General features: G+C 39.4%; 1 protein-coding gene across 4 annotated transcripts; it reads left to right on the top strand.

The window, feature by feature from the left end:
* Positions 1 to 24,170: 24,170 nt before the first annotated feature.
* LOC149250946 (uncharacterized) lies at positions 24,171 to 552,713 on the top strand. 4 transcript variants are annotated; one of them, XM_089459289.1, is made up of 22 exons: positions 24,183 to 24,551; positions 50,563 to 51,007; positions 62,438 to 62,605; positions 108,046 to 108,108; positions 141,430 to 141,672; positions 215,515 to 215,598; positions 245,110 to 245,274; positions 254,452 to 254,508; positions 254,602 to 254,663; positions 254,767 to 254,821; positions 270,717 to 270,853; positions 301,660 to 301,725; positions 334,237 to 334,354; positions 334,490 to 334,594; positions 351,302 to 352,036; positions 388,821 to 388,919; positions 389,062 to 389,133; positions 462,253 to 462,418; positions 497,614 to 497,700; positions 551,464 to 551,612; positions 551,742 to 551,833; positions 552,101 to 552,713. In XM_089459289.1, the coding sequence occupies exons 1-22, from the start codon at positions 24,412 to 24,414 to the stop codon at positions 552,309 to 552,311; spliced, it is 3,519 nt and encodes a 1,172-aa protein (XP_089315415.1). In that variant the 5' UTR covers positions 24,183 to 24,411; the 3' UTR covers positions 552,312 to 552,713. The 4 variants fall into 4 exon arrangements, 3 of the variants coding, with proteins under 3 accessions (XP_089315416.1, XP_089315415.1, XP_089315417.1); XM_089459291.1 differs by having other exon boundaries at positions 24,415 to 24,627; XR_016266851.1 differs by lacking the exons at positions 551,742 to 551,833; positions 552,101 to 552,713 and adding an exon at positions 512,672 to 513,293 and having other exon boundaries at positions 24,171 to 24,551; positions 551,464 to 551,590.
* The last annotated feature ends 600,720 nt before the right edge of the window (positions 552,714 to 1,153,433 follow it).

Here is a 1,153,433-nt window from a genome sequence, read left to right on the forward strand (position 1 = left end):
GCAGCAGAGGTTTCTGGAGCCGAGGCTGTATGAGAAGTCGCCGATGTAGGGGAAGCCCTAGAATCCACTGCGGTCGTCAACGATATGGAGGCGAATATCCCCAGGATAGGTCCAATCCCAGTAAAATTTCCCAGTGGGGGAGCTGCGGAGGACAGGGGAGCAAATGAGACAGGCCCTAGAGCAGCTGAGGCCAAGAGACGGTCCGTTGAGGGTATGATAAAAGCAGACGAAGGAGGGTTTGGAGCTATATCCTCGACAAGGGTTTTGCTGCAAGGGTTTGACAGAGGGTCAACAAATGCTAGCAAGTGCGGCGAGAGTGGCTATCTAATGAATTCAGGGGGTGAAGGAGCGTCTTTAGGGAGGGATACAGATGTAATGTAGGAGTGAGAGATGGGCGAGAGAGCATCGACCTCCTCGGATAGCGCACTGTCGAAGGGAAAATAACCGACCCCAGTGGTCTTGGGGGGTGTCCATATGGGCACATCCTCCGAAGGATCCACGGAGTAATCGACCAGCTCATCCATAACCGTCAAGCCTGCCCATTGACAGTTGCCTGCAGAATTGATGCTAATAGGGAAAGGTGAAGGTCGGTAAAAATGGAGGGTAAGTAGTAAAAACAAAAACAACCGTCTGTAGTATGAAGCACCGGTGAAAGCCCGTTCCAAGAGATGGGTGGGTGAAACGGGGGGAGAAACACTAGCTGAGAAGTTACAGGGGCAAGCGCTATCGTACCACGGATTCAGAGAACTGCAGGCAGTCTCTGTAGAGAAACCCTAACCCCGTCGCCATCCGACCGAATTATTGTGTTGCAGGGGCCAAGTTTCTCCTTTTCGTTGGGGGTTGAATTAATACCCTCGAGGTCCAAAATAGTATTCTTTGAAGAGGGTGAAATTTCCTTGCTATATGAGGCTTGAGTTGCATTCCTCCTTGGGTTTAAAAGAGCCAAAATCGATTTAGCCAGTGGGCTGAAAATCACTTCCAGATAGAGGGTAAATTGTATTGCTCATGAGGGTTAAATTGCTAGGGCTCTAGCTGGCTTATTGTATCCTTCGGGAGGGCTGAATCCATAATTTGTTATGGAGAATGAGTTGTGGATCTTAGGGAGTCGGGTGAAGTTTTTTGGAAAAATCTTCCATCAGGTTTCCTTCCATATTAATTGATGTAATTTCCTTCCAATTTATAAATAAAATAGTTGGAGCTTGTTGTGTTCTCTCTACAATTTCTCGAATAATGTTTGTAATTTAATGTTGAATATTCTAGCAAAAAATTATAGTGAATTTTTTGAATTTAAATATATGGAAATTAAGTCAAATTATGTACGAGGGATATTACATTATATATTTGATGATCATTCCTTTATATTTAAGGTAGACATTTCGCAAGGACTCTAATGATTATTTTGAGTTGTTCACTCTTGAACATCTCTTGAAATTGGCAATGAACCTTAGGACCTCTTAGTTTTAGGTTTTTAAGGACTAGGGATGATTATAAACTACACGAAGGGAAACTATGAGCTTATAATTTTGCAACTATATCCTATACTGTAAAGTCTTAATGGAATGGCATCTCAGTTTCCTCGCATAGATTTTCATCATATATTTCATTTTTTTTGAGATAAATTCTTAGGTATATGACCTTTCAAAGGGAGGCTTGTTGATTGTTATGACTACAATAGAAATCATAGAGTTCCAAGCATGTGTACATACTACAACTTGATAAATTATAGATGTTTAAATCTTCTCTTCAATAAATTATTTAGGAAGCATGGTTGCAGGATTTATATTGTATTTTACAATCATAATTCAAAACGCTTTTAATTGATGATTGTTCTCTATATATCCATAGTTGACAATGAGAAGATGTGAACCCTTTTTAAAAGTAAGTTGAGAATTAGTAGGCGCTTTTCTTGATTTGTGAGTGATCTTTACTTAATACCATGTCACTGTTGATGGAGAACAAACATAGCCTTGAAGATGATTGAGTTGAAGTTGGTGATAAGATCATGTAAATTATGTGGAGACTCTCTTGTATGTATTGTTACAGTTATGAAGATTGTTGACATTGGGATCCTCCCTAGGGGTGTAATGGGGGTTTTAAAGGCCCATTAGAGTAATGATAGTAGAGGCCATGTAATATAAAGTGAACTAGGTCCACACCATTTCTTATTATTTAATAATGATCACTATGGTAATTAGTGTTAAATTATGTAATGTACCATCGTTAAAGAATATTCACTAAGCAGTAGGAGGTTGTGATGACTAGGTTTATCTCGTTACATATAACTGAGGGCGAAGTCCTATTTACAAGAGGTGTGGAAGAATATTACATTTGGAGATTGACTCATTGGGAAGTCATTCAACCTTAAAAAACAAGTGAACACAAGTGGATTCTTTCCGTAAAAGAACCATTGTAACGTGTTTCCCTACCTTAAGGGATTTTCATAATAATAAATCATGGATAATTTTTTATATCTCTTTTGCAATTCAAGTTTAATTGGTGATGATCATAACAAACAATTTGTAATTTTTTTGCCTTTATCATAAGTATGTTGATAATTAGCAAGGGTTTTGCTTGATTTGTGAGTTGACCCTTATATAATGACTTGTACTTATTGATGAGAACATCTAGAATCTTGTAAATGTTATCATAATTATAATTATTAGACACCTAATAAGTTAGGGTTATTGTAAAGAATATGAATCATAATTAGGATTCCAAGAGACCTCTTGGAAGATGAACCCAAGGGTCAAGAACATTACACTAATATGTGTATCTTATTAACGAAGCATTATTCACATGTATCTTTAGTTGTAGTGTGGTTAGTGGTATCAGAGTAGGTCTCCCTTAGAAACAACTTTGCCATTCTAAGCCTGTCAGATCTACCATTATGAACTTCGAAGTAGCCTTGAGTGTTTCTCTTGCCATTTATTTGTATTCTGAAACCCTCCCACCCATTTCTAGACTTCAAAAACCCTCATGCCCGTCTTCATGCATGTCTACCTCCCTCTCTTGTTTTTCATTGCCAAAACCCTACTTTCTCATTTTGTAGGCTCTTAGATTTGGAATTCATCATTGGATTCATGGCTTTAGTTAAAACCCCATTCATGTTATAGACCATTCCCACATTCAATTCGACTGGAAAGAAACCATAACTTTGCCTCATGTATGCTGACTGTTGTAGCAAGGAACATTTCTTTGAAGTTTTTTTAATTAAAGGTTTTAAAAATTTGGGGTTTACCCCTTATTCGTTATTAAATCTATTCTTTTTTAAAGTATGGCAATTGGGTTTAAATAAAGTACGTTTAAACAACGCACAAATCTCTCGATGGGTGCGCTCGATTTGTAGCCTATATTGAGTTCTCCCCTCCTAATTTTGCACACTCCATAACAAAGGGCGAGGGGTACAAATTGAATATGGGGAAATAAACCTTTATACATGTGGATGGCACACAATGAGTCCTACACCCCCCACCCTACTTTTTGAAAACCACTAGGGGTTCCCATGCCAAAAATTGTAAATGTTTGGATGACATCATGATGCATTACCGTTGGAAGAAAATACAATTGAGATGATAGATGACACAATTGCTGACAAAAAAATTGACATCCTTGTAGGATGAGTTGGTAGCTAAGATGGAAGCCAACTAGATGGAGGAAATGACAAGGTGATGTTAACATGACCATCCAAAGGTTAATAATTTATTTTTCCACTCATTCTTTGACAAATGGGATATGAAACAAGGTTTAGAGGGAAAAAATTAAGTAATACCCTTATTATTACTATTTTCAAAGAGAAGAGGATGCCCGAGAAGGACAAGAGTTGTTGAATTCAACTCATTTTAGCCTCCAGGTCAGCTTTACTAGTACAAGTGTACATTGTTTTACTATGAGTAACTATTTTATTTGTCTCATTTCACTTTTCATATGGAAAAACGAAGAAGACAAGATCTGCAACTTCTATAACCTCATACACACCTACCCTTGAAGAAATGTGTCTCACAGACAAAGAGAGTGATGTATCTTACGCTCTCATTTTTTAATTTGACTTATATGATCTCAACAAGTAAGCCTTCCATTGTTTCAACAATCTTCACAACTTCCAACATTATTGGGAATCCTCTCTAGCTAAATTCATTATACCTCAAAACTTTCCTTTACTTGAATTTGTTTCCCTGTGTTCTCAAAACTATGTAACCAACAAGCATGTCATTATCTCCTGAAACTGTTTTATTCTCTTTTGAATAGATTCGAATTTAATTGTCCAAATGCTTAGATTAATTAATTTCTTCATACATGGAATTATCCATGAAGGAAAGGGTCATTCTTATCAATTATTTTCTTGCCCCTGGTGTTTATGCCCTTTAAAACCTACCTCCATATAACACTACCATTTTCCTTGATATTTAGAGACAAATCATTACAATGATTTATTCTTTGTTAGTATATGACAATGATAAAGTAGTCGATGAATCAATTTTAGGTTTTACATCAACACTTTGCCCCAACAATACTCCTCCGATAAAGTTTGACTATAGCTAGTATTTACAGTCGATATATCTTTAGCTACCCCACTTTACTACTACTAGATGTTTTAGCTTCCACACTTGTTTTTTGGTTGGCTTGACCCACAAGGGGATTTCAACCTTGAATCTCATAGTTTACATAATATTTTATAACATGACAATTTCAATTAAGTTGGTTCCTATGGGTTGTTTTAGATTCCAGTCTTATTTAGTTTACTTGTTTCTCTTTTTCCAAGATGATAAATTTATTGGACTTAATTTGAGTTTCCAAGATGAGGTAGGAAATCCTCTTTTGTTATCCAATGGACATCTCTTGTTAGAAGACAACCACAAAATGTAGGTTTCACTGAATTTTCCAATAATTTCATGTCTATTGTTTATTCTATCATCCATGAATAATCACCCCTTGATATGTTTCTAGAAATGAAGAAGCAATTGCAATTGAGTATGGATTCTAGAGTTGGTGATTGGTTTTAATTTCAAGATTATGCAAATTTTTGAATCTATGGATGTGAATCTCCTCCTTATTAGCAAACTTTGTTTCTCACTATCACAGTCCTTGCCTTAGAATACATAAGGCAAAGAAATTTGATTAGTTGCATTTTGTTTCTAAGAAGCAACATGCCACTTTCAAATTGTTAAATGAGGTTAGGCCTTTCATTGTGAATTCAAGGAAAACTCTACAAGAAGTGATTAAAATGTTCAAGGATTTATGTTTGGCACAAGGTGAATCTTGGGTTCATGACCCCCATCAAATTATTTCAAATAAAAGAGTAAGTCAAGGATCAATACCCTATGTACATATTACCAAACCTGTAGTTGAAAAATTGGTTAACAAGGATGCATGGGAATCAATATGTTTATTTCTTCATAAAAACTATCAAAAAATTAGTTCTCTTAGCCTCTTTCTCAAAGACTCCCCAACAAGAGGAAAAAACCCTTAAAAGGATAAAATAACAGACTTCCTTCCAAAGTATCTGAAATGGAGGAGGATGATCAATAATCATACAAAAAGGTAGAAAATAGAAGAAGAAGGCAAAGACAAATAACTCTCAATTCATTACATTGAAGAAACTGCATCAAGCGAGCCTGTGTTCACCTTGGTATACATGCCATTTGCACATATTCCAAGATTTGCATGTTTAGATATTCAAGTTGTTACACCATCATCTTCAAAGCCACCTAAATAGGAAAATCTTTTTTCTCAATATTTGGAAATAAAAAATAAAGCGAGATTCATATTCTCAACTTTGGAAGTAGGTTTCCTCTCAAAAAAGACTATTGTTTGCTTTGTATTATGAAAAAGGCAACTTAACATGGATATTTTAGAGCCCAAGTCCCAAACTGTAACAACAACCAGTCACTACAAAACCATGAAGCTATTTATGAATTTAGACAAAATTCATTTAATTGAGAAAATGGAGTTACATAGACAAACAAGGGGCATGGTCTTTGGAGACCTAATTTGTTAGGGTCCAACCCTATCCCCTTTATTTATGTAATAATTCCAATTTGCTGAGTCATAGTCATAGTTAGTTAAAGAGTCAATAAAGCCCGTATTAATAATTGTAAGTGATTGACCCGCATTTAAGAAAGGGACCACTGTTAGTTGCAAATGAGCCATAGTTAATAAATAAAGTGGTTAACCCATGTTATGCAAAGGACCACTAGACGTTAGGTTGTTGGTAGTCATTTAGCTATAAATAGTCATAGTTAGTAAGGGAAATATCATCGAGTCTTATTTGTAATCAAGCTCTGATCTGTTGGAGGCTGCCCCCTCGAAGAGGCAAGTGAACATTGCATCTATTTCTGAATAATGAAATACTTGTTGTTTTTCTCATTTTATTCTGCGTTCTGGGTTATATTTCTTCGCATTTCTGGTATTCTGGAATTTCTCGTAGGTCAAGAGCATAACAAGTGGTATTAGAGCACTTTCCAGGGCCGGTTATACCTCCAATTTTCACATAATTTTTTAAAGGCTAGAGATGTGTTCTGGTGTCTTTAAACCACAGGATTTGTCATTGAGCACATAAACCTGTAGATTTGGGGAGGCATGCATGCAGGAACTACAAGAGATGGTCATGCTTATTGGACTCCCTCGTAACCCATGTGGGTACTCCTTTGAGTAGTAGCACAATAGAAAAAACTGCACACGAGCTGCACTTCCACGTACCCTTGGGTATATCGGAAGCCCCCTAGGCTCACTTAAAACCTAGCCTTAGATAAGCCATCAACCATCTTGCTGCTATAGTACACTGAGAACAACACTCGGGGAGATTACTCGCGTGTACTATAGGGTAGTTGAGTAATACGGCTAAGGGTACGATCGATCCTCCTTAGTTAGCGCCCTAAAAGATTGGGTCGAGTACTATTGTTTGACCCCTATGTATATTGTGATCTGTAGCACTTGACACTCCTTTGTGACCATAGTTCCCTCTTCTCTTAGTTGGGGTTCTACCGCCACAGTGCAAATCATATCTAGTAGTTGGGGTTCTACCGCCGAAGTGCAAATCATATATAGAAGTTGGGGTTCTACCTTTGCCGCACAAATCAGACCCAACAGTTGGGGTTATGCTGCCTCCGTGCAACTCACATTCAACAGTTGGGGTTTCATAGTGTCGATCCAATACTCTGTGAAATGAGGCTTGCTGTTGCTATAGTCCAGGCCCTATTTTCGCAGGACATTATGCAGGATCAAGTTTTATGGAATTCGGCCACTGCAGTATTGATCAGCGGGGAGTAAAACTCCTTTTGGAGTAACAAAATAATAATAATAATCGACACGAACCATCAAAGCCTAAAATATTTTTTGGAGCAACATCTATTATCACCATAACAAAATAAATGGATGGCGAAAATGTCGGGATATGATTATGAGATAATTTAAAAGAAAGGCCATTACAATGTAGTAGTTGATGCTTTATCGCACCAATTTGAGAATGAAAGCACCCTCATACAAATCTCTCTTCCCATTCCAAATTGGATTGAAGAAGCCCACAAGGAATGGTTCTCACACCCCTCTCTCTCCCAACTTATTAATAACTTGAGAGCAAATTCTAATTCCGCAGCCGACTACTCTTGGAAGGATGATATTCTTTATTATAAAGATCGAGTAGTTATATCATTGGCATCCACCCTCAAAACCCGCATTGTTGAAGAGTTGCAGTCATCTCCAACTGCAGGGAATTCAGGCTTTCAAAAGACTTATTCTCGCACTCGTCATTCTTTCTTTTGGACTGGCATGAAAAATGACATTCTTACTTTTGTAGTTAAATGTGATTTGTGTCAACGCAACAAAGGAGAAACATTCAAGTTACCAGGAACCTTACAACCATTGCCACTCCCTGCCTCTCTCTGGACGAATGTTTCCATGCATTTCATTACTGGTCTCCCAAATTCGGGCAACAAATCTGTCATCATGGTGGTTATGGACAAGCTTTCTAAATATTCTCATTTTTGCGCTCTACCCCACCCATTTACCCCCACTTTGGTGGCTCAAGCTTTCATGGATGAGATATTCAAACTACATGGCATGCCAATTTCCATTGTGTCTGATCACGACCCAGCAAATTTTGGCAAGAAATTTTCGAGCTATAAGGCACACAACTCCAACTAAGTACTGCCTATCATCCCCAAATTGATGGTCAAACATAAGCAGTCAACAAATGTTTGGAGACATATCTAAGGTGATTCACTTCAGAAAAGCAACATCAATGGGTATAGTGGCTACCTTTAGTTGAATGGTTGTATAATACTAACTATCATGAAGCCACCAAGATGACTCCATATGAGGCAGTGTATGGCCAACTCCCACCTTTACCTATTTCTTATATCCTTGGATGTTCTAAGGTGCAAGCAGTTGATCAACTCCTACAGAACCATGCCACCATGATAGCTCATCTCAAAGATAATCTACATCAAGCTCAGAATCGAATGAAGCAACAGGAAGACCAACATCATTCCAAGTGCACATTTCAAGAAGGGGATCAGGTATTCCTGCGACTACAACCATATAAGCAAACATCTCTCAAAGAAAAGGGCTACCAGAAACTAGCACCAAAATTCTATGGACCTTATCAGATACTTTAGTGCATTGGAGTAGTAAACTACAAACTGGCCTTGCCACCAACTTCAAAAATCCATCTGGTCTTCCATGTATCATGCCTCAAGAAAGTGGTGGGGAACAATTGCAGAATTCAAACCAGTCTACCTAAATTGGATGAGGAAGGCTCACTCTGGCTCCAACCAGAACAGGTCCTCGATACCCATGAAAGACATCTTCGTGGCTGCACGATAAAGGAAGTCCTCATCAAGTGAAAAGACACCTCTCCAAAAGTTGCAACCTGGGAACCAACCACTATTATTCAGTAGTTTTCACAGCTTCAGCCTTGAGGACAAGGCTGCTTTTGATGGGGGAGGGTATGTTAGGGTCCAACCCTAACCCCTTTATTTGTGTAATAAGCCTAATGGGTCGAGTCATAGTCATAGTTAGTTAAAGAGTCAATAAAGCTCATATTAATAATTGTAAGTGGTTGACCCGCATTTAAGAAAGGGACCACGGTTAGTTGCAAACGGGCCATAGTTAATAAATAAAGTGGTTAATCCATGTTATGCAAAGGGCCACTAGTCGTTAGGCTGTTGGAGGTCATTTAGCTATAAATAGTCGTAGTTAGTAAGGGAAAGATCATCGAGTTTTATTTGTAATCGAGCTCTGCTCTGCTGGAGGTTCCCACTCGAAGAGGCAAGTGAACATTGCATCTATTTCTGAATAATGAAATACTTGTTGTTTTTCTCATTTTATTCTGTGTTCTGGGTTATATTTCTTCGCATTTCTGGTATTCTGGAATTTCTCGCAAGTCAAGAGCATAACATAATTAAATAAATACTAAGCACTTCTATAGTACAAAATATGCTTACAAAGATGGACTCTTGGTTGAGGAAAGAAAGGCGAAAAAACAAAGCTAGATAAATGAGGATTAAAGAACTAGAACAACGAGTAATAATATTGGGAGAAAACTCAAATGATTCAAAGTTCGTTGAATCCCTAGTAAAATTGAAGGATATTGATATCCTTGATTTAAATAAAAGAATTAAAGTGCCTAATCTAGAACATATGCAAAATCCATAATTATTGGTCATTCAAAAAGAAAAAGATGAGCTGTTGACCCAAATGATTAATTTAAATATACAATTGGAAAATTGTGAGAAGGAAATTGAAGTATTGAATGAAGAAAGGGTAAAACATGCATGTCAAGCCATTATATCAACCGCAACCAATCCATCAACTCTAGTAGTACAACAATATTGGGATCTCTAATAGATCCATTTGAAGAGTTATCTAAAACTATATCAGATTTTTGAGTTTGACAGAAGTACAAGTGGGGAGTCTAAAAATAATTATTACTATAAAGGATGATGAAATCCATATTTTTAAAGAGGAAATTTTAGAAAAAATTGGCACAATCAAAGCCTACCGGGATCATAAAGCAAAATTACAACAAGAAGTAGATTATCCATAAAACAAATTGGGGTGGGTAAGACTTATTTCATAGGAGAAAGACATATTTATGGGATCAAATTATGTTCGAAATTACAAAATTATGAAATTAGTTTTCATTAATTGGAGATGAATATACATTATCCTATTAGACAAAGCAAGCCATTCAACAAGTTTGAAATGAATTGGGTGATAAGCCTCAAATGGCCAACAAAGTTATAAGGTTTCTCAATTCTAAAACTTGGCATGAGTTGAATGAACTAGGAGTAACATATAGGACATCATTGATTATGGATACAAATAAGGTCTTGACTAAGAAAAATCTGGAAAAAAAGGTGGAACATTTTTTGAACAAGTTCAACAATTTACTCAAGATGGGGGTTACCCACATGCTGGAGTAAAAAGGGCACTTTGATTTTGCAGGAAGCATATAGAGAGTTGCTTTTGAGAGGAAATGAAAATGATTTTTTTTAGATATGTCAGGTAAATTAAAGGGAGAGACTGTCATGGAAACGTTATCGATGATTTCAACCTCTTATGGTAGCTCAAACATTCATTTATTATATTGCCTACATGTGATAAATATACAAAATTGGATATTGCCTATAAAAAATGGTTGCCTTCAATTATCCTACAAGTTCAGAATGGGAATATCTTGCTTGACTTGTGTGATAATGGATGTATCACAATACCTAAAAGATGAGGACGCAATATATGTGTTAACCTTGTAGTCTTATTCTTCAACAAACGCTTAAATTTGTAATTTTGGTCCTATAAATCTATAAATCTAATTAATAGTTGGTTATGTCTATTTTGTATTAAAGGAGTGGAAAGGTTAATACCAAGGGATCAAGATTTTTCTATCTTTTGAGAAATTTTTAATAGGTACAATACTTTTCTTATCAGTTTGGTCAAATTCAATCTTTTTATAGTGATAGTCTATATGTGACTCTGTAAAGTCTCCCACTGTTAATGAAAAAACATCTTTCTTCTATCATCTCATTTTATCTTATGAACATATTTGAAAAGTGAATATTGGGTACTGCTTCCCCATTCACATGTGTCCACATTCCACATTATTGAAAGGGATTTTATGAAAGATTCAATTTATTTCCAACATAGTTCACTTTTAATTAAGTCTTTGCAGCTAAATCCATATGATGAATATGAGCTCGTCATGGGACTACTAAATTATATTGCTTAGTATATCATCCAACACATAAGATTTTGAGCATTAGTGAATATTCTCAATAATGCGCATATATTTTCATCTATTCTTCTATCTAACATTTTAAAAGGTCTTTGTCTATCCTAATTGATTAACCGCCTAAAACTAGTAATTTAGAATATTGTTGTGAATTATTGAGAGAGATATACATCTAGATTAATCAACTATTTGAATGGATTGATGCCTTTACATAGTTCTATAGCCATGAACATCTCAAGGAACAACATTGACATTCTTGGTTTATCGAAAGAAAACATTAAAATTAAAGTGGACTAAGAAGGATCAATGAGTATTAGAGATAAGTATTGCCTTATGGAAAAATAACACAATAATTTCATGCATCATTTTTATAGTGCACAAGAGAAACCAATAAACAAAGGAACAACTAAGTTATAGCTCTTTATCGAGGAGAGGGCATCATTGTAGAAGAAGCCCTATTCTTGTTCTACATTGTGAGGTGGGACAACCAACAACTGAGTCTACTGGGTTTTCCTTTGTGGGTTAATTCAAATCATCATAATGGGATTATTCTCCAACAAGGTGGACATGCAAGAGCTTCGTGTAAGAGACCATGTTTACTCATGGTAGAGAGGTTACACATATAGCCAATATAGGTTTATGTTGAGGCTAACAAAGTGGTACATTCTACAAGAGGGCCATGCTAAGAACTTGGAAGTCACAACATTCTTGATATGTTTATCTCTAGTTCAATACCAACATGATCTCTCATATGTCTTGGTTGTTGCTTTGAATGAGAAAATAGAAAGCAACCCTTTCTTTTTTGGATTGCTTTCTTGCTAGTGCATGAAATAAATATGAAGTCCCCAAATATGTATTTAAAGGAGCCTTATTATATGGTTTTACTTTATTTAGATAAATCGTTGGTTCTATTGTGAGTATATTGGGCATCATTGCCATTGAAGTTTTTTTAACCCTTGGAGTGATTTATGTCTTTTGGGCTTCGAGTGCCCTTCCTTTAGTTTTAGAAGCATTGTATTTTTTGGTCATTCAACTCTAGAATTAAAAATAACGATAACTTGCATATATATATATATATATATATAAGTTTAGTAGTTGGATTTCATTGTAAATGGGTGCATTTTTAGTAGAACCCGACACCCTCATCAAGTTGGCCACATGGAAGATTATATTTTTTGATATTCATCCCTGTGAGCAATATGGAAATATTTTTGCTTTTTTAGCTTGTATCTAACAAGGGAAATAATATAAGTGGTTTACAATGAGACTTATAGTTTTGAAGGCCCATCAATCAATCACGTGAAAGTGAGCCTTAGCTATAGCCAAAACCAAAGCCTCAAGCCCGATTCAGAGTCAAATTTGTAGGCACAACCATATGCCATGGGTGTGATTCAATTCGTGGTCTTCTTCAAACCATGATTTAGTGGAAGACTTATAATTTTCGCTAGACATCAATTTGTAGTAATCTTAAAATCACAATTTGCGAGCAATTCCAATCAACATAATACATCAACTTCTAGTCAAATTTGAAATGTTTTGGGAATTTTTTAGCCCTAGAGCCAAGTTCCAATAGTTTGTTGTCATCTTCAAACCATCACCAATTTGCATTCATCTTCAATTCATAATTTGTGAGCATTTCCAATTAGCATAAGACATCAACTTCTAGAAAAAAATGGAGACGTTCTAGGAACTGTTTGGCTTTAAAGTCTAGTTCTAGAGTTGGTAGTACACCTTAAACCACCATTTAGCAGATGACTTCAATTTATACTAACCATTTGGTTTGTGGTCATCCCAAAACCTCCAAATTCAAAGTGCACATTCAACCACTGGTAGTTGTTCTCATCTCTCTGCTTAGATTCACAAGGACCGCTTTGGAAAATGGGGAGAGTGTTAGACACCTAATCTATTAGAGTTATGGTAAGGAATATAAATCGTTATTGGGAGTCTAAGAGACCTCTTGGAAGATGAATTCAAGGGTTAAGGAAATTGTATTTACATGTCTATCTAATTAACAAAATGCAATTCACACTTATATATAATTATGGTGCAATCCAATAGTAATAACAATTAGTAAGAGTTGATATTTGTTTATAGTTTTCTTGAATATAACTCTTCTATCATTGTATATATTGATTTAATCAAAATGTTATACAAGAATATACATAATGTACTTGTTTTTATCATAATCATAAAACATTACAACTTTTATCCTAAGATAAAAATGGTAAATGGTATTCCAAGGAGAAAGTTTAGATTTGTTTCTTCATCTCCCTCAAAACTAAAAATCTTGGAGACCAAAAGCCTCTCAAAATATGGAGGGATAATCCAAAAGCCTCTCAAAATAGGGAGGGATAATCCAAAATGGACCTTCACAAGTACCATCTGAATTTACTGATTCTTTAGATAAGGATATACCAATTTGGGAAATCCCAAAGATGGTATTATTTTTATTAAATATGGGTCAACAACTTCTAACACATTTTTGGGGTCCTAAGCAATATTTTTTGGGTGTAGTGCTAGATGATATTTAGTATAATTTTTCCTCAACCAAAGAAAAAATATCCAAGGTAGTTTATAGATAATTAATAATTGGAATCTGTTGTAGCGGTTACAACCACCCTCCAAAATTTTGCCTTAGCTTCGTTTTGGAGCCTCCCTACCAACCTTTCATAGCAGCATGTCTTGCTTCATCAAGTACACAAGCTTCAACGTTTTTCTTGCAGAATGACAACCTGTCCATCAAAGCTTATTGCATTCCCCTCACAGGCTGTTCTTTCGGACTTGGTCCAGCTGCAGGTTGAGCAACTCCCTCAAGAAATTGTTCAATTCTGGAGGGCAACCAACCTTCCCTCCAGAAATTGTACAATTCTGTCTAGCAGTTTGCTCAGCCAAGAAATTGCGCAATTCTGGGCAACAGTCAGCTTCTTTGCCCATAAATTACTCAATCCCTCTAGGTAGCCAGCCCAACTCCCTCCCAAAAATGCGCATTTTTTCCTCCCAGCTAAGCAGATTGTTTCATGTGCAGTTGAGTTGACTGGTTCCCTCCGGGATTGAGCAAAATTGATTTGCATGCATGGCCTGCTCCTCCCAAGGCAGTATGCAAAGGCATCCCTTGTTTCAGGGATTTAATTTTAGCAGTTGGAGGTTGCATGCAAAGATCATTTCGGAAACCTCCCACCAAGTTTCGCTCTTCATAGATTTGTGGAATGCGTCACATCTTCGATTTTATCAAAACTCATGAACGGACACTTCAAAGCTCAATCCTCACATCAACCTTGCAGCTCTGATGTCCCACATCGCATTTAGGAGTCGTCAACACATTCAGCTCAGTTGTTTTGGGATAAGCCCACCTTCCATGTCTTATGTTGCATTTCTGGTGCTTTTTGTGTTTCGCTTCGTATAAATGTTGTTTGCTTGATTTCAGTGAGCGCTTGCTGTTGTTTTGATACATACGAGCTTGTACCAGCACCGTTTCAGTTAATGTCAACATCTCATTACTATCGCATGCATGGAACTATTTTTCACGAACGGTCTCTGATTCGACGACTCGCCTCATCCACATGCATGTTGTTCTATTTTCTGAATCTGTCATTCACCGTTTGCATACACAATCATTCACTTATGCTTACACTCAGTGTCACCATGCATTCATATTCACATTCACTTACAGTTGCCCATCGATGGGTCTGGGTAGTCTTGGCCCGGACTCTGCCTCACCAAGACAACATTACGCAATCCTGAAAGGGAAGGCTTTGTCTTCCTCTCAAGAAATGCACATTTCTGCCCAGTGACTATCCTCCAGTCTTACATTGCGCAATTCTAAGGGACAGTGACTACTGGCCCAGAAAATTGCGCAATGCAATCACTAAGCCTGTAACCATTGCTAGCTGATATTGCGCATTGCACAATTCCAGCATTCAGTAGCCGGGCTAGACTGTGCATTGCGCAGTTCCAGCAGCCAATCAGCCTCCTGACAACCTGGACTATGCCTTGTGCAGTCTTGGCAGTCAATCTCCCGACCTCCCAACGGAAATTGTGCAACCTTCATGATCAGGCACACAAGTATGTTACAAGTTAGTTCTCAAGTTCATTTTGGTTTTCAATTGACAAATTTCTTGCCATGAGTGTTTCCATGTCTCTAGGTATCATAGGTGTTCATCTGCCTCTCAATAGCACAGGTACAATGGTTTCTAGGAGAGCAGAGTCAAAGACACCGTTCATAGCACACTTGGAGATGCAATCGATTAAAGTGTCTATGAACTTGCCTACCCCTGAATACATCAAGTCATTCGTAGACAAGGACATCAAGATATGACGACAACAACATCACAACAAGAAGCACCATGAATAATAGCTGAAGGCAGCGTACCAGATGCAATGAACGCAAGAGGAAGGTTGTTGGCAACACAGAGGCATAACAAAGTTGCAAGCTCAAGCAAATCTACTTGTGGTGAAATCAACTTTGGAGACTTAGGCTATGAGGTGATGGCGCGACATGAAGATCGCGCGAAGGCAGAGAACGAAACAGAGAAGGAGTTGTATTTGCTCAAGCAGCAACTCAAGGAAGCATAGGAGCTGCACACACGAGAGAATGAGCTGCAATAGGAAAAAGTACAGTAGGGGGAGCAACATGCACAGACAGATGAAACTTCACCTGTACAAGTTATAGATTCATCCCAGCAGCTGGCATAGAGCAGACATGGTGAGTGGTGTTGTTGATTGCATGCAAGGGAATTCAACAACATGCATGTCATTGTGCACACACATGCGATCTAACCCATTTGGCACACTCACCGAGGCAAAGACAAGAAGCAAGTCCAACTGGAGCTAAACATGTAGTTGACAGTTGATGCGCATGACCACTAGCACACACTGGAAGATCAACACGGACACTATGCATCAGTGTGTTGCCAGTTTGGCCACACCCAAGAAGACCATGCGCATGCTAGCAGATGAGTTGGATGGAGGAGCCACACCAATGCACCCGGATGCAATGGAGGCAAGAGTTCGCTTCAGTAAGATGTCACCATGGAGCGCATGCACACCATCATGGACGACCAAGCTTGGCATTAGCTCACCACCTTCACCATCACAAGCATGTCAAAGAGTTGGTCTCACCACAATGGTTCGAGTGTCAATGATGTCTTGCATGGCTTTCTCAAGCCATTTTGTCTCACATGGGCACATGTGCATTGTGATATAACGTCTTGTCAAGTGTAAGTCAATTGTCGATAGTTGGATGTAACAATCATAGAGTAGATGAGGAGTCACGAGGGTAGATGAACTGTCACAAAGGAAAATGTCAAGGGTCACCCCACCCTTTGCTATAAATAGTCCCTCATAACTCATTGTAAAGGCTTTTGGTCAGCCAAGCTTCTGATAAGACTATCTTGGAGAGAGCTTGGACAGTATTGTAACGAGCCTTGGCTTCTCCACTGCGCAGAGCTAGTATATCTCTTTGGAGGAGCAGGCAGTTGTGGCTGTAACGTTCCGCTGTCGGAACTAGTGGTTGGACATGGATGTATTGTATGACTGGAACTTATGCTTCTCAATATAACAAGAGCCAACACGTTTCATGCATATGTTGTATTGTATTCTATGCTATCTGGTTTACTATAACTGATATTTGTATTTGTTTACTTACGCATGCATGTATAGCTATGTATGTATGTATGAATCTTTCTTAAATGTGTTGTTGGTTTAACCATCATTTTGGATTGCTAGCTAACTTGCCTTCCATGTTGTGATGCATCTTTTCTTGTGTGTTCCCTTCTTAACTGCGTGGTATCACAGGTTTCCAAGGGGCGCACTCATCTCAACCCCTGTGTGTTAGAACCTCTCATGCACCTTCCTTGGTTCATTGTAGTCGTCACACCCTTGCTACCAACAAAGTTATCTTACTTGCCTATGTGAAAAATCGCGGTCAAGGCATTACCGTACGACACACTGTTGGGACTCCTACATCAAACGGTCTAAGGTCTAATTGGGACTTCTTATTGGGGAGATCCCCTTACATGTTGGTGGGTCTAGCACCGTCAACATTTTGGTGCTAGAAGGAGGGCTAGATGAGAAGCTGAGCCCTCATCATCTATTTTGAATCTTCACAAATCTATCATGGAGTTTGTTATAGTTCGCCCTCTGAAATGTCTGTCCAACAGACATATATTCCACATCGAGAGGGAATTTTGGAATCACTTGTCACAACTCACATATGATGGTGAAGGCGAAGTGGCCTGGCCTAAGCACTTAGATGAATTCCATGCGCTCATGCAAGGCATGGAAGATTTTAATGAAATACAGGTCTGTTCGCTACTCGCACACACACTTCGTGACCACCCATCACAATGGTGTGGCACACTACCTCATAACTCCGTGCACTCATTGAAGCAGTTCAATGATCTAATCAAATATGTCTTCCACCATTTTGATCCTGAAGTGTTTGATAAAAAATTGTTAAAACAACGGAAGGACCCACACAAATCACCTATGGAGTTTTCAAAGAGCTTCTGTCTATTCATGTTTGAAGCCCCGGAAAGTCAGATGAAATTTTAGTATCTCATGGACAGATTCAAATATTGCTTTATCCAATCTGTTAATCCCAAGAAGAAGTTCAAGCTCAAACCCTACTCAACATACTTTGGTGATGGAGTTGCGCAATCACAGATGGACACGGTCATTGTCACAAGCGACTGTCCGTCATTCCCTCATCAAACAGCTCCACCATCGCAGAGTGACGTGGGAGAGCATGTACACACATTTGTTCAACCATCACATCCTCCCGACATCGCTCTTTCCGATTTTTGTGCAGACTTGGTTGTGAGTCCCATACCTCGTCACATGTATTTTGTACCTCAACCTCCGTCTTCGAACTGGGATAATCCTCCGGATGACACTATCTTGTGTTCGTCTGTTCCAGACTCTGCATCTGTTTTGAATGAGGATCGATCTATCGACGGAGTTGGTGTTGCACAACCAACATGTGCTGACATTCATGAAGAGCATGACTGGGAGCTTGAACATCCACTGACAATAGAGGACCATCCCTGTCAGTCCGTACCTCCTTCGTTTTTTCCTGACCTCCTTGGTGATCATGCCATCCCTAGTTTTCATGTGTATCTCCGTCCACAAAAGCACCCATTGTTGATCATTCGCAAGACACACCGGATGTCATCCCATCATCCAACAACGGAGAGGACCAATCATTCATTGAAAATCCACTTAATCTTTCATTTGCTCTTTCTGGAAATGCAGAGGGTGAACATCCTTCCTTCTCATCTACCCCTCTGTGTGATTCATTGAACCATGAGGATGTCGACCCACATCCTAAGTTTTCTGATCTTGGTTGTCGTGATCTCTTCACCTCATCATCCGATCACGATGTTGATTCACTCGTTGTTAATCTGTCTAAGCCACTGGTCTACGAAGATCCATCTGTCAACGAAGTCGAAACCCCACTAACTGTCGAGGCACTTCAGCCCGAGATGATGGTTATGTCAGGCTCTCACTGTCCTGAGGTTGGTTTCACTTCTGATCAGGAAATTGTTCAAACACTAAATTCTCCTCATCACTTATCTGTATGCATTGAATATCAATCTAACGCTCATATTTCACTTCCTCCACTCGAACTACACGATCCCATTGCTCATGCATTGGAGGAATCTTACTCAACAAGCACACTTGCGCAATGTAAGTGGTCTACCTTCCTCACGTATGCTTGCATATCACAGTCAAGAGTGTGCATATGCTTAACATCTGCACGTAGTGTCACACAACATCATGGTATGTCCACAGACTGCATGTCATGCACTTTCGCTCATTTTTGTTCTGTGGACGCTTGTAAGCTCGGAGTGTGTCTGTCTTCATTGTTGTATTTTCACCACTGCTGGTCCACACAGCCATGTTTCTCGCGGACCATGCCTTCACCAACATGGGTAAACCAATGCGCCGGTGGCTGCATTGGAAGTATCACTTCACGTGATCAGGCCCATGCACCGTTAGCTTAAGATTAGGAGTAACATTTGCTTTCAGTTTGCTTACTTGCATGCTTGTTTGCTTTCTTGCTTTGCATGTTTGTTTGTCTACTTGCTTGTTTTCTTAATCACTTCTCTTTTGATTTTTGCTTCTGCTTCTGCTTTGCTTTGTTGTTTGTTTGTTTGTTTCTTTTCGTTCATAAGTTAGTTTCACATGAAACCATGCATGACTCTTGAAACAAATTGGGTAAAGTACAAGAGGCCTTGTGCAGCTATCACTACTTGGTTATCTGCCATCCTACCTCTATATGAAGAACTTGTTACTTTTAGTCCATGATATGTCGATGGAAAATACATACTGTTCGAATTGAACCTTGGTGAAAACACAACGCTTGTGTGCTAACTAGTGTCACCTACTCTAGTCAGTTGTTTTTGTGTTAACCCTTGTCAGCTCAGTCAAGTAGAGTAAGGTGTGGGGGAAAACCTTAACAAGCACGTCAGAGGTATATAATAAACTACTTCTCTAAAGGAACAACCTTTCTGCTCTCAATAATTCGGGATCCCTCTTCTGACTCTGAAATAAATAAGTGCTATGCACAGTTATGAAAAAATGAAAAAATGAAAAATGAATAAGGTGAAAGAAGAGAAAGGCTTCCCCTGCAGAGAGGTGATGCAAGTAACTCTGTCGGGGTACTGACGAGGCTCGTTGGCAGTGAAGCCATGCTTGTGTTCCTATGTGACTCCGTCGGGGTACTATCTAGGCCTGCTAGCAGCGGAGCAACACCAGAGATGAAACTAAGACTCTGACGAATATACTGCTTGTGCATCAATATACCCTTCTACCCCAATCGAAACAACTGTGTTGCCTTGGCTTGGAATGTGTGTCAATCGACCAAGAGCTTGGAAGATGCTACATCTTACAATCAAGTTAGTGTGGAAACCTAGACGAACTGAGAACTAAACAATACTTTTGGAGGTGTTAGACTTACTTTTCATGAACAAGGTTCATTCAAAGAGCTGGAGTTCTACCAGTGTGTCGCCAAGTGTTGTAGCGGCTATAACCACCCTCCAAAATTTTGCCTTGGATTCGTTTTGGAGCCTCCCTACCAACCTTTCACAGCAGCATGTCTTGCTTCGTCAAGTACACAAGATTTAGTGTTTTTCTTGCAGAATGACAGCCTGTCCATCAGAGCTTGTTGCATTCCCCTCACAGGTTGTTCTTCCGGACTTGGTCTAGTTGCAAGCTGAGCAGCTCCCTCAAGAAATTGCGCAATTCTGGAGGGAAACTAGCCTTCCTTCCAGCAATTGCGCAATTCTAGAGGGAAACTAGCCTTCCCGTCTCGCAGCCTGCTGGGCTCCAGAATTGTGCAAATCTACCAGCCAAGCTTCACCCATAAAATTGCACAATTCCTCTCAGCAGGGTTGCTCAGCCCAGAAATTGCACAATTCTGGGAAGCAGTCAGCTACTTTGCCCAGAAATTGCGCAATCCCTCTAGGCAGCTAGCCCAACTCCCTCCCAGAAATGCACATTTTTTCCTCCCAGCTGAGGAGACTATTGCATGTGCAGTTAAGTTGACTAGTTCCCTCTTGGACCGAGCAAAATTGATTTGCATGCATGGCCTGCTCCTCCCAAGGCAGCATGCAAAGGCATCCCTTGTTTCAGGGATCTACTTTTAGCAGCTGGAGGTTGCATGCAAAGATCATTTCAGGAACCTCCCACCAAGTGTCTCTCTTCCTAGATTTGTGGCATGCACATCACGTCTTCGATTTTATCAAAACTCATGAACCGGATGTTGCAGAGCTCATTCCTCACATCAACCTTGCAGCTCTGACATCCCACATCGCATCTAGGAGTCGTCAACACATTCAAATCAACTGTTTTGGTGTAAGCCCACCTTCCATGTCTTATGTTGCATTTTTGGCGCTTTTTGTGTTTTGCTTCGTATGAATACTGTCTGCTTGATTTCAGTGAGTGCTTGCTATCGTTTTGATACATACTAGCTTGTACTAGCATCGTTTTAGTTTTCGTCAACACTCACTGCTATCACATGCATGAAACTGTTTTTCACGAATGGCCGTCGATTCGGCGATTCGCCTCACCCACATGCACGTTGTTCCGTTTTCTGAATTTGTCATTCACCGCTTGCATGCACGATCATTCACTTATGCTTACACTCAGTATCGCCATGCATTCACATTCACATTCACTTTCAGTTGCCCGTCGGCGGGTCTAGGCAGCCTTGGCGAGGACTTTGCCTCACCAAGACAACATTGAGTAATCTTGAAAGGGAAGGCTATGCCTTCCTCTTAGAAAAGTCGCATTTCTGCCAAATGACTGTCCTCCAGTCTTGCATTGTGCAATTTTGAGGGACAATGACTAATGGCCCAGAAAATTGCACAATGCAATCACTGAGCCTGCAACCATTGCTAATCGAGATTGCGCATTGCACAATTCCAACAGAGAGTAGCGGGACTAGACTGTGCATTGTACAGTTCTAGTAGCCAGTCAGCCTCTTGACAAGCCTGACCGTGCCTTGTGCAATCTTGGCAGTCAGTCTCCCGACCTCATAGAGGAAATTACGCAACCTTCATGATCAATCACACAGGTTCTCAAGTTCATTTTGGTTTTCGATTGACAGATTGCTTGCCATGAGTGTTGCCATGTCTCTAGGTATCACAAGTGTTCATCTGCCTCTCAACAACACAGGTATAATGGTTTCCAGGAGAGAAGAGTCGAAGACATCGTTCCGAGCACACTTGGGGATGTAGTCGATCAAAGTGTTTATGAACTTGCCTACCCACGAAGACATCAAGTCTTTTGTAGACAAGGACATCAAGATATGATGACAACATCATCACAACAAGCAACACCATGAATAAGATCTGAAGGCAGCATACCGTATGCAACGAATGCAAGAGGAAGGTCGTTGACAACACAGAGGTGGAACAATGTTGCACGCTCAAGCAAATCTACTTGTGGTGAAAGAAACTTTGGAGACTCAGTCTACGAGGTGACGATGCGACATGAAGATCACGCGAAGGCAGAGAATGGAACATAGAAGGAGTTGCATGTGCTCAAGCAGCAACTCAAGGAAGAACAGGAGCTGCATAGACGAGAGAATAAGTTGCAACAGGAACAGGTACAATAGGGGGCGCAACATGCACAGACGGATGAAACTGCGCCCGTACAAGTTATAGATTCATCCCAACAGCTGGCACAGAGCAGACATGGTGAGTGGTGTTGTTGATCACATGCAAGGGAATTCAGCAGCATGCATGTCATTGTGCACACGCATGCGATCTAACCCATTTGGCACACTCATCGAGGCAAAGACAAGAAGCAAGTCCAACTGGAGTTGAACATGTAGTTGACAGTTGATGCGCATGATCACTAGCACACACTAGAAGATCAACACAGACACTATGCATCAATGTGTTTCCGGTTCGCCCGCACCCAAGAAGACCATGCACATGTTAGTAGACGAATTGGATGGAGGAGCCACACCAATGCACCCAGATGCAACGAAGGCAACGGTTCACTTCAACAAGATGTCACGATGGAGCGCATGCACACCATCATGGACGATCAAGCTTGGCATCAGCTCACCACCTTCACCATCAAAAGCATGTCAAAGAGTTGGTCTCACCACAACGGTTCGAGTGTCGGTGATGTCTTGCATGGCTTGCTAAAGCCATTTTGTCTCACATGGGCACATGTCCATTGTGATGTAACGTCTTGTCAAGTGTAAGTCAAGTGTCGATAGTTGGATGTAACAGTCATAGAGTAGATGGAGAGTCATGAGGGTAGATGAACTGTCACAAAGGGGAATTTCAAGGGTCACCCCACCCTTTGCTATAAATAGTCCCTCATAAATCATTGTAAAGGCTTTTGGTCAACCAAGCTTCTGATAAGACTATCTTGGAGAGAGCTTGGACAACATTGTAACGAGCCTTGGCTTCTCCACTGTGCAGAGCTAGTATATCTCTTTGGAGGCGCAGGCGGTTGTGGCTATAACGTTCCGCTGTCGGAACTAGTGGTTGGACATGGATGTATTGTATGCCTGGAACTTACACTTCTCAATATAACAAGAGCCAACACGTTTCATGCATATGTTGTATTGTATTCTATGCTATCTTGTTTACTCTAAATGATATAATGTATAACTATCTATGTATGTATGTATAAATCTTTCTGAAATGTGTTGTTGGTTTAACCATCATTTTGGATTGCTAGCTAACTTGCCTTCCATGTTGTGATGCATCTTTTCTTGTGTGTTCCCTTCTTAACTGTGTGGTATCACAGGTTTCCAAGGGGCGCACTCTTCTCAACCCCCGTGTGTTAGAACCTCTCATGCACCTTCCTTGGCTCACTGCAGCCGTCACACCCTTGCTACCAACATAGTTATCTTACTTGCCTCTGTGCGAAATCGCGGTTAAGGCATTACCGTACGACCCACTACTGTGGCTCCTACACCAAATAGTCTGAGGTCTAATTGTGACATCTTACCAGAAAGATCCCCTTACATTGGTGGATCGAACACCATCAACAACATCATAATAAACTAATAAAAAAATCAACATCAAACCCCTTACACTCAAAATCCAATCACCAAAATAAAATCAACAACACAAACATGAGAATTACTCTATTCTCAAACAACTTCAAAATGTAAATCTCTAATAATTCCATTTTCTTTTACAAATTTCATATCAACGAGAGAAAAAAAGGAGGAAAGTTTAAAAGTTAGGAATCATATTTAGTTTATTAATTTATCTCAATTTCACATAAAATATCCTTCACAAAATAAGCTACTTCTCATAAAATATCCTTCGCCATTTGATTTGTTCTGCATTCACGCTTTCCCTATTCTACTCTGAGTGTATATGTGTACATTCCTTCAAAAATTTATTTATTAACGTAGATGTGTCCAACCTTTCACAACTTTCTCTTCCCAAATATCTCAAAAGCTTTATAAAAATTTGAAAAGATCCTCGGAACTTGAAATCCCCGGTTTGAATGTTAGTAAGTTAGTACCATATGACTCGTAAAGTTAAACCTGTGTTGATTTTGTGCCTTTATGCAGTCGAAAGTGTCCGTATGGAAGTCAAGAGCACAATGCCGCATGTACCCACCGGCAGCCTAATGTGACCACCGGCTGGCTAAACGGACTCACTCTGGAAAGAAGTGCTTTATCCAAGTCCGATGAAAGTTGAATGGCGAGTAAAATAAGCAATTGCCACCTATTGAGGGGTACGCAACTATGCTATATACATACACACACGCCAAGATACAGGCAGAGCCCAAATTATCGGAAGAAACAGATTGGAACTCGGCTGTTTTCGGGATTCATAAGGTCGGATACCTATTCTGATGCATTTGAACTACAGGGAGTCCGTCTAATTTCAGATTATCATTTCTGCCTTTTACTGGTAAAACATCCTTCGTTTTTTAATGCTTTTACGATCTTCATGATGCATGGCAAATGTACCCTGAATTTCATTGAAGCACTTTTCCGGTCACAATTACGGGTGAATTTTGACAGTGAGTTGGCCTTGCCTGTAAAAATGTCACTCTGTATGCCATACATTTTGGAGAAAAATTGCCCTTAATTATATCATAATTCGGTGAATATTTATATTTGACATCCTTTTATTTGCAGCTCGTATTCATATATTAAAGTCCATGAAATTGGTTCACCCGTATTCATATATTAAGGTCCATGATATCGGTTCACCCGTATTCATATATTAAGGTCCATGATATTGGTTCACATTTTAAGATTGACGTTGTTCGGATATATGTATTTTTTCTTAGTTGGTATCCCTTCAATCTGTCCCTCCCGACAATGTGTTTGTGCTAAATTTCCGATTTCTGCTCATCTTTTCAATCTGTGGTTTAAATCTATTGGATACAGGGACCCTGAACTTATAGATTTTGGGATATTTAAGATTTGAATTGCTTGGTGGATTTTGTCAGGGTATTAGGGTAGTAGGTGAGGTGTATGTAGTGGCATTGTGGGGTATTGATCACTGGAGGTCAATGCTCAACTGTTTATGTGGCGGTTGGATTTCATTTTGTTTTCGAGCTGGCAAATGCTGAGGGCTCAAATGTAACTCTGTGCTTACTATGTACACACATTCTCACTGTGGGGCAGGGAGTCAGAACTGGAGTATCTGTGTTGCAGCATTCCTTTTTACTGTCGCAAGTAGTAGCTTGAGATAGTTTCACACAAATTTCGATATGGATACATTTACATGTACCTTGTTGAAGACCAGACTTATTGTTTTTATATTAATGGATTTTATTTTCTGCTAAATTATTTTTTGGATGACAATGCTACAAACAATACAATTTCTTCTGAAATAGTTAGATGAAATGATTAATTCAGCCAATCAAGTTTAAATTATTACCCACGTATTAATGTTCTGCAAATACGATTTTAAGTGCAAACTTGATAAGAAGTAACTAGAACTGCCTTACGAGTAGAAGAATGCTCATCATATTTGCTTGCTAGAAGCTGACATGGTAGACATTTAAAGCCTTTGGATGAGTGTGAAGGGTGTGAAGGATAAACAATTTATCCAGAAAATGTCTAGAGCAAAAAACAATGAGAAATATTCACGTGTTGATTTGTGTAGCTTGGGAGGTACTCCCACACCCTAGGGTACAGGGTTTGGGAGAAGTTGACCCACATGGCCTTTGTGAGCGAGTGTACCCAAGCTAGGGGTTTTGCACCCAAAGTTGTGGCGCGAAACCAAGTGGAGTTTTGGATGGTTTGACCATTGAGAGCATGTGGGGCACCCTTAAGGAGCAAAGGGGCATCAAAGGCATCAATGTGATCGTGTTGGATGAAGAAAAATAATTTTTTGTCTTATGTTTTATGGAGGTTAAAAGAATTGTTTAGGTTGGCTTGGAGTTAAGTGATGACCCTTGGAGGCCAAAGGAAACCCACCAAGACTTCTATAAATAGAAGGCAAGTGAACTCATTCAACACACACATCCAAGTGCATCTCATCAAAGGAGAAAGACTTCTGATCTGGCCGCAGTCCTATAGGAGCAAATCCAAGTGAAGGAAGGACGAGTTTTTGGGCATCTTTTCTTGTGTTTGGATTGGGCCGAGTTAGGGCAGTACTGGCCAAGCTTGAGAGGCAGATTCTGTGCATGTTTTGTGGTGTGAATTCTCTGTGACAGGCTGAGTTATATCCCTGTGTATTGAGGAAGGGTCGTGCTTCTGTAACCAGTGTTAGGGCAGTAAAGTGAGGCTGCATTGCTTCAAGGTTCAGCATAGGATGTTAGCATCCCAAAGGGAGGATTTGCATTGGTATTCGAGGTTTGATCTGGCTGCATTAGGAGAGTCTTGTAGTTGTTACAGGAAGCCCTAACAAAGGGCTGAAACCTCAAATTTCTGTGCACAAGATAATGGAGTATACGGCAGAAGAAGATGTCCTAAGAAGAGCTATGTTGGTTGTCTTTCCAATTTGATGATTTGCCAGGTGATGAGGTCTGTGTTGAGCAGTCTATGTACAATTTGTTGGAGGGCTGTTAGTGGCTGCTTGGAGTGCCCTAGTACAGTGAACAAGGGCAAGCTTGTCACTGTTAAGTGGGCAGGTTGTTTGGGCTCTAGTTCATTGACTTCAAGGGTGGAGGATTGATGATAAGAGGGTTGGTCATTGTGCCCTAGTTCAGTGAGTTGCATTAGGTAAACTTCAGTGATAAGAGGGCAGCCTCCAAGCCATAAGTCTGGTCATTTTGGAGCACCAGAGAAATTAGAAGTGGGCAGTGGTGAAGTTCCTATGTGCTGGTGTCCTTGAGAAGCAAAGGTGCAGTTAGTGGGTAGATTTGTGTTGGGGAAAGTTCAGTCACTCTTGGAGTAGCAGGAGGGTTGATAGTAGCAGATTATTGAGCTGGAGAAGCACACTTTCTTAGGGAGCAGAAGTTTTGTGATCAGCAGAAGTGAAGGCGAAGTACCCGCCAGATGTGTTCAAGGTACATTGACTAAAAGGGCTGTGGAAGCACAACAAGTAGGTCAAGTGTACTTTGTTCAGGGTAGATTGGTCATCATAGTTGTTGATAGCAAGCCCTAGTTGTTGTCTTGTATTAGGGCTGATTGTAAGGGCAGAAGAAGATGTCCTAAGAAGAGGTATGTTGGTTGTCTTTCCAATTTGATGATTTGCTAGGTGATGAGCAGCCTATGTACAATTTGTTGGAGGGCTGTTAGTGGCTGCTTGGAGTGCCCTGGTACAGTGAACAAGGGCAAGCTTGTCACTGTTAAGTGGGCAGGTTGTTTGGGCTCTAGTTCATTGACTTCAAGCATGGAGGATTGATGATAAGAGGGTTGGTCATTATGCCCTAGTTCAGTGAGTTGCATTAGGTAAACTTCAGTGATAAGAGGGCAGCCTCCAAGCCATAAGTCTGGTCATTTTGGAGCACCAGAGAAATTAGAAGTGGGCAGTGGTGAAGTTCCTATGTGCTGGTGTCCTTGAGAAGCAAAGGTGCAGTTAGTGGGTAGATTTGTGTTGGGGAAAGTTCAGTCACTCTTGGAGTAGCAGGAGGGTTGATAGTAGCAGATTATTGAGCTGGAGAAGCACACTTTCTTAGGGAGCAGAAGTTTTGTGATCAGCGGAAGTGAAGGCGAAGTACCCGTCAGATGTGTTCAAGGTACATTGACTAAAAGGGCTGTGGAAGCACTACAACAAGTAGGTCAAGTGTACTTTGTTCAGGGTAGATTGGTCATCATAGTTGTTGATACCAAGCCCTAGTTATTGTCTTGTATTAGGGCTGATTGTAAGGGCAAGGATCCCTAGTACGGGATCCCTAAGATTGTTGTATTAAAGATTTGTAATATAACAAGTGTTGGGTTAAAATTTGTTTGGTGTACTAGTTGATTTACTGCTGTATATTTTCCGTTGTGCAAAGTAGAAGTGTTGTGGCATTTGAGTGTGTTTGTGATCGTGATATTAGACTCAAACCTGATTCTTGAGTGTTGTGGAAAACTCAACACAATGATGTGCTCACACATGTTTTATATTTGCATTATACACTTTTGCACTATATATTTTGTACTTCACCTACTTCATTTTAAATAATTCATAGATGACTTGGTCATAGATGATCACTCACCTATCCTTGTATACTTCATTGTACTGAAAACTTTCTTACCCTGGTCTTCGTCTGATTCACTCTAGGGATTATTTGTTGGGGTACTTGGCAATCGCTTCCAAGTTTTGACAACTCTATGTCACTCGTACTTGAGTTTCTCCAAAAAGAAGATCTTGTCTCCCTGTTAGAGGCCCTCCAACTCTATCTAGTTTGTTGAATTCCTCAGCCATTGTTTGGTGCATGGATTTTGCAACATATTAGTACTAAATGGCTAGAAGTGCCACACCACTTAGTTCGAGTGGATGTCCTCTTTTGGTTCTTACTCCTAGCTTTGCACAACTTGGCGTCTACCTGTTAGATGCCCTCCAACTTGGTTCACTGTGTTGGATTCCTTCCTGCCATTGTTCGGTGCCTTTATTTCTTAGTTGATCAACGTCCAATGGCTGGAGGTGCCATGCTACCTAATTCAAGTGGACCTCCTGCTTTTGGTCTTATACCCAGCCTCTCACACGGTATCTGACCTTTATAGTAAAGCAGGTTGTCGTTCTCTATGGAGACTATTGTCTCCATCTGACCCCAATTGTCCTCAGGCACTTGTGGATTCGAGAAAACACCGGAAAGGAGCATATTTGTCCCACTCACCTTTGATTTCCCTTGTCTTCTTGTCCTTGGATTGACTGGTGTCCTCTATTCAGTTTATCTAATCATTGTCCACTTTACACTCGAGAACAAAATTTGTCTTCCTAGCATCCAATCTTTTTGGGTCATTTTAAAACAATAGGTTTGTCTACCTCATCCTATTGTCCATAGGCATGCCCCCCAAGGGTTCATTTTTGATGAGTCTAAGATGTTGTACATGTCACAAAAACACAAAATAACGTACATCAACATAGTTCGAAACATAAAAGAACTAGTCTAGCAATTTTCCATGAGTCTGCCAGAATGGTCCACATAATGTTGAGCACAAAATGTTAGACACAAATCTCTCTCTCTCTCTCTCTCTCTCTCTCTCTCTCCCTCTCTCCTCTCTGTGCGCACCCAATTGCATATAGAAGTAATTGATGTTATCGTCACTGACAGGGATAAACGATTAGCATTAAAGGAATGTCCCGTAGCAATGGAGTTCTCCATTGTTAAAATTCCCCAGCATACGGTATTAGTCCTAATCTGATTTCTAACCTACCTACTTAGGAAAACTGAAAATTGAAATCTCCAGCAGAACTGCAATGTAGAAACTAATCTGATTTCCAACCCACCTAATTAGGAAAACTGAAAACTGAAATCTCTAGCAAAACTGCAATCTAGAAACTAATCTGATTTCTAACCTGCCTAATTAGGAAAACTGAAAACCTGAAATCTCCAGCAAAACTGCAATCTAGAAACTATTAGATGCTGAAACCCATCTCACTGAGGAAAGTAAAAACATGTGGAAATTTCTCGTAATTCAAAATTTAATGCAAAACAGAAATTTCACCTTCGACCTAGAAGGTTTCTCAGATCTTAGCTCTGTGAATTTTCAGCTTTAGAGCTGCTGTAAAACAAGGTACAAAACAGCAGCAGAAAGAGCACAATTTTTCACTTCAGAACTATCCAATCTTCCCAACAATTCAAGGAAAATGATACCAAAACAAAAGGATAAGTTTCAGTCCTTCTAGGGCAGTTTATCAGTAAATAAGCAGATCTGAAAATACTCTTTTGCAGTGGTAATAACAGCAGTAAAATCAGTCCCTTATATTATTCACTTAGATGTCAAATCACATGTCTTTCTTTTTCAAATCAGCAAGACATATATGGCTGTAAATAACAATGCATAGGTAACATATATAGATGAAAATCAAATCTGAAATTGCACAAGTTTTGGACGGCTGGATTACTTAATTAATATGCTCAAGTTGAAGTACATTTACATACCCTACCCTTATCCTCAAAGCTAGTACAAATCCTCATATCACTCCAAACCCTAGCTAGGGCAAATCATTGAAAGTCTAGCAACCAACAAGATTGAATATGTACGAATCACTCTGACACATCCTCCAAGGCAAGATGTTCTCTCCTTCCTCACAACTCCACCCTGGGGTTTTATCACAAAACCCTCATCTCCAATCTTCAAGGGATAAACCCTAACACTAGACCCCCCAGGATGTTCCAATATACTTCAAGAAGACCAAGAAACTCTAGTGACTTGAGACAGTGAGAAAGATCAAGCACATGTCAATACTCTAGAGAACGGGAGGCTAGTGCACTGTTGAGAAAAGGTACCAAGGAGGTGTTTCCTAGTGCTTTAGCCTTTTTGCCTAGGAAAACACATTAAAACACATGTCAACCTCATTTATCCTTCATGTCCTCTTCATTGATCAAAATCTTGTCATGCTATATCATGCATCATTGGGGACTTCCGACAATAATCAACTCATCTGATTTCTAACCTACCTAATCAGGAAACTGTAAACTGAAATCTCCTGCAAAACTGCAATCTAGAAACTAATCTGATTTCTAACCTGCCTAATTAGGAAAACTGAAAACTGAAATCTCCAGCAAAACTGCAATCTAGAAACTATTAGATGCTGAAACCCATCCCACTGAGGAAAGTAAAAACATGTGGAAATTTCTTGTAATTCAAAATTTAATGCAAAACAGAAATTTCACCTTCAACCTAGAAGATTTCTCAGACCTTAGTCCTGTGAATTTTCAGCTTTAGAACTGCTGTAAAACAAGGTACAAAACAGCAGCAGAAAGAGCACAATATTTCACTCTGAACTGTCCTATCTTCCCAACAATTCAAGGAAAAATGATACCAAAACAAACGGATAAGTTTCAGTCATTCTAGGGCAGTTTGTTGGTTAATAACCAGATCTAAAAATACTCTTTTATAGTGGTAATAACAGCAGTAAAATCAGCCCCTTATATTATTCATGTAGATGTCAAATCAAATGTCCTTTTACTTTTAGTCTTTTTCAAATCAGCAAGACATATATGGCTGTAAATAACAATGGATAGGTAACATATATAGCTGGAAATCAAATCTGAAATTGCACAAGTTTTGGACAGCTTGATTACTTCATTAATATGCTCAAGTTGAAGTACATTCACATGCCCTACCCTTATCCTCAAAGCTAGTACAAATCCTCATATTGCTGCAAACCCATACAACCTGTTTCAATTGGTCTATGGTGCTGAAGCTAAGTTGCCTATCCAACTCCAGTTGCCTGCCCTTGAGTGCTTAAAGGCCTTTCCTGATCAACAAGATGCCATACAGGCCCTAATTGACCAACTCATTGAGGCTAATGAAGTTAGAAAGAGAGCCCTCGACCAGCTTGGCCACAGCCATGAAAAGATGAAGACTGCTTTTGATAAACATGTCAAGGATAAGGCCTTTGAGACCGGAAGCCTAGTTCTCTTATGGGATAAAAAGAGAGAAAAACTCGGTATGCATAAGAATCTGGACAATCTATGGGTAGGTCCCTATAGGATATATTATATAGCTGGTATACATTCCTATCACTTAGAGGCCCTTAGTGGAGAGTCCATTCCCCTTCATGTAAATGGGCAACTCCTCAAGGAATACTTCCTTGAGGGCACTTGACATTGTATCATATGCATGCTAGAGTAGGATGCATTGCATTGATTATTTTGCATTATAATTTGACATCATATTATGCTATCATGCTAGATTAGATACATTTAGATTAGATTTGCATTTTAGAGTAGATTCCTATTGATTTTATGCACCGACAAAAGCATGGGCGACCATTGGACACCATCAAAACATGCTGCCCCGTTTGCTTTGTTTGCGATGTGCAGGTAGCAAGTCTACAGTCCCAAGGGATTGCTAGTGTTCTCTTGACCTCCCCGTTTGAGTACATGGTTCATGCACTCTACTGGGAGCTCATGTCCCAGTTGGAGCCAAATGTTACCATCCACTAGTGGGTGACCCCTATAGGAGAAAATTCTCCTAGATTTGTCTTCAACCGACAACCAACAACCCCTTGCAGCCACCTGATAGCTCGATGTGCTACTATTCTCTGCCACTTGAGCCAGCCATTGTGTGCCCTCATTCATCTGTTATAATTGTATGTTTGAAGGTGGGCCATCCGACCTCGAAGGTATGATTTTTCATTATGTAATTGGGTGTTTATGCTTGCTTTTCTTGGGCACATTTGCGCAGGGATTAGTGGGGGGATTCGGTGGAAAGAAAGGGCTTTGAATGTACTCTTGTTCCCTTACCTCAACTGGGAGGTTAATCCTGTATCCTAGTCCCGTGGGATTCCCTTTATTGGCTACTAGCTTTAGGAGTGGCACTGAATGAGAAACCTTGATTTTGGTTGCGCGGTCCCACTTCCTGATACCATATATCTCACTCCCCTCCACTCATTACAAGCCCTTTTCACATTTTCCCCATCCGGGTGCACATTTGTCCATTTTGTCCACAAGGTGTTCACCCCCCCTTCCGCTTGTCCACACCTTGGGTGGGGCCTGGAATGATGCCCGGAGGTTGATGCAATTGAAAAGAAAGATAAAAGGATAATATGGCCACAACAATAGGAAGTGTACCACAAAATGCAAAAGATGACCGGGACAATAAAATTTAGCGCGTGGGCAAAATCCAAACATGAGCTCTACCCTTTATCATTATGGCCATCACCCTAGTTCCTAGGGCCCCTATGAGTGCCCCTTGCATCATTAAGGAACCCATGATTGTCCCAACCCCTGGTGGGCGATGAACTGCCCCACCTTAAAGAGGTAACCACTGCTATATCTTACACATCATGCTCTTATTCCCTTGAGCCCCAAGTAGTAAAAATGAAAAAAAATTCATAAAAGGCAAAAGGCAAATGAAGAAGGGTGGAAAAAAAAGGTTGGGGTAACTCATGTACCACAATTTCTCCTTCCTACATTCATACACCCAAGGTGTGGCCTCCTTCATTATAGCTACCCTTGTACAATGGCATGTGGCTTGGAGCCTCCCCTCTTGCCCCCACTCCATTCCATCACTATTTCACATGACACTTGCCATTTGATGGATGTACCATGGGCCTGTCACTCCCTCAGAGGTTGAAACCACCTAATAGGGTCCCTCATTAACCTCTCTTGTCGAGCAAGGTAACACCAACACATGTTCAAAGCTCATTTGGAAGGCAAAGCCACTATGAAGTGTCCACTTTTGCCCTTGATTAGCAAGCTTACTTACTCAATTGCACTAATGGATTATTCTACTGAAAGGTGAGGAGACACATTGGATCTTATACAAGATTGTTGATGGGTTTTCATCTTGGACTTGGCCTCCCTATACGGGATCCAAGCCCTCTAGAGGGTCGTAATGGCACTTGTATGTTGAGCGTTGAGAGCCATGGGCCTCCAGCCATACAAAGCATTAATTGCCACACCATGGGCTTCTTCAGCACCACCACATTGCTTGTTCGTGCCCCAGTTATACAAAGATGATGATGCACTTGGACCATGTTGGCCAACCGACTACACATTGCACCCGACACTTGGCAGCTGATCCAGGACTCAAAGGAGGTTTTGTCTTTCCTAGGGAGACATGGGAGGACATGTGTCATTTCTAGCCCTCATTGATGGAGCATCGACTTGGTCTTGAGCCATTTGTATACCCATGAGACCCATTTGAAGCCCACAAAGCCCAAATTGTGGTTTGGAGATGTTTTGCAACATTTGGAGGGCATCTCACTCTTATTCATTATTTTTGAGGCCCTCACTCTCATCCTTAGCACATGAGGCCTCAACGCTTCCCTTCTAGGCCTCCACGTCAACCTAGTGTGGCCCTAAGAAGGTTTATTCGATTTATTTTACGAACTATCATGGCTAGCTTGTAACCATGGGTGGGTTACTAGACATTTTAGGCATTGGAGGGGCTTCTTCTTTTCATTTTTGAACTCTTAGATCATGTATAAATAGATGAGGCTTAGCGACATTCTATCATCACACTTAGGATTTTCGATCGCTCATTAGAGAGTTTCAGACCTGCAATTAGAGGATGAATATGGATGAATTTGATGCATTTTGATGTTTGGAAATTTTCACCATCTCTCTTGGAGCTTCTCTTTGGCATTCTTGTGGATGGATATATTCTTCATTGTCTTGTAAGTGCTACTTAATGCTATATTTTTGATTTAATGAATGTCTAATGCATAGAATATTGTCTTATGGTCTTTAATGTGCTCGAATTAATGAAATTTTGTTAGAATGTTGAAGCTATAGGAAATTTTATGTGTTATTGATAATGAATGAATGAATGTTCCTAGAGGTTATGTTGCATTTTGCATCCTTGAAACTCCACTAATAATTGCCATCGAAGTATAAAAATCTAGAAGTGTTGTGTAGTTGCTTCACTAGGGCTAGCAGAGCTGCTTCTAGGTCTCCTTGAAGAGCTAGTTGCCAAATCAAGGTCATCTTTGACTCCAGTTCTCCCAATTGCTAGGCACTAGTCTTAAATCCTTGGTGATCAATCTTTTAACTCAACGAATCATCTTTCTTTTCACCTCTTTCTTCCCTCTTTTCCTCACCCCTTTAAGGATAAGGAGGTCTCTCTAGGGCTTGGTGTGAAATCCAATAAAGGAGTGTGTTTTGAATTCCGTCTAGACAAGACTCTTCCTTGGTGTCTCGTCTAGGCATCCACATGTTTTGAAAGAATTTTGACGGTGGAATCTCCATAAAATTGACGCCCTAGCTATCACACCAAGTGGGAACCCTAGAAGCTAATCCTTCAACTTGGGAATTCCTTGAAGGCTTGTGCTTTAGTACTTGTTGAAGTATATCATTCATAGCCTTTTCTCTTGTCTACCTTGACCTTGGATGAACCCTTATATCATCAAATATCTCAACCCTAGGTCTCGTGTAGTCTTTCAAGGGGGTTTTTTCTTGGAAAGTCTCCCTAGCTTTTCCCAAAGCTCGCACTTTCATTGAACCTTCCCATTGAATGAGCCTCCTTGCCTCACTTCAAGTCTATCCTAGACACATCTATCACAAGTGAGGAATACTGGGATTCCTCCTGTTTGTGAAAATCCGAGAAGAGAAGGGGACATAGGCTGTGGTGACAATGGGCCACTGTCCCACGGTGTTGTTGTGCCCTCTAGCTCTTGCCTCTTTACAAGGCTTGCTAGTTTGTGCAGTAACATGCCATAAAGCCCTCTGGTTGTTCTATATACACCTCCTGCTCCAATTCACCATTAAGGAACACCGTCTTGACATCCATTTGATGGATATGCCATTCCATTTGTGTTGCTAATGAGATCATGACTCGTATAGAAGTGTACTTGGCCGCCGGAGCAAATGTCTCCTTGTAATCTATTCCCTCCTTCTGAGAGAACCCCTTGGCCACAAAACTAGCTTTGTATTTTTCGATGTTGTCATTTGCACTGTGCTTGATGTTATAGATTTAGCGTGATCCAACCACTACCCTGTTTGTTAGACTGCGTACAATCTCCCACACATCGTTTTGCATTATCGAGGAGTACTCCTCAATCATCGCATCCCGCCACACCTACTACTGTGCGACCTCCTAATCGCTGGAAGGCTCGCTATCCACCAACTGATTGACTAATGGCATGTAGCAAGTGTACCGCTTTGGTTGTCTCCGCTCTCTCCTGCTCATCCTAGGAGTCCCCACAGACTCCTGAGCATCCCTGAGTGTAGCTTGAACCTCACGGTTGCTTCTGCCAACAGTACAGTTAGGAATGTCCACCTCCATATCCTGCTGATGCATCTTCAGGAGTTGTTGCATATGTTGCTCCAGGCTCAGTGAAGCCTCAGGAGCACTCACATTTGAACTCGTGTTCATACTGGTCATAGTACTTGTGCTCTGTTGCTGCCCTTGATTTTGCTGCTCTACTCTAGGAGCTTCCACTGGCTGCTCACTCTGATCTTCAATTGCAGTAAACTCTCTAGACCTTCTGTATGCCTTGTCCTCCATGAACTTGACATCCTGGACCCTGGGATGAAGATCTTGTATGCCTTCGAGGTTTCGCTGTACCCAACGAAGTAACCTTGCTTTGCAGTTCGATCCAACTTTGAATGCGTTTTGCCTGGAATGTGACAATATGCTAGGCAACCAAATATCATGAAGTGACTGGCATCTGGCCGTGAAAATTCCTAATCCTCAAGGAACCCCTACTGCAGCAAATCTGAATCTACTTCACCTATTTGATTTTAATATACATTATCAAGTTATTCTTTGAATACTGAAGCAAATTACTTCTGCAGCCTACACTTCTTTAATATTTGAATACATGAAACAAAACACTGAGCAAAGAACAAGATACATAGGACAATTATTTTTGGAAAAAATAGTCCCCAGAAAAACCCAATACGGGAAAACTGGTGCAACAACTCTGAGGGTTTATTATTATGCAAGAGAAAATTCTAAATACAAATCTAGGATGCTTAACTAGTAATCATTTACAGAGAAAATGCTGGACAAAAGACTGGTGAAATGATCTCACCCTGTCACTGGAGAATCAATGATTGATCCTTCAGCTTTGGAGGCTCTGCGTCACCTTCTGATGGCCTTTGCGTCAAACTGCGTCACCTTGGGCAGCTTTTGCGTAACCCCTCCTGTGTATTACGTTGCCTCTCTGCTTTGGATCTTCTACTGGTTGGGAAATCGACTTTCTTGCCTCCAGTCTCACACCCTGGCTTCCGGCAACTGAACTTCGAATTCGCTCAGTAGAAACTCAACTTCCCCTCACTGACTACGTTGCCTCTGCGTAGGCCAGCGTCAACCTTCCTCTGGACATCTTTTTGTCCTTTCTCTGCCTTGTATTCTCCGAAAATTCCTTCTCTCGGATTCTCACTGCCCCTCTGCTGCAAGATCTTCCCAATCGATTTTCCTCCTGAGAACTTCTCACCTCATAAAATCAATTTCCTCAATCTCTTTGTGTGTTTCTAACTGAACCCCAAGCCTCCTTCTTATACTTTTCTCGTTGAGACTTCAACGACCGAGATTAAGTCTCTAATCAACGGTTAAGATTAAAACTTGACTTGATCCGCCTTCTAGATCATTCTCACCCATATTTTGATTAATACCCATTAATATTTTAATTTTCCTAAGTTTAGACTTAGGAACCCCATTAAAAATATTAATTATTTTAATAAAATACAATCTGGGTGGAATTTCACCAAACAATTTCCGGGTTATTTAGAACTCATGTGCCTTAGCCTCTCCACCAATTTTCAAGGCTAGAGCACTTCCGATGCTATAAAAAAACTAACACTCCCTCTTAGCGAGGAAAGTGCTCTAGCAACAATATCCAACTGCATGCTGCTCTGTCTTTCAAGCACCTCCTTTCCGCACTGTTGCTGCCACAAACACTATGCTGCTGCTGCAATTGTACTGCTACGATTGACACTGCCACTGCCACTGCTGCATCTATACTACAACGCCCTCTCAAATGTTGCATTTGCTATGCTGCTAGCATTGCCATTGCTAACACTGCATTCGTACTGCAACTCAGTTGTTGAGAGAAGCAACTAAAAACCATCCAAAATTAACTAAACTTAACTGTGTTCAACATAATACCATGAATGTTGGAATCTGATTGCTCTAGTCTCTGACGCTCTGAATCTTCTACGCTGCTGCTGACTTCTGCACTGCTGCCAACCTTGCTCTACGCTGATCAATCTTTGGTCTCAGGCTACTGTATCCGTCTCTCCAAACAATCCACTGCATCATCTGGCACTAAGTCCATCTTGCTACTGCTGAATCTTGGGCTCCTGTAGCAAGAAATTGATCCAAGAAGTGGACTCCTCAAGGATCTTGCCCACATGTAGTCCTCCCGACTACAACTCAATATTGCCCCATCTCCCTCCTGGAGATGTGTGGGCTCTCATGGCATACTCTCTTTGTCAATCTTTGCTGAAGCAGCCTTAGGATAATGTTTCTCATCCCTATCCTTTTGCTTCAAGGGACACTGGGATGCAAAGTGGCCCATCTCGCCACAACTGAAACATTTCACCTTCGAAATGTCCTTATTTTGCTTCTGCTGCTCCTTTAATGCTAGAGCTGTGTTGTCCTCCTCCTCCTTGGTCTTCATGCCACTCCCACTGCTGCCATTGAGGTTGACCTTTACCAGGTCCCTCTGTAGTTCCTCCTATTGAAGGGCTGCCCACATCTCCTCCCATGAAGGTAGTGTTGGAAATAATACTGAGAGGGGGGGGGGGTGAATCAGTATTATTAAATCAATATGGAGCTACAACCCCCTTTGCTCTTGTACTAGCTGATGTACTAGTACGTAGGTGCAGACCTACAGAAGGCTACAACCTTCTCTTTCTTCCTCCAAGTACCACGTTTCATAAATTTTTAGACTGGATACTCATGGAACACAACATCATAATCTGAGGGCCACGTTTCATCCAATTTTCATACTGGACCCATCAATATCATTGAAGCACAAAAACAATCAATACTAGCATCATCAATCTCTGAATCACTGAAACACTGAAACCTTGTCAACAACACAGTCACCAGAACACAGAGCAGACAACAAAACTCTGCAATAACAATCAGACCCAACTGCGACTTCAAATATTATACTTCATAATGTATATGCTACTACGATGAACCAAACCCGCGTACATACGCGCTTTCACCAAAGCCAACCCGCGTACAGATCTACAAATATTCTCTCATAACTAGCAGCTGTACCAGACATCAGTCATACCCATAACATTTACAGAACATTACATGCGCCAGTATACAGATCTAAAGTAAACAAAATCAAACTGCATAGAGATGATTCATTCCAAGCCATTAGATCCCGATCTATCCTTAGATCTTGTTCTCCATCAACTGCCGAGATTCTTCCTTAGCAAAACATCATGAACCCATAATCAACATACTAGATCTTATACTTCATCAGACATTCAAGACTTTCTCAATTGCATTTTCCTAATGATCTTCTTCTCCTTTTATAGTCTTAGGCCTTACTCAATACCATGGTCCAAAACCATAACAAATCAATACCATGGACCCAATACTTGGGATCAACACTTCTGACGAGATACCATGGTCCAAAACCATAGGTTCAAGTACCAAGGACTAAATACCACGGACCAAAAATAAGTTCTCCCACATGTACGCGCCTTTCCGTGCATGAATGTGCATGCATACGCATACGCGACTTTTGGTTAGCAATATCGCGTGTATACGCGCCTTTGTATTAGTGAACCTGCGTATATAATTTTCTCTTCATTCTTGTAGTCTGATCATCAATTCCTTGCTACTGACCTGCTGCACTATGATCTGTCATCTGTGTGATTTGCCATCAAGGACAATACTTGTCTCATAATGCCAACAGGTAGTCTTTCCCTGTCTAATATGCTTTGGACGAAGATGTGCCATTCATCCGAGACTCCATTTAGGGCTATCCTTACCATCGCGGTAGACTGAGGAGTGGACCCCACTGCAGCAAGTTGGTCTCTGGTGTCCTAAAGACATTGAAGATAGGAGTTAACTCCTTCTCCCTTTTGCGTCAATGCCTGCTACAACTTCTTTTCTAGGTACATCTTCTATTGTTCGGAAGAGCCTTCATAGAGTGAAGACAAGGCTTCCCACATCTCTTGGGCTGTATCCTTGCCCTGCAAGTGTGAGACCAAATGATCTCGAATTCCATCGAGAATTAGCCTCTTTGCCTTCCCCTGCTCGACCTTATACTTCTTCGTTTGATCATTGTCAGCAGGAACAACTGCAACACTTTTGACGTAGGCTTCGAGATCGTATTCTTCCAGAACAACTAATATTCTGGTCTTCCATATGACACAGTAAGAAGCTCCTTCCAACTTGTTTTGATCTCTGAGCCCATGTGATGCCATCTCACCCAACCGTTGAACCGACTCCTCTAGTCACTGCTCAGCTGCCCAGCAAGTGAGAAATTCAAGCTTTTTGGCAAAAGGTTCTCTGAGGAGAAAATTTCCCTTCTATGTGTTTTCGCTATTTTCCGATGGATTTCTGCCCCAGCAGAAACTGCGCCCTTCAAGCACTGTGCTGAGGCTCTGCGTCACTCCCTCTGCCTCTGCAAACTCACGATTTGGAAATCGTACCTCTCTGTCGACTCTCTCAGAGAGAGATTTCCTCGGAATCTCTGCTTCCCGACAAGGACTGCGCAATCCCTTCAAGGGGATTCGAATTGCTGCCAAATGCAGCTATTGGCCTCTCTGCTCAGCGCTGGATTTGCTCTTCTTGTTTCAAAATCAATGCTCTGATACCATGTGAAAATTCCTAATCCTCAAGGAACCCCTACTGCAACAAATCTGAATCTACTTCACCTACTTGATTTTAATATACATTATCAAGTTATTCTCTGAATACTGAAGCAAATTACTTCTGCAGCCTACACTTCTTTAATATTTGAATACATGAAACAAAAAACTGATCAAAAAACAATATATATAGGACAGTTATTTTTGGACAAAATAGTCCCCGGAAAAACTAATACGGGAAAATCGGTGCAGTAGCCCTGAGGGTTTATTATTATGCAGGAGAAAATTCTGAATACAAATCTAGGATGCTCAACTGTTGAAATTTCTAAGTCTAACCCGTTAGGAATTCTTTCTGCACTATTTGGTTTATTTCACCTACTTGTTTAATTACTTAACAAGTTATTTAACCATATAAATACTGAAAATAAACACAAGTACAGTCTCAACCATCTACAGATCATCAATCAATGTTGCATTAATCGTTATCGGGATTAAATCGGCGCGGGGAACAAATCGGATTTATCGGGAAAAAATAAGAAAAAATCGGGAAAAAATCGTTTGGCACAAAAATATTCATTTTTTTTCAATTTTTTTAATATCTATACCATCTACAACATAAATAAATACATTGACACATAAATATGATAAAAAAACTAATATATAAGATGTTTAATATCATTTCTAGCGCTAAAATCACACATAACATTGAATCATGTCCTGAATAGTAAGTCCTGACTCCCGAGTCCCAACTCAGCCTCAAAATATCAACAAAAAATATGATAATGTATCTCATCATGTCATAATGTCATATACAATAAAATGAAAGTCTAATCCTATTGATTTCCTCTGCCCCTCTTGCGAGAAAATGCCACAGCTTTCCCTTTCCCTCTAGATGTGGATGCTGGTCCCCGTGCTGGTGGAGCTGGCAGTGGAGTCTGATGTGCTCTAGAAGCTGAAGAACTAGAAGTAGGAGCTATAGGAGGTAGACCATGTCCTCTACTGGTGGCATTGGTAGCCCGGGCAGGCGGTGTCACCTCCTCCTCCTGTTCCTCCTCCTCCTCCTCCTCTTCCTCCACCTGCTCCTCCTTCTGCTCCTGCTCCTCCTCCCCCTCCTCTACATCCTGCACTAACCAATTATTAGCAGAATCCATGAGAGGCCTCTCGGCCTCAACCCCCCATGCAACATTGGTGTCAATCCCATCCAATGAGATGGCATCCACATCAGGTGTCCTCTCAAGTTGCCTCATCCACAATCGAAGATTGTAGTAGATGTAGACTATGTCATTAAGTCGCAGGGACTCCAACTTGTACAAAGATCATGAAATAATAATTAATAATTATAAAAAAAATATTGTTTAATGAATTCAAAAATTTATTTGGAAATTTGCAATATTTTAAATGTTTAAGTGTTAACCTGTTGCGCTTCTTGTTGTGTAATTTTTCAAATACACTCCAGTTGCGCTCACATCCTGAGGAGCTGCATGTTTGGCTGATGATGCGAATGGCAAGCTTTTGCAGAAGGGGTACCCTGCCACCATACATTTTCCACCATGCATCTACAACAAAATTACAAATAAAATTTTAAATAAACATAAGAAAAAAATGGAATTTGAAGAGACAATGAAATTTGAAACAAAGTTACAAACTAAAAAATACCTGGCATTTTAATCGTCCTATCAGTGATAGCCATCTCAAAGCCAAATGTGCCACCTGCCATCCTATATGTCTCAATTTGTTTAGAGATCTCTATACGTTGTTCTGGAGATCGCACCATCTTCTGGACACAGGATAAGAATCCATCCATGATCTCAACATCAAAATCAAACCCACATGCATAGGAAAATGCAGGGTTTAGGAAAAGCCCAGCAGCATGAATGGGACGATGGAGTGTGTTGTTCTATCGCTCATCAATCGCTCCCCATTCTGAAACCCATCATCTCCCTTATCATCATAGTAGGCCCGAATGGCTTCTTTGGCCCTGCCCATGGCTTCATACAAATAGCCCATTGCGGGTTTCTCACCATCAACCAACCGAAGAACCTTTACCAAAGGTTCAATAATGGCGCACACCTCCTGCACTCCTGCCCAGAAGTCTTCCTGGTATGAAACTAGTCTGCATACGGCCTCTCCTTCTGGTTTGCGGCTCATTGGTAAGGCATGCCACTCCTCTGAAAGAAACATTCTCTTCACATCCTACATAGAAATCAAGAGGGATTGAAGAGATATGAAACTGGTGGCAAACCGTGTAATGGCGGGGCGCACCAACTCTTTGTTGTTGGTGAATCTTCTCATCAAGTTAAGCACAGATGTATGATTATATATAAATTTTGTAATGCTTTTTGATGAATCAACAATATCTTTGACAAAGGGAATTTTCCCTATGTCCTCTAACATCAAATCAATACAATGGGCAGCACAAGGTGTCCAAAATAAAGTAGGATGCTTGTCCATAAGCATCCTACTAGCAGCAACATAATTTGCAGCATTGTCTGTTATGACTTGGACAACATGTTGTTCACCCACCTCCAAAATAAACACATCTAGCAAATCACATAAAGTTCTTGCATCTTTGATTTGTGCAGATGCATCAACAGATTTGATAAACATAGTCCCCTTGGGACAACTAACCAAGAAGTTTATAAGGGTTCTCCCCTTTTGGTCAGTCCAACCATCTGACATAACAATGCATCCTGTTTGTGCCCATGATGCTCTAAAATCCTCCAATCTTTGGGTGTAGTCACGCTTTTCATTTTGAAGAATCCGACCTCTGAAATCATGATAAGAAGGGATTTTGTACCCCGGGCCAACACTGGCAATAGCATCAACAGTAGGTTGGAAAAATGGATTATTCCTTACAATGCTGAAAGGAATATCACTCCAGAGGAGAAATTTTGCCAGCAACTTGTCAGCTTGTTCTTTCTCAGTTCTTTTTAGCATTGAACCGATAGATGGCTGTGAACTAGGTGTGGTTCGGGGAACAAAAAATGATGATGCAGCTATCGGATTGGTTGATGCTGCAGTAGAACCAGTGCCACTTGGCCCACTTCCTTCAGTTGACCTTTTTAGTTGCCTTTTGAGTTCTTATTTGGCCTCTCTATTTTGCTCTAAAGTTTCCAATGCTCTCATGGCTCTTTGGATAAGTTCAGAAGTTGTATTTGTACAAGGCTCCACATCATGTCCAGGGATTTTTGCAAGGTGAAACTTCAACTTGTACACCCCCCCGTACATCCCCTTTCCACACAACTTGCAACTCAAGTTTACTCTATCATTCGGAGCATCAGGTACAACCTAAGTTGCAGGAAACGTGGGCAGGGGGGGTCCGTTTCCCCAGGGGAAACGAAACGAAACTCGTTTCCCCGTACCGTACGGCCTGGAAACGCGTTTCTGGTCGTACGGCCACGTTTCCCGAAACGGAAACTTGGCCGTACGGCCGGAAACGCGTTTCCAGGCCGTACGTGCCACGTTTCCCCAAAAAAAACACTTGTTTTTTAATTTTTTAAATTTTTTTTTTAATTTTTTTTTAGGGTTTCCAGGTAGTAAATGTGATGTAAATTTAATCTTAATGTTTAAATGTTTATGTAAGTAAATGTATCATTCATGCTTTATGATTGCACATATATATAATAATAATTTTTAAATATTTTTAATATATATATATATATATATATATATATATTCGCGTTTCCCCGTTTCCAAAATTTGGGGAGGTCGCGTTTCGTTTCGCTTCCCCGTTTCGTTTCGCTTTCGCGTTTCCCCGTTTCGTGCAACTTAGGGTACAACATATTCTCAGAAAGGATCCAATTTCCTTGGCATGTTTGTTTTTGAACTTTGAAGTTGCAAACTTGAAGTCTTGAATGGTGTTTTGGTGCAGTTGTGAACCTATGGGAAAATAAGGATTAGGATTACAATTTAGCATTTACAAAATTACAAGTTACAAATTTACAAATTACAATTTAGTATTTTAATTTTTAATTTTTACATTGATGATTGTACAATGAAAATCCAAGTTACCCGTAACCCAACCTAAAACAACCATTCCAAAGTTCAAAGTTTCAAACACAAATTACCCAACCATTCCAAACCCAAGTTACCCAACCAAATGGCAAAAACAATGAAAAAAACATAAACAATGTTTAAAAAAAAATGAAAACAAAAAAAAATTGGTTCCCATAGTCATACCAAGTTACCCAACCCAACCAATGAAGAAATACAAAAAAATCTTTAAAAACAATGAAAACAAAAGAAAAATGGTGCCCATACCAAGTTTCCCAACCAAAAACAATGAAAAACATACAAAAACAATGTTTTTAAACAATGAAAACAAAAAAAATTAATCCTCATACTGTTTCTATGGAGAAATCGGTGGTCTCCTCTTGATTTTCTCCTCTAAGCACTTAGATTTGGCTAAAAACCCTCTTCAGCTTGGTCTCCAAGAGCTCCTCCTCCCTCCGCGTGCGACTGACTAAATGAGCGCATGAAAAACCCAAAAAAACGTTATAAAACCACGCTGTCGCGACCCCCAGCGATTTTTTCTTAAAAAATCGCAATTTTTTTCGTTTTTATCGCGATATTTTCATAAAATAACGATTTTTTCAATAAAAATCGGCAAAAAAAAAATACCGGCGATTTTTTCGTTTATTTATCGCGATTTGATCGGCAGAAGGACAAAATCTCGATTTTTTCATTTTATCTCGATTTTCACAACACTGTCATCAATTGAAAGAATAGACAAACACACAAGGGACACCATTATTTTTGGACAGTTGTCCCCGGAAAAACCCAACATGGGAAAACCCGTGCTGCAGTTCTGAGGGTTTTATTATTAAGCATCTTTCTTGAGTACAACTAGGTGCCAAACTGGCTCACCCAACAGAGAAATCAATCTGGCAGTAATGCCTCTCTTCGGAAGCAGATATTCAGCAAGTCTGCTCCATGAAAGTCTCTCCAACGCATCCCTGAGGCTTTGCGTCAGCCCTCCTGGCCTCTACGTCAGCTTAGAACCCTTTGCGTCAGCCTACTGATGCTCTGCGCTGGCTCTCTGGCCCTCTGCGTCACCCACGCAGGCCCTGCTAGCCTCTGCGCAGTCACTCTGGTCCTTTGCATGGCTCCTGCTAGCTCTGCGTAGCCTACATTGCCTTTGCGCTGATTCTTCGACACTATCTCTGCCTCTCTGCTATGCACTCACTGCTCCTTGTTGCAACTCTGATCACTGGTTCGATTTCTCTCAGCAAACCCTGCTCCAAAAAATTGAATTGACTGAGCAACTTGGTGTGTCTCCAACTGACCCTCAAGCCTCCTCTTATACTTTTCCTGTTGAGTCTTCAATGACCGAGTTTAAATCTCTAATCAATGACTGAGATTAGATTTGGCTTGATCCATGTCATTTAGAACCTTCTGACCCAATTTTATATTAATACCCATTAATATTTTTATTTTCCTAAGTTTAGACTTAGGAACCCATTAAAAATATTAATTATTTTAACATCTCTCTAACCGGGTGGAATTTCCCCAAACTATTTCTGTGTCTTGGAGATGTTATGTGCTTTAGCCTCTCCACCAATTTTCATGGATAGAGCACATCCGATGCTACCCCAAATCAACATCAACTAGCAATCCTTTACGAAGAAAATACTGGACAAAATATTGTTGAAATGATCTCACTCTGTCGCTGGAGAATCAGTGACTGATCCTTCAGCTTTGGAGGCTCTGCGTCACCTTCTAATGGCTTCTGTGTCAAACTGCGTCACCCCGGTTAGCTTCTGCGTCACCCTTCCTGGGTATTACGCTGCCTCTTTGCTCTGGATTCTCTATTGGCTGAGAAATCGACTTTCTTGCCTCCAGTCTCACACCCTGGCTTCCGGCAACTGAACTTCGAATTCCCTTAGCAGAAACTCGACTTCCCCTCACTGACTACGCTGCCTCTGCGTCAGCACTGCGTAGGCCAGCGTCAACCCTCCTTTGGATGTCTTTCTGTCCTTTCTCTACCTTGTATTCTCTAGAAATTCCTTCTCCCGGATTCTCATTGCCCCTTTGCTGCAAGATCTCCCCAATCGATTTTCCTCCTGAGAACTTCTCACCTCAGAAAATCGATTTTCTCAATCTCTCTGTGTGTTTCTAAATGAACCCCAAGCCTCCTTATACTTTTCTCGTTGAGACTTCAACGACCGAGATTAAGTCTCTAATCAATGACTAAGATTAAAACTTGACTTGATCTGCCTTCTAGATCATTCTCACCCATATTTTGATAAATACCCATTAATATTTTAATTTTCCTAAGTTTAGACTTAGGAACCCCGTTAAAAATATTAATTGTTTTAATAAAATACAATCCGGGTGGAATTTCACCAAACGGTTTCTGGGTTCTTTAACACTCATGTGCCTTAGCCTCTCTACCATTTTCATTTTTCAAGGCTAGAGCACTTCCAATGCGATAAAAAAACTAACAATGGCCTCTTCCGAGTGAAGGCCTTCTTGGGAATCATCTCGCCAAGCGCTCTATGTGGGACCCTGTTCTGAATATAAACTACTGTACTGCATGCCTCTGCCCATAAATATTGTAGGAGATCTTGGTCATACAACATTGCTCTCGCTGCCTCTAAAATAGACCGATTCTTCCTCTCAGCAACCCCATTTTGCTACGGGTTGTAAGGAATTGTCCACTCTCTTCTGATTCCTACCCTGCTACAAAACTCCTGGAATTCTTTACTGGTGTATTCACCTCCGTTTTTGACTAAAGAGTTTGGATCTTTCTGTCTATCGCGTTCTCCACTAGAGCCTTAAACTCCTAAAAGAGACTGAAGACCTCATCCTTGGTCCTCAAGAAATAGATCCTAGTCTCCCTGGAGAAATTGTTGATAAAGGTACAAAAGTACTCATACCCTTTGAGAGACTTCGTAGACATTGACCCACATATGTCTGAATGCACAAGGTCTAGAATCCCTTGCAATCTACTATCACTCCTTGGAAAATATGCTTTCGCAAACTTCCCCAACACACATCCTCTTCATATATCATTATGCTCTGTGCTCACCTCCAGAACACCTATCTCTGTCTCATGAAGCAATCTTAGTACTCCATGATGAATATGGCCCATCCTCCTATGCCATAACTCCCCCTGGTCTCTCGGATTGCTACTGCTAACTAGTGCCTTGTGTGTGTCCATCTGCAACCTGTATAACCAACTGTTCCTCACCCCAACTGCAATAGGTGACCTGTAATCCTTATGCTGTAATAACACTCTAGCCCCTCTAAAGATGACATCGTAACCTTTGTCCTGAAGGATTGATACAAAGATCAAATTCATCCCCGTTCCTGGCACATGAAACACATCATGGATAGGTATCTGTTTGTCATTCTCTCTCTAAAATAGAACAATCCCTCGTGCTATAGGATTGCAGTTGGACTTGTTCCCCATATGATTCTTGAACATGATATCCTCCTCCTTGTAACTGGAGAAGTACTCTCCAACTCTTTTCATATGAAATGATGCTCCATTGTTTATGTACTAGACACCCTGTGAAGTTGAGCTAGTTAGGCAAGCGATCAATGCGAACTCTTGATCCATCGTGCTAGAGAGCTCATCTGCATCTGTTGAAGCTGCAACTTGCTTCTTGCCCTTCTTCTCCCATGGTGGGTAATCACTGACATAATGGCCAAACTCGTGATAACCATAGCACTTGACCTTTGATAGGTCCTTCTTCTTCTTGTCCCCTTTTGAGCTTGGTCCCTTACTGGAACCCTTCTTCGCTTTCCCTTTTCCTGCTCCCTCTCAACCTTTGGTGTCTTGCCACCGCTGCTACTCCCACTAACCAAGCTGAGCCTAAGCTCTTCCTGAGTGAAGTCGCTCCAAAGGCGTTCCCAATCTAGAAGTTTGTCTCGCCCATTGATTACTTGGATGAAAACACTCCACTCCTTGGAAAATCCATTGAGTGCTATTCGCACCACCTCCTCATTATTGGGTTTATCACCCACTGCAAGTAGCTCATCTCTGGTAAGTCGAACTCTGGTGAGGTAGGAAGTCACGTCTTCTCCCTTATTCTGCTTGATGGTCCTCAACCTCTCTCTGAGAATCAACTTCCTATTTTATGTAGGATCCTGGTACAATTTTATGATGGAATCCCACATTTCCTTAGCTGTCCCTTTCTTTGCGATATGTGGAACAATATGATCCTTAACTTTATCAAGAATCATTTGCTTCGCCTTGGCATTCTCCTTTTTGTAGGTAGCCAATTGTTGTGGATCCATGGGTACGACAATTACATTCTCCGCAAACTCCTTTAGACCAAACTCGTCCAATAAGAACAGCATCGTGGACCAAACTTGGAGGTTCTATCCAACCTGTCATGATCTCTCAATCCTGCTGTGGCCGTCTCTAGAAAATCTGAAAATTCAGCGAATTCAAATAAATTCAGCGAATTCAAATAGGTCTTGTTGAGGTTGGCCGAAATGTTTACTATAGGGAAACTTATGTTGAATTTAACGAGTGCTTGAACATTGTGAACTGTTGTAGGTGGGCACACATCACACTTGTATAGTTATGGTAGCCCATTTTTTCTCTTCAAAATTCTCTTATTTTCTGTCAATTTAGGCTATCATTTACTACTTTGGATGCAAAATACTAATTATATATTTACAAGAATTATTTTATTTAGGATTGTAACATTTTTCACTACAAATTGTCCACATGGGAAAAACACTAGAACACTAAAACATACCAAAGAAGAGATTCAAATAGGTAATACTTTTAATCTTAGAATATTCACAATTCTAGTGATGTTCCCTTCAATTATGTGAATGCATCATGCTATATTGTAAAATCTATGTTTGTTATAGAATTACCTGTACATTGCTGAAAATCTTATTGATGAGAACATATGGCTGTGGCTTCCTACATTAATTAGTTTATGCCCGGGTATTCACATTCCTTCCTTGTTGGAATATACTGTGGAACCAAACAATCAGAAGATTCGAACACAATCTTATTTGGATAAGGACATTTGAGGAAAAAAAGATGATGCTATATAAAGTAATTAATCTCAGTACTCTATCATAGCCACGTTAATGTTGCGTGGGAGATACCTTGGTATCAACAACCTATGAAACCTATAATTGTGATCCTAATTACCATTATGAATCTTTAATTGTACAATATAAGAAAATGGGACATTCCATGGCTTCTAAAAACCATCTGTCGTAAATGGCACCTTCCATGGCTTCTAAAAACAATCTGTCGTCCTTCAGAAGACAACATCTATGATATTCTGTTATTAGCAAGAAAACACACATGTTCATATAAATAAGGAAAGACAACAACTTATGACAACCGCACTGCTGGAAGATTCCTGATCACTAGAATTTTTATCTTCAATGTGATGTCAAGATCTATCTATTTGATATTACATCACGCTCCTAGCTAGAGAAATTAGCAACATCAGCTGTGCTCCAAAAGCATTTTGAGAATGGGATGTTTGTAAATTATGTAATAAGGGGTTAAAAGGACTTATAGAGATATCATAATGTACAACAATGGATAATATTACGGGTCATAACCTATAGGGAAATGTACAAGGGACGTAAAGGTTCCTATTCTGACTATAGTAATAATCATCAAGTTGGTGTTATTTTTTATTTTTCCTATGTTGGAATAAGTAGCTATAATACAGCCGTTACTATCCCTCAGAGCTCCTTCACCATCTGCCTTTGTGGGGTTGCTTGCTGCCCCATTGAAGGTTAGCTTAACTCTTTCTTTCCTAGGTGGTTGCAATTGCTCCTCTTATTTATTGGTAATATTACATTCCAGTTTTTCAATCTATGTTGTCTGCACTACTAATTATTGATGGGGGTCATTAGGTGACTGTACCTTTCCTTTATTTATTTTCTAATGGATTTTTATGCAGAAGTTTTCATTAGGATACATATGTTTAATTACTTTGAGTTGACATATAGGTTCTAGTGTCAGCTTTTTTTGTTGATGGTAATTAAGTAGTAATTCCCTAAAAATTTATCATGTTAACAACAGCCAGTCTGACTTTCTCCTATTATTACATGTGCAGTTGGGAAGTCATGTTTCCAAAGTCATGTAAACGGTTTTCATACCTCTTGTTGGATGAAGGGGAGTTCTATATCCAAGACTGGATAGCAACCTGCAGGCAGGGTTCATTGGATGGTTTGCAGAAAATTCAACCGCTATCTTGGCAGCTACACCAAATGAAGGGACGCTTGCGTTTGTGTTCTAAATCAATATTCTTTGAGCCTGATAATTTTTCAGTGCCAATCATCAGGTTCCCTATGAACAAAGTTAAAAGGGTTGAGGCCTTAACAGAAACACCCAGCTCATCTAACTTTGTGAATGGGAAATGGTTGGGGACACAAGAAGGTTTTGTTTTAGAGGCAGCTCTACATGTGACAATGAAGGAGAATGGAATTGATGCCCCATATGTTTTTGAGAAGCAAGATAGTATATGGTGGTTTGCCTTAGAATTTTCACCTGTAGAACAGGTTGGCTAACCTTCTTTCCTACTCTTAACATATTCTTTTTCATGGATATTTGCTTGCAGATGTTATAGACAGTTTTAATTGATTTCACAAATCTTAAAATCTCACATATGCCAGTTTCCAAAAAAGTACCGAAACTTCCAACATGTGACTGCTTCTTTGTCACACTAAGAATTATCAGTATTCAATCCTGGAATAAATTTTATACTAGCATACCGCCGAAGTAGGGGAATGGAACATTAAAGGGGAAGAGGTTAAATTTTGGTTATGGTTACTTTTTTGATTATATGTAAATGTATTGAATGCAAAATTAACAATTCATTTAAAACAAGTGTTGCAGGGCAGCTTAGTACCTGCCACTCAAGTTACAAATTATGCTCTAGAAAAAATTGCATAAAACATTATAACTTACATTGGTCAATACTAAATTAATAGTGGTTAGTAGGCAAATTGAATCATATAGTCTTGATTTTGTAGGAACTAATAAATTGAGATGTCTACACATTTACAATTTTACTCCTACATAAATAATGGTGGAAAGTAACTCCTGATAAGTATATTTATTTAGATCTTATTCCTATCCTTCTTTACTTGCTTAAATTATGGTGGGAAGTAACTGATGGGTTAAGTTATGTTTCCACAAAATACCAAGGAATCACCGATCTACCAATCTACCTATTGTAACAAAAAATTGCAGGGGCAAATTTTTTGTCAAGAAATGGAATTTGTTGTAGGTCAGCTGAACACTGAGGGATACAACACTATCCAAGTACGTTTTCTACTGCACTATAAATTTTGGGGCAGGCCTTGCCATAGAAGTTCAATGCAAGCCCGCCTCCTTTTGCAAATACACAGACAAATACCCAGAAACTCGCAACTGCAGTAAACAAATTTCTAAAAGATTTGCTTGTCGCCTTCCTTAACGCGGACAAGAAGGCTTTATGGGAGTTATTACAATTGCAGTCAGTAGGTAAGACATACTACCATAGCCGGTATTTGTTGAAAATTGATAGTTGAGGGAGCAATTCCCCCATTTGGGAAGCCTAACAAACCCTAAGGAGACCCCACTTGCCCTTGGAAAAATTAAATTTGCTCATGGGGAAATATTATTTTTAATGTGGATCCAAGTCACCTCAAAAAGTGCAAGTCGGCCTAAAGAAGAAATTCATCCACCTAGACCACATAGAAATAGACCATGCTTGGCATCATTTGGAGGCATCTTCACACATTCATCCTTCTTCATTTGATTCGATCTAGTCTAAAATTGCAGGGTCCGAGTTCGCACGTGCAAAGGAGAGAGAGGACATGTTGAAATTTGATGACAAAAAAGTTTCGTGCAATCCCAACCTAGTTTTAATTTCACCTTATCAATCCCATTCAGTTAAATGCCCTTTCCCATAAACATACATTCAACATATAGAATTCTGGAAATGAAATTTTAAGATTAAAACACATGGGACTGTCAACACATGCTGAAAATAAATATGGACATAAACAAACCAGCAACACGCATAAAAGTACACACAGATTTTTGGTCAACTAAGACCCATGCAAAACCCCATCAATCTTCTCCGGGGAAAACCTGTTAGAGAGCTCTTCAAATTTATTTATCTTTCAAATTGAGGAAAAATACATTTGTAGACAAAACAAAACAACAAAATACAATTTATCTCTTCAGCCCAAAACTCTTTGAAAACCGTGCCCACTTTGCCTCGATTTCTGTGCCCACTTGAAGTTGAAAATATGTACTATACGGATTCCGTACAGACTGTACGAATTTTTTTTTTTTTCAACAACTCCTCTCTAACGGCGTGCAGCTCACAACATTAGATGCTATTTGTACTGTACCTTTTGCTATCTTCTATGCCTTGATTTCCGTGCCCAACTTTGCCCAGAAATCACTCCTTCAGCATGTTGTAACAAATTTCTCCTTCAGAACTTTTCTCCAGCTCTCAACCTCCTTTCTCCAATCTGCTCATGAAGAATGAATGCAGTCTCTCTTTTCTTTTCCCCTTTTTGTTTCCCTAAATGTCTTTTGGGCAACCCTAAGGTCTAATGGTTCAAATTCATTTAGATCAAGGGATGAAAATAAATGTGCATTTAATTTTCACTTTCTATTTTTTAACTCACCCATTAAATAAAGTACCCACATTGTACTTTATGTCTAAAGTCACTTTTCACTTTATAATTTAACATTGACTTTACCACTTATAAAGTCACTTTCACTTTATAAAATCACACTTAGGAAAAAAGTTATTTTGGACACTTTTCCTTAGGTAGAGACTAACCCATGGGAAACCACTTGTCCAAGGTACATTAAAAATCAACACTCCCTCTTACCGAGGAAATTGTTTCTCACCACACCCATCTTGTCCATGAAATGGACATGCTTGCCTCTTGGCAAGGACTTCGTGAGAACATTGGCCACTTGCCCATTTGTTGATGTTAAAATTGGCAACTAGGGCCAAACTCCATGTGGGTCATCTTATTTATGGCAACTGATATTTTTCTTGGATCCCTCTCATCGAGAGGTGTAGGATTGATCTAAAGATCATTTGATTTCGATAAGTGTTCATGGAGTTATGAATTTATTTGTGTTAATAGACAATTCGTCAAAGTCGGTTAACAACCAAATAAACCCCACATGTGCTCAACGTTTTAGTATAAAAGGAGATGACTCGAGAGTCATTTCACACACACTTCACTCTTGATTTCTCTCCGCTTGTTCTAGGTTTTAGTGGAAGAGAAATCTAAGAGAGGAAGCCCTAAAACGCAGAAGGTAAAGGAGCCCTAGTATGAAGCCCTAAACGCAGTCCCTACAAGCCCTAGACGCAGTCCTAATGAGGATGCCTTAATGCAGCCCTAAGAAGGAGGATCTACGCAGCTATGGAGGAGGTCCTAGCAGCCCTAGCCGCAATCCTAGCAAGCCCTAACCTATGACAGCTATACACATCCATGTGTGGATATATATCTCTAAGTATAGCTCTGAAATCTGCATGGAGAAGGAGGCTTGGAACCATGGTTAGGAGGCTGCCCTAGACAACGTGGAAGTGCTGTATGGACAACGTATTTCTGAGGTAAGTTTAAGGGTTAGACAAATCTGTTTTGGGTTGTTTCAAGTGCAGATTTAGAGTAGGGATTGTAGGAGTCTTAGCCGTAGTTTGAAGGTCCAAAGGGATAGCGTGGGGGAGCTTAAAGAGCAGCGTGATATTTCTGTGGAGAGGCCGAGTTGCTGTAGGTTACAGCGGGTTGCTTGAGGCTTGTTTGAGAGCCGTCTTGGATGGAGATTGCTAGGCAAGGAAGGCCGCAAATCTAGAGGAGAAAACAATGTTGTCTAAGGGCTGTTTGGGTGGTGTATAAGGGAGCCGCAACTATAACTAGCTGGTGGGCTAAAGTCCGTAGAGTGCTCGCCTCAATCGGCATACATGGGTCTCTCGCACAAGTACCTCAAAGCCTTGTGGCTGCTCAACATACACCTCCTCCTCTATAACTTTGTTAAGAAATGCGGTCTTCAGATCCATCTGATGGATCTGCCAACCAATTTCTGTAGCAATAGAAATAAGGGACTGGATAGAAGTGTACCGAGCTACAAGAGTGAAGGTCTCATCATAGTCAACTCCCTCTATCTGTGAGAACCCTCTAGCCACAAACCTCGCCTTGAACTTCTCAACGCTGCCATCCGCAACATGCTTGATCTTGTAGAGCCACCTGGAAGTCACAATTGACTTGCCCTCAGGCACCACTTCCCAGACATTGTTCATAATGATAGAGGCATACTCCTCCACCATAACCTCTCTCCATACCTCCTGGCTGACAGCCTCCTCATAGCTAGTAGGCTCAGAGTCAACAATGTTGGTAGCCTTGGCTACATAATTGCAAAACCGCTCAGGGGGCACACTCTCCCTGTTCATCCTCCTCAGAGGACCAATGGACTTCGCTTCCTTCAACGTGTCTTGAAGCCACTTGGGCCTCCTATTCCTTGAAGAAGCTTCCCCATAGGTAACCTCATCCTTTGCCCCCCAGTGTGGTGAACGTGAAGGTCTGCTAAATGACCTTGGTGTGCTTGTACCAACACTTGTCTTCGAAGAACCTGTACCGGCACCTATGTTGGTGTCAGCTAAAGTGCCATGTGAACTCTGTACTAGTGGACTCCCTAAAGAAGTGCTCGGTGAACTCGCCACTGGTGCCCCAGATGTCACTGACACTAAAGTACCTCCTGTACCAGTCGATCCAGAACCTTGAGGTCCTGCTCCCTGTACCTGACCTCCCTACTGAGGAGAAGTCTGTGACTCTCTCTCATCATACTCCCGTGATCTCCGATAGGCCCTCTCCTCCTCGAACTTCACATCCCTCCTAATCACCACTCTTCGTTTAGAAGGAATGAAGATCCGATAGGCCTTTGAAGTCTCGCTGTAACCCATAAAGATACCCTTCTTTGCCATGGGTTCCAGCTTCGTCCTCTGCTCCTTGGGGATATAAGAATATGTGAGACATCCAAAGATATGAAGATGTCCCACATGAGGCTTCTCTCCAGTGAAAGCCTCCTTCGAAGTCATATTCCCCAATACTTTGTGAAGACTCATGTTCTGAAGATAAACAACAGTATTGCAAGCCTCAACCCACAAAAACAAAGGCAACCCTTGATCATGAATCATTGCTCTAGCAGCCCCAACAATAGCTCTGTTCTTCCTTTCAGACACCCCATTCTGCTGGGGGTTGTAAGGAACCATGAACTCTCTCCTAATGCCCTCTTGTGGACATAAGTCAGAAAACCCACCATCGGTGTACTCACCACCATTTTCTGACCTCAAGACCCGAATCTTCCTACCTGTCTGCTTTTCCACAAGAGCTTTGAACTCTTTAAAGCGATTGAAGACCTCACCCTTGGTCTTCAGGAAATATATCCAAATCCTCCTAGAGTAGTCATCAATGAATATAACATAATACTCATAACCACCAAGAGACACATGAGACATACGACCACTAACATCAGTATGAATCAAGTCTAGCATACCTGTAGATCTGTTGTCGCTCGCTGGGAATGGTAACTTGGTGTACTGGCCCAAAGCACACCCTTTGCAGACCTCATAATGCTCGACACTGAAATCAAGAACTCCAGTAGTGATCTCGCTCAGTACTCTCAAAGCTCCATGATGCATATGCGCCATCCTCCGGTGCCATAACTCACACAAGTCTCTACTGCTGGCGGTACTAGTGTGAGTGCTACCAGATGTGCTACTCACCAATGCTTCGGACGACTGAAAACTGAACTTGTATAGTTTCCCAGAGCAAACTCCAATCACTTTGGCTGAAGTGATGGAAGCTCCCCTAGGATGCATCAATACCTGCCCTTCTGAGAAAGTGACGTCAAACCCTTTCTCCTCCATAGCAGACACTGAAATCAAGTTCTTCTTCATCCCCAGAACATACAAACATCCATGACCTTCAAAGGAGGCAACGACTCCCTCTCAAAGGTCACAGTCCCCACACCAACAACTCTCACAGTGCGGTCATCTCCTAGTACAATCTCAATATCAAGTGCCCTCTCTGCAAGCTCTAAAAAGAATTCCCGTGCATCTGTCATATGGCGGGAAGCCCCGCTGTCTATGTACCACACATCGGATGATGTTCTCCTACTAGATGTAGAAGTAATAAATGCAAAGTCCTTGTCAAACTGTGAAGCAAACTGCTCCACCTCCGTTGAAGCTGCAGTACCCTTCTTCCCCTTGTTCTTCCTCTCAGAACACGTAGCAGCATAGTGTCCCATCTTCTGACATGCCCAACATTGGACTTTGTACATATCCGTATCTTTCTTCTTCTTCTTCTCTTTTCCCTTAGCCCCATCTGATGAGGCCCCTTTCTTGGCCTTCCCTTTGTTCTTCCCCCTGGCTGTCAAGGCTACATCCTCCTCATCTGCTATCTTCACCCCACCACTACCAGTCTTCCGTATCTCATGCTGCACACAATCATCCCAGAATCTGTCCTAATTGGGAACATTCTCCCTGGAGGTAACAACATCTTCAAAGACCTCCCAAGACTTAGGAAGTCCCGCTACAACTATCCTGACTAACTCTCTGGCTGCAACTGCCTCACCAATAGCAGTCAAATCATCATGTACCCGTTTGACCCTGCCAAGATAATGAACTACACTTTCAGCGTTTGTCATCCTGATGTTCTTCAATTGTTCTTTGAGTACCATCTTCTTGCTCTCATTGGTACTTTGATAGAGAGTGGTTAGAGCTGTCCACATCTGATATGCATATGTGTTTCCTCTCACCTGAGGAACCACATGGTCCTTCAGATTGTCCATCAAATCCTTTTTGCCTTTGCATGATTTTTTGTGAATTCAACAAGTTCATCTGCAACAGTAGGAGGTACAACCACTTGCCGCACTATGTCCTAAACTGCTGCCTCCTCAAACACTGTCTGAATTTTGTCCTTCCAAACAACATAGTTGAATATCCCATCCAGTCTGTCCAATATCCTTAAGAACATGGCCATGACAGCGGTCCAAAATTTACAAAACCAAGAAAATGCATAAATGAAGTTTCCAACACACCTTGCTGTCCCAAACTACTGTATGCTGTTCAAACTGCAATTTTCAGCCTGTAGCTTTGATACCATGTTGAAATTTGATGAGAAAAAAGTTTCCTGCAATCCCAACCTGGTTTTAATTTCACCTTATCACTCCCATTCGCTAAATGCCCTTTCCCATAAACATACATTCAACATATAGAATTCTGGAAATGAAATTTTCAGATTAAAACACATGGGACTGTCAACACATGCTGAAAATAAATATGGACATAAACAGACCAGCAACACACATAAAAATACATAGATTTTTGGTCAATTTAGACCCAGGCAAAACCCCTTCAATCTTCTCCGGGGAAAACCTGTTAGCGAGCTCTTCAAATTTATTTATCTTTCAGGTTCAAGAAAAATACATTTGCAGACAAAACAAAACAGCAATATACAACTTATCTCTTTAGCCCAAAACTCCTTGAAAATGTGCCCACTTTGCCTCGATTCCGTGCCCACTTGAAGCTGAAAATATGTACTGTATGGATACTGACTGTACGAAATGCACTGTACGGATTCCGTACGGATTTCCGTATAGTGATACAGACTGTACGAATTTTTTATTTCAAAAACTTATCTTGAACGACGTGCAACTCACAACATTAGATGTTGTTCGTACTATACTTTATGCTAGCTTCTATGTCTTGATTTTCGTGCCCATCTTTGCCCAGAAATCACTCCTTCAACTTGCTGCAACAAATTTCTCCTTTAGAACTTTTCTTTAACTTTCAACCTCCTTTCTCCAATCTGCTCGTGAAGAATGAATGCAGTGTCTCTTTTCTTTTCCCCCTTTTGTTTCCCTAAATGATTTCGGGCAACTTTAAGATCTACTGGCTCAGATTCATTTAGATCAAGGGATGAGAATAAATGTGCATTTAATTCTCACTTTCTATTTTTTAACTCACTTATTAAATAAAGTACGCACATTGTACTTTATGTCTAAAGTCACTTTTCACTTTATAATTTAACATTGACTTTACCACTTATAAAGTCACTTCACTTTATAAAGTCACACTTAGGAAAAGAATTATTTTGGACACTTTTCTCTAGGTAGAGACTAACCCTTGGGAAACCACTTGTCCAAGGTACATTAAAAATCAACAAGACGTTTCTGGTGACTGTGTTGACTTTTGGTTTTGGCATTTTTGACCAACATTGACTTTGGGTGAGTTGACTTGGTTTGACTTGGATTTTGGATCTGTTTTGGAAGGTCAAATTTAGGAAGAGGAAGACCAAACTTTTCTAGACACTTTGACCAACATTGATTGCAGATTTGAAGCTAGGGTTTCTGGTGTCCGCAAGCTGCCTTTGACTTCAACTAGAATTTGTGGGCAGTTTTCTTGGACTGTTTTGACTAGGTTTGACCAAGCAAGGAAGGTCAAATTCTTTGCAAAGAAGGGGGAGGGGCCCCCGCCATCAACTTGAAGAACACAAAGCCGGTGCTTTGACTGAACTGTTTGGAGCTGATTTGACCATTGACTTTAGACTGGTGTTTAGGGATGTGTTGATTGCTGTTGACTTTGACTTTGAATAGGGCCAAAAATTGCAGACTGTTGCTTTGACCATATTTGACTTTCTTCTCATATTTGATTGGATATTGGATTGGTTGACTTGAAAGTCAAGGCTTTGACCTTTGACTAGTTGTTGGATGTACTTGGACTATGTATCTTTGCTGAACATTTGATGAACATTTAATAGAAGAAGAATCTGGTTGGGGTTTCCCCCTTGTGGGGTTTTTCTCTGGTCTTTAACCTAAATCTCTATGTCTTATCTGATTTTGGTTGTCTTCTATTGTGCATATTATTTACTGTTCTATCTGCAGTTGCTTGCTGTTATTGGACGATTAAAATAAATTGGAAAAAGTGATTGCTATTGAAAGAATAATTTGTTAAAGTTATTGTTACAACATAAAACTTTGAAAAATTAACAATATTCTCGACAATCATTTTGCATGCTATACTGTAAAATAATTGTTTATATAAAATAGTAACATGTTCTGAAGCCCAGCTATATTTAAATGATGTTTTATCTCCATACATTATCTGGATCGTGGAGGTATCCTTGCCATTTCCAATTTTCATTTGCTGGCACTTCGACACCCAATGTCTCAAGTTTCAATGACTCTTCCATGTTTTTATATAAGATATACTACATTAAACTAAGATGTATGCACATGGTCGGAGCATATTCTTTCAACATCTTTGTCTCTTCTACCATCATTGTCATTTATATTATTATGATAATCAGAGCATATATCTTACGTGCCATCCATGGACTTTCATAAAGAGTAGCGTATCCTTGAACATTTTGGATGGCCGACTATGGTTGTAAATTACAGGTTTCGTTAACGCTGTAGGTGTTGAAATTTGAGAGATGAAGCTGTCATCATAGGTCTTTTGCCGATCAAACATCCAAATAGCTAAAGCAGTCCGTTAAAAAAAGAAATAAGAAGACTGTCCAACCATATGCTTACATTTTTTAACCTGTCAATTTTTTATGAAATGTTTTTAAAATTTTGAGGATTGGTGTCTTGTCCTCTGCAACCAAATATACCAGATGAAGATGTTGAGCCTCCACCAATATCCAGGAACCATCAAAAGAAAAGGAAATTTGTGACCACTTAGGGATACGATTTAGTTACACAGGAAGACTCTAATGCTCATATTAAGGTAGGGTATTTAATAGAGTTCTCAGAATTGTAGTTGTGGTTGAAGAGTGGGGTGAAGTCAAATGAAAAACCACTATTCTAGTGTATAGGCAAGGACACTGTTCCTCCAAATCGTATTCAGTTTTAGACAATTAGTGTGATTGGTTTCTTGCCACTTGATGATTATTCTGTTGTGATGTATTTTCTCACTTTGTTTGCATCTCAAACATACTAGGCCCTTGAGAGCTTACAAATAGGTCAGATGGAATTATCAGTTTAGCAGTAAACAGTGGGCAGTGAAATCAAGCAGAGTTGTGGTCTTATTGAGAAATATCGAATAAAGAAGTTGTCTTAAAACTTGTGCAAACCAAGGGCCGAAATTAAGAGAAAGAGAGCGAAATTCAAGTTTATGGATAAAATGAGGTTTGATCACAAAATTGACAAGGTCAATGCCTAGTCCTTGGGTTGATGGAGTCTATGGGTGTAATAGATTAGCCAAATATTACAAAAGAGCAAGGATATTTTGATGCCCTAGATCGAAACCCTAACTATTATCATTGTGAGGGATCAAAATCTCTTGGAAGAGCTATTACAAAAGTTCACGAAAGGGATTATCATTCACATTTCATACATGAGTAAATCACAAAATGTTGATATCTAGATTCTATACAATTGATCTTCAATAATAAATAGTGCAATAGAAAAACCCTAGATAATAATGCATTCCATACATTAGACATAAGATCAAAAATTTATCAAGAGAAGGTTCACTTACAAGATTAAATGCATGTATAATCCACCGTTGATCCAAGATAACTTCTCCAATGCCAAGAAAATAGCTGCAAGAAATATATTCATTCAAACCAACAACAAAACTAGCAAATTCTTTCTTCACCCCTCCGTATGTAGCTGAGCTGTAAATATTCCCATAAGGGCTCTTTTCACTCCATTTGCCGTCTTCCTATCTTTATGTGGTGTCTACCTCTTTGCATTGTTTTCATCAAACTCTAGATCTATCTTCGATCTTGCTTGGATGATCTAGATTTCCCTTGCTTCCCTTTGCACCTTCCTTGAACCATGCATGCTTGAATGGAAGTCCTCCTCGACACAATCACTGAGATCTCAGTCTCACCATGTCTTGTGCTCAAGATGTGTTGTGTCTTCTCCCTTGGCCCAATCTTTCTTTAGTAAGCTTGAGTTATGACCAAATCCGTAACGCTAATTTCCAAAGTGATTAACGGTTGAAATTAGAGCTCACCTCACTCGAAATCGATGGTTGAGATTCATCTAATTCACTAATGCAAAAACCTTTGAATTATATTATATTAACTCACTTTTGTTTTATAAAAAAATTACTTTAATTACTAAAGTAATTGCTAAGGTCCAAAGGTATATTAGGTGACTTCTGCATGCTTAGACACTTAGGCTTGTGCAGAAGCACCTGACCAAGCTACAAAAATCAACAAGACGTGGAGTCACCAAACAGAACTGCATGTCAGCGTATCTTCCCTGGAGAGGAGCTGAATGCTGTCTCTGCACATGATCCCAATAGCTCCCGGCAAACTGGCAAACCCGAGCTGTTACCAATGAGTGCAGAATTTGGGTTTCAAAGATAATTGGAGCAAGCATTAAATTTCTTTGTCATTTGTGTTATTCTCATCTGATATGCATGCACTTAATGTTTATTTTGTATTAAGAATGAAAGTGGAAGGATTTATCTTTTACTGAAAGCATTTTTATTTTCTTCACTCTGTCATGCATATGCATTTGGGGTGGAGAGCTCAAGATTAGAGTTTGCTAGTTTATACTCAGTTGCTGTTGTAAATCCCATTGCATTTCCTCGTGTACAGAGGTTAGCTAGGTAGTTTTTCCCAGATAGGCTTGAAACATTCTAGGATGTGATTTTTCTACCCCAGAACACCCTGCCCTCGAAAGTTTACTTCCTTATTTAGGTTAAAGTCATTCTTTTATCCTTTGGACTAACATCTTAACTGGGTTGTGGAGGATTTTGCCCCTCCAACAAAATTCAACCATAGTGGCTGTATTTATGCATACTCTTTTTATTGAGGTAGTTCCCTAGTGGGCAACGAAATAGTTTTATGTTTATAATGCGTAATGATTACTGGTCTAGACTGACATCTCTTATTTTCATTGCGGCTGAGATTGTGGATGATTTTGAAATTTGCTTGTTTTATGGATGGCAGTTTCTCAAACAGGCTAAATCCTTCATTTCAATAAATCTTCTTCCAAGCATAGAAAGAGACATGGTATTGTACAATACAAGAGCTCAAAAAGAAGCTCAAGCTCATTTTGATACTACCAGCTTAGTGGATTTAAATGAGAAGATTTCCCTTGATCTTCCTGCAGCACAGGTAGTTATTTTTCTTCTTTGCTTTAATTTCTTCTAGTTACTTGATGCTCGTTCTTGTCATGCTTGTACTATGTAGGATAGTTTGAATTCTTTAAATCTTTTTCCAGAGATCCTCATCATCGTCAAGAAATGAATCGAGGTGTACTTATATTCCCATTATGTTGATGTGTAATGGATAGTTTTTCACCATAGGATGACATTATATGCTTTTATAACTTTGTGGCATTTCCACTAGAGCAACCACACCCATGTTAGAGGAAAGTCAATGACACATTTCTGTAGAAAAAATTGACATAGTCAACTCTCTCTTTTAGTGTTGCTTGAAGCTTTTGGCGGTTTATATTAGTGATAGAAAAAAAGGATATAAGAAAAACCTTTCAAAAGGGAGAAAGAAACAAATAATTATTGACAATTGAATACTTACACAAGATAAACATCATGCCAACTCAGCGGAATCATGTTGGAAGAGTTGCAAATAAGAGAGCAATGTGTTTCTAAATTAGAATTTTTTTTTAGGATTCTGTAAAGTTAATGTTACAGTTAGTTATTACCAGTGAATCCCAGAAACTGTTTCCTGCAGGTTAGAAACCCTTTTTGGGTTTCTGAAACCTTTCCAATTGCCAAAAATTGTTCCAGAAACTATTGAGCTGCAAACAGTACCCGGAAACTACTGAGCTGTTTGTATGGATTCCAAAAGCATTTGGACAATTTGTCAGGTGTTTCTGAAACTACCAACAGTTTCTAGCTATTTCCACCTATTTTGAAGAACACAAATGGAAAAAAAGACCATATACTAAATCTAGAAGGACCCACTAACCCTAACATGTAATAGAGAAGCCATATGAATTGAGAAAACAACGGTAATCTGATTTTTCAAAAGGAGTGTTGATTTGGGGCAGCATCGGATGTGCTCTAAGCTTCAAATTTTGCAGGGAGGCTTGGGCACATGCATTCCAAAGAACCCAGAAACCGTTTTGGGAAATTCCACCCAGAGACGATTTTATTAAAATAATTAATATTTTTAATGGGGTTTCTAAGTCTAAACTTAGGAAAATTAAAATACTAATGGGTATTAATCTAATTGTGGGTGAATCTTCTAGAAAAAGACGGAGATCAAGTCAAAACAATCTGAGCCTTTGATTAAGAGTTAATCTAGGCCGTTGGTTTTCCAACAGAAAGATATAAGAAGAGGCTTGAGGGTCATTTAGAAAACACACCAAGAGAGATGAAGAAATCGATTTTCTGAAGTGAGAAGTTCTTAGGAGGAAAATTCAATTGAGGAGATTTTTTGCAGCAGAGGGGTAGGGATAGCTTCCGGAGAGAGTGATTTTCTCAGCCGGAGAATCATCAGTAGAGAGTGTTGACCACTACGTGTCAACTTCCCATAGCAGTACACCCCCTTTTTTTGCAAAAGGGATAGCGCTTAATCGACATGTCCGTGCCATTTGACAGTCATCGTCGACTTGATCAATTTATGTTGTAAAACCCAGTTGCATGTGTGAATTGTAAATAATCTTAGCAGAGTTGAGTCATGTATGTAAATTGCCTAGGTGTGCCTAATTTCCTAGTGATAATCTACGTTCCGGAAGGTTTTTTGTCTCACCGATCTATGATCGGCAGAGTTTTCCTTCAGCCTAACCCCAAAGCCGGAATGGATTTTGTCATTAGAATCTTAGGAGAATCCTAGTGTGTTAATCTGCTAGATTATAGTTGTGTCGCAGAACTGGGTGGTTTATGAGGGTCTATGTCAAATGGGTTCTCCCCCTAGAGATGTAAAGTTGTAAAAGTCATGGTGTAAAGTGTCTTGAGGGTTAGAAAATGTTTTAATCCCCTCATAAGTCCTAAGTCCTAGGTCCTAGGTGATTTTTCCAAAGGCTAAGTTCGAGGATCCATTTAAAAATAAATTAAAAATTAAAAAAAAAAAAAAAAAACTGAAAAAAAAAAATAAAAAAAAAATAAAAAATAATAAAATTTATAAAATAAATTAAAAAAATAAATAAAAATTTAGATAAAAATAATAAAATAATAAAATAAAGTAAAAACCTAAAAATAATAAAATAATAATATTTTTGAGTAAATAAATGCAGAATTTCAATTTTTAATGCATTAAAAAATTCGACGGATGAGATTAAGAGATGTCTTGATCCTCATCGACGGTTGAGATCATTTTGACATGGATCACTCGAACTAGCTGTTGGGAATTTTTCCTTTAAATAGGGTGTTAGGGGTCATTTGAGATCAGATTTGATCTGAGAGTCTGGTGCTAAAGAAAGCTTTCTTGTAGTCATTTTTTTTGTGCAATAAAGAAGACTTTGGGGTTAAAAATCTTGCTGGTGTTACTCTTCTGAAAATGCTGTAAGATTGCTTTAGTTTTTCTGCATAATTTTATTTTCAGCCATTGATGATAGCTTAAAGAAGATTGATCTAGGCACAAGTATCTTGTCTGATCTTTGGGGTTTGAATGATAGTTTAGATTCTGAAATATAGTGGCAGGTATCTCCATTTGATCGGGGTTTCACTATTGTTTTCTTCCCCTATGTTAATGGTTGATTTTAAGCTGTGCAGGAAATCCTTTTTTTTAGATTACCGGGCATTAGGGGAAGTTCTCGGCTGAACTAACCAACTCCTGGATTGTGTTTTCTGAAAGAGCCCAGCTAGTTCTTGATCCCAGGCTAATCATTCGAATTTTTTTTTATGAATGCATGCAGGGTTTTCTGAAGCGTCTTACATTAAACTTATACTCTGAAAATATTATTGTGGATTATTGACAAATTTGGCTGATAAAGAGTCGAAAATCTGTAAACACTGTAAATTTTTTTTTAGCTGGGTTTTAGGGTTTTAGGTTTTTATCCTTGCACATATTATTTTTGGGTGTTTTTTTTTACAGGTTGCAGGGTTTTCTGGAGATTTCCGAGGGTTTATCCAAATTGTTTTGCAATTCAGGGTTTCAGATCTTGTCCAAATCTGGAGAATTTTTTTTGGGTTTATTAATAAATCTTGAAGCAGAATATAACATCTTAATCTTGAAATTTCAGGGTTTTATTTGGCAGCGATTTTCCATTTTTGTTTACTGCCTGGGGTTTGTCCGGCAGAATTATTTTCGAAATTTATTAAGAGTTTTGCCGCTGTGTGTTTCATTTCTCACCTCAGCTGCCTCATTCTTCTATCTCTCCTGCGTGCTGCCTCTTCTGGGTTCTCCAAACGCTGCCCAAAACTGCGTCTTTTCCTCTGTCATTTTCACGTTGTCCATTGCTGCAAATTTGCTCCATTTTCATCCATCAATTCGCGTCTTTTCCTCACCCTCATGTAGCAAGCTCGTTTTTGCTCTTCGCTCCAACCTGCAGATATCTCCCTCAGCTATCCACCCGTCCATCTGCGCAGTTTTCTCTAGCATCTGCATAAATCCCAACCCTTTCTTCATCTACGTGAATTTCCATCCTTCCCACATCCTCGATTTCCTGTGTCCTCTGCATTTTGTCCGCTCTTCATATGCTACCTACGTTTTCTATTTGCAGCCAGCTCCAATCTCCACGCTTGCCATTCACCCTTCAACGCTCCTTAGTGAATCCACGTTGCCATCAAGCTTTCTCGCCCCTGCAAACAACAAGCAAAACAAAAGTGGGTTCCTATTTTGTGTATGCGTGAGTTTGTTTAAGGTTGGCATAGCGTTTTTTTACTTTTTTTTTTTTTAATTTTGATATCATTTAAATTCAGCTTAGGTTAGAAATAAATTTCGTTTTTTTTTTTAATGAATGGCTGAAGCTTAGCGTTAGCATAGTTAGATTAATCCTATTTTCTTTTTCCTTTTTATGAAATGTGTGTTAATCCAAAAAAAAAAAAGGAACTATAAAATAAAAAATTTCGATTTAGGATTGTTTATTCTTTTACTCTTTTCTGATTTTAATTTGATTTTAAAAATAAAAAAGGAGGCATAAAATTTTAGTTAATCTTAGAGTTAGCATAAATTATTTTTATTTTTTCTTTTTATAATATGTGCGTTGTTTTAGTTAGGATGTATATATTTATTTATTTCATCAGATTCCAACTTTACTTTTGATTTCATTTTTAGTTTATGTATTTAAGTTTTAATTTAGAGCTTTATTGTGTTTATGTTCCCTAGATAGGATTTATTTATTTTCTTTTTGTTTGAATTTTATTTTAAATCTTAAAAAAAAAAATTAGGTTTTAGATTTGAGCTTGTTTTTTTAGAATTTAGATTTCCCCTTTTATGTATATATGATAAAGTTCTAGTTTTAGATTCATTAAATTTTTGTTTTAGTTTTAGACTTAGATTTCTTTAAAATATTAGATTTAATTTTTTAAAGTGTGATTTTTAAAATAATATTAAAAATAAAAATAAAAAATCATAAAATTTAAAAATAAAAAAAAGGGCATTGAGAATTTGTTTTGTTTTAGTTTTCTTTTACTTAGTTTTAAAATTAAATTTTGGATTTTAAATTAGACTTTAGTTTAGATTAGATTTTATTTTTCAGTTTTATTTTAAATTTAAAGTTTTAAAAATCATAAAAAATATAAAAATTAAAAATCATAAAAAATTATAAAATTATAAAAAACATAAAAATATTTTGGAAATATTTTGCCAGATTCAGCCTTGGCTCAGGGATTTATTACGTTTTATCTTTTCTGCTGAGGCTAATTTTTTTTTTAATGTGGGAATTAATGTTTATCATTTTTTAACATGCTTAAATGTTCATTCGAAGATTAACTACATGAATGTGATCTTTGGTTAGCATTTTACGTGGTTGTGTAATCGAACTTTATCTTTCGAAATTTTAATTGCTGGAGTATCATTAAGTCATTATCTCGCATTTGGTAAAAGTTAATCTTTGTTTGAATTGTTTGATGGTAAATGATTGTTGATGAGTTCATATTTCTACAACGTTTGATAAATAATCGTTTAATCATTTCTTTCATCAGGCACTGGTCTATTAACTTAATACAATCAATTAAGTGATTGTTCCCCCTCGTGTCTCCTAGGCCAACTGTTTCACAGTTGGTCATTCATTTTTCCTATAGGGTCTACCCCCCTTAGGCACGGGAGACAGGCTTAAATGGAGAGATCGGGGATCAGAGTGACAGCCCCCGGTCTGAGCGTTGTCGTGACAATCTGTGCGACAACAGAGAGTAATCAAGCAGTGGCAACGCTGAGCCAGAGGGGCTAACCCAGAGCCACACAGAAGCCAGTGAGGGGTCCTAAATTTGCAGAGGGAATTTGAGTTTCAGAAGCCGGGAGCCGGGGTGTGAGATCGGGAGGCAGAAATCGAATCTCTTGGGCAACAAATCGACCAGTCAGAGGAGTGACGCAGTCCCCAGAGAGCTTGACGTTGGGCTGACGTAGACACTGCGCAGAGGTAGCGCAGACGCAGGCAGAAAAGTCGGGGGGCAATTAGTCTGGGACTGGATCAGCCAGGATTTCCAGTGATAGTGTGAGGTAACCTCACAATTCTTTCTGCCAGTATTTCTCTCTGTAACTGAATAACCCTATGAGGTATTCAAAGATGTATTCAGAATTTTCTATTGCTTAATAATAATAAACTCTCAGATCTACTGCACCGGTTTTCCCGCATTGGGTTTTTCCGGGGACATTTGTTCAAAAATAACAGTGTCCTATGTGTTTTTATTTCCTTGCTTAGTTTCTATGTTTCAGAATCATATTTAATTTGGTGTAGGCTGCTTCAGTAATTTACTTCAATATTTCAAGAAGAAATCTGAAATAAGTTTGTAATGTAATTTACGATCTAGGTGAAGTAAATTCAGCGGGTTGTAGTAGGATTCCTGAGATTGTTAGAGTTAGGAATTTTCACAAGGACAATGCAACACCTGGGGGGGGAGGACCACCACCACCACCAACAGCAGCAGTAGGGGGAGTTTCCTTTGCATCTACTAAAGGGGTCCTTGGATCACTGCGTGGGGTACCCAAATCTTTGACTATGAGGATTAGAGGCACTATTCAGGGGCAGCGTGTATCAGTGTTGGTGGACAGTGGGGCTACCCATAATTTCATTGACGCTCAGTTGGTTCAGAGGAGGGACATCACAATTGAGGAGTTTGAGTGATTCTAAGTTCTTGTGCCCAGGGATAGAACCATGCAGTGCACCCATTATGTGCCAGCCTTGACAGTGACTATGGGGAACTACTCCATCATAGATCATTTCTTTGTGGTGGATGTACCGGACACCAACGCGGTGTTGGGAGTCGAGTGGCTCTATACGGCTTGGCAAAGTCACAATGGACTGGAGGAAGTTGGAGATGGAGTTTGTAGGGCTAGATGGCAAGACTGTGTTGCTTCAGGGAATGCACTCATACCCACCACAGACTGTTTTGGCCCACAGGATGGAGGCTGACTTGAGACATGGAGACATTGAGTGGGCTATGGAGTTGAGGATCTCAGAGGCTGGGGGAAAGCCCAAGCCACCCCATCCGGAGATACAGGCTATTCTTGATAGGTATCCAGTGGTATTTGGGGACATACCACCGGGTCAACCACCTGACCGGGGGTTTGAGCACACTATCGAGTTGGAGCCAGGGGTGCAGGCCGTCATCACCACCCCTTATCGACATCCCAAGGCTTATCGGGATGAGATCGAGAGGGCCATCCATGAGCTATTGGCACTTGGGCACATCAGGCCCAACTCTAGCCCTTTTGCCTCATTAGTTTTGCTGGTGAAAAAGCAGGAGGGGTCCTTACGGATGTGCATCGATTACAGGGTCCTCAGCAAGAAGACACTGAAGAACCACTACCCCATTCCCCGTATAGATGAGTTGATGGATAAGTTGAGGGGAGCTAAGTTCTTCTTGAAGATTGATTTGCGATTGGGGTACCATTAGATCCAGGTGAGGGACCAAGATGTCCCAAAGACAACATTTCAGTGCCATTATGGGCACTTTGAGTTCCTGGTTATGCCCTTCGGGCTAACCAATGCACCTGCGACATTCCAGTCATGCATGAACCACGTGTTTTGTGGGCAGTTGAGGAAGTTTGTGCTGGTGTTCTTTGATGACATACTGATTTACAACCGGACGTGGGAAGAGCATTTGCAACACCTTGAGGCAGTACTGCGCATTCTGGAGGAGCAACAGTTCTATGCCAAACTGTCCAAGTGCGAGTTTGGGCTGACTGAGATGCTCTACCTAGGGCACATCATTGGGGAGGATGGTGTCAGAGTACATGAGGAGAAGATCAGGGCTATTCGAGATTGGCCAGAGCCCCAGAATGTGACCAAGCTGAGGGGTTTCGTGGGCATTTGCACTTATTACAGGAAGTTCGTGAAGGGCTTCTCCCAGTTAGCCGCACCCCTCATAGACTTGACGGAGAAGGGGAAAGGATACCTACCTACAAGTCAGTGAGAAAAGCCTTCAACCCCACAAGGTGTGGCTGGTGGTAGGGCACTAAGAGAAGGCACTGTCACACTAATCCCGACTCTCTCCGTTTAAGCTATCTCATAGGTTAGCTAAGGGGGGTGGTCCCTAAAGAAAAATTAAGTTAAAAATGTGAGTTTCTAGGAGAGTGTTATAGTGTTATGGATTACCAGTAGAAATTTATAAGCAAATTTGACATAAAATAATTATGACAGCCATCAATACATGAACATTCAACCAATGCCTTTAAATAAATTGCTCTAAAATGAAATTATATTTGTTGAAATGAGGTGAAATGCTTTCAAATGGAAAGCAAAAGTAATCCTGAAAAGTGAAACAATAAACTGTTAGCACAAGATATTATAAATGCTGGTAAGATGAACAAGTTTATAAATCAAAGCATGTGAAACTATCTTGCTCAAAATTATATAATTAAAAATCTACTTATGATAATGAGATGACAAAAAAAACTCAAATGTTAGACCAAGATGATAACATGCAATTAAGTTTGCAACAAAATAAGAGTACTTGAAAGTGAGATCAATGACCATCAAAATGGCAATATGTAATTAAGCTTCAAGGGTAAACCAATTTCCAAGCACAAGAAAGTTAAACTAAACTTGTTGCAAAATTAAGAGATTACAATGCTTGCATCCAAAATGCTTCTTGACATAAGATTTGCATGTGAGACTTTTAACCATCAAGATAGCAAGAAATTTAAGAACTTTGCAAGTAAAACAATTGTGATGAAATAATGTTCTTCGTTTATTATATTAACTAGTGCTAAAAAAAAGTTACAATTGAATTTGTAATATCCCTAACCCAGAATATTCCTCAAACCCCAGCCAAAATCCCAACCAAATATGTGCAAATGATATAATAACCTAGAAGTGATAAAATAACAGTGAAACAACATATAATAATGTAAATCGAAAATATAAATAGATACAAAAGAAATGCAGCGAGAAAATGCTAAGCCATTTTATTATTCTGAGCAATAAATTGAGTACAAGAGGTGGACAGACAGATGGCACCTCGACTTGCTCAAGGCAAGTGAAGAAATACTCTCAGAATGACAAGAATGGCCTCTCTGCGTGGATGCTACTGCTGTGCTGCTGTTGCTACTAGGAAACAAGTGGTGGTTTAGGGCTGCTCCCCTTCTCGGAAAAAGCTGAAACTCTGGATTCGGGCTCTACTCAAGAAACCCAAAAAAACCCAGGAAGCTTTCCTGGAATGGCCAACCCCCGAAAAACACCCCCTTGGGGTTCTACGCAGTTCCACAATGCCCTGCGCTGCCACTGAAGAAAGCCCCTCTAAACTCTGCCTGAAACACTGCCAAAATCCTCCAATGAGACAAGAGCTGGACCCCTGCTCAATCTCCCAGTAAAAACCCACCTGCAAGACCCCAATCCAGCACAACAACCAAATAGAACTACGTCCCTCTCCCAGTGCTGCGTAATCCTCCAAAACGCTGCTAAAACTGCTGCTGGAATGCTGATGAGATTACTGCTGAAACACCAATCGAAATACCTTGCCCGAGCAGGCACTCGAAGTCCCCCGGGGCTAAGGGTGAGATCTCCGAACGGAGACACTCAATGCACTAAATAGTGTTGCAGACTAGCTAAACAGCCAACGTGCTCAGAAGTGGAAACGCACATAACTGAATGATCCAAAATGAGGGGGCTCCTCTCTATTTTATAGCCTCTGCCTCTCATAATCCCTAGGCTCACCTCCTCCTGCGTGATTCCCCTCTTGCCATGTGTTCTTCCCTCCTGCGCAGTCCCTCCATGTGTTTGCGTGGGCTCCATTTCTGCGTCCCCCCTTTGGCCCCCTTGGCTCCCCTTTTAAGTCACAACGTTGTGCTACCTAGGAAGTGACTTTTTATTCTAAAGTGAGTTATGTCCCTCTTCCTCACTTTTTATTCACAAATAACTATAGAAGGCAAAAATTGAACAAAATCGAATATTCCAATTAGCCATAGCTAATTAGGAATATTACAGTCTCCCCCGGCAAAATGTTGCTTGTCCTCAAGCAACTGAAGTGATGGATGCTATAAGATCTTCTCACTCTCCCAAGTGGCATCCTCATTCGACAAATTCTTCCACCTCACCAAGAATTCCTGGACAGTCCTGCTCCGCCGCTGCCTCTCCCTGGTATCAATGATAGCCTTCGGCTGCAATACCAAATGCCCCTCATCATCCATGGGTGGTAGCTCATCTGTCACTATCACTTGCTGCCCCAATGCCTTTTTTAGGCATGATACATGGAAAACGTTATGAATCCTGTTGCCTTGGGGCAGCTCCAACTCATATGCAACCTGTCCAACCCTGCGTATAACCCTGTACGGCCCATAAAAGCGGGGCTTAAGCTTCTCAGCCCCGTTCTGTTTTAGTGACGACTGTCGGTATGGCTGTAACCGTAGGTAGACCATGTCCCCTACCTCGAACTGTCTCCACCCGACCCCTGTCGGCATACAGCTTCTGCTGGTTCTGTGCTGTAGCCATGTTATCCTTGAGAGCTCGGAGAATACCCTGACTCTCTTGGATCCATATCTTGGCTCTGGGAGCCTTGCTATCACCAAACATCACGTCAGCAAAAGATAAAGGATGATACCCATATAAAGCATAGAATGGTGACATACCAATGGACATGTGATGTGAAGTATTGTAGCAGTACTCCCCTAGATGCAACCACCTCAACCATGCTCGCTGCTGGCTGCTGACATAGTTATGCAAGTATCCCTCTAGCCACTTGTTAACTATCTCTATCTGCCTATCCGTCTGCAGGTGATAACTGGTACTCGGTGTCAACTCCCTCCCCACCAACCGGAAAAGCTCCTGCCAAAACCCGCCCATGAAACGGCTGTCCCTATCACTGATGTTGGTCTTAGGAAGACCATGTAGCCTGAAGATCTCCCTGAAGAACAGTTCGGCCACCTGTGCTGCTGTATAATGTGTGGATATGGCAAAGAAATGTGCGTACTTCATCAGCCGATCAATGACGACAAAGATACAATCCTTGCCCTGTACCATGGGCAACCCTGTGATGAAGTCCATCGAAATACTCTCCCATTTCCCCTCCGGAATGGGAAGAGGTTGCAATAGTCCGGCGGGATGGCTCATCTCCCCCTTGTTCATGTTGGACACAGATTGTCATTGATGTCAATATGGCAATATTCAAGAGGAGCCATCGAAGGAGCAAATGCAACAAACAGAGCCATATATGCCTATCGGGAGCCTATTGGAAGCATACACAGCTATCGGGAGCCTATCGGGAGCATACACAGCATATCGGGAGCCATCGGTAGCAGAACTCACATAGATATATCCAGTTATGTTATCGGGCCTGTAAAACCCATGTATGCATGCTTTATAATTATCGGCGGTTAAAAACCATATATATATATATGGATTCACAACTATCGGAGGAGAAAACCCATATATATATGCCTTAACACTATCGGCGGGCACATATTACAAACACACTATCGACGCAACAATGCCAAAGGAAGAACTATCGGGAGTACTGAGGAGTATATATATATATAGAGAGAGAGGCGATATAATAACACGGACCCGCGACTCCATTATAAACTGGCTAAATGTAATATCGCATCTGCTATGTCGCTGGTCTCTAAGGGCTGTCACTCCCGAAACCCCCGATTGCGATATACGGTTGTGGACCTGACGGAGGAATTAAAACTAGTTTATAATATATCGCATCCGGCATTTCGGAGCGGGTATATGTCGTTGGTCTCAAAGGGCTGTCACTCCCGAAACCCCCGATTGCGATATACGGTTGTGGACCCGACGGAGGAATTAAAACCAGTCTATAATATATCGCATCTGACATTTCAGAGCGGGTATCGGGAGTGGTAAAGGCCCTGCCTCCGATTGCGACAATATATGCGGACCCGACGGGCATATAAATTATGGTTTAATACCATATCGCATCCGGTCCATCGCATCGGCCATCGGCCATTGGTGACTGCAGTTATGTTGCGATCGCCGATAGCGATAGGAGCAGTGGACCCGACAGGCATATACAATATGATTCAATGGAATATCGCGTCCATAGGAGGATTGGCCCATCGGCATCGGCCCTTTGCGATCGCCGATTGCGATGAATGCTGCGGACCCGATACATTATAGTTGCGGGTGAACTAAATTTGAAGTCCGCCTTTAGTGTTTTTCGCCTGTTTTTTCATATATTTCCTGAGTAATAGAATTTTGGCTTGCGCGGGGTGTTTTAAGCCGAAAGGCTTACGATCGCTGTTTCCGATGAATTAGAAGGCTGAGCGTCAGTAACATGGGGAGAATCATGCCTGCTATCATTGTCGAAAGGATGTGGCTGTCCGTTAAATAAATAATGCCATCCTCGTATATGCTTGCTATCATGAGAAAAACAAGGGGCTGTTACAGTTTTATAAATATGGGTCCTCTGCGTTTACTCATTCCTTTGCCATTGATTCAATGCGTCCTGCGAGTATTGGAACACTCGAATAGTCAGAGGGAGCCATGTACTGGGAAGCCGAAGCGCCAAGCGAGCATTGAGGAAGCGGTAGAGCCTGCGGGAGAGGAAGCCAAAGAGCCAACGAGAAAGAGGAAATGAATGGACAAAGGCGCAAGAATGTATAAAAACTGCAAAAACAAAGGATTGGTTGTTGTTGTTGTTGTGGTGAAAAAACCAGAGAAGAGGCAATAGAACTAGCAGAGGGTGCAGAGGCAACAGAAGCGGCAGAGACTGTAGTGGCAGCAGAAGCAGTAGAGGCAGAAACAGCAGAACCAGTTTATATCAAGGTTGGGTTGGAGCCTCAGAACTGAACAGGATTGAAGTCCTTGGGAGTTGGTGCTCCTAAAGTCTAAGATTGGTGTCTTGGCAAAACAGAGTTGGAGCTCTGGGAGGTTGGAGCCTCACTGAAGTCCAAGTTGGAGCTTGGCAACTATTCACAGTCAGATATACTTATATTGTATTTATTTCATTGCACTATCTTGAGTCTTAATAAAAGCATTTATTCCAGCTGTCGATTTCTGTGTTCTGTGTATACATATACATATCTATACATGCTTTTGACAATCACTAGAACAAAAATTAATAAATACTGATTCACCCCCCCCCCTCAGTGTTTCCAACAATTGGTATCAGAGCAAACTTCTTCATACTAGCCTAACAGCTTGAAGAAGGTTTCGCAGCCATGATGAGAAATCACGAAGCATCAGGAAGACCTCCTTTGTTTGATGGCACTAACTTTGGTTTCTGGAAGAAAAGGATGACTTACTACTTAATGTCCCTTGGACCTGAAGTCTGGCATTTTTGTCAAACTGAATACCAAGCGACTTCCACTCTTCCAACAGACCAAGACGAGAGGAAAGCCTACATTGCAAATGCAAAGGCCATGAACTCTATCACTAGTGGAATCACTGATTCTGAGTTTACAAAAATCATGCACTGTACCTCTGCCAAAGAAATGTGGGAGAAGCTAGTTGGTTTGTACGATGGAGACTCAAAAGTAAAAAAGGCAAAGCTTCAAACTCACAAAAGACAATTTGAAAGTTTGAAGATGGAAGATGAAGAAGATATTGCAGCATACCTCCTTTGAGTAGCTGAAGTAGTAAATTCCCTGAAAGGATTGGACGAAAAGGTGGAAGAAAGTACCATTGTTCAAAAGGTATTAAGGTCTCTTCCAGACAGATTTGACTCCAAAATAAGTGCTATAGAAGAAGCAAAGGATCTAGATACCCTCAAAATGGATGAACTCCATGGAATTCTCACTGCCTATGAAATGAGGAAAGGTGGCCCTAGCTCCAAAGATGTAGCATTCAAGGCCTCAAAGTCAAAGGAAGTGAAAGAAAGGAATGACTGTAGTGATGAGTCAGATGTGGAATCCGAATTGGCTCAATATGTACGAAAGCTGAAGAGAGGATCTAAGCTTAAAGGCAAGTATCCTCTTATCTGTTTTAAATGTGGTAAAATAGGTCATTATGCAGCAAAATGTCCTCATAAACATGACAATGATGATGAAGGAAATTCTAAAAGAATGGGCACATAAAAAGAAAGGGTTCCATAAGAAAAAATTCTTCTCCAAGCAAGATGAGTCTGATGAGGATGAGGTTATGGTCATCAAAAAGAAATCAGATGAGGAAAGTGATCATGATGAAAGCCAAGAAGCATTATTCATGGCACTCACAGATGATGATGACTCAAGATTGGAAGGAAATGTAGATGAACTGTTAATAAGCGCCATTGAAGAAAATGAGAAACTACGGAACAAAATCATTTCTATCAAAGTGGAAAACGAGGAAATAAGAAGGAGAGAAGATCTCTTGGTAGCAAAGCTTAAAGAAAAAGAAGAGACTTGTGAGGAACGCGAGGCCGAAATAGTGTCTCTAAGAAAGGAGTTGGAGCAAATTAAAAAGGGTTGTAAAAGCTCTCAAATACTTGAGACTATTCTGAAAAATCAAAAACCTCAACATGACAAGTCTGGAATAGGTTTCAAAGGAGAATCCTCAAGCACTAAGAATAGTGCGAAAAGCTATGTCGATGCACTTTCCTGCAATCCAAAAGATGAAAAAGTATGTTATCAAAAGAGCATCCCAGATTCCAAGAATGAAGAAAGAATTACTCCAAAGAAGAATGTGGAGTCGAATCATGGACACTATAGCAAATACAAACCTGTACTCCACCAAGGGCCCATCGAAAATCCAAACAATGAGGGAGGAGTAATTCCCAGGAAGGAAATCGACTCAAACCGTGGTTGCTTCAAAACCATATTTCTTGGACACTGATTTCACTGTAAAAACTTCGGTCACCAAGCTAGACACTGTATGGCTCGCAGAAGTGAAAAGACAACGCAAAAGGACCGAGTAGTCAACTCATATGCCCCCAAAAGACAGGGACAAATCAAAACCTTCAATTCGTTTGATCCCTTGACCAAATTTGATCTGATTTGCTCTTTTTGCTACAATAATGGACACTATGAACAACACTGCCCACTCAAATGAAGAAAGACAAGTAGCAAGAACTCCAACATGGACAAATGCGGCCTGGCTCTATGTGCTCAAAATAATGGAAACCAGTGGTTTGTAGACAGTGGGTGCTCCAGACACATGACAGGGGACAGAGGGAAGTTTGTCTCACTGAGAAAAAAGGAAGGGAATGTGTCTTTTGGAAGCGGATCTGGCAGAATTGCAGGAAAAGGAATAGTTACTCTGATAAATGGAAAAGGAAAAGCTCAGGATGCTCTGCTGGTTGACAGACTCAAACACAACCTTCTGAGTGTTAGCCAAATCTGTGATCAAGGACATAAGGTTGTTTTCAGCACCAAAGACTGTGAAATAAGGAACTCTGCCTCAGGGAAACTTGTGGCAAAAGGGGTGAGAACACCAGACAATATTTACATTCTGAACAAGATTCAGGAAAATAAATGCTACTTGAGTAAGACAGATGAGAGTTGGCTGTGGCACAAGCGACTTGGACATACAAGCTTCGAAAATCTGATCAATATCAGCAAGACCAAAGCTGTACAAGACATCCCAAGGCTGTTCAAACCAAATCAGGCAGTGTGTGGTCCATGTCAACATGGAAAGCAGACCAGAACCAGCCACAAGACAAAGGAACACTATACATCGAAGCCCTTGGAGATCATCCATGCTGATGTATGTGGGCCAACTAGAAATCAAGCACTCCAAGGAGAAAGGTACTTTGTGTTATTTGTTGATGATTATACTAGAATGATGTGGATATATTTCATAAAGTATAAATCTGAAACTTTTGAGTGTTTTAAGAATTTCAAAGCCCTTGTAGAAAATGAAAAAGATTCAAAAATTAAGTGCCTCAGGAGTCAGAACAGACAGAGGAGGAGAATTCACATCAAACGAGTTCAGTAAGTTCTGTAATATTCATGGAATTAAAAGGGAATTCTCCGCTGCCAGAACACCTCAGCAAAATGGGGTAGTTAAAAGACGAAACCGAACAGTCCAAGAGATGGCAAGACTTACAGCCTAGATTCTGGAGAGAAGTAGTAGGGACAACTGTCTATACACTGAATCGGACTCATTTGAGACCAAATTGTGATAAAACTCCTTATGAGCTATGGAAAGGAAGACCTGCTTCGGTGAAGTACTTCAAGATCTTTGGAAGCAAGTGCTTCATAAAAATAAATGATGGCTCACCCGGAAAGTTTGATTCTCGGGTTGATGAAAGGATATTTCTTGGATACTCTACACGGAGCAAGGCTTACAAGTGCTACAATTATCGACTGAAGAAAATAGTGGAAAGCATTGATGTAAAGGTTGATGAAGATCTTCCAGAAAAGGAAATTGAAGAACATGAAGATGACTTTCTCATTGAAGAAGAAGAACCTACAAAAGAAGAAATAGATGAGAAAGAAGAAGAAGAAGAAGAAGAGGAAAGAGAACCACCTAATACCCCTTCAAAGTTGAAATATGTCCAAAAACATCATCCATAAGAGCAGATCATTGGCGATAAAGATGAAGGTGTGCAGACCCGAAGAAGGATATCAATCACACCCAAGAGAAAAGTCATTGCCCTCCTATCTATGATAGAACCAGAAACATTTGCAGAAGCAAGTAAGGATCCTCATTGGGTAAAAGCAATGGAAGAAGAAATGTCCCAAATTGAGAAGAACAAGACATGGGAGCTGGTACCTCGTCCAAAGGACAAAAACATAATAGGAACCAAATGGGTGTTCAAAAATAAAATGAATGAGGAAGGACAGGTTATCAGAAACAAGGCAAGACTTGTCTGCAAAGGCTATTCACAAATTGAAGGAGTTGACTTTGAAGAGACATTTGCACCAGTGGCCCGTATGGAAGCTATCAGGATGTTCTTAGCATTTGCTTGCTCAAAAGGATTCAAAATCTATCAAATGGACGTGAAATCAGCATTTCTAAACGGGGAACTCAAGGAGGAAGTCTACATGGAGCAGCCAGAGGGTTTTGATCTAACAGCAGGAAAGGACTTAGTCTGTAAATTGAAAAGGCTTTATATGGGTTGAAACAAGCTCCTAGAGTTTGGTATGCAAGACTGGATAACTATCTCCAACAACAAGGCTTCAAAAAGGGAGTGGCTGGAAGCAATCTATACATAAAGACAGATCAAGGTAAGTTACTAGTTGCTCTTGTTTATGTCAATGATCTGATTTTTGCTAGTAATAATGATGAAATGAGCCATGACTTTTCTCAAAGCATGGCAAAAGAGTTTGAGATGTCAATGATACGAGAGCTGTCCCACTTCCTTGGACTTCAAGTATCTCAAACCAGAACAGGATTGTGTATATCTCAAACCAAATATCTAAAAGACATGCTAAAAAAATATGGAATGGAGGACTGTGCACCTGTGAGTACACCTATGACCACAAACTGTAAACTGAGCAAAGATGATGACTCCCCTCTAGTAGATGCAACTCATTACAGGTCAATGATTGGAGCCCTTCTATACTTAACAGCTACACGACCAGACATAATGCAAGCAGTAGGAATGGTGGGAAGATTTCAATCTGCTCCCAAACAATCTCATTTATTAGCTGTAAAAAGAATTCTCAGATATTTGAAGGGAACTTCTGATTTTGGTCTTTGGTACCCAAAGGACTCAACACTGACGGTAACTGCATACACCGATGCTGATTGGGCTGGAAGCATAGATGATCGGAAAAGTACTAGTGGAAATGCATTCTTCCTAGGAGATTTTAGTATCCTGGCTCAGCAAAAAACAATCATCCATATCATTATCCACAGCCGAAGCCGAGTATATTGCTGCAGCAGACTGTTGCTCTTAGATACTATGGATGAAGGAAGCTCTAAAAGATCTCGACATATGTACATATCAACCGATTATCGTCTATTGTGACAACACCAACACTATCAGTCTCAGCAAAAATCTAGTGATGCACTCGAGAACCAAACACATACCAATCAAGTATCATTTCCTCTGTGAGCAAGTAGCTGAACAAAACATCGCTCTGGAATATATCAGTACTAAGGAGAAGATAGCTGATATTTTCACAAAACCTCTTCCTCGGGAAGCATTCGAACATCTGCGTCAAAAGATGGGGGTTATTTCGTTATCATCACTCAAGTTCATTCATAAAGACGCAGCAGGACAGGGGGAGCAGTTTGACAGGGGGAGTTCGTATGCATACCTTTGCCATTGATGTCAAAGGGGGAGAGAGCAGAACAATATTGCCATCAATAACAAAGGGGGAGATTGTTGGACACAGATTGTCATTGATGTCAATATGGCAATATTCAAGAGGAGCCATCGGAGGAGCAAATGCAGCAAACAGAGCCATATATGCCTATCGGGAGCCTATCGGAAGCATACACAGCTATCGGGAGCATACACAGCATATCGGGAGCCATCGGGAGCATATCGGGAGCCATCGGGAGCAGAACTCACATAGATATATCCAGTGATGTTATCGGGCCTGTAAAACCCATGTATGCATGCTTTATAATTATCGGCGGTTAAAAACCATATATATATGCATTCACAACTATCGGAGGAGAAAACCCATATATATATGCCTTAACACTATCGGCGGGCACATATTACAAACACACTATCGACGCAACAATGCCAAAGGAAGAACTATCGGGAGTACTGAGGAGTATATATATATATATATATATATATATATAGAGGCGATATAATAACACGGACCTGCGGCTCCATTATAAACTGGCTAAATGTAATATTGCATCCGCTATGTCGCTGGTCTCAAAGGGCTGTCACTCCCGAAACCCCCGATTGCGATATACGGTTGTGGACCCGACGGAGGAATTAAAACCAGACTATAATATATCGCATCCGGCATTTCGGAGCGGGTATATGTCGCTGGTCTCAAAGGGCTGTCACTCCCGATCCCCCGATTGCGATATACGGTTGTGGACCCGACGGAGGAATTAAAACCAGTCTATAATATATCGCATCCGACATTTCGGAGCGGGTATCGGGAGTGGTAAAGGCCCTGCCTCCGATTGCGACAATATATGCGGACCCGACAGGCATATAAATTATGGTTTAATACCATATCGCATCCGGTCCATCGCATCGGCCATCAGCCATTGGTGACTGTAGTTATGTTGCGATCGCCGATAGCGATAGGAGCAGTGGACCCGACAAGCATATACAATATGATTCAATGGAATATCACGTCCATAGGAGGATTGGCCCATCGGCCATCGGCCCTTTGCGATCGCCGATTGCGATGAATACTGCGGACCCGATAGATTATAGTTGCGGGTGAACTAAATTTGAAGTCCGCCTTTAGTGTTTTTCGCCTGTTTTTTCATATATTTCCTGAGTAATAGAATTTTGGCTTGCGCGGGGTGTTTTAAGCCGAAAGGCTTACGATTGCTGTTTCCGATAAATTAGAAGGTTGAGCGTCAGTAACATGGGGAGAATCATGCCTGCTATCATTGTCGAAAGGATGTGGCTGTCCGTTAAATAAATAATGCCATCCCCGTATATGCCTGCTATCATGAGAAAAACAAGGGGTTGTTACAGTTTTATGAATATGGGTCCTCTGCGTTTACTCATTCCTTTGCCATTGATTCAACGCGTCCTGCGAGTATTGGAACACTCGAATAGTCAGAGGGAGCCATGGACTGGGAAGCCGAAGCGCCAAGCGAGCATTGAGGAAGCGGTAGAGCCTGCGGGGAGAGGAAGCCAAAGAGCCAGTGAGAAAGAGGAAATGAATGGACAGAGGCGCAGGAATGTATAAAAACTGCAAAAACAGAGGATTGGTTGTTGTGGTGAAAAAACCAGAGAAGAGGCAACAGAACCAGCAAAGGGTGCAGAGGCAACAGAAGCAGCAGAGACTATAGAGGCAGCAGAAGCAGCAGAGGCAGAAGCAGCAGAACCAGTTTATATCAAGGTTGGGTTGGAGCCCAAGAGGTTGGAGCCTCAAAACTGAACATGATTGAAGTCCTTGGGAGTTGGTGCTCCTAAAGTCCAAGATTGGTGTCTTGGCAAAATAGAGTTGGTGCTCTGGGAGGTTGGAGCCTCACTAAAGTCCAAGTTGGAGCTTGGCAACTATTCACAGTCAGATATACTTATATTGTATTTATTTCATTGCACTGTCTTGAGTCTTAATAAAAGCATTTATTCCAGCTGTCAATTTCTATGTTCTGTGTATACATATACATATCTATACATGTTTTTGACAATCACTAGAACAAAAATTAGTAAATACTGATTCAACCCCCCCTAGTATTTCCAACAGTTCATCTGGCAAACATCGCACTCCTTGACATGCTGGAGTACGTCCTCCTTGAGGCCCTTCCATGAGAACCTCTCCATAATGGCCCTGTAGGTTTTGGTAAACCCCTGATGGCCTGCCAATGGTGAGTCATGTGATGCCTGGAGTATCTTCTTCTTGAGCTGAGACCCCTCAGTCAAGAAGATCCGATCCCTGTAATAGATGAACCCATCGATCACCCTGTACCTGTCATCTGCCACCCGCCTGTCTAGAATCTGACATGCAAACCTGTCCTTGGAGTACTCTACTAAGAGTCGAGCCCTCCAGTCTGTATCCAAGCTCATAAGAGACAATGTGGCTGGTCTACGTGAAAGGGCATCTGCTACCACGTTGTTCTTACCCTTGACATACTCAATGTCAAAGTCATATGCTTGGATCTTGCTGATCCACTTCTGCTGCCTCTCCTGTAGCTGCTTCTGCTCCAAAAAGAACTTGAGGTTTTTGTGATCAGTCCTCATCCTGAACCTGTTACCCACCAGATACTGCCGATACTTAGCCAATGCATGCATGATGGCCAACATCTCCTTGTCGTATATAGAATACAACCTCTCGTGCGGAAGGAGCTTCCGACTCTCAAAGGCTATAGGGTGACCTCCTTGCACTAATACTGCGCCGATCCCCTCTCCTGACGCATCACACTCCAAAACAAATGGCTGCGTAAAATCTGGCAATGCAAGCACTGGGTAGCTGCTCATAACCTCCTTGAGCCTGTTAAAGGCTCGCTGCGCTGTATCCGACCAACTGAATGCCCCCTTCCTCGTCAAGTTTGTCAGGGGTGTAGCAAGCTGTGAGAAACCTTTGACGAACTTCCGGTAGTACGTACAAATACCAATGAATCCTCGAAGTTCCGTCACGTTTCTCAGCGCTGGCCATTCTCTGATGGCCCTGATCTTCTCCTCGTGGACTCTCACTTCGTCCACCCCTATGATGTGACCTAGATATAACATCTCCGTCAACCCAAACTCACACTTGGAGAGTTTGGCCTAGAACTGCTGCTCCTATAAGATACGCAATACTATCTCAATGTGTTGAAGATGCTCCCCCCAAGTCCTGCTGTAAATGAGGATATCATCGAAGAATACCAACACAAACTTCCTCAAGTGACTACGGAAGATGTGATTCATGCAGGATTGAAGTGTAGCTGGGGCGTTGGTTAGCCCAAAAGGCATAACCAAGAACTCAAAGTGCCCATAGTGACACCTGAAGGTAGTCTTGGGAATGTCTTGCTCCCTCATGCGAATCTGATGATACCCCAATCTCAAATCAATCTTTGAGAAGAAGCGTGCCCCTCTCAACTCGTCCATCAACTCATCGATCCTGGGTCTGGGGTACCTATTCTTCAGGGTCTTCTTGTTTAGGGCCCTATAGTCAATGCACATCCTTAGCATACCGTCCTTCTTCTTCACCAACACCACAGAAGAAGCAAAAGGACTCGTGCTCGATCGAATGTGCCCGAGAGCCAGCAACTCCTGGATAGCCCGCTCAATCTCATCCCGATAGGCCTTGGGGTGCCTATAGGGGGTGTTGATCACGACCTGTATGCCCCGCTCATGCTCAATGGTGTGCTCAAACCCCTGATTCGGCGGCTGTCCTGGTGGAATCTCCCCAAACACTGGCATATCGATCAAGGATAGACTGTATCTCTGGATGTAACGTCTGCCCTGAAGTCCCTGCCTCTGATGCACGCAACTCTACTGCCCACTCTATGTCCCCCTTTCGGAAGACTGTCTCCATCTGATGAGCCGAAACAGTTTGAGGCGGATATGTGTGCTGTCCCCGTATCTTCTCATGCCTCCCTGTTTTCTCATCATCCCACTCCATCTCTAGGGTCTTCCAATCTGTCGTGACCTTCCCTAGAGTGATAAGCCACTGAACACCCAGTATCATGTTGGTGTCCGGAATATTGACCACGAAAAAGTGGTCAGTCAACGTGTAGGTGCCCATCATCACTGAAAGCTCGAGAACATATCGAGCACACGTCGTGGTCTGATCTCCTGGGACCAAGACTGAAAACCCATCGAAGCTCTCTGTGTGTATACCTCTCCGCTCAACCATCTGGGCATCGATGAAGTTGTGGGTCGCCCCACTGTCCACCAAAACTGATACTCGTTGGCCACGTACTGTCCCCCGTACGCGTAGCATCAGATATTTGGGTACTCCTCGCAATGCTGCAAGGGCCCCTCCGGTAGGTGCAAATGATGCACCTCCTGCTGCTGGTGGTCGAGGTGGTAAAGGTCCCTGTATGGCATGGCTATCTCTTGCCTCCCCATCATCCTCGTCATCCTCTTCTCCACTGCTCTCAGAGAAGACCTCAATAAAATGTGCTTTACCAGCAGCACATCTATGTCTCGTGCCCACGGCTCTTGACATGTGAAGCACAACCGCTTCTTCTTCAGCGCCCTCCTGACATCATCATCAAGCTGTACTCGTCCTGGATTCCCCTTTGGAGGTGGAATCCTCATGTCCTTCCCCTTAGACTGGAAATTCTGTCTTTGGCGATAAGGTGTCCGGGCCCTGGTAAGACATCCTATAAGTCCCGGGTCCAGTTGATAGCGTCCTGGAGCGTGGCTGGTCTATTGGATTGGACTAGACCCCGAAGTGGCTTTGCTAACCCCTCAACATACATATAGACCCTCCATGCCTTGGATAGGTCTGGCACCATCACGGAGACCCTCAAGAAATCTGCAATGTAGGTCTCTGGGCTCCCTGTCTGTTTGAGCCTCGTCAGCTCAACAAAATGCTGCTTTGGATCCCTCCGATCAAATCGCTCCATCAGTCTCCTGGTAAACTCGGCATATGTCGTCACTGTGGAGTGCCCCAGTGTAACCATCCCATGAAACCACCAATCCTGGGCCTCGCCATCCAAATGCAATGTTGCCACCTTGATGGCTTTTGCCTCCGACATCTGGTTAAGCTGGAAATAAATGTCCAGCTTCTCCACCCAAGACTTTTCCGAACTGTTTGATGAGCCATCAAACATAGGCAAGTGGAATCTACTCGCTGCACGGTGGGTGTCGCCATCATGGTAATGCGGTACCCTCTGTGATGGTCGCGGGGTCTGCTATCCTGCTGGAGCTGAACAAAATCTCTGAATGAGAGGGCTTCCCTGAACTCCTGCCCATAGGCCTGGTACTCTGCAAAATAATCGCCCATATGTCTAGGCTCTGCCTCCTGCTGGGCTACGGCCCCCGTGTCTGCTCCTAAGAAAGTGGGCATGGTAGAGCGTGTAGGGGCATGTGATGGGATGCACCTGATCCCTCACCAATCTGAAAAACATGTGGGTTCTCACGCTATCTGGCCTCAACTGCCGTGAATCTCTACCCGATCACCTCAATCTGCCTCGACAGATCCTGCACTGATTTGAGAAGCATATCCGCAAATCTCTTCCCGTCCTCGTCGGCCATCTGTTCTGTGTCCACTACTGGCTCTCTCTGTTCTGCGTCTATCACAGGCTCCACCTGTTCTACGTCCACCACAGGAACACAGTCTCCCTCCCCGTAGGTATTCTCCAACCTACGTCCTGTGTCTGTGTACCTCCTACCTCTGTAACAAATGTAGGGTTTTTCCCCTGGTGTCATAGATTGCTAGCTCCACAGGTTGAGCCAGATCTATGCTCTGATACCACTGTAATATCCCTAATCCGGAATATTCCTCAAACCCCAACAAAAATCCCAACCAAATATGTGCAAATGATATAATAACCTAGAAGTGATAAAATAACAGTGAAACAGTATATAATAATGTAAACCGGAAATATAAGCAGATACACAAGAAATGCAGCGAGAAAATGCTATGCCATTTTATTATACTGAGCAATAAATTGAGTACAAGAGGTAAACAGACAGATGGCACCTCGACTTGCTCAAGGCAAGTGAAGAAATACTCTCAGAATGACAAGAATGGCCTCTCTGCGTGGATGCTGCTACTGCTAGGAAACAAGTGGTGGTTTAGGGCTGCTCCCCTTCTCGGAAAATGCTAAAACTCTGGATTCGGGCTCTACTCAAGAAACCCAGAAAAACCCAGGAAGGTTTCCTGGAATGGCTGACCTCCGAAAAACACCCCCTTGGGGTTCTGCGTCGTTCCACAATGCCTTGCGCTGCCACTGAAGAAAGCCCCTCTAAACTCTGCCTGAAACACTGCCAAAATCCTCCATTGAGACAAGAGCTGGACCCCTGCTCAATCTCCCAGTAAAAACCCACCTGCAAGACCCCAATCTAGCACAACAACCAAACAGAATTGCGTCCCTCTCCCAGTGCTGCGCAGTCCTCCAAAACGCTGCTAAAACTACTGCTGGAATGCTGATGAGACTACTGCTGAAACACCAACGGAAATACCTTGCCCGAGTAGGCACTTGAAGTCCCCCGGGGCTAAGGGTGAGATCTCCGAATGGAGACACTCAATGCACTAAACAGTGCTGCAGACTAACTAAACAGCCAACGTGCTCAGAAGTCGAAACAACTAGCTCAAAATGCACATAACTGAATGATCCAAAATGAGGGGGCTCCTCTCTATTTTATAGCCTTTGTCTCTCACAATCCCTAGTGTCACCTCCTCCTGCCTGATTCCCCTCTTGCCATGTGTTCTTCCTTCCTGCGCAGTCCTTCCGTGTGTCTGCGTGGGCTCCATTTCTGCGTCCCCACTCTGGCCCCCTTGGCTCCCCCTTTAAGTCACAACGTTGTCCTACCTAGGAAGTGACTTTTTATTCTAAAGTGAGTTATGTCCCTCTTCCTCACTTTTTATTCACAAATAATTATAGAAGGCAAAAATTGAACAAAATCGAATATTCCAATTAGCCATAGCTAATTAGGAATATTATAGAATTCTAGTCCTCAGACCTCATCCTCGCTGAAATATTTGGATCTCACAATGAGGATTTAATACAGGTAGAGGGTTCCTAAAAGTCTATTCAACCAATTTAAATTGGAGGTAAGTTTTAGTGATACTTGGGGCATGTAAGTAAATTAACCAAACACATAAAAATTAAGATCAACTTGAAATGTACTCGCTTGACATGAAATACAATGTTACTTTATGGAAAAAATTTGTCCAAATACCAATGGGTAAAACCCACGGTCCCAAAATCAAAATTTTTATTAGTTGTTACAAGAAGAAAAAGACAATGAACTCCTCTCTAAAATCCAAGGTAAGTCTTAACAAATTGGCATCAAACCATAAATCTTTCGTTGCTGAAAATTTCTGCAATCTAAGGCCCACAAAGGCTCAACAAAATGTAGATTTTTGAAGAAGGAGAAGAGAAGATAAGACTTCTCTATGGCCACGACCAAGAGAAAGAAAAAGATTGCCAAAATGAACTCGGCCTTCCTCAAGAAGAACATGACCTTGTCCGAGATGAATTTTGCCTAAAGGTGGAAGTAATCAGTAACTCTGAGCCCCAAGGTCCTGCATGCAAACTTGTAAGTAGTTTTCTAATGATGAATCCCGTAAGTAGCTGCAAGAGAACATGTTAGAACCAATCTATAACAACAAATGTTAGCTCAAGAAACTACAAAGTATGTTACAAAAAATAATCTACAAGAGGCTAGGCCAAAGAGTATGAGCAAGCTCTTCTCTTTGACTAGCCATGACTTAGCTCTTTGAAATAGCCAGATATTGATAAATGAAGTGCAATACGTGAGAAATAAAATTATTTTAAGTTTGATATTTTGATGCAAGAAATAAAATCTTTAAGAAACTTGAAAGAATCCTTGCAAGACACAAATAAGATATAGATGAGACTTTGGAGTTCAACACATGCGGGTTCTCCTTGAATATTTTTCAAGAATGGGTTGATTCCTTCAAGAATTTCCCCTTGCGCTTGAAAAACTTGACCAAATAATGATTCCTCTACAAAACTTCACCGCAAATCATTAAATCGACATGAAATTAAATAAGTGTAGTGGAAAGAATTCCTAGAGATTGTTATGAACATAAATGATGTAAAAATAGATAATAAATAATAGTCGTAATAATATAAATATACTAATAAATAATAAATAAATTAACTAATGGTTAGTTAATAATGAAAAGACATGTCTTAGAGACATGCCTGTTTGTGAAAGGGTACTTATCTGGCTATATATACAAGACCTTCATTCTCAATTGTACTCATCCTACATTCATTCTTTTATACAATATACAATTTACAATTACTGTCCTACAATGGATGTCTTTGTCTACGAAGTATTTTAAATATTTCCACTGCATATACGACTTTTGGTCGTTACATTGGTATCAGAGTTGTTCGATCCTGTGGACGCTCAACCGCTGAAGAGAACCAGTTTGATCCGGCCTTTGGCCATTAATCCTTCGTCAACCTTGTTGTCGTCACAATTGAAGCGTTTCGCTACACAAAGTTGGAGTTTCTCTGTTTCGCCAGTTTCGTCATTCAGGGCTTTGGCCATTAAACAAAAAAAGAAGGAAGAAAAAAATAAGATAGTCAAAGAAAAAAAGAAAAAAGAAAATAAAAGAAGTACATATAAAGATTAAAAAAAAGGATTTAAAAAAAATATAGTCTGATGTAAATTTTGAAGGAGAAAATTCATATATATAAAAAGGTTCGACATTATTGATAAAAAATGTATGATAAAGTTAAGAGGGAATCTTTCCAAATATATTTAAAACTATACGTAAGAGAAGGAAGAGTAGAATACTATCTTGATTCTTCATTAAGTGGTTTATAAGCCCGTGGTTTTAACAACCCATAGTAATTGCCCATGGTATTTTCAAGGTAAAAGAAAAACAAAAGGAATACAAAAACTCTTTATGTGAATGATAAGTTTTACTTTTTACGTAGAGAAACTAACCGAGTCAAAAGAACATAAGTGGACATATATTTTATATTATACCCCAAGGAGGTGAATAGCCACGTTTCACTAGGGCTGAGAAAGATTATAAATAAAAGATATGTAAAGATATTTTATATTATAAAGGGGTATTTTAAAGAAAATTTCAAGCCATAAAATTATTGAAAATATATATAAGTACAAAATGTGTATTATTATAGAAGGTTACTTAAAAGATCTATATATTAAAGTATATAAAGGGTTAAATCTAGAACTATAAAGAGACATAAGGATAACAAGTTATAACAAAGAAAGAGTACTTTTTAAAACATTATAATAAATATAAGGTGTAGTTTATTTAAATAGTAGAGCTATATTAACTTATTTTAAAGTGGGAAAAAAAAATAATTGAGGAAAATAAAAAAAGAATTTATAAAGGTGTTCAAGTTTATAAAAAAAAGGGGACTTATTTTAAAGAAGTCGATTTTTTGAAGAAAAAAGCGAATGGAGCCTAATTCTAAAATGATGAAGGACAAACGACTTTCCTGTAAAGGTGTTTCAATCACACATCACAAGTTAATTACATTAAGAGGGACTATCTAAGGGAAAAAAAATAATGTCGCTATTAGTACAAGCAACGACGAAAATTACATAAATATTAAGTTGGCGAATCGGTTGTTAATTTCAGATGCCAATATAGGAGAACAACAAATCTTTATGGAAAAAAATATGAAATTAATGATTTACAAATAACAGTAGATCATTATGAGTGCATATCCCAATTTTGTGTTGTAAAAATGTATGACATGGAGGTTGACATAATTCTTGGTCAACCTTGGTTTAGAGAATTGGGTGTGTTCATGTTAAACATAGAGAAAAAAATGTTGATGTTTTCTTATAAGGGAAGGATGATCACATTTCGAGACATGACAATGAAGTCAAAATCGATAATGTCCTCGTTAGAAGACTTTAAAGATGTTACGAAATTAATACCTCAAAGGAATCAAAACTCAATATCGGAGAAGCAAAAAGAGCTTGAGGAGGCCATATCCAATAAAAATGACAAAAATTCTCGTTTAAAAGATCATATCTAGAAACTACTTGCACAAGTCAAAAAGTGTAAAAATAAGAAGCAAAAGTTAGAACAAGAAAAAAAATGTTTTAATGAAAAGCTCAACGAAAGTTTATCAGAGAAGGAAGAGGAAATTTGCACTTAAAGAACCTTAATAAAAAATTATTTGAACAAATTAAAAAATTAAAAGATCAAGAGAAGGATAATAGCGACAAGATCAACAATTTAGAATTTTTACGCCTAAAAAAACATAACCAAAATCTTCATAACCAGATTAAAAAACTAAAGACTGATAAGAAATCATTGAAGAATAGATACGAAGAACTTATCGTAAAGGAAGCATCAAAATCTCAAGATGTAGCAGCCCAAGCTGAAGAAACAAACATCGATCACACTAATCTCATAGTTCGAGCAAATCCAAATCCTATTAAAGTAAAAACGTACTTAGAGGTTGCAGTTCAAACGACGGACACCCCAAATGAGGATTCAGTAATCAAATCAACAACAACGATTCCTGAAGGAAATCAGGAAATTGCCAGAAAAATGTTTAAGGAAGTTCAAACAAGAAAAATTCCTTATCTACATTTGAATCACAAGAGTAGACACCTTAATCAATCTACAAATCTATATCACGCAGAACAGTCAAACTTATGTTCCGAAGAATGTTGAAGTGAGCTCAATCCGGTCATACGATAACTATTCACCACACATCTCCAAGGATCAGAAGTTTCACCAGAATGTTAATCTAGGATGGTCCGATCCGTTTTCAGTACGACAATTCTGTCTATCGTTCAGAATATCATATCGTCTTGTATCAACAAAGATAAAATCTCAGAAACAAGAAAATATTTCGAACGACAGAAGAGATCTGATCCTTCATCAATAAGCTTTGAGGACAAAGCTTTTTGAAGGAGAAGGCAATGTTATGAACATAAATTATGTAAAAATAGATAAAGTAGATAATAAATAATAATCATAATAATATAAATATAATAATAAATAATAAGTAAATTAACTACTGGTTAGTTAGTTAATAATGAAAAGGCATGTCTTTATGGTTCGTGAAAAGGTACTTACCTGGCTATATATACAAGACCCTCATTCTCAATTGTACTCATCCTACATTCATTCTTTTATACAATATACAATTACTGTCCTGCAATGGATGTCTTTGTCTACGAAGTATTTTAAATATTTCCGCTGCATATACAACTTTTGGTCGTTACAAAGATACATCTATTATCCACTAGAAGATTTCTTTTCCTAAAACAAATAAGTAATTTTTATGCTAATATGAATAGCTGCATACTAACATAGTTTGAAACAATCATGAAAGAAACAATGACATGAGGAAATAAATAGAAGCATAACAAGAAGTCAAGAATTTACCACATATGCAAGGAGAAGAACACCGTCATGCTTTACCCCAAAGACTATTGTATTATATTGCAAGTAGTAAATACATCCCGCAAAGTCTCCTCAAACACAATAGCTCGTATTGCATCATTTCAATATTAGAGCACATAGTCTCATTATATAGAGAGTTGGGAGCAACTCCCAAGGCAGAATGCATGTGAGAACTGAACTTGGAGCAAATCCCAAGAAAGAGCAAGTTGAGTTCCAAGTGGAGATGATAGAGACACCAAGGCAAATCAAATTCCTCATGTGGCACCCAAGAAAAATTGAATTCTCCATATGGCATAGTAAACATATCCATGAGTGAACCAAAGCAATGAGATGACTCCAGTGAAACCAAATCAAACTCGAACCAAGTGCTGTCACTTCAGGTGATGATCCCAAAGATGCTCTGCGCAGATCCCTAGGAACTGCTTGATTTCCTCTAAGTGAAACTCGTAATCCTCCATGTGAAGTGCTAAGTGTAGAAGCAACTCGAGCTAACAATGAGAGAAGGCCCCACGAAATCCTCAGTCTAAATATTCTGTAGAATATTCCTTTAGTACATGAGTTCCTCTAATAAATTCGATTTTCCACATGTGCAACTGTTGCTTTATCTCTTGGAAATTCGATTTTGCCAAATAATGGTGTATTTATGATGCAGTGTGCTCAGTCATCTTCCATACATAGTATTCAAAACCGGCCCAGCGAACCGGATACCGGTCTAACTGGCCGGTTAGCAAGCCCACCGGTTGGAACCGGTCAAAAAACCGGGTTAGACACCCTCTGTGGCAAAAAAAAAGACCTAACCGGTCCTAACTGGCCGGTTTAAGACGGAACGATGTTTTTGGAGGGAAAGGACCCTTACTTTCCCTCCAAAACCCCTAAAAGACATTGAAAAAAGCGCTGACTAGGCTCACGGTGGGCTTGACCGGTAACCGGCCGGTTCCGTCCTAAACTGGCCGGTTACCGGTCAAGCCCACCGTGAGCCCAGTCAGCGCTTTTTTCAATGTCTTTTAGGGGTTTTGGAGGGAAAGTAAGGGTCCTTTCCCTCCAAAAACACCCTCTCCAAGCCTTTAAGAGGCCCTTCTCCCTCTCATTTGTCTCACACATCTCATTTGGAGTGTTTGTGAATTTGCTTGGGAGCTTGGAGAGTGTTGAGTTTTTGTTGGAGTAGTCGAACAACAGAGTTTAAGCTAAGTAGTAGTCATCATGCCTCCAAAAGCCAGAGATACTGCATGGGCTCATTGTGATGTGATTGATGGCAAAATGATCTGTAAATATTGCCAAAAATCCATTGAAGGAGGGGGTATTAACAGGTTCAAGCAACACTTGGCTGGGATAGGAGGCCATGTAAAACCATGTGGAGCACCAAATGAAATAATAGGGCATATTAGGGTAGAATACCTTTAGAAGTTTGAGACTCAAGTCACTGAACCAATAGAAAAGTTTGTGACTGCAAGTTTGGGAGTCGAGACTCAACCAATTGAGTTTGATCATGATGACTCATGAGAAGTTTCAAGTGATATTGTTGATCACTATTATCATATATGTAAACTTGAGTCTTGTAGTAGGCCACTGGCCCCATAGTTTGTAGGCTTTGTTTTTGCACTCTAGAGGCCATTTAGAGCCTCATTGCTTATGTATTTTGTCGATGATATGTATTCCACTCGGTGCCATTTTGATATATTCACCTTTACATGTTATATAAATGAACAATCTTTGCATATTTTGTCTCTATTGGCTTGGAATCGTGGTTTTAAATCTTAAAAATAGTTTTTTCATTAAAAATTAATTATTTAATGTATTTTTCTAAAACCGGCTCGTTTAGACCAAACCAGTGCCAGTTAGACCAGTTCCGGTCGGTAAACCGGTTCATTAGGTGGACCGATCCGATCACCGGTTTCGGTTTTAAAAACACTGCTTCCACATGTGCGTTGACTCAACTCTGACTTAGGATAATTTCCAAGTCATTCTGTCACATGGAATAATTTATTTCTCTCTATTTTATTTAATTCTAACCTAATTAAATGCTACAGTTTCCACTAAACTTAGGAAATGTGGGTTTTGACGGTCCTAAACACATTATTAACCCCTCAAAGTGTGTCATAGTAGAAAGTTGAGGGTGAAAAGTGTAATTTTTATTATTCATACCCCATATAACTTCTCTAGACTACTCTTATTACAATTTAAATACAATTTTATTTGTAATTTTTTGATTTGTGGGAAATCTAAAAAATAAAAAAATGACTACCTAGACCTAACCAAATTCCACAAAATATTTTGTGTGATCTAGTATGGTAATATACATCGACTCTAGACACTAAGATGTGTTAGGGGCTCAACATTCAATCCGTCACGCTGACTTTGGGGTAAAAAGTGAGTGAAAAAACCCAGAAAATTGTTCGCCTCTGAAAAAGAAGGGATAATTAACCAGATAAATAAAACACTCCAAGGTGCACTCATTTGTTGATCGAGTCCCAACATCCTAGGCCTGTTACAGACTCAAAACTCATCATTACTAGTATCAATTATTACAATTCCTCGCAGGGTGTGGAATCTAGGTACAAAAAAGATGATGAGAAAATAGAAATAGAATTAAAAAACTCTGTTGACTGATGATATATGATGGTACAAGTGTCCTATGGATCATCCTTGGGCATGGAGTCTTTCATATAATCATCAGGTGCCACTCCCGTGGTCAACATGACCACACAACCAAAATTGGAGTTTCCCAAGTAGTGCCCTTCTTGAAACCATAGGTCAATAGCGGAGTTCCCATGGGACTAAGATTGAGGATTAACCCCCCATTTAAAGTGAGGGAACAAAACTACAGTCATGGCCCTTCCTTCTTCCAAGTCACCCAATAATCCATGCCAAAGATGCCCAAGGAAAAACAAGCATAAGCACCTAATTGCACAATGAAAAACATACCTTTTGGGTTTGATTGCCCACCTTCAAACATATGCTCTCGATAGATGCGTGAGGGGAATATGACCAATGCAAGTAGCAGAGATCAAATGGCATAATACATTGACTACATTGGTTGTTTTCAAGGACTGTTGACTCTTGACTGAAGAGAGATCTAGAAGAAAAAAATATCCTATGGGGTCACCCAATTCTAGTGGGCAATAAGCAATATAGCATCAATATTCCTCATAATGTGTAGCTCCTTTGGTCCATGGGTAGGTCAATTTGTCCACAAAAGAGATTGCGATTTGACTAAGTGAAGTTGACTTGGTCTGTTGGGGAGAGATTGGTTGCAATGGCTAGTAGAGAGTTCCATGGATAAATATTCTCTCGATAGATGGGCGAGGGGAATATGACCAATGCAGGTAGTAGAGATCAAATGGCACAATACATTGACTAAATTGGTGGTTGTCAAGGACTTTTGGCTCTTGAATGGAGAGAGATCTAGGAGAAAAAAATATCCTATGGGTTCACCCGCTTCTGGTGGGCAATAAGCAATATGGCATCAATATTCCTCATAATGTGTAGCTCCTTTGGTCCATGGTATGTTGGGGAGAGATTGGTTGCAATGGCTAGTAAAGAGTTCCATCTTCTAACTTCTCGGTCTAAGGCAAGTATAACAACTAGTTGAATTCCTTTACAACAACTACTTTTGACGCCAATGGTTAATTCAACCTTGACTTGGCTTTATTTATCTCTTTAATAGTTCAATGTGAGCCCACTAGGGTAGATCTCCAACGTCCTTGCCCTTGTGGCAAATCTAAGAACTGGGTTTTGTTGCTTTGGTCTTGATCTATAATGGGTCTGTCTCTATTTTTTATCAGCCCCTAGGGTACCACTACATCATCACTAGAATGCCACATCATCCCGCCCTCGTGATTGATCTCCAACATCTTGCATGATTTCAAAATTATGACACCTGGGTTTTCTCCGTCTTGTCGTTTTGATCAGTTTTGACGTAATGCATGCAAGAAATTGGCCAATGCTCTACCTGAAAATCCACTTGGAATAATCTATATTGTTGACCAAGTTTGACTAAGCCATAACTTTTCATAATGTGCCCTAATTGGAAAATTGTCATGTGACATGGCATAATCTACTTTTGCTCCACTCTGAGCTTGGGTTGACTCTTTGACCATTGGACCTTTTTACATCGGGAAACATGAACTACCTTAGGAAGCATGAATGTTGTCACAAGAGACTGCTATGCTGTGAGTGTTATGAATAAAATATAAATATATAAATAATAATAAGGAATAGTTAATTAAATAGTAATTAGTTAATCAAGAGGCATGTCCCTAAGGACATGACCATTCATGAAAGGGTACCTGCTTAGGTATATAAGAAGGCCCTCACCTTCATTTGTAATCATCTCACTTGTATTCAAACATTCTTATATAATATATTATCTGTCCTATCATGGATATTTATATATTTCAGATCTTCTGAAGTAGTTTGTTGTGTATACGAACTTTGTTTGTTACATTAGTATCAAAGCTATTTGATCCTCTGGCCGCTCAACTGCTGCACAAAGCTAGTCTAATCTAGCCTTTGGCCATCAACCTTGTGTCAAATTTGTTGTCGAGAAAAAGAAAGCGTTTTGCTATAGAATTTTTTGGAGTTTCTCCATTGCTGATTTTGTCAGACGTTCTTGGCCATTTTTAAGGAATAAAAAAAAATAATAATAAAAAAGTTCAAAAAAAAGGAAAGAAAAAATCCTTCAACCATTATTTAAAAAAAATAAAAAAAAAGTCAGAAAAAATATATATATTATTAAAAAAAGAAAAAAAAAAGAAAAAAAGAAAAAAAGAAAATCAAGTTAAAAAGATAAAGGAAAAACAAAATATATATTTAAATATGTTATAAATTTATTTATTTAAAAAAAAAAACAAAAACAAAAAAATAAAGAGAAAACCCCGCCTTCCGTCGTTGGGCCATTGTCAACGACCGCCGCATGCCACCCTCACTGGGCCACCGCATCGGCGCATTACAATGCCATTCTGTCAACCTCCGACAAACCCTTGTCTTAGCTGTCGCATATCCTCCACCACCACGACGCAACCGACTTGTCTGCCACTCGACAAACCCTTGCTGTTGTTTTCTGCCCTCTAAAAAGCCGTCGCATCCTCCACCAGTCACTGCTGCCTTTAAAAATGCATTCACTGTTCCAGTTAGCACACTCCACCTTGATCAACTATCCCATAATGGACATTCTTATATACCAGATATTCTGAGTATCTTGCCGAGTATATGATCTTTGTTCGTTACAGGGAGTTTTCATGTGTAATACTTCATGAAGGCCAAAGTCACCTAAAGACTCTATAAACTCCAACCATGTGGAATGACATAGGTGCACCTTAACGTGGTTTGGACTGGACCATACATTGGTGATCACTCTTACAAAAGCAAAGCTCCCATAAACCATGAGTCCTCATGATAAGCCTCCCAAGGTCCAACCAATCATAATGAATACATACTCAAATTGCCATGACAGGTCTAGGAGACCTAATACAGAGCCTCACATGGTTTTTACAAGGCTTTGAGTTGTGACCTTGGACATACAATTGCAATGAATGATACACTAAAAGTTCTATGTACCCCCACTAATAGAGGGGTAGCACATTGGAGAAGGATCACTAGGCTTTTTCATCCTTATGCCAAGAAAATTTCCTTCAAGTTACCCGAGAGTATAATTACCACTTATGTGTATATGAGAAGCAACAATAAGCATAGGCATTAGTGCAGGCAACATCCACAAGTGGACATCATTTAGGGCATAAAACCATGAAACCTCCTCCAAGGTGAGACATCCGATCAATAAGCAAGAAAAGGTGGATCTATGAAACAAGGCACCAATTCCATGAAGTAGAGATGTGAAATGTCATCAATGCTCAACTTACTCCATCAAGAAAGGGGTTGGCCTTTTATCAACTAATAAAGTGAGACCATCCCTCAACATGTGTGCAAGTGCTACATTTAGTGAAGAATGAGTCAAATAGGCCATGCATCACAAATGTTAAATCATCCCACCATGGTAGGGCGCTCCATGGTAGGCTTCTCCACCAAGTTATAGTTCATAAAAATATGTATAAGAGGGAAGTGCTCCACATGAGGGTGTAGTCTATACCATAACACATCATAATATCCTTATAGAGCTTGAATATTAATATGGGTGTTCACTTCATGAATGTGCCAGACCATATTAAATTACTCCAAGGAGAACATCCAATCAAATGATAGCAAGTGGAGAATGCCAAGCACTATATACCATCACAAAGCCAATCAAATGAAGATGCCAATACAATGTCAACTTAGCCGAAAAGTGCTAGGATGTTCCCTTGAAGGAGTCATACATCAACATGTATCATCAACCAACCACAAGATCATAGGGGTTCCACAACCATGATTATGAGCAATAAAGGAATGCCATCATCATGACAACCAAAGCATCAACGTCATCAAGCTATCCATGACCACATCACAAATAATCCCATTAAGTGAAAGCACAACCCCTAGGACATCAACCTATAAACCTCCCTTTGTGATAAAGTTCACAAATGTAGTGAAAAAAATCACTAGTGTAGGCCTCATGCAAAATGAGGGCTAACGTGGAGTTGAATAGAATAAAAACAAATTAAATTTTGCAGTATGGCATCCACAAGTGCAATATAGAGAGAGAACGCTTGTGCACTAGAGAGAGAGAGAAATGTGCCCAAGTACAAGTGCGCTACACAGGAAATGCACAAGTACACAAATGCCAAACAAAAGATAATGGCAAGGATGTAGGTGCTGTTAGGTGTAAGACACTTTATAAGAGAGATCAAAATCACAAGATGAGATGATACAAATGAGAGCTTGAGTTGTGTATTTTCATAAAACTCAAGTGCGCTGTCCCTTCAAGAAGGGGTTGTGGGGCTGTTACCCACCACCTTGTGGGTGATATCCCTAGGAGAATTTTTTCTCCATAATGAGCCTCAACCAGCAGCTGACAACCCCTTGATGCCTCCTACTAGCTCGTTGTGCCATTTCTCTGCCATCTGAGCCATCCACGTGGTCCCTCACCCACCTGTATTGATCGTATGTTTGAAGGTGGGCCTCCCGAATCTAAAGGTATGTCTTGTCATTTGGTAATTGAGTATTGGGTTTACTTATCATGGATACTTCTAGGTATGGATTGATGGGGGGATTTGGGGGAAGGAGTGGGCTTAGTTTGTGCGCCTGTCCCCTTGATCTCTTTTGGTTGTTACCCTTGGATCTTAGTCCGGTGGGATCTCCTTTATTAACCATTTGGTTCTAGGGTGGTACTACTTGGGAAACCCCGATTTTGGGTGCGTTGTCTGCTTCTTTATCCGCACATATCACTCCCTTTCCACTCACTATACCCCCATTCATCTTTTCTCCCACTTGCGTCCACATTCCCATTCTGGGTCCACATAGGACTAGCCTCCCTATCCCTTTGCCTCCACCTTGGGTCAGCCTAGAATGATGCCTTGGAGGTTGAAGCAATTAAAAGAAAAATTGAAAAGCATAAATGGCCACATTTAACAGGAAATTGTACCACAAAATGCAAAAGATGGTCAGGACAAAAATAATTAGAACGTGGGCGAAAGCCGACACATGAGCTCTCCCCCATCCATGGCCATCACCCTGGTTCCATAGGGCCTAGATGGGCCTCCTCTATCATACATGAATTCATGATTTGTTGACTTTTGGGTAGCATCAGATGTGCTCTAGTTCCGAAATTTTGTGGAGGGGCTAGAACACTTGAGATATCCAAGACCCAGAATTCGTTTGGAGAAATTCCACCCGGATTGTGAGTTATTAAAATAATTAATATTTTTAATGGGGTTCTTAAGTCTAAACGTAGGAAAATAAAAATATTAATGGGTATTAATAAAAATATGGGTGAGAAGCTTCTAAGAGACGTGGATCAAGCCTATTTTAATCTTAGTCATTGATTAAGGACTTAATTTCGACCGTTGATTCATCAACAGGAAAAGTATAAGAGGAGGCTTGAGGGGCAGTTGGAGATACACCATATTGATCAGGCAGTTCGATTTTTTTGGGGTGAGGTTTGCTGAGAAAGTCGAACAGGTGATCTGAGTTGCAGCAGAGGGGCAGGGATAGTTGGGGTTGGAGGATCTTCTTTGAGGCCCCGAATAATCAACAGAGAGAGGCAAAGATACACCAGAGGGGGCAGCGCAAACCAAGGGAGGTTGACGCTGGTCCAGGAGGGTCCACACATTGCTTGACGTAGTGCCAACATAGGGGAAGAGCTGTCCTCCTGTAGAAGTCCGAATTCAGCTGGGGAGCAGTAGGATCAGTCGAGAAGGCTGACGTCAGAGCTCCAGGAGGCAGTGAGACCGGCAGCACAGTTGTAGCTAGGGATAGTCAGTTTAGTTGCCGGATTAGAGGGATTTTGCCAGGTGAATTGAGGTAATCTCACTTAGGTTTTTACCATTGTATTTTATCTCTGTAACCGGATTGCCGAGAGGGAATCTAGAGTTGTATTTAGAACTACTACTTGATAATAGAAAACCCTTAGAGCTGCTGCGCTGGTTTTCCCGCATTGGGTTTTTTCGGGGACGTATTGTCCAAAAATAACGGTGTCCCTTGTGTGTTTGTATCATATTTGTTTCATTTTATGATCTTTATGTCAGTGTAGTCTGTAGTAGTGTTTTTGATCATTGTTTATAATTAAATAACTTGTTGAATGAAATAACAAGTAGGAGATGATAAACTAGTGACTGTAGTAGGATTTCTGTTTGTAAAGATTTAGAAATTTTCACATGGTATCGGCATTGTAGATCATAGGATACTGAAGCCATCAGCCGGGAGATCCAACAAGTCTACTGCAAAGAGGCAACTATCTTGAGTGACAACACTATTCCAGAGCCAGAAACGCAGAGGGAGAGTGACGCAGTACAAAAGAAGTGACGTAGCGTCTCACGTAGTGCCTGTGTCAGCATTATGAGCCAGCAGAGGGTGACGCAGTAGCTGGGAGGAGCCCACGCAGTGATTGTGTCAGCTTTCTGGGCCATCGCAGAAGCAGAGAGGGGCAGATCAGGCTCACGTAGAGCCACGTCATCTTTTTGAGCCAGGAAGGAGTGACGTAGTGGCCAGGACGAGCTGATCTTGCTCACACAATGATTGCGTAGAGTCGGAGGAGCTCAGATTCTTCAGTTGCCGGGGCTAGAGGAGCAGTGGAGGTTCAATCTGAGGAGCTGGTGGGATGCTATTGCTGTTGGTACAGAACAATGTGTGTGGAGATAAAGCCGAGGTAGAGGGAGTCACTGCCTTGATAGATTTCTAGCCAAAGAAATCTAGATCTGGGTTGCTGAGCAGTAGCAAAGGAGGATTGGAGAGGAGTGATTCGACATTTGGCGGGAGGATTTCCGTGAAGGAAATCATAACTCTGAGGGAGTCTGGAAAGAACTTGTTCCTCAGAGGATTTCTAGTGCCAAAGGAATCTAGATCCGAGTCTTACTGGGGCAACAGTGAGAGAGGGAGAAGAGAACCTGTTCTACACTTGTTTGAGCAAAGATGGCAGTCAATGGATTGAGGGATCAGGACAGATTGGATGGAGCATCCAACTTTGTCATCTGGAAGGCCAGGATCCTGGCAGTCTTGGACAAGAATCGCATCAAGGATTATGCCTTGAAAGTGGTGGTTGTACCGGTCGATGCTGATCCTCTCAAGAAATACGAGGAGGCTCAAGCAAAGGCGAAGTGCATGATCTTGGACGGGGTCAAGGATCATGTGATCCCACATATTGCTGAAAAGGAAACAACAAGGGAAATGTGGGAGGCCTTGACCACCTTGTATGAGGGAACTTCCGTTCAACAAAAGATGTTGCTTGAGAACCAGTTGAGATAGTATCAAATGCAGAAGGGTGAAGAAATCGATACGTTCCTTCTTAGATTGCAAGCAATTTGAGACTAACTGACTTTCGTGGGTTCTACACCAGAACCGGAGTTCATTGTCAGGACTGCCCTAAATGCAGTCACTGAAGGCTGGGAGACCTTTGTCCAGAGCATCTTGGGCAGGGCTTCTCTCCCCAATTGGGAGGAGATGTGGGCAACTCTTCGACAAGAAGAGATCAGGCGGTTAACTAAGGCAAGAAGTAGCGGCAAAGGAGTCAGAGTCAAGGAGGAAGAGGAGGATGTAGCTCTTGCATAAGCGAGACATCGAGGGCAGCAAAAGAGGAAAAAGAAAGACATAACCAAAGTCAGATGCTTCATGTGTGGGGAACTGGGACATTTTGCCACTCAGTGCCCTCGGAAGAAGGGCAAGGAAGAGAAGTCTGACTCGAAGGCTGCTCCAACGAAAGCTGACAAGGAGGATGATGATGAGGATTGTGCCATGAGTGCTCATGCACCTCTGGAGAAGAGGTGGGGCGACATTGAGCTGTAGTCGGGAAGACTACACAGGGGCAGGATCCTTGAGGTGCCCAAACTCTCAGATCACATACGGCTACGGGAGCCCTTAACGACAGTAGCAGAATGACCGGAGTCAGTTGGCGCGAGGGATGATGGATTAGCAGTGGCAAAGCTAGAGTGCCAAAGTCTGAAGTAGCGCAGTGGAGGGTTCAACAGTGTGGGAGGCACAGAGCAGATTGCAACAACGCAGTAGCAATATAGGGTCAACACAGATTAGCAGCAGAGGTAGCTTCAGTGTCACGAGGTATCCAGACTGACCAGTATGTTAGCTTTTGGGTGGCTTGTCAGTTCCTTACTTCTCAGCAACTGAGTTGTAGTGCAGTGGCAATGCTATGGGCAACATTATGCAACATTTTGAGAGGGAGCTGTAGCACAGATGCAGCAGTGGCAGTGGCAGTGTCATGAATAGCTGTACAGGGTGCAATAGTGCAGTGGATGAAGGGCAGCAGGCCAAGCATCAGCAGCACAGAGGACCGACGCCGTGGATTAGTGTGTGCTTCTATTGGAAGTATTGCTAGAGCACATTCCTTGCTAAGAGGGAGTGTTGATTTTGGGGTAGCATCGAATGTGCTCTAGCTTCGATATTTTGTGGAGGGGCTAGAACACATGAGATATCCAATACCCAGAAATCGTTTGGAAAAATTCCACCCGAATTGTGAGTTAAAAAAATAATTAATATTTTTAATGGGGTTCCTAAGTCTGAACTTAGGAAAATAAAAATATTAATGGGTGCTAATAAAAATATGGGTGAGAAGCTTCTAAGAGACGAGGATCAAGTCTGTTTTAATCTTAGTCGTTGATTAGGGACTTAATCTCGGTCGTTGATTCATCAACAGGAAAAGTATAAGAGGAGGCTTGAGGGTCAGTTGGAGATACACCATATTGATCAGTCAGTTCGATTTTTCTAGGGTGAGGTTTGCTAAGAAAGTCGAACAGGTGATCTGAGTTGCAGCAGAGGGGCAGGGATAGTTGGGGTTGGAGGATCTTCTCCGAGACCCCGAATACTCAACAGAGAGAGGCTGAGATACACTAGAGGAGGCAGCGCAGGCCAAGGGAGGCAGACATTGGGCCAGGAGGGCCCACGCATTGCTTGACGCAGTGTCAGCACAGGGGAAGAGTTGTCCTCTTGCAGAAGTCCGAATTTAGTCGGGGAGCAGTAGGATCAGTCGAGAAGGCTGACGTCAGAGTTCCAGGAGGTAGTGAGACCAACGCAGAGTTGATGCAGAGCCTCAGAGAGCTCCACGCAGGCCCACGCAGCTACTACGAAGGGGCAACACAGTTGTAGCCGGGGATCGTTAGTTTAGTTGCTGGATCAGAGGGATTTTGTTGGGTGAAGTGAGGTAATCTCACTTAGGTTTCTGCTAGTGTATTTGATCTTTGTAACTAGATAGCCGAGAGAGCATCCAGAATTGTATTCAGAACTATTGCTTAATAATAGAAAACCCTCAGAGCTGCTGCACCAATTTCCCGCATTGGGTTTTTCCGGGGACGTATTGTCCAAAAATAATGGCGTCCCTTGTGTGTTTGTCTCATATTTGTTTCAGTTTATGATCTGTATGTCAGTGTAGTTTGCAGTATTGTTTTTGATCATTGTTTATAATTAGATAACTTGTTGAATGAAATAACAAGTAGGAGATGATAAACCAGTGACTGCAATAGGATTTCTATTTGTAAAGATTCAAAAATATTCACATGATTGTACCAACCCCTGGAGGGCAATGAACTGCCCTACCTCAAAAGGGGTAATCACTGCTATATTATACACATCATGCCCTTGTACTTTGAGCCTCGAGAAGTTAATTAAAGAAAATTCATAAAAGGAAAAAGGCATATAAAGAAGGGTGGAAAAATCAAGGTCGGGGCACCTCATGCACCACAACTGCTCCCTCCTATACATTATATATCAGGTGTGGGCTTCCCCTTATCTAGCTACCCCTATGCCCCATTATGTGGCCCAGGGCTGCCCCCCTCATTCCCTATTCCATCTCACCTATTTGTCATTTGCTACTCCCATTAGAAGGGTGTACCTTGGACATACTATCCCCTCTAAGGGCTGATACCACCTAATGAGGTACTTGGCTAACCCCCTTTGAAGTTTGGAGACACAAGCACATGCCAAAGCCCACTATGGAAGGGAATGCCATTATGAAGTGTCCACTTTGTTATCCATGATTTGTAAGCTCTTTTACCCGATTATTTTAATGACTGGTTGTATTGGAAGAGTAGGGGACGCATTGGATCTTATGCAGGATTGCAGGTGGTTTCCATTTGGGTTTGGTTTCCCTATATGGGATCCTAACCCTAGAGGTCTATATTGGCACATGTAGGGTGTGCATAGAGAGCTATTGGCTTCCACAACAACAAGCAACACTCCTCAGATCTTCATGGTTGCTCAAATATTACTAGCGATGATGATGACATGCTTGGTACATTATGCCCAACAGGCCCCATAGGAGCCCCACACTCTTGACAGGTGTCCCAAGACTTGTACAATGTCATGGCAACATTCATTCCACCACTTGGAACTTTGCAAAGGATCTCCGATTCATATGGAGACCCATGGGGTCATCTATGTGCCCTCATACCCACTGGGAGCACTACATGTGTACTACTTCGAGAACAAGGGGCCATCCCCTTGTCCATCATATTCCGAGGAATTTATTCCTCAATATGGCACTTCAAGATGTTATTGAGCCTTTGGAGGGACCTACGACATGCATACATCATTATTTGGCCTCTTGTGAGGCTTGTTTTTACATTATGAGCTAGTATGGTGGGCTTGTCAACATTAGGACTTATTATTTTCACATTATTTTATCTTTAGGGGCCCATAGGGTAATGCGAACTCATTAGGAGGCTATATATTGATGTTAGAGACATTCATTTGTATGATCACTTGACTTGGGATCTCTCTAATCATAGAGAATTTTCACACTTTTTCCTTGGTGGATATCTTTTGGAGATGGATGAATTTTGATGTATGCATTTGGGCTATTTCTCTTGTCTTGGAGCTTTTTTGAGCAAACTAAATGCTGGTTGGATATACTCTATAATGTTGTATGTAAATTTTGATGCTGTTATTCTTGTTGCTGCATAGCTGCTAAAATTAGGGCTAGTTGCTGCATTATTGAAATGTGGAATTGAGCATGTTTTAGCTAATTTAATGTATGGGCCAATATTATATGAATGAAATGTCCTAGATATTTATTTATCTCGAGAAGCTTGCATCATTTGCTTTGAAGTATAAATGCTTGAAAGTCACTTTTCTTTTCTTTTTCTCAACATTGGACGAAGTTGATTTTCTGGGCCTCCTTGATCAAGAAACCAAGTTATTACTCATCATTATCCTTGACTCCATATCCCCAAGTGAACTAGGCACTGATCCCACAAAAAGAGTGATCATTTCAACCCCCCTTTTAACCATTTTCCCCTTCTTCCCCAAGTCTAGCCGCATTAGATCACCTAGAGCATCAATTTCCTGGGAATTGACCCAAGGAAAAATTTCGATCTCCTATAGGCAATTGCGCTAGTGGGTCCCCTCCCTCTCCTCCAAATTTGAAGCAATTCTAACAATGGAATCTCCGGGAATCCCAAGCCCTAGCTTTAGGATCGAATTGTGCCTAGGCATCCCCAAGGCTAGATCTCAATAGGATCAATTCAACCTTTTGAAGAAAGTATTCTTGTTTGGTCCTTTCCCCCCTCACCTTGTACATGATAGGAACATCATTGGTTGTTATTCCATCCCCGAGCCTGGGCTGGGTCCACTTGGCCCATATGGTCCCATTTCTCAATAAAGATTATCTGTCAAGGACCATTTGGGAATCCAAGTTTCCCAAGGATTATAGGGATTGAGAACCTTGTTTATAAGCCTATCCTTTCTCTCTCAACCCTTCAATCCTCACCCCTTACCCCTGGTGGACCAAGGTCCTTGCTTAAAGAGCAAGCAAGTTCCATTCTTCACTCCATCCTTGGGAAAGGGTTTTCAGGGTCACTTATTACCTATCCATTGACATATATACTTTACAAGTCATTCCTACACTATCGAGACTCCTCCCATCGGTGAAAGTCCGTAAAGAGCAGGGAGAGTTAGTTGTGGTGACCTATGTCACAGGGTTCGCCTAATTTGAACCTTGAGGTTCGAAATTCGGCGAACCCAAAAGAAAATTCAAATTCTTGAACCTGATAGTCGAACCTCGAATTCGAACCTGAAGGCGAACCTAAAGATGAACCTGAAGCCGAACTTTTTTTTTTTTTAATTTTTTGTTGTTGTTCGAGGTTGAGTTCGAGTTGTTTTTGTCAGTTGTTTTAAGGTTTATGAGAAAAACCATGGGCAACACATGGTTTTCTCTTGTTTCACTTACCACCACTTAGTTTCCCGTGGTGGCCACTGGTTTGGCTTTATTTACCATGGTTGTCGATAGATTTTCACAAGCCAACTTCAGTTTGAGTGTACTCGCTCTATTGTGCTCAGTGTTGCCGTTGTGTGTTGTATTGTCTGCAATTTCCTGAATTCAATTTCTAGATGCTGCTTGTCCCCGTCGCCCGTAGTGTGAAGTGAATAGTGGTTGTGATTTGTGGCTCGTGGGTGCTCACTGCTACTCATATAGCTTTATTGATTGATTTTTATTTTTATTATTTTACGTCACACACACACATATATATATATATATATATATATATATATATATATATATGTTGAAAAATATGTATAGTTGAACCTCATAACAACCTCATCGGAAAATTCAAATTCGAATTGAACTTAATTGTTGTCGAACTTGAATTCGAACCCGAACCGTGTGACATAGGTGGTGATAGTGGGCTAAGCCTCCACTGTTTCCCTTAACCTAGCAGTTGCCCTCTTAGGAACCCCTTTAGGTCCCCTGCTGGTTTGAGTGGTAACAAGGTCCACAATCAAGTTTGACTAGGTTTTCTTTAACAATACCTAATACGATAAAGAATAAAGAATATGGCCTTATCCATAATTACAAGTACATAATGATACATATGAATGTATCACGGCCACATGTTTTTATTACACCAACAATTCCAGTGCATCTGTTTTTAGGTAGCACACCCTTGGTGCCTGCTTCAAACTGTAAAATGCTTTTATCAAATTGCAGACCAAATGCTGCTTACCTTTCTCACAACCTCTCCCTTGAGTTGTCCCTTCCTCAAGGTCCCCATTGCTCTGATTATTTTTTTGGTAAAAAGAAATTGTGTCTTCAAAATCCACTCCTTCCTATTGTTCATACACCTTCACTACCAGGCTTACCTTGTACTTATCAAGGGAGGCATCTGCCTTATACTTCATTTGGAAGAGCCTTTTGTGGCAAATGAGCATCTTCCTTTTAGGAAAATTCAGCCAACCTCCAGGTCATATTTTTGCAGTGATTCATATAACAATAAACAGTAATGAAGAGAGAAGGATGAGGTGCAAGATGATGTTTCATTATATAGTAAAGTAATTTATACACCTTTTGGACATAGGGAACATAACTGGCACAACTTATGGGAGCATGTCTTATTACCCTAATAACATAATGAACTTTCAACTTCATTAATTTAACTTAGCGTAGGTTACTTCAACTTTTACATTTACCTAGGCCTACAGCTTAACTTTATTTATTTGTAATGTTAACAATGGTCTTTATATTCTAACAAAATAAAAATTTAATAATGCATATCTATCCATAAGAAAGGAAAGCAACAATAATACCCTCCACCATTTTCTATATGATTATTTATTTAGGACAAACAACACAGAATATGGTGTTTTTGTTGGTGGGGATGATCCTAATTTATTACAATCATACTCAGAATCCTCAATACTTGTTGGGTTAATTAATCTTAATTGTTTTCTAGGCTAATGGTAAATGCTTCTTGAGGAAAATACGTGTTGGTGGGGATGACCCTAAGTTATTACAATCATACTCAGAATGCTCAATACTTGTTGGGTTAATTAATCTTAATTGTTTTCTAGGCTAATGGTAAATGCTTCTTGAGGAAAAATACAGGATTCAAATCCGAGTCTATATTTGGATGTCATGTACAAAGTTTATCTTAAAACATTGCAGCTATCAAGCTAACTGCATTTGTCTTATTAAATGTTGCTAATTTGTGTAGGTGACGCCTCTGGTACGAGAGCCTGGACGACTTGTAATTACCCAGGCACATTTATATTTTCAGGTATTCTAGCAGCTTGGATTCTTCAGAGATCACAATTTTCATGGAGTTTCAGAAAGACCAAGATCAGTTTCATGAATTCTTTGTAGAATAACCTTGTTTTTATTATTACATGAATACACGTTTCATAGAAAGTTTCAACTTGAATGCTGTTTTTCCATGTAGTATAGTTTGCATGGTATGTGAAATGCCAAAGTTTTACATCAAAATCTTTGATAGAAACATGTTTTGCAAAATTTTGAAAATGCACTTTAATGTTCGTTGGCACAAGAGAGAGTACGAGAGAAAAGATGATTTATATTGAATCAACTTGGTGTACATCTCATTTTACTGTGGACTTGGATTACAAGTCCTTTTGGTAGTTGTACACCTAACCTACTAATCCCAGCTCTATGGCTTTTCTATGCCGTTTTGTCTCCTTGTCAGTAATATCCCCAAGTGAATATTGCTTGTTTGATGTCTTTACCTCTCTTCTCTCACCTGTAAATTTTTCTCCCATCTCAATGTATTACACATCCACATTGAAACTCTTCTTTCCAACAAACAATAAATTTTACCTAATGCTAAGGTTTCTGTGCTCATGTTGATTTCAGGTGTATTAGTTCATGTGCATGCTGGGCACATTACTTATACTGCCTAGCGTTGTTCTTTAGATTGTATCAGTTCATTTACCAGCGTCTCTCAGATATGATCTGGTGACTATAAATCTGCTTTTCCAGAACTTCTTCCATCCCATGTGCTTGCATGTTTGCAGCTCGACAGTTACCAAAAATGAAATATTACTGACCAATGCTGCCTTCGAATTCTTCTGTGGAAAGACCTCTTCTTGCTACTAAAGCTGCATTGATAAATTTGTGCATAGATTCTCCATCAACGAAAACTGTGATTTGTTGTCTCTTGATGACTCCCATGATCCTGAGTGTAATACCTCGGGGTTTCTGAAAGAGAAGCAATAGTACCAGCCTTAACCTTTGGTCAGGGCTTCTCTTCACGGGGCTTTTCTCCCTCTTTAGCCTCCTCATGTGGCTGGTCTTCTTCGAGGCTGGTAGGCTCATTGTTTGGTGTTGGATCTTCTTTATCCTCGCTGTCAGAGACTACTTCAATATAGTGGATTTTTCCTTTGCCTAGGCATCGGTGTCTTGGCTCCCATGGTTCCTTGCAAGTGAAGCAAAGCTTCTTTCACCTTAGCTTGCTTCGGGTTTCATCCAACTTGCCCTTCCTGGTCCAATCATGTTGAAAGGGATTCTTATCCTTGTCTTTCTGAGGGATGAATGGCTTGGAAGGAGCTTTAGCTTTGGGTGCGATATTCCCCATATCTTGTGTCCTGGTGATGGCATCTTGTAGGGTAGTGGGCCTGAATGCTTTGACCCAACCATGTAGGGTTCTGCTAGCTGTTTTATAAAGAGCATGATTAATCATTTTTCAGATATGTCTGTCGTTTTTCAGATATGTTAGTTCGAATTCTGTGATGCACTCTTATGGTGTCCCTGTCTGTTTTTGTGCAAACTCTCTAAAATGCAAATCAGGATCCTTCTGATCAAAACGTTCTATCAACCTTTGGGTGAAGTCCACATAAGAGGTTATGCTGGAGTGCCCCAAGGTAATCAGCCCATGGTACCACCATTCATGTGCCTCCCCTTCGAAATTTAATGTGGAAAATTGGATAGTGTCTCTGCCTCTAGCATAGGATTAAGATGGAAATATGTGTCCAATGTTTGCACCCAAGCCCTTGCTGAGCATTTGGTTGATCCATCAAAGGAGAGAATGGATCACTTCCCCATTTTGCACATTAGAGCTTGATTCCGCTGTGCCTTAGGCTTGTTCCTATAGTTAATATTGTTAAAATTGGCAACTAGGGCCAAACTCGATGTGGGTCATCTTATTTATGGCAGCTGATATTTTTTTTGGATTCATCTCTCCATCCGAGAGGTGTAGGATTGATCTAAATATCATCCGATTCTGACATGTATTTATTGAGATATGAATTTATTTATATAATTTGACTATTTGTCAAGGTCGGCCAACAACCAAATGACCCCCAGCTCAACCTCAACGTTGCATTATAAATAGAGGAGACCTCAAGTCATTTGTTACACACATCTCTCATGATCTCTCTCCACTCGTTTGGGTTTAGTGGAAAGAGAGGTCAAGAGGGAGACCTTGGATCTAGCCGCAGTCCTTGAGTGAAGCCCTAGCCGCTGTCATAATGAAGACTAGCTGCAGTTGAAGGAGAGCCCTAGCAGCAGTCTTGTGAGGAGGTCTGGCCGCAGTTAAAAGGAGACCTATTAGCTGTCAAGAGGAGCTCCAATACGCAGTCCAAAGAAGCCCTAATCTACTGTGTAAAGGAGGCCCTAATCTGCTGACTAAAGGAGGCCCTAACTGCAGTTAAGAGAGGCCTAATCCACAGCAAGGAGGACAGCTAATACGCAGTCAAGGGAGACATCAATACGCTATCAAGAGGAGCTCTAACCCGCAGTTAAGGGAGGCCCTAATTCCGCAGCAAGGAGACCCTAATAGGCAGCAAAAAGGAAGGCCTAATCCGCAGCAAAGGAAGGCTCCTAACTGCAGCAATAGTATGCCCTAGCTGCAGCAAGAAGGAACATTCAGCGTGGCTGTTCTAAGGCCATTTCAGGAAGACCGTGAGGCTGTTTAGGAGGGCCGAGTTAGAGGAGATAAGGATCAGATCTGTTGGGGTATCGTTGGAGGGAAAAGGATAAGGTTTATGCTGCCTGGAAGCTATAGGAAGACTGTGTTAGGCCGCAGGCCATAACACCACAGTCAAGTATTGCGTTGGGATGTTTGAGGGCTTATATATGCCCAGATCAACAACATAACCAAGGAGCTGTCCTATGAGGCAATACCGTGGAGATCCAAGGCTGTTTTGATGACTATTGAAGGACCGTTACAATAGTGCTTGGTGCCCTAACCAGTCATCATGATGACAGTAGCAAAACTATTATTGACTGTGTCCCATTTCATGAAGCAGTGACAACTAGTGCAGCAAGAAGACATCAGAGTTTTGGGAGATGTTTTCGGTCAAGGTTTGACCATGATTGCCTCAGTTTTCTGGACACCCTGTTGGTGCCATATGAATGATCTTCAGAGGAAAATTCTGTCCTGTTTGACCAGCATTGACTTTTCTGGTCAAGACTTTCCTACTGCTGTCATAAAATCTCAGATTTGTATATTTGTACTATCTCTCTCTCTGCTGAACTATTGAAGAATATAAGAAGAATTGATCATGGGTTTCCCCACATTGGGGTTTGTCCCTGGCTGGTGCCACATCTTGTGTCCTTTTGTCTTGGCTTGTCTTCCACTGTTTATGTTTATGTTCTATCTGCATTTTACTTTCATGCTAATTTGATTGCTAATCTGGACATTGATATTGGGCTAACAAGAAAAATGAAGTAAATTGCTCTTAAGCATAGAACATACCAAAAATTAACATGGTATCAGAGCTGAGGTGAAGACAAAGCCCAAGCAAGAGTGAAAGAGCAATCACCGAAGACAGTTGAACCAGGTCAAGGGCTCAATGGGTTCCTCATCCCACTTCCCGGCTGAAGACAAGCTCCGTGAAAAGTTTGACTATCACGGATGGAAGATGTCTCTTGATCTGATATTGGAAGAACAAGAAGCGTTGGATTATGTGAAGGGTAAAATCACCGAGCCTCCATCAAGTGCACCGGCTGCTACAAAGTGCAAGTACAACAAGGCTGAAGTCAAAGTGAAGAAGATTATCAGAGATTATATTGACAAGCGTCTGGTGGCCTACATCTTTGATTTGATCACCTCCAAGGAGATATACAACAGAGTGCTAAGCATGTTCAATGTTAGTGATGCGAATCAAGTTTTGTTCCTAAAAAATAAGCTAAAGGATATTAAGAAGGGCAAAGACGAGGATATTCAATCCTACTTCTTAAGGATCACTGAGATCGAGAATGATCTTCTATCGATTGGAGAAGTCATTTCTGAGAGGGAACTTACTATCACTACCCTTGGAGGGCTCCCACCCGAGTGGTATATATTTAGAACCACTATTCTCAATAATGATTGAATTCCAGGGTTTGAAGAATTGCTGTCGAGATGCATTCAAGAAGAAACCAGGATGGTGGAGCAAGAGATGCCCTCTAACAGAAGTAACCCTACTGCTTTCTCCGCTCTTGCCAAAAGGAGAAACAATGTAGTCATTTCCATGGAAAGCCTGGATCTAAGAGAGGAAGGAAAGGCATATGCTTTGCTTGCAATAAGTTTGGCCACTATGCAGGGGAGTGTCCAAATAGAAGGGACACATCACATGATGATGATCACAATCATTCCAGGGGCAACTTCAACAACAATGATCGAACGAATGACAGGGACAATGGCAAAGGAAAAAGGAATGCAGGACATCAAGGAAATGGTCGACCCTCTAAGAAAGCAAGGAACTCTAGGTATGAAGAATCAAATGTTGTTTCTGATAAGCAAAAGGAGTATTATCTTATATCGACCCTCTCCACTACCTCTCCTTCAGACACTTTGGGGAATTGGCTTATTGATAGTGGTGCTTCAAGGCACTTCACCGGATACAAGGAAACTCTCTCTAATCTGATAGAGAAGGAAATAAACTTGGAGATTATTCTTGGAGATGTTGCCACCTATCCCGTAAAGGGTGTAGGGAATGTTACCCTTCAATTGAATTAGGGTAACATGATTAATTTACAATAAGTTCTATATGTACCTGATCTCAAGAAGAACTTGGTGTCCATTTCGGCAATGGAAGGCAAAGGTTACAAGGTGGCATTCATCAATGGAAAGGTACGTGTTTGGAAAAGGAATTTTAAAGATGCTTTTACTCTTGGGTTCAGGGTTGGCACTTTGTACTAAGTTGCAGGAAGTCCATTGGGGGCCATGTCTTGCGACTCATCTCCACAATCTGAACTATGGCACCAAAGGTTTGCCCATCTTCATTACAAGGCTCTTCCCGATGTGAGACAAATGGTGACAGGGATGCTTGAATTCAAAGAAGAGCATGAAGGTATGTGTCCAGGATGTACCAAGGGAAAACTTACAAAGGGACCTTTCCCCTCAAGTAATAGCAAGACCACAGATGTGGAACAACCCAATGGGTTTGAGGTTCATGATCGGGAACCTCATGTATGTAGGTTGAAGAAAGCTCTCTATGGTTTGAAGCAAGCAACGCAGGCTTGGTTTGAGAGGATTGACAACTATCTGATGAAGCTAAGATTCACTAGGAGTGAAGCCAATCCAAACCTTTGCTTTAAGGTTGTGGATGATAGACCTCTCATACTGATACCTTATGAGGACGACCTCTTTTTGATAGGTGCAGAAAAGTAAGAGGGAGTTGGATTTGGAATTTGGAATGGTGAGCTGCAAGCCTGTGACTACCCCGATGGAGCTTAACTTTAAGAAGTTATGCGATAGTGCTGATGGACCTGAATTGGGAAATGCCTCTGAGTTTCGTAAACTCATAGTAGCATTGATGTTCTTGGTGAACTCCCATCTCGATATATGTTTTACAGTTAGCATGTTGAGCCAATATATGGTTGAGTCTCATCACTCACATTGGATGGGTGCCAAGAATCTTCTGAGATATCCTCGGGGCACAATCACTCATGGATTGAGATACACTGCCGGAAATGTGAGCCTGCATGGTTATTCTGATGCTGATTGGGTAGGCAATGTTGTGGATCACAAGAGCACTTCTAGGTGCTGTTTCTCTTTGGGTTTTGCTTCGATATCCTGGATGAGCAGGGAGTAGAAGTAGGTTGCTTTGAGCACCGCTGAGGCCGAATACATAGCTGCGATTTTGGCCTCTTGTGAAGCTATCTAGTTGAGGAAACTCTTCAGTGAGCTGTTTGGACATGTGCTCGATACCACCATGATCCTCAGCGACAAGCAGAGTGGGATCCGATTATCAGAGAATCCCGTGTTTATGATCGCTCCAAGCATATAGACTGATTCAACTTTGCTTAGCAACCCCGCTCTAGCAAAATGAATAACTGATCACTCTGGTGTGTTCTCCAACTGACCCTCAAGCCTCTTCTTATACTTTTCTCGTTGGTCCTTCAACGATTGAGATTAAATCTCTAATCAACGGCTAAGATTAGATTTGGCTTGATCCATGACTTTTGAACCTTCTAACCCAATTTTATATTAATACTCATTAATATTTTATTTTTCCTAAGTTTAGACTAGGAACTTTATTAAAGATATTAATTATTTTAATATCTCCCAAACCGGGTACAATATGTCCAAACCATTTATGGGTCTTGGAGATCTCATCTACTTTAGCCTCTCCACCAATTTTCATGGCTAGAGCACATCTGATGCTACCCCAAATCAACATGGTTCAGCCTTCTCCTAGTGGTTTGTTATGTAGGCAGGATAAGTGGTTCATCCTTCTCCTGCGGAGACACAATCGTAGGGTGAGTGGTCTAGCCTTCCCCTTGTGATTTTTTGTGTACATGGTGAGTGGTTCAGCCTTCCCCTAGGATACCCCATGGTGACATGTAGGCAGGATGAGTGGTTCATCCTTCTCATGCTGAGACATGCTACCCATGCAGTCTGAGACTCATGGGAATTACCTCTCATCTGGCCAATGAGTAGGGAAATGAGGATAGGGACCTTAGGACTACCGATGGACGCATCGTGTACTACCGTACTCCCTATGCTAGGATGATATTGATCTTAGATCAATTGGAACTGATTTCGGGTCAGTAAGAGTGGTATGAGACACTCTCTCTATTTGGAACTGATTTCGGATCAGTAAGTGGTATGAAACACTCTCTTTCATCTAGGACTGACTTCGGGTCAGTAGAGAATGGTATGATACATTCTCGATCACTTTTTCTTCTTCATAGTTCCGCAGAGCAGAGCAATGCATTGATGGCAGAGATAGTACAAACTGGTAGATGGATTAACAGATGGAGTTCTCCTTAGTTGAGAGGGAGTGTTAAAATTGGCAACTAGGGCCAAACTCCATGTGGGTCATCTTATTTATGGCAGCTGATATTTTTCTTGGATTCCTCTCTTCGTGAGGTGTAGGAGTGATCTAAAGATCATCCGATTTCAACATGTATTTATGGAGATATGAATTTATTTATATTATTTGACAATTTGTCAAGGTCGGCCAACAACCAAATAACCCCCCGCTCAACCTCAACATTGCATTATAAATAGAGGAGACCTCAAGTCATTTGTTACACACATCTCTCATGATCTCTCTCCACTCGTTTGGGTTTAGTGGAAAGAGAGGTCAAGAGGGAGACCTTGTATCTAGTCGCAGTCCTTGAGTGAAGCCCTAGTTGCTGTCATAATGAAGCCTAGCTGCAGTTGAAGGAGAGCCCTAGCAGCAGTCTTGTGAGGAGGTCTGGCCGCAGTTAAAAGGAGACCTGTTAGCTGTCAAGAGTAGCTCCAATACGCAGTCTAAAGGAGGCCCTAATCTGCTGTCTAAAGGAGGCCCTAATCTGCTGACTAAAGGAGGCCCTAACTGCAGTTAAGGGAGGCCTAATCCACAGCAAGGAGGCCTAATACGCAGTCAAGGGAGACATAATACGCTATCAAGTGGAGCTCTAACCTGCAGTTAAGGGAGGCTCTAATTCCGCAGCAAGGATACCCTAATATGCAGCAAAAAGGAAGGCCTAATCCGCAGCAAAGGAAGGCTCCTAACCGCAGCAAGAGTATGCCCTAGCCGCAACAAGAAGGAACATTCAGTGTGGCTGTTCTGAAGCCATTTCAGGAAGACTGTGAGGCTGTTTAGGAGGGCTGAGTTAGAGGAGGTAAGGTTCAGATTTGTTGGGGTATCATTGGAGGGACAAGGATAAGGTTTATGCTGCCTGGAAGCTACAGGAAGACCGTGTGTTAGGCCGCAGGCCATAACACCACAGTCAAGTATTGCGTTGGGATGTTTGAGGGCTTATATAAGCCCAGATCAACAACATAACCAACGAGCTGTCCTATGAGGCAATACTGCAGGGATTGAGGGCTGTTTTGATGACTGTTACAATAGTGCTTGGTGCCCCAACCAGTCATCATGATGACAACAATAAAACTATTATTGACTGTGTCCTATTTCATGAAGCAGTGACAGCTAGTGCAACAAGAAGACATCAGAGTTCTGGGAGATGTTTTGGGTCAAGGTTTGACCATGATTGCCTCAGTTTTCTGGACATCCTGTTGGTGCCATATGAATGATCTTCAGAGGAAGATTCTGTCTATGATTACTTAAATTGGTTGCCCTGGCGTTATACTAAGCAGAAGTATTAAAAGAGCCAGGATTATGGCTGCTGCTTCCTTCAGCACCAGTCCTATTACCAACATTCAAACCATTAGTAATATTGTTACCTAGATTGTTTATGGCCTAGACAATGAGCTGTGTCATCTGCTGCTGCCCTTGAGATATCTGCTACTGCCCTTACATTAGCATATTGGTCATTTGCTGTTGTTTATGCATTAGCACATTAAATAGGGCACCAAGATCTTGTTCTCCTTGTTCTCTCCTTTCCTCAGCTGTATTGTGAGTAACCCTTTTCTTTCTGGTTGTAATGTTACTTGTATCTTCTGGAAGCATACAAGGTTCAGGGACTCACAAGCTGGTAGGATGCACAACTCTGATGCCACTGTAATTGATACCACTGTAATAACCTAAGGAATTTTTTTGCCCTTAGGGTTTCTATTTCCGCTAGGGTTTCACTCAATAAATCATGAACAATAGCCTTCATAAATAGTGGGATCCATTTTTGTATACAAGTATAAAGGTTCAACAACAATATAATTATCTAATAAAATCACATTGACCTAGGGCTAACTTCCCAATGTAACAAAGATTGTATTGAACTAATAATTTCACCAATATTGTTTGCAATGACCCAATATAGTAAACAATATGTAACTATAAATAAACTATGTCAATACAAAGATTTCTATACTGATTTATTGTCTACTGATCAGAGTCTGATCTTACTACCTCAGGGGCTGAGTTCCCTTCCTGTGGGTAGCTGCAGAGAGAGTCGTTTAGCTGCAAGATCATTTTTGCCTCGGGGACCAAACCTCCTTTCTGTGTGTAGCCGCAGAGACAGTCTTTTATTTAGCCGCAGGATCACTTGCCTCAGGGACCGAACCTCCTTTTTGTTGGTAGATGCAGAGATAGTCTTTTATTTAGCTGCCTCCCTCCTGTGGGTAGTCATAGAGACAGTCTTTTATTCAACCGTAGGATCACTTTGCCCCAGGGACTGAGCCTCAAATAACACCCTTATTGCCCCAACGGAACTCAGACTTCCTACAACAGGCCACAGACTGAATTTAGCTTGACCAGAAATTAGGGCCTCATCAATATTCCTTAGAATGTTCTTAATAAGCCACAAACCGCACCCTTCAGCTGACCAAAATTGGTATCAAATCAATGAATGATAGCAGATAAATGGATAAAAAGAGATGACTGACTGTTGAAATTCTACAAGATATGCAGTAGATACAATTTTCTGACAGATAACTATTTCCTAATGATTTATGCCACTATTATCATTGAATAATTACACTCATAAAATTCCAACGATAAATGCAGCGGAAACAGTAAATGTCATAGAAAGATAGTGATGTACAATAGAGACAATAATTTTACGCTAGGAAACACAACCATGAGAGAAAATGCAACAACTTCTCTTTAGGAGAAATTATTCTTCAGCAAGGTTACAAATCAACAATTTGTCTAGAAATCTATGCCAATATCCAAGTCAAATTACCAATCGAACCTAGCCAACCTACTGTCCTTTGAGGTTAGCCCCTTTAGCCCTTCTTAAACCGTGTTTCACTTTTTCCATTGGGAAATCCACAAAAATAACATTCGAACACACAAACACATTGGTATCATCTATCTCATGACACATATTTTTGTCCAAATGGGATTCTAAGGGGCAAGCTTCTTTTCCACAGGGAATCATGCCTGCACTTTCCAAGAGTTCATAGACATCTTCATGCTTGTAAAATTGACCGGAACGTTCACTGGCACCCACTGAATAGTTCCATAAAAATTCAAAATTGCCACTAATGCCTATAGAAGGAAGTCGACCCCACGAACATGAAGCTAGTGTACCAAAGAGTCTTTCTTCTTCACATCTTTCAGCTGCCCTTTTGAAGCATTTCAGAGGCATCTCCAATGTACCTTGTGTGAATGGGGCAGATATCCCGACAGTATGAAGTAACTCCCAATAGCCAGCAACATTGAACCGCGTAATCTTGAGTGCAGGGTTTTGCCATTCTTTTTGCCTGTAATATCCTTCAAGAAGTAAAGTCTCTTCATTCTCGTGCAGTCCAGTAAGACATTCCCAGAATTGTGTTCCTTGACCACTGTTTACTACCAATATTATATACGCATGCTGAAATGCCCAAGTTAGCTAATGTAACTTGCCACTAAAAATCATCTCCTAAAGAACAACTATTCGAAGAGGGTGGACCCTGTGAAAAATCCATGATTGCAATAAATTGGAAACTATTCTTCTAACTGATGCAATTTATTTGTCTTCTGTTATTTAATTAATGACAAATAACTAATAGCTCACTACTGCAATCTTCACAAATAAAAATAAATGATGCGGAAAATAAATCAGGATCTGAGAAATCATGCACACGTAAAATGACACCAATGTTTGGGGCTAACGTCCCTGGAAGAACCTCGAAAGGAAAACCAGTGCAGTAGATGAGGGTTTATATTTTATTATCTTCAACAAATTAGAGAGTACATAGATTTGCTTGCCAAAACACTGGCAAAGCTTTGGAAAATTTACTCCACCACTCCAACAGGAAGATTTAGAAACACTCTGTTTCCCTTGCAAAATCAAACTCAGCCTCCTCCAGTAAATGCGACGTTGTTGTGAGAAATACGCACTTGCTAGAAATTGAGAACCGCTGATCCTACACTCCTTCTGGTAATCCTGCACTCGCACTGGGCAACTCGCTCTATCCTCTTGATCTGATCCTAGCAAGTGGAAAAATGATCTGCTGGTAAAGTCGACCTCTGTGAATTTCTATGGAAATCTCCCCTGGAAACCCTCTCTCCAATTTTTGTTGATCTTCTCACTAATGCTCTGCTGGCTCGAACGCTTCCCTCGCTGAATGTTGCGTACTGGGAAATTCACACTAGCCAACTCTCTTGCTCCTTCGACGTGTTTTCTTCAAGCCCTATCAATTTGCTCTTATAATTCTCTCGCTGGAGCACCAACAACCAAGATCTAATCGCGATCAATGGTTCAAATCATCTTTAGACTTCGTCAAATTACTTTTGAGAAGTCTCTAGGGCAAAAGTCGATTTCTTTAATTAATAAACTTTAATTAACCAATTTTTGTAAGTTAGACTTAGGAAATTTTAATTATCCGGTCAATAAATTTAATTAAGTTGTTTTGGAGTCATATCTCACGAAACCATTTCTGGGTATTGGAGATCTCATGTTCCTTAGCCTCTTTGACACCTTAGAGACTAGAACACCTGTTTGATGTTACTATAATAATAAAAAAATAACACTCCTTCTTAGCGAGGAAGGTGGTCTCTCCTCAACATCCTTCTCCTCTACAACCTATAGCTGGACAATCCATGCTGCTGATGTTTGACATCTGTTACACCTCTGTTGTAGCGGCTACAACACCCTCCAAAATTTTGGCCTGCATTCAATTTCAGAGCCTGCCTTGGGTTTTTCCTTGATGTTTGCAAGCACTTGGGGTCATCCCGTGAGCTCGTGTTGAGTCTTTGTCCCCTCCTCGCTTGACCATTCAACAAACGTCTTTTAGCATTTTGGTCACAATGCCATGCTTGCAGCAATATTCTGGCCATGCACAAGGTCCCGCTTCGTGTGTACAAGTTGTATCTGCTATGTAAACATCCGTCGCACTCACACACAAACTTGTATGCACTGTCACACAAGCGTCGTCGCGGTTGTTCGATGATCTATCACAAATGTCGCTCTTGTCGCTCACACCGTTGGTTAGTCACACTGAGTGTATGTTGTCTTGATGGTTTGGGACGTGTTGTCATCGAGTCATGTTGAGTGTGTGTTCGCAAGGTCGTGTATGTACGAAGTCACTCGTTCACACACTTGGCCATTTTGTTGAAGCTCTGTCGACTGTACCATCCTCCAATAGTCAGATAGCCGCTTGTGAGCACAACTTGAAGTAAATTAGAATCTAGCCACACACATGATAAGGGAAACCAAAAGAACTATTTATCTACGTCTGAATCACAAGAACAAAAATCTTAATCAATCTATGAATCCGTATCACTCAGAACATAAACAACAAACTTATGTTTCGAAGAATACTGAAGTGCGCACAACGCAGTCCAGTGATACCAATTCATCACAAGTTTCCAGTAATCAAAAGATTTCACAAAAGATTAATTTAGGATGGTTAGATCCTTTCTCCGTGCAACAATTTTATATATCACTCCAAGGATCATATCAACTTGTATCGACAAAGATAACTGTCTCGAGACGAGAAGACATTCGTAGCAGAAAAAGAGATCAAGCCCTTTCATCAACAAGCTTTGAGGACAAAGCTTTTTGAAGAGGAAGGCAATGTTATGAATATAATTATGTAAAAGTAATAAATATAGATAATAAATAATAAACATAATAATATGTAAATAAGTAATAATTAGTTAAACAAAGAGGCATGTCTAAGGAGACATGACCGTTCATAAAGGGACACCTGCTTGGTATATAAGCAAGACCCTCACTCTCAATTGTAACATCATCATTCTTACTCATACATTTTAATATATATTCTTGTATCTCAATGGAGATTTTTATATTCCAAGTCTTCTGGAGTATTTAATGTGAAGGTCAAACTTTGTTCGTTCTAGTAACTTCCCTTCAGTTACCTCCAAATACAGATTTAGCAGGATTCAAGGAGATTCCAAACTCTCCACATTTGTCAAAAGCTTGCCTAAGATGACCTATATGACTGATACCATCCTTAGAAAAGACCATAAGATCATCTTGATATATTTCAATGATTTTACCGATTAAACCCTTAAAAGCATAATCCATGGCCCTTTGAAAGGTAGCTCTAGCGTTAGTTAATCCAAAAGGCATTCTAATGTATTCAAATGTACCCCATGGTGTGATGAAAGTAGTCTTGTGCTGGTCTTCTTTCTTAACCCATACTTGATTATATCCAGAAAAACCATCTATCTTAACCCATACTTGATTATATCCAGAAAAAACATCTAGCACTGACATCATTCCTGAACTCGTTACTCTTTGCAACATAGCCTCCATGTTTGGCAAAGGGTAATTATCCTTTTTACATGCTAGATTAAGGTTTCTAAAATCGACACAAAGTCTGATTGTCCCATTCTTTTTCCTAACAATGACCAAGTTAGAACATCATGTCAAATGCCTAGTCTGAGCAATAATACCCGCGGCAGGCATCTTTGAAAGCTCTTTTTGAAATAAAGGGGCCAACTTAGGATTTATCTGCCTAAGATTTTTGATGAAAGGGTTTAGCATTTTCATCTTTTAAAAGGATAGTGTGTTCCATGACATCTTCCCTATAACCTTTTAATTCATCATAAGAAAATGCTAAAACATGTCTATATTCATGAAGTAAATTAATCAATTTCTTTCTTTATTCATCACTAGTACCTTTACCAATTTGCACAATTTTAGGGTCACTTTACTTCACTGAACTCCCCTGGATCCATCTTTATTCATCCATTTTCTTTGTAGCATCATGACGACCAAAATGCTGCTCCCAAGCTACATTGTTCCTGGGAGTAGGATTAGTTATATCTTCATGGTTATCAGATCCATCCTCTTTATAACTAACATCAAAATTTTGAAATTCATCAAACTTATTAAGAAAGTGAATCACTTGCCTTTCATCATCAAAAAATTTCCATTGCTCCACATTGTCAGGGATAGAAGTTCTAAAAATAATTTCCATTTTAACTTTATCCTTCAACAATTCATCAAATAACTACAAAGTAGATGCTGCTACAACAAGTTCATCTGCCAATTTATTCTTTTCTCTAGGCATAGCTTCTAGATCTAGAGCATCAAAACATTCCATAGTATCCCATACATCATTTCGATAGTTTCTTAATCTTTGATTCTTACAAGTAAATTTGTTCTTAATCTGCATGATAATCAAATCAGAGTCTCCCTTGATACTAAGCAACTTAACCCTAAAATCTTTTGCCAATTCAAGACCCAATAATAAGGCTTCATACTCGGCAACATTGTTGGTCGCTTTAAATTCCAATCCATAGGCAAATTTGAAAATATGACCAAGGGGAGATTAATACAATTCCAACACCTCTACCAGGCCTAGAAGATGCATCATCAAAATACATATACGATATGTTATTTTTTAAATTACCCACCTTCTCATCAACCTTGACCTCTGGGTGAATTATAGAGCTAGACAAAATATCATAACTCCCAAGGCTAGGTTGTTCCTTTATTATTTCATTTTGTGGACTCTTAGGATCTTCAACATGGAATCTCCTTTCAGGCTCTCTGTTAAGTCTAACAAATCCATCACCTCTAGGAGAAAGAACCATAGCATATGACCAATTCATTTGAATACTTCCTCCTAGATTCGAGGCCCATTTCCTAGACAATAACATTCCCCATGCATCTGGCACATCAACTACAACTATGTCCATTACAATCATTATGTCAAGGTAAACTGATAAATGAACTTGTAAATCCTTGATTAACCCATGAACTTCAATCTTCTTAGAATCCATGGCACATATGTTGTAGTAAGGCCTAGAAATTCTCAAATTGAGTTGCTTCGTGGCTCTCTTGGTCATAACACAAGCCGAGGCACCAAAATCCAACTTGTAGTTATACAATCTATAACCATTAACTAGCAAAGTAATAAAAAATGGCTGATGGTCTTTATTATCTAAATCCATACTTTGCAAATATATGGGGGCATCTTGATAGACAGTCTCAGGAGCCTTCTCTTGAGAAACATTAACACGAGGAGCTTCAATGGCATTTAATAACTTAGCCTTTTGGGAAGGAATCTTCAATATCTCAGTGATAGGAACCCATATTTTTGCATTATTAAACCAACTTCCCAAATCAACATCCAATCCAGAACTTGAACCAGGGTTAAAACATCGTGAGGTAATTTGATTATCATTTTGACCCTTATTCCTTCCTTGATAAGCTAACCCTTTATCTTTTGCAATGTCCAAGACTTGCTCTGGAGAAGGCTTTTCACCAAATAATTCAACCATCAAATACTTTTCGTGATCAAAGTTATTCATACTAAAAGAAGATGTAGAAGGCCTGACCTCATGACTATTTTCCTAAACTTCCATCCAATCTCCCATAGATAATGAATATTCCTTGCCAACCACATTTATTTGATTATTTGTGCCAAACATCCCACTATCCATGATTCTCTTAATAGTGGGGCAAGTAGCCTCTTCATGAAGAGCATCACAGGCCCTACAATAAGGAGCAGTTTCATCCACAAGATTGGCAGATTCAAGAGGATTTGGCAGTCTATGCTCATTAGATGGGCCTTTCTTCTGCCAAACATTATTATTCTGATTATTATTATTATTTCTAGTTGGAAGTTCTATGCTTAAGACCTTTCCATTTGGATCAACGTAGTTTGCAAGGCACTTATTTCCTTAGCATCGTTAGATATTAACTTAGCTTGATTTAGCTCCATGCTTTCAAGTTTTTGCATCAACTTTTGCATAGGATTATCATCAGATCCTTTAATCTCCTTTCCTTTAGGCTTTTTTATTTTAGTTGAAGCCCTATCAAAACGTGGGATTTCAGACTTCCCAGATGCTTTCTTATCCATTTCAAGCTCTTCAGCTAAACACTGGGCAACTTTATAGTCATGATTTTTAGCACGTCTCAATCAATGTTGCACAAAGCGGGGACGTTTTTTGGAAGCGGGAATGCGGAAGTGTCATTTCCCAAAAATCTAGGAAGTGAAGCTTCTTGGAAGTGTCTACTATATATATATATATTTATTTATTTACATTTTTTTGCATTATATTAAAAAACATCCAAAATACCAAACTAGTTGTAGAAGATATGGAAGTATGCATATTTGTACATAAATCAAGATAGATATGGCATCCATGGTACATTAATGATTAATTATTCGAGCATCAACCATTTAGATGCATCAACCATCTAGAATCTAGAACCTAGATTCTTCTCCTCTTGTATAGCCTTTGCCTCTACCTCAATTGTCTAGGGATATTAGTCAACATTGCCCAATTTTGATCAAACTACCTAATCCAAGCCTTTTAAAATATGGTAGAAAAGCTTAACATGCTTGATTGATGATTTTGACTTGATTAAAAGGTAATTTTTTGCTAAGGGCATGACAAAGGAGTTCAACAATTAACACCACCAACAGTAGGGTACATATGGGGCTTGCTTCTCTTGATTAAATGCTAATCACATACCCTCATACATGATATAATATAATGAAAAGCCACAATCCCATTGATCTTGAATTCCTGAAAACTGTTAAGTTTGCAGAATTTTGAATAGGATATGAAATTTTATTTTCTCCATATGAAGTCTGATGAGGCTGGAACCACTCTCAAACATCTTGAGTCATTTCATTGTAATGTTAAAATTTTAAGTAAAAGGATGAAAATGAAAAATAAAGGAGAATGTCACTTTTATTTTAACAATTTAACATTACCATGAGGGAGCATCTAGGAAGCATCAAGGGAGCACCTTGGGAGTGTCCGAGAAGCCCCAACGTAACTTAAGTCAAAGAAAAAATAAAAAAATATTTAGAACCCTATGAAACCACCTATCTCCCTTCAGATCCCCTTGGAATCCGTACAAACCCGTGCTCGATCTGTCACGGATCCGGGGAGGATCCGTTGTCGGATTCACAGTTCAGAAATTCGGAACTGTGGATCGGGCCGACATGGTTCCGAATTTCCCGGAACCGTCTTCGCTGACCCAATCCGCGGTTCCAAAATTCCGAACTGCGGATCCGTACGGGACACGATTCCTGGTTTGGATCCTTGGGGGGGGGGTTCGTGCAACATTGGTCTTAATTCATAAGAACTATAAGCATTAAAAGCATCAATGTAAAAATCCAAAAGAGATTTATCAAGAGGCTTATAATCTTGAGGTAATTTTTTAACAATACCATTAAATCTCCTATTAAACTCTTCTACCGTTTCATTTTCCTTCTTCTTTATGACACTGATAGCCTTAACTAGATGCCTTTCTTCTCTCTTATCTCCATACTTGTCTTTAAAGGCACTAACAATCAATTGCAATGAGTCAAATGAATTATCCGGCTTTTCCATAAACCAATCCAAAGCATCTTCTTCCAAGGTAAGAACAAAGAGGCTAATCTTTACATTTTCGTGATTATAATCAGCAGCTCTAGCATATTTACCCAAGCAAGAACCAAAAGCTTTTAGATGAGCATGAACACTAATTACATTATTGCCCTGAAAAGAGGGCAATTTGTTAATCCCATTTTCCAGAAGATCATTGGAATAACCTTAAATGTTAGCAAAGTTACAAGGGGCGAACACGTCCATGATGTCGTGCTCAGCTGGGTCAGGAAAAAGCAAATGGATATCAGAGAGATCTTCCTGTCCGAGATTAACAAGAAGTGTACGAGAAGAGAGCTTGTGTAGTCATACTCTGAGAGCCTTTTCAGGATCCGGAGCATGATTAACCAAGTTACTTGGATGTCTTCTAGTACACACTCCTGTAGAAGATAAAAGAAATGGAGTCGCCACCCGAACATAAATCTAACTTTGATAAACCCATGTTGGTAGGAATGAAATTAGTAAAATAAACCAAGGACAAGAAGCTTATCCTGGTGAGAGATGAAAGGATGAGAAATGAGGAGATGAAAATGATTAAGATGAATGTCGCAAAGCCAAGGTCCAATAAATGGGTCCTCGACAATGGTGCCAAAAAATGTTGTCGCTCAAAATGTATGTATAGGCACTGGGACAACGACTCAGGTCGGGGGTTGTCACCCTGATCCCCAACCTCTCCGTTTAAGCTGTCTTCCAACTATAGGCTATGGGGGGTAGAACCTACGGAAATGAGATGAAGAAAGACTAGTTGGGAACCAACTAGTCAGGGAGACACAGTTGAGAGGCCAAGTACTTGTTTAGATCTACCAAGATTTTAAGAATTCTATTAGATTTATAAGATTTGAAACCAGTGCCTTATGGAGTCAATACTTTTGCTTTACAAATTGAAGAGCAAGTACCGGATAGACAACCGCTGCTTTGATGAACAACTATCCTGTATGCAATGCAATTCTTAGGACTAAATTTTGACTCAAATTAATTAAATTTCTGACTTAGGATTTTTGATTTATTTTTGCCAAAAATTTAATTAATTGACACATGAGGGGATTAATAATTTTTTCCAACCCCTCTAATATTCTAGCACCATGGCTAAAATCTTATTTACATAAGATAATTAAATTTCAACCCTCAAAGGGGGAAAACCCATTCGTTATAGACCCTCAATTATTTTACCCAATTCTGTGACTCAATATGATCTAGTAGACCAAATGATTTGTAATAAAATAATTTAGCCAATTTGCTAAAATTATTCCCAAATCACTTTTACAAAGACTCGATTAAAAACACTAGGACTCACTTAAGATCTTGATGAAAAATCCACCCTAGCTTTGGGGTGTGTCTGGAGAGAAAAACTCTGCCGATCATCTGTGTTTAGAAACACAGATGAATCAATGAGACGAAAAACCGCCTAAGACGAAAATTGTCATCAAAATAATAGGCTTACCTAGGTTGCTACATACATTATGGTCTTATTAAGATCATTTACATTGTAAACTTGCAGAATGGGTTTACAACTTTGACAAACTATTGACTGATGGCTGATGAATCCAAGATGATCTGAGTGCTCGAACATGGTGGGATCTCCTTGCGAAAAGGTGTACTGCTATAGGGTAGTTGACACAGAGTGGTCAACTGTTCCCTACAACCTCGAGTATAATGGAGTTGTAGAAAAGAAAAATAGAACAATTGAAGAATGCGTACGAACTATGATATTTGATCTAAATCTACCAAAGTTTTTATGGGGAGAAGCAACAATGACAACAATATATATGCAAAATAGAAGTCCTCATAGAATCCTTGATAATATGACACCAAAAGAAGCATTCACAGGGAAGAAGCCATGTGTAGACCATCTTCGAATCTATGGCTGTCCCGCATACATCCATGTTCCAAAAGACAAAAAAAAAGAGAAATTGGATTTTACAAGCATAAAAGGGATCTTCGTTGGGTACAATATTTCTTCAAAGGCTTATAGAATCTACATCAAGAAAAGGAGACAAATTGAAGTTAGTAGGGATGTTATATTTGATGAAGATCATGTCTACAAAAGATCCAAGGATATACCAATTTAATCCAATGATGAAGATGTACCACTATTTGAAGAAGAAGAGCATCATGACAAGACAACTACAAACCAAGAAGAAGAGGAATAAGGACCGAGTGATCCTATTCAACTTGTAATCATTCTCGAAACAAAGAAGAGGCCAAATTGGTTAAAAGCTACACTTGAAGATGCTGGAGGACATTGAGCGACTAAAGGAACTTTTAGAGAAAGCAAAAGACCAAAGAGATATTCAGGATATGCAACATAAATGAAAAATTGGTAGAAGCTGAACCAACTACATTTGAATAAGCTACTTGTTGTCGCTTAGATTGTACATGCACCACGACAATTGCTCAGGGCGGAGGCTGTCACTTTGATCCCCTCCTACTTTGTTCTAGCTGTTTCCCAACAATAGGCTATGGGGGGTAGTCCCTATGGAAGTGAGATGATGGAAAGCAAGTGGGGAACCAACTTGCCCGGGAGACACAATTGAGTGGCCTAGCTACTTGGTGAAAATTTAGCAAGGCTTAAGGATCTAATTAGATTTGGAATTGAGACCAGTGCCTTATGGAGTCAATTTCATTCTTATTATAAATTATGACCAAATAACCAGATGGGCAACTGCTGCTTAGATGAATAACTAACCTATATGAAGTGCAAGTCCTAAAATCTAAGTGTGATGCAAGGATTTTGGTTAGTTTTAGATTATATGCCTAGTCTAAATGGAACCTTTCCTTTCACTGTTTTGAGAACAGTCTTCAGAGTAGGTTGTGGGATGGAAGCCAATAGGAAGCAAGCAAATGCTTGGTTAACGATACCTCCCCATGTGTTCCAACTACCCAGTGCCTCCGGCACTGCAGAGACGGTGGCTCTGACGACTGCAAGGTCACTGTGTTAACCACTAAGAACAGCTGAATTCCTCAAGCTAGATGAGAAAGGGTTGTCCTAGGAGTCTATCAACGAAGCTTATGCACGGAGGTAAGTTTTTTAATGCAAGCTAAGCCTAGAATGCTTATGCAATGATAATGAGTGGAATTCTTAGTTTTGAGATTAGCTAAATGTTTTAAGTATTTTAAGTTATGATGAATCCTTAACGACAAGAGTACTTATCATGAGTTATGTGCAATCTCACAACCAAGAAAGTGCCAATTTGCTTTGTGCCAACAATAGATCAATCCACAAGATATTTAACCAATGAAGAAAATGAAAGGAACTTAGAACACTTATTCACTTATCAATTAGCCAATGGTTATCAACACAAGATGCCAATCACAATTACTCAAGATATTCCAATGATGATTCTATAACAAGATTACCAATGATCTTATGCCCAATTAGATTTCAGATGCCCAAAGTAACTCAAACCATTAACAAGATTATAACTTAGATATGTGAGTGATTTTAGTGCCAAGTTAACAAATTCTCAAAATCAATCATAAGACAAGCAATTGTTAGAGCCTAACACATAAACCACTATAAACCAAGTAAATGATGAAGAGCTACTTATGATGCAATATGGGACAACAGTAAATATCTTATTTCAAAACAAGGAAATTGCCAAACATATGAATCATAAGATGACCAATGAGTAATCTAATGACTTGTCAATGTAAATTAGTGAATTTTAGCCCACTTATGATGAGTTACTAACTATTATATCAGATCTGAAACACTTATTACAGCAGTAAGTAAATGTGTAAACAGTGAGTTATTAGTGCTTTAAAAAGTGCCAAAAAATGCCCAAAACTTAGAGTAAGCTTGCCAAACTAAAAAAATAAATTGATTTTTAGCTTTTTAAGATGCAATGTTTCGAAAATATCAGATGTGATTATTTAGTTATGCAGAGATATTCCAGCAAGCTAAAAACTAAATGTAGGTTAGATACTCAATGCCCAATTTGCCAAGAATTTACGAAAATTTTACTATGCAATTTTTGAACTATTTTGGCCAATTAGATGTACTTTTAGGGTTTTTAATTCACTGTTATGAAGAATATATTACAACTGTAACAAAACAGTGAGTAGAAGAGGGTTTAGAGAGAAAACCCTAGGCCCAATGTACTTGGCACCTGAAAACACCCATTTTGAGCAACTTTCTCCTGCAAAACCCACCAAGTATTTAGTCCAAAAATTTCAAAAATGGAAAAAGGTCAAATTATGGGCAAAAGAGGTCAACACTAGGACCAGTGGGGCTAGCGTTGAGGGGAGGAAGGCTAAGAAAGAATAGCGGCTAGGGTTAGAGGCTAAGGAAGAGGCAATGGAGGCGGAAGAAAGCCAAGAAGGCTTGACGCTGGAGGGAGAAAGCCGTCTAAGAGCTAGCGGCTAGGGTTTAGGGCTGAATGAGGGCCAAAAAGGCTCAAAAGGAAGCCGAGAAGGGAGAGTGAAGGCTGGAGAGGAGGACAAAGGAGGAAGAGGGTAGGAAAGGGCTTGAAAAGGCCACGACTATCGCGAAGGGTAGCCGTCCAAGGTCAAGGAGGGAGGCCAAGGCCTCCTAAGGCCATGACTAGGCCAAAAGTGACTTGAAACCCTCAACGCAGGACCAAGGAGGGAGGGACGAAAGGCCTAAGGGTTGACATAGGCCTTCAGGAGGACAAAGAAGGTGACACACAGGATTTTAGGGTTGACACAGGGCCTTAAGAGGCTGGATCTGGGCCCGGGAGGGCTGAAAAATAAAACGCTCGCTTCATAAATTTTTTAATTTGCTTCAAATTTGAAATTTATTACAAATCCTTCAATGGCGGGTGCTGAAAAAAATTTGGAGATTAGATCTTACCCTCGAGGGCTTAGATCTACCTCTATTTCAGCTCTTTAACTTGATTACACTTGCAAAAAATGGAGATAAAAAATACCCAAAACACCAATATATATAAAAATCTTAAATCCCCAAAATCCCAATATATTAAAAAATCTTAAACCCCAAAACCCCAATTAGAAATAATTTACAAAATATATTTTACAAATTTATTTACAAAATTTACAAATATACAAGGGTTTTGATTTTTTTTTTGAGAAATACATTTTTATAAAATTTTCTTTGATAAATGTTGACACCTAATCTTTGGGATTAGGTAAATTCATGTAAATAGGAAAATAAAGATAATTGGAAGACGAAAAGACATTGGGAGATGAAACCCAATAGTCTCCCTCTCCATGTATAAATCCATGTTCCATTTTAATGCAAAACACAATTCAATTTGTGGAGTTACCTCCTGGCCTGAAATGGTATCGAGCCAACCCTTATTTTTAGTTTTCTGCTCCTTGTAACTCCTCTCTCCCTTGACAGTAAATCTGTCTTTGATTTCCTTCGCTGTGCACTGATTGCTTTGTCGATTCTTTGTTTCAAACCTTCACATTTGATTTCTTCGAATTTCCTTGTTCGCTCTCCATCTTTGGATTTACCTGTCGTTTTTTTCATACATGAACTATTCTTGGGATATCATTCTGTTCACGAATATTTCGTCCTCGTTGTTATCTTGGCAAGTAATTTGTGAAGTTCTCTTTGCTGCCTTGTGCTTGGCCGCAATATCCCTCTGCTACACCCTCTCCCTGTGACAAATTTCATGCTTAGACTAGATTAGAAATTTGATGTTGCACCGTTTGGTACGTTGATGGCATACTGGGAATGTTGTTGAGTTGTGGTTTGAAGACTACACCGAGGAGAGGAGAATGACAGGGCGCTGTTGTCGGGGAAGACATGCATAACTGTGGTGCCTCCATGCAGCGTAACCGTAGTGCTTCAGCTATTGGGAAGCCAAGCGAAGCAAAGGGAGCATTGTAGGTCTTGGTGTTGTAGTATATAATATCATGCTGCCAGAGCCCGTGCGTTGATATATCTCCCGGTGCGTGCTGTGTTGGTTATTGAAGCTACGTTGGCCACACTATTGTATTATCATACAAGGTGGAAATACATAGGAATTATACAAAGCCTTAGCTCTCACAGCTAGCCAACTCTCAGTACAATCCTCACAGATGCTCATAGGCAATCTTGGCTGCTCTCCAGCCTTCCTCTTTGCCCTCCAAGCTCCTATTTCCTTGCGCTGTTCCTCTGGGATGAATATTGATGGACTCTTAACCATGGTACATTTTCCTTTGTGCATATATAATATAATATTTTCCTTTGTTGCAGTATATAATATCGTGCTGCCTAGAGCCCGTGCGTTGATATATCTCCTGGTGTGTGGTGTGCTGGTTATTGAAGGTATGCTGGTGTTTGAAGTGTTGAATGTTGCATAAAAAAGGTGGTTGCATTGTAAAAGTCGATTGGTGATAGCCTAGATGAATATTGATGGACCCTTAACCATGCTACATTTTCCTTTGTGCGTTAAAGCTTTTTGAGGGCCATAAGTTATGATTTGGTATGGTGCAAATTGTTTTTTTTTGATGCTCATGAAAGATGTATGTGACATGGTGTTTCATGATATGTATGTGTGGATATTAGTGCATATATGATCATTGAAAATGATGCACAATCTCATATTGGCTCTATTTGCACTGATAATGGAAAAAAATACACTTCAAATGAATTTGAAAACTATCTTCGCCAACCTGGGATCAAACATCAAACAGCAGTGCCTTATAATCCTCATCCGAACGAAGTAGATGAAAGAATGAACAAGACAATCGTAAATGTGGTACATTCTATGATGTTTTTCAAGATTTTTAAATTGATGTTTTGGGTTGGTGCAGTTCTATGTGCTGTTTATATAAAGAATAAGTGTCCATCTAATGCTATAGAAAACAAGATTCCCCATGAAAAGTGATATGGCCACATTCCTTCAGTGAGGCATCTCAGGTTTTTGGTTCCACCTGTTATGCTTTGATACCTAAGGAATAGAGAAACAAACTTGGTGCAAGGAGTCACAAGTGTATCTTCTTGGGGTACTCAAATACCTCCATAGCATACCGTTTCTATGATGAAGTGAACAAAAAATTTATAATATCTAGAGATGTGATCTTTCTTGAATCTTCCAAGAATGACAATGTTGTTGAGCGACAACTTGATCGCTTGGATAGATTCAAACATGCAAAGTCTTTTCAAGAATTTGATAATGAGATTCCACATCTTGAAGGGGGGATTCCTATACTGGATCAATTTGTGGAATCTTTTTCTGAAGCACTCTCTCCCCCACATGAAGTTCCAACCATTGATGACACTTTGAGTGATGTGATTGACAGAATTAGGAGACTAAATCTTGATTCATCCGCAATTCAGTCAACTGAGCAACTTGGGCCATCTCAGAAAGGTTCTCCAAAATGGCTGACAAAGGCACTGGAAAGTGTACGTCCTGATGAAGTTGGAAAGACAGGAACAAGAAGCTCAACCAGACAAAATGGAGGTGATGTAGAAGATTCTGATTCACCTGTTGATATGGATGTTTCTTATGATTGTGAACTGAATTTGTCTACAGATTTCAAACCAACTTCCTTCAAAGAAGCCACTTCCCATGATGAATGGAAAGAAGCGATGCAGAAAGAATATGATGCCTTGGTAAAGAATGACACTTGGAAGATGGTTGATCTTCCATTGGGAACCAAACCAATTCGCTGCAACGCAGTGTTGTGAACATCTCAATAACATCTCAATTTTATCTCGAAATCACGATTTTTTGGCCTAGCCAATGTTTGTTGATTTTAAAGATCTTTATATGGTACCTTAATTTCGCTGATGTTTGCCAATTTTTACCTATATTTTCCCGATTTTCTCGATTTTTTGGTTTTCTGGACCCTTGCCGATTTTATCCCGATGCCGATGTTCGCAACATTGGCTGCAAGTGGTTCTTCAAAAACAAGTATAAAGGAGATGGCTCACTTGACAAGCATAAAGCCAAGCTTGTGGCAAAACGTTTTGCACAGAAGGAAGAGGCTGACTATGAGGAGACTTTTGCACCCACTACAAAATGGGCTATCATTTAGACACTCTTTGCCTTGGCAACACAGAACGGTTGGAAAGTCTATCAAATGGATGTAAAAACTGCTTTCCTGAATGTAGATCTGAAAGAGAATGTTTTTATGTCCCAACCAGAAGGATTTGTTGTGAAGGGTCAGGAACACAAAGTATGCAAGCTTGTAAAATCCTTGTATGGCCTTAAGCAAGCACCGCGAGCTTGGTACAAGAAATTAACTGAGCATCTTTTGAAACTCAACTTAAAACATTATGATCTTGATGATGCAACTTTGTTGGTCAAGATAGTTGGCAAAACAGTTGTATTCCTTGTGGTGTATGTAGACGATCTTCTGATGACAGGGAACAATGAGAGCTACATTGCATCCATAAAGAAGGAATTGAGGAAAGGTTTTGAAATGATAGATTTGGGCTATGTTCACTACTATCTTGGTATTGAAGTAACTCAACATCCAAAGTTTATATTCCTTTTTCAAAAGAAGTACATCGGAGATTTGTTGAACATGTTTGGCATGGCTGAGTGCAATTCTTTGGCTACTCCAATGGAACAAAACCTAACACTCACATCCATTGAAGGAAAATAATTTGAGGATGCAACGAAGTATAGACAACTCGTAGGAAGTTTCAACTACCTGACTACTACCAGACTAGACATTTAATTCGCCGTTGGAATCCTCTCCAGGTTTATGCAAAAGCCTTGTATGGGTCATTGGTTTGCTGCAAAAAGTGTTCTAAAGTACTTAAAGGGGACTCAAAACTTTGGACTTAAGTATACATAGGTGGGGGACTTCAGCTTAATTGGATACTTTGATTCAAACTTCGATGGAGATAAAGAAACCGGGGTATCTACTTCAGGTTATGTTATGAGTTTTGGTTCAGGAGCAGTCTCTTGGAGATCACGAAAACAATCAGTTCCAACAGATTCCACAACTGAGGCAGAATATGTGGCAGTAGCTAAAGCAACAAAGCAAATTATGTGGCTCAGGAAAATTCTAGAAGATTTGCAGGAAAAACAAGTGCATTCAACTCCTCTTTTGATTACAACGCTTCTGCAATAAAGTTGGCCAAGAACCCAAAGTTCCATGATCGAACGACACACATCAATACAAAATACCATTTGATCCGACATCATGTTGAGGCCAAGGCAATCCACCTACGCCATTGTTCCACAAATGAGCAGATTGCAGGCATCTTCACCAAAGCGCTTGGAAGAGAAAAATTTGAAAGATTCAGAATGATGCTTGGACTCACCAACATCCCTTCAGATTAAGGGGGGGGCATGTTGACACCTAATCTTTGGGATTAGGTAAATATTGTAAATAGGAAAATAAAGAGAATTGAAAGACGAAGAGACATTGGGAGATGAAACCCAATAGTTTTCCTCTCCATGTATATATCCATGTTCCATCTTAATGCAAAACACAATTCAATTCGTGAAGTTACGTCCTGGCCTAACAATAAATAACTAATAATACTTTGGAATATTAATGCAACCTACAGCGTCAGCGAAGTTAGATCAACCATAAAAATATTTGAAGTCCAAACAAGGTCGGTTCATGCCCACAGTTTGTGAACTTGGAGCCCAAGGACTGGGGAACTTGTAAACACTATATTTTCTCAAGAAAAGCTTGTTAGACTTATGGCGAATTAGATCACCTAATATAAACCGACAATCTACCAATAGAATGATTTTATCCCTATCTAATGAAAAACAATTTTTTTAAAAAATATTCAGCACAATATAGGAAAGCCCGTACCCAGCACATACCACAAATCAATGAACAATGAACATGAACTGCACCCCAAAGTCTTTATTATGATTCATAAAACATTCCCAGCGGGACATTAGCATTACAATAGTTTTTTTCTGCAGAATTTTTTTGGCCAAAAATCAGACGGTTTGAGACTCAAATGACTCTTTAATTTATAGGTAAATCCTCCAAGTGGAGAAATAATGGCTAGTTGGCTTGATCCTCGTCAAAATAATCTCGGTCGTCGAAAAATATTTGATCATCTTTTAATCTCCACTGTTGAAATAATTATTTTTGAGGAATTTTTGAATTTGTCGTTTAATCCATTTTTATTAGCTCAAAATTAATTATTTTGAGCTAATTTTCTAAAAAAATTGACTTTGACTTAACCACCAAGGTCCAAGGGTCCAATATATCTTGAATTTCCAATATTCCCTTGGTGGGGGACTTCCAAAAAATAATTCCTTTGAGACCCACAAATTTTTCCACTTGGAGAATTTAATTTTTCTAGACATTTAATTTTGACTCTAATTAATTAAATTTCCGGCTTAGGATTTTAATTTATTTTTGCTAGAAAATTTAATTAATTGACACTTGAAGGGATTAATAATTTTTTCCATCCTCTATTATTTTAGCCATGGTGTCTAAGTATGAGGGACCATGCACTAAAATATTTTTTACATAAGATTTTTACAAATTCAACCCTCAAAGTGGGAACACCCGTTAAGTATAGACCCTCAAATTACATACCAATTTTGCGACACAATATGATCTAGTAGACCAAGTGATTTGTAATAAAATAATTTAGCTGATTAGCTTAAATTATTCCCAAATCATTTTTACATAAGTCTCGACTAGAACACTAAGACTCACCTAAGACTTTGACGAAGAATTCCACCTTAGCTTTGGGGTGAGGTTGGAGGGAAAAACTCTGCCGACCATCTGTTTTTAGAAACACAAATGAATTAGTGAGACGAAAAGCCTCGTAGGATGAAACTCTTGCCAAAATAATAGGCTTACCTAGGTTGTTACACACACACACGGTCTTACTAGCATCATTTACATTATAAACTTGCAGAATGTGTTTACAATGACTCAATAAATTGCTGAAAAATGATCCGATCATTGAAAAATCTTTGGCATATCTGCTTCCTTGGAACTTTGACAAAAAGTGTGCAACACTGCTCATCAAAAAGAATGGAAGAAGGCAATGCAAGAAGAATATCAATCCATCATGAAGAATGGGGTCTAGGAAATCGTTCCTAGACCAAGTGACAAATCGATTGTCACCTCAAAATGGATTTACAAAATCAAACATGTTGTTGATGGAAGCATAGACAAATACAAAGCTAGATTCGTTGCAAGGGGTTTCTCACAAAGGAAGGTATAGACTATGAAGAAACCTTTGCTCCTACTGCTAGGTATACTACTATAAGATCTTTGGTTTTGCTAGCTGCTACTATGGGATGGAATATCCATCAAATGGATGTCAAAACAACATTTCTAAATGGAACCATTGATGAAGAAGTATACATTGAACAACCGGAAGGCTTCAAAATAAATAACAAAGATACACATGTTTGCAGACTCAAGAAAGCCCTATATGGCTTGAAGCAAGCTCCTAGGGCATGGTATGCAAGGATGGATGCATATCTCTTAAGAATTGGATTTGTCATAGTTCTGCCGATGCAAACCTCTACATTAAGGTGGTGAAGAATGAACCAGTCATTATACTACTATATGTGGATGATTTGTTTATTGCAGGTGTGGAGCGCAGAATACTAGAATGCAAGAAAATGTCGACAACTGAATTTCAGATGAAAGATCTGGGACTCATGCACTATTAATTGGGCTTGGAAGTTTGGTAGAAACTCGATGAGATATATTTGGGTCAAGGTAAATACATAATCAAGATGTTACAAAAATTTGGTATGATGGATTCCAAGCCTATGACTACTCCCATGATCACTAATCTGAAGAAGTTGAGAAGCTTCGACTCTAGTCTCGTCGACCCTTCTAGCTATCGTAAGTTGGTGGGTTCTCTGGTGTACTTGGTAAAAACGATACCTGATATATGTTTCGCTGTAAATGTTCTTAGTCAATTTCAATTGGATCCTTGTCATGACCATTGGACAACTGCCAAGCATATTTTGAGATACCTACATGGAACAATACATCACTGTCTAAAGCATGATGGAAATGAAGTCAAGTTAACAAGTTTTAGCAATTTCGATTGGGGTGGCAGTGAGATTGATGGAAGATGCACTACTGATGGATGTTTCAGTTTGGGATTTGCAATAATTTCATGGATGAGTAGAAAACAAGATTCTGTTGCATTAAGTAGTGTTGAAGTAGAATATGTTGCTACTTGCTGCATGTGAAGTAGGAAAGGATGCTGTTTGGTTAAGAAAACTCTTGTCAGATTTGTTTGGAAACCCTTTGAATCCTACAGTGATAAATTATGATAATCCAAGCAACATCAAGATGTCTGAAGACCCCGCATTCCATGCAAGGACAAAGCTTATAAAACAACAAGTACCACTACATTAGGAGTTTGGTACAAGATGGGTTCGTGAAGCTACAATATATTTCGACAGATGGACAGGTAGCTGATGTGTCGATGAAATCCTTCCGAATAAGAAGTTTGAATATTTTAAAAGCATGATTGGGTTGGTTGATGTTGCAGATTTAGTTGATAAGGAGAGATGAAGCATCTTATGGCAAGATGCTTGGGAGGACATCTCGCAGGCCTATGTGTTGATGTTTAGATCCCGAAGTAGGGAAAATGGCGTTGGTCATGGAGCTCCTCCCTTGGATACACGCCTAGATCCCTAGGTTGATGGTAAAGATTAAACGCCTGATGGTATCTAGAGTGGGTAAAGCTTGAGTCCATCTTAGTCCCACCCAATTAGAGTACCCTGGTCAGGCATCTAATCTGTAGCACTGATTGTGCTAGAACTCTTCATAGTTCTTTTCATTTTGAGATCTTCCATGTACTCTTATATGTATGTAATTATGAATACCTCCCTAGTTAAGAGGGAGTGTTGAAGAATGTAAATAGTGTCGGTATTCGTCTATTCATAATTTTACTTGTCAAAAGAAAAGTAATTATTAAAGAAAATTACTTATTAAAGCATGGGTTTCATGCTTGGGCCAATGTTTTCTAGGTCAAAGCCTCCATTGAAGGCTTCTAGGTTTTGTCTTAAGTCATTGTCATTTTTATTAGACCCTTCTTGGGCTTTTGTATCATGTAAAAATAATTATTTTTGAGTCAAAAAGGTTATTTGTCACCTCCACACCAAGTTGGCCTTGTCCCCATGAAGTCGGCCTACATTAGGGCAATTCGACCCAACAGAAAGGCTATATATAGAGAGGTAGTTCGACCTATTTGGAGCATTCACTCAACAAGTTCGATCTTCAAGGAAGAGAGGCAGAAAAGAGAGTGAAGTAGCTAGAGAAGGACAAAATTTGTTGGGAAGACCTAATTCGAGTTTCTGGGCTATCTATCTCTCACACATGCGAAGTTTCTGGGTAGTTGTTGGGGCCAAAATTTTGTGTCTACTGCAGGTCTGAAATTTTGAAACTGGGGGCTGAAATTCTGGACTGAAGCTGCTGCTGGGGAGCTGTTACTTGGAGACTTTGACAGGGATCATCTATTGAAGGGAAGGGCTGACTTGGTGGTTGGAGGAGGTCTTTGTCTAGGTCTAAGAGGTCTTGGAGAGTCTCATCTTGATTTGAATCTACTAGTGGAAGAGTTGGACTAGGTTTTCCCCTTGAAGGGGTTTTGCCTTGGCTGAGCGCCTACATCTTGTGTCTCTTGTTCTTGTGGTCTTCATATACATATAATTTGGTAATTGCTTGATGAAATATAAACTAATAATGAAGTAAAATAAGCCAACATTATTCACAAGTAATTATCAAGAAAAAAGAATCAAACCCTAATTCCTATAAGCACTGATTTCTCAACAAAAAGATAGTGTGAAATCCTCCTCTGCTCCCTTAAGTATTCCAACCCCGTAGCCTCCCTTGGTGGCCCCCACAATCCACTAATTCGACCTCTTCCCTTGGTGGTTCGAATGGTCTTCTTGGTGGCCCCCACATTCCACTAAAACTTCGATTTCCTGTCTCTCCTAATGCACATGGCCTCCTTTGACCTCCAAAATTAAAGTGGGGCCTACTCCACCCACTTTTCCTAAGTCATCCAAGGTACCAAAATTCATCTCTAATGCCAAAAGTGCAAAATTGGATTATACTTTGCAAAATTTATTTAGTTGGGGATATCACAGAAAGTGAAATGATGTAAATGAAGCTTTGTTGACCAACTCTCAAGAGAACTCTGCCAAACAATGGCCATTCAACATCACTTTATAGAACTCTCCTCCTAAAGGAGATGTCAACCTCATGCAATATGCCTTTGTTAACTCATGATGAGGTGAGGTGATGTGAAGGAGATCTTATGCATCTAACCCCTGCGCCTTATTAGAAGGGAGTGGAGTGAACTCAAACAAGTCCAATTGAACTCTCCCATGTGCCTTGTTAGAAGTGGAGTTAAGAGTCTTGATCTAGAGCTAAACTCATGCACTCTTTGAGTCCTTCATGCATCCTTTCTAGTGGAGTAGATTGAAGAGAGAGAGAGAGAAGGCCATGCACTCTAGATTAACTCTCTCATGCACTTTGAGTGAGGTGGAGTGAAGTAGACAAGGGCCATGCGCTTTCTCCACATTACTAAGGATCAATCACTGAAGTTCAATAAGGCAGCCTCATGCGAGCTCATTTGCACTAAATTGGATTGAACTGAAGATGACTCAACATGAGTAAGGTCAAGTGAAGCAGTCCAACAAAGTGCCCTGAGATGAGATGGCTGATTTGCCACATCACTGCCATGTCAGTACTATGCAGCGCATCCACCTGCTTCCACTTCTCATCTTGCATGGAGAGCACCTGCTATGAATAGACACGCTACAAATAGTCACGATGAAAATAGCAGTCTTCCCTAAAAAAAGGAAAAGGTGAAAAGTTTCGAATCCTGGTAAATATGGTATGCCTATAGGCACTGCTAAAAATAGCGGTATCTCACATGTTGCCCAGAAAAAGCCCATTGGAATCATCATCTCACAAGGATCTCAAATATGCAATCACCTCTGACATGCAAACTTCTGAATTCCAACTGCTAAAAATAATAGTGTCCTCCAAAACTGATGAAAGTGGTTGTTAAAACTTAAATGTCTCTGACTCTGAATTAGGCTCATATCACTGAAAAATCCTGCATCTGACCTCTATGACAATTGTCTATGACCTGTGTGAAGCTGACTCTGATAGTAAACTCTGAAAGTTAACTTTGAACACCAGCCTGATAAAAATTGGGTGGCTCTTAACCCTCCAGTTTTCAAGGGGCTAATATTGGGGTTGATAAACCCCTAACAAGATTTCTCTCTTTTACAATAAATACACTGGTTATGACAAATTTGTAACAGTAGCAAAAATTCCTTGCTCTATTTGTGGCATTTGGATTATGCTTATGCTAATAAGGATCTAGTAGATAAGATCCACAGGACAAGATTCGATACAAGGTTTTGTAGAAAATATGGACTATAATTTCCCAAATCATATCTATGTACATATAAATTTATAGAGTGAGAGAGAGAGAGAGAGAGAGAGAGAGAGAGAGGTCTACTGATATTCAACATCCTAATTATCAGACTTCAAAACTTTTGTAGAAAGGTTGAACACTTTTGAGAAATAGGAAGTTAAGATTGTGTTTTGAGCTTATCTCTGAGATATTTAAAATTAACGCATACCTGAAATGCAGCAGTCTGACCAGACTTGAATGCTAGTTAAATAAAATAGCACAGACAAAATGATTCCATAGATTTTGAATTTATGCCTCACATGGGATGTGCAAAGTTGAAGCTTAAGTTTTGCAAGAAAACAAAATTATTTCTAACCTTTTAAGGAATTAACAAGTTGACCATTTTCCCAGTGCTTGTGGAGTGTGATTTTACCTATGTGGATATTACTGAAAAATGATCCTAATTGGCAAGGAGACATGTTTAGATCTTCTCATCAAAGGATATCTTGTACAAGTATTCAGTCTCACTTTCTTTTTAATTTGATATGCAACTCGCATGGAGACATTTTCTCTACTAATGCTTTGGTACTGAGTTTTTATCCATGGCTTGCAGTCCAGGTCAGACAAAGTTGCAAAAGTAGCAATGATTATGACTTATCTTGCTTCTCTATGAAAGATGGCTTGCTGTACGTATTGATGTGCTGTCTTGTTTTTGCAGCCATTGTTCAATCTTAATGATGACAGTCCAGTGCGCTTACAGCCTCTAAGTTCAATCATTTCAGTGGCAACGAGGCGGCATGCATTAAGACAGATTGGATTGGAAATATTTTTCAAGGAAGAGGATAATAATTTTAGAAATGCAACTGGATTTGGGCCTGCCTATGGAGCAAGTGCCTTCTTTACTTTCCAAAATGTACAAGAACGTGATACTACAGCTACTGAGTTGCTTAAGAAACTTAAAGTAAGGACACTGCTTTTTCTGAATCTGGTTGAATTTCCTGAAGTTATCAACTAGTTTATCTATAATGCTCAAAGAAACTTTTGATCATGAATCATGCAGACTAGATGGACACTCTGATGTGTAGGCAGTGTCAATTTAGTGTCAGCTACATATAAAGGCATTTTCCTCAGCAGAAAAGAGATTTGAATGAAACAGACACTAGGAGATACATAGATACACATCCACACATAGCTAGCTCGTCGCTATGTCTCTATGTCAATCTATTATTCTATGTGTTTCACGGTCCCCGGAGATCAGTGACTGCTACATCCACGAAATAATTGTACCAGGCAGATCTACCTGAAAGGAGCAGTTTCTGTTGGCTCAACCATGGAGCTTGACCCTAAGAGTGTCGAGAGAATTTAACCCGTGACCTCTCACTAGCATAGGTGCTTTAACGACAGGGACTTGACCAACTAAACTAACCCTTGGGGCCATGAAAAAATTATGTCAGTCTATTCATTTTATAATACTGAGCAATTTTGGTACTTATACAATAGCTTTGACTTTTATATAGCATTTAAAAAAATAAAAATTGTTAGTGATATATTTTTTTAAAAATATCAAGTAGTATGTTAAGCTAATATTCATATTATCTGGTTAATATTTTATTTTTTAATTGAAGATAATTCAAAGGGGACAATGGACATGGATAGCGGTATAAACTGCATTTTCAAAATTTGATGAGATAAGGAATGATCCGAGTGAATGTGCACGCATTTACATACACTCTTTTATGAACACAGTACTTTCCATGATAATTTGACATCAATAGTCACATTTTATTTTTAAAGAAAAAAAATGTCAACATGTAAGCTTAATACATTTGATTTCCATTTTTGGCTTACCAAATGTTTCCTTTCTTAAGTATAAGAATCTGATACCTAAAATTATATTTTTCTTGAAGTTCTCTATGCAAGAGGTGTTTCACATGTGTGAATTCTTGTCCCTATGCCAATAGACTATTGAGATTGGAATAAGCTATTGCTCATAGGAGAAACAAGCTTTCAAGGATTGGGGGTGGATGATTGTGTGGAGTAGTAGAGACAAGAGCCAACAAGTTAGACAACAACATAGCTGCAACCAATGGGATTGGAAGATCCTTTTGATCTTGCAAAGAAAACATGTGTTTGGGATATTGAACATTGACTTTGTGGTTTTGAGATATACATAAGCAAGGAGACGAAGATTATGATGTGGATCAATTGGGATAAGGGCATTATAAGGCCGACAAAAATGCACTCTCTACTTGAAATGAAAATAGGTCCCTAAAAGAATTCTCACACTCAAAGACCATTGTTTAACCATAAAGCTTGCTTTCCAACCCTATCTTGCTAATGGTATGGTTCCTTGGCCTTGCTAGACTGCCAATGTTTTCATTTTCATTTGCAGGACATCCGTATGAAAATTTACCTCTTTGACATCATCATCAAACCCACAGTTCTTTATGTGGTTGAGGTTTGGGGTCCATATCAATCCTCCATGAATTGTGTCATGTCAAGACGGTGCAAAGTATCATGCTCTAGAGTATGATCTATTGGAAATAGATGGTCCCACATGCCATCGTCGAGGGTGAGTTTGGGGTTTATCCTTACTCATGGAGAGCATTCTCATACTTATTTTCTTCTTCTCTAAGATTTGCACTTTAGGGAACTATGGCTTTTGTTGGGATGGATATCCCTATCTTGCTGTCTGCTCTTTTGAGGAGATTGCCCATTTTGGGCATAAACCAAGCTAGTTCTCAAAGGTCACTTCATTTTTTGAGCCCATTGGAATTTTTATAGTGTGTTTATTTTAGATAGCCTTTGAATGTCGCCAGTCTTCTCCTCCCCATTGGAGCGCTCAACCTAGCTATTAGGGATGGCATCTATCAAGTGTACATTTAGAGCACTTGGGTCCCCCCTTAGAATTTTATCCCTTGGATGGTATTTTATTATGAGCATTTCATGCAGGTGTAGGATGGTCTTGTTTTTGTGCTTGAATTCAATCGATGGCATTAGGTGCACAGTGTTAGGATCCCCCTTGGTCAGTTGCAACTTGCAAGTATGGTTCAACCATTTATGGGTTGAGACAAGTCACCAGATCACATGGTCTGCAAGGAGTTGTCAGTTGTGCCATCTTCAGGATATCAAGTTCAAGAATCACTTTGCTTTCAAATATCCCCTATATTACGAGGTTAGGGGGAGGTTCAATTGCTTATTCTTGAAATTGGGGTGTTAATTTGCAACTTTACAAGAAAGGGTCAAGTGTTTTTGGTGCAAAATATTAAGATTTCCATTGATAATGGGTGGTCCCATTGCAGCAGGTCTGCCCCAGGAGAAAAGCTCCCCACATGATTGACGTAGGTCCAGTCCTTGGTGGCTTGTGCAGGTGTGTGTTTGCCACACACAGCACATTCTGTCAAAATGGCTGAATGTATAATAAGTCATTACATCAACATAAAAAAAAATCCACCTGCTCTGTCTATCTGATCTGTCATAATAATTACAAAATAAAAAGTTAAAACCTAACAATTTTTTGGCTGCCAAAGGGGCTTTACAGTAATGTAATTTGGAATGCATTGTTAACATGGATGGTTGTACTGGCTCATGCTAGTCACGTGAACCAACCTAGTTAATAGATATTGGTAGCTAGAGCTTGTATGTTAGCACTATGACATGAATTAGATATTTGTCTGAGATATATGACTAAAGGCATCTTGAACACACAGATAACTCTCCTTGGCAGCACAACGAGAAATAAAAATCCAACGAGGTATGTTATAAGGGAACCAACCATAACTGTTTACTTGTGTAGGAAGAGCGAAGGGTTCAAAGGAGAGGTCTTGTACTGGGAGTCACATGGATAAGATGGAGTGGTGCTTAGCCAATCCTTGTGTTGGGAGGGGAAAATGTACATGGTGTGTGATCGGTTTGATATTTATAGTACCTTGGAGAGGTCTAGGAGCCGGCCATATAACTTTCAAAAAATGCACAGAATTTGCCCTCCATACAGACATGCATGCCTGAGTAATTATATACATATAATACTCTAGTAGGATTACATGGCATGCTCAAACATGTATATTATTGTGCAATTTTGGATGGCTGTCCATGTGTTGGTGTAAGGAAGACCAATCCTCTAACGGTGGTATCCAAGCTGGTTGTTGGCTCTCGCCTGCTCAAAAATAGATATGGAAGTGCTGCAATTACAGGAAACTGCTGCAAAGCTCCAGCAAGACATGCAGGCTTTGCTTACAGAAAAAAATTGCTGAACTCCACAATATTAGGTCATTGTTGGAGAGAGGGGATAGCCCTAAAAGAGAGGACGCAGGTAAAAAGTAAGACATCTAAAAAATGTAAACCTTGCCAAGCTTTATGGTATAAGTATACACTCTTCCTTTTTTCAAGGGATTGAACAAGTTGATCAATGTCTTAATACAATGGAACGTGATGAGATGAAAATGTTGTTGCACAAAAATATCATAGGCAGGTTCACAGAAACGAGGGCATAAACCCTCATTCTGAATGAACGAGTTATTTTTCCTGTTTTAGCCTTGAGGGGCTTAGCTAGAGATTGGTGAAAATATTTATGACTAGTTGGAATTTGGTATGCATCTAATGATGATTTGCCTAACAATTATGCCATATGGAGAATGGAAAACTAAATATATATGGATGACATAAGATTTTCCATTGTATATTTAATATATTTTCTTTTACCCTATGTTATATTTACCTGTTTCACTTTAAACTGTCTATGTGACAATTTGTAACAACCCATCAGGTCTGTTACAGCTTCTGGTGCAAATAATCACACAGAATTTTCATACAGGAACAGATAGAATATCATACATGAACACAAAAGAACAGAAAATCTTGCAGTCTCTTATGCTCTGCTCAGGATTAATTTCTTGCTCAAGTGGGGATACTTGTTACCACAAAATCTAGCGAGCCTAGTGCAAATCCTCACCAGGCAACCTAGGTTTCATGGCAACAATGAGATGAGCCAACACTGTCACCTTAGTGGCCTTTGTACTGCTATTTAGTGGTGGATATTATCCCCACAAAGGAGGCTTCCCGGGCAAGAATTAGAGGTCAGATGACTAGATTTCCAAGCCAAATGGCTCTTTAAGGGACTTAGAGATCAATCACCTAAACAGATCTTCAACAAAGGAGCGTTCAGAGATGATAAGAGTCCAATGGTTATGGGGGAAGTACTGGCCAAGCCTTGAAGGCTAAGATAAGAGTTACAAGTATTCAAGCACACTTTCCACCAATCCCGATTCCCAACGGAAAAGAAAGCTGTTATAAACTAGGGATTTTATTTTATGCAGATTTACAGCATGCAATAGCATATAATAGCTAGGAAATAGCCTTCCAAAGATAGATTATGTTGTGGAAAAATCTTGCAAAATCAAGATGTCAAAGACTTTCTCCAAGCCAACCCCAGCAAGGGACCAAAAGTAAAAGCCCGCCAAAGCTTTTGCTGTAAAGGGGAAATTTGTCCTTCTGATCACTTGTGCAAAGCTTGCAAATTGCTGTGTTACATCAGAGGGTTTGGATTTTTGCACGTGATTTTGTATGAAAGAGGTCATCCTGCTCTCAATGGTTGAGCTAGACATACTGTCACATTATAACAGCATCTTTCGGAAAAAATCACATAAGATATATTCTTATCGACGCGTTCCGAACCAGCTAGTGTGGTTCATCTTCAGGATAAGATGAGGAACCAGATCCGGGCAATGAAATAAATAGATGTAGAGAGCTGTTTACTAGCCGTTAGCGAGTAACAGCTAGTTTGACTAAGGGCAGAGAAAAGATTTGACAAAAGGTTGAGGTAAATAGATAATTTAAAATTTTTATTATTTTTATGAAAATATTAAAAGCAGTTATAATAATTAATTTATTAAACCCTATATAACCCTAATAAATCTTAATTTATATAATGTTAAATTTTTTATTTCAATCCTCAAATATTAACTAATAAAATTAAATAGAGACAATCAATAAAAATAATAGAAGGAAGATTTAAAAAAAATAATAAAAAAAATAAAATAAAATTCCTCATCTTGAGGAATTATAATAAGAAAATAAAAGCGTTTACGGACATAAATCATTTTTTTTTTTGAAAAAAGGAGTTGTAATAATTGATTTAATTTAACTCTTTTTTATCCTAAAAAATCTTAATTTAAAAAATATAACAAAAAAATATCTATCTTAATTAATAAAATGAAATAAAGAGAATCAATTAAAAATAAAAGAGGGAGGATCAATAATATTATAAAATTAAAAATCATTTTAATTTTTAATTTTTAAAGGAGTTTTAAATTTAACTCTTTTTAATCCTAATAAATCTTAATTTAAATAATATAAAAAAATCTATCTTAACTAATAAAATTAAAAAATAGAACCAATTAAGAATAAAAGAGAGAGGATCAATAATAATATAAAAATAAAAAGAAATATTAATAATGTCTAATGGAATATCTAGAAAATATATATATATATATATATATATATATATATATATATATATATACAATTTAGGAAGAAAGTGCAGGAATCCAGCATTTGCTGATGCTCCAACCATCGTCCCTATTTAGATTAATAGGACACTGTTCAATCTCTAGGGCCTCCCTAAATTTACGATGATGAAAATGGTCGATCCTCGCAATGACCCTAGCCTCTTCGATGCAGATGTGATGATTGGTTTTTTCTGCATGTTCGGCCAAAGCAGAGGAGCGAGACCTCCCATGCTTGATGTCTGCAGCGTGTTCACAAATCCTTTGGCTAATAGATCGACTAGTCTCCCCTATATAAGGAGTTCCACAGGAACAGGGAATGATGTAAACACCCTTCCCATCCTTAGGGTTAACTGGGTCTTTAACTGAACGAAGAGAACTCTGAATAGTGTTAAGGGGTCTAAAGGAGGAATGAATCTTATGTTTTTTCAAGACCCTAGCACTTCTATCCGTAGTTCCTTGAATAAAAGGAAGATGAACCCTAGAAGACCAATCCTTGGGTTCAATCTTATTCTTAGGAACTTTTTCAGCATTTAGAAAAGCCCTAAGACCTTGTGACCTGCTATAACCATTTTGTTTGTTTGTTTAAATCTTCCTTCTATTATTTTTATTGATTCTCTCTATTTAATTTTATTAGTTAATATTTGAGGATTGAAATAAATTTTTTAATATGATATAAATTAAGATTTATTAGGGTTATATAGGGTTTAATAAATTAATTATTATAACTGCTTTTAATGTTTTCATAAAAATAATAAAAATTTTAAATTATTTATTTACCTTAACTTTTTGTCAAATCTTTTCTCTGCCCTTAGTCAAACTAGCTGTTACTCGCTAACGGCTAGTAAACAGCTCTCTACATCCTATTTATTTCATTGCCCGGATCTGGTTCCTCATCTTATCCTGAAGATGAACCACACTGACTGGATTGAAACGCATCGATAAGAATATATCTTATGTGATTTTTTCCGAAAGATGCTGTTATAATATTATGGATCACAGAAGTCTTAGCTCAAAAATACAGTCACCTTCATAATCATCGGGTGAGATCAATGGAGGAAAATCCAGAAGTTGCAGAAAGTACTGGAGCTGCCAACAATGCTATCTGGTACAGGAGCTCTGGTCTTGGTAGCACTTCTTTTTAGATCACTACCTTTCTGCAGGCCATAGTAGTAGCTCAGGTGTCTCTGTTCAGATTTTGGTTGTGGCAATGTTATGACAAATGGCAGACACTGTATTGACAAACAAAAGTTCTCACCTGAAACAAAAGCTTTTGGATCACGCTCCATCAATGGCTTAGCTGCAAAACTGTGAGAATTTTCAAAGATCTATAGATGATGAAAGAGCTTCTGTTTTGAAGTCGTCCAGGAGAATTAGCTCTCCAGAGTTGCAGTCAAAATCAGTATCTCGCTATTCTTCTGATATTGCCTTGTTTCCAGGAAAGCCTCCATCAAGTGCTCATAAAGAGTTGCTTTGAAGGGATCATGGTCTACAAGTGCAAGAGAATAATAATTTAAGGCAATCAGGTCGTGAATATGATTGATTGAGTCCGGAGAAGCAATTTCATAGAATTGGATTGAAGCATGAAATTTTTTCTCGATTTAAAGTTCACTTTGAAGTCAGCGGTCAAGATGTCAAATTACATTCTTTCAGAAACAAATGGGGGGACTCTTTCGATAAAAGGCCAGGTAATTTTGGAAGTTCTCCCGTAAGGTTTGAATCATCCTTACACTTGGCTATGAATTGGTCGCTTGAACCAAATGGAAACGATATTAATGGGTCTCAAGCTGGAGAAGGGATCTATGAGACCTTTCACACCCAAACTCACGTCCTTCCCTCTCTCATATCAAGTGAATTGATCATTGCAGGAGAAGGGATCTATGAGACCTTTCACACCCAAACTCACGTCCTTCCCTCTCTCATATCAAGTGAATTGATCATTGCAGGGTATGGCGCTGCTTCAAGAAAGATATTGTGATGCACGAATGACAATAGTTTAAGCAGAAACTCTCTGATCTTCGTATGAAAATGCACCCTGTTTCAAGGGTCCTCCCCAATGGCATTGGTGTGGCTTGGTTGGGCTTCTGAGCTTGGCACTGGCTGGTTGAACATCATGTTTAAGCAGAAACTCTCTGGTCTTCGTATGAAAATGCACCCTGTTTCAAGGGTCCTCCCCAATGGCATTGGTGTGGCTTGGTTGGGCTTCTGAGCTTGGCACTGGCTGGTTGAACATCATTGTGCTGCGTGGAATTTGTATTCAGGGGTTTTCAGTTGCCTTGGTAGACTGCAAATTAGGAACACATATGTAGCTCCAGGTAGCAGTGTAGCTGCACTGACCATTGTCAGAAGCATATTGGGGGTCTGGCTCCATTCCTTGTTGGCTATCCCTTCGTGTTCATGTGTTGCTGGTTTGAATTTATTCATCAATGGTAGCACTAACAACATCTAAACAAAATTTAAAAGTCAACAAATAATCGATCATTTATTTCCGTCAGTGCCTTCTATAACATTGTCTGATGCATAAAAAATTTCAGATGAGAAATTTGCTGTTGGAGTTTGTCAGGTGCCCACTGAAACATTGGTTGTAGACTTGTCAGTTATATCTCCAACTAAGAAGTGCTGCATATGGACACAACATGGGACTCTGAAGTTGATTGAAGTGCATGGGAATATGGAAAATCGGTTTTAAAGCAGAGAAGGAAAAGGTAATCTGGGAACAGATTTCAGCATCTTTGTTGGAGCATGGAATTGATCGTGATCCAGACCAGTGTAAATCTCTGGGCATCACTAGTTACTAAGTATGAGAGCCTTCTCCAAGCAGAGAAAAGTAAAAAGTCATGGCCAATTTTGGCCGAGATGCATAAAATATTATTGGGTTACTCAAGAAGAGTATGAAAGTATCAGTTGCCTTTAAATGGGAGGATACACAGGAGATATGCAAATCATTATTTAATTGGAAGGAGAAAATGCATTATATCTCGTGTGAAGAATTGAGGTGTAAAGTGAAGTGCTCGGTTCTTGTTGAAATTTCTAAGTCTGGCATGTTAGAAACCCCTACTGCATTATCTGGTTTATTTCACTTGTTTATTCCATTAACAAGTTATTTATAAATATAAATACTGAAATAAACACAAATTCAGCCTTAACTCATATACAGATCATCAACTGAAATACTAAAACAAACACACAACGGACACCGTTATTTTTGGACAATCGTCCCCGGAAAAACCCAATGCGGGCAAACCAGTGCAACATTTCTGAGGGTTTTATTATTATGCAGATTTCATAAGTACAACTAGGGCGCTGAAATGGCTCACCCAACCAAGATTGTTACACGACATTAATACCTCTTCTCGGAGACAGATATTCAGCTTCTCAGCTCTAGTCTGCCCCATAAAAATCCTTCGGACGCTTCCTCTTGACTCTGCATCAGCCCTGCTAGCTTCAGATCAGGCCCTTGAAGCCTTTGCGTCAGTCCTTTGGCCCTATGCGTCAGCACTCTGGCCCTCTGCGTCAGCTTTCTGGCCTTCTGCGTCACCCACGCAGGCCCCTCAGCCTCTGCGCAGTCTCTAGTTGCCTCTGCATAGCTTCTGCTGCCTTTGCATAGATCTAGCTGTCTCTGCTTCAGCCTCTTCAGTCACTACATTGACCCTAAGGCACTATCCCTGCCTCTCTGCTATGTACTCACTGCCCCTCGATGCAACATATCACTTGTTCGAATTTTCTCAGCAAGCCCCGCTCCAGAAAATCGAATTGACTGAGCAATCTTGGTGTGTCTCCAACTGACCCTCAAGCCTCCTCTTATGCTTTTCCTGTTGAGTCTTCAACGACCGAGATTAAGTCTCTAATCAACGAATAAGATTAGATTTGGCTTGATCCATGTCATCTAAAACATTCTCACCCAATTTTATATTAATACCCATTAATATTTTAATTTTCTTAAGTTTAGACTTAGGAACCCCATTAAAAATATTAATTATTTTGATATCTCTCTAATGTGGTGGAATTTCTCCAAACCATTTCTGGGTCTTGGAGATCTCATGTGCTTTAGCCTCTCCACCAATTTTCATGGCTAGAGCACATTTGATGCTACCACAAATCAACACTCCCTCTTAGCGAGGAATGTGCTCTAGTAATGCTCCACCACTAAACATCACACTGATCCTTCCACACCTGTAACTTTGCTGATGCTTGGCCTGTTGCCCAACATCCACTGCACCACTGCTTCTTGTACTGCTGCCCATGACCCTGCCACTGCCACTGCTACATATGCACTGCAACTCCCTCTCAACATGATGCCCGTATCACTTCCACTGCTAATTGCTGCACTGCAACTCAGTTACCGAGAAGTAAGTAACTGTGTAAAGTTTTGTAGATGTTCTATGCTAAGAGCAATTTCACTTTTCTCACAGCAATCATACAAGTAGATAAGCAAAATGCAGATAGAACATATAAGCAGATCTTACAGAAGACAAATCAGAAACAAGAAAAATGTATGTGTTTGTTTCGGCGGTCAACAGGATGCTTCAACCAGCAAAGTCTCCTTTGGTCAGCCAGCCCAGCATGTGTCACAACAACCCTCCAACCAGTAGATGAGTCAACCCAAGTCAGTTCTACAAAAGTCAACGCTGTCCTGAAAAGTCAACGCAGGGGCAGCAAGCTAAAAGTCAACGCAGCAGCAAAACGGTCAACCCTTTGACCTCGATTTTTGTGCCAGGTAGTATGGCCTTCAAAAATCGAACCTCCCACAAGTTTTCAGCTTGTTTGGACCAAGCGTTGACCAAAGTCAACGCTGGTCAAACTTATGCGAAACCCTAGCAGCAGAAAAATCCTCTTCGTCCTTCCCACGTGTGGCTGAAATTCGTCCTCCAGGTAGCTCGTACTTTTTAGGATGAGAGAGGAAGATGTGAGTTGTGTTATGATCAAATTCTCTCCAACTTTTCCTGTATATATATATCCATCAATGAGGGTGTGTGACACATCTGTTGGGCATGTGAGCCTACATTACAAAACTGGCTGACCTTTGCACATATAATTTATTAAGAATAATAAATTCAAAATATAAGTTCTGCTCATCGGATTAAGACTATTTTTATATGGATTTTACACCTCTCAGAAAGAGGAATCCAACAAAAATATTAGCCACTTAATCTGAGCATCAGAACATGGAGTTTGGACCTAGTTGTCCAAATTTAACACTCCCTCTCAACTAGGGAGAACTCCATCTATTAGTGCAATTAACATCGTGAGTCATCCCGCCGAAACTTGCTTTGCTGGCTTCTTTATTTCAGAACAGAAGTGGGTCAGTCACAAAGACATCATTCCCCGACTGACATAATCAGTCCAGAGGTCCCAGACCTCACAAATCTTGATCCCAGATCAAGTGGTTGGACCATGCCATCCTAGATAGAGAGTACGGCAATCTCTGATGCGTCCATCAGTCTTTGCTAATAGTCTCTAGCTTTTCCACACCTCATTGGCCAAATGAGAGGTACTTCCCATGAGCCCTGAACTCAATGGGTAGGATGCATACGGGGCACAGATTAAATGAGTGGCGAACCAGCTCAATAATCACAAGGGTGGGGCAGAAGCATTATGAGTGCTTATAGCTCCGAGAAGCTATCCCCAAAGCCCCCCAGAGCTCCCAGAGCTCATCGTCCAACAGGACCCACATCATAGGGTCTTTCCACGACACCAAGACTCTCACGGAAGGTTAGGAACTTGACCTTCCCCAGGGGCTTAGTGAGAATATCCGCGACCTGCTCATCAGTTCCTATATGATCGAGCCTTACGGCGCCTCGCTGTACCATATCCCGGATAAAGTGGTACCTGATATCAATATGCTTGGATCGGTCGTGGAACACAGGATTCTAAGTCATACGAATCCCACTCTGATTATCACAGAGTATTACAGTGGTATCTAGCACATGTTGGAACAGCTCACTAAAGAGCTTCCTCAACCAAACTGCTTCACAACAGGCCATACTAGCAGCAATGTATTCGGCCTCCGCGGTGCTCAAAGCCACCGACTTCTGCTTCCTGCTCATCCATGAGATCGAAGCAGAACCAAGATTGAAACAGCATCCAGATGTGCTCTTACGATCCACCACACTGCCAGCCCAATCGGCATCAGTATATCCCCGGAGTATCACACTCCCGGCAGTGTATCTCAGCCCATGGTTTATCGTGCCCCGAAGATATCTCAAAAGATTCTTGGCACCAACCCAGTGAAAATGATGAGGCTCAACCATCTGTTGACTCAAAGTATTCACTGCAAAACATATGTCCGGACGGGTGTTCACTAAGAACATCAAAGCTCCTATGAGTTGACGATACTCAGTAGGATTGGCCAAGATAGGCCCTGCAGCGCTGCCACTCAACTTCTTAAAGTTGAGTTCCATTGGTGTCGACACGGACTTACAGTCCACCATCCCAAATCTTTCCAGAAGCTTCACAATATACTTTCCTTGAGAAAGGAAAATCTCTCCAAGTCTCTGCCAGACCTCCAGGCCTAGGAAATAGTGCATCAGTCCTAGGTCTTTCATCTCGAACTCAGCAGCAAGCTCCCTCTTACATTGATGAATGAGAGGGTCATCACCTGTCAGGAAGAGGTCGTCCACATACAGCACTAGAATGAGAGGCTTTCCTTCCTCAACCTTAAAGTAAAGGTTAGGATCAGCATTGCTTCGAGTGAAGCCCAGCTTCATCAAGTAACTATCCATCCTCTCATACCAAGCTCTGGGTGCTTGCTTTAACCCATAGAGGGCTTTCTTCAACCTGCAGACATAAGTGTCTCGATCTTGAACTTCAAATCCCAGAGGTTGTTCTACATACACCTCTTCCTTTATTGCACCATGCAGAAAAGCGGTCTTGACATCCATCTGATGAAGACTCCATCCTTGCGTAGCAGCAAGGGCTATGATGGATCGGATGGTGGTATATCGAGCCACAGGTGCAAATATATCGTCATAGTCAATTCCTTCCTTTTGAGAGAAGCCACTGGCAACAAATCTTGCCTTAAACTTTTCAGCACTCCCATCAGATCCATGTTTAATCTTGTAGAGCCATTTAGCGGTGACAACAGATTTGTCCTTCGGTCTCGGGACCACATCCCAGACATCATTCTTCATAATAGCCTCATATTCTTCATGCATAGCATCCTTCCAGACTTGATGCTTGATGGCTTCTTCAAAAGATCCAGGTTCAGATTGTATAATAGTACTCATGGCAGCTAGATACCCTTGGTATCTACACGTCTTCTTGCTTTCTCGGAATGTTCCCCTTGGGGCAGCATGACCCTCAGCATCTTCGAGGGTGTCCCTGAGCCATGATGGCCTCTTTCCTAGAGAAGGGGAAGGATCAATAGGGTCCATTGGCCCTTCAACATCAGGCATAGTCTCATCCTGGGGTTCTTCTAGATTTCCAGGTCTTTCTTCATGGTTTTCTTCAGATCTAGGAAGATCTACTACTTTCTTCAGGGAAGCATCTTCGTCAAAAGTGACATCATGGCTTATCTCTACTTCCCTTTGACCAGGTACATAGACTCTATATGCCTTAGAAGTCTCACTGTAGCCCACAAACATTCCTTTCTTCCCAGTAGCATCCAGCTTACTTCTCTTTTCTTTCGGCACATGAAAATAGACAGGACATCCAAAAATTCTAAAATGTGAGACATCAGGTTTCTTACCAGAGAAAACCTCTTCGGGAGTTTTGGAGTCCAAAGCGGAATGAGGGCATCGGTTTTGAATGTACACAGCAGTATTTGCAGCTTCTCCCCACAGAAACTTTGGAAGACCCTGGTCACATAGCATGGCACGGGCAGCTTCCACAATAGTCCTATTCTTGCGTTCAGCAACACCATTCTGCTCAGGAGTATATCAGTGCTAGTCTCCCTCTTAATGCCAGCTTCTCTGCAAAAGTCTTTGAACTCATTTGACTCATATTCAGTGCCATTGTCAGTCCTCAAAATCTTGATCTTCTTTCCGGTCATATTTTCCACCAAGGCTTTGAAGGTACGGAACCACATGAAAGCCTCATCCTTCTTCTTCAAGAAGTATATCCAGGTTTTGCGAGAGAAGTCATCAGTAAATGTCATATAGTAAGAACATCCCCCCAGGGATGTTACAGGCAACATACCGGAAAGATCAGAATGGACCAGTTGCAATATCTCAGATGTCTTTGTGACACTTGAGGGGAAAGGTCCCCTAGTATGTTTTCCTTCAGCACAGCCCTTACATACACCTTTATGATTATTTCCAAAATCAGGCATCCCTGTCACCACCTTCCTTGCTTCGAGAAGAGCCTTGTAATGAAGGTGTCCAAATCTTCGGTGCCATAGTTCGGTTTGACGGATAGTATCACAAGTCATAGCTCCCAACGGACTCCCTCCAACCTGGTAGAGTGTACCAACTCTAAAACCAATTGAGATAGCTTCCTTGAAGCTCTTCTTCCACATGAGTACCTTTCCATCAGAGAAAGTTACATTGAATCCTTTGTCTTCCATGGCAGATACAGACACAAGGTTCTTCTTCAATTTGGGTACATAGAGTACATCTTGTAGATGGAGGACTTGTCCTTGAGACAAGTGGAGGGTCACAGTCCCGGTCCCTTTCACAGGATAAATGGCATTATCCCCAAGGATAATTTCTAGATTAGTATCCCTTTCAACCATGTCAGAAAGTGCTTCCTTGAATCCGGTGATGTGTCTTGAGGCACCACTATCGATTAGCCAGACATCCATAGTGTCGGGCGGAGATGCAGCTGAGAGAGCAGATATTAGAATATACTCATTTCTTTTATCAACAACATTAGACTCCTCATACCTGGTATTTCTGGTCCTTTTAGAAGGTGGATGGTTTCCTTCAAAGTGAGCCTTCCTCTTTCCTTTGGATTTGTCATTTCTTTGATTCCCATTCCTTCGGTTGTTGTTGTTGTCGTCACTATCGGGAGAATTCTTCTGGAAGGGGCATTCTCTAGCATAGTGTCCAGTCCTATGGCAGGTGAAACATTTACCCTTCTTCTTTTGAGTCTTAGTCCTTCCTTTGTCCTTGGAACCACCAGAGTTCTTCTTTCGGGAATGAGCAACATAGGCAACATTTCTTTCATTATCAAATTCCTTCATCCTTGTTTCTTCTTGCATACATCTAGACAGAAGCTCATCAAAGTTAGGGATGGTATTATTGTTGAGAATGGTAGTTGTGAATACTTGCCATTCATATGGAAGTCCTCCAAGTGCGGTGAGAACCATCTCACGATCAGCTATTGTCTCCCCAATAGCTAGCAGATTGTTCCTGGTTTCGGTCAACTTCATAAAGAAAGTTTGAATAGACTCGTCTCGGCCCTTCTTCATATTCTTCAACTTGTTCTTGAGGAATAGCACTTGGTTCACATTGTTTACTCGGAACATAAGTATCAGTTTGTCATACATCTCCTTGGATGTGCCTAGTTCAGATATGTAGGCAACCAGACTCTTATTTATGGATTCCCTGATCAGCAGTTTTGCTCTGATTTCTCCCTTCTTATACTTGTGTTTAACAGCAGTAGAGGCATTTGATGGAGGTTCTTGAATCTTCCCTGTCACATGATCTAGGAGATCATGATCTTCTAATTTGAGATCTAATAACATCTTCCAGGCATGGAAGTCATCACTTCCAGTCAGCTTGTCATTCTCCCTGAATTCAAGCTTAGAGGAATCCATTTCCTTCGATGATGATTGCTATAGATAGAGTTTGTCTTCACCTCAGCTCTGATACCATGTAAAGTTTTGTAGATGTTCTATGCTAAGAGCAATTTCACTTTTCTCACAGCAATCATACAAGTAGATAAGCAAAATGCAGATAGAACATATAAGCAGATCTTACAGAAGACAAATCAGAAACAAGAAAAATGTATGTGTTTGTTTCGGCGGTCAACAGGATGCTTCAACCAGCAAAGTCTCCTTTGGTCAGCCAGCCCAGCATGTGTCACAACAACCCTCCAACCAGTAGATGAGTCAACCCAAGTCAGTTCTACAAAAGTCAACGCTGTCCTGAAAAGTCAACGCAGGGGCAGCAAGCTAAAAGTCAACGCAGCAGCAAAACGGTCAACCCTTTGACCTCGATTTTTGTGCCAGGTAGTATGGCCTTCAAAAATCGAATCTCCCACAAGTTTTCAGCTTGTTTGGACCAAGCGTTGACCAAAGTCAACGCTGGTCAAACTTCTGCGAAACCCTAGCAGCAGAAAAATCCTCTTCGTCCTTCCCACGTGTGGCTGAAATTCGTCCTCCAGGTAGCTCGTACTTTTTAGGATGAGAGAGGAAGATGTGAGTTGTGTTATGATCAAGTTCTCTCCAACTTTTCCTGTATATATATATATCCATCAATGAGGGTGTGTGACACATCTGTTGGGCATGTGAGCCTACATTACAAAACTGGCTGACCTTTGCACATATAATTTATTAAGAATAATAAATTCAAAATATAAGTTCTGCTCATCGGATTAAGTCTATTTTTATATGGATTTTACACCTCTCAGAAAGAGGAATCCAACAAAAATATTAGCCACTTAATCTGAGCATCAGAACATGGAGTTTGGACCTAGTTGTCCAAATTTAACAAACTGATCTACCCAAATTCTGACATCCTTGTCAGTTCGGCAGCCTCCTGATGCTGAAGCTACCTTTGCTGCTATCCTGTGCTCCCTCTGCTGCCTCTGCGTTGCTGCAACCACCTCTGTGCATTTCACACTGTTGCAACCACCTCTGTGCCTCTCGCACTACTGCAACTCCCACTGCGCTGCTACAGACCTCTACACTCTAGCACTACCTTGTTGCTCCATCACATCTTGCTTCTACTCAACATTCGTCTTCTCGCTACTGTCGTTAAGGGCTCCCGTAGACGGATATGATCCAAGAGTTTGGGTACCTCAAGGATCCTTCCCTCCTTCTGTAGTCCTCTTGATTACAACTCTATGTCTCCCCACCTCTTCTCTAGAGGTGCATGAGCACTCATGGCACAGTTGTCATCAGTCTCGACTTGTTTCTCCGCCTTAGCCGGAGCTTCCTTGGAGTTAGAAGCCTCTCCCTTGTTCTTCTTCCTGGGACACTGGGATGCATAAAGACCTAGCTCCCCACAATGGAAGAACTTCACCTTGGAGATATCCGTCTTCTCCCTCTTCCCTTGCTGTTCCGCAGATGTTAGAGCCGCATCCTCCTCCTCTTTCTTGATTCGACCTCCTTTGCCACTACTCCCCGCCTTGGTCAACTGTCTGATCTCTTCTTGGCGAAGAGCTGCCCACATCTCTTCCCATCCTGGAAGATTAGGTCTGCCCAAAATGCTTTGGACAAATGTCTCCCACTCCTCGGAGACTGCATTCAGGGCGATCCTCACCATGAACTCCTAATCCGGCGTGGCCCCTATGGAAGTAAGTTGGTCATGAATCTCCTGCAATCTGAGTAGGTATAGATCTATCTGCTCCCCCTTCTAAATCTGATACGACTGCAACTAATTCTCCAGTAGCATCTTCCGTAGCACGAAAGTGCCTTGATACAATGTCGTCAAAGTATCCCACATCTCCTTTGTTTTGTTCTTTTCAACAATATGTGGTACGACATGATCCTTGACCCCATCAAGGATTATGCACTTTTTCCTCGCCATCGCATCCTCATACTTTTCATTATCAGCTGGGTCGACTGGGATAGCTAGGTTCTCAAGGCAAAGCCCTTGTGCGATGTCTATCTAGGACTGCCAGGATCTTGGCCTTCCAGATGACAAAGTTGGAAGCCCCGTCCAACTTGTCTTGATCCCTTAGTCCATTCCTGAGTTTCGGCTTCCCTCCTGGAAATCTCCCTCTAAGTCTTGATTTCCCTGCTGGAAATCTTCCCGCCAACTGTCGAACCGCTCCTCTCCAATCCTCTTTGCAACTGCAACTCGGATCTGGATTTCTTGGCTAGAAATCCGTTAAGGTAGCTACTCCCTCTACCTTGGTTTTGTCCCATTAGGTAATGTTCTGCTTCGACAGAAAGAACACCCCACCGGCTTCCCAATCCACAATCTGCCCACAGCTCCCTAGGCCCCAACAATTGAAGAAACTGAGCCTTCCAGCTCTGCGCAATCCTGTCAACGGCTGAATCACTCCTCTGGCCAATTGTGTCAAGCCTACCTGGCTGAGTAGGATGACGTGGCTCTTCGTGAGCCTCTTCTGCCCTTCTCTGCCTTTGTGCTGACCCTCTCTCTGGCTCGAAATGATGACCAGGTCCTCTGCGTCACTCCTTCTCTACTGCCTTATGCTTAGGGGCAGCTCTGTCTCTCAAGACAACTGCTACTGCTGCAAATTTCTGATATCGCTGATGTCTTCAGTCCTCCTGTGATCTGCAACCCTCTGATACCATGTTGAAATTTCTAAGTCTGACACGTTAGAAACCCCTACTGCATTATCTGGTTTATTTCACCTACTTGTTTATTCCATTAACAATTTATTTATAAATATAAATACTGAAATAAACACAAATGCAGCCTTAACTCATATACCAGATCATCAACTGAAATACTGAAACAAACACACAAGGGACACCGTTATTTTTGGACAACCATCCCCGGAAAAACCCAATGCGGGAAAATCGGTGCAGTAATTCTGAGGGTTTTATTATTATGTAGATTTCTTGAGTACAACTAGGGTGCCGTAATGGCTCCCCCGACAGAGGTTGTTACACGACAGTAATACCTCTTCTCAGAGACAGATATTCAACCTCTTAGCTCTAGTCTGCCCTATGAAAATCCTTCCAACGCTTCCTCTTGACTTTGCGTCAACGCTGCTAGCTTCAGATCAGCCCTTGAAGCCTCTGCGTCAGCACTCTGGCCCTCCGCGTCAACTTTCTGTCCTTCTTTGTCACCCACGCAGGCCCCTCAACCTCTACGCAGTCTCTAGCTGCCTCTGTGGAGCTTTTGCTGCCTCTGCGTCAGCCTCTTCAGTCACTGCGCTAACCCTCAGGCACTATCCCTGCCTCTCTGCTATGTACTCACTGCCCCTCGCTGCAACATATCACTTGTTCGGATTTTTTCAGCAAGGCCCGCTCCAGAAAATCGAATTGACTGATCAATCTTGGTGTGTCTCCAATTGACCCTCAAGCCTCCTCTTATACTTTTCCTTTTGAGTCTTCAACAACCGAGATTAAGTCTCTAATTAACTATGTTATCAGGATTCGGATACGGATACGGATCCGGATCCGGATCCGCTAGTTTTTTGAAAATGCAAGATCCGGATACGGCAAGGATACGTCACGTACAAAAAAATAAAATATAATAATATTTTTAAAATTTTAAAAAACACTTTAGAGTTCAAAAATCAATTACTCCATTGAACCATCAAACACTTTTAGAACCGAAACCATTAGATATATTATGAATAGGAAGACTGAAACACTGAAATGATGCGTCATCCGTCATACAAAGTAACAAAAAAGATCATAATATCATAAATGTTAACAGTAAATACATTTACATATCTTCAAATGGATCTCTATCTTCTGCATATTGCAACTCTACATCATGAATAGATGATGGGGGTCCTGGAATGTAGGAAGTTGCATCAGTAGGCTGGACTGGTGGTGGAACAATGTCCTCAAGTGGGTTGAGGTGAGTCATGGCATTTAGTGTCAGGTTCAAGTCAGAGATCTCAGGCTCCACATCCCACATCCTATTTGGACCTTTTTTATACTCTGGTTCAACATGTGATAGAAGACGGAGGTTGGAATGAACATAAACAAGATCCTCAGCCTTTGCCGCTCCCAACCTGTTTCGCTTCACTGAATGGATGAAGCCATATGTACTCCAATTCCTCTCAGCTGATGAGGAACTAGCAACCTGTGATAATAACTTGGTGGCTAAAGTAGAGAGATGAATGCTATCCCCACCATGGAAGCCCCACCAAGTAATAGGATCAAGATGTCCTCGATCGTCCATAGCTACTGGATCTGAAAAGCTACCTGTAGACTGTACAAACCCTCCAAATTCTTGGCGGACTTCCATTGCAACTCCCATATCTCTATAAATTTTCCTCAAAGCTGTTTTGTATCCTTGTACCACTTCAGAATCCTTGTTTGGTGCTGTTCTACCTGGTAAAGACAAAACTTTGGAATGATAGTATTTAGGGTGCAATGCATATGCCAGAAGGTGTAATGGTGTGGTCATTTTGTTCCACCTTTCTGTAACTATGTCTTTCACTAAATAATAGAATGTTTCATCAGGGTCATTTTCACTTGCCCTGATAATTTCCCTTATCCTCTCTAACATACTATCAATGTTTTCATAAACTTCCCCCAAGCAAGGTGTATCTGTATCAAATGCCCTGATCAAGGTCAAGATTGGTTCAGTGAACCGTAGAAGATATTGGACCTTGTCCCACCATGCATCATCAAGAATGATGGACTTGATTTTTTGCCCTCTATCAGAAGTGGAAGTCCTCCATGATTCCCAAAGAGGGTCAATGACCATTGCTTGTAATGCTTGTCTCACCTCCACAAGCCTCTTTATGACAAGAGTGTGGGAGGCAAAACAAGTTTCAGCAACCTACAAGTTTCAAAAAGTACAAAAGTCAAATCTCAAATTGAAATGAGAAATCATATATAAATTTGCAATTAAAAGAATTTCCAATACAAATAATATTGATTAAAAGAGAATACCTTTAGTAGCTCCAACTTTGCAAAACCTCTATAAATGGCCTGGGACATTGAATGATTGGTTATGAACATTTGGATTTCCTTTGCTGCTACATATATTTCATTAATCCATTCAATCTCACCAATCTTGGCAAGCATAAGGTTCAGTGAATGTACTGCACATGGAGTCCAAAAGATGTGATCATATTGACTCTCCACAATCAAACCTGCAGCTTTACAAACTTGTGCATTGTCCGTAATGACTTGGACAACATTATGTGGCCCCACACTTTCTATTGCCTCAATAAGAATTGTGGATATGAAAGATGCATCTTTCTCTATTCCACTGCAATCAATAGCCTTCAAAAACATTGCCCCTTGGGGGCATACTGCAACAACGTTAATTAATGGACGGTTTCTTTGATCTCTCCATCCATCAGAAATGATGGACACCCCTGTTTCTGCCCATGTATCCCGGATTGCCTGTAGTTGTCTATCCACAGATTGTCTTTCTGATGCCAACAAAGTAGTGCGGACCTTTTCATATCCAGGGCTTTTGTACCCTTTCGGCGCTTCATTCACTGCTTTAATCATTTGTTGCCAATAAGGGGAACGCACCAAATTGAATGCTAGCCCATTTGCATAGATGCAACGCGCTACATGTTCATCAGCTGTCTCTCTACCTTGATTATTGAATGATGCTTCAAGAGGGCCTAGAGTGGGCCTTTTATTAGTTGTGGCAATAGGCCTAGATGGCAATGGAGGCCTAGTTGTAGAGCTTTGCACAGGGTACTTTCCCTTAGCATGCTTCCTATCAGCAATGTCTTGCAAAGATGCATAGAATTGCATTTTTCCAGGACTCAAACCTTTGCCAAGTTTGCCATTTGCATCTTTTGGTCCGGTGCATACTTGCACCCCTGTGTTAGTTTGACCAGTGAGATGGGCCTTCACTCTAGTATATGAGCCATTTTTTATATCTTGGCATTCATTGCACTTCCATTTAAATGAACCACCTCCGGGATTTTTTCCAATAATCTCCACATACTGCCATAGAGGAGATTTTGGGTCTGTCTTGATGATTTCTCTTTCACTCTGCTCGCACTGTGATGGCTCCATAATGATATATAAATTACGTTACTGATACTCACAACTGCATATAAAATTCAAAATATAATGTATTAAAATTTAATATTAATTATCCACACACAATTTGAATTAAATAACTAATATATTTATATATTGACAAACGCCAAGATTTAACAGGTATCAGATTTAACGCTGATAATTTATATTTATAAACTCTGATAATTTATATTTATAAACCCTGATACCTTAACGCTGATAATTTATATTTATAAACTCTGATAATTTAACAGGTATCAGATAAACTCTGATAATTTAACAGGTATCTGATAAACTCTGATAATTTATATTTATAAACCCTGATATTCCTTAACGCTGATCTCAGATTTAGAATATCGTTTTGAGAACGTGATTTGGTTGTCTTTAAATAATATAATATTAGTTAGAATATTTGTTTTGTTGTTTCGTAGATGTATTAGAGTTATAATAATGTATAGTCTTTTCATAATTTTAACATTATGAGATGTGTAATTCATTAAAGAATTTTTATTGAACAAATTTTATGAGTCGACCGTAGGTGAGGTGAAAGTATTTTCATTAAAATCTCAGTCTTTTCAAAATAATAATACATTAGGATATCCGATAAACGGTGGCCGATGTTTTCAACTATTAATATATATTTATATTTATATATTTAAATTTTTACAGTTATGATTTATGATTTTATCACACCCCTATAGACTATAGTCTCTACGCTAATCCGATGGAAGGGCAGCGCCGCAGCTATTAAATGTCCGAACCAATAAAGTTATAAACGCTCCCGTGGCTTGATTCCAGAGCTCGTATTTCTAATTTGTAAACGCTGACGGCTGTGGTAAACCCAGAACCGTGGACCCGTAACAATGGTTATAAACTTATAATATATAAAGGTTATAATATATATGAATATCGACTGAACGCTGATAAACCCAGAACCGTGGACGGGTCTAAACCCAGAACCGTGGACGGTGGACCCGTAAGTTGTAACAATGGTTATAAATTATAATATATAATGGTTATAATATAAAACAATGCGGCTGTAATCATAAATACCTTGCCCGGTTTCTGGTCCAGCCGACACAACTGGAACGCTGGGCCCCCTGAAGCTAAACGCCAAGAAACTCAGAGGTAAACGCCAAACGCTTCTGTTCCACTGTTTTTTTCTGTTCCGCCTGACTGCCGACCAATGGGGGACCACCTCACTTTAACGCAAACATCAAAGCAAAAACCCTAAACTAAACTGCCACGCATACAACGCTTTTACTTTTTCGGTTTTAAGGTATGCAGGTTCCGGCATTCGACTAACCATACGTTTCCAGGAAAGACGAGCCGTTTCCAAAAACTGATATTCGCCACGTGCCGTTTTTCCCACGTATTTTTCCGTATCCGGATCCGGATCCGTATCAGATCCGTGGATACGGAGATCTCGGACCCTCAGCTGCCGGATCCGGTAACGTAGCTAATTAATGGCTAAGATTAGATTTGGCTTGATCCATGTCATTTAGAACATTCTCACCCAATTTTCTATTAATACCCATTAATATTTTAATTTTCCTCAGTTTAGACTTAGGAATCCCAGTGAAATTATTAATTATTTTAATATCTCCCTAACGGGGTGGAATTTCCCCAAACCATTTCTGGGTCTTGGAGATCTCAGGTGCGTTAGCCTCCCCACCAATTTTCATGGCTAGAGCACATCTGATGCTACCACAAATCAACAGTTCTTTCCTCACCAGTTTGGTAGACATCTTGTATATAATTTCATCACAACAGGTTTTATCTGATTTTTGCATTGTAATTTATTTTTGGATACCTTTCCCAGAATATGGGTTAGCAAGAAATAAATGAAATCGTTTGATTCCTCCACCTCAAACACCTTCACCTGCAATTCATAAAACTGAGAACCGATATGAAGTGGGAAAAGTTTCTGATGAGGAACAGTCAAAACAAAGAAAGATAAAATCAATACTTAACAAACTAACACCTCAAAATTTTGATAGGCTTTTGTACAGGTCAAAGAAGTAAACATTGACTCTGCACTTTGTCTTACTGGAGTGATATCTCAAATTTTTGACAAAGCCTTGACGGAGCCAACATTTTGTGAGATGTATGCAAAATTTTGTGTTCAATTAGCTGCTGAATTGCCTGAATTCTATAAAGACAATGAAAAGGTTGTATTCAAGACAGAACTCCTGAACAAATGTCAGGAAGAATTTGAAAGGGATGCAACTGATCGAGTAGAAGATGATAGGAGTGAAGGGAATAGTGATTTAAACATTTCAGGAGAGGAAATATAGGAGAAAAAGGCTGCAATGCACAGGAGAATGCTAAGAAACATATGGTTTATATGTGAGCTATACAAAGAAAGCATGTTGACTGAAAAGATAATGCATGAATGCATCAAGAAATTGCTTGCAAAGTATCAAAATTCAGATAGTGAGCATGTGGAAGCTCTGTGTAAACTAATGAGCACTATTGGTTAGTGTTGTTCTGCGTGGCAATTTAATCGGCCAATGTTTTAGGTGATTTTTCCAAAATGAAAAAATCACGATAAAATCGTAAAATTCATGATAAAATTGTAAATGTCGCCAAAAGATCATGAAAAAATCGTAAAAATCGCCCAAAAATCGTCAAAAAATAATGGATGCTTTAGATAATAATAAATTGAAAAAATGTTTTTTTTTTTGTATTTTTTGTATTTTGTCGTTGTTTTGCCCATTTTTACAGATTTTTTCCCGATTTTTACAATTTATTTTCCCTTTTTCAGACCCTTGCTGACTTTATCACGATCGCGATTTTCACAACATTGCTATTGGTCACATGATTGACCATCCAAAGTGCCAAGATGCACATTGATGCGTACTTTGAAAGGATGACACAAATGTTAAATAACCCAGAGTTGCCTTCTCGACTAAAATTTATTTTGAGGGATATAATTTATCTCAGGAAGAATCGACACAAACATTCCAAGGAGAGTTGAGGACATGTAAACATATAAAATAAATTGCGAAGCATGTTGCTACACAAATAGTTATTGAGCGGGACATTCTAAAAATATTGTATATGGTGGTTCGCTTGCATCACTTGCCAATTTTTGAGTTGTTTCATTTACAACAGTTGGAAATAGAACCAGGATTATGCCTCACTCAAGTAATGGAGCAATTGACGGTTGATATTGGTTAACGCTTAGAAGTTAGCCTCGATCGATGGAATGTGGGGCCTCTACCCCTGTCAGAGTTTAAAGGGGGAGGGGTTCCACATTCGGATGTATTTCGAAAAACACCAACAAGAGAGATGAAGGACCAAGATCAAATGTGGACCCTCCCTACCTATTTTGAAACCACTAGGAGGGGTCTGCATTGGGTTGTATTCCGAAAACCACCAGTGCAAGAGATGAAGGACCAAGATCAAATGCAAAACCCCCTACCTAATTTGAAGCCACTAGGGAGGTTTACAAAACCAATAGTGGTTTTCTAGCCAGGGCGCACATATGACCCTCCAGGTCATTTTTAAACATGGTTTTATATATGTTTTCGTTTGTAGGGCCAAAAAGCCCGAAGTGCATCTTGTAAAGTTTTGTAAAAGGGAGGGACAATTTAATATTACATATAGTATTAAATTTATTTAATTGTTTTATTAATAATAAATTGTATAAACCCTTTAGAAAAATTAAACAATTTTATAACTGTAATAACAAATTAGTTACATAATTGATGTAAACATTTAGCTTTAGGGAGGCAAATAAAAAGGAGAAAGCATATCTGAAAAGGGGTTTAGAGTTCTGGAAGTCTGTGAAAATTCCTTGATTGCAATTACTGGATATTATTCTCCTAACTGTTAGTAGTTTAATTGTTTATGACAATTAACGAATAATTCACAATTGCAATCTTCACCATAAAAATACTTTGCAAAAGATAAAATCTGGAACTGAGAAATAGATGCACACACAATAAAAATGAACACCAATATTTTTGAACTAAAATGTCCCCAAAAAACCCCAAAGGGAAAATTGGTTCAGCAGATGAGGTTTTTTTAATTATTATATAGCAAATTCCGTGTTAGAAAATGTAACTAGGTTCTGTCTTCATAATTGCTATTGTACTTATGTTATTGTATGTTACATGTAAAGATCAAAAGAAGAAAAAGAAATATTTTTTATAAGCATGGGTTTCTTGCTCAATTTGATTTGTCATCTAGGTCAAGCATGTTTTTCATGCTTCTAGGTTTTATTGACTCAAAACAATATTTGTCACAAGTCAAAATATTGTATTGAAGTCAAGTCCCATTTGGACTTTGAAAAGTAAGTGGAAAAAGAAAATTATTTTAGTCAAAAATGTAATTTTTGAACCCACAAGACCAAGTCGGTCCTAGAAAACCTCCTGGATGTGTATAAATAAAGACAGTTCGACCTCATTTGAAGCACCACAAGCAAGTTCGAGTTATGAGACAAGAAGAGCGAAATTCAAGAGGAGCAAGAAATCAAGAGAGAGAAATTGAATTTTAAGGAGGAAGAAGATTGAAGTTTCTGCCCTATTTCTCTCACATGTGCAAAGTTTCTGAAGCTACTGCAGGGGTCGAAGTTGCAGATTCACTGGAAGCCCAAAAGTCTGAAGCTAGCTTTGAAATGGAAGGTTTTGACTTGAGTTGACTTTGACTTGTTGGAAGAGCTTGGAAGGAGGGTTGACTTGGGTCTTGTTGGAGGTCTTGGTCTTGTTGTTTGGGTCTTGGATTTCTCATTTGATCTGATTCTATAAGAAGAGAAGAATTTTCTGGGTTTTCCCCTTAGAGGGGTTTTGCCCTGGCTTGGAGCCTACATCTTGTGTTCATTGTCTATTTGTGATCTTCATAGTTTATGGTTTTGGTAATTGTTTGATGAACAAAACATAATAAAGTAATAAGAAGCCAACATAACTTCACAAGCAATTATCAAGTAAAGAGAAATCACCCTAACTGCTGCCCCTATCAATTTCTCAACATTCTGGGAGTACAATAATCTGGATGCCTAATTGGCAATCCTTCGGCAAATACACTAGCAAAATAATTGGGAGATAATTTTCTCCTTGTGCAAACCAACTCGGCCTCCACTGGCATGCTCACACTTCTCACTGGCAACTTGGCCTTTGCCAGAAATGTGCACTACTGGCACGTGCCGTCCTGCCTCCCTATGCCTCTGGAAAAAATTTCTCAGCCTCTCGGATGATCTTTCTGGACTTTGGCAATTGAAATAACCTCTCTCTCGGCACTCACATTGGGGTTTCTGGCTGCACAACCTCTTTGTAGAATAATTTCGACCTCCCTTTTCCTACCTCTCCGGCACTTGAAAACCACTGGGAAATTCTCTGGAATCCTCCTGAATGATCTGCTGCTACCTCTCTCTGATGCTCTCTCTCTAGCTCGAACTTTCTCCCTTGCTGAATCACTGCAACTGGGTAGCTCGATTTGTCTAGGTAACTCGCTCTCCCTCTTGTGTCATTCACCATCCCATCGACTTACTCTTATAATCTCTCGTTGGAGCTTCAACGATCACGATTAAATTCTCATCACTGGCTAGGATCATCTCAAACTTGATCCAAGTCATTTTCTGGAAGTCTCTAGAGCATAAGTCAATCTCTTTAATTAATTCACTTTAATTAACCACTTTTCCTAAGTTGGACTTAGGAAGTATTTAAATGATGGATAATTAATTTAATTAAGGCTTTTCATAAGCTTATCTCGTGAAAACTTTTCTTGGTTTTGGAGATCTCGTGTTTCTTAGCCTCTTAGACACAAATCGAGACTAGAATATTTATCCAATGCTACCAAGTCAATAAAAAACTAACACTCCCTCTTAGCGAGGAAGGTATTCTCTTGACTCCAACATCTTTCCTCTGTAGCCGAACCATGCTGTTGGTGTCTGACATTTGCAACATATTGTCACTATCCACCAAGCTTTTGTGCAAACTCAGATCCACTCTAACTCTATGGCTGAATCTTTCTTTGATCTCACACTGTTGTTGCCTCTGTGCTGCTGCAACTACTACTACTGTGTGTACTGATCTCTCCTGATCTCCCTCTTAATAAGAACTGGGAATCTCACTTCCTTCCATCCAAGCCTCTCTTCTACAACTCGCACTTTTGTCTGCATGCCGAACCGGACTGTGTAGTTCCATTGCAGGGAAATCAATCTTGTCTCCGGAAAGCCTTTGTCGCTCTTCGTTTGGATCACCTCTCGGCACCGGTACATAATCTATAGCCTCGACAACATAGATTGACTGACTCTCTCTCGTTGGAACTGTGCCTTGCTCTCTGCAACTAACTAGTTCGTATTGCCTCCCTTGGCTTCAACTGTTGGAAATACCTCGGCCTCCTTTTCTCTTCCGGAAAACTGGAAACCTCTTTGGCTGGAACTATGCCTTGCTTACTGCAACCGGCCAATTCCCTTTACCTGTGCCACTGCAACTATTTCTGCAACTGTTTCTCGAGTACTGGTTGCAACTAGCTTTGGTGCTGTCTATCTGAGTGCATTCTGTTGACACTGATCTCCTGCTACTTAAATAATGTGGGATCTCGTAGCATAGGCACTAATCCATGTGAAGTCTATACAACTACTAGATCTGGTCTACACATCTATCTTGCCATCGCTAGAACTAGGTTTCCCGCTGCTCCTCCACGCTGGAGTCTCATACTCCTCCTCCTGGATCTGGGGCTGCTCTATCTCCTTTTGAGTCCTTTCCTTGGCTAGGATCCTTCTCTTTGCAACTCGCACTTCCTCTAGTACCTGTCTCTAGTAATTGGAATTGGATTTGCTGCCCATATCTACTTTCTGACTAATTCGCACGGTCTCTTCTGGTAATCTCGTGGGACCATCTCTGGAAAGCTACAAAAATCTGCGATACTCAAATAATCTGGAGAGATTTATCTTACTCCTACTGACGAATCGATCTGGAAACCTGGAAACCTTAGGTTTCCTCTGTAGAAACAAACTCGACTCCCTTTGCAAAACTCACGCCCCTATGCCTGCAGCTCGCATTGGATCCTGCAACTTGCACTAGATCCTGCAATGCTCACTGCTCATTGAGAAATGCTCCCAGAAAATAGATCAAGCGAATATGGTACCACCCTCTGTCTCTAAAGCTTGTGCAGTTCCTCTGACAAATATATTCGGCTACTAGAAATGAAATTACTGCTTTAGGTCTATGAAGTGGGAAATATCGCTATTCGATCTGTTTGCTTTAGCCGTGTTGTCGCCTGGATTGTACAGGCACTGCGACAATCTCTCAGGGTGGGGGTTCACTCTAATCCCTGCCCACTCTATTCTAGCTGTCTCCCAACAACGGGCTATGGGGGGTATTCCCTATGGAAATGAGGTGAATGAAAACAAGTTGGGAACCAACTTGTTTGGGAGACACGGATGAGTGGCCTAGCTACTTGGTAGAATTTTAGCAAGATTAATGATTAGATTAGATTTCAAGTATGAGACTAGTGCCTTATGGAGTCACAATTCTTGCTTAATGTAAATTAATGCCAAGTAACTGGATGGACACCTGCTGCTTGAATGATCGACTAACCTATATGATGTGCAAGTCCTAGAATCTATGTCTGATGCAAGAATGTTGGTAAATTTTAGATTAAATGCCTAATCTAGATATAACCTCTCCCTTAACTGTTTTGAGAAACAATCTTCAGAGTAGGTTGTGAAATGGTAGCCAATAGGAGGTAGGTAGTGCCCTGATTAACGATACCTCCCCTTGTGTTCCACCCACCTAGTGCATAGATTGTGGCTCTGACGACTGCAAGGTCACTGTTTTAACCACTAAGAAGAGTTGAATCCCTCAAGCTAATTGGAAAGTACTTCCCTAAGAGTCTATCAACCTAGCTTATGCTAGGAGGTAAGTTCTTAATGTAGGCTAGATCCTAGAATGCTTATGCAAGATAGATTGAGTGAACTTATCTTGAGTTAAGATTGGTTTATGTTATTTAAGTACTTAATGTGAATTTTCTTATAGCAAGAGTACTTAACAATGATGAGATAACAATCTTAAACAAGACAAATACTTAAAGATACAAGTACCAATATTCAACAATATTCCACAAGATGCTTAGAAAATGCCAAATAATCAATGAAACTTAAGATGCTAAGTGCTTAAGATGAACAACCAAGATATTAAAGCCTATTAAGATTATGACAATTATTTAATGATCCTTAACAATGCCAAAATGTCAAAGACAATATTGCCGATTAGATTCCAAGTGTTAAAGCAACTTATACCAATTACAAGATCAGAGATTTTGAGCCTAAGTGTAGGAGTGCTTTTAGTGTAAAATTCAGATTTTTTTGTAAAACTTAGAATGAGACAAGCAAGTGTTAGATCTCAATAATCAAATCAGCAGTAAGTTTAGAAAATTTCAGCACTTTATTAGTGTTATGACTGCAGCAAGAAAGTCACTTTAGATCATAGATTTTACCCAACATATAAAGCATAAAATTTTCTAATGACCAGCAAAGGTAAATTTATGTGTTTAGCCCACTTTATGATGATGTATTCAGTGATATATCAGATCTGAGAGAAGTTATTACAAAAGTAAAGAAACTAACAGATCAGCAAGCTATCGATGCCACAACCTATGCCCAAAAATAGTAAGAACTCACCAAACTTGAAAAATTCAATTTTTGAGCCTTTTTTATGTGTGATTCAGAAAATTGCAGATTTGACTTAGTGAATTATGCAAGGAATTATAGCAAACAAAAAATCAGATCTATGCTAGATCTAAGATGCCCAAGTGGCCAAAATTCATGAAAAGTTAGATTTTGTGATTTTAAGTGATTTTGACCAAGTTATATGTGATTTTAGGGCCTAATTATCACTGCTATCACTGCTGTAATAAAACAAAGACAAAATGAAGTTTTAGAGATCAAACTCTAGGCTCAAGGCCTTGAAGATCAACTTGCCCAAGTAGCCCAAAATTTCTCCAATGGTCTTGCACCTGAAAACACAAGTTTTTGAGCGAATTTCTCTTGCAAAACCACCAAGGAATCATTCTTGAAAATTTCAGATTTGGAACTAGGGTAAGCCAGGGCAAAATAGGCCAAGGAAAGCCAATGCTAGGCCTACCAAGGCTAGTGTTAAGGGCTAAGGAGGCTAGGATGATAGATCACGGGCCAAAGGGGAAGGAAAAGGCCAAAAAGAGGCAACTCTGGATGATTAGAGGCACCAAAGGTTGGACGCTGGGGTTTCTGGGGAAAAAAGACTAGGGTTAAGAGGCTTGAAAGCCCACGACAAGCCCTCAAGGGTAATGTTAGGGTCAAGGGAAGGCAGCCGTGTGGCCTAGGGCCCACTGCTAGGCCTTTAAGGCTTAAAGGCCCCAACGCTGGGCCTTGAAGGGGAGACTCTGGCCTCAAGAGGGCTAGATCTGGGCCCGAGAGGCCTAATAAGTGAAATCCTTGTGTCAATTTTTTTTTTTTTCCGTTAAATTTGAATTTTGCTGCAAAATCTTCAATGGATAGCCCTGCAAAATTTTTTAGAGACTAGATCTTACCTTCAAGGGCCTAGATCTAGCTTCACTTCAACCTGATTTCTTGATTCAAGCTGCAAAAATGAAAACCCAAACCACAAATATATACAAAAATTCTTAAAACCCCAAAACCCAAGTTAGCAAAAATAATTTACAAATTGCATTACAAAATTTACAAGATTTACAAATATACAAGGGTTTTGAAAATTTAAATTTTTGAGAAAAATATTTTTGTGACTTTTTTCTTTGTTTGATAAATGGCAAAAAATGCTTCACAAATCCCATGCACACTATAGCCTTAGCGAATATTTAATCCACCATTTAAATATTTAGGATCCAAGGAAAATGATCCTTGCCCACAGTTTGTGGACTTGGAGACCAAACACTGAAGTGCCTGCAAATACTACGAATTTATCTAAAAAATAATCATATATTAGCACAACATAGGAAGCCTGTAGTTAGTACATACCACAAATCAACAAACAAGTACACCTCGAGTTGCACCCCAAAGTCTTTATTATAGTAGAAAAAATAGTTTCTAGCAAGACAATTGTTTACACAAATGCTTCAACAACAATTTCTTAACCAGAAATTAGATGTGGCTAGAGATTCAAATAACTATCTAATTTATACATAAATCCTCCAAGTGAAAAATAATAGCTAGTTTCCTTGATTCTTGTCAAAATAATCTTGGCTATCGAAAAAATACTTGATCATCTTTTAATCTTAGCCATTGAATTTTTTTTGAATTTATCATTTAATTCCATTTTAATTAGCTCAAATTTAATTATTTTGAGCTAATTTCCTAAAAAATTTGACTTTGACTTAACCACCAAGGCCCAAGGGTCCAATTTTTCTTGAAATATCCAATATTCCCTTGGTGGAGGACCTTCAAAATTTAATTTTTTTAAGACCCACAATTATTTCACTTGGAGAATTTAATTTTCCTAAGACATTTAATTTAACTCTAATTAATTAATTTTTTGGCTTAGGATTTTAATTTAATTTTGCCAGAAAATTTAATTAATTGACACATGAGAAGATTAATTATTTTTTCCACCCTCTAATATTTTAAACATGGTGTCTAAGTATGAGGGACCATGCATTAAAATATTTTTTATATAAGATTTACAATTTCAATCCTCAAAGGGGGAACACTCGTTTGGCTTAGACCTTCAAAAACATACTCAATTTGCAACATAATATGAGCTAGTAGACCAAGTGATATGGTACCTGTTACCCACCATTTTGTGGGTGGTATCCCTAGGACAATTTTTTTTTGAAGATGGTCCTCAATCAGTAGCCAACAGCCCCTTGCGACCACTGGCTAGCTCATTGTGCCATTTCTCCGCCACTTGAGTTAGCCATGTGGTCCTTCGCCCACCATCTACCATGATTGCATGTTTGAAGGTGGGCCTCTCGAACCTAAAGGTATGCCTTGTCATTTGGTAATTGAGTATTGTAGTTTGGTTATCATAGACACTTCTAGGCATGGATTAATGGGGGGATTCAACGAAAAGAATGGGCTAGGTCTGTGCTCTTGTCCCCTAGACCCCTTTTGGATATTAACCTTGGATTCTAGTCCTCTTTCACTGAGGAGGTGAGGGGTCCTTTTCCTTTCGGGAATATGTGACCCCTTTAAATCTTCCTTGGCTGTCGAAATTAGAATGGATTCTTCCTTTTCTTCCTTAAGATTGACCTCACTAATGGGAGGATGTGTGTATGATCCTTTTGGAAAAATGTTAAACATGTCAAATTCTACAAGATTGCCTTGCTCATCAGTTTGTTCATCCTCACTCTCATCCCCGTCACTTCCCTGATCCTTAGATGAAGAATCAGGCTCAACAATGTTAGTTGGAGCCAATGTGTTTGGGATTTGAGAAGAGCTCGACCTATCTTCTTCACTTTGCTTTTTGGGAAAAGGCCTTCCTTTAGGCATGTAACTTGAGTTTTGGGCCTTTTCTAAGGCGGTGATTTTGTTCATGATAACACTGTTACGTGCATTGGCTTCTTCGGTAAACCTTTCCATGTTTTTGAGAATGACGAGGAGAGTTTCTTCATGTTTATCTTTGGACTTCTCCTTCTTGGTTTCAAATTTGGCTCTAGGGTGATCATTGATATCAACCTTTGAAATTCACAAATTTTCTTCAACTTCCATTGCCATTTCTTTAGCCCCAGCCAAAGTGGATGGTTTCTTTTCCCTCAACACATAGGTGAGGTGGCCACCCACGACTTTTCTGAATTTGTCAAGGATGTTGGCTTCAGGCAACTTCAAATGATTAGGGATATCTTTGACTACCCTATCAAAATTTTGAATGAACTCCCGCACATCTTCCCTTCCCTTGGTTATTTGGTAGAACATTTCAATGTTGAAGGTCCCTTGGGCATTGCACGACCACCTTTTCATGAATAGTTCCTCGAATTCATCAGAGTCCTTTATGCATCTAGGGGGAAGGCTAAGATACCAACCTCTTGCTTGTCCCTCAAGTGATAAGGCAAAAAACATCCTGATCCTATCTTCATCAAATATCATTCTCGGGGACATTTGCTAATAGAATTCTTCAATAAAACCATGGCAGTCCAAGTAGCATCCCCTTTGAATTTGAGCAACCATCTGTTAAAATTTTCGGGTAATGGTTTAGGATCATTACTCAATTTCAAAGGGGCAAAGACACTCTTGGTCATCTTGGGTTGATCCCTTTTGGAGTCAGTGCTTGAATTAGATGCCATCCTTGGAGATGTATCACTGACCATCTCGAATTCAGGGAAAAAGGAGGTTCCAACAGGTGATGGAGTTCGCTTTCTCCTTTTTCCAGCAGCCCTAGTTAAAGTAGGAATGTTGTTGCCTTCAAGTAAACTAGGGGATTGGATAATGAGTGGAGTCGCTAGAGGAATATTTATAAGTGTTGTCAATGAATCAATTCCTCAATGATTCACTAGAGAGGTAGACTTGCTTCCTCCCCAACAACGGTGCCAAAATGTTACCACTCAAACTAGCCGGGGACCCAAGGGGGATCCTTAGAGGGCAAGTGCTCGGCTAAGGGCAACAAATGGAGACTTAGCCCACTGTCACTTCAGCTAAGGCTCCCTTCTATTTACGGACTTTCACTGATGGTAGGAGACCCAATATGGATGGAGTCACTAATGATGATAAGTCAATTGATATGAGTGACCCAAACCCTTTCCCATAAAAGTTTGAAAGGTGGAGCTTGCTAGCTCACTAACCAAGGTATTATGTATTCTAGGGAAACGAAGAGAGGATTTTGAGGATTTAGGTTTATGGGAATAGGTTTATGAAAGATTTCCCCAATCCCTAAAATCCTTGTTAGATTTGGTATCCTGGATGGTTCTTGAAGAATGATCTTTTAAAGGAGTGGGACCACACAGGGCCAAGTGGACTCAATCTATGGTATGAGGAAAGTATGAAACAACCAATGATATTTTACCTTAAACAAGGTGGGGGAAAGGATCAAGGAAATAATTTCATTTGTAGATGGTGTCTTGACCCTTTATGGATCCCCTTTAGGATCCCTGCTAGTTTGAGCGATAACATTTTGGCACCGTTGTCGGGGACACGAAACATGTGTTTTTTCCCCATACGACATATTGACTGTTGGAAATACTGAGAGGGGGGTGAATCAGTGTTTCTTTTCAATTGTTACTTTTACCAGTTAGATCACTTATATTTAGAACACAAAATGAACAATGATAAGAATAAATGCTTTTATTAATTGAATCAAGTACAAATGAATGAGTACAATAATTGTTGCCAAGCTCCAACTTGGACTTTAGTGAGGCTCCGACCTCTAGGGCTTTGACCCTATCTTATCAAAGGCACCAACCTTGAGTTTAGGAGCACCGACTCCAAGTATACCAATCCTATATCTGCTTCAGGCACCGACCTGGTTTCTTGAGGACTTCGATCCTCTAGGGCTCCAACCCTATCCTTCAAGGCACCAACCCTGTCAGTTTTGGAGCACCGACCTCAAGGACTCGAATCCTTTATCTTCTTCAGGCACCAACCTAGAATCTTGAGGACTTCGATCCTCTAGGGCTCCAACCCTATTCTCCAAGGCACCGACCTTGTTCGAGGTTCCAACCTCCGGGCATCAACCCTCTGGGCTCCAACCATAGTTTTAAAAACCGCTCAGAAAAACCGGTAACCGGTCAAACCGGCTGGTTAGCTAGCTGGCCGGTCCGAACCGGCCTAAAAACCCGGTCAGACCCTTCATTTGCCCGATTTTTGGCCCTAACCGGTGAAAACCGGCCGGTTTAGGACAAAACCAGCCGGTTTGTTACAAACCGGCCGGTTTTGTCCTAAACCGGCCGGTTTTAGGCACAACCACCATAAAGTTAAAAAAACATGTTTTTGACTGTGTTTGAGGGGTTTTGGGGGGGACTAAGGGTGTTTCAACCCTAACAATGTTGGCAATTAATGGTAATGTGAAATTCTTAAAGTAAAAGTGACATTTCCTTTAATTTTCATTTTCATCCTTTTACTTAAATTTTTAACATTACCATGAAATGACTCAGGATGTTTGAGAGTGGTTTCGACCTCATTGGATTTCATATGGAGAAACTAGAATTTTAGATTTCACTCAAAATTCAGCAGACTTAATGGTTTTCAGGATTTCATGGTTTGGGGGTAAACAATAAATGCAAGTAGAGCTCCAAATGATAAGAAAAACTCCTGATCTAGATCCCATTGTGTTGGACGATATTGATCCAACATCAGAATGGGTGGAGGAGACTAAAGAACCTGTGTTTGAGGCTGATTTTGATATCGACATGGCTTTGGCGGGGGATGAAGCAGATTATGTGGTGGCATCAGAACCAGGATCAATAGCGGCATCAAGGAAAGGCAAGGAACCAATGGAAGGCACTAGTCATGCAGGTCGACAAACTCGTGCTTCCATTAGGTCCACTTCTATTGTCATTGGTGGCATTGATACTGAGGTTGCAGATCAGGCTGAGGCATCCTCAGACTCTGAACCAGATGATGTCTATGTAGCTCTTGATGATGATCTTGTGTCTACTACTAGTAGTGGTAATGAACTTGATGATTGATCATGTGTATACTGTAGACTTGTAGTAGGCCAATGGCCTCATAGCTTGCAGCAATGTTTTTGGACTTTATAGGCCATTTAAAGCCTCATTTGTTATGTATTTTGCTATTTTGTTGATGATATGTATTGCACTCGGTGCCATTTTGATGTATTCACCTTTACATGGTATATAAATGAGCAAACTTTGCATATTTTGTCTCTATTGGCTTGGAATCATGGTTTTACATCTTAAAAATAGTTTTGTTTCATTAAAAATTAATTATTTAATGTATTTTTTTAAAATCGGTTCGTTTAGACCAAACCAGTGCCGGTTAGACCGGTTCCGGTCGGTAAACCGGTTCATTAGGTGGACCGGTCCGGTCACCGGTTCCGGTTTTAAAAACACTGGCTCCATCCCACTCTTGTAATTTGTCTAGATGTGTTTGATAGTATTTCACTACTCCCAATATCTTCTTCAACCAACCATGTCAATCTCCAGCTTCACTATAGTCTTCCACACTACAACATCAATGAAAACCTTGATCTCTTAGAAGGTGACACCACTGCTCTTCATCATACCCAAGCAAAATCTTCAAGTCACATCATGATGACTAACACATCATGGTCTTCAATAGTCTCTTCACGACTTAAATGTACCTTCAATGAATTATACTAAGTTCTGCACACACTAACCTTCTGTTTCAATCCTCTGTCACGGTAACTGTTTCAGGAGTACGCTTCAGGAGTAACTGCTTCAGAAGAATGACTGTCGCGGCTTTAGGTTGTGCGCATAATTATAAAACAACCCTGTTGATACTCAGATAATCTTCTTAGATCCGCAGAGCGTCCTTTTGAACTGTTATCTGAATCACTGTCAAACACAGGTCCGAGCTTTTCAATAAATAACCCAGTCAATAGAGTGTTCGACCTTCGGCTTCCTTCTTCTTCCGCTAGACCTTCGGCTTCCTTCTTCGCTCGCTAGACCTTCGGCTTCCTTCTTCGCTCGCTCGACCTTCGGTTTCCACTTTCGTTTGCTCGACCTTTGGATTCCTTTTTCGCTTGCTTGACCTTCGGCTTCCACTTTCGTTCGCTCGACCTTTGGCTTCCTTTCTTATGCTAATTCATGTTCACGAGTTGTGAACTGTCCTTCTTCTCTGTGATAGATGCCCGAGATCAATACTTGAGGTGAAGATTTTAACTTGTATATATACGAGTCTGATCAATACCCAAAAGACACGTTTATTGGAGGAGAGGCCGACTTATGATTTCGCATATTAAAATTATATCAGAGAGGCCCTTTTTTTTTAATGTTCATCCAATAGACTTATTATTTACGGAAATCACATCATAAGAGAGGTTATACCCATATAGAGGTCCCACATGCCACATCATTCCTTTAATCCCGCAATCACAACTTTCATGAAAATCGGAGGTTTTACAAGTGTGCACATGCTCTGTCCTCCGATATCAACATCATTGATATTCACATATCAACATAGTTAAAACCATATAATGGGTGGTCCCACCTGCCACATCATCACCTTAATCGCAATCGCAACTTCCGGAGGTCTTCTCATAACATAGTCGATCCCCTACGGCCGACGAAGTGGATGTGGTATACAATAAACTGCTTTTGATAAGCTTGTTGGGTACACAACTCTATTGCAATCGGCGGTTTGTTGTGTCCACACCCTTATCGCAATCGACGATTTGACATTTCTTTGAAACGTGCGATTCAATGGACGCGATATCATATTGAGTCATATTATAGTGGTGCAGTCAGGTCCGCAATAATATCGCAATCGGTGTTTTTTAACGTGACATCCTTTAAGACTTGCGGTACATAACTTCCAATGCGGCGGACGTGATATAACATAACGGTGTATTCTAATAGAGCGGTCGGGTCCGCATATATATCGCAATCGGCGATTTGAACAAAACATCCCTTTATGGCTTGCGATTATGCAACGAATGCGATATTGTATGGGGTTGTTACCATAACCTGTTTCGGGTCCGTAGTACATATCGCATCGGGGGTTTTGGGTAGTGGCACATAATAGACCGCTGGTAAAGTCGCCGATATAAAGCCGCCGATGTGTTTTATTACATGTGTTGAGGATTTTAATGGGTTTCCATGGTTTAATACTCCCTCCGCTTATTTCTTCGATATTACTGTTAACTCCTCTGTTAACACTGTTTATGCTCCTCCGCTGCGTGTTCCTCTTTGTTTCTTAGTTCTTTCCTTTTCCGCTGTGTGTTCCTTTTTGCTCCTTCCGATGAACTTCTTCCACTTACTCTTCCTTCCGATGAATTTCTTCCTCTTACTCTTTGGCTTTCTCTTTTGATGACTTCTAATATCTTTCCTCCTCGACTTTCCTTCTTGGGTCTACTGCTCCTGTTGCTTCGCGGATCTGCTCTGCTTGGCTTCACATCATTATTTAGTATCCAGAATATTGCCATATTGACATCAATGACAATTTAGATCAACAATCTCCCCCTTTGTCATTGATGGCAATATTCTTTCCCTTTCAACATTCTCTCCCCCTTTGACATCAATGGCAAAGGAGTGCCCAAGTACTCCCCCTGTCAAGTTGCTTCTCTTCTTCATGAATAGTAGATCTTCATGGGTATGTTACTCCCCCTGTCATGGTGCTCTTCTTTTTGCTCAAGATAGAAGGATTGTTGCTTGTATTCTGTTGTCTCCATAGTCAGATTTAAGAGGTCTTCATAGTCCGAAACAAGAGAAAATGCCACTGAAATTGTCTTTCTCGCTATCTTTTTTCAAATCCGAGTTCCTCTGTATTTTTGTGCTTCTCCTTAAGTCACTGCCATCCAATATTTTAACATCATTGCATTCAGATGAAATGGTGAGAGGTTGTGCCTCACTGTTGCTATTTTCCAAAGTGACCAACATCAAACTGAGCTTATATTCGACTGTGCAACATTCTTCTTTCTATAGTCCTTTTGATGAGCCATTTTTCCTTGTGTTCTAGTAAAGGTTTTTGCAAGTTATCTCCACTAGCAAATTTTGATATCCAATCTGTGACTATCTTTTAAATTCTTTTTACTGATTGGCAGCTTTTTGCAATGCTTCAGTTTTGTTGGATGCTGCCAACTATTCTTGCTTCAAGCTCCATTCCCAGATGTATCTGTTTGTTTGAAGGTTTCCTCTATTTGTGTCCATAATTTACCTGTTCTCACATCAAATCCTTTAGTCGAGACATTTATCTTTTGTAACAACATAGTTATTTGCCTTATTAGGATTAGATGGCCTTCTCTGCTGCTTCAATTTCTGCTTAGTGATCAAGTGGAAAGCATCTTCAACAACAGTCCATTATATAGTTAGGAGATCATGTTTTTCAATGGAGTGCTCCTGAGAAATGATCTTATCAAAGAATGATTATCAAGATAGCTCATCAAGGATTTCACAAGGACCCTTTCACGGATAGCTTCTACTATAATGATCAGGAATCACAAGCTCCCCTTAACTGTATTCATGATCTCTTTTTGGCATAATCCCATCATCAAACACTTGGAATATCAAGGATATCTTTCATCAAGTCAACAACATGTGTTGTTGGCTGGAGAGTTCAGGAGATTTTCAGATTATATTTGCTTTCTTCTCCATACTTGTGTAACTTTCTTTTCTGGCATGGTTCTAGCCTTTGTAGGAACCCAAGTTAAGTTACAATCACATGCCATATGACCAATGTTATGACACTTGAAGCATTCTATGTTGTTCATGAATAAGAATTCATGATTTCTTCCTGCAGAATTGCTTCTCGGAGATTGTCGGGGACCACAGTGTCTATCTTTGTTGTATGCCCTACAATCTTTTGCCATGTGTCCAAAGTTTGTACAAGAATAACAATAACCAAGAAATATACTTTGGTACCTGGGAGAAGAAGGTTTCCTTGATGTACTTCTGAAGTCTTTCTGCCTTGAGATCCTTTGATTATAACCATTGCTTCTTGCATCCTTGACATCATCTGCATTTCTTCTTGGAATAGGATTTCCTTCGTTGTTGCCTTGACTCTTATCCTTGCCTTTGCTAGAACTGGGAGCATCAACATTTCTTTTTGGCTTCCTCACATCCTTTTTGTTTGAAGCATTATCATTCTTGCTTGAGGATTCTCCTTCATAGCCAAGACCTGATTTATCAAATGGGGATCTTTGATGGCTGAGCATGTCATCCAAGGCTTGAGAGCTTTTCAAGAATTTGTCCATCCCTTCAACATTTTTTTTGAGGGAGACAATCTCTTCTTCCAATCTTTCACAATCATTATTCTTCTTAGCAAGTTGTTTCTCAAACTCTTCCTTGATACGTATTTCTTCATTTGATTCTATTTTAAGGGAGATGATTTCTGATTTCATTATGAAGATTTCTTCATTTTCCTTAGCTAGATTGCTCTCCATTTCTTCCATGATCCTTGTAGCTTTACATGCTTCGACCTTGAGAAGGTTGAGGTCGGATTTTAGTTTGAATATTTATTCATCCTTTGCTTTTAGTTGGCATATCATGGTGTTTTTCTCATTTTTTGCTTCATCAACCTGTCCTTCTATGATTACCAATGCTTCCATTGTCTTCTCAGTTCCTTGTGCTTTTTTCCTTGCTTCTTCTAGTTGTGATCTAAGGGAGGAGACCTCTTCCTTGTATTGACCAATCTCTACTTCAAGTTTGTTCAAGCTCTGGTGCCTTTGTTCAATGTGGCTTGACAAGTTATCTTCCCGTTTCTTTGCTTTATCCATTTGATTTGTCATGGATATGATTTCTTCATGATGCTTTCTTTTGTTTTGATGAAATTCCTTCTTAAGCTTGGCAAGCTCTTCATCCCTTTCTTGTACTTGAAGCTTGACAAGGTCAAATTTCTTCCTTGTTTGGTCTTGGTCACCAACTAGTGCTTTCTTATTAAGTTCCTCATTTTCCTTTTTCAAATTGATAATCTCTTCCATGGCAGCCATAAGTTTAGTGAGGAGATCTTCAAAATCCTTTTCATTCTCTTCATCTTCTAGGTCTTCTTTAGCCTTGATGTCATCATTTTCATTTTCAACTTCTATGATGGGTTCTGGATTTCCTTCTTTGTTTCCATCATTTTCTTGACTAGTGGTCATGGTCAATGCTCCTTTTGAGTGAAGGTCATGAAGTTTGCCCCACATACCCTTCGCTAACGAACATTTTCCTAAATTGTTCTTTATAGAATCTGGTAGCCCATTCAAGATTGCCTTCATTGCTTTTACATTGAACTCCTTGGATTCTCCATCCATCATGCTATCAACAATCACTGATTTCCAGATTTCAATGCCTCGAGTCTTTAAGAAATTCCTCATTCTTGCTTCCCATATATCAAAGTTTCCATTGAACCATGGAGCCTTTACAAATTGATTGAATTCAATTTCGGTGGTTGAGGGAGACACATATTTAGGAGGATTGGAGACTTTCTTCCTTAGCTTTGCCATTTGTGTTCTAATGATCAACCTTCAAGCTGTTAGGCTTTGAGTGAGGGTATTGGCTCTGATACCAATTGTTGGAAATACTGAGAGGGGGGTGAATCAATGTTTCTTTTCAATTGTTACTTTTACCAGTTAGATCATTTATATTTAGAACACAAAATGAACAATGATAAGAATAAATGTTTTTATTAATTGAATCAAATACAAATAAATGAGTACAATAATTGTTGCCAAGCTCCAACTTGGACTTTAGTGAGGCTTCAACCTCTAGGGCTTTGACCCTATCTTATCCAAGGCACCAACCTTGAGTTTAGGAGCACCGAATCCAAGGACACCAATCCTTTATCTGCTTTAGGCACTGACTTGGTTTCTCTAGGACTCCGATCCTTTAGGGCTCCAACCCTATCCTTTAAGGCACTGACCTTGTCAGTTTTGGGGCACCGACCCCAAGGACTCGAATCCTTTATCTTCTTCAGGCACCAACCTGGAATCTTGAGGACTTCGATCCTCTAGGGCTCCAACCCTATTCTCCAAGGCACCGGCCTTGTTGTTCGAGGCTCGAACCTCTGGGCACCAACCCTTTGAGCTCCAACCCACTCTCGTACTTTGTCTAGATGTGTTTGATAGTATTTCATTGCTCCCAATATCTTCTTCAACCAACCATGTCAATCTCCAGCTTCACTGTAGTCTTCCACACTACAACATCAATGACAACCTTGATCTCTTAGAAGGTGTCACCATTGCTCTTCATCTTACCCAAGCAAAATCTTCAAGTCACATCATGATGACTAACACATGGTCTTCAATAGTCTCTTCACGACTTAAATGTACCTTCAATGAATTATACTAAGTTTTGCACACACTAACCTTCTGTTTCAATCCTCTGTCACGGTAACTGTTTCAGGAGTATGCTTCAGGAGTAACTGCTTCAGAAGAATGACTGTCGCGGCTTCAGGTTGTGCGCAGAATTATAAAACAACCCTGTTGATACTCAGATAATCTTCTTAGATTCGCAGAGCATTCCTTTGAACTGTTATCTAAATCACTGTCAAACACAGGTCCGAGCTTTTCAATAAATAACACAGTCAACAGAATGTTCGACCTTCGGCTTCCTTCTTCTTCCATTGGACCTTCGGCTTCCTTCTTCGCTCGCTCGACCTTTGGCTTCCACTTTCGTTTGCTCGACCTTTGGATTCCTTTTTCGCTTGCTCGACCTTCGGCTTCCACTTTCGTTCGCTCGACCTTTGGCTTCCTTTCTTGTGCTAAGTCACGTTCACGAGTTGTGAACTGTCTTTCTTCTCTGTGATAGATGCCCGAGATCAATACTTGAGGTGAAGTTTTTAACTTGTATATATACGAGTCTCATCAATACCCAAAAGACACGGTTATTGGAGGAGAGGCCGACTTATGATTTCGCATATTAAAATTATATCAGAGAGGCCCTTTTCTTTTAATATTCATCCAATAGGCTTATTATTTATGGAAATCACATCATAAGAGAGGTTATACCCATATTGGAGGTCCCACGTGCCATGTCATTCCTTTAATCCTGCAATCGCAACTTTCGTGGAAATCGAAGGTTTTACAAGTGTGCACATGCTCTGTCCTCCGATATCAACATCATCGATATTCACATATCAACATAGTTAAAACCATATAATGGGTGGTCCCACCTGCCACATCATCACCTTAATCGCAATCGCAACTTCCGGAGGTCTTCTCATAACATAGTCGATCCCCTACGGCCGACGGAGTGGATGCGGTATACAATAAACTGTTTTTGATAAGCTCGTTGGGTACACAACTCTATCGCAATCGACGGTCCGTTGTGTCCACACCCTTATCGCAATCGGTGTTTTGACATTTCTTTGAAACGTGCGATTCAATGGACGCGATATCATATTGAGTCATATTATAGTGGTGCAGTCAGGTCCGCAATAATATCGCAATCGGTGTTTTTTAACATGACATCCTTTAAGACTTGCGGTACATAACTTCCAATTCGGCAGACACGATATAACATAACGATGTATTCTAATAGAGCAGTGGGGTCCGCATATATATCTCAATCGACAATTTGAATAGAATATCCCTTTATGGATTGCAATTATGCGACGAATGCGATATTGTATGGGGCTATTACCATAACCTGTTTCGGGTCTGTGGTACATATTGCATCGGGGGTTTTGGGTAGTGGCACATAATAGACTGATATAAAGCCGCCGATATAGAGCCGCTGATGTGTTTTATTACATGCGTTGAGGATTTTAATGGGTTTCCATGGTTTAATAATCCCTCCGCTTATTTCTTCGATATTACTGTTAACTCCTTCGTTAACACTGTTTATGATCATCCGCTGCGTGTTCCTCTTTGTTTCTTAGTTCTTTCCTTTTCCGCTGTGTGTTCCTCTTTGCTCCTTCCGATGAACTTCTTCCTCTTACTCTTTGGCTTTCTCTTTGGTGACTTCTAATATCTTTCCTCCTCGACTTTCCTTCTTGGGTTTACTGCTCCTATTGTTTCACGGATCTGCTCTGCTTAGCTTCACATCATTATTTAGTATCCAGAATATTGCCATATTGACATCAATGACAATCTAGATCAACATTGACATACTATTATTGGTTACTCCATTGGAAGAACGTCTCCCTAGTTCTTCATTGAATTTTAAGGTTGATACTTGTAGGGTGAAGCAATCGTTTTCTTGGCATCTTTAATTTCACCTTGGCGACTCTGACATATTTTTCATGTATACCTCAAATAGGTTGTCTTTCTTTGATAAATTCCCCGCTTTGGACATTGCTAGCATCCATGGGCATGCTAATTGTGTCGCGGGAAGGATGGTACATGGGGTGCTCGTGTTTGATGGTGATCCACTCTCTGCAATTGACCACATAAAAATATTTAATGCACATGCTTCAAGAGAGAAGGTTGTTCACCAAGATGTCCTTATGTTATTGTTCATGGGATCTCTCTATGTTCATAACTCATGGCTGCATGATCTCATCTATTGAAGTGTTCATTGATGGCTTTCTTAGACATTTTCAAGTGCACCTTGACATTAAGCATCCAAGAGGAAGCCTTCATAGATCATCATCAAGACATTAAGAATCTAGGTAATGAGCAGGAAGACGAGTCCTCCTTGGGTCAACATGATGAAAATGATGATTTTGAGGACACTTGTTGGGAAGGATGAGTTTATGGAAAGTGAAATTCAGACCAACCTTAAGGATATTATTCCCGATGAACCCTCTTTTGAAAACCTTCAGAAATATGATCCCATTACCCCCTTGGAAGATGATATTGGAGATTATTTCCACATTCAAAAGGAGAAGTGGGAAATCATTGGTCCTCAATTTGACTGTGCCCCCATTTATGACACCGACAAGGAGGATGAGGGTGAGAGTGGCCCTCCCTTTCTCCGAGGCATTATTTATGAGGACACATCCATCGATACCCTTAGGAAGGAGAATTATCTGTTGGACACAAATTGTCATTGATGTCAATATGGCAATATTCGAGGAGCAAATGGAGCCAAGAGGAGCCAAGAGGAGCAGACGGAGCCAAAAGGAGCAGAACTCATATATATATATATATATATATATCTCTCTCTCTCTCTCTCTCTCTCTCTCTCTCTTTATCTATCTATATATATGCATGCATTTAAGCAACATTCGGGGACCATATATGCCAAAATAGAGCTATCGGAGCTACAGAGGAGCCATATATATATACCATACATATATGTCAAAGTACAGGAGCAAACAGAGCTAACAGAGGACGCAAACAGCCATCAGAGCAACAGAGGAACAAGCAGAGCTATAAGGAAGCAGATAGAGCCATCAAAGCAATGGGTGCATTTATATTATCGTGATCTATCGGGCCACAAAAGAATTATATGCATGCGGAGGAGCATATATATTACAGGCGGAGGAGCATATATCATACATATGTGTTTTTACACTATTGGAGGCGCAGAACCATATATATATATATGTATATATGTATATATATATATATATATATATACATTTATGCTATCGGGCTCGTAAAACCCATGTATGCATGCTTTAACACTATTGGCGGACAAAAAGCCCATATACATAGGCAAATACACTATCGGAGGCGGAAAGCGGACCTGAAATTTTATGAACGAGAGCGTTGAGTTGCATCGGATCCGGTACCATCAGCATATCGGAGCGAGAGTGAATTAAGTGTTAAGCGCCATTGTAAATTGCCGATAGCGATCAGCGATATCACGTCGAACCAAAGGAATAGCGCCGATAGTGCAGTCCATTGGGGCCTTCGATCGCCGATAAGGCGATTTGATCTGGACCGTCAAATCTCATCGCTTCAGATCAACGGTCACAAATGCTTGGCACGTTGACTTCGGCGTACGGTAAGCGCGCCGATAGGAAAAGGAAAACAAGCGGATATATGGATCATGTGGAAAAGGTTTTGGGGCGATTGCGATGAAACTGTGGAGGATCTGCCGTCGGCCATTGGCAATGCCATGGTCTCGACATATGAAGGACCTCCGGGAGTCACGAATCACCTATTGCGATTTAAGCACGGTCCCGATACAGAAATAGATGCGGGTGTAATATACCCTGAAGTCCGCCCTTTAGCCCTTTAGACTGTTTTGCCCATATTTCCTATGTAATTGAGTTTTTTGGCTTGCGCGGGGTTTTTAGGCCGAAAGGCCTATGATAACTGTTCCGATGAATCAGGAGGCTGAGCGTCAGTTAAATGGGGTGTTTCAGGGCGATGGAGATTGCGATTGGGGCATAACACAGTGGTTAAACTGGAAAACTCTATGTATGCCTGCAATCATTGACAAAAGGAGCGTTCTTACAGTTAACCAGGAAGATGTGTTCTCCGTGGATTATTTGGATCTCTCTAATGAATCTACGTGTCCCCAGAAGAGTCGGTGAACTTGCACAACGCAGAGGAAGCCATAGCGACCGAGGAGGAAGCCAAAGAGGCGGTGTAAATGGAAACGAATGGACAAAGGCATGGGGAATGAATAAAAACCAAAAAACAGAGAACAACGGTCGTTGTTGTTGTGAATAACCAGAGTGAGAGGCAGTAGAAGCAGCAGAGGCAAAAGAGGCAGGATAATAGGAGTGAAGGAGAACCTCAGCAGAACAGAGATCAATAGCATAACAGTGTATACCAAGGTTGGGTTGGAGCCCAAGAGGTTGGAGCCTCAGAACTGAACAGGATTGATGTCCTCAGGGGTTGGTGCTCCTAAGTGCAAAACCATTGCAAAACAGAGTTGGTGCTCTGGAGGTTGGAGTCTCACTGAAGTCCAAGTTGGAGCTTGGAAACTAATCACAATCAGATATATACTTATATTGTATTTATTTCATTGCACTGTGTTGTATTTAATAAAAGCATTTATTCTAGCTGTTGATTTCTGTGTTCTATATATACATATACATATACATATTCATATACATATACATATATGCTTTTGGTAATAACTAGAACAATTAAAAAAAGAAATACTAATTCACCCCCCCTCTTAATATTTCCAACAATTGGTATCAGAGCGAGCTTCTTCATACTAGCCTAATAGCTTGAAGAAGGATCCGCAGCCATGATGAGAAATCAAGAAGCATCAGGAAGACCTCTGTTCGATGCGGCCAACTTTGGTTTCTGGAAAAAGAGAATGACCTACTACTTAATGTCCCTTGGACTTGAAGTCTGGCATTTTGTTCAAAATGAATACCAAATGACTACCACTCTTCCAACAGATCCAGACGAGAGGAAAGCCTACATCACAAATGCAAAGGCCTTGAACTCCATCACTAGTGGAATCACTGATTCCGAGTTTACAAAAGTCATGCACTGTACCTCTGCCAAAGAAATGTGGGAGAAGCTAGTTGGCTTATACGATGGAGACTCAAAAGTCAAGAAGGCAAAGCTTCAAACTCACAGAAGACAATTTGAAAGTCTGAGGATGGAAGATGAAGAAGATATTGCAGCATACCTCCTCCGAGTAGCTGAAGTGGTCAACTCCCTGAAAGGATTGGACGAAAAAATTGTAGAAAGTACCATTGTTCAAAAAGTATTAAGATCTCTTCCAGACAGGTTTGACTCCAAAATAAGCGCTATAGAAGAAGCAAAGGATCTAGATACCCTCAAAATGGATGAACTCCATGGAATCCTCACTGCTTATGAGATGAGGAAAGGTAGCCCAAGCTCCAAGGATGCAGTATTCAAGGCCTCAAAGTCAAAGAAGGGGAAAGAAAGGAATCACTGTAGTGATGAGTCAGATATGGAATTTGAATTGGCTCAATTTGTACGAAAGCTGAAGAAAGGATCTAAGCTTAAAGGCAAGTACCCTCTTATCTGTTTTAAATGTGGAAAAATAGGTCATTATGCAGCAAAATGTCTTCATAAACATGATAGTGATGATGAAGGAAATTCTAAAAGAATGGCACACAAAAAGAAAGGGTTCAACAAGAAGAACTTCTTCTCTAAGCAAGATGAGTCTGATGAGGATGAGTTTATGGTCATCAAAAAGAAATCAGATGAGGAAAGTGACCATGATGAAAGCCAAGAAACATTATTCATGGCATTCGCAGATGATGATGACTCAGGACTGGAAGGAAATGTAGATGAACTGTTAATAAGCGCCATTGAAGAAAATGAGAAACTACGGAGTAAAATCATTTCTCTCAAAGTGGAAAACGATGAAACAAGAAGGAGAGAAGATCTCTTGGAAGCAAAGCTAAAGGAAAAAGAAGAGACTTGTGAAGAATGTGAGGTTGAAATAGTGTCTCTGAGAAAGGAGTTGGAGCAAATTAAAAAGGGTTGTAAAAGCTCTCAAATACTTGAGACTATTCTAAAAAATCAAAAACCTCAACATGACAAGTCTGGAATAGGTTTCAAAGGAGAATCCTCAAGCACTAAGAATAGTGCGAAAAGCTATGCCAATGCACTTTCCCGCAATCCAAAAGAAGAAAAATTGTGCTATCAAAAGCGCATCCCAGAGCCAAAGAATGAAGAGAGAATTATTCCAAAGAAGAATGTGGAGTCGAATCATGGACACTATAACAAATACAAACCTGTACTCCATCAAGGGCCCATCTCAAATCCAAAGAATGAGGGAGGAGTAATTCCCAGGAAGGAAATCAACTCAAACCGTGGCTGCTTCAACAGGTACAAAACCATCTTTCTTGGACACGGTTTTCACTGTAAAAACTTCGATCATCAAGCCAGACATTGCATGGCCTGCAGAAGTGAAACGCCAAAGCTAAAGGACTGAATAATCAATTCATATGCCCCCAAAAGGCAGGGACAGATCAAAACCTTCAATTCATTTGATCCCTTGATCAAATTTGATCTGATTTGCTTATTTTGCTACAATAATGGACACTATGAACAACACTGCCTACTCAAAGGAAGAAAGACAAGTAGTAAGAATTCCAGCATGGATAAATGCGGCCTGGCTCTATATGCTCAAAATAATGGAAATCATTGGTTTGTGGATAGTGGGTGCTCCAGACACATGATAGGAGACAAAAGGAAGTTTGTCTCACTGAGCAAAAAGGAAGGGAATGTGTCCTTTGGAAGTGGATCTGGCTGAATTGCAGAAAAAGGAACTGTTACTCTGATCAATGGAAAAGGAAAAGCTCAAGATGCTCTGCTAGTAGACGGACTCAAACACAACCTCCTAAGTGTCAGCCAAACCTGTGATCAAGGACATAAGGTTGTCTTCAGCACCAAAGACTGTGAAATAAGGAATTCTGGCTCAGGGGAACTTGTGGCAAAAGGGGTGAGAACACCAGACAACATTTACATTCTGAACAAGATTCAAGAAAATAATAATCAATGAATGAATTGAATTGATTTACAATGAGCAATGAAGCTCAATAAATAATACAGATGTATTTACAGAAATAGAAACAGCAAGTTTCTACTAAGAAATAGAAACAACAAGTTTCTTCTAAGAAACTGCTAATAAGATCACAGACGATCTTATCTGAATGAGCATTAAACACTAAAATAGCATTATTCTAATACCCTCCCTTAATGCTCAATCTATTTACAACACCTATAGACCCTTTGAATTTTACAAACTTATCAGGACCAAGGGGCTTGGTGAAGATGTCTGCTGGCTGCTCCGTTGTGGGAACATACAACAACTGAACGGATCCGTCTTCAACAAGCTGTCGAATGTAGTGACAATGGGTTTCCACATGCTTTGTTCGTTCATGGAAGATTGGATTCTTGGCAAGTTTGAGCACTCCCTGATTATCATAGAACAAGGGAGTAGGACCTGCCTGGGAAACATGCATATCCGCAAGCATACGTCGAAGCCAAACTACCTCACAAGATGCCTTAATTGCTCCCCGATACTCTTCTTCTGTCGAGGAGAGAGCCACTACCTGCTGCTTCTTACTAGTCCAGGTGACAGCACCGGATCCCAGACTAAACACATACCCAGCTGTAGATTTACGGTCATCTACCGAACTGGCCCAATCAGAATCTGTGTAACCACTGAGAGTAGGATCGGAACTCCGAGTGTACAGAAGTCCATAATCAGGAGTGCCATGCACATAACGCAGCACACGCTTCGCTGCTATCCAATGATCAGCCTTAGGAGCTGACACGATGTGTGACATGTAGCTCACTGCAAAACTGATGTTAGGTCTAGTGGCATTAAGATAGATGAGGCTGCCCACTAATTGCCTGAATAAAGTTTCATCCACAAGTGGTGAGGATGACTGAGTTGAAAGTTTGAGCCCTGGTTCCATAGGAGTCGTGGCAGGTTAGCAATCCTGCATTCTGAACCTGTCCACAAGATTTCTGGCATACTTGGATTGAGAGAGAAAGATGTTGTTCTCAGTTTGCCAGACTTCAACCCCCAAACAGTAATGAAGAAGTCCCAAATCTGTCATATGAAAAGTACTGCACAAATCCTGTTTGATCCCATGTATCAAATGCGATGAGCTGCCAGTAATGATAAGGTCATCCACATAGACAACCACAAACATGATATCATCACCAGTATGCTTGATATATAGGTTTGCATCAGATGGACTTCGCTGAAAGCCATGGTCTGTTAGGTACTGATCAATTTTCATGTACCAAGCCCGAGGAGCTTGTTTCAGACCATAGAGTGCTTTGACTAATCTACAGACTTTCTGTTCTTGGCGGGCAACCTTGAATCCTGGAGGCTGCGTCATGTAGACTTCTTCCTGTAAGTCACCATTCAAAAAAGCACTCTTTACATCCATTTGATGGAATTTCCAATTGAACTGAGCTGCTAAGGCAAGGACAAGCCATATGGTACTCATCTTGGCTGTAGGAGCAAAGGTCTCCTCATAGTCGATGCCTTCCTTCTGTGAGAACCCTCAAGCATCAAGGCGAGCTTTATACTTGTCTAGGGTTCCGACAGCTTTGTATTTCACTTTATACACCCATTTGCAGCTAATGGGCTTTTTCCCTACTAGAAGATCAGAAAGGGTCCAAGTGTGATTCTTCTGAAGACTCTGGAATTCAACTTCCATAGCCTGTTCCCACTCAAGTGTACCCTTAGCCTCTGAATAGGTTTGAGGCTCAAAAATACTGTGTAGGTTAGCCATAAGGGCAAAATTTACTGTAAACTGTTGTTTGATCTTATTTCTGGAAGTTGTACCTTCAAGGAGCTCATTTTCCCGGAGATCACCAATAGTTTTAGCCCACCATTTAGGCCGGAGAGTAGAGGAACCAATATCAGGAGGAGGTGGAGGAAGCTCAAGAACAATAGGAGCAGCAAGAGGAGGGTTATTTTCCAGAGGAAGCTCAGGTAGTGCATCATCAAATATTGATGCTGCATCATCCCTCCCATCAGGTGGACCTAACGGAAGAAGAACATTGTGAGGCTGATCCTCAGAACATTGCTCAGAAGGAGGAGACTGAAAGAATCCTCTGTCTTCATCAAATACTACGTTTCGACTGAAGCTAAGACAACCAGTGGCTATATCTATCAGCCTATAGGCCTTGTGGTGATCACTGTACCCTGTCATCATGAGTTTCTGGCTTTTAAAATCCAACTTAGAGCGCTTAGCAGCTGGAATCCAAACATATGCATCCGAGCCAAATACTTTGAGGTGACTGATCTTAGGCTTACGACCAAACCAAACCTCTTCAGGAGTCTTACCCTTAACAACCTGAGTAGGTGATCGGTTAAGAAGATAGATAGCAGTAAACATTGCTTCAGCCCAGAATTTGTTCGAAATACTCCTGTGTTGTAACATGGAACGAGCCATTTCAACAATCGTACGGTTGCGACGTTCGACAACACTGTTTTGCTGAGGAGTGTAGGTCGTAGTTCACTGGGGTTTGATACCATGAGTATCACAGAAGTTGGAGAAAGCAGAAGAACAAAATTCCCCCCTGTTATCTGTCCTAAGAGTTATGATATTACAACCAGACTCTTTTTCAACTAAGGACTTAAACTTTTGAAAGATACTAAATACATCAGATTTATGTTTTAGAAAATACACCCACATCTTTCTACTGAAATCATCTACAATAAGCAAAAAATATTTGCAACCAGTAATAGAAGATGTATTCATAGGACCACAAATATCAACATGAATTAACTGGAGTACCTTAGATGCGTGCTAAGATTCTCCATCCTTGAATGAAGACCGATGTTGCTTGCCAGCTTGACAGGCGCTACACACTCCCAATTGCTGAGTCTGAATATCAGGTAACCCTGACACAAGTCCTTCCCGAGATAGTTGAGAGAGATACTGAATGTTTAGATGCCCATAGATGCCACAGAGTGCTGATGGGAGAAACACGAGCTGCTGTAGCAACTTCTGGAGAATCACCAGTGTCAAGAAGTCTGTATAGGCCATGATCTTCTAGGCCAACAGCAACCATAAGACGAGTTTCCATATCAATAATGGAGAACTTGTGTGCATTGAACACCACATCGAGCTAAGGAGAGTTCCTCATAATCTGGCTGACAGACAGCAGATTAATTTCCATACCAGGAACATAGTACATATTCAGGAAGATGAGTGTGCGCCCACCAGACTGGATCTAAACTGTACCTCTGCCAACCACTGTGTACTCCTCACCTCCACCGAATACCACGAAATCACTGAAAGATGAGAAGTCAATAAACCAATCACGCATGTGAGAGAAATGACGTGATGCACCAGAGTCAATGTACCAGGCAGAAGACGGGGCATGATCTGAGGACCTCATAGCCATAAAGGCATAAAAAGCAGATTCCGTCTACTCGGAATGTTCTGCAACATTCGCTGTCTGATGAGACCCTCCCTGTTTCTTTTGTTCATAAGCAATCCTCTGTCGACAATCCTTCTTCATGTGGCCGAACTTGTGACAATAATCACACTGCACATTTTTCTTTTTAGCAGGATCAAAACGCTGAGAAGAATCTTTCTGCTGAAAGGACTGAGAGGACTGATATTTGGCAGCAAAACCATTTTCTGAGGAGGTGGATGAAGCACCACTACCAAACTGCTGTTTCCAATAATCCTGCTGCATGAGTTTGGTGCATAACTCCGGAAACTTCAGATCAACATTAGTAGAGGTAATGTTGAGTGTTTCTATGAAGTGCTCATAAGATTTTGGTAGACTTTTCAGAGTGATGACTACCAGATCTTCTTCCTCCATGGTTCGACCAATGGCTTCGAGTTGATCTCGAATGTCTTTAATCCTGTTAAGATGTTCCTGTAAAGAATACGTTCGTCCATCATGATGGAGAACAACTGATTCTTTAGAAAGAAAGCTCTGCTCTTGTCGGATGTCTCATGCAGTTCCTTCAAATGTTGCCAGATTTCGGCCGCTGTCTTGCTGGAAGGAATCTATGGTAACTGATCATCAGTCAGAGAGAGTTTGAGAAGCATAACAGCTTCCCGATTTCGATCATCAAACTTATCTTGAGCGGCACCAGCTGTACCAAGATTGAGCTCTTTGCCCAAAACAAGCTGGTCAAGACGCCTATATTCAAAGATGGTCAACATTCTCTGTTTCCAGATGTTATAATTGGTGCCATTAAATCGCTGATTGCCTTCCAACATTAGATTGGTTAGCGAGGCCATCTGCATGTTTCCCAAGACACGATAAAATAACAAAGGAGTCTGGCACAGATTTCAAATGCAGATGCTGGCTAATCCAGACAAAATCTGATAGGTGCTGGAAACAAAATTCAAATCTACTGAATTGAAAATCGAGGCACGGAAAATGATGCACCCAGAAAATTCTGACGACTACCTAGTTGAGATATCACAAAACCCACATCAAATCTGTAATCGAATTTTTTTTTCGACAAATGAAAAAGGTGAAATGCCTTGGTTGATAAAAAACCGAGCCACGGAAAAAAAATTACTGCAATTATTGACGAATTCTCGAGCTGGAGCCATCGGAATTTAGAATTTCGGTTTTGTTTGACTTGAATAAGCAACGTCGGTCTTGAAGAATTGATGTGCGGAAAGAGAAGATCCATGTGGAGCCCACTGCGTGAAGCGTCAACGTGCCTACGTTGATTGGTTAGCGTCGGATGTGCCTGCGTTCACTGGTTAGCGTCGGACGTGCAGGGTGTGGGTATTAGCACAGAGCACCTTCACTTTTCTTCTGATTTTCAGGCAATGTCTGGCTTTGGTTCATAACAAACACCAGCGTAGAACCACTTGGAAGAATGCAAACAACTTCTAGTGGTTCGTATGTCGTTTTTGTTGCCCGACAATGATAATCACGCAGGTCCCATACATTTACGACCTTATTCCAATCATTTTCAAAGACTTCCAGATGGATCGAGAAGCTCCTACTAACTAATCTCGTCCTTCCCTCTACGATTTGCTTGATCACAGGTGTGTGCTTCTTCCTTGAGTTTCAAATATGTCTGGTCGTGGCAAGCAAGGGTTTGGGCAAAGGTGGTGCCAAACGCGACAGGAAAGTTCTTCGTGATAATATCCAGGGTATTACGAAGCCTACAATCAGGCGTCTGTAGAGACGTGGTGGTGTGAAGCGTATCAGCGGACTGATTTATGAAGAGACCAGGGGTGTCCTGAAGATCTTTTTAGAAAAATGTTTTTCCAGCACAGAAATGCACTTCTTAGCTACTAGATCCCATACTCAAGTGTTGCATCATCACTTCCAGAAAACAGCAAAAGACAATGGGGATCTAGATGGAGAGAACGCCTTGCAGCTTCCTTGCCGTCGTATACAGAAATCCCCTTCAAATGTCGTCATCGGTTTCCTTGCATTGAGCAAATGATGAAACTTGGTGCCGACAAAAATGATGAACTCGGCCCTTGCGAATACCATAAACCGATGAGATATTTTCTGGCTTGACGCTGAGCACGGTGCCGTTGAGACGTTTGATGGCGTCGTAAAAATAAATAAATTCAGACTCCTAGAGAGAGCTATTTCGAAATGAAGCAAAATTTTTCAAACAATGAAAAATTATTTCGAAAAAATACCCGACCTCTGATACCATAATGAATGAATGAATTGAATTGATTTACAATGAGAAATGAAGCTCAATAAATAATATAGATGTATTTACAGAAATAGAAACAAGAAGTTTCTACTAAGAAATAGAAACAAGTTTCTTCTAAGAAACTGCTAATAAGATCACAAACGATCTTATCCGAATGAGCATTAAACACTAAAATAGCATTATTCTAATAAATAAATGCTACCTGAGTCACAAAGATGAAAGTTGGTTGTGGCACAAGCGACTTGGACATACAAGCTTCGAAAATCTGATCAATATCAGCATGATCAAAGCTGTACGAGACATCCCAAAGCTGTTCAAACCAAATCAAGGATTATGTGGTCCATGTCAACATGGAAAACAAACCAGAACCAGCCACAAGACAAAGGAGCTCTCTACATCAAAGCCCTTGGAGATCATTCATTCTGATGTGTGTGGGCCAACTAGAAATCAGACACTGCAAGGAGAAAGGTACTTTGTGTTATTTGTTGATGACTATACTAGAATGATGTGGATATATTTTATAAAGTATAAATCTAAAACTTTTGAGTGTTTTAAGAATCTAAAAGCCCTTGTAGAAAATGAAAAAGATTCAAAAATTAAGTGCCTCAGAACAGACAGAGGGGGAGAATTCACATCAAACGAGTTTAGTGAGTTCTGTAATATTCATGAAATTAAAAGGGAATTCTCTGCTGCGAGAACACATCAAAATGGGGTAGTTGAAAGAAGAAACCGAACAATCCAAGAAATGGCAAGAACAATGTTATTAGCAGCAGACTTGCAACCTGAATTCTTGAGAGAAGCTGTAGGGACAACTGTCTATACATTGAATCGAACTCAATTAAGACCAAATTGTGAAAAAACTCCTTATGAGTTATGGAAAGGAAGACCTGCTTCAGTGAAGTACTTCAAGATCTTTGGAAGCAAGTGCTTCATAAAAATCAATGATGGCTTACCAGGAAAGTTTGATTCTCGTGTTGATGAAGGGATATTTCTTGGATACTCTACACGGAGCAAGGCTTACAAGTGCTACAATTATCGACTGAAGAAGATAGTGGAAAGCATTGATGTAAAGGTTGATGAAGATTTTCCAAAAAAGGAAATTGAAGAACATGAAGATGATTTCCTCATTGAAGAAGAAGAACCTAAAGAAGAAGAAATAGATGAGGAAGAAGAAGAAGAGGAAAGAGAACCACCTCATACCCCTTCAAAGATGAAGTATATCCAAAGATATCATCTATAAGAGCAGATTATTGGCGATAGAGATGAAGGTGTGCAGACCCGAAGAAGGATGACAATTACACCAAAGAGAAAAGTCATTGCCCTTCTATCTATGATAGAGCCAGAAACATTTGCAGAAGCAAGGATCCCCATTGGGTAAAAGCCATGGAAGAAGAAATGTCCCAAATTGAGAAGAACAAGACATGGGAGCTGGTACTTCGTCCAAAGGACAAAAACATAATAGAAACCAAATGGGTGTTCAAAAACAAAATGAATGAGGAAGGACAGGTTATCAGAAACAAGGCAAGGCTTGTCTGCAAAGGCTATTCACAAATTGAAGGAATTGACTTTGAAGAGACATTTGTATGGAAGCTATCGAGATGTTCTTGGCATGTGCTTCCTCAAAAGGATTCAAAATCTATCAAATGGACGTGAAATCAGCATTTCTAAATGGGGAACTCAGGGAGGAAGTCTACATGGAGCAGCCATAAGGGTTTGATCTAACAACAGGATAGGACATAGTCTGTAAGTTGAAAAAGGCTTTATATGGGTTGAAACAAGCTCCTAGAGCTTGGTATGCAAGATTGGATCACTATCTACAACAACAAGGCTTCAAAAAGGGAGTGGCTGGAAGTAATCTATACATAAAGATAGATGAAGGAGAGCTGTCTCACTTCCTTAGACTTCAAGTATCTCAAACCAAATATCTAAAAGACATGCTCAAAAAATATGGAATGGAGGACTGTGCACCCATGAGCACACCTATGACCACAAATTGCAAATTGAGCAAAGATGATGACTCCCCTCTAGTAGAGGCAACTCATTACAGGTCAATGATTGGAGCCCTTCTATACTTAATAGCTACAAGACCAGACATAATGCAGGCAGTAGGAATGGTGGGACGATTTCAATCTGCTCCCAAACAATCCCATTTATTAGCTATAAAAAGAATCCTCAGATATCTAAAAGGAACTTCTGTTTATGATCTTTGGTACCCAAAGAGCTCAACACTGACTGTAACTACATACACTGATGCTGATTGCGCTGAAAGTATAGATGATCAGAAAAGTAGTAGTGGAAATGCGTTCTTCCTAGGAGACTGTTTAGTATCTTGGCTCAGCAAAAAACAGTCATCCATATCATTATCCACAGTCGAAGTCGAGTATATTGCTGCAGCAGACTGTTGTACTTAGACACTATGGATGAAGGAAGCTCTAAAAGATGTCGACATATGTACAGATCAACCGATTACCGTCTATTGTGACAACACACGTGCCATCAGTCTCAGCAAAAATCCAGTGATGCACTCAAGAACCAAACACATACCAATCAAGTATCATTTCTTGTGTGAGCAAGTAGCTGAACAAAACATCATCCTGGAATATATCAGTACTAAGGAGCAGATTGCTGATATTTTCACAAAACCTCTTCCTTGAGAAGCATTCGAACATCTGTGTTAAAAGATGGGGGTTATCTCTTTATCATCACTTAAGCTCATTCATAAAGATGTAGCAGGACAGGGGGAGCAGTTTGACAGGTAGAGTCCGTATGCATTCCCGTGCCATTGATGTCAAAGGGGGAGAGCAGAAGAATATTGCCATCGATAAAAAAGGGGGAGATTGTTGGACACAGATTGTCATTGATGTCAATATGGCAATATTTGAGGAACAAATGGAGCCAAGAAGAGAAGACGGAGCCAAGAGGAGCAGAATTTAGATATATATATATATATATATATATATATATATGCATGCATTTCAACAACGTTCGGGGACCATATATGCCAAAATAGAGCTATCGGAGCACAGAGGAGCCATATATATATATATATATATATATATATACCATGCATATATGTCAAAGTACAGGAGCAAACAGAGCTAACAGAGGACGCAGATAGCCATCGGAGCAACAAAGGAACAAGCAGAGCTACATGGAAGCAGACAGAGCCATTAGAGGAGCAATGGGTGCATTTATATTATCGGGAGCTATCGGGCCACAAAATAATTATATGCATGCGGAGGAGCATATATCATACATATGTGTTTTTACACTATCGGAGGCGCAGAACCATATATATATACATTTATGCTATCGGGCCCATAAAACCCATGTATGCATGCTTTAACACTATCGGCGAACAGAAAGCCCATATACATAGGCAAATACACTATCGGAGGCGGAATGCGGACCTGAAATTTTATGAACGGGAGTGTTGAGTTGCATCGGGTCCAGTACCATCGGCATTTCGGAGCGGGAGTGAATTAAGTGTTAAGCGCCATTGTAAATTGCCGATAGCGATCAACGATATCGCATCGGACCAAAGGAATAACGCTGATAGTGCAGTCCATTGGGACCTCCAATTGCCGATAAGGTGATTTGATCTGGACCGTCAAATCTCATCGCTTCAGATCAACGGTTACAAATGCTTGGCGCGTTGACTTCGGTGTACGGTAAGCGCACCGATAGGAAAAGGAAAACAAGCAGATATATGGATCATGTGGAAATGGTGTTGGGGCCGATTGCAATGAAATTGTGGAGGATCGGCCGTCGGCCATCGACGATGCCATGGTCTCAACATATAAAGGACCTCCGGGAGTCACGAATCGCCGATTGCGATTTAAGCGCGGATCCGATACAGAAATAGATGCGGGTGTAATATACCTTGAAGTCTGCCCTTCAACCCTTCAGATCGTTTTGCCCATATTTCCTATGTAATCATGTTTTTTGGCTTGCGCGGGGTTTTTACGCCGAAAGGCCTGTGATAACTGTTCCGATGAATCAAGAGGCTGAGCGTCAGTTAAATGGGGTGTATCAGGGCGATGGAGATTGCGATTGGGGCATAACATAGCCGTTAAACTGAAAAACTCTATGTATGCCTGCAATCATTGACAAAAGGAGCATTGTTACAATTAACCAGGAAGATGTGTTCTCCGTGGATTATTTGGATCTCTCTAATGAATCTACGTGTCCCCAGAAGAGTCGGTGAACTTGCACAGCACAGAGGAAGCCACAACGACCGAGGAGGAAGCCAAAGAGGCGGTGTAAGCGGAAACGAATGGACAGAGGCATGGGGAATGAATAAAAACATAAAAACAGAGAAGAACGGTCATTGTTGTTGTGAATAACCAGAGTGAGAGGCAGCAGAGGCAGTAGAAGTAGCAGAGGAAGAAGAGGCAGGAGAAGTAGGAGAATAGGAGTGAAGGAGAACCTCAACAGAAGAGAGATCAGTAGCATACCAGTTTATACCAAGGTTGGGTTGGAGCCTCAGAACTGAACAGCACTGAAGTCCTTAGGGGTTGGTGCTCCTAAGTGCAGAACCATTGCAAAACATAGTTGGTGCTCTGGAGGTTGGAGCCTCACTGAAGTCCAAGTTGGAGCTTGGCAACTAATCACAATCAGATATATACTTATATTGTATTTATTTCATTGCACTGTGTTGTGTTTAATAAAAGCATTTATTCCAGTTGTTGATTTCTGTGTTCTATATATATATATATGCTTTTGGTAATAACTAGAACAATTAAAAAAAGAAACACTGATTCACTCCCCCTCTCAGTATTTCCAACAATATCATTTTTCCTTGCGTGAAAAAGAATAGTTGAAGATGACTAACTCTCCTTTTTGGGAAGGGCCTATCTTTGGCAACAACAATGATAGGATTGATAAGGCCTTTGCTTATGCCTACCTTCCTTATGATTCCAGGAGTATATTTGAGCCTCTAAAGTTGAATTTTTCAGGAAAAGGATCTAGTTCATCATCTTGAATCTTCATCAAATGATTCCCTCACCCCTTGTCATACTATCTCAAGTGACCATGAGCCCTTTCCCCCTTCTGAGTATAGTGTTAAGGAAGAGCCCCTCATTGATTATACTTTACCTCCTTGGACGCGCCAGGGTTTCGATCGCCCCATGACCTCCCCTCTCCAATGTAGCCATCACCTTGAGCAACCTATATGTTGTACCCCTTCTTTCCCTCACTCTTTGTTCCCCTCTCATCACAACCTTGTGGCATCTACAAAGCATAATATTATAAACAATGATTGTGATAAGGAGTTCTTAAGAGTGATCATTCATTCCACCATTGTGTTCATAGAAGGGAAGCTCGGGACTTCTAGATTGACCTATTTGCATTCTCCTAGGACTTCCCTTTACCTCTAATGGAGATCATGTTTTCCCGCCTCCCACCCGCTTCATCCGCCATGTGCCTATGTCCACATTCGATTTGGGAGTTGCTACATGAGTAATCATGCTGGCAGGCACAATGTCCATTGATGTGATGATATGTTGGTTGCACTGGCTTTATGATTACACTTAGTATTAGCATTACTATATGTATGTTAGGATAGGATGCATTGCATGCTCATTTTCTCATTATAACTAACATCATATGATATTTCTCATGGTAGACTAGATGCGTTTAGATTAAATTGTATTTACTTTCTTGTTGATTTTATGGCCTAACATTAAGCATGTGCGATCATGAGACACTGCGAAATCATGCTCCTGCTGTGGTTTCATATATTATATGTGCAGGGGACGTGTCTACGATAAGCAAGAGACTGTTGTAGTTCTCTTGACCTCCCGCTCGAGTATCTTCGTCCGCTTCTTCGAGAGATCATGTCCTAGTTGGAGCAAGATGTTACCCTCCTTTTTGTGGGTGATATCCCTAGGAGATTTTTTTTTTTTTTTGTGCTTATTGTGCCATTTCTCCGCCACCTGAGCCAGCCATGTGTTCCCTCGCCCATTTGCCATGATCGTATGTTTGAAGGTGGGCCTCCCGAACCTGAAGATATGCCTTGTCTTTTGGTAATTGAGTATTGTAGTTTTCTTATCATAGACACTTTTGGGCATGGATTAATGGGGGGATTCGACGGAAAGAATGGGCTAGGTCTGTGCTTTTGTCCTTTAGACCCCTTTTGGATATTAACCTTGGATTCTAGTCTCGTGGGATCTCTTTTACTGACCATTTTGCTTTAGGGATGATATTTCACGGGAAACTCTGATTCTGGTTGCGTGATCCCGCTCCCTTATCTCCATATATTACTCCCTTTCCACTCATTATTACCCCATTCATCATTTCTCCCACTTGGGTCCACATTCCTCCACTGGGTCCACATATGGTTAGCTCACTCCTTCCCTTTGCCCACACCTTGGGTCAGACCTGTAATGATGCCCCAGAGGTTGACGCAGCTAAAAAAAAAGAAGATAAAAGCATATTTGGTCACATTCAACAGGAAAATGTACCACAAAATGCAAAAGATGGTCGGGACAAACACATTTAGCACGTGGGCAAAATCGAATACATGAGCTCTACCCCCATTATCATGGCCATCACCTTAGGTTCTATGAGCCTCCTTCATCATATAGGAACCCATGATTGTCCAAACCCCTGGTGGGCAATGAACCACCCTAACTTAAAAGGGGGTATTCACTGCTATATCTTAGGCATCATGCTCTTACCCCTTAAGCCTCAAGTAGTTAATCAAAGAAAATCAGAAAATGGCAAAAGACATATAAAGAAGGGTGGAAAAATCAAGGCTGGGGCACCTCATGTACCACGATTGCTCCCTCCTATACATTATAAACCCAAGTGCGAGCTTCCCTTGTACCCCAACTTGTGGTCTAGGGCTTCCCATTCTCATCCCCTACTTCATTCACCTAGCTATCACATGCCAACACCTTTTGAAGGATGTACCTTGAACATATTATCCCCTTTAGAAGTAGAAACTATCTAATAGGATATTATCAATAAATGAACATATTATCAATTATTTTGTACCTATCATCCTAGATGATCTCGTCGATTAGTGCGTAGGCAAACTGGTCCTTGGCATATTCCGCTGCAAGGTGTGCCTTCCAATCTTTTGTGAGTTCTATGAAGGCAATGTTGTTGGTTTTCTAGAAAGTGAATTGGCCAAAACATTCTTATTTCCCTTCACATACTCGATATCAAAGTCATAAGCTTGGATCTTGCTTACCCATTTCTGTTGCCGCTCGTTAAGGTCCTTTTGCCCCAGGAAATGATGCATGTTGTTGTGGTCTGTCCTAACTATGAACTTGTTTCCAACCAAATATTGTCTAAACTTTACCAAAACATGCATGATACTATGATAGCCAACATCTCCTTGTCATGTATGGAGTAAAGCTTCTCTGTGTCTTGAAGCTTCTGACTTTCGAATGCGATAGGGTGACCTTTTTGCATTAAGACAACCCCTATAGACTCGGGAAAAAGGGGAAAAATGGTGAAAAGAAGGTTGATATGACCACCCTTTTTATGGAACCAGTGCCTAATTCACTTGGGGATATGGAGTCAAGGATGGTAATGAGTAAGAACTTGGATTCTTGATCAAGGAGGCCCGAAAAGTCAATTTCATCCAATGTAGATAGTAAGAAAAGAAAAGCAACTTTCAAGCATTTATACTTTAAAGCAAATGACGCAAGCTTCTCAAGATAAGTAATCTCTAGGACATTTCGTTCATATAACATTGGCCCATACATTTAACAACTAAAACATTGCTCAATTCCACATTATAATAATGCAGTAACTGGCCCTAATTTTAGCAGTATGCTGCAACAAGAATAATAGCATCAAAATTTACTTACAATGTTATTGAGTATATCCAACCAACATTTCGTTTGCTCAATAAAGCTCCAAGACAAGAGAAATAGCCCAAATCCATACATCAAAATTCATCCATCTCCAAAAATATCCACCAAGGAAAAAGTGCAAAAATTCTCTATGATTAGGGAGATCCCTAATCAAGTGATGATACAAATGAATGTATCTAACATCAATATATAGCCTCCTAATGAGTTCAAATTAGCCTATGGGCCCCTAAAGATAAAATAATGTGCAAATAATAACTCCTAATGGTGACAAGCGCTCCATACTAGCTCATAATGTAAAAGGAAGCCTCACAAAGGGCCAAATAATGATGTATGCATGTCGTAGGGTCTTCTAAAGGCTCAATAACATCCTAAAGTGGCATATTGAGGAATAAATTCCTTTGAATATGGTGGACAAGTGGGTGGCCCCTTGTTCTCCAAGTAGTAGACCTGTGGTTCTCAATGGGTCTGAGGGCACATCAATGACCCCATGGGTCTCCATATGGATCAGAGATGCTTGTAGATCCTTTGCAATGGTCCAAGTGGTGGAATGAATGCTGCCATGACATCGTACAAGTGTTGGGGCATCTGCCAGGAGTGTGGGGCTCCTGTGGGGGCCTGCTGGGCATAGTGTACCAATTATGTTACCATCGTCCCAAAAGTGGATCACTAGTAGTCTCTGAACATCCATGGAGTGCTGTCTGCTGCTGTGGAGGCCCATGGCTCTCTATGCACACCCTACATGTGCCAATGTGGACCTCTGGGGGAAGGATCCCATATATGGAAGGCAAACCCAAATGGAAACCACCTACAATCCTGCATAAGATCCAATGTGTCCCCTAGGCTTCTAGTACAATCAGTCATTAAAATAATCGGGTAAAGGAGCTTACAAACCATGGATAACAAAGTGGGCACTTTGTAATGCCATGCCCTTCCGTAGTGGGCTTTGGCATGTGCTAATGCTTCCAAACTCCAAAGGGGGTTAGCCAAGTACCTTTAGGTGGTTTCATCCCTTAGAGGGCATAGTATGTCCAAGGTACACCCTTCTAATGGGGGTGGAAAGTGACAAATAGGTGAGATGGAATAGGGAATGAGAGGGGCAACCCTGGGCCACATAATGGGGCATAGGGGTAGCTAGATAAGGGGAATCCCACACCTGGGTAAATAATGTATAGGAGGGAGCAATCGTCATACATGAGGTGCCCCGGCCTTGATTTTTCCACCCTTCTTTACATGCCTTTCGCCTTTTATGAATTTCCTTTAATTAACTGCTTGGGGCTCAAAGGATAAGAACATGATGTGTATAATATAGCAGTGATTACCCCTTTTGAGGTAGTGTGGTTCATTGCTCTCCAGGGGTTGGGATAATCATGGGTTTTTGAATGATAGAGGAGGCTCATCTAGGGCCTATGGAGCCAGGGTCATGGCCATGGATGGGGTAGAGCTCATGTGTCGGCTTTTGCCCACGTGCTAATTTTGTCCCGACCATCTTTTGCATTTTGTGGTAAATTTCCTGTTAAATGTGGCCAATTATGCTTTTTCTTCTTTTTTTAGTTGTTTCAACCTCTGGGGCATCATTCTAGGCCTGACGCAAGGTCAGAGCAAAGGGGGGAGGCTAGCCCTATGTGGACCCAGGTGGGAGAAATGATGAATGGGGGTATAGTGAGTGGAAAGGGAGTAGTATGTGCGGGTAAAGGAGCAGGACTATGCACCCAAAGTCGAGGCTTCCCAAGTAGTACCACCCTCGAACGAAATGGCCAATAAAGGAGATCCCATGAGACTAAGATCCAAGGGTAACAATCAAAACGGGTCAAGGGGACAGGAACACAAACTAAGCCCACTCTTTTAGCCAAATCCCCCCATCAATCCATACCCATAAGTATCCATGATAAGTAAACCCAATACTCAATTACCAATGACAAGACATACCTTTAGATTCAGGAGGTCCACCTTCAAACATACGATCGGTACATGTGGGTGAGGGACCACATGGCTGGCTCAAGTGGCAGAGAAATGATACAAGGAGCTAGTAGGAGGCATCAAGGGGTTGCTGGTTGCCGGCTGAGACTCATTATGGAGAAAAAATTTCTCCTGGGGATATCACCCACAAAGTGGTGGGTAACAGGGCCCACAACAAATAACCATAGATATTATCTAATTCAACGAAAGTATTCAGCCAATGTTATCTCAACCAAACATTAATTCATATCAAATTCCATAAAATTTGCGGACCCACAGTGGTCGTAAACATCAATGGATAAGTAAGGTGTTACCTAGGTCCCAAATTAGCGGTTACACAAGTCGCAATCATCCACAGATCAACGATGTCCTCTAATTAGGCGATTGACCATAATCTAACTAATCTAACTAGACGATTGGCAAAAGTCAGGACTTCCTCAACAATATTTAATCTCGCCAGAATGGGTAGTCTGTCAGAATCTCCTTGTGGTAAGATTTCAAAATTCAAGGGGTGGTTCGCACCACAAGAAACCCTTCTGCCAATGCTTCTGACTTACACAACAACAATTCCGTCATACGTTCTTCTATTTTGCAGGATGTTCGGCGTCCCAATTTGAGATGACACTGTATCCTCCTCTCTTCCTACGCTAGACCAGACACGGGTCCCACAATTAAATCTTTCAACACTATACTTGATTCTTGCGTAGGCTATCCCTCCCGCACTCTTAATCCAATGCCAAGATGACCGAGCCGGTATTTTATTCAGACAGAAATTCTTGTGACATTAAGACAGAGCCAAGAATTCCGCAATCTTTCCAGAAGGTGTTCCAAATACTAGATGATGATTTCCCAAAACTGTCCAAGAGATTTGCTGCCGTCTCAAGATTTCCCTGTGCCAGAACAAATTGGAAATAGATTGGTGCCAATTAGGGAGGAATCTTTCACCATCGAAATTGATGATAGAAATGGGTCTCAATACCTCAAAGCTAATGCTCAAAAAAACATATAAGATGATCCATGGTGATGAACAAAATGAATCTAATCCTCCTTTATTTAGCCTTTATTTGAGGGACTTCAACTTCATAAATGGTTGAGTAAATTTTACTCAAAACTCCCATTCTGGTTTTTTCTCCCCATCTGCCCCTAAACTTGCCCAACAATTGGTATTTTTGGGCTTTAACCCTTTTTTAGGTGGACTATAGCCTACGGGGATGGATAGGCTAATGAGTCCTATTTGTCCTCAATTCGTTGAGGACTTTACATTTTTGAACCTCCTTATGTTATGCTCAACCAAGCTTTTTGAGAATTGATGAGTAGTAGGTGAAACAACTTCTTCCTTCCTCAAAATAGCCAACATCCTTGATCACAACCACTTGCAATTGGAATCATCTTCATGTAAAATTAAAGACAAAATATTTTGCATGCTGGTCTCAGCATTGCCAAGATGATATTCTCTGATGTTGGTGAAGAAACATTGGAATATTTGAAAAATCAAGCCACTGTATTCTAGATCAAGCATAATGGCGCACAATCTAGTTCTTGCCATAATACTAAGACCTTGAGCTTCTTACGGGAGGTAGGGTCTTCAATATCATGCAACCCCTGTAAGATTTCCACCATCAGTTGTAGAACCCTTCTTAAAATGTCATCATTGTAGGGGTGACAGGAGGAGTTATCCTTATGATCTAATTGAGGCAAGAAGCAACTGCAAGTCTTACTTTCTTACAAGGGTGTTCTATAAACTTGTGCTGGACCAAGGCAAGCATTGATGACTTCAAGGCCCAACATAATATCCTCCAATTGGTTTCGGATATCTGGGACAATCTTCATAAACTTCATATTTGACCCAACTACGAACAACCAATTTCCCACTTCTTTTTCTTTTTGTAGATCCCTTGGTTGCTGGTGCTGAAGAGTAGCATGGACTGCGTTTGAGAAATGTTAGCTGATATGCTTTTTTCTTTTCTCCATGAAAACATTATTCTCATTGACCTAACCTGCATATTGCTGTACCGATCTAGGAGTGCTGAATGCTTGATAAAACTCCATTGTTCACTATTAATCTCATTAGGCTAATAGTATGAGTGAGTTGATGGACTGGGATCCCATTCCAAACTGGAAACGCTAACTCTGGCAGGACGCAGAAATATGATACCACTGTAATAACCCCTTTTTACTTAATTGGTTAAATTTTCCATAATTTTTTCCCAAAGAAATAAACCATGAAAATACAAAATTTGTCTGATAAAAATTGCCAACATTTAAATAAATCCTGCAATTGTAGCCCAGAAAATTGGAGGGAAAGTAATGTAAAACCCAAACTCATTTATTAGCAAGCATTCTGGAGGAAATTTACATGACTATTGGTTGGAAACCTGATGCAGTGACTTCTGGAACCTTGTTTATAATTCAACCCTCTGAATATAGTTAGCCCCAGAACTCCAGGTTGAAGTAATTAGGCCCTCAATTTGGCACCCCTGAAATTGGCAATTCTGAACGTCCAAAAATTAGTGGCTTCAAACTCTTCAATAGTGTGCAACTCATCCTCCAATAATTTGGCAGTCTGCTCCCTGAAGCATAGGGAAATCGACCCCTCTATTATTGCCAATTCGGCCTTTCTAAAAGTGGAACAATTCTGCCTCAGTTATAGCAAGTTTACCCCTTATAATTTATTTAGGGTTACCCAAATCAGCCTTCCGAATTGTTGATTTTGACCTCGCAATAATTTTGCAGCTCGTCCCCCGATGAAGAATTGGCCTCTTTATAATTGATAAATCAACCCCTATGGAATAGAACACTTTGACCCATAAAATAACAACTCGACTTCCTTCAATGGTGATTCGCGTCAAGTGACAACTCTTGCATTACACCAATTAATCCAACCATAGACGAAGATGAGATTTGGCCCTAGAAGATAGCCAATTCAGCCACACTAGAAAAATATCCATCTCGTCGTCAATTATCGACGAACTTGGCTTCAACTCGATATGCAACTTGGCCCCTGCAACATAATACATTTGGTCGCTGAAGGAAGATAAATTCGTCCACTGCAACAACGAATTTGACCCACTGGAAATATGAAATTCGGCCTTCCTTCAAGACTGGAATTCGGCCTCCCCAATGCACAACTCGGCACTCTCGTCAACACAATAGTTTTGGCCTGTTTGGAGAGTATAATTTTGGGACTTGCAAAACAAACAATTCAGCCACAACAATATATGTAATTAGGCCCTCTCTAGGGGTAGAAATTCGGTTTCTCTGGGATGCAATAATTCAGCCCTTCCGACACTAGGCTTAAAACCCCAAATTCTAGCAAACCAATCTTGCCAATCAATATGCTCCAATGAGAAATCCATAGTGATTCCTCCTTCGATCAGATGAAGTGTTAATGAGAGATTTGAGATGATCTCTCCTTCACCAGCGAGGGTGTATTATCGCAACACTGAAACCAAACTTGATTTCCCGAAGTAGATCCAAGCTCAGGTTTACAAACCCTTATGCAAAGCTCTAAGAGTGACAAGGAAACAATTTACAAAATATCTAGACATACCCTCAAATGAGCTCCTCCTTTCTTTTTATTGAGATGGCTATTGGAATACCATGGATCAATACCATGGGTTGTCCGAATACCATGGGTCAATTTTTCGTATTTTAATAAATGACCTTATGGTCATCCTTTTTCCTTAGCCTCTTTTTAATTAATTACTCCCTCATATTTGGTTGCCAATTACAAATTGTAGCCTAGGGAATTCGCTAGGCTACTGAGATGGTTTTGATCCCAATGCTCGGAAAAAGGGACATTACAATGACTATGCAATTAAGTTATTAACACTATTAGGTGCTTCTTGGCCCCAAGGGAAAAGACATTTCATAGGTAGACCCATCAATCCATAGATGCATGTGATAAAGGCAGTGTTGCGGGGGAGCGCCCCCCCCCCCCCCCTCGCTCCCGCTCCCGATCCGTGCTCCGGGCGGGAGCGACTCGGGAGTGGGTCGGGAGCGCGCTCCCTAAAAAAAATTTCGCTCCCTGTCTTTTCGGGAGCGTTTTGCCTTTTTTGCATTTTTTTTTTGTAGTAATGTTCGAAACACAATTTTTTTTGAAAGAAACAAATAGTTTTTGAGTGGGGCAACTTAATGATCAAGTCTAGGCCCTAGTATTGATATGCTATTCATGGTAATGTTAAATTCTTAAAGTAAAAGTGACATTTTCTTTAATTTTCATTTTCATCCTTTTACTTAAATTTTTAACATTACCATGAAATGACTCAGGATGTTTGAGAGTGGTTTCGTCCTCATTGGATTTCATATGGAGAAAGTAGAATTTTAGATTTCATTCAAAATCCAGCAGACTTATCAGTTTTTCAGGATTTCAGGATTGGGGGATTGCAATGTTTCCATTGAATTTTGTCATGTATTAGGGTATGGAACTCATATTTAATCAAGAGTACCAATCCCTCTATGTACCTTGATGTTAGTGACATTGGTTGTCGAACTCCTCTATCATGACCCTTCTAAAAATGTACGCATCACTCAAACAAAATCTTGACTTGACATGCTATGCTTTTTCTATCTTATGTTAATGCTTAGAGGGTGACATTAATGACAAAGATCCCTATACAAATACAAAGGTAATGACAACGATACCTCTGGATATTAATGCTTGGAGGGTGATATTAATGACAAAGATCCTGATTTTGCAACAAGACTAAAAAATTAGACATTTCTCGTGGTGGCAAGAGGCCCAAGCATAAGAAATAGATAATAGATTTACTTCTCTTTTCTAGTTTCTAGTAGCTTTTATAACTATTGACTCTTTCATATTTATTATGATATTTTTTTAAACAATATATGACAATTTAAGTTTGAAGTTGGCAATTATAACTCATTAGTAATGAATTATGAATATGATGCTTCATGAAAGTTGAAAGTTGTTTCATTTCATTTCATTTTATAACATTTCATTTCATGTTAGATATTATTTGTTGTAATGGTTACACTTAGCTTACAAGTACAACTTTGGTGATCAATGATGATAAATGTTATATATTGAATTTTGAAAGCTTGAAACTTTCAGATTGATGAATCATGAGACTCAATATGTTGTATGTTACTATGTTACTAACTTGCGGACGTGGTTGATGAAGATTATAACTTCTAGATGATTGTTGTTATATGGTTCAATCTATGCTTTTTTATGTTTTTTATATCTAATTCATCATTCTACATGTTTTTGTTGACATATATGTATCAAAAATTAAAAAATATAAAAAATATATATATTTTTAAAAAATCGCTCCGGGATTCGCTCCTAAACCGGGAGCTTCTGAAAATGGTCGCTCCCGCTCCCGCTTCCGCTCCCGCTCCCCGCTTCCGCTCCCGCTCCCAAGTAACATTGGATAAAGGTGATCATGGAATGAGCAAGACTTCAAGGAATATTTCCATAGCCATGATACCAACTGAAGGAGTCCCAACATCCCTACGTGCTATATTGAGAAGACGAAGCAATCATGGAGGCATGAGTTATCACTTTCCTCGACTGGCTTACCCCTTTCTTCATGTAATATTCCTAATTAGCCATGGCTAATTGGAATATTTGATTTTGCTCAATTTTGCCTTCTATAGTTATTTATAAATAAAAAGGTGAGGAAAGGGGGACATAACTCACTTTATGAATAAAGTCACTCCCTAGTAGCACAACGTTGTAACTTAAAAGGGGAGCCAAGGGGGCCCAAGGACCATGTAGAGAAGGGGCCCACGTAGACACTTGGAGGGATTGCGCAGATGGAGAAGGAACACGTGGCAAGAGAAAGGCTATGTTGGAGGAGGTGGGCCTTAGGGTTTGAGAGAGGCCAATGCTATAAAGGAGAGAGGAGCCTCCTCATTTTGATCATTCGATTATGTTGCATTTGAGCTAGTCACTTCGACTTAGAGCACGCTGGCTATTTAACCTGTCTGCAGCACTGTTTAGTGCATTGAGTGTCTCCGTTCGGAGATCTCACCCTTAGCCCCGGGGGACTTCGAGTGCCTGCTCGGGCAAGGTAGTTTCAACAGTATTTTGCAGGAGGAGCGATTTCTGGAGTTGAGGAGGAACTGAGCATTTTGATGACTGCGCAGTCTTGAGAGGGGAGGACGCAGTCTCTTTTGGTAGGAGCTCCGGACTGGGTTTGTGTGGAGGATTTGAGCTTGGAGATTGAGCAAGGGATCAACCCTTGCATATTGGAGGATTTTGGCAGAGTTTCGGGTGGAGTTTTGGAGGATTCTCTTCAAGGGCAGCCCAAAGCCTTGAGGGATTGCTTAGATCCCCAAGGGGGTGATTTTCGGGGGTCAGCTATTTTAGAAAAGCTTTCTGGGCTTTTCTGGGTTTATTGAGCAAAGGCTGATTCCAGAGTTTCAGCGTTTTCTGAGGAGGGTAACAGCCCCAAATCCCCATTTGATTCCAGCAATAGCAGCAACACAACAGTTCTCCGACAGTTTGGACGCAGTTCAGAGAGAGGCCATTTCCTTACCATTCCAAGTGTATTTCTTCATTTGCCTTGTGCAAGTCGAGGTGCCATCTTTCTAATCACCTCTTGTACTCTTTCCATTACTCAGTATAATAAAATGGCTTAGCATTTCTCTCTGCCTCTGCATTTCTCGAGTATCTGCTTATATTCCATGTATATATTATTGCATGTTGAACTACTGTTATTTCTCTGGTTGGAGTTTGCTTGTGTTTGAGGGATATCTCTGATAAGGGATATTACATTTCACCTTGCTTTCTCCATCCCTTTGGTTTTCCTTTTACTTTAATGATTTATCTTTCTTTCTTGCATTGCTTAGGAGACCTAGGTTGCTTTATTTTTTTTCAATACCCCTTAAAGATGTTGCAGTTTATCGCTTAGCGAGGTTGGGACATTAATAAGTTCATTTTTTAGATAGACCATGAAATGCTTAGGAACTTGGTTATGGTTAATGAGGGGGTAGAGTTCATGCTAGGATTTTGCCCAAGTGCTTATCATGTTCCAACCATCTTTTGCATTTTTCATTTTCTTTATTTGTGGCTTCATATGTTTTTTGTTTTTTTTGTTTTTTGTTTCAGTTGTATCAACCTCTTAGAGCAAATTTCTTGGTCTTAACTCAAAGATGAGAATATAAGGTGCCTATCCTAATGACCAATGAAAATCAACTGAAAGAAGGGAGGTGGATAATAAGGGAAACATGGAAGGTGGCAAGTATGGATTACTGTGTATACACTATATCAATCAGTGCCTCCTATTAGTACCCTTCCTAAAGGAAGGACCTGAGGGGAGGTCACACTGGGCTAGGGACAAAGGATAATCTCCCAGGTGAAGTATGGGAACAAGGGTACAATCAAGAACAGTCAATCATCCATGTTGGGTAGCAATTGATATTAGTATGCCCCAATCCTATATCATAGGGTTTGCTGAACCCGAACCTTGAGGTTCCGAATCTGACGAACCTCAAAAAATTTCACAAGGTCCGTTCAAATTCGTATAGGTTCGACTGATTTTTCATGCAGGTTCATGGTTTGGTTGTGTAAGTTTGACTTAGTTTTTGGTTTAAATTCATGTAAGCTTTGGATTAGCCACAACATGTTGCATAAGACTTCTTGGGACATGTCGTGCGAGTTCGCTTTGAAATACATTGGTTTTTAAAGTCGCGACATGGTTTAGTTGTGCAGGTTCGGATTACCCATGGGCCAACATGCTGCATACAGAGGTCTTCAACTCACGAGTGGGTGGATTGCCAAACCCACCCTCCTTCAGCTAAATGGATTAGTTCCACGCGGATATACTTGCTTAATAAACAGATTCTTTCATTCCTTCAGTTGACCGATGTTATCCCTTTGTCGAAACTAGAGGTAGCGATGTAAGGATGGCGGCTCTGAAACCAATTCAAAGGCCTATCCATTGAAGGACCTATTCTAATTAAATTTCCCACCTAGTAATTACCTGGACCCCATCCCTTTCCTAAATCTTTATCAACATGAAGCCAAACGAAAGGTTTAAAATTCAAATCACACATTACCCGTCTAAAATCATAGATAGCTTATGGGTTGCCAAGAGAATGGGTAAATTATCATATATACATAATAAATTAATATATTTTAAATTATACATAATTAGAAGAATTAAAGTTATTATTATTATTTATTAATCTTACATATAAATTATAATATAAATTAAGAAATCTTATATATTATAAATTAATATAACTTATAAAATATTATAAATATATATATACACTAATGGCGAACCTTATCTGAACCTCGTCGCTAAATTCGAATTCGAATCGAACTTTGTCATTTTCGAACTCGAATTCGAACCTGAACCATGTGACATAGCCCCAAACATTATATGAAAGCACATGGCTACAGAAATGGTTAGTATACCTTCCGAAATATGACCCACCTCCCTTCAAGAAGCATCCCATATGGGAGAGAGCACAGACCAGAGCAGAGTTAGAGAGCTCTGAAGTAAAGTTATCTGTGGATCATCATAGGGTGGTTGGTTGGCTGGTTGATCAATGGGGAGGAAAATTTCTCCTAGTGGTTACTCACTTTTGGTGGGTAACAATCCCCAACCACAAATCTAATTGCTATATGTACCAAGTGCCAGATTATTGGGCATGACTAAATAATTGTATGATATATCGACTAACCTATTGAATTATTACTTTCTCATGGTCATAACACATTACAAGAACTTGGAGCATATTCACTTGTGGTCATATTTGATAATCAATACAGGAATTGTTCAGTGTACTGTGTCAATGGAGAAATGTCAATCGTCCATCCAACAGTAGTAAGATTCCATGAAAAGCTTGCACCCCAAAATTCGTAGTAATATAGGGTGTAGCCTCAGATTGATTCTCGTCAGTGGCATATGAAGATATTTGGATTCTAGCTTATAGAGTGAACTTTGGTTATTTTAAATTTGTTTTGATCCCTAATATATTTGAAGTATGCAAATGGAGAAACAACATCAATTGTTAAATTTTGCATATGGTCTGTGGATACAGAACTACAAAATACATATATTTGTAGTTAGTATGGAACAAATTTTTCATAAATATTTATCTGGTCATCTACTAATGAGAAGTGACATATTTTTTATTGGTACTGAAGGTCACAATTTAGACATTGATATTTAATATATTGGAGCTAGAATTAGATTTAATTATTTTAGAGGGACTTTGCCATTCTGTGCACAATGATTGATTGTTTCTAATTTCTCTAATTAATAAATGCTATCATCATACCTTTGTAGTTTAATGGACTTCAATTGCAATGTGATCAGGGGCATGCTGATTTACCATTCTTCGTGGGTTCTTTACTCAATGCAGAAACCTCTGTATTGCGATCCATATGTAAAGCATGGCAGGTTTGGAATCAGCTGTCTATGGTAACTGGTTTTGGTAAATATTTGGGAAAATAAAATTCGAATTAGTATAGAGAAGTTATATTTTAAAGCATCTCATGGATTTCTTTTTATCTCTGGTTCATGCATTGTTTTTCATGACATTTATTTGGATCCATGCAATATCCTGCATCACTATTTCACATCATCATAGCGTCTAGCTCAGTTTACATCAATTAAATCCAATCTGCAACCTGTTTGGAGGAGATGCCTATTTCGACTACTGCTATGTTATCTTAGTAATCAGGACCATGATATAGGTTCTTTTGACCTCCTTGTTTATCTGTTGCAATTCCTAATCCTAACTTGTTGAATTATATAACCTGTGGTGAGATAGGTGATTTGCTTTGATTCCGTAAAACACAGAGAACTGAGAACCACACCTTACACATCTAGCCTGTTAAAAGTTAGTTTAGTTCAGTTACTGACAATTAACTTTATGGTATGAGACATGTCCTATTCCATGAAACCATTTAGCCATATGTATCTTTGACAAACCAGGAGGACACTTTCATGTTATTAGTTGAAATACTGTTTATTCTGATCAAAGCTAACACAAATGTGGGATGCTGTATATTATAAAGATTTCCAATGGCTTGCTTCTACTAATCTTGATGATGTCAAGGAATTACAATTCATGAATGGCAACAAGGGAACTGCTACCCCTTAATCTGCCATGGGGATTACTCCGGATAAATTTCTTCACTACTCCCTGTATTTTATTGAGCTTTGGATAGTGGGGTACTTGGTTGGTTTCATATAAGACTTCCTGAAGCTGATCTGAGTATCTCCATAGTTCACTAGACAGAAGGTTATTATTGCTGGCTGCAGTATGGTTATCATATTTTGATGAGTTGGAGCAGACCCAAGGATGAGCAATTAAGAGTATGGATGGTCCAGATTTACATCTGATTGTCCCCAGATTGATCCTTATACCTCTTATGCTACCCTTTTGCATTGCTTCTGTTGATGTCTTAAAATATGAAGAATTGATGAGCTTCCTGAGACTGTCAAAAGAATATTGGAACCTTCTTGAAGTTTGCTTGGCAGAATTTGTGGTCAAATGTGCAAATATAGAATGCCCAATTGTGAAAAAGTGTAGTATTGCTGTTTGGGATCGTTGTTTAATCTTGACTGTGAAAATCTGTGTGAGACAAAGAATCTGAATAATGAAGAAGGCATGCACTGATTGGCTGACTGCTGGAGATTGGTCAGCTGGAAGGAACACAGTTTCAACAGAGTTAGTTTATCTTCATGATAAATTGTCAGTTTACAGCCTGTCCATTATCAGGCAGCAGCTAGAAGTATGTGTATCCTTGATCCAAGGCTCAGCAATAAGACTTTTTCAACATGCATCAGCCAGGTCCAAATCTACTCTTTGTTCATTTTCCAGTAGGCATTAGAGGCACATTTAACGCCAGATTTATAAAATGAGAATGCAAGGGATATAGCAAACCATAAGGCTTAGTTAAAAAGTTCTTGCTGGGAGTAACACTTTTTCATTCTTTTGGCTGTTTCTGTTCATATATTCAAAGTATATATTCACCAAGAAAAAAGGTACTCTATTAATTGAGGCATCTAATACACACTAAAGGTTAACAGAGATGTTGTTAAAAGTGAAGCGTCTCACTTCAATTGACCTTGTTTTTATTCTGAAAATGAATTTGTAAGCTCCTTTTTGAGAGAATAATACGGCTACTATTTGGGCTAAAAAACCCCGAAATGAAAATGAAATTGAAATAAATAACTTGTCTTCTTGGGCTGACATGGTGCCCCAAAAATAATTTTTTATTTTAATTTTCTTAGGCTGACATAGGAGGCCCTTTAGCAATGCAGGATTACCTCCCGATGCTATAACAAATCAACAGAATACTGGATAAAGAGCTATAATGTAATATCCCAAAAACATAAATTTCTAATGATTTCCGGATATTATAAAATATTCCGTTTATTTTTAATTTTTTTGATTTTGAAAATTTACAACAACAGCAATTTTCACAAATTGCAGAAATAATCGGAATAAGAAACATTGCAAATTTAGAAAAAAATGGAACAAATTCTGGAAACTCAACTTTATTTATATGATATATGCTATTACAATAGAAATAGTTGAGATGGAATAAGAAGAAATGAAGCACCATTTGAGGATCTGAATGACCTCATTGCAATATTGCTGAAGCTCCATGTACCTTTTGGATGAAGTCTCCTCAAAGAGTGCTGGGGTTTTGTCCAACACACAAAGGAAACCCAAGGGTTTTTGTCCTGGGGCTTGCTGAAGCTGGGAACTCCGTTCTCCAAACCTCACTATAACAAATAAACTATGTTGCACTAAACCTCTGGGAACCCGACGTTTCCGGCCATACCTGTACCTGAAAGTCCGAAACTTGGCCGAAACTTGAGTATCATGTAATAATCTATGAGAGTTAATATAGACTTGGTTTTCCTTCCAAACTGTCATCTATGGGTCTTATTCCCTTTTTTACTTGCAAGATAATGTGTTATTCACTTATTTATAATTTTTTTTATACATATACATATATGACATTTTAGTCAGCGTTTCGGCTGACTTTTCCATTTTTGGGAGGTGTCATTTCTAAACGTACCCATTTCGGAAACTCCGAAACGTTTCGGCGATTCGTGCAACTTAGCAAATAAACAACAAACCAAGATGTCCCAAATGATCTCATGCTCCTCCCTTTAAAGGCTCGATAGAAATTCTTCAATATTCTAGAAGTATTTTATTTTGATTATTTTTTTATTATTCTAGAAGCTCCGCCTTGTTGAAAATTGATCTTCTATGCTGAAACAATTACTTAAAATGAAACTTCTTCTAGCGGCAATACCAGTTAAGCAATTGTATATAGAACATACACCATATAAACCATATGCAAAATAGAAAACAACCAAGAACACAATGAGACATAGAAATTTAGGTCCAGTGGCTAGGGAAAAACCCAAAAGGGGAAAACCCTACTAGGTCCTTCTTCTATTAGAAGTCAATTGTTCAGCAAACAAACATAATGCACTGAGATATCAAGAGAATGAAGAAGTTCACCCAAATCTGAACTAGTTGTAGCAAGAAGATCTCTGATAGCAACAACTAATGCAAACACTAAATCAGTTTGGCTCACCAAGTTCTGCTCTTACCATCCAAGTCTCTCTCTCTCTCCAGCTGTCTCTTTCACAAGTTCGAATTCTCCTTTTACAATGCACAAGTGAGTAAGGAGTGAAGATATGAGGCACATATATATAGGAGGAGCAAGGAGTTCATGTCATAAAGGAGGAGTAAATCGCATGCCTTGAGGGAGAATAACATATGCCAATTTAGGGAGTGAGGTACAGATGCCTTGTAACTCATGCCATAAAGAGAGAGGCACACATGCCTTGTAACTCATGCTGAAAAGATAGAGGGGTATGCATGCCTTGAAGGAGAGAGTGTAACATATGCATTGAAGAGTGTGCAAGAGGAATCTTTTATGACGAGTCTTCAATGCGTGTAAGAGATTGTAAGAGGAGTGCAACAAATCCATTAATAGAGAGAGAGAGAGAGTAACACATCATTAAGTGAGAGAGAGGGTATGAGTGTCATGATGTGAGTGCATGATTGAGTGCCAAGTAGGAAGGATGACATTTATTTCCATTTTGATAATAATATTATAGTATCATAAGGATAATAACAATAATATTAATATTAATGATAATATTGATGATTAAGTAAAAATTGAACAATTAAGATTGATTAAGGATAAGTTAAGTGATTTTCCATCATCTATACTTGATTACCAATTGAAGCAAGGTGATTTACTATTTTTGAAAAGTCATGCTTGAAATGATAGACATGACTTTCTAGTTTTAGAAAGTCACTCTAGAATAGTTAGAAATGAGATTTTATTCAAGGAAATTCATCCCTTAGTTGCCAATTTTCAACACTCCCTCTCAACTAGGGAGGAATTTCTTTCTGAAACAAGGATCTGCGCATTGGAACAATGATGTTACAATCTAATGAAGAAGAATCATCTTAGGGGAGATTCATCTATCACCTTATATTCACTTGGGGGGATTACCACTTGCCAACACACGACAAGGATCTCGCACAACCAAGTCCGATCTCTGCTTAGGGATTACCACTTGACAACGATCACACACAACCAAGTCTCATCTATGCTTGGGGGCATTTCCACTTGTCAAGGATCATGCACAACCAAGTCTGTGCTTGGGGGATTACCACTTGACAAGGATCACACACAACCAAGTCTCGACTCTCATCTCTGCTATCCATGACTGCCCCCTCTAGGAAGTGTCACATCCGTCAATCCAAGTTGCTCTATGTAAACCAAGAACTTCCCTTTCGACAAAGGCTTGGTAAGTATGTCAACTATTTGATCATCAGTAGTAATATGATGTGTTGAGAAATCTAGGGGCAACTAAATTAGGTGATTTCTCTTACTTTGATAACTGCTTGTAATGCCCTTTCGCTTAACTTGATTAACTTCTTCTTCAATTTGATTATTATTGTGTTTTCTATCATCAAAGAACTATCAAACAATGAAGAACAATAGCACAAGAGGACAGAAGAGTAGGCTATAAGCCAGGGCTAAAACCTCTCCCCTTGAGAGGAAAACCCGCAAGAAATCTTCTCTTCTTATAGAACTTCAAATGACGAATTCCAAGACCTAATACCCTTGTCAAAGACCCCTCCAAGACCAAGTCAACCTTTCATCTTGATGAGCTTTCTTTCCAACAACTCCGACCCAACAACTTCTCCAGCAACTTCGACCCCAACAACTTTGACATCAACTTCGACCCCAACAGTTTCTTCCACAACTTAGAGTACTGCAGAAACCCTAGCTCTTACACGTGTGTGATTTCTTCCTTCCTTCTCCTTCGCTTGACTTGGTTCTTTCTTCTATAGAATTCGGCTTGCAAAGTATACCTATTGATGCCCTAACTTGACTTCCCTTAGAAAGTCTGCAATTTGGTCTAGCTGTTGCAATAGGTGCCCTAATTTTCTCGCATGTGTGAAGGATAATAGCCCAAAGACAATCCAAAAACTTCGCTTTCTCTCTTCTTCTCTTTGTTAGGTGATGAGGCTTCTTTCTTGTCTTCTTATCTTCCTTGATCGAACTTGTTGTTGCTTGATTGGATGCCTTTTCAAATGAAGTCGAGCTCTCTTATATATAGTCTCTCTAGCAGGTCGAATAGCCCTTTCATGAGGCCGACTTGTCACCTTGTAAGCCGACTTGTTCTTTCTTGAAGGCTGACTTGATGCTGCTCGTTTGACAAGGTCTTGGAGGGTCTTTGACACATTTTATGACTTACAATAATTTTCTTGACATGATACAATATGCCCAAAAGGGTCTTCCATACATGACAATGACTCAATTGACTTGTTGACTCAATGACAAGCCCTAGAAGCACTCAATGGGTGCTTGAACTATAAATAAATTTACCTTGAGCATGAAACCCATGCTTCAAGAATGACAATAATAAATTTCTTTTTTTCTTTACATCAAATACATAAAATCATGATTACATATGTCATTATGAAGACATATTTCAACATGATGGAGTCTCACTACTTCTCTATGCACCATATGCTGGATATAATGATATTTGATCTCAATGTGCTTGGACTTGTCATGGAACACGAGATTTTCAGCAAGTCGGATCCCATTCTTATTTTCACAGTAAATTATTGTCGTATCCAATACATTCTCAAACTACTCTCCAAAGAACTTCCTTAGCCATATTGCCTCATAGCTAGCCATACTAGCAGCAATGTACTCGGCTTTAGCCGTGCTAAGGGCTACAAACTTTTGTTTTCTTCTCATCCAAGATATCATGGAAGATTCCAGGTTGAAGCAACACCCAGATGTGCTCTTTCTATTAGTATAGTTACTATACTAGCCCAATCCACATCAGAGTACCCATGTAGTCTTATATCTCCGAAAGTATATCTCAATCCAAGATTGTGTTAGTTTTTGTAGCATCGGATGGTGTTCTGGTCCCGCAACTTTGTGGAGAGGCTAAAACACAGGAGTTCTCCAAAACCCATAAATCGTTTATGAAAATTCCACCTAGAGATGACTCAATTAAATTAATTAACCATAATTAAAATTTCCTAAGTCTAATTTAGGAAAAGTCATTAATTAATAGGAATTAATTGAGAAAGGTGTGAATTATCTAGAAACTCACACGAATCAACTTATAGATAATCTCAACCATTGATTAAGATTTAATATTAGCTGTTGGAGTCCCAACTGGAGATTATAAGAAGAGGTTGATGGGTAGATAGAGAATATACATTGCGGATACTCAGTGATTTATACAGTTCGATACTTTAGTGCAAGTGATTAGCAGGGGAGACTGAGTGAAAGATCGAGTAGCAAGTATCAGAGGGGCAGAGACAATGATCCAGAGGAATATTTCCAGTTCCGGACTAGCAGCAACAGGTGATAGAAATATTCCATGATGAAGCTAGCCTAGAACAATCGTAAAGGTCGCGCAAATTTTTCTGACGGGCCGTAGTTAGGTTTGCGCGGGTTTTCCCAGTACAGCCGCGAGGATTGCACGAGCTTTCATAGCATAGCTGCGCGTATTGCTAGAAGCAAAAATGACTTGCGCGGGGTTGGACGACCAATTTTCAGAGGGAGACAAGGGTTGGGGTTTGTTTGTGGCGGGAGAGAATTTTCTCTCCAAATAATTTTGTCAGATTCTTGCTGATTGGATAGCTAGTTGGGCTTCCAAAGATTGTACTCATAATTCATTGCTGCATAATAAAACAAACCCTTAGCTACTGCATCGATTTTCCCACATTAGGCTTTTCTGGGGACATTTGTCTAAAAATAATGGTGTTAATATTTTTGTGTGTGTTCTATCATTTCTCAGTTCCCATTTTTGCTTCCACAGTTAATTTTTATGTTGAAGAAATTGCAGTGTGAATATTTTGTTATTTTGTTGTAAACAAAATAAACCGTATAATCAATTTATCAATTAGAAGAAATATTTCCAGTTGCTGCATTTCAAAGAATTTTCATAGATTGACGGTCCCATGTAGGTATCTCGATTCTCAATACATGCTTTGCAACAATCCAGTGTGCATGTGATGGCTTAGTCAGATATTGGCTTAGAGTATTGACTACAAAATTCCCTAATAACATCGTGCCCCAATCAGTTGTCAATACTCAAAAGGACTAGCCAAATCAAGTCCTACAGCTTCACCACATAACTTCATGAAATTCATCTCCATTGGACTATTCATGGACTTATATTTTGTCATGCAAAATCTTTCAAGTAGCTGGACAACATATTTTCCTTGAGAAAGGAAAATTTCACTAGTTTTCCGCCATACTTCTAGGCCCAGAAAGTAGTGCATGAAATGAAGATCTTTCATTTCAAATTTAGAAGCTAACGCCCTCTTACACTGGAGGATGAGAGGTTCACCACTTGTCAAAAATAAATCATCAGCATATAATACCAAAATCAAAGACATATCTTGGATTGTTTTGAAGTAAATATTTGACTGAACATTGCTTCTAGTAAAACCAAGCTTCATCAAGAAGCTATCAATGCGAGCATACGAAGCTCTTAGAGCTTGCTTCAAACCATAGAGGACTTTTTTTAGTCTACACACATGAGTTTTCCAGTCATGTACTTCAAAGCCTTGTGGTTGTTCCACAAATACTTCTTCCTTGAGGAAGCTATGTAAAAAAGCGGTCTTCACATCCATTTGGTGAAGAGTCTATCCCTAGCTAGTAGCTAGAGCCACAATAGATTTGGATGGTGGTTTATCGGGCAACAAGTGCTATCATAGTGTATTCCCTCTTTTTTGAGAGAAACTTCTGGCCACTAATCTAGCTTTGTATTTTTCAATACTGCCATCAACATCATGCTTAATTTTATATAGCCATTTAGAAGACACGACATACTTATCTTGGGGTCTTGGAATTACTTCCCATACATCATTATGAATGATTGATTCATATTCTTTAACCATTACATCTTTCCACACTTGATCTTTCACAACTTCAAAAGTGCATGGTTCAACTTGAATAATGTTGCTAATGGCTACAACATATTCTTAGAAGTTAGAACCTGTTATCGCTCAAACTAGCAGGGGTCCTAGGAGGGGATCCTAAAAGGGCAACTACTAGGTCAAGGGCAACAATGGAACGATAGCTCACTATCACCTCAGCGAAAGCTCCCTGCTTTTTACGGACTTTCACCAATGGGAGTAGACCTTGTATAAAGGGAATGATTAGATGAATGAGTCAATAAAAGGATAAGTAGTGATTCCTAAGGCCTATTCACAAGAGAGACTCAATTGTATGGTTTGTTTGCTTGAGAAGCAAGGTGTAAGGTTTGTTAGGAAGGGCCAAGGGGATTTCAAGGGCTAGGGTTTTTGGTTAAGACTTGTAAAGGAAATACCTAGGCCTAGAAATCTTTGTGAAAACTTGGTTTCTAAGTAGTCCTTATGAAATTAGCTTCAATAAGTTGTGGGACCACACAGGACCAAGTGGACCCAATATTAGGTCAAGGGGGTGGAGTTGATCAATCAGGGGTGTGCTTGACCTAATTGAGCTGATCAAAGGGGAAATTTTCAGTAATTTTGATGCAGTGATCCCAATGAGGTCACTAGCCAAGGGAAACGAAGGGCAAGAATCGATCTCAGAGCTAGGGCTTGAAATATCTCAAGATCCCATCGTCGGAATTGCTTCAAATTTGGAGGGCCTCTAGAAGACACAATAATGCAGTAGAGGGTAGAGATCGAACTTTTTGGATGGGTGAATTGTGAGAAAATTGTTGCCCTAGGTCACCTATGGAGGCTAGCCCTAGAAAGAGAGGGGAAGGTGAGAGGAATTCTCTTTGAAAATGATCACCTTATGGAAGGATCAGTGCCTAATCCTTTGGGGAATATGGAGTCAAGATGAAATTTGTGTTTTAGAAGAACTTCACCCAATCAAGGAGCCTCCTAGACAACTTCGCATGGCAATAAGGGCATGAGAGCAACTGCTAGAAGATTTTATACTTCAATGTGCAATAATCAATGACTTATCAAGATATGCTCAATATAAACAATCTCTAGGAACATTCACCCCTTTACACATGATACATAAGATGATGCAATGTTATAAAGACCATTGTTTTACAACCAGGCTGAGTCAACTCGGAAACGACCGGGTCAAACCGAGCCATTAAAAAAATTTGCGACCAGGCCAGCAAACCGGCTCGGTTGACCGAGTCAACTATGACTCGGCCTAGTCATCCAATGACCAGGCCGAGTCATAGTTGACTCGGTCAACCAGGCCGAGTCTGTATTGACCAGGCCGAGTCAATGAAAACCGGCTGGGCAGCGTAAATCATGATTTTTTTTCCTTTTTTTTTGGATTTGTGGTAAAGTTAAAATCAGTTTATGGATTCCAAAGGGTTTAGGTAAATTGTTAAGTTCTTTTGGGGTCCATTTCCCCCTCCCAAACCCTATTTAAGACAGCCAAATGCTCTCATTCACTCACAGCAGTCTTATGCATTTGAGTGAGAGTCTTCTTTGAGAATTAGTGAGCAGTTCTTAAGCTTGTTTTGGAGCAGCAGTGAGGAGTCTTGGAGGAGCATTGTAGCTGGAGTGAGGAGCTTCTTGGGCAGCCATTTGGAGCAGCATTGAGGAGCTGATTTTTGGAGCAAGCTTGAGGAGGCAGTTTGTGCCTGGAGGTATTTTTTCCCACCCTTACAAATCTGTTTTTGCTTAGTAAATTTTAGGTGCATATCAAGAAAGCTTAGAGAGTGTTTTTTGTCAAATAAATGAACATTGAATCAATTTTTTTTTTTTTTTTTCATTTTCAGATTGTTTTCCTAGTCAAAAAATGGCACCTAGAGCAAAAGATCCTGCTTGGGCATATGTTGAAATGGTTGATAGTCAGATGTGTTGCAAGTTTTGCCATAAGAAAATTAAGGCAGGTCCTGGGGGGATTAATAGGCTGAAACAACACTTGGCAGGGATTAAAGGCCAAATTACTGCATGTCCCTCTGATGAAATTGGGGAGATTAGAAAGAATTTGGTGGAAAGCTTTGAAAAATTTAAAGAAGATAAGGCTAGGCAAAAAGAGATACAGGATGAAATTGGGAGGAAGAGGGAGATACAAAGAATGATGGCTACCAACCCCCACTATGATTTTGAGGGTTCTTCCTCTATCCCTCAAACTGAGGCATCCAACCCTTTCCGTTATGTTCCTCCCTCTTTTGGTTCTGTTCAAGATAAGGGAAAGGGTAGAATGAAGGGTGATGTGACTATCAAAAGTTATTTCACTACCTCCTCTCCATCAGATGCACATGGTCCTGAAGTTAGTAAAGGTCATATTCAGCCCACTTTAGATGACCATTGGAAGAAAGAATTGAGGGAGACTGCTTGTGACTACATAGCTAGATGGTGGTATGATGCTGATATCCCCTTTAATGCTGCTCGTTCACCATATTATGAGCCTATGTTTGATGCCATACATGCTGCTGGAAAAGGCTTCAAAGGCCCTAGTATGCAAGAGCTAAGGGGGTTTCGTTTGCAGAAAGAAATTCAATCCATTAATGAGTATTTGCAAGAGTTCAGGGACTCATGGGCAAGAACAGGGTGTACCATCATGTCAGATGGATGGACTGATCAAAGAAACCGTACCATCATAAACTTTCTTGTCTTCTGCCCACAGGGAACCATGTTTTTAAAATCAGTTGATGCATCTGATAAGGTAAAAGATGGCCACTTGTTGTTTCAGCTATTGGATGAGGTTATTGAGGATGTGGGGGTGGCTAATGTTGTTCAAATCATCACAGACAATGCCTCTAACTATGTTCTTGCTGGTAAACTGTTAGAGGAAAAACACAAGACCATCTTTTGGACCCCATGCGCTGCACATTGCATAGATCTCATGCTTGAGGATATTGGAAAATTAGATTGGGTCAGAAACACTGTAGATAATGCCAAAAGCATAACAAAATTTATCTACAATCATACACTGGTTTTGAGTCTCATGAGGAAACACACTAGAGGCAAGGATATTATTAGGCCTGCCATCACTAGATTTGCTACACATTTTTTGACATTGCAATCTATGCTTTCCCAACATAGAAACTTGCAAAAGATGTTTTCCAGTGATGAATGGAATCAAACCAATTGGTCTAACAAACCAGAAGGCAGAGAATTGAAAAGGAAAGTCCATGATGAAACTTTTTGGAGAAAGGCAGCAGAGATTGTGAAGCTTGCTGAGCCACTGGTTAAGGTGTTGCGGTTGGTGGATGGGGAAAGGTTGGCTATGGGCTTCATTTATGAGGCTATGGATCAAGCAAAGGAGCAAATAAAGACAACATACAAGGATAGAGTGGCAAAGTATGGGCCCATTTGGGCAATCATTGATGAAAGATGGAACAATCAACTCCATCGCCCTATACATGCAGCTGGGTATTTTTTGAACCCACGGTATCATTATAGAGCTAAGGGGTCAGGAGCTTTGAGGGGGGAGGTCAGAGATGGACTGGTTGATTGCATTGAACGCATGATCCCATCGGAGTCTGATCAACTGCAGATACATCAACAGGTCACATCCTTCAGCAATGCAACAGGTACCTTTGGGAAGAACCTAGCAAAGATTGCAAGAGAAGCAGATGAGCCAGGTAAACAAAAATTTCAATTTTCAATTTCTTAATGGTTTTACAGTTTTACTTTTTTTATTAAAGACTAAAGTTTGTTAAATCATTTATAATTTGAAAGTTAGATATAATTTGTAATTTTGTTGAGCTTCAGCCTTCATCTAACTCATAATTCATTACACTCCTATGTTTTTTGCAGCACAATGGTGGGAGGCCTTTGGTGGCCAGTGCCCTCAATTGCAAAAGTTTGCAATTCGTATTTTGAGTCAAACTTGCAGTGCATCTGGGTGTGAGCGCAATTGGTCTGTCTTTGAGAGGATTCACACAAAGAAGAGAAACCGTTTGGAGCAAAAACGGTTGAATGATCTAGTTTTTGTCCAATACAACCTTCGGCTCAGACGGAACTAATTGCTGAACAAAAGACCTGATTCAGATCCAATTGTGTTGGAAGACATTGATCCAACATCAGATTGGGTAGTGGAGAGTCGTGCACCAGAGTTGATCCTGATGAGGATCTTGAAGACTTGATGAACTTGAACTGGAACATCCACTTCAGCCTGTTCAGTTGAATGCAGATCCCGATCCACCAGCCTCAGTCTCACAGCCAGCAAGGACTCCGAGGAGTAGGACTCCAGTTGTAGGTGCTTCCTCTGCTCAGCCACGACAGAAGCGCAGCCGCATATCTACTCTATCTCAGCTTGCATCTGCTAGTGGTACTGGCACCACTTCTACAGTTGCAGTTGGAGACGATGATGATGAGGAGGAGGCATGGGGCCCCTTGTCTGACTCTGATGATGATGATGAGTCTGATCCAGAGATTGGTCGAGATGATCTTGGCTCCTCTGGCAGTAGCCAGTAGTACTAGTATTGGAGTCTGGTCAGCATCACAGTTTACTTTTGTTGTAGAGGCCATTTCTAGCCTCCTTGTTTGTTTTGAGTCTTTCACTTTGATCATGTATGACAGTTGACTATGTAGCCATTGGGTACCATTTTGATATAATGGATTGGTTCATGAGCCTACTTTGATCATATGTTGTCTTCCATCTATATTATAATGCTATGTGTTTGGAAACATGAATGAAAATCTTTAAAATTATGTTTAAAATATTTAAAATTATGTTTTTTTATAAAAAAAATAAATATTTAATGTATTTTTTACAACGACCGAGTCATTACCGAGTCGGAGTCGGAGTCGGAGTCGATCCTCGGCCGAGTCGGAGTCGAGTCGGAGTCGTAAAACACTGATAAAGACTAAATTTCCACAATTTCGCATAAGAAAAGCAGTAAATTTCAGATCTAGTATAGCGAAAATCCCAACAACATCAATGTCATAAAGTAAATAACAAGAATAAGCATGAAAAAAGTACTTGCATGTGCAAAAGAGTATATCCAATCATCATATTATGCCAATAATGAAGCTCCAAGACAAGAGAGAGATATCCAAACATCAAAATTCATCCATTACATCCAAATTCGTCCTCCAAGAAGGATAGCAAAAATCTCACAAGAGAGAGAGACCCAATCCAAGTGATGATGATCCAAATGATTCATCTCACTTCTATTTATACACTCTCTAATGAATTTGATTTAGTTAAATTGGCCTAATTTAGCCCCAAAAATAAAATAATGTGCATAATAACAATACTTTCTGTGACAAGCACACCAAATAGCTTAATAATACATGAATAAGCCTCTCAAGAGGGCCAAATGATCAATAAAGTGAGTCATTGGGTCTTTGAGAAGGCCTAATGAAGTCTAAGGGGTGCCACGATGTAGAAATGGACTCTCAACATAGTGGACAAGGGGTTGGCCCCTTGTTTTCCAAGCAAGAACATGTGGTGCTCCCAAGTGGGCATGGGGGCACAAGAACATCCTAATGGGTCTCCAAGTGGATCGAAAATGCCTATAGACCATCTGTAATGGCTAGGATGGGGATGTAAGCCCTCCCTCTGCAGCAGGAGACATTCTCTAGGCCCTAAAACATCTGTCAAGTTTATGGTGCAAGTGCGGAGTCGGTTGGGCATGGTGAACCAGGTGTATCATCCTCATTTAAAAAGGTGGAACACGAGCAATCAATGATCGGTGCTGGGGATCCATGAAGTAATATATGCTATGGTGGAGGCCCATGGCTCTCAATGCTTTCACCTTACAAGTGCCAATGCAGCCCTCTGGGGGGCTAGGACCCCATATAGGGAGACCAAGCCCCAAATGAAGACCGAACTGCAATCTTGCTTAAGATCAAATGTGTCCCCTTGCCCTCCAATACAACAAGTCATTAGAATACTCAAGTAATAAAGCTTACAAGTCATGGGATCAATGTGACACTTAATGGTGGCATGCCCTTCCATAGTGGGCTTTGGCATGTACAAGTATCTCCAAGCTCAATAGGGGGGTTAACCAAGGACCCTATTATGTGATTTCAACCTCTAAAGGGGGTGACATGTCCATGGTACATCCTTTAAGTGGTAGGTGGAAAATGATATAATAATGGAATGGAGTGGGGATCAGGGGAATCATCCGGACCACATGTCAAGGTTCATGGTAGCTATAATAAGGGAAGCCCACACCTGGGTATGTGAGTGTAGGAGGGAGCAAATCATGGTACATGAGTTACCCCGACCTTTATTTTGCCACCCTTCTTCATATGCCTTTTTCCTTTTTGATTTTTCTCCATAACTGCTCGGGGCTCCAGGGGATGAGAGCATGATGTGTAATATGTAGCAGTGGACACTGGATACCCCCTTAAGGTGGGGCGGTTCATCGCCTACTAGGGTTGGGAAAATCATGGGTTCCTTAATGATAGAGGGGGCTCATCTAGGGCCCATAGGAACTAGGGTGATGGCCATGGGTAAGGGGTAGAGCTCATGTTTGCCTTTTTGCCCACACACTAAATTTGTATGTCTTGACCATCTTTTGCATCTTGTGGTACATTTCATGTTGAGAGTGGGGAAGTTATGCTTTTTATTTGCTTTTTAGCTGCATCAACCTCTGGGGCATTGTTCCAGTGCCCACCCAAGGTGTGGACAAGGGGAGGGGGAGGCTAACCCTATGTGGACCCGGATGGGAAAATAGATGAATGGGGCTAAAATGAGTGGAATGGGAGTGACGTAGTATGGGGAAGCGGGACCATACCCAAAATCGAGATATCCCATGTTGTGCCAACCCAAAAGCCAAATGATCAGTAAAAGAGATCCCACGGGACTAGGATACAAGGGTAACCATGAAATTGGGCAGTGGAGACAATAATACAAACCTAACCCACTCTTTTCACCGAATTCCCCCACCAATTCATGCCCAAAAGTGCCCATGACAAGTAAGAAAAATTACTCAACTACACCAATGAAAAGCCATACCTTTGGGGTCAGGAGGCCCACCTTCAAACATACATTCATAACATATGGGCAAGGGACCACATGGCTAGCTCAGGTGGCAGAGAAAGTGGCACATTGAGCTATCTGGGGGCTGCAAAGGGCTGTTGGCTGCTCGCTGAGGACCATCTAGGAGAAAAATTTTCTCCTATGCATACTACCCACAGGTGGTGGGTAACACAACCGACTGTGAAAATTCCTGAATCTAACACATCAGAAATCCCTACTGCAATTACTGGTTTACAATCTCCTAGTTGTTCTTTACATTAACAAGTTATTTAATTGCATAAACATCGAAGTAAACACTATTGCAGCCTTCACAGATATACAAATCATGCACTGAAGTAACTAGAAACAATAACACGAGGGACACTGTTATTTTTGGACAATCGTCCTCGGAAAAATCCAATTTGGGAAAACTCGTGCAACATATAGAGGGTTTGTATTATTAAGCAGTTTCGTGAATACAACTAGGGTGCTAGAAATTGTTGGGTGTGGAGCCTGATTATCTTCTTTATACATAGGTATCACCGCATTGGACCCCAGTTCAATGCTGCTCGTAATATTTGTGCTACAAGAGGGGTCCAGGGGGGGGCAACAACGATCTTTAGGAGCCCCCCCCTAGCGGGGGATCGTAGGTAGCGCCCTTGAAGCTAAAAATAGATGTAAAATTGCCTTGTAAAATGTTGTAATTTCGCAGTCAATCTGGGCTGTTCATTAGGCATTGATATGACGGTAGAAGTTATGTTTAATTTAGGGTTTTTTGCCCTAGAAGGCAACCCCTCGCTATATATGAGGGAATTGTATTGTGTCTATGTAGATCTATATTCTGAGTGAGAAAGAGAGAGGAGATTGTGTGAGAGTGAGGAGGGAATTACAACGGATTTGCTGTAGATTGTATCTCTTCAATTTGTTGGATAATATAAAATGAAGGACTGGATGTTTCTCTGTGGACATAGCCCAAATTGGGTGAACGACGTATATTTGTGTCTCTCTTGTTTTGTGTTTATATTTCTGCAATATATTTTATGTGTTCCATTGCTCTGTAATATATAATTTTCTAACAACTGGTATTAGAGCTAAAGGTCTATTTGGCTGATAAACTCGCAGGAGAGAAGGGTTCCTGGTTCGAGTGGGAGCAATGGCAAATGATGGTAGGTTTAGGGCCGAAAAATTTAACGGACAAAACTACCAACTATGGAAGATGTAGATGGAAGATTATCTGTATCAGAAAGATCTATACCTACCATTGAGCGGAAAGACAAAGATGCCGACGAGTATGACAGACACAGAATGGGATTTTCTCAACAGAAAGGCACTTGGAATACTACAGCTGTGCCTAGCGATGTCGGTAGCATTTAATTTTTCAAAGGAAACGACAATAGAGGGTTTAATGAAGGCATTGGCCAAACTATATGAAAACCCTCAGCCTCAAATAAGGTATTTCTTATGAAGCGTTTATTTAATATGAAGATGTCAGAAGGTGGATCTGTTGCTGATCATTTAAATGAATTTAATACAGTTATTAGTCAGTTAAGTTCTGTAGGGATAACTTTTGATGATGAAGTTATGGCTCTGTTATTTCTATGCTCATTGCGAGAAAGTTGGAATGGTTTAGTTATGGCCATTAGTAACTCTGTCTCTGGATCTAGTACTTTAAAGTTTGATGATGTTGTCGGTGCAATCCTTAGCGAGGAAATGCGACGGAAAAGCTCCGGTGAGACATCAGGTAATGCTTTGATTGCAGAGACTAGGGGAAGAAAAATGGAAAGAGGAAAGGGCCCAAGATATCGCAGTAAATCAAGGAAAGGTAGATCCAAGTCCAGATTGGGGATAGTGTGCTGGAAATGCGGGAAGAAAGGACACCTGAAGAAAGACTGCAAGTCTCGGAAGGGAAAAAGAGATGCGCAGCAAGAAAACAATCATGAAGCGAATGTGACAGGTGATGTGTTACAAAATACTTTGATTCTTTCATTAAAAAATATTATTGATGTCTGGGTGGTAGATTCAGGGGCCTCATTCCATGCCACACCTGATAGGAAACATTTTCATGATTATGTTCAAGGAGATTTTGGACAGGTTCGATTGGGTGATGATAAATGTTGTAAAATCATTGGAATGGGTACAATTTTCATAAAACAACGGAATGGAAATCAATGACTATTGAAGGAGTTAAGGCATGTCCTAGATCTGTAGAAAAATCTTATTTCAACAGGGAAGTTGGGAGGTGAAGGCTGTGTGACTACTTTTACAGATAAAACCTGGAAGGTCACTAAAGGAGCCCTGGTAATAGAAAAATGAGAAAAGGTTGGTACATTGTATTTATGCGATGATATTTTTAATTATGTTAATGTTTTAACCTTTACAAGAGAAGGTACGACATTGTGGCATCATAGGCTTGGGCACATGAGTGAGAAGGGGATGCAGATTCTTCACTCAAGAAATTTGTTGCCAAGTTTGAAGCATGTTGATTTGAAATTCTGTGAGAATTGTGTTTATGGAAAACATAAGAGAGTCAGATTCCTCAGAGTTGGGAAAGAAAAGAAGAGCAAAAAATTAGAACTTGTGCATACAGATGTATTGGGACTTGCTCAGGTATCATCTCTCGGTGGCTCTCACTATTATGTTACTTTTATTGATGATGCAACCATAAAACCTGGATTTATTGTATTCGAAATAAATCTGATGTATTTGATACTTTCAAGAAATGGAAAGCTTTGGTTGAAAATGAGACAGGAAAAAGGTTGAAGTGTCTCAGATCAGATAGTGGAGGTGAATATTGCAACAAAGAGTTTGATAGGTACTGTTCAGAGAATGGAATTCGCAGAGAGAAGACAGTTTCAGGAACACCACAAGAAAATGGTGTGTCAGAAAGGATGAACAAAACAATCATGGAGCGTGCAAGGTGCATGAGATTGCATGCAGGATTGCCTTTACAATTTTGGACAGATGTTGTAAATACTGCTGTTTATCTAATAAACAGAGGGCCTTCAAGTTCCTTGGATGGTGGTATTCCAGAGGAGGCATGGACAGGTAAAAAGGTAAACTACTCATTTTTAAAGACTTATGGTTGTGAAGCCTTTGTCCACATTAATAAAGAAAATAGAACAAAGCTTGAGGCAAAATCAAAGAAATGTACCTTTATTGGATATGGTGTTAATGATTTTGGTTATCGCTTTTATGATTATGAAAAACACAAAATCATTAGGAGCAAAGATGTCATATTCAATGAAAAGGTTTTGTATACGGATCAGATGCAGGAAAAGAAAAAGGAAAAAGAAGACGGAGAATACACAGTGCTTGATGAGATCACTGAAAATGTAAAGGTGCCTCAAAATCATAATGATCAACAACAAGAACAGATACAGCAACCACAACAACAACAAACACTTCAAACACCTGAAAGTGGTGTTAGAAGATCTACCAGGATAAGTAGACCCCTTGAACGATACTCTCCTTGATTATATTATGTATTGTTGACTGGTTTTGGTGAACTAGAATGTTATGAAGAAGCAGTGTAGGTAGAAACTAGGAAGAAGTGGGAGCAAGCCATGAAAGAAGAGATGGAATCCTTAGCACATAACCAGACTTGGGACTTAGTCAGGTTGCCTGTAGGTAAAACAACATTGCAGAATAAGTGGGTTTACAGGTTGAAAGAAGAAGATGGAGGTAGAAAAAGGTATAAAGCTAGACGTGTGGTGAAGGGGTTTGCACATAAAAAGGGTATAGACTTTGATGAGATATTTTTTCCTGTTGTTAAAATGACTTCAATCAGAACTATTCTAAGTCTAGTAGCAGCTGAAGATTTGCATCTTCAGCAGTTAGATGTAAAGACAACCTTTCTCCATGGGGATTTGGAGGAAGAGATATATATGCAACAACCACAAGGATACGAGGTAAAAGGGAAGGAGAAACTAGTGTGCAGGTTAAAGAAGAGCTTGTGTGGCTTAAAACAGGCTCAAAGGTAGTGGTATCTAAAATTTGACAGGTTTATGTCTGAACAAGGTTATACTAGATGTCACTTTGATCATTGTGTTTATCTCAAAAGACAAAAGGATGGCAGCTATATTATATTGTTAGTGTATGTAGATGACATGCTTGTTGCAAGTTCTAACATGCAGAAAATAAATGTGCTCAAAAGAAAATTGGCAAATTCATTTGCAATGAAGGATTTGGGTGCTGCAAAACAAATCCTTGGTATGAGAATAACTAGAGACAGGAAGAATCGAAAATTAACATCGTCTCAGAGTGAGTACATAGAAAAGGTGTTGAAAAGATTTAATATGCAGAATGCAAAACCAGTTAGTATACCTTTGGCTAGCCATTTCAAACTAAGGAAGGAGGTGTGTCCCAAGGCTCAGGAAGAAATGGCTTATATGTCTAAAGTTCCATATGCATCAACAGTTGGCAGCTTAATGTATGCAATGGTCTGCACAAGGCCTGATATTGCACATGCAGTGGGAGTTGTAAGCGGGTGCATGAACAATCCAGGAAAATAACATTGGACGGCAATGAAGTGGATTCTCAAGTATTTGAGAGGTACCACAAATCAAGTATTATGCTTTGGTGGTTCAAACATTGCTCTACAGGGATATATTGATGTAGATATGGCGGGTGATAGAGATAACAGGAGGAGCACAACAGGGTATGTGTTTACTGTAGGTAGAACAACTGTCAGTTGGGTTTCAAAACTGCAAAGTGTTGTTGGATTCTCAACAACGGAAGCAGAGTATGTTGCTGCTATAGAGGCTAGTAAAGAAATGATTTGGTTACAAAGGTTTCTGGATGAATTGGGTAAGAAGCAGGAGTTGGGCAGGTTATACAGTGACAGCCAGAGTGCCATACATCTTGCAAAGAACTCTACATTTCATTCCAAGACAAAACATATACAACTCAAGTATCATTTCATATGGTCAGTGTTGGAAGATGGACAGTTGAAGCTGGAAAGATACACACTAGCCAGAATCCTGCAGATATGTTAACAAAAGTTGTAACCATGGAGAAAATGAGATTTTTCTCGGTTTCAATTGGACTTCAAGTATGATGATGAAGATGAGAAACAACCAGGTCCAAAGTGGAGTCATTGTCCAACAAATGAAGCAGCGGTAGAGTTGCTATAATCAGTCTCCAAGTGGGAGATTGTTGGGTGTGACGCCTAATTATCTTCTTTATTCAGAGGTATCACCGCGTTGGACCCCAGTTCGTAATCATAATATTTGCACTGCAAGGGGGGTCCAGGGGGGCGACATTGATCTTTAGGAGCCCCCACCCGGCCGGGGATCGGGGGCAGCGCCCCCGAAGCTAAAAATAGATGTAACATTGCCTTGTAAAATGTTGTGATTTTGTAGTCAATCTGGGCTGTTCATTAGGCGGAGATCTGATGGTAGAAGTTATGTTTAATTTAGGGTTTTTTGCCCTAGAAGGCAACCCCTCGCTATATATGAGGGAATTGTATTGCATCTATGTAGATCTATATTCTGAGTGAGAAAGAGAGAGGAGATTGTGCGAGAGCGAAGAGGGAATTACAATGGCTCTGCTGTAGGTTGTATCTCTTCAGTTTGCTAGATAATATAAAAGGAAGACTGACTGTTTCTTTATGGACGTAGCCCAAATTGGGCGAACCACGTATATCTGTGTCTCTCTTGTTTTCTGTGTTTATATTTCTGCAATATATTTTATGTGTTCCATTCCTCTGTCATATATAATTTTCTAACAGAAATGGCTCACCCAACAGAGAATTTCCTCTGCAGTAGTACCTCTATCAGGAGACAGATATTCTGGCAAATCAACAACCAGATAATCAAACCCCATAACAATTCCGGTTGTTCCTTGTGTTGGACAGCGAAAGTTGCTCCAAGCACTGCTCTGGAACTACGTCACTCCTTTAGGATCTGCGTCTTCCTCTCCCGTCTTAGTATCTACTAATCAGCTCTCAGTCTGCCCCACAGAATCTCCTAGCGCTACCTCTGCATCCTCCGCGTCAGCCTCTGCGTCAGCCTCTACGACCCTCTGCATCCTCTGCGTCAGCCTCTACGGCCCTGTGTGTCGTTTATGTCAAGCTGTTGATAGGCTGACTTGATGTCTTTGCTTCAGATAGCTTCTTTGATGATGCCTTTGCTTTGGAGGAGACTTGACTTTTCTTTGAGGGATATTCTTTGGCTCTTATATAAACATAGACATGGTGCAAGATGCCCTTAAGGTCTTCAACATTTTCTTTTGACTATTTGACTCACCTATAACACTTTAACATGTGCTAGACCTATTTCAATGAGCAAGAAACTCATTGGCATATATTATAAAAATAATATTTCTTTTCTTGAATAAATACAAATATCAAAAGTACATTTATGAAGACCGAACCTAGTTACATTTCCTTCAACGTCTGTCACATGCCGCCACCTTTTGAAGGATGTACCTTGACTATATTGTACCTTTAAAAGTAGAAGCCACCTGATAGGATTATTGGTTAACCCCATTTGGAGTTTAGGAGGCATTGACACATCTCGAAGCCCATTATGGAAGGGAAAGCCATTATGAAATCCCCACTTGTGGTCCTTGATTAGGTAAGCTCATCCACTCGATTTCTCTAATGACTTGTTGTACTAGAAGGCTAGGGGACGCATTGGATCTTATGCAGGATTGCAGATGGTTTCCATCTTGGGTTTGGTTTCCCTATATGGGGTTCTAATCCTCTAGAGAGCTACATTGGAACATGTAGGGTGAGCATTGAGAGACATGGCCCTCCATAACAACATATTGCACCCCATGGATGCCAACAACCATTTAGAGATTGCTCGTGGTTCACTTATTGGATGAGGAGGATGCACTTGATCCATCATGCCCTGTTGACCCTAGATCTACACCACACACTTGATAGATGATCTAGGACCTACACGATGATGTGGCATCACCTACACCATCATCCTAGCCCTTGCAAACGATCTGCAACATCTTCTATTTGTTTGGATATCCATGAGGACACTTGTGTGCCCCCACATCTCATTTGTAGCACCACAGGTTATTACAAAGGGTCAATCCCTTGTCCATTGTTTTTGAGGGTCCTATTCTTCATTGTGGCAACCATGGACCTCGTTAGGCCTCTTAGAGGGCCCTACGACATGCATGGATTATTATTTGTCCTCTTGAGAGGCTTACGTTTTCATTTATGAGCTAGTTTGGTGGGCTTGTCACCAAAAGTGATTATTAGAACATTATTTTATTTTTGGGGCTTATGTAGGCCAAGGAGGCTAATTCGAACTCCTAAGTTGTGTATAAATAAAAGTGAGATGAGTTCGTTTCTCATCATCACTTTGGTTTGGATCTTCTATCTCTCTTGAGATTTTTGCTAGAGGATGAATTGGAGATTTATGGATGAGCTTTGATGTATGGTTATTGGTCTATCTTCTCTTGGAGCTTCTCTATTGCCAATTGTGAATGGTTGGATATACTTTATTACATGTAAGTACGTGCCTTTTGATGTTATTCTTGTTTGTTTTTGTCATATATGCTGGATTGGGATTTTCGTTGTTCTAGGGCTAATTGCTGCATGCATTTACTGCTTAATATTGTGGAATTTGTCTCTATTATGGCGTTCTCTCAAGGTATAGGCCATGTAATTTGAGCGAAATATCCTAGGGGTAAAATTTGACCTGCATAAGCCATTCCTCTTGCACATTGAAGTATAAAAGATGCAAGATTGCTTCGTCTTGACCTAGAGGGTGTGTGAAGTAATCTTGAAGCCTCCTTGACTGGGAACCAAGAAATCTTACTTATAATCAACATAGACTCCATTCTCCCAAGGATTAATGCACTAATCTACCAAGGGTGGTGACCAAAACTCTTATTCTTTCACCTCCACCCAGGTCTAGCCACATTGGGGTGCTTAGGTTATCAATTTCCCGACAAGATAGCCATAAAAAAAATTGATCTCCTAGGGTCCCCAGCGTTCGCATTTCCTCTAGATCTCCTCCAATTTTGAAGACATTCCGCCAGTGGACTTGGTAGAAAAGCCAAGCCCTAGCTCCGAAACCAAAACTTGCCCTGCCATCCCCAGGGCTAGTACCTTATAGGGTCAAAGCAACATCTTTGAGTGAAAATACTTTCTTTGATCCTCTCCCCGCCTTGTCTAGGGTATGAATATCATTAATTGCCACATTCCTTCCTCATACCCTTGACTGGGTTCACTTGGCACCATCTGGCGCTGCAAGTCCTGCTTATGTACTGCTGAAGGCCATTGCTTCAAAATTTAAAAGTGGAGTTCTATTGTTGCCTCCTTAGCATTTGAAATTGTCTCTCCACACTGGCAATATTAGTAGTTGTCGTAGCACTCCTAACTTCCAAGGTCATAAGCTCACTATCTTGTTGTAATATTGCGTCCCTTAGTGCCATGATACTGTCCTTTACTGTTGAAAGGTCTTTTTAATCTCTTCCCAAGTATGTTCCTGGTGACTGTTGATTTGGGGTAGCATTGGTTGTGCTCTAGCTATGAAAATTGGTGGAGAGGCTAAAGCGCATGAGATCTCCAAGACTCAAAAATGGTTTGGGCAGATTCTACCCGGTTTAGGAGATATTAAAATAATTAATATTTTTAATGGAGTTCCTAAGTCTAAACTTAGGAAAAATAAAATATAAATGGTTATTAATATAAAACTGGGTTAGAAGGTTCCAAAAGTCATGGATCAAGCCAAATCTAATCTTAGCCGTTGATTAGAGATTTAATCTCGGCTATTGAAGGTCCAACGAGAAAAGTATAAGAACAGGCTTGAGGGTCAGTTGGAGAACACACTAGAGTGATCAATCATTTATTTTGCTAGAGCGGGGTTGTTAAGCAAAAGTGAATCAGTGATCAACAGCGAGGGGTAGTGAGTACTAGACAGAGAGTCAGATACAGTACTGAGAGACCAGCGCGGAAGCAGGGAGAGCGAGAGCAACAGTCAGTTCAGGCCACACAGAGCCCAGCAGAGACAACGCAGAGGCCAGAGGAACTGCGTCATCAACGTAGAGGCTGCTTGAGTGACGCGAGGGTCCGAGAGGCTGCGCAATGCCTTAGAGGGTTGATGCAGAGGGTCCTGGCGTTGATGTAGAGTTTAGAAGGGCCAACGCTGAGCTTCAGTTGTGCCAAAGAGGGTTTCGTGGGACAGGTTTTCTGATACCTGTTTCTGAATATAGAGGTATTGCTACCGTGTATTTTTCTCTATCGGGTGAGCCGGTTAGGTACCTAGTTGTACTCAAGGAAATATTGCATAATAATAAACCCTCATAATAGCTGCAACGGTTTTCCCGCATTGGGTTTTTTCGGGGTCATTTGTCCAACGGTGTCACTTGTGTGCTTGTTTTCTTTCAATTGATGATCTGTAGATGTTGAGATTGTAATTGTGTTTATTTTCAGTATTTATATGGTTAAATAACTTGTTAAGTAATGAAACAAGTAGGTGAAATAAACCAGATAATATAGGAAGAATTTCTAACGGGTTAGAATTAGAAATTCCAACATAGTATCAGAGGGTGGTTGCAGATCACAAGAGAGCTGAAGGCATCAGCTGAGCATAGCATTTGCAGCAGAATCAATTGTCCCGAGTGACAGTCGCTAATCCTTGCAGAAGCAATAGAGGAAGGGTTGACGCAGAGGGACTGCGTCATTAGTCTGGGCCAGAGAGAGGCCAATGCAGAGGTCGAGGAGGGCAGAGAGAGGCTCACGCAGAGGCCAGGAGGGCTGACACAGTTGGCTAAGGGAGTTGTTTTGCCAGTGCCGGGATTGCGCAGAGCCAAGAGGCTCAATCCTTCAGTTGCTGGGGCGAAGGAAGCTGTGGGCAGTTTGCGGGAGCGAAGCTGGTGGGGTACTGTGGTTAGAATAGTACCTAACAGGGCAAGACCAAGGTAGAGGAAGTTGCTGCCAAGGCGGATTTCTAGCCAAGGAATCCAGATCAGTGTTGCAGTTGCATAGATGATTGGAGAGGGGCAACTTGACGGTTGGCAGAAGGATTTCCAAGAGGGAAATCGAGACTCAGAGGGAGTCCAGAAGAGAACTTCCAGACGGGAAGTAGAGAGACTCAGCAGGAGTCGAACCAAGAACTTCCAGGCGGGAAGTAGAGAGACTCAGAGGAGTCGACAGAAGAGCAGCGAGATGGCCGTGAATGGGCTGAGAGATCAGGACAGGCTGGATGGAGCGTGCAACTTTGTGGTCTGGAAGGCCATTATCTTGTCCATTCTAGATAGACATCGTATCAAGGGCTTCACCTTGAGAGTGACAGCTATCCCAGTTGACTGGGTAGCTAATGAAATGTACGAGGAGGCAATGGCTAAGGCAAAGTGTATAATCCTTGATGGGGTCAAGGATCATGTGGTCCCACATATTGCCGAGAAGGAAATGGCAAAGGAGATGTGGGACACTTTGTAGACATTGTACCAGCATACTTCCGTGTAGAGGAAGATGCTCCTAGAGAATCAGCTAAGGTCATACCAGATGCAGAAGGGAGAGTAGATAGATGTCTTCCTCGGTCGTTTGAAGGAGATCCGTGACCAACTGACTTCCATAGGGGCCACGCTGGATCAGGAGTTGATGGTGAGGGCCACACTTACTGCAGTCTTGAGGAGTGGGAGACATTTGTCCAAAGCATATTGGGCAGGGTGAGTCTTCCAGATTGGGAAGAACTCTGGGCGACTCTTCATTAAGAAGAGATCAGACGGTTGACCAAGACGGGAAGTAGCAGCAAAGGGGTCAGGATCAAGAAGGAAGAGGAAGAGGATGTGGCTCTGGCATCTGCGGGAAAGCAGGAGAAGAGGAAGAAGAAGGACCTCTCCAAGGTCAAGTGCCTCCATTGTGGGGAATTGGTTCATTATGTGAACCAGTGTCTGAGGAAGAAGAACAAGGGAGAGGCGTCTGACTCTAAGGCAGCGCAAGCGAAGGCGGAGAAAGAAGTCGAGGAGGATGACAGTTGTGCCATGAGTGCTCATGTGCCGCTTGAGAAGAAGTGGAGACATCGAGCTATATTCAGAAGGACTACATGCAATGAGGGGCAGGATCCTTGAGGTACCCAACCTCTTGGATTATACCTTGCTACGGGAGCCCTGAAGAGGAGTAGCAAGACTGGCGGATGTTGGTAGAGATGGATGAAGCGACAGAGAGTGCTACAATGCAAGAGTCCCCGGGTAGCGCGAGGCTAGTAGGCTGCAACAGTCCGAGAGGCACAGTAGTGTTACAATAATGCAGGATGGCATAGAGAGGTGTGCAGCGGTGCGAGATGCAGGGAGTTTTTGCAGCAGTGCAGAGGTCAAGACTGGCAGATGTCGATAGAGACGGATGAAGCGACAGAGAGTGCTACAGTGCAGGAGTCCCCGGGCAGCGTGAGGCTAGCAGGCTACAACAGTTCGAGAGGCAAGGTAGTGTTGCACTAGTGCAGGATGGCATAGAGAGGTGTGCAGCGGTGCGAAATGTAGGGAGTTTTTGCAGCAGCGCAGAGGTCAGTAGAGGGAGCACTTGTTAGCAGAGTGTTTCTAGCCTGACAAGGATGTCAAAAGTTGGGTGGATCAGTTACTTACTTCTCAGTAACTGAGTTGCAGTGCAGTAGCACGATGTAGCATGATGAGAGGGGATGTAGTGTTGGGAGGATGGACCAGCAGCAACATGAATGTAGAGGGAGTTGCGTACGGATGCAACAGTGGCAGTGGCAGAGCCATGGGCAACAGTATAAGATGCATTTGTGTAGAGGATGTTGGGCGGGGAGGCCTAGCATCAACACAACTACCGGTGCTAGATAATCAGAGTGATGCTCAGTGTGGAGTATTACTAGAGCACAGTCCTCGCTAGGAGGGAGTGTTGATTTGGGGTAGCATCGGATGTGCTCTAGCCATGAAAATTGGTGGAGAGGCTAAAGCACATGAGATCTCCAAGACCCATAAATGGTTTGGGCAAATTCTATGCGGTTTAGGAGATATTAAAATAATTAATATTTTTAATGGAGTTCCTAAGTCTAAACTTAGGAAAAATAAAATATTAATGGGTATTAATCTAAAACTGGGTTAGAAGGTTCCAAAAGTCATGGATCAAGCCAAACCTAATCTTAGCCATTGATTAGAGATTTAATCTTGGTCGTTGAAGGACCAACGAGAAAAGTATAAGAAGAGGCTTGAGGGTCAGTTGGAGAACACACCAGAGTGATTAGTCATTCATTTTGCTAGAGCAGGGTTGCTAAGAAAAAGTGAATCAATGATTAGCAGCGAGGGGCAGTGAGTACTAAACAGAGAGGCAGAGGCAGTATTGAGAGACCAGCGGAGAAGCAGGGAGAGCGAGAGCAACAACCAGTTGAGGCCACGCAGAGCCCTGTAGAGACAATGCAGAGGCCAGAGGGACTGCGTCATCCACGTAGAGGCTGCTGGAGTGATGCAGAGGGTCCCAGAGTCTGCACAATGCCTCAGAGGGCTGATGCAGAGGGTCCTAGGGCTGACGCCGGTCAACAGGAGGATGACGTAGAGGCCAGAAGGGCCAGCGTTGAGCTTCAGTTGTGCCAGAGAGGGTTTCGTGGGACAGGTTTTCTGAATACTTGTTTCTGAATATAGAGGTATTGCTGCCATGTATTTTTCTCTGTAGGGTGAGCTGGTTAGGCACCCAGTTGTACTCAAGGAAACACTGCATAATAATAAACCCTCAGAATAGCTGCATCGATTTTCCCGCATTGGGTTTTTCCGGGGACATTTGTCCAAAAATAACGGTGTCACTTGTGTGCTTATTTTCTTTCAGTTGATGATTTTTAGATGTTGAGACTGTACTTGTGTTTATTTTCAGTATTTATATGGTTAAATAACTTGTTAAGTAATTAAACAAGTAGGTGAAATAAACCAGATAGTACAGGAAGAATTTCTAACGGTTTAGAATTAGAAATTCCAACAGTGACTATTATTTGAAAGCTTTGTAGCCATGATGGATGTCTTCATACCTGCTTGCACTTCATTGATGGTTGGTCCATAATGTGAATGCTCAACCATCTCATCCAATACTATCATTTGAGCCTTTAATGAGTTCTCCATAAGAGGGGTTTCATGATTCTTTTGATGCAAATTATAACTCTCTTCAAGTCCTTGCAAATTAGAAGGTTTTTCGTACCTGGTCATCGCAGGAGGCTCACCTATCAAATCTTGAGTGTCAATTCTATTGTCATCCCCCTGTGTTATGGCACCTGTAAATGATGAGGAATGTGCTTCACCAACCGTTTCGATCCTATTGTCTTCTTGAAGTAAGGCATTGTTTCATGCTCCACAGTCACAATTGCTCCTTTGCCCTCAACACCGTTTGACTGCAATAGATCCTTTCCCTCACTAACTCCACCAAAGTGACCAGCTGTCCATGTTTCCTGCCAATTTTGTTTTGTTATTATTTGGCTCTTATCCCTGTTGGAAGATCTTGTGACTTCAACCCCATTAGTTCTTTTTCAGTCAATTGCTTTTTGAGCCTTTTTATGTTTTGCTCAACCAATCTTTTTGGGAATTCATGAGCAATAGGCAAAACAACCTTTTCTTTCTTCAAAATAGCGAACAACTTTGATTGCAGCTGCTTGGAAATGGCATCATCTCCACCTAAAATTAAAAACGAAATATTTTGCATACTAGTTTTGACAATGTATGGATGATGCTCTTTGATGTTGGTGAAGAAGCATTGGAATAGATTCTAGTGTTTTTTTCACTTGATTAATTATTTTCATTTTTCAATGATAAATAACTAACCGGCATCCAAAGCTGGAGTGTGTCTTAATAGTTGGGCTTTTAGTGGTTTTCCAAGACTAAGGTCAATGTATATTACCATGCTACGCATTTCCTAGAGTCTCATGGAATTGCATTATGTATTTTTAAGATTTTTTAATACTTAAAAAGTTACCGCGAAATGGGAATTTTTAATTAATTTTGTTTGTAATAATTAAAAAGTGGCACTAGGAAATGTTGTATTGCATGTGAGTACTCAAAAAAAGAATACCAACATTATGCTAGTACCCACTTTAGGGTCCAAAAATAAATATTTCCCCATGAAAACACAACCTACCTAATCTAGTCAAAGATTTTTCTTGGTCTCATCTCTTAATACAAATGTGACTATGAGTATGTATACTTTTGACTCCCGACAGTCTCCTCTAGTACTTGATCTCTTATGTTCTCTTGTGTCTAATATCTCTTATGTTCCCTTGTGTCTAATATTTGGATTATTGGTACTGCAACCGTATCTGCTTCATCATGCAAAATGCCATATATTTTTTTTGATTACAAATATGACTGCAGGTATTTATAGTTCCGACAGTCTCCTCTAATACTTGCATACTTGATCTCTTATGCTCCCTTGTGTGTAATATTTGCATTGTTCATACTGCACTCGTATCTGTTTCATCTTTCAAATTGCTATCAATTTTTCTTTTCGTGTAGAGATTGTAATCTTACTTGGTTTATATTTTTCAAAAAACTATCGATGCTTAACATTGCATTTTTTACGTTTTAACAGGAACACCAGATTTCAAACTATGATTACTTGATGTACTTGAATCTCGCAGCAGGGCGCAGCTTTTGTGACTTAACTCAGTGGCCAGTGATGCCTTGGATTTTGAGAGATTACAAAAGCAGGACTCCAGATTTGTCTGATCCTAAATGCTTTCGCGACCTCTCCAAGGTCTTTTTCATTTCTTTATACTCGTACTGCACACACAAAAGTAATATACATGTGAAATCAATTTTGTGGGGTGATTAGTCTAAAAAACATATACATTTTCGCAGTAAATGCTAAACAGGGATAGAACTTCTAGATATTCTAAACAAAACAATGTTATGCATTGAAACAAACAAATTCTTGTCAGACTCACCAGCGCTATTCATATATGTGAGTAATAAGTTCTGTCTTGTCAATGGATATGTCTCTGTGCGGCTAGAGAACTTTGAGAATTTAAAGGTTCTTTCCTGAGGTGATTTGGACTAATTGCTGACTAATGAAAGGGTGAATGTTGTAAAAATTTATCTATACAAGAATCATGTTCCTTCTCCATGTTTTCTATCTGGATGGAAAATGCTTCTTTTCCCTTTGCTTATTTCGTACTCCCTTCAGATGGAATGTTAACTGGTTCTTGCTGGTCGAATAGTGTTATCGAAGTCAAAATCTAGTGGCAGTTGGAAGGAAGTATTGGATGCTTGAGCTCTACATGCAAAAAATTCTGATGTCAGGTCTTACCTTAACACTGGAACCTGGAGAACTTGGGCATAATCCTCATGACAGTTTACAACATCAATTTGTTTCTTCAGTTGAGAAGTTGTTGCATTATCTAATTCTCTCTGTATTAATTTGTAGACTTTCGACAAAAAATATCTCCCAGTCATGAAGGTATTACATGTGTTAAAATTTCTAAAACAAGATAGTAAACATTGTTAAGGAAAAGAAGGAAATAACTTATTGCTATGTCAAAGCAGCTACAAGTTCTAAAATTTCTATTGTTCTATATAAAAGCATAGCCATTTATTTTTTTTCCATTTTGTTTTCTGTTTCTTCTTCTTCTTTTTTGAATTAGTTTTGTACTTGCGGGCAAGTCCCACTCTAATGAGGAAGAAATTTCAAATAATGCATTCTTTTGGGTTTGAAAATGCTCCTTCAATCTTCATGTTTAGTAACTTTTTTGATAACAAAATGATACATAACATCTACTCTCTATAGTATTTGCTTAGTTTTCACTTAATTTGCAATTGCATATTTATATCAATATACACATATCCTATACATATTAGCAAGACAATAGTATTAATGTTTATTGAAGGTCCTAGAAAAACAAAAGTATGGGTACAAATTAGAAGGCACTCATTTCCTAATCTAGACTTTGCTTTCTTAGTTAAAATACAATAGAGGTACAAAAATGAATGAATCCTTGTCTTGGACCTAGTGCCTTTCAGTTAAATCTAGGCACTGAATGGATTTATATAGTTTGTTCTTGGACAATAATGATGGTTATAAAGGCACCTCTTCTTCATCTTGTTGGATGTATTCCTGTTCAAATTAGTTTAGTTCACTTTGTTTGTGATTAGGTGCATCTCATACTTATGTTCTAGTGATTTTGAATTTTTGTTAATAAGTTTCCTTTTCAATCTCATGTCGGTTTGTAATAATTCTCATGGTTTAGAGGTCCTATTGACCCACAACATTATATTGTAGGTCATGGTTATTTTGTAGGAGAGGATTTGTTAATTTTTGTTGTAAACCCAAAAGTGTCTACACCTTGCTTGGGGTGTGTTACTACCCAAATTGTACATGTATGATAAAAGCCTGTTAAATTTGGCAACTAGGGCCAAACTTCACTTTGGACAGCTCTTATGAGGCAGCTGATATTTTTCTTGGATTCCTCCTTCCGAGTCATCCCATTCTGACATGTACAAATGAAGTTATGAATTTATTTTGATTATGGACAAATTGTCAAGGTTTGCCAGCCATCAAATTAGGCTCCTTCAAACTTCAACGTTGCATATAAATACAAGGTGCCTCCTCCTCATTTTGGCATCACTCTCATTCATCTTTCTCTCTCTCTTCTTGATTGGGTACAAATTTCTGGGCTTCTCTCTCTCTTTACACGTGTGAAGGAAGCTCTGATTTTCTAGCTGCTACGTAGACTAGATTTGACCGAAATTTCAGGAGGCCGAAATTTTAGGAGGCTGACTTTGACCAGCACTGACTTAGGTTTTGTGAGGGAGAATTTGTTTGGGCAAGCCGCAGTTCTGGGCACAAAACCGAGGCACTTTGATCCTTGCGTTGACCAATGTTGACTACCCTAGTTCTGGTCGCTGCGTTGACTTTAGTTGACCAAGTTTGACTGGTTAATTTCAGACTGTTTTGGATTGCATTATCTTACTGTTGGAGGCCGAGTTAACCAAGGTTGACCAAGCTATTTTGGAGGTCCATTTCAGCCCTGTTGACCAATGTTGACTTTCTGGTTAGGGCTTTCTATTTTTGCTGTTTTGACTGATCAATTTGGGCAAGTGAATATTGTAAATTGTACTTTTTCTCTCTGTTGAGGAGGCCGGGTTGTTGGTGCCGGGATTGTGTAGAGCCTAGGAGCTTTGACCTTTAGGTTGCTGGGGTTTAGAGGCTGTGGGAATATTGCAGAGTAGAGCTGGTGAGGTACTGTAGTCAGAATAGTACCTGATAGAGCAAGGCCAAGAGGAGGGAGTTGCTACCGAGGGTTTCTAGCCGAGGAACTCGTATCAGTGGTGCGATTGCACAAGACGATCAGAGTAGGGGGCATCTCGACAGCGGCAAAAGGATTTCTAGGAGGGAAATCGAGACTCAGAGGGAGTCTAGAAGAGAACTTCCAGATGGGAAGTAGAGACTCGGAGGAATCGAACGGAGAACTTCCAGGAGGGAAGTAAAAGAGCATCATGGCACTACACGAAGTAAGTGACCAGGATAGACTGGACGGAGCGTCGAACTTCACAGTCTGGAAGCCAAAATCTTGTCTGTACTTGATAGAAATCATGTCAAGAACTTCGCCTTAAAGGTTATAGCTATCGCAGTCGACCCCAATGATAACGACAAGTACAAGGAGGCAATGGCGAGGGCCAAGAGCACATCCTTGATGGGGTCAAGGACCATGTAGTACCACACATTGCCGAGAAGGAAACGACATATGAGATGTCGGAGGCCCTCGAGAAATTGTACCAGCATACTTTTGTGCAGAGAAGAATGTTACTTGAGAATCAGTTGAGGTTGTATCAGATGAAGAAGGGAGAACCGATCGACACCTTCCTCGGAGGACTGAATGAGATTCAAGATCAGTTGACTGCTATAGAAGCCACGCCGGATCAGGAGTTGATGGTGAGGACGACCCTAAATGTAGTCTCAGAAGATTGGGAGGTATTTTTCCAGAGTATACTGGGCAGAGGGACACTTCCACCTTGGGATGAGATGTGGTCAGCTCTTCGCCAGGAAGAGATCAGACGATAGTCGAAGACGGGTAGTAACAACAAGGGGATCAAAGTCAAGCAAGAGGAGGAAGATGTTGCCCTAGCATCTGAGGGAAAGTAGGAAAAGAGGAAGAAGAAGGATCTCTCCAAGATCAAGTGCTCCACTGTGGGGAGCTAGGTCATTATGCGACCCAGTGTCCAAGGAAGAAGAGTAAGGGAGAGTCTTCCGAGACTAAGGCAGCGCCAACACGGGTAGAGAAGGAAGTTTTGACAGATGATGACTGTGCCATGAGTGCACACACACCACTTGAGCGGAAGTGGGGAGACATCGAGTTGTAGTCAGGCGGACTACAAGCGATGAGGGGCAGGATCCTTGAGGTACCCAGCCTCTTGGATTAGACCTTGCTACGGGAGCCCCGAAGTGGAGTAGCAAGACTGGTTGATGAGGGTAGAGACAGATGCAGATGGAGTGGCAAAGAGAGCTATAGTGCAGGAGTCCCGAGACAGCGTGAGGCTAGCAAGTTGCGACAATGCGAGAGGCACATGAGTGTTGCACCAGTGCAGGATGGCATAGAGAGGTGTGCAACAGTGCGAGATGCAGGAAGTTGTTGCAACAGTGCAGAAGTCAGAGAGGGAGCACTTGTCAGCGGCAAAGGGAGCTTCAACATCAGTGGGTGTCTCTAGCCCAACAGTGAGGTCAGATTGGGAGATCAGTTACTTACTTCTCAGTAACTGAGTTGCAGTGCAATAGTGGGCAGCATGATGAGAGGAGGTACAGTGCAGATGCAGTGCTGGGAGAAAGGACGAGCAACAACAAGGATGCAGAGGGAGCTGTCGTACAGAGACAATAGTGGCAGTGGCAGAACCATGGGTAGCAATATAGGATGTAGCATTGCAGAGGATGTTGGGCAGGAAGGCCTAGCATCAACACAAGTACCGATGCTGGATGATTAGAGTAATACTCAGTGAGGAGTATTGCTAGAGCACAATCCTCGCTAAGAGGGAGTGTTGATTTGGGTAGCATTTGATGTGCTCTAGCCACAAAATTTGGTGGAGAGGTTGGGGCACATGAGATCTCCAATATCCAGAAAGGGTTTGGATAGATTCTAAATAGTTCAGGAGATATTAAAATAATTAATATTTTTAATGGAGTCCCTAAGTCTAAACTTAGGAAAATTAAAATATTAATGTGGATTAATATGAAACCGTGTTAGAATGGTCCAAAAGACATGGATCAAGCCAGATCTAATCTTAGTCGTTGATTAGGGACTTAATCTTGGCCGTTGATATGTCAACAGGAAAAGTATAAGAGGAGGCTTGAGGGTCACTTGGAGGACACACCAGAGTGATCAATCATTCTATTCTCTAGAGCGGGGTTTGCTAAGAGAGATAGAATTAGTGATCAGGAGTTACAGCTGAGGGGCATTGAGTACAGAGAGACAGAGAGGCAGAGATAGTGCTGGGAGAGAAACACAGTAGCCAGGGAGAGTGACGCAGAGCTAGCCAGGGCTCACGTAGGGCCACACAAAGACAGCTGGGAGCTGTGCAAAGCCTCAGAGAGGCCAGCGTTGCTGACGCAGAGGGCCAGAGGGTTGACGCAGGGCCTCCTAAGGCTGACAAAAACCCATCTGGGGTGACGCAGGGCCAGCGCTGGGCAAAGAGGGGCTGACGCAGTCTAGAGAGAGGCCGATGCTGGGGTTTCTGGGGCAGATTGGTGCTGAGGAGCTATCGAAAGGATTATCCAGGGTTTCAGCGAGGAAATTTTCTCAAATTGAGAGGTATTACTGCCAACAAAATTCTCTGTTGGGTAGGCCAGTTTCGGCACCCAGATTGTACTTTGATATTGCTTAATAAGAAAACCCTCAGATAGCTATACCGATTTTCCCACATTGGGTTAATTCGGGGACATTGGTTCAAAAATAACGGTGTCATTTGGTGTGATTTTTTCTATTTCCTTCAGTTGTTGATCTGTAATATGTTGAGCATACACTAGTTTTTATTTTCAGTTTGTACATTGTAACTAACTTGTTAAGTAACGAAACAAGTAGGTAGGAATAAATCAGTAAAGTGCATGGAGGGTTTCTAACTGGTAGACTTAGAAACTTCAACATCTAGGGCAATAATTCTGTACACAAAGAATTGTTTCTCTGCAATCTTTTGGAGACCAACGAAGGAGGAACCTCTTGCTTGTTTGGTATAGGACTTCTTAGCCTACCATTTGGAGAAGACCGAGGATTGCATTTAAAATCTCTTCTGGCCTTGTTTTTCTGAGCATCATTTCTTGTGAAGCTCTGTTTGGAAACTATACAAGATTGCGACTGGTGTGATATCATGTTAAATGTAATATGGAATTATACATGATTGTGACTGCTGCGATATTCTGTTGAATATAATATTGAACTATACGAGACTAAGATTCTATGTTGCATGGGTTCCCGAACCCGGGGGTGGGATTCTCGAACCCGTCCCGGGTTCTCGTCCCCAAGTACCGGATTCGGGTTTGGGTGCTTCTGAGAAGAACCCATAAGAATCGGGTTCTTCTATGAAGAACCGGGTTCTTCATTAAAAAATTGGGTTCTTTTGTCTTGACGGGTACGGAGAACCCTAATGATGGGTACTTGGAACCCCAAAATCAGGTTCTTTGGGGTTCATTTTAGTTTTTATATTTTATTTTTTAATTAATTTAATGGGCTTCTCCTAATATTCTAGGTAGCTAGTTCTTCATCTTGTGAGAGGAATTGGAGTACTTATGCCTTTATCCATTTAGTAAAGAGAAATATGTTGGGCTCAAAGAAGGCAGAGAACTTAGTGTACATTCATAGCACACTTCGTCTCATATCTCGAAAAGACCCTGGATACGAGGGTCCTTTCGAGAGATGGGACCAATACACAAACGACGCTATGTGTGTGGATGAGGAGATACAACTAGATGGCCTTATTGAGCTACCTCCAATTGCTATGGATGAGCAAGAGCCTCAAGATGAGAGTGATCCCTACCTAGAGAGCATGCTAACTGAAGATCTGAGTGATGTTGATGACATCACTTGAGGAAGCCATTGTTCACTATTAGATACTTTTATTTTACTATTTTAAAATTTCCCACTTCTTGTTTGGAGATGCCTTAAGACACATTTTGAATGTAGTATGACGATGGACATATATCATGATTCTTATTAATATCTAAACTCCAATTTGCACTTGATATCTAACTAGAAATTTTGAAATTTCATTGTGAATGTTGAATGTTCAATGATGTGCATGTTTCAATATTTAAAGTTTAAATTATAAATATTTTAGTTTTCTTGTTTAAAGTTGAAAAATATACAAATTCATATATTATAATTTATAATATATATATATATATATATATATATATATATATATATATATATATATATATATATATATATATGATAATATACCCCCGACAAACCCACGCACCCTATTTCCAAAAATGACGTACCCGTCCCCGTCCTTGCACCCGTACCCGTCCCCGAACCCACGTTTCCTGGCAACATAGCTAAGATTGGTACAATGTGTTCTAATGTGCATGATCTAATGACTTTAATTTATCTCTTGCAATGGTCGATTGCTATTTGGTGTTGCGACATCTTGAAGGTAAAAAGAATGGGACCTGGTGGGAAGAACTCTTGGCATGGAACAAGATTTGGTCCTCTCTGCTTCATCAACGGATATAATTTATGAGACCAATCTTTAGTTTCGAATGAAAATCTGGGTCTGTTTCCTTTGGCATATCGATGGTTTCATTTTGAACACTCAAATCAATATAGCTTGTTGTCATACATATGACATGAGTAAAGTATTGAGTGTAATATCCTTTGGTGCTTGTCATAAAGTTGATGCAAAGATTGGCGAAAGCCATGCATATCTAGCAAAGGCATAATTTGGCATCACACTATACATGTTACATATGGTTTCAACTTCACTGGCTCATGCATCAAAGCACATGTACACAACTAATGTTAAAATTGAAACAAAGCACCCAAGGTTAAATTGAAAACAAAGAACCTAAGTTTTAAGGTTCGGGCCCCAACAAGTGACAGGTTGGAAAGTTTTAATTTGACATTTATGTTTCAATTTGTCGCACATATAACAAACTTACGACTCAAAGGGTTCAATTTGTATAAAGCACTTGAAAGGCCCATTTGTAGAACATTTAAATTATAAATTTTATTATGCTTCTTATGGGTTTTGAGAGCATCATTAATCCAAATTTAAAACCAGAAGAAGTATTGAAGTCAGTGTTCAGAGATGGACCTTGTTATGCAGATAATCCCTGCTAGTATTGAGAGTGACATTGCAAGGATGATTATGGTTTGGTCATTCACTTGTACATTGATGATCTAAGCAGTGAGGGTTTAAGACAACAATGAGGGTTGCATGATTTTGTTGCAATAGTTTAGAGTCTAGACAGTGTAAAACGGGGCATAAGTCAAATTGGTGGCATCTTGGTTTATGCTTGTGGGCACAAGTCAACAATGTTAACAGTGGCTATATTACAGGATTGTGATGGCAGAGCAAATATGGTGTAGGTCATTGTTTTTTGGTAGTGGATTGGACATAGTTCTACCAAAGTTATTGACAGATGTATCTATACGACGAGCAATGTTGGTTACTTTGTGCAGCTAGTGCACAAGCATGTTAGGGTTTGATGCGCAGATCAAACAGAGGTAGATTTGATTGACATAGATTGATTTGCAGTTTCTTTTGTATTGATATCGAGCACAGGTGGATCCAGTCTGAAAATTGTGAAACATGGTCCACCGACTGATTAGTGTGGCAGGCTGGTGCAAGGCAGGAGAGTGGAGTCTCCTTCAGGTTAGAGCCTTAGAACACTTCATGGTGGCAGGGTGGTGCTAGGGTAGGTTGGAGCCTGCACATCGCGCTGGAGCGTCCTTCCAGTTGCAACTAGTATATAGGGTGTTGGATCATCCTTCAGGCTAGTTCCTGTAAACTAGGGCATTGGAGCGTCCTCACAATTGCAGTTGGTAAATTAAGGCATTGAAGCGTCCTACAGGTTGAAGCTTGTAAATCAGGGGTTTGAAGGCTCCTTTAGTTGGATTCGAAAACATTGATGTACATTTAGTGAAAGAAAAATATTAAGAAATGTTCGGTGGTTTTTGTCCTAGAGGGGTTTCCATCTAAAAATCTCTGTGTCTATTGTCTTTATTACTGTGCATTGTTGAATGGTGTTGATGAATATTTATATTTATCTAATGCTAATAACAATTAATGCTTCGTGAAATTAAATAATCACTAATTGTAAGAAACACCGATTCACCCCCTTCTCAATATTTCCAACAGGAAAAATCTGATTATCTCCAAGTTTGAATCTACAGTAGAGTCATGATCATGAAGCACAAGGCTGGAATTAAACTGGGATTTATGGTTATTTCTGCAGATCTCATTCATCCAAAGGTCAATTAAAATGATATGATCATGACTGGAATGGGTGATTTCACAATTATGGAAAAGAGGTTGAGAAGGCGGCTCCAATTGGGATTTTAATGGGGGTTGTTGATTTTCAGTGCTTTTCTTAGTCAAATGGAAGAAAGAGAAGTAAGTCAAAGACCAGCAATGAACATGAGTACACTCATAGGTCAAGGGTATTCTTGGGAGAACACAGGGCAAATAATGCTGAATATTTAGGACAACCTCTTCACCACTAACTCTTTCCACAAGAGGGGAATAACTTATTTCATGTTCATCAAGGCTGAGACCGTGTATAAATTTGATCATGCAGATGACCAATAACAGTTACATGCATTTAAAATTTAAGTCAATGAATGATTAGCATTATGATTTTCATAGATAACATATTTGAAATTGTAATGAATGCTTTTCCTCATTTTAAATGCCTCTTAGTGTAAATTTGTTTTCTTCATTGTTGCAGCCAATAGGAGCTCTTAATCCTGACCGACTTGCTATATTCAAGGATCGCTACTCGCAGGTAATGTAAATATTCTAGGGCAGAACAGTATATTTTGTTTCTAAGTAGAAAAATGATATAGTTGCTCTTCATTTTATTTTTACTATGTGGCAGATGATTGAAAGTGGTACCTCTGAGCCACCATTTTTATATGGGACACATTATTCGACTCCTGGGTAAGCTTTTCAGGTTATTCTTATTGTTTAATTGCGGTCTTGATTATTTTTCCTGCCTTATATAATGGAATACCAAATGACTTGTATCAATATTTCTTTTCAGCTATGTGCTATATTGGCTTGTCCGTTCTGCCCCTGCTCACATGCTTCGTTTGCAGGTTTTTGTCAAACTCTTCAAATCTAGGAAGTATTTTATGTGTGCTTATAGTGGTAAATGATTGTGCCTTTTTGGAATGCAGTTACTTTATATATCAGGATTCTATAAGATATTTTAGTGTTAAATGTGAGCAGGATTCTATAAGATAATCCACATAATTTGCTTTATTGAATTGGTTGTAGCTTCCCATAAATACAAATTGCTTTAAACATTATCGCCATGGATTTTCACATTTCATTTTTCATTTTGTGACTGAATCTTGCATAACCATATAAAATAAACTTGAAGCATACATTTTTGTATGACTATCTTACAAATTAGTCATAGGTTTCCTTTTATGGGTCATGTTTCCAGCCCAAGGTTACTTGGGAGCAGGAGCGAAAACAGGGAGTGGGAGGGGGAGCGACATTTTCAGAAGCTCCCGGTTTGGGAGCAAATTTTTATACAATATATATATTTTTAAATGTGAGCAGGATTCTATAAGATAATCCACATAATTTGCTTTATTGAATTGGTTGTAGCTTCCCATAAATAAAAATTGCTTCAAACATTATCGCCATGGATTTTCACATTTCATTTTTCATTTTGTGACCGAATCTTGCATAACCATATAAAATAAACTTGAAGCATACATTTTTGTATGACTATCTTACAAATTAGTCATAGGTTTCCTTTTATGGGTCATGTTTCCAGCCCAAGGTTACTTGGGAGCAGGAGCGACATTTTCAGAAGCTCCCGGTTTGGGAGCAAATTTTTATATAATATATATATATTTTTATATTTTGATGCATATATGTCAACAAAAGCATGTAGATTGATGAATTAGATATAAAAAACATAAAAACATAGATTGAACCATATAACATCAATCATCTAGAAGTTATAATCTTCATCAACCACGTCCACAAGTTAGTAACATACAACATATTGAATCTCATGATTCATCAATCTTAAAATTCAAGCTTTCAAAATTCAATATATAACATTTATCATCATTGATCAGCAAAGTTGTACTTGTAAGCTAAGTGTAACCATTACAACAAAGAATATCTAACATGAAATGAAATGAGACAACTTTCAACTTTCATCAAGCATCATATTCATACTTCATTACCAATGAGTTATAATTGCTAACTTCTAACTTCAAACTTAAATTGTCATATATTGTTTACAAAAAATATCATAATAAATATGAAAGAGTCAACAATTATAAAAACTACTAGAAACTAGAAAAGTCAAGTAAATCTATTATCTATTGTTAATACTTGGGCCTCTTGCTGGCACGAGAAATGTCTAATTTTTGAGTGTTTTTGGAAAATCAGGACCTCTGTCATTAATATCACCCTCTAAGCATTAACGTAAGATAGAAAAATCATAGCATGTCAAGTCGATATTTTGTTTGAGTGATGGGTACATTTTTAGTAGGGTCATGATAGAGGAGTTCGACAATCAATGTCACTAACATCAAGGTACATAGAGGGATTGGTGCTCTTCATTAAATACGAGTTCCATACCCTAATACATGACAATATCCAATGAAAACATTGTAATCCCCCCAATCCTGAAAAACTGATAAGTCTGCTGGATTTTGAATGTGATCTAAAATTATACTTTCTCCATATGAAATCCAATGAGGTTGGAACCACTCTCAAACATCCTGAGTCATTTCATGGTAATGTTAAAAATTTAAGTAAAATGATGAAAATGAAGATTAAGGAGAATTCATTTCCATCCTTAATCTTTATTTTCATCCTTTTACTTTAAGAATTTAACATTACCATGAATCACATATCAGTACCATTGAAACATGAACCTCTTCACTCGCGATTAATCGCGAGTCAAACTTGACTCTTTCCTCAAACGATTTGATTCAACTTTGGGGGAGTTAAACTCGCGTTGACCGAGTTTGACTCGTGGCCAACACGAGTTTGTCTTGCGACTCACCGATTAATTGTGATTTAGGCGATTGAGGGGATTTTCAGCCCTCAACTCGGCGAGCACAGGTTTTAACTTTAAAGGTTTCTGCATTTTTCGTCGTGAGTCAAACTCGACTCTTTCCTCAAATGATTTGATTCAACTCTGGGGGAGTTAAACTCGCATTGACCGAGTTTGACTCGTGGCCAACACGAGGTTGTCTTGCGACTCATCGATTAATTGTGATTTAGGCGATTGAGGGGATTTTCAGCGATCAACTCGGCGAGCACAGGTTTTAACTTTAGAGGTTTCTGCATTTTTCGTTGCATGGTTTAGTTAGGTTAAAAATTAAATGTCGGTCCGTAACTCACTTCTCACTAGTCAGGCCCACAACTCATACACTGAGAAGGTACAAAGGCATGATTTCAGTTACAGTTTACTTCACGTAATAGTGTTGTAGTGTAATAGAGGCGCAGTGTGCAGTGTGCTCCAGTGTTAGCTTCAACGTGTGCTCTGTCAAAGATTTCAATACCAAACCATTATCGTATAATTTCAGTAGCAATCAAGAGATTTTAGTTACTGATTTTTTACTGATTAGTATGCAATATTTTATAAACTTTTAGAAGCAGATGCTTTTGGTTCTTTGTAGTCACTGGTTAGGAGTCGGGACTCAATACTTTGGATCATGTTTGGACTCATAATATATATGAGATACTTATTCATTCATGATATTTTGGACATCTATTGATATTATGCATTGTTTGGACATGGCTTTATTGAATATCAATGAAAAATGTTTTTTTTTTTTCAATATATATCTAAGTTGCACGAAACGGGGAAGCGAAACGAAACGCGGAAGCAAAACGAAACGCGACCTCCCCAAATTTTGGAAACGGGGAAACGCGAATATATATAATAATATATATATATATATATATATATATATATATATAAAAAACATTTAAAAATTATTAATATATATATGTGCAATCATAAAGCATTAATGATACATTTACTTAAACATTTTAACATTAAGATTAAATTTACATCACAATGATCACATTTACTCATGAGTCATCACATAATGAAAATAAAAATATAGGAACTGGAAAATCCAAAATCAGCCTTTATTTATATTAGTATATGAGGCTGCAAGTACAATAAAGACTATAAGGCTGCAAGAACTATAGAGACAAGTCACAAAAGACTAATCCTCATCAAAAATAGAAGCAGCAGAATGCTCAACAGTGGATGGTGGTGCTGAAGAAGATGATGCACCAATTCCACTTCCAGAATCCTCCTCAATATTCAGGGCAGCAAGAGAGAGATCCAAATCAGGATTTTCTGCATCCACATCCCATTCTTTAGAAGGACCACTGTTGTATTCTGGACCCCTACGAGATGCAAGGCGAAGGTTGGAGTGCACATAAACAAGATCCTCTGCTTTCTGTGAGCCCAACCTATTGCGCTTCACAGAATGAATAAAACCATAAGTGCTCCAATTCCTTTCTGCTGATGAAGAGCTTGCCACTTGTGAAAGAATATGAATGGCAAGGCTTTGCAAATGTACACCATTTGCTCCATGACAAATCCACCACCTAACTGGATTCATGGTGCTTCTCTCCTCCAAAGCTGATATATCTGCATAATCATCTATTCCTGCAACAAAACTGGCAAATTCCTCCTTTACCTCCCTATGTAGATGAGAAGGAAACATTCTCATTAGTGTTTTTTTCACCCCAGTAGCCACCTCTCTATCCTTATGGGGTGCCTTCCTCTTCCCATTGCTTTTAGCAATAAGCTCCTCATCATAAAATTTGGGGTTCAAAGCATGTGCTAAAGTGTGCAATGGTGTATTGAAATTGTTCCACCTGTCAACAATGATTTTCTTGATCAAACCAGCAAAATGATCATCAACAAACAGAAGTTGTGGAGACTCCTGCGAAATGATTTCCATAGTTTTCTCAACCATGGAATCCATGCCATCATATACCTCTCCCAAGAAAGGTTGGTCAGTGTCAGCACTCCGGAGAAGCTCAAATGCAGGGGTTGTGAACTTTAGCAAGAAATATACCTTGCTCCACCAATCCTCATCAAGGCACAATCTACGCACCATAGATCCCCGCTCTGAATCTGCTTGTCTCCACTCAATCCAAAGTTGACTCACCACCATAGAAACTAATGCATGCTTAACCTCAACAAGGCGGCGCAACATCACGAAGTTTGAGGCATATCTTGTCTCAACAACTTTTAACAACTCCAATTTGGAGTACTCTCGAAATATGGCCTGAGACTGGTGGTGGTTGGTGATGAATTTGATAATCTCCCTTGCTTCCCCTGTGACTTCCTTTATCCAGGAAACTTTGTTGTCGATCTCCTCTAAGATCAGATTCAGATTATGGACAATGCATGGTGTCCAAAAGATGTGGTCATACCTCCCCTCAATAATTAAACCTGCAGCTTTGCAAACTGGTGCATTATCCGTGATAACTTGCACCACCCTGTTAGCCCCTATTTGTTCAATAGCTTTTATAATAACATCAACAATGAACTGTGCATCTTTCACCTCTCCTGAGCAGTCTTCTGCCTTGATAAACATTGCTCCTTTGGGGGAAGTGGCAATGATATTTATCAATGGTCTGCGCCTCATATCTGTCCAACCATCTGAGACTATGGTAACCCCAGAGCTACTCCAGGAAGAACGAATTGGAGCTAAAACGTCCTCCACAAGTTCCTTCTCATTTTTGAGAAGCTGGGTTCTGACTTTCTCATAGTTGGGCCCCTTGTACCCTTGAGGAGCTTTGTTAACTGCCCTTATCATATCTTGCCAGTAAGGAGAGCGAACAACATTGAATGGGATACCACATGCATAAATGCACCTGGCCACTCTGGAATCAGCTTCTTCTCTTGCTTGCACATTCACCAATCTAGCAATTCTGCTATCCTGAACTGATTGGGATGCCCCTGAGCCTCTGGTATGTTTGGGTGCTGCTTGTTCATGTTCTTGAGTGTGACCAGCTCTCCTCTTTCTTGCTTCAACTACAATCCTTGGCTCAATGTTAGATGTAGCCTGAGTATGCTCATCATGCCTTCTCTTAGTACCATCCGCCTCATCTTGCTCTCTTTGATATGCCCTCCTTACCAACGGATCTGATGTTTTTGTGCAACCCAGAATCCCCTGTCCTCCTCCATGCAACAGATGCGCCTTCACTCTTGGGTAGGAGCCCTTGTACGTATTATTGCAAAGAGTGCATCGCCATTCCCATGAGCCACCAGCTCCACATTTTTGAAGCTTCGTCACATGCCTCCAAAGAGGATAATATTCAGCCCTTGGGTTGGCCCTAGGGTTTGAAGTTGCAGCTGCACTTTGGCTGGAAGCCATTGCTGCAAAAATAAATTAAAAAAACAAATCTGTAAATAATAAAAACGTTTTTCATATTTTTGGCTGTATAAACCCTAGAAATATTAAAGAAATAGTAAGAAAAAAACTAAGAAATGAATGTGGCTTACCCAAATTAATTAGCTGTGGCTGAATCTACCCTAAAATGCCAGAAAAGAGGAGAAATATGGCTGTAGCTGAGCCAAATCTGCTGCAAAAATAAATTTAAAAAACAAATCTATAAATAAAAAACGTTTTTCAGCAATTTAGCTGCATAAACCCTAGAAAAATTGAAGAAATAGTAAGAAAAAACTAACAAAATGAATGTGGCTTACCCAAATTAATTTTCTGTGGTTGAAACTACCCGGAAATGCCAGAAAAGAGAAGAGAAATATGACTGTAGCTGAGCCAAATCTGCTGCTACAGAAATCTCCTGCTGAAATCTCCTTCTCTTGCTGCTGAAATCTCTTTCTCCCTCTGCTGAAATCTACTTTGCTCACTGCTCAAAACACCAGCTACTGAAACAACTGCCAATCTCCAAGAGAAACTCCTTGCTGAATAGTGTGATGAGAGAATGAGAGGCACTGCTCTTTTATAACTTTAGAAATGGTTTCTAGAACAGCTTAGAAACCCTAAAAAAATTTAAAAACTAATTAGATTTTTTTTTTTTTAAAAACAAGTCATTTTTTTGGGGAAACGGGGCCCGTACGGCCTGGAAACGCGTTTCTGGCCGTACGGGCACGTTTCCATTTCGGGAAACGTGCCCGTACGGCCGGAAACGCGTTTCCAGGCCGTACGGTACACGGAAACGCGTTTCCGTTTCGTTTCCGTACGGAAACGGACCCTGTACCTGCGTTTCCTGCAACTTAGATATATATGTATATCTTTATTTATTGAATTCACTGATTTTTTTCTCGATTTTTTCCTGATCCGATTAAAACTCTTCACTCTTTTGCCTTGCCGATTTATTGCCGATTCCGAGTCTGGTAACATTGATCAATACTAGGGCCATAGGCTTGATCATTAGGCTGCCCCACTAAAAAATTATTCGTTTCTTTGAAAACAAATTGCATTTGGAATGTTACTGCATTTGTTTTTTGCAAAAAAGGCTAGGGAGCGCGATTTGGGAGTGGGTTCGAGGGGGGCGAAGCCGCTCTCCCACAACCCTGTTCTAGCTGTACCCATTTTAGAAGCTTCTAGACTTATCCGTGTTGTTAATTTTGCAGTGTTCTATGCTTGATACAGTCACTTATAACAATTCTTCTTGAATTAGCAATCAATTTCTAGTATATTTCAATCTTCTAGCAACAATAAACAATTGTAGATAGAATAGTAAACCAAATACACAATAGAAGGCAACCAAGAACAATAGAGACACAACAATTTGGTCAAAGACTAGGGAAAAACCCCACATGGGGGAGAACCCTTTCCAAATTCTTCTTCTATTAGATTGTCATCAAATGTTCAACAAAGAGATACAATGTCCAAGTACATAAATAATGAGTCAAAGGGACCAACCAAGTCAACTATCCAATACCCAAACCAATATGAGAAATATAGTCCAATCTGGTCAAACTTGAATTCTGCAATTTCTGGTCAAAGTCAACAACAGTCAACGCAATGCTGATTAGTCAAATCAGTGGTAAAAAACAACTCCAATAGATTTGGTCATCCTGAAAAAAGATGTTGCGTCCTTTCTTTAGTCAAAATCGGTCAAAACAGTCCCAAAAATTTGCCCATAAGATCTCGTCAAAGTCAAACTTTGACCTGCGATAAACCTAGTGGAATTTCTGCAGTCAACATTGGTCAAACAACCCAGAAAATCTCTGTCAATGTGCCAGTCAACTCGGCCTTCTAAACAGATCCAAAATCCCAAGTCAAACCAAGTCAAACCATGCCCAAAATCCAAAAGTCAACATTGTTCAAAAGCCCAAAACAGAAAGTAAAAGCAGTCAACAGATTCTTTGTCTCTCCTCTTCGCATGACTTAGCTTGGACCTGCAATTTTCAGTAGTTGAACCAAGAGAAGATGAATGGATGAGTGATGAGATGCCTCCAAGTGATGTGACACGCGGTCTATTTATATGTGGTTGAGAAGGTCGAATTTCCTTGCCCTGGCCGAGTTGAACTTTTGTGTAGATGTGGGTTTCACATTAAAAATAATATTTTTCATTGAGCAAATTAAATTCTTCCAAGGGCTAGTAGGGCATGGTTGCCGGGGAGTGACCTCCCCCCCCCTTGAATCCGCTCCTAGAGGGCGCTCCGAGCGGGAGCGAATTGGGAGCGTGCTCCCGCAAAAAAAATTCACTTACTGGTTTTTTCGCAATTTTTTTTTCACAAAGATGTTCCAAAAACAATTTTTTTTCAAAGAAACAAGAATTTTTGAGTAGGGCAACATAATATTCAAGTCTATGGCCTTAGTATTGATATGCAATTCATGGTAATGTTAAATTCTTAGAGTAAAAGTGATTTACTTAAATTTTTAACATTACCATGAAATGACTCAGGATGTTTGAGAGTGATTCCGACCTCATCGGATTTCATATGGAGAAAGTAAAATTTTAGATCTCACTCGAAATCCAACAAAGTTATCAGAATTTCAAGATTTCAAGATTGGGGGGATTGCAATGTTTCCATTGGATTTTGTCATGTAATAGAGTATGTAAATCATATTTAATCAAGAGCACCGAGCCCTTTATGTACCTTGATGTTAGTGACATTGGTTGTCAAACTCCTCCAATTCTTGACTTGACATGCTATGTTTTTTCTATCTTATATTAATTGCTTAAAGAGTGATATCAATGACAAAGATCCCAAGATATACAATGATTTTGATTATGTGTAGGTATTTGTTGTAGCATGATTTTTTTGGATGCTAGAGGCCATTTAGAGCCTATTTGTTGATGTATTTTCGGTTCAAAGATGGATTGCACTTGATGCTATTTTGGTTATGTGCACCCTTACATGCTATATAATTGAGAACTTGTAACTTGTGGACATATGGTTGAGGAAGATTATAACCTCTAGATAATTGATGTTAGATGGTTTAATCCATGCTTTTATGCTTTTTATATCTAATTCATCATTCTACATGCTTTTTATATCTAATTCATCATTCTACATGCTTTTGTCGACATAGCTATATATATATATATATATATATAAATTTCTCTCCTGATTCGTTCCCAACCTGGGAGCTTTTGAAAATGTCTCTCCCCGCTTCCGCTCCCAAGCAACCTTGTAGTAGGGTCTCCAAAGGATGAGGAGGGTTTCCGAAAGGAGGGAATTTCTCTCTGAGTTGCCAAATTTCCACACATGTTTCGTGAAAACTTAGATTGGCGCTAACCTAAGTGAAATGACATGATGACATGGGACATGGAAACTTGAGTGTTCGACATGGGAAATAGTGGTTCTGGAAATAGGTCACAGAGGTCACATTTTATATATATATATATATATATATATATATATATATATATATCACATACATATAAAATTATAACAAATTAGTGAATTATACATACAAAAATGAAATATGGGCAAGAATGAAATTTCTTTAGAATTTACAAAACATTTACAATTTTACTTGACGATGGTACAAATTCAAGGATACAACTAATACTACATCAATAATGATGAAATGACAAACACATCAGAAATGAGAACCATAAACTGTAGTAATATCAAGAATTGTTACATAGATATTGAGTCACTACTACCATTGTTTTAAAAAACAACCGAGCTAACTGAGCCATACCCTTGGCCGGTCCGGCTCCAGAGAAAAACCGGTCTGGCGGCTAGTTTGTTACTGAATTGGCCGAGCCAGTTAAAACACATCAGAAATGAGAACCATAAACTATAGTAATATCAAGATGCGTTACAGAGATATTGAGTCACTATTACCACTGTTTTAAAAAACAGCCGAGCTAACCGAGCCATACCCTTGGCCGGTCTGGCTCCAAAGAAAAACTGGTCTGGTGGCTGGTTTGTTACCGAACTGGCCGAGCCAGTTACCGGCTTGGCTGGTTCGGTAACAAACCGACTGGCTTAGTCGAGTCCGAGTTAAATCGGCTGAACCGGCCAGTGACACCCAAAGACGCCCAACGAAATGTTTTGAAGGGAAAATCGGACCCCAAACATAATTCTAATTTTGTTTTAGGTTTTCTTTAAGGCCATCTACCGCTTCCAAGCCTACAAAAGCTACCCAACCCCCTCACATTTCCTCACAACTATCTCATTGCATTTGTGTGAGAATTTGTGAGGAGTTTGGAAGCGTTGTGGAGTTCGTTTTTGGAGCAGTAGTGAGGAGTCTTGGGCAATCATTGGAGAAGCAATGAGGAGCTTCTTGGGCAGCCATTGGAGCAACATTGAGGAGGCGGGTTGTGCCTAGAGGTATTTTCTTTTCACTTCTAAACTCTGTTTTTGCTTCTTTTTTTTTGTGCAAATTTGGAAATTGAAAAGAGTAAATTTTGTAAAAGAAATGAAAATTGAAGCATTGTTTTTTATTTCATTTTCAGATTTTTTCCTTTCATTTCCAAGTCCAAATATCAGAAAATGGCTCCTACAGTGAAAGATGCTGCTTGGGCATATGCTGAAATGATTGATAATCAAATGCATTGCAAATTTTGTCATAGAAAAATTAAGGGGGGTGGAGGGGGCATTCATAGGTTGAAACAACACTTGGCTGGTGTTAGAGGCCAAATTACTCCATGTGAAGCACCATTAGCACAAATTGGGGGAGATTAGGCAGGAGTTGCCAGATAAATTTGAGAAGTTTGAGGAAAAAAAAGCTTAGGGAAAAAGAAATAGAGGCTGAAATTGGGAGGAAGAGGAGTATAAAACAAATGATGGCTGCCAACCCCAATTTTGATTATGAGGGCTCTTCATCTATCCCTTGCACTGATGCATCCAACCCCTTTCGCTATGTTCCTCCCTCTTTGGAGTCTATTCAAGAAAAGGGTAAGGGTAAAATGAAAAAGAAGGGTGATATCAAAAGTTATTTCACACCCTCCTCTCCCTCTGATAGTGCACATGGTCCTCAAGCTAATAGAGGTCAAATGCAACCCACTTTAGATGACCATTGGAAGAAAGAATTGAGAGAGACTGCCTGTGATTACATAGCTAGATGGTGGTATGATGCTAATATCCCCTTCAATGCTTCTCGTTCACCATATTATGAACCTATGTTTGATGCCATATTTGTTGCTGGAAAGGGCTTCAAAGGCCCTACTATGCATGAGTTAAGGGGATCTCTTTTGCAAAAAGAAGTTTCCTCCATTGATGAATATTTGAAAGATTTCAAAAGTTCATGGGCAAAAACAGGATGTACCATCATGTCAGATGGATGGATTGATCAAAGGAACCATACCATGATAAACTTTCTTATCTTTTGTTTCTGAAATCAGTTGATGCATCTGATAGGGTGAAAGATGCACACTCGTTGTTTTAGCTTTTGGATGAGGTTGCTGAAGAGGTGGGGGTGGATAATGTTGTTCAAATCATCACAAATAATGCCTCTAACTATGTTCTTGCTGGTAAAATGTTAGGGGAAAAACACAAAACCATCTTTTGGACCCCATGTGTTGCACATTGCATAGACCTCATGCTTGAGGATATTGGCAAAATTGATTGGGTCAAGAACACTATAGAGCATGCCAAAAACATAACAAAATATATCTATAATCACTCATGGATTTTGACCTTGATGAGGAAACACACAGGGGGCAGGGATATTATTAGGCCTGCCACCACTAGATTTGCAACTCATTTTTTGACATTGCAATCTATGCTTTCCCAATATAGAAACTTGCAAAGGGTGTTTTCCAGTGATGAATGGAATGAATGTCAATGGTCTCGCAAATAGGATGGCAAAGATGTGAGAAAGAAAGCTAATGAAGAAATATTTTGGAAAAAGGCAACAGAGGTTGAGAAGGTTGCTAAGCCACTAGTTAAGGTGTCGTGGTTGGTGGATGTGAAAATATTGTCTTCGGATTTCATTTATGAAGCTATGGATCAAGCAAAGGAGCAAATAAAGGCATGAGACAAGGATAGAGTGGCTAAGTATGGGCCCATTTGGGAAATCATTGATCAAAGATGGAACAATCAACTCCATCGCCCTATACATGCAGTTGGTGTTTTTTTGAACCCAAGGTATCATTATAAAGCTCTGGAGGCAGAATCTTTGACTGGGGAGGTTAGAGATGGATTGATTGATTGCATTGACCGCATGGTCCCTAAGGAGAGTGATCAACTGGAGATACACCGACAGATCACTTGTTTCAGTAGAGCGACAGGTATCTTTGGCAAGAACCTAGCAAGGATTGCAAGCGAAGCAGATGAGCCAGTTAAACAAAAATTTCAATTTTCAAATTCTTATTTTGTTAAATTGTTTATAATTTTAAAGTTGGATATAATTTGCTGAGCTAATTCATTATACAACTATGTTTTTTGCAGCACAATGGTGGGAGGCTTTTGGTAGCCATTATCCTCAATTGTAGAAGTTTGCAATCCGTATTTTGAGTCAAACTTGCAATGCTACTGGGTGTGAGCGCAATTGGTTTGTCTTTGAGAGGATTCATGAGAAGAAGAGAAACTGTTTGGAATAAAAACGGTTGAATGATCTAGTTTATGTCCAATACAACCTCTGACTAAGACGCAACCAATTGCTGAACAAAAGACCTGATACCGATCCCATTGTGTTGGAAGATATTGATCCAGCGTCAGGTTGGGTAGTGGAGAGTCATCCAACAAAGTTTGATTTTGATGAGGATATTGGTCTTGATTTGGATTTATAGATGGAGGCATTAGTTGAATAGAATGTTCAGTTGAATGTAGATCCACTTGTACCAGACCCAACCCCAAGTCCTCCAGTTACAAGCACTTCCTCTACTCAACCACGACAGAAGCGCATATCTCGTTTGTCTCAGCGTGCAGCTGCTGTGCCTGCTAGTGCTACTACTTCTACAGTTGTAGTTGGAGATGGGGATGAGTAGCCATGGGTTTCCCTGTCTGACTTTCATTCAGAGTTTGAGCCAGATGATGTTGGCTTCTCTAGCAGTAGCCAATAGTACTGGTGACTAGTGATCTTTTACAATTTACTTTTGTTGTAGAGGCCATTTAGAGCTTCCTCGGTTATGTGTTTTTGTTTTGATCTCTGTATCATGCATGTATTGGACAGTGCATTGGGTGCCATTTTGACATAATGGATATATTTATGAGCCTACTTTGATCATATGTTGTCTTCTCTCTATATTCTAATGCTTTGTGTTTGGAAACATGAACGAAAATCTTTAAAATTATGTTTTTTCATAAAAAGAAATAAATATTTAATGTATTTTTTATAACAACCGAGTCCTTGAAATCAAACCGGCTGAGTCGATACCGAGTTAGAGTCGAAGTCAGAGCCAACCCCCGGCCAGTTCCGAACCCGAGTCGGAGTTTTAAAACATTGACTACTACTATAGGTGGGATGGTTCATGGCAATTACAAAATAGGGAAGATACTAGAACCATAGATGGAAGAATCTCATAGCTCTTGACTGTTAGTAGTCTTGACTCCATGCTATCATTATCAAAATCAACATCACTGCCACAACTCTTTCCTCCATCTAGAAATCTAATCTCTGCATTTTATAGTGTGGAGAGAGGATCATTATCATCATCAAAGTGGTTGGGTTTGACGCTGGTACATTAAGATCCAAGTTGGCCAATGCCGAGTCAACATTGCCATCCTAACCCATATTATTAGGAAACACATCTCACATCTTTGTCTTTCCCTTCAACCACTGTTCCCTTTGCTTGCAAATAAGATGGAGCTTCGTGTGCACATACACCATTGTCTCTACCCTAAACTGCTCCATCTTATTCTTCTTTAAATTGTACAAATTCCCACATGTGCTCATATTCCTCTTGCAAAAAGAGAATAAAGTAACATGAGAGAGGAGCTTCATGGCTAATTGCTGTAGAAGAGGGTATGTTGCCTCATGAGTTGCCTATCAACGATAGGGCTTCTTAGCTCCCCTATCTCAAAGCACATCATAGCCTCCAAATCTCCCAATGCTAATGGAAATCTCTACGAAGGCCTCCCCACCTCATTAATGGATGCTCTATCTTTATCCATCTGTCTAAGTGCATCCTTTCACCATTGTGAAATCTCACCATCCATGTGAGGAGGGAATCTACATGAAGGCCCACCATTGAACCTCTAACTGTTTTAGTATTTAGGATACATTGAGTGAGCCAAGAAATGCAAAGGTGTGTAATTATTATCCCACCTAATGACAAGAATATCTTGTATGGTGCTGAAAAGGTCTTTGCTGATTTTCCATACTCAGGGCACTCATTCTGTAAAATGATGATGTTCACTCCCGTCTCAGTATTTCCAACAGGTACTTTTGCACGAGCCTTGAGTCTAGCGTCCAGGAGTTGGCCACATTTCACCTTTTAGAATATTTGTTGATGTAACTTAGCCTAAGTTAAAACTTACGAAAGAGCATATAATTATATGTTGGCTTATTGAGCTAAAATAAAAACTTAGATAAAGTAAAGTATTTACTTTATTGATTAAGTTTTAATCTTATCCGTCAATCTCGAGTGAGGCAAGATTTAATCTCGGCCATCCATCCCTTTGACATTAGGGTTAGGGTTAGGATTAGCTTTTTGGCTCAATGTAAAGTTAGAAAGGGGAGGCTAAGGTTAGGTGAAGACACAATAGCAACAGAAGATTGAGAGAAGGTTCTCAGTGAGCGTGTGTTGGATCCGAGAGAGTGCAGTATGTTGAGAAATCCTTAGGGCAACATAGTTAGGGTTTTATTTAATATGATTTCTCTTTCCTGACACTTCCTTGTGATGTTCCTTATTAATTTTTCTTTGAAATTATTATATTTTTATCATCAAGACAAATGTCAAACAAATGAATATCACAAGTACAACAAAAGAACACAAGATGTAGGCACTCAGCTAGGGAAAAACCCCTCTACTAGGGGAAAGCACACAATTTCTTCTTCTCTTCTTTTAGAAGGAAATCAAATGAGACCACTAGGACTTTTAGACCATCAAAGGGACCTCCTCTACTCCACCAAGTTAGCCTTCAATAGTGAGACCTCCTCCAAGTCAAGTTTTCCAAAAGTCAACCCAAGTCAATTCTTCAAAAACAAGCCAACAAGTGTCTCGACCCTCACTGCAAATTCTGAAACTCGTCCTGCAACACCTTGGACCTACAGTAACCCTAATTTCTTGCGCAAGTGATAGAGATAGCGAAATTTTGATCCTTCTTGCTTGACAAAAGATTATTTGTTCCTTGCTAGGGTTTGTCTCTTCTTTTCCTTAACTTTGCACTTCTTTCTCCTACAAGAATTGCAGATTGAATGTCTTGGATGGATCTCTTCACAATAGCTGGAATGCATGGCTATATATAGTGGTTGAAACTCCTTAATGAGGCCGACATGAAGAGAAGGCAAAGCGACTTGGTGGAGGAGGGTAAACTTTACAATTTTGACTCAATTACAAATTTATTTCTTGATGTACAAAGCCGAAGAAGGGTCTATTACATGATGACAAGGACAATGACACATGACACAAACCCTAGAAGCACTCAATAGGTGCTTTGACCTAGAAACAAAATAAAATGCGCATGAAACCCATGGTTATAAAAATAATTTTGTTTTTACAATATATATATATATATATTTTTGACCAATACATTACATCGTGACTCAAATACAATTATGAAGACTGTTATTTGTTACATTTCTCAACACAGTGAGGCTGGTGATCAGTTTTGTATTTTCTCAGTTGGGCTATTATCCCTGGTATGGGAGCCCAAGTAGTTCTGTGATTATTTTATTAATGAAGAACTGGTGATTGGGCAGAAATCTGTTTATGTGTATGTGATTTAGATCGAGTAATTTTGCTTCTGCTAAATATTTTGGTTAGGATCTTAGCCGTGTATTCATTCAGTTAATAAATGTTGGGAACTGAATACCGGGTGCTGGGTTCAGCTTAATTCTAACACCTACAAAGTGTTCATCTGCTATCTAATTTACCTTCTACATTTGGAGACACCTTGATCCAAACCTTGTCTTACTATCCTTGAAATCTCTGGATTCTGTAGAGTTAATAAATGTTTAAAACCAATTCTATCTTCAATTTTGTTTCTCAATCTACAAGCAAGCATAACAAAATAATCAACTACTAGAGCTTTTGCCTCACAATAGTTTTTCAAAATTAGATCATAGATACAAACAGACAGCAAGGATAATTTTTATCTTCAGCTAGATAATGCAATACGTATCTGCAACGCCACCTAAATACTCTAATGAACAATGTTGGCACTTGCAACATTCCTGTGGTCATTTAACTGTCAGCAACTTACTGATATTGAGTAACAGATACGTGATACAATCATCAACAAGTCACTTCTGTTGATTGAGCTAAATATACTGCAACAATAACATCTGCTTTTATATTTCAAAAGTATTATGGAAATGACTACAACCTTTGAATTAAACTTGATAAGAGTTATGTCTAACTTACGACTACCCCGTTAGACATTGAGGTTGCCTTTTGCATGCAAAATACTAACAACATTTTTTGTTGTTGTTGCAGAATGGACGCTTTGACACACCAGATCGACTTTTTGTTAGCATGGAAGAATCTTGGCAAAATGTCCTAAATAATACTGCTGACCTGAAGGAGCTTATTCCAGAATTTTTCAGTTTACCATCTGATTTTCTTAGAATAAGGTTTGACTGATTACTTAGTCCTTTAGATCCTTCGTTATTTCTGTCTTCTGACAAGGGAAAATAACTGGGCTAGTGAATGAAGGACGCTTTTTTGATGTTAGTGATTACTGAGAAACTTATGGTTGGATCCATTTTCTAATGAAGGTGTAAATCACCTGCTTGTATTCTAAGATTTTAATTTGGGATTCATCTAATTATTGTAGAAGATGGTAAATGGATAAAGAGCATGTATTTCTACAAGATCACTAAAACATCTTCAGGGCCTTACTGGTTTCAAATTATTACAGTTTGACACCCAAAAGATCGTTTTAGAATTATTGTTTTATGTTGTTAACTAAACTCTCTAATAGACAAGACTATCTACAGGGAAAGTCTGAGCTCAGGAAACTTTTAGCAGCGTTATTGCCACACTTGGACAGAATCCTCCTTGCCCAAACATCAATCAAGTTTTATCGACATGGTTAAATCACAACTGAATTCAATTAAATGAAACTTAGATGGAGCACTCATCCTCTATGGCACATATGTTGAAGCTTCTTCACGTTTATTATTATTTAATGTGCTTGAGTGATGGGGCAGACACCTTCCTTCATGGATTTAGTTGGTTTTTTAGATATTGCACATGGATTAATGTTCTTGAGTTAGTGTGTTGACGTCCTCTTCCTTGTTCCTAGGCATTTGCACACATCTTGAAGATTGCTTTATGTTGGAGGACTAGTTGGAGGAGTTTTTGAGGAGGCTGAATTGATCCTGAGCATATGGTTGCACTTTATAGTATTTTATTTATGCACCTTGGATGACAATCCATTATTTTATTTATATGGCACACTTGTGTATGTGTTGGTGGTGATGTTGACTCTATGTTGTAGGAAATGCCTCCCAACCCGGTGTACTTGTACCAGAAAGAGTTGGAAACGTGGAAATGGCGCCAAAATACCACCTCATTTTCAGCACATATGGTCTTATGTATAAAGGCTGATTTTGGATGGACAACCTCATCTATATAGGCTAACTTTCCATTTTGTGTCATGTAATCATCTATGGGAGTTAGCATAGACATTGTTTTCCTTCTAAAATGGGGGGTTATGTTTCCATGCATTCCCATTTTGAAAACTTCCAGGAGTTTCCATATTTTGTGCAACTTAGTGTTGACTTCTTGTAAGCACGAACACCCTAGTCGTTTGCACAATTTTTCATGATTTATGATGGGACATCCACAAGGAGCTACATGTTTCTCTGCAAGGGTCAGGAGGATTTCTTAGTGGGATGATTCCCTTGGAGGAGATTGAGGAGGACATTGGAGCATTTTATATGGTCAACCACCTACTTTGATAAGGTGTCCAACCTCTTGGAGCTCATCTTGTTGGAGATTTGTACATGTGGCATGGGAATTAATATTTTATGTATTGTTTGACTTGTCCACTTTAGGTGGTGGACATTAGTTGTTTATGCATTTGTAAGTTAGATCTAGGGTTTTAGTATGGTTATTATTATTTTATTATTGAGGAGGTTTGAACCTATAACTCTATATAATAAATGCTCCTCCCACTTGTAATGGTTGTTAAAGGTTACCATAACATTGGAGACCGATTGCTAGACTTCTATCGAAGGCTTTTGGAAATATATGGGGGCATTCTTGTTCATGTGAGGTGATTTTCTTAAGAGCTTTACTACTGTTGTTTTGATGCTAATATATACATGTCAAAGCTTGTTTCATGAGGCCACATTGGAGGGTATATCTAACACGATGTGGACCATGTGTGAACATTCTTCTCATTAGTTGCTTTATCATCTTGTTAAGGCTATGTTGCACGAAACTTCTAAGAACTTGATGTTGATTTTGGGTAGCATTGTATGTGCTCTAGCTCCAAAATTTTGTGGAGGGGTTAAAACACATGAGATTTCCAAGACCCAAAAATCGTTTGGTGAAATTCCACCCGGATTGTGTTTTATTAAAATAATTAATATTTTTAATGGGGTTCCTAAGTCTAAATTGGGGAAAATAAAAATATTAATGGGTATTAATGAAAATATGTGTGAGAAGCTTCTAAGTGATGAAGATCAAGTCTAATTTAATCTTAGCTGTTGATTCATCAACAGGAAAAGTATAAGAGGATGCTTGAGGGTCAGTTGGAGATGCACCAAGTTGATCAGTCAGTTCGATTTTTCTGGAGCGTGGTTTGCTAAGAAAATCGAACAAGTGATTTGAGTTGCAGTGAGGGGCATAAATAGAGATTTGGATTGGAGAGGAAGTTCCGAGCCAAAGAGTACGTAGCAGAGAGGTAGCTTGAGCATATAGGAGGCAACGTGGAGGTCTATACAGCCCAGGAGGGGCTCACGCAGAGTTGATGCAGTCCAGAGGGGCTCTTGCAGTGGCAGTGCAAAGTATTCGTTAGTAGTCTGAGATTTTGTTGGAGAAGTGAGGTTCTTAGTCGGGAGGGCTGAATAATAGTCTTCATCCAGCAAATCGATCCTGCAGAAGAGGGGACACAGTTCTCTAGAGGTAAGACACTAGCCCACACAGTGATTTTATAGGGACTTCGCAATGTTTGCCAGGTGGGTGTCAGATCACTCATTGGATCAACTGTGACCTAGGGAGCAAGGTAAACCCTCGAATGTATTTCTTGTTGCCGTGATTTCTCTGTAAGGTTAGCTGATGTGAGAGCCAACTTGTTGTACTCAAATTCTGCTTGCTTAATAATACAAACCCTCTATCTGCTGCACTGGTTTTCCTGCATTGGGTTTTTTCGGGGACGTGTTGTCCAAAAATAATAGTGTCCCTTGTGTGTTTGTCTCATCTATTGTTTCAGTTTATGATCTGTATGCCAGTGTAGTCTGCAGTAGTGTTTTCATCACTATTTATGGAATTAAATAACTTTTTGAATGAAATAACAAGTAGGAGATGCTAAACCAGTGACTGGAGTATGATTTTTGTTTGTAAGATTTAGAAATTTTCACATGGTATCAGAGGGATTGCAGATCATAGGACACTTAAACCACCAGCCGGGAGATCCAACAAATCTACTGCAGAGAGGCAACTATCCCAAGTGATAGTGCTGTTCCAGAGCCTGAAACGCAGAGGAAGCGTGATGCAGTGCAGAAGAAGTGATGTAGAGGCTCACACAGTGCTTGCGTCAACATTCTGAGCCAGGAGAGGGTGACGCAGTAGCCAGGAGGAGCTCACGCAGTGACTGCGTCAGCTTTTTGGGCCAGCGCAAAGGCAGAGGGGCAGATTAGGCTCATGCAAAGCCACATCATATTTTTGAACCAGGAAGGAGTGACACAGTGGCCAGGAGGAGTTGATCTAGCTCACGCAATGACTGCGCAGAGCCTGAGGAGCTCAGATTCTTCAGTTGCTAGGGTAGAGGGAGCAGTGTAGATCAGATCTGAGGTCCTGGTGGGACATTGTTGCTGCTGGTGTAGAACAATGTTTCAGGAGACATAGCCAAAGTAGAGGGAATCACTGCCTTATAAGATTTCTTGCTAAAGAAATCTAGATTCGGGTTGTTGAGCAGTAGCAAAGGAGGATCGGAGAGGGGTGATTCAACATTATTTGGCGGAAGGATTTTCGTGAAGGAAATCATGACTCAGAGGGAGTCTAGAGGGAACTTGTTCCTTAGAGGATTTCTAGCGTTAAAGACCAGATCCGAGTTTTGCTAGGGCAGCAATGAAAGGAGGAGATGAGAACCTGTTCGACAATCATTTGAGCAGAGATGGCAGTAAATGGACTAAGGGATCAGGACAGATTGGATGGAGCATCCAACTTTGTCATCGGGAAGGCCAGGATCCTGGCAGTCTTGGACAAAAATCGCATCAAGGATTATTCCTTGAGGACAGTTGTTGTTCCGGTCGACGCTGATCCTCTTAATAAATACGAGGAGGCTCAAGCAAAAGCGAAGTGCATGATCTTGGACGGGGTCAAAGATCATGTGGTCCCACACATTGCTGAAAAGGACACAACAAGGGCAATGTGGGAGGCCTTGACCACTTTGTATGAGGGAACTTCCGTTCAACGGAAGATGTTGTTTGAGAACCAGCTGAGACAGTATCGGATGTAGAAGGGAGAAGAATCGATCCCTTCCTTCTTATGTTGCAAGGGATCTGAGACCAGCTAACTTTTGTAGGGTCTACACCAGATCTTGAATTCATGGCCAGGACTTCCTTGAATGCAGTCACTAAAGACTGGGAGATCTTTGAACAGAGCATCTTGGGCAGGGTTTCTCTCCCAAGTTGGGAGGAGATGTGGGAAACTCTTCGACAAAAGGAGATTAGACGGTTAACTAAGGCGAGAAGTAGTGACAATGGAGGCAGAGTCAAGGAGGAAGAGGAGGTTGCAACTCTCGCATCAACGAGATAGCAAGGGCAACAAAAGAGGAAAAATAAGTACATATCCAAAGTTAGATGCTTCAGATGTGGGGAATTGGGACGTTTCGCCACTTAGTGCCCTCGGAAGAAGGGGAGGAAGAGAATTTTGACTCAAAGGCTGCTCCAGCGAAAGCTAACAAGGAGGACGATGACGAGGATTGCGCAATGAGTGCTCATGTACCTCTAGAGAAGAGGTGGGGCGATATTGAGCTGTAGTCGGGAGGACAACACCGAGGCAAGATCCTTGAGGTGCCCAAACTCTTGGATCACATACGGCTACGGGACCTTAATGACAGTAGCAGCATGACGGGTGTTAGTTGGTGCGAGAGATGATGGAGCAACAGTGGCAGAGCTAGAGTGCCAAAGTTGGAAGCAACCCAGTGGAATGTTGCAGCAGTGCGGGAGGCACAAAGCAGACACAACAGTAGCGCAGTAACATCAGAGGGTCAGCACAGATTAACAACAGAGGTAGCTTCAACATCCCGGGATATCTAGATTGACCAACTTGTTAGCTTTTGCGTGACTTTTTCAGTTGCTTATTTCTCAGCCACTAAGTTGCAGTGCAACAGTTAGCAGTGCTATGCTATCGGCAACATGATGCAACATATTGAGAGGGAACTGTAGTACAAATGTAGCAAGTGACAGTGGCAGTGTTGTAGGTAGCAATACAGGTTGCAACATTGCAGTGGATGAAGGGCAGCAGGCTGAGCATCAACAATACAGAGTACCGATGCCATGGATCAGTGTGATACTTCTGTTTGGAAGTATTGTTAGAGCACATTCCTCGCTAAGAGGGAGTCTTGATTTTGGGTAGCATCAGATGTGCTCTAGCTCCAAAATTTTGTGAAGGGGCTAGAACACATGAGATCTCCAAGACCCAGAAATTGTTTGGTGAAATTCCACACGGATTGTGTTTTATTAAAATAATTAATATTTTTAATGGGGTTCCTAAGTCTAAACTTAGGAAAATAAAAATATTAGTTGGTATTAATGAAAATATGGGTGAGAAACTTCTAAGTGATGAAGATCAAGTCTAATTTAGTCTTAGCCGTTGATTAGGGACTTAATCTCGATCGTTGATTCATCGACAGGAAAAGTATAAGAGGAGGCTTGAGGGTCAGTTGGAGATACACCAAGTTGGACAAGTCGGCTTGCCCTCTTATGGCACCCTTTCAGACCCTTGAAAAGACTATACATATAAAGTCATTTCAATCTACGAGAAGCATAATTCGATCTGCAATAATATCATCTCGCAATTCTCAATCTGCACAACCTCGCTCTAATTAAAAGTGAAAAGCCAAGTTTAAGAGAGATGCTTTTGTAAGAAGATCAAAGTTTGCTCTAGCCACCTTATCTCTATTGAAAGCAATCCGATTTCTGTCTCTGATTGAAGGTGATCTAAATTATGAACCCTGTCTTTTGTTGGAGAAATCCAAAGTCTGTTGATATACTACTGTTGAAGGCCAAAATCTGTTGAAGCATATCTGAGGAGATTCGAAGATTCTTGCGGAGAATCCAAAGTCACAAACTGAGATCAGAGGTTTGTTCGTTAACCTAAAGTTGAGGTCCAAAGCTTGTAAATAGATCAGAAGTCCAAAGTTCGTGAAGAAAGCAGAAAACGGAACAGAGACCCAAAGTTTGTGAAGTTTGTACAGAGATCCGAAGTTTGTGAAGTAGAGGCTAAAGTCTGGTTCTCAAGTTTGAATTCTTGTTCAAGTTTGTGATTCTATTGAAAAACACTGTGAAGAGTACCCTAACACTTGTGGAGGGCTACATTGACTTTGATTTCTCTTGTTGATTTGAGGATTTCTCTAAGAAGGTTGTTGGGTTTTTCCTGAGAGGGGTTTTCCTAGGATAAATCTTTTGTCTCTTTTCATATGTACTGTGGTTGATCTGATAATTGCTTGATGAAGAAAGATTGAAAATAATTAAAGGAGAACATACTATTCTCAAGTAATTATCAAGTAAAGGAATCTTATCATCTTTCTTGAAATTACAACATGGTATCATAGCTTATGGTTGAAAAGCCTTGGTAAAGGAAGGAACAGTGAGATCAAGATCATTCTTGGAGACTGAATCCTTTGTTAAAGAGAGATTGATATTCTTATCTGACCTATACTAATGGAATTCTCAATGCAGGAAAAGGGCTCTACGAAGGATGGTCAAAGTGGGTGGCCCCTTAATCTCCACGTAAAACATCATGTGGTGCTCCAAAGTGGCTTTGGGGCACGAGTAATGGTCTCATGAGTCTCTTGGTGTAAGATACGCTTGTAGATTGCTCCGAATGACGGCAAGGAAGATGGTGCTTGTTGTTGAAATTTCTAAGTCTATTCCGTTAGAAATTTTCCTGCACTATCTGGTTTATTTAACCTACTTGTTTTATTCTTTAACAAGTTTTTTAACCATATAAATACTGAAAATAAACACAACTGCAGTCTCAACCATCTACAGATCATCAACTAAAAGAAATAGACAAACACACAAGGGACACCGTTATTTTTTGGACAATCGTCCCCGGAAAAACCCAACTTGGGAAAACCGGTGCAACAGTTCTGAGGGTTTTATTATTAAGCAACTTTTTTGAGTACAACTGGCTGCCAAACTGGCTCACCTCATAGAGAAATCAATCTGGCAGTAATACCTCTCTTCGGAAGCAAATATTCGACAAGTCTGCTCCATGAAAATCTCTCCAATGCCTCTCTGAGGTTCTGTGTTAGCCCTCCTAGCCTCTGCGTCAGCCCTTTGATGCTCTGTGCAGGCTCTCTGGCCCTCTGCGTCAGCCCTTTGATGCTCTGCGCAGGCTCTCTGGCCCTCTGCGTCACTCACGCAGGTCTTGGCAGCCTTTGCACAATCCCTCTGTCCCTCTTGCGTTGGTCCTGCTGGCTCTGCGTAGCCTTCTCTACCTCTGCGCTGGTCCTTCGACACTATCTCTGCCTCTCTGCTATGCACTCACTTCCCCTCGCTGGAACTTTGATCACTGATTCGATTTCTCTTAGCAAACCCTGCTCCAAAAAATCGAACTGACTGATCAACTTGGTGTATCTCCAACTGATCCTCAAGCCTCCTCTTATACTTTTTCTGTTGAGTCTTCAACGATTGGGATTAAATCTCTAATCGACGGCTACGATTAGATTTGGCTTGATCCATGTCATTTAGAACCTTCTCACCCAGTTTTATATTAATACCCATTAATATTTTTATTTTTCTAAGTTTAGACTTAGGAACCCATTAAAAATATTAATTATTTTAATATCTCTCTAACCGTGCGAAATTTCCCCAAACCATTTCTGGGTCTTGGAGATCTCATGTGCTTTAGCCTCTCCACCAATTTTCATGGCTAGAGCACATCCGATGCTACCCCAAATCAACACTTGCCCTCCCATGTCGCAAGGGTGAGACAATCCTCCTCTGGGCTTCAGATTAGCTGCCCAACCCTGTATACAATGCTAAGCCAGTTGGAGGCACTACTGGTCCAAGTGCATCATCTCTCATATAATGTAGGAAATGAAGACGCCGCGGAAGGTGTTGAGGCTACCCATGGCATTGTTGAAGAAAAGTGTAACTAGGTTCAGTATTTGTCAATGTAATTTTGATCTTTGTAGTCAAGAAAAATAAATATTATTCTTGTAAATTATATGAATGAGTTTCTTGCTTATTCCAATAGGTCTAGGAAAGTCAAAGAGTCAAAATCATGTTAAAAAGCTCTTCTTGAGCATTTATGTGATGTACATGGGTCAACCTAATGTCAAGTAGCCCTCCAAGACAAGCACCATCCTCCAACGAAGAACACTGCCAACTAAACGATGAGAAAGACAGTCATGTCGGCCTCAACGCATTTATAGATGTCAAGTCGGCTCAAAATTGGTGTCACAACAATCTACTGTAATTTCTGCTTGATATGGAAGACATGATCACGATATATATCTATATCTATATCTATATCTATATATATATATCTATATATATATATATATATATATATATATATATATATATGACTAAAGATCAACGTTGAAAGGCAAGAACTCAAACTCCTCTATAAGTCTCGGTGAGTACAACGAAGTATAGAATCTTAGTATTCGATGTATACTCTATCTCGAAGAAAGGAGGAAACACTGTCTCAGCATTCCTATGATCATAGTCTGAACGGAAAATGCAGTCACTGTAATTGTGGATGACAAACTAAATGCAGTCACTGTAATCTCAATGCAACTTAGATTTCTTTGATATCTTGTGGACATAGAACTTGGATCTTCGGATACATCTCTGAAACTTCGTATGGCATAGTAGGTAGATGTATCTTGCCTGAAGACAAGGTTGCAGGGTTTTGATTGAAGAAGAACTTGATGATATTCGATGGGTATTACGGTAGCATATTCTCTTGACATAAATATAATCTCATCATGATCTCAGTACTCTGTCTCGGCGAAGGAAATACTCTGTCTCGACACCCTTATGCTAATATTGTCTCGGCATTACCGTCTCCATGAGAACACTGTCTCGGCATTCTGTATAACGTAATCACTGTCTTGATCTCTTCATATAGTATTCAACGCAGTCACTGTGAGATATGTTCTTGACATACTCGTGGATGAAAAGATATTGTGAGATATATTCTCGACATACAAAACACAATCATATATTCTTGGCATACAAACACAGTCACACAAACGCAGATATATTCTCGGCATACAAATGCGATCATTGTGAGATATATTCTCAACATACTTACAGATACAGTCAATCATTATCTCTACATAGTGACAATGATGATAATCATGATTCTGAAGAAGATAAGGTGAAGATCTCAGTAATGAAGTAGCAACCATGATCTAGATGAAGATTTCATTAAAGGAACAACATTGTGACAACAACAATGAAGATCTCAGTGACATAGTAAATATAGCTTCAGTATTACAATAATGATGATGAACTCAACAATATCAAAGAAGAGGATTGGTGTCTTGGTCTTGGAGTAGCTGAATAGGTCAAGGGTCATGGTCTTGATGTTCGTCAATAGGAATCTCTAAAAGAAGAATTTTGTGTGGGTTTTCCTCTCCAAGAGGGAGATGTTTTAACCCTAGCAAAATGCCATATCTTGTGCTCTTGTCTCTTTGCTTTGATAGCTATTTGTTGAAGTAAGAAATACACACACTAATGATAATAAGCAAAAGATTGAGCTAATAATCTAAAGAAAAAATGCCTCACAAATAGTTATCATGTAAGGAGAATCTCATTAAGTCATATGCTGTAGATTCTTCAACGAGCATGAGATAATGCTCTGTCACGTGATGGAAACCCATTGCTCTCTATGCTTCCCCTAAAAGTGTTGATATGACCCTTTGGTAGGCTTGTATCCTGTATAGGGAGGCGAAACCCAAAGAAAAACTGCCTACTGTTAGAAATATGAATTTCTAATTTGCTGAATGACTATAACAATACACCAGATTAATTCTGAAATGTAATATATATTATTAATTGATAAAATTTGAATGATGTTTACAAGGCTGATGCGGTGCTCCTTAAATAGGAGTTGACTGGCCATGCCTAATCAGAGAGACATGTCCTTTGGGGACTAATGTCTCTTCATTTAGCTAATTATCTATTAATTAATTGATTATAACTAATAATGTATTTATTTAAATAATATTTTAAAATTTTAATTAATTGTTATGAATTTTAAGTTCATAACAATGCCTTCCCCTTAAGATGCTTCGTCCTCAAAGCATAGGTAAGCCTAGGTGTTGATGCAAGAAACGTTCTGATTCCCAAGATGAATCTTCCTCTAGTAACCTCTTCCATTTGATGAGGTATTCCTTTATTGTCTTGGATCGTAAAACCTTTTCTCGGGTAGCGAGTATACCTTCAGGTTCAATGACTATTCTTCCTTCTTCATCGGTCTCTGGTATTTCTGTTTGTGCTATTTGGTTTTTCCCTAATACTCTTTTGAGACTTGATACGTGAAAGGTATTATGGATTTGGCAGTTGTCCGATAACTTTAACCCACAAGCTACACTAATCTTTTTGATTATCTGATACGATCCATAATATTTAGGTGACAATTTATTCTTCCCTTGCTATTTTAGTGATAGTTGCTTATAAGGTTGGAGTCTAACAAAGACCCATTCTCCCTCCTCGAACTCTCTTTCAGAGCGGTGTTGGTCGGCTTGTTGTTTCATTCTATTACGAGCCATGGTTAGATTTTATTTTAGTAAGTTGATGATCCTTTGATTTTCTCCTAAGTGGTCTTTAATTGCTGGTACCCTAGAATGAAGGAGTGCAAAGTCCTTCCACCTGGGTGGCTCGTAACCATATAAGGCTTGGAAGGGTGTCATCTTGGCTGACGTGTAGTACACGGTATTATACCACCATTTTGCCAGGTGTAGCCACTGTGTCCATCTGTTTTGTTTGTCTGTAACGAAACAACAAAGATATGTTTCCAAGCATTTATTAACAATTTCGGTTTGCCCATCTATTTGGGGGTGATATGCCGAACTCATGTTGAGAGATATTCCTGCTTGATGGTAGAATTCCTTCCAAAATTTCCCTTTAAACCTTATATCTCTATCGCTGACGATGACCTTAGGAAACCCGTGTAGTTTGTAAATATTTTTACAAAACACATCAGCGATTTGTTTAGATGTGTCAGTCTTTTTAATAGCCATAAAGTGATCATATTTAGTGAGCCTGTTGACTACTACAAATATTTTATCCTTTTCGTCAGATGCAGGTAGTCCTGCAATAAAATCCATCAAGATCTTCTCCCACTTCTGATTTGGAATGTGTAGTGGATGTAGCAATCCTGGAGTTGGAACATTTTCACTCTTGTTTCTCTACAAATATCACATTCTACAACATATTTATGAATTTCCTTGCTCATACCCTTCCAATAGAATGACTGTCGGACGCTGTAGTAAGTCTTGTAGAATCTGATATGTCTGGCTGTTGGCGAATTGTGAGACTCCTTTAGTATTTTCACCTTAAATTTGGATGCGGGTGTTAGGTAAATTCTACCCTTGTACCATAAGTTGTCATTTTTCCACTCGAAGTTGGTATACTCACTGATATTGTTAATCATGGAGTCACAATCCTTATCCTTGGCATATTTGGCTCGTATTTCGTCCAACCATTCCAAAACAACTATCATGGCGGCACATGTTGTATGATCGTCATCTTTACGTGAGAGTGCATCAGCTACGACATTCTCCTTTCCCTTCTTGTGTAATATTTCTAAATTGAAGGCTGACAACTTCTCCATCCACTTCTGTTGTTCTGTTGATAATGTCTTTTGTTGAAGTAAGAACTGAAGACTGTTGTGGTCATTCGTATTGAAAATTTACTTCCAAGCAAATATTGGCGCCACTTCGTCAAAGCGTGTATGATGGTGAGCATCTCCTTTTGGCGTGTTGATTTTAAGCCTTCTCATTTATTAAGCTTCCTACTCTCAAATGCTATAGGGTGGTTGTCTTGCATTAATACGACTCCAATTCCGAAACCAGAAGGATCACATTCTACTACAAATGGTTTTGAAAAGTCAGGAGTTGCTAGTACTGGTTTGTTTGACATTACTTCCTTCAATTTCTTAAAACATTTGTCTGCTTGGTCATTCCACTGAAAAGCATTTTTCTTTAACAAATTGGTCAGGGGTGCTGTCAGATGTGCATAGTTTTCTATAAATCTTTAGTAATACCCTGTTAAACCCAAAAATCCCCTCAGCTTAGATATGTTCTTGGGTTTGGGCCATTCTTTGATTGCCTTGATTTTGTTGGGATCCACTTGGACTCCTTCCCTTGATATAATATGTCCTAGGTGTTGAACTTCCTTTTGCCCAAACATACATTTTGATAGCTTGGCGTAAAAATGGTTTTTTTCTAAAACAGACAACACTCATTCTAGATGTTTGAGATGTTCTTTCCACGTCTTACTGTAGACTAGAATATCATCGAAGAAAACTAATACAAACTTCCGTAGATAAGGGTGAAAGAGCTCATTCATGGTTGCTTGGAAGGTGACTGGTGCATTAGTTAATCCAAAAGGCATGACCTTGAACTCGTAATGCCCTTCATGAGTCCTGAATGCTGTCTTTTCGACGTCTTCTAACCTTACTCGTATTTGGTAGTAGCCTGATCTTAGATCTAACTTGGAAAAATATTTTGCACCGTGTAATTCATCTAGCATTTCATCAATGAACGAAATCAGAAACTTATGTTTAATAGTGATTTTGTTTAAGCCTTTGTAATCTATACATAATCGGAAAGATCCGTCCTTCTTTTTGACCAATACTACGGGTGCAACGTATGGACTTCTACTCTTCGTAATGATTCCATGCTTTAGCAGGTCTTGTATTAAGCATTCTATTTCTGTCTTGTGGTGATGGGGATAACGATATGGCTTAACATTAACTGGTGTTGAGTCTGGTTTTACTTCGATAATGTGTTCAATTTGCCTTTCTGGGGGTAACTTCATTGGTAAATCTTGGAAAACCTTCTCGTATATCTGGATCAAGGATGAAATCCTTGATGGCTGATGAGTCCCTTTTGTCAATAATAATTCCAAGTGCTGACATTGTGCAACAAATGCTGGTGCCCCCTTGCGAATAAGCTTCTTCATTTGTTGAGCGGAGATGACTTGCGTTGGTGGTGCCTGAAACCCGAACAACTGATATTTCCTTCCATCCCATTTGAATCTAATGAGCTGTTTTATGTGATTGCTGAATATGTGCCTAGTGTTCTTAACCACTGTACACCCAAAACAACATCTACTCCTCCTAGGGGAACCGTATAAAAACTGGACTCCATTGCATAGTTGCTTAATTACAACTTAACCTTATGGCACTTGCCCACTCCATCTATACGTTTTCCATCTGCTACCATAACTTTTAAGTCTGCTACCGGGTAAGCAAAGATGTTTAGTCTTTTTGCAACATTGACATCTACAAAGTTGTGCGTACTTCCTGAGTCCACTAGAACAATAATGCTTTTCTTCTTGATGTGACCTTTAAGCTTCAATGTCTGTGGTTGAGCTATCCCTGTGATGACCGCTATGGAAATTCATGGCATATCGTCTTCTAATTCTGGACTAGGGTTTGCATTTTCTTCATTGTCCTCTTCGTTAGAGCTGTCTTTTGAAGATTCCTCTTCTTGTTCAGCTTCACAGTTGTACAATTTTTGTGTTGCGCACTTGTGTCCTGCGTAATACTTGTCTCCGCACTTCCAACATTTTCCATCCTTTTTCCTTTCGACATTAGATTGTTGTTTCCCTTCATTTCGCAATGGTGGTGGAACGTACTTGCTAGTATTCTCTGATGAGGGTTTACCTACCTTCCCCTTGGAATAGCTATTAGTCTTGTCGTTACTGACATATGGTGCTTTGTGAAGTTTATATTTTTGCTCGATAATTATGGCGGCGTGTCTGGCCTCAATGGTTTTGGGTTTATGCAATTTTAATTCTTCGCGAATGTAATCTTTAAGGCCACAATGATACATTTTTAGCAGCTCCTCATCTAAAAACCCTCTCTGCCTTACTGCTAATACTTCCCATTCGTGAGTGTATTCACTCACTGATCCTTTTTGCTTCAAGTGAACAAATCTCTCGTAGACATCATCCTCCTCCTTGTCATGAAACCTTTTTAACAGAGCATTTTTAAAGTTTTGCCAATTGAACGAGCAACTCATGCATTTAGACGACCACCACAAAAACCAATCGTATGCTTCTGCTTCTAAGTAGTTGGATGTAGTCATGACTCTTTCTTGTTCGCTGAGCGGAGGGTTTGCTAGAAAAATTGCATGCATCTTATTTACCCATATGATGACGCCTTTAAAGTTCTTACCATCATACTTAGGTAATTCATCTTTGATTTTAAGATGGTTCCTTCCGGAGATTGAGTATAGTATTGGCTTCCTTCGAAGTGAATTTGGGGTATTTGTTGCTTCTCATGCCTTAGGAACTCATGCTCTAAAGAAGTCTCACCTTTCGAAGTCTTGGGACTCTGTGTAGCTGAAGGTGGATCGGTCTCTTTGAAGCGCCAGCTCATCAAGTATTTTGAGTAAGAGATATCGTTGGCCATCTAGTGCTGCTTACTAACTGACTTCTCGACACTATCCAGGCGTTTATTTAGCTTGCTGATGTCCTCTTGAATCTTTTTCATGCCGTCATTGTTGTCACTCGTCATTTTGTTTCGATTTTTTCTTAAAGACCCAATTCTTCTTTTTATTTCTATTTTTTAAATATAATTAATCATATATATATATATATATATATATTTTAAATTTAATTAATTAAAATATATTAATTAATTTAATTAATTAAAATATATTAACTAATTAATTTACAATTATATATATATTTGTTATATAATTATATATTATATATGTATCTATTATATATAACTATAACTATATAGTATATAGTTTGATTAATTTAAATTAACACCACCCTGGCTAAACGATTACATTGACCAGCCTTGGTCACGATGGTTTGACCCTACCCACTACTTCGATATCAGACCACTATTGCAGCACAAACTTGGCCACTGCAATCGATGATGGAAAACAATTGGTCGGAACCTGTGACGACACGGTGGTGTTCGACGCTGTTTGCAGAGGCTGTTTGCGCTGTGTAACGGTTAGAACTCAAGTCACGAGAAACCGTCCCATTATACGTCGACACCTGCCCAGTGACGGCCTCAAAGTGGCAGACGAAAGCAGTGACTAGGTTTTTTTTGGCATGTGTGCTCAATCGACCGCAGTGAAGTTTCTCCCCATGCAGACGTCGATTCCCCACGCTGCTCTTCTTCCACGCTGCAGAGCACAGGGAACTTCGACTATTCCAGTAATTCTTGTAGCAACAATCGCAGAGCAGGCCGAGGACGGGAGGCCGTAGGGCTTGATGGCCAATGGGACGTCTTGGGCGTCACCAGACGGGTTTCGAGCCTCTGATACCACTGTTAGAAATGTGAATTTCTAATTTGCTGAATGACTGTAACAATACACCTGATTAATTATGAAATGTAATATATATTATTAATTGATAAAATTTGAATGATGTTTACAAGGTTGAGGCGATGCTCCTTAAATAGGAGTTGACTGGCCATGCCTAATCAGAGAGACATGTCCTTTGGGAACTAATGTCTCTTCATTTAGCTAATTATCTGTTAATTAATTGGTTATAACTAATAATGTATTTATTTAAATAATATTTTAATTAATTGTTATGAATTTTAAGTTCATAACACCTACCAATCCTATATAAGATCCAATGTGTCTCCTCACCTTTAGATACAATAATCATTAGTGCAATTGAGTGAATAAGCTTGTTAATTGAGCGCATAATTGGGCACTTCATATTGGGTTTCCTTCCCAGATTTGGGGCTTTGAGAATGTCATGGTGTTACCTTCCTTGGTAGGAGTAGTTAATAAACCACTCTATTAGGTGTTCCCAACCCCTAAAGGGAAGGACATGTCTAAGGTACATCCTTCATTTGGTAGGTGTCATGTGAATAATGATGCGGTGGATTGGGACACAGGGGTCTCAAGGCCAAATGACATGGGCTGAAGGGTGTTAATGATGAGGGATGTCCACATATTTGAGTATATGGATGTAGGGGGAGCAATCATGGTACATTAGTTACCTCGATTTTTGTTTTTCCACCTTTCTTCATTTGCCTTTTGACTTTTATTGAGAGCATGATGTGTATGATGTTGCAATGATCATCCTCTTCAGGTGTGGCAGTTCATCGCCCACCAGGGGCTGGAACATACATGGGTTCTTTGATGATGCAAGGGGTACTCATAGGGCCCTAGGAACCAGGGTGATGGCCATAATGATAAGGGGTAGAGCTCATGTTTGGCTTTTGCAAACATGCTAAATTTTATTGTCCCAACCATCTTTTGCATTTTGTGGTACATTACCTGTTGTATGTGGCCATATTATGCTTTATTATTTTTTTTCGCTGCATCAACCTCTGGGGCATCGTTGTAGGCTTGTCCCAGACATGTGGACAAGGGGAGGGGGACACTAAAGCCTTGTGGACCCAGTGGTCATGTGGACCTGGAGAGGGAAGATGATGAAATAGGGCATGTGATATTCGGAGGGGAGTGAAAAACGTGGAATGGGAAAACGGAACACACTTCCAAAATCAGGGTCTCGCAAGTAGTGCTTGTCCTAAAGTCGTAAGCGAGTAGGGGAGATCCCACAAGACTAGGGTTGAGGATTAACGCCCCAATTACGGCAAGGGAAGAAGACTATAGTTGAAGCCCTTCCTCCTTCCAAGTCACCAAATAATCTATACCCAAGTGTGCCCAAGAAAAACTAGCATAAACACCCATTGGATGGCCCACCTTCAAACACATGATCTCAACAGACGAATGAGGGGACATATCACTGGCTCATGGAGCAGAGACATCAGGGACAACATCGACTATACTGGTGGTTGTGAAGGGCTACTGGCTGCCGACTAAAGACAAATGTAGGAGAGAATTCTCCTATGGGGTCACCCATTGGTGGTGGTAACAAGAACATAGGAGGAGAATTATCTCCAACACCTGGGAAAAGTTTCTAAGGAAAATGCCTTAATTAGATTAATTAGCCAATTATTAAATATTTTCCCAAGTCTAACTTAAGAAAATTTGTTAATTAGATTAGGTTAATTGATGTAAATTGATTTTTTTTAGTAACTTCGAGAAAAGTCATAAGAAGGGGGGGTCAAGATGATCTTAGCCATCAATTGGGATTAGATCTTGGTCGCTGGTTGCTCAACAATAGATTTTAAGAGCAAATCAATGGGTCTTTTGGAGTTCAAATTACCTAGTTGCAATGAGAGTAAGGCACAGTTTGAGCAACAAAGACACTAGCAGAAGGGTTTCAACAAAGAAAATTACGAAGAAAAATTTTGAAGGAATTTTCTCAGTTGATTTTCAGTTTCTTGTGAGAGGATGGAGGTCGAATTTATCAACAGAAGAAAGGTCGAATCTGGTAGTGCGAGTTGTTAATTTTCATAGGGCTACATGGTTCTCTACTTTAGATAATTGCATTCTCAAACATTTTAACATTTTTGCATTGCATTCACCCCGTAACATTACATTATATTTAGCAATTATGTAGAGAGAACAATAACATTAGTAGTGTAGTAGAACAATATGGAACAACAAAAGAAAAACATGCACAAAAGAGACACCAAGATTTAGGTTAGAGACCAGGGAAAAACAGGGGGAAATCCCAACCAAATTCTTCTTCTATTAGATATTCATAGAATGTTCCGTTGAGATACAAAGTACATCCATGATGAGGTACATCAATCACATCAGGCCTCCTAGGGCCTATTACTGCTCAAACTAGTAGGGGACCTAAAGGGGATTCCTAAAGGGTCAAATGCTAGACCAAGGGCAACAAATGGAGACTTAGCCCACTGTCACCTCAGCTAAGGCTCCCTACTATTTACAGACTTTCACTGATGGGAGGAGACCCAGTATATATGGAGTCACAAATGAAGGATAAATCAACAAGTGGATATAAAGTGACCCAAACAATCCCTTTCCAGAAGAGGGTCAAGAATGGAGCTTGCTTGCTTTCTAAGCAAGGTACAATGTCTTCTAGGAGAAGGATGTGGGGATTTGAGGGTTAGGTTTAGGGAATATGACTTGTGAAAGAGTTTCCCAATCCCTAAAATCCTTATTGAAATTGGTATCCTAGATGGTTCTTGAAGAATTGTCTTTTCAAAGGAGTGGGACCACATGGGACCAAGTGGACCCAGCCTAGGTTAAGAGGAAAGAATTTAACAACCAATGATGTTCTCATTCACAAAGCCTCAACACCCCTTGATCCAGTAGATCAAGAATAACCAATCATTCCTAGTCAAACTGAATGGTAACCAACATGCTTTTCTTCAAGAGATTCACTTGTATAAACACAACCCCAATCAATAACATACTTTCACAAGTATATAAATATAAACCTCCTGGGTCTTCCAGGCAACAAATGTTGCTTCTCAATTCTCCACAGTAGGACTATGAACCAAATATTTGACAAAATTTTCCTTGATCATATGTTTTCCTTCCTACTTTAGATGCAACAACATATTCTTCAATCAGATTCTGCTTTCCTTCTTTCAGCAGCACTGCAAAATGCATTCTCCAATTTCCTTTTCCTACTCATGGCCTTCACTCAGACTTACGGCTGTTAGTCTTGGTCTAGTGCATGACACATGAAGCAAAGAACCATATCTGTCACTCTCTCTCAACCAGGGAGCACCTCTTTATCCAAACTCCCTCTTAATCTGAGGGAGATCTTCTTCTATTCATGCTTCCTGCAGGTGATCAACTTCGTCTTTTCGACATCAAAGAATCTTTCGTGGCTTCCAACCATTTCATCAGAGTTATCATCATCCTCATATTGCTCATCACATCTTCAACATGTTGAAGATTGTGTACCTGAATAGCTTGCTTGTCACATCGAGCATCTTCACCAAGTTGAAGATTGTGTACATGCATAGCTTGTTTATCACATCGAGCATCTTCACCAAGTTGAAGATTGTGTACCTGCACAACTTGCTTGTCACATCGAGCATCTTCACCAAGTTGAAGATTGTGTACCTGCACAACTTGCTTGTCACATCGAGCATCTTCACCAAGTTGAAGATTGTGTACCTGCATAGCTTGCTTGTCACATCGAGCATCTTCACCAAATTGAAGATTGTGTACTTGCATAGCTTAAATAGCAAGTACAACCTAAACTATAGAAACATGATGTTAGCCATATCAAAAATACAGAAGCATTTAAACTTTATTCATATCAGATACCGAGACTTAATTATAAACAAGAGACATATACTCTTCAACATCTTGCTAGGGACTTTATACACCCTAGACTCCTTCATAAGATCATTCATTCCATCTAGGGTTTCAACTGTGTCTTCCAAAGGTATAACATACCTTACTACAACATATACTAAACCCTAGAAACAATTCAAAACAAATATATATCTTCGAAGCATCTAACAACCTTTCAAAATACTTATATTAGATTTCTCAGTACGGATTCATATAAATCCTATATTTCATACAAACAAATCAATAAATTCAATCACAACTTAGTCATCAACCTGACTAGCTTCCACTAGGGTTAGATTCCAAACCCCTAGATTTTCAATCAACCATCAATCAATCACTATCAACTACCACTAGGGTTAGTTTGCAGACCCTAGATTTCCAAGCAATCATCAAACTCAACCAAAAATTCAAATTTCAACAATCTCTTCACAAATCTCAAATTATCATATAGTTATCAAAGATTTTTACTTTGAATAAGGTTTAAGTCCAAAACACTAGAATTCCTCAATCTCAACAATCATTACATACATAGATCTCAAAGTGTTACATTTCACACTAGACAATGTCACTACTAGGATCTAACTGCAAAAATCCTAGATTTTAAATTTCCCAACAATCATCTAAACAGATTTCAAATTGTTACACATACTAGTCAATATAACTTCATTAGGGTTTAGCTACAACACCCTAGATTTCCAGATACCATCATCCTAGAATCTCAGACAAGGACTTCCATAAAATCCTAAAACTCATAACCGTCAATGGCTAGGTTACCACACATATCTAGGAATTCATAACCATACATAAGCATATCATATGTGCAATAATATTAATACATCTGACCTAGACCAAGCTAGGGATTCAACCAAAAGGACATCTCTATATGCCTAGATTTCATCATCATGAAACATACATTTCATATCATGTGTTAGTCAAACCCAACTTCACAACCATATCAAATAAGAGTTAGATACATAATCATTTTGATTACACTAGGGTTTGATCAGACAACACACACATACCAAATAAATCAATTCTAAGACGATATAAGGGTCTTGCTCACACATTATCCAACCCTAATGAGCTAGGGTTCCAATGTAGAACACACATTCCACCAAATCCTAATGAGCTAGGGTTCCAATGTAGAACACACATTCCACCAAACTCCAATGAGCTAGGGTTTCAATGTGCAAACATAACAAATCATATATTACCAAAACTTCAAAGGTTTTGAGATTTTAGATCTTATCATTCCATCCTAACAAGTTATGATTTCCTGATCATACCAAAATCCCAAACATGAAATCATCAATAAAGACTCCAACTAGCATTTCACAATATCCCTAATTATTTTAGGGTTTCAGACATTCACAACAACAAACCCTTCGGTTAGGGTTTTCCAGAATTTTTCTAGGGTTTTATAAAATCAGATAAATGTGGGGTGGTTAGATTTATCAAGAGATGAATCACTGTAACGACCAAAAGTCGTATACACAGCATAAATATTTAAAATACTTTGTAGACAAAGATATCCATCATACGATTGTAATTGTAAATTGTATATTGTATAAAAGAATTGATATAGGATGAGTACAAATGAGAATGAGGGTCCTGTATATATAGCCAGGTAAGTACCCTTTCACGAACAAGCATTTCTCTAAGACATGCCTTTTCATTATTAACTAACTAACCATTAGTTAATTTACTTATTATTTATTATTATATTTATATTATTATGATTATTATTTGTTATCTATTTTTATTTATTTTTACATAATTTATGTTCATAACATTGCCTTCTCCTTCAAAAAGCTGTCCTCCAAGTTTGTTGATGAAAGGGCTTGATCCTTTTTCTGCTACGAATGTCTTTTGCTTGATATCTTTTTCTGCTACGAATGCCTTCTCGTCTCGGAACAATCATCTTTGTCGATACAAGTAGATATGATCGTTGGAGTGATATATAAAATTGTCTTATTGAGAATGGATTGGACCATCCTAGATTAACCTTTTGTGGAATCTTCTGATTACTGGAATTTTGTAACAAATTGTTATCAGTAGACTGAATTGAGCTCACTAGAATATTCTTTGTAACATAAATTTGTTGTTTATGTTTCGAGTGATACATATTTGTAAATTGATTAAGGTGTCTACTCTTGTGATTTGGATGTAGATAAGGAGTTTTTCTTGTTTGAACTTCCTTTAACGTTTTTATGACAGTTTCCTGATTGCCATCAGGCATTGTTGTTGTTGACTTAACCACTGAATCTTTATTTGGGGTGTCCTCTGTTTGAACGACAACCTCTGAGTACATTTTTACTTCAATAAGATTTGGATTTGCCTGAATTGCGAGATTAGTTGTCTTGATCATTGTTTCTTCAGTTTGGACTGCTACATCTGGAGATTTTGATGCTTCCTTTGCGACAAGTTCTTTGAACCTATTCGTCAATGACTTGTTATCGTCCTCAAGTTTTTTAATCTATTTGAGCAGATTTTGATTATGATTTTTGAGACGTAAGCATTTCTCATTCTCTGAATCAACTTTATTTTGGCTTTCACGCTTCTCGTCTTTTAAACATTTGATTTGTTCTACCAATGTTTGGTTAAGGCTCTTTAAACGTAAATTTTCTTCTTGTTCTAATAAGCGCTCCTTGACTTCCTTCTTTGATGCTTTAGCTTTCTTGACTTGTTCGAGTAGCTTTTCTTGGTGATCTTTGAGGCCTGAAATTTCTGTCTTTGCTGCAGATGACTTCTTCAAGCTCTGTTTGCTTCTTTGATATAGGTTTTTTGTGATCTTGAAACATCAAATCTGAGATATCCTTAAGGTCTTGTAATGAAGATTTTATTGATTTTGATTTACTTGTTATGTCTCGAAACATGACCATCTTCCCTTTATAAGGAAACATCAAAACTTGTTTCTTTATGTTTAACATGAATGTACCCAAATCCTTAAACCAGGGTTGACTGAGTAGGATGTCAGTGTTTTTATCTGTCCTTACAACATGAACTTGAGATATGTAGTCATAATGGCCTATGATCACTAATTTTATACTCGTTTTGGTCAAAAATATGTTTTTGTACACCAATGCTTAGCTCTGGAATTAATAGTTGATTTGCCAAGTTGATGTTGATATAATTTTTATCATTGCTTGGGCTGATGGGGACATTAACTTCTCTTCCTTGGATATTTCCTTTTAATGTAATTACTCCGTGATCTGTAACTGAAAGACCATTATAGGAAAACCTTTGTTCCTTCCTCATTTTAGAATTGAGCTCCATCATTTTTTTTCAATGATTGATCCCATTTGTTTTGTCGAGATGACTTAAGGTAGTATATTTAAAGTTTGTTTGGACTTTGTACTTCAAGCCTCCTTCAAGCAATGATATAATTTTTATCATTGCTTGGGTTGATGGGGACATTAACTTCTCTTCCTTGGATATTTCCTTTTAAACTTAAGGTATTATATTTAAAGTTCGTTTGGACTTTGTACTTCAAGCCTCCTTCAAGCAATGATATAATTTTTTATCATTGCTTGGGCTGATGGGGACATTAACTCCTCTTTCTTGGATATTTCCTTTTAATGTAATTACTCCGTGATCTGTAATTGAAAGACCATTATAGGAAAACCTTTGTTCCTTCCTCATTTTAGAATTGAGCCCCATCACTTTTTTTCAATGATTGATCCCATTTGTTTTGTCGAGATGACTTAAGGTATTATATTTAAAGTTTGTTTGGACTTTGTACTTCAAGCCTCCTTTAAAAGTGTCTTTTTAATATATATATATATATATATATATATATATATATATATATTTTTTTTTTTTTAAATTCTTCAAAACTCTTTTAATCCAATTTTCTATTATCCTTAATATTTCAAAACTCCTTTGTATTCTTTTTATATAATTCTATTGACACTTTTTTTTCCTTTTTGTACTTTAAAAAGAATATTTAAATATTGTTTCAATTGGCTTCTTTTAAATATCTTATTGTCCTTTGTATTTATTTTGTAAAATTTCATATAACTCTTTAAACTTTAATTCAATTTCACTTTAACATAAACTTTTAACTGATATTTTCTCCTTATGTAACCTTTTATAATAATCTCGACTTTGTACTTATATATATTTTCAATAATTTTATGACGCGAACTTTTATTTAATATCCCTTATAATATAATACTTCTCTTTTCTTTTTCTTTTTGAAAAGTTACAACCCTAGTGAAACGTGGCTATGTACTTTTGACTCCGTTAATGTTCTCCACGTAAAAAGTAAAACTTACCATTCACATAAAGAGATTTTGTATTTCTTTTGTTTATTTTTTACTTTTAAAATACCATGGGCAATTACCATGGGTTTCTAAAACCGCCATTAATGTTTTCCACGTAAAAAGTAAAACTTACCATTTACATAAAGAGATTTTGTTTTTCTTTTAGTTTTAAAATACCATGGGCAATTACCATGGGCTTCTAAAACCTCCGTTCATGTTTTCCATGTAAAAGGTAAAACATGCCATTCACATAAAGAGATTTTGTTTTTGTTTTACTTTTAAAATACCATGGGCAATTACCATGGGTTTCTAAAACCACGGGCTTGTAAACCACTTAATGAAGAATCAAGATAATATTATTCCTTCTCTTATGTATAGTTTTAAATATATTTGGAAAGATTTCCTCTCAACTTTATCATGCACTTTTTATCAATAATGTATAACCTTTTTTATTTATTCATTTTTAAATCTTTTTGTTTTAATCTTTATATGTTCTCTTTTTTTATTTAATTTGATTTTTTTTTTTTTTTTTTTTAATCTTTGTTTTTTGACTTTTTATTTTCTCTCCATATATATATATTAATTTATTATTATTATTATTATTGAATGGCCAAATGCTTGATAATGAAATGGAGAAACTCCAAATTCTTGTAGCGAAATGCTTCAACGACAACAATGTTGATGAATTTGACAGTCAAAGACCTGGATCGGAGAACATGACTCTGTGCAGCGGTTGAGCGACTAGAGGATCGAATAGCTCTGATACCAATGTAACGACCAAAAGTCGTATACGTAGCGGAAATATTTAAAATACTTTGTAGACAAAGACATCCATCGTAGGATTGTAATTGTAAATTGTATATTGTATAAAAGAATTGATATAGGATGAGTACAAATGAGAATGAGGGTCCTGTATATATAGCCAGGTAAGTACCCTTTCATGAACATGCATGTCTCTAAGACATGCCTTTTCATTATTAACTAATTAACCATTAGTTAATTTACTTATTATTTATTATTATGTTTATATTATTATGATTATTATTTATTATCTATTTTTATTTATTTTTACATAATTGATGTTCATAAGAATCACCCAAACAAGAATCACTAAGATAACAAATGTTAGTAATAGATCATCAAATGTATAATCCTTTCAATCAATGTATTCAAAGCATACCTTTGTTTCTTTGACTAACCTTGTCTTGATAGATCCTCCTCCTTGCAAATGTTTCCCTAACCAAGACAACAAAGGGAGAAAGGTGATTAGTATTTCATATAATCAAAGCTAAGTGATTACATGAACCCAAAATTGAAAAGACATGAGATACTTATCTTTTTCTTGAACAATCTCGTAAATGGCCAAGAGATCATCCTTGAGTCTAGCTATCTTCACAAAAAAGGTTTCCACATTATCTTCTTTTGTCATCTTTGTATTCCTCAGCTCATTCTTCAAACTTGCTACTTGACCAATGTCCTTAATAGTGAACAACTTCGACAAGGCTTCATACATCTCCTGAGCATGATTGATGTTAACTATGAAAGGGACAAGATGGTCTTTTATCCCTTCTACCATCAAATTCATAGCCACCAATTCTAGATCCCTGAATTTCACTTTGTCGGCATCACTGGCTTCTTTACATTTCCTTTAACCAAATCTAATACCTTGTTCTTCTCGAGGATTAGGTCAATCCTCTTCTTCTAGGATCTGAAGTTAGATGCTCCTTCAAACTTGTTCTCACCCTTGATAGAGTTAGACATCTTCCTTGAATATAATAGATTCCTTCCCTGAGATAGTGCCTCTGAATGGATCTGCCTTTTTCTTCTTTCTTCACCAAAGCTCTGATACCATGTTGGAAAATCAGAAAGGCAGTAAAGATTTTCTCGATCTTGATAATTACTTGTGATGTTACTTGTTATTATGATTCTTTATATCTTCTTTCTTTAGTTCATCAAGCAATTACACAAAGCAGCAACACATAAAACAATGAACACAAGATGTAGGCACATGCCAGGGAAAAATCCCCCTCGAGGGGAAAACCCAGTCAAAGTAATTCTTCCTTTCAATAGTATTCTTTGAGACTCTTCACCCTAGACCTTGACCAGACCTTCCCTCCACACCAAGTTAGCCTCCAGAAGATTGATCTCTTTCTAGCAACTTCGACTATGCAGCAACTTGCGGTAGCTCACGACTTTTGGCAGCAATCCAACTTGGGAGACTTCGTTCTCCTAATTCAGAGCACCAAAGAGAGAGAGACCACTACCAAAAGTTTGATTTTCCTTGAATCCTTAGACTCCCCCAAACTCGCATTCACTTCAGCTTCCCGACAATAGACTTTCCCAGCTTCCTACTTCGCACTTCTGCCTAGGAAACAGATTTTCGCACTTCTGCCGAGAAGAGAGAGAATGAGAAGTGATGCACCAATTGAATTCGTTGTCCTTCCTTTTCTAGGCTTCTTGTGGGGTCAAATGGGTCCTTAGGTCGACTTGATCTTTTCTTAGGCCGACATGGTTTGGAGGTTACATAATTCATATTTGACTCAATACTTAATTGATTTACATGGTTCAAAAGCCCAAAAGGGGTCTCTTCAAATGTACAATAATTCTATAGACTCAGAATAAATCCTAGAAGTCCTCAATGGGGACTTTGACCTAAAACATAGTGACCCAAGCATGAAGCCCATGCTTTAATAAGTCACAATAATAATAATAAAAATTATTTTCTTTATTCTTTTGAGAAGTACATTACATAATGAATCAAGTATATTTTTGAAGACCGAACATAGTTGCTTTTTCCAACAGCTGGAAGGGTCGAAACTGTAGTCCTAAAGCTGGGGGTCGAAGTTCCAAAGCTAGGGGTCAAAATTCTGGGTTGAAGTTGCATTTGAGAAGTTGACACTTGGTGACTTTGGGAGAGATCATCTATTGGAAGGAAGGGATGACTTGGTGGAGGAGGAAGATCTTTTGGTCTAGGGTCTTGGTCTATCTCAACTTGATTTTTCTAGTGGAAGAGTTTGACTGGATTTTCCCCTATAAAGGGGTTTTAGCCCTGGCTGAGTGCCTACCTCTGGTGTCACTGATCTTCGTGTTTTGTTTTGATGATTGCTTGATGAAACAAAGATAAAAGAAGAACTTGAGAAAGTTAATAAGAACACAAAGATATCACAAGTAATTATCAACATAAGAAAATCTTTTTGCCTTTTCGATTTTCTAACAGAGAGATGGGTACTTGCCCACTCTCACTGAATCACTCAAGGGTTTCCGTCCTCAGGATACTATTGAAGCTGTGAACTCCCAGTTCTCCAAACCTCTCCACAAGAAAATACTCAACTCCAAGATGTCCCAAAATGATCTCCTACTCCTTTTAAAGATTCCATAGATAGATCTCCAACTTCTAAAAGTATTTTACTTTATTATTTTATTATTATTCTAGAAGCTCCTCCTTGAGTTTGTCTTAAGTAACTTCTTAATTTATTCAAGTCACTTTTGGCCCTTTCCCCTTAATTAATATATTCCCTTTTTAATTAAATGACTATTAAAGTCATTTTTAAGTTGGGAAAATAGTAAATTGCCTAGCAGGCTCTCTTTGACCATTGGAAATCACTTGTCAACATCCCATCCTATATATCTTCTCGTTCTGGTTCCAACAAGCTATTACACTAAGGTGTTATGTCAAATATTCCTCTCGGAATGCCACCTTGAGTGTATTTAATTAAGGTATGCCCAATAATAGTTTATTTAATAGGAATTATCAGAAAGCCACTAAACCAGAAACAAGATGTGCGGAATTTGTCATGATGATGAATATGACAAGTGAACGCTGTCAGATCCTATAAAATATCCTCAAAATTCCCCTGGGATCGCTGATGACATAATCCTGCTCCTGTGACCTGGTCATCATGTGCCTTGGAAATCCATGCTAGCTGTACTATAGAGGAAAATAAAAATGGGGACAATACAAATCCTCCAGCTCCAAGATTGTTGTCCCTCAAGCAATCTGTATCTGTCCACTGTAGAGGCATCTGCAAACTGATACCAGGATGCCATATGAACCATTGTGCTACGCCATGCTTCCACGCTAACCTAACATGAATGGGTCCCTCAATACCTGGATCCCAAACAAGTCGCTGATTCAATCCGCCATCAATGGAACCACGTGGATCCCAAAGCCACCATAGCCAATCATCCTCGTCCATACCCCATGGCTCTGGCTGTGCTTTGTCTCTAGTCATAGACGATGCTCCATCAATAGAATACCAACTCATCACCTCTCTCCAATCCCACCTCTGGCATAGGCCAAGGTTAACCCCACTCTTCCGATGCTGAGCTAGTGCTACTGGAATGCTGATGAACTGACGGTCCACATACCATTGCCAATTGAAACATGCAGTATCCCTCACACCTAAGGGCCCCTGCTGTACTAATCCCCTAACTAAGAATGATGCCCCATCATTAGGATACCAACTCATGATCTCTCGTCAATCCATCCTGTGGGAAGGATTAGATGCATGGATACCTGTATATGGAACAAGTTCACTATGTTGCCCCATGCCCAATTCATGCATTTTTGCCTAGTCAATCAAAAAGACCAATTTACAAAACCTCGCCTCTCTCCCTATAATGGACACAAGTGGGCAAACAATGCTGCAAGCCCTGCCCATGTACTCTTAGAGAGGGCTGCTGCCTGAAAATGTTGCAGCTTTGCTGGCTGCCCCTGCATTTGTTTGCACCTTATCAATGGGTAGACCCACTGATGGATGCACCACCATCTCCCTCATCTGACAGGGAACTCCACGCTCCTCTTTTCTACCAACCTCCTGCAAAACTATCATGTCAGACTCCAACACCTTTTGATGACAAGTGTCTAAATGTACTACAACCCTGCTAGCTGTATGTGCATCTGTCTGCTCATCATTAATGTCTGGCCCCAAGGGTGGCTGCTTATCCTCCTCATCATGGGCTCATGTTGAGCCACTAGTTGACTCTCCAAAAATGGTCCATCACACACACTGTGCTCCATTATGTGATGCTCATGATGAATCATCACTAGTAGCTCACCTCCTTGGTCTCCTCCTTAGACTCCTTCCCACATGGGAACAATTTGTTGCTCATCAGATCCTCTACTAAACATGGTTGCATCTTTGAGCTGCTGTCGACAAATCCCCATGACTGCTGATGCTCCTTAGAGGTATCCTCGTAAGAACCCATGGCCTCAACTTTAAAAGAAGAATCCTCATCCCAAAAGTCAGAAGGAACCTCCTCTTGATCTACCTCTGCCATCTCCTCCATGTCACTCATGCATGAGTGGTCAGGTCCCCAAGGTTCCTTGCAGATGAAGCAAAGATCCTTCCCCCTTAACTCATTCTTGCTGCATGGTCTATCGAACCTAAGTGGCTACTTTGTGGTCAACTGTCTTTTGAACAACCCAATGTTTTTCTCCACCAACCTTTCGACTAGTTCATAAGAAACAGGTGAGACTATCCGTTCCTTCCTCCAAATGACCAATAACTTGGATTGCAACTCTCTGCAAATGGCCTCACGGTCTCCCATAGATGAAGATAAAATGGACTGCATATGCGTTTTGGCCGTGTCAGGATGATGTTTCCTAATGTTGAAGAAACATTGGAACATTTGGAGAATCAAGTCATCACACTCTAAGTCAAACATGATGTCATATGTTCTAACCATGGCCATGACTTCTAAAATATGGAGTTATCCATGTCCTGAAAGGTCTCCACTATGAATTTGAAAACTCCCCTCAGAATATCATTGTTTTAAAGGGGTATAGGTGCATTCAGCCTCATAATGTTATTGAGATAGGATGCAACTGGAAGTTTGACCCCTTCACAAGGGTACTCCAAGAACTTGTGTTGTATTAGGGCAAGCATGGCTGGTTTTAGAGTCCAACTTATCTTCTTCCCCTCTGACTGGCTCACCTTGGAAAGGAGCGAGTCTAGTTCTTCCAATTTGAGAAGGCCTTTCACTGTAACTCTCATGTTTTTCAGATCTGTCCCAAGTGCAAATATTTTGTGTCTAATCTCTGGCCCCTTCTGTAAATCCTTTGGCTGCTCTCATTGAAGGATAGCATGGATCCCTCTTGAGAAAGTTCTGCTGTTCTACTTGGTTTTCTGGTGTATATCATAGTCCATTGAGGTGTTGTTGTGTTGGTTTATGAGGCGTTTCAAATACTCCATCGTTCAACAATGAAGATATCAAACAATTCTCAGCCTCTCAATTAGTGATACCCTAATAGGACTATTACAGGGCACACTCATCAACCTTTCCCTCAAATCTGCCTAGCATATATGATAATATCTTTTATGACAGAAATGGGTATTCATTGACTATTACAATAGGCAGTATCCGACTCAGTAGAAAATTCAGCAGGACATAAGGTTCAGCTACAGACAGCAGACATAATAAAATATAAACATCTCAAATAATCTTAGCTTACAAAAATAACACTGGCTACTATTTTCATCCTTACATGACTAGACACAATTTCTCTGACCAACATCACAACAGGGCAGAGTGCCTAAACAAGTTCAGAATCTCTAGGAAAATGTCCCACAATGACTGCTGATATATGACAATAGCACCAACATAAACAGTCTTTTCTCGCCAGAAATACAAATATCAATGAGCAGATAAGAGTCTGACATATTAAGATAAGATAAGATAATTAGCACTAAATAAGATAAGGAAGCATCATGTTAGAGAATTTGAAAATAGTGATAGAGGGAAGAATGCTCCATCTTTATTAGGTATTACTTAAAACTTAAAAGTAATGAATTAGTTATGCTTGTAACAAACAAACGACATGACAAATCCTAAGCATTTATATACGGTAATTCACGAGTCATGGAGTGCATTGGATATTAAATTATGTTGCAGTTCAGTACCTCCATTGCAAAACATTATCTCAATGCATAGAATTTAGAAAATGCTATTTTATGTCAAATTGAGTGTCTGTATATTTATGAGTCGATGCAATCAATTATTCTACAGATAATTACCGAGATCATGTTTCGTAGTGCCTAATTCCTTCAAGAATAATGAAAGTAGTGTGTGCTTTAGAGGTCATTCTGGAAAATTTACGGCTGTTCAGATTTATACTCTTAGATTATAGATATTTATGAAATTATTGAATTCATGGATCTGAAATTACAAGTTTACTTTTGCTCTAAAGATATATGTAGTTATGCCATGTTTTTTTTATTTGTCTAGGGACTGAAAGTTATAGGTAATCTATTGTCTGCTATTCTCTCTCTCTCTCTCTCTCTATATATATATATATATGAGAGAGAGAGATGGCTGGTTTGGAGAATTTGTTAATACTTCATTTGTGCAGGGATAACTTGAAATTTGGAACACGACAGAGAGGAGACATTGTCGGGGATGTAATATTGCCACCATGGTATATTTCATTTTCTGAAAGGCAACGTTGCTGTGAATTAACTGTACACACATCTTATTTTTATATCTGGTTTGTGTTTCAAGTGTGATATTTTTTGTAAGTAGTCCATAAATGTTATAGAAGAAACTTTCTTAGACATGTATGATTATTGTTGACATATTTTGATAATGCTTGAAACTGGAAGAGTTCCAAAGTTAACCAGAGACAGCAGACCGTCACCTTGTACAGTGTCTCAGCACTTTGCGTTACTGCATGCTAACATCTGGGGTGAGTCCCTATAAAATTTGAAGATAACAACTGAATCTTTTTTGTCAAAAACCACTGAAGATCTGGGGAAAAACTTTCTGTAAATTAAATATCAGACCTTGAATCTAATTTGGGACAGCAAGTACAATGCAGATTTACAATTGTATGTGAAAATTTCTAAACTGAAATTCTATCACTGCAGCAACTGATTTATTTCACCTACTTATTATTCTCATTAAGTTATTTACGAAATTCCTTCAGCAAATATTAAAATAAATTCTACTGCAGTTATCACTCAATTATCCAGAGAAAAGAATACATGCACAAGAATTAATCACATAGACACAGTTATTTTTGGACAATTGTCCTCGGAAAAACCCAATACGGGAAAACCGGTGCAGCAGATGAGGGCTTTATTAATCTTCAACAACAATTGCTTTTACAAGGAATGATTTTATAGAGAAACTGAATGAAAACCCCTGAGACTTTCCCTCTAAGACTATCTGACAATTTGAAGACCCTGCTTCCACTTCTGCTTCACCCCTGCGTTACTCTGATTGACCCAGCGTGGCTCTGAGTGGCTCTGCGTCCCTCTGCGTCACCTTGCGTAGGCCCTGCGTCTCTCCTCTGGACTGCGTCTCTCTTTTTGTGTTGTCTTCCCTGACCCTGCGTCACCTCCTCGTTGATCATTGCCTGCTGTTGAAGCCCTCCTCTTCCTCCACCTTGCAACTCCCTCTGAAATCGATCTCCTCGTCCTTGAGAATCGAACTTCCTTACGATACTGAGTATCTACCGGTGCCTTTCCAAATGACCCTCAAGTCTTCTCTTATACTTTTCCTATTGATAAATCAACGACCTAGATTAAGTCCCTAATCAACAGCTAAGATTGAAACAGACTTGATCCTCGTCTCTTAGAGGCTTCTCATCCTTATCTTTATTAATACCCATTAATATTTTTGTTTTCCTAAGTTTAGACTTAACAACTCATTAAAAATATTAATTATTTTAATAACTCCTCATCCGGATGGAATTTCTCAAAATGATTTCTGGGTCTTGGAGATCTCATGTGCCTTAATCTCCTCCAAATTTCAAGGCTAGAGCACATCTGATGCTACCAAAAATCAACATTGTATATTCTAAATAACCTTGACTTATGTGCAAATATGCTGTGGAGCACCTCAAATGTGTGCATGAAAAGTGCAAATCCGCATGTAAGATATCCAAAAACAGTGAAACTAGTCACTGGAAATTCTATTTGTGACCTTAGTGCCTTGAATACTGTGTGTGATGGTGTAGAAAATCTATAGTGGGTTGATTCCCATTGTCAGTTGATTCAGAAAGTTCATGTGAAAGAAATTAAACAAATCAATAAATGAGATTTAGCCACCAAATAACCTGGTACATTTATTCCAAAGCTGCAAGTTTGGAGATATTGGCTTCAACTTCAAAGCACTTCAGTGGGTGTCAAACCACTTCCAAAATACCTCTTGTTATGAAGTCCAATGGTCGAATCACATGAACAGCATGAGAGTGACCTCTAACTGTCATTGATTAATGTGCTCTCTGAAACTCACTCAGATGAAAAGAATGGGATGAAAGACAAGAAAACTCAAGCAAATAATGGATGTAGAACTCCCACTGCCTCTTTGGCTCTTATAGTCTAAGCTTGATGGTCTACAAATAACTATATTTCTAAACATAATAGATAATATAATAGTGTAAGTTCAAAAATATAAGTGCTCTAGTAGGGCATGTTGTCACAAAATCTAGCAGGCCTTGGAGAGGAGACCCTATAAGGCTATAGCTAAACCAAGTGCCAACAATGGGCTAATGGCCCAACGTTACCACAACCAAAATCCTCTACTCTTTATGGACTTTCACCAATGGGAGGAGTCCTGTATGAGAGAGGTCACCTAAGATTGGTATTCTAATCTTGATGAATAGGGTGACCTAAGTAGGATCTCAAGAAGGAAAGTGCAATTTAGGTTCAAGGCTTCACAAATAAACAATTTGTTTTCTGAAGGGAGAGTCGTACAAGAAAAGGCACAAGACTCAGGGTTTGATGATTTTGATGTGTTGGAGTATTCAAAGGTCAAGGCCAAAGAGAGAGTTTCTTGTAAGATGATGTGACAAAGGCAAGGCTCATGAAACCCTCAACAAGCCCCCAAGTTGAGGCAAGACTAGCCTAGGATTTGACCATAGGGCAAACAACCAGGGAAAGAAAATTTATGGATAAGATTGAAGTGGATGCCCACCATAATGATAGATTTTGTGGCAAATGATATCCCCTTCATGTTTAGGTTCTCTAATCCTCCAAATTTTCTCTCCCTACGAATTCACACGAAGCCCTAGGTGCTCACCTAGCCCTAAAGAGGCCGAAGTTAGCAAGATAAAATTTTATGGATAAAAGTAATGTGTGATCACATTACTTTTAGGATGAGATATATCAGCCAATAGTGTTTCCAAGGAGGTCGAAATTTGATGCCCTAGCAACAAGATTTCAAGAAATTACCTATACAATGGAAAAATGGGTTTTCATGGGAGAGCTTCTATGAACTCACTACTAGGACAATTCATTACATGTTATGTATGAGTAATGCATGCAATATTTATATAGATAGCAATTCAATTAATCTTCAACAAATTAGGGGCTTATTTAGCATAACCTAGAATCAATTATTTGATACATTAGATATAGAGAAATAAATATTCAACAATTAGGTGCAACTTACAAGATAACATGCAAAATTTTCATCCATTAGACCAAAAAATAACTCCAAAGATAACCAATATTAACTCCAAATATCAAAATGCATCCAGAACATCCAAATCTTCCATAAGAGAACAAGCCTGAATTCAGCTAGCTATGCCGAAAATCTCAAGAGGTGTGATGATGAGAGATCACAGTGACATGTTTCTAATTTATATGAGGCATATGAATGCTTATTTAGCTTACAAACCCCTCTAAACATAAAAACAATGTGCTAGGTCACAAGCCGAACTAGTAGCCTTTGACAAATTAAATAAACCTCCATATGTGCAAGCGAAATGTTGATGTGATGCTAGTGTAGGCTCGCTTAGGGAAAGCATTAAGGGAATAGGTGCCTTAGCAAATTAGAAGCTCTCTAAAATCATGGTCTAGGGGTTGGCCCCTAGATCTCTGTCATAAACATCTTGTGGACCCCAGTTTTGGGTTTGGGGCACAAAATGGGTCTCATGGGTCTCCCTGTGGTCAATATACCTAACTCTGCTCCAATGTCGCAGGCTCTCAAGATGGTGCCAACCCTCCCTGTCTCACGGTATGAGACCATCCTCATCTGGGCTCAGGATCAATTGCCTGCCTCTTTGATCAATGGTAAACCAACTGGGGGGATGTTGGTCCAAGTGCATCATCCCATAAAAGTAAATTATGTAGGTCGTAGTGCAGGAAAGTTGTGGGTGTTGAGGGTGCCCATGGATAGTTTCAATAGGCCCCTTTGGAGTACCTGGACCGTAGTTAAGTTGTCCAAACTTATAGACGGAACCACCTATCAATTACACATAATATCCAGTGTTGCAACTTTTACCATTAGGTACATTTAATCATTATTGCATCTGACTGAACCAAGCTTGAAAGAAATGGCCAAACTAACAATTCATACAAGGCTTCTCTTCCAAAATTGTGGCCTTAGTCATGTAATGGTGTTACCTCCCTATGTAGGAGTGGTTAATAGTGTTTATTTTTCAAATTTAAAAGGTACAAGCACTAATTTCTGAAATACTGATAATTACTTCTAATGATGTACATCTTCTTTTAGCAATTCCAGTTTATCATTTAGTAATTATACTTTAGAAGTTCAACCATAAATGCGCAAGGACAATAGAGATCACAATGCACAAAGAGAACACAAGATTTACCTTGGGAAAACCCACTTGGGGCAAAAACCTAACCACTTTTTCCTTAGAGAAATTATTTAGTCAACAAGAGAAACACCTAACACTGCTAGTCAACTATGATGGCCAAACTGACCAACCATGCTATGGTCAAACCTGGTCAAACAACCCTCTTGTCAAGTCACTCTTGTGCCCAACAACTTTGGCCCTCTTTGTTCTGACTAATCTAAATTTCAGCCTCCCAGAGTATGCCTAGAAACTCGGCCCTGCTGCTTAGAATAATTTGCCCAAAATTTCGGCCTTGCCCAGAAACTGCGATCTAGAAGTTCGACTTGTTGCCCAAAATATGCTCAGAAAGTCACACATGCGAAGTCAAGGAAAGAGAAAGAAATGCTAGTGATGAATTCGTCCTTTTTCGTCCTACTTCATCCTTCTTCTTCGTTAAGATGCCCAAAATATCTGTTGTCTTGTGTGAGGTCGAATGATGCCTTGTGGAGGATGTCAAGTTCTCTCTCTCTCCATATATATATAACATTTTTTCTTTCCAAAAGGGTGTCTCTTCATTGGGCCGACTTGACAAGTTTGGAGCCAAAAATTCAAAATTCAAAATTCGAAATTTTCTCTTTTGAAACTGACATGAAGAACATGTCTTACATTAATCCTTTCAAGGGCTAATCAAATAAAATGACATGAAGAACATGGCTTACATTTTCATCATATATTTCAAGGGCTAAAATAAAAATTATGAAGACCGACTATGGCTACAAAATTCAACACTCACTCTTAGCTAGTGTTGAAGATATAACTAGGTTCGATTTTCTATATATATATATATATATATTTTAATTTGTCAAGCATGTTCTTCATGCTAGAGTCAAAAAGAATTTATTTTTGAGTCAAAAGAATATTTATTTGTCATCTCCCATTTGGACATTGTAAAGAAAGATAATTTGAATTTTTATTATAAGTCATAAGTCCACAAGATGACCATGTCTGCCTCCTTGGACAAGTCGGCCTAGCTCTCCAAGTGGCACCTATTCTACCCTCTTGGACAACTATATATAAGAGACAAGTTCGACCCCTTTGGAGCATGTTCACCCAATACACTGAACCTAGCAAAGGAGAAGAATAAGCCAAGTCAAAGGAGAGAGAAGACAAGTCAAAACAAGAAGAATATTCCACTCGTTGACCGAATCTTTGACTACTACAGTTCACATGTGTGAAAGGTCTATTTTCTATGGAAGAGGCCGAAATTTTCTGAGGTAATTGTTACCCACCATTTTGTGGGTGATATCCCTACGAGAAATTTTTTCTCCAAGATGGTCCTCAACTGGGAGCCAACAACCCCTTGCAGTCACCAACTAGCTCGTTGTGCCATTTCTCTGCCACCTGAGCCAACCATGTGGTTCCTCACTCATCTCCTATGATCGTATGTTTGAAGGTGGGCCTCCCGAACCTAAATGTATACCTTGTCACTTGGTAATTGAGTATTGTAGTTTGCTTATCATGGACACTTTTGGGTATGGATTAATGGGGGGATTCAACGGAAATAATGGGCTAGGTCTGATCTCTTGCCCCCTAGACCCCTTTGGATGTTAACCTTGGACCCTAGTCCCGTGGGATCTCTTTTACAGGCCCTTAGGGTTTAGGGATGGTATTACATGGGAAACCCCGATTTTGGTTGCGTGGTCCCACCCCCTCGTCCGTACATATTACTCCCCTTCTGCCCAGGGTTTGTAGCCATTGCATACCTAAGACCACATCTACTCCTCCTGATGGTACAATGTAGAACGAAGATTCTAAATTAAAGTCTTGAATCTACAATTTGACCTTATGGCATTTCCCTAGCCTTTTAATCTTCTTACAGTCGGCTACCATCACCTTCATGTTGGGCATGGGAAATGTGAAAATGTTGAGTCTCTTTGCCATAATTGAGTCTAAAAAATTGTGGGTGCTACCGGTGTCAATGAGAACCATTATGTTGTTCTTCTTGGTATGTCCTTTTAATTTTAAAGTCTGGGGTTGTGATATACCTATCATAGCTGATAATGACACTTGCAAAATGCTTTCGTCATCTAGTTCTGGAGAGAATTCTGGGGCATCTTCTATTCCTTCTATGTTTGATTCATCACTGTTTGAATCATTAGTTGCTTCACAATTATATAGGTTCTTTGTCTCTTTTCCTTTAGCACACCTATGTTTAGGGTCCCACTTTTCGCCACAGCGTTTTCACTTGCCCTCTTTCATCCTTTGCATTTCCACGTTAGATTTTTCTCCTTCATGAAGATGTGGTGGAACATATTTTGTATTATTAGTGTTCGCAGACAGGGGAAATCTTTGTCTCGAATATACTTCTTTTGGCTCTGACCACAATATCTTTTCAAATTTCTTTTCAGCAGCTTTTGCTTTTTGTCTTGCTACTTCTATCAACGTAATGTCATGAAGCTCAAGTTCTACTCGTAGATGGGTTTTAAGTCTGGAGATGTATGATTGGATTAGACGAGATTTTGATAACCCAGGTACTCGTGTTGCTAAGGTCTCCCATTCTCGAGTGTATTCATCCACATCTCCTTTTTGTCGCAATTTGATGAGTGTTGAAAAGAACTCTTATTCCTTGACACCTTGGAACCTTTTAAAGAACACATCCTTAAATTTTCTCCAACTGATAATGAGTGTCGTCTTCTTCCACCACATATACCACTTATATGCTTCACCTTCCATTTTCATGGAAGTGTGCCTAATCTTTTCGTCATCATTGTCAATATCGTAAATCTCGAAATATTCTTTTGCTTTATTGAGCCACGCAATGCTGCATTTTTCGTTACTGTCGAACTTGGGTAGCTCAATTTTTTCTCTTCGTTGATACGTTGCTAACGGTGGAGTGAAAAAAGGGTATTGATTGGTGAATGGATTCCAGATATGCTTATTTTGAAAATTCGCGTTACTATTTTCTTGATGGTGCGTGGATGATTTTTTTGGAGACTCGATTTTTCCATGAGAATCTGTTGAATTTGGTGAATTGTGCTGTTGATTACCTTCATCATTCTGGAATATTTGTTCGGGTGTAATTTTCATCTTGTCACAAATAGCGGTCAATATTGTCATTGTCTGATTATGATTCATTTTGGATTTGATATGGTTCTACTCGAGCTATCTTTCTATTCGATTTGTCATACCTTGAAGCTTCTTGATATCGTCGGAATGCCTGGTAACCTTATTCTCGAGATTGACTAATTTTTGGTTAAAATCATCAGAATGGCTAGTAATTCTATTCTCAAGATCAATCAATTTTTTGCTGAAATCAGTCATTGTCATCGACGACATTGAACGGGTTTGTGGGGGTGTATATTTGTCCGCCAGTTTAAGCTTCCTTCCTTAATTTGAACCTAATATATATATATATATATATATATATATATATAATTTTTTTAATTTTATAGTTATAAATAATATAATTAATATTACAATTACATACATTAATATAACTTTTTTTTAATTGAATTGGCCGTAGGGCAAGTGGCTGCCCACAGGAGGTTGTCGACGTGTACGAGTGTGGGTCACTACTATTGAATGAGATGTGGCAAATTGTGAGACAACGCGGCAATGTTTTGACAACAGATAGAATGACAGATTGGAGATGGCGTGTGCAGTTGGAATTGAATAGCGGACCTACAGTGAACGCGGGGCTGTGAAACACGACAGGCAGGTTGAGGGTAGAAGATGTCGGTGGGGGAGCACGGGGAAATGACGTGGGGCACAATGGAATACAGTGCGGTGTGAGGGATGTCGGGAGGTGACCAGTGGAATGGCGACGGACAGGGACAGGATAGTGGACGGTGCAGGTCGACTAGGCTAGCCTTGGGTAATGTTTTGCTAAGCTGCGCGTGCATGTGCATGGCTTCCCTACTGGTTACATATTAACATTCCCATCATTTGTTGCATCCCCTCTAGAACCTGTTGGTTTTACCTCACCGGCACCTCCATGCTCCCATGTGGACTCTTCCCCTTTTGTGTCATTGGATTGTCTATAAATTCACAAATCACTGCACATGCATGCCTAATACCTCCATGATCTTGCTAGCTTCCCCAAAACTGGCCAAGATCATTTGATACCATTGTAATATTACAAATGGAAAATATAGTAGATAACAGAAGCAAAGAACTAGCTACAACTATATAATTAAAAAATGGACAACAAGACACATTAATCACTTGAAATATGAGCAAAAATTCTGAGCCATTATATTGATATGGGTAAATCTAAGTACAACAAATGAGAATAGAGGAACTTGGGCTTGCTACTGTAAGCTATGACAAGAACCCAGGTGTGAATACAATTCTCAAACTAAGTTACCAGGATACGGATACGGATCCGGATACGGATCCGTTGGATTTTTGAAAAGCCAGGATCCGGATACGGCGAGGATACGGCAAGTACAAAAATATATAATAATATTTTTAAAAATTTTAGAAAATACATTTGATGTTTAAAATCAAAACCATATATATAATAATATTTTTAAAAATTTTAGAAAATACATTTGATGTTTAAAATCAAAACCATTCATGAATCACAACATTTTTTTTTTTTTAACAATGTCGTCTACTCATATATTATAAAACCAACAGTCCAGTGTTCTGGTACAAAAGAGGGAGATTTCGGGAGCTGAGGTTCAAAATTGGGTTCGCAGACCCATAGTCCTCGTAGCTTCTATAGATTAACCACAAAACTAAAAATAAACGGCTATATTGCCTGACATATGATCCTCCTAACCAACGAAATTTACAATGCATAAGATTCAAGGGGAGTGCTGGGTAACAGAGTCATCCGGGAGAGGACCTCTCCTGCTTACTCTAGTTGAGGCTTCAGCCTGCTGGCTTTCGGTGAGGGAGCGGAGATGATCTATGGCAGCTTCCATGTGTATGCAGCGGTCCTTTAAATCTTCGATTTCTTTCTTCCTTTTCTCCAATTTTTTTCGCTTGGAGTTTCTGTCAGCATGATAATCCTCGGTTAGCTCCTTAACCTGCTTGTTCAGTGCATTTATCATGATTACATGCGCTTTGCACATGTGGCAATCCTTATTGTTGAAGATGCTTCCCATTGTATTCCTGGCCTGAGGCTGATTAGCAGGTTGGTTGTGCTGGTCCGCCATTCTAAAGTGGAAATCTAAATCAGCTGTATCCCGAGGAACTTCTGGAATGACAGTGGGCGTGAGGGCGATCCCACTGGTCTGCTTGCTCACTGGATTATTTGCCAAGGGCCTCAGAACAAAACTGGAGACAAACACCAGACTGTTAGCATATATAAAAGCACTGTATTGGGAAAAAACGTTTACCCAGGATAGTGGTTGAGCAGCTGCGTTCCAAGTCGAGTTGAGCGTCTTCAGACGTTGCCTGGGGTTTAGAGGAGCGCTGGAGTCTCTGAGAAACTGGAAGTCGTGGTTGCTAACCGAGAGGAGCTCGGTGTTGTCTTTGAGCAAGAAACTGCCCTTTTGATCCTGAGATGATCCTTCTAACTGAAGCACCCGCCTGTAGAGAACCCTTCGCCTCTGTCTCTGATTACCATGAGTTGTGAGAGTCCTGAACGAGTCGCTGTCTTTTATAGGGACGAAGAGGGCTCGCTCATGCTTGAGTCGAGCAGTGGTGAATCTGTTTTTGAAGTCCGAGAGATCTTTGTGGTTGCTTTTTACCTGTCCTTGAGGCCTGTCTCCAGCATGGGCGAGATCATTCCCTGAGATCTTGTCTGGATTGGTTTTTGTAAGGATCCCCGTCGTGCCTGCCTTCCTCGAGTTCGATGACTGATGCACTGTCCCAAATCGCCTGTTTTGACAGTCGAGGAGGATATGGAATGATGAAGATAGGGTGATCTCGATCCAGCGGCTTTGATACGAATGCCTGAGGTGACCTGTTGTCCGGTGCAAAGGGAGGGCGTCTTTACTATGGAATATCCCTATCATATATTTCATTATTTTCTTTAACCTGGCCCGTGAGTCTTCCCGTGGCTTTGTTTGCCTGCTCGTCAGCTTCCCCATTGCTGTTTCTTAAAACATGTTTGTAAGTCACTTTGCTGATGCCCTTGAGTTGATCCATTATTCTGCCTCTGATTCTGTTTAAGGCAATTTGACTGAAGTCTTTTCCAGAGTTCATTGCTGCTATGATGATCGCTGAGTCTCCCACGACTAAGAGGTTTTGAATGCCTAACTTCAGGGCGATGGAGGTCCCCAACAGGAGGCTATAGGCCTCAGCCTTATTATTCGTCATGCTGCCTAAACCCCACTCGTAAATAACTATTGTTTTCCCTTGAGGGTCTTTTATTATTCCCCCAGCTCCAGCTCTGCCTGGGTTATTTTTCGAAGCCCCGTCGAAGAAGAGCGTGAAACTCTTTTGGTTTTGAATCCATCTGTGGATTTCCTCCTTTGACCCTCTGAGTTTCCAATCATTCTGTCCTGCTCCTATTCTTGTTATGTTTTTTGTTCTTGTTTTGCATTTGAATCTCCCTATCCATTCCTTTACCCTATCCTCTTTGTAATCCGGGTCTGCCTGAGAAATCCCATTAGCTTCAATTGTTTCAGCGATAAGAGCAGTTGTTTTAGCCAGTATGCTAGTGATGTTAGGTTTCTTGTTTTTGAAAATGCATTCGTTCCTGGCTAACCATAACTGCCAGCAGAGGTTTGAAGGGATGCTGGTCCATATCCTCTTAGCTAAATTCATGTTCTTGGTGGCGTAAGGGAAGGTTTTCCCCCAACCTTTCTGAAGGAGGGAGATCTGATTGGGTAGAGCTCCAATAATTACAGGGCTGGCTATGAGTTTCCAGCAGGATCTTGCAACTGGGCAATCAATGAATAGGTGGTTGATGGTTTCTTCCGCCTCCCTGCACATGTAACAAAGAGATGGACCATAAATTCCTTTCTTCCTAAGGTTTTCTGCTGTCAAGATTTTGCCATGAAGCAAGGTCCAATTGAAAAATTTTATCTTAGGAAGGCTTTCAATTCTCCATGCTGCTTTGTATAGATGCCAGTTATTGTTTGCTGTTGAGTTTTGGAGTGCCTTGTATCCTTCTTTCACTGTGTAACTGCCTCCGGTTGGATCCCAAACATAGTTATCCTCTTTTTCTTTGGAAGTGGGAGCTGAACCTGAGAGAGAGAGCTTGAGGTCTTTCCATAAATTCTCCAAACCAGTAGGTAGTTGCAAAGTTTTCCATCCTTTCCAACTGTTTTGATCCCATAGTGATATGTCGAACAGAGTTTCAAGGTTGGCTTCTGTCATCCACTGTTGTAGAGGTCTGAGATTGATGGAGTTTTCCTTTGCTTCAGTACCCATTATTCTGTCCTTCCACACGTTGATATGCTTGCCATTGCCTGGGACTGTGGAGATATGAAACTTGAGGAGGGGAAGTGTTTTTTTGATTAACTTCCAGACAGGGGTGCATTGTCTATCAGTGATTATTTCTGAGAGGATGTTGCTGTTGATCCCATTCAGATATTTCCTTTTGATGATCTCTGTCCACCATGTCCCCTTCTCTTTTAAGATTCTCCATATCAACTTGAATCCCATTGCCATATTTGCCAGCCTAGGAACTGTTAGCGCTTGGAATTCACCTAGGCTGAGATAGACAAACTCTCAAGGCTACATCAAACCATTTCACCTCGTAGCTAGCCCTACGAGGTATGAGAAGGCTCTCTCGGGTCAGATTTGATAGATCTTATAATATAATAAGCTGACCAATTAGGATCAAAGATATTAGGCTAGTAAATTGATAAGGGGGGTTGATTTAAATATTTTTTGGGTTTTTGGTGGCAATTGGAGGGAGTGCAATTTAAGGTGCGGGGATTGAGCTCAGTTTTTGCAGGTGGGTCTTTGGGGCAAGGTAGGAGTCTATGCTGATGCCTTTAACTGAAAGAGATGATCAGGGAAGAAAGAAAAGAGGCTAAAGAGGGAAAACAATGAATTCGAATCCTCTCTAGACAGTGGAAAACATAAATTTTAAACAAAATTGAAAGCTGAGCATGGCATGCATGAATTCAAACTTTATCACTTCTTTTGTTTAAATAGCAGCAAGAGATCAAGAAATGGAACACATAAACACACTTACAATAACAGTAGGAGACACACCATCAACATAATAATCCACAAGAATCCACAATGAAGTCTGCAAAACCCTGGCCTTCCTTTTCCTCAAATTGCAGAAAATACAAGTCAAAAATACAATAGCACTTCTCCCTCTAGAGTCCAACCATCAAAATGAGAAAGAGAAGGCATAATATAGAAGGTCAAACCTCTTTCCCCACCTCTAGGGGTCGAGCTCAGCTTCCTAGGAGCTGTTGCAACTAATTCTAAATCAGTCACTAGATAATAGGCCAGCTCAACAACTTACCTCTAAAACTTAGGAAGCTTATCTATGCATTAAATATTCACTATTTACATCAAAGAAGCTTCTAGAAGTGGTAAAGAAGAGTAAAAGTATCTAATGCCATGAAATTTACACAATAATCCATCATTTACATGCTCAAATAGTCAACCAAAGTGAAAATAGTGCTTTTCTGGCCGAACTAGTAAAAAATTGGCAAATCTGGAGGTTTTGGTCGCGCCCCTGGAAGTTCTGGTCGCGCCCCTTTGCAGCTACTTTTGAGTGGGTTCCACTGATCCAAATCAGGTGCAAGATGGCTCATTGGAAAGCTTGGCCTGTCTACTTTCCATCCCAAGTGGAATTTCTGGATTTGGTGTTGATTTGACCCCTCAAAAACCATTTCTCCCAAGGTCACTTTCTGCAACTCAAAAAGTGGGCAGAAAGTCATTTTTAAGGTGTATTTTGAGCTTTTGGAGGCTCAAAACTCAAAATTAGGCTGCCCCCAAGTACTGGTAATTTTTCTTTTTGCATGCCCTTTCCAAAAATGCCAAGTTTTCAAAATTCTGAGCAGCCCTTCAAAATGGTCTCACCCGGGGTGAGACCAAACCGTGGGCAAAACCTGTAATTTTACCAAAAATTTGCAAAATGCTCCAAAATTCTCAAAATTTTCAGATTTTGATGCTAGATCAAGGCTGATCAGTACCATGATGAGTGAGGGATGCCTCAGCCAAGATGCGGAGTGGATTTGTCCTTTTCTTCTTCTTCCGGGCCTCTGACAGCTCTCTTTGGAGAATTTTCATTCTCGCCTTGCAAACATGTAATCTTGCCCAGTAGTGTGTCTTCATGTTCCAGAGCAGCTTGTTGTCACGGTTTGCCTTGTCTAACAGTCCCTCCAAGCGCCAATTTGCTCGGATGAGCAATAACTCTCTATCCATGGGCAGTGGGTCCCCAGGCCTCCTGCGATTGATGACTCGGTCAAATCGCATCCTCCATAACTCATCCAACTCCTTCTCGGTCTCCAGCTGTTTGGTCCGCTGCTCTAAATAAGTGATAGTCCACTGAGCCATCTCAAGCTTCCGCTGCAACACAAGGTTCTCTTCCTTGAGCTCATAGAAATCTGAAGAGGAAGGAGAATGAGCATCACGACTAGTGAAATCATCATGTGCCTCGCCAACTGCCTCATCCTCAACCATGGGCTGCTTGCCCTCTCGTACTGCCTGTGCCGATGAAGAAAGCGAGGCCCCTTCCACCTGGTGTGGAGATAACACTCGCTGCTCTGATGATGAAGACGAGACCTCTTCCACTAGCTGTAGAGAAAGTACTCGTCGGGCTGCTGCAAATAAGGTCCTGTGACCTCTCTGATATGTGACCCGAGGAGAAGAAGCCATGTGTCTCGGGATGCTGGTCTCGGGCTGATGTGATGGCCCTCCCTCCTCATGAACTGCCTCAGGCCCTGAATGTGGCTGTGTGAAAACATCTCGGGAGATGAAATCCGCCCAAGGGATGCCCTGCTGGCTCAGCTGATGGGAAACTATTAACTGAATAAGACCATGATGGCATAGACTCCGGAGCTGCTGTACTGGAGTCTGTCTCCGAAAGGTAGTGGCTATCCTCTGAATGTCATGAAATAAGAATGCCGAAATGTTCATCATCCTCACTCTGGTGAAGTGCATCATCATGCGGATATGACAAGAAAATACTCGTGAGAATCTCCCCTCGCATGTGAAGTAGTGCATAATGAGTCTCATGGTGTCTATATACTCTGCTCGGAGGAACTTGATAGGAAAGTTCCTTGTCAAGTGATGCACATGGGCAGGCCTAACATATGGCTCATAGTATACCAGGTCCACCCACTTGCGCTTCGGCCACACCTCACCCACATTGGGTATCCCGGTAGCATCTGTGATAGCCTCTGGAGAAAACACAAAATTCACCCCTGCAAGGGTGACCTGCCTGTCATGGAGATGGAGGACAAACAACCGGGCCAAGTCTCTGTGATGCTGGATGTGTGACAGCCTCTCACAAAACTGAAAACAAGCCATATGCTGAAAACAAGACACTGCCAATGGGCAAGCCTGCAACTCTGTCAATGATGTGGGCTCTTCCCTCCTGTGGTGACCACCCTTGCCTCCCCTACGAGGCCTCTGCTGTATCTCAATCTCAGTAGATGATGATCGGTCATCACCTTGCTCATTAGTCTCAGTGGTTGACATGGTGTTATTGAGCAAGGTGGAATAAATAAGTCAAAATGACCGCTGCCCTGCCTGCAAAATGCTGTGAAGTATGCTGTTTTCAAGGGGAAACATCATGAGGGATATGTTAGGGGAGGGAATTTACATATAGGAAAGGGAAAAAATATATATATAAGCAGGGAATTCTGAAGGAAAACATCACATAATGCTAAACATGTCATTCCATCTTTCATCATTTGCAAATGAATACTGTATTAGGGAAATATGTTTTATGATCACCAAGGGAAAGGACAATATAGATTTTCATCATGGAGGGAATGAAAGTATAAGGGAATAGGGTAGCATCAATCATAAACATTTAACAGGCTGCTGCTTTTATATTTTGTCTTCAAATATCTTTCATGAGCATACTCTGTTTTTTCCACATTTTGAAATGACCATTTGATGCTAATATGAAACAGGGATTTTGGGTATTAGATTGTAAGAAGAAGGGAAGGGGATTGCTGTGATCATGTTACAATGGAAGGGAGAGGGAATTGATAACTTGGGAATTAGGGAAAAGAGAGGATATTAGGAATTAGGTTTGGGGGGACAGTGAAACCCTTTTAATAATCACTGCCAACTAATTTTTGTAACAGCAATTCATTTAGGACAGTGGCAGCTTCATCATGCTTTTACCATGGGGAATTAGGGTTTGACTGTGTGCTTTGATCATAGGGAGGGACATTCAATTGCCTAGGGAGTTTAACTGAAGGGACAAGCAATTGAATTGGGGTTTACATAGGGAAATAGGTAGGGAAAAACAGAGTTTTGAGAAAGGGGATGAAAACCATGCTAATACAAAACCCTAACACAGCAAGACTGCTTCTTTTGATAACTATGCAGCTGTACATTTAAATGAATTTTGTCATGACTTTATTCAGCTTTCAAGTCCTTGACATCATACAACAAGATGACATTTTCTTTATTTTTTTTTTATTTTTTTTTTGAGGCTATGCAAAATGGAATATTTCACTGTTTTTACAATTTTTTGAGTGCATGCCTTGTCATCACTTTTTATTTGTTTTTTTTTTTTTATAATGTTTCTTTTTCATTTTGCTGTGTTTTTATACATGAATTGCTGTGTGTAGTAGTGCTTAGGGTTAGAGCATGATACATGGTAGAAACAGGGTTTGGAATAGGGTTCAGGAGGGGTTAGGGTTTCATGGAATTTGGGGTAGGTTTTGAGTATTTTCTTTGCAAATGAGATTAATAAAAATGACATCCTAACACCTGTGATTTTATATTGGGAAAATGAATGGAGGGACTAAGGAAAAAATTGCCTTGAAAAACAAACATACTACCTAACATTAGCATGCAAAAACATAAAGTCATTTTAACCTATTTTCTATGGATTTCCTTGCATAAAATCATGACCATAATCTTCTTTTGCAACCCCAACACCATTACACAAAACGTGGAGGAGGCATACCTTTAAAAATTGGAGTGAATTTGAGTGAATTTGAGCGTTTGGGAGAGTTTTTAGGGCGGGCAGACTTTTTGGTCGCGCAAGCTGCCAGTTTGGTCTCACCCCTCCGTTTGGTCGCGCCTGTGTAATTTAACACAGCGCGTTGGCCTTTTTTTGGTCGCGCCCCTCCGTTTGGTCGCGCAGCCTCCAAAAGACTGAAACTTCTGCAATTTGCCCAATTCCGCCCTCTAATCGCCTTTTGCTTGTAATTTCTTGCTCCAAATGCACAATGAAGACCTTTCAAGAGGGAATTTGCTTTTATAGGCTCATATTTAAAAAAAAATTGACTTTAAAAACCCACTTTATAATGTTTAAACCTTTGTATTCTCTTTAACACTATTTTAGAGTCTTTTTGTCCTGGAATGAGCTTTTTGATGCGTTTAACTCCGTTCTTCTTGCAGGTTGACCGCCTGATGGACTGTAGCGAAGGAACCAGGGTTGTTGCCGGCACTTTTACAAATTTTTGAAAATTTCTTTGTTTTTTCAAAATCCACATGACCTTGTAATTAAAAACAGTGTTTTTAAATCCAAGGCATAAAATGAGCTGTAGCTGAAGAAGATGACAATGAAACATATGTACAAAACTCCTTCCGGCTTGCTGGGCACTTACTGACCATGACTCATGACCTTAAAATGATTTTGACTCAAAACCCTAAACCTAAGACCATGGGACTTTAAGACAAAAACAAGAACAAGCCTGACTCAATTATATTGTTGTATGACCTGATCCAGCAAAGCCAAGAAGACAAAGACCAGCTCCTCCATTCAGTGTTATGGCATGCCTAGCGGGATGCAAAACTGACACTGATGAGACACCTATAAATGCATATGCAAAGAGTTATTGATCACTGATGGAGGGCTCAAGACCGACACTAACATTGGCTCCAATGGGGATGGTAGCTCCTTGGAGGTGCCAAGAACCTCAGACCTCTTGGGAGAGCAGACCAGTGCTTTATTCATTGGGCAATGGAGTCAACTAATAGAAAAAATAACCAACTCAAAAAGACTTTATTTGACTTGACTATAAACTGAAAACTTTGAAAGGACTATGACTCAAACAAACTGACTTTTTGCAGAAAATAAACAAACTGAAATCCCACACCAACCAATCTTCATGCTTGGAATTATAGCCTTCACTTCGGGCCCCAAACCAAGAATGAAAGATCAGTTCACGCTTGCTGTAGTAAAGTAAAATGATATGTACAATGAAGATGATTTAGAGCAGCATTGTTCAAACATGATATCTCTTGAGAAGCCGGCCATTCACCGACCCACCGGGACATTCATCGCCATTCAACTCCTTAAGAAGGAAAGCATTAGGACCACGATATGCAGCAATCTTAAAAGGACCTTTCCACAGATTATCAAACTTACCGTGTTTACCTTTGTCCTCGTTTCGAGCATCCCATCTCAAAACAACATCTTCTAGTTGAAAATTTTCTGATTTTGCCTTCTTATCATAAATCTTCTTGATACGTTCTTGCAGCTTCAAAGAGTTTTGGAGGACTTCTTCCCTTGTCTGCTGTAGGTGGACCATTTGACTGATTCTCCGTTGCATTGGATCCATGTCTTCTCCCGTTTCTTGGATTAACTTTGCGACTGGTACACTAAGTGATGTAGGAAAAACTGCATCAACCCCGTAAACAATCTCAAATGGCGACATTCCTATTGATCTCTTTTGGCTCACCCGATCAGCCCACAGTGCATTGACCAACTTCTTGTGCCAACTTTTCTTGTTGATCTCCAGCATCTTTTTGATAATGTTTACTAGTGATTTATTTGATGATTCGGCCAGCCCATTACCTTGCGGATGATAAGCGGTGGAGTGACCCAAACTGATATTGTACTTATAACAAAAATCCACCATCTTATTTGACTTGAAAGCAGCTGCATTATCCGTGATCAATTTGAATGGACAGCCAAAACGGGACAAGATATTAGTTTCAAGAAAGGAGATAATTACCGAGTCTGTGGCCTGTCGAGTAGGAACTGCTTCTATCCACTTGGTGAAGTAGTCGGTAGCAGTCAAAATCCATCTATGCTGCCCGGATGAAGCTGGGTGTATTTCACCAATGAAATCAAGGCCCCACTGCTGAAAAGGCGCACTAATTTCCACTGGCTTGAGTGGCAATGGCTGCAATCTTTGTTTCCCTTGAAATATTTGGCACTCATGGCAGCTCTTCACCGCTTTGTATACATCAGAAAAAAGGGATGGCCAATAGAAACCAGCTCTCAAAATCTTGTTGGCTGTAGTTTTCCAAAATAAATGACCTCCACAATCACCTTTATGGAAGTCTTCTACCGTTGTTTTCGCTTCTTCTTCAACCAAACAATTCAGTAGGATGCCTCCGGGATCTTTCCAATACAATGCTGATTTCATGATGCAAAATTTAGCGGCCTTCAATTTCAAAGTCCTTGCTTTGTTCTTTGACATTCCAGGAGGCGCGGACACATTCTGAAGTACATATACTATATCAGTATACCAAGGAGAATTAATGAAAATGTCTGATACCTGAACCGCTGAATTTTCTCCTTCACCATCGGACAAGGCTGCAATCAAGTTGATGTCAAGCGCATGTAGGTTTGTTTCAGCCATTAGTTTAGCAAGTCCTTGTCCTTTAACCAGCTTGGTTGGCTTGATTTCAACATCATACTCCAAGAGAGCAGCAATCCACTTGCCTCTCCTACCTTCCGGCTCTGTTTGTACCAAGACATCCTTTACCGCTGCACTAGGAACATAAGCTAAGACATGAGAATGAAGAATATAAACCCGGAAATCTTTCAATGCTTTAATCAGGGCCAGCGCTTGTTTCTCAATGATGTTATAGTTTAATGCCCCATCTCTAATGATCCGGCTGAAAAATGCAATTGGCCTTTCAACACCCTCTCTTTTTTGCATCAAAACTGCTGCTAGTGTATGCTCGGAAGCGAAAGAAAACAATATGAAATCCTGAGTATAATCAGGGCTGATTAAGGTCGGGGCTGAAGACAAGATTACCTTGATTAAGTTGAAGGATTTGACTGCCTCCTCAGTCCATTTGATCTCGCTGTCCTTCCGAAGCATGTTAGTCATTTCTCTTAAGTGCTCTGCAAGATTAGGAATGAAGCGACGCAGAAAATTCAATTTACCATTAAAAGATTGTATCTCCTTCTTGTTTCGGGGCTGTTCTAGCTGCTGAATTGCCTCCACTCTTGCGGGATCAATACGTATACCATCTTTGGAAATGATATGTCCCAACAATTTACCTTCACTCATGGCGAAGAGACTCTTTTTTGGATTTAAAGAGATGCCATATTTTCTGCATTTTTGAAAAACTTTCGTCAAATGAAAAAGATGCTCCTCATCGGATTTAGAAAATACCGTTAAGTCATCAAGATAAACAACTAAAAATATGTCCTTTTCATTGGCAAAAGCCATGTCCATAGCTCGCTGAAATGTTGCACCTGCATTCTTTAAACCAAAAGGCATTTTAGCATAATGAAATGTTCCCCAAGGTGTAGTGAAGGCTGTCTTATCACGGTCATCCTCATGGACCAGGATCTGATTGTAGCCGGAGTATCCATCCAACAATGACATCTTGGAGGCACCTACTACTCGCTGCAATATGTGATCCATCTTTGGCAGCGGATAGTTATCTTTGAGAGATACCTTGTTCAAATTTCTAAAATCTATGCATAACCGAATCTCACCGGTTTTCTTCCTCACTGGCACTAGATTAGAAATCCAATCTGAAAAGCGAACGGGAACTATAATTCCGGATTGATAAAGTCTATTTACCTCTTTTTCAATCAAGGGCAACAACTTGGGATTGATCCTCCGCAACTTCTGCCGAAAAGGTTTCTGATTTTGTTTGATTGGAATAGTGTGTTGAATTATGCTTGTATCATAAGTCTTTAGATCTGAATAATCCCAAGCGAATACATTAGTAAATGATGACAGCAATCTAATGTATTGATTCCTTACCTTGGGTGGCAGGGCCTTCGATAATTTCACCATCTTTGGATGTTCCACTGTCCCAAGGTTGACATCTTCCACACCTTCTTCGGTTGGCATCAAAGTTGGCTTGCGAGCCACATCGTCTTGATCAAAAAGCTCTTCTAAAGGAATCAGTCCCTTTGGAATATGATTGTCTTTCAGCTGCAAAACATCCATTTGATTTATTCCTTCAGGCTCCATGTCAATTGAGATTTCTTCAAACTTTCCTTCTCCATGCAAGAAGTCTTTGATTTCCTCATCATCCTGAAAGACTTGCCAATTCCTTTGGTTGTCCGGGATTGTGGGGCGGTGTTTTACATAGATTTCAAACTTGTTACTCGAATTCATTGGTATCTTTAAATTGCTTGCTGCCTTAGCCAAAGCATCGGCAACTCCATTTTGTATCCGGGGTATGCATGTTAAAGTATGCTCTGAAAACCGCTTCAAAATATCTAGAACAGCATTGCGATAAGCCCGCATACGAGGATGTTTAGCTTGAAATTCCCCCTTTACTTGTTTGATCACTAACTCGGAGTCGCCATAAATTGCTATCTTTTTTGCTTTTAATTTCCGGAGGATTTTCAAACCAGCTATAAGGGCCTCATATTCAGCTTCATTATTTGAACAATCAAAAGCCAATTTATAAGAGCAAACTTGTACCTTAATTGGAACTTGTTTAGAGACTGAAAATGGGCTGCGGATCCATACGCCAATGCCTGCTCCATCGCTGCCCACTGCCCCGTCGAAATCCATGGTCCAAAGACCATCTTCATCATCATCCAAGGGCTGTACTTGTGATGTTGTTTCAGTCATGACTTGCTGTCCATTTATCTCAGCAATTGACTTTATGACAGCAGCCTTTTCTTTGCTTTCCGTTCTCAATACTTCTCTAACATCTTCAGCAATGCCTGGGATATCTTCTATCTGAACTAATTGACTATTTACTTCATTAAAACTATCAGCAAATAAAACATAGGACTCTAGATCTGTCTGTACATAGTTTACAGGATGATTTACCGGTTTTTCCTTGCTTGTAATCATATACTTCATCTTTTGCTCTCGATAGACTTTCCTCATTTGTCCAAACACCGGAATAGTGGCATATGAAAAGTCCAGCTGTAAAGTGCCTTTGAGTTTTGATCCCCATGACCTTGAAAGAAGCATGCCAAACCTTGGCGGAATGTCCGCTACTACCACATCCATCAAGAGATTCTTTGCGGGAATTTGATCCAAGCTAACAACTAAATCTTTAATCAGACCGATGCATCTAACTCGGCTGGAATCAAATGAGTATAGATCATGGTAGTTACGAGTTATATCAAGTCCCAACTTCTCCATTATTGCCTTGGGCATTAAATTGTGTGATGCTCCCGAATCGAACATAGCATTATGAAGCACATAATCATGAATTCTCAAGCTGATATAGAATGGCGGGACATCGCTTTCCGGTGACTCACCATTGAGAGCTGGCCCAAAGATCAATTCCGGCTGATCATCCTCCACATTAACCGCATCTAACATTGGATCAGTATTGAACATCTTAGAAATTTGTGCTCTGTAAGTAGTGTTCTTCATGACTTCAGTAAGTGGAATGGACAATTTCAATTTTGAGACTTCATTCTCAATGCTGAACACTTGACTTCTTTCACTTTCTTTGGCCGGATTATCTCTTTTTTCTGCTCTATCTTTAGGTACATTTGATGGCTGATCCATCTTGTTTGCTGGAGCTGTTGGGGCTGATGAAGAATCCATGATTTCTTTACCTTTTCTTTGCGGAACAGCAGCACCATTCTTTGCCGCATTTTCTGCCTTCTTTTGAAGTGGATGTATAGGTACTGTTCGGTTTCTCAGCTGTCTCTCTTTGCCTTGTTGAGCTGATAAGGCATTTAGATAACCTCTTTGATATTCCTCAGACTCATCTTGAAGTGCCACATCATTAGATAGAATGTAATGCTCATCTTGAGGTGCATAAGCATTACTTACCAGCTCGTCTTCTTCTGTGATGTAAGTGGGCATGTCATCGGGAGTGAAAAAATGATTTTCTTCACCGGGACCTTCACCCTCATCTTCAGATTCTTGAGTGACATAGTTTTGCTGAAATGGGGGTTGGATCGGTTGCTGTACTGCTGCCTCTTGTCCTCGTGGCTCCCGCTGTTTTATCCTATATTGGGGCTGCTGTTGTTGGCCTCTAAAGTTCGGATTTCGAACTTGTGGTTCCGGTTTGCCAAGACTGAGATTTTGGAGTGCCTTTGACATCTCTTCCATTTTCCGAATAACTTGAGAAGTGGATGCTACCTCCTCTTTGATTGTGACCTTCTTTTCCGCCTTCATTCTTGCCCTTTTGTCATTCAAATTAGCCTCCACACTGACTGCAATTTTCTGCATTTCCTCCAAAGTAGGAGGATCTCGGTCCCGTAGTGAGTAGGCCATCTCCGGATCGAAACCATCCGGGAACTTGAGCAAGGCAGATTTTCGAGAAGGCTTAAGATCATCTGGTATAGCATTATACACTGCATTAAATCTTATGATGTAGTCTTGAACGGACTCACCCGGATTTCTCTTAAGGTTGTTATATTCGGCATTGATTTGCAGCGGATCCTTTCTGATTTCCCATCTGTCCAAGAATTGTGTTTGAAGTGCTTCCAAAGAAACAATACTATTTGCTCTCAACCCTCTGAACCATTTCCGGACCTCTCCTCCAAAAGTCTGAACGAACAACCTCATGGTAACATCTTCCTCATCCAATTCATACAGATCAAAAAAGGTAGTCATCCGGTCAACATGCTGCTGAGCTGAGACACTCTGTGGAGTGCCATCAAACATTGGTATCTTGCTCTGGTAGTCAGCTGGCATGTCATGAAGGTTTGCAGGGAGAACAAGGGGAGCAAATCGGGCAGCCATGGCTCTAGGCGGGGGAGGTGGAGGAGTAGAAGGAGTATGATGAGGAGGAGGTGGAAGTATAATAACAGGGGTTGTGATAAGGGGAAGGGATGTTGGCGGAGATAAAGGTGATGATGGAGTTTGAGGTGTAGATGGAGGTGAACCAACAGGGGTATCGGGAAGTGTAACTATAGGCGAAACAGGTGAAATAGAGATGAAAGGAGGGAAAGAAGCTCGATGAGCCGTGAGGGAAGTTTGAAGATTTTCAGCTTGATCAATAGTAGACCCAATATGATCAGATATGTTTTCAATAAAATCAACAAGAGTTGAAGCATGTATACTACTTTGAAGATGCCGCAAAATATAAGATTCAACCACTTTGTTATGCCTTTCGAGGTCAATCACAGCTGCAAAGTCAGGATCAAGAACCAAAGTATCGAGTGCACTTTCAGATTTAGATTTAAACAATGACAATTCAAAATCCTCGTCGAAATCAAGATCTTCAAAATATTTTATTACAGCAGGCGATGAATTAGATCTAACAATCAATTTTGAATCAGAAGCCAGCTTGTAAATACAAATAAACGAGGAAAGGAAAAACCACTCAGCCAAATGGAAACTCTTAACTTATCATCTGAAGCTTAGAGTCCATAATGATACTGGGATAAAGATGTCAGTGAAGCGCTATGTTCACAAATCCCACGGAGATAGACTGAAGCAGCGTTTATCTACTAACGCTGATGTAAAACAAGAGCGTTTTCAAAGGCTTCTGGCGTAACTTCAGGCTCCGTCTAAGACTTATGAAACACACACCTCAATGAGCAAAGATTTAGATGTTCTTCCCCAGTATGGTCGCCAATATGTTAGCGCTTGGAATTCACCTAGGCTGAGATAGACAAACTCTCAAGGCTACATCAAACCATTTCACCTCGTAGCTAGCCCTACGAGGTATGAGAAGGCTCTCTCGGGTCAGATTTGATAGATCTTATAATATAATAAGCTGACCAATTAGGATCAAAGATATTAGGCTAGTAAATTGATAAGGGGGGTTGATTTAAAGATTTTTTGGGTTTTTGGTGGCAATTGGAGGGAGTGCAATTTAGGGTGCGGGGATTGAGCTCAGTTTTTGCAGGTGGGTCTTTGGGGCAAGGTAGGAGTCTATGCTGATGCCTTTAACTGAAAGAGATGATCAGGGAAGAAAGAAAAGAGGCTAAAGAGGGCAAACAATGAATTCGAATCCTCTCTAGACAGTGGAAAACATAAATTTTAAACAAAATTGAAAGCTGAGCATGGCATGCATGAATTCAAACTTTATCACTTCTTTTGTTTAAATAGCAGCAAGAGATCAAGAAATGGAACACATAAACACACTTACAATAACAGTAGGAGACACACCATCAACATAATAATCCACAAGAATCCACAATGAAGTCTGCAAAACCCTGGCCTTCCTTTTCCTCAAATTGCAGAAAATACAAGTCAAAAATACAATAGCACTTCTCCCTCTAGAGTCCAACCATCAAAATGAGAAAGAGAAGGCATAATATAGAAGGTCAAACCTCTTTCCCCACCTCTAGGGGTCGAGCTCAGCTTCCTAGGAGCTGTTGCAACTAATTCTAAATCAGTCACTAGATAATAGGCCAGCTCAACAACTTACCTCTAAAACTTAGGAAGCTTATCTATGCATTAAATATTCACTATTTACATCAAAGAAGCTTCTAGAAGTGGTAAAGAAGAGTAAAAGTATCTAATGCCATGAAATTTACACAATAATCCATCATTTACATGCTCAAATAGTCAACCAAAGTGAAAATAGTGCTTTTCTGGCCGAACTAGTCAAAAATTGGCAAATCTGGAGGTTTTGGTCGCGCCCCTGGAAGTTCTGGTCGCGCCCCTTTGCAGCTACTTTTGAGTGGGTTCCACTGATCCAAATCAGGTGCAAGATGGCTCATTGGAAAGCTTGGCCTGTCTACTTTCCATCCCAAGTGGAATTTCTGGATTTGGTGTTGATTTGACCCCTCAAAAACCATTTCTCCCAAGGTCACTTTCTGCAACTCAAAAAGTGGGCAGAAAGTCATTTTTAAGGTGTATTTTGAGCTTTTGGAGGCTCAAAACTCAAAATTAGGCTGCCCCCAAGTACTGGTAATTTTTCTTTTTGCATGCCCTTTCCAAAAATGCAAAGTTTTCAAAATTCTGAGCAGCCCTTCAAAATGGTCTCACCCGGGGTGAGACCAAACCGTGGGCAAAACCTGTAATTTTACCAAAAATTTGCAAAATGCTCCAAAATTCTCAAAATTTTCAGATTTTGATGCTAGATCAAGGCTGATCAGTACCATGATGAGTGAGGGATGCCTCAGCCAAGATGCGGAGTGGATTTGTCCTTTTCTTCTTCTTCCGGGCCTCTGACAGCTCTCTTTGGAGAATTTTCATTCTCGCCTTGCAAACATGTAATCTTGCCCAGTAGTGTGTCTTCATGTTCCGGAGCAGCTTGTTGTCACGGTTTGCCTTGTCTAACAGTCCCTCCAAGCGCCAATTTGCTCGGATGAGCAATAACTCTCTATCCATGGGCAGTGGGTCCCCAGGCCTCCTGCGATTGATGACTCGGTCAAATCGCATCCTCCATAACTCATCCAACTCCTTCTCGGTCTCCAGCTGTTTGGTCCGCTGCTCTAAATAAGTGATAGTCCACTGAGCCATCTCAAGCTTCCGCTGCAACACAAGGTTCTCTTCCTTGAGCTCATAGAAATCTGAAGAGGAAGGAGAATGAGCATCACGACCAGTGAAATCATCATGTGCCTCGCCAACTGCCTCATCCTCAACCATGGGCTGCTTGCCCTCTCGTACTGCCTGTGCCGATGAAGAAAGCGAGGCCCCTTCCACCTGGTGTGGAGATAACACTCGCTGCTCTGATGATGAAGACGAGACCTCTTCCACTAGCTGTAGAGAAAGTACTCGTCGGGCTGCTGCAAATAAGGTCCTGTGACCTCTCTGATATGTGACCCGAGGAGAAGAAGCCATGTGTCTCGGGATGCTGGTCTCGGGCTGATGTGATGGCCCTCCCTCCTCATGAACTGCCTCAGGCCCTGAATGTGGCTGTGTGAAAACATCTCGGGAGATGAAATCCGCCCAAGGGATGCCCTGCTGGCTCAGCTGATGGGAAACTATTAACTGAATAAGACCATGATGGCATAGACTCCGGAGCTGCTGTACTGGAGTCTGTCTCCGAAAGGTAGTGGCTATCCTCTGAATGTCATGAAATAAGAATGCCGAAATGTTCATCATCCTCACTCTGGTGAAGTGCATCATCATGCGGATATGACAAGAAAATACTCGTGAGAATCTCCCCTCGCATGTGAAGTAGTGCATAATGAGTCTCATGGTGTCTATATACTCTGCTCGGAGGAACTTGATAGGAAAGTTCCTTGTCAAGTGATGCACATGGGCAGGCCTAACATATGGCTCATAGTATACCAGGTCCACCCACTTGCGCTTCGGCCACACCTCACCCACATTGGGTATCCCGGTAGCATCTGTGATAGCCTCTGGAGAAAACACAAAATTCACCCCTGCAAGGGTGACCTGCCTGTCATGGAGATGGAGGACAAACAACCGGGCCAAGTCTCTGTGATGCTGGATGTGTGACAGCCTCTCACAAAACTGAAAACAAGCCATATGCTGAAAACAAGACACTGCCAATGGGCAAGCCTGCAACTCTGTCAATGATGTGGGCTCTTCCCTCCTGTGGTGACCACCCTTGCCTCCCCTACGAGGCCTCTGCTGTATCTCAATCTCAGTAGATGATGATCGGTCATCACCTTGCTCATTAGTCTCAGTGGTTGACATGGTGTTATTGAGCAAGGTGGAATAAATAAGTCAAAATGACCGCTGCCCTGCCTGCAAAATGCTGTGAAGTATGCTGTTTTCAAGGGGAAACATCATGAGGGATATGTTAGGGGAGGGAATTTACATATAGGAAAGGGAAAAAATATATATATAAGCAGGGAATTCTGAAGGAAAACATCACATAATGCTAAACATGTCATTCCATCTTTCATCATTTGCAAATGAATACTGTATTAGGGAAATATGTTTTATGATCACCAAGGGAAAGGACAATATAGATTTTCATCATGGAGGGAATGAAAGTATAAGGGAATAGGGTAGCATCAATCATAAACATTTAACAGGCTGCTGCTTTTATATTTTGTCTTCAAATATCTTTCATGAGCATACTCTGTTTTTTCCACATTTTGAAATGACCATTTGATGCTAATATGAAACAGGGATTTTGGGTATTAGATTGTAAGAAGAAGGGAAGGGGATTGCTGTGATCATGTTACAATGGAAGGGAGAGGGAATTGATAACTTGGGAATTAGGGAAAAGAGAGGATATTAGGAATTAGGTTTGGGGGGACAGTGAAACCCTTTTAATAATCACTGCCAACTAATTTTTGTAACAGCAATTCATTTAGGACAGTGGCAGCTTCATCATGCTTTTACCATGGGGAATTAGGGTTTGACTGTGTGCTTTGATCATAGGGAGGGACATTCAATTGCCTAGGGAGTTTAACTGAAGGGACAAGCAATTGAATTGGGGTTTACATAGGGAAATAGGTAGGGAAAAACAGAGTTTTGAGAAAGGGGATGAAAACCATGCTAATACAAAACCCTAACACAGCAAGACTGCTTCTTTTGATAACTATGCAGCTGTACATTTAAATGAATTTTGTCATGACTTTATTCAGCTTTCAAGTCCTTGACATCATACAACAAGATGACATTTTCTTTATTTTTTTTTTATTTTTTTTTTGAGGCTATGCAAAATGGAATATTTCACTGTTTTTACAATTTTTTGAGTGCATGCCTTGTCATCACTTTTTATTTGTTTTTTTTTTTTTTATAATGTTTCTTTTTCATTTTGCTGTGTTTTTATACATGAATTGCTGTGTGTAGTAGTGCTTAGGGTTAGAGCATGATACATGGTAGAAACAGGGTTTGGAATAGGGTTCAGGAGGGGTTAGGGTTTCATGGAATTTGGGGTAGGTTTTGAGTATTTTCTTTGCAAATGAGATTAATAAAAATGACATCCTAACACCTGTGATTTTATATTGGGAAAATGAATGGCGGGACTAAGGAAAAAATTGCCTTGAAAAACAAACATACTACCTAACATTAGCATGCAAAAACATCAAGTCATTTTAACCTATTTTCTATGGATTTCCTTGCATAAAATCATGACCATAATCTTCTTTTGCAACCCCAACACCATTACACAAAACGTGGAGGAGGCATACCTTTAAAAATTGGAGTGAATTTGAGTGAATTTGAGCGTTTGGGAGAGTTTTTAGGGCGGGCAGACTTTTTGGTCGCGCAAGCTGCCAGTTTGGTCTCACCCCTCCGTTTGGTCGCGCCTGTGTAATTTAACACAGCGCGTTGGCCTTTTTTTGGTCGCGCCCCTCCGTTTGGTCGCGCAGCCTCCAAAAGACTGAAACTTCTGCAATTTGCCCAATTCCGCCCTCTAATCGCCTTTTGCTTGTAATTTCTTGCTCCAAATGCACAATGAAGACCTTTCAAGAGGGAATTTGCTTTTATAGGCTCATATTTAAAAAAAAATTGACTTTAAAAACCCACTTTATAATGTTTAAACCTTTGTATTCTCTTTAACACTATTTTAGAGTCTTTTTGTCCTGGAATGAGCTTTTTGATGCGTTTAACTCCGTTCTTCTTGCAGGTTGACCGCCTGATGGACTGTAGCGAAGGAACCAGGGTTGTTGCCGGCACTTTTACAAATTTTTGAAAATTTCTTTGTTTTTTCAAAATCCACATGACCTTGTAATTAAAAACAGTGTTTTTAAATCCAAGGCATAAAATGAGCTGTAGCTGAAGAAGATGACAATGAAACATATGTACAAAACTCCTTCCGGCTTGCTGGGCACTTACTGACCATGACTCATGACCTTAAAATGATTTTGACTCAAAACCCTAAACCTAAGACCATGGGACTTTAAGACAAAAACAAGAACAAGCCTGACTCAATTATATTGTTGTATGACCTGATCCAGCAAAGCCAAGAAGACAAAGACCAGCTCCTCCATTCAGTGTTATGGCATGCCTAGCGGGATGCAAAACTGACACTGATGAGACACCTATAAATGCATATGCAAAGAGTTATTGATCACTGATGGAGGGCTCAAGACCGACACTAACAGGAACTCTAATTCCTAGCCCTCCTTTTTCAATCGGAAGGATGACCTTTTCCCAATTCACCAAGCTGAATTTTTTGGTGTTTTGCTTTCCACCCTTCCATAGGAAGCTTCTAAGAATATGAATCACAACATTAGAACTAAAATTATTAGATAATTTATGAATCTGAACACTGAAATGATGAAATTTAAAAACTAACAAACAAATAAACATATAAATATTAATACCAACATATTGATATAATTGTTAAAATAAAGTTATAACATAAAATATATATTTTTTTATTTATAAAAATTAAAAAATATTTTAATTTTTAACAACCAAACATAAAGTTATATAAATTTTTAATTATGACTTATAAAAGAAATATAAAACATACGGTTATTAAACATAAATATATTGATTTAAAATAAATAAATTAAAATAACTTTATTATATATATTAACATCAAAATAAACTTTTTAATTAAATCAAAAATCTTTATATTGAAAGCGTATTTAAAAAACATATTGATTTAAAATAAATAATAAATTAAAATAACTTTATTATACATATATATTAACTTCAAAATAAATTTTTTAATTAAATCAGAAAGTTTTTATATTAAAAGGTTATTAAAAAAACTTAGACGCATAATTTTATTGAAATCTTTATTTATATATATATATATATGCGGGAAGATGGCATTAAGAAACTTCACGCTGGTATTAAGAAACTTCACACGTAATCTTAAAAAGCTTATATATATACCAGATGATATTAAAAATATGACCCGTAAATAAATTAAAATAACTTTATTAAATTATTATATATATAATAACATTAAAATAAACTTTTTAATTAAATCGGAAATTTTTATATTGAAAGCTTATTAAAAAACAAATTGATTTAAAATAAATTTATTATATATATATTAACCTCATTGAAATCTATGCGGAAGATGGAAGATGTATTAAAAAACTTCACGCTTAATCTTATATGCCAGATGGTGACATAACGCATAGTTTTATTTAAATATTTATATATATATAAGCGGGCAGATGGTACTAAAAAACTACGCCTAATTTTATTTAAATTTTTATATATAAATTTATATATATATACACCGGCAGATGGTCACTAACTAAATCACTACCTGACCGTACGCGGATCCTAGCGTATCCGTATCCGTACCAGTTTCGGATTCGGGGATCCGCGGTTCCACCTTTTGCCCTCAGCGGATCCGGTAACGTAGTTCTCAAATGCTGGAAATATCCCCTAGGAAGAACTGCACATGCCGAAGAAGAATTACTAGCAGTTGTTGGAAGGAAACTAGAGAAGCCACTTTGTAAAGTTGCTCGGAATGAGATGGATTGGGTGAGCGGCCTCCTCGTAAGAACCCCCGAAAAACCTAGAAATATCTCACGAACCCAAGTGGTGGAAATAGTCCTAGAGTGAGTTGCGCCATCCTCCCATAATTTTTGTTGCTGGCTGTTGTATGGAACTAGGGATTCTGCCCTCAGAAATGCTCAGAAAATTTTGCAAAATTAATCCTAGCCTCCTCTCACCAAACTGACAAAAACCTAGAAAGGGTTTGGGCTGAGTTCACTGGTCACCAATGAACCCCAAAACTGTGTGCTCCTCTCCACAGGTTGCCAAGAATGCTACAGGATCAAACTGCTACAATATTGTTAGATTTCACCCTAAAAATGACTTCCTCTAATCCTGTGAAATTTCCTCTCTCTACCCAAGCGAAATAGAGCTGCAAAACTCTCCACAAATCACACCCGTTTAGTGACTGTGCAAATACCCAGTCACCCCTGCCCAGGGCCAAATTAGAGCAGCTCATATCACTCGAAATACCACAGCTCCAGCCTTGGAAATTTTCCAAGTATCTTTGCTCTCCCAATAGGTTATTTTCTTGCAAAAACTCCTCCCCCAAACTCCTAATTTGCTGCCCCAATCCAGCTCAACAAACTACTTCTGCGTCCTTGGATAAATACACCGTTGTTGATGGATGCACTTGAAATTTGCTTCTCCAATGCCTACAACAATCTCCCTACAGCTCCCCTAGGATGACACTTTAGGTTCATTGAGGGAGAAGTTGGAATTTTTCCCAGAAACTCGTTGTGTTAAACAACACTGGTAGTGTTCGGTAAACAACACAAGGTAACTCTAGTTCAGATGTCAAATTGTCAAAAAACCGCAAAATGAGGTCCTCCCTTATTTATGCTTGCTGGTCCCTTTCTCTTGTGGGCTCCACCAAATTCAAATTCCTTCTTCTCCCTCCCCCACAGTGCGAGTTACCTAAGGGTGCGAATTTCCCTTTTGGGTGGCCCCCACCATCCACCAACACTTTAATTTTGCCTCATTTTTGAGGCCTTGCAAAAAATCAAGTGGTGTCTGCTCAACCCACTTTTCCGAAGTTTTAGTGCCAAAATATCTCCCAATTGCCAAAATTGCAAAAATGGAAATTCTTCTTAACAAAATTAATTAATTGTGGACACTACACAAGAAAAGTGGTTTCTGGCTATTCCAAGAAACATTGATGAACAAACAACAGTAGGAGGAAGCAAAGTATGCTACCAAAAAACATCAAGGCTTCTTGTTAAACAACCAGGTCAAAAGACTTCAAAATATGGTGCTTAGATTACAAAGGAACCTCACTAGTACTCAAATACAAAACCAAGTCGAACCCCAACAACTAGACAAAGACAAAATTTATGGTGCCAAGAAAGCATGCTCAGCTAGAGAAAATCCGATCTTCTATGCTTTGATGATGAAGCATTCCTTGAAGGGGTAATGATAATAATAATATTAAATCATTAGGTTAATGAAAGGTCAAAAGGAACACACCCATTCACCTTGTCATTAGACAATGCATATAAATATACCATTAGGAGGCTCATTATGACATTGTCAATTCATATCAATCAATCTTTATTCAGTACTTTCATGTACAATTGCAGAAATACCCTGTCAATCAATAATAAACAGGGGCAGTGTGTTATTGAAAGTGAGGTTATTTATAGGGATGATTGTTTTAGTGAATTTGAAATGAATAGTGCATGCCTTATATTCATAAGTTCTAAATTGCATTAGCTTATATCTTACACATTTTGTGTTTTATCTTTTACTTTCCTTCTTGGCACCAAGTTGGTTGTTCCCTGTTCTTTCTTCTCATTTGCTTCTTCCTGCTATGACTAATGATCTTGGAAATATTTTTGACATCATACTTCCTTCACTCTTTGAAATAGTGGCTTGAAATTTCAAAGGTCATTTAAAATGCCTTTCGACGTGTATACAGGGCAAATGATGCGGATGATTTCATTATTAAACATAGAGAAGCTCTGGAATGTGAGCATGTTTCTCAACATCTGCATGAATGGATAGACCTCATTTTTGGTTATAAGCAGCGTGGAATGGTAATCTGTTGAAATTCGTAAGGGGGCAAAGAAAGTGCATTAAGCTTGATATTGCAAGGATTATGAAAGTGTTATCTCTGATATAGTATATGTAATTGTAGTGAATATTCTAATAAGGACATGGTTATTTTGTAGGCTGCTTTGGTGGCAGATAACTTATTTCACTTTCTATCATATGAGGGTACAGTTGATTTGGAGAAGATAGATGATCCCATCAAACGTGCTGGGCTTGAAGTTCAGGTGCTTTCTCTGCCCTCTTTTGACACTAATTGATCCCAGCACACACATGCACAGGCACACACACACACACACACACATACTCACACTCACATGCAATTGCCATCAACTGTTGCCTTTAATATCCATAATCTATAAAGGAAGCATAGGATTTTATCTTAATGGAGTGCACAATGCAAATGCACAAGTACGATAATTAGTCCTAAGGGGAGAGTGTGTGGAGTAGCTTGAGGTAGTGGCCCCTGGTGATTGCAATAACTCCAAATGCCATATATGATATGGGATAAAGTTAGACCACACATATGTTGCTGACAAGTAACCATTTATTGAGAAGAATTTGAGGGCAGTGAAGGGTTGTCTGTGAATTCAAATGCCTAGCAGGTAGTCGCAACAATTTACTCAACCAAAATGATCTTCTTGTCAGCTAAAGTTGATAACCATCAATTGGCATCATTGTAAAAAATTGGTTGAAGGTAGCTGTGCCATGGGAATTTAAGAATTTGGATTGAGCTCAAAATTTCTCAACCTTGTGGAATCATATTATTTCAATATATGATTGAAATACAATTCGGATCAAAATGTCTCAAACTTGTGGAATTTATATTATCTCAATATGAGCTCGACATACAAATACTATACATACTTTCTATCTAGGGTATAAACCGGCTGGCATTAATAGTTCCCACAATGAGTCTGAACTCACTCTTATGTTACTCTATGGAAAATGCTTATAGTTGGGGAATACTGTTTCTATGTCGCTTACATGTGCATCAATACTATGAAACAGAATTTAAGCATGTAACAGAACTGGCATATAATCTGTTTACACAAAGTGACAAATCATAATGTCTGAGACCGCCCGGAGACCAAATTTTATTTCTAAGTTGGACTTTAATGATTGGATAAGACAGGTCAGATAACTAGTTTGAAAATTATCTATTATTGTTATTAAAATGGGAAAGAAAGGGAGATAACATCATCAACTGCTTGTCTTTTCTAAAACTTGCATCATTTTCCAATTCTTAACCACCTTTTCTTTACCAAATCAGCAAGACCCGCACATCAATAAGGTGTTATAAAACCAGGGAAAATCAGGAAAAAATGAGCTAAAATCATTTCATGCATGGGAAAAATGGGTGACTTCAGTCTCTCCCTGTGATGACTCCAATATCTGTGACTCATGAACTTGACATAATAGGCGGAGTCCTTTTAAGGTATAATGTTTATTTGTTACTTTTGTCAGTGTTTGCTGCCTAGGGTTGTTAGGAGGTCTTTTTAACTTTCCTAGGATTGATCCAACATTTCTAGATTTTCCTCTCTCATTGACATTTTGAATTGTCTTGCTCTGTCATTGACAATATGCAGTTGCACACATGTACCCGCTGTAAGAATTTTCAACATATATTCCAGTTAAGCTTCAGTGTAGATGTGCTATTTAGTTGCAGAAATGTTTAAATTAGATATGCCATGACTGTCAAACTTCAAAGTGATAACATAGTTGTTATCCTAATTTCTAATTTCCATGGTGCGCACCATAAACAAGGTAGGAGAAATAGAAATGATAGGAGATAAGATGAAGTAGATGCAATTTGATATCCAAATGATGATACTGATACTCAAACAAGATGGTTTACCAGGGGTTGTGCTTTTGTCATAGGTGCTGGACAAAGAAAATGATGGTGCCAGACTAACTCTTCTTCTTGTATTTATTTTTCTTGATGCATTAGTGTAGAGCTGTCAACTTTGGAAGCTTGTAAGCCCTTTGCTCTGCATTAGAAGTATATTATAGAATATCATTTTTGAGTGATTTAATATTATCTACACCATCCTGAGTGTGGTTTCTATTTTGATGTAAGAAAACAGTTGTTTTTGTTGCTACAAATTTGTGATTCCTTCTTGTGAAAAGTACAATTTTGTGAATTTAGAAAGCTCAGAACTCCTTTGCTTCATGTTGGAAGCATATCATATTAAATTGATTTCAGGTGACTGGATGTTTTTTACACCAATAGGCAGGCCATGTTCTGATTCTAATGCCTTTGTTGTAGGGACTAAAGTTGTGAGACTTGGATCTGGAAATTTTTTTGACAGCTTTGGGCTCATCAAAAGTCAGAAACGGTAGAACCTGGATCACGGCCTTGTGAAACTTGACAAATAGAATATAACTCAAAATATATGAATTTTGTCCCAAAAAATTGATACTGACATTTCTAAGCCATGAAATATATAAAACAACACTTCACTTCACGAAGACTAGGATGGATAGATTTACAGAGTCTGGTTGATGTTTCACTACTATAAAGTAATCTGTAAGAAAGCACATCCTTCGATGCATGCTGATCCCCTCCTTATGTAGGAGAACAATTCTGCGGGTCTAACTTATAAGGTAGTAAAGGGGCGCAGAAGGTCCATCATTTACTTTCAAGAAACAAATCTTTAAGCAAGAATTATTCAGTATATTAAAAATTGTTTCCCTGTTTAGTTGTGTTACCATATCGACATGGTCTTGATGCTGGATCCATGGATCCATGTTTCAGATATGGATCCACCCAGATCTATGTAGGATACACCATGTAAATGGATCCTTCAAAGTTCAAACCTGAAAATGGATCCAGTTACCCACCAAAATGGGTAACCCCATAGGAGAAAACTTTTCTCCTAAATATGACAGCTAGTCGAATTGCCAGCTAGCCAACAACCCCTGAAAGCTACTATTTGATGATGATATGCCATGTGCCACTGCCATTTGCATCTGCCATATGACTCTCCCCATCTGGAATTACCATTTGGTTGAAGGTGGGCTACTATTGAAAATGTACTTTGATCATTTTGCAATAAGGTGCTTATATTTGTTTGTTTTGGGCATCTGATATGGATAAAGGGGTGATTTGGAAGATTGGCTGATCTTGACTGAATCTGTTCTCTCACCTTACCAAGGGGGTTAATCTTTTGTCATAGTCCAATGGGACCTCCCTTAAGGCCTTAGGGTCATAGGAGGGGCACTACTTGAAGGCCCGAGTTGAGATAGCATGTTCATTATCCCCTACACCATACTTGACACTTTCCATCTCACATTACAAGCCCCATATACCACATCCATTCTTCGTGTCTAACTTGTCATTGGTTCATTGGGATTTGGCACCTAGATGTCCACACTCCTTGAGTAGGGCCATAAAACATTGCCTTGGAGGTTGATGCAACTAAAAGAATGGAAATACATATCATGGCCACAATAAAAGAAAAAGAAGAAAACCAAAATGCAAAATAGGGCCGGGACATAGTTAGCACTTCAGAAAAAGCCTAGCATGAGCTCTACCTTCCTCATTTGCCATCACTTGGTTCTTGGGCACATGATGCTCCTTTACGTCAAAAGGAACACTTGCATGTACCAACCCTAATAAGTGATGTCTGTCTCATCTTAAGGGGTATTATAAATGCTACATGATAAAGAGCAAGCTCTAACCCTTGAGCTATGCAGGATAATATATAAAGAATTATGAAGGAGTAAAAGGCGCACTAGAGGGGTGGAAAAAGCAGGCTGAGCAGGGTATTCATGCCTCCATGATTGCTCCCTTCTTTACATTCATACATTGAGGATGTGGACTCCTCATTAGTTGGTCTCATTGACCATGGAAATTGGCCATGAAGCCTTTTCCCTTCCATTGTCATACATTGACACTAATATCACATTTTGGATGATACTAGCATCATGATACTTTTGCAAACCTCACTTCACCATGGCATGGCATCCCTAAAAGGGAGAAAACTGAATGCCAGGACATAAATGTGAAGACACATTCTTACACTACTATAAAAGAGTAGATGGGAAGCAAGTTGAAGTGCAAGAATGCGATGAAGAAATTGTTGTCACACACAACGAAGATTTAGATTCCGAGGAACCGTCATTAGCTACAATTTCATGTGACTGGAAAAGCCATGATGAAAATAACAACTCTTCAAAAGATCAAGAACAACAAACAAAAGCAAAATATGTTCCACCACATCTTCGAAAGAAGAGAAACCAGTCTCCAAGAAGGAGCATTAAGCTTACTGCACCACCAACAAACATGATGAGGAGATTATGCCCTAAAACCCTAAAGCTTAAAGGACTCATAAGAGGCAGGAATGTCAATATACTTGTAGATTTAGGCAGTACTTACAATTGTATAAACCTATGTTGCAGGAAACGTGGGGTAGGAGGGCGTTTCCGTATGGAAACGGGTACGAAACGCTGAAACGCGTTTGGTATGGCCCTGAAACGCGTTTCAGGCCGTACTGCCACGTTTCACGAAACTGAAACGTGGCCAGTACGGCCTGAAACGCGTTTCAGGGCCGTACGACCCACATTTCAGCATTTACTTGTGTTTTTTAATTTTTAATTTTTTTGTTTTGTTTTGTAATCTATTGTTACGTTAGCCTAGTGACTTCTAGTTGCTTCCAGATGCCTGTCTAAAGTTATAAAAGTGAACTTTTGCCCTAGTGTTGATATGCAGTTCATGGTAATGTTAAATTCTTAAAGTAAAAGTGATATTCTCCTTTATTTTTCATTTTCATCCTTTTACTTAAATTTTTAACATTACCATGAAATGACTCAGGATGTTTGAGAGTGGTTTCGCCCTCATTGGATTTCATATGGAGAAAGTAGAATTTTAGATCTCACTCAAAATCCAGCAGACTTATCGGTTTTTCAGGATTTCATGATTGGGGTGATTGCAATGTTTCCATTGGATTTTATCATGTACTAGGGTATGGAACTTGTATTTAATCGAGAGAACAAAGCCCTCTATGCAGGGGAGACTCCCAATAATCAAGAGAATGTAGGGTACTAGGGTATGAAACTTGTATTTAATCAAGAGCACTAAGGTCATTCGACTATGTAGGAGGAGACTCCCAATCAAGCACGAGACAAAAAATTAGAAATTTCTCGTGGCTGATTTTTGATCTTTATCTTTTCATTATGTGATTATTCATGAGTAAATGTGATGTAAATTTAGATACTTATAGTTTATGCATTGACAATTGACAATTTTATCATAATGTAATAAATTAAAATGTATCATATATGCTTTATGATTGCACATATTTCTTAAATGTCCTAATATATATATATATATATATATATATATATATATATATCAATGTTCCACCAAGGTTCCGGGACAAGGGAGCGAGGGGGCGCAGGAGCGGCCTATGCAAAAGATCCCCACCATTTTTTAGGAAACGTGGGGGAGCGTCAGGGTCGTAAAAAATTATAAATATAAAATATAATTTATCAATTGAGTCCACTATGACAATTTGGTTTGAATTGAAAAGCTGCAAAGCATGATCATTGATATGAATATCATTATCTAAATTTCTAATATCATATAAAATAATAAATTTAAAATTCTAATTTATAATCATACATCAATCATCATACATTATAACAAAATACAAAGACAACGATACCACCATCTTCAACATTCTGATAATACACAACAAACCTCAACAATGTCGTTGTAGAAGATCACTGTAGATCTATTCTTCCTGCATCTCTGTTATCAATAAAGGATCTTAATCTCAGAATCTTAACACTTTTGTGCTCTACAACTTCAACAATATGTTATCAAGGCAACTCTGTTCAGTTCTAGGCCAAACTGCTATAATCATTGGTGAGTTTTTCCCATCTGTACATAGTATCAATTACAAGGATATACAAAACAATAGTGTTGTGTTATGCTCGTGTGAATTCTATTGTCAATTGTATCCTTGTTGAAGAGTGACTGTTGTGCAGACTCCTGATGGCATAACAAGATGCTAATGCCTCTGTCCACTGATGCACATTTGTGTTTAGAACATTACTCATACTTCTATCATAACTCCAAAAATCTGCAATCTAAACCTGTAGCTTCCATATCTGACAATTTGACTATATGTATTACAGCTTCTGCTCCTTTACTTTGAAACTCTTGTTTAAATTCAAACTACAATGACCTCAACGATTACTGTAACTTGATTATACAGATACTTGTAAGACACCAATTAGGGTTACTTAGAGAAATAAAAAATACTTCAACGTGATCGGTGTGTCTTTTAGAAAGCAAGCACTGCCACACAAAAGTTAAGTTAATTTGATGTTGAACTTCTTTGCCTTCTAATATTTCTTATCGTCACAAACTGAATTCTTCACAAGAGGGAGCCTCTGATGTTGATCATCCATAGTGAATCTTGAAGAGTCGAGCTTTGAGAGAAGCAGAGAAGCATTGATGAGTAACCACTTTAGGGATGATCTCCTCACAGAATGTGTAGGGTAATATTGAGCAGCAACCACAGATAAATGAATTTGTTTGGATCAAACTCAGAATTTGTCTAATCAGAGGGCTGACGGTTCATAGTGATAGAAATCCTCAAGATTTGTCTTCAATTCTGTCTAATATGTGCACTCCAGAATTCCTGCAAATAACCAAATCACATTACCAATGTGATAGCCATATCAAGGGTCCATTCTGCAATCTGCAATGTTCCATCAGATACCATCGAGGTTCCATGCATGGGAGTGATTAGATCTAGTAATAACAACACACACAGCGCGCGAAGGCTGTGTGTGTTGTTATGTGTTCAACCTGCCGTTTTTATAACATGAAACAACTAAATTCCAAAACCCTACGCTTAGTTTAACTGTTAATTAAAGATTAGTTTTAGGGTTAAGTTAATTAAAATCTTTTTTTTTTGCATAAACGTGTGCCACGTCCCCCCACGCCCCCCCTCGCCCCCTCTCGTCCCCCCTCGCCCCCCCACGTCCCCTCACGTCCCCCTTTTCAGAAACACCCCCTCAAGAAAGGGAAACGACTCCCTGGCACGTCCCCCTGAGTTTCCTCATTTTTGGGGGCGTGGGGAAACGTCCCCTACTCGTCCTCAAGTCCCCGGAGCGTGGGGGAGCGAGGAAACTAGACCCCTAGGGGAGGGAGCGAGTCCCCGTGGAACACTGATATATATATATATATATATATATATATATATATATATATATATATATATATATATATTCGCGTTTCCCCGTTTCCAAAATTTGGGGAGGTCGCGTTTCGTATCGCTTCCCGTTTCGGAAACTCGTACCCATTTCCCCGTTTCGTGCAACCTTGGTATAAACATTGATCTTGCTAAACAACTTGATCTTTGTATTTGCCCAATCAAGGACCTGACCATGTCTGTCACTATTGGGAAAAAGTTCAAAGAAATAGGAGAATGCCATAAGGTTTTAATCCAGATACAAGAACTAGAGCTACAAACAGATCTATTTGCCCTGCCACTCAAAGAAATGGATGTTCTAGGTGCAAAATGGTTAATACAACTTGGAAGTTATAATACAAGCCTTGAAGAACAATTCATGGAGTTTAACTGGCAAGGACGACATTATAAATTATATGGTGTTACTCTTCCAGCGTCAAGGAAGGTACAAATACTCATGAAGATTTCACCAATCAGCGCAAAGATGCTGCTACATAGCAACATGTTCAACTAGAGGAACCCCTTCTGGTCACGCTTTGAGGACAAATCATCTCTAAAGGGGGTGGCAATGTTATGAATAAAATATTCATAAAATCAATAATATTAAAATAATAATTAATTAAGTAATAATTAAAAATGTTATTATTTATGAAGAGGTAAATAGTCAAAAGACATGACTATTCATCCTTCGTGGCTAGTGAATGCCTATATAGGCAAACCACCATGAAGGTATTGTACACCATTGAGATTTTATCAATAATAAAAAAATTACTTACTTACAAATACAAATTAACATACAATTGCATTCTTGTGTTTCTGTTTTTCCTTCTGATGGCATGACTTCAACTTTGCTAGAGGCTACGACTCACACATGTGGGCAATTACTATTTATTTTGTCACTTAGCTAGTGGGTTGGCTTGTAACCCAAGGTTATCTCATGTGAAACTTGTTTTAGGGTCTTCATTAGTTAGAAATTTGTTGAGGTAGACCTCATATCAATAGAGGTCACCTCACTTTGATTTTCATCATCATTTGTGGATCAATTCGACCTCTTTGAAGGATTTCAACCTACCTGAAATATTCTTGTATGTTTGTGGAGATGTGATCTTTTGTGGAGATTTTGCTTTTGGAGATATTCACTTGTTGTGGAGACATCATTTTGGGATATGAAGGATCAGTTCATGCATTTCTTGTAAGCATTCTATATCGTTGAATATCTCTTATGGCTATTGCATGGAATGATAATTCTTAGGGTTTCTATGTGCTAGTTTTTGTTGAATATTTTTCTATGAAATCCGTGCAACGTATTGTATGCATTACCCTCAAGAATATGTGACAATCCCTTTAATGAATCGTCATGTTAAGTTCTCTTAAATGGTTCTATCCCTTGATAAAATGATAGGTAGGGTTTTGAAAACTAAGGTTTTTCTTTCCCTTACTTCAAACTAGGGTTTGATTCTTCCATGGGTAGATCTCCCTCTAGATTCCATCACCCAAGATCAAACACTGACCTTTACAACTAGGTTATCACACCATAAAATATTTCTTAAACCTAAATTCTCTCTCTCTTCTTTAATTTTTGATCCTTTAAGGCAACCTGCTAGGCTAGGGTTAGGGATGAATTCAACTAGGAGTGTGTTTGCCTTTGGGAGGGTTTTACACATGGTTTGTGACGCATCAACTCAAAATCATCCCTTTCACACGATGAGTCATTTCATTTTAGGGCTGATGTCACAAGCCTTGGGTAAGTTTGCCCTAGGGTTCAACTTGGAGCTTTTTGAAGGCTTGTTATTCCAAATATTGATCATATATATCTTGTCAAGCTTTTTCTTGGCCTTGTTTACCTTCATAAGCTTGTTATCCTTTCTTATTCGCTAAACCCTAGGTCACTTGTGCCCTAGATAGGTATTTGGAAGGCACACTTTGCCTTGTCCTTGCTGGTTTGAGCCTTGTCCTTAAGTTCATTGTCTTTCCTTAGCCTATCCTTGTCACTTCCAAGTCTTAGACCTTGAATATCTATCAGGTGATCTACATAGGGAAGCCTTCCTTGTGGTGAAAGTCCATTAGAAAGTAGGAGGTGGTGGTTGTGGTGACAGTGGGCCTCCACCTCATAGTGTTTTCCCTTGGTCTAGTCCTTGTTTTTTGAGGCCTATCACAAGGCCTACTAGATTTTGAGGCAATAGATCCCATGCTACTAAAATGGATTATGTGCTAGCTAGACCTCACATTCCAGATCCTAAGCAAATAACATTAGAGTTTTTGGTTTTTTTTTTAGTTTTAAAGGATACTTGCCACTTGTTTGAAACACTAAAATGAAAACATTCTATTTAGATTTGTAGTTGCTTATTAGTAATCTGCAGGCTGTATAGTTGTATAAGTTATTAATTACATATAGGCTGTATAACACATGATAATGCTAGTAGTAAAGGTCAGACACATGAAAATTTTAAGTTTCATTTTTTCATAATGGTATTAATAAAGCTTTGAGACGATACATAAATATGTGTATAATGTACAAAGGATGGTTATGTCATTAAAAATTTGATTAGATCAATCCCATCCAATTCTAGCTGAAGGGTCCGCTTAGAACAATATGATACACAGACTATAGCATGTTCTCAGAGTGTATAATATTCGTTTGTTGTTGTAAGTAGATGGGAATTTTTAGATTTTAAGGAAAATTTCAAGGAAGATGACAGGTTGATCAGGATGTAGAGTTTAAAGTTTCAAATGATGGGCATGGAGGCCCATTTTTGGACATGTAGTTAGACCTACTCTACATCATAATATCAATAGAGTGATCATTGATGAGATGCTCAATTTTGTATTTAGAGTTATCTTTTTTTGCATGAAACATGATGCATCATAATTTTAGTTCTAATGTTGTGACCCATGAATGGTTTTGATTTTTAACTTTGGATATGTTTTTTGAAATTAAAAGTATATTATTGTATTTTTTTTGCATGGCGTTTCCCCAGTGCATCTAGATCTTGGCTTTTCAAAAATTTGGTGGATTCGTATGTAGATTCGAATATGGATTTGTATCCATTTCCTTTTCTTGGTAACTTAGGTCTTTAGGGACCATTTATAGACTTTGGTTGAAGAGCCAATTTGCTAAAGATAAAATGATTGAATGCAATTGAAATGAGGTTTCTTTTTGAGTTATATGGCTTTAGGGTTTCATCAAATGTGTTTCCAACTCTTTTCTCCCTACAAAACTGATTTTTTAGCTTTCCTTCTCTCTTTTTCTGTGGGGTTTGAAGTTTGGCGTGTTAATTTTCCACTGTTCTATGCTAGTACAATCACTTAGCCCAATTATTTCTTCAATTAACAATCACTTTTAAACAAATTTAATCTTCCAATGACAATGAGAAATTGTAGATAGAACAATAATCCAATACACAATAGAAGACAACGAAGAACAATAACAAGAGACACAAGATTTGGTCAAAGACCAAGGAAAAATCCCACAAGCGGGAAAACCCTTTGAAATTCTTCTTGTATTAAATTGTCATCAAATGTTCGGTAGAGAGATAAAATGTTCCAATGAGCCAAAGGTCAACAACTTTGACTATCCAAGAAATCAACCAATCAATATACAAAAGATGAGCCTCAAAGTCAAATCTGGTCAACAAGTCAAATCGGCAATTTCTTTCAAAGTCAACAACAGTCAACAACAACAAATGATGCCCTAACCAATCCACAAGTCAATGGTCAACAATGCTCCAAAATAGATCAGTCAAAAGTCAAACAACTTGGCCCTCTTTGCTGGTCAAATCTCAGTTAAGATAGTCCCGAGAAGCTTGGTCAAAGGAGAGAGAAAATCTATGGTCAAACTTCAAAATTCTGTGGTCAAACTTCAATGAACAGACCTATGGTCAACACAAGTCAAAGTTCCCAAAAAAAAATTCCTTCTCTAGTCAATTCGACCTCCAAAAATTGATTTTTTCCAAGTCAAAAGTGGTCAAGGATTGTCCAAACAGAAAAGCTAAGTTGCACGAAACGGGGAAACTGGTACGAGTTTCCGAAACAGGAAGCGATACGAAACGCGACCTCCCCAAATTTTGGAAACGAGGAAACACGAATATATATATATATATATATATATATATATGTGCAATCATAAAGCATAAATGATACATTATAATTTATTACACTTAAACATTAAGATTTAATTTACATCACATTTACTCATGAATGATCACATAATGAAAATAAAAATATCGAAATATCCAAAAGCAACCCTTATTATAGATCCAAATCTCAAAATCAACCTTTATTTATATTAATATATGAGTTTGCAAGTACAATAAAGACTATAAGGCTGCAAGAGAGAGATCCAAATCAGGATTTTCTGCATCCACATCCCATTCTTTAGAAGGACCATTTTTGTATTGAGAGTCTCCTCCTACATAGTCGAACGACCTTAGTGCTCTTGATTAAATACACGTTTCATACCCTAGTACCCTACATGATGTTGATTATTGGGAGTTTCCCATGCATAGAGGGCTTGGTTTTCTTGATTAAATATAAGTTCCATACCCTAGTACATGATAAAATCCAATGGAAACATTGCAATCCTTCTAATCCTGAAATCCTGAAAAACAAATAAGTCTGCTAGATTTTGAGTGAGATCTAAAATTCTACTTTCTCCATATGAAATCCAATGAGGGCGAAACCACTCTCAAACATCCTGAGTCATTTCATGGTAATGTTAAAAATTTAAGTAAAAGGATGAAAACGAAAAATAAAGGAGAATATCACTTTTACTTTAAGAATTTAACATTACCATGAACTGCATATCCCTCAAACTTCCTGATGAACTGCATATCAACACTAGGGCAAAATTCACTTTTATAACTTTAGACACGCATCTAGAAGCAACAAGAAGTCACTAACATACCCTAAAAGTAAATTAAAAAACAAATTTAAACAAAAAAAACACAAGTTAATGAGGAAACGTGGGTCGTACGGCCCTGAAATGCGTTTCCGACCATACTGGCCACGTTTCCGTTTCGGGAAATGTGGCAGTACGACCGAAAACGTGTTTCACGGCCATACCAAATGCGTTTCCGCGTTTCGTACCCCTTTCTGTACGGAAACAGACCTCTATACCACGTTTCCTGCAACATAGCAGAAAAGTCAATGCAAAAAATCAGAGTTAGCCTCCTTCCCATTGCACATGTGAACTCAAACCTCTAATTGCAGACCTATGTGAAGCAATCAAGAGGAGAGAGAAGAAGAGACTTGTGATGATGATGTCTAAATGAGGTGTATTTAGATGAGGTTTTGGAGACCCAATTATGACTTTAGGCCAACTTGTACTTTTGTGTACTTGTGGGTTTTTCATTAAAATAATATTTTTCATTGACCAAATAAAATTCTTCCATGGGCAAAGAGGGGCTTCTCTGGATGAGGAAGGCTGTCCAATGGAGGGAATTTACCCCTGAGTTGCCAGATTAACAATCCCTCTCAGCTAGGGAGAAATTTTCTGATTGCATCGTAAGTTCCATCTCAAATATCTCATCTCTCCTCATCTCTTGAACACTCTCAAATCTAAAGAGGAAGAATCATCATAAGGGAGCTTCGACTACCACCCTATATCCAAGGACAATAGGCAGGATACCACTTACCGTCAGAGGTAAGGGTTGCAGTGTATCCTATTGTCTGTTGATCTTCCCAACTTGACCCTCAAGAGTCAGTGGTAGAACACCTGCACCCCATCACTTGGGCAAGATACCACTTACCATAAATGGTAAGGATCACAGTGTATCTCAAGTCTTCTCAACCGATTGGCCAGATGGGCAAGAACAATCTCGACAGGCCTAACTTGTGGGTAGGATGCCAATTGGGGTATACTTTGTCACGATCATTGAGTGACACTAGGCAGGATATGACTTACCATCGAAGGCAAGGATCACATACTATCCTATTTTCAGAAAATAGGCAAGATTCCACTTACTGTGAAGGTAAGGATCACAGACTATCCTATTGTTCAGAGTTCCCTCAACCCTAGGAGCTCCCTAGTTCACTTCCTCTCCCTGTGAGCTCAAATAGGGGGGAAGAGCATAGCTCAGTGTCCTCGATCTGTGGGGACCCTTACTCGAGAGGGTCACATCCATCAGTCCAAGCTGCCCTCTGAAGACCAAGAACTTCCCTTTCGGCAAGGCCTTGGTGAGTATGTTTGCTATTTGCTTATCGATCAAAATGTGATGGGGCCTCACTGCTCCTCTCTGCACCATGTCTTGTATATAGTGATACTTGATCTCAATATGCTTGGGCTTGTCATGAAATATGGGATTCTCTGCTGATCGGATCCCACTCATGTTGTCATAATATATCACTGTCGTATCTAGGACCTGCTCAAACAACTCTCCAAAGAGCTTCCTCAACCATACTGCCTTGTAGCTAGCCATGCTAGCAACAATATACTTTGCCGTGTTTAAAGCTACAAACTTTTTCTTCCTTCTCATCCAAAATATCATGGCAGAACCCAAACTAAGAAACACCTTGATATGATCTTCCTGCCAATAACATTTCTAGCTTAGTCAGCATCAGTGTAACCATGAAGCCTAACATCTTTGATAATATATCTTAGACCATGGTTAATAATCCCATGCAAATATCTCAGCACATGCTTGGCAACAACCCAATGTGCATGAAGAGGATCAGTCATGAATTGACTAAAAGTGTTGACCGCAAAACATATGTTCGTACGGGTGTTCACAAGGAACATCAATGCTCTAATCAACTGTCGATACTCAGAGGGATTTCCCAAATTAGGTCTTGCAACATCTCCACATAACTTCTTGAAGTTCATCTCCATCAGTGTGGCCATAGACTTGCATTCTACCATTCCAAATATTTCCAACAATTTGATAACATATTTTCCTTGAGAAAGGAAAATCTCATCGAGCCTTTGCCACCCTTCTAATCCCTTAAAATAATGCATCAATCCAAGGTCTTTCATTTCGAATTTAGAGGCCAACTCCCTCTTGCACTTAAGCATCAGAGGCTCACTACTTGTCAAGAATAAATTATCAACATATAAAACCAAAATAAGAGGCATACCTCATACCACTTTGAAGTAGAGGTTCGGGTCAACATTGCTTCTCGCGAATCCAAGCTTCTCCAGGTAACTATTAATACGGGCATACCAGGCTTTGGGGGCTTGCTTCAAACCATAGAGTGCCTTTTTCAGTCGATGCACATGAGTCTTCCTATCATATACATTAAAACCATGTGGTTCCTGAACATATACTTCTTCCCGTAGTATGCCATGAAGAAACATAATTTTCACATCTATTAGGTGAAGAGTCCATCCTTGACTAGTAGCAACAGGTGCAAATATATCATAATAGTCTTCTCCCTCTTTCTGGGAGGAACCTCTAGCCATGAAGCTCGCCTTATATTTCTCAACACTTCCATCAGCTCCATGTTTAATCTTGTATAGCCATTTCAAAGTCACAAGAGACTTCCCTTTCGGTCTTAGTACCACTTCGCACACATTGTTCTTCATAATAGACTCATACTCTTCGGCCATAGCATCCTTCTAAACTTGTTCTTTCACTGCTTCTTCAAAGGTGGGAGGCTCAACTTGAATGGTAGTGTTCATGGATGCAACATATCCCTAGTATCAACATGGCTCCTTTCTTTCTCTAAAGGTTCCTTTGGCAGCGACATATCTTTCAACATCTTGTAAGGTATTACGAAGCCAAAGTGATCTCTTCTTGGTAGGGGGATCACATGGAGTAGGATCCAAGGGGTCCATAGGTTCCATGGGATCATCAACAACGTATTTCTTCAGCTTGGGCACATAAGGACATTCTAGTAGGTCCATGTCATCATCCTTCTTTTCAACAGGAGGAGGAGGAATATCTGTTTCTTTTCCAAGGGCAACATCTTCATCGAAAGTTACATCTCTATTAAACTCAATATTCCTTTGACCAGACACATATATTCTAAAAGCTTTAGAATTATCACAATACCCAACAAACATACCTTTCTTTCTAGTGGCGTCTAGTGTGTTTCTCTTGTCTTTCAGCACATGAAAGTACACGGGGTAACCAAATATCCTCAGATGTCCAACATCGGGGTTGTGAACACTTCTTTGGGAGTCTTGTCACCTAGGGCTTGATGAGGAATCCTGTTTTGAACATAGACCGTTGTATTAGTGGCTTCTCCCCAAAGGAACTTCGACATCTTTTAATCTTGCAACGTGGTTCGGGGGGGTTCCATGATGGTCCCGTTCTTTCTTTCAGCCACACCATTCTGCTCAGGATTATAAGGTACGATGGTCTCCTTCTTGATTCTAACGTTCTTGCAAAATATAAAGAAAGGTTTGTGGCTTGAGGATTCTCTCAGAAAGAGGGAATTGATTATGAAGATATCTTTGCTCCTGTTGCTCACTATACCACCATTTGCTCTATTATTGCTTTAGCTGCTAGTCAAGGGTGGACTCTCCATCAGATGGATGTCAAGACAACTTTTCTCCATGGTGCTCTTCAGGAGGAAGTATATGTTGAACAACCTCAAGGCTTTGAGGTACATGACAGAAGAACCCATGTATGCAGATTGAAGAAAGCACTCTATGGCTTAAAGCAAGCCCCCAGGGCTTGGTATTCTCGCATTGACAACTACTTAGTAAAGTTGGGATTCACAAGGAGCAGTGCTGATCCAAACCTCTACTTCAAAGTTGTACAAGGTATGCCTTTGATTTTGGTATTATATGTTGACGATCTGTTTTTGACAGGTAATGAACTTCTGATGATTCAGTGTAAGAGGGAGCTTGCCTCTTAATTTGAAATGAAAGACCTTGGTCTCCTTAAATATAATCTTGAATATAAAGTGATCTGGGTCATATGAAGCAACATTTTTCAATTATATTCATTCTTAACAAGGAGAGTTATTAAATCAGATAATATTACTTTTAAGTTTTCCCTAGGATAATTTTTGACTGGACCACATCATTAGATTTTGCCCCTTTTTGAGGGGTTTGCCAGGCATAGTTGTTAGAAGTTCTATGCAGAGTTCCCAACTGCCTCCCCTAGCCCAGTCAACTCTTAGTCCAGGACGTTTTGCAAATGACATTATCAGTCTGAGTGTTGGTGAAGTCGTGTAACTTCACAGTGATTGATAAGAAGCAGTTAAATAACACTATTGAATTCAGCTTTTTGTTCATAGTTTTGTTGAACTGACCTCTCTGTTGTGGTATCAGTTTCTCTCTTTGTTCTCCCCTTTAGGATGGTACATTTACTTCATTATTGAGGGTTTACCTACCATAGGTCTAAACGTTCCTATTTGTTACAATGCCACTTGTTTTCTTTAGGTAAAAGATGCCTTAGTGTACTCTTATTACTTGCTGTCTACTGACCCATTTTTGTCTTTAATGAACATTAATATAATGTCTTTTCATTTCATTTCTTGTCATGTTGTTTGAGTGTTATAAGTCATGCTATTTTTGACGATATAATTGCTGGCTTTTCCTCCATATCATTAAATTTCATTAATCTCATAAGTATGTTGTTAGTGTATCTTGTTGATGGATGACACAGGTGGGTCTGAATTGGTCAATATGAATGGAAGCGCCCATTTGGACCTACCTATGCAATATCGTCTAATTAAATATATGACAGTCGATGCGTGAATTTCAGTTTTGGTTCCTTAGTCTATATTCCAAATAATATGAAGTGTTCTTTTTACTGATGCATTTCTCAAAATCTGCAGATTCATGAATTTGGGCAAGTGCCACAACAAATTTTTGAGGAACCTCACCCCACACAGTTTCCTCATGAGAAAAATGTTGGAGCTGCTTCATTTTCATCAATGCGAATTGATTTGGGAGCATTGATTTATCGACTAACAACAATAGCTTCATCTATAGAAAGTGACATTTCTTTGGAACACGAGAAGACAATAGCAGCAACTGGGCTTGCTTCTGAATCTGAGCAATTATTACAATTAAAGGATTTTCCTTATCCACTCCCTGCCATATACAATTGCAAAGAGACTCCTAAAATTGGTAGTCTTAAAGAGACTATAGATGAAAGTGCTAGTATGGAGAGCTGCAATATGCGGAACAGAATGATCAGAATTGCTAATGATGACTATAGTAGTATTTTGGTAACAGATTTATCCTTAGACAAGGACACTAAACTACAAATTAGGGATGTTGATGGTAAGAACTCAGAGAAGAAGGAAAATGGTGAGTCCGATGAAACTGCAGGAATGACTTTTAGTGCAGACCAAGGAAGAATGGACAATGAAATCAGGCAAAATGGTGATGAGTCAAAAGATACTGGGCAGGATGATTGTGCTTGGTATCATAGTTTACGTGAACGTTTTTCAAAGCCACAATCACTAAAGATGCATAGAGGAGCTGTTTGTGCAGTCATCCTTTCTGAGGAGAATGCATCAGAGTGCCTCACAATGTTTTCTGTTGGCAGAGATGGTTTTATCAAGGTAGTCTTGCCACCTTACTGTTTTGCATGTTTTGAGCGTGATGCACTACTCAAATGTCTGCGTCTAATATAAACAATAGCAGAAATACATTTTTTCTAATGACATAAATAGTGAAAAATATGGAATAGAAATGGCATAGAACAGGATTCAAGATATTCTTAGTTTTTCAATTTTGCTTATTGAAAATATATCTCGTCAATTTTATTTCTGAATGATAAGTAGCACGTGTCATTGTTCTAGGATACAAAGTGCTGACCTTTCTGTGGCATGTCATGTTATTTTCCTTTGTTTAAATCTTCACAAGTTTCTAACGTTCTTAGAATTAGCCATGGGAAAATATTTATTTGTCAATATTTTATTCCAGCAATTTTGATAGTGTCTATGACTTCTGGGGAAGTTTCTAATTATTGTTCCCATACCTGTAGATCTTTAATAATTACTGATTGGTTAACAATGTAATTCCCTATTTTTTCCTTTCACCAGCTTTGTCAACTTTTAGTTCACTTGTGCATAAGGCCCTTGAGCATTCTATTACCGTATAAACTAGCAGCCTTGTGAAAAGTACCTGTTACCGCTCAAACTAGTGGGGGTCCTAGGAGGGGATCCTATAGGGAAACTACTAGGTCAAGGGGAAACAAGGGAGTGATAGCCCACTGTTACCTCAGCTAAAGCTCCCTTCTCTTTACAGACTTTCACCCATGGGAGGAGACCCGGTATGAGGGGAATCACAATGATAAATAGATCCATAAGAGTATAGGGGGTGATTCCTAAGGCCTATTAGCAAGAGAGGCTCAATAAGACAACTTGCTTGCCTTGAAAGTAAGGTGATGGGCTCTTTAGGAAGGGCTAAGAGGATTCTTAAGGCTGGGGTTTGGGAATATACCTTGTCAAGAGGTATACCGTGGCCTTTGTGTGATCTTTGTGAAATTAGAGTTGTAGTGTTGTGGGACAACAAAGGATCAAGTGGACCCACAATTAGGTCAAGGGTATGTAGTTGATCACCCAAGGAGGGACTTGACCTACTTATGGAAGAGAAGAGGATCCATGGACAAATTTTCTTTTGAAGATTGAAGACAATGATCCAAATGAGGACACTAGCCAAGGGAAACCTAGGGTAAGAAATGGTCCTAGAGCTAGGGATTTCTATATCTCAAGATCCCACTAGACTTTAGAGTAAACCCTAGCGTAGTTATGGACAAGAGATTGAAGTCTTTTGATGGCTACAATGTGAGAAAAATGATTCCCTACGTGACCTATGGAGGCTAGGCCTAGAAGGAGAAGGAAATGTGAGAGAAACATTCTTTAAAAGTGATCACCTATGGAAGGATCAATGCCTTGTCATTTGGGAGAGATGGATTCAAAGAGAATTTAATGTTTGGAAATTATTTACCCAATCAAGGAGGCCTTCAAGCAACTTCGCATGGCATTAGGGCATGAGCGAAGCTACCCAAGGACTTTATACTTTGATGTGAAATAATTGATGACTTATCAAGATGTATTCAACAAAAATAATCTCTAGGAACATTCACCCATTCATACATGACACATGCAATGATTTAACGCTTCAAAAGATAAAAATTTCCACAATTTCACATAGAAACACAATAAATTTCAGACCTACTATAGCGAAAATCCCAACATCATTTATGTAGCAAAGTAAATAACAAGAATAAACATGAAAAAGATCACTTAAATGTACAAATGAGTATATCCAATCATCAAATTATGCCCATAATGAAGCTCCAAGATCAAGAAGATAGAATCCATACATCAAAATTCATCCATGATATCCAAACTCATTGTCCAAAAGGGAATGCGAAATTCTCAAGTAGCTGCTAAACCTAAATCCAAGTGATGATGATCAAAATGAATCACCTCACCTCTATTTATACAATCTTTAATGAGTTCGATTTGCCTAATTGGCCTAATCAAGCCCCAAATAATAAAATAATGTGCAATAATAGCATCCCTTGGTGACAAGCCCACCAAGATAGCTCAATAACATAAGAATAAGCCTCTCAAAGAGGGCAAAACGATCGATATAATGAGTCATTGGGCCATTGAGAAAGCCTAATGAAGTCCAAAGTGTTCCATGATGTTAGAATGGACTCCAAACATAATGGACAAGGGTGTGGCCCCTTGATTTCCCAGTAAATCCTTGTGGTGCTCAAAAGTGGGTGTGGGGGCGGAAGGTGTTAATTTTTCAGATTGTTCTACGCTATATCAATTACTTTAGCCCAATTCCACTCTTCAATTAGCAATATTTCCAATTACAATTAATATTTCCATTCATCAATAGTAATTGAAGATAGACCAATAAATGCAATGACAAAGGAGATAATTAACACATCAACAAGAGACACCATGTTTGGTTAAAGACCAAAGAAAAACCCCACAAAGGGGAAAACCCTTTGAAATTCTTCTTCTATTAGATTGTCATAAAATGCTCAGTAGAGAGTACAATGAGCCCAATACAATATCCAACAAAATAACTCGATACAAATCTGAAACAGACTTCTAGAGTCATTATGGTACAGAGAGAAATCCTTCAACTTTCGGTCGACTATAGTCAACCTCAGTCAAATGCGAAACCCTAGCTCAAAACCCCAATCGCTACCTTTAGGTTGACATGCGAACGACTATAGCCTCCCAGTCGCTCTCTTGGCCTCTGTAAGTGTGCGATTGTGGTCGATTTAGCCCAGTGACATGCGAACGACCAGAAAACAAAAACCTAATCCGTACGAGCTGTAGATCTGAAACTTTGGATCGTATGCGAGCTTTTCTCTGTCCAACCTATGCGAACCAATTCAGAAAGAAGAGAAGAAGATGCTTGCTTGGTGTCCAAATGAGGTCTAGGTCACTTGTATTTATAGGCTTTCATGGATGTCCAATAATGTCCATTTGATGTTGAGGCCGACCTGTCCAAATGTGCATGTGTGGGTACATAAATTAAAAAACCAACTGCTACTTGTCCAAATGAGGTATATTTAGGTCTATTTTGGTCCTCTCGAATAGAGGAACTAAATGGCATCATTATCTCTATCATATGAGTTGTCTAAGGTGGAATTTGACCGTAGTTGTATATTTTAACACTCCCTCTCAACTAGGGAGGATTCCACCTGTCAAAATTTGTCCATCGATTAATATGTCATCTTGTCATCATATGTCCCATCTCGACTCAAATCTATTTGCTGAAACATTCTTGAATCTAAAGAAGAAGAATCATCGGGGAGCAAATGCAACCATCCTCTATCTCATCAGAGAGCATGTCTCAATTTGAAACCACATCGGGGAGCTACTACTCAACCCAGAATCTCATGGGGGAGCTACTACTACGACCGCATATCGAGCAATAAGTGATATAAGGGAGCTACTACTCAATCCATCCTATTGCTTGTAGAAATTCTCACTGTAGATTAACCTGATTATGCAATGTACTAAAGCAAAATACTTAATCTACTTCTACAATCAAACTTGCGGAAGCTTAATCGATTTGAGCAAGATCAAACAGAACACAAATAACAAAGAAGAAGAATCAATCACACATGAAACACAGAAGAATACTCTGGGGAAAGCCTCAGCTAAAAACCCCGCTATCTGTATTATCATACAAGTGGAAATATCTCAGGATTACACAAAGCTTTAGCTGTCACAGCTATCTAGCTCTCAATACAATCCCTCACTGCTGCTCATAGACATAATAGACAACTCATATGCCTTCTCCTCTATCCTCCAAGCCTCCTATTTTCTTGCGCAATTTTCCCTGGGTGCTCCAGTTGTAACCTTGTGTGACACTGCTCTCACACACTGTAAAATTGCGCAAATATCAAGGAATGAATTTCTTTTGCATGCAAGAGATTTTCTTATAGGAAAATTCTTGCAACTGATAGTACACTGTGCCTGCCTTTAATCTCAACTGGGTCATTGTTTGAACTGACATGCATGAGTTATTTATGAGAGAATATTCAGTTATCTGGAGTACACTAGTTTCATGCATGCATGCATTAACTGATCGAACTCACAATTAGTTCCTCAACCCGTTTGGAACTAATTTAACTGGACTTAACTCAGTTAACTGAGCTAACTAATTACAACTCAAATACAACTCATCCTTATCTCCTTAATTAAGGGATAACGTCCTCAATCAAAGGGATAACTGTTGCATGACTTCACAAAGACTTCATGTTTGAATTTCTCCAACTAATTAATTCAAGATGAATTAATTAATTATTTTTCAAACAGCTGGTGAGACTAAATTTGAATTTTAATTCTCAATTTTAATTCAAGGACAAATTAAAATTGAAATATTCTTGTTGCCACATTACAACATTGCCTACCGATCTTCCCAACAATGACCCTGAAGAGTCATGTGATAGAACACCTGCATCATAATCCGAGCTTGGGCGAGATACTTGAATTACTGTCATGTCCCTTCTCAGAAACATTAGTAATAGGGTGTTGCTACACAATTTTGGACATTTTTGACTAAAGAAGAGGACCCCACACTTTTGAGTTAGGGACTTAGGGGCCAAATCGACTTTATATAGTTGCTAGTGGAATGTGGGTGCCACCCACATGGGAGTTTGAATTAGCCATTCAATATGCTTGGAGGGAAAATTGAATGGGTGGATGGAGGGGCCCACATGAGGCTAAGGGGGCCCAAGGAGCTGTAAGGAGAGATCAACTCTCATTTTGTTCTCATTTTGGACATTTGCAAACAACTAGTCATCTGTTCACTCTATTGTATAGCAAGTCTACTCGCTGTTTGGCCACGAGTCTCTCGAGCGGGAGATTCAAGCTTTACTTCGGTGGATCATCTGTCCCTGCCCTAGGGAGGTTGTTCCACAAGAGTTTTCAGGAGTTCCAGGGCAGTGGCATACACCAACAGCCAGTGCAGAGAAAGGAGTGCGTATTTCTAGGCAACCAGGAAACATGCAGAGGGAGATTGAGGCAAGCAGAGATCTGATTGCTTGTCCGGGATCTGGCAAGATGTGGTAGCAGCATTAGACCAACGTTCTTGCTAGGTTTTACAGCCAGTTGAGCCAACATTCCAGCAATTCGAACTGCTGGGCTGAGGGACAGTGCAGAGGCCACTCAACAGATTTTCGTGGTGCTTGGGAGCAACTGATTTGGGCCAAGAGATCATCTGGGGAGTCAGGGATTGGATAGCAGGGGTGAACTCAACATTTTGGAGGAGTTTTCAGGTGGATTTACAGGCAGTTTCTAGCAGGTCGAGTTTTGCAACTACAGCTGAGGTGAGGCTCCAAGGGGGTTGAAAATCAGAAGTCCAAACCAGTTGAAATCCCTTCTAGGTTTTGGCCAAGGAGTCCAGGGTGAAAATCATATAAATTTATGGGAAGTTTTAGTTCACTTTCCAGCCATTCAAACTTCAGCAGAGTAGTAGTTTTCTGGGCAGCGTAGTGTAGATTGGTGCAACAGCTGGGCAACCTTCAACTTAGCCATTTTCCTACCTGGGTTTGGTCCCGCTTGTCCATTGAGACAAGCCCAGGTGCACTATTCCATCATCTATTGTATCTGGCTTGCAGAAATTAAATAAAATGGCTCAGTTGTTCTCCATTTGCAGTTTTTCTATGAGTGCTTGATGAATATTTCGTTTTTGTATTTTGTTGCGTAGAGTATTTGCTGTTATCACTTGTACTCCTATTTAGGATCATTACACTTACCAAAAGGTAAGGATGACAAGCCCGCAAGCCTCCTCAACCTATTGGCCAGATGGGGAGGGACAACCCCAACAAGCCTAAGTTATGGGTATGATGCCAACAAGGGTATACTCTGCAATGACCAAGATAGGGTGAGTTACTACTCCAACCCTATGGGTAACATATAGGGGTGAAACCCTATTTTCCAGAGATCCCTCAACCCCAGGAGTCAGTCTATCTCAATTCCCCACCTTGGAAGCTCAAACAGGGGGGAAGAGTTGGCCCAATGTCCTCGATCAGTGATGCCCTTTATCAGGAGGGGTAACATGCATTAGTCCACGCTGTTCTCTGAAGACCAAGGACTTCCCTTTCGGCAAAGCCTTTGTGAGATATCTGCAATCTGCTCATCTGTTAATATGTGATGGAGATGAATGATTGCTCTCTGCACCATGTCTCGAATGAAGTGATGTCGAATCTCTATGTGCTTGGACTTGTCATGAAATACGAGATTCTCTGCCAGACAGATCCCACTCTTATTGTCGCAATATATCACTGTAGTGTCTAGGATCTTGTAGCATAAAAACTAATTGACGAGTTGATTACGAATTATTTCCCAAAGCTAGTGAAACTCTGTTGTCCGCTTATATTGCAAATAGAAACGGAAGGCTCGATGTGCAGTCATCGCATATAATGCTTGGTATGAGTTGTTGTTTATGTCTGACAGACAACCATGCAACAAATCCATACTTTGAAGCTGGATTAAGAAAACCTGGTCCTGATCAAAGCTTAACAAGGAATCTAGCACATACAATGCCACTGCTTTCCCTACCTCGCTTCCTTGGGTTGCATCCTTTGTGATCACTTCAAAAAAGGTTGTGGCTTCTTGCTTCAATATTGAGAAATTCATTTGGGCCAGTTTTGCATGGTCTTTGTCTATCTTCTGAAGTTCTACATCATCTTCTTCATCCTGTCCTTCAAGCAATAATTTTCTCTTTGTAGCCAATGCTACATCTGAATCATCATTCTCATCCACATCAAGATCAACTTCATCTGGGTTTTCAACATTATAATCTTCTTGATCTATATTAGCTTCATCAGAATCATTATCTTGGTCTAGATAATCCTCATTCTCATCAATATTAGCTTTATTTGAATCCTCATCTAGATCATCGATTTCCTTTTGACATTCTTTAACTTCTGTAAATGATTTTTCTAATCATTGAAATGCTTCTTGAATACTAAACTGTTCAACGTAATCAAGATGTGAACGTAATGGCACATTGTGCGGCGAACTACATTCAAAGGCCCGCATGATTATATCGTGTGCCATGGCTCTGATACCACTGTAGCATAAAAACTATGCTGAAGCATGAAAACTGATAGCTTGTAGGTTTAATTGTTAAAAATACATGAGGTATTTAAAAATAATAATTTATTAATATATATAAAATGCATAAGATGATATAATATTACAATGAGGACCCCGCTTTTATACCTCAGCAGGCGACCTTTCGTGAATGGGCATGTCTTTTAGACATGCATTTTCACTTAATTTAATGACTATTTAACCTAATTAATATTCAATTATTTAATCTTTATATTTATTTTATTTTATTATTTGTTATGAATTATATTCATAACAGATCTGCTCAAATAGCTCTCCAAAGAGCTTCCTCAACTAAACTGCTTCGCAGTTAGCCATGCTAGTGACAATATACTCTGCCTTAGTGGTATTCAATGCTACAGACTTCTGCTTCCTACTCATCGAAGATATCATGGGAGATCCGAGACTAAAACAACATCCAAACCTACTCTTCTCGTCGATAACGTTTCCTACCCAGTCAACATCGGTGTATCCATGAAGTCAAACATCTCTGGTAGAATATCTCAGACCAAGTGTGATCATCCCATGCAGATATCTCAAATGTGTTTGGCATGAGTCCAATGTGAATGGAGAGGCTCGTTCATGAATTGACTCAACGTGTTCACTACATAGCTTATGTCTGGACGGGTGTTCACAAGGAACATCAGATTCCCAATCAACTATCTATACTTGGATGGATTTGCCAAATCGGGTCCTGCAACTTCTCCACATAACTTCTTAAAGTTCATTTCCATCGGTGTGGCCATGGACTTGCATTCTGTGATTCCAAATCTCTCTAATAACTTCACAACATATTCTCCTTGTGAAAGGAAAATCTCTCTGGGCTTTTGCCACACCTCAAGGCCTGGAAAATAGTGAATAATTCACAATTGCATTCTTCACCATAAAAACGCTGCGGAAATATAAAATACAGAACTGAGAAATAGATGCACACGCACAGAAAATTAACACCATTGTTTTTGGACAATTGCCCTTAGAAAAATCCCTGAAGGGAAAACCAGTGCAACAGATGAGTGTTTTTTTAATATACAACAATTTGAGAGAAATATTACAACTGGTTTCCTAGCTGGCAAGCCTCCAAAAATCTACTAGCAAAATATCTGGAGGACACCCTTGTCTCCGTCTGCAATCAACTCGACCTCTCCTAGCTTGCTCACACCTCCACCTAGCCACACATGTTGCAGCCCAGAAATGCACACTGCGTGGCTAAAAAGAATCAGACATCCTCGGAATTGTCTCTAGGTGATTCTGTGAAAATTTCTGAATCTACACATCGGAAACCCCTACTGCAATTACTGGTTACCATCTCCTACTTGTTCTTTGCATTAACAAGTTATTTAATTACATAAATATTGATGTAAAACACTATTGCAACCTACGCATACATACAGATCATGAACTAAAATACACTGAGGCAATCACACAAGGGACACCATTATTTTTGGACAATCGTCTTCGGAAAAACCCGATTCGGGAAAACTGGTGCAACATATAGAGGGTTTGTATTATTAAGCAGATCCTTGAATACAGCTAGGGTGCCAGATATGGCTCACCCAACAGAGAAAAATCCTGGCAAAAGTACCTCTATTCGGAGACAGATATTCCGGCAAATTCAACAATTGGATGATCAAACCCCACAGATGGCCCGACTGTTCCTAGTGTTGGGCATCGATAACTGCTGCTCACTGCAACTCAGATCACTAGTTCGATTTTCTCAGCAAACCTCGCCACAGAAAAATCGAACTCTTTGATCAATTCGATGTATCTCCAACTGACCCTCAAGCCTCCTCTTATACTTTTCTTGTTGATGAATCAATGGCCGTGATCTAATCTCTAATCAACGACTAAGATTAAAACAGGCTTGATCCTCGTCATGTAGAACCTTCTCACCCATATTCTTGTTAATACACAGTAATATTTTTATTTTCCCAAGTTTAGACTTAGGAACCCATTAAAAATATTAATTATAATAATAACTCCTCATCTGAGTGGAATTTCTCCAGACGATTTATGGGTTCTATAGATCTCATGTGTTCTAGCCCCTCCACAAAATTTCGGAGCTAGAGCACATCCGATGCTACCCAAAATCAACACTCCCTCTTAGCGAGGAATGTGCTAGCAGCTATAGTAACACTTCTCAACAGAAGTACTATACTGATCCACTGCATCGGTCGTCTGTGTTGCTAATGCTTGGCCTGACGCCCTTCATCTACTGCATTGCTGCTTCCTGTACTGCTGCCCATGACTCTGCCACTACCACTGCTACATCTGTACTATAGCTCCCTCTCAAAATGCTGCATCATGCTGCCCATAGCACTGCCACTGCTAACCGCTGCACTGCAACTCAGTTGCTGAGAAGTATGCAACTGAAACTTCACCCAAAAACTGACATCTTAGTTAGTATGGATGCCTTGTGATCGTGAAGCTACCCCTATTGCTAATATGTGTTGATCCTCTGCTGCTACTGTGCTGCTGCAAATTGCTATGTGCCTCTTGCATTGCTACAACATCCATTGCGTTGCCTCAGACTTTGGCACTCTAGCTCTGCTACTGTTGCTCCATCACACCTCGCGCCAATCGACACTCGTCATTTTGCTATTGTCGTTAACGACTCCTGTAGCTGTATGTGATCCAAGAGTTTGGGCACCTCAAGGATGCTGCCCGCTACATGTAGTCCTCTCGACTACAACTCCATATCGCCCCACCTCTTCTCTAGAGGTGCATGAGAAGTCATGGCACAATCGTCATCCTCGACATCCTTGTCTGCCTTTGCTGGAGCAAGCTTTGAGTCAGAAGCCTCCCCCTTGCCTTTCTTCCTGGGGCACTGAGTGGCATAATGTCCCAGCTCCCCACAATTGAATCATCTGACCTTGGTGATGTCCTTCTTCTTCCTTTTCTGCTGCCCTTGCTGTCCCGCTAATGCGAGAGCTGCATCGTCTTCCTCCTTGAATCAGGCTCCCTTGCCACTACTTCCTACCTTGGTCAACCTCTTGAGCTCTTCTTGTCGAAGAGCTGCCCACATCTCCTCCCAACTGGGGAGAGTCGCTCTACCCAAGATACTTTGGAAAAATGTCTCCTAGTCCTCGGTGAATGCATTCAGGGCAGTCCTGACCATGAACTCTGGATCTGGTGTAGACTCCACAGAAGTTAGTTGGTCGTGAATCCCTTGCAACCTGAGAAGGAAGGGATCTATCTCCTCTCCTTTCTGCATCTGGTATTTTCTCAATTGAATTTCTAATAGCATCTTCCGTTGCACGGAAGAGCCCTGGTACAAGGTGGTTAGGGTCTCCCACATCTCTCTCGCTGTGTCCTTCTCAGCAATGTGTGGTACTACATGATCTTTGACCCCATCTAGGATCATGCAGTTGGCCTTCATTTGGGCCTCCTCATAGTGCCGCATCAACGTCAACTGGAAAAACAATCACCTTCAAGGCATAGTCCTTGATGCGATGTTTATCTAGGATTGCCAGGAACCTGGCCTTCCAGATGACAAAATTGGAAGCTTCGTCCAATTTGTCTTGATCCTTCAACCCATTCATTGCCATCTTTGCTAAAAAATAGAACTAGTTCTCTTCTCCCTCTCCTGCTATCAATCTAGCAAGACTTGGATTTAGATTCCTTGGGCGCAAGAAACCCTCTAAGGAACAACTCCTTTCTAGACTCCCTTTGAGTCTTGATTTCCCTCTCGGAAATCCTCTGGCCAACTGTCGAATCACTCCTCTCTAATCCTCCTTTGTTGCTGCAACCCAGATCTAGATTTCTTAGCTAGAAATCTGTCAAGGCAGTGATTCCCTCTAACCTTGGTTCAGTCTCCTTAGACACTGTTCTGCACCAACTTCCTTAGCCTCGACAACTTGACGAATCTGAGCCCTTCAAGCTCTGCGCAACCACTGCATGGGCTGGATCAACTCCTCTTGGCCAACTGCGTCAATCCTTCTTGGCTCAAAAAGATGACGTGGCTCTATGTGGGCCTGATCTGCCCCCCTTTGCCTCTGCGCTGGCCTTGACGACTGATGCAGCTACTGCGTGGGCTCCTCCCAGCTACTGCGTCACCTCCACCTGACTCAGAGTGTTGTTGCAGGCACTGCATGAGCCTCTGCGTCCCTTTCTCTATACTATGCCACTCCTTTTGTGTCTCAGGCTTTGGAACAACGCTGTCACTTGGGACAACTGCTTTTCTGCTGCAAATTTTCCGGATTTCTTGGCTGGTGTCTTCAGTCTCTATGATCTGCAATCACTCTGATTCCATGTGAAAATTTTTGAATCTACACATCAGAAACCCCTACTGCAATTACTAGTTTAACATCTCCTACTTGTTCTTTGCATTAACAAGTTATTTAATTACATAAATATCGATGTAAAACACTATTGCAGCCTACACATACATAAAGATCATGAACTTATTTACACTGAGACAATCATACAAGGGACACCGTTATTTTTGGACAATCGTCCCCAAAAATATGCAATTCGAGAAAATCGGTGTAGCATATAAGAGGGTTTGTATTATTAAGTAGATTCTTGAATACAACTAAGGTGCTAGATATGGCTCAGCCAATAGAGAAAAATCCTGGCAAAAGTACCTCTATTCGGAGACAAATATTCCGACATTTTCAGCAACTGGGTGGTCAAACCCCACAGATGACTCGACTGTTCCCAGTGCTGGGCAGCGATAGCTGCTCCAAGCTTTGCATTGGAACTGCGTCACCCCCACAGTGAGCCTCCCTTGCTCAGAAACTCGATTTGCTGATCTGCTCCCTCTCTGCCCCATAGAATCTCCCCAACACTGCCTCTAATGGCATGCGTCAACCCCTACGGCTTCTGCATCACCTGCGTCAGCCCCCACGACCTCTGCGTCACCCTCTCTGGGACTGCGCTCTCTCTCTCGGTGCTGCTCTGCCTCTCTGCTATGTCTTCTTCGGCCTCAGACTGAAGTTCCCTTGCCGAACTGCCCCTCACTGCAATTCAGATCACTAGTTCGATTTTCTCAACAAACCTCGCCCCAGAAAAATTGAACTCTTTGATCAATTCAGTGTATCTTCAATTGACCCTCAAGCCTCCTCTTATACCTTTCCTGTTGATGAATCAACGACCGTGATCTAATCTCTAATCATTGGCTAAGATTAAAACAGGCTTGATCCCTGTCACTTAGAACCTTCTCACCCATATTCTTATTAATACACATTAATATTTTTATTTTCCTAAGTTTAGACTTAGGGACCCATTAAAAATATTAATTATTGTAATAACTCCTCATCTGGGTGGAATTTCTCCAAACGGTTTCTGGGTTCTGGAGATCTCATGTGTTCTAGCCCCTCCACAAAATTTCGGAGATAGAGCACATCCGTTGCTACCCAAAATCAATAGATTTGTCCAACCTCTCTCTGCCTCTGGAATCAACTCGCTTTGCCTCCGAGACCCTGATCCGGAAACTAGCAACTGAAACAAGTCACTTCCGGCAACTCGGGCTAGGGTTTCTGGCTATTCACACTATTTTGTACAACCTCCTCTGCAAATAATTCAACCCCGCTCTTCCTATTTTCCATACACTAGAAATACTGAGGAAATCTTCCTACAGAATCTTTGCCTCCAAATCTCTGCTGCTCCCCCTCTCTCTGATGCTTCGCTAGCTTCAACTCTGCCCTTGCTGAATACCTACAACTAGGTAGTCAAACCGCCCAAATGTTATTTGACGCATCTTCTCCAAGCCCTCAACTTGCTCTTATATTCTTCAGTTGGACAACCAATGACCAAACTCTAGTCCTGATCAATGGCTTAGATCACTTTGACTCCATTAATAGAAGTCCCTAGAGAAAAATTGAATTTCCTTAATTAATTAACTTTAATTAACCAACTTCCCTAAGTTAGACTTAGGAAATATTTAAGTTATTGGCTAATTTAATTAAGGTGTTTCCCAAGCTTATCTCGCGAAACCTTTTCTGGTTTTGGAGATCTCGTGTTCCTTATCCCCTTAGACATCATAAAGACTAGAACACCTGTCCACTGTTACCATAAACTAACATAGCAACAATTGTTGAAGATGTTTGGGTTTCGTTGTACACTAATGCATATATGCAACATAGTGAGGACTGGCGTCTGCTAAGGTTTGACAAAGTAACATCGACAAGGTTTGAGATGAACTGAAGTGTTACATATACTAGTATTTTATTGTAATGCTTGATGACTTGATCACATTAGGATTCTATAGAGGAATGTGTTGAATTGTTGAGCTTATATTGCAGAGGCTCAGTTGGTCCGGCATCCTATCATCCTATGTTCATTAAGACAGAAGTTGAGACAACTTATAGCTGGGCATAGCTCAGACTTTTAGCATATGGGATTATGCTTGTGGGCACAAGTGATAGCAGTGGTATTTGTTGTGACATTGATATAAGCAAAGCATATATAGTACAACAATGATGAGCGGATTATTGTAGCTGTGAGTTTTACTGTTAGGGTTTGTCAATAGACATACATGATAAGAAGTATTGGACACATTTGTTGAAGTGGAAGTTGTTATTGTTGCTGACGATCTTGTTCTAGTATAGCAAATTGACAAAGTTAGTAGATTGTTTTTGATGTTTATTTTATTGAGCACAGGGGGATCTAGTCTTAAAATTGTGAAGCATGGTCTGCTTGTTGAATAGGGTGGCAGGGTGGTGCAAGGTAGAAGAGTGGGTTCTCCTTTAGGTTGGAGCCTGAGAACATATTAGGGTGGTAGGGTGGTGGTAGGGCAGGTTGGAGCTTGCATAGGGCATTTGAGCATCCTTCCAATTAGCGCTGGTAAATTAGGGAGTTGGAGCTTCCTTCAGGTTGGAGCCTGTAAATCAATACGTTGGAGCATCCTTCTAGTTGGAGCTGGTAAACCAGGGCATTGGAGTGTCCTTCAGGTTGGAGCCTGCTTTAGTTGATGCTGAAAATCTTGGAAATTGGAGCTTCATAATTGATGTAAAATTTAAGGCCTATATTAGGGAACATTCGGTGGTTTTTATTTCGAGAGGGTTTATGTTAGTTTTTGTAGCATCAAATAGGTGTTCGAGTCTCGACTTGTGTCAGAGAGGCTAAGGATCATGAGATCTCCAAAACCCAGAAAAGGTTTTGCAAGATAAGCTTGCTAAACGCCTTAAATTAATTAACCATCATTTAAATTTTTCCTAAGTCTAACTTAGGAAAATTGGTTAATTAATAGGAATTAATTAAGGAAAGTTGAGAATGCCCTAGAGACTCTCACTGATTGAGTCTAAGATGATCTTAGATGGGGATCTAATTGTTAAAATTTGGGTACCAGAGGACAAGTGGTTCCCTAAGGCTTTGATCTTTGGCCTAGGGAAAAGTGTCCAAATTTATTTGTACTTTTTTCCTAAAGTGCCTTTATAAGTGGTAAAGTCAATTTAATTTAAAAGTCACTTTATAAGTGGTAAAGCTACATTCTAATTTAAAAGTGATGCTATAAGTGGTAAAGTTACATTCTAATTTAAAGGTGACTTTATTAAAGTCAATAATGAATTAGAAAGTGAAAAAATGACTATGGAAATAAAAGGCTAAGTGGGTCTTTATTTAAGTGAGTGAGTTAAAAAATAGAAAGTGAGAATTAAATGCACATTTATTCTCATCCCTAGATCTAAATGAATCTCAACCATTAGATATTAGGGTAACCCAAGAGGTCATTTAGAGAGGAAAAGGAGAAGAGAAGAGGACAGATCATTGATACTTTCATGAGCATTTGAGAGAAAGAGAAGACGGAGCAAGGAGAAAATTATTGAGCAGTGAGGAAGTGAAGGAGAGCAACAAGAAGACATTTTAGCAAATTTGGGCAACGACATTTATTAGCATGCATCCCAAGGCAAAACTGTACAGTAGGAGAAAGACACAGATATCAAGGAAGAGGGACAACAGCAAGGGCACGAATTTTGAGGCAGACTTGGGCATGAATTTCAAGGCAATCGTACTACTAAAATCTGTATGGTCTATACAATTCGTACAAGTTTTGGGCACGTTTTTCGAGGCAAGTTGTACAACATTTAATGCTATTTTATTGCTGGAAAAATTTCTGTTTTGGCTGTTTGTTGATTGGCACGATTTTCAAGGTGGAGTTCAAGCACGGAAATCGATATAACTTGTAATTTGTGGTTGCTAGAATTTTTATTGTGTATTTCAGTTTCTCTGTAAAAGCATTTTCAGAAATAAAGAAGAGCTCTCAAACTGGTTTTCCCCAAGAGTTGTAGGGGGTTTTTTCCATGGTCACATTGACCAAAAATCACTTGTGTTATTTTCTGTGTGTGGCTGTCATAATTTCGCTGTGTTTTATTTCTGCAATTTTAGCAGTTATGAAATCTCTAAATTTGTGTTTCCAGAAAAATATTGTCATTTCCAGATATGAGAAATTTTATCATGCTTGGATTTAAAACTAAATGCATGGAGTGATAAGGGAAATTGATAACTAGAGTGGGGGTTGAAATTTCTTCATGGTATCAGAGCTTGGTTGGCTGAAAAGTGCAGTTTGAGACAACAAAATGAAAATTATAGCAAGCTGATTTTTACACAGAAAACATAAACCTTTACCACATATTTGAAAATTTCAGTTTGGTAGTACAATGAAACATGTCTTTGGGTTTGAGAGTTGAAGACAAGTTGCATGGGCAGAACAACTACAATGCATGGAAGGAGAGAATCCAGAGCATCTTTGGGGAAGCAGAAGTCCGGGGCATTATGGTAAATACCACACAGAACCCCGTAGTAGTACCTGTTGACCCTGTACAGTTGGCAGAGTTTAACAAAAAGAATGCTAAGGTAAAAAGGTTAATTCTGGAAGGAATTAACGACCATGTCATTCCTCATGTGAGAGGAAAGACTTTATGCACATGAGATGTGGACAACCTTGACCAGTCTTTACTAGAGCTCAAATGAAAACAGAAAAATGGTCCTAAAGGAGAAATTGAAGGCCATTAAAATGGCTAAGGCAGACAATGCTACAACATACCTCACAAAGATCATTTCAGTGAGAGATGAGTTGGCAGCCGTAGGTGAGATCATTGCACCCACTGGGTTGGTGAGGATTGATTGCACCCACTGGGTTGGTGATTTCCCAAGACTTGGGAGATTTTTGTGGATGGCATTGTTGCTTAGGAAAACCTTCCTGATTGGGAGAGGTTGTGGGATGATTGCATTCAGAATGAGATCATAAAGAACAATCTTGGGGCAGCCAAACCGGTGGAGGAGGATGATAATGTGACATTGTTAGCAAGAGGCAAGAAGGGCAGAGCAAAGAAGCAAGCTTTCAACAATGGAGGCAAATACAAAGGTAAATGCAAGCAATAGAACAAGGAGAAGGACTATTCCAAAGTCAAATGTTGGAATTGTCAGAAGTTGGGACACCATGCTGTTGCGTGTCCAAAGAAGAAGAACAAGAAAGGGAAAGACAAACCCATGGCAGCTTCTGTAGAGATAGAGAGCTTCTGAGAGAGCTTTGATCAGGAGTTTGGGTTCATAGCTTGTGAGGCCACTAGTGCAAGATCACCTGCCATACAGGTTCAGAGGGAGTGTGCATTCCCCGCTACTAGCAGAGCATCTTCTAGCATTCGGTATGTTGACAATGGCGCTTCTCGCCACATGACAAGAGTCAGAGAGTACTTCTCAGAGCTTTTAGAGGGTGATATTGATATGGAGGTAGTACTTGGTGATGACAACATTGTTAGAGCAGTCGGTGTGGGGACATTGATATTTGATAGGGGACCTAAACCTCCCTTGAAAGTATTAGATGTTCTATATGTGCCTGGAATGAAGAACTTGATATCCGTCTAAGCACTTGAGGACAGAGGGTATGCTATGTTGTTCAAGAGAGGGCAGGCGCTTATATATCCTAGGGAAACTCCAGCTTCTTCAGCTAGAGAGATTGGTGTGCGCCATGCCAAGGTGTACAAGTTCTCATTCCAGCCCCTGATGCCTTTGAGTAGCAACACTCGAGACATGACTGACAACAGATCTAGCGGTTCAGAGTTGTGTGAGATTTGGCACCGTAGGATGGGGCACATGTATCATGTGGCCTTGAGTACATTGCGGGAGATCACCACTGGTGTGCCAGATTTCAGTTCTGATCACCTTGATGTATGCAGAGGATGTGCCATGGGGAAGTTTGCCAGACCCCCTTTTCCCAGCAGTGACAACTGAGCGACCAGGATCCTTGACTTGATTCATACCAATGTGAGTGGTCAGATGTCTCATGTATCCTTGAGTCGCTATGAGTACTATGTTTTATTCATTGATGACCACTCCAGAAAGACCTGGATTTATTTCTTGAAGACCAAGAGTGAGGTTTTCAAGTGGTTTCAAGAGTTCAAAGCTCTTGTGGAGACCCAGATAGGTAGGAAGATCAAGGTCCTCAGGTCGGACAATGGAGGGGAGTAGACCCTTGGTGAGTTTGTTGATTTTTGTGTTAAGGCAGGCATTAGAAGGGAGTTCACAATTCCTTACAACCCCCAGCAGAATGGGGTTGCAGAGAGGAAGAACAGATCCATTGCAGGGGCTACGAAAGCCATGCTTCATGATTAGGGGTCCCTTTATTTTTGTGGGCAGAGGCCTACAACACTGTTGTGTACTTGCAGAACATGAGTCCACATAATGCTTTGGGGAATGTGACTTCGGAGGAGGCTTTTTCTCGGAAGAAGCCTGATGTTGGGCACTTTCGTATCTTTGGGTGCCTTACATATTCCTATGTCCCCAAGGAGAACATGACCTAGCTAGAACCCATTATAGACAAGGGCATCTTTGTGGGTTATAGCGAGACCTCAAAATCTTATCAGATTTATATTCTTGCGCAAAGGAAAGTGGTTGTCAGGCGGGATATGAAGTTCTAGGAGGAGAGAGATTTTAGGAGGTCACGGGAGTTAGAGTATCCAGAGTCACTAGGCCCTCAGGAGAAGCTGAGTCAATCATAGGGATCCAGTCGTCAGGGATCAGGAGGTACATCGATTACAGTGTCAGGTCCATCATTGAGCAGTGGCTCTCAGAGCCAGGTGGGTGGTTCTTCGGGCAGCATGCATCGCAGTTCGCAGAGCAGTTCACAGGGTAGTCCACTAATGGACAGTTCGCACGGTACTTCAACATCTACAGGCAGATTCAGGCATGAGGTCAGTTGGCAGGCCTTTAGGAGTTCAGGCTTCTGATGATGATTTGGATTCTTTCACTCCGGTGGGAGAAGTATGCTCAGGGAAGAGGAAGCCCAAGTGGCTTCAAGATACCTTGTGCGAGGCCACATCAGTTGCTGGGCCAAAGAGATAGGTTAGAGAGAGTAAACCAGCTGAGCGGTTCTGTAGTTACATGGCATTGGTAACAAACATTGTTGACTCCGAGCCTTCTACTTATGAGGAGGCAGCTAGCCAGCAGGCCTGGAGAGAGGCCATGATGGAGGAGTATTCTTGTATTATGAAGAACGATGTTTGGGAGGTAGTGCCGAGGCCTGAAAGTAAATAAGTTGTTACTTCTAGATGGCTCTACAAGATAAAGCATGCCGTAGATGGAAACATTGAGAAGTTCAAAGCTCAATTTGTGGCGAGAGGGTTCTCACAGGTAGAGGGAGTTGACTATGAAGAGACCTTTGCTCCTGTAGCTCGGTACAATGTTGCACGAAGCGCCCGTGCCCCCCCCCCCCCCCCCCAAGCCCCGAAGTGCGTCCCGTACGGAAGCGCGCTTCCGAATTTGTTGGCGGTTCCTGGACTTTTCGGAAGTGTGGCTCGGAAGCATGCTTCTGAAGCGTTGAAGTGCGCTTCGTACGACACTTCGGGCGTCGGAAGCGTGGCGCTTTGGAGGAGGAAGCGTATGCTTCCATACGCTTCCTGAAAAGCGTTTAGAAAATCGTTTTTTTTTTTAATTTTAGGTGAGTTTGCTTGTTGGGGGTGGGTCCACCTTGGGTTAGGGTGACGAATGAAGGAAAAAAAAAAAAATATAAATATAGCAGATGCTCCCTCATGGTAACGTTAAATTCTTAAAGTAAAAGTGACATTCTCCTTTATTTTTCATTTTCATCCTTTTACTTAAATTTTTAACATTACCATGAAATGACTCAGGATGTTTGAGGGTGGTTCCAGCCTCATTGAACTTCATATGGAGAAAATAGAATTTCATATCCTATTCAAAATTCAGCAGACTTAACAGTTTTTAGGAATTCAGGATCAATGGGATTGTGGCATTTCATTAGATTATATCAAGTATGAAGGTATGCGATTAGCATTTAATCAAGAGCACCAAGCCCTATATGTACCCTAGTGTTGGTGGTGTTAATTGTTGAACTCCTTTGTCACGCGGTACGCCCTTAGCAAAAAATTACCTTTCAATCAAGTCAAAATCGTCGATCAAGCATGTTAAGCTTTTTCTACCATATTTTAAGTCTTGAATTAGGTAGTTTAATCAAAAGTGGGCAATGTTGACTAATATCCCTAGACAATCGAGGTAGAGGCAAAGGCTAGACAAGAGGAGAAGAATCTAGATTCTAGATGGTTGATGCATCTAAATGGTTGATGCTCGAATAATTAATCATTAATGTACAATGGATGTTATATCTATCTTGATTTATGCAAAAATATGCATGTTTTCATGTCTTCTACAACTAATTTGGTATTTGGGATGTTTGTTTTGAGTATAAATGCAAATATATATATAGCAGATGCTTCCGCAGACGCTTCGCTTCCTAGATTTTTGGAAAATGACGCTTCCGCGTCCCCGCTTCCAAAAAACGTCCCCGCTTTGTGCAACATTGGCTCGGTATACATCTATTCGCTCCATTATATCGATTGCAGCAGAGATGGGTTGGAAGATCCACTAGATGGATGTGAAGACCGCATTTCTCAATGGCTTCATTCAGGATGAGGTTTATATTGAGCAACCGAAGGGCTTTGAGGTGCATGGGAAGGAGTCCCATGTATGCAGATTGAAAAAGGCACTCTATGGCTTGAAGCAAGCTCCTAGAGCTTGGTACTCTAGGATTGATACATACTTGCAACAGTTGGGTTTCACAAAGACTGAGGCTGATCCGAAACTATGCTTCATTGTGGTGGGTGAGGAGCCTCTCATTCTGGTGTTGTATGTTGATGACTTGATCATCACTAGTGCAGAGAGACTCATTGAGGGCTGCAAGAGAGATCTTGCTTCAGAGTTGAGATGAAGGATATTGGCTTGATGCATTATTTTTTGGGATTGGAGGTGTGGCAGGAGGAGGGGCATTTACATTGTGGATATTCTTAGCAGATTTCACATGGAGGACTGCAAACCCATTTCTACACCTATGATCACTAACTGGAAGAAGCTTCACGCTTCTAATTCCGAGTTGGTGGATCCTACTCTATACAGAAAACTGACTAGTTGATTGATGTATTTTGTCAACACTCAACTAGATATATATTTGCAGTTAACAGTATGAGTGAGTTCATGTGTGTTAAAATTGGCAACTAGGGCCAAACTCCATGTGGGTCATCTTATTTATGGAAGCTGATATTTTTTTTGGATCCCTCTCATCGAGAGGTGTAGGATTGATCTAAAGATCATCTGATTCCGATAAGTATTCATGGAGTTATGAATTTATTTGTTTTATAAGACAATTCGTCAAGGTCGGCTAGCAACCAAATAAACCCCACATGTGCTCAACGTTTTAGTATAAAAGGAGATGACTTGAGAGTCATTTCTCACACACACTTCTATCTTGATTTCTCTCCACTTGTCTTGGGTTTTAGTGGAAGAGAAATCTAGGAGTGGAAGCCCTAGACGTTGGAGGAAAGAAGACTAAGGGAGCTTCCCTAAAGGAGATGCCCTAGCCCGAGACGCTGTCAAGGAAGAAGTCAAAAACGCTGTCAAAAGGCAGCCCTAGACACAGTCTAAGAGAGAGGCCCTAATGCTGCCATAAACGCAGTCTAAGAGCAGCGCTAAATGCTGTCAAAAGGCAGCCCTAGACGCAGTCTAAGGGAGGTCCTAATGTTGCCCTAAACGTAGTCTAAGAGCAGCGCTAAACGCTGTCAAAAGGCAGCCGTAGATGCAAAAGGCAGACCTAGACGCAGTCTAAGAGAGGTCTTAACCCTGTCCAAAAGGGAGCCCTAAACGCAGTCTAAGAGCAACCCTAAATGCTGTCTAAAGGGCATCACTAAATGCTGTCGAAAGGAAGCCCTAACGCAGTCTAAAGGGATCCCTAACGCTAACCTACGGTGCCCTAGATGCAGGCCTAATACGGCTTAAAAGGTGGGTTGTAGGTGACCCTCAAAATAGGGACAACATGAGAGTTTGAGGACTCAAACATGCCCAGGACAACAATGCTAATAAATGGGATAGCTGGGCTACATGGTGCTGCTAAGACACATGGGACAGCTGCAGGTATGGCAAGGTTAAGAGGACAGCAGCAGGAATGGCAAGGTTAAGAGGACAACAACAAGGGGACAACAACATATGGTACAACAATGTGACAACAAGGTACATGGTGTTGCAAATTCATTGGACAACACAATGATGGGACAATAGCATGTTGGGATAGCACAATGATTAGGACAACTATGACATTGTGCAACAGTGGCACAATAGGACAACAACAACAACAACGAGTACATGGTGGTTGTACATAGTGGTATGGTACATGGGACAACAACAACAACGAGGTGCAACAAGCATAGTGCTACAAGCACATTGGGACAACAGTATGGTACTTGGTGCAACAAGTACACAAGCAACAATGGTGCAGGAAGCACATGGGTGATAGCATGGTGCAGCAATGGCACAAGGTACAACAGTGCTAAACACTGGGACACAATGCAACAGTATGATGTGTACAACATGGTCATAAGGTCCAACATTGTGATGATGGGTGCAACATGGTGAGGTGCAGCATGATGACGAGATGCAGTGCAATGATAGGTGAAGGAGTCACCTTGGAGAATCAGTTGATGCAACATGTCTTCAATTGATCTCATGTATCATCTTCTTAGAGATGATCTATGCTCTTATGTAGATAAGTCAAAGTGTTGACTTCTGTTGTAAAAGTACTATCTCTCTCTCTCTCTCTCTACTGAACTATTGAAGAACATATAAGAAGAATTGATCAAGGGTTCCCCACATTGGGGTTTGTCCCTGGCTAGAGCCACATCTTGTGTCCTCTTGTCTTGGCTTGTCTTCTGCGATTTATGTTTATGTTCTATCTGTAGTTTACTTTAATACTGATGTGATTGCTAATCTGGAAAAGATATTGAGCTAACTGTGAAAATTGAAATAAATTGCTCTAAGCATAGAACATACCTAAAATTAACATGGTATCAGAGGTGAGGTGAAGACAAAGCCCAAGCAAGAGTGAAAGAGAAATCACCGAAGACAGTTGGGACAGGACAATAGGATCAGTGGATTCCTCATCCCTGTTCAGATTCACTAAGGGTGAAATCGAAGCAGTGAATATTATCAGAATGGCACAACGGAAGCTTATGATAACCTACCTATAAGATCACTTTATTGGGAAAGTTCGGATCTAAGGGTGGAAGGAAAGGCAAATGCCTTGGTTGTAATAAGTCCGGCCATTATGCGAAGGAGTGTCCGAATGGTAGGGACACATCACTTGATGATGATAACAATCATTCCAGGGACATCTTCAATGATCAGAGGAATGACAGGTAATGCATGTTATCAAGGAAACTACCGACTCTTCAAAGAAAGCAAGGAACTCCAGGTATGAAGAATCAAATATTGTTTCTGATAAGATAAAGAAGCGTTATCTTGTATTGGCCCTCTCCTTCAGACTCTTTTGGGAATCTGGCTTATTGATTGTACTGCTTCAAGGCACTTCATCGGCTAGAAGGGTGCTCTCTCTAATTTGGTAGAGATGCAAACAATCGTGGGATTATACTTGGAGTCAATGGCACCTATCCCGGGAAGGGTGTAGGGAATGTTACCCCTCAATTGAATGAGGGTAGCTCAATTCATTTACAAAATTTCTTTTATGTGCATGATCGCAAGAAGAACCCGGTGTCCATTTCGACAATGGAAGTCAAAGGTTACATGGTGGCATTCATCGATGGAAGGTACGTGTTTAAAAATAGAATCTTCAAAGATGCTTTTATCCTCGAGTTCTGGGTTGGTAGTTTGTCTCAAGTTGCAAGATGGTCCATTTGGGACCATGTCAGTTGTCACATCTCATCTATAGCACCGAAGGTCTACTTATTATGGGGCCCTACTCGATGTGAGTAAGATGGTGACAGGGATGCTTGAATTCATCAAGAGCATGAAGGTACATGTCTGTGATATATCGAAGGAAAATCTTACAAGGGGACCATTCCCCTCATGTAGCAGGTCCATAGGTTTGGAACAACCCAAGGGGTTTTTGAGATTCATGATTGGAAATCTCATGTATACAGTTGGAAGAAAGCCCTCTATGGCTTGAAGCAAAACACCCCAGGCTTAGTATGAGAGGATTGATAGTTGTCTGATGAAGCTGAGATTCACTAGGAGTGAAGTCGACCCAAACCATTGCTTCAAGGTTGTGGATGATAGACCTCTCATACCAACACCTTCTGAGGACGACTTATTTCTGACAGGTGCAGACCCTCTCATTTGCAGAAGTAAGAGGGAGTTGGATTCGAGATGAGGAATGGTAAACTGCAAGCCCATGACTACCTCGAGGATCTTAACTTTCAGAAGTTATATGGTAGTGATGTTGGAGTAGATTTGGGAAATGCCTCTGAGTTCCATAAACTCATCCATGTTGATGTTCTTGGTGAACTTCCGTCCGGACATATGTTTTGCAGTTAGCATGAGGAGCTCATATATGGTTGAGCCTCACTGGATTGGTGCCAAGAATCTTCTGAGATATCTTCGGGGCACAATCTTCATGAATTGAGATACACTGCCGAAAATGTGAAGGTGCATGATTATTCGAATGCTGACTAGGCAGGCAGTGTGGAGAATCTCAAGAGCACTTCTGAGTGCTGATTCTCTTTGGGTTCTGCTCGATATCTTGGATGACCAGGATGCAGAAGACGGTTGCTTTGAGCACTGCTGAAACTGAATACATAGCTATGAGTATGACCTCGTGTGAAGCTGCCTAGTTGCGGGAGCCCTTCAATGAGTTGTTTGTACACATGATGGATACCACTGTGATCTTTTGTGTCAACCAGGGGGGATTCGATTGTTGAGGAATCCCGTATTCTGTGATTGCTCCAGTATATAGACATCAGATACTACCTTATCTGGGATATGGTACGTCGATGAGCGAGGAGGCTCTATCGCATTGAGACTGATGTACAGGTCGCAGACATTCTGTCAAAGCCCTAGGGAAAGGTCAAATCTGTGACTTTCTCGAACGACTTGGATTCGTTGAGAGACCTTCTTATGAGGGTCATGCATGTTGCATGCATTGAGTTTTGGGAGCTTCGAGGGGCTTGGGGTACGACAGGAGCAACACCTGACCATAGGGGGACTCATCCTACCCTAATGGTGCGTTGTGTACAGGGTGAATGGCTCAACCTTCTCCTGTGATACCCTGAGGTGACTTAGGGACAGGATGAATGGTTCTCCTGTCGAGGCATCCTACCCATGCAGTCTGGGACTCATGGGAAGTACCTCTCATCTGGCCAATGAGTAGGGAAATGCGGTTAGGGACCATAGTAGTACTTTCGATAGACGCGTCGTTGTATCTACTGTACTTCCTATGCTAGGATATCCTCCATTGATCTGGGATCAATGAAACTGATCTGGGATCAGTATGAGTGGTTTGAGACACTCTCTTGTGATATTGATCTGGGATCAGTAAAACTGATTTCGGGTCAGTAGAGAATGGTATTAGACATTCTTGATCAATTCTTCTTCTTCATGGTTCAGCAGAGGAGAGCAGAGCTCAGCAGAGGAGAGTAGAGCAGTGCAGGGCACTGATGCTAGAGATAGTACAGTCGGACATATGGATCAGCGAATGGAGTTCTTCCTAGTTGAGAGGGAGTGTTAAAATTGGCAACTAGGGCCAAACTCCATGTGGGTCATCTTATTTATGGCAACTGATATTCTTCTTGGATCCCTTTCATCGAGAGGTGTAGGATTGATCTAAAGATCATCTGATTCTGATAAGTATTCATGGAGTTATGAATTTATTTGTGTTATAAGACAATTCGTCAAGGTTGTCTAGTAACCAAATAAACCCCACATGTGCTCAACGTTTTAGTATAAAGGGAGATGACTTGAGAGTCATTTCTCACACACTTCTATCTTGATTTCTCTCCACTTGTCTTGGGTTGTAGTGGAAGAGAAATCTAGGAGTGGAAACCCTAGATTGGAGGAAAGAAGATTAAGGGAGCTGCCCTAAAGGAGATGCCCTAGCCCTAGACGTTGTCAAAGAAGAAGTCAAAAACGCTATCAAAAGGCAGCCCTAGACACAGTCTAAGAGAGGCCCTAACGCTACCCTAAACGCAGTCTAAGAGCAGCCCTAAACGCTGTCAAAAGGCAGCCCTAGACGCAGTCTAAGAGAGGCCCTAACGCTGCCCTAAACGCAGTCTGATAGAAGCCCTAAACGCTGTCAAAAGGCAGCCCTAAATGTTGTCAAAAGGCAGCCCTAGATGCAGTCTAAGAGAGACCCTAACGTTGTCCAAAAGGTAGCCCTAAACGCAGTCTAAGAGCAGCCCTAAACGCTGTCTAAAGGGCAGCCCTAAACGCTGTCTAAAGGCAGCCCTAACGGGAGGCCTAATGCTAACCTATGGTGCCCTAGATGCAGGCCTAATACGGTTGAAAAGGTGGGCTGTAGGTGACCCTCAAAACAGGGACAGCATGAGAGTTTGAGGACTGAAACATGCCTAGGACAACAATGCTAATAAATGGGACAACTGGGCTACATGGTGCTGCTAAGACACATGGGACAGCAGTAGGTATGGCAAGGTTAAGAGGACAACAACAACGGGACAGCAACATATGGTACAACAAGCATATAGTGCACAATGGGACAACAATGGTACAACAATGTGACAACAAGGTACATGTTGCTGCAAACTCATTAGACAACACAATGATGGGACAACAACATGTTAGGAAACCAACATGTTGGGACAACACAATGATTAGGACAACTATGACACTGTGCAGTAGTGGCAGAATAGTACAACAGCAACAAGTACATGGTGGCTGTACATAGTGGTATGGTAAATGGGATAGCAACAACAACAAGGTGCAGCGAGCATAGTGTTGCAAGCACATTGGGACAACAATATGGTACTCGGTGCAACGAGTACACAAAGCAACAATGGTGCAGCGTGCACATGGGTGACAACATGGTGTAGTAGTGGCACAAGGTACAACAATGCTAAACACTGGGACAACAGTGCAACATAAGGTGCAACAGTATGATGTGTATAGCATGGTAATAAGGTCCAACATTTTGATGATGGGTGCAGCATGGTGCAGCACGGTGAGGTGCAACATGTTGACGAGATGCAATGCAATGATAGGTGAAGGAGTCACCTTGGAGAATCAGTTGAAGCAACATGTCTTCAATTGGTCTTATGTATCATCTTCTTAGAGATGTTCTATGCTCTTATCTAGATAAGTCAAAGTGTTGACTTCTGTTGTAAAAGTACTATCTCTCTTTCACTCTGCTGAACTATTGAAGAACATATAAGAAGAATTGATCAAGGGTTTCCCCACATTGGGGTTTGTCCCTGGCTAGAGCCACATCTTGTGTCCTCTTGTCTTGGTTTGTCTTCTGCGATTTATGTTTATGTTCTATCTGTAGTTTACTTTAATACTGATGTGATTGCTAATCTGGAAAAGATATTGAGCTAACTATAAAAATTGAAATAAATTGCTCTAAGCATAGAACATACATAAAATTAACAATGTGTTAGCCCAGGAGAGTGCACTGGGTGGCTGCAAAACACATTCTTCGTTACTTGCAGGGGACTGTGGATTTTGGTCTAGATTATAGACAGGGTGATGGAGTGAGACTGGCAACGTACACTGATTCAGATTGGGTAGGTTGTGCTTCAGATAGGAAGAGTACTTCCAGGTGTTGTTTTGGGTTGGGTTCGGTAGTTGTGTCGTGGATCAGCTAGAAACAACAGTCAGTTGCATTGAGCTCAGCTGAGGTAGAGTATATGGTTGTTAGTTTGGCTAGTTGTGGGGCCATATGGATTTGAAAGATATTGTTTGGTCTATTTCGTCAAGTATTGAGACCTTCAGTAATTTGCTGTGATAATCAGAGTTGCATAAAACTCAGGGAGAATCTAGTTTTTCATGACAGGTCAAAGCATATTGAGATCAAGTATCACTTCATTAGAGACTATGTCCAAAAGGGAGCTGTCAAGCTTGAGTATATTTCCACAAATGAGTAAGTAGCGGACATTTTCGCCAAAGCCTTAACACGGGGAAGCATGTCTACTTCAAGGATAAGATGGGAGTGGTGAGGAACACTTTCCTCGGCAAGAGGGAGTGTTAAAATTTGGGTATCAGAGGACAAGTGGTTCCCTAAGGCTTTGATCTTTGGCCTAGGGAAATGTGTCCAAATTTATTTGTACTTTTCTCTTAAAGTGACTTTATAAGTGGTAAAGTCAATTTAATTTAAAAGTGACTTTATAAGTGGTAAAGTTACATTCTAATTTAAAAGTGACTTTATAAGTGGTAAAGTTACTGTTTAATTTAAAGGTGACTTTATTAAAGTCAATGAAGAATTAGAAAGTAAAAAAGTGATTATGGAAATAAAAGGCTAAGTGGGTCTTTATTTAAGTGGGCGAGTTAAAAAATAGAAAGTGAGAATTAAATGCACATTTATTCTCATCCCTAGATCTAAATGAATCTCAACTATTAAATCTGAGGGTAACCCAAGAGGTCATTTAGAGAGTAAAAGGAGAAGAGAAAAGGAAAAGATCATTCATTCTTTCATGAGCATTTGAGAGAAAGAGAAGAGAGAGCAAGGAGACGGGTGAGTTAAAAAACTGAAAGTGAGAATTAAATGCACATTTATTCTCATCTCTAGATCTAAATGAATCTCAACCATTAAATATGAGGGTAACCCAAGAGGTCATTTAGAGAGTAAAAGGAGAAGAGAAAAGGAAAAGATCATTTGTTCTTTCATGAGCATTTGAGAGAAAGAGAAGAGAGAGCAAGGAGAAAATTTTTGAGCAGTGAGGAAGTGAAGGAGAGCAACAAGAAGACATTTCAGCAAATCTGGGCAGCAACATTTATTGGCATGCATCCCAAGAAAAAATCGTATAGCAGGAGAAAGGCACATATATCGAGGAAGAGGGACAACAACAAGTGCACGAATTTCAAGGCAGGCCGTACAACATTTAATGCTGCTAGAAAAAATCTCTGTTTTCGCTGTTTGCTGACTGGCATGATTTTCGAGGTGGAGTTCAAGCATGGAAATCGAGATAAGTTGTAATTTGTGGTTGCTGGAATTTTTACTATGTATTTCAATTTCTCTGCATTTTCAGAAATAAAGAAGAGCTCTCAAACTGGTTTTTTCCAAGAGGTGTAGGGGGTTTTTCCAGGGTCACATTGACCAAAAATAACTGTGTTTTTTTTTTTTTTTTTTTTTTTTTTTTTTTTTTTTTCTGTTTGTGGTTGTCATAATTTTGCTGTGTTTTATTTCTGCAATTTCAGTAGTTTTGAAATCTCTAAATTTGTGTTTTTCAGAAAAATGTTGTTATTTTTAGATTTTAGAATTTTTATCATGCTTGCATTTAAAACTAAATGCATGGAGTGATAATAAAAACTGATAACCGGAGTGGGGGTTGAAATTTCTTCACTAATCATGGTCTTTGAAGCTTCAACGGGAGATCATAAGAGCAACTTGATGGGATGTAGTGTGATATATCGAGCAAGAAGGAGAGTGAGTATCCTTGGAAGATCGAGCTAACCAGTGCCGTGATTCAGCGAGGAAGTGTGCTCGTGCCAGAGCAACAATGTTTAAGGGAGCAATAGGAAGATTCTGAAGCATTTCTAGTCAGTTTTCAATACAGGAAAGGGAGGTCACATTATTCCTCAATGAGGTTGCGTAGGGTTTGTGCAGAGGTTTTAGAGGGCCATTTGAATTTAGCCAAAGAGGCGGTCGATTCAGTTGTTTGTGGCAGAGATTTTTATTAGAAGGCCAAGCGAGTCATTTCCAAAGTCGAGTCAGATGGAAAGATATATTTTAGGCAGTTCCAGAGGCAGTGCGAGTAGGGCCTACACAAGGATTGCGCAGAAGCTGTGCAAGGGCATTTCGAGTAGCCTAGATTGAGCTAGTTTCTAGAGCCGAATTAGTTGTGGAGTGAGACAGTTTGTCTCACAAATAATTCGGCCAGATTATCTCTGGAGGATTTCCAGTTTGGCATCCAGATATCGGACTCAGATTTTTATTGCTGTATAATAATAAAATAAAACCTCTTCTGCTGCATCAATTTTTCCTTCAGAGTTTTTTCCAGGCATGTTAGTCCAAAAATATTGTGTTGGGAATCACGATTGTTGTTAGACCAAAACCCACAAGTGTTAGTCAACAATCGCATCACCAGAGATAAGGATCCATGAGAGGCGGTTAGTCCATGTCGCGAAACACATGGGGAGTGTTGGTTTATCCAATGTCCAACAATCTCCCCCCAACATGAGTCGGGTGTGTATCGTACTTGTGACCTATGCTCTGATACCACTTGTTTGGAATCACGATTGCCGTTAGAGCAAAACCCGTGGGTGTTAGTCAACGATCACATCGCCAGAGATAAGGACCCACGAGAGGCGCTTAGTTCATGTCGCGAAACACATGAGGAGTGTTGGTTTATCCAATGTCCAACATATTGGTGTCGATTTTATTGTGTGTGTGCTGCATCAAAGGATGAGGACATTGACCCAACCTTGTATAGATAGCTTATCTGTTCACTCATGTATCTAGTCAACACTAGGCCAAATATTTGCTTTGCTATCAACACTCTCATTTAGTTCATGGTGGGACCAAAGAGGGTGCTTTGGATAGCAACTAGGCACATTCTAAGGTATTTACATGGCACGATCAAGTATGGATTGAGATATACCCGTGGTGATGGTGTCAGACTATGTGGATTCACAGATGCAGATTGGGCAGGCAGTTCGGTGGAAAAAAAGAGCACATTAGGGTGCTGCTTCAACATTGGATTAGGGGTTGTATATTGGTGTAGCAGGAAGCAGAAGTCAGTGGCACTGAGCTCTGCAGAAATAGAGTATATGGCAGCTAGCACAACCACGTGCAAACCTATATGGATTCAGAAGCTGCTAGTAAGCTTGTTCAGTTAGAAGTTGGAGGCGACCAATATATACTGTGATAATTAAGGTTGCATCAGGCTCTCTGAAAATCTAGTGTTTCATGATAGGTTGAAACACATAGAAATTTGGTACCACTTCATCAGAAATTCTATGCAGCGAAGAGCAATCCAGCTACAACATGTTCCCATGGAAGAGCAAGTAGCATATATGTTGAAATTTTTAAGTCTATTTGTTAGAAATTTTATCTATATTCTTCTGGTTTATTTCTCCTACTTGTTAACTACAAACAAGTTATTTAAATGTATAAACATCGAAATAAACACAATACAGTCTCAACCATCTATAGATCAACAACGGAAAGAAATAGAAAACACATAAGCGACACTGTTATTTTTGGACAACTCGTCCTCGGAAAAATCCAATGCTGGAAAATCAATGCAGTAATTCTAAGGGTTTATTTTATTATGCAGTTTATCCTCGAGTACAATTGGGTGCCGAACTGGCTCACCCGATAAAGAAAAATAACCGATAGTAATACCTCTCTATTCGGAAGCAGGTATTTAGAAAACGTGCCCCACGAAACCCTCTCCAGTAACACTGAAGCACTACGTCAACCCTCCTGGCCTCTGTGTCAGCCTCAGAACCCCCTGCGTCAGCCCGCTGAGGCACTGCACAGCCTCTGGGACCTTCTGCGTCACTCCTGCTGCCTTCTGCGTGGATGATGCAGGCCTTCTAGCCTCTTTGTGGCCTGCTTTGGCTTCTACGTATGCCCCTCTGCCTCTGCGCTCATCTCTTGGCACTATCTCTGCCTCTGTGTCCAATACTCACTGCCCCTCGCCGCGGATCACTAATTCGACTTTACTTAGCAACCCCGCTCTAGTAAATCGAATGACTGATCACTTTGGTGTGTTCTCCAACTGACCCTTAAGCCTCCTCTTATACTTTTCTTGTTGGTCCTTCAACGACCGAGATTACATCTCTAATCAACGACTAAGATTAGATTTGGCTTGATCCATGTCTTTTGGAACCTTCTAACCCAGTTTTATATTAATACCCATTAATATTTTATTTTTCCTAAGTTTAGAGTTAGGAACTCCATTAAAAATATTAATTATTTTAATAACTCCTAAATCGGGTAGAATCTGCCCAAACCATTTCTAGGTCTTGGAGATCTCATGTGCTTTAGCCTCTCCACCAATTTTCATGGCTAGAGCACATCCGATGCTAACGCAAATCAACACTCCCTTTTAGCGAGGTCTGTGCTCTAGTAATACTCCATATTGAGCATCACTCTGATTATACGACATCAGTACATGTGCTGATGCTAGGCCTCCCCGCCCAACATCCTCTGCATTGCTGCATCCTGTACTGCTGCCCATGGCCCTGCCACTGCCATTGCTGCATCCGTACAACAACTCCCTCTGCATCCGTGCTGTTGTTGGTCCTTTCTCCCAACACTGCATCTGCACTGCAACCCCCTCTCCTCATGCTTCATTGTGCTACTGCATACTGCTACTGCACTGCAACTCAGTTACTGAGAAGTAAGTAACTGATCTACCCAACTACTGACATCCCTGTCAGGCTAGAAACACTCCCGATGCTGAAGCTCCCTCTGCTGCTATCAAGTGCTCCCTTTACTGCCTCTGCGCTGCTGCAACAACTCCCTGCCTCTTGCACCGTTGCAAACCTCTCTGTGCCATATTGCACCGTTGCAACCCTCCTCCGTGCCTCTTGCATTGCTGCAGCCTGCTAGCCTCGCACTGCTCAGGGACTCCTGCACTGTAGCACTCTCTGTCGCTTCATCTGCATCCGTTTCTATCGACATTCGCCAGTCCTGCTACTTCTCACATCGGGGCAGCCGTAGCAAGGATCTGATCCAAGAGTTTGGATACGTCAAGGATCCTGCCCCTCATCGCCTGTAGTCTTCCTGACTACAGCTTGATGTCTCCCCACCTCTTCTCTAGAGGTACATGAGCACTCATGGCACAATTTTCATCCTCCTCTACCTCCTTTTTCGCCTTCACTGGTGCTACCTTCGAGTCAGACGCCTCTCCCTTATTCTTCTTCCTCAGACATTGGTTTGCATAATGACCCAGTTCCCCACAGTTGAAGCACTTGACCTTGCAGAGGTCCTTTTTCTTCCTCTTCTCCTACTTTCCCGCAGATGCCAAAGCTGCATCCTCTTCCTCTTCCTTCTTGATCTAGACTCCTTTGTTGCTACTTCCCGTTTTGGACAGTTATCTGATCTCTTCTTGTCGAAGAGCCGCCCATAATTCTTCCCAATCTGGAAGAGTCGCCCTGCCTAGAATGCTCTGGACAAATGTCTCCCACTCCTCGGAGACTGCATTTACAACAGTCCTCACCATCAACTCCTGATCCGGCATGGCCCCTATGGAAGTCAGTTAGCCCCGGATCTCCTTCAATCTGCCGAGGAAGTGATCTATCTGCTCCCCCTTCTGCATCTGGTATAACCGCAGCTGATTCTCAAGTAACATTTTCCTTTGCACGGAAATATGCTGGTACAATGTCTTCAAGGTGTCCCACATTTCCTTTGCCATCTCCTTCTCGGCGATATGTTGGACCACATGATCCTTGACCCCATTAAGGATGATACATTTCGCCTTGGCCATTGCCTCCTCATACTTCTCATTATCAATCGGGTCAATTGGGATCGCCACTGTTTTCAAGGCGAAGGCCTTGATGCGATATCTATCTAGAATGGATAGGATCCTGGCCTTTTAGACCACAAAGTTGGATGCCCCATCCAACCTGTCCTAATCCCTCAGCCCATTCATGGCCATCTCTATCCTCTTCTTGTTGATTCCTTCGAGTTTCTCTACTTCCCTCTGGAAGTTCTCTCTTCAACTCCTGCTGAGTCTCTCTACTTCTCGCCTGAAGTTCTCTGGTAGACTCCCTCGAGTCTCGGATTCCCTTTTGGAAATCCTCATGCCAATCGTCAAGTCACACCTCTCCGATCCTCTGTGCACCTGCAACACTGATCTAGATTCCTTGGCTAGAAATACGCCTCGGTAACGACTCCCTCTACCTTGGTTTTTCCCTATTAGGTACTGTTCTACCAACAGTACCCCACCATCTTCACTCCCGCAAACTGCCCACAACTTTCTATGTCCCAACAATTGAAGGATTGAGCCTCTAGGCTCTGCGCAATCTCGACACTAGCTGAAATGCTCCCCTAGCCAACTACGTCAACCCTCCTGGTCTCTGCGTGGCTTTGTGTGAGCCTTTTTCTACCCTCCTCAGCCTCTGCGCTGGCCTCTCTTTGGCCCGGACTGATGATGCAGTCCCTCTGCGTCAACCCTTCTTCTGTCGCTTTTTGCAGAGAACAACTTCTGTCACTTGGGACCGCTGTCTCTGCTGCAAATGCTCTGCTTCTACAAATCAACCATCTACAGATCAATAGCTGAAAGAAATAACAAACACACAAGTGACACCGTTATTTTTGGACAACTCGTCTCCGGAAAAACCCAACGAGGGAAAATCAGTGCAGCAATTCTGAGGGTTTATTTTATTATATAGTCTATCCTTGAGTACGACTGGGTGCCAAACTGGGTCACCCAACAGAGAAAAATAACCGGCAGTAATACCTCTCTATTCAAAAGCAGGTATTCAGAAAACTTGCCCCTTGAAACCCTCTCCAGCAACACTGAAGCACTGTGTTAGCAGTCCTAGCCTCTAAGTCAGCCTTAGAACCCCCTGCATTAGCCCTCTGAGGCACTGCACAGCCTTTGGGACCCTCTGCGTCACTCCTGTTGCCCTCTGTGTGGATGACGCAGGCCCTCTGGCCTCTGTGTTGTCTTTGATGTGCTCTGCGTGGCCTACTTTGGCTTCTGTGTCTGCCTCTCTGCCTTTGCACTGGTCTCTTGGCACTAGCTCTTCCTCTCTGTCAAGTACTCACTGCCCCTCGCTGCTAATCACTGCTTCGACTTTACTTAGCAAACCCGCTCTAGCAAATCGAATGACTGATCACTCTAGTGTGTTCTTCAATTGACCCTCAAGCCTCCTCTTATACTTTTTGTCTTGGTCCTTCAACGACCGAGATTACATCTCTAATCAACGGCTAAGATTAGATTTGGCTTGATCCATGTCTTTTGGAACCTTGTAACCCAGTTTTATATTACTTCCCATTAATATTTTATTTTTCCTAAGCTTAGACTTAGGAACTCCATTAAAAATATTAATTATTTTAATAACTCCTAAATCGAGTAGAATTTGCCCAAACCATTTCTGGGTCTTGGAGATCTCATGTGCTTTAGTCTCTCCACCAATTTTCATGGCTAGAGCACATCCGATGCTACCCCAAATCAACAATATATAGTCACGAAAGATCTAGGGATAACTAAGTTCGTCTATTTCAGAGAATAGATGGGTATTGTGGAGAACGCGTTTCAGTAGAAGGAGGGTTAGTGGTAGAGGGTACAGTCAGATCATTAGAGGTAATGTCGAGTCTAGTTGCAACCAATTACTAGAGAGGTGTAGAGACAGATGCAATGTAGACAGATAGTCAGTGGACAATGCAAATGCTAGTTTGCAGTCAGACACTCAGGAGAGTTGCAAAGCTAGTACAAGGACATAGTGGATCCATAGATTGGTACTCAGTTGCATCAACAGTAGCAACATGAGGTCAATTGCAGTGCAAGGCAGTGTTGGTAGCAGCGCAGGAGGCACAATGCAGTGTCACTAGCAGTGTAGATGCATGTTGGTTCAACTACAAGTTTAGCGGATGAATCAGAGTATGCATAGTGGCTTGATGGACAGTGATAGGATGTTACATAGGTCAGACATCAGTAGTGTGAGAGAAGATGTTATTGGAAAGAACACCTTCGTCGCTAAGAGGGAGTGTTAGTTTTTGTAGCATCGTATAGGTGTTCTAGTTTCCATTTGTGTATAAGAGACTAAGGAACATGAGATCTTCAAAACCCAGAAAAGGTTTCATGAGATAAGCTTGTGAAATGCTTTAATTAAATTAATTAACCAACATTTTAATTTTTCTGAAGTCTAACTTAGGAAAACTGGTTAATTAATAGTAATTAATTAAGGAAATGTGAGAAAGCTCTAGAAACTCACACAGATTGAGTTTGAGATGATCTTAGTCGTTGATAACAATTTAATCATGGTCGTTGGTGATCCAACGAGAGATTATAAGAGTAGGTCGATGGGGATGAAGAAGACACACTTGAGCATAGCAGTGAGACACAGGGAGAGCGAGTTCCTTGGGAAGATCGAGCTATCTAGTTGCAGAATCGAGCAAGGAAGAAGAGTTTGAGCCAGAAGAAAGGTAGGAGTGAGATTGAGGCAGCAACAACAAAGTATTCCAGTAGAGATTCCTAGTAGCAGATTATCAAAGTAGGGAGACCGAAATATTTCTACAGGAAGGCCGAATAGTTGGTGCGAGTAGCGGGAAGAGAGTTTGCAGAGTTGCTGGAGGTCAGAACGAGTTTCAAGAGGCATATTGAATTTCTTCTAGTGGTAGAGGGAGGCAAGACGACTCACTTGGATCCAATTAGCAGGTTGTATGATTTTCCCAGGCCAGACAATGTGAATTCCTGGAGGCCAAGTTTCTCAGTAGGGTTCGAGCAGGCTAGAGGGAGGCCGAGATTATTTGCAGTGGGAGAATTTACTCCTAAATATTTTAGCCAGATTATTTGCTGGAGGATTGCCAGTTTGGGCATCCAGATTTATGTACTCATATTTTCTTGGTGAATAATAATAAAATAAACCCTCATTTGTTGCGTTCTCCCTTTGGGGTTTTTCCAAGGACTTTTAGTCCAAAAATATTGGTGTCATTTTTATTGTGTGTGTGCATCTATTTTTTTGAGTACCAATTTATTTTCCTTAGCGTAATTTTTTTGTGAAGAATTGCAATGTGATTTATTCGTTGTTTGTTGTAGCAAATAAACTACATAATTAACTAGTTAGAAGAATAAATTTCTAGTTTCTGCAATTTCAAGGAAATTTCACAAGTCCACTATCCTATGATCCTATATTCATTAAGATAGAATTTGAGACAACTTACAAATGGGCATGGGTCAGACTTGTGGCATATGGGATCGTGCTTGTGGGCACAAGTGACAGCAGTGGTATTTATTGTGACAATGATGTAACCATCGCAGAGATAGTACAACGGCGATGAGAAAATTATTGTGGCTGTGAGTTTTAATATTAGGGTTTGTCAACATACATACATGACAAGCAGTCTTGGACTCTATCATAGCTAAATAAGAGCTGTCTCTCTATTGTCATGGGATGAAATGGTGAATAATATGAATTTCAATATTTATAATATATTAACTAATATTTACCATCTAGGCAGAGTAATTGTCAGTGGCAGAGAACAGTTTTCTCTATCATAGCTTGATTAGAGTAGGCTATTCTGTCTTGTGCATCTATCTACCTACCTATATATAGATATCCACTTTCTAGTAAAGATACTATAGGGTAACATCTAGTAGGTTGACTTTAGCCTAATTAATTATTGATTCTTTTTTCTAAATTTCCATATCACTTATATGGTTTGCAGGTTTACTCTGTTACAGATGGGATTCAATTGCGTTCTACCAAACTTGGAAGTTTACCACTCTCTTCGCTAGCATTGGCTAACAGCATGGATGCATATCCTGTACGTTTTGTGTTGCCCCTCTGAACTGCATATTGAAGGTTATTGCTCTAGCAAAAATGTTATTTTTCTATGGATTCTATTTAATAAGGATACTAAATATTTTTCTTTCCATATTCAATTACTAATCTATATTTCGATTTAGATTGTCCTTGCAGGATCATTTGATAATTGTGTTTATGTGTACTCAGTAGATTATGGTCGTGCTCTTGCGAAGGTGAGCTTGCTTCACATATTTACTATTCTATTTTATGTATAGTGATGTATATGCAGTATTGATTATTGAGTTATTAAACTCCTAGATTAAGTGTCTAGAAAAACTAAGATTTTGATGTGTTTTCCTAGTTAGTTCTTTAGGAGATGCACTGTATACTTCAGTCTTGTTGACCTACTTTTATGGTTATTTTTGGGAGATTAATAAACTTATCTTGTCCTATCTTATTTAGTAGCTCTTCTGTAGCAAGGTTTGTCAAAATGTAATGTCATCATTGATAAGCCCTTTTTAATTGAAATTGCCAGTTTTATTATTAAAATCAGAAACAGCATACAACTATTTATTATAAAACCAGGCTTTCTTAAGGCAAGCCGTTGGCCTTGAAGCCACTCCTATGCTACACTTGACATTTAAACAACAAAATATTGCGCCTATTATCACCAATAAATACCAAAATTAGTACTATTCAAGCTTGCACCTTCCAAATTCCACAAATAACTGTATTAGATGAAAGCAATGTTTGCTGAAATCAGCATCGGGATAAAATCAACATTGGTTTGAAAAATATAAAAATGTTAAGATTTGGGAAAATATTGGTAAAAATCAGCAAACTTTGGAAAATTTTAATATATATATATATATATATATATATATATATATCATTTAGTATCTAAAGCATCCATAATATCAAATAAATACATTGCCACATAAATATGAGAAGAAAGCTAACGTATGAGATGTATAAGATTTCTAGTGCTACTTCACACATCAATAATGAATCATGTCCAAAATCTTTAGTCCTTACTCAACTTCAAAATACCAATAAAAGATATAATAAGTATATCTGATCATCACAGGTCATCTACAATGAAATTAGATACATAAATTAGTAATTTGCTCTACCCCTTTTGTGGGCAAAGATAATGGCCTTTCCTCTAGAGGAAGAGGCCTTGGGGTTGGCATTGGACTTCGACTTCCTCCTTTGCTCTCCAATCCCTTCTCATTGTTTGCAAAATGAGAGAAAACGGTAAAGAAAAAAAATCATTTAAATCCAATGTTATTAGAGTCAGACTTTCATTGAATCGGTAGAGCCGAAAATGTGAATTAGACTTGTTACCGCTCAAACTAGCAAGGATCCCAGGACGGGTTCCTAGAGAGAAACTACTAGGTCAAGTGGTAACTATGGAGCAATAGCCCATTGTCACCTTAACTAAAGCTCCCTGCTCTTTATGGACCTTCACCGATGGGAGGAGTCTCGGTATTAGGAAAATCACTAGGGGTAATATATCAATGGTGTAAAGGTAGTGATTCCAAGAGCTTATTCAAAGGAGAGACTCTAATGATAGGGATTGCTTGCTTTTGAAGCAAGATGAATGGCTCTCCAAGAAGGGCTAGAAGGAGACCTAGACCTATGGTTGAGGAGTTTCTCTTGGTAAGGAGTTCCCTAGACCTAAGAATCTTAGAAAAATAGGGTTTCTAAGCAATCTTTGTGAAATTGGAGTAACAAGGTTGCGGGACCACAAAGAAGCCCTAGTGGACCTAGACAAGGTCAAGGGTTTGGGATGGAACTTCAAACAAATGGACTTGACCAAGTGAGGGAGGAGAAAAGGATCAAAGAGATAGGATTTGACTTGGATTTTCAATGCAATGATCCTTAATGAAGCCACTAACCAAAGGAAGCCTAGGGAGAAATGGTTCTTGAGCTAGGGCTTGGGATAACTTGAGATTCCACCATTCCATTGGCTTGAAAAGTGGAGGACCTTGCTGTTATGAACATAAATTGTGTAAAATAGATAAAAATAGTTAATAAATAATAACCATAATAATATAAATATAACAATAAATAATAAGTAAATTAAGTAATAGTTAGTTAGTTAATATTGAAAAGGCATGTCTTGGAGACATGCTTGTTCGTGAAAGGGTACTTACATACCTATATATATACGACTCACTCTCATTGTATCATCATTCTTCATACATTTTTATATAATAATATTTGTATCCTCAAAGGATATTTTTATATTCCAAGTCTTCTGGAGTATTTAACTTGAAGGACAAACTTTGTTCATTTCATTGGTATCAGAGCCAGGTTTGGCTAATCACCAGGTCTTTGGCCATCAACCTCCCATCAACCTTGTTGTTGTGTAATTGAAGCGTTTCACTCAGAGTTTGGAGTTTCTCCATTTTCGGTCACGCCCCGGGACACTTATAAAAGAAAAGAGTTAAAAAATAATAATTAGTTAATTAAAAAATAGAAAAAAGGCCTTTGGCCATTCACATTTCAATTATTTTAGTTAAAAAAAATATAGTCAGAGGTAAATTTTGAAGAACATTCATATATATAAAGGTTCTACATTATTGATAAAAAGTGATTGACAAAGTAAAAAGGGAATCTTTCCAAATATCTTTAAAACTATACGTAAGAAAAGGAAGAGTAGATAATATTATCTTGATTCTTCATTAAGTGGTTTACAAGCTCGTGGTTTTAGAAACCCATGGTATTTTAAAGGTAAAAACAAAAGGAATACAAAATCTCTTTATGTGAATGGTAAGTTTTACCTTTTATGTGGAGAACATTAATGAAGCAGAAAATCTCTGGGATAACAGAAATATATATAAAAATGTTTTATTAATAAAATGAATAGACAGATGATGTTGATTTACAATGGGTTACCTGGCTTATATACCGCCATGGACACCCTTTAGGAAAGGGCATGATCTTATGATCGTGCCCTTTCGCCTAACTAAAACTAAATTAAATAATAAACCTAATATTAACTAATTTTAACATAACATTGCCTTCCTCTCGAAAGAATGCTTTGTCCTCAAAGCATAAGTAACGACGAATGTTGTTGAAGAATGATTCGTTCTCCCAGAAAGCGTCTTCTTCGGGTAAGTCCTTCCACTTGATCAGATACTCCAAGATGATCAAGGTCACACACTTTAAAAGATCTTGGATTAATCTCTCAATTCCCGCTTTTTGGAGATGTGGATATCGGTATGGCTTGATGTTGATGGGGTTTGACTCTGTTTTAACTTCTGTTCTATGCTCAATTTCTGTATTAGGCAGCATCTTCATAGTTAGGTCTTGAATCACTGGTGATTCTTCTCTGGTCATATTTGCAGATAACATTTCTAATTGGTGACATTGTATTGCATAAGCAGGTGCTCTTCTTTGACTCAGCTTGATCATCTGAGATGATGATACAGCATGATTTTCTGGTGCTTGGAATCCATGTAGTTTGTACTTCTGACCTCCCCATTTGAATTTTATAAATTGTACTTGATGGTTGGCGGCATAAGTACCTAAAGTTCGTAACCATTGGATAGCTAAGACTACATCTACTCCTCCTAATGGTACCGTGAAGAACGGAGACTCTAATTTAAAGTCTTGAATCTGCAAATTGACTTTATGGCATTTCCCTACCTTTTCAATCTTCTTACCATTAGCTATCATCACTTTCATGTTTGGTAAGGGAAATGAAAAGATATTGAGTTTCTTGGCCACATTCGTATCTAGAAAATTGTGTGTGCTTCCAGAGTCGATGAGAACCACTACGTTGTTCTTCTTTATGTGTCCTTTTAACTTCAAGGTCTGAGGTTGTGATATACCTGTCATGGATGATAATGACACTTGCGGAGTACTTCCGTCATCTAGTTCTGGTGAAAATTCTGGAGCGTCTTCTGTGTCTTCTACGTCATAATCTTCACTGTTTGAATCATTGGTTGCTTCACAATTGTATAGGTTCTTTGGTTCTTTTCCTTTAGCACATCTATGTTTGGGGTCCCACTTCTCACCACAACGTTTACATTTACCTTCTTTTATCCTTTGCATTTCCACATTAGATTTTTCATCTTCACGACAATGTGGTGGAACATATCTTGTATTATTTGAGTCCACATACTGGGGTATCCTTCGTCTTGCATAAGCTTTTTCCACTGTTGACCAAAATATTGGTTCGGATTTCTTTTCGGCTGTTTTTGCTTTTCGTCTTGCTTCTTCTATAGATGTAATATCATGCATCTCAAGTTCTGCTTGTAAATGGGTTTTGAGTCCCGAGATGTATGACTGAATTAGACGAGATTCGGATAACCTAGGTACTCGTGTTACTAAGGTTTCCCATTCTTGAGTGTATTCATCGACACTTCCTTTTTGTCGTAGTTTGATGAGTTTTGAAAAGAACTCTTCTTCCTTTACACCTTGGAATCTTTTGAAGAATGCATCTTTAAATTTCCTCCAGCTAATGACATGTGTTGTCTTTTTCCACCACATATACCAGTTATATGCTTCTCCTTCCATTTTCATGGATGCATGTCTGAGCTTTTCGTCATCGTCAGTGATGTCATATATCTCAAAGTATTCTTTTGCTTTATTTATCCATGCAACATTGTTTTTTTCGTTCCCATCGAATTTAGGCATCTCGACCTTTGCCCTTCGCTGGTATGTTGCCATTGGTTGAGCGAAAAAAGGGTGTTGATTGGTAAAGTTATCCCAGAGTTGCTTGTTTGTAAAGACTGTGTTACTTGCTTCTTGGTGGGGTGTCGCTGATTTTTTTGGGGATTCAACCTTGTCATGAGAGTCTGTGGACTTAGTTGAATCCGACGAGACGTGTTCTTGATTCTCTTCACCTTCTTTCAGTAGTTGTTCGGGCGTACAATTCGACCTTTTACACAGAACTTTTAGCATTGTTAAGACCTCTTTGAAGTTTACTTCCGTTTGGACATGTTGACTTTCCATTTTTATCTCTATTCGATTTGTCGTATTTTCAAGATTTTTGATTTTGTCCGCTTGCTCCCCCAGCTTGCTCTCGACTTCATTTAATCTTTTACTGACCTCGTCATGGTTGTTATTTATCTTTTGCTCTGCCTCCAACAATCTTTTCTGGAAATCCGCCATTGTCATTGTCGACATTGAGCGGGTTTGCGGAGGCGTGTATTTATTTGCCAGCTAAAATATTTTTCCTCCCTTTTTTTTTTTTTTTTAGCTAAAATAAATTTTATACATATAAATTTTAATTAATTAAATAAATTTAATTAATTAAATTAACAGATATATATATATATATATATATATATATATATATATATATATATATATATATATATATATAACTTTTAATTAATTAAAATAAATTTAATTAATTAAATTAACTTATATATACCTTTTAATTAATTAAAATAAATTTAATTAATCAAATTATATATATTATATATAATATATAATAAAATTACGTATATATGTTATATATATATTTTACGTTGTATATATACAAATAAATGTTATATATATATATACTTGACTATATATAACTTTTTAATTAATTAAATTAATTTTAATTAATTAAATTATACGTATTATATATAATGTATAATATAATTATATATATATGTTATATATTATATATAATTTAACGTGTATATGTTTCACGTTATATAAATATACGAATAAATGCTATGTGTTTGATCGATTCCCTGACCGTCACGTTCGTTGGTGGGGTCGCCTCCTTAGAGCAGAGAACCTTTTAGTCCCGATAACACTTCGAACCAGAGAACTTTTGAACCGTCACGTTTGCTGGAACCGGTTGACTGTTCAAAACCCGATGAATGTTATACGCAGTGTATACGCTGACCGTCACGTTTGCTGCCCCGTATCTGCACAGAAATACCGTGGTAGTCGGCGAGGGAACCAGTGTAGGCACAACGAATTGGACCGATGGAGGTGTCGCGGAAGTATGGTGACAAAATAAAGCACGAGCAAGCAGACAATCACAGAGCCATAAATTGGTTGCGGTAGACTCAAGACAGACAATATGATTAACAACGACAACAGGTAGGGGTTGAAAGTTGTGGAGAGGAGTATTGATGGCGAAACAAGGTGCAGATGACGAATGCAAAGGGCAGTGGAACGATACAGTGAGGGGTATGTGCAACGGATTAGGGCCAGAACACGTGGGCTCTGATACCAGATGAAGCAGAAAATCTCTGGGATAACAGAAATATATATAAAAATGTTTTATTAATAAAATGAATAGACAGATGATGTTGATTTACAATGGGTTGCCTCGCTTATATACCGCCATGGACACCCTTTAGGAAAGGGCATGATCTTATGATCGTGCCCTTTCGCCTAACTAAAACTAAATTAAATAATAAACCTAATATTAACTAATTTTTACATAACAATTAACCGAGTCAAAAGCAGTGTTTTTAAAACCGGAACCGGTGACCTGACCGGTCCACCTAATGAACCGGTTTACCGACCGAAACCGGTCTAACCGGGACTGGTTTGGTCTAAACGAACCGGTTTTTAAAAAATACATTAAAAAATTAATTTTTAATGAAACAAAACTATTTTTAAGATGTAAAACCATGATTCCAAGCCAATAGAGACAAAATATGCAAAGTTTGCTCATTTATATACCATGCAAAGGTGAATATATCAAAATGGCACCGAGTGCAATACATATCATCGACAAAATAGCAAAATACATAAGAAATGAGGCTCTAAATGGCCTATAAAGTCCAAAAACAATGTTGCAAGCTATGAGGCCATTGGCCTACTACAAGTCTACAGTGTACACATGATCAATCATCAAGTCCATCACCACTACTAGACACAGGATCATCATCAGGAGCTACATAGACATCATCTGATTCAGAGTCTGAGGATGCCTCAACCTGATCTGCAACATCAGTATCAATGCCACCAATGACAATAGAAGTGGACCTAATGGAAGCACGAGTTTGTCGACCTGCACGACTAGTGGCTTCCATTGGTTCCTTGCCTTTCCTTGATGCCGCTACTGATCCTGGTTCTAATGCCGCCACATAATCTGCCTCATCCCACGCTAAAGCCATGTCGATATCAAAATCAGCCTCAAACACAGGATCTTCAGTCTCCTCCACCCATTCTGATGTTGGATCAATATCGTCCAACACAATGGGATCTAGATCAGGTGATTTGCTCATCATTTGGTTCCTCCTCAGTCGAAGGTTGTATTGCACAAAAACAAGATCATTTAACCGTTTTTGTTCCAAACGGTTTCTCTTCTTCGTGTGTATGCGCTCAAAAACAGACCAATTGCGCTCACAACCTGAAGCACTGCAAGTTTGACTGAGGACTCTAATTGAAAACCTTTGCAATTGAGGACACTGGCCACCAAATGACTCCCACCAATGTGCTGCAAAGAAAAAGACAATAATTAGTAACTTAGTTTATAATTTGAATTGTAAAGAACGTAAACAATTTTAACTTGAAATGAAAAACAAAATGGAAATTGGAATTGCTTACCTGGTTGGTCCACATCTCTTGCCATCTTTGCCAAGTTTTTGCCAAAAGTACCACTTGCCATATTGAAAATAGTAAGCTGTCTATGTATTTCCAACTGGTCTACATGGTTAGGGACCATGCGCTCCAAGCAATCAATCAATCCAGCTCTGACCTCCCCATCATGCTGATCTCCTAGCCGATTTTTATAGTGATACCTTGGGTTCAAAAAATACCCGGCTGCATGTATAGGACGATGGAGTTGATTGTTCCATCTGTTATCAATGATCTCCCATATACGGCCATATTTAGCTAACCTGTCCTTGTAAGCTGCTCGTATCTGCTCCTTTGCCTGATCCATAGCTTCATAAATGTAGCCCATGGCCAATCTTTCCCCATCCACCAACCTTAGCACCTTAACAAGGGGCTCGGTAATTTTCACAAGCTCTACAGACCTTTTCCAAAAATAAGTGTCTAACACTTTCTTTTTGGTGTCTTTTCCATCTGGTCTACGAGCCCACCGAGATTCAGACCATTCTTCAGAGGAAAACATTTTCTGCAAGTTTTTATGTTGACCATTGAGACATTGCAACATGAGGAAGTGAGTTGCAAATCTCGTAATTGCAGGCCTAACAATCTCTTTACCTCCAGTGTGTTTCCTCATTAGGCTCAATACCCATGAGTGGTTGTAAATGTATTTTGTAATGCACTTGGCATGCTCTACAGTGTTTTTTACCCACTCCACCTTGCCTATATCCTCAAGCATGAGGTCTATGCAATGTGCAGCACATGGAGTCCAAAATATGGTCTTATATTTGGCCTCAAGCATCTTTCCAGCAAGAACATAGTTTGAGGCATTATCAGTGATGACCTGCACAACACGCTGCTCCCCAACTTCCTGAATAATGTTATCCAAAAGCTCAAATAGAAGGCTTGCATCCTTTACCCTATCAGATGCATCAACTGATTTCAAAAACATGGTTCCTTGAGGGCAAGAAACAAGGAAATTAATGATAGTGCGGTTCTTTCCATCGGTCCATCCATCTGACATAATGGAACAACCTGTTTTGAGCCATGACTCTTTAAACTCAACCAAATACTCATCAATGGAAGATATCTCTTTTTGCAAAAGAGCTCCCCTCAAGTCATGCATACTAGGGCCTTTGAAGCCCTTTCCTGCAGCTATAACAGAGTCCCACATAGCTTGGTAATAAGGTGAGCGAGCAGCATTAAATGGGATATCTGAATCATACCACCATCTAGCAATGTATTGGTGAGAAGTTTCTTTGCATTGTTTTTTCCAATGTTGATCCAAAGTGGGTTGAGAACTTGGCTGGGAGGAAGTGGGATTAGATTTAGAAGAGGCAATGTTGGCAGAAGATGAGAAATAACTTTGGATGTTTGCTCTCTTTGTTCCTTTTGATGGTTGGCCAACTCCAACAGAAGGATGAACATAGTGAAAGGGGTCATTGGTGGAAGGGATAGAAGTGGAGTCTTGAATCTCATAATCATCATACCCACTCTCTTTCATAAGATTCATGGCTTCTACTAATTCCCTCTTCCTTGCAATTTCATCTTGGATGGCCTTCTCCCTAGCCGTATCCTCATAAAATTTTTCAAGCTTGGCAATGTATTATGCCCTAATAGGACCTAACAGTTCTTTTGGTGCATCACATGGCTTTACTTGGCCTCTTACCCCAGCCAAGTGTTGTTTCAACCTAAGAATACCCCCACCTCCAATAGATTTATGGCATAATTTGCATATCATTTTTCCATCAATTACATCATAATGAACCCATGAATCGTCCTTTCCTTTTGGAGCCATGTTTGCTTGAAATAATAACAATTTGCAAAGAAATTTGCCATTTAAAAAAAAATTGCAGCTAAGCAAAATGGAAAACCAAAGATAAATGTAGAAAAAAAATGCACATGCAAGGCTCAAGCTACAAAATTTGATAGCATAGAGCTAGAGAGTTTATAGCATACATGATAGATCATAGAAGTGAGAAGTTTATAAGTATAACACATTAAAAAAAAATTCATGGACAACAGACTCAAATGAGGAATTATCAAGTGCAAATCCTTACCTGGAAATGCAAACTAGCTCCCTTAGCCTCCTCTTGAAGATGGCAACTCCACTAACAGCTACACACTATCTCCAAAATAGCTCCAACTCCAACTCCAAGATGACTACTTCAGCAAAAACTCCACACTCTCCAAGCTCACAAACAAACTCACAAACACTCACAAACACTCCAAATCAGTTGTGTGAGACAAATGAGAGTGAGAGGGGTCTCTTATAGCAAGTGTGAGGCTGTTTTTGGAGGGAAAATACCTTTCCCTGCCCCCCAAAACCCCTAAACCACCCCTAAACCACAAAACCGCTGCGCTTTTTTCATTAATCGGCGGGCTGTCCATAAACCGGCCGGTTCCTCCCTAAACCGGCCGGTTTTGACCGGTTAGGGCCAGATTTTGGGCACATGAGGCTCTAAACCGGGTTTGTTAGGCCGGTTCCGACCGGCCAGGCCTCCAACCGGCCGGTTAGACCGGTTACCGGTTTTTGTGGCCGGTTTTTAAAACTATGGTCAAAATCACATCAGTGGACATATATTTTATATTATACCCCAAAGAGATGAATAGCCACATTTCACTAGGGTTGTAACTTTTCAAAAAGAAAAAAAACGATTATAAATAAAATATATGTAAAGAGAAGTTTTATATTATAAAGGGTTATTTTAAAGAAAATTAAGTCATAAAATAATTGAAAATATATATAAGTACAAAGCGAGTATTATTATAGAAGGTTACTTAAAAGATCCATATAGTAAGGTATATTAAGGGTTAAATCTAGAACTATAAAGAGACATAAGGATAACACATTATAATAGAGGAAGAGTACTTTTTAAAAGCATTATAATAAATATAAGGTGTAGTTTATTTAAATAGTGGAGCTATATTAACTTATTTTAAAGTGGGGAAAAATATATAATTGAGGAAAATAAAAGTTAAAGGAATTTATAAAGGTGTTCAAGTTTATCAAATAAAAGGGCACTTATTTTAAAGAAGTAGTCCATTTTTGAAGAGAAAAACGAATGGGGCCTAAATCTAAAACGATGAAGGAAGGACGATTTTCCTATAAGGGTGTTTTGATTACACATAACAAGTTAATCACATTAAGAGGGACTATCCAAGGGAAAAAAGTTAATATCGCTATTAGTACAAGTCGCGAGGAAAATTACATCAATGTTAATCTGACAAATCAACTATTAATTCCAGAGTCAAACATAGGAGAAAGAATAGATATTTTTGGAAAAAAAGAATACGAAATTAATGATTTACAAGTGACAATTGATCATTATGAGTACATATCTCAATTTAGTGTCGTAACTATGCTTAACGAAGACGTTGACATAATTCTCGGTCGACCTTGGTTCAAAGAATTAGGTACGTTCATTTTAAACACAATTTTTTTTTCTTAATGTTCCATGAGGAAGATGGTGACATTCCAAGACATGACAACGGAATTAGAACTGATAATGCCTTTATCAAAAGATCTTAAGGATATTTCGAAACTAATGTTTCAAGAGATTCTAGAAACAGTATCAAGGAAGCAAAAAGAACTTGAAGAAGTCATATCCAACAAAAATAAAGAAAATTCATGTTTGAAGGAGCATAATCAAAAACTGCTTACACAAGTGAGAAAATGTAAAGCTAGCAAGCACAAGTTAAAACAAGAAAAAGAAAGTTTTGACAAAAAATTCAATGAAAGTCTATCAAAGAAAGAAGAGGAGAATTTATGCTTAAAAGACCTTAACAAAAACTTATTAGAACAAATCAAGTATTTAAAAGAGGAGAAGCTTGAAGGCCAAAATAAATTTGTCTTAGAAAATGAGGAATGCTTATGTCTCAAAAATCATAACCAAAATCTTCTTAAACAGATTAAAAAACTTAAGGACGATAAGAAATCATTAAAGAATAGGTTCGAAGAAATTGTCGCAAAAGAAGCATCAAATTCGCTAGATGTAGTAGTCCAAGTTGGGGAAGATGAAACAAATATCGATCGCACTAATTTGATAGTTTAGGAAAATCCAAATCCCACTGAAGTAAAGATGTACTTAGAGGTTTCCATTCAAATGACGAACACTCCAAATTAGAATTCAATAATCAATTCAACAACAAAAATACCTTAAGGAAATTAAGAAATTGCCATAAAAACGTTAAAAGAAGTTCAAACAAGAAAAACTCCTTATCTACATCTGAATCACAAGAGTAGACACCTTAATCCATCTATAGAACATAAACAACAAACATATATTCCGAAGAATACTGAAGTGAGTTCAATTCAGTCTACTGATAACAATTCCTTACAAAGTTCCAGTGATCAAAAGATTCCATAGAAGGTTAATCTAGGATGGTCTGATCCATTCTCAGTATGACAATTTTATATATCACTCCAAGGATCATATCAACTTGTATCGTCAAAGATGACTATTCTGAGACGAGAAGGCATTTGTAGCAATAAAAGAGATCAAGCGCTTTCATCAACAAGCTTTGAGGACAAAGCTTCTTGAAGGGGGAGGCAATGTTATGAACATAAATTATGTAAAAATAGATAATAAATAATAACCATAATAATATAAATATAATAATAAATAATAAGTAAATTAACTAATGGTTAGTTAGTTAATAATGAAAAGGCATGTCTTAGAGTCATGCCTGTTCGTGAAAGTGTACTTACCTAGCTATATATATAGGACACTCATTCTCATTTGTACTCATCCTACATCAATTCTTTATTCAATAGACAATTTACAATCACTGTCCTATCATGGATGTCTTTGTCTACGAAGTATTTTAAATATTTCCGTTGCGTATATGACTTTTGGTCATTACACTCGCAAGGACAGACCAACACAGTTCTTGACGAAGTTTCATCAACTTTGGATGACTACAATGGATTTTGTACGATGCCCTAGAAAGCCTACTAGGGTTAGGGCTTAGACAAAGAAAAAGAGGTGAGAAAGATGTTTGTTTTGGTGACCACCTAGGACTAGACCAGTGCCTAGTCTATTGGGAGAATGGAGTCAATGAAATTCAATGTTTAGAGATGCTTATGCCCAATCAAGGAGTTCCCCAACAACTTTGTATGGCCCTAGAAGCAACAACTACGTTACTAGGGAAATTTATACTTCTTTGATGCTGCAATTGATGACTTATCAAGGCAATTATGAACAATCATGTACCCCAAGGACAATCATTCACTATACTTTGCACGAATATATGAAAAAGCACTCACAAAGACAAGGCAAACAAATTCGCATTTCATTTAAGGTAGCTACACGAACTTCATGAGCAAAAATTTTCCATACATTATATAAGGGCAAGACAGGAGAAATAAAGCATGAAAAGACACTTACAAGAATAGTGAAATCTTCCAATCATCAATAGAGACAAAATTGAAGCTTTGAGATTAAAGACAAGCTCTTCCAAACATCTAAATCCATCAAGGTTCCAATTCGTCCATCAATAACACTAGTGAAATTCTTAAGAAGAGATACAAGTCCAAATCCAAGTGATGACAAAATGAAATGATCATCACGTCAATACATATCCTCCCTAAGGAGTTCAATTTGCCTAATAAGGCCTAATAATGCCCCAACTAATAAAATAATGTGCAAAAATAACATTCCTTGGTGACAAGTTCACCAAGATATCTCCATAATACAAAATAAGTCTTCGAAGAGTTCAAAATAATAGACACAATAGGTTGAAATGCTATTAAGGAGGCCTAGTGGAGTCCAATGTGTGCCAAGATGAATGAATGAGCTCCAAACATAGTAATAAAGGGTGTGGCCCCTTGATATCCAAACAAATAACCAGTGGTGTCCCCAAGTGGCTATGGGGGCACAAAGCATCCTCATAGGTCTGCAAATGGATCGAACAACCCTGTATCCCATCTGTAAGGGTTGGAAGAATGATGCAAGCCCTCCCATTGTTTCCCATGATGAGACACATCCTCATTTGGGCCCTAGATCAACTGCCAAGTGTGTGGTGTAGGAAGGAGCCGATTGGGCAAGGTGGTTGAGGTGCATTATCATCGACAAATAGGTGGAACACGAGAAAGCAATAAGCGAAACTAAAGGATCCCATGAAGTGGCAATCTTCTCTTTGTTATGTTGGAGACTCGTGTTTCTCAACGCTCACCCTACAAATGCCAATATGACCCTCTGGAGGGCTTGGACTACATATAGGGAGACCAAACCCTAGACGAAGGCCCACTTGCAATCTTGTATAAGATCCAATGTGTCCCCTTACCTTCCAGTACAACCAAACATTAGTGCAATTGAGTAAATGAGCTTACAAATCGTGGAACCAAGTGGACACTTTAGAGTGGCATGCGCTTCCATAATGGGCTTCAGAACGTACAAGTGTCTCCAACTTCAAGAAGAAGGTTAACCAAGGACCCTCTTAGGTGGTTTCAACATCTAAGGGGATGACATTTCCATGTTACAACCATCAAATGGTAGGTGGTATGTGAAATAATTATGGAATGGAGTGGGGCAGTAGGGGAAGGATCCAAGCCGCCTGCCACAGTAGAAGGGTAGCTAAAATAAGGGAAGCTCACACTTGGGTAATGAATGTAGGAGGGAGAAATCGTGGTACATGAGTTACCCCAACCATTTTTTGTCCACCCTTCTTGATATGCCTTTTTCCTTTTATAGATTTTTCCTTTGTAACTGGTCGGGGCTCCAAGGGATGAGAGCATGATATCTAAGATATAGTAGTGAATACCAGGGTTTGGGACAATCATGGGTTCGTTAATGATGTAAGGGGCCAATATGAGGGGCCCTAGGAACCATGGTGATGGCCATGATGATAGGGTTAGAGCTCATGTTTAGCTTTTGCCCATGTGCTAAATTTGTATGTTCTGGTCATCTTTTGCATTTTATGGTACATTTCCTGTTGAGAGTGGCCAAATTATCCATTTTCTTTTGTTTTAGGTGCATCAACCTTTGTGGCATTGTTCCAGGCACGACCCAAGGTGTGGACAAGGGGAGGGGGAGGCTGAGGCTAACTCCTTGTGGATCCAATGGACAAATGTGGACCCAAATGGGAAATATGGTGAATGGGGTTATAATGAGCGGAGGGGAGTAATGTATATGGTGTTGGGAAGCATGACCCCACAACCAAAATTGGGGTTTTGTTAATCTAGGTTGTCATTGATGTCAATATGGCAGTAGTCGGGATGGCAAATATTCTTGAGATGCTACAATGTCATTTATGAAGATGCCAAGTCACTAATGAAGAAGTGCCAAGTGTACCTTGATGATCTAGGAGCTCTTGATGACCTATGTGATGAATGTCCTTACCTTTGATGGTCTTGATGATCTTATGAAGCCATAACATTAGATGTCCTTACCTGCGATGATCTTGATAATGGAAGACTATATGATGATGATGAAAGACTACATGCTACATATGATTGATGGCACATCACTATGTTGGGGACATGATGACATTTATGAGCCTAGGAGCCTTAATGAAGAAACCAAACAAAAGTAAGCTCATCCATGAGAAGCCCATCCATGAAAAATATTGCTGTCCTATATTTCTGCACTAAATAACGACCATTCACATTAAAAATAATTTTTCACCTCCTTAGAGGCAAAATGTTTCCATGTGATCTACACCATCTTTTAGAGCATAATTTTGCCTTTCCAATGAGCTATGACACAACTAGAAACTCCAAGCGGTTTGAAATTTATGAATTTTTGAAGTTAATTTATTAAATCTGGACAGTGAGCTGACCTTAACTTGGCCTACTCATGTCGGCCAACATCAGAGACGTGTCCCTTCACGTTTAGTCCAAAATCACTATAAATATATGTCTAAACCTTCATTTTTCACGATGAATTCAGTGAAGATTTCAGAGATAAGGCACAGAGAGGTGCAGGAGTAAACAGAAAGCCAAGGAGATTAAAAAAAACATATTGTTTTGGGAAAATACCTTTGTACTCCTTTCAAATTCGGAAAAGCAAGCACAAAGAATTCGGATCAGATAATGGGGCTAAAGAAGAAGGTCTAGAAAGAAGACAAATTTGAAGAAGGATTAATATTTCTGTTATGGTCTTGGGTTTCTAAAATATAGGTCTTGTTTTTGGTACCTTACTACAGCTCTCAGAACTCTCATTCCGTTCTGTTGGAGAAAGGAATTTGGTCCAGCATACATCATGCGGAATTAGAGACTACAGAGCAGGCCTGAACGTGGAGCAAATATCTCAAATCAAGCACAGACTTGGAGTATTCCCTTGGACCTGCCTTAGAATTAATCTTGGACCTGTTATCTTCCTCTATAACTTTGGGCCGGTCACAGACCTAGTTGCAGACTAAATTACAGAGCTGCAAATCTGTCATTTCAGACCTGTTCTCTGTCCACAAATCACAGAAGTTTCAGCCTTGTTACAGACCTCAACTTGGCCTCTTTAGCTCTGATTTTTGGCCTTAAATAACTCTGAAATGTTGGACACAGATTGTCATTGATGTCAATATGGCAATATTCAAGAGGAGAAGACAGAGCCATCAGAGGAGCAGACAGAGCCAAGAGGAGCAAGAGGAGCCACATAGGAGCAGACCAAGCCATGTTGGGAATTTTTCTGACCGTACGCAGCTTTGACTTCCATCCGACGGCGAACAATCTTCATACTAATCCAACGATCATCGCTCGCCCAAACAGAACGAATGTTACGCCCCGATAGAAAGTGGTTTTGTGAAAAGTACAGTTGACGCGTGGCAAAATTTTATTGCATCGGGTGAGATTTACGGAATACCACTTTCACAGCAAAAGCGGTCCAATGAGCTTGGTGGTTTTCTTCAGCTGTTTTGTAAAAATAAATGCGTAGGTGAAATTAATATTTCAACAAGCCAGAGGAGCCACACTGGAGCAAGAGGAGCTACAAGAGGAGCCATCGGAGGAGAAAACCCAAAGAAGAGGAGCTATCGGAGCATATCGGAGCAAGAGGAGCCATCGGAGGAGCAAATGCAGCAAACAGAGCCATATATGCCTATCAGGAGCCTATCGGAAGCATACACAGCTATCGGGAGCCTATCGGGAGCATACACAGCATATCGGGAGCCATCGGGATCAGAACTCACATAGATATATCCAGTTATGTTATCGGGCCTGTAAAACCCATGTATGCATGCTTTATAATTATCGGCGATTAAAAACCATATATATATGCATTCACAACTATCGGAGGAGAAAACCCATATATATATGCCTTAACACTATCGGCGGGCACATATTACAAACACACTATCGCCGCAACAATGCCAAAGGAAGAACTATCGGGAGTACTGAGGAGTATATGTACATATATATATATATAGAGAGAGAGAGGCGATATAATAACACGGACCCGTGGCTCCATTATAAACTGGCTAAATGTAATATCGCATCCGCTATGTCGCTGGTCTCAAAGGGCTGTCACTCCCAAAACCCCCGATTGCGATATACGGCTATGGACCCGACGGAGGAATTAAAACCAGTCTATAATATATCGCATCCAGCATTTCGGAGCGGGTATCGGGAGTGGTAAAGGCCCTGCCTCCGATTGCGACAATATATGCGGACTCGACGGGCATATAAATTATGGTTTAATACCATATTGCATCCGGTCCATCGCATCGGCCATTGGCCATTGGTGACTGCAGTTATGTTGCGATCGCCGATAGCGATAGGAGCAGTGGACCCGACAGGCATATACAATATGATTCAATGGAATATCGCGTCCATAGGAGGATTGGCCCATCGGCCATCGGCCCTTTGCGATCGCCGATTGCGATAAATGCTGTGGACCCGATACATTATAGTTGCGGGTGAACTAAATTTGAAGTCCGCCTTCAATGTTTTTCGCCTGTTTTTTCATATATTTCTCGAGTAATAGAATTTTGGCTTGCGCGGGGTGTTTTAAGCCGAAAGGCTTACGATTGCTGTTTCCGATGAATTAGAAGGCTGAGCGTCAGTAACATGGGGAGAATCATGCCTGCTATCATTGTCGAAAGGATGTGGCTGTCCGTTAAATAAATAATGCCATCTCCGTATATGCCTGCTATCATGAGAAAAACAAGGGGCTGTTACAGTTTTATGAATATGGGTCCTCTGCGTTTACTCATTCCTTTGCCATTGATTCAACGCGTCCTGCGAGTATTGGAACACTCGAATAGTCAGAGGGAGCCATGGACTGGGAAGCCGAAGCGCCAAGCGAGCATTGAGGAAGCGGTAGAGCCTGCGGGGAGAGGAAGCCAAAGAGCCAGCGAGAAAGAGGAAATGAATGGACAGAGGCGCAGGAATGTATAAAAACTGCAAAAACAGAGGATTGGTGGTTGTTGTTGTTGTGGTGGTGAAGAACCAGCAGAGGGTGCAGAGGCAACAGAAGTAGCAGAGACTGTAGAGGTAGCAGAAGCAGCAGAGGCAGAAGCAGCAGAACCAGTATATCCAGGTTGGGTTGGAGCCCAAGAGGTTGGAGCCTCAGAACTAAACAGGATTGAAGTCTTTGGGAGTTGGTGCTCCTAAAGTCCAAGATTGGTGTCTTGGCAAAACAGAGTTGGTGCTCTGGGAGGTTGGAGCCTCACTGAAGTCGAAGTTGGAGCTTGGCAACTATTCACAGTCAGATATACTTATATTGTATTTATTTCATTGCACTGTCTTGAGTCTTAATAAAAGCATTTATTCCAGCTGTCGATTTTTGTGTTCTGTGTATACATATACATATCTATATATGCTTTTGACAATCACTAGAACAAAAATTAATAAATACTGATTCACCCCCCCTTTCAGTATTTCCAACATGAAATTTGTTCCTCTGTGCTACAGATATCAGCTTTTTGAGACACAGATTTTAGACTTCCTGAAGAACTCGACCACCTCAGAGAAGTAGACCTCGGACTTCTGCATATAAAAGTGCTGTTCGGACCTACTTTTTGCAGACTTTGACCATCTTAGGAAGCTGATCTTTGAGCAATAATTTTGGTCTTTTAAGCTCCTTTTGTTGAAGAGAATTGTGCAAGACTTTTGGATCTGTGGTGACACTTTGTGGCTGCCTTTGTTAAGTCATTCTTAGGCCACTTTGGAGCAAAAATCTTGGTCACATAAGAGCAGTAAAGTTTTGGACAAAGGAGTCTTGAAGCAGTGAAGTATTTGGAACCCTTGAAGATATTCTTGGGGAAGCTTATTGAAGACCTTGAAGCATCCTTAAAGAAAGTTTGAAAGAACATTTGAAACAGTTAAAGCTTTGTGAAGACATACCTTGGAGCTGACATTTTGAAGGCTCCCATGGAGACATGATGCATTGATTGAAGGCTCTTGTGATGTGACCTTGGAGATTTTGTTTTGGGAATGATGAAGAGCAGTGGTGACACCTTCTATGAGACAAGGTTGTCATTGATGATATGACGTGATGATTAAGTGAAGGGATTGCTGAAGATTGACAGGGCTCGTTGAAGAAGACTTTGGGAGCCGTGAAGAACAACCTAACATATCCTGACAAAGCAAAACTAAGGATTGGTGTCCTTGGAGTTGGTGCTCCTAAAATCAAGGTTGGTGCCTTGGATAAGATAGGGTCGAAGTCCTAGAGGTCGGAGCCTCACTAAAGTCCAAGTAGGTGCTTGGCACATTCTAGGTTGGAGCCTGGGTGTCTTCATCAAGGGTTGGAGCCGTACCCATATTGTACTTGATTCATTATAAAGATTATATTAATAAAAGCGTTTACTTCTATTATTCATTTTTGTGTTCTAAATATAAGTGATCTAACTGGTAAAAGTAACAATTGAAAATAAATACTGATTCACCCCCCTTCTCAGTCTTTCCAATTGGTTTCCCATGTAGTGCCACCCCTAAAGCTATTAGCCAATAAGGAAGATGCCATAGGACTAGGATACAAGGTTAACCATCAAACTGGACAGAAGAGACAAGAGTACAAACCAAGCCCACTCTTTCTGCCGAATCACCCCACTAATCCATGCCCAAAAGTGTCCATGATAACTAAACAAAAATACCCAACTACATAATGAAAAATCATACCTTCGGGGTTGGAAGGCCCACCTTCAAACATACGATCATAGCAGATGGGCGAGGGAGCATATGACTAGATTAGGTGGCGGAGATAGTGGCACATCAAGCTACCTATTGGTTGCAAGGGGTTGGTGGTTGCTGACTGAGGACCATCTAGGAGAAATTTTTTCTCCTATGGATACTACCCACTGGTGGTGGTTAACAAGACTAAAACCATAAAAAGAAAAAGAATAAAGGAAAAGAAGTGGAACTAAAAATAAATCGACCAAAAAATACATATATAAACAAATTTTGAAACAAAACATATATATTAAAGTGCATCCATATGAATCCAAACCATACACAAATATGGAAAAGTTATCATATATATAGAAAGGGTGCATATAACCATAATAACACTGAGTGCAGTCCATCTCTGAACCAAGAATACGTTAACAAAGAGGCTCTAGATGGCATCTAGAGTCTGTTGACTGTTTAGTTGCACTTAGCATGTATTATAAAGACTCCATAGCCCAAGACAAAGTATACACAAAAAAATTTCAGAATTCCTGAAGTCAAACGGGTATTCCAACCCCTTTATCTCTCCTCTCTCTTCACTTGTCTTCAAATTCCGCAACCCTGCAGGGAATTGTAAAAATGTCGCTAGCATGATGAATAAGGCTTTGTAAGAGGCTTGGGAGACTTGGGACTTGTTTAGTAAGTGAGTGCTCACTAAAGTGTTTTTTTAATTCACTTAGCTAATTCTTCTCGCTTTTCAGGGACGAATAACTAGTTGAGCTTCTTCACTCACGTATATCCCAAAAGGTGGGGCGATGACTTGAAAATTGAGCCCTGGGTCCATCTTAGTTCTTTTGTCGATGTATATTACCATGCAAGGTCATCTATAAAGTTTCATGGAATTTGACTAAGTCTAGATAGGATTTTTTTATAATTAAACATTTCTTGCAGGACAAGATTTTTAATTATTTTTTATGTAAAATGTAAATAAGCGATGTCAAAAGATGTTGAGGGTGTATGAGTACTAAAAATTCATCCTCTCCACCTCAATATTCTTCTAGGTCACACTTTGGGGGGCAAAAATTCACTTTCTAGTGGGTAAATTAGAAATAAATTGCTAAAAAACTAAAAGGTGGTGAAATATAAATATTTCCACAAGTCAAAATGAATTCGAAACAACATGGAAAATCAAGTCAAGTCAAAGATTAGTCAAAGGTCAGTTTGAGGATGATATGGCCACCACCTCACCACATAAGTTATGTCACTCAAGCAAGTCGAATTAAATTGCTAGAAAATTAAATAAGTGGTGAAATAATATATATTTCCACAAGTCAAAATGAGGTGGAAACGGCATGGAAAATCAAGTCAAGTCAAAGATCTGTCTAAGGGAAATCTAAGGATGATATGACAACCACCTCACCGCATAATGTGAAAATTTCCAAATTGAAATACTACTACTGCAGCAATTGATTTATTTCACCTACTTCTTATTCACAATAAGTTATTTGCGAAATCCCTTCAGTAAATATTAAAATAAATTCTACTGCAGTTATCACACAATTACCCAGAGAAAAAATACATGCACAAGAGCCAATCATATCAACACAGTTATTTTTGGACAATTGTCCCGGGAAAAACCCAATGTGGGAAAACCGGTGCAACAGATGAGGGCTTTATTAATCTTCAACAACAATTGCTTTTACAAGGAATGATTTTACAGAGAAACTGAAAGAAAACACTTGAGACTTTTCCTTTGAGGCATTCTGACACTTTGGAGACCCTGCTCCCACTTCTACGTCACTCCTGCGTCACTCTGTGTGGCCCAACATGGCTCTGAGTGGTTCTGGGTCCCTCTACGACAACCTGTGTAGGCTCTGCGTCTCTCCTTTGGACTGTCTCTTTCTGCGCTGTCTCCCACTGTCCCTGCGTCACCTCCTCCTCTATCACTGCTTGTTGCTGATGCCGTCCTCTTCCCTCACCCTGCAACTCTCCCTCTGAAATCGATCTCCTCTACTTGAGAATTAATTTTCCTTGAGATACTGAGTATTTGCCAGTGTGTCTCCAAATGATCCTCAAGTGTTCTCTTATACTTTTCCTGTTGACGAATCAATGACTGAGATTAAGTCCCTAATCAACGACTAAGATTAAAATAGACTTGATCCGTGTCTCTTAGAGGCTTCTCACCTTATCTTTATTAATACCCATTAATATTTTTATTTTCCTATGTTTAGACTTAGGAACCCATTAAAAATATTAATTATTTTAATAACTCCTCTTCCAAGTGGAATTTGTCAAAATGATTTCTGGGTCTCGGAGATCTCATTTTCCTTGGCCTCTCCTCCAAATTTCAAGGCTAGAGCACATTCGATGCTACCAAAAGTCAACACTCCCTCTTAGCGAGGAATGTGCTCTAGCAATGCTTCACTATAGAAACATCACACTGATCTTCTGCATCTGTACCTGTGTTGATGCTTAGCTTGTTGCCACATATCTATTGCACTACTGCTTCCTATACTACTTCCCATTACACTGCTGCACCTGTACTGCAACTCCCTCTCAACATGCTGCATCATGCATCTCCCTGAAATAAACAAACTTTGTTCTTCCTAGAGCCTTGGTGAGGATGTCTGCCACCTCAACTGTTCTCTTGTAGGAGTGTATCTCAACTGTACTACCCCTCGTTGGGCACAGTCTTTGACAAGGTGACACCTGATATCAATGTGCTTCGACTGATCATGAAATACTGGATTCTCAAAGAGCTTGATGCAACTCTGATTTTCACACATGATCCTGGTCGCTTCTATCCTTCTCCTGAATAGATCCACAACCAATTTCCTAAGCCATATGGCTTTGCACGAAGCTGTGCTAGCTGCCATATATTCTGCTTTATTTGAGCTCAGAGCCACGGATTTCTGTTTCCTACTGCACCAGGAGGTCATTCCCGATCTAATGTTGGAACAATACCCAATTGTACTTTTCCGATCTACTGAACTTCCAGCCCAATTTGCGTAAGTGAACCCACTCAGCCTGATGTCATTGCCTCTGGTGTACAATAGTCCATACTCGATTGTTCCTTGTATATACCTGAGAACATGTTTGGCTGTTGCCCAGTGCACCCTCTTAGGTTCCACCATGAACTGACTGAGGGTGTTCATAGCGTGACAAATGTCTAGTCTGGTATTGACTAGATACATCAGGGATCCTATAAGTTGTCTGTACAAGGTGTGATCAATGTCTTTATCTTTTGATGCTTCAATCTTCTTCTAGTTGGTGATCATTGGAGTAGCCATAGGTCTACAATCCTGCATCCTGAATCTCTTCAAGATTTCTGTAGCATATCTCCCTTGTCCAAGGAAGATCTCACCCTTCTGCTGCCAAACTTCCAACCCCAGGAAATAATGCATCTGCACCAAATCCTTCATGTCGAATTCTGTGGCTAGGTTCTTATTACAGTCTTTGATGAGCTTGGATGATCCTGTCAGGAAGAGATCATCCACATATAACACTAAGATTAGAGGCTGATTCTCTACAACCAGATAGTAGAGATTAGGGTCTGTATCACTCTTGACGAACGACATCTTTTGCAAGTAGCCATCAATTCGACCATACCATGCCCTAGGTGCCTGGTTAAGCCCGTACAAGTCTTTCTTTAATCTGCATACATGATATTTCTTCTCATGTGTCTCAAAACCTTCTAGCTGTTCAATGTATGCTTCCTCTTCTATTACCCCATTCAAGAATGTTGTCTTGACATCCATCTGATGAATCTCCCACCCCATTTGTGCTGCAAGAGATATTACGGTTCTAATAGAAGTATACATGGCTATTGGGGCGAAGGTTTCTTCGTAGTCTATCCCTTCCTTCCGAGCATACCCCTTAGCCAGAAACCTGGGTTTGTATTTCTCCATATTGCCGTCTGCAGCATATTTGACCTTGTAGATCCATCTCAAACCTACCACTGATCTATCCCGAGGCCTAGGTACCACTTCCCAGACATCATTGACCATTATAGAGCTGTATTCCTCCACCATTGCATCCACCCATACTTGATGTTGAACGGCCTTCTGAAAACTAGAATGTTCCCCAACCTGAGCTATTAAGGCCTGGTATCTGTTTGGCTGTCTTCGCTCCCTGTTACTATTCCTGGGTGCACCAATGAAGTCTTCTGCATCCCGTAGAATCTGTCGGAGTTCCCGACTCGTTCTTCCATTGGTAGTAGGCACATCTATCAACTCTTCCTCTTCCTGAGATTCCTCTTGTTCTGAAGCTTTGTCTTTAGGAGAATTTCTGGTACTAGTTTCTGCTGGTTGAAGTGGCTTGACCAATGGCTCGTCTTTCGACTGCTCCTCACAGGCCATTTCTCAGGATTTCTTGAAAGCTCTATCCTCCATGAACTTTACATCTTGCCGAACTACTACCTTCCTACTCCCTAGAAGATAAACTCTATATGCCTTAGCATTCTCGCTATATCCCACAAGATATCCTTTCTCAGCAGTTTGATCTAATTTCTTTCTCTTCTCTTTGGGTATATGACAATACGCTAAACTCCCAAATATCCTGAAATGACTGACTTCAGGTGTCTTCCTGCTGAAGACCTTCTCCCGAGTGATTTTGTCGAATGCCCTCTGAGGAGTCCTGTTCTGGACATAAACTGTTGTGCTGCATGCTTCTACCTACAGGAATTTAGGCATATCCTGATCATACAACATTGCCCTAGTTGCTTCCACAATAGTCCTATTTTTCCTTTCTGCTACTTCATTTTGCTCCGATTTGTAGGGAGATGTCCACTCTCTTCTGATGCCTTCCTTAGCGCAAAAATCGATGAAGTCCTTGCCAACATACTCTTCACCATTGTCTGAGCGCAAACATTTTATCTTCTTTCCTGTCAAATTCTCCACTAGAGCCTTGAACTCTTTGAATCGACTGAAAACTTCATCCTTGGTTTTCAGAAAGTAGATCCAAATCTTCCTGGAATGGTCATCGATGAAGGTGATGAAGTATTCGGCACCACTAAGAGCTTTTGTGGACATCGGTCCGCAGATGTCTGAGTGTATCAATCCTAGCACACTCTTAGACCTATTGTTACTTCTGGGAAACGCTGCTTTGGCATACTTGCCCAGAGCACACCCTCTGCATACATCATCTCGTCTAGTACTTAGTTTTGGAATTTTTGATACTGTTTTCCTGAAAATTCTCAGAGCCCCATGGTGTAAGTCTCCCATCCTCCTATGCCATAGTTCATTCAAATCTTTGTCTCCATCATTACTTATCAGTGCCATTGGTGATTCTAGCTGCAACTTGTACAACCTGCTACTTCTGATTCCAATTTGGGCCTTCTTTTTCCAACTCGGGTGTTTGACATATACTTTCTCCTTAATGAAGAAAATGTCATAGGCCTTGTATTGAAGTTGAGAAACACAAAGTAAGTTCATCCGCAATCATGGCACATGTTAAAATTGGCAACTAGGGCCAAACTCCATGTGGGTCATCTTATTCATGGCTGATAATATTTTTATTAGATTCCTCTCGTCAAGAGGTTTAGGATTGATATAAAGATCATCTGATTCCGATAAGTATTTATGGAAATATGAATTTATTTTGATTATGGAATAATTATCAAGCCGATCAGCAACTCATGTAGGCTCAGAAGCTCAACAGACGCATCTAGTCATCATCAACATTTGTATATAAATACATGAGGTCTTTTCCTCATTTGGACACACACATCTCATCACATCTCTCTCCCCTACGCAGAAAAGAGGCTCTTCCCCTACTACGCAGAAAGGGACTCTTCTCTCACACGTGTGGAAGGAAGGGCACAGAATTTAGGGCTGCAACTGCAGATCGGAAGTTTGACTAGCGTTGACCATTAGACTCTCTCTCAGAACTGCGCTGTAGGTGGAACTGACTCTCCTTACATTTGTGAATGAGAGGGTCTACACTTCCATCAGCTCCATGCTTGATTTTGTAGAGCCACTTAGAGGTGACAACCAATTTGTCCTGGGGTCTAGGGACCACATCCCAGACATCATTCTTCATAATTGACTCATATTATTCATTCATAGCATCCTTCCATACTTGATGCTTCACGACTTCTTCGAATGATGAAGGCTCATTTTGAATGATAGTGCTCATGGTAGTCAAATGTCCTTGATACCTATTCGACTTCTTGCTTTCACGGAAAGTCCCGCTTGGTGCAATGTGTCTCTTGGCATCTTCGAGAGTCTCCCTAAGCCATGAGGGTCTCCTTTTGGAGGAGGAGGGCTCATGAGGAGGAGGATCAATAGGATCCATAGGTTCTGTTAGCACTTGGAATTCACCTAGGCTGAGATAGACAAACTCTCAAGGCTACATCAAACCATTTCACCTCGTAGCTAGCCCTACGAGGTATGAGAAGGCTCTCTCGGGTCAGATTTGATAGATCTTTCAATATGATTAGGCTGACCAATGATGAATAAAGATTTTAGACTAGTAAATTGATAGGGGGGTTGATTTAATGATTTTTAGGGTTTTTGGTGGCAATTGGAGGGAGTGCAATTCAGGGTGCGGGGATTGAGCACAGTTTTTGCAGGGGGATCTTTGGGGCAAGGTAGGAATGAGCGTTGATGCCTTAATCTGAGATGGATGATCAGGGATGATAGAGGAGGAGCTAAAGAGGGCAAACAACCATTTTGAATCATCTCTAGACAGTAGAAAACATAAATATTGAACAAACTAAAAAGCTGAGCATGTCAAAGCATGAATTCAAACTTTACCACTTCATCTGTCCAATTAGAAGCAAAAGAGAGATGTGGAATACATAAACAAACTTACAAGAACATGTAGAGAACACACCATCAACACATCAATCCACAAGAATCCACAATGATGTCTGCAAAACCCTGGCCTTCCTTTCCTTAAATTGCAGAAATAGATGTACAATACACAATAAAGCTTTCTCCCACAAGAGTCCAACCTCCAACCCTGAAAAATGAGTAAGAGAAGGCATAATATAGACCATCTAACTCCTTTCCCCACCTCTAGGGGTCGAGCTCAGCTTCCTAGGAGCAGTTTGAACTAATTCTAAACTAAGAACTAGAAAATAGGCAGCCAAACAACTTGCCTCTATTACTTAGCTAACTTATCCATGCATTAATTTTTCACTTTTTACATCAAAGAAGCTTCTAGAAGGGTAAAGAGAGATAAAATCTACCAAAGTGCCATGAAAATATTACATTTATCCTTCATCTACAAGTAAAAATAGTCAACCATAGTCAAAACAACGTTTTTTGACCAAAAATGCGAATTCTGGCAAATCTGGAAGTTCTGGTCGCGCCCCTGGAAGTTCTGGTCGCGCCCCTTCACAGCTGTTTTTGAGTGGGTTCCACTGGTCCAAATCAGGTGCAAGATGGCTCATTGGAAAGCTTGGCCTGTCTACTTTCCATCCCAAGTGGAATTTCTGAATTTAGTGTTGATTTGACCCCTCAAAAACCATTTCTCCCAAGGTCACTTTCTGCAACTCAAAAAGTGGGCAAAAAGTCATTTTTTTGATGTATTTTGGGCTTTTGGAGGCTCAAATCTCAAAATCAGGCTTCTCCCAAGTATTGGTAATTTTTCTCTTTGCATGCCCTTTCCAAAAATTCCAAGTTTTCAAAATTCCGAGCAGTCCTCCAAAATGGTCGCGCGCGGGGCGCGACCATTCCAATGGCCAAAACCTGTAAATTGCACAAAAAATTTACAAATGACAAAATTTTCTCCAAATTTCTTGAAATTTGGGCTGGGAGTCCCCAATCAAGTACCATGCTCAGTCAAAGAGGCTTTGGCCAAAGTTTGGAGTGGATCGGGCGTTTTCCTTCGTTTTTGTGCTTTGGCCAACCGTCCTTGGAGTACCTTCGTTTTCGCCGGTATTTTTGACATTTCTCTCAAACCATGACACCTGTGTACAAATTGAAGGAGGTTTTTCTTATTTGGCATGTTATGGACAAAAACCTCTCTCAGTTTTGAAAAATTCATCTTTGATTGCTCAGAAACAGCTTTTGAGTGAAACTTGTCCCGATGTGTGAAACAAGGGATTTTGTCGAAATGGAGCGAAATGAAGGGGATAGGGGGCTTCTAAATTCTTGGGGAAATTTTTGGGAGTGGGGAGGGATGTTAGGAAGCAGGGGAAAGTGGAATCTCAGAGATTGAGTGAGGGGAAGGGGTCGAAAAGGGAAAAACACAGGCCAAACCTAGAAAATTGCCAGGTTGTAGCTAGAAACTAGGGTTTGTGCAAAAATGAGGAATTTGGCGGATCTAAGGGATGGGAAGTGTTTGATAAGGTACTTTAAGGATAGGGAAAGGTGTATGAACATCTGGAAACAAGTTTTGCCGATGATTTGACCGTCCAAGAGAAATTGCCTTCAAAACCCTAGGAGAGGGAAATGACCTTGCCTGGGTGGCAACTGAAGCATGGACCAGGTGTAAAAAGACTCCTTAGACACTGAGATGATAATGAAAACCATATGAATGATGATAGACTCAGCTGAATGATGACATGGACCGCCATTTGGGCAAACCCTAGACCTAATGCCTAGTGACCAAATTTTGGCTTGAAGACTCACTGAAATGACAAAATTTAACCTTGACACTTCAAAATCACTTTGTAAGAGCACATTTGATCACTGGAGGAAGGCTGGAAAGACTGACACTAACATTGGCTCCAATAGGGATGGTAGCTCCTTGGAGGTGCCAAGAACCTTAGACATCTGGGAGAGCAGACCAGTGCTTGCAACCATTGGGCGATGGAGTCACTATTTACACCTTTGACACAAAACTTTGACACATTTATTGAATGAAAACTTGACTGAAACTTAACTGAAGCTTGACTCAAACCGACTCGATGGCAAACTGAAATAACTTGAAAAAACTCACTCAATAGACCAAACACAAATGACTCATGACTGACTTAACTAAAACAAGAGAAGGGCAGCAGTCCATCAAGATGTGAAATCATGATGACAACCACCTGTGTTTCTTACAAGACTATATACATCAAACTATATCAAAATGCCAATGCAACCAATCAAGCAGATGCCTTCTTGATTGATTCTCCTGATTAGATCTTCTGGTCAACAATACAAACCTATCACTGGGCATCCAAAAACATAGTTGACCATATTCTCCTTCATCACTGAATACTGCAATAAACACTATCACTGCTGGCTGCAACAAACTTACTAGAGGATCGTGGAAAACATGAGGATTTGCCATTGCCACCTCCTGCTGAAAGAACAAGGTGTCTTTTGCTTCAAATGTTGATCTGCCTTCATCATGTGTTTCAGTAAAATGCTCATGGGCTTCAAAAAATTCTGAACAAATGGATGAGCAGATCTCTTCTTGGAAAAACACTTCAGCACATGAAACATATGAAGAATCTGAAAGGTAATCCTGTATGCTATGATCTTCGGTGGTCAGACAATATGGTGGGTGATCTTCATATGATATGACAGCCGGATTATCATCTTTGTGAAGGAAAACATTATCTATTTGCTGATCTACAAGACAGTCATCTTTTTCAACAGAGGAAAAAGTTTTCCCAACACTTTCCTGACTGTGTGCGCACTGCGAATCTGCTGTAGCTTGGGCTGTAACAAGACCTTTCAAAAGCTGATCTATCTCCTCTTCAGACAAAGGAGACAATGCCTTTTGTTTTCTTCTGCTTAAACAATGATTATCTTCATATGACAAGGCACTCAAACTATCATTTAGTACTGAGCTATTGAAAGGAGATTCATCACTTACTTGCACAAAGATCTCACCTTGCTGTTCATGAACATCTGAATCCAAAACTCGGTCTATGATCTCAACAGTAGAGCTCTCTTTGATGGGTTGCATGCTGCTGTCTTCTGTGGGCAGATCTGAAACAAGCTTTTCTCTTTCATCATCTACAGCCATATGACCATCTTCAACCTGCTGATCTTGACAAATATCCTCTAAGATTTCTGTGTGCTGCTGAAATGGATTCTCATACAAAGCCTCCATGATCTCTTCATCCATGAAATTATCATCTTCATAAAACTTCTCAAGGCTTTCAATAAAACTATAGGCATGCTTGCAACAGTCTTGAACTAAATTCAATAATGGATAAGAGTCCTTATATCTTTCAATGAACATAGCATGAAAATCTTTTAAACAATAAATACAAGCAGGCGGCAAACCTTCATACCATGATTGGGCTTTACCTTCCAGAGTGGCCAAGAATATCTTCATCAAGCAATCTTCAGGAAAATCCACCTTCAACTTGCGAATATGCATATGAAATCTAACTAGATGAAGAGCAGCATCCTTCTTACCATCATCTTTAAATATAGGCAAATTCCTTGACCGATCTACTTTTGGAATTTTATTTGGAAAACCTGGAATGTGATCTCGGCTCAAGGGAGCATATCTTCTTGCGATTAGGTCCATCATGAAAATCTCACAGCTACTGATCTTCCTGCAGTGAAGTCACCATGAAGCATAGGTTGCAGGATTCTTCAATGAAAGGAGTCGCCAAGTGAATGATTTCAGCCTTTCAAGTGTCTGATCGTTGTCCACTATCAACAATCAGATCTAAACTTGATACATGTACTGGGGTGAAATGCAAATGAAGTGGTCGTATTCACAAGCTCACGGAGATTGACTGAAGCAACGTTTATCTCCTAACGCTGATGTAAAACAAGAGCGTTTTCGAAGGCTTCTGGCGTAACTTCAGGCTCCGTCTAAGACTTATGAAACAAACACATCAATAAGCAAACGATCAATTTGTTCTCCCCAGTATGGTCGCCAATATGTTAGCACTTGGAATTCACCTAGGCTGAGATAGACAAACTCTCAAGGCTACATCAAACCATTTCACCTCGTAGCTAGCCCTACAAGGTATGAGAAGGCTCTCTCGGGTCAGATTTGATAGATCTTTCAATATGATTAGGCTGACCAATGATGAATAAAGATTTTAGACTAGTAAATTGATAGGGGGGTTGATTTAATGATTTTTAGGGTTTTTGGTGGCAATTGGAGGGAGTGCAATTCAGGGTGCGGGGATTGAGCACAGTTTTTGCAGGGGGATCTTTGGGGCAAGGTAGGAATGAGCGTTGATGCCTTAATCTGAGATGGATGATCATGGATGATAGAGGAGGAGCTAAAGAGGGCAAACAACCATTTTGAATCCTCTCTAGACAGTAGAAAACATAAATATTGAACAAACTAAAAAGCTGAGCATGTCAAAGCATGAATTCAAACTTTACCACTTCATCTGTCCAATTAGTAGCAAAAGAGAGATGTGGAATACATAAACAAACTTACAAGAACATGTAGAGAACACACCATCAACACATCAATCCACAAGAATCCACAATGATGTCTGCAAAACCCTGGCCTTCCTTTCCTTAAATTGCAGAAATAGATGTACAATACACAATAAAGCTTTCTCCCACAAGAGTCCAACCTCCAACCCTGAAAAATGAGTAAGAGAAGGCATAATATAGACCATCTAACTCCTTTCCCCACCTCTAGGGGTCGAGCTCAGCTTCCTAGGAGCAGTTTGAACTAATTCTAAACTAAGAACTAGAAAATAGGCAGCCAAACAACTTGCCTCTATTACTTAGCTAACTTATCCATGCATTAATTTTTCACTTTTTACATCAAAGAAGCTTCTAGAAGGGTAAAGAGAGACAAAATCTACCAAAGTGCCATGAAAATATTACATTTATCCTTCATCTACGAGTAAAAATAGTCAACCATAGTCAAAACAACGTTTTTTGACCAAAAATGCGAATTCTGGCAAATCTGGAAGTTCTGGTCGCGCCCCTAGAAGTTCTGGTCGCGCCCCTTCACAGCTGTTTTTGAGTGGGTTCCACTGGTCCAAATCAGGTGCAAGATGGCTCATTGGAAAGCTTGGCCTGTCTACTTTCCATCCCAAGTGGAATTTCTGAATTTAGTGTTGATTTGACCCCTCAAAAACCATTTCTCCCAAGGTCACTTTCTGCAACTCAAAAAGTGGGCAGAAAGTCATTTTTTTGATGTATTTTGAGCTTTTGGAGGCTCAAATCTCAAAATCAGGCTTCTCCCAAGTATTGGTAATTTTTCTCTTTGCATGCCCTTTCCAAAAATTCCAAGTTTTCAAAATTCCGAGCAGTCCTCCAAAATGGTCGCGCGCGGGGCGCGACCATTCCAATGGCCAAAACCTGTAAATTGCACAAAAAATTTACAAATGACAAAATTTTCTCCAAATTTCTTGAAATTTGGGCTGGGAGTCCCCAATCAAGTACCATGCTCAGTCAAAGAGGCTTTGGCCAAAGTTTGGAGTGGATCGGGCGTTTTCCTTCGTTTTTGTGCTTTGGCCAACCGTCCTTGGAGCACCTTCGTTTTCGCCGGTATTTTTGACATTTCTCTCAAACCATGACACGTGTGTACAAATTGAAGGAGGTTTTTCTTATTTGGCATGTTATGGACAAAAACCTCTCTCAGTTTTGAAAAATTCATCTTTGATTGCTCAGAAACAGCTTTTGAGTGAAACTTGTCCCGATGTGTGAAACAAGGGATTTTGTCGAAATGGAGCGAAATGAAGGGGATAGGGGGCTTCTAAATTCTTGGGGAAATTTTTGGGAGTGGGGAGGGATGTTAGGAAGCAGGGGAAAGTGGAATCTCAGAGATTGAGTGAGGGGAAGGGGTCGAAAAGGGAAAAACACAGGCCAAACCTAGAAAATTGCCAGGTTGTAGCTAGAAACTAGGGTTTGTGCAAAAATGAGGAATTTGGCGGATCTAAGGGATGGGAAGTGTTTGATAAGGTACTTTAAGGATAGGGAAAGGTGTATGAACATCTGGAAACAAGTTTTGCCGATGATTTGACCGTCCAAGAGAAATTGCCTTCAAAACCCTAGGAGAGGGAAATGACCTTGCCTGGGTGGCAACTGAAGCATGGACCAGGTGTAAAAAGACTCCTTAGACACTGAGATGATAATGAAAACCATATGAATGATGATAGACTCAGCTGAATGATGACATGGACCGCCATTTGGGCAAACCCTAGACCTAATGCCTAGTGACCAAATTTTGGCTTGAAGACTCACTGAAATGACAAAATTTAACCTTGACACTTCAAAATCACTTTGTAAGAGCACATTTGATCACTGGAGGAAGGCTGGAAAGACTGACACTAACAGGTTCATCAACATTAAGCATCGTTTTGTCTTCTTTTGCACCCTGATTTCCGGTGTCATTTTCTTTGTCCTTTTTTTAGGATAGGAAGGTTGTTGTTCTTCCTGAGGGCCTTATCATCGTCGAAGGTGACATCGTGACTTATCTCAACTTCCTTTGGACCAACCACATAAATTCTATATCCCTTAGAATTTTCACTATAGCCCACAAAGATTCCTTTCTTCCCATATGTACCCAACTCATTTCTTTTCTCTTTCGGCACATGAAAATATATGAGACTTCCAAAAATTCTAAAATGAGAGACATTGGGTTTCTTACCAGTGAACATTTCTTCGAGAGTCTTGGAGTCCAATGCTTGATGAGGGCATTGATTTTGAACATACATGGTGGTATTTGTAGCTTCAGCCCATAGGAACTTCGGAAGGCCTTGATCATGAAGCATGGCACAAACTGCTTCTACAATAGAGTGATTCTTCCTTTCAGCCACACCATTCTGCTCAAGAGTGTATAGCGTTGTAGTCTCCCTTTTAATGCCAACTTCTCTGCAATAATCTTGGAATTCATTGGATTCGTACTTGGTCCCATTATCAGTCCTGAATATCTTGATTTTCTTCTCGGATTGGTTTTCAATCAAGGCTTTGAAGTTTGAAGTGTTGGAAACAGGCGAACACTTCATCCTTCTTCTTCAAGAAGCAGATCCAGGTCTTGCGAGAATAATCATCTGTAAAGGTGAGATAATATAAGTATCCTCCCAAAGAGTTTACGGGCAGCATACCAGATATGTCAGAGTGGATCAATTGCAATATATCTGTGGTCTTGCTATTACTTGAGGGGAATGGTCCCCTTCTAAGTTTTCCTTCGGCACATCCCGAACATACACCGTCATGCTCTACTTTGAACTCGGGCATACCTGTAACCATCTGCCTCACATTGGGTAGGGCCTTATAATGAAGATGGGCAAACATCTGGTGCCATAGTTCAAATTATAGAGATGTGTTGTAAGACATGGCTCCCATTGGACTTCCTCCAACTTGATACAAAGTGTCAACCTTGAGCTCAAGAGTAAAAGTATCTTTAAAATTTATTTTCCAAACACGTACCTTTCCATCGATGAATGCCACCTTGAATCCTTTGTCGTCCATGGCTGAGATGGACACTAGGTTCTTCTTGAGATCCGGTACATATAGTACTTCTTGCAAATGAACAATGTTACCTGGTTCAATTGAAGGGTAACATTCCCTACTCCCTTCACGAGATAGGTGGCATCGTCTCCAAGGATGATCTCCAAGTTTGTCTCCTTTTCTATCAGTCTTCAGATTAGAGAGGGCTTCCTTGTATCCGATGAAGTGCCTTGAGGCCACACTATCAATCAACCAATTTCCCAAGGCGTCCAGAGGAGAGGCAGTGGAGAGGGCCATTATAAGATAATACTCTTTTTGCTTATTGTTAACAACATTTGATTCTTCATACTGGGAGTTCCTTGATTTCTTGGAGGGTCGAACATTTCCTTGATGTCCCGCATTCCTTTTTCCTTTGCCATTGGACCTACCATTCCTTTGATCGTTGTTGTTGAAGTTTCCCTCAGAACGATCGTGATAATCATCATGTGATGTGTCCCTTCTATTTGGACACTCCGTTGCATAGTGGCCAAACTTATTGCAAATAAAGCACTTGCCCTTCCTTCCTCTCTTAGATCCAGGTTTTCCATGAAAATGATCTTTAGACCTTGCATTATTTCTCGTTTTCGAATGAGCGGAGAATGCAATGGGGTTGCTTCTATTAGAAGGTATTTCTTGTTCCACCATTCTTGTTTCTTCTTAATATCCTTCAACTTATTCTTGAGAAAGAGAATTTGATTAGCATTATTAACCTTGAGCATGTCGACCAACCTATCTTAGATCTCCTTGGAGGTCTTCAATTCGGAGATGTAGGCCACCAGATGCTTGTCAATTGAATCCCTGATAATCTTCTTTGCTTTGACTTCAGCCCTATTGTACTTTGTCTTCGCAGCAACCAGTGCATTTGAAAGAGGTTCAAGGATTTTACCCTGCACATAGTCCATCACTTATTTTTCTTCCAAGGTCAAATCAAGAGACATATTCAATCCTTGATAGTCAGATTTATCATGGAGCTTGTCTTCAACTGGGAAATAGGATGAGTAACCCATTGAACCTTTTGTCCTTGTCCAACTGCCTTTGGTGATTGCTCTTTCACTCTTGCTTGGGCTTTTGCTTCACCTCAACTCTAATTCCATGTTAATTTTAGGCAACAATGGTATGTTCTATGCTTTAGAGCAATTTTACTTCAATTACTTAATTAGCCCAATATCAATATCTAGTTTAGCAATCACACTAACATGATAGTAAAATGCAGATAGAACATAAACATAAATAGTAGAAGACAAGCCAAGGCCCAAGACAAGAGGACACAAGATGTGGCACCAGCCAGGGACAAACCCCAATGTGGGGAAACCCTTGATCAAATCTTCTTCTAGTCTTCAATACTTCAGCAGAGAGAGAATACAATTTACAAATATGATAATTTATAATAGCATCAAAAGAGCCCTAACCAAAAAAGTCAACGCTGGTCAACATGGCAGATTTGACCCTCCACAAATCGGTCAACTTTAGTCAACTTCGGCCTTCAAACAACAAGATAAAACAACCCTCAAAACAATCAAATTTAGCACAGTCAAAGTCTGGTCAAACAGCCCACCTGCGGTCAACCCTAGATGTAGTCAATGTTGGTCAACAGTCAACGTTTAGCCTCGATTTCTGTTCGCAAAAATGTAGCCTGCCCAAGCAGAGATAACCCTCACAAAAACACAGTCAAGGGAGGTCAACACATGCTGGTCAACGCTTGGTCACGCTGTCCAGAAATTCGAGCTCCTGAAATTTCGCTCTCCTGAAATTTCGCTCTCCTGAAATTTCGGCCTCTTGAAATTTCGGACGTGTGGAGAGAGAGAGGCCCAGAAATTCGTACCCAATCAATGAGGAGAGAGAGAGATGTGTGAGGATGAGTGTGTCCAAATGAGGCTAAGGCATCATGTATTTATAGCAAACGTTGAGGATGAATAGACATGACTATTGGGTTTCTAAGCCTACATAAGTTTTCTGGCCGACCTTGACAATTTGTCCATAATCAAAATAAATTCATAACTTCATTTGTACATGTCGGAATCAGATGATATTTAGATCAATCCTACACCTCTCGGAGAAAGCAATCTAAGAAAAATATCAGTTGTCATAAATAAAATGACCTATGTGGCGTTTGGGCCTAGTTACCAATTTTAACACGGTCAAACTATCACTTCAAGCCTGCGGTCAATGTGCCCAAAAGTCTTCATAAATTGTGCCAATAAATGTGACTTGGTCAAATAGAAATAATCCTCCAAAAATCACTATCAAAATTGGTCAAAGGAGCCTCGGTCAACGCAAGTCAAATCCAACTGAAACAAAAAGTCAATGGCGAGTCAAATTGTCCTCCAAAAGCTCTTACGTGTGAGATGAAACATGTTGCCTGTGATTTGTACGACCCAATCAGATGAGGAGAGAGAAGAATGATGTGTTGTGAATGTGCCAAATTAGGTTGGATGTCTCTTCTATTTATATGTGATGGAGGAGGGTCAATTTGTTCAACTTGATCCCAAGCCAACCTTGACAAATTGCACATAAATGGGCTTGACTTCAAAAACATGTTTCTCCTTGTTCGATTTCAGTGAACCTCAGATCAATTTTGGTTCGCTCGAAAAGAGGAATTCAATCGAGTAATCATCTTCTTGAAATGAGTTGCCTAAAGTGGAATTTGGCTCTAGTTTCACATTTTAACAGTCCCTCTCAACTAGGGAGAATTCCACCTGCCATTTTCCATCCATCATCATGCCATGCAGATCATCATGTACTACCTCTGCATCTTGTCTTGTCTATATTGAAAATTGATATAGAGGATAAGAAGGATTGGTCGAGAGTGAGTCACAAGATGTTGCCGTTCTCCACTAACAAAATTCTATCCACATAACCAGGGGTAGAACCCTAATCAGACTTGATCTTGAGCAATCAAGTTGTTGAACACCATGCATCCTAGACATAGGGAGTACTACAGTACACGATGCGTCCATCTATAGTGCTATGGTCCCTAACCACTTTTCCCAACTCATTGGCCAAATGAGAGGTACTTCCCAAGAGTCCCAAACTGCAAGGGTGTGATGTATGTTAAGGGCATCCGCAGGAGAAGGTGAACCACTCATCCTACTCATATGCCATTAAGAGAAGGTGAACCACTCATCCTATGCATATATCATCAACCACAAGGGAAGGTAAACCACTCACCCTATGCTCTCATATATCATCATATGGTATCACAGGGGAAGGTGAACCACTCATCTTGTAGACAATGTACCTATAGGGGAAGGTGAAAGTTGAAACACTTACCCTATGGTCGCACATATCTCCAAGAAGTACCCCAGGCCCCCAAGAGCTCCCAGAGCTCAATGTCCAACTCAAGCGGGACCCTCATGGGAGGGTCCTTCCACTACTCCAAGTCTCTCTTGGAAGGTTAAGAACTTGACCTTCCCCAAAGGGCTTTGTGAGGATGTCCGCAACGTGTTCATCTGTCTTGATGTGCTGGAGCCTTATTGCTCCCCGCTGTACCATATCCCAAATAAAGTGGTACTTGATATCAATATGCTTGGAGCAGTCGTGGAACACAAGATTCTCTGAAAGTCGAATCCCACTTTGATTGTTGTAGTAGATAATGGTGGTATCCAACACATGCTCAAATAGCTCACTGAAGAGCTTCCTCAACCAAATAACTTCACAACAGGCCATACTAGCTAAAATATATTCGGCCTCAACGATGCTCAGAGCAACTGGTGTTTCCTTATTGCTCATCCAAGAAATTAAGCAGATCCCAAAGAGAAGCAACATCTTGACCTTCTCTTTTTATTCACCACATTGCTAGCCCAGTGAGCATTAGAATGTCCATGTAGCCTCTAATTCCCAGCAGTGTATCTCAGTCCATAGTGGATAGTGCCACAAAGATATCTTAAGAGATTCTTGGCAGCAACCCAATGTATGTGATGAGGCTCAACCATAAATTGAGTCAAAGTATTTACAGCGAAGCATATGTTTGGTCGGAAGTTTACCAAGAACATCAAGGCCCCAATATGTTGCCTATATTCAGAAGGGTTTACAAATTCAAGACCAACAATACTTCCGCATAGCTTCCTGAAGTAGAGTTCCATCGGAGTAGACACAGACTTGCATTCCATCACTCCACATCCTTCCAATAACTTCACAATGTATTTTCCTCGAGAAAGGAAAATCTCGCCTGGCTTTTGCTAGACTTCTAGGCCTATTAAGTAATACATTAGTCCTAGGTCTTGTTACCATTCAAACCAACAAGGGACCTAAAGGGGTTCCTACAAGGGCAACTTCTAGGTTAAGAGAAACTGCGGAGGCTTAGCTCACTATCACCACAGTGAAGTCTCCCTGCTCTTTACGGACTTTCATCGATGGGAGGAGTCCGGGTAATGTAGGTATTCACTTGTAAAGTATATGCCAATGGATAGGTGAGAAGTGACCCTGAAAGCCCTTTCCTAAGGATGGAGTGAAGAATGGAGCTTGCTTGCTTTTTAAGCAAGGGACTTGGTCCACTAGGGATAAGGGGTGAGGATTCGAGGGTTGAGGGAGAAAGGATAGGGTTATGAACAAGTTTCTCAATCCCTATAATCCTTGGGAAACATGGATTCCCAAATGGTACTTGACAAATAGTGTTTATTGAGAAGTGGGGCCACATAGGGCCAAGTGCACGCAGCCCAGGTTCGGGGATGGCATGTAGCAACCAATGATGTTCCTACCAGGACAAGTTGAGGGGAAAGGACAAAACAAGAATACTTTCTTCAAAAGGTTGAATTGATCTTATTGAGGTCTTTCCTTGGGGATGCCTAGGCACAATTCGATCCTGGAGCTAGGGCTTGAGATTCTTGGAGATTACACTGTTAGAATTGCCTCAAATTTGGAGGAGAGAGAGGGGACCCACCAACACAGTGATAGGAGATCAAATTTTTTTGTTGGGTCAATTCCCGGGAAATTGATGCCCTAGGTGACTTAATGGGGATAGGCTTTGGGAAAGAGGGGAAAATAGTTGAAAGAGGGTTGAAATGATCACCCTTTTTGAGGGATTAGTACCTAGTTCACTCAGGGATATGGAGTCAGGGATAATGATGAGTAAGAACTTGGTTTCTTGATCAAGGAGGCCTAGAAAGTCAACTTCATCCAAGGTTGAGAGAAAGAAAAGAAAAGTGACCTTCAAGCATTTATACTTCAAAGAAAATGATGCAAGCTTCTCGAGATAAATAAATCTCTAGGACATTTCATTCATATTGGCCCATACATTAAAGTAGCTAAAACATGCTCAATTCCACATTTTGATAATGCAACAACTAGCCCCAATTTTAGCAGTATGCAACAACAAGAATAATAGCATCAAAATTTACTTACAACGTTATAGAGTATATCCAACCAACATTTCGTTTGCTCCATAAAGCTCCAAGACAAGAGAAATAGCCCAAATCCATAACATCAAAATTCATCCATCTCCAAAAATATCCACCAAGGAAACAATGCGAAAATTCTTTATGATTAGAGAGATCCCAAGTCAAGTGATGGTACAAATAAGTGTATCTAACATCAATATATAGCCTCCTAAGGAGTTCGAATTAGCTTATGAGCCTACATTAGCCCCTAATGATAAAATGATGTGCAAATAAAACCCCTATTGGTGACAAGCCCACTAAACTAACTCATAAGCGTAAAAACAAGCCTCACAAGGGGCCAAATAATGATATGTGCATGTCATAGGGCCCTCTAAAGGCTCAATAACATCTTGAAGTGCCATATGGAGGAATACGTTCCTCAAAATGCTATGGACAAGGGGGTGGCCCCTTGTTCTCCAAGTAGTAGACCTGTGGTGCTCCCATTGGCTATGAGGGAACATAGATGACCCCATGGGTCTCCATATGAGTCAGAGATCCTCTACAAGGGTTCAATTAGTGTTGCGAACATCACGATCGGGATTAAATCGGCGAGGGGGAAAAATCGGAAAAAAATCGTAAAAATTGGAATTTTTTTTTGGTAAAAAGCGGCAAAACATCGGCAACATTAAAAACATCATTTTTTTTTCAATTTTTAAGTATCTAAAGCATCCACGATTTTTATGATTTTTTTGGCGATTTTTATGATTTTTATCGTGTTTTTTTCATTTTGGAAGAAATATTGGCACGCTTTTTTGGTGATTTTTACAATTTTTTGGTGATTTTTCAAAATGAAAAAATCGCCAATTAAATCACCATGTTGAAAAAATCGCGAATTTTTTTTTCGCAACATTGGGTGCAATTGGTGGAATGAATTCTGCCATGACATCATACCAGTCTTGGGACACTTGTCAAGAGTGTGGGGCTCCTGCGGGAACCTGTTGGGCATAATGTACCAAGCATATCATCATCATCCCAAAAGTGGATCTCTAGTAATCTCTGAGCATCCATGAAGATCCGTGGAGTGTTGCCTGCTGCTGTGGATGCTTGTGGCTCTCTAGCCTTCCCTACATGTGCCAATGTAGACCTCTGGGGGTTTGGATTCCATATAGGGAAACCAAACTCAAATGGAAACCACCTGTGATCCTGCATAAGATCCAATGCGTCCCCTAGGCTTCCAGCACAACCAATCATTAAGATAATCGGGTAAAAAGGTTACAAATCATGGACAACAACATGGGCACTTCATAATGGCATGCCCTTCCATAGTGGGCTTTGGCATGTGCTAGTGTCTCCAAGCTCCAAAGGGGTTTAGCCATGTACCTTATTAGGTGGTTTCAGCCCTAGAAGGGGATAGTATGTCCAAGATACATCCATCTAATGGGGGTGGCAAGTGGAAAATAAGTGGAATGGAATAGGGAATGAGAGGAGCAATCTTGGGCCAGATAGTGGGGCATAGGGGTAGCTAGATAAGGGGATGCCCACACGTGGGTATGTAATGTATAGGAGGGAGAAATCGTGGTACATGAGGTGCCCCGACCTTGATTTTTCCACCCTTCTTCATATACCTTTTGCCTTTTATGAATTCTCTTTAATTAATTGCTCGGGGCTCAAAGGACAAGAGCATGATGTGTAAGATATGTTGAAGAATCTAGGGCTTGACAAATTAAGATGATTCTTCTTATACATGATAACAATTTGTACAACATTTATACAATTTATCTTAGCTTAGTATTCTATTCATTATTAGAATGTATGATTACTTCATCAAACTGCTATCAAACAAAAAGAGACAAGAACATAAGTGATTGGCTTTCTGCCAAGGCCAAAACCTCTCCCTCTTGGAGAGGAAAACCCATGCGTAAATTCTTCTTATAGAGATTCCATTGACGAATACCAAGACCAGGTCTCAAGACTCAATCTGCCTCTCCAAGACCAAGACATCAATCCTCTTTCTAGCCGTTGCTGAGATCATCATCATCACTGCGCTGCTTACACTGATGTCATCATAGATGCACTATTGCTGCACTTTTAACTAATATCACCTTTGTTGCTTTCTTCACCATGACCATGGTTGCTATGTCTTCATTGAGTCACCATTGCTGCAACATGGAGGCCTTCACAACAGTATTACTGAGATCAGTTGATAATGAATCTCTTGCTGCACTGAGATCATTGAGACAATGAGATCACTGATATACAAAATCATGATCTACAGCTACTGTGATTATGGTTATATCAGGATCAAGACTGTGATCCTTGTCCCTATCCCTTGTAGCACGTCAAGTTTGCATCATAATAAATCCGAGAGCTACTGTATGCCGAGGATCTCTGTTATTATGGAAACTTCTTCCATGGTTCTGCGATACATCACGTTGAGGTTGCTACAGGTATGTCATAGTGAAGACAATAGTAGATCACACGCTGACTTATCTACTCTATCCATCCGAGGGCATCATCTTTATCACAGGTATGCCGAGAGGAGGCTGATCTAGGTTCTGCTGCTCCTTATACCCATCCGAGGATGCAGCCGAACCCTAGATCTATCCCACAGAAAAATGTGGATTCATTTTCTTTATGACTGCGGCTCCATGCCTGGACTGCGGCTCCAACAACCTTGACTGCGGCTCCATTACCTTGACTGCAACTTCATTCCCTTGACCGCGGCTCCATTACCATGACTGCGGCTTCATTACCCTCACTGCGGCTCCATTACCATGACTGCGGCTTCATTACCCTCACTGCGGCTCCATTACCATGACTGTGGCTTCGTTACCCTCACTGCGGCTCCATTACCATGACTGTGGCTTCGTTACCCTCACTGCGTCTCCATTACCATGACTGTGGCTTCGTTACCGTCACTGTGTCTCCATTACCATGACTGCGGCTTCGTTACCCTTACTGCGGCTCCATTACCATGACTGTGGCCAATGTCACATGGTTCGGTTCGAATTCGAGTTCGACAATGATTAAGTTCGATTCGAATTCGAATTTTCTAGGTTCGCCATTAAATTCGAATATATATAAATAATATTTTTAATATAATCCAATATAATATTTATATATTAAATTTGTAATCCTTTATATACACAAACATTATTATATTTAACATAGAATTTGATTGAACTTAATATGCATCTCACTATAATATTAATATATTATTTTTTAATATATGTAAGAGAATAATAAGTACATAAAGTAAATTTTTTATAATACAATTTTAATGAGGAAAGATATTCAAATAAAATTTAATATATAGTTCATTATTATGAATATATATATTTTTTTAATATGTATAAAAGAATACGTATCTAAAAGAAAATTATAAAATTTTATGAATGTGATTCAAATTTTTTTAAAAAGGGGAAAAAATGAAAAAGTTAAAACCATTTGATTTTTCATGTATTAAATTTACAAGACTATTTGATGTTCAAGAAAAATTCCCATTCCCAATAATCTTGAGAAAGTCTTGTCACGAGAATGACATGATTAATCATGCGAAGTCCAGCGTCACGAGGATGGCATAGATCGATCATCGAGGATCCATATGGTGGACACCCTATTTACAGATGTATGAAATTATTGGCGCAATTGGGCAGACGAGTTAAATTCTGTGCCCTATTCACAGATGTAACTACTCCAATTTATTCGTGCAATGGGGCAGACTAGTTATTCTTTTTTAGCCAAAATCTTTCGCACAATTGGACAGATCAGTTAAAACCGAAATTTATTGAACTTAACCCGAACTTGAATTTTTTTTTGAGGTTCGTCAAATTTCGAACTTCAAGGTTCAAGTTCGGCGAACCCTGTGACACTGACTGTGGCTTCGTTACCCTCATTGTGGCTACTACAACTATATACAAGTTCTGTCATGCCCTTTGCAGATAACCCCAACAGGGTATTTATAGTGGTTAGGGTCATATATGCAAGCCGTCGTATACTTATGAACTGACGCGTCTATTTTGCCAAGCCGACATGACATATATATTAATACATTTAATTTATTTATTTAATTCATATTTCTTTGTAGCTGACGTGATCATCTTTGCTTGCATATTTCTTGTGCTTGTTCTTGAGGCATTGATCATGGTCTTGGAGGGCTGCTACACTTGTTGACGACTTGTATACATTTATATGGACTCATGACATGATTGTTTGACATAGAAATAAGTCCTAAAGACATCAAGAAGTCTTTTACCTAGAGACACTTCTTGCTCATGAAACCCATGTAGCAGGATTACAAAAATAATTTATTTCCTTTTATTACATCAAATACAAAGGTCATGTCATCATGAAGACCGAACCTAGTTACACTTTCTGTAACAAGATATAGCAGTGATTACTGCCTTTTAGGTAGGGCGGTTCATTGCCCTCCAGGGGTTGGAACAATCATGGGTTCTTGAATGATAAAGGAGGCTCATCTAGGGCCTATGGAATTAGGGTGATGGCCTATAATTTGGTTAGAGCTCGTGTAAAGGCTTTTTCCCACGTGCTAATTATTTTTGTCCCAACCATCTTTTGCATTTTGTGGTACAATTTCCTGTTAAATGTGGCCATTTATGCTTTCACTTTTTATTTTAATTGTTTCAACCTCTATGGCATCATTCTAGGCCTTACTGAAGGTGGGAGCAAGGCGATACGGAGGCTAGCTCGGTGTGGACCCAAAATGGGAATGTGGACCCAAGTGGGAGAGATGAATGGGGGTATAATGAGTGGAATGGGAGTAATATGTGTGGATAAAGGAGCGGGACCACACACCCAAAGTCACAGTTTCCCTTGTAGTACCACCCTAGAACCAAATGGTCAATAAAGGAGATCCCACAGGACTAAGATCCAAGGGTAACAACCAAAAGAGATCAAGGGGACAGGGGCACAAACTAAGCCCACTCTTTCCGCCAAATCCCCCCATCAATCCATACCTAGAAGCATCCATGATAAGTAAATGCAATACTCAATTACCAAATGACAAGACATACCTTTAGATTCGGGAGGCCCACCTTCAAACATATGATCAATACAGGTGGGTGAGGGACCACATGGTTGGCTCAGGTGGCAGTGAAATGGCACAATGAGCTAGTAGGAGGCATCAAGGGGATGCTGGTTGCCAGCTGAGTCTCATCATGGAGAAAAATATCTCCTGGGTATATCACCCACAAAGTGGTGGGTAACAGGTCTTTCATCTCGAATTCGGAAGTCAACTCCCTCTTGCATTGATAAATGAGAGGGTTTGCACCTGTTAGAAAGAGATCATGAACATAAAGGACCAAAATAAGTGGCATGTCCTTCTCGACCTTGAAGTATAGGTTTGGATCATAGCTCCTTGTAAATCCCAGCTTCATAAGATAGCTATCAATCCTCTCATACCAGACCATATAGGCTTGCTTTAACCCATAGAGGGCTTTCTTCAACTTGCATGCATGAGAGCTTCGATCTTGTACTCCAAACCCCTGCAGATTTTCCAAATAGACTTCCTCCTTAAGTGAGCCAAGAAAGAATGTAGTCTTGACATCCGTCTGATGTAGGCTCCACCCTTGACTTGCAGCGAGAGCAATTATAGATCAGATAGTGGTATATCAAGCAACCGATGGAAATATTTCGTCATAGTCCACTCCTTTTTGAGAGAAGCCACAAGCTATGAACCTTGCCTTATGCTTTTCAGGACTTCCATCAACGGCATGCTTTATCTTGTAGATCCATTTAGAAATGACCATAGACTTGTCCTCGGGTCTAGGCACCACTTCCCAGACATCATTTTTCTTGATTGATTCATATTCCTCATTCATCGCATCTTTCCATACTTGGTGTTTTACAGCTTCTTCGAATGTTCAAGGTTCAACTTGAATAATGGTACTCATGGTAGCCAAGTACCCTTGATACATGTTAGACTTCTTACTTTCTTGAAACGTTCCCCTTGGAGCGGAATGCTTTTCAACATCTTCGAGTGTATCCTTGAGCCATAGTGTCTTTTCCTTGAGGTAGAGGAATCACTAGGAGGTGGATCAAGAGGATCCATAGGGCCATCAACATCGGGCATAGGCTCATCCATCGAAGGTTCTTCTTGTCTTTCGACAGCATCATCATCATCCTTCCTTGAGATGGGGAGATCTCTAGCTTTCCCGAGGGAACTGTCTTCATCAAATGTAACTATTGATTTGGGGTAGCATCGGATGTGCTCTAGCCACGAAAATTGGTGGAGAGGCTAAAGTACATGACATCTCCAATACCCAGAAATGGTTGGGCCAAAATATAACCAGTTTGGGAGATATTAAAATAATTAATATTTTTAATGGAGTCCCTAAGAATAAACTTCGAGAAAATAAATTATTAATGTGAATTAATATAATATTAATGTGAATTAATGTGATCAAGCCAGATCTAATCTTTGTCGTTGATTAGGGACTTCATCTCGGCCGTTGAAATGTCAACGAGAAAAGTATAAGAGGAAGCTTGAGGGTCACTTGGAGAATACACTGAGTTCATCAAGAATTCGATTTTCTGGGGTAGGGCTTGTTGAGGAAATCGAAGGAGTAATCAGAGTTGTAGCAGAGGGGCAGTGAATGCAGTCGCAGAGAGGCAGAGATAGTACAAGGAGCATCAGCGCAGAAGCCGGGAGAGGGTTGACACAGAGCCAGCTAGAGGCCACCTAGAAGTAGCCAGAGGCCACGCAGAGGCAACGAGGAGCTGCACAGAGCCTGAGGATTGCCAACGTGGGAGACACAGAGGCTCCAGCGGCTGACGCAGAGCCTCGAGAGGCTGAAGCTGGGCTAGAGAGGCTGACGAGGACCCTAGAGGATGACGCTGGGAGATTTCATGGGGCAGATTGGGGTTGATATCTGTTTCCGTCTAAAAGGTACTACTGCCGATGGCATTCTCTGTTGGGTGAGCCATTTCTGGCACCCAAATTGTATTTTGAAATTGCTTAATAATAAAACCCTTGGATAGTTGCAACGATTTTTCCGCATTCGGTTTTAACGGGGATATTAGTCCAAAAATAATGGTGGCACTTGTGTGCTTGTTTTTCCTTCAGTTGATGATTTGAATGTGTTGAGACTGTACTTGTGTTTATTTTCAGTATTTACATGGTAAATAACTTGTTAATTAACGGAACAAGTAGGAAGAAATAAATCAGAAAGTACAGGAAGGATTTCTAATAGTTAGACTTAGAAATTCCAACATGGTATCAGACCGTGGTTGCAGATCATAGGATAACTGAGGGCATCAGCCGAGTAGAGCAGCAGCAGCAGAAACGACTGTCCCGAGTGACAGACGTTGTTCCTAGCAAAAAAGCAACAAGGAAGGGGTGATGTAGTGGCTGTGTCATTAGTTCAAGCCTAGAAGAGGATCGACGCAGTGGTAGAGAGGAGCAGACTTGACCTACGCAGTGCCTGATCATCTTTCTCAGTGAGGAAGGATTGGCGCCCGTGGCCAGGAGGTGCGGATTTCGCTGGTGCCAGTATTATGCATAGCCTAGAGGCTCTAACCTTCAGTTTGCTGGGGCATAGGAGGTTGTGGGTAAGTTAGAGAGTGAAGTTGGTGGGGTACTGGGGTCAGAACAGTACCTAATAGGGCAAGACCAAGCAGGAGAGTGTTACTGTCGAGGATTTCTCACCAAAATATGGGATCAGTGGTGTAGCTGCTCTAATGATCGGAGTGGGGGCATCTCGACATTGGCAAAGGGGTTTCCAGGGGGGGAAATCGAGGCTCAAAGGGAGTAACACTGAGAACTTCCAGTAGGCAAGTAGAGAGACTAGAAGAGTCGGAAGAGGAGTAGCGAAATGGCAGTGAACGAGGTAAAGAGATCAGGACAAACTGGACGGAGCCTCAAACTTTGTAGTCTGGAAGGCCAGGATTTTGTCCGTTCTAGACAGGGGTCCTCTCAAGCACTTCGCCCTGAACACGATAGCAGTTCCAGTTGACCTAGATGAGAATGAAAAGTACCAGGAGGCAATGGCAAGGGCCAATAGCATCATCCTTGACGGGGTCAAGGACCATGTAGTACCACATATTGCCGAAAAGGACACAACAAATGCGATGTGGGAGGCCCTGACGAAATTGTATCAGCATACTTCCATGCAGAGGAAGGTGCTACTAGAAAATCAGCTACGGTCATACCAGATGTAGAAGGGAGAATAGATAGACACCTTCCTTGATCGATTGAAGGAGATCCGGGATCAACTGACTTCCATAGGGGCCACGCTGGATTAGGAGATGATGGTGAGGACCGCATTGAATGCAGTCTTAGAGGAATGGGAGGTATTTGTCCAGAGCATATTGGGCAGGTCGACCCTTCCAGATTGGGAGGAATTGTGGGCGGCTCTTCGTCGAGAAGAGATAAGAAGGCTAACCTACGCGGGAAGCAGTGGTAAGGGGGTCAGAATCAAGGAGGAAGAGGAGGATGCTGCCCTAGCATCTGAGGGAAAGTAGGAGAAACGAAAGAAGAAGGACCTCTGCAAGGTCAAATGCTTCCACTGTGGGGGAACTTGGTCACTATGCGAGCCAGTGTCCGAGGAAGAAGAACAACGGAGAGGCTTCTGAGACCAAGGCTGCGCCAGCAAGGGCGAAGAAAGAAGTAGAGACAAATGATCACTGTGCCATGAGTGCTCATACGCCACTTGAGAGGAAGTAGGGAGACATCGAGTTGTAGTCAGACGGACTACAAGCGATGAGGGGCAGGATGCTCGAGGTACCCAACCTCTTGGATTATACCATGCTACGAGAGCATCGAAGAGGAGTAGTAGGATTGGCGGATGTCGGTAGAGAAGAATGCGGATGAAGCGACAGAGGGAGCTACAGTGTAGGAGTCCCAAGATAGTGTGAGGCAGCAGTGTGAGATGCACAAGAGTTGTTGCAGCAGCGCAAAGGTCAGAGAGGGAGCACTTGTCAGTGACAGAGGGAGCTTCAGCGTCGAGAGTGTTTCTAGCCTGACGGAGCTGTCAGAGTTGGGAGATCAGTTACTTACTTCTCAGTGACTGAGTTGCAGTGCAGCAGTTAGTAGTGGCAGTACTATGGGCAGCACAATGCAACATAATGAGAGGGGTTGCAGTGCAGATGGAACAGTGGCAGTGGCAGGGCCATGGGTAGCAGTACATGATGCAACAGTGCAGAGGATGTTGGGAAGCAGGCCTAGCATTAGCATAGGGACCGATGCCAGATGATCAAGGTGATGCTCAATGAGGAGTATTACTAGAGCATAGTCCTCGCTAAGCTAGAGTGGTTATTTGGGGTAGCATTGGATGTGCTCTAGCCACGAAAATTGGTGGAGAGGCTAAAGCACATGAGATCTCCAACACCCAGAAATGGTTTGGGCAGAATCTAACCATTTTGGGAGATATTAAGATAATTAATATTTTTAATGGAGTCCCTAAGTCTAAACTTAGGGAAAATAAAATATTAATGTGAATTAATATAAAATTGAGTTAGAATGGTCCAAAAGTCATAGATCGAGCCAGATCTAATCTTAGCTGTTAATTAGGAACTTAATCTCGATCGTTGAAATGTCAACGAGAAAATTATAAGAGGAGGCTTGAGGGTCACTTAGAGAATACACCGAGTTGATCAAGAATTCGATTTTCTGGGGCAGGACTTGTTGAGGAAATCGAAGGAGTAATCAGAGTTGCAGTTGGGGGGCAATGGATGCAGTAGCATAGAGGCAGATATAGTACCAGGAGCATCAGCACAGACGCTGGGAGAGGGTTGAATCAGAGTTAGCTAGAGGCCACCAGAGGCCACGCAGAGGAAGCTAGGAGCTGTGCAAAGCCTGAGGAGGGCTAGCGTGGGAGACGCAGAGGCTCCAGAGGCTGATGCAAAGCCCGAAGAGGCTGATGCTAGACTGACATTGGGGTAGAGAGGCTGACGCAAACCCTAGAGGCTGACGCAGGGAGATTTCGTGGGGCAGATTGGGACTGATATCTTTCTCCGACTAAGAAGTACTACTGCCGAGGGCATTCTCTGTTGGGTGAGCCATTTTTGGCACACAAATTGTTTTCTGAAACTGCTTAATAATAAAATGCTCAGATAGATGCATCGATTTTCCCGCATTTAGTTTTAACGGGGATATTAGTCCAAAAATACAGGTGTCACTTGTGTGCTTGTTTTTCCTTCAGTTGATGATTTGTATGTGTTGAGACTGTACTTGTATTTATTTTCAGTATTTACATGGTAAATAACCTATTAATTAATGGAACAAGTAGGAAGAAATAAATCAGAAAGTACAGGAAGGATTTCTAACAGTTAGACTTAGAAATTCCAACATGGTATTAGTTCGTGGTTGCAGATCACAGGATAATTGAGGGCATCAGCCGAGTAGAGCAACAACAACAGAAACAACTATCTCGAGTGATAGAAGTTGTTCCTAGCGGAAAAGCAACAATGAAGGGGTGACGCAATGCCTGCGTCATCAGTTCGAACTGGGAAGAGGATCAACGTAGTGGCAGAGAGGAGCAAACCTGATCTACGTAGTGCCCGGTCATCTTTCTCAGTGAGGAAGGATTGACGCCCGTGCCCAGGAGGTGCGGATTTTGCTGGTGCCGGGATTGCGCAGAGCCTAGAGGCTCTAACCTTCAGTTTGCTGGGGCATAGGAGGCTGTGGGTAAGTTGCGGAGTGAAGCTGGTGGGGTATTGTGGTTAGAACAATACCTAACAGGGCAAGACCAAGGAGGAGAGTGTTACTGTCGAGGATTTCTCGCCAAAAAATCGGGATCAGTGGTGCAGCTGCTCTAACGATCGGAGTGGGGGCATCTCGACATTGGCGGAGGGGTTTCCAGGAGGGAAATCGAGGCTCAGAGGGAGTCACATCGAGAACTTCCAGTAGGCAAGTAGAGAGACTTGGAAGAGTTAGAAGAGGAGTAGCGAAATGGCAGTGAAGGGGGTAAAGAGATCAGGATAGACTGGATGGAACCTCAAACTTCGAAGTCTGGAAGGCCAGGATCTTGTCTGTTCTAGATAGGAATCATCTCAAGCACTTCGCCTTGAACACGATAGTAGTCCTAGTTGACCCGATTGAGAACAAAAAGTACCAGGAGGCAATGGCGAGGGCCAATAACATCATCCTTGACGAGGTGAAGGACCATGTAGTACCACATATTGCCGAAAAGGACATGGTAAATGCGATGTGGGAGGTCGTGACGAAATTGTATCAGCATACTTCCATGCAGAGGAAGGTGCTACTGGAAAATCAACGACGGTCATACCAGATGCAGAAGGGAGAACAGACAGACACCTTCCTCGATTGATTGAAGGAGATTCGGGATCAACTGACTTCCATAGAGGCCATGTCGGATTAGGAGATGATGGTGAGGACCGCATTGAACACAGTCTCAAAGGAATGGGAGCTATTTGTCCAGAGCATACTGGGCAGGTTGACCCTTCCAGATTGGGAGGAACTCTGGGTGGTTCTTCGTCAACAAGAGATAAGAAGGCTAACCAAGGCGGGAAGCAGCGGTAAGGGGGTCAGAATCAAGAAGGAGGAAGAGGAGGATGCTGCCCTAGCATCTGAGGGAAAGCGGGAGAAACGGAAGAAGGACCTCTCCAAGGTCAAATGCTTCCGCTGTGGGGAACTCGGTCACTATGCGAGCCAGTGTCTAAGGAAGAAGAGCAACAGAGAGGCTTCTAAGACAAAGGCTGCGCCAGCAAGGGCGGAGAAAGAAGTGGAGACAGATGATGACTGTGCCATGAGTGCTCATAGGCCACTTGAGAGGAAGTGGGGAGACATCGAGCTGTAGTCAGACGGACTACAAGCAATGAGGGGCAGGATCCTCGAGGTACCCATCCTCTTGGATTATACCTTTGCTACGGGAGCACCGAAGAGTAGTAGGACTGGCAGATGTCGGTAGAGACGAATGCGGATGGAGTGACAGAGCGAGCTACAATGCAGGAGCCCCAGGACAATGTGAGGTAGCAGTGTGAGATGCACAAGAGTTGTTACAGCAATGCAAAGGTCAGAGAGGGAGCACTTGTCAGTGACAGAGGGAGTTTCAGCATCGGGAGTGTTTCTAGCCTGACAGAGCTGTCAGAGTTGGGAGATCAGTTATTTACTTGTCAATAACTAAGTTGTAGTGCAACAGTTAGCAGTGGCAGTGCTATGGGCAACACGATGCAACATGATGAGAGGGGTTGTAGTGTAGATGCAAGAGTTGTAGTGGCAGGGCCATTGACAGCAACACGGATGCAGAGGGAGCTGCCGTACAGATGCAGTAGTGGCAGTGGTAGTGCCATGGGTAGCAATACATGATGCAACAATGTGAAGGATGTTGGGCAGCAGGCATAGGATCAACATAGGGACCGATGTTGGATGATCAGGGTGATGCTCAATGAGGAGTATTACTAGAGCATAGTCCTCGCTACGTGGGAGTGGTTATTTGGGGTAGCATTGGATGTGCTCTAGCCACGAAAATTGGTGGAGAGGCTAAAGCGCATGAGATCTCCAATACCCAGAAATGGTTTGGGTAGACTCTAACCAGTTTGGGAGATATTAAGATAATTAATATTTTTAATGGAGTCCCTAAGTCTAAACTTAGGGAAAATAAAATATTAATGTGAATTAATATAAAACTGAGTTAGAATGGTCCAAAAGTCATGGATCAAGCCAGATCTAATTTTAGCCGTTAATTAGGAACTTAATCTCTGTCGTTGAAATGTCAACGAGAAAAGTATAAGAGGAGGCTTGAGGGTCACTTGGAGAATATATAGAGTTGATCAAGAATTCGATTTTCTAGGGCAGGACTTGTTGAGGAAATCGAAGGAGTGATCAGAGTTGTAGCTGAGGGACAACGAATGCAGTAGCATAGAGGCAGAGATAGTACCAAGAGCATCAACGTAGAAGCCAGGAGAGGGTTGACACAGAGCTAGCTAGAGGCCACCAGAGGCCACGCAGAAGCAACCAAGGGCCATGCAGAGGAAGCTAGGAGCTGCGCAAAGCCTGAGAAGGGCTAGCGCGGGAGACATAGAGGCTCTAGAGGTTGAGGCAGAGCCCGAAGAGGCTAACGCTGCGCTGACGCTGGGCCAGAGAGGCTGACGCAAACCCTAGAGGCCGACGCTGCAAGATTTTGGCTGATATCTGTCTCTGACTAAGAGGTACTACTGCCGAGGGCATTCTCTGTTGGGTGAGCCATTTCTGGCACCTAGATTGTATTCTGAAAGCACTTAATAATAAAACACTTATATGTTGATTTGGGGTAGCATCAGATGTGCTCTAGCCACGAAAATTGGTGGAGAGGCTAAAGCACATGAGATCTCCAAAACCCACAAATGGTTTGGGTAGAATCTAACTAGTTTGGGAGATATTAAAATAATTAATATTTTTAATGGATTTCCTAAGTCTAAATTTAGGGAAAATAAAATATTAATGTGGATTAATATAAAACTGAGTTAGAATTGTCCAAAAGTCATGGATCAAACCATATCTAATCTTAGCCGTTGATTAGGGACTTAATCTCGGCCGTTGAATTGTCAACGAGAAAAGTATAAGAGGAGGCTTGAGGGTCGGATTCGATTTTCTGGGGCAGGGCTTGCTGAGGAAATCGAAGGAGTGATCCGAGTTGCAGCTGAGGGGCAATGTATACAGTAGCAGAGAGGTAGAGAGAGTATTGGGAGCATCAGTGCAAAAGCCGAGAGAGGGTTGATGCAGAGCCATCTAGAAGCCACGCAGAGGCAGCCAGAGGTCATGCAGAGACAGCCAGGAGCTACGCAGATGCATAGGAGGGCCAGCATGGGAGATGCTAAGCCTCCAGACGCTGACGTAGAGCCCCGAGAGGCTGACGTTGGGAGATTGCGTTGGGCAGATTGGAGCTGAGAGTTGGATAGGTTGACGTAGTCCCTATTAGGGTGACAGAGAGTAGCAGAAGTGCTGCAGTGTTGCTGTGGGATCATTCATCTGGTGATTTAGCCAGAAACCGAGAAGTGCTACTTCCAAGGGCATTCTCTGTTGGGTGAGCCATTTCTGGCACCCATATTGTATTCTGAAACTGCTTAATAATAAAACCCTCTAATATCTGCATCTGTTTTCCCGCATTGGGTTTTTCCAGGGACATTAGTCCAAAAACAATGTTGTCACTTGTGTTCTTGTTTCGTTCAGTTGATGATTTGTATGTGTTGAGACTGTAGTTGTATTTATTTTCAATATTTACATGGTAAATAACTTGTTAATTAACAAAACAAGTAGGAAGAAATAAATCAGATAGTATAGGAATAATTTCTGACGGATAGACTTAGAAATTCCAACATGGTATCAGAGGGTGGTTGCAAATCACAAGATAACTGAGGGCATGAGCTGAGCAGAGCAACATCAGTAGAAACACCTGTCCCGAGTGACAGAAGTTGTTCCTAGCAGAAAGAAGCAAGGAAGGGGTGACGTAGTGCTTGCGTCATCCATTCGAGCTGGGAGGGAGGAGGATCAACGCAGTGGTAGAGAGGAGCAGACTTGACCTATGCAGTGCCCGATCATCTTTCTCAGTCAGGAATTATTGACGCCCGTGGCTAGGAGGCGCGGATTTTGCTGGTGCTGGGATTGCGTAGAGCCTAGAGGCTCTAACCTTTAGTTTGCTAGGGCATAGGAGGCTGTGTGTAAGTTGCGGAGTGAGGCTGGTGTGGTATTGTGGTCAGAACAATACCTAACAGAGCAAGACCAAGGAGGAGGGAGTTGCTACTGAGGGGTTCTAGCCAAGAAATCCGGATTAGTGGTGCAGTTGCACTAACGATCAGAGTTGGGCATCTCGACATTAGTAGAGGGGTTTCCAAGAGGAAATCGAGGCTTAGAGGGAGTCACACCAAGAACTTCCAAGAGGGAAGTAGAGAGACTCGAAAGAGTTGAAAGAGGAGCAGCGAAATGGTAGTGAATGGGCTAATAGGTCAGGACAGACTGGACGGAGCTTCGAACTTCGTAGTCTGGAAGGCTAGGATCTTGTCCATTCTAGACATGCATCGTCTCAAGCATTTCGCCTTGAAAGCGATAGCGATCCTAGTTAACCCGACTGAGAATGATAAGTACGAGGATGCAATGGCGAAGGCTAAGTGCATCATCCTTGATGGGGTCAAGGACCATGTAGTACCACATATTGCCGTAAAGGACACGGTAAATGCGATGTGGGAGGCCCTGACGTAATTGTATCAGCATACTTTTGTGCAGAGGAAGATGTTACTTGAAAATCAACTATGGTCATACCTGATGCAGAAGGGAGAGCAGATAGATATCTTCCTTGGCCGATTGAAGGAGATCTGGGACCAATTGACTTCCAGAGGTGCCACGCCGGATGAGGAGATTTTGGTGCGGATCGCATTGAACTCAGTCTCAACAGATTGGGAGGTATTTGTCCAGAGCATATTGGGCAGGTTGACCCTTCTAGATTGGGAGAAATTGTGGGCGACTCTTCGTCAAGAAGAGATCGGAAAGCTAACCAAGGCGGGAAGCAGCGACAATGGGGTTAGAGTCAAGAAGGAGGAAGAGGAGGATGCTATCCTAGCATCTGAGGGAAAGCAGGAGTAACGAAAGAAGAAGGACCTCTCCAAGGTCAAATGCTTCCACTGTGGGGAACTGGGTCACTATGCGAGCCAATGTCCAAGGAAGAAGAGCAAGGGAGAAGCTTCTGAGACCAAGGCTGCGCCAGCGAGGGCAGAGCAAGAAGTGGAGGCAGATGATGATTGTGCCATGAGTGCTCATGCATTACTTGAGAGAAAGTGGGTAGACATCGAGCTGTAGTCAGACGGACTACAGATGATGAGGGGCTGGATCCTCTAGTTACCCAACCTCTTGGATTATACCTTGCTACGAGAGCCCCAAAGAGGAGTAGCAAGACTGGCAGCTGTCGGTAGAGACGGATGCAGATGGAGCGACAGAGGGAGCTACAATGTAGGAGTCCCAAGACAACGTGAGGCAGAAGTGCGAGGTGCATGGAGGTGTTGCAGTAGCTTAGAGGTCAGAGAGGGAGCACTTGTCAGCGACAGAGGGAGCTTCAACAGCAGGAGTGTTGTTAGCCTGACGAGATGTCAGAGTTGGGAGATCAGTTACTTCTCAGTAACTGAGTTGCAATGCAGTAGTTAGCACTGGCAGTGTTATCAGAAGCACGCTGCAGCATGATGAGAGGGGATGCAGTGCAGATGTAGCAGTGGCAGTGGCAGGGCCATGGGTAGTAGCACGGATGCAGAGGGAGCTGTCGTACAGATGCAGCAGTGGCAGTGGTAAGGCCATGGGTAGTAGTACATGATGCAACAATGCGGAGGATGTTGCGCAACAAGCCTAGCATCAGTACAGGGACCGGTGTTGGATGATCAGAGTGATACTTAGTGAGGAGTATTACTAGAGCAGAGTCCTCGCTAAGAGGGAGTGTTGATTTGGGGTAGCATCGGATGTGCTCTAGCCACAAAAATTGGTGGAGAGGCTAAAGCACATGAGATTTCCAAAACCTAGAAATGGTTTGGGTAGAATCTAACCAGTTTGGGAGATGTTAAAATAATTAATATTTTTAATGGAGTAGTTTAAACTTAGGGAAAATAAAATATTAATGTGAATTAATATAAAACTGAGTTAGAATGGTCCAAAAGTCATGGATCAAGCCAGATCTAATCTTAGCTGTTGATTAGGGACTTAATCTTGGCCGTTGAATTGTCAACGAGAAACGTATAAGAGGAGGCTTGAGGGTCAGTTGGGGGAAACACCGAGTTAATCAAGAATTCGATTTTCTAGGGCAGGGCTTGCTGAGGAAATCGAAGGACTCATCTGAGTTGTAGTTGAAGGGCAGTGAATACAGTAGCAGAGAGGGAGAGAGTGTATTGGGAGCATCAACGCAGAAGCCGGGAGAGGGTTGACGTAGAGGCAACTAAAGGCCACGCAGAGGCAGCCAGAGGCCACGCAAAGGTAGCCAGGAGCTGCGCAGAGCCAGAGGAGGGCCACCGTGGGAGACATAAAGCCTCCAGAGGCTGATGCTGCGAGATTTCATGGGGCAGATTGGAGCTGAGAGCTAGATAAGGTGACGCAGTCCCTATCAGGGTGACAGAGAGAAGTAGAAGTGCTGCAGTGTTGCTGCGGGATCATTCATCCGGTGATTTAGCCAGAGTATTGTCTCCGACTGAGAGGTACTATTGCCAAGGGCATTCTCTGTTGGGTGAGCCATTTCTGGTACCCAGATTGTATTCTGAAACTGCTTAATAATAAAACCCTCTGATAGCTACACCGATTTTCCTGCATTGGGTTGTTCCGAGGACATTAGTCCAAAAACAACGGTGTCACTTGTGTTCTTGTTTCTTTCAGTTGATGATCTGTATGTGTTGAGACTGTACTTGTATTTATTTTTAGTATTTACATGGTAAATACCTTGTTAATTAACAAAACAAGCAGGAAGAAATAAATTAGATAGTACAGGAAGAATTTCTGATAGATAGACTTAGAAATTCCAACATCAGATAGCTACACCGGTTTTCCCACATTGGTTTTTCTGGGGACATTAGTCCAAAAATAAAGGTGTCACTTGTGTGCTTGTTTTTCCTTCAGTTGATGATCTGTATGTGTTGAGACTATACTTGTATTTATTTTCAGTATTTACATTGTAAATAACTTGTTAATTAACAAAATAAGTAGGAAGAAATAAATCAGAAAGTACAGGAAGGATTTCTAACAATTAGACATAGAAATTCCAACAATAACATTTTTGCTTACTTCCACATCTCTTTGACCAAGTACATAAATTCTATATGCCTTTGAATTTTTACTGTATCCAACGGATATAACTTTCTTCCCTGAAGCTTCCAACTTATTCCTTTTCTCTTTAGGCACATGAAAATATACAAGACAACCAAAGATTTTAAAATGAGAAACATCAAATTTCTTACCAGTGAAAACTTCTTCGAGTGTCTTGAAATCCAAAGCTTGATGAAGATTTCTATTTTGAACATATACAAAGTGTTAGCAACTTCTCCCCACAAGAATTTTAATAGACCTTAATCATAGATCATGGCGTGGGTGGCTTCCATAATCGTTTGATTCTTTCTTTCAGCAACACCATTCTACTCTGGAGTGTATGGAACAATTGTCTCCCTCTTAATCCCAATCTCTCTACGAAAGTCATTGAATTCATTGGATTCATATTCGGTTCCATTGTCAGTCTTTAGCATCTTGATCTTCTTCCCTGTTTGATTTTCCACCAATTCTTTGAAGGAACATAACCATTGAACACTTCATCCTTCTCCTTGAAAAAATAAATCCATGTTTTGTGTGAGAAGTCATCCACAAAAATTGTATAGTATGAGTATCCTTCTAATGAAGTTACAGGCAAGATAACAGACATGTCATAATGGACCAACTGAAGAATATCAGTTGTCTTGCTTTCATTATAAGGGAATGGTCCCTTTGTATGTTTGTCAACTGCACATCCTTGACAGACTCCTTCATGGTTCATGTTAAACTCAGGCATTCCTATGACCATCTTCCTTACCCCAGGTAACGCTTTGTAATATAAGTGGGCAAATCTCTGGTGCCATAATTCACATTGAAGAGAAGTATCACTTGACAAAGCTCCCAAAGGACTTCCACCAACTTGATAAAGACCATCAACCCTAAATCCAAGAGCAAAACCATCTTTAAGGTTTCTTTACCAAATACTTACCTTTCCATCAATGAATGCTACCTTGAAGCCTTTGTTTTCCACCGCAAAAATAGACATCAGGTTCTTCTTCAAGTTAGGCACATACAACACTTCCTGTAGATGTATGGTTTGACCATAATTCAAGTGAAGTGTGACAGTTCCTATCCCTTTCACGGGGTAGGTGGTATTATCTCCAAGTATAATCTTTAGATTAGTTTTCTTCTCAACTAAATTTGAGAGGGCCTCTTTGTATCCAGTGAAATGCCTCGAGTCTCCACTATCAATTAACCAATGATCCAAAGTATCTAGATGGGAGGTGGTAGATAGAGAAGAAATAAGATAGAACTCATCTTGTTTTTCTACAACATTACTTTCATCATACCGAGCATTTCTTGTCTTATTGGTAGGTCGACTATTTCCTTCTCGAGTAGCAAGAGCATTACTCTTTCTTTTGTTGTTATACGTGTTGTTCCTTTGATTTCCATTGCCTTTGAAATTGTTGTTGTTGTTATTGGCATCCCTCGGAGGATTTTTCTTGCGAGGACACTCTCCAACATAGTGGCCGAACCTGTTGCAATTGTAGCATCTTTCTTTGCCTCTTCATTTGAATCCCTTATTAGATCCTTGATCCTGTCTCCTTCGACCAACATCATTCTTCCTGTTAGCATGTGCAGAGAAGGTAGTAAGTTCATTTCCACTGTTGGGTTTGTTTCTCTCCATCATCCTTGTTTCCTCTTGAGTGCATTTAGCCAATAACTCATCAAAACCAGGTATCCTGTCATTGTTGAGAATGGTTGTGGTACATATATCCCATGGTCTTGAATGACCTCGAAGAGTAATGAGAGTGAGCTCCCTGTCAGCAATAACTTCTCTAATAGATAGCACGCCATTCTTGATTTGAGTTATTCTCATGAAGTAGGATTGGATAGACTTCCCTTTATCCATATTGATATCCTTCAACTTGTTCTTGAGAAAGAGAATTTGACTTGCATTGTTCACTTTGAACATCCCAACCAACTTGTCATACATTTCTTTAGAAGTTCCCAAATCATAAATATAGGCAACCAAATGCTATTGAATGGAGTCAATCAAAATTTTCTTTGCTTTGACCTCACCTTTTCTATACTTCGTTCTAGAAACAACTGCATTTGAAAAAGGCTCCACCACTTTTCCTTGCACATAGTCAAATACTTCATGCTCCTCTAAAGTTAGGTCGAAAGTCATCTTCCATGTATGATAGTCAGATTTGTCATTGAGCTTGTCCTCAATCTTGAAGTAAGATGTAGAGGCCATGGAGGCTTGTCCAATAGATATCTTAGTGATTGCTTTTCTCTCTTGCTTGGGCTTGTCTTCACCTGGTCTTTGATACCATGTTAATTTCATATTACAATGGTATGTTTTATGCTTGTATCAATTACTTTAATGTCCTTTTATTAGCCCAATGATAATTTCCACTTAATTTCCAATAGCAATCACATAAACCATTAATTCACATTGATAGTAATTGAAAATAAAGCAGGAACAATAAAATGCAGAAGACAAGCCAAGATAAGAGAACACAAGAATTTGGCTCAAGTCAGGGAAAAACTCCAAGGTGGGGAAACCCTTGATCAATTATTCTTATTATCTAATATCAAATGTCAATAAATAGGGAATATCCAATAGAGTACAATAGATGATCCAATACCACAGTCCTTAGTCAAATAGATGGCCCAAACAAAAACTGTAATCTTGCTCTCTGTCAACAGTAGTCAAACCTATGTCACACGGTTCGAGTTCGAATTCGAGTTCAACAACGATTAAGTTCGATTCAAATTCGAATTTTCCGATCAGGTTCGAATGAGGTTCGGCATTAGGTTCGACTATACATATTTTTCAATATATATATATATTTATGATGAAAAACTTTGGATTTCACCATCATAATGCTCATTTCTTTAACCTATACAAAATTCTATTATATATTTTATTTGAAGAATCGAGAATCTCAGTGTAATCCATACATTATAAATTAGTTTAATAAGTTAGATATCTCATTTTATAGCCTTTGATACAATTTTATAAAGTTAATTAACCAGAATCTGTTAAATATAGACTATAGTCGAGCAGACCACCGGTTAAATATAAAAGAATATACAGATACCAAGTCACAGTCAAACTTCATCGTTCTTTTAAAAACCCAGATCCCAGAAGTCGTTGGAAATGCAATTTTCGTAAAGTTGACGAACACAAATTTGTTAAACACACAAATAAATTGTAATTGTCAATTAAAGAAAGCCAGTTGTTTCACGTAATTATCTCACCTGCAACAGTCAAATTTCAATGTTCTTCAATATTCAAAAGTCCGATTTCAAATAGGACACTGTTAAATATTTTGAGTATATTATTCATAATCAAGGAGGCACGTTGCAGGTCTCGACTGTTTCCCAGATTTACATTCTCAAAGCAAAGTAATCAGTGTCCCTTATCTATAAAAGCCACCCTGCGTAGTGAGCTCATCCCACACTTCTTCTCTGCGTAGTGAGTTTACCCGTTTTCCTTTTTTGGGGTGAACAACAAATCAATGGAGTTTTTAGATTCAAACAGTGCAATTATTCGGTGTGCAATTGCACTTTTATTTATGAGTTTTATGTTGTTTCCTGTAGCATTATGTTGTGATAGTTGCCTTCACAAAACCAAGCTCGTGTACCACAGTCAGCCAAGAAAACCGTCAAGAAAACCGCCGAACTTCAAAAAATTCGTTTAAGTTCGCGATTAGGTTCGTTGAGGTTCGATTAGGTTCGATGGAGTTCGATGAGGTTCGAGTTCGACTTGAGGTTCGGCTTTCAGGTTCGGCGAACCTGAACGAACTTCAAAAATTTTTTACAGGTTCGCCGAATTTCGAACCTGAAGCTTCAGGTTCGCCGAACCCTGTGACATAGAGTCAAACAACCCTAACCAGTGGTCAGTGGTGGTCAATGAAGCAACAAAACAATCCCTCTTGAGCTCGGTCAAAGTCAGAGTATCTTGGCCTTCTTTGAAGGTCAAACAACATCAGAAAAAGTCAACTTTGGAACGATCAAACCTAGTCAAACAAAATATCAGCTCTGCGGTCAAACAATCACTGCAGGGCTGTGGTCAATACAGGTCAACCTGCCCATAAATCGTCGTAATTTGTGAAAATAAATGTGGCCTAGTCAAATAGAATTAATCCTCCAAAAATCGTATTCAAAACAGGTCAAAGGAGCCTTGGTCAACATAAGTCAAATCTAACTGAAAGAAAAAGTCAACGCCTAGTCAAACTATCCTCCAAAAGCTTGTACGTGTGAGATGAAATAGGCGGCCTATGATTTGTATGACCCAATCAGACGAGGACAGAGAAGAATGATGTGTTGTGAATGTGCCAAATGAGGTTGGAGGTCGCTTCTATTTATATGTGATAGAGGAAGGTCAATTTGTCCAACTTGACTCCAAGCTGACCTTGACAAATTACACATGTGTGGGCTTGACTTCAAAAATATATTTCTTCTTGTTCGATTTTAGTGAACCTTAGATAAATTTTGGTCCTCTCGGAAAGAGGAATTCAATCAAATAATCATCTTTAAAAGAGCTGCCCAAAGTGGAATTTGGCCCTGTTGACCACTACATGTCAACTACCCATAGCAGTACACCCTTTTTTTCTCAAAAGGGATAGCGCTTGATCGATATGTCTGCGCCATTCGATTATCATCATCAACTTGATCATGTTATATTGTAAACCCAGTCTGCATGTGTAAATTGTAAATAATCTCAGCAGATCCGTGTCATGTATGTAATTGCCTAGGTAAACCTAATTTTCTAGTGATGATCTACGTTCTGGAAGGTTTTTTGTCTCACCGATCCATGATTGGCAAGGTTTTCCTTCAACCTAACCCCAAAGCCAGAATGGATTTTGTCATTAGAATCTTAGGGGAGTTCTAGTGTGCTAGATTGAGTATATGTAAAAGTGATTTGGGAATAGTCCTAACTATTTGGTTAGGTTATTTTATTACAAATTGCTTGATCTGCTAGATTATGTTTGTATCGCAGAACTGGGTGGTCTATGAGGGTCTATGTCAAATGGGTTTTCCCCCTTGAGATGTAAAAATATAAAAAATCATGATGTAAAATGTCGTGAGGGTTAGAAAATAATTAATCCCCTCATAGGTCATAGGTCCTAGGTAAAATTCCCAAAGGCTAAGTTCGAGGGTCCCTTTAAATAAAAAATAAAACATATAAAATATATAAAAATATAAAATAAAATAATAAATAAAAAATAAAATAAAATAATAAAATAATAATAAGTCAAAGTTTTGAGGAAATAAATGCAAAATTTTAATTTTTTAATATATTAAAATGCATTTAATTTAACAAATGTGAAATTTCCTCAACATTCAAAATTTCGACGGATGAGATTAAAAGAGATTTTGATCCTCATTAACGGTCGAGATCACTTTGACATGGATCACTCGAACTAGCCGTTGGGAAATTTATCTTTAAATATGGTGTCTGGGGTCATTTGAGATCATTCGATCTGTGAGTCTTGTGCTAAAGAAAGCTCTCTTGTAGTCATTTTTCATGTGCAATAAAGAAAGACTTTGGGGTTGAAATCTTGCTGGTGTTACTCTTCCGGAAATGCTGTAAGATGTTTTATTTCTGTGCATGATTTTATTTCAAGCCATTGATGATAGCTTTATGAAGAGTGATTTTAAACACAGGTACTTTGTTTAGTCGCTAGGGTTTGAATGGTAGTTAAATTTCTGAATATGATGGCAGGTATTTCCATTAGATCTGGATTTTAGTATCGTTTTCTCCCTCTTTGTTAATGGTTGAATTAAGTTTTGCAGGAAATCCTTGATTTTAAGTTTACCGGGCATTCGGGGAAGTTCTCGGTTGAACCAACCAACTCCCGGATTGCATTTTCCGAAGAGCCCAGCTGGTTTTGATCCCCAGATTATCATTAGAATTTCTGCTGCGGATGCATGAAGGGTTTTCTGGAGCACCTCATATCGAACTTAAAATTTTGAAAATATTTCTGTGGTATATTGACAAATCTGGCTATTTAGAGCTTTCAAACTGTGAACACTATAATTATTTAGCTGGTTTTAGGGTTTTTTAATTTTGTTTTTTGCATATTTTGTTTCTTGGTGTTTGTTTTTGTCATTGCAGGTTGCAGATCTGAAGGTGAGATTCAATCTTGAAGCCAGATCTAGGCCCTGGAGGGTAAGATTTGGCCTCAGGATCAGCTCTAGTAGGAATATTTGCTTCAGAACCAGTTTTTTGCAGGTGTACGTTTCTGTTGTTCAAGGGTTTGAAAATTCGGAAAATTTTTATAAGGGTTCACAGGATTTAAAATTTTTGTTAATTTTTCTGGAGAATTTTGTCATCTGTTTGCTACTACCTACTGCTGCCATACATCTAGCCATTTTCCTTCACGCAGTCATCCCCATCTTCAGCTCCCAAGTCTCTGCTCTCTGCATGCAGTCTCCCTTACCTTGCTTCGCTCTCCTCTACCTCCGTCAAGTTGCCATCCTCGCATCACTTTCTTCGCGACACCCACAGCTCACCTCTCCTCGTTGCTGCTATCCCAAACTCGCAGTGTTGTTGCCATTGATCTCCACGCATTTGCTATTACCTGTAGCTGCTACATTCCCTCTCATTTTTCGCAGCCCTCACGCAGTTTCATCTGCCTCTCCTTGCTGCATACGTTGGCCCTTTTCCTCTTGGATCAACCATGCAGCTCTAGCTCCTCCACGCATTTGCGTTGTTGAAACCTGCTATCCCACCTCCATACGCTGCCCAGACCTGCGTGGTTTCCTCCCTTCGATCCTCGCTCCCCGCCTTTCTTCCTCACCAGCGAACTCTCATCACCCTGCAGTCTCATCCTGCCCCTGCGTTTTTCCTTTATCTCCCCACGCTGCTAGCATTCTTCAGCCCAACTCCACGCTGTCGTCAAGCTTCTCTTATCATCCGCGTACCTGCAAACAACAACAATATACATTTCGATTTTATTTATTTATTTTTTATATGCTTTACTTCTTTGTATATTAGAGTTAGGGTTTAGATAGGCCCCTTAGCGTAATTCGATTTGCATTAGACTAAGTGTTGGTTCTTTTTATGATTAGGAGTAGGATTATATAGTTTTATTTAAAAAAAAATAAAAATTAATTTAGGACTTTAAAAAGTCTCGATTTAGTCTTTTTTGTTTCCTTTTTTTTACTTAGTTATTCTAATTTTTCATAAAAAAAAAAAATAATATAAAAATAAAAATATATATATATATATATATATATATACGAATGTGTTTTTATTTTTATTATTTTTGAATTAATTAAAAAATTAAAAAATTAAAAAATTAAAAAAAATTAGATTTTGGTTTCATTTAGATTTTGACATTTGATAAAAAATTCTAAAATTAAAAATCTAAAAATTTATAAAAATCCTAAACAATTAAAAAATCATAAAAAAATTTGGTGATTAAAGATTTTAAAAGCTAAACAAAAGGGATTTGTGCTTTAATGTTAATTGTTTTTTAAATGTGGCCTATGGCCCATTAAAATTTTTATTTTTAGCCCTTTTAATTCATTTTTTTTATCACCTTAAAGGATTTTAAAATTTTCAGTTACTATTAAGCATTATTTCCTAAGGAATAATTTAAATTTAAATTTAAAGTTCCTTTGGTTATTAAATGCATGATTTTCCTATGGTCAAATTACGATAAATGTTTTAAAGCTATATTGACTGTTGGAAAAAATTTATTAATTCTAGATCTTGGTCATTAACGACAATTGTTTTGAATCTGGAATCTTTTGCATGTGACAGTGTTGGGCATTTATGTGGATTATTGTCACTTTTTCATCACATATTGAAAATCAATCTGGATAGCTTGTTTTATTGATGGTTGATTTAAATATCGAAGGCACTGGTCTGAAATTATTTCTATCTTGTGGTTGTATCTTGTTTTGGCATTTACTCTATCTGACTTAATCATTTAAATCCATCAAGTCATCCATCATTAAAATCTCCAGGTGCTTGTTTGCCTCGCTGTGTCTCCCAAGCCAGCTGATTACTAGTTGGTCTTCTTTTATCCCATAGGGTCTACCCCCCTTAGCCTAGGGAGACGGCTTAAACGTAGAGATCGGGGATCACGGTGATAGCCCCGGTCTGAGCATTGTCGCGGTGCCTAGACACTGTGCGACAACATTTTTTGGCGCCGTTGCCAGGGATAGAGTTTTTTCTGTCCTTGGTTTCTTCGACATTCGTCTCGTTTCTTTCCTCTCATCATTTCCTGTCCTTAGCTCCTTCCTTTCGAGTTTTTCCGTGTCATACTTTCTTGTTTGGGTGGCGACTCCATTTCTTTCATTTATTATTTCCCAGACAATAAGCCCTCCCTTATATCTAGTTGTTTGTTGCCTTTTGGATCCTAGAGTTAGATTCGTGTTCAAGTGGCGACTCCACTTCTTTCATCTCTTGATTTTCTTGAGCAGAGATCTCTCTCTATCGTCCATTTGGTCCCTCATTATTCATCATGGATTATTCGTTTACCCCGTGTCATTTTACTGATGTTCTCCATGATATTCCGGAGGTGGCCATTTCTAAATTGTCTTTGTTCTCAGGTAGTGATTCAGACACTGTTAGAAAGCAACTAGGCAGGTTTTCTCGTATAATGTTCATATATTGTAGACCTCCTCGGTATAATCATGAAGATGTCAAAATGTGTCTATTTGTCTTTTCTTTAGAGGGTGATGCTTTGAATTGGTTTAATAATTGTCCTGAAGACTCTTTCACTTCTTTACAAGATATTGTCAATGATTTTAAAGATAGATATGGTTATCAAGATGGCTCGTCTTGTGCCCCTAAAATTGTGCAACAGAATCTTATGAAGGGTCCATCTGTTGATGAAAGATTTCAAGACAATTCTTCATATCAGAATGTGCGATCCACCTGTACTGTTGCAGATCAAATCCATGATAGTGGAAAAGCAGGGACAAATTGTAAAATCAGTGTCGACAATGAAAGGGAAAATCAGAAGCAAATTATAGAAGAACTAATGCGGCTGGTAAAAAATATGGAGGTCAATCAAGAAAAATTTGTAACTGATTACGCCAATGATATGAGAACTTTATGCACCCACCTGGAAAAACATGATAAGGAGATGGAAATCATGAAAATTAAACACTCTGATCACGTAACCGACATGCAAAGTCAGCATGCTAAGGAAATTGAGACCATGAAAGCTAATCATGACAGGGAAATTAATTTTATGCAAAGCAAGTTATCAGGCTTAGAGGAAAAGATGAAGATCAAGGAATTCAATCATTCAAATCAAGTGACTGCCATGGAAGCAAGTTATCAAGAAGAAGTAAGTTTGGTTCTTAACAAATTGTCAACTATGGATGAAGAAATGACCATCATGAGATTCGATTATAATAATTAGTTAGCTACCATGCAAGCAAATCATAAGGAGGAGGTAAACTATAGGCAAAACTGTTTCATGGGCATGAAAGAAAAAAATGATAAAATTATAAAGGACATGGAAGTTGGTCAAATACCTCTTCAAAATAGATTATTGGCCATAGAAGAAAAGCAGGTACCACGTGTCATAAATACAGATGGAATACATATCATCCAAAACAGATTAAAAATAATGGAAGTTAATCATTCTAATCAGATGTTCATTATTTAGAATCAAATAAAGGCTATGCAAGCTAATCATGTCACTCTGCAAGAAAGATTCGTGAAAACTAAACTCAATCAAGCGAAGTTAATAGTAAGACATGCCAGAGAAATGGGTTCATTACATAAAAGGCTGGAAGAGAGGAAATCACAGGTCCTGTCTTGTTGTGAATATCCCAAGAAAGAGGCTAACTCCATTAACGAGGATTTAACTAAGAATGACATGATCAAAGAAGAAATAAAAAAGGGTAAAGTTATAACTCATGATACCTGTGCAATTGATACATCATCCTTGACAGAGCAGATGCAGAATGAAGAAAGACATGTCATGCATATCTTACATACTTCATCTGAGAGTTTTGAAGCACAATGTTCCACATCATCAGTGATACAGCCTGCCACGAAGAAAAAGCGCAAGAGAAAGAGAATGAGAAAAAGATTTGATGCATCAGATGGCCGCAATTAACTTGATTTTCGGATAGGAAAAAGTCCTACTGTATGAAGACTTGGACATGGCATATCCGAGAAGCAGCCGATAGATTTGCCTAAAAGCAGGCAAATGCTTAGTATACACTATATTGAACGCATCTGATGCGATGGGGCATCCTCTGTATTTCTAACCCTACTCCTTGTCTTTTCAGCATTTTCAATTCCGTTCTAGGATTAGATTTATTTTTCATGTTACTAGATAGTTGATAAATGAAGAGCTTATATCTTTCTTGTGCTAAATGTTATATGATGATTTTTGGATGGACGCTACTTATGTTTTGTTGTGTGTTGTGTGGATGCAGATTCTGGATTCTCACATTCCTACAATGCAGTAACGTGTCCCCAAGTAGAGCCAGATGTTGACCACTACTTGTCAACTACCCATAGCAGTACACCCCATTTTTTTCGCAAAAGGGACAACGCTTGATCGATATGTCCGTGCCATTCGACTATCATCATCAGCCTGATCATGTTATATTGTAAACCCAGTCTGCATGTGTAAATTGTAAATAATCTCAGCGCATCCGTGTCATGTATGTAATTGCCTAGGTAAACCTAATTTTCTAGTGATGATCTATGTTCCGGAAGGTTTTTTGTGTCACCGATCCATGATGGACAGAGTTTTCCTTCAGCGTAACCCCAAAGCCAGAATGGATTTTGTCATTAGAATCTTAGGGGAGTCCTAGTGTGCTGGATTGAGTCTATGTAAAAGTGATTTGGAAATAGTCCTAACTATTTGGTTAGGTTATTTTATTACAAATTGCTTGATTTGCTAGATTATGTTTGTATCGCAGAACGGGGTGGTCTATGAGGGTCTATGTCAAATGGGTTTTCCCCCTTAGGATGTAAAAATGTAAAAAATTGTGATGTAAAATGTCTTGAGGGTTAGAAAATAATTAATCCCCTCATAGGTCCTAGGTCCTAGGTAAAATTCCCAAAGGCTAAGTTCGAGGGTCCCTTTAAAATATATATATATATATATATATATATATATATATATATATATATATAATAATAAAATAATAAATAAAAAATAAAATAATAATAAGTCAAATTTTTGAGAAAATAAATGCAAAATTTTATTTTTTTAATATATTAAAATGCATTTAATTTAAAAAATGTGAAATTTCCTCAACATTTAAAATTTTGACAGATGAGATTAAAAGAGATTTTGATCCTTATCGATGGTCAAGATCACTTTGATATGGATCACTCGAACTAGCCTTTGGGAAATTTATCTTTAAATAGGGTGTCAGCGGTCATTTGAGATCATTCAATCTGTGAGTCTTGTGCTAAAGAAAGCTCTCTTGTAGTCATTTTTCATGTGCAAAAAAGAAAGACTTTGGGGTTGAAATCTTGCTGGTGTTACTCTTCCAGAACTGCGGTAAGATGTTTTATTTCTGTGCATGATTTTAATTTCAGCCATTGATGATAGCTTTATGAAGAGTGATTTTAAACACAGGTACCTCGTTTAGTCACTAGGGTTTGAATGGAAGTTAAATTTCTGAATATGATGCTAGGTATCTCCATTAGATCTGGATTTTAATATTGTTTTCTCCCTCTTTCTTAATGGTTGAATTAAGCTGTGCAAGAAATCCTTGATTTTGAGTTTACCGAGCGTTCGGGGAAGTTCTCGGCTAAACCAGCCAACTCCCGGATTGCATTTTTTGAAGAGCCCAGCTGGTTTTGATCCCGGGCTTATCATTAGAATTTCTGCTACGGATGCATGAAGGGTTTTCTGAAGCACCTCATATCGAACTTAAAATGTTGAAAATATTTCTGTGGCATACTGACAAATCTTGCTATTTAGAGCTTTCAAACTATGAATATTGTAATTATTTAGCTGGTTTTAGGGTTTTTTATTTTTTTTTTTGCATATTTTGTTTTTGGGCGTTTGTTTTTGTCATTGCAGGTTGTAGATCTAAAGGTGAGATTCAATCTTGAAAACAGATCTAGGCCCTAGAGGGTAAGATCTGGCCTCAGGATCAGCTCTAGCAGGGATATTTGCTTCAGAACCAGTTTTTTGTAGGGGTATGTTTCTGTTGTTCAAGGATTTGAAAATATGGAAAAATTTTATAAGGGTTCACAGGATTTAAAATTTTTATTAAGTTTTCTGGAGAATTTTGTCGTCTGTCTGCTACTGCCTGCTGCTACCATACATTTGGCCATTTTCCTTCATGCAGTGATCCTCATCTTCAAATCCCAAGTCTCTGCTCTCTGCGTGCAGTCTCCCTTACCTCGCTGCGCTCTCCTCTACCTCCGTCGAGTTGCCATCCTCGCTTCACTTTAACCGTGGCATCCACAGCTCACCTCTCCTCGTTGCTGCTATCCCAAACCCGCAGCGTTATTGCCATTGCTCTCCACGCATTTGCTATTAGCTGTAGCTGCTACATTCCCTCTCGATTTTCCGCAACCCTCACGCAGTTTCATCTGCCTCTCCTTGCTGCATACGCTGGCCCTTTTCCTCTTGGATCAACCACGCAGCTCCAACGCCTCCATGCATTTGCATTGCCGAAACCTGCTATCCCACCTCCATACGCTGCCCAGGCCTGCGTGGTTTCCTCCCTTCGCTCCTCGCTGCCTGCCTTCCTTCCTCGCCAGCGAACTCTCATCAACCTGCAGTCTCATCCTGCCCCTGCGTTTTTCCTCTATCTCCCCACGCTGCTAGCATTCTTCAGCCTAACTCCACGCTACTGTCGAGCTTCTCTTATCATCCACGTACCTGCAAACAACAACGATATACATTTCGATTTTTATTTTTTATTTTATTTTATATGCTTCACTTCTTTGTATATTAGAGTTAGGGTTTAGATAGGCCCCTTAGCGTAATTCGATTTGCATTAGACTAAGCGTTGGTTCTTTTTATGATTAGTAGTAGGATTATATAGTCTTATTTAAAAATAAATAAAAAATTTAATTTAGGACTTTAACAAGTCTCGATTTAGTCTTTTTTATTTCCTTTTTTTAACGTAGTTATTCTAATTTTTCATAAAATAGATAAATAAATAAATTTATGAATGTGTTTTTTTTTTTTGAATTAATTAAAAAATAAAAATAAAAATTAGATTTTGGTTTCATTTAGATTTTGACATTTGATGAAAAATTCTAAAATAAAAAATCTAAAAATTTATAAAAATCCTAAACAATTAAAAAATCATAAAAAAAATTTGTGATTAAAGATTTTAAAAGCTAAACAAAAGGGATTTGTGCTTTAATGTTAATTTTTTTTAAATGTGGCCTATGGTCCATTAAAATTTTTATTTTTAGCCCTTTTAATTCTTTTTTTTTTATCGCCTTAAAATATTTTAAATTTTTCAGTTACCATTAAGTATTATTTCCTAAGGAATAATTAAAAGTTAAATTTAAAGTTCCTTTGGTTATTAAATGCATGATTTTCCTATGGTCAAATTACGATAAATGTTTTAAAGCTATATTGACTGTTGGAAATTTTTTATTGATTCTAGATCTTGGTCAGTAACGACAATTGTTTTGAATTTGGAATCTTTTGCATATGACAGTGTTGGGCTATTATGTGGATTATTATCACTTTTTTATCACATATTGAAAATCGATCTGGATAGCTTGTTTTATTGATGGTTGATTTAAATATTGAAGGCACTGGTCTGAAATTATTTCTATCTTGTGGTCGTGTCTTGTTTTGGCATTTACTCTATCTGACTTAATCATTTAAATCCATCAAGTCATCCATCATTAAAATCTCCAGGTGCTTGTTTGCCTCGCTGTGTCTCCCAAGCCAGCTAATTATCAGTTGGTCTTCTTTTATCCCATAGGGTCTACCCCCCTTAGCCTAGGGAGACGGCTTAAACGGAGAGATCGGGGATCAGGGTGACAGCCCCCAGTCTAAGCGTTGTCGCGGTGCCTAGACACTCTGCGCGACAACAGGCCCTAGTTGCACATTTTAACACCTCGTGACCTCCCATTAGTGAGGTGCTTTAGCGACGGGAACTCGACCGATTGAGCTAACCCTCGAGGCTATATGGTGGAGATGTTGTAGTGGCTGTAAATGAGTGTAAACATTTAAATGTTGACTTAATATGGGAGAGGTGTTATGGTGTCCATAAATTTAAGCATTAGATCAAAAAATAATAACAAAGCTTAATGTCTAGTTAATTAAAAAAGTAATAAAAATAATAAATCAATTGAATTTGATTTGTTGTATTATAATTTTGTATTGATTAATTAAAGTACAAACAATTTTTTTCTAACAAAAAATTATAATATACATATCACATTAAAATAAATTTAAACAAGAGAAACAAGTGTTTCAGGGAAGTTTAGTGTTTGTCACTGAAGTTAGAAATAATGATCTTGGAAAAGTAGCATAAAAAAATTATAATCTACATTGGTCAATGCTAAATTAATACTTTTCAATAGGCAAATCGAATCCTATAGTTTTGCTTTGGTAGGAAGTAATAAATTGAGATGTGAAGTGGATAAATTAATTGTTGTCTCATGCACAAGGACTTGCATAATTTTTGGTGAGTAGTAACCACTGGTAAGTCTTCACATTTACAATTTTACTCCTACATAATTGCAGAGAAAAACATAAATAAAGGTGGGAAGTAACTCTTAGTAATTATTTATATTTACATCTTATTCCTATCCATTTTTTATGCAAAGATATGCTTAAATATGTGAGACAATTATCCACAAGGCATTATATTGTGCAAATGCTGCAATAAATCCTTCAAGGTATGGTCCAATCAAATGTTTGAAAAATAGTATTTTTAATCCTTTTGATATATATATATATATATCTGTGTGTGTGTGTGTGTGTGTGTGTGTGTGTTTTTTCAAAGTTAAACATTATAAGCCACATTGGTCAATGCTAAACCAATAGTGGTCAACAGACAAATCAATTGCTAGAGATGCCTTGGCAAGGACTAATAATAATGATTCATATTTCAGAACATATAATTAATAAACATATATATATCATCGATTATATGCATATCCCATTAAAAAATTAAATTGAAGAAATTATAAAACATTTAACTATATGTATCATCAGGGTTTTAAGAAAATTAAAAATAAGAATATCTCTATCAAAGAAATTATAAAACATCTAACTATATGAATCATTAAGATTTTAATAAAACTAAAATTAAAATTACCTTTATATATAGAAATTTGAAATTTATGTATTAAGAACTGGCATAGATCCATCTTCACTCCTTATCTATCAAGTGCCGAGAGGAATCAAATTGCTCGAGGTGCAAACCTTTACTCAAGTTTTGCACTCAAAATGAGGTTTGCATCTTGATAGATTTGATTCCTCTAGGCACTTGGTAGATCTGGAGTTAAGATGCATCTATGCTGGTTGTATAACAATGAACAAAGTTCAAACATAACCTATAATTACTGTCTGCACGGTATACATATTTGTATTTTTTTCTAATATTAATAATAATGTACTTTTACACAAAGGGATATCTGAGCAATAAAAATAAATGGAATACATCGCATTAAGTGTTCATGTATCATATTTTTGTGTTCTTTGATCTGTTGCTGACATTCTTGTTCTATCACAGTGAACAAACAAAAAATACAATAACATAACTGCCTGTTTTACAGATTTTGTTTCCAAAGAAATAACGAGGGATACCTTGTGTCAAGTTTCATGTATGTCTTAACAGATTCTGTGTTTTTTGTTCTTTGACCTCTTGCTGACATTCCTGTTGTGTAACAGTGAACAAACATAACCTACAATCACTGTCTGTAGGGTACACATTTTTACCAGCATTTTATTTACTTTTCCACAAAGGAATATCTGAAGAATAAAAAATGATAAGTCATAGGGAAATGCACATAAGATGACATCAGAATTATAGATAGAAATTGGAGAAGTAAAATGTGCATCATCCTAATGAAACCCGAAGCATATCCATGGCAAGATTACGACTGTATTCAATGGCAATGCTTACACCAGGAAAGATATTAAGAAGTGATTAATTTTATAGATGAATTTCTGCTGAATCTTTTCTGTATATCAAATGAGGAATATAATGCGTTGGAAGTTAGAGGTAAACATCCTAGTAAGATATTAATTCATAATGTCTTATGTAAACTGTAGTATTTATAAAACTGGTTCTTACTGTCCTTCTTTCATTCACTACAGAGATGTTTCTCATATATTCTTTTTATTTTGTGAAAAATGTAAAATGCTAACCATTGAGGAAAATTACACATGTCTTTTCTTGCATTGGTCATTTTGCCAGTTTATGTGAATTTACATATTGAAATTCCAGATTGCTGTTGTTCGACCATATACTAAATCCATCTTGATTCCTGACTTTGCAATTAGAATAAGTATACTTTTGTCTTTATGTTTTCTCCAAATTTTCAGGTCAGAGTCCATGACGATACTGTTTCATGTCTGCAAATAATGGAATCTTCTTGCCAACAAATGGTCACAGCATCTTGGGATGCAACTGTCAAAATTTGGACTATAGATGAGGGAAGGGGTTCCTGGGCCACAACCTTAGGCTCATCGAAGAACACCAGAAATGCTAGTAAGTATAGGGCGACTGATTATGATGGTTCATTCTGCCCGCTATGAAAATATGTCATTGAATTTTTATAAAGCCACCAAATTCTGATACTCCATGCCTTTGAACTCTGTTCTCATATTTTATTTTACTGAATAATATATGAGTTCTAAATCCTAGTTATAATGAAACTCATATGAGTTGTTTCTTTGATATGCCTTTTTTGGAATATTCGAATTGAGATGCTTCAAGAGGAAGAGATTTGTATGTGAAATGAACTGTAATTTTTATTGATGTCGAAAGAAGAACCACTAATCGTTAGTGGAACTGTAGAAGTAGGTAAGAAAAGGAAATTTATGTTCACACAGTACATGGTGCATGATAAGCCTTTGGCCTGAAAGGGGAGCAGTACGAGAGAGAGTCCTTCTTAGGTAAAAGGATACTCCAGAAGCTTTTTTGAGGAAGTGTGGAGAGCCAAGAGAAGTTCATGTCTCCTTGAAACAACAAAGTCTCATTTATTCTCTTGGATCCAGAGCAAGGTGCCTCCTGTCCACCAGACTACTTCTTAGCTTCAGTGGAGTAGCCATATATCTGTCTAGAGTTCCTTTCCTTTGATTTTGGATGGTAGGAGAGCAGAGATTCCTTGCTGCTGCACCCACCCACTGAGATTTACAGCCAGATCCCACCATGGCACATGGCAACTCAATAACAAGCCAATATCTCTGTTGCACCCGTTGTCCTCGGTCCTCAAGACTAGGAGGCCTTGAGATCATCCTCATCTCTCTCTCTCTCTCCCCCTTTTGATCTGCCTTGAGATGTCTAGTCTTCCAGTCTCAGACTCTCACTCTCACTTTACTGTACCTATGATACTATTATATATAATTTATTTTTTAGGTTTTGTTTAGACATAGTGCATAGCTAGATACTTATCTAGGTTTCATTTTTTCTTTCACTTTCTTTATCTTGTTTTTATCATTACTTAGGAATTGCTTTTGCACTCCTATAGTCTATTCACATTGAATGTATCTTCTAGTCCTATTGACCTACCTTTGTGGTCTATTGTTGGACATTATTGAAATTATTTTATCTTATCTTACCTTGGATGATATATGGATACTCCTGCCATGCAAATGGAATGGAGGGTGGGTGATGAGTCAGGGAAAAATAAAAATATTTATGCATGGTCTTACATTCATCTTCATACCAATGGTTCATGGGGAAACTACAGTGGGGACGACCAAGTTTGATGTGGTGGTGGTGAATCATATGTTGGTGAGAGTCTAGGGATGCCTCCCAAAGGGCCTTTGATAGTGAGTTGTGTTACCCACCATTTTGTGGGTGATATCCCTAGGAATATTTTTTTCTGCAAGATGGCTCTCAGTTGACAGCCAACAACACCTTGCAGCGACCAACTAGCTCATGTGCCATTTCTCCGCCACCTAAGCTATCAATGTGGTCCCTCACACATCTCTCATGATCATATGTTTGAAGGTGGGCCTCCTGAACCTAAAAGTGTGCCTTGTCATTTGGTAATTGAGTATTGTAGTTTGCTTATCATGGACACTTCTGGGCATGGATTAATGGGGGGATTCAGCGGAAAGAATGGGCTAGGTTTGTGCTCTTGTCCCCTAGTTCCCATTGGATGATTAATCTTGGATTCTAGTCCTGTGGTATCTCTTTTACTGTCCATTTGGCTTTAGGGATGGTATTTCACGGGAAACTCTGATTTTGGTTGCGTGGTCCTGCTCCCTCATCCACATATATCACCCCCTTTCCACTCATTACCCCATTCATCATTTCTCCCCCCTGGGCCCACATTCCTTCACTAGGTCCACATAGGGCTAGCTCTCCTCTTCCCCTTGTCCACACCTTGGGTCAAGCTTGGAATGATGCCTCGGAGGTTGATGCAACTAAAAAGAAAATAAAAAGCAAAATTGGCCACATTCAATAGGAAAATGTACCACAAAATTAGAAAAATCAATGTCGGGGCATCTCATATACCACGATTGCTCCCTCCTATACATTATATACCCTAGTGTGGGCTTCCCTTTTATTAGCTACCGTTGTACCCCAGCATGTGGCCCAGGGATGCCCCTTCTCATCCCCTATTTCATTCACCCTTCTATCACATACCACCACCTTTTAAAGGATGTACTTTGGACCAGTGTTGAACATATCAGTATCAACAAAATATTGGCAAGGGTCCAGAAAATATTTTATCGGCAATATCGGCAACTATCGGCAAGCATAAAAAATGCATATTATATTCATCTTTTTCAGATTTCTAAACATATAAAGCAATAACAACATGAACTAAACACATTGGCACATAAATATGAAGAAGGCACTGATATATATGATGTCAAATAGAAATGATACATCAAAATTCAAAGGCAATACCAAATCTTGCTGATCCCTGATAATTGTCCAATCAAAGACTCAAACAAAATAACATCACATATTCTGCTGATCTAGATCCCTGATAATTGTCCAATCAAGGACTCAAACAAAATAACATCACATATATAAAACTTTAAAAGTATTTCATCATCATGAGTTATGAACTTATATGTAGCAAAAGTTGCAAAACAAATAAAACTAGCAGCTATCTATTTGAGACCATTGGCCTCTCCCTAGTAGCTTTCTTTCTGTCTTGTTCAACGATTGCTTCAAGAGCTTTTTGTATAACCTCTGCACTGGAAACCATACAAGGCATTACATCTGCATCATGTGTAGAGAGTCTAACCAGATGGTATTTCAATCGTGTAATCCGTCCTGACATCTTGGTCCCGCACAATTTGCATGATATATATGCCTGATTTGCCCCACCAACAACCTCCCCATACTCCCAAAATGGGTCCAAGGCTTTTGGCATATTTGACATTTGTAGTGAACTAATCCAAACCTAGGGCACAAAAAAAAACAAAAGATTGGCATTAAACCCCCCAACACAAAAAATAATAAGTAATAACCACCTCATTTAAAAAAAATTACTACATTATTTACATTTTGCAATATGAATGAAAAATGGCAATAAGAGGGTGCATAAGAAAGTTGAAAAAAAAAATGAAGCCTGCTGTCCAAATATGGAGAAAACCTTTGCATTGGCTCATGGGCATGAAAATCATAGCAAATGGAAATAAACAAAGAAACAAAATGTTGGTAGGCAAAGAGGCAAGCAAGCATAACCCTAAATCTATGAAAAAAACATTAACATAGGGGTTTTTAAGAACATACTTGTTAATGGAAGAAATGAAGTTTGTCTCACTATTCTTCAATCTTTGATCCACATCCTTGTTAATGGAAGAAATGAAATTTGTCTCACTATTCTTCAATCTTTGATCCATATACTTGTTAATGGAAGAAATGAAGTTTGTCTCACTGTTCTTCAATCTTTGATCCACATCCTTGTTAATGGAAGAAATGAAATTTGTCTCACTATTCTTCAATCTTTGATCCATATACTTGTTAATGGAAGAAATGAAGTTTGTCTCACTATTCTTCAATCTTTGATCCATAAAAAAATCTTAGTTGGTGGTGATAATCGTTGTTTGATCCTCAAATCCTCCGTGACAACCACCACAAACTCTTCCCCTTCCTTCTCCAATACTCAGAAACAAAAATGAAGAAAAAAACGATTTTTCCTTTTTCTAGCCGCGGCAAAACACGCCCAGCGATATTTTATATCGTCTCGCGATATTTTGCCGAGATATCGTCGATATCTCAAAAATATCGCGATATTTTCGGGGAAAACCATGGACCACAGGTGGGGACTTCATAATGGCCTGCCCTTCCATAATGGGCTTCGGGATGTGCTAATGTCACCAAACTCCAAATGGGTTTAACCAAGTATCCTTTTAGGTGGTTCCTACTTCTAAAGGGGATAATGTGTCCAAGGTTGTGAAGATAATATCGGCGATATATTGCCGAATATCCGAAATATCGCCGAGAAAATATCGTGATATTTTTGGCTCCCAAAAAATATCGCGATATTTTATCGCCGCCAAAAATATCGCGATATTTTCTCAGCGATATTTCGGATATTCGGCGACATATCGCCGATATTATCTTCACAGCCTTGGACATATTATACCCTTTAGAAGTAGGAACCACCTAATAGGATACTTGGTTAAACCCATTTGGAGTTTGGTGACATTAGCACATCCCGAAGCCCATTATGGAAGGGCAGGCCATTATGAAGTCCCCACCTGTGGTCCATGGTTTGCAAGCTCTTTTACCCGATTTCTCTAATGACTTGTTGTACTGGAAGGCTAGGTGACGCATTGGATCTTATGCAAGATTGCAGATGGTCTCCATCTTGGGTTTGGTTTCCCTATACGAGGTCTTAACCCTCTAGAGGGCTACATTGGCACATGTAGGGTGTGCATTGAGAGCCATGGGCCTCCACAACAGTAGGCAACACTCCATTGATCCTCGAAGACATTCAAAGATTGCTCGAGATTGACCTATTGGACGAGGAAGATGCACCTAATTAATCTTTGCCCAGTTGGCCCCACAGATGTACCGTGCACTTGGCAAATGACCCAGGACTTGTGGGATGATGTGGCATCACCCTAGACCATCAACAGAGCCCTTACAGATGATCTACATGCATCTTCGACTCATTTGGAGACCCATGAGGTTGTTATTGTACCCCTGCACCCACTGGGAGCGACCTCTTAAGAGGCTTATTATTTCATTTGTGAGCTAGTTTGGTGGGCTTGTCACCAAAGGTTAGATTATTAGTACATTATTTTATTTTTGGGGCTTATGTAGGTCTAGGAGACTAATTTGAACTCCTCATTAGTATATAAATACAAGTGAGATGAGTTCATTTGATTATCATCACTTTGGATTCAATCTCTTTTGTCTCTTGAGAATTTCACACTTTTTCTTGGAGGAGGAATTGGAGCTTTATGGATGAATTTTGATGTTTGAATTTTGTTTATCTTATCTTGGAGCTTCTCTATTGTCAAATTGTGGATGGTTGGATATGTTCTATTACATGTAAGTACATGTTTTTAATGCTATCCTTATTTTACTTTGTCATATACATGGGATTGGGAATTTCGCTATTTATGAATTTTGATGTTTGAATTTGGTTTATCTTATCTTGGACCTTCTCTATTGTCAAATTGTGGATGGTTGGATATGTTCTATTACATGTTAGTACATGTTTTTAATGCTATTCTTATTTTATTTTGTCATATACATTGGATTGGGAATTTCTCTATTTTTAGGGCTAATCGCTGCATGCATTTACTACTTAAATTGTGGAATTTTGTCTCTATATAGCATCTCTCAATGTATGGGCCATGTAATTTTGAATGAAATTTCCTCCAAAGAATTCATCTTGATAAGCCATCACCTTTTGCAAGTCGATGTATAAAGCTGTAAGGTTGCTCCCCCTTGTCCTAGAAGACAAGCGAAGTAGTCTTAAGGTCTCCCTGAGCGCACTCTTTGCATACATCATCTCGTTCAGTACTTAGTTCTGGAACTCCTGATACTGTTTTCCTGAGAATTCTCAGAGCCCCATGGTGTAAGTGTCCCATCCTCCTGTGCCATAGTTCATTCAAATCTTTGTCTCCATTACTACCTATCAATGCCATTGGTGATTTTAGTTGCAACCTGTACAACCTGTTACTTCTTATTCCAATTTGGACCTTCTTTTTCCAACTTGGGTGTTTAACATGCACTTTCTCCTTAATGAAGAAAATATCATAGCCCTTGTTTTGAAGTTGAGATACAGTGAGTAAGTTCATCTCTAATCTTGGCACATGCAACACATTGGTTGCTCGAAGCCGCTCTCCTGCTTCGGTTTCAAAGACCACAATACCTTTTCCTATTGGAGTACACTTTGCCTTTTGAAAATTCATTCTTTCTTCCTGATAATCTGAAAAACATTCTTGGATTCCTGTCATATGATAATAAGCTCCATTGTCTATATACCAAACCTTATAGGAGGCAGAGCTTGCTAACCAAACAACTTCCTCTTACAATCTGGAAGCTAACATAGAATAATCGTAATCCATGTCCCTTGTGCATTCCTCTGGAAATCTGCGCGAGTCCCCTTGAGTGGATGCCTCTGCATCATGCTCTTGACCCATAGTTTATTTTCCTGTCGTGTTGTCGGAGCTTTGCTATGATATCATGTGAAAATTTCTAAACTGAAATTCAACTGTAGCAACTGATTTATTTCACCTACTTATTATTCACAATATGTTATTTACGAAATCCCTTCAAGAAATACTAAAATAAATTCTACTGCAGTTATCACATAATTACTCAGAGAAAAATACATGCATAAGAACCAATCACATCAACACAGTTGTTTTTGGACAATTGTCTCCGAAAAAACCCAATGCGGGAAAACCGGTGCAACAGATGAGGGCTTTATTAATATTCAACGACAATTTCTTTTACAAGGAATGATTTTACAGAGACACTGAAAGGAAACACCTGAGACTTTCCCTTTGAGACATTCTGACAGTTTGGAGACCCTGCTCCCACTCTTGTGTCACCTCTGCGTCACTCTGCGTAGCTCAACGTGGCTAACATAGAATAGTCGTAATTCATGTCCCTTGTGCATTCTTCTAGAAATTTGCGCGAGTCCCCTTAAGTGGATGCCTTTGCATCTATGTTGCAGGAAATGTGGTATAGAGGTTCGTTTCCGTACGGAAACGGGTACGAAACGAGGAAACGCGTTTGGTACGGCCGTGAAACTCGTTTCCGGCCGTACTGCCACGTTTCCTGAAACGGAAACGTGGCCAGTACGGCTGGAAACGCATTTCAGGGCCGTACGACCCATGTTTCCTCATTAACTTGTGTTTCTTTTAATTTTTATTTTTTTTTAATTTGTTTTTTAATTTACTTTTAGGGTATGTTAGTGACTTCTTGTTGCTTCTAGATGCATGTCTAAAGTTATAAAAGTGAATTTTTGCCCTAGTGTTGATTTGCAATTCATCAGGAAGTTTGAGGGATATGCAGTTCATGGTAATGTTAAATTCTTAAAGTAAAAGCGATATTCTCCTTTATTTTTCATTTTCATCTTTTTACTTAAATTTTTAACATTACCATGAAATGACTCAGGATGTTTGAGAGTGGTTTCGCCCTCATTGGATTTCATATGGAGAAAGTAGAATTTTAGATCTCACTCAAAATCCAGCAGACTTATTTGTTTTTCAGGATTTCAGGATTGGAGGGATTGTAATGTTTCCATTGGATTTTATCATGTACTAGAGTATGGAACTTGTATTTAATCAAGAGAACCAAGCCCTCTATGCAAGGGAAACTCCCAATAATCAAGATCATGTATGGTACTAGGGTATGAAACATGTATTTAATCAAGAGCACTAAGGTCGTTCGACTATGTAGGAGGAGACTCCCAATACAACAATGGTCATTCTAAAGAATGGGATGTGGATGCAAAAAATCCTGATTTGGATCTCTCTCTTGCAGCCTTATAGTCTTTATTGTACTTGCAGCCTCATATATTAATATAAATAAAGGCTGACTTTGAGATTTGGATATATAATAAAGGTTGCTTTTGGATATTCCGATATTTTTATTTTCATTATGTGATCATTCATGAGTAAATGTGATGTAAATTAAATCTTAATGTTTAAGTGTAATAAATTATAATGTATCATTTATGGTTTATGATTGCACACACACATATATATATATATATATATTATATATATATATTATATATATATATAAATATTTTCAATATATATATATATATATATATATATGTTCGCGTTTCCCCGTTTCCAAAATTTGGGGAGGTCGCGTTTCGTATCGCTTCCCGTTTCGGAAACTCGTACCCGTTTCCCTGTTTCGTGCAACTTTGCTTTGCATCATGCTCTTGACCCATAGTTGATTTTCTTGTCGTGTTGCTAGAGCTCTGCTCTTATACCATGTGAAAATTTCTAAATTGAAATTCTACTTGCAACAAATGATTTATTTCACCTACTTATTATTCACAATAAGTTATTTACGAAATCCATTCAACAAATATTAAAATAAATTCTACTGCAGTTATCACACAATCACCCAGAGAAAAATACATGCACAAGAACCAATCACATCAACGCAGTTGTTTTTGGACAATTGTCCCCGGGGAAACCAATACGGGAAAACTGGTGCAGCAGATGAGGGCTTTATTAATCTTCAACAACAATTGCTTTACAAGGAATGATTTTACAAATAAACTGAAAGAAAACACCTGAGACTTTCCCTTTGAGACATTCTGACACTTTGGAGACCTTGCTTCCACTCTTGCGTCGCCTCCGCGTCACTATGTGTGGCTCTTAGTGGCTTTGCGTCACCCTGTGTGAGGGCTGCGTCTCTCCTTTGGACTGTGTCTCTCTCTGCGTTGTCTCCCACTGTCCCTGTGTCACCTCCTCCTCAGTCACTGCCTGCTGCTGATGCCCTCCTCTTCCTCCACCATGGAACTCTCCCTCTGAAATTGATCTCCTATACTTGAGAATCGATTTTCCTAGAGATACTGAGTATCTGTTGGTGCGTCTCCAAATGATCCTCAAGTCTTCTCTTATACTTTTCATGTTGATGAATCAATGACTGAGATTAAGTCTCTAATCAACGACTAAAATTAATACAGACTTGATCCTCGTCTCTTAGAAGCTTCTCACCCTTATCTTTATTAATACCCATTAATATTTTTATTTTCCTAAGTTTAGACTTAGGAACCCATTAAAAATATTAATTATTTTAATAACTCCTCATTTGGGTGGAATTTCTCAAAACGATTTCTGGGTCTTGGAGATCTCATGTGCCCTAGCCTCTCCTCCAAATTTAAAGGCTAGAGCACATCCGATGCTACCAAAAATCGACATTTCTTGACAACATAGCCCTCCCAAAAGTTCGATTTCCTAGCTTCTCTTACATTGGCATGTCATTAAGGCCTCCAATTTTGAAGCCATTCTGATGGTGGCGTTGTGAGATAACCCAAGCCCTAGCTCCAAGATCAAACTTTGCCCTTGTATTCCCAAGGCTAGTGCCTCATAGGATCAATTTGACACCTTGAAGGGAGAATTTTTGCGTTGATCCTTACCCCTTGTCTGAGTTAAGAATTGTGAAAATTCCACAAACCAGAATTCCTGCTACAACAACTGATTAAACTTCTCCTATTTGTTAATTACTGAAACAAATTATTTATTACTTCCTACAACAAATATCGAAGCTAATACACTGCAGACTACACCAATTAAATAATATGCCCAAAACAAGAACAAAACAGTAGAGAAAGATACAACACAAGTGACAATTGTTTTTGGACAAACTCCTCAGAAAAACCCAATGCGGGAAAACCGGTGCAACAACTCTGAGGGTTTTTATTATTATGCAGTAGTTTTCTGAATACAGCTTTGGATGCCCTCCCGACAATCTAGTTACAGAGAAATACAACTGGCAGAAGAAATTTGTGAGATTACCTCACTCAACCCGGCAAGTCTCCGCTGATCTGGTAGCTAAATCAACATGTCCCCGACTATTTCTGTGTTGCCTCTACGTAGGCCCTGCGTTAGCCTCTAAGGCCAATGTCACATGGTTCGGGTTCGAATTCGAGTTCGACGATGATTAAGTTCGATTCGAATTCGAATTTTCTAATAAAGTTCGAATGGGGTTCGCCATTTAATATAATCCAATATAATATTTATTTATTAAATTTGCAATCCTTTATATATACAAACATTATTATATTTAACATAGAATTTAATTGAACTTAATATGCATCTCACTATAATATTAATATATTATTTTTTAATATATATAAGAGAATAATAAATAAATAAAGTAAATTGTTTATAATACAATTTTAATGAGAAAAGATATTCAAATAAAATTTAATATATAATTCATTATTATGAATATATTATTTTTTTAATATGTATAAAAGAATACATATCTAAAATAAAATTATAAAATTATATGAATGTGATTCAATTTTTTTTAAAAAGGGGAAAAAATGAAAAAGTTAAAATCATTTGATTTTGGCGAACCATTTGATTTTTCATGTATTAAATTTACAAGACTATTTGATCAAGAAAAATTCCCATTCCCAATAATCTTGAGAGTGTCTTATCACGAGAATGACACGATCAATCATGCGAAGTCCAGCGTCACGAGGATGGCATAGATCGATCATCGAGGATCCATATGGTGGACGCCCTATTTACAGATGTATGAAATTATTGGCGCAATTGGGTAGACGAGTTAAATTCTTTGCCCTATTCACAGATGTAACTACAATTTATTCATGCAATGGGGCAGACTAGTTATTCTTTTTTAGCCAAAATATTTCGCACAACTGGACAGACCAGTTGAAACCGAAATTTATCGAACTTATTCAGAGCGTGATAAGTGGAAGGTCTGCGGGTTTGACCTTATGACCTTCCAACAATAATATGCTTTATTACAGCAATACAATAACCAAAATGCCAACTAGCAACATCGAAATTTATCGAACTTAACCCGAACCTGAAATTTTTTTTGAAGGTTCGCCGAATTTCGAACCTCAAGGTTCAAGTTCGACGAACCCTGTGACACTGTCTAAGGCTCTACGTCAGTTCAATTGGTAATCGATTTGCCTTCTGTAGTTTGCAACCCTCCCTGCTCAGAAATGTCAGCTACCTCAGCAATTTCTGACTTATGCTTGGAGAACTGTGTTGCTTATGCGTGAGCCCTTCTGGCTCAACATCAACCTTTGCGTGAGCCCTTCTGGCCCAGCATTAACCCCTCTTGGGTCATGCGCTGCCTCCTTCTGTTGTCTCTCTGCCTCTCTGCTGCATTTCCTAGGCTCTAGAGAAAATACTCGAAACCAACTATCTCTGCCCCTCACTGCACAAGCTCACTATCGATATTCTCTTGACAGCTGCTCTACTTCAGAAAATCGAACTTCTCAATTCACTCTGTGTCTTCCAAATGACCCTCAAGCTTCCTTAAATAATCTTCTCGTTGACATTCAACGGCCTAAATTAGAAGCTAATCAATGGCTAAGATCATTTCTTATTGATCCTTGTCTTCTTCTAGAAGTTATTAATACCCATTAATTATTTTAATTTCCTAACTTTAGACTTAGGGTCCCATTTAAAATAATTAATTATTTTAATAAAATTGTTTCTGGGTGGAATTCCCAAAATGTTTTTTGGGTTCTTTGGAATACATGTGCCCAAGCCTCCCTGCAAATTTTGAGACTTAGTGCACATCCGAAGCTACCAGAAATCAACACTCCCTCTTAGCAAGGAATGTGCTCTAGCAATGCACCCTGCTCAAGCATTACTGTGTTCTACAACATCTCGCTTTGCGCTGCTGATGTCTGACATGTTGTCCACCAACTACTGTGCAAATGTTGCAGCTGTACTGCTGCTGACCTTGCCACTGTCAACACTGCATCCGTACTTCAACTCCCTCTGAATTTCTACATCCGTGTTGTTGCTGGCACTGCCGCTGCCAACTACTCCTGCACTACAAACTGTTGCTGCTACTGCATCAGCAGCGGAAAAACATCCCAAATTATTGAACTAATTGTGTTCAGTATGATACCATGTGAATGGTGGAAGCTGATTGCTGCTATTGTCTTTGCGTTGACGCTTTGAATCTTTTGCACTGTTGCTGAGCTCTGCTCTATGCCATCTGCATTGTTGCTGACCTCTGCTCTGTGCCATCTGCACTGCTGCTGACCTCTACTCTGTGCCATTTGCACTGCTGCTGACCTCTACTCTGTGCCATCTGCACTGCTGCCAACCCTGCTCTGTGCTGCTCAGTCTCTGGTGCTCCTAGCCACTGCAACTGTCTCTCTGACACTCCTCGACACCATCCGACGCTAGTCCATCTTGCTACCACAAAACTGGGCTCCTGTAGCAAGGTAATGATCCAAGAGGTGGGCTCCTCAAGGATCCTGCCCATCTGTAGCTCTTTTGAACTACAACTCCAAATCAACCCACCTCTCTCCTAGAGGTATCTCGATTGTCATGGCGAACTCCTCCTCGATCTTCACGGGTGCAGCCTTCGGATCGTGCTTCTCATCTTTGTCCTTCTTCCTGAGAGGACATTGTGTTGCGTAGTGACCCATCTCACCACACTTGAAGAACTTTATCTTCGAAACGCCCTTCTTACGTCTCCACTACTCCTGTTGCCCCTTCGATGCAAGGGCTGCATTCTCCTCTTCCTCCTTGGGCTTCGACCCACTACTGCGGCTTCTGTCAAGCTTACACTTGACTAGATCTCTCCTCAGCTCCTCTTGCTTAAGAGATGCCCACATCTCATCCCGATTTGGCAAAGTCGCCCTGCCCAGGATACTTTGGACAAAGACTTGCCACTCATCTGAGATAAAATTGAGGGCTAGTCTAACCAACTCGGAATCTTGAGGTGTAGAACCAACAACTGATAACTCAACTCAGGTCTTCTGAAGCTTTGTGAGAAATGGATCCACAAGCTCCCCCTTCTGCGTCTGAGCAAATCTCAGTTTCTGCTCAAGGTACATCTTTTGCTGCTTGGAAGATTCCTGATACAGCGTAGACAATGCATCCCACATCTCCTTAGCAGTCCCTCTACTAGTGATGTGACAGACAACACGATCCTTCACTCCGTCGAGGATCATTCTCTTTGCCTTTGCCATTTCTACCTTGTACTTCTTCAACGAACCTGCATCTATAGGCACAACCACCACGCTGTCGACATATCTCTTGAGAGCATGCTCATCTAGAAGGATTGACATCCTTGCCTTCCAGATGGCGTAGTTGGATGCTCCGTCCAATCTATCTTGATCCCTCAAGGCAGTGGTTGGCATCTTTGCCACAAATGTCGAAAATCTCCTCTTTGCTTCTCACTACTGCTGCTCAGCCAATGAGAAAACAAATTTCTTGGCGGGAAGTCTTATTGAGGAAAAGTTCCTTCACTGTGCTCCTCTTCTCTTCTGACGTCTTTCTGCCCAACAAAACGGCCTGCAGAAAAACTGTGTCCCACCAGCTCTTCCTCACGCTGAGGGTTCAACGCTGCTCCCTTTGCCATGACAAGATTTCGATTTGGAAGCCCTTCTCTCTATTGACTCACTCAGAGAGAGACTGCCTTGAAATTCAGCCCTCCGGCTAGGACTATGCAAACCCCTCTAGGGATTCGAACCGCTGCCTCCTACAGCTTTTTCGACCTCCTTTTCTGCTCAGCGTCAAGTTCTTTGGCACTGTTTTTCTTGTCTCACGTACACTTGCTCTGATACCATGTGAAAATTCCATAAACCAGAATTCCTACTGCAACAATTGATTAAACTTCTCTTATTTGTTAATTATTGAAACAAATTATTTACTGCTTCCTAGAGCAAATATTGAAGCTAATACACTGCAACCTACACCATTAAATAATATGCCCAAAACAAGAACAAAACAATAGAGAAAGATACAACACAAGTGACACAGTGGTTTTTGGACAAACGTCCCTGGAAAAACCCAATGCGGGAAAACCGGTGTAGCAGCTTTGAGGGTTTTTATTATTATGCAGTAATTTTTTGGATACAACCTTGGATGCCCTCCCAGCAATCAATTTATAGAGAAATACAACTAGCAGGAAAAATTTGTGAGATTACCTCACTCTACTCGGCAAGTCCCGGCTGATTCGGCAGCTAAGCTAATGTGTCCCCGACTATTTCTGTGCTGCTTCTGGGTATTCCCTGTGTTAGCCTCTAAGGCTCTACATCAGTTCAACTGGGAATCGATTTGCCTTCTGGAGCAGTGTCCGACCCTCCCGGCTCATAAATGTCAGCTCCCTCAGCAAATTCGGACTTCTGCGTGGAGAACTGCGTTGCTTCTGTGTGAGCCCTTCTGGCTCAGCGTCACCCCTTCCTGGGTCCTGCGTTGCCTCCTTCTGGTGTCTCTCTGCCTCTCTGATGCTTATCCTGGGCTCTGGAGAAGATACTCCAACCCAACTATCCCTGCCCCTCACTACACAAGCTCACCATCGATATTCTTTCGACAGCTACTCTACTTCAGAAAATCGAACTTTTGAACTCATTCTTTGTTTCTTCCAAATGACACTCAGGATTCCTTAAATAATCTTCTCGTTGACATTCAACGGCCCAGATTAGAAGCTAATCAATGGCTAAGATCATTTCTGCTTGATCCTTGTCTTCTTCTAGAATTTACACCCACAGCTAGATTAATACCCATTAATTATTTTAATTTCCTAAGTTTAGACTTAGGGTCCCATAAAAAATAATTAATTATTTTAATAAAACCATTTTTGAGTGGAATTTCCCAAAACACTTTCTGCGTTATTTGAAATACATGTGCCCAAGCTTCCCTGCAAATTTTGAGACTTAGAGCACATCCGATGCTACCAAAAATCAACAAGAACATCATTGGTCGCTAAATTTTGCCCCTTAACCTAGGCTAGGTCCACTTGGTCCCATGTGGTCCCACACCTTTGAAAAGTCAATTCTTTAAGAACCATTCGAGAAGTCAAGTTCAATATGGATTCTGGGATTGGGAAACTCTTTCATAAGGCATATTCCTCTAACCTAACCCTCAAATCCTCACCTCCTCACCCTAGAAATCTTTGTACCTTGCTTAACAAGCAAGTAAGCTCTATTCTTTAAACCCTTCTAGGAAAAGGATTATTGGGGTCACTTCACATCCATTGGTCGATTCATCCTTCACAAGTGACCTCCTATATAATGGGTATCCTCCCATCAGTGAAAATCTGTAAAGAGTACAAAGTCTTAGCTGAAGTGACAGTGGGCTAAGCCTCCATCGTTGCCCTTTGATCTAGCAGTTGTCCCTTTAGGAGTCCTATTTAATGATACTAATAATTAAATAACTACTGATATACTACATAAAGTATAACTTCAGGACAAATTTTTTTGATGGAGGGGTGTATGTAATGATCCACCTACAATTTAAAACAGAATGTAAATATTAGCATGCCTACAAGACATGCATATGATAGCTACATATGCATGTATCGCATATGCTACATCAGTATATATGCAAACCATTTATAAAAGTCCAGTGAATGAATTATTAACATACGAGGTAAATACCTAAATTCGTCAGAATCAAATAAATATATACTTATGGAATACTTGTTATACCACCACTATAAAATAACTAATACATTATTCCAAATATATTAATACAAAAGAATTTAATTAAATAAAAGAAATTATATATATATTACATTAAAAAATAACTATGTAAACCTAAAGGTTCTAAATTAAATTATTAAAGTTAAAAGTTAAAACAGAATTATGTTGTTATAAAATAATTAATTTTTAAATTTAAGATCAAACATTAAAAGAAATAAAATAATATTAAATAAACATCAATGAAAAGGGAATACGTAAATCAATAAAACTGGTGAGTGTCAAATAAAGCATAGCTACCTCAAATCACTATGAGGAGCCATGCAAAGGGACAGGGGGTAACAATCCTCATCTCACAGCCACGACGGCGGACACTGAATGAAAGGTGGCTCTAAGCAATAAAATAGAAGGGAGTGCAGCGGAGAAGGGATCCTTGGGTTGGACTGGAGAATGCAATGCAGGAAGGAAGAACTTACAGTGAAGAATTACAGTTAGAGCTAGTGTCATAGGGTTCGCCGAACTTGAACCTTGAGGTTCGAAATTTGGCGAACCTGAAAAAAAAGTTCAGGTTTGGGTTAAGTTTGATAAATTTCGATATTGCTAGTTGGCATTTTGGTTATCGTATTGTTTTAATAAAGCATATTATTGTTGGAAGGTCATAGGGTCAAACCCGCAGACCTTCCACTTATCACACTCTGAATAAGTTCGATAAATTTCGGTTTTAACTGGTCTGTCCAATTGTGCGAAAGATTTTGGCTAAAAAAGAATAACTAATCTGCCCCATTGCATGAATAAATTGCAGTAGTTACATCTATGAATAGGGCAAAGAATTTAACTCATCTGTCCAATTGCGCCAATAATTTCATACATCTGTAAATAGGGCGTCCACCATATGGATCCTCGATGATCGATCTATGCCATCCTCATGACGCTGGACTTCGCATGATTGATCGTGTCATTCTCGTGATAAGACTTTCTCAAGATTATTGGGAATGGGAATTTTTCTTGAACATCAAACAGTCTTGTAAATTTAATACATGAAAAATCAAATGGTTCGCCGAAATCAAATGGTTTTAAACTTTTTCATTTTTTACCCTTTTTAAAAAAATTTGAATCACATTCACATAATTTTATAATTTTCTTTTGGATACGTATTCTTTTATACATATTAAAAAAAATAATATATTCATAATAGTGAACTATATATTAAATTTTATTTGAATATCTTTTCTCATTAAAATTGTATTATAAAAAATTACTTTATTTATTTATTATTCTCTTACATATATTAAAAAATAATATATTAATATTATAGTGAGATGCATATTAAGTTCAATTAAATTCTATGTTAAATATAATAATGTTTGTGTATATAAAGGATTACAAATTTAATAAATAAATATTATATTGGATTATATTAAAAATATTATTTATATATAGTCGAATTTAATGGCAAGCCCCATTCGAACTTTATTAGAAAATTCGAATTCAAATCAAACTTAATCATTGCCGAACTCGAATTCGAACCCGAACCATGTGACATTGGTTAGAGCAACCTTAATTGTCCTTGAAGCTTTTGGGCACGGGGGCCAAATTACTTCAAATTTGAAGTATTTTGGAGCTGGGCACTGAGATTTTGCCCAGTTTCGCAGGGAGGTGTTGGACTTTTCGTAACAAGAGTGAATTTGGAGCGTCAATAGCCCGGGATTGACCTCAACAACAAGAAACAATTTCTAGGTATTCTTCTACAAATTTAAAATTCTAAACCCCAATTATTGTCTGCTTAAGAATTCCATAAATAGGGTATTACAGGGTGAGCTTTCCGCTTGGAAAACTTGGTGCTGAACAACAATGTGACCGGCTAAGCAACTCAAGCAACAATAGAAAGTTCGATTGGCAAAAGACCCAAAATGAGGTTGAGCTTCTCCTATTTATAATTTGTGAGTTCCTTTTTCCCACGTGGGCCCCTCCAACAAGCTCTTCGACCTCCTTTCCTTGGCTATTCGAATTCCTTCCTTGGCAAGTGCGTTTTCCCCTATGCATGTGGCCCCCACGCTCCACTAGCAAAATATTTCGGCCTCCCTTTTCTCCTAAGTCTTTCTCCAAAAATTCGTGGGTCCCATGGTCACCAAAAATGCCAAAATTGTGGAAATAAACTTGAGACAAATTAATTTAGGAAGGAACATTGCAGAATAAAACGATTTACACTAACCTATATGGTTATAAGAAATCTGTAACATCATCATAGCCGGCTAATTTCAAGGGACATTGCTAATGTCTTTTGTGTTTTTCTACAAATTTTACAGTCTGGACCAATGTTTTACAACCCGGCCGAGTCAACTCCGAAACGGCCGTTTCGGACCGAGCCAGCACCAAGATTTGTGACCCGGCCAGCAACCCGGCTCGATTGACCGAGTCAAGTATGACTCGGCCGAGTCATTGGCCGAGTCATCCAATGACTCGGCCGAGTCATAGTTGACTCGGTCAACCCGGTCGGGTCCGTATTGACTCGGCCGAGTCAAAAAACCAACGGCTGGGCAGCGTAAAACATGAAAAAAAATTAACTTTTTTGTGATTTTTGGTAAAGTGCAATTCAGTTTATGGATTCCAAAGGGTAATGGTAAATTGTTAAATGCTTTTGGGGTCCATTTCCCCCTCCCAAACCCTATTTAAGACAGCCAAATGCTCTCATGATCTCACAGCAGTCTTATGCATTTGAGCGAGAGTCTTCTTTGAGAATTAGTGAGCAGTTCTTGAGCTTGTTTTGGAGCAGCAGTGAGGAGTCTTGGAGGAGCATTGTAGCTGGAGTGAGGAGCTTCTTGGGCAGCCATTTGGAGCAGCATTGAGGAGCTGATTTTTGGAGCAAGCTTGAGGAGGCAGTTTGCGCCTGGAGGTATTTTTTTCCACCTCTATAAATCTGTTTTTGCTTAGTAAATTTTAGGTGCATATCAAGAAAGCTTAGAGAGTGTTTTTTGTCAAATAAATGAACATTGAATCAAATTTTTTTTTTTTTTCATTTTCAGATTGTTTTCCTAGTCAAAAAATTGCACCTAGAGAAAAAGATCCTGCTTGGGCATATGTTGAAATGGTTGATAGTCAGATGCATTGCAAGTTTTGCCATAGGAAAATTAAGGAAGGTCCTGGGGGATTCATAGGCTGAAACAACACTTGGCAGGGATTAAAGGCCAAATTACCGCATGTCCCTCTGATGAAATTGAGGAGGTTAGAAAGAATTTGTTGGCCAGCTTTGAAAAATTTAAAGAAGATAAGGCTAGGCAACAAGAGATACAGGCTGAAATTGGGAGGAAGAGGGAGATACAAAGAATGATGGCTACCAACCCCCACTATGATTTTGAGGGTTCTTCCTCTATCCCTCAAACTGAGGCATCCAACCCTTTCCGTTATGTTCCTCCCTCTTTTGGTTCTGTTCAAGATAAGGGAAAGGGTAGAATGAAGGGTGATGTGACTATCAAAAGTTATTTCACTCCCTCCTCTCCATCAGATGCACATGGTCCTGAAGCTAGTAAAGGTCAAATTCAGCCCACTTTAGATGACCATTGGAAGAAAGAATTGAGGGAGACTGCTTGTGACTACATAGCTAGATGGTGGTATGATGCTGATATCCCCTTTAATGCTGCTCGTTCACCATATTATGAGCCTATGTTTGATGCCATACATGCTGCTGGAAAAGGCTTCAAAGGCCCTACTATGCAAGAGCTAAGGGGGTTTCGTTTGCAGAAAGAAATTCAATCCATTAATGAGTATTTGCAAGAGTTCAGGGACTCATGGGCAAGAACAGGGTGTACCATCATGTCAGATGGATGGACTGATAAAAGAAACCGTACCATCATAAATTTTCTTGTCTTCTGCCCACAGGGAACCATGTTTTTAAAATCAGTTGATGCATCTGATAAGGTAAAAGATGGCCACTTGTTGTTTCAGCTATTGGATGAGGTTATTGAGGATGTGGGGGTGGCTAATGTTGTTCAAATCATCACAGACAATGCCTCTAACTATGTTCTTGCTGGTAAACTGTTAGAGGAAAAACACAAGACCATCTTTTGGACCCCATGCGCTGCACATTGCATAGATCTCATGCTTGAGGATATTGGAAAATTAGATTGGGTCAGAAACACTGTAGATAATGCCAAAAGCATAACAAAATTTATCTACAATCATACACTGGTTTTGAGTCTCATGAGGAAACACACTGGAGGCAAGGATATTATTAGGCCTGCCATCACTAGATTTGCTACACATTTTTTGACATTGCAATCTATGCTTTCCCAACATAGAAACTTGCAAAAGATGTTTTCCAGTGATGAATGGAATCAAAGCAATTGTTCTAGCAAACCAGAAGGCAGAGAATTGAAAAGGAAAGTCCATGATGAAACTTTTTGGAGAAAGGCAGCAGAGATTGTGAAGCTTGCTGAGCCACTAGTTAAGGTGTTGCGGTTGGTGGATGGGGAAAGGTTGGCTATGGGCTTCATTTATGAGGCTATGGATCAAGCAAAGGAGCAAATAAAGACAGCATACAAGGATAGAGTGGCAAAGTATGGGCCCATTTGGGCAATCATTGATGAAAGATGGAACAATCAACTCCATCGCCCTATACATGCAGTTGGGTATTTTTTGAACCCACGGTATCATTATAAAGCTAAGGAGTCAGGAGCTTTGAGGGGGGAGGTCAGAGATGGACTGGTTGATTGCATTGAACGCATGATCCCATCGGAGTCTGATCAACTGCAGATACATCAACAGGTCACAGCCTTTAGCAATGCAACAGGTACCTTTGGGAAGAACCTAGCAAAGATTGCAAGAGAAGCAGATGAGCCAGGTAAACAAAAATTTCAATTTTCAATTTCTTAATGGTTTTACAGTTTTACTTTTTTTATTAAAGACTAAAGTTTGTTAAATCATTTATAATTTGAAAGTTAGATATAATTTGTAATTTTGTTGAGCTTCAGCCTTCATCTAACTCATAATTCATTACACTCCTATGTTTTTTGCAGCACAATGGTGGGAGGCCTTTGGTGGCCAGTGCCCTCAATTGCAAAAGTTTGCAATTCATATTTTGAGTCAAACTTGCAGTGCATCTTGGTGTGAGAGCAATTGGTCTGTCTTTGAGAGGATTCACACAAAGAAGAGAAACCGTTTGGAGCAAAAACGGTTGAATGATCTAGTTTTTGTCCAATACAACCTTCGGCTCAGACGGAACCAATTGCTGAACAAAAGACCTGATTCAGATCCCATTGTGTTGGAAGACATTGATCCAACATCAGATTGGGTAGTGGAGAGTCGTGCACCAGAGTTTGATCCTGATGAGGATCTTGATGAACTTGAACTGGAACATCAACTTCAGCCTGTTCAATTGAATGCAGATCCCGATCCACCAGCCTCAGTCTCACAGCCAGCAAGGAGTAGGACTCCAGTTGTAGGTGCTTCCTTTGCTCAGCCACGACAGAAGCGCAACCGCATATCTACTCTATCTCAGCTTGCATCTGCTGCACAACCTGCTAGTGGTACTGGCACCACTTCTACAGTTGCAGTTGGAGACGATGATGATGAGGAGGAGGCATGGGGCCCCTTGTCTGACTCTGATGATGATGATCCAGAGATTGGTCAAGATGATCTTGGCTCCTCTGGCAGTAGCTACTAGCCAGTAGTACTAGTATTGGAGTCTGGTCACCATCACAGTTTACTTTTGTTGTAGAGGCCATTTCTAGCCTCCTTGGTTATTTGTATTTTGTTTTGAGTCTTTGATCATGTATGACAGTTGACTATGTATTGCCATTGGGTACCATTTTGATATAATGGATTGGTTCATGAGCCTACTTTGATCATATGTTGTCTTCCATCTATATTATAATGCTGTGTGTTTGGAAACATGAATGAAAATCTTTAAAATTATGTTTAAAATATTTAAAATAATGTTTTTTTATAAAAAAAATAAATATTTAATGTATTTTTTACAACGACCGAGTCATTGAAATCGAGCCGGCCGAGTCATTACCGAGTCGGAGTCGGAGTCGATCCTCAGCCGAGTCGGAGTCGGAGTCGGAGTTGTAAAACATTGGTTTGGACTCTGCAGTCACAAGACAACGAGCAATTTAACAAAGCAACCCCTCTAACCAAATATCTAAAACAAAAGGATAACCATATATTTGGTTAGTATATTATTTGTACACTCATATGAACTATTTGCATGTCATACATATTTACTCTTGAGTGATATCTTGTTGGTTCACAATTATTTATTGATGTTTTACATAGTAAACTAGTATAACTGTTAACAACAATAATTGACTTATCTGCTTCACCCAAGACCCCATAAAAAGGCATTGATCATTCTTTGGGTGACTTATTTAACGAAAGTCCTCCTATAGCCTTTTAGGAGAGAGTTGGGCTTAAAGTGTGGGGATTTGGGTCAATATGACAATGGGTCGTCATCTTGTGTCTGCCAATCATCGTAGGTTGCAAGGACCTTTGGCAACCTTGCTAATTGGTTGGCAATAGAACCAACCATGGGAATGCCACTATCTGAATCACAATCATTTGCATTCTTAAGAGTACTCAATAGCACACCAACCAATCCATGTTATGCCTCATTAGGTCCCTCCTCCCCACCTACTTGTGCATTAGGTTTAAATGTATATTCTTTTTTACTTTGCATTTTTGTCTTTTTGCCTCAACTTTGATCAAAAGGGAGTGTGTGAGCATCTCATTTTATGATGGGGACATTCCTTGTTGCACATCCCCTCCAAATGGGGGTGCAAGAAAACATCCCCCCTTCGAGTAGCCACATCCTAGGATCAAGGAGACACATCCCCATGTAACATCGGTTATTCTTACTCTTCTTGTGGCTATAGATTTAAGGAAATGGAATGTTGTCATGAGCACAATCTACTTATCTCGTCGATAGGTAGTGATGATCACATGTCGTCGTTAACCATTAGAGAATTGGTCTCCAATGGAGATTTGAGCTAGTCATATGCCTCTCCCTGCAAGTGCAAAGTTAATCCACTTCACAAACAATGATTGATCGGGATTGGATCATTATATTGTTTGAGATACATCTCGATGCATTTGGAGTGGAAAAAGTGGTGGAATTAGCTCATGAAACTATTTGTATTGGCGGGACCCAATTTGGCAAAATGGGATCTGAAACCTTCCGAGAGCGTTTTGAGGCATCAAACGACATTTTTTAAGGGTAAAACTTTGTTGCTCTAAGCCAACACTATTTCATGCTATTCTACACAAAGATCTTTCCAATGACGCAAGAAGCGCGTCAATCGGAGTATGTATGCAAAAGTTATGTCAATCAAAAGTTGACCTTCTTGTTTTCAAACCTATAGTTCGAGAGGGTGCCGCATCATCCCCCATTATTCATGGAAAAGGGGCTAGCCACATGATTATGATGTAAAAAAACTCTAGAATAGTCTATATGGTAACTCTAGTTAAGAGTTGATGTAGTCAAGATTAACCACTAGTAGGTTATTGGGCTATGTTATAACCGGGCCACTAGGAGGAAGAGGCATTCCATTCTTTCGAGAGAATTTTGTTCCATAGTTGAGGAAATATAGCTAGGAGAGATAGGAGATAGAGCACACAGAAAGGATTTGTGCACTGTAGCAGCCAATGGGCCACATGCATTACTTCTTTGTACCTGCAGATATATTCCCAAACAGAGAAAGAGAGCGAAGCGACCTCACCTTCCAGCTGGTGTTTCTCTCAAAAGGGTTTCTGAGAGAGCATATCTTGTGTCTTATGTGTGTGTGTGAGCTTATTTTGTCGTTATCTACTTTTCTGTATGATTTCCATTTGCATGCATGCACTAATTACAATTAGATCTACAGATCTTAAAGTTTAATAAAACTATAATAGTGTAGAATCTCTGATTTTTAATATAATATGATCAGATATGTTGTGACAAACTATCCAGTGGAATATCCATAGTAGTTTATAGATCATTTGGTATCAGAGAAGGTTTATTTGGGTATTTTGTAGAGATTGCAAGGATCTAGATCGGCGGGGCCGAAAATCGTAAAACCCTAATCATGGCCGATGAATCTGTAAACGAACCTCGTGATCTTGCAGAGGTGAGGTTTACGTGGTTGGAACAACAAGTTGCAGATATCAACCACAATGTAAGCCTCGTCATGGCGGCCTTGAATAGCAAGCTGGAGATATTTGGAGAAGATGGGGGTTCGAATGCAGAGGACAAGTCAGAACGAGGATCAGAAGATTAAGGAGAAATGGAGAACCACTTGAAGAAAGGACCTGAAAATGATCAACCCGATTCAAGTGCCGTGATCCAATCACAGTCCCTATTTAAAATGGAAGCAAAAGTCGATATCAAGTCGTACCACGATGAGATCGACGCTCTAAAGTTGAGCCATTGGTTGCAATAACTGGAAGCTATTTCAGTGTCCATCAAATCGAGGAAGGGAAAAAGATCTCATTCACGCCACTGACATTAGAGGGTCATGTACTGACTTGGTGGGAGAGCCACACAGAAACGTGGAGGTTGGAGGGAGAACCTCCAGTGACTAAGTGGGAGAATTTCAAAACCCTAATCAAATCACAATTTTATCACAATGGGTACGTGGAGGACCAGTGGATCTGGTGGCATTACTTCAAGCAAAAGCTAGGCCAAAGTGTGCATGAGTACAACACGAAATTTAGGAAAATAGAAATAATGTTGGGTATCTCTCCAGAGAACCCAGATGTACTCCTGAAGTATTTGGGGGGTCTACACTTCCATCTGCGTGAGCAAGTGATGCTATTCAACCCCAAATCGATGGACGACTCTTGTGTACAGGCACAGTTCCTGGAGAACATAGGCCTGGAGAAATCGCAATCAAGGGGACCGAAACCGAAGGAGCAACATGAAGCTTCTAAGTTGGGGAAGAAGAAGCAAAAAGGGGGGAAAGATGAGAAGACGACATCTACATCACACTAGTGCAAAGATCCTAGCAAGCACTGCAACATCGATGGCCATATAGAGGAAAAATGCTAGAAGTTGCATCTAGAGCTAAACTCGAACAACAAGAAGAAAGATAACAAGAAGAAGAATCTCATGGCCACTAATTCAAGCAACCAAGTTGAAAGAAACACGGACCTGGATGAGAAGATCGTCTGTATGTCAACATAGAAGGAGGTGAATCTGAGTAGCCTTCAGCAACAAGAAGATAAAGAAATGACCAAACTCTTCCATATAAAGATACAGGTCAAGAAGACAAAGATTGATGCTCTATTTGACTCAAGATCGCAAGCGAATCTCATTGCATCAGAGCTGGTCAAGACGTTGGGGCTAGAAGTTCATGATCATCCAAACCCATATCCATGGGATGGGAAATAAGGATGTAGAGTTGAACGTTTAACAAAACAGTGTAAAATTAGATTTGCTATCAGTGTTGATTTTATTGATGAAGTAGACCTAGATGTTGTTCCCCTTTATGTATGTGGAGTCGTGTTTGGGAGTCCATACATGTACATGCGTGATGCACGATTCACGAGGAGAGCCAACCAGTATCGACTCGTCAAGGATAGAAAATCATTCATCATCAATGCGCACAAAGGTAAGTCAAAAATCTCATTGGTAAGTGCCAACCAAGCCAAGAAATTGATCAGTTCTAGCAAGAAGTATGTTTTATTGTTTTTAAGAGAAAGTCAGTCTGAAGAGGAGTCAATAAGAGGCAAGGCATCCCTGGAGGGGTGTACTAAGAAACAAAAACAATAATTGGAGGAGTTGTTACAGGCATACAAGGATGTGTTCCGAGAGCCTAAAGGGTTACCACTTAAGAGAGAAGTGGAGCATGAGATCTAGCTATTGCCAGACTCCCCATTGCCAAATATTGGGTTGTACAGGAAATCTGTTATAGAAGCAAGTGAGGTGAAGAAATAGTTGCAACAGCTATTGGAACATGGTGTCATTCGACCAAGTACATCACCATGTGGGTCACCCATCATCATCGTGCCGAAAAAGGATGGGACTTGGCGAATGTGTATAAGATTACATTGCTAGATCACACTCAAGAATAGATACACCTTACCCATGATAGATGATCTGCTAGATCAGTTGCAACAAGCAAAGTACTTCAGCAAGTTGGAATTGAAGTCTGGATATCACCATGTTTGAGTCAAAGAAGAAGATACATGGAAGACCACCTTCAAAAACATGCAAGGTTATATGAGTGGTTAATCATGCCATTTGCCCTATGTAATGCACCAGTTACATTTATGAGATTAATGAATGATGTATTGCGCCCTTTTATAGATTCATTTGTTATTGTCTATTTGGATGATATACTGGTATATAGTGCTACATGGGAGGAGCATATGTCACATTTGATGCAAGTGCTAGAAACATTGAAGAAGCACCAACTGCTAGCAAATCTCAAGAAGTGCGAGTTTGTGCAACAGTCTTTGGTGTATTTGGGGTATGTGATCGGTGGAGGAGAACTGAATATAGATCCTTCCAAGATGGAGGCCATCATGAAATGGCTAGTGCCTACTAATGTTTCTGAGGTCAGGAGTTTCATTGGGGCATCACAGTACCTGAGGAAGTTCATAGCCTGATTTTCAGCAATAGCAACACTGCTCCATGCCATAACAGCAAGTGGCAAGAGTTTCCAGTGGAGAAAACGTCAGCAAAGGGCTTTCGAAGAGCTAAAGAAGAAGATTGGCCAAGCACCAATTCTGGAATTACCAAACTTGCAGCTGCTCTTTGAAGTTGAGACAGATGTGGGTGGCTATGTTATGGGAGTTGTCTTGATGCAGGGAGGAAGGTTTGTATGCTACCATTTTGAAGAACTTCATGGGGCAGTTCTTAAGCACCCTACCTATGACAATGAGCTCCATGACGAGGCATTACAAGTGGATGGGGTTTTTACTGCAGTTTCATTTGTTGATCAAGTATAAGAAGGAAAGCACGAACAAGTTGGCCGAAATGCTTTCAAGGCCACCCATGTCAAAGATTTCAGCTTTGGGGACTCTTATGCACATGGAGCCATTCGCCCATGATGCATACAGAGAGGCATATTCAGAAAATGAGGACTTCAAGGAGGTGTATCAGTAGTTGCAGAGTCAGAGTCATGTGCACGATGGAAATAACACGGTTGACTAGCATCTCCATGTTGAAATTTCTAAGTTTGACACATTAGAAATCCCTACTGCATTATCCGATTTAATTTCTCCTACTTGTTCATTCCATTAACAAGTTATTTATAAATATAAATGCTGAAATAAACACAAATGCAGCCTTAACTCATATATAGATCAACAACTGAAATAACTGAGACAAATATTCCAGTTGATCAATCACCGGATGAACGATCCCATAGCAACTATGGCAACTTCCATTGCTCTGCGTCACTTTGATAAGGACTGCGTCACCTTCTCAGCTCACCAACACTCAGTCTGCCCCACGAAAATATCCTGGCGTTGCCTCTTGGCCTTGCGTCAGCTCTGCTAGCCTCTACGCAGCTACTAAAGCCTCGCATCAACCCCTTGGCTCTCTGCATCAGCTCTTAGACCCTCTACGTCACCCACGCTGGCTTCTTCAGCATCTGTGTAGCTCCCAGTTGCCTCTGCGTCAGCCTCTCTAGGCTCTGCGCTATCTCTCTGGCATTATCTCTGCCTCTCTGCTATGTATTCTCGGCCTTGTGTCGAATTGCCCCTCGCTGCAACAGATCACTAGCTCGACTCTCTTAGCAAAAACCCTGTTCCAGAAAATCGCACTCACTGATCAATATGGTGTATCTTACTATCTCCAATTGACCCTCAAGCCTCCTCTTATACTTTTCCTGCTGAGTCTTCAACGGCCGAGATTAAGTCCCTAATCAATGACTAAAGTTAGATTTGGTTTGATCCACGTCATTTAGAACATTCTCACCCAGTTTTATATTAATACCCATTAATATTTTAATTTTCCTAAGTTTAGACTTAGGAGCACCATTAAAAATATTAATTATTTTAATATCTCTCCAACTGGGTGGAATTTCCCCAAACAATTTCTGGGTCTTGGAGATCTTATGTGTCTTAGCCTCTCCACCAACTTTCATGGCTAGAACACATCCGATGCTACCACAAATCAACACTCCCTCTTAGCGAGGAATGTGCTCTAGTAATGCTTCACCATGGAAACATCACACTGATCCTCCGCACCGGTACCTGTGCTGATGCTTGGCCTGTTGCCTTACATCATCTGCACTGTTGTTTCCTGTACCGCTACCCATGACACTGCAACAGCCATTGCTACATCTGTATTGCAACTCCCTCTCAATATGTTGCCCATGCTACCTCTAGCACTTCCAGTGCTAACTATTGCACTGCAACTCAGTTATCGAGAAGTAGGTAACTGACTTCTCCCAAATACTGACATCCCAGTCAGTCTGGAAGCCTCGTGAAACTAAAGCTGCCTCTTCTGCTATTCTGTGCTCCCTCAACTGTCGCTTCACTGCTGCATACACCTCTGTGCCTCTCGCACTGTTGCAACCTCCATTATGTTGCCTCAGATTTATGCACCCAAGCACTGCCTTGCTGCTCTACTATACTTTGCTCTACCTGACATCTGTCATTTTGCTATTGTCATTAAGGGATCCCGTAGTCGGATATGATCCAAGAGTTTGGGCACCTCAAGGATCCTGCTCCTACTTTGTAGTCCTTCTGACTACAACTCGATGTCTCCCCACCTCTTCTCTAGAGGTGCATGAGCACTCATGGCACAATTGTCATCAGTCTCGACATCTTTCTCCACCTTAGCTGGAGCTGCCTTGGAGTCGAAAGCCTCTCCCTTGTTTTTCTTCCTGGGACACTGGGATGCATAATGTCCCAACCAATGTTGCACGAAGCGGGAGCGAAGCGGAAGCGCGGAGCGCGGAAGCGTCATTTTCCAAAAATCTAGGGAGCGAAGCGTCCGCGGAAGCGTCTGCTATATATATATATTTTTATATATTTTTTTGCATTTATACTCAAAACAAACATCCCAAATACCAAATTAATTGTAGAAGACATGAAAACATGCATATTTTTGCATAAATCAAGATAGATATGGCATCCATGATTCCATTGTAGTTACTAGTATGTACAACAATCATCTATATTCTAGCTATTACAAACATACATCAAACTTTCTCTGATACCAAATGAAATGAACAAACTTTCTCTGATACCAAATGAAATGATCAAACTTTCTCTGATACCAAATGAAATGAACAATCATTTATAGAATATGAACAAGATTCATTTTACTGAATATCCAATCTGGGATAAAAAAGACATCAGGTTACAATCCATATAGAACAAGTAATAAATATGTTTAATAGTGAGTTGATGATAAAATGCCAATTGACAGTGTACTTACAGCATTGACTTGAGAGTCGACACAATGGTTGACAGTCCATTTCCCTTTATTAGGTCACATATTTTAGACAGGATGTGTCCTTTCATTTACTATTAAATATTACAGCTATTATTATTTACTGATATTTATATATTTATGTTCATTACATAATCTCAGTGCTCTTGTCCCTTGATTTCTCTTGATTTGCTTATGTAATTTCTGCTATGTTTATTGAGTTACATTTTATCATTTGGTAATTAGGTTATTATGTAGTGGCATATTTCTGATCGATAATATGCTCAAAACCTTTCTTCAACATGTCAAAGCTTGTTTTTCTAACAAGTATCCTCATCATTCTCCTAGAATAAAAGAACATCACTGCCAAACAGCGAATTTTGTGTTAGATCATAATGGTTTAAGTCATTTTTCACCATTTTTAAACCTGATTCATCAAGATTCCTGCCATAGACAGATACACTGGATCTAGGCCAGGTCTATGTCTGTAGGTCTGGACATGCATCCAAGCCATATCTGACGTGTCCAGCCCGAATGTATATGAGATTTTTATGAAGCAGGATCCTGGGTGGTTACCGAGGGTGGGGAACCTGCCAACATAGGATAATGAAAAGTAGCAATGGAATATACAGATACTATCTACTTTCTTATAAGTCCATTCAAATAAATAAGACTAGTTGTGATACACTATCTTTACCAGTTCTGAAGAATGATGCCCTCCTTTATTAGTACAGATTTATGAATATGTTTCAATTGACTTAGGATTAGAAACGTTTCAGTCCTCTAAAATGAGTGAGATTGTCAAAACCATAACATCCAAAGCACTCATTCCAGAAACATCTTCAATAACACAAGCTATCAAATAGGATCCGCAACCCAAAAGGCAGGAATCGCCTTTTTAAATAGGATCCGCGCAACCTTAAAATCGGAACCGCGCTTCCGACTTGGATTCCGGGACGGTTCGCTCCGATCCGCGGTTCCGGGTTTGGATCCGGCGGGGGGGGGCGATTCCTGCAACCCTGGTCCCAACTCCCGACAATTGAAGCACTTCACCTTGGAGATGTCTTTCTTCTCCTCTTCCCTTGTTGTCCCACAAAAGCTAGAGCTGCATCCTCCTCCTCTTTCTTGCTTCAATTTCCCTTGCCACTACACCTTGCCTTGGTCAATCTCCCGTTCTCTTCTTGGCGAAGAGCTTCTCACATCTCCTCCCAACTTGGAAGAGTAGCCCTGCCCAAAATACTTTGGACAAATGTCTCCCACTCCTTGGAGACAGCATTCAGGGCGGTCCTCACCATGAACTCTGGATCCAATGTAGATCCCACGGAAGTAAGTTAGTCATGAATCTCCTGCAATCTGAGGAGGAACAGACCTATCTTCTCTCCCTTTTGCATCTGATACGACCGCAGCTGATTCTCCAATAGCATCTTCCGTTGCACGGAAGTGCCCTGATACAAGGTCGTCAAAGTATCCCACATCTCCTTTATTGTGTTCTTTTGAGCAATATGTGGTATCACATGATCTTTGACCCTGTCTAGGATCATGCACTTTGCCCTCACCATTGCATCGTCATACTTCTCATTCTTAGCTGGGTCGACTGAGATAGCCACAGTTCTCAAGGCAAAGTCCTTGATGCGATGTCGATTAAGGACTGCCAGGATCCTGGCCTTCCAGATGACAAAATTGGAAGCCCCGTCCGACCTGTGCTGATCCCTTAGTCCGTTCACTGCCATTTCAGCTCCTCTTTTGGACTCCCTCTGAGTTTCGACTCCCCTCCTGGAAATCTCCATCTAAGCCCTGATTTCCCTGCTGGAAATCCTCCAACCAAATGTCGAACCACTCCTCTCCAATCCTCCTTGCAACTGCAACTCGGATCTCGATTTCTTGGCTAGAAATTCGTCAAGGTAGCGACTCTCTCTACCTTGGTTTTGTCCCCTTAGGTACCGTTCTGCACTGACAAAAACAACACTCCACCAATTTCTCAATCACAATCTGCCTACAGCTCCCCAAGCCCCAACAACTAAAGAAATTGAGCCTTTCAGGCTCTGCGCAATCCTGGCAATGGAAGAATTTGCTCCTCCTGGACACAACGTCGATCCTTCCTGGCTGAGAAAGATGACTGGGCACTGCGTAGGTCTGATCTGCCCCTCTGCCTTTGTGATGACCCTCCTCCTGACTCAAAATGATGATGCAGGCCCTTTGTGTCACTTCTTCTCTGTTGCTTCTGCTCTAGAACAACGCTGTCTCTCAGGACAGCTGCTACTGCTGCAAGTTTTCCAGATTACTACTGGTGCCTTTAGTTCTCCTGTGATCTGCAATGCTCTGATACCATATTGAAATTTCTAAGTCTGACATGTTAGAAATCCCTACTACATTATCCGGTTTAATTTCTCCTTGTTCATTCCATTAACAAGTTATTTATAAATATAAATACTAAAATAAACACAAATGTAGCCTTAACTCATATACAGATCAACAACTGAAATAACTGAGACAAACCCACAAGGGACACTATTATTTTTGGACAATCGTCCCTGGGAAAAAACCAATGCAGGAAAACCGATGCACCAGATATGAGGGTTTAATTATTATGCAGTTTCTAAATACAACTAGGGTGCCAAAAATGGCTCACCCAACAGAGAATGCCCTCGGCAGTAGTACCTCTACTCGGAGACAAATATTCTGGTTGATCAATCACCGGATGAACGATCCCATAGAAACTATGGCAACTTCCACTCCTCTACATCACTCTAATAGGGACTGTGTCACCCTCTCAGCTCACAAGCACTCACTTTGCCCCACGAAAATCTCCTGGAGCTGCCTCTTGGCCCTACGTTAGCTCTGCTAGCCTCTGCACAACTACTGAAGCCTCTGCATCAGCCCCTTGGTTCTCTGTGTTAGCTCTTAGACCCTCTACATCACCCACGCTGGCCTCTTCAGCCTCTACGTAGCTCCTAGCTACCTCTGCGTCAGCCTCTCCAGGGCTGCGCTGTCTCTCTGGCACTATCTCTACCTCACTGCTATGTATTCTTGGCCTTGTGCCGAACTGCTCCTTGTTGCAACAGATCACTGGCTCAATTCTCTCAGCGAAAACCCTGCTCCAGAAAATCGAACTGACTAATCAATATCGTGTATCTTCAACTGACCCTCAAGCCTCCTCTCATACTTTTCCTATTGAGTCTTCAACGACTAAGATTAAGTCCCTAATGAACGACTAAGATTAAATTTGGCTTGATCCATGTCATTTAGAACATTCTCACCCAGTTTTATATTAATACCCATTAATATTTTAATTTTCCTAAGTTTAGACTTAGGAACACCATTAAAAATATTAATGATTTTAATATCTCTCCAACCGGATGGAATTTCCCAAAACCATTTCTGGGTCTTGGAGATCTTATGTGCCTTAGCCTCTCCACCAATTTTCATGGCTAGAGCACATCCGATGCTACCACAAATCAACACTCCAGGATGGGTTACCCTATAGGGTGGATAAGCTATGTGTTCCTAAAGGTGAGCGTTTGCAGTTGATTAGAGAACCTCACACCTCCAAGGTTTCAGGGGACTTTGGTGTAGGGAAGACAGTGGCTAACTTGCAGAGGTATCTGTATTGGCCCAAGATGCAAGAGCAAGTAGCTATGCTCATAAGAGGATGTATGCTTTGTTGTACCAACAAGCCTATTAATAGGAAACAAGGTCCATATTATCTCTTGTCTGTACCTACTCGTCCTTGGGAAAGCATTTCCATGGACTTTGTGGGAGGTTTACCGACAACTAGGAAGGGACATGACTACCTGTTCGTGGTAGTTGACAAGTTCAGCGAGATGTGTGTTTTGATGCCCTGTAAAAAGACCATCAACAGGAAAGAAGCAACAAACTTGTTCTTTGGACAAGTCTAGGTTCACTTTGGGATACCAAGGAGCATCATTTCAAACAGGGATACAAGATTTCTCAGTGTATTCTGGACTACATTGTGGGATATGGACACAAAGTTGAAGAGATCTACAACATTCCATCGACAAACAGATGGGTAGACAGAATTAGTCAACAGGACTTTGGTGCAGCTGGGGTGCAGCTTCTTACTAGCTCCCTGCAGCCTCTTCTTGTTCAACTGTAGCCATCTATCGCTAAATTTGTTGAAAAGGAATCTATTGCATATTGATAACAAAACCTCTCTATTTTTCTTTTGCTTATGTTTATAGGTGTGGAAGATGGAATTTTAATAGAGTATGCTATACAAAGGTATGATTTGGAAGACGAACTACATAATAACTAACTTTTTTGCCTTTGAAAGAATAGACATGTTTGTGTTGTGGGGGATCGGGGCGGGGAACCATTTCATTTTTGTTCCATTAGTGAAGTATCGGTTTCGTTTATTAAATGTGTAAAGTAAGGAACCCTTTCTCCATGGACACTTTTCCACCTTGTGTGACTGTATTTGAATTTGGGATATTTTTATATACTGATCAATTCTTATTATGAACAAGTGTAGGCAATGTTTTTAAAACCGGAACCGGTGACCGGACCGGTCCACCTAATGAACCGGTTTACCGACCGGAACCGGTCTAACCGGGACTGGTTTGGTCTAAACGAACCGGTTTTAGAAAAATACATTAAATAATTACTTTTTAATGAAAAAAACTATTTTTAAGATTTAAAACCATGATTCCAAGCCAATAGAGACAAAATATGCAAAGATTGCTCATTGATATACCATGTAAAGCCTTAAAGGTGAATATATCAAAATGGCACTGAGTGCAATACATATCATCGACAAAATACATAAGCAATGAGGCTCTAAATGGCCACTAGAGTGCAAAAATAAAGCCTACAAACTATGGGGCCAGTGGCCTACTACAAGACTTCAGTCTAGACTCTACATATATGATAATAGTAATACTATAATAGTGATCAACATTATCACTTGAAGTTGAAACTTCTCATGAGTCTCAGTCATCATGATCAAACTCAGTTGGTTGAGTCTCGACTCCCAAATTGTGTAGCCACAAACTTCTCTATTGGTTCAGTGACTTGAGTCTCAAACTTCTGAAGGTATTCTGCCCTAATATGCCCTATTATTTCATTTGGTGCTCCACATGGCTTTACATGGCCTCCTATCCCAGCCAAGTGTTGCTTGAACCTGTTAATACCCCCTCCTTGAATGGATTTTTGGCAATATTTGCAGATCATTTTGCCATCAATCATATCACAATGAGCCCATGCAGTATCTTCGGCTTTTGGAGGCATGATGACTCCCTGGATGGTAGATCATAGAAGTGAGAAGTTTATAACACAAAAAAAAAATTCATGGACAGCAGACTCAAATGAGGAATTATCAAGTGCAAATCCTTACCTGGAAATGCAAACTAGCTCCCTTAGCCTCCTCTTGAAGATGGCAACTCCACTGACAGCTACACACTTTCTCCAAAATAGCTCCAACTCCAACTCCAAGATGACTACTTCAGCATAAACTCCACACTCTCCAAGCTCACAAACAAACTCACAAACACTCACAAAAACCAAATCAGTTGTGTGAGACAAATGAGAGTGAGAGGGGTCTCTTATAGCTTGGAGAGGGCCTTTTTGGAGGGAAAATACCTTTCCCTCCCCCCCAAAACCCCTAAACCACAAACTGCCTGCGCTTTTTCATAAGTTACGGTGGGCTTGCCATAAACCGGCCGGTTTAGGACGGAACCGGCCGGTTTGCTACAAACCGGCCGGTTCCGTCCTAAACCGGCCGGTTTTGACCGGTTAGGGCTAATTTTCGGTCACAAGGCAGAGTTAACCGGGTTTTTAGGCCGGTTCCGACCGGCAGGCCAGCTAACCGGCCGGTTGGACCGGTAACCGGTTTTTGTGAGCGGTTTTAAAAACTAGGAGTGTAGGTGCATTTCATTGCAAAAGAACTCCACCTAGGGATAATATTACATATACTTGTGATCGAGAAAGTATCTACAAATGTTGTCAATTGTCTTGGTATGTTGATAGTCTTTCTCATATTATTATTTACACGCACAAAATAAACAAAGGTAAGATTTCTTTAAATTCAAATGATAGAAGGGAGATGGTAACATGGCAAAAACTCTGCTTATTGGGGTGGCTCATGCTCCAGTGTGGTTTGGTTTCAAATCCAAGCTTCAAAATATTGGTGTTGAAAATGTTTTATGCAAGCTTTGCGGTAGAGATGAAATGGTTAGGCATGTCTTCTCGAGATACCCATCTTACCAAGACTTTTTGGGCATGGTTTCAGGCTGATTCAATTAATTTTCTACTGCCCTGCTTTCTTGAAAAGGGCCCCTCCTTGGTGACAGTTGAATGATTAGGAACAGCAGCAAATTTTCATGGCACACAATTCAGCTATGTACTGTGGATTTTTCTGGAATCACAGGTGTAAGGCTAGTTTTTAGGAGGAACCATCCCTTCTGACAATAGGGGAATTTAAGCTTTTTAGGAGTTGGCTTTTACAGCTATTTTTGTAAAAGCCAAATTCAGTTTCTTTCTAGAGTTGTAGAATCCCTACCTACTGGAGACCATGTTCAAATGTTAGCTTTGTTGGCTTTTATAATTAGGGAATTTCATTGTGATCCTGCTGTTAGGTTGTTGTAATTATTTGTTCAATAATGTACCTTTTTCCGCATGACATAATATATGATGCATTTCTCTAAAAGAACACTCTACTTATCCCTTACTTTTGAATTGAAGTTACGTTTTTATTTATTTGCACTTTAGTGATGTTTGTTCTCCATGGCAATTGCTTGGGGTTGATAGGTGTGGAATTTGTTGAGCACGATGGAGCTGTACTTTGCTTGGATGTAGCATATCAAAATAATATTCTTGTATCAGGGTCTGAAGATGGTTAGTTATCTTCCACCAATTTTATTTGATTTTCTTTTGACTTCATAAATTTTGTTAACTTTATTATACCACAACCTGATTTAGATATCACTAACCATCTTATCCCAACAATATTATCATTTGTTAAATTTACATTCTGTATAAGCTTCTCTGTGTCTTGGTGTGTTCATGCACTGAAGATAATTTCCAACATTAAAGGTGAAATATTGTAAAATTCCACCTAAGGACACTGCCTATTTTTCTTTCAAATTTCTGAGTTTGAATAAAGTTTTCAGTGGGTTTTTTCTTCAAACAGTTTCTAGGTTAAGTGCTGTAGGTGCAATTTTCTCTATATAATTGACACAAACTGAATGGCTTCCTTCAAATATCATTTTAATTTTTAATAACAATAAACTCTTCTATAACAATTATACAACTAATATACACCAAATAGCAATCAGAATGAACTCCCTTCTTTCATTAAAATAACCCAGAAATTATGACAGCAGTGAGAACATCAACACAGTCATTTGAGTAAGATTACAAAACATAATAACTGAGTTCTGAACCTGGTAATAACTTCAGGAAGGCAGTTCTCAGTGAAATGCTTGAACCTGGGTTGATATAAGAGACTGAACAGCTCCTTGAAGGAATCGAACCAGTGAGCCTCTTCTTCCTGTAAGGTTCCAGCATCCCCCTCTAAAACAAGAACAATGCAGCTCCTTAATGCCACACACAGGTCTGGAGATGTATAGAGTTAAGAAACTGATATTGTTCTCCAGGGAACTCTTCTGAGTTCTGCGTTCAACAGTGAATGGTAACACTTCAAATCGACCCCTCTGTGGAATGTGTTGCACCCAGCCAGGCAAGGAAGTGATATGGCCCTTCACCCTTTAGCAGCTCAGAAATTTGTCCCATCTCATTCACATGCTCAGCACTGGTTTTGTAAAGGCTGTGGCAGGGTTATAACACAGCCTGATAGCCTAAATTTTTTAATGGGACCCTAAGTCTAAACTTAGGAAATTAAAAATATTAATGGGTATTAATCTAATTGTGAGTGTAACTTCTAGAAGAAGACGAGGATCAAGCTAAAATAATCTTACCCATTGATTAGATTTTAATCTGGGCCGTTGAATGTCAACGAGAAGATTATTTAAGGGATCTTGAGGGTCATTTGGGAAAAACACCGAGAGATATCAAGAGGTCGAATTTCTGAAGTGAGAAGTACTTAGGAGGAAATTCAATTGAGGAGATTTCTTGCAATTGAGGGGCGGGGATAGTTGGGTTGGAGGATCTTCTCCAAAACCCTGAATAAGCAATAGAGAGGCAGAGAAACACCAGTGGAGGCAACGCAGAACCAGGAAGGACTGACACTGGGCCAGGAGGGCCCATGCAGTGTTTGACGCAGAACCAGAAGGGCCAGCGTAAAGGCAGCGTTGTCTTCCAGCAAAAGTCCGAAATTTGCCGGGAGCTGCCGAATCGGCCGGGAGGGTTGACGCCAGAGCTCCAGGAGGCAAGGAGACCCAACGTAGAGCTGACACAGAGCCTCAGAGAGCTCCATGCAAGCCCATGTAGTTATTGCGAAGGGGCAGCGTAGTTGTAGCTGGGGATAGTCAATTCAGTTGCCGGATCAACTGGGATTTGTGGGTGTAGTGAGGTAATCTCACTAAGTATTTTTCTAGTGTTTTTTTCTCTGTTACTGGATTGCCGAAAAGACATCCAAAGTTGTATTTAGAACTACTACTTAATAATAATAAACCCTTAGAGCTGCTGCACCGGTTTTCCTGCGTTGGGTTTTTCCGGGGACATTTGTCCAAAAATAACGGTGTCTGTTGTGTTGTATTTTCTTTCTTGCTCAGTATCTTGTTTCCAATTATAATTTAATTAAGTGAAGGCTGCAGTCTGTATGTATTACGATATTTGCTGTAGGAAATTGCAAGTAATTTGTTTAAGGGAATTTAACAAATAGGAGTAATATCATCAGTTGCTACAGTAGGGGTTCCAGTTGTGGAATTTTCAGATGGTATCAGAGCTGCAGGTGAAGAACGAACAACAGAGCCGGTATATCCAATGTCGAGCAGAAGAAGGGAGTTCGAAAAGGCTGCAGGAGGCAGCGATTCAAAACCCCAGAGGGTTGACACAGTTCCAAGCCGGGAGTGCAGATTTTTGAGGCAGTCTCTCTTCGAGTGAGTCGATGGAGAGGACTTCCAGTTCGAATTTTTGTAGGGGTAGAGGGAGAAACGTTGAAGCCCAAGTGTGAGAGAGTTTGTGGTACGTAGATTTTCAGCAGGCCATTTCCTGGGTTGAAAACGTCAGAAGAGAGAAGAGAAGCACCTTGAGGGAACTTTTTCTCAGCAGACTTCCTGCCAAGAAGTCTGTTTTCTCATTGGCTGAGCAGCAGCAGTGAGAAGCAGAGGGGATTTTCGACATTTTTTGCAGATATGGCAATCAATGGCTTGAGGGATCAGGACAGGTTGGACGGAGCATCCAACTATGTCATCTGGAAGGCTAGAATGTCATTCCTTCTAGATGAGCATGCCTTCAAGACATACGCGACAACATGGTTGCTAAACCTGCAGATGCAAATTCGTTGAAGAAGTACAGAGCTAAGATGACGAAGGCCTACAGGATGATCTGGATGGAGTCAAGGATCACGTGGTGTGTCACGTTGCTAGCAGAGAGACTGCTAAGGAGATGTGGGATGCCTTGGCCAAGTTATATTAGGGATCTTCTGAGCAACGGAAGATGTACTTGGATCAGAAGCTGAGATCTACTCAAATGCAGAAGGGGGAGTGTGTGGATCCATTCCTCACAAAGTTGAAGGAAACCTGTGGTGAGTTGTCTGCTACGAGGCATAAACCTCAAGATTCAGAGTTTGCTAGACTAGCCCTCAATTCTATCTCAAATGAGTGGCAAGTCTTTGTCCAGAGTATCTTGGGCAGAGAAGTGTTAGTTTTTGGTAGCATCGGAAGTGCTCTAGCCTTGAAAATTGGTGGAGAGTCTAAGGCACATGAGTTCTAAAGAATCCAAAAACCGTTTGGTGAAATTCCAACCGGATTGTATTTTATTAAAATAATTAATATTTTTAATTGAGTTCCTAAGTCTAAACTTAGGGAAATTAAAATATTAATGGGTATTAATCAAAATATGGGTGAGAATTATCTAGAGGCAGATCAAGTCATGTTTTAATCTTAGTTGTTGATTAGAGACTTAATCTCGGTCGTTGAAGACTTAACAGAAAAAGTATAAAATAGAGGCTTGGGGTTCATTTGGAAACACACACACAGAGATTGAGGAAATCGATTTTCTAAGGTGAGAAGTTCTCAGGAGGAAAATCGATGCTGGGGGGCAATGGGAATCTGGAAGGAGGACTTTCTGGAGAATACTGATAGAGAGGCGGAGAGAGCTTGCAAAGAGTCAACGCAATAGCTAGGAGAGCTGACACAGAAAAGCTGCTTGTCATGCAGAATCCAAAATTGTCGGAACAACCGAAACTGCTGGGAACTGCTGGAACTGTTAGGAACTGCCGGGAGAGCTGATGCAGAGGCAGTGCAGTAGCCAGTAGAGCTGACGCAGAAAAGTTGCCTATCACGCAGAATCCAAAACTGCCGGAATAGCTGAAGCTACCGGGAGAGCTGATGCAGAGGGAAGAGAAGGTGACACAAAGCCAACGCAGAAATAGCCGGGGTTACCTAGTCTTGTGCCAGATTATTCAGAATTCTACCGGGTGAAGTGAGGTAAAATTCACTCAAATTTTCCGCTGGTATTTTTCTCTGTAAAGGATTGCTAGATGAGCATCCTAGATTTGTATTCAGATATTTCTCCTGCATAATAATAAACCGTTAGAGCTGTTGCACCAGTTTTCCCGCATTGGGTTTTTCCGGGGACTATTGTGTCCAAAAATAAGTGTGTCCTATGTATTTTGTTCTTTGCTCTGTTTTCTGTTTCATGAGATCAAATATTTAATTAGTGTAGACTGCAGAAGTAATTTGCTTCGATATTCAGAAGAATAACTTGATGAATGTAATTTAAAAGTCAAGTAGATGAAGTAGATTCAAATTTGCTACAGTAGGGGTTCCTTCGAGTCTAGGAATTTTCACAAGCAACATCGTCGAATTGGGATGAGATGTGGGCAGCTCTAAAACAAGAGGAGTTGAGGAGAGACTTGGTCAAGATCAAACTTGACGGAAGTAGCAGCAATGTTGGGTTGAAGCCCAAGGAGGAGGAGGAGAATGCAACCCTCGCATCGAAGGGGTAACAGGGGAAACATAGATGAGAGAAGGATGTCTCTAAGGTGAAGTGTTTCAGATGTGGTGAGATGGGCCACTATGCATCCTAGTGTCCTTTGAAGAAAAAGGACAAGGATGAGAAGCACAATCCTAAGGTTGTAGCTGCAAAGATCGAAGAGGAGGAGTTCTCCATGACAGCCGAGATACCTCCAGGAGGGAGGTGGCCTGATTTGGAGTTGTAGTTTGAAAGAGCTACAACTGGGCAGGATCCTTGAGGAAGTCCACCTATTCGATCAATACCTTGCTACGGGACCCCAATTTTGCAGTAGCAGTATGGACTAGTGTCGAATGGTGTCGAGGAGTGTCAGAGAGAGTTGCAGTGGCTAGGAGCGTCGGAGTTTGAGCAGCGCAAAGTAGAGTTGACAGCAGTGTAGATGGCACAGAGAAGAGGCTAGCAACAATGCCGTAGATTCAAAGGGTCAACGCAGAGACTAGCAGTAGTCAGTTCCAACATTCACGTGGAATCATACTGAACATAGTTAGTTCAATAATTTTCGATGTTTTTCAGTTGCTTCTCTCAGCAGCGGAGTTGCAGTATGGATGCAGTGTTAGTACTGGTAGTGCTAGTAGCATAGCAGATTTAACATTTGAGAGGGAGCTGTAGTATGGATATAGTGTTGACAGTGGTAGTGTCAACAACAGTACAGTTACAACAACAACGCAGTAGTTGGTGGACAATATGTCAGTCATCAGCAGCGGAGAGGATGATTCTTCAAAATCAGAGTAATATGCAACAGCAATGTATTGCTAGAGAACATTCCTCGCTAAGAATGAGTGTTGATTTGGGGTAGCATCAGATGTGTTCTAGGCCTCAAACATTACAGGGAGGCTTGGGCACGTGTATTCCAAAGAACCCAAAAAGCGTTTTGGAAAATTCCAACCAATGACGATTTTATTAAATAATTAATATTTTTTAATGGGACCCTAAGTCTAAACTTAGGAAATTAAAAATATGAATGGATATTAATCTAATTGTGGGTGTAACTTCTAGAAGATGATGAGGATCAAGCTAAAATGATCCTGGCCATTGATTAGCTTTTAATCGGGGTCATTTAATGTCAACGAGAAGATTATTTAAGGGAGCTTGAGGGTCATTTGGAAAACACACTAAGAGAGATCAAGAGATCAAATTTCTGAAGTGAGAAGTTCTCAGGAGAAAATTCGATTGAGGAGATTTCTTGCAGTTGAGGGGTAGAGATAGTTGGGTTGGAGGATCTTCTTCGAAACCCCGAATACTCAGCAGAGGGGTAGAGAAACACAAGTGGAGGCAGCGCAGAACCAGGAAGGACTGACATTGGGCCAGGAGGACCCACGCAATGCTTGATACAGAGCCAAAAGGGCCAGCGCAGAGGTAGAGTTGTCTTCCAGCAAACGTTCGAAATTTGTCAGGGAGCTGCCGGATCAGCCGGGAGGGTTGACGTCCGAGCTCTAGGAGGTAATGGGACCTCACACAGAGATGACGCAGAGCCTCGGAGAGCTCCACACAAGCCCATGTAGTTATTGCAAAGGGGCAACGTAGTTGTAGTCAGGGATAGTCAGTTCAGCTGCCGCATCAGCTGGGATTTGTGGGTGCAGTGAGGTAATCTCACTAAGTTTTTTGCCAATGTTTTTTTCTCTATCACTGGATTGTCGGAAGGGCATCCAGAGTTGTATTTAGAACTACTTCTTAATAATAATAAACCCTCAGAGCTGCTACACCGGTTTTCCCACATTGGGTTTTTCTAGGGACATTTGTCCAAAAATAACGGTGTCTATTGTGTTGTATTTTCTATCTTGCTAAGTATCTTAGTTCTGCTTATAATTTAATTAAGTGAAGACTACAGTGCATGTATTACGATATTTGTCGTAGGAAACTGCAAGTAATTTGTTTAAAGGAATTTAACAAATAGGAGTAATATCATCAGTTGCTGCAATAGGGATTCCTGTTGTGGAATTTTCACAAGCCACTGTATGGAATACAACCCAATCTCCTTCTCACTTGTTTTTCCAACAAATCGATTTCCCAAAGGCTAGGAAAATCGTTGGTTTGATGGGACTCCTTTAACCTGAAAGAAATAGATAGAAGATACCAAGTAAGATCTTAAAATCAATTGATAACACTTGGGTAACTCGACTTTTTCTTATAAATCGTGTTTTCCATTGAAACTCGATGGTGGAATTTGGGTGATTTCACTCTCAGGATCAGACTAGGGTGTCTAGTTTCAACACTGAAGTCTGCTATGGTGGCTAGGGTTCCAAAACCGTAAGCTTCTCTTCAAGAAAACTCACCAAAATCTCTTCTCTTGAAAACTCAAAATGCACGAATGAGTAGTCTCCTCATTTTCCTTCTTTTATAAACTTAGGGTCACCTTTTTGCCTTCCTTTTATTAAATCAACTTTTATAAAGTCACTTTATGATATTTCACTTTATAAAGTTAAAATGACTTTTCAAATATCACCCTTTCTCCTTTTTAGACTTTATAATGTTTCCCTTGGGCAATTTAAGTCCCCTTTATTAAATATTTCCCCTCTTTAGCCTATGAGAACCACATTAGGCTAGCGGACTACATCATAAGCTTCCTATGTGGTTGGGGACATTATACATATAGCTAGAAAGAATGTATGTGTTGTGATATCAAAGCTGAATTAACAAGACAATTCTACTTGTGATGATATTAGGTATGAACTTATGAAATTTGTGAAGATGTATAAATGTGGGAGCAAGATTATAGGTCTAAGCTTAAGTTTTTTGGTCTAATACAAGTTGAGATATGGAGCATAGATTTGACCTAAAATTTAAAAAGCTTACCTATCATGTATGAGATATCGGCAAGATACATTTGATGAAGAGATACCTCAACAAGTTAAATGATTTTCCATCTTTGGATGAGATAATTGCAATATCCTTTCAGTCTAACTTGGGGTTAGGTCAGCATGAATGTGAAGTATAATCAACTAATCTGCAACTATTTTTGGGGTATTTATTGTAAAGTCATTTTATTGATATCTTATTTATGGTATTAAACAGTATCTTTAGTTCCAATGCATATATCCATGCTGTATGGCTCATATGCTCTTCGAATTGAAATAGTTTTGGGCTGATGATGTTATTGCTCAGTCTGTCCTCCTGAATGTATAAAAACCCCAAGCACTGAAATGATAGATTTGGGTCACTACAAGGTTAGCCATTGTCACCTTGCCAACCCTCCTCTGCTCTTCAAGCCAGCTCTCCTTTGGCTCAAGGGAGGCTTCCCTAATGAGAGTTGCTGGAAATCAAAGTTATGAATGTAATGTCTCCAACTAGAATATTCCCAATTTGCAATAAAAAACTCTTTGTTTTAACTGAGTTCCAATGAGTCTTCTGGTGAACTATCTTGTCAAGTGCTTAGTGTGCATACTGCTGAAGGTGTAATCTTTAGTTGTTGGTTATATGTAATAATAGACAGAGGCATGTGTGTAGTACTAGACTTCAGACCAGCGATTAGAGTGGTGAACAATACTCAGAAATGTTGTAAAACAATGTCATGATTGGTATCATTGTAACCTGGGTGGTTTATAGTCTTCATATTAAACTATTATTAAGAGATACACAGTGATAGAGTAATAGAACAACCCAGAAATACAGCCCAAGAATACTCATAAAAGATTGCACACATTGCACCATTATGCAAACAAGGATGCAGCAAACAAGGTACAAGGGAACCTGTTGTAGGTGGCTGTTAGTTCAAATCTGCATGTACAGCCTCCTTTTTTAATGCTCCAGCCCAAGGTTACTTGGGAGCGGGAGTGGGAGCGACATTTTCAGAAGCTCCCGGTTTGGGAGTGATTCTGGGAGTGCTTTTATATAATATATATTTTTTATATTTTGATGCATATATGTCAACAAAAGCATGTAGAATGATGAATTAGATATAAAAAACATAGATTGAACCATATAACAACAATCATCTAGAAGTTATAGTCTTCATCAACCACGTCCACGAGTTAGTAACATACAACATATTGAGTCTCATGATACATCAATCTTAAAGTTTCAAGCTTTCAAAATTCAATATATAACATTTATCATCATTGATCACCAAAGTTGCACTTGTAAGCTAAGTGTAACCATTACAACAAATAATATCTAACATGAAATGAAATGTTATAAAATGAAATGAAATGAAACAACTTCAACCTTCACGAAGTATCATATTCATAATTCATTACCAATGAGTTATAATTGCCAACATCAAACTTCAAACTTAAATTGTCATATATTGTTTACAAAAATTATAAAATATCATAATAAATATGAAAGAGTCCACAATTATAAATTAAAAACTACTGGAAACTAGAAAAGACAAGTAAATCTATCATCTACGTCTTCTTTCCACCACGAATAATGTCTAATTTCTGAGCAGGTTGTGGTGGTCTTCTAGGAGTCTCCTCCCGCACAGTCCCACGACCAGAACCAGAAGGCAAATGCCCTCCACGTGTGGATGTACATTTAGTGGTGGCAGGAAAGGAACAAGACTTGGAACTCGAACACTGCTACTGGATGGTGGGGGTGGCATTGTTGTTGCTTCATCTTCCTCTCTCATAAGTTCTGCTTCCAGTTCTTCAAGATGCATAGTGCCATCCTCCAAATTATTGTCTTCTGGGTGGTTGTCCCAAATTTTATATGTTGGATCCTCATAAGCCTGATCACAGTAATGACTCAACAACCTCAAGTTGTAGTGCGCATAAAGCAAGCTTTTTGCCCAATTTTCATTGAGTCTGTTTCTTCGCACTTTATGTATGAAGTTGTAGGTGCTCCAACACCTCTCTATAGAAGAAGTATTTACAACCTGTGAGAGAACTTTTTTTCCAATTTTGGCAAAATTCCCATGCCGCCATATGCTTCCCACCATGTGAGAGCATCAAATATGTCTCTATCTTCCATTGCATGCAAAGAACCAAACAAACTAGTGCAACTGAAGTATCTGCCTAATTCAAGATGCAGATTAGCACACTCCTCCCTGTGAGGTACCAGCTTGTCTAATGCTGTCCATATAATCTATAGATACCTCTGGATCTGTAAGGGGTTTGACCGTAACCCGACCCCCAGGTGCAGGTTGGCCCAACCAAGTTGGAGAGTAGTATTTTGGCATAAGGATATACGCCAAAGCATGTAGTGGAACATTAAGTTTATTCAACTGTGTACACACACAATTGTGAATTAGTGTATACATGTTGGGATCATCTTTCTGAACAATAACTTTTATTTGCCCCAACATGGTATCCATATGTGCATACACCTCCCCAATCACTGATTTATCTGTATCTGCAAAACGAATCATGTGATAAATGGGCTTGGTGAATTCCAATACTTGCCTCACATGTGCCCAAAGCTGACCATCAAGAGCGGTCTCCTCCACCTGTTCAAAACCTTGCTTGTTAGCTGCATTTGTAGCCCTTTCCTCTAATACTTACCAGTGTGGACTTGATACCATGCTAGCCAATGACTCTCTTACCTTCAAAAGGCGCCTGAAGGTGAGGTAATAGCTAGCAAATCTAGTCTTCACAATCTTCAACAACTCCAATATTGATTGCGGAAAAGCCCATGGGTATTGCTATGATTTGTAATAAATTTTATCATTTGTTTGCCTCTCTTGTACAAATCACCAATCCATTTGTATTGTTGGTTTTTGTTCTTAATAATATCATGCATCAAAAGATTCATTGTGTGAACCAAACACCTAGACCAAAATATTTTGGGGTATTTATCCTCAATAATTGCTCCCGCTGCCTTACAATTAGCAGCATTATCTGTGATGACTTGGATGACATTGTATGGCCCAATACGTTCAATTGTTTCAAGTAATGGGTCTGTAATTTTGATGTCGGTCTTGAACTTGTCTGAGTAATCATATGTTGAGAGAAAGATGACACCACTAACAAACACAACAAGAACACTTATTAATGGCTTGCCTTTTACATTTGTCCATCCATCAGATACAATGGACACCCCATGGTTAGTCCAAGAATTTGTCATTCTACTCAAAGAATGTGATATTTTTTCTTTTTCATGATCAATTCCAATGGTTCTAGCCTTGTCATACCCAGGGCTCTTGTATCATTTAGGGGCATCATTTATGGCAAAAACCATTTCATGCCAATAAGGTGAGCGAAGAACATTGAATGGTATCCCACATGCATAGAGCAACCGGTAAACTTTTGAATCCACATCATACCTACACCCTTCATCAAGGAAATATGATATGGTTCTACGCCTTAAAGAGATGTTTAGTGACCCTATGCCTCCATATCCACTGCCATGGGAGGATGTTGAAGGAGTTCTTTGTGCATGTAATTGTGAGCTTGGTTCAAAGAAACCCTTTGATTTTTTAGATTTGTATTGGGCTTCCTCCTTTTCCCTTATGTATTTGGCTCTATCTGTTGCTGATACACTTGCACAAGTTTTGATTCCTATTTGTTTTTCTCCATCCCATGTCCTTTTCCCATAGAGGTGCCTTCTGGCACAGGTCTATGATGTGAAAATTTCTGAATGTACACATCAAAAATCCTACTGCAATCACTGGTTTATCATCTCCTACTTGTTTTTACATTCAACAAGTTATTTAATTATTTAAATGCTGATGAAAAACACTACCGCAGGCTACGCTGACATACAGATCATAAACTGAAATAGATATGAGACAAACACACAAGGGAGACTGTTATTTTTGGACAAACGTCCCCGAAAAAACCCAATGCGGGAAAATTGGTGCAACAGATATGAGGGTTTTCTATTATTAAGCAGTAGTTTTGAATACAACTCTCGATGCCCTCTTAGCTATCCAGTTAGGAGATAAAATATACTAGCAGAAACCTAAGTGAGATTACCTTACTTCACTCAGTAAAATCTCTCCGATCTGGCAACTGGATTGACTATCCCTAGCTACAACTGTGCTGCTAGTTGCGTGGGCCTGCGTGGAGCACTCTGAGACACTGCGTTAGCTTGCACTACCTCCTGGAGCTCTGACGTCAGCCTTCTTAGCTGATCCTACTACTCCCCGGCTAAATTCAGACTTCTGCAGGAGGGCAACTCTTTCCCTTGCGCTGGCACTGCATCAAGCAATGCTTCGGCCCTCCTGGCCCAACGTCAGCCTCTTTGGTCTGCGCTGCCTCCTCTGGCTTATCTCTGCCTCTCTTTGCTGTGTATTTGGGGTCCCGGAGAAGATCCTCCAACCCCAACTATCCCTGCCCCTCTGCTGCAACTTAGATCACCAGTTTGATTTTCTCAGCAAACCACACCCAAAAAAACTGAACTTCTTTGATCACTTGGTGTATCTCCAACTGACTCTCAAGCCTCCTCTTATACTTTTCCTGTTGATAAATCAACGATCGAGATTAAGTCCTTAATCAACAACTAAGATTAAACAGACTTGATTCTCATCACTTAGAAGTTTCTCACCCATATTCTTATTAATACCCATTAATATTTTTATTTTCCTAAGTTTGGACTTAGGAACCCATTAAAAATATTAATTATTTTAATAACTCCTCATTCAGGTGGAAATTTTCCAAATGATTTCTGGGTCTTGGAGATTTCATGTGTTCTAGCCCCTCCACAAAATTTTGGAGCTAGAGCACATCTAGTGCTACCCAAAATCAATATATGAACTTGTGTAATTATTGTTATAATGGGGGTAGTGAAATTTAGTGGTTCCACCCCCTTTCCTTGCTTCAGGCTTAGTAACATATTTCCCCAATGGGGTTTTGTCTTGTTTAGTTTTTTGGGCTGAATCATGTTCACTCTCCTCCTCCTCACCAAGGTACTCCTCTACAGGGTTTTCATCAAATCCACTATAACACACTTCTTCATCCTCTTCTTCATGTTCAACCCTCCTTTTTCTACTCTCCAACACCATAATAACCAAAAAAGGAACCAAGAAGAAGACAATGCCAAGCCATATAACCATGATGTTTGAAATTTGAAGTTTTGAATCTGTAAAAAAATGGAATGGGAATGGGAATGGGTATTAGAGAATTTATTTATTTAGCAATGGACATTAAAAAAAATGCTAGATTAGAGTGTAGATCCTACCTCTTTGGCCTCCAATCCCAAGCTCCAATCTCCCCTTGCGAGCTCCTCAAACTCCTCCAAGCTCATTTCCTTGCTTCAAACTCTCTTTCTCTCTCAATGGGATGAAATGAATAATGGGAGGGGAGAGGGCCTATTTATTCCCCCCCTCCCCTTCCCTCTCTCATCTCCCATTTTCCCTCGCTTTCCCCCTCTCTCTAAGCCGTCGTCGCCCTCCCTCTCGGTCGCACAGGCGTCGCTATTGTGTTGCCCTCTCTGAGAAATTCAATCTCTTGATCTCTCACTGGTATCTCTTCCAAATGCCCATCAAGCCTCCTCTTATAATCTTTCGTTGAGAACCAACGACCCAGATCAGATTCTAATCAATGGCTCAAATCATTTTGGCTTGATCCTTGTCTTCTTCTAGAAGTTTCACCCACAGTTTGATTAATACCCTTTAATTATTTTAATTTCATAAGTTTAGACTTAGGCACCCATTAAAAATAATTAATTATTTTAATCAAACTGTCTTCAGGTGGAATTTCCCAAAACGATTTCAAGGTATTGTCGAACACATGTGTTGAAGCCTCCCTCCAAATTTTGAGGCTTAGAGCACATCCGATGCTACCAGAAATCAACAAATATTCCTCCAGGGAGATGGTGGCAGTTTTATGGATCAAAGATCCCTGAATTGCAACGTTTTGCAATTCGTATTTTGAGCAAGGGATTAAGTGCCTCTGCTTGTGAAAGGAACTGGAGTAGCTTTAACCATATTCAATCCAAGAAAAGAAACAAATTATTGTCTACAAGGTTGGAAGACCTTATTAATGTTCGCAGTAATTTGAAGTTGGCCTTGAGTAGTGTGGCCAAAGATGCATCTAGCTCCTCTCAGCTACGATTTGATGATGATCCAGTGCTAGAAGAAGATGATATTAGCATTGATGGTGACTCACTAGATGAGCCAAATGTTGGAATTCCATGTATTGATGACTTTGATGATCACCATTCTAGTGGCTTTACTAGGCCATATGCTCATGATGATTTAGAACATTTTGATGTTACAAGTAGGCCATAAGCATAGATTATCTATGTTTTTGGATTTCCTAGAACAATTTTATGGATTATAACTACTTGACGTTATGACTTATGATATTAGCATTGATGGTGACTCACTAGATGAACCAAATGATGGAATTCCATGTATTGATGACTTTGATGATATTATGATGACTTTGATGACATTATCATGATCACCAGTCTAGTGGCTTTACTAGGCCATTTGCTCATGATGATTTAGAGCTTTTTGATGTTACAAGTAGGCCATAAGCATAGATTATCTATGTTTTTGAATTTCCTAGAACAATTTTATGGATTATAACAAAATGAGTACATTATGACTTCCTTTTTTAAATTTTGAAACTTGAAGATGTTCTACATGAGTTCTTAATATAGTTGTATTGTAATGTGTATGTTAAATTTTGATTATGTTTTAATTATGTGATTTTTTGAAAGATTACAAGTATTTGACGTTATAGAAAATTGTGTCATTTCTTTTGCATTTGCGAACTACTACTGTGTATGTTTACATTTAATAGATGTTAGAATGATAAAATTATTCATGTATGTTTACTAATCAGAATTTTTACTCGTGTTTGTTGATCGATTTTGAATTTTTTATTATTTTATTTCATATATATATATATATATTGAAAACTATCTATAGTCGAATTTAATGTCAAACCTCATACAAACCTCATTTGCGAACTACTACTGTGTATGTTTACATTTAACTAGATGTTAGAATGATCAAATTATTCATGTATGTTTACTAATTAGAATTTTTACTCGTGTTTATTGATTGATTTTGAATTTTTTATTATTTTATGTCATATATATATATATATATATATATATGAAAAATATCTATAGTCGAATTTAATGTCGAACCTCATACAAACCTCATCATAAAACTCAAATTCGAATCGAACTTAATCGTTGTCGAACTCGAATTCGAACCCGAACCGTGTGACATAGCCACAATGTAATTATCATTCAAGTTTATTAATAAAATATATGTATTTGCTGTCTAATGCTGCGTTTATCCACTCTAGAGTTTACCTTAGAGACCCTCGCCATTGTATTCACCTTGTCATGTCGATTTTGTTGATATGTGGAGCGTCTCGTGGGCCTTCACCATTTGAGAGATATGTTTGGTCAAAGTCCAAGCCCATTGATAAAAACTCCAAAGGGTTGTTGATGTGGCAACATTACATTGGAGGATAATTTCTTTTGAGCAAATTTAAATTTAACAAGTCATATATTAATTTCAAATTCATCTTGGCTCAATCTTGGAGGGACTGTCAAAATTAAATTCACTATAGTCCAAAATTTAAATTAAAAAATAATTGAAATTTCAAAAAGAATTCATGGCCCCATTTAAAATTTTAATTTTAATTTCAAAAGTGGAAGTCAGTCTCCCTTCTTTTCTTATGTCAGCTCCTAGAAGCCTCTCTCTTTGCTATATAAGGGATCAAATTCGTTTCATTTGATGTATGGATGAATGCTCATTCTCTGTGAAGCAAGATGAGCGATGTTTCTCTGCAATTCAAAAGATTGAAGGCTTTGGTTTGGTTTGTTGTTGCTTGTTCAAGGGTTTCGTTGGGGATTTGTATTGCAGGTGATGATGGTCAAACACAACCGCAATCCTGAAGCAGCTTGTCTCCTTTTACTGTAGCTCTCGACCTTCCTAGGGTATCTATTCTGAGCAAAGGTTTGCCTATCTCTGCAGCTCACCAAGGAGAAAGAGAAACGTTGAATCCCTGCGGTCATTCTGCTTAAGCTTCGCTGGAATTATAAGGATATTAAAGGGTGGAGCTCTGTGCAATATCTGAAGCACTTCAAGACTGAAACTTTCCACCTATTCTGAAGCATTGCAGTTGGATCTCAGCTTGTATTCAATCTCTAATCTTTGTGGTCATAGTCTTCCCTGACAAATGGTATTAAAATGTGTTATATCACAGTGATTTGTATGACTAGGTTGAGGTCTGAATTCTGAAATCTCTTGGGCTATGTTCTGAAGCAGCAATAGTGGTGATTTTGCCTATATCCAAGTCTTAACTCCTACAGACCTGTTGATAAGTAAGCTACTGTAGTGTGGACCACAGTTCACTACTCTCTTGGCATACTGTTGCAAGATTCCAGGGCTCATTGATGTCACAGAATGATTTGCTGCCTTTCTCTGAAGTGCAACCGACCTCAGTACATTGCCTTCATTCATTCAGCTAGCAGAAATTGTTGAGGTAATAAATGATCCTAGAGAGGAGCCAAAAGAAGCAACAGGTCTCTGGAAATCTACTATTCATAACACCGTGGCACGCATAAGAAATTTATACACAGCAGTTTGTAGCTAAACTAATTCATCTACAGTTTGATCCGAATTTTTGGATCATGCTTCACAAGTGTATGTGGTTGAAATTAAAGTTTGTAGTTCTGAGATTGTTGTGATCACCAAGGCAGCGAGTTAAGGCACTGTCATAGTGAGCATAAAATCTTTCATTGTTCGAAGGTCTGTTACTCAAGCTTGTTTCTGCACTGTATGCAGAGTGGTTAGTGTAAGAGTTAGTACAGGTTGTGTAATGTAATGAAGCTTCCTTTGAGCAAAAAGTTGCACCCTAAGAGAGGAATCAAATCTGTAAGGGTAACTCGATACAAAGGTACAGTCTAATATACAATAGCATGACATTATCTTCAGCGAGAGATAATCTTGCATACCTGCATTATTTTATCTTTGGCAATCATTGAGGAAATCTGAAATAGGCAGTTTACTTGTAGCCTGATTTTGCAGTCAATTTTTCTAAGCAGTTAAATTAACTGAGTATTCAAGACTTTTGCAGCATTAGCAGAGACATCTTGCAGCAGGTCTTAGGGTTTCATATTTAATAGATTTAAAGGGTTTTTGAACACTTGCATTGACAACATATGACAGTGCCCTTAACCTTATGATAATAATGACACTTGCATTGACAAAATATGACAGTGCCCTTAACCTTGTGACAATAATGTGATGCATATGAAAGTGATATTGAAGCATGATGCAGTGCTTTTGATGTTTGATACAGCAGTGATGTATATATAATAATGGCATGACAAAAGTGTGGTTGATGTGTTGAATAACTGAGCTAGAACTTTCACCTATCTGGAACTGTGTCCTGTGCTAAGTATCTGAACACCGTGTTATGGCTGAGAGCTGCTTGGGTGCACTTTGATATGCTAGGGTTTGCAATGTTGACAGATAGATATAGTTGAGCAGAACTATCTTGTGAAAAGACCTCTAGGGTTTAAGAATGTTAGTGGCGTTCTTATCATCAGAGGATAATTGTAATGTTCACATTTGATAGTGTATTTGAGCTAGAGGAATGTTGACATAAATGCATGTTAATTGCTAAGCAGAGCCAAAGAGTAGTCTGCACAAGGCATATGGTATATCTAGCTAGAGTTTGAGTTGTTTGACTTTAACTTTGATTTTGCAGTGAATGAACTTGGTATATCAGTGAGCTTGCTTGACTGTGATATAACAGTGACTTTAATGACACTTTGATATTTGACAGTGATGTCATTGACAGTGACTTGAATGTATATGGCAAGTAACCCTAATGTATATTGTGCAACAATGTTCTTGATGTGTCAAGCATGACAGTGAGATAATATGACAACAATATTGTGATATGATGCTGGCAGTGATTTTGTGATAATTGACAATGGTACCTGAAAGCAACTATTAGACAGACTCCAGAGGCAGAAGTGAGGCAAGACCTAATATGCTGGTGGACAACGTCTGATGATAATAACAGTAAACAAAACAGGGCAGAGATATTTATATATGTGTACTATGGTTTGATTAACTATCACTGTTTGAAACCAAGAAGAGTTGCAGGACAGTTGTAAGTGACATAAGAAATGCAGCAGAGACATTAGCCTTTTGGAGCGGTAAGAGTAAAGTGCAAGAACAGTTGGAGTAGTGGGAGCAGTAAACAACAGTGAACAGTGGGAGCAGTTAATGACAGCAGTGGACAGTTGGGGCAGTGGTAGTAGCAGTAGCAGTGACAGTGGGAGTGAACAGTGGATAGCAGCAGCAATGGTAACTGTCCGATAGTTGGAGCAGTGGCAGTGAGTGGCAGGTTGGCAACAGCAGCTGAAGTGGTGAATTGTAGTTGGGTGATTGCCCCTGGTATGGGAGCCCAAACCCTTTCTGGGAGAATTTGCTTCCTTCCAGCTTTGCTGGTAAAACCTTTGGGGAGTCTTGTACTTCCTTCTAGATTCATCTGGTAAATTTGTGTGTACATCATATATAACAAAGCATTTGGTTGAGACAAAATTACTGTGTACCGATCATTTGATGTGTTGCTGTTTCATGTGTTTGTTTTAATGCTCGAAATGTTTAAAAGGATAATCCAACCAATTGTGTAAAAGAAGGGAAATACTGACTCACCTCCCTCTCAATATTTCCAACACTTTCCATGTCCCTTTTTTCGAATTTTTCCAAAGCGTTTCCGATGTCTTCAAAAGTTTTGTGGTGCCAAAAAGGAAGGGGAAGGTTTGGAAGCCTCAACCAAATTGGCATAGTTGTAACCACCATTGTTGTGGCATGAAACTCTGAGAACCATGGAGTGATGAATAACCCAACATTTACCCAGAACCATGGCCCTTCCTGTAGGACAAAATCTGGGTCTTTTCGTGTGTCAAATTGGACTATGAAGAATCCTTTGGAGCATAAGTATATGTCACAATTTGTTGTCCATGAAGTGAAAACCCATTGGAATAGCGCTTTAGGTTTTGGCCAAAAGCCATTGAATCTACAAGCTATTGCCTTTTTTGAACAACAGAAATAAGAGTGGATACCTCTGCATTATTGACCACCAAAGCTGGGTCATATTCCATTTGGTCAACTATATAGGGATCAGGAATATTTTGGTTCTGTTCTGCAGGTTCAAAAACCCTCCCTTGAACAGCTTCTTTGAAAGAGATAGAGATTCCATTTGATGCCTTAGCTCTAGGAGCACCCCCACATAATCTAGAGTTCAAGATTATAGATGAGTTTCTTGTTATACTGATATCGTTGAATAGGGAGGAGTCATGGAGACCTTCCCTTCATATTGCAGACATTGGAACTTTTTCTGTATACCCCATTTTTCTTCAATGGACTTGTTAAGGGATAAAACCAAGTTTGAATTTTTTGCCCATAAAACAAAGATTTTCCACCCATATTTCTGATGAAAATATGAAAATTATTTTCCTTTTCCTGCTCTATCTAAAAAGAGGGGGGTACAGCGAATGAAGGCAAAGCACAAGGGAGACCCTGCCCCAACACCAGTGTGTGCCCCAAAACCTCGTGGGCCAAAACTGTTGTGTATTCCTATATATACAGTCTGCACAAAGTATGAAAAATGTTAGTAAAGGGGATAAAAATCTTAGTATCTGACTTGCATTTGCCCCTCCCTCGGGTCGAAAGAAATAGGCCTCCTTCAGCGCAAACAAGGTTTCTAGAAGCATTATTGAAACACGACACAACCACAGCATAGTGTTGATTTTTTGACTTAGCACTTCAGGTACAGGCCTATGTCTAAAAACATGATCATAAACACATTGAAATACCCTCAACCTACTATCACTTTGCACAACAGAAATCTTTAGCAGCGAAATCAACTTAGTGCACAGAGATATGATCCCAACTTTTGATTATTTTATTAGTCCATCAATAAAAGAATCATTGGGCTCCCGTACCATGGATCATTCTAACTCAGTTTTATATTAATTCACATTAATATTTTATTTTCCCTAAGTTTAGACTTAGGGACTCCATTAAAAATATTAATTATTTTAATATCTCCCAAATTAGTTAGATTCTACCCAAACCATTTCTGGGTCTTGGAGATTTCATGTGCTTTAGCCTCTCCACCAATTTACGTACCTAGAGCACATCCGATGCTACCCCAAATCAACACTCCCTCTTAGCGAGGACTGTGCTCTAGTAATACTCCTCACTGAGCGTCACCCTGATCATTCGGCATCGGTCCCTGTGCTGATGCTAGGCCTGTTGCCCTGCATCATGTACTGCTACCCATGGCCCTGCCACTGCCACTGCTGCATCATATACTGCTACCCATAGCCCTGCCACTGCCACTGTTGCATCTGCACTGCAACACCTCTCATCATGCTGCATCATGTTGCCCATAGCACTGCCACTGCTAAGTTGCTAACTGCTACACTGCAACTCAGTTACTGAGAAGTAACTAACTGGTCTCCCAACTCTGACATCTTTGTCAAGCTAGAAACACTCCCGATGCTGAAGCTCCCTCTGTCACTGACAAGTGCTCCCTCTTTAACCTCTGCGTTGCTACAACAACTCTGTGCATCTCGTACTGCTCCCTGACGCTGTCCTGGGACTCCTGCACTGTAGCTCCCTCTGTCACTCCATCTGCATCTGTCTCTACCGACATCCGTCAGTCCTGCTACTCCTCTTCGGAGCTCCCGTAACAAGGTATAATCCAAGAGGTTTGGTACCTCAAGGATCCTGCCCCTCATTGTTTGTAGTCTGTCTGACTACAACTCGATGTCACCCCACTTCCTCTCAAGTGGCGCATGAGCATTCATGGCACAGTCATCATCTACCTCCACTTCTTTCTCCGCCCTTGCTGGCGCAGCCTTGGTCTCAAAACCTTCTCCCTTGCTCTTCTTTCTCCACCCTTGCTGGCGCAACCTTGGTCTCAGAAGCTTCTCCATTGCTCTTTTTTCTCCGCCCTTGCTGGCGCAGCCTTAGTCTCAGAAGCTTCTTCCTTGCTCTTCTTCCTCGGATACTGGCTCACATAGTGACCCAGTTCCCCATGGTGGAAGCATTTGACCTTGGAAAGGTCCTTCTTCTTCAGTTTCTCCTGCTTTCCCTCAGATGCTAAGGCAGCATCCTCCTCTTCCTCCTTCTTGAGTCTGACCCCCTTGTCGCTGCTTCCCGCCTTGGTTAGCTTCTGATCTCTTCTTGACAAAGAGCATCCATAGTTCCTCCCAATCTGGAAGGGTCGACCTGCCCAATATGCTCTGGACAAATACCTCTGAATCCTCTAAGATTGCGTTCAATGCGGTCCTCACCAACATCTCATCATCCGCATGGCCCCTATGGAAGTCAGTTGATCCCGGATCTCCTTCAATCGACCGAGGAAAGTGTCTTTTTGTTCTCCCTTCCGCATCTGGTATGACCGCAGCTAATTTTCTAGTAGCATCTTCCTCTGCACGAAAGCATGCTCATACAATTTCGTCAGGGCCTCCCACATCGCATTTGCTGTGTCCTTTTCGACAATATGTGGTACTACATGGTCCTTAACTCCGTCAAGGATGATGCTCTTGGCCCTCACCATTGCCTCCTCGTACTTTTTGTTCTCAGCCAGGTCAACTGGGATCGCTATCGTGTTCAAAGTGAAGTGATTGATACGATTCCTGTCTAGAACAGACAAGATCCTGGCCTTCTAGACTACGAAGTTTGAGGCTCCGTCCAGTCTGTCCTGATCTCTTACCCCATTCACTGCCATTTCGCTGCTCTTCTTTCGACTCTTCCGAGTCTCTCAACTTCCCTCGTGGAAGTTCTCGGTGCGACTCCCTCTGAGCCTCGATTTCCCTCCTGGAAACCCCTCTGCCAATGTCGAGACGCCCCCACTCCGATTGTTAGTGCAACCGCACCACTAATCTAGATTTCTTGGGTAGAAATCCTCGGTAGCAACTCCCTCCTCCTTGGTCTTGCCCTGTTAGGTACTGTTCTGACCACAATACCCCACTAGCTTCACACCGCAACTTACCCACAGCCTCCTATGCCCCAACAAACTGAAGGTTAGAGCCTCTAAGCTCTGCGCAATCTCGACACGAGCGAAATCCATACCTCCTTTTCACAGGCCAATCCTTCCTGACTGCGAAAAATGACCGGGCACTGCGTGGTCAGGTCTGCTCCTCTCTGCTACTGTGTTGATCCTCTTCCCAACTTGAACTAATGGCGCAGGCATTGCGTCACCCCTTCCTTGTTGCTTTTTCGCTAGGAACAGCTTCTGTCACTCAGGATAGTTGTTTCTGTTGCTATTGCTCTAATCGGCTGATGCCCTCAGTTATCCTGTGATCTGTAATCACGCTCTGATACCATGTTGGAATTTCTAAGCCTAACTGTTAGAAATCCTTCATGTACTTTCTGATTTATTTCTGCCTACTTGTTTTGTTTAATTAACAAGTTATTTACCATGTAAATACTGAAAATAAATACAAGTACATGCTCAACACATATAGATCATCAACTGAAGGAAAAACAAGTACACAAGTGACACCGTTATTTTTGGACTAATGTCCTCGATAAAACCCAATGCGGGAAAACCAATGCGGCTATCTGAGGATTTTATTATTAAGCAGTTTCAGAATACAATCTGGGTGCCAGAAATGGCTCACCCAACAATGAATGCCCTTGGCAATAGAACCTCTCAGTCGGAGACAGATATCAGCCCCAATCTGCCCCACAAAATCTCCTACCGTCAACCTCTAGGGTTTGCGTCAGCCTCTCTGGCCCAGCATCAGCCCATCTAGCCCAGCATCAGCTTCTGGAGCCTCTGCATCTACCACGTTGGCACTTTCTGGCACTGCGCAGCTCCTGCTGCCTCTGTGTGGCCTCTAGCTGGCTTTGCGTCAACCCTCTCCCAGCTTCTGCGCTAATGCTCCTGGCACCCTCTCTCCCTCTCTGCTTCTGTATTCACTGCCCCTCAATTGCAACTCAGATCACTCCTTCGATTTCCTCAGCAAGCCCTACCCCAGAAAATCGAATTCTTGATCAACTCAGTGTGTTCTCTAAGTGACCCTCAAGCCTCCTCTTATACTTTTCTCGTTGACAATTCAACGGCCGAGATTAAGTCCCTAATCAACGGCTAAGATTAGATCCGGCTTGATCCATGACTTTTGGACCATTCTAACTTAGTTTTATGTTAATTCACATTAATATTTTATTTTCCCTAAGTTTAGACGTATGGACTCCTGTTAATCTAGGTTTAATTGATGTCAATATGGCAATGGCTGAGATGGAAAATATTCTTGCTGCAAATGTTCTTGTGATACACGATGTTGCCCTAACCTAATTACAAACCTTAGGAGTGTTATCTTGGAAACCCTTGATGCCTAATGAACATTATGAAACCCTAGACATTTAACAATGTAATGACAAACCCTTTATTGATAACAAAGCCCTAAAATATGACAACCATATTGGCATATAAGATAATTGGTTGTGTTGCAATTTATATATGACAATCATATATATAATATAATAGTATTTTGGCATATATATATATATATATATATATATACTAAGTCACCAGGTTCGAGTTCGAGTTCGAGTTCGAGGACCATGAAATTCGAATAAAGTTCGGCAACTCAAATTTTGTCGATAAAATTCGACATATAGAAATTCGAAAAAAAAAAAGTATATTAAAGATAGAGGGCAGATTTATACACTTATAAAGACTATCTTATTGTTAGAAATTATAGTAACTAAAATATACTTCATATTCAGCTATGGAATACCCATAAATTTGACCAGGAGGGAACCATTATAAGCTGGAAGGTCTGCGGAAATTTAAAGTTACAAGGAATGATATTAATGTAAAAAAATATTATTTATTAACAAAAATAACATCATTATAACAATATACTAATTATAAATTCAATATATCACTTACAAAAATAAAATATAAATAGTAAAGATAATACCCAATCTCACCATCACTTAAACTAAACCTGTTTAAATAATAAAATTTTGACTTAACACTAATTTTATAAATATTATGATTAAAATTAATTTTATAAATATACATAATTAAAAGAATTCTATAATTTTCATAAAATATATACTTTAAATATTTGCGTAAGGATTTTCTTAAAATATATATTGTAAATATTTTTATATAATTATGATAAAGAGGAGCATTCATCTTTCTCTAAATATAATTAACTGCATTTCAATTTCTATCAATGATATAAGTTATTATATTGAAAGTATTAAAATAATATTATATTAAATATTATACAAATATTTCAATTTCTAACAATGAGATTCGACAACCACCACATGAGAAAGAGATGAACTTTGTTGGCTTGTGAACTCGTCATAAACGCCGAGTGGGAATGAGTCCTGCAAGGCACAATTATTGACTACCGCCGGCAGACGAAAATAACTAGCCGGGTGCCGGGAAACTGACACTCGATCAGATTGCGTCCGGCAATGGAATTGTCCTATGTGGCATTAAATGACGTGGCATTATTCAATCAGGTTGCTTCGTTTTCGATTGGTTGACCTGTCATGTCGGATACGTGTCAAAGTAGATGAAGCGTCCAAAACACATATATTGTTAGATTGCATTATCTTGAATCTGCGTCAACACTCAACAACGAAACCAATGAAACCTAAGGCTAAAACAGCAACACTCATACCCGCGGGCGCGAAAAAAGGAATTTTAACGCATCTAAACGAATTTCAACGCATCTAAACGATTTTAATGGCGAATTTAATCGACAAAAATTCGAATACGCCATGAAATTCGAATACGGCATGAAATACGGCGAACTGGAACGAACAAATTCGAATGAGCTTGAAATACGGCGAATTTCGAATTTTATGGATTAAATACGGCGAATCCGGTGACTTAGTATATATATATATATATATATATATATATATATATATATATATGTCAAAAATAAATATATATATATTATTTATATGATATAACATATATAATAAAACTCTATATTAAACTTAATCTCACATAAATAAATATGGTCTTCATCTTAGTGTCCAATTTATCGACCGGTTATACCACCTCAGTGGTCCCCTCATCTTAGCGGTCATGGTCAACCATATCTTGGCGGTTTAAATCACATTGGCAGTCCCCACATCCAACACTACGACATTTGTTGTGGTCCCCACACAACGTCGTCAGCAATCATCCACCATTACGGATTATATATTGAATTCACCAAAAAAAACATATGTGGGCTCCATTCCAACAACTAGTCGGCTACATAAAAATCACGATTTGTATTGTATATATATATGATTTGTTTTTGGGATGGTATAAGAAAACTCGGAGCAGATTACAGAGCTTTTGCAGATAACTCAGAAAAGACAGCGAAACCTGTTCACATCTCGTGAACAGCTGGAAGATAACACCTTCTCGGACAACCGAAATAAAAAAAGACTTTCTTATTTGCACAAGTCTGCAGGTCCTCAGTCTCTGTCATAGCTGCGTTGAATAAAGTTTGGCACAATTTCTGTCTCTGTCATACCTGTGTTGAATAAAGGTTGTCATAGTTGTTTGGTCTCTATAACATGGCAGTGTTTCAAACTTCCATAGTTGAGCTTCTCAGGTCTCTGCAGTGGGATAGAGTCTCACCCCTGCAAAGAACTTTTATGCAGTGAAGTATTTTGAATATTCACAAGGTGAAGAAAGTAAGAACAAACAGTGAAGGCAGATTCTTTCAGATTCTAATGAAAAATGCATACAGTGATAACTTGGACAGAGGCAGTAAGTAGCAACCAATAACTCAAGGTGTCATCCCGTACAATAGTGATGGACAAAGCAAACAAATGAAGTACAACTGATCTTGAAACAAGTGAAGAGCCCCTTGACAATCAAGTAAGTATATTTTATATTCTCTATACTAAACAATAGCAGGATTGGTGTCCTTGGAGTTGGTGCTCCTAAACTCAAGGTTGGTGCCTTGGATAGATAGGGTCGAAGCCCTAGAGGTCGGAGCCTCATCAAAACCAAGTTGGAGCTTGGGAACATATTTATATTGTATTTATTCTTTTATACTCAATAAAATTATACTTATACATTTCTCTGATTAAATTGTGAAGAATCTAACTGGTAATAATTACAATTGAAAGAAAATATGGATTCACCCCCCTCTCAATATTTCCAACAACTCCATTAAAAATATTAATTATTTTAATATCTCCCAAACTGGTTAGATTTTGCCCAAACCATTTCTGGGTCGTGGAGATCTCATGTGCTTTAGCCTCTCCACCAGTTTTCGTGGCTAGAGCACATCCGATGCTACCCTAAATCAACAAGATTGAGTCATGGGTCATGATCTTGGTATTCGTCAATGAAATTTCTATAAGAAGAATTTACACATGGGTTTTCCTCTCCAAGTGGGAGAAGTTTTGGCCTGGCAGAGAACCAAATATTTGTGTTCTTGTCTCTTTTTGTTTTGGTAGCAGTTTGATGAAGTAAACACACATTCTAATAATGAATAGAATACTAAGCTAAGATAAATTGTATAAATGCTTCACAAATTGCTATCATGTCAAAAGAAGAATCACCTTAATATGCATGCCCTAAGATTCTTCAACATGGTATCAGAGGGATTGGTTCAACAGTCAAAATAAGGGCAGAGAAGAGACATTCAAGAATTAAGATATCAAAGCAGCTGAAGATCTACGTGGAAGAATCAAACCCTAGTCATGATCAAACCCTAGATCAGAGATCAGTATGCAACAGCAAGGGCTTCAGATATCAACAGCCTTCAAATCTCAACAATAGTTTTGACAAGATCATCCACAACTCAGTTTGGATCCTTTGGTAGATATCAGATTTGAGAATGTATATGAACAGTACTCAAATCAGAAACTATTCTATGGATCGTGGCAAGCAACTCCAATTCAGTATGTATCAACAATTTGTTGGAGGGCAATCTAAGGATCTCAACCAATATATCTACTTCAACTACTGCCAACATGATCAAGGTGAACACTACATCTTCACAATCAAGTAAGTACCTTTTTCATCAAGGGTCCCAATGGAGTTTTGAGGAGTTTTTATGGGATTTGATGGCATTCGCTTGAAATATTCCATCATCAACACAGTTTTCCTTTCATTCTGTTGCATTCCGACAACTTTTAAAAAATCGGCATTATTATTGGGCATAACTTAATTAATTATGCTCGAGGTGGCATTTGGGGAGATTAATTGATGGAACACCTTTGTGTAATAGCTCGTTGGAACTAGAAAGAGAAGATCTACATAATGGGACTTTTGGATGGGAGTTTTAGTGACCTAAGGAGACGTGGTGGCCAATTTACCCTTTTCCCGCATTAAAAAAAATATTTTAATTAAAATAAAAGAGGGAAAAGTGCTCCATGATTAAAATAAATAATTCTAGAGGGGTCTATCAGGTTTATAAAAGAGAAGGAGGAGGCCATTGGAGGACATCTTGGAGTTGATATTGTTTCTTGTATGAGAGGTTGAGAATGTGGTTCTCTACTCCATTGGTAGCCCCAGGACGGAAACCCTCGAAGTGATTTAGAGAGATTTGGCGAGCACCCATCTCCCCTTGGTGGATTCATTCAAAATCCGCAGGTGTAGTGATTTTTATTTTTTTGTGTTTCATCTTGGAGACCGAAGAATCATTTTTGGCATTGTATTGGCATCTATCTATTATAATAAAGCTGGATTTTCGCTGCTGCATTTGTCGTTGTTTCTCATGTTGTGATTTTTTATGAGATTTTATGCAATTTGTGAGTTTATGGTTTCAGTCAAATTTCTGGTGTTTGGGTTTCCATGGCAATTTCCTATTAAGTGCTAGATAATTTGATTGGAAGAGTTTGTTCCAAATTTTCCTCATTTGGGACATTACAGTGGTATCAAAGCCTTGATCTTGGCTCAGCCTGCGGGTTTTTAGTGTTTAGTTGTAGCAGTTATTGGAGGCATGTGCTAGAGAAGTTGAAAAACCTATGTCTGCAGCAGAATCAGAATTTATTTAAAAAGGGGCCATCGCATTATTATATATTTTTTAAGTATGAGGTATAAGGTTCAATTTGAAGCCCTCTACTCATTTCCAGGACCGATTTCTATTTGTTTTCTATTGTGGGGTTGTAAAGTCATTCGAGAAGAGAGAAAGGTTAAAGTGACCAAGTGCGTGGGAGATAAAAGTGTTAAAGATTAAAGAAGAGTCGATCAAACCAGAATATATCAAGTGTGGTGGCATTGGACGTAAGTTGTTCTGAAAAAAAAAAAAATAAATAAATAAATAAATTTGTTCTCGGTTGTGGTTGGTAGGGCCCGTCATAAAGATCATAGCCACCTTATGCGTGAAAGTCTGCCCAAGTCACAGATTACCGAGAAACAACACTGGGTGCAGCGTTCACATCGAAGCCAAATCTTTTCGTTGTACCATGAAAAGGAGAATTTGGTGTCGCGCAAAGCCTGTAAGATAGCACCCCCGCACAACATTTCCACGATGAGAGTCTGTCATCTGTGGAGAATGAGTGAATCGACAAAAGCCTTCAGCAAGTGGTTTGGTGAGCAGAGATCAGACTGATCGTGTTGGGAGCCAAGAGCTAAGTGATGTTTATATGCCATGGTATTTTATTTGAAGGATGTCGCATGCATCCAAATGTGACGTCGTGGAATTCTAAAGGCGGCTGCAGTGTTGGATCAATTGGACGAAACTAGTACCCGAGGGTCAAATAACATGAGCGAGATTAAGTTGAGCGCTGCATTGTGCGATTTTCCAAGTGCAGGTGGTTGATCGAGTCGGGCTACTTGAGCGATTCACTGGAGCCGTCAACGACTCCAATAATTGCAGCGAATCCATATAACGGAACTCCATCATAACCACAGGCCATCACCAGTCAAACCGTGTCGGTGTTGGATAAAAGTCGTTGTCAATGACAAATACAGGTGATCAAGGAGCCAAGAGCTGGAAAAAGGGTAGAGTTTAATCTGTCGTTGATGGTGGTAACCCCTAGCATTTTCTTGGTGGATCGTTATTAAATTGATCCGAGCCACATGTTGAAGAATTGGAAGCAGCCGCCAAAGTTTTTGTTGTGTGGCTGAGAGACGTGAGCGCAGAGGCGGGAGTGAATAGATTAGTGTCCCCTCAGAAGCCTATGTGCAAGGGTGTCTTGGTTGCAGCCTGTAATTGGAAGGATAACAACATATCATCGAACCATTCCTACCTATCTGCCTGCGTGGAACCATTTATAAGCAAACGCTGTCATTTCTAAGCAGCAAGGATAGAAACAAAAATTTTGTGGACAGTCACCCAAGTTCATTGTTGGCTCAGAATTACAGTGAAATTGAGGAATTCCCTAAATGAATTTCCCATGTACCTTCATGCATGACTGAAAGATGCAGAGTTGGTCAGAGTAACCTGTGTTGTTCACAGTGTTGTAACGTGAGAGCATTATTATTGAATCTGCATTGTTCCTGTAGCGGGGGGGGGGGGGGGGGGATGTATTTCTCCTTGGAGATGGGTTTTGATGGAATTGGATGATAGTTGGAACTTTCTGGGGCAGCATATATACCAGGTCAAAGGCTGCTTTGTGGTCAATTTCCAGAGGGTTGCATACATTTCTTATGACTGATATAAACAATCTAGAATGCTGATCTCTTGAGGAATACCATTGTTGAAGCGAAATAATCAGGTTCCTCTCATCTTTATGCATTATAATCTCTGTTCTAAGCTAATAGGTTGGCTGACTATAATCAAATCTTTCCTTCAGAGTGCATTGTAAACATCTCACTAAGCTTATATTGCATCAGTCATCACTTGATTATCCATACATGCCCATTAAGTAGATGTCTCTCCTATGTTATCAAATGTTTGAGGAAATTATAGTGCACCAATTATTTGTAGAGAATTGCCTGTTGCCATATCAATACATGTAGAAAGGTCGATTGTCTGATCTATTAGAATTTTCCAGTGTTTTGTTACGCTGACAGTCACAGTGAGTTGAGTGCAGTTCAGGTTATTAAGTTCTGTGCTGTCTGGATTTTGACATTTCTAGCCTTGTATTTGTCAAGATTATCTCATGTAGTTGCCTGGGTCTTAGTTTGGGTCTATATCAGATTGTTATACTGACTATTGATAGCATGTAACTTTGAGTAGAGGTCAGAGTCTTGAGTTGTCAAGGCTTATCTATAACTGCCATTGTATTACTTCCATAGCTTGTATAAGTCGCTGACCAATGGAATATTTAAAACGCCTCATGAATCAACACAATATTACCTCAATAGATTATGATAAACACCAGAATCCCAAGCAGAACAACAAACCTTTCTCAAGAGGAGTCCATTCCATTCCTCAGCAAGAGCAGCCAAGGGATTTGCAGAAGGGGCAGGAAAGAGGACACAAAATCCTTGCACTTGGGACAAATTTAAAATGCATGAGGTTCACATGGAAAGTCCTTTTCAAACTGGATGAGTTGGACGAACTCCTTTCCAAGATAGACCAGTGGGAGGGGAAGAAGTTGATGTGTGCTTTGAAACCAACCATGTTAGCTTTAATACAGCCCAAGTTCTTGGAGGAACCTTGTGAAGGGGTCAAACTTCCAATTGCATCATGTCTCAGTAACGTTGTGAGGTTGACCGCACCCATACCTCCTTAAATGATGATGTTATGAGGAGAATTTTCAGGTTGATAGTAGAGACTTTTCAGGACTTGGACAACAGTGCGGGTCCTACATTTGGGAAGAAGCTTGAGATTTTAGAAGTTATGGTTGTAACTAGGACTTATGAAGTCATGTTTGATCTATAGTGTGATGGTTTGATCTTACAGATGTTCCAATGCTTCTTCATCATTAGGAAACATCATCATGACAGAGTCATAGCACACATGCAGTCCATCTTGTACTCATGTATGAGAGGCCGTGATGCAAACTGTGAAAAGTTGCAGTCTTGATTGTTGTCTGTTTGGAGAAGAGAGCAGTTGGTCTCACCTGTTGCTTATGGTCTAGTTAAGAGGTTGGTTGAGCAGAACATTGGGCTGTTCAAGAGATAGTTGACCAGGGAGGAGCAGCTCAGGTTTGGGGGCTCATGCAACAAGAATGAGATGAGGAGGAAGGGACTTTGCTTCATCTGCAAAGGACCTTGGGGACCTGACCACTCATGCTTGAGTGACACTGAGGAGATGACAATGGTAGAGCAAGGAGATATTCTTTATGTCTGTCAGGATGAGGACTCTTCATTGGACGAGTCCATGGGTTCATACGATGATACCTTAGAGGAGCACGAACAGTCATATGGAGTTGACGACAATAGCCCATATATGCATCCATGTGTGGTAGAGGAGTACGAGGAGCAGTTGATTGTTCCCATGTGGGAAAGAGATCAGGGAGCAGATGAGCGGCTGATGATTCAACATAGAGAGCACATAGAGGAGCATGAGTCATGGCAAGTCATTGACATCAGGCCAGATTCATATGATGAGCAGCCCATGGGTCCTAGGAGAGACATTCAAGATAGTGTGTCAGCATGAGTAGCATATGATGGAGTGCGAGTTAGCTGAGGAGGATGAGGCGCACAATATGCATGATGAGCCTTTTTGGGAGACCCTGTTGGAGGTTCATATTGAACCCGTGATGATGGAGGATGAGCCTTGAGGCTAGTCGTTGATGAGGAGCAGACAGACGTACAGACAACTAGCAGGGTGATGATGTTCGCTGACACTTGTCCTCAGGAGATGCTGGAGTATGACAAGACTGTTTGGCAGGAGATTGGTGGATTGGAAGAGTGTGGAGTTTCCTATTAGGCGAGGGAGATGGAAGTGCATCCATCTTTGGGTCTACCATGATGAGGTGCAAATAGGTGTAGTGGCAGCTAGCCAAGCTGTAACATTTTCAGGCAGCAACCCTCTCCGAGAATAGATAGACAGGGTTTGCAACATAGTTTGGCTACTTGTACCCATTACAGGGAGAGAGGCAGGACTTTCTCAATGGATATTGCTAACCAACCAGATAGGGCAGCATGAGTTGAGCATGGACCAGCATCAGCATAATAGACTTGTTCCTTACACATGAGCCCATGACTTAGATTGGTGGGAGATCATGAATTGGTATCCTATTGGTGGAGTATCATTCTTAGTTAGGAGCAGTGTAGCAGGAGCCCTCAGAGGTGGGGGATATTGCATGCTCTAGTCGGCAGCAGAATGTGCGTTGGCCACTCACCAATATCTCAGCTCAGCATCAGTATGGTGAGACTGACCTTAGGGTATGCGAAGGATTGGATTGGAGAGAGGTGATGAGCTGGTACACAGTTAGCAGGGCAGCATTCACAGCTAGAGCTACAACACAGCAATAGCCATGTAGCATTAACGCTCCTTCTTGGAGGCATTGGGATCCAGGTGGATCTACTGGCAATAGGTTGAGTCAGAGATGGACACGGGATCCTGGTATTGAAGGATCTAGTCATGTTTCGATAGCTTGGAGACGTGATGTGGACCAGTGGTTCGTATGGGATCCAGGCATTGGGTCTCAATGGCGTTGGGCCACCAGATTGGTCCACAGATTTAGATTGCTTGAGGGCAAGCAATCTTGGGGTGGGAGGACTGTCATGTCTCCATTTTTATTCTTCTTCATAATACAACCAAGGTGGATTTCCAGGACAGGGGATGGCCAGGTTAGTGGAGTAGGTTTATGTCATCAAGGGTCCCGATAGAGTTTTGAGGAGTTTTTATGGGATTTGATGGCATTTGCTTGGCATATTCCATCATCAACACAGTTTGCCTTTCGTTCCATTGCATTTTGACGACTTTCAAAAAATTAGCGTTATTATTGGGCATAACTTAATTAATTATGCTCGAGGTGGCATTCTGGGGAGATTAATTGATGGAACACCTTTGTGTAATATCTCGTTGGAACCAGAACGAGAAAATCTACATGATGGGACTTTTGGATGGGAGTTTCAGTGACCTGAGGAGACATGGTGGCCAATTTACCCTTTTCCCGCATTAAAAAGAATATTTTAATTAAAATAAAAGGGGGAAAAATGCTCCATGATTAAAATAATAATTCTAGAGGGCCCCATCAGATCTATAAAAGAGGAGGAGGAGGCCATTGAAGGACATCTTGGAGTTGATATTGTTTCTTGTATGAGAGGTTGAGAACGTAGTTCTCTAGTCAATTGGTAGCCCCAAGATGGAAACCCTCAGGTGATTTAGAGAGATTGGGCGAGCACCCATCTCCCCTTGGTGGATTCATTCAGAATCCACAGGTGTAGTGATTGTTTTTCTGTTTCAGTTTGGAGACCGGAGAGTTATTCCCGGCAATTGTATTGACATCTATCTATATATAATAAAGTTGGATTTTGGTTGCTGCATTTCTCATTGTTCCTCATGTTGTGATTTTTTATGAGATTTTATGCAATTTGTGAGTTTATGGTTTTAGTCAAATTTTTGGTGTTCGGGTTTCCATGGCACTTTCTTGTTAAGTGCTAGATAATTTGATTGGAAGAGTTTGTTCCAAATTTTCCTCGTTTGGGACACTAAAGTGGGCTAATGTAGGCTCAAATTAGGTAATTCGAACTCCTAATGAATCTATAAATGGGAGAAACATGAATTCATTTGTATCATCACTTTGGATTGGATCATTCTCTCTCTTGAGAATTTCGCACTTTTTCTTGGAGGATGAATTGGAGCATGGATGAATTTTGATGTTTGGATTTGACTTTCTTATCTTGGAGTTTCCTTGTTGGCAAATATGTTGATGGTTGGATATGTTCTCTTACATGTAAGTACACACATTTAATGTTATTCTTGCTTTACTTTGTCATATACATTGGAATGGGATTTCCGCTATACTAGGGCTAATTGCGAAATTGTGGAATTATTGTTTCTATATAGCATTTCTCAATGTATGGGCCATGTATGTTGAATGAAATCTCCTAAGGATAATTCTACCGTTGAATTTATCTTGATAAGCCATCTCTTTTTGCAAAGCAACGTATAAAGCTTTAAGGTCACTTCTTCTTGCCCTAAAGGCTAAGCGAAGTAGTCCTTGAGGCTTCCTTGATCGAGAAACGAAGTCCTTTCTCATCATTCTCCTAGACTCCATTCTCCCCAAGGGAATAGGCACTGGTCTACCAATAGGTGGTCACTCAAAGAACCATTTTTCTTCACCTTTCCCTCTTCATTCTAGGTCTGGACATGCTAGGCCACCTAGGGCATCATTTTCTCGATGAAGTAGCCATAGAAAAAGTTCGATCTCATAGCCTCCACTGCACTGGTGTGTCCTTAAGGTCTCCTCCAAATTTGAAGAAATTCCTACACTGGGATTGTGAGATATCCCAAGCCCTAGCTTTGAGATCAAACTTTGCCCCGGTGTTCCCTAGGCTAGTACCTCATAGGATCAATTTGGCACCTCTAAGTGAAAACTCTTGTTTTGATCCTTTCTCCTTCTTTGTCTGGGTTAAGATCATCATTGGTTGCCAAACTCCCTCCCCTTAACCTTGGCTGGGTCCACTTGTTCCCGTGTGGTTCCATACCTTTGAAAAGTTAATTCTTCAAGAATCACTTGGGAAATCAAGGTCAATAAGGATTTTAGGGGTTGGGAAATTCCTTTACAAGACATATTCCTTGAGCCTTCCCCTTAAATCCTCCCCTCCTTCTCCTAGAAAGATTTGTACCTTGCTTGATGAGCAAGCAAGCTCCATTCTTAACCTCCTTCTAGGAAAGGGATCATTAAGGTCACTTCACATCTATTTGTTGATTCATCCTTAACAAGTGACTTTCAGTATGACGGGTCTCCTCCCATCGGTGAAAGTCCGTAAAGAGTAGGAGTCTTAGCTGAGGTGACAGTGGGCTAAGTCTCCCTTGTTGTCATTGATCTAGCAGTTGACCCTCTAGGAGTCCCTTATAGGCCCCCTGCTAGTTTGAGCGATAATAAGACCATAACAGAGGATGCTAAAAATGAGTAGCAAAGGTTAATGGTTGACTATGTTGTGTGCTAATCTCTTTGTGGCTAAGACTTTATGTTTCAGATGTATATATTGTCGTTAGTGTTATGCTATTGCTAAAGGTGTTGATACTACTATGGACCTTGTAGCAGTGTTACTAGAGAATTTGTTGAGCTTCAAAATTTGTGATTGCAAGGTTTATATGGCAATAGTATTGTGTATTTGAGTTGTCAAGATGAGTCTTGTAATGAACATATATGTTGGTGTATGTATTAAGTTCAGTGTATGTCATGAGCCTTGTTAATGTATTGGTGAGCTTGGGTTAATGTCATTGCCTAGAGCTTGTAATCAATCCTTTGTATGCTATTGTGCAGGGTCTGCAAGAATGTACTAATGTAATCTTCATATAGTATAGCCCTATAAAAATAATTGTCAAAGTTTGAGGGGGGGTTGCAGTAGTGTTAGTATTGAGAGAAATTGCCGCTATGGTCATTTCATTACTTGTATGGTTGGTTTTTGGTTATGTATGTATATGAGCTAGTTTGAGAACAGAAAATGTGTTGTATATTGAGGGTGAAGTGTCTTGATTCATTGATGTAGGGATGAGAGGGTTTTGAAAGTATGGTACTATTGACTTGTCTAGTTGAGTGTGAGATTAAGGTTGTTGTTGATTGTATTGAGCAGATGGTTTGTCATTGAGTGCACTTGCCGAGTTGTATTTTGTTGGGGTTGTATCGTGTATTGTTTTTGTTGTAAGGTGTTGAGTATGTGTTATTGAGCAAGTTTGTTGCCAACATAATAGAGGAATTTGCAGGTTACAATTTATTAGCTGATGGATGAGTCATTGAGGTAGTTTGTAGCCCATTTTGTTGAACCTCTTGTCAGAAGAAATTTGATGAGGAGAATTTTTTAAGGGCTCAGATCTGGGAAGGATGAGGAGCCAAAGCAAAAGCAGTCTTTAGAACTCCCAAGGAAGAGCAAAAATCAAATGAAAAGAGAGCAGATTTGTTTCACATGTCAGGAAGCATGGACGCCAAATCATATATGTGAAAGAGATAAAGAAGCAGATGAGACTGCAAAAATTGAAGAACAAGAAATGGCAAGGAACTCAAGTCAACTAATTGTGGAAAGGGTTGAAGGATCCATGGTTGGACAGGAGTCGCATGTGGAACACTCCAACTTGCATGATCACAAGGAGAGGCAATGACTTAGAAATACTTGAATCACATCACGAATCTACTCTTTTAGAGAGCCCGTTGAAGGCTTAGGAAATAGTGATGGATGAGTCCATCGATTTTCATGAAGACACCCTTGGAAGGCATGAACAATCATATGGAGATGTTGACAGCAGCCCTAATGTGCATCCATGTTTAATGGATGAACGTGATGAGCAGCATATTGTCTCCATATGTGAAGAAGACCGAGGAGGAGACATTCAGGGAGATGAGCTACCAATGAATGATTCGGCAGGGAGAGCACATAGAGGAGCATGAGCCAGATAAGGAGCTATCTGTGGAGAGACAGTTAGAGGCTCATGTTATAGCCATGATGGAGGCGGATGAACAACCATCTTTGGGGCCAGTCATTGATGAGGAGCAAATAGATACACAGGCATCCAGCAGGGCTGCAGTACTCTCAAACACTAGTCGCTAGAAGGAGATGGAGAGTATCGGGACAGACCTTACAATAATGAAGAAGCAGATCCAGCCACTTTGAGACATTATCTTACAAGAGGTCAGTACACTCATGGAGCTTCGAGTGGCATGTGACAGGTTAGGGGCCAAGCTATCTAGCATTGGGGGAATAGTTATCATCCCTAACTAGGCAGCTTGTGGAGTATATTCCATAGCTTCATAGTAGCCCTCTTCAGGAGTACATCGAAAGGGCTTGTAATGCTATCAACCTACCTCTTTACATTAGAGATAGAGGGGCAAAGTTTTCTAGGAGGATCATGTTGGTTGACTAGGAGGATCAACCCGAGCTAGGTATTGATCAGCATCAACATAGTAGACTTGTTCCATGCGTACGTATTCATGCATTCGATCCTTCCCATGGGATGGATTGGCGAGAGATTATGAGTTTGTACCCTATTGATGGGTTGACACTTAGGAGGATATTCTTAGTTGGGGCATAGCACAACATGAGCCTTTAAGCACGGGCAATGATGGAGGACCAAGGTGGTATAATAACCCATAGGTCTCAAGGTTTAGGTAGCATTGGGATCCAGGTGGATCTATTTATGAAAGGATTATTCGAAGGCTTGTTTGGGATCCAGGTATTGAGGGATCCATTTATACTTTGGTGGCATGAAGGCATGGTTTAGCCTAGTGGTTCATATGGGATCCTGGTATCAGTGTGCAGATGCCTCTGCTATAGACAAATATAGATTGCTTGAGGGCAAGCAATCTTGGGGCAGGAGGACTTGTAATGTCCCCATTTTTAGTTTCCTCTATAGTGCAGCCAGGATGAATTTCCAGGTATGTGATGGCCGGGCCACAAGAGCAAGATTACATCATCAGGTTCCCGAAGGAGTTTTGACGGGTTTTATGGGATCCGACGGCATTTGCTTGACGTATTCCGCCATCAAGGTCAGTTTTGCACAACTTGCTTTTGGTTCCATTGCATTCTGATAATCCTGTAAAACAGGGTTATTATTGAACCTAACTTAATTAATTACGCTTAAAGTGGCATTTCGAGAGGAATATTTGATGGAACACCTTAGTATAATAGCTCGTTGGAATCGGAACAAGAATATCTAAAGGATGGGATGGTAAGAAGTGACTTTCAATGACTAGAGAAAGTATGGTGGGCGATTTACCATTTTCTCGAATTAGAAGTGACTTTAATTAGTCACTTAAATAAAAGGGGAAAATGATTAATTGAAGGAAGAAGACCAAAAGTGACTTAAGTAAATAAAATAAAATTAAAGTCACTTAGATGAAGTCAAGGGGGAGATTTGTTGATTTGGGGTAGCAACAGATGTGTTTTAGCCACGAAATTTGGTGGAGAGGTTGGGGCACATGAGATCTCCAATACCCAGAAAGGGTTTGGGCAGATTCTAAATAGTTCAGGAGATATTAAAATAATTAATATTTTTAATGGAGTCCCTAAGTCTAAACTTAGGGAAAATAAAATATTAATGTGTATTAATATGAAACTATGTTAGAATGGTCCAAAAGACATGGATCAAACCAGATTTAATCTTAGCCGTTGATTAGGGACTTAATCTCGCCCGTTGATATGTCAAAAGGAAAAGTATAAGAGGAGGCTTGAGGGTCACTTGGAGAATACACCAAAGTGATCAGTCATTCTATTCTATAGAGCAGGGTTTGCTAAGAGAGATAGAATTAATGATCGAGAGTTGCAGTTGAGGAACATTGAGTACAGAGAGACAAAGAGGCAAAGATAGTGCCGGGAGAGCAGTGCAGTAGCCCGGGAGAGTGACGCCAGGGCTCATGCAGGGCCATGCAGAGGCAGCTGGGAGCTGCAGAGAGCTTCAGAGAGGCCAGCATTGCTGACGTAGGGCCTCCTAAGGCTGACGCAGACCCATCCGGGGTGACGCACGGCCAACGCTGGGCAGAGAGGGGCTGACGCTGGGGTTTCTGAGACATATTGGTGTTGAGCTGCTAGAAGGATTATCCGGGGTTTCAACCAGTGTTCTTAAAATCACGATATTATCATTTACTCGTGATTTTTTAAACAAAACGATAAAATTGTTGTTAATACTTGGGATTTTCTTTTATAGCTGATTTTTTCAAAAAAAATCACAATTTTTTCGAAAAAATCGCGATTTTTTCGGTAAAAATCGCAAGAGGCTTGGGCAGCGCGATTTTAAAAGGGAAAAACATGATTTTTGTTTATTCATTTGGACAGCAGAGCGCGCGGAGGGGTTTGGAGACTTGGAGTGTTGGAGAGGCTTGGAGATCTTGCCATTTTGGAGCTAAATCAACTACGTGGAGGAGAAAATCAAAGAGTGTGCTAAGGAGGAGACCGATTATCTCCATAAAAACGGTATGGGCACCAATGTTTTTTGTTTTCATTGTTTTGAAACTTTGTTTTTGTTTTTTTTCAATGTTTTTGGTTGGGTTTGGAATGGGGTTTTTGACATTTGTCCAATGTAATTTTTTTTTTAGTTTTTTTGGTTGGGTTTGGAATGGGTTTTTGACATTTGTCCAATGTATTGTTTTTTTAGTTTTTTTGGTTGGGTTTGGAATGGGGTTTCTTAAATTGTATGTAATTTTTTTTTAGTTTTTGTACAATGTAAATAGTAAAATACTAAATTGTAAGTTTGTAACTTGTAAATACTAAATTGTAATCCTTATTTTCCCATAGGTTCACAACTTCACTGAAACACCATTCAAGTTTTCAACTTCAAAGTTCAAAATCAAACATGGCAAGGAAATTGGACCCTTTCTGGGAATTTGGTGAACCTGATGCTCCGAATGATAGACTAAACTTGACTTGCAAGTTGTGTCGGCAACATATGTCCGGGGGGTGTACAGATTAAGGTATCACCTTGCAAAAATCCCTAGATTTGATGTAGGGTCTTGCAAAAAAACAAATCTTGAACTCATCCAAAGAGCCATGAAAGCATTGGAAAGTTTAGACCAAAATAGAGAGGCCAAAGAAGAAGTGAAGAGGAAACTAAAAAAGTCAGTTGAACAAGTAAGTGGCACTGATTCTATTGCAGCATCAACCAATCCGGTAGCTACCTCATCATTTTTTGTTCCTCGAACCACACCTGGTTCACAGGCATCTATCAATTCAATGCTAAAAAAAAACTGAGAAAGAACAAGCTGACAAGTTGCTGGCAAAATTTCTCCTTTGGAGTGATATTCCTTTCAGCATTGTAAGGAATAATCCATTTTTCCAACCTACTATTGATGCTATTGCAACTGTTGGCCCAAGGTACAAAATCCCTTCTTATCATGATTTTAGAGGCCAGATTCTTCAAAATGAAAAGCTTGACTGCACCAAAAGATTGGAGGATTTTAGGGCATCATGGACACAAACAGGATGCACTGTGATGTCATATGGTTGGACTAACCAAAAGGGGAGAATCTTTATAAACTTCTTGGTTAGTTGTCCCAAGGGGACTATGTTTATCAAATCTGTTGATGCATCTGCACAAATCAAAGATGCAAGAACTTTATGTCATTTGCAAGATGTGTTTATTTTGGAGGTGGGTGCAGAAAATGTTGTCCAAGTCATAACTGACAATGCTGCAAATTATGTTGCTGCTGGTAGGATGCTTATGGACAGGCATCCTACTATATTTTGGACACCTTGTGCTACACACTGTATTGATTTGATGTTGGAGGACATAGGGAAAATTCCCTTTGTTAAAGATATTGTTGAGTCATCCAAAAGCATTACAAAATTTATATATAACCATACATCTGTGCTTAGGTTGATGAGAAGATTCACCAACAACAAAGAGTTAGTGCGCCCCGCCATTACACGGTTTGCCACCGGTTTCATATCTCTTCAATCCCTCTTGAATTCTATGTGGGATGTGAAGAGAATGTTTCTTTCAGAAGAGTGGCGTACTTTGCCAATGAGCCGCAAACCAGAGGGAGAGGCCGTATGCAAACTAGTTTCATACCAGGAAGATTTCTAGGTGGGAGTGCAGGAGGTGTGCGCCGTTACTGAACCTTTGGTAAAGGTTCTTCGGTTAGTTGATGGTGAGAAGCCCGCAATGGGCTATTTGTATGAGGCCATGGATAGGGCCAAAGAAGCCATTCGGGCCTACTATGATGATAAGGGAGATGAGGGGTTTCAGAGACAACTCCTCCTATGGGGAGTGATTGATGAGCGATGGAACAACACACTCCATCGTCCCATTCATGCTGCTGGGATTTTCCTGAACCCCGCATTTTCTTACGCATGTGGGTTTGTATTTGATGTTGAGATCATGGATGGATTCTTATCCTGTGTCCAGAAGATGGTGCGATCTCCAGCAGAACGTATAGAGATCTCTAAAGAAATTGAGACATATAGGATGGCAGGTGGCACATTTGGCTTTGACATGGCTGTGACTGATAGGACGATTAAAATGCCAGGTATTTTTTAGTTTGTAACTTTGTTTCAAATTTCATTGTCTCTTCAAATTCCATTTTTTTCTTATGTTTATTTAAAATTTTATCTATAATTTTGTTGTAGATGCATGGTGGAGAATGTATGGTGCCAGGGTACCCCTTCTGCAAAAGCTTGCCATTCGAATCCTCAGCCAAACATGTACCTCCTCAGGATGTGAGCGCAACAGGAGCGTATTTGAAAAAATACACAACAAGAAGTGCAACAGGTTAACATTTAAAAATTTAAAATATTGCAAATTTCCAAATAAATTTTTGAATTCATTAAACAATATTTTTTTTATAATTATTAATTATTATTTCATGATCTTTGTACAGGTTGGAGTCCCAACGACTTAATGACATGGTCTATGTCTACTACAATCTTCAATTGTGGGTGAGGCAACTTGAGAGGACACCTGATATGGAGGCCATCTCATTGAATGGGATTAACACCACCGCTGCATGGAGGGTTGAGGCCGAGAGGCCTCTCATGGAGTCCGCTGATAATTGGTTAGTGCAGGGTGTAGTGGAGGGGGAGGAGGAGGAGGAGGAGGAGGAGGAACAGGAGGAGGAGGTGATACCACCTGCCCGGGCTACCCCTGCCACCAGTAGAGGACGTGGTCTACCTCCTATAGCTCCTACTTCTAGTTCTTCAGCTTCTAGAGCACAACAAACTCCACTGCCAACTCCACTAGCACCAGCATCTACATCTAGAGGGAAAGGGAAAGTTGTGGCATTTTCATGTAAGAGGGGCAGAGGAAATCAATAGTATTAGACTTTAGTTATTTTGTTCATTTCATTGTATATGACATTATGACTCATGAGATACAATATTATATTGTTTGTTGATATTTTGAGGCTGAGTTGGGACTCAGGAGTCAGAACTTACTATTCAGGACATGATTCACTGTTATGTGTGAGTTTAGCACTAGAAGTGATATTAAACATCTTATATATTAGTTCTTTTATCATATTTATGTGTCAATGTATTTATTTTATGTTTTAGATGGTTTCGATATTAAAAAAATTGAAAAAAAAATGATTTTTTTGTACCAAATGATTTTTTCCCGATTATTTCCGATTTTTTCCCGATTATTACGATTTTTTCCTCGCGTCAATATTATCACGATAATGATTAGTGCAACATTGGTTTCAACTAGGAGATCTGTCTCAAACTAAGAGGTATTACTGCCAAGGAAATTCTCTGTTGGGTAGGCCAGTTTCGACACCCACTTAATAAGAAAACCCTCAGATAGCTGCACCGGTTTTCCTACATTGGGTTTTTCCGGGGACATTGGTCCAAATATAATGGTGTCATATGGTGCGATTGCTTCTGTTTCCTTTAGTTGTTGATCTGTAATATATTGAGCATGCACTAGTGTTTATTTTCAGTATTTACATTGCAAATAACTTGTTAAGTAACATAACAAGTAGGTAGGAATAAATCAGATAAAGTGCATGGAGGGTTTCTAACTAAGTAGACTTAGAAACTTCAACATGGTATCAGAGCGTGATTGTAGATCATAGGAGGACTGAGGACATCAGTTGAGCGGAGCAATAGCAACAGAAAGCAGTTGTCCCGAGGTGACAGAAGTTGTTTCTAGCAGAGCAGCAACAAGGGAAGGCTAATGCAGTCATCAAGGGTGAGCCGGGAAGAGACAATGCAGAGGTTAAGGAAGGCAAAGGGAGCCTCACACAGAGCCACGCAGAAGCTGGGAGGTCTGACGCAGTTGGCTGAGGAGGTCGGGTTGCTGGTGCTGGGACTGCGTAGAGCCTAAGAGCTCTCACCTTCAGGTTGTTGTGGTTTAGAAGGTTGTGGGAATATTGCAGAGTGGAGCTGATGAGGTCCCGTAGTCAGAACAGTACCTGACAGAGCAAGGCCAAGAGGAGGGAGTTTCTACTGAGGGTTTCTAGCCGAGGAACCCGGATCAATGGTGCGGTTGCACAAGACGATTAGAGTCGGGGGCATTTCGACAGCGGCAGAAGGATTTCCAGGAGGGAAATCGGGACTCAAAGGGAGTCCAGAAGAGAACTTCCAAACGGGAAGTAGAGACTTGGAGGAGTTGAACAGAGAACTTCCAGGAGGGAAGTAGAAGAGCATCATGGCACTACACGGAGTAAGAGAGTCAGAGACCAGATAGACTGGACGGAGCGTCGAACTTCGTAGTCTGGAAGGCCAGAATCTTATCTGTACTTGACAGAAATCGTGTCAAGAACTTCGCCTTGAAGGTTATAGCTATCCCAGTCGACCCCAATGATAACGACAAGTACGAGTAGGCAATGGCAAGGGCCAAGAGCATCATCCTTGACGGGGTCAAGGACGATGTAGTACCACACATTGCCGAGAAGGAAACATCATATGAGATGTGGGAGGCCCTCAAGAAGTTGTGCATACTTATGTGCGGAGAAGAATGTTACTTGAGAATCAGTTGAGGTCATATCAGATGAAGAAGGAAGAACTGATTGACACCTTCCTCGGAGGACTGAATGAGATCCGAGATCAGTTGACTGCTATAGAAGCCACGCCGGATCAAGAGTTGATGGTGAGGACAGCCTTGAATGCTGTCTGAAAAGACTGGGAGGTATTTGTCCAGAGTATACTGGGCAGAGGGACACTCCCACCTTGGGATGAGATGTGGGCTGCTCTTCGCCAAGAAGAGATCAGAGGGCAGTCGAAGACGGGTAGCAGTAGCAAGGGGATCAAAGTCAAGCAGGAGGAGGAAGATGTTGCCCTAGCATCTGAGGGAAAGCAGGAAAAGCGGAAGAAGAAGGATCTCTCCAAAATCAAATGCTTCCACTATGGGGAGCTGGGTCATTATGCGACCCAGTGTCTAAGGAAGAAGAGTAAGGGAGAGTCTTCCGAGACTAAGGCAGCGCCAGCAAGGGCAGAGAAGGAACTTTTGATAAACGATCACTGTGCCATGAGTGCACACGCGCCACTTGAGCGAAAGTGGGGAGACATCGAGTTGTCGTTAGGTGGACTACAGGTGATGAGGGGCAGAATCCTTGAGGTACCCACCCTCTTGGATTAGACCTTGCTACGAGAGCCCCGAAGAGGAGTAGCAGGACTCGCTGAGTCGGGTAAAGACGGATGTGGATGGAGGGGCGGAGAGAGCTACAGTGCAAGAGTCCTGAGACAACGCAAGGCTAGCAGGTTGCAACAGTGCGAGAGGCACAGGAGTGTTGCACCAGTGCAGGATGGCACAGAGAGGTGTGCAATGATGCGAGATGCAGGGAGTTGTTGCAGCAGCATAGAGGTCAGAGAGGGAGCACTTGTTAGCGGCAAAGGGAGCTTCAGCATCAGGAGGGTGTCTCTAGCCCAACAGAGAGGTCAGTTGGGAGATCAGTTACTTACTTCTCAGTAACTGAGTTGCAGTGCAACAGTGGGCAGCACGATGCAACATGATGAGAGGAGGTGCAATGCGGATGCAGTGCTAGGAGAAAGGACCAGCAGCAGCACGGATGCAGAGGGAGCTGTCATACAGATGCAACAGTGGTAGTGGCAGAACCATGGGCAGCAGTGCAGAGGATGGTGGGCAACAGGCCAAGCCTAGAATCAACACAGGGACCGATGTTAGATGATCAGGGTGATACTCAATGAGGAGTATTACTAGAGCACACTCCTCGCTAAGAGGGAGTGTTGATTTGGAGTAGCATCGGATGTGCTTTAGCCATGAGATTTGGTGGAGAGGTTGGGGCACATGAGATCTCCAATACCCAGAAAGGGTTTGGGTAGATTTTAAACAAGTCAAGAGATATTAAAATAATTAATATTTTTAATGGAATCCCTAAGTCTAAACTTAGGGAAAATAAAATATTAATGTGTATTAATATGAAACTGTGTTAGAATGGTCCAAAAGACATGGATCAAGCTAGATCTATTCTTAGCCGTTGATTAGGGACTTAATCTCGACTGATGATGTGTCCACAGAAAAAGTATACGAGGAGACTTGAGGGTCACTTGGAGAATACACTAGAGTGATCAGTCATTCTATTCTCTAGAGCGGGGTTTGCTAAGAGATATAGAATTAGTGATCGAGAGTTGCAGCTGAGGGGCATTGAGTACAGAGAGACAGAGAGGCAGAGATAGTGTCGGGAGAGCAGCGCAGTAGCCGGGGAGAGTGACGCAGAGCTAGCTAGGGCTCACGCAGAGGCAGTCGGGAGCTGCGAAGAGCCTTAGAGAGGCCAGCATTGTTGACGCAGACCCATCTGAGGTGACATAGGCCCAACGCTGGGCAGAGAGGGGCTGACGCTGGGGTTTCTAGCGCTGATTGGTGCTGAGGAGCTGCCGGAAGGATTATCCGGGCTTTCATCTAGGAGATTTGTCTCAAACTGAGAGGTATTACTGCCAAGGAAATTCTCTGTTGGGTAAGCCAGTTTCGACACCCAGATTGTACTCTGATATTGCTTAATAAGAATACCCTTGGATAGCTACAGTGGTTTTCCCACACTGGGTTTTTCCGGGGACATTGGTCCAAAAATAATGGTGTCATATGGTGTGATTGTTTCTGTTTCCTTTAGTTGTTGATCTGTAATATGTTGAGCATGCACTAGTGTTTATTTCCAGTATTTACATTGTAAATAACTTGTTAAGTAACATAACAAGTATGTAGGAATAAATCAGATAAAGTGCATGGAGGGTTTCTAACTAAGTAGACTTAGAAACTTCAACAAGCTTCTAAAATAATATTAAAATAATCAAAATAAAATACTTCTATAAGATTGGAGATCTATCTATAGAGTCTTTAAAAGGAGGAGGATATCATTTGTGACATCTTGGTTTGGAGTATTTTTCTTATTGGAGAGATTTGGGAACAAGATTCCCATCTTTCGATAAGCCCCAAGACGAAACCCCTTTGGTTTCCATTTCTTGTGAGTTGGATGAAAACCCAACCCACCATTATGGAGATTTCACCCAAAAATCTCATACATGGTTGCTTGGGAGCCGGAACAGAAGCGGGAAGCGGGAGTGAGGAGTGACATTTTCAGAAGTTCCCAGGTTAGGAGCGATTTTGGGAGAGAATTTTATATAATATATATTTTGATGCATATATGTCAACAAAAGCATGTAGAATGATGAATTAGTGGTAAAAAACATAAAAACATGGATTAAACCATATAACATCATTCATCTAGTAATAATCTTCATCAACCATAGGTCCACAAATTATAAGTTCTCATTTGTATAGCATGTAAGGGTGCACATAACCAAAATAGCATCGAGTGCAATCCATCTCTGAACTGAAAATACATCAACAAATAGGCTCTAGATGGCCTCTAGCATCCAAAAAAATCATGCTACATCAAATACCTATATGTCATCAAAATCATTGCCTATCTTGGGATCTTTGTCATTAATATTACCCTCTGAGCATGTCAAGTCAAGTTTTTGTTTGAGTGATGGGTACACTTTTAGTAGGGTCATGATAGAGGAGTTTGACAACCAATGCCACTGACATCAAGGTACATAGAGAGCTTGGTGCTCTTTATTAGATATGAGTTCCATACCTCAGTACATGGCAAAATCCAATGGAAACATTGCAATCCCCCCAATCCTAAAATCCTGAAAAACTGATAAGTCCACTAAATTTTGAGTGAGATCTAAAATTCTACTTTCTCCACATGAAATCCAATGAGGTCGGAACCACTCTCAAAAATCTCGAGTCATTTCGTCGTAGTGTTAAAAATTTAAGTAAAAGGATGGAAATGAAAGATAAAGGAGAATGCCACTTTTACTTTAACAATTTAACATTACCATGAATAGAATATCAATACTAGGGCCATAGGCTTGAATATTAGACTGCCCCACTCAAGAACTCTTGTTTCTTTGAAAAAAATTTGCGCTTGTAACAGCTTTGCGAAGAAAGCCAGAGAGCGAATTTTTTTTACGGGAGCACGCTCCCAAGTCACTCCGAATGCTCTCCCATTCGGAGCGCACTTCGGAGCGGATTCAATGGGGGTTTGCTCCCCTCCAACCTTAATTCTCACAAAGCTTCAGTGGAATTATTGGAGATCAGATCTGTAGCAGATCTGAAGATTGGAGTGAGGATCATTCAGATTCTCATTTTGGGCATCAGCTTAGTTCTAGTTCAGGAGGCAAAATCCAGTATGGTAGTGGATATATTTTGAGGTCAGATACAACTTGCAGCAGTTGAGGGTTTATCTCAGTTATTCTCTGATTATTTGTATGGCCATGTAATATCGATTTTTTTATATTAATATAATAAAGCTGGGATTTGTTGCATATGTTTTATTTTGTATTTTGTGTTGTAGATGCCGTGAAATATCAGCAAGAGTTTCTTTGTTGATGTGCACCATGTCTTCATCACTGGAGATGATCAAACTGTGAAGAATGTTTAACAACTGAATATGTTGCGCCATCTGAACTTGCTCACTTGAACTCAGGCTCTCTTGTCGTAGATGTCGTGCTTTGAATTGTTTCACTTGATTTTGTTACTTGAATGACAGGCTCGCTTGCTATGGGACTTGAATGGCACGCTCGCTTGATTTGTTGCTTATTGTACTTGCTGAGAACACTTGTTAGAACTTTCTGGAATTCACGCTCGCTTGATGACGAACTCAACTTGCTTGATTGGTGTTAGAGTTGAACTTGTTTTGGTTGTTGTGATGGTTGTTTCAAGGAGTTAAAACTCATGGACTCACTTGATTGTGCTTTAAAGGAAGGGTGTCGAACACTGTCGAAAATGCACCCAAAAAAGCTTACAATGATTTCAATAATTCACTACAATGACTCAATTCAAGACTTGGGTGTCGGTTTCAACCGAGAATGCACCCTTACAATTCAATGTAATTTGAGTTTGATTACAAGTTCAACAATGTTGATGTAGACTGTGCGCTGAAACGTTGAAGTTTACAGATTCATTAACTTGAATGTAGTGATGTAGACTTTGCTTTGAAATGCTGGAGTTTGCAGATTCATGAACTTGATTATATTGAGTGAAATTGTTTGTTGAGGTAGAATGCCGATGTTGAAAACTTTGATGAGTTGTTGTATGTGTGGAGCTTAATTATCCTTCCTTGCAGCTATTTCATTACATGCGTTGTGTTTACTTGCATTGAACTTTATGTGTGTGGTAAATGCGATCATTTATGTGTCAAAACTAGACACAAATAGAAATCAAAAACATGAAGCCATAAAACACATGCGCCATCAAACACACATAGTGTACCTTAGATCCCCTTATTCAATTTCGGGCGGATCTAGGACACATCAACACCAAAAAAATGATACCTTTATTAATCACTGAGTACATCTGAAGCAATGATAATTCCAAGCTGACAACCCTTTGAAACAACTCGCCTTCAAAATCTGAATGGATAGTGACACGATCCCTCTCAAAGTAATACTTTGAATTACAACAACTTTCCCTTATCGCTCCAAATACAAAATGACTTCTTACTTCAAAAATACAAAATATACTCCTTATCTCTCCAAAATTACAAAACACTTATCACTCCAAAACTCACACCTTATCACTCTACACCATCATTTCAAAACGCTCACCATTCACTTATCACTCCAAAAAAAAATTTACATTAAAAAACTCATCTCCCCAAAATATATTAAAGAACTTTTACATACCACCCTTTTAAAACTTTCCATAATATATTTTTTTACACTATTTTTAAAATATTCGTTTACACCTTTTTTAAAGCATAAACTAATATATTCTAAAAATGTGCCCACTTAAATCTTCAAACCATTCGTTTATACCTTTTTTCTTTCAAGCATATTCTAATATAAAAAATGTGCCACTTAAATCTTCAAACCGTAAACTTCAAGCCTTGAAAAACAAAACGACTCATGCAATTTTTGCCTTTCACTTCCACGCAGGCAAGTATTCCACGCTGTAAATTTTTAGAGTGAAGGCTCTTCCGCATGGTGGCTTAGTGGGAAAAGAATGCAACTGATTTGCATTACCCAGCGCCTCGACTTGACTCGGCCTCTCCAGCGCTGCTTCAAGACAGATGCCTGCAACTGCCAAAATGAACTTCTACTGCTGTGTTACTATAAAATACAAGGAGACTGCAACACAGGCCATGCCATTTCTCTTTCGTTACTGTGCCACTGCGCAAACTGACAGTATTTGCCGAATTTTTCTGACAGAATGGTGTCACCTCAATAAAAAATCGATGAAAGTAAATCCGAATTTCAAACTCGCAGAATCTTTTGCCAAACGAAAACACTGTAAGACTTCAAGCCAGGAGTACAAAGTGCAATAAAATGAAACTATCCGCCAATCATTTGTGTTCCTATCATGGCTTTCGGTTCATTAGTTGTGTGAACATTTTTCTAATTTCCTTAAAATGACTTCATCCACTTTAATGTTAACATGTGCAATGTCATGCATGATTTTTCTGCTGAGAAAATAGTAGAATCAACACAGAAAGCGTTTAACCGAACCTTGGAGCGGTTTTCTCACAAATTTTCTGGACTTGCGGCAATGCACACCGATGAGATTTCTTTGATTTCTGCAGCAACATATGCAGTCGACCAACCACAGGATATTTGATAGCACGCAGTGTTCCAAATGAAATCTTTCAACAGCGTGCAAGGCAGACACAGTATTTCAAAGGCTCTATCCAAAGGAAGATGTGGGTGCTGAGGTTACAACTCTAAGGGATTCCGTTGCCGCAGACGATGATACAAATACAACGTGGACTAAAATTCGCACATTGATAAAATCACCTGAACTTCGACCAGCTGTGGTGGCAGGCGTTGGGCTTTCGATCCTTCAACAGTTTGTAGGGATAAACACTGTAATGTATTACAATCCCACAATTGTTCAATTGGCGGGCTTCGCATCGAACACAACAGCTCTGCTGCTATCGCTGATAACATCAGGACTGAATGCAGTGGGATCCTTATTGGGAATGTACCTCATTGACAAAACAGGAAGGAGGATGCTAACGGTAGGCGGCCATGGCTGCGTTTAAATTTGAAACGCTACCCCTTTTCTTTGAGAAAGCATACAGATCAATATATAAACTCGACAATTCCGATCAGCTCACTCTCCATTGCTGCACAGATTTATAGTCTCTCCACCATGGCTCTGATACCACATATTGAAAATGACATTAACTCAAACAAATATATAAAGCACAGATAAAACCCAGACACACAATAATGACGGAAAAAGGCTGAAGCCTCATGCTTCTCTCTCACTCTCATTCATACATTACAAAGATAATTGAATATAGTGTTACAAATAAATAGATGAGAGACAGTTTTCTCAAGATAGTGCGTGCTATCTTAGACACCTTTGGTTGAGATAATTTCTCCTTTGGTTCAGATAATTTCTCACCAGACACACCAATATAGGAGTTACCTAAACTAACTCCTATATTGGTGTGTCTGGTGAGAAATTATCTCAACCAAAGGTGTCTAAGATAGCACGCACTATCTTGAGAACACTGTCTCTCATCTATTTATTTGTAACACTATATTCAATTATTTTTGTAATGTATGAATGAGAGTGAGAGAGAAGCATGAGGCTTCAGCCTTTTTCCGTCATTATTGTGTGTCTGGGTTTTATCTGTGCTTTATATATTTGTTTGAGTTAATGTCTTTTTCAATATGTGGTATGTCCTTTGGTTGAGATAATTTCTCACCAGACACACCAATATAGGAGTTACCTAAACTAACTCCTATCTTAGAGGAACAACCCAAGAGTTAGGCACAAATTCCCAACTTGGAATTTTTAATTAATTAATTTATTTTTGGATTTATTATTGTTTTATGAGAGAGTCTAACATTTTGTTGTTGTTGTGTTTTGGGTTTTATTTGTTGGTGCATATTGGTGTAATCTTTGTGGGTTTTGATTAAAAAATTAACGACATAAATTTTATGAAGGAATTCCTCGTAATTTAACAAAAATATCCATCTGGGATATTACAACTCATTGTGATATGTTTTATGGCAAAATCATCTGCAAATATTGCCAAAATTATGTTGGAGGAGGGGGTATTTACAGGTTGAAACAACACTTGGCTAGGACAAGAGGCCAAGTAAGGCCATGTAGATCACCAAATGAAGTGATAGGGCATGTGATGGAAAAGTACCTTGAGAAATTTGAGACTCAACTCGCTAAGAAGTTTGACCCTTGACTCAGATGATGTTTATGTAGCTCTTGTTGATGATCCCATGTCTAGTGGTAGTGATGAGTTTCATCATGTTGAGAGTGAGTCACGATCATGTTGATCACTGATATGTAGACTTGTAGTAGGTCATTGGCTACTAACCCCATAGCTTGTAGCATTGTTTTTGGATTCTAAAGGTTATTTCACTGATTATGTATTTTGTTTTTGATATGTACTGATCTGATTGCCATTTTGATATATTCACCTTTACATGGTATAAGGATGAGAAAACTTTGCATATTTTCTCTATTGCTTTGGAATCATGGTTTTAAATCTTAAAAGTAATTTCTTTCATTAAAAATCCATTTTTTTGCATTTTTTTAAAGAACAGTTCATTGAGATCTAACCAGTTCAGGTTTTCTAGTTCCAATTCAAAAACCGGTTTATTAGGTGCATCGGGTCGGTCACTGGTTCCAGTTTTAAACACTCTGATCCTGCCATCCTGAAGGGTTACCATAGTTAATGACCCAACTAGATAGAGAATTTGTGACTTACAGAAGGAAAAGAAGGGAAGAGAAATCCCTTATTCAGGATTGAAAGAAGAAGAAGTACAAATGGGAGATCGTGAATACTCTCTTCACTAATGTGTTGGCCTTTTCTTCCTATCAACACCCCTCTATCTCCATGGATTTTCCTTCATCAATCCATTCCTTGGGGTTTTCCTTTGGCTTCATATTTATATGTTTTGACTCTAGATGCTTTGGATTATTTGTTGGCTGCGATTCATGTTGTAGGGTAGGTTAAGGGTATTAAACTTCTAGATGGCTTAGAGATGGTTAATAACTATTTGTAGATTACTCACTTCTCTCTTAGTGTTGATCAAGAGTCGGTTAACAAGGCTCTTACTTGTTTGGACACTTTTTACTCTACTTCAGTGGCCATGATCAGTACTCATAAAACTAATTATTTGCTCACAAAGTTGGATCCCTCTTGTGTGGATTTCTATTTGCTTATCTCCTATTTACTGTGAAGTTATAGTTAGGTATCTAGGTATCCCTTGCAAGGTTGACTTCTCGTCGATTGCCATGTTAAATTAAAGTCTCTAGAAGTTGCTGAGTAAATTGGATGTGTTGCTTCATAAGGACACCCCTTTGTAGGGAAGTTGACTATAGTTGGGCGCATTTTTCAAGCCAATAACAATAATTTGAACCAATTTTGAGGGCATACATGTGGTCAAAGTATGAGAATACAATGGATATATATTATATAATATATACTATAAAACTGCAGGCATAAATTTGTCCAAAACCATTAAAAAGAGCATAATAGACCCAAAAAATTCCTTTGGAGTTTCAGCCCCTAAACCCCCAATAGCCGTAGGCAAGGTTGCACCCCAAGCTCTGACATCAAGTCAAGATTGTTGAAAATCACCCAAAACTTATAAAAAGGCCTATAATGGACCCAAAACAATTTCTCTATGGTGATTGCCCTTGAATCCCCACATGGAGAGCCACTACTCCCCTAAACACCCTAGCTAGGGTTGTGATGACAGACCCCACCATTGTATTGAGATCCAGAGTCTACTTGGATACAATGAATACAACATATATGTGATATAACACCTCTTGCCAGTGTTTTGTAGCAATACCAAACGAAAATGCTATCATTGCCTAAGTCCACTCTTGCATGGAGATAAATAAGACATTGTGCATGCGAAGGTTGAGCAAATTTGATTTTTTGTTTCTTTAAAAATTAGAGGCTTCAGATGTTTGAGAGGTTTTTTAGAACAATGCTGTCAAAACTGGACCAATCATCAAACCAGTCGACCCCAAAACCGGGAACCAAATCAGAGGAAATAAAAGAGTCTACCAAAACAATACATAAATATACAAATTTTGAAATAAAACATATATATTCATGTGCGTCCATATGAATCCAAACCATTATACACATGCAATTTTTTTTAGAACAGTGTTATCAAAACTGGACCAATCATCGAACCAGTCGACCCCAAAACCAGGAACCAAATCGGAGGAAAAATAAGTCTACCAAAACAATACATAAATATACAAATTTTGAAAGAAAACATATATATTCATGTGCGTCTATATGAATCCAAACCATTATACACATTTTCTCGTATATATAGCAAGGGTGCATATAACCAAAGTAGCACTGACTGCAATTGATCCCTTAACAAAAAATACGTCAACAAAGAGGCTCTAGATGGCCTCTAGAGTCCAAAGAAAATCATGCTACAACAAATGCCTCCATATCGTCAAAATCATTGTCTAGATTGGGATCCTCATCATCAGTGTCACCTGCTAAGCATTAAAATAAGATAGAAAAAGCTTAACATGTCAAATCGAGATTTTGTTTGAGTGATGGGTACATTTTTACTAAGGTCATGATACAGGAGTTCAACAATAAATGCTACTGAACATCAAGGTACATAGAGGCCTTGGTGCTCTTGATTAAATGCTAGTTCCAAACCCTCGTACATGACAGAATCCAATGGACATGTTGCAATCTCTCAAATCCTAGAATTCTAAAAAATTGTTAAGTCTGCTGGATTTTGAGTGACATCTAAAATTCTACCTTTTTGCATATGAAATCCAATGAGCTTGGAACTTGGAACAACTCTCAATCATCCTGAAATGATTAATGGTATTGCTAAATTTGAAAATTTAACATTGTCATTAATTACATAGCATTAGTAGGGCCCTAGGGTTGAATATTAGGCTGCCCCACAGTGAGAAATACTGTCACCCGTATCTAGCAATGAGATCATGCCTACAGATGTTTATAATCATGTTGTCATAGCAGTGCTTCTTCTAGTTGTTACTGATCAAGGTTATAATGACATCGGTTTTCCTCTGTAATTTGCATTGTAGTTTTCTATGTTAACATAGTCCATCCCAGCTTAAAAGAAATTGTTTGGACTTATCTATATCACTCATGCATTGAAAAATCCATCAAACTAAAGCAGTTAGTTCTTTCTAAAAATAACAACGCATTTCATATTTCATTTATTTTGAAAACAATAGTTTTTGGAAATGCTAATAGTGGAACTTTTCTATATTTGAATATTCGGGTAACTTCCAAAATATTCTAATTGTTGTGTTAAAAATATTCAAGGTTAAACTGTTCTAATTTATTAACCGTATATTAGAAGGTTAACGAGATTAAACCAAACTAAGTTGCATAAACTTAAAAATTGTATTATATGATTTCAAATTTCTATTTTATTTTAGATCTGTTGCTTTCTGAAATTTTCATTTGAGAGAGTTAGTATGTTTAAAAGGTACTTTTATGTATTAATTTCAATGACATCTGTGACACAGTTGCCTGGTGGTATCTGAGCAGTGAAGCTAAGATATTCAGAAAACTCATGTATTGTTGGTGAAAGTTGATTAGATCTTTGCCATTATCCAAATTTGAATGAAGGAATGCATAACATGATATTTAAGTTTCAATATCTAGGCTAGTTTCAACAGGTGTCTAATCAATCTCTGTATGTCATTGCTCCCAAACCGACATTGCAGGATCAATCATAGCCTGGGATCCAAGAACTCCAAAGTCAATTTGGCATCAAGCACATAGAAATAAAGGCTCTCCAGCTGGATTACAACTGACGCCTGATGCAAAAGAGGTGGTGGTAGCATCTGGAGATGGCAGCCTTTATGTCTTGGATGTAAGCTAAATAAGCATTCATTATCATATCCAAAGCTTTGTCATGGACAATTTTAATCTTCTGGTAATAGTTTAACTAAACACCAATGTCTCTAATGAGGACTTGAAGATGTAAAATATGTATTGGCAGGTCGGAAAAGGAGGGAATTTGCTTGCAAACCACCAATGTGAAAATTCTCTAAGGTGCTGTGAAATTGCGGGTTCGTTAATTTTAGCTGGAAGGTATTACATCACGATTACTAAAGTTTTCTCCTTTTTATCCATATAATTTTGAGTAGTCTACAATTTTTGCATTGTTAATTATTATTTCTTCCCTTCACTCTGTTTCAAAGTGGCGTCTCATTTGCAGTTCAAGTACTGCTATATCTCTCTGCAATCATAATTTTTTTCTCCTATGGGAGCACTACAATTACTAGTGTTTACATGTAAAAGAGTGAACTACGCAAAAGACTTACTGCATCTATTCTTTTGTTATTTATGTTAAAACAGTGCAACTGGAGCTATGCACGTCTGGCCATTGGACATTGATATGTTGAGTGAACATGCTGTCGGACAGTATCTTGATTGTTCTCCTGTTGAAGGTCATAATGATGCAATCAATTGTATATCAGTTTTCTGCAAACCTTCAGATGCATTGTCACATGTTGCAACAGCATACGAGAATGGCATTGTACAAATATATAATATTTCCACTCAGTGACAACTGCAGCTTTCCATTGAGCAGATTTCTGTGATTTCCTGCCAACCTTTCATTCTTACGAACGGGGTGTCCCTGCTCATAAATTTATCGTCTGTTCTTGCAATAATTTTGGTGATTTCATTGTTTGAAATATATATAAGACAATCCATGTAAAAGTTATTCTTTTCCCCGGACTTATATCCTGGGACCTGGCCTCTATTCATTGATTCAGCTGTATATTCGATTTACTTCATGTATATTTTGTATTTCAAGACTTTAATGTGCAATTCTTAATTGAATTGCACTAAAGGTTCAGTACATGCTTCCAAGAGTTTTGAATAAATTAATTGTAAAAGGAAGCCATGATTTGGAATATAAAAAGTGCAGGTTTAGCAATGTCAGTGAGACAATGCTTTTCAGATATTTGCTTCATGTCTCTGCCTGTGAGATATTACATTCGTTCTCTCAATAATTTTTTTGTTTACCTGGATTAACTTATCGATAAGCGTTGACATTATTTAAGATATGATTAACTGCTAAGTTTTATTCAGCATTTTTAATGTAGTTGACTCCACAAAATTGGTATAAATCAAACGACAAATGTAAAGCAGTGCAGAGCATGAAATGATCGGTATAATCTCGTGAAACTTAAAATAAGCGGTTTAATTTACATATCTAAGTTTGCACTGAAACGATACATGAGTGAATATGGATGCCGTGAAGGGGTTGCGGGGACGGATATAACAAATTTTCAGAAAAATTGAATTCCATACAGTGGGGGAGTGATATATATATATATATAAACTATGAGACCTAACTGATTCAGATTATCATTCATCAATTAGATTTAGGAGTATTCACGTCATTTATAATAATTCAAATTAGCGAACTCAAATATTGTCAAATACAACATTCCAGTATACCTAGGGCCATAGATAAGCCAACCTTTTTTAGGCATTTAAATCAAGAACCTTTCAACAAAGTCTTCCTAACAAAACAATACAATGATTGCACATTGAGAATAAGTCTTGGAATTTGTGGTTAAACCAATTCTGCAGGTCGGTTTGTGAGTCCAATGAGGTGTACCTGGGCTGGTCAACTAACCTACGTTATAGTGGATTGGGCATTTTAAGGGTCAGATGACTAACCAACTAGTGCAGAAAAGACCTAAATTTACAGGTGTCTCTAATAATTTGGGGTTGATTTGGGTGATCAAAGTTGACTTAATCAACCATGTTTTAGAGATATTAGTTATGCACTCGTGTATAAATAAGTGAACTCATGTGTTGAGCAATTTGATGAGAAGTGTGATGAATGTATATAGTACTGCATTCTATGCAATACTGATGTCTGTAGACACCATTGACTTATCTGGGCACTGTTTACTTATGAGTTACACTAATAAAAATGTACCAAATAATATTGAATTGTTCCATGTATATCAAATGGGAAATTTGTTAACATGGTGTCACATAATTTCTACCACAACATAAATATCGGTGCATGAGCATGTACTAGCAATGGATTAAATCAGGGCATAGGTGAAGAGTTCATACTATAGAAAGGAAAACAGAACATTAAAGCCGGCTGGAAGGTCCTTGGAAATAATTGGAAGGCCCTTGGAAATAATTGTTATTCCATGAAACCCTTCATAAATGTAGCTTCTTGTTTTGCTGTTTTGTAGATTGGACATATCAATTCTAATATGCAAGTTGTTCTATCACATATGCAAGTCTTTGAGACTTATTGCAACAGTGTTGTGGAATTTGGCGCAAAAGTTAAGAAGATAATCAAATACAATCATTGTATTTCTACACTAGGTTGTGACACTAACACCATCATCGACAAACATTTAATTCAATAAAATGCCCAACCATTAGTTCTTTTTTAACTAGAGGTAAGACTAATTCATTTTTGAGAAAAAATCAACATAAAAAAATCAGATTAACATTCATTAATTTATCATTAGGGTTTCCATATTTTTTATGAACATTGAGGCTTGATTTTACGGTTAGCGTGTTAGACTTTACTTTTAGCGTTATTTTCTTTTTCATGTCAAAAAAATCACTTTTTCATTTGAAGCATGCCATGTAGCAATAGAAATGTTTGAAAATTGTATCCTCTCCATTTTAGTTTTCAAAATGGATAATGGTGTATCCTTACTTTTCTCAAACGTTTATGGTTATGGAGGTAAGTCAAGTGTTCTAGAACACAAGAAACTTGTAAGAGACATATGGTTATGGAGGTAAGTCAAGTGTTCTAGAACACAAGAAACTTGTAAGAGACATTGGCAAAACCAATAGTGTCAATGATGGAATAAATTGATATGACACCTAGTAATTTAAAAGATTATACAAATCATATCACATCTATTATAGAATCTACTTATTTTTCATAGTTGAAGTAGTGTCACGTAATTATAAAAAAGTGGTCTTGGTTTTTGTAGTTTTCAAGTCATGATTTTTGTTATGTCTTTTTGTTATGCAACTAGCTCACAAAATAGAAGAAAAGATAAAGCAATGACTTCAAAATCACCTTTTTCGAGGGGGCAACCTCCTTTACATTACACAAATGAACAATTCTTGGATAATACAAATGACAAAACCTATTTTCTATATATAGGAGTTTAAGGGGTCACAATATAATCAAAGCCGACATAATAATAATAATATAAAGGCACAACAATAACAATATTGGGCTTATATGGGGCATAATAATAACAATATGGGGACAATAGAGGCACAACAATAACAACAACGGCTACAATGACAATAGTAATGGGGGAATCACTAGTATTATAGGGACTTAACATGCCCCTCTCCTTCAAAAAAGTGTTGTCTTCAACGCTTGAGTAGTTCTTGATGTTTTTGTATAAAATTCTCATCCTCCCATCTGGATTCTTTAGTGGGTAAGTTCTTCCACTTGATGAGATACTCCAAAATTGATTGATTTCGTATCTGTCAAGTTCTTGTCTCTGTGATTACTTCAGGTTCTAATATGATTTTTCCTTCCTTGTCAAGTTCTGGCAATATTGTTTGAACTAAGAGCTTGTCACTTATAACCTTCTTTAACTATAAAACATGGAAAACTAGGTGGACTCGGAAAGCTCCAATTTGTATGCCATAGTACCAATCTTTTGCAACACCTTGTACAGACCATAATATTTTGGTGATAATTTATTATCCTTCTTAGCTTCTTTGAGGGACATTTGTTTATATGGTTGTAATCATAGGAATACCCAGTCACCTACATCAAAAATTCTTTGACTGCGATGTTGATCTGCCTGTTGTTTCATTCTACTATGCGCCAAAGTGAAGTTATCATTTAAGAGTTGGAGAACTTGTTGTTGATGCTCGATGTGATCTTCCACTGCTTGAACCTTAGAATTTTCTCTTAAATATGATGTGATGAACGGTGGATGATATCCATAAAGTGCCATAAATGGGGTCATTTTTGCTGTAGTATGGAAGTAAGTGTTATACCACCATTCAGCCAGAGGCAACCATTTGACCCATTGTGTGTGTTTATCATATACAAAGCAACGAAAATATCCTTCCAAACATTTGTTTACTATCTCAGTTTGCCCATCAGATTGAGGATGATAAAATGAGCTACAAGCTAACTGAGTAGCAAGACAAGAAAATAATTGTCCAAAAATTTTCAGTGAAAATGAGATCTCTGTCGCTTACAATAATCTTTGGGTTTCCCTGTAGCTTTTGAATTGTTTCCATAAATGCAGTAGAAATTGTATTGGCTTAAATAAATGAGATAATGTACAAAAGTGTGCATACTTGGTAAGTCTGTCAACTACCACCAAGATGACACTCTTTCCTTCGGACTTGGGTAAATCTGTGATAAAATCCATTGAAACCTTCTCCCAACGCTAGCTTTGAATGGATAAAGGTTGTAATAGGCCTGGGTTTTTAATTGTTTCAACTTTATTTTGTTGGAAAACCAAACATTCTACCACATACTTTTGAATATCCGATTTAAGTTCATTCCAAAATAATTCCTTTTTAACCCTGTGGTAAGTTTTTAAAAATCCTAAGTGCCCTAGTAAGGGATGTGTGTAATTCCATAAGGATCTTTTGTTTGAATTGGGAATTCTTACATAGGTATAAGCGATCTTTGTACCATAACGAATCATTTTTCGAGCTAAATGTATCAGATGTTTTGGGATCTTGTTGTAACTTTTGAATGAGTGCCCATACTTCTTCGTCATTATTTCATTCATCCCTTGTTTTGTTTATCCAATCTGGTTGAATAATAGAAATGGCGCAAAGTAATGCTTCCACATCCTCATCATTTCTTGAAAGTGCATCTGCCACAACATTTTGCTTCCCTTTTTTGTAGATGATTTCAAAGTCATAACCCGACATCTTTGTGACCCATTTTTGCTACTCTTCTGAAGATAATCTTTGTTCTACAAAGTATTTAAGACTATCATGATATGTTTTTAAGTGTCTTCCCATTAGGTAGGGTTGCCATTTCTTAAGTGCATGTAGTATTGCCAACATTTCCTTCTCATAAATAGTATTGTGTAAATACTTTCCTTTGATTGGACGACTTTCGAAAGCTTTGGGTCTTTCTTCTTGCATTAAAATAGCACCAATTCCATTTCCTGAGGCATCACATTCCACAATAAAGGTTTTTGTGAAGTCCGACGTAGCTAAGACCGGTGCTTGGCACATTGCCTCTTTAAGATGTTCAAAGGCCTTCGTTGCTTTTAGAGTCCATGAAAATGCATCTTTCTTCATTAATGTTGCTAGAGGTGCTGCTATTCTCCCATAATTCTTAACAAACTTGCGATAATACCTTGTCAACCAGATAAATCCTCGCAGATGCTTTCTGGATGTGGGGATTTTCGATTCCTTAATAGTTTTAATTTTGCTAAAGTCTACCTTAACACCCTCATGAGATACAATATGACCCAAATATTCCACATCCTATACTCGAAAGAAACATTTGGAGGTTTTTGCATATAATTGTTTCTCCAATAGTTTGAGCACCCTGTCAACTTGTTGAACATGATTCTTCCAAGACTTGTTGTAGATTAGTATATCATCAAAAAATACTAATACAAATTTTCTAAGGGAGGGTTTGAAAATGGAATTCAACAAACCTTGAAATGTAGAAGGTGCATTAGTAAGGTCAAAAGGCATGACCAAAAATTCATAATGACCCTCATGAGTTATAAAAGTTGATTTCAGAATGTCTTCAGTCTTCATTCTGATTTGATGATATCCTGAACGGAGATCCAACTTGGTGAAGTAAATTGATCCATGCAATTCATCCAATAATTCATCAATGACAGGAATGGGAAATTTATCTTTAATAGTGATCTTGTTGAGCTCCCTATAATCTAGACACATGCTCCATGATTCATCCTTCTTGTGCACCAATAGTATTGGAGCAAAGAAAGAACTTTGACTCGGTTGAATTATACCAGCCTCTAGCATTTCTGCAACTATATGTTCAATTTCATTCTTTTTGGCATAGGGATATCTGTAAGGCCTAATGTTTGGAAAAACACTTCCTAGAATCAAATGAATAGCATGATCATGATCACGAATAGTTGGGAGGCCTTTGGGAGTCTCAAATACCTTGGAATGATTGTCCAATACTTTTTGGAGATCTAGAGAAATAGATGATTTCGATGTGGGAACCTCTAACGAACATAATTGTGCAATTATGCCTTGTTTTTCTTTCTTTATAAGCTGTCATTCCGTTAGAGTTGATTGTCTTTCCCGGTTTCCCTGTGATACCCCTTAATTCAACTTCATTTCCTTCCGAAAGAAATTTCATGAAAAGTTCTTGAAAATTAAAAGTTATTATATCCAAGGATTGTAGCCATTGGACTCTTAGTACAGCATCAACACCACTCATTGGAATGGAAAGCATTGAGTTATTCAATACATATTCTCCCATGGATAGCTTGATATTAGGACACTTTCCAGAGCAATCTATGGTTCCTCCACTACCATCACTTGACACTTTGGTGTTGGATATAAGAAGCAATTCAATTCCTTGGCTCTCTTACAATGAATAAAATTATGGGTACTGCCCGAATCAATCAATACTATTACCTTTTTCTTCTTGATATGTCCTTCTATCTTGATAGTTTGAGGAATGGTATTTTTGGCCAATGCATTACAAGATATGGTCGAATTCATTTCTTCTTTCTCTAGGGTTTGTTCCTGGTGTATATCATCTTCTTTTGATGTTTCTTGTTCATTGTCTTCCTCTTCACAATCTATGTAAAATAATTTCTTCTCAGCACACTTATGACCTTTAGTGTATTTGATATCACAATTGTAACAAAACCTTTTTGCTCTTTTTTCTTCCAATTGTTGTGGTGTCAACCTTGTAGGTTGTGGAAGGCTAGGGGCAACAACACTTCCATCTTTATAGTTGTGAGTGGTAGGCTTCCTTGTTGCCATAATTTTGCTTTCTGTTTTTCTTTCCACCCTGAAGGCCTTCTCCAATGAATCAGGTTCCCAAAGGCAAACCTCATGTTGGATGTTATCCTTTAAAGTCCCTATGAATACGTCAATCCTATGCTCCTCTGGAATATATTTTACCCTTATATTCAGTTTTTGGAAGTCCTCAATGTGCTCCATTATTGAAACCTTTTGTTTGAGATTTATCAATTAGCTAAAAAAGGTGTTATTTTTTGTATCCTCATAATGTGTTATCATTTCTTCCGTAAAAATTGCCCAAGTGAAAATTTGTTTACGAGAACAAAGTCATCAATACTATACAAACTGATTTGGTTCCAAATATAAAGTTGCAATGCATATCTTTTGTGTGTTTTGCACATTATGGAGATCGAAATATTGCTCCATCTGTAGTATCTATGTTACATGATCCTTGCCATCAAACTTCCTCATATCGATCTTTGGAACATGGTGGGTCTTTAATCCAACATTAGAGTCTATGAAATCATGATTAACATTTCTTTTGTTCTCATCATGAGTTTCATTTACTACCCTTTCGCCATTAATAAGCATTTCTTGTAGCAACTTTGTCAAATTTGTCTTCAAATCTTCCATGTTGTCTTTAAGTTTTTCTTCTATACCATTCATCTTAGCTTCCACGTCTTTCATTCATCTTAGCTTCTGTTACTTTTTATGAGAGTGAATTTTGTTGCACTTGGTCTCATAATTTTGATATATCATGTTGCATTTATTTCTCTTCTTCATGAGTCATGCTAGAGCTTTTAGGTTTCTTACTAAGTGTTTCCATTTTCTTTCTTTAGGGCATCAACTAATGCTTCACTATGCCCTTTGAATTTCTTCAAACTAATTTTTCTACCAAACTTATGCAAAATTTTAAAAAAACTACACACTTTTCTTTTCACTTTGGAGGAGCTCGATATTGAATCTGTTGTATCTATGTAGTTGTGGATCTCCAAGGTCTAAAATTGTATCCTATGGTAGCCCTCTGAATCCTCTTTCCAACCCCGCACGTCTAATCAAAATTGGATTCTCCAAGGAAGAGTTATGTTGAATCTCCCACGATGACCTGATTATAGACTAGTTCAGTAGAGCAAACTTGTACATAGTGCCACTTGTCCCTGTTTCAACCTTAAGACCTGAGACTGATACACAGAAAACTACAGGTCGTCCTCTTTCTGTAAATTTATACGAAATTTCAATCTGATGCTCAGAGAGAAAGTTCTGATGATTTTCCCTAGGTCACTTATTTGAGATATAATTCGGGAGCCTGCAAAAACCCTAACTTCTTTGGATCCTATATCCGAAAATGTAGCGAGACAAGATCTGAAATTCAAACCTGAGGTTCATTGAGATTTTGGCTCAAATGGGTTTTAATTTCAGCTTCTGAAAAGCCATAGAAAAAAACTTATAGTGAAAATGCCATGATGACCTGTTTGGAGCAACGAAACCCTAGAATCCAAAGCTTTGATACCAATTGTTATGCAACTAGCTAACAATATAGAAGAAAATATAGAATAATAACTTCAAAATCAGCCTCTTCAAGGGGGCAACCTCCTTTACATTACACAAATGAACAATTCTTGGATGATACAAATGACAAAACTTTCTTTCTATATATAGGAGTCTAAGGGGTCACAATATAATCAAAGCTGATATAACAATAATAATATAAGAGCACAACAATAATAATAGTGGGCTTCTATGGGGCACAATAATAACAATATGGGGACAATAGGGGCACAACAATAAAAATAAGGGCTACAATGACAATAGTAATGGGGGAATCACTAGTATTATAGGGACCTAACACCTTCCATGTGTTTTTCAAAGAAATTATGTACTAAAATCTATAATCTGATTCAATCTATGAATGTTCTTTGCAACAAGAAAAATAAGGCTCAAAAGTTACAATGAAGCATCAAGCAGAAAGATATTATCTCAACCAAGGCTCTCCTTTTTGGACAACTTAAAATTCATCTCATGCAACATTTCTACTCAATGATAATAATGCTAGAATTTGGGTTCTTATTTTGGGGTTTTTGTTTCTTGGGGATTTTTTGGCATCATTATAAAATGTACTTTTATCAGGTCGTTATGGATTTCCTACAAATGGGTGTACTCATTGCATCTTTTTACAAAGATACACTACCATCATTCTAGCTACATTATATTTTTAAACTATGTACATTGTAGTGTTAATTACTAGTTGATCCATTAATAAAATTTGGTTTTCATTCTAATATTTGTAATTCAACACTTTATCTTCCATTTTCTTTACACTATTGCATTTTTGTTCTCAATCTAATCTCAATTAGTGGTATCAAAGCAATCTATTCTCAATTTTTTTCCCATGCCATGAGGGCTTCACTAGGGGATCAATACCATATCGTGTGTGTTCATATTGTGGGTATATATACTGATTAAAAAATGACATAATATATTAAGCATATAAGAGGAGTTAAAGGGTTTTTATATTGACAAGTATACAAAATGGAGCTCAAAGTTAATGAAAAAATACAAAGGGGTATAAAAAATGTTATTGAAAAAATTGAGACCCACAATATCTAGTTAAAGTAGGGGTTTTTTAAATTGAGAATGTGTATTGGGTTTGTATTGGTAGGGGGTTAAATAATGTAATTTTTAGAGGTATTGTCCAATATGTAGTCAAAATAAGGGTATTGTTTAATATGCCACAAACACATGTGATATGTCAGAGGTTCATTAAGTGAACAGTTCCAAGATTAACCTTGGCTAATTCAGAAGCTAGACGAGAAAATAGCCAAAAGAAAGTAGGCATGAAGAGACCCCAAAATGAGTCTCATGATTGGCAAGAAGTCTTGCAGATCTATGAAAAAAGGAGTCAGCCCAAACAAAAAGCAAATCGAAATCCCAATTGGTCTCCTGCTCAAATTGCCATTTTTCATGAATTGCTGAAATGTTGTTCTGAGAATCCTCAAGCATTTTGGAGTGTTGAAAGTCCCCAGTAGGACATAATTACTCTTCATGACAACGGGGTAAAAGGAAAACCAATACCCTGCACTCCATCAGACGAAAAAGAAATTCGAAAGCAGATTGAAGAATTATTAAATCTTCAGTTGATTGAACCCAGTTCTTCACATTATTCTTGTTCTGCCTTCCTAGTAAGAAACCACTCTGAAATTTTCAGAGGAAAAGATAGAATGGTCATTAATTATAAGCCTTTGAATGCAATAACAAAGAGCTTTAATTATCCTCTGCCCCGCCAGGAAACGATTATGCAGAAGATCCAGAACAGTAAGATCTTCAGTAAGTTTGACATGAAATCTGGGTATTACCAGATACAAATCAGAGAAGAAGATAGACACAAAACCGCTTTTACTTGTCGCCGGTTTTTACCAATGGAGAGTAGTTCCGTTTGGTTTGAAGAATGCTCCAACATTCTTCCAAAGAAGAATGGATCATATCTTTGGTAAATATGACTTTATTGTTGTATATATTGATGATATTTTGGTTCACGTCAAGATCTTCAGTCACATCTGAAGCATTTATAAATATTCCTTGAAGAAGCAAAAGAGCATGGTATTGTTTTGTCCGAAAAGAAAATGCTTCTATTTCAAGATAGTATTGATTTTTTAGGTATTCATGTTATAAATGGAAAAATTCAGATGCAACCCCATGTGTTGACCAAGATATCTGAATTTCCTGATCAATTGAAAGACGTCAAAATGATTCAATGTTTTCTAGGAATACTGAATTATGTGCATAAATATATTCCTAGAGTTTCAGAAAAAACTGCTCCAATTCGCAAGCATTTGCATTCTGGATGGTCACCAGAAGCCACAACAGCAGCTCAAATGCTAAAAGTTGAATGTCAACATCTGCCTGAGCTTGAACCTCCAGGTAATGGATTCCTCATCCTTCAGACTGATGCCTCTGATAATTTTTGGGCAGCAGTCCTTTTTGAAAGAAAGGGAGAAAAGGAAGAAATTTTATGTGCTTATGCATCTGGAGAATTTTTAATTCACCAGAAAAATTATTTTCCAACAGAGAAAGAAACTCTTGCCATTTTTAATGGTATACAGAAATTTGAGTTATATTTAGCCCCTGCTAAGTTCCTGATAACAACATATTCGATGAATTTCAAATATTTCTTATCAGCAAAGATTTCAAAACAACTCGCAAGAGGACGACTCTTGGCATGGAAAATTTGGTTTCAAATGTATGATTTTGATGTTGAATGGGTTCCAGGTAACTCCAATTATTTGGCTAATTCTCTTACCAGAGAAATGAACAAAGTCCATGTTCACCGGCAAAGAGCTGATATTTTTAATCTCCCTGGTAAGACTCCTGCAGATGATAATTTTGAAACATTTGTCAAAAGATTTCAGATTCTTGAATTAATTCTTGGCGACATTGTTGATGAGATCAAAAAGATTGTTGGGCTTAGACTTAGAAGGAATCAGTGGATACAGAGATGTCAAGCCTGGCAGTCCAAAAATGTTGTTTTGTTGGGTCTAGATGAAGAATTGGTAAAGGTATATCCTCTACCTAATATGAAAGTGAAATTATATTTTAAGACTCTTGATGACTATTCGACAAAAGAATACACTGAAGCCATGATCAAGGTTTTGCAAACTTTGAATTATTATCAGATAATTGGAGGAATAGATCTCTCTTTTGCTGTTTACACATCTGCTAAAATGTTAGATCTAGAAGAAATTAATATGACTGAAAGAGTGGAGAGATTTTAAAGTCTTTAAGAATTCATGATCTATTTGAAGAACTTGAAGCTTCATTTCTACAAAGAAATGATGAAAAATTTGCAGGTATAGATTCATTTCCCCAATATGAATTATTTGAACCATTTGTAGACTGGGAAATTAGAGAAGGCCGCTGTCAAAAGAAGCAACAAATTAGAGCCTCTCAATGTGTTGAAAGGACACTACAGTATTTGAGAACTTTCTCTACACCATGGGATTATCAAAGTATGGAATTCAGAAATCCCATTGTACCAAATACTTTTCCACAGTTGTATGGCCCTAACAAAGTTTCTGCCTCAGTAATAGCCAACAATCAAGAAGAAATAAAGAAAATTACGCTTTGGCTCAAGGAATTCCACACTCTCAAGCTGCCTAAAAAATTGTGAATGATTAGAACGTTGGAAGGGCTTCAAGGAAGATTTGGAGTAATTAAATTGTTGATTAATCAGAAGGCACTAATTACTATTAGTGTTATGGCCGGAAATTGGAATGATGATGTAGTTTGTTTGATAAATTTATTATTGTCAACTAAAGTATGTTCATCCATGATTTTTGAATTAGGTTGGCAACAACAAGAAAATGATTTTTGAATTAGGTTGGCAACAGCAAGAAAATATCAATCATAACTGCAAGCTATTAGTTCAATGTGGTATAGAACGTTCTGTCAGCATGTTCCAAATTTTCAAATGGGAATTATTAGATGGAGTGGAAATGTCAGTCCAAACAGTGCCTGATTTTCGAAAAAGTAAAAAGGATTCTTTTCTTAACATAGAGATAGACCCATTTGCCTATGTTAACAGGTGGACTAAAGCTGATAATGAATACGTCTTTCCACAAAAGAATCTTTATGTCACGAAAGACACTATAAAGTTTGACACAGAACAAACTTCACGGGCACCACTAAAAGGGGAATCTTCTAAAGTCATGACAAAAGAAAAAGCAGCAACCACAAAAGGAAAAGAGAAGGCATCCGAGGAAAAAGAAACCATGTTCGTAGATATGTACCAAGATGCTCAAGAACAACATGAGCCCACATGGGAAAACGAATATCTATAATGGCTAAATCAGTCTTGGTTAAATCAAAGGCTTCCCTCTTCCTCATCCGAAGAATGTGATCCACATAATCCTGATTTTGATTTTGATAGTGACCGAAGTCCGATGGGACCTTGGTAGTGCGTTTTCTATTTAATTATTGTACTCGAGAATATTGAGCAGACACCATCTGGACTAAGTAATGTCTGACAAGGACCCTCAATAATTCTCATATGCTTTTAGATATTACAAGTAAGAGTGTGTTTATGTGTAAATCATCATCGAGAGTGTGTAAGTGTGTATGTGAGTGTGTGAAAGAGTGTTTGTATTCTATGCTTTAAGAGACCAGAGGCTAGTTCGCTCTACTCTGAGGCATAACTTGGTATGTAATATCTTTATTTGAATTAATTCTGAACCCTGTTGGGCCGTCTGTTTGAGGACAGTTCGTTTTAAGAACACTTGTGGTCGATATTGTAAAGCGAGTTGAAGGAGCGAAGGAGTCGCATGTCCTCGTATTTCTCTAGTTGGTGTGAGGATTTCCAGCATACTCTTCAGAGGTTCAAGTAAGTTACTGAGTCCATCATCTTTTTGGTATCGGAGCCTTGTTCTAGTCCTGAGTCATAAACTATAGACAGAGTCTAAAGCCAGCCAAGAAGCCTTCGAAAATATCTTGTTCTACAATTGTTGAGTAGATAAACGCTGCTTTAGTCAATCTCTGGTATAGTTTGTAAACATGGCCAATCTGTTACGCTCTTTTTCTATTGTTGATCGTAAAGTCATTACTGAAGTGTCGTCTCGCACTCTTGAATCTGACATTGAAAACACTGAAACTCATGAGACTGTTGAAAATCCTGAGAGTTGGAATCCTCCTGCTCTCCATGCTACTGATGTTTATAAAATGCCTGTGTCTTTTGTTTTCAAAAGAAAATCTTTTCTGAAAGAGGTAGAAGTTACTATCAAAATTTCTGGTCCCACAGTTCAAATAATTGCTCTGAATTTATTCTCTGATGATGAAATTAAAAAATTTCGACAATATGTTAAGGATCAGAAGTATGCTTATCTTCATTTTGGTGGTATAAGAATTGGTCTTGCTCCTCTGTTCCGACATGGCTTAAATACCCCCTGCATTGTTGAACTCTTTGATACCCGTCATCAAACTTATGACAGTGCACGTATAGGAACTATTATGGGAAATCTTTCCACTGGATGTCAATATGGTACAATATTTCCTGATTACTCTATCAGTTTGAATGATGTCCATCTTAAAGATTGTTGGAAACTCTTAGTGGGAGTTCAAGGTCTCAAAATGATAGAAGATAGTGAGTATCTTTCTACATTAGTCCAAGCTTCTTTCCAGTTAACAAACACGGTTCATCCTAAATTGAAACAACCTGTTTTAAAAGATTGTGTTACTGTTGGTCTGTCGAATGCACAAGTTGAAGGTGTTTTATATGATCCGAATACATTGCCAAGCAATTGGTATTTTCAGTACAAGTCACTTACAGATGACAAAAAGCCTGAGTCTAAGATTAAACGAGTCTCTATTGATAATGGTCAAGTCAAGCTAATTCCCAAAAAATTAGAGATTCCTCGACCCATTGTCAGGCCTCGTTGTTTTGTAATTCCTGTACCTCCAACTGAAGCGTCGTCTTCTAGAAGCGTTGAGTTACCCCCACTCGAAGAAGTTAGTCTTTCTGAACCACAGTTGTCCCCGACCGAATTGTATATACCAGAATCAAAACCCTTTTTAGCTGTAAATAAAATGCATCGTATTTCTCATACCCAATATCCTCCTGTTGAAGAATGGCAGTATGCCAACCGTTGTTTTGTAAAAGGTGGGAAATGGCCCCCTAAGACAAAGTTTTGCACTACCTCTTCTACATCCAAACAGCCAGCAACTCGAGCTGATTGTGCTCCTCTCATAGAGCATAATGCACAAAACACCAATGAGTTAGATCAGACTTACCAAATAGGTAATTATCTTACAACATGGTGTGCACATGCAGAAGAAGTCCTTGATGATCTAGGATCTCAGAGTGAGTTGATTTTGGCTAATCTTAAGCTTCTCCATGATGAATAGCAAGAAGAAAAACATAGGAGAGAAGCCAAACAGAAGAAAAAAGAAAAGAAAAGGAGAGAATCCAAAACTCCCAAATTCTCTATATCCATGGATGCCCCTAACTACTGGGATATAGATGAAAAACAGGAAGGAAGTGAAGATGAGTCTAGTTCTCAAGCTGAAAGGAGATTAGAGCCAGTAAAGTCTATTAATTTTCAAAAGCCAAAAAGTGAAATAGCTACATTAGAAAATGCTGCCTCTAAATTTCCATCCTTCATTTTGCCATCTCTCCAAAAAGCAAATGTACTTCGTGAAGTCCATAAATACCCAAGGGTTGAAGAAGATCTGTTTGCAGCCAATTCCACTGGATATGTTCTTGATTTAGACAAATCTACAAATCCAGCCGAGTCTATTAGAATTTGGATTGGTGCCCTTTATCAGATGCAAGTTGTCTCCCGATTAGATAATATTTCTATATTTGCCCTAGCAGAAAAAAGAATGGCCGGAATTGTCCATGACTGGTGGATGGGACCATCAGAAGAAGAAAGAATGAATGTAGCTGCGGCAGGATTAGCTACATTAGAATTGCTACTCAAAACTCAGTTTGTTCCTGAACCAGCTGATGAAAGGAAACAAATTATAACAGATTTAACAAGAATGGAATTAAAGGATCTGAAATTTTTAGAACAGTTTGGTAATGAGTATATGGCAAAGATTTATAAAGCTAATCTTACCAATGATTCTACTCAAAAGATTTCCTTCTTGTCAAAATTGCCTGGAAATTTAGGTGATATGATCATGAAAGATCTAGAAGTCCAAGGCAAAAATATCGACCAAACTTACTGGATAGATCTCTTATTCAGGTGTCAAGAAAAGGTTAAATATCTTTGTTGGCAGAAGAAAGCCCAAGACTTTTCTCCTGGTCTTGATGTATGTCGTTCTGTACTCCCATGGACACCATTTAAAAAGAGAAAATCCAAAAGGTATGGTAAGTTCAGACCCAAGAGAGTAGCTAACCCTAGAAGACCATTCAGAAAGTTCAAATATTTGAAAAAACGCAGGCAACCAAAGAGAGACAATGCATGTTTTATATGCAAGCAAGAAGGTCACTTTGCTCGAAAATGTCCCAAAAGCTCTTCGAACAAGTTAAAAGCATGTATAGAAATTGAAGATTTTGTAGATAACTGGTCTATTGTTGATTCCCAAGATGAAGTGTCAGATGTATATATTTTAACTGATGCTTCCCTGTCCGATACTGAGTCAGTCCCAGACATTTGTCAGAAAATGAATATTTGCTATGATTGTTCTGAATCAGAAGATGAACATGATTTGCACTATAGTGATGAATATAGCTCAGATGAATACACTGATGAGACCTCTGAAGATTTTTCAGATGATACTGTCCCCTCTGTCTCTACAATTCAAGGTCCTGAGAATTCAAACTCCATTTTAAATTCCCTGCCTCCACAATCCACTTTGAATTCTTTTTGCCCTTACCCAAAGATAGTTTCTCCCTCATCCTCATCTTTTCCTGTTCATACCTCTGTTAATACTGATGAAAGCTCCTTCCTCAAAAAGATTGTTAAAACTAACAATCTTCTCTACATTCCTGTTGAAATTCTTGTCAAAGGAGAATGGATCTCTGTGGATGCTTTCATTGACACTGGTGGCTCCAACAATTTGGCACGACCATCATTATTTAAAGGATTATGGAAACCTTTACAGAATATTTTGATTTCCGAGACCATTGGTGGTTCTGTCAATCTCACCCATTATGTTGATAATGTATCTTTAAAAGTTGCGGGGAGTATTGTAAAATTTTCTGCAATTCAACATTATGATGCCTCTGCAAGTTTGTTTCTTGGAATGCCATTTATTAATTCTGTATTTCCTGTTACCATCAGTGAAGATAAAATAATTTTGAATATAAAAAAGAAGGCAATTTCAGTTCCAAGATTAACCTTGGCTAATTCAGAAGCTAGACGAGAAAATAGCCAAAAGAAAGTAGGCATGAAGAGACCCCAAAATGAGTCTCATGATTGGCAAGAAGTCTTGCAGATCTATGAAAAAAGGATTCAACCCAAACAAAAAGCAAATCGAAATCCCGATTGGTCTCCTGCTCAAATTGCCATTTTTGATGAATTGTTGAAATGTTGTTCTGAGAATCCTCAAGCATTTTGGAGTGTTGAAAGTCCCCAGCAGGACATAATTACTCTTCATGACAATGGGGTAAAAGGAAAACCAATACCCTGAACTCCATCAGACGAAAAAGAAATTCGAAAGCAGATTGAAGAATTATTAAATCTTCAGTTGATTGAACCCAGTTCTTCACATCATTCTTGTTCTGCCTTCCTGGTAAGAAACCACTCTGAAATTGTCAGAGGAAAAGATAGAATGGTCATTAACTATAAGCCTTTGAATGCAATAACAAAGAGCTTTAATTATCCTCTGCCCCGCCAGGAAATGATTATGCAGAAGATCCAGAACAGTGAGATCTTCAGTAAGTTCGACATGAAATCTGGGTATTACCAGATACAAATCAGAGAAGAAGATCGACACAAAACCGCTTTTACATGTCCTGCCGGTTTTTACCAATGGAGAGTAGTTCCGTTTGGTTTGAAGAATGCTCCAGCATTCTTCCAAAGAAGAATGGATCATATCTTTGGTAAATATGACTGTATTGTTGTATATATTGATGATATTTTGGTTCACAGTCAAGATCTTGAGTCACATTTGAAACATTTACAGATATTCCTTAAAGAAGCAAAACAACATGGTATTGTTTTGTCCGAAAAGAAAATGCTTCTGTTTCAAGATAGTATTGATTTTTTAGGTATTCATGTTATAAATGGAAAAATTTAGATGCAGCCCCATGTGTTGACCAAGCTATCTGAATTTCCTGATCAATTGAAAGACGTCAAAATGATTCAACGTTTTCTAGTAATACTCAATTATGTGCATAAATATATTCCTAGACTTTCAGAAAAAACTGCTCCAATTCGCAATCATTTGCATTTTGGATGGTCACCAAAAGCCACAACAGTAGTTCAAATGCTAAAAGCTGAATGTCAACATCTCGCTAAGATTAAACCTCCAGGTAATGGATTCCTCATCCTTCAGACTGATGCCTCTAATAATTTTTGGGTAGCAGTGCTTTTTGAAAGAAAGAGAGAAAAGGAAGAATTTTATGTGCTTATGCATCTGGAGAATTTTTAATTCACCAGAAAAATTATTTCCCAACAGAGAAAGAAACTCTTGCCATTTTTAATGGTATACAGAAATTTGAGTTATATTTAGCCCTTGCTAAATTCCTGATAACAACAGATTCGATGAATTTCAAATATTTCTTGTCAGCAAAGATTTCAAAACAACTCGCAAGAGGACGACTCTTGGCGTGGAAAATTTGGTTTCAAATGTATGATTTTGATGTCGAATGGGTTCCAGGTAACTCCAATTATTTGGCTCATTCTATTACCAGAGAAATGAACACAGTCCATGTTCACCGACAAAGAGCTGATATTTTTAATCTCCCTGGTAAGACTCCTGCAGAAGATAATTTTCAAACATTTGTCAAAAGATTTCAGATTCTTGAATTAATTCTTGGCGACATTGTTGATGAGATCAAAAAGATTGTTGGGCTTAGACTTAGAAGGAATCAGTGGATACAGAGATGTCAAACCTGGCAGTCCAAAAATGTTGGTGTTTTGTTGGGTCTAGATGAAGAATTGGTAAAGGTATATCCTTTACCTAATATGAAAGTGAAATTATAATTTAAGACTCTTGATGACTATTGGAACAAAGAATACACTGAAGCCATGATCAAGGTTCTGCAAACTTTGAATTATTATCAGATAATCGGAGGAATAGATTTCTCTTTTGATGTTTACACATCTACTAAAATGTTAGATCTAGAAGAAATTAATATGACTGAAAGAGTGGGAAGATTTTTAAAGCCTTTGAGAATTCCTGATCTATTTGAAGAACTTGAAGCTGCATTTCTACAAAGAAATGATGAAAAATTTGCAGGTACAGATTCATTTCCCCAATATGAATTATTTGAACCATTTGCAGATTGGGAAATTAGAGAAGGCCACTGTCAAAAGAAGCAACAAATTAGAGCTTCTCAATGTGTTGAAAGGACACTACATTATTTGAGAACTTTCTCTACACCATGGGATTATCAAAGTATGTAATTCAGAAATCCCATTGTACCAAATCCTTTTGCATAGTTATATGGCCCTGACAGAGTTGCTGCCTCAGTAATAGCCAACAATCAAGAAGAAATAAAGAAAATTACGCTCTGGCTCAAGGAATTCCACACCCTCAAGCTGCCTGAAAAATTGTCAATGATTAGAACGTTGGAAGGGCTTCAAGGAAGATTTGGAGTAATTAAATTGATGATTAATCAGAAGGCACTAATTACTATTAGTGTTATGTCCGGAAATTGGAATGATGATGTAGTTTGTTTGATAAATTTATTATTGTCAACTAAAGTATGTTCATCCATGATTTTTGAATTAGGTTGGCAACAGCAAGAAAATATCAATCATAACTGCAAGCTATGGGTTCAATGTGCTATAGAACGTTCTGTCAGCATGTTCCAAATTTTCAAATGGGAATTATTAGATGGAGTGGAAATGTCAGTCCAAACAGTGCCTGATTTTCGAAAAAGTAAAAAAGATTATTTTCTTGACATAGAGATAGACCCATTTGCCTATGTTAACAGGTGGACTAAAGCTAATAATGAATACGTCTTTCCCCAAAAGAATCTTTATGTCACGACAGACACTATAAAGTTTGACATAGAACAAACTTCACGGGCACCACTAAAAGGGGAATCTTCTACAGTCATGACAAGAGAAAAAGAAGCAATCACAAAAGGAAAAGAGAAGGCATCCGAGGAAAAAGAAACCATGTTCGTAGATATGTACCAAGATGCTCAAGAACAACATGAGCCCACATGGGAAAACGAATATCTACAATGGCTAAATCAATCTTGGTTAAATCAAAGGCTTCCCTCTTCCTCATCCGAAGAACGTGATCCACATAATCCCGATTCTGATTTTGATAGTGACAGAAGTCCGATGGGACCGTGGTAGTGCGTTTCTTTTTAATTATTGTACTCGAGAATATTGAGCAGACACCATCTGGACTAAGTAATGTCTGACAAGGACCCTCAATAATTCTCATATGCTTTTAGATATTATAAGTAAGAGTGTGTTTATATGTAAATCATCATCGAGAGTGTGAGTGTGTATGTGAGTGTGTGAAAGAGTGTTTGTATTATGTGCTTTAAGAGACCAGAGGCTAGTTCGCTCTACTCTGAGGCATAATTTGATATGTAATATCTTTATTTGAATTAATTCTGAAGCCTGTTGGGCCGCCTATTTGAGGATAGTTCGTTTTAAGAACACTTGTGGTCGAGATTGTAAAGCGAATTGAAGGAGCGAAGGAGTCGCGTGTCCTCGTATTTCTCGAGTTGGTGTGAGGATTTCCAGCATACTCTTCAGAGGTTCAAGTAAGTTACTGAGTCCATCATCTTTTTGGTATCGGAGCCTTGTTCTAGTCTTGAGTCATAAACTATAGACAGAGTCTAAAGCCAGCCAGGAAGCCTTCGAAAATCTCTTGTTCTACAATTGTTGAGTAGATAAACGCTGCTTTAGTCAATCTCTGGTATAGTTTGTAAACATGGCCAATCTGTTACGCTCTTTTTCTACTGTTGATCGTAAAGTCATTACTGAAGTGTCGTCTCGCACTCTTGAATCTGACATTGAAAACACTGAAACTCATGAGGCTGTTGAAAATCCTGAGAGTCGGAATCCTCCTACTCTCCATGCTACTGATGTTTATAAAATGCCTCTGTCTTTTGTTTTCAAAAGAAAATCTTTTCTGAAAGAGGTAGAAGTTACTATCAAGATTTCTGGTCCCACATTCCAAATAATAGCTCTAAATTTATTTTCTGATGATGAGATCAAGAAATTTAGACAATATGTAAAGGATCAGAAGTATGCTTATCTTCATTTTGGTGGTATAAGAATTGGTCTTGCTCCTCTATTCTGACATGGCTTAAATACCCCCTGCATTGTTGAACTCTTTGATACCCGTCATCAAACTTATGACAGTGCACGTATAGGAACTATTATGGGAAATCTTTCCACTGGATGTCAATATGGTACAATATATCCTGATTACTCTATCAGTTTGAATGATGTCCATCTTAAGGATTGTTGGAAACTCTTAGTGGGAGTTCAAGGTATCGAAATGATAGAAGATAGTGAGTATCTTTCTACATTAGTCCAAGCTTCTTTCCAGTTAACAAACACGGCTCATCCTAAATTGAAACAGCCTGTTTTAAAAGATTGTGTTACTGTTGGTCTGTCGAATGCACAAGTTGAAGGTGTTTTATATGATCCGAATACATTGCCAAGCAATTGGTATTTTCAGTACAAGTCACTTACAGATGACAAAAAGCCTGAGTCTAAGCTTAAACGAGTCTCTATTGATAATGGTCAAGTCAAGCTAATTCCCAAGAAATTAGAGATTCCTCGACCCATTGTCAGGCCTCGTCGTTTTGTAATTCCTGTACCTCCAACTGAAGCGTCGTCTTCTAGAAGCGTTGAGTTACCTCCACTCGAAGAAGTTAGTCTTTCTGAACCACAGTTGTCCCCAACCGAATTGTATATACCAGAATCAAAACCCTTTTTAGCTGTAAATAAAATGCATCGTATTTCTCATACCCAATATCCTCTTGTTGAAGAATGGCAGTATGCCAACCGTCATTTTGTAAAAGGTGGGAAATGGCCCCCTAAGACAAAGTTTTGCACCACCTCTTCTCCATCCAAACAGCCAGCAACTCGAGCTGATTGTGCTCCTCTCATAGAGCATAATGCACAAAACACCAATGAGTTAGATCAAACTTACCAAATAGGTAATTATCTTACAACATGGTGTGCACATGCAGAAGAAGTCCTTGATGATCTAGGATCTCAGAGTGAGTTGATTTTGGCTAATCTTAAGCTTCTCCATGATGAACAGCAAGAAGAAAAACATAGGAGAGAAGCCAAACAGAAGAAAAAAGAAAAGAAAAGGAGAGAATCCAAAACTCCTAAATTCTCTATATCCATGGATGCCCCTAACTACTGGGATATAGATGAAAAACAGGAAGGAAGTGAAGCTGAGTCCAGTTCTCAAGCTGAAAGGAGATTAGAGCCAGTAAAGTCTATCAATTTTCAAAAGCCAAAAAGTGAAATAGCCACTTTAGAAAATGCTGCCTCTAAATTTCCATCCTTCATTTTGCCATCTCTCCAAAAAGCCAATGTACTTCGAGAAGTCCATAAATACCCAAGGGTTGAAGAAGATCTGTTTGCAGCCAATTCCACTGGATATGTTCTTGATTTAGACAAATCTACAAATCCAGCCGAGTCTATTAGAATTTGGATTGGTGCCCTTTATCAGATGCAAGTTGTCTCCCGATTAGATAATATTTCTATATTTGCCCTAGCAGAAAAAAGAATGGCCGGAATTGTCCATGACTGGTGGATGGGACCATCAGAAGAAGAAAGAATGAATGTAGCTACGGCAGGATTAGCTACATTAGAATTGCTACTCAAAACTCAATTTGTTCCTGAACCAGCTGATGAAAGGAAACAAATTATAACAAATCTAACAAGAATGGAATTAAAGGATCTAAAATTTTTAGAACAGTTTGGTAATGAGTATATGGCAAAGATTTATAAAGCTAATCCTACTAATGATTCTACTCAAAAGATTTCCTTCTTGTCAAAATTGTCTGGAAATTTAGGTGATATGATCATAAAAGATCTAGAAGTCCAAGGCAAAAAGATCGACTAAACTTACTAGATAGATCTTTTATTCAGGTTTTAAGAAAAGGTTAAATATCTTTGTTGGCAGAAGAAAGCCCAAGACTTTTCTCCTGGTCTTGATGTATGTCGTTCTGTACTCCCATGGACACCATTTAAAAAGAGAAAATCCAAAAGGTATGGTAAGTTCAGACCCAAGAGAGTAGCTAACCCTAGAAGACCATTCAAAAAGTTCAAATATTTGAAAAAACGCAGGCAACCAAAGAGAGACAATGCATGTTTTATATGCAAGCAAGAAGGTCACTTTGCTCGAAAATGTCCCAAAAGCTCTTCGAACAAGTTAAAAGCATGTATAGAAATTGAAGATTTTGTAGATAACTAGTCTATTGTTGATTCCCAAGATGAAGTGTCAGATGTATATATTTTAACTGTTGCTTCCCTGTCCGATACTGAGTCAATCCCAGACATTTGCCAAAAAATGAATATTTGCTATGATTGTTCTGAATCAGAAGATGAACATGACTTGCACTATAGTGATGAATATAGCTCAGATGAATACACAGATAAGACCTCTGAAGATTTTTCAAATGATACTATCCCCTCTGTCTCTACAATTCAAGGTACTGAGAATTCAAACTCCGTTTTAAAGTCCCTACCTCCACAATCCACGTTGAATTCTTTTTGCCCTTACCCAAAGATATTTTCTCCCTCATCCTCATCTTTGCCTGTTCATACCTCTGTTAATACTGATGAAATCTCCTTCCTCAAAAATATTGTTAAAACTAACAATCTTCTCTACATTCCTGTTGACATTCTTGTCAAAGGTGAATGGATCTCTGTGGATGCTTTCATTGACACAGGTGGCTCCAACAATTTGGCACGACCATCATTATTTAAAGGATTATGGAAACCTTTATAGAATATTTTGATTTCCGAGACCATTGGTGTTTCCGTCAATCTCACCCATTATGTTGATAATGTATCTTTAAAAGTTGGGGGGAGTATTGTAAAATTTTCTGCAATTCAACATTATGATGCCTCTGCAAGTTTGTTTCTTGGAATGCCATTTATTAATTCTGTATTTCCTGTTACTATCAGTGAAGATAAAATAATTTTGAATATCAAAAAGAAGGCAATTTCAGTTCCAAGATTAACCTTGGCTAATTCAGAAGCTAGACGAGAAAATAGCCAAAAGAAAGTAGGCATGAAGAGACCCCAAAATGAGTCTCATGATTGGCAAGAAGTCTTGCAGATCTATGAAAAAAGGAGTCAGCCCAATCAAAAAGCAAATCGAAATCCGGAATGGTCTCCTGCTCAAATTGCCATTTTTGATGAATTGCTGAAATGTTGTTTTGAGAATCCTCAAGCATTTTGGAGTGTTGAAAGTCCCCAGCAGGACATAATTACTCTTCATGACAATGGGGTAAAAGGAAAACTAATACCCTGAACTCTATCAGATGAAAAATAAATTTGAAAGCAGATTGAAGAATTATTAAATCTTCAGTTGATTGAACCCAGTTCTTCACATCATTCCTGTTCTGCCTTCCTGGTAAGAAACCACTCTGAAATTGTCAGAGGAAAAGATAGAATGGTCATTAATTATAAGCCTTTGAATGCAATAACAAAGAGCTTTAATTATCCTCTGCCACACGAGGAAACGATTATGCAGAAGATCCAGAACAGTGAGATCTTCAGTAAGTTTGACATGAAATATGGGTATTACCAGATACAAATCAGAGAAGAAGATCGACACAAAACCGCTTTTACATGTCCCGCCGGTTTTTACCAATGGAGAGTAGTTTCGTTTGGTTTGAAGAATGCTCCAGCATTCTTCCAAAGAAGAATGGATCATATCTTTGGTAAATATGACTTTATTGTTGTATATATTGATGATATTTTGGTTCACAGTCAAGATCTTGAGTCACATCTGAAGCATTTACAGATATTCCTTGAAGAAGCAAAATAGCATGGTATTGTTTTGTCCGAAAAGAAAATGCTTCTGTTTCAAGATAGTATTGATTTTTTAGGTATTCATGTTATAAATGGAAAAATTCAGATGCAGCCCCATGTGTTGACCAAGCTATCTGAATTTCCTGATCAATTGAAAGACGTCAAAATGATTCAGCGTTTTCTAGGAATACTCATTTATGTGCATAAATATATTCCTAGACTTTCAGAAAAAACTGCTCCAATTCACAAGCATTTGCATTCTGGATGGTCACCAGAAGCCACAACAGTAGTTCAAATGCTAAAAGCTGAATGTCAACATCTCCCTGAGATTAAACCTCCAGGTAATGGATTCCTCATCCTTCAGGCTGATGCCTCTGATAATTTTTGGGGAGCAGTACTTTTTGAAAGAAAGGGAGAAAAGGAAGAAATTTTATGTGCTTATGCATCTGGAGAATTTTTAATTCACTAGAAAAATTATTTCCCAGTAGAGAAAGAAACTCTTGCCATTTTTAATGGTATACAGAAATTTGAGTTATATTTAGCCCCTGTCAAGTTCCTGATAAGAACAGATTCGATGAATTTCAAATATTTCTTGTCAGCAAAGATTTCAAAACAACTCGCAAGAGGACGACTCTTGGCATGGCAAATTTGGTTTCAAATGTATGATTTTGATGTTGAATGGGTTCCAAGTAACTCCAATTATTTGGTTGATTCTCTTACCAGAGAAATGAACAAAGTCCATGTTCACCGGCAAAGAGCTGATATTTTTAATCTCCCTGGTAAGACTCCTACATATGATAATTTTGAAACATTTGTCAAAAGATTTCAGATTCTTGAATTAATTCTTGGCGACATTGTTGATGAGATAAAAAAGACTGTTGGGCTTAGACTTAGAAGGAATCAGTGGATATAGAGATGTCAAGCCTGGCAGTCCAAAAATGTTGGTGTTTTGTTGGTTCTAGATGAAGAATTGGTAAAGGTATATCCTCTACCTAATATGAAAGTGAAATTATAATTTAAGACTCTTGATGACTATTAGAACAAAGAATACACTAAAGCCATGATCAAGGTTCTGCAAACTTTCAATTATTATCAGATAATTGGAGGAATAGATTTCTCTTTTGTTGTTTACACATCTGCTAAAATGTTAGATCTAGAAGAAATTAATATGACTGAAAGAGTGGGAAGATTTTTAAAGTCTTTGAGAATTCCTGATCTATTTGAAGAACTTGAAGCTGCATTTCTACAAAGAAATGATGAAAAATTTGCAGGTACAGATTCATTTCCCCAATATGAATTATTTGAACCATTTGCAGATTGGGAAATTAGAGAAGGCTGCTGTCAAAAGAAGCAACAAATTAGAGCCTCTCAATGTGTTGAAATGACACTGCAGTATTTGAGAACTTTCTCTACACCATGGGATTATCAAAGCATGGAATTCAGAAATCCCATTGTACCAAATCCTTTTGCACAGTTGTATGGCCCTGACAGAGTTGTTGCATCAGTAATAGCCAACAATCAAGAAGAAATAAAGAAAATTATGCTTTGGCTCAAGGAATTCCACACCCTCAGGCTGCCTGAAAAATTGTCAATGATTAGAACGTTGGAAGGGCTTCAAGGAAGATTTGGAGTAATTAAATTGTTGATTAATCAGAAGGCACTAATTACTATTAGTGTTATCGCAGAAATTGGAATGATGATGTAGTTTGTTTGATAAATTTATTATTGTCAACTAAAGTATGTTCATCCATGATTTTTGAATTAGGTTGGCAACAGCCAGAAAATATCAATCATAACTGCAAGTTATGGGTTCAATGTGCTATAGAACGTTCTGCCAGCATGTTCCAAATTTTCAAATGGGAATTATTAGATGGAGTGGAAATGTCAGTCCAAACAGTGCCTGATTTTCGAAAAAATAAGGATTCTTTTCTCGACATAGAGATAGACCCATTTGCCTATGTTAGCAGGTGGACTAAAGCTGATAATGAATACGTCTTTCCACAAAAGAATCTTTATGTCATGACAGACACTATAAAGTTTGACACAGGACAAACTTCACGGTCAGCACTAAAAGGGAATCTTTTACAGTCATGACAAAAGAAAAAGCAGCAACCACAAAAGGAAAAGAGAAAGCATCCGAGGAAAAAGAAACCGTGTTCGTAGATATGTACCAAGATGCTCAAGAACAACATGACCATGCCGCACATGGGAGAAGAGGAGCCTGTTAAATTGCTCAAACTGTACTTGGATAAATACATCGCACAAGATGGTGCAAATGATTTGCTGCGTGACAAAGGCTCCATGATTTCTCTCTAGTCAACCTTTGCTACATCGGCGAGATCTTTAAAGGAAATTAAATGATTGAGACTTTGTCATTTTAAATCGATGGCCCATCGAAGTTATGCCAAGATCCAACGGAACCCCGACAGCCAAATATGCATAGAGTATGTGCCAAGCCAAGCCTCAGTGAAGCCGTTTTCTCAAACCGCCCATCGAGCATATCAATGGCTATAATTCATTTCGGAAGCCCTTCTTCGTACTTCCAGAAACCGCCACAAGTGGTCCCGTATTTGGTTTTCAATAACTATGTGTTTTTTTTTTTTGCCTAATTCATGCACAAGCACAACACAGGGACCCACATCGACATTCATATTTTCAATGAATTTCGAAAACCAAAGATTTAAACTTATATGTCGTTTTATGATGGGATGTGTTTTGTAAAATAAAATATTATATGGGTTTTTACATATATAATATTTTATAATTTGCAATTTTATTTAAAAAATAAATTTTTAAAAATAAACAACTTTTATAATGCTTTAAAAAAAGGGTTTGCTAATTAAGTCAAAGATTCAGTTCCAAAACTAATTTAGTTTCGACACTTAGTCAATTGGGTTGGGAGAGGAAATAAAATTTTGAAAATGACATTTTGTTGGGGTTGAGAGCCTTGGAGTCTAGATTTTTCATGAAGAAAATGTAATGAAGATATTTCTTATGAACTTAGTAATAGAAGTTAGTTTGATTTCAGCATGGGTGTGGTTGCCAGCATTGTTTTCTCTTTTATGTGTGTGATGGGTATGGTTGTAAGCATTGCTTTTTCTTCTGTGTGTGTGATTCCGTTTCTGTTTTTGCCTCTATGGGATGGTGTATGATGCATCAGGTTGTTCTAATTTAAATTCATAAATTTATTTTTTGTACTCATGTGCTTTAAGTTTGAAATCCTTAATGAGCACTCCATGTTCCAAAAATTCATTCACACTTTCTTTTTTTTGTTCACAATTCTCTTTACAGAGCTGAGGCCCAGATTATTAATTGTCTGTGCTGAAACCATGTCTCCTTTACTTTCTTCTATGCCACATCTTTACCTTAAGTTCTCTGCAACACTCATTGTTCTTGACCATTATGGTTCTAAATCTTGGTTTCTTGAATTAGATAATTCCTTGCAGAATTCATGGCTTGTCCCTCCGGCCACTAATTTTAAGAACTTTTCATCAATCTGAAGATGTCTCAAGCACTAGTTCCCCCGCGACTAGGAACTGTATCCAAGAGTTACAACGTCTTTTGGAAATGTTGTCGGGGATGGAATTGAATTTTTTTCCCTAAGTTTCATAAAATTTGTGAATTGATTCTTGAGGGTGACAAGAATCAGGGTTAGGCGGGGACGGAATTGAAAATTTTTCCCTAAGTTTCATAAAATTTGTGAATTGATTCTTGAGGGTGACAAGAATCAGGCTTAGATTGTAAAATCTTCACCTGATTGTTTTTCATCTTTGAACACTTGTTTTTCTAGGTTTTATAAATGGATGTCCCTACATTCTTAGCCAATAAGTTTTCCCCACTAGATTTTATTGGGATCCTTGGCCATCATCATCAGATGCCTACATTTCATGAGTGGAATGAGTATCTTCCAAGATTCAGTGGAGATGCAATTGAAGGTTCGGCCAACACCTTAAATATTTTCATGAATGCATGGAGCAACAAAGTACTTTTTATGAATATGTGAAAATGAAGTTGTTTATGTTTTCTTTTGACTAGAGAGCTAGGGTTTGGTACAAGTCTTTACCTTGTTCAAGCATTTCCTCTTTGAAAGATTTCCATTCAGTGTTTAATTCTTTTTGTAGAACTTCTTATGCACACAAGTTCCTTTTTGAAGGTTTTTGTGAATATTATGATTCTAAAAAATCTTTTAAAGCTCATGACGATCCTGCTGAAGAAACTAATGATAATGTTGATAATGCATCAAGCATTCAAAGGGCTATAGTCAAATTAATTATGAAGATGTCTCTAAATAAAAAGATCTATCCTTTTCTGAAAATGATGCTGTAAAGTTTAAAACGGACTCTTCTTCATTAATCCCACAAGGAAAAAATTTGTTGACCATGTTCCAAGCAAATCAAGAAAGAATTAAAATGGAGAAAACATCAAACATGCATCAAGAATTTCTACCCAGCAATCACGAAGAAGGAGAAATGATTAAGTTGCAAACAAATCCTCATAGATCTTATTTTGTTAAATTTGATGGTTCTCCTGCCTATGATTCATATGATATAGAAGACGAGTCATGGGCAGTTGCACAAGAAGAGAAATTTGATCATAAATTTGGTGAAGAAACTTCGGTTTATGATTTGTATATTTATGAGGGGGAATTTGGTGCAATTCATGAGGAAGACAACAAAGACAACTTTTGTTGGAGACGAGCACAAGAAGAGAAATTTGATCATAAATTTGGTGAAGATACTTCGGTTTATGATTTGTATGTTTCTCAGGGGGAATTTGGTGCAATTCATGAGGAAGACAACAAAATTTGGTGCAATTCATGAGGAAGACAACAAAGACAACTTTTGTTGGAAACAAGAAGGTAAGATTTATGAAGAAAGGTGGTTTTCAAAAATTTGCTCATACACATAAATATTTAGAAAGAAATCAGTATTTTTCCCAAAGGCCGAAAGTTGAAGAGTTGATTAATTATGATGATTGCCTTGGAAAAGAATACATCTCCATTAGTTCCAAAAAAAAATTGATGGAAAATTTGTATGGAATACATCAAACATTTGCTACAAAGTTGAGAGAAAATAAAATTGTTAATCAAGGTGACTTCTTCCTTCATACATTCAAAATTGATGGAAAATTTGTGTGAAATACATTAAACATCTGCTACAAAGTTGAGAGAAAATAAAATTGTTGATCAAGGTGGCTTTTTCTTTCATACATTCATCCTGTAGCAGATTATATGGAAACTATTTTTATTGGCAACTAATATATTTTGCGAGTTATATACTTGCTCCTATGGACCAGTTTTTACTGCTTTTAGTTGTGTTCCTTTTTTATTCTTGAAGTTCAGGGAACCGGTGTAAGATCTAGCACTCGCACTCAAATGTTGATCTGGTACCAATAGAAATTGGATTTCACTTGAAGAAATTCATCTTTACATATAATTAGCACTGTACATAAATAAGATTAGGTGTTGAGCATTTATTTTCAATTGCAGTTTAGTTTTTCAGTTAGCGAATAAAGGAAGAAGATCTTGTTGAAATCAGTTTTGAGGGATGCAAAATTTCAATTTTCACAATTTTAAACTCCATACCCGACCAAAGCCACTGATCTGCAGTTCTTAACTGAAAGGCTTTATACGCAAAGTGCTGTGCGCATATGAAGCCAAGGTGTTGTACACTTTTTTCTAGTCAAATTTTGAATTTTGACTAAAAAGAAACGCAGGAAACTTATTTCGATGTTATGGTTTTATGTTTAAATGTTTAATTTAAAGATGTTATGGTTTTATGTTTAAATGTTTAATTTAAAAAAAAAATGTGATGGCAGTTGAATTCTATGGCCATCAATATATTCTCGTCCTTTTATCCATGGAAGTGATATTTTCATTTGAAACTAAAGACCTGAAACCCAGTTTTGAAGTCAAGCTTCAAAATCACAATTTGGTGATAAATGGAAAATTAGTTACACTAATCGGTAGTCAAAAAGTCCATCACACCCAAATTGGCATCAAAATCACAATTTGGTGATAATAATGGAAAATTAGTTCCACTAATCGGTAGTCAAAAAGTCCACCACACCCAAACTGGCGTCCATTCAAGGCACCGGAAGCAGTAGTTCACGTAGTCTAATATACAAATCAGCGTATCAGTTCATGGTGAGAATGTGGTCATACAGGGATGCCAATCGTGTGATGCCCCTAATCAATATGAGATTATTTCACGCAAGTGGCATAACACGTTTTAAAGTAATTTTCCATTTTCGAATTTCCTGTAACGCCAGCTAGTTGGAAGAGATCTGCGGTTATAATGGAATTTGATTGTTTAAACCAGCAGTTATACACTTTATTTGAGTCTCAGTTTCCCATGATTCAGATAAAGACGAAGATAATGTAGTTCGGGACATCTTATAAACAATAGACTTGGCGAGGGCGACGATTAAATTTTAGTGATGCCTTGGAAACATGAAAAATATTCATTTTTTTCCAAAGAACACCATAAATCATCTTCATAATCGATTTGGCAAAACTTGCATTTTATGATTTGATTGATTGTGAGAGGCTCAATCAATTTAAAATTAATTACATTGCAAGTGACAAGGCTTTCTACTATGATTGTGTTTTGTGGTTGGCTACAGGATATACGAGAATAGTTGCATGTTGACTCCTTCAAGCTACAAACTGAGCACTAGAATCTATCAAATCCTGCGCTCATATAAAGCATTGAGAGAAGTACTGCAACATTGCAAATGGTGTATTAAAACACTCGGATAAGGAGAGCGCAGACAAGAATATGTTGTTGGGATTGGTGGAATTTGTGAAAACCAGTGATATAAGAAGCCATCCCACTCACAAGGCACCGAGGCAGAAGCATGCAAAAGCCAGTGAACTGAAGAAATCAATCACTGTGCAAACTGATTTTCGCAGGTGGCCCCAGGAAGCGAATTTTTGTTGCCTATTCCGGACAAACAGAGAAAAAAAATTAAAATCAGCGATCTGGGTTATTTTGCAGAAGGACCCAAATTGACTTCAGCCAGGGCAGTTTCCAAAATTTGAGAGCAATTTCAGATATTTTGTGGGTTCCTTCATACACCATTTTTTGTAAAAACGCCTTGCAAATTATTCATTTATGTTGGATTTGTATTTTGACAATTTCTTCCCTGGAAGAGACTCAAAGTTCACTAAAATTCAAGGGTGACATTAATGCTATCCAGCAGAAGAATCACCAGAAGGTAGTTTGCAAGAATAAAATTCGATGAGAGGGATCTGGTATACAAGTTTGCCACCATCGCTCTTTCAAAAGTTCGCAAAAGGGAGCAGCGCTAGAATGGAGATCGAATTGCTAGAAGCATGAAAAAACAACCAAATGGGCAGACATGTAACTCAATGCACTTTTGTATCATGCTGGAGAGCAATCCAAAGACATAGCTCTTGCCCTTGCAACAAATCAGCCTGGTGATCTTGGTTTAGCTATTGTTGATCGTATTGATGAGGTTCTTGAGTTTCTGCTTCCTTGAGAAGAGGAGCCTGTTAAATTGCTCAAACTGTAGTTGGATAAATCCATCGCACGTGTACGTGGAAATGATTTTCTTCCTGATAAAGGCTCCATGATTTCTCTCTAGTCAACGTTTGCTACATCAGCAAGATCTTTAAAGGCAGTTAAATGATTGAGACTTTGTCATTTTCAATCGATGGCCCATAGAAGTTATGCCAAGATCCAACGGAAGCCGACACCAAAATATGCACGGAGTTTATGCCAAGCCAAGCCGCCAGTTTTCTCAAACCGCCCATCACCATATCAATGGCTATAATTCATTCTGGCAGCACTTCTTCGTACTTCCAGAAACCGCCACAAGTGGACCTGTGGGCAGTATTTGGTTTTCAATAACTATAGGTGTTTTTTTTCCCTCATTTATGCACAAGTACAACACAGGGAGCCACATGGACATTCATATTTTCAATGAATTTCCAACACCAAATATTTAAACTGATGTGTTGTTTTATGACATAATCTGGATGTGTTTTGTAAAATAAAATATTATATGTGTTTTTACATCTATAATATTTTATAATGTGTAATTTTATTAAAAAAAAAAAAAAAACTTTTAAAAGTAAACAGTTTTTATAACCCGTTAAAAAAAGGATTTGTTAACCAAGTCAAAGAGTCACTTCCAAAACTAGTTCAGTTTCCCCAGTTAGTTAACTGGTTCGGAGGGGAAATAAACTCTGAAAATGACATTTTGTTGGAGTTCGGAGTCTTTGAGTCAGGATTTAACCGGTTCGGAGGGGAAATAAACTCTGAAAATGACATTTTGTTAGGAGTTCGGAGTCATGAAGACAATGTAATGAAGGCATCTCTCATGAACTTAGTGATAGAAGTCAGTTTGATTCTAACAATGGGTATGGTTGCAAGCATTATTTTTTTTTCTATGTTTGTGTTGCAAGCATTATTTTCTCTTCTATGTTTGTGATTTTGTTTCTGTTTTTATCTCTCTGGAATGGTGTATGATGCAGTAGGTTGTTCTAATTTAAACTCATGAATTAACTTTTTGTAATCATGTGCTTTAAGTTTGAAACCCTTAATGAGCGCTCCACGTTCCAAAAGTCCATTCACACTTCCCTTTTCTATTCACAATTCTCTCTAGAGAGTTGAGGCTCAGATTCTTAATTGTTTGTGTTGAAACCCTGTCTCATTTACTTTCTTCTACACCAAATCTTTACCTTAAGGCCTCTGCAACACTTGTTGTTTCTGACCGTTCTGGTTCTAAAGCTTGGTTTCTTGAATTAGATAATTCCTTGCAAAATTCATGACTTGTCCCTCCAACCACTAATCTTAAAAACTTTTCATCAATATGACAATGTCTCGGGCACTGGTTCCCCCACAGCAAGAAACTGTCTCCGAGAGTTACAACATTATCCAACATACTCCAAGAGTTACAACATTATCCAACATATTCTCCCCCTGCTCTAAAGGCTATTTGGTATTGATAATAAAAGGTCTCACTGTTTTCTTGAGTTTAAAAGTGCGTTCCTTATGTCTAAACACAAAATGAATTTGATCCACATTAAAAATTTGTATTATGAACTCCAGTGCAAAAATTCTCATAGGTATGAATTTTGGCAATTAATACAGAGGGATCGCTACACCATACAATATTATTTATGTATATTTCTCAAGTGTAAACCAGTATCCTACAATTGTATGTGGGATACGTTGTATATATTCTTTTACATCAAGTAAAATCTTGGGGGGAGGTTGGTCATTAAAAATGGTGAAAACAACAAACATGAAAGAAGAGAGATATTTAGAAAAACCATGGTTCAAAGCTTTATTTCAAACATTATCAGTCCAAAGTACAACAGATTGTGGTTAGTTTTGTGCATTTAGGCTATTGAGGTTTATATGGAAAAGTTTAGTCACATGTGAGTATAGAGCCAAATGCACAAGATAGGAGGGAAACCTCAAATATCCGGTGTTCTGAAAGTTCTGAAGCTGAAATTTGATGGAATGAGCTAGATAAGTGGGGATATCAAGTGTACCTCCAAATTTCATCCTTAAAATAAGTAATCCCAAAACTTTTTTATTCACATTATCAACATCATCTCCCCCTCGGATACATAAAATAGTTACTAGGGTTTGTTGGGAAAAATCCAAGAAAATAGATAAATGATAGGTTAGAACTAGTTGAGGAAATGAGGCCCCAAAAGGAAATATAACCCTAATAAAATTTTCTTTATCAGATTGAGACAAATATCTATAAACTTGTGCCAATGTCTCATCAGTGAAATTCTAAGAATTCTTAGTGTTGGGAAATTGAATTGCATTATGAATTAGCTATGGGGTAATCTAGATAACAATGTGACCATTTTGGGGAACTACAAAGCATTTTTAAGGAATATATGCAAATCCATACCAACTAACAAACTCTGGAAAATCATAGACATGGGGAACAATAGTAGAACACTACCCTGATTGGACAACTTGAAATAAATCATTCAACTTTCTAGCACGTTGTGTTACTTGCTCATGGACGAGAAAAAATCAAAAGGACACTCGGTATCATCAATATTTGACTATTTGTATATGAGAGGGAGATTTTCATAATTTTTCACTTCTTTGGACATAAATTGTTTAAATTTTACCATGTTTGGGGCATTGAGAAAACACTGACAACAGAGGAAAACATGGCCACCGGACAACTACTGTGTGACTGAAGCTAACATGGAATGGCTTGAATGATTTTGCAGGGGTCTAGCATTCTGAGCTGGAAACCAATTGTTGTCCTTGGTTTAAAGACTCATTCTTTTTCTTTTATAGTGAAAAACACTTTTTTTTGTAATTTGGCGCAATCTTTTTTCAACTTTTTTCATTTGATAATGCCATGCTTACATGGAGGGCCATATCAATGTCCACCATGGGTGACATGGAGCCAATGGCAGTGTTGGTTGCTCACTGGTCACACTTGCTTGCTTGCAATTGGTTGATTTTTTTTATCACATGCACATTTAATAAAACAAAACCATTTATGGTTTTGTGGACCACCCCCCTCCCGGTTTTGAAAATGGTCGGGGAGTCCCGCATTCAATATTTGTCATTGATCTCTTCATGGTTTGTTTTGTCAAAACATCCAAATGCAGACCCCCTTGTTAACATGGGACTTTTCATCCAAACATCAAAATGTGACCCCCCCACCCCCATTAAACTCTGATAGGGAAAGGAGCTCCACATTTCGTCAATTTGGAGCCATTGCACATGGGTCGTCATATGTGTTTCTCATCCTCTACCCAATATAAATTTTAAATTTTTCGGTGCCAAAACCAACTTGTCTATAGTCTGGTAGGATCACTTTAATTAACCCGCAACATAGTTAGAACAAGACAACAAATTTTTTTCTTGAATTTTATTATTATTTTTTTTCTATTTTTTCATCATTTAGAAAAACAAAATATGTTGGTGCTACAACACTATCCTCAAACATAAGTTTCTAGGTCTAAGTTATCAACTAAGGTAGTGTTGATGGTGTTGGACGCGCCAACATTTAGGGGATCTCCCCGATATGAAGTCCCAACTAAACCTCACACCATTTGGAGTAGGAGTCCCAACAGTGGGTGGTAATGTTATTCCTTGACTTCGAAAACATGCAGAGGGAAGTATGATAAATTTGGGTGAGAGAAAGTGTGTGACCCTGCGGGGAGTCAAGTGCGATGCATGAAGGTTCCAACACACAAAGGGAGAAGGAAGTGCAACCCTTGGAAGCATGTAATAGTATGCAGCTTGAAAGGAACATATGAGAAAAATGACATCACAAGCTAAGATGTGGAATATTCCACAAGTTAAAGTGATGAGTTAATCCAACAACACGCATTCAACGAGATTCATACAAATGCAAACAAAATATTTTATAAGCATAAGCGTAAGATAAATAACATACATTGCAAATTCAACATGAATAGTCTTACTATATTCACAACATATGCATGAAAGTGTGTTGGCTCTAGTTTTATTATTATAAGTGAAATTTCCATTCATACATACACCATTGACGACCACTAGCCCAAATAGTGGAACATTACAGCCAAGAATACCTGCTCCTGCAAAGAAGTACACTTGCTCTACACTACGAAGAATCCAAGGCTCTTCACAATACTCCCAACCTCTTCCTAAGCCTAAGCCTAGCCAAAAGCTTGCTTCCCAAAACCTTGTTACATGAGTTATGAGGTTCTATTTATAACAAGAGGGGGTGACTCTTCAAATCCCATTTGTGACCTTTGGACTAACCTCATGACTCTTCAACTTCTTTACACAATGACACATTACATTACATGATGACTCTTCATATTCTAATATTGGCACTTGGAATTTTTACTTACAACATAATTATGAATAATATTACATTTCACCCTTGTACCCATATAAGACAAAATAGGGTGGAGACAACTTGACAACCAAACAAGACACAATGCTATGATGCTTGAGTTTGGGAGAAGTCTAGCTCAACAACCTCCACTTGTTACTTCTCGATCACATATTGGTGCCAAGCTTGATACTATGTGATGATGTCCCCAAACTGTGTAATGGTGTTTGGATGGAAGCTGACTCTGACCTCCATGGCATCCAGGTACATTATCTTGGAACCTGTGTCCAGTTCGTTATGAAGCATGAACAACATTGTTCTGACTATGACAGGACCACCGATGAAATTATGCATGTTTTTTCTATTCAACTCCAAGTCTTCCCTGGTGGCATTATGTCTCAGTTGCTCCAGTTACTCTTCGATCTCCTGTCGGACTTGGTTCTTCGATTTGGCTTTGGTGAGTGAACCGACTGATGGGATCTAGTGTTTTCTCACAAAGACATCCAAACTGCTGAACAACCGTACATATGAGGCCTAAATGTTGCCGATGAATGTGGTGAGTTGCTTGCCATTCTGAATCAACATTTGAACCTTCTCTTTCTCCAACTCTATTTGTGGCTTTATTTTCTTCACTAAGTCAAGCAATGCCCCTTTGTATCGCATTGTCTACTCTTGCACATAGGCAATGGTAGCTTGTATGTTCTTGATATTTTTAACAAACTCTTTGCTTTGCTGTTGTAGGTCATGCAAATGGTCAAATTCTTTATGTACGGTGAAAAACCCCTCATAGAGATTTCGCATGGTTTCTCCAAGTGTTGATACTTCAGCAAGTATCACTGCTCTCATATCCTCCAAGTAAACTTGTGCAAAAACTGCATTATGCATTGTTGTGCGAGTTGTTCTGCGTCTTGCCTAGCAGCCTGCAAGTTTTGTGCCAATTTCTCATTCTTGGTTGTCAAATACTAAATGTTTGATCTTGTTGCTCCTGCATAGGCCAAGTTGGCTTTGGAAATGGAATTTGGATGCTTCCCGATGTCTGACACTATCACCCTTTCTGTAATGAATACAGGTGATGTGTGATCATCCAAAAAGTGATTTCTTTGTGCTTGTACAATCCTCCTTTGGAACTCATCGAATGATAGATTGTACACATCCATTACCAGATCATCATCAAGGGTAACAACACCCCCTTGCTCGCTCGGGGTTAGCTCTACTACTGGAAGTGGTGGAGGTTGTGGGATGCCCTATGGTGCACTTGACATCAGATCAACATCTTCATTCTGTGGCTCCTATTACATCTCCATATCTTTCACTTCAATCAATTGCTGAATCTACTTAGCAAGCTCTCGATCCTGCATTTTTTCACCTTATTCCTTAGCTATTGGTTGGTCTTGCACGGGCTCTTCAAACTGTATCGGCATTGTTTCCTCTGTCATTATGCATTTCCTTTCTTCTTCCTCCTGATTTTGCTTCTCTTCTGGTTCTCTCCTCCTCAACTTTTATTCTTCCTTCAGCTTCTTCTCTATCTCCTACATCTTCAATTCTACTTCTTGCAACCTCTACTTTTCTCTCTTCCTCCACTCTGCTCTTTGCATCCTCTTCTTCCTATTTGCTTCTACTTCCAAATCTGCTTTTACGAGAATAGGATCTGATTTCATTTTGCAGCTTTGTTCTCCCTCAGGACTGTCAGCAATCTCCCTCTTTCCCTTGTCCTGCACGAGATTGTTTCATTCTGTTGTTGTTACTTCCAGAGTTGTTGTCGTATATGGAGAAACCTGTGAAGTCCCTGCTAAGTTGAACAACTCATGGAGTCTAGAGGATTCGTAGAAGTACCTCCAAGGATCCTCCTCTGTCCAATGGAATGCCCCGTCGATTCAACTCTCTCACAGTGGTCTTTACAAATACTGTGGGGATCATATGGATTAAAGTCCCGAGTGCCAAATTCAAATCTCACTATCTCCTTTGCCTCGGCATCTGCAACTTTCAAGTTCTTTATATTGTATAATCCAAAATGCAAAGAAAGAGTGGGCCATGGTTCTTTCTTATTCTTGTGCAATGCTGCTGACAAGCTTGTGGTGAGATGGTATGATACTTCTTGCATGAAAAGTTTGTCAGTGGCGTACCTTGGTAAAACATGTAGATGCTTCTCTCCGCAAAACTCTCTAATGAAGGTGCTACCTGGTGAGGCATACCAATCTGCAATGTATGTTATCACCTTCATTTCCTCTCGTGACATGCAAGGTGGATCTTCTTCAAAGATAAGCTTGTAAAGCGGGATGATAAAGTGGTCAGTTAGTCGTGCCATTACTCCTCGATAACTGCATTCCAAAAGAAAATTGCAATAGATGTGCACGAAAGTTTCTCGTGGTGTCCATGTCCAGTTCATGCCAGGGAACTATTGTTGTGCACATATTGCATCCAGTAAGTATGCAGACATATAGAAATTTTCTCGCTCACCCTCGGGAGGATTCTGAGCCTGTGCTACATTGGCCTTCAAATGTCGATCCAACGGATCTGACCAATTGAACAACTTCCCATCGTTCACCACCTAGTCCAATAAGACTTCCCACCCCTTAGGAAAGGTTTTCGTGCTCTCCTGACTGTGATTCTGCAAGCGAAGATAACCAAGCGCTGGTAAGCCTTCCTAAGGGACTTTGTCTTGTACACATGGGTGGGTGTCTGTCAAAACTTTCGATTACTCCTTCACCCAACCTTTGAAAATGTCTCTCATGTTCACATAGTTGTGGGTGGCATAAAAGAGTGAGTCCATGTGCTCTACTGGCTCGGGAAAGTGATACATTTTCTGAAAGTCTTCTACCTGCAAGGTGGCAACCTTTTGCCCGTTGGCACTGCTCAACGTCATGGTCTTCTCATCAATGTGTGAGACAATCCAGCTGATGAAATTTGCACACGAGAAAGTTGGAAACCTGCATGCAACCCACTATAGCCCTGATTGTCGAATGCTGAGATAAACATGTTGTTGTAGTGGCTACAACCACCCTCCAAAATTTTGCCTACACTTCGTTTTGGAGCCTCCTTACTAAAATCCAACAGTTTAACTCACACTGACCTAGGTACTTGTGCTTTCATTGAGTTTTATCTTTTTCTTTATAGCTTATGATTGCTTACTTTCTTTATTGTCTAACCACAAGCTCACCTCTTGACTTGGTTGCAATCTGGTTCAAGGCTTGTCGTAGTGAGCTGTGGAATCCTAGAGGGAAACCAACCTTTGTCTCAAGAAATGCATAGTTCAAGCCAACAGTGAGCTTCGGCTCCAGAATTGTGAAGACCTAGGTGGAATCCTGCCTTTAGCTGGGATACTACATAGAGCATGAGAGGCAACCAGAGCCACTCAGGCCAGGAATTGCACAGAAGCATTCCCTCAATAGCTTCTTGATGCATGTGCCAGTGAGTTTCCCAGTTCTCCCCAGAACTGTGCAATCTCTCCGAGAATGCATGGAAACCTCTCCTCAAAAAAAAAAAAAAAAAAAAACATCCCTAAAAAATAGGGATCTATTTTTAGCAGTTAGAGTTACACTTGAGTTATTGCCACCATGTGTCACTTTTTCCTAGATTTTTGGCCTTCACGTTATAAACCCTAAATAGACCAAATCTATTTAATGGACACCACTAGAGCTCATTTTCACATTCAATCTTGGAGCTTTGGCATTCATGAGGAGATCTATAAACCTTTGGCATAGTCGTCGCAACTTTTTCGAGTAAGTCTTGCTTTTCTAGTATTTCGGTACTTTTTTTGTCGCTTTTGTTTCCTTGGCTTGTGAGAGTGTTGTTTTACCCATTTTATTGAATGAACGTTGGCATTTTGATTTGTTTTAGCTTGTAGAAGTTTTATTTTAATTTTTGCATTTCCTTTCCCAAGTGTTGCATGCATAGCCCAGTTTTTGTACTAATGGTCGTCGTTGCAACGACTCTCTCCATGAGCTTCATTCTTTTTCAGTTTGATTGATTCCTGCACTTGTTTTGATTGCATGCATCATCATCCACTCAGATCAATACCAGCCATCACTTACATTTTCATATCTGCTCGTTTTCATGTTTCCCTTCGGCAGACCTGGGTCTCCTTGGCCCAGATCTAGCTCTTCTTGACATGCACTGCACATTTCTGGATCTCAAGGCTCTGCCTTGGCTCTAGGAATTGCGTAGAGGTTGCTAAGGACTGGCTCCAACTGCACACTGTGCAATTCCAGGAGACACTCCCGAGGCCTTGGCCACTATGATTGTGCAATGTGCAGTCCCAGCCAACACGAGCCAGATTGAACTATACATTACACAGTTCAAGTCAGCATCACCTCTCCACTGATAGTTTGGATTGCGCAATGCGCAGATCCAGCTAACAGTCACTCACTTCTAGGAGCCAAAATTGCACAATCCTTCCCAACAGTTGCCTAGTTTGTTGCTTGGTCTATCCTTGAAGTGCTTTTGATTTCAAGCTAACATTTGCATGTCGTGTGTGTCCTCTCTATCTCCAGGCATAACAGTTGTTGAGAAGCTGAACATGGCTTCCAAGAAAGCTGCATCAAAGGGTGTTGTCAAGAGCAGCACTAGGGATGTAGTTGCACAGGTGTCAATGAACTTGACACTCTATGTAGACACATAGCTTTTCATAGAAAAGGACATGAAGATAACATGGCAGGAAATCAAGGATGTCTTTGCAGGGAACTTCAAGGAAGATCTAGAAGATCGGCAGGTCTATGTCAACATCCACAAGTTAGGCTTATATAAGGTTACATGCAACTACCCCGCCTTCCCATATGCGGACATCATTCAATGGATTGTCTCACATATCGATCCCAAGATGATGACATTGAACAATGCCAGTGGAACACAATTTTCTATCTCTAGGATGGAAAACTATCATCAGAGGTATCACTTACCATAGTCGTTGAACTGCATGGATGGACGTTTCTATGCCCTCAGCAACAATGTGAAAACTAGAGACATCATAAAGTGTTGGGTGAAAGAGTCGTTGAAGTTCAGATTAACACCCAATTATTTTTACAAGATTAAGTCACTTAGAAAGGCCCGCCAACTCTTGATCATATTTGCATGCCAATTGTACAGTCAAGAGAGCACGAAGACCTTTCCGCAGAATTGGGTGGTTGTGTTGGACCAGTTGGTGAATAATGTAAGGCCATTCAATTGGTCGAATCTGTTGGCTCTTCAGATAAAAGTGCATGTGACTAATGATCAGAATCCGCCCAAGGATGAGCAAGCGAGATTCTATATTTCTGCGTACCTACTTGATGCTATCTGTTCTTAACATCAATTTCCTAGCATGGGTTGGACATGGACACTATCAAAGACTACTATTAACATTTATTGCAATTTTCTTTCGAAGTGTAGCTACCAAGGAGTTATGGCGAGGCTATATGACCATTTCATCATCTTGGTTTACAAGTTTACCTTTTAGCAAGATCCACCTTGCATGTCCCAAGAAGCGATGGATGAAATACTTAACATTGTAGATTGGTATGCCTCACCTGGTGGCACCTTCATCAATATGTTTGGCTAGAGAGAAGCGTCCGCATGTGCTACCAAGGTTTTCCACAGATAATTTGTTCATGCAAGAGGTTTCATATCACATCTCCACAGGGTTATCAATGAGACTACATAAGAGGAAGAAAGCATCGTGGCATACTCTTCCTTTGTAGATTGGATTGTAGGAGATTAGTAGTTTGAAGTATGCGAATGTCGAGGCCAAGGACTTAGAAAAGTTTGAGTTTGGCACCAAAGACTACAATATGTATGATCCCCACTGTATTTGTAAGAACCATTGTGCGAAGGTGTATTACCCATGGACCCACGAGACATTTCATTGGGCAGAGGAAGATCCTTGGAGGTATTGTTACAACTCCTCTAAGCTCAATAAACCAGTCAACATGGCTATAGAATGGAAATCTTCTCTGCAGGAAGCAGCACCACAGGAAGCAACATCAACAGTAGGAATAAGAAGAAAATTGGTGCAGGACAAAGGAAAGAGGAATATTTTCGAGAACCGAGAGGCTGAGCAAAGCTACAAGTGCAAAGAAGATCCTCTCATTGAGAAAATAGCTTTGGCAATGGAGGCAAAGAGGCAACAACACATAAAGGGAGCAAAATGAAGGAAGAGAGAAAAGAAAAGGTTGGAGGAAGAAGAAAGAAAGTTTTAGGAAATAGAGAAGAATTTGAAAGAAGAGTAGGAGCTAAGAAGGAGAGAGAGGGAAGAGAAGTAAAAACAAGAACAAGAAGAAGGGCAGGGCGCAATGATAGAGCAAACTGCGCCAATACAGGTTGAAGATTTAGAACAACCAGCAGATGAAGAAGAGGGTGAGTAGTTGTAGGATTGGGAACTTGCTCAACAGATTGAGAAAATGGTTGAAGAGATGAACATGGAGTTGGCACAGAAGCCACGGGACCAAGATACTAACCTCTTGCCGAGAGAATCTGAGGTCACCCCATAGTCTCCACCACTGCCAGTATCAGAACCAGTCCCAAGTGAGTAAGGATAGGTTGTCCTCCTTGACGATGATCTAGTGATGGATGTGTACAATATATCTTTTGATGGGTTGCGGCAAAATATTGTACAGGTGCAGAGGAATCATTTCCCGGTCATCACGCATCACTTACATTTATGAAGGAAAGGGTGATAGTGTCAGATGTTAGAGAGCATCCAGCTGCGCTGGCTGATGCCACTGAGGCTTATGTAGAATCCACAAGCTCAAATGTCAAGTTCTTGTTAGAAGAGAATGATCAGATGGAAAAGGACTTACAAGTGTCCAGGCAAAGGGTGGAACAATCCCTAGGATCGGCTATGGCAGAGATGAGGAAAGCGATACTTGCCGAAGTATCGACTCTTAAGACCATCATGCAGAAACTTTATGATCGATTTGTCACCGTGCACAAGGTAGTTGTCCATCTATATGGTTTTCAGTAGTGGTGCATGAATATTTCCCAAACTCTCAAGGACATACATGTTGTTATTGCACACGTACAGGAATGGACAATGAGATACAAGGGAGACATGCATTACATGGATAAGATAATGAAGCCACAGGCAAAGCTAGAAAAAGCATGAATCCAAATGTTGATATGGAATTATGAGTAGCTCCCTCCTCTCATCAGTAGCATTGAGGCTTCCTATGCATGGTTGTTCAAGATTTTGGATGTCATGTTGAGGATACAGGATCCCTTCAATTGTTTCCCTCACCCAATCCATTGAGAAGATCCAAGTCCAATTGGAGGTTGATAGGTACATGGAGCAGTTAATGCGAGAGGCCACCAGGGATGACTTGCAGTTGAGCATAGGAAACATGCAAAAGTACATTGGTGGTCCAACCACACTCAGGAAATTGTTGTGCATGCTTTAGTATGAGTTGGACAAAGGCTCCAGGACCATATACCCAAATGCCATGGAGGCAAGAGTCTGTTTCCATAAAGACATCACCAAACAATATGGGGACACCATTGCGAAGTACCAATCTGAGTATCATTTTGTCACTGAAGATCATCAAGCAGATGTTGCCGAGTTGGTCTTTCCTCAAGCTTCCGAGTCATAGTGTTTGTCTTGTTAGGCTAACTCTAGCATATTTTTTCCCACATGGGTATATGTGGAAATTGTATATTATTTGTAAATATATTGTAAGTGAAATTCCAAGTGTCATTACTGGAATGTGAACATTCACTATGTAATGTAAAGATTTATTTGTAAAGGAGTTGAAGAGTCACGAGGGTAGTCAAAGGGGAATGTCAAGGGTCACCACACCCTTTGTTATGAATAGAACCTCATAACTCATAGAATAGGATTTTAGGAGCCAAGCATTTGGCTAGGCTTAGGATTAGAGAGGGCTTAGGAGTATTGTGACGAGCCCTGGTTTCTCCACAGCGTAGAGCGAGTACACTTCTTTGGAGGAGCAAGCAGTGTTGACTGTAATGTTCCACTATTGGGGCTAGTGGCTATCATTTGTGTATGTATGGATGGAACTTTCACTTAATAATAATATAACTGAGCCAACATGTTTTCATGCATATGTTGTTATTGTAGTTCGATTATTTTGGTTACTTTAGCAATGTATGATGTTTAACTTATGCATTTGCTTATAATCTATTTTGTATGCAATTGTATGAATTGTGTTGAAGGCATGTTGTTGGATTAACCTGTCACTTTGGTTTATGGACTATTCTACTTACATCTTGTGGTGTCATTCTGCTCGTGTGTTCCTTTCAGGTTGCATACTATTACAGGCTTCTAAGGGACACACTTCCTTTTCCCCTTTGTGTGTTATAACCCCCCATGCATCTCACTTGATTCGCAGCAAGGTCACACACTTGCTTCTAATCAAATTCATCATACTTACTTATGCGTGCTACCACAGTCAAGGCACTACATTACCACCCACTGCTGGGACTCTTACTCCAAATGGTTTGAAGTCTAGTTGGGAATTCTTACAGGGGAGATCCCTTGAATGTTGACAGGTCTAGCACCATCAACATTTCTACCACTAGAAAGAGGGCCAAATGACAAGTTGAGCCCTCAAAGTTTGTTTTTAATCTCTCCATATCATTCATAACTTACATTACAATCTAAAATCTGACATGTTTTTCTCATGCTCATGATTTCGAAGTGTCGAAGGATGTCATCAATGACTTGTTACGAATTAAATATGATGGTGAAGGTAGAATAACCTTGTTAAGACACAAAATTTCCTTTTTAGGTTTCTATGATAGGAATGAAATCCCCTTGGACGACATTTCCTATGGGATGCTCACTTACACATTCAAAATGCGCGTTAAGAAATGGCGCCTCACATTGCCTGCAACCTTTATTCACTCTTTCAATCACGTGATCAAAGAGGTAGGTCGTGCTTTCTTTCATTTTGACTAGAAAGCACTCAATCACAAAATATTGGAATTACACAAAGCACCTGATGAATATGTTGCACAATTTTAGCAATGCTTCTATAATATCGCTTTTCAATTCTGGAAAGATGAAGTTGACTGGAAATTTCTAAGAGAAATACTTCGGTATCTTCTTCACATATCTAACAATCCACATGAATTAGAATCTTTCAAACCCCTCGTAGCATACCTCGGTGTTAGATCTTCCAAATCTAAGATGGACAAGGTTGTTGTCACAAGCGACTCTTCGTCCTCCTCTCATCAAACGACTCTATCTCCGCAGGACAAGGTGGGAGAAGTTACAAACCAAACTTTTGAATTGTCACCTCCTTCCGCCCCACCTGCTCTGGATTTCTGCGCAGATTTGTACTGCAACCCTGACAGTTGTCACATCATCTTGTTTTCTCAATCTCCGTCCACTGGTTCCTTTGATCCTCTGGACTTTGATGTGTTTTTTTTATCAATTTCGAATTCCACATGTGATGTTCATGAGGATCAAGTTGTCGACAGAGTTGGTGTTGAGCAACCAACCCGCGCTATCATTTTTTATGATTATGTGTGGGAATCTCAAGAACTTGTGGTGAAGGATGACCATCTTCTGTCTGCACCTCATCCACTCTATCCTGACATCTTCTCTGATTCTTCCATTTCTGGTTTTTCTTGTGAAAATTCATCCCCAGATGTCTCTACTTCTGATCATTCATAGAACACACAAGATGTTAGTCTGTCATTTGATCATAGAGAGGACACATATTTATTTCTGAATCCACTTGACCTCTCATCTTTCATTTCTAGAAATTTAGAGAATGATTTATTTTTTCTCATCAACCCCTTTGTATTATTTTTCAGATCATGAGGATGCTGATGTCCATCTTGAATTTTATGATCATGGTTGTCATGATATTTTTACTCATTCATTTGATCTTGATTTTGATTCACTTACTGTTGATCTTTCCAAGCCACCAGTCTTTGATGATCTACTTGCTGATGAAGTGGAAACCCCTCAAGTTGTTGAGGTACTTCAAACTGAGCTGATGGTTGTGTCAAGTTCTGGTGGCCTTGAGGTCAATTCCGCTTTTGATCAGAATTCCGTTGAATCCTTCCATGATCCTCATCACTCTCTCATGCACATTCAAAATCAATCTGATCTATATCTTCCACATCCTCCACTAGAATCACACGATCCTATTACTCATGTATTGGAGGAGTCATACATAGAAATCCATGCTGCGAAACGAAAGTTTTGTTATTTTTGCATGTTTTCTCATTTGTCAAGGTCAAAAGTGTGTACATGCTTGTCGTCTGTGCGTAGTGTGATACAACACCATGATACATCTGTAGAGTGCCTTTCATGTGCTTTTAATCTTTTCTTTTCGTGGATGCATTCAAACTTCGAACGTGTTGGTTTTCATTGCTTTATCTTTCTTGTTTGTTGGTTTGCTTGAATATCTTTCTTGTAAGTCATGCCATCATTCACTTGGGAAAACCAATGTGTCGGTGGATGTATGGGAAGCATCACTTCACGTGAGTAGGCCCATGCATTGTTTAGCTTAGGAGTAGGAGTAGTATTTTCTTTCATGTTTTTATTTTTCTTATTTGGTTTTTCTTTCGTTTTACTTTTCTCCTTTGCTTGTTTGTTTGTTTATGCATCCGTAGGAGAAGTTTTCCATGAAACCATGTTTGGCTTCTTAAGACAAGGAGGGTGAAATACAAGAGGACTTGTACAACTATCAACATTTGGTTATCTGTTAATAACCTATCTTTATGAATATATTGCATTTCTTTTAGTCGATGATGCCCTGATGAAAAATAAGTTCCTTTCAAAGTGAGCCTTGGTGAAGTCACAACACTTGAAATTTTAACTAGTGCCGCCTACTCTATTCGGTTTCCTATATTCGGTTAACCCTTGTAAACTCATTCAAGTAGAAAAAGGTGAGGGGGGGAACCTTAACAAGTATGTAAAAGGTATATATAAATATCCTTCTGTGAAGGGACAACCTATTCTTCTCTCAATAAGTCGGGATCCCTCTCCGCCTCATGAAATAAATAAGTGCCTATGCATAGTTTTTTGAAAAAATAAAAAAATGAACAAAAAAATAAAGGTGAAAGAAGAGAAAGGATTCCTACATAGGGAGGTGAAGCAAGTAACTCAGGGAACTGTCTAGGCTCGCTGGCAGCGGAGCAATGATTTTGTTCCTGAAGTGACTCCATCAGGGTACTTTCGAGGCTTGTTGGTAGCGGAGCAACACCAGAGATGAAACTAAAAATTTGACAGTCTATATTACTTGTGCACCAATATAACCCTCATCCCTAATCGAAAAAACTCAGCTAACTTGGCTTGGTATGTGTGCTGTCAATAAAAGAGAATGGTGGGGACTACATCTTTAATTCAAGCTAGTGAAGAAGCCATGACATCAAAGAATTGAACAATACTTTTAGAAGAGTTATACTTGATTTACATGAGACAAGGTCCATACAGATAGCTAGCATTCTACCAGTGTGTCACCAATGTTGTAGTGGCTACAACCACCCTCCAAAATTTTTCCTACACTTTGTTTTGGAGCCTCCCTACTAAAATCCCAGCAACTTATCTTGCATTGACATAGGTACTTGTGCTTTCATTGAGTTTTGTCTTTTGCATTATAGCTTTTGTTTGCTTACTTTCTTTGTTGTCTAACCACAAGATGACCACTTGAATTGGTTACAATTTGGTTCAAGGCTTTCCATAGTGAGCTGCGCAATCCTAGAGGGCAACTAGCCTTGCTCTCAGGAAAAATTGCAGTTCAGGCCAACAGTGAGCTTCGGGTCCATAATTTCATAGACCGAGATGGAATCTTTACTTCAGCTGGTAAGCTACACAGAGCATGAGAGGTATCCAAAGCCACTTATCCCAGGAATTGCACAGAAGCATTCCCTCATCAGCTGCCCGATGGATGTGCCAGTGAGTTGCCCAGTTCTCCCCAAAACTGTGCAATCTTTACAGCATGCATGGCAACCTTTCCTAAAAAAGAAAAAAAGAAAAAAGTGAAAAAAGAATCCCTAAAAATTATCGATCTATTTTTAGAATTCAGAGTTACACTTGAGTTTTTTTTTTTTAACTTTCGCCATGTGTCTCTTTTTCCTATATTTTTTGCCTTCGCATCATAAACCCTAAATCGACCAAATCTATTTAATCGATGCCACCAGAGCTCATTTTCACATTTGATCTTGGATCTCTAGCATTCTGAAGGAGGTATAGGAACCTCTAGCATAGTCGTCGCAATCTTTCTGGGTAAGTCTTGCTTTTCTAGTCTTTTGCTGTCTTTTCTGTTGCTTTTGTTTCCTTGGCTTGTGATAGTGTTGTTTTATTTGTTTTATTGAATGACCACTGTCGTTTTTATTTTTTTTAGCTTGTATAAGTCTTTTTTTTTAAGTTTTTCATTTTCTTTCCCAAGTGTCGCATGCATAACCCATTTTTTTCACTAACGGTCGTCATTCTCATGATTCTCTCCATGAGCTTCATTGTTCTTCAGTTTGATCAATTCCTGCACTTGTTTTGATTGCATGCATCATCATGCACTAAGATTTGCACCAACCATCACTAACACTTTCAGATCTGCTCGTTTTCATGTTGTCCTTGGGAAAATCTGGGTCTCCTTGGCTCAGATCTAGCTTTTCCATGCATGCATTGCGCATTTTTGGATCTCAAGGCTCTGCCTTGTCTCCAGGAATTGCGTAGAGGTTGCCAAGGATTGGCTCCAACTACGAACTGCAGAGTTCTAGGAGCCAGTCCCGAGGCCTTGGCCACTAGGATGGCGCAATGTGCAGTCCTAATCAACACAAGCCAGACTGAACTATGCATTGCACAGTTCAAGTCAACATCACCTCCCCACTAACAGCTGGGACTGCGCAATGCATAGATACAACTGACAATTACTTGCCTATGGGAGTGAGAATAGCACAATCCTTCTCAGCGATTTTCCAGTTTGTTTGTTGGTCTATCCTTGAAGTTCTTTTGATTTCAAGCTAACATTTGCATGCTATGAGTGTCCTCTCTATCTCCAAGTACAACATTTGTTGAGAAGCTCTTCAGCAGTACAAGTAACATGGCTTCCCAGAAAGTTGCATCAAAAGATACTATCGAGAGAAACACTGGGAATGTAGTTGAATAGGTGTTAATGAACTTTTTAGTCTATGCAGACACACAACTTTTCATAAGAAAGGACATGAAGATAACATGGTATGAAATTAAGGATATCTTTGCAGGAAAATTCAAGGAATATCTAGAATATTGGTAGGTCTATGTCAACATCCACTAGTCAGGCTTATATAAGGTTTCATACAGGTACACCAGCTTCCCATGTGCCGACATCATTCACTGGATTGTCTCACATACCGATCCTGAGATGATGACATTGAGCAGTGCCAGTGGAACACAACTTGCTACCTTTAGGACGAAAAACTATCATGATATGTATCACTTACCACAACCGATGAACCACATGGATGCACTTTTATATGCCCCTAACAACAATGTGAACACTATAGACATCATAAAGCATTGGGTGAAATAGTCATCAAAGTTTAGATCGACAACCAATCATGTTTACAAGACTAAGTCACTCAGAAAGGCCTACCAGCTCTTGATCATCTTTGCATGTCGATTGTATGGTCAAGAGAGCACAGAGACCTTTCCGCAGAATTGGGTGGTTGTGTTGGACCAGTTGGTGAATGACAGAAGGCCATTCAACTGGTCGGATCTGTTGGTTCTTTAGCTTAAAGTGCTTATGACTAATGCTCGGAATCTGCCCAAGGATGAGCAAGTGAGATTCTATATGTCTGTGTACCTGCTTGATGCAATCTATGCCCAACATCAGTTTCCTAGCATGGGTTGGATATGGAAACCATTAAATATTACTGTGAACATTTATTGCAAGTTTCTTTCCGAGTGCAGATACTGAGGAGTCATGGCGAGGCTATCTCATCATTTCATCATCTCGGTTTGCAAGTCGATATTGGAGCAAGGCCCACCTTGCATGTCCCGAGAAGAAATTAAGGAAATACTTTACATTGCAGATTGTTATGTCTCACCTAGTGGCACCTTCATCAAGATGTTTGGTAGAGAGAAGCCTACGCATGTGATACCAAGGTTTGCCACAGATAAGTTGTTCATGCAAGAGGTTGCATATCACATCTCCATAGGGTTATCAGCATGACTACATAGGAGGAAGAAGGCTCCATGGCCTGCTCTTCCTTTTCAGATTGGATTATACGAGATCAAGAGTTTAAAGGATTCGGATGTCTAGGCCAAGGACTTAGAAAAATTTGAGTTCGACACCAAATACTACAATCTGTATGATCCCCAATTTATTTACAAGAACCACTGTGTGAAGGTGTATTACCCATGGATCCACAAGACATTTCATTGGGCAAAGGAAGATTTTTGGAGGTATTGTTACAACTCCTCTAAGCTCAAAAAACTATTCAACATGGCTATAGAATGGAAATATGCTTTGCAGGAACCAACACCGCAAGAAGCAACAACAACAATAGGAATAAGCAGTAAACCGGTGTAGGACAAAGGGAAGAGCAACATTGCCAAGAACCCAGAGGTTGAGCAAAGCTACAAGTGTAGAGAAGATACTCTCATTGAGAAAGCAGCTTTGGCAATGGAGGCGAAGAGGCAGTAGCACATAAAGAGAGTAGAGTGAAGGAAGAGAGAAAAGAAAAGGCTGGAGGAAGTAGAAATGAAATTGCAGGAAATAGAGAAGAAGTTGAAAGAAGAGCAAGAGCTAAGAAGGAGAGAGAGGGAATAGAAGCATAAAAATGAACAAGAGGAAGGGTAAGTCGCAATGACAAAGAAATCTATGCTAATACAGGTTGAATATTCAGAACAACCAATAGATGAAGAAGAGGGTGATTAGTTATAGGATAGGGATCTTGCTTAGCATATTGAGAAAATGGTTGAAGCATGGACACGGAGTTGGCACAGGATCTACAGGAACAAGATACTGAACTCATGCCAAGAGTAACCAAGATTGCCTGGTAGTCTCCACCACCTTGAGTATCAGAACCAGTCCCAAGTGAAAAAGGAGAGGATTTCCTCCTTGATGATGATCTGATGATGGATGTGTACAACATATCCTTTGATGAGTTGCAGTAAAATATTGTACAAGAGCGTAGAAATCATTTCCAGATGATCACGCATCCCCTAAATTTATGAAGGAAATGGTGATAGCGTCAGATGCTGGAAAGTATCCAACTTCCATGGTCAATGCCACTAAGTCTTATGCAGAAGCCAGAAGCTCAAATGTTAAGTTCTTGTTACCATAGAATGATTAGATGGCAAAGGACATGCAAGCGACCATGTAAAGGGTAGAACAATTTACAAGATCTGTTATGGGAGAGATGAGGAAAGCACTACTTGCTGAAGTAGCGACTCTTGATACCACCATGCTTAAAATTTATGACAGAATTGTCACCGTGCACAAGGCAGTTTTCCATCTATATGCTTTTTAGCAGTGGTGCATGAATATTTCCCGAACTCTCAAGGACATACATTCTGCTATTACACATGTACTAGAATGGAAAATTTGAAATACAAGGGAGCCCCATTTTACTTACATAAGATAATGAAGTCACAGGAAGAACCAGACAAAGCACGGATCCAGATGTTTATTTGGAACTATGAGCAGCGCCCTCCGTTCATCATTAACATTGAGGCTTCCTATGCATGGTTGTTCAAGAGTTTGGATTTCATGGTGAGGACACACATGCTCCCTTCAATCGGTTCCCTCACCCAAGCCATTTAGAAGAGCCAAGTCTAGCTCGAGGTCGATAGGTACATGGAGCAGTTAATGTGAGAGGCCACCAATGATGATTGCCAGTTGAGCGCGGAAAACATGCAGAAGTACATTGGTGGTCCAACCACACTCAGGAAAATCTTGTGCATGCTTGAATATGTGTTGGATAAAAGCTCCAAGACCATATACCTAGATGCCATGGAGGTAAGAGTCTGTTTCCAGAAAGACATCACCAAACTGTATGAGGACACCATAGCGCAGTACCAAGCTTAGTATTAGTTCATCACTAACGATCATCAAGAGGATGTTTCTAAGTTGGTCTTTCCCCAAGATTCTAAGTCATAGTGGTTGTATTTTTAGGCTGACTCTAGCCTATTTTGTCCCACATGGGTATATGTGGAAATTATATATTATCTATAAATATATTGTAAGTGAAATTCCAAGTGTCATTAGTGGAATGTGAATAGTCACTATGTAATGTAAAAGAGTTATTTGTAAAGGAGTTGAAGAGTCATGAGGGTAGTCAAAGAATCAAAGGGGAATTTCAACGGTCACCCCATCCTTTATTATAAATAGAACCTCATAACTCATAGAATAGGCTTTTGGTAACCAATAGTTTGGCTAGGCTTAGGCTTAGAGAAGGCTTGGGAGTATTGTCACGAGCCTTGGCTTCTCGATAGTGTATTGAGAGTACACTTCTTTGGAGGAGTAGGCGATGTTGACTATAATGTTCCACTATTTGGGCTAGTAGTTGTCAATGGTGTATGTATTGATGGAACTTTCACTTAATAATAATATAACTGAGCCAACATGTTTTCATGCATATGTTGTTATTATAGTTCGACTATTCTGGTTACTTTAGCGATGTATGTTGTTTAACTTACGCATTTTACTTATGAACTATTTTGTATGAAATTGTATCAATATTGTTGAAGACATGTTGTTGTATTAACCCATCACTTTGGTTTGTGGACTATTCTGCTTTCAGCTTGTGATTTCATTCCTCTCGTGTGTTCCTTTAAGTTTGCATGCTATTACAAGATTTTAAGAGACACACTTCATTTTCTCCTTTGTGTATTATAACCCCTCATGCATCTCACTTAATTCACTCCAAGGTCACACACTTTCTTCCGACCAAATCCATCATACTTACCTATGTGCACTACCGCAGGCACTACATTACCACCCACTGCTGGGACTCCTAATCCAAATGGTCTATGGTCTAGTTGAGACTTCTTACTGGGGAGATCCCCTTGAATGTTGGTGGGACCAGCACCGTCAACACCTGCTGGTCCTCTAATTTTGCCTCAAATTCCTTTGCAAAAGCATCTTTAATATGCTGCCATGTCAGTGATGATCCCTTTTCTATAAACAACTGAGTATCTGGATACAATGGTAAGTCAATTGATGTTTTCTCAACTTCTTCCCCAGTACTATTCTCAGTGGTTTCTTTTGAAGCAACTCTCTTTGGTGCCATGGTAACAATTATTGTTGGAGAGGTGCTCAACAAATGTTGTACCCTTGGGATAGAAAGACACTCATGGAAAGAAAATCAGTCTTAAGCACATGTACTTAAAAGGAAATTTCAAGCAGCAAATTGGGCATCAGATGGGGAGGATTGCACAATTCTCATTGGCAAGAGGGATTGGTTGCCTTTTGGAACTGCGCATTGTGCAATCCTAGCAGCCAATGTGGAAGCTTGGGGCTTGAAACTACGCAATTCACATTTCAGCTTGGGAGAGATTGTGCATTGTGCAGTTTGAGTGGCCAAGATGATAGACTGGCTCCTGGAACTACACAGTGTGTAGTTGGAGCTAGCTTGGAATATGTACTGTGCAATTCCACAGGCCAAGTTTGTGGCTTGAGGCTTAGGATTGTGCAGTGCTAGCTAGGCAACGTAAAAAGCGTCTAAGGGAAATCCAGATCTGCCCAAAGGAAGTGTGGAAAACAAGAAAATCTGAGAGATAGTGTGAAGTTGAGTGCAGATCAGACTAAGTGAAAGTAAATTCATGTGAATCAAGTGCATCAATTAATCAAATGGAAGGAAAATGAAGTATGTGAGAAGAGTCGCCACAATGATGACCATTAGTGAAAAAATAGGAAAACCAATGTGACATTTGGGAAAGGAAATCTAAAATTTAAAACAACACTTACATAAGTTAAAACACTAGTAACCATGAAGAGAAACAAGTGAAACAACATTCACACAGGCCAAATGAAAAAAAGTGACAAAAAAAGTGGCAAAAGACAACAAACGCGAAACTTACCTAGAAAAGAGACAACGTGTTGGCATTATAATACAAGTGTTGTCCTTGATGGCAACTCACTCAGAGGTTGATACAGGTGATGGCAACTTAATCAGAGGACAGATCTTAGTACAGCAGGTCAAGAAAGAGATATACGCAGGTTCATTGTGACAAATAAGCGTATACACGCGAGTTGGACGTGCCAAAGACGCGTATGCGTATACACGCACTTTCACGCAAGGAAAAGTGCGTACATGTGGGAAAACTTATGTTTTGGTCCGTGGTAGTTAGTCCTCGGTATTCGAACCTATGGTTTTGGACCATGGTATCTCGACAAGTGTGTTGATCCCAAGTATTGGGCTCTTGGTATTGATTTATTATGGTTTTGGACCGCAGTATTGAAAGAAGCCTAACATATATAAGGAGAAGATCATTAGGCAAAGGAGATAGGCAAGGAATGGATGTCTGACGAAGTGGGAAGATCTAGTATTGTTGGTTATCTGTTTGTGATGCTTGGCTAAGGTTGGATCTGACAGTGAAGGTATAAGTAATTATCTTTAGATCTGTACGCGGGTTGTCTCTGGTGAAAGCGCGTACACACACAGTTTTGATATAGTCAAGTAGCGTATGCATTATGAGATTTGGTGTTTCAGGTTGCTGTTGATTCTAGTGGTTGTTGCAGAGTTCTGGGCTCTAGTTTGTGTTCTGTGTTTTTGATGACAGGGTTTCAGTGATTCAGTATTGGGTGATTTAGAGATTTATGATGCAAGTATAAGTTGATGATTGTATTGCAACAGTGATTGTTTTGTACTCATGGATCCAGTCTGAAAATTAATGAAACGTGGTCCCTGAAGAAAAGAAGGTTGTAGCCTTCTGTAGGTCAGCACCTACGTACTAGTATATTAGCTAGTACAAGAGCTAAGGGGGTTGTAGCTCCCTTCCAGAAGTAGCTGGAAAAACGAGAGAGGGTTGTAGCCCTCTGCAGGTTGAAGCCTGCGTGCTGGTAAAGGACTGCACTAGTACATTGTAAAAGAAGTTTCTTATTAAAGGAAGAAAGAGACGAATTGCAGCAGGTGGTTTTCACCCACATTGGGTTTCCACCTTATATCTTGTGTTCATGTGTGCTTCTTATGTGTGATGATCTGTTCTGTTTTACTGCACCTGATTACTGTTATTATGGTTAATAATGTTCTGATGAATTTACTGAAGATAAGCTAACTAATTCATAAGATTACTGCATGTACGCTAGTTGCATTTAACACAGTCACGTATATACGCTGATATACTGAACTGAAGCCGTGTATATGATTTTGAGTATGAAATTGAAAAGTATCTGAGTTGATAATACTGATTCACCCCCCCCCCCCTCCCCTCTCAGTATTATTTCCAACAATTGGTATCAGAGCAGGTACTTCAGAGGTAGCTTGATCGCTTGAAGGAAAAGATCCATCAGGATGACTAATCCAGAAAGAGAGGCACACATCAGGCCACCAATCTTTGACGGGAACAATTTTACCCACTCGAAGATAAGAACCACTGCATATCTACAATCACTTGGATCAGAAGTTTGGGGAATCGTAGAAGGAGGATACAAATTCCCATCAGCAACTCCTACAGATGCAGAAGAGAGAAAGCAATATGAGCTCAATGCCAAAGTTGTTACTGTCTTATTGGGAAGTTTGACACAATTAGAATTTATGAAGGTCATGCATTTCAAATCAGCTAAGGAAATCTGGGAAAAAATCATTCTGAGCTACGAAGGAGATGATCAGGTAAAAAGAGCAAAGCTTCAAACTCTCAGAATCCGATATGAAAATCTTAAGATGCATAGTAATGAAAGCATAGCTAATTATTTCCTGCGTATGGATGAAATTGTAAATTGTATGAGGGATCTGGGTGAAGAATTTAAGGAAGTTGTCTTAGTTGAAAAGGTTTTGAGATCTCTGTCTGCTAAATTTGATTCCAAAGTGTCTGCCATAGAAGAAAAGGAGAATCTGCAGAAAATCACCATGTCACAACTTCACAGAATCTTAACTGCTTTTGAAATGCGAAAAGAGGGACCATCAAAAGCCACATTCGAAGCGTCAGGATACATGTCAGAGGAAGAAGATGAGGTAAATTTTGTCAAGAATCTTGAACGGGGAACTGGACGGTTCAAAGGTAAGCTACCTTTCAAATGTTTTTCATGTGGTAGAGTTGGTCACTATGCTGCTAGATGCCCTCATAACAAAGGAAAGATGTCTGAAGAAGGTAATAGAAGCTATTATACCCATGTTAAAAGTAATGACTCATTCAATGGTAGTGAAGACATTAGAAGTCTCATGGCATATGAAAAGAAGAATGCAGAAACTAAGGAAGTTACCAAATTAAACGAACAATTGGAGACAGTAACCAGGGTAAGGGAGAAATTGCAGGATATAGTAAATGATCAGAGCAAAACAATTCAGAGACTTGAATCAAAGATCCTCTCTCTAAAAGAAGATCTTGAAAAATCAAGAGAGCAGAAAAGAGAAGTTCTTGAAGATCAAGATCATGAAGTGATCAAATTAAAGCAACAAGTGGAAGAAGGAAGAAAAGCTGAAGAATACCTAAGGAATCAGTATCTGGAAAAGGAAGAACAACATCAGGTTGAGGTAAATATCTTAAAAGGTAAATTAGAAGAAAAGGATAAATTGTTGTGATTTCAAGATAGTACTAAGATTTTGGATGACATTCTTGGTAGTCAAAGATCCCCTATTATCAAAACTGGTCTTGGTTTTTATGAATCCGTTGAAGGTGAATCTAGCTCACAAGGTGAGGCAAGAAACTCTAATGAGAAATCTGAAATGCTCAACAAGGAACAACCAAGGAAAGAAATTCCTCAAGGAAAATCCTTTACTCCTAACTATGGAAGTGATAGATGATTATTTCCTCCACTGAATAATGTTGAATGTTATGTATGTCATAATCTTGGACATGTTGCAGCCAGATGTAGAAGTAGAATGGTTCAAGACCATCACAAAAGATCATCGCATCCCAGGTATTTCAGAGGATATTGCTTTGCCTGCAATGCATATGGACACAAAGCAATTGATTGCAATAGAAGGAACATGAAATATGTAAGATGTTATACATGCAACAAACTTGGACATAAAGCAAGGGAATGCAGGAGCAAATTTCAAAATTCAAAACAAGAGGACCATACATCATCACAGTTCCAGGAATTGAAGAAGACAGAATTAGAGACAGAAAGGTGTGACATAACTCAGTTAGCTGACATAACAGACACATGGGAATCTGAAAGTGAAGAAATTCAGTATTCCATCTTGCATACGCTGATATAATGAAGATAAGTTGCGTATATACGCGAGTTACAGGCTACAGAGTCGCGTATATGGAGATCAGAAGAAAGGGCAGCAGAACAGACCCAGGAAATGGTTCGGTCATGGTTGGCTTAGGCTCAGGAGGACCATATACTTCAAATAATGCATTGTTGGCATTATGGTTAGAAGTTGTTGATAAAGCTAAATGATACAATTTGCTGTTTGATCAAAGGAATGGTATTGCAGGTTTGGATGCTGATGCTTATGGTGCAGATCATATATGATGAATGATAGTCATGGTCTTGAATGAATTGTTGGTCTTAGAACTTGCATCTGCTCAGGGGGAGCATGGATGGATTGATACAACTTGGCATATACAAAGGGGAGCTCAATCAGAAACTTCAGCATGTACTCAGGGGGAGTATGGACAGCAAAAGGTATACCAAGGAAGAGAATATCTTGGTCTGCCCTTTGCCCTTGATGTCAAAGGGGGAGAGTGACTTGGTGTGGTGGTTGCCATCAAGTCCAAAGGGGGAGATTGTTGGCATTATAATACAAGTGTTGTCCTTGATGGCAACTCACTCAGAGGTTGATACAGGTGATGGCAACTTAATCAGAGGACAGATCTTAGTACATTAGGTCAAGAAAGAGATATACGCAGGTTCATTGTGACAAATAAGCGTATACATGCGGGTTGGACGTGCCGAAGACGCGTATGCGTATACACGCACTTTCACGCAAGGAAAAGTGCGTACATGTGGGAAAACTTATGTTTTGGTCCGTGGTAGTTAGTCCTCAGTATTTGAACCTATGGTTTTGGACCATGGTATCTTGAAAAGTGTGTTGATCCCAAGTATTGGGCTCCTGGTATTGATTTATTATGGTTTTGGACCGTGGTATTGAAAGAAGCCTAACATATATAAGGAGAAGATCATTAGGCAAAGGAGATAGGCAAGGAATGGATGTCTGACGAAGTGGGAAGATCTAGTATTGCTGGTTATCTGTTTGTGACGCTTGGCTAAGGTTGGATCTGACAGCGAAGGTATAAGTAATTATCTTTAGATCTGTACGCGGGTTGTCTCTGGTGAAAGCACGTACACACGCGGTTTTGATATAGTCAAGTAGCGTATGCATTATGAGATTTGGTGTTTCAGGTTGCTGTTGATTCTAGTGGTTGTTGCAGAGTTCTGGGCTCTGGTTTGTGTTCTGTGTTTTTGATGACAGGGTTTCAGTGATTTAGTATTGGGTGATTTAGAGATTTATGATGCAAGTATAAGTTGATGATTGTATTGCAGCAGTGATTGTTTTGTACTCATGGATCCAGTCTGAAAATTAATGAAACATGGTCCCTGAAGAAAAGAAGGTTGTAGCCTTCTGTAGGTCAGCACCTACGTACTAGTATATTAGCTAGTACAAGAGCTAAGGGGGTTGTATCTCCCTTCCAGAAGTAGCTGGAAAAACGAGAGAGGGTTGTAGCCCTCTGCAGGTTGAAGCCTGCGTGCTGGTAAAGGACTGCACCAGTACATTGTAAAAGAAGTTTCTTATTAAAGGAAGAAAGAGACGAATTGCAGCAGGTGGTTTTCACCCACATTGGGTTTCCACCTTATATCTTGTGTTCATGTGTGCTTCTTATGTGTGATGATCTGTTCTATTTTACTGCACCCGATTACTGTTATTATGGTTAATAATGTTCTGATGAATTTACTGAAGATAAGCTAACTGATTCATAAGATTACTGCATGTACGCTAGTTGCATTTAACACAGTCGCGTATATACGCTGATATACTGAACTGAAGCCGCGTATATGATTCTGAGTATGAAATTGAAAAGTATCTGAGTTGATAATACTGATTCACCCCCCCCCCCCCTCTCAGTATTATTTCCAACACAACGATCATACCAAAGGTTCCTTGATGTCCTCGGGAATGCTAGAGCTCCAAGATCGAGTGTGACAATGAGCTCTAGAAGCATCGATTAAATATTTTTGGGTGAATTAGGGTTTATGACGCGCATGCCCAAAATCAAGGAAAAAGTGACACTTGGCGGAAGTTTCTAAAAATAACATGAGTTCCTCCATTAGGATACTAAAAATAAATCCCTATTTTTTAGGGATGCTTTTTTCCTCCTTTTTTATTTTTTTTCCTTTTTAGGGAAACTTTCCATGCACACTGCCGCGACAGACTGCACAATCATGGGGAACTAGGAAACTTTCTGGCTTAGTGCACTGCGTGGTTTTTGAGCTTAGTGAGGGTTGCACAATTTTTGGGCTTAGTGTTGGGTTGTCTCCCATGGCAACGTAGTTTTTGAGCTCAAGGTTGACTGGAAGTCACAACTACACAATTCCTATCATCAAGGTTGCTTACCCTCAAGGATTGCACAGTTTCTAGAGGCAAGCTCAGAACTGCTGTGAGACCAAGTTGGGAGATCAACTTGTGACTTAGAAAGATAAGCTAAGTGAGAAAAAACAAGAAAAATGAAAAGATAATTCTCATTCAAAGCATGAATGCTTGGATTAGGGCAAGATGATTTTTTTGTGGATAAGAAGGAAGGCTCCAAAATCAAAGCATAAGCAAAATTTTGGAGGGTGGTTGTAGCCGCTACAACATTGGAGACACACTGGTAGAAATCTAGCTCTCTGTATGGATTTTGTCTCATGCAAAGCAGGTCTAACTATTCTGGAAGTATTGTTTAGTTCCTTGATTATCATAGATTCTTCACTTAGCTTGAGTCAAATATGTAGTCACTACCATTATCTTCATCAAAAGCACACATACCAACCCAAGTTAGACTAAGTTCTTTCGATTGGGGATGAGTATATAGATGCATAAGTAAAATAGATTGTCAGAGTCTTATTTTTCATCTCTGGTGTTGCTTCACTGCCATCAAGCTTGGACATTACCCTGGCGGAGTCAATTCAGGAACACAAGCATTGCTCCACTGCTAGTGAGCTTAGACAGTACCCCGGTGGAGTTACTTGCTTCACCTCTTTGTGCAGGAAGGCTTTCTCTTTTTTTGACCTTTATTTCATTTTTTCATTTTTTTTCATTTTTATTTGTTCAAAGAACTGTGCATAGGCACTTATTTGTTTTATGAGGTGAAAGAGGGATCCCAACTTATTAAGAGTAGAAGAGGTTGTCCCTTTAGAGAAGGATATTTATATATATCTATGACATACTTGTTAAGGTTTTCCTCCCCTCCTCTGATCTAGGTGGGTATTGGTGGCCACCCACCTATTCCACTTGGAACCCCACCATTGTTCTATCAATTTTTTTTTGTTTTTGTTTGTTTGTTTGTTTGTTCAGTTTCCTTAATTTTAGCACAGTTTACTATTTTTCGCAGTTTTTCGAGTCCTGAACTTCCGAAGCCATTTTGAGTCCCTAAACGATGTTTTTTTGGCAATATTATTTTGGGAAATTTCATTGAAATCATGTTTTTAGTTGTATTCCTCAGAGATATCTTTCTAATGAGGTATCAAGCGCATCAAATGGAGATAATATGACCAAGTTACAACCTTGGGAAGTTGACTGCCCAACTAACCCCAACAGGGCCCATAAAATCTTGGTGTTACATCTCCTCGGGTTAGGGTTTTGGTTGCTTAGGGATTTATATTATTGTTCAATAATAAAAATTCCCTTGAGCTTCATTGCAACTAAGTTCAGAGGCATGTAGCCGCCACATATCTTCTTAGAGATAAGCTACCATCGCCCGAGCTAGTCTCATTTCCATTATGTTTGTAAGCATATTTCATTATTTGATATTAATGAAAGGAAGTGTTATTTTTGTTGCATCTCTATATTTATGGTTATATCTGTAATTTGTTGCATTCTAATTTAAATTTAGATCATCCTTACTCTACTCAACTTAGCTAACAAGGGTTAACCGAAAATAGAAGACCGATTATAGTAGGCGGTACTAGCTAAAAGTGCAAGCATCGTGATTTCACCAGGACTCTCTCCGAAAGGAACATATTTTTCATCAGAGTATCATTGAATAAAGAAATGAAAGATTCACATAAAGAGAGGGAATAGATAGATAACCAAACATTGAAAGCAATACAACTTCCTCTTGTATTTCACCGAGCTTGTCCGAGCTTGTATTTCAAGGAAACAAACAAGAAAGCAAACAACTACTCCTACTCCTAACCTAAACAGAGCATAGGCCAACTTACGTAAAGCGATACTTCTAATGTAGCCACTGGTGCATTGGTTGACCTATGTAGGTGAGGGGACTCATGTCAAGAAATATATACAATTATACCAAAAGACAAGAAAGATAAGATAATAAAAACACAAATGTTTGAAGTTTTAATGAACCCGCAAAAAAGTAAAAACGAAAAGCATATGAAAGGCACTCTACAGATGTACCATGGTATTCAAACACATTGTGAGTTGAAGACAAGAAGGTACAAACTTTCGAACTTGAAAAACAAGCATACTTGAAAAAAGAATAAAATTTCCATTTTGCAATATTGCTTGCTACGTACGACTCCTCCAATGACTGAGCGATAGGACCGTGTGATACATATGAAGGATGCGAATATTGTAAAATAGATTAATATTCAACATGTACAAGAGAGTGATGAGGAGCCTGGAAATATTCAACACATTTCTTATCGGAAGAGGAACTGAACTCAAGACTACGAGAACCTGACATAACCATCAGCTCGGGTTGAAGTTCCTTGACAACTTGGGGAGGTTCCAATTCATCAGAAGATCGCTCATCAAATACTAGTGGCTTAGAAATATCCATAGTTGAAGAATCAAAATCGTGATCAAGTGAATCAATGAAAATATCATGACAACCACGATCACAAAGTTCAAGATCACAAACAGTAGCATCCTCATGATCTAGCGAATCATAAAGAGGGGATAATGGAGAACGAGAAATTTCACCCTTTATGTTCCCAGAAAGATAAGATGAGAGATTGGGAGGATTAGGCAAAAACGATTTTCCCTCTCTTCACTCAAATGAAAAACTGGCATTCCACGTGTTATGTGATCGATCAAAATTAGTAATATTAGAAATTGAATTTTCATAAGATTGAAAAAAAATGACATAATGTGGAAGAGGTGCAGATGGAAGGAGGTCATCCTTCACTGCGAATTCTTTTTTAGACTCCCACACATACTCATCAAAAATGATATCGCGGGTTGGTTGTTTAACACCAACTCCATCCATAACTTGATCCTCGTGAACATCACACGAGAAATTTGAAAGCGGTGAATACAACACATGACAATTTTGAGGATCAAAGCGACCAAAGGATAGAGGACAAGGAGATAACACTTCATCATAACCATCACAGTCACAGTCCAAATATGCACTAAAATTTTGAGTAAGTGGGGTAGGATAATATGATGGTAGATCAAGAGATGAACTATCAACTTCTCCCACCTCGACCCACAAAACTAGATTTGTTTGATGAGAAGGCAACAAAGGATCACTTGGAACAACAACCTTGTCCATCTCAGATTTAGAATCTCTAACACTGAGGTATGTTGGGAGAGTTTCAAAATATTCTAACTCGTGTGGATCTTCTGAAATGTGAACAAGATAAAGAAATATGTCTACCAAGAAATACCAATCAACTTCATCTTCAGTAAATTCAAAGTAGTAATGGATGAAACAATCATGAATGCCTTGAATAGATTCATCAGGTGTTTTTTGTAAATTCAAAATTTTCTTATTAAGATATTTACGATCATACAAATTGAAAGCATGACATGACTCTATGAAAATTTGTTCAAAAGAGTGAATGGTGTCATTAGGAAATGTGTTACACTAGCCTTGCACGCGCCCTTGGAATGTGAGAATGAACAACCTACAACCAACATCTTCACAATGGATGTTGTGCGTTGTGCATAAATCAAGAAACCGTGTGGTATGTTCAAATAAGGTTGTTTCACCCTCGCAATTAAATTTCAAATTGGACAAGTCATCAATAATTCTCACTGGTACTTTCAGATTTGCGTGTCTGGAAAAATGTGTCGGGGATATGATTTGGTGAGAAGTCATTAAATGAGTGCAGAGATTCAAAACATACTTCAAGGACTCAAATTTTCATTTGGCCTTCCTTCTAGCACAATAAATGTTGACGGTGCTGGACCTGCCAACATTCAAGGGATCTCCCCGATATGAAGTCCCAACTAGATCTCACACCATTTGGAGTAGGAGTCCCAACAGTGGGTGGTAATGTTATACTTTGACTCTGAAAATGTGTAGAGGGAAGTATGATAACTTTGGGTAAGAGCAAGTGGGTGACATTACGGGGAGTCAAGTGCAATGCATGAAGGTTTTGACACACAAATGGAGAAGGAAGTGTGCCACTTGGAAGCCTGTAATAGTACGTAGCTTGAAAGGAATACACAAGAAAAATTACATCTCAAACCAAGATGAAAAATAGTCCACAAGTTAAAGTGATGAGTTAATCCAACAACATGTATTCAATGAGATTCATACAAATGCAAACGAAATAGTTCATAAGAATAAGCATAAGTTAAATAACATACATCACAAATACAACAAGAATAATCCTACTGTATTCAAAATATATGCATGAAAACGTGTTGGCTATGATTTTATTATTATAAGTGAAAGTTCCATTCATACATACACCATTTACAACCACTAGCCCCAATAGTGGAACATTACAGTCAAGAACACCTTCTCCTCCAAAGAATTATACTCACTCTACACTATGGAGAATCCAAGGCTCTTCACAATACTCCCAACCTCTTCCTAAGCCTAAGCCTACCCAAAATATTGGCCACCAAAAGCTATTTACATGAGTTATGAGGTTCTATTTATAACAAGAGGGGATGACTCTTCAACTCCCCTTTGTGACCTTTGGACTACCCTCATGACTCTTCAACTTCTTTACAAAATAACACATTTCATTACATGATGAATCTTCATATTCCAATATTGGCACTTGGAATTTTACTTACAACAGAATTACGAATACTATTACATTTCACCCTTGTACCCATATAAGACAAAATAGTGTAGAGACAACTTGACAACCTAACAATACACAACACTATGATTCTTGAGTTTGGGAGAAATATAGCTCAACAACCTCCACTTGTTGCTTCTTGGTCACATATTGGTGTCAAGATTGATATGGTGTGTTGATGTCCCCAAACTGCATAATGGTGTCTGGCTGGAAGCAGACTCTGGCCTCCATGGCATATGGGTACACTGTCTTGGAACCTGTTTCTAGTTCATTTTGAAGCATGAGTAACATTGTTCTGACTTGGGCAGTACCACCGATGAAAGTATGCATGTTCTGTCTGTTCAGCTCCAAGTCTTCCCTTGTGGCATTCTATCTCAACTGCTCCAAGTACTCTTTGATCTTTTGTCGGACTTGGTTCTTGGATTTGGCTTTGGTGAGTAAACCGACTAATGGGATCTGGTGTGTTCTCATGAAGACATCCAAACTACTGAAAAACCATACATATGAGGCTTGAATGTTTCCGATGAATGAGGTGAGTTGCTTGTTGTTAGTAATCAACATCTAAACCTTCGATTTCTCCAGCTTTGCCTGTGGCTTCATTTTCTTCTCTAAGTCAAGTGATGCCCCTTTGTATCGCATTATCCACTCTTGCACATAGGCAATTACATCCTATATGTTCTTGAGAATTTCAAAAAACTCTTTTCTCAGTTGTTTTAGGTCATTAAAACTGACAATTGCTTTATGTATGCTAAAAAATCCCTCGTAGAGCTTCTGCATGGTTTCTCCAAGTGTTGATACTTCAACAAGTATCGCTGCTCTCACATTCTCCAAGTAAACCTATGCGGAAATTGCATTCCACGTTGTCGCGTAAAGTTGTTCTACCTCTTGCCTAGAAACCTACAAGTTCTGTGCCATTTGCTCATTCTTGGCCATCAAATACTAAATATTTGACCTTATTGCTCCTACATAGGCCAAGTTGGCTTCGGAAATGGAATCTGGATGCATCATGGTGTCCGAAACTATCACCCTTTCTCTAATGAATGTAGGTGATGTGTGATCATCTGGAAAGCTCTTCTGCCATGCTTGTACAATCTTCCTTTGGAACTCACCAAGAGATAGATTTTACACATACATTACCAGATCATCATCAAGGGGAACAACACCCCCTTGCTCTCTGAGGTTGGCTCTGATACTGGAGGTGGTGGAGACTGTGGGATGATCTATGGTGCACTCGACATCAGATCAACATCTTCATTTTGTGGCTTCTATTCCATCTCCATATCTATCACTTCAATCAATTTCTCAATTTATTGAGCAAGCTCCTAATCCTGCATCCATTCACCTTCCTCCTCAGTTGTTGGTTGGTCTTTCATGGGATCTTCAACCTATATCTGCATTGTTTCCTTTGTCATTGTTCCTTACCTTTCTTCTTCCTCATGCTTTTTCTTCTCTTCTCGTTCTCTCCTCTTCAACTCTTATTCTTCCTTCAGCTTCTGTTTTGTCTCCTGCAGCTTCAGTTATGCTTCCTACAACCTTTGCTTTTCTCTCTTCCTTTGCTCTTCTCTTTGCATCCTCTTCTTCCTATTTTCTTCTTCTACCAAAGCTTCTTTCATGAGAATAGGATTTTCTTTCATTTTTCAACTTTTTTCTCCCTCTGGACTATCAACAATTTCCCTCTTTTCCTTGCTGTACACGGGATTGATGTCTTCTGCGGTTGTTACTTCCGGAGTTGTTGTCATTCGTGGAGCAGCCTGTGAAGTCCCTGCTAAGTGGAACGGCTCATGGAGTCTAGAGGCATTGTAGTAGTACCTCCAAGGATCCTCCTCTGGCTAGTGGAATTCCCTGCCAATCCACGGAATGTAAACTCTCGCACAATGGTCCTTACAAATACTATGGGGATCATAAAGATTAAAGTCTCAAGTGCTCAATTCAAATATCACTATCTCCTTTACCTCGACATATGTGAATTTCAAGTTATTTATCTCATATAATCCAATCTGTGAAGGAAGAATGGACATTGTGCTTTCTTCTTCCTATGAAGCATTGCCGACAACCCTGTGGCAAGATGGTATGATACTTCTTACGTGACAAGTTTGTTGGTGGCATACCTTGGTAGAACATGCGAAGGCTTATGTCCACCAAACACTCTAATGAAGGTGCTACCTTGTGAGGCATACCAATCTGCGATGTCTACTATCGCCTCCATTGATTCTCGTGACATTCAATGTGGATCTTCTTCAAATATAATCTTGTAAAGAGGGATGATAAAGTGGTTAGTTAGATGTGCCATTACTCCTTGATAATTGCATTATGAAAGCAACTTGCAATAGATTTCCACGAAAATTTCTCGTGTTGTCCATGTCCAGTTCATGCCAGGGAACTATTGTTGTGCACAAATTGCATTCAGTAAGTATGCAGATATATAGAACTTTCCTCACTCACCCTCGAAGGATTTTTAGTATGTGCTACATGGGCCTTCAATTGTTGAGCTAACAAATCTAACCAGTTGAATGACTTCCCATTATTCACCACCTGATCCAATAAGATTACCCACCCTTCAGGAAAGGTTTTCATGCTCTCTTGATCGTGGATTCTGCAAGAGAAAATAACCAAGAGCTAGTAATCCTTCCTAAGGGACTTTTCCCCTTACACATGGGTGGGTGTATGTTGAAACTTCGATGGCTCCTTCAACCAGCCTTTGACAATGTTTCTCGTGTTCACATAACTAGGGTGGCGTAGAAGAGTGATTCCATGTGCTCTACTGGCTTGGGCAATTGATACATTTGCTAAAAGTATCCTACCCGAAAGGTGGCAAGCTTCTGCCCACTGGAACTACTCAACGTCATGGTCTTCTCATCAATGTGTGAGATAATCCAGCTGATGACATATGAACATGGGAAAGATGGATACCTAAATTGAACCTTGTATAGCCCTGACTATCGGATGTTGTGATAAACCTGTTGGTCCTCTAAGTCTGCCTCAAAGTACTTTGCAAAAGAATCTTTAATCAACTGCCATGTTAGTGATGATCCCTTTTCTATAAACATCTGAGTATCTGCATACACTGGAAAATCAATTGATGTTTTCTCAACTGCTTCCCCAATACTGCTCTCAGTGGTTTCTTTTGAAGAAACTCTCTTAGGTGCCATGGTAACAGTGACTGTTGGAGAGGTGCTCAACAACTATTGTACCTGTGGGATAGAAAAGACACTCATGACAAGAAAATATCAGTCTTAAGAAAATTTACTTACAAGGAAAGTTCAAGCAACAAATTGGGCATCATATGGAAAGGATTGTGCAATTCTCATTGGCAAGAGGGATTGACTATTATGGAAACTATGCATTACATAGTCCCAACAGTCAAGGTGGAATCTTGGAGATTGAAACTGCGCAATGCACAGTTCAGCCTTGGCGGAGACCTGGGAGAGACTATGCATTTTGTAGCCTCAGTGGCCAGGAAGACATATTGGCTCCTAGAACTGCAGTGCGCAGTTGGATCTAGCTTGGACTATGCACTCCGTAATTCCAAAGGCCAAGCTTGTGGCTTAAGCCTTAGGATGTCGTAGTGCCAGCTGGGAAAATTAAAACTCAACCAAGAGAAATCTTGATCTGCCCAAGGGAAGTGTGGAAAATGAGTAGATCTGAGAGATAGTGTGAAGCTAAGTGCAGATTTGACTAAGTGAAAGTAAATGCATATGAATCAAGTGCAAAAATTAATCAAACAGAAGGAAAATGAAGTATGTGAGAAGAGTCGCTGCAACGACGACCATTGATGCAAAAATAGGAAAAATAATGTGACATTTGGGAAAGGAAATATAAAACTGAAAACAACCTATGCAAGTTAAAACACCAGCAACCATGAATAAAAACAATTGAAACGACACTCACACAATCTGTTATGAATATAATTCATAAAAATTAAATAAATAAAATAAATATAAATATTAAATAATTAAATATTAATTATGTTAAATAGCCCTTAAGTTAAGTGAAAAGGCATGTCTAAAAGACAAGCCCATTCATGAAAGGCCACCTGCTGAAGTATAAAAGCAGGGCCTCATTGTAACATTCAAATCATCATATATCATCTTATACAATTTTATATATATTAATAAATTATTATTATTAAATACCTGTGTGTGTTTTCACATTCAAGTCTACAAGCTATTAGTTTTCTCGCTTCAGCCATAGTTTTTATGCTTCAGTGGTATTGAAGCCATGACACACGATATAATCACGTGGGACTTTTAACGCAGTTCGCCGCACAATGTGCCATTACGTTCACATCTTGATTACGTTGAACAATTTAGTATTCAAAAAATATTTTAGCATTTAGAAAACTTATGTGCAGAAATTAAAGCATGTCGAAAGGAAATTTCAGTTGAAGAGGAAGGGGTTAGTGAAGGTGAGGATAACCAAAGTGAGGTCAGTGAGTGTCTATCTAGTGAAGATGAAGGTGAATACGAAGAAGCTATAGAAGATTATGAAGATTCTAATTCAGAGACTGAATCTAAACCTAATAGGGAATGCGAAGAAAAAAATGATGAAGACTTTGAATTCAATTGGGAATGTGAAGAAGAAAAGGACAACTCAGACTCAGAATCCAATTGGGAATATGAAGAAGAAGAAAAAGAAAATGATTTTGATGAAGAAATAAAAACTGATATAAAAAATGAGGACCAAGGTGTGCTTGTCAATATGTTTTCTAAGTTATCTGGAACTTCAACCTCAACCTCAACCTCCAACGATGGAGATAATACAGTTCCAGTACATATAAAATTTGCAAGGGATTGTCTATGGAAGAGGCAACTCATCTCTGAAACGGAAATGGAAAATTTTGGAGATGAGGATGTGAAGTTTTGTGTATGGAGACTGGAGTCTCGATTAGGGCAGGTAGTGATAGAAGCCCATAAAAAATGGGCCAAAATACTAACACATCATGTACCTTTGATATGTCCTCCCAAAACCCTAACCCTAGCAGAGAAACTCCGTAACAATGAGATACAATGGTCTTACAAGGTTGTTGAAATCTTTTTAACATGGTTATACTGCAGGGATGGCTTCTGTTTCATCCAAACAGAAGAGGAGCTCCTTGAAACAAGTGTAGCTCTTGAGAGATTTCTTTACAAGAAATTCAATAGAGATTTTCTCGGTTTTGGAGAAGAAGAAGATGATGCGATGAGAAGAAGAACATACAATCGGAGGTCACTCGTCTCTCTCAGAGAGGGGCCAGTCATAATCAATGGCGACAATGACATTCTGCCACTGGAAAACAAAATGGTGCTACCCAATTACGCTCTCAGAAAGTCGGTCGTTGCATGGCATCTGGGGCACCTGGTGGAGCCGCTTTTCTCATTTATCTCAACGTACACAGATATAGAAGCGGCAACCAATGCTTTATTAGATCGCCAATTGGAAGGCTAGAAATTATTGTGATTTCTCAGTGAATTCACTTCTGCAATTCAATGCAAAAAACACAGTCGTTGAGTTCAAAGAGGGCTTTCAATTGTTGAGTAAGCTCATAGTAGGATGCCCTCTGGAATCAACCACTGATATGTGCTGGTGGGTGGAGATTTCGGTGGGTATTTCCGGCTAATGCCCACAATTTCCAACAACGAGCTATCCCTGTCCGATGCCAGAATAAATACACCCGTGTTGCCTGGTTCCTCTGCCAAACAGACCTTGACGTGTCCCTGCCACTGCACCATTTCTCTCGATTCAAAATTCGAACCACGTCGTCCACATCATATTCCCTGTCCCCTTGTCGTTACCCGTCCAACCGTTCGTTGCTGTCCTCAGACCATGCTGTTAGGTATAAATTTTCAGTCGACACCCTTTCCTATGCTTCCATCCGTCTTCCCCCTCTATTCTTGACGTTTTCACCACTCCTCGCTGCCTTATTACCTGCCAAACATCATAACCTTCCATAGTATGGTTTCAATTACAAGTTTCATATATATTAAAGTTATACATATAATTTTAATATATTAAATTTAATAAAACTGTATATATATATATATATATATATATATATATATATATATATATATATATATAAAGAAAAAAAAGGAAAAAAAATCAATACGCATTAATGAGGAGAGGAGATCCATCCAACACTTATAGTTTAAAAAGTATTAAAAAAAATAGAGTAGAAAAAGTGTTGAAAAAAAGGTGTTAAAAAAAAGTATTAAAAAAAATTATAGTAAAAAAATAAACATTATTATAAAACAAATAAAAAGTTACTAAAAAAATCAAGTTAAAAAATAATAATAATAATAATAAATAAATAAATAAATCCAAAGGAATATCACTCATTAGCTATAAAACGAGAGGATGGTCACGTTACATACATCGAGAAGACATACACTAAGTGAAGAAAATCCACAGCATTAAAGCTTTGAGGATAAAGCTTCCGAAGGAAGAGGCTATGTTATGAATATAATTCATAACAATTAAATAAATAAAATAAATATAAATATAAAATAATTAAATATTAATTAGGGTTAAATAGCCCTTAAGTTAAGTGAAAAGGCATGTCTAAAAGGCAGGCCCATTCACAAAAGGCCACCTGCTGAAGTATAAAAGCAGGGCCTCATTGTAACATTCAAATCATCATATATCATCTTATACAATTATATATATATTAATAAATTATTATTATTAAATACCTGTGTGTATTTTTACATTCAAGTCTACAAGCTATTAGTTTTCTCGTTTCAGCGATAGTTTTTATGCTTCACAATCCAAACGACAAAAAGCAACAAAAAAGCAACAAAGATGACAAAAGTGAAAATCATTTGGAAAAGTGACGAGATCTCACCAAAGGTTCCTTGATCTCCTCGGGAATGCTAGAGGTCCAAGATTGAGTGCGAAAATGAGCTCTAGAACCAGCAACTAAATATTTTTGGGCAAATTAGGGTTTATGATGCGCATGCCTAAAATTAAGGAAAAAGCGACACTTGGTGGAAGTTTCTAAAAATAGCGCGAGTGTCTCATTTAGGATACTAAAAATAGATCCCTAGTTTTTAGTGATATTTTTTATTTTTATTTTTTAGGGAAATTGGCCATGCACACTGTTGGGAAAGACTGACAGTCCTGGGGAACTAGGCAACTTTCTAGCTTAGTGCACTACGTAGTTTATTAGCTTAGTGAGGGTTGCGCAATTTATGGACTCATTGTTGGGTTGCCTCCCATGATTGCACAGTTTCTGAGCTCAAGGTTGGCTGGCAACCAGGACTACACAATTCCTATCATCAAGGTTGCTTTCCCTCAAGGATTGCATAGTTTCCGGAGGCTAGCCCAGAATTGTTGTGAGACCAAGTTGGGAGATCAAATTGTGACCTAGGAAGATAAGCTAAGTGAGAAAACACAAGCAAAATGAAAAGATAAGTCTCAGTCGAAGCATGAATACCTAGATTAGTGCAAGATGATTTGTTGTGGATAAGAAGGGAGGCTCAAAAATCGAAGCATAGGTAAAATTTTGGAGGGTGGTTGTAGCCACTACAACAGGTAGATATATCTTTGGATTATGGTTTATAGTTTCAGTGTTCATAGTTCATAGGTTCATGGAATGAAAAATTCATAATGTTTTATAGTTCTATGAAAATGTAATTATATTCTATCTATCCATGTTAAGAGCATATCTTAACTAATGACAACGAGGCTAACGATATATATTACCATTAATGTTTCTGTAACAATATCATAAACATAAACATTTATCCTCTATTTTAGTTTTTGCAAGAGTCCATGTTAAGTGCATTACATCACTTACATAATTAGTTTAATCTATATCATGTTGGTTAATACATATAATTTATGTTAATAATGTTTATGTGGAAGCAAACCAAATTTCATCATATTATTTGGCACATCACTGTATAAAATATTGGTAGTGGAAAACATTTGGTAGTATAGTACCATGAACTAACCATGATGTGCATAATTTCATTACATATGAAAATGCATGGTTATTTTTTTCATTTTTGGAGGCATTCTTTCCTCAACAAGCATAGTGGATTGAGACTTATTTTGAAGAGTTCCTATAGATTTGAAGCACTTCTAGATATTTTAAGGCATATCTTTCCATTGAGGTTCATTTGGGTGTCATTACACATTGTTCAAGACACTTCACATATTTAGAGGCATGTTTCACCATTGTAGGTTTAATGTGGATCCTTTGGCATATTTAAGTTTTCACTTACTCATAGGAATGTTAAACTCTACTGGAGGAAGTAATGATGACATTCCATGTGGCTTTGAATTATCTTTTACATGGTTAAGACAAATTCTTTGGAGGAGTACCCAATGGTGGAGTTCAATTATAGACCCATTTTGGGGGTTTTCTTGGCTAAGAGAGGTGTGGATGTGGTCCATTGATCCTATCATGCATGGAACATTCACACATCAATATATTTTTCTACCCAATATTAGAAATACAAATGTTGCTTGGATATAGAATTATTAAAGCATGAGAATCCCATGAGGACATAAAGCATTATGAAGATATTTTTCTACCCAATCTTAGACATATAAATGTTCCTTGCATATAGTATTATGGAGAAAGTTGTCCATGTGGCTTGAACCAATCATCTAATTATTCATAGTTATTATGATCACCTATCATTATAAAGTAACAATTGGTATAATATAAATACATATCAAAAATCTTTTCAGTATAGTTTCTCATTTGTAGATTTCATAAGCCTAAATTATATGTCCATTACTAAAGCTAAAACTGGGTATCAAAGTAAGGTTCTCATAAGTTTTGAGATATGAGATGTGTTGGGAAAAATACGGAGAAGGGGGGGGGGGGGGGGGGGGGTGTGAATGAGTATTTACAAATCAATAACTTTTTGCATTTCATATTTAGATTTCTATACGTGACTTTACTGAATGGAACCTGCGTGTGTATGCGACCGTTCTTAAGACAATTAGCGTATATCCAGTGAACTTATGATTTAGTTAATCCATCATATGTTTGTCTTTAGCCAGTGCAATAGTACTTTATTAAACATAAGATAAACAATAACCATGTGTTGTAATAAATAAACCATCACACATAAGCAACACACATGAACACCAATATTTAAGGTGGAAACCCAATGCGGGAGAAAACCACCTACTGCTGTCGTCTCTGTCTTCTTTTTAATATAAAGAAAAAGTTGTTTACAATCTTATACTGGGCCAGACTCATACCAGTACGCAGGCACCCACCTGTAGAAGGCTACAACCTTAACTCGTTCTCCAGCTGCTACTGGAAGAGAGATACAACCCCCTAGCTCTTGTATTCGCTGATATGTTTACCAGTATGTAGGCGTCGGCCTATAGAAGGCTACAACCTTCAATCTTTCTCTAGCTTCTACTAGAAGGGAGCTCCAACCCCCTGATAAAATGAACAATTACTATGCAGGAAGCTTCGACTTCCTCACACAAGGCTCCAACCCTCAACATCCTCCATGGACCACGTTTCATCAAATTTTCAGACTGGATCCACCTGCTTCAATACATCATAACTTGTAGGCCGCATTTCATCAAATTTTCATACTAGAACCATTATCAACACAAGTTCAATATCAAAACTCAAAATTGTAAATCATCACTGTAACACATTCATCCATCATTGATACATCTGAATCAATAAATCATTGAAACCCAATCATCAATCTCTGACATAACTAAAACCCAATCATCACTTTCTAAATCAACCAATCATTGAAACTTCTGACATAACGGAATCAAACAATCATTGAAACCTTTAACACAACTGAATCACCCAATCATCAATTTTTGATACAATTGAATCAATCATTCACTCAAAAAACCCAATCAACCGACACTTAATCAAAATTCAAACAATTAACTGGAACATTCAGATCACTATAACCAATACCCAGAACTGAACTTAGAACACTGCATCAACACCAGAACCAACTACAATCCTGATCATTCAAATACCAAAATGCGTACGCTACTTTACTTAAGGAAACTCATGTGCATATGCTTTTTTCATTAGAGAAACTTGCGTATAGAACTTAAAATATTGACAACTGAAAACTTGACTACTAAATTTTTGAAGAGAACCTTGAGCTATACTCAAATCTACTGCAACACTCTAAACCAATCACGTAATTTTTTCTGATCTTCAATTACAATTAGTAAGTAATATTTACACTATTCATAACCTCATTTATCTTCAACATTCAATCAGATCTACTTCAGACATGATCATTTAACTTAGATCAATCAAGAGAACATCATTAACGGACAACAAAGAAGTAGCAACACTGATCAGATAGATTAGTCATTTTTGAATAGAAACCCTTCCTATTCAATCAAACAGTCATCTAGACTTAATCTCCTTATACAATCAGTTTAACTTCATATCTAATGAAGATGTCATTGAAAAACAATAGTAAACTAGTAGCACTGATCGGATAGATTAGTCATTTCTGAACAAAAAACCCTTCCTCTGCATACTCTACTTGGAAGTGTTGAATCCACGTGTATACGTGCCTTCACCAAGGCGAACCTGCATATAGATTTGAAAATAATGACTTATAACTTTGAATCTATTCAAGACTTCAGGTATACCCATATCATAGAATTTAAATGATAAAACATGCATTAGCACTCATATCTAGCCTATCCATTATCAGATCATACAATGATAAGTCATTTCAGGTCTCATGATCTTGATCCATCATTAGATCTCATCTATCATCAAACACTCAGGTGCATACTTAGTTCAGATCAAGCAAAGCATCAAAAACCCATAACATGCATATTTTATTTTGATCTAACTCTTCATAAGATTTTCATCACTTGCACACTTATCCCTTTGATCTTCTCTTCCTTATATAGTTTTATCCTTTTTCAATACCTCGGGTCAAAACCATAGTTATGCCGATGGTATTCTTTGACGGGATCAATATTCTTTTCCGTGCTCATTACTATGGGTCAATACCATGGTAGGAACCCCTGGTATTATTTAACCTTAATTTTCCATCCCATACGTGATTTTCCTTCTGTGAAACTGCTTGCATATGTATACACGCCTTTTATTATGTGTACCTGCGTGTATACACGACTTGGACTAGGTTAAACAATGTATACAACTTAAAACATTCTCTTTCCTCAATTTCTTGATTCTGATCTGTAATCATTTGTCTCATCATCATGTTCTTTTGTGCCATTACTATGTTACCTCTTAATATACCTATTACAATGTGAGTTGCCATCACACATCACTTCTGAACTGATTCCTCTGAACTGCCCTACATTTTGTCACATCTCTAAACACAACTTCCATGCATTCTGACATATCCTGTTTATATCTTTAACAAGTAGTCCATTCATCAAATAGGTTGTCATCAAGGACAACTCATCAAGTAGGTTGCTATCAAGGACAACACCTAATCAATTTCCCAGTCTATCAAGGACAACCCATCAGGTAGGTTGCTATCAAGGACAACACTAACAATCTCCTTGTATCAAACTTCTAATTTTGAGTTGTAAACCCTTGACCCATTATTCTGTTATATCATTTGGTCACCTCTGATATGACTTATAGATTCATCTAGTTACCATATATTTGTTCTGTTACAAGTGAGTTTCCATTAAGGACATCACATGCATCATAATGCCAACAAGATGTATCTCTTGCTTTTGTTATGAAGGAAAGTTGCCTTAGAAATAGGTTCTTTATTTGCATAGTTGTTTATTTGTGGAGAATTCATCCTTTATTGTTGAAGGTGTTATGGATATTGTTGCATACAAAACGATGTGGAAATTTATTATGGATCTCCTCCCGTATTAGATATAAGTCAAGAATTATTGAAAATCTATTAAACATATATATGATCAAAAAGAAAGAAAAAAAAGCATACCATATATTAAAATATGAAGGAATAACTTTTACTTGTGACTCATAACTCATTTCTAAATTATGTTATGAAATTGTATAAAGTAGAATAACCATAGGACCATACATAAGAATGAGAAAAAAACCTAAAGATGTTAGGGATATGGAGATCAATTGAAATATTTATATGAAGATTATTATGGAGGAAGTTATGCATATGGTTTGAACCAATCATCAATTATGTCATAATTGTTATTATCACCTATCATTATATTAAATAACCATTTGTATAATACAAATACATATGAAAATTTTTCATGATTTTTTTAAGTCTAAATGTTATGTTCCTTTATTTTTAATTGGATATTAAAGCTAACAATTAGTATCAAAGTAAGTTTCTTGTGAGGTCTGAGAGATGCTATGTGTTTTCCTTTGAAGGTAGTTCTTGGCTAAGGAATTGTGCCAGATCATTTAGATGAGGGGTTTGTTTTTGTTGAAGAACCTAGGGCAGTTAGAGTTAGAGTGATTCTTCTTAGCATGACAACAATTTGTGAAGTGCTTTTACAATTTATCTTAGCTTGATCTTCTTCTTATTATTAGTGTGTGTGTTTGCTTCATCAAACTGCTACCAAAACAAAGAGACAAGAACAAAAAATGTTGGCTTTCTGCCAAGGCCAAAACCTCTCCCTCTTGGAGAGGAAAACCCACACACAATTCTTCGTATAGATATTCCATTTGACGAATACCAAGACCTTGACCCTTGACCTACTAGCCCAGTCCAAGACCAAGACATCAATCCTATTCTTATTGTAGAGATCATCATAATCATTATTGTTGCTTCACTGAGATCATCATCATAGTGCCACAGAGGTTCTTGTAGTTGCACCATTGCTTGTACTTCCACCTAGATCACCATATCAACGAGGTCTTTTATACTTGCATGTGAGTTGCTCCGAGATAGTGATCATGACCGAGACCATCATTGCTACTTCACCTCAATCTTGACTGTGTCTAGAATGCTGGAATGAGATCACTGGTAAGTATCTCGAGATTGTAGTGACACCTAGAGAGTATTCTGAGACAAAGAGTGTTACTTTAGGACCCTTCCATTCACAATTATGTTGAGATTGTTATGTCGCTATGGTGATGATGGTGAGATTGTAAGGAGGCCAAAAATATGGTGGAATGTCTTCCGAAATACATATTTTAACAAACCTTCAAAACATTGCAGGTATCTGAGATTCCTTACTACAATCATCCCTGAGACATCTGATATCTTCTACCTCCTATACTTCCTGCACCTATCCGAAATCCGAAATTTCAGAGCTTCCTACACCATACCAAATTTCAAAGGTGTAGAATATGTTTTGTGTGGTGACCCCAACGGGGTATATATAGTGGTTTGTGTGTAGGTAAGCCGACTTGTATTCATGACTAGACATGTCACTTTAACTGAGTTGACATGATTGTTCTTTAATATATATATTTGAGGCCAACTTAATTGTTTTCTTCATTGTTTTTCAGGCAGACATATTTGTGTTTGTCTTGGAGGATTGCGCTTGTCTTGGAGGGTTGTTCTTGACTAGTATATATTTTACATATATGCTCAAGAAGATATTTTTTCACATGAATTTGACTCTTTGACTTTCCTAGACCTATGGAAGGAGCAAGAAGCTCATTCATATAATTTATAAAAATAATATTCCTTTTTCTTGACAAGTACAAAGATCAAAGTTATATTGACAAATACCGAACCTCATTATACTTTTCTTCAACAATTTTTAGGGTGGTTTCTTAGGCTTTCAAATCCTTTCTTTAAGTAATTAAACCCTCTTCTTTCTAAAACTCGATCAAAGTGCTAGCATCCAACAATAAAAACATAACAGTTTGATATATTTGAACAAAAGATATAAGAGGGTATCAAATATCATATATTGAATATTGATATTATATGATAAGAACAAGTAGGGTTAAGAAGACCCTTCCACAACTCAAAAACATTACAAATCATAATTATGTAGAAGGCAATAATCTACAACTGCATAGGGTCTAATATAAATAGACATTTCATTTATTCAGCTCAATGGTGAATATAACTTTGTCAAGGGATTTAAGGGATGTTGATTCTCATTAGATAAATTTTGCGGTCTAAAATGGGCCTCCTAAGGAATATTATAAATTAATAGTGGAAATAATAAAATAATATTAGATTACCTCATCAATTTTTTGATGGAAGAAATAAAAAACTATTTTTTCAACTCGTATTTTCAACTTATCTCCCTAAGATTTTACTCAAATTTCGAATAGGAGCACTTGTTGAAAAAATGTGATTGCAATCACATTTTTAATGTATTTCACATTTTTCATGTAGTAGAGTCTATAGAAAGTATGCAACATGAGTAATCCTTTGATGAAAAATTAAATTCAGCATCCAAGAAGTTCTCCTGCTCAAAATTTGAGTAAAATCATAGGGAATTAAGTTGAAAATACGAGTTAAAACAATAGTTTTTTTTTAATATTTTTATCTTTTTACTCTAATAATGGTGAATCATTCCCCATGGTTTTACATTATCATATTGAATCTTATTGGTTCTTATAAAAATGATTTTTCTTGAACATTTTTGTTTTGAGGCCCAATTTTTACCTCAAAATTTTTCTAATGCAGCCTATCCTCTCCTATAGATCCACACAACTTCAAAATGTATGAAGTAAAATATAATGTAAAATAGGAAAGTAATCGCATATAAAACAATATTTTCATACGCTAAAACCAATAATCTTTGATTCAAATTTTAAATATTGAGGCTTTTACGAAAATACCATTTTATTTTGGCCTAGAAGTGAACCCTTATTACATCAAAAGTTACAATATTTATAGAAAATTGCAATGCTTGAGATCTACTAGCTCTTAGTAAAAAAAACTTTATCAACATAAACAACTTATGAACTATTTGTAAGAAATCTGGAAACGCCTAAAGATTCTCTGCCTCATAATATGGAGTTGACTTCTCACTTTGTGCCTAGAAATATAGATCTAACTTGATTTTTTGGTTCCACGTAGTCTGGCATTTGGAATGTTATTTTTGTAGCTAAGAAACTCATGGAATAAGTCCAACAAGTCTATCCCAATTTGTACTGATATTTGAAAGAGATAAGCTTCTTGTAAGCCTCATCCAACTCAGAACTTTTCTGAAGAGTGAGCTTTACTACAAAAAGATATTTAATTTCACAATGTAAAAAAAATTCATTAGATAACTTATTGAAAATTCTTTCACCACTTAATGTTCCTTTCAAACCAGCAAATTTTGACTCATCATTTCCATAATCGTTCAGTAGCTTCTGATATTCATTTTCTAACAAAATTTTCCTTCTGAATTTTAGAATGATGAAAAACCCCTTTGTTGTAGAATATTGAATCTTTTATTGAATTTATCAATCTCAATTTGCACTACCCTACACTTGTCTCTCATTTTCCTTGCAATTTTTCTCTTGGTTAAAACCTTCGTAGGATCCATAACGACAGTTGTTATGTCATTAATTCCCATCTCTCCGAGCTATAACTTTTTTCTTGAATTAAGGAATTTAATGAATTTTTTAGTTAAGGCTCGTTTGTTACCCAATTAATTTTCAATTTGATCTATTGTTGTACTAGCAAAGTTTAATATTTCCATTTCTTTTGCAACAATCTCAATTGATTCCCAAATTTGAGAGATGAAATCCATGATTTCCATCCATAGGTTCTCCTACACTGAATCAAAGGATGAGTGTCGATTTTCTATTTACCATACCATTCAACTTACTTCTGTAAAGTAGTGCTCTTCTGAATTTCATTAACTCTAAACGTGTCCTCCTTTTTGGATTCTTGTTGACTCTAATTTATAATTTTCTTTGAATTGTCAATTTCTTTATCCTTTAAAGTCAAGGATGAGAATGTTTTTGCTAAATTTTTAAAAGAATCATCTTTCAGGTTATTGGCTTGAGATGTAGGGATAGTTTTACATGTATGTTGTGTTCTCTCCTTTAATAATTGTTCAATTTGTAGCTCTAACTTGTGCATCTGCTTATTTTACTCAGTCATTACTGAAAGAAGCAGTTCATTTTCCTTTTGTATATCCTCCAATTCTTGAGTTCAAGGATGTTAACCAATTTAAGCTTCTTTTTAAGTGATTGAACATCTTAATCTCTAGCCTTCAGTATTTCTTGAATTGCATTTGCATCATTTGGAACAGTTCTAAATTTGATAACTAATCCTTCTAGAAATTTAACTCTATTGTATTTAGCAGTAGAAGATATTATCTCTCTTTTGAGCTCATTGGTCAATTTATTTACTGATTTTTTCAGGTTTTCCACATTAATAATTGAATTGGTTAGAGTACTATATGAATTTCCCCCCTTTTATCTATGAAGATCAATATGATCAATAAGATGAACTTACTTTAAATCAAAAGAAAACATGGAAGTTTTATAATCTTCTACAATGTGTTTTGGACTTTTGTCTTTGAGAATATGAATTGGAACTTCCCTTTTTTAGGATCTAAGGCTGATAGTAGTCTATTATTTGTAAAATACCCTTGTTTCAAGAACTCAGTATAAGTAATGGTTTTAGGACTAGATATTTTCTTTTTTATTTCCATAAATTTAGAAAAGATATCTTGACTAGGACCTGTAGATGATGGTGATTGTTCCTACTCTAACGATATATGTTCCAATGTGAAGATAGGTTCACCTAATGTGACCATTTTTTGGTTGAAACAACTTCTGCTGAAAGTGCATATGAAACTAAAATTTAATCCACTTCCTCTACTCTTGGTCTTTTAACTATTCAAATCTTTGTTTCCTTTGACTCTGAACCTGATTATTGAACATTCATGACTAGTATTTTAATTTCCTTTCCCTTTTGTTGTGGAGTGTCCAACACATTAGCTTTGATAGTCTATGATATCTCTTCTTTATTTGATGATGTGCCTAGTTCGAAATTTTCTTGATTTGCACACTTTTCTACTGAAGGCTTTGGGAAATGAACATAAGTTGATGACCCTTGTTGCACTATTAATGTTGAAATCTTGAATATAGGGTCATAATGTCATTTTTCTCCTCTGAGTAGTTTCATTTTGTGTAGCATAAGTTATACATCAACATTTGTTGTTCAAGTGTTCACCACAAAACACCCAAAAAAATCCTTATAAGAAGACAAATTGGCAATATATATTGAGCCAATTCACACCCATATAACCCGATCTATATAAAACTTTAATGCAAATACTAATATCCTTATAGGAAGACAAATTGGCAATATATATTGAGCCAATTCACGCCCATATAACCTGATCTATATAAAACTTTAATACAAATACTAATATCCTACTTTAACATCCTTCCTGAGCTACAAGAATGTTTTAACATTTGGAAAAAATCTTGGAGGGACTCCACCATTTAGGACAGTGAAAAATGCTAACAAAAATTTATTAACAAAATATAAAAAGAAGAAAATTCTTCAAAGTGTTTTCTCAATATGGAAGTTCAATGAACAACTGACAACTCATGTCCTTCTGAATCTTGTTTTTGTAGGGAAATACAAGGAAATCCTTCTAACTGAAAACAAAAAAGTATACCAATACCAATTAATACCTAAATGACCTATCAAGGTTAAGTTTTGATAATTGATCTTTAATGATATTAGATATATATTAAATGAAATTGAAAATGAACAAGGTTTTATTGGTTGGGGAAATTGAGGACATAAACCCTAGAAAAACCTCATCTATTGTTTGATCATCATCATATCCCAACATACAAAATAGTATTGATATGATTTTCCTTGAGATTTCAAGGAATATATTGGAAGATTAAGGTGAATTATTTTGAGGAATGTTAGCTTCAATAGCTAAAAATAACTTTAGGAAGGAATTTCTTTGTTCAGGAGTTAATTTCTTAAAGATATCTTGTAGAACTTGGGTGGACAAAGGTTGAGCTTGACTAGACATGACAACATTGAGAATTCGGGAAATAGACTTAGTAGTAATTTGAAACAAATGACTCCCATCTTTGGCTATGCCATAGCCTTCTGACTATGAAAATAATGTTCAGAATACCAATTATAAGGTTTGGGAAAATAACAGGGTTTTGGAACCACGAAAAAAGCTAAAAAAGGTTCCGAGACTGCAAATTCATCCCTTTGATCTTGATGGTGCTAAAACACCCAATTTCTTATTTCAGAAAAGTTAAATTTACATCTAATTTCAATGATATCTACATCTTTATCAATTAATGAAAACTCGTCTAAATTCACAAAGGCTTCAAACAAGGGTTTCAGCTTAGATTGAGCTTTAACCACCTTTTCTTTATTTCTATACATTTACTAATTAAATTGTTAATAATAAGACAACGAATTATTCGGGAACATAAATTTAGCTGAGTATTTTTTCACTATTGTTGCTTGTTGTCTGTAAGCTTGCTGACTTTAACGTTTCCAAGCCCATAACTATGAAACAATTACCAATAACTATGAAGAAATTGGTTTAATATTAGAATTTTAGAGCTTTAAATGTAAACAAGTGGTAGCAAACGATTCGAAGAATTTGTCAAGCAGACTTCCAATGTGGGTCACTCCGCTGATTTAGCATGACACAAGATGATTTGACCTCAAACTAGGGCATAATAGCGGGGCGGGGGGGATGTCGGTTTTGAAAACCACGATGGGGGTCCACTATTTATGAGTGGACACAATGTACCCTGAGAGTTGTTTAAGGAAAACCATGAATCATGGACCCCCTTGCATTAAACTTTGAACAATCATGCGGGTCCACACTTTGATCATGACTATCTATTCTTGGAACAATATCAACACACTTGATAATAGCAAGCATTTAAAAATTATTTATAATAATGCTTTAAAAGAAAAAACACTATTATATATAAACATTACGTAAGTGCAAAAAATAAAATATTTACAACATTTTTGTAAAAAAAATGCCAAAGTTAATGTTACAACAAGATGTATGCCTTATTTTTGTTACGAAGGAAAAATACCATAGAAATATGTTATGTATTTTCAAATTTGTTGATTTGTATGTTGATTAGGGTTTAATAGTTTGGGGGCTTAGGGAGTGTTGTAACTTTTTTTGAAGATAATGTCTGGCTGCGAAACTGTGTTAAGACAACAAGATAACCTACTTTAGGCCCAAGTTGGCCTTTGAACCATAGGGGGTTCCCTCAGATGTTACGAGGATTTCTTGATGCTCGCTGACATTGAACTACAACATTTTGAAGCACAATGAACAAATTTGTATGCGGGGGTTTGTTTTGTATTTGCAAAGTTGTCTATTTGTATGCAGATTAGAGTTTAATAGTTTAGGGGATTAGGGGGTGTTGTAACTTTTCTTAAAGATATTTTATGGCTGGGAAATTGTTCCAAGGCAACAAGATAACCTAATTTAGGGCCAAGATGGCCCTTGAACTAGAGGAGGTTCCCTCAGATTTTATGAGGATTTCTTAATGCTCAATGACATTGAACAATAACATTTTTAAGCGCAATGGCCATATTTGAATGGGGGGTTTGTTTTAAAAGTCGGTTGCTTAGGGTTTCAAATCCTTGGGAAAAGTAATAAGCACTCTCTTTCTAAAGTCTGATCAAAGTGTTAGCAGCCAAGCATAAATGCATAACATTTTTTAAGACGTAAACAAAAGGTTCAAGAAGACATCAGATAATATAAATACTCATTCTTAATATAGATATTATCTAAAAAAAACTAGAAAGTGTGAAGAAGTTCCTTCAATAGCTCAAAATAGTAAAAATTGCAAATATATGGAAGACAACAATATTGAGATGCAGAGGTACTAATATAAAAAAATTGACTATTTAGTATGCTGAGTGATGAATATAACTTTCCAGAGAAAATAAGGGGGGTTGATTCTCAACTTTCCTTATGATCCACATAATTTCAAAATGTATGACAGGATCTAAGGATCTAAGGATCTAAGGGGTTAGGTGGGATTAAAGGGTTAGGGCCACTTAATGGTTTAGAGCATAGGAGTGGGTTAACAGTTAGGGATTAGAGGGAAATTTTCCATCGAATTAAAAGCCCGTATGGTCACCAAGAGAAATCAAGGAATAATATGACATAATGATGAAGGCAAAATAAGAATAGGTTATTTTTGTTGGTTGTGCCTATATATATCACAAAACATCTCTCTTTCTACATGTCAATAAAAGTAACATTTTTCCTAAAATCTTTCAACATATTCCATAAACATGTTTTTAAATTACACACGCTTCATCATTGATTTATTGTTTTTGTTTCTCGCTCTCACCTAAGATGATTGATCCATCTAGAATACCAACTCCCAAGTACCCCTAATTCTTGGATGGTCAATAACCTCTTAACCCCTACTATATTAACCCCTAATTCCTCAGCGTTGAACCCGTTATAAATTAAACTGTGATCTCAAATTAGATGGGCTGAGGAAATTTTCCATCCACACCAAGCTTGTGGTCTCCAAGTGAAATCAAGAAAGAATATGACACAATGATGAAGGCGAAATAAGAATATGTTGTTTTTTCCAGTTGTGAGTATATATCTCAAAAAGTGTCTCTTTTTCTACATGTGAAGAAAACCAACAATTTTATTATTTTTTTTCCAACATATTCATAAACATATTGATAAATTGCACAAGATTCATCATTGATTTGTTGTCTTTGTTTCTCACTCTCACATAAACTATCTTTCTCCTTGTTTTTGTTGTCTTTGTTTTCCTATATTATATTTTTAAATGTTTGTATAATTTTAATATTTTTTATATGCACTAGTATTACTTGACTCTTTGTAATTATGGAGTAATAGTGCCCTAGGGCATTGGCCATGGATCAAGATGACATGGTTGTTGTATAAGTGCGTGCATGTTTAGGGACATGGAACGAATATTGAAGATCAAGCTAATAATCATATGGAAGGAGATGATGATGCTATTAACACATTTGAAGAAGAGATGATGATGCTATTTTGATAGACCTATAATTGAGAAGGCAACAAAACCTCTTTATGAATTCTCCCAAATAAGTCGTATCTCTGCTATATTGTTGTTGGTGAATTTGAAGGTTGTGAATGGTTTATCAAACACTCATGTCATAGAGATCGTAAGGTATGTAATATATTTTGTTACATTTAGTACATGATGATAAAGGTTTTCTTTTTTCCTATATTTTCATTGTTAGTTAATCATCTGAAAAGTGGATGAAATATGTACGATTAATATTGTTTACATTAAGCAATATTATTTGTTTAATCATGTTGTATATTGTTAGGTGAATTTTTGTTACCATCATCAAATGTTTTACCTCATACGTACTGATATTTACGTGCCATTATGAAAGATATTGCTATGGAGTATCAAGTTATTCATGCAAGTCATGATGATCATATTTTGTATTATTGAGAACATGTGTTGAAAGAAGAATTCCTGAAGTGTCAAGTTAGTGGATATTAAACCAACCAAGTAAAAAAAAAGTGCCTCACATGGTTCTTCTTTATATTCCCATAATTCCACATTTTTGGCAATTGTTTAGGTCCAAAAGCACAGCATAGTTTATGGATTACCATGCAGAGAGTAGAAGTAAATATGGTTTTCTTTGAATGTCCGCAGATGGATATGTATTTAAGAATATAAAGGAAATATGGCCACATTTTAAAGATGAAACTGGTAATATTGGGGTTTCATTGGGAGTTGATGGTGTCAATCCATTTGGAGAGGTCAAATCTACTTACTCGGTGTGGCCTATTTTTGTTATCAATAAAAACATTCCTCCGTGGGTTTGAATAAAGAGGGGGCACATAATGTTGGCCATGATTGTTCCAAGTAAGCACCAACTCAAAAATATGAATATATATCTATATATATATATATATGTATATGTATATGTATATGTATATGTATATGTATATATATATATATATATATATATATATATATATATATATATATATATGTATGTATATATATGTATACATATATACATATATACATATATACATATATGTATATGTATATATATATATATATGTATATATATATGTATATATATATATATATATATATATATGTATATATATACATGTATGTATGTATGTATATATATATATATATATATGTATAGATATATGTATATATATACATATATATATGTAAATATATATATATATATACATATATATATATATGTATATATATATACATATATATACATATATATACATACATATATATGTATATATATACATATATCTATACATACATACATACATACATACATACATACATACATACATACATACACACATACATATATATATATATATATATATATATCGATCCTCTTATCATTGAATTACTAGATTTATGGAACAACGTCACTAAGTATGATATCTCTACACCAATTGGCGCGCAAAGAGAATTTCAATTCCATGCAATGCTTTTGTGGACAATTCATGATGCCCCAGGGCTAAAACATGTATGTGGTATGTTATAACATTGCACTACACTTTAATAGTGTTTAATTTTATGCAGTTCATGTGATGCATCATTTTTAAATAAAATACTTCAAATAATTGGTATTGACTTTAATCCATCTCTTGCAGGTCTTAAAAAAAGGATAAATTTACATGTCCAGTTTGTGGTCCTAAGATGAAATATCATCATTTTAGGTGTTTGATGAGTATAAGCACATTCTCTCTAAGAACCATAGATATTGAAGTACCGAAAAATAGTTTTTCAATGGGAAAGAATAGACTGGATTAAAACCATGGAGAATAATGCCTCATTTATGGCAATTGCAATATAAAAAAATTAATCATCAAGATATGGATAGAAAAATCATCTATGTATCCGTTGTATTACCCAACAATACCCTATTATTTATAGTTAGAACATTTAAAAATAATGGGGACCCTTTTAATTTTTGCTCTAGGTTTTATAATAGATAAATGAATCATAATAGATTTATATTCCAAAAATTTCAAAAAACCCAAAATAAGTCATTTTCAGTTATCTCTTAGGTTTAAGTCCTAGTTGAATAACTTAGGTTTACTTTTTAAATAAAATCACGCATTGCAAATGTTTGGAAGTCGTGATGATATCCCTTATCAAATGTTATGATGCGAAATATTCTTTGCAAATAAAGCTTCTCTCAATAAAACAAAGAAACAAAGGAAAACGCTCTCCCGCACATAAAGCGTTATCTAACCCACCACAGAGGCACTTCATTATCGTAGATCACAACATCACTTCAAATGAAATAATTCCAAAAAATATTTGCAATGCGAAAATGCTGACTAAGCTCCACTTAATTAGGATCCGCGTGTACTTATATTTTCATTAAATTTCAAATCTAACGGTTTTAATGTCCCTTGTTTGATGAAATTGATTTAATTGGCAGGTTTTTATTTGAAACATATGTATTTATCTCGCGTTTCCTTTCATCCTTGGGATCTAAAACATTCCTCTGTGTTTCCTTTTTGCAGGCTAATACTAATAAATGACATTCTGTTGAAATGTCCAAAGTAGGAAAGAAAGGAAAATGGTCGTTTGTTCAAACACAAGTAACTCAATCCAAACCAAAAGCAACAGAGATGGCTCCATTATTCATAGACACTACATGCAAGTCGGATTTTGGTACTTCCTCCTAGGAATCAATGTACAATCTATTTGAATAAGAAAGACCCAGGGTAGTAGCGGTCAAGCAAGCAACATATAATGCCTCATCATCATCTGAGACTACCTCCTCTGATGTCACCAATTCCTTTCTTCGTCGAATTTCTACGCGGCCTAAAATATTACCCTACACAGATATGATCAAGTGGATGATTGATAATGTGTATATCGAAGATAGGAAGTTCTTGACATCAAGGTAAATGATAGAAGGATCCTTCAAAGATGCAAATTTGAAGAGGGTGTATCATTTTCCAGACCCCCAGAAGATTTATGACAAGCATTTTCTTAAAATATTTGTAGAGAAGAACAAATTAGAATCGGAGCCCATTAGACAATGGAGACAAGACCCAAACAAGCACAAGCATGATAGTAAGGGTATGTATTCTTTTGCTTCTCTTTCTAGTCGGTTCTGTTATGTTGTTGTTGTAATATGTAGACTGTTTGGTTCTTCGAACACACAAAAATTTATAGTTGAATGGGTTCCCTTGATTCAAGATGCTTCTAATTCTGAAGTTATGGATTGGGCTACTATCTTGTCCAACAATATTGCATCCAAAATCTTAGAATAGAGGAAAAATTAAAGCATAATGTTTTAGAGAGAATCATGCGAGCTTTTTAGATGAGTGCCTATATTATGGATGCTATTTGTTTCTCTTTTGATTTTCCTTCAATGGGATGGAAATGGACACTCGAAGACCCTACACCAATTCACTTATATCATGATATCCTATGGGAATCTAAGTACTAGCCTCATTTTTACAGAATTTGCAATAAAGTAATGTTGCCTTTGTACAAAGCAATTTTTGATCGAAATGCCCCCAGGTTGTCTCAAGAAGCCACGGTAGACTTCACCGCTGTTGGCAGTTGGTTTACTTAAGAAAATGTTACTTATGTCAGATTATTTAGGATTCTTGTGGCCCCACATGTTCTTCCTATTTATGTTCTCGATAAGCTTCTGGCTTGAGAAATTACCTATCAGACCGTAGGTCATGGTGTGACTAAAGTCTTAAAAGACTCCAAAAAGGCTATTTGGCCACAATTTCCTATTCAATGTGGCGTCTATGCTCTTGAAAATTACAATCATGTTGTCCCACAAATCAAACAAATCGAGGGCATGCAGCTCCCCACTATTCCTCCTACACAGTACGACTCTTAAAAGGTCATTCATGATTTCACCACTCAGGTTAAAATAAGGTCAATTGTTCATGAACCTAATGATTTTGACGATTTGTTTGAGACATGTGAGTCATATATATAGGTGGAACATTTAGCACAAATTCGACTGGGCCCCAAGGATTTTGTCTTATTCCAAGAATACAGAAATAAAAGACTACAGAAACTGCCTTTTGAATGCTTGATTGCTTTACAGCCATAATTTCCTACATGAAAGTATTTTCCATTGTCTACAAAGGAAACAGAAAAGACACCCACTACTGCACTCCCAGAGAAATAAATAGAAGATCTTATTTCTACTATCAAGCTCGATAAATTCTGGGATTAATTCAACAAAGAAATAGATAGCACATAGGAGAAGGAAGTGCAAGATTTAGCTTCAATGGAGATAGATAAGTCTCCTTTAGCTAGTAAGACAAAGTCTCCTATAAATGAGTCATTAAGTCAAATAATGGATAAAGAAGTTATCCCGAAAGTCCCCACCTCTGAAATTATTCTCAGAGTAGAAGAGATTCCACCTCTTGATATTTTCTACAGCCCTGAACACCGTGTTATCGTTAGTCGACAAAAGAAGAAAATAAGAATGGAACATTCTCATGAACTTCTTCCTAGAAGTGTCCCATTAGATGTGGTATGGTAATATTATCAAGCTAATTCATCTGATGATTTAGCTAAGCTTTCACAATATGTAGGAACCTATTCTACAACCACCATTTTCAAAGCTACTCAGTTTCAACAACTGGTTAAAGAAAAAGATGAAAAAATATTGCAGTTAGAAAAAACATTAGTTAATTCATGACATGATATTGAGCAAGAATGGCAACTCAAGTTGTCAAAGTTACAAACTGAGTTTAATCAATTGAAAGTTCAAAACGAAGTTGATGTTCAGAGGCGAAATGCACAGATTGACTAGCTTCAACTTAAAATAACTCAGATATAGAAGGACACTGATATTGAAGGATTCAACCCACGGGGCTTTGGATTGACGATGAATGGGTGCGTTGTTAAGGCACTCCTTGCGATAGGTCACCGGTTCAAATCCCCGTGGGTGCTTAGGTAGTATTATATAGAAAAAAAGATATTGAAGGATTCAAAAAAGAAGCTGAAGAGATCAATGCTCTCCTCACCCAAAAACAAGTGAACTTCTATAGGAAGTTGAAGATCATCAATGAAATATGCAAATGCAGTGACTCATTAACATGCTCATTAACTGATTAAATGTCTGAATTAAGAACATACTATGAAGATATCAACAACAATATCTTTGACTTCATCACTTGGCAAGACAATGGGATGAAATAAAAGAAAATCTTCCCAAAATACAAGAATCATACAAAGATCTTCTTTTTAGAGATTGGGATATTAGATTAAAGCAGGCTAAAGAAGCGATTAACAGAGCGAGAAGCCTAGTAGGCCAAGTTACCAAAACTGTTAGAGAAAGTCTAGCATATGTTAATCTTATTACTGAGTGCCCAAGAGAATGTCTTCTAGATACTCAAACACTCAGAGTATTTCCATAACAAATCTAAGGAAAAAGAAGACAACATCAAGAAATTATCTAAGTTTAATCTTGAATATCATTATTAGTTCTTGGTAAAGCCATCTGTTCAATGGTTATTTCTTCATAGCCTTGTTAATACAACTGAATACATGCTCCCACCTCTTTCAGATGCCTTATTTACGAGACAGATGCGGATCAGGCCAGCTCATCCCCCAGAATTGAAGCCGATGGAAGCTATTTACAAGTTATGAGAGAAAATGGGAGAGTAGTCAACTTCCCATCTTTAGTTTCTTGTTAAAATTGAAGCTATTTTTGTTTTTTTGTTCCCCATTTTGAGGAGTCTTTTTTTTAACCTCCTCGGAAAAATATGCATTTTCTATTTTGATAGTATAACTTTTATTTATAAATACCCTCTCATATCTTTAGAGAAGGGGTTCATAATTTTTGTAAGAAGACTGAAGGAACTTGCACTTCTATATTTCTTTGATAATTTTAATAGAAAGGTTGGGCCAGAGGCTATCTTATTCCATGAGAAGAGCACTGATATATGTGGTACTATTATCTTTATATTGATGCTATGTTTTATGTTTAAAATTCAGTCAAATTTTATTATCGTTTTATTATATGCAATATCACAACTCAATTAAGCATTATTTAACTATTGAAAAGTGTATTAATTGTATCTTTAGTTGTATGTATGAAATGGTATAATTTTATGAGATATGTGCCTAACAATTAAATTGATTAACTATTTAATCAATTTAATTATTTTTTAATTCGTTTTAACTCTTTGAAATGTTTTATGATCTATATTGTCTTTCATTTATAAAGAAATCTTCATAAAATCACATATGCAAAGTTAGTTATATCCCAAGAATTAGATAGATAGATATAGATTTATTTATTTGCATTCATATTTATTCTATCAAATCACCTTCACTCCATCTATATCGCACCTCAAACTCCATCATATATTTTAACGAGAAACTGGTCCCTATATCCCCAGTCGGATCCGCTATACCAAACAGAAAAGGAACAGTGCTCAAGTTCCTGATCGGGTGGGTTCCCTAATGTTGAGGCAAGGACATTTCGAGCCTTCAACAGTATCATACATGAAATGTTTGGAATATTTTATATTTTATTGCATATTTTCATTGTACTAATTCACAAACATTATTGTAATATCTTTAATTATGCTTAACCTTGGAGGTCGCCATGAACTAGGCATTAATAATGGGGTTCTTCCACAAGGAATGGAAAGTTATCCCATATAATTCAATAGAATCCCCTTCTATGAGCACTTATAAAATTTTCATTTGTTTGATACAATGCACATAAGGAAGAATGTAAGAAAAACGCTATGGAAAACCTTATATGGAAGGAGTGACAATGAAAAAAAATTCAAGATTTGTAATGACATTAAGGAGGCAAATCATGCAATGCAAAGTGTGATTAATTCAAATAGTGATGGAGACCCAAATTAGTAATCACCCTTCCATCTTTATTGATAGAGAAACAAAGAAATGATGTAAAATAGTTCATTGAAAATTTTAATTTTCCCACTAGATTATTTTCAAACATAAAGAATATTTTAACAAATAAAGGTGAATTAAGTGGGATAAAAACTCATGATTGGCATACCTTGATTAAGGTAATTATTTTTGTGTATATATTTGTATATTGTTGAAACACATTATTAGTGTTTTTTCTACTAATTGAGGAATAATTAATTATTCATTTTTTTGCTACAATATGTTCTACCTTTGTTTCTCTAGGTAACTTTGACAACAATGTCAAACAAGTTATATATGAAATTGGAAAATACATGAGGTAAGTGGCGATTTATATACAAAGTGTAGTTTGTTCAATTTTTCATGAAATTTATATTTGATTTTATGTGTTTTACTTGTAATGTACTTTTTTTTACCATTTTGTTGAAACCTTTGATTTCCTTACATCAATTGTAGATGGTTGTCATCTAAAGAAATCGATAAAGAATAAATAAAGTAATGGAGGAGACAAATTCCTCGTCTAATGTGTGAAATGAAAAAGTATCTACCTATAACATTTTTCGATTCACAAGTGACTACGTCATACACCTAGTTGAGGAGATTGAAAAATGTGGATCTGTACACACAAGGTCAATGTGGATGGTTGGGAATAAATTGAAATCTTTGAAGGCTTTGGTTAGATAAAGAGCATGTCCTAAGGGTTCTTTGGTCAAGGGTTATATGATATATCAAACAATGGTTTATATTACTCAACATATTCCTAAATTTGCACCAAGTATTAATGTGGATCGCATTTGGGATATCAATTCTGTCAATAATTTTGAAGGGGAGCACTTATTGGGGAAAGGTAGAATGAGGAAAGTGACATGCAAGTAGATAGTGGAGATTTATAACACATTTGATTTTTTATTTTTATCTACATCATACTTATTTAATTTTTTAGTCTTCTTGCATAATCCATTATTATGAAGGTATACCATGGAAACTAATTATATGTGAATTGTTTTATTTTAATACAACTGGACAAGAGTAGGATGCAATGAATTTATACATTGTAAACAATATTGATTGGATGAAGGTATGGATTGAATGATGTAAACAATCTAATGATGGTAACTTATCATGGGGTGGTATGGCTACATTGGTCAAATAATTTGAACGACATGGTGAAAGAGATACCAGTATTACAAAGAGGAAAATTGATTTAGCAAATGGCTGAAAAGATAAACAAGAGAGCATATCCACCCATACTATTTATTTATTTTAATATTATATTGATGTATGTGGCATGTTTTTTTTCTTGATTTGCATAGTTTCTAGGTATAAATATGTTTATCAATTGACAATGCATTTTTTATGTGCGTGAGATATTACAATTGAAACACTACAAGACTATGTGGTGCAATGGCCGCAAATTCCGCAACAAAAAGTTAGATGAAAAGATGAAAAATTATGATAGTGCGATTACTACAATATTTTAGGTTACTAATGTTTTCTCTAGAAGTGACAAACATCTAGAAGTGTTTGAAAATTTATACGATGGGTATTTGGAAGATATGCTTGAGTGTGACTTTAAATCCTTCAAAATAGTTACATTGGACATCAAATGGTACATGTTGTGAATGAATGAAAGTGATCCTGATAGAACTGTTATTGAGCATGCTAATGGATTTACCATGGTTAATACTATAAATATTGAGCTAGGATCAGAACCCTATGTTCTTCCAATCCAATGTGAACAAGTATTATACTTAGAGGTTCCAGGTAGAGGTGGTTGATCATATGTTGTTAGATATGATCCAAGAGGAAGGTCGGTAAAGTATAATGTAGTAGAGGAAAATGATATTGAAGAAGAAGATGATGTAGAGGAGTAGTTATCTGATGTTTCAGATGAATACATTAAAGAAGTTCAAGAAGATATTAATTGAGACAATAATCTAGATCAAGATGATATCGACAATGTATTTTCATATGAAGAACTTGGACAAGTCGAACCAAACACAGGAGACAATGTTCCTCATGATGACATAGATGATGATATGAATGGAAATGATGAAATTGATGATGATGTTATATGGAAAAGCCTTTCAACATCAATTTTTAATTGGATGATACAAATGTTGACTTGGATGAAGAATAATATTAATGATATCAAAATGTTGAAATGTACGAGGTATGTGTTTATATGTTTTCAGTTGATTTTTCCTCTTTCATTTACCTTAAATTTTTGTTTTCTTATTTTTTAGCTATGCTTGATTATTACTATGTTTCTTTCAAATATTTTATAGTAGATAAAATGGGTACCGGGGAATTGAGAGTGATGTGAGGGGGAGGGGGGCACATATGAGCTTCTGGCTTCACATGGTTGGCTTTGTTCATTAGATAATTATTCTTGAAACTAAGAGAAGCTCATTTCGGTTTATGCCATTAGCTCCAATTTATCGAGTACCCATCATTAAAGCACCTGAATTTTTTATTGAGAGGTCACAGGTTCAATTCTCTCCATGCTTTCAGGGTTAGGTAAATATTCAATTCACTTAACATTTACCAATAAGTGGAAATTATGCTTTGATTAATTAACCTTGCACAGAGGGGGTTGTGAATGGGACCAACATTGAAATTTTTTAAGTTTGTGATTGTATTCACTAAAATTGACATGGTTATAGTGGGTGCATGATGGTATGTATGGGAGGGTTGCGAGACTCAAATATGACTCACATGAAGAATTCGACAATCAAACGAAAAAAATATAACATAAATGTTAAGAAGATGACATTATTTATTATTTTTTAGTGTCCTTATTATAATATGTATTTAGCCTTTTGGGTTAGCTCAATTGGTCAAGTACCTAGTGACCTGATATTTAACATCGCCCAAAATCCATCTAGGGTGAGGGGTTTGACTTCCTCAAACCTCATCATGATAAGGTTTTTCACCATCTATAATGTTATTTAAATTCATCCTATGGATAGTCCAACATATGTGAGTAATAGGGGCTAATGCGGTTATATCCAGTCATACCATGGTGGCCAAATGGGTAGATTAACTTGCAAGAGGTGTAACTTCTACATCTAAGCTGCAATTGAGGTGATATTTATAACATTGGAAAGGTATTTGTGTGTAGATAAATGTTGAGGGAGTGGGTTTAAAATTTGTGTCATAAAATTCCAAAAAAATAATTGGATGCATCAAAATGGCTCTAGAAGGTTATGAACCCCAATTTTCTAAATTGGGACCTACCATTAAAGTGGGTCTTCCAATCCACTTCGTCTAATTTTCCCACTAAGAAAGTACCAAGATAGATGAAAATTTATATGATGATCCAATCTAGATCACTCAAGTCCCCCTTACCTTATCATGGATGTGCAACTTGTTATGTAGAAATTTTGAATAATAAACACATATTCAACAGAGATTATCCCAATTATACACTATTGCGGAATACATGCATAATACATAACCTCCTCTACGTTGATAAAAAATTTAGCAGCATCAAAAACAATGAAACATCAATCACATGCACACATTAACACAATATGTATCCCGGGGAAAGCTTACAACTGAAAACCCCACACTATCTGTATATTAATGATTGAGAACATGTAACATTACATAGTAAATACTCCTCTCAAATATCCAGCACTATCTCCACCTGTTACACACAATACAGCTCAGATCTGATCTCCAAATCTCCTCCGCTACTTGCCTGCCTCCACTGCACAATCCTGCAAGAGAATGAATGAGAATGGCTGATCCAAACTCCTATTTACCTTGTGAAAATCACCCACACTATAAATCACGTGAGAACAAGCTATATTTCACTTGGTATTGACCCACACTACGCAGAGATCATTGGCATAACTCAATCCCATGCATGTGCACAATCTCATGCACAACTGATAGCAATCTCGACCTCTAACACCTGTCTCCACTGAACTGTACATGCACTGAGTTAACTGATGTATTCTTCAGTTGCATTATGAGTTAATAATTAGTGAATTAATTAATAACTAATTCACACAACTTATCACTTAGTATATTGATCAGTTAGACTAAATACAACTAGCTTAACAAAGTCAAACTGAACACAACTCCATTAACTGCTCATCCAATTCCACAGAATTAAACCACATGAGTTCTAACTGATGTCCTGCATGCAATAGCTCAACTGACCCACAAAGAAAGCGTATTTCCTTCTAACAGCTGCATGTGCCACATCTGTAGCTCAAACTGAAGTGCTCCAAGAGAATAAGATAAAGTTTATAGTCTAAATATTATTATGAGACAATAATATTTGACTTTTCTATTTTTGACTAGCAGTCTAAAAATAGACTCTAATCACTCCTGCTGTGATCCAAAAATAGACTTTGCACCATAATTTTCCTGCGGTCCCACTTAGTGAAGGTGACTCCTTTCCACTAAGCTCCATCACCTTGTTGCATTCTCAACAAGCATTTCTTGTTGCACACTTTTCAACACTCCCTCTCAACAAGAAAGGCTTCCTCTCAAACCCGATCCTATAACTCTAGAATGTTCTGCATGCAACACATCTGCCCGGTCCACTTTGCTCCAACAACACTTGGAACAAAAACACTCCCAACTGACCACTCTGTTGGGCTAGGAACATACTCTGATGCTGAAGCTCTACCTGCTGCTGGCAAGTGCTCCCTCTCTGACATCTGCGCTACTGCAACATCTCCATGCATCTCGCACCATTGCACACCTCTCTGTGCCACCTAGCACTGTGCAAAACACTTGTGCCTCTCGCATTGCTGCAGCCTGCATGCTATGCGGTATCCTGGGATTCCCTGCATTGTCTCTCTCTGCCGCTCCATCCGCATCTGTCTCTACCCAATCAGCCAGTTCCAGCTACTCCACATCGGGGCTCCCGTAGCGAGGTCTCATCCAAGAGGTTGGGCACCTCAAGGATCCCGCCCCTCCTCTTTGGGACGATCAATCCACATCACCCCACCTCCTACCTGGAGGTATGGCTGCATGTGATCCCTCAGCTCACCTGGCTCGAAGTTTCCCCCTGCTGGAGGTCTCTGCATGAGTAGATGTCTAGACTCGATCTCCTCTCAGCTTCCCTTGTTGTGGTTGCTCCACAACCTCCTGAAGCTGCTGCACCAATCGTGGCTCCTCCACAATCGTCTGAGACTTCTTCTAGCTCTGCATGTTAAGAGGTAATATACGCTCCCTCTCAACCACCAAGTCTCCATCAGTTGCCTTGTTGCTCAAGGCTTTGCATGCATCTTGAACCTCAAGAGCATACAGGTTCTTGGCCCGTGAACCAATCTGCTTCACCTGTCTAGTGATGATGTGTCCAAGGAAAACCTTTCCCTTACTAAAGACTACATCATAGCCTCTGTCTTCCAGCATCGCGATCGACACCAAGTTTCTCTTTAGTCCTGGTACATACTTGACATCGGTCAAGGAAAGGCGAGCTCCATGCTCCCTCTGAAAAATAACCATTCCTACACCTGAGACACTATAATTCTCATCATTACCCATCCCTATGAGTATCTGGAGATCTTTCTCCTCCAAAGTACTGAACAAACTCTTGTCACCGGTCATGTGGAAAGAAGCTCCACTGTCAAGAAACCAACCACTTCCCACCATGGATGAAACCATGCATGCGAAGAGTGTGAAGTCCAACTCAAACTGTGAAGCAAGTGAGTCTGCCTCACCTTCAGATCCTTCCGCGGATCCCTTCTTGGACTTCTTCTTTGGGCAATTAGTAGCATAATGGCCCAACTCATGACAACAAAAGCATCTCACCTTTGACTTGTCAACCTTCTTCCCATCATTGGAAGAACTGGATTCAGAAAGAGAAACCTTCCCCTTCCCCTTCTTCGCCTTACTCGCTAAGGCACAGTTCTCCTCATCATGCATAGATGAAGAACTGTCTCTCGTGTGCCGTCTAATCTCCTCTTGCACAAGATCCGACCAAAGTCTCTCCCATCCTGGCAATTTCTCCCTTCCATTCACCGAGTCCTGGTAGCTATGCCAACTCTTAGGAAGGCCAAGGAGTGCTAGACTCACCATATCCTCATCCTCAACAGTTACCCCCACACTTCCCAGCTCATCCCGGCATTGGGTGAACTTCGTGAGATACTGGGGCATACTGTCTCCATTCTCACACCTAATGTTTCTGAGTTTATCCTTGAGCGCCAACTTCCTCTGGTCGCTCTTGCTTTGGAATAATTCTGTCAACTTTTTCCACATCAAATATGGGGAAGCCTTTCCATGGAGGCTGGACACAATGTGATCCCTCCCGCCCTCCAACAGAATCCTTCGACACTTTGCTGTCTTCTTTTGCCAATCCCCGACTTGAGCAACATCAGTAGGTTTTGGGACATCCGCATCTATGAACTCATTCAACCCATTATCATCTAACACCGCCTCCATCCCGTCCTTCCATGCAATATAGTTCGCGATGCCCTTAAGGGCATACTCCAATCGCAATCCGTTGAAAGACATTTAAACTTTGACACCAAGAAAACACTGCTACAAATTCGAATTCCACCAGCTCAACAATTCAACCGCCTCTGATATAGAATTCGTGAGAACAAAGTATTTCTTGTACAGAGATCGACTATATGGGCATTCACCAGATATCTCACCTTCCAAAAGAAGGATGAATCTAGAGGCTACCTAGCCCGATTACAGACTCTGCCTAAAGAAATAGAATGTAAACACTTCCTGAATAGTAGATCTGATGATCAACAGCTCTGGTACCATGTAGAAATTTTTAATAATATGACACTTATTCACAGAGATTATCCCGATTATACACTATTGTGGAATACATGCATAATACATAACCTCCTCTACGTTGATCAACAATTTAGCAGCATAAAAAACAATGAAACATCAATTGCATGCGCATATTAACACAATATGTAACCTGGGGAAAGCTTACAGCTGAAAACCCCACACTATCTGTATATTAATGATTGAGAACATGTAACAATACATAGTACAATACTCCTCACAAGTACTCAGTACTATCTCCACATGTTACACACAAAACTAGCTCAGATCCGAACAAGTCACAGGTTCAAATCTCCTCTGCTGCTTTGCATACCTGTTAGGGTCCCACCCTAACCCCCTTATTTATGTCATGGGATCACGTCATAGTCAAGAGTCAATAAAGCCCATATTAATATTTGTAAGTGGTTAACCCGCAATTAATGACGGGACCACAGTTAGTTTCAAATGGGTCGTAGTATTAGATAGATGGTATTAATAAAACCCACGGTATTGGCCCGTGGTATTGCATGTATGAGTCATATATAAAGGATAGAGATTCCCTGCGAGGAGCATTGTGTCTTATTTTTGTAGTCGAGCTCTGCTCTATTGGAGGTTGCCCCCTCGAAGAGGCAAGTGAACATTACTCTCTGAATTATAAAATCATTGTTATTCTGTGTTCTGGGTATCTTTTCTTCACATATTCTGTATTTGGGTATCATTTTGCAGGTTAAGAGCATAACAAGTAGTATTAGAGCACTTTCCAGGGCCGGTGGGATCTCCAATTCTTAGCAAAAATTTTTTTCGGCTAGAGACGTGTTCGGCGTCTTTAAACCATGGGATCTGTCGTTGAGCGCATAAACCTGTGGATTTGGGGAGGCATGCACGCAGGAAATACAAGAGGTGGTCACGTCTGTTGGAATCCCTTGTAACCCCTGTGGGTACCCCTTCGAGTAGTAGCGCATTAGACAGAACCGCGCACGGACTGTCTTCCACGTACCCTCTGGGTATATCGGAAGCCCCCTAGGCTCCCTTGAAACCTCGCCATACATAAACCGTCGGCCGTCTTGTGGCTACAGTACACCGAGAATAGCACTCGGAGAGATTACTCGCCCATACGATAGGGAAGTCGGGTTGTACGGCTAAGGGTACGGTCGATCCTCCTTAGTTAGAGCCCTGAAACATTGGGCCGAGTACTACTGCCAAACCCTTATGTATATTGCGATCTGTAGCACCTGACACTCCTCATGACCATAGTTTCCTTTTCTATCGGGGGATCACACATCATCTATTTCCGATCCGCGTGTGCAAAGAGGTGCAGCAGTAGCAGACATCAGTCCCGCAGATCCATCAGATCAGCTGCAACAGTTGTTCCGCCATTCAGATCTCTCAAACCCACCAGATCGGAGTTGTTGTGAAGGGTTCCTATACCGGGGTATACTTTTCGCAGGACTTTTGGCAACATTGACATTTTGAGGATTTGGCGACTGCAGTATTGATCAAGAAGGAGTAAAACTCCGTTAGGAGTTTTCAAAAAAAAAAAAAATAGTCTGAGATCTTCCGGGGCGCTTATTGGTGATCTAGCCCATCAGAATCAGGACGACGAGCTGAGCAAGGTGGTACGATTCAATTTATTAGGTAAAAATTTTTAGGCGGTCCCAATTTTTCATCAGGTTGGTGTATGGTAGAAACTAGAGCTCAAGAGATGGCCAATGAAAGAATGGACAAACTTGAAGACATTGTGAACTCCATCCAAACTGAGATTCGCGGACTAAGTCTCCAGATACAGCAATTCCTCCCGAAGGGCAAGGAGCAAGCCCACGAGGAGGCGTATAATGGCCATGAATACAATGAGGGTGAGTCTAGCCACTCTCCTCACGTCTGGCACACCCATCCACCACCCATTCAGCGACCTCACAAGTTGGATGTGCATAAATTTGACGGTTCTCACCCGTCCGCATGGCTAGCACAAATGGAGTAGTATTTCAAATTGAATCATATCCCAGATGATGCGAATAAGATTATGTTGGGGAGCATGTACTTGGACAATGAACGGTGGCAATGGTGGGAATGGCATCAGCGTTGCAATGGACCTTTTAGGACTTGGACCCAATTTACCAAAGCTCTTCGAGATCGCTTTGAACAAGAAGACTCTTTTTTGGGTCGTCTCACTAAGCTCCGACAGACTGGTACAGTGGATGAATATATTACCGCTTTTGAAGCCTTAGCCTTCCGCACTAGGGGTCTCACAGATGAGTTCTACACAGAATGTTTTATCAGCGGTCTTAAAGAAGCCATCAAAGCTCAAGTTCTACTTCACCACCCTCCCACGTGGACGGAGGCTTGCCAGGTAGCTCGTAAGGTGGAACGTGCATTAGCAGCCCAATACAGTCGCCCAAATTTCCCCGCTAAAGGTCGTCCCCCACAAGCTCATAACACGACTCAAACACTTAAGGTCCAAAAGGTGTCACCTGCGGAAATGGCCGAAAGAAGGAAGCAAGGACTATGTTACTACTGTGATGAAAAATACTCCCCAGGTCATAAATGCAAGGAGCCCAAATTTTTTCAAATAGATGCCACCGACTACAGCTCAACAGAGGAAGATCCACCACTTGAGGAACATGAGGCGCTAGAAGAAGAGAACCCAAAGGAGAATGTCTCTGACGAACCAGTTATTTCGCTGCATGCGTTGGCAGGGATTTCTTCCCCTCAAACTCTCAAAATCCGGGGTTTTCTTAAACATCGCCCAGTAGTAGTCTTGATTGATAGTGGAAGTACCCATAATTTCATCCATAAAAAAATCGCAGAAGCAGCGCATTGTTTTGTACGAGCAGTTTCTAACTTCCAAGTCCAAATTGCAGATGGGGGCACAATGAAATGTGAAGGCTGCTGTGAAAATGTCAAACTTCAAATGGGGGATTATCAGTTGAAAACCCACATGTTTGCCATACACATGGGGGGTTGTGACATTGTCCTCGGCGCTGAATGGCTCCGCACTCTTGGGCCAACCAAAATGGATTTCCAGGAGTTATATATGAGTTTTAAGCAGAACAACTCCACACATACCCTCCGTGGACTCCAGGTGGGAGCCCCCTCTATCATCAGCTCGCATAGGATGGAAAAATTGTTAAAAAAGGGCCATCATGGAGTAGTAGCTCAATTTAATGCCATCCAGGTAGTCGAAACCATGTCTCTGCCAATTCATCATGAGATGCAACAGATTTTAAATAACCATCGGACGGTCTTTGACAAGCCTAATGAGCTTCCACCCTCGCGAGGGGAACATGATCATAGCATCACCTTGGTTCCAGGGGCCCAACCCCCAAATGTGCGGCCATACAGATATCTGTTCACCCAAAAGAATGAAATAGAAAAAATCCCAGCATTAGTCCTTATTCATCCCCAGGAACTCTTGGAAGCAGGTGTCATTCATCCCAGCATTAGTCCTTATTCATCCCCAGTGGTCATGGTGCTCAAGAAAGATGGGGAGTGGCGGATGTGTCCCGACTTCAGGGCCCTCAATAAGTTGACAATCAAAGATAAATTTCCCATCCCGGTGGTTGACGATTTCCTGGACGAACTCAATGGGGCTCAATTATTCACTAAGTTGGATCTTCGCTCAGGCTACCACCAAATTCGCATGAAGGAAGTCGACATTCCCAAGACGGCTTTCAAAACTCATGAAGGCCATTATGAGTTCCTGGTCATGCCATTTGGTCTTTGTAATGCCCCCTCTACTTTTCAGAGCCTTATGAATCACATTCTCAAACCATATCTCAGAAAATTTTTCCTTGTCTTCTTCGATGACATCCTCATCTATAGTGGCACTTGGGCTGCACATCTTCAGCATGTAGATCTACTCTTGCAACTGCTCTGCAAGCATAAATTATTTGTCAAGATGTCCAAGTGTTCGTTTGGCATGGAAGAAGTTGAGTATTTGGGCCACATTGTGGGGCGTGAAGGTGTCAAGGTGGACCCCAAAAAGATCCAGGCAATGCAAGAATGGCCTCAACCTAAGACCTTGAAGAGCTTGAGAGGATTTTTGGGTCTCACAGGCTATTATCGTAAATTTGTCCGCAACTATGGCCGCATAGCGAAACCCCTCACTCAACTCCTAAAGAAAAATTCCTTCTTCTGGAATGAGGAAGCACAACAGGCATTTACCTCTCTCAAAAACGCCATGTGTTCCACCCCAGTCTTAGCACTACCTGACTTCACCAAATCCTTTGTCATTGAATGTGATGCTTCGGGTACAGGTATTGGGGCGGTCTTAATGCAGGAAGGGCGACCGTTGGCCTTCACAAGCCAACAACTCAGTGGGAGGAATCTGGGCCAATCTACCTACGAGAAGGAAATGATGGCCATCTTACATGCAGTCGAGACTTGGCGACCTTACTTATTGGGGCGACGTTTCCAAATCCGCACAGATCATCACAGTCTTAAATATTTTTTGGAGCAACGCCTATCCTCCCCACAACAAAATAAATGGTTAGCCAAAATGCTGGGATATGATTATGAGATCATTTACAAGAAAGGGAAAGACAATGGTGTAGCAGATGCATTATCTCGCCAATTTGAGGAGGAAAGTACTCTGCTCACAATTTCCCTCCCCATTCCAGACTGGATTGAAGAGGCTCGCAGGGAATGGTTTTCACACCCCGGGCTCTCCCAACTCATTTCTCAATTGCAGGTAGATCCTAATTCCACCAAGGGCTACTCGTGGCAGAATGATATTCTTCGCTACAAGGACATAGTCGTAATCTCACCAACATACACCCTCAAAAGTCGCATTTTGGCAGAATTGCACTCATCTCCCATTGCGGGACATTCGAGATTTCAAAAGGCGTATGCTCGCACGAGAAGATCATTTTTTTGGACAGGCATGAAAAAGGACATCCTTACCTTCATAGCAGAATGTGATGTCTGTCAACGCCACAAAGGGGAAACCGTCAACACACCAGGCACATTACAACCATTGCCCATTCTGGCATCAATTTGGACGGAGGTTTCTATGGATTTCATTACAGGTCTTCCAAAGTCAGGGAACAAGTCAGTAATCATGGTGGTTGTGGACCGACTGTCGAAGTATGCTCATTTCTGCGCCCTACCCCAACCGTTTACACCAACTTTGGTTGCTCAATCTTTCATGGATCAGATCTTCAAATTGCATGGCATGCCCACTTCTATTGTGTCCGACCGCGACCCGATCTTCACCAGTAATTTTTGGTAGGAACTCTTCAGAATACAAGGCACTCAACTCAAACTCAGTACTTCATATCATCCACAAACAGATGGTCAAGCCGAAGCCATCAACAAATGTCTAGAAACCTACCTTAGGTGTTTCACTTCAGAAAAGAAACACCTTTGGGTACAGTGGTTACCTCTGGCTGAATGGTGGTATAACACCAACTATCATGCCACCACCAAAATGACTCCCTATGAAGCAGTATATGGTCAACTTCCGCCTTCCCCTACTTCTTATCTCAAGGGGTGCTCCAAAGTACAAGCAATGGATCAACTCCTACAACATCGTGCAACCATGCTCGCCCATCTTAGAGAGAATCTTCATCAAGCTCAGAACCGCATGAAGCAACAGGTCGACCAACATCGCTTAGAGCGCCAATTTCAATAAGGGGATCAGGTCTTTTTGAGGCTGAAACCATATAAGCAAACATCACTCAAAGACAAGGGTTGTCAAAAGCTCTCTCCAAAATTCTACGGACCATACCAAGTACTTCAGCGCATTGGAGAAGTGGCTTACAAGTTGGCTTTGCCACCTACGGAAAAAATCCATCTAGTTTTCCATGTATCGTGCCTCAAGAAAGTGATTGGGAACAATTGCCGAGTTCAAACCAGTCTACCTGAATTGGACGAAGAAGGGTCAATCTGGCTTCAACCCGAACAGGTTCTAGACACACGAGACAAGCACCTGCGCGACCGCATGATTAAGGAAGTCCTCGTCAAATGGAAAGACACCTCTCCGGAAGATGCAACTTGGGAACCAACCACTATTCTTCAGCAGTTTCCGCAGCTTCAGCCTTGAGGACAAGGTTAGTCTTAAGGGGGAGGGCATGTTAGGGTCCCACCCTAACCCCCTTATTTATGTCATGGGATCACGTCATAGTCAAGAGTCAATAAAGCCCATATTAATATTTGTAAGTGGTTAACCTGCAATTAATGACGGGACCATAGTTAGTTGCAAATGGGCCGTAGTATTAGATAGATGGTATTAATAAAACCCACGGTATTGGCCCGTGGTATTGCATGTATGAGTCATATATAAAGGATAGAGACTCCCTGCGAGGAGCATTGTGTCTTATTTTTGTAGTCGAGCTCTGCTCTATTGGAGGTTGCCCCCTCGAAGAGGCAAGTGAACATTACTCTCTGAATAATAAAATCATTGCTATTTTGTGTTCTGGGTATCTTTTCTTCGCATATTCTGTATTTGGGTATCATTTTGCAGGTTAAGAGCATAACAATACCTCCACTGCACAATCCTGCAAGAGAATGAATGAGAATGGCTGATCAAAACTCCTATTTACCTTGTGAAAATCACCCACAATGTAAATCACGTGAGCACAAGCTATATTTCACTTGGTATTGGCCCACACTACGTAGAGATCATTGTCATAACTCAATCCCATGCATGTGCACAATCTCATGCACAACTGATAGCAATCTCAACCTCTAACACCTATCTCCACTGAACTGTACATGCACTGAGTTAACTGATGTATTCTTCAGTTGCATTATGAGTTAATAATTAGTGAATTAATTAATAACTAATTCACACAACTCATCACTTAGTCTATTGATCAGTTAGACTAAATACAAATAGTTTAACAAAGTCAAACTGAACACAACTCCATTAACTGCTCATCCAACTCCACAGAACTCAACCACATGAGTTCTAACTGATGTCCTACATGCAATAGCTCAACTGGCCCACAAAGAAAGCGTATTTCCTTTTGACAGCTGCATGTGCCACATCTGTAGCTCAAACTGAAGTGCTCCAAGAGAATAAGATAAAGTTTATTGTCTAAATATTATTATGAGACAATAATATTTGACTTTTCTATTTTTGACTACCAGTCTAAAAATAGACTCTGATCACTCCTGCTGTGAGCACTCCTACTGTGATCCAAAAATAGACTTTGCGCCATAATTTGCCTATGGGCCCACTTAGTGAAGGCGACTCCTTTCCACTAAGCTCCATCATCTTGTTGCATTCTCAACAAGCATTTCTTGTTGCACACTTTTCAACATGTTAGACATGTCTATTGCATAAGTGGGGTCCCTTACCACCTCTCTCTACTTTTGGCCTTTGGTTATTAGTGATGTTAATATATTGGGTAACATATTTTGGGTATTTCCTTACTTTAAGTGTCCAATTTGAGGGGCAATCCTGTTATTGGGTCTGTTAGTGTCGGTCTTGAGCCCTCCATCGGTGATCAACAGCTCTTTGCATATGCATATGTAGGTGTCTCATCAGCATCAGTCTTGCATCCCGTTAGGCATGCCATAACACTGATGGAGGAGCTGGTCTTGTTCCCTTCTTGGCTTTGCTGGAATCAGGTCATACCATTTGAAAAAACCTTGTGTCACACTTGTTTCATTTTTGTCTTGAAATTCCAAGTCTAGGTATAGGGTTTCGGTCAAAATCATTGCCAGGTCATGAGTCAAAAGTCTGATGGTCTTCAGCAAGCCAGAAGGAGGTTTGTAATTATGTTTTATTGATAGTTTTCATCTGCTACAGCTTATTTTTACCTTGGTTTTAAAAACTCTGTTTTTAAACCCAAGGTCATGTGAAAATGGCAACAATAAAGAAAATTTTCAAAAATCTTCAGAATGCCGGCAACAACCCTGGTTTCTTCCTCAGAATCCATCAGAGAATCAACCTGCAAAAAGAACCAAGTGAAAACACTCAAAAAATCAATTTCAGGCAAAGTGCAACTTAAAAAACAGTGTTAAATTAAATGCCAAAACATGCAACATTTGAAAGTGGGTTTGATGTTTTAAATTTTTTTAAATGTGGACCTATAAAGACCAAAAAGCCCTCTTCATGGCCTCATTATGCATTGACAAACTTGCAAGGCACAAAGAGAAGCAAAGAAAGGCGATTTGGCTGCGATTTTAGTCATTTCTGGAGGTGCGACTAGTTGGGCAGGTGCGACGAGTCAGAGCTGCTCTCACAGTGTAATTTTTGAACTGGAGCGACGAGTCAGAGGGGTGCGACTAGTCGAGTTGGGTTTGCCAAGAAACGTGCCAAATCACCCAAATCGCCCTCCCAAATTGCTAAATCGACCAAGTAAGCTCCAAATTCATCTATGATAACAAGGAATAAGTGAATGATGACATGTCTCATGGTTTTCTTCTTCAAAAATTTGCAAGAGAAATGGTGAATTTAAATGTTGTCAATGTAGGCAAATCTGCTAGGGTTTTGTTTGTTTTTCAAGGTAAAAATCCCTCTTATCCCATCCTTGTTCCCTTGGCAATTAAATTCACAAATGTTGCTGCATGTTTATCTTATTATTTCATTTATATCGTTTGCCAGAAATACAAGGTTTCCATCCCATATTCCTTCAAAATCTTTCCCTTCCAAAATTTCTTCGCTAAACCCTAATATCCTTCATGTTCCCACAAACCCTAAATTTCCCTTCTCCTTCCCACAGCAAGCAAATTACATGGACCTGCAGCAAGAAAATAAAACAAAAAGAATATATATATATATATATATATATATATATATATATATATATATATATATATATATATATAAATTGATATGAAAAGAAAAATAAAAATAAAATGCCAAAATGACCCAAATATGAAAAACAAAGATATTATTGGGTATAAAAAAGAGGCAAGCTGCTGTTATGAAATTTATAAAAAGAAAAATCAAAGATTGCAGCTGTGTATATATTCATAATGGACATATTGCTGTGTTTTTGGTCTATAAAATCGTGTTGCTGTGCTGCCCAAAATAAACTCTGTTTTCCCTTTTTTATCATTCCCTTGAAGTTGTCAAATCTCCTTTTGATAAAAATACAAGTGAAGCTCTCTTTCCCTTATCACTAAATGCATATGAATCCCGTCCAGATAGCAGAGTTTGCTTCATTAAAGGATAAAAATCAAATGGATAATGCTGCCCCATACCCCCTGTCATAATATATGTTCTTTCCCTTGGTCCCTATCATACATGGTTTCGTTGCAAATGATTTCTTAAAAATGATAAGATGGTATGTGTTACATTTTGTGAATTTTCCCTAAAAATCCCTGTTTTTATTTCCCATTCCTTATTAAAAATCCCTCCCCTAACAGTTCCCTTATGATTTTTCCCCTTGAAAACAGCATACTTCTCAGCATTTTGCAGGCAGAGGCAGCAGTTCTATTTACCTTTCAGCTTGCTCATCTGGTTCCAAAACCATGTCAGACACCGAGAGTTATGAGCCTAGTGATGACCATTCATCAGCTACAGAGGTGGTGGTACAGCAGAGGGTTCCTAAGAGGGGTGGTCATCATAGGAGACAGGAACCTACTTCTTTGGCAGCATTGCAGGCTTGTCTTTTGGCAATGAACGGTTTTCGGTACATGTCATGTTTTCAGTTTTGTGAGAGGCTTGCTCACATTCAACATCATAGTGAGTTGGCACGTTTATTTGTTTTGCACCTTCATGATGGGCAGGTCACTCTTGCAGGGGTGAATTTTGTGTTATCTCCAGAGATGATTTCAGAGGCTACCGGGATACCGAATGTAGGGGAAGTGTGGCCCAAGCGCAAACTGCTGGACTTTATCTTTTTTGAGCCATATGTCAGGCCCTCATTTGTGAGCCACTTGTCAGGGATCTTTCCTTCCAGATTCCTCCGGGCGGAGTATGTTTCGATCATGAAGCTTATCATGCAGTACTTTACATGTGACGGAAGATTTTCACTGGTCTCCACTTGTCATATTCGCATGTTGATGCACTTTACCAGGGTGAGGATGATGAACATCCCGGTTTTCTTCTGCCAGGACTTTTAGAGGATGTCATCCGTATTTCAGAGGCGGACCCCAGCCCAGCAGCATAGGAGTCTGTGCCATCATGGTCTCATTCAGCTCATTGTTTCCCATCAGTTGAGGCAGCAGGGCATTTCATGGGCAGACTTCATTTCTCATGAGGTTTTTACAGCGACATCACGGCCACAGCCAGAGCCACAGAGAGGTCAGCCAGAGCCACAGAGAGGTCAGCCAGAGCCACAGATCATTCAGGAGGAGGGAGGTCCATCACGCCAGGCAGAGATTATTGTGCCTACACATGTTGTTTCCCCACTACAGTGTACATATCAGAGGGGTCATAGGACCTTGTTTGCAGCAGCTCGACGAGTATTTTCTCCACATCAGGTGGAAGGGGTCTCGTCGTCATCATCAGATCAGCGAGTGTTATCTCCACACCAGGTGGAAGGGGCCTCGTTGCCGACAACAGCACAGGTAGCAGAGAGGGGCAAGCAGCCCATGATTGAGGATGAGAGAGCTGGCGATACACGTCATGATTCCATTGATTTTGATGCTCATTCTCCTCCTTCAGATTTTTATGAGCTTATCAGACAGAGAGAGGAGGAGAACCTCGTGTTGCAGCGGAAGCTCGAAATGGCTCAATGGACCATCAGTTATCTAGAACAGCGTACCAAACAATTAGAAGAAGAAAAAGAACTTGATGAGCTATGGAGGATCCGCAATGATCGAACTTTGAACCGTAGGAGGCCCGGTGACCCATTGCCTGCTGACCGGGAGTCCATGCTTATCAGTGTGAATGCACACTTGGAGAGATTGTTGGAGAAGGCAAATCGTGACAAAGAGCTGCTACGCAACATGAAAACACACTATTGGGCAAGGTTGCACGTTTGCAAGGCAAAAATGAAGATACTCCAAAGGAAGTTGTCCGAGGCCCGCAAGAGGAGGAAAAAGACCAACCCGCTCCGTATCTTGGCCGAGGCCTCTCTCACTCACCATGGTACTCATTATCTTCCTCCAAGCAGCAAACCCAAGAAATTTTGAGGATTTTGAGGCATTTTTGGCATTTTTTGGAATTTTACAGGTTTTGGCCACTCGACTCGTCTCACCCCGTACGAGACGAGTCGTCGATACAGCTCAGAACGGGGAAAAATCTACATGGTTGGATTTTTCTTGTAAAAGTACACTTGCCTATGGAAGGGTTTCAAATTTTGTGAAGATTTGGGCAGCCAAAAGCTCAAAATACAGCCAAATTTTGACTTTCTGCCCCTTTTTGAGTTGCAGAAAGCAGTCTTGGGAGATTTGATTTTTGAGGGGTCAAATCAACTCCAAATTTATAAATTCCGGTTGCGTTGGAAAGTAGACTTCCAGACATTTCCAACGAGCTATCCTGCACTTGATTTCGACTCCGGGAAGGCCCTCAAACAGCGCTGCCAAAAGGTGCGACTAGTCAAGCCAGAGGTGCGACCAGTCAAGCAAAATTTGCCAGTTTTTGACCAGTTCGGCCAGCTAAGCACAGTTTTCACTTGGGTTGATTATTTAGGCATGTAATTGATGGATTCTTGTGTAAATTTCATGGCATTAGATACTTTTACTCTTCTTTACCTCTTCTAGAAGCTTCTTTGATGTAAAAAGTTAATATTTAATGCATGGATAGGCTTCCTAACTTTTAGAGGCAAGTTGTTGTGCTGGCCTATTATCTAGTGACTGATTTAGAATTAGTTGTAACAGCTCCTAGGAAGCTGAGCTCGACCCCTAGAGGTGGGGGAAGAGGTTTGACCTTCTATATTATGCCTTCTCTTTCTCATTTTCATGTTGGACTCTAGAGGGAGAAGCTCTATTGTATTTTTGACTTGTATTTCTGCAATTTGAGGAAAAGGAAGGCCAGGGTTTTGCAGACATCATTGTGGATTCTTGTGGATTGTTGTGTTGATGGTGTGTTCTCTACATGTTCTTGTAAGGCTTTTTATGTATTCCACATCTCTCTTTTGCTTCTAATTGGACAGATGAAGTGGTAAAGTTTGAATTCATGCTTTGACATGCTCAGCTTTTTAGTTTGTTCAATATTTATGTTTTCCACTGTCTAGAGAGGATTCAAAATGGTTGTTTGCCCTCTTTAGCTCCTTCTCTATCATCCCTGATCATCCATCTCAGATTAAGGCATCAGCGCTCACTCCTACCTTGCCCCAAAGATCCCCCTGCAAAAACTGTGCTCAATCCCCGCACCCTGAATTGCACTCCCTCCAATTGCCACCAAAAACCCAAAAATCATTAAATCAACCCCCCTTTATCAATTTACTAGCCTAAAATATTTATTCTTAATTGGTCAGCCTAATCATATTGAAAGATCTATCAAATTTGACCCGAGAGAGCCTTCTCATACCTCGTAGGGCTAGCTACGAGGTGAAATGGTTTGATGTAGCCTTGAGAGTTTGTCTATCTCAGCCTAGGTGAATTCCAAGTGCTAACATATTGGCGACCATACTGGGGAAGAACAAACTTGTTTGTGTGTTGATGTGTGTGTTTCGCAAGTCTTAGACGGAGCCTGAAGTTACGCCAGGAGCCTTCGAAAACGCTCTTGTTTTACATCAGCGTTAGTAGATAAACGCTGCTTCAGTCAATCTCCGTGAGCTTGTGAATACGACCACTTCATTTGCATTATTTTTACCCCAGTACATATATCAAGTTCAGATCTGATTGTTGATAGTGGACAACGATCAGACACTTGAAAGGCTGAAATCATTCACTTGGCGACTCTTTTCACTGACGAATCCAGCAACCTGTGCTTCATGGTGACTTCATTGCAGATAGATCAGTAGCTTTGAGCTTTTCAAGATGGATCAGATTGCAAGAAGATATGCTCCCTTGAGCCGAGATCACATTCCAGGTTTTCCGAATAAGATGCCCAAGGTAGATTGGTCAAGGAATCTGCCCACATTTAACGCTGATGGTAAGAAGGATGCTGCTTTACATTTGATTAGATTTCATATGCATGTTCGCAAGTTAAAGATCAATTTTCCTGAGGACTGTTTGATGAAAATGTTTATGGCTACTCTGGAAGATGAAGCCCGATTCTGGTATGAAAGTTTGCCATCTGCTTCAATTTATTGTTTAAGGGATTTTCATACCGTGTTCTTTGAAAAGTATAAAGAATCATATCCATCTTTGATTTTAGTTCAGAACTGTTGTAGCCATGTACATAATTTTATTGAAAGCCTTGAGAAGTATTATGAAGATGATAATTTTATGGATGTTGAGATCATGGAGGCTTTGCATGAGAATCCATTTCAGCAACATGAAGAGAACCTAGAGGATTCCCATAGAGACGATCATGAAAATTTGCAGCAGGACCAAGATCTTAGTATGGTGGAAAATAAAAAAATTTCGCCTCTTGACAATGAACAGAAATTGCATGAAATGGATCAGCAGTATGAGGAAAATCTGTATACTCCTTCACTTGAAATCAATAAAGACAATCACTGTTTGAGCAGAAGAAAACAAAAGGCATTATCTCCTTTGTCCGAAGAGGAGATAGATCAGCTCTTGAGAGGTCTTGCTCCAGCTCAAGTTAATGCAGATTTGCAGTGCACACATGGTCAAGAAGATGATGGTGGACCTTCTTCCTCTTCTGAAAAGGATGACAGTCTTGTAAGCAGCTTTATAGATCAGCAGGTTGAAATTTGTTATATGGCTGAAGATGGTGAAAGAGAAGAGCTCATTTCAGATCTACCCACAAAAGAAGACAGCATGCAAAGCCTGCATGAGGAGGTGATTCAGTCAGTTCATGAAAATCAAGATGAGATCTTCATTCAAGTAAGTGAAACAGTTCCTTTGGATGAATTTATGGTAGATGATAGAAATGTCATTTTTGCACCTCAAGAATCAACTGAAGTTTCTTTCCTTATGATTGAAGAATGTAATGAGAATCCGGCTGTCATATCATATGAAGATCACCTGCCATATTGTCTGACCACCGAAGATTATAGCATACAAGATTACCTTTCAGATTCTTCACATGTTTCACGTGCTGAAATGTTTTTCCAAAAAGAGATCTGCTCATCTACTTGTTCAGAATTTTTTGAAGCCCATGAGCATACTTTTATCGAAGCACATGATGAAGGAAGATCAGCGTTTGAAGTAAAGGACACCTTGATCTTTCAGCAGGGGGTGGCAGTGGCAAATCTTCATGTTTTTCACGATCCTCTAGCAAGTTTGTTGCAACCAGCAGTGATAGTGTTTATTGCCGTGTTCAGTGATGAAGGAGATCACGGTCAGCTATGTTTTTGGATGCCCAGGGATAGGTTTGTAATGTTGACCAGAAGATATGATAAGAAGAATCAATCAAGAAGGTATCTGCTTGATTGGTTGCATTGGCATTTTGATATAGTTTGATGGTATTTTGGCTTGTAAGAAACACAGGTGGTTGTCATCATGATTTCAAATCTTGATGGACTGCTGCCCTTCATAAGCTTTGTAAGTTTTGTTTTAAGTCAAGTCATGAGTCATTTGTGTTTGGTCTGTTGAGTAAGTTTTTCAAGTTATTTCAGTTTGCCATCGAGTCGGTTTGAGTCAAGCATCAGTTAAGTTTCTGTCAATTGTCTAAGTCAAATAAAGTTGTTTTTGAGTTGGTCACATGTGAATAAATTGACTCCATTGCCCAATGAATAAGGCACTGGTCTGCTCTCCCAAGAGATCTGAGGTTCTTGGCACCTCCAAGGAGCTGCCATCCCCATTGGAGCCAATGTTAGTGTCGGTCTTGAGCCCTCCATCGGTGATCAACAACTCTTTGCATATGCATATGTAGGTGTCTCATCAGCATCAGTCTTGCATCCCGTTAGGCATGCCATAACACTGATGGAGGAGCTGGTCTTGTTCCCTTCTTGGCTTTGCTGGAATCAGGTCATACCATTTGAAAAAACCTTGTGTCACACTTGTTTCATTTTTGTCTTGAAATTCCAAGTCTAGGTATAGGGTTTCGGTCAAAATCATTGCCAGGTCATGAGTCAAAAGTCTGATGGTCTTCAGCAAGCCAGAAGGAGGTTTGTAATTATGTTTTATTGATAGTTTTCATCTGCTACAGCTTATTTTTACCTTGGTTTTAAAAACTCTGTTTTTAAACCCAAGGTCATGTGAAAATGGCAACAATAAAGAAAATTTTCAAAAATCTTCAGAATGCCGGCAACAACCCTGGTTTCTTCCTCAGAATCCATCAGAGAATCAACCTGCAAAAAGAACCAAGTGAAAACACTCAAAAAATCAATTTCAGGCAAAGTGCAACTTAAAAAACAGTGTTAAATTAAATGCCAAAACATGCAACATTTGAAAGTGGGTTTGATGTTTTAAATTTTTTTAAATGTGGACCTATAAAGACCAAAAAGCCCTCTTCATGGCCTCATTATGCATTGACAAACTTGCAAGGCACAAAGAGAAGCAAAGAAAGGCGATTTGGCTGCGATTTTAGTCATTTCTGGAGGTGCGACTAGTTGGGCAGGTGCGACGAGTCAGAGCTGCTCTCACAGTGTAATTTTTGAACTGGAGCGACGAGTCAGAGGGGTGCGACTAGTCGAGCTGGGTTTGCCAAGAAACGTGCCAAATCACCCAAATCGCCCTCCCAAATTGCTAAATCGACCAAGTAAGCTCCAAATTCATCTATGATAACAAGGAATAAGTGAATGATGACATGTCTCATGGTTTTCTTCTTCAAAAATTTGCAAGAGAAATGGTGAATTTAAATGTTGTCAATGTAGGCAAATCTGCTAGGGTTTTGTTTGTTTTTCAAGGTAAAAATCCCTCTTATCCCATCCTTGTTCCCTTGGCAATTAAATTCACAAATGTTGCTGCATGTTTATCTTATTATTTCATTTATATCGTTTGCCAGAAATACAAGGTTTCCATCCCATATTCCTTCAAAATCTTTCCCTTCCAAAATTTCTTCGCTAAACCCTAATATCCTTCATGTTCCCACAAACCCTAAATTTCCCTTCTCCTTCCCACAGCAAGCAAATTACATGGACCTGCAGCAAGAAAATAAAACAAAAAGAATATATATATATATATATATATATATATATATATATATCTATATATATATATATATATATATATATATATATATATATATATATATATATATATATATATATATATATATATATATATATATATGATATGAAAAGCAAAATAAAAATAAAATGCCAAAATGACCCAAATATGAAAAACAAAGATATTATTGGGTATAAAAAAGAGGCAAGCTGCTGTTATGAAATTTATAAAAAGAAAAATCAAAGATTGCAGCTGTGTATATATTCATAATGGACATATTGCTGTGTTTTTGGTCTATAAAATCGTGTTGCTGTGCTACCCAAAATAAACTCTGTTTTCCCTTTTTTATCATTCCCTTGAAGTTGTCAAATCTCCTTTTGATAAAAATACAAGTGAAGCTCTCTTTCCCTTATCACTAAATGCATATGAATCCCGTCCAGATAGCAGAGTTTGCTTCATTAAAGGATAAAAATCAAATGGATAATGCTGCCCCATACCCCCTGTCATAATATATGTTCTTTCCCTTGGTCCCTATCATACATGGTTTCGTTGCAAATGATTTCTTAAAAATGATAAGATGGTATGTGTTACATTTTGTGAATTTTCCCTAAAAATCCCTGTTTTTATTTCCCATTCCTTATTAAAAATCCCTCCCCTAACAGTTCCCTTATGATTTTTCCCCTTGAAAACAGCATACTTCTCAGCATTTTGCAGGCAGAGGCAGCAGTTCTATTTACCTTTCAGCTTGCTCATCTGGTTCCAAAACCATGTCAGACACCGAGAGTTATGAGCCTAGTGATGACCATTCATCAGCTACAGAGGTGGTGGTACAGCAGAGGGTTCCTAAGAGGGGTGGTCATCATAGGAGACAGGAACCTACTTCTTTGGCAGCATTGCAGGCTTGTCCTTTGGCAATGAACGGTTTTCGGTACATGTCATGTTTTCAGTTCTGTGAGAGGCTTGCTCACATTCAGCATCATAGTGAGTTGGCACGTTTATTTGTTTTGCACCTTCATGATGGGCAGGTCACTCTTGCAGGGGTGAATTTTGTGTTATCTCCAGAGATGATTTCAGAGGCTACCGGGATACCGAATGTAGGGGAAGTGTGGCCCAAGCGCAAACTGCTGGACTTTATCTTTTTTGAGCCATATGTCAGGCCCTCATTTGTGAGCCACTTGTCAGGGATCTTTCCTTCCAGATTCCTCCGGGCGGAGTATGTTTCGATCATGAAGCTTATCATGCAGTACTTTACATGTGACGGAAGATTTTCACTGGTCTCCACTTGTCATATTCGCATGTTGATGCACTTTACCAGGGTGAGGATGATGAACATCCCGGTTTTCTTCTGCCAGGACTTTCAGAGGATGTCATCCGTATTTCAGAGGCGGACCCCAGCCCAGCAGCATAGGAGTCTGTGCCATCATGGTCTCATTCAGCTCATTGTTTCCCATCAGTTGAGGCAGCAGGGCATTTCATGGGCAGACTTCATTTCTCATGAGGTTTTTACAGCGACATCACGGCCACAGCCAGAGCCACAGAGAGGTCAGCCAGAGCCACAGAGAGGTCAGCCAGAGCCACAGATCATTCATGAGGAGGGAGGTCCATCACGCCAGGCAGAGATTATTGTGCCTACACATGTTGTTTCCCCACTACAGTGTACATATCAGAGGGGTCATAGGACCTTGTTTGCAGCAGCTCGACGAGTATTTTCTCCACATCAGGTGGAAGGGGTCTCGTCGTCATCATCAGATCAGCGAGTGTTATCTCCACACCAGGTGGAAGGGGCCTCGTTGCCGACAGCAGCACAGGTAGCAGAGAGGGGCAAGCAGCCCATGATTGAGGATGAGAGAGCTGGCGATACACGTCATGATTCCATTGATTTTGATGCTCATTCTCCTCCTTCAGATTTTTATGAGCTTATCAGACAGAGAGAGGAGGAGAACCTCGTGTTGCAGCGGAAGCTCGAAATGGCTCAATGGACCATCACTTATCTAGAACAGCGCACCAAACAATTAGAAGAAGAAAAAGAACTTGATGAGCTATGGAGGATCCGCAATGATCGAACTTTGAACCGTAGGAGGCCCGGTGACCCATTGCCTGCTGACCGGGAGTCCATGCTTATCAGTGTGAATGCACACTTGGAGAGATTGTTGGAGAAGGCAAATCGTGACAAAGAGCTGCTACGCAACATGAAAACACACTATTGGGCAAGGTTGCACGTTTGCAAGGCAAAAATGAAGATACTCCAAAGGAAGTTGTCCGAGGCCCGCAAGAGGAGGAAAAAGACCAACCCGCTCCGTATCTTGGCCGAGGCCTCTCTCACTCACCATGGTACTCATTATCTTCCTCCAAGCAGCAAACCCAAGAAATTTTGAGGATTTTGAGGCATTTTTGGCATTTTTTGGAATTTTACAGGTTTTGGCCACTCGACTCGTCTCACCCCGTACGAGACGAGTCGTCGATACAGCTCAGAACGGGGAAAAATCTACATGGTTGGATTTTTCTTGTAAAAGTACACTTGCCTATGGAAGGGTTTCAAATTTTGTGAAGATTTGGGCAGCCAAAAGCTCAAAATACAGCCAAATTTTGACTTTCTGCCCCTTTTTTGAGTTGCAGAAAGCAGTCTTGGGAGATTTGATTTTTGAGGGGTCAAATCAACTCCAAATTCATAAATTCCGGTTGGGTTGGAAAGTAGACTTCCAGACCTTTCCAACGAGCTATCCTGCACTTGATTTGGACTCCGGGAAGGCCCTCAAACAGCGCTGCCAAAAGGTGCGACTAGTCAAGCCAGAGGTGCGACCAGTCAAGCAAAATTTGCCAGTTTTTGACCAGTTCGGCCAGCTAAGCACAGTTTTCACTTGGGTTGATTATTTAGGCATGTAATTGATGGATTCTTGTGTAAATTTCATGGCATTAGATACTTTTACTCTTCTTTACCTCTTCTAGAAGCTTCTTTGATGTAAAAAGTTAATATTTAATGCATGGATAGGCTTCCTAACTTTTAGAGGCAAGTTGTTGTGCTGGCCTATTATCTAGTGACTGATTTAGAATTAGTTGTAACAGCTCCTAGGAAGCTGAGCTCGACCCCTAGAGGTGGGGGAAGAGGTTTGACCTTCTATATTATGCCTTCTCTTTCTCATTTTCATGTTGGACTCTAGAGGGAGAAGCTCTATTGTATTTTTGACTTGTATTTCTGCAATTTGAGGAAAAGGAAGGCCAGGGTTTTGCAGACATCATTGTGGATTCTTGTGGATTGTTGTGTTGATGGTGTGTTCTCTACATGTTCTTGTAAGGCTTTTTATGTATTCCACATCTCTCTTTTGCTTCTAATTGGACAGATGAAGTGGTAAAGTTTGAATTCATGCTTTGACATGCTCAGCTTTTTAGTTTGTTCAATATTTATGTTTTCCACTGTCTAGAGAGGATTCAAAATGGTTGTTTGCCCTCTTTAGCTCCTTCTCTATCATCCCTGATCATCCATCTCAGATTAAGGCATCAGCGCTCACTCCTACCTTGCCCCAAATATCCCCCTGCAAAAACTGTGCTCAATCCCCGCACCCTGAATTGCACTCCCTCCAATTGCCACCAAAAACCCCAAAAATCATTAAATCAATCCCCCTATCAATTTACTAGCCTAAAATATTTATTCTTAATTGGTCAGCCTAATCATATTGAAAGATCTATCAAATCTGACCCGAGAGAGCCTTCTCATACCTCGTAGGGCTAGCTACGAGGTGAAATGGTTTGATGTAGCCTTGAGAGTTTGTCTATCTCAGCCTAGGTGAATTCCAAGCGCTAACATATTGGTGACCATACTGGGGAAGAACAAACTTGTTTGTGTGTTGATGTGTGTGTTTCGCAAGTCTTAGACGGAGCCTGAAGTTACGCCAGGAGCCTTCGAAAACGCTCTTGTTTTACATCAGCGTTAGTAGATAAACGCTGCTTCAGTCAATCTCCGTGAGCTTGTGAATACGACCACTTCATTTGCATTATTTTTACCCCAGTACATATATCAAGTTCAGATCTGATTGTTGATAGTGGACAACGATCAGACACTTGAAAGGCTGAAATCATTCACTTGGCGACTCTTTTCACTGAAGAATCCAGCAACCTGTGCTTCATGGTGACTTCACTGCAGAAAGATCAGTAGCTTTGAGCTTTTCAAGATGGATCAGATTGCAAGAAGATATGCTCCCTTGAGCCGAGATCACATTCCAGGTTTTCCGAATAAGATGCCCAAGGTAGATTGGTCAAGGAATCTGCCCACATTTAACGCTGATGGTAAGAAGGATGCTGCTTTACATTTGATTAGATTTCATATGCATGTTCGCAAGTTAAAGATCAATTTTCCTGAGGACTATTTGATGAAAATGTTTATGGCTACTCTGGAAGATGAAGCCCGATTCTGGTATGAAAGTTTGCCATCTGCTTCAATTTATTGTTTAAGGGATTTTCATACCGTGTTCTTTGAAAAGTATAAAGAATCATATCCATCTTTGATTTTAGTTCAAAACTGTTGTAGCCATGTACATAATTTTATTGAAAGCCTTGAGAAGTATTATGAAGATGATAATTTTATGGATGTTGAGATCATGGAGGCTTTGCATGAGAATCCATTTCAGCAACATGAAGAGAACCTAGAGGATTCCCATAGAGACGATCATGAAAATTTGCAGCAGGACCAAGATCTTAGTATGGTGGAAAATAAAAAAATTTCGCCTCTTGACAATGAACAGAAATTGCATGAAATGGATCAGCAGTATGAGGAAAATCTGTATACTCCTTCACTTGAAATCAATAAAGACAATCACTGTTTGAGCAGAAGAAAACAAAAGGCATTATCTCCTTTGTCCGAAGAGGAGATAGATCAGCTCTTGAGAGGTCTTGCTCCAGCTCAAGTTAATGCAGATTTGCAGTGCACACATGGTCAAGAAGATGATGGTGGACCTTCTTCCTCTTCTGAAAAGGATGACAGTCTTGTAAGCAGCTTTATAGATCAGCAGGTTGAAATTTGTTATATGGCTGAAGATGGTGAAAGAGAAGAGCTCATTTCAGATCTGCCCACAAAAGAAGACAGCATGCAAAGCCTGCATGAGGAGGTGATTCAGTCAGTTCATGAAAATCAAGATGAGATCTTCATTCAAGTAAGTGAAACAGTTCCTTTGGATGAATTTATGGTAGATGATAGAAATGTCATTTTTGCACCTCAAGAATCAACTGAAGTTTCTTTCCTTATGATTGAAGAATGTAATGAGAATCCGGCTGTCATATCATATGAAGATCACCTGCCATATTGTCTGACCACCGAAGATTATAGCATACAAGATTACCTTTCAGATTCTTCACATGTTTCATGTGCTGAAATGTTTTTCCAAAAAGAGATCTGCTCATCTACTTGTTCAGAATTTTTTGAAGCCCATGAGCATACTTTTATCGAAGCACATGATGAAGGAAGATCAGAGTTTGAAGCAAAGGACACCTTGATCTTTCAGCAGGAGGTGGCAGTGGCAAATCTTCATGTTTTTCACGATCCTCTAGCAAGTTTGTTGCAACCAGCAGTGATAGTGTTTATTGCCGTGTTCAGTGATGAAGGAGATCACGGTCAGCTATGTTTTTGGATGCCCAGGGATAGGTTTGTAATGTTGACCAGAAGATATGATAAGAAGAATCAATCAAGAAGGCATCTGCTTGATTGGTTGCATTGGCATTTTGATATAGTTTGATGGTATTTTGGCTTGTAAGAAACACAGGTGGTTGTCATCATGATTTCAAATCTTGATGGACTGCTGCCCTTCATAAGCTTTGTAAGTTTTGTTTTAAGTCAAGTCATGAATCATTTGTGTTTGGTCTGTTGAGTAAGTTTTTCAAGTTATTTCAGTTTGCCATCGAGTCGGTTTGAGTCAAGCATCAGTTAAGTTTCTGTCAATTGTCTAAGTCAAATAAAGTTGTTTTTGAGTTGGTCACATGTGAATAAATTGACTCCATTGCCCAATGAATAAGGCACTGGTCTGCTCTCCCAAGAGATCTGAGGTTCTTGGCACCTCCAAGGAGCTGCCATCCCCATTGGAGCCAATGTTAGTGTCGGTCTTGAGCCCTCCATCGGTGATCAACATCTCTTTGCATATGCATATGTAGGTGTCTCATCAGCATCAGTCTTGCATCCCGTTAGGCATGCCATAACACTGATGGAGGAGCTGGTCTTGTTCCCTTCTTGGCTTTGCTGGAATCAGGTCATACCATTTGAAAAAACCTTGTGTCACACTTGTTTCATTTTTGTCTTGAAATTCCAAGTCTAGGTATAGGGTTTCGGTCAAAATCATTGCCAGGTCATGAGTCAAAAGTCTGATGGTCTTCAGCAAGCCAGAAGGAGGTTTGTAATTATGTTTTATTGATAGTTTTCATCTGCTACAGCTTATTTTTACCTTGGTTTTAAAAACTCTGTTTTTAAACCCAAGGTCATGTGAAAATGGCAACAATAAAGAAAATTTTCAAAAATCTTCAGAATGCCGGCAACAACCCTGGTTTCTTCCTCAGAATCCATCAGAGAATCAACCTGCAAAAAGAACCAAGTGAAAACACTCAAAAAATCAATTTCAGGCAAAGTGCAACTTAAAAAACAGTGTTAAATTAAATGCCAAAACATGCAACATTTGAAAGTGGGTTTGATGTTTTAAATTTTTTTAAATGTGGACCTATAAAGACCAAAAAGCCCTCTTCATGGCCTCATTATGCATTGACAAACTTGCAAGGCACAAAGAGAAGCAAAGAAAGGCGATTTGGCTGCGATTTTAGTCATTTCTGGAGGTGCGACTAGTTGGGCAGGTGCGACGAGTCAGAGCTGCTCTCACAGTGTAATTTTTGAACTGGAGCGACGAGTCAGAGGGGTGCGACTAGTCGAGCTGGGTTTGCCAAGAAACGTGCCAAATCACCCAAATCGCCCTCCCAAATTGCTAAATCGACCAGGTAAGCTCCAAATTCATCTATGATAACAAGGAATAAGTGAATGATGACATGTCTCATGGTTTTCTTCTTCAAAAATTTGCAAGAGAAATGGTGAATTTAAATGTTGTCAATGTAGGCAAATCTGCTAGGGTTTTGTTTGTTTTTCAAGGTAAAAATCCCTCTTATCCCATCCTTGTTCCCTTGGCAATTAAATTCACAAATGTTGCTGCATGTTTATCTTATTATTTCATTTATATCGTTTGCCAGAAATACAAGGTTTCCATCCCATATTCCTTCAAAATCTTTCCCTTCCCAAATTTCTTCGCTAAACCCTAATATCCTTCATGTTCCCACAAACCCTAAATTGCCCTTCTCCTTCCCACAGCAAGCAAATTACATGGACCTGCAGCAAGAAAATAAAACAAAAAGAATAAATAAATATATATATATATATATATATATATATATATATATATATATATATATATATATATATATATATATATATATATATATAAATTGATATGAAAAGAAAAATAAAAATAAAATGCCAAAATGACCCAAATATGAAAAACAAAGATATTATTGGGTATAAAAAAGAGGCAAGCTGCTGTTATGAAATTTATAAAAAGAAAAATCAAAGATTGCAGCTGTGTATATATTCATAATGGACATATTGCTGTGTTTTTGGTCTATAAAATCGTGTTGCTGTGCTGCCCAAAATAAACTCTGTTTTCCCTTTTTTATCATTCCCTTGAAGTTGTCAAATCTCCTTTTGATAAAAATACAAGTGAAGCTCTCTTTCCCTTATCACTAAATGCATATGAATCCCGTCCAGATAGTAGAGTTTGCTTCATTAAAGGATAAAAATCAAATGGATAATGCTGCCCCATACCCCCTGTCATAATATATGTTCTTTCCCTTGGTCCCTATCATACATGGTTTCGTTGCAAATGATTTCTTAAAAATGATAAGATGGTATGTGTTACATTTTGTGAATTTTCCCTAAAAATCCCTGTTTTTATTTCCCATTCCTTATTAAAAATCCCTCCCCTAACAGTTCCCTTATGATTTTTCCCCTTGAAAACAGCATACTTCTCAGCATTTTGCAGGCAGAGGCAGCAGTTCTATTTACCTTTCAGCTTGCTCATCTGGTTCCAAAACCATGTCAGACACCGAGAGTTATGAGCCTAGTGATGACCATTCATCAGCTACAGAGGTGGTGGTACAGCAGAGGGTTCCTAAGAGGGGTGGTCATCATAGGAGACAGGAACCTACTTCTTTGGCAGCATTGCAGGCTTGTCCTTTGGCAATGAACGGTTTTCGGTACATGTCATGTTTTCAGTTCTGTGAGAGGCTTGCTCACATTCAGCATCATAGTGAGTTGGCACGTTTATTTGTTTTGCACCTTCATGATGGGCAGGTCACTCTTGCAGGGGTGAATTTTGTGTTATCTCCAGAGATGATTTCAGAGGCTACCGGGATACCGAATGTAGGGGAAGTGTGGCCCAAGCGCAAACTGCTGGACTTTATCTTTTTTGAGCCATATGTCAGGCCCTCATTTGTGAGCCACTTGTCAGGGATCTTTCCTTCCAGATTCCTCCGGGCGGAGTATGTTTCGATCATGAAGCTTATCATGCAGTACTTTACATGTGACGGAAGATTTTCACTGGTCTCCACTTGTCATATTCGCATGTTGATGCACTTTACCAGGGTGAGGATGATGAACATCCTGGTTTTCTTCTGCCAGGACTTTTAGAGGATGTCATCCGTATTTCAGAGGCGGACCCCAGCCCAGCAGCATAGGAGTCTGTGCCATCATGGTCTCATTCAGCTCATTGTTTCCCATCAGTTGAGGCAGCAGGGCATTTCATGGGCAGACTTCATTTCTCATGAGGTTTTTACAGCGACATCACGGCCACAGCCAGAGCCACAGAGATGTCAGCCAGAGCCACAGAGAGGTCAGCCAGAGCCACAGATCATTCATGAGGAGGGAGGTCCATCACACCAGGCAGAGATTATTGTGCCTACACATGTTGTTTCCCCACTACAGTGTACATATCAGAGGGGTCATAGGACCTTGTTTGCAGCAGCTCGACGAGTATTTTCTCCACATCAGGTGGAAGGGGTCTCGTCGTCATCATCAGATCAGCGAGTGTTATCTCCACACCAGGTGGAAGGGGCCTCGTTGCCGACAACAACACAGGTAGCAGAGAGGGGCAAGCAGCCCATGATTGAGGATGAGAGAGTTGGCGATACACATCATGATTCCATTGATTTTGATGCTCATTCTCCTCCTTCAGATTTTTATGAGCTTATCAGACAGAGAGAGGAGGAGAACCTCATGTTGCAGTGGAAGCTCGAAATGGCTCAATGGACCATCACTTATCTAGAATAGCGCACCAAACAATTAGAAGAAGAAAAAGAACTTGATGAGCTATGGAGGATCCGCAATGATCGAACTTTGAACCGTAGGAGGCCCGGTGACCCATTGCCTGCTGACCGGGAGTCCATGCTTATCAGTGTGAATGCACACTTGGAGAGATTGTTGGAGAAGGCAAATCGTGACAAAGAGCTGCTACGCAACATGAAAACACACTATTGGGCAAGGTTGCACGTTTGCAAGGCAAAAATGAAGATACTCCAAAGGAAGTTGTCCGAGGCCTGCAAGAGGAGGAAAAAGACCAACCCGCTCCGTATCTTGGCCGAGGCCTCTCTCACTCACCATGGTACTCATTATCTTCCTCCAAGCAGCAAACCCAAGAAATTTTGAGGATTTTGAGGCATTTTTGGCATTTTTTGGAATTTTACAGGTTTTGGCCACTCGACTCGTCTCACCCCGTACGAGACGAGTCGTCGATACAGCTCAGAACGGGCAAAACTCTACATGGTTGTATTTGTCTTGTAAAAGTACACTTGCCTATGGAAGGGTTTCAAATTTTGTGAAGATTTGGGCAGCCAAAAGCTCAAAATACAGCCAAATTTTGACTTTCTGCCCCTTTTTTGAGTTGCAGAAAGCAGTCTTGGGAGATTTGATTTTTTAGGGGTCAAATCAACTCCAAATTCATAAATTCTGGTTGGTTTGGAAAGTAGACTTTTAGACCTTTCCAACGAGCTATCCTGCACTTGATTTGGACTCTGGGAAGGCCCTCAAACAGCGCTGCCAAAAGGTGCGACTAGTCAAGCCAGAGGTGCGACCAGTCAAGCAAAATTTGCCAGTTTTTGACCAGTTCGGCCAGCTAAGCACAGTTTTCACTTGGGTTGATTATTTAGGCATGTAATTGATGGATTCTTGTGTAAATTTCATGGCATTAGATAATTTTACTCTTCTTTACCTCTTCTAGAAGCTTCTTTGATGTAAAAAGTTAATATTTAATGCATGGATAGGCTTCCTAACTTTTAGAGGCAAGTTGTTGTGCTGGCCTATTATCTAGTGACTGATTTAGAATTAGTTGTAACAGCTCCTAGGAAGCTGAGCTCGACCCCTAGAGGTGGGGGAAGAGGTTTGACCTTCTATATTATGCCTTCTCTTTCTCATTTTCATGTTGGACTCTAGAGGGAGAAGCTCTATTGTATTTTTGACTTGTATTTCTGCAATTTGAGGAAAAGGAAGGCCAGGGTTTTGCAGACATCATTGTGGATTCTTGTGGATTGTTGTGTTGATGGTGTGTTCTCTACATGTTCTTGTAAGTTTGTTGATGTATTCCACATCTCTCTTTTGCTTGTAATTGGACAGATGAAGTGGTAAAGTTTGAATTCATGCTTTGACATGCTCAACTTTTTAGTTTGTTCAATATTTATGTTTTCCACTGTCTAGAGAGGATTCAAAATGGTTGTTTTCCCTCTTTAGCTCCTTCTCTATCATCCCTGATCATCCATCTCAGATTAAGGCATCAGCGCTCACTCCTACCTTGCCCCAAAGATCCCCCTGCAAAAACTGTGCTCAATCCCCGCACCCTGAATTGCACTCCCTCCAATTGCCACCAAAAACCCCAAAAATCATTAAATCAACCCCCCTATCAATTTACTAGCCTAAAATCTTTATTCTTAATTGGTCAGGCTAATCATATTGAAAGATCTATCAAATCTGACCCGAGAGAGCCTTCTCATACCTCGTAGGGCTAGCTACGAGGTGAAATGGTTTGATGTAGCCTTGAGAGTTTGTCTATCTCAGCCTAGGTGAATTCCAAGCGCTAACAGGGTCCATAGTTACTTGGGGCTCTTTTTACAAGTACCCAAAGGCCCGTTTCATTTATGTTTATTGTTTATGGGGTCAAATGATTCAATTTTTTCTTAGTCTCAAAGTGCTAAGTGAACCATGTCCTTCCTAGAAGTACTAGAATTGTGTATTGATGCACATAAAATAGAGAACGTATATTTTGGGAAATTTATCATGGTATGGCTTCACATACTTGATGTTATGGTTAAATCACACAATTTTACCTTTTTTATAAAATAATTATCTCCAATGGTTACTTTAATTTTTACCTATTCCTGTGGTTGTTCCCTTACCTATTTTCTCGACTCCAATCCTCTTTGTAATTTCTCTCCTCAACTCTTTAAATCTTCTATATTATAGAACCCATATTATAGTTACAATTTGTTTACGGTGATGGATACATCCAACATACAAGGGATCTCCCTGATATGAGGTCCCAATTATACCTCAGACCGTTTAGTATAGGGGTCCCATCCGTAAATATAGCCTGGCTGTCATTTACTTAAAGACATGCCTTGGCTTAAGCAGTTAGCACAAGAGAGAAGTGCACATATGTTTTTGAATGAGAAAGAGAGTATGTCTTGTGAAGTGTTTGATTGTAGATGTATCAAGGTTCTTTCACTGCAAGGGAGAGAAAGTGAGTCTCTAAAAGATAAGTAATAGTACTAATCTGATGGAGACACATGCACATAATGAGAAAGAATCGTTAGATATTAAGAGAAGTAGTTCACATAAATGAGATGATAATTAAATCATCACAAAAAATTTCCAACAAGTTAAGCACCAAACTCACCAAAATAGTTCAATTACTTCAGTACATATTAAATCCAACATAAACCGCAACCATTAGAAGAAGAGTCTCAAAACATCTACGATTCATGCATGGAAATGTGCTAACCAAAAGGCTTCAAGTATTAAGCAAAAGTTCCAAGTTACATAAGTGCAATGAACATCACTATCTCCAATAGTGGAGTGTTAGAGCCACTACTTGCACCTCAAAAGTACTATCTCTATCTCTCTAATGCCTTATGGGAGAAGCCAAGGTTAGAAGTCATTTGCTTGAGTAATGAGGGTCCTTTAATAACTTGAGGCATGACCTTTCATATCCTCATGATTCTTGACTTTCCAACTTCTAATGACCTTTGGACTTCTAGAACCCTTGGATTTCGAAATGAATTTTGGAGTTATATATGACTTGGAATTACATGTCTTTTGGACTTCTATATATCGTTCTATTTTCCATACATGACTCTTGGACTTCCTCTTCTGTGTATTTACAATGATTACATGATTACATCATAAATTCCACATCATCATGTGGCGAGGACATGATAACTCACTATCATTGATGACTTGGACTCGTTGTGACTGATGACATGTACTCTCTTCAATAGGTGACATGGATACCACTTGTGTCTTTTATCTTGCATGCAACTTATGGTCGTTGATGTATTCGCCCTCCAAAGGGTCTTTGATCTCATGGAGTCTTTAGGGTTGCTTCGATCATCAAGATTCAAGTGTGTTCTTTGTTCTCGAATGCTTCCTTTGACTTCCCTCTTTGCCTGATATTCTTCATGCATCCTTGCCATGTTGTTCTTGAAATACTTGCAAATGCAATCACTTATGTCAAGAAAACAACAACCTGAAAAATATCCTATCCTAACATGTTTCATACAAATTTCTTGTTCATGAATTAATAGTGCACTTGGGAGGAGCAAGGAGAACTTCTAGGCACAAGGGCACATTGTGAAAGGTTGAACGGTTGAAGCTTCGGGGCTTCGGGTGCACTCATGATCTTAAGAGGAGAGGGAGAAACTCAAGGGAGGGTGTAGGGCATAGGTTCAAAGTATGAAGAAAGGGAATTCGGGCTTCACAAATGCGTTGTGCGCTCAAGGGAACAAAGAGGGTGTAGAGCCCATTGGAAAATGACAAAGGATGAGGCTTTAGGGATTTAGGGTGCGCTCATGCACTCAAGAGGTCCAAGGAGGTTGCAGTGTGCATTGTTGAAGTTTGAATTGGTTAGTATTCGAGGATTTAGAGTGCACTCATGTGCTCAAGAAGGGCACAATTCTTCGAGTCGAAGTAGTGTGCTCTAAAGAAAACTTGATTCTTTAGGGCGTAGTTCGGAATAAGGAAGGGGAGTGATTCTTAAGAGTTCTCTATGTGCTCTTAGAGGGCACATGGCACACTTTCAAACAACAAAGGATTATCGTTCAAGGCTTAAGAGTGCACTTTTGTGCTCCTTAACTTAATAGATTAACTTGTGCAACAAAAAATTGTCTAAGTCTGGAGGATAGAACAAGGGGTGAATATAATGAGTTTAGACATGAAATCCTATGCGACACATACCAACTCATCAATAAAACTTAGACAAGCTTGAAAATTGGTAAATAGAAATCAAAACTCCAATTTACAAACACTCCCCAAGTACAATGGTTAAAGTGTGTGTGACTGCGATCAAAAGTGTTGTTTTCCAACAAGCAAAGGTGTTATGACCATGAAATGTACTAGAGATGTTTTAAATAATGCGAAAAAAATTAAGAATGATAAAGAACACTTGTAACATATAGAATGACTTGAAATGACACTTGATTACCAAGGAAACACTTGGTGTGACAGTTGAGCAGGCTCCAAATTTTGAATGTAGTGAATTTTTGGAGGTTGTTGTAGTAATGACAACACTTGGTGATACATTGGACAAACTTTAATGTCTCTACCTAGGAATATATTTTTAGTTAAAGGATCATCCCTTTAAGAAGTATTGATTCACCATTTATATTTCGTTGACCTCCCCTTTTTAACCCATTTCGATACATAGCACCTCACTTCACTTCACTTGGTTCAAAACACAAAATATATGCAATATCGCAATTGTTTCAATCTAGGAAAGGGTAATATGCATGGTGATTTTAAGGTATTTAGAGTATGAGTTTTATCTTTGGTGTTGCTCTGGTACCAACATGCCTGGATAGTACCCTAATGGAGTCACTATAGGAGCACAAATGTTTCTTTGCTACTAGCAGGACCAGATATTACCCCGATGAAGTCATTTGCTTCACCTCCCTGCGCAGGAATCCTTTCTCTTCTTACACGCTTTATTCATTTATTTAATAGGATTGTGGTTCTGAACGTATTATTTTCAATGGGCGGAAGATGGGTCCTCGCCTATTGAGATCACAGGAGGTTTCCCCATCATATAAGTATTTATATAACCTCTAATATTAGTTTTCTTGCTTTAGATTTCCCCCTCATCATTTCTCTACTGGATTGGATAAGCATGTAACATACCAAGTATATCTATACCAAGTTGAGGAGTTTGGATACTAGAATAGGTGCATATTTAATATGTTCCCTTAAGTTTTTCACTTTGGATGTATCATATTTTCCATTGACCTAGCTCAACCTATAGCATCTTCCCAACAAAGAAGAAGAACTAATAGATAACCAAGAATTATGGTTGTCACATTCTCTCTTTATTCCACTACAAAGTCCTTCTGAGTCATGCATTCTTTCACACAAGGTCTTATTTATGTACAATGAAAAATACACAAAACATATCAGGACACGACTTAATATACACACATAATATTGACATAGATGATAAAGAAAAAAGAAATGAAAGAAAAATTATACAAGAAACGCAACTTAGTAACTGTTATTGGAAATAACACTTCAAATATTGTCCATTTATAGGAAGAGGGTTAGTCCTCCCATCTAAGGATTTGAGCTTGAAATTATAATGTGTGACATTTTCTTCGATGGTAAAGGGGCCAATCCATAGAGGTTAGAACTTTGTGTGTTTTCCTTTCACTTTGTGGGCTTTGTCCCACTTCAATACTAAGTCACTCATATTGAAACTTTTGGTTCTTGTGGGTTTCTTGACAAAACAATGCTTAATATGGTTTTGATGGATGATAAATATTTATTTGGATTTGAGCCTTTCTTCCTCAATTTTAATCAAGGTATCTATCTTTCTTTGAACCAGAAGGAAAAGTCTACCTTGGGACTCTTGGGAGAGTTGCAAGGCTAGGAGATATAGGTTCAGAGCCAAGATAGTTTCTTTAACATAAACCCAAAAGTATGGTGAGATTTTGAGGGAATTCCTAGGAGTTCCACGGTCATCCCATAATGCATTTGTCAAAGGATTGTGCCAGTTCCTTTCCTCAGACAAAATGGTTTTCTTGATTATGCGGATAAGGTTTTTGTTTGTTGGTTCAACTAAACCATTTCCCATCAGATAATAGTTAGATGCATGCTTTAATACAATACCATTTTCTAATGTGAATTCATAAAGTTTCAATGAAGAAAAATAAGTCGCGTTATCAAATACAAGAGATGTTGGAATGTCAAACCTGGTTATCATGTTCTGCTTCAAGAAGTGTTGGAAATACTGAGAGGAGGGGTGAATCAGTATTCCTTTTCAATTGTTACTTATACCAGTTAAATCAATTATATTTAGAACACAAAATAAGCAATAGGAATAAATTCTTTTATTAATATAATCTTTATAATGAATCAAGTACAACATATAGGGATCCAACCCTTGATGAAGGCACCGACCTTCAGTTCCCCATGCTCCAACCTATTGCCAAGCACCAACTTGGTATTTTTTAAGGCTCCAACCTCTAGGGCTCTGACCCTCTCTTGTCAAGGCACCAACCTTGGATTTAGGAGCACCAATTCCAAGGACACCAATCCTTCCAATTTTGAGGCACCAACCCCAAGGGCTCTGACCCTATCTTGTCAAGGCACCAACCTTGGATTTAGGAGCACCAACTCCAAGGACACCAATCCTTTTAATTCTGAGGCACCAACCCTAAGGGATTCGATCCTATAGTTTTTCTTTGTCAAAGAATGTTTTGATTGTATTACATTTCTCTCAAAATCTTCTTCACTGTGTTCTATCAATCTACAACTTCATTGTAGTCTCCATGCTACATCATCAATGACAACTTTGTATCATAGAAGGTGTCACCATTGCTTTTCATATTTACCCAAACAAAATTTCCAAGTCACATCATGATGACTAATACATCATGGTCCTCAATAGTCTTCACACAACTTTAATGTGTCTACAATGAACTGCACTGAGCTCTGCACAAAAACAACTCTATGTTTCAATCCTCTGTTCTAGTAACTACTTCAGGAGTGACGATTCAGGAGTAACTACTTTACAGGAGTGACTGTCGTGACATCAAGTTGTGTGTTCAATTAGAGAAAACCTTGTTCACACTCTAATAATCTTCATAGTTCCGCAAAACATCCTTTTGAACTGTTACCTAAATTACTGTCAAACACAGGTCTGAGCTGTATGAATGACCCTATGAGCAGTTAGTCTCGACTTTCTTCATTCTTCAACTCTTAATGCTCTTTTGTATTTCTCTTTTGATCAACCTTCGACTTCCTTTCCTCTGTTTCTTCTTTTCGCTTGTCCTTCATCTTCTTTGAGTTCATGAGTTTTGAACTCTTACTTCTTTTCTCTATTCAAAATTCCTGAGATCAATACTTTTAGTGAAATGTTTTAACTCATATTTATAAGGGTTTCACCAATAAGTAATATACACATTTATTGCAGGGAGGCCGACATGTATATTATTCATTCAATTATTCATCGACTTGTTTATTTACGGAAAAACCATAAAGGAGAGTCTATAACCATATTAAAATAGAAGTTTAGCGGTCTCCACATGCCACATCACCACTAATCTCAATTGCAACTTTTAGAGGTCTCTTACAAGTCATGCTCATAACATAGTCGATTTCCCTATTGCTGACGGAGCAGATGCAATATAATATTAAATAGTAGTTAATAAATATGTCAGGTCCACAACCTCTATCACAATCAACTGTTTGGCCATGTCAACCCTTAAGACTTGCGATATGACTCTCGACGAGGTGGACGCGATATTACATAAAGGTGTATTCTAATGGAGCGGTCATGTCTACATATTATATCGCAATCAACATTTTGAATGTGTTAGTCCCTTACAATTTCCTAGGCTCAGGAGGAGATCGAGAAGGGTAACCTCAAACCACTTCAGCTCAATAGGGAGGGATCTCTCAAGGTTTTTTATCAGTGAAATGACTTTAAAGCAATAAGTTTTAGGTTAGATATGTATTATTGTTTGTGTGTTGGTGAATTTTAGATTTGAGGGTTTACTAGACTAGGGTTTGGAGCCACTGATTAGGTCTAGGCTTTAGGAGTGCAGAAGAAAATATAGAAAGGAGCTAGGTAATAGAAGGCTATGGTGTACTTGGAATATTGTCAATGTAGCATAGAATAGAAAGTGTAGAAGAGACTAATGAGCATAATTAAGCATGAGTTCATTAGCTTTTAGAAGACATAAACATAACTATGAAAACCATATAAACAAAGATTGAGATAAAGAATCCTATCTATTTCACTGCAAGGCATCCATAGAAAGAAGACGTACCATGTGGATAAATATGTTTTAACCATTAGAGAACAAATAAAAAGAAGAACAAACACCATGAACTCACTAGGCTAGAGTTCCTTAAAAATAGTTGCAATTGTCTCTGTATTAGCCGAGAAGATCATTACATGCAAGCCTCCTCCACAAAAATTCCAACCCTTCTCTCTGAAAGAGAAATGATACATATAGACTCACTTAGACCACTTTCTCACCTTCAGGAGTCGAATTCCTAGGTGGTGGAACTGACTCCAAGATTCTCTCAACCAACAGGTGAGGGTGAGAAGGTGAAACTCAAACACTTCTTGGAGAGTTTGTTTAGGAGTTTTCTTCCTTAATGAGGCCTATTAAACATCAAAAACAACCTATCATGTCATTTATTCATGCCTACATCATCTAGCCTCGAAACACGTGCCATTACATTAAGAGTTTTGACTTTAAACAAGTCAAACTGAAAGCTAGAAAATTTACATAGTGAAATTTACAATTGAAAACATAGGAAATTGCAGAAGCGCAACACCGAATTTGAGCCCAATTTCAGGTCTCTTCCTGAGGTCCAAATGAAGATCCGAGAGAAGGAAAAACTAGAATTTCAAGTCTAGTTTCCAGAACACCTTGAATTTTTAAAAATTACCGATGGGAAGGACTTCAAAACTCCATTCTCCCAAGGTCACTTCAGGAGCACAACACCTGTCAAAAAAGGGTCTAGAAAGCTAGTTTTTGGCCACTTTTTTCCACTTTTCTAAAACTATGAGCCTCCTTTGGAAAATTTGAGCAAATGGGTTTTTAGAGGATGGAAATATCTTTCCAAAAATGTATATTTTTACTGAAATGGATGCCTGAGGAAAGAGCGCAGTGCCTTGGAGCTACTGAATTTCTGAATTAGACCTCAAAATTTGCAAAAAACAAAAATGCTCAGAATTTTCTTAGAATTGGCCAAGATTAGTAAAATGATGCATGTTAATCCCTCATAGATGCTTCAACAAGCATCTCCAATTTTCCTTCATCTTTTTGGTCCTTTTGGGCTTCTTTGAGCTTGTTCTCCAATTGTTTGACCTTGACGTTACAGATCATGTTTTGGGCCCGGTAATGGTGTGCTGTGTGCCTTAGTAGCTGGTTGTCTCTGTTTGCTTTCTCTAGAAGCTTCTCCAAGTGATAATTTACCTTGTTTAGCTAGTACTTCTTGTATTGATTGACCTCTAGAGCAATTCTGTCCTCTAGGTCTAGCTCTTCATTCAACAAAATGTGTTCCTCTTCTTCTTGCAATGCCTTCTTTAGCCCTTTTGTTCTTGGCCTTTTTCTCTTACCCTTCCCTTGTGTTCCTTTAGGCTCACTTGTCTCTATGACTTCTTTGCCCTTGCCGACCTGCTGCAATAATTTAGTTTTCTCTTTCTCCATGATTAATTGCTTCGCTTTCAGCTGACTATTTTCCTGTTCTAGGAATGAAATGATGTACCTTGCTCTTGCCATGTTAACTGTGAGTTCCTTGATCTAATAGTCTTTATCTCTGATCATCTGCTGCATGCTTGAAGTTTCATCTTCTGCCTCTAAATCAACCAGCTCAAATTCATTCTCAACCATGTCTTTATCTCGTGCTCTCAATCCCTGTTTTACTGATGTAGAAAGCTTGGCCCCTTTCTCACCATGAGAAGCAAACACAAGCCTCTTTCCTCTCTTGTACATCCTAGTCACCTCAGGTTTAGGTGCTTTAGGAACCTCCTCTAATTTGTTTGATAACCCTACTTCCATAGGCTGTGCTGATGTGTCTTGGTGATGGCTTGGTGAAGTAATCTCATTTCATTTTTGAAACCCTAGATGATAGGAAAGGGGAAAAAACAATGAGGGATGAGTGAAAAATGAAATGATGGGTAGGTGGAGTGGAAAAAATGGCAAGGGAAATTCTAGGAGGTGGATATGGATAGTGAGCAACTTATGAAAATGAAATGAGGTGGAATGAAGGAAAGGAGTATTTGTAAAAAATGAAAAACAAAGTTTTTAGGAAAACTGTCCAAATTCTTTAGGAATGAGCTAGGGTTTCACTTTTAGTGAAGTAACTTAATGTTTTGAGGTTGGTTCAATGGTTCATATAGCATATTAAACATGTGTAGAGGTGTAGGAGGAGATTTTACATGTTTAACATATGAAAACTAGACTAGCCATCATCAACCTGTTGTGGCCACCAACAACCCCCCTCCTTATTTAGTATTAGCAATAAGACTATGTAAGTGGGGACCCTTAGTCAAAAAATTCAAAAAAAATCAACTCATATATGTTACTCCTTAAGAAACATCGCATCGCGCAAAAAATGATAGGGTGTTTTCTTATGAGTCAAAATGGTAAAATGCGAGATTGCGATGCGAACTCCATCGCATCGCATGCATTAATAAAAGCTCACGTTAGAAAACCTTAAGAAAACGCCGATATGCGAAAATGACGATATTCGATATCGCATATCGCATCTCGCAAAATTGCATGAAAGACATTAAGTGATCTGCGATCTTGCGATACTGCGATCTGCGATCTTGCGATAGTGCAATCAAGAAACCTTGCGATAGCACAGCACGATGAAATTGCGGTAATGCGATACAGCGATATGCGATACTGCGATGCAGATCGCAGAAACATTCCATCGCAGATTTTCCTGGCTCAATATTCAAGAAAACGTTTTCTGGTTACGCACTTTAATGATGATTAATGTATTATATGCCAGTTGTTAATAAAATATGGTTTTGTGTTGTTCGAAGAGCCAGTTCACGTCAGGTGGCGTGTTTTTTCATATTTGTAGCATTTAAAACTTTCTTGTCGTTATTTATTATCATTACTCTCCTCACCTGTGAACTGCAGGAATGAAAAACAAAAGTTACACAAAGAAATGTGCAGGAAGCTATGAGGAAAAAGGGTAAAACTCCAATGTTCAAAGACAGAGAAAAGATGCTCTCATAAACAGATACCGCATGCCACAGAGCCACAGATTCACAGAATGCTGTTGAGCCATCCATTACAGATCTTTCATATACAGCCATGGTTAAATGAGCATTGAAGGATGCTAATATCAACGGGCAGTTTAAAGATCAGGGTCAAGAGCTCACAAGGTCATTATTTTTACAAATTTTGAAGCTTTATACCCGATAAAGATGAAGAGGTGCAAAAGGAGAAAAACGCATCAGAGAAGCCCAGATCAAAGAACAGAGGCAGTTTCCGATGCGCGATTAGTGCCTAGCGCTAATCGCGCATCGCTAAGAAAATTGTTCGAGAAGGAAAGCCTCTAACGGCTCAGTCACCAGTAAGCCCGAGAAGTGCAAGGAAGCAATGGTAAAAAACAAACTGGAAATAGAAAGAAAAGGCAGAAGCAATCCAAAGGGTTAAACAAGTGAACTGAGATTATTACTGGGCATACGCAGTAATTTCACATAGTCAGAGGATGACTCTCGAGTATATCATCGACTTTACTGAGAAGGTGGTGCCAACTCTTACTAATTATGTTTTCTTAGCTCAACCAAAAGCGGAAGACAGTCAACCGACTCTACCCAGGCAAATACTGAATGCTTGCAACATTAAGGAGCAAATGCAGAAATAGTTAGATATTAGATTTAATTTTTAGAAATAGTTTTGTTTTATTTCTTCTTAGAAAAAGGGCGGTCATTTAAACTGTATCATGAATCTGTGTAATTAAGTTATTTAGTTAGTAGTATTTAAACCCTTCTCATGCATTTAGAGAAGGGTCCATAAATTTATCAAAAACTTGTCCTCAGAACATGCACTTTTGCACCCTCAGAGGAGGTTTTGGTGAATGAATGGATCAAGATTTGTTGATGTTTGCATTTGATGTCTGCTACTGATGTTGCACTTCTGTACTCTTAGTGGATGTTAGAGCAAGGAGAGATAAATCATTGTCACTTGAAGCTTATGAGTAGGACTAGTCATAAATGGTACTTTTATCTCTTGACCATTTCTGCTTATATGTTAAAGTGATATACAATTTTTAGTTGTTTATGTATTATTGCATGAATGCCTGAGTTATCATTTGGCACTTTTGTATGGTGATAGCTATTTATTTATGCTTAATGTATGAATAGCTCATTATGCGATATGTTTTTCACAACTGTTTCGTCTAACTTTTTATGCGAAGTGGTTCATCCTTATTAATTTCCTTTCTTATAATAGCTGAATGATCTTTATTACTAGTTATTATTTGAAATCTTTTTGGATTGCATAATAGAAGAATTACATCCCGGGTTAGTATAGACGTAGATGTTGCTGCCTATTAGATTACAATAGCATAACATTAGATTACAATTAGAATTAGAATATCTTAAATTAGGAACTATTAGACCAGGAACATCAAATTCTACACACACACACTCATAGATTGGGGAATTGGTCCCATATCCCTAGTCGGACTCGCTATACCAAACGGATAAGGAGCTGCCAACCAAGGTCTGGACCGGGCGGGTATCCCCCTTGTTGTAGACCCGATTTTTAGGGCTTCAACATATTTGGCCCTAGAAGGAGGGCCTCAACTATGAATGGCAAGTAAATCTAAATCTGAATACCATTCTGAGAGTAAATCGCCCTCACCATCTCCCCCGACTTCTCCATTACACTTAAATCCAGAGTTAGAAGTTGCTCAAGTATCAACCGCTGCTGCAAACCCTGACATTTCAGAACAATCTACAGATGAACTTCCTGAAGTCGAATCTATGATTCACAAACTTCAGTGATTTTCCTTTTCTCCTCAAAGGTCTGATAAATCTCAAGGCAGCATGACTTCGCAATATAACCCTACTCATCCCCTGACCAGGATAAAGAGTGAAAAGTTTGACATTCAGCCAACTGAATTACCTCTTCCCACTAGGAAAAGAGCAAGGAAATCACATAAAGAGTCTGACAGTGAGACTCTTTCGTCAACATCATCCATCTCAACTTCTTCACTTCGAAGTCAACCATCCTCTCCGCCACTTCATATCATCATCCATCCATCCACTGGAACCCACACAACTCTTCCTTAGTCATATACAATCGTAGTGTCCTCATCTTCCCAGCCATAGGGATCGTCTTCTACACTTTCCACTGTTAGTAGCACAGCGATGGCCCAGTCTCCATGGAATAACCCTGGGGCAGTCTTAATGCCTGCACCCTTGAGTCAAATACCGGCCCATCCTGAGAAATGGCTGCCTAAATTTAATCCCGAGGCAGGCATGCTAGCAGAAGAGCACATAAACAACTTTATGCTATCCATTAATCTCAATGGGGTTACTAATGAATATGCTGTTGTTTGACTCTTTCCTTATACTCTGTAAGGAACATCCGGGTCATGGTATTTTTTGTTACCCTCCGGATCTATCACTAGTTGGGATATCTTCCAGGAGCAATTCCTGACCAAGTTTGGTGATGACAGGTCTACGGCAACGTTAATCAACGACCTATCCAACCTTAGGGCCGAATCTAGAGAGCCTATCAAAGATTTCAATTTACGTTTCAACAAAATTCTAAACAAAATTCCTACTGCTTCCCAGCCCAGCGAAGAAGTACGATGTGAATGGTATATCACCGCTCTACCATCAAACATAGCAATCTGTTGGAAATAATACTGAGAGGGGGGGTGAATCAGTATTATCTAGCAATTTAATAAATCTTCCTTATTTGATCTTTGAATTATTTTAGCATGTCAGTACCATAAAATAATGAGCATGAAAAACAGATAGTCACACCAAAGAACACAAGATGTAAGGTGGAAACCCAATGTGGGTGAAAACCACCTGCTGCAATATGTCTCTATCTTCTTTCAATTTAGAAACTTCTTTTACAATGATTTTGTACTGGTGCAGTCCTTTACCAGTACGCAGGCTGCAACCTGCAGAGAGCTGCAACTCTCTCTCTCTCTTGTTTTCCAGTCTACTCCTGGAAGGGAGCTACAACCCCCTACTTCTTTTCATAAAGCATCAGATGATCAACAAGTACATAACGGATATAGATCACTACAGATATCAGATCAGCAACAACAGAACTAACCCAGAACACCTTATCAATAGAGAAATTCAATCAACAGAACATCTTAAAACAGAGACGCAGTTTTCCTTTCTGTGGCCTGCGACCAGACGCTGTTAACCTTCTGCTACTTTGCGTCCACCTGCAGATATCCTTCTGCTTCGCTGCGTGCCCACGCACTGTTCCTTTGACTGCTCTGCGTTCTGTTGCTTCAGGGACGCACCCAAGGATACTATCGCGCCGCGTCTTTCGCTACAGAGACACACCTGAAAACACTATCGCGCCGCGTCCTTCTGCTTTAGAGACGCACCTGAACCTTGATTGCCCTGCGTCCCCACGCAGGTCTCTCTCTATTGTACTGCGTCTCGGCGCACTTGCCCTTTACAGTACCTGCGTCCCGGCGCACTTTCCCTTCACAGAACCTGCGACCCTTCAGATATAAATGATATGAAGACTTCAGAACAAACCCAAACAGTCAGATCTATCGATCTGTTCATGCGCCATAGAGATCACAGTCCATTAGAAGATTCGCCTTTTAGATCTGGACTAGATCTCACCAAATAAGATATTCAACCCAAGACAACTGCCCAATCCAAATGAACTCCTTTGCTTTATATAGGCAAGCTTCTCCCCAAAACATGGAACAATACCATGAGCCGACACCATAGAAACACAAAACCGTCGGCTAGATACCACACAAGAAACCCCCACGTGCTTTTCTCTGCCTTGAAATGTGTGCACTGGGTGGACGCACCCCCTGAACGGCCGGCCGGCGTCCCTGGACGCGGTTTCTGCATGGTATACCTGCGGGGACGCACTTTCTGAACTGATTGCCTGCGTCCTTCTTAATTTTCATCAAACTGAGAGCCTTACCACTGGAGTTGCCATCAAGTACAACATCTGTAACATACAGTCATACCAGAAAACGTAATGCCAACACAATCTTCGTGGACATGGCTAATAAAAAACCCTTAGCCAATAACATGAAAGAAGCAATAGCAGTAGAGAAGCGTATAATAGCCCTGGAAAAGAAATCCGTGATAGAGGAACGTAAATCCAAGAAAGTCACCTTCAAGGAAGACTCCAAGAAGAAACAAGCAAAAGATCCATTTGATTTGGAAGGATTGCAGAAAGTTCTAAAGACCATGTCCAATGAAATGGTCGACATCAAAAAGCAAGTAGCATAAACTTCTTCAAGAAAGCCCTACAAAGCTTTTAAAAGAGGCCCTTCAACGGATTCAAAGCCACCCAATGCTATTTCAAATGCTGAATCCGAAGAAGAGGAAGAGGAAAATGCCACTGAAGGGAAAAATGATGAAGAAGAGGTTGTGGAATTACAAGGAATGTGGGATTTCATCCTCCCAGAAGAAGAAGATCAAGAAGTATTCCCAGTTAGCACACGAATCAAAAATCAGCTTGATTCTCCCCAAACTATCCCTAAGCCAAAGAGCGCAAGCTCTGCAATAAAGGATAAAGTCACAACAAAGAAAACGACATCTAAAGTGACTCAAACCAGCCCATTCCAAACAGATGAATCAAATCCATCTAAAACATTGATCGTGTCGGATGAAAAGGAGTACAATATTATAGAAGATATGAAAAAGACTAGGGCCAACATCACCCTTTACGAACTGAGCAAGTTAAAGCATCAACAGAAGATAATGATGAAAGAATTACATGTCGTGCCAGTTGCACCTTTGCCAGCCGCTGTACTTTCTCAATCTTCTCATAACATGGGAATACCTCCAATTAACGCGATCAATAAGCTTGATCCAAATGACATCGCTCTAATTGGAGGAAGATTGAGATCTCATACTCCCCCGTTTCTCCTTACTTATGAAATTTTCAATAAAAATGTGCACAATTGTTTGGTAGATTCTGGTGCTTCATCCAATATTTTACCAAATTCCATATGTGCCAAGTTAAATGTTCAACCGCAGAAATCCGTTGTGCGCATAGTTTAGCTAGATCGATCTCAAGTTGAAGTGATTTGCGAACTAAATCAAGTAACCATAAGGTTGTCATCCAACCCAAAGTTATGCCAAGTTATTGACATTCTAGTTGCTGATATTCCAGAATTCTATGGCTTAATTCTTAGCAGGGATTGGTTAGAAAAACTTCATGGATACTTCGCAACTGACTGGTTGCACATGTGGCTGCCCTACAAAGGTAAATTGAATCAAATAAAAGTTGAACGAGAGCTACACCAGAAATACATAGTAACAGAGCTAGAGGGGGAAAATGAACCAGTAGCGTATAACAACAACATTATTGGCAATTAATCGGTAGATTCTTTCCTCAGAAATTTCAATGCTCATGCGTCACCCTATTTAGAACACTCTGTTTTGTCCCAAGTCGAAAATTTTTCTCGAACTGATAGTTCGAAATGTATTATTTTTTTAGATAAACCTGTAAATAAATCTTTGTTTTGGAAATTATTTTTTGATGGTTCTAGATCTAACGAAGGAGCAGGAGCAGGATGCGTTCTGATTAGTCCAAAAGGAGATAAAATCATGCTCACATGCAGACTCGAATTTGATTGCACCAACAATACAACACAATATGAGGCTTTGTTCCAAGGGTTGTACAAAGCAATCGGGTTAGACGTCAAGTATCTTCAAGTTTTCGGAGACTTTGAGATTGTGGTTAAACAGGTACGTAACACTATACATTGCTTATCAGGTCATTTAAAACATTATCAATCCTTAGTTCAAGATCTGACTGAGCATTTCATAGCGTTTAATATCTCTTCAATTCCCAGACTCCAAAACGCAAGTGCAGACCTTTTGGCTAATGTAGCTTCTAAGCTTATTCCTTTAGAATATTTTAGTCCAGATAGATTCTCAATAGAATTAATCTTTAGACCATCCATTCCTGATAACATCACAAATTGGAGAGTATTCAATGACGATCCTGATATTGTAAATTTCCTCACATTTGAAGGATCCTACTCCAATCAAATAATTGACGAAGACCAACATGATCGACAATTGCAACAAGATAGCACTAACAATGCTATACCTAAGTCGGTAGTCAAGTTAGAAGACTTGTACGATTTGAAGGATTGGTTTAAAAGGTCTACCAATTCAAAACTCCAAAGTTCAACCTTGAACTACGAATTAGTAAACCTAGGAACCGATGCTAAACCAAAAAACATTAATCTAGGTCTCGGCCTAGCCCCTGAAGAAAAATTAGCGTATATTCGTCTTTTGAGACAATATAAAAATGTTTTTGCCTGGAATTATGATGAACTAAAAACATACGACACTTCCATCATCCAACATACTATTCCCATGATTGATAATGAAAAACCTGTCCAACAAAAGCTAAGAAAGATCCATCCCAATTTAGAAAATCAGATAAAAACTGAGCTTAATAAGTTATTGAAAGCTAGAATAATCTTTCCCGTCAGACATTCCAAATGGGTCTCCAATATGTTACCTGTTAGAAAGAAAAACAGAGATATTAGGATCTACATTGACTTTCGAAACCTTAACAAGGCCTGTCAAAAAGATAATTTTCCTTAAACACCTATGGAACAGATATTGCAGGCAGTGGCGGGCTCAGAATTAATGTCTTTCTTGGACGGATTTTCAGGATACAATCAAGTGTTGGTACATCCTGATGATCAATTGAAAACCACATTCAGAACTAAATGGGGCACATACGCATATCAAAAGATGCCATTTGGTTTGATTAATGCTGTCGCCACATTTCAGAGAGCCATGGACATTGCATTCAAAGGTTTAGTCAATAAATCTGTCGTAATTTATTTGGATGATATAACAGTGTATTCAAAGAAACGAAGCGACCATATTAAAGACTTGAAACAAATCTTCCAAGGATGTTTAAGGTATGGAATTTCACTTAATCCAAAGAAATCTTTTTTCGCACTAAGTGAAGGGAAACTTCTAGGATTCATAGTGTTAAAATCCGGTATTCACATCGATTCCGACAGAATCAAAGAGATTTCTGAAATATCCTTACCCCATAACAAAAAAGCCATGCAATCTTTCCTTGGTCAGATCAACTTTGTAAAGAGATTCATTCTAGATTTTTCACGAATCGTGTCTCCTTTGCAAACCATGATTAAAAAGAATTCAAATTTTAAATGGGGCCAAGATGAACATGAAGCATTCAACCTGATCAAACAAGCTATTATTAATGCTCCATCGTTAGCAACTACGAATTTTTGAAAACCTTTTATTTTATATACATTTGCCTCAGATAGGTCATATGCTGTGATACTCACTCAAGAAAATCAATAAAAAGCGGAAGCCCCAATTGCTTTTTTCAGCTCAAATTTATAGGGTGCTGAATTAAATTATTCAGACGTGGAGAAACAAGCTTATGCTGTTTTCAAAGCGGTCAAATACTTCAAACCTTTCTTACTCAAAACCCATACTAAAATTATAGTACCGTTTCCAGTGGTAAGGAACCTTCTAGTACAGAAGGATGTGGGTGAGAAAAGAGCCAATTGGGTTACTGCCTTACAGGAATATGACATTGAGATTAAACCAACAAACATTGTGAGAGGTCAAGGCTTCTACAAAATGCTGGCTGGAGCATCGCAAATTTCTGAAATTCCATCTGCAGAGGTACAAATATGCGAGGTAAGCCTAAACGATGCAGAGTCATTATATGCTGATATCATTTATTATCTTAAGAACGGGTATGCTCCTTCACACCACGATCATACTAAGAAAAGAGCTCTAAGGTTTAAAGCCAAACAATACCAGCTCATAAATGATATTTTTTTTAGAATAAATTATGATTATGTTCTCCTTAGGTGTCTTGAGAAATCTGAAGCTGAAAAAGTTTTGCAGGAACTCCACGATGGGCCAGCAGGTGGACACTATGTTGGAGATGCTATTGCACGTAAAATCTTGCGCGCAGGATATTACTGGCCCACGTTATTTAAAGACTCACACAGTTACGTGAGGAAATGTCAAGTCTGCCAAACTACTACTGGAAGACAAAAGAAGCCATCCTTGCCACTACAGCCAGTTAACATTGACCAACCTTTCAGTCAGTGGGGATTGGACATAATAGGTGAGATCGTTCCTCACTCTTCTAAGCAGCATAGATACATCCTCATAGCAACGGATTATTTTACTAAGTGGGTAGAGGCAGTTCCACTCAAGACGGCTAATGCTGAAAATATCATTGAGTTCATAGATCAATTTATAATCACCAGGTTTGGATTTCCTTCCGCTTTAATGTTTGATAATGCATCATACTTTTCTGGAAATGCAATGACTGAATTTGCACTTAAAAGAGGATTTAAACTTAAATATTCGGCCAATTATTACCCACAAGGCAATGGATTAGCTAAGTCCACAAATAAAAACCTAATCAGGATTATCAAAAGAACAGTTGACCAAAATCATAAAAATTGGCATAAGGCTTTGATATATGCTTTATGGGCAGACTGAATAACGCATGTCACACAGTAATTTGTCACTGTCCATGTTATCCCTTCTCCCGCACCTTGGAGGACTTATTTCGGGACCCGTGAGAAGTGACATAACCTGGAAACACTTGCATTGTATTCCCCCAAGTATGTACTTCATATGCCTTGAAGACACCTTCTGCAAATACCCATAAAAATAACCCTTTTTCCATTGGCACGGGTTCACTATGTATCACTCGCGCCAATGGGGGAAATCCTCCAAAGAGTACGCGCCAGCTAGCACTCTGTCTCAGAGTCGCACTCGCACCAGCCCAGTTGGGTAAAGTTTTTAACAAACAAACTTACGAAGGTTCTTCCTAACCCACTCATGAACTGAATCTATATTGAGTTGGGTCAGTTTGGCTTCGAATCTCCATAGGAGGGAAGTAGTTCTCCACCTCTCATGGAAGCTTCTTAGTGATAAAGCCAACCCCATGAATATTGTGGAAAATCCTAACTCCTTCCCCTCTATCTATAAAAGCTTGTTCTTTTGCCTTTGACAAGCTAGTTCCAAATTCTAAGTCCCAAAGTCTGAGAATTGATAAGCTCATGCTACAAGAAGCCTTCTTCATTCCCATAAAGCTAAATCTAAAGTGAGGAGATTCTTGTCCAAGTAACCAAGGAGAGAGAGGCTTGTTTCCCCATTCCCAACAAGCTTTGCAAGGCATGTGCTGCTGATCACCCAGCCAAAGAAGGATTTGACGTCAGAACTATGGTTGTATTCTTCTTTGTTTATCAATAATAGACAACTATCATTATGGTTCCACTCTTATTATTTATGATGATGATGAGTTATGTCCTTTCTGATTGACATATAGTTGCATATGCTGGATTTTATGCTTGTGTTTGTGTCGTTCTTTGCATGTGCAAGTGTCTATTCACGGATATTGTGAGGATTGTGATCTGTCGGAGCAAAGGAACGGGGAGCACCACCTCTTCTACAAGCACTAGTGTTGGAATCCAGGTAGGCCTTCATCACTAGTCTATCAATTTGCAATTAGGAACTTGCGCTGTAGCGTTGTATGATTGTTGCTAGACCCGGTCTGGGCTAGTAGGGATCGCCTCTGTCCGCAGAGGGGATTTACCTCCTCAACAATTTGGTGACCATACTGGGGAGCTTGTCTTGCTTTTTGGTTGTTTCTTGGTTTTTACCTGCTTGGTTAGCCTTCTAGGTTGAGTTCTTTTGCTATTTCTTGCCTCTTGGTTTACCTGGTTATTATTGGCCTAGCTTTGGATCGCTTATTTTTTATTTTGGCATAGCAAACTTAACTGGCGCTCTTTTTTGAGTAACAGTCGTGCCAATTGGCGCAAGTTGTCAATGTATCACTTGCGCCAATCCAAAATTGGCTCTAGTTGTCAATGTACTACCCGCGCCAATCCTTTTAAGGAGCTAGTTTTAGCCTGACAGTCACGCCAGGCCTGGGAACTTTTGAGGTTTGCTTGTTTTTGAGCCTCCTGAGCTTGGTTTTTGTTTTGGGTACCTTTTTTCGACTGCCTGAGTGTGTTGGAGTCTTGCTTGACTAGCTTTAACCTTTACCCTTTGGGTGTTTGCCATTTTCTATCGATTTCACGTTTCTATTCCTAGGGCATCTAGTGGCTTTGTGTGTCGAGCCTTCCTTAGGAGTTTTGGTCTTCTATTTGTCCAGTCGACTTTCTGATTGCTCCCTTGCACTCGTTTAGTTGTTGTCAACATTTCATTGCGTTGTTTGAGTGACCTACCTCTTTTTCACTTGAATTCTGCCTTGTTTGCTTTGGGCCTAGATTACACGACTCATTTGTGTCTTTGGGATTTTTCTCGGTTTTGAAGGACTGCTTTGTTAATTTAGGGATCTGATTGTGTTTGCATCGAGTGAAATTTGTGTTTTTACTCTTTTATTATCATTTCTCAAAGTTTGTTTAGTGCATCTTGCCATCAATTTTTAAAGAAAAAAACAAATCTCTTTTGCTCTTGATTAGTTAATGTGAATTAGAGCTTTTCGTTGTTATTAGTGATTAGTGACTTTGAAGAAAAGTTTGTTAATTTCCATTAGCTGCATTAGAGATATTGTTGATTGTTCTATGATCATTTTGTTTGTGTGAAAGCTCTCAACTCTCTCGTAGCTAGCATTCATTGAATGAAATGATATATTGTGGCATATAGTTTGCATTTAGGAAATTTTGAGACATTACATATGGTAAGGCCTGAAAATTGAAACATAATCCAAGATCAACGTTAAAATGAACTAAATAAATCTAAAACGCATTGGAACATAACGTACACATTTAGAGGTCTAGGCTAGAGACGTGCTCCGGCGTCATTAAACCTAGTCACTTTTGTTCCACTCAAGGTTGGGCGATTCCTCCTTCCGTGACTCAATAGTGGTCTAGTATGGATTTGAGCTCCCACGTACCGTCGAGTATATGGGGAGACCCCACTAGGTTATCATTCTTTATCCATAGGAAGCCGTGTGTGCCGCCTTACAGGCCGTAACACACCAAACACAACATTCGGGAAGATTGACTGCCGTACGGAAAGTCCTTGGTTTTCATATGACTGCCAAGGTGTATATGCAGTTTTACGGATTTGTTTGGTAAGCCTTTTGCCTAGTTTCTCCAGAGTAGTCACTTTTGTTCCTTTTTGGACTCCATAAAAGAAAAGGTCCATCTGAGCACTTGTCACTTCAGGCTCATTAAACATTCGAAGGCGACTAGAGTCATCTTTTTTTCCTTTTCTCGACTCTTTAAAGATGAAAAGGTTAAGTTATGTCCTTGTGTCTTAAAATTTATTCGACTACGTTCACATATACCTTGTTAGATCTTGTTTGCATTAGCTTGAGTAGGGTTCTTTCTCGTTTTTGATGGCAACCGTCCCCGAGTCTACAGGCCAAGGTTTTCCCCTAGATGGAAACCCTAGTCCATTTCCTTCTTTTGGAAATGTCGGTGCTCTGTATATGGCAACTTTGTCCTTGCTTGGGTTAACCATCGGGTTGCCTGTTTGGTTGTTCTCAACCTCTGTGGTCTCTAATGTCTCAACTACTGGTCAATCAGTTCCTCCACCCGAACAATATCATGTTGATTCCAAGGTGGACCTCTCCCCTTCTTCGCCTATTTCTATGTCCTCATCTTCTACTTCGCTTGGAAAAAGTCTGGATTCAAGTAACCAGGTGGCTAAGAAGAAGAAGAAGAAGACGAAGAAGAATAAGTCTCATAAGCGAGAAGCTAAAAGTGCAGCTACTACTCCAAATCCATCCCCGGTTGAAACACCTTCCGCCTCCCCACGGAAGGTTAAGTTTCCTTGTAAGTTGTGCAAGGGTGACCATCTTCTTTGTGATTGTCCTGGTATTCCCAGGATCCTAGAAGTATGGTCTCGCGATCTGGCTCGTCCCTCATCATCCTTTAAATCTCATGGCGATGCCACCCTACCAACTGACAACATTTAGAAGAAAGGGAAGATTCGAATCCCCTGTAGACTGTGTGAAGGCAACCATCCCCTTCACCTTTGTCCGCTCATGGATAAAGCTTCAGCTGTTTTGGAAAGTCTTACAGTTTCTTCACCCCAACTTCCTATTGGTTATCAGAGGCTCTCTTCTAACCCCCTCCCTGTGGACAAAGGGATCGGCTTAGATTCTTCTCTTGTCTATCCTCCTCCTTCCGAACCTGGCTGTGCCAAGCCTGCTCCGAACCAACCATTGGTCGGACAGAGTGTTGACTTGGGTTCACCACATGTTGATTACTCTGTTCCAGAGGAGCATCATGATTCTACTGCTCATGTTCTTCTCATCTCGTCAGATTCTCCTGAGTCCGAGAACGACCCTCCTATCCTCGTTGATCAAGGGGGTCCTCCTTCGGCTCCTGTAGAGCAGGGGGGCAATCATACGATTCCCCCACCAAGTAGTTCAGTTGTTTCCTTCGACTGGAGTCATTTGACTACATTCCGCCTTCCATCCCATGTGCCTTTCCAGATTACAGTACATGCCTATGATAAGGCAGTACCTGGCACTGTCTTGGATGAGGGTGCATCTGTCAGTCTCATGCCTTTCACTACTTGGCAAGCTTTGGGCTCCCCACAGCTTGTGCCAGTTGCACAGAATCTGTTGGCATTTGACGGAGGAACCAATCAACTGTTAGGGATCCTCCCGAAGTTTCCTGTTACTTTGGGAGGCAAGACTGTCCCTATAGACGTACTGGTTACCCAAGGTGCTTTAGATTTCAGTCTTCTCCTTGGTCGTGACTATGTTTATGCCATGGGGGCCCTTGTCTCTTCGCTTTTCCGTGTGGTTTTCTTTCCACACGACGGAAGAATCGTGACTATCGATCAATTATCGTTCCTTAGTCCCTCGGTGCCTCCTGCGCACTTGCCATCCCCTCCTGGTTTTTATCCACCAGTTGTGTCTGCCCCACCGCAGGTCAACTACGTGGCTACTTATCCCGTGCCCGTATCCAGTGATGATGCCGTCGTGCATGATGTCCTGGGGGCATTGGGCCCTGACTTCCAAGATGTTGTCCTTCCACCGGGAGTGACACCCTTGGAAGCAACGACTTTCTATTCATTATGATGAAGTTCGTGCGGAGCATAGTTCGCTTTCCTATGTCAAGCTCCTTAAAAAATGAAACTAGGTCTGGTCGGAGCATAGTTCGCTTTCCTATGTCAAGCTCCTTAAAAAATGAAACTGGGTCTGGTCGGAGCATAGTTCCTTTCCTATGTCAAGCTCCTTAACAAATGAAACTAGGTGTCACGAGGATAGTTCTTCTAAGTGTGTCAACCTCGTTAAAATAATGAAACATGAGCTCGTGCAATTCGAGTGCAATCAAACTATTGTCAAACTTCACTCCATTTTCAATGGACTAAAGCTTGGGGGGCATGTACCTCGAATTGAGACATCATGCTAGGGGGGCATGCCCGTTTCCCTTGTTTTCAAGCATAGTTTGCATGTGTGTGCTTTTAAGCTTGCATAAAAATAAAATCCATTTCCAAGCATAGTTTGCATATGTGTTGTTATGTGTGCTTTTAAGCTTGCGTAAAAATAAAATATGTGATTAAATACATTTCACATTGGGTCGTTTGTTATGCAACTGATACATTAGATTACATTTGTGTTAGACATTTGCATAGCATATAAAAACATCATCACATGTAAAAGATCCATCCAAAATAGGCCTATATATATATATATATATATATATATATATATATATATATATATGTCGAAATGTTTGCACAGTGTGCATCACATAGATCAAAAAATAATACATGTTCATCTTAATACATCCGGAGATGACATGTCTCTCAAAAAATATGCATAAAAATAAACCTAGGTGTATAATCCATGTGGTGCTCATGATAGCACGTCACCACACACACTAGGCGTCTCAAGAGACGGTGGATGCGACTGGGCACTCCCACTGTATGTCTCTGGTATGCCATCGGGACATCCGCCAGCCGAGCATAATCCGGAATCCCCCGAGCAATTCCCTCCAGGTTCTGGATGAGTTCCCCTCCCTCGACACCCTCTTCCTGAGGGTCAGCTGCAGGCTGGTTTCTTCACGAAATAGGGGACATGCCGGCTGGTCTCTCTGGGCCAACATCTGCATACACATATAACTGTTGTTAGAACGAACATGTATTAACACAAAAAAAATCATAACAAATAAAATCAAAATGAGGCCATACCCAACTCCTCATCCCACTCCTCTCCCTCTGGCAGTGGGAGATCTGGGTCACCTGTGAAGTCAGTCCCTGCATACAGCCAATCCTCGACCACGATCAGCTGGCGACGGAGCCACCCAAAGAACTCTGGCCTCCAGGACTTCTGTTGGCCTCCTCCCCCTCTGGGCATCAACGCTGCCCAGCGAGCCATTCTCGGCTCTCGTGGCACTGGATCAGCTACGATGGCCCCTTGGCCTTGAAAGGTTGGTAATCGTTCCAGAATGAATGATACCAGGATAGAACCATACCCAAACTACTGCAGTTTGCCTCGCTTAACTTTTGTAAGTTGTCCCTTCATGTTGGTAGTCACCGCTGTCGCCCAATCAAAGATAGTGGGATTCAGACACTCTGTGGCCAATATGAGTTGGTTCTTTGTGGCTTTGTGGGGTGCCTATGCCCCCGCAGCTCGTGTGATGGTGAACAATAGAGCTCTGAGTATTAGGTCCTGAACAGTGGGGATATCCACTTTTGAGCTGCCGGACCCATATTTTGCCTCTGGGCAAACTCGAGCCTTCACCTCCTCCATCTTCTCCTCGGTTGGCATGCTACCTGTCAATAGGGGCACCGACCCTCTACGCGACAGTCCAGTGATGAAATAGACGTCAGATACGTCTAATTCCAGTACTTGGTCCCGTATGCGGAACACCTGATCATGTTCATCCCATAGGTTGATCAAATATCGCAAGAGCTCTGGCTGAGCTCGTAGATAGGACAGGAGAAAGTATTTCTTAAGCCCGCAAGCTCTGAGAGCTTCCATGCAGTTTTCATCTGCTAAGGCCAATGTGTCTACTTGGTCATGTTCTCTTTCTTTCCATTGGAGTACCATTTTGCGTGTTTTCCTGCAATCACAAGGTTAAAACATCAAATTAGATCCTTGGGAAATTAAAAAATGCAATGAAATAGCTTTAGAATTGTTAAATTTTGAGAAATGGGTGCGCTTGGCCGTTGGCACGACTGTTTCTAAAATGGTTGCGCCCATGGGCGCAAGCCTTTGTAGAAAATTGCCCCAATGGTGCGGGTCCGTGCCCGAAACCCGCGCCAATGGACGCAACCCTTATTTTTGCAATTCCCTCCATAGAGGATGATAAAACAAACTAAAGAAAATTAAAAATGGACAGAAATGGAGTAGGAGAGGAGGCCTCTTACCTGGAACTGACGGTGCTCCAAATGGTCACCCGGATTTGTCGCAATCGTCGCCCGAAGATCGCACACCAAAAGCACTAATGTCACTCTCGATGAGGTAAAAGTGAAAAGTAATTCTTGTTTTTACCATTTTCACCTATTTTATAGCTTTTTTGACCCTCAATAGGTTTTAAAAGTCTTTTTATGAATATTTTAATGTATATTTGTGTCAAAAATGGATTTTACACTGGTTTTTGTGCAGCGACAGGTGTTTGTGTGATTTAGGTGACGAAACGAGTTGTATTTTATACTTTTTCGGACTCGGTAAACACATGAAAAAGTCACTCTGGAGTCATCTTTCTGCTCTTTTCTGACTCTTTAAACTTGAAAAGAATGCCGAGTTATTCCTCTCGACTCGTTAAACATAAATGAGAGGCGGTCGTCTTTAAACCCTTCTCCGACCGTGTAAAGATGAAAAGATCGTTGGACCCTTGTCGTTTCAGGTTCATTAACGTTTACGAAGCGACATGGTTTCGATCACTTTTTTACTTTTTCATATCGAAATCACTACTCATGAAAATTACTCCTCGATCGTAATGATCGAGCAGTTCTTTCGAGCATTGTTTTATACTTTTTCGGACTCGAGAGACACAACTTTACGAAAAAGGACACCCCTAGAGTTTACTTTTCCGCTGTCTTTTCAAACTCTCTAAACATGAAAAGACGCCGAGTTCTTCCTTTGTCAGACTCGTTAAAACTTAATGACATCGGATCCTGTCGAAATAACGCCTTTCAAGCATATGCTATCCCCGTCAAGCTTGTCATCAAAAAATAACTGGGGTACTCGCCAGAGATGGTGGGGAAAATGGAACAACAATTATTATCGTGTCAGCAGTATGTCACTCTTGAACATGGCACTTGTCTACATTCGTGTCTGGGTGGGGACATCTCATCTTGTTTTTACACTTGCCTCCGTGGGTTTGGGTTATCCTGTTTGACCTCTCATCTACTCATTGCCCTGTCACCATGACCCCTGATCATTTGATGTCAAATACTGCCAAGTCCACTGTCGTGCAGCCAATATGTTCAAGAGAAGTTGACCTGTGCAGAATACTCAACCTCCCTCTGATGCCTCACATAATCCTGATTCACAAAACATTTTTATCTTCCTCTGTTTCGTGTCGATGATGTGGGAAACATTATGGCCCACCTTCGATTAAGGTCACTCCCTATCGACTTCAGCTCATTATCCAAGAAGTTGACCCAGAGACTCCCTTCAGGTGCCTTGGAGCCTGCATGCCTCAATGGAAGGTTCTTTGCATTCGACGCGAGGTTTTCATCATTGGCCTCCGATCGAATGATTCTACGGGTGTTCGACGCCAGCTCACTGATTCGCCTGCCGTAGATTGTACCTAAAGTACCTTGAGGGCCATTGTCATTATTGGTGGTACCTCTCGCGTCTGTTAACAGTTTTCATTATTGATTGGTAATCAGACGATGTTCTTGCATGTTCGACTTCGACTCCCATCTTCGCATACTTGAACTTGTACTTCGTTCGGGTCGAGATGGAGCGCAAGACCCTAGATTTTTTCTGTTGGGATCCAGGTTACGATTTTGTGGATTATTATGATCATTACATGACTCATTCACTAGATGGCTGCGACCATGCCTGAGTCTATTTATCGATCCTCACTGGATGGCTGTGTCCATACCTTGGATCCAGATTTTTATGTACTCTGCTATGGATGGCTGCACCTATACCACATATATCGTGTACTTGAGATATAAGTTTTACTTCTTCATGCAGGTTCTCCAGCGGTAGTGTTTTCAGTTGGCCATGTCCTTGTAAAGCATTTCAGCCCTCTCTCTCTCTCTCTCGGGCCTCATGCTTTAGGGGGCATTTGTTACACAGTAATTTGTCACCATCCCTATTACCCCTTCTCCCGCACCTTGGAGGACTTATTCCAGGACCTGTGAGAAGTGACATAACTTGGAAACACTTGCATTGTATTCCCCCAAGTATGTACTTCATATGCCCTGAAGACACCTTCTGCAAAATACCCATAAAAATAGCCCTTTTTCCATTGGCGTGGGTTCATTGTGTATCACTCGCGCCAATGGGGGAAATCCTCCAAAGAGGGCGCGCCAGCTGGCGCCCTGTCTCAGAGTCGCACTTGCGCCAGCCCAGTTGGGTAAAGTTTTTAACAAACAAACTTACGAAGGTTCTTCCTAACCCACTCATGAACTGAATCTATATTGAGTTGGGTCAGTTTGGCTTCGAATCTCCATAGGAGGAAGTAGTTCTCCACCTCTCATGGAAGGTTCTTAGTAATAAATCCAACACCATGAATATTGTGGAAAATCCTAACTCCTTCCCCTCTATCTATAAAAGCTTGTCCTTTTGCCTTTGACAAGCTAGTTCCAAATTCTAAGTCCCAAAGTCTGAGAATTGCTAAGCTCATGCTACAAGAAGCATTCTTCAGTCCCATAAAGCTAAATCTAAAGTGAGGAGATTCTTGTCCAAGTAACCAAGGAGAGAGAGGCTTGTTTCCCCATTCCCAACAAGCTTTGCAAGGCATGTGCTGCTGATCACCCAGCCAAAGAAGGATTTGACATCAGAACTATGGTTGTATTCTTCTTTGTTTATCAATAATAGACGATTATCATTATGGTTCCACTCTTGTTATTATTTGTGATGATGATGAGTTATGTCCTTTCTGACTGACATATAGTTGCATATGCTGGATTTTATGCTTGTGTTTGTGTCATTCTTTGCATGTTCAGGTGTCTATTCATGGAGATCGTGAGGATTTTGATCTGCCAGAGCAAAGGAACGGGGAGCACCACCTCTTTTACAAGCACTAGTGTTGGAATCCAGGTAGGCCTTCATCACTAGTCTATTAATTTGCAATTGGGAACTTGCACTGTAGCGTTGTATGATTGTTGTTAGACCCGGTCTGGGCTAGTAGGGATCACCTCTGTCCGCAAAGGGGATTTACCTCCTCAACAACGCAAAAAGCTTCTATCGGCACTTCTCCCTTTAATTTAGTTTATGGGAAAGAAGTGGTTCTTCCGACTCATTTATCAATTCCCTCTTTGTCTCTAGTTCAATACATTGATGAAGTACCCACTTCCTCCTTACAGCTAAGACAAATGGAAATAATCAAATTAGAATAACAATGAGAACAGGCTAAGAAGACGCATGCTCATCATCAAGCACTAGTAAAATCCTCTTTTGATTCAAACATAATGACCAGAAAAGATTTTTAGATGGGAGACTTAGTTTTAAAGTGGGACAAGGCTCATGAAGAGAAAGGCAAACATACAAAATTTCAAAGAATGTGGCTTGGTCCTTTTCAAATTGTAGAAATAGGTCCATCAACGTTTGTGTTACAAGATTTAGCAGGTAAGAGAGACTCTTTGCCTGTTAATGGACAAATTCTCAAGAAATATTTTCCATAGAAGATTATTCTTCTATTTTTGTAGAGTAGTTATTTTTTTGTTCATAATAAAACTAGTTGTGAATAGTCACATTAGGCATTTACGAAAAAGACACCAATTCTCTTTCAGATTTTGAACTTTTCGCTTGTATAAATAGCAAATCTTTTGGAAAATTGATCTCTATTATTGACAGATACAGTTAAAGACTCTAGCCCAGATATGATACTAGTTTCAACTTCAAAAAGTTTGATGAAAACAACCTTTAGTGAAGAAATTGTTTTATCTCAGTACAATGAAAGGTATCAATAAAAAAATAAAGATTCTCTATAGAACAACTATTTCTAAAAACTTTATTATTGTCTTCCAGAGCTGTCTTAAGGAAACAATGACTTCCTCCCTGCTAAGGAAATCACAACTTTCAGAGGAACAACCCAAGGATACACTTTATCTTGAAGAATAAGAGGTCTCATCACGAGCTGGCTTATCATAATCACAAATATTATAACTTGCTGACTTTGCCAATACTGTACACCACAACAGGGAAATGACTCAAGATTGTTGCAATCAAAAGACAAGGGGTCTCATCACGAGCCAACCTGTTCAGCAAAGTTATAAATCAAGTGAATGACTGTGTCATAATTTGCCTACCAAACCAAGACATTGTTCTTTAAGAGTAAAAAGAAAATCAAAGCAATAAGTGTGGATATGGATTTTTCTTTGAAAGTTGGAGGCTGCCTTAAGTAGGATATAGGATCATTGCTGGGTAACAGGTAACCCTGTCGAGGCTATAAACGCCTGCTGGCAGCAGAGGCTCTACCTACGACAAATGAGCATATTTAAAACTGGTTTACAGAGAAAACTTTGTTTTATCTTTACAAGACCAATTAATGACTGATGTAAATACAAGGACTAGCCTGAGGAAGCTAATAATCGAAGTGGAAAATAGTTGAAACAAAATATCATTGACAGGTTAGAGCATAATGTACTTTATCTTTCCATAATAAAGTTTAATTTTCTAAAAATTTTTCTGTTTTGGAAGTTTAGAAAATTCAATAGAATAACAGAGATAACTGGTTCTTCCAAGTGAATCGCCAATTGTTGTGGCCACCAACAACCCCCCTTCTTATTTAGTATTAGCAATAAGACTATGTAAGTGGCGACCCTTAGTCAAAAAATTCAAAAAAAATCAACTCATATATGTTACTCCTTAAGAAACATCGCATCGCGCAAAAAATGATAGGGTATTTTCTTATGAGTCAAAATGGTAAAATGCAAGATCGCGACGTGAACTCCATCGCATCGCATGCATTAATAAAACATCACGTTAGAAAACCTTAAGAAAACGCCGATATGAGATATCGCATATCGCATCTCGCAAAATTGCATGAAAGACACATAACGATTTAATGATTAAGTGATCTGCGATCTTGCGATACTGCGATCTGCGATCTTGCGATAGCGCGATCAAGCAACCTTACGATAGCACAACACGACGAAATTGCGGTAATGCAATATAGCGATATGCGATACTGCGATGCAGATCGCAGAAACATTCCATCGCAGATTTTCCTGGCTCAATATTCAAGAAAAAGTTTTTTGGTTACGCGCTTTAATGATGATTAATGTATTATATGCCAGTTGTTAATAAAATATGGTTTTGTGTTGTTCGAAGATCCAGTTCACGTCAGGTGGCGTGTTTTTGCATATTCGTAGCATTTAAAACTTTCCTGTCGTTATTTATTATCATTACTCTCCTCACCTGTGAACTGTAGGAACGAAAAACAAAAGTTACACAAAGAAATGTGCAGGAAGCTATGAGGAAAAAGGGTAAAACTCCAATGTTCAAAGACAGAGAAAAGACGCTCTCATAAACAGATACCGCATGCAACAGAGCCGCAGATTCACAGAATGCTGCTGAGCCATCCATTACAGATCTTTCATATACAGCCATGGTTAAATGAGCACTGAAGGATGCTGATATCAACAGGCAGTTTAATGATCAGGGTCAAGAGCTCACAAGGTCATTATTTTTACAAATTTTGAAGCTTTATACCCGATAAAGATGAAGAGGCGCAAAAGGAGAAAAACGCATCAGAGAAGCCCGGATCAAAGAACGAAGGCAGTTTCTGATGCGCGATTAGTGCCTAGCGCTAATCGCGCATCGCTGAGAAAATTGTTCGAGAAGGAAAGCCTCTAATGGCTCAGTCACCTGTAAGCCCGAGAAGTGCAAGGAAGCAATGGTAAAAAAAAAACTGGAAATAGAAAGAAAAGGCAGAAGCAATCCAAAGGGTTAAACAAGTGAACTGAGATTATTACTGGGCATACGCAATAATTCCACATAGTCAGAGGATGACTCTCGAGTATATCATCGACTTTGCTGAGAAAGTGGTGCCAGCTCTTACCAATTCTGTTTGCTTAGCTCAACCAAAAGCAGAAGACAGTCAGCCGACTCTACCCAGGCAAATACTGAATGCTTGCAACATTAAGGAGCAAATGCAGAAATAGTTAGATATTAGATTTAATTTTTAGAAATAGTTTTGTTTTATTTTTTCTTAGAAAAAGGGCGGTCATTTAAACCATATCCTGAATCTGTGTAATTAAGTTATTTAGTTAGTAGTATTTAAACCCTTCTCATGCATTTAGAGAAGGGTCCAGAAATTTATCAAAAACTTGTCCTCAAAACATGCACTTTTGCACCCTCAGAGGAGGTTTTGGTGAATGAATGGATCAAGATTTGTTGATGTTTGAATTTGATGTCTGCTACTGATGTTGCACTTCTGTAGTCTTAGTGGATGTTAGATCAAGGAGAGATAAATCATTGTCGCTTGAAGCTTATGAGTAGGACTAGTCATAAATGGTACTTTTATCTCTTGACCATTTCTGCTTATATGTTAAAGTGATATACAGTTTTTAGTTGTTTATGTATTATTGCATGAATGCATGAGTTATCATTTGGCACTTTTGTACGGTGATAGCTATTTGTTTATGCTTAATGTATGAATAGCTCATTATGCGATATGTTTTTCACAACTGGTTTGTCTAACTTTTTATGTGAAGTGGTTCATCCTTATTAATTTAATTTCTTATAATACCTGAATGATCTTTATTACCAGTTATTATTTGAAATCTTTTTAGATCGCATAATAGAAGAATTACATCCCGGGTTAGTATATACTTAGATGTTGCTGCTTATTAGATTACAATAGCATAGCATTAGATTACAATTACAATTAGAATATCTTAAATTAGGAACTGTTAGACTAGGAACATCAAATTCTACACACACACACTCATAGATTGGGAAACTGGTCCCATATCCCCAGTCGGACCCGCTATACCAAACAGACAAGGAGCTGCCAACCAAGGTCCAGACTGGGCAGGTATCCCCCTTGTTGTAGACCCGATTTTCGGGGCTTCAACACAACCCTATCATCATTTCATGGAAAATTCACTAAAAACCCTAAATGAAGAAATCTTTGACTTGAATTCATCTTGAAAAATAAAAATGTCAGTAAGGTGGTGTACTTACTTGTGGGTGAGCTTAGGATTGCAAGAAAATAGTTGAGCAAGCTTCAAAATTAAATTTGGGGAGTTTCGGGCAAATTTTAGGTATTCTAGCACAAGCGCAGTGCAGTGTTCCTAAGCGCAGTGCCCAAGCGCAACGCAGTGTTCCTGAGCGCAATGCCCAAGCGCAACGGAGTGTTCTTGAGCACAGCGCTAGCCTCCCAAGTGCAACGCAGTGTCTAGGAGCATAGCGCCATCTTCCAAACCACTCTTGGAGGTCTTAAACTGCTCCAAATTGAGAACTTGATAGCTCGTTGGAAAGCTCTTGAAGTCTGCTACAAGATGGACTTCTCAATCATGTAATTTGGACACTCCATCAGGGACCAAAATTGATTTCCCATGTTCACTCCAAAAACCCAGGGTGTCTATGGAAAAAGCGCAATGCCAACTTGTATAGAACTGTTGGATGCCTTCCACTAATTCAAATCATGATCTGAAGGTACCATTGGAAATCTTAGGATGTCTTCTACACAATAGAGTCCTTAAGCACTGCCAACATTTGATCCAAACCCCTGAAAAGCTATCTTGAAGTTAAGCTGTCTAGAAGTGCAGCAACTCTCCTGCAACAAGTGTTGTTTGGGAATTTATTTCAAATCATAACACGTGCATAAAGTTAAGGAGGTGTTTGTTCCTTGGACTATAATGGAAAAAAATATTTCACTTTTGTAAAATTCTTCTCCATTTTTTCAGAAACATATTTTGAAGCAAACATGTCCTTATGAGAAATGATGAGGCAAGGTAGTGTACTGAAACATTGTCTTATTTGAAATAAAACATTACGTTTACCTTTATTTTTCTTTCCATAAGCTATTAACTCCCTTTACCCATTGAATCACATGAAGGACATGTTTTTTTTGGCGACATATGGTATCATGATGACACATGGAGTGAATCTCTAGACCATGACCTAAAACGAGGAATTTAACCATTTCATGACCCAAGAAACTTAAATGAAGATATGATACCTCGAAGAAGACAATGACCATGATGAGTGATGAATACCATGAGTAAGTGAACAAAGTAGCAATGACCTAGACATCAATAGCTAATGACGAAATTTTTATTTGAAGATTCACTGAAATGAAAAAAATTTGACTTGACACCCTAGCAACACCTTGTAAGAGCATATTTGATCACTGGTGACAGGTTGAACTGACTGACACTAACACTAGATCCAACTGGGGATGCCAGATCCTTGAAGGTGTCAAGAAAACCGTAGACCAAGTAGCCTTATCCATTAAGCATGGAGTCAACATACAGAAAACCAAACTTTGACTCAAAACTGACTGACTTGACTATAAAAAACATACCGACTAAACTTATGGCAGCAGACCATCTGGATCTTACGACATTCTCCCCAGGCTTCAAATCTTGATGATAACCTCCCACCTGCTGAAAATTTATATACAATCATGTGTAATGATCCCTCCAGTGTAACCAATCCAACATTGGCTACTTATTTGATTTCTACTCGTACTTTCCTCGAGCAGGTAGAAGAAAAAAGAAAGTGGCAATGTTGGCTTGAGGGGGCCTGACCCAGGTTCGGAGTTAATTAGCCAAACAAATACCTACACTACTGGCCCTTTCGGCATCAACCTGTAGAGCAGGACTGAAGTCTCACCCGAAGTAGTATGGGGGGATGCTGGAACCAAGCTTCCACACCCTAGAGATGTCGGAGGGGTCGATTTAGTCCAATTGTGAATACCTTCACGCAGGTCACTTTGTGCACTATCCTGACCTGCGATACCTTCGCGATCTGTTATAACCGCCTTTGCGTAGCCCTCACCAGGGGTTGAGGTGCTTTCACGCTACTTATGGCAGCTATCTAAGCTATTTCCCTAAGTTACACCATAGATCGTGCTTATCTTCTTGCAATTGTTACTTATCTTTGCATAAACAGATACTTATCCCATATTTACTTAATCAACACAATCATGTAAGTTCGCGCACCATATAAACAATGAAAATGCAATTCATACCCAATATACTCAAAGCATAAAAGCAAGAAATAGATACACAGAATTGATGCGAAACTTCTCTTTATTAATTCTTCAGTGGTTACAGACTTGACTCACCCTATGCACTCAGCTGCAGGGGTCTGCACACTCAGTTGCGGACTACTAGGCCTCTATGCACTCAGTTGCAGGGGTCTGCACACTTAGCTATGGACTACTAGGCCTCTGCGCACTTAGTTGCAGAGCCTTATCCTACTCTATTACCCAAAGACTTGACTGTACACTTCAGACAAGACTCAATTCTTCATCATTCTTTCTCATTCTCTCCTATTTTTCTAACTGATTTACCACTTAGAGCCTTGCTTTATTTATACAATCCCATGGTCCGCGGACCATGGGTAGATCTCTAAAGCCAACATTAGATTACAAAATTAAGGGCGGACAACCCTATGACTCATGTAAAAACTTCATGCTTCGTGCCCACAAAATGCGAAGTCTTTACATCGTATTTACATCTTTTGACCAAAATTTGGGCTTTAAGCCCCAAAACTTCCCTTGGGGGATCCCGCACCCAACAAGCCCCCAACACAAACATCATGACTCACCCTCAAGTCACTTTGTCGGTGCGCAGATCTTCATGTGAATACCACCCAAATCTGCCTGGACTGCTACAAGATCGACAACGCACTGAGCAACTACCTGTTGTACTTCCTAGACGGATTGTTCAGAGACTGTTGTAGCTGAATTGCTGCCCTGCACCTATTCCTTCATTCCCCACATTTGCATGAGCTTGGCTTCAATCGAGTCTGTAATGACAAATGCCTCATCGATCCATGGTTTTACGCGTGCCTTCAGGACAACTTCCTTATATCGTGTAGCATCTACCTACTCCTTCAGAACTTTTTCCTGCTGCATCCGCACAAGCCTATGTGTAAGGGCCATTTTCTGTGCGGTCCCTTTTATGTCATCATACTATTGCTGCAGCTCACGCGCCTCTATTTCTAGGCAATGTATGTTTGGGTCCTCCTGCAGAGTGGTGAGGAACTTGAATGATTCTTCAAAAAGTTTGGTGTAGTCCTTCACTACACTGCTGATCTCCACTATTCCTACTGTAATGGCACTGGCGCGCTACTCTTTCACCTCTGGTGGAGTTGAAGGCTACGCCTTCAATTACAACTCAGCTATCTGAAGGTTTAGCTCTAGCTGAACCTTAGCCATCTATTCTTTCACCTCGTGCACCCGTGTTGCTAATCTCTGGATGTGTGCCTCTGCTGGTGCCTCTACTGGGATGGCCAACGCAGGGACCATCTGGCAGGCTTCCTCGACCACCTGCGCTAGCTACCTGTTGTGTGTGACAACCTCATCGCATTGCAGGCTCAGTTGTTCCATATTAATCCATTGCTCACTCATCACCTGAAGCGCGCGATTCTCCTTGGCCCGCAATTCTGCAGTCACTCCATCTTATAGAACATAGAGCGTCTCTCGCGATAGTGAAACCATGTTTATCCCAATTCCCTTCAACACACTAACCATAGGAATGTTGGTCTCATTTTTTGTAACCAGTTCCCCTTTTGGAAGCACTATAATGTTGGTTATGCGGGCGCGCAACATTTCATCAGTTGCGGTCGTGCCCACTACGAGGTTGGTTGACAGAGTACCAGCCTAAGGAGTGCGCACCTTCAACTCCTGTATCTGTGCCCTGAGGGCCCCCAACACCATCTGATTTTCCTATGTGAATTGCTGGAGGGCCTCTGCGGTGATGTCGCAGACCGTCTCCCCTATATCATGTAGATCCCCCTTAGTGAGGGTGATCGGGTCAAAAGAAGTCTTGGAGGCTTTTGACTTCTTCTGCAACCCCACCTGCTCTCTTGGGCACTGTCGCTTCAGCTGTGTGGACGCTGTCTGTGGGTCTACACCACCTTCCTCTATTTCGGGCTCCTGTTTAGGCGAGGGTGACTTTTGGCCCTCGCGCTCCTTCTCTGCCCTGTTGCTATTCTGTTGCTTCCTTTGCAGCATCTCGTGCCTCATGTGCCTTGGCCGCTACTGCTTCATTCCTTATTTTCTCTGCCAACTGCGCCATCCACAGTTTTGCCTCCTCCTTGTTTCTCTGTGCAACAAACTTTTCTGCTTCCACCACAGAGCTGGCTGGAGTGCGCCACTCCAGTGGCCACGACTCAAGCACAAAGAATATGACATCGTGCGTTCCCAAGTAAGGTAGCTCATTCCATTTCTTCGCAAGGTCCTTACGCGCCTGGATATATACGTGATGGAAGTCTGCCTTGAACTCCGCGAAGATCTGCAGACTATTGTAGATAGTGGGCGATAACCATGACTTGCGGTTAATCCCCATTCTGATGTTCATCTCCATGAACACCCAGAATATCTTGTTGTCTCTGATCCTCTGCATGTCTTTAGTTAGCCACAACAAAGTGTACTTCGCTGCCTCTAGAAGATCCTTCGCAATTGTGGGGAACTGGCTATCCTCAGGCAATTCCCAAGCCACCAACACTATGGATAGCAGAAGCCACGCATAGTGGAAAGTCTTCCCCTATTCTTGTGCATCGCAGAAGTTCTCTAGGAACTCCTTGTACAAGTACTCCGACCAGTTAAATTTGACCCCCTTTGCGCACTACGCGACAAGTGCAACCACTGGCGCTGGCACCTCACCTGCGCGGTACTTTTGCATAACCTTTCCAGAAATCTGTGGCACGACTCTTACCACATTATTGTTGATACTGGATATTGTGTACCCCCTCTTCTTCTTCTCTAGTTTGAATTTTTTCTTCATGGCCTTCGCGATGGCCAAATCATTGCTCTTACCCTTTGAAATATCCGTTGGGTCCTCCCCCTTGCAAGGGAGTTAGGTAATTCTATGGATTAGGTGGTCTGTGATGGGGATGGGCTCCTCCAGCCACAAACACCCATCATGCACCAGGCAGAGTAGCTGCCTAATGACAAAAATAGTTACTGGGGCGCGATGGTAATGTGGCACCCAGAGCAAGTTTAACAACCCTGCTTTCTCTACTCCGCACAACCACTTGTGTGGCTCCAACTCTATGATTCCCGTTGTTGTGTTTTTCTTTGGCCGCATTAGCTACGCGGTTGCCAAGCGTGGGAATTTATCGTGGTTCATGAGATATCAATCTTCAAACTTTAGAACCAGCACCCGTCCTAAGTGCGCTCCTTCAAAAATGATATCATCGGGGAGCAGCGGAGTCTACAGAGAGCTTTTGCTCTCATCTAGGTCCTTAGGTACCCTTGCTTTCCCTTTCCGTGGAGGAACATATGTGGGCAACCTGGTCAGAGGTTTTGCACCCTGAGTTTCTTCCTTCATTTCTTTGTCGTCCTCCTCTTCCACTAGGATTTCCTCAAGGTCTTCCTCCTCGTCATTGGCTTCCAATTTAATCACCTTCCCCTTTTCTTCCATGGTAAATTTAGTTCTCAGCGGGTTCTAGGGGATATGCGCACCGGTACCATAGCCTGCTTATCTTTCTTGGTGTTGAAAATGCAACAAGATGATGGAGCTTAGTGAAAAGAAGTCACCTTCACTAAGTGGGCCCGCAGGCTATTTTTGGCGCAAAGTCTATTTTTAGACATATGGATCATGGTTTATGAGTTGCAGGATTCTATTTATGGATGATTTGTCATGTTGGTAAAAATAGATGGACCTCTATTTTTAGACATATGGGCGGAGTCTATTTTTAGACTGCGAGTCAAAAAAATATAACAGTCGAATATTATTAGCTCTTAATAATATTTGGACTATAAACATTATCTTATCCTCTTGTATCACTTTAGTTTGAGCTACGGATGTGGCACATGCAACTGCCAGAAGGAAATACGCTTTTCCTATGGGTTAGTTGAGATATTGCATGTTGGACTTCAGTTAGAACTCAAGTGATTGAGTTTGGTGGAGTTGATGGAGTTGTGTTCAGTTTGACTTAGTTGAACTAGTTGTATTTAGTCTAATTGCCAAATACACTAGTGATGAGTGATGTGAATTAATTATTAATTAATTCACTAATTATTAACTCATAAATCAACTAAAGAATACATCAGTTAACTCAATGCATGGATAGTTTAGTGGAGACAAGTGCATGAGATTTTCATAATCATTGATTGAGATTGCCAATGAGGATTGCATAGTACAAGCCAAGGGAATTCGAACTTGGATCAAATATATTCTCAGCTTGGATTGCGCAATAGAGGCAGGAAAACGGTGGAGGAGATTTGAACCTGTGACTTGTTAAGATCTGAGCTAGTTTGTGTGTAGCATGTGGAGATAGTACTGAGTACTTGTGAGGAGTATTGTACTATGTATTGTTACATGTTCTCTATCATTATAATATATAGATATTTGGGGGTTTTCATCTGTATGCTTTCCCCATTACATATTGTGTTGATATGTGTGATTGATGTTTCAATGTGCGCATGCGATTATTTTTTAATTCCGCAAATTGATGATCAATGGTAGAGGAGGTTATGTATTATGCATGCATTCCGCAAATAGTGTATAATCAGGATAATCTCTATGAATAAGTGTTATATTATTCAAAATTTCTACATGGTATCGGAGCTTTGTTTGATCATCAGATCTATTATTCAGAAAGTGATTACATTTTATTTCTTCAGGCAGAGTCTGTAATCGGGCCAGGTAGCCTCTGGATTCATCCTTCTTTTGGAAGGTGAGATATCCGGTAAATGCCCATACAGTCAATATCTGTACGAGAAATACTTTGTTCTCACGAATTTTAGATCAAAAGCGGTTGAGTTTTGAGCTGGTGGAATTCGAATTTGCAGCAGTGTTTTCTTGGTGTCAAAGTTGGAATGTCTTTCAACGGATTGCGATTGGAGTATGCCCTTGAAGGCAGCTCGAATTATATTGCATGGAAAGACAGGATGGAGGCGGTGTTAGATGACAATGGGTTGAAGGAGTTCATAGATGCTGAGGTCCCAAAGCCTACTGATGCTGCTCAAGTTGAGGCTTGGTAAAAGAAGACAACAAAGTGTTGAAAGATTCTGTTGGAGGGCGTGAAGGATCACATTGTATCCAACCTGCATGGAAAGGCTTCTCCATACTTGATGTGGAAAGTATTGACAGATTTGTTCCAAAGCAAGAGTGACCAGAGGAAGTTGGCACTCAAGGATAAACTCAGAAACATTAAGTGTGAGAAAGGAGACAGTATGCCCAAGTATCTCATGAAGTTCACCCAATGCCAGGATGAGCTGGGAAGTGTGGGGGTGACTGTCGATGATGAGGACTTGGTGAGCTTGGCTCTCCTTGGTCTTCCAAAGAGTTGGCATTCCTATCAGGACTCTGTTAATGGTCCGGAGAAATTGCCAGGATGGGAGAGACTTTGGTCTGATCTTGTGCAAGAGGAGATCAGGCAGAATACCAGGGACGGATCTTCATCAAAGGCATCTGATGAAGAAAATTGTGCTTTCGATGCCAAAGCAAAGAAGGGGAAGAATAAGAAAGCTTCTCATTCTGGTGCAAAAGTCAAAAAGCAGGACATGTCCAAGGTGAAGTTCTTTCACTATCACCAGCACGGACATTATGCCACAAATTGTCCGCAGAAGAAGAAAAATAAGCAAGCTGCTGGATCTGCAGCGGGAGAGGCCTTAGCGTCGCAGTTTGAGCTGGATTTTTTGCTGATCACATGCTTGGTATCAAGTGTGATGTGATCGGTATGGTTCTTGGATAGTGGTGCGTCTTTTCACATGACAGGAGATCGAGATTTGTTTTCTGATCTGGATGAGAAAGATCTTGGAGTGCACATCGAGATGGGCGATGATGGTAGATACTGTGTGACCAGTATCGGTACCATTTACTTTGAGAGGGAGTCTGGTAAACCCTTTGTATTGAAGGAAGTGATGCATGTTCCAGGATTGAAGAAGAATCTTATCTCTATGGCGATGTTAGAAGACAAGGGGTATGATGTCTTCAACGAGGGAAAGGCTTTCCTGCGCAGTAAGACAACTGGATAAACTCGGAAGATAGGGGTTTGAGTCAAGAACCTTTATAAATTGCATGTAGATGGCTGCATAGCAATGGCATGCAAGGTAGAAGGATTGGTGAGCTGGGATGATGGCGAGCTGTGGCACCGAAGATTGGGCCACCTTCACCATGGAGCCTTGAAGATACTGCAGCATATTTCTACTGGGCTTCCTAAGGCACTCTTGCGCAGTCAGATAAGTTCAAGGGGTGTACTTTGGGAAAATTTGTTAAAGCCACCTTTCACGAGAAGGATAGTCGCGCCACGACGATCCTTGAGAGAATTCACACAGACGTCTGTGGACCTTTCTCAGTAGCTTCGACAGCAAATCACAAGTACTATGTGATCTTTGTTGATGATTTCTCTCGAAAGTGTTGGATCTTCTTCATGCAGAAGAAGAGTGAGAGATACTCAAAGTTCTATGAGTTCAAAGCACTGGTTGAGAAGGAATCAGGGAAGAAGGTGAAGGCTCTTAGGAGCGACAATGGTGGTGAATTCATCTCTGGCAAGTTCAAGGACTTTTGCAGTGCAGAAGGGATTCAAAGAGAGCTCATAGCTCCCCATAACCCACAACAGAATGGAGTTGCTGAGCAGAAGAACATAACGATCGTGGGTGCTGCACGAGCGATGTTGCATGATCAGGGCCTACCCCTTCACTTGTGGGCAGAGGCATGCAATACTGTAGTAGATGTGCAGAACCGTTGTACTCACAAGATACTTGGCATGAGTACACCCGAGGAGGCTTATTCTGGTAAGAGGCCTGATATTTTCCATTTGAGGATTTTTGGCTCTCCTATTTACATGCATGTGATGAAGGATTCCAGGAAGAAGCTGGAGTTGACCACAGAGATTGGGATATTTGTGGGGTACACTGATACGCCCCACAACTATCGTGTGTATTTTCCAGACAGTCGTAAGACTGTTGTGCGATGAGATATCAAATTTCAGGAGGAGAAAGCCATGAAGTGTTTGCTTGAGAGGGAGCCACACTTGCATGCAGATGAGGAGCTATTAGTTCCTAAGGATAAGCTTTAGGATGTGGATCATCCACAAGATGAAGTTCATGGAGTGGAAGAGACCACTCATGCAGCGCCAACCATCAGAGGGCGAAAGTGCACTACAGAAGCTGAGCGACTAGCTCAAGATGCAGAGAAGGTTGTAGGACCACCTACAACACATTGCAGACAGAGATAGTCACCTAATCGGTACACTGGATACATGGCTCTTGTGAGAAAATGTGTCGTGACTGAGCCATCCTCTTTCGAGGAAGCTGTGGAGGATCCTGCATGGGTAGATGCCATGGTTGAAGAGTATGATTCGATTGTCAGAAACAGTGCATGGGAGATTGTCCCAAGACCGGAGGGGAAATCAGTGGTGGAGGGTAAGTTTCTGATCATTGTACTTTATGTAGATGATTTGATTTTGATAGGAGATGAGCTGTTGATACTTTCATGCAAGGAGGATCTTGCTAGAGAGTTTGAGATGAAGGACTTGGGCCTCCTTCATTATTTCCTGGGATTGGAAATTTGGCAGCACAATGATGGACTATTTGTTTCTCAGGGTAAGTATGCCCGGGAGATACTGGAGAAGTTCAACATGCATGGTTGCAAGCTTGTTGTTACTCCTCTTCCTGGAGGTTGGAGGAAGGAGGATGCTACTTCAGTGGAGGTAGTGGATGCCACTATTTATCAACAGTTGGTGGGGTCGCTTATGTATCTGGTCAATACACGACCCGATATATGCTATGCTGTTAACTAGCTTTCACAAGCTATGGTTAAGCCAACCAAGCTCTTCTGGAAGGTAGACAAGCATGTATTGCGTTATCTCAAAGGCACATCAGGATATGGATTGTGGTACAAACAGGAGGATGAGGTGAAGCTACGTGGCTTCACGGATGCAGATTGGGTAGGGAACCCAACGGAAAGAAAGAGCACATCTGGAGAGATATTCAGTATCGTGTCGACAACAGTTTCTTGGTACATCAGGAAGCAGAGATCCGGGGCACTTAGTTCAGCAGAGGCCGAGTATATGGCAGCAAGTTTGGCTGCATGCGAGGCTATATGGATGAGGAAGATCCTGGTCGGGTTTTTCGGGTCACACTTGGAGCCCACTGTGATTTATTGTTGTTGTTGGGAAAAGTATCCAATACAGAATGACCCTATCCCACTCTAAGGGTGATAGTACCTCAGCAACAATCAAAGGAAAGCTATTTGAGATTACTTCTTTATGAGATGTAAGAGAGAGGAGGAAGAGATCCACTAACCGATGTCTTCCGCTAATGATTGATCCAATCTTCTCTCTTTGCTACTTGCTCCCAGCTCCTTGCTCTTTCACTGGCCCAGCTACACCAAGATCCTACAAAATCACAAGAAAGGGAAACTACAAGAAGCATACATTCATAATTGATTCAAGGATTAGAATAAATCAAATATACAAGCATAACAATACACCATTGAGACACATGCATATAGAAGAACCTCAAATGCTTTATTAATGGAAGAAGTAAAGTTCAGGAAGTGATACAACCATCAAAGGCCCAATCCAGCATCACCTCCCAGCAGAAAGAAATCTCCTCTTCACCTCCTTCAAAGAAAATCACCCAATAGTTCTATACTCAAACCAACAGCACTTCCTTACATTCACAAGATTCCAGCCTCCATAGACCTCATGAGAGAGCTCTATATATAGGAGTTTTGGAGAAAGGATGAGTCAGCTTGTAGCTGGCATGAAGCTGACTAGTGTCCTCTCCCACTTTAGTTATTCTTCAGTTCTTGAGTCCACTTGGAGGTTCTTGCTTCCACTTGGAGATCTAGACCCTCTTACTCATCACCAGTCGAATTCTCTGATCCAAGTGTCATTTTGGAAGCTTCCTGGGCATTGACACCTTGAGGAATGACTGTGCCACTTGGCCAAACTCGTCCAGCGCACAGGTAGCCTTCTTTGCAGTTGACATTCAGCGCAGGTACACAGTGGAGCAGTTGACATTCAGCGCAGATGCTCAGTGGAGCAGTTGACATGATCCAGAATTAGCTTGTTTTTGAGTGTTTTCAGGTGGAGAACTGATATTCAGTGCTGTGGTTTGCTGACCTTGTTCCTCTAGGGGCAGGAACAACATGTTTAGGGACTTTGGATCCCTCAGATTATGGACATTTCATGCTTCATGCTGTAAGGCACAAAAATATCTATAACAGTTGCCCCCTAAAGTATGAGGTCGTTTATCGGGTGAAATGATTTATCAGGAGGATCCGAAGTTCATTCAATCGCTGAGAAGTGACCTGTAATAAAATACAATACAATACATTATTTTTCATTCTGCTTTCATGATATAGCTGAGGCGGGCATTCCCATGCTCAGCTTTATAAATTCATTTTGGTACATAGAACAGACAATCGTCTGATGATAGACTGATAATTCTCTGCTGAAATTATCATCCTTTGAGTAGGATGATCATCTGCTGCAATGATGTACATGTCAAATTTCTTTATATTTCCTGAATATATATCGCAGCCCGGATGGATGAAACTAGATCCGGGGTCTTCAAACTCGTTCGATCTTCACTCTAAGTACAAGTCGATCCATGTGAGAATTGCGCTGAAGTCGAACATTGAAAGACATCGCTTGATTACCGATCAATGATGTAAACCGTTAACAAGCGCGAGAGGAATCACCGATAATGATAATGACCCTCAAGGTACTGCAGTACAATTCACGTGGTGTGAATAAAGGACTTGGTGTCGAACACCACGCAAAATCTTCCGGTCGAAGGTCATTGATGTATACCTGTCGCCGGAAGTGAGAAACTTGCCATTGAGGCATGCAAGCTTCAAAGTACTGAGGGGGTTGTTCCTAGATCAACTTCTTGGATAATGAGCTGAAGTCGACAAGAAGAGATCCGTCAAAGGAGGGCCTTAATGAATCCCACATCAGTGACACGGAACGGAGCTAATGATTTTAGTGGAGGTGAAAACAATCTGTGAAATATGATTCAGGGTGGCGATCATGGGTGGATGAAGGATAATGTATGGCAGTGGATGGGACACAGTTGACTCTTTCTGAACAACATCTCTTGAACATATAACGACACTGATGCGATGGATCGGTAGCATTACCCCAAATGTGGATGGTTTGGCGAGACCATGGTGATGAGACCGGTGAATGAAACAACCCAACCCGATGTGATACGGAGGAAAAGTGTCATGTTCAAGAGCGACTTGCTACCATTAAAGCTTTGAGGTTCTCCCAATTTTTCCCCAGTCATTTCTGACCAGTACCTCTTTATTTTTGTCAAGCTTGAGGAGGATAACATATGCTTGTTCTATAACCTGCCCTTCGGGCAAGCCCATCGCTATGTTTTAACGAGCCTAGCGATAGGGAAACTCGTTCTCGTCTAAAGACAAGTTTGTCGCTATTTAATCATTTTAACGAGTCTAACGACAAAGAAAACTCGGTCCTTTTCATTTTTAGAGAGTCTGAAAAGGTACAGAAAGTTAACTCCAAAATTCCTTTTTCGTCATCTAATCCCTTAAGTCCGAAAAAGTATAAAACAATACAGGAGGGATGAGTTTTCGATGACTTTAACGAGCCGAATAAAACAAGCGCTCAACCTTTTTGTGCAATAATCCCTCAGGTCCAAAAAGATTAAAATTTAGAGGAGGGATAGCTCTTCCGGCCACTTTAACGAGCTGGAAGGCCAAAACTCGGCAAACTTTTCATATTTTACGAGTCAGATGAAAAGAGCTCAAAGAAGACTCGTCTTTTGAGGAACGAGTGATAAACAGGGATAGCAGCAGATTCCAGGTATAGGTTGGAATTTTCCAATCACAGCAGTGTCATAAGGATGGCTAGGTGAAATCACTCTTCGCAGCTGTTCCTCAAAATGGGTAAACAATCATATGGAGGTGAACGATCGGCCAAATGGAATGGAGGTGGCAGATGCAAAACACGACCAAGGCTTTTATGGCTAATAAATTTACGATCACAGTGGTTATTTACCGGGATAGGTTCATTTTTTATTTAATGAGCTTGAATACGCCAAAACACTGCTCAATCTCTTGTTTATTTTTTAACGAGCATGAACTATGTACTAAAACTGCTCGGATCTCGCTTTTCTATTTTTTAACGAGCATAAATTCCGCGGTAAAACTGCTCGAATATACCAGTCATAAGATGAGAGATGTCTCCTGTAAGATCCTATTTTTTATAGAGCTCGTGCCTTACCAAAACTATGCTCCCTCTCATCCTTTCTTTATGCAAGTTTGGAAACGGCTAATCCCAAAAATAGATAAATAACCGCTCTTAGCTTGTACTCCAAAAGGTTTGCATGCCCCCAGGTATAAAATACAATTTCAAGGCTGCCCCTCCTCTCCCCCACCTCTGCTTTTCTTTGGGTGTTCACAACTACTTGTCGTCTTGCCAGTCTAATGCTAACGATACTTGTCTTCTCGTTATTTTTAATGGTCTTATGCGGTACTTGTCTTCCCGTCAGCCCAACTTTTAACAGATCTTTTGCAAGATCGCAAGAGAACAACTACTTGCGACAAGAGAGCAGCTACTTGCGACAAGAGAAGAACACTACTCAAAGATAAAACATTGGTGTTATTGAGGGAGGCTTGCCTCTTTCTGGTTACCCAAAGATTGTTTCGTTAATCTTTCAAACAAAACATTTCCTCGGCACTGTCTACCGAAGTAGACAATGGTGAATGACCTTTGTCAAACAAGTAACCTTGACAAAAGAATCTTATTCCAGAACAACCCCTCTTCCATCCACGGACGGGGTACGGACTAGTCATATTCTCCTGCGGAAATTCTACCTTATACCCAGGGTTTCTTCTGCCCGAAACAGACCAGGATGCATGCCCCCTGGGTTCCAGTCCCATCTTTCCGAATCACTCGCACTCATCGGGAAGGAGGACTGGGGTGGAGACATTTCTTGATTGAATAGACCATTCAGGGTTGGTATGTGACTATTTGCGATGCGTGATCCTGGAAATGAAAGTTGGTCTATGAGCTTGACCATTCTTCCTTCGTGTGGAAAACACATTACTCTAAAGAGTGAGGAGACTATAGCTCCCATGCAATATATATAGTCTCGTCCAAGGAGTAGGTTATAATCCAAGGGTCCTTGAACAACCATCACATTCATTTGAACGGTCTTCCCTTTCAATGTAACAGGCACATTGGGGAGGATCCCTAATGGTCGACTGGTTCCTTTATCAAAACCCGAGAGATTTCTTATCTCAGGCAAAAGCGCCGGGGAACCCAGTGCTTTCCAAGCAATAGAGGAAAGGATACTCACAGACGCCCCTTCATCAATGATAGTGCCAGCCATTACCATTCTATAAATTTGGACTATGATTCTGAATGGTATACTGGCTGGCAACCGGGGTCTGCCTAGTTGGTTCCAATCAAAGGACACAACCAGGTTGCTTGGAGGTGGGACCGAATATACGGCCGGATATAACCCTGACGATGTTCCTTCCTGTGATAAAGGAATGGGTGCATTGCCCTGATGCTCATCAGAGTCTGTGTTGATGAAAAGAATCTGGATGGTGTCATCCTTATTCTCTTCAGTGAGGGTGTCATTTGAAGATGAATCTTCAGTGACGGTGTCATTTGAAGATGAAACCTCTGAAGGCGGAACCGGGTCAACTATCGTTTCGACCTTTGGACTTTCGTCCGGTCTGGATTCAGTAGGTTCATTTTCAATGACTGATGCTTCAGCCGACCACTTGAGCGGGCCAGCTGTATTCTCAACCAACGAAGGACTTGGCACGAGTTTTTTGTATCCAGGAGGAAGTCTCAACGGTGAAATCGGACGATCTTCCAAAACTCTCTTCGCTTCGTCTAAGAAGGGACAACGGTGGATGGCATGATCGCCTTCACACAGTCTGCAGGGGAATCTTGATCCCCCTCTTTGTCTTGAACCTTCACTTTCGCTGGTTGACGGTAAGCATTCAACATGGCTATCAGAGGTTGATGCTCCCGAATTGTGCAAACGAGGGGACCAGTCCTTTAGTATTCGGGGAATACAGGGACAATCTCTATGGAAGTGGTCTCCTTTACATATGACACATGGCGATTTAGGCCCGGTCTGTGCTGTGTGTGGATTTTTGTCAGATGTCTTTTGCTTGCCCCCAGTCGCCTTAGGCTCCTTCTTCTTCTTCTCTCTCTTCTTCTTCTCCTTCTTCTCCATGGGAGCTTGGCTTTTGCCGGCTCTACCTTGCGAAGAAGAGGGATTGGAGGAAGAGTTATTGGAAGTAGAAGGCTGATGGGCAGCTCTAGACTGATCTAACTGTTGACTCGACTGTTCAGGAACCATGGTGTTCTGAACTACATTGGTTGAGAATAGCCAAATTGGCAGGCCAATTGTCAGTCCTGGAAGCGACAATGTGGCCATGTGGGGCGCACCAACTTCTCCCCAAGAGGAGAAAGGACTAGGATTTCCATCATGTGGAATTCCTTGGTTGGTGCGTTCCATGTTCTCAACCTACAGATCAACGCGGGAATAGGAGGTGATTATGTTCCGTTTAAAATAAATTTTATAACGACGCTTTAGACACAACTTGCTTTTTCACTTTTTAAGAGTCGAGAAAAAGCTAAAGATGACTCTAGTCTCCTTCGATGTTTTAACGAGCCCGAAGTGACAAATGCTCGGATGGACTTTTTCAGTTATAGAGTTTGAAAAAGGCCAAAAGAAACTGCTCTGGAGTTCTAGGCAGAGGGTGTGCCAAACTTTTCGCAAAACCACAGAATACGTTTTACGGTACGAGTGGTCGATCTTCGTGAATGCTGTGTTCACTGAATTTCGATCAGTAGGGCGACCGACAAGGCTTCCTATGGATAAAGGCTTTGTTCCTATAGGGGTCTCCCAATATATACGCGACGATACGTGGGAGCACAAGTCCGTATTGATATTTATCGCTTCACCGTGGAGGAATCACCCAACCACTCAACGCTAAGATATCACGTTTAACGACGCCGGAACACGTCTCTAGCTTAGACCTCTATGTGTTTGCGTTATGTTTCAATGCGTTGTTATGTAAATTCAATTTATTTTAAGGTTGATCTTGTTTAGCAGTTTGCCTTTATGGATCACCACGAGATGTATAGTAACACTCCTAAATGCAGTCTAAGATGATAAGCAAGCTTTTCAATCTTTCAACTTTGAAAATCTTAACTACTGAGGGAAAAGAAAGACATCATCTTTTCACACAGATCATAGAGCACACACTAATGCACTTTTTCCCTAAATCAACATGAAAACTGTCAACATGCATATGCACAATGCAGGTATTTCTTTTCTCTTTCTTAATGTTGGTGCAATACAAAAAGAAAGCTGTTGTATAACTTTGAATTCGATTTCAAGTGAAAGCAAACAAGCTTGTCCAAAATCAAAAGACACCTTAAGATTTACTTGTTTCGACACTAGAAATATATAAATTCAAACCATATGACGAAAGCAAAAGCTCAATCAGCTATGAACAGCAAACAAACTAACTCTTAAGATCAAAACGACACTTATCATAGGTCTTAGATCTAAGAGGCCACAACAAGACTAGTTCACTTTTCGTTATGGGAAACTGCAAATGATATAAGAAATACACAAAGAACAAATACAGTTTCTTTATACAACCGAGGCGGAATAGTGGCAAGGAAAGTTGGTTTCAGATAGGTACATTGACTGATAACAGGCTGCAAAAACAAGGATGAAAACATGGCAATAAACAGCAGGGAACCCTAGTAGCACTAGGCAAAAATGGTTCAGCGCAGGTGGTACACTGTCAGTTTGACATTCAGCGCAGGTAGCCCCTTCGGGATCTGCGCTGAAATGCAGACTGCCTTCACAGTGCCTGCACTGAAGAGATAAACTTTCATTTTTCTCAGTTTCCGGGTCACAGATTGCTCAAAAATTCACAGTTTTTGGCCAAATCAGAAGCTATCAATCAAGTACACACTAAGGGATGAAAAGGAGGATGAAAAGCTATCACTAAGAGCTATTCAGAGTCCTTGTGGATCAGCTCTTCAAATCATAAACATGCCCAGAAACTGAGCTAGAGTAGCTGCCCTCTATTTTGCATTTGAAAGATCCAAATGCAGTTCGATTCGGTACTCCCTGTGTTTATGAAATGAATAGCAAAAACACAAACAATCAACAAGATACGATCCCCAGCGGAGTCGCCAATTTGTTGTTGGGAAAAGTATCCAATACGGAATGACCCTATCCCACTCTAAGGGTGATAGTACCTCAGCAACAATCAAAGCAAAGCTATTTGAGATTACTTCTTTATGAGATGTAAGAGAGAGGAGGAAGAGATCCACTAACCGATGTCTTCCGCTAATGATTGATCCAATCTTCTCTCTTTGCTACTTGCTCCCAGCTCCTTGCTCTTTCACTGGCCTAGCTACACCAAGATCCTGCAAAATCATAAGAAAGGGAAACTACAAGAAGCATACATTCATAATTGATTCAAGGATTAGAATAAATCAAATATACAAGCATAACAATACACCATTGAGACACATGCATATAGAAGAACCTCAAATGCTTTATTAATGGAAGAAGTAAAGTTCAGGAAGTGATACAACCATCAAAGGCCCAATCCAGCATCACCTCCCAGCAGAAAGAAATCTCCTCTTCACCTCCTTCAAAGCAAATCACCCAATAGTTCTATACTCAAACCAACAACACTTCCTTACATTCACAAGATTCCAGCCTCCATAGACCTCATGAGATAGCTCTATATATAGGAGTTTTGGAGAAAGGATGAGTCAGCTTGTAGCTGGCATGAAGCTGACTAGTGTCCTCTCCCACTTCAGTTATTCTTCAGTTCTTGAGTCCACTTGGAGGTTCTTGCTTCCACTTGGAGATCTAGACCCTCTTACTCATCACCAGTCGAATTCTCTGATCCAAGTGTCATTTTGGAAGCTTCCTAGGCATTGACACCTTGAGGAATGACTGTGCCACTTGGCCAAACTCGCCCAGCGCAGGTAGCCTTCTTTGCAGTTGACATTCAGCGCAGGTACACAGTGGAGCAGTTGAAATTCAGCGTAGATGCTCAGTGGAGCAATTGACATGATCCAGAATTAGCTTGTTTTTGAGTGTTTTCAGGTGGAGAACTGATATTCAGTGCTGTGGTTTGCTGACCTTGTTCCTCTAGGGGCAGGAACAACATGTTTAGGGACTTTGGATCCCTCAGATTATGGACATTTCATGCTTCATGCTGTAAGGCACAAAAATGTCTATAACAATTGTGATAACCAGAGTTGCATTAAACTCTCGGCTAATCCAGTATTTCATGATAGATCCAAGCACATCGATATCAGGTACCATCATATCAGAGATTGTGTGCAACAGAGAATCATGTTACTTTCATACATTCCCACGGAGGATTAGGATGCTGATATCTTGACGAAGGCGCTCACCAGGAGCAAATTCGAATACCACAGAGGCAGGATAGGGGTTGCAGATAATCCATATCTTGTTGAGAGGGAGTGTTGAAAATGCAACAAGATGATGGAGCTTAGTGAAAAGAAGTCGCCTTCACTAAGTGGGCCCGCAGGCTATTTTTGGTGCAAAGTCTATTTTTAGACATATGGATCATGGTCTATGAGTTGCAGGATGCTATTTATGGATGATTGGTCATGTTGGTAAAAATAGATGGACCTCTATTTTTAGACATATGGGTGGAGTCTATTTTTAGACTGCCAGTCAAAAAAATAGAAGAGTCGAATATTATTAGCTCTTAATAATATTTGGACTATAAACATTATCTTATCCTCTTGCGGCACTTCAGTTCGAGCTACAGATGTGGCACATGCAACTGCCAGAAGGAAATACGCTTTTCCTACGGGTTAGTTGAGCTATTGCATGATGGACTTCAGTTAGAACTCAAGTGATTGAGTTTGGTGGAGTTGATTGAGGAGTTGATGGAGTTGTGTTCAGTTTGACTTAGTTGAACTAGTTGTATTTAGTCTAACTGCCAAATACACTAGTGATGAGTGATGTGAATTAATTATTAATTAATTCACTAATTATTAACTCATAAATCAACTAAAGAATACATCAGTTAACTCAGTGCATGGACAGTTTAGTGGAGACAAGTGTTAGAGGTGGGTGAAAGGGTGAGACTACTATCAGTTGTGACTATAGCTGTGCATGAGATTTTCACAATCATTGATTGAGATTTCCAATGAGGATTGCGCAGTACAAGCCAAGGGAATTCGAACTTGGATCAGATCTATTCTCAACTTGGATTGCACAGTAGAGGCAGGCAAACAGTGGAGGAGATTTGAACCCATGACTTGTTCAGATCTGAGCTAGTTTGTGTGTAGCATGTAGAGTATTGTTACATGTTCTCTATCATTATAATATATAGATAGTTGGGGGTTTTTAGCTGTATGCTTTCCCCATTACATACTGTGTTTATATGTGTGATTGATGTTTCAATGTGCGCATGCGATTGTTTTTTAATTCCGCAAATTGATGATCAATGGTAGAGGAGGTTATGTATTATGCATGCATTCCGCAAATAGTGTATAATCAGGATAATCTCTGTGAATAAGTGTTATATTATTCAAAATTTCTACACTTGGGTCTCGACGTGCATGGTGATTTAGGGATTTCTGCTACTATTCAGATGCTTTATGGGGTGTATCCTATCGTCATGGCCTGCGCAGCCTCTTCAGTGGTCATCTCTCCAATATCCATGGCTTCCTCTGGCGTGGTCATACCTCTATTCCACATATCTCTCAACAGTTCAGGTAGGTGCACAAATAATGCCTTCGACTTCAAAGGATTGAACAGATCAAAGTTCCTGAATCTCAGGGTGCGCAACAACTCAATTCTCAAATGGTCAAGTGTTGTTTGCTGGCCAGCCCTTTGCAATTTATAGCACCTTTTGAATTTGAATTTGACGGTTCCCCCCAAATCCGGTCCATTAATTCTCCCTTGGCGGCAGATTTTCCCAAATGTAGCCCATAAAGTTTGCCTTAAATTCCTGCCACACGCTCCATTTGGTCTCAAACCAAGCATCACATCGTGAATAGTGACTGCAATGTCCACTTTCTAGCTAGCCTGCACTGTAGCGCAGTTACCCTTGCATTATCGCAGACCTTGTGACACCTCACTATTGTGTGCAGTCCTTACATCATGTAGCTCTCGGGCAGAGTAGTTTATAGTCCCGTGCCTCCTTTCAGCGACACAGAGCGCCAAGTGTTATCAGGAAATCTAGTTTCCACTCGGAGCTACTAGTCCCACTAAGACTGGTAGCTATCTTAGAAACAAACAAACCAAAACTACTTTCGTTTTCCTTTATGAGAAGTAGATAAGAGTGGAATGAAGGACACTAACCTCAGCCTTGCGCTTGGTTCCTTGCTCGGTTCCTCTCCCTTCTGACATATCCTTGCCACTTCTCCTTCATCTACCCAGCTTCAAAGAGCACCTGTGGAATCAAAGCAACATAATACTATCGAAGAACAGAGATCTATAATCATAAACAATATAGGACCATATATATATTGACCACACAAATGCATATATCGTCAAACATACAAGAATGTGGAGGAAAACTTGAATAGCTTTATTAATAATCAAGAATAGCAAAGAGGATTACAACCAATTTTTTTGACCCAGTGTCATCCTCCAGCATGAAAGCCCTTCTTTCACCTCATGAAAATCTTAGATCACCCAACATTATGATATTCCAACCAGAAGCCAACAACACTTCCTTACAAGATACAAAATTCCAGCCTTTGGATCTCTGGGATGAGGGATCCATATATAGATTATTGCAGGGGGGTGAGTCAACTTCTGGGATTTTGATTAGTGTCTTCTCTCTGATAATTCTTGATTCCACTTGGAGATTGATGATCTCTTACTCATCCTTGGGCGAATTCAGAGAGGCAAGTGTCATAGGAGAAGTTTTTGGAAGATTCTATGTCATCCACCTCGCAAACTGTCTCTACCATTTTTCCACTCTCGCCCATCGCACCCTACATAAGGGCTTTTTAGTATGCATCGCACCCTTTTCACTGGGTAGGTGGGATGCATCGCACCCTTAGCACTGAGCAACCTATATGGTCCAGTTTTGACAAGTTCTGAGCAGTTTCCTGTGGAGAACTTCTGCGAGATGATGTAATCAGTTGACCTTGTTCCTTTAGGGTATGAAACAACACTTTTAGGGACTTAGGAGCCCTTAGTTTATGGACATGTATGATTGGGGTTGCAGTGCCCAAAAATTTCTATAACAATTGCCCCCTAAAGCATGAGGTCGTTAATCTTTTGATGTCGGGTGAAATGCTTTATCATGAGGATTTGAAGTTTTTGCGAGCTGGAAGGCGACCTTTAATAAGATACAATACAATACATTATCTTCATAATATTTTTCATGATCTAGCCGAGGCGGGCATTCCCATGCTCAGCTTTATAAATTCATTTTCATGTACATAAGGCAGACAACCATCTGTGCGGGAGACTGATGATTCTGATAGAGTCATCATCCTTTGATTCGGATGATCATCTGTGCATCAACAATGTACATTTGATGTCTTTATTTTCCTGAATATATCGCAGCCCAGAGATGAAAATAGATCCGGGGTCTTCAAACTCATTCAATCTTCACTCGGGGTACAAGTCGATCCATGTGAAAGATGTTCTGGAGTCGAACATGGAAAGACATCGCTTGATTACCAACCAATGATGTAAGCTGTTAACAGGCGCGAGAGGAATCACCGATAATGATAATGACCCTCAAGGTACTACAGTACAATTCGCATGGTGTGAAAAGGGACTTGGCATCGAACAGCACGCAAAATCTTTCGGTCAAAGGCCATTGATGTAAACCTGTCGCCGAAAGTGAGAAACTTGCCATTGAGGCATGCAAGCTTCAAAGTACTGAAAGGGTTGTTCCTAAGTTGACTTCTTGGATAATGAGCTAATGTCGACAAGAAGCGACCCATCGTAGGAGGGCCTTAATGAATCCCACATCTACGACACGGAACGGATTAAATGATTTTGGAGGTGAAAACGATATGATGATACAGGGTTCAGGGTGCCGGTCATGAAAGAATGGAGCATGAATGTATTTCAGCGGATGAGACACAGGTGAATTCTCTGAGCGACTTCTCTTGAACATACCAGCAACACTGACATGGATTGGTAGCGTTAACCCCAAATATGGATGGTGCAGAGGACCAATGGTGATATGACCGGTGAACAGAACAACCCAACCCGACTCGGATGCGGAGTGAAAGTGTCATGTTCAAGAGCGACTTGCTACCAATAAAGTTTCTTCAAGTTTTCTTCCCAATTTTTCCCTAGTCATTGCTGACCAGTACCTCTTTATTTTTTTCAAGCTTGAGGAGGATAACATAAGCTTGTTCTATAATTTTCCCTTCGGGCAAACCCATCGCTATTTTTTAACTAGCCTAGCGACATTGAAACTCGTTCTTATTTGTATGGACAAGTTTGTCGCTATTCGGTTTTAACGAGTTTAACGACAAAGATAACTCAGTCCTTTTCAATTTTAGAGAGTCTGAAAGGGACGTAAAGGAAACTCCAATAATCCTTTTTCGTCATATATCCCTTAAGTTCGAAAAAGTATAAAATAATACAAAAGGGATGAATTTACGGTAATTTTAACGAGCCGAACAAAACAAGCGCTCGATCTTTTTGTGTAATAATCCCTCAGATCCAAAAAGATTAAAATCTAGAGGAGGGATAGCACTTCCGGTCTCTTTAATGAGCTGGAGAGGCCAATCGCTCGGCAATCTTTTCATATTTTATGATTCAGGTGAAAAGAGCTTAAAGGAGACTCGTTTTTGAGGAACGAGTGATAATTTCGTGTAGCAGTTGATTCCAGGTAAGGTTTGGAATTTTCCAATCACGGTAGTGTCACAAGGATGGCTAACAAGATCACTCTTCGCAGCTGTTCCTCAAAAGCGGTAAACAATCAAATGGAGGTGAATGATCGGCTAAAACAGAGTGGAGGTGATGATGAGAACACGACCAGGGCTCAAAAGCTAATGATAATGCATTCACATGGTTATTTACCAAAAATTGGTTCATTTTTTAATGAGCTTAAACTCTGGGGGAAACATCTGCTCATTGCTTAGGTTTAATTTTTAACGAGCTTGAACTCCACATAAAAACTACTCGTGATAATGGTCAACAATTTAATTTCACCGTTAATCACTTTGTTCCTTCAAAGGTTGTACCGCCTGTTCAATTGCTTCATCAAACCGATTAGAAATGAACAATATATACTTCAAAAATGAGTTAAAACACTAATATTTTACTCGAATTACGTGAAAAGTAATTTAAAAGTGGTTTTTACCCCTCATTTTACCATTTCATTTGAACTTTGGTTTGTTGGAGCTTTGGATGTGCTTTTCCCCCTTGATTTTCACCAGCTGATTTCGAGAGATTCTGTGGACGATTCACGGCGCCGTCTAGACCAAGTAGGAGCTAAACCTGAGCTCTTCAGTTGCATTCCTTCCTTTTTGAATTTTGTGCATGTTTCCTTATTTTTCTGAGCCTCTGGGGTTTGAAAAATTCGCCTTGGCTCCATTGCACCCTTCCTACATTGAAAGGTGTGATGCATACTGACTTGGCCATTGGTCAGTCAGTATGCATCTCACCCAATACACTGCTGGGGGTGTGATGGCCGCGAAAAGGGAAATTTTTGCACTTTTTTCTCATGGATCTTTTGCCTATTTTTTGCCAAATCAGGATCCTGACTCTTCTCTTGCTTGTTTTGCAGAGATTTATCGAAGAAAAATGGTTGTTACATGGCGAGAATGCGAGCATGAAGAAGAGGACATGCTTGCTTTACATGATCCAGTTACGGTAACTGCACTGCGGAAATGTGGCTTGTTCAAGTTTTCCCGCATCTCTAGCATGAGGCAACAAATTAACTTGTTGCAATATCTTCTTGATGCATGGGATCCTACCAACCAGGTGTTTCAGATTAGTGGCAAATCTATCCCTTTGACTGTCGTGGACATCTATTTTTTGACCAGTTTATCGAGGCGCGGTGCCCCTCTTTCATTATCAGGTTCCACTCGTGGGGGCGAATCCGTGAGAGATTATATTCACCAGTATTGCAGAGAGGGATCTCAGCCGAGTAGGGATGGCAAGATCAACATCCGATATGTCAATGATCAGTCCTTGAGGACCATTCTGTTCACTTTTGCTAGACTGGCTGGTAGTGCGGCTCTTCACGTGGCTAACAGGTCCTATATGCAGTATGCCTTGGAATGCCTTGAACCAAAGGTGTTCAACTGGTGTGATGTAGTACTCCTTGTGATGAAAGAACCAATGACCAAGGTAAAAAATGGAAAATTGAAGAACTTCAGCTATGGTCCTATTTTGACCGCTTTCGCCTTGGAAAAGATCCCACTGATGCAATTGCAGTACATTTCACTTGGCCTACCTCCACCGACTGAGCCACGGATGCAGAGATGGGTCGACCTTATGGGCCGACATGTTGGTCAGTCCCAAGTTTCCTTTTCTGATACCTTCTTCGAGTGGTTCAATCGTCAGGAGATGGTTTTTTCCGAGTATCCATATGCTGGTATGGATTTCCAGGGTGACTCGGATTTGGTGTTGTCGGCTGGTGAGCAGTGGGGTGTTATCGGTAAATTCTCTGACCATATCTCTGTTCATCGTTTCTTTTTATAATGTTCTTGTGCTTTCTTCTATCAGGACTAATCAAAACTCATGTGCTCATGCAGATATTGGACCAGTTCGGCCAGTAGTATGTCTGAGAGTACCAGCTACCACTCCAGCAGGAGAGGTTGTGGAAAGGGCTATCCTTCGAAACCTTGATGTGGCCGAGACTCTTTCAGCATTGCAGGATCAGGTTGAAGGCCTCACTTTTGGTATTCCAGATGTGAGTACCGACGAACTGCCTCTGAGGTTACAACGACATACTACTGGCATGCCGAGTCGATGGACTAGGCTTTTGCGCATGATTGCACAGGCGGTGACTTGTTATCACCAGCATCATTAGACTAGGGTGCCCCCTAGAATTTTGAGTTTTGGGTCATTTGACTGATTTTTTCCTGGTTACAGAACATTATGTATGAACCATAAACAGTTATATATATATATATATATATATATATATATATATTGATGATTTTCAGAGTTTTATTTTGGTTGAGTTACGTGATCTTGATGCAAATATTTGATGAAATGCTTCTTTTATGAATGTTGCAAATGTCTATCTAACACATAATTTGCCAATGTGTCTGTTAATGTGTTCAAGTTTCCGGAAATATGTTGATATTGAATAGAATCAAACTGCCTTTCCAAAATCTTGACCCTTAGGAACATCCGATAGATAGCTGGATTCTGTACAGAGTAGATACTAGTGAGCTGTATGATGACGAGTTGTGATTCTAGCCTAACGGTGAGTCGGCGTATGCCACGCGTAATGGCATCAGAGAGGAGCTCTATCAATGCGCTCTGAAACTCACTAACTCACCTCTTGGATTGAAGATGGCCCAAGATGTAGAAGATAGGTTCCGCGAACTACGACTCTCTCCATCGGCATATCCAACAAATGATTCCAATAGATCCGACATCTGCAACAAAGGTAAAAGCGGATCACTTAACCAAAATAATTACCCTTAGTGAAAACAAAAAATGTAACAAAAGCATAGGGGTTACTATCTTGAGTCGAGCATAGTAACGCTTAAGGTAGAACCCGTTGCAAGGTTGCGCCAGTGGAATCCCATCATAATCTACTAACTCGTAGGCTCCTTTTGCTAATACATGTTTAACAATATAGGGGCCCATCCATAAGGATTTGAACTTGCTTGCTCCCAATTTGTCGGATTCCTGGTCATAAAGTAAGACCAGGTCACCTTCTGAGAAGACACGGGGTTTGATGTACTTGTAGAACTGCGCCTTGACTCATTTCTTATGGGCTTTGTTAGCCAAAGCAGCATCATGATGGGTTTCATCCAATTGGATTAGTTCCAAGAAATGAGCCTCCTCTTCTGAAGTTCCGGGGAGAAGGTCGATTGCGAGTTTGAGGTACAAGATTTCACACTGAACCGGTAAGATTGCTTCCAGGCCATACACCAATTGAAAGGGTGTAAACTCGGTTGCATTCCTCACCGATGTCCGGTATCCCCACAAGGCTGAGTATAGGATCAGGTGCCAACTTCTTTTGTGGACTCCAATCATCCGTTGCAGCATCCGCTTCAGGACCTTGTTGATTGCCTCAACTTGTCCATTGGCCTGCGGATAATATGGAGTAGAGCTGTCGTGGGACAGTCCTAATTTGGCAACCAATTCAACCATCATGTGATTGTGGAAATGTGATCCATGATCTGTGACTATGGCCTGTGGAACGCTGAATTTGGAGACCTCATGATTGAAAAAGAAGAGGGCATTCGTTTTGCCGCTGTTGTTTAATGTAGGCATCGCCTCGGCCCATTTGGTAAATAGTCTACTGCGACTATGATATACCCATGCCCCCCCAAGGTGGGGTTACATGTCATGAAATCTATACCCCATTTGGAAAATGGTCCAACAGCAACTACTGGTTGCAGAGGTGCAGGTGGTATTCTGGTTTTTCGATCAAAGATTTGACATGCATGACAACTTCTGAATGCGGTTATGCAATCTTTGAACATTGTTGGCCAGAAGTATCCTGCTTGTAAAATCTTTTGCGCTGTAGCATAACCAAATTGATTCCCCCCACACGCGCCTAAATGGCGATCATTCAGGACTTTTTTGGCCTCCTCATGGGTGAGGCACCTCCTCAGAACTGTATCAACACCACGATGGTAAAGTGTATTGCCGATGATCATGTAGTCTTTTGCTTGGTATCGAATGCGTTGTTGTTCTGAGTGGGAGGTATTAGAACTATATGTTTGGGTTTGGAGATAGATTATTATGTCTCCATACCACGGATTGCTTGAAGATATCAGAAACAAAGATTTGTCCACGATCGCTTCTTCTGATGTGACATCATTGGACGACGATGGGAGATCGCATAGTAACTCCGCGAAAACCAGGGATTTCTTCGATTTGGACTTTATAAATTCCAGATCAAACTCTTGTAGAATTGCTATCCATTTTGAATATTTGCCCCCCACCAACTGTCGCGACAATATATAAGTCATGGGGTTGCAATCTGACAGAATGGTAGTTTTTCGAAAGAGGATATAGCGTCGAAATCTCTGTATTGCTTGAATAGTTGCGAGAGCTAGCTTTTCAACGTAGGAGTACTTACTTTCTGTATCATTTAACTTTCTACTTAAATAATATATAGGATGTTCAATTCCATTGTCTTCTTGAACTAAAACCATTGCGATGGTCATATCCGCTGCAGCCAAATACAGGTTAAAGTCTTTTTGATAATCAGGAGCGTACATTAATGATGCTTTTATTAGGGATTCCTTTAAAGCATCAAAGGAATCTTACGCGATCTGATCCCAGACGAAGGGTACTTATTTTTTCAATAGATGAGTATAACCTTTAGCAAGTTCAACGTAATTTGGAATGAACCTCCTCAGAAAGTTTGCTTTCCCTTGGAGTTTCTGAATCTGAAGAAAATTTGAAGGTGGAGGCAAATTGATGATTTCCTAAACCTTACATGGGTCGAGACGAATCCCGTCCTTTGAGACCACAAAGCCAAGTAAACGACCAGAACTTACAAAGAACACACATTTGTGTGGATTGAGCTGTATCTTGTAGTGTCGGCAACGTAGAAATATCGCTCTTAAATGCTGCGGATGATCGGTCTGCTTTCGCGAATGAGCCGAAAGATCGTTGAGATATGGTTGAATGATGTTTTTGATGTCATGGAAGGCATAATTCATTGCCCTTTGAAAATTTTCCCCTGCGTTCTTTAAACCAAATGGTAGCTTGCGATATGCAATGTGCCCCATGGACAAATAAATGCAGTCTTTGACTGGTCCTGTGGGCGGATATTTATTTGATTATACCTAGAAAATCCATCCATAAATGAGAAGATTTCACATCTGGTGTATTCATCAATTATCTGGTCAATAAAGGGTGTAGGGTAGTTGTCCTTCGGACAAGCTTGATTTACATCCCTATAATCGACGCACACTCTAATCGTTCCTTGTTTTTTCATTACAGGAACAATATTCGATACCCAATCTGTTAGAGGAATAGGGTAAATAAAACCAGCATGGAGAAGTTTTTCAACTTCTGCCTTGATGGCAATGGCTTTCTTAGGGTGCACCTGCCGTAGCCGTTGTCGTATCGGTTTGAAATCTAGATACATCTTAATTTCGTGTTCAACTATGCTCGAGTCAATGCCTGGCATTTCATCATATGACCAAGCAAAGACATCTCTGAATTCGCAAAAAAGAGCGTTATATATTTCCAGTTCTGAAGGAGAACACGGTTTGCCGACATGAATATTCTCTACAACATCTATTTTGGTCGAGATATTTATGGCGATAGTCTCTTCAATATTGGACAAGTTTCGCTCGGAATCCACTGTGTTTATAGTGTTTGATAGAAAATCAAAAACTGAGGGATGATGAAGGTCACTAGGAGTATCTTCTTTGTAATCCAGGAGATGGGAACTATGGTGGTAATATTCCCATGGTGTCTTGTCAATCATCATTGACTGAACAGTTCCTTCGTTTCTATAATGTACTTGTGACCAAGGATCTGAAGGGGTACCATATTCCTTAGACCTATCTATCCAAACGCTTGATGAGCATTGATTTGGGTTTGCCTCCCATGCCGAAAAAATTGATTGCTACAAGATTTCCATTAGGCTTGGAGGCAATACCTGTAGATGATCCATGTTAATATCATTTTTAGAGATCTTTTGTATAGAAGATATCATATTGTAGGTTCCCACCATTTCCACTTCTGCCAGATTGATTGGAGGCGGTAGGGCAAAATTCCCCATTAATATAGGGTCTTTTAGTAGGCCTACTTTGATATTTTGAAGCGAATGAGGGCTTCTGTGGATCATCAGAATGCTTCCCATAACTTGTGAACTGTTGGGGAGAAATGTTTGTTGGTCGACAATTGTGATTCCTCCTTGAAACAGAAATGCAATCTTCCTGAAATAGGTCGACACAACGACAGCCATAACATATATCCAGGGCCTTCCCAGTAGGATGTTGTAATCGAGGTTTCCGTCAATTACTTCAACATCTTTTTCTACTGTTTTTCCCCCCAGTTCGACTTGCAAGTTACTTAAAATATCGTATGGGGTGTATGTTCGTCCATCAAATTCTTTTAATGTCATCGAAGATCGCAACAAGGGTGGAGATCCTAAAGTTTTCCAGCAACTCATCAACATAATACATGTAGATGCCCCCTCATCAATAATTGTTCGATGAACAATTTTGTTGAGGGCTTTCACTTGAATGAGGAAAGCTAGTTGAGCTGGCAACTGAGGGTCATATCCTTTGTGATTAAAGGACACAAGATTGGAATCCGTTGGGTCAATCCCACCTATCCCTGATAATAAAGCTTGCTTTTGAGAGGGGCAATTTTGCAGTACCTCAAGTGTCGACATAGCGGATGGCGATTGGGCCAGATCCTCCACTATATTATAATGCTGTGCTGCTATGGCATGAGGATTAAATGTTGATTTGTGTACTACTCCCTTTGGCAGCTTTATCGTTAGTTCAGGAATGATGGGTGGCACAACTTCAGTCGAAGTTGTTGTCGAACTATTGGGTTGATCGTTGGCCTTATTGTCCGACAGTTGTGGATTCCCGTAATCTTTATTCCTTGTCAATATCAAAGCATCATTTTGTTGCTTCGACACTGACAACATTAGCACTTGGGACAGGGAAGCATTGTCACTAGCAACCAGATTTGTTCCTGGATTCGGAAACGAATAAGTCAATATTGCCGAGGTTTTTGAATTCTTGAAGAATTTTCTAAGCTCAGCTTTATACGGACACTCTCTTGTCCAATGATCCTCATCACATGTTAGGCATGGACGATTTGGTTTCCTATCTCCAGAAGGGTTTGCAAAAGATTTTTTAGGGGACGACTCCTCCTGCTTTTTCTTCTTCCCTTTCTTTTTCTTCTTGCCTCCTGGTTGCTTGGTTTCTTTACCTTTGTCAGTCGATACGACATTTACTTCCGAGGCAAGAAGTTCTTCATTTTCATTTTGACCTGTAACTGTACGGGCCTTTTTTGACTTAGCCTTTACGGTTTTTGTGCTGGTCGTTCCTATCACGTCGTCTCTGGCATGAGAGTCTTTGTTTGATTTAGGAGAGGGAGGAACGGAAAATTCCGGTCTAGGAGCATCAGGAATTTTATCGTAGAGCATGGAAGACTGAGTATATATCAAGTCTAAATATTGCGCACGAGCAATTAATTGCTCTTTAGTGACAAATCCTCCCATTGCCACATCTTCCATAATAGAAGGTAACAATGAATTAATAAACCATTCAGCCAACAGTTGATCAGGAACATATGTTTTTACCATTCTACGACGACATCGCCACTCATGAATATGATCGGATATGTGAGTGGCCGTCGTTTGATTTAAATTGGTAAGAAGCTCTGTTCCCGTTTCGTACCTTATGGGTAATTGAAAATGGGTTAAAAAGGTTGTGGCTAGGGAACTGAAGTTAACAAATGAAGCTCTAGGCAATTCGATATACCATTTTACCGCCAGACCAGTTAACGTTCGCTGAAAAAGGCGAAGCCTAATCGAATCATCGTTTAGAGTGTTAGATGAACACCATAGATGGAAGGTCATCACATGATTCGACGGATCTTCACCTGGATTTCCATTAAATTTAGGAATATCTGATGGAAGTTTATGAGGAATCGCTGGCCACCAAGGGGCACAAGTGATTTGATCGTTTGTTAGCCGGTTTAGATATGGTAATTCTAAAGCTTCCACGAAGGGAAACTATTGATTCAGGTTTGGCGAAGCATACCCAAGATAAGATGGGATTTCCTGAGCAGTGGGTCTTTGCATACCAGCATAGTGCCTTTGATGTTGATAACTTTGGTAAGGTTGACGGGCATAACCATTATGAAATGGTTGATGTTGACCGTTTTGAATATACGGCTGCCAATTACTTGCAAAGACTTGGTGCTCAGATCCTTGGTAAACTTGTTGGAATTGTGGTTGTTGATATTGCACCAGCCATGGTTGTGAGACCATGTGTTGTTGTCCAATACTGGCTGTTTGATCGAGATGAGGGGTAATGGTACCTGTTTGAGCCTGGGTCACTCCAGTTAAGGAGCCACTAACCGATGATTGTGATGGCGTTGCAGGGACAAGGGGCTGTTGGATTACGACCTGAGAGACTTGAGGTTGGCATACAACAGGCAACGCTTGCACTTGCGACACCGTCACAATAGCCGGTATAGTGGGGATGTTTGACATAGGCATATTTTGTTGAGTATACAACTCTTGGTTGTTGAGGTAGTATTGGTATCCAACCACTGTATGTAATTCTAGCATAACCTGAATTCTGTTGCGAACCCTCATATGTTTGACCTCCCAAAGGAGAAAATGAAAGGGCATATTGCCCCCCATATGATGGTAGTCCAGTTATTAAAGGAATGATTTGCCTTTGAAGACCGGATTGCCCAAATTGACACTACGAAGGATCAATTTGTTGGGACTCAACATAAGAGATTCCAGATATTATTCTGGACGAACAAATGGGAATAGACCATACTGTCGAAACGGCCTCTGGACGGATTCCATCCATCGATTGAGAGCTAGTCACAATAGATGGTACGCCGGCGAACATTATCGGAGTAGCAATAGGAAGTTCTGCCACTGCTGTGTCAGATGACACAGTCATAGATGTTGACGGTTGTTCAGACATATCTAGTCTATCCAAAAGGTTTCCTAGCGATTCTACAGGAACTTCCGATAACGGTAGACTAATTTATGATGAAGAGGGATATAGAGTGACCCCAACTCCAAATTGCGATGGAGTAGTAGATGGTGGATCCTCCATAATCTCTTCTATGGCAATCAAACCGGGTGGAAGAGGTAGACCGTCAGGTCCATAAAATATTTTTGGTGCCGAAGAAGGTTTAGATTTTGTAGCAACTGATGTTTGGGGAACAACACCTTCTGAATCAGCTATAGATTGAGCCGGTTCAGGTATAATAGGATTAGTTCTACTGTCCTCTAGTGGCTACGGAACTTCTTCTCTAAAGGTAGGGGTACCAGAAATGTTTGGAGTAACCAGAGTCTCTGAGGGTGTCGGAACACTTGTTCCAACCTGACCAGGGGACTTTGAGCTGGTTAAATGAGTTCCCTTTTTCGGAATAGTTTTGATTCTGGAGACAAAGACGGTTGACTCGTAAGCCTCCGCGAATGACAGGGTTTCAATTGAATTTCTTCCATGATTGCGGATTACTCGATCAACTAAAAATAAAGGGGAAAATTTTTCCGAATTAAATGAATTTTAGACGCTTTGACACAACTTGTTTTTTCAATTTTTAAGAGTCGAGAAAAAAAAAAATATGACTCTAGTTGCCTTCGATTTTTAATGAGCCTGAAGTGACAAGTGCTCAGATGGACCTTTTCCTTTAAGGAGTCTGAAAAGGAACGAAAGAGACTACTCTGGAAATCTAGACAGAGGGATTACCAAATCAATCGCAAAACTACAGAATAATTTTTACGGTACGGCAGTCAATCTTCCCGAATGCTGTGTTCAGTGCATTGCGATCGATAGGGCAGTAGACACGGCTTCCTATGGATAAAGGATATAGCCTATTGTGGTCTCCCAATATATACTCGACGGTACGTGGGAGCACAAGTCCGTACTGGCACTTGTCGTCTCAAAGAGGAGGAATCACCCAACCAACAGTGAAAGCGACAGTTACCAGGCTTTACGACGCCGGAATACGTCTCTAGCCTAGACTTATAGATGTTGTGCGTTAGGTTCCAAATCATCTTTAGGTTCATTAAATTTATTTTACAGTTGATCTTTCTTAAGAAATTTTCCTTTCAGGTTAACTGCGTGATGTAGATATACAATTCCTGAAATGCAATCTAAGATGATAAAAAATCGTTTAATCTTCTTTTTGCAATGAAAATCCTAGCTACTAAAGAAAGAGAGACGGTATTCTTTCAACATAGAGCAAAGAGCACACACTAGATGCACTGTCCTAAATCAAACCAAAAAGCAGTCTAAATGAAAATGCACATGCATGTATTTGTTTTCAGCCTTCTTAATGTGTGAATGACAAGAAGAATGCTAAGTATAAATCTGAATTATCTTTTCAAAGCGACAATACTAACAAATTTCTCTTCAAAAACGAAAGGACGATAATGACGACACTTTGCTATTTTGAATTGAAAACTGCTTTCGACACTTGAAAAAACTACTAATTCAAATCAAATACAATAGTAACTGTATAATCGACCATCAAGAACAATAGAATTCTTTTCTTTGACTGCGAACGACACTTGCGACACCTTCAAATCAAGAAACGACAGTTCGGTTATGCTACTACTTTGTAAAAGAGAACTGAAAATGGTGCAAAATACATAAAAACATTCAAAGTTCTTTGCACAATGGAGGCAGAATGATGGAAAGGAAGAGGGTTTCCATAGAGGTATATTGATCACAGACAACAAAACTCCTGAATAGAGCTGAAGAGAGTGAACACAGAAACAAAAAACTGAGAGCAGAAGAGGTCTTGTCTGATCAGCGCACCTGTAACACAGGGAAAGTGTGATGCAGCACACCTACTGCACATGGGAGGTGCGATGCATCTAGATTCCCAAGAGGATGAGGTGCAATGGTCCAGGGACGAGACTTCAACTGGGTTCCGGGTCACAGTTTGCAGCTTAGTTTAGGGATTTAGGCCGAGCAAGTGATGTTCAGTAAATATAAATCACAGGGGATGATCTAATGAGGTTACTAGAGCCACCACTAGGGAAATTAAAAGGTTTGCAAATTGATTGTTCAGTTTATAAAAAAAACCCAGAGATGGACTGAAGAAGGATTGATCTACTTTGCACTTGCATAGCAGATGCAGTTCGAAGGCTAGTTGGCTTGACTTCAGGCTCCGTCTGTAAGTTTATAAAACAAACAAATATAGACAAACAAACAATTTATTCGTTCCCCAATGGAGTCGCCATTTTGTTATCGGAAAATCTAGTGTCCACTCGAAGCTGCTAGTCCCACTAAGACTGGTAGCTATCTTAGAAACAAATAAACCAAAACTACTTTCGTTTTCCTTTATGAGAAGTAGATAAGAGTGGAACGAAGGACACCAACCTTAGTCTTGCGCTTGGTTCCTTGCTTGGTTCCTCTCCATTCTGACAGATCCTTGTTGCTTCTCCTTCGTCTACCTAGCTTCAAAGAGCACCTGTGGAATCAAAGCAGCATAATACTATCAAAGAACAGAGATCTACAATCATAAACAATATAGGACCAGATATATATTGACCACACAAATGCATATATCATCAAACATACAAGAATGTGGAGGAAAAATTGAATAGTTTTATTAATAATCAAGAATAGCAAAGAGGATTACAACCAATTGTTCTGACCCAGCGTCATCCTCCAGCATGAAAGCCCTTCTTTCACCTCATGAAAAGCTTAGATCACCCAACACTATGATATTCCAACCAGAAACCAACAACACTTCCTTACAAGATACAAAATTCCAGCCTTTGGATCTCTAGGATGAGGGATCCATATATAGATGATTGCAGGGGGGTGAGTCAGCTTCTGGGATTTTGATTAGTGTCTTCTCTCTGATAGTTCTTGATTCCACTTGGAGATTGATGATCTCTTACTCATCCCTGGGCGAATTCAGAGAGGCAAGTGTCATAGGAGAAGTTTCTGGAAGATTCTATGATCATCCACCTCGCAAACTGTCTCTGCCATTTGTCCACTCTCGCCCATCGCACTCTATATAAGGGCTTTTCAGTATGCATCGCACCCTTTTCACTGGGCAGGTGGGATGCATCGTACCCTTAGCATTGAGCAACCTGTATGGTCCATTTTTGACCAGTTTAGAGAAGTTTCCTGTGGAGAACATCTGCGAGATGATGTAATCAGTTGACCTTGTTCCTTTAGGGTATGAAACAACACTTTTAGGGACTTATGAGCCCTTAGTTTATGGACATGTATGATTGGGGTTGTAGTGCCCAAAAATGTCTATAACACTAAGACTATGCCTCCCATGGCTAGTCAGGTGGCCGAACCACCTGTATACAGCTTCAATCGACTACCGTTTACTTTTCCTAGAAAGAGTTCGCCATTTAACTTCACCAACTGCACTGTGCCACCATCTATGATTTCCTTAATAACATACGGTCCCATCTCATGCAGCAAACTAAGAAACTCTTGGCAGTTTTCCCCAAGTATGTCAATGTAATTGAGCTCATCCTGCTCTATTACTTCGGGCTTTCTATCAAGAAAGTCCTTCTTTATTCCTTCCTCAAGATTCTTGACTTTCACTTCTGCCATGGCGATTTTCTCCCTCAACCGAACTCTTTCATTCATGAGTTCTTGGAGCCTAATATCACCCTGCTATATGTCTTCATCGAGTCCCAACCATTCTTCTTCGAGCTTTTCCAATGGTGCGAGCCTTTCTTCCAGGGCTCCGCAGTCCATTACTCCTGCAAGTGCCACTCTGTGTGGACTAGACATGATAGACTCCATAGGAATTACGGATTCTACTCCATCGATCAGCCAAAAAGGTGTCTATCCGGGTACGTGCAAGTCCCAATCACTTCGCTACGCATTGCACCCCTTGTCAATTGCTTCTACATGGATAACCTTCTGCGCGATTATTCTTCCCACATACTATCTGTCCAACCTTAAGAGTGAAATGCACATCTCCCCCCCCCCCAACACATGCTTATTTACCATACCTCTCAACGCGGAGTTCATGCGTATCCGCATAGGTTGTTTTCCATATGCCTGCATCCACCTGGCCAGATGCGTGTGTGGATCATCCTGCCCATTGTATTTTTATATCAATCACACCCTAGGCTTCCCAAACCGTGTGTGCATCATCCTCCTACACTCGCACCAGTCGTCGAAGCTCCCTTTGTGCATACCTCACCACCTTGAGGGTGTAGCGCACAGTACCCAATTCAAGGCCTAGAAACGTTGCTTTTCCAGCACCTCCCTTTCAAACCTATCTAGGAAAGTATTTACCTTAACCCATCATAAGTAGGCAGATCCCTCACTTCTGTCTATATGCAACGCAACAATCTTGTCATCATATTATAGTTCAGCGTGGTTACCTCGTGTAACTGGTTCTACCATCACTCTATCTCCTCATTAGAATTCGACGTACAGGAGATTTCGCGCTCCCATGAAATCTATCTGTCCGCGGTGGGATTTACCCAATCTTGCTCTCGCGCGGTTATTTTATAGATGAAATTCAAATCATCGTCACTTTCATAGTCGCACACTGGCTCTGTATAGCACGATCCTTCAGTAGGGTCCAAGGGTATAACTACGCGCAAAGACTTCTTCTCAAAAATCATCTTGCGCTTCTTCAGATTAATCACCTGATTCATGTCAGTGGCCCAATCATTCCTAAGAGCGCGGGATAGGGATTTTTGTCATCAACAATCTCTATCACTTCAAAGTCGGCGAGCACGCTCGCTCCCTCAATATATACAGTTTTTCCCTGCAATCGCCCCATGGGTATTATCTTCTGTTGGTTTGCCATTCGCATCTGAATAGGAGACCATTGTAGTGTAGGCCTCCCCATGTGCTCCCAAGTCTGCTTCGGCAGAATGTTCGCATCCGATTCTAAATTCAGAATTACTTGGTCCATTTCATATTCTCCAATCTATGCAGTTAACCTCATTTCTCTCCCCGTCCTCGTCTTATGCTTTCCAATCTTCCAGACTACGCGCGGTTCTCCTGGCGTGGTCCCAACGCATCTGTTAATGAGTTCCTGCAATCCCTTTACAACTTTGTTGTCACGCAGTAGCTTCATGCATGTTTCCGGGAATTTCCTAAGCATAGATGGGTCCATCTCTAACTCTGGTCTATCTTTGCTTCCTGAAGTGGAGGCATTAGTGAAGCTCTTCTTAGCTTCCATGAAGGTTTCTCGAGTGTGCTCCAAATCAAACTCCGCTTCTTTCACCGGAGCTTTGTGAACCCAAGCACTATCTTCGGGTTGTTTTCCTTTGCCATCTCCTGTCATAATGCCACTTCAGAGCACAATTTTCACATTTGGATCTTTCTCGCGCGGCTCAGACCTCATCATCTGCAGGTTCTGAGTCGGTGGAGGTGGTGGCGCTCCCTTGTCGCGTATCCTAGATATCACTGTAGGACAATCTTCCATCTCATGATTAAACAAGGTACAATACAGACACGATGGATGGGTTGGGTTCGTACAATTGCTGGCATCATGTCCCAACCCTCCGCAATTGTAGCTTATCAGTTATCCGCGACCTCTTCCAGGTCCTCCTCCACCTCGACCCCATCCACGCCCCTGAAATCCTGCTCGCGCCACTCCTGTGTCCTAGTCTAGGGGCTACATTTTGACCTGAACTCTATAGGTGGGAGTTCTATCCATCATAAACTCATAGCTTATACAAGTGCGCTCATCGTGTCCTACCGACCTATAGAAATTACAGAACAACTGTTGCGAGGTCTGTGTGCACTTCTATAATAAATGGTAGTTGTCCGTAGCATGCTTTCCACCTATTTGACAAATCTCGCACCACAAAGTAGGCGATGCACTCGGTCCTACTTGTGATTCCAGCCTTAATGGCATCAATCCTCCTTCCACGAGGTAATACGCAAACACCGAGTAGTGGTCCTTATCGTGACCCTGACCCTTGCACACCACACCTCTTCGCGCACCTCTGGTCGAGCTGTTTTGTCCTGTTTCAAACTCTGCATCTCAAGGCGTAAGTTTTTCAACTCTGCGTGGATCTGCTAAACTCCCAAGTTAGGATCCTACATCGGGGTCTCATGTAGCCTCATCACGATCTCTAAGGCCTCTACCTGAGTCGTTAACTTCTGCTGCGATAGTGCGCTCCTTAGATGTGGTGTTAGCAATGCTACAAACCATTCGTGATGTCGCCCATCCATTAGATTCATATTAGCTTCGTGAATTGTACACTTCAACATCTGATCCAACTCGCAAGGAGTCTCACCTGGTAGCATCGTGATTTCTTTGAATCCAATGATCAATTGTGCTTCAGACTTCGGCCTGCTAAATTCTCGGATTATCATTGGAGTGCTTAATATACCAGGTCAGCGCGCAGTACTACAGGGCGCTAACCAATGTCACTTTCTTTATATTGTCATCTGTAACTCCCTGCGCTTCCCATACGGCTCGTATGACGAACCAAAATTGGTCCGGATCCTCATTTCCCACTCCCTTGAACACAGGAAACTTTATCGTGCTTGCCATATTGACTCGCGGTGGTGGTGGAGGTGGTACGGGTGAAGACGAAGGTGATGGTGGTGAAGTTGGTGGCAGTGTGGGTGGGGGTGGTATGCACGGAATCCTTTTCCTTATCAAATGGATCGCACTTCGTGGAGAGACCTTCACGAGATCTTCCTCGTCCCCTTGTGGAGGTGAAATCAAAGGGCTATTCTATGGTCCCTTACTTCCTTCATTTATGTAGGTTTTCCCACTTCGCGTAGCTCCGAACATCAAGGCAATTGCATAACCCTCTTTTCTCACACTAGCATTTTAATTCAAGTATTCAGAGACTTTACGTACTTACCTCACAGTCCTTTGAGAAAGCGTCGCTCTGCCTCACTATTGCTAACTGAAGTGTCTACTGCGAACTTAGTAATGAATCCTCCTATAATACGATCGAGCTAGTGATCAGCAACGTGCATGATCTTATCCTCTGATGCTTCCAATCTGTGCACCAACTCTGAGGTCCACACAATAGGACCGTTGAGTTTCCACCTTCCTTGGATATCTGCTAGCTTCGCGAACCACTCGTACAGCTCAGTAAGGAGAGATGCGAAGAATATTTCGTGGATCTCTGTGTATAGGTAGCAGTCTAACCACTCTTATTTTGTCAGTCGTGGATTCCTGTTCTCCTGTGCTGCGAACTCATGAATTCTCCTGTCCGACCAACCTTCAATTTCCTTCTTAGTCGGATTCCAATGATACGAAATCAGACATCTCTATGAATATTCTTGTCCCAGTAATGGAACCATTTGGTGGCTTGAGGGGGCCTAACCCAGGTTTGGAGTTAATTAGCCAAACAAATCCCTACACTACTGGCCCTTTTGGCATCAGCTCGCGAGCGTGGATTGAAGTCTCACCTGAAGTAGTATGGGGGGATGTTGGAACCAAGTTTCCACACCCTGGAGATGTCTGAGGCGTTGATTTAGTCCAACTGTGAATACCTTTGCATAGGTCACTTCGTGCACTATCCTGACCTACGATACCTTCGCGATTTGTTATAACTGCCTTCACACAACCCTCACCAGGGGCTGAGGTACTTTCGCGCTGCTTATGGTGACTATCTAAGCTACTTCTCTAAGTTACACTGTGGATCTTGCTTATCTTCTTGCAATTGTTAGCTATCTTTGCGTAAACAGATACTTATCTCATATTTACTTAATCAACACAATCATGTAAGTTCACGCACCATATAAACAGTGAAAATGCAATTCATACCCAATATACTCAAAGCATAAAAGCAAGAAATACATACACAGAATTGATGTGAAACTTATCTTTATTAATGCTTCAATGGTTACAGACTCGAATCACCCTGTGCACTCAACTGTAGGGGTCCGTGCACTCAGCTGCAGACTACTAGGCCTTTGCGCACTCAGCTGTAAAGCCTTATCCTACTATACGGCCCAAAGACTCGACTCTACACTTCAGAAAAGACTCAATTCTTCATCATTCTTTCTCATTCTCTCCTATTTTTCTAATTGATTTACCACTTAGAGCCTTGCTATATTTATACAATCCCAGATCTATAAAGCCGACATTACATTACAAAATTAAGGGCGGACAATCCTATGACTCATGTACAAACTTTGCGCTCCACGCCCACAAAATGCGGAGTCTTTACATTGGATTTACATCTTTTGACCAAAATCTGGGCTTTAGGCCCCAAAACTTCCCTTGGGGGATCCCGCGCCCAACAGGCAACTGAAATTTTCCACTGGATCCAATACATGTATTGTCAACCTTGGTAGATTCTTCCTCTACTGATGAATGGAATAAACTCACCAAAGGATCATGAAATAAAACTTGGCTTTCATGATTCAAATATGATTGATCTTTAATCATGGAAGAAAATGTTCTCTGTTGGAGACGTTCTTGTGGATCATAAGACTGTTGCAAATCAACAAATGATTCTTCAATGATATGCTCAACTACCTTTACCTGATGATTGGCAAGAGGACTTTGTTTGACAACCATAGTTCTAATGTGTACACCCATAATATCTAAAATAACCAGTTCTTTTTCATTATTCTCCTCTTCATAATCTGATTTCAATGTTTGATGACTATTCTCTGCCATAATTACATTGTCTGGAACCTCCATACATGCCAGTTCAAAATTATGATTTTCACGAAACTGCTCTTTAAATAGTGTTTCAGATCCTTGTTCATGCATTTCATCAAAAATCTCAACTTGGTCTTCACAAACCTGATCTTGAAATAAAAACTTGGAGAAAGAACAATCTGAAAAAAACAAGTGAATGGCTATCTTCATACCTCTCATCCAAAAGATAGGGTTTTGGATGCTCATGGAAAACTTTAAATGCAGAAAACACTTCAAGTATACTTGATTCCTCATGTACTTCAACAGGAAGAATATCAATTTGACTGTCACAAGAATCAAGGAAAACAACTTCTTGTTCACTATTTCTTTGCAAAAGTAGATGATCATTGTCATAAGATGGTTCACTGCTTAAGTTTTCTGTACATGCAATTTCAGAATTCTGACTTGGGCCAATTTCTTCTTGACTGTTAGGATGTAGACCTATTTCATCTTCAAGCAAAGAAGAAGTTGATGTGTGCTGTGAATGATCCTTTGTATCAAAGCAACTAATCTATGTTATTTTATGATGGGAAGAATATTCATAAAGGACCTCTATGATCTCATAATCTAGACATTCTTCATCACCAAAAGTCTCTTCAAGGTATTGAATGAAGTTTTCACAGGATTCACAACAATCTTCGAACAACAAGAATGAATGATGAGATTTTCCATAAAACTCAAAGAATGTTGTGTGAAATTCTTTAAGAGAGAATAAGCTACTTGGCTTCCATCCTTCATACCATGATCTTGTTTTTCCTTCTAGGGTAGCCATAAACATTTTCATCAAATGATCCTCATGAAACTTAATCCCGAGCTTATGTATATGCCAATGGAATTTGAGTAGATGCAAGATAGCCTCATCCTCATTTCCATCTATGAATTTGGGCAGATTAGTTTGCCAATCTATGCAAGGAACACGATTCAGAAAACTAGGAATGTGAGCACGATTCATAGGAGCATACCTTCGAGTAGTTGAATCCATTTTGAAAATAATTAAGTCACCAAGAAGTTCTTCAAACTACCGGTTTTTGAACAATGGAGTTGCCACGATAATTCTAATTCTTTGGATTCTTCGACACTGGAATCACCAGGTGAAAGATGCACAACCTTTCTTGTGTTTGATCACTGTTCACCATCAGCAATCAGATTTGATCCTTAGTGTTCTTTCCCAGGGAAGATACGATCTTTCATTCCCCGACAACGATGCCAAAAATGTTAGTCCCTTACAATTTCCTAGGCTTAAAGGAGATCGAGAAGGGTAACCTCAAATCACTTCATGCTTAGTAGGGCTAGCTACTGAGATGAAGTGGTTTGAGGTTACCCTTCTCGATCTCCTTTCAACCTAGGAAATTGTAAGGGACTAACAAAATGGAACATCCCTTTATGGTTTGCGATTATGTGATGGATGCGATATTATATTGAGTTGTATTACAATGGTGCAGTGGATCTGCAATGATATTGCAATCACAGATTTTTTGTGATGATACTTAATAAATTTGTCGATAAACCGTTGATATAATTCCTCTAATGCATTGTGGTTTTTAAAGACTTTTCACGGTTTATTACTGTTAACTCCTCCATTATGGCTCTCACTCTTAGGTTCTCACTCCTGTGACTTCTCTTCACTCTTCCACTCTTCGATAGCTTTACTCCTCTGACATAATGTTCCTCTTTGTTCTTCGGATATCACTATTATTCCCTTTAGCACTTACCCTTGGGCATATGCGATAACCTGCTTCTCTTGCTCAGATAACCTGCTTCTTTGATGGCTTCCGGTGAACTATTCCTCTTACTCTTTGGCTTCATGATGGCTTCTCCTCTTTACTCTTTCTATTTCTCGTCTAATGGATTCCAATATCTTTTCTCCTCGGCTCCATTGTTTCTATTTCTTCTGTATTCAATCCTTGGATCCTCCATTAGCAGTATTATGATCAATGGACATCATTGGGCAACCTCACATGTCACAAGAATTTTACATCAAAAACACTGGCATATTGACATCAATGACAACCTAGATTAACAATCTCCCACTTTGCCATTGATGGTAATGTTCTTTCCCTTTCAATATTCTCTCCCCCTTTGACATCAATGGAAAACGGAGTGCTCAGGGACTCCCCTTGTCGAACTGCTGCCCATGTCAAGCTACTTTTGTTCTTTATGAATAGTAGATCTTCATGGGTATGTTACTCCCCTTGTCGTGGTGCTCTTCTTTTTACTTAAGATAGAAGGATTGTTGCCTCATCATCAGCTAGCACATTATCCCTTCTTCATGTCTCAAAAACTACTTTATCATGGATTCAACAATGCTTAAAGATGCTTCATTTCAACGCTTCCAAATAGACTCCAAATATCCATACACCCAATGTTCAAGTCCAATTTTTTATGCTTCTGCAATCCAAATTATGTTGTCTTCACAGTCAGAATTAAGAGGTCTTTACAGTCTGAATAAGGAGAAGATGCCACTAAAATTGTCTTTCTTGCTATCTTTCTTTAGATTTGAGTTCCTATGTATCTTTGTGCTTCTCCTTAAGTTACTGAGCTATATTTGACTGCACAACATTCTCCTTTCTATAGTCCTTTTGATGAGCCATCTTTTTCTTGTGTTCTTTTAAAAGTCTCTGCAAGTTATCTCCACTAGTAGATTTTGATATCCAGTCTGTGACTATCTTTTAAATTATTTTTACTAATTGGCAGCTTTTTGCAAATGCTTTAGTTTTTTTAGATTCTGCCAACTACTCTTGCTTCAAGATCCATTCCTAGATGTATCTGTTTGTTTGAAGGTTTCCTCTACTTGTGCTCGTAATTTACCTGTTCTCACATCAAATCCCTGGGTCGAGACATTTAACTATAATAACAAAAACATAGTTATTTTCCTTATTAGCATTAGATGGAATTCTCCACTGCTCCAATTTCTTCTTAGTGATCAAGTGGAAAGCATCTTCAACAATGGTCCATTGGATAGTTAGGAGATCATGTTTTTTAATGGAGTGCTCTTGAGAAATGATCCTATCAAAGAATTATTATCAATATAACTCATCAAGGATTTCATAAGGATCCATTCATGAATAACTTCTGCAAGAATGCCTAATCATCATAATCTCCCCCTAACTTTATGCATGGTTTCCTTTTGGCAGAATCCCATCATCAAACACTCGGAATATCAAGGATATCTTCATTAAATCAACAACATGTGTTGTTGGCTGGAGAGTTCAAGAGGTTTTCAGATTGTATTTGCTTTCTTCTCCATACTTGTGTAAATTTCTTCTCTGGCATGGTTCTAGCTTTTGTAGGAGCCCAAGTCAAGTTACAATCACGTGCCATATGACTCATGTTATGACACTTGAAGCATTCTATGTTTTTCATGAATACGAATTCATGATATCTATTAAAATTTCTTCTCGGAGATTGTCAGGGAGCATAATATTTATCTTTGTGATATGCCCTACAATCTTTTGCCATGTGTCCAAATTTTGTACAAGCATAACAATAACCAAGAAATAAACTTTGGTACCTGGGAGATGGAGATTTCCTTGATGTACTTTTGAATTCTTTCTTCCTTGAGGTCCTTTGATGATATTCTTTGCTTCTTGCATCCTCGACACCATCTGCATTTCTTCTTGGAATGGGATTTCCTTCAATTTTTCATTGACTCTTATCCTTTCCTTTGGGAGCATCGACATTTCTTTTTGGCTTCCTCACATCCTTGTTATTTGAAACATTATCATTATTGCTTGAGGATTTGCATTCATAGACAAGACCTGATTTATCAAATGGGGATCTTTGATGGCTGAGCATGTCATCCAAGACTTGAGAGCTCTTCAAAAATTTGTCCATCCCTTCAACCCTTTTCCCTAAGGGAGACAATCTCTTCTTCCAATCTTTCGCAATCATTATTCTTCTTAGCAAGTTATTTCTCAATCTCTTCCTTGATACAAGTTTCTTCATTTGCTTCTATTTTAAAGGAGATGATATTTGACTTAATTTTGAAGATTTCTTCACTTTCTTTTGCTAGACTGCTCTCCATTTCTTCCTTGATCCTTGTAGCTTTACATGTTTTGGCCTTGAGAAGGTTGAGGTTGGATTTTAGTTTGAATATCTCTTCGTCCTTTTCTTTTAGTTGGCATATCATGGTGTTTATTTCCTTTTCTTCTTCATCAACCTGTCCTTATATGTTTATCAATGCTTCCATTGTCTTCTCTTCTCCTTGTCCTAACTTTCTTGCTTTTTCTAGTTGAGATTTAAGAGAGGAGACCTCTTCCTTGTATTGACCAATCTCTGCTTCAATTTTGTTCAAGCTTTTATGCCTTTGTTCAAGGTGGCTTGACAATGTATATTCCTATTTATTTGCCTTATCCAATTGATTTGTCATGGATATGACTTCCTCATGATTCTTTCTTTTGTTTTGATGAAATTCCTCCTTAAGCTTGCAAGCTCTTCATCTCTTTCTTGCACTTGAAGCTTGACAAGGTCAAATTCCTTCCTTGTTTGGTCTTGGTCACCAGCTAGTGATTTCTCCTTAAGTTCTTTGTTTTCCTTTTTTAAACTGACAATTTCTTCCATGGAAGCCATAAGTTTAGTGAGGAGATCTTCCTCGAAATATTTTTCGTTCTCTCCATCTTCTAGATCTTCTTTGTCCTTGATGTCATCATTCTTATTTTTAGCTTCCATGATGGGTTATGGATTTCCTTCTTGCTTTCCATCATCTTCTTGATTAGTGGTCAATTCTCATTTTGAGTGAAGATCATGAAGTTTATCCCATATTCCTTTTGTTGACAAACAATTCTCAAAATTAGCCTTCATAGAATTAGGTAGCCCATTCAAGATTGTCTTCATTGCTTTTTCATTGTAATCCTTGGATTCTCCATTCATCATGCTATCACTAATCACCGATTTCTAGACTTCAATGCCTTGAGTCTTTAAGAAATTCCTCATTCTTGCTTCCCATATATCAAAGTTTCCATTGAACAATGGAGCCCTCACAAATTGATTGATTTCAACTTCAGTGGTTGAGGGAGACACATATTTTGGAGGATCATAGACTTCCTTCCTTGGCTTTTCCATATGTGTTATAATTGATCAACCTTCAAGTTGTTAGGCTTTGAGTGAAGGTATTGGCTCTAACACTAATTGTTGGAAATACTTGGGGGGGGGGGGTGAATCAGTATTCCTTTTCAATTGTTACTTCTACCAGTTAGATAAATTATATTTAGAACACAAAATAAGCAATAGGAACAAATTTTTTTATTAATATAATATTTATAATGAATCAATTACAATATATAGCGCTCCAACCCTTGATGAAGACACCGATCTTCAATTCCCCAGGCTCCAACCTGTTGCCAAGCACCAACTTGGTATTTTGTGAGGGTCCAAAATCTAGGGCTTTGACCCTATCTTGTCAAGGCACCAACCTTGGATTTGGGAGCACCAACTCCAAGGATGCCAATCCTTCCAATTCTGAGGCACTAACCCCAAGGGATCTGACCCTATCTTGTCAAGGCACCAATCTTGGATTTAGGAGCACCAACTCCAAGGACACCAATCCTTCCAATTCTGAGGCACCAACCCCAAGGGCTCCAACCCTATTGTTTTGATTTGTCAAGAAATGTTTTGATTGTATTACATTGCTCTCAAAATATTCTTCACTATATTCTATCAATCTACAACTTCATTGTAGTCTCCATGCTACATCATCAATGACAACCTTGTCTCATAGAAGGTGTCACCATTTCTCTTCATATTTTCCCAAAAGAAATTTCCAAGTCACATCATGATGACTAATACATGATGGTCCTCAATAGTCTTAACACAACTTTAACGTGTTGACAATGAACTGTATTAAGCTCTGCACAAAAACAACTCTATGTTTCAATCCTCTATTTTAGTAACTGCATCAAGAGTGACGCTTCAAGAGTAACTGCTTAAGAGAAGTGATTGTCACGACTTCAGGTTATGCGTTCAATTAGAGACAACCCTCTTCACACTCAGATAATCTTCTTAGATCTGCAAAATGTCCTTTTTGAACTATTATTTGAATTACTGTCAAACACAGGGCCGAGCAGTATGAAAGACCCTATGCATAGTCAGTCTCGGTTTTCTTCATTCTCCAACTCTTAGTTCTCCTATGTATTTCTCCTCTGATAGACCTTTAGCTTCCTTTCCTTTGTTTCATCTTTTCGCTTGTACTTTGGCTTCTTTGAGTTCACGATTTGTGAATTGTTACTTCCTTTCTCTGTTCAAAATGCCCGAGATCAATACTTTTAGTGAAATGTTTTAACTCGTATTTATACGAGTTTCACCAATGACTAAGGGACACGTTTATTGGAGGGAGGCCAACTTGTATATTATTCATTCAACTATTCATTGACTTGTTTATTTACGGAAAAACCATAAAGGAGAGGCTATAACCATATTATAATAGAATTCTAGTGGTCCCCACATGCCACATCACCACTAATCACAACCGCAACTTTCAGAGGTCTCTTAGAAGTCATGCTCATAACATAGTCGATTTCCCTATTGTCGACGGAGCGGATGCGATATAATATTAAACAGTCGTTAATAAATCCATCAGGTCCACAACCTCTATCGCAATCGACAGTTTGGGCGTATCAACCCTTAAGACTTTTGATATGGCTCCCGACAAGGCAGACGCGATATTACATAAAGGCATATTCTAATGGAGTGATCGGGTCCGCATATTATATCACAATCGGCATTTTGAATGGAACATCCCTTTATGGTTTTCGATTATGCAACGAATGCGATATTATATTGAGTTGTATTACAATGGTGTAGAGGGTCCGCAATGATATCGCAATCGCATATTTTGGGCAGTGATACATAATTAAGCCATTGATAAACCGCCAATATAATTCCTCTTATGCATTGTGGTCTTTAAAGAGTTTTCATGATTTATTACTGTTAACTCCTTTGTTATGGCTCTTACTCTTGGGTTCTCACTCTTGTGACTTCTCTTCACTCTTCCTCTATTTCGATAGCTCTACTCCTCTTCTGTAATGTTCCTCTTTGTTCTTCCGATATCACTATTCTTCCCTTTAGCACTTACCCTTGGGCATATGCGATAACCTTATTCTCTTGCCCTGATAACTTACTTCTTTGATGGATTCTGATGAACTCTTCCTCTTACTGTTTGGCTTCATGATGGCTTCTCCTCTTTACTCTTTCTCTTTCTCTTCTGATGGCTTCCGTTATCTTTCCTCCTCAGTTCCACTGTTTCTATTACGTCTGTATTCAATCCTTGGATCCTCCATGAGCAATATTATGATCAATGAGTATCAATGGGAAACCTCACATGTTGCAAGAATTTTCCATCACAAACACTGCAATAATGACATCAATGACAAGCTAGATTAACAAGAACTGGATGACTTCCTCGTCATTAACTTGTCTTAAAGGAACCGCTTCTCTCCCCAAGTAAAATAATTCATCGTTGTTAAAATTTATCGGTGTTTATTTGATGAATATGGAAAAATTGATCTGATGACATCTAGTCACCATTGTTGAAATGTTTCCTCAACTACTACAACTAGCAGTGGGGCTGTTGAATTCTGATCTCGATCAGCACATCTCTGACAAGCTTGGCACTTGTGAGCATAAACGTGAGCATCTTGGACTAAGGTGGGCTAATAATAACCAACCCTCATTACTTTATGTGTAGTTGTATCACTCGCATAGTGACCACCTATCAGTCTGTCATGTAAATCTTTTAGTACCTTCTCCATGGCATGAGGCTCAAGGCATCTTAGAGAGACATCATTATGGTGCTTTCTAAAAATAACTCCATGAATGAGCTGGTAGGATGGAGTTTAAAGGTGGATTTACCTCTTTTGTTTCTTTGATAAATGTGTGTGAAAGGTGTCGTTCTCTAATAATTTCCATATGTCTAAATACCATGGCATTGTTGATTTAGTTTGGGGCACTTGTTCAACATTGTACATCTCTATTCCTACTCCCAACTTGAAATATCTTGCTTAGGAGAATATCTAGCTTCGGATGTGAGTTGAAAAAGGCCATGATACTTAATGGTATGAACTGATTTAAACTTCATATCATATTCTTTTAAATAATTCATCTAATTTTCCCTCTTCTCACCTGGCTCCTGTTGCACAAAGAGTGTTCTGACCATTGGATGAGGCACATATATGATTGTGTGAGATTTAAGGAGATAGGACCTGAAATATTTTACTGCCTTATACACAACATAAGCTTGTTTATCGATGGTAGGATAATTTAGATCTAACCCCTATAAGCCAACACTCATGAAATAAATAGGTCATTCATTTCCTTCAACATCCTTTTGAGTCAATACAACCAAAATAGATGAATCTGAAGAAAAAGTGTAAAGCAAGAAATCTTTGCCATAATCAGGACTAAATAATGTAGGTGCATCAACAATAGCTTGTTTGATTTGAGAAAAAAAATCCTTTTCTCTTTTGTCCCATTTATAAGTCGCATCTTTATTAATCATCCCCTATAATGGTTTAACTATTTGAGCATAGTCAAAGATGAACTTTCGTAGGAAATTAATATTCCTTATAAAATATTGCATAACTTTCTTATTCGTGGAAAATGGGATCTGAGTTATAGCTTTGACCCTTTCGGGATCAAATTTGACTCCACTCTTTGTAATGATGTTTCCTAAGATAGTTCCTTCTGACACACCAAAGATGATTTTCTCGGGATTGAGATAAATCCAATATTTATGACACTAAAATATTTTCTTCAAATAATGTACATGATTTGATCTTCTCCTAAAAAACACAGTAACATCATCCAAATAAAATACTACACTTTGGCCAATTAGGCCACGGAAAGCGATTCCCATCACTCTTTGAAATGTAGAACCAACATTGATAAGCATGAATGGCATATGCTTAAAGTTGAATGTTCCCCACTTAGTCCTAAACTTGGTTTTAAGATGATTTGGTTCTGCCACTAGCACTTGATTATAGCTAGAAAAACCATCTAGTAATGACAACATCTCAGACCCAAATATTTTTTGGACTATTTGTTCCATGGATGTGACTGAGTAATTATCTTTATCTGATGCCTGGTTAAGATTGTGAAAGTTGACACATAACATTATCTCACGGGACCTCTTTCGGACAGGGACCAAATTTGAAACCCAAGTAAAATTTCTAACCTTGAAAATAATTTGATCGTCCAACAACTTTCTCAACTCCTTTTGAATAAGGGGTTCTAGCATTAAAGGAACTTTCCTTATATTTTGCTGAAAATGTTTCACCCCTTCTTTAATGGGAATGACATGTTGGATGATACAAGTATCGTATGTCTTCAAATCATCATAGGTCCATGCAAACACATCTTGGTACTATTTAAATAGGCAGATGAATGCTTTTCATTCTTGTGGAGAACAACATGTACCGAGGTTTACATATTTCGGATCTTCTTGAGTTCCCAATTTGACTTGTTCGAATGACAACTTCGAGCTCTAAGTTTTAGTATTAGTTGGTCCTCTAAACTGGCTTAGTAGGGCATATAAATTTTCCAAGGACACTACACCTTTAGGCATAATGTTTCCTTTCATTGCATTAGATTCCTCCTACAATTTCTTATCATGCTTATCCTCCTCAATGGTAGCATCTTTGAACACGTTTGCATTAGCCATAAAATGCAGTATCTATTAGTCGTCATTGAAAACATGAAAATTAGTGACATTATCATGCATAGATGGTTTATATATAATATCTATAGAAAAAACATTTTTCAAAGGCAACATTCTAGTGGTTATAACAACTAATGTGTCTGTTGCGACACTTCTAAGTCTAGGAATGGAAATAATATTAAAATCTTTAAAATGAGTAATCAGTCACCATACCTCCCATTGGTATTTTTTAAGATTTGGTGAAACACAATGGATAGTATCTCGTACCTCTCGATTAACCACTTTTGATTTACCAATTACCTTGAGCAACTCTACCTCCAGATCAATGGCTTTCTTTAACCCAAGAACAAGCACTTCATATTTGGCAGTATTATTTGTAAGTTCAAACTCCAAACGGTATGACATGATGTATTTCTTATTATGTGGGTATATGATTATGTAACCAGCTCCAGATCCATCTTGCGTTTTAGAATGATCGAGGTACATAGTCAATATATTATTAGCTACTAAACTGGTTCCTATACTATTATTCCTATTATGTACATCTATAGTACAAGATTCATTAGCACTAGTTGGAGTATAATGAAGGAGATCCAACTGTGTATTAGGTGGGTCAGGTAATGGTTGTGCTTGATAACAACTGTGATTAGTTTCCCAAAAATAATTTCCAAAGATTAAGTCGGCAAAGGAAATAGGCTCATTATGACACTCAAGTCGTGTCAGAGTATATTTCATGTATGACTCACTCTCCACTCGAATTTGGTTTTTTTTTTTCCCTTATATGGAAGCCATAAGTGTGACCATTTTATAGTGAATTAACCTTGTAATTAACTATACTAGTCTCTACTCAAGAGCACACCATAGGCTTTAGGGATGTCCACAATTACAATATATATACATTGGTGTACCTGTTGATCAGATGACAAATGGATAATAACATTCTTGAGTTCACCAATATCTTGGACAAGGGATCTGTCTAGCTGGATGATTTATGCATCAACTTTATCCCATTTAGCGTTAATTTTCTTACCAACAGATAGTGGCATTACATTCACAAATGCACTTGAATCAGCCAAAAAATTACGGGCATTGTAATTAATCAAAAGTTGGCAAAAATGAGGGGAAGAGATTATTAGCATCTAGATTTATAGTGTTAACTACAAATTCGAGAGTTCCATAAGGCTTACCAAACACCTTATGAGAAGTAGAAGCTTTGTCACTTGATGAAGGTTGTTAAAAGGCTTCGACAAGTAGTTCATGTTGGCTTGTTATTTTCGCAAGCTAAAAGATGGAAATGTTGGCGTGATCTCTCTTCAAATCTTCAGCAATATTATAATCAATTTTTTCACTTTTAGCAAGCAGTGTTGAATTGTCTAGAGGAGTAGCTTTATTTGAAACTTCCAGAGTGATAGACTTTATTTTACTGCGAGGGAAGAATTCTTAAAAGTAGCAGCATTTCCAGATTTATTTTGTGCATTCTGAGCGGGATTAGTTGTTGGTGTGATCCCTCTTAACAATTTTTCCTTTGATTCGTTCCTCATCACCTGCTATTCAAGAATGGGCCCTTTTCTCCTAAAATTATAACGAACATTCTATTTCTGAGGTGGGGCTTCACTTTGCAGTGGTGTTTCACACTCTTCTTGTCAGTATTGAGAATAAATCAAAAGCATTAACAACATGTTTGATACTTGTACTTTCCTCAGCTGCTACAGGTTCATTTATTTCTTTTGTCTACTCAGAATGATTGTCTACTAGTAAAGTATCAACAATGTGTGCAACTAGAGCATTCATGTTGTGGTTCCAGTGTGGTCATGTATTATTTGAATTCCATTCCTGATGGAAGGAAAAACATTTATCCATGCCAATACTTTCAATATTTAACACAACATTTTAGCTATGTGCAGATTTAGTCGGTTGGTTGTTGTTTTTGTTATTCCTTTTGAATGGGAAATACTTGGGGGGATTGCTACTGGTAGAAGCATTACTTGAAATTCTCTTTAATTATGAAACTTTGTGAGCGAGTGCCTTTAAAGATCTAGTCAATGTTTCAATATCAACAAAATCATTTTCTTTATCTTTACTTGAAGAAGGTTGAGACTTATTTCCAGTCTCCTTGGAGTCTTTAAATTCTTCATCATCAACAATAGCTCCAATGGTGCATAAGTATTTATCTACAACGATCACTTCTACAAAGTTTAAATCTAGTTTCTCCTTTGCAACTCTTTTGACAAAAACATAAATATTTATCGGAAGGGTAGATGTATAATATTCAATAACAATAGAATCGTGAGGTTGTGTGTTTTGGGGGAACTTCTCAATATGTGGTCGAATATTTGATTGAAGAATTTGAATTTCTCCTTCTCCCCCATCTTAATATTTCTGAGCTCTTTTAATAACATGGCAGGAGTCTTGTCATCGGAGAATTTGTCCAAAAGTAATTTCTTAAATTCCCTCCAACCATGGATTTAATTAATAGGCAGTCTATGGTACCGTGTTGTTTCTCTACCTTCTAAAGTAAAAGGGAAAATCCTACAAGAAACATCAATGTACCATACCTCTAACATCCCCATATGCATGTAAAAATCATCGATATGATCCTTAGCCTTTTTTTCTTTTCAGTATCAAACTTAGATAGCAACTTACCCAGATGTCTAGGAATTTTATGAAGGTTATCGAGAAGGGAGAGCAACCCTTGGTCTATCCAATCTGAATCTTGATCCACCACATCTTCGTCTCTTGGTTCCTCCTCCATATTCGAATCTAATGAGCCTTCTCCTTCACCATTTAGACCGTTGTTAAACTCAAAATCAATTCCTCATTGTTCTTTACCAGAAAGAATAATATCTTCCTCATACTCTTCGTGAATAGGTGGAAGTGGCTCTTGTTGAACTGCCTTTTGAATACTCTGCTAATTCCTCAAGAGTGGAAAATAAAATCTTCCACTGATGCAACCAGAACACCAGTACGAGTTATTTCTTTCTTCTTAGGACGATGAGGAAGATTATGAGCAACATGGAGTAAACAGATAGCTTTTCCAAAATGATAGGTAATAGGCCAAATCGCACAGAGTTGTTCGTAGGTAACTTCGTAAGCCAAATTCAGACCAGGTTGAGAAGACCTTCCTACTTTAGGAATAAGAGTTGGGATAGTGCTTGGGATATCACTACCTTCTAGCTCCATAATGTTGACGATGCTAGATAACGCCAACATATAGGGGATCTCCCTAATATGAGGTCCCAATTAGACCTCATGTTGTTTGATGTAGGCGTCTCATCCAGAAATATAGCCCAAATGTTATTTACTTGAAGATTTTCCTTGGCTTAAGTGGTTAGCATGAGAGAGAAGTGCACATGTGCTTTTGAATGAGAGATATTGTGCCTTGTGAAGTGTTTGATTGTAGATGTATCAAGTTTATTTCACTGCAAGGGAGAAAAATTGAGCCTCTAAAAGATAAGTAATAGTCCTGATTTGATGGAGACACATGCACATAATGAGAAAGAATTGTTAGACATCGAGCAAAGTAGTTCACATAGATGTGATGATCATTAAATCATCACAACAAATTTCCAACAAGTTAAGCCCCAAAGTCACTGTAGAGCCTCTAACTTGCACCTAATTATCTATCATTACCTACAACTTTTCCTCACTTATCCCTCTCTTTTGCCCTATTTTCCTCATAAACCTATCCAGATCATTACATTTGATGTCTTTAAGCATGATTGGTTAACTTTGCTAATGTTTGACTGTTTGTCTAGATTTTTGACATATGCACAGAGATTCCGCAGCTGTCTGGCAATTCCGTAGCTATCTAGTCATTCCGCAGCCTTTTCATTGATCTCTATGTTCCACGTGTCATTTTGAAAAACGAATCACATGGGCACGTGGGAATGAAGGTGTTAAAGGTTCCTATGCTATTGGTTCGGTCAGCAACGCCACGCACACCTCCGGTCAACGTGGATCAAACTTCGGTCAACAAAGCCAACTCAAACGGTGCTGCGTGAGCTGATAGGTCACGTCACTCCAGATGGCGATTCCTCCACGCTATGCAGGTTATGGGAGACAGGATCCAACCTTGGATTCAACCTCCATGACGACCGTACCCTCCAGATAACACACGGACCTGTTTACGTGTTGCTGTACCATTTAATTAGCATGACTGTCAGTTAATTTCTAGTTTCATGTTTTACGCAGTAGGCAGTTGTTCATACGCCTATAAAATCCAGCGTCTGCGCACGCTTAAGGATTAGTTTTTAGTTGCTTTGTTTATGTAATTGCTACAATTTTAGTGTGTACAGAAACTCTGTTTTGAAGCTGCTGTTTCAACACTTTTTACTGTAATTTCTGCATATGAGTTAATAGAAGACTGTGCTGTTTTGACTCCTTCAAGTAGCTGATCTTTCCTTGGGTTTTGTGGATGGAGGGCCCCCATTCATAACAGCCTTTGTACAGTAAATTTACCTTTATGTTCTTGCCATTTCCTTCTTTTGAATTCAGCAATTTTCCTTTTCTTTAATACATGTACAATTTTGATTTACTTTCACTGTCATCTCATTTCCAGCATTTACTTTAACTGATCAGGATTGTTTTCTGCAGGTGTTAGCCCGGGATTGTGTGTCTTTGTTGTATTTGCTTTATCTCTAATGGTATTTTCAGTTGTCATATTCATAGTTGCTGCCTTTATTTTGTTTTTCTAGCTTGATTTCTAGTTTAGTTTCTCAAGTTGTATGCTAACATATTGATGGTCTCCTTATCATAAGTTGTTCATCTTTAAGAGATCAGAATACTAATAAATCACAGCTTGCTTTGAGTAGTTTTTGACTTATATCACTAACTCTTTCTTCACTTGTTACACATTACAATGTATGTTGGAAGCAGAATGTTGGAGAGAGGCACAGTGGTGTTATAATTTGTCATCTTAGAGCTTGATTACTTTTTAGACTTATATCTAACTACTTCTTAATCGTGTTTCACATAGCACTATATGTTGGAAGCAGAGTGTTAGGAAGAGATGAGCATTATAATTGGTCTTTAAAGTGGTTTTTCTTACCTTTTTATTGCAGCAGCATGAGTAGTGACTAGTGCCATTAGAAAGTGGTTTTTATGCTTTGCTTTCAGTTTCATTTCAAGTTATTTCTTTCAAGCTCTTTCTTTGCAAGTTTAGAAGGTAGTTAGAAACCACCAGTTACACACACTAACTCATTTAGAAACCACCATACACACACAAATCACTCATTTGTTTATAAAATCATCACTCCATCTTAGGAAGTTAAATTGACCACAACACCCCCAAACGACAAAAAGATCTAAGAGGTTACTTAAGTATATACTGTACACCTTCACTTCATCAGCTTACGAGCCCCGGGTTGACAATTTATGATAGCAATTTAGACAACACTAAATTGACTAAACATTTTGGCGCCGTTGCCGGGGAAGTAGAATCATCTGAAGAAGAAGGAGAAATCTCTTCTCATTCACCCTTTGTAGAAGAACCAGAAGATCTTGAAATCCCTAGGGGAACCATCATGGCAGAGGAAGAAGGAGGTGGTAGAGGTAGAGGTAGAGGAGGAGGAGGAAACAACAATGGAGGAGGTAGAGGTCCCCTTGGAGGAGGAAATAGAGATGGGGATAACTCATTTGGGTTTCCTATTGTTAATGAGGATTCCCGGGCTACTATGAAAAACATATCGCCATCTGTCCTCCCAAATTTCCATGGGTTAAGAACTGAGGACCCTGAAACATTTTTATTTGAGTTTGAAGTTGTGTGTCGAACTTATGACTATCTGGATGACTCTCAGAAACTCAAATTGTTCCCTTCAACATTAAAAGATCAAGCTTTGAAATGGTTCATGGTGTTACTCACTCAATCCATTAGGTCTTGGGATGAAATGAAACAAACATTTTTGGATAGGTATCTGGACTATTGTATGCCTACTAATCACAAGGAAGAGGTATTTAAAATGATACAAAGAGAAGATGAGAGCTTAGAAGATTTACTTGAAAGATTTCAATATAACCTGAAAAGAGCAAAAATGACTAACTTGGATGAAGAGACCTTAAAAGCCCTCCTATTAAAAGCCATTAGAGATGAATGGATAGATATCTTGAACATGATGGGGAAAGGGGATATATCTCAACTTTCACTCAGTGATATAGCAGAACTATGTATCCATCTCTCAAGGGGCAAATCAAAAACTCAAAAAGGGCCTAGAGATCATTCTCTCCTTAGAGCAAATAAATCTGCAACGGGATCAGTAAGTAGGGCTAAAATCGGCAATATGCTTGATGAATTCAAAACTGACATCTTAGGGAGTCTTAGTGAACAATTAGATACCCTTAAGATTCACAATAAACAAAAAGCAGAAGCTGAGGCTTTGGCCATTTTTTGCCCGAAATGTAGAAAGAAACATGCTTTAAGGGAATGTCCCTTGGATGCACACGTTGTAGAAACATGCGTAATTTGCTCAGAAACTCATGAGACCAAGGATTGTCCTTCAATTCCTGGCCTCAAAGCAGTCTTTCAAGAAGATCCAAATACAATTGAATCTCTCTGTTTTGTTGCAAGGAGACCTTGGCAAGGGCAACAGAATCAAGGGTTTAACAACTCTATGAATTTTCAACCCCAACCAAATTGGAATCCTTGGCAACAACCCTGGTCTCAACCTCAAAATCCTTTTCAATCATGGATGCAAAGCATGCAAAATCCTTATGGGAGATTTGCTCAATTCTATCAATATCCTCCATCTTTTCAGAACCAGCAAGCTCCACAACTTCCAAATCAAGGTCAACAACTATCATTGCCATACCCTCAACAACAACAACCTCCTCCACAAAATCAAAATTCTCAACTCTTGCTTCAATCCCAACAGAAGTCAAATCAACTTCCCTCTCAGCCATTACCAAATCCCAATAATAGGAACCCTCAAAATGCTTACATGATGGAAGGTCAACCATTTCCTACCTATATGATTGTTCCTCTCAATGAAGTACAACTCAGATCAGGTAGAATCCTAGATCAACCTTCTATAAATGTTCAACAACCAAGCATTTCTGAGGAAGAATCTCTTAAAGTCAATAAGGGTTCTGAAGCATCACTTCAAAATCAAAATATCCAAAAAGAAAAAGAATCAACCCCCACAACTCCCATAGTTGAGCAACCTACATCTTTAGCTACACCTCCTTTTCCTGAAAGATTACAAATTGACAAAGGAGTGGAAAAGCAAATTTGGTTGCCTGACTATAATTTTCTAGATGAATTGAAGAATGTCTGTATCAAGATCCCCTTGTTACAAGCCATTAAGGAAATTCCCATTCTAGCAAAGACAATAAAGGAGTTGAGTTTGAAGAAAACATGAAAGAAAACCAGAGATACCAAAAGGATCCATCTGGTTGGAAAAATTGCAGACATTATGATGGGTAAGATTACCATGCAAAAATATGTGGATCCCGGTAGCCCTATTGTCAAAACTCATATTAATGGGGTTGAAATCCCAAATACTTTGATTGAGTTAGGAGCCGCTATCAACATCATGAGTAGACAGACCATGGATCAGTTAAAGCTTCCTAACCTTCTCTTTACACCTACTTTACTGCAACTTGCAGATCGATCAATCATTAAACCTGATGGTGTATTGGAAGACATTCCAGTCTCCCTAGACTCTTGGGAATATCCAGTTGATTTTATGATTTTAACTCCCAAGAACAATCTAGGAGGACATCCTCTTATCTTAGGAAGACCTTGGCTAGCAACAGCTGATGCTTTTATCAGTTGTAGGTCTGGGGACATGTATATATCAGATGGTAATTCCACCAAGAAATTCAACTTGTATCCTCCAGCAAAGGCAATAACAGAAATAGGAGAAGATGAGTGGGTCGATGATGAGGATACTATACAACCTGTTCTAACCATCTCTGAGATCAATGAAGACAGTCAAATCCTAAATACATTAGAAAATTTTGCAATATCTTTAGAATATGACTCTACACAGTTTCAGTTAGATGCGGACATTGAATATCTCTCCTCTAGACAGATGTCTCTTTTCTCAATGGAAGAGTTTGGTAGTTCTACACTTGAAATCCTTCCAGGAAAAACACTGAACATTAATAGAAACTTGGAAAGACCACAACAAGAAAAATTAACCAAACTTTTGCAAAAACATTCTACTGCATTTGCATGGGAATACACTGACATGAAAGGAATCGATCCTAAGACTTGTATTCATCACATCTATATTGAAGAAAACAGCAGACCTATTAGGCAACCGCAGAGAAGGATGAATCCAAACCTTAGGGAAATCGTGAAAGAAGAACTCCAGAAATTACTCAAGGTAAACTTCATTTACCCCATTTCAGATAGCCAATGGGTTTCTCCCTTGGTTATAGTGCCCAAAAAGAATGGTAAATGGAGACTTTGCATTGATTATCGAGAATTGAACAAGGCAACCTTAAAGGATCATTTCCCTCTACCTTTTATTGATCAGGTACTAGACACTTTAGCAGGTAAAAAGTATTTCTCATTCTTGGATGGTTTTAGTGGGTATAATCAAATTCAGGTAGCACCTGAAGATCAAGATAAGACCACATTCACCTGTCCATGGGGAACTTTTGCCTACCGAGTACTCCCTTTTGGATTATGCAATGCACCTGCTACTTTTCAAAGGGCTGTATTAGGTATCTTTTCAGATCTAATCCATGATTGTGTAGAGGTCTATATGGATGATTTTACAGTTTACGGTAATACATTTGAAGAAGCTTTGGAAAATTTGGAAAAATTACTGATAAGATGTAAGGAAACAAATCTTTCTTTAAGTCATGAAAAGTGTTTTATGATGTTTACTGAAGGGATTGTTTTAGGACGTCATATTTCAGGAGATGGGATTAAGGTTGATAGATCCAAAGTTGAAGTCATCTCTAAGTTACCGATTCCAAATTTCCAGAAAGATGTTAGAAGTTTTCTTGGGTTTACTGGATATTATAGAAGATTTATTGAAAACTTCACCAAGATAGCATCTCCTCTCTTCAAATTACTTACAAAGGACTGTGAATTCAAATGGGATCCTGAATGCCAATCTGCATTTGAAGCTTTAAAAACGAGAATATCTGAAGCACCCATTCTAAGAGGGCCAAATTGGAAACTTCCTTTCCATATTTCTACAGATGCTTCAGATACAGCTCTAGGAGCTGTTTTGGGACAAAAGGATTTGATCCCTTATGCCATTTATTACACCAGTAAAAATTTGACTCCCACTGAGTTAAATTATACTGTGACAGAAAAAGAATTCTTAGTTGTGGTACATGCGATCAATAAGTTTAGACACTACATAACCGGATATGAAACTTTTGTTCATACTGATCATTCTGCCATAAGATATTTAATGAACAAACCTGTTACTAATGGCAGAGTCACCAGATGGCTCTTACTTCTACAAGAATTCAATATTACTGTGTTAGATAGACCAGGAAAACAAAACACAGTAGCTGATTTCTTGTCTAGAATCCAAAATACTAACGAAGATTCTCCTGTAGAGGATAAGTTTCCTGATGAGTATTTGTTTGCAATAACTACTAAAACCCCTTGGTATGCAGATATTGCTAATTATTTGGTCACAGGGAAACTACCTCCACATCTTTTTCCTAATGAAAGGAGAAAGATTATTCAGCAGAGTTCAAGTTATTCATGGATTTCTAATGAATTGTTCAATACAGGGCTAGACTGTGTGATTAGAAGATGTGTTCGGGAAGATGAGATGCCTGACATCCTTAAGGCATGCCATGACGAGCCATGCGGTGGACACTTCGCTGACAAGAGAACAGCCTATAAAATCCTTTCTTTGGGATATTATTGGCCTACTCTTTTCAAAGATGCAAAGCAATATGTCAGAAGGTGTGACAGCTGCCAAAGAATTGGGAGACCAACTCTTTCAAGTGAGATGCCATTGCAGCCACAGGTACTCATCGAACCTTTTGAAAAATGGGCTTTAGATTTCGTTGGACCCATTAATCCGCCATCTAAACAAAAGAAGTATATATTGGTTTGTACTGACTATGTTACTAAGTGGGTAGAAGCAAAAGCTTTGCCTTCTGCCACTGAAAATTCAGTTGTTCAATTTCTTTTTGAGGATATTTTCACTCGTTTTGGTGTCCCAAGAGAAATTGTAACAGATCAAGGAAGCCAATTTACATCTAATTTGATGGAGAAGCTGATGGAGGAATACAAGATCAAGCATAGAACATCTACTCCTTACCATCCGCAAGCAAATGGTCAAGTGGAATCTACAAACAAAGTCCTTGAGAATATCATCACCAAGACTGTTCATCTGCATAGAAGAGATTGGGATGAAAGGCTACCTGAAGCTTTATGGGCCTATAGAACTACATGGAGGAGTACCACAGGATATTCTCCCTATGAACTTGTTTATGGGAAAGAAGTCCTGCTCCCCATTGAGTTCCAAGTCAAAACTTTCAAGATGGCAGTCCAGTTGGGGATGAATCTTTCAGAAGCCCAGAAGCACAGAATGGAGCAGTTAAATGAACTAGATGAGATAAGACAAGATGCCATTTTAAGAACCGATCTAGTTCAGCATCAAAGAACAAAATGGCATGATAAATACATCAAGGAGAAGAAGTTTCAAAAAGGAGATTGGGCACTATTGTTTGATTCCAAGTTTAAGGACTTCAAAGGAAAATTTCAAACTCATTGGCTTGGGCCATATGAGATTGATGAAGTCTTTAGCAATGGAGCAGTTCGAGTAAAGACTATTGATGAATTTCATACTCCTCTTATTGTGAATGGCCATCGCTTGAAGGTCTACCAAAAGCCACTCTCAAAAGAGGAATTTGTCAAGTTGTTTAAAGAAGATTCTGCAATAAGGTTGGTGGAGAAGGATTCTTCTCCTCCATCAGCCTGATCTTTGGTTAAAAAAAAAAAAAAAAATTGAAAAAAAAAAAGAAAAAAAAAAAAAAAAAAAAAAGAAAAAGAAAAAAAAAAGAATAAATGTATAAGCCTGAAAACCAATCTCTGATTGGCAGTCTTATGCAGAAAATCTGAGGTGAAAATCAGGGTCACCTGACACCTCATATTTTCCAAAGAAAAAATCTCTCTCTTCTCCTTATTCCATCTCATTTCGCCATTTCATCCACTTCATTCGCCATCTCATTCATTCCATCATTCTCATTCCACCTTATTTCTTTTTCCTCCATCCATCCATTCCATCTCATCTCACTAATAAAGTCATTTCCAGGACTATTTCATACAGCCAAAGTTGTTTGTGTGCAGACATAAGGTATTACTGCAGTTTCCGCAGCTGAGGAGCAATTCCGCAGCCAACATCCCAATTCCGCAGCCGATACACTCTGTGCCTGCACATAAAAAATACACTCTGTTTCAAGAAGAAATCTGCAGTCAGAAAAAATCACCAGCATTATTAGAAGGCAAGGTCATGTAGCAGCAATAAACAATTAAAGGTTAGCATCATATGAGCAAAAGGAATCAAGATGCAGATACACAAGGTATGTTCTAATTTCTGACCAACAGTTATATCATTATGCATGGTTTTCGGATTATGTTTTGAGGCACCTAATGTAATGATTGCAAAATCCTTCCACTCCTCGACCGAAAATCCACGTAACCCTCATCCATAACGGTCCCTACTCATTACAGTTTCAAACCCAAACACGGCTGCTCTTTCATTAAAACTCTCGTACCAGAGTGACGTATACAACTGTACTACGACACCCTGAGTTATAATTCCGCAGCCAGATGTACACCAATGACCGACGTCTATGGGATTTAACCGTTTTCACCCATTACTCGTAACCCTCCTACGCATACATAATTCCATTCCCGCTGTTGACTCACTCCCTCATTTCCATTGTTCTTCACTGCTCTGTCTTATTCACTATTCTGTCCACCGTAAGCACTCTCTGTTTTATTTTCTTCTCATTTCTCCACTAAAACCTTGACCACTGTTGTAAGTGCATCACGGCTATTTTGCTGTAGCCGTAAACCCACTGTCCAAACACTTTTCTCCCGTATAACTCTTTCACCAAGTGTTAAAACGGTGTTGTTAAGGCAGCCAGAGAGCTGATGGGTAAGCTATTGAGGGCAGAGCCTGAGGGCTCTAAATTTTTAGAAGGCTATCCCCAAACTAAAGACACTTTGCAAAAGGCCAAATGGCTCCAGTTCATTCAAAAATTCAAGGGATACCATAAGGAAGTCACAAAGGCTTTTGCTCGTTCTTTCAAAGACAACAAAGTGGAGATTGGAGATCTGAAATTTACAGTTACAGAAGGCAGTTTAGCGCAAGCAACTTCATTACCTCAGACTGGGGAAAGGCGGTTCAAGAATCGATCAGTGAAAGACCAGGAATGAAAGCAAATATTGAAAAATCCAAGTATGAACACTAGTATTTTTACAAAGGGAATCCCTGTTAGTCTTGTCAAAGAAGAATGGACAGCTTTGCTTTTGTTAGTACAAAAATTCTTTACATGTGAAGGAAGATTCAGAATTTTGTATGTTTACCATGCTAAAATTATGATGCATTTCATGGGTGAGCATGACATTAATCTTCCTTATTTTCTACTATCTAGCCTTAGAAAAATGTGCTCAACAGTCCAAAGAAACATAAATAATATTGAGCCACATTTATACCATCACGGGCTTGTCAAAATGCTAATTGAAGAACAGTTAAAGGCCAAAAGGGATACATGGGAAAGATTTCTTGTGAGGAACCACTTCCAAGAGGCAGGAGAAGCCTCTGGTAGTTCACCTAAAGTGCCCAGAAAGAGTAGAAGAAGAAGAAGAGAAGAGGTTACCCCAGAAATTGCTGTCCAAGTAGAAACTGTCCCTGAAATTGTTGTCCAAGAAGAAACTGTCCAAGACCTTTTTGAAGAAGAAATTGTTGCCCATAACTCTGAGGAAGAAATTGACCCTGAGCTTGCTGTAGATATTGACCAAACAGCCCAAGAAATCATTACAGAAACCCTGCAAGAAATTGTACAAGAGGCTGCTCAAAAGAAAAAGGAGAGTAGGAAGAGACAAAAGAAGGATAAAGGAAAAGATATAGCCCAAGAAACCTACCTTACTCCTGAAAATTCCAGTGAAGAGGACACTCAGCCATTGGCACATAGATTGGCCCAATTTCATGAGGCTGCCCTTTCCAAGAAGATGCAAAAACAAAAGCAGAAGCAACAAAAGGAAAAACAGAGCATCACCACTGTGAGGAGGAGCAGTAGGCTACAAGACAAAGTGGGGGCCACAAAGAACAAAGAGTCACTCTTTATTGACTTGAGCACACCTGAAAAGGTTGCTACAAGACTTGACTTTGAGGCAAGGCCACCACATGTTGAGGTTACTCCTCCACGAGAGGAAAGCCCTTTTCAACAGGAGCATGAAATCGAATTTGAGCATGAGCCTAGTCCAAAAAGGTCACCAGAGATTGACCCAGATCAGTAGAGAGTATATAACTACTTGGAGACATTAGAACAAGCTGCTGCTGGTCCAAGCACTGTTCTACCTCTTGAACAGCAAGTTCACTCACTTAAACAAGAAATTTTTGAGCTTGAAGTTTTAAACCGCCACATCACACAAGAGAATGAAGCATTAAAGGAACAAGGTAAAGTGGACAAAATGGTCCACAATAATACAATGCTTCATTTGTGCCTTTGGCACAAGGAGAACAGAAAGCTAAAGAAAAAATGCAAGAAGCTAAGCAGAGCTTTGGTCAATTTAAAATTCAGATGCCTGGTGAGGAAACCAAGAGTCAATGTGGCTACACAGAGGAAGAGGAGAAGACTAGATGTCCTAGCAGAGGCATCTCAGCAGGTGGATTAAACAATGTTTTCGTTGCATGAGGACATGCAACACCCTCGTAGTGGGGGTATGTAGAGCCTCTAACTTGCACCTAATTATCTATCATTACCTACAGCTTTTCCTCACTTATCCCTCTCTTTTGCCCTATTTTCCTCATAAACCTATCCAGATCATTACATTTGATGTCTTTAAGCATGATTGGTTAACTTTGCTAATGTTTGACTGTTTGTCTAGATTTTTGACATATGCATAGAGATTCCGCAGCTGTCTGGCAATTCCGCACCCATTCAGCAATTCCGCAGCTATCTAGTCATTCCGCAGCCTTTTCATTGATCTCTATGTTCCACGTGTCATTTTGAAAAACGAATCACATGGGCACGTGGGAATGAAGGTGTTAAAGGTTCCTATGCTATTGGTTCGGTCAGCAACGCCACGCACACCTCCGGTCAACGTGGATCAAACTTCGGTCAACAAAGCCAGCTCAAACGGTTCTGCATGAGCTGATAGGTCACGTCACTCCAGATGGCGATTCCTCCACGCTATGCAGGTTATGGGAGACAGGATCCAACCTTGGATTCAACCTCCATGACGACCGTACCCTCCAGATAACACACGGACCTGTTTACGTGTTGCTGTACCATTTAATTAGCATGACTGTCAGTTAATTTCTAGTTTCATGTTTTACGCAGTAGGCAGTTGTTCATACGCCTATAAAATCCAGCGTCTGCGCACGCTTAAGGATTATTTTTTAGTTGCTTTGTTTATGTAATTGCTACAATTTTAGTGTGTACAGAAACTCTGTTTTGAAGCTGCTGTTTCAACACTTTTTACTGTAATTTCTGCATATGAGTTAATAGAAGACTGTGTTGTTTTGACTCCTTCAAGTAGCTGATCTTTCCTTGGGTTTTGTGGATGGAGGGCCCCCATTCATAACAGCCTTTGTACAATAAATTTACCTTTATGTTCTTGCCATTTCCTTCTTTTGAATTCAACAATTTTCCTTTTCTTTAATACATGTACAGTTTTGATTTACTTTCACTGTCATCTCATTTCCAGCATTTACTTTAACTGATCAGGATTGTTTTTTGCAGGTGTTAGCCCGGGATTGTGTGTCTTTGTTGTATTTTCTTTATCTCTAATGGTATTTTCAGTTGTCATATTCATAGTTGCTGCCTTTATTCTGTTTTTCTAGCTTGATTTCTAGTTTAGTTTCTCAAGTTGTATGCTAACATATTGATGGTCTCCTTATCATAAGTTGTTCATCTTTAAGAGATCAGAATACTAATAAATCACATCTTGCTTTGAGTAGTTTTTGACTTATATCACTAACTCTTTCTTCACTTGTTACACATTACAATGTATGTTGGAAGCAGAATGTTGGAGAGAGGCACAGTGGTGTTATAATTTGTCATCTTAGAGCTTGATTACTTTTTAGACTTATATCTAACTACTTCTTAATCGTGTTTCACATAGCACTATATGTTGGAAGCAGAGTGTTAGGAAGAGATGAGCATTATAATTGGTCTTTAAAGTGGTTTTTCTTACCTTTTTATTGCAGCAACATGAGTAGTGACTAGTGCCATTAGAAAGTGGTTTTTATGCTTTGCTTTCAGTTTCATTTCAAGTTATTTCTTTCAAGCTCTTTCTTTTCAAGTTTAGAAGGTAGTTAGAAACCACCAGTTACACACACTCACTCATTTAGAAACCACCATACACACACAAATCACTCATTTGTTTATAAAATCATCACTCCATCTTAGGAAGTTAAATTGACCACAACACCCCCAAACGACAAAAAGATCTAAGAGGTTACTTAAGTATATACTGTACACCTTCACTTCATCAGCTTACGAGCCCCGGGTTGACAATTTATGATAGCAATTTAGACAACACTAAATTGACTAAACAGTCACCGAAACAGTTCAATTACTTCAGGTTATATGAAATCCAACATAAATTGCAATCATTAGAAGAATAGTCTCAAAACATCTATTATTCATGCATGGAAATTTTCTAGCCAAAAGGCTTAAAGTATTAAGAAAAAGTTCCAAAATATATAAGTACAATTAACATCACTACCTCTAATGGTGGAGCGTTAGAGCCACTACTTTCTCCCCAAAAGTACCATCTCTCTCTCTCTAATTCCTTATGGGAGAAGCCAATGTTAAAAGTCATTTTCTTGAGTAATGAGGATCCTTTTATAACTTGAGGCATGACCTTTTGTATCCTCATAACTCTTGACTTTCAAACTTATAATTACCTTTGGACTTCTAGAACCCTTTTATTTCCAAATGACTTTTAATTTACATATGACTCTTGGAATTACATATCTTTTGTACTTCTATATATGGCTCTTTTGTCCATACATGACTCTTGGACTTCAATTTCTGTCTTTACAATGATTACATGATTACATCATAACTTCCACATTATCATGTGGTGAGGACATGATAAGTCACTATCATTGATGACTTGACTCGTTGTGATTGATGACATGGAATTTCTTCAATAGGTGAAATGGTTGCCACTTGTGTCTTTTCTCCTGCATGAAACTTCCAGTCGTCGGTTTCTTCACCCTCCAAAGGGTCTTTAATCTCATGAAGTCTTAAGGGATGCTTCGATAATTAATATTACAATGTGTTCTTTGTTCTCAAATTCTTCCTTTCACTGCCCTCTTTGCTTGATATTTTTCATGCATCCTTGACATGTTGTTCTTGAAATACCTACAACTTCAATCACTCATTAGAGAAATTGTGAGGTCCAAAATGGGCTTCAAAACAAAAATGTGCAACCAAAATCAAATTTATAAGAACCAATAGGATTGAATATGATGTTGTCAACCATGGGGGATGATTCACCATTTTTGGAGTAAAAAAGTTAAAATAAAAAAAATAAAAAATAAAAACTATTTTTTCAACTCTTATTTTCAACTTATCTCCCTATGATTTTACTCAAATTTCAAGTGGGAGCACTCGTTGGATGTGGAATTTAATTCCTCATCCAAGGAGTACCCATGTTGCATACTTTTGATGGACCCTGCTACATGAAAAATGATAAATACATGAAAAATAAGATTGCAATTATGTTTTACATGTATCTCTCATTTTTGTGTAGAAAGGTCCATAGAAATTATGCAACATGGGTACTCCTTGACGAGGAATTAAATTATGCATCCAACGAGTGCTCCCAATCGAAATTTGAGTAAAATTATAGCGAGATAAGTTGAAAATATGAGTTGAAAAAGTAGTTTTTTCTTTTTTCCCCTCTAAAATATGATGATGTAATCTAATCTTATTTTATTATCTCCACTATTATAATTCTATAATATTCCTTAGGAGGCCCATTTTAGACCTCAAAATTTATCTAATGCATGGAAACAAAACATCAGCCTAAAAAATATCCTATCCTAATATGTTTCATACAAATTTCTTGTTCATGACTTAACAATGTGATTGGGAGGAGCAAGGAGAACCTTTGGGTGCAAGGGTGCACTATGAAAGGCTGAAGGGTTTAAGCTTCAAGGCTTCAGGGTGTGCTCATGCACTCAATAGGAGAAATAAAAACTCAAGGGAGGGTGTAGGGCTAATGTCTGAAGGACGAAGGAAGGGAATTCAGGCTTCCCAAGTGTGTTGTGCACTCAAGCAAGAAAAGGAGGGTGCAGGGCACATTATTGAAGGATGAAGGATGAGGCTTCAGGGCTTCGAGGTGCGCTCATGCGCTCAAGAGGGACAAGGAGGGAATAAGGCATATTGTTGAATGTTGAAGGGGTTAGGATTTGGGGCTTCAGAGTGCACTCATTTGCTCAAGAAGGGCATAGTTCTTTGAGTCGAAGGAGTGTGCTCTCAGGAAGACTTGATTATTTAGGGTGTAGTTCGGAACAAGGAAGGGGAATTATGCTTAAGAGTGTGTTATTTTCTCTTGGATGGCATAGGGTGCACTTATGAACAACAAAGGATTCTCATTGAAGGATTAAGGGTGCACTTTTGTGCTCCTTACCTTAATGGGTTCACTTATGCAACCAAAATTTGTCTAATTATGGAGGATATAACAAGGGGTGAACACAATGAGTTTAGACATGTAATAATGTACGACACATACCAAATCATCAATAAAGCTTAGAAAATATTGAAAAATGGTAAATAGACATTAAAATGTCAGTTTACAAACACTCCCCAAGTACAACGGTCAAAGTGTATGTGACTGCGACTAAAAGTGTCATTTTCCAACAAACAAAGGTGATATACCCATGAAATATACTAGAGATGTTCTAAACAATGTGATGACACTTAAGAATGATAAAGAACACTTGAAACATATAGAATGACTTGAAATAACACTTGAGGACCAAGGTGACACTTGATGTGACAGTTGAGCAGACTCCAAAATTTGAATGTAGTGACATTTTGGAGGGTCTAGTAGCAGCGACAAAACAATCAAATTGGTGTCAAACTTCTATATATATTCTTATCTCTTCTTCCTTTCTCTTTAATTGTAACTCATTACCTATCTTCTCCAACACCTCTATAGGGATCTCTTACTATTAGGTTGGTCCTAACCTTGAAGGCTTGTTTCTTCATGCTAAGGTAGACTCATAGGATTTTCCCTTTCATACCTTGAATGATTCAACTCCTCCAACTCTTGGGAGGTTCCATAATATCTAGGGTGAGGGAGATATAAATAATATACATAAAATCAGATATACATATATATATATATATATATATATATATATATATATATATATATATATATATATATATATATATATATATATATATATATATATATATATATATGGAATGGCAGTATACAGAGAAATCATGTATCAAAGTGATATTAAAATGGGTGAAATCGCCTCCTATGAAAAACTAACCATCCTCTTACACTTTGCAAGTTAACAAAATGGGCCTTTAAAGGTAAAATAAGTTTCACAACCTCTTCAAGATGGTGAGATGAGTTTTTCACATGAACTTAAAAGATAAACAAATTCACATGCAACTCAAGAATATAAACATGAAGAGAAGAAACTAGCACTTGATAACGAAGTTCACCCCTCCTGAGCTACGTCTCGGGGCCTACTCCAATATCTAGACCGCTATATTGATTTCATCAGCAAATGATTACATACAACTTGTTGACAGTAGAATGGCTTGTTTCTCCTAGAAATAAACATTCTCCTACAAAGAATTCTCACTCAGAAAGATGACTCCCTATAGCAAATGATGAAAATATCAACATAAAAAGGACTCTCACACAATAGGTCCTTGTACTCCACCTGAAATCAAAATAATAAACATGCATCTCCTTCAAAATGAAGAGTTGAAAAGTTCTTCTCTCCTTATAATATTGGGAAAATACTAAAAATAACTTCTCTACAAAAGTAACAGTTGTTTTATATGAAATTGGAAGGCTAGAAAACCTCTAACTAGGTTCTCTCCATGCTCAAATAAATATGCCTCCATACTGCTTAAAAATTGTCTCCGCCTCTAGCACTAAAATACTTGATTTTGAAAACATTTCAACATGAAGTTCTCAGATGAGAAAATTTAGGCTGCCATTGAGTCTAGGACACTCAAAAAACCCCATCTAGGCTCTTCTTGAGCTAAAAAATTTTAAAAATTGAGAAAAATATGCTTCTCCAAGCCAAGCTCTGCTATTTGTTCTACAAATTGGAAAAACATGTTAACTGTGCAACGTTTTCAACCTTTACACAATCCACTGAGCGACAATCTCAGCTAGGACAAGCGAGATTCCCGCTGTAAAAGGTGCAATTTTTTTCTCTCTTTAATTTCACCAATAACCCCTTAATCGTAAAAATTGGGTCACATGGAGCCCATGTGGCTAGGGGTCGGGGCCAACTGAATGGCTCCACTAGTTTAGCCTTCCAGTTCTTTGGGATAGGGTCACATTGTTGTCAACAGGAATGAGGGATAGGGACAACTTCCATCCCCCACTAACTCTACACCCCCTGTGATCACATAATGGTCACGAGAACCGGGGGTTGGGGCTTATTCTCCTGTGCCCTTCGGCACAACGTCCTCTACCCTGTCATATGGGTTTCGAATGGAGCAGGGCTAGGGCCATGTTCCCCACCATCCCGCTAAATCTTTGCCATAAGACATATGGTGTATATGTGACCTGGGGTCAGGGCTAACTGCCCGACCCCTCCTCCCAAAATCTAAAACATTAAACTTTAAATATAAGCAACCTCTCATAATTATTAAGAACTAATGTAGTGGTCCACTAGTAGAGTGTGGATTTTTTATGTAGGAGGTATGAGGGTCGAACCCCCACTGAGGCCTTTGGGCCTATATAAAAATTTTGGCCAACGAAGGTGCGCAACATGGCGCCCTCTCATTGGGCCACATGTTGACCTCTCATTGGGCCACCTTAAATGCACGAACCAACCAAAATGTGTCAAATGAAACCTGTACCACGATGCTACGTGTCAAGACCCGGTTGGTCCTCCTTCGACCGTACCCTGCATAATCAGTTGATGACGTCACCTATACGGACTACCCAATCAGCAGCCTAATCAACCCTATTGTTAACTATTTAATTATTGGTCAAAAACTTCAGAGTGCCATAACTTCTTCATATGATGTTGGATTGAGGTGATTCAAACATCATTGGAATTAGGATGACAAACGCTACAAATTGACTCCAGTTTCAGAATATTATGAGCAATTTCATTTTTTAGCCTTTTTTTATCTTTGAATCACAAGGAATTTTGAATCAGACAAAGAAGCCCCTATGCAAGCAACTGAGAATGAATTAGCCATGGTAGTCATTGAACCCTGCTAAGGGGTTTGGAAATATATTCAAAAGAAGAAAGGAAAAAAGGGGAATTTAATTGATTATTATCATACTTAAACCCGAACAAAGTTTATTTAATTCTTGTACTATTTTTATTTTATTTTTTGATCTTCAGCTGAAAGATTGACAAGATTGAATGCTTAAGAACATCTACAGAATGTAATTTTCTTCCTTGGGTTCAGGTTGAAAAAAATTATGATTTCTCCTCAAGGAAATTGTGTGTGTGTGTGTGTGTGTATATGTATATATAATCTACATTAATCCATGGGCAAGAGCCAAAATCACATTGAACTCTTACAAGAACCCCACAGAACCTTCAACCGATGATTCAACCTCCTCCTTTGCAACTAACTGTGCTTATGAACCCCTTTTTTTCTCAATGGTATGTGTCCAAAAATGATGGCGAAACCACTACATAGGAAGAAACTTGCATAGGAACAAGAGGAAGGAGAAGCCAGGAGAATCTATATGAACACCAACAAAACAGGAGGAGAAGCTAGAGGAACATTGATGAAGAATGACAAAATTCCATGGTAAAAATCCTTTTTTTTTACCCTTCATGTTCATGGTAAAAATGCTATTTTTTTTAACCCTCTGTGTGCATGGTAAAAACCCTAGTCTTGACTTTTGATGATTTTGGCTATTTGATGGAGGTTTATTGTATTGTGGGATGGGTACATGGTATTTTAATACCCAGATGGTGCAGAGATGGTTAATAATCACTTTTTCAATTATTCCCTTCTCCCAGTCAGGGTGGAGAAGGATTTTATTGATGTTATCTTAACCTTTTTACATACTTTCTACTCAGCCTCAGGTGTTGTTCTTTTATAATTTATTTTTGATCAGCAAGTTTAGATGCCTCTCCATATTAGATATTTGTTTCTTGGTTGTGTGTTCTCCCTTGGGTTATTTTTAAAATTTGAGAATTCCCTTAAGAATTTGTCTTTCAATAGTTTCTAAATGGGATTGGTGTCCATAGATGCTATGGAGTAAACTCCATGTTTGGAATCATAAGGACCTTTCCTTTATAGGCAAGATGACTATTATGGATTGTATTCTTTAAGCATTTTATGGTCATTATGTTTCTTGCTAGTTTACTAGGTTTTAGTTTCAATATGTTTATAATATTAAGGCTATGATGAATTTGGAGCTAAGTTTCTAGGTAATTAGCAAGAGAAATCCACAATAGGTTTAGGGTTGTAGTAAAATTTAAAGGTAAAGGGTGATGTTAGGAATGGGATCATCGCCCAAGAGAACATTTTATTCATTAGTTCATCTATGAAGTCAAGAAATTTCCAATGTGAGGGTTGAGACATGCAACACAAAGGTAAGAGGTGTTGGCTAAGAATCACACGACTTAGCCATTTGTGAGGGCTTAAGAAGATTTATGTTTTGGGTCAGTTTTTTCCAAACTAGGATTCACCAATTTAGGGCTTGGACTCTTTTAGGGCTTTTCCTTGAAGAGAATGAGGGTGCATCACCAAAGTAGAATGAAAACTATTCAAAGCATACAATCTAATTATTCACCTATAAAATAAAGGCAACAAGAGAACTTGCAAACACCATTCAAGCGTGACATTTCACTCTCACCATTAGTCCATCAATAATATGCGTCAAATCCTCAAGAAATTCACTGCAATGAAACTGTAAACACCAAAATAATCCAACTCTAAATCTTAAGGGGTTTTTTTCCCTCATCCAAAACATGAAAATGAAAAGAGGAGGAGCTCTCATTTTTAGGAGATGAGATCAACTTCCTATACAATAAAATAAACTGAAATTCCACTAAACATCCTATTCTGAGGAGGGAAAAGGACATTCTCTAAGAAAATAAGAAAAAAATACAAAAGGTTCATCCAAATACATCAAGTAATCCACAAAGATCCCTCTCAAGGAGGGTGTCCCATCGACATAAGTTGGTATCATCTAATGAACAAGAGAAATGATGTCATAATTGGTTTCTAAAGGCCCTCCAAGTTGGTTTCTATTCTCCAAGAAAATCCCAAGTGAGGTTGAAGAAGAAGGTTCACACTCTATATGACCATTAAATACCATCAACTGCCCAAAACTATGTTGCCGTCAAACATGGGTACGAGTGCATGGAGGAGAGAACGTGGGTAGGTCTTCTCATCAGGAACTTAAATGGGGGATAGAGGAAAGCATGCATGTCTATCTATGTTATGTTATGGCTGCATAGAGGGCCCCTACCTTTCACTCTTCCAAACAACCAACACTCTCTAGCATAGCAATTTGATGACTTTTAAAGTCCTTTGCCTCGATAGGTGCATCATAAATTCTTCAAGATGGCCACATTTTGTTTGATCAATCATGTTTCCAAGCCAAGTTTTTTTTTATTTTATAATAAAATATATGCATATTTCCACACCTTCTCTTGGCTAGTCTTGGTTTTGGTTAGTTCCTTAATTTTCTAAATCAATGTAGGTAACTAGCTTTGAATCTAGGGTATCTATTTATTTTCACTAGAGATAAAAGTAGGAGCCATCTGAGAAGCCCCTTTCACATACTGAGGCAGGGGAGGAAGTCCCGTATCTAAGGGTGAAAAAATAAAATCTATTCATCTTTCTCGTTAGCCCCATCATTTAAGTTGGTGGTGTAGGTAAGGTACTTAACCCATTCTCCCTTGTACCTCAAGAGAGGCATTTACTCATTGAATACATCGATCAACTCTTAGTTAGAGGGCTATGACATACAAAACATAACGAAAAAAAGAGTTCTCTTTCTGCCTGGAGAACCAGGTCACAGCCTGGGTATGCCACTATTGAAATAGGGCCCAAACCTAAGACAAATGGAAGGATGAATTTATAGGATGATGTATTGCTATACAAAAATAATATTAACCTGCAATAATGATATATATAGTAATGAATGATCATGTACAAGTAAAATGAAGCATGTAGTACAAGAATGACAATTTTTATCTATAGCCCTACTTGAGATGGATTGTCTCACAAATTGCTTACCAATCAATCAGATAATAGAAGTAAAATAAAAAATGTTTTAGTTAAATATATCATCTCATCATCATCATAATTCATCATAAACTTCTCAAATAATTTCAAGGTCCAAGCTAACACAACACATGCCCTTAAGGGGAAAATGGAGCTTAGTTTAGCTAAGCAAACCTCACAAATTTATTATGTATCATCAAGGTATAATAATATACCTCAAAGAATGAATATTAAACAAAATAAAATGAACTAAGAGAAACCGCTTGTAAATCAACTAAATTCTCCCTAGGTTTTGGGGTCAAACTAGGTCAAAAAGATCTATTTTATATGCCCAAACTAGGTGTTTTTGAGGCTAAACTAGGGTGCATGTCTCTGCTAAAATAATTATCAGTAAATATACCAAAAAAATCAATTTGTAGGCATATAAAAACTAACCACAAAAATTCAAAACTATACATTAGAAAAAAAAGAAAATCAACTCAAGAAACTAAGAAAAGCAAGGGAACGAAAATCTAACTGTGGGAAGTGCTAGAATGTTGAATCCCTAGTCCAAATAGGGTTGTTATATCAGTAAACTAGCAATGAAAACAAGTGAAACTAAGTTAGGACTAGTAAAGTAGGGATGTTTCCTAAAGACCTAATTGAATTAAGGTCAAGAAAATTAAGGATGCTTGATAAAGACCTAATGATCCCTAAGCAAGGAGACTATGGAAATTGACTCAAACCAATCCCAATGCAAGGGGGACCACTAGGTCAAAGAAGATGAAGAGAAGTTAAGAATTATGATTCTTGGACAAACTCACAAAGAACCCTACTCAAATCACTCTCTTCAGACCCTAAAAGGAAAGAGACTTGCTAAAATAACTAGGGTTTCAGACCTAGGGCTAGCCAAATCTCTGAAATTAGCCAATAATATCAACCTTTTTTCGAGGGAAATTATTGGCTAGGAAAGCACAAATTTAGGGATAATTTTATTGGGAAAAATGATACCTCTACGCTAAGGTACGAGGCTTCATGTACATGTTATCCCAACCCTCTTTTTCCTTTTGATGACTTTCTTTTTAGTTTGAGGCAGCATTGGCTTTTGATATTTCTTTCGTTCTTGCTTCAACCTCTATAGGGCTCCTTGCCCAAATGGCCCATGGGTCAATCAAGACTCCAATGGATAACCAATATAGGGTGACACCAATCTCAATGGTTAGGGTGTGAGGATATTTGTAATGAATAGAAAGTGGTAAGTATGGTCTGGAGCTGTATTTGCAACTTGCTATAATTCATTCATATAAAAGATATGATTATGAACTTCTTATAATGTATCCATGTAAAAAAATTATTATGAACAATAATATGAAATTGCACTATTGGAAACACCATTGTCCCATGGTGACCAGGGGAAGGAACCAATGTTAAAGAAGTCGATAAATCATCCTTAGGAAGATATTACAAATGAGAAGCAGTGCAAACAATGAAGAAGTTTATGAGAAGATCAAACAATGAGCTCACTTATTTGGTTGATATTTAATTGAAGACATAGTCAACAAAGGAAAGAATTAAAACCTTGACGTGGAAGATTCATCACTATGGTGTAAGCATGAATATGTTTAATTATCCCATTTATTTGTTTATGATTTTAATTTTTATACTCTTATAATTCCTTTATAAAAAACTATTTATTTTCTATAGGAGTTTTTGGATGAGTTTGATCCTCAATGTAGGCCTACGGAGGCCAGTGTTGGTACCAACATCATTCCTACATCAGTGAAACATCATATTGGTACCCATTTTCAATATCTAATTATGAGTGACAAACTAGTCACTCATATTAGTGCTCCCCCCCAGGTCAATGTAAGTATTACACCCCTTAGGAAGCACAAGCTAGAATGTGCATGGGATGTTGACAGTGAAATTGCACAATTTCAAGCATGCTTTCCTGCATCTACCCATGTCACTAGCATGGGATCACTACCAGTTACTTTTTTGCTAGAAGATGAGAACATCCTTTCGAAAATAGAAAAGGGTTCTAGGCATTTAAGAAGTGTTTTAATTATTATGTACAATATAATTGAAATTTACATATAATGTGAGATTATTTTAAACTAATGATAATATCATTTTGCAAGAAATGATACATTTTATAAACACTTTAATGACCTGACTCTAGATATATTTGGGCCCACCATATTCTTAGGGTGGAATGCCAAAATTTCCAAGTTAAAGGATGAGCTCATTAGCAAGTTGGTTGGATTGTTTAGCGACAGTTCCTTTAGCAAATTTGGAGTCACCTTAAAAGAAGGAAAATATATAAAATATGAGGGTTCATGTTGAAAAGAACCCTAAGTATGAGCTTCCTCCAATGATTCTAGAGAGGGAGTGGAAGGCCCTCATAAATTATGCAAAGGAGAAGTGAGATCGAAAAAAAGGAAAGACACCACCTGACATAGGAATATATGTGACACTTCTAACATTTTATCGACATTACAACATATAATTTTATACTTGAAAACTTTCAATATAGGCTCCAAATACATCCAAAGCCACAAAATCTAGAATAAAAAACATGTGAAACATAAAATTGGCTTGGGTGGTTACTCCAAATTGGCCACATTAATTGTAAGTACAAAAAAGATCAATAGATCCAAATAATAAATTGTTAAAAATTTTAATTTAATTTCACAAAAGAACCAAAATTCATGTTTTTATGCAAAATTTCAAGGGTTGGAGTCCAACGAATCTCTAACTAGGGATGACCTCGAGCTTTCCTACAAGAACAACTATCAATTCATGGTTGAACGCAAAAGAAAATTGGGACAAGCACAATCTTATGAAACTCCCGTCGATACACAGGTAAATAAATCAACAAATAATACTTATAATTTATTACTTGTACAATCTATTGATTATTTTTTGGGGGCATAAAGTAATGTGTTTGTTTGTTTGAAGCAGAAAAGAAATGAAGAGACATAGTGTCAATGGAGTGGCACCCAATGAAGGTGGTTTGTAGCTCGGTAATGGAAGTGTCTCATGTGCTATGAAAAATGTAGTATGTATTACAATTAAAAATATTAATTGAAAATGGTGTATTAATTATAACCATTCTCCTTTAAACTCCAAATCATGTATAGGATGAGGCTACATAAGAGAAGGAACATATGGCTACATCCAAAACTACTCTTCTTTCCCCCGCTACTGAAGCAGGTAAAGAACACTCTAATGATCATTTTATTAATGAAATACTTATAATAATAATAATAAAAATATTAATTTAACATTTCTTTCTTGTTGCAGTTGATGATATTCGCCTCTTGAGAAAACCTTCATGGCGTTGTGAGTACATGACTAGGTCATCAATGAGAGCTACAGAGGTCATAAGAATCGAAGGGAAGAAGCAACAGATGAAGTCATTTATGAATTATTTTCAAAAAGGAAGAAAAATAAAAATAAATTTGTATACTAGTTATATCATTAGAAACATCATGTACCATATTATGAAAACATATTTTTGATGATAAAATTTGTTGAGAAGTAATTTGTGTCTACGATTAGTGATTGAATGAATTTTATACTTTAATGAATGATTGTTATATGTTTCTTTATGTATAAAACCACATATGTTTCTTTATGAATGTTTTATTGTGCTAGTGCTTATGTATGAATCCTACTGTGTGGATTTCAACTATTTTCTAGTAGATAGAATGGGTACTGGGAAATTGATAGTGATGTGGGGGAGAGAGGGGCCATAAGATTTTCCACCTTCACATTGTTGGCCATGTTCAGTAGAGAATAAATTAGGATTTGGATAATTTTGGAGCAAACATCCCTTTGTCCAATAGAGAAACAACAAAGTCAATGTTGACTTTGATGTTTCTCCGCCAAAATGAGGGATCTTTGCTCCAATATTATACTACTCTGATAAATTATTCTTGAAACAAAGAGGAGCTCACACAGGTATTCATGCACTCGAGTCTTTTTAATTAATCTTTAGTAATATAAATGCTTGATGATTTAATTTATTATTTTTTTTATTCTTTATCTACTTTTAACTCAATTTATGTGAATTGTAGATATTTTTATTCTCAATTTATTTGTTGTCATCCCAATTTTGACATCAAATCAGTTGAGATGGAGCTTTACTAGGGCATTTTAAGTATGTTATAGAAAAAGCTTCATAAGTTTACTGTTTTTTCATTTAAATTGTCTATAATAACTCAAATTTCTGCAAATTTCAACTCCATGTACACATAAATAGTTATGCCCCTCTTTATCATTAATTTACACATGATGCTCCAACCAATTTTGTGGGTTTAATCTGTCCTATGTTGTGTTTTGTAGCTATTTTCTAAGTATAATTGTCCTTTGTTTATCAATTTAAATTATTTCTTATCTATTTTAACCTCCCTCCATTATATAATGTGGCTTCTCCAGTTTGGGCATGTATCACTTCCTCTCTACATCTCCCTGCCTTATTTATGGGTTTGATCTACCCTACCTTGTTTATGGGTTTCCTGTACTAATTTAACCTGTGCTTTTTATGGGTTTCCTATATTAACTTAAATCATGCTTTTTTCTACCATGTTTATAGGTTTCATGTATTAACTTAACCTTCACTTTCTTTTAGATATAACTCATATTGTTTATTGATTTAAAGTGATTCCTATCTATTTTAAACTAAGCTCCACTCCCTTGAATGTTGGGAATAGACAAGGATAAGATATTTAAGTACAAGTTGGTTTTTCCTTACTATGTACATGCTTAGTAAGTCTTTGTTGGGGGATTATTTAGTCCATTACCCTAGAACGTTGTAATGAATCATGGTGCAAGCATGCCCTGGAGTGAAATCAAGGGTTGTATTATATAGCTCCCATTTAGTTTAATCATGCATATACAAATAACCTCCCACTTATACTTATCTCATTGATTGTGATCTAGACTTTTGCAAGAATGCAAAAAATATAGATATAAACATAAACATAGAGATGCATTAGAAATAAAACTTCATTTCATTAATATCAAAGAACTGAAATATGCTTACATACAAAATGGAAATAAACTAGCTTGGGCAATGGCAACTTATCTTTGAGAATATATGTGGCGGATACATGCCTCTGAATTGTGTTACAATGAGGCTCGAAGGCATATTTATTTTTTAGAAACAATGGAAAACCCTAAACATCCAAAAACCTAACCCTAGGAGATGAAGCACCAAAACTATGGGCCCCGTTGGTGTAAATTGGTACATCAACTTCCTGGGGTCGTAACTTTGACATACGACCTTTGTTTGGCATGCACAATACCTTGCTAGAAAGATCTATTAGGGGACTATAAATTTTGACTATAAACATCAATTAAAAACTCATGTTTTCCCATTTTCCAAAAAAAACATCATTTAGGGCCTCAAAATGACTTTGGAAGCTCAGGACCCGAAAAACAACAAAAAATAGTAAATTGTGCTACAATTAAAGAAACTGAAAAATTGAAAGAAAAAATGGTGGGTGTCCAAGTGGAATAGGAGGGTGGCCACCAATATCCACCTGGATTAGTCCCCCCCCTTAGGAAGCAATGGTCCCCATTACGTTGAGTGCCTCCATGAGATGGGGAAACTTTTGCTGAACGCGGTCTCTGGTGAGCCCCTCTCCTTGGTGCAGGAATTGACCAGCTTTAACAACCTGTTACAGTTGGATCTTCTACTGGAGAGTGTTCTTGATCTGTGTGTCCATGATCTAATCAGTTGTGGCATGTTCCATGCATTTTGGGTTTAACCCTTTTGGTGTGTGTTGTTCTGCAATGTTTGATGTGTCCATTAATGGCGGAAAGTATGGTCAAAGGTGGTCCACATTGAACACTAGGTGCAGGCCAAGGAATGGGGGAATGTTGAGCTAAAAATAATTGTCCCCCCTAGCCTTGGTAATGGTGTATGGCCCATATTGGAGTGGTATGATCTTCTGAAGGGATCTGGTACGACGTTATTTCTGCAAATGCAACCAAACTTTGTCACCCACCTGAAACTTCTGTGGCACTCAATGTTGATCATGTCATTGCTTGTACTTGGCATTGGAATTCTCCAAGATGTCGTGAACCCATTGGCAAATGTGTTGGATGCAATCAATAAATCCAGTTGCTTTATTAGCCTCAGAAAATACATGTGTGGATTTTGTCTCTCTAGTCGCATGATGCATGGCAATATCAATCAAACAAAATGGTTGAAATCCTAGACCCACTTGAAAGGGACTATGACCTGTGGAGATATGGAGAGATTTTTTATAACTCTATTGCACATAGGGAAGACTCTCATCCCAGGTTCATGGATGCTTGGAGTTCTACATGTGGAGTATGTGCACTATCATACTGTTGACTACCTCTGTCAGGCCATCATTTTGGGGATGGAATGTAGTCAACTTGGTGAGCTTGGTGTCCAATACTGTCCAGAGGCTTGACCAGAATGTGCTCAAGAACCTGCTATCCTGATCTGATATAAAGGTCTGCGGGATCCTAAAATGTACCCACACTCATTCAAAGAAAAGCATGGCAGTGTCCTTTGTTGTGATACTCTTCTTGCAGGTTGCCAATATAGCCATCTTAGAAAATCTAACCACGACCACAAATATACAGTCACTAGCATGCTTGGTAGAAGGGAGGCCAGACATAGAGCCCATGGAGATGGATTCCCAAGGTTGGATGGGAGTAGGCAGGGGAGTGTATAGGACTTGCTTCTTGATGGTTGGCTTGGTGATGGCGTAGACAGTGTAGGATTTGATATATTTCCCAACATCTTGTCGTAGTTTTGGCCAACAAAATTACTTTTGTAGTAAAACCATAGTTTTCTCCACACCAAATTTTCTTGCGACGCGACTGTAGTGCACCTCCAAAATCAGCTTTGCACGCTCACTTAAAACAACACAAAGGTGGCCCAGGTAGCATAATAATGAATCCTAGAGGTGGAAATAAGGAACTTTCTTTCCATCTACTAGCATGTGGTATGTTAAGGCGAACTTTGTATCATTTTTTAATAGTTGTGTCCATCCAGAGGTCTCGTCACCACAAGACTTGAGAAGAGAAATCAGTGCTGCAACTAGGGGTCGGTTGAGGAAGTATGCAACATGATTGGTGCTTCCCTTTTTGTATTTAATATTCAAGTGGAATTGTTGCAAATATGTAGACCACTTCTGATGGTGATCATTCTGCAACTTCGCTTGTGTTTGTATAAACTGAAGAGGTCGGTGATTGGTGTGGATGAACGTCTCCTTCCCTAGAATGTAATTCTTCCATTTCTAAACTTATGCAAGAACACAACAGAATAAAGATGTAAACATAAAAAAATAGATGTAGTAGAAATAAAACTTCATTCCATTAATATAAAATAACTGAAATATGCTTACATACAGAATGGAAATAAACTATCTTGGATGATGGTAACTTATCTTTGAGAAGAGATGTGGAAGCTACATACCTATGAATTGTGTTACAATGAGGCTCGAAGGCCTATTTATTGTTGAAAAACAATTGAAAACCCTAAACATCCAAAAAAATAACCCTAGGAGATGAAGCGCCAAAACTATGGGCCCTGTTGGGGTAAATTTGTACATCAACTTCCCGGGGTCATAACTTTGGCTTACAATCTTTGTTTGATGCGCATGATACCTCGTTAGAAATATTTATCTGAGGACTATAAATTTTGACTGAAATCATTTGATTATGTCTCACATTTTTCTATTTTCCAAAAAAATGTTGTTTAGTGCCTCAAAACGGCTTCGGAAGTTCAAGACCTGAAAAACTGCCAAAAATAGTAAAATGTGCTACAATTAAGGAAACTAAAAAACTGAAAGAAAAATGGTGGGGTTCCAAGTGTAATAGGGGGTTGGCGACCAATATCCAATTGGATCAGTTCTCACCCCTTAGGAAGAAATGTTCCCCATCACATTGAGTGCCTCCATGAGAAGGGGAATTTTCTGCTGAACTTGGTCCCTGGTTAGCTACTTGCCTTGGCGCGGGAGTTTTCCAGCTTTGAAAATACAGTTGGATCTAATGTTGGCGATTTTTCTTGATCTGTGTGTCCATGATCTAATCAGTTATGGCTTGTTCCACACATTCTGGGTTTAAATATGTTGGCGTGAGTTGTTCTGTAATGTCTGATGTGTCCAGTAATGGCAGAAAGTATGGTCAAAGGTGGTCCACATTAAGCGCTGGGTGCAGGCCAAGGAATGGGGGAATGTTGAGCTCAAAGTATTATCTCCCATAGACTTGGTAATGGTGTATGACCCATATAAGAGTGGTCTGAGATTCTGATGGGCTTCGGTAAGGCATTCTTTCTGCAAATGCAACCAAACTCTATTGCCCACTTGAGACTTGTGTGGCACCCGATGTTGATCATGCTGTTGCTTGTACTTGGCATTGGAATTCTCCAATATGTTGTGAACTTGATGGTGGATGTGTTGGATGAATTCAATAAATCTGGTTTCTTTATCAACCTTAGATAATACATGTGTGGATTTTGTCTCTATAGTCACATGAGGCATGGAAACATCAATCGAACACAATGGTTGAAATACTAGACCCACTTGAAAGGGATTGCAACCAGTCACATTATGGAGAGATTTTTTATGACTGTGTTGCACATAGGGAAGACTCTCATCCCAGGTTTGTGGATGCTTGGAGCTCTACATACAAAGTATGTGCACTATCATCCTCTTGACAACCTTTGTCTAGCCATTAGTTTGGGGATGGAATGTAGTCAACTTGGTGAGCTTGGTGTCTAATAGTGTTCAGAGGCTTGACCAAAATGTGCTAAGGAAATTGTTATCTCAATCTGATATAATGGTGTGTGGGATCCCAATATGTACACACACTTGTTCAAAGAAGAGTTTGGCAGTGTCCTCTGCTGTGATACTCTTCTTGCAGGCCGCCAATATATCCATCTTAGAAAATCTGTCCAAAACCACAAATACACAGTCATTACCATGCTTGGTAGAAGGGGAGGCCAAACATATAGTCCATGGAGATGGATTCCCAAGGCTCGATGGGACTAGGTAGAGGAGTGTACATGCATTGCTTCTTGATGATTGGCTTGGCGATGGCGCACGCAGTGCAGGATCTGAAATATTTCTCAACATCCTGTTGGAGTTTTGGCTAATAAAAGTAGTTTTGTAGTACAACCAAAATTTTCTCCACACCAAAGTGTCCCCGGACCCGACTGTAGTGTGCCTCCCAAAGCATCTTGGAACACTGGAGACGAGCACTAGTATTGTAGCAAGAATGTTGCAACTCCTGGGGCTACCAACTTTACTTTATCAACCTAGGGTTTGTACAAACTTGGAGGTGACAGTGCTGTATACACAAGTAAAAGTGATGGTTCTGCCTTTTTTCACTGTTCAACTGGCGAGAGACCACTAGGTTTTCAAGCCAGACTTATATGGATTTAAAATAAGGTTGATTACTGATGAAAGAAAGAGAAATCTACTCTAGGAGAAAGCTTGTATACTGCAATAAGGAAAAGGATTGAACTTCAATGCTAAAAACGCACCATTTCCTAACTAACTTCTGAGAAACTATGCTTTACAAAAATGCCAAGATAACATGTATGAAATGCTATTGTCCTAAGCACAAAAGTTCAAAACATCAAACATCACTACTGTGCATGTAAAGGACTAAAATACATCTGTTTTTTCTTTTTATTCTTTTTATGGAAAAGCAAGTGTGAAAGCTAATCTCTTTTTCTGATGTGGCAGGTGGGTTAGGGATGTTGGTGGATGATTGGAAGGTTTTGGAGACCCTTAGGTGACCTTCTGTGGCTTCCTGGAGGTTTTCCCTCAATTCAGCCTCAAAACAAGCCACTACAGGAAAACTTACAGGATGTCCTAAAAACCTACAGGATTCCTTGTATTTCTACAGGATATAGCCGAGAGAAAAACGATGGGTGCTGGAGGTGATGGAAGGCTTAGGTAAGGTGGTTGGTGGATGGAATGGAGTGAGAAAATTCCTAGGATCACTCAGAACTCAAAACCAAGGTTGGGAGATGGTTCGATTTTCTCAACATGCTTCTAGAAGTTTGCATGTAAAATGATGAAATTGGTGAAGGTCTTAGTGAAAGCAAGGAATGATTATGGATGGATGAAGTTGGAAGGAGGTTGCTTGTAATGAAATCTTTCTCTACTTTTGAAACACTTGCACTGCATCAAACAATGAAATTTTCCCAAAAATCATGTAAACACGAAGAATTTCAATGAGCTAGAAAAACAGAGTTTAATGAGCTAGTTGTCTACTTCATGCATGAGGAAAATTTGCAGAATAAGATGAAGTCATTGATGAGATATACTGTAAGACTGAAAATGGAAGAAATGGTAATTAAATCCTACACTTGAAAACTAATCAAATGCTGGTTCAAGTACATTAAACTCTAAATTCTATGAGAAAGTAGAAATCTGTCTTTTTGGGGCTGCATAGGGGTCCTTCCCTGAAGGAGGAAGTGAGGCCAAGACACCTATCGATAGATTTTTGGTGTTCCTTTTATCCCTTCCAACCTATTGCTGAAGTAAAGCACAAATGGAATCAAACTAATAAACAAACTAATCAAAATCTACACTACTTGCAATGAAATACTTCTAAGGACAATTTAACCATGAATCTATGAAACTAATATAAGCATACAAATACAAGAATAGGAGAATTTTCTGCTAGGGTTTGGCCCTAACCCAAGAGTTTTAGCCCTCTGATTTAACTCAGTACTAGATCATGAAAAATCTCATTCTCATTATCAAAACAGAAAATTACATAGCAATGTCTTCCACAAGTCTAGAGCTCCAAAATAACTAGTGTTTTTTACAACAAAAATTCAAATCCTAATGAGGCTCTAGGCCTCTTTATTTATACAACTGAAGTCTCCAACAAATTCCTTAAATCTAGGGAGGCTCGACTCCTAAAATCGAGATGAACTAACTCTTTGACTATCACTTGCTCGACTGTCTTTTGATCTCCATGACTTGGTTGCTTATACTCCGAGCTAGTGTGATTGATGGAGGAATATTCGAATGAGGGAGGAGTAAATGAGGAGGATTTACCTCCTACAATCTCTCTTCCTTGTCCCATTTGAGTTTCAACCTTTAATCTTGCCAAAATTCCCTGATTTTCTCTCACAAACCTGCATTTAATGCACATTAGTCCACTAGGCATAATATCTCACTTTGACTCATCTCATTAAACAAAATATAATCAAAACATGTAATAAGTTGTGAGAAGAGTTGATTTGACTAATCTAGGAGGTGAATGAAGGTCCATATAGTTACCCAATGATGAGGCTCATCATCACCCCCCTACTGAAAGTGTTGCTCATCCTCTGAGCAACTCAATCAATATCCATGTCTTTCATAGCTCTAGTGGCTTCCCTGACATCCCATGCTTCTGTTGTGGGTTCTTATTCTTATGCATAGAATCCTTCCTTCCTTTCTATCTCCTCCCATTGCTTTCTTTCTTCCTCTTCCTTCCTTCCTTCTAACATCCCCAAGAGTAGTGGTGGACTGAATCTAAAGCCAATCCAATTGACTTTGCGCCTTTGGATGGTTTGTTTTTACATGGGTGTCCTGTTCAGTGCTTCTCTCATCCTTTGAGGAGAATGGTACTCTCTTATTTTCAAATTGTAAGGCAAATTATTCCATATCCTTTGGCAAGCTTATATGCTCTCATCCCCTAACAGTCTGAAAATACCCTCAAAATGTGTAATTCCTTTCTCTTGGGCAGCAAGATACCTGGGTGCAAGTTGAGGATCATTTGAAATTAAATTATGTGCACTGATGAAAACCATTAGATTTGACTGCTTAACTCTTATCATGAGAGGCTCTGTTTGTTCCCTTGCCAATATCCTCTTCATTTTTGTAGCCCTTGCTTCCTCATGGTTCATCCATGATGTCAAATCCATCAACTGCAAATCCCCTAGCTTTTCATTAGGGTCCTATACACTCATATATTTCAAGGCCATGTTATGCAAGTAGAATTCAGATATCTTAGCCCTATCTTCCAATGTACTTTGATCACAAAGATTAATGAACTTTCTATAATCCTGGAATGGCATAATGTCTCTCTATGCTAGGGTCTTGATTTGGAACTGTAGCCATTGTTCCTTAAGGTATAATGCATAGGACTTAGCTGGAATCCTGCATTGGACTGCTTCCAAAGATAGATTGGCCATGGATGCCAATTGATTCTCTCTTTCTTGCAGCTGTCCTTTCAACCATGCATTTTCTGCCTCCAACTGAGTTTTTATTATGGTCTCTCTCTCTCCCTCAGGCTACTTAGTTCTCTTCCCATCTCTTTGAGCTTCTCCTCCATGTGACCAAAGTCCTCCACCCCCTTGGACTTGGCAATCTGCATCCATCTATGTGTTCTAGCTCTTTCTTTATCAAGCTCAAATAATAACGGGATGGAAAATTTTTGTGGAATGACCTTGCCCCCTTCAATAAATCTGTAGTAGGAGTCAAGGTTAGGTTGAGGACTACGTTCCGTTAGCTCTGGGTCCTCTCTCTTTGTTTCTTGCTGCATACTTCCTTCCTTATCCAATTTCTGTGTTTCCTGTAGGTTTAGGAGAGTTTCCTATAGGATGTCCTCTGCTTTTTGTAGGTCCTACTATGTATCGTGTAGGATGTATTTTCCTCTGGATGAGGTAGTTCTAGTCACAAGCCTTCTCTCATAAGTGATAGGAGACCTAGGGGAGGTTTGTGCTAAGGATCCTTCTCCTTGAGTTTTTATAAGAGGAGCCATCTTCTCCTGCTGTTTAGGTGAGTCCTCAATAACAATGGGAACCTTGGTTGGAGTTTGAGGTTTTCCCTGCCTTATCCTTGTACTTTTCCTTGTTCTGAAGTATAATGGGGTTTTCTTATGTCTCTTGCCTTTTTGTTTGATAGGGGTGCAAAGGGAAGTGAGGGCAGTTGCCACCTCTTTCTTGGTGGGTTCTAGAGACACCTGGGTGAATCCTCCTTGTCCTCTACCTCCTCTTTTCCATTGCCCTTTTCACCTTTGTCTTTCCCCTCTTCTTCTCCCTCTAGATCCTCATCTTGTTTATTAGTTTCCTCCTTGTCATCTTCCTCTGTTTCTTCATCACCTTCCTTCTATTTCTCTTCCTCCTCATCTATTTCCTCTTCATCCCTCTTTTCTTCTAGTTCATCTATTTCAGTCTCTTCTTCATCCTTTTCACTAACAGTAGGGCTTCTATCATATGTGAGGGCCTTGATATCCACCTCTGTCGGCATGTCTCTAAGAATTTCCCAAGTGATAGGAATTCTAACATTTTTAAGGGCATCTTCTCTGATGATTCTAATTAACCCATGGTGGGCTAGCTGTTGGTAGTTTCCTTCCTACACATTCATGCTTGTATATATCAGTGATTGCAAAAGGAAGTATGGTATGCTGAGCCTGTGGTGAGGAGGTGTTTCTGCTCCAAACCTCAATTCTTCAAGAAGCCTAAAGTGATATTCATATACCACACTATACCTACCTTCACATGATATGTATTTTATAAGATGGTATTTTACCTCATTCCAAGGGTATGGTAGGCTTTCTCTTCTCACTCCATTTTTGTCTTCAATGGGCTCCTCTCGCTCTAAAAAGATTTTTTTTTTTGCAATTTGGCTATCTCGCTTGTCTTCCTTTCTCCAAGGCACTCCTAAGGGAAGTGTGGTAATTTTGCTTATGAGTTCAAGGGTGAGCTCTATGGAGAGGCCTCTCACCACAACAATGGCATGGGTCCTAGTGAGTGGAATGAGGGAGAGAGCAAAATCTTTTGCTACTTCATCATCATACCCCCTCAATTTCTTAAAGTACCCCATCCAATTATGCCTTATGAATATTTATAGCACAGGAGGGTGTTGGTGAATCTTTAAAGTGTTAATGGGCTCCCTTCTATTAAACCCCCCTGTCATTTTGTTTCATGAATTTGGGGAGTAGAGATACAAGATTTTAATGGAGTAAATGGGACTGAAATTTCTGTGGATACAATTCCCTTATACAGCTATCAATTTCATCAAACTAGGAGATTTTCCTATTCTTTTTACTTGGAAAAATGGAAGGAAATGTAGAGCCTACCTCCTCATATTTCTTGTTGTAGCCAACCCCTGTGTTTCCCCTTCTGAAATTTCTCTCTGCCAATCTTGTAGGCTGCCTGATTGTATCCTGTCGGATTCCTGTGTGATCCTATACGATTTCTTGTAGGATCTTGTCAGAAGTCCTATGTGGGAAAAACTGAAGTTTTCCTCTCCTGTAGGTTGCTTGGGGATGAGAGAAACTTTGCTAGAGTGAGCCTCTAGAAGATGAATGCATGAGTGCATGGGGATCAACATTTATTTCCTCTTATGGTCAAGTTGAGTGAGGTGGTGTGCTGCCAGTCGAGGTACGAATTTATATTTTTGAACCATTGGTCCCCACTGCCACATCATCATTCCTTTCACCTCATAATCAACTCCCACTTCAGGCATCCATGTCTTAACTACTTTCGACATCATCCTCCTTTTCTTTGACTTGACTGCTACCACGTGTGTGAGGACTAACTTTTTTGTCCTCGTTCACTGAACGAGGTGGCCAAGTTAACTGGACAACTTTCGCTTATAAACCAACTCGTTCACAACCTTTACATATTTTGATTACATTATGAAAATGAGAGAGTGAAGCAAGATACTTACCTGTGGTAACAATACCTTGCTGCAATTTGTTAAAGAAACAAGGTTTTTGTTGTATGTTGGCTGCATGTGATCTCTCCCTATTTTTTATTTTATTGTCCTTTGATAATTTCTTTGATGTTCAGGTACCTAGTGTTGAAGATGATGGTGTTGCTACTGCTCTGGATCTTCTTCTACCCTTGGATCTCCATGCTGGAAACTTGCTGCAACTTATGGATTTTATTCTGTGGGATAGGCTGCTACAAGATTTCCTACAAGATGTCCTGTAGCTGCTTCTCCCTCGAAATTTTTAATCATTTCTACTGCCAGGACTTGAGGATGATGAACATGGATAGAGAGGAGGTCTAGGGGTGTGTGAATAATGAGAAATAACCCTTCAGGTGTTGTTCCCCTTTGCTCTCTGTCTCATTTTTTTCTCTGTGTTTTTTCTTGAAGACTGTAATTTTTTGTTTTTTTTTTTGAAAACTGATTTTTTTAATGATGAATGCAGGGGTGATCAAGGTGGAGAGAGGTATGGTAATGAAGTGGTGATGTAGGAATTTTATTTTTTGACATGTGTAGGTCATTTCCTTTCCCTAGGGTTACTTCCTTTAGGATTTCCAAGCCACTGTAATTCCTACAGGATCATCCTGTAGGTTTCAGGGGATCTTGTAGGTTTACAGGGAATCCTGTAGAAAACACAGTACCCTTGCAAACTGAGGCAAATGAGTGAAAAAAAATGAAAGGAATGGTGGAATGATGAAGGATAATGAATGGAAAAATAAAAATATGAGTGGAATAGGTCCCTTTTGATTCTCCTTTGCTCTCTAATCGTCCTCCTGCTGACCTGCAAATAATTTTTCATGATTTTTTCTTTTCTCTTTTTTTTTTTTCATTTTATTTTGAAAACAACTAGTCTGCCTCCAAGAGGTTTTCATCCTAGCTGCTTGCCCTAGGCGCCTCAAGAGAGGTTTTCATTCAGAGATTTTTTTTATTTCTCTTTTTTTTTGTTTTTGTTTTTGTTTTGACACCATTGGGCCGCCCCAAGAGGTTTTCAACCCAATAGTGGGACTGAGGTGCCTCATGGAGGTTTTCACCTGAGTCTCCTTATTTTTTCTTTTTTTTTTTTCTTTTTCTTTTTTCTCAGTGACTTGATGAGGCAGGAGCTGAGGCTTGCTCCAACACCATCACTATTTTATTGATACCATCAATGAACTCTTGCTTTGACAATGGCCTTTTGTAAACTTTCAATCTGTGCCCATTAACAAGTAAAGTAATGGCATCTGCATCTATAGTTATGATCTGCACTAAAGCATTATCATGACATCTCTATATAACATAAGGCCCTAACCATCTTGTCCTTAACTTGGCCTTAAAGTCTTTATACCTGGAATCATATAACAAAGCCCAATCACCTTCTTGTAGTTTCTTATTCTTGATGTTCTTATCATGCTAGATCTTCCTCTGAATTTGAGTTACCTTTGTGTGTAGGATGGCCTGCATTCTAAACTCATTTAAACCATTCAACTGGAGCAATATCTCTTTTTGTGCACTGCTGAGATCTAGATCTAGTTGGGCTGCCATCCTCAATGTATTATACTCAAACTCAATGGACAACAGGGCCTTTTTCCCATAGACCAGCTCATAGGGTGTGAATCTAGTGGTGGTCTTCCAAGTGGTATTATAGGCCCAGGTGGCCTCAACTAGTCTATCTTCCCAATATTTCCTGCTGTTGCTAACCACTTTGGTCAGGATGCCTTCCAGTGCTCTGTTGGTCACCTCCACTTGCCCATTAGCTTGTGGGTGATAGGGAGTGGAGGTTCTATGCTTGATCTTATGCTGGCTTAGCAAGTCTTCAATCATGTTGGAGGTAAACCGACTGCCTTGATTAGGGACCAGTTCTCTAGGGTACCTAGACTTGTAAAATACATTCTCCCTTAAGAACTCAACCACCTTCTCCTCTGTTGTTGCATTTATTACCTTGGCTTTAGCCCACTTAGTCAGATAGTTAATGCATACAATGATATACTACTTTTGCTTGGAAGGAGGGTCAATAGGTCCAATGAAATCCATTCCCCACTTGTCAAATGGCTCGAAAGTCACTTGAGGTTGCAGAGGTATTTCATCTCTTGGAGTAGGCTTTCCCATCCTTTGGCACCGATCACACTGACTAGTATATCGTTTCACATCCTGATGAAGAGTGGGCCAATAATAACCATCTTGTAACACTTTAAATGATGTCCTATTTTCTACAAAGTGACCTCCACAAGGCCCATCATGATAGGTCAGAAGGATGTCAAATAATTCCTCCTCCTTGACACACCTCAGAATTTGATCTGAGCCTAGTTTGAAGAGGTTTCCCCCAATCCAAGTGAAGGGGGCGCTCTTCCTCACAATCTTGCTTTTCTCTTTGGAGGAAAAATTCGGTGGGAACTATGAAGATACCAAATAGTTTGCTATGTCAGAAAACCATGGAGGGACAACTAAAATTGAGAATAAGTGCTCATCTTGTAATCATCAACCGTTCCCTCCTCACCTGCAAGAAAATTTAATCTGGACAAAAAATCTGCAACAACATTTTCCTTGCCAGGCTTATCAATAATAGTTAGATCAAACTGTTGTAATAAAAGTAACCATCTCATAATTTGGGCAATCACATTAGGTTTATTCATTAAATACTTGATTGTAGCATGGTTAGTATGTACAAATGTTTGATAACCTATAATATAATGCCTAAATTTATTCAATGAATGCACAATAGCCAAGAGCTCCTTTTCGGTCACTGTGTAGTTCAGTTCAGCCTTTGACATATTCTTACTGATAAAGTAAATGGCATAAGGCAATTTTTCATCTATCTGGCCTAGAGATGTTCCTATGGATTTGTGTGAGGCATCAACATGTATATGAAAAAGAAGGGCCCAATTTGGTCCTCTGAGAATCAGTGCAGTGGTTAACTTGTCCTTCAGGGTGTCCAGGGCCTATTGACAACTTTTTGACCATACAAACTCAGAGTCTTTCGCTAACAACCAAAACAAAGGAGAAGCCAACTTGTTGAAGTGTTTTATAAACCTTCGGTAGTATCCAACTAACCCTACGAAACTTCTAACATCTCTCCGCTTTTGAGGAGGTGGGACCCTTTGGATGATAGTTATTTTGTTTGGGTCCACTTGTAGTCCTTGCTGAGATATTGAATGACCTAGCACAGTCCCTGTAGTCATCAAGAATTCACCTTTTTCGGTACTGAGAGACAGGTTCATTTCAATGCATTTGTGCATCACCTTACCTAAGTTGGACAAAGCCTCCTGGATATCACATCCATAAGGTGTAAAATCATCCATATAAATCTCTACCGCATCATGGACTAATTCAACAAAGATTGTCAGGTGATCCGGATTTAAACAAGAACGCAAAAAATACAGAGATAGCCATATACACAAAGATGCAGGGGAAATAATACTTCATTTCATTAATGTAAAATACTGAAATATGCTTACAAACAGAAATGGAAATAAACTAGCTAGGGCGATGGTAGCTTATCTCTGAGAAGATGTGGCAGCTACATGCCTCTGAAATGTGTTACAATGAGGCTCGAAGGCCTATTTATTGTTTAGAAACAATGGAAAACCCTAAACATCAAAAACCTAACCCTAGAAGATGAAATGCCAAACTTTGGGCCCCGTTTGGGTAAATTGGTACATCAACTTCCCGGGGTCGTAACTTTGGCATGCGATCTCCGTTTGACGCGCACAATATCTCGTTAGAAAGATCTATCCGAGAACTACAACTTTGGGAAGATCAAAGTTGGTCTATGGAACCATGTTGCTCCCAGTTTTCCCAAAAAGCATCGTTTAAGGCCTCAAAACGGCTCCAAAAGTTCAGGACTCGAAAAACTGCTAAAAATAGTAAATTGTGCTACAATTATGGAAACTAAAAAATGAAAAGAGACAATTTTGGGGGTCCAAGTGGGATAGGTGGGTGTCCACCAACATCCACCTATATCATTCATCCCCCCTTAGGAAGCAATGGTCCCCATTGCGTTGAGTTCCTCCATTTGCTGAACTTGGTCCGTGGTGAGCTGTTCTACAATCTTGGATGTGTCCAGTAATGGTGGGATGCATGGTCGAGGGCGGTACACATGGAACACTCAGTGCAATCAAAAGAATGGGGGAATGATATGCTCCAAAGCATTGTTTCCCGTAGCCCTGGTACTGGTGTGAGGACCATGTTGGAGTGGTCTGAGCTTTTGATGGGCTCTTGTAAGGCGTTATTTCTGCAAATGCAACCAGACTTTGTTGCCCACCTGAATCTTGTGTGGTACCCCTGTGGGTGAGGAGAAGTTGTTCCTGTGTTCTATCATGACCGTATCCCTTTTTTGTTGCTACTACGTGGAGGAACCCTTCGTGGGGGTCATGGATGTGGTGATGATCTTCCCCTTACTTTGGGAGCGAACCGACATAAAATGAATTTCCTAGTCTGGGAGATGAGCTTGTTGCCTTTCTTGGCAGTGATCAAAGAGGTGGCAGTAGGTGGGGCTACCTCCGGTATCCTGTATAATGAATTACACAAAGAAATAATGACAACACGAGGCCTTGACTCATACATAGCATGTCGCCTCCATAAGTATGGTTGGCCTAATAGTACATCACAAACCTCCAGAGGTGTAACATCACACAATACCTCATTTGTGAAGGGTTTGATGTTGTAAGGAAGGTGGAACTGTTGGTGAACTCAGAGATCTCGTCCTTTGTGAAGCCACCCAATACTATACGGCTGTGGGTGTGGTGTAGTCGGTAGGCCCAACCGCTTCATGACCTCTGCTGAAATGAGGTTCTTTTGGCTCCCAATCTCAATAATGAATTGCAGTGGCAAACCCTTCACCCACATTTGTGAGTGGAAAAGGCGCCCCCTCCTCTAGATCTTCGAGCTCATTCTTTTGGATCTTGGCGGTGGCAATAGTGACGATGGGCTCCGCATCAATGATCTGCTTCCCTTTGCCATTCCCCTTGTCGGGTTTTGACTCAGGGTCGAAACATGTGTCTAATTCATAAGCCTTCAACTCGGCCACCAGAGACTGCTTGGTCTGACACTCACTTGTGCTATGAGTGGGACTCTTGTGGAAATCACACCACTTTCCTGTGTCCTTCTTCGACTTTGTGGTGTTGTTCTTTTCTTGTGGCTTCAACGGGTTGTCTTGGGTCACCCCACCTTAACTTTATCCTTTGGTCTTCAGATTTGTAGATCCAAAGTCTCGCTTCTTCTATTTAAACTTCTGCTTGATTTTGACAGCGTATTGGTACACCGTGCCGAGTGAGGAGATGTTCAGGAACTCCATCTCTTCCTAGACATATCTGTGTAGGCAGTTGCGGTATTCGAGTACCAACTGCAGCTTAGAGTCCTTGATACCCAAATTTGTGTGAAGGGAATGAAAATGTTTGTGAACTTCGACACATCTTGGTCCCTTCCTTGCCGCAGTGTGGTCCATTTGATGTATTTTTCCTCATAGCTTTTGACAGGGTAGTACTACTCCTTGACGACATCCCATAATGAATCCAAAGTGGGTGCAGCTGAAAATAGTGAGCCTGTACTTTCATTCTTCTACTTGCAGTAGGTTTCCCACTAGTCCTTGATGTGGGGGGCTTCTTTGAGAAGAGAGAAAACAATCTTTTCCCGACTCGAAAATTCATGAACAGAAAAATACCCATTTAGCAAATTTAACCATTTATTTATGGCATCTGCATCTATTTAACCCTTGAAGATGGGGATTTCAAAATTAACTTGTACCTTAAATGGTGTGGCATTTCCAGAGTAGTTGTTGGAAGCCGATGCGTCGCCTCTGGGTAGACGCTGAAGGATCTGGGCGAAGCTGTCCATCATCACGTTCCTTTGTCTCTCGAGGGCTTCTTCGAGCAAGATTTTGATAGGATATCCTACCCCCTTGTCTTTCTTTTCACCTACCATGGGAGGTCATCGAGATTTGCGAGGCTGGTCTTGCAAAGGTTCGACCAGTTCAAGCCCTAACTCCTTATATCCCGACCTCGTTGGGGACATGCAAATAAAAACAGAGAAAAAGCAGACCGCTCTGATACCACTGATCCAGATTTAAACAGGAACACAACAAAATACAGAGATAGCCATATACACAAAGATGTAGCGGAAGTAATACTTCATTTCATTAATGTAAAATACTGAAATATGCTTACAAACAGAAATAGAAATAAACCATCTAGGGCAATGGTAGCTTATCTCTGAGAAGAGATGTGGCAGCTACGTGCCTTTGAACTGTGTTACAATGAGACTCGAAGGCCTATTTATTGTTACGAAACAATGGAAAACCCTAAACATCCAAAAACCTAACCCTAGAAGATGAAACGCCAAACTGTGGGCCCCGTTTGGGTAAATTGGTACATCAACTTCCTGGGGTCGTAACTTTGGCATACGATCTCTGTTTGACGTGCACAGTATCTCGTTAGAAATATCTATTCGAGAACTACAACTTTGGGAAGAGAAACATCAGTCCATGGAACCATGTTGCTCCCAGGTTTCCCAAAAAACGTCATTTAGGGCCTCAAAATGGCTCCGGAAGTTCAGGACCCGAAAAACTGCTAAAAATAGTAATTGTGCTACAATTACGGAAACTAAAAAACAAAAAGAGACAGTTGTGGGGGTCCAGGTGGGATAGGTGGGTGGCCACCAACATCCACTTGGATCATCAGGACTACTCTCTGAAAAGTGGTAGGAGCATTGCATAGGCCAAAAGGAAGGACCCTATAGGCGAAAGTACCCCAAGGACAAGTGAAGGTGGTTTTATCCTGGTCTTCCGGGCTGATCTAGATTTGATTGTACTCGCTAAATCCATCTAGGAAAGAGAAAAAAAAATCCATGCCAGGCCATCTAGCACCTTGTCAATGAAAGGTAGAGGGAAATGGTCCTTCTTTGTGGCTTTGTTTAACTCCCTGTAATCGACAAAAATCCTCTACTTACCATTTTTCTTTGGAACCAACACCAAAGGAGAGACCCATTCACTATCTGAGATAGTGTAAATGAATCCTGCATCTAGCAGCTTTTGCAGTTCTTCTTTTACTATATCTTTAAAAGCTGGATTCATCCTCCTTTGGGGTTGTTAGATTGGTTTGCAACCTTCTTTGGTATAAATGTGGTGAGTACACACCAAGGGGTGCACTCCCTTCATTTCTTTGTAACTCCAAGCAAAGGCATCTAGTTGTTCCTTTAGCAGGTTGCACAAATTTTCTTCTTGCTGAATAGAAAGAGATGGGTTGATTTTAAAAGTTCTCTTGGGGCTGAATTCTATGGTTTTGGCACGGGTAGGGTTGGAATTGGCTAAGCATAGATCAATTTTATGGTTGTTTTGGGTTTCCTTTACTACTTCTTCTAAGGACAATGTAATGGGAGTTGAACTTTGGAGTATGTGTTCAATCAAATCATCGTTATCCTGTTGTCCCCCTCCCATGGTTGTTTCTAAGGTATAGTTGGGCGAAATAAACTTCATCTTCCTCCTCCTCTTCCAGCCACAAAGGTAAGTCATGTTCTAGAGATGGCTGAGAAGGAGGGTATAGGACTAACTGCTTGGACATATGCCCATTTTTTATGGTCATATTTCCAACCCTACAGTTAATGTAGTCATCGACAGTGGCTAACCAGGGCCTCCCAAGGATGAGAGGGTAACTACTAAGCTTAGCCTTAGGCTGGAGAACTAGGAAATCTATAGGGTACTCCCAAGAATCAATGGAGACCATCACATCCTCCAGAATCCCCTCAGGGGTCACTATGGAGCAGTCTGCAAGTTGCAGAACTGTTGTGGTCTTTCTCAATGAACCTTGGAGGTTGAGCTTGAGCATGGTGTCCTTGTTCATCACCTTAATGGCAGCCCCAAGATCTATCAAAGTGTGTGGGACAATGGTGCCATTAATGTTCACATCTACTACAGGGCTTCCAGGGTCCAAATACTTTTGATAGATTACCTTCCCGAGCATTAAGTCGGACAAGTGTCCAATGACATTAATGCTATGGGAATCTATTCTTCACCTCCCTGGATGCTTGAAGCACTTCTCCTTAATCAACTTGTTGTAAATAGGTACATCTTTAATAGCTTGGAGAAGTGGAATTTTGACATGTAGGTTTTTCAATTCTCCCAGAAATTCAGTCTCTTCTGGGGTAGGTTGGAGTGGTTGAGTTAATCTCTCAGGAAAGGGTGGTGGATTTACTTTAGGAATGCTTTCCACTCTTTACTCCTCAACCTCCCTAGGTGGAGGCTCAGGGGTTTCACTGGGGGAGAAATATCATACCACATGGGTTCATATTGAGGGATATATATTAAGGAGAAAATGACAATATATTGGGGGATATATAGGGGGTAAAGGGTTTTTATATTGGCAAATATAAAAAATGGAGCTTAAAGTTAATGAAAAAATATAAAGGGGTGTAAAAAATGACAACGAAAAAATGGAGACCTACAATATCTTGTGAAAGTAGGTGGTTTTAAATTGGGAAGTTGTATTGGTTTCATATTGGTTTGGGGTTAAATAATATGATTTTCTGAGGGATTCTCCAATATGTAGTCAAATTAAGGTATTGTTTAATATGCCATGAACGCACGTGATATGTAAGAGGTTCACTGAATGTATCCATCGTGGGGGGAGGTGGAGGTTGGTTTTCTGGGAGTACTCTCCCAGATCTCAGGTTGATTTCCTGAGTTTCCACATCATAAGCTGGATAGGATGTCTCTCCACTATATACTTGATGTGCATATATGTTGTTTGGGTTTGGATTCGGCTGGACAGACATCTGGGGTTGTTTAGGTGGAGCAGAGTGTAACAACTGTGGTTGAGCAGGTGGTGAAGGCAATGAAGCTGAAGAATTGTTGTATGGGGGCCTCCACCCCTAGGGCAGTGAACTCCACTAAGGTTGTGGTGGAGCATATGGTTGAAAGGACTGGCTGGCTGGCTGGGAATGATACTGAGGTGCAAAGGACCAAGGATGAGGTGTAGACCAGGAAGGATGAGTAGGGGGCCCCCAAGAAGGTATGTATGCAGTCTGGTTTGGGTTGTAATATGCATGGGATGACCCTTGCATGCCCTGCTGGTATGGCCTAGGCCCATGAAGTCTCCTTTGGTTTATGTAGCAGAGTTGTTCAGTTACCCCTTCAGCTCCTTGATATATAAATTTTAATCTCGGGAGAGAAGGGAACTTGTCTATGGAGTGGTTTTCTTCATAGACTGAGAAGATTTCAATAGAATTCAATGGAAATGCGTTCCTAGGGTGCCTCCTAGTGCATCTAGGACAAAAAATGGCTAAGTATCTCTCTGATTCCTCCTGTTTTCTCTTAATGTGCATAGTGCCCATCTGTAGGGAAAGTGTTTGCAAGATATCACTCTTGAACTCCTCCAACATGTTTCCAATTTCACCCTTGATGGATGAATTAGAAGAGGATGGACTGACAATAGGTTGACTACCCCTACCCTTTTTCCTAGCTGCCCTAGAATGGTTTTTAAAGACAGTCTTGATATCCTCATAGGGTAACTGGTAGATATCCTCTCCTGCTAACAAGCTTAGGATATCCAAAAGATCTTCCCTTACTCCTCTAAGCAGGACTAGCTTTAGTGATTCAGGGTCAAGTGTGCACCTGGCCCTTTTGTAGCTAAGCTGGAATCTTTCTTCATAATCCTCTAGGATTCATCATGCCCTACGGTCATCCTAAAAATTTCCTCTTTAGTGTCTTTAGACCTACATTAGTCTCTATACTTTTTGTTGAAGGTGTTATCACTCAGGTTGTCCCTTTTGACTCCTAAAGGGATACGGCCGAGGTAACCACAAACCAACTTTGGACTGCAGGTCCTAGCCTACCTGCAGTCAGAGAGGGCTCTCTCTTTATGATTTAGCTTTGTTGAAAGGGATGATTTTAGGCTAGATATGATGCACAGGGGTTTTGATTGAGTTTGGTGGGAAGGATGAAGCTTTCAAGCAGAGAGGCATGCATAGTGTGATAAGTTCAAACCATTGGGCATGGAGTCATGGAGTAAGACTGCTGGTGCGTTTTCTTGGTGACAAGAGGAATATGGAGCAAGATAGCTACACATAAAACAACATTAAAGCTAGATAGAGATGGAATGAAGGCTAAGTGATGAGAGGCAATTAAGAATCTCTCATTCGGCTTAACAGAGGGAAAGTGAATGAGCTCTATCTAGGAGCAGTTAAGAATTCCTAGATAACTGTCATGCATGGTGAAATAGGGGAAATATGAGCCAACAGGAATTCATACTCATGCCTAAATGAAGAGGAAAACATAAAGAAGTTACAGAAACTGAGCATAGAGTGCAGCCAAGAAAATTCTAAGCTAATCTTTCGTTTTGCAACTTAGATGGTGATACATGGGCAATATAAGCATATATGAATGGACAACAAAGGTAAGAAACACTTATTGAGTCATGTAATAGCAAGAGAATTCCACAATCACTCTCCAACCATTTAGACACAACAAACAGTCCATTCTCCAATCTTTTTAGCAGTCTTTGATTATAGAAAATATCAGATATACAGTGCGAGTCTCTCTTGGAGTGAATCAACCAACCAACCCTTTACACTATATAGATGGTGGTATTTATAAAGAAAATATCTAAAATATGTACAAACAACAGATCTGAGGGTAGATCTGGAGGAATGAATGATTTTAACCTAACATTTATTGCAAATAAATGAAAGAATGCCTATCTACCAGCTACGTAGGGACAACAGCCATAAGAATGAATAAAATATGGTTCCTCGAGCCACCCACTGTCGTCATTGCCATAACTGCGCATGGGGATGAGCGGTGCTGCTCCAAAATGTGGCTTGATACACTGTTCTGTAATAACTCTGCCTTAAACTCCCTTTATCCACGCCTTTAAGTGGTCTTGCTGCCTTAAATGGCAAAAACTGTGAGTTGGTGAGCTTTTATGGGTCAATGATGCTTTGCTATGTCTGCTGGGGCCTTTCTGCTTTCACCTGCTTTGGAAGATCTCCACTGATACACTTTGCCGCTTCCTCTAATCTTCTCTGACATTTGAATTGGACCACTTTCTCTCTCTGATACTCTTTAACTGTCAAATCACCATTTACTGGCCGCTGATCGGCCCTCTGCTGCCTGTGGGAGCTTATCGGCCTTGGCCGATGAAGAAAACCTTAAAAAATTGATAACAATGTTGCAAAAATGAGGAAGGAGGGGCCCCGACAAACCGCCGAGGAGAAACCTTGTGTCTGGCCATGTTTTTTCGACCTGAAGCGATTTCAAAATGCTAAGGAAACCATCATTTCTTTATCCCTGGGCGCGCGGGCGCTCTATGTAAAACATGTGAAAACGACCCACTTCCTATAATATAGAAAATATATAAAAAATATGAAATTTTAATGAAAAACGGGCTTGCCGCAACACTTTTTAAAACATTAAATCCTGGCCGTTGGATCCGGCGCGGGCCGATCCAACGGCCATCGCTAAATCGCATCGGGGCGGACCGGGGGGGCGGCACATATAAAACTTGCGAAATGCGCGGACCCGAAATGCTTATAGGCCCTTTCTTTATTTGGATCGGGTCCGGCCCATCGGCGAGTTCAATCGGTGGTTTTACAAAAATTTGGCTTGCGGACCCGAAATGCTAATATACCATGCTTTTGATCTATATCGGGTCCGCCATATCGGGAGCCTTCCCTTTCGCTGTGCAACGGGCTCCTTTCGGACCCGAAAACTTTATAAGCCGCGCCTTTATAATACTTCGGCTCCGCAGGTCGGAGCCATATACATGGGGTGATCACCGATATAATATGGGCCGTTGATCTGGGGCCCAAAAATGGATGGCTGTGATTAATTCGGAAATTCGCTATCGGCGGGGTCATGGGATTTATATATGCGCGATCGCCGAAATGGGCGATCGCCGATATGATGCAGACCGTGGATGAGTGGGGGAAATGGACGGCTAAGATTTGGTCACTGTATCGCAATCGGGGAAACCCAGGGGCAGACCTTTATGTGTATTGCGATGCGATATGCGATAAAGCGGGGTTTACGTTATAACTAAGTTTTATAAAAAACTTAGTTTAACACGATAAAGCGGGCTTTTTTCAAAAATGCGGAGATATATATATACAAAGGGAAATATGATGGGGGCATATATATGGGTGAACATTGATCGCTGCCCCCTCCTGACTGCGATATCGCATCGGAGGGGAACCAAAAAGACTTCTTTCTCATCGGAGCATGCATTTTGGGAAAAAGGTAAGGTTAATGCATTCGGAGGGGTCTCCTTTGGCATGTCAAATGGTTTATAAGCCATCGGAAGGGGTCCGATGGCCCAAAAAGGAGGAATTCATGCCTTGGAAGGATTCCAAAGGCACTTGGGAGGATTTCAATGGATTTGAGAAGAATTTTAGGCCTTTAAAAGGGTTTGTGCCTTGGAAAAGGTAGAAACAAGGCCAAAGGATGGTTTTTTATACATATGAAGGGAAACTATGCTTTGTGAAGGAGTCAAAAAGCATTAGAGGAAGGATTTACGGAGTGATGAAGGGTTTTGTGCATCGGAAGGAGTCCAAGAGGCATGAGAAGATGGTTTGAGGGGGGCAGTGTGGGTTCTTGCTGAGTTTCTGATAAACTTGGCAATTCCCGAGTGTACTTATGGCTATTTTTCAACCAGGCGGAAGGGATAAGTATATAGGGGAGTTATATACATAGTTTTAGTAGGGGAAGGGGAAATAGATAGGGAGCTACATAGTAAAGTTAGTAGTTAATATGACAATGATGAGAGAAAGCGCTAAGTATGATGTCTTAGGCTATTAATGGGGGAAAATGACTGATAGAAGAAGTGTGAACATTCCTTGATTGAATCAGATCTTCATCAAGGTAAATGATATGGAGAATGATGAATCTAAGAGGTATCAAGCAGATCTTGACCTCTTTAGGGGAAGTTAATGAGTGACTTGGGGAAAGAGGAAGAAGGGGGGAGTTAGACATGCATTTCTTGAAGTCCTCCAACTGAAAAACTGCCTCAAACCAAAAATGAATTGCTTATCAAAATTGGAACACAACAGTGACACTGAGACTAGCACACTCTTATGGACACTTCTTTGGCCATCTGTAGAAAATATGGAGCATTGCAGCATGCATAGTACGACATATTTGGCATGTAAAAATGTCGATCATGAAAGATGATTAACCTGCTGCAGCAGGAGGCTAACAGTTTCTCCACTTGGGGATGGCTTTTCCTTGTGAAAAGCCAAGAACAACAGGTCAGACTGCCTTGTATTCAATTGTTGTTGTATTCTGCAAAATTCCCTTGGCTGGCTGCCTTATTGATCCTGCCTACCTACCTACCCTAACCAGCACTTACTTTGCTGTTAGGTGAAGTGAAATAACCAATGCAGCCACTTAAGCAATAAAAACATGAGTGGGCTTTGCTGCTTGTGCTTGCTGGTGAGGAAAACTGAGATCTTGCAATCTGATGTGGCGTTGTTAATTTTTGAGAAGATCAGGAAGCTACTGACCTCCTTCGCTGTGTTTAAACACTGTACAAAACTGTCCTGCAACATATATATACAATTGCTAGGCTGAATTAAAGAACTGTAAAAAGGTTCAGGATCGCTACCATGCCTTGGAGTCGGGAGATCATCAACAACCTGATATTGAGCCTTGCAGCCTGCTAATGGAGAAGAGCACTGATCTCTTTCATCATTCTGCCTGCCAGCAGATAGGTCATTCAAAACTTGCAGCGGTGCTTGCAATTTATTACAATCTGGCTCGAATAGGACTTGACTGATCTGCGTAGGCTGCTGGTCTTCTTCTTCTTCGAACAACTCAGATGGCTGAAAACAAAGAGGCAGGGGATCCACTTGGATCATTTGGTCATATGCTGCTGCTTCTAGGTCTTCCTCAATCTGATATTCGATGGCTCTTTGGGGCTGAAAAGCTAGAGGCAATACCTTTGGAACAATATCTTGATTAACCTCCAGGCGGTCAATAGAAACACACGGTGACACTTGATCATATACAGCATGATAGTTATCCTTGATAAATTGAAAAGATTCAAAACCAAAAGGTAAAGTTCCTTCTTTGAATTCAACATTTGTTGCATTTTCCTCCTCCTCTTCATAGCTGAAATGAGCACGCTGATCATTGGATTCAAGTTGCTGAGCCTGAACTTCGCTTCCTACCAAAATAGGATCTGATTCCTCTGCAAGGCTGATTTGGTCGTTAGGCTCATAATCATCATCATACTCATCGTATTTTGGCAAGCAGCTGAAAGAGGGGAAGCTATTATATTCATATAGCATATCCGGAGACTGCTCCTTCACGTATGGCTGTATGAATACATCATCTGTTATGTGGTAGGTTTGTTCATGAATGTCACTACTTTCCTCTTGCACAACAGATGTGTCCTGGCGCTCTAAACTTTCTACTTTCATTGTGATCAGCTGCATCATTTCCTCTGTCTTTTATAACAAACTATGAAGCTTCTCTTCTTGCTCTGCTTTGCACTGTTCTTCCCTCCTCTTTAGATTTGCCTGCACGTCCACAGCTATGTCTTGCATCTGTTTCAAAGTGGACGGGCATCTTTCTCTCAAACGAAATTCCATTTCTGGATCAAAAGCTCTTGGATATTGCAATAGAGCTAAATCTGGGGGAGGTCTTATATTCAAAGGCATGGACTGATAGACTTGATTGAATCGATCAGAAAATTGCTGAACAGATTCACTTGGAAGCCTTTTTAACTCATCATAATCTTGAATGAGCGAGAGGACACTAACTTTGATCATCCATCTATCAAGGAAGAGCTTAGCATACTGCTGAAGATTAGAGATGTTGGCCTCAGGCAATGCTTTAAACCAGGTCCTAACTTCACCTTGCAAAGAAAGGGAAAATAGTCTAAGACTGACATCTTCATCTTCCACTTCAAATATATTAAGATAATCTTCAAAATCCTGGATATGTTTATGGGCAGTAATACCATTCTCTCCATCAAATCTAGGGAGATATTCAGGATGATTTGCAGGCAAAGGATTCAGCACAGGAGGCAAAATGAGTGGCTTGTATCTATCAGGAACTTTACGAGACACAGGAGTATATACAGGAACTGTAAGACTGGGCTCTATTTGTGGTTCCTCCTTGGCTGTATGATGATCTTCAACAGCATTTGAAGACTGCTGCTCTGATGTGCAAGGAGGCTTTTCAATCATATTTTCCAAAGAAAAAACATAAAAATCTGATATAAAATCGTCTTTAAAATACAATATGCACAACAAAATCTAGTGCAAGAGAAAGAACATGATCTCTTGGATGATAATCCAAGTCAAGAGCCTGATCTGCTTATATAATTCCTTCGGGTTCATTTCTCCAGCGGAGTCTTTATTATGAGGATGATGTGGAGTCGCCAGGTGGATGAATTAACCTTGAAGTGCCTGATCTCTGTCCATCGTCACAGATCAGAGCTAAACATGAAAAGCTCTGAAGAAAAGGAACACTTTCTTCAGAAAACAAGGCAAACTAGTCAAAATTGAGGATTTACACTAATAAACAAATGATTCAGGTCCCCAGCGGAGTCGCCATTATGTTATCACTCAGGTTGTCCCTTTTGACTCCTAAAGGGATACGGCCGAGGTAACCACAAACCAACTTTGGACTGCAGGTCCTAGTCTACCTGCAGTCAAAGAGGGCTCTCTCTTTATGATTTAGCTTTGTTGAAAGGGATGATTTTAGGCTAGATATGATGCACAGGGGTTTTGATTGAGTTTGGTGGGAAGGATGAAGCTTTCAAGTAGAGAGGCATGCATAGTGTGATAAGTTCAAACCATTGGGCATGGAGTCATGGAGTAAGACCGCTGGTGCATTTTCTTGGTGACAAGAGGAATATGGAGCAAGATAGCTACACATAAAACAACATTAAAGCTAGATAGAGATGGAATGAAGGCTAAGCGATGAGAGGCAATTAAGAATCTCTCATTCAGCTTAACAGAGGGAAAGTGAATGAGCTCTATCTAGGAGCAGTTAAGAATTCCTAGATAACTGTCATGCATGGTGAAATAGGGGAAATATGAGCCAACAGGAATTCATACTCATGCCTAAATCAAGAGGAAAACATAAAGAAGTTACAGAAACTGAGCATAGAGTGCAGCAAAGAAAATTCTAAGCTAATATTTCGTTTTGCAACTTAGATGGTGATACATGGGCAATATAAGCATATATGAATGGACAACAAAGGTAAGAAACACTTATTGAGTCATGTAATAGCACGAGAATTCCACAATCACTCTCCAACCATTTAGACACAACAAACAGTCCATTCTCCAATCTTTTAAGCAGTCTTTGATTATAGAAAATATCAGATATACAGTGCGAGTCTCTCTTGGAGTGAATCAACCAACCAACCCTTTACACTATACAGATGGTGGTATTTATAAAGAAAATATCTAAAATATGTACAAACAACAGATCTGAGGGCAGATCTGGAGGAAGGAATGATTCTAACCTAACATTTATTGCAAATAAATGAAAGAATGCCTATACAACAGCCATAAGAATGAATAAACTATGGTTCCTCGAGCCACGCACTGTCCTCATTGCCATAACTGCGCATGGGGCTCAGCGGTGCTGCTCCAAAATGTGGCTTGATACACTGTTCTGTAATAACTCTGCCTTAAACTCCCTTTATCCACGCCTTTAAGTGGTCCTGCTGCCTTAAATGGAAAAAACTGTGAGTTGGTGAGCTTTTATAGGTCAATGATGCTTTGCTATGTCTGCTGGGGCCTTTCTGCTTTCACCTGCTTTGGAAGATCTCCACTGATACACTTTGCCACTTCCTCTGATCTTCTCTGACATTTGAATTGGACCACTTTCTCTCTCTGATACTCTTTAACTGTCAAATCACCATTTACTGGCCGCTGATCGGCCCTCTGCTGCCTGTGGGAGCTTATCGGCCCTTGGCCGATGAAGAAAACCTTAAAAAATTGATAACAATGTTGCAAAAATGAGGAAGGAGGGGCCCCGACAAACCGCCGAGGAGAAACCCTGTGTCTGGCCATGTTTTTTCGACCTGAAGCGATTTCAAAATGCCAAGGAAACCATCATTTCTTTATCCCTGGGCGGGCGCGGGCGCTCTGTGTAAAACATGTGAAAACGGCCCACTTCCTATAATATAGAAAATATATCAAAAATATGAAATTTTAATGAAAAACGGGCTTGCCGCAACACTTTTTAAAACATTAAGGCCATTGCTAAATCGCATCGGGGCGGACCGGGGGGGCGGCACATATAAAACTTGCAAAATACGTGGACCTGAAATGCTTATAGGCCCTTCCTTTATTTGGATCGGGTCCGGCCCATCGGCGAGTTCAATCGGCGACTTTACAAAAATTTGGCTTGCGGACCCGAAATGCTAATATACCATGCTTTTGATCTATATCGGGTCCGCCATATCGGGAGCCTTCCCTTTCGCTGTGCAACGGGCTCCTTTCAGACCCGAAAACTTTATAAGCCGCGCCTTTATAATACTTCGGCTCCGCAGGTCGGAGCCATATACATGGGGTGATCGCCGATATAATATGGGCCGTTGATCAGGGGCCCAAAAATGGATGGCTGTGATTAATTCGGCAATTCGCTATCGGCGGGGTCATGGGATTTATATATGCGCGATCGCCGAAATGGGCGATCGCCGATATGATGCAGACCGTGGATGAGTGGGGGCGATGGACGGTTGAGATTTGGTCGCTGTATCGCAATCAGGGAAACCCGGGGGCATACCTTTATGTGTATTGCGATGCGATATGCGATAAAGCGGGGTTTACGTTATAACTAAGTTTTATAAAAAACTTAGTTTAACACGATAAAGCGGGCTTTTTTCAAAAATGTGGAGATATATATATACAAAGGGAAATATGATGGGGGCATATATATGGGTGAACATTGATCGCTGCCCCCTCTCGACTGCGATATCGCATCGGAGGGGAACCAAAAAGACTTCTTTCTCATCGGAGCATGCATTTTGGGAAAAAGGTAAGGTTAATGCATTCGGAGGGGTCTCCTTTGGCATGTCAAATGGTTTATAAGCCATCGGAAGGGGTCCGATGGCCCAAAAAGGAGGAATTCATGCCTTGGAAGGATTCCAAAGGCACTTGGGAGGATTTCAATGGATTTGAGAAGAATTTTAGGCCTTTAAAAGGGTTTGTGCCTTGGGAAAGGTAGAAACAAGGCCAAAGGATGGTTTTTTATACATATGAAGGGAAACTATGCTTTGTGAAGGAGTCAAAAAGCATTAGAGGAAGGATTTACGGAGTGATGAAGGGTTTTGTGCATCAGAAGGAGTCCAAGAGGCATGAGAAGATGGTTTGAGGGGGGCAGTGTGGGTTCTTGCTGAGCTTCTGATAAACTTGGCAATTCCCAAGTGTACTTATGGTTATTTTTCAACCAGGGGGAAGGGATAAGTATATAGGGGAGTTATATACATAGTTTTAGTAGGGGAAGGGGAAATAGATAGGGAGCTACATAGTAAAGTTAGTAGTTAATATGACAATGATGAGAGAAAGCGCTAAGTATGATGTCTTAGGCTATCAATGGGGGAAAATGACTGATAGAAGAAGTGTGAACATTCCTTGAGTGAAGCAGATCTTCATCAAGGCAAATGATATGGAGAATGATGAATCTAAGAGGTATCAAGCAGATCTTGACCTCTTTAGGGGAAGTTAGTGAGGCACTTGGGGAAAGAGGAAGAAGGGGGGAGTTAGACATGCATTTCTTGAAGTCCTCCAACTGAAAAACTGCCTCAAACCAAAAATGAATTTCTTATCAAAATTGGAACACAGCAGTGGCACTGAGACTAGCACACTCTTATGGACACTTCTTTGGCCATCTGTAGCAAATATGGAGCATTGCAGCATGCATAGTACGACATATTTGGCATGTAAAAATGTCGATCATGAAAGATGATTAACATGCTGCAGCAGGAGGCTAACAGAAGGCTTGTTGCATCTGAGCCCAAGTTGTGATGATATCTCCAGGTAAACCCATGAACCAACGTAAAGATGCATCCTTGAGAGTGAATGGAAATAATTTCAACTTCTTCTCATCATTGGTGTAGTCATAGGTTCGACATATCACAACAAACTCAAATAAGAGTGTGCCTGGATCTTCTAAGTTTAGGCCATGGAAATGAGGAAGGGCATAGGGTCTTATATTTTTCATCTTAGTATCCCCATTGGTTTCCCTGATAGGAAAAGAACCCTCAACTCTTTCCCTATTTCCTCTGTCATTTCTGTTTTCAGCGATTGGTTTAGTAAGAATGGGTTCTCCTTCTTCTTCTTCCCCTGTAAGTTCTTCAAATATGTCTTGTTTCTCACCTAAGGGTTCCTTCAATTCACAGCCACCGAAAAAGAGGGAAGGTTGGGTGTTTGTAGCAGTGGGGGTATTTGGAAAAAATTTCCTTAAGTTATCCCTATTCCTACGAGGCATGAAAAAAATTTGTTTTTTTGTGTTTTTTCAAACTTTGAAAGTAATTGAAAAATTGAAATTGCAGACTGAATGAAAACTACTGAATGAATGAAAAATTAACTGCTTGATTGAAATCTTACGTGCAGAATGGAAAGGAAAGCAAAGAATGAAAAATGGAAAAGGAAGAAAAATAAATTACTTTTGCATAAATGAAACTAGTAACAGAATATTAGAAACAAGAAATGGAAGAAAGAAAGCAGTAATCACATATTACTCAGACAACTCCCCGCAATGATGCCAAAATTTGATGAGCACCAGTATTGTAGAAGAATGCTTCAACTCCTGGGGCTACCAGCTTTACTTTATCAACCCAGGGTTCGTACAAACTTGGAGGTGACAATGTTGTATACACAAGTAAAAGTGATGGTTCTGCCTTTTGTCACTGTTCAGCTGGCGAGAGACCACTAGGGTTTTCAAGCCAGAATTATATGGATTCAGAAGAAGCTTGATTACTGATGAAAGAAAGAGAAATCTACTCTAGGAGAAATCTTGTCTACTGCAATAAGGAAAAGGACTGAAATCCAATACGAAAAACACAACATTTCCTAACTAACTGCTGAGAAATTATGCTTTACAAGAATGCCAAGCTAACATGTATGAAATGCTACCGTCCTAATCACGAAAGTTCAAAACATCAAACATCACTATTGTGCATGTAAAGGAAATAAATAAATTTGCTTTTTCTTTTTATTCTTTTTATGGAAAAACAAGTGTGAAAGATAATCTATTTTGGTGATGTGGCAGGTGGATTAGGGATGCTGGTGGATGGTTGGAAGGTTTGGGATACCCTTAGGTGACATTGTCTGGCTTCCTGGAGGTTTTCCCTAAATTCGGCCTCAAACCAGGCCACTACAGGATGTCCTAAAAACCTACAGGATTCCCTGTATTTCTACAGGATACAGTCGAGAGAAAAAAGATGGGTGCTGGAGGTGATGGAAGGCTTAGGAAAGGTGGTTAGTGGATGGAATGGAGTGAGAAAATGCCTAGGATCACTCAAAACTCAAAACCAAGTTTGAGAGATGGTTGGATTTGCTCAACATGCTTGTAGAAGTTTCCATGTAAAATGATGAAATTGGTGAAGGTCTTAGTGAAAGCAAGGAATGATTATGGATGGATGAAGTTGGAAGCAAGTTTCTTGCTATGAAATCTTTCTCTACTTCTGAAACACCTGCACTGCATCAAACAATGATATTTTCCCAAAAATCATGTAAACAAGAAGAATTTCAATGAGCTAGAAAAATAGAGCTTAATGAGCTAGTTGTCTACTTCATGCATGAGGAAAATTTACAGAATAAGATGAAGTCATTGATGAGATCTACTGTAAGACTGAAAATGGAAGAAATGGTAATTAAAACCTACATTTGAAAACTGATCAAATGTTTGTTCATGTACAATAAACTCTAAACTCTATGAGAAAGTAGAAATCTGTCTTTTTGGGGCTGCATAGGGGTCCTTTCCTCAAATCATGATCCCTGAAGGAGGAAGTGAGGCCAATACACCTATTGATAGATTTTTGGTGTTCCTTTTATCCCTTCTAACCTATTGTTGAAGTAAAGCACAAATGGAATCAAACTAATAAACACACTAATGAAATCTACACTACTTGCAATGAAATACTTCTACGGACAATTTAACCATGAATCTATGAAACTATTCTAAGCATACAGATACAAGAAGAGGAGTCTTTGCTGCTAGGGTTGGGCCCTAACCCAAGAGCTTCAACCCTTTGAGTTAACTTAGTACTAGATCATGAAAAAACTCATTCTCATTATCAAAACAGAAAATTACATAGCAATATCTTCCACAAGTCTGGAGCTCCAAAATAACTAGTGTTTTATTACAACAAAAATTCGAATCCTAATGAGGATATAGGCATCTTTATTTATACAACTGAAGTCTCCGACGACTTCCTTAAATTTGGGGAGTCTCAGCTCCCAAACTCGAGATGAACTAACTCTTTGACTATCACTTGCTCGACTGCCATTTGATTTCCATGACTTGGTTGCTTGTACTACGAGCTAGTGTGATTTATGGAGGAATATTCGAATGATGGAGGAGTAAATGAAAATGATTTACCTCCTAAAATCTCTCTTCCTTGTCCCATTCGAGTTTCAGCCTTTAATATTGCCAAAATTCCCTAATTTTCTCTCACAAACCTACATTTTATGCACATTAGTCCACTAGACATAATATCTCACTTTGACTCATTTCATTAAACAAAATATAATCAAAACATGTAATAAGTTGTGAGAAGAGTTGATCTGACTAATCTAGGAGGTGAATGAGGATCCATATAGTTACCCAATGATGAATCTCATCAGCTCGCTTGAAGGAACACAAAGGTGGCCCAGGTAGCATAATAATGCATCCTAGAGGTGGAAATCAGGAACTTGCTTTCAATCTACTAGCACATGGTATGTGGATGTGGACTCTCTATCATTTTTCTATAGTTTCGGCCATCTAGAGGTCTCGTGGCCACAAGATTTGAGAAGAGCAGTCAGTGCTACAACTGGGGGCCAATTGAGGCAGTCTAAGACATGATTGTTGCTCCCCTTTTTGTATTTAATTTTCAAGTGGAATTGTTGCAGATATGTAGACCACTTCTGATGGCAATCATTCCACAACTTTCCTTGTGTCCATATAAACTGAAGAGGTCGGTGATTGGTGTGGATGACCATCTCCTTCCCAATAATTTAATGCTTCCATTGTCAAACTTATGGAGGAACACAATACAATACAAACATAAAAATAAATAGAGAGATGCAATAGAAATAAAACTTCATTTCATTAATATCAAAGAACTGAAATATGCTTACATACATAATGAAATAAACTATCTCAACTGATGGTAGTTGTTGTAGGGAAAAGTATCCGACTCGGATGACCCTATCCCACTCTAAGGGTGATAGTACCTCAGCAACAACTGTAAAGAAAATACTTAAGGTTTACTTCTTTACGAAAGCAAGAGAGAATGAAGAAATGCACTAACCGTTGCCTTGCGCTTAATGTCGAATCCAAACTCTTCTCTTTGCTGCTTGCTCCCAGCTCCTTGCTCTTTTGCTGGCCCAGCTACAATGAGATCCTGCAAAATAACAAAGAAGGAAACTACAAGAAGCATGCAATCATAACTGATTCAAGGATTAGCATAAATCAAATATACAGTTATCACAATACATCATTGAAACAAGTGCATATAGAAGAACCTCAATAGCTTTTATTAATGGAAGAAGTAAAGTTCTAAGAGTGTTACAACCATTGAAGGCCCCAATCCAGCAACACCTCCCAACAGAAAGAATTTCTCCTCTTCACTCCCTTCAAGCAATCACCCAATAGTTCTATAGTGAAACCAACAACATATCATTACTTTGCACAAAATTCCAGCCTCCTGAGCTCATAGGAGAGAGCTCAATATATAGATGAATTGAGAAAGGATGAGTCAACTTGCAACTGATGTGTAGCTGCCTTGTGTCCTCTCTCTCTTCAGTTGATCTTCAGTTCTTGAGTCCACTTGGAGAACCTTGCTTCCACTTGGAGAAACAGAGCCTCTGACTCATCACAAGGTGAAATCCCTGATCCAAGTGTCATTTTTGAAGATTCCAGAGCAATGACTCAGTGTGCCACTTGTCCCATCTCGCTCAGCACAGGTGGCCTTTGTTCTACCTACTTTGCAACGCAGGTACACCATGGAGGAGTTGAGTTTCAGCGCAGAAGCCTAGTGGAGCACCTGCTTTGATTTCAGGATTGCTTGTTTTTGAGTGTTTTCAGGTGGAGAACTGATCTGAGAGCTGTTGGTTTGCTGACCTTGTTCCTCTAGGGGTAGGACATCATGTTTAGGGACTTTGGATCCCTTGGATTATTGACAATTCATGCCCGATGCTGCCAGGCAAAAAATTGTCTATAACAGATGCCCCCTAAAGTATGAGGTCGTTTATCGGGTGAAATGCTTTATTAGGAGGATCCGAAGTTCATTCAATCTGCTGAGAAGTGTCCTGTAATAAGATACAATACAATACATTATTTTTCATACTTTTTCATGATCTAGCTGAGGCGGGCATTCCCATGCTCAGCTTTATAAATTCATTTTGGTACATAGCACAGACGATCGTCTGATGATAGACTGATAATTCTCTGCTGAAATTATCATCCTTTGAGAAGGATGATCATCTGCTGCAATGATGTACATATCAAATGTCTTTATATCCTGAATATATATCGCAGCCCGGATGGATGAAACTAGATCCAGGGTCTTCAATCTCTTTCGATCTTCACTCGATGTACAAGTCGATCCATGTGAGGATTTCTTGAAGTCGAACATGGAAAGACATCGCTTGATTACCGGTCAATGATGTAAACTGTTAACAAGCGCGAGAGGAATCACCGATAAGGATGATGACCCTCAAGGTACGGCAGTACAATTCACATGGTGGGAATAAAGGACTTGGCGTCGACCACCATGCAAAATCTTCTGGTCGAAGGTCATTGATGTATACCTGTCGCCGGAAGTGAGAAACTTGCCATTGAGGCATGCAAGCTTCAAAGTACTGAAGGGGTTGTTCCTAGATCAACTCCTTGGATAATGAGCTGATGTCGACAAGGAGCGATCCATCAAAGGAGGGCCTTAATGAATCCCACATCAGTGACACGGAACGGAGCTAGTGATTGTGATGAGGTGAAAACAAACTGTGATGTATGATTCAGGGTGGCGGTCATGAAATGGATGAAGGACAATGTATGGCAGTGGATGGGACATGGTTGACTCTTTGCAGAACAACATCTCTTGAACATATAACGACACTGATGTGATGGATTGGTAGCATTACCCCAAATGTGGATGGTGTGGCGAGGACCATGGTGATGAGACCGGTGAATGAAACAACCCAACCCGATGTGATACAGAGGACAAAGTGTCACGTTCAAGAGCGACTTGCTACCATTAAAGCTGTGAGGTTCTCCCAATTTTTCCCCAGTCATTGCTTACCAGTACCTCTTTATTTTTATCAAGCTTGAGGAGGATAACATATGCTTGTTCTATAACCTGCCCTTCGGGCAAGCCCATCGCTATGTTTTAACGAGCCTAGCGATAGGGAAACTCGTTCTCTTCTAAAGACAAGTTTGTCGCTATTTAATGAATTTAACGAGTCTAACGACAAGGATAACTCGGTCCTTTTCATTTTTAGAGAGTCTGAAAAGGTACATTAAGTCAACTCCAGAATTCCTTTTTCGTCATCTAATCCCTTAAGTTCGAAAAAGTATAAAACAATACAGAAGGGATGAATTTTCGATTTCTTTAACGAGCCGAACAAAACAAGCGCTCGATCTTTTTGTGCAATAATCCCTCAGGTCCAAAAAGATTAAAATCTAGAGGAGGGATAGCTCTTCTGATCGTTTAACGAGCTGGAAGGCCAAAACTCGGCAAACGTTTCATATTTTACGAGTCAGGAGAAAAGAGCTCAAAGAAGACTCGTCTTTTGAGGAACGAGTGATAAACAGGGATAGCAGCAGATTCCAGGTACAGGTTGGAATTTTCCAATCACGGCAGTGTCACAAGGATGGCTAAGTGAAATCACTCTTCGCAGCTGTTCCTCAAAATGGGTAAACAAACATATGGAGATGAACGATTGGCCAAATGAACGGATGGAGGTGAGACTGCAAGAACACGACCAAGGGCTTTAATATGGCTGTCAAAGGTTACATTTACCAAGGTTATTTACCGGTTCATTTTTTCTGGGTGAGCTTGAACTCTAGGGGAAGATTGCTCACAACTTATGTTTATTTTTTAACGAGCATGAACTATGTGCTAAAACTGCTCGGATCTTGCGTTTATTTTTTAACGAGCATGAACTGTGTGCTAAAACTGCTCGAATCTTGCGTTTATTTTTTAACGAGCATGAACATTGCTAAAACTGCTCGATTATACCAGTCTTAATACAAGGAACGCCTCAGGTGAGGTAGTCATATTTAAGGAGCTATACCTCACTAGTTACTCCAATTTGGCAAGTTTTAACTTTTGCCCCACATCCTTTCTTTATGCAAGCTGGAAACGGCTAATCCTACGAGTTTAACGGGTTAGACCTACAGGTTTAAAGGGAGGACCTAAAAATTTAAAAAATAAATAGTCGTCCCATGCTTGCACTCCAAAAGGTTCGCATGCCCCCAGGTATAAAGTATAATTTCAAGGCTACCCCTCCTCTGTTCCACCTCTGTTTTTCTACTTGTCGTCTTGCTATATTTTTAACGATACTTGTCTTCTCGTTATTTTTCGGTGCCGACGGTACTTGTCTTCCCATCAGTTCACTTTTTGATTTTTGCAAGATCGCAACAGATAAAACATTGACGTTACGGAGGGAGGTTTGCCTCTTACTTATTATCCGAAAAATGGTTTTGTTCGCTGCTGCAAACTAAACTCTTTTTTCCGGCGATGTCTATTACTAGGTTACTAAAGATGGTGACCACTTGTTGCAGCAATTTCATCTCTTTCTTTGGAGGCTGCCCCTACTTATCCTTCAAAACATATGTTTTAATGGGTGAGGCTTGCCTTCAAAGATGGTGGCTACTTGCCGCCACAAATGGATCTCCTCCCTCGGCATCCTACTTACCTAGACAAGGGGAGCGAGAAGCTGATTATCTCAGTCACATAACTTTGACAAAAGAACTTTATCCTAGAACAACCCTCTCTTCCATGCCGGACGGGGTACAGACTAGTCATATTCTTCTGTGGAAATTAACTTTATACCCAAGGTTTTCTCTGCCCAAGGCAGGCCAGGGTGCATGCCCCCTGGGTCCCAGTTCTTTCTTCCGAATCACTCGCATTCATCGGGAAGTAGAACCGGGGGTGGAGGCATTCCTTGAGTGAATAAACCATTAAGGGATGGTATTTGACTATTTGCGATGCGTGATCCTGGAAATGAAAGTTGGTCTACGAGCTTGACCATTCTTCCTTCGTGCGGAAAACACATAACTCTGAAGAGTGAGGACACTATCGCCTCCATGCAATATATATAGTCTCGTCCAAGGAGTAAGTTATACACCAAGGGTCCCTAGACGACCATGACGTTCATATGAACTGTCTTCCCCTTCAATGTAACGGGAACATTGGGGAGAATCCCTAACGGGCGACTGGTTCCTTTATCAAAACCTGATAGATTTCTCATCTCAGGTAAAAGCGCTGGGGAACCCAGTGTTTTCCAAGCAATAGAGGAAAGGATACTCACAGATGCCCCTTCATCAATGATAGTTCCAGCCATCACCATTCTGTAGATTTGGACAATGATTCTGAATGGAATACTGGCTGGTAACCGGGGTCTGCCTAGTTGATTCCAATCAAAGGACACAACCAGGTTGCTTGATGTTGGGACCGAATACACGGCCGGATACGACCCTGACGATGTTCCTTCCTGTGATAAAGGAATGGGCGCGTTGCCCTGATGCTCATCAGAGTCTATGTTGATGAAAAGAATCTGGATGGTGTCATCCTTGTTCTCTTCAGTGAGGGTGTCATTTGAAGATGAATCTTCAACGACGGTGTCATTTGAGGATGAAACCTCTGAAGGAAGAACCGGGTCAACTGCCGTTTCGACCTTTAGACTTTCGTCTGGTCTGGATTCAGTAGGTTCATTCTCAATGACCGACACTTCAGCTGACCACTTGATCGGGCCAGCTGGATTTTCAACTATCGAGGGACTTGGCACGAGTTTTTGGTATCCAGGAGGAAGTCGTAACGGTGAAACCGGACGATCTTCCAAAACTCTCTTCGCCTCATCTAAGAATGGACAACGATGGATGGCGTGATCGCCTTCACAAAGTCTGCAGGGTGATCTTGGTCTCCCTCTTTGTCCTTCACTCTCGCTAGTTGACGGAATGCAATCAACATGTCTATCAGAGGTTGATGCTACCGGATTGTGCAACCTGGGGGACCAGTCCCTTAGTATCCGGGGAATACAAGGACAGTCATGGTGGAAGTGGGTCCCTTTGCAAATGACACATGGCGATTTAGGCCCGGTCGGTGCAGTGTGTGGATTTTTGTCAGATGTCTTTTGCTTGCCCCCAGTCGCCTTCGCCTTAGGCTCCTTCTGCTTCTTTTCTTTCTTCTTCTTCTCCTTCTTCTCCATGGGAGGCTGACTTTTGCCGGCTCTACCTTGCGAAGATGAAGGATCAGAGGAAGAATTGTAAGAAGTGGAAGGCTGGTGGGTAGCTCTAGACTGGTCTGACTGTTGATTCGACTGCTCAGGATTAGTGGTGATCTGAACTACATTAGTTGAAAAGAGCCATACAGGTAGGCCAATTGTCAATCCTGGAAGTGACAATGTGGCCATATGAGGCACACCAACATCTCCCCAAGAGGAGAAGGGATTGGGACTTCCACCAAGGTGACTTCCTTGGTTGGTGGGCTCCATACTTTTCAACTGAAAGATCAACGTGGGAATAACAGGTGATTATGTTCCGATTAAAATAAATTTTATTAACGACGCTTTAGACACAACTTTGCTTTTTCATGTTTTAAGAGTCGAGAAAAAGCTAAAGATGACTCTAGTCTCGTTCGATGTTTTAATGAGCCCGAAGTGACAAATGCTCGGATGGAATTTTTCAGTTATAGAGTTTGAAAAAGGCCAAAAGAAACTTCTCTGGAGTTCTAGGCAGAGGGTGTGCCAAACTTTTCGCGAAACCACAGAATACGTTTTACGGTACGGGTGGTCGATCTTCGTGAATGCTGTGTTCACTGCGTCGCGATCAGTAGGGCGGCCGACACGGCTTCCTATGGATAAAGGCTTTGTTCCTATAGGGGTCTCCCAATATATACGCGACGGTACGTGGGAGCACAAGTCCGTATTAGTGCCACCGACTCTCAGGAGGAATCACCCACCTTCGTAGAGATCGACAGTCACTATGTTTAACGACGCCGGAACACGTCTCTACCTAGACCTCTATGTGTTTGCGTTATGTTACAAAGCGTTGTTATGTAAATTGAATTTATTTTAATGTTGATCTTGTTTAGCAGTTTGCCTTTAAGGATCACCACGAGATGTATGTAACGAATTCCTGAATGCAGTCTAAGATGAGAAGCAAACTTTTCAATCTTTCAACTTTGAAAATCTTAACTACTGAGGGAAAAGAAAGACAAATCTTTTCACACAGATCATAGAGCACACACTAATGCAATTTTTCCTAAATCAGTATGCAAACAATCAAATGCAAAATGCACAATGCATGTATTTTCTTTTCCCTTTCCTAATGTTGATGTATTACAAAAAGAAAGTTGTTATATAACTTTGATTTCGATTTCAAGCGAAAGTAAACAAGCTAGTCCAAAATCAAAAGACACCTTAAGATTTACTCGTTTAAACACTGGAAATGCATGAAATCAAACCATAATGACGAAAGTAAAAAGACTAATCAGCTATGGACAGCAAACAAGCTAACTCTTTAGACCAGCAAAATGCCTAACACAGGTTCAGATCTAAGAGGCCAAGGCAAGACTAGTTCACTTTCGTTATGGGAAATTGTAAATGATGTAAGAAATACAAAAGAATAAGTACAATTTCATTATATAACAGAGGCGGAATGATGGCAAGTAAGGTTGGTTTCAGAACAGGTACAAGACTGGTAACTGGCTGCAAAATCTATAGTGAAAACAGGCAAGAAAAAGGGAGGAAACCCCAAATGCACAAGGCAAAATTGGGCCAACGCAGGTGCTGCACAGCCAGTCTGGCTCTCAGCGCAGGTAGCCCCTTCGGGACCTGCGTTGCAAAGTAGGTAGCCTGTGTACTACCTGCTTTGGAAAACGAAAGTTGTGTTTTCTCAGTTTCTGGGTCACAATTTTCTAAAAAATTCACAGTTTTTGCTCAAATCAGAAGCTATCAGTCAAGCACACACTAAGGGATGACAAGGAAGATGAAAAGCTACCACTAAGAGCTTACAAGGATCCTTGTAGATCAGCTCTTCAAATCATGAACATGCTCAGAAATGAGCTAGAGTAGCTGCCCTCTACTTCGCTTTTGATATAGTCAAAAGCTTTTCGATTTGGTACTCTTTTGTTCAGGAAATGAATAGCAAAATGCTACAAACAATCAAACAGATACGGTCCCCAGCGGAGTCGCCAGTTTTGTTGTAGGGAAAAGTATCCGACTCGGATGACCCTATCCCACTCTAAGGGTGATAGTACCTCAGCAACAACTATAAAGAAAACTACTTAAGGTTTACTTCTTTACGAAAGCAAGAGAGAATGAAGAAATGCACTAACCGTTGCCTTGCGCTTAATGTCGAATCCAAACTCTTCTCTTTGCTGCTTGCTCCCAGCTCCTTGCTCTTTTGCTGGCCCAGCTACAATGAGATCCTGCAAAATAACAAAGAAGGAAACTACAAGAAGCATGCAATCATAACTGATTCAAGGATTAGCATAAATCAAATATACAATTATCACAATACATCATTGAAACAAGTGCATATAGAAGAACCTCAATAGCTTTTATTAATGGAAGAAGTAAAGTTCTGAGAGTGTTACAACCATTGAAGGCCCCAATCCAGCAACACCTCCCAGCAGAAAGAATTTCTCCTCTTCACTCCCTTCAAGCAATCACCCAATAGTTCTATAGTGAAACCAACAGCATATCATTACTTTGCACAAAATTCCAGCCTCCTGAGCTCATAGGAGAGAGCTCAATATATAGATGAATTGAGAAAGGATGAGTCAGCTTGCAACTGATGTGTAGCTGCCTTGTGTCCTCTCTCTCTTCAGTTGATCTTCAGTTCTTGAGTCCACTTGGAGAACCTTGCTTCCACTTGGAGAAACAGAGCCTCTGACTCATCACAAGTCGAAATCCCTGATCCAAGTGTCATTTTTGGAAGATTCCAGAGCAATGACTCAGTGTGCCACTTGTCCCATCTCGCTCAGCGCAGGTGGCCTTTGTTCTACCTGCTTTGCAACGCAGGTACACCATGGAGGAGTTGAGTTTCAGCGCAGAAGCCTAGTGGAGCACCTGCTTTGATTTCAGGATTGCTTGTTTTTGAGTGTTTTCAGGTGGAGAACTGATCTGAGAGCTGTTGGTTTGCTGACCTTGTTCCTCTAGGGGTAGGAACATCATGTTTAGGGACTTTGGATCCCTTGGATTATTGACAATTCATGCCCGATGCTTCCAGGCACAAAATTGTCTATAACAGCAGCTTATCTCAGAGAAGAGATCTGGCAGCTACATGCCTCTGAAATGTGTTACAATGAGGCTCAAAGGCCTATTTATTATTGAGAAACAATAGAAAACTGTAAACATCCAAAAACCTAACTCTAGGAGGTGAAGCGCCAGCCTGTTGGGGTAAATTGGTACATCAACTTCCTGGGGTCAGAACTTTGGCATATGATCTTCGTTTGACGTGCACAATACCTCGTTAGAAATATCTATCCAAGGACTATAAATTTCAACTAAAAATGTCAATTCGAAGTCTCATGGTTTCCCATTTTCCAAAAGCAATGTCGTTTAGGGCCTCAAAGCGACTCCATAATTTCAGGACCCAAAAAACTGCCAAAAATAGTAAATTGTGCTATAATTAAGGAAACTAGAAAACTAAAAGAAACAATGGTAGGGTTCTAAGGGGAATAGAAGGGTGGCCACCAATATCCATCGGGATCAGTACTCCCTCCTTAGGAATAAATGGTCCCCATTGTGTTGAGTGCCTCCATGACATGGGGAAAATTCTGTTGAACTTGGTCCTTGGTGAGCCACCTTCCTTGGTGTGGGAGTTGGCTAAATTTGACAGCCTAATACAGTTGGATATTCTACTGGCGAGTGTTCTTGATCTGTGTGTCCAAGATCTGATCAGTTGTGGCATGTTCCATGCATTATGGGTTTAACTTTGTCGGTGTACGTTGTTCTGCAATGCCTGATGTATCTAGTAATGGCGAAAAGTATGGTCGAAGGCAATCCACATTGAACACTAGGTGGAGGCCAAGGAATGGGGGAATGTTGAGCGCAAGAGAATTGTCTCCCACAACCTTGGTAATGGTGTACGACCCATATCATAGTGGCTTAAGCTTTTGATGGGCTTCGCTAAGGCATTCTTTCTGCAAATGCAACCAAACTTTGTTTCCCACCTGAAAATTGTGTGGCATCTGATGTTGATCATGTCCCTGCTTGTACTTGGTATTGGAATTCTCTAATATTTCATGAACCTGCTAGAGAATGTGTTGGATGCGTTTAATAAATCTGGTTCCTTTATCAGTATTGGACAATACATGTGTGTATTTTGTCTGTGTAGTCGCATGAGGCATGGAAACATCAATCAGACACAATGGTTGAAATCCTAGACCCACTTAAAAGGGATTGCAATCAGTTGAGTTATGGAGAGATATATTATGACCTCTTTCTGGCCATTAGTTTGGGGATGGAATGTAGTCGACATGGTAATTGGTGTCTAAGAGTGCCCAAAGGCTTGACCGGAATGTTCTCAAGGACATGCTATCCTGATTTGATATAATGGTCTGAGGGATCCCAAAATGTACCCGCACTCATTCAAAGAAGAGTTTGGAAGTGTCCTCTTCTGTGATACTCTTATTGCAGGTCGCTAATATAGCCATCTTAGAAAATTTGTCCACGGCCACAAATACACAATCATTACCATGCTTGGTAGAAGGGAGGCCAGACATATAATCCATGAAGATGGATTCCCAAGGCTGGCTGGGAGTAGGAAGAGGAGTGCACATGCCCTTCTTCTTGATGGTTGGCTTGGCGATGGCACAAGCAGTGGAGGATCTAATATATTTCCCAACATCATGTTCAAGTTTTGGCCAATAAAAGTAATTTTGTAGTACAAACACAATTTTCTTCACACCAAAGTGCCCTATGACACCACTCTAGTGTGCCTCCCAAATCAATTTTGCACACTCGCTTGAAGGAACACAAAGGTGGCCCAGGTAGCATAATAATGCATCCTAGTGGTGGAAATCATGAAATTTCTTGCCATCTACTAGAATTGGGTATGTGGAGGTGAACTCTGGATCATTTTTGTATAGTCGTGGCCATCCAAATGTCTCATGGCCACAAGATTTGAGAAGAGTAGTCAATGTTGCAACTAGGGCCCGGTTGAGGCAGTCCGTAACATGATTGGTGCGTTCCCTTTTTGTATTTAATGTTCAAGTGGAAATTTTTCAGATATGTAGACCACTTCTGATGGTGGTAATTCTGCAACTTCCCTTGTGTTTGTATAAATTGAAGAGGTTGGTGATGGGTGTGGATGACCGTCTCCTTCCCTAGAATGTAATTCTTCCATTTTCAGACTTATGCAGGAATGCAACAGAATACTGATATAAACATAAACACATAGATGTAGTAGAAATAAAACTTCATTCATTAATATCAAAGAACTGAAATATGCTTACATACAGAATGGAAATAAACTAGTGTGGGCGATGGTAGCTTACCTATGACAAGAGATGTGGCAGCTACATGCATCTAAACTGTGTTACAATGAGGCTCGAAGGCCTATTTATTTTTCAAAAACAATGGAAAACCCTCAACATCCAAAAACCTAACCCTAGGAGATGAAGTGCCAAAACTATGGGCCTCGTTGGGGTAAATTGGTACATCAACTTCCTAGGGATCATGACTTTGGCATACGATATCCGTTCTTGATCTGTGTGTCCATGATCTGATCAATTGTGGCTTGTGCCATGCATTCTAGGTTTAATTATGTTGGTCTGAGTTGTTTTGCAATATCTGAGTATGGCTAAAGCTAAATACATAGTTTTAAGCTCGGGTTGTTGTGAAGTTGTGTGGTTTTGAAAGTTGTTTGTTGATTTGTTTGATCAAGCGTTGGAGTCAACCATCATATATTGTGATAATGAAAGCTATGTAAAGCTTTTTGAGAACTCGGTGTTCCATGATAGGTCAAAGCACATTGAGATTAAGTGTCACTATATCCAGAATATTGCCTAACGAGGAGCTTTGAGACTTGAGTATGTCCTTACTGATGAGAAAGTGTTAGGCCCCTATACTACTAGTGTAACCCCTTATTGTTATTAGTATAACCCACTTATTATATTGATGTACCCATGTAGTGCCCATATTGTTACTATTATGCCACATAGAAGCCCACCATTGTTACTGTTGTGCCCTACAATATTATTGTTATGTAGGCTTTGATTGTATTGGGACCACTTAGACTCCTATATATAGAAAGGAGGTATTTTCATTTCTATCATCCAAGAATTGTTCATTTATGTAATGTAAAGGAGGTTGCCCCCTCGAAGAGGCTGAATTCTAAGGCGTGGATCTCTCTTTTCTATCTTTTGTGAGCTGGTTTCATAACAGAAAGTTGTTGATGTGTTGGAAAATCCATTATCCCAAGTGAAGTTTAGGTATTTCAGAGAAAAACTTGGATTTTTTGAGAACCCCTCTCTAAGAGAGAGAGAGAGAAATGATTACATAGAATCATATTATGGACAAATTGCTTTGGCTGAGGCTGTGAGAGCTTGTGGTCGAGGAGATGTATTAAGATGAGTTGGATGCAATGTATATTTCCTTGTGATGAGACTTATGATCTCCCCCTTGGGTTGTGTGTTGTGAGACCTATGGATTGGTTGGGGATATTAATCTGAATAGAGAGAGAGACTTGGATTATGATCTCTTACATAGGCTGTGTGATGTGAGACCTATGAATTGGATGGGCAGATTGATATTGAGAGAGAATGAAAAACTACCTCCCTAGCTAAGAGGGAGTGCTGAAAATTTGGATAGTTGTAGTTAATATTTTTCATTGGGAAGCAATGGAGAAAATTGAACATTTGAAGTTTGAACAAGTCAGACTCATGTTCTTTGAAAGTCACCCCCACTTTTGTTAATTAGCCCCCTCACACACATATAAATATGGCACCATTGTGATTCATTTGGAGCATCAACACGCAACAAAAATAAATATGCAATTTCAGAGAGACATCACACGTGCAAAGAAGAGAGGAAGCTTTTCTGACCTGCGTTGATTATCTTATTTGGAGTTTCTTTGACTTTCTTTGAATTGGGAAATTTTGCATCTATTTGACTAATGTTTTTACTATCTTGGAGGGTCGAAGACTGCAGAGATACTTTGAATTCTTTTGACTGAGATTTCGTCCTTGTTTTGGCTCATTGACTAGCGTTCACTGCATACATTGACTAGAGGTTTGAGCAAATACTTTGACTATTTCATTGACTTTTCTTAGGCTACCTTAGGACCAAATTTCGGCCCTATGTTTGATTGCCTCATGCCAAAATTTTTCCTCTCTGTGAAGAATGCAATTGTTGACCAATGATGACTTTTTTCTCTCCTTATTGACTAGTTGTGACTTGGACATTGTTGAGGTCATATCTGAATCTTTTTCGAATATTATTTAATATACTATCAATGAATATAATTTCTCTCTCATAAGGAAAGATTGGTTGGGTTTTCCCCTTGTGGGTTTTCCTGTAGTTGTGAGCCTAGTTCTTGGTGTATCTTATCTATTTTTTACTGTTTATTGTGATCTCTATATTGATATATTAATGAAATGAATGGTTGAATTTTTTCATGTATAACTACTTGATTATTGAAGTATAAAGAAATGACTAATTATATCGTTACAAGTAGTTATCAGTTGTGAAAAACGTGACTCTAGTCTTGACAATGCTATAAAATCAACAAAGTGAATAAGGGAGGGTGGTGAATGGTAATAGTTTTACTTTCAGAATTTTTAAATTGTGATTTCTTTTCATTGATTAAACGATATTAGTTTTCCTTTTATTTTTTTAAATTTGTTATTTCTTTTGATGGGATAAATGGCATTAAATTTCCTTTTTACGTTGTTAAAATTTTTAGTTTTTGTTGCTTTCAAATTCTTGTATATCATATGTTTTTCCATGCAATATTTTGCAAATGCTTTGCAGGTTGCCCTCGATAAATTGAATTTTGATTTGCAGTTATTTTCAAGATGAACCCTTTTTAATTACCTAGGTCATTGTTACATGAAAGTGACATTTTACATTATACATTTTAACATAAGCTCAAATCCATTCTTTGATGATCCTGCACAAGCCCTAGTTGTTAAACCCTTTTTCAACATGAATTTGTTGGACTATGTCTCTTCGAATGATCACCCTATCAGCACATGCCATGCATCAATTGGTTGCTTACTAAATACAAGGTATGGCCTTCTTTGGATCTGAGATTCCAAGGTATTCACATTTTTCATTTAGTTGTATTTCTCCAATGGTTATTTTGGTTATTTTTGTGCCCTAGTTGGTAGTTATTCTTTGTATCTCAAGTTTATTTTGATGAGAACCCTTTAAGGAAAATACTCTCTTTCTTTTGCTACATATATTTTGTTTTGTGTAGGGAACTAGGAGTCAAGTTTGTGTTCAAATGATTTTCTCCTTTTTGTGGGATTTTTCTAATTGGTTAGCTACAAGAAGTGGGAATTAGCTCTGCCTAGTCTGCTTCAGTTTATCCATATTTTATTTTTCAATCGCTAGTGTTGGAAATTCCAAGTATCAATGGATTACCTAGAGTGTTGTGGGAAATGACAACAATATATTAATGAAATTCGAAAAAATCCTTTAGAGGAGGGAATAACATATTAATGACAATGGAAGCTCAATATTCTCTTTGAAAAATTCAACTCATGATCACGAACATCAATGCGGGAACATTTACTTGCATATGTTTAAATTCCCAATTTTACATTGAGCATAAGCTTTAAACTATGGATAATGCTATTTTATTATTGAGGCTTATGTATATATCTTTTTTCCAATTACTATCTAGGTATGTTTATGTATTTATTTGTGATTATTTAAATTTTCGAGTAATGTGAGTAATGAAAGTATAATTTTATATGCTCCATATTTTTTATGCTTCTAAATATATTTTTGAAAATTTCCAAACTTCTCCAAACCTTCCCCTTTGAACCTGCTCAACTTTTCAAACCTGGTATTAGGTAAGTATGGAAAAGAGTATTTGTTGTATTGTGTTGTTGCTATGGCCTTAGTATTGTTTCATGGTTACTTTGTATTTACTTGGTAATAGAAAGGTTCTTATGGTATTTTGGTACAAAATGGGCCATGTAGCTTGATGTATGGTAAGATGAGTTGTTGAAAATAAAAAGCATGCATAATGAAGTATACCAATGATCTAGCATGTACATATTAATTGGATGTAGTTCTTTAGTGAAAAACAAATCCAAAAAAATATCAGTTTTTTTTAATATTCCAAAGGGGGTCAGAAATGCAAAGTTATATTTGTTGAAAGCAGAGTGGTTCTGTCGGATTCATTGCATGCCCCTCCATCATATTTCCTATGCATAATGGGAAGATTTCCCTCATCAGATGTACAATGACACCATTGATTGTGATTTCACTTGGAGTCGTCTAACGAGGCGGAGGAATTGCCCGGACGGCGAAAGTGGCTAGAATCCGGGCAAAACAATTTCAATAAATCTTGTAGAAGCAGTGTTTGAATCATGTTTTTGATGGTGGAAATGGATTCAACACCATCAAAAACGTCTAAGACACCTACAATTTTGAAGTTTAACAACTATAACTTGGATTTACAAAAATCCTTGCCGGCTTTTCTCTAAATATGACTGGAATTTCCATAACTTTCTGGGCAACTCCTCCACCTCGTTAGACTACGCGATTTCACCCTATCAGATTAGCAACGACCTATGGTTGAATATCTCCCATCGAATATTCTACATGTTTTTCAAATCATTAACGCCCCATTGATAGATTTTTTAAGCTAGTTCTTGCACCTATCCATCAAATGTACGATTCCCAATCGTCAGACAAGTCTCATCAAATTTTTGTGCTCTTTGATGAGATGTTGTCAGAAAATGTTCGTATAATATTCAATGAAAGTTTGACATGATATCATTGGGCTAAATGGTTATCTGACACATGTATTATCACATTGCATTGTATAGTTCGTTTGATATCCGATGTTAGTTTTGTTGCATACCAATGATATGGCGTCAGATATCCCATGGATTTTTTGTCTCTTGTCTTTCATTTATCTGATGATGATGGTGTTAGATATCCAACAGGAGATTTTCCAATTGTCCATCATTTAGCCAATAAGGACCTATGTTGGATTGCTGATAGCTACTTTTCACGTCATAATTTTCAACTGAGCTTCATTAATGAGCCTGGAAAACAAGGTTTGTTGGAGTGGAAACACAAGTTTGTCTAATAACTGATGAAAGGTTGTCAGATTTTAGTGCACTATAAACTAGTGCAACTCTAGACTCATATGGAACTTGTGAATTACCATGCATAGTATATGTGAGGGAAATATATTTAGCTATTTTTCCAGTGATGAAGTTGTAGCAAGAAATATTGACTATGGGACAGGGGTTTTAGGGAATTTTTGAAGAGTCACCACACTAAACTATTCTAACTATAATAAACTAACTTTTCCAACAAACATAATCCTTTGTATTTCGATCCTTATTTGGATGAAACAAAAATGATAAGGGAGAAAATTATTCTAGTCTAGCTAACAGAGGAAGCCTCTCTGTTGCAACCCTCAACTGGACAAAACAAGAAATGCAAGAAAGGAAACTAATTTAATCTAATTGTAAGGGGAAGTATCTCTCCTATAACCCCCAACTAGATAAAAAAAATGAAAGAAAGATAATCTAACCTAGCTAGCACAGGAAGCCTCTCTATTCTAAACCCTAACTTAACAAGCAAGAAATGTAAAGACTAATCAAATTGCAACAAAGAAATAACACACTCACTATTGCTAGAAATGGAAATTGCATGAATGCAAAATTGGATTTGTGATTATGTTTACAAGTTCCTTCCAAACTTCAACCCTGTGAATAAATTTCAACTTTGCATATAGTTGACATTAATCAATTCTAAGCTACTATAAATTTAGAAAATAACACAATTGTGCAAATGAAATTGTAAATTTAATCAAATCAAACCATAGATAATAAATAAAGTGCATGAATTGAGATTGTTGTAATATATATATATCTAATTTTACTATTGCATAAATAAACGAACAAGTATCTACACACATGCATGAATGTTAGCTAAAATAAATTGTAGATACTCTATGTTATATTATAGAAATACCTAGCTAAGGATGGGGCCTACTTCCTCAAACAAGATATTGGGTGAGAGTTATAGAAGCAAGTTGAATTTAAATCAACATTTAGTCATAGAAAGAGAGTGTCCATGAACAAAAAAAGATTCTTCTTATTAATAATAAAAAATATCAAAATAACATGTATGTTTTCTCTCCCCACTTTGCCCGAATCGATAATGGTATTGATAAACTTCTTTCAAGTCCTTATCTTAGTGTAGAGAGTTGAGGAAAGCCATGAGAATATATGGTTGTTAGGTTGTGTCATGCTCATTTCAATAGTTTTTCAAAGATAATAATAATGGCAACAAATGACTTAGGATCCACATCAGATTGTCAGAATGCTGAAAAATGGTTTTGGATAAATTTTGGTCAATTGGTGTGGATGAGTTGTATTAAATTAATGGCCTTATCCTTTTCTAAACATTGAACCATTGACTTGGAAAATCACCAACTCCAGGTGTAACAACCCAAAAATGTAACATCAATGAAAATATGTGGTGATAGTTTTGCCATTGCAGTGTGATATAGTGGAGGTTGTATGTGTTACAATAACAAGAAATTGTGTTATAATAATGGGTGTTGCAAGAACGAATTTTAGAACAACCACAACAACAAGTGTAACAACAATTGGTGAGAGGCGTTGCAATGATTGTTTCAAGCTAGGACGTGCTACAATAGTGCTATGGCAAGTATTACAACAATTGTTTCCATTGTTACAATAGTGTAACAAATGGGTGTTGGAGAAATGTAACACTAAACGGTGTTATAGAAACTGTAAAAAGCCTATTATAGCTCTTGTGGCAATGCTAGTTCCTATAATATTAATTGTAGTAGCTTGTTTATAATAATATATCATAATTCTTATTATTAGCAAGCACAAAAGGCTAGTTTTTCCCTAGTTTGAAATGTTCAAGGTACATTTATAAGTCCAAATGGCATAACCAAAACTCATAATGACCTTGATGTGTTCAAAAGGTCATTTTGGGAATGTTTGTAAGTCCAAATGGAAAAAATAGAACTCATAATTACCTTGATGTGTTCTAAAGTTTTTTTTAGGAATGCATTATTTCCTTATTCTAGTTTGATGATATCTAGAACAAAGGTCCAACTTAGTAGAGAAAATTACTTTATGCAATTCATCCAATAATTCATTATATATTGAATATGAAACTTATATTTGATTGTCACTTTATTTGGTTGTCAATAATATGGACAAATATGCCATGAACCATATTTTTTTATAACCATCACCACTAGTTAAGAGAAATCACTATGGTTAGGTTGAATGATGCCATCTTATAACATTTCTTGAACCATACACTTTATCTCACTCTTATTTGCATATGGATATCTATAAGGCCTAATGTTAGGTGTTACACTTCTAGGTTGCAAATGAATAACATGATCATGGTCTAGAATAGGTGGAAGACCCTTAGGAATCTATTAAAATAACTTGTAATGGTTGTTGATAACTTTTTGGAGATCCACTAGAGAAGAGGATATAGATGTTTAGCCATATAATGAACACAATTGTGCAATTACACCATGGTGTCTTGTTTTAAGAAAAAAAATCATTCTACTAAAGCTTACAAGGTTTCCCTTAGATACCTCTAAGCTCAACTTCCATTCCTTCTAAGGAAAATCTTATGAAAAGATCTTAAAATTAAGGGAAATTATTCCTAATGATTGCAACAATTGGACCTATAATACAACATCAACACCACCCATTTGGGTTGTAATAATGGTAATATCCAGTAAATACTCCCCCATATTTAGCTTAATACCTTGGCACTTCCTTGAACAATTTATGGTACCTCCATCAACAATTATTACTTGAAATTATAGTATTGGAGATACAAAACAATTCATATGTTTTTCCAATTTTTAATCAATGAAGTTATGGGTAGGACTTGAATAAATCAACACTATTGCCTTTTATCTTTTTGATATATCCTTCTATATTGATAGTTTTCAAAGTACTAATATCGGCCAATGCATGACAAGATATTGTTGGAGAAGTCTCTACTAGCTGTAGATCTTGTAACGATTGCAATTCTTGATCTTATTCATCTTCACATTCTATGTAGAATCATTTCTTTTCACTGCATTTATGCCCCTAACTATACTTGTTGCACAGTTGAAACATACACCATTTTCTCTTCTTTCATCCATTTTTTGAGGTGTCAATATTGTCAGTTCATGAGGGAGCATGATTTTCTCTATACTTATTACTGACCAGTTTTCTAGTGGCCATACTTTTAGTTTCAACTTTCCTTGCTAGACTAAAAGCATGCTCTAGATATTTATATTCAAAGAGATGCACCTCATGTTGGATGCTTTGAAGTTCCCATAAATAGGTTTAACAAATTATCCTCTGAAATGCTCTTTACCTTGAGACTCGACTTTTAGAACTGTTGAATGATTTCTTATAAGTAGACCCTTTTGTTGAGGATATAAAAAATGTAAATAATTTATTGCTCCTAATATCCCCATAATGTGTTATCAATTCCTCTCAAAAAATACATCAAGATATAATAAAATCATTTTTCCTTTCACAAAGCCATTGATATAATACATGTTGATCTTGTTATAGAAACATAGTTGTAATATTTACATTTTGTAAGGTTTCGACTTGGCATAGATCAAAGTATTTATCTATTTGGAATATCCAAGGTATAGGATCATGTTCGAAACAATGTTAATACTGAGGGGGGGGGGTGAATCAGTATTAAGCATAATTCAAAATTTTATGGCAAGTTTTATTTTTATTCAAACTTAGCATACATTCATATAACCATCAACATCATATCATGTGGCAGAAATATGAAATAAACACATAAACACACACCATGAGAAGCATACACATTGGAAACAAAGGTTTAACATGGAAACCCTTCCGGGAGGAAAACCACCAAAGCTTGTTTTTTTTTTATTGATGTAAAAATAATATCACCTACTCTATTACATCAATTTGTTTGTGAGACACCACTCATAAGAAGCACCAACTCCCTTGGATTCTTTGCTAGCACCCACTAGCAGGAAGCATCGACTACCTCCTTTTGTAGACACCTTATCATCTTACCAGAAGCACCAACTTCACAAATTTTTTGCAAGAACCAACTTGCAGGAGGAACCAATTCCCAATATTTCTTTAGACACCCACTAATATGGAAGCACCAACTCCCTGTATGCAGGCTCCAACCCACACTCAATAAGGATCCAATGTTCATTGTAGATGGTAGCCACTCTACCTGATTTCAAATTTGTTCTCCTCTATAGCCTCTTTTTTCTCTTATACCTTGATCCCTCTGATTTTCTCAACAACCTTCAGTATTCAACCCTTTGTTCTGCGGAACAGCAGTCACTCATACACAACCCTGCAACACTTTTTCCACACTGTAACATCATACATTCTCACAAAGAGCTCTCTGCTCTTGTCCCTCTCCATCAGCATAGGCACACTTGGCCTCTTCTCAGTAGTGCACACATAGAGCTCTCCACACAAATATATCACAACAACGTTGCTTCCCCCAGTTACTCAATTACAATCCTGAGTTTTTTTCCACTGCTACACATTGGTCAATGTTGTCTCTATTGTCATCCACACTGCCCAAGTGTGTACTATCAACATGGCTCTTGATTTTTTTGTTGCATCAAATTACTTGGCCACTGCAACTAAATTAATTCAAGGAATGGGCACATGTGTGTGCCTCCCATACTAAGAATTAATCCTTAGCCAACCTGCACACTTAAGGAAGCTCACCATGCTTATTTATTACTCATAGAGCTTCAGATGTACACTAGTATGGCTTCTCTAAGCTTGGTCTGATATCCATTACTTCTTGTTGTAGCAGCTACAACCACCCTCCAAAATTTTGGCCTGCACCTAATTTCAGAGCCTCCCTCGAGAGTTTCACTTGATTATTTTACACACTCGGGTTCACTCTGTGAGCTCGTGTGAGTCTTCGCATTCCCCTTGCTTTCTCATTCCACCCAAGATTTTGCATGTTGATGTCAATGTCATGCTTGTGACCATGTTTTGGTCATGCTCAAGGTCTTCACTTCGTGTGTACATGTTATGTTCACTATGAAAACATCTGTCGCACCCACACATAGAGTTACATTCACTGTCGCGCAACTGTCATCACGATCGATCAACGATCAATCATAAGTTTCGCGCTTGTCACTTGTACCATCAGTCAGTCATGTTGAACATGTGTGTCTGTATGGTTTGAGTCGTCTCGTCGTCGAGTCATGTAAGTGTGTGTTTGCAAGATCACATATGCATCTTTCACTCGTTCACACACTTAGTCATTTTGTTGAAGTTATGACGACCAAACTCCCCTCTCACAGTTGGACCATCACCCCGCCATCGACTCGATCAACTGTCACCCGAAAAAGCATAGAAGCACCAAGCAAGTCATTTCAAGCTGCGTTGCTCGCAAGGAAACCAATCAACCTTCATGCTGGCCATCCGGAGAGTTTGACCCGACAGCCACCCTGGGACTCACTCCCCTCAAAAATTGCGTAGAGGCTGCTGAAATTGCCCGCTCTGCTGACTGAGAAAATTACGCACACAGGCTGGACAGAAACCTAGTGCCCGTCCTTGTCTCCTTTAGAAAATTGTGCAATTTTCCAGCCAGTCCTCTCGACAGTCGACCGAATGCTCACCCAAAAAATTGTGCAGTTTTCATGAGCAAGCCCTCTATTTCCTGTTAGTCCGCTCATCTCAAAAATTGCACACAGAGGATCAGAAGGGTAGCCTCCCAACCTCAGCAAAGTTTTCCCCTCCAGCAGCAAGCTTCCAGTTCCCTCCAGGAATTTCGCAGTTTTTGTTGCCAAGCCCCAATAGCTGACTGCCATTTCCCTCTAGGAATTGCGTAGTTTTTTGCTGCCAGTGACCCAACATACATGGGGTTAGTGATGTATGGTGTAACGATGTGTCTTGGAACTTTTGATTAATTCAGAAGCTTGCTAATAGGCCATCATGTTTTCACACATGTATTGTAACTGTTGTAAGACTAATCTTTAACACTTGTGATGCATGTTGCTTTAACCTGTGTTCTACATTTGGAATATTTCACTTGTTGTAATACATAATCTGTTAATGGAAATGTGTTGTATATGATGTTAATGTTGTCTCGCCCGTGTAGACTACTCTCCCAGACATCAGACAAACCTTTCACATAAAACATGCTGTAAACAACCGTTGCACTTGTGTGGACTAATCCACTGAGTGTTATACGTGTTATCTTCCTTTTGTGTTGTGACTTCTGCATCCGTGTGGAACTCACTCTCACCCTCTCCCTCAACAGTGAAAGAATCATTGACACAAGTAACACTTACACTCAGCAGGCACGCAAACCTCACTTCTTGAAGACAAAGTAGACCACTCTCCTATGCCGACAAGCAAGAGTTGAGGCAAATCCTTAAGATAATGGAAACCAAGCCATCATACCGGATGGGACTCCCACACCAAACGGTGTGAGGTCTAGTTGGGACTTAACACCGAGGTGATCCCCTGAATGTTGGCGGAACTAGCACCGTCAACATTTCTGGCACTAGAAGGAAGGAAGCCAATTGTATATGGTTGAATATCCCCTCACACTCATTCATCAACCATATGGTTAAGGTAGTAACTCACACTCCCTCTCACTTACACGTGACTATGCAGTTGGTTACTCCTTACCTCCTAGGATTGAACACGATATTCCATATCATCAACTTCGCTCTGTCTGTCCCATCACTTGTTAGTTTAGGAAAGCAGTTGGACTGATCCCAGGTATACAACATCTTCCATACATGTCAAGAAAGCCAAAATCCACTCCTAAAGGAGTTGTGGTATCATCGGTGGAAGAAGTAGTCCTTGCCACACTTGAACGTCTGGAACAAGCTATTGAAGATGGAGAGGAACCTTCGGTATTCTGGCAAGGTGAACAAGACACTCTTGTGATCTTGAGATCGGAATCCAATACAAGAGGCAGAGGGGAAGCCAGTGGAGGAGGCGGAGGTGGAGATGAACCAATAGACTCAGATCTGGAACCATCAGACTCTGAAACAGAGGAGGAGGACGAAGAAGAAGAAGAGATGGCTGACCCAAATCTTGAATGGATGACTCAGGGACCATTGGCTCTCCCGGCTATTCTACACAAGATGTTGAAGCGAGTGGAGAGAGTGAACATCAAGTTTAACCCTGATGGCACGGTGAAGGCAGAAGATCACTTGGACAACTTCTACCTACATCTGTAGACCCTTGAGGTACGGTATGATGGCATAGCATGTAGATTGTTTCCATGTACCTTAGACGGTCGCACAGCTGCATGGTATCACAACCTTCCACTAAACTCTATACAGAACTGGGGTGCATTCAAGTGCATGTTCCTTGAGAAGTTCGCCAATGACAAGACCCCGACCATGCTACTCAAAGAGTTGGGAAGCCTGAAGATGGAGGCAAAAGAAAAATTAAAAGACTTCAATCATAGGTTTACGTGCATGTTGAACAAATTTGCAGCGGACACCAAACCTCATGACTCCATCGCTATTGATTACTACACATTTGCACTGCCAACCAACATTGCACAGTTCGTTAAGCGAGCTATGAAACCAACACTCTTAGAAAACTACAAAGTGGCTATTATTGTTGAGAAATACCTGCGAACAATTGGAGTCATCAAGGATGACGAATCAGAAAAGGACTCCAAAGATGCGAATGTGAAGTCCCAAGCGATGGTGAGTAAGGTAGAGACAAGGAAGCAACTGACATTGAAAGCCTCACTTTCCTCATCAAGAACTTGACCATAGAGGTGTTCGAGCTCAAACAACAGAAGACGGACACATTCGCAAGCAGCCATCTGCCTAGGCAGAGACAGGAAAGCAGCTCATCACGTAGTAACCGATTCCTTCCAAAAACTATGAAAAAACCTCAGTTCCAGGTCGAATAGTGTGCGGATCCCAAGTTCTTTTCTTTCCACAAAGAAAATAACCCCGAGAACTCTTGCTCAGACTGGAAGTGAGTTGCAAGCTCTATGTACAGTCATACGCTCGATGTAGAAAGGAATATGTAGGAGCCACTGACAGACACTAATGATGATGAAGAGGTTGCACATGATGAAGTGTCAAGTTCTAGGCATGTGGTGAACACATATCAGTGCTCGCAAGTAATAATGAAGACAAACACCAAAAAACAACCCCAAAAGAAAAATGATCGCTACAATATTAGGAGTAAAGGGGCCCCCCTTACACTTGGGGAAGCACAAGAAAATATGAGACTACTATTAAAGAAGGTTGATCCACCAGCCGCCCCAAAGCAGAAAACACAAAACAAGTATGGGAAGACAACAGTGGACACGAATACCTCCATGACCAGAAAACTTCAGAACACTCTGCCCGACAACACGAACATTCGTTCTACCCCAGACGACTTGATGACTCTACCACCTCTGGACTACAACATTGTAGATGACATGAAGAAAACTCGTGCAAACATCATTTTGTTCAAATTAGCTAAGATCTAGAGTTAGCGAGACATCCTACTGCGTGCTTTGGGATAGACAGCAATGGATAGCGCAACCTCTACCAGCAAGGGAGAAAGTACACCTCTCGGATCACTTTCTACTATGCTCAACGCACTCTGGATGGAAGAAGTAAACTCAGGTTTCCCTCCATTCCTGTTATCATTTGAGATTTTTAACTACAATGTTCACAACTTCTTGGTTGATTCTGGTGCGATCGATAATGTCATTCCACTCTCCATTGCAAAAAAGATCAATGCACAGTGGAGCGAGACATCTGCGTGAATTATCCAACTTAATTGAACATTGATACCATACTTTGGTGAACTGTGAAACGTGATCATCCAACTATATCAGGACAATTGAGTCCACCAATGCATTAACATAGTTGTTGTGGACATACTGGAAGCATACGGTCTATTACTCAGTAGAGACTGGTCCAACAAGTTGGATGGATATTTTGCTATAGACTGGTCCCACATGTGGCTTCCATACAAGGGAAAATTCAACCAAATCTGGGTATTATCCGAGAGGTATATGAAGTAAAATGTCACTCCCCTTAATGGCAAAAATGAACCGTTGGCCTTCACAGAACTCATTTTTGGCAACTACCTCTTGCAAAACAACATTGGGGTGTTATCCTTCACAGCCAACTCCAACCCTACTAGATACGCAGCTGGGACTCCTTCCTTGCCCAGCTAATGGTAATGAAACATGTATAGTGCATTGTACCAATAGTAGTAGTAGTAGTAGTAGCAATAGCAGTAGCATCAGTAATAGCATGTCAGATGGTCCGTGTACAGATGAGATGTGGGCCATGGATTTTGATGAATAAAATACACATGACAGCTTAAGGACCGAGTATATCTTAGTCGCCCAAAACAACAGAAAATGCATGAGTTCAAGTTGTTTGAAGTTTGAGTGCACAAAAAACATTTCCGAGTACGAAGCACTCGTGTTGGGCTCACAAAGGACCATCAACCTCAACGTGGTCGCACTCAAAGTGATACTGCGCCCCGCAAAGAGTGTTAATGCTTTCAAGGACATACCAAATGATGAAGGTGAGCATGAGTGGCCCACGAAAAATGTAGTTGATGGTAGGAAAAGCAACCCCATCCCCGAGGGTGTGGTTTCTCTCGACCAACTCTATGATTTGCAAATTTTTTTTCAAGGGCCGAGAAATAGCAGAACACACAGACCCACCACTATGAACAAATAAAGAAACCTGGGAACCAATCACGATCTGAGGATGGCCAGTCTTGGTACAAACCATACACCACAACAATGGCAAGTCTCTGACCACTTGATCAAACAATACTGGGATGTTCCCGCACGAGCTGATGATGATCTGAGTTCACACGACACAAAAATACTCCAACACGGGATTCCTGGTAAAGGAGGAGCCAAGCCATTGCAGCAAAAGCTAGGTAAAACACATATGTCATTTGAACTCCTCATTTAGAAAAGATTCACTAAGTTGTTAGATGTTTGGATTACTTACAAAGTTCATCACCATACATGGGTTTCTAAATTAAGTTCAGTATGAAAGAAATCTGGGGAAATCTAATTATGCATTGATTTCAGAAACCTAAACCGCTCCCAGAATAAAAACAACTACCCCATGCCATCAATAGAACCTATGTTGCACACAATATTTGAAGCAGTAGTGTCGTCTTCACCTAAAGGTCTTTTGGGATATCGCTAGGTGCCAATAGCGGAACCCGATAGTATCATACTGGTCCATGAGAAGCTTGTCCCACACACGTATCGTTTGAAATCAATTGATGGGAGGATGGAAAACCTTCCTATCAATGGACAAGATCTCAAGCATTAATTTCAGTAGGTTGGGCTGCGCCCATGCCATGTACATAGTCTGCTTGCTGCTTGTTGTTTCCATCTTGTTTGCTTTGCTTATTGTCTTTTTTTTTTTTTTTTTTTTTTTTTTTTTCTGCTTACTTTTTTTGTTTACGTTTGTTTTCTTTGCTTGGTATATTACTATTTTTGTTTCCAGAAATAAGTGGTACCAACTACTACGTTATGTCTTTTGAATAGAGTATGTGGCTAAAATTTGAAGAGACTTGTGACACTGCAGCACTTGGCCAATATTGTCTCCACTTCTTTGTGCTTGGTTATAACCTTCAGCCGATGAAGTCTTGAAGGAAAATACAAGCCTTCTGCAAGGGAATTTTTGGTCCAACCATGAACCTATGTCCACACTGGGAAGCCCCATGCCTGTACTCAGGCTTCTGCTCTGTGTGTTCAAGCTCATCCAACTAGTAGAAATGGAGAAGGGGAAAAATCTAAATGAGAAAACCTATGTTAGAGGTCTTACATGCTTCAGTAAAGGAACAACCTCTTCTGCTCTTAATAAGTCAGACGCCTCTTCCACCCCAAAAATAAATAAGTGCCTATGCACAATCCTTTTGAAAAATACAAAGGCGAAAGAAGAGAAAGGCTTCCCTTGCAGAGAGGTGAAGCATGCAACTCCACTGGGGTACTGACCAGGCTCACCACCAGTGGAGCAACATGTGTATTCCTGCGTGACTTTGTTGGGGTACTGTCCAGGCCCGCTGGCGGCGGAGCAACACCAGAGATGAAAATTTATACTATGAAAGTCTTCAACTCGTGAGCTAAACTACCCTTCCCAAATTCAAAACATTAAGATCAAGCTAAACCTTTTATTGTGTTTGACTAAGTTGGCAGAAGGTGAACCATGTATGTCCGTGGGGTAAGTGGGGAAGAAGAAGTAACTAGCACAGTGATTCAAGAATCCCTAAAAGACCAAGGCACTATGCTAGCAATTGACCAAAACAGAGAAGCTAGAATTCTACAAGTGTGTCGCCAAGTGTTGTAGTGGCTACAACCACCCTCCAAAATTTTGACCTGCACCTAATTTTGGAGCCTCATTTGAGAGTTTCACTTTGTTAGCGCTTGAATTTGGCTTCAGGCTGGAAAAGACAAAATCCAAGGCAACATCAAACCACTTAGCCTCGTAGCTAGCCCTACGGGGCAGGAGAGGGCTCTCTCTGGGTCTATCTCGGAAAAAGGTCTTCAAAGGGCGGAGATGACCAATAAAGAACACTGATTTTAGGCTAGTAAGCGGATTGAGAAGGTTTGATTTCTGATTTTTAGGGTTTTGGTGGAAAATAGGGGGAAAGCAATTTTGGGTGCGGGGATGGGACACAGCTTTTGCAGAGGTCTTTTTGGGGCAAGGTAGGAGATTGTCTTGATGCCTTTGATTTAAGTGAATGGATGGAAATGACTGGTGAGGGGCTAAAGAGAGCAAGAAACCATCGAGAGTTCTCTTTAGACAGAGGAAAACATAGATATTAAGCAAACTTAAAGGCAGAGCATACAAATTATGAATTCTACCTTAACACTTCATTTACTTAATGTGCAGAAAAGAAAAGTGGGAAAATGATACACATAACACACTTACAAGTACATGAGAGAAGCACACCATCAACACAATAACCACAAGAATCCCAAAAAGTGCTACAAAACCCTGGTCTTTCCTTTGCCAAAATTGCAGAGATACAAAGTGTAATACAATAGAAGCTTATCCCTCAAGAGTCCAACCATGAAAATGACTAAGAAAGTACATAATATAGGCAAGCTAACACACTTCCTTGCCTCTAGGGGTCGAGCTCATCATCCTAGGAGCTGTTTCAACCAATTCTAAACTGAGCACTACAATCTAGGCAATCAAAACAACTTGCCTCTATAAGCTAGGAAACCAATTCATTCATTAAATTTTTGACTTTTTATGAATGAATCTTCTAGAAGAGATAAATAAGTGCCATGACATCATAAAATTACATCAATTACATCAAGGAGGATGAAAAACCACTCCAAAAATTCAAAGCTAGTCAAATCTGCGTTTTGTTGAGCTGTAGGTGAAAATCTGGCAAACTTCCCTGATGCGTAGCGCCCCAATCCTGAACGCGTAGTGCGCCTTTGAGCCAACGTTGGAGGCACTTCCCGGCATCCAAATGAGGAAAAAGTAGGCTTGTTGGAAAGGTCTGGATGTCTACTTTCCATCCCAAGTGGAATTTCTCAATTTGGTGGTCATTTTCCCCTCCAAAATTGAAATCTCCCAAGACTACTTCCTGTGTGTCCAAAAAGTGGCAGAAAATCATTTTTTGCATGTTTTTTGACCTTCTGAGGGCTCAAAACCTGATGAAATGTCTTGGTAATTGCTGGGCAAGTGTAATTTTTCATGAAAAATCCAAAAATTCTTATTTTTTGAGAAATGGACTTGCCCATCTTCAGGGTAGCGCGCGGCGCGCTACGCGTTCAGAGCAAAAACCTGTGTGTAGCACAAAAAAGTCAAAATTGACCAAAATTGCTCACAATTTCCTGAAATTTGAGCTGGAAGTGCATCATTGAGCACCATGCTCCTTCAAGGTAGCCTCAGCCAAAATATGAAGGGGATCGGGCCCTTTCCTCCGTTTTAGTGCCTTGGCCAACCGTCCTTTGAGCACCTTCATTCTTGCTTTACACACATGCATTCGAGCCCAATAGTGATTCTTCATGTGTCGGAGCATATCCTTGTCCCTGTTTACCTTCGCTATCAACCTATCTAGATGTGTGTTCACCTGAATGAGCATACATTTTTTCTCCTTAGGTGTCAAATCACCGGGTCTCTTGCGAGCCAAGTTCCGGTCTTCTCAGATCCTCCGCAATTCATCAAGAGAGTGTTCATCCTCTAATTGCTTGTTGCGCTACTCTAAATAAGTGATTGTCCAATTTGCCATCTCCAATTTTTGCTGCAACAAGTCATTTTCAGCCCTTAACTGCTGGATGATCTCCTTTGACTCTAGGCTAGGAGAAATGATATTAAGATCAACAACATCTATCCCTGGAACACCTGATGGCCCCTCATCAATCTTGGGCTGCTTACCTCTCTCTGGTACCTGTGCTGCTGTCGAAAGCGAGGCCCCTTCCACCTGATGTGGATATAACACTCGCTGTGCTGATGAAGAAGGCGAGACCCCTTCCACCTGATGTGGAGATAATACTCGCCGTGCAGATGCAAATAAGACCCTGTGGCCTCTCTGATATGTAACATAAGGAGGAGTGCTGACATGATCAGGCTCTGGAATATCAAACTGATGTGAAGGCCCTCCCTCATCATGGACAACCTCAGGAGGTGGCTGTGGCACCATGAACAAGTCACGAGAAATGAAATCCTCCCATGGAATACCCTGTTGTACCAACTGATGCATGACCACAATCTTGATCAGTGCATAATGATAAATGCTCTTGTGTTGTTGTGCTGGGCTCTTTCTTTGCACCAAGGGCACCATCCTCTCTATATTTCGGCACATGGAAAATGGAATGTTCATCATTCGTACCCGTGTGAAATGCATCAACAAATGGATATGGTACGAATACAAACGTGAAAATCTGCCCTCACAAGTAAAATAGCGAATGATGATCTTCATCATAGGTGCATACTCGTCTCTTAAGAATCTGAAGGGAAAAACACCAGTTAGGTACCTCATATATGCAGGTTTGATATATGGCTCATAATGAAATCTGTTCAACGGCTGGCGCTTGCTCCATTCTTCTCCAATATTGGGTATCCCTGTTGCTTGAGCAACAATTTCAGGTGACAATGTGAAGTCCACTCTTGCAAGATTCACATGCCCATTGTGCAAATGTAGGACAAACAAGCGGCCCAATTCCTTGTGGTGTTGAATTTGGGAGATTCTTTCACAATATTCATAGCATGATAGATATCTGAAACATGACACTGCAAGTGGACAGGTTTGTAGATAAGCCAAAGAGGTGGGTTCCTCCCTGACATGCTGACCACCCTTACCACCCCTGTGATGCCTCCTTGGCACCTCTACCTCTGGTGTTGATTCACGGTCATCACTTTGCTCATAATCTGTTTCGGTTTCTGACATAGTTTTGGAGGCAAGTGACTGAAAAATAATGCTGACTGTGCACCCAATGAACTACTGTTTTGACTTGTTTGAAAGCTGTTACCAAGGGGACAAACACACATGGGAAATGTTAGGGAAAAGGGAAAATTGAGGGGAATAGGGAAAACAAATGTGGAAGGAAATGTTAGGAAAGGAACATGGAACATATACAATCATAATTTGTAGGATTGTAATGGGAAGTAGGGTTTAGGAATTTACATAGGATTTTAGGAATTAATAGGGTTTAGAGATTTTAATGATTTTTAGTAGGGAAATTATATGATTTGCATGGGAAATGTCAAGGAAAATGGTGAGGAAAATATGGGGAAAGAGGAATGGGAAAATAGGTAACCTTGGGCAGAAAATCTCAAATGAAACCCTAACACATTTGCATTTTTAATATTTGATACAATAAGGTAGGGTTTACTCCATATTAGCATGGAATTTTTGCATTTTCATTGCTCATTCATCTTAGCCAAACCAAAAATCACCATGATTAGAGGCCTACCTGAAAAGATTTGGAGAGAAAAGCAATTTTGGTGGCTTGCTGGCGATTTCATGAGCAAGAAATCCAACGTGTAGCGCGCCTAGCCTAATGCGTAGCGTGCCTCCCAACGCGTAGCGCCTGAGTTAAATTGAACTGGAAACTGCGCGCTGATGCGTAGCGCGCCCTCCAACGCGTAGCACACCTCTTCTGATGCGTAGCGCGCTGCTATAACTGCTCAATTTGCCTAATGAACTTTGAAATCGGCTTGACAACTATTCTCTTGGAGTGTTGAGAGGCAAATGAATTACCAATGAGGGATGGCATGCTTTTATAGGCTTCCTTTTAATTTTTCACTTGCCCAAAACCCACTTTGTAATGTTTGAATGTTGACACTTTTTGCTTTAATTGGCTCTGACCTTTAATTTCATTTCTTTGAAAAAATTGGTTGAAATGATGATTTCTTCTGAAAATTTTTGCAGGGATAGCTTCTGGGATGCTTTGGAAAAGGAGACCAAGGCTGCACTTCGACATTTGAAGAATTTGAAATTTTGATGATTTTTACAAAAACGAGATAATGACCTTGTTTTCAAAAACAGAGTTTTTGAGAACAAGGCAAAAATTTAGCTGTACAATGATAAGAAATGTTTAATGAAAGACATCCCTCTGGCCTGATGGTCTTTGATGACCTCTCAAGACAAAATTAGACTCAACCCTAGACCTAAAACCTAAAAACTTAAAGCAAAATGAATGACCCTTTGAGGACTTTATTTATTTGAACAAAACTGAACCAGCAGTGCCAAACAAGAGGGGAATAACGACCTAAACTCCTTCCACCGAGATTATGGCATGCCTAACGGAATGCAACATGATCACACTGATGAGACACCTAACTATGAAATGCAAAGAGATTTTGATCTCTGGTGGAGGGCTACTAGACTGACTCTAACACACTTGATGACTATACACACTTGGGTTCACTCCATGAGCTCGTGTGAGTCTTCGCATTCCCCTTGCTTGCTCATTCCACCCAAGCTTTTGCATGTTGATGTCAATGTCATGTTTGCAACCATGTTATGGTCATTCTCAAGGTCTTCGCTTCATGTGTAAAAGTTATGTTCGCTATGAAAACATCTGTCGCACTCACACACGGAGTCACATTCAGTGTCGTGCAAGTGTCATCACGGCCGATCAACAATCAATCACAAGTGTCACGCTTATCGCTTGCACCGTCGGTGAGTCATGTTGAACATGTGTGTCTGGATAGTTTGAATTGTCTCGTCATCAAGTCATGTAAGTGTGTGTTTGCAAGATCACAAATACATCTTTCACTCATTCACACACTTAGTCATTTTGCTGAAGTTCTGACGACTAGACTCCCCTCTGAAAATCGAGACCATCACCCCGCCATCGACTCAATCGACTGTCACCCAGAATAGCACAGAATCACCAAGAAAGTCATTTCAAGTTGCGCTACTCGCAAGCAAACCAATCAACCTTCATGTTGGCCACCTGGAGAGTTTGCCTCGATAACCACCCTGGGACTCACTCCCCTCAAAAATTACGCATAGGTTGCTAACCTTTCCTGCTCTGCTAACTAAGAAAATTGCACAGACAGGCCAGACAGACAACCAATGCCCGTCCCTCTCTCCTTCAGAAAATTACGTAATTTTCCAGCTAGTCCTCTTAACAGTCGACTGACTGCTCACCCAAAAAATTGTGTAGTTTTCATGAGAAATCCCTCTACTGCCCAACAGTCTTCTCAGCTCAGAAATTGCGTAGAGGTGATCAATAGGCCAGCCTCTCAGCCCAGCAAAGTTTTCCCCACCAGTAGCTCCCATCAGCAGACTAATAGTTCCCTCCAAGAATTGCACAGTTTTTGCTACCAAGCCCTAGCAACTGACTGCCAGTTCCCTCCAGGAATTACATAGTTTTTGTTGCTAGTAACCGAGCAGCCAACTGCCAGTTCCCTATAGGAATTGTGCAGTTTTGGTTTCCAATCTCCCGACCTGCTCCTCCAAAAAATTGCGCAATTTATTCCTGTTGATCCTCCATGCAACCCGACCTGTTCCTCCAGAAAATTGCGCAAATTTTGTTGTCAAAACCTCGCTGCCCGCTCATTCCAAAAAATGCACAGATTTTGTCTGCCATGCCTTTTCGTAGCCCATATTGTTCCCCCAAAAATTGGTGTAGTTTTTCCTTCTAGCCGAGCCAGACCTCATGGACAGTCACTGTAGTCTCGGATTTCCCATATTCATCACCTATTGACTCTTGCGTAGTTTTCATCAGCAGTGCTTGGAGCCATCATCCTGCCTCGCAATCTTGTTGCCTCTCCTGATAATCTACATTTGAATAATCTTCTGTCGTGGTAGACTAGGAGGTTTTTGTATTTGATGTCATCTATTCATGAGTGAATGTAGATACAGGTACATCAACACACATGGAGCGATGACAAATGTGATGAACAAAGGGAGCACATGTAAAAGGACAGGTTCACCTATAGATGAATGAACAATGCATGCGAAGAGATGTGTTCGCGAACAGATGATCATGCAAAGATGTGTTCACGAACGAACGGACAAGCAAACATGAAAGATGTGCTCATAGACGGACGAATGGATGAACATGCACCTTTCACGAAGAGATGAGCATGTCAAGCCTTCCAACATACAAGCAAGGAGAAATGTGCCAAAGCAACATCAAGAGAACCAATGACCATTGAAGACTCTGTGCACTTTGCCATGCGGAGGTGAAGCTGTGACACATCATGAAGACATCCATCACCCAACATCACTACAGCTCGACATGCACACCAACAATAGCACAAATGTACCAGCACTATCATGTCAAGTCATGTCAAGAGTCATGTCATCCACATATCTACTGTGGGCCATGTTGTCAACCAATGTAATGTAAAGTGGAAGTCGAAGAGACCCACTTGTTGTACAAAGAGTCATGTAAAGTCAAAAAGTCATGGAAGTAAAATAGTCATAAGGGTAGTCGAACATACACAAGGGTCAGTTTCACCCTTGACTATAAATACCCCTTCATTTGTACATGCAAAGGAATTTTCACCTTGACTCCTCCCACATAGCCAAGAGAGTTTGTAATCTTTCCTTTGAGGAGTAAGTAGTGGCTCCAATGCCCCTCACACGGGGTTAGTGATGTATGGTGTAACGATGTGTCTTGGAACTTTCGCTTAATTCAGAAGCCTGCTAAAAGGACAACATGTTTTCACACATGTATTGTAACTGTTGTAAGATAATCTTTAACACTTGTGATGCATGTTGCTTTAACCTGTGTTCTACATTTGGACTATTTCACTTGTTGTAATACATAATCTATTAACGGAAATGTGTTGTATATGTCATTAATTTTGTCTCGCTCGTTTAGAATACTCTCTCAGACATCAGACAGACCTTTCACATAAAATTTGTTGTAAACAACTGTTGCACTCGTGTGGACTAATCCACTGAGTGTTATATGTGTTATCTTCCTTGTGTGTTGTGACTGCCGCATCTGTGTGGATTACTCTGCCAGAAGCTGTGTACGTCCTGTTGTGTTGTGTGTTCCTAGCAGTGTTGGGGCTAATCCCAATCGACTTGGAACTCACTCTCACCCTCTCCCTCGACAGTGAAAGAACCATTGACACAAGTGACACTTACAATCACCAGGCATGCGAACCTCACTTCTCGAAGACAAAGCATACCACTCTCCTGTGCTGACAAGCAAGTGTTGAGGAAAATCCTTAAGATAATGGCAACCAGGCCATCGTACTGGATGGGACTCCCACACCAAATGGTGTGAGGTCTAGTTGGGACTTCACACTGGGGTGATCCCCTGAAAGTTGGTGGGTCCAACACCTTCAACACTTCTCTATGCAAATCATGGTCCTTATTTCCTTAACTTAGTGCTCTCTACAACTTCCATTACTCCAGTTTCCGACTTGTTCAATCCCATTAACAACCTGTAGAGGTCCTCCAAATATTGCACTAGTGCCAAGCTTGGTCCAAGGTGCCAAAGCGCTACGAAATATAAATTTGCGGCCCCTTATTGATTATAGCCCTTCTCATGCTGGCACTAGTTCGATTTTTTTTCCATAGGAAAGTTGTCTATAACCATCGGCTAATCCTATAAGCACTAAGACACTCTATGGCCTTTTCAGGCTAAATTTCCTTTACTATTTTCTCCCACGCCCTTGATCCTTACCTGTCGAATATGCCTTCATCCGATGCTTAGCCCCTAGCTCCATTTTGCTGGCATGTTTACCTATTTTCCTTCCATGAGACCAAGTGTTGTGACCACTGGTTAAGCCTTTGGGCGCTAAGCCCCTTTTAAGCCCTTCGCGAGATGAATTCCCTTTGTTAACATCTCTACGTCATTGGTCTCATTTCTATACGAAATTACCAAGTCCTGGCATTAAGGCTAGATCTCCCAAGTCTGATGCTTTTATCTGCCTTATCTTTGAAATCCTACAGGCTTCTCTTAGCGAGCTTAGCTATCCCGTGGGATCTGCCCAACACTATCACTAGCCAATCAAAGGCCCTGTCAGGATGAGATGTCTGACTGACGTGCCCCGATGCTTATTTCCTGGTGCATTCCCTTTGCACATCCACATCAAACTTTTTGGCTTCCCTTTACAAGTTGAGTTATTTATGGGGTCCTTCCACTGAGTTCTCATTAGTTGTTGATTACTTGGTTGTCAATGCCAACATGTCCCGACTCCCGCTGCCTATCACTTCCACTTTTTGCACCTAAAAACATAGTCGGGCTCTAACCAGTGAGATGACATAATTCTTATGTCACCTATACTATGTGTCAACCTATGATAGGTGATACATATCACTCAAATATGCGCCCTTTGGGTATGCAAAAATGCCAAATATAACTGCCACATGTCCACCGCTGATTGGAAAATGTTGACATCATCACTTGAGTTGTCTGGGCCAATTACATGTTTCCACCTGTCCTTCTAGACGAGAGAGAAAGGTTCCTTGAGACCTTTAGTTTTCCACTCACTTTCTTTGTTAAACAAAAAACCATCAGGTTCAGGAAACCGTCCTCGACATCACTCCCTTGTGGTTTATGGTATTAGGGGGAGTGGTCTTGAAGTGGTTGTTCATTGTTGATATAAGTGATCGGTGGTATGGGAAACCACTTCCCATTACCACCAACCCTGACGAGGTCGTCGTATTAAGGTGTTGTCAGAATGCCACCACGTGGCTCAATCCCTGTCTCCCAGATGCCTTAATTTTGTTCCCCCTTTACAGTCCTCTGGGATGCACCAACTAGGGTAACTCCATGACGAAGAGCTGTCAAGTGCAGACCTCCCACTCACCTCTCATTGTTCTATGCTTTGCCTCTGTGTCCTAGCACCTACCTCCCAGCGCATTCACTGTGTCATCCTTAAGGTTGTGCCGGGGTAGTATCGTCAGGCTTCCTCCATCGAGCCAGACTGTCAAGTGGACTTCACTTGCAACCAATGGAAAGTCACTTTGTTGCTCTATTGTCTACCACATCTACTCAGAACTCCTTTCGGTGGCTCCATTAGCATTTTCACCAACTCTGGCCACTACCAAGCTTGATCACCACTTTGACCCAAAGCCACATTTAAGAACTTTGGGGCACCTCAACTTTGACTAGATTTATCTCTTAAACCAGGAGGTCATTTTCAGTCTTCTGCATACCACTAGAAACAATTTTTTGAGCTCTATCCAACTATGTCACTTCCAGGAGCATCTGAGTTGATCTCTTGAGGTACACATGCCTTCAAATCATGGGACTCCCAACCATCACAATCATCTTTTTATGGCTTCTTTAATAAGCCTTCTACTATGATGATTCTCTACAAGATACTGTAGTAACCATGAGACTCCCCCTGAGCTTATCCCAACATCTCTTGCCAAAAACATCCATGCTAGTCTGGTTGACATCAATTCCAACAATATTTCAAAATATCAAACAATGCAAACTTCCCAACACATCTCCCAGCATGACTATTGACATCAATTCCAACACACTTATTTCCACTAGCCGTTCGGACAATTCCAATTGTCCAATGATCTCCCCCTTCGGCATTGATGGACCACCTCATCACTTCTCCACATTGATGGCCAATCCTCATTTTTCTTCCATACTTCTCCTAGCATGAGACACCAATGGCTTTCTCTCCTCTCCATGGGCCATCACATCTTCTCCGGTAGGCTTCTCTCCCCCTTTGGCATCAATGGAAAAGGGCTACAAGATGTTTTTTCTCCCTGATGCAATCACTTATTGTCAATGATAGAGGTTCTGGTTGTTGATGTGCATTATGTTCAGCACACTCCCCTTCAAGGGTTGATAGTTGTTGCTACTCTTTAAATTGGACATATGTGATATACTACCCCTAAACATACTCTTCCTCCTCGTTGATAATATTCCATTTTTGGACACCTTGTGCCTATTGGCTGACTACTCTCCCTGCCAACGCATATTTTGTACCATTTAAAAAGGAAAAAGATACTAATTAACTCATGGTATCGCTGCTACATGCAACTAATAGTTATTAATGATGCATTTCGGCTTGATTTTCACTATTGTTGCTGCTTCATCCTCTATGCTCACTTCTCTTGATGGTATTAATCACTTCTCCCCTGAGATCATACATCTTCCAAATACGAGTTTTTTCTTAAACAATACCAACTGCACCAAGAAATTGATACAAATTCAACAATGCACCATTAAAACTCTTGTAGCTCTGTTTGGCCAATTTAGAGTGTCCTAAATTGCTATATTAATTGTCAATCCAGGAGTCGTAAACTGTTGAAGTGTGGCGCACTATATGTGCAATATAACCTATTTCTTACTTTTCGTCGTTTTTTTATTTTTTATTTTGTTTTGGGGGTTTTTATCTTCGTTTATCTCCCAATATGAAATGGAAATTCTATCCCTGAGTTTTAAGATTACTCTAAAAGACAAGTATGGATATAAATTTTCAAGGCAATTATGTCCTTTATAATGATTTCCAAAACTTCAAACATCAGAGGGTCTTAGAACATACTAATGATGAAATTAATTCCTAAAAGAAAATGAAAATGTTCCACTATTCTAATCAAACAAACAGTAAACTATTGATCATGAAACCATTATCCCTGCTGCTGTCTAAATACAAAGAAATGAATTAAGCTACTGCACTCAAAGAAATCCAAAAATTGCAAGTAAAGTAAAGCTAAAATCAAATTACATCAATTCATAGTCTGACCCCTCGCTAGTTAGTCCAGCTATGGCTTTCAGAGGTAATAATCAACAACTTGAGAAATCTGATATTTAATTGCAGAAAAGTAAAACTAAAATCAAATCACCTCAATTCATAATCTGATCCCTCGCCAGTTAGTCCAGCTATGGCTTTCGGAGGTAATCATCAACAACTTGAGCAATCTGATATCTAATTGCAGAAAAGTAAACTAAAATCAAATCACATCAATTCATAGTCTGACCCCTCGCCAGGTAGTCTAAGCTATGGCTTTTGGAGGTAATCATCAACAACTTGAGCAATCTGATATCTAAACTGTCTAACGAAGCAAATGAACTAAACTGAAATCAACAAAACAGAACTGGAATTAAAAGCTAAGAAAAGCAAGTCAGTAGAAAGACTGATTCCATGTCACTAGTTTTTGTAAAAGGAAATGTATGAAGATTCCCGGGCCTACTGTAATCTGGAACATGCACACTGATCAGCGTTAACAACAATGTACAAATCATGTAAAATTATGAACAAGAATGAAGTGTTAGTACCATAGTAAATGAAATATACATAAGTGAATAACTATGGCATATTTGCAATAAACATAAAGAAACACAATGTGAAACTGTACAACAATAAGAAATGAAACCTCGGAATGTGCAGGGGCCCTCTACAGAGCCTCGGGCAACAACTATCAATCAAGAATTATCCTTCATGCAATCATGTAGAAACAGAGTCTTCTCATATATTTCAAAACGCAGTCACAACAATGAAACTAGTGTCACGGCACAGTGGGCTTTTTATCAACAAAATTATATTCAAAAGACTAACTCCTATGCGTATAGAAATGCATTATTTATAACAAAAGGTTACATAATTGTTTTCCTGTAAACTACACTGATAGAGGACACGTAAATGCCAATGTCCATGGATTTAGCATCATGGCTACTGATATTATGCAATCTATTGAAAACGGCTTGTTGGATTCACATCGTGGGTAGCCTACAAGTGTCAGCGTGCCTCCAGAGATCTAGAAACGGCCACGAAAATCTTTCATGTGCTTGGAAACGGAGTCCTGTTGCCATAGGACTCTTCTGTTTGACCACCGCTTGACCACCGTTGACCACGGCCTCCCCTGATGAATCCGACTGAGCCAATAGGACTCGGTCCATGTCCAAGTCATTTCCAACTTGCCCATGTGGCTCGCTTTGCCTGATGACACCTGCAATGTAGACTTTAACAAAAACAGCTGCGGAAAGTTGAAGCAGCTACGGAAAGTGACAGGATTCCGCAGCTCAATGAGCAAAAATCTAGTTCAAACAGTAGACACAAAACATAGTTAAAAAAAACCACTTTAAATGCTCTTTTATGATTAATATGCAATGATGTTGATAGCTTAGGAGGTCCAGGTGAATGGAAAGAGTCTAGGAAAGTGTATAGGAAAGATGCAAGTTCAGGGCTCAACAAGCTCCTTTTTCATAAATAAATTCTCACTTGCACACAAGGTTACTTCATATGAGCCCAAACTATCAACTGACATAGTGATACCAATTGAAAACTAAGGTACATGCACAACTTATACCAATTGTGTTCATGAACATAAGACTATCGGGAATAATAAAAATCACAACTTAAATGAAATAAGGGTATTTCACCCAAGATGCAAACCTATCATTTCCTCGGAAATATTTATTCCTAAGACTAAAAAGGATCATTATCTGATACTAATTGTTAAATAATCTCCCCCTGAGCCAATGCTCTTTGATCTCTTGCATATGTGTGGGGACAGATCTTGTGGACCTGACTTGATTATGGGCATATTTTCATTCCACACTTCTGTTGCAACACCTCTTCTTCCACAACATAAAGTATTGTTGTGTACTCCCCCTACAACCATGTTAGTTTCCTTCTCCTTTCTCTTGCAATGTTGGTACATTTGAAATGAACCAATTCATGATCATCATTAGCATGGGGACTCAATCATACCTTTAACAATTAGATGCAACTATGTGTCTATTCCTTATATCTTCCTGCATCTGACTTATTCGACCTCTCTTGAGGCCATTCTCTTCTTTTAATGAAGAGAAACAAGGGATCTACTCTTCCTGATTAGCTCATCCTCCTCTTCTTCCAAAAATTCTTTGGATGAGTCCAAATAACATCATTTCTTTCTAGCTTCTCCTTCTTTGCTTCAGTTCAAGCTTTTTCATGGCTGCATGAACCTAGAGGGAACTTCTCCTTTACCTACTCTTTCTTCACCCAAATATTATTGCTTCCTTTTTTATTTCTTTGAAAGAGAATGGTAAATGGGTTACCGCTTCCATTTTTCACTTGAGTCTTGTATTCAGATTGCAGCTGGAAACTATATAGGACTTTCTCCCTCCTTTATTTGGCAAGTCTTTTTGATGCAAAGCATTGAAGGCAAACTTGGCTTCCTTTGCTCTTATATCTCTTTTCAAACTCACTAGTTGACTTGCTTCATTTTTTTGCATCATCTGTGAAGTGGGCTTTGTTCTGTTATATTTGTAGTTCACTTCCTTGTGCCCAAAATTTCCATGGATGTAGCATTCAACGGGGCTTAGGAGTCGAGCCAAAAGGTTGCTATGCTTGGCAGCATTCCTATCATAACTTCCCTCATATCCAACATGCCTTCTCCTGGACACTTTTTGTATTCTTGGGTTGCTTCTATCCAACACATTTTGTTTTCTTGCATGCCATCTATAGCCTATGGCTTTATGTCCAAAATTAGTGCAAGAAAAACAATGTCCATAAATTGGATTTTTAGGACTGAAGATATATTTTGTTTGAGGGTTTGTCCTTTAGGAGGAAAGGACCTATGTTGGTTCTTCATGTGCCTTCCATGAAAAATTACATTACTACCTTGCATTGTTTCTTTCCATTGCTTGGATATCTTGTGTTGCTCTCCTCGTTATTGCTTAGAATTTTGTTGTTGCCTCTTCTTCTCTTCTTCTTGTTGTTGTTGTCCAACAACCTATTTTCCCTTGTTGTTGTTGGAACCTCCAACTACCCTTACTTGGATAGCTGACCCTTCAATCGTTTCCTTCTTGTAGCTTGATTCTTCTTTAAAACTAAAACAAGACTTGATGAGTGGGGATCTCTTCTTAGTAATAATCTCATTCAAATCCTTTGCTCTCCTCAAGATTTTGGTATTGAGACAACTATTTATTTCACTTTTCTAAGTCTTGTCTCAATGAGACTATTCCGTCTTATAGTCCTTCATAGTGGGCTTCTATTTCCTTTAGTTGATTGGTCAACATCTCATTCAATCTGCTAGACTCTTCTTATTGATAATTTAGATCAACTATTGTTTCTTCTCAAATTTTCATTCTCAAGCTCGTAAATTTTCGATTGCTCCTTTTGATTGATATATTCCTTTGATAGGTCCTTGATCTCTTTCAGAGTAAAGATCAACTTCTTTCTAAAGTAGATCCTTTTCTTCGCTATCATAGGTGTTAGTTAAACCACCACAAATATTTAAATTCCTCTCTGTGTCTATGGAATATTCCATAGGTCCAAGAAGTATTCCATCTTCATCACTTCCATGGGTATTCGTATGTTATGATATGGATGAGCACACCTAGGATCTCTCTTGTTCCTGTGAGATATCCTCATTATCTATTGCTACAAACATAGATCTCTCTTCACAACAAATAGCTGTATGACTGTATTTATCTTCAGAAAAGGAATATGTACATTTGGTGTCTAAATGATCTATCCCTTTACCGTTATCACAAAACAGTAGCTTACCTTTAGAGTAGCATGGCCTCTCATCCAGGTCTCTTTATTCACCATCCTTGTAGTGAACATCACTACTTTTCTCACTGGAAGAAAGATCTCCAATCTTTTGGGCATATTTCCTTTGAGATGCCTTCTTCTTCTTATTCCTTTTCTTCTTATCACCAGAAACTACATGCTCTTGTTCACTACTTGAGAAGAAAGGTTCTTAAATCTCCTCCATTTCTGCATATCTCTATACTCCATGTAGACATTACAATCTGTCAAGGATTTCCCTTATTGTCTCACAATGCCTTACTTCATCAACATATGGCTTAGATAGCCCTTTCATGATGATTTCCTTGGCTTCTTTATTCTACTCACTCTTTTCTCCATTCAATAAGGAGCACCATACATCAACATCCAAAGTCATTAAGTAAGATTCCATTATAACCTGCTAGAGTACATACTCTAATCCATTTCAGAATGGAACTCCTTCTGGTGTAAGCCAATTTTGATTAGCCATTATTTCCATTTTATCTACCTTTGAGCAATTAAGTTGTTCCTGAAGCAACCAAGCTATGATAACAATTATTGGAAACAATGTTAATACTCAGAGGGGGGTGAATCAATATTAAGGCTAATTTAAACTTGTATGCCAATTTTTATTTTTTGTATTCAAACATGGAAACCATCCATATAACCATCAACAACATATCATGGGGAAGCAATATGAAATCAACACATAAACACACACCATGAGAAACATACACATTGGACACAAAGGTTTAACGTGTAAACCCTTCTGGGAGTAAAACCACCAAAGCTTTTTTTTTTATTGATGTAAAAATAAGAGCACCTTCTCTATTAAATCAATTTGTTTGAGAGCCACCACTGACATGAAGCACCAAATCCCTTTGATTTTTTTCTAACACCCACTAGCAAGAAGCACCAACTTCCTCATTTTGTAGACACTTGGTCAGCTTACCAGAAGCACCATGTGAAGCACCAATTTCACAGATTTTTTGCAAGAAACAACTTCCAACTCCTTGGATTAATGCAAGCACCAACTTTCAGGAGGCACCAACCCCCAATATTTCTTCAGACACCCACTAATATGGAAGCATAAACTCCCTGTATGTAGGATCCAACCCACATTCAATAAGGAACCAATATTCACTGTAGATGACAATCACTATGCTTAATATTAGCTTTGTTATCCTCTATAGCCTCTCTATTCTCCTATTCCTTTAGCCCTTTGATTTTCTCAATTGCCTTCAGTATTCGACCCTTTGTTTTGCTTAAAGAAGACACACATACACATCCCTGCAACACTCTGTCCACACCGAAACATCATACATTCTCACAAATATCTCTCTGCTCTTGGCCCTTTCCTTTTGCACATGCACACTTGGCCTCTTCTCGACAGTGCACACGAAAAGCTCTCCACGTAGTTATCTCAAAACAATGTTGCTTCCCCTAGTTGTTCAATTGCAAACCTAAGTTTTGTTCCACTATTTCCCACTGATCGATGTTGTCTCTGTTGTCATCCACACTACCGAAGTGCGCACTCTCAACATGGATCTCCATTCCATTGTTTCATCAAATTACTTGGCCACTGCATCTGAATTAATTCAAGGAATGGGCATTTGTGTGTTCCTCCCATACTGAGAATTAATCCTTAGTGAGCCTGCACTCTCAAGGAAGCTCTCCATGCTTATTTATTACTCACATAGCTTGAGATGTACACTAGCGTGGATTCTTTGAGCTTGTTCTGATCTCTATTACTTCTCTCTGCAAATCGTGGTCCTTGCTGCCTTGACTCAATTCTCTCTGCAGTTGTCATTACTCTAGTTGTAGACTCATTCAAGCATGTTAACCAACCTGTAGAGGTCCTCAAAATTTTGCACAAGTGCCAAGATTGGCCCAAGGCGCCAAAGCCATGCCAAATCAAAGTTATATTTGGACTATTTCCTGTGACTGCCAGCTAAGCTTATAGGTGCTAAGCCACTCTACACCCTTCATGGGCTAAATTTCCTTTCTTATATTCTCCCGCACCCTTGGTCCTTACCTATCGCATATGCCTTCATCTAGAGATTTTCCCATAGCTCCGTTTTGCTAGAACCTTTAATTTTTATCCCGCCATGGGAGCAAGTTTTGTGACCACTAGCTAGGCCTTTGGGCACTAATCCCATTTTAATCCCTTCATGGGTTGAATTCCCTTTGTTAACAACTTTGCACCATTGGTCTCATTTCTGAGAAAAATGACCAAGGCTTGGTGCTAAGGACAGAGCTCCCAATCCTAGCACTTTTATCTCCCTTCTCTTTGAAATCCTTTGGGCTCCTCTTAGTGGGTTTAGCTATCCCATGGGGTCTGGCCGGTGCTATCACTAGCCAATCAAAGGCCTACCAAGATGAGTTTTTTGATTGATGTGTCCTAGTGTTTATTTCTCGATGCATTCCGTTTGTGCATCCATATCAAACTTTTGGGCTTCCCTTTACAGGCTGATCTATCCAGTGGGTCCTCCTGCTTGATTCTCATTGGTTGTTGACTTCCTGGATGTCAATGCCAATGTGACATGGCTTCTACTACCCGTCGCTTCCACTTTTTGAACCTAAAAACATTGTTGGGATCCAACCAACAAGATGAAGTAATTTTGACATCACTTGTGCGACGTGTCGACCTATGATCGGTGACACATGTCACTCAAATATGGGCCATTTGGGTACCTGAAAATGCCAAATATGACCCCCACATGTCCACTGCTGATTAGCCAATGTTGATGTCATCACTTGCATTGTCTATGCCAAATGGATGTTGTCACCTGTCCTACCATAATAGAGAGAAAAGGTCACTGAGACCTTTGTTTTTGCACTTATTTTCTTTATTAAACAAAAAACCATCAGGTTTAGGAAATTGACCTAACACCACTCCCTTGTGGTTTACAGTATTAGGGGGAGTGGTCCAGAAGTGGTTCTCCACCATTGATCTACGCGATCAATGATATGGGAAACCACTTCCCATGACCACAAACCCCGACAAGGCTGTCGTATTAAGGTGTTGTCATAATTTTGCCACATGGCTCGACGCCCATCTCTCGATGCTTTCGTTCCCCCCCCCACGCAATCCTCCGGGATGCACCTACTAGGGTAACTCCACCAGGATGAGTTGTCAAGTGGGGACCTTCCACTCACCTCTCATTAGTCTGCTCTCTTCCTCTATGTCTCGATGCCTGTCTCTCTGCGCATTCACTATGTGTGCCTTAAGGTTTCATCGGGGTTATACTGTTAGACTTCCTCTATCGGGCCAGACTGTCAAGTGGGCTTCACTTATGGCTAATGGAAAGTCACTTTGTTGTCTACCACGTCTGCCTGTAACTCCTTTTGGTGGTTCCATTAGATTTCCGCCAACTCTGCCCACTGCCAAACTTGGTTACAACTTTGAATCAAAGCCACATTTAACTTTGGGGCACCGCAACTTTGACTGGCTCTATCTCTCAAAGTAGGAGACCATTTTCATTCTTCTGCATACCACTAGAAATATTTTTCTGAGCTCTATACAACTATGTCACTTCTAGGAGAATCTAGGTTGATCTCTTGAGGAATACATGCCTTCAAAGCATGGGACTCCCAACTATCATAGACATCTTTTTATGGCTTCTTTAATAAGCCTTCTACTATGATGATTCTCTACAATATACTATAGAAACCATGAGACTCCCCCTGAGATTATGCCAACATATGCTGCCACAAACATCTATGCTAGTCTGGTTGACATCAATTCCAACACTCTTTCCAACTATCATACAATGCCAACTTCCCAAAACATATCCCAGCATCATTGTTGACATCAATGCCAACACACTTGTTGCCACTAGCCTTAATCAAAGACCTTACCAATCAGTGCCAATCAAAGGCCCTACCAGGATTAATTTTCTGACTGATGTATCTTGGAGATTTGTGCATCCATATCACAATTTTGGCTTCCCTTTTGCAGGCTGAGGTATCTAGTGGGGTCCACCCTCTCGCTTCTCATTTGTTATTGACTACCTGGCTGTCAATGCCGACATGTCCCGGCTCCCGTTGCTCGATGCTTCCACTTTCTACACCTAAAAACATCATCGGGCTCCAACCAATGGGATGACATAATTCTAGTTTCACCTATGCTACGTGTGGACCTATTCTAAGTGACACGTGTCACTCAAATATGGTCTCGTTAGGTACCTTAAAATGCCATATATGATTGCCACGTGTCCACCGCTGATTGGCCTGTTAAATTATGAAACTACGGTCAAATTCTAATTTTTCCATATCATTTTATTTAGATTATGATTTCATTAAATTCCTCTTTTTTGGAGGACCAAAATCAACCTAAAGATCACTCAAATCGGATAAGGGAAAGTGTACTTATGAAGGAAATCCCACATATGCACATTTAGAGAAGGTTGGCCCCAAAGCAATTGGACACCCATGGAAGCCTATAAATACAAGTTACCTCAAGCTCATTTGGATATCACCAAGAATATTCTTATTCTCTTCTTCATTTATTGGTTCACATAGGTTTGAGTTTGTGATGACAAAGGAATTGCGCAAACGTCTGAAATTATAGGGTCTGAGGCTCACATCTATTTTAGGATTTTGGGTTGCAGTCGTTGGCTTGACACATGGTAGATTAGATCACATTCATAGGAATCATAGGCTCAACGAAGAGAATAGAAACCTTCAATTGCACACACAACTCCTCATCCATGTGAACGTGAAGTTTGATTGAGTTTTGACCATTGACCGCAGTTGACGGTAATTGACCATAGACAGGAAAATTTGTTTTTGATGCATCTTGATGCTAAAATCATATTTCTGAATGTGATTGGGTTATTGGATGATATTGTATTAAGCTCATTGTACTCTCCGTTGAACATTTTATGACAGTGTAATATAAGAATATTTTTCAAAGGGTTTTCCCCTAGTGGGGTTTTTCCCTGGTCCTTGACCAAATCTGGTGTCTCTTGTTGATGTGTTGATTATCTCGTTTGTCATTGAATTTATTGTTCTATCTTCAATTATTGTTGATGAATGGAAAGACTAATTGCATTTGGAAATATTGTTAATAGAAGTATTGAATTAGGCTAAAGTAATTGATATAACGTAGAACAATCTGAAAAATTAACATGGTATCAGAGCTAAGGTGAAGGACAAGCCCAAAAGGAGACAAGAACTGGAGCAATCATCTTTGGAAAGTTGAAGGATCTAATCTAGTTAAGTCAAGATTTCTTCCTTCTTCAAGGAAAATGAAAAGTTGGGTGACTCATCTAATTTTATTGCATGGATATTTAAGTTGGAGATCATAACTGATAGTAATTATGTTCTGGATTACACTCAAGGAAAAGCACCTGGGCCTTCAGAGAATGCTTTCACTACTCTCAAGATCAAGCATAAGAAAGGTGAGTTAAAATAAAATAATATTATAGTTGATGCTTTACAAGATAATCTACTTGCATATGTTAGAAATTTTAGAAGGTCTAAATATATGTACGATATGATAGTTGGCATGTATGAAGTCAATAATTTGAATGAAATCATCTCCTTAAAATATCAACTCAAAGACATGAAAATGAACAAGCGAGAGTTTGTGCAATCCTACATTATGAGGATATCTCACCTTAGAGATCAATTTCAAAGAGTTGGGGAAACTGTGTCTGACAAGGAATTGTTGATCGTGACTCTAAGAGGTCTCCCTCCTATTTGGGAAACCTTCATAACTACCATAAGCAACAACAATGTCCTCCCATCATTTGATGAAATTGTTGGAAAGATTACTAAAAAATAATAAAGGATGATATCAAGAGGAAGGATTCGAAATCATGAAGAAGGAGAACCTGCTGCATTCACCACACAAAAAGAGAAGAAGAAAGGAAAAGAAGGTCCATCAAGAAATCCTCCACACCTTGAGATACAAAAAGAATGAATGATAGAACATCATCTCACATTGAATGCTACAATTGTCACAAGAAGGTTCATTATGCTCGCGATTGCCCTGAGAAGAAAAATGGTCCACGCTACAACACTAGAAGCAACAACAGTTTTGATGATCGAAGAAGAAGAGATGACCGAAGGAATGATTGCAATGGAAGAGATGAAAGAATAAGAAGAGATGTTCCAAGTGAACATGAAGAATATATTAGTCCTCAAATAAGTCAAGATACTCTAGGTATGAAATTAATGTTGGCAAACAATATGAATATATTCTTATTTCTACTCTTACTAGTTCCTCTCCTTTGGATTCGTGGGATAATTGATTGGTTGATAGTGGGGCCACTCATCACTTCTCTGGATATAAGGAAGTTCTCTCTAATTTGGTGGAGAGGGAGTCAAATTTGAAACTCATTCTTGGAGACAACTCCATTCATCTCATTAAAGGTTTTGGGTCAGCCAAATTTCATTTCAATTTGGGAGAATCTATTTTTCTCCATGATGTGATGTATGTGCCATGGTTAAATAACAATTTGGTATCAATATCGACTTTGGAAGGAAAAGTGATGAGGGTTGCATTCATTAGGGGAAAGGCTCTTACTTGGCCTATTGGATCACCTATGAGATATGCATTCACATTAGGATCAAGATACGAAGGAATCTACAGGGTTACTGGAAGACCACTTCTAACATTGTTACATGATACTAATCATCTAAGCGATCTATGGCACCAAAGATTGGCCCATCTACATTATGATTCTCTTCTGAAATTGAAGAAATTAGTCTCATGGATTCCCAAGGTTCAAGCCCAACATGATGGAGTATGTCTAGGATGTGCCAGCGGGAAGGAGAGAAGGGGACCATTCCCCTCCAAAAGACAAGACAAATGACATGCTCCATCTCATTCATTCTGAGTTGGGTGGTCTAATGTCTGTACACTCTCTTGGTGGCCATATCTATTATATCAATTTCATTGATGAATTTTCAAGAAATACCTGAATATATTAGTTGAAGCACAAGGATGAAGCCTTCAAAATGTTCAAGGAGTTAAAAGCTTTGATAAAAAAATCAAACAAGGAAGAAAATCATGATATTCAGGTGTGACAATGGTGGAGAGTACACTTCAAATAAAATATCTTTTTTTTGCAAGAATGAAAGTATAAAAAAGGAAACGACTGTGCCCTATCCTCCTGAACAAAATGGATTAGATGAAAGGAATAATGGGTCTAGTGTAGAAGTCGCTCATTCCATGCTCCATAATCAAACAATTTCGAAGTTCCTTTGGGGAGAAGCAACAAATGTTGTCGTATATGTTCAAAACAAGGTTTCGCATCAAGCATTGGAAAACAAGACCCCTATAAGTTTTCATGGGTGTCAAGCCTGATGTTAGCCATCTATGTATATTTGGTTTCCCTGTATACTTTCATGTGCAAAAGGACAAAAGAAACAAGTTGGAATCCATGAGAAGAAGAGGTGCATTTGTAGGATATTGTGAAAATTTTAAGTCATTTAGAATATATATTCTTGGTCAAAGGAAGGTTGAGATTAGTAGGGATGTAATATTCAATGAAGATGTTGCCCTTGTAAAAGCAAGGGACCTTCCTCTGCCTCCTCCTCCTGAGAATAATGATGATATGGATATTTTGGATGGTCCTTCTATGCCTGAATATGAGACAGATATTGTTGTTGATCCCATGGAGCCCATGAATCCCTTAGATCCTCATACAAGTGATCCACTCTCCAAGAAGAGGCCACTTTGGCTTCGAGACACATTACAGGATGATGAGAGACGAGATCTCATTCGAAGATCATTTAGAGAAATGACGAAGCCGTGCATGTATCAAGGATATGTTGCAGCCATGAGCACAATGATTCAAGTCAAACCTCCCACATTTGAAGAAGTCGTAAAGAAAAATTTTGGAAATATGTTATGGCCAAAGAATATGAATCGATTATAAAGAATGATGTATGGGATGGTGTGCTGAGACTAAAGGGTAAATCTGTGGTGAATTTGAGGTGGATATTCAATATCAAGCATGGAGTTGATGGTAGCATTAAGAAATACAAAGCAAGGTTCGTGGATTGAGGATTCTCTTAGAAAGAGGGAGAATATTATGATGATATATTTCTACATGTGGCTCGATATATAACCATTCGGTCGATATTTTCCCTTGCCACAACTCAAGGATGGACTCTTCATTAGATGGACATAAAGACAACATTCCTCCATGGTATATTACAGGAAGAAGTGTACTTTGAGCAGCCACAAGGGTTTGAAGTATAGGACCAAAGGACACATGTTTGTAGATTGAAGAAGGCATTGTATGATTTGAAGCAATCCCCCGGAGCATGGTATGCATGCATATACATTTATTTGGTAAAGTTGGGATTCACAAGAAGCAATGTCCATCCCAACCTTTACTTCAAGGTATTCCAAGGTATGTCATTGATTTTGGCTTTATATGTTGAAAATTTATTCTTGACAGGTAGTGAGCCCTTGATTATAAAGTGTAAGAGGGAGATAGCCTCTGAATTCGAGATGAAGGACCTTGGAATCATGCACTACTTTCTTGGCCTTGAGGTGTGGCAAAGGCTCAGTGATATTTTCCTTTCACAAGCAAAATATATTGTGAAGTTATTAGAAATATTTGGAATGATAGAGTGCAAGTCACTACCCACACCAATGGAAATTAACTTCAAGAAGTTATGTGGAGAATTTTCATGACCCGATTTATCAAATCCATCTGAGTATAGATAGTTGATTGGGGCTCCGATGTTCCTATAGAACACCTTTCCAGACATATGTTATGTAGCGAATACATTGAGTCAATTCATGACTGATCCTCTCCATGCACACTGGATCACTGCCAAACACATTTTGAGATATTTGCATGGGACTATCACACTTGGTATGAGATATTTTTTCAAAGATGTTCAAATTCATGGATACACCGATGCTAACTGGGAAAGAAATGTTGTCGACATGAAGAGTACGTCTGGATATTATTTCAGCCTTGGATATGCCATGATATCATGGATGAGAAGGAACTCGAAGTTCGTAACATTGAGTACCGCTGAGTCAGAGTATATTTCCGCTAGCATGGCTAGTTGCAAAGTAATTTGGTTGAGGAAGCTTTTTGGAGAGCTATTTGAGCAGATCCTAAATACTACAATGATATATTGCAACAACAAGAGTGGGATCCGTATGGAAGAGAAACTTGTATTTCATGATAAGCTTAAGGGAATAGAAATTAGATATCATTTCATTCGAGACATGGTGCAAAGAGGAGTTGTTTGAATCCATCACCTATAGACAAACGAGCATATTGCATATATTCTCACCAAGGCTTTGTCGAAAGGGAAGTTCTTGGTCTTCAAAGAACACCTTGGACTGATGGATGTGACCCCTCCTAACAAGGGGTAACACTAATCGAGAACACTAAGCCAACTCTTCCCCCTGTCTAAGCTCCCAAGGTGAGGAATTGAGAGAGAGGGCTGCTCAGGTTGAGGGGTCTCTAGATAATAGAGTCATATATGTTTCTCCCCTATATATTACCCATAGGGTTGGAGATTTGTCTCCCCTATCTTGTTATTTGTAGAGTATACCTTAGTTAGTATCATACCCACAAGTTCGGCTTGTTGGGATTATCGCTCTCCGTTTGGCCAACAAGTTGAGAGTGTACTTGGGGTACAACCTAAGTTGGTTATGGTGTAGGTGTTCTGCCACATAAATCTTGAGGGTCATCATTGTGAAGATTAGTGAGAAATAGCATGGGTTCAGATGTGTTTCCCTACATCATCTATTTCTCTATAAGGGGTTGTAGATGTTTAGATCCCCCATGAGATTTTGGGTTGATATATGCTCCCTGATGTAGATTCAGGTTGAGATGTGCTCCTTGGTATTGTTCTCAAATTGAGATGTGCTCTCTGACGTTATAAAGGGTGGAAGCTAATTCTCTTCAATTATTCTTCTTTATATTATAGAATGTTCCAGCAGATAGAGTTGAGAAGAGATGGGACACAATATGTCGACAAGATATACATGACATGATATTCGATGATCAGATATTTATAGGTGGAATTCTCCCTAGTTGAGACAGAGTGTTAAATTATGCAACTACAGTCAAATTCCACTTTGAAAAACTCATTTTATGGACATTATGATTGCATTGAATTCCTCTTTTTGAGAGGTCCAAAATCAACCTAAATATCACTCAAATCATATAAGGGAAAGTATACTTATGAAGGGAAGCCCACATATGCACATTTGGACAAGGTCAGCCCCAAAGAAAATTGGACACCCATGGAAGCCTATAAATACAAGTGACCTCAAGCTAATTTGGACATCACCAAGCATCTTCTTCTTCTCTTCTTCATTGATTGGTTCACACATGTCCGAGGTTTTCATGCCAAAAGAAGTTCGCAGAGGTATGAAATTATAGGGTCTGAGGCTCACATCTATTTTAGGATTTTGGGTTACAGTCATTGGCTTTCCATAGGGTATATTTAGACACATTTGTAGGCATCACATGCTCAAGGGAGCAACTGGAAACCTTCAGTCGCACATACATCTTTTCATCCATGTGACCAGGAAGTTTGACTGAGTTTTAATCGTTGACCGCAATTGATCGTAATTGACCGCAGACAGGAAAAGTTGTTTATGATATATCTTGATGCTGGAATCATATTTCTGAATGTGATTGGTTATTGAATGATATGTATTAAGCTCATTGTACTCTCTGTTTAACATTTTATGACAATCTAATAGAATAATAATTTTCAAAGGAATTCCCCCCTAATGGGGCTTTTCCTTGGTTCTTGACCAGATCGGGTGTCTCTTGTTGATGTGTTGGTTGTGTTCTTTATCATCGCATTTACTTTTCTATATTTGGGAAGACTAATTGTATTTGGAAATATTTCTAATTGAAAGTATATAATTGGGCTAAAGTAATTGATACAACATAGAACAATCTGAAAACTTTACATGGCTAATGCTGACATCATAACTTGCGTCCTCTAGGACAATTTCATGCTACTGGATGTCCTACCAGAGGAGAGAGAAAGGGTCTCTAATACCTTTGGTTTTGCACTCATTTTATTTTTTAAACAAAAAACCACAGATTTCAGGAAACCAACCTCAACACCACTCCCTTTTGGTTTATGATATTAGGGGGAGTGGTCCTAAAGTGGTTCTCCATTGTTGATCTACGCGTTCAGTTGGTATGGGAAACCACTTGCCATGAATGAAAACCCTAACAAGGATTCCATATTAAGATGTTGTCGAAATTCCTCCATGTCGCCCGACGCATGTCTCTGAGTACTTTCATTTTGTTTCCCCTTTGCAATCCTCTCGGATGCACCTCCTAGGGTAACTCTACAGGGATGAGCTACCAAGTTGGGACCTCCTTCTCACCTCTCATTGGTCGGTGCTTTACCATCGTGTCTTGGCACATGTCTCCTGATGCATTCACTATGTGTACCTTAAGGTTGCATCGGGGTTACACCATCGAGCTTCCTCCATTGAGGCAGACTATCAAGTGGACTCCACCTAGAACCAATGGAAAGCTGCTTCACCGCTCTATTATCTACCATGTCTACTCGGAACTCATTTTGGTAGTTCCATTAACATTTCTACCAACTCTGGCCACTACTAAAACTGGTCACCACTTTGACCCAAGGCCACATTCAACTTTGGGGCACCTCAACTTTGTCTCCATCTCTTAAAATATGAGGCCATTTTTAGGCTTCTGCATACCATTGAAAATCATTTTCCAAGCCCTATCCAACTATGTCCCTTCCTGGAGCACCTGAGTAGATCTCTTGAGGCATACATGCCTTCAAAGCATGGGACTCCCAACCATAACAATCATCTTTTTATGTATTCTTTAATAAGCCTGCTAATGTGATGATTCTCTACAAGATACTACAACAACCATGAGACTCCCCCTGAGATTATGCCAACATCTGTTTCCACCAACATCCATGCTATTCTGGTTGACATCAATGCCAACACTCTTGCCAACTATTAGAAAATTCCAACTACCTGACACATCTACCAGCATGACTTTTGACATCAATGCCAACACACTTGTTGTCAATAGCCATCCAGACAATGTCAATTTTCCAACAAATCATTACCATAAAAAATACTCATATCGATATTTGGAATATAGTAGTTCCTTGGTGCTAACTTAAAGCCCTGACAATGAGGATATTGGAGTAAAAATTCATGTTTATGGTTATACGATTTAATATTTATTCTTTCTAATTTTGATGAAATACTCCCCATAGATGATTGAGTTCCAACATAATTCTTCTCCTTATTTTCATCATTTTCTTGGATCTTAATATTTCTTTTAGGAAGCCTCTCCAAGAGAATATTTTCCATGGAATTCATGGATTTTTCTATTTATTCCTTGAAACATTTTAGTATTTCTTCTTTGAAATTTTCTTGTACTTCTTCCTTGTTTTCCTCCATCTTCTCTTCCATTTCATTCATCATTTCTATTTTAAGGCTTATTGAGAACCTAGTAAATCCATCTTTTTCATCATACTACCATTCATTTCATTAATTTTATTCTCTAATAGAAGAAGTTAAATTCTAAGTTTTCACTTTTTTCGTGAGTCTTAGATGAGACTTTAGGAGGTTTACTTGGTGTAGTAGCTTTCTTTAGAGGAATTTTGAAAATTAATAATAGTATTTCTATTCAGCACAACTTTCGATCACAAAAAGAAGAGCTTCTAATGAAAAGTTATTTCACTTGTAAGTTATGTACCTTCAATACCTTTATTTGGGGAATATATAAATGGTAGACTTTTTCTTGATATTGTTATTCCCAAAAATATTTCCCCTCAAAATTAGTAAAGAATGAATAATTATTAACGGCCCCTCCAATTTCTTTTGAAGTTCAAGGTTTTTTATCTAAAAGCTCCCCGAAGAATAATTTTCATGGGTTCTAAGGCCCCAAAATCCTTATTGGAAAGTTACTCCTTGTTTTTTGTGATAGTTTATATTGGAAATAAGAGATTGGAAGAAATTGTTTCAATATCATTTGCAGACTCACAACTTATTTTGATTTTCTAATGTTAATGCTTTTTTAGGAAAGTTCCTATTAGATGCTCCTCGATGCTCACCTACAAAAGCTTTCCAATCGATTATTTCTAACATTGATTGCTAAACCTTATTAGATATAATTCTCAATATACAATCATGATATCCTTCCTAATGACTCAATATTTCAAGATGTTTTAACATATCAGGAGCAGAGAGAAAGAATAGAGAAAAGAGAGAGAAAATATGTCACTTGTTCATTATCCAACTGAAGAGTAGAGAGAAAAATAAAAGGAAAAGTGCTTTTAAGAAATAGACATAGTCAAGAAAATAAAAAGGAAGAGGAGATGATAAAATTTGAATCCTTCGAAAAGAAGAAACTTGATGCTAAAGCTCGAAGGGAATTGGAAAATAAGGTTCGGGTTGAAGTAAATCTAAGGAATAAGCTTGGAAAAATAAAAGAGAATGACAAGAAAAGTTGAAGAAATCATAAGAGAAGGCCAGGAAGGAAAAAAATCCAGAGCCTTTCACTAAATCCTCCCAACAAGAAAATATTATCCAGGAAAATAACCTAGCAAATAAACTTTTTTCAAATCTCTATCGTTAACTAAAATCCCATTAATTCTTTTCGTCTAATATCCAAAATGCCATGTAATTTTCATGTTGTTGAAAATGCCATAGATCTAAATGGCACATTTGTAGAATTAAGAGAATATTATTTCAATATATATAAGAAAGTTATTATTCATAATGTACCTAAATGAAGAAGAATAATAGGATTAGACGAAGAGATGATTATCCTAGACGGTCATTGGAAAAGGGTGATATAGAGCATTGTTGGAAAAGATAATTAGAAGGCAATTGTTGACATTGATTTAGTTTTGGGATCTCTTGCTAATACAAATAAGACAACAACATAGACTCTATCAATGGATGTTTAATGATTAACCTAAATGGTTACCTTATTGCAAGAACAATCGAAGGAACACAAGCAAAATATGGAGGATGAGCACCAAGATAGGTTGGAAGAGAAATGCATCACATTCTCAAAGTCCCTAAAGGATCAACATTAGAAGGATATAACATATATAAAGGAATCCCATGCATCAAAGTTAAAATAATTGAAGAGGGTCACGAGAAGGAAGCACATGATAAGGTTGAGAAAAACCAAAAGGCTCAAGTTGATATTCAAGTGATTAAGATTCAAGCTATGAATATCAATAATGATCTTAAAAATACTCAAGAGTTTCCTGTGCTAAAATTAAGTGAAATTCAAGGCCATTTTTCATAATTAGAGTGGTTAGTTGGTGAGAGTGATATCCAATTAGAATCTCAACACGTAGTCGGTGAGGCATTTAGCTATAATATTGATTGGAAAATGAATTATTATGATGCTCTATATTCTCTTCCCTAATTGAATAAAATGAAAAAGGCAAGGGATGAGTTCCTTGTTAATGTGTGGAAATTAGAGTGTAAAGTAGTTACAAGAATTGTGGAAGTAGTTATGGGTATAGCCAAAGACATGTGGTTTGTTTTTGTTGAACTGGTGGAGGAATGGGACCTAGAACCCATAGAATATCTACCAAATGATACACCTATTAATCTAAATCTTGATGAAATATACAAGGTTAGATCAGATGGGGGTACTGAAATTGAACAAATTCTGAAGGATAATGATGAATCTATTGAATAGTTTATTATTGGTCCCAACAAAGTCATGGTCCAACTTGACTACTACACAGTGGGTATTAAAAAAGATGTCAAAAAGTTGGCTAATTTGGTGCTTGAGGATGAGCGACAGTTAGAGAAGATTAAAAGTACTTGGCTATCCAAAATTTTGGATATTCATGTGCAATGGAAGGTTTATTGACATGAGTTATTTTAAGTATTTTTAACACCTTGTGACTATCAAGTTGCCATAGTTTTGTAATTTCTTTATGATATATAAATAAATAAGCACCCTAAGGACCAAAGGGAAAGGGGGCATTGTTTTTAGTAAAGACACATTCTTTCACTATTTTGTAAAGAAGGCGTCACTAGCGGAGGAATGCAATTAACTATTCTAAAGATAGATATATATCCTTTTGTGTGGTAATTGTAATAATTGATTGTAACATTTCCGAATCTTGCAAATTTTCATAAGTTTATGTATGTGTCCATGGTTTTGTTGCAATCAATTAATCAGTCATAAATTGGATATGATAATAGTGTTTGTAGAAACAAATCAATAAATTGGTTAATCTGTAATTATTTGAATGTTTTCCTTGTTACTTAGTAAAATAATTTATGAGATGGTAAATTGCATACATTCAACATAGAAATCAACCTCCCCAACTTAAAATTAGCTCTCAATCGATATAGAATAGAACAAACTAACAAAAAGGGAGTGGTAGAAATCTAACCTAGATAAGAATCACAATATCACATAGGCATATTTTTCAAATGAAAATCAATATCTTGCAGTGGAAACTTGGCCCACACTCTAGTCGAAGATTACCACACCAAATGAGAGTATGCCTCATTGGGCCTTGTGATAAGGTTTTCTCCCTTGTTTAAGGTTAGTTAAACAGGCTTGCCAATAAATGGTGGTAGGAGGGCCTTGAAAATCATTGATTGGTCTCAATTTTTTTTTATAATTTAGCCCATAACACATTTACAACTTGGATTTAATTAGCAATAACTTTTTGATTCTTGGAACATGAAGAAGTCTAAGAAAAATGAAGAAGACAGTAGCCCTCGAATTGAATAAAATCCCTAATCAACATTTTGGAACCATTATCCTAAAAGAAATGAATATGCAATAAAGAAATTGTGAACACTATTATGCCACATTCGTCTTCTCCTCGGCATACATGAGCTAATTCACCACTTGGGATACAAATTGATCAAATATTGAGCCCTCTAATAACTTTTTCCCAAACCCCAACTCAAACTTTAAATCAAGCCAATATTCTTGCAATAGAAAACACTCATGGTAGTTCTTATAGACCCAAAAACCCTCAAATTACTAATTTGGTATAGAATGGTAGATGAATAACCTGAGCCATATCACATGATCTAGGAATAGTACTCATTGAATACACCTTGAGGGAAATACAATTTTGACATAATTTTGACTATAGAATTTAAATCCCTTGAGAGCAAAACCTCGAAATACCATTTAGCGAACATCCCAAGAGGCACCAAAAACCTATTGATGGTGTTATCACTCTAAAATTTCCCTAGGGTTGTGATGAAAGAAATAATAGAGGTAACCACAAACCTAGTTTTGAGATTAGGATCTAGCCTTCCTAATGCTTAGAGAGGGCTCTCTCTTAATGATTTACCTTTGTTGAGTTAATTGATTTTGGGCTAGTTATTTAAGCTTGATTGGGTTTTTATTTGATTTGGTGGTGGAATTATTGATTCCGATGGATAGATAAGTGTATTTTTACCATTGGGACATGGAGTCCAAATTTCAAGAAATCAGGACTGAATCAAGTTTTAAAGATAGTGTTCACAGGGCAAGGTAGCTAAGTAAATTCAGATCTTTTAGGTTGGATGGTGAAGTGGTTTTTCAATCGGGGTCAAGGAACATTTAAGGATTCCTCAAACTGGATAATGAGAGAAATGAAAGAGGTCAATCGAAACTAGGGAGAAATTAAGAATTCCCTACTATGGATATCAGAAGAAAACATTAAAATGAATAATTGTTCAAGACAGAGTGTACTTAAACAAATTCTGAAGTAAAATTCCAGTTATTTCATTCAAATTGGAAAAAACATGCATGTTTGTGAAATACTTAAGAAAACAACTATTTGACAAATGAAAGATACTTCAATGAAGTGGCCCAACACATGAATCCTGTAATGTAATGACTTTATTACTCAGTCCAGTCTGCTGACTTGAAAATGTTTACAATAAACCCTCAGGTTTTCAGATCAATGTAACTATATAAATGTTAAACATTCCCCCCTATACTTCAAATTATGAAGTATTTATACAAAAAATAGTTACAAAATATCCTAAACTATTTTACGAATTATTCAAGGAAAATAAATATCTTCATGCAAGAAGATAGAGACACCTAGGAAACTAAAAGGCTACCTGACCCTTCTTTTACTGATTTTGATGTTTTATTCTTTGATCGTTTGCTGATTTTTCTCTTTTGCTATTGCTCTATGCCGGTTGTCCTTTTACTTTTCCTTTTGACTCATACTCTTTCATCTGATACTCTTTGACTTCCCTGATTAGCTGTTTTACTTTCACTGCTCTGTATTCACTGTTTACCTTGCATTTTTGCAGTAAATCATTCAATTTTTCCCAAGTCTCTGCATCTGGTAATTGAATACTTACCATTCTCCTATAGACTTCATCAGTTTCTGTATATTTTGCAAAGGTGGGCTTGTTTACAAAAAGATGGTTCACCTCATGTTGTAGGTAAAAGAGGTTCTCAAAACCCTGGTAAAGGACTTTTCCTATAGACATCCCTTTCATGGAGGAATTGTTGTCTTGTTCCTTTGCCACTTCTCTGGTTCTCTTATCATAGTCTTCATGTGGCATAAACCTATCATTAATTACCAGTGGATTAGGTAGACCTTTTTGCCTCAGAGTATCAAATTTTACCATGAACCTGCCTATTGCCAGCTCCATTGTTTGGCATTTATCCTCGAGTTGTGTAATTAGGTTCCTCTTGGTGATTACCTTTTTAACCTCTAGTATGGTCCCAGTTTTGTAAGCTATTCTAAGTTCTTGCAATTCATATTTATTCTTTGAGTTAAGGAACTGGATTATTCTTGAGGCTTCTTCTAGCATATTTCCAAGTTCAGCTCTAACCCTTTGAATTGCTTCACCAGCCTCTTTGACCAAGTCATTTTGTTCAAATATCACCTATATAGATGGCCAAATATCATTGATTGAGTCAATGATATTGGCCCATAAAAGTTATTTTGCTTGGGCTAGTGGCTCTTTCAGTGTTAATTCTTTCTCCAGCGTCCCTATCTTTTCATTCAACCTGTTTATCTTCTGAACTTCATTCGTATGCATAATTTGAGCCAATTTATTCTCATCCTATAGAATTTTCATTTGTTCCTTAAGTCTATTTATTTCAATGATTTGGATGGACATATCCTCCATGGCTTTGACTAGTTTAGCTGCTTCATCACTAGGATGAGATGTTGTTGTTGTTGTTGAACCTGATGTTGATGTAGTGGTTGATGCAGTTGGAATTATTGTATCTAGTGGTGTTGTTAGGGCCAATGAAACTGCCAAAGTATAAGGAACTATTGTAGTGACTGTAGTGATAGCAGTGGCAGTAGCTGTCTCAATGCTGGCCTATTTCAACTGTATTAAATTGTCCAATTCATTCTCCGTTTATTTTAATTGAGCATTTAGCTGGAGAATGAGGTCCATCATTTCATCTTTCTGGCTTTGGCTTTCTAGAACCTCCTTGGTGTGTGGATGTTCTGAAGGAGGCAATTTTAGTTGCTTCTTCAAAGCAACAATATCTTAATTTTTCTTCTTTATGATTTTTTTTTGCAGCCTTGATGGAATTTGGATTATATCCAATCTCAATAACCAAGTCTTCAAGTGACTTGATTTTTTTATCTTTTTCCTGTGAGGATGCTTTCTCTAGATTAAACTAAGTTGTGATGTTTTCTAGAGAATTTTGAAGTTTCTGAACTCTCATGGCCTTGTTGGTCATTGTTGAGTAGATCATTTCCCCTGCCTGCTTATTAAATTCAATTTGATCAATAGGGTGAACATCCTTGGCCAAAACTTCGAATTCTGATATCCTGTAATCTACTGATGTCTTAGGTTGACGGACTATAAACTACAAAAAGGCCATTTGCATTTTAACATCTTTACTGTCAAACATTGACATTAACCTATTCTGATTGTTGGAAGTATGTTTGAAATATTGGGCATATGTTTCAGATTTCAATGCCTCATTTCTCAACTTGATCTCCTTATACTTCTCCTTTATGTCTTTTTCCTTATCCACTAGTTTGCTTGATGATGAGACCTCAATGCTAAGCTGTTTCTGAATATTCTAGGTATTAGAGGTTGTTGGCTGATGTGTTTCCTCTGAAACTAATGGAGTTGTATTTTCTGTGACCACTGTATCTATATCCATGACTTGAAGTGTCTTTACTGTTTCAATGACCTCTTCTTGCTCTTCTTGATCATTTACAGGATTTAGCTTGGGATTTTTCCTATACATGATTTCAAATCTATCATGTGTTAAATCTATGCTTGAGCAAGAACCTTCTTCCCTGGTCCTTTTTCTATTTTGTCCTACCAAGCTAGAGTATGTAGAATGGAACTAGTATCCATCTGTTTCTCCATATCTATCAAGGTATTTTCCAACTACTCTGACTGGTTGGCATATTTTTCAATGTCTACCCTAGACTCATGCATAAAAGGGCTCAATTTGAATTTGAGCCTTAATTTGTTTATGACTCCCAAAGGGTCATACTGCCATTTAAAACTGCTACTGAACTTCATTTCCTGTAAACAATTCTCTAATTCTTCTCCAGCCTCCCTATTATTACAGATAAAAGAACCAAGCTGGGTTTTTATCTTGAACTGTGTTTTCTTCCTAGATGATATGAAATTCACATCATCTGAGTTTATAATCTCCTTAATGTATTTTGAGGAAAATATCCTCATGGGAAGATATTTGGGCAGCTTATAGGGAGTTAGCTGGCATCCATATATTTAATTTCAGTGTGGTCCTGGTATAGATACTAGTCTCATATTCTACTATTTTTAGACAACTGCAAAACTCCTTTTATCTCATCACTGATCTTGGGTTGACTGTGTAGAAATTCCCACTATAGATCACCTGATAATGCAATATACTAAAGCAAAATACTTGATCTACTTCTACAACAAACTTTGTGGAAGCTTAATCGGTTTTGAGCAAGATCAAATAGAACACATATAACAAAGAATGAGAAATCAATCACAGATGAGCACAGAAGAATACTTTGGGGAAAGCCTCAGCTAAAAACCCCGATATTTTTATTATCATACAAGTGGAAATATCTCTGGATTACACAAAGATTTATCTCACAAGCTATCCAGCTCTTAGTACAATCCCTCAATGCTGCTCATAGACTAAATAGACACAACATATGCCTTCCTCCAGTCCTCCAAGCCTCTTATTTCCTTGCACAGTTTCTCCTGGGTCATGTGGCTGCCACCTGTGTGAATTCACCTCTCACACAACTCATCAAATTCAGAAGTAACTACACAATGTCCAAGGAATGAATTCCTTCTGCATGCAAGAGATATCCTTAATGGAATATTCCTACAACTGATAGTACACTGTCCCATCCTCTGATCTCAACTCGGTCTCTAACTGAACTGACATGCATGAGTTATTTATGAGAGAATATTCAGTTATCTGAAGTACAGTAGTTACATGCATGCATGCATTAACTAACTGAACTCACAATCAGTTCCACAAACTGTTGGAACTAATCTAACTGGACTTAACTTAGTTAACTGAGCTAACGAATTACAACTCAAGGTACAACTCATCCTGATCTCCTTAATTAAGGGATAACTTCCTCAATCAAAGGGATAATTTTTGCATGTCTTCACATAGACTTCATGTTTTATTTTCTCCAACTAATTAACTCAAGATGAATTAATTAATTATTTTTCAAACAGCTACTAATATCAAATTTGAATTTTAATTCTCAATTTTAGTTCAGGGACTAACTAAAATTGGAATGTATCCTGAAATGTTATTTATAGCAATGTTATTTTTAGCACTTCTATATTTAGAATTTCTTGTTGCTATTTTCAACACTCCCTATCAACAAGAAAGGGATTATGAATCACCCCAATCCTGTCTCTGTGGAACTTGAATTTTCATTTTGACAATGCCTAAGTCAAAATATTTGCATCCTGCTCCTCGGTCGAAACATACAGCAACAACATGATCCTCTTCACCACACAGTCTCAAAGATGATGATACTGAATATTGATATGCTTGGATATGTCATGAAATACTGGATTCTCAGAGAGTTTGATACAACTTTGATTATCGCAATAGATCACAGTTGGATCCATCCTCTGACCAAACAATCTAACTAGAATTTTCCGCATCCATATGGCCTCACATGCTACCTGATTGGCAGCCATGTATTCAACCTTTGTTGAGCTAAGTGCAACTGACCTCTGTTTCGTGCTGTACCAAGAAACCGCAGCTGAACCAAGGTTGAAAATTCCTCCTGAAGTGCTCTTCCGATTTGATGGACTTCCTGCCCAATCTGCATCTGTGAAGCCCTGAAGCTTCACTCCCTATGTCCATATGTACCATAATCCATACTGAGATGTTCCTCTAAGGTATCTTAGCACATGCTTCGCTGCCTTCCAAAACAACTTGGTAGGCTGAACCATAGCTTGACTCAGTTGGTTCACCACAAAGCACAAACTTGGTCGTGTGTTCACTAAATATTACTACCTCACCTGAAGTATCATCCTCCTTCCTCCAGTTGCCTGCTAGAGGAGTCTGCATGGGCTTGCACTTATCCATGAGGAATATCCTGAGTATCTCATTGCCATACTTGCCTTGAGACACAAACACTTCCCCATCCTTCTGCCACATCTCCATGCCTAGAAAGTAGTGCATAAGACCCATGTATTTCATCTCGAACTCTCTTGCAAGGTCCTCCTTGCAAGACTTTATCAACTGATCATCACCTGTCAATATCAGATCATCAACATAAAGAACAATGATCAACAACTTACCTTCTACCATGATGTGGTAAAGGTTCACATTCGCTTCACTCTTTGTGAAGCCCAACCCGGTGAAATAGTTGTCGATCCTAGTGCCCCAAGCAGGAGGTGATTGCTTCAGCCCCTACAAAGCTCTCTTGAGTCGGCACACATGTGACTCATGATCGAAGCGCTCAAATCCTTCCAGCTGCTCTACGTACACCTCTTCCTTCATCTTGCCATTGAGGAACGCAGTCTTCACATCCATCTAATGGATCTTCTAACCCATATGTGTTGATAGTGCCAACATCGATTTGATAGATGATTACCTTGCTATAGGAGAAAAAGTCTCATCATAGTCGATCCCCTCGACCTATGAGAAACCACATGCAACAAAACTTGCCTTATGTTTCTCAACACTCCCATCAACTACTTTATTTACCTTGTAAAGCCATTGGGAACTCACCACTGACTTGTCCTCTGGTCTTGGGAAAACATCCCAAACACTGTTCTGAACCATGGAGTCATACTCCTCCACCATAGCATCAACCCAGACTGGCTACTACACTGCTTCCTCGAAGGAAGATGGTTCAATCTCTACACACTCCCCAACTAGGGCCATGTAACCAGTGTACCGCTCGGGTGATCTCCTCTGTCTACGCTGAGAGGATGGCTGTCCCACATTCTCTCTCGCATCCATCACCAATCTGTCAGCTTCCCTTGAGCGTTTCTGCCCATCTCTGGAAGACTCTGCATGAGTGGATGTCTCCACTCCTGGATCCTCTGCATGTGGTTGCTCCGCATCAGTCTGAGGCTCCTCCTCCTTAGGAACTAAAAGTTCCTCCTCTGCATGCAACTTGATCTCCCTCTCAAGGGACACTCGCATGGCTTTCTACTCATCGAACTTCAAATCTCTGCATACCACTGTCCTCTAACTGGTAGGCAAGAACACCCAATAGTTGTGGGGTGTATCAGTGTACCCCACAAGTATCCCCAACTCACCTATTGGATCTAGCTTCTTCCGGGCATATTTGGTCACATGGAAATAGATTGATGATCCAAAGATCCTGAAGTGACTCACATCTAGTCTCTTCCTGGAGAAGGCCTCCATGGGTGTCTTCATCCCCAGTATACGATGCGAGCTTCTATTCTGAAAGTATACTATTGTATTGCATGCCTCAGCCCACAAATGAAGTGGTAGGCTTTGGTCATGCAGCATCACTCAAGCTGCTCACAATCGATCTGTTCTTCCTTTCGGCCACCCCATTCCGCTGTGGGTTATGGGGTGCCGTCAACTCACATTTACTTCCTTCTGTTTCACAGAAGTCCTTAAACTATTGGGAGACATACTCTCCACCATTGTCGCTTCGCAAGGCCCTCATTTTCTTTCCAGATTCTTTCTCCACCAAGGCTTTGAAATCACAAAACCTTGAGAAGGTTTGATCCTTCTTCTGCATGAAGTAGATCTAACATCTATGAGAAAAATCATCAATAAAAATAACATAGTACCTTTGTTTAGCAGTGGAGGCTGTAGAGAATGGTCCACACACATCTGTATGAACTCGCTCCAGGATTGCTCAAGCTCTACTGTCTCGATCTTGAAAGGAAGATTTTGCATACTTACCCAAGGTACAACCTTTGCATGTATCCACATGCTCAAGTTTTCCCTTGGGAAGTCTGGTAGAAATTTGCTTCATGATCTTCAAGGCCCCATGGTGCAAGTGGCCCAATATTCTATGCCATAGCTCGCCAATATCATGGCTCTACACCAACTCTACTTTGGAACTTAATGCAGCACAGTCGTCTACCTCCAGCTTGTAGAGATTCTTTACTCGTATCCCAATCCTCTTGGTCTGTCCAGTGCCGATATGCCTCAGGAATGCCTTTCCTTTACTAAAGACTACATCATAGCCTTTGTCTTCCAACATAGCAACAGACACAAGATTCTTCTTTAGATCAGGCACATACTTTACATTAGTCAGGGTGAGAGGAGCTCCATGATCCCTTTGAAACACAACCGTACCTTCACCTGAAACACGGTACTTTCCATCACCACCCATCTCTATGCACATCTGGAGGTCCTTCTCCTCCAAGGTACTGAAAAGACTCTTGTCACCAGTCATGTGGAATGAGGCTCCACTATTCAGGTACCAAACACAACTTACCTTCGATGAAACCATGCATACGATGAGGGTGAAATCCAATTCAAACTATGAGGCCAGTGCCTCACCATCTGATCCTTTTGAGGGTCCCTTCTTGGATTTCTTCTGTGGACAATTCATAGCATAATGGCCCACCTCATGACAATGAAAGCATCGCACTTTCGATTTGTCAATCTTCTTCCCACCATGGGAAGAACTCGATTTGGAATGGGAAGCCTTCCCTTTCCTTTTCCTCACCTTACTCGCTAAGGCTATATTTTCTTCATCATATTGCTTTGATGAAGATCCATCTCTGGTGCTTCTCCTTATCTCCTCCTGCATCAGATCTGACCAAAGTCGTTCCCAATCTAGCAGTTTATCTCTTCCATTTACTGAGTCTTGGTAGTTATGATAGCTCTTAGGAAGACCGAGGAGAGAAAGACTCACCATGTCATCATCGGTTGTCGTGATCCCTACACTTCCAAGCTCATCCCTGCAAGTGGTGAGCTTGTTCAGATATGTAGAGATTGTGTCGCCCTTTTCACACTTGATTTGTCGAAGCTTGTCTTTCACCACCAGCTTCCTCTGATTGATGATGTTCTGATATAGATCTTTCAATGTTTTCCACATTGAAAATGGTGTCTCCTTCCCATGGAGACTTGAGACTATGTGGTCTCGAACACCCTCCAGAAGAATCCTCCTCGCTCTAGCCACACATTTCTTCCATTCCACCAATTCTTGGGCATTAGCAGCTGTTGGCTTGGGGACTTCTTGATCAACAAAGTCCTTCAAACCGTTTTCCTCTAATACCGCTTCCATGTGATCCTTCCAGGCTATATAATTCAAGCTGCCATCCAGGGCATACTCGAGTCTCAAACCGTTTAACGCCATTGGTGAAATTTGAGATGTGATAAGAATTTGATTTCTATAATCAGGAACTTCAAACTTCAAACTTCTCCCTTATTTGTATACTATTCTTCACTTTGATCACCTTTGCTTTGATACCATATAGAAATTCCCACTGTAGATCACCTGATAATGCAATATACTAAAGCAAAATACTTGATCTACTTCTACAACAAGCTTTGCGGAAGCTTAATCGATTTTGAGCAAGATCAAATAGAACACGTATAACAGAGAATGAGAAATCAATCACACATGAACATAGAAGAATACTCTAGGGAAAGCCTCAGCTAAAAACCCCAATATTTGTATTATCATACAAGTGGAAATATCTCTGGATTACACAAAGCTTTAGCTCACAAGCTATCCAGCTCTCAGTACAATCCTTCAATGATGCTCATATACTAAATAAACACAACATATGCCTTCCTCCAGTCCTCCAAGCCTCCTATTTCCTTGCACAGTTTCTCCTGGGTCCTCTGGCTGCCACCTGTGTGAATTCACCTCTCACACAACTCACCAAACTCAGAAGTAACTGCGCAATCTCCAAGGAATGAATTCCTTCTTCATGCAAGAGATATCCTCAATGGAATATTCCTACAACTGATAGTACACTGCCCCAGCCTCTGATCTCAACTCGGTCTCTGACTGAACTAACATGCATGAGTTATTTATGAGAGAATATTTAGTTATCTGAAGTACAGTAGTTACATGCATGCATGCATTAACTAATTGAACTCACAATCAGTTCCACAAATTGTTGGAACTAATCTAACTGGGCTTAACTCAGTTAACTGAGCTAACTAATTACAACTCAAAGTACAACTCATCCTAATCTCCTTAATCAAGGGATAACTTCCTCAATCAAAGGGATAACTATTGCATGTCTTCACATAGAATTCATGTTTGATTTTCTCCAACTAATTAACTCAAGATGAATTAATTAATTATTTTTCAAACAATTTCTAAGATCAAATTCGAATTTTAATTCTCAATTTTAGTTCAGGGATTATCTAAAATTGGAATGTATCCCGAAATGCTATTTATAGCAATGCTATTTTTAGCGCTTCTATATTTAGCATTTCTTGTTGTTATTTTCAGCATACTGCTACTGCTTAGCATATTTACAACTGGATTAACAAAGGAATCAATGAAATCTTTGTAACTGAAAACAGTGGAATACTTTTGGATTAAGAAAAGATGGTTGATCTGGGATGGCCCTTAGTGTCTAGCTTTTGGATGTTGACTGGAAACTTGTCTGACTGGACATATAGGAACATGTGGAAAAATACAAAAGATTATTTGAATACTCTTTCATTTGGCAATCTGATCAATTGATCATGGATTCTGTTTGCCAGGAACTGGGCAAAATTGAAAATTGCAGCTGGAGGCTTGCCTAGGAAAAAAATAGAGAGGAAAGCAAGTATTGGCTCATCTACATGCTCATCAGTGGTATATCCTAGGAGACAAGAGAGCATGGTCACAATTTGTCTGGCCCTCTTAGAGAAAATAGTGGCAGAGTAAGGAGGATTGTCTCTAGGAGTATGAGACTCTTCTAGGATGAAAGTCTGAAAGATTTGAGTCCTCTTGGGAAGGTCCAGCTTCAAGTAGAGTTCAACAAGGTTTTGAATGGAAAATGGGGTTCCATTTGGGTTTGTATGGATCTGCAGCATTTGGTTTATAGAGTTGATACTTCTGTGATCCATAACATGTTTGTGAGAATGATTTTGGAAAAATCACATAGAAAATCATTTGTCAACACGTTTCAAACCAACCAGTGTGGTTCATTTTATCTTCAACTTGTCCTGACGATGAACTACACTGGTTGGTTCGAAACGCGTCGACAAATGATTTTCTATGTAAATTTTCCAAAATCATTCTCACAAGCATTTGGTTTATTGACTCTGCAGTAATTGTAAACAAAATCTGCTAGTTGGGAGAGACTATGGCTCTTTGGCTTGGGATATAACAGTTTTGGCATAGATGGATGATTTCAGAGAATTGGTATACCTGTGGGAACAAGTATTTAGGAAAATTTGATTCCCATAAATGAATTTCATCATTTTGGTTAAAGAATTTGTCTTTACTCCGGCAGTAGAGTTTCAATAGATGGCTAGGGGAAACTATGTCTTTAATTTGGAAATCTTTGTCAGCCAATGGGAGGTGGTCAACATCCATGTGAGGGGTTTCTCATTTAGAATGCTTTGGGGAGCCATAATTTGGTTTATTCTATTAAATCATTGTTTATCTTGCTTAAGGAGTAAGCTCAGGACTTCTGGAATAGTGGGAAGGGTAAATATAGTCTGCAGAAAAGGTTTTCTTCGAATGCACAGTGGGTTTCTTCACTTTGGGAAGGTTTTTAATTAATTTCAATTAATTAACCTTTTATAATTATTGTTCAGAGCTTAAATAGAGGGTCGTTCTGGTTCTTTCAAGAATACCTAGAAAAATGATGATTAGGTGTGCAAACAGGGTTGTGGTAGCAGCGGAGGTTTCCGAGGCTTGAATTGTATCTGTGCTGCTTGAAATTTGAAGTCTGTCATGTCTTCTGGTTGCAGGTGAGGTTAAAATGGTTGAGCAGAGCTTCGGGGTTCAGAATTGGTCTGCAGAGGTGGTCGTAAGGAAATAATAGTGAAAAGAGTGAAAAGGGGGCTTTTTTGGTTTTTAACCAACAGTGGTTAAATTTGGGTGCGGGATTAATAAATGAATAGTGGGTGGTTTCCATTTATGCGGGGAGGCGGATTTATGGCATATTGCACTGCTTTTGAGTGAAGGGCAGTATTTTTTGAGTGCACGTGATATAACATGGGGATGCCACGTAGCAAAATAGCGCTCAAGAAAAACCATGAATCTCGCGTGCTTTTGAGATTTTAACTGTCGGGTGGTGGGAGCGCATGATATGTATATGGGCTATCGGATTTGGGAGTGTTTGATCAGAGGGTTATCGCGCGACGGAGTTGCAAGGGTTGACTCGGGGTGTGGTTGGCAGGGCCCGAGGATAAATAATGCGGTGGTTTTAAATATATTCAAAGGTTTAGTGAGGGTCGGGGATTTATAACGTGGGAGGTTAAATACATAAAAGGGGACTATAGGTTAGAAAATAACTTAGGATAAGGGGGTTTAGTGGGTTTTTAAGGGAAAAAAGGGAAAATTATTTTTAAAGGGTAATGTCTAGGGAAAAGTGTGAAACCAAGGGGAAAAAGGGTTAAAATGATGGGAAAGGGTTTTTACAATGGGAATGTGTTAAAATAAGAGGAATTGAAAGGGAAGGGTCCTTTGGAATCAAGAAGGGGAAACTAGTGAATGAAAAGTAATGAAGGGGTAATGGAGGAAAATTTAGACATGTAAGGGGCTGATTGAAATAAGGGGAAATTAGTAAATGAGCTTTAGTATTTAGGCCTAAAATCATATAGAACTTTTTAGGGTAAATACCCCAAGTAATACATAATTTTTGTGAATGTCCACTTTCCTTTGATAGTTCCTCCAGCACATGAAGCATAGGATTAAGCATAATGAAGGTGCATTTGAGCTTGAAACCTTGTGCGCTCCAAAACTTCTTTTACCTACCTTTATTTACCCTAGCATTTTCTCTTCATTCATTGGGTGCATTTGAGCTTGCTGACCCTCTATTTGTTTTTCTTTGATAAGAAAATTATCTAATTCTAACATTATAACTTCCAATGGCTTAGATTAAACTGATGAGCTCATTATTATTCTCTACATAACTACTAATCTGCCATGATTAAATAGTTTGGCTAGATCTTTCTTCTTTATCTATCAATATAAAATTTAAAGCATGAATGAATCAAGATTAAACTATTTGACCATCATGGATTGTGGCATTTTTGACAAGTTGCACACAATCTTATTTTTGCAAAACAAAGTAAAATTAGTGGAATTTGAATTTGCATCACTTTCAGAATCTATTTTTTATCTCTTTTTGGTGGGGTTCATATATTACTTTCTTTTTTGATCCTTTTCTTTTAGTCCTTTGATTTTTCTTTTAGGACTTACCCTCTTTACATTTTTTTTTAATATAGGAAAACATTTTGCAGAAAGAAAAAGTATGTACAATATTACAAGACTAATCATATCCAATTCAAAATTTTGAATCCTATTATTATAGGACCCTAACAGTGGCTCCACATGGGGATGGCATTTCCTGGTGAAATGTCAAGAACTTTAAGATTAGTAGCCTTTGAAACTTTGATTGTGCTTGCCTTGTAACTGCTTCTCTATGATCTACTTTATTCATACATATGATGGTACACCTTTCAAAGCTTAAGGCCTTCTCTTTGGGCTTCAACTTCAAAATATAATCATCCTATCCAATCTAAACTTTGCAATGTTATGTACAATGAGAAAAGTAAACAACTGAACTAATGTTAATCTGGGGATAAGTAATGATTCAACATTCTACCATTGATTGGTCCACCTAGTAGATTTCTTCCATCTAATTGCCTCAAGAAAAATGCATTGTTACCTCTGTAACCATAAATGATGTAAGGGCCTTGCCACAAGAAATCAAATTTCCCATGTTTACCCTTTTCTTCTCTTCTAGAATCCCATTTGAGTACTTTTTCACCTATGTAAAAATCATTAGCTTTGGTTTTCTTGTCAAAAATCTTTTTGATTTTATCTTGGATCACTTGGGATTTGACATAGACTTCTTCCCTAGTTTGATGCAAATGTATTGTCTGATTTATCCTCCTTTGAATAACATTTGATTCTACCTGCAGCTCTTGAATCATTTTGATCACTGGTACTCCTAAAGTGGATGGAAAAACAACATACATTCCATATACTAGTTGATAAGGTGATGTACCAATGGACTTTTTTGTAGTTAGTCTATCTTCCCATAAAGAATTAACCAACTTTTTGTTCCAGGTATTCTTATTGTCTTCTAACAATTTCTTGATGATATTAACAAGCCTTTTGTTTTAGGATTCTGTAAGCCCATTGCCTTGAGGGTAATAGGTTGTGGAATGGCCAAGGGTAATGTGGTATCGGTTACAAAAGTCTACCATTTTATTGGATTTGAATGCAGCTGCATTATCAGTAATGAGCCTTTGTGGGCATCCAAATATTGAAAGGATATTGTTTTCAAGGTATGAGATGATGACCAAATCAGTGGCTTGTCTAGAAGGGATGGCTTCTATCCATTTAGTAAAGTAATCAATGGCTGTCAAAATCCATTTATGTTGGGCTGAGGAGGATGGGTTAATTTCACCAATGAAGTCTAGACCCCACTGCTGAAATGGGATTTATGTGGAGATGGGTTTGAGGGGCAAAGGTAATAGCTTTTTCTTGCCTTCAAATATTTGGCATTTGTGACAGGAGGTCACATATTTCTTGACATCTACAAAAAGGGTGGGCCAATAAAAACCTACCCTTAAAATATTATCAACAGTTGTTTTCCAGTATAGGTGTCCTCCACAATCTCCTACACGAAATTCTTTCATAACTGTGTCAGCTTCATCTTTTAATAAATAATTCAACAAAATGCCACCATTATCTTTCCAAAATAAAGCATTATCTATGATACATATTTCATTGATTTCGTTTTCAAGAATATACCTTTAGTTCTAGATAAACCAGGAGTAGCTTGTAAATTTAGTAAAACAAATATGATATGTGTATACCAAGGTGAATCTAAAAACGATTCACTAATCTGTGGAGTCACCATCTCTTCCTGGTCATCTAGGACACCAATGAAATTTATATCTAAGGCCTGACAATTCGATTCAGCCATGAGTTATCTAAACCTTGGCCTTTGATTAGTTTTGTGGGATTTATTTCAATATCATATTCCAAAATAGTGGCAATCCATTTGCCTCTCTTTCCTTCAAGCCCATCCTATATTAGAATGTCCTTTACTAATGAATTTGGAACATATGCAATGATGTGTGAGTATAAAATGTACACCCTGAAATCTTTAATAACCTTCACTAAAGCAAGTGCTTGTTTTTCCATTATATTATACTTTAGTGTAGCATCTCTTAAATATTTGCTAGAAAATGCAATAGGCTGCTCATAACCCTGATCATTCTTTCGCAACAAGACTACTGCAATAGTGTGTTCTAAAGCAAACGAAAAAATTATAAAATCTTTTTTGAAATCAAGACTTATGAGGACAGGTGTTTTAGTAAGGGCTTCTTTGATTGCCTCAAAATACTGCTTAGCCTCTATTGTCCGCTTAAGTGTTGAGTATTTCTTTAACATGTTATTCAATTCTCTAATTAGTTCTGCTAAGTTAGAAATGAATCTTCTAAGAAAATTTATTTTACCTAAGAATGATTGTAATTCTTTAATGTTCCTAGGGTGAGTGATGTTTAGGATTGCCTCTATTCTAGCTGGATCAATTCTGATGCCCTCTTTTGAAATTATGTGTCCTAAGAGTTTACCTTCTTCAAGCCCAAAGAGTGTCTTTTTGGGGTTTAAGGATATGCCAAATTTTCTGCATTTTATGAACACTCTTCTTAGGTGATTTGATGTTCATTATCTAACTCCCTGGGTTACTTTCATGTATTTGAAAATGCATTTTGGATCCTCTGGCTGAACAAGGATTTGGTCCGACCCATAAAATCCATCAAGTAATGAAATTCTGGATGTCCCTACTACCCTCTGGAGAATATGGTCCATTTTAGGGAGGGGATAGTTATCCTTTAGTGATACTTTGTTCAAGTTTCTGAAATCAACACAGAGTCTGATTTCTCCTGTTTCCTTTCTTGTGATGACTAAATTAGAGACCCACTCTGAATATCTAATAGGTGCTATGATTTGTGCCTCGTACATACTTTTTACTTCTTTTTCAATTAATGGCATAAGAACTGGATTAATTCTCCTAACCCTTTGTTTAAAGGGTTTCTGATCTTCTTTGATGGGTACTTTATGTTGAATAATGCTTTTGTCATAAGACTTGAGGTCTTCATAACTCTAGGCAAAGACATCTTAAAATTATTTAAACAGACTTATGTATTTCATCTTTTCAGTTGGAGGTAATGCTTTGGATAATTTAACCAGCTCAGGTTTTTCTTCTATTCCTAGGTTGCATTCTTCTATGTCTGATCTTAAAGGCTCCATTTTTGGTTTCCTAGCTACATCATTTGAGTCAAATAGATCTTCTAATGGGACTAATCCCTTAGGTAAAAAGTTATTTTTAAGGTTTAAAATCTCAGAATCATCATTAACTAATTCTTCTATTTCTAAGTTTTGTGGTTTATCTGTACTACTGACCATGTATTTCATCAAAGTTTCTCTATAAATATTTTTGGGCTAACCAAATACTGAAATTGTGGCATAAGACATGTCCAATTGTAGAGATTGCTGCATTTTTTCTCCCCATGAGCGAGACAATAACATTCCATACTTTGTAGGGATATTAGCAACTATAATATCCATGACTATACTCTTACCTGGGTATTGAACTAGAGTAACACACAAGTCTTTTATTAGGCCCAAGCACTTGACTTTACTAGAATCAAAAGAGAAAAGATCTTTGTATGGTCTTGTTATATCTAAATCCAATGTTTCCAAGATTGCTTTTGGCATTAGATTTTGGGATGCTCCTGAATTTAACATAGCATTGTGTAAGATTTGATCATGAATAGTCAAGCTAATGTAGAATGGAGGAACACCACTTTGTTCATGTTTTCCATTTACCTCAGGACCACAGATTAATTCTGGTTGGTCATCATTTAGATTAACTGAGTCTTCTCCTTCATCTATATTCAGTGTTTTAGTGATTTGGGCTTTGTAGGAATCATTTCTTATCAATTCTGTTAAAGGAACTACTATTTTTAATTTGGAAATTTCATTTTGGATATTAAATGGAGTTTGTGTTTTGCCTAACTGAATGACTTCCTTCTTGGCAATTGGAGTTTGTGTAGTTTTTTCTCTTTATCTTTAGTTGGTAATTCGGTTTGTGTTTGGGTGTCTATTGTTTTACTATTTTCAATTCTTTGATTTGGAATAGTTTGGGAAGCAGTTGAAATCTGAATAGATTTTGAAGGTTGAGGATTAGTTGATTTTTGGTCATCCTTTGAAGTTTTCACATCAACAATTTTTGAATATCAGCTGAAGTTTTGAAAGTAGTATCTGTAATGTCTACAATTTTTGGACTGGCTACAATCTTTGGAGTGAAATTTTTTTTGGGTTTCCCTAGAGAGAAGTTGTAGCACTTTGATTGTAGGAGATCCCACTATTTTCTTGGTCTGAGTGTGGACAATTTTATTAATAGGGCCTTCTGTGTTTTTCCTACTCCTAAGGTTATATTTCTTAGGAACTTCGTTAATGGCAAACTCATAACCTTGTTTATAATCCAAAGGATCTCCATATTGTAACTATAATTGTTGTAGCATGCATAATTCCTGTTCTTCTTGGGTAAGAAAAATAGTATTACCATCGTTTATTCCCATTAAGTTAATCTGAGTGTATTCATCTTCTTCATTTTGGTGAGAACTTTCAGCACAGTTTTCTTGGAAAGGTAGTCTAATCTGTTGATCAGATGGCCCTAGGCTTAACAGTATTGGGATTCTTCCTAAAGTTAGCATTTCTTATTTGAGGACCTTGTTGTTGATTATCCCATTGTGGTTTTCTTTCCATAATTTCTAATCTATCCACTAACTTTTCTAAACTTTTAGCCAAAGTATCTATCTTAACATCTGAAGTGGATGGTTCCTCCCTAATGGTAACTCTCCTTTCATTTCTCATCCTAGCTCTTTTAGCCAACAAGTTAGCTTCTACATTAACTACATCACTTTGCATTTGTTCCAGAGTTGGAGGGTTTCTTTCTCTTAATTGGTAATACATATCAGTGTCAAAACCATTGGGAATTTTAATTAGTTCTAAGTCTGGGGGAGGTTTGATATTTGCAGGGATTGCATTGTAAATAATATTAAACCTAGTACAATAGTCCTGAACAAATTCATTAGGAGCTCTTCTAATTTTTTCATATTCAGATAATATTTGTAAAGGATTTTTCTTCCTTTCCCATCTATTGATAAACAATCTATGGAAAGCAGGTAAATCAGCAATATGACCAGTAGGAAAACCTTTAAACCATTTCTTGACATCTCCTACCAATGTTTGTGCAAACAATATCATTTGTACATCTTCTTCATCAATTTCATGTAATTCAAAATAATCACTCATTTTATTTACATGTTGTTGTGTAGTGTATTGACCAGTTGTTACACAAAATATTGTCACCATGACATTTTGCAGTCCATGTGAGTCTATCACCACTCATACTTTCCTCCTATGCAAGTCTTAAACCTCAACTCTTCATGTCAAGCCTTGAAAAATTAGAGAAAGTCCTTAAAAATCTCTAAAACTCCGGTTCCGCACTTTCTCTTAGCATTACTTGCGGTCCCGAACCTACTAGTCATGTCCCTTGCGGACCTGCCCACTCTGTTTCTGTGTAATGGGTGCGGACCTCTGTAAAATTAAAAAAGGCGCAAGTACATTCTTAAAAACTCACTTTGGGTTATTTCTAGAAGCTTCTAGAGGGAATCTTAAGGTGGCAAGTTCGCTCCTTTGAGGTTCATGCATCCCATAACTAAAGGATCTAACCCCTTGACGTGAGGAGCTTATCCCTTTGAAGGAGGACTCTATCCCTTCATAGGTGGACCTGTAACTTCCTTCCTCTGCACTATAAAATGAGGCATTAGGCTGGTTACTAAGGAAGTTGAAAGCTGAATATTCTTGAGGGTAAATGCTGTTGGAATTTAGACTTCCTAATTGAGCTTGAGAGGGGAGATTACATACCTTTTGATCTCATTGGGAAGAGTGTGAAGCTTTTCAAAGTAGAGGAGATTCTTGCTTGGACCTTGGGAGGAGTTTGTACAACATCAAGGCACCAAAGGTTGTAAAGTTCTTCTTTGTTAAAAGTTAATACAATCAAGTTTATTTTTCTCAATAAGCTGTCTTCTATGGTTTATTTCATGGATTCCTTGATCAACATGATGAATATGATTTATTATATTGGCTATACAGGTGTTATTTGATGTGTGCTTGTTTGTGTTTGCAGGTTCTTAAAAGGAAACTCATTCAGATGGTCGAAGCATGGCTGCCACAAACTAGAGTTGGACTTAAGGTAGGGTCTAAAACACCTCTTGGTTTTTATTTATAAATCACAATATTTAGAGAAAGGTAGATTTGCTTGTTCTGCTTGTCGCTAGATATTAGTTGATACTAGGGAGATTGGTCTTGTCTGCAAGAACGATTTATCCGGCCGACAAAATGGCGACTCCGCTGGGGACATGAATTTTGGTTTTTTGCCTTTACTTTTACTTTGACTTGAGGAACTCTTTCTTGTTTCTGGTTTTTTGCTTGATGTGTGTGGGATCAGGTAGGTTTTAGATTCTGAATTGTTTTTTTTTCACGTTTTTGAAAGAGGTCCGCATGTTCTGTTCGTAACACAGTGCGGACATCCCCGCACTGTTACTTTACTACACAGAGCGGTACCGCATCTGGTTATACCGGAAGCCTGCAGACCCTATCAAATTTTTGAAAAACCTAAAATCTTTTCATCCAGTTAAGCTTAGGATTTATTTACATTTTTAGCCTCTGCCCAGATCTGCATGTGTCCTGTCAGAAACTTCTTGTAGGTGAGTTCCATTGGCATTTTGATTTTAGGTGATTTTCTAGAAGTTTTGCGTGCCTGGTTTGATTTTCGTTTGGTCTTTGTAGTAACTGAGAGATTAGAAGCCTAAGAAACCTCAGATTACCCTGGTCTTTTTGGTCTTCTTGATGAGCCTGACTGATTTGTGAAATCTGCCCTTGGTGAGAAATATATCTCGTTTTCTCTTTGCAAAGCTTTGAAAGAACTTGCTTAAAAGTTTTGAATTTCATTTTTTAAAAAAGAAAACATAGCTGGGTGTTTTTTGATTAATTTTTTATTCTGAACGAATTAGTCCTTAGTTTGCTTAATAACTAAGTAAAACGTCCTCAAAAAGATATTTTTAAGCTTTTACTTCAACTAGATTTTTAGAAATTTTTAGATCTCAAGCATAGTTTTTTTATAGTTTTGAGTGTTTTCTAGAAATTTTAGAATCTCTTTTGAAACAATTTGTTTTTGTAGTTTTTGAGTGTTGAAAAAGCAAAAGGATTTTTTCGTGAGCATAATTAGTAGTCTCATTTTGAGTTTATTGAAAAAGGCAAAAGATTTTCTTTTCATTTATATGTTGAAGAAAGATTTGTTTTTCAAAAATTGCATTCTCAACTCTTTCTTTAGCTAGAAATTCATTGAAGAAAAAGAATTGTTTATCATCTTAGATGCATTTTTAGTGTTTTGGAGTCGAGTCTTCACACCATAAAGTTTCATCTCCATACCTTTTGACTTAAAAAACAACCATAAAAATAACGCTTAAAGTAAAATTGATCTTAAACTCTTCGGCAAAATCACATAACCAATCTTTTGACAAAAGATTGGTTATGTGATTTTGCCGAAGAGTTTCTGAACAATGTTATGGATCACAGAAGTCTAAATTCCTTAAAATTGATGTAGCAATCTTTTTATTTCTAGGGCTCTTTATCACCAACATAGCTTAGGCTAGTATCTTGGAGTAGGGAGTAATTAACTCTTCAAGATAGTTAAAACAAACAAGTAGCTATATCTTGCGGTAGGAGATAAATTCCAATTGTTACATCTATGCTCTGAGAAGCTCCTCTTAAAGGAGTCAAGCACGAGATCATATCTGAACTAGTGGGGTAATCAATCCTTCCTCATTGGGAACAATAGAAGATATATACGTATTAAAAATGGTAAACCTCGGATTGACCATTGTCGAGGAGCCTGGGGTCACTTGTTGGTAAACCTTGGATTATGTCAAGGAGCCTTCAAGGGGATTGAGCTTTATTACTCTGCCTTTGCGTGTGTATCGGATCACAGATTGTTTCCCCAGGTATATTTGTTTATGTTGGTAACCATAGTGACTATAATCTATAGGATTCTTTCCTAAGGTGACAGTGGAGGGAAGATCCCACTGTACCTGGAGCAGACATCGACTAGACTCACTTGGACTCTCTGGGGAGTTCTCTTCACTCGAGACGGTTTTGTGAAGAAACTTGTGCTAATCTGTTTTATTAAGCAGTTTGTCGGGGTAACCGTTCCAACCACCCTTTCTGTATTGAATTCTGCGATGTTGGATTTCATCACCAACTAGTGTTTTTGGTACAGAAAGTTACTGTTTTTGTGTGGTTTGAACTTCTAGATTTTTTAGGCATGTGATTCAAATTGTTTGGTTCTTTAGAGACTTTAGGTGGTTTTATTGAGATTTTCTTTGTTTGCGTGTGAAGTAATTAAAGTATTTAATCGTGGCTGAATTACCGAGACAATCCTGTAGACTTCGGGGGCAACCTCTCGAGTACTCACCAAGCTAGCTTGAAGGGCTACGAGCTCTTGCAACTCCTAGTGACAGTAGAGCTGGGTCACCGGAAGAAAGAGAATCTTCTTTAGTTGTTCATCCTGATTATCAAGTTCAAGCAACAGAGTATATTTCTTAACCAATTTCATTTTCCGAAGTTACTGGTAGTGTTTCTTCTACTAGTGAATTAGCCGAAGAACCTGAAATTTCTGAGCCTGAAACTGAACCTGCTGCTACTCCATCCTCAGGATTTGCTTCTCCAACTTCTAGTGGTCCTAGTTCACCCACGGTAGGAAGGATCATTACCCAAAATATTCCTTTGGGACTTATTTCTATTGAAGAACTTGTTAGTCCAGAAGAAGATATAACTATCCTTGAAAATCAACCAACTTTAGAACTTAGGGAGCATGAATCAATTTTCTATAGTCCACTTAGGAGGGACGCTTGGTATCTTTCATTGACCAACTTTTTAGAAAATCTAGGTCTTAGTTTTTCACCACCTCGAGTTCCTTTTCATCCAACACCTAGAGGTTATTATCCTCCTTTGAATATGTCGAGACAGTCATCCATGTTTTCCCAATCACCAGAAACATTTTTGTATGGCGGTCCTTCTATTCCTTCTGGGTATCAACCACTCACTATTACTTTTTCAGGAGCATCTCCTCAACCCATTGAACATGGGTTATCAACTGGTAATAACGGAACTAAACCGTTGAGTGTAGAAGAAATTCTTATGATGTCTGGTACTATTCCAAATCCGCAACCTCAAGGTAGTCAGTTACTGCCTGGGGGGCAACCTCAAGGTACTCAATTACTGCCAGGGGGCAACCTCAAGGTAATCAGTTACTGCCTGGGGGGCAACATCAAGGACAATACATTCCTCAAGGTCAACCCCAGACTCAATATATACCTCAAGGTCAACCCCAGTATCAATATATACCTCAAGGTCAACCCCAGTTTCAGTACGTGCCTCAAGGTTATCAACCTCAAGGTTAGTACCCAACCCAAGGTTTCCAACCACCTTCAGGTCAATCATTTGTCCAAGGAGCTGGAAATGTACCTTTGAATTATCAACCCTACCCTCAACCGGGTTATGGTCCTCAATATGCTCAACCTTATATGGTCCATACCCTGGAATGAACATGGTGTGGGATCCATCTCAATCTCAACAGATCTTGTAACCTAATGTGCAATTGTCATCTCAATCTGGACAACCTTTGGTTTTTGGTTCAACCCAGCAACCTGTCCAGCCTACTATTCAAACTTCTGCACCTGGTGTAGCTCATCAGTGTGGGCCTAGTTTGTTGAGATTGCAACAAGATGATGGAGCTTAGTGAAAAGAGTCGCCTTCACTAAGTGGGCCCGCAGGCTATTTTTGGCGCAAGTCTATTTTTAGACTATGTCTATTTTTAGACATATGGATCATGTCTATGGATTGCAGGTTGTTGTTTATGGATGATTGATCAAGTTGGGAAAAAATAGATGGACTTCTATTTTTGATAAAAGTGTGAGTGATCAAAGTCTATTTTTAGACTGGCTGTCAAAAATAGAAAAGTCAAATATTATTATCTCACAATAATATTTGGACTATAAACTTAATCTTATTCTCTTGGAGCACTTCAGTTTGAGCTACAGAGGTGGCACATGCAGCTGTCAGAAGGAAATATGATTTTCTTATGAGTCAGTTGAGTTTTTGCATGCATGACTTCAGTTAGAACTCAATCAGTTGAGTTTGGTGGAGTTGATTGTGGAGTTGATGGAGTTGTGTTCAGTTTAGCTTTGTTAAACTGGTTGTATTTAGTCTAACTGGCAAATAGACTAGAGATGAGTTGGGTGAATTAGTTATTAATTAATTCACAAGTTATTAACTCATAATACAACTAATGAATACATCAGTTAACTCAGTTGCATGTCAGTGCATGTTCAGTTCAACAGGGACAGGTGGTAGAGAATCAGATTGCTATCAGTTGTGACTATAGTTGTGCACCAGATCTTGCACAATCAAGGGATTGAGTATGCCAATGAGTTTGCTCACGTATTTTCCCACATTATAGCTTGTGCTCACGTCCAAAAAAGTGTGAGTGACTATTTTGCAAGTGAAAAACGAGTTAGGTGAACCATTCTCATCAATTCTTGAGCAGGTATTGAGCAGTGGAGGCAGGCAAGCAGTGGAAGAGATTTGGAGATCAGATCTGAGCTGTATTGTGTGTAATAGAGGTGGAGATACTTGTGAGAAGTATTATGCTGTGTAATGTTACATGAATCAATCATTAATATACAAATAGTTGGGGTTTTTAGCGAGATGCTTTCCCCGGGATACATACTGTGTTAATGTGTGAATGATCTTGATGTTTTATTGTTATTGATGCTGCTATATTGATGATCAATGTAGAGGAGCTTATGTATTGTGTATGTTTTCCGAAATAGTACATGATCAGGATAATCTCCATTGAATATGTGTTAAATTATTCAAAATTTCTACATGGTATCAGAGCTGCTTGATTTGTAGAAGAGATTTTTACAGGATATCAAGTGAGGATTGATCATCAGATCTACTATTCAGGAAGTGTTTACATTCTATTTCTTCAGGCAGGGTCTGTAATCGGGATAGGTAGCCTCTGGATTCATCCTTCCTTTGGAAGGTGAAATATCCGGTAAAATCCCATACAGTCAATCTCTGTACGAGAAATATTTTGTTCTCACGAATTCTAGATCAGAAGCAGTTGAGTTGGAGCTGGTGGAATTCGAATTTGCAGCAGTATTGTTGAAATGTCTTTCAACGGATTGCGAATGTTATTCCAAAGCAAGAGCGACCTGGTGCTCAAGGATAAACTCAGTAACAATAAGTATGAGAATGGATCTTCATCAAAGGTATCTGATGAAGAGAATTGTGTTTTGGCTGCGAAAGCAAAGAAAGGGAAGAGCAAGAAAGCTTCTCAGTATGGTGCGAAAGGCAAAAAGCAGGATATGTCCAAGGTGAAGTGTTTTCACTGTCACCAGCACGGACACTATGCCACTAATTGTCCGCAGAAGAAGAAGAACAAGCAGGCTGCTGGATCTTCAGCAGGAGAGGCTCTAGCCTCACGTTTTGAGCTTGATTTTTCATTGATCGCATGCTTGGTTTCAAGTGTGATGGGATCAGTGTGGTTCTTGGACAGTGGTGCGTCTTTTCACATGACGGGAGATAGATATTTGTTCTCTGATCTGGAGGAAAAAGATCTTGGAGTGCACATCGAGATGGGCGATGATGGTAGATACAGTGCGACCGGTATCGGTACCATTTCCTTTGAGAGGGAGTCTGGTAAACCCTTCGTATTGAAGGAAGTCATGCATGTTCCAGGATTGAAGAAGAATCTTATCTCAGTGGCGATGTTAGAAGACAAGGGGTATGATGTTGTTTTCAGCGAGGGAAAGGCTTTCCTGCGTAGCAAGACAACCGGTGAGACCCGGAAGATAGGGGTTCGAGTGAGGAACCTTTATCAGTTGCATGTAGATGGATGCGCAACAATGGCAAGCAAGGCAGAAGGATTGGTGAGCCGGGATGATGGCGAGTTGTGGCACAGGAGATTGGGTCACCTTCACCATGGAGCCTTGAAGATACTGCAGCAGATCACTACAGGGCTTCCTAAAGGCACACTTGCGCAGTCAGATCAATGCAAGGGGTGTACTTTGGGGAAGTTTGTGAAAGCCACCTTTCACGAGAAGGATAGTCGCGCCACGACGATCCTTGAGAGAATTCACACAGATGTGTGTGGACCTTTCTCAGTTGCTTCGACAACAAAACACAGGTATTATGTGATTTTTGTTGATGATTTCTCTCGTAAGTGCTGGATCTTCTTCATGCAGAAGAAGAGTGAGACATATTCAAAGTTCTGTGAATTCAAAGCACTGGTCAAGAAGGAGTCGGGGAATAAGGTGAAGGCTCTTAGGAGTGATAACGGTGGTGAATACATCTCGGACGAGTTCAAGGATTTTTGCAAGACAGAAGGGATTCGTAGAGAGCTCATAGCTCCCCATAACCCACAGCAGAACGGGGTAGCTGAGCGGAAGAACAGAACGATTGTGGGTGCTACACGAGCAATGTTGCATGATCAGGGCCTACCCCTTCACTTGTGGGCGGAAGCATGCAATACAGCAGTTTATGTGCAGAACCGTTGTCCTCATAGGATACTTGGCATGAGTACACCTGAGGAGACTTATTCTGGTAAGAAGCCTGATCTTTCTCATTTGAGGATTTTTGGTGCTAACGTTTACATGCATGTGACGAAGGATGCCAGGAAGAAGTTGGAGCCGACCGCAGAGGTTGGGATATTTGTGCGGTACACTGATACGCCCCACAACTATTGTGTGTATTTTCCAGACAGTGGTAAAACTGTTGTGCGACGGGATATAAAATTTCAGGAGGAGAAAGCCATGAAGTGTTTGCTTGAGAGGGAGCTACACTTGCATGCAGATGAGGAGCTATTAGTTCCTAAGGATGAGCTTTAGGACGTGGATCAGCCACAGGACGAGGTTCATGGAGTGGAAGACACCACTCATGCAGCGCCAACCATCAGAGGGCAAAAGCGCTTGACAGAAGCTGAGCGACTGGCTCAAGATGCAGAGAAAGTTGTAGGACCACCTACAGCCCAACGCAGGCAGAGACAGTCACCTAATCAGTACACTGGATACATGGCTCTTATGAGAAAGTGTGTTGTGACTGAGCCATCCTCTTTCGAGGAAGCTGTGGAGGATCCCGCATGGGTAGACACCATGGTGGAAGAGTATGATTCTATTGTCAGAAACAATGCATGGGAGATTGTTCCTAGACCGGAAGGGAAATCAGTGGTGGGTTCGAGATGGATCTACAAAGTTAAGCAGGCAGCTGACGGGAGTGTGGAGAAGTACAAGGCAAGATTTGTTGCCCGAGGCTTTTCACAGATTGAGGGGATCGATTATGAGGAGACCTTTGCACCTGTCGCAAGGTATTCTTCCATACGGACGATTCTTTCTCTCTCAGCGCAGATGGGATGGCACATTCATCAGATGGATGTGAAGACTGCGTTCCTCAACGGAGTCATTGAGGAGGAGGTGTACATTGAGCAACCCGAAGGCTTTGAAGTCTTCAGCAGTGAGTCGCATGTGTGCAGGCTCAAGAGAGCGCTGTATGGGTTGAAGCAAGCACCACGTGCTTGGTACACACGGATAGACAACTATTTCACAGGACTTGGATTCTCCAAGAGTGAGGCGGATCCGAACCTATACCAGATTGTGGTGGAGGGTAAGTTGCTTATCATTGTACTGTATGTTGATGATTTGATTCTAACGGGTGATGAGCTGTTGATACTGTCATGCAAGAAGGATCTTGCTACAGAGTTTGAGATGAAGGATTTGGGCCTCCTTCACTATTTCCTAGGATTGGAAATATGGCAGCGCAGTGGTGGACTGTTTGTTTCTCAGGGCAAGTATGCTCGGGAGATACTGGAGAAGTTCAACATGCATGGCTACAAGCCTGTTGATACTCCTCTTCCTAGAGGTTGGAGGAAGGAGGATGCCACTTCGGGAGAAGAAGTGGATGCCACTGTTTATCGACAGTTGGTGGGGTCGCTGATGTATTTGGTCAATACACGACCTGATATATGCTATGCAGTTAACCAGCTTTCACAAGCTATGGTTAAGCCTACCAAGCTCTTCTGGAAGGCGGGCAAGCATGTATTGCGCTACTTGAGAGGCACATCGGGATATGGTTTGTGGTACAAACAAGAGGATGAGGTGAAGCTATGTGGCTTCACGGATGCAGATTGGGCAGGGATCCCAATGGACAGAAAGAGCACATCAGGAGGGGTCTTCAGTATTGGATCGATAATAGTTTCTTGGTACAGCAGGAAGCAGCGATCTATGTGGATGAGGATGATCCTGGTCGGGTTGTTCGGGTCCAAGCACATCAGGTACCATCATATCAGAGATTGTGTGCAGCGGAGGATCATGTTACTTTCGTACATTCCAACGGAGGATCAGGATGCTGATATTCTGACGAAGGCTCTCACCAGGAGCAAATTCGAGTACCATCGAGGCAGGATAGGGGTTGCTGATAATCCATATCTTGTCGAGAGGGAGTGTTGAGATTGCAACAAGATGATGGAGCTTAGTGAAAAGAGTCGCCTTCACTAAGTGGGCCCGCAGGCTATTTTTGGCGCAAGTCTATTTTTAGACTATGTCTATTTTTAGACATATGGATCATGTCTATGGATTGCAGGTTGCTGTTTATGGATGATTGATCAAGTTGGGAAAAAATAGATGGACTTCTATTTTTGATGAAAGTGTGAGTGATCAAAGTCTATTTTTAGACTGGCTGTCAAAAATAGAAAAGTCAAATATTATTATCTCACAATAATATTTGGACTATAAACTTAATCTTATTCTCTTGGAGCACTTCAGTTTGAGCTACAGAGGTGGCACATGCAGCTGTCAGAAGGAAATACGCTTTTCTTATGAGTCAGTTGAGTTGTTGCATGCATGACTTCAGTTAGAACTCAATCAGTTGAGTTTGGTGGAGTTGATTGTGGAGTTGATGGAGTTGTGTTCAGTTTAGCTTTGTTAAACTGGTTGTATTTAGTCTAACTTGCAAATAGACTAGAGATGAGTTGGGTGAATTAGTTATTAATTAATTCACAAGTTATTAACTCATAATACAACTAATGAATACATCAGTTAACTCAGTTGCATGTCAGTGCATGTTCAGTTCAACAGGGACAGGTGGTAGAGAATCAGATTGCTATCAGTTGTGACTATAGTTGTGCACCAGATCTTGCACAATCAAGGGATTGAGTATGCCAATGAGTTTGCTCACGTATTTGCCCACATTATAGCTTGTGCTCACGTCCAACAAAGTGTGAGTGACTATTTTGCAAGTGAAAAACGAGTTTGGTGAGCCATTCTCATCAGTTCTTGAGCAGGTATTGAGCAGTGGAGGCAGGCAAGCAGTGGAAGAGATTTGGAGATCAGATCTGAGCTGTATTGTGTGTAACAGAGGTGGAGATACTCGTGAGAAGTATTATGCTGTGTAATGTTACATGACTCAATCATTAATATACAGATAGTTGGGGTTTTTAGCGAGATGCTTTCCCCGGGATACATATTGTGTTAATGTGTGAATGCTCTTGATGTTTTATTGTTATTGATGTTGCTATATTGATGATCAACGTAGAGGAGCTTATGTATTGTGTATGTTTTCCGCAATAGTACATGATCAGGATAATCTCCATTGAATATGTGTTAAATTATTCAAAATTTCTACATAGTTCACCTCGAACTCTGCCTCAAATGACTGCTGCAACTACTACAACTTCTGTTCAATCTACCCCACCTACTTCTAGAGTATCGGCAGCTCCGGTTTCTACTGTTCTTGCATCAACTCCTCAAGCATCTTTACCTCAGTCTGGACCTACATTCAGACTTTAGTTCAGATGCCTATAGGACAACCTGGTCCAAGTACGTTTGTGACAAGTCAACCTCAATTTACTTATCAACCATACCAGGGACAGTACCAATTCGGTCCTGTTGTTCAAAGCCCAGTTTACCAGTATCAATCGTACCCTGGATATACTTATCAGCAACTTCAACAACCCCAACACGGTTCGGTTAATCTTGGTTTTCTGGGAGGATATAATATCCCAAATGCAATTCCAATATCAAGTTATCCTAAATATCCTCCTCATGGGGCTGGTCTTATGACCCAGGGTTTTCAAGACCCTAACCGTCAGTTACCATTCATTGCAACTTTGGACTTGCCTGATTTGTCACGCCTTACGACTGATCCAATTAATTATCTTCCATTTTGGCTGCCAATGCCGAATAAGTTGCCCAGTGATATCCCAAAGTTTGAAGGTAAATCAGGAGAGGATTCGTCAAACCATGTGATGACTTATCACGTCTAGTGTGCATCTAACTCCATTATAGATTATTCAATTCGTTTACGTCTTTTTCAACGCACTCTGATTGGTCTTGTGGCCAAGTGGTACATTGAGTTACTGCGAGCCTCTTTTTATCATTTTAGTTAGTTAGCCACTACGTTCTTAACTCATTTTCAGTTGCATGTCAGATATGACAATGGAACGGAATTATTAACTTCATTAAAACAGTCAATGTCCACATATATTTCAGATCATATTCGTGAATTGTGACGTCGACAACGTTTAGTGAAAGTTTTTATTCCGGATCAAATCTTAGCAGAATGGTTTGTTAAATCATTATTACCTAAATCACTGAGGATGTAGCTAAGGTAGGAGTTGTTACTTAAGTGCAATTAATTCTCAAGCTCAGTACCTTGACCTCGTTTATATGTAGTCGGGTACTTTACATGAAAAAATCCCCGACCTTCCGAAACAAAATCAAATAACTACAGCTCCTTCAGGCTCTCATGCTGTTGATGGTATGATTGGTTCAGTTAACACCAAAAGTAAGAAGAAATCTTCAAAGAATTATTCTCCTATCATAAATTTACCAGATTCCCCGACCGGAGACTCTTCCGCTGAAATTCCTGTCGATATTCATGTCGTAGAATCATCTACGGCCAAATCAAAATGGGAAGAAGAAAAATAAACAAAATTCGAAAGAGAAATCAGATAAAACTGAATCTACCGACGAGAAACATAAACCTCACTATCCTTGTCTCATTTGTGACGAAGAGCATTTTACAAGAGACTGCCCTCATCTCCCTGAGGTTGCAAAAATCATCAAAGGTTTTCAAACGCCTGTTGTCTTGAAGGATCCTTTTCCTAGTCAAGATAGTAAGATGATTGGTTCTTCCTCACATGCCTCAGAAGATCCCATAATGATGATGTCCCATGTTAGGATTGCGACGCGATCGCAAGATTATGGCAATAAAAGTCCAGTTGGTGGTAAGGAAGCAGAATCTTCTAATTCAAACCCATCAACTTCAACTCCTGGTTCCGATCCGCTACAGATCGAGAAAACTAACCCAGACTTAGTAATCAAACCGCTTGCTAAAGGTGTACTTTAGAAGTCAGCTTTCAATCTGCATGCGAGAGCTGCTCTGAACTATAACATTGTTGAAGACTTAGCTATTTCCCCTTCAGCAATGTCAGCTTTGGAGGTGCTGCAATCATGTCTAGCACAGCGTAAATTGCTATTATCGGCTATAGGAGCTGTTGATATTCAGGACTCGAACCTTATAATCTTAGATTTAGAAAATAGTACACCTCGCTTACCTCATCAAATGGTTTTCCAGATTCCAGTGTTAGTCAAAAACAAACCTTGCTTTAGGACTGTAATTGATGAGGGAGCTTCTACGTGTATTATGTCGATTCATTGTTGGAGATCGCTTGGTTCTCCTATATTCAATCAATCCCCAACGATTCTAAAGGCTTTTGATGGCTGTGGGTTCCATCCTTTTGGCATTCTACAGGATTTACCTATAGGGGTTGAAGGCAAAACTGTTAATCTAGATGTGGAAGTGGTTGATGCCCCTCTAGATTACAACCTTCTCTTGGGTCATAGTTGGTCTTACGCTATGACTGTTGTTGTTTCATCAGTCTTTCGGCTTATAAAGTTTCCTCATAATGGAAAGATCGTAACTATAGACTAGCTAACTTACTTTTCATTCGACCTAGCCTCTTCTGAAAGTATCCAACATGTCGGCAAAACAACTATCCCTTATAAAGATGTTGGGGTAGGATTAGTTGAAGATTCTGGTTTACTAGGAACATTTTCTTTCCCTCCTCCTAACGTATCGCCTTCTACTACAACCATTCATATGATTTCATTAAATACTATTGTTTTGGATGATCCTTGGATCATACCTTCCGAATCTGAGGTGGATTCATTTGGTGATGCTATGCCTTTGAGTCCCTATGAAATTGCGTATCAGGTTGTACAGTTGTTTTCCGACCCTGGTTCAACTGAAATTGATCTAATGAATGTGGTCCATGGAGAATCATTTTCAATATCAACCTCAGATTCAACAATTTTTTCCGAGCTTGTTCATACTGATGAGCAGATTCGTGAAATTTTGTCTGTTGATGATTTACCATGGGAAGATCTTCATCATAGATCTTCATTCTTACCTGAGATTGATCATTTTGAAAATGATTTTTCATCTATTTTTACTACTGATTATGTCAAAGAATCACATAATCCATTGCAAAATCTTGATTCTGAGTTAAATTTGGGAAATATTTCTCGAACGGTTCCTATTGACATTTCAGTTAAACCTGGAATTGTTGAAAACATTCATATAGGTGCCTCCTGTATGGAAAATGAAATCCAAACTTATAAGGCCCTATTTCAAGAATTCCGCGACGTGTTTGCCTGGTCATACGAAGAAATGCCAGGAATTGATCCAACAATTTTTGTTCATGAATTCAAAACTTACCTGGATGCTAAACCTGTCCGACAATGTTTGCGTCAGATCCACTCGCGAAAAGTTGCTGCTATTAAAGCAGATGTTGAGAAATCACTTAAAGCAGGTTTCATTTATCCAATTCCCTTAACGGATTGGGTATCGAATATTGTTCCTGTTAACAAAAATCAAGGTACGATAAGAATATGTATCGATTATAGGGATATTAATCAAGCTTGTCCCAAAGACAATTACCCAACTCCCTATATCGATCAAATCATTGATGATTGTGCTAGCAGTGAAATTTTCTCCTTTATGGATGGTTTTTTCGGTTACAATCAAATTAACATACTCCCTGCTGATCAACCAAAAATGGCTTTCATTTGTCCATGGGGGACATTTTCTTATTGCAAATTACCTTTTGGACTGAAGAACGCCGAAGCAACTTTTCAAAGAGCTATGTCTTACGCGTTTCATGACATCAAGCACATTGTGCAACCTTATCTCAATGATTTACCTACCCATTCATTACGCAGATCCGATCATCTCACTCATTTATGAGCAATCTTTATGAGATGTAGGCATTATCGAATTAGGTTGAATCCACACGAATCTGTTTTCTGTATAGAAACAGGTCGTTTACAGTGATTCGTTGTTTCAAAAGTCGGCATTCATGTCAATCCCTCGAAGGTTGAAGCTATTGTCAAATTGCCTCCTCCTTCGACTCCTCGCCAACTCCAAAGTTTGCAAGGGAAAACAAAATTTTTATGCCGAGATAACAAAGGGTTTTACCAGGTTGTTGAAACAGAATACTCCATTCTTTTGGGATGAGATAGCTGAAAAATCTTTTGATGCACTTAAACACGCGTTGACCCATGCACCGTTATTGCATCCTCCTAACTACAACCAGGATTACTTTTTGTACCTCACCGCTTCTCATTCCACCGTCGGGATGGTTTTAGTTCAGGAAGATGAATTCAATAGTGAACATGTGATTTACTATCTTAGTCGAACTTTGAATCCGACTGAGTTAAAATATTCACATGTGGAGAAATTGGCCTTGGCAGCTGTTCAAGCTGTCCAAAGATTTCGTCATTACATCTTACTACGCAAAACTACCGTAATTTCTTACTGTAACCCTATGATCTAAATTTTGACCAAACAATTGCTAGGGGGAAAGTATTCCAAATGGATTGTTATTCTGCAAGAATTTGACTTGGAATTTGAAAAATCCAAGTCAAAGAAATCTTTAGTTTTTGCGGAGTTGATGTGTGACTTCCCGCGTGATGATACTGAAACTATGGCGGAAGAGCCCATTGCGGACGAATCCTTGTTTCTTATCAGCACCCTTGATCCATGGTATGGAGATATCATAGCTTATCTCCAAACCCACTCTTTTCAGCCTGAAATTTCGCGATCTCAGAGACGGAAAATATGTTTCCAATCCCAACAATATAAAATCATTGGAGATATACTCTATCGTCGTGGGGCGGACTTTGTTTTCTGACATTGTTTAACTCATGAAGAAGTTGAAAAGGTTCTAAATGACTGTCACTCTGGAGCATGTGGCGGTCATATGTCTGGGTATGTCACAACCCAAAAGATATTGCGCACTGGCTATTTCTGGCCGTCTTTGTTTAAAGATTGTATCTACGCTGTCCGAAAATGCCACAATTGTCAAATTTTTGATCGAAAGTTGCATGCTCCACCTGCTCCTCTCCACCCTATAATTGTCGTCAGCCCTTTTGCAAAATGGGGTATCGACTTTATTACATGTAACCCTCACTCGGCTGGGGGCATGCATATATCATCCTTGTGGTAGATTATTTTACCAAGTGGGCCGACGCGATGCCTACATTTTCGGCAGATGGCAAAACTGCTGCAATTTTCGTTTTCAATCATATAATTACTAGATCCGATATTCCTCAAGCGATAATTACTGATCATGGGAGTCATTTTCGAAACATCATGATGTCTGAACTAACAGATCAACTTGGCCTGCGTCACGATAGTTCTACTCCATATTACCCACAGGCTAATGGTCTGGTTGAAACCATCAACAAAGTTCTAGTCATTATGATCCGAAGAATCATTGGTATTCATAGGTTGAATTGAAATAACATGTTATTTTCAGCGCTTTGGGCGTATCGAACCTCAGTAAAAACATTAATTGGTTTCACTCTTTTTCAACTGGTTTACGGCTTGGAAGCTCTGTTACCCATTGAATGCGAAATTTCGTCATTGCAAATAGCCATAGAGTTACTCCCAACCACTTCCGAAGAGGAGAAACGTTTGTTGTACTTAGCTCAGCTAGATGAGAATCGACGTGATGCTGCACTAGCAATCGAAACTCATGCCAAACGAATTAAAGCTCGGTACGATCGAAATGTTACACCTCGTAATTTTTCGAAAGGAGATCTAGTCTTACTATAAGATCAAGCAAACAATAAGCTAGGCGCTGGAAAATTTGTACCTATGTGGCATGGTCCTTTTATTGTTAAGCGAAAGATGGCGAAAGGGGCCTATGAATTAGTATATTTTGACGGTGTCTCTATGGGTAAACCCAGAAATGGTCTTTATCTGAAGAGATATTATGCTTAGATATAGGTGTGGAGATTTTAGTTAGATTAGTTTTCCTTTCTAGCTTGTGTGTTTTAGATTAGAAAAGTGTGCCTAGTTTAGAGAGCATTTTATCATTATTCCTGCTTATCTTGATTTTGCTCTTGATATTGCAGATGTCGACGTCTTTTCAAACATATGTTGGTTTCACTGATGGTGCTTGTCGTAATACACAGAACATTTATTTCACAGCTTGGGTTATCTATTCACCCTCTGATGAGTTGGTATCTATGCATGGGGTAAGCCTCGGTCAAACAACGAATTGTAGAGTATAGTGCAGTGATTGAGTTATTATTTGAATCCATCTCATTTTGGATTCAGAGTTTGATTGTGAGGTTAGATTCTGAACTCGTTGTATTGCAGCTTAATAGAGTTTATGCCATTAGAAATGCAGTGTTGTTAAGATTATTTTTGAGAGTTCGTCTCTTGGAACGTGAATTTGACTACATTGAATATCAACATATTCCAAGATATTTAAATACATTAGCAGATGCAATTTCTTCTCGAATATTAAGTAGACATTTGCAATAATCAAACAATAAATTTAAAAACATTCCATAACATGTTTTACAAGATAGCCAGTGATAGTGATATAGCATAGCATAGAAGTTTGTCAAATATACATTGTCTTCGATCATAGGTTGAAAAACACCTTATGATCAGCAAAAATGATAGTACAAAAAGAAAAAATGTCATATCAAGTCTAAAAAGGAAATCATCCTATCACTGGTGATGATCACGATAAGAAACCACTGCTCGTGCCACCCTACAAAGGAACCTCCTGAAAGGTCCTGGGACCCCAATCACATAGCGTTGTAACCTAAGAGGAATGTCATCTATGCTAGTCTCTAGAATATCTATTGTCAAATGCTCTAGATGGTTTTCCAATTCGGTCAGGGTCTCTGTAGATTCGTCCTGTGGGGCCAGTACTGCTGTAGCTGGGTGTCTCCTCTCATAGAACTGGAGAGTGGCTGGTTGCTGTGAACCCACATCTGCATTTGAAACTTTTTACTATCAATGTTGGACGATTTAAAAAAAATAAATTAAAACTTAGAAAATGTTGAGAATGATTTTACCTGAATCATCCCACTGCTCTCCTGGTGGAAGAGTCATGGATCACCACGATAATCCATTCCAGCATAAGGAAAATCCTGAATTGTGAAAAGTTGGTTCTTCAACCAACGAAAATACTCAGGAAGAAATCGAACAACCTCTGAACCCTCCTTAGGATGACGGGCCATAACTGCAACCCAACGCATCAACTTAGGCTCTCGAGGAAGTCCAGCTCCAACGGAAAGATGCTGTGGGACCAACATCGGGACCCTCTCTAGACCAAAGCTCACAACTAAGAAACCATATCCAAAGTTTTTTAGTTGTCTGTTCTTTGCTCTAGTTAGTTGGCCTTTTACATTCGCCAACACAGCTTCACACCAGTTGAAGATGGTGCCTCGATAACAGTCTACTGCCATTCACATTTGGGATCCGGTAGCTACATGCAGTGCTGCACTTCCGCAGAGTCTGGTGACAGTAAATGCAATCACTTTGAGTTCAGGACAGGAGATAGTTTTGATATCAATCCCTTTGTCCTTTGTTTGGTCATTACAAAACTCTAGTCGGAGACTATCGACAGACTGGCCACCTGGCCTAGTCCTGAATAGAGATAATCATTCACCTCTCTTGGGAAAACCAGTTAAGAATTAAATGTTCTCTTTCTCCATTTCGAACTGGTGGCCACCAATAATGAAACATTGGTCCTGTATATTCCATCTGTCCACCAGCCACTGCAAAAAGTCTACTTGGGCCCTCATGCCAGGTATGGCCCAAAATTTAAATAGCCCGCATGCCCTCAATGCATCTATTGAGGGCTGATGATTAATTGTGGCAAGGTCCACATCTTTGTGCTCCCGTTCCCGCCAAATGAGCATTGTGTATATCATAGATTGTAAAAAGGTGAATTAGAACGTTTTAGTTCAAAGTTTTTGGGTAGAAATTGAAAAAATTGAAGTTGTAAAACCTATTTCGCGAGGTCTGCACTCTCGAATTAGGGATAGTGCGTAGGTCCACACTCTGCCCAAGCAGCAGGTGCGGGCCCCTGGTTCTTTCCTCTATAGGAAAAAGTCAAGGTTCGCAGGTTTCGTACGTTGCGCCTGCGGACCCCCGCGAGTAGTCTTTTAAACTAATTTTTCTCTTAAAAATCAAAATGGAAGCATAAAAACAAAATTCAAATAGTTGAAATGCAAGATTAAAGTGATGTGGATTACCTGGAGGTAACGATTTTCGATTCCAACAGACAGATTTTATGCAATCTTCACAAGAAGTTTCTTACCCAAAAAATCCCTTTTCTCACTCTGAAGTCAAACGGTAAAAATGAATTTACAAAAGCCCTTTTTATAAGCTTTTTTGAATAAATGAATTTTTAATTTGTTTATTTTTCACTTTAAAGAGGTAAATTTTTGATGCATTTTTATTTATTTTAAATAGGTATGAGTAATGTTTGATTTTTTGTGCAGAATATTGGATTTTTCAGGCAAAATTGATCATTTTAAACAAAAAAAATTAGAGTCCTCTTTAAGCTCTTTTCTGACTCGTAAAACATGAAAAGATTGTCGAGTTTTTCTTTTTAAGCTCTTTAAAACAGAATTAAAGGGATGGTCCACTTACAACTCTTTTCTAACCGCATAAACATGAAAAGATTGCCGGATTTTTGTCGTTTCAAATTCGATATTGGTTATAAAATGATGTGTCGTTGATTGCTTTTTTACTTTTTCAGATGAGAGACACTAATTATGAAAAGTACTCCTTGATCGTAATGGTCAAGTGGTTCTTTCAAGTATTATTTTATACTTTTTCAGGCTTGGGAGACACAAATTTACGAAAAAGGACAACCATGGAGTTTTCTTAAGTTTTTCTTCTGACTCCCTAAAATTGAAAAATGCCGAGTTTCTCCTATACTGGACTCATTAAAATTTAATAGTAAAGGACCTGTTCAATTTCAAACAGGAACGGACCACTCCTTCTTAGGGTTCAAATTTTAAACTAAGTTGGACTCATCCGAAGGATGAGCTTATAACCAACCAAATGTTATCCTCCTCAATCTTGTCAAAAATAAAGAGGTACTTGCCAGAAATGGTGGGGGAAAAGAGAGAAAAATGAACCTGTTTGTTATACTTTGTCTCAAAAAATCATTTAACCACTCTTGAACACGACACTTTTTGTTCACCTGGGTTGGGAAATCCTTTGCCTAACAGTGAATCAAACCATATTGAAAGTCTTCAGCCGGTTTCTGGGTATTAACTTTGGGTCAATTGTCACCATACCATCTGCAGTGTCGTTATGTGTTCAAGAGGTCAGTGCAAATAAACCGTTCATCTGCAAAATATATGTCATCCATCTTGACCATCCCTGAGTCAGTCCTTGCAAATATATTTCTTCAAACTTGATCTATGATTTCGTGTTGTGGGCTTGCCTACGACAGATCGCTTTCTATCGACTTCAGCTCATTATCTAGAAAGATGATCTAGAAATCGTCAGTAGCTTGGAATCTGCATGCCTCAATGGCAGATTTCTCGCCTTCGACGACAGGCTACATCATTGACCTTCGATAAAAGATTTCTGTGACATGTTCGACATCAACTCATCTATTCACATTTTGTGGATTGTACTAAGTACTTTGAGAGCCATTGACATTACTAGTGGTTTCTCTCACACTTGTTAACAATTTACATCATTGACTGGTAATCAAGTGGTTTCTACCATGTTCGACTTCGACACATTCATTCACATGGATAGAATCGTACTAGTTCAGGAAGCAGAAATCAAGGCCCTAGATTCAGTTTCCACCATCCAGGCTATGAGGAATTTTGTTATTCATTATACAGTGGACTATTCAAACAGATGGCTACGCCCATACTGTGTCTACATATGTCTATACTTGTGATGTATTACAAGATCATTCCTATATCAGAGAAATTTAGTTAGTTTTCTAGTCAGTTTTGATCTGAGCATGGGAATGCCTACCTCAGTGATGATATGATCACATATATATATTTTGTATTGAATGTTTTTACAGGTTCCAACCAGGCTCTCCACAGGATGATCCTCGAAATGATAAAGTACTTCACTCTTTTTAGATGAAAAATACTATCCTCATCTATTACAGACTTCGCACTTTAGGGGGCAATCTGTTACACAAAATATTGTCACCATGACATTCTGCAATCAGTGTGAGTCTATCACCACTCATAATTTCCTCCTATGCAAGTCTTAAACCTCAACTCTTCATGTCAAGCCTTGAAAAATGAGAGAAAGTCCTTAAAAATCTCTAAAACTCTGGTTCCGCACTTTCTCTTAGCATTACCTGCGGTCCCACACCTACTGGTCATGTCCCCTGCGAACTTGCCCACTCTATTTCTGTGTAATGGGTTCTGACCCCTGTAAAAGTAAAAAAGGCGCAAGTACATTCTTAAAAACTCACTTTGGGTTATTTCTGGAAGCTTCTAAAGGGAATCTTGAGGTGGCAAGTTCGCTCCTTTGAGGTTCATGCATCCCATAACTAAAGGAGCTAACCCCTTGATGTGAGGATCTTATCCCTTTGAAGGAGGACTCTATCCCTTCATAGGTGGACCTGTAACTTCCTTCCTCTGCACTATAAAATGAGGCATTGGGCTGGTTACTAAGGAAGTTGAAAGCTAAATATTTTTGAGGGAAAATGTTGTTGGAATTTAGACTTCCTAATTGAGCTTGAGAGGAGAGATTACATACCTTTTGATCTCAATGGGAAGAGTGTGAAGCTTGTCAAAGTAGAGGAGATTCTTGCTTGGACCCTGGGAGGAGCTTGTACAACATCAAGGCACCAAAGGTTGTAAAGTTCTTCTTTGTTCAAATTTAATACAATCAAGTTTATTTTTCTCAATAAGCTAACTTCTATGGTTTATTTCATGGATTCCTTGATCACCATGATGAATATGATTTATTATATTGGCTATGCAGGTGTTATTTGATGTGTTCGTGTTTGTGTTTGCAAGTTCTTAAAAGGAAACTCATTCGAACGGTCGAAGCGTGGCCGCCAAAAACTAGCGTTGGACTTAAGGTAGGGTCTAAAACACCTCTTGGTTTTTATTAATAAATCGCAATATTTAGAGAAAGGTAGATTTGCTTGTTCTGCTTGTCGCTAGATATCAGTTGATACTAGGGAGATCGGTCTTATCCGCAACAATGATTTATCCGGCCGACACCAGTACCATCAAAATGAAAGATTTTACTCTAATAGTCTTGGGGCATGGCATGTACTTGAGCTAGTAGGGTCAAAGGAGCATATCTGGTAGCCATGGCTAAGATTCTAGCTTGGCTAGGAGGTAAAGTGGTAGTGCTTGAAGATGAACTTGAAGGGCTTGCAGCTGAAATTAAAGGGCTTATTGATGAACTTGAAGTATTTACAGATGGAAATAAAACTCTAGGCTGAAGAGGAAGCTCGGGGATGAATGATTCTATGGAATGAGGTGTAATGGAAATAATAGATGACGTGGTACTAAATAAAGATGAATTTACATACTCTGAAGGAATGGTAGAAGGTTTAAGAGTAGCAGCAATTAGGGCAGCTAATTCAAATGAATGTTGAAAATAAGCTTCATCTATGTGTCTTATCAAATTTGAGGTTGAAGCATCAAGTTTGTCAAAAGTGTCTAGAACATGTTGATCTAAATCATGATGTATAGTATTCTTCTTTGATTCAATAAACTGTGTAAAAACAGGGTCTATTATAGTATCATGGACTGAAGTTTCAGATTTGGTACAAAACAATGAATGCTCAAATGGTAAATCAAATTGAAGATCCTCTAAGCTTGATAACTCTTTAGGAAGTGAATTTTCTTTGATTAACTGACTAATGCTTTCCTGACTTTCTACTTTATTATTTTTTCTCAAGATTTTGTCTTGATTATCAACAATTATAGCAGGGTTTGGATTTGGATGTGCCGTAGTATAATATGTTCTTTTGGAAGCCAGAATTTTAATTTTTTAACTTTTTAATGAAACCTTTCAACAACCCTAAAATGGCCTTAAGGTGAAAAGATGAGATTTAGGATTTCCTTTAAGGTTTATTAAATTGAGGACTTGTTCCCTAGTATGGTCGCCATTATGTTATCACTCTAAAATTTCCCTAGGGTTGTCATGAAAGAAATAATAGAGGTAGCCTTAAACCTACTTTTGAGATTAGGATCCGGCCTTCCTAATGCTCAGAGAGGGCTCTCTCTTAATGATTTAACTTTGTTGAGTTAATTGATTTTAGGCTAGTTATTTAAGCTTGATTGGGTTTTGATTTGATTTGGTGGTGGAATCACTGATTCAGATGGATACATAAGTGTCTTTTTACCATTGGGCCATGGAATCCAAATGTCAAGAAAATAAGATTGAATCAAGTTCTAAAGGTAGTGTTCACAGGGAAAGGTAGCTGAGTAAATTCATATCTTTTAGGCAGGATGGTGAAGTGGTTTTTCAATCGGGGTCAAGGAGTGGTTAAGGATTCCTCAAACCGGATAATGAGAGAAATGAAAGAGGTCAATCGAACCTGGGGGGAAATTAAGAATTCCATACTTTGGATATCAAAAGAAAACATTAAAATGAATAATTGTTCAATACAGAGTGTACTTAAACAAATTCTGAAGTAAAATTCCAGTTATTTCATTCAAATTGGAAAAAACATGTATGTTTGTGAAATACTTAAGAAAACAACAATTTGAAAAATGAAAGATACTTCACTGAAGTGGCCTAACACATGAATCCTATAATGCAATGCCTTTATTACTCAGTCTGGTCTGATGACTTGAAAATGTTTACAATAAACCCTCAATTTTTCAGATCAATGTAACTATAGAAATGTTCAGCAATCCCTCCTATACTTCGAATCATGAAGTATTTATACAAAAAATAGTTACAAAATATCCTAAACTTTTTTAGGAATTATTCAAGGAAAATAAATATCTTCATGCAAGAAGATATAGACACCTAGGAAACTAAAAGGCTAGTTGTCCCTTCTTTTACTGATTTTGTTGTTTAATCCTTTGATCTTTTGCTGCCTTTTCTCTTTTGTTGTTGTTCTACGCTAGTTGTCCTTTTACTTTGCCTTTTGACTGATACTCTCTCATCTGATACTCTTTGACTTAGCTAATCTGTTGTTTTACTTTCACTACACTATATTCATTGTTTATCTTGCATTTTTACAGTAAATCATTCAATTTTTCCCAAGTCTCTGCATCTCGTAATTTAATATTTACCATTCCCCTATAGACTTCATCAGTTTCTATATATTTTTCAAAGGTGGGTTGTTTACAAAAAGATGTTTTACCTCATGCTGGAGGTAAAAGAGGTTCTCAAAAGCCTGGTAAAGGACTTATCCTGTAGGCATCCCTTTCATGGAGGAACTACTAGCTTGTTCCTTTGCCACTTCTCTGATTCTCTTATCATAGTCTTCATGTGGCATAAACCTTTCATTAATTACCAGTGGATTAGGTAGACCTTTCTGCCTCAAAGTATCAAATTTTACCATGAACCTACCTATTGCCAGCTCCATTGTTTGGCATTTATCCTCAAGTTGTGTCATTTGGTTCCTCTTGGTGATTACCTTTTTAACCTCTAGTATGGTCCCAGTTCTGTCACCTATTCCAAGTTCCTGCAATTCATATTTATTCTTTGAGTTAAGGAATTGGATTATTCTTGAGGCTTCTTCTGGCATATTTCCAAGTTCATCTCTAACCCTTTGAATTGCTTCACCAGCCTCTTTGACCAAGTCATTTTGTTCAAATATCACCTGTATAGATGGCCAAATATCATTGACTGAGTCAATGATATTGGCCCATAAAAGTTGTTTTTCTTGGGCTAGTGGCTCTTTCAGTGTTAATTCTTTCTCCAACTTCCCTATCTTTTCATTCAACCTGTTTGTCTTCTGAACTTCATTCTTATGCATAATTTGAGCCAATTCCTTGTCGTCCTCTAGACTTTTCATTTGTTCCTTAAGTCTATTTATTTCAGTGGTCTGGATGAACATATCCTCCATGGCTTTGACCAGTTTAGCTGCTTCATCACTAGATGAGCTATTGCTGTTATTGAACCTGTTGCTGATGTAGTGGATGATGCAGTTCGAAGTCCTGTAGCTAGTGGTGTTGTTGAGACCAATGAAGCTGCCAAAGTAGAAGGAATTGTTGTAGTGACTGTAGGGATATCAGTGGCAGTAGCTGTCTCAAGCTGGCCTGTTTCAACTGTATTAAATTGTCCAATTCATTCTCCATTTCTTTCAATTGAGCATTTAGCTAGAGAATGAGGTCCATCATTTCATCTTTCTGGCTTTGGATTTTTAGAACCTCCTTGGTCTGTGGATGTTATAAAGGAGGCAATTTTAGTTGCTTCTTCAAAGCAACAATATCTTCATTTTTATTCTTTATGAGTTTCTACAGCCTTTATGTCATTTGGATTATATCCAATCTCAATAACCAAGTCTTCCAGTGACTTGATTCTGTTATCTTTTGCTTGTGAGGATGCTTTCTCTAGATTAAATTGTGATGTGATGTTGTCTAGAGAATTTTGAAGTTTCTGAATACTCATGGCCTTGTTGGTCATTGTTGAGTAGATCATTTCCCCTGCCTCCTTATCAAATTCAATTTGATCAATAGGGTGAACATCCTTGGCCAAAACTTCAAGTTTTGTATTTCTTTAATCTGCTGATGTCTTAGGCTACTAGACTGTAGGTTGCAAAAAGTTCATTTACATTTTACCAGTTTTAATGTCAAAAGCTAACATTAACCTATTCGGATTGCTGGGAGTCTGTTTGAAATACTAGGCATATGTTTCAGCTTTCAATGCCTCATTTCTCAACTTGATCTCCTTATACTTCTTCTTTATGTCTTTTTTCTTATCCGCTGGTTTGCTTGATGATGAGACCTCAATGCTAAGCTGTTTCTGAATACTCTAGGTATTAGAGGTTGATGGCTGATGTGTTTCCTCTGAAACTAATGGAGTTGTATTTTCTCTGACCCCTGTATCTGTATCCATCATTTGAAGTGTATTTACTATTTCAATGACCTCTTTGATCCAGGTGGATATTGGTGGCCACCCGCTAATTCCACTTGGATCTCGTCTAGTGCTTCTTTCAGTTTTTTCAGTTTCCTTAATTATAGCACAGTTTACTATTTTTAGCAGTTTTTTGGGTCCTAAACTTCCGGAGTCGTTTTGAGGCCCTAAACGACGTTTTTTTTAACTATAGCACAGTTTACTATTTTTAGCAGCTTTTCGGGTCCTAAACTTCCGGAGCCGTTTTGAGGCCCTAAATGACGTTTTTTGGGAAATCTACTCTAGCGATTTTTCTTTCTAAAAATCGTCTTTTCCATCGTAGTCCTTGGAGAGATCTTTCCAACGGGCTATCATGCGCGTCAAACGGAGATAATACGACCAATTCGCAACCCCGGGAAGTTGATGTACCAACTTACCCAAAAATGGGGCCCACAATTTGGCGTTTCATCTTCTAGGGTTAGGTTTTGGAATGTGAAGGGTTTTCCATTGTTTCTAAACAATAAATAGGCCTTCGAGCCTCATTGTAATACAGTTTAGAGGCATGTAGCCACACATCTCTTCTCAGAGATAAGCTACCATCCCCCTAGCTGGTTTATTTCCATTTTTGGTTGTAAGCATATTTCAGCATTTTCCATTAATGAAATGAAGTATTATTTCCATAGCATCTTTGTGTATATGGTTATCTCTGTAATTCGTTGCGTTCCTGTTTAAGTCTGGATCACTCTTCTTTCTCTTCTTGCTCATTTATAGGATTTAGCTTGGATTTTTTCCTGTACATGATTTCAAATATGTCATGTGTTGTATCTATGCTTGAGCAAGAACCTTCTTCCCTGGTCCTTTTTGTATTTTTGTCTTGCCGGGCTGGAGTATGCAGCATTAAACTAGTATCCATTTGTTTCTCCATATCTATCAAGGTATTTTCCAACCACTCTAACTAGTTGGCATATTTTTCAATGTCTACCCTAGACTCATGCATAAAAGGGCTCAATTTGAATTTGAGCCTTAGTTTGTTTATGACTCCCAAAGGGTCATACTACCATTTAAAATTGCTACTGAAATTCATTTCCTGTGAACACTTCTTTGCTTCTTCTCTAACCTCCCTATTATTATAGATAAAAGGACCAAGCTGGGTTTTTATCTTGAACTGTGTTTTCTTCTTAGCTGATAGGAAATTCACATCATCTGAGTTTATAATATGCCTAATATATTCTAAGGCAAATATCCTCATGGAAAGATATTTGGGCAGCTTATAGGGAGTAGGTTGGCATCCATATATTCTAATTTCAATGTGGTCCTGGTATAGATACCAGTCTCCTATTCTATTATTTTTAGAAAACTGCAAAACTCTTTTTATCTCATCACTGATCCTGGGTTGACTGCTATTGCTTAGCATATTTACAACTAGATGAACAAAGGAATCAATGAACTCTTTGTACCTGAAAATAGTGGAATAATTTTGGATTAAGGGTGTCCAAAAGATGGCTGATCTGTGATGGCCCTTAGTGTCAAGCTTTTGGATGTTGTCTAGAAACTTGTCTGATTGGAAATATAGGAACATGTGGAACAATACATAATAGTATTTGAATACTATTTCATTTGGAAATATGATCAATTGATCATGGATTTTTTCTGCCAAGAACTGGCCAAAATTAAAAATTGCAGCTGGAGGCTTGCCTAGGAAAAAACTAGAGAGGAAACCAAGTATTGGCTCATCTACATGCTCATTAGTGGTATATCCTAGGATACAAGGAAGCATGATCACAATTTTTCTGGCATTCTCAGAAAAAATAGTGGCAAAGTAAGGAGGACTGTCTGTAGGAGTATGAGACTCTTCTAGGATGAAAGTGTGAAAGATTTGAGTCCTCTTGGGAAGGTCCAGCTTCAAGTAGAGTTCAAGTAGGTTTTCAATGGAAAATGGGGTTTCATTTGGGTTTGGATGGATCTACAACATTTGGTTTATTGACTTTGCAGTAATTGTAAACAAAATCTGGTGGTTGGGAGAGACTATGGCTCTTTGTCTTGGGATATAATAGTTTTGGCATAGATGGATGATTTCAGGGAACTGGTATACCTGCGGGAACAAGTATTTGGGATAATTTTATTCCCATAGATGAATGTCATCATTTTGGTTAAGGAATTTTCCTTTACTCCAACAGTGGAGTTTCAATAGATGGCTAGGGGAAACTATGTCTTTAATTTGGAAATCTTTGTCAGCCAATGGGAGGTGTTCAACATCTAGATGAGGGGTTTGTAGGGGTTTCTCATTTAGAATGCTTTGGGAAGCCATAATTTGGTTTATTCTATTAAATTATTGTTTATCTGGCTTAAAGAGTAAGCTCAGGACTTCTGGAACAATGGGAGGGTGAATATAGTCTACAAAAAATGGTTTCTTCAGATGCACAGTGGTTTTCTTCAATTTGGGAAGGTTTTTAATTAATTTCAATTAATTAAACTTTTATAATTACTATGAAAATCTTAAATAGAGGGTCATTTTGGTTCTTTCAAGAATAAAAAATGACGATTAGGTGCGTAGACATGTTTTTGTGGTAGTAGCGAAGGTTTCTGAGGCTTGAATTGTATGTGTGCTACTAGAAATTTGAAGTTTGTCGCGTCTTCTAGTAGTAGGTGAGGTTTAAATGGTTGAGCAGAACTTTGGGGTTCAGAATTGGTCTACAGAGGTGGTCGCAAGGAAATAATAGTAAAAAGAGTGAAAAGGGGGTTTTTTTGGTTTTTAACCAACAATGGTTAAATTTGGGCGCGAGATTAATAAATGAACAGTGGGTGGTTTCCATTTACACGGGGAGGCAATTTTATGGCATATCGCACTGCTTTTGAGTGAAGGGCAGTATTTTTTGAGAGCACATGATATAATGTGGGTATGCCACATAGCAAAAGAGTGCTTGGGAAAAACCGCGAATCTCGCGTGCTTTTGAGATTTTAACCGTCGAACGGTGGGAGCACACGATATGGATATGGGCTGTCGGATCTGGGAGTGTTTGATTGGAGGGCTATCGTGCGACGAAGTTGCAAGGGATGAGTCGAGGTGTGGTTGGCGGGGCCTAGGGATAAATAATGTGGTGGTTTCAAATATATTCAAAGGTTTAGTGAGGGTCGCGGATTTATAACGTGGGGGGTTAAATACATAAAGGGGGACTATAGATTAGAAAATAACTTAGGATAAGGGGGTTTAGTGGGTTTTTAAGGGAAAAAAGGAAATTAATAAGGGGAAAATGATTTTTAAAGGGTAATGTCTAGGCAAAAGTGTGAAATCAAGGGGGAAAAGGGTTAAAATGATGGGATATGGTTTTTACAATGGCAATGTGTTAAAATAAGAGGAACTGAAAGGGAAGGGTCCTTTGGAATCAAGAAGGGAAAACTAGTGAATGAAAAGTAATGAAGGGGTAATGGAGGAAAATTTGGACATGTAAGGGGTTGATTAAAATGAGGGGAAATTAGTAAATGAGCTTTATTATTTAGGCCTAAAATCATATAGAAATTTTTAGGGTAAATACCCCAAGTAATACACAATTTTTGTGAATGTCCTCTTTCCTTTGATATTTCCTCCTGCACATGAAACATAGGATTAAGAATAATGAAGGTGCATTTGATCTTGCAGCCTTGTGCACTCCAAAACTTCTTTTACCTACCCTTTATTTACCCTAGCATTTTCTCTTCATTCATTGGGTGCATTTGAGATTGCTGACCCTCTATTTGTTTTTCTTTGATAAGCAAATTATCTAATTCTAACCTTATAACTTCCAATGGCTCAGATTAAACTGATGAGCTCATTATTATTCTCTACCTAACTACCGATCTGCCAAGATTAAGCAGTTTGGCAAGATCTTTCTTCTCTATATATCAACATAAAATTTAAAGCATGAACAAATCAAGATTAAACTATTTGACCATCATGGATTGTGGCATTTTTGACATGCTGCACACAATCTTATTTTTGCAAAACAAAGTAAAAGTAGTGGCATTTGAATTTGCAACACTTTCATAATCTATTTTTTATCTCTTTTTGGTGGGGTTCATATTTTATTTTATTTTTTGATCTTTTTCTTTTAGTCCTTTCATTTTTCTTTTAAGACTTACCCTCTTTACATTTTTATTTTTAATATAGGAAAACATTTTACAAAAAGAAAAGTATGTACAATATTACAAGACTAATCATAGCCAATTCAAAATTATGAATCCTATTATTATAGGACCCTAACAGATGGATAATCAGAAAATAATTTAGTAATTGGATCGGGGATGCCACCATATCCACCTTATTCTCCACCTAAATTCCCATTAGGTTCTCATACATCATTTGATAATTCTTCTAAATCACATTCTTCTTCAGAAAACTCTCCATCTCAAACTCCAAGAAATAATAAAAAAAATCCTCCAAACCTAAACATGGTCAACAAACCATGGTTAGCCTAGTATTCCATTGTGGTTCCTAGATATTTTCATCTTATGCCTAAACACCCAAATAAATTTCATTTGAATTTTACCCTAAAAATAAATATTCACTCGAGGATCACATAAAGAAATTCATGTTGCTTATTTGACTCATGAGTGTGGAACATGAGAATGTGGGTTGTCAATTATTCCCCTATACATTTGATGGAAAATCTTCCACGTGGTATTTTTCCTTGCCTTCTTTTTTAGTCACATATTGGGGTACATTCAAAACCATGTTTTTTGAAAAAATGGGGAAGATAAAACTCCTACTCTCCTTCAAGAATTGTCTTGTATGAAAATGGATTGTAAATAAAAAGTTAAAGATTCCAATAAAATATTTTTGCTTCATAGAAAAACAATTTTCCATGCCTTTTAGCCCACTAACGGAGTGGCCATTGAATTGTATACTTTTTTTTTACCGATATCCATGGCCATGTTCATTAAAAGAGCAGATAAAGCCACCTTAGAAGAGAAATTTCAGGAAGCCATTAAAGTTGAGAAAGACTTGTTGAGTGTTCGTGGGAAAACAATTGTGGATTAGGATAAACCAACAACACCTGGAAATAAGATGGGAAATCAAGAAAACAACACTTCCAATCCAAAATAACAACAATTTCCTGATCTCTCTGACATGACCCGACTGATAAAAAAATTGGCAAACAAAGTCACTAATCTAGAAAGGGTAGCAAGAGAAGGTCAATCTCAATCAAATAATAAATATTATTTTAGAAGATACAATCCACTAATGAGTAAAATTGGTGCTCCTCTAGATGCAACCCAATTACATCATATATGTGACACTCTCAAATCCTTGGAACTAAGTCTAAGATCTAGGAAAAAAAATCAGGGAGAAAATGAGTGAGGGGTAAAAGGTCATAAAGATGAACAATAAGGAGAATCACATCAATCATCAACAAATGGGTTATGGGATATTAGGTCTGATCCAAATGAACCCACCAAGGAAGTTTGAGCATATAATACTTGAAGTAAAGGCTCACTTTCAACTGATATATCTCCAACATCTAGTACCACAACCAAAACTATTGAACATTATTTTTCACAAGTGAAAACAAACACTCCCAAGCATTTGTCTATTGGGATATACTTTCATTGATGATAACAATAAAACTAAGGAAAATATTTCATTATATGGTTTTCTCACTCTAAATTAACTTGAGCTCTTTGAAGTAATATAGAAAATTGTTCAGAAAAATGAAGCTCAATAAACTAATCATCTACAATGCTACCTTAATAAGACAAATGTTTTCTTTTTGAACACCTCCTTTCCTCTCGACCTTTGAGATATGAAATAAAATTGTACATAATTTAATGGTTGATTCATGTACCTCAACTGATGTTATGCCCTTCTCTATTTCTAAAAATATCAATGCTCAAATTTAGAAACGCGGTACTCGAATTGTTCAATTGGATAGGCCTAGTGTTAAATTTATTGGAATTTTCCTGAATGTTTTCATCAAAATAGCATCCAATTGAAGAAAAATAAACCACTAATAATAAAGCACTCATAAAATAAATAGCAGAAATATAGAAAAACCAGACATGGCAGAAAAGGCCTCAAGCTTACAGCATTCTTCACATTCTCATTCTAATTATTAAAAATAATGTTTATGATACATATAAATACATGAGGAAGTTTGTCTCAAGATAGTGTGTCTATATTGAACAAACTTGGTTGAGATATTTTCTCAACAAAACACTAATCTAGGAGAACTTAGTTGGAGAGAATCTCTCATCCTAACTAAACTCCCTAGTTTGAGAAACTAATAGTTTGCGGAACTAACTCCTAATTCTCAAGATTTGATTTATTTAATTATAATTTTGTATTTATAATTGTTTTATTATGAGAGTGAGGTTAACATTCCCCCCCCCCCCCCCCCCCAATGATAAATCCAAAATAAGAACAAGGAACCCTCTTGCAAGTTCTCAAGTTGATCCTCAAAAAACATTTTCCTAAAAAACCGCCAAAGCTGGATGCTGAAGAAACTGCAATATGAAGAGACCATGAGTCAGCTTCATGTCTTATTCATCTCTGAATGTCGCTTGACAACTCCATCACATGAAAAGTTGCAAAAGGATCCAAATGTCCTTTGCTTGAAATCAACATCTTGTGTCCACTAGAAAAATTTGATGAATGCCCACTGGCGTATTTGTTTGTCCACTGACAAAAGTTGATGAACGCCCATTGGCGAATCTGCTGATGATGATCGCCCACTAGCTAATGATGTTGAAAAACAACACACTGTTGCTTTTTTGTGTGTTTGAAAACTGCTCACTGCTGACATTGTTGTCGTTCGCCCACTAGCGAATTTTTTGATGCTCACTCGCTGATGAAAATGCCCATTGGCTGCTTCGATGTTGTCGTGACTTTCACTCTGACAACCGTTGTCAATTTCATTGACGTTTTCCCCCCTTTGTCAACTAAAAGGAGAGACAATCTTCTTCAAACTATTTATGAACTCCTGCCCTTCAGGTGTAGGAGTGTTTCACTGGTGTACTCTCCCATTCAACTGCACAAGAGTACCATCTTCATTTTTACTGTTGGTTGCAATATGTGTGAGTGAATTTGATTGTAAAACTTATACAATCTTCTGACCATGGATGACCATTCCTAGGGATCAATCCATGAATAATGGATCTTCAATCTGGTTTATTGTTGTTGTTTGCTTCATTGTGCTGATGAATGATTTGACTTTCCACAGTGGTGACAAGGATGGAGATCAAAACAATGATATTCCATATGACTGGTTCTTTGACAATGAAGGCATTTTGTTTTGATTGCAACTTCAGTTTGTGTGCATGTCTGTTTTTCAGCAACTTTTACAGAACTAGCCGATGTGATTTGTGCAAGAAACCATGCACTGACAAACTGAATGGGCCTTGAATAATTTGGGATATGTAATTTGGCACCATCTTTGACATATTCTAAGCCTAATCGATTTCTGTTACTTTGGATTTCTTCCCATGGCTTGATGATTTGTTTGGAAAAAAGTTGAACTGGATCAGGGACCACTTTGACACTTGAAGTTGGTTGGAATAGTGACTTAGAATCATCAGCTGTATTTGTATTGTTCAAAGACTTGGAAGCATCACTCTTCTCTAGCAACTCAGTTCTTTGTAGTTGTGACTCCAGTTGAAGGAACTCAATCATTTCATGTGCATGTTGAAGATGCACTTGAATATTAGCAAGAGTTGTTTTGCTGATGTTCACCATGTCGCCAGCTGATGATAAAATAAAATTGCTAAGAATTTGGGACAGTTGAATGTGTGTTTCCATGTTAACTTGCTCGCTTTGGATTCAGGCTCACTTGTACTATTGCTTATGGCTGATGCTTTAAACACTTGATAGAGTTTTATAATTTGGTTGCTTGAACTCTTGATTTCATGCTCGCTTGATGACGATCGCTTTGCTTGAATGCTTCACTGACACTTTGTGAATTCTTCAATCAACTTCACACTGGATCGTTTGTTGTAGATGTCGTTCTTTGAACTTTCGCACTTGATTTTGACACGCTCGCTTGCTTGGTTGTTTTAATGACACACTCACTTGCTTTGTTGTTTGAATGACACACTCCCTTGATTTATTGCTTAATTCACTTGCATTAAACACTGGCTTGATTTGATGCTCACTTGAAGAATAGTAGAATTCAAACTCATTTGATGATGATTGCTTGCTATATGGCTTGCTTGAACTTTCTTGATTGATTACTGATACTTTTTGCTTTCTTTAATGTACCCACTAAATGTGTTGATTTTAAAAAAAGGAAGGGTGTCGAACACCGAAGAGACAAATGACAAGTGCAATATTGATGACTCAGTTGAAGACTTACTTGACTTAATGTATTCACCTTAACAATTCAAATTGGGGTGTAGGTTACAACCAAGAATGTACCCATACAATTCAGTTAAAAAATGTTTATCTGCAAGTGATACAAAAAGTGTTGATGATGTTGATGTTGTCTTGGCTTGAAATTCTTGATTTTGTAGCATCCTTAACTTGATTCCTTTGATTACATGATGTGAAATGTTCTTTCTTGGAAGATCATCTTATCAAGTTGATGGTGTGACGCTTTGTGATTGTGTACTTGAGCTTGATTACAGGAGTGTGATTAAGCGTTCTTATACTTAAGCTTGCTTATGTGCATGTAGTTGTTTAAGCATAATTGTTATAGACATTTTTGTGCCTAACAGCATGGAGCATGAAATGTTAATAATCCGAGGGATCCAAAGTCCCTAAACATGTTGTTATTACCCTTAGAGGAACAAGGTCTGCAAACCACAGCACTGAAAATCAGTTCTCCACTCAAAAACACTCAAAAACAGGCTATTTCTGGATCATGTCAGCTGCTCCACTGAGCATCTGCGCTGAATGTCAACTGCTCCTCCTTGTACCTGCACTGAAGGTCAAAATCAATGAAGGCTACCTGCGCTGGGCGAGATTGGCCAAGTGGCACAGTCATTCTGCAAGGTGTCAACTGCCCAGGAAGCTTCCAAACTGACACTTGGGTCAAGGAATTCGCCTAGTGATGAGTAAGAGGGTCTTGATCTCCAAGTGGAAGCAAGATTCTCCAAGTGGACTCAAGAACTGAAGATTAACTAAAGTGGGAGAGGACACAAGTCAGCTTCAGGCCAGTCTCAAGATGACTCATCCTTTCTCCAAAACCCTATATATAGAGCTCTCTCATGAGGTCTAAGGAGGCTGGAATTTTGTGCAAGGAAGTGTTGTTGGTTTGTGATTAGAGCTATTGGGTGTTTGCTTGAAGGAGGTGAAGAGGAGATTTCTTTCAGCTGGGAGGTGTTGCTGGATTGGGCCCATTGTGGTTGTAACTCTCTCAGAACTTTACTTCTATTATCAATAAAGTATTCGAGATTCTTCTATGTGCATGTGTCTTTATGATGAATAGATGTTTGTACATTTGATTTATGCTAATCCTATAATCGATTATGGATGTATGCTTCTTGTAGTTTCCTTTTCTTGTTCTTTTACAGGATCTGTGTGTAGCTGGGCCGGTGAAAGGGCAAGGAGTTAGGAGCAAGCGGCAAGGAGTGAAGACTGGATCGACTATTAAGCGCAAGATAACGGTTAGTAGATCATCCTTTTCTTCCCTCTCTCATCTCATAAAGAAGAAACTTTGAATAGCTTTGCATTCAGTTGTTGCTGGAGTACTATCACCTTCAGAGTAGGGATAGAGGCATTCTGCATTAGATACTTTTCCCCCCAACAAAATGGCGACTCCGCTGGGGAGCGTATCTTGTTAGTTTGTTGTGTTTCTTGCTATTCATTTCATAAACAAGGAGAGTACCAAATCGAACTGTGTTTGAATCTATCAAACACAAAGTAGAGGGTAGCTACTCTGGCTCAGTTTCTGAGCAAGTTTATGATTTGAAGAGCTGAATCACAAGGACTCTAATAAGCTCTTAGTGATAGCTTTTCATCCTCCTTTGCATCCCTTAGTGTGTCCTTGACTGATAGCTTCTGATTTGAGCAAAAACTGTGAATTTTTGAGCAATCTGTGACCCGGAAACCAAGACGGACGAAAGTCTCGTTCTTCATTGCAGGCTGTACACTAGCAGTCTGCATTTCAGCGCAATTCCCGAAGGGGCTACCTGTGCTGAAGGTCAAACAGGTAGTGTTACACCTGCGCTGGACCAGTCTTGGCTTGAGTTCCTGGGGTTTCCTGCTGTGTCTTGATTTGTTTTCACTGTTGTTTTTGCTGTTTGCTGCCAGTTAGTAGGCCTATCTGAAACCATCTTCCTTTGTCATTATTCCGCCTCAGTTGTATAAAGAAACTGTATTTGTTCTTTTTTATTTCTTGCGTCATTTACAGTTTCCCATAACGAAAGTGAACCAGTCTTGCATTGACCTCTTAGATCTAGACCTGTGATTAAGTGTCATTTTGATCTTAGGAGTTAGTTTATTTGTTGTTCATAGCTGATTGAGTTTGTCGCTTTCGTTATATGGTTTGAATTTACATATTTCTAAGTGTCAAAACAAGTAAATCGTAAGGTGTCTTTCGATTTTGGACGAACTTGTTTGCTTTCGCTTGAAATTGAATTCGAAATTATACAACAACTTTCTTTCTGTATTTCATCAAACATTAAGGAAGAGAAAAGAAATACTTGCATTTTTGCATTTTGCATTAAGTTTGTATGTTGATTTAGGGAAAAGTGCATTAGCGAGTGCTCTTTGATCTGTGTGAAAAGGATTTTATCTCTCTTTTCCCTCAGTAGTTAAGATTTTCATAAGTCGAAAAGATTGGAAAAGCTTGCTTCTCATCTTAGACTGCATTAGGAATTTGTATCAATACATCTCGTGGTGAACCCTGAAAGGCAAACTTTAAAAAGATCAACTTAAAATATATTGAATGAACCTAACAACGCTTTGAAACATAACGCAAACACATAGAGGTCTAAGCTAGAGACGTGTTCCGGCGTCGTCAAACGTAGTGACTGTCGATCTCGACGAAGGTGGGTGATTCCTCCTGAGAGTCGGTGGCACTAATACGGACTTGTGCTCCCACGTACCGCCTCGTATATATTGGGAGACCCCTATAGGCATATATATTTTATCCATAGGAAACCGTGTCGGCCGCCCTACTGATCGCAATGCAGTGAACACAGCATTCACGAAGATCGACCACTCGTACCGTAAAACGTATTCTGTGGTTTTGGGAAAAGTTTGGCACACCCTCTGCCTAGATCTCCAGAGTAGTTTCTTTTGGCCTTTTCAAACTCTATAACTGAAAAAGTCCATCCGAGCATTTGTCACTTCGGGCTCGTTAAAACATCAAAGGAGACTAGAGTCATCTTTAGCTTTTTCTCGACTCTTTAAAACTAAAAAAGCAAGTTGTGTCTAAAGCGTCGTTGTAAAATTTATTTTAAGCGGAATAATCATCACCTTTCCCTCGTTGATCGTCGAAGTTAGTCCACCACAAGTGGAAGTTCCTGTAGAATCGCTAAGAAACCTTTTGGATAGACTAGATATGTCTGAACAACCGTCGACATCTAGGACTGTGTCGTCCGACACAGCAACAGCAGAGCCTCCTGCTACTACTCCAATGATGTTTGCTGGTATACCATCTGTCCCGGCAAATTGTCAACAACAAGCCGGAGTCCAATCAGGGACAACGACATGGTTAGTTCCTATTTCTTCATCCGGATTATCATCTGGTATTTCTTATGTTGAAACTCAACAAATTGATCCAATGTGTCTTCAAAGGCCAATTTACCCTTTAAGTACTGGATTTCCACCATATGGAGGGCAATATGCTCTTTCATTGTTCCCTCCCAGAGAACAACCATATGGGAGTTTACAACAAAGTTCAGGTCAAACTGGAATTACATCCAGCAGTTGGGTACCAATACTGCCTCAGCAACCAGGGGTTGTATATTCAATGCAACCAGTACACCCTGTGTCGAATATTCCCACCATACCTGCTATAGTGAATGTGTCGCAAGTATCAACGACTCAATCACAATCTCAGGGTAGTGCCTCCTTATCTAGAGCGACTCAGGCTCAAACAAGTACTGTGACTCCTCATCCTGGTCAATCATCCAGTATTGGTCAACAGCAAATGGTCCAACAACCAGAGCTGGTTCAATCTCAACAACCGCCATTCCAGCAATCATATCAAGGACCTGAGCAACAAGTCTTTGTAAGTAATGGGCAACCATGCTATAATGGTTATGCCCATCAACCTTGTCAAAGTTGTCAGCATTATGCTGGTCTGCAAAGACCCATTGCTCAGGCGATACCATCTTATCCTGGATATGCTTCGCCTAACCTGAACCAACAGTTGCCCTTTGTAGCAACTCTAGAATTACCAGATCTAAACCGGCTGACGAATGATCCAATTGCTTATGCCCCTTGGTGGCCAGCGATTCCGCATAAACTTCCATCCGACATTCCTAAATTTAATGGAAATCCGGGTGAAGATCCGTCGAATCATGTGATGACATTCCATCTATGGTGTTCATCAAACACCCTGAATGATGATTCGATAAGACTTTGCCTCTTTCAGAGGACGTTAACGGGTCCAGCAGCAAAATGGTACATTGAATTGCCTAGAGCTTCGTTCGACAACTTCAGTACCTTAGCCACAACCTTTTTAACCCATTTTCAATTACCGATAAGGTATGAAATGGGAACAGAACTCCTTACCAACTTCAAACAGACGACTGCCACTCACATATCTGATCATATACATGAGTGGCGACGTTGTCGTAGGATGGTAAAAACGTACGTTCCCGATCAGCTATTAGCTGAATGGTTTATCAAGTCATTACTTCCTGCCATCACGGAAGATGTGGCAAAGGGGGGAGTCATAATAGAAGAGCAGGTTATCGCTCGTGCGCAATATCTGGACTTGGTCTATACTCAGTCCAGCACGCTCTACGACAAAATACCTGACGCCCCTAGACCGGAATTCTCAATTCCTCCTCCTCCTAAATCAAACAATGACTCTCACACCGGTGATAGCGTGATTGGAAAGCACAAAATTTATAGTCAAAATGCAAATGAAGAACTTCTTGCCTCGGAAGTAAATGTCATGTCGACCGACAAGGGCAAACAACTGAAGCAACCAGGGGGCAAGAAGAAAAAGACAGGGAGAAAAAGGAAACCCCCGACAGGGTGTCATATATGCGATGAGGATCATTGGACGAAAGATTGTCCACATATAGCTGAAGTTAAGAAACTCTTTAAGAGTTCAAAAACCCCAGCAGTATTAACTGATCCGTTTCCTAATCCAGGTCAAAATCTGGTTGCTAATCAAAATGCTTCCTGATCCCAAGTGCTTATGTTGTCTACCTCAAAGCAACAGAATGATGCCTTGACAAGGAATAAAGATTACGGGAATCCAAAGCTGTCGAACAACAAGGTTAATGAACAACCTAGTAGTTCGACAACAACTTTGACCAAAGTTGTGCCACCCATCATTCCTAAGCCAATAATAAACTCGCCAAAGGGAGTAGTACACAAATCGACATTTAATCCTCGTGCAAAAGTAGCACAGAATTATAATATAGTAAAGGACTTGGCCCAATCGCCGTCTGCTATGTCGACACTTGAGGTACCGCAAAATTGCCCCTCCCAAGAGCAAACTTTATTATCAGCAATAGGTGGGATTGGCCCAATGGATTCCAATCTTGTGGCCTTTGATCATAAAGGATATGACCCTCAGTTACCAGCTCAACTAGCTTTCCTTATTCAAGTGAAAGCCCTCAACAAAATTGTTCATCGAACAATTATTGATGAGGGGGCATCTACATGTCTTATGTCGATGAGTTGCTAGAAAAATTTAGGCTCACCACCCTTGTCGAAATCGTCAACGACCTTAAAAGCATTTGATGGAAGATCATACACTCCATACGGAATTTTAAGTAACTTGCAAGTTGAACTGGGGGGCAAAACAGTAGAAGTCGATGTTGAAGTAATCTATGGAAACCTCGATTACAACATCCTACTAGGAAGGCCCTGGATATATGCCATGGCCGCAGTCGTGTCGACCTACTTCAGGAAGATTGCATTTCCCTTTCAAGGAGGGATTACAGTCGTCGACCAACAAACTTTCCTCCCCGACAGTTCACAAGTTACAGGAAACATTCCAATGATCCATGGAAGCGATCATTCGCTTCAAAATATTGGAGTAGGTCTCCTAAAAGACCCTGCCTTAATGGGTACTTTTGCCCTACCGCCTGCAAGAAATCTGGCGGAAGTGGCCACAGTGGAAACCTACAATATGAAATCTTCTATATCTAATGGATTCGGAAGATTCCTAAACATTTTGTCAGCATGGATCATCGCCCTAATGGAAATACTGTAAATACAGTGGGCTCCGAGGACGGTTCTTATCTCATGTCAACCTCATTAAAAAATGAAACAAGGAGTCAGAGGACGGTTCTTATCTTGTGTCAACCTCATTAAAAAATGAAACAAATCCCCTTTCTCAAAGGTAAACCTTCATTCCAACCACCAAGTTGAATGCAATGAAGCTTGGGGGGCATGCACCTCGATTTGCATTATTATGCTGGGGGCATGCAAACTTATCGAGCAGTTTTACCGCGGAATTTATGCTCGTTAAAAAATAAATAAAAGCAGTGAGCAATGTTTCCCCCAGAGTTTAAGCTCATTTTTATCTAAAAAAAGAACATATACCGGTAAATAACCATTGTGATCGTAAATTTATTAGCCATAAAAGCCTTGGTCGTGTTTGCACCCGCCACCTCCATTCCATTTGGCCGATCGTTCACCCCCATATGATTGTTTACCCATTTTGAGGAACAACTGCGAAGAGTGATCCCACTTAGCCATCCTTGTGACCCTGCCGTGATTGGAAAATTCCAACCTGTACCTGGAATCTGCTGCTATCCCTGTTTATCACTCGTTCCTCAAAAGACGAGTCTTCTTTGAGCTCTTTTCATCTGACTCGTAAAATATGAAAAGTTTGTCGAGTTTTGGCCTTCCAGCTCGTTAAAAGGACCGGAAGAGCTATCCTTCCTCTAGATTTTAATCTTTTTGGACCTGAGGGATTATTGCACAAAAAGGTCGAGCGCTTGTTTTATTCGGCTCGTTAAAGTTATCGAAAATTCATCCCTTTTGTATTGTTTTATACTTTTTCGGACTTAAGGGATTAGATGACGAAAAAGGAATTTTGGAGTTAACTTTATGTACCTTTTCAGACTCTCTAAAAATGAAAAGGACCGAGTTTTCCTTGTCGTTAGACTCGTTAAAATGATTAAATAGCGACAAACTTGTCTTTAGACGAGAACGAGTTTCCCTATCGCTAGGCTCGTTAAAACATAGCGATGGGCTTGCCCGAAGGGCAGGTTATAGAACAAGCATATGTTATCCTCCTCAAGCTTGACAAAAATAAAGAGGTACTGGTCAGAAATGACTGGGGAAAAATTGGGAGAACCTCAAAGCTTTAATGGTAGCAAGTCGCTCTTGAACATGACACTTTGTCCTCCATATCACATCGGGTTGGGTTGTTTCATTCACCGGTCTCATCACCATGGTCTTCGCCAAACCATCCACATTTGGGGTAATGCTACCGATCCATCACATCAGTGTCGTTATATGTTCAAGAGATGTGTTCAGAAAGAGTCAACCGTGTCCCATCCACTGCCATACATCATCTTTCATCCACCCATGATCACCACCCTGAATCATATTTCACAGATTGTTTTCACCTCCACTAAAATCATTAACTCCGTTCCGTGTCATTGATGTGGGATTCATTAAGGCCCTCCTTTGACGGATCGCTTCTTGTCGACTTCAGCTCATTATCCAAGAAGTTGATCTAGGAACAAAACCCCAGTACTTTGAAGCTTGCATGCCTCAATGGCAAGTTTCTCACTTCCGGCGACAGGTATACATCAATGACCTTCGACCAGAAGATTTTGCGTGGTGTTCGACGCCAAGTCCTTTATTCACACCACGTGAATTGTACTGTAGTACCTTGAGGGTCATTGTCATTATTGGTGATTCCTCTCGCGCTTGTTAACGGTTTACATTATTGACCGGTAATCAAGCGATGTCTTTCCATGTTCGACTTCAGCGCAATTCTCACATGGATCGACTTGTACTTAGAGTGAAGATCGAACGAGATTGAAGACCCCGGATCTAGTTTCATCCATCCGGGCTGCGATATATATTCAAGAAATATAAAGACATTTGATATGTACATCATTGCAGCAGATGATCATCCTACTCAAAGGATGATAATTTCAGCAGAGAATTATCAGTCTATCATCAGACGGTCGTCTGTTATATGTACCAAAATGAATTTATAAAGCTGAGCATGGGAATGCGCGCCTCAGCTAGATCATGAAAGCAGAATGAAAAATAATGTATTGTATTGTATTTTATTGCAGGGCACCTCTCAGCCGATTGAATGAACTTCAGATCCTCCTAATAAAGCATTTCACCCGATAAACGACCTCATACTTTAGGGGGCAACTGTTATAGACATTTTTGTGCCTAACAACATGGAGCATGAAATGTCAATAATCTGAGGGATCCAAAGTCCCTAAACATGTTGTTCTTACCCTTAGAGGAACAAGGTCTGCAAACCACAGCACTGAAAATCAGTTCTTCACTCAAAAACACTCAAAAACAGGCTATTTCTGGATCATGTCAGCTGCTCCACTGAGCATCTGCGCTGAATGTCAACTACTCCTCCTTGTACCTGCGCTGAAGGTCAAAATCAATGAAGGCTACCTGCGCTGGGCGAGATTGGCCAAGTGGCACAGTCATTCTGCAAGGTGTCAACTGCCCAGGAAGCTTCCAAACTGACACTTGGGTCAAGGAATTCGCCTAGTGATGAGTAAGAGGGTCTTGATCTCCAAGTGGAAGCAAGATTCTCCAAGTGGACTCAAGAACTGAAGATTAACTAAAGTGGGAGAGGACACAAGTCAGCTTCAGGCCAGTCTCAAGATGACTCATCCTTTCTCCAAAACCCTATATATAGAGCTCTCTCATGAGGTCTAAGGAGGCTGGAATTTTGTGCAAGTAAGGAAGTGCTGTTGGTTTGTGATTAGAGCTATTGGGTGTTTGCTTGAAGGAGGTGAAGAGGAGATTTCTTTCAGCTGGGAGGTGTTGCTGGATTGGGCCCATTGTGGTTGTAACTCTCTCAGAACTTTACTTCTATTATCAATAAAGTATTCGAGATTCTTCTATGTGCATATGTCTTTATGATGAATAGATGTTTGTACATTTGATTTATGCTAATCCTATAATCGATTATGGATGTATGCTTCTTGTAGTTTCCTTTTCTTGTGCTTTTACAGGATCTGTGTGTAGCTGGGCCGGTGAAAGGGCAAGGAGCTAGGAGCAAGCGGCAAGGAGTGAAGACTGGATCGACTATTAAGCGCAAGATAACGGTTAGTAGATCATCCTTTTCTTCCCTCTCTCATCTCATAAAGAAGAAACTTTGAATAGCTTTGCATTCAGTTGTTGCTGGAGTACTATCACCTTTAGAGTAGGGATAGAGGCATTCTGCATTAGATACTTTTCCCCCCAACAATAATACAAAGAGAGTGTTTTGATAATCTGAACACAAGTCATGCACACACATTCATTACACACGGTGTACCTAAGATCCACTTATTCAATTTTGGGCAGATTTAGGACACAAGCACCACAAAAATTATGATTTTATTAATTACTGGAGTACATCATTCTTCAATGTCACAACTTTCTCATGGAAACTTCTCAATGAGAATGTCACACTTGCAATATTTGGAAGCAAATTGTCTTCAAAAAAATTCCTGCACTGAATCAATCGCTCTCAAAGTAAAATATTACTTTGGAGTGCAACAATGACTTTCTCTAAAAAATTCACTTATCACTCCAAATACAAAATACTTATAGCTCCAAAATATACCTATTCTCTACACACTTTATTTCTCCAAATTACAACTTATACCTTATCACTGAGTTACAAAATATTCACTTTACTTCCATCACTCCCAAAATAAAATTTATACACCTTATCTCGCCATTACATAAATAATTCTCAGAATTTAAAAAATAACTCCTTCTTACGTAACTTTTCAAACAAAAAATATCTTTATGAAATCACTTGAAAAGTGATATAAAGTTAGTTCTAAGAAAGGTGAATAAATTTTGGATTTTGATTTAAACACATGCATCCGATTTAAAACAAATAGTAAAATTTTAAAAGTTCATACACACCATTGCCGGATGCTGGATTGAAACTATGAAGCAACCCATTCTCAATTCTTATGCCCGTCAAGAATGGGAGAAAAAGCTTGGATCACTGTTTATCTAGAATACGGGAAAAAAAGATCGAACTGAGTTGGATTATTTTCCTTTTCATCCACCATATGTATACACATCAGTAACCACTCCAATTTGTCATACTGTAGGTTTTGATCGCCACTTCAAAGCCTCACATAGAGATCTTATCTCTTCGTTGTTCGAACTCTCAAGACAAAAATGGAGATGAAACCGAATACAAAACATCCCAAAGCAATTTATGGATTCGGTTACATCATTCTCTCATATGAGGAAACAAATAATTATATACACTAAACATACCACAGAATATTTTGACGGGCACTTCTAGATTTAATTGCTTGTAAGATGCGTAGATGCATCTGTTATTTGGGCGTGTTTGATTTTGATGGACGCTTCAATGATACACAGTTCTGTAATCCCTTTGGCTGATTCGCTTATTTGTGGACGCTATTTACTACATTTCCTGGCTCTGTAATGAAATAGCAAGAACTTGTAAGACCTTTTCCATTTGCATCATGAATAATGCCTGAAGGACTAAAACACCGCCGTTGTCTAGAACTCAAAACAACTTCACATTCTACAATCATTTCTTCCTCCTATGCCTTGCTGACCACTAAGTTTTCAACATTTTCTTTGTTCCCAATAAAACAGAAGTCCAAGTTCGCATCTAGAAATTTTGTTAAATGAGCAGAATTGGACCTTAACGGTGGTCGAGGAAGATGTAAAGGCATGCCAAGGTTTGCTTCAGATCGATCTTTAGGTACACTGGTAGATCTATTTGTACAATCTATCTTTGCAACTCTAGTGGCACCATGACCATTCGTCTTAGCTGCAATAGGTGCGTATTTGACCCCTTGCATGGGAACATCCATGCTACTGGGCAAAGAGTTACTAGCATCACACACTAGTCAAGTGGATTGGATATTTCCACAGTTCTGTGGCTCAATGCATTCAATCAGCTAAATGCAATCCATGTTTCAATACTCAATGCTCCACAGAAAGAGAATACATAGTGTTTGAATGCATAATAGATTCCTCAACAGGCTACAAGCTCTGATACCACAAGAAAAAAAATCACTCAAATAATAAAACAAACACTGATAAATGAGCATCCTGTATCTAGCTCCACATTCAGGGTATTGTCACCATCCAAATGCTCAATTAGAGTATGAAGAACACTGTTTTTTTTTAAGGAACCCTAGCTATTCTATGAGGAATATAGTATCCTGGATCTCATATGCATGGGCTTAATGTAAACTGGACCATAATAGTACATGTTTTGAACATGTTTGGATATCTTTAATAGTCCAGAGCAAGAGTACATTCAAGAGGAGTGATGGATTGGAAGGCATCTTTCATCTCTCTTCGTGAAGTTTTCCCACAGGTTGATGAACGTATTATTAAGGAAGTTTCCCTGGAGCACCACAATGATGTTGATTCAGCTATGGAATTTATCCTTAATGAGGTGGTTCCTAACCAAAATGACCAAATAGTGGATGCAAAACTTGATAGTGAGTGTAGAATTGTGGATGGTGCAATTACTTAGCATGACTATCATTCATGTTCTAAGCAATTTGCACCAAGCTCATCTCATTTATCTATTTTCTGCTCTATATCTGATGATGATGTGTCTGAGGTGTCAGGAAACAATTGATAGCATGGAAAAGAGTGCTTTTCTTGCCTCAATATTTTCACATCTACCTAATCAGTCTTGTGATGAAAACACCAACCAAAGCTCTGAGTCATCTCTGAATCATAAATTACTGTAATATTATATTCCCAACTTACCAACACCCAAGCCTCGAAGAGAGCATGGGAAAATTGATGTTACCGGGTTGAGAGGTTGAAACGCAGGAAGAGAAGGCACAAGGTTCTTCGCCCGATGGTGGCGGGGATCTGGCCGAGGCTATAAATCAAGTCGACCATTTCCTTAGGGACACTCTTCAGAATCCTCGGGAGCGATTAACAATTTTACGAATGGAGCAACAGGTTGAAAAATTTATTCAAAAGCCTAGCCAACAACAGCATGATTTTGAATAGTTGCCAACTTCCTATCTCAGACTTGTTGCCCATCATGTTGCTCAGCATTATGGTCTGCAATCAGAGACTGAATCTAAATTTGAAGAAAAAGGAAATTTGCAGAGTTCCCAACTTCAAATCTCACATTCGACTATCAAACCCTTAAGCTCATTCTTAGCTCTAACTAATCTCACCACAGCTCCTGGGAATGGTCATCCACGGTCAGAAGATTGTATAAGTTTTACAATGGAATTCACTCACACATATTGCAACCAACAGTAAAAATCAAGATGGTACTCTCACGCAGTTGAACGGGGGAGTACACCAGTGAAACACTCCTACACCTGAAGGGAGGGAGTTCAAAAATAATTTGAAGAAGATTGTCTCTCCTTTCAGCTGACAAAGGGGGGGGGGGAATGTTAATGAAATTGACAATGGTTTTCAGAGTGAAAGTCTCGACAACATCAACGAAGCAGCCAGTGGGCATTTTCATCAGCGAGTGGGCATCAACAAATTTGCCAATGGGCGATCAACAACAATGTAAGAAATGAGCAATTTTCAAACACAGCAAAAGAAACAGTGAGTTGTTTTTCAACGTCATCAGCCAGTGGGCAATCATCATCAGCAAATTTGCCAATGGGCATTCATCAACTTTTTTTAGTGGACAAACAAATATGCCAATTGGCATTCATCAAATTTTTTAATTTATTTTTTTGGCGGAAAAGTCCTCAGCCTTACAACATTCTCATTCTCATTATTAAAATAATGTTTATGATACATATAAATACATGAGGAAGTTTGTCTCAAGATAGTGCATCTATCTTGAACAAACTTGGTTGAGATATTTTCTCAACAAAACACTATTCTAGGAGAACTTAGTTGGAGAGAATCTCTCATCCTAACTAAACTCCCTAGTTTGAGGAACTAACTCCTAATTCTCAAGATTTTATTTATTTAATTATAATTTTGGATTTATAATTGTTTTATTATGAGAGTGAGGCTAACACCAATCCTAAGGTTTTTCAAATGATTGACATATTTTTAATAAATATTCCCAATCATTATGTTAAGCTTCTCAGTTGGAATTGGTCATCCTAGTTAAATAGATACTTTGTAACCAAATGGTCCCACTTATAGTTACCTTACAAGAGTTAAGAGATTCAAATTAAAATAGACCGAGAGAAGTATATGAAGCATGTGGTAACTGATGTTGAAGCCCCTAATGAGCCTGCGTTATTCAACAATGCTATTCTTAGGAAATTTTGTGTGGAAATATTTTTTGGGGGACTTTTAGGCTGATTTTTCATCATACGTGGTTTCACCTAAACAGTCTGAAATAATTAATCATACTTGAATTTTAAACACATACTTCTCTTCACTAGATTCAAATGTTGTGGATGTAGAATCAAATGTTGATTTCTGGTCCTTACATTTTGACGACTCCAAATCCACGGAGGGTGCAGATGTTGATTCCATGCTCAAATATCCAAGAGGAAACAAATTATTCATTGCTTGAAGATTGGAGTTTGAGTGACTCTTAAATCATATTCAAACATGTACACAATTCAATATGTTTTATTCAAGTCATTTAAAAAATTAGTTTCAGCATGAGGTATGGAATCTAACCAACATTTTCTATGCATTTAATATTCATTCCATTCCTCGTTCTCAAAATTATGATGTTGATCTACTAGAAATTTTTTCCTTTAGATAGATTCCCTCTAAAAGTTTCTTTACTGTTTTGTTCTATGTGGAATTGATTTATAGGCCTATGGTCCCTAACAACACCACAAGTTGGGAAATATTTGATGATGATTCTGACATAATAAATTTTCTTGACATCAAAAGAAATTTTAAGGATTCAATTATCAATGAAGAGATACATGATTAACCTATGCGAGAGCATACATCAGATTCAAAGATAATATCTTAGAATGCAATGCCAAAGTCAATAGCTAAATTAGATAGGTTTTATGACCTCTAGGACAAGTTTAGGAACATGAAAATTTGTAAGATGAATAATTCCATAATGCAATATTAGGTCATAAATTTAAGGATTGAAAATTTATATCCTATGAATATAAATATGTGGGAATAGGTTATAATCCTATAGAAAGATTTGCATTCATCTGGTTATTTAAGAGGTACGAGAATATGGTTGCATGGACTTACGATGAATTTAATACTTTTGATACAAAGATCATTCAACATGCAATACCTTTGAATGAGGGTATTCAATTGGTTAAAAAAAAACTGAGAAAAACACATCCATCTTTGGAACCAAAAGTTAAGAAAGAATTTAAAAAGTTGTTGCTTGCGAAGATCATCTTTCCTATTAGGCATACCAAGTGGGGTATTATTTTAGTTCTAGTTAGGAAAAAGAATGGTGATACCAAACTATGTGTATATTTTAGAAATCTGAATAGGGATTTAGTAAAGGATAATTATATAGTTTCGCGTATGAAATGAATCCTCCAATCCATGGTTGGGTCCAAAATTATTTTCCTACTAGATGGATTTTTAGGATATAATCAAAATTTAGTATCTCATCCTAATCAACTAAATTCTACTTTTAGGATGAAGTGGGGAATATATGCATTTAGAAAGATGCCTCTAGGCCTCATTAGCACATGAACTACATTTTAGAGGGAAATGGATATTGCTTTCAGAGGCCTGATCAACCAAGTAATAGTCGTATATCTTGATGATGTAACAATTTATTCAAACAAATAGAGTGACCATTTGTCCAAATTGAGGCATATTTTTGATAGATTAAAAAAGTATGGGATTTATTTAAATAACAAGAATTTCATTTTCATTGTTACTGAAGTCATCTCTTGGGATTAATCATGCCTAAATTAGGGATGATTATCAATATTGAAAGAATAGAAGCTATAGAAAAGATTGAACTCCCTTGCAGTAAGAAAAGAATGAAGTCCTTTATGTGAAAATTTAACTTTTTTCAGATGATTTCTACCTATTTTTGTTGAAATAGTAAATTATTTGCAAGAAAAGATTAAAAAGGATGCATAATTTAAATGGAAACCTAAGAAAAGGGAGGCCTTTTCAAAAATAAAATATGTAATCATTGAAGCATATGATCTTCTGAGTTTAGGTTATAATCTAGATTTCGTTTTATACACATTTTCGTTAGAAGGATCATATGCCTTAATCTTAACCCAAAAGGATTAAGAAGGTGATGATTTCTTAATCACTTTCATGAGTTCAAAACCTTATGGGGGGGGGGGGTGCCTTAAATATCCAAAGGTCGACAAATAGGCCTTCATAGTATTAAAATCTATGAAACATTACATACCATAAATTCTCAAATCAAGAACTAAAGTGATTGTCCTTTACCCTGTAGTTAGAAATATACTAATCCAGAAAGACTTAGGAGAGCAAAGGGTACATCGGATGGGATTGCTACAGAAGTATGACCTAGAGATAAAACTTGCTAAAATTGTCAAAGGGAAAGGCATATGCAAGTGGTAGTGTAAAACATAGATAACCAGAATACAAATGAGGGATGGGAGAATGAATCATCCACAATTGAAGAAGAAATTTGCTACCTTCCTACCCTAATTGTTTTGTGGTATTACGATGATCCATATTTATGAAGGAAAAAAATGAAATACAATTTAAACAAACACAAAGATACATCGACATAGAACTTCAATTAATAAATAGCAATTTTTGAAAATTGTTTACATGCAAAAAAGAAACAAACTAGCTCGGGTGATGTTAGCTTATCCCTAAGAAGCTATGTGATGGCTAAATTCCTTTTGAACTGAGTTACAATGAGGCTCTCAGGCCCTTTTATCATGAAGAAACAATGAGAAACCCTAAACACCTAGAATTCCTAACCTTAGGAGATGAAGTGCCAAAAGTTTTTGGGGCCCGATGGGGTTAGTTATAACGTCAACTTCTCAAGGTTGTAACTTTGGCATATGCTCTTTGTTTGGAACACACGATACATTGTTAGAAATATATATCAGAGGAAAACAAATTTCTATTATAAAAAAAAGGGATGGTGGCCTCTCGTTTTCCCATTCCTCAACAAAATGTCGTTTAAGGCCTCAAAATGACATTGGAAATTCAAGACCCGAAAATTGCCAGAAATAGAAAACTATTAAAATAGAAAACTATATTGGAAAATAGGAAACTGAAAGGAAATAATGTTGGGGGTCTAAGTGGAATAGGTGGGTGGCCACTAGTATCCACTTGGATCATTCCTCCCCTTTTGGAAGAAATGGCACCCTTTGCGTTGAGTGCCTCCATGAGATGGAGAAACTTCTATTGAATTTGGTCCCTAGTGAGCACTTGGTGCAAGAGTTTGTCAGCGTTGACAAACCGATCACTATATCATCTATTGGTGAGTGTTCTTAATTTGTGTGTCCATGATCCAATTAGTTGTGGCATGTTCAATGAAATCTAGGTCAAGCTTTATTGGTGTCAACTGCTCAACAATGTTTAATGTGTCCAAAAATGGTGAAAGTATGGCCAAAGGTGGTCCACATTGCATATTGGGTGAATGCCAAGGAATGGGGGAATACTTAGCTTAGAATTATTGTCACCCAAAACCTTGGTGATGGTGTAAGGCCCATATCGGAGTGGTCGAAGCTTTCGATGGGGTCCAGTAAGGTGTCCCTTCTGCAAATGCAACCAAACTTTTCCACCCACTTGAAACTTATGTGGTACGTAATGTTGTTCATGGCATTTTTTTACTTCGTATTGGCTTTATATAGGATATAATGAACCTACTAGAAGATGTGCTAGATGCATTCAATAAAACTAATGGCTTTATCAACTTCATATTGAACATGTGTAGACTCTCCCTATGTAATTGCAAGAGGCATTACAACATCAATGGGACACAATGCTTGAAATTCCAGGCCCACTTGAAAGGGGTTGTGGCTAGCCAAGCTATGGAGAGCTCTATTATAGCTATGTTGTACATAGGGAAGACTACCATTCCATGTTTTTTTATACTGGAATTGTACATGTGTAGTATGTGCACTATCATCATGTTGACAACCTTTGTCTGGACATCAATATGAGGATGGAATGTAGTCGACTAGGTGATCTTAGTGTCCAATAATGACTAGAGGCTTGACCAACATGTGCTTAGGAACCTTCTATCCCAATCTAATATAATGGTTTGTGGAATCCCAAAATGTACCCATACTCATTCAAAGAAAATTTTGTCAGTGTATTATGTCATGATACTCTTATTGCAAGTAGTCAATATGGCCATCTTGGAAAATATATCAATGATCACAAATAAACAGTTGTTACCATTCTTGCTAGAAGGAAGGCCAGACATATATTCCATGGAAATAGATTCCCAATGCTTGCTAGGAGTAGGCGGAGGTGCCTATAGGCCTTGCTTATTAATGGTTGACTTGGTGATGGCATAGGTAATGCAGGATCTGATATATTTTCCAACATATTGTTGAAGTTTTGGCCAATAAAAATAATTTTACAGTATTGCCATAATTTTCTCCAAAACAAAGTGTCCTACGACCCTACTGTAGTGTGCCTCCCAAATCATCTTGGCATGCTCACTTGAAGGAACACAAAGGTAATCTATGTAGCATAACAATGCACCTGGAGGTGGAAGTCAGATACTTGCTTGCCATCCATCAATATCTAGCATGTGGTGGAAAATTATGGGTCATTTATGTATAGTTGCAACCTTCCAGAAGTCTCGTGCCCACAAGAGTTGAGAATAGTAGTCAGTGCCACAACTGCGGGATGACTTATGCAATATGAAATGTTATTGGTCTTTCCCTTCTTATATTTAATGTTAAAATGATTTTTTTTCATATATGCAGACCATTTCTTATGGTGATGCTTATGAAACTTCCCTTGTGTCTCCATAGACTAAAGAGGTCGACGATCTATGTGGATGATCATCTCCTTCCCTATAATGTAATGTTTCCACTGTTAGTAAGTCTGTGCAATGGAGTACATATCCTTATCGTAGGAGGGGTATTTCTGAATAGTATGAGAGAGTGTATCACTATGATAGGCCATCGGATGCCCTTGCTAGGTGAGAATTGTACCAATATCATATTTTGAGGCTTCTATCTCAATTTCAAATGGTTGTTGCGGGTCTAGCAATGCGAGTGTTAGCACATAGCAAAGGCGATGTTTCAGCTCAACAAATTCCTTTTGTTGTGCCTCAGACAAAAAAAAATTGCTTTTTCTCTACCCTTGGTAACTTGACTCAAAAGCCAAGTGATATGAGAGAATTCCAACATGAACCTTTGATAGAAATTGCTAAGGCCCAAAAAGATGTGAAGCACTATGAGAGTTTTCGAGTTTTTCCAATCGCGAAAGACTTGGATATTAGTTGGATCCACATGCATGTCTTACTCATGAATTAAGTAGCCCATATATTGGACTTGGTTCATGCCAAAGGATTATTTTTGTAAGTTGGCACATAGTTTGTGATACTATAGGGTTTGAAGAAATTTCTGAATATGTTGCAAGTGCTCTACCCAACTCTTGTCGAATATGAGGATTTCATCCAAATATACAACCTTGAATGAGTTGGTTAAAGGCCACAAGATGTCATCCACTAGCCTCATAAAAGTTGCATGGGAATTTTTCAACCTAAAGGGCATAACCAACCATTTAAAGAGGCCCTCCTTGGATTTGAAGGTGGTATTTCATACATCTATGGGTTCTATTGGAAATTGGTGATAGTGAGACTTCAGATCAATCTTGGTAAAGTACTTAACCCCATTGAGCTAGTCTAGAAGGTCATCAATCAATGAGATGAGGTATCTATTCCTGATGATTATCTTGTTTAGTGCCCGATAATCAATGTAGAGTCTCCAAGTCGCATTCTTCTTTTGAACGAGTATAATTGGGCTCCCACAAGGTGAGGAATTTGGTCGGTTTTTCCATTTTTGTAGCAAATACTGGATCTACTGCTTGATTTCCTCATTTTCTAGAAGAGAGTGGTGGTATATTGGCCCATTAGGTAGAGGTGTTTTAGGAGTTAGATCGATTGAATGCTTGACCTGAAAATGCAAGGGTACCGCTGTGGGTGAGGAGAAGATGTCCTTGTACTCCTCCACAACCTTATCAACTTGCTTTTGATGCACAAAGGAACCATTTTTGGGGGCCATGGATGCGGTCATGATCTTCACCTTACTTTGAGAGTGAATAAAAAAGAAAACAAATTTCTAGGTTTGGGAGATAATCTCACTGCATTTCTTAGCAGAGAACAAAGAAATGGAGGTAAGTGAGGCTACCTCTACTATCCTATATAGTTTTCTACCCAAAGTAATAATAACAATGTGGGGTTTGGACTCATACACAACATGATGCTTCCACAAATATGGTTTTCCTAATAAAACATCACAAACTTCAAGAAGATAAACATCACACAATACCTCATTCATGAAAGGCTCGATGTTGTAGGGAAGGTGACATTAATGGCTGACACAAAGATCTTGTCCTTGGTGGAACCACCCAATGGTGTACGACTAAGGTTTTTATGTGGTTGGAAGGCCTAACTTCTTAACAACCTCTCCTGAGATGAGGTTACTTTTTCTCCCACTATCTACAATGAACTATAGTGGATAACCCTTCACCCACATCTATGAGTGGAAGAGGCTCCCCCTCCTCTAGATCTTTGGGCTCGATCTCTTGGACCTTGGTGGTGGAAACAATTGCACTAGGTTCTACATCAATAATATACTTCCCCTTGTTCCTCCCCTTGTTAGGTTCTAGCTCAGAGTCGGAACATGCATCTGACTATAAATATTTTAGCTCAACCGCCAATGAATGCTTGGTGTGACACTCATTTGTGTTGTGGGTGAGGCTCTTGTGGAACTCACACCACTTTCTAGTGCCCTTCTTCATCTTCATGGTGTTATTCTTTGTGTGTGGCTTCTATGGCTTGTCGTAGGTCACTACACCTTAGATATGTCCTTTTTTCTACAATTTGGAGGTTCCTTTCCCCTAACTCAGATTCGCAAATCCAAAGTCTTGCTTCTTTTATTTAAATTTTTGTTCGATCCTCACAACATATCAGTACATTGCACCAAGCAAGGAGATGTCCAAGAACTCCATTTCTACCTAGATATATTTGTGTAGATAGCCACAGTACTTGAGGATCATTGTTGGCATTATGATGCATGTGTTGTCCTTGATGGAAACTTACTGGTAACATAACAAGTATATGGTAACTAGATGAATCCATAGGCCAGTTCATAGGTGACAGAATGATGGAACAAAATACCAGAATAATGGGTCAAAGGTTTACAAATTAGAATAAGAAGTTTGATACAGGTGAATATTTTAAAATCTATACACAGGTTCATCAAGGCCAAGTCGCGTATAAACATGAGTTTGATGAAGCAAATTAGCATATGGGTTTTGCACCATGGTATTCTAAATACCAAGGGTCGTTACCCTGGTATTGGCCCATCTTAATGAGTGCAACAACATATATTGATCGCGCAAAAGATTACCACCAGCACTAGTGTAGTTTTGACCCCTGGTATTAGATAAGGGCTAAAATATATAAAGAGGTGAAGATCAAAGTGCTATGTGTGGAAGTGAAAGGGTTTTTGACGAATACTTCAATATGAAGTATATTTGCATTGTAAGGCCCATAACTGTCACATAGATCTGAAATAATTATGCACCGATGAATACAATGATGGATCAGGATCATGAGACCTGAAATCAATTTTCATTGTATGATCCTCTAATGGATTGACTAGATCTAAGTAATGACACATGTTTTTATCTCTAAATATCATGATCTGGGTATTTCTGAAGTTCTGAAGAGTTGCGCAATTTTAGGTCAAAATTTGTAGATCTATACGTTGGTTGGTCTTGGGAAAAGCACGTATACACGTGGGTTTGCTTCTTCAAAGTCGCATATATAAAGTAAGGGTTTCTGATCAGAAATGATTGATCAACCTGATCAGTGTTTCTATTTCTCTGTTGTATGTCAATGACGTCCTCATGTTGATCTAGGTTGAATGATAATGTCTGAAGTAGAACTAATTGAATGATGAAGTTAAATTTGTCTACATGTTGATTGGTTGGAAATATTATTGATGTTGCTAGATGTATGAGGGTTATGTAAACTAATAGAATATTTCAGTATATCTCTGGTCAACTCTGTGTCTGAATCAAAATTACAAGTTTTCAGTTTTCAGTATATTAAAATCTTTATGCGGGTTTCTCTACAGAAAAACGCATATACACGCGGGTTGCCTTAAGTGAAGTAGTGTATACATTTTGGCATTTGAATGATCGGGGTTGCAGTTGACTCTATGTGTTGATGTAGTGTTCTAGGTTCAGTTATGTGTACTGGTTATAGTGATCTGACTATTCCAGTTGATTGGTTGAGTTTTGATTGGGTTTCAAGTGCTTGGTTGATTTAGTTGTATTATAGTGATGAGTTAGAGTTTGATTATTGATATTGAACTTAAGTGTTGATATTGGATCTAGTGTGAAAATTTATGAAACGTGGTCCATGGATGTTGTTGAATGTTGAAGCCTTCAATGAGGAAGTCGAAGCTTCCTGTCAGTAGTAGTTGGTGATTAGATCCAGGGGTTGGAGCTCCCTTCCAGTAGGAGCTGGAGAACGAGTGAAGGTCGTATACTTCAGCAGGTGGGTGCCTGTGTACTGGTATGAGTCTGCACTGGTATAAGAATGTAAGAAGTTTTTGATATTAATAAGATTTGAAGACTGAGACGACAGTAGCGGTGGCTTTTCTCCCACATTGGGTTTCCACCTTAAGTCCTGGTGTTCATGTGTGTTACTTATGTGTGATACTTTATTTTGTTCTTATTGCATCTGTTTACTGCTTATCAAATGCATGATAAATCTCTTACATTCTGGTTCAAGTTAATAGATAAAGAATTAGTTTTTTTACTAATTTATTGAGCATATGCTAGTTTCTTTTACAACAGTTGCGTATACATTTCAAAAAAGAAAATTATTATTGTGAGCTTTTAAATATTGATTCCCCCCCTCTCCCCCTCCCTTAGTATTTTTCCCAACAATTGGTATCAGAGCAGGTCCTTCAAAAGAAGTTTTATCGCTTGAAGGAAGATCTCCCAAGATGAGAAATCAAGACGAAACGACATTTATCAAACCACCACTTTTCAACAAAAATAATTTTATATATTGGAAGACAAGAACCATATCCTATCTTCAGTCTCTTGGAGTAGATACTTGGGTAATTTTGGAAGGAGGTTACCAATATCCAATTTTAATTCCTACAAAAGTAGCAGAAAAGAAGACGTATGAAACCAGTTCCAAAGTTGTCAATGCATTATTGGGAAGTCTGACAGAATTAGAATTTGTCAAACTATGCAACTAAACAAAGCAAAAGAAATATGGGACAAAATCATTCAAAGCTATGAAGGCGATACCAAGGTAAAAAGTGCTAAACTCCAAACTCTCAAAATTCAATATGAAACTCTCAAAATTCATAATGATGAAAGTATTGCTAATTTCTTTCTACGTATTGATGAGATTGTAAATTGCATGAAAAAACTGGGTGAATAAATAAAGGACACTACTTTAGTAGAGAAAATATTAAGATCTCTAACTCCTAAATTTGAGTCAAAAGTGTCTACCATTGAAGAGAAGTAGGATCTGCAGGCTCTCACTATTTTTCAACTTCATGGGATCCTAACTGCTTTTGAAATGAGGAAAGGAGGTCCCTTAGAAGTCATAGAAGCTGCATCTAAAGCATCTGCAAAAGGAAAAGAAAAGGAAGAATGCAAGGAATCAAGATACATATTAGAAGAAGATGAGGTGAACTTTGTAAAGAAACTTCAACTGGGCACTAGAAGATTCAGAGGTAAGCTTCCCTTCAAAAAAATTTCTTGTGGTAGAGTTGGTCATTATGCTGCTAAATGTCCTCATAATGACAACCATGACAAAGGGAAGGATACTGCAAAAGGAAATAGGATACAATTTGACAGTAGAAGAAGTTATTATACCATGAAGATAGTGATGGCTTGTCAAATAGTTAAGAAAGTGAATCTGATCAAGACCTTAAATTACTCATGAATTTTGAGAACAATACTAATGAGTCTAATGATAAATTTCTGGATGCTTTAGAGGAAAAAGATTTTTTTGAAGAAATTACTTAACTCAAAATTTACTTGGAAGAAAATAAATTAGCCACAGATACTTTGAAGCATCAACTCATAGAAAAGGAAAAGCATAATGAGAAGTTAGAATGTGAAGTAGTTAGTCTAAGGAAGGAACTTGAGAAAATAAAAACGTTGAATCTTATATTTGCTAAAGGATCTGAAATCTTGGATGAAATTACCAAGGTACAATAATCTCCTCGTATTAAGACAGGTCTTGGATACATTGGAGAAACATCTCAAACAAAAAAGTATTCAGCCACCACTGGAAGTTATCTAAATACAGCAAAAACCAGTCAGCAAAGCTTCAATCCTCATCAAAAGAATAAAGGCATTCCACAGGTAAATCATGTTCACTCCAATCCAAGGATGAACAACAATAGAAGCATCAGTCAAAAGGTAAACAACACCATAAGATTCTATGATCATAGAAATTTCTTCTTTAATGGAAAATGTTTCTCGTGTCATAATTTTGGTCATAAGGCTACTCAATGTGTTTCATACAAAACTATCACAACTAGAGAAGCAAGAAAATAAAGGAATGAGATAAGAGTCAATAAGAACACCTATAATATCTTCTCACCTCTTATAAATGAAATTGAATGCTCATTTTGCAATAAATTTGGACATGAAGAATCTGAATGTAGGAGCAAATTACATCCAACATCTCAAAAGGAGAAAATATCAAAAAATTCTAAGGTATGGAAAAGGAAGGAGTTACAGTATGAAAGTTGTGGCATAGCATTCTTTGTAGAAGGACAAGAAAATCAATGGTACATTGATAACTAATTCTCAAAACACTTGATAGGTGATAAAGATAAACTTCTTTCATACAATGCTTTAGAGAAAGAAAAGAATGTCACTTTTGGAAATGACTCACCTGTTGTCATTAAGGATAATGATTCTGTTTTTCTAGAATAAAAATTTAAAGATGGTAATGTTATGTATGTTGATGGATTAAAGCATAATTTGTTGAGTGTTAGCCAAATTTGTGACCAAGGAAATGAGGTGGTATTCTGATGACAAGAATGTGTTGTTCATGAACTTGACATAGGAAAGACCATAATAAAAGGAACAGGAACCCCAAGCAATATGTATATATTGAAAGGAGATCAAGAACAATCTTACCTAGGCAAGGAAGAAGAAAATTGGTTATCGCACAGAAGGTTGGGACATCTAAGATTCTCTCAAATAAGAAAATCAATCAGGCTCAAATTTTTTCGTGATCTACCCTATATCATCATACCAGAAACTACCATATGTAAGTCATGTCAATTTGGTAAGAAAACTAGAGTTCAATTCAATTCCAAAGAATGATAAAAAATTAAGCCTCTTGAACTTATACATACTGATTTGTGTGGACCATTAAGGAAAAATTCACCTCGTGGAGAACAATATTATATCTTATTCATTGATGATTTTTCTAGAATGTGCTAGATCGGTTTATTGAAACACAAAGATGAATCATTTGATAAATTTAAAGTCTTCAAGGCATTAGTTGAAAATGAATTAGATCTAAAAAACAAATTTCTCAGATCTGACCGAGGAGGAGAATACATATCAGATGAATTCTTCGATTTCTGTGAACAACATGGCATAAAAAAACAATTTTCTATATCTAAAACTCCTAAAAAAAATGGCATGGAAGAAAGAATGAATATAACTATTCTACAAATGGCCTGCACTACGCTTGATAAGTCTGCAACTCCTGACACCTTCTGGGGTGAAGATGCAATACTGCAGTAAATATTCTTAGCAAGGTTCATGTTCGTGTGAATAGTGATAAAACACGGTATGAAATTTGGTATGGTAAGCCTCCCACTATAAAGTGTTTTAGAGTTTTGGAAGCAAATGTTTCATAAAAAATATTGATGAAAAACATGGTAAGTTTGAAGCTAGAGTAAATAAATGAATACTTCTTGGTTACTCATCTAGAAGCAAAGGATACAAATTTTATAATAAGAGACTTCAGAAAAGTATTGAGTGCATTGATGTTGTGATTGATGAAGCATACATAGGGCCCAAAAAGGTAACATCAGCAAAAGAGGACGATGATGATGAATTCTTTCCCACATAAAATTGCAATGATATAGAAGAAGAAACTAATGAAGCAGCATAATAAGTTACATCAGACAAAGAAAAGGCTCCATACGGTTATGTTCAAAAGAATCATCCAGAAACTCAAATTCTAGGAGAAAATGGATCTGGTGTACAAACAAGAAGAACCCTTGTAGGATATTCTAGTTATCTAGCTTTATTATCCACCATTGAAACACAAAATGTAAATCAAGCTAGTAAAGATGAATGTTGGGTTAAGGTTGTGAATGAAGAACTTGATCAAATTGAAAAGAATGATACTTGGGAATTTGTTCCAAGGCCTCATCATAAAAATGTTATTGGGACAAAATGGATATTAAAAAATAAGTTGAATGAAAATAGAGAGGTCATTAGGAGAAAATATAGACTTTTTTGTAAAGGTTATTCTCAACAAGAAGGTATAGAATTTGAAGAAACATTTGCTCTAGTAGCCAAAATTGGAGCCATAAGAATGTTTCTTGTATTTTCAAGTTTTCAAAATTTCAAATTTTATCAAATGGATGTATAATCCACTTTTTTTAATGGATATCTAGAAGAAGAAATATATATTGAACAACTAGAAGGATTCATTTTGGGGAATGATGAAAACCTTGTATGAAAACTCAAAAAGGATTTATATGGGCTAAAATTAACTCTACGGGTATGGTATTATCATCTTGACAAATATCTTCAACAACAAGCTTTCACAAAAGGATCCGTAGACAGCAACTTGTACACAAAAATTGAGGGTGATAAATTTCTAATTATTGTTGTTTATGTTGATGATATCATCTTTGGCAGTAATGAAGAATCTATGAGTCAAAACTTTGCTTATGTTATGAAGCAAGAATTTGAAATGTCTTTACTTGGGGAACTAACCTATTTTCTTTGTCTACAATTGCAATAAGCAAAATATGGCATATTTCTCTCACAGACAAAATAACTCAAGCAAATTTTGAAGAAGTATGGGATGGAAGATTGCAAAATTGTATGTACTCCCATGAAGACATGATGTAGCCTCAGTTTGAATGATGATTTTCTCGCAGTAAATAGAGTACAGGTCTATGATTGGAAGTCTTCTTTATCTAACGGGTACCAGAAAAGATATTATGGATGTAGTTGGGATTGTTAGACATTTCCAAGCCAATCCAAAGGAATCACATCTTTAGGCAGTAAAGATAATATTAAAATATCTCCAAGGAACCCAAGACTTTGGTCTATGGTATCTTAAAGATGCAGATCTTACCCTTCATGCATGCATAGATGTGTATTGGGCTAGAAATGTTGATGACTGGAAAAGCACTAGTGGAGGTGCATTTTACATGGGGCCCCAATTGGTATCTTGGTTCAGAAAGAAACAAAGTTCCATTGCCTTATCTACAACGGAAGCATAATATGTAGTTGTTGCATTTGGATGTACACAACTTCTCTGGATAATGCAAATATTACAATATATACAAATCAAATGTTCTCCACCCATCTCCATCCTATGTGATAATACAAGTTCTATTAGTAATTCAAAAAATACTGTTATGCACTCCAAGGCCAAGTATATTCCCATTAAGTATCACTTTCTATGAGAACAAGTGCTTGAAAAAAAGGTTAAATTGTAGTTTGTTCCCTCCAAAGAACAAGTTGCTGATACATTTACTAAACCCCTTCCCATAGAAGCATTTGTATATCTCAAATAGAGACTGGGAGTTTTCTCTACCTCATTCTGTTGTTAATCCAGTCTGCTCAGTCTACAGGTGAAAATTCAGAAGGTTGTTTTCTATACGTGGGTTTCATGAAGTATACTCATGTATATATGCGAGTTTCTTTGCAGAAAGTTGCGTATTTTTTTCTCTGATATAAACACTGTGGAACTGTCTCAAGATCAACCTCTGACATGCTTCTGATAGCTATGATTTGATTTTTCTTGGTTTGTTGTTTATGGGTAGCACAGGTTTAGGGGGAGCATTAGCCTTACAAAATACAGTGCATTGTTGTCATTGGTTGCATGTGATCCCTCTGCTGACTCTAATTGTGGCTCCTCCATAATTGTCTGAGACTTCTTCTGGGACTACATGTTTAGAGGTAATTTACTCTCCCTCTCAACCACCAAGTCTATAACATTTGCCTTGCTCCTCAAGGCTTTGCATCCATCTTGAACCTCAAGAGCATACAGGTTCTTGACTCGTGAACCGATTTGTTTCACATGTTTTGTGGTGATGTGTCTAAGGAAAACCTTTTCCTTACTGAAGACAACATCGTAGCCTTTGTCCTGCAACATCACGACTAATACCAAGTTCTTCTTCAGTCCAGACACATACTTCACATCTGTCAAGGTGATAGAAGCTCCATGCTCCCTTTGAAAAGAAACCGTGCCCACTCCTAAAACACTAAACTTTTTTTCATCACCCATCTATATGTGAATCTTGAGGTCTTTCTCGTCCAAGGTACTAAATAAAATTTTATCACCGCTTATGTGGAATGAGGCTCCACTGTCAAGATACCAACCACAACACATCATCGATGGCACCATGCATGCGATGAGAGTAAAGTACATTTCAAACTAAGAGGCTAATGCCTCACCTTCTGATCCTTCCGAGGATTCCTTCTTGGACTTCTTCGATGGGAAATTAGTCGCATAATATCCCATCTTATGAAAATTAAAGCATCTCACTTTAGACTTGTCACCCTTCTTCCCTCCATGAGAAGAATTTGATTCGGAATGGGATGCCTTCCCCTTCCCTTTCCTTGCCTTACTTGCTAAGGCCATATTTTCTTCATCATCATCTTTGGATGAAGAACCATCTCTTGTACTCCTCTTGATCTCTTCCTGCATGAGATCTGGCCATAGTTGTTCCCAATCCGACAGTTTCTCCCTTCCATTCATAGAATCCTGGTAGCTATTCGAGCTCTTCAGAAGGCCAAGGAGAGCGAGGCTCACCATATCATCATCGGTAGTAGTTATTCCCACACTTCCAAGCTCATCTCTACAGGTGGTGAACTTGTTCAGATATGTGGAAATAGCATCGCCATTCTCCATCTTTATTCTTTGAATCTTATCCTTGAGCGCCAATTTCCCCTGGTAGCTACTATTCTGGTAGAGGTCCTTCAATGTCTTACACATTGAATATGGAGTATCCTTCCCATGGAGACTCGAGACAATATGATCTGAAACTCCCTCAAGGATGATCTGTCTCACCCTTGCCACACACTTCTTCCACTCAGCCAACTCTTGTGCATTAGTTGAACCTAGCTTTAGGATTTCTTAATAAGTGAAATCCTTCAAGCCATTGTCTTCTAATATAGCCTCGATGCGATCTTTCCATGCTATGTAATTCGAGCTGCCTTCCAAGGCATACTCGAGTCTCAAGCCATAGAACGCCATTGGCCAACCTTGAAGTATGGTAAGAATTCAATTTGCACCTGCAACCCCAAACTTCAAACTTTGAATTCTCTTCTCCGTATACTGCTCACAGCTCCAATAAGCTAGGCTCTGATACCATGTAGAATTTCCTACAAATTCTCTACAAATCTATGTTGGGCCTTGAAATTGTCATTCACTTCCATTACATTTTCACTAATATTTCCATATTGTCATCTTCACTCCACCTCTATTTCATTACATTTACCTCCATTTCATTACGTTTACCTTACCATTATCATTATTGGGTCACATTTATGTTTTCCCAAACTTTATTAATTCTTATCATTTTTAAGTGAATTTATGGTTAAAAATTAGAAAATAATGTGCATATGCTTATACCTAACAAGTGGGATGCGATTGTTGACATGTGTAGGTCAAAAGGAAGCTTCTAAAAGACTGATGTGGAGAATAGTCACACTCAAGCAATAAAACCCTTCATATACCAAACACCTATCAATACCTATGGTTTATGGCCCACAACTTCTATCGGAAGTGTTATATCTATGCTTTTTCATTAAAAACTAGGGCTGCACAACTTGGTCGAAAATACACAGAAACCATGGAAAACTCGACTGGAACATATAATATGGACTTCAAAATTATACACTCATGTTCATAAATCGTCGGGTCCACACAACAAAGACATATCCGCAATGCTGCTCCTTCCTTTCTCCGATCTCCGATCAACCCTTCACCTTTGCGATTAGTAATTAAATCTTGATCGTCGATTTGGCGCTCAATATGATGGTCGTCGCTTAGCCTGATCACCAACCAATCTTCTCGATCTCCACCGTTGATAACCTCCTTTTGATCTAATGGTTTGCAAGGATTTCGGATGCACAACTTGCACGACAATCCTCCACCATTGATCTAACACTCAATGGATCCGATGGACGACATTGATTTCGGGTGGACAAATAACACAGAAATTACCCGCCCAAAAAAGTTATTTCCTCTCTCCTCCTCGCTGCAATGTGTCGCTTAGTTAGTGGAATTGGGTGACTACCCTTTAATACCACTTACCACTCAGAGCCCACGTGAAATACCAATTCATGTTGCAAAACCACTTCTTCACTAGTTATCTTCCACGCTCTTCCACCATGCGATGACCGTTGATCTATGAGATCCAACGGATCCTGTGCATCCACTCTTCTCTTCTCGTTCTATTGATGGACTTATGCCTTTCACAGGTTTCCTCTGCCATACTCTGTTTTCACACCACGACTCCATATATAACAATAATTCGTTTACTTAATGGGTCACCATTGATCCTCATAGTGATCGATGGTCGATCAACAACTTGAAAATGGAATTTTAAATGATTAACACATATACACAACACAACTGGAAAATGCATAAATACACATTTTCTCTGTCTCTCTATGTTTGCCAAATTCCGCCTGGATACATATGTTACACATAATCACTAATGTAACCAGAATTTATCATTTCATATTGAAACACACCATCCACACTCAGAATTAACTCTCTGTGTATAACATATAAACACATATTTACATATTTGAGGCTCTTCATCCCTCTCTGGCTTGATTCTTCTAATTAGAGCCTATGTTTCCTCTAATCTGCCAATAGGCTTACAATTCCATCATGAATCCTCTCCAATCCTCCTTCTCTATCTCTTTTTGAAAAGAAAGGAAATACAATATATCTAAGCTAACCATCTCCTCCACAATTGAAGGGATAGAATATACATTTAGAAATCAAATCCTATCCTAATCTGAAGAAACTAAACTACTTGGCTTGATCTCCATGCAGGGAGGATCAACTTACCACCTATTCTCTCTTTTCCTTAGTATTTGGAAACAATATAACTACTTACACACTTTGCAATTTATAGAAATTAAGTAACCAATTATTCTTCCAAACTCTCGTTAGCCACAACATGTGATCACACCATCACATTGCTGGCTAGGCCTAGATGCTCCTGCATCAGACTCCCAAGGTTAAAAATAATCATGATCTCCTGATCATGTGCTTCTGATTTGTGTCCTCCTGGATCCCATACTTTGTTCGGTACTCTGTCCTTGGTTACTGCTGTTGTTGGTTGTCATACTCCAGGTCTCCATACTTTATGTTGTATTGTCCCATTAGCTATGCTCTCACTGTTTTCTATTGTCTTTTTCATATATCTTACTGCTTTTTTCTCATCATCACAATTTATACCAGGCTTCACACCTGAATTTGCAATTTACCATTACCTTCACCTGTATCATTCTTTCTAACCAATCTTCCTTTCTTCTTTTGTCCTCTATATATTCTATTGGAATGTTGTTGTATGAGTCTCCACAACTCATCAATTTCTTTGTCCACTTCACTACTCAGATGATGAATACTATTCTTCTGCAACTGGATGTGTTCTTGCATAAGAACATCATAATCCTTATGCCAATATTTTCCCATATACATTTCTAAAACATACAAAATCCTTCTCCATTGATCCCCTACAATAATTCTAGTTCCTTCTTCCGGTTTCTCATTCATGGCTTCATCACTTCTTACTCCAATTCCCAGTATACCTACAATTCCACAAATTTCTTGAAAACTAAAAATTCTTCTTGCTTTCTTAGGTACTTGGAATACCTCTTCTTCTAGTAACTTAATTTCTGCACCCTTAAGGATTAAGGCATCATATTTGTCTACTTCTGAAATGTTATTTTCAGCCTCTTCTTCATCAATAACTCCTTATTCACAATAGTATTATTTTTACTATCATCCCTTGAACTCATCTCCAGTTCAACAATTCCTACTGTAATTTCAACATCATTCCATCTTGCTGAGACATTCTGATCTCACCCTTCCTTACTTCAATTTGATCTTCAGAATCAACTCCTTATTTCAAATTGACTTCACATTTCCTTGTTTCTTCATATAAATCTTCACCAGAATTATTCAATCCATTAAACACAAATACTTTACCCTGTTTCCTCACTATGCCAACATTTCTAACAACTTCTTTTCCATATTTTTCATCCATGACAACTTCTTCATTCTCATTCAGTTCTAGTTGTACAGTTTGATCACTTATTATTTGGTTTTCTTGCCTCTTCTCCAAAATACTTGACTCATGTCATAAATCTGCCATCTCATTTGGAATTTCTCCCAAGAGCTCTACACGATCTTTACTAACTTTATTGTTTGCAACATTTGTCTTTAGTCCTGATCTACTCTGGCTTTGTTCAAGGTCAATAATCTTCAATAATTGTTTAACATCTACCAAGTCTTCTGTATCAATATTCAGTAGCTTCTTTCCTTTGGCTTTAGTCCTCAATAGTTGTCCAATATCTGCATAATTCGCTACAGCTATGTTTAACAACTACTCTTTCCTCTGCATCACAAGATTATGTGAATTTCCTTCTTCTAACTTCTGAAAAATCATCTTTACTTTCCCTTTCCCTTATGACAACATTAAATAGTTGCCTTAATTCAATGTATCCTACATTTACACACAAAATATTAGTTTCAAAACTATAAGACACCAAGGTCTCCTCAAATAATTTCATCATCAATTCTTCCAGTTGACTCCCACTTCCTAAATACACCATAAGATTCTCCATTTGTTTTGTATTAGCTTCATCAGTTTTCCTTAGAAAACTCTTTGTTCCATATTCATATGATTGGATCTCTTCCTTTCCAAACACTTCTTTGATCTCAATAATTCCTTTGCCATCCTCCTTTTGATTTATCCCTTGGATGTCATCTGACTGGATATCTTCCTTGACTGTAATTTTTCTCTTTATTCTTCATATGACTATGGGTAGTCATCTTTTCACCTGTTGATATGACAATTTCCAATAATTGCTTGTTTTTACCTAAGCTTACATGACCTGCAAGCACACAACAATCACTAGTTTTAAAAATACAATACCTTCCATCCTCTTTTGATGCTTAAAGCACTAATCTTCCATAATAGATCTTCTGGATTTCAGTAGATCATTCTTGCTGTGACTCCATTTCTTTAAATCTCTACTTCTCTAACAAATCAATATGAATTTGTTCAAGTTCCCTAGACTTGTTTATCAGCTTGCCATTCCACCTCTGTTGCAATAGCTTCCACTTGACCCATTTCTTCGTTCTCCATCTGTATCTTTGATCTTCATTTGTCTTTCTTTGTAGGCCCTCTGTTATTATATTTACTTCTCCTCTCATTACTTCCAGATTAATCTCTTGTTTTTATTTCTGCTGCCAGTTGCTATACTTCTGCAATCTAATGCCTTCCTCAAATTCACTCTCATGTAGCTGATCATCTCTTTTAAATTGCTGGTTTCTTCCATCTTTATCCTGCTGGATCAATACTCCTATTTCTTTCATGTCTCTAAGGATATAACTTTCTTGTTGCTCCTAATCTTCCTATTACACAAAATATTGTCACTGTGACTATTTGCAGTCAGTATGGGTCTATCATCATTCATACTGTCCTCCTTTGCAAGTCTCAAACCTGAGCTCTTCAGGTCAAGCTTTAAAAATGAGAGAAAGTCCTTGAAAATCAATAAAGCTCTGGTTCCACACTTTCTCTTACTGTTACCTGCGGTCCCGCACCCCTTGGTCATGTTACCTGTGGACCTGCCCGCTCTGTCTCTAAAGGAGTGGGTGCTAACCCTTGTGAAAGTCAAAAAGGCGCAAGTTTATTATTAAAAACTCACTTGTGGTTAATTCTGGATGCTTCTAGAAGGAATCTTGACGTGGATGGTTTGCTCCTAGGTGGTTCATGCATCCCATAACTAAAGGAGCTAATCCCTTGATGAGAGGAGCTTATCCCTTTGAAGGAGGGCTTTATCCCTTTGAAGGTGGACCTAGTAACTTCCCTCCATTGCACTATAAATTAAGGCATTGGGCTGGTTGCTAGGGAGGTTAGAAGCTGAACATTTTTTAGGGTAAATGCTGTTGGAATTGAGACTTCCTAGTTAAGCTTGAGAGGAGAGATTACATACCTTTTGGCTTCTTTGGGAAGAAAGTGAAACTTGTCAAAGTAGAGGAGATTCTTGCTGGACCCTAGGAGGAGCTTGTACAACATCAAGGCACCAAGGTTGTAAAGTTATTCTTTGATCAAAGTTAATACAATCAGATTCATTTTTCTCAATAAATTATCTTATATGATTTATTTCATGAATTCCTTGATCATCATGATAAATATGCTTTATTATATTGGCTTTTTAGGTGCTATTTAATGTGTGTGCTTGTTTGTGTATGCATATTCTTTAAAAAGGAGCTCATTTGGATCAATGGAGTGTGGCTTCCACAAACTTGCATTGGACCCAAGGTAGGCCTAAAACACCTGTTTGCCTTTATTTATTAATTGCATATTTAGAGAAAGATATAATTTGTTTGGTTTGTTTGTCGCTAGATATCATTAGATACTAGGGAGGTTGATCTTGTCCGCAAGAATGACTTATCCGGCTGACAAAATGGCGACTCCATTGGGGACTTGAATTTTTGATTTTTTCCTTTGCTTTTACTTTGACTTGAGAAACTATTTCTTTGTTTCTGGTTTTTTCTTGTTGTGTGGGATTGGGTAGGTTCAGAAGATCTTGAATTATTATTTTTTTTGTTTTTCATACTTTTGGAAGAGGACCGCACCCTCTGCTTGTAACACAGTGCGGACATCCCTGCTCTTTTGTTTTACACACAGAGCAGTACCACACCTAGGTATACTGGGGGCCTGCGGACCCTGTCAAAATTTTGAAAAACTTAAAATTTTCTCATTCAGTCAGCTTAGGATTTGTTTATGTGTTTTTAGCCTCTACCCAGATCTGCTTGTGACTTGTCAAAAACTTTTCATAGGTTAATTCCATTGGCATTAGGGTTTTAGGTGAAATTCCTAGAAGTTTTGTGTGTCGGGCTTGATTTTCGTTTGGTCTTGTAGTAACTCAGAGCTTATAAGCCTTAGAAACCTCAGATCACCTTGGTTTTGCTGGCCTTCTTATGAGTCTGACCGTTTTCTAAAATCTGCCTTTGTTGAGGAATCCATCTTGATTTTCTCTTTGCGAAACTTCGAAAGAACTTGTGTTGAAAGTTTTGGATTTCATTTTTAGAAAAGAAAACAAAAGCTGGTTGTTTTTTTATTAATTTGTGATTCTGAACAAATTAGTCCTTAGTTTGCTTATAGCTAAGTAAAACATCCTTGAAAAGAAATCTTGTAAGCTTTTACTTCAATTAGTTTCTTAGAATTTATAGATCTCAAGATTAGATTTTTCAATAGTTTTGAGTGTTTTATAAAGTTAAAAAAAAAAATCTCTTTTGAAAAAGTTTGTTTTAGTAGTATTTGAGTGTTTGAAAAGAAAGGGAAATTTTCGTGAGCATAACTAGTTGTCTCGTTTTTGAGTGTATTGGAAAAGACAAAAGTTCTTCTTTTGATTTGATTGTTAAGGAAAGATTTGTTTTTACAAGAATTTGCATTCTCAACTCTTTCTTTAGCTAGAAATTCATTGAAGGGAAAGGATTGTTTTTCATCTTAAGTGCATTTTAGTGATTTGGAGTCGAGTGTTCACACCATAAAGTTTCATCTCCGCACCTTTTGACATAAGAAAAAACCAATAAAAATAACGCTTAAAGTAAAATCTATCTAGTAATCTTTTTATTTCTAGGGCTCTTTATCACCAACATAGCTTAGGCTAGTATCTTGGAGTAGGGAGTAATTAACTCTCCAAGATAGTAAAACAAACAAGTAGCTGTATCTTGCGGTAGGAGATAAATTCCAATTGTTACATCTATGCTCTGGGAAGCTCCTCTTATAGGAGTCAAGCACGAGATCGTGTTTGAACCAGTGGGGTAATCAATCCTTCCTCATTGGGAACGATACTAGATATACACGTATTAAAAATGGTAAACCTCGGATTAACCATTGTCGAGGAGCCTGGGGTCACTTGTTGGTAAACCTTGGATTATGTCAAGGAGCCTTCAAGGGGATTGAGCTTGCTACTCTGCCCTTGCGTGTGTATCGGATCACAGACTGTTCCCCCAGGTATATTTGTTTCCGTTGGTAACCATAGTGACCATATTCTATAGGATTCTTTCCTAAGGTGACGGTGGAGGGAAGATCCCACTGTACCTGGAGCAGACGTCGGCTAGACTCACTTGGATTTTCTGGGGGGTTCTCTTCACTCGAGACGGTTTAGTGGAGAAACTTGTGCCAGTCTATTCATTAAGCATGTTGCCGAGGTAACTTTTCCAACCGCCATTTCTGTATTGAATTCTGCGACGTTGGATTTCATCACCAACTAGTGTCTTCGCTACAGAAAGTTACTGTTTGTGTGTGGTTTGACCTCCTAGATTCTTTAGGCGTGTGATTCAAAAATTGTTTGGTTCTTTAGAGACTTTAGGTGGTTTTCATTGAGATTTTTCTTTGTTTGCATGTGAAGTAGTTAAAGTATTTAATCGTGGCTAAATTACCGAGGAAGTCCCATAGACTTTGGGGCAAACCTACTGAGTTTTCACCGAGCCAGCTTGAAGGGCTTCTAGCCCTTGTAACTCCTAGTGAAAGTAGAGTTGGGTCACCTAAAGAAGGAGAGTCTTCTTTGGTTGTACATCCTGATTACCAAGTTCAAGCACCAAAGTATATTTTATAACCTGTTTCTTTTTCCGAAGTTACTGGTAGTTTTTCTTCTACTAGTGATTTAGCTAAGGAACCTGAAATGTATGAACCTGAAACTAAACCTGCTGCTACTCCATCATTAGGATTTGCCTCTCCAACTTCCAGTGGTCCTGGTTCACCCAGGGTAGAAAGAGTCATTACCCAAAATCTTCCTTCTGGACTTATAGCTATTGAAGAACTTGTTACTCCGGAAGAAGGTATACCTATCCCTAAAAATAAACCATCTATAGAACTTAGGGAGCATGAATCGATCTTTTACAGTCCACCTAGGAGGGAAGCTTGGTATCTTTCATTGACCAATTTTTTGGAAAACCCGGGACTAAGTTTTTCACCACCTCGCATTCCTTTTCATCCAACACCTAGGGGTTATTATCCTTCGTTAAATATGTCGAGACATTCATCCATGTTTTCTCAATCTCCAAAAACCTTTTTATATGGCGGTCCTTCTGTTCCCTCTAGGTATCAGACACTTACTGGTACTTTTTTGGGAGCATCTCCTCAACCTATTGAACAAGGGTTATTAACTGGTAATAACGAAACTAAGCCGTTGAGTTTAGAATATATTCTTATGATGTCAAGTACCATTCCAAATCCGCAACCTCAAGGTGGGAAATTACCGCCTGGGGGGCAGCCTCAAGGTCCTCAATTATCGCCTGGGGGCAACCTCATGGTACCCAATTACCGCCTGGGGGGCAACCTCAAGGACAGTACATACCTACGGGATAGTACATTCCTCAAGGTCAACCCCAGACTCAGTATGTACCTCAAGGTCAACCCCAGTATCAGTATATACCTCAAGGTCAACCCCAATATCAGTACGTGCCTCAAGGTTATCAACCTCAAGGTCAGTACCCAACCCAAAGTTTCCAACCACCTTCAGGTCAATCATTTGTCCAAGGAACTGGAAATGTACCTTTGAATTATCAACCCTACCCTCAAACTGGTTATGGTCCTCAATATGCTCAACTTGCTATGGGTTTGTACCCCAGAATGAACTTAGTGTGGGATCCATCTCAATCTCAACAGATCTTGCAATCGAATGTGCAGTTGTCATCTCAATCTGGACAACCCTTGGTTTCTGGTTCAACCCAACAACCTGTCCAGCCTACTATTCAAACTTCTGCACCTTCTGTAGTTTCTCAGCCTGGGCCTAGTTCGCCTCAAACTCTGCCTCAAACGACTGCTGCAACTGCTGCAACATCTGTTCCATCTACCCCACCTACTTCTGGAGTATCGACAACTCCGGTTTCTACTGTTCCTGTATCAACTCCTCAAGCATCTTTACCTCAGTCTGGACCCACAATTCAGACTTCGGTTCAAATGCCTATAGGACAACCTGGTCCAAGTACGGTTGTCACAAGTCAACCTCAATTTACTTATCAACCATACCAGGTACAGTACCAATTCGGTCCTACTGTGCAGCAGCCAGTCTATCAGTATCAACCATACCCTGGATATACTTATTAGCAACCTCAACAACCCTAGTACGGTCCGGTTAATCCTAGTTTTCCGGGAGGATATAATATCCCAAATGCAATTCCAATTCCTAGTTATACTGGATATTCTCCTCCTGGGGCTGGTCTCATGACCCAGGGTTTCAGGGACCCTAATTTTCAGTTACCATTCATTACAACTTTGGACTTGCCTGACTTGTCGTGCCTTACGAACGATCCAATTAATTATCTTCCGTTTTGGCCGCCAATTCCGAATAAGTTGCCTAGTGATATTCCTAAGTTTGAAGGTAAATCAGGAGAAGATCCGTCGAACCATGTGATGACTTATCACCTCTGGTGTGCGTCTAACTCCATTTCAGATGATTCAATCCGTTTAAGGCTTTTTCAACACACTCTAATTGGTCTTGCGGCCAAGTGGTACATTGAATTACCGCGAGCCACTTTTTATAATTTTAGTCAGTTAGCTACTTCGTTTTTAACTCATTTTCAGTTGCCAGTCAGATATGACAATGGCACATAATTATTAACTTCATTAAAATAGTCAACGTTCACTTACATTTCAGATCACATTCATGAATGGAGACGTCGACGACGTTTAGTGAAAGTTTTTATTCCGGATCAAATCTCAGCAGAATGGTTTGTCAAATCTTTATTACCGAAGATCACTGAGGATGTAGCTAAGGCAGGAGTCGTTACTGAAAAGCAAGTAATTGCTCAAGCTCAGTACCTTGACTTAGTTTATACGCAGTCAGGTACGTTACACGAGAAAATGCCCGACCTTCCTAAACAAAATCAAATAACTGCAGTTCCTTCAGGTTCTCATGCCATTGATGGTATGATTGGTACAGTTAATACCAAAAGTAAGAAGAAATCTTCCAAGAAATCTTCTCCTATCATAACTTTACCAGATTCCCCGACAGGAGATTCTTTCGCGGAAATTTCTACCAATATTCATGTTGTAGAGTCATCTACAACAAAATCAAAATATGGCGGTAAAAAGAAAGGAAGAAGAAAAATAAAACAGATAAAAATTAAAAAGAGAAACCAGAAAAAACGGAATCTACTGATGAGAAATGCAAACCTCGTTATCCTTGTCTCATTTGTGACGAAGAGCATTTTACAAGAGGCTGCCCTCATCGTGTTGAGGTTGCGAAAATCATCAAAGGTTCCCAAACGCCTGCTGTTTTGAAGGATCATTTTCCTAGTCAAGACAGTAAGATGATAGGTTCTTCCTCAAATGTCTCCGAAGAACCCATAATGATGATGTCCCATGTTAGGATTGCAACACAATCGCAAGATTATGGAAGTAAAAGTCCTGTTGGTGGTAAGGAAGTAGAATATTCTAATTCGAACCCATCAACTTCAACTCCTGGTTCTGATCCACTACAGATCGAGAAACCTAACCCAGATTTAGTAATCAAACCACCCGCCAAGGGTATACTTTGAAAGTCAGCTTTCAATCCACATGCGAGAGCTGCTCAGAACTATAACATTGTTGAAGATTTGGCTATTTCACCTTCAGCAATGTCGGCTTTGGAGGTGCTGCAATCATGTCCTGCACAACGTAAATTGCTATTGTCGGCTATAGGAGCTGTTGACATTCAGGACTCGAACCTCATAATTTTCAATCTAGAAAATAGTACACCTCGCTTACCTCATCAAATGGATTTCCAGATTCCAGTGTTAGTCAAAAACAGACCTTGCTATAGGACTGTGATTGATGAGGGCGCCTCAACGTGTATTATGTCGATCCAGTGTTGGAGATCGCTTGGTTCTCCTACACCTAATCAATCCCTGACAATTCTAAAGACCTTTGATGGCCATGGGTTCCATCCTTTTGGCATTCTACAAGATTTACCTATAGGGGTTGAAGATAAAACTATTAATCTAGATGTGGAGGTGGCCCTAGATTACAACATTCTCTTGGGTCGTAGTTGGTCTTACGCTATGACAGTTGTTGTTTCATCGGTCTTTCGGCTTATAAAGTTTGCTCATAATGGAAAGATCGTAGCTATAGACCAACTAACTTACTTTTCATCTGACCCAGCCTCTTCTAAAAGTATCTAGCATGTCGGCAAAACAACTATCCCTTATAAGGATGTTGGAGTAGGACTAGTTAGGGATTCTGGTTTACTACGAACTTTTTCCTTTCCTCCTCCAAACGTATCATCTTCTACTGCAACCATTCATATGATTTCATCAGACACTATTGTTTATGATGATCCTTGGATCGTACCTTCCGAATCTGAGATAGAGTTATTTGGTGATGCTATGCCTTTGAGTCCATATGAAATTGCGTATCAGGCCGTATAGTCGTTTTCTGACCCTTCTTCAACCGAAATTGGCTTAATGAATGTGGTCCATGAAAAATCACTTTCAACATCAAAATCAGATTCAACAATGTTTTCCGAACTTGTTCACACTGATGAGCAAATTTGTGAAATCCTGTGTGTTGATGATTTACCATGGGAAGATCTTCATCATAGATCTTCGTTTTTACCTGAGATTGATCGCTTTGAAAATGATTTTTCATCTATTTTTATGACTGATTATGTCAAGGAACCTCAGAATATAATGAAAAATCCTGATTCTGAGTTAAATTTGGGAAATATTTCTCGAACTATTCCTATTGACATTTCGATTAAGCTGGAATTGTTGAAAACATTCATATAGGTGCCTCTTGTACGGAATATGAAATTCAAACATATAAGGCCCTATTTCAAGAATTCAGTGACGTGTTTGCCTGGTCATATGAGGAAATGCCAGGAATTGACCCAGCAATTTTTGTTCATGAAATCAAAACTTACCCGGATGCTAAACCCGTCCGGCAATGTTTGCATCAGATCCACCCGCGAAAAGCTATTGCTATTAAAGCAGAAGTTGAAAAATTACTTAAAGCAGGTTTCATTTATCCAATTTCGTTAATGGATTGGGTATCGAATATTGTTCCTGTTAACAAAAAGCAAGGAACAATAAGAATATGTATCGATTATAGGGATATTAATCGAGCCTGTCTAAAAGACAATTACCCAACTCCCTATATCGATCAAATCATTGATGATTGTGCCGGCAGTGAAATATTGTCCTTCATGGATGGTTTTTCCGGATACAATCAAATAAATATTCTACCTGCTGATCAACCAAAAACGGCTTTCATTTGTCCATGGGGGACATTTGCTTATTGCAAATTACCTTTTGGGCTCAAGAACGTCGGGGCAACTTTTCAAAGAGCCATGTCTTACGCCTTTCATGACATCAAGCACATTGTGCAACCCTATCTCGATGATTTACCTGCTCATTAATTACATCAAGTTGATCATCTCATCCATTTACGAGCAATATTTATGAGGTGTAGGCATTATCGAATTAGGTTGAATCCACACAAGTGTGTTTTTTGTATAAAAATGGGTCGGTTACTGGGGTTTGTTGTTTCGAAAGCTGGCATTCGTGTCAATCCCTCGAAGGTTGAAGCTATTGTCAAATTGCCTCCTCCTTCGAGTCTTCGCCAACTCCAAAGTTTGCAAGGGAAAGAAAAATTTTTACGTCGATTCATTCCTAACTACGCCGAGATCACAAAGGGTTTTACCAGGTTGTTGAAACAGAATACTCCATTCTTTTGGGATGAGATAGTTGACAAATCTTTTGATGCACTAAAACACGCGTTAACCCATGCACCGTTATTGCATCCTCCCAACTACAACCATGACTACTTCTTATATCTCGCCGCCTCGCATTCCACCATTGGAATGGTGTTAGTTCAGGAAGATGAATTCGGTAGTGAAAATGTGATATATTACCTTAGTCGAACCTTAAATCCAATTGAGCTAAAATATTCACATGTGGAGAAATCGGCATTGGCAGCTGTTCAAGCTGTCCAACGTTTTTGTCATTACATTTTACTATGAAAAACTACAATAATTTCCGATTGCAACCATATGATCTATATTTTGACCAAACAATTGCTAGGGGGAAAGTACTCCAAATGGATTGTGATCCTGCAGGAGTTTGACTCGGAATTTGAAAAGTCTAAGTCAAAGAAATCTTTAGCTTTTGCAGAGTTGATGTGTGACTTCCCGCGTGCTGACACCGAAACTATGGCAGAGGAGCCCATTGCAGACAAATCCTTGTTTCTAATCAACACTTTAGATCCATGGTATGGGGATATCATAGTTTATCTCCAAACCCAATCCTTTCGGCCTGAAATTTCAAGATCAGAGCATCAGAAAATATGATTCCAGTCCTAACAATTCAAAATTATTGGAGATACACTTTATCGTCGTGGGGCGGACTCTGTTTTTCGACGTTGTTTAATTCACGAGGAATATGAAAGGGTTCTAAATGACTGTCACTCTGGAGCATGTGGCGGTCATATGTATGGGTTTTCCACAGCCCAAAAGATATTGATTTTTGGCCATCTTTGTTTAAAGACTGTATTAACGCGGTTGCCACAACTGCCAAATTTTTGATCAAAAGATGCGCGCTCCACCTGCTCCTCTCCACCCTATAATTGTCGTCGGTCCTTTTACGAAATGGGGTATCGATTTTATTACATGTTCACTCGGCCGGGGGGCATGCCATCCTTGCGGTAGATTATTTTACCGAGTGGGCCGAGGCGATGCCTACATTTGAGGCAGACGACAAAACTGCTGCGATTTTCATGTTCAATCATATAATTGCTAGGTTTGGTGTTCCACAAGCGATTATCATTGATCATGGGCGTCATTTTTGAAATATTATGATGACTGAACTTACATACCAACTTGGCTTGCATCACGATAGTTCAACTCCATATTATCCACAGGTTAATGGTCTGGTTGAAGCCATCAACAAAGTTCTAATCATCATGATCTGATGAATCATTGGGATTCATAGGTCTAATTGGCATAACATGCTATTTTCAGCGCTTTGGGCGTATCGAACCTCAATAAAAACGTCAACCGGTTTTACTCCTGGTTTGGAAGCTGTGTTACCCATTGAATGCGAAATCCCGTCATTGCAAATGGCATAGAATTACTTCCAGCCACTTCCGAAGAGGAAAAACGTTTGTTGTACTTGGCTCAGCTAGATGAGAATCGACGTGATTCTGCACTAGCAATCGAAGCTCATGCCAAACGTATTAAAGCTCAGTATGATCGAAATGTTACACCTCATAATTTTTCGAAAGGAGACCTAGTCTTATTGTACGATCAAGCAAATGATAAATTAGGCGCTGGAAAATTTGTACCCATGTGGCATGGTCCTTATGTTGTTAAGCGAAAGCTGGCATATGAATTGGTAGAATTTGACAGGGTCTCTTTAGGTAAGCCCAGAAGTGGTCTTTACCTGAAGAGATATGCTTAAATTTGGGTGTGGAGATTTTAGTTAGGATAGTTTTATTTCTAGCTGGTGTGTTTTAGATTAAAAAGTGTGCTTAGCTTAGAGAGTGTTTTTGTCATTATTCTTTCTTATCTTGATTTTACTCTGGATATTGCAGATGTCGACGTCTCTCCAAACATACATTAGTTTTGCTGATGGTGCTTGTCGTAATACACGGAACATTTCTTCCGCAGCTTGGGTTATCTATTCGCCCTCTGATGAGTTGGTATCTATGCATGGGGTAAGCCTCGGTCAAACAACGACCAACATTGCAGAGTATAGTGTAGTGATTAAGTTATTATCTGAATCCATCTCATTTGGGATTCGGAGTTTGATTGTGAGGTTAGATTCTGAACTTGTTGTGTTACAACTTAATAGAGTATATGCCATTAGAAATCTAGTATTATTGAGATTATTTTTTAGAGTTCGTCTCTTGGAACGTGAATTTGACTATATTGAATATCAACATATTCCAAGATATTTAAATACATTAGCAGATGCAATTGCTTCTTGAATGTTAAGTAGACATTTGCAATAATCAAACAAGTAAATTTAAAAACATTCCATAACATGTTTTACAAGATAAGCTGGTAATAGTGATATAGCATAGCATAGAAGTGTGTATTATATACATCGTCTTCGATCATAGGTTGAAAAACACCTTATGATTGGCAAAAATGATAGTACAACAAGAAAAAATGACATATGAGTCTACAACAGGCAATCATCCTATCACTGGTGATGATCACGATAAGAAACCACTGTACAGGCCACCCTACCAAGGAACCTCCTGAAAGGTCCTGGGACCCCAATCACATAGCGTTGTAGCTGTTATAGACATTTTTGTGCCTTACAGCATGAAGCATGAAATGTCAATAATCTAAGGGATCCAAAGTCCCTAAACATGTTGTTCCTACCCCTAGAGGAACAAGGTCAGCAAACCACAACACTAAATATCAGTTCTCCACCTGAAAACACTCAAAAACAATCTAATTCTGGATCATGTCAACTGCTCCACTGAGCATCTGCGTTGAATGTCAACTGCTCCACTCTGTACCTGCGCTGAATGTCAACAGTAATGAAGGCTACCTGCGCTGGGCGAGATTGGCCAAGTGGCACAGTCATTCCTCAATGTGTCAAATGCCCAGGAAGCTTCCAAAATGACACTTGGATCAGGGAATTCGCCTTGTGATGAGTAAGAGGATCTAGATCTCCAAGTGGAAGCAAGAACCTCCAAGTGGACTCAAGAACTGAAGAATAACTGAAGTGGGAGAGGACACTAGTCAGCTTCATGCCAGCCTCAAGCTGACTCATCCTTTCTCCAAAACTCCTATATATAGAGCTCTCTCATGAGGTCTAGGGAGGCTGGAATCTGGTGAATGTAAGGAAGTGTTGTTGGTTTGAGTATAGAACTATTGGGTGATTTGCTTGAAGGAGGTGAAGAGGAGATTTCTTTCTGCTGGGAGGTGTTGCTGGATTGGGCCTCTTATGGTTTTAACACTCTCAGAACTTTACTTCTTCCATTAATAAAGCATTTGACGTTCTTCTATATGCATGTGTCTCAATGGCGTATTGATACTTGTATATTTGATTTATTCTAATCCTTGAATCAATTATGAATGTATTCTTCTTGTAGTTTCCCTCTCTTGTTATTTTGCAGGATCTTGGTGTAGCTGGGCCAGTGAAAGAGCAAGGAGCTGGGAGCAAGCAGCAAAGAGGGAAGATTGGATCAATCATTAGCGGAAGATAATGGTTAGTGGATCTCTTTCTCCTCTCTCTTACATCTCATAAAGAAGTAATCTTGAATAGCTTTGCATTCGGTTGTTGCTGAGGAACTATCACCCTTAGAGTGGGATAGGGTAATTCCGTATTGGATACTTTTCCCAACAACAAATTGGCGACTCCACTGGGGATCGTATCTTGTTGGTTGTTTGTGTTTTTGCTATTCATTTCATAAACACAGGGAGTACCGAATCGAACTGCATTTGGATCTTTCAAATGCAAAGTAGAGGGCAGCTACTCTAGCTCAGTTTCTGGGCATGTTTATGATTTGAAGAGCTGATCCACAAGGACTCTAATAAGCTCTTAGTGATAGCTTTTCATCCTCCTTTTCATCCCTTAGTGTGTACTTGACTGATAGCTTCTGATTTGGCCAAAAATTGTGAATTTTTGAGCAATCTGTGACCCGGAAACCAAGAGAAATGAAAGTTTCGTTCTTCAGTGCAGGCTGTGTGAAGGTTGTCTGCATTTCAACGCAGTTCCCGAAGGGGCTACCTGCGCTGAAGGTCAAACTGCCTGTGTACCACCTGCGCTGAACCAGTCTTGCCTTGTGCTACTGGGGTTTCCTGCTGTTTCTTGCCCTGTTTTCACCCTTGTTTTTGCAGCCTGTTACCAGTCAATGTACCTATCTGAAACCAACTTTCCTTGCCACTATTCCGCCTCGGTTGTATAAAGAAACTATATTTGTTATTTTTGTATTTCTTATATCATTTGCAGTTTCCCATAACGAAAGTGAACTAGTCTTGCTGTGGCCTCTTAGATCTAGACCTGTGTAAAGTGTCATTTTGATCTTAAGAGTTAGTTTGTTTGTTGTTCATAGCTGATTGAGCTTTTGCTTTCGTCATATGGTTTGAATTTATATATTTCTAGTGTCGAAACAAGTAAATCTTAAGGTGTCTTTTGATTTTGGACAAGCTTGTTTGCTTTCACTTGAAATTGAATTCAAAGTTATACAACAGCTTTCTTTTTGTGTCGCACAAACATTAAGAAAGAGAAAAGAAATACTTGCATTGTGCATGTGCATTATGACAGTTTGCATGTTGATTTAGGATAAAGTGCATTAGTGTGTGCTCTATGATCTGTGTGAAAAGATGTTGTCTTTCTTTTCCCTCAGTAGTTAAGATTTTCAAAGTTGAAAGATTGAAAAGCTTGCTTATCATCTTAGACTGCATTTAGGAGTGTTATCATACATCTCGTGGTGATCCATAAAGGCAAACTGCTAAACAAGATCAACCTTAAAATAAATTGAATTTACATAACAACGCATTGAAACATAACGCAAACACATAGAGGTCTAAGCTAGAGACGTGTTCCGGCGTCGTTAAACGTGATATCTTAGCGTTGAGTGGTTGGGTGATTCCTCCACGGTGAAGCGATAAGTATCAATACGGACTTGTGCTCCCACGTACCGTCGCGTATATATTGGGAGACCCCTATAGGAACAAAGCCTTTATCCATAGGAAACCGTGTCGGCCGCCCTACTGATCGCAATGCAGTGAACACAGCATTCACGAAGATCGACCACTCGTACCGTAAAACGTATTCTGTGGTTTTGCGAAAAGTTTGGCACACCCTCTGCCTAGAACTCCAGAGCAGTTTCTTTTGGCCTTTTTCAAACTCTATAACTGAAAAAGTCCATCCGAGCATTTTTCACTTCGGGCTCGTTAAAACATCGAAGGAGACTAGAGTCATCTTTAGCTTTTTCTCGACTCTTAAAAAGTGAAAAAGCAAGTTGTGTCTAAAGCGTCGTTATAAAATTTATTTTAAACGGAACATAATCACCTCTTATTCCTGCGTTGATCTTTAGGTTGAGAACATGGAACGCCCCAACCAAGGAATTCCACATGATGGAAATCCTAGTCCTTTCTCCTCTTGGGGAGAAGTTGGTGCGCCCCACATGGCCACATTGTCGCTTCCAGGACTGACAATTGGCCTGCCAATTTGGCTATTCTCAACCAATGTAGTTCAGAACACCATGGTTCCTGAACAGTCGAGTCAACAGTTAGATGAGTCTAGAGCTGCCCACCAGCCTTCTACTTCCTATAACTCTTCCTCCAATCCTTCATCTTCGCAAGGTAGAGCCGGCAAAAGCCAAGCTCCCATGAAGAAGAAGGAGAAGAAGGAGAGAGAGAAGAAGAAGAAGGAGCCTAAGGCGACTGGGGGCAAGCAAAAGACATCTGACAAAAATCCACACACAGCACAGACCGGGCCTAAATCGCCATGTGTCATATGTAGAGGAGACCACTTCCATAGAGATTGTCCCTGTATTCCCCGGATACTAAGGGACTGGTCCCCTCGGTTGCACAATTCGGGAGCATCAACCTCTGATAGCCATGTTGAATGCTTACCGTCAACCAGCGAAAGTGAAGGTTCAAGACAAAGAGGGGGAGCAAGATCCCCCTGCAAACTGTGTAAAGGCAATCACGCCATCCACCGTTGTCCCTTCTTAGATGAAGCGAAGAGAGTTTTGGAAGATCGCCCGGTTTCATCGTTGAGACTTCCTCCTGGATACAAAAAACTCGTGCCAAGTCCTTCGTTGGTTGAAAATACAGCTGGCCCACTCAAGTGGTCAGCTGAAGTGTCAGTCATTGAAAATGAACCTACTGAATCCAGACCAGACGAAAGTCTAAAGGTCGATACGGCAGTTGACCCGGTTCCACCTTCAGAGGTTTCATCTTCAAATGACACCGTCACTGAAGATTCATCTTCAAATGACACCCTCACTGAAGAGAATAAGGATGACACCATCCAGATTCTTTTCATCAACACCGACTCTGATGAGCATCAGGGCAATGCGCCCATTCCTTTATCGCAGGAAGGAACATCGTCAGGGTCATATCCGGCCGTGTATTCGGTCCCACCACCAAGCAACCTGGTTGTGTCCTTTGATTGGAACCAACTAGGCAGACCCCGGTTACCAGCCAGTATACCATTCAGAATCATCGTCCAAATTTATAGAATGGTAATGGCTGGAACTATCATTGATGAAGGGGCATCTGTGAGTATCCTTTCCTCTATTGCTTGGAAAGCACTGGGTTCCTCGGCGCTTTTGCCTGAGATAAGAAATCTCTCAGGTTTTGATAAAGGAACCAGTCGACCATTAGGGATCCTCCCCAATGTGCCTGTTACATTGAAAGGGAAGACCGTTCAAATGAACGTGATGGTCGTTCAAGGACCCTTGGATTATAACCTACTCCTTGGAAGAGACTATATATATTGCATGGGAGCTATAGTCTCCTCACTCTTTAGAGTAATGTGTTTTCCACACGAAGGAAGAATGGTCAAGCTCGTAGACCAACTTTCATTTCCGGGATCACGCATCGCAAATAGTCACATACCAACCCTCAATGGTCTATTCACTCAAGAAATGTCTCCACCCCCAGTCCTCCTTCCCGATGAGTGTGAGTGATTCGGAAAGATGGGACTGGAACCCAGGGGGCATGCATCCTGGTCTGCTTCGGGCAGAAGAAACCCTGGGTATAAGGTAGAATTTCCGCGAAAGAATATGACTAGTCCATACCCCGTCCGAAAGAAGGAAGAGGGGTTGTTCTGGAACATGATTCTTTTGTTAAGGTTACTTGTTTGACAAAGGTCATTCACCATTGTCTACTTCGGTAGACAGTGCCGAGGAGATGTTTTCGTTTGATGGTGTTAACAAAACAATCTTTGGGTAACCAGAAAGAGGCAAGCCTCCCTCAATAGCATTAATGTTTTGTCTTTGAGTAGCTGCTCTCTTGTCGCAAGTAGCTGCTCTCTTGTCGCAAGTAGCTGTTCTCTTGCGATCTTGCAAAAGATCTGTCAAAAATTGGGCCGACGGGAAGACAAGTACCGCGTAAGACCCGTTAAAAATAACGAGAAGACAAGTATCGTTAACATTAGACTAGCAAGACGACAAGTAGCTGCGAACACCCAAAGAAAAGCAGAGGTGGGGGAGAGGAGGGGCAGCCTTGAAATTGTATTTTATACCTGGGGGAATGCAAACCTTTTGGAGTGCAAGCTAAGAGCGGTTATTTATCTGTTTTTTAGATTAGCCGTTTCCGAACATGCATAAAGAAAGGATGAGAGGGAGCATAGCTTATGTGAGGTGCGAGCTCTATAAAAAATGGAATCTTGCAGGAGACATTCTTATCTTATGACTGGTATATCGAGCAGTTTTACCGCGGAATTTATGCTCGTTAAAAAATAGAAAAGCGAGATCCGAGCAGTTTTAGCACATAGTTCATGCTCGTTAAAAAATAAACATAAGATCGAGCAGTTTTACCGTGGAATTTATGCTCGTTAAAAAATAGAAAAGCGTGAGCAAGAGTTTCCTCCAGAGTTTAAGCTCATTAAAAAATGAACCTATCCCGGTAAATAACCATTGTGATCGTAAATTTATTAGCCATAAAAAGCCTTGGTCGTGTTTGCACCCGCCACCTCCATTCCATTTGGCCGATCATTCACCCCCATATGATTGTTTAGCCATTTTGAGGAACAGCTGCGAAGAGTGATTTCTCTTAGCCATCCTTGTGACACTGCCGTGATTGGAAAATTCCAACCTGTACCTGGAATCTGCTGCTATCCCTGTTTATCACTCGTTCCTCAAAAGACGAGTCTTCTTTGAGCTCTTTTCTCCTGACTCATAAAATATGAAAAATTTGCCGAGTTTTGGCCTTCCAGCTCGTTAAAGTGACCGGAAGAGCTATCCCTCCTCTAGATTTTAATCTTTTTGGACCTGAGGGATTATTACACAAAAAGGTCGAGCGCTTGTTTTATTCGGCTCGTTAAAGTTATCGAAAACTCATCCCTTCTGTATTGTTTTATACTTTTTCGGACTTAAGGGATTAGATGATGAAAAAGGAATTTTGGAGTTAACTTTCTGTACCTTTTCAGACTCTCTAAAAATGAAAAGGACCGAGTTTTCCTTGTCGTTAGACTCGTTAAAATGATTAAATAGCGACAAACTTGTCTTTAGACGAGAACGAGTTTCCCTATCGCTAGGCTCGTTAAAACATAGCGATGGGCTTGCCCGAAGGGCAGGTTATAGAACAAGCATATGTTATCCTCCTCAAGCTTGACAAAAATAAAGAGGTATTGGTCAGAAATGACTGGGGAAAAATTGGGAGAACCTCAAAGCTTTAATGGTAGCAAGTCGCTCTTGAACATGACACTTTGTCCTCCGTATCACATCGGGTTGGGTTGTTTCATTCACCGGTCTCATCACCATGGTCCTCGCCAAACCATCCGCATTTGGGGTAATGCTACCGATCCATCACATCAGTGTTGTTATATGTTCAAGAGATGTTGTTCAGAAAGAGTCAACCGTGTCCCATCCACTGCCATACATTATCCTTCATCCACCCATGATCGCCACCCTGAATCATATTTCACAGATTGTTTTCACCTCCACTAAAATCATTAGCTCCGTTCCGTGTCACTGATGTGGGATTCATTAAGGCCCTCCTTTGACGGATCGCTTCTTGTCGACTTCAGCTCATTATCCAAGAAGTTTGATCTAGGAACAAACCCCCTCAGTACTTTGAAGCTTGCATGCCTCAATGGCAAGTTTCTCACTTCCGGCGACAGGTATACATCAATGACCTTCGACCAGAAGATTTTGCGTGGTGTTCGACGCCAAGTCCTTTATTCACACCACGTGAATTGTACTGCAGTACCTTGAGGGTCATTATCATTATCGGTGATTCCTCTCGCGCTTGTTAACGGTTTACATTATTGACCAGTAATCAAGCGATGTCTTTCCATGTTCGACTTCAGCGCAATTCTCACATGGATCGACTTGTACTTAGAGTGAAGATCGAACGAGTTTGAAGACCCCGGATCTAGTTTCATCCATCCGGGCTGCGATATATATTCAGGAAATATAAAAACATTTGATATGTACATCATTGCAGCAGATGATCATCCTACTCAAAGGATGATAATTTTAGCAGAGAATTATCAGTCTACCATCAGACGATCGTCTGTTCTATGTACCAAAATGAATTTATAAAGATGAGCACGGGAATGCCCGCCTCAGCTAGATCATGAAAGCAGAATGAATCATAATGTATTGTATTGTATTTTATTACAGGTCACCTCTCAGCGATTGAATGAACTTCGGATCCTCCTGATAAAGCATTTCACCCGATAAACGACCTCATACTTTAGGGGGCAACTGTTATAGACATTTTTGTGCCTTACAGCATGAAGCATGAAATGTCAATAATCTAAGGGATCCAAAGTCCCTAAACATGTTGTTCCTACCCCTAGAGGAACAAGGTCAGCAAACCACAGCACTAAATATCAGTTCTCCACCTGAAAACACTCAAAAACAAGCTAATTCTGGATCATGTCAACTGCTCCACTGAGCATCTGCGCTGAATGTCAACTGCTCCACTCTGTACCTACGCTGAATGTCAACAGTAATGAAGGCTACCCGCGCTGGGCGAGATTGGCCAAGTGGCACAGTCATTCCTCAATGTGTCAAATGCCCAGGAAGCTTCCAAAATGACACTTGGATTAGGGAATTCGCCTTGTGATGAGTAAGAGGATCTAGATCTCCAAGTGGAAGCAAGAACCTCCAAGTGGACTCAAGAACTGAAGAATAACTGAAGTGGGAGAGGACACTAGTCAGCTTCATGCCAGCCTCAAGCTGACTCATCCTTTCTCTAGAACTCCTATATATAGAGCTCTCTCATGAGGTCTAGGGAGGCTGGAATCTGGTGAATGTAAGGAAGTGTTGTTGGTTTGAGTATAGAACTATTGGGTGATTTTCTTGAAGGACGTGAAGAGGAGATTTCTTTCTGCTGGGAGGTGTTGCTGGATTGGGCCTCTTATGGTTGTAACACTCTCAGAACTTTACTTCTTCCATTAATAAAGCATTTGAGGTTCTTCTATATGCATGTGTCTCAATGGCGTATTGATACTTGTATATTTGATTTATTCTAATCCTTGAATCAATTATGAATGTATGCTTCTTGTAGTTTCCCTCTCTTGTTATTTTGCAGGATCTTGGTGTAGCTGGGCCAGTGAAAGAGCAAGGAGCTGGGAGCAAGCAGCAAAGAGGGAAGATTGGATCAATCATTAGCGGAAGATAACGGTTAGTGGATCTCTTTCTCCTCTCTCTTACATCTCATAAAGAAGTAATCTCGAATAGCTTTGCATTCGGTTTTTGCTGAGGAACTATCACCCTTAGAGTGGGATAGGGTCATTCCGTATTGGATACTTTTCCCAACAACAGTAGCCTAAGAGGAATGTCATCTATGTTGGTCTCTGGAATGTCTGTTGTCAAACGCTCTAGATGGCTTTCCAATTCGGCCAAGGTCTCTGTAGATTCGTCTTGTGGGGCTGGTGCTGCTACAGCTGGCTGTTTCCTCTCATAGGGCCAGAGAGTGGCTTGTCGCTGTGGACCTACATCTGCATTTGAAACTTTTTACTATCAATTTTTGGGATGATTTTAAAACAAAAAAAAAAAAAATTAAATTAGAAAATGTTGAAAATGATTTTACCTGAGTCATCCCATTGCTCTCCTGGTGGAAGAGCCATGTCTGGGTCACCATGATAATCTACCCCAGCATAATGAAAATCCTGAATAGCAAATACTTGGTTCTCCAACCAATGAAAATACTCAGGAGTGAATCGAACAACTTCTGTTCCCTCCTCGGGATGACGGGCCATAACTGCAACCCAACGCATAAGTTTGGGCTCTTGGGGAAGTCCAGCTCCAACGGTAAGATGCTATGGGACCAACATTGGGACCCTCTCTAGACCAAAGCTCACAACTAAAGCACCATATCCAAAGTTCTTCAGTTGTACGTTCTTTGCTCTAGTCAGTTGGCCTTTTACATTGGCCAACACAGCCTCGCACCAGTTGAAGATGGTGCCTCGAAAGTAGTCTATTACCATCCGCATTTGGGATCCAATGGCCACATGTAGTGTTGTGCTTCCGCAGAGCCTGGTAACAGTAAATGCTATCACTTTGAGTTCAGGATGGATATGGTTTTAATATCAATCCCTTTGTCTCTAGTTTGGTCGTTACAAAACTCTAGCCGGAGGCTATCGACAGACTGGCCACCTGGCCTAGTCCCGAATAGAGTCAAATGTTCACCTCTCTTAGGTAAACCAGTAAAAAAGTAAATGTCTTATGGCTCCATTTCGAGCTGGTGGCCACCAATAAAGAAACACTGGTCCTGTATATTCCACCTGTCTACCAGCCACTGCAAAAAGTCCACCTGGGCCCTCATGCCAGGTATGGCCCAGAATTTGTATAAACCGCATGCCTTCAATGCATCAATGGAAGGTTGATGATTAATCGCGGTGAGATCCACATCCTCGTGCTCCCATTCCCGCCATTCAAGCATGATGAATACCCTAAATTAAATAAAAAGGCGGATTATAATATTTAAAATCAAAATTTTTGTGTGAAATTTGAAAATTTTAAGTTTGAAAACCTATTCTGCGGGGACTGCACCCTCTATGTTAGAGACAGTGCGTAGGTCCACACTCTGCCTTCATGGCAGGTGCGGGCCCCTGACTTTTTTCCTTTTACGAAAAAGTCGGGGTCTGCAGTTTTCCTATGCTATGCCTGCAGACCCCCGCACGCAGGTTTTTAACCTAAAAATTTCCTAAAAAACAAAATAAAAGCCTAAAAACAATTTTCAAATGGATGAAATGTAAGAGTAAGATGATGTGGATTTCCTGGAGGTGACGGTGTTCGATTCCAACGGACGGATTTTCCGCAATCTTCACGGGAAGTTTCTGACCAAAAGTTCTCTTTTCTCACTTTGAAGTCAAACGATAAAAATGAATTTACAAAAACCCTTTTTATAAGCTTTTTTGAATAAATGAATTTTTAATTTGTTTATTTTTCACTTTAAAAAGGTAACTTTTGAAGCATTTTTATCTATTTTAAACAGGCATGAGTAATGTTTGAGTTTTTGTGGAGAATAACAGATTTTTCAGGCAAAATTGGTCATTTTCGACAAAAAACATTAGAGTCACCTTTAAGCTCTTTCCTGACTCCTAAAATATGAAAAGATTGCCGAGTTTTTCTTTTTAAGCTTGTTAAAACAGAACTAAAAAGACGGTCCACTTACAGCCCTTTTTTGACCGTAAAAACATGAAAATATTGCCGGATTTTTGTCGTTTCAAAATCGATATTGGTTATAAAACGACGTGTCGTTGATCGCTTTTTTACTTTTTCGGATCAGAGAGACTAATTATGAAAAGTAATCCTTGATCGTAATGATCAAGCGATTCTCTCAAGTATTATTTTATACTTTTTCGGGCTTGGGAGATACAAATTTATGAAAAAGGACAACCATGGAGTTCTCTTAAGTTTTTCAGACTCTCGAAAATTGAAAAACGTCGAGTTTCCCCTATACTGGACTTGTTAAAATTTAATAGTAAAGGACTTGTTCAATTACAAACAGGAACGGACCACTCCTTCTTAGGGTTTGAATTTAAACTAAGTTTGACTCATCCGAAGGATGAGCTTATAATCAAGCAAATGTTATCCTCCTCAAGCTTGTTAAAAATAAAGAGGTACTTGCCAGAAATGGTGGGGGAAAAGAGAGAAAAATGAGCTTGTTTTTCATACTTTGTGTCTCAGAAAAACATTTAACCACTCTTGAACACGACACTTTTTGTTCACCTGGGTTTGGAAATCCTTTGCCTAACAGTTGATCAAACCATATTGAAAGTCTTCAGTCGATTTCTGGGTATTAACTTTGGGTCAATTTTTACCAAACCATCTGCTGTGTCGTTATGTGTTCAAGAGGTCAGTGCAAATAAACCATTCATTTGCAAAATATCTTTCATCCATCTTGACCATACCTGAGTCAGTCCTTGCAACTATATTTCTTCAAACTTGATCTATGATTTCATGTTGTGGGCTTTCCTACGACGGATCGCTTTCTATCAACTTCAGCTCATTATCTAGAAAGATGATCTCGAAATCGTCAGTACCTTGGGATCTGCATGCCTCAATGGCAAGTTTCTCGCCTTCGACGATAGGTTGCATCATTGACCTTCGATCAAAGGATTCCGTGACATGTTTGACATCAACACATCTATTCACATCTCATGGATTGTACTGAGTACTTTGAGAGCCATTGACATTACTAGTGGTTTCTCTCACACTTGTTAACAATTTACATCATTGACTGGTATTTAAGTGGTTTCTACCATGTTCGACTTCGACACATTCATTCACATGGTTAGAATTGTTCTAGTTCGGGAAGTAGAAATCAAGACCCTGGATCTAGTTTCCACCATCCAGGTTGTGAGGAATTTTGTATTCATTATATAGTAGACTACTAATAAACAGATGGTTGTGTCCTTACTGTGTCTACATGTGTCTATACTTGTGATGTATTGTAAGATCATTCCTATATCAGAGCAGTTTAGTTAGTTTTCTAGTCAGTTTTGATCTGAGAATGGGAATGCCTACCTTAGCGATGATATGATCTCATATATATATATATATATATATATATATATATATATATGTATTGAATGTTTTTACAGGTTTTAACCAGGCTCTCCACAAGATGATCCTCGAAATGATAAAGTACTTCACACTTCTTAGATGATAAATGAAATCCTCATCTACTACAGACTTCGCACTTTAAGGGGCAATCTGTTACACAAAATATTGTCACCATGACTATTTGCAGTCAGTATGGGTCTATCATCATTCATACTGTCCTCCTTAGCAAGTTTCAAACCTCAGCTCTTCAGGTCAAACTTTAAAAATGAGAGAAAGTCCTTGAAAATCAATAAAGCTCTGGTTCCACACTTTCTCTTACTGTTACCTGTGGTCCTGCACCCCTTGGTCATGTTACCTACGGACCTGCCCGCTTTGTCTCTAAAGGAGTGGGTGCGGACCCCTGTGAAAGTCAAAAAGGCGCAAGTTTATTCTTAAAAACTCACTTGTGGTTAATTCTGGATGCTTCTAGAAGGAATCTTGACATGGATGGTTCGCTCCTAGGTGGTTCATGCATCCCATAACTAAAGGAGATAATCCCTTGATGAGAGGAGCTTATCCCTTTGAAGGAGGGCTTTATCCCTTTGAAGGTGGACCTAGTAACTTCCCTCCATTGCACTATAAATTAAGGCATTGGGCTGGTTGCTAGGGAGGTTAGAAGCTGAACATTTTTTAGGGTAAATGTTGTTGGAATTGAGACTTCCTAGTTAAGCTTGAGAGGAGAGATTACATACCTTTTGGCTTCTTTGGGAAGAGCGTGAAACTTGTCAAAGTAGAGGAGATTCTTGCTGGACCCTGGGAGGAGCTTGTACAGCATCAAGGCACCAAGGTTGTAAAGTTCTTATTTGATCAAAGTTAATACAATCAGATTCATTTTTCTCAATAAATTATCTTATATGATTTACTTCATGAATTCCTTGATCATCATGATAAATATGCTTTATTATATTGGCTTTTCAGGTGCTATTTAATGTGTGTGCTTGTTTGTGTATGCAGATTCTTTAAAAATGAGCTCATTTGGATCAACGGAGCGTGGCTTCCACAAACTTGCACTGGACCCAAGGTAGGCCTAAAACACCTGTTTGCCTTTATTTATAAATTGCATATTTAGAGAAAGATAGAATTTGTTTGGTTTGCTTGTCACTAGATATCATTAGATACTAGGGAGGTTGATCTTGTCCGCAAGAATGACTTATCCGGCCGACACTTCCATTTCACCTTCAAATAATCTCTACTCAATTTCTATGATTTCAGCATCATATTTATTAATGTTGTCTTCCATACTTACAGTCACATCATTAACTGAAGAGTCTAAACATTTACCTAAATCTATAAATGTTTGAGACATTCATCCTTATTATGCATGGTAACCATAATCTCTTCTTTATTAGGTTCTGAAAGCTTCGTTTCTCCTTCAGGTTCCTTGAGCAATATTTCCAAGGACTCTATTTCCATGTGAAATCTTCCCAGCATTCCATCACAACTTTCACTCTCAACTTCATTATTTTCCTAGCAATCCTCCTGAGTTATCCTGTTTTCTGCACTATCATATTGCAAATTTATTTCATCAGAAAAATTCATTTGCTTACCTTATTGGAATACCACTATGGCAATTTCATTAGACTTCTGGTCCATATCAACTTCATTTGACTGTGTTCATTTATGAACTCTTTCTGCTGCAATAAATAAACACCTTCTTCCTCTAAAAGCCATTCTCCATCATAATTCACCTCAAGAGCTTCATTCCTGTTTGTGACAGTTTCACTAGACTGTCCATCATCCTCTGTATATCCTGCAAACATACACAAACTATGAGAATTAAAATCACAAAGCTTCATTTCCTCATCTGCTTCCCTTGTCAACATATCTTCTAACTATTCTAAACTATTCCAATAGTTCATGAGGTCTTTAGATGACCTCTCATTATCCTCTTCACCCAGAATTTCTCCTTGTTCTGGTCTACAAATGGAAACTTCCATTTCTGCTTCTGCTTCTCCGAGATTTTCCATCAACCACTTTACTTGTCTTTGTTGTAGCCTTCTCTGCAACTTAGGCCACTTCATTGGCTTCTTCTTCAAAACCCAACCTAGTCTTTGGTTCTCCTCTAGTAGCATTACTAATGCATCAAGTTCTTCTCTTATCTCAGCTATTTCCTTGTCAAGCTCTACTTGACTCATCTGTTTCCTACGGATTGTTTGAGCACCCTTCTCCTTCATCTTGTAGCCTTCTTCTAAACCTTCCATATGACTTTCCATAGCCATATTCTCTTATGTGTGAGTTCCTACACTTGCAACCAATCAACTTCCTTCTAAGTTGATCTTCTCACCAAGATTCTCCTCTGCCTGGTCTACAAGTTCTCTTTCCTTAGAACTTGCACTGAGCAATCTTGCTCTCTCTCTAGTTGCTACACTCACTATTCTAAAGGAATCCTCTATCCTTGTATATTCCAAGCCTCAGCTGGAATGAGATTCTACTACAATTTCTAAGAACTTCCCAAAAGTTCTTCCTACAGTCTTACTGCTATAGTCCTGTGCCAAACGTTGCATTCATTCAACATGCTACAAACTTTCGTACCTTTTTAGTCATAATCTTCACAAGCAAGGCATCCTTGCTCTGATACCACTTGATGGGGAGAATAATCACACTCAAGCAATAAACCCCTTCATATACCAAACACCTATCAATACACGTGGTTTATGGCCCACAACTTCTATCGGAAGCGTTATATCTTTGCTTTTTCATTAAAAACTAGGGCCACACAACTTGGTCGAAAATACACGGAAACCAAGGAAAACCTGACCGGAACAGATAAGCCAGACTTCAAAATTATACACCCGTGTTCATAAATCATCAGGTCCACACAACAAAGACATCTTTACAGTGCTGCACCTTCCTTTCTCCGATCTCTGATCAGCCCTTCACCTCTGCGATTAGCAATTAAAACTTGACCATCGATCTGGCGCTCGATACGATGGTTTTCGCTTAGCCTGATCACCAACCAATCCGCTCGATATCCACCATTGATCACCTCCTTTTGATCCAACGGTTTACAAGGATTTCAGATGCATAATTTGCATGAAAATCCTCCACCGTTGGTCTAACACTCAATGGATCTGACAGTCGACATTGATTTCGAGTGGACAAATAACACGGAAATTACCCACCCAAAAAAGCGGTTTCCTCTCTCATCCTCGCTGCTACGTGTCGCTCAGTTAGTGGAATCAGGTGACTACCCTTCAATACCACTTACCACTCAGAGCCCGCGTGAAATACCATTCCCTGTTGCGAGACCACTTCTTCACTGGTTATCTTCCACGCTCTTCCATCATGTGATGATCGTTGATCTATGGGATCTAATGGATCTTGTGCATCCACTCTTATCTTCTCGTTCTATTGATGGACTTATGCCTTTCACAAGTTTCCTCTGCCATACTTTGTTTTCACACCACGACTCCATATATAACAATAATTCGTTTACTTAATGGGTCACCATCGATCGTCATAGTGATCGATGGTCGATCAACAACTTGCAAATGGAATTTTAAATGATAAATGCATATACACATCACAACTAGAAAATGCATAAATACACAGTTTCTTTGTCTCTCTATGTTCGCCAAATTCCACCTGGATACATATGTTACACAGAATCACTAATGGAACCATAATTTATCATTTCATATTGAATCACATCATCCACACTCAGAATTAACTCTTTGTATATAACATATAAACACATAATTACATATTTGAGGCTCTTCGTCCCTCTCTGGCCTGATTCTTCTAATTAGATCCTCTATTTCCTCTAATCTTCCCATAGGCTTACAATTCCATCATGAATCCTCTCCAATCCTCCTTCTCTATCTGTTTTTGAAAAGAAAGGAAATACAATATATCTAAGCTAATCATCTCCTTCACAATTGATGGGATAGACTATACATTTAGAAATCAAATCCTATCCTAATCTGAACAAATTAAACTACTTGGCTTGATCTCCATGCAGGGAGGATCAACTTGCCACCTATTCTCTCTTTTCCTTAGTATTTGGCAACAATATAACTATTTACATACCTTGAAATTTATAGAAATTAAGTAACCAATTCTTCTTCCAAACTCTCGTTAGCCACAACATGTGACCAAACCATCACATTGCTAGCTAGGCCTGGATGCTCTTACATCAAAGACCCTTATATGGTCTCCCAAAACCAAATTCGAATTTGAGTGGAGAAGATCATGGGATCATGAGGATATATGTCTCATTTCCTATTTGTATTGAAACTCTAAGAAGGCATGTGTCTTATCATTTCCTATTTTGATTGTAACTCTAGAGATATGGGGAGAGATTCATGGACTCTCATTAATGAGATAGCTTCTCATCTTTTTGTATAAATAGGGGAAGTTTTCTCCTATCATTTTCATGTGTAAAATTGGAGTTATGCTCAAGCTTTGAATATAGAATTAGATTGTGGCACCTTACTCATGAATGTTCCTTCATTTTGACTTGGTTTTTCTTACATATGGAGCATCTCCATTTACCATCTCTCACACTTTTAGATCAGCTACCTAAAATGTCTGAGATTTAATTTCTTTTATATATTAAAGTTCATTTGCTTTCTTAGTATTAGTTTTAAAATGACTGCGTAATCTTTGTTTTTCTAAAACATTTCAATAGGAAAGATTTATGTATTTTCCAATTAGATTAAGTTTGAGGCAAGAGCTCATAGTTATTTAGTTCCTTTTCATGTTTTGTTATTTACTTTCTTAGATCAAACTATCAATTCATTGTATAATTGAATAAAAGATCAGGCCAAGAAGGTGACTTCAAATTGGGTGATTGAATGTTCAACCTATGCAATCATTGAGCTTTACCTTTTCATGTTTTTATATTTACTTTTAAGGTCCTCATTTAATTGCATTAACTGATATTCCTAAAGATCATTTTAAGAAATTGATTTAATCATATTTCAAGATTGAATGGTTGAATATTTAATACATGCAATTACTGAGTTATTTTTTGCACACTTTACTTGATTTTCTAGGACATTAGAAGTTAAAGTATAAATAGTTGCTTACACCTCATCTCAAGAAGGTAACACTTCATAATTGAACACTGGAGTAACTAAGTATACATTAGTTGTTTCTTATTTCACAAGTTAGTTGAATTTCATTTTCATTATTTGATTTCATAGATTAGATGAATTGGTTTTCGTTATTTTGTAGTTAGATTGATCTAAATTGAAAGACAATTTCTAGCACATATAGTGCACGCATGCTTCACAAGTTTACGACACCCCCAAGTTGAAAAATTAAATGACAGGCAATCACTTTGCCCCAACATTTTAGCGTCGTTGTTGGGGAAGTGTGCATAAGAATTAGCTTTCAGTTTAGAGTGTATTTTATTTGTTTTTGTTTTGACTAACCATTTATGGACAAAAGGTCTAAAATGCAGCCCAAAGACTACATTGAGGAATGGTATCAAAAAGCGGTTACACCACAATATTCATCAATTATTCAAGAGATCCTTGCGGAAAATCGAAAGGTCAAGTCAATTTTTCATATCCTTATAAACAATCAGGTACAATTTTCAAGTTTGGATATGAGCATTTCAAAAGTTCTACTCCATAAATGGCTTCATTGCAAACATGAATATACTTAAAAAACAAAAAAAATAGTTTTTAGATAGATAGGAAAGATAAAAATAAATTTTTATAGTTTTTAGGATAAATTTGATGTTTTATGGCGCAGTAAGAACCACCCATCTACTAACCCTTGGTAGGAAAAATTTTCAATAAAACAAATGGTTGAGAAGAAGGAGTGTAAGCGAAGATCACAAATGATAATTTAAGGTATGAGATCAAGACTTTTCATTTTATTTGTGCAAAATTTACAAAGGAATCGATTGATAAAATTTTGACTATGCTAACAAAATAAATCTCTCAAGTATGCTCTCCTTATGCACTTTGTGTGACCTGGAGGATCAGAAAAAGAAATTGTTTTGTTAGTATATCATAAAAATTATTTAGCTACTGCAAGACTTGCAAATCCATGTTCAAAAATCCTTACCTCTGTAATGCAAGACTTTTTTTGCGGGATTACAAAAATGATGCAGTTAGATTTCTTCAAAGTGTTGTCTCATCTTTTATCTCATTCCAGATTTCGAGTCCCATGGAATTGTCTATAGGATGATTGATATAGTTAGATCTTCCCTTTTCCTTTGCTGGAAGACATCCACGTAGCCACAAGCCCAACCTTCAAAACCTGCAAATCAAAAATCACTGGAACATTTATAGAAAATGCAGCAACATAAACATACAATTTTAAAATGCAAATTCTGAGCAAACTGAGGCAAATTAGACAAAATTGAGACATGGGTTTTCTCTGGAACAGGGAAATTAGGTAGCTCATTAGTGAATTTCTTGATTTTACAACCATTTAGGAGAAATCCAAAATTGATTTTTGTAGAAAACGTAATTGCCAGAAAGTGTAAACTGTCTTGACACCCGATTTTAAAACGAATTTTTTGCACAAACCAGGGCGAATCTGAAAAAAATGAGATATGATTTTTTTCTAGAACATGATGAATTTAATAACCCAGAAACCGTTTCCTTGGATTCCTAACCATTCAGGAGAAAATTGTGGTTCTTTGGGACCTTGTTTAGTGACTGCGTGAGGAAACATATTTTTTTTATGCACGAGGTTTTGCTGGAAATAACAAAATTTAATTCACTAAGACTTCTAATCAAACAATGACTCTTACTCCTTTGCAACATTTCAATAGATTTACCCTCTTTACATCTTTGAACACTTGGAAGAAATTTCTAACTTAATACTGCACCCATGTGTATATTCGTTTCGTCACGTGTCAGTGCAGTCAGGGAGTGATTCTATTTTGAATGCTATGAAGCGTGAATACACAATCGGTGAATTCATATTTGTGGTTGATACATTAATGTGACTTGTGCCAGACATGTAGATAGCAACTAATGTGAGATGTGGATTTCCAAGCGAAATAAAGGAAGATAATTTCGAGGCCACTATTAATTTGATCAAAGAATACAAGTTTCTACATGTTCACATTTCACAGTTTTATCCAAGGCCAGGAACGCCAGTTGCTAGAATGAGAAAGGTCCCTACTTCTGAAGTAATGAAATGAATAGTAATAATTTTCAAAGATTGAATGAAAGAAATCATTTTATTTGTGAAAAAAAAAATGTGATGATTAATACATATGCAATCAATTTATTGAAGTTATTTAAAAAGTGAAAAATACATGCAAAATTTGATTGAAATAATTTTTTTTGTTTTTTTTTTGTACAAGCACTTTTTCATATTTTTTCTGCTTCAAATATTTTTGATAGCATGTTAATTTTGCAGCAAAAATGATGATTCAATAATGGCTTGCAAAACAGTTGGGAAATTATTTAGATGATTTATGAACATTTGGAATTAATATTGTTGCTGTGTATTTTTCTATGAAGTTTTAACTTGCAGAGCACAACAAATATTTGTGATGCCAGTTGTTTTACTGAGCACAGTGCATGAAGTCATCCGACAACAGGGAGTTAATTTAATTTTCATGGTTATTTCTTAAAAATGGATTGTTATCAATATCATGAATTGGACTGAATATAACACTTTTGATTTTCCTTAATATGTTTTATTTGACATTTACATTTTTCATAAGAATCGAAAAGTAATTTGGCCATTTCTTTTTAACACACTTATGTTCTTTATATCAAGTTTTTTTGCAGGTTTGGGATTCTCGAATGATCATTGAAGAAAACTAATTGTGTGCACAATTGGTCTTCAAAGGACCGATTCCATGAGAAACATAAGAACAAGTCCATGTCCATATCCACCAAAACCATTACCTTTCCTCCCTTTTGAATTATAAATCCAACCAAGCAATTCAAAGCAAGCCATAGTCATTTTTTCCAACAAGAGTCAGTTGTTCATTTTCCTATATTAACATACACTTTCCAACTGACCCACAAATAAAAGCAAGAATCTCACTTACAAGCTTATTGCCCACTGTCATTATTATTTTCCATTGTCATCTTCCATTTTCATTTTTCCTTTCCTATCCTTTTTCATTTCGCAAAAAAACCCTGCTTCAATGCAAATTATTGAGTCCATAGACCTTTGAGTCTAAAATCCTTGCAAAAACACCTTAAGGCTTGCATGCCTTAATGGCAAGTCCTCATGCTGACGAACAATGGGAATACATAAATGTTCCTTGTTCATCGGATCTTCTAGGTACTCGACAACAACAAAATTATTCATACTTAGCAAGATGTGTTTGGGCATCTTGACTCTTATTGTCATCAGTGGTGAGAGTTCTCGTGTTGACTAGTGGCATCCATTAATGGCCACTAAGTCAATAATTTCCTGCTATGTTTGACATAAAAACATTTATTCACATAGTAGGAATTGTGCCAATGAGTTTTGAAGACATGAAGACTATCATTTTCAGCATTTTGGAGCAAATGTAGAAGATATGCAGCTGCAGAACCAAATGGAAACTGTAGAATCAAATAGCAGTTGCAGATCCCGATAATAGCTACAGATCAGATGACAGCTGCAGAATCATATGACAACTGCAGAATCAAAGAACAGTTGCGGAATCAAATGGCAGCAACAGAATCAACACTATTCCGTAGCAGATTCAACAAGTTTTAATAAATGCAAATAAAAAGTCATCTTGACTCTTTTCTCCATGACTTGTCCAACCACTTGAAGAAGATTGTGATCAGAATTTTGTAGCCACCACACATGCAGCTCATCCATTTCTAAAGGGTAAGTTAAGGTATGTCATTTTCTAACTTTTTACCATAAAATTCCTTGAAAAGCTAGAATTATAATTTTTGGAAAAAATCATTTCTATTCCTCATCCCATAAAATTCCCAATATCATCAGTTGGGGGGATACATTCATATTCATATTTTTCCATATGCATATCACATTCAAAAGCCCACATAGTTTCAAAAGATATTAACTATTACATAATTCTTATGAGCATACGAAGGCTTGTCAAAAGTACTAAAAAGATCATTGGATACAAACACAATCATGGTTGTCACATAAGAACCAACTATGATGCAATCTAATAAAGATATACTTTGCAACAATAATCAAATTATCATTATGCAAAGTTCAAATATAAAAAATGAATGCAACAACAAAATATGGTTGTAACACAAGAACCAAACATGTTGTAATTCAACTAAAATATTTTGCAGAAGTATGAAGTTATCAAATGATATCATGCAAAGTTAAGCCAAAGCTAAAGGATAAAAAAGAATTAATGTAATAGATTGCATGAGGACATGCAATAGCTTCAGTTGGGGGGTATGTTGGGCCTTGAAATTGTCATTCACTTCCATTACATTTTCACTTATATTTCCATATTGTCATCTTCACTCCACCTCTATTTCATTACATTTACCTCACCATTATCATTATTGGGCCACATTTATGTTTTTCCAAACTTTATTAATTCTTAGCATTTTTAAGCGAATTTACGGTTAAAAATTAGAAAATAATGTGCATATGCTTGTACCTAACAAGTGGAATGAAATTGTTGACATGTGTAGGTCAAAAGGAAGCTTCTAAAAGACCCTTATGTTGCCTCCCAAAACCAAATTCGAATTTGAGTGGAGAAGATCATGGGATCATGAGGATATTTGTCTCATTTCTTATTTGTATTGAAACTCTAAGAAGACATGTGTCTTATCATTTCCTATTTTGATTGTAACTCTAGAGATATGGGGAGAGATTCATGGACTCTCATTAATGAGATAGCTTCTCATCTTTTTGTATAAATAGGGAAAGTTTTCTCCTATCATTTTCATGTGTAAAATTAGAGTTATGTTCAAGCTTTGAATATAGAGTTAGATTGTGGCACCTTAATCATGAATTTTCCTTCATTTTGACTTGGTTTTTCTTAGATATGGAGCATCTCAATTTACCATCTCTCACACTTTTAGATCAGCTACCTAAAATGTGTGAGATTTAATTGATTTTATAGATTAAAGTTCATTTGCTTTCTTAGTATTAGTTTTAGAATGAGTGAGTAATCTTTTCTTTTCTAAAAACATTTCAATAGGAAAGATTTATGTATTTTCCAATTGGATTAAGTTTGAGGCAAGAGCTCATAGTTATTTAGTTTCCTTTAGTATTTTGTTATTTACTTTCTTAGATCAAACTATCAATTCATTGTATAATTGAATAAAAGATCAGGCCAAGAAAGTGACTTCAAATTGGGTGATTGAATGTTCAACCTATGCAACCATTGAGCTTTACTTTTTCGTGCTGTTATATTTGCTTTTAAGATCCTCATTTAATTGCATTAATTGATATTCCTAAAGATCATTCTAAGAAATTGATTTAATCATATTTCAAGATTGAATGGTTGAATATTTAATACATGTAGTTACTGAGTTATTTTCTACACACTTTACTTGCTTTTCTAGGACATTAGAAGTTAAAGTATAAATAGTTGCTTACACATCATCTCAAAAAGGTAACACTTCATAATTGAATGCTGGAGTAACTAAGTATACATCAGTTGTTTTTTATTTCATAGGTTAGTTGAATTTCATTTTCATTATTTGATTTCATAGATTAGATGAATTGGTTTTCGTTATTTTGTAGTTAGATTGATCTAAATTGAAAGACAATTTCTAGTACATACAGTGCACACATGCTTCACAAGTTTACGAAACCCCCGGGTTGACAAATTAAATGACAGGCAATCACTTTGCCCCAACAATCTACCTCTGAGATCTATGTAGAAAATCTGACTATAGATTAACTCGATAATTGAATATACCAAAGCAAAATACTGTAATCTACTTCTACTATCAAACTTGTGGAAGATTAAAGATCGAGCTGAATCAGAGCTGAACACATATAACCATAAGAAGAAGAATCATTGCACATGAAACATATAAAATACTCAGGGGAAAGCCTCAGCTAAAAACCCCACTATTTGTATTATCATACAAGATGGAAATACATCAGAATTATACAACGCCCTAGCTCTCACAGCTAGCGAGCTCTTAGTACAATCCTCTTGGATGCTCATAGGCAATCAAAGCTTCCCACAAGCCTTCTCCTCTACCCTCCAAGCTCCTATTTCCTTGCGCAGTTTCTCCTGGGTGATCCTCCTATTACCAAGTGGAAGATTGATCACTCACACTGATCCTACACCCTGTCAGAACTGCACAATCCTCAAGGAACCTTACCTTGACTGCGTGCATGAGTTTCCTTTATAGGAAAACACATGCAATTGATAGTACACTATCCTTTTCATTTAGCTCAACTGGGTCTTTCTCAGAATAGACATGCATGAGTTTCTAATGAGGGAATCTTCAGTTATCTGGAGTACACTGGTTGAGTGCATGCATGCATCAACTAACTAATAACTCATAATTAGTTCCTCAAACAATTTGGAACTAATTTAACTGGACTTAACTCAGTAAACTTAGCTAACTAATTACAACTCAAATATAACTCAATCTTATCTCCTTAATTAAGGGATAATCTCCTTAATTTAAGGGATAACTGTTGCATGACTGCAGAAAGACTTCTAACTTGAATTTCTCCAACTAATTAATCCATAATGAATTAATTAATTAATTGCAAGTAGCTAGTGAGACTAAATTCGAATTTAATTCCAATTTGAAAGGACAAATTAAAATTGGAATATTCTGGATTCTATTTTTATCATTTCTTGTTGCTATTTTCAACAATATAAAGCAAGGTTTCTAGCCTAAGGACTCTCCCAAAAAGAGGGAGAAGATTATGACAACGTGTTCGCACCTGTGGCTCGATATTCAACCATTTGTTCGATAGTTGGCCTTGCCACAATTCAAGTATGGAAAATTCATCAAATGGACATGAAGACTGCATTCCTTCATGATACGTTACAGGAAGAAGTGTATGTTGAGTAGCCACAGGGATTTGAAGTAGAAGATCGAAAGACACATGTTTGTAGCTTTAAGAAGGCATTGTATGGTTTGAATCAAGCCCCAAGAGCATGGTATGTCCACATAGACAATTACTTGGTGAATCTTGGATTCAAAAGAAGTAATGTCGATCCCAAACTCTACTTCAAGGTAGTCCAAGGTATGCCATTAATTTTGGTTTTATATGTTGATGATCTATTCTTGACGGGTAGTGAGCCCCTGATTATCGAGTGTAAGAGGGATCTAGCCTCTAAATTTGAGATGAATGATCTTGGACTCATGCACTACTTTCTAGGCCTCGAGGTGTGGCAAAGTCCCTGTGAGATTTTCCTTTCACAAGGAAAATATGTTGTGAAGTTGTTGGAGAGATTTGGAATGATAGAATGCAAGTCCCTACCTACACATATGGAAATGATCTTCAAGAAGTTATGTGGAGAGGTTGCCGGACCTAATTTGGAAAATCCATCCGAGTATAGATAGTTGGTTGGGGCTCTAATGTTCTTAGTGAACACCTGTCCAGACATATGTTATGCAGTGAATACGTTGAGTCAATTCATGACTCAACCTCTCCATGCACATTGGATCACTTCCAAACACATTTTGAGATATGTGTGTGGGACAATCACACTTGGTCTGAGATATTTTTCCAGAGATGTTCAACTTCACGGATACACTAATGTTGATTGCACAGGAAATGTTGTCAACATGAAGAGTACATATGTGTGTTATTTTAGCCTTGGATCTACCATGATATATTGGATGAGCATGAATTCGAAGTCCGTAGCATTGAGTACCATCAAGGCAGAGTACACTACCACTAGCATGGCTAGCTGCAAAGCAGTTTGGTTGAAGAAGCTCTTCGGAGATATATTTGAGAAGGTCATAAACAACATAGTGATATATTACAACAACAAGAGTGGGATCTATCTGGTAGAGAATATCATATTTCATGATAATTCCAAGCACATAGATATCTAATATTAGTCATTCAAGACATGGTGCAGAGAGGAGTCGTTAGAATCCATCACATATCTACAGATGAGCAGATTGCAAATATTATCACCAAGGCTTTCCCAAAAGGAAATTTCTTGGTATTCAGAGAGTAGCTTGGACTAACATATATGACCCCTCATGATAAGGGGCATCGTTGATTGAGGACATTGAGCCAGATCTACCCCCCTGTTTGAGCTCCCAAGGTGTGGAATTGAGATAGAGGGCTCCTAGGGTTGAGGGATATTTGGAAAATAGGGTATCATCCCTATATTTTACCCACAAGGTTGGAGATTTTTCTCCCCTATCTTGGCCTTTTTAGAGTATACCCCAATTGGCATCATACCCACAAATCTGTCTTATTGGATTGTCCCTCCCTGTCTAGGCAATTGGTTGAGGAGGCTTGGGGCATGTGATCCTTACCTATTGGTAAGTCGATTATCTAGCCCAAGCTCATATTATGATGTAGGTGTTATACCACATGACTCTTGAGGGTCATTTTTGGGAAGATCGACAGGCAATAGGATGGGTTGAGATGTGCTCCCCTATATCACCTATTGCTTGATATATGGTCAAAGATGTTTAGCTCCCCCATGGGTTTCAAATTGAGATGTGCTCTCTGATGATGTAGAGGGTCCTAGAGTTATCTCCCGAATGATTCTTCTTCTTTATATTCTAGAATGTTTCAGTAGATAGAGTTGACCAGAGATGGGACATGATATGATGATAAGATACACATGACATGATGCAGATGGAATTTTCCTTAGTTGAGAGGGAGTGTTAAAATTGGAAACTAGGGAAGAATTCCAACTTTTATAGCTCATTTGATGGAGATGATGATTTCATTGAATTACTCTTTTCGACGGACCAAAATCAACCCAAATATGATCAAATTTTCACTAGGGAAAGTGTACTTATGAAGAAAAACCAAAATATGCACATTTGGATAGGTCAACCCTAATGGTAAATTGGTCACCCTTGGAAGCCTATAAATTCAATAGACCTCAAGATCGTTTTGACATCACCAAACATCTTCTTCTTGTCTTCTTCATTTATTTCACACAGGCCTGAGGCTAGGTCGACAAAAGAAGTTTACAAAGGTTCGAAATTACAGGGTTCGAAGCTCGCATCTATTTTTAGGGTTTTGGTTTATAGTCACTATCTCGTCAAAGAATAAATTATATTGCAATCAATGGCTTGAATGCTCAAGGGAGAGACTAGAAGCCTTCATTCACTCACACAACTCCTCCTCCATGCACCTAGAAAGTTTGACTGAAATTTTACTATTGACCGCAGACAAGAAAAGTTGTCTCTGATATATATTGATGCGAAACATATTTATGCATTTTATTGGGTTATTATTGTTCTGTTGTTGAATGTTAGTTTTGTTGTGCTAATTTCAACTTCAGAATTAAAAAAAATTTCTTATCATTTTCTTTATGTGCATAGGTTTCCTTTATGGTGTTTGTGAATGTAACAGGTAAATTTGTCAAGTTTTAGGTCAAATTCATGAGAAAAATAGCATGTAATTAAAGTGTTGACAAACCCCTGCTCCGCTCAGTCTTGACCGACCTAAGAAAAAGAAGGGAGTCGTTAGAAAGCCTTACCTCATCGAGCAGGAAGTCACTTGAATACTTACCTTATGGAAACGAAAAATACAGGGTGAACAACACATCCTGGAACAACCAAATTTATTGAAAACCATAAAAAATAACACTTAACATAGTGTTTTGATAAAGGATTTCACCTCTCCTCGACTACATCTCCTTGGTCCAGCTTCTATGGTTTGGGCTTCTATATTAGCTCAAAATGGAAAAAAAAACATTTTTTACAATGCTCTACTACTCCTGAAACCTACTTCCATGTGCTTAGAACATCAAAATCATCTAGGAATGACTTTTTTTTATCCCAAAATGGTTGAAAATTGCAAAATTTATGGCCAAAATAGTTTCTCCTAGGAAATCCCCACTAAAACTGGAGGAACTCCAGTTAACTCCAACAATTTTGGAGTTAATGTCAGATTTAGGGGCTCCACCAACTTAATTGTGCTTCATTAATGGATAAACTCATGTTTAATTAACATAATATGCACTTAGTGCTAATCGCGCACGATTATGGTTAGCGTTAGCCTCAAGTTTGTGGTGGTGGTCACATGGGAGGGGTTACCGCTAACGGTTTACATCCAAACTCCAACATCATAACATTTAAATAGTCAACGTGCCTGTTACATGTTATGTAACAAGTTGGTGGTATAGTGGTAAGACTCTTGATTTTTGCAATGCAGGTCACAGGTTTGACTCCTCGGCCTGCCATATAATTTTTCTACTAAGCGCCGATACCAGACCTTTGGGGAGGGACATGTGGTGGCCTTCGGGCTTGCCACATGTCTCCTCTTCATTGGTCCTCCTCCAACCAATCAGAAAACACCAACTCACCAAACTATAGACCAATCACAATGTGCCACTTAGCAAGACCTGGTTGGCCTTTGACCATACTTTGACCTGCATATTCACCTGCCACATTAGTAGTACGGACTGTTGACTGTGCAGTGACTGTACTTTTTTTTTCAAAATTTCTCTATTTGGCAAAGTGGATAGAACTCGATATCTTCCTCATATAAGATCCATTTTGAGTGAAATGAGTTTCGTTGGGATCGTATCACCGAGACGGATGTGGTCGTTTAGGTTTTGAGCGATTCTGGGCACTTTGATTTTTGAGCTAAATATTGATCACTTGGTCATTCCTCCCCACTAGAAGCCTTTTGGAACCAAAAAGATACTATTAATTGTTCAAAAAGTGAGGGTACATCTCCCTCACCTTCTCAATCTACATCCATTTTGCCTTAGAAGGATTTTTTCCCTTGAGTCCCACTCGAAGGTATTTGACATTCCCTCTCTTTGAAGTTCTAGTTCTTCTATCAAGTATGAGATCTTGCTGAAGTTCATCAAGATATTCTAGCAAGAAATCATCTATTTATGGCAGCTGAACATGCTCTCCTTGATCATCAATCAAAGGAGGCTCAAACAATCTCAAATTCTCAACATTAACAACATAGTATATTTGCATATAGGGAGGCAAATCTAGCTTAAATGCATTGTTACCAATCTTTTCCAGAATTTTAAAAGGACCATAATGGTTTGGGTTCATATTTTTACCTTCCCCTTGAAGTCTCTATTTGCTAATATATAACCAAAATTTGTCTCCAACTTGAAATTTATGATCGACATGTTGTTTTTCATGCCTTGCCTTGTAGCTGCTTTGACTTTTTTCAAGCTGTTCTTTCACTGTGTGATGTATCAACTAAATTTTCTTAATGAAATTCCTTGCCTTATCAATGTCGCTATGACCATCAATAGTGACATATTTCTCAAAGATGAATTCCAATGGCGATATGGGAAAGTACCCAAAACATGCCTCAAATAGCGATGTGTTTGTGGAGGAATGATTTTCCCTGTTGTATGCATGTTATATGCAATGCAACTGTTCATCCCACAAGTTGGGATGTTTGCTGCAATATCATCTAAGAAGATGAATGACTGTCCTATTGACCACCTTGGTTTGTCTATTTGTTTGCGAATGAAAGGCTATACTCTTCTTCAACTTAGTTTCCATCATGTCCCACAAATTTGACCAATCCCAACAAATTGAGAATCTCGATCACTTACAATGGAAGTAGGAAGGCCAAAATGAACCCAAATATTTTGAAAGAAAAGATGAGTTGTTTGTTCAACTGTAATTTTCTTTTTACAGAGTGTTAGAATACACATCTTGTTGAACCTGTCTACGAATACATACAAGCAATCATGACCTTTCCTTGACAATGGAAGACCTCCTACAAAATCCATTGAGATACTCTCCCATGAACGTGAAGACACTGGAAGTGGAGTGTACAATCCTAGTTTCCTATTTCTACACTTACTTATTGCACACAAATAACATCCTCTAATGAAACAAGATACATTATAAAACATGCATGGCCAATAACAATACCTTTGGAGATTTGCTATTGTCTTGCCTACACCAAAGTGTCTAGCAATCAATGAAGTGTACGCCTCCCTTATGATACTACTTCTTTCTCCCTATGGAATACATAGCTTTCCCAAGTGATACAAAAAATTGTTATGTACATGGTAATCTAACTCTTCAATTTGGTTTCCTTACCTCAAGCTTGCATACACATATTGAAAATCATTATCATATGCATATTTCTCAATGTAACTTTCATGTAAAACAGAATTGTGCTTGAGTATAATAGATGAATTTACAATAGGCCTAGAAATCATATCAACTACCTTATTGTAGATTCCATTTTTGTACTTGATAACCAAATGAAACTATTTTAGAAAACCGATCCATCTGAAGTGTCATGATTGCTGTAACTTTGACTGTGACTGTAAACACTGCAATGGTTGATGGTCGGTATGGATAATGGTCTTAATCCCATCAACTAGTGTTTCCATTTTTTAACACTTTGTACCAATGTGTAAATTTATTTGTCATAAGTGTGATAGTTAGTGATAGCACCATTAAAAATTTCATAATGAAATGAAATGGGCTTACCATGCTGCATGAGAACTTCTCCCATGGCGTAATCACTAGCATCTGTTTGAATCTCAAATGGTTGTCTAAGATCTGGAAGAGCCAATACTGGTGCCGAAATGATGTTTTGTTATAAAGCATCAAATGGTTTTTGTTGTACATCTCCCCAATGGAAGACTTTCTTGACACTAGTCATTTCATGTAGTGGAGTTTCAATGGAAGAAAAATTAGCAATAAATTCCTCCAATATTGTGTTTCCCCTAGAAAGCTTCTTAACTCTGTAACTGTATTGGGCTTGGGCCAATTCACAATGACCTCAAATTTATAGGGATATATCTTCAACTCACCTCCTCCAATAATGTGTGACATCTTTAAAAACAATTGTTCTTTTCTCCAGACTTCAAGTACTTTGTTCACATGCATGACATGTTCATCTCTAGATTTGCTTAATATGATAATATCATCTAAGTAAACAATGAAAATATCATCTATAAATGGTCTCAATATATCATTCATAACCCCCATGAAAGTAGTTGGAGCATTTGTAAGACAGAAAGGCATAACAAACCACTCAAACAATCCTTATTTAGTTTTAAATGTGGTTTTCCAAATGTCCTCTTCAGCTATTCTAACTTGATGATAACCACTTCGTAAGTCTAACTTATTTAAATACTTTTCATGCCTCAATTGATCAAGCAAATCATCAATTCTTGGGAGTGGTTAATGATTCTTTACCGTTATCTTATTCAGTGTAAGGAAATCCACACACATCCACCAAGTCCCATCCTTTTTTGGCACCAAGACAATGGGTGAACCACATGGAAAAGTAGATGGGTGTATGATACCTTTGTTCAACAATCATTAAATTCTATTTTTTATTTCCATTCTCTCCATGATCGACATGTGATACATGCCAATGTTTCGAAGTGGAACATCTTGCTGCAACTGTATCTCATGCTGAATTCCCCTCTTGGGAGGTAACCCCTTTGGCTCCTAAAACATCTCGCCACGCTTTCTTACCACATCAAACAAATCAGATTTTAAATTATCCTCACAACCTTCACAAGATTCATAATCTATATAATTAGTTTTCTTGATCATGAGAAGCACAAAATTTTTACTTGCATTTACTAGTCTCTTCATCTGCCCTGCATTAACCAAAGAAATGTTTAACTTTTTGCGATGGGATCTCACAATATACTCCACTGCATCCTTGAGCAATAGATATTTGTTCTCATGGCGATAAAATACTGCTTTCGTATCATACAAATATGGGCTCCCCAGAATGATTCCTGAGATTTCAAGTGGAACTACATCTAACTAAACTTCATCAATGAATTTTTCAGTAATGGAAAACGTGAATAAGCATTTCCTTGTAACCTGTAAATTTGCATTATTGACTATCCAACCCAAGGGATATGGATTATGATGAGATACAGTTTCAAGGTAATATTTTTGACCAAGTCTTCAGAAATTAAGTTCGATTGTGACCCACTATTGAATAATGCATCAATATTGTATGATTTGAGATTACCCTTACATGGAACAACTCTATCCTCGATTCTTCATTTGGAGTGTTGTTGTGACTATGTGAGGAACTAGTGCTTGCTATAGCTTCTTTTCCCTTTGTGACCATGGCTGAAATCTTGGTCTCATCACAAGAACCTGATCCAAGATCATGTTGTGTGGCAGCGGTCATCTTTTGTTTCCCCTTATTGTTTGGTTTCTTAGGCCTTAGTTCGGGATGTAGTTTCCAATAATAGGTGTCATCATGCCCTACTTTGGAACAATGTTTTCATATAGTTTTCTCCCCTTCTTTCTTTACACTTGCATTCTTCTTTCCTTTCCATTTTCCACCCTTCTCTTTCTCCTTACCCTTGAATGGCTTCTTCTTACTACCCTCTTCCTAAATGTTCTTTCCTCTTGCTTCAAGGTGTGTGGCTTGCACACATACCTCATCTAAATTGCTTGGATTGAACATAAGGATAATGTGTTTTAAGTAGGATTGTAAACCCCCAATATATTTCAAGAGAGTATCTTGGGAATTCAAGTTTAATCCTAACAATAAAGGCCTTTTCCTAAACTCCCGGGTATAGTCTTGAACTATTTGGCCCTTGAGTTGCCTAAAATTTTGCCAACTCATTATGGTTGTTTGCATATAGGCTAAAGGATAAAATTGTATTTTAATTGAAGAAACAAATTCAACCCAAGAAATTAAAATCTTACCATGATTTCACATTTCCTCTTGAGTCTTTCCTTCCCACCAAACTAGTGCTTCTCCTTCTAGCCTCAATGAAGCCAACTGGATTTTTATGTCATCTTCTTGAAGGTTTTGAAATTTGTAATAAACCTCCAATTGCCGAATCCAATTGTCTAACTTTTCTACATTCACCTCACCATTGTACATGGGAAGTTCAAACTTAATGTCCAATTTGAGTAAGGGAGTTTTTTATTTTGGGGTTTTTGAATGAGTATGAATAGTTCTTGAGGTGGAAGTGGAAGATGTTGTTTGTGATGATGAGGGTGATGAAGATGACGATGAATATGGTGAAGATGGTGGATATGGAGGAGGATTTCCTCCATTACCCTTTGAATCCTTCATTTCATCATTTTTATCTTATGAGCTTCCCTCTCCATGTGGGGACTTAGAACTCTCTCCAGCCATTCTAGTATTCCTCTCTTCAAAGAGGACTCTAACCATGGCAGTTAATTCATAGAAATATTTCTTGTATGCTTCCTCTTCTGAAAGACCTTCAGTCTCTCCTGATCCAGGCATGATGTCTTTGGATTCAAGCTTAGCTTCTGGTACTGCTTATACCTCCTCAATCTCAATTGAAGGTAAAACTTGAGGTGCTTCAAGTGCAGCTGGGATTGAAACTTTCGGTGGAGATTGTGGCCTTGTGGCTCTCCTTATTCTGGGCATTACCTCAGGATTTGCAACCAATAGTTTCCCTTCTCCTCTCTACAACTTTAACCTTGTAAGTGATGGGCCTCCAAATTAGACATAAATTAAGGTCCGTACCTCTAAATTAAGGATTAATTTAAGGCCTATGATCATCCTTCAGCACATTAAACCTCTCTTTCTACATCAGATAATTTGTTTTTAACTTTAATATATTCATTAGGAAGGTTTATGAATAATTGGATATTTGTGCCTAATATTATTTATTTTTGTGGAATATTATGAGAATATTGAGCAGATTATGAAGATTTGGAGGAGGAGATAATTTAGGGACTTGTTCCCTACTACAGGAGGATCAATAATAAATAGTAAATCAAAAAGATATTATGGAATTATGGCACAAATTGTGGAACTCCAATGATTGAGAAAATCTAGGAATGTGTTCCACTAATCAAGGGACCAGATCCACTAATCAAGGAATTTTGGTGGGGAAAACTTCCTCCATTCATGGGGAATGATTCCTAATCATTTTTTATAAGTACCAAGTCAAAGTTTCCTCTAGATATAGATTTTCATTAGTTTTCTTGTGGAGAGAACTCGTATTTGTGCAGCTCCATTGTATTTTCTTGCAGGGATGTAATTCTATTGAAGAAAATAATGAAGGTTGGTGTCTTGTTCAACTTATAAATCTTGTTCTCCTCCATATGTCTCTGAGGTTCCTTAGGCTTGGCCATCCCAGGAGTGTCAAAGCCCTTTTTGTATCATTTTATTTCCTTATTTTCACTGCTTATTCACATGCATCTCTTGTTTTTATTTCTTTCTATTATTTCATTTAGTATTAATGATTTCTTGTTGTAGGATTGAGTTAAATGGTGGATGTAAGTTCTTTTGCAAGATCACAAGAAATTTTTTATCCTTGGAAAAGATTTGGAAGTTCATATTAATCATTGAGTTGCTTGGATTAGTCTTCTTATTCCCAAATCTATATTGTCAGAACTCCTTTTTAACAAAGAACAATAAATTTCTTCTATTTTTTAGAGCATGCTAACAAGCTTCAATCAAACTGATTCCACTTGCATTAGATCAAAAAATAATTCTAGTTCATAACAAAAACTACCCCATTTCATTTTCACTTTATTTGGTTAGGAAGTTTTTATATTTACTAGCTCACTAGTTCTCGAATTTCTAGATTTTCGACTAGTAATGTTTTTTATTTTTTTTTGCATGGGTTAACAGAGGGAATAGGGACCTAAGACATCCTATTTTTTTTATTTTTGAGTCATTCCACTTGGAATAGGGACCTAATACATCCTATTTTATAAAAAAAATTGTCCCATCCAATTAGAATTTGATTTTCTTGCTCATTAACCCCTCACCAATTTCATCATTTCACAAAGAAACTTCTCCAAGCTTTTTGAGAAAATCCATCCATCTCCCAACTTTGGTTTTGAGTTCCAAGTGATCCTAGGCATTTTATCACTCCATTCCATCCACCACCACCTTCCCTAAGCCTTCCATCACCTCAAACATTCATCATTTTTCTCTCGGCTATATCTTGTAGGTTTTCAGGGGATCCTGTAGGTTTTTAGTACATCCTGTAGGTTTTCCTGTAGCGGCCTGTTTTGAGGCCAAATTGAGGTAAAACCTCCAAGAAGCCACACAAGGTCACCTAAGGGTATCCCAAGCCTTCCAACCATCCACCATCATCTCCAAGCCACCTGCCACATCACCAAAAGAGATTAACTTTCACACTTGTTTTTCCATAAAAGGAATAAAAAGAGAAAAAAAGATATATTTCAATCATTTACATGCACAATATTGATGTTTGATGTTTTGAATCTACATTCTTAGGACAATAGGATTGCATACATGTTATCTTAGCATTATTTTGAAGCAAAGCCTCTTAGCAATTAGTTAGAAAATGGTGTTTTTTATCATTTGATTTCAGTCTCTTTCCTAGTACTTTCTTTCTTGCAATAGCTTAATGTTCCATTTTGAACATTTCATTTTCTGCAATTAGCTTAGGATTTGACTTCAATACATGCACTCCATTACATCATGACAAAAAAGGAAGGACACATTGTCTGCTGCACATATAGTGCTAATACCTCTTAAGTTTGTACGAACCCCAGGTTGATAATTAAAGTAGGTAGCCTTGGGAGTTGCAACATTCTTATTGCAATACCGAGGCTCATCACTTTTTGGCGCCGTTGTCAAGGAGGTGTCAAAGTATGCATTGTTTTCTTCACTAGTTGATTCATTTATTTTTACTTTTTGCAAAAACAAAAAAATAATTGTATTAGGCATATTTCATTTCAAAAATAGAAAAGTGCAGCGCATTAGTGTTTTCATTCAATCATAAAAACAAAAAAAATCTCCAACACCAACCCACCCCCCCATTTGATCACGTGGTGTAGTAAGAGCCACATCACCATTCACTTTTGCAGGTAGAAGAAGAAAATGGCAAAGCATGTGGAAGAAATGGATGGATATGATGGCGATGAGGAAGATCCTCTTAGATTTCCCATTCAAGATATTGATGGTAGTGTGCACATGAAGAACATCCCTCCATCTTTTCTTCCAAAATTTCATGGCCTAAGGTCAGAGGATCCGGAAACCTTTCTCTTTGAATTTGTAATTGTTTGTAGATCTTATGGTTACTTATTAAAAACTCAAGAACTGGGATTGTTTCCGGCAACATTGAAGGATAGAGATCTTAAATGGTTCATGAGTTTAGGGACTAATTTAATAAGATAATGGAATGATATGCAAAAAATATTTCTAGAAAAATATAAAGATCATGATCTTAAAGAAGAAATCTTTAGAACAAATCAAAGAGAAGATGAGAGCCTTGAGGATTTAATAGAAAGGTTCATGTATAATGTTAAGAGGGAAAAACTACATCATTTAGGATTCAACACACTAAAAACCCTCTTACTTATAACAATTAGGTATGAATGGATTGATCTCCTTAATCTCGTGAGTAGATGTGATGTATATGAGTTATCATTTGAAGAAATTTGTGAAAACATGCAAACACATATCAAGAGGAAAAGCAAGAGTAGGTAAATCAACATCAAGATTGGTAAGTCAAGCTAAACTTGGAAATTTGTTTGATGATTTTAAAACAAAAATTCTTAGAAATCTAACAAAACAAGTAGAAATGTTAAGAATGCAAGATGAAGGAAAAGAAAATGTTGGTATTTGTGTTACAGAATCACATGATGTTAAACATTTTCCATCATTACCAAGGTTGAAGTAAGTTTACCAAGAGGGCAATGGAGCAATTCAATTACCAATGCAACTATGTTATGTAGCTCCAAGAGGACCATGGCAGTCTGTTCAACTTGATATGATGCAAGAGCCTAATTCACAATTTCAAGGTTAGGCATATCCACCTCAAAGTAATTGGAACACATCTTTTCCTTGGCAACATTGGCCATCTCAACCCCAAAACAAAGCTTCGCAACAAGGTTGGCAAGGAAATTATGGGAGCCATCCACAATATCCTCAGTATATTCCTCAATATCCTCCATACCAAACTCCATTTTATCCTTACCATTCACCTCCACCACAACCACAACCCCATCCACATCCATTTCAATTATACACTCCCACTCAACTACCTATACCACCATTTTCAAACCCACACATTGAAGTAGCTTAGCCCACTTACAATGTTGAGGTAAAACACTTCCAAACATCTCCTCTTGAGATCAATGGTATTCACCATAACTCATGAAGAATATTGCAAAAAAGAGATTATCTTGATATCATTGAAGGACCACATCCAGAAGAAGAAGATTCAAATGAGAAGACCACAGAATCATGGGTTGCACTTGATGAAGATCAGACATCAAAATCAAAGATCGAGAATGCTCCCACATGGTTACTATCAAATCCTCCATGTATTCAAGAGATCAATCAACAAAAGGAGGAAGATTTGAAGGTCATGGTAGAAGAAGACATGAAGAATGATCCAGATAAGCAAGAAAACCTAGGACATCAAAGTTATATTAAGGTTTGGTTCTAGAAAATCAACAAGATGGAGCATCACTCTCTTCTTCAACTATGCTTGATCCTTTCAAGGTCAAATCATTTGGTCTCTGAAATCCAAGTACATGTCAAAGCATACATTTCAATCCTACACATCATTTTGTTTGTCATATTGATGTGCACATGGCTCCATTGGATGTATTCTTATACTTGAAAGTGATTTTGTTTTTCAAGTAGGGTAGGGTAGAAAAAAAAAATAAAAATATCAGGTGAAAACCTCTTTGGAGGCACCTCAGATTGGCTCATTGATTGAAAACCTCCATTAGGTGGTCAATGGGTTGAAAAAAGAAAGAAAAAAGAGATAAAATAAAAGATTCTAGGTGAAAACCTCCTTTGAGGTGCCTAGATAGACCTACTAGTTGAAAACCTCCTTGAGGCGGCTAGGAGGCCTAGAAGAAGAAAAAAAAAGGGAAAAAATAAAAGAAATCCTTGCTCCATGCATCTCTTTGATGAATGCATGTACTCTCCAACATCTGCAAGCAACAAGAACAAGCTGGTACCAAAAGAAAAATCGTTCAAGCCTAGTCAAAAGAAGTCAATTTTTGACTTTCTCCTCCTTTGCTCAAATGCCGCAACAAGGCCAAGGCCATGCCAATCCATCACCATCATCTGTTTTCACCATCTAGCCATAATTCTCAAGCTTCTACCATTCAGTTTGCTTGTTGTCCTAAAAACTACAGGATGCTCTGTTTTACTACAAGATACAAAAATACATAGAGCAGAAATTTGTTTTTCTCATAACTTGAAAACCATGCATCCATTTTCTAGCCTATTTCAGGGGGTGATGCATATGGATGATGGTAACATGCTCAAGTAATTTTAGCAAATTCCAATGCACAGATTTTGAGAAATCGACCTCCATCACCTACATCCATTTTTGTATTTTCTCGATATTCGTGCATCCATTTAAAAAGTTGTTTCATGGTGAGATGCATATGAATGATGGTAACATTCCCAAGCAATTTCAGAAAATTCTAGTGCATGGTTTCCAAGAAATCGATCTCCATCACCTTCAGCCATTTTTAGTTTTTCTCAGGATCCATGCATCCATTGACTGATTTTTTTTACGAGGCAGTGCATAAGGATGATGGAAACATGCTCAAAAAGTTTCAGGTCAATCCATTCTACCTTTTGGGAGATATGGACAAAACAATTTGTTGTCCTAAAACCTACAAGATTCCTTGAGATCCTACAGGATACAGAACATCACCTACATGATTGGCAGTGAGAAAATTTAAAAGGGAAAAACAGAGGTTGGCTTCAAAGAAGTGATAAGGAGGGGGAACCCATCAACACAGTGAGGATTCATCAATGCCCTCTTGTACTAGAGATATTCACAAGGCACAATTGGATGGGTTTCTTTGAAAAATTGAGGGGATACAATGATGAAGTAGCCAGAGATTTGCAATCAGCTTCAGCATGGAGATCCAGAGGTCAAAGAAGCTCCTCCAAAGCTTTGCAGTAGCATCAGGATCATAAGCATCACCATCCAACACCTCCACAGCAACATCAACTTAGCAGCAGCATGTAGGTCTCTCCAACAACCATCAGTAGGTATAGGTATGCAATATTCTTGACCTCTTCTCTTGAACATATTATAGTTAGAAATTTGTTGTCAATGCATGAGAGATGAGGTTTTATAAGCTAAGGATGGGTCAGCAGTCTCAGTCGCCTTCAACTAGTTAATTTCAACTCATTCCTTCACTCATACAATGTTGAAAAGTCAATTATGAAGGGTGATGATTTGAAGGAATGAGGACAACAGTTAAAAGAAGAAATTTTTGCAAAGACCAAGTCACCACAACACTCCAAACCCTCCATCTACTTCATATATTGATCATTCATCCATCCCATTTCATTCTTGAAAAAAAAACAGAGCATCCTCTCCATTTTCACAAACCTACACTACTCCCTTTGAGCCCTAGCATCATCATCCAATCCATCTTCATCAGTTCTCATCACTCCCATACAGTTAGAAGACTCTGAAGGAAGAAGGAATGAATACTACAAGAATGAAGAATGCTACTACAAGAAGGAAGAAAGGAAAAAATTGTGCTAAAACCCAAAATGACAGTGCCTAAGAGAGACCTAATCAAAACAGAGAACTCAAAGGCCATTAAGCAATCATATAGGCCACAAAAGAGATAAAGAAGGCAACAGAAGGAAATGAGACATTCACCACCAAAACAAAACTCAAACTGCAATGATGGAAATATGTTTTCCAAGAGGTCTCCAATCTCTTTCTAGCTTTTATCCAAGGCCTAAAAATGGGAAAAAGGCATGGGAGTCAAGTTGAGGGCCTTCCCTAACCTCAGAATATCATTTATGCTCAAAACTGGTATCCTGTAGTTTTAACATGGTTTCCTATAGTTTTGATAGGAATTACTACAGGATGTCCTAGTTCTCATCTCAATGCAGTTTGAAGGTTTTAGAGGTGTCCAAATGGTGGAACAAGGTAGCAGAAGGTTGATAAGAATGTGGAAGACCTTGCAAAACTAAAAAATATTCAAGAACCCATCTTGAATAAGGGAAAGGAAAGCAAGCTAATGGTCTCAAGAAACAATGATTTTTCTTTGCACAAATATGTTTTTGGGATTTTCCTTACAAAACTTACAACCAATATTCTTAATGCATAAGAGAGAGGCCACCAGGGCCATGGATGAGGCATAATGAGGTCACTAATTTTCTCAAGGGATGAGCAACACTTTCAGCGGGGGGGTATGATCAGCCTCCAAATTAGACATAAATTAAGGCCCATACCTCTAAATTAAACATTAATTTAAGGCCTATGACCATCCTTCAGCACATTAAACCTCTCTTTCTGCATTAGATAATTTATTTTTAACTTTAATATATTGATTAGGAAGGTTTATGAATAATTGGATATTTATACCTAATATTATTTATTTTTGTGGAATATTATGAGAATATTGGGCAAATTATGAAGATTTGGAAAAGGAGTTAATTTAGGGACTTGTTCCGTACTACAAGAGAATCAATAATAAATAATAAATAAACAAGATATTATGTAATTATGGCACAGATTGTGGAACTCCAATGATTGAGAAAATATAGGAATGTGTTCCATTGATCAAGGGACCAAATCCACTAATCAAGGGATTTTGGTGGGGAAATGATTTGGATTTAAACAAGAAAGCAACAAATTACAAAGATAACCATAAACACAAAGATGCAGCAGAAATAATACTTCATTTCATTAATGTAAAATACTGAAATATGCTTACAAATAAGAATGGAAATAAACCAGCTAGGGTGATGGTAGCTTATCTCTTAGAAGAGATGTGGCGGCTACATGCCTCTAAACTGCCTTAAAATGAGGTTCAAGGGCCTTTTTATTATTGAAAAATAAGAGAAAACCCTAAACAACCAAAACTCTAACCTGAGGAGATGTAACACCAAGAGTTTATGGGCCCCGTTGGGGTGAGTTGGACAACCAACTTCCTGGGGTCGCGACTTGGTCATATTTTTGACGCGCATGATAGCCCGTTGGAAAGATCTCTCCGAGGACTACGACGAAAAAGATGATTTTATACAAAAAAATTGCTGGCGGTAGATTTCCAAAAAAATGTTGTTTATGGCCTGAAAACGGCTCCGAAAGTTTAGGACCCCAAAAACTGCTAAAAATAGTAAACTTTGCTGCAATTAAGGAAACTGAAAAACTGAAAGAAGAAATGGTGGGGGTCCAAGTGGAATTAGTGGGTGGCCACCAATATCCACCTGGATCATTCCTCCCCCGTTAGGAAGCAATGGTCCCCATTACGTTGAGTTCCTCCATGAGATGAGGGAACTTCTGTTGAACTTGGTCCCTCGTGAGCCACTTGCCCTGGTGAAGAAGTTGGCCTGCTTTGACAACTCGATACAGTTGGATATTCTGTTGGTGAGTGTGCTTGATCTATGTGTCCATGATCCGTCAATTTCAGCTTGTTCCATGCAATCTGGATTTAACTCTGTGGGTGTGAGCTATTCTGCAATGTCAAATGTGTCTAGTAATGGTGGAAAGTATGGCCGATGGTGGTCCACATTGAACACTGGGTGCAGGCCAAGGAATGGGGGAATGATGAGCTCAAATTCATTGTCTCCCATAGCCTTGGTAATGGTGTAAGGACCATATCAGAGTGGTCTAAGTTTCCTATAGGCTTTGGTAGGGCGTTCCTTTTACAAATGCAACCAGACATTGTCACCCACTTAAAACTTGTGTGGCACCGAATGTTGATCATGTCACTAATTGTACTTGGCATTTGATTTCTCCAAAATGTCATGGACCTACTGGCGAATTTGTTGGATGTGCTCAATGAATTTGTTTTCATTATCTGTTTCGGACTGGACATGAGCCGAATTTGCATGAGTAGCTGCAAATGGCATGGCCACATCAATGGGACATAGTGGTTGGAATCCCAAGCCCACCTGAAAAGGGATGTATCCAATCGAGCTGTGGAGAGCCCAATTATAGTTGTGCTAAACATAGGGGAGGCTTTCGTCCCATGTGCGTGGATGCTTTGAGTTGTACATGCGCAGAATGTGTACAATCATCCTGTTGACAACCTATGTCTGGCCATCAGTTTGAGGATGGAAGGTTGTGGACTTAGTGAGTTTGGTGTCCAGCATTGACCAGAGACTGGACCAAGATGTACTGAGGAACCTTCTATCCCAATTTGAGATGATAGACTGTGGGATCCCAAAGTGTACCCACACTCGTTCAAAGAAGAGTTTAGCAGTGGCTTCTGCTGTGATATTCTTCCTGTAGGCCGCCATAATGGCCATCTTTGAGAACCTGTTGACGACCACAAAAACACAGTCATTTCCATGCTTAGTGGAAGGAAGGCCTGACATGTAATCCATGGAGATGGATTCCCAAGGTCGACTAGGGGTAGGCAGTAGGGTATAGAGGCCTTGCTTCTTGATGGTCAATTTGGCAATGGCACAGGCAGTGCATGATCTGATGTAATTCCCGAAATCCTGTTGAAGATTCGGCCAATAGAAATATTTCTTCAGTACTGCCACTATTTGCTTGACCCTGAAATGCCCAGCAGCTCGACTGTAGTGTGCTTCCCAAATCATCTTGGCATGCTCACTTGAAGGAACACAAAGGTGACCCAGGTTACATAACGGGGCATCCTGGAGGTGAAAATCTGGAATATGCTGACCCTCCAAGAGTGTCTGGCATGTGTGGCCAAATTCTGGGTCACTTTTGTAGAGAAGTGGCCAATCAGAAGTCTCGTGCCCACAAGAGTTGAGCACGGTGGTTAACGCCATGATCGGTGGTCGACTGAGGCAATCTGCAACATTATTGGTGCTGCCCTTCTTATACCTGATATTCAAATGGAATTGTTGCAGGTATGTGGACCACTTCTGATGGAAATCATTCTGCAATTTCCCTTGGGTCTGTATGAATTGCAGGGGTCGGTGGTTTGTGTGGATGACCATTTCCTTCCCCAAAATGTAATGCTTCCATTGTCGGCAGGCCTGCACAATGGAATACATCTTTTTGTCATAAGTGGGATACTTCTTGACTGTGTCTGAAAGTGTCTCACTGTGATATGCCACTGGATGCCCGTGTTGAGTAAGAACTGCTCCAATAGCATAGTCAGAGGCATATGTCTCGACCTCAAATGGTTGTTGCAAGTCTGTTAATGCGAGAAATGGTGCCAAGCAGAGGTGATATTTCAACTCTATGAATGCCTTTTGTTGAGATTCAGACCAAAATAATTTTGCTTTCGCTCCTCCCTTGGTGACTTGACTCGAGGGCCAAGCGATATGAGAAAATCCCAACACGAACCTACAGTAGAAGTTGGCAAGACCTAGAAAGTTGTGAAGCTCTCTCAGAGTGGTTGGAGATGGCCAATCCCGAATGACTTGGATCTTGGCTGGATCCACATGCACCCCCTGTTCATCAATAATGTATCCAAGATATTGAACCTGGGTCATGCCAAAAGTGCATTTATCCAAATTGGCACATAACTTGTGTTGCCATAGTGTTTGGAGAACCTGTCAGATGTGGTGGAGGTGCTCTTCCCAACTCTGGCTAAAGATCAGGATGTCATCCAAGTATACCACTACAAATGAGTTTGTGAATGGCCACAAGATGTCATCCATTAGCCTCATGAAGGTTGCAGGAGCATTTGTCAATCTGAAAGGCATAACCAACCATTCAAAAAGGCCCTCCTTGGATTTTAAGGCAGTCTTCTACACATCGGAGGGTTCGATTGGTACCTAGTGATATCTTGACTTCAAATTGATCTTGCTGAAATATTTTGCCCCCTTCAGTTCATCCAAGAGGTCATCAATCCATGGGATCGAGTGCCTATTATAGACAGTGATCTTGTTCAGTGCCCCATAGTCAATACAGAGTCTCCAAGTCCCATCCTTCTTTTGTACCAACATGATCGGGCTCCCACAGGGTGATGAACTCGGACGGATGTGACCTTTTTGCAATAGCTCCTAAATTTACCTCTTGATTTCATCGTTCTCTAGAACGGAGCGACGATAGATTGTTCCATTGGGAAGTAGCGCACTTGAGGTCAAATCAATGGAGTGCTTGACCTGACAGTGCAGAGGAACCCCTGTGGGGGAGGTGAAAATGTCCTCGTACTCCTCCACGAACTTGTCCATCTGTAGTTGTCATGTAGAAGGGCCCTGTCTAGAGGTCGTGGCCATTGTCTTCTTTTTTCCTTTAGGGTGTATCATCAGGAAAACAAATTTCCCGGTTTTGGAAATGAGCTTACTACATTGTTTTGCAGTAACCAAAGAGATGGCGGCAGGTGATGCTACCTTTGGTATCCTGTACAACTTATTTCCCAAAGTAAAAATAACAACACGGGGCCTTGATTCATACACAGTATGTCGCTTCCACAAGTATGGTTGTCCTAATAATACATCACAAACTTCAAGGGGAGCAATGTCACACAATACCTCATCCGTGAAGGGCTTGATGTTGTATGGAAGGTGACACTGTTGGCTCACGCGAAGATCCTGTCCTTGGTGAAGCCACCCAATGGTGTACAGTTGTGGATGTGCTGTGGTCGGTAAGCCTGACTGCTTCATGACCTCTGCCGAAATGAGGTTCTTTTGGCTCCCGCTATCGACAATGAACTGTAGCAGGGAGCCCTTAACCCACATTTGGGAGTGGAAGAGAAGCTCCTCCTCCTCTGGATATTCAGGTTCCTCCTTCTATATCTTTATGGTGGCAATGGTGGCGTTGGGCTCCGCATCGATAATCTGCTTCCCTTTGTCATTCCCCTTGTCCAGTTTTGACTCAGAGTCAGAACATGCATCTGATTCTGAAACCTTTAGCTCGGCCACCAATGACTGCTTGGCCTAACACTCACTTGTGTTGTGAGTGGAGCTCTTATGGAACTCACACCACTTTCCCATGTCATTTTTTGGTTTCACGGCACTGTTCTTTGCTTGCAGCTTTGGCGGGTTGTCTTGGGCCCCCCCCCGCCTTGGCTTTGTTCTTTGTTCTGTGGTTTAGGGGCACCTTTCCCTTGCTTCGGATTCGCAGATCCAAAGTCTTTCTTCTTCTGTTTAAACTTTTGCTCGACCTTGATGGCATATCAGTATGCCGTGCCGAGTGAGGAGATGTTCAGGAATTCTATTTCTTCCTGGATGTACTTGTGCAGGCAACTGCGGTATTTGAGTACCAAATGATGCTCCGTATCCTAGATACTCAAATTTGTGTAAAGGGTATGGAAAATATTGATAAACTCTGGCACGTCTAGGTCCCCTCCCTGCCACAGCGCGGTCCACTTTATGTATTGATCCTTATAGCTTCTGACAGGGTAGTACTGCTCCTCAATAGCATCCCAGAATGAATTCCAAGTGGGTGTGGCTGAAAATAGTGAGCCTGTACTTTCATCCTTCTGCTCACATTATGTTTCCCACCAATCCTTGATGTGGGGGGCTGCTTTGAGAAGAGCAAAAATAATCTTTTCCCGACTGGAAAAATCATGAACAGAAAAATAACCCTCTAGCAGGTTTAACCATTTATCAATGACATCTACATCTATCTGACCCTCGAATATGGAGATTTCAAAATTAACTTCTACCTTAAATGGTGTGGTGTTTCCAGAGTAGTTGTTGGAAGCCAATGCGTCGCCCCTGGGTAGCTGCTAAAGGATCTAGGCAAAGTTGTCCATCATCACGTTCCTTTGTAGCTCGAGGGCATCTTCGAGCAAGATTTTGATAGGATCTCATGCCCCCTTGTCTTTCTTTTCATCCGCCATGGGAGGCCATCAAGATTTGTGAGGCTGGTCTTGCAAAGGTTCGACCGGTTCAAGATAACTCCTTATATCCCAACCTCGTTGGGGACATGCAAAGAAAAACAGAGAAAAAAAGCAAACTGCTCTGATACCACTGATCCAGATTTAAAAAAGAACACAAAAAATTACAGAGATAACCATAAACACAGAGATGTAGCGGAAATAATACTTCATTTCATTAATGTAAAATACTGAAATATGCTTACAAACAGGAATGGAAATAAACTAGCTACGGCGATGGTAGCTTATCTTTGAGAAGAGATGTGGCGACTACATGCCTCTAAACTACTTTACAATGAGGCTCAAAGGCCTTTTTATTATTGAACAATAAAAGCAAACCCTAAACAACAAAAACCCTAACTCGAGGAGATGTAACACCAAGAGTTTATGGGCCCCGTTAGGGTGAGTTGGATAGCCAACTTCCCGGGGTCGCGACTTGGTCATATTATCTCCATTTGATGCGCATGATAGCCCGTTGGAAAGATCTCTCTGAGGAATATGACTCAAAAGAAAATTTTAGCCAAAATTTCACTAGCAGTTGATTTCCAAAAAAATGTCGTTTATGGCCTCAAAATGGCTCTCGAAGTTTAGGACTCGAAAAACTGCTAAAAATAGTAAACTGTGCTACAATTAAGGAAACTGAAAAACTGAAAGAAGCAATGGTGGGGGTCCCAGTGGAATTGGTGGGTGGCCACCAATATCCACTTGGATCAGGAAAACTCACTCCATTCATGGAAAATGATTCCTAATCATTTTGTATAAGTACCAAGTCGAATTTTCCTCTAGATATAGATTTTCATTAGTGTCCTTGTGGAGAGAACTCATATTTTTGCAGCTCCATTGTATTTTCTTGCAGGGATGCAATTCTATTAATGAAAATAATGAAGATTGGTGTCATGTTAAACTTCTAAATCTTGTTCTCCTCCATAGGTCTCTGAGTTTCCTTGGGCTTGGCCATCCCAGGAGCCTCATAACCCTTTTTGTATCATTTTCTTTCCTTCTTTTCACTTATTATTCACATGCATCTCTTGTTTTTATTTCTTTCTATTTCTGCATTTAGTATTAATGATTTCTTATTGTAGGATTGAGTTAAATGGTGGATGTAATTTCTTTTGCAGGATCACAAACATTATTTCATTCTTTTAAAAGCATTGGAAGTTCATAGTAATCATTAAGTTGCTTGGATTAGTCTTCTTATTCCCAAATCTACATTGTCGGATCTCCTTTTTAGCAAAGAGCAGTGAATTTCTGCTATTTTTTAGAGCATGCTAATGAGCCTCAATCAAATTGATTCCACTTGCATTAGATCAAAAAAACATTCTAGTTCATAACAAAAATTACCCCAATGCATTTGCACTTGATTTGGTTAGGCATTTTTTAGATTTACTAGCTTACTAGTTCTCGAATTTCTAGATTTTTGACTAGTAATGTCTTTTATTTTTTTTGCATGGGTTAACAGAGGTATTTTTGAGTGATTCCACTTGGAATAGGGACCTAAGACATCATAGTTGATAAAAAAATTTATCCCATCCAATTTAGATTTGATTTTCTTGGTCATTAACCCCTCACCAATTTCATCTTTTCACAAGGAAACTTCTCCAAGATTTTTGCGCAAATCCATCCATCTCCCAACCTTGGTTTTGAGTTCTGAGTGATCCTAGGCATTTTATCACTCCATTAAATTCACCAACCGCCTTCCCTAAGCCTTCCATCACCTCCAACACCCATCGTTTTGCTCTCGGCTGTATCCTGTAGGTTTTCAACGGATCCTGTAGGTTTTTAGTACATCCTGTAGGTTTTCATGTAGTGGCTTGTTTTGAGGCCGAATTGAGGGAAAAACTCCAGGAAGCCACACAAGGTCACCTAAGGGTCTCCCAAGCCTTCCAACCATACACCATCATCTCCAAGCCACCTACGACATCACCAAAAGAGATTAACTTTCACACTTGTTTTTCCATAAAAGGAATAAAAAGAAAAAAATAGATTTATTTCAGTCCTTTACATTCACAGTAGTGATGTTTGATGTTTTGAATCTGCATGCTTAGGACATAGGATTGCATACATGTTAACTTAGCATTATTTTGAAGCAAAGCCTCTTAGCAGTTAATTAGAAAATGGTGTGTTTTATCATTTGATTTCTGTCTCTTTCCTAGTACCTTCTTTCTTGCAATAGCTTAAGGTTCAATTTCAAACATTTCATTTTCCTCAATTAGTTTAGTATTTGAATTCAATACATGCACTCCATTACATCATGACAACAAAGGAATGACACATTGTCTACTTTACATATAGTGTCGATACCTCTTAAGTTTGTACAATCCCTAGGTTGATAATTAAAGTCGATAGCCTTGGGAGTTGCAACATTCTTGTTGCAATACCGAGGCTCATCACTTTTTGGCACCGTTGTTGGGGAAGTGTCAAAGTATGCATTGATTTCTTCACTAGTTGATTCATTTTTTTTTTACTTTTTGCAAAAACAAAAAAATAATTGCATTAGGCATATTTCATTTCAAAAATAGAAATTTCCATTGCATCAGTGTTTTCATTCAATCATAAAAACAAAAAAAATCTCCAACACCAACCCACCCCCCATTTGATCATGTGGTTCAGTAAGAGCCACATCACCATTCACTTTTGCAGGTAGAAGAAGAAGATGGCAAAGAATGTAGAAGAAATGGATGGAGATGATGACAATGAGGAAGATCCTCTCGGATTTCCCATTCAAGATACTGATGGTAGTGTGCACATGAAGAACATCCCTCCATCTTTTCTTCCAAAATTTCATGGTCTAAAGTCAGAGGATCTGGAAACCCTTCTCTTTGAATTTGAATTTTTTTGTAGATCTTATGGTTACTTATTAAAAACTCAAAAACTAAGATTGTTTCCGGCAACATTGAAGGATAGAGCTCTTAAATGGTTCATGAGTTTAGGGACTAATTCAATAAGATCATGGAATGATATGAAAAATATATTTCTAGAAAAATATAAAGATCATGATCTTAAAGAAGAAATATTTAGAATGAATCAAAGAGAAGATGAGAGCCTTGAGGATCTAACAGAAAGGTTCATGTATAATGTTAAGAGGGAAAAACTACGTCATTTAGGATCTGACACACTAAAAACCCTCTTACTTAGAGCAATTAGGTATGAATGGATTGATCTCCTTAATCTCATGAATAGAGGTGATGTATATGAATTATCATTTGAGGAAATTTGTGAAACATGCAAACACATATCAAGAGGAAAAGAAATAGTATGTAAATCAGCATCAGTATCGATAATTCAAGCTAAACTTGGAAATTTGTTTGATGATTTTAAAACAAAAATTCTTAGCAATCTAACAAAACAAGTAGAAATGTTAAGAATGAAAGATGAAGGAAAAGAAAATGCTAATATTTGTGTTCCAGAATCACATGATGTTAAACATTTTCCATCATTACCAAGGTTGAAGGAAGTTTACCAAGAGGGCAATGGAGCAAGTCAATTGCCAATGCATCTATGTTATGTAGCTCCAAGAGGACCATGGAAGCCAATTCAGCCTGATATGATGCAAGAGCCTAATTCACAATTTAAAGGTTATGCATATCCACCTCAAAGTAATTGGAACACACCTTTTCCTTGGCAACATTGGCCATCTCAACCCCAAAACTAATCTTGGCAACAATGTTGGCAAGGAACTTATGGGAGCCATCCACAATATCCTCAGTATCTTCCTCAATATCCTCATTACCAAACTACATTTTATCCTTACCATTCACCTCCACCACAACCACAACCCCATCCATATCCATCTCAAATATACACTCCCACTCAACTACATGTACCACCATTTCCAAACCCACACATTGAAGTAGCTCAGCGCACTTTCAATGCTGAGGTACAAAACTTCCAAACATCTCCTCTTGAGATCAATGGTATTCACCATAGCTCAGGAAGAATATTAAAAAAAAGAGATTATCTTGATATCATTGAAGGACCACATCCAGAAGAAGAAGGTTCAAGTGCGAAAACCAAAAAATCATCCGTTGCACTTGATGAAGTTTAGACATCAAAATCAGAGATCGAGAAATCCCCCTCATGGTTACTATTAAATCCTCCATGTATTCAAGAGATCAATCAACAAAAAGAGGAAGATTTGAGGGTCATGGTAGAAGAAGACTTGAAGAATGATCCAGATAAGCAAGAAAACCAAGGACATCAAAGTTATATTGAGGTTTAGTTCCAGAAAATCCACAAGATGGAGCATCACTCTCTTCAACTATGCTTGATCCTTTCAAGGTCAAATAATTTTGTCTCTGAAATCCACGTACATGTCAAAGCGTATATTTCAATCCTACACATCATTTTTTCTTTCATCTTGATGTGCACATGGATCCATTGGAAACATTATTATACTTGTGTTAGCACTTGAGATTTCACCCTAGGCTGAGGAAGGTAAACCTTCAAGGCAACATCAAACCATTTCACCCTGTAGCTAGCCCTACGGGGTATGAGAAGGCTCTCTCCGGTCAATCTCAGTAAAATATTCAATGGATAGAGATGACCAATACAGTGACACTGATATTAGGCTAGTAAACTGATTAAAAGGTTGATTTGGGGGTTTTTGGGGTTTTTTTGGTGGCAAATTGAGGATCTGCAATTTTAGGGTGTGGGGATTTGACACAGTTTCTGCAGGTGGGTCTTTGGGGCAAGGTAGGAGTTTGTGCTGATGCCTTTAGCTGAGATGGATGATCAAGGAAGAAAAAAGAGAAGCTAAAGAGGGCAAACAATTACTTTGAATCCTCTCTAGACAGTGGAAAACATAAACATTAAACAAATTTGAAAGCTGAGCATGGCAAGCATGAATTCAAACTTTATCACTTCATTTGTTTAATAAGCTGCAGTAAAGAAAGAGATGGAACACATAAACACACTTACAATTACAATAAGAGAACACACCATCAACACAAGAGTCCACAAGAATCCCAATGATGTCTGCAAAACCCTAGTCTTCCTTTTCCTCAAATTGCAGAGATACAAGTAAAATATACAATAGGAGCTTCTCCCTCAAGAGTCCAACCATGAAAATGAGCAAGAGAAGGCATAATATAGATGATCTAACTCCTTTCCCCACCTCTAGGGGTCTAGCTCAGCGTCCTAGGAGCTGTTTCAACTAATTCTAAACTGAGCACTAGATAATAGGCAGTCAAAACAACTTGCCTCTAAAACTTAGGAAACCTATCCATGCATTAAATATTTACCATTTACATCAAAGAATCTTCTAGAAGTGTTCAAGGAGAGTAAAAGTATCTAAGTGCCATGAAAATTACACAAAAATCCATCATTTACATGCCTCAAAAGTCAACCAAGATGAAAACAGTGTTTTGCTGGCCGAACTGTCAAAACAGGCAAATTTCCTTGACTGGTCGCGCACATCACTCTGACTGGTCGCGCACATTCAAAGCTCCGTTTGAGGGCCTTCCCGGTGTCCAAATCAGGTGAAAGATAGCTCGTTGGAAAGTTCTGAAAGTCTACTTTCCAACTCCACTGTAATTTCGGAATTTGGAGTTGATTTGACCCCTCAAAAGTCATTTCTCCCAAGACAGCTTTCTGCAACTCAAAATAGGGGCAGAAAGTCAAAAATTGCATGTATTTTGAGCTTTTGGAAGCCCAAATCTCCATAAAATCTGAAACCCATCCATAGGAAAGTGTATTTTTGCATGAAAATTCCAAAAATGCAAAGTTTTCCCCCTTCTGAGTTGCCCCCATGTATGGTCGCGCGCGGGGTGAGACCAGTCAAATGGCCAAAACCTGTAAAATTCCCAAAAATGCCAAAAATGTTTCAAAACTCTCAAAATTTCTTGGGCTCCTCTCTTTTATGATGACCACCTTTGCCTCCCCTACGAGGCCTCCGCTGTACCTCAACCTCTATGGAAGAAGACCGGTCATCACCTTGCTCATAGGTTTCAGTGGTTGACATGGTGCTTTTGAGCAAAGTGGAGAAAATAGACAAAGTTAACTGCTGCCCTTGCCTGCAAAAATGCTGAGTTGTATGCTGTTTTCAAGGGGAACAAAATCATGAAGGAAATGTTAGGGAAGGGGATTTTTCATAAGGAAAGGGAAACATATAAAAATAGGGAATTTCTAAGGGACAATTCACAAACTGTCAAACATACAATCTCATCTTAATCACCGGGAAATCATTTGCAAAGAAATGTTTTTATTAGGGAAACATGGATGATAATAACCAAGGGAAAGGGTATACATGCTCAACAGGGGGTAAGGGACAGCATGTATAATAGGGGTATGGGACAACATTGTTCATTTGATTTTTTGTCTTCTAATGTACATCATAGGGCAAACTCTGTTTTTTCAAAGGGATTCATGTACATTTGATGCTAAGGGAAACAAGGGATTCTTTTACATTTGTCATAGGGGAAGGAGGGCTTTATTTACATTTTTGTCAAAAGGGAAAAGGGATTTCATTGACAACTTCAAAAGGGAAAAGAGTTGTATTGAAACAAGGATATTTAGGGGATAGAAGGGAAAAGGAAAAACAGGGTTTGGTTTTGGGAGACACAGCAACATTATTTTTGTAATGAATACTCAAAGCAATATGTCTTTTTGATAAATATACACAGCTGCATTGTCTTTGTTTTTTCTTTGAATATACATAGCAAATATGTTCTCTGTTTTGTAATGACTATGCACAGTCATTTTGCCTTTCTTTTAGTTTTTGTCATTTTGCCATCATATTGCCTTTTTCTTTTTGCACATCATTTTATTCTTGCTGTGTTTATTTGTTATCCTTGCTGTGTGAAGGACGTTAGGGTTTTGGGTAGATTAGATGGAGGGCATTAGGGTTTAGGGAATGTATGTGAGGGAGGGATAGGGTTTAGGTATTGGGGATGGGAAATTTAACATTCTTTGCAAATGACATAAGATAGAGACATATCATAACAATTGTGAATTTAATGGGAAACAATGGAGGGAATAAATGGGAGTTTAAAACCTTGAAAAAGAACACCAACCCTAGCATAATGCCTACATGAACAAGCAATAACTAAAATCCATTCCTCTTTACATTCTTGGTAGCAAATATATATAAGCACAAGCCCAACATCCTTGATTTCAAGCATCCAGCATGTTAGAAGACCCTACCTCGATCAATTTAGCAAGCAAGAGGGCGATTGAGAAAATTTGAAGTGGTTTTGTGGAAGACAGTTTGACTGGTCGCGCACGGGCTTTGACTGGTCGCGCACAGCCTGACTGGTCGCGCCCGTTAGGAATTAACACTGCGGAGGAGCTGCTGACTGGTCGCACACTGCCCAACTGGTCGCGCACAGCTCCTGAGTGGTCGCGCACCTGAAAATGACCCAAATTCTCTGCAATTCACCTCCTTTCGCCTTCTTCGCTCTCTCACTCTTCTTTGCAAGCTCTTAGATGCACAATGAGGGTGTTTTAGAGGGAATTTGACTCTTTATAAGCCCAATTTGAAAAAATTTACTTACCAAACCCACTTTCTAATGTTTTGTTTTGACATTCTCTTTAACACTGTTTTGAGTTTGCTTTGTCCTGAATTTGACTTTTTGGGTGCTTTAACTCCGTTCTTTTTGCAGGTTGACCATCTGATGGACTCTAGTGAGGAGACCAGGGTTATTGCCGGCATTTTGAAGAATTTTGAAAATTTCCTTATTTTTTGCAAAATTGACATGACCTTGGCTTTAAAAAACATGGTTTTTAAATCCAAGGTATAAATGAGCTGTACCTGATGAAAATGTCCATGAAACATATTTACATACCTCCTTCCGGCTTGCTGGGGACCCATGGACCTCTGACTCATGATCTTGCAATGACATTTGACCGAAACCCTAGACCTAAGACTTTGGATTTCAAGACCAAACAAAACAAGCGTGACACAAGTTCATTAACTGATATGACCTGATCCAGCAAAGCCAAGAAGGGAACAAGGACCAGATCCTCCATTAGTTTTATGGCATGCCTAATGGAATGCAAAACTGACATCGATGAGACACCTACTTATGCATATGCAAAGAGCTTTTGATCACTAATGGAGGGCATCATGACCGACACTAACATTGGCTCCAATGGGGATGGTAGCTCCTTGGAGGTGCCAAGAACCTTAGACCTCTGGGAGAGCAGACCAGTGCTTTCAACCATTGGGCGATGGAGTCATTATTTCGGCAAACGAAAAAAAACTTTGAATTATTTATTGACTGAAAACTGACTGAAACTTAATTGGAACTTGACTCAAACTGACTCGATGGCAAACTGAAATAACTTGAAAAAACTCACTCAATAGACCAAACACAAATGACTCATGACTGACTTAACTAAAACAAGAGAAGGGCAGCAGTCCATCAAGATTTTGAATCATGATGACAACCACCTGCATACTAATGAAATATGTACAATCATGTATAATGAGCTTTCCAATGTAACCAATCCAGCAGATGGCTACATACCAAATTTCTGCTCTCACTTATCTCGAGCAGACGAAACGATGAACCTGTAGGAAACTCAAAATAACCACTGAAACCAAAGCTTATGATAATGAACCAGGCAACATTTATCTTTTCTAATGCTTGCAGAAGAATGCCAAAGGGATCTTGATAATCCTGAAGCACTACCTTGTTTGGAGATCCAGTTGCAAAAATATAAGTACTCGCTTCATTCTGATCTGAAAGAACAGTGGGTTGCTGATTGATAGGAAGGCACAGAGAAGTATAAGCTTCTGCCATATGAGTGTTGGCTGTAAATTCCTTGACCGTGAGAAATTTTGACATATTGTCTCTCTCAAGCTTATATTCCTCAATTTCATGGTCTACGTCATTATTAAACAGAAAACAATCCTCAAGATCATCAAACATGACAGCCTCATCATCTTCATGAAAGAAAATATTATCTTTTTGCTGATCTATAAAACTAATTACAAGAATATCATCATTTTCAAAAGAGGAAGATGTTTCACCATCACTTTTGTGACCATGTGTGCACTGCAAATCTGCTTTAGCTTGGGTTGTAGCATGACCTTTCAAGAGTTGATCTATCTCCTCTTCAGACAAAGGAGATAAGACTTTCCGTTTCTCTTTGCTCAAACAAGTCTTGTCTTCTTGAAATAACATTTCAAAACATGAAAAATCTGAATGACAGTCCTGATCTTCTGAAACTTGGAAACATTGTTGATCATCTTCATATGACATGGCAATCAAACTATCCAAATTATGATTGAAAGAAGAGTTTTCACTTACTTGAACAAAGATCTCATCTTGTTGTTCATGAGCTGGCTGAATTACCTCCTCATGCAGGCTCTGTTCTGATGGCATAAGGACATTTGGATCAAGAACTTTGTCCATGATCTCAACAACAAAACTCTCCTTTTCAGGATTCGGCACAAGATATTCTTGGTCATCACAATCTAAATCTAGAACTGAAGTAGCTGTCCTAACATTATCACATTCTGCAATCTGGTTTTTGTCTGTGGGCAGATCTGAAACAAGCTCTTCTCTTTCATCAATTACTGCCATATGACCATCTTCAACCTGCTGATCTTGATAAGTATCCTCTAAGATTTCTATGTGCTGCTGAAACGGCTTTTCATACAGGGCTTCCATGATCTCTTCATCCATGAAATTATCATCTTCATAAAACTTCTCAAGGCTTTCAATAAAACTATAGGCATGCTTGCAACAGTCTTGAACTAAATTCAATGATGGATAAGAGTCCTTATATCTTTCAATGAACATAGCATGAAAATCCTTTAAAGAGTAAATACAAGCAGGCGGCAAACTTTCATACCATGATTGAGTTGTACCTTCCAGAGTGGCCAAGAATATCTTCATCAAGCAATCTTCAGGAAAATCAACCTTCAACTTGCGAATATGCATATGAAATCTAACCAGATGTAAAGCAGCATCCTTCTTACCATCATCATTAAATATAGGCAGATTCCTTGACCAATCTACCTTCGAAATTTTATTTGGAAAACCGGGGATGTGATCTCGGCTCAAGGGAGCATATCTTCTTGCGATCTGATCCATCTTGAAAATCTCACAGCTACTGATCTCTCTGCAGTGAAGTCACCATGAAGCATTGATCACTGGATTCTTCAGTGAAGGAGTCGCCAGTGAATGATTTCAGCCTTTCAAGTGTCTGATCGTTGTCCACTATCAACAATCAGATCTGAACTTGATACATGTACTGGGGTAGAGTGTCAATGAAGTGCTACGTTCACAAGTTCACGGAGATTGACTGAAGCAGCGTTTATCTACTTGCGCTGATGTAAAACAAGAGCGTTTTCGAAGGCTACCTGGCGTAACTTCAGGCTCTGTCTAAGACTTATGAAATAACACGTCAATGAGCAAAGAATTAGATGTTTTCCCCAGTATGGTCGCCACTATGTTAGCACTTGAGATTTCACCCTAGGCTGAGGAAGGTAAACCTTCAAGGCAACATCAAACCATTTCACCTCGTAGCTAACCCTACGGGGTATGAGAAGGCTCTCTCCGGTCAATCTTAGTAAAATATTCAATGGACAGAGATGACCAATACAGTGACACTGATATTAGGCTAGTAAACTGATTAAAAGGTTGATTTGGGGGTTTTTGGGGTTTTTTTGGTGGCAAATTGAGGATCTGCAATTTTAGGGTGCGGGGATTTGACACAGTTTCTACAGGTGGGTCTTTGGGGCAAGGTAGGAGTTTGTGCTGATGCCTTTAGCTGAGATGGATGATCAAGGAAGAAAAAAGAGAAGCTAAAGAGGGCAAACAATGACTTTGAATTCAAACATGAATTCAAACTTTATCACTTCATTTGTTTAATAAGCTGCAGTAAAGAAAGAGATGGAACACATAAACACACTTACAATTACAATAAGAGAACACACCATCAACACAAGAGTCCACAAGAATCCCAATGATGTCTGCAAAACCCTGGTCTTCCTTTTCCTCAAATTGCAGAGATACAAGTAAAATATACAATAGGAGCTTATCCCTCAAGAGTCCAACCATGAAAATGAGCAAGAGAAGGCATAATATAGATGATCTAACTCCTTTCCCCACCTCTAGGGGTCGAGCTCAGCTTCCTAGGAGCTGTTTCAACTAATTCTAAACTGAGCACTAGATAATAGGCAGTCAAAACAACTTACCTCTAAAACTTAGGAAACCTATCCATGCATTAAATATTTACCATTTACATCAAAGAATCTTCTAGAAGTGTTCAAGGAGAGTAAAAGTATCTAAGTGCCATGAAAATTACACAAAAATCCATCATTTACATGCCTCAAAAGTCAACCAAGATGAAAACAGTGTTTTGCTGGCCGAACTGGTCAAAACAGGCAAATTTCCCTGACTGGTCGCGCACATCACTCTGACTGGTCGCGCACATTCACAGCTCCGTTTGAGGGCCTTCCGGGTGTCCAAATCAGGTGAAAGATAGCTCGTTGGAAAGGTCCACGAGTCTACTTTCCAACCCCACTAGAATTTCGGAATTTGGCGTTGATTTTCCCCTCAAAAGTCATTTCTCCCAAGACAGCTTTCTGCAACTCAAAATAGGGGCAGAAAGTCAAAAATTGCATGTATTTTGAGCTTTTGGAAGCCCAAATCTCCATAAAATCTGAAACCCATCCATAGGCAAGTGTACTTTTGCATGAAAATTCCAAAAAAAAAGTTTTCCCCCTTCTGAGTTGCCCCCATGTATGGTCGCGCGCGGGGTGAGACCAGTCAAATGGCCAAAACCTGTAAAATTCCCAAAAATGCCAAAAATGTTTCAAAACTCTCAAAATTTCTTGGGCTCCTCTCTTTTATGATGACCACCTTTGCCTCCCCTACGAGGCCTCCGTTGTACCTCAACCTCTGTGGAAGAAGACCGGTCATCACCTTGCTCATAGGTTTCAGTGGTTGACATGATGCTTTTGAGCAAAGTGGAGAAAATAGACAAAGTTAACTGCTGCCCTTGCCTGCAAAAATGCTGAGTTGTATGCTATTTTCAAGGGGAACAAAATCATGAAGGAAATGTTAGGGAAGGGGATTTTTCATAAGGAAAGGGAAACATATAAAAATAGGGAATTTCTAAGGGACAATTCACAAACTGTCAAACATACAATCTCATCTTAATCACCGGGAAATCATTTGCAAAGAAATGTTTTTATTAGGGAAACATGGATGATAATAACCAAGGGAAAGGGTATACATGCTCAACAGGGGGTAAGGGACAGCATGTATAATAGGGGTATGGGACAGCATTGTTCATTTGATTTTTTGTCTTCTAATGTACATCATAGGGCAAACTCTGTTTTTTCAAAGGGATTCATGTACATTTGATGCTAAGGGAAACAAGGGATTCTTTTACATTTGTCATAGGGGAAGGAGGGCTTTATTTACATTTTTGTCAAAAGGGGAAAAGGGATTTCATTGACAACTTCAAAAGGGAAAAGAGTTGTATTGAAACAAGGATATTTAGGGGATAGAAGGGAAAAGGAAAAACAGGGTTTGGTTTTGGGAGACACAGCAACATTATTTTTGTAATGAATACTCAAAGCAATATGTCTTTTTGATAAATATACACAGCTGCATTGTCTTTGTTTTTGCTTTGAATATACACAGCAAATATGTTCTCTGTTTTGTAATGACTATGCACAGTCATTTTGCCTTTCTTTTAGTTTTTGTCATTTTGCCATCATATTGCCTTTTTCTTTTTGCACATCATTTTATTCTTGCTGTGTTTATTTGTTATCCTTGTTGTGTGAAGGACGTTAGGGTTTTGGGTAGATTAGATGGAGGGAATTAGGGTTTAGGGAATGTATGTGAGGGAGGGAAAGGGTTTAGGTATTGGGGATGGGAAATTTAACATTCTTTGCAAATGACATAAGATAGAGACATATCATAACAATTGTGAATTTAATGGGAAACAATGGAGGGAATAAATGGGAGTTTAAAACCTTGAAAAAGAACACCAACCCTAGCATAATGCCTACATGAACAAGCAATAACTAAAATCCATTCCTCTTTACATTCTTGGTAGAAAATATATATAAGCACAAGCCCAACATCCTTGATTTCAAGCATCCAGCATGTTAGAAGACCCTACCTCGATCAATTTAGCAAGCAAGAGGGCGATTGAGCAAATTTGAAGTGGTTTTGTGGAAGACAATTTGACTGGTCGTGCACGGGCTTTGACTGGTCGCGCACAGCCTGAATGGTCGCGCCCGTTAGGAATTAACACTGCAGAGGAGCTGCTGACTGGTCGCGCACTGCCCAACTGGTCGCGCACAGCTCCTAGTGGTCGCGCACCTAAAAATGACCCAAATTCTCTGCAATTCGCCTCCTTTCACCTTCTTCGCTCTCTCACTCTTCTTTGCAAGCTCTTAGATGCACAATGAGGGTGTTTTAGAGGGAAATTGACTCTTTATAAGCCCAATTTGAAAAAATTTACTTACCAAACCCACTTTCTAATGTTTTGTTTTGACATTCTCTTTAACACTGTTTTGAGTTTGCTTTGTCCTGAATTTGACTTTTTGGGTGCTTTAACTCCGTTCTTTTTGCAGGTTGACCATTTGATGGACTCTAGTGAGGAGACCAGGGTTATTGCCGGCATTTTGAAGAATTTTGAAAATTTCCTTATTTTTTGCAAAATTGACATGACCTTGGCTTTAAAAAACATGGTTTTTAAATCCAAGGTATAAATGAGCTGTACCTGATGAAAATATCCATGAAACATATTTACATACCTCCTTCCGGCTTGCTGGGGACCCATGGACCTCTGACTCATGATCTTGCAATGACATTTGACCGAAACCCTAGACCTAAGACTTTGGACTTCAAGACCAAACAAAACAAGCGTGACACAAGTTCATTAACTGATATGACCTGATCCAGCAAAGCCAAGAAGGGAACAAGGACAAGCTCCTCCATCAGTTTTATGGCATGCCTAATGGAATGCAAAACTGACATCGATGAGACACCTACTTATGCATATGCAAAGAGCTTTTGATCACTGATGGAGGGCATCATGACCGACACTAACAACTTGAAAGTGATTTTGTTTTTCAAGTAGGGTAGGGTAGAAAAAAAATGAAAAAAAAAAGAGAAAAAAATAAAAATCTCAGGTGAAAACCTCCTTGGAGGCACCTCAAATTGGCTCATTGATTGAAAACCTCCATGAGGTGGTCAATGGGTTGAAAAAAAAAAAAAAAGGAGAAAAAATAAAAGATCCTAAGTGAAAACCTCCTTTGTGGCGCCTAGACAGACCTACTAGTTGAAAAACTCCTTGAGGCGGCTAGTAGGCCTAGAAAAGAAAAAAGAAGGGAAAAAATAAAAGAAATCCTTTCTCCATGCATCTCTTTGATAAATGCATGTACTCTCCAACATCTGCAAGCTACAAGAACAAGTTGAAAAATTGGTCAAGCCTAGTCAAAAGAAGTCAAATTTTTACTTTCTCCTCCTTTTCTCAATTGCTCCAATAAGGCCAAGGCCATGCCAATCCATCACCCTTGAATATCTTCACCATCCACACATCATTCTCAAGCTTCTACCATTCAGTTTTCTTACTATCCTAAAAACTACAGGATGCTCTGTTTTACTACAGGAACAAAAATACATAGAGAAGAAATTTGTTTTTCTCATAACTTGAAAACCATGAATCCATTTTCCAAGATGTTTCAGAGGGAGATGCATATGGATGATGGTAACATGCTCAAGAAATTTCAGAAAATTCTAGTGCACAGTTTTCAATAAATCAACCTCCATCACCTACAACTATTTTTTCATTTTCTCGATATCCATGCATCCATTTAAAAATCTATTTCATGGGGAGATGAATAGGAATGATGGTAACATTCCCAAGAAATTGCAGCAAATTCTAGTGCATGGTTTCCAAGAAATCGACTTCCACCACCTTCAGCCGTTTTTAGTGTTTCTCGAGATTCGTGCATCCATTGACTGAATTTTTTTATCGGGTGGTGCATAAGGATGATGGAAACATGCTCAGAAAGTTTCAGGTCAATCCATTCTACCTTTTGGGAGATATGGACAAAACAAGTTGTTGTCCTGAGAGCTATAGGATTCCTTGAGAACCTATAGGATAACGAACATCACCTACAGGATTGGCAGTGAGAAATTTTAAAATGGAAAAACAAAGGTTGGCTTCATCAAGTGGTGATGAGGAGGTGGAACCCATCAACACAATGAGGATTCATCAATACCCTCCTGTACTAGAGATATTCACAAGGCACAATTGGATGGGTTTCTTTGAAAAATTGAGGGGATATGATGATAAAGTAGCCAAATATTTGCAGTCAGCTTCAACATGGAGATCCAGAGGTCAAAGAAGCTCCAACAGAGCTTAGAAACAAAATCAGGATCATCAGCATCACCATCCAACACCTGCACATCAACATCAACTCAGCAGCAGCATGCAGGTCTCTCCAACAACCATCAGGTAGGTACAGGTATGCAATATTCTTGACCTCTTCTCTTGATCATATTATAGTTAGAAATTTGTTGTCAATGCATGAGAGATGAGGTTTTACAAGCTAAGGATGGGTCAGCAATCTCAGTTGCCTTCAACTAGTTAATTGTAGCTCACTCCTTCACTCACGCAATGTTGAAAAGTCAATTATGAAGGGTGCTGATTTCAAGGAATGAGGACAACAGTTAAAAGAATAAATTTTTGCAAAGGCCAAGTCACCACAACACTCCAAACCCTCCATCTACTTCATATTCACTATCTATTCATCATTCATCCATCCCATTTCATTCTTGAAAAAAAACAAACAGAGCATCCTCTCCATTTTCACAAACCTACACTACTCCCTTTGAGCCCTAGCATTGTCATCCAATCCCCCTTCATCATTTCTCATCACTCCCATACAGTTAGAAGACACTGAAGGAAGAAGGAATGACTACTACAGGAAGGAAGGATGCTGCTACAAGAAGGAAGGAAGGAAAAAATTGTGCTAAAACCCAAAATGATAGTGCCTAAGAGAGACCTAATCAAAACAAAGAACTCCAAGGTCATTAAGCAATCATCTAGGCCACAAGAGAGAAGAAGAAGGCAACAGAAGGAAATGAGACATTCACCATGAAAACAAAACTCAAACTACAGTGATGAAAATATTTTTTCCAAGAGGTTTCCAATCTCTTTCTAGCTTTTGTCCAAGGCCTAAAAATGGAAAAAATGCATGGGCGTCAAGTTGAGGGTCTGCCCTAACCTCAGAATGCTCAAAACTGGTATCCTGTAGTTTTAACAGGGTTTACTATAGTTTTCATGTAGTTTTGACAGGTATTACTACATGATGTCCTAGTTCTCATCTCAATGCAGTTTGAAGGTTTTAGAGGTGTCCAAATGGTGGAACAAGGTAGCAGAAGGTTGAAAAGAATGTGGAAGACCTTGCCAAACTGAAAAATATTCAATAACCCATCTTGAATAAGGGAAAGGAAAGCAAGCTAATGGTCTCAAGAAACAATGATTTTTCTTTGCACAAATATGTTTTTGGGCTTGTCCGTGCAGAACTTACAGCCAAGATTCTTAATGCACTAGAGAGAGGCCACCAGGGCCATGGATGAGGCACAATGAGGTCACTAAGTTGCTCTGAGGATGAGCAACACTTTCAACAGGGGGTATGATGAGCATCCAAATTAGATATAAATTAAAGCCTGTACCTCTAAATTAAACATTAATTTAAGGCCTATGACCATCCTTCATCACATTAAACCTCTCTTTCTGCATTAGATTATTTATTTTTAACTTTAATATATTCATTAGGAAGGTTTATGAATAATTGGATATTTGTGCCTAATATTATTTATTTTTGTGGAATATTATGAGAATATTGGGCAGATTATAAAGATTTGGAGGAGGAGATAATTTAGGGACTTATTCCCTACTATAGGAGGATCAATAATAAATAATAAATCAACAATATATTATGGAATTATGGTATAGATTATGGAACTCCAATGATTGAGAAAATCTAGGAATGTGTTCCACTAATCAAAGGACCAGATCCACTAATCAAGGGATTTTGGTGGGGAAAACTTCCTCCATTCATGGGGAATGATTCCTAATCATTTTGTATAAGTACCAAGTCGAATTTTCCTCTAGATATAGATTTTCATTAGTGTTCTTGTGGAGAGAACTCGTATTTTTGCAGTTCCATTGTATTTTCTTACAGGGATGTAATTCTATTGATGAAAATAATGAAGATTGGTGTCATGTTCAGCTTCTAAATATTGTTCTCCTCCATATGTCTCTGATTTTCCTTGGGCTTAGCCATCCCAGGAGCCTCAAAGCCCTTTTTGTATCATTTTATTTCCTTCTTTTCACTGCTTATTCACATGCATCTCTTGTTTTTATTTCTTTCTATTTCTGCATTTAGTATTAATGATTTCTTGTTGTAGGATTGAGTTAAATGGTGGATGTAAGTTCTTTTGTAGGATCACAAGCATTATTTCATTCTTGGAAAATATTTGGAATTTTATAGTAATCATTGAGCTTCTTGGATTAGTCTTCTTATTCCCAAATCTAGATTGTCAGACCTCCTTTTTAGCAAAGAACAACAAATTTCTGTTATCTTTTAGAGAATGCTAACACACTTCAATTGAATTGATTCCAATTGCATTAGATCACAAAATAATTCTAGTTCATAACAAAAATTACCCCATTACATTTTCACTTGATTTGGTTAGGCATTTTTTAGATTTACTAGCTCACTAGTTCTCGAATTTCTAGATTTTCAACTAGTAATGTTTTTTATTTTATTTTCATGGGTTAAAAGATGTCTTTTGAATGATTCCAATTGGAATAGGGACCTAAGACATCCTAGTTGATAACAAAAATTTTCCCATCCAATTTGGATTTGATTTGCTTAGTCATTAACCCCTCACCAATTTCATCATTTTACAAGGAAAATTATCCAAGCTTTTCTATCCATCTCCCAACTTTTGTTTTGAGTTCTGAGTGATCCTAAGCATTTTATCACTCCATTGCATCCACCAATCACCTTCCTTAAGCCTTCCATCACCTCCAACACCCATTGTTTTTCTCTTGGCTGTATCTTGTAGGTTTTCAGGGGATCCTGTAGGTTTTTAGTACATCCTGTAGGTTTTCCTGTAGTGACCTGTTTTGAGGTCAAATTGAGGGAAAACCTCCAGGAAGCCACACAAGGTCACCTAAGGGTCTCCCAAGCCTTCCAACCATCCACCATCATCTCCAAGCCACCTGCCACATCACCAAAAGAGATTAGCTTTCACACTTGTTTTTCCATAAAAAGAATAAAAAGAAAAAGGGAGATTATTTCAGTCCTTTACATTCACAGTAGTGATGTTTTATGTTTTGAATCTGCATGCTTAGGATAGTAGGATTGCATACATGTTAACTTAGCATTCTTTTGAAGCAAATCCTCTTCGTAGTTAGCTAGAAAATGGTGTGTTTTATCATTTGATTTCAGTCTCTTTCCTAGTACTTTCATTATTGCAATAACTTAAGGTTCCATCTTGAACATTTCATTTTCTGCAATTAGTTTAGGATTTGACTTCAATACACGCATTCCATTACATCATGATAACAAAGGAAGGACACATTGTCTGTTGCACATATAGTGTCGATACCTCTTAAGTTTGTATGAACCCCGGGTTGTAATTAAAGTCGGTAGCCTTGGGAGTTGCAGCATTCTTGTTGTAATATTGAGGCTCATTAGTAAGCATCACAAATTTGCAACCATTAAAACCCTACTTGCACAAAACTCAAGAAATCAAGCAAATAACCTTTGCTCTGACACCAACTTGATCTGTTGTTGAATTTTAGTCTTCCTTTTCTAATTCCAACTTCAGAATTAAAAACAATTGCTTATCATTTGCTTTATGTGCAGGTTTCCTTTATGGTATTTGTGAATGCAACAGGAAATTTTTCAAGTTTTATGTAAAATTCATGAGAAAAATAGCATGTAAATAAAGTGTTGAACAACAGCAATCAAATGTACATAAAATTATCCAAATGAACACTTAACACAATGTTTTGATAAAGGAGTTCACCCCTCCTCGACTACATCTCCTTGGTCCAGCTTCCATGGCTTAGGCCTCTGTATTAGCTCAAAATGGAAAAAAGGTGTTGTTTACAATGTTCTTCTACTCCTAAAACCTGCTTCAATGTGATCAGAGCATCAAAATGATTTAGGACTGACTTTTTTGATCCCAAAATGGTTGAAAATTATAAAGGTTATGGCCAAAATAGTTTCTCCTAGGAAATCTCCACTAAAACTAGAGGAACTCCAATTAACTCTGCCAATTTTGGAGTTAGCACTGGATTTTGGGGCTCCACCAACTTTTCTCCCAACTTAATTGCACTTAATTAATGGATAAAATCGTGTTTAATTAACATAATATGTAGTTATCACTATTCGCGCTCGGTTATGGTTAGTGCTAGCCTTCGGTTTGTGGTAGTGGTCACATGGGAGGGGTTACCACTAACGGTTTACCTCCAAACTCCAATGTCATAACACTTGAATAGTCAACGCGCCTGTTACATGTTAAGTAGCATGTTGGTGGTATAGTGGTAAGACTCTGGATTTGTGCAATGCAGGTCACGAGTTCAACTCCCCAGCCTGCCATATAATTTTTCCACTACGCGTCGATGCCAGACCTTTGGGGAGGGACACATGGCGGCCTCTGGGATTGCCACATGTCTCCTCTTCATTAGTCTTCCTCCAACCCATCAAAAAATACCAACTCACCAAACTGTAGATCAATCACAATGCGCCACTTGGAAAGACCTGGTTGGCCATTGACCATCCTTTTACCTGCATAGTCACCTGCCACATTAGCAGTATGGATTGTTGATTTTGCAGTGACTATACCTTTTTTCTTTCAAAATTCCTCTATTTGGAAAAGAGGAAAGAATGTGATATCTTCCTCATACAAGCTCTGTTTTGAGTGAAATGATTTACGTTGGGATCATATCACCGAGACGAACATGGACGTTCAGGTTTTGAGTGATTTTGAGCACTTTGATTTTTGAGCTACATACTAATCACCTAATCAATTTTGTTGAATGATATTGTATTGGGTGCATTGTACACTCTGCTAAACATTTTATGAAAATCTAATAAAAGAATAATTTCAAATGGTTTTTCCCTGGTCTTTGACCAAGCTTGGTGTCTCTTGTTGATGTGTTGATTGTATCCTTTCTCAATGCATTTATTGTTCTATCTTCAATCATTTTTTATGGTTGAAAAGATTAATTGTTATTGGAAAGATTGCAAATTAAAGTGTTGAATTGGGATAAAGTAATTGATACAACATAGAAAAATTTGAAAATGTAACACTATTCCCCTCTCATTTTCCCGTTTCTCAAGAAAATGTTGTTTAACGCCTCAAAACAACTTTGGAAGTTCAAGGCCCGAAAACTACCAAAAATAGAAAACTATCAAAATATAAAATTGCATTGGAAATTAGGAAACTAAAAATAAATAGTGTTGGGGGTACAAGTGGAATAGATGGATGGCCTACAATATCATCTTAGATCATACAAACTCAAATGTTATCTTTCCCATGTTTCGACTGTGCATATTACTCCTAAGAAACAAAGGACCCTCCGGCTCAAAGTTGTTGCATATTAGCTTTTCAATGGGATCCTTTTTCATCGCAATTATGATGGGGTTATCCTAAGATGTTTGGAGAATCCTGATTCAGAAAAAAATCTAAAATATCTACATGATGGTCCCACTAGGGGACACTTTAGAGGAGATATTACGACTCATGGGATTTTACGTGTTGGTTATCACTAGTCAAACATATTGAAGGACACACATGATTATGTTTGCAAGTGTGAACTATGCCAGAAAGTTGTAGGGAATGAAAGGAAACATGTGTTCCCTCTTCAACCAGTTGTAGTAGAAAGACCCTTTCAAGAGTGGGGACTGGATATAATCAAGGAGAATATGTTGGATTCTTCACAATAGTAGAAGTACATCCTAACTCCGATAAACAACTTCAAAATATGGATTGAAGTTTTCCACCTCAAATAAGTAAATGAAAATTAGGTAATGTCCTTCCTCATTCAAAACGATATCATTAGGTTCAGGGTTTCTGGATCTTTATTTTTTGATAATTCTACTCATTTCTCTTCTCTGAATCTTACTGAATTTGCATTGAAAAATGGAATTAAAATTAAATACTCAGTGAATTATCACTCACAAGGGAATTGTTTAGCTAATCCATCAAATAGAATTTGATTAATATCCTTAAGAAGACTATAACACAACATTAGAGAAACTGGCATATTATGCTTTCTTATGCCCTTTGGAAAGATTGAGTCACCCTCAAAGCTTCCATCAACAACTCCCCATTCTTCCTTATCTATGGTCAAGAAGTCATTCTACCATAAAACATATTTCTACCATTGCTACAATTATCTTAATATGTTTAGGAAATAAAATTCCCTGTCATGCAATTCTACATAGATATTTTGCTAAAATCAAAAGAGGAATTTCATAAGTATAAACATAATTTCCACAAACATTAAACCATTGTAAAATGTTGGTTTAGTAAAATATCCACTAGAAACAAAGAGTTTCGAGTGGGAGAATTAGTGATCCAAAAAGAAAACACATGAAAAACTAGTGAGCCAAAAATAAAACACGTGAAATTCCAAAGGCTTTGGCTTGGACTATTTTAGATTAAGTAGCAACTTTGTCCCAATACTTTAGAGTTAGATCCCTAGAAGGGTGGCTGGAGGAGCTCCTTGTCAATGGTCAAATCCTAAATCCTTACTTCTCCTTATCACTAAGGTGGTCTTTTATCTTTGTATATATTAGGTTGTTTTCTTTTGTTTTTTTATGAATATAGAGTCTTCCTTTTGAATTGTTATCAGTAAGTCATCATGAAATTCTTCTTTCCCAGAATAAAACCTTTTTTTAGTCAAAATTAGTTGTACTTTATTATCTTATCCTAATAAGTCTGATTCATTTATGTCAAAGGTTTAACACGTAAGGGGTTTCTCACTAATGGAACATATCATACAATCCTAATTGAAATTTGAAAATAATGTCAAAAGAGGAAATATTTAACAATTGAAACTAATCATTGTAATCTTCCTTTATTTATGGAACCCTTGCTACGTCTTGGAGCTCAAACATGAACAAATTCAATGGACTATTGGAGCCCTTTTGGTCTTATCTGAGAATTTTGATCACATTGTAGGAATTTACATGGTAAGTTCCTCATACAGAACACCAAAGGACACCACTCACAAACAGATCACAGATCAATACGCCAGTATTGTTGACGTGGTTAAAACCCTGAAAGAGGGAAACAATCCACGGCGTGAGCCAACGCGGCCACTTCAGGCAATTTATTAATAAAAGAATGAAAATTTACATAATATTCTCTCATGAACAGTTACCCTACAAATGACCCTCCATGCTCTTTAAATAGAGATCATCGACCAATCGGGTGTTAAGCCATAGATCAAGTGTCTGTAATACCGAGGAGAGGATGAACCATCGGATCGCTACATATCGTGACCGTCAGATTGTAAGTTACAAAAGTACATAGTAAATAAACACACTTTACCCAACTGTACACTAGACCAAGTTATACTTAACTATTTCCTATGTGTTGAAATATCCTAACATTCCCCCTTAAGAAAAACTTGGGATAGTATTGAAGGATGTACAAATATGAAAAAATAGGAGAAGGAAGGAGGCATTAGAGCCTATCCCCCCTTAGTGACAACTTCCTGAACTCCAACCATAAATCGAAGTTTAGTAAACTTCGCCTCTGTGAGAGCCTTTGTAAAGATGTCTGCAACTTGATCATCTGTTGAACAATATTGCACTTCAAGAACATGGTCATGAATGAGCTTTCTGATGAAGTGCATGTGCAGTTCAATGTGTTTGTTGCGCTGATGTTGGACTAGATCTTTCATAGTTGAATGGCACTTTGATTATCACACCAAAGTGTAGTCAGATGCTACTGCTGAAAGCCAAACTCTGGCAGGATCTGACGAAGCCACAAGGCGTCCTTACTAGCTTCTACGGCACCATGATACTTTGCTTCTGCTGAAGAAAGATAAATGACACTTTGTTTCTTGCAATCCCATGTGATAGGTCCTGAAAGAAGTGTGAACACATAACCTGTAGTAGACTTCCGATCATGAGGGTCACCAGCCCAATCAGAATCAGTGAAACCAACCAATAGAGGAGATGCTCCTGCACTGTAATGAATCCAAAACTGAATTGTACCTCAAACATAACAAAGTATTCTTTTAGCTGCTTTCCAATGACTTTCATGTGGGTTATGCATAAACCGAGCAATAAGGCCAACAACAAAGGAAAGGTCAAGATGAGTATGGGTCAGATACAAAATTTTTCCTACAAGTTGATGATATAAGGTAACATCAACCTTAGAGGAAGTACAAGTGACAGAAATTTTGTCTCTAGACTGAAAGGGAGAAGGGTTTGGCTTACAGTCTTCCATGTGAAAATGGCGTAGAAGATCACATGCATACTTGGACTGGGAAAGGGAGATACCTTCCTTGGATTGCAAGACTTGAAGACTAAGTCTATCATTTCAAACTTCTTTGTAAGGCTCGACTTCACATGGTTTATAAGGTTTGGATCACTACCAGTAAGGTAAGATCATCAACATAAAGAACAAGAATGATAAGAGACTTGCCCACTTTCTTGGTGTAGATAGTATTGTCAAAATGACACCTAGAAAATCTAGTTTCTAAAAGAAAGCTATCCATTTTGGCATACCAAGGCCGAGGGGCTTGCTTGAGACCATAAAGGGATTTCTTAAGCCGACATACAAGGCTAGAGTTTGTTTGTATAAAACCAGTAGGTTGTTCCATATAGATTTCTTCATGCAAGTTCCCATGCAAGAATGCAGATTTAACATCCATCTGATGGACTTCCCATTTGAAAGAGGTAGCAAGGGAAAGAACAAGGCAAATAGAGTTAATTTTGGCAAAAGGGGAGAAGGTTTCAGTATAGTCAATGCCTTCAACTTGTGAAAAACCCTTAGCAACAAGACAAGCTTTATGTTTATCAACTTCTCCATCTGGTCCATACTTCGTTCTGTAAACCCATTTGCATCTAACAAGTTTTCATCCCTTTGGAAGGGGAACAAGATCCCATGTATCATTATTCAATAATGAATGATATTCTTCATTCATAGCTGTGTCCCAATCTAGATGGCCTGAAGCTTCTGAAAAGGTGTCAAGGTCATAATTAGCTGAATCTTGAGCTAGTAAAGAAGAGGCTCTATCGAACTGAAAACGTGTATGTCACTGATCTGTAGGATCACCAACAAGAGCACCTACTGCATCCCGAGTAGCACGGACCCATTTTGGAAGTTGAGGAGCTGAAGGAGGATCCTGAGAAGGTGGGGGAGGATTTTCATCCTCGCTATCATCATCTGAAGAAGAAATATTTTCAGAAGTAGAAGGGATAGAGAGAGGTGGCACATCCGCCGAACTAGGCTCATAGGCCGATATATTTTCAGCAAACTTTACATCTCTTCTAATGATAAAATTTTTGGACTTAAGTGGAATAAGTCTGTATCCTTTGACATCTTCAGAATATCCAATAAAAATACATTTTTCACTCTTAGGTTCTAAAGCTTTATGTTTCTTATCTAGAATATGGGCCCATGCTTCACTTCCAAAAACACAAAAGTGACTTACATCTGGTTTAATTGAGCTCCATGCTTCTTCTGGAGTGATATTCTTTAAAACCTTGGTAGGAGTGCGATTTATTATGTACTTTGCACAATTAATTACTTATGCCCAAAAATTAAGACTAAGTCCTTTAGATTGAATTATACAATTAGCCATTTCCTTTAAGGTGCGATTCTTCCTTTCAGCTACACCATTTCGTTGTGGAGTATATGGAACAGTATGTTGCATTTGAATTCCATTCTCAGTGCAAAAGTTGATGAATTTGTTGTTAACATATTCTCCGCCATTATCAAATCTTAGCTTAAGAATTTGATGTCCAAATTGCTTTTCAACAAAGGCCTTAAAGGCCAAGAACATGTTAAATACTTCACTCTTGAGTTTTAAGAAGTATACCCAAGTGTGTCTGTATAAATCATCAATGAAAGTTAAGAAATCCTTGTAGCCGGAGAATGAAACAACTAGAAGTGGACCACATAAATCACTATGCATAAGCTGTAAAGCGGTTGAGGCATGCCAAGAGGTACATTTTTCAAAACTATCCCGATCATGTTTTCCAAGTACACATCCGGAACAAACACCATCTCTGCAAGATACCATTGGAGGACCTATCACCATATTTTCTTTACATAGATTCTGAAGGGAGCGATAGTTTAAGTGACCAAATCGCTCATGCCAAATTTTTCTCACTTCATCATTATGAGCAACAAATACTGAGGGAAGATTTGATGACCCAAATTTGTTAAACTTATACAACCTTGTAGAATCATCAGCAATGCTAGTAGCTAAAATCTGTCTAAGATCTCTTAGGTCCTTAATTACAACATCGTGAGGTGAAAATTCAACGATTTTACCTTCACCTGAATGAGTTATCTCATATATAGATAGAATGTTGCAGGATAAGGTTGGAACACTTAATACATCATTGAATTGACCATTTTCTATATGAACAGTTCCAGTACCTACAATGCTAAGAGATCTATCATCACCAACATATATATTTTTGGTGTTACAATCATTTAAAGAAGAAAACATGGCTTTGCTTTTGGCCATGTGATAAGAAGCTCCAGAATCAATGAGTCACTCATGAGAATGAGAAGAAGAAGATACATTTAGTGCATATCCAGATTGAGACTGAGATGCTTGACAACCACATGCAGAAAGTGTTATTCCTAAAGATGAAGTTGAAGTTGTTGAGTGCTCCAAATGGATGTTATGCTTCTTCATTGTTGTTTTCAAGGCTTCCATCTTATTAATGCATTTGGATTCTAAGTGGCCATCTCGATTAGAAAAGTGGAAATGTATATCAGTCTTCTTCCCTTTGTTTTTATTTGCCTTATCATTTTGTTGAAATGATTTTTCATTTTGAGACTAAAATGACTTAGGACCCTTGTGTGGTTTAAGACCATTCTTTTTAGGATACAACTTCTTAGGATTCTTTGAATTTGGTTGCTGCTAGGTGGCTAAGGCTTTCTTAGAAGAGTTTCCAAGATTAAGAAGACCAAGATGTAAGAGTTTTTCATGTTCTCTTATTAAAGAATCACAAAAGGAATCAGAGGAAGGGTACTTGTAGTCTTGTCCTTGAGAAATGAAGGCTTCTCTTGTAGAATGGAAGGTGGAAACAAATACAGAGTAGGTTGGTCCCAACTTAGTAAGAATGGAATAGATAAGGTTACCATCTTCTTTTTTAACCTTAACACCTTCTAAGAGAAGTCTAAGGGTCTTGAAATGGACAAAAAATCTTCAATGGAAGAAAAATTATTGGGGTCCAATGTAAGCAACTCATTTTTGAGTTGATGGGCTCTAAGTTCATTTTTAATTCCAAAAACTTTAGTGATCTGTTTCATTGCTTCATTAGGAGTATCAAGTTCTGCGATATGGAATCTAAGGTATGGATAAATAGACATCCCTATCAACCCACGTGCTTGATCTTGCCTATTTTCCCATTTGGCTACCTTATCTTCATCTTTCGGTTTGGTTTCTTGGCCTGAGGCTATTCTGTAAAGACCGTTAATTCTAAGTAAATCCACAATGTAGGACCACCATTGGAAGTAGTTGGTGCTGTTAAGAATAACTTGGCATGTACTTTTCATTTTAACAAAAACTAAAGCTATAGATGCTGAAACAAAGTGTTCCAATGGAAAGATCTCGAAAAGTTAGGCTGATTAAAAAAACGGCTCGAAAATGGCTTCCGGATGAAGAAGTTATGGCTTTTTGAAGAAAAGTTGTTGAAGATGCCGATGAAGTGCAGGAATGTGCAGAAATGAATGATAATGTTATATTTAAAAAAACAAATCCGCCCCCTTTCCAAACTTAATCTAATTAGCTCAACAAAAAGAAAGACTTGAACTCAAGACCTCTATTCTCATAAAGTAGCTTTGAACCAAGTGAGCTAGATTAAAAGGTTAGTAATTTTTGGAAAAGAGGAAGGGGTTTTTTTTTTTAGTCACTAAAGCTTTGGGGTGCGTGCTTACTTGAGAAAGCTCTTTTCTGCCTACAAAATAGAAAACACAAAACCCACACATGGACATACAAAAAAAAAACAAACCTTACGGCTTGAAGTTAGCTTTAGCCGGAAACTAAATATTTTCCTCAATGTTTCTGATTTTCCGAGATCACACTAAGGCGCAGTGGAAAAGAGCATACACATGAGAAAAATCCTTCCTTTCTGTTTATGATTTGCCCAGATTGCACAGAGTCACGGGGCAAAGAGCATACGTAGAAATGAAAGGTATAGTTTCGGTAATTAAAAAAAACAAAGAGCTAAATAAACCGAAATAAACAGAGAAAAAAAAAACTAAAAACTGCAAATAAACATTGTATACCTCCAGATCTTAAAATTGATGTAGCTAGGGCTACCAGAAACCTTTTCGCGTCAAATGAAAGGGTTCCTCATTGGAACAGATGTTCCTAACACAATAGAGTAGACCTCTCAGCCCAAAAGCAGTTAGTAACATCAGATCTAGGAAACGACAGTTGAATGCATTTCTACCGGCTTCAGATTTTGAATCACCAATGAATGTGGCCCTCAAATAGCTCTGATACCATGTAGGAATTTACAGGTTAAGTTCCTCATACAAAACACCAAAGGACACCGCTCACAAACAGATCACATATCAATACACCAGTGTTGTTGACATGGTTAAAACCCTCAAAGAGGGAAACAGTCCATGGCCTGAGCCAACGCAGCCACTTCAGGCAATTTATTAATAAAAGAATGAAAATTTACATAAGCTTCTCTCATGAACTGTTACCCTACAAATGACCCTCCATGCTCTTTAAATAGAGATCATGGACCAATCGGGTGTTAAGCCACAGATCAAGTGTCGATAATACCGAGGAGAGAATGAACAGTCAGATCACTACATATCGTGACTGTCGGATTGTAAGTTACAAAAGTACATAGTAAAGAAACACACTTTACCTAACTCTACACTAGACCAAGTTATACTTAACTATTTCCTATGTGTCAGAATATCCTAACACATATCACATTAATAAAAAATGAATCCAACTATGTTTTCTAGCGGTTTATCCACAAACACAAAATGAAAACTTGGATGCTTCAAGATCAAGAGAGCTACAAAAATACTTGTCATCCCACCCCTTTAAGGGGCTTCTAGATATATACCCCTCCCAACCCACTCGGCAATTATCCTCAATGGATCATAAATTTTTTTAGAAAATATATTTAAATTTTTGTGCAAGCAAAAGAATTGACTATTCAAACAAAAATTACTTGCAAGATATCACACTCAATGATTGGGACACATGTATAGGTAAAACAAGTCTAAGAAGAAACCCTAGGACATACTCGCCTACCGATGCGATGGCTCTTCTTGTGGTGATTTGTAGGTGAGAACACACATCAATGTCCATGTTTGAAAACAATGTGATTTCTCTATGGTGTCGTGCCCAAGATTGTTATGCATTGTCTTTAGCTAATTATAAATGAACCTCGTACTTTGGTTCCCATATAATAATTAGAGGTTCCTCCTATAGGAAATTGATTCATAGTTCAAATTATTTCAGAAAATAAGTACATGGTGACATGGGACCCAAAAATAAAGGAAACATAATTGGTGAAAGCTTATCCTTATCCCGAAGAAAATATTAAATAATTTTTATATTATAATTGGGAAAAAATAACTATTTTTCCCCTAGTGAGATAAAAATTGTTGTGCCTAACAACCTTTCCCATCAAAATTAGTAAAGAACAAACAAGTATGATAGTCCCCTCTAGTTTCTTTTTATGTTCAAAGTTTGTTATCTGAAAATTCCTCAAAGAGTCATTTATGTGGGTTCTAACGCCTGAAAATCATTATCAAATAATTACTCCTTGTTTTTCACAAAGGCCTTTATTGGAAATTAAAGATATGAAGAAACAACAGTAATAACCTTTTTGGACTCACATCATGTTCTTATTTTCTTATGTCGACACTTAGTTGAGAAACTTCCTATCAGACACTCCTTGATGGTCACCTACACAAGATTTTTTATTAATTATTTTTTACACTAGTGGCTAAGCCTTATCAAATATCATTCCTGATTTCAAATTAGATCTCAACCATATCCATTTATCGAACAATCCCCATTTACAATGATATAAAGTGTGGAACTTCTCATCTCTTGAATATTTGACATCTGATGGTCTCACATCCTTGTATCACTATTTGACTTATTACATTAGATTGTTCCCATTTCAATTACTTTTGTTCTTTCCAATGAATTTCTTTTGGCACACTACCATAAAACAATATTTATTGGCATGATTAAAATGCACCACTCTATGAATTATCTAAATGCATCCTCCTGATTCCCACACAAACCAGGCTTCACAACATAAATTGATGCTCCAACTTACCTGAAATCCACTAAAACTCTCTCATAGCCACCATTAAATCTTGAAAATGAGGGTTTAAACCCCATATTTACCCATTATACCACCATTTTAATCACATATTTATCTGCAACATCATAATTATCTTCCTAATTGTTAAGTTTACTTGCAATTATTTATAGTTCATTAAGCACAAGAAGTTTTATTTCTGCAAAATTACTCTAACATGGGAATTGCACACATATTTTACGAAGCTTATTTTTTTTTACTGTATGTAAGTGCCAAAGGCATAAGAAATTAAAATGTTGAAAGGAAACCTAGGAATTACACACATATTTTATGAAGCTTATATTTTTTTTACTGTATGTAAGTGCCAAAGGCATAAGAAATTAAAATGTTGAAAGGAAAAAGATGAGTCTCATAGATCTCATTGTGCAAGATCCATAAGAAAACGAGACCCACTTTAAAAATACCGAATTTTTCAAAGAAGCCAAAGTATACCTGAACTGGAGAGAAATTTACAAGAAATATGCCAATACACAGTTCACTGAAGGAGATGAATATGTTGGTGCAATGGGTAACATAAAAAGGTTATATATATATCATGTGTTATCGTTGGCCATTATGCCATATAATGACATGACAAAGTGGGCAATTTCTCAAGTGAATTTAGAGAAAGTGGCCATATTTAATAGCGTTAGAGAAATTGCAACTTCTTTGAAGCTAGATGCAATTTTCATTTAGATTTATATTGAAGCCCGTAGAGGTCAAATTAGATGAACTATTCTTCAATAAATTCTTTATGAAGTTTTGTTTCTATTCATCACTTTTGTAAGAGGTATAAAAGGTTTAATTTAAGACTTATGGCTTAAGAAATTAATCAAATCAGTGATGGAAGCAATTGTAAATCCCTAGAGCCATGACATAAGACTTAATGTTAAAGCCCATACCCATGGAACCCTCATCTAGACAAGAGAAACAGGCTAAAAGCCTAAATTATTATAGGCACACCTTGTTGCTTAAAGTTTGAGTATGTTTATGGGAAGATCACCATCCATCTCCACCTAACCATCCCCTAGAAGCATTTCGTGGGGGTAACTTGCGTGAGCGATAGACAAGTGCTACCCCACGAACTTGAAAATTCAAAAGGGTGGGCTCATCGATCCAATAGCCTAGATTGATTCTAGGGGGTAGCTGTTGGATCCAGTCTCTTGTTCTTTTACTCATTAGAGGATTATCGGGACCACCCACCACATTATAACTTCACTAGTGCCAGTTTCAATCAAGCGATGAAATTAAAGGGTAAACGGTAACTTCTCTTCCCCAACTCATGTCCACCTATCATCTGTCACTGCCCAATTCCCTTCCTCCACATATTCCCTCGTGACATCATCCCACTTTAGATGATCGTTTCCCCCTCTCCTCCTATAAAAATCATTCCTGCTCCAAATTTTTATATCTTTGTCTCGCTTTCCTAGTGCAAAGTCGCCCCGCCATTCGTTTTCTCAGTAACATCATTTGATTACTTAGTTGGCCAGCGACTCCCCTCCAATGACATTTTCAACTGTCGCTGGGACTACTAGGTAAACGATCAGCCCCCTCCACCAGCAAATTATTTGAATACTCGTTAAAAAAAATGAAGAAAGGGGCCCCCAAGACCCCTAAAGCCCCAGAATCCAAACCCTCATCTAAGTTTGAACCTCTCATGGATAATGACACTCAAATTACAAAACCCCTTTGTTCTTTCCACCTGTCGGACCTCTGGTTCGACTTGTATGGCCACCATGTCCAAGGAGAGGACCCATTCCATGTAGTTGACTCAGGTTTGTATTATCAGATCACCCCTTCTGTACATCACTTCCCCGAGTTCGTGTCTTGGTTAACTGCAGCTTATATACAAGATAATAATTGTTTTCCCCCCACTGGAGCCAAAATACTAGAGGTGACCCTAGAACTAATCCAAGAGGCTCTAGTTTTCCCAAGCTCCCATGAACCCCAACAGTTCACATAAACCACCCTATTTTATAAATATAATACCCTTCCAATAGTTGAACAACATTCTTTTTTGTAAATGGTCTTAGCCCCTGGCTTACAATCCTTTCCCATCATTGATAGTTTCCCAATAACTATCTTTTATGAGTCTATATAGCATATCTTGTTTGTGATTTCTCACCTTTTTGGAGATGACAATGCTAATATGGCCAACGAATCATACCAAGGTTTTATTAGGGAGATGATGTAGCTAGGTCATCTATTTGACATACCTACTTACTTGGTTGAGTCCATAAAGTTCCAATTATGCCATTTTTCCACCACTTCATACTTCAGGTATTATTCTTTGTCATTCTATTTCTTTATGTACACCCATGTCAAGGAATTTGAAAGCATGGGCCTCAGTATGGTGGCCCTAGACAAATAGAGGAAGTATGTTTTTTACTAGGACGTTGTTGTTAGGAGGAAACTAGAGAGCAATGGCTATTCACAGTTCATTTCCTCCTACATGGTCATTGCCTATAAAATTATTCATAATGTGTCCCCTTAAATAATTATCCCTTAGTAGAAAGCAATCCTTGCATTGAGCAAAGACACTAAGGTGGGAGACTGGTACCTGTTTGAGGATTACATAGAGATTCGGGTCTATGTGTGTGAGATTCCTCCATACCGCTTTCTTGTATTCATATCTATAAGTATATTCGCCCTCGAGTTCATTAGACAGAGTATTAATGTGGACCACATCCAATTTGTCCCTACCAAGAAGGGATATATGTACAATTTGGGAAAACCTATACGAGCTTTTATTGTTAACTCTAGACAGGCCTTCTTGGTAGTTGAGGAATTAATAAAGCAAATTATTTTGACTTGGAAGATGTTTGGAATTGTGATCCTCATGGGGTCATTGCAAAGAAAAGAGAAAGCATAAAAGATTCAACTTATGAGCATGAATATAGGCCTGAGCTTGAATGGAAAGCTAACCTCGATTCATTTCCTATTAACACAGAGATAGAGGGTGAGACTCCAACAACAAAGTACAAGGCATAGAAAAGGACTGCTGATGAGACACGGGATGTACAGATGGAAGATGTACAAACCAAAAAAACTCCCAGGACTCAAGAGATAGAAGAAGAAGAAATCGAGACTAGGTTGGTAGAGACAAAACAGACCAACCAAGCTTCCATGTGACATGGGAAGACCCACTACAAGCTTCTACATCATCATCCTCATAGGTAGCCATTATGAGTTCAATAGGAAGTAAAACCATAGTTGAACCTAGTTGGCCTACTGGAAAGGCCATTGAAGAAAGGAACAAGAAAATAAGGGAGGATATGCAGCAAAAAATGGCTTCCCATTTAGTGCCATACCATACTAGACTTCTGGTTACTATGGATTTGGAGAGAAATCAAATGAAATTCTCATTGCATCACCCACTCACACAGTCACTACCATCAGGAACCTAGTTCAAGGCCTTGGATGTCTCCTTAGACATGGAAAGTGTCCCTCTGCCAAATAATATCAACTTCCACAAGCAGGTGGGAGAGATGATTTACAATGATCTTAATAGAAATGCAATGACCATAAGTAAGGCAGAGAATTTGCTGGAAAAGGACACAACAAGATTAAAGTAAGAAAGAGCTAATTCCATAGCTTTTCACACGTGTTGGATACCTATAGTAATAGGTTTCATATTTCATGATTGATTATTGAAAATCCAAATAGGCTCTGCTTTGTTAGCACAAAGATCCCATATTTCCAGGTAATCAGAGGTGTGTGAAATTACTTCAGATATTGAGGACCTTATTACATTTTTGTGGATGATTCAACAGTCTAATCTGGATCATGCCATGTTTCAATTTTGAGTTGTAGAATAGAGAAAGAAGTCTGTCCAAACAGCTTAATCTTGGCAGACAAGTAGTTCAGGTAGAGAAACAAAGGTTCCCAAAAGCCTAATCTGGGACCTTGGAAGAGATAAGGGTAGAAGCAGATAGAGTAAAAAAGGAAAAAGCCAAAGAAAAGAAAAGGCAATTGAGGGTTGCAAGTCTAAGTGCCCCTCCAAGAAGAAACTAAAAAAATGTTAGGTGAAATAGTTGGGTAGGCAGTTGTGGTTGCAGAATGGACAGGTTCACCATTACATAGTTGTCAAAGATATTTTGCCAAGGCAATGGACATATCAGCAAAAAAGGTGGTGAATTTCATGGATTCACAGCAGAAAGCATCACTAACTTCACTTTTTCCCCCTTACTCCATCATTAACATCCCCTTTCTCAAAGATTCCCCTCCTTCACTTTACTAACTCCTAATTCTACTATTTAACTCCCTTATTCTACCCCTTGCCCTAATAGTAATAACACTAAGGTGTATAAAGCCCTAAATGTTATATATTCCCTCCCCTAGGCATAATAGCCGAGAAATCTGCAAAGAGGGATCATAGTGGCATCTGGCCACCATGGTGAACCTATCTCTGATACTCTCCCTTTGCTGCAGATCATTTCCCCTCAAAAAATACCTTTGCATGGGTATAAACCCCTCTCTAAACCCCTCTAGCCCACAAACCCTCCGCAAACCTTATAAAAGGCAAAATCCCGCCTTCAGCATGCCCCCAAATGCAAGCGCGGGTGGTCAGAGGTTGAAACATTTGAAAACCTTGTCAAAAAACCCATAAACATTAAATTTTTCCGCCGCCCTATCCGCCGTGCACCTTACACCTCCGCCAGCCGTCGGATCAAGCCCTCCAGATCCGACGGCCCACCACAATATCGGAACGCCGTCCACGTCCGCGCGTTAACTCCCGAGAACATGACGTTGCGCCTCGTCATGCCTCTGCCACGCGTCGCCCGTTAGACCGTCTCGGAGCTCCCTCTGACACCCTGGGCGCCGTACTCTAACTGCCCCGAGAGACCGTGACGGTTAAAGCCTTAACCGTAACCTTCACGGCTTAACCTCCGCCCGTCCGCTATTTGACCGTCCCGCCGCGTCCAGCTCACCGCTGACTGGGCTGCCACCTCACCCCCGTTGACCGGTCGTCTGCTGCCACGTCCTCCCCGATGACGTCTGCTGACGTCACATCACCGTGACCCACCAATGACGTCATGCTGACGTCATCCTATAAAAGCGCCAAATGGGTAAAAATCTCATATTAACCAAATTTCACGCATTTTTTACCATTTCACTGTTATTGTCTGCCGAACTCTCTGTTTAACCGTTTCTGCTCGGATTTCCGCCAACCTGTAAATTCAACAAAGGCGACCACTCCAGCAACTGCAGTACACCTTGTCACGACTTCTGCACGTCAAGTTACAGGTATTTACCCTACCCTGCCCTCCATTCGACCTGCATTCTGCTCTAAACTGCTCACAGGCATAATAGGACCGTAAAACAGATTTTTTCACCGCTAGAACCGGGTTATACCTCCACCATTGTCTCTGTGAAGTCCAAAAATTCCCTGCAGAGTTGTAACAAACTGCAATTCATCTGAAAACCCCTCGTCCTGCGTTTTCTCGGCTAATGCCCCGCTGAATACCTCTGAATTACTACCAGGAGCTAAATTAGGCCCCAAAAGAGTCTCTGTAACCAATTACCAGCGGTATTTCAATTTCTAGCTGGTAAATTCCCCTCTGACAGTTCAGAAAATCAAGTTTTTACCACAGAGGGCAATCTGCAGTCTGTCTTTGCCAACTCACTTGTCAAATTGCATTAGTTTATCCCTTCACAAGCTATGGAGACTCCCATTGCTCTCAATATTAAGCCTATCAATGCCCCCCACCAAGAATTAGCATGGAAACCCCTGGGAGACATGGATTACCAGATGTTGGACTGGTTTCCTATGGGAACTAAGTATAATATCCAGATGTTAAATGAACTGAGAGCCCAGCACATGAGTGGAGCAGATATCCTGGGAATTTGGGAATCAAATTTGCCCATATACAACCTTCCCCAAGTTAATCCCATGCCAGAGCTTATCTACAGTTGCCAAGAGTGCTATGACCCCAGCCAAAGGGCAGTCATTAGCCCCACAGGCCTAGTCCTGTTTCAGATCACTCCAGAGAGTATAAATCAGATGCTGCATTTTCATACAGCCAAGAAATTGACCCCTCTCTCCATGCAAGATTTGATAAAGAGAGGAAATAACCTGTCTAATGACCAGATTGTGAAGATTAACCAGCTATTTGTCACACCTAGCTCTGAAGCAGTCAGAACCCCTCCCATTGGGTACCAATACCTGAATGAGTTGGGCAGGATGATGGTGGACTTGATTGGATATGTCCTGGGATTCAGAGGACTGGAAGATGTAGATGACAGCATATTGGCCATGCTGTCCATATTTGCCCCGGGTAAGCCTCCAGCTATCCACTATGATTATGCAACTTATATAGCTGAGAAGATTCATGACCAGTTCATGAACTTGAAGAGGGAGAGGCTGTTCAGATATACCTCCTACATATATCATCTGTTCTTGTTCAACCAGCCAGCTGCCTTCTCTGTCCCTTTGAGGTCACTCAACGCCCAAGGAACCCCAAGATCAGTTGTTTTTTGGACCCCTGTGTTCCATCGTACCTCACTATCACCTTATACATACTGTGAGTTTATTGATTTATTTGTTCATCCAGCCCTAACAGTGCTGCAAGGTGCCCCTCCTCCTAGACTGACCGATGACATGAAAAGAATTCTTCATTTGAACAAGCTTTACAACATCGGCAACTGGTACTTCTACCAGAATCACACAGTCATTAGGGTGTATGGATGTGAATTAAATCCATTTAGGCTGCCAAGGTACGTTCCCATGAGACTGTTTGCCTTAGAATATTTCAGGCAATTTGGGAACTCAGATTACCTACACTTTCAGAGTAGAAACAAGAAATCACAGTTGAAAGTGAGAAATCAGCTAGGTCCCTTCTTATACAACAGGAAGGAGGAAGGCTGGAAAGAGGCAGACAGGATCCTGGAAGGACTCCAGTTGAAAACTAGTTTTGAGTGGATTCCATATGACCCTAACCACTCTATTTCCCTCAGGAGGATCAGGTATAAGTTAGGCAACTATGCTCATGCCAGATTACCTGAAATTGAAAAATATGCAAATGCACTAGATTGGGAAGAGGGCACATTAGTAGAGCAAATGACTAATGAAGAAATACTTGAGCAAGAGGCTAGAAATGTCCAAAAACAAGCTGACTTGGAAACTTGTGGACAGGTGCCTATTTCCTACAGGAGGCAAATTGGGGCAGCCACCACAACACCAGCAACACAACAGCGAACTGCCGAGCAGACAACCCAAGCAGCAAGCAAGGACAAAGGCAAACAGGTGGAACAACCACCTATATTAACAGAAGAACAGGTTGACACCTTGCTACAGCAGCAAGAAGAAATGGAAGAACGGGAGTTGGGGCAGCAACAAGATAAACCACAAACTAGTGGGCAGCAGCCATTACAGCAAAATAAAGAGACAGATTTGCCCGGATCTACAGAACAGCAGCCCCAAACAGAGTTGTCTCCAAGAACAGACATCAATGTGGACAGCTCAGTCCTCCAAACACCTCAGAAGGAGGACTTAACCAGAAAGAGAGAAAGAGAGACTCCCCAGACTTCATCCTTTATCAGAGGAGAGAAGAGACAAAGATTGAATGACTCCCAAGAGGAGGACATAGCAGTAAGGCAGGCCATGGGCATGGGCCCACCCAGTGGAGAACTCTCGGCCAGCTCATCTCAAAGAGGACCAGATATGACAATGGGAGGAGAGGTCAGCTCTTCTGGCCAGCATAGAGAGGGGCACTCAAGTATAAAGCAGCAGTTCATAGAAATCAAGAGAAGGAGTGATCCCATAAAAGTGCAACTCTATGATCACTTGTTAAAACTAGCTCCCAGCAACCAGCAGAGACTAATGTCTGCTTTTGATGTGAGTGAGGGCAAAATGATAATGAGCCATTTTATGCCCACAACTCTACATCCTCAGTCCACCTCAGACTATTTAAGAACCAACATGGAGGTTCTGGCTAAAGATATTCACCCCATGGATAAGATAGAGTTACACAAACAAACGGGTGAAATGGTGTATGCCTCCCTGGCAGATGAGACACTGGAAAATTACAAGTTAAAGAGCAGCCTAGACAATACATCATCCCAGCTAGAATTGGAACGAGCATCCTCACAAGCCAAGGACAACAGGATCAAATCCTTGGAGGAGGTAATCATAGAGATAGGACATGATCCCAAGGATGTCAAAGGCATCCAAGAACTGCTGAAAATAAGGGATGCAGACATGGCAGCCCTAAGAAAGAAAATCAAACTCCCGGCCACCATCCATCCACAAACAGATGAAGTTGCCCAGCAACGGCAAGAAAAAGATACCACAGACTTGCTGGTATCCTTATACAAAGAGCTGGTTAGGACTCAAGACCAGCTAGGACAAACTGAAGCTGCAAAGGCAGCACTACAGGAAGCACTGAAGCAAAGAGAAGAGGGCCATCCCTCCCAGCCTCCTCCTGTGATAATAAATCTTGAGGAAGTCCCTCCAAAGACTGCTCCTCCTCCTCAGCAAACAGAAGCTACAGCACCAACTACAGCGCCATCCACAGCAGCAACAACTACAACATCAGAACAGGCTGCTAGTCTAGACATGCAAAAGCTGCAAGCAGAGATCCGAGCTATGGAAGCTCAAATGAAAGAGCTGGATGGGCTCAAACAGAACTTGGCTAATGTTAATGAGAAATTTGATAAAAGCAAACAAAATGAGGCAGCCAAGGAGAGAGAGGTGAAAACCCTTAAGAGAAGGATTGCTGAGCTGGAAAAAGAGCTTGCACTGGAAAGGGTGACAGCTGATATGAAAGCAGTGTTGTGGAGCAACATTGGAAGATCCATTGCCAAACAGTGGCAATACATTGAAACCATGGATGAACAAATGGTGCTCATCACCAAAGCAAACAAGGAGATACAGAGAGCCAGGGCAAGCCTTGGACACATGCCAGAAGCAGCTACCAGGATGATCAATATCCTGAATTACAAGACCAGCACTCAATTGGCTACCATGGGAATCAACAACAGGACAGAAACAATTGCCATAGCCAAGAGAGTTGTTACATTGAGAAACTTGGTTGGAACCTTGGAAAGAAGGACACAGGACATGCAGACAGAAATTAACAGGTTCCTGGAGAAGTTTGTAACACTGCAGAACAGAGGCCTCCCCAACATTTTGAGCAGCGTGGGAAGACTGCTCACCCTGGACAACTATAACAAGAGAATTGATGCACATGCAGTAGCAGAGATTGCAAAACCTCCCAGCACTTCAAAGGACAGGGGGCCAGCCACAGGGCAAATGATGTATGACAGAGTGGAGAACCTGTTTTTTCTCATGAATGAGATAGAGCATCTGTTTGATACACCACCCAATTTCTTCAAGTTCACAGAAGCAGATGAGACTCTAGGGGCAATTTTGGCACATCAACTGCCCACACAGGATGTCTGGAGGCATTTGACCCAGACAATTTTAACGGGACAGAACCAATAGCGCAAAGGGAAAGAAGTAGGTACATACAGTGACAATTTTGGGAATTAATACCCACAGGAAAAGGCAGAGGCTGAGCCAACTCAGCCAGACCAATGACTCACCACCAGCGGCAGTCAAAGATACAGCTGACAGGCCCGAGACACAGTGTACCAGCCTACAGCCGGGTTTTCTATGCATTAACTCCGAATACTCAGACCGACTTAGCTATTCTTACAAAGCTAAAATATCTTCTGACAGAGCATTAAAATGCCTGTACTGTGTATTAAATGGGTAATAAATTTTCGACATAATATCTTAAAGAGTTGGTGAGAATGTAAAGACTGAGATAACGCAGAACTCAGATTTTTCTGTAGACCACCGCTAGTATATATACACCCTTCACAGATGCTGAAGGGGTTGCTGGAATTTTCTCTTGGATAACTTCCATCTGCTGTAATATTTTTCAGAGAGTTAATACAAAGGAGGAATGGAACTTCCAGAAGTTTGGTGTATTTGATGTCTTGTGGTGAAGGATGCATGTTACAGGATTCCATGGGTGTTGCATAAAACTATAAGTATTCTCAAATCTCTTGTCGTGTCTGTTTTGAGTCTTTTGTTCTCTTTGTCGTTCTAATGTGTTACACTTGATAGCAAGGTGAAAGGATAGTACCAGGATTTAACCATGTTTACCCTGGACTCAAACTGAGCTATTATATATGTTTTCCTCATATACAGTAACAGAATTGTAATTCTTAATTGCTGCAATTTCAAAACTGTGTTTTTATTGTAACAGTCATTCTCAGGGATTCAACTTTTGCCCCTAAGACCTCTGTTTTCTCTTCTTAAAGCTATCTGTTGGGAACACATAGATAAATAGTGGAAATTCTTAAATGCTTTCACTATTCGTGCTACCTGTTTCCAGTCTTTTAATCAAAAATCTGTTCTATTAAACTCCCAAATGGCCCTGTAAGTCCCATCTTTCATCTCAAAACTTCAAACACATACAGCTACAGACTCCATTGCCCAATGGTACTCAACTTCTCAGAAAACTACTTCACTAGAAGGAATTTCACCAACCAAACATAAACAAAACACAGTGCATAATAGCTAGCCTAAAACCCTACAACAAACAGTTACAAATCATAAAGAGAGAGCCCTCTCTGATCACTGTTAGGCTAGAAGCAGTGATCCAAAGATTGGTTAGTGGTTACCCCGGCCGTATTCCCTTGGGAGTCATAGGGAACAACCTGGGTGTTAACAACACGAATAATGAAAACTTCAAGGAGTTTATTGTGATGTTAGGGGTAAACTCAGAGGATAAGGTTGTATTTGAGGCCCTTCTTCAAAGCTCACAAGCAAAGGTTCAATATTTGAGACACAAATTGAAGATGCAAGCCAATGAACATTTGCAGTCCAAGGAACTTGCACAAGTGGAGGAGGAGAAAGAGATCCTTGCAAAAGAGCTTATAGATAGAAACAATGAGGTGGTGGATCTTAAGCAAAATATGAAAGAACTTCAATTGATAATAGACACTCACATATTTGTTGTGTTGGTGCTTGAAAACCCTCAGAATCCCACATAACATCTCACAAAGAACCTCACCGAGCTCCAGCTCTCGGAAAAAGAGCTCAAGAAGTTGCAAAAGGAATTAGACACAACCCAATGATCTCTATCACAAAAAGAAAAGCAACTTCAGACATCTAGGACTAATGCAGATATTATTAGCAAGAACTTACAGGCATCAAACTAGGATATTTTTTAACTCAAAGGCCTTCTGAAAGGAAATATGACTCTCATACAAGATAAGAAATTGTTCTAGGATAAAATTATAGCAGAGATGAAAAACAACCAGGAGTGCATAACTATGATGGATGAACAGAAGATTGTGATCAAGGACGATGAGTTATTCATCCTAGCTCCCAAGGAAGATGATGAAAATAACTTCTAGATTTCCAAGAATATCATTAAATTTGTAAATGAAAAGCCACTCAATGATTTGAGGGCCATAAATGTGGTGGATATAGTGTCTATCATCATGGAGGTCTCCAAAGTAGTTTAGAAGGAAGAGGCTAGAGTAAAATATAGAGAATGCCTAGACATAGTGTTGAAGGATGTGGTTTCCTTCAACTCTGAGTTTGATGAGAGAGTCAGAGCAAGGTTTCCTAGCTGCTGGGATCTTGTGGGAATGCTAGTCCCATGGGAACAATACAGTCAGATGTTAGTTGAGGCCAAGAGCAAGGTGGATTCCTCCCATGAGAATACTACCACCCTTAAAGGTAAAACAATGGTTAATTGTCTCAGAAAGGATATTCAACTGTTAGGATTGGTGAAAACCCTGTTCGGCCCTTAGTTGAACTATAAAGGGCTCACAAATATCAAGATTTCATATCAACGATTCTTTCATGCTCCTCTACTAGCTCCAACAATGGAAAATGTGTGAACAGTTCATGAATCCTCCTGTGCTCCAAATAATTGACCCAATGAAGCTGCCTCCTAAACCTATCTGTCATAGTTAAATATATTGTTGATTGTGTCGAATAATGACACTTTTATATTTTATGTTTCATGTAAATATTTTATGTTCAAAGACCCAATACTAGTTAGTTAGAATCCATCTAGTACAATTGTGCCACTAGAGCATGCTAATATTTTTTTATGATTATTCACTGCCAAATCAAGAAAAAATATTTTGTAATGGGTTCTCCCTATGAGACCTTGTTATAGCCTAAGTCTACCTCAGGCTGAGAAAGGCAGGTCTAGGGTAACATCAAACCACGCTTAACCTAGTAGCTAGCCCTACCAGGTCGGGAGAGGGCTCTCTCCTTGTCAATCTCAAACAAAATATGGCAAGTAAGGCTTGAGATGACTGATATGAATACTAATTTTAGGCTAGGTATATACTTAGAGGAATTTGATTGATCTTAATGGTTGGTTGCTGGATCAAATAAGGAAGGCAGCTTTGGGTTCGGGAAATCAACTCAGATTTGCAGAGGTTTCTGTGGGGCGAGGTAGGCAAGTGTTTAAACACTTTGAAATGAATGTTATGGTGAGTCTAAAGACTAGTGAGGAGTTGGAGAGGGCATGCAAGTTTCATGAGTCCTCTTCAAATAGCAGAAAACATTTAGAACTAAATAAACCCCAAGGCAGAGCACTGAAACACCAATGGATTCCACCCTTTAATCTTGATTCATTTAGTTATGTAGAAAAAGATAGATGATGGCACATATACACATAATACAAACTAAATAACAGAGGAGAAAAAAATGCTAAATCACATTACCACAAGAATCCCACAAAATGTTGCAAAACCCTGGTTCATTTCCTTGCCAAACTACAAAAGTGATTTACAAAGTAGTTCAATGCATCCACAAGAGTCCAACCTTGACAAATGACTAAGAAAGTGCAAGATATAGGCATCAAACCACCTATGCTAGCCATCTTGGGTCCAATCCATGATTCAAGGAGATGTTTCAACAAGATCTAAACTAGGAACTGAAAAATAGGCAGTGGAACAGCTTGCCTCTAAAACTATGGAAACTGATTCATTCATCCTCAAACCAACTCTAACTGATGTATCTACCTCCTTAAGTCATTTTTCATCATATTTACATCATGGTACATCAAGTTACATCAAGTTACATCATTAATTGACCAAGAGAGAAGAAAAAGTCAAACTGACAACAAACTGGGCGAAATTCTGAACAAACAGGCAAAACTGGCAAATTTTTCTCCTATGCACAACGCCACTGATCCTATGCGTAACGCTTTTTCCAAGCTAGTTTTGGAAGGCTTCCCGAAGTCCAAATCAGGTTCAGAATAGCTCATTGGAAAGCTTGGTGAGTCTACGTTCTGGGAAAACTTGAATATTTTGATTTGGAGTCCATTTACCCCTCCAAAAATGAAATCTCCCAAGACTGCTTCCTGTGTGGAAAAAAAGTGGCAGAGAGGGCACTTTTTGGGTGTTTTTGACCCTTTTGGAGGTCCAAAACTTGTCAAAATTTCTCAACCATTTCTGAGCATACATAAATTTTCATGGTTATTCAAAAAATGTAAAATTTTTTGCAAATGGAGGCCCCCATCAAAAGCGTAGCGCCGATGGCGCTACACACCTGTTGAAAAAAGTTGTTTTTTGCTTCAAAAATTTCAAAATTGACAAAAACTTCACCAAATTTCTTGAAATTTGGCATGAGTGATCCTTTTTATGTTCTTTTTTGGGCCAATGATGCTTTGGCCAAGATCTTGAGCTTATCTTTCTCCTTTTTGCTTCTCAAAACTCTTTTTAGCTTAGCCTTTAATCTTTTCACCCTTGTTTTGCAAATTTTATTCCAGGTTAAGTAGTGATAGGCCATATGGCGCAAAATTTTCTTTCCTTGTTGGCTTTCTCAAGCAATTTCTCCAGATGAATGTTTGTCCTCTCTAACCATGATTCCTGGTCAGCCTCAATTTCTTGCTCAAGGGGTGTCATTTTGGTTTTTCTTCTTTTTGCCACCTACCTGTTTTCTCTAATTGTTTGTAGCTCCATAATAGTTTGTTTGTCCTCCAGTTGTTTGTTCTCCTGCTCAAGAAAGTTAATGATCCATTTGGCCTTCTCAAGTTCAAGTGACACGGCTTGGATTTCAACTTCTTTTTCTTTGATGATCATATCTTTGAGTCTTGAACTTCAAGGGCCCAAATCAATGTCATCCTCCTCAACCAAGACAAAATCTTTGTCTTGCCCTTCAGTAGGGCCTTCATCATGCACCTGTTGCTTTCCTTTGTCTTTGTCCTATACCTATTCAGCTGAAGAAGAAGGCAAAGCCCCTTTCACCCCTAGTTAAGACAACATTTGTCCGTGGTTCAGTGAAGAAAACGAGACCCCTTCCACCCCTGGTGAAGATAGTACTCATTTGGCAGCAGAAAAAAGCCTCCTGGTGCCTTTTTCATAAGTGACAAACACCGGCACAACTATAGTTTTAGTCTCATGAACATCTGGTTGTCTTGAAGGCCCTCCTTCCTCTTGAAGCACCGACGGAATTACTTGAGGGCCTTTGAAAATCTCATGTGCAATGAAAGTATCCCATGGTATGTTCAGCAAGCTTAGCTAATGCAAGACAACAATTTTAATCAGTGAGAAGTGGTAAATGCTGTTGAACTGCTGAGGAAAAGGTTTCCTTTGCACATATAGAGCCATCTTCTCAATATTCCTGCAGATAAAGTATGGGAGGTTCATCATCCTCACTCTTGTGAAATGCATCAACAATTTGACATGGTAGGTATACAGACGAGAAAACCTCCCTTCACAGGTGAAATATTTGATGATGAGTTTCATGAGAGGAGCATAAGTGTCCTGCAAGTATTTGAAAGGAAAAACCCTGCTGATTTGCCTCTGATAACCAACCTTGATGTAAGGCTCATAATGCTCTCTTCCCACATGCTGACCCTTATTCCACCATTCACCTACATTAGGGACGCCTATTGCTGCTGTAATGGTTTCAGGTGTCAAGGTGAAAGAGACACCAGCAAGGTTCACCTGGTCATTGTGAAGATGAAGAAAAAACAACCTAGCCATCTCATGATGATACTTCACCCCTTCTACCATTTCACAAAACTGATAACAAGATTGATGTTTAAAACATGCTACAACAAGAGGACAAGCAAGTAATTCTGTGAGAGTGGTAGGCTCCTCCCAGATATGTTTTCCTCCTTTATGTGGTTTTCTTGGCACATGGGCTTCTTGGGAAGAATCACTAACAGTTTCATCATCCCTCTCATATGCTGAGTCTGTCTCCATGCTTGTGAATTTGGAGTGAAAACTGATGAGTATGAAGAGATTTTAAAAGTATGAGGGTGAATACTATATTGTAGGAAATGACTGCTATTTTTCTTTTGGGAAATGAGGGAATGACTGATATTATGACTGTAGATGAGGGATTTGATGATGGAATGGATGTAATGAGGGAATAGGAAATGGGAATTAGGGTTTTGGGAATGTATAGGGTTAGGGTTTGGTAATAGGGAGTGAGTGCCAATGATTTTGGGAGAGGGAAAGAGAAAGGAGTTTAGGGAAATTTAGTTAAAGGGCATTGGGGTGTAGAAAAATAATCATAGGGGAATAAAGAAAATAGCAGAAGACAATACCCTATGCAAATTTTGTAAGACAATTTGGAGACAGATAGGGTTTAGTTTTTAGACATACAAATCACCACCACTGATGAAAAAATTCCTTGCTAGACCGGATGTAAAGCTTTACTTACTTGTTAAGATGTCAATTGTGAAATTTGAGGCAGAGGAAGGTGATGAAATTCATTATGAAACTCGACAGACATGTGCATAGCGCTGCCTCCTAGGTGCGCAACGCACTTTATATGCGTAGTGCCCGAACAAAACTCAGTGCAAAACCTACGCCAAGTGCATAGCGCCAGGTAGGTGCGTAGCGCCGATGAAATTTCGGGCTTTTACTTTTCTTTTGCCTCTTTCCTCCAAAAACATGATTTTGCCTTTAGCTCCCTCTCTTGCAACAAATGAAGACTTCAAATGCATAAATGAGCCTTTATATCTCCTTGCTTTAATTTTTCCATTTACCAAACCCACTTTTCTAATGTCTTAGTCACTTTTCTTTAAAAACTTTGTTTTCCGTTTGCAGTTTGACTCTTTTTAATCACTTGATGAACTAATGCATTGATATGTTTGTTTCTTGCAGTGGCTGGAGTTGGCAAGGTGACCAAGGGTAGCAGCTAGAACTTATTACATATAGAAAACACTTTAAATTACATAAAATTTGTACATAGAAATAAAAAAACTTTGTTTTCACCCCAAAACAGAGTTTTGAGGTAAAAACCATTTATTGAGCATATCATCAGTGAATTTATGATCTTATGAACTTATAAAACCTCCTCATGTTCTTTTTGACCTTTTATTGAGTTTTGGATGACCATGGTGGCAAACCCTAGACCTAAAACCCTAAAACTAGATTTTGCAAATGAAATGACACAAAATGACAATAAATGACCTAAACATGTGAAAACAGGCCAGCAGGTAAATGCCATGAGGGAAATTAACAATGAACCACCACCATCAGTTGATCCATGACCTAATGAAATGCAACTGATCAGATGGGACACCTAATATGCATGCAAAAAGAGAAATTTGATCACTAGTGGGGGGATGAAGATACCGACACTAACAAGACCTATAAAAGAAGTTTATGATACAGAACCAAGTCTTGATACTTTTGGTTTTCAGAAGAGAAGCTCTGCAAATTGTCAATGAAATGTATGCTCTGTGGAAGATTAATGAAATGTTTTGGTGATTCCGGCTCATATGAATGTGTAGTATGTATTCCTTCTTGTGTTTGTTCCATATGTTCTTACTATTCTTCTCAGACTACATGTAATAAAATTTGTTGGATCGGTTTTCATGGATTTATGGATTCATCTATGTCTAATGTTGATCAAATATGTCTATAACTGATATGAATTATTATCGCTTAAAAAGTGCTCCATGTATCTTAGAACTTCATTTAAATTTTTTTGTCATCCTTCATGCTGAACTTATTTGAACTTGATTCTTATATTAGGCCTTGTTCATTTTTTTTTCTTTCCTCCTCGATTCTTCTATGCGATATACTACAAATGACTAATAAAATTGCATGTTTATGTAATTTTGGCCGCTAGATTCAGATATTAATGCTTTTGTGAATAATACTTTTCATATGAATTTGTATTTCTCCTCTTAAGGAAGGTTTTGAATCAATTTCATCTCAAATATATTAAATATTGAGTGTAATAGAAAATCTCAGCAGATCCTGAAAGAACTCATCAAGATGTCCTAGGCACTGGTCTCTTTTCAACCTGGGGGCTATCTCTAGGAGCTACAACATCTTCTGGCACCATTGTCGAGGATCGAATCAGAAAATTTTCCCTGGGTAAGACATCTATACACCCTTTAGTAAGGTGAGAGGAAAGGGTTGTGGGTTATAGATCTCTCACTTTGGCAACTCCACTGTTTGAATCTCATTTTGAGCATCCTCGCTTTCAAAAGGCCACACACTCGCTCTAATACTTCACAACAGAGAACTCCTCCTGTGTTTGAATCTGAAAATATAATATCTAGGAGAGTCTGGAAAGAAATAACTCCTAGAACTCCAATTCCTATGACATTTTTTCCAAAAGTCTCATCCTCTAGCTCTCAAAAGGCTGTGATAAATTACTCTGAGTCTTTCTCCAAAGTCTTGGAATATACTGAGGAAAGTTGTGCATTATTTGGTCCATTTTCCTCAACAGTCAAAATCGAACAAGCTTCGGTTAGCTCTCCTCCCTTCACATTTCATACCTTCCCATAACCTAAGGAAGTTAAAGCTATTCTCATAAAAAGTTCAATACAGAGCATTTACAGTTTCCCAACTCAACTCTAGTCAGCTACAATTCAACCAACTCCTCAACAAGGCCTTGCTATAAACCTCCTACCACCTCCTTTTCAAAACATGGTTGTCCCTGGTTTTCTCCTAAATAAATATGCTCCATTGGACTTTCCATAACCCATAAATGGTATGCCACAAGACTATCTTAATCTCTTGCCAAGATTCACTGGAGAAGATGATATATTAGCTCAAAGGAATATAGAAGTCTTATGTGCATTTTCAGAAAATATGAATGTAGAACACTTAGATGTGGTGTTAAGACTTTTTGTCCAATCCCTGGATGGGGAGGCAAGGAAATGGTTCAAAGCTCTCCCAAATGCTTCAATCACTACCTAGGAGGAGATGGAGAATTCTTTTATGTAGAAATGGGGAGAGAAAAGGGACCATGGGTACATACTCATTGAATTCAATGCAATGAAGAAAAAACATAATGAAGATGTTTCAGAATTAATAAAAATGTTTAACAAATTATAAAACAGTCTTCCAACTGAAATCAAACCTCCACAGGATGCTGCTAAAGTAGTTTTTGTTGGGGCTTTTGAACATGAATTCATATTCACTCTTAGAGAAAGGAAGTCTCATACCCTAGACCAAATTCAAATATATTCTTTAGAAGTTGAAGCAAATTTTACCTCCACCAGGAAATGGAAAGGGAAAACTGAGTATGGTGATAGGAGAAGGGGAAAATAGGAAGCCAACTCTTTGAGCCATGGGAAGGAAACCCAAGAACATAAGCTTGAGGAGATGAATAAGATGATAAGAAATTTCTCTAACAATCTTGTAAAATTGGAATTAGAAAAAAAAAACCTCCTAGATAGAGCCTGTTGGCTAGTTGAATTGTTTATGAATTAAACATTCAAGTACCACATTAATTGTCAACCACGGAAAGTATTTTTATTCCAAAGGCGACTGCGTACTGTATGTACTTAAATTCTAAAAGCATTGAAAAGCTGTAGTATACGTGATTCTTACGCTATGTCATTACAGTACTTGTTAAAATAAAAGCAATTAATTAAAACTACAAATCTGGAAAGCGAAATGATGGATGCTCTGTTGGCAGAGGATCAGGACCCTATCCTCCAGGTGGGGACGTTCACCACCTGCCCCTGTAATCAGATTACTAACGCACACTGCACTCTCATTCACTGGTGAGAAACAACTCAAGTGATTAATGAAACAGAGTACTAGAAAAACGGAAAATACCAGAGGTAATGCTATAGAATCCAAACAAAGTACCAGAAAGAAACTATTGCACACTTACACACTTGACAAGAAAGTAAATGGGTGAATCTTGTGAGGAAGGTGGGCCCAGTCCCTCTCACAAGATTCCCCAGGAACACGAAGACTGGATTAAGTGCTCAAAACAGTTTTATATTCATCTGCCAAAAAGATTTGAATACAATAAAGTTCAGACTTGCTGATGTTCTCAGGATCTCTTCTTACAGACTGACCATAGACACTGACTCCTCCCCTTTTCATGTAGATGTCTCCTCTTTATAGAGGAGACATCTATTACAATAAAGTATTACAGCCCATTCAGTTAACCCATTCTATCAAAAATAAGAATTTCAGAACGCTGTTACAACAGTATGATAATATGTTCTTTCTTGGGTTCTGGCTGTTACACAGCTGGTAACTGACTTCGACCGTCTTCTCGGGATCTTCACATTCCTTTGCCGCTTCCCCATGTTGTTCCTGATTTAGGCCATGCTGACTGTGTTCTTCTTGCTTTAGACATCCGCTTGATTATGCCGCGTCAGGGTTCTTTAAATAGTTGCCATCTGTTATTCGCGGCTGTTACAAAATAGCTTGCTTTAGGTGATTGTTGTTGCTGACTGTAGCAACTACGGAGTTGCTGCTTCTGGTGTTGCAGCAACTGCGTAGTTGCTGTTTCTGGTGTTACAACAACTGCGTAGTTGCTGTTTCTGGTGTTACATCAACTATACATTATAATTCCTGCAAGCTTAAGACAATTACTTGACAGTTTAGTCAGCTTTTCCAAGGATAAATATAAAGATATTCATGAATATGAAATGAACAGTTAAACATAGATATGCGGGAAGTTCTTCGTACCTTGGGGTAATTATGTCATTATAAAATCAAAAGCTTTCAACCTATGACTGCAAAAGGATAATAATACGGCAAAAAGATAAGGTCAAAAATAGGTCAATTCTGAGTCCCAACATCCCCCCCAACTGAAGAGATTGCATGTCCCCATGCAATGGCTACTCTGAGTCTGAGTCGGAGAACTGGGACGAACAATGTAGATTACTAAGACAATAGCTGTAGGGAGTGGCATCAAACTTCTCCCTGAACCCACAAACAGTTTGTATATGCTTCCATGTTGCTGCTTCTTCCCTGTTAGATAGTCCAAACTGGCCCTTATACTGATCACCAGACAACCATAAAAGTGGAAATTTAAATTTATAACCCATCCAATTTTCAGCACAATGCTGCATGCATTCAACATACTGAGGTACCCTTGAAAGTGCTACCTGCAGATTTGATGGGTTATACGGGTGATATTCCTGCCTCTCTGCGGGGCAGTTTTCCCAAAACAGTTTATTTGCTTTAACAGCCAAGGATGCTTTGGTCTTTACATAATGCTGACAGTCTGTTAGGACCTCTGTTTGCAGTTTCATGACATGATCCTTCATATCAGGGTCGCTTACCATTTTTAGGTGTTGTGCAATGAAAGTGGCAGCGTTCTGTGGTTCAGCTCGAATCCACGGAAGACAATTCTGTTCGTTATGGTAAGCTGAGACAAAGGCATTCTGCCAGGTAAGTTGATTAGCCAAAAAGGAGATGAAGGCTCTCAGTTGTATGTCACCAACTACAGGTATCATATTCATGTTCCTTTCTTCAGACACAACCTCATTATGGAGGTATAGTTCACATAGCAGGTTTTGATCGTTTTTGGATGCCTCTGCAAAGGTCTGCATAAACTGCTCTGCTGTGACCACTTGATGAGGCCTCCCCTCTTTGACAGCCTTCAGCTGTATAAATGCAAGTCTTTCCCTAAAAAATGTAGCATAGTTAGAAGAGGGTTTCCTTGTGGCAAGCATTCTTTGACATAACTCAAACATCTGGGACATTCTGTCTTTCAATTCCTTGATTTCTTTATACTGGGCCCTACACTGTTCCAGTGCTTCCCAGTTCTTATAAGCATGATCAAACCAGGTCCCCTTTTGTTGTTCGAATGCTTTTCCTTGAGACTGCTGATATTCTCTCCACCACTTACCTTTTAATTCCTGAAAACTCTCTGTTTTTGTACATGCATCACTAACAGTGGGGAGCTTTGTTTGTATACAGGCATCAACCAGGATCATCTGTTCTGTTGGAGTGGGCTGGGATGATCCAGCATCTCTCTCTTCATCTCTGACTAGAGTCTCTTCCTCCTGTTGTACTAATTCATTTTTCTCCAAGGTGATTTTGGTGGGCCAGGGTGAATCTGTCCCTTTTTCTTCGACTTCCCCTTGCTCCTTGGCAGTTTGACTGAGGCTGGACGAATTCAATTCTTATTTATTCCCTTCTGAAAATATTTGTTCTTCCTCCATAATAATCTGGGTAGGCCGTGATGAGTCTGTATCTTTTTCTTCTTCTTCTAGCTCCTTGGCAACTTGAATAGGGCTAGGTGAGTCCAGTTTTTCTTCATTTTCTCCTGAAACTATTTCTTCTTCCTCCATAATACTCTGGGTAAGCCGGGGTGAGTCTGTACCTTTTTCCTCATTTTCTTCTATGTCTTCTTCTCGTTCCATAACGCTTTCAGTGTTTCCTTCTTCATTTCCTGGTTCTTGTGCAGCTTCTTCTTTCATAGCAGATTGGGTAGGCCGGGATGAATTCTTGTTCTCCTCTTTCTTTTCTTCCTGCATAGTGTTAGCAAGCTCCTCTCTTTGTTCCTGTGCAGTCTCTGAAGAACTTACTAGTTCTTGTGTGTCAGTAAGCTCTTGGTCTTGTGCAGTTTCAGGTGAACTTACTGGTTCTTGTGTGTCAGTAAGTCCTTGATCTTGTGCAGTTTCAGGTGAACTTACTGGTTCTTGTGTGTTAGTAAGTCCTTGATCTTGTGCAGTTTCAGGTGAACTTACTGGTTCTTGTGTGTCAGTAAGTCCTTGATCTTGTGCATTTTCAGGTGAACTTACTGGTTCTTGTATGTCAGTAAGTCCTTGATCTTGGTCCTGCATCTTCTCTGGAGAGCCTGTTGGTTCTTGTGTAGCAATAGGTCTCTCTGTCTGCACCTCTTCTGAAGATCCTATTGGTTCTTGTGTAACAACAGGTCTGTCTGTTTTCACTTCTTGTGAAGATCCTGTTGGTTCTTGTGTAACAACAGGTCTGTCTGTCTGCACTTCTTCTAAAGAACCTGTTGGTTCTTGTGTGTCAACAGGTTTTTCTGCTTGCATTTCTTCTAAAGAACCTGTTGGTTCTTGTGTGTCAACAGGTTTTTCTGCCTGCATTTCTTCTAAAGAACCTGTTGGTTCTTGTGTGTCAACAGGTTTTTCTATCTCAGCAGAGGATTGTGGGATTTCTATTTCTGCATCAGCAGGCTCCTTTGTTTCATCTACAGCAGCGGAGGCTTCCTTCATTGGTTCTTGTACTACCTTATATCCTGCCTGAGTATATATTTCACCACAATTTGTACACATATATTCGTTATCTTTACTTTTCTCTGCTGCAGACGCTACTCTTGCTAAAACATGCAGGCTGAATTCTTTCTGATATGCTTCCCTGACCCTTATTATCTCTTCCTGATAGTCCTGAATCTGAGATTTCAGAAACTCAATTTCTTCCTGTAGGGCAGGTATGGTAGGCTGATCCTGTGGGACAGTAGATTCCAGTGGAGGCAGAGGTTGTGCTTCGTCAATTTGATCAGTATTCCCCACAGGTGGTTCTTGTGTATCACCTGGGGTAGTGGTTGTTTCTTGTGTTGCAGCCACTTGGTCACTATCACTCTGGGTGTCGGCAGCTGGTTCTTGTGTATCAGCTGTCTTAAGATATGATGTCACGAAGCTATGAACACTCTGCATCTCAGCCTCTGTGGGTGAGGGAGAGGAGTTTCGAGGAGTGGCTGGAGTGCGGGTTCTTAAAGCGATGGGTGGTGAACTGGAGGAATTAGGAGATTCAACTACTACCGATTTTCGTTTTGGTAGAGAAGCAGGGAATTGAGGCGTTTTTCTCTTCCTGCTAGCCTTTAAGGTAGGGACAGTAGTCGGGGTAGTAGGTGCTTTGGTTGAAACCCTAGTTCTTCTTCTTTTTGTTGGGGTTTTCTTTTCTTGCTGCATTTTTCGTTTAAGCTGAGTAATTGGGATATTATCGTCGGAATCATCAGTAGAAATACTGAGTATGGGAGCGGAAGGATTGGTTCTTTTGGGAGATGTGGTTAATTCCGCTGCTGCTTGTTCATTCTCAGTAACGTGCAGGGATGTTTGCTGGGGTTGTTTGGGAATATGCTTTGCTTGCTGAGGGTTTTCCAAAGGGATTTGTTCAGGCATGTCGTCCGTTTGCTGAGGAAGCTCTTCGTCTTGCTGAGGTGTGTCCTCAGCTTGACGAAGAGTTTCCTTTTCTTGATGAGGACCTTCATGGTCTGGCTGTGGAATTCCTTCCTCCGGATGGGGATTAATGGGGGGTGGAGGGTTGTTTAGAGCGAGGGCTCTGTTAATCAGCAATTGGGCTAAGCGATGATGTTTTAAGGAGAGAACTGGATGCTTCGCTTTCATAGCATATCGTGACATATTTTTGAGACAACCCAGCAAATAATATGGCATGTTTAATAATTGACCATTTCTTAAGTGATTTAACAGGACAAAGTCATGCTGGTAGATTACCTGGTAGCGACCTTCGCACGTCAGATATTTCTTGACGAATTCAGCAACTTTTGGCCATGGTTGAGGTAACGACCGCAGTGCTACACCTCTGCCCTTGGTCTCTACTTCCTCGCCTGGTCGGAGAAAATCTTGCTGTGCATTCAGAATCAGGTGCTTTCTGCTGAACCACCGTGTGCCATTGGCTGGAAGTCCGGTGACTTCAGCTATGATTTCTTCCGTGACTGGAACTTGAATTCCTTGGACGACAGAGAATCCTTCTGTCAAATTGCATGCGAATTCCAGGACTTGCTGCTCGTCAAAGTCCGAAAGTCTCCTGAAATACTCTATCCATCCAGCTTGCAAGAAAATTTGGTAAATTTCCGGAAAGAGTTCCAGGACTGCTGTCGTGCCAGGTTCATGAGTAATGAGGGTTCCTCCCATGGCTGTTGTCTCGGTAAATCTTCAGAATTCAGAGCCGAGCTACCGATTTCAACTCAGAGTATACATCGCAAATGGTAACATGCCGTGGCTTTTACATACAACCGGGAGAATTAAGGGTGGCGGTAGTTGGCGTGGTTTGTCATTATGAGAATTGCTTTGGTAATCCCCCCCCCCCCCCTACGTGTAAATGATATGATTGGGAATGCAATCATTTGATGGTCCTATCAACCTTTTCCGCATTATCTATTATTTAATGCTCATTCATAAACGTGCGTACCTTCGTATTTTACCTTTTTGATCACTGCGTCAAAAAGTCTTTTCTTGTCTTCTGTCAGATTATAATAATTACCACGGATCTGAAAGCATGGGAATATGGGTGATTTGTAATGATAATGACGGGAAGTGATAGTAAGGTGCTGTAATCATCACAAGAGGTGGTATATTTTATCAAGATTTGTTCTTTTGGGCTAAAGTGGTAAGACAGGGATTTTTGTACGTGAGGGAATTTTGCTGGGAAGGATATTTCGTGATCGGGAAGCAATATCGTGGCACCGGGATTAGTGTCGCAGCAACGGGAAATTACCGTTGGGGCAACAGGGTTTGGGAAAAATATGTTTGTGAAAACGGGGAATGTGTCGGAGTAATGGAAGTAGTGTTACAGCAACAGGGAAATGGTGTTGCAGCAACGGGAAGTGGTGTTGCAGCAACGGGGAATAGTGTTGGAGCAATAGGAATGGTGTTGCAGCAATAGGAATGGTGTTGCAGCAACAGGAATGGTGTTGCAGCAACGGGGAGTGGTGTTGCAGCAACAGGAAATGGTGTTGCAGCAACGGGAAGTGGTGTTGCAGCAACGGGAAATGGTGTTGCAGCAACGGGAATTGTGTTGCAGCAATGGGAAATGGTGTTGCAGCAACAGGGATTCGGGGTCAACATAGTAATTCCTTTTGAGACTTTTTGTTCTCAGCTACTTCCCAAGCTAACACCTGCAAAATACTGAAATGTAATATCGCAATCCTTGGCAGGATTTATTAGTTTCTAAAAAAAGAATATCTAACCTAAAAATTACATAAATAATAAAAACTCAAGTGTTTTGAGGGACAGCAAGTTCCCCTGGAAACGAATATTGTTTTATTGCCATGCAAGTGGCTTTAAAATCTTCTTTGGAAACTGGCCGCTGATATAACTGAAGTCGGTAGCCATTCACTAATAGTGGTGTTCTGCTTTCATCAATTGTTAAAAGTCTAACCGTTCCATTTGGGAAAACAGTATCCACTTCGTACGGCCCTAACCATCTTGTTCTCAGCTTCCCTTGAAAATTCTCGAAACATGAATCATAAAGTAGAGCCCAGTTACCTTTCTGGAACTACTTTTGCTTGATGGTTCTGTCATGCCATCTGCTCCTTTGTTGATGTATCATAGTTGTTTGATGGACGGCATCCAGTCTTTTCTCATCCAATTCCTGCAACTGCTGCAACCTGGCTGTCTGTGCATCAGTTAAATCAAGGTTAACAGCTAAGGCAGTTCTTAAGGTTTTAATCTCAAACCCTACAGGAAAAATAGCATTCTTTCCAAAACCTAATTCATAGGGCGAAAAGCCTGTTGTATTTCTCTAGGTGGTTCTATAGGCCCAAAGAGCCTCGGGCAACCTCTGAAACCAGTCCCTTCTATTCTCCTTTATCGTTTTTGTTAAGATAGCTTCTATGACCTTGTTGGTGCTTTCCACCTGCCCATTTGCCTGGGGGTGGTATGGTGTGGTCATCTTATGCTTGATATGATATTTTTGGAGCGTATCTTTGAAGCCATGAGAATTGAAAGGAGGTCCTCCATCCGTGACTAATTCTCTGGGTAGTCCAAATCTAACAAAGATTTCTTCAAATAAGAACGTTAGTACTGCTTCTTCATTAGCTTTAATGAGTGCTTTGGCCTCTACCCATTTAGTCATGTAATTTGTGCATACTAAAATATAAACTCTTTGATTAGATGGAGGATTAATGGGACCTACGAAATCTAGTGCCCATTTCTCAAAGGGTTCGAGAGTTACCTGGGGATTGAGTGGCATTTCATCCCTATGGTTGGGTTGGCCCATTCTTTGACAGTTGTCACAAGCCTTCACATATTTTCTAGCATCTTTAAAAAGTGATGGCCAGTAATAGCCCATTCTAAGTACCTTGTGAGCTGTTCTTTTATCTGCAAAATGTCCTCCACAAGGACCATCGTGACAAGCTTTCAATATATCATAAATCTCGTCTTCCCTAACGCATCTCCTGATTTCTTGATCTATTCCTGTGTGGAACAGGCACCCGCTTATCCAGCTGTACCTAGCACTTTGCTGGATGATCTTCCTTCTTTCCCTGTGTGATAGGTGTGATGGTAGTTTTCCTGCAACTAGATAATTGGCAATGTCTGCATACCAGGGTGAGTGAGCAGATACTGCAAATAAATACTCATCAGGAAAAGAATCATCTACTGGAACATTTTCATCAGTTTTTAAACGAGAAAGAAAATCAGCAACTACATTTTCTTTACCTGGCCTATCTACAATTGTGATGTCAAATTCCTGCAATAGTAATAGCCATCTGGTGACTCGGGCATTTGTAACTGATTTATTCATTAAATACTTAATGGCCGAGTGATCAGTATGCACAAAGGTAGTATAGCCAGTAATATAATGCCGAAATTTATTAATAGCATAAATAACAGCTAAATTTTTTTTCTCAGTCACTGTATAATTTAGCTCGGCTGGTGTCATGTTTTTGCTGATGAAATAGATAGCATAGGGGAGATTGTTTTCTTCCTGGCCCAGGACAGCTCCAATTGCCATATCTGAGGCATCAGAGGAGATATGAAAGGGTAATGCCCAATCAGGTCCTCTCAAAATAGGAGCTGCGGACAACTGATGCTTAAGTTTATTGAATGCATTCTCACAGTCATCAGTCCACTTGAATTCAACATTTTTCATTAATAACACAAACAAAGGAGAAGCTATTTTAGAAAAATCCTTAATGAATCTTCTGTAATATCCGGCATGTCCTAAAAAACTTCTCACCTCAGTTTGTGTTTTGGGGATAGGAAGGTTCTGAATCACCTGAATCTTAGCTGGGTCGACTTGAATTCCTAAAAATGAAATGAAATGACCTAATACAATACCCTGATTCATCATCATATGGCACTTTTCAGTGCTTAAAGCAAGGTGTGCTTCTATGCACCGCTTAAGTACTTTTTCAAGGTTTTGCAGAGCATCTTCAAAGGTCACTCCATAAGGAGTAAAGTTGTCCATGAATATTTCTAATGAATCGTTTAACATATCAGAAAAGATTCCTATCACCGCTCTTTGAAATGTCGCTGGAGCGTTACACAGCCCAAATGGAAGTACTCTATAAGCAAAGGTTCCCCATGGGCTGGTAAATGTGGTTTTGTCCTGATCCTGGGGTGCAATCCTAATTTGGTTGTATCCACTAAACCCATCCAAGAATGAGAAGAATTTCTTACCAGCTAAATTATCCAATACTTGATCAATAAAAGGTAAAGGGAAATGATCTTTCTGGGTTGCTTTATTTAATGATCTATAGTCTACACATACTCGCCATTTCCCATTCTTCTTTGGTACAATTACGAGTGGGGAAACCCACTCACTATTAGATATTGGATATATAAATCCTACATTTAAAAGTTTTTGGAGTTCCTCCTTCACAATTTCTCTAAGTTTAGGGTTCATTCTTCGCTGGGGTTGACAGACTGGCCGGGATCCCTCCTTAATATAAATACGGTGAGTACATAATTCAGGGGAGATCCCTTTCATGTCTGTGTAGTCCCATGCAAATGCCTCTTTATTTGCTTGGAGTAACTTTATTAATTTCTGTTTTTCATCATCAGTCAAATCAGGATTTATATTTAGTGTTTTACCAGGTTCAATTTCGATTGTTGTGCTCTTGGAATGGTTGCTTAATGTTGTATCGCATAAGTTTTCATCTTTCATATTCTGCTGGGATTCAGGTTCTAAGATTGCAGTGAAGTGCTTAAATGTTTCTGGATTAACCGAAGAGGGTTCAGAAATAAAACTGCTAATTAGTTCATCTTCGGTGGAGTCCTTAAAAGTCAAAGCTTGTCCAATAGTTAATATAGGCTGGGTTTCCTCATCCTCATAGTCTACCCATACAGAATTGTCACTATTAATCATGGGTGTGGCATGAGGATAGAGGGTAAGCTGTTTAGTTTCTTGTCCATTGGAGATGGTCATTGATCCAGATCTACAGCTGATGAAAGCATCTGCTGTAGCCAACCAAGGTCTCCCTAGAATCAACGGATGACCCCCCAACTTTGTTTTAGTTTGTAACACCACAAAGTCAACCGGGTAATTCCATGATTCTACAGAGATTATAAGGTCTTCAATGACCCCTTCATGTTTAATCGTAGAACGGTCAGCTAACTCTAAGATAGTTGGAGTTTCCCTGATAAAGTTTTTTAGCTGGAGAAATTGAGCTGTTTCGAGTGTCATAATATTTATTGCAGCTCCTAAATCTACTAAGACTTTAGAGATAAAGGTTTTTCTGACCTGGACTATTACTGTAGGGTGACCAGGGTCACCATACTTCACAGGATAATCTTTTTCAGTCATTAAGGCAGTTAATTCCCCCATCACATGAACTGTGAGGGGATCTTTAGCCTTCCTTCCAGGTTTTTTTATACAAATGTCTCTAATAGTTCTAGCATATATAGGAACATCCCTTAATGCTTGCAATAATGGGATTTTGACATACAAGTTTTGTAGCTCTCCTAAAAGGTTAAAGGTGAGTTGTTTAGGGGTTTTAGTGAGAGTCAGCCTTTCAGGGAATGGCGGATCTATTGTTTGATCATTATTGTTAGGTGTTGATTCTGCTGCTTCAGCACTATGGTTAGCTGGTTTCTCTTTTCTAGCCTCTTCTTTGTCAGAGTCAGTAATATCATCTATAATGGGTTCGACTATTCTCCCTGAGCGAAGGTGAATATCATTACATTGCAGGGGAGAGATAGGCTGATTTTGAATGTCAATAACTTGCAGGGATTTATTATTATTTGGGTTGGGGTTAGGTTGTACAGGCAGCTGTGGTCTCATTGCCTGGTTATTCGGAGGATTATTAGGTGGTAAGGAGAGAGACTGTTGTTGTTGAGGAAATGGTATCTGTTGGGCTGCCCAGTTTGGATTCCATTGATTAAAGTACGGTTGCTGGGGAGCCCAAGGATTCCATATAGTAGGGTCAGGAAAAGGAAGATTTGGTTGCTGCATAAGTGGAAAATTCATTGCATTGAAGGGTGGGTATTGCATTTGATTCATGGGTGGGTAAAAAGGAGAATTATTATTCCAACGATTGAATGTTGTATTGGAGCTCATACCTTGTCTTTGCGGCCATTGCCTCCTCTGTGTCATCAGGTACATTGCTTCAGCCTCTTCTTCAGTTGTCTGCAGTGCTCCTTTGATTCCAGGCAGAGAGGGGCATTGCTGTGTTTCATGGTCCTTCTCGCAGATTGTGCAAATAGGTATCTTATCTAGTGGGCATTCTCTGAGTGGATGTTTTTCTCTGCATTTTGAACAGAAAATTGCCAGAGCAGCTTCTGCTTCCGCCTGTTTCTTCTTAACCTGCAGAGCATCAATTTGTGAAGCAAAAGAACTTAGCATCTCAGTTTTAAATTCTTCTAATAAGTTACCTATCTCAGCTCTTGTTGCTCCTCCACTGGCTGACTTCTGAACTCTTGAATACACATTATCTCTGCTTTTTGATCTACCTGCTGCTCCCCTTGAGCACCTCATGCAGAGATTAATAATTTCATCAAAGGGTTCTTTGGAAATGTCCGCTTTCCCAAGCATGTTCAACATGTCCAGGCAGTCATCTCTTACCCCTTTCAGCAATATGGTCTTCAATATATCTTTACCCATATTAGGATGATCAGACTGCTGCAGATTATACTGTAATCTTTCCACGAAATCTTCCAAATTCTCGTCCTCTTTCTGAACCATTTTAAACAATTCTTCCTTCCTTTCTCTTGTCCGGCAATAGTCTTGATACTTGGCCAGAAATCCCTCTTTCATCTGGTCCCAGGTGGTGATTGCCTGAGCTCCTAAGCTCATAAACCACCTCAACGCATTCCCTTTTAGTGTTGCTGGAAACAATTTCAGCTTCTGATTAGGACTTATGTAATCATAACTTCTACATAGTATGTCGAATTCAAAGAGGAATTCGTCCGGGTCTTCAGAGGATAACCCATGAAAGTTGGGTAATGCCGAGAGTGGAATGTTTTTCATGGGGGTTGTTCCTCTCGGGAGCTCCCCAATAGGGAATTCTAGGGTAGAGAGCGAGTTTTCCCCTCTTCCTTCTGTTCTGTTATCCTCCATTGGTCTTTTTCCTGAATCACTTGCTTTATCTTCTGTGTCTTCTGTTTCTTCAGGTTCTTCTACCGGTTCCTCAGTGTTTTCTGGTGCTTCCAGCTTCCTTTCAGGTCCTATTACTTCCTCCGTCTGTCGGTCTGTTTGTGAGGAGTATTGGATCTGAGGTCTCCGGGAACTCGTCCTCTGTGATGTTTCGGCCTTTGAGATGATTTCGTCGATATAAGTCTTTCTTCCTCCTTTGCCGCCTGCAAAATTAGGTTTCTTTCGTCCTCTCATACACCTGTTATTTTCACAAAGAAACCATTAATGCTTTTAGAAATATTTAGTTTCCTTCCCCGGCAACGGCGCCAAAATGTTGGCTAGTTGAATTGTTTATGAATTAAACATTCAAGTACCACATTAATTGTCAACCAGGGAAAGTCTTTTTATTCCAAAGGCGACTGCGTACTGTATGTACTTAAATTCTAAAAGCATTGAAAAGTTGTAGCATACGTGATTCTTACGCTATGTCATTACAGTACTTGTTAAAATAATAGCAATTAATTAAAACTACAAATCTGGAAAGCGAAATGATGGATGCTCTGTTGGTAGAGGATCAGGACCCTATCCTCCAGGTGGGGACGTTCAACACCTGCCCCTGTAATCAGATTACTAACGCACACTGCACTCTCATTCACCGGTGAGAAACAACTCAAGTGATTAATGAAACAGAGTACTAGCAAAACAGAAAATACCAGAGGTAATGCTATAGAATCCAAACAGAGTACCAGAAAGAAACTATTTCACACTTACACACTTGACAAGAAAGTAAATGGGTGAATCTTGTGAGGAAGGTGGGCCCAGTCCCTCTCACAAGATTCCCCAGGAACACGAAGACTGGATTAAGTGCTCAAAACAGTTTTATATTCATCTGCCAAAAAGATTTGAATACAATAAAGTTCAAACTTCAGACTTGCTGATGTTCTCAGGATCTCTTCTTATAGAGTGACCATAGACATTGACTCCTCCCCTTTTCATGTAGATGTCTCCTCTTTATAGAGGAGACATCTATTACAATAAAGTATTACAGCCCATTCAGTTAACCCATTTTATCAAAAATAAGAATTTCAGAACGCTGTTACAACAATATGATAATATGTTCTTTCTTGGGTTCTGGCTGTTACACAGCTGGTAACTGACTTCGACCATCTTCTCGGGATCTTCACATTCCTTTGCCGCTTCCCCACACTGTTCCTGATTTAGGCCATGCTAACTGTGTTCTTCTTGCTTTAGACATCCGCTTGATTATGCCGCGTCAGGGTTCTTTAAATAGTTGCCATCTGTTATTCGCGGCTGTTACAAAATAGCTTGCTTTAGGTGATTGTTGTTGCTGACTGTAGCAACTACGGAGTTGCTGCTTCTGGTGTTGCAGCAACTGCGTAGTTGCTGTTTCTGGTGTTACAGCAACTGCGTAGTTGCTGTTTCTGGTGTTACAGCAACTATACATTATAATTCTTGCAAGCTTAAGACAATTACTTGATAGTTTAGTCAGCTTTTCCAAGGATAAATATAAAGATATTCACGAATATGAAATGAACAGTTAAACATAGATATGCAGGAAGTTCTTCGTACCTTGGGGTAATTATGTCATTATAAAATCAAAAGCTTTCAACCTATGACTGCAAAAGGATAATAATACGGCAAAAAGATAAGGTCAAAAATAGGTCAATTCTGAGTTCCAACAGAGCCTACCATCTAAAAATCAAAATTTCAACCCTCAATATAGAAGACCACCCTTGCATCTCTTGCAAAGGGAGAGAAAAGAATAACAAGATCACATTCAACCAACTTTGTATTTGGAATATGATCTAGAGGAACATATGGAAGAAACCACAGAGGTTCAAGAAAAACAGTTCTCTTGTCTCTCAAATGAGGAACATGATATAGAAGCTTACGAGGAAGAAGGACATGACTTGGGTGCCCCACTAGATGATGGTGAAATTGAAAACTATTGTAGGCATTTTACTGACTTCATGCAGGATCAACTACACATAAAAAATGACCTTAGATATTCTAGGAAAAGGTCTATTATACAATACCAAAATGAAGAACCTCCCAACTCATTCCCCACCCCCCCCCCCAAAAGTCAATAGAGAAAGGGAACAAACCTCTTGACTCAATCCCATCAATAAAGGAGTCCTCAGATATTTTTTCTCATAAACCCAAAGTCCCCAAAGTAGAGAAATTGTCTCCCCAAGCCAAGCCAATATGTAGTAAGGAGAAGGAACTTTTTGAGGTTGCAACAGTTGATAAGAACTTCTCTTCCTTTAATCTTCAAAAAGAGTTGGAGAAGGTCAAGATCTTTGTTCCCCTGATTGAATTGTGGAAATAGCCAAATTATAAAGCTCAAGTATATCATTTTATGTGTCCACCTACCATAGCTCCTATGCAGAATATCTTGAACCTCCATGAAGAAAGACCCATGGTTGTATTTGGACATCATGTTGAGGAGCAAGACTCTTCTACTTCCCTTTTCTTTATTACCTTGGTAATTCATGAGCTTATATTACATAACTTCATGCTTGACTTAGGAGATTATCATTATCTAATGCACTTAACTTTCATGGAGCAGTTGGGGCTACAAATAACAAAAACATATAAAGACCTATATTCATTTGACTCTAAGAGAGTAAAATGCCTGGGGATGATTAAAGACCTGTTGGTAAATTTTGGCCCAAATTACCATGAAAAGTGTTGTAATGGATATTGTGGTCGCTAACATCCATTGAAGGTTTGGTATGATTCTTTCCAGGTCACGGGGATAGAAAATTTGGGGATTTATCAAACTGGATTTGACATATTCCACCATTCTTGTCTTCGATGAAGAGGAACACTGACTGTATAGAGAATCAAGATTTGTAAAGATAGTTACAAGCGTTGATTGTCCAAATAATCCTCATGTGTATGGTAAAGAGAAGTATTTCTCTTGTTTTTTGTTAGAGGAAGATGATTAAATCATGGATGAAACATAGGTGGAATGTTTTGTTCAGCTAAATAAACAATCAGTACTAGAGTGTAATAATGTATGGAAGTTATACTTTGATGGTGCTTATTTCAGGGAAGGAAATAGAGTACATCTGTTGTTGGTGTCTCCAGGAGGTAGCATGATTCCTCTCTCTTTTAACCTAGAATTTGAAGCCACTAATAATGTTGTTGAATATGAAGCTTTGTTGTTAGGGTTGCAAGTTGCTAGAAGTCTTAATATTGGGTGTTTGGCAGTGTTTGGAGATTCAGAGCTAGTGGTGAAGCAAATCAGAAATCAATGCCAAGATAAACATCCAAGATTAAAGGCTTACCAAAATGAGTTATGAGATCCTATTGATAATTTTTTATTATTCTTTAATATCCAATTTTTTCCTAGAGATAGAAATTGGATGGATGATTCCTTAGTTGTAGCTTCTAGTAACTTCAAGCCTCCTCAAAACCCCTTTCTCATATACAAAGTTGAAGTCAAATATAGGCCTTCAATACCAGATGATGTTAAGTATTGGTAGGTGTTTGAAGATGAGGAATAAATCAAATGCTTCATGGAGGTTATTGGAGAGTTTTTGAACTTAGTGATTGACCAGGAGGATGAGGAAGTAATAGATGAACAACAAGTTAGTTGGGGAGAAACTATTGTTGGACATAAGATCTTACAATTGAAGAGTAGCACCATCCCTAGGGGATTGGTACCATTGGAAAGGTTGTTTAACCCAAATGATGTGGCCCCCAACCCAATTGAGCAAGAGCTGGAAGAACAGGTGGAAAACTGCAACATTGGTACAAAAGAAGACCCTAGGGTAATAAAGTTGGCCAAAGGAGTTCCCAAATAATACAAGCAAAGGTATATGAATTTGTTCAAGTAGTATATGGATGTGTTTTCTTAGTCATATGATGACTTGAAAACCTTTTATACTACTATCATTCAACACGAAATTCCTTTGAAGGGAGGAGTGAAGCCATATAAACAAAAACTCAAGCAAATTAACCCTCTATTACTTCCATTAATTGAGAAATATGTGAGGAAGTTGCTATAGGCCAAAATTAGTGTTCCTTTGAGGTATTCAGATTGGGTATAAAATTTAGTCCCCGTCAGGAAGAAGAATGGAGAAATAAGGTTATGTGTGGACTTTAGAAATATAAACAAGGCCTCAATAAAAGATAATTACCCTTTCCCTAAGATGGACTACATTTTGCATAAGGTAGTAGGGTTTGCTCAAATGTCTATGATGGATGGCTTCTCTGGATATAACCAAGTCACTGTGCACCCAGAAGGTCAAAAGAAATTCAATTTCACTACACCCTGGGGAACAATATGTATGCCAAAATGCCCTTTGGCCTCATAAATGTAGGAGCCACTTTTCAGAGAGCTATGGATATAGCATTTGTTGGAGAACATGACAAGTTTGTAGTTATTTACCTGGATGACATCATTATTTTCTCAAAAACAGATGAAGAGCACATGAAACACTTGCAACTCACTTTTGAAAAATGCAGAAGGTATGGTATGTCTTTAAACCCCAAGAAATCTCAATTTGCTCTAAGTGAAGGAAAACTATTGGGCCACATTGTGGAAAAGGAGGGAGTAAAGATTGATCCCAGAAGGGTGGAGGCCATCAATAACATTCCATTACCAAGAAATAAGAAATAAATCTAGGTCTTCTTGGGCAAAATCAACTTTTTAAGAAGGTTTATACCCAATTATGTTGAAATAGTTAAAGAAATCACAGAGATGTTGAGGAAGGATAGGGAGGTAAAGTGGACAGTAGAAGCTCAGGGATAATTCTCTAGAATAAAAAAGAGGCCTTTGTAGAAGCCCTAGTTCTAGTCAGCCTAGATTATTAAAAACCAATTTCATATTCACTTTTGATTCTCCCCACATCGTGGTTGTTGTCTTGTTGCAAAAAACGATGAAGGATACGAGCAACCAATAGAATTCTTCAGCAAAGTTTTGTGATATGTTGAGCTAAAATATAATATTTTGGAGAAACATGCTTATGCGTTAGTCAAAGCCCTAAAATCTTTCAGAATCTATGTCCTACAATCAAGTATAACAACCTATGTTCCTACAACTGTAGTAAAATATATCCTTGTGTAGGGGGATAGTGAAGGAAAAAGAGGCAAGTGGATTGCTAAAATATAGGAATATGACATGGATATCAAACCCACCAAGTTGATCAAAGGGTAGGGGATGGCTAAAATTTTTTCTAATGCAAATTTCCAAGCTTTGGGCATAAATTTACTGACAAGAAAGGATGGAGGAAGTGGAAAAGAGGAACAACAAAGAATTGAGACCTCAACTCAGAAAATCCAGATGAAATACATTGTGTCCCACTAGTATAAACATATTTTTCATTATTTACTTTTTCTGAGGAGTCCAATCAACTTTGATAAAGTTAAATATAGGGCTTTGAGGTTGCAAGCCCAAAAATTTGTAATCTCAAATGGCCAACTATATTGGAAAGACCCAGTGGGGATTTTTCTCTTATGTTTGGTTGAAGAAGAGATCCATAAAGTGATTGATGAGTTCCATAATTGTGTCTGTGGAGGACATTATAGTTGGAGAGATACAACCCATAAAATTCTCAAGGCATGATTTTATTGGCCTAAGTTGTTTGGTGAGGTGCATGCATATGTTTGGGCCTAGGAGAAATGCCAAATGTTTGTAGAAAAATAGAGCTTGGCTCCCCTTCGTTTAATCCTCACTTTTTGTAGAAGAACCCTTCAGGCAATGGGGGTTAGAATTTGTTAGAGCCTAGATCGACCTCAAGCTAAAGGGAGGCAATCCTAGGATAACCACAAACCAAGCTTAACCTGGTAGCTAGCACTACCAGGTCAGGAGAGGGCTCCCTCCTTGTGAACTTTAGTCAAGATAACTGAATCAAATATGGATTTTAGGCTAGGTATAGTAGCTCTAGGGTTTTTGATTGATTTTTGTTTTGGGTCGAAATAGCAACAGAAAGGATGATTTGGACTATGGAATCAATGCCAGTTTCTGCCGGCAAACCTGGAGAAAATTAAGTGCCATGTTCAGCCAAGTGAAGATTGTAAATGTGATAAGTATAGGGGAGAAAGCCCACTGCCCTGTAGGCATCAGAAAAAGGATGAATCTGCAACAACAACTTTAGATGAAAGAGAATCATGAGGTTGTTGAACAGAGCATCTAGCTAAGGATGAATTTTGCTAAGACAACCATTACAACTAACAGCAAAATCATCATGAAAGGAGCATCATTATGGATGAATTTCTAACATATCACTTAGATAATGTTCTAAAAAGGCAGAAAAACATAATGTAAATGAATTACAGGAAAAACATACTAAACATCAACACCGTGATGAATCCCAGATCCAAAGGGCGAAAGACTGCTTTATTAAAATGATATTCAAGAAAAATTTTACACAAAGCCAAGATAGCCTCTCTGTTGCCAAAGTCAAACCTCTACACTATGAAATTCATAAAATTTATACATTTAGTTCATCCCTGTATTAAGGGAATTGAGCTCAACCATCTTCTTCAAAATAGAATCAGTTACATTAAACTTGGACCGAATTTCTGAAAATAGGTGTTGAAGATGAACTCGTATCTCCTAAACCATAACACCTGTTACAAAAATGAAAGAGGTTTTTGTATATAAGGTCATGTGGGCGAAAAACCTCTGTCAAAGTTTTGAAATTCATTTCCAGTTCCTCGGAATCTGTGCCACAAAATCATCTCTAAAATAGAAAATCATTAAAAATTTAAATCTATGAAAGTGAGCTGTAAAGATCTAGTCACATATCCCACTTCATGACACCTGTGAATAAATTGAAAGAGGTTTTTGTTATATGGCATGTGGGTAACAAAAAATCCTTGAGTTTTTCAAAATTACTTTTCATCTGTTGTAAAATGGCACCGCACTAAAATGACTAAAACAGTAAAATAAATGAAAATTTTGCTTTGTTTTAATGTAGGCTCCAAATATCACTGCATATCTCCCACATAGTAGCACCTGTGCATAAACTGAAGGACATTTTCTTTATTTGGTATGTGATGGACAAAAACCTCTTTCATGTTTGAAAAATTCCCTACCATTATTTCAGAAACTGATCTTGTAGTAAACTTTTCATTGTGTGCAGCGACTAACCTCAAAACATGCATAACCAAGAATCACTCATTCATTTCGATCATATCTTCTGATCCAGAAACTAGTTACGGGAGCGTGATATACCGTTGGAAATATTTTTCTGAGCTTCTTCGAATGGAAATACTTAGGATATTATTTGCACTGAAGATCATGTGCAAAACATCTCTGAAAACCAGACATAGTAAGAGCCCATTTTGATCCCTGGTGACAGGCTACGAAGACTGGAACTAACATCAGCCTTATTGGGGATGGCAGCTCCTTAGAGGTGTCAATAACACTGTAGACCAAGTGCCTCATCCATTGGGTAATACAATCAAACAACTCATACCAATCGAAACATACACATACTGCAACCTGTACATAACAAATACTAGAAACTGAAATGTTGCCTTTGGCTGCTTATTTATTTACACAAACCTACCCTACTTTGCTGCAAAAGCAATGGATCAAGTGATGTTGTAATGCCATATCAACCATTCAAGTAAATATGACAAAGATGCTGCTTGGAAATGCTTGAACCAGGACACAACTGGAAATTCTACCAGCAATATGTACCCATAGTACATATGGCTCTGTAAAAGGAAACCTGGCTTTTCTTTCAACGTAAAAATATATTCCATATATGCTGCTATATGATCATAGAAACCAAATTCTATCTGCTGCCCCAACTCATTAACATATACTCCTGGTTGGAGATTGTCACATCCTCGCTGTAAATCATAACATCCTTCAATCCAACCATCCAAGGGCATCCTTATCTTTTCTTCTTTGGGAAGAGGGAGAGTTTCCAAGAACTATTTAGGGTCTTAGAATTCATGTGATTTAATTTGAACATCTAATAATTCAATTTCATTTTCCAATCTTTCAACCACTAAGCCAAGAAAACAATATTTATTCTCGGGTGTTAGTCGGCTGGATTTCAAGCTAAGAAACAATGATGTTAAAAGACTCTGATCAATCTGAAATTTTGCTATCTCATCCCTTAAAATCAATAAAATTTCACTAGATAATGGATTTTCCACATACCCTGTCATCGGTGATTACCATCAACGTTCTGAAAACTGGATTCTTGAGCAGTGAAGTCGAAGCTCAGGATCTTGAACATTGGAGTCATCAGGTAGATGATTTCAGCCTTCATATGTGTCTGACTGTTGTCCACCATCAACAATTAGATCTACAACTTGAATGATCTTTCCCGGAGAAGATCTGTCACCTCTTCCCCAGTGTGGTCACCACTATGTTAGAGCCTATATCAACCTCAAGTTGAAGGGATGCAATCCTAGGATAACCACAAACCAAGCTTAACCTAGTAGCTAGCCCTGCCAGGTCGGGAGAGGGCTCTCTCCTTGTAAATTTTAGTCAAGATGACTGAATCAAATATGGATTTTAGGCTAGGCATAGTAGCTCTATGGTTTTTGATTGATTTTTGTTTTGTGTCGAAACAACAAGAGAAAGGATGATTTGGACTATGGAATCGATGTCAGTTTCTGCTGGCAAACCTGGGGCAAATTAAGTGCCATGTTTAGCCAAGTGAAGATTGTAAATGTGAGAAGTATAGGGGAGAAATATCGCTGCCATACAGGCGTTAGACAAAGGATGAATATGCAACAGCAAATTTAGATGAAAGAGAATCACGAGGTTGCTCAACAAAGCATCTAGCCAAGGATTAATTCTGCTAAGACAACCATTACAACTAACAACAAAATCATCATGAAAGGAGCATCATTATGGATGAATTCCTAACATATCGCTTAGATAATGCTATAAAAAGGCAAAAAAAAATATTTTGTAAATGAATTACAGGAAAAACATACTAAACATTAGCACCGCGATGAATCCCAGATCCAAAGGGCGAAAGACTGCTTTATTAAAATGATATTCAGGAAAAGATTTACACAAAGCCAAGACAACCTCTCTGCTTCCAAATTCGAACCTCTACACTATGAAATTCATAAAATTTATACATTTATCTCATCCCTATATTAATGGAATTGAGGTCAACCATCTTCTTCAAAATATGATCAATTACATTAAACTTGAACCGAATTTTTGAAAATAGGTGTTGAAGATGAACTCGTATCTCCTAAACCATAGCACCTGTTACAAAAATAAAAGAGGTTTTTGTATATAAGGTCATGTTGGAGAAAAACCTCTCTCAAATTTTTGAAATTCATTTCCCGTTGCTCGGAACCTGTGCCACAAAATCATCTCTAAAACAGAAAATCATTAAAAATTTAAATCTGTGAAAATGAGCTGTAAAGATCTAGTCACATATCAAACTTCACGACACCTGTGAATAAAACTGAAATATGTTTTTGTTACATGGCTTGTGGTTAACAAAAACTGCCTTGTGTTTTTCAAAATTACTTTTCATCTGTTGTAAAATGGCACCGCACTAAAATGACTAAAATAGTAAAATAAATGAAAAATTTGCTTTGTTTTAATGTAGGCTCCAAATATCACTGCATATCTCCCACATAGTAGCACCTATGCCTAAACTGAAGGACATTTTGTTATTTGGTATGTGATGGACAAAAACCTCTTTCACTTTTGAAAAATTCCTTACCATTATTTCAGAAACTGATCTTGTAGTAAACTTGTCGTTGTGTGCAGCAACTGACCTCAAAACATGCATAACCAAGAATCACTCATTCATTTCGATCATATCTTCTGATCTAGAAACCAGTTACGGGAGTGTGATATACCGTTGGAAATATTTTTCTGAGCTGCTTCTGATGGAAATACTTAGAATATGATTTTCATTGAATATAATGTGGAAAACATCTCTGAAAACCAGACATAGTAAGAGCCCATTTGGTCCCTGGTGACAGGCTGCGAAGACTGGAACTAACAAACTTCATTGGAGAAATACATCCACCTTCTAGTGGCTAGCACAAGTGGATACTCACAGCCACTGATAACTTCACCAAGTGGGTGGAAGCTACCCCAACTAGAAATACAATTGATGCAGTGGTCATCAAGTTTCTAGAGGAAAACATTCTTGCCATGTTTGACTACCCAAAAGAAATTGTCACTGACAATTCTCAAGTGTTCAATTCAATCAAATTTATTTATTTTTGCCGAAAGTACAACATTATAGTAGGCCATTCCACTACCTATTACCCATAGGGAAATGGATTGGTTGAATCCTCTAATAAAACCTTAGTAAGGATTCTGAAGAAGACAATAGTAGAAAATCAAAAGCCCTGGGATTCACAGTTGAAGTTTTCCCTCTGGACCAATAGGGTTACCACCAAGAGGTCCACTAGAAAATATCCTTTTGAATTAGTATCAATTAGTAATTGTAGTAGCTAAGATCCTACAAGATGTTGAGGAGGAGTCAAATGCATTGACCAGGAGGATAAATCAATTAGTAGAGCTTTAGGAAAATAGGGAATAGGTAAACCATAATTTTCTTAATTATCAAGAGAGCATGAAGTCCATTTTTGACAGAAAAGAAAAGGATAGATCTCTGCAGTCGGGAGACCTAGTACTTAGGTGGGATGTCAGAAGGGAAGATAAAGGAAACATGCAAAGTTTGACCCTCTGTAGTTTAGACCTTTTAATATTTCTCAAGTAAAAGGGAATGATACTTGTTGGACAATTTAGATGGTGAAATGCATGGACTACATGTGAATGGACAATTTCTCAAGATTTATTTCCAGTATTGAAGAGGTTCACTCTCGTCCACTGTAAATATAGGTAATCCATTGTAAATACCATCATTTTTCTATGTTTTTATTACCACTCTTTTATTTTATGAAGGTTTAAATAAAATTACTCCATGCCCAAGGAGTAATACACTAATTTGCAGGATATCAGTGCATTGTATACAATTCATTGTCCCCATTTGGAGCCAATGTTGTTTCCCTTCATCAATTTTGTAAGAGGGTTAAAAGGTTTAGTTCAAGACTTTTGGCTTAAAAAAATAATCAAATCAGTGATGGAAGCAACTGTAAAGCCATGGCACCATGACAGAAACCCGTACCATGGGAACCCTCCTCTAGGCAAGTGCAACAGGCTAAAAGAGGAAATTATCATAGGCACACATTTTTGTTTAAATTTCAAGCATGTTTATGGCTGGATCGTCATCCATCTCCTCCTAACCAGCCCCCAAAAGTAGTTCGGGGGGGGATAACTTATGCGAGTGATAAAAAGGTACTACCCTTGGAGTTGAAAAGTCAAAAGGGTGAGCCCACCAATTCAACGGCCCATATTGAATCCAAGGGGGTAGCTCTTGGACCCAAATTCCTATTCTTTTACCCCCGGAGGATGGTGGGAACCACCCGCCACATCATAACTTCGTCGGTGCCAGTTTCAAGTGAGCGATGAAATTAAAAGGTAAATGGTAGCTTCTCTGCCCCCTCTCCTATCCATCTATCATCTATCACCACCCAATCCCCTTCCCCCACATGTTCCCTCGTGACATCATCCCACGTAAAATGACCATTTCCCCCTCTTCGCCTATAAAAACCCTTCCCACTCCAAATTTCTAAATATTTGTCTTGATTTCTCAGTGCAAACTCCTCTCTTCATTCATCTTCTCTCTAATGTCGTTTGATTACTTAGCTGGTCTAGGACTCCTCCCCAACGTTGTTGTCAGCTGCCGCGAGGACTACCAGGTAACTGGTCGGACCCCTCCACCTACAAATTATTTGAATACTCATTAAAAACATGAAGAAAGTGGCCCCTAAGACCCCTAAATCTTGGGAATCCAAACCCTCATCTAATGTCGAACCCCTCATGGTCAATGAGGCTCAAATTTCAAACCCTATTTTTTCTTTCCACCTGTCGGACCTGTTACACAAAAATATCGTCACCATGATTATTTGCAATCAGTATGGGTCTATCATCACTTGTAATATCCTCCTAAGCAAGTCTTAGACCTCAGCTCTTCAAGTCAAGCTTTGAAAATGGGAGAAAGACATTGAAAATCAATGAAACTTTGGTTCCGCACTTTCTCTCACTGTCACCTGCGGTCCCGCACCTTCTGTTTACAAAAACTGCGGACCTGCCTGCTCTGTCCCTAACGGTGTAGGTGTGGACCCCTGTGAAAGTCAAAAGGCGCAAGTTTTATCTTAAAAAACTCACTTTGGGTTAATTCTAGAGGTTTCTAGAAGGAATTTTGACGTGGATTGTTCGCTCTGAGGTGGTTCATGCATCCCAAAAAAGAAGGAGCTAATCCCTTGATGAGAGGAGCTATCCCTTTGAAGGAGGGCTTTATCCCTTTGAAGGAGGACCTAGTAACCTCCCTCCATTGCACTATAAATACAGGCATTGGGCTGGTTGCTGGGGAGGTTAGAAGCTGAACATTTTTTAGGGTAAATGCTAGTGAAATCAAGACTTCCTAGTTGAGCTTAAGAGGAGAGATCACATACCTTTTTGGCTTCATTGGGGAGTGAGTGAAACTTGTCAAAGTAGAGGAGACTTCTTGCTAGACCCTGGGAGGAGCTTGTACAACGTCAAGGCAAAGGTTGTAAAGTTCTTCTTCTTTTGAATTAATACAATCAAACTCATTTTTCTCAACAAGTATCTCATGTTATTTCTTTCATGGACTCCTTGACTTTCATGTTAAATATGTTCTATGATTTTGGATTTTCAGGTGCTATTTAATTTGTTTGCCTTGTTTGTGTTTGCAAATCCGCGACAAAGGAGCTCATTTGGATCAAAGGAGCGAGGGCATCCACAAACTTACGTTGGACCTAAGGTAGGCCCTAAAAACACTTGTTTGCCATTTTTTATTAAAGCATATTTAGAGAAAGATAGTGTCTAGTTGGTTTGCTTGTCATTAGGTCTTCTTTAGATTCTAGGAAGGTCTATCTTGTCCGCAAGATCGACTTATTCCGTGTGACAAAATAGCGACTCCGTTGGGGACTTGATTGTTTTCCTTGTTTTTACTTTGACCTGAGAGACTGTGTTTTTGTTTCTGTTTTTGGCTTGTTGTGTGTAAAATTAGGTAGAGTTTGTAGATCCAGGGTTATTTTTTGTTTTTCATAGCTTTGGGAGAGGACCGCACCCTAGCCGTTTGACACAGTGCGTACCTACCCACAGCTTGGCTTTTAGCACAGAGCGGGACCGCACCTGTGTCAACTGTGGGCCTGCGGACCCTGTCAAAATTTTGAAAAACCTAAGATTTCCTCTGTTAGTCAGCTTAGTGTTTGTTTAGAAGTTATTATCCACTGCCCAGACCTACATATAACCTGTCAGAAGCTTTCCTTAGGTTCATTCCATTGGCATTCTTGTTTTAAGCTTTTATCAATTGGGTGTTTTGAGTCTCTTTTTTGAGAAATTCTTAATTTGATATCCTTTGAGTGTTTTTATTTTTGATCTTGGAACTCTCACCCAATTTTCTTGACTTGCACTTGATTGGTTCTTAGATTACATTAGAATCATCTTGTGTTTGAGAATTCTCTTGCATAGATCACATTTGCATAATTAGAATTCTCATTTTCAGAATATGAATGAAAAATGTGCATAGATTACATTTGCATACTTTTCAAGTGAATTGTGCATAGATTACAATTGCATAGTTTACATTCTGAAAAATCAATTGCAGATTTAGATCAGTTTTCTTTGATTTGAATTTACTTGTTTTTATGCTTGTTTTTAACACACAAAAATAAAAACTGTTTTGAAATTGATTTGCATTAGTTTTTCTTGATGAAATTAGTGCATTAGAGAATTTGTTATATTTTCTCTTAGTGATCAATTTTTTCATTGTTGGAAGTGAATGGAAACTCTCTCCTTACTTTAGTTAGGATTCATCGAATTGAAAGGATTACATTATCATATTCGATTGCATTCAGTTTTGAGTCGGGTCATAACACCATTGGTTTCATGTCCATTTACCCCTTTGAGTAATAACAACCTAAATAACACAGCGCTTAATTAAAATTCATCTAGTAATTTTTACATTTTTAGGGCTCTTTCCACCAATCTAGCTTAGGCTAGTGTCTTGGAATAGGTTTTAGTTAACTCTCCAAGACAGTAAAACAAACAAGTAGTTGTATCTTGCGGTAGGAGAAAATCCAATTGTTGCATTTATGCTCTGGGAAAGCTCCTCTTAAAGGAGAAGCACGAGATCGTGTCCGAACCAGTGTGGGAATCAATCCTTCCTCATTGGGAACGACGCTAGATATTCACGTATTAAAAACGGTAAACCTCGGATTAACAATTGTCGAGGAGCTTGGGGTCACTTGTTGGTAAACCTTGGATTATGTCAAGGAGCCTTCAAGGGGATTGAGATTGCTACTCTGCCCTTGCGTGCGTATCGGATCGTAGACTGTTCCCCCAGGTATATTTGTTTCCATTGGTAACCTTAGTGACCATATTCTATAGGATTCTTCCTAAGGTGACAGTGGTGGGAAGATCCCACTGTACCTAGAGCAAACGTCGGCTAGACTCACTTGGATTTTCTGGGGGGTTCTCTTCACTCGAGACGGTTAAGTGGAGGAACTTGTGCCAGTCTATTCATTAAGCAGGTTGCCGGGGTAACTGTTCCAACCACCATTACTGTATTGAACTCTGTGACTTTGGATTTCATCACCAACTAGTGTTTTCAGTACGGAAAGTTATTGTTTGTGTGTGGTTTGACTCCTAGATTTGATAGCGCGTGTTAATTTGTTTGTTTTTACTTTTAGAGACCATAGGTGTGCATTGTGAATTTTAATTGTTAGGTGTGAATTGTGAATTTTTAATTTTAGTTTTAAATTCACTGAATTTGAATATAATGGCAAGTGTTCTGGAATTTACCGACCAAGGAACCCCTCTTAACGAGAATCCTAGTACCTTTCCTTATTTTGGAAATGTTTGTCCTCCTTATATGGCTACTTTGTCATTACCTAGATTTACAATAGGTTTACCGATATGGTTATTTTCAACTTCGTTGGCCCCAAATACTCCAATTGTTCCACCTCAACCAAATGCTTCACCTCAACAGAGTTCACCATCTCAACATCACCAACCTTCTGTTGACCCTTTACCTTCTTCACCTAATTTTTCTTCCTCCATTTCTTCCTCTCCACTTGGTAAAAGCCTTGACGCTAGTAACCAGGTGTCTAAGAAGAAGAAGAAAGGGAAGAAGAAGAAGAAGAAGAAGAAGAAGCAAGATAAGAAAGAAGTCAACCAACCAACCATGGTTGTAAGTGTTAGTTGTGTTGAGGAAAACTCCGACATGCATCGTAAACCAAAATACCCTTGCAGGCTTTGTAAGGGTGACCACTTCCTTATCAATTATCCTGGTATTCCAAAGGTCTTGGAAGTATGGTCAGAAAAATATCAACAACTTTCCATTGATCCATCAACCAGTGATAGTCAGGTTCCTGGGAAAAAGGGTAAAGTTAGGTTTCCTTGTAAGTTATGCAAAGGGAGTCATCAAACTCACATTTGCCCTCACATGGATGAAGCCTCAAAATTCTTGGAAAACCTTACTGTTCCACAGCCAGAATTTCCAACTGGTTACGGTAAACTTTCTCTCAACCTACCGTCAACTGATGGAGTGATTGATCTAATTTCAAGTACAGTCGATCACACTCTTCCATTGGAGAGTGAAACTCATGTCACTCAGGTTGATGATCCATTAGTTGATCAAGTGGTCGATTCAATTTCGCATTCGGTCGATCCCACTTTCCCTTTAGAGAGTGAACTTCATATCGCTCAGGTTCTTTTTGTTACATCAGATTCCTCTACGCCGGGGGGCATTTCACCTGTTTCTATGGAACCCCCTCCAAGTACTGAGGTCTTTTCCTTTGATTGGAATAGATTGACAGAACCTCGCCTTCCTTCCTCCATCCCTTTCCAAATCATTTTCAAGGTTGGTGGTAGGGACATGCATCGCACACAAGTAGATGAAGGTGCTTCTGTTAGTATTTTATCCTCAACTGCTTGGAAAGCTTTAGGTTCCCCTCAGCTTGCGCCTATTACACAGAATCTGAAAGCTTTTAACAGAACCATTAGTGAACCTTTAGGGATCCTTCCTAAGTTTTCTATTACCTTGGAAGGTAAAACTATCTGTATTGATCTTATAGTAGTTCGAGGTCCCTTGGATTTCAATTTACTCCTTGGGCGAGACTATGTTTATGCAATGAAAGCTGTCGTATTGACACTCTTCCGCGTGATGTCTTTCCCTCACAATGGAAATATTGTGACTGTAGACCAACTTTCGTTCCCTAGTCTTGTTTCAACTACCAATAATATGACAGCCTTAAATTTTCCTAGTTCTCAAGTGGTATCTACCCCGCCACGGGTTAATTATGTGGCAACTGGTCCCATGTTTTCAGTTACCGATGTAAGTGAACCCCTCATTGTTTGCTCATCTTCCTTTGATTTAGATCCGGTAATTGACATGGAAAACTCTATGGGATTACTTGAACACGATGTTCTTATCCCTTTTGAGTCCCTTGACATGTGTTCCTTCCAAAGAACTATTCTTCCTTCTGATGAAGACCTTTTGGAAGCCATGATCAATGTGTGTCCATTGACATGTATTTCTTCCAGTTGGAAGCCATGATCAGTGGTTATGAGGACAGTTATTTTTGTGTCAAACTCGTTAAAAAATGAATCAGTTGGTCCGAGGAAAGTTCATTTTACTGTGTCAACCTCGTTAAAAAATGAATCAGTGAGTATGAGGACAAGTCTTTTCCTGTGTCAACCTTGTTAAAAAATGAATCAGTTGTTCGAGGAAAGTTCCTGTTACTTAGTCAACCTCGTTAAAAAAAGAATCAGGTTCGAGGATAGTTTGTTCCTGTCTCAACATCATTAAAAAATGAAATTGGATGTTGCGAGGATAGTTTTTTCCTGTATCAACCTCGTTAAAAAATGAAACAGGCTGCCATGAGGACAGTTCTTTTCCTGTGTCAACATCGTTAAAAAATGAATCAGTTGGTCCGAGGAAAGTTCCTTTTACTGTGTCGACCTCGTTAAAAAATGAATCAGTGAGTATGAGGACAGTTCTTTTCCTGTGTCAACCTCGTTAAAAAATGAATCAGTTGTCCAAGGAAAGTTCCTTTTACTGTGTCGACCTCGTTAAAAAATGAATCAGTGAATATGAGGACAGTTCTTTTCCTGTGTCAACCTCATTAAAAAATGAATCAGTTGTTCGAGGAAAGTTCCTGTTACTGAGTCAACCTTGTTTAAAAAAGAATCAGGTTCGAAGATAGTTTGTTCCTGTCTCAACCTCGTTAAAAAATGAAATTGGATGTTGCGAGGATAGTTTTTTCCTGTATCAACCTCGTTAAAAAATGAAACAGGCTGCCATGAGGACAGTTCTTTTCCTGTGTCAACCTCGTTATAAAATGAATCAGTTGTCTGAGGAAAGTTCCTTTTACTGTGTCGACCTCGTTAAAAAATGAATCAGTGAGTATGAGGATAGTTCTTTTCTTGTGTCAACCTCCTTAAAAAATGAAACAACTCCCTTTTCAAGTTAAATCTTGAAAGTAAACCTTCATTCCATCCACCTCGTTGAATGCAATGAAGCTTGGGGAGCATGTACCTCACTTTGCATCATTATGCTGGGGGCATGCGAACTTCTGGAGCATAGTTCCTTGTACTGTGTCAAGCTCGTTAAAAAATGAAACAAGGAGTCTTGAGCATAGTTCCTTGTCTTGTGTCAAGCCCTTTAAAAAATGAAACAAGGGTAGGTTATATAAGTAGATTGTAGAGAGTAGAAGCGAGGATATTTTTGTTCCTGTGTCAACCTCGTTAAAAAATGAGACAGGGTGTTAGAGGATAGTTCCTGTTACTGAGTCAACCTCATTAAAAAATGAATCAGGTAGATTGTAGGTTATATAGGTAGATTGTAGAGAGTAGTTATGAGCATAGTTCCTTATCTTGTGTCAAGCTCGTTTAAAAAATGAAACAAGGGTTTTGAGGATAGTTCTTTTCCTGTGTCAACCTCACTAAAAATGAAACAACTCCCTCGAGTCTTTCCAAGATTTCGAAAGTAAACCTTCATTTCATCCACCTGGTTGAGTGCAATGAAGCTTGGGGGGCATGTACCTCGATTTGCATCATTATGTTGGGGGCATGCAAACTCATAACAAGCATAGTTTTTCGTTTCAAGCTTGCGTAAACATGAAACCGAATCCGAGCATAGTTCTTTTCCTGTTTCAAGCTTGTTAAAAAATGAAACAAATTCTCCTCTAATTGAGCCGAGAGTTTGACTAGATCTCATAAATGTTAAGTTGTATATTTAGGTTATTTATTTCAGTTTTTTGCATAATTTTCTTACAATTGTAGGTCGAATCTTTCAAATGATCTCGTAACTGAACCTTCATTCCATCTAGCTATTAATTAATATACTTAGTTGAATGAAATGAAGCTGGGGGGCATGCGCTCTAGCAGTTATGCTTAGGGGGCATCAAGCACAGTTTTCTCTCTGTTTCAAGCTTGTGTAAAAATGAAACTACTTTGAAGCATAGTTTTTCTCTGTTTCAAGCTTTTGTAAAAATGAAACCTATCTCGAGTCAATTTCAGTTATTTTCAAGACTCGTTAAACTCATGAAAATCCCAAGATTATTTTGCTATCTTTCATTCTCGTAAAACAAATGAAAATGCCGAGTTCTTTCCGTCTTTTCTTGCTCGTAAATTAAATTGAAAGTCGGCCATATGAGTACATTTTTATCATTTTTTCGAACTCATTAAAACTTACGAAAAAATGAAAACCATGAGTACATTTTTATCATTTTTTCGAAATCGTTAAAACTTACGAAAAAGTGAAACCTTAGAGTCACCTTTAAGCTCTTTTCTGACTCCTAAAACATGAAAATATCGCCAAGTTTTTATTTTTAAACTCGTTAAAACAGAACTAAAAAGACGGTCCACTTACAGCTCTTTTCTGACCGTAAGAACATGAAAAGATTGCCGGATTTTTGTCGTTTCAAATTCGATATTGGTTATAAAACGACGTGTTGTTGATCGCTTTTTTACTTTTTTGGATCAAGGGCACTAATTACGAAAAGTACTCCTTGGTCGTAAAAGATCAAGCGGTTCTCTCAAGTATTATTTTATACTTTTTCGGGCTTGGGAGACACAAATTTACGAAAAAGGTCAACCCTGGAGTTTTCTTAAGTTTTTTCAGACTCTCTGAAATTGAAAAACGCCGAGTTTCTCCTATACTGGACTCGTTAAAATTTCACAGTAAAGGACCTGTTCAATTACAAACAGGAACGAACCACTCCTTCTTAGGGTTCGAATTTAAACTAAGTTGGACTCATCCAAAGGATGAGCTTATAATCAAGCAAAGGTTATCCTCCTCAAGCGTGTCAAAAATAAAGAGGTACTTGCCAGAAATGGTGGGGGAAAAGAGAGAAAAATGAGCTTGTTTGTCATACTTTGTAACCACTCTTGAACACGACACTTTTATTCACCTGGGTTGGGAAATCCTTTGCCTAACAGTTGATCAAACCACATTGAAAGTCTTCAGCCAGTTTCTGGGTATTAACTTTGGGTCAATTGTCACCAAGCCATCTGTCATGTCGTTATGTGTTCAAGAGGTCACTGCCAATAAGCCATTCATCTGCAAAATATCTGCCATCCATCTTAACCATCCCTGAGTCAGTCCTTGCAACTAAATTTCTTCAACTTGATCTATGATTTCGTGTTGTGGGCTTGCCTACGACGGATCGCTTTCTATCGACATCAGCTCATTATCTAGAAAGATGATCTAGAAATCGTCAGTACCTTGGGATATGCATGTCTCAATGGCAGGTTTCTTGCCTTTGACGACAGGTTGCATCATTGACCTTCGATCAAAGGATTCCGTGACATGTTCGACATCAACACATTTATTCACATCTCATGGATTGTACTGGGTACTTTGAGAGCCATTGACATCACTGGTGGTTTCTCTCACACTTGTTAACAGTTTACATCATTGACTGGTAATCAAGTGGTTTCTACCATGTTCGACTCCAACACATTCATTCGCATGGATAGAATCGTACTGTTTCGGGAAGTAGAAATGAAGACCCTGGATCTAGTTTTCACAATCCAGGCTGTGAGGAATTTTGTATTCATTATATAACGGACTATTCATAAACAGATGGTTGTGTCCATACTGTGTTCACCTAAGTCTATACTTGTGATGTTTTACAAGATCATTCCTATATCAGAGCAGTAGTTAGTTTTGCTAGCATGCACATAATATTCTTGGTGTGTCAACTACATGTTGAGATCTAGTCGAACTTGTTTCTTGTCTTCACCTTGGTGAGAAGTGTTATTGATCACATGCAATGGATTTAGCAACATGCATGTCATTATGCACACACATGTGATCTCATATATATATCTTGCATTGAATGTTTTTACAGGTTCCAACCGGGCTCTCCACAAGATGATCCTAGAAATGATAAAGTACTTCACTCTTCCTAAATGATCAATGAAATCCTCATCTACTAAAGACTTCGCACTTTAGGGGGCAATCTGTTACACAAAAATATCATCACCATGATTATTTGCAGTCAGTATGGGTCTATCATCACTTGTACTATCCTCCTAAGCAAGTCTCAGACCTCAGCTCTTCAAGTCAAGCTTTGAAAATGGGAGAAAGACATTGAAAATCAATGAAAATCTGGTTCCGCACTTTCTCTCACTGTCACCTGCGGTCCCGCACCTTCTGCTTACAAAAAATGCGGACCTGCCCGCTCTGTCCCTAACAGTGTAGGTGCGGACCCCTGTGAAAGTCAAAAGGCGCAAGTTTTATCTTAAAAAAAATCACTTTGGGTTAATTCTAGAGGTTTCTAGAAGGAATTTTGACGTGGATTGTTCGCTCTGAGGTGGTTCATGCATCCCAAAAGAGAAGGAGCTAATCCCTTGATGAGAGGAGCTATCCCTTTGAAGGAGGGCTTTATCCCTTTGAAGGAGGACCTAGTAACCTCCCTCCATTGCACTATAAATACAGGCATTGGGCTGGTTGCTGGGGAGGTTAGAAGCTGAACATTTTTTAGGGTAAATGCTAGTGAAATCAAGACTTCCTAGTTGAGCTTAAGAGGAGAGATCACATACCTTTTTGGCTTCATTGGGGAGTGAGTGAAACTTGTCAAAGTAGAGGAGACTTCTTGCTGGACCCTAGGAGGAGCTTGTACAGCGTCAAGGAAAAGGTTGTAAAGTTCTTCTTCTTTTGAATTAATACAATCAAACTCATTTTTCTCAACAAGTATCTCATGTTATTTGTTTCATGGACTCCTTGACTTTCATGTTAAATATGTTTTATGATTTTGGCTTTTCAGGTGCTATTTAATTTGTTTGCCTTGTTTGTGTTTGCAGATCCGCAACAAAGGAGCTCATTTGGATCAAAGGAGCGAGTGCATCCACAAACTTGCGTTGGACCTAAGGTAGGCCCTAAAAGCACTTGTTTGCCATTGTTTATTAAAGCATATTTAGAGAAAGATAGTGTCTAGTTGGTTTGCTTGTCATTAGGTCTTCTTTAGATTCTAGGAAGGTCTATCTTGTCCGCAAGATCGACTTATTCTGTGTGACAGGACCTTCAATTTGACTTGTATGGCCACCACGTCGAAGAAGAGGACCCATTCCATGTACTTGACTCAAGGTTGTATTAACAGATCTCCCCTTCTATACACCAAATCCTTGAGTTTGTGTCTTGGTTAACTGCAGCTTATATAGAAGAGAAGAATTGTTTTGTTTCCCCCACTCGAGCCAAATCCTAGATGTGATCCCATAACTAATCCAAAAGGCTGTAGTTTACCCAAGATCCCATGAACCCCACTAGTTCACATAAACCACCCTATTTTATAACTATACTACCTTTCCAATAGCTTAACAACAATTTTTTTTGCAAATGGTCTCAGCCCCTAGCTTACAGTCCTTTCCCATTGCTGATAGTTTCCCAATAATTATCTTTTTTGAGTCTATAGACCTATCTTGTCTATTATTTCTCACATTTTTTGAGATGAAAATGCCAATGTGGCCAAAAAACCATACCTAGGGTTTCTCAGGGAAATGATGTAGACAATTTATCTATTTGACATACCTGCTTACTTCGTTGAGTCCATAAAGTTCTAGTTATGCCATTTTTTCATCACTTCATACTTCATGTATTATTCTCTATTTTTATATTTGTTTGTGTACACCCATGTGGAGGAGTTTGAATGCCTGGGCCTCAATCTGGTGGCCCCATACAAATAGAGGAAGTTTTCTTTTAACTAGGATGTTGTTGTTAGGAGGAAACCAGAGAGCAATGGTTATTCACAGTTCATTTCTTCCTACATGGCCATTGCCTATAAAATTATTCATAATGTGTCCCCTCCAAGAATTCTCCCTCAACAGAAAGAAATCCTTCAATTGAGCAAGGACACCAAGGTGGGAGACTAGTACCTATTTGAGGATTACACAGAGATTCAGGTCTATGGGTGTGAGCTTCCTCCATACCGCTTGCCTGTATTCATACCTATGAGGATATTCACCCTCAAGTTCATTAGACAGAGTCTTAATGTGGACCAGGTCCACTTTGTCCCTGCCAAGAAGGGATATATGTTCAAGTTGGGAAAACCTATAGGGCCTTTTATTGTTAACTCCAGACAAGCCTTCTTGGCAGCTAAGGAATTACTAAAGAAAATGAATTTTGACTTGGGAGATGTTTGGCATTATGATCCTCATGGGGTCATTGCAAAGAAAAGAGAAATCATAAAATCTTCAACTTATGAGCATGAATATAGGCCTGAGATTGAATGGAAAGCTAACCTCGATTCATGGCTTATTAACATAGAGATGGAGGTCGAGACTATAGAAACAAAGGAAACGCTGTAGAAAAGGACCGTTGATGAGACAGGGGATGTGGAGATGGAAGATTTAAAGACCAGAAAAAAACCCAGGACTCAAGAGATAGAAGAAGAAGAAATCGATACTAGGTTGGTAGAGATAAAACCAAACCAACCAGGCTTCCAGGTGACATTGGAAGACCCACTACAAGTTGTTGCCTCATCATCCTCAAAGGTAGCCATTCTGAGTTCAATAGGAAGTACAACCATAGTTGAACCTAGCCGGCCTGCTGGAAAGGCCATTGAAGAAAGGAAAAATTAAATTAAGGGAAGACATGCAGCAGCAAATTGCTTCCTATTCAGTGCCATACGAGATGAGACTTATAGCTACTATGGATTTGGAGAGAAATCAAATGAAATTCTCATTGCATCACCCACTAGCACAGTGATTACCATCAGGCTCCTAGTTTAGGGCCCTGGATGTCTCCTTAAACTTGGAAAGTGTCCCCCTGCCAAATAAGATCAACTTCCATAGGTAGGTGGGAGAGATTCTTTATAGTGAGCTTAATAGAAATTCAATGACCATATGTAAGGCAAAGAAGTTGCTGGAGAAGGACACAACAAGATTAAAGCAAGAAAGAGCCAATTCCAGAGCTATAAACATGCATAAAGAAAAATTCAAGGAGTTTATTGTGAAATTATGGGTAAATCTAGAGGATAAGGCTACATTTGAGGCAATTATTCAAACATCACAAGCGGTGGTTTAGGATTTTAGACACAAACTAAAGATTCCATCCAACGAGCATGTGCAATCCAAGGAACTTGCACAAGTGGAGGAGGAGAAAGAGACCCTAGAAAAAGAGCTGATAGAAAGAAAAAATGAGTTGGTGGCTCTTAAGAAGCAGCTGGAAGAACTTCAGCTAAGAATATACTCTCACATTTGTATTGTGATGGTGCCTAAGAATCCTTAGAATCCCATAGAATAGCTCACAAAGACCCTCACAGACCTCAATCTCTTAGAATGAGAGCTCAAGAAGTTTCAAAAGGATTTAGAAACCACAACGAAATTTTTCACATAACAGAGAAATTATGTATGGGATGAAATTAGAGCAGAGATGAAAAAATAGGGAGTACATAAATCTAATGGATGAACAGAAGTTTGTGATAAAGGACTATGAGTTATTCATCCTAGATTCCAAGGAAGATGGTGAAAAGAACTCCCAAATTGCCAAGACGTTCATTCAATTTGTAATTGAAATGCCACTCAGTGAGTTGAGGGTCATAAATGTGGTGGATAGAGTGTCCGATATCATGGAGATATCCAAAGTAGTTCAAAAGGAAGAGGCCAAAGTAAAAGCTAAATAATTCCTAGACATAGTGTTAAAGGATGTGGTTTCCTTCAAATCTGAGTTTGATGAGAGAGTCAGCTCAGGGTTCCCTAGCTGTTGGGATCTTGTGGGAATGTTGGTCCCATGGGAACAATATTGTCAAATGTTAGTTGAGGCCAAGAGCAAGGGGGATTCCTCGCATGAGAATACTACCACCTTTAAAGGTAAAATAGTGGTTAATTATCTCAGAAAGGAACTTCGGCTATTAGGACCGATGAAGACCTTGTTCCACCCTATGTTAAACTATACAGGTCACACAAATATCAAGACTTTATATCACCGATTCTTTCACACTCCTTTACCAGCTCCAAAATTGTGGCAAAGATGTGAATAGTTCATCAATCCTCCTGTGATCTAGATCATTGACCCAATGACGCTGCCTCCTGAACCTGTCTATCATAGTTAAACATACTTCTGATAATGTCAAATCATGACACTTTGATATTTTTTGTTTCATGTAAGTATTATGTTTTCAAAGACTCAATACTAGTTAGTTATGATCCCACTAGTATAGTTATACCACTAGAGCATGCTAATATTTTTTTAATATGATTCACTGCGAAGACAAGAAAGAATATTTTGTAATGGGTTCTCCCTCTGAGGCCATATGAAAACAATTTATGTTACAAAACCATGGGTTCGAAATTTTGGTTTTACAAGAGATAATATCTATAAATTGTCAATGAAATGTATGTTATATGGAAGATTAATGAATTTTTTTTGCAATTCCAGCTCATATGAATGTGTAGTATGTATTCCTTCTTGAGTTTGTTCCATGTTCTCACTCTTATTCTCATATTATATGTAATAGCGGTTGTTGGATAGGTTTTCGTGGATTTATCAATTCATCTATGTCTAATGTTGATCAAATATGCCTATAATTGATATGAGTTATTATCCTTAAAAATGTGCTCCATGTATCTTAACACTTCATTTAAATGTTTCCTCATCTACTTCATGTTGAAGTTCAATGCACTAGATTCTTATTTTAAGCCCTGTGTGTTGGGCATGGAATCCCCCTAAGGTAGGTTTTGGGGCTTAAAGCCCAAGTTTTGACCAAATCATTTTGTAAAAGCTCTGTGAATTGCGGGCGCGGGGAGCGAAATCATAATAGAGTCACAGGGTTGTCCGCCCTAGTTTTTGTAATGTAATGTCGGCTGGATAGACCTACGCTGGATAGACCTACCCATGGTCCGTGGACCATGGGATTGTATAAATAGAGCAAGGCTCTAAGTGTATAATATATCTAATAGCTAAGATATAATAGAGGAGAGTAAGAGAAGTCTAAGTGATTACGCTTAAGTGTAAAGTGTGTCTGTGGGTCATAGGGTAGGGAAAGTCTCTACAGCTGAGTGCGCAGTGGCCTAGTAGTCCACAGCTAAGTGCGCAGGGCAAATCGAGTCTGTAACCGTTGAAAGAATCAATAAAGAGAAAGTTTACCATATTTCGGTGCATCTTTTCCAATTTTAAGACATGATCAAGTATAATTTGCAATGAACTTACCTGAATGTTTTGTATAACTAATTATAACATAAGACATCCAAGTACGTGAAGGTAATTAACTCTTATAGGAAGATAAGTAAGATCTTAGGTAATAGTGCAGACATGGCTCTACCAGCGCAGAAGCTTCACAATCCTGGTTAGGGCTGCGTGAATGTAGTGTATCAAGGTGTGAGGAACAGGGAAGTGCGTGAAGTGACCTATGCGCAGGGACCAACAATGAGACCAGTTGAACCTCTCAGACATTTCAAGGGTGAAGAAACCTGGTTCTAGCACCCTCCCATACTACTTTGGGTGAGACCTCAATCTGTGCTTCGCGGATTGTTGCCAAAAGGGCCAGTAGTACAGGGATTTGTTTGGCTAATTAACTCTGAACCTAGGTCAGGCCCCAACAAACCAACAACTGGTCCCGTTTCGGGGACCAGGATCTGCATAGAGATGTCTGATGTCATATAACTAGAATTCGACAAAGAAAGGAATTGAAGATTGGTTGGACAGAAAGATTCACGAGTTCGCGACGCAGGAAAATAGAAATCTGCGACTATCAAAGGAAGAGTGGTTAGACTGCTACTTATATACAGAGATCCATGAACTTTTATTTGCATCCTTCCCCACTGAGTTGTACGAGTGGATTGTGAAGATAGCAGATGTTGAGTCACGGAAAGGGTATGTGTTTACTATTAATCTCATCATCCTTTTCCTTTATTCTTATCTTTTCTATATCTTAATGTGTTAATGTATTGAGGACTTATGGTAAGGAATGAAGGAATTATTTGCAGTTACGAGTTAGCTAAATTTTACCCTTATTTATGCAGGAAAACAACAAAAGGGACAATTGTTGTTCCCTAAAGAAGGAATAGCGAAAACCAACAAGAAATGAAAGGAACGCGACGGTTGTAGACAAGGCTAAAGGCAAATCAGAAGGATCAGTGCGAGAAAGGAAAGGATGTCTTTTACCCTTTCTGATTATAAAAGGAGACGTTTGTAAGAAGAAAGGGAGGAATCTTTGTTATGATTGAAATTGTAATTTTAATTACAGACTCTTGCTGTTGAGAAGAACATGAATATATTGTAATGCTCTTTAAGTTCGATGATTAATATATAATTGAAGTTGTTGTTCCTTTGTGTTATCTAAAGTAACTTAGCAATGTTTGCTAGCGGCTAAGGGCCCGACCTCTGGTGGATTTAATTGCTTTCTTTGTGCCATACATTTCTGATTCTCGCAAGTGTGATGGTTTGATAGTTTCTTGTTTTATGCGATTTTATCTCCTTCATTGTTTATTGTTTTCTTGTATTAACAGAATATCTCCGCTTTATATGATTTACAACATTGCCATTTGATTCCGTTTACCTTCAATGTAGATTGAATTACTTTCGAATTGATTTAATCAACTGTAAAGGGTTTAATTATCGCTATTGGACTCTCAGATTGATATCATTGCTATTTGGATTATTTAATGAAGATTGAGTTTGACTTAGATTAAATCAGTTAAGAAGAGATGAGTTATCACTACTGTACTCTCAACTAATGCTGTTGTTACTTGAATTGTTGTAAGATTTGATTTTGTTAGAGGATTGAGTTTTCTTTAATTGCAATTGGAATTTATTAGATGCATCCATTTACTCTTGTATTAAAAGATCTATACTACAATTTAGGAAACATTACTCTCTAAATTAATAGCAGCCACATACTGTGTACACTCTTGAAATAAGAGGACTTGCCCGGGTTGATAATTAATGTGGGATAATTAGGAGTTTTAAAAGGCACATTTTATCAATCAATATTTTGGCGTCATTGTCGGGGAGAGTGTAGCCATTTACAAAGAGTGATGTACATCTGATAATTGCTATTGATGAAGAATTGGGTATTGAAAACAGAAGGTAAGAACCTACGTAACGAGCAAGTAAAGTTCTTGCTCCCCCACCCGCTTTTTAGCACAATTACAGAAAATTGAGGTAGGTGTTTGATGCTTGTCTGTTGAGAGAGAATTGGGTATTAAAAACGGAAGGTAAGAACCTGTGTACGAAGCACATAAAATGCCTACTCCCCTGCCCGCTTTCCAGCAGAATTGTTAGGAACTTAGGGTAGAGATAAACATTTTAATTGTTTGCATGAATGACTAAGAAGAAAAAAACCGAAAACAATCCAATTACACTACCCAAACCTGAAAAATATAAGGGACCGGTGACCCTTGGACGATCAAATTTCGTAGATGACATCTTAGAGATAGTTGAATCTCAGCCATCAGTAGGCCCCCGAAAAGTTGCTTCCAAACAGGCTACTGTCTCCCTTTGGGCCACAGGCTCACCATCTGTAGCCTACGCTGAGGTCCACAGAAAAACGGTAGGAACTGAGCAGAGTTTTCAAGAAATTGAAAATTCGTGCCCAATTTCCTCACAAGAAGGGAATTCTTGTAATATTCATGAAGGAGGAGGAGAATCAGGGGAAACTGAGGAACCAAGATCCCCTCAGGTAGTAATTGAGCAAGGAACACCTAGTATCCTAGACCGAGGGAGTGTTGTTAAGATCATTTCCAACCCTTTGAGACATCCTAGGGATATCTTTCTAGCTCCAGAGATCTTGGAAAGGTACTGGCATATATTTTATCAAATGGCCAACAATCTGCAAGCACCCCAAACCTCTACATTATAGTATCCCATCGTTGACACAGTTGTCAATGCAACCATGAAAGCCATCCCTCTACAAAATATTCCCACCTTTCATGGATTCACATCAAAGGATCTAGATGCATTTCTATTTGAATTTGATGTATTATGTCAGGGTTATGATTACACCACCGACCCCCAGAAACTAAAGTTGTTTCCCTCTGCGTTAAAAGGAGCAGCCCTGTATTGGTTTATGGGACTAGGTGGGGGAACCATAAATGATTGGAATCAAATGAAAAACGCTTTCCTTAAAAAATATCAAGACTATTGCAGATCTAGGGAAGTGAAAGATGAAATGTTCCAAATGGTAGCAAGACCCAGTGAAACATTGGAAGAGTATGTGGAGCGCTTCTAATATAACCTCTAAAGGTCTCCCTATGCAAATCTGCCTTTGCCTGATAATGTACTAAAAACTACATTGATTAATGGGATGAAAGAACAATGGATAGAGACATTAAATATTATGGGTAAAGGTGATATATATCAAGAAAAGTATGCTGATATTATTAAATTGTGTATTAGGTGCTCAAGAGACAATATGAGATTGAAACCAGTAGAACGCAATGTGACCACCAGGGATAGCAAAATCTTTGGCGGAAGCATCACTCGTGCAGAAATCGACAACCTGCTAGAGGATTTCAAAACAGATATCTTGGGAACTTTGACGATGCTATTAGACATCATGCAAGACAAGCAGAAGCAGACTGAAGTAGAACAAAACCTAGTGATATTTTGCCTGAGATGCAGGAAGAAGTATAGTCACAAAGAGTGCCCGTTGGATATGGTACAAACTTATGTACTAAAGATCATGCCACAGAAAGCTTCCCATCGCTCCCAGAGTTAAAAGTAGTTTTCAAGGAGGTGGAGGAAGAAACAGAACTAGTCTACTTGCTAAATCAGCGTCACCAATGGCAAACACGACAAACATGTATGCCTACTGACCCATCTTCTTCCTTCCAGCCCTCACAATATAATGCTCAACAATACACAGGAGCTACGTGGCAGAACCAACCACCTTTTCCTAATTGGTCATAGCAACCATTCTTTATGCCACCTTGGTCCAACCAATCAAACCAAAATAATAGTTGGCCAAATTCCCCTTACTTCCGACCATTTTGGCAGAACAATATACATCCACTCCAAAGGCCACCCTCCACTTCACAAAACCAGAACTGGCAGTCAAATTGGCAAATACCTACAAACTAGCCAGCAGGAACAATCCCCCTGTCTCAACTAACACTACCAACACCTTACACATTGAAACAGAACCCTCAAACCAATCTACGACCACAGCTCCCAGCCCAGCCCAACCCAAATCCCAACAAAAGACCTGTCCAATCTGTACAAATTATTGAAGGACTAGAGCCAGAAACAGAGTTGAGGGAGTGTAATGAACTCAAATTGAGGTCTGGGTGGATAATTGAGTTAGAGGGGGATAAAAACATACAAATAGAAGATTCATTACCTATAGAACGAACACCTCAAATGGAGAATACAGTTAAATAGAAAAGCCATGATCAAACGATTACCTCTTCTCCACCATTCCCAGAGAGATTGATTATACCCCACACAATAGAATATCCTGATTTCAATCTTCTAGGAGAATTAAAAAATCTTTGTGTAAAAATACCCCTCCTCCAGGCTATTCAGGACATTCCCATTTATGAAAAAACTATTAAGGAATTATGTACTAAAAAGCCTAAGAGTAAAATAAAAACAACCCAAACTGTCCACGTAGTCGGAACTTTGTTCGATTTATTATCAGGCAGAGAAACACCGGTGAAATATGAGGACCTAGGAAACCCTATAGTCACAGTACAAATAAATGGATGTTCCTTCCCCAATGCATTAGTTGATTTAGGAGCAGCCATCAATATTCTCACCACAACAACCTGTCAAAAACTTGGCATTACAGCCCTGGATCCAACTACAACCCTACTGGAACTGGTTGACCGATTGGTTTTCAAACCATAGGGGACATTACAGGATGTAATGGTGCCTATAGATTCTTGGGAATACCCAGCAGATTTCTTGATAAATAATCCTAGAAACTGGGTAGACAAACATCCCCTAATTCTAGGTAGACCTTGGCTAGCAACCGCAAATGCTTACATAAGCTGTCGAACAGGCAGCATGAAAATAGCAAGAGGAAGTAATGTGAAGAACCTAGCTTTATATCCTCTAGCTCAGCTAAGCCTAACAATAACAAAAACTAGAAAACAACCTGTATCATATTTAACTGAAAACATTTGATCATCGCTAACAGTAGAAGATGCTCTAGAATTTAAGGATCAAATAGAAGATGACATCATTAACACTTACATTAACCAACCAAATGTTGTATCCAATATAAAAAGTCACATGATCGAAGCAGCCCTGGATAACAAAATGGAAGAAGATCCCTTAAAAGATATTAATGACTAGACAATACTGACAACTACTGTTTATAATAGCAAAACCATTGAAATTGAACCAGAGAAAGTCCTAAACATCAACAAAAACCTGACTGATGACCAGGAGCATAGGCTTGTTCAACTCCTTAGAAAATATAAAGAGGCTTTCGCTTGGGATTATCTGAACATGAAAGGGATTGATCCCCAATTATGCATGCACCATATCTATACAAAGAAAGGTACGAGGCCCATTCGATAACCTCAACGGAGGTTAAACCCTCACCTTAAAGATGTTGTTAAAGATGAACTACAAAAACTGTTAGATGTAAATTTCATCTATCCTATATCTAATAGCAAATGGGTTTCTCTATTAGTTTTGGTGCCTAAAAAGAATGGAAAGTGGCATATATGTGTCGATTATAGAGAGCTTAATAAAGCAACCCAAAAAGACCATTTTCCCCTCCCGTTCATTGACTAGGTCTTAGACACATTGGCAAGTAAAAAATTCTTCTCTTTCCTAGACAGCTTCAGCGGCTACAATCAAATCCAAATTTCCCCTGAAGACCAGGATAAGACTACCTTCACCTGCCCTTGGGGAACATTTGCTTACAGGGTCTTACCTTTTGGATTGTGCAATGCACCTGCCACATTCTAGAGGGCTATACTCAACATTTTTTCAGACTTGATAAATGAAGGGCTCGAGGTGTACATGGATGACTTCGAGTTGTTATTACAAATGCTAGAGAAGGTTTTGCAAAGATGCATTGCTACCAGGCTCTGTTTAAGCCATGAAAAATGCCACATGATGATGACCGAGGGCCTCATCCTGGGCCACTATATCTCAGCAGCTGGAATTTAGGTAGATCCAGCAAAAATTCAGATAATTCTCTTAATACCTACCCCATCCACACAAAATGAGGTACGTAGTTTTGTGGGATTTTCTAGATATTATAGAAGATTTATAAAGAATTTCTCCCAAATTGCTACACCATTATATGCATTAACACGAAATATCGATTTCATTTGCATTGACAAATGTGACATTGTTTTTGAAGATTTAAAACGGCTAGTATCAACAGCCCTAATATTACGGGGCCCAAACTGGGATTTTCCATTTCAGATCTCATCCGATGCATCAAATACGGCCATTGGAGCAGTTTTCGGCCAGGAGGAAGATAGGAAACCATATGTGATATACTACATCAACAAAAATTTATCTCCTGCTGAGTTGAATTACACTGTGACCGAAAAAGAATTTTTGGCTGTAATCTATGCTATTAACAAATTCAGACATTATACAACAGGATACCCTACGGTTTTGTATACTGATCACTCTGCTATTAAATATCTAGCTAATAAACCTATTACGAATTGAAGAGTGACACAATGGTTGATCCTTTTGCAGGAAGTTGACATAACAATCAAGGATTGACTAGGAAAGGAAAATTCGATGGCAGACTTCCTCCCATGTATACTAAAGACAGACGACTCGGCAACAGTAGAAGACTAGTTCCCTGATGAGAACTTATTCACTGTAACCGTGAAAACACATTGGTACGCAGATGTTGCGAACTACCTAGCAGTGGGAAAATTACCCAAGCACTTGACACCCAGTGAAAGAAAACAAATAGTACAACGCAGCACTCGGTTCTCTTGGATCAGAGGATACCTCTTTCACACAGGAGCCGATATGCATATCCGAAGGTGTGTCAGGGAAGACGAAATATTTGACATCCTAAAAGCTTGCCACGATGGACCTTGTGGTGGAAATTTTGCAGACCACAGGACTGGTCACAAAGTCTTACAGATGGGCTATTATTGGCCCACCATTTTTAAGGATGCCAATAAGCTTCTCCAAGCATGCGATAGCTGCCAAAGAATGGTCGCTCTGGACAGTCTGACGAGATACCCCTGCATCCACAGTTAGTCATCGAACCTTTTGAACGATGGGTGTTAGACTTTATCGGCCCAATAAACCCATCATCTAATCAAAAGACATATATACTAGTTGCAACAGAATATGTGACGAAATGGGTGGAGGCAGAAGCATTACCATGAGCAACGGAGGATTCAGTAATCCACTTTCTTTTCCAGATTTTCGTGTGGTATGGCTTGCCTAGAGAAATAATCACAGATGGAGGGCCACAATTTGTAGGCCATAAGATGGCTACAACATTAAAAAATCATCATATCATGCACATAATCACATCTCCATACCACCCACAGGCAAACGGCCAGGTAGAAAGTACCAATAAAGTAATCGAGGCTATATTAACAAAGACAGTCGCATCTCATAGACATGACTGGGCTACTCGATTGCCAAAAGCCCTGTGGGCATATCGCATGACATGGAGAAATACCACAGGATACTCCCCATAACAGTTAGTGTTTGGCAAAGAACCTATCTTCCCAATAGAATTTGAAATTCAGACATTGAGGATAGCTCAAGAAGTAGGTTTGGACCTGAATGAAGCACAGATTAACAGACTACATCAAATTAATGAATTGGATGAAATCCAGCTATTAGCTCTTCAGCATACTGCATTGATTCAACAACAAAGAGCAAAATGGCATGATGCCCTCATCAAGAAGAAGATATTCCATGAAGGTGATTGGGCACTGCTGTACGATTCTAGGTTCCAGGATTTCCCGGGAAAACTCCAGACCAGATGGTTAGGTCCTTACGAGATAAAGGAGGTGCACGATAACGGCACCCTTACATTAACCACCATCGATGGGTCTGGTTACTCTTTTAAAGCAAATGGGCATAGAGTGCACCTCTACCATAAACCACTTACAAGGGAGTCCTTTTGCCAGCACATACGTGAAGATCCCACAATACAAATTCTTGCTGAGGAGGGCAACCCTCCCATAACACCAGTCCAGTGAAGAATTTATTCTTTTTTGAAACCTGTACATAAATTTATCTTTCTGTTTTTTTCTATTTGATTGGATTTTCTTGGATAATAGATTGTATATTAGTTTTTTTATTTTACCTTTGTTGTTCCCTACAGGGAACAACAATGTTCGTGTGTATTTTGATTAGTTGTTCCTTACAGGGAACAGCTGTTGTTCCCTACTGGGAACAACAATTTTTGTGTATATTTCGCTTTGTTGTTCCCTCTAAGGAACAGTTGTTGTTCCCTATAGGGAACAACAATTTTCATGTGAATTTTACTGTTTTATTCCCTACAAGGAACAGTTGTTGTTACCTCTATGGAATAGTTGTTGTTCCCTATAAGGAACAGTCATTATTCCCTTTAAGGAATAGCAATTTTGGTGTGCATTTTTTCTTCTTGTTGTTCCCTACAAGGAACAACTGTTGCTCCCTCTAAGAAACAGTTGTTGTTCCCTCTAAGGAACAGTCGTTGTTCCCTCTAAGGAACAATAGTTTCGGCGTGTAGTTTTTCTTCTTGTTGTTCCCTACAAGGAATAGTTTTTTTTCCCTCTAAGGAACAACTATTGTTCCCTCTAAGGAACAGCTGATGTTCCCTATAAGGAACAACAATTTTTGCATGCATTTTCTTTGTTGTTCCCTACTGGGAACAACAAAAAAATTTTAGCATGTATTTCCCTTGTTGCTCCTTTACAGTGAACAACAATTTTTGTGTGCATTACCTTTGTTGTTCCTTACAGGGAACAACTAATGTTCCCTATAAGGAACAACACTTTTGCGTATATATCTTTTTTTTGTTCCCTACAGGGAATAGCACCATCTGCGTGTATTTTTCATTTGATGTTCCTTATAGGGAACAACTATTTTTCCCTCTAAGGAACAACACCTTTTTGCGTGTTGTTCCCTATAAGGAACAACACCTTTTGTGTGGAGTTTTCTTTTGTTGTTTCATAGCACTTTGTGAGTATTTTTTCGAGAACACCCTTTCTTCCCTTTGCATGACCATCCCTGCTCACTCTTTATAAACCTCTTAATGGCATGAAAGGTACAATACATATTTAAGGACAACAAATATGGAGTCTAGTGGAACAGGCAAATACCTTGAATACTATCATCTTTAACAAGATTGCTTTGTGATGATCAAAAAAAGGAAAGGACACAGTTATCTATATCACTTCACTGTTCTCACTTTCACTATAAGCCAAACTGATTGATTATCTATACCATGCTGGTTCACCCTTTCCTGTATAACCCTCTCTGTATATTATCAATAAGATTATGGGTATATTTTTTATATTGATATGTCAAACTTCTTCCGCCATCCCTACTCTTAAGGAGTGATGAGCCACCCTCTATGTAAAATATATATATATATATATATATATATATATATATATATATATATATATATATATATATATATATATATATATATATATATATATATATATATATATATATATATATATATATATATATATATATATCTATATATATATATATATATACTAACAAGTTTTATGATGTTTTTCCATAGATAGAGGATAGGGGGTCTCATCATGAGCTAGCTTACCATGATCATAAGGAAGAAACGAAGTGGCATTCCCACTATGGCCACCACACCAGGGATATGATCCAATCGATGCATAAACAAACAAAGTCCTTGGAAATAGGAGGTCTCATCATGAGCCGGCCTGACCACTTTCGCTACTTCCCAGTGAATGGCAATGTATTCACCTGGTTACCAAGCCAGCACATTAGTCTGTATTATGGACTTCATAAGATACTTCCCCAAATTATACATAGAGGACCATGGTTCCAAGGGTTACAAGAAACTCTGTCGAGGCTATGGAAGCCTGCAGGCAACAAAAGCTATGCTGATGGTATTGAAGCTTTATTTTACATCAATAATTATTGTAATACCCTATTCTTATGATTATTTTTTTACGGAGAGACTATGTCCCTAAAGTCCCTTGAACCTTTATGCATGAGTAATTTTGTACAAAATCAATCACAATAGTTTTATGTGGGATAAGGCAGTAAAGTAGTATTTCTAGCACATATTGTCCCTCTTTCCTTATCATATCACATCACGGTAACCTATCACTTATTGATAATTCTCGGGTACAAGCCTTGAGTTCACCACTCCAATATTCGTTATGATCCTTGCATTAATAAGCGTACCTTGCCAATACATCACCCCTGTACTTCGCCGCCAGCACTTTACCCTTTCATTCATTCGGTCATAGGTGACCTATCATTTCGAAGGGGGGCGGGGACCTCCAACGTACTTATGTATATGCTGTCAGTTTTTCATTGGGTTTTGCAGAATGATATGACATTCTATGATCACAGAGCATGTGGTATGATGATAGCCCTCAATAACGGTATGTATATTTATAAAGTATCATCTGATATAGCCATTATAACAATTTGTTGTTCCATCACTCGGTTCTGTTTTTTGTTGTGCTATCTCTGTTACACTAACCGTTTGTAGAATTCAGGCAGTATGGGAGGAAGAATAGTGTGCAGAGAACTGCTAATACTGGCTGTTTCTAATGCAGCCAGAGAAATTTTAGCTCAAGTTAGGTGGATAGCATACTTTACGCGATTTCAGCCACCCAACGAGGAAATTGCCATAGAATTCCTACGAAATCTACAGAATGGATAGTCCATGGTAAGGGGCAGGCAAATCACAGTATCAGATGCTATGATAGTAGAAGTATCCGGGTTACCAGCAGAAGGACCCGTATGGGCTAATAAAAGATTGAAGTTGCAGGATGCTATTGAAGCCTTTAAGGACGAAGGACAGGAGTTGATCATCAAAGGCAAAGGCGTTCGACCATCATCCCTTGGAGAACCATGGGGAGAACTAGCAAGAGTCGTCTAGAATTACATCACATGCGACGGGCGAAAAGACGTGGTAAGGTCACGTCAACTCAAACTCTTAGCAGTTCTGAAACAAAAGTGCTCTTTGAATTTACTTGCATTATTGAATTTTCTACTACATGACACCGTTGAAAGGATAAGAAGGTCCTAACACATAGAAACCATAGTAAGCCACCACTACTTGATCAGACTGATAGTTAGCTATAACCTTTCCCAGCAACAATCAAGCTGGGAGGAACTAATATTTGCTATTGAAGGAGGTTTAGCTCTGCCTATGCCTAACCCTATTTCGAAAAGAAAGATGAATACCCTCACAAAGAACATACCCCATAAGCGTAGATGATCCTCAAAGCTAAGATCAAGAATAGGAGCGGCGGAGAATCCTCAAGGTAGTTTCAGCCAACCCATAGAATTGTCTAGCCCAGGAAGTGAACAACACTTGCAGATAGAAGGCCAGGATAACCCTGAATCAGACCATGAGGAAGAAACAGGGCGTTCTGGAGATGAACCAAGAAATGAATCGGGACTTCCCTCAACACCAAGCACGAGTCCCCAAGGTGATTTATTGCACGATATTGAATTGGCCCAGATCCTGGCCAATATGAATGATTTCATACAGCCTAAAATCCTGCTCAATTTTAATTTGGGAGCAACCCAATCTTTAGAGAACTCTGGCCACGACAGGATTATATCAGAAAATGTAAGCTGTGAAGCAAAAATAGGGGCGGAGGCCATTCAAGAAGAGGTGAACTAACTTGGTGACATGCCTCCAGGAGAACCCAGCCGGCCAGGCCTAAACATGGAGAATATAGGCTAAACAGAAGGAGTAGAAATAAGCCAGGAAAATGATTACCAATCTGGAGACACGTCCTGTTAGAACAGAGTCAGGATGAGCAGCCAGGGTCTTTAGAAGCAGAAACTATTGACAGAATAGTTTCTCCTCTGAAAAAGCATAGAGCCAAAATAAAGAATCTTAAGAAAGAATAGCAGAATCTTCAAAAAACTGTAAAAAGGCTTAGAAGAAAAATAAAGGAGATCACAGTGGGAAAGGTCCCAGAAAAAACCCCAGAGACAGTGAACGTGGCAGTTCAGACTAAATTGCACGAAGGTAAGGCTACAGGGACTCAAACTGAGCCCATACTTACTCAACCTGCTAAGGAACAACATGCAATTCTCGCAGAGGTAGCTACCCAGATAGAGGCTGTACCTTCCTACAATTTAGCTACTCAGATGGAGGTGGTACCCTCCTACAGCATGGCTACCCAGACAAAGGTTTGGACCTCCCATAATAAAGAAACACAGACAATAGGCATCCCTTCTCATAGCAGAAGTACTCAGACAACCATTCAAGCCAAAGATGTTATGACATGCAATGACCCCACTATAGTGAATCTTCAAGAGGAATTAGCACAGGCTTGGCTTGCCTTAGAACAACTTGAACAAGAAACTGTCTCCCAGCAAAAATACCAAGAATTGCAGAGGCAACTTCGGGACATGAACACAGTAGAGAGTGAGGCTTTTGACAAATGCCAAAAGGAAGAAGAGAAATTGGAGAAAACCAAGCTCAAACTAGATAGGGTCATAAGTCAAACAAACACTATCTGCTCGCTATATACAGATGTCTTGGCATGCAGATCCCCTGCCAATAATTATGCCTTGTTTTTGCTAGAAAGATACTTGCTGTTGAAAATCAAAGCCATGAGAGCTGGAAAACCAATAGAATTAAAAACAATTGAAGATTTTATAAATTGTTGCAAACAACATGGGGTAAAAGTTCAAAGGTTGCTTTGTGAATTTTACTTACACAATTTTGTATTAGAGGAAGAGGTGGAAAAGAACCCCAACCCTTTTGTGGGAGATGTTCAATTCCAAGCCTTTATCTCATTTGTAGTCAATCAGCTTAAATGGTTCAAAGCTCATAACAAATTCCAACGACAAGAGCATGGGTTGGACCTTTGGGTAAGAAGTGAACCCAAGCACCCTTTGCAAATGCTTGCCAATCACAAGAGTTTGATGACAAGGGAAGGGGTGATTAAAATTTTAGGGCCTATTTAGAAAGAGATTGTACAGAAGGGAGTAGAATACTTCCTCTCCATTCAGGAAAGCTCTTTGGCTGCAGCCAAGCTCAGGTGGACAGTCTCCACTAGTAGTGTACAGGATAGAGAGCCATTTAATTACAGAAATTTTAAACTAGCTGCAGACTGTTTTGTCACATATAGCAATCTCATTTTGAGAGAAGGGCCTTATTGGCTAGGATGTCGGTTCCGTAGCCCTATCATTTGGTATCCTGCTGAAGGTTATCGGGCTATATGAATTACCTGAATGATAGATAGGACCTATCTTTGAGCTCTTGGCCTAGAATCATGGTTGTAGACCACTTTATGACATTCCCTCTCTAGCCTACTCTTTGACTGCTTTGCATACAAATTACTTGCTTTTCGTGAAGCCATGAAATAGGGTAAGAAGGGGAGTATGTTGAGTCACGAAAAGGGTATGCGTTTACTATTAATCTCATCATCCTTTTCCTTTATTCTTATCTTTTCTATATCTTAATGCGTTAATCTATTGAGGAATTATGGTAAGAAATGAAGGAATTATTTGCAATTACGAGTTAGCTAACTTTTACACTTCTTTATGCAGGAAAACAACAAAAGGGACAATTGTTGTTCCCTAACGAAGGAACAATGAAAACCAACAAGCAACAGAAGGAACACGGCAGTTGCGGACAAGGCTAAAGGAAAATCAGAAGGATCAACGTGAGAAAGGAAAGGATGTCTAAAGTTAGAAATCTGCTGTGAATCCCTCAATATCAAGAGATCTTGAGGGATCGCATGTACCATTTATCTTTTACCCTTTCTGATTATAAAAGGAGACATTTGTAAGAAGAAAGGGAGGAATCTCTGTTATGATTGAAATCGTAATTTTAATTACAGACTCTCGATGTTGAGAAGAACATGAATATACTGTAATTCTCTTTAAGTTCGATGTTTAATATATAATTGAAGTTGTTGTTCCCTTGCATTATCTGAAGTAACTTAGTGGTGTTCGCTAGTGGCTAAGGACCCGGCCTCTGGTGGATTTAACTGCTTTCTTTGTGCCATACATTTCTGATTCTCGCAAGTGTGATGGTTTGATAGTTTTCTTGTTTTATGTGATTTTATCTCCTTCATTGTTTATTGTTTTCTTGTATTGACAGAATATCTCTGCTTTATATGATTTACAGCACTGTCGTTTGATTCTGTTTACCTTCATTGCAGATTGAATTACTTTCAAATTGATTTAATCAACTGTAAAGGGTTTAATTATCGCTATTGGACTCTCAAATTGATATCATTGCTATTTGGATTATTTAATGAAGATTGAGTTTGACTTAGATTAAATCAGTTAAGAAGAGATGAGTTATCACTACTGTACTCTCAACTGATGCTACTGTTACTTGAATTGTTGTAAGATTTGATTTCGTTAGAGGATTGAGTTTTCTTTAATTGCAATTGGAATTTATTAGATGCATCCATTTACTCTTGTATTAAAAGATCTATACTATGATTTAGGAAACATTACTCTTTGAATTAATAGCAGCCACATACTGTGTACACTCTTGAAATAAGAGGACTTGCTCGGGTTGATAATTAATGTGGGATAATTAGGAGTTTTAAAAGGCACCTTTTATCAGTCAACAACAAATAGCCAAGGAAGGTGTAAACTCGACAAACCTATTGTGTGGACTCCAGAATTGGTGAGGAGACTGGAAGCATCGGAAAATAAGATCACGCACGCTGTCGATCACTAGATCGATCAAATCATAGGAGGATTCATCACCGAATTCGTGGTAGATACTTCCCTTAAGTTATAGTGAGGTAGAATGATGCTTCCTCAAGGGACCGTGAGGTATGTACATTAAATCTTTGAACACTTGGATTAAAAATCTATTGTGTGAAAAATAGGTTATGTGAATAAATTGATGTTTGGGGCTATGCGAAGTGGGAGAATCTATAGAAACGAAGGTAGCACAGAACTAGAGACTAGCCCCTTGATTTCACCTCCATGAGGGGGCGAGGAAGAGCTCACGAAGGTCTCGCCAAGAAGTGCGATCAATATGATAAGGCAAAGAATTCTGCGCATACCACCCCCACCCACACCACCACTAGTTTCACCGTCTTCACCCATACCACCTCCGTCACCACCGCGAAGCAATATGGTAAGCGCGATAAAGCTACCAGTGTTCAAAGGAGTAGGGAATGAAGATCTAGACCAATTTTGGTTCATGATAAAAGCTGTATGGGAAGCACAGGGAGTCATGGATGACAATATAAAGAAGGCAACATTGGTCAGCGCTCTGCAGGATCGTGCGCTAACATGGTACATTAAGCATTCCAATGACAATCCGAATGCAGGGATCGCAGATATCCAAGCTGCGCTAAACAAAGAATTTAACAGGCCAAAGTCAGAGGCACAGTCGATCATTGGATTCAAGGAAATCACAACGCTACCAGGTGATACCCCGTGGGAGCTAGATCAAAGATTGAAGTGCACAATTCCCAAAGCGAACATGACATTAACAGATGGGCAACATCGTGAATGGTTTATAGCATCGTTAACGTCGCATCTACAGAACTCATTGTCGCAACAGAGGTTAAATTCTCAGGCCGAGCCCTTGGAGGTCGCGATGAGATTGCACGAGACCCTGATACAAGATCCCAACCTGGGAGCTCAACAGATTCATGCACAATTGAAAAACTTGTGCTTGGAGATGCAGAGTTTGAAACAAAACAAGATAACCCACCCAGACATGCGCAATAAGGTATGGTGCGTAAAATGCAAGGGCCAGGGGCACGACAAGGACCATTGCCAAGTGTTCACGAACTACCTTGTGGGAGGAGGGCCAATGCCACTAAGACCAGAGGCACAAGCAGGACCAAGCGCGGCACCTACACTATGGTGTGCGATTTGATAGATAGGAGGAAAGCATGCTACATATAACTACCATCTATTACAGAAGTATACACAAAATTCACAACATTTTTTCTGTAACTTATGTAGGTCAGTAGGACATGATGAGCACACCTGTAGAAGTTATGATCTGATGATGGATCGAGCTCCTACCTATAGAGTTCAGGCTCAAACACGGCCCCTTGATCAAAACGCAGGAATGACGCACACTAGATTTTAGGGGCGTGGACGAGACCGAGGTGGAGGGGGACAAGGAATAGGTCACGAATAGCTGATATGTTACAATTGCAAAGCACCAGGGCATTATGCCCACAATTGTACGAATCCAACGTGACCATCATGCTTGTACTATACGTTGTTTGATCATGAGACGGAGGAATATCCCACACTGATAGTGAGGTTGTGCGATAAAGGAGCACTCCAACCTCCCCCGACTCAAAACCTGCAAATAATGAGGTCTGACCCACATGAGGAAGACCCTAACATAAATATCATGCTCTGGAGTGGAATTACGACCGGGGATGACAAAGGCAAGCAGCCTGAAGAAAGTATCTAGGTTCGCAAGGCTCCAATGAAGGAACCAGAATTTGATTTCGACTGCACTAAGGAGACCTTCATGGAAGCTAAGAGGAGCTTCGCTGATGCCTCCACTTCCGGAAGTAAAGACAGAATAGAGCCAGAAATGGACCCAATGATGCTCACTACGTTCTTAGAGACATGCATGAAGCTGCTCTACGATAGCAAGGCTGTAAAGGGGTTGTAAGAACTCACAACTAGATGCACTGGGACCACGCCAAGAGAACCATGCGTAGTCCAGAAGCTCACGAAGCACACGACATGAACAGGAAGGGAGATGAGATGAATTGCGCAAATTGGGGAATATGAGATGGACCAAGTGATTCTGGATCTAGGATCGAACACGAACGTCCTACCAAAGCAGATATGGGAGCGCATGGGTAGGCCTGCGTTGCAATGGTCTCCTATCCAACTGTGAATGGTGAACCAACATAAGATCCTACCTATGGGGATATTGTAGGGAATCACAGTAGATATCGAAGGAGCAAGCGCGCTAGCAGATTTCAAAGTGATAGAGATTGTTGATGACAACAAACCCTTCCCCGCACTATTGGGAATAGATTGGGCCACTGACATGAATGGAGTGATAAATCTAAAGAAGGATCGCACTACACAGAGCCAGTGCGCGACTACGACAGTGACGACGATATGGACTGCATCTACAAGATAATCGTGCAGGAGCAAGACTGGGTAAATCCAACCCCGGATGGTTGAATCTCATGGGAGCGTGAAAGCTCCTGCACATCAAATTCAGACGAGGAGATAGAACGATGGCAGAACCGGTTACACGAGGAAACCACGCTCAACTGTAACATGATGACAAGGTCATTGTGCTGTGTAGCAAGAGAGATAAGAGATCTACCTACGTATGATGAGTTAAGCGAGGTGGATGACTTCCTGAACAGATTTGAAAGAGAAGTATCGAAACAACAACTCTTTGATGCTCTAAAGTGGGTACCATGCACTACGCCCACAATATGGTGGGGTACGCACCAAAGAAGTTTTAAGGACTAGCGCGACTACAGAAGAATGATGCGCATACAGTTTGGGAAGCCTCAAATGTGGTTAAAAAGCAAGTATAACGAACAGGATGATCCACATGCACACCTTGCAAAATGAACAAAGTTCTATGGGGAAGAGCCACAACCTAAATGGGTGCACCTATTCTGTCATACCCTAGATATTATACCCATGAATTGGTATATAGAGATGGAGCTCCGCCATGGCATGAACAAATGGATACCCTGCGCGAAGGATTCTTGTTAACCTTCACGTTTGAGGATCATTGGTGGGATATACCCAGGAACCAATGGAAGTACTTCAGCCTAAATGGGCGACCCAACTAAGCTGTGCGCTCGAGTGTTACAACATAAATATTGAAGAAGACGATGAAGATCCTTGAAAAGTTAACATTCCAGAAACTAAAGGCTACCGCGAGGTTCAAGGGCCATTGATTGAAGACCCTGACATAACCACGCCAGTAAAGACAAAGCAGGTAAACATTGGTACGGAGGTCGAACCGAAGTATGCAACACTCGACGACTACTGGGATGATGCGACGGTGGATAAGGTCACTGAGTTACTCCGCAAGTACCAAGACTTATTCCTGACCAAGATCACGGACTTAAAAGGGATCGTTGGTGATTTAGGGATGATGAAGATCACCTTAAAATCCAATGCAAATACAGTTAAGCAGAGGCCTTACCGCTTGAATCTGAAGTACAAGGAAAAGGTCTGCGTAGAAATAGACAAAATGCTCACAGCCGAAATCATTGAGCCCGTGGAAGAATCTGATTGGGTAAGCCCTATGGTAGTGCAGGAGAAGAAGCAGAAGGGCGAGATAAGAATATGTGTGGACCTCAGGAAATTGAATGATTCCTGTGTGCATGACCCATTCTCGACTCCATTCACAGATGAAGTATTAGAAAATGTCGGCGGACAAGAAGCATATTCTTTTACTGATGGGTTCTCAGGGTACCACCAGATCAAAATCGCGTCGGAAGATAGTAGCAAGACCACCTTTGCGACTAAGTGGGGCTAATTTCAATACACCATTATTCCATTTGGGTTGAAGAATGTGTCGGCCATCTTTTCGTGCATAGTTGTTGCAGACTTCAAAGAGTATATCCACAAATTCCTGGAGGTCTATCTGGATGATTGGACTGTATTTGGATTGGTTAAGCACCATGTAGCAAGCTTACGCTTGATGCTGGATACTTGCTGACGACACCAAATCACGCTGAACCTCAAAAAGTGTACGTTCCTTGTTCACTTTGGGAACCTGTTGGGACATGTGGTCTGCAAACAGGGACTAATGATGGTAGACCCTACGAAGATTGCAGTAATTCTGAATTTGGAAGCATCGCGAAGTGTTAAACAATTGCGCACTACAATGGGAAACATAGGGTACTAAAGAAAGTTCATCAAAAGCTATGCCGAGATCATCACGTCATTGGAGAAGCTGTTGAAAAAGGATGTCATGTTCTGCTGGAATGATGATTGCACGAAGAGCCTAGATGTACTAAAAGAAAAATTGGCCTCCGCCCCAATCCTAGCCTTCCCAAAATGGGATGTGGAGTTTCATGCCCATGTTGATGCATCATGTATAGTGTTGGGAGCGGTGCTAACATAAGAAGGTGGAGAGGGCTTGGATCACCCTATCACGTTCGCAAGTCGCAGGTTGTCTAAAGCAAAAAAGAACTATTCAACAATCGAACTTGAGGGGTTGTCTATGGTGTATGTGCTCCAAAAATACCGACACTACTTGGTAGGGGGACATTTCAAGATGTATACAGACCATTCTACACTAAAATACTTGGTCAACAAGCCTATGTTGGGGGGTCGAATATGCAAGTGGCTCCTATTTTTCCAAGAATACGACTTTGAGATTGTGGTGAAGCCTGGACGCCTGAATCCGGGACCGGATCACTTGTCACGTATTGAGACAGGAGAGGAACCTACTAGTTTGGAGGAAGGATTACCTAACGCACAGCTCTTTGCTGTGCGCGTAGCGGATGGACACTTTGAAGATATAATCCACTTTCTGACAACAGGAACTGCACCGAAGGAATACTCCGCCCAGCAGAAGAAGGAACTAGTGGTGCACGCGGCTGATTTTTCTACCATTGCGGGGCACCTATACAAAATGGGTAATGATGAGATACTGCAAAGGTACGTACTTGAATTTGAACAAAGTCAAATCCTCATGGAAGCACATGAGGGCACTGTAAGAGGACACTATGTATTACACAGTAATTTGTCACTGCCTTCCTGTCAATCACCCTGCTGTGCCCAGAATTCACAATCACCAAGTTCCTGCTTCCTGAACTGGCCCAAAAACCCATTTATCCAAAGTTTTGTTCATCAGCGCGTCTGTTCCCAAAATACCCGCGATGACTGGCGCCCTGTAGTGTATTCCGTGCGCTGCCAGCTCGGAAGGACATCACTTTTCCGCGCTGGTCGCCAGCGCGCCTTTCCCGTGTTCTTCCGCGCTGACATGACTGTCCCAGTTATGTAGATGCGGCGACATCGCGTCAGTTGCCTCATAATCCGCGCTGATCCAGTTTGGGCGAATTTGTTCAAACAGCCAGCCTTCTAGATCACTCCAGGCTTGGTTGTTAGCTTTGTGAATGTCGACTCCCTTCTATGGCATGTCTGTTCGACCCTTTGCAACAACTTCCCTTGAAGATAAGCTCATCCTTCCACCCTTATAGGAGACTCCTTCTCCTATATAAACTCTCACCATTACCATGGGCAGCGAGTTTTTGGATAGTTAGACATAGCTTGGAATAGCTTGGATTGTGCAGAGCTTGTAGTGCTTAGATTGCTGCTATAGGTTTGGTGTGCTAGGTGTGGGAGTGATTGATTTCTTAGGGAAGGTTGTTTTATGCTACTTGGGTGAGAGAGAGAGTTGTTTGTCTTGGGAGAATCATCCTCAAAGGTGAATGCTTGGGATACATGCTGACTGGCCCCTCCTGAGAAGGTTACCGACGTCAGAACATTTGGTTGTACTCTTCTCTATTCTGATTAATAATAGATGACTGCTATTATTGTTCCATTCTCATTTGTCTATGCAATGGTTAAATGTGAATTACATCATTTCTGACTGATGTATGGTTGCTTTTACTAGATTTCACGCTTGCGTTTGTTTCCTCTTTGCGTGTGCAGGTATCTATTCGCGGAGATCGCGAAGGATTGTGACCAGTTGAAGCGAAGGAGCGAAGCCAACATCCCATAGTCAAACGACAGCGCAGGAATCCAAGTAGGTGTTCTTTACCTCTTGTTTAATTGTAATCAGGAACATGCGTAGTAGCATTGTGTGATTGTTGCTAGACCCCTGCTGGGCTAGTAGGGATCGCCTCTATCCGTAGAGGGGATTTACCTCTCCAACAATTTGGCGACTCCGCTGGGGATCAGCCTTTTTGTCTCTTGAGTCCATCTTTGTGTTTGAATTTGATTGCTCTCTTTTTGAAATTGGGGATTAATTATCAGTCTTTTGCGTTTCCTGGGTTGATCTGGGAGATACCCCTGTTTGATTGAAAGATTGGCTGTTTTGATTTGGGAGTTTTGATTTGCCTGTCACTATTTTTGAGCTCCATCGCGGATTTAATTTTAACAGTCGCGCTGACATCGCGCTCACCCTTTTGCAACATCCTGTTCATCGCGTAAATACGCCTAATAGTCGCGACGATCCTGGAAAATCGGATCAGCGCGGAAAAGACGTGTATAGTCGCGATGTCAGCGCCACTTGCTAGCTTTCTACCCGCGCTGACCTTGGGTTTCTAGCTTAATTCCGCGATGACTGTGTTTTTCTGAGATCAGCTCGGTTTTTTGGGCAAAAGTCGCGCTGACAGCTCGGGTGGTCTGTGTAAAAGTTGCGCTGACATGGGTTTTTAGTGTAAAACTTGGCTGACTCCTGAAAAGTTGTTTTTATAACTTTATCTCCTAAATTCATCGATCTTTCTTATCCCCTGTGGTTTCTTGTCCCTCATTAGCTTGTTTTGATTGCTTTTTGGTTAAGGGATGCTCTCTCTTTGATTTCATTCGGGTGACTCTTGTGTTTTTAGACCATGTGACCTAGCCCTTTAGAAGTTTCATCGAGAAACCGTTTGCTTGGGTTACTTGTCTATTCAACATTCATCCACAACCCTCTTATTGATTTGCTTGAGGCTTTTTCACTGCTTGTTGCTGGTTGATTTTTAGTGTCGATTATTGAACCACCTTTTTTATGTTGATTCGATTTCTTCACTACCAAGCATAGATTACGATTGTTTGGATCGATCAGTTCACATTCGCTTCCTCCTTGCTTGCAATCCTTGCTTGTCTTACCGAGCTTAGATCACATAGCTCGTGCGGAACTTAGTTTTCCTTTTGATTTGGAAGCCTTCATTGGATGTTTTGGGAACTTTGTGTGCTTTCATTAAGTGATTTGCTTGGTGTTCCGGTTCCTCCAAATTCATTTGGATGCTTTGTGCCATTGGAAGAAAATCAAACTAGTAGCTTTGCTTTGAGAATTGAAAAGGAAAAGAACATTTCGTTGATTTGCATTTTCAAAAGAAAAAGTTTCCTTTCCTTGCTTTTAGCTGCATTAGGTTGCTTGTTTGCTTGTATTTGTTTTGTTTGATCAAAATTCTTTACCCTCTCATAGCTAGAATTCATCGAACAAAATGAAATTCTTTGGCATGTAGTTGGCATCTAGGTAATTGTGAGAGAACATACGATAGAGCCTGAAATCGAAACTTAATCTCAAGATCAACTATAAAATGAACCGAATGAATCTAAAAATGCATTGGAACTAAACGCAAACATCTAGAGGTCTAGGTCAAAGACGTGTTTCGGCGTCTTTAAACATAGTCACTGTTGTTTCACATTACAGTTGGGTGATTCCTCCTTCTGTGACTCGATAGTGGTCTAACACGGACTGCGCTCCCACGTACCGTCGCGTATATAGGGAGACCCCACTAGGCTTTTATCCTTTATCCATAGGAAGCCGAGTCAGCCGCCCTACGATTCGCAATGCAGTGAACACAGCATTCACGAAGATCGACCACCCGTACCCTAAAAAGTATTCTGTGGTTTTGCGAAAAGTTTGGCACACCCTCTACCTAGAGTTCCAGAGCAGTCACTTTTGATCCTTTTCGGACTCCCTAAACGAAAAGGTGCCTGTGAGCGTCTTGTCACTTCGTGCTCATTAAACATTCGAAGGAGACTGGAGTCATCTTTTCGTCCTTTTCTCGACTCCTGAAACATGAAAAGGTCAAGTTTGGTTCTTGTGTCTTAAAATTAATTTGGCCACGATAACATCACCCAGCTAGATGTTGTGTGCGTTATCTTGAGTAGGTTTCGTTTTCATTCGCTATGGCAACTTTTCCGGGATTCACTAACCCAGGTTCCCCCTCTGATGGGAATCCAGGACAATTCCCTCCTCTTGGGAATGTTGGTGCTCCTTACATGGCGACATTATCCCTACCAGGGTTAACTGTCGGGTTGCCTGTATGGTTGTTTTCAACCTCTTTGGTCTCTACCGTATCGGCTGTTAGTCCATCAGTCCCTCCACCTGAACAACGTCATGTTGATCCAAAGGTGGACCTCTCCCCTTCGACGCCTACTTCTACGTCCTCAGCTTCTGCTTCGCCTGGTGAAAGTCTTGACTCGAGTAACCAGGTGGCTAAGAAGAAGAAGAAGAAGACCAAGAAGAAGAAGTCTCCTAAGGGAGAGCCTACACACACAGTCCCCCTTTCAAGTCCAGCTATCCCCTCCAGTATACCTGAAGTCGGGCCACCTTCTACTCTTCCGCGGAAGGTTAAGTTTCCTTGTCGATTATGCAGGGAGGACCATCTACTTCGTGATTGTCCTGGCATTCCCACGGTATTAGCAGTTTGGTCTCACGATCCGGCCCGCCCTTCATCGTCCACTGATGATCATGGCGATGCTACCTCATCAGTTGGGAATGGTAAGGAGAAAGGGAAGTTTCGAATCCCCTGTCGACTTTGTGAAGGCAAACATCCCCTTCACCTTTGTCCACTCATGGATAAAGCCTCTGCTGTGTTGGAAAGTCTTGCTGCTCCCCCGAATCCATTTCCCACTGGTTATCAACGTCTTTCTACAATTGTAGATCGTACCCTTGTTGACAAAGAGATTGCTTCAGATTCCTCTCTTGTCCAGGCTCCTCTTCCCGAACCTGGCTATCCCCAGCCTGTTCCAGACCCGCCGTTGGTCGGAAAGAGTGTTGATTCGAGTTCCCCCCCTCTCGAGCACTCTATTTCGGAAGAGCAAAATTCTCATGTTCTTCTCGTCTCGGCAAATCCTCCGGAGCCTGATAATGGTGTTTCCACCCCAACCTCTCCCGAGGATTCAGAGTCGGTTCTTTCCGAGCAGGGGGGCAACCATATGGTTCCCCCACCAAGTAGCTCGGTCATTTCCTTTGATTGGAGTCGTTTGACTACCCCTCCCCTTCCATCCCACGTGCCTTTCTGGGTCACCGCCTATGCTTGCAATAAGGCGCTGCCCGGCACTGTGTTAGACGAAGGAGCATCGGTTAGTCTCATGCCCGTTACTACTTGGCGAGCTTTGGGTTCCCCATCGCTTGTACCTGTCGCACCGCATCTCACCGCGTTTGATGGAGGAACGAGTCAGCCATTAGGGATCCTCCCGAAGTTTCCTATTACTTTGGGAGGCAAGACCGTCTATATAGACGTCTCGGTTACCCAAGGTTCTTTAGACTTCAGTCTTCTCCTTGGTCGTGATTATGTGTATGCCATGGGAGCCCTTGTTTCTTCGCTTTTCCGTGTGGTCTGCTTTCCACACGATGGAAGAATCGTGACGTTCGATCAATTATCGTTCGTTCGTCCACATGCCCCTTCGGCGCACTCATCCTTCCCTCCTGGCTTTCATCCACAAGTTGCATCTGCCTCGCCGCAAATCAACTACGTGGCCACCTACCCCGTTCCCGTACCCAGTGATGACACCATCGTGCATAGTGTCCTGGGGGCATTAGGTCCTGATTTCCAAGATGTCGGCCTTTCCTCCGGAGCCACTTTCTTGGGGGCCTCCACTTCCCGTTCATTATGATGAAACTGGGTCTGGATGGAGCATAGTTCTTTTCCGGTGTCAAGCTCCTTAAAAAATGAAACTGGGTCTGGATGGAGCATAGTTCTTTTCCGGTGTCAAGCTCCTTAAAAAATGAAACTGGGTCTGGTTGGAGCATAGTTCTTTTCCGGTGTCAAGCTCCTTAAAAAATGAAACTGGGTCTGGTCGGGCGGTTCTTCGGAGCATAGTTCCTTTCCTGTGTCAAGCTCCTTAAAAAATGAAACTGGATCAGTCCCGAGGATAGTTTTGATCTTGTGGCGACCTCGTTAAAAAATGCAACAAGGGTTATGAGGATAGTTCTTTTACTGTGTCAACCTCATTAAAAAAAAATGAAACAACTCCCTTTTCAGATCGAGTCTTTGATTAAGATCTCGTCAAATCCCAGTCGAGTCTTTCCAAGATCTCGAAAGTGAACCTTCATTCCATCCACTTTGTCGAATGCAATGAAGCTTGGGGGGCATGTACCTCGATTTGCGTCATTATGCTGGGGGCATGCGAACTTATAACAAGCATAGTTTTTCGTTTCAAGCTTGTGTAAACATGAAACCGAATCCGAGCAGAGTTCTCCACGGTTCAAGCTTGTGTAAAAAATGAACCCATACCCGATTTACATCTCGTGATTGCCATTTTTATCCGCTGAATTCTGCTAGATGAGCCTTGGTTGTTTCATTCCATTGCTACCATCTCTTTGGCCGATCATATGCTCTCACTTGGTTGTTTATCCTTTCCTGAGGAACCGCAGCGATGAGTGGTTTTATTAGCCAGCCTCTTAACCATTACCGGAACCAGTTGCTACCCTTTATACCACTCGTTCCTCTAGGACGAGTCGCCTTTAAGCTCTTTTCTGACTCGTAAAATGTGAAAAGATTGCCGAGTATTTTTCCCTTTTTGACTCGTTAAAGAGAATAAAAATGGAGGTCTGCTTTCAGCTCTTTTTTGACCGTTTAAAGATGAAAAGATTGCCGAGTCCCCCTCTTGACTCGTTAAAGAAATGAGAGGCGGTCGCCTTTAAAGCTCTTTTTTAGACTGTTTAAACTAAAAAGATTGCCGGGTTTTTGTCATTTTGAACTCGTTATCGGCCCTAAAACGACGTGTTTTCGACCGCTTTTTTACTTTTTCGGGTCAAAAGCACTATTTACGAAAAGTACTCCTCGATCGTAATGGTCGGGCGGTTCTTTCGAGCATTGTTTTATACTTTTTCGGGCTCGAGAGACACAACTGTACGAAAAAGGACCCCCCTGGAGTCTCCTTTTCCGCATTCTTTTCAGACTCTCGAAACAAGAAAAGAGGCCGAGTTTTTCCTTTGTCAGGCTCGTTAAACACTCAGTGACATCGGGTATTGTCGTAATGACGCACATCAAGCATATGCTATCCCCGTCAAGCTTGTCATCCAAAAATAATCGGGGTACCTGCCAGAAATGGTGGGGAAAATGGAACTATAATTACAGTCGTGTCGGCAGTACGTCGCTCTTGAACATGGCGCTCCGCTGTTTCGTGTCTGGGTGGGGTCGTCTCATCTTGTTTTCACTAGCCTCCATGGGTTTGGGATATCCTGTTTGACCTCTCATTTGCTCATTACCACCATCACCTTATCTTCTTCTCATTTGATGTCAAGTACTGCCAAACCCGTTACAGTGCCGTTATATGTTCAAGAGAAGTTGTCCTCTGCCACAATGCAACCTCGTTCGCTATCTCACACAAACTATTATACCTCTGTCTCGTGTCGATGATGTGGGAAACATCATGGCCCACCTTCGATCAAGGTCCTTTCTCGTCGACTCCAACTCATTATCCGGGAGAGTGACTTAGAGACTCCTTTCAGGTGCCTTGGAGCCTGCATGCCTCAATGGCAGGTTCTTCGTGTTCGACGCAAGGCTTATATCAGTGGCCTTCGATCGAATGATTCCATGGGTGTTCGACACCAACTCATTGATTCACACGCCACGGATTGTACCTATAGTACCTTGAGGTCCATTGTCATTATTGGTGGTACCTCTCGCGTCTGTTAACAGTTTTCATCATTGACTGGTAATCAGACGATGTTCACGCATGTTCGACTTCGACTCCTGTATTCACATGCTTGGACTTGTACTTTGTTCGGGTCGAGATGGAGCGCAAGACCCTGGATACTTGTCTGTTATGGTCCAGGCTGCGAATTGTGGATGATCATTACATGACTCATTGATGGATGGCTGCGCCCATACCTGAGTCTTCATGGATGGCTGCGACCATACCTTATCAGTTTTTGGTCTCCTTGACTGGGTGGCTGCGTCCATTCCACAGACCATTCTCGCATGTCTTTTGGATGGCTGCGCCCATGCCTAGACTGCATGTATTTGATTGATAGAGATTTTCGGTCCTTCCTGGTGGTGTTCCAGTTCGGCGTGTGTTGTAAAGCATTTCACCCCTCCCACTCTCTCGGTCTTCATGCTTTAGGGGGCATCTGTTACACAGTAATTTGTCACTGCCTTCCTGTCAGTCACCCTGCTGTGCCCAGAATTCACAATCACCAAGTTCCTGCTTCCTGAACTGGCCCAAAAACCCATTTATCCAAAGTTTTGTTCATCAGCGCGTCTGTTCCCAAAATACCCACGATGACTGGCGCCCTGTAGTGTATTCCGTGCGCTGCCAGCTCGGAAGGACATCACTTTTCCGCGCTGGTCACCAGCGCGCCTTTCCCGTGTTCTTCCGCGCTGACATGACTGTCCCAGTTATGTAGATGCGGCGACATCGCGTCAGTTGCCTCATAATCCGCGCTGATCCAGTTTGGGCGAATTTGTTCAAACAGCCAGCCTTCTAGATCACTCCAGGCTTGGTTGTTATCTTTGTGAATGTCGACTCCCTTATATGGCATGTCTGTTCGACCCTTTGCAACAACTTCCCTTGAAGATAAGCTCATCCTTCCACCCTTATAGGAGACTCCTTCTCCTATATAAACTCTCACCATTACCATGGGCAGCGAGTTTTTGGATAGTTAGACATAGCTTGGAATAGCTTGGATTGTGCAGAGCTTGTAGTGCTCAGATTGCTGCTATAGGTTTGGTGTGCTAGGTGTGGGAGTGATTGATTGCTTAGGGAAGGTTGTTTTATGCTACTTGGGTGAGAGAGAGAGTTGTTTGTCTTGGGAGAATCATCCTCAAAGGTGAATGCTTGGGATACATGCTGAATGGCCCCTCCTGAGAAGGTTACCGACGTCAGAACATTTGGTTGTACTCTTCTCTATTCTGATTAATAATAGATGACTGCTATTATTGTTCCATTCTCATTTGTCTATGCAATGGTTAAATGTGAATTACATCCTTTCTGACTGATGTATGGTTGCTTTTACTAGATTTCACGCTTGCGTTTGTTTCCTCTTTGCGTGTGCAGGTATCTATTCGCGGAGATCGCGAAGGATTGTGACCAGTTGAAGCGAAGGAGCGAAGCCAACATCCCTTCGTCAAACGACAGTGCAGGAATCCAAGTAGGTGTTCTTTACCTCTTGTTTAATTGTAATCAGGAACATGCGTAGCAGCATTGTGTGATTGTTGCTAGACCCCTGCTGGGCTAGTAGGGATCGCCTCTATCCGTAGAGGGGATTTACCTCTCCAACACTATGCAAGACTAGAAACCATGCAAAATATTCTCCGTGCAGGGTTGTTGTGGCCAACACTTCATCAGGATTCAAAAGTACACTATAATGCCTATGATATATTTCAAAGGCCAGGTAAACCATCACGGAGGAACGAGATGCCTTTGAATCCACAAATAATGTTGCAACCCTTCGAAAGGTGGGCAATCAACTTTGTAGGACCTATCAAACCTTAGGGAAAAATGGGCGTGCGATACATTATCACCACAACAGAGTACCTGTCTCATTGGGTGGAAGCGAAGCCGGTCAAAGACTGCATGGCTGCCATGGCTACGAATTTTTTGTTTGAACACGTGTGGACTTGATTTGGATGTCCAAAAATCTTAATGAGTCATCACATTACACATTTCCTGAAGGAAACCATCAGTGCACTAACAGAAGAGTTTCAGGTGTATCATCAAAAAATCACACCGTATCACCCACAAGCCAATGGGACAGTAGAAGCATTCAACAAAATACTGGACACTGAGCTAACCAAAGTATTTAATGCGTAGCGAAGCGATTGGGACCTCCGCGTACCCACAGTACTATGGGATTATAGGAAAATGTGCAAGAAACTAACGGGACAGACACCTTTCCGGTTGGTTTATGGGGTGGAAGTTGTCATGCCAATGGAGTATATTGTACCTAGTCTGTGCATAACAACACTCATAGGTATGACGGACCGCGCTGCCCTGGAAGAAAGGCTCGTGTAGTCGGAAGAACTTGAGGAGGAATGGTTCTTGGTTGGCTTTCATTAGCAGGTGAAAAATTAGCATGAGAAGGCCTGGCATGATCGCCATATTAAGTTATGCACCTCAAGGTAAATGATTTAGTGCTGTTGTATGACAGTAAGTTTGATAAATTCCCAGGAAAGTTTAGAATGCATGTGATGGGACCATACGTTGTTAAGGAGGTCACAGACGGAGGCACAATACAACTTGTCAAACTAAATGGAGAACCTTTCCCAGGCAAAGTGAAGGACAACTAATTAAAGCCCTACACGTGTGGCCCGATTATCTGACTAGCCGGCAGAAGCAAAGTCTTCGCGCTCTAAGGATCTGGAAGAAGGCGCAGGACTATAAACACATGTAGAGGATAGAGGCACAGATGCATAGAATCACTTCTGACACCGCGGTCTCGGAACAACCCATGTAGCAGATCCAACAGGCAGTAGCTTAGTGCACTGCCAACCTTGCCGCAGTTCGAGCTGAGTTGGAAGGACTCTGCGCAAAGATCTCCGCACCGACAGAGTGACTCGAGGGCAAGTCATAATGTTCGTGTTGGGGGCTTGTTGGGCATTGAATCCCCCCAAGGCACGTTTTTGGGCTTAAAGCCAAATTTTTGACCGAATCTTTTTGTAAAATCTCCGTGAATTACGGGCACAGGGTGCGAAATCATAATAGAGTCACAGGGTTGTCTGCCATAGTTTTTGTAATGTAATATTAGCTGGACCATCATCCACGGACCATGGGATTGTATAAATAGAGCGAGGCTCTAACCGTATAAGATATCTAATAGCTAAGATAGAATAGAGGAGAGTAAGAGAAGTCTAAGTGATTACGCTTAAGTGTAAAGTGTGTCTGTGGGTCGTAGGGTAGGGAAAGGCTCTGCAGCTGAGTGCGCAGAGACCTAGTAGTCTGTAGCTGAGTGCGTGGACCCCTGTAGCTGAGTGCGCAGGGTAGGTCAAGTCTGTAACCGTTGAAAGAATCAATAAAGAGAAATTTTACCATATTTCTGTGCATCTTTTCCTGTTTTAATACATGATCGGGTATAATTTGCAAGTATACTATTTATATGTTGCGCGAACTTATTTGAATGTTTTGTATAACTAATTATAACATAAGACATCCAAGTACGTGAAGGTAATTAACTGGTATAGGAAGATAAGTAAGATCTCATGTAATAGCGCAGAGCGTGGCTCTAGCAGCGCAGAAGCTCCACAATCCCTGGTTAGGGTTGCGCGAAGGCAGTGTATCAGGGTATGAGGAACAGGGAAGTGCGTGAAGTGACCTACGTGCAAGGACAAACAGTGAGACCAGTCGAACCTCTCAGACATCTCAAGGGTGCAGAAACCTGGTTCTAGCACCCTCCCATACTACTTCGAGTGAGACCTCAGTCCGCGCTCCGCAGACTGTTGCCGAAAGGGCCAGTAGTACAGGGATTTGTTTGGCTAATTAACTCCGAACCTGGGTTAGGCCCCAACAAGACAACACTGTGCATTGTTTTTCTTTCCTCCTTGATTCTTCTATCTGATATACTACAAATGAATGATAAAACTACATGTTCATCTAATGTTAGCCGCTAGATTCAGATATTAATGCTTTTGTGAGTAATATTTTGCATTTGACTTTGTATTTATGCTCTTAAGGAAGGTTTTGAATCAATTTCATCTCAAATATATTAAATACTAAGTGTAAAAGAAAATCTCAGTAGATCCTAAAAGCACTCATTAAGATGTCCTAGGCACTAATCTCTTTTCAACCCAGGGGTGGTCTCTAGGAGCTACAACATGGAGAACCTAAAGTCTACTAAAATCCTAAATGGATGGTGGTGGGATAGTGAATCATCCAAGAAGTGCACCAACAAGCTATACGCTATCAAACATTTTCAACTGTCATTCTTCCATTTGACAACCATGACTAATAGGCTATATGGGAAGTTTATTTCCTCACATGTTAAAGTAAAATAATTTCGTTTCACTGTAGATATAGTCGCAAAAGCTTGTGTGTTCAATTTTTCAAACATATTGTTAACAATTTTGATAAATGCTTTTGAGAAAGTAAAAGATTCCCTAGGAAACCAAGGTCCCTCTTTATATATGTCAATATATGTTATAGATGTTGTATTCATAGCTAATGAATTCCCTGGCATGAACTAAAAGTGGACACCTAAAATGAAACTAATTCACATTTATTTTCAAGAGTTATGGGCTAACCATTACTGTAATTTTTTCTATGAACTTTGTGACCATTTCCTTGTGCAAGAACATGAAATCATCTTATGTCGTCTGGCCCAAAGAGTGTCAAAAGAAGCAAGGGAATCCCTAAACAAGTTGGGGAATTGGTATTATGAATATAATTATACTTATATTCACATATATGGTTGCTCGAAAGCTCCTCATTTGATGACATAGTTAGTCCCTGATTGATTGATGATTAGAGAAATCGCCTATCAAACTGTTGGAACAAGAGTGGCCTTGGTTCTATAAAAAATTTTCCAAAATATCATCGTCATGCTTCCCCATAAAAATTGTCCAATACCCATTAGTAAAGTTCCCATAGGAAAAAAAGGAAGTAGATAGTTTGAAGGACCTAAAGTTATTGGGTGGTGTTTTTAGAAGACAAGATCCTTATTGGGTGTGTGTTTTATTCTTTCCATGACTAGTCGGACGTGTGGGGGGGTGTTATCTCCCTTTGTTCATTGCGTCAGGCATAGGAGGGGGGTCACACGGGGTGTACAGCCCCCCTTGTCGGGGGGTTTCAAGGGGGATACTGCCCCCCTTCCCCATAAAAATTGGCCAATACCCATTAGTAAAGTTCCCATATGAAAAAAATGAAGTAGATAGTTTGAAAGGACCTAAAGTTATCTGGGTGGTATTTTTAGAAGACAAGATCCTTATTGGGTGTGTGTTATATTCTTTCCATGACTACTCAGATGCATGGGGGGGTGATATCTCCCTCTATTCATTGCGCCAGGTATAGCAGGGAGGTCATAGGGGGTGCGCAGTCCCCCCTATCGAGCGGTTTCAGGTGGTCTACTGCCCCCCTATACGAAGTCCTACATATGGTTTTGTGGATGGTTTTCGCACATGGTTTTGGGCATGATGGTTTTCTTCCCATGGTATTTTATAGATTTGGTCAAGGGAAATAGGGTTATGTTCCAATCCAGGGTTAAGGAATTGGGGTTTACAAATGCTTGGTCATGTATATATATGTATTGTAACATTGCAAGGAACATAATGAAAAATCAATATTGTAGTCCTGATTTTGGGATCTAGGGGAATATCTCTGTGTATTTTTTTGTGTTTCTTGCCATTGTATATTTTATGTTTTTGAGAACTCGTTTGCAGATAATTTATGTACAAGGTTAAAACCTACATTTTCTATCATAGTTGTTTCAGCTTCAAAGGGACGTCTTTGCTATTGAGGGTTTTTTGCTTGGGCCTGTGGTAGACCCTATTCAGTGGGAGATCTACATGATCGATTATTGCAGTGAAAGAAGATGGTGAGAAGTGGAAAGATAGAGATTGAGAAATTTAATAGCCAGAGTTTTGAGTTGTGGAAACTCAAGATGGAGGATCTGTTGGTAGATAAATATCAGTGGATTGTGATAGATGTAGGTACTAAACCAACGACAATGCCAGCAGAATACTGGGCAAAGCTAGATCAGAAGGAAAAGAGCACAATACAGTTGTGTATCTCAGATTCAGTATTGTTGAATGTTACAGGGGAATCTATAGCAAAGGATTTGTGGGTCAAGATAGGGACTCTATACCAATCTAAGTCTCCGGTGAACAAATTGTTCCTACGAAAAAAGTTGTATAACCTGAGGATGAAGGATGGAGAATTGATGAAAGAGCATCTGATTGCCTTTAATATTGTGGTAAGCTAGTTTTTATCTGTTGATATAAAAATTTCATATGAAGATAAGTGCATTAGTTTTTTTGTTCTTTACCATATTCGTGGGATAGTCTGTTTGTTTCTATAGGTAATAATACAACTACCTTGAAGTTTTATGAAATAGTCTCATCCTTGTTGTCGGAAGATATGAGACGGAAAAATATGGAGAGCAATAATGGAGAATCCTTGTTTGTATGAGAATGATCCCATAATAGAAACAAAAATAAGTCCTCGGGTGGGAGATCTAAATCTCTAGGAAAATCTGTCAAGGTTTGTTGGAAATGCGGAAAGGAAGGGCACTACAAAAAGGACTGTAGATTTAAAGCTCCTAAGAAAGGAAAGGGATTTGATGATGCTCCTTCTACAAAGGTGAAAACCCCCTTAGATGAAGTTGGGGATGTGTAATTTGCTTCTTATTCAAGTACACATGTAGATCATGAGGCATGGTTGATTGACTCACATGCATCCTTTCACTTCACTCTGCATAGAGAGTGGTTCTGTGAGTATGAGAAATATGATGGTGGTAATGTCTTCTTAGGGGATGATAGGAAGGCTAGAATCATCAGACGTGGAAAAGTCAAGTTGAAGTTGCAAGGTGGAAGGATTAGAACACTTATGGGTGTTCTACATATTCCTGCATTGGCCATAAATATGATTTTTGTAAGCAAGATAGATGATGTAGGTGTAAAAATAGTGTTCGAGAAAGATACCTGCAAGATGGTTCGAGGAGCACAGGTATTGATGTGGGGAGTTTGGATCGGAAATATATACAAGATTCTAGGTAGTACTATTATTGATGGGTTCAACATCTTTGTGGTTCTTGAAAGTGGAGCAAAAAATCTAATGGTATTTGCAGAAAAGACCATGCTATGGCATCAAAGGCTTGGAAATATTGGAGAGAAGAGCCTTCAAATACTTCATGGTAATAGTATGGTAGAAGCTATGCCTAATTTCTTTATGGATCTCGATTTCTATGAACTTTGTGTATATGGGAAGAATAATTGGGTGATTTCCCCCCTCAGTTCTAGGAGGGCGAAAGGGATATTAGATCTTGTGCACAATGATGTGTTTGGACTTGTGGTGATTTCATCACTAGGTAAGTCTATGTATTTTGTATCATTTACAGATGACTTCTCAAGGAATACATGGATATATTTCCTCAGAAATTTGAAGTCTTTGATAGGTTTAAAAAATTTAAGGATCTAGTGGAAAACCAGACTGAGAAGAAGATAAAGGTGTTGAGCACAGATAATGGTGGAGAGTTCTGCAAGTCTAAGGAATTTGAAGAGTTTTGTAAAAAGTGTGGTATAGCATAGAAAAAAAATACTCCATATATACCTCAGAAAAATGGATTTGTAGAAAGAATGAAAAGGACATTGATGGAAAAGGAAAGAAGCATGCTCAATGGTGTCGGGTTAGGACAAGAATTTTGGGTAGAGGCGGTGGAGACTGCATGTTACCTGATTAATAGATCACCTTATTCAGCATTGGAGGATAAGGCTCCACATGACGTATGACTGGTAAGAAACCATCTCTTTCATATCTGAGGCTATTTGGATGTGATGCATATGTAAATGCTCCAAAGGAGAAAAGAACAAAGTTGGATAGTAAATCCGAAAGGTGAATCTTTATTGGGTATAAGGATGGTTTAAAAAGTTATAACACTTGGATTGAATAAACAAGCAAGGTTGTGTACAACCGAGATGTGGTGTTTAGAGAGGTGAAATATGCTATTAAACATGAATTCCTACTAAAGGAAATTGAGAAGATAGAATTTGAGCTAAAGGAGGAAGAATCAGACTCTACAGTAGAACAAGAATCAAAAGATGAAGAGCCACAAATTCCATATGTGAGAAGATAAGTTCGAGAAAGAAGGCGGCAAGAAAGGTATAGTCCATCTGCTTTCTATTCAAATTTTGTTTTTCTATTATTGATATGATCCCAGAACTGTCAGGGAGGGTGTAGCTTCATAGGATGGAAAACTCTAGAAAGAGGCCATGGTTAGTGAAATGGTATCTTTGGACAAAAATGAGGCTCGCGATCTGGTGGAGTTGTCGGCTGGAAGGAAACCCATTGGAAGAAAATGGGTTTTGAAGAAGAAGATGAATACACAAAGCAAGGTGGATAAATAAAAATCTCGGTTGCTATCAAGAGGTTTTCTCAACGGCCTGGGATTGATTTTGGTGATATTTTTCTCCTGTTTCCAAGGTAGCTTCTATTAGAATACTTTTATTTGTTGTTGTTGCTTTTGATTTTGAGGTAGAACAGATGGATATGAAGATAACATTTCAGCATGGGGATATGGAAGAAGAGATCTACATGAAGCAACCTAAATGCTTTGCGGTGAAGGGAAAGAAAGAACTGGTATGCAAGTTAATAAAGTATTTGTATGGGTTAAAGCAGTCACCAAGGATGTGGTATCAAAAATTTGACACACACACACACACACACACACATATATATGGGGAGTTGGCTTCACCAAAAGCAAAGTGGATCATTGTGTGTATTTTAAATTAATTGGTGATCGTGTTATTTATCTCGTCTTGTATGTGGATGATATATTTTTGACTAGAAATGACAAAGAAATTATTCAGGATTTGAAGACCCAATTTTCCTCCAAAATCGACATGAAGGATCTTAGTGTTGAAAACTATATTTTGGGCATGGAAATTAAATGAGATCGGGCAAAGAGGAAGCTCTGGTTAAACTAGAGGAAGTATGTCAAGACAAAAATGCATAGGCTTAACATGCAGGATAGTAAACCGATGAAGGTTCCTATTCCTATAGGTGTAAACTTATTTGTTTAACAATGTCACAAGACACAAGAAGAGGAAGAGGACATGTCCCATGTTCCATACGCAAGTGTAGTCAGTAGATTGATGTATGCAATGGTTTGTACTAGACTAGACATTGCACATGCAATGGGAGTATTGAGAAAGTTTATGTCAAAACAAGGGAAGGAGCACTAAACAACAGTGAAGAGGGTTTCCAGGTATTTGCATGCCACTGGTGATTGTGGTTTGTGCTACCAAAGAAGACCAAGATTGGATACATTTTTGGACATCCGTGGATTTGTTGATGCAAACTGGGTTAGAGATATGGATTAGAGAAGATCTACAAGTGGGTATGTGTTTAACATATTTGGAGGTGCAGTCAGTTGGATGAGAAAGAGACAATATGTAGTAGCACTTTCAACTACAGAGGCAGAATACATAACATCCACTCATGCAAGCAAGGAAACGGTTTGGTTGAAAAGAATGTGTTCAAGTATGGGGTTAGTACAATGAGCTATAAGGATAGAATGTGACAACCAAAGTGAAATTTTATTGGCAAGGAACCCTACTTATGGTTGAGGAAAAAAAGGTGTTGCTAGTAAAGGTGGAAACTTTGAAGAATGTGGCAAATACATTGACGAAGTATGTGAGCACTAAGAAGTTTTATGGTGTACATAAAAATTGGATTTTGCAAGGATGAACCAATGACTAAGCTCTCCTGTGATGCCCTGTGTGGAAAATAAAACAAAATGTGGGAGAATGTTGAGTGTGTGTTATATTGTTTCCATGACTAGTCGCATGCGTAGGGGGGTCACAGTGGGGGAATATATCCACCCCTGTTCGTTGTGTCAGGTGCAATAGGGGGGTCACAGGGGTTGCACAGGCCCCGTTGTCGAGGGGCTTCAGGGGGCGGTATCCCCCTATACAGGGTTCGGAGTAGTGCCCCCCGAAATAAAAATTGGACCCTATATTAGGTGGGCAGACCTACCTATGGTTTTGGGCATGGGTTTCGAACATGGTTTTGGGCATGATGGTTTTCTTCCCATGGTATTTTGTAGATCCGATCAAGGGAACTACATTTATGTTCCAATCCAAGGTTAATTGATTGGGGTTTATGAATTCTTCAACATGTATATATATATATACATACCTATATATATATATACATACATACATATATATATATATATATATATATATATATATATATATATATATATATATATATAGATAGATAGATATATATATATATGTATATATATATATATATATATATATATATATATATATATTGTAACATTGAAAGGAAGATAATGAAAAATCTATTTGGTAGTCCTCATTTTGGGATCCAGGGGAAAATATCTATCTATTTATTTTATGTTTCTCACCATTGTATATTTTATGTTTTTAAGAATTCGTTTGCAGGTAATTTATGTACAGGGTTAATACCTATAATCCTAAGGGTGTGAAAAAAGAACATTGCAAGTTAGAAAATCTTTCACGGATATATGACCATGATCTAAATTTTTATGAGTCGGTATTTCAAGATGTTTTAACATATCAATAGGAAAGAGAAATAATAGAGAAAAAGCGAGAAATAAAATATGACACGTTTTCATTATTCAACTAAAGAGGAGAGAAAAATAAAAGGAAATATACCTTTCATAAGATGACACAATCAAGAAAATTAAAGAAAAATATGAGAGGATAAAATCCAAAGCCTTAGAAAATAAGTGGCTTGATGTTAAAGCTCAGAGGGAATAAGAAAATAAGGTCCAAGCTAAAGTTAAAGCTAAGGAAGAAGTTGAGAAAGCTAAAGGAAAGCGACAAGAAAAGTTGAAGAAACCAAAAGAGGAGGGAAATAAGGAAAAAATAATAGAGCCTTTCCATGAATTCTCCCAACAAGAAAATACTATCCAAGAAAATAACCCTTTTCAAAGATAGATAATTAACTCATATCCCCTCCCTTTCATCCCTCGAATTTCCAAATTACCAGGTAATATTTATGTTGTTGATAAGCTTAGGGATCCAAATGATGAAGTTTTAGAATTAGGATAATATTGTTTCAATAAGTATAAGAAATTTGTTATTTATAATGTACCTAAATGGAAAAGAATAGAAGGATTAAGAAAAGAGATGATTATCTTGGAAGGTCATGAGAAAAAGGCGATATGGAGCATTGTTTTAAAAAATAATTAGAAGGGAGTTATTGAAACCACTTTGATTTTGGGAGTTCTTACTAATACAAATAAAGCAACAACATAGACTCTATTAATGGATGTTTAATATTTAACCCAAATGGTTACCTCACTGCAAGAAAAATTAAAGGAACAAAATAAGTAGATTGGGATTGAGCACCAAGATAGGTTGGAAGAGTAGCACATCGCGCTCCTGGAGTCCCTAAAGGATTAGAATAAGTAGGAAATATTAGAGTTAAAGGAATCCCACACATCAAAGTTTAAATATTTAAAAGAGATTTGGGAGAAGGAATTACAAGATAAGGTTAAGCAAACCCAAAAGGCTCAATTTGATCTTCAAGTGCTTAAGGTTCGGCCTATGAATATCAATCATGATCTTAGAAAGGCTTAAGAGTCTCTTATGTTGAAATTAAATGAAATTGAAGAGAATTTTTCACAATTAGATTAGATAGTAGGCGAGAGTTATATCCAGTTAGAATTCCAACACATAGTTGGTGAGGGATTTGGCTATATCATTGATTAGAAAAAGAAGTATAATGATGCTCCAAATTATTTTCCCCGGCTTGATAAAAATAAAAATGCAACGAATGAGTTCCTTGTTAATGTGGGGAAGTGAGAATATAACTTAATTATAGGAATTGCGGAAGAAGTTATGGGTATAGCCAAAGACATGTGGTTTGTTTTTTGTTGAATTGATGGAGGAATGATACCAAGAACCCATAGAAAATATACCAAATGTTATGCCTATTAAGCTCAAGCTTGAGGAAATAGATAAGGTTAGATCAAATGTGGCTGCTAAAATTTAACAGGCTTTGAAGGTTGGCGATGAATATATTGACAACTTTGTAATTTCTCCCACTAAAGTCACAGTCTAACTTGACTGTTACATAGTGGGTATGAAAAGGATGTCAAAAATTTGGCTAACCTCATGCTTGAGGGTGAGAAAAACTTAGATAATATGAAAAGTATCCAAATATCTAAAATTTTATATATTCGTATGTAATGGAAGGTCTATCAACAAGAATTACTCACTAAGAATTTTAAACACTACAATGGTGACTGTGGATTTACCAAAATTTTGTAATTGTTTTATGATGTATACATAGAGAAGAACCCCAATATCTAGAGGGGGTAGGAGGGGCTGCGAGAATGTTTTTAGTAAAGGCATATTCTTTAAATATTTTGTAAAGAGGGAATCATTGGTGGAGGAATGTAATTAACTATTCAAAAGATAAATAGGTCTCCTTTTGTGTGGTAATTGATTTTATATGAACCTTTCACATTCTCATAAGTTTATATAAGTGTCCATGGTTTTGCTTCAATCACAAATTGAATACAATAATAGTGATTGTAGAAACAAATCAATACATTAGCTATGATGCAATTATTTGAATGTTTTGTTTGTTACTTAATAAAAAAAGTTGAGATAGTAACTTGCATACATTCAACATATAAATTAACCTTCCCAAATTAAAATTATCTCTCTATTGAGATAGAAAAGGACAACAAAACAAAAAAACGGCCCCAAGGGTTATCTCAACTGGTCGAATCTCATTGTTAAGTGCCTCGCCGATCGAGAGGTCACAGGGTAAATTCTCCTCGACGCCCATGGGGTTAGGCCTTGCTAGTCTGGACGACAGGCTTTAAAAGATTCCCTTTGGGGTTAATCTACCCAGATTTCCCCATGGATGTAATGGCTGTTGGCACTATGATACAAGTGTTGTCCTTGATGGCAACTCACTCAGATAAAAGATCACGGTGTAGCTTGTCAACAACAAAGAATTACATATCAGACTACAAAGAATGAAGAAAGAGAGGTATACGCAGGTTCACCTAGACCAAGCTGCGTATGCACGTAGGTTCACTGAACATAAGGAGCGTATACGTACACATGCACTTTCACAAAAGGAAAAGCGCATATATGTTGGAAAACTAAGTTTTTGGTCCGAGGTATTTGGTCCAAGGTATTTTGATCCATGGTATTGGTCCAAGTTATTTGGTCCAAGGTATTTTGATCCATGGTATTGGTCCAAGGTATTTTGATCCATGGTATTGGTCCTAAGTGGTTTTGATCCATGGTATTGAGAAAAGCCTAAAACTATATCAGGAGGAGAAGATCATTAGGCCAAGGTGTGCAAGTATCGAATATCTGATGAAGTGTGAGATCTACTATGCAGGTTATTGGCTTATGGTTCTTTGCTTGATCTAAACCAAGGATGAACCTTAGTGGTTGATGAGGGATAAGATCTAATGAAGGATTGGGATCTTAAGGCTTGAAATGACTTATCATTATATGGTTTGATTATGTATAATCTAGATCTGAATGCTGATGCATGTGTTATTCTTTAAATGTTATGATCTGGGTATAACTGAAGTTTGGAATAGCTACAAAAATTATGAATTAATATTTACAGATGTGTACGCTGGTTGGCTTTGATAAAAGTGCGTATACACGCTGGTTCGACACATGGAAGTAGTGTATACCTTATGAAGTATGTTTCAGTTGTTTCTGTTTCTTGTTGTAGAGTTCTGGGTTCTGCTTTGGGTTCTGGTGAGTGTATTCTGGTAACAGTGTTCTGAATGATCAGATTCATGTTATGATGATTGAGTTTTCAATTGTTAATGCATATGTACTTGATATGATGTTGTTTATGGGTCCAGTATGAAAATGGAATGAAACGTGGCCTTCAAATTGTGGTGTTGTGTTCCAGGAGTATCTAGTCTGAAAATTCATGAAACGTGGTCCCTGGTAGAAGAGTGGAGTTTTCTGTAGGCTGGCACCTATGTACTAGTAAACATATTGGCTAGTAAAAGAGCTAGGGGGTTCTAGCTCCCTTCTAGTAGTAGCTAGAGAATGAGAGAAGGTTGTAGCCTTCTGTAGGTGGGTGCCTTCGTACTGGTATGAGTCTGCACCAATACAAGATTGTAAACAGATTTTATTATTATTAAAATAAGACAAAGATGACAGCAGTAGGTTGCCCACATTGGCTTTCCACCTTATATCTTGGTGTTCATGTGTGTTGCTTATGTGTGATGCTTTATTCTGCTTTTACTGCACTTTCTAATGAATCTCTCATATAGTGGTTAAAGTTCAATACATGATAAACTGTCTAAATCAAAATTTCTCTACATATATGTTGGTTGCTTTAAGTACAGTTGCGTGTACACGCTAGTTCAATTAGCTAAAGTTGCGTATATAAATCTATTTGGGAAATTTAATTATTGATATGATAATACTGATTCATCCCCCTCTTAGTAGTATTTCCAACAATTGGTATCAGAGCAAGTCCTTCAGAAGAAGCTTGATCGCTTGGATGGAGATCCATCATCATGAGTAATCAAGAAAGCGTGGGATCCATCAAACCACCAATCTTTGATGGGAGCAACTTTGTTTATTGGAAAATAAGAACCACAGCCTATCTACAGTCACTTGGAACAGATGTCTGGGAAATTGTGGAAGGAGGATATACATTTCCAATAGCAATTCCTACAGATACGGTAGGTAATAAGCAACATGAAACCAATGCCAGAGTTGTCAATACCTTATCGGGAAGTCTGTCATAATCAGAGTTTGTCAAAGTCATCCAGCTCAAATCAGCCAAAAAAATATGGGACAAAATCGTTCTAAGCTATGAAGGAGACTCTCAGGTAAAACATGCTAAACTTCAAACTCTCAGAATTCGGTATGAAACTCTTAAGATGCACATTGATGAAAGTATAGCTAGTTACTTCTTACGTATAGATGAGGTTGTTAATTGTATGAAGAATCTGGGTGAAGATATAAAGGAAGTTACCTTAGTTGAGAAACTTTTGAGATCCTTGTCTGCTATTTGAATCAAAAGTGTCTGCCATAGAAGAAAAACAGGATCTGCAGACTATCACTATGACACAGCTTCACAGAATCTTAACTGCCTTTGGGATGAGAAAACTAGGGCTATCAGATATGAGAGAAGCCACATTTAAAGCTTTAGCAAAAGGAAAGGAAGAACACAATGAATCATGACATATTTTAGAAGAATAAGATGAGGTAAACTTTGTCAAGAAGCTTCAACGGGGTTCTGGAAGATTTAGAGGTAAGCTACCCTTCAAATGTTTTGCCTATGGCAGAGTCGGTCATTATGCTGCCAAATGTCCTCATAACAATAAACATTAAAAAGGGAAGGAATATGCAAAAATGGAATATAAAACAAGTTTTAAATAAAAGAAGTTACTATACTCATGAAGATAGCGATGGTTTATCAAATAGTGATGAAGATGAAAATAGTAATGACTATAGACTTCTAATGGATTATGACGATGATAATTTTTGGGATGCTTTAGAAGAAGACGACCTTCATGAAGAAATTTCTAAACTCAAAATCTATTTACAAGAAAATAATATGATTATAGATACCTTGACATACCAACTTGTTGAAAAAGAAAAACACAATGAAAAATTAGAATGTGAAATTGTGGGTATAAGAAAGGATCTTGAGAAAACGAAATATCTCAATCTTATATTTGCTAAAGGATCAGAAATCTTAGATGAAATTATCAAAGTGCAGCATTCTCCTCTGATAAATACAAGTCTTGGATATACTAAAGAAGCATCTCAATCACGAAAGCCGTCAACCTCCACTAAAAGCTATCTTGATGCAACAAAGACTAGTGAACAGTATGACAATCGTCAGCAAAGACATAAATCAGATCACCAGGTAAATCAGACACAATTTATTCCAAGGATGAATAGAAGCCACAACCAATCTCAAGTAAATCATACTCAATTTTCTCCAAAGATGAATGTCAACAGAAACTACAATCACCAGGTCAATAGATTCGATAGTCGCGGGAACTTATTTAATGGGAAATGTTTTTCATGTCATAATTTTGGACACAAAGCTACTCAATGTGTTGCTTACAAAACCATCATGACTAGAGAAGCACGAAATCAAAGTAATGTAACAGTGGTCAAGAAAAGTTCCTATAATAACTTTTCTCTTCTTCAAAATGAAATAGAATGCTCAATCCGTAACAACTTTGGTCATGAAGAATCTGAATGCAGGAGAAAATTTCTGCAATCATCTCAAAAGGAGAAAACTCCATTGAATCCAAAGATATGGAGAAGGAAAGAATCTCAAACAGAAATATGTGGTATAGCCTTGTATGCAAAAGGACAATAAAATCAGTGGTAGAAAGAATGAACAGAATTTTTCAACAAATGGCTTGAGCTATGCTAGATGAATCTGGAACTCCCGCAACTTCTAGGGTGAAGCTGCATTCACTACCGTAACTATTCTCAACCAAGCAAATGTTCAGGTAAATAGCACTCAAAATCCACATGAACTTTGGTATGGTAAGACTCCTACTGTAAAATACTTTAAAGTTTTTGGAAGCAAATGTTATATCAAAAGGACTGATGAAAAACTTGGTAAGTTTGAGCCCAAAGCAGATGAAGGTATTCTTCTTGGTTACTCTTCCCGAAGTAAAGGATATGAATGTTATAATAAAAGACTTGGGAAAATTATTGAAAGTATTGATGTTGTATTTGATGAAGCATGAAAAAATCCAAAACAAACAAAAACAGAAGATTATGACAATGAAGAAGATGGAGAGTATTTTCCCACATCAAATCATGATGATATTGAAGAAGAAACCAATGAAGCACCAGAATAAGAGATAACGGTAGAAGAAAAGACTCCGTCCAGGTATGTTTAGAAACTCAAATTTTAGGGGAAAAAGAGGTAGGTGTATAGACAATAAGAACTATTACAGAAACCTCAAGCTATCTAACATTACTATCCGCCTCGAACCTCAAAATGTAAATGAAGCATGCAAAGAAGAATGTTGGGTCAAGGCCATGAATGAAGAAATTGAGAAAATCGAAAAGAATAATACTTGGGAATTAGTTCCTAGACCTCATGATAAAAATATTATAGGAACTAAATGGATATTCAAAAACAAGCTGAATGAAAATGGAGAAGTCATTAGAAACAAGGCCAGACTTGTTTGTAAAGGGTATGCTCAACAAGAAGGTATAGATTTTGAAGAAACTTTTGCACCTGTTGCTAGAATTGAAGCCATAAGGATGTTTCTTACTCTTTCTAGCTTTCAAAAATTCAAAGTATACCAAATGGATGTAAAATATGCTTTCCTTAATGGAGATTTAGAAGAAGAAGTTTATATTGAACAACCCGAAGGATTCATTCTTGGAAATGATGTGAAACTTGTATGAAGACTCAAAAAGGCTCTCTATGGTCTGAAATAGGCTCCAAGGGCTTGGTATTACCATCTTGACAAATATCTACACCAACAAGGTTTTTCAAAAGGTTCAACAGATAGCAATCTATATACAAAGATTGACACTGATAAATTTCTAATTATTGTTGTTTATGTTGATGATATCATTTTTGGTAGCAATGAAGAATCCATGAGTCAGAATTTTTCTTCAGTAATGCAACAAGAATTTCAAATGTCCTTGCTTGGTGAACTTACATATTTTCTTGGTCTACAAGTTCAATAAAATAAAGATGGTATTTTTCTTTCACAAACCAAATATCTTAAACAGATCTTGAAAAGGCACGACATGGAAGATTCTAAACCTGTATGTACCCCAATGGTAACAGGATGTAGTCTTAGCTCAAATGATGAATCAGCAGTAGTACATCAACCAACTTACAGATCCATGATTGGCAGTCTTCTTTATCTAATAGGTACCCGACCCGACATCATGCATGCAGTAGGAATAGTTGGAAGATTCCAAGCAAATCCAAAGGAATCACACCTTCAGGCAGTCAAAAGAATTTTCAAATATATTCAAGGAACACAGAACTTTGGTTTATGGTATCCTAAAGATACAGATCTCACTCTTCATGTATATACAGATGCATATTGGGCAGGAAGTGCTAATGACAGGAAAATTACTAGTGGTGGTGCATTCTATATGGGTTCCAGGTTAGTGTCTTGGTTCAACAGGAAACAAAGTTCAATTGCACTATCTACAGCTAAATCAAAATATGTGGTTGCTGCATCTTGCTGCGCACAACTACTTTGGATGATGCAAACCTTGCAAGACATTCAGATCACATGTACTCCACCCATATCCATTATATGTGATAATATAAGTGCCATCAGTATTTCAAATAATCCAGTCATGCACTCCAAGACCAAGCACATACCCATCAAATACCATTTTCTACGCGAACAAGTGCTTGAACAAAAGGTCAAATTGGAGTATTTTCCCTCCAAAGAATAGGTTGCTGATATATTCACTAAACCACTACCCAGAGAGACATTTGAATATCTCAAACAAAAGCTGGGAGTAGTTGCTGCATCATCCTGCTGTTAAATCCAACTTTTTCAAAGAAAGGCTATTATACGCGTGTTTCATGAAGTATAGTCATGTACACACACGGGTTTCTATGGGTAAAGGAGCGTATATGTGTTTCAAACAAGAAAAACAGTGGGGCAGGATCTAATATGGGTGCTCTAACTGATATTGATGATAAATGTCTATATCCTCTGTTCATTAATTTTATTTGATTAACAAAGATGCCTTGATCATTGACCTGTTAACAATGTACAAGTAGCACAGGTTCAGGGGGGGCATTAGCCTTCACTTACATTCAGCATTGTTTGCATTATGGTTTCTGAGTTCAACTATGGATTCAAATATTTATACCATTTGTTACTCAAGTCATTTAAAAGTTTAGAAGTGATGTGTCTTCTCATACATTTGAATGAGTCCTCTTGGACAAATGATGTAATTTGTATCCCCACTTGGTTGGGTGGATGAGTCAAATTTGGTATATCCCCACTCGGTTGGGAGATGGATGTATGTATGAGTCATTGGTGATAGGAAGGCCATCCTCACACAGTTAAGTTATAGAGTCATGTTATTCTTTTAGAAACTATTTTTTTGTAGACTCTGCTTGTACTCAAGAAGAACATGGACGTTTTCAGTACATCTCAGCATGTACAAAAAAAAAAAGAAAAAAAAAAGGGGAAGTTCAATCAGAGAATTCAGCATGTACTCAGGGGGAGCATGACCAACATAATGTATGTCAAAGGCAGAAATTATCTTGGTCCACCCTTTGCCCTTGATGTAAAAGGGGGAGAGTGACTTGGTGTTGTTGTTGCCATCAAGTCCAAAGGGGGAGATTGTTGGCATTATGATACATGTGTTGTCCTTGATGGCAACTCACTCAAATAAAAGATCATGGTGCAGCATGTCAACAGCAAAGAATTGCAGATCATACTGCAAAGAATGAAGAAAGAGAGGTATACACAGGTTCACCTTGACCAAGCTGCATATACACGTAGGTTCATTGAACACAAGGAGCGTATACGTACACACACACTTTCACAGAAGGAAAAGCGCGTATATGTTGGAAAACTAAGTTTTTGGTCCGAGGTATTTGGTCCAAGGTATTTTGATCCATGGTATTGATCCAAGGTATTGATCCTAAGTGTTTTTGATCCATGGTATTGAGAAAATCATAAAACTATATAAGGAGGAGAAGATCATTAGGCCAAGGTGTGCAAGTATCGAATATCTGATGAAGTGTGAGATCTAGTATGCACGCTATTGGCTTATGGTGCTTTGCTTGATCTAAACCAAGGATGAACCTTAACAGTTGATGAGGGATAAGATCTAATGACAGATCGGGATCTTAAGGCTTGAAATGAATTATCATTATATGGTTTGATCATGCATAATCTAGATTTGAATACTGACGCATGTGTTATTCTGTAAATTTTATGATCTCGGTATAACTGAATTCTGGAATAGCTGCAAAAATTATGAATTAATATTTACAAATGTGTATGCTGGTTGGCTTTGATAAAAGCGTGTATACACACTGGTTGGACACATGGAAGTAGCATATACCTTATAAAGTATGTTTTAGTTATTTCTGTTTGCTGTTGCAGAGTTCTGGGTTCTGCTTTGGGTTCTGGTGAGTGTATTCTAGTAACAATGTTCTGAATGATTAGATTCAGGTTATGATGATTGAGTTTTCAGTGATTGGTTAATTCAGATGTACTTGATATGATGTTGTTGATGGGTCCAATATGAAAATTGAATGAAACGTGGCCTTCAGATTGTGGTTTTGTGTTCCAGGAGTATCCAGTCTAGAAATTCATGAAATGTGGTCCCTGGTAGAACAGTGGAGTTTTCTATAGGCTGGCACCTACATACTAGTAAACATATTGGCTAGTACAAGAGCTAGGGGGTTGTAGCTCCCTTCCAGTAGTAGTTGGAGAATGAGAGAAGGTTGTATCCTTCTGTAGGTGGGTTCCTGTGTATTGGTATGAGTGTGCACCAATACAAGATTATAAACAGATTTTCTTATTATTAAAAGAAGACAGAGACGACAACAGTAGGTGGTTTTTACCCACCTTGGGTTTCCATCTTATATCTTGGTGTTCATGTGTGTTGCTTATGTGTGATGCTTTATTCTGCTTTTACTGCACTGTCTAATGAATCTCTGATATACTGGTTAAAGTTCAATACACGATAAACTATCTAAATCAAAAGTTCTCTACATATACGCTGGTTTCTTTAAGTACAATCACGTGTACACGCTAGTTCACTTATTTGTGTATATAAATTTGTTTGGGAAATTTAATTATTGATTTGATAATACTGATTCATCCCCCTCTCAGTATTATTTCCAACAACGGCCACCCAATGTCCGTGAACCACAACGTCAAAAGAAAGAATAGGACAAAATGACAGAAACGAAGCTATAGAAATATAACCTAGATAAGAATCACAATAGCACTTAGGTATAATTTTCAATTTAAAATCATTACCCTATAGTGGTGTTGATGCCCCAAAATTCGTTGCAACAACATCGGGGAAACCACCCAGTCCGGAACTTAGTGCAGCTCCTTTTCCGTTTGGAATAGTGGCTCCGACTGGGGATAATGGGACCAGTTTCCCAAAGATTATAAGTAAACGGGATGAATGAATGATTTACGATGTAAGGTGATAATAAATAAATAACTAAACTACAAAAGAAATATAATAACTATAAGCTAATCCCGGGACTTATTGATTCATTTGAATACAGCGTTTGATAATTTAGGCTTACTGGCAGGCATATAGATGACACTAACAACAAGCATAAGTGTTTAAATCATTTAAGATTGCTCTGCATAAGTAGTTATGCAGAGCGATACTAGCGAATTACTGTACTCAATCATTTATATCATTGTTACACGCATGATTAAAAGAGATAACAAATCACAAAACATTCAATAGTGATATGAAATGCAGACTTGCTGTTATATTGCATACATATAATCAACAATAGCAAAAGTAATAACACAACAATTCATATAATAGAAGAGAGAACAGATACAGATAATAGTACCATGCAAGCTGTTTGATCAATCCAATATATTAATCGCTATGTCGCGGTTCCTCCTTCAGACCAGAAAGCATTCCAAGCAAACGACAATAGTGCACAATTTACTTAAAACAACCTTCCAAGTAAAATTAAGAACCAGTGGTCGAGTTTCAAAAAAGAATATAGACTGAAGCACAATAGTGCAAACTTCAGCCTTTAAGTCTTTTACAAAATTTTACGACCCTTTCCAAAACAATGAAAGGGTCTATAAATACTATGCTAATCTAAAATATCTAAATATATAAAACTGAAAAACAACTAAATCGGCATTAACAAATATCATTTTGTATCTTGGTGATTCGGCAGTCGGTGGCGATGTTTCAGTCAGAGGTCTCTTTGCCTTTACTCCTTTGCTGACATATCGCCAGCATTTGCTCTACTTCTGGTGGAGTATTGAGGCGTGAAGTCAGCTGTGCATCATATGTGGCATCTTGAATATCGGCAATCAGGTATCGGAGAGCATCTGTTAGACAATTAAGAGCCGACCTTTGAGAATGTGGTTTAATCAGGAAAAGCCAGTATGAATTGGCGGTCAAGGTATTTACTCCAGTAATTAACTGCCCTTGTTTCTCCAGATCAGGGTAATTCCTGAGCTCCAGCATATTTGCCGTTGTTATGTTTCCAGGTGTGCATTGTGAAATCATGTTTGCCAGATACAATGTATCATTGACTAGATTGATCATGTTACTGGCAATCATTTTGCATCTGGAGGCTGCTCTTTCTGCTTTCATCATCTGTGTGTTCCATTCCATGAAGAGTATGTACTTGTATGTTACACAGATTCGGGAGAAATTTGCGGCTTGCCCTTCTGGAGAGTCTTGCCATTCAATATATTCTGTTATATCGTCTTCAGCCTGATCCAACTTACTTCTGGCTTTCTCGATTTGTTGACACACTGCTGTAGATGTTTCACACAGTGACTTAGCTTCAATAAGTTGTTGGCATAAGATCCTGATTTGAGATATCAGTGCGCTGTTTATTCGAGTTGCCTCTGCTCTGAAATCATTGATACTCTTGGCGCTCTTAATACCTTCAAGCTGAGCTGATAGCTGAATTATTTGCTCGTCTTTAGCTTGTATCATCAGCTCATTCGATGCCTTCAACTGGGATAATGCCTCTGACAATTCTTTTGCTTTCTGAATGTCACTTTGGTCTATCCTCAGTTGTTCAATTTGCTGGGTTAACAAATGATTCTCTTGTTGTTGGGCCAGCAATTGTTCCTCTGCCTGTGCTGCCTTATCCCTTGCCTCTATCACTTCTGCTTGTAATGCGTATATCTCATGCTCTTTAGTCTTCAAAAGAAGACTTACTTCGGATGCTTTGTCAATAGTTGCCGCTGAATAAGCTCCCGCAAATTGCGATAGCTTTGTCAGATCTTCAGAGGGATCCAATTCTCCCTTCCAGACCACATTGCCCGTGATTGTTTGCTCAGGCAAAATAGAAGGTTGATCAAGCCTTCGCCTTTTCCTCGAGCGCCTTACAACGGCTCTATGCTTTGGGCTGTAGAAAATGTCTAGAGGAGGAATTTCTTCCACCTGAAGATCAATTTGATCGGATGGGTCTTGAGTGATTACCTCTACATTCTGTACCATGGGTGAGCCGCTGGTTCCCTCTAGAACCGGAGAAGAAGTAGTATTTGGAGTCTTAGAGGCGTCTGAGTCTTTGTAGGCTTCCTTACCACTTATGATGGAATCGAATTGGTTCCATTCTTTAATTAATTCAGGATCAGTAGAGATTTGCTCACTTTGTTCTTTCTCCCGTTCAATCCTCTGCTGTTCCTCCAATGCCTTCCGCTGTTGCTCTTCATGTGCTCTTTGTTGCTGTTTCTCCAATTCCCTTTTCTGCCTATCTTCCAGTTCCTTCTTCGCTTTCTCTTCTTCTTCTCTTTTCCTCTGTTCTTCTAACTCCTTTTGCTTTCTTTGCTCTTGTTCAATTTGTGCTTTTTGCTGCCTTTCTATCTGCTCTCGTCTTTGCTTCTCTGCTTGCAGCTTGTTTTGCCTTTCCTCCTGTTGTCTATCATATTCTTTAGTTGTAACAGGAGATAGGTGTATTTGCTGCTGACCAGGCTCGCTTGAGGAGGATGTTTGGGCTGTGGATAATAAATCTAGAGGCAAAGTTTGCAACCTTTGCTTTCTAAGTTTATTAAATCCAGTTAACTCCTCATCTTCATAACTCAATTTAGCAAGTTGTCTGACTTGGCTTATTGAATCGGCACTTATGAACAGGTCGTCAAACTGGTCTTCTTGATGAACAACCTTTGACAGTTTGGCCTGTTCCAAGGCAATGAAAGCAGTCTTTTTTGGATCATAGAGTCTATTTGGAATAGAAGCCAAGGATATCAATTGGAGTTTTGCTGCTTCCTTCTCTGCATGCTTGTAATTCAGCAGCGTATAAACTCCAATTCTTAAAGGAAAAGAGGGCCATACTCTCTTTTTCTCCTCTTTGAGAGTTTGTGTGACACCCTCAGACATAATCTGGTAGGAGATTTCCCGGGCTAACAATTTATCTGGGACGTACAGGGGGAGGACATGTGGCTTAGATTTGCTTCCAAAAACTCTAATATAGGTAAAATGTTCTTCGCCGAACCAATGGGCTACGGCTGGGAGATCAAAAGAAGCTTCATAGGAAATTCTAGGGATAGGTCTGTCAAAAATAGAATAGTGAA

This window comes from Pinus tabuliformis, chromosome 7 (assembly GCF_031772625.1).
Source record: "Pinus tabuliformis cultivar Carrire ecotype Pingquan chromosome 7, CPIR1, whole genome shotgun sequence".
Lineage (NCBI taxonomy): Eukaryota > Viridiplantae > Streptophyta > Pinopsida > Pinales > Pinaceae > Pinus > Pinus tabuliformis.

What these genes read in the sequence shown, in the direction of transcription:
- LOC149250946 (XM_089459289.1), top strand. Translation starts at nt 24,412, where the DNA reads ATGGCGAGTAAAATAAGCAATTGCCACCTATTGAGGGGTACGCAACTA. An exon ending in ATGGTCGTGCTCTTGCGAAG is followed by an intron (nt 389,134 to 462,252) that starts GTGAGCTTGCTT and finishes CCAAATTTTCAG; the next exon opens with GTCAGAGTCCATGACGATAC. An exon ending in TCGTTAATTTTAGCTGGAAG is followed by an intron (nt 551,834 to 552,100) that starts GTATTACATCAC and finishes ATGTTAAAACAG; the next exon opens with TGCAACTGGAGCTATGCACG.